The sequence below is a fragment of the Lissotriton vulgaris genome, chromosome 6 (assembly GCF_964263255.1).
Source record: "Lissotriton vulgaris chromosome 6, aLisVul1.2, whole genome shotgun sequence".
NCBI classification, from domain to species: domain Eukaryota; kingdom Metazoa; phylum Chordata; class Amphibia; order Caudata; family Salamandridae; genus Lissotriton; species Lissotriton vulgaris.
Window position 1 is genome coordinate 178,952,350 of NC_141694.1, and position 815,900 is coordinate 179,768,249.

Here is an 815,900-nt window from a genome sequence, read left to right on the forward strand (position 1 = left end):
TCTAACAACCTCTCTGCAAAAGTATTGTTTTCCTCTTTAGCCACATAGGACTTGTCAATATGCAACCGAAAGCTTCTATCCTCACATTCTATTCCTGTCTCCTTTTTTTCTCTATCAAATACAACAGCTTTCTTTGTAAGAGTCTGCATCCTCCCCTTCCGTGCATCTTTCTCCATTTTTAACCACCTTTGTTTAGCCTTTTTCTGCCAAGTCTCTTAAACAATTGTTCCTGTAAAAAAACAATCTTCTGTTCATCAAAAGAACCTGCAAAAGGCCACTGCAACTCGGCGTTGCCCCTCATATATTGGTGCCATAACTTACTAAATATAATAGGGCCAATGCATGTTTCACATGCATATCAAAATTAGGGCTACCGGGGGGGCGTGGCCAAGATGGCGGCCGAATAGGACGTGATTTTGAGTCCCTACGGCACCGGGCCTTCTATTGATGTGTTTTATTTAGGACCCCGATCAATATTGTGACCTCATGCCCCTATACGGCTATAATCAATACATATCCCAATAATGGCATAACAATCAGAGCCATATTTCAGTAACTCGTCTCTGCAGTTCATGAAAGTCCATGACACAGCAGAAGCCCCTTCCTTAGATTCCTAGATAGCACACCGAGTTCTTTCGACATACCAAACCCCCAGCAACCTGGAAAAGCCCCGCTTGCTTTGTTTTGATTAGTAATAGAACTCCTGCGAGCACTGTAAGAATGACCAGTTCTTAGTGACATCTTTATTGACGTCTTATGTCAAAAAACGTACGTCAAACTCGGCACCTTTCAGGTATAAATATACCAAGGTTGCCTTAAGCAAGCACACAGTGGTGAATATTGGAGCAGAACAGCTGTCCCCTTGCAGAGAGCCCAGCAGATGCGAGAAGCCCACGGATGCTGCCTCTCCTCATCGATGCACTGAGAAACACGCTGTCGTTTATCCTGCAGAAAAAATCCAGCTCCAGCGTTTCCAGCCTACCCTTGCGAGTGACTGGGATATTGGGTTCTGAGAGGAGATACCAGACCTCCTGCATTCTATTCCAGAGGTACGGTGCAGACTAAACCCTTAGAGAGAATTCTTGAAACAAAATCTTGGCAAAACCAACTTAACTTAAACTGCTACTTACTCCCTCCCATGTATTAAGCTTAGGTCAGGTACACCGGGGTAGGCGTAGTAAGAAGCACCCGTTGAGGTCGTTAGCCAATGTATATATGAATGTATATATTTTATTCATTTTAACCATCTTATGGCTAAGAAACCATATCAATGCTTTTACAGTATTATTCCGTAATACTCCTTTTACTGTACGCACTCTTCATAATAACAAGTCTTGCATTTGTGGCAATTCATTTCTCTTGCATGAGAAGGAAGACTAGTCAATAAATAATATCTTTTATTGAAAACGCCCATCTCTCCATTCTCTGCATTCTGGTGAAAGTAAATCTGCACAACTGACTGAGTGAAATAGCTGTCTATTGTTTCACACGACTCTAGAGATTGACTCTTATTCTGAGGAGCAAAGTTGTCATGTTTATGCGGTTGTCGGAAGCTGAATCCCTTCTTGTCTGAGCCAGGGAAGCTGATCACTTCCTATTCAGTCAAGAAAGTTTGCAGTGACCTCAGAGCTAGCTGGCGCAAACCTAAATTAAGTCTAACATAGTCAGTAGAGACCTAGAAGACCGCAGTCCTACGTCTACACTGCTGTTTATGTTATTCCAATGCGCAGGGCCTATAGGGAAAATAGGAAATACACTACATGGCGCCCAACGTTTGGTAAGGCGATAAAACTAACACAAGACGTTAGAGTAACTCTGTCTTGCTTTTTCACACAGACCCTTTCTCCCGTAAATATTCCAATAGACGTCTGGAGTGGGTGAAAGGTTAAAATCCGCCGGAACTTAGTAGGAAGAGATTCCTATGTAGAGTTCCTGGTTTAGTCAACGTTGAAGGATACAGTGTTCCAAAATATTGTGCACCTAATCTTTGTTTCCGTGGAAACCTGCTCTGCAAACCTTCATTAATACAATGGCAATAACAATGGAACCAATGAAGTCGCAGTAGACGCGAATCAACAGGGTCCCGATGATTATTATTATTATTATGTTTCTTATATAGCGCCTGAATCGACCACCGAAGGGGTATCTCAGCTCTTGCCTTGGGAACCCGTCCTGGCTTTTCCCTGTGAGATAGCCCCTACAGGGCATCCCCAAGGTGAAAGCCAGGCATCCCGCCGCGGGGGGCCGTTGTGGAGATTAAGCAAGCTTAATGCCCAGAGTTGCAGAGTGTGAACCCATGATTAGGTCAGGCACCGCTGCGAGAATTATCAAGTCCATGGACATTTGAGCTCAAGACCCTGCCGCGTCGGGAATTGAACCCTGGTCCCGGGTCTGACCTCTGCTTCAGGGTCTGCCTGCTCTAACCAGTGAGCCACACTTCCCCAGGATACAGGAATTAATGAACTGGGTGCAATTATCATCCCAGCAAACATAAGAAAATCTATAACTTCAAAACTTATAGAAAACGGACTGACATCACGAGGTGGTACAGTCATTTTTGTGATAGAGGCACACGAATTACGGCAGACAGAGGTATTCTATTCTTGGATAAACTTTCCAGCGGCAAACGCTACAACACACGAGTTCCACTATTACAAAATAGAGGAACCACCGGAAGAGTACGCTCCTTTCGAGGAGATTGAAATCCCATTAAAATACCAAGAGCACCTGCTCTGGTTTAAAGGCGCCCTAAAACATAATGATCACTTCACCAGGCTCGGTCCACTAGTAGACCAGGAGCAACGTGGCCGGTTCTAGCCAGCTACACACCACATCCTGACATTGATAAAATGTTAAGAGAAGAACTTTTAGCACAGCTAAAATTATTAATTAAAATACACAGACAGTTAGTCCAATATGTAATGCTGACTGCAACAGTCCAAACAGCTGTTAATATTCCACAGCCGACCCCTCCTCAGGGGAACACAAATAAAATTATACCACAGAACATACAATCATGTCTTGAAAAAACTCCCGCAATACGGGAACAAATTCCTTTCTGGTTAGCACAGAAAATTACTCAAATAGAGGCAGTATTCCCGAATACTACCCCTATTGAGAAACACAGAATCCTGACTATCTGCCTTCCAATGGGGGTCGCACCACATGTGGAGGACTGTGACACTTGGGGTACAGTCTTTGCTTCCATTTACACAAAAACACATGGTGTTCCGTCCATGGCGGTAATACCAGATGTGCTAAAACAAATTCAGTATGAATACGGTCCAGAACCTGCTTTAACTCTTGGTATGAAATTACTGAAAGACTTCAAGCAGGTCTCAGCTATATTACTAGCCAACATAAAAGGAGAAGCAGCATCAGTGGCGATCCGCCAGAAATTGAAAGAAACAGATATAACAGATCAACCAATTGAGCTTGCCAGAATTATAGAAAAATGCTATGAAGAATTAGGTAGAGATAGTTTGGGTTGGAAACCAGTAAAACCCCAACTACTCGAAAATCCTGAAAAATGACGTATTACAAATAATCTAAACACTCCTAAAAAGAACTGGGATGGAAATAAACAATCCACTCAAAGAAAAAGTTTAACAGTCCAGAGGAAGGTCTCCTCGGCGAAGGGAAAGAACTCCAACTCGAGAACACCAGTCTCCCTAGAGGGAGCACACTGAGAAAAGATATAATCTCAGAAATAGGGATAACTTGAAAAAGCCTGATAGATATCAAAGTATTGATACACGTCCCTCTCGATCTTTTTCGCAGAAATCGGAAAGAAGAGGACGGTCAGATCCAAGGGAAGAGCACACCAAGTCCAAAGACAAGGAACCTGTTCAAAGTAAAAAATTACAATTCCCGAGAAAGAAGGTAGCCAGTATAAGAGTAATCGAACATGCCGAGAATACTGAGGACACAGCTGAAAAATGGAGAGTGGGCACAGACAATGCTAGACAGTGCAGCAGAAATCAGCATAGCTCGCAAGATCCTGATGAGTCATCTGGAGACAGTGGACACGAATGAATACATTCAGGTAGAAACTGCAGACACCAGAGTTAGCGAACCTCATAAGATATACGAAATAACACTGCGTAAAGAGGGAGACAAGACTAGGAAAATAAGGGGTCTATTTTGGGATAACCTCTCAAAAGGCTATGACATCCTGTTAGCCGAGAAAGATTGGCCCCCAGAGTTTGTCAGGGAGTTCCCTCATGGCAAAGAAATTATTATGCCTGCCTTCTCAAATCACATTCCAATTCACACTAAATATATATATGCAAGGAAATGGGCAGTAGCCCAGGCACCAGCATTATATAAGAATCATGTAGGATGGGATGAGGACTCTCCTCCTCACAAAATCCAGTTAAAATGTCAACCAACTGCACAAAGGCAGTACCCAATTAAGCAAGAAGCGAAAAAACAAGTCAGGGAGACTCTAGATCAACTTGAATACCAAGGGGTAATTGAAACATGCACCTCTCAAATGAACAATCCTTTGTTTCCTGTATCCAAACCAGACGATTCGTATCGTCTAGTCTTGGACTACAGACACCTTAACTCATGTTGCTAAACATTTGCAGTACAAAATTCGCATAGTGCTGCACTCATGAATTAACATAGTTCGCAAAAAATACAAGACGACATTAGAAATATCTAATGGGTTTTTTTGCCAAAATATTGCACCAGAAAGCAGGTACTTGACCGCTTTCTCAATAATGGGGTCACAGAAAAATTTGTGTAGGCTCCCACAGGGATTCAAGAACAGCCCAGGACTATTTTCAGCCAGAGTAACAGAGTTACTACAAATGTATGATGATGAGGCATTATCTTATGTCGATGACATCTATCTCACAGACGACGACTTGGATACTCACTTGAAAAGAGTGAACACCATAATACTTGGGTTCGCAGCAGAGGGTTACAAATTCAACTTTAAAAAGTCAAGAATTGCCCATCTGACAGTCTTATTCTTAGGATACGAATTATCAAGTGAAGGAAAAAGTCTAGCGGACAACTTCTTAGAGCAATGCGCTGTACTCCAAGCACCGAAAACGCTGAAGAACTTACAATCAATTCTAGGCTTCCTGAATTTTGGAAGAACTTACATTTTACACTATGCAGAAAGGATTAAAACTCTCTACGAATTAATAAAACCTGATTTTAAACCAATCAACTGGACTCAAAAACACACAGAAATTTTGAGATCACTGCAAACAGACATGTTAGCTAGAACAAAATTAGAAACGCATGACAATACACACAACCTTGTAACCCGGGTCATCCCAGGAAGATGCGGATTTACGTACCTGACCTCTAATGAGGGAGAAATGATACCAATAGCTTACAAATCACATTTGTACACACAAGCAGAAAAAACATTCAGTCTCACAGAAAATACTGTAAAGGCAGTGCAAACTGCTATAGCGAAAGAACGAGCACTGGCACAAGGCAAAAGAATCACTGTTCTCACAGCATAATCAGCCTTCGAGGCACTATTCAGCCCAGTAAACCTGCCTACAGTATCACTAGATCCGAAATGGATACAGTGGGAAAATTCTCTTGCTGCAGGAAAAGTGAAACACTATTTCGGCGCGCACATGAAAAAACTGAATGATTTAACATATGAAAAAGAATATCCTCTGCCAATCGAAATTCTCCCTCTAGAACAGTACTCCTGTATAATCTATACAGACAGATTTGTACAGCATTACAATGTAGAAGATAAATCCTACGATGCAGCCTGCGCGATTGTTAAAGGTCGCTGTCTCTACGGTAAATTCAGACCGAAAATAACAAAAACTGAAGCACTGAGAAAATGTTCGGCTCAGCGAGCTGAAATCAGATCTTTAAAGATGGCACTTGAAAATGCCAAATGTGAATTCCCGACACTAATCGTGTGCGATTCGCATTTTTGCATCAATTCTTACAATAATGATTCGCAGAACTGGGTTCAAAATGATTACAAAGACGACACAGGTGCAACAATCAAGCATAAAATGCTTTGGAAACAAGTAGTTCATTTACAGAAAGAACTACAAAAGACTCACGTGATACACACTCTGAGTCATCAACGTGATGGCGTTCACGTTGCAGGGAATTCATTGGCTAATACAGCTACAGCGGAAGCAACTAAACCGGCTTCCGTAGCCATAAAAAAGCGTTCAGAAAAATACATAGACGGGGAAAACATGCTGGCGGTAAAAACTTCTTCAAAAGTCAACTGTGCAGCACTACCTGTGAACTATCCACTCAATTATACATACATAATTGATGCAAACTCCGTTCCTTTTGCTCGAATCCCTGGAGTGGGGGATAGGGTAATTCCAAACACGAATCGGAGAAAGTTATTAATAGCAGACGCACACATGGGTGAAGGTCCAAGGCACAAACAGATGCAGGAATCCCTGACTGAATTACAATCAGAATACTATTGGCCGGGGATGAGCCTGCACCATTATAAATTTGTAAAGAACTGCCCAGACTGCGACAGAGATCGCAGTAACGAGTCAAGCGGAGTAATGCCATGGCCATTTTTGAAGGTAGCATAGAGCTATCTACACATGCAATGCAGCGTCCTATTAATTGTTTAAGACTACACTCACTTTAAAAATGAGGCCCCAGCGCTCGGCTGACGCCAAAACTTTTATAAAAGATTTGTGAGTCTTTATCGGCACATACGCAATTGCCATGCTGCATTCTGATCAGGGTCCTGCTTTTAGCTCTCGAGCTTATAAGGAGGCCTAGACCAGCATGGGCATTGGATTGCGATTCTCTTGTCCCTTCCATCCTGAGGGAAACGGGGTAGTGGAAAGAAAAAACCGAGACATAAAGCAATCTATAACGGCAAAGGTATTAGGTTCGGGTGATGGGTGGGTCAAGCATTTAATAAGTGTCCAACGTAGTCTTAACAACTTGCCAAGAAATTCTCTAAAAGGTTTCAGCCCGTAAGAACTATTGTTCGGAACTAGAATGTATGTTCAGGACTTAGATAGTCTTGCTACAGTGGTAGAAGATAAGAATTAAGACTTTGACATCAAAGATCGTTTGGCTGTTTTACAGGGCTTGAATGAAACAAGAAAAGCCCTGAGCAACATAAAGTTAAAGCAACAGCCAACCACCACTGAAGACACACCACCTGTCCCAGCAAGACCTGTCTGGATTCCAAAGATTGGGGATCTGGTCAGAGAGAAAATAGCGCTGAAGAAGGAATTTGGGCCTTCTTACAGAAAAGCAGTACCTGTCTTAGCAATCAACGGAACAAGATCAGTAGTACTACCGCCCCTTGCTGGTAAAAAGGAGAACCGAGTTGTATCCATCGACCTGGTAAAACCACAATCATGTGGCCTATAGTAAATAGTAGGCCCAGTGGACTCCCAAGAAGTAACAGAATACCCAAATTTGCTAGTATCCAAGAGGTTCAAACTGAAAGACTAATCACATTTGATAAACCTGCAGTGAATAAAAAAGGACTATGCAGAAATTACATGGAACTTGTACCTCTTGAAACCCAAATTGAAACAGTTTGTCATGAAACATCAGTATACAATGATGTAGCATCAGAATGTGTTAATGAAAGGCAAATTGAGAAAACAATTCCATCAATCGACAGAACTGCATCTGGCTACTTCATCAATTTCGACAACTTTTCTGAAGATCAAAGCGAACCTGAAGTGACGCCAGAAACAAGCCGCCCGATTCATGAACCGAAATTGCGCTCGCAAGGGGCCGGATTCTGAGAATCCGGCCCTTTGCGAGAGCGATTTTTGCATTTGGGATTCAGCATCCCAAATGCAAAAATCGCTAATTGCGATGTCGCAAATGTGCGAGGAATTACATTTAAGGAATCTCTATTAGAGATTCCTTAAATGCAATTCACCATCCAATTTAAATTTGCGAAATCGCAATTTCTTGCCGCAATTTACTGCGAGGTCAGACCTCGCGGTAAATTGCGAAAACTCAGATAAATGCATTTAAATGCATTTTTCTGAGTTGCATGTTACACACACACATGTCCTTTGGACATGTGTGTGTGCAACACCTGTGTGAAATTTCATTTGAGGGGTGCTACAGGGTGTCCTGTGGACACCCAAGGCACCCTTCAAATCGCAATCTTATTTGCGATTAGCTAATTGCTAATCGCAAATAAGGAATACTCCCCATTCATTCCTATGGGCCTTTTGGCCCATAGGAATGAATGGCGAGTTATTCCTTATTTGCGATTAGCAATTTGCTAATCGCAAATAAGGAATCAGTAGGAATCGCATTTTATTATGCGATTCCTACATGATTACCGTTTTGCGAGTCCTTAATAGCGAATCGCTATGATTCGCTATTAGGGGCTCGCAAAACGGCCCGTTGATGAATCAGGCTGAAAGACTTTTAAAGAAAAAGCAACAGAACTCTTTCATCAACTCAAAGAAACCTATCTTATTTTTCCATGGTTAGAATTTCGGATTGGGCTAGGTGTATTTTTCCTCCTGCTTTGGCTCATCATGGTACTTTGTTTGGGAAAATTCTTTGAGGGAAAATACAGTTCAATGGACACAGCAAGTCAGAACATCAACTTAATTCTGAAGCCTCACAAATCATCTAACATCGAGAAAAGAGAACTATCGACAGTGAATGTCACAGCCATTCCAATACCCGGCGGGGTAGTCTGGGACAAAACAGACTATGAAATATATGGACCGGTCGAGATCTTGAAATATCCTCACCAATTTAAGGTTTCGTTAAGTGACTTTGTAAAACCAAGTACATTCTCTGATGATTGGGATTTTGAAAGTATAAATAATATGATGTCGGATTTAGTGTTGTCAGCAAAATTTACAGAACATGATTATCTACAAGGTTCATCTAATTATGAACAGATGTACTGTTTTTCACATTACGCAGACCACTATTTACATAAATCTGCTCAACCTAGAAATGTTTTTAAATATAACCAAAGGGGGCATTGTGCTACTCCACCTAAAAGCAGTTCGAAAACATTCTATGAGAAATTCCAATACTTCTCAGGGTTTAACACAAGTAATGCAGAAACATTTTATTATAAACTGTTGGATAAAACAGGGACAAAAACAATGCTGACAAATACTAAATTGATATATTCAGAAGCATTTTATGAAAAAATGATTACGTTTGGTTTTGATTTCTGAAAAAATAACCTTGAAACAAAAACCATCTGGGGTACAAAAGATTGGCAGGTACAAGGCCTTGAAGCATTATTTCGAGCCTGCATGATCCCAGAACAAATAATGTTCTTGAATGACACAATTCAACAAACAACCTGTCTTGGCCTTGCCAAGATTAAAGACCTTAACAAACCGTCTATTCCAAAGCCATTACCTGATAATGCAACCACAGATATTGAAGTAGACGTATCCCAAATTTTAAATGAAAACAGAACACATCCTGATTGGAAAAAGTGGTTAATCTGCCCTACAGACACGAATTACTGTCAAGATAGATTACTGAACAAAATACAGGGGTCATAAATGACCAGACCAGACCCTAGATACACCCAGAGACAACATCCAGGGATAGTAGCAACGTACAGTGTAGGGAAACTATGTCTTGAATGGCTACAAACATCCACACTGGCACAAATTAAGCAACACTTGTCTTTACTTAAAGATGGTGCTGACATGCGCGATTTCATTATGGGACCACGCAAACAGCGTCAAAAACGTTTCATAGCGGCCAGCATATATGCAGCATACAACGAGGCATGGAAAGAAACTCAAACGGCAGAGAAAATAAGAGAAATTGATCATACTAATTTGGAAACATCACTTTCTGTTGTAGAATATGGGTTAATGACTCTGTCTTCCAGAATATATTCACTAGACAGTATTGTATCATCTGCTATTGATATAATAGATCAGGACTTGCTAATGTTACAACATGGCCAGTTGCAATTACGTTCTATTGTACAGCTAGGCTGGACGTTGCAAAATCTTTGTTCAGGCTATGTGCCATGGCGTTTAATCAACACAACGTCATTGTTTTCCATCTTTAACCTTACTGATAAACAAATCAGTTTGGCACAGAAAGGAGCAGACTATACAATCCTGAGCATCGAAAAACTTGAGAGATTACCATTGATAATGTCAGAAAGACCTGTCATTGAATGGATAATACACGGGATTATCACAATTCCGATAACAACTTTCCAGTTTAAAAATTGCCTTGAGTATATACCGGCATGCCAGTATGAAAAGTTGGGTAATGGCTAATTAAGTCATCATGGAAATTACCTTATAAACACACATGTTATAGTGACAACAACAAAAATGTATTTCTTAGTGGCAATGAGTTTAAACATTCACTAAGCGGTATACTTTTGTGCCAAGGGATTAATTTACATGGGGCCTGTGAGGGTACTTCGAATAACCTTTCATGCCACCAGCACGGCACACCTGCAGCACAAATAGAGCCATTCTTTAGGCAACTTTCTAACAGGAGTTAGGTTCTAATAACAGATCACAGCTGTTGTGGCTTGGTGCCAGGGAAAGCATATCTCTTAAGCGTGAGTTCCATGGTCACTTGCTGTATGCAAGCATTGTATCCGAATGGCCCTGGAGACTCAGTGGCTCCGATTTGGCCCCCTTTGAATATCTCTTCTATACGAATTGATACTTTAAGCAGAATGAAGTCTGTGCTTTTGCAGACAACAGTGCCCATCTCGTCATCAAAAGAGACGTATAATCTCCAAGTTGCAAGGACGGCGGCAGAGATACATACACTTTTATCAACAAATTGCCCGGTGCATTTCACAGAAATGCTCAGCCAAATCCTAAATATGTCCAATGCCAGTGGTATCTCGAATGTATTTAAGACAATTTTTTCGGGACTGTTAACACCATTTGAAGCAGTCCTGGGTATCTTTCCAAATTTTGTCCATTCGATCTTTGGTGGCCTACCACTACTTTTGGGACTTGTAGCAGGTATTTTATTTTTGACCCTCCTGCTCCGATATGGCAAACCAAAACACAGACATGACTCCGGCAAGGATGGAAGAAACGATCCTAGCAATACGCTACCGGGACCGCATAACTAAAGTCCTTGGGATAGCCCGGCTCAGAGATCTGAATATGACCTGGTTTCTTTCATTCAGACCTGCATCTTACCTGTGCTTCGATGTATGCTATGCAGAGAGGAATGCGTGTTAGACACCTGTCTTGCACTACCATCAGCAATACCAATGGACGTCGATACTTTGCTAAGTCCAGTAACGGCTCATGCATCGTGTTGTCCCCAGCGGTTACCAATCCTGATGACGGCATTCATTGAGACTACTGTGCTACGACTAGGTGGTGGCAGTGAAGCAAGAAATGAAAGCAACATCACCCAGGTTCGACGGTCTGTGAGCATTGCTGATCCTGAGATAAATGATAGCAATCATTCTCACAACTGCCAAGTTACAGCATTATCAAACTTGGTCGAACTGTCACCGGAATATGTAGACCAATTCCTCTGAAATGATGTTCTCCCCTGAACAGAAACAATAACTTTTGGAAAACAATCCGGCGCACAGCGTTCCCATGAACTCTGATTTCGGCCTTCAGCTTTGATAAACAAAAGCTACTGAAAAACGTTTTGAACTATTTTTTCCCCGCTCACCATGAAATTATTTTTTCAAAAAGTTTCAAAATATTTACCTTTTTTCTGGCACACGTACTTTGCTTAAAGTAGAACTATTCATAAAGAACAGAGCTTCTATTTTTAATAGATCTAGAGACGTAATAATAACTCAGCCTCTAGCACATTTTACAGCAATTGCATTCATATGTAATGAAATAGTCTTGCCCTTCTTTTCTGTATTTAGAGACTTTTCATGTGTAATTCTTCGCAAAATCGTTCAACTGAATACATATGCAATATTTTTGAATGATTACTATGCTTGATAACGTACAGTACCTATTCATTTTCATGTATTTCATATACACCATTTCAAATGCAAAATGTATTTTGGGGTGGGTAGGAATGCACGTGCTTCTTATTGCTATTGCTATTATTGGGTGATGTGTTTTATCTAGGACCCCGATCAATATTGTGACCTCAAGCCCCTATACGGCTATAATCAATACATATCCCTATAATGGCATAACAATCAGAGCCATATTTCAGTAACTCTTCTCTGCAGTTCATGACAGTCCATGACACAGCAGAAGCCACTTCCTTAGATTCCTAGATAGCACACCGAGTTCTTTCGACATACCAAACCCCCAGCAACCTGGAAAAGCCCCGCTTGCTTTGTTTTGATTAGTAATAGAACTCCTACGAGCACTGTAAGAACGACCAGTTCTTAGTGACATCTTTATTGACGTCTTATGTCAAAAAACGTACGTCAAACTCGGCACCTTTCAGGTATAAATATACCAACGTTGCCTTAAGCAAGCACACGGTGGTGAATATTGGAGCAGAACAGCTGTCCCCTTGCAGAGAGCCCAGCAGATGCGAGAAGCCCACGGACGCTGCCCTTCTCCTTGACGCACTGAAAAAGACGCTGTCTATTCTCCTGCTGAGAAAATCCAGCTCCGGCGTTTCCAGCCTACCCTTGCGGTTGACTGGGATATCGGGTCCTGAGAGGAGATACCAGACCTCCTGCATTTTATTCCAGAGGTACGGTGCTGACTAAACCGTTAGAGAGAATTCTTGAAACAAACTCTTGGCAAAACCAATTTAACTTAAACTGCTACTTACTCCCTCCCATGTATTAGGCTTAGGTCAGGTACACTGGGGTATGCGTAGTTAGAAGCACCAGTTGAGGTCGTTAGCCAATGTATATATGAATGTATATATTTTATTCATTTTAACCATCTTATGGCTAAGAAACCATATCAATGCTTTTACAGTATTATTTGGTAATACTCCTTTTACTGTACGCACTCTTCATAATAACAAGTCTCGCAATTGTGGCAATTCATTTCTCTTGCATGAGAAGGAAGACTGCTCAATAAATAATATCTTTTATTGAAAACGCCCGTCTCTCCATTCTCTGCATTCTGGTGAAAGTAAATCTGCACAACTGACTGAGTGAAATAGCTGTCTATTGTTTCACACCACTCTAGAGATTGACTCTTATTCTGAGGAGCAAAGTTGTCATGTTTATGCGGTTGTCGGAAGCTGAATCCCTTCTTGTCTGAGCCAGGGAAGCTGATCACTTCCTATTCAGTCAAGAAAGTTTCCAGTGACCTCTGAGCTAACTGGCGCACACCTAAATTAAGTCTGACATAGTCAGTAGAGACCTAGAAGACCGCAGTCCTACGTCTACACTGCTGTTTATGTTATTCCAATGCGCAGGGCCTATAGGAAAAATAGGAACTACACTACACTATAGCCTTGTAAAGCACCCGGCCCGGGCTAGTTTACGGCTCTCCGGGTCCCCCTCCATCTCCTGGGGGTCGTGTCCAACTATCGCCCCCAAACTGGCTGCGGAGGCGCCCCGGAAACGGCGCCAGGCCTGGACCGAACCTGCCCCGCAGACGAGCAGTAGCGCTGAGCGACCCCTGGGGGTTACGGCCTGATAGGAGGGAGTTGTGGAACGAGGCTGCCCTGGGGGGTGTCGATCGAGGTCGCCCGGAGAAACAAGGAATCTCCGGGTCGCATCTACGGATCATGACCTAAGTGCGGCAAAGGGGCCCGAGCGGGAGGGGGGCTCCGCCTTCCGGCCTGCTGCTTATGCGACCCCGAGGCTTGTGGCCTAGACACAGCGGCGGCACGGAACGTGCCGTGGAGCGTGCGAGAGGCGATTTCAACTACCCGGAATAACGGAGGCTTGCCCGGGATTCCTCGACGGCTCCTGGCGGGAGCGAGGAGGCACGGCCCAGAGTGGTGGGGACTGCGCCACCCGGCCTTACGAACTACGTGAGTCATAGGACTGCGGCCTGGTTACCGCGCCGGAAAGGAGCGTGCGTTGCGGCTCACCCTGCTGCCTTGCACCCACGGAGAGTTTGGGTGTGGTGAATGAGCGCAGTGGTCCGCTGCGCGCAGTTCGGCGAGACGGCCCGGAGACGCGAGTGCTCACCGAAGAACCCTGGGCCACGTGGCGGACTGCTGGTGCGCTGGTCGGCCCTCTTGGAGCGAACCTCGTCCCCCCCAGCTGTGGAAGGAGAGACGGCTCGGGCACTGGGGGTACTACCGGGCTGAAGCTGGTTGCGGGAGACGACTACTCAAGCTTAGGAACTGGGGCCTACGGACCTACGGCAGTAAGGGACCGAGTTGGTGGCGCCACGAGGTGTAGAGGCCCCCTAGACATTGTGCTTTTCCCTGCACCGAAGTGCTACTGGTTCATGAGCAACTGTGAAGCTGAGGCCTTGGGATTGCGACTGTAGGCCCGGGACCGCATTTTCCAAGGTCCTGCTTGGACGGTGACCTGGACTTGGAAAGTGTGCAGTCGCCTCGACGGAGCTGCGTACTGTTGAAAGGCGATCTCCCGCCCTGAATACTCGACAGAAAAGGGGTGCCGCGATGTCTTTCACACTGCGCGAGGGGAAGCCCGGCAAGGATGGCCAACCCAAAGGATCCCAACAACCAGCATCCCCTGGTCCTAGCGCATCGCCCGGGCAGAAAGATGATGAGGCCCCTGCGACCAAGGCCTTTATGACTGAACTTTTCGCCTCTATTAAGGAGGACATCTCTGGGCTCCGCTCTCAACTAGCATTGGATCTCCGCGAGGTGCGTAGGGACGTGGATGGCATCAAAGAGCGAGTGGCTACCCTGGAGGATCACAACTTGAGCATGGCGAACGATGTCCACCAATTGCAGCAGGATGTGATTCGGCTTACGGAGCAGAACTTAGACCTCCAGGCCCACGCGGAGGATCTGGAGAACCGTTCCCGCCGGAACAACATCCGCATACGTGCGATGCCGTGGGTCGGCGAAGAAGGGGACCTACGAGGATATGTGCAAGCACTTTTCTTGCAGATACTGGGCGAGGAGGACATGCATGATATTAAGATGGACAGAGTCCACAGAGTTGGTCTACCTAAACGGGGAGGAGGGCCGCCCCCTGACATTTTAGTCTGCATGCATGACTTCCAGTTAAAGGAGCGTATCCTGCGGAAAGTGCGGGACATTCTGTCCTTGCAGTTCCGGGAGCACCGTCCTCAACTTTACCAGGACTTAGCAGCATCGACACTCCAAAAGAGACGCGAGTTCCGCCTAGTAACCGCCTTTCTGCGAGAACGTAACATTTCCTACTCGTGGGGTCACCCCTTTCGCATCATCTTTAGGTGGCGCAGATCCGTTCTCTCCAGGTGGCGAAAGATCTTCTGGGCCTTGATGACTCGACTCCCTCACCGGAGGCTGGCAGTTCACCATCGCGGAGGCGACGACGGTCCTCCTCATGGTACAGAGTGGGTCCGGAGAAGGAGGCGTAGAAGGCCTGACCGCACAACTACCTTGCAGGAGAGGGGAGAGGCAGTGGCATCTGTGGCCTCAGCGACGTTGGCGTCTTCCCAGCAGAGCTCCGGCGGCCTGACCCTTGAGCTGTTGGCCGTATGGTGCCGGAGGGGCACGTGAACTCAGGTACCGTGGGTATATTTGTACTTTTTGAGAAGACACCCCAGACCGTGGCCCTGGGGGACCCATCAGTGGTGTCCCGACCCCAGCCCAGGCAGAACTCTACGAACTACTATCCACTGGGACTGCTAAGTACTTTGTTCTTGTTTGTTTGCTTGTTGGGGGGGTGGGGAATGGAGGGCTTAGTGGGGAGTCTGGGTGGGGGGGTAGTTGGGGGTCTGGGTTGGGGTGGGCAGGGTAGTGCTGGCGACCAATGTGTGCTTGCTATAAGTCTTATCCCCTCTGGAGGTGTGTCACATAGGCCTTTGGATACCGGGTTATTAAGCGGACGCAACCACTGGGTTTGTGCTATGGCTGAAAATACTTCCTTGCTGTTGTGGGACCGGGATTTGCGAGTCCTTTGGGATTGGTGCCGGGAGTGGGGGTGTGGAGGGGAGGGGCTGGATGGGGATATGCAGGGAGGGAATGGGGAACGTGGGGACGCCTGGTTGCCTATGGCGGGGAGGGGGCAAGGGCAGGTTCACAGAACGAGTGCAAAGCGATGGGACCTAATGTTTCCTCATGCCTCTTAGTATCGGCACATGGAATGTGAAGGGTCTCAACTCCCCACAGAAACATCAAAAACTTTGGAAATACTTGTCTGACCATCACTTAGATGTAGTGGGTCTCCAGGAGACCCACCTGGCGCGAAAGGATGAGCTCCGGCTCCGACACAAACACCTCCCCCTCATTTACAGGTCTTCTGCCTCCACCAAACACAGGGGGGTGGCTCTTCTCTTTCGGGCGTCCCTTCATTTCCAGCCTATGGGGGTATCTTGTGATAAGGAAGGTCGCTGGTTGATGGTTAAGGGGTTGTTATATGGCAGATTATGCACTTTTGTGGTGGTGTAAGTTGCCAATGCTAGGCAGAATAGCTTTCTCCAGGACTTGTTAGATAAAGTGGGGAATTTTGTGGAGGGGCATCTGTTCTTAATGGGTGATTTCAACATGGTCTGGGACAAGGACCTAGATAGCTCCCGAGCCCAGAGGGCGGACACCGGTGTCTTCTCCGCCGAAACGCAACGCCTGGTGGGTGATTTGGGGTTGATTGACGGCTAGTGCTCCTTGCATTCCCAGGCCCGGGATTATACCTTCTTCTCCCACGTCCACCGCTCCTATTCTCGCCTAGACCATATCTTTTTAAGCCAGGCCCTCAGGGGAGATGTCTGCGATTCCAGCAACTTTCCGCTCTCCGTGTCAGATCATAGCCTGCTGGTCCTCGGGCTGCAATGGTCGGTGAGGGGGGACGGTTTCCAGAAATGGTACTTCCCAGCTGCGCTTGTCCGGGACGATACATCCTGTAAGGAGCTACGGAAAGCCATCAGGGAGTTCCCGGCTATTAACCCGGCATCGGACACATCAGTGTTCAACACGTGGGCCGCATGCAAAGCCTCGCTGCGGGGCACTTGCTTAGGTCTCAATGCAAACCTCAATAAATTGAGGAGGAAGGAACGGGAGGACTTAGAGTCAGAACTTGCAATCTTGGAACAGGCGCACAAATCAAACCCGTCTAGGGCGACCCTTCGGCCTCTAACGGCTGTGCGGGGAAAATTAAAGGCCCATTACAACAATCGAGCCGAATTCACCCTCCTGAGGCTTCGGCGTGTTTCAAACTCGCAGGGGAACAAGGTGGGAAGGCACTTGGCCCGTCAGCTCCGGGTCAAGAGAGAGAAGGAATACATCGGAGGGATCCAGGACCCGGCGGGGTCTCTGCAGCATCGGGATGAGGACAAGGCAGACATCTTTGGCCGCTTTTATGCTTCACTCTATGAGGGTGACTCTTTAGATCAGGAAGCTCAAGGCAGGTTCCTGGCTGACCTCCCCATACCGCAGGTCTCTAAAGAGTGGAATGAGCTTTTGGCTGCCCCCATCTCCAGAACGGAGGTGCTGGATGCTATTAAGGCCCTGAAGCTCCATAAGGCACTGGGCCCGGACGGCTACACTGCCCTTTTTTATAAATCATTTGCGACAGAACTGTGCGACTTTCTGGTCTCCCTTTTCAATGAAATGGCTGTCACTGGGAGGACCTCTGGGACTATGGACGAAGCCATGATAACCGTGGTCCCCAAGCCGGAGAAAGATCTCTCCAAATGCTTGTCGTACTGCCCGATAGCTCTTCTCAACATCGATGCTAAATTATACTCTTCCATCATCGCCCGCAGGCTCCAGGACTTGATGCCGGCCCTCATTCACCTGGACCAGTCCGGGTTCATTAAGGGACGACAAACTCATGACAACTTAAGGCGGGTAATACACCTGATAGAGAAGGCCACTAGGTTCCGCATCCCGGCGATACTGGTGGGGCTTGACGCGGAAAAAGCTTTTGACCGCGTGGATTGGGGAACTTCCCCCCAATGCTAGCAGCGGTGCGAGCGGACCTAGATCGGTGGAAACCGAAGTATATCTCATGGCTTGGCAGGATCCATGCTCTCAAGATGGTCCTCCTCCCTAAATTCCTATATCTTTTTCAGGCCCTCCCCATCCCAATAGAGGTGGATTTTTCCCGGCGCCTTAAAACCTTGATGCTGAGGTTTGTTTGGCAGGGGGGGCGAGCACGCTTCTCCTTCATGACGCTGCGACGTCCTCGGAAGGAGGGAGGAGTAGGGCTCCCTGACATGCACCTGTACTATAAGGCCGTGCAGCTACGAGTATTGGTGGAATGGTCCCAACAGCTCTCAGAGAAACATTGGCTGCATATGGATAGGAGTGTGGCTTGGAGATCGATCTGGGATCTGGCCTGGAAGCCCAAGGTGGACCGGCCCAAGAATGCCTACGTCAGCACGCCCACTAGCACTGTCTTGAAGGTGTGGGATACGGTCACCGGGGATGACCGCTGGACCACATTTCCGTCTCCCTTTACCCCCATACACTTCAACCCGGCCTTCCCGCCGGCGATGCAGGAGGGACCCTTCCGACTATGGAGAGAGGGAGGATTTAGAGCCCTCACGCATTTGTTCCACGGATCGGCACCTCTCACATTTCATAACTGTATGCGAGACTATGGGATCCCGGCCACTGACCGCTTCCGCCACATCCAGCTCCTCCACTGGGCGACCTCGGCAGGAATAGGAGATGCCGCTACAAGACCGCTTTCACCGTTTGAGGCCTTTATTCTACGCACCTCCACTATGAAGGGGACGATTTCCTTCTTGTATGGGCTGCTGCTTGCCACCGCGGTATCTCCCCGTCCCCGCTACATGGAACACTGGGAGGTCCTTCTGGGCCGAGACGTTACCGACGAAGAATGGAAAGGTCTCTTGCGAGATATTGCGGCGCACAACCATTCGGTAGATCTCAGAGAGGCTCACCTAAAAACCATGCTAGATTGGTACCTCTACCCGTCCAAGCTACATTGAATATTTCCAGCCTCCACGGACAGGTGTTGGAGGGGCTGTGGTCTGCTGGGGGACTTCCGCCACATTTGGTGGGACTGCCTGATCATCCGCACGTTCTGGGCTGAAATTCTGTCCCACATCAAGGACATCCTAGGTTATCCGATCCCGGAATCGATGGCTCATGTCCTTTTGGGGCTTTGTGACCCGTTGTTAGAACATCAAACAAAAGCGGATAAACGTATCCTGTGGCTCTGCCTTGGAGCAGCCAAACTCACGCTAACTGCAGCATGGAAGAAACCGAATGCCCCAGCTTTATCGCTATGGCACGCGAGACAGTGGAGGTTACTGAGCATGGACAGAATGGCAGACATCTTCCTGGGCAACTTTAAGAATTTCCTGTTCCGATGGGGTCCCCTAGTCCGCTTCTTATCACAAGGCCTGCCCTCTGCGGTCTGCCCATCCGCGTTTCGCGCTCTTCACCTTTTCCAGATTTGATCAGATTGTATGACTGAGGGGTTTCAACTGAATGAGTGTGTTGTCGCCACCACCGGGGGGGGGGGAGTGAGGAGTGGGGGGGGACTCAGTTGGGTATGTTAGTTTGTTACCTGTTGCGGCACCGCATAGCCTGTGGGGTTGACAGATTTTTGAGCCTTATGCAGCACCATTTCCCCATGTGGGCTTCACCACCCCTCTTTGCAAGTCTATTACCAGTCGGCTGACCGAGAAGGGGTTTAAGCTTGTTTTAATTTCTGCCCTTCGGCATGCACTGACTCTGAGAACTGAACTTTATTGACATACTGTGCTGCCTCCCTTTGCCTCCTTTATAAGCCAACTACAGCACCCCCTGTGTGGGGAATATTTCAGGACTGTCGCTTGTATATTTTCTTTGCTTTCCTCTCTTCTTTTTTCTGCAAAATACAAAAAAAAAAATTAAAAAAAAAAAAATTAGGGCTACCTTCAATAGGCACCGGCTGAGCTTCTTCCAACTGGGAATCTGCAGAACAACAATGACAACACAAACTTCAAATTTTGCGTAGACCAGGCAATACAAAAGGGAAACAATATTGGTATTTTTACCTCGCAAAGTATTTGCAAACATAATTCATCAGGACAGTCTTTAGTCCATAAGAAACTCAAACTACAATGATACCATATCCACAGAGAACCAAAACAGACTCACCTGATATCAGAAGTACAAAAAAACCCGTTCCACATTGCCGACTCTTCAGACCAAACATTCAGATTGAGGGTTTCACCATTGAAGACTCCAGTAGGGATGACCGCTGAGCGAGGCAACCCCTGGTGGGACAATGGCCGTAGCTGCAAGAATCTGAGATTTTCATGCAGGGATCCCTGTGCCGTCTGTCTGATGATGCCCTCCCCTCCATCCATGGAAACGGGATGAGTCTGCAACCCGAAGGACTCCCTGTTCGGGCGCAACTGAAGGAAGTGACCTACTTTGGGCCACTTGGTCACCTTGGACCATCTCTCAGCCTTCCATACCAAATGAAGAATCAGCGGAAGAGTGGGGAATATACCAATAATTGTTTTATTCAGATACACTCAGAGTGGAGCCCCAACTGCACAGCCTCGAACAGTGATACAGAGGGATCTAAACATCAGCATGCAAAACAATACATTATGTAAGTTTCATACCAGGGCGCAGGCACGGCCACAGTGGAATTTTCTAGGCAGATGCAGCTACCAAAAAAGGTTTCAGTTCTCGATTCTCACACAGAAAGCTATGCACGGACATGAACAGTTTACTCATTACTGAAACAGAGCCTATATAAGTCTATTCTAACATGAGGATGTTATCAAATATAAAACCAAGATTCTGAACCGTAGGGACCGGAGCAGGTATAGGTCCCAGAGCTTTTGGCCAGTCGTTAACTCCCCAGAGTTCGGGGTTGTTTCCCAGAACCAGGATCTCAGTTTTATTGCCATTCAGCTTTTGTGCATTTCTAGTCATCCAAAGGGATTCGTTTCTAAGGCCAAGCTGAAGAACGGAGGATTCTTGATGCTGAGCAGCTGATAAAGGGAAGATAATCTGGGTATCGTCAGAATAAAAAATGGTAAGTACTACATTATACTGTTAAAATGCATTCTTACATTTTGAAATGGATATATATAAATAAATGCAATTAACGCATAACTGAAACTTACCCATCTCAGAGCATTTCCCTTCTATCCCCTGTGTAATACTACTGCAGTGGAAGTCAAGGGATACACGTGCCTGTTAGTGACTACTTTATTGTTAACAGCTCTGCTACTTAAGCTGACTACACCCTGCTAAAGAGGAGGCTTTCATAATAATTTGCCAGCCAGAAATAATAAGGGTTATTGAATGTGTACATGTTGCAATTGATGCCGGGGAGTTATATTGCCAGTAATATTGGGTGTGCACCATATCGAAAAACATTAATGGATCATTGTTGTATTATTTCAACCAAACAAAATCAAATAAACATATAAATCAAATCTAAAGTGAATGAAAAAAAAACAGGAAAATAACAGAAGGGGCAATTTAGGCCCAGTGATGTCAATTAAATATGATTGGTAAGTTCAATTGCACTAGTGCATATGGAACACTATTTTATTGGCTCTCAGTACCGCTTTTGAAACGGTGTCCCATGCCATTCTGTTGCGACACCTGGAGGAGGCTGGAATTGTTGATTCGGCCTTGGAGTGGCTTACCTTGTTCCTTTTTGAGCGGTCGTTTGAGGTAACAGCTCCCCCTTTTATCTCGGGCGTGCACACCAATAAACAATGGGTGCCACAGGTCTCCTCCCTAAGTCCCCTGCTATAAAATCTTTGCATCCAACCCCTGGCAGCAGTAGCTAAGAACAGAGGACTGACCATGGTCTCCTACGCAAAGGATACACAGTTGGTGGTGGCGCTCTCTAACAACGCTGAGCGTGACGACATTAAGTTCCAGGGCGATCTGGAGGTAGTTGCCGAGTGGATGAACACCAACTTTCTCCAATTTAATGCTAGCAAGTCGGAGTATTGCTGGTAGGGAAGGGCCATGGTCAGAGGAGAAAACTCTGGTGGCCTGCGAGCCTTGGTAGTGCCCCACCTCCTAAGCAGGTAGTGAAAAATCTGGGGGTGTGGGTGGACTTGTCCTTTAGCTTCAGAGTTCAAACTAAAAAGGTGGCAGGGACCTGTTTCGGGCTACTGCGGGGGCTCAGACCTTTATTAGGTTTCTTTGATGCACCTACACCGTAGGTCATTATTGAGACATCAATAATGTCAAAATTGGACTATGTCTGCTCCTTGTATTTGGGGTCCAATAAGGTTGAAATTCTTAGGCTACAGAGTGCACAGAACGCAGCTGCAAGAACCCTTCTCGGTTTGCGCAGGGCCTGCCCGGTGTCAGACGCCATCCGTCGACTACACTGGTTGCCTGTGGCCAAGCAATTTAAATTTAAGGCTCTCTGCATAACCTTCAAGGCCCTAAAATGTGCCACTCCCGGTATCCTGGCCAACCTGCTTTTGCCATATGTTCCTCCACGACATCTCTGCTCCCTGGAGCAACACCTGGTGGTGGTTCCCCGGATATGGAGAGTTCCGGCTGGAGGCCGTTCTTTCCACAGTAGGGTGGTGCTCCTCTGGACGTCACTGCCTGCTCACATCTGCGGCCTTAACAACTACCTGGAATTCAGAAAGGCTATTAAAACTCACCTCTTTCCTGCACTGTAGACCTACTCTCTGCTCCTTCTGAACGTGTCAGTTGCTCTGCTGTCAGCGCCGCGCCTCTGCTGGGGCAGCTGTTGCGCTTTACAAGTTGCGGTAACATAACATAACATAACAAAACAACATGTTTGATAGATGAATGCCACCTCCTAAGCAGGTAGTGAAAAATCTGGGGGTGTGGGTGGACTTGTCCTTTAGCTTCAGAGTTCAAACTAAAAAGGTGGCAGGGACCTGTTTCGGGCTACTGCGGGGGCTCAGACCTTTATTAGGTTTCTTTGATGCACCTACACCGTAGGTCATTATTGAGACATCAATAATGTCAAAATTGGACTATGTCTGCTCCTTGTATTTGGGGTCCAATAAGGTTGAAATTCTTAGGCTACAGAGTGCACAGAACGCAGCTGCAAGAACCCTTCTCGGTTTGCGCAGGGCCTGCCCGGTGTCAGACGCCATCCGTCGACTACACTGGTTGCCTGTGGCCAAGCAATTTAAATTTAAGGCTCTCTGCATAACCTTCAAGGCCCTAAAATGTGCCACTCCCGGTATCCTGGCCAACCTGCTTTTGCCATATGTTCCTCCACGACATCTCTGCTCCCTGGAGCAACACCTGGTGGTGGTTCCCCGGATATGGGGAGTTCCGGCTGGAGGCCGTTCTTTCCACAGTAGGGTGGTGCTCCTCTGGACGTCACTGCCTGCTCACATCTGCGGCCTTAACAACTACCTGGAATTCAGAAAGGCTATTAAAACTCACCTCTTTCCTGCACTGTAGACCTACTCTCTGCTCCTTCTGAACGTGTCAGTTGCTCTGCTGTCAGCGCCGCGCCTCTGCTGGGGCAGCTGTTGCGCTTTACAAGTTGCGGTAACATAACATAACATAACAAAACAACATGTTTGATAGATGAATGCCACCATACATGATGGTGTGAGATACAAATGACAAGAGGAAACATGAATTAAATACATAGGGTACTTTCCATGGTAAAGTCATGTGTATTCAACAGAGTTGCAGTCCTCCATTGTATTAAGTCTGTTCATAACGCTTTCACATTTCAAAATTCAATGGCATTCTGGTTTGCTTAAATGTTTGAATTATGTGTCCCCCTCAGTTCAACCATCTGAGATAATTTTCAGAGTGGTTTTTCTCGATGAAATGTGCACCCAAGGGTGCTGTCACCATGCACTTGATCCTGCTACAGTGTTGGCTCAGTCTACATCTAATCATCTGGGTGGTTTGTGCTGTGTAGATGTAAATATAGGGGCACTACACCACATTTTGGCTGTTCACTTGATGTGCCAATAAATACGCTTTGCACAAACTAATGCGATTGATTGGAATTATTCCAAAGAAGTAACATTTAAATCTTCAAGCCCCAGCACAACTCTTCTATTCACTACACCACATTTCCCTAGGTCTAAATCCTTTAGTGTTGGTTGCCACACCGATAGTGGCCAATCATTTTCTGCTGTCCTAACAATGATGTCAAATCATTCATTTTTCTTTTCATGATTGCATGCACTAAATTGGTCACTTCGGTTTCTACCTTTTTTTAAAGAGTTCATTGGCCATTCTTATGTGAAGCCTAGTGAATAAATTAAGTTAGGGGCCAGTTTGAGTTTGAGGAATTTGTTATTTTGTACAATTAATTAAAATCATTACAATAGTCACCAAAATACATGAAGAAGATAAAACTAACATCTTGTAAGATACACGGTTATTGATTTCACATCAATCTATTGCGATCCCTTTATTACAATCATTAATTCAAGATTACTTCCTCGATAGCAGTAGCAAAATTAAAACTATCCTCAGTTGTACTAAAGTAACTAAATTATTGTCCCAAAATGCACAGTGAGCAATAAATAAAAATGTACAAAAAGGTATCTAACAGGGACTCATACATATACCAGACTGCCCTAGCTGAACGACCTGAACATAAATTAGGTTAAAAACCATATGGAAACCCATCAATTAGTTCCTTCTAGCAAAGCGTGATAATTTACGAAAATTGAATGTGTACAAAAGGGAACTATGGCAAATTATAAACCCAGTTTTGCTTTAAAAAATCATTTATTATCAGTATACTGCCAGAAATAAATGAATAGCTGGAAAACTCTTCACACTAAATGATGGTTAAACGTGTCACATGATAAGTTTCCTCAGCCATTTAAAGGTCATTCTGAGGCCACCTATACGTCTCGGAGGGATCCCTTTAGGAACATCAGGAAGCGTTCCAGCTTCCATGCTTCCATGTAATTTTTTTATCAAATCATTTACATCCATGTTTGCCGAAATAAGTTTAGCTTGTTTAGACAGCAGTCTTGCAATCTGCTTTTGTGGAGTGTGGGGGCAGAGGGGCATACGTCCTCTCCATTCAGGATTCTTAAGGCCTGATTAAAACAATGATTCCAGTTCTTCTTCAAAAGTACCTGCCACAATACACAATGCTTAAGAGAGCCCCTCATTGACTTTGAAAAGAATGACAGGAATCTAGCATGAAGTATCAATTGTTGTCTAACTAGATTGAATTCTCAGCAAATTTGTTCTGGTGCAGTCAGAAGTGTGGAAAATATGACGATAACAATTGTTCTGTGAGTTATCAAGCCAAGTGTCAAGTGTATTTGGAAAGGAGGCAATAGCAGGATAGGACAATGTGGGGATGCCAGGTTCTTGTACAACCATTGTAAGGTCCCTACAAAAGACGGGGCCAAACTTCTTAAAGTTTTCACATGAGTGGATTTTCAGCCTCTTTCATCTAACCAGACCACTAGCTGTTTATAGGATGATATCTTCCCCAATTATGTTTGACGCATGAACAGGGAGTTGTCATTAATAAGCTTCTATCCAAAGATGATCACTTTGGTCTTTGACAGGTTAATCTGAACCCAGACTAATGCGTAAAGGGTTCTCTGTAGGCTAAAAGGACTGTAATGCCCGAAAATTGTAAAATTTCGTTTTTTTGGCAAGCAAAGTTGGGTGGCATTGCTTTGCTTTATTCAGAGATGGAGTAAGGTCAGATAAATATAGGTGAAATACAGAAATTTGGGCTCAGTGCTCTACACTGCTTAAAAGATCTGATTGATTGGTCTACTCTCTTTTTAGTTTAAATAACTTAGATTCTCCAGGGCCCCATGGCTAAGTTGTTGATTCTCTATAAAGCTCAAGGTGTTACTTAAGCCTATGTTTATGTAAAGTTTTTCTACGTGCTTTTGGCCAGTCAGCTGCCGAAATGTTACTTAAGGCCAGTTGTGAATCACTAGAAAGAATTTTGTGTATTGTGCACCAAAACATTTTGGGGGTCTTGGACATTATAGCGATGTGTATGTTAATGTCAACACACTTCCCTTAATTTTCATATCTCTTCTTCTCCAATGGATCCTTCTTATATCTTAGCCTGATTGTTTTGATGGTTTCTAGATTAGCCTGGTAGTTCTTGATGTTAAGGCACAGGTTCTTAATGTGTTATTTAATTGCATTTTTAGTTGTCTTATTTCTTTTGCAAGTGCATGGATGGCCTCTAGACTTGTCTCATAGGTAATTAGTGTAGTGTCTTGAGAGTAAGCATTGATGTAACCCTTTTGGCTCCTAATGAACTCAGTATACCTTTGATGTAATAAATAGAGTGTATTTCAGTGACGGCTGCTTTGGAATGTTGAGTTTGTTGTTACGCACGGATGAGTAAAGATGTGCAATACCAAGATCTGTGTGTTGCGTAGTCATTGGTGGGTACTCTGGTTGGGCATATGCTACAAATTGCGATGAGATATGGATAAGTAACCTGAAGATTGACAGAGCTCTTTCAGAGAGTTTGCCGTTGGTCCAAGCCAACTGCTCAAGCCACTTGTGCCATCGTCAACGTACTGAATCATCGCTAAAAGCATGTGGAATCGGAGCGCAGTTCCAGTTACTGTGAACAAGAGGAAAATGATAGCATTTACAAAGTATCTACATTTTTTTGCGTTGAGATCCTGTTGGTCAGGCAATACGTAAAGGTAACCCTCTACTACACAACATAGTGCTATACACAGTACGTAATAATTATGCTGCGATTACAAGTGCTGTGAAGCAAGAAAAAAAGTGTTGTCAAAAAGTACATAGTGACAGCTGGGTGCAAGATAATGCTCTCATTAAACGTATTAGAGATCAACAAGGTGTCAAGAAAGTACAAAGTGACAGCTAGGTGTGCGAGAGCACAGACTTCAGATTGTCCAACATGGAGCAGCCAGACTGGTCCTCAGACGGCCCAGAAATTCTTCAGCCTCTGCTGCATTAGATGCCCTTCACTGGCTCCGAGTACAAAAGCGTATCCTGTTCACGGTCCTTATTATCACCTACAGAGCTTTTCATCATCAGTGCCCATTGTACCTGCGTAGGCTCTTTGCACAATACCATCCGACGCAAGAACTTAGATCTTCAACAGCGAATCTCCTCTCTGTTCCGACATTTAGGCTGTCAACCAAAGGAGGAAAATCTCTAGCAGTTATCAGCTCTAAGGCATGGAACAAATTACCCCACTGCCTTCGGGAAGCAACCTCGGAGCATAGGTTCAGGAAAATGCTGAAAACATGGATTTACACACTGTCAGACACAGGCTGTAAAGCCTTATTATGATCCCTCTTTTACAACATGGGCAGTCCAGCTGTGCTGGTATTTAGGAGTCTCAGCACCAAGATGCTCCCTGGAGTGGTAGTGCGCTATAAAAATGCCTTATCACATCACATCACATACTATCAATGTACTTACCAGAGCCTTGAAAAAGAAGGATACTACAACCTCAGCTGTGAGCAAAAGAAAAAAGAAAAGAAAAAAAAGCACTGGGGTTTTGGTCACTGAGCTGTCCAATAACTGGATGGCGGCTGAGAACAATGTCAAAGGTCTCAGAGCAGTGAAGGACTCCAATGAAGACCAAAAGAGGGGTCACCATTCCAACAACCGTCCATGAAGACCCAAAGACCAGCACATCACAGGGCTTCTGAGATGGTGCAAATGATCCAAGTTGTAGCAGATGGCAGACAATGTCAAAGAGAACTCAACCATCAGGGTCAGTCACTCCCACAAATAGCTACAATGCTGTAGTTGAAGAGACTGATAACAGAAAGATGGTCAAATATCAGAAAAATCTTGCTGGTGGTGGCTTAAAGGAAGTCATATAGAATATGGCAGGAACTGACCATGAAATCACATACCATCAGATTAAAGAAACCTTGAATCTCAAGTTCAGTCCAATGCCAAATGTTGGCTATGAAAGATATATTTTCAGTCAAGAATCACAGCATGTTGGTAAACCATCTATGAATTTGTACAGAGACTTAATACACTCATCAAACACTGTAAGTTCAGTTGATTTAATGATGAAGAGGCCATATGTCTCAGGGTCATTGATGGATCATTGTCTGACTCGTTCAGATAGTGGACGCTGAGAGAAACTTTGAGCCCAGAATGATTGTCAATGGCTGCTAGAGCTGAGGAGTGTGTTGATCTACAAGCTGATGACATGGAGGTTGGAGGTGCCCCAAATGAATCAGTCGTAAGTGTGAGAAGCAAGTCAGAGCAGAAGACTGAAAGACACAAGGTTATGACTCTATTTAAAAAGAAACTATATTTTAGATGTGGATTTTTGTTTCCACACAAAGACAAATGTTCCACCACTGGACAAATATATAAGTGCTGAGGGAAGAAGAACCGTTTGTGACAGTGTGCAAAGAAAAAGATAAAAGAAATGCGTCACAGTGCGAAGACAAAATAACCACTGGAACGTTCCAGAAGTAACGTTTGATGTGCACCCTCAAGGCCCAGCGGAGAAGTCAGGAACAGCGAATCAACTGACTGTCATCTAAATCATTGTCAAACAGTTCTTCCATATCAGTATCATGTGAAAGTGAAGAAGATGGTTGGACTGGCTGCATTTGGAGAAAAATGTCAGTCAAAGAGCTATTGACATGCTAAAGCACCAAAATCACTCAAACATTGTTAAAAAATTACACTGAAAGTAAATGGTTAATACCTTTCATCATCGACATTGGTGCATTGATTAACATCATGCCTGAAGGAAAATATAATGAATTGCATTCCTTACCACAACTTATGCCATCGAAAACTAAAGTGTATACATGGGCTGAATCAATACCATTAAAAGTCAAGGTTCATTTCTAGCAGCAATGAAACATAAGAAAAGATGCGGGACTCATCCATGTGTTTCAAGTCATAGTGTTGAGTGCCTGTCTACTCAGTTTCAGGACAGCTGCCGATATCCGACTACTTTCTGTGAACTACAACATGAATGCTCACTCTTATAGTAAGTCAGTTCCCTTCTTTGTATCATGGTTTGGGAGAACTTAAGACTGTGAAAGTATAAGTGTGTATTAATGAGGATGTCTGTCTTGTTGCCGAGAGACATAGGCAAATTGCTTTTCATTTACAAAATGCTGTTGAAAAGTAACTTGAAACGTTACTTAAGCATGATACTATTGAACATATTACTGGTCCAATGCCATTGCTTTCTATCACTGTGGTAGTGCCCAAAAAGTACACTGAAGGATCGATATGCATCTATGTTGACATGCGTCAGGCAAACAAGGCAAATGAACGAGAAAGACATCCAGGTGCACTGATTGATCACATGTTATCGCAACTGAATGGTGCAAAAACATTTTCTCGCCTTGATTTAAATAAAGGTTATCAGTTGGAATTGAAGAAGATTGCAGGTACATTTCAACCTTTTCTACACATGTTGATATGTTTCCATACAAGAGTTGGTACGCACTAAAAGATAGCCTGTGCTCACCCTCTGGTAGCTTAGAATAGAGCAGTCAAGCTAATCCAAAGAGGTAATGTGTAAATTATTTGTTCAACAGACATACAGTAACGCAAGGAATACAGCTCAAAAAGACCCAACATAGGTTTAGAAAAATAGAGACTAATTATCTGAGTATAACCGAAATGACAAAAATCCAATTAGTAGAAGTTGAGATATGAATTTTCAAATATTAAATGCAAAAACAGCACTTATTATTTATTTATTTATTTATTTAGAAGCTGATAAAGCGCACGGCTACCCCCAACAGGGGTGTCCCGGCTCTGCAGACAGCGACTATGAATAAAGATGGCAGCGGCTAGGGACTGGAAAACAGCCAGGTTTTTAGTTTATTACGAAACAGTGATTCCGATGAGGCCAGCCCAAGATCTAATGGGAGGCTGTTCCAGAGTTTGGGGCCCCTACAGTAAAGGTCCTGCCTCCCATTCTGGACCGATGAAACTGAGGGGTGGCAAGAAGACGGAGATTGTTAGATCTAAGATTTCTAATTGAATGGACAGGTTTAAGCCTATTTTGCAGATAGACTGGGCCAAGGCCATTGAGGGCCCGGAAAGCAAAGACCATTGCTTTAAATTGAATACGCCGGGTCACTGGCAACAAATGCAGCTTCCTCAAGTATGGGGAAATAGAGTGGCGGTAGGAGATGTTACCGATTAGCGGAGCAGCCGCGTTCTGCACGATCTGCAATCGATGGATCTGTTATGCTGGAGCACCAACATACAGGCTATATGAGTAGTCCAAATGAGAGGTGATCAGGGCATGGACGACTGTCCTATGGGAGTCAAGAGGGAGATATGGAGACATTTTTCTGATTATGCGGAGTTTGCCAAAACAGGCTGAAGTAACTTTATTGATGTGAGTTTTGCAAGATAGGACGTTGTCAAATTGAAAGCCCAAATTACGAGCTGTTTGAGCCAGAATAAGGTAGGGGATTAAGCTCTTCCGGCCACCAGAGCGAAGGGGAGAGAGGGGACTTCTGATTAAAAAACAAGACTTCCGTCTTATCTGTATTAAGTTTAAAATTGTTAGACGTCATCCAGGAGGAGATGTTAATGAGGCAGTGACGAAAATTGGCCATGCTGCGTCAGAGTGATCTCTAAAGGAAAACACAAGCTGAGTAACATCAGCATAAGAGATCACTCTGACCCCCCAGGATTCAGCCAACTTTGCCAGCGAGGTAAGGTAGATATTAAAGAATACAGGGCTAAGTGCAGAGCCCTGTGGAACACCGCAAAGCTGGGGCTTTACTTCCGATACAAAAGGCCGAAGGAAGACTTGTTGAGATCTACCCTCAAGGAACAATTTTACCCAGGTCAAGGGCGTACCCCCAATTCCAATGTTGCGCAGGTGATCCGGTAATATGTCATGCGACACGGTATCGAAAGCCGTAGATAGGTCGAGGAGAACCAGCATGGCCTCCTCGCCCACATCCACGCACTCTCTAATGGACTCAGCCACCTCAAGCAGCGCAGTCTCAGTGCTGAAGCCCGGTCTAAATCAAGACTGAAAATCATGCAAGAGATGATTAGATTCCAAATAGTCAGTCAATTGCTCTTGTACCACTTTCTCCAAAATTTTTGCCGGCTTGGGGAGAAGGGATATGGGCCGATAGTTGCTGAACAGTACCGGGTCGGCGTCCGCTTTCTTGATGATTGGAATCAACATAGCCTGCTTCCAAGCAGAGGGAAATTGGTCTGTAAGAAGTGAGGTATTCCAGAAAGCAAGAAGTGGGCTAATCACCAAAGGGGCCAGTTTACTTAAGATCTTTGCTGGAGCAACATTTACATCGGTTAAACAGAGTGAAGGCAGACTCCAAAGTTAGCTTCTTAAATGACACAAATGTCTCCTTCTGCATGGCTTTGGGGTTAAAAGGGAGCAGAGCCCTCTCCTGACTAAATGAAGAAGAGATGCTCTTAATCTTATCATGGAAGAAATTGGAGAGACCATCGCAGAGGGCTTGGCTGGAGGCAATCGCTGTGGCCAAGACGGGGAGTTGAGAATTCCTTGATGATATTAAATAAGGTATTCGCAGAATTTTCAGCGCTCTTAATTTTCTCTGCAAAGAAATCTCTCATAGTAGTTCTCTTTTATTTTATGGAAGTTCTTTAATGCAGTTTTATAGGTAGCTTTTGCTGAAAGATCATACGTCAATCTCCATTTACATTCTAATCTTTTACATCTACTCCTTTCCTCCCGTAATGTCGAAGAGAACCAGGGCGCAGATGGTCTAGACCTTAAGGAGGCAAAAGGTGCCAATGGAGCGACAAGGTCTATCGAGGAGGAAAGGGAAGAGTTACATTTGGCTACATCTGCATTTAGATCGTGGGAGGGCGGCCCTATCAGTTTGGGAAAGATAGGCTCTAGGGCAGCACATGTAGCCTTATACGATTTCCTCCCTTTCTCCCTACCTATTACTGGGAGAGTAGATGGACATGACACAGTCAGCTCAAGCGGAATCAGATAATGGTCCGTCCAGACAAGAGGTAGGGAGGGGTAAATAACAAGACCGGGATGATTCGAAAAGACAAGGTCAAGGGTATGACCAGCTGAATGTGTAGGGCCCTGGACGAGCTGGGTCAGATTTAAGCCAAGCATGGAGTCTTGAAAGTTATTGGCCCGAGTGCATGTGGCCTCATCTACATGGAGATGGACATCCCCCAGGACAGGATGAGGAGAGCAAAGATGGTGAAGCGCATCACTTAGAAATCTATAGCGCTAAAAGGTTAGTTTAGCTCATTCTAGACTGGGGTAAATTCAAATTCAGGCCGACCGTGATGGGGTGCGGGGCGGATACAGTTCCTATCAGGCCCTGCTGAGGTTTTTCCTTCTCAAGCTGAGCTCAGAGCCCAGTTTGCGGGGGAGATGATCACCGGGAGCAGTAGAGCATTGCTAGTGATGATCCTGCGGGCACCAAGAGTCAGACGGAGGTCAGGGCGGGTGGTCCTTGCTGTGCGATGAGACAATATTGTGGTGGCTTGTCCTGATTCTCTGAGCAAGTACCGCAGTGTCAAAGTGAATACGCCTTTTCGGAGTCACGAAGAGTCAAAAAGCTTGATTTTCTAGCCCCAAAAACTACTTCTAAGGGCCCAAGACAGCAGAGGTGCCTGTTGGGGGTCAAGAGTGAGCTGATGACAGGCCCTGGAGCAGCATGTGATGAGTTGATAGTCTTATGTAGACAACAGTAGCATCATCAGAATTGAAGGAAGTCTTTTGTATCCCTGAGACGTCAGAAAACAGGAGGCAAACTAGCAAGCCCTTGGAGATCACTTGGAGGGAAGGCATAGTACAACTCTCCTTCCAGCAGAGTCAGGAAACACTAAGCTGCAGTGCAACAAGCCGAAAAGCAGTACTTTCAGAAAAGCAGTCCAGTGGAGTCCTTTAAACAGCACATCAGTCCTCATGACCAGAAGAATCTGATTTTAGGGGATCAGAGACCCAGCAATTATACCCAAAAGTGCATTTGATGTATGGGATGACTTCAAATGAACTCTCTGATGTGTACAAGGATCCCATTCAACCCACTCCTGTCTGCCAGGCTAATCCTGTGCGGTATATCAGTGCTGTTTGTTTAGATAGGACATTAACTATTGAAGTGGCAGCCTCTCTTATCCAAACATATCAAACATGGAAAAGCTACTCCACTCTGATCAGGAATTACTGATGAAAAGTGTATTAAGGAATTCCCAATGCTGGCCTTTGAGAGTGCTATGCCTCACAGTAGTGAAAAATTAAATAGGCTGTTTGTCACTACTAGGACATACAAAACATAAAGGTACATGCCCTACGTGTTACTTAAATATCTCCCTACCCTTAGGGTTACTTAAGGGCTAACTTAGGGATGACTTTTATGTAAGAAACAGAAAGAGAGTTTAAGGTTTGGCAAGTAGTTTTAAATGCCAACTCAAACAATTACTGCAGTGGTAGGCCTGTGGACGCTTTGAAAGGCTACTTCTGTGGGTGGTACAATCAGTACTGCAGGCCCGCTAGTATCATTTAATTTACAGGCCTTGGGTACATGGTATATCACTTTACAAGTGACTTACAAGTAAATAAAATATGCTAAACAGGTGTAAACTCTCATGTTTACTGAGAGAGCATGTGCACTTTAGCACTGGTCAGCAGAGGTAAAGTGATCAGAGTCCTAAAGAAAACAAAAAGGAGGTCATAAAAAGAGGAGAAGGAAGGCAAAAAGTTTGGGGGGACCCTTTAAACAAGGTAATTTTCCAACAATGACATATTGGTTTTCAGAGCTATACAAAAAAACATGATAAAGCTCTTGCACTAGTATGTTGTTTACTTGCTGAAGCAGGTTTTACTTTGAATGCAGGGTTCTAATAGATAAAGCTAAAATTATTTGAACATATCTTCTCTGATGGGGATATGACACCGGATCGTGCTTAAGTACAGGCACTGTGAAATACAGATCCCCACAAGATTTTTCCATGGTATCTTCATTTCTTGCCATAGCCAGGTACTGTTCTTGATCTGTACAAGACTTTTCCATGGTAAGTGATCCGTTAGGAGACTTGACAAAAAGAATGTTTAATTTGAGTGGTCACAGGAATGTGAGAACAGTTTTTGGAAAATAAAACACGCCATTGAGAATGGCTATTTTTGATCCAAAACTTCATACAGACATTGTTGTTGACGCTAGCCCTGTGGGGCTAGGTGCTATTCTAGCACAGCACACCAGACACCCAAATGCTCAAAGGCATTTTGTGGTGTATGCTAGTAGGAGTTTTTCCCAACCAAAATGTGCTTACTCACAACCAGAAAAAGAAGGTTTAACCATGGTTTGCGTCTGTGAACACTTCCATGTATTCCTGCTCAGAAAACTGGTAACTGATTATCGAGCTTTACTGTCAATATTTGGCAATCCAAAGACCAAGATGCTTCCTTGCATTGAACATTGGGGACTACAGCTACAACAGTACAATTATAACATTGTACCTCAACCAGGAAAGGATCAGAACCCGGCTGACCACTTTTCTAGAGTGCCAAGTGAAAGTCAAGGCACACCATCCAAGTCTCCTGAACCTTATATCAACTTCATCATAAAATGAAACTCACCAGCTTCCATTTTGTTATCACTGCCACTAGCCACGATATTAACATTCTAAAGTTGAAAGATATACAGATAGATTCATCATTGAAAAATGGGCTCGCAAAGGGCCAGATTCTGAGAATCTGGCCCTTTGCGAGCGCAATTTTTGCATTTGGGATTCATCATCCCAAATGCAAAAATCGGTAATTCCGAATGCACTAAATTGCGAGGAATTGCATTTAAGGAATCTCTATTTGAGATTCCTTAAATGCAATTCATTAACTATTTTTAATTAGCAAAATCGCAATTTCGGGCCGCTATTTACCGCGAGGTCAAACCTCGTGGTAAATAGCAAAAACTTAGAAAAATGCTTTTAAATGCATTTTTCTAAGTTGCATGTTGCACACACATGTCCTTTGGACATGTGTGTGCGCAACATCAATGTAGATTACATTTCAGGGGTGCTACAGGGTGTCCTTTGGACACCCCTGGCACCCTTGAAATCGCATCCTTATTTTTGATTAGCAAATTGCTAATCGCAAATAAGGAATAACTCCCCATTCATTCCTATAGGCCTTAGGCCCATAGGAATGAATGGGGAGTTATTCCTTATTTGCGATTAGTAATTTGCGAATCGCAAATAAGGAATGTGTAGGAATCGCAATTTATTTAGCGATTCCTACATGAATCCCGTTTTGCAAGTCCTTAATAGCGATTCCTTAATAATCGCTATGAAGGACTCGCAAAACGGCACTATGATGAATCTAGCTGATAATTACTCATGAGTCTCAGAACCAGCACACTAGACCTCTCACCACTGTGGGTGAATATCACAAATACAAACAAGTCAAAGACGAACTCTCCATAACTCAAGAGGGAGTTACATTGTGAGGTTCAAGAATATAGATCTGGAGAGTCTACTGCAAAAAATGATTGAAGTAGCCCGTTGCATTAATATGAGTTTCCCTTAAAAAATAAAAAGACAAAAGGTATTTGGCAAAACAGTAAGAAATTGGTTTAATTAAACTCAGTGGCCAGGAGAGTCTTGACAGAATGCATCTCTCGGTGTACAAGGTTTTGGCTGTTTTTATACACATCTTGTGAAGTACCATAAAACTATTTCTGCATTCTTAAAATGCAACACAGTCTTACATTAACAAGTTTGGGCATCTGATAAGGACACATATGTCTCTCAACCTCGGAAGAGCTAATGTGGGCCAGTGTGTATAGATCATGTTGTACATTTACATTGCTTTTACTGGTACCAACATTGTTGTGTGAAGATGAATTCCGGCATACTTTGGTATTGCTACTTCTGGCATCATCACTGTTGTGCAAGCATAGACTATGATATACATTAACATTTATTTATGAGCACTGGCACTGTCATATGGGTACAGGTTATGGTATACGTAGGCATCACATTTATTGGTATTGCTGGTGTCTGACCTACACATATCATGGTACTCATTGACATCATATTTACCCAATCCAGCAGTTCCACGTTTGTTTTCCCTATCTCGGCAAGCGAGTTAAGAAGAAATTAAAGGCCTATCATCTATACAACTGCCTATCTACAAATGTTACTCTACACACCCTAAACATGTCCACCCTAAACATGTCAAAACTTCCGAAGCCTGCTGGGAGAGAATAGCCATTGACGTTTTCAGTCCACTCGACAACAGGCATCACCTGATGGTGAGTGTAGATGAATATTCATGATTTCCATTAATCAAGGATCTCTCATCCACCATTCATGAATGATTAATTGAGAAACTGGATGGTATTTTTGCGACATGTGGTGTTCCAGTCATACTAAATTCTGACAATGGCCTGCATTTTAATAATCCGGAGTTCAAAGACTTCTTAGAGCATCTGAGTATAAAGCATCAAAAGAGCACTCCTCTGTGGCACAGGCCAAAGGACAGGCGAGAAGAACAGGACTCAGAAGAGCTCTGATTTTAGAAGGTTCCTAAAAAGAAGATATTGTGAACATTTTCGAAGATGGATCGGAAGTTGATTCCAATAAAGAGGGGCTAAATAGAAGAATCAATCAATCAATCAATGCACTTGTAGAGCACGCTGCTCACCCGTGGGGGTTTCAAGATGCTGGGGGGTGTGGGGAGTGCCGCTACTGCTCGAAGAGCCAGGTCTTGAGGTGTTTCCTGAATGTGAGGTGGTCCTAGGTCAGTCGTAGGTGGGCGGGTAGGGAGTTCCACGTTTTGGCCGCCAGGTAGGAGAATGATCTTTCTCCAGCGGTGGTTCTGCAGATCCGTGGGCAAGGCTGGTGGAGCAGAATTTACGTGTTGGAGTGTAGAACGTGAGACAGTTGTTGAGGTATTCAGGGCCTATGTCGTGGAGCGCTTTGTGTGCGTGGGTGAGGAGCCTGAATGTGATCCTTTTGTTGATGGGGAGCCAGTGCAGGTCTCTCAGGTGGGATGATATGTGGCTGTGGCAGGGGATGTTGAGGATGAGTCGTGCGGATGCGTTCTGTATGCGTTGGAGTCTTTTCTGAAGTTTGACTGTGGTTCCTGCGTATAGAGCGTTCCTGTAGACTAGTCGGCTGGTGACGAAGGCCTCGGTGACCGTCTTTCTAGTTCCGGTAGGGATCCATCGGAAGATCTTCTGGAGTAAGCGCAGGGTGTTGAAGCATGAAGATGAGATGGTGTTGACTTGCTTGGTCATCGTGAGAGATGAGTCCAGGATGAATCCCAGGTTGCGTGCGTGATCAGTGTGTGTTGGTGCGGTGCCCAGTTCTGTGGACCACCAGGAGTTGTCCCAGGCGAAAGGGGATGGTCCGAGGATGAGGACCTCCGTCTTGTCTGAGTTCAGTTTCAGACGGCTGAGTTTCATCCATTCAGCAACGTTTTTCATTCCTTCCTAGAGGTTGGCGGTGGCTGGGTCTTTGGTGAGGGAGAGTATCAGCTGGGTGTCATCGGCGAATGAGATGATGTTGAGGTTGTGTTTGCGTGCGATGGTGGTGAGGGGGCTCATGTAGATATTAAAGAGGGTTGGGCTGAGCGATGAGCCTTGGGGTACGCTGCAGATGATCTCGGTGGCCGTGGAGTGGAAGGGAGGGAGGCGGACTCTCTGGGTTCTGTCGGAGAGGAACGAGGTGACCCAGTCCAGGGCTTTACCTTGGATTCCGGCATTGGGGAGGCGGGTTATTAGGGTGCGATGGCAGACTGTATCAAAGGCGGCTGAGAGGTCTAGGAGGATTAGGGCGGTGGTTTTCCCGTAGTCGAGTAGGGTCCTGATGTCGTCGGTGGCTGCGATGAGGGCGATCTTGGTGCTGTGGTTGGCTCGAAATCCAGACTGGGATGGTTTGAGAGATCCATTGGCCTCGAAGAATGCGGTCAGCTGTTTATTGACGATCTTCTCGATCACTTTCGCCAGGAAGGAAAGAAGAGAAATGGGCAGACGTTTTTGAAGTCTTTAGGGTCCCCGGTGGGTTTCTTCAGTAGGGCGTTGATCTCTGCATGCTTCCAGCTCCCTGGGAAGGTGACGGATGCAAGGGAGTTGTTTTTGATGTTCTGTAGGTGGGGAGGGATGATGGTGTCGGGTTTGATGAAGATGTGGTTAGGGCATGGGTCGGAAGGAGAGCCGGAGTGGATGGTGTTCATAGCATGGACGGTGTCTTCAGTGCTGAGGGTGGTTGTAGGTGGCATTGGTTCGGTGGCTGGGGGTGGAGTCTGGGCGTCGAAGCTGTTGTGGATATCGGCGATCTTGCTGTGAAAGAACGTGGCGAGGGGGTTGCAGAGGTCTTGTGACGGTGTGATGTTGTTGCTGTTGGCATTGGGATTGGAGAGCTCTTTTACGATGCTGAAGCGTTCCTTGCTGTTGTGTGTGTTGTTGTCCAGCCGTTCTTTAAACAATGTCTTTTTGGTGGTGCGGATCAGCTAGTGGTGTTTGCGGGTGGCGTTCTTGAGGGCTGTCATGTTTTCTGTTGTCTGTTCGCGGCGCCAGGTTTTCTGGAGGGTTCGGCAGGAGTTCTTCCATTAATTGAGGTCGTCGGTGAACCTCGTTGTTTTCCTGTTGCTGGGTTTGCCTGGAGGGTTCTTCACTGGTGCAAGGGTGTTGGCACAGTTGACGATCCACTGTGTGAGGTTGCGGGCTGCATCGTTGGTGTCAGTGGTGGTGATAGGTTGGTTCTGGCTCAGTGATGTGGTTAGCTGGTCTGCGGTGACTTTGCTCAAGCATCTACGGGGGATCTGTTGCGGGCGGTGGTGGAATGTGGTCTTCTTAAAGGTGAAGTGGATGCAGCTGTGGCCGATCCAGTGTAGTCCGGTGGGCTGAAGGCAACGTGGCTGCTGGCAGAGAAGATGGGGTCGAGCGTGTGGCCGGCATAGTGGGTGGGGGTTATCACCAGATGCTTGAGTCTGAGGTTGGCGGGGTTGTCGAGCAGGGTGGTGGTGTTGTTGTCATTGTTGTTCTCCAGGTGGAAGTTCAGGTACTCTAGGAAGATGTAGTCTGATGAGGCGAGGGCATGTGGGCTGATAAAGTTGTCGATGGCTTTACTGAATTGTGTACGTGGGACCGGCGGTCTGTAGAGGAGGTTTTTCTGAGGGTGGTCTTGGGGTCGGTGTGGATCTGGAAGTGTTGGTGTTTGGCGGTGGTGAGGGCCTCTTCAGAGTTGGTTGTGACGTCGATGGTGTTCCTGTAGATGTTGGCGATTCCTCCTCTGGTTTGGTTGACCCGGTCCTTTCGGGTGATCTTGTAGCCGTCCTGGATGGCTATGGCGATTTCGGGGGCTGAGGATGTGTTCATCCAGGTTTCTGTGAGGAAGGCAACGTCTTGTGCTGTTGTATCAAAGAGGTCTCAGAGTTCGACGGCGTGCTTGTGGATGGAGCGGGTGTTGAGCAGGATGCATTTGAGTTGGTTGTTGTTGTTGCCTGGTCTGGGAGGTGGGATGCGCGACCTCCATAAGAAGGGTTATGGGAGGGAGTAGCAGCTGGGAGGTGAGAGCGGGGCAGCGAATGGGGCACCAGGGGGGCAGGGTCGCAGGGAGGCTGCGGCGGCAATCGCGAGGGAGGGGAGCAGGTGAGGTGCAGGAGGGAGGTCACGGGCACAATGGGCGATGAAGAAACAATGAGGAGAGCAGTAAAGTGAAACCAGGAAAGGCAGTACAATGGTAAAGAAGGAAAAAAAGGAAACAAACAGTCCGAGGCAAGAAGAACTGCAACAATTATAGGTGACACAGCGGGCAGCGGGACAGCAGAGGCACAGGGGGACCCTGTGGCAGCTGAGGGGGTGACCTACCTGGTGACCTGGTGACATAGGTGGCAAAGAAAGCTTTGCCACCTATCTGGGCTATCCTCAAAAGGGGAATCACAAGCAGAGATTTTTCTCCTGATCAAAGGGATCTATTTGGCTGGTATAAAATACATTTTTAAGTTAAATAACGTAGTCCTAGTCCGTTCAAAGCTTTGTATACAATGTAACATATCTTCATTTTGACTTTCGTGCATATAGGTAACCATTGAGGTGTCACAATAGGAGGATGGAGGCTGTTCTAGTTGGCAGGTTCCTAACAAGACGGGCAGCAGTATTTTGCAACACCGGAAGTCTATTTAGTGAAAAGTCGCTAGCCACAATAAGGAGGTCATTGCAATGCATACCGTTCAAGACCTCACTCTACCACCGGTGAAAGTTCAGCAACATTGATGTTCGGGGGAGACATCCTGTAGTGTAGTTCCTATATTCCCAATAGGCTCTGCGCATTGGAATAATATATTCAGCAGTGTAGACGTAGGACTGAGGTCGACTAGGTCTCTAATGACTATATTAGACTTAAGGTTTGCCAGCTAGCTCAGAGGTCACTAGAAACTTTCTCGAATAAACGAGGAGGAGTTTAACCTCCCTGGATAGACAAGAAGGGATTAGCTTCTGTCAACCATATAACATGACAACTTTGCTCCCTCAGAATAAGAGTGTATCTCTAGAGTCGTGTGCAAACAATAGACAGCTATTTCACTCAGTCAATTGTGCGTACTTAGTTTCACCAGAGTGCAGAGACAAGAGAGGCGGGCGTTTTCAATAAAAGGTGTAATTTATTGAGCAGTCTTCTTTCTCATGCAAGAGAAATGAATTGCCATAATTGCATTACTTAATTTAAAGTAAAGTGCGTACAGTAAAAGGAGTATTATAAAATAATACTGTAAAAGCATTGATATGGTTTCTTAGCCTTATGAAACTTTAAAATGGATAAAATATATACATACATATTAAGTATGGGCGTAAAATCCGCTCCGCTCGCGGATTTTGTGGATTTTCGGGAAATTCGCAATCCGCGAGCTTCGCGGATTTTCCGCAAAATCTGCTAAATTCGCACGCAGCGGATTTTTTTTCTGGGTGATACAATTTTTGCGGCGCGCGGCGTTCACTTACCGTCATTCAGCGTTTGCCGAGTTGTTTTTCTCGATATTTTGCGAGTGCTGCGCCATTTTGGATCTTGCTGCGGGATCCCGCGAGAATTTGGCGATCGCGAATACGTAATCGCGGCTTGCCAACTCTCGCAGCAAGAGTTTGTCAACGCGAGTACGGCGTGATCACGTATCGCGGGATTTCGCAATTGCGAGCTTGGAGATGCGGCGAGCAGCAACAATCTCGCATTTGCGAAAATATAAAATTTGCAATTCTGCACAAGAAATCCACCAGCAAGCAGCATAAACCTTCTGGAAATGATGATTTTTATCTGAATAACTCCTCAGGTTGATATTTGCCTGCACTTTTTTTGCGAGGAGTCCATTTTGGGGAGGGGGGGGGGTGGGAGGAAGGAAGTGCCCCACAGTCTTCAACTTCCTGTTCCTGTCCAGCAGGCTCCTCCCAGTGCTTTGTCCATCTCCTGGTCACTTTTCATTTGGATCTGGAGCTGGAAGGATTACTTTTTGTGGATGCTGCTGGATATTTGGATTTGAGGCCTTTTTGACTTTCTTTGGATCACTTTTCGATTAGAAATATCACAAGTAAGTTTGTTTGGGGCATTACAGTTGCTGCAACTACAATTTTGGAATTTTCAATTTTTGGGCTGTTTTGGGGCCTTTTGCCCAGGGGTACTCAGTGGTGGGTGGACTGAGTCTTTCTGTGGGGTGTCTTGAATTTAAACATCATGGAGGGCATGGATGGAATGGGATTGTGCTGCTTTTTCAGTGATTTTCGTTTTTTGGGGCTGTAGTTGTGGCCTTTTCACCAGGGGTATTGAGTCTTGCATGGGCCTAGTCTTTCTGTGGGGTGTCTTGAACTTAAACATCATGGAGGGCATGGATGGAATGGGATTGTGCTGATTTTTCTGTGTTTTTCGATTTTTGGGGGTGTTCATGGGGACAGGCTATGTGGGTGGGGGCCATTTTGGTGCTGCTACAGGCCTTGGCCATGTGCTGGGAGGCAAGTGGCCATTTTGAATGCAGGCAGTGTTGTTAGGCCTGCAACCAGTTTGCCTACTTTTCAACCTTTATGCCCAGGGGTAGTGAGTCTTGCATGGGCCTAGTCTTTCTGTGGGGTGTCTTGAATTTAAACATCATGGAGGGCATGGATGGAATGGGATTTTGCTGATTTTTCAGTGATTTTCGTTTTTTAGGGCTGTACTTGTGGCCTTTTCACCAGGGGTATTGAGTCTTGCATGGGCCTAGTCTTTCTGTGGGGTGTCTTGAACTTAAACACCATGGAGGGCATGGATGGAATGGGATTGTGCTGATTTTTCTGTGTTTTTCGATTTTTGGGGGTGTTCATGGGGACAGGCCATGTGGGTGGGGGCCATTTTGAGTGCTGCTACAGGCCCTGGCCATGTGCTGGGAGGCAAGTGGCCATTTTGAATGCAAGCAGTGTTGTTAGGCCTGCAACCATTTTGCCTACTTTTCAACCTTTATGCCCAGGGGTAGTGAGTCTTGCATGGGCCTAGTCTTTCTGTGGGGTGTCTTGAATTGAAACATCATGGAGGGCATGGATGGAATGGGATTGTGCTGATTTTTCAGTGATTTTCGTTTTTTGGAGCTGTACTTGTGGCCTTGTCACCAGGGGTATTGAGTCTTGCATGGGCCTAGTCTTTCTGTGGGGTGTCTTGAACTTAAACATCATGGAGGGCATGGATGGAATGGGATTGTGCTGATTTTTCTGTGATTTTCGTTTGTTGGAGCTGTACTTGTGGCCTTTTCACCAGGGGTATTGAGTCTTGCATGGGCCTAGTCTTTCTGTGGGGTCTCTTGAACTTAAACATCATGGAGGGCATGGATGGAATGGGATTGTGCTGATTTTTCTGTGTTTTTCGATTTTTGGGGGTGTTCATGGGGACAGGCCATGTGGCTGGGGGCCATTTTGAGTGCTGCAACAGGCCCTGGCCATGTGCTGGGAGGCAAGTGGCCATTTTGAATGCAAGCAGTGTTGTTAGGCCTGCAACCATTTTGCCTACTTTTCAACCTTTATGCCCAGGGGTAGTGAGTCTTGCATGGGCCTAGTCTTTCTGTGGGGTGTCTTGAATTGAAACATCATGGAGGGCATTGATGGAATGGGATTGTGCTGATTTTTCACTGATTTTCGTTTTTTGGGGGTGTTCATGGGGACAGGCCATGTGGCTGGGGGCCATTTTGAGTGCTGCTACAGGCCCTGGCCATGTGCTGGGAGGCAAGTGGCCATTTTGAATGCAGGCAGTGTTGTTAGGCCTGCAACCATTTTGCCTACTTTTCAACCTTTATGCCCAGGGGTAGTGAGTCTTGCATGGGCCTAGTCTTTCTGTGGGGTGTCTTGAATTGAAACATCATGGAGGGCATGGATGGAATGGGATTGTGCTGATTTTTCAGTGATTTTCGTTTTTTGGAGCTGTACTTGTGGCCTTGTCACCAGGGGTATTGAGTCTTGCATGGGCCTAGTCTTTCTGTGGGGTGTCTTGAACTTAAACATCATGGAGGGCATGGATGGAATGGGATTGTGCTGATTTTTCTGTGATTTTCGTTTGTTGGAGCTGTACTTGTGGCCTTTTCACCAGGGGTATTGAGTCTTGCATGGGCCTAGTCTTTCTGTGGGGTCTCTTGAACTTAAACATCATGGAGGGCATGGATGGAATGGGATTGTGCTGATTTTTCTGTGTTTTTCGATTTTTGGGGGTGTTCATGGGGACAGGCCATGTGGCTGGGGGCCATTTTGAGTGCTGCAACAGGCCCTGGCCATGTGCTGGGAGGCAAGTGGCCATTTTGAATGCAAGCAGTGTTGTTAGGCCTGCAACCATTTTGCCTACTTTTCAACCTTTATGCCCAGGGGTAGTGAGTCTTGCATGGGCCTAGTCTTTCTGTGGGGTGTCTTGAATTGAAACATCATGGAGGGCATTGATGGAATGGGATTGTGCTGATTTTTCACTGATTTTCGTTTTTTGGGGGTGTTCATGGGGACAGGCCATGTGGCTGGGGGCCATTTTGAGTGCTGCTACAGGCCCTGGCCATGTGCTGGGAGGCAAGTGGCCATTTTGAATGCAGGCAGTGTTGTTAGGCCTGCAACCATTTTGCCTACTTTTCAACCTTTATGCCCAGGGGTAGTGAGTCTTGCATGGGCCTAGTCTTTCTGTGGGGTGTCTTGAATTTAAACATCATGGAGGGCATGGATGGAATGGGATTGTGCTGATTTTTCAGTGATTTGCGTTTTTTGGGGCTGTACTTGTGGCCTTTTCACCAGGGGTATTGAGTCTTGCATGGGCCTAGTCTTTCTGTGGGGTGTCTTGAACTTAAACATCATGGAGGGCATGGATGGAATGGGATTGTGCTGATTTTTCAGGGATTTTCGATTTTTGGGGCTGTACTTGTGGCCTTTTCACCAGGGGTATTGAGTCTTGCATGGGCCTAGTCTTTCTGTGGGGTGTCTTGAACTTAAACATCATGGAGGGCATGGATGGAATGGGATTGTGCTGATTTTTCAGTGTTTTTCGATTTTTGGGGGTGTTCATGGGGAGGGACAGGCCATGTGGCTGGGGGCCATTTTGAGTGCTGCTACAGGCCCTGGCCATGTGCTGGGAGGCAAGTGGCCATTTTGAATGCAGGCATTGTTGTTAGGCCTGCAACCATTTTGCCTACTTTTCAACCTTCATGCCAAGGGGTAGTGAGTCTTGCATGGGCCTAGTCTTTCTGTGGGGTGTCTTGAATTTAAACATCATGGAGGGCATGGATGGAATGGGATTGTGCTGATTTTTCAGTGATTTTAGTTTTTTGGGGCTGTACTTGTGGCCTTTTCACCAGGGGTATTGAGTCTTGCATGGGCCTAGTCTTTCTGTGGGGTGTCTTGAACTGAAACATAATGGAGGGCATGGATGGAATGGGATTGTGCTGATTTTTCAGTGATTTTCGTTTTTTGGGGCTGTACTTGTGGCCTTTTCACCAGTGGTATTGAGTCTTGCATGGGCCTAGTCTTTCTGTGGGGTGTCTTGAACTTAAACATCATGGAGGGCATGGATGGAATGGGAATGTGCTGATTTTTCTGTGTTTTTCGATTTTTGGGGGTGTTCATGGGGAAAGGCCATGTGGCTGGGGGCCATTTTGAGTGCTGCTACAGGCCCTGGCCATGTGCTGGGAGGCAAGTGGCCATTTTGAATGCAGGCAGTGTTGTTAGGCCTGCAACCATTTTGCCTACTTTTCAACCTTTATGCCCAGGGGTAGTGAGTCTTGCATGGGCCTAGTCTTTCTGTGGGGTGTCTTGAATTTAAACATCATGGAGGGCATGGATGGATGGGGATTGTGCTGATTTTTCAGTGATTTTCGTTTTTTGGGGCTGTACTTGTGGCCTTTTCACCAGGGGTATTGAGTCTTGCATGGGCCTAGTCTTTCTGTGGGGTGTCTTGAGCTTAAACATCATGGAGGGCATGGATGGAATGGGATTGTGCTGATTTTTCAGTGATTTTCGTTTTTTGGGGCTGTACTTGTGGCCTTTTCACCAGGGGTATTGAGTCTTGCATGGGCCTAGTCTTTCTGTGGGGTGTCTTGAACTGAAACATCATGGAGGGCATGGATGGAATGGGATTGTGCTGATTTTTCAGTGATTTTCGTTTTTTGGGGCTGTACTTGTGGCCTTTTCACCAGGGGTATTGAGTCTTGCATGGGCCTAGTCTTTCTGTGGGGTGTCTTGAATGTAAGCATCATGGAGGGCATGGGATTGTGCTGATTTTTCTGCTTTTTTTCGATGTTTTTGGGGTGTATAACTGAACTGATTTTCCTCTGTCTTCCATTGCTTTTAGGTGCACAAGACTCAAGAGAACCACCAGTGCCAGGAAGAAGTCCTGCAGCGGTGTGTGTGCAGCATAACGTCACACGACGTCACGTCTGGCCTCAGACAACTCTGCAACTCGTGCAACTGCGGCCTGCTGTTCTGTCCTGCTCTGAAGTAGATGGCCCCAAAAAAAGGTCTCCGTAGCTCCTCTAGCAAGAAAGTTGCTAGTAAGGAGCAGAAGAAGCAAGTTACCAAGGAGGCTGGTCTGCCGGCCGCCACGTTTTTTGGGAGTAAAAAAAAAAGTACGCCTGCAGCTGCAGCGGGATCTGCTGGGGACCAAGCTGGGAGCAGCACCCCCGCTCCATTGGGCTCATTGCCTCCACCACCACGCCAACTTAAGTCAAAGCCCTTGAGTGCTTCAGAGGCAGTCAGTGTACTTCTTCAATCACCATCGACCAGTGATGTTGGCTCATCGCAAGAAAGTAGCAGCAATGTCCCTGAATTAACACAGGTTGTTGTAACTCATCTGACAAGTGTTGAACAACCAAAGCCGCAACAACAACAACATGTGCAAGTACAAGCCCAAGTACATGTGGAAGGAGAGGCAGCGCAAGGAGATGCGCAAGCAGAGGTGCATGGAGGGTCACAAGTGCCCATAATAGTTGTTCCTCCCGAAGTAGGGGCACATCAGGAAATTGACAATCAGACCGAGGTATCATTTGAGGAAGCCACTCCTCCTGATGATCATTCATTGTCTTCCGCATCCCTAGAAAGGAAAAGATCAAGGGGGGTGTCTACATCTTCTTCAAGCCCACCTCCTTCTGATGATCTGGATGAAGATTGGGAACCACGGCCACCACGGCTGTCTGAGAGTGAGGCACACCATGATCTGACAAAGATACCTAAGCATAAAAGGAAGGTCGTCGAAAAACTCATTGCTATGGAGTGTGATGAGGCTCAACAAGAAGTGATGCATACTGCTGCTGATGAAGCCCTTCACGACGACGATCCAGTCATCATAATGGTCACTGCAGCCCCAGCGGGCATGCAGCAAAGAGATATTTTGACCCTATCCCAAGAAGCTGCTGAGCGTGATGATGATGTCGACGAGGAGTCAATGGAAACACAACAATCATTGGATTTGGAGTTAACTAGTACACCAACACCTACCGCTTCCATATTTCTTCCTCGCAAGAAGGGACCTCCATCCACCTCAACCTCAATTAGTGGTGGTGAAAGTGCAAAACGTACTGAAGTTCGGCAATCCACATCCTCCACTTCATCTGGCATTAGCAGCAGGACCACCACCACCAGTATCGCCGCCTCCTCCGGCCCCCAAAGACATTTCAAGTCTCCAGTTTGGGACTTCTTTAGTGTTTGCCCAAGAAAGGAAAACGTAGCCATTTGTAGCATTTGTAAGCTTCGAGTTAGTCGTGGTAAGTTTGGTACCAACTATGGTATCGGAGGCCAGAGAGGTCATCTTAGGAGAGCGCACCATGTCCAATGGTTTGCGCACCTAGAGGCGGTCAAGGAAGCCCGAATTGCACGTAATGAAAACGTTGATTTTTCATCTGATGATGACGAGGAGGAAGAAGACGATTCAAACACTTCACTTTCACCCAGTACCCCTGTCAGCAGCACACCCCATGTGAGCCACACTAAGAGTGTGGGAGAGAGTGAGACATCAATGCGGAAAAGTTCATCAGCGAGCGTAACTGGGTTGAAGATATCATCATCATCCCGTAAATCCTTGGTCCAGGGCAACATTAAAAAGATGTTGTTTACAGAAGCGCAATATGAACGCAACCACCCACTGACGCGTCTGTATAACACTAAGCTGGCTAAAATGCTAGCTCTGGACCTTCTCCCTTTCTCTTTTGTAGAAGGGGTTGGTTTTCTAGAATTAGTGGCAGCGCTCTGCCCTAAATGGAAGGTTCCTAGCCGGTTCTATTTTGCCCGAGTTGCGGTTCCAGCACTACATGAAGATGTTCTGAAGGTGATTGGGGCAGCTTTGCAGAAGAGTGCTGTTCACACTATACATCTGACAACAGACATGTGGACCAGTGGCGCAGGCGCTGATTACATGTGCATCACCGCACACTAGGTCTTTTTTTCAGGGGCTAAAGCAAAGCTAAACGCAGGTGTTGACGCGGACATTGTTTTTAAAGCTGCTCGGAAACATGCAACACTAGCCATGTTTGGTTTGGAGAAACGTCACACAGCAGAAAACATTTTGGATGTCTTTAACACAAAGGTCCTTAACTGGCTGTCCCCAAAAAAACGCCAGGTTGGTTATGTTTCCACGGACAATGGCGCCAATATAGTTAAGGCCATAAAGCTGGGTGACTATTTCAGAGTGCCGTGTTTGGCGCACTGTATAAACCTGGTTGTCCAAAAATTCTTGGGTAATAAAGCCAGTGCAGCGTACAGTGTATTGGACACCTGCCGAAAAATGTGCAACCATTTCAGCCATTCTTTTAAGGCCCGGAAGCAGCTGAGGAGCCTGCTATATCAACGTCAAATGCCAGTGAAAGCACTCATCCAGGAGGTGGTAACACGTTGGAACTCAACCTTCTACATGCTTCAGCGTCTGTATGAGCAGTATACGGTACTCGATCACTATTTCTTAGCACAGGGTACAGCTCAGAAGGAGGACCTGAGGATGGGTGCGGCGCAATGGAACATAGTTAAAAGCCTGATACGCATGCTTCGTCCTTTTGAGTTCTTCACTCGTGCAGTCAGCAGGGAGGACTGTAATTTGGGAAAAGCTATCCCATTGTTGTACATGCTGGAGCACCAACTGAAGGAGGTGTGTTCTGTGTTTGAAAAAGATGAAAAAAACCAAGACTCTTTTGTTCTGGCTGAGAAATTATTAGAGCACCTACAAGGTGATGAACGTCTTAAAATGATCCACTCAGACCAGCATTATATTTGTGCTACTTTTCTGGATCCATGCTACAAAAAGGCGCTGGCAGGCCAAGCATTCTTTCCTTTTGCTGATGAAGATGTTACAAGTCACAAACGGTGGATAGCCTCCTCAGCCAAGAGGTTTGAAAGAGAACGGCAGAAAATTGAAGGAGAAGGCAGTACATCAGCATCAGCAGGTCATCCCCAGTCACAACAATCCTCTTCTGCACCTGTGGCTGCGGCACAAGTGACCTCTCAGCCGTTAAAGAGACCGGCAACCGGATCATCTGCACCACCAGACGCAACAGTAACATTGGACGCTGAAGAGGATTGGCTAGCTCGGCTTGGGTTTGGTTCTCAAAAGGTCACAGCAACAGCTAAGCAAAGAGGAGGAACCTTGGAGGAGAACCTTGATTTGATGGTCAAGGACTATCTGAATGACTCAACAGAGGTCTATGTTAATGCTGACCCATTGGCGTATTGGCATGGGAAAAAAGAATTGTGGCCACAGCTCACCAACCTGGCTTTAAACTACTTGTCTTGCCCACTCGCAAGCGTGTCTTCTGAACATGTTTTCAGTGCTGCTGGTGGCATTGTAACTTCCAAACGGAGCCGCCTCTCGCCCAGAAATGTGGAGAGGTTAACAATGATCAAGATGAATCAGCACCTCATACCACCAGATTTCAGAGTACGAGAAAGCGCGCCGGATGAAGACGAGGTGGCCAGCAACATAGATGAGGGAATTTCTTCTCTGTCAGGTGACACTGAGCTCACCTTGCCTGAATTCGCAGAGTATGATGACGAAGCCTTATTCTCATTCCTGGACCGTGATACCGAGCCCTGAAAATGAGACAACGAATCAATAACTTTCTTTTTCGTCCTTATTCACTTTTATTCCTGTGTGTCTGTCTTTCTTTGTTGTGCACAGTTAATATAATTCAAACTGTAATCAGATAATCACAAAAACAAGCCCATCAGCCGAACTGTCTTCACTTGTTTGCTAATTGATTTGAAGGTGCCGCAGTCTGCATTCCTCAGGTTCACAAGTTCAGAAGAACATGCTCCTCTATCCTCCTCCTCCAGACTCCTATTTCCATCAAAGCAGAGGGCTGGTTTACGCCCAATGAAGAAAGACTCAGCACTTGTGGGGGTGTTGTTCTACCTCTTTGCAGGTGAGTTGACGGCTCTGGGGCCATTGCTGGAAAGCTCTAAAAGTGGTTTGGACCAAATCCGAGGCGCACATTTTTTAGTGTTTTTGCTGACTTGCTTGCCTTTGAGGTGCTCTTAGGGGGGGTTCCGTCTGTTTGTGGGTGAGTTTTGGGGTCTGGGAGCACTGCTGGGACACTCTAATCTTGATTGCATTTGCTTTTCAGGAAATCCGTGGTGGCAAACCGGACTTATGGCCTAGCTACGCAGCGCGTTTGGACCGAAGGCCGAGAAATATTGTAAGTATGAGATTTTGCTTTTGGCCTGTTTGGGGGTGTTATACTTTTTGGCGGGTGGGTTGGCGGGTCTTGGGGCATTCCTGGGAAGGTCTAATATCGGGTGGAAGTGGTTGGGACAAAATCCACGCGGAAAAGCCTTTTGGCACTTTTTGTAACTTAGGGTTTGTTAGGGTTAGCCCTAGCAGCAGGATTGCATGTGTTTCGGGGTGTTCTACATTTTTGCAACTGAGTTCTGGAACTTCTGGGGTCTTAGAGCACTCGTGAGAATGTGTAATTTTGGTTGCAAGTCATTTGAAGAAAATCCATGGTGGGAAAGGGGGGATTTGGCATAGTTAAAGAAATCCTTTGCCACTATTCTTAACTTAGGGTTCGTTAGGGTTAGCAGTATTTCTATTGCATGTGTTTGGGTGGGGGGGTTTTCGAGTCTTGGAGCGATGCTGGCTATGGATACTTTTGCTTGGTTGCTTGCAAGTGGTTTGAATGCAATCCACGGTGGGTAAGGGGGTACTTGGGCCTACTTTTACTTTCAAAGTACGTTTTGTCACCAGTTTTCTGCTAGGCCTCGTTTTTTGAGATTTGATTGGGGGTCTTCTACATTTTTGCGACTGGCTTTAGTAAGGGTCTGGGTGGGAGCACTGCTGGGAAGATCTAATTTTGTTCTAAAACACAGTTTACAGTACACCTAGCTTGAGGGGAAGATCTGCTACATTAATTTGCCCATACTTATTTATCCTTCAAAAGGTGACTCAGACAGAGTACGCACTTTCAAAAATATTGTACTGTCTACTAGGAAAATCAAAGTGTGACTTTTTGCACTCCACAGCCAACATACCTTATATTTATTTATCAGTGGTCTTGCAATATTATATCACTTCCTGTTTTTCTTTGAATAATTACAGGCCGGGTTTCAGTCTGTGCAATGGGGAAAATGGATGGAGTCAGGCTTCACATTAGCGAGCCACAATTCAGCATCCGCCAGGCAGGCAGTGGACAGGGTGTCTTCTGGTCACCAACATTGATGGACGAAGCGTCAGCTGCAATGGAGGAGTGCCGCTAATAGGAGGATTTTTTTTCTGCATGCAACTTACTTAACACTTTCAACAGGACAACTACAACAACAAACAGATACAGTATCCATTGTGTTTTTCTAAGACTGTGACTACATTTCTTGGATCTCTCTCTGCTTCTAAATTGATCCCTTAACACATCACTTAGTCCACTCCACAAGCACCACACATAGTCATTTGTAAGTGCTCCTACGTAATTTGCAAGTCGCAGCACGCCCCAGCCCGTAGAGGACTGGGATGGCCCCAATGATGAAGCCTGTCACCAAGGGGCAACCCTGGTGAGTGAGGGGACACCTAGAAAAAGAGCAATTTCTCCTTTTCTATCTACTATACCTTCCAGACCAACCCCATTGAGTGTTGTGAATGGATTTATAGTGACCAGCAAGGCTCTCAGGTATCTGGCAACAGAGACCTTATGTTGAATATAGTTATCAATAATTCCACACACGCCCTGTACTGTCGTATTCTTTCTTCCACAGTTGTCGAAAGTACTACTTACTTTTCACTGACATGCATGCAGTAGTGCATGCACTTTCAAAGATTGATGGATAGGTTTGTACCCAAAGATTTGTTTATGTTTAATTGTTTGTCCATGCTGTGCTTTTTTTACAGGGTGTCTTCTGGTGACCAACATCGATGGACGAAGCGTCAGATGGAATGGAGGAGTGCCGCTAATAAGAGGATTTTTTTTCTGCATGCAACTTACTTACCAATTTCAACAGGACAACTACAACAACATACAGATACAGTATCCATTGTGTTTTTCTAAGACTGTGACTGCATTTCTTGGATCTCTCTCTGCTTCTAAATTGATCCCTTAACACATCACTTAGTCCACTCCACAAGCACCACACATAGTCATTTGTAAGTGCTCCTACGTAATTCGCAAGTCGCAGCACGCCCCAGCCCGTAGAGGACTGGGATGGCCCCAATGATGAAGCATGTCACCAAGGGGCAACCCTGGTGAGTGAGGGGACACCTAGAAAAAGAGCAATTTCTCTTTTCTATCTACTATACCTTCCAGACCAACCCCATTGAGTGTTGTAAATGGATTTATAGTGACCAGCAAGGCTCTCAGGTATCTGGCAACAGAGACCTTATGTTGAATATAGTTATCAATATTTCCACACACGCCCTGTACTGTCGCATTCTTTCTTCCACAGTTGTCGAAAGTACTACTTACTTTTCACTGACATGCATGCAGTAGTGCATGCACTTTCAAAGATTGATGGATAGGTTTGTACCCAAAGATTTGTTTATGTTCACAATTGTTTGTCCATGCTGTGCTATTTTTTCTTGTCTCCCAAAACCTTTCCCAAAAAACCCCGTACCCATCCATTTTTCAAACCCTAACCCTCTTCCCCCGGGCTGTGTGGTTTTGATTGATGTGTGACTAAATTACAGCAATAAATCCACACACTTGCTGGGGAGGATAAGGTGATAGCAACAGGCTGGTGAAGAAATCCAAGGATATATTCTTACTCTGCTTGACAAAGACCCATGGCTAATGTCAAAGAACTTCAACCGAATTAGTTATACTTTACCATTTGTTAGGCTACAATGTGGCACTGTTCTAGTGTACTTCTGTCACCTGCTATATTCTCTATTGTACCGTTGTATTGCTCAGGAGAACAAACCAGATTTCATTTTCTTTTTTTTCATAGGCATGCAACTGCCACTGTGTCACACCACTAGTACCACCGCTATGAGGAAATTTTATCCGCCCAGGATTGCCAACCTTATTCGCTGTTTCCCGTGGAGCCAGCCCTGGGCCTAGCCCTACTTGCAAACAGAAATTACAGGTAAGATAGGCGTTTGGTTGGAGGTAGTATAATTGAGTATTAGGAGAGATGAGAGATTGACGGTAGTACTACTAAAGTCCTAGGACTATTCAGGAAAACAAACTTACTGTTAAACCCCCACCCACCAGACTTAAAAGCAGTAAAAAACAGGTATGGTCAGATAAAGTTTCAAAAAGTATATTTTTATAGCCCTAACAAAATAATCTCCCGCAAGACCCTCCCTTACCCCAACGATTGTCCTTCAAAAGTCCCCAAAAAACCCAACTCCCAATTCCCACCCCCCAAAAGTCTCTAAAAAAGGGGCAAGGGACACTATGGCAGGGTGCTGTTGGATTTAGCAGCCAGGGCATCATGCTCCTTGCGGAGGGTGGCAAGTCGGAAGCGGAGGCCCTCCACCAAGTTCTTATAGTTCAGGACCTCCTGCTCAAGGTAGAAAAGTCTGAGGGATAAGCGGCGCCGGTGTGCCATGCAAATCCTGTGAGAGGCAGCTGCTTTCTTTGCTACTCGGCGGTGGCGTTTGGCTTTGGTAGCCCGGCTCCGTACCGCTGGAGCACTGCGCTGGCTGGCAGCCCGCACGGAGGAGGATGCAGCTGTCCCAGTGGACGTTGTTGTTGTACCTGACTGCAACTCCTCCTCCAGGGCCACCAGCTGCCGATATTCAGCGACAGTGGCATCCAGCCTCCGTTTCCGGGCCATTCAAGCCAGCTCCTTCCTCCTTGATGGTATCTTGGATTTGGAAGGAGCAACTACATGAAGAAAGAAAGACATAGTCTGTAACCAATGCGCCTTAAGATTAACACAAAATGATTGAGCAGAAAGTTGTCACAGTACAAGTAGCAAATTGAAAGCACAGTACATAACTATTGAGGACAGTATCTATGTAACGTCCGACTTCTTCATCCTTGCTCTAACATTAGTGGGAGTTTAAGGAACAAATTCTACAAGCACTATGGACTTCCATTACAGTCGACTATGACAGTACACCAGTCTTATTCTTCTTCTTCTCTCTTGTTTAGGAAAATTGGTACGTTATCTTATGCAAGCCGGCATAATGCCAGCGCAGTGAACTTGCACCCGAGAAAAACAGACGCACACCATGGTGAGGGAGACAGACTTGCGTTACTGTACCGGTCCAGTACATGCAGGTGGTGAAGCTCTTACTTTTCTATTATGGGTGGCACTGAGAATACTCTGTTAAAAGGGCTACTGCTTAATTAATTTAGCTTTCACCCTACAGTGCAAATGAGTATTAGAAAAGGAAAATAAAGAAGCTAAATCTGATTATCTATCACTTCACATGGGATGTATTTGATGACATATGGGATGACTTTAGGTGCTTTGCTTATTATTGAGTGAACAGTGATACCCCCACACATGAATGACGTACTACTACTAAACTAAAGTTATTAAGAGAGGTAGGGAGTGTCCACCGTAATAACCGGATATATGCTGTGCTTGCAGTTGCAATACAAACTACTGCTACTATTCATGGTAGTATTTGGACAAAATTACAACTTCTTTTCCTTGCCTTTCCTACACTGGAACGGACGTGCGGGTGCGGTGTTACATGCTCTTCAAAGTAACACTTAGTTCATCCAGTGACCGTCTACTCTCTCTAGATACACATATGCTATCTAAGAGTCAGATAGTACCATGAATGATCCAGGCATCCATCCATTCAAAGTATATGCACACATACAGTTTCTGTTTCACCCACCCAGGCTGTTCTCCTTACACCCATCCTTGCTTCATCATTCACCCAGCCATGCACCATACCATATTCTTTCCTTCCCAGCCACCTCGGGGACCAAGCAAACACATATCATTCTTCTTTGCCAGTCATCATTACATTTCTCGTCCTTCCACACTTACTTACACCCTTCTTTCGCTTTTCGTTCATCCCTTCCATCAAGTTCACCTCAGATCTGATTGGGATTCTTCTCGCCAAAAACTTCACAGCTAAGTCGAAGTACATTTAGAGGAGGCTACTACCTGGTTTATTTATAATACACCCGTGCAGAAAGCACACTCTGCAGTCTTCAATCTCAAATGATTAAGGAATGTATAGCTTACATCTGCCCGCCACCACCGTGTCATCCCCCACAGATTTGTCCGGCACTTCCACCGCCTCCTCCCCAGAGTTGTCCTCGTCCAATGCCACCACCACCTCGACGCTGGCCCCGCCTCCAGATGTTCCACCTACAAAGTACATTTAATAATGTTAGAATACACCACTCACTACTATATAATATTTGGTCTAGGAGGAAGAAAGAAATGTGAAAAAAACAGTATACAATTCAATAATTTGTGACTGTCTACTGTAAAGTAAAAATGTCCCTTTTTACAGGGAAGGCTGTTGTCTTGCTACACTTTTTGGCACAACTGATGAATGCTTGCTTTTTATTTTTAACACGCACCCTTTTTTCTCCTAACAGACAGAAGCTTGACTTCTAAGAACACGAGCAGGATCAAGTTCAAACCAGGTGAGAGCTCGGCTCGACCACAAGAAATGTGTCCAATTAATCGTCAGCACTAAGCACTTTTCCATTTCCAGTTAAACGTTTACTTTTATGACAAACTTGATTTCAATAAATGTGTTTACTTTTAATAAAGCTTTTAAACTCAAATAGACTCTGTGGTTTTTGGTCCTCCAGACTAGAGTGGATGAGCTAAAGGTTTTGGAATTTTTGCAAGCATAAGTCCGTGCCTCTGCCATCGGTGACTTTGGGAGCTAAATGACTCTGCCACACTATCTAGCCAGTAAGGAGATTGGGGGTTCAACTACAAAGTCTGTTATCACTGAGGTATGTGGAAAGTCTAACAGCACCTATTATAATTGATAAGCTAAGCAATGCATTATTTAGTGTCCATAGTTCTGTTTGTGCAGATTTGTCCCTGCAACAGTAGTAGAATGGATTGTCCTCCTATCCAAACCAAAAGTAAAGTAGTATCTTATTCTTTCTTGGTGGTCATTCACCTTTTTATTGTTGGCAATTGTCAAAGCATAAACATTTAGAATACTTGAAAAGACATTATGGACAATCCCAGAGGACTGCACTCAGTGCATATAGCTATTGCTGACTAGAATGGGAGTCCAATGGAAATGCCAAATGTGCAATCTTAGTTAGCTACACAGACAGACTAATAAGAATAATCTAGTAATACCACACGGAGTCATAGTCGAGGCAGGATAAGAATTTAGATCCTGTCTACAAGAAGATCAAAGACGATTTAGAAAAAATCGAATGAGGAACGCTAGGAAAAAATAAGTACTCTATATTAAAATTAAAACTTACTGGGGCCAGCAAAGGAGCCCTCGCCTGCCCGGTCCTGGCCTGCATCGTCAACAGCACCCTCCTCTTCCTCCTGTGTCCTCCTCTTGCCCCTGGGGGAAGCTGATGTACAACATGAAAGAAAGAAAAACAGAAAATATGGATGATATTTGTCAACCAAATCAAACATTTCAAAAGAACTAACAAAATATTTTTGCGAAATAGCAAGCAAAAAGACAACTACTCCACGGGATATATTATTGACCAATCTCATGTGGTCGACTACGTTATTACTTTAGTATTGCTTGATTTGCGGACCGTCGAATTGGAAATTACCTTATGTAACTCACTAAACAAAGTACTAAAAAGGTTTGCCTAGGATTGGCAGGCAGAGTCCGCAGCACGCGAAGTGAGTCAGTGACAGCCAAAGTCCATCGTGATTGAAGATCAGCGACAACACTAAAGTTTCCTACTACATTAACCAGTCATTAAAATACTCAAACTATCAATCCACCACCACTATTTCTTCTTATCGCCATGTGTACAAAGGAAGGACTGGACTTGAGTCTGTAGGGGCTGATTTAGAAGCCCCTTGCGGCTCTTTTGCTCCATTGTTGCGTGACTTTTGTGACGCAGCGGCAGCACAAAAGAGGCGCAATGGTGCGGCGTATATTAACAACGTGACGCATATGGGAGATGCATCACGTTGTAAAGCCTTGCGCCAATAGGGGGCGTTCCGGCGCAAGGGAGGGCGTTCCTGCGCAGGAACGCATCCTAAAAGTGGCTGAGGGAAATCTACAAGATTTTAATCAGTCACTTTGAGGACAATGATGCGTGACTCAAACCCTGCGCCAGCTTGAAGCAGACGTATGGCTTGACGCAGCATTGGGGAGATAGGGCACCCCAGAGCATTGATGGAGCTGCACCATCGTTGCGACGCAACTCCAGCCGCCTTTACGGCACAGATGCGTAACGCTTTGGTGACGTTTTGGGCCCATGGTGCGCCGCATTGTAAATACGGCGCACCATGGGTGATGATGGCGTGACGCACAATTACTGGCGCATCCCTGCTACTTTGCAGGGATGCGCCGGTAATTAAAAATCTGAACCTTAGTGTGTAGCATTACGCAGTTCTTTAAACTACACTCATACATAATTTCACAGGCCAATGAAATGAACACTAAATCTAAAACAAATAAGCATAGTAGCAACACTACTGAGGAGAAGGAGAGCAGTGTACCTGAAATGCACAGAAGATTTTGAAATATTTACCTACAATGTAATGAGCAGCATTATTGCTCTTGGTAAAAAACAAAAATTTGCAATATAATAACACAGCAGCAGAAAACATAGTAGTAAAGAAATAGCTACTACTACTCACCAAGCCCAGGGATCTCAAGGCCAAGGAGGTCGAGCAGATCTCGCTCACGGGTCAGGACATCCGTCCAGCGGTGGGTGGCCTGGTTGTAGGTGCGCCAGACCCGAGAGTGGTGGTAAATGGCCTGGCACACCTTATCCCACCGCTTCCGGACCCCGTACCCGGCACTGATCTTGCCGCCTCCCATGATGGTCCTGGGGAGGCGGCGCTGAACATAAAAAATGAGTTGGCCCACCTCCTCCGGGGTAAAGATCTCCCTGGGTATGACATCCTCCCCCCTCAAACGCCCGCACGGGAGCCGGACACGGGGTGCGGGACCCTTCCCCTTCTCGGGATGCTTCCCGGCTCCCTTCACCATGGTCTGGGCGGAAAGGAATAAAGAAAATAGAATAGGGAAGAGAAGAAAAGAAAAGAGTTTAAAAAAGTAGTTTAAAATTATCCAAAAGTAGCAGTAAACACAAAAATATAGGGCTAGAAAAATAGAGGGATAGATAATAAGTAAAATAGATAAAAAAAACTTCAAACAAGCAAAGGATGGCAGAGATTGACAGAGGATACAAAGACCATGCCCAGAACCATAGTAATGAATGAATAACAAGATGGCCGCGCCCGTTCACGACCGCGCGGGTAAATTCGTGCGAGATTTTCCTTGCGAACACTCGCGAAACTGTACTGGCGAGCCGCACACTTTGTGAGATTACACTTCGCACCCGGAAACGGAAATACGTCAGGCAAACAAGATGGCCGCTCCCTTGAACGACCGCGAGGGTAACTTCGCGCCTTGCGCTACGAGCGGCTCGCAAAAACGCACAAAACCTTGCGAAATAACACACCGCAAAAAAAGAAATTGCATATTCGCACAAATTCACGGCTTCCGAATACGATCTCCCACGAAATTGCAGAAAAACGAGTTTTGCAAAACTGAAAGCAATCGGCAGGTGCAAGAGTTCAAACTCATCATTAGTAACAATTCACTGTAGTGCTTCCTGACTGGGGCCCCTCCAGAATTCAGTTGCTAGTTGCAACAATTGTATGACCCTGCTCTGACCCTCACAGCAGGCTCATAGAATAGCTACAAGTAGGCCACAAAGGTCCTGGAAAAAAAAATGCACTGCAACAGAAAGCAAATTACAGATAAGGAAGCAGGTGCCAGACTGGAATTTTAAAACAGTGAAACATTAATAAACTAACCCCAAATTAATTCATGTCAGTTGAAGCAGGGCTGGTGTGCTTGCTTTTCCCCCCCATAATCTACAGTGATGATGAACCAGAGGGTGGCATTGATGTAACAGAGGGTTGCAGTGGTGAAACAGAGGGTGCTGGGAACCTGTGATGATGAACCAGACGTAGAAACAACATAATCGCGACCGTTGCGAGCCGAAATGTAAGTTCGCAATTGTGAACTGGTACGAAACCCTCGCGAACTGGCAGAAATCCTTGCGAACACACAAAAAAAATCCGCAAATTCGCGAGAATTCGCGGATTTTGCGGATTGCGAGTTCGCAAATCCGCAAAATTCCCGAACGCGAGATTCGAAAAATTCGCCCATACTTAATACATATATACATTGACTAACGTACTCAACTGGTGCTTCTAAAATACCCCTACCCCGGTGTACCTGACCTAAGCCTAATACGTGGGAAGGAGTAAGTAAGTAGCAGTTTAAGTTAAGTTGGTTTTTCCAAGAATCTGACTCAAGAATTCTCTTCAAGGGTTTAGTCAGTTCAGTACCTGGGTAATAGAATGCAGGAGGTCTGGTATTTCTCTTTCAGGACTCGATATCCCAGCAGCCCGCAAAGGCGGCTGAGAGCACCAGAGCTGGATTTCTCGGCAGGAGAAAAGACAGCATCTCTCTCAGTGCATCAAAAAGGAGGGGCAGCGTCCGTGGGGTCTCGCATCAGCTGGGCTCTCGGGCAAGTAGTTAGCTGCTAGGCTCCAAAACCACCACTGTGTGTTTGCTTAAGGCAACGTTGGTATATTTATACCTGAAAGGTGCCGAGTTTGACGTAAGGTTTGGACATAAGACGTCAATAAAGATGTCACTAAGAACTGACTGTTCCTTTAGTGTTCGCAGGAGTTCAATGACAAATCAAAACAAAAGCAAATGGGGACTTCCCAGGTTGCTGGAGGTTTGGTGTGTCGAAAGAACTCGTTGTGCTCTCTAGGAATCTAAGGAAGTAGCTTTGCCGTGCTTTGGACTGCAAGGGCTATTTACTAAATATGGATCTGATTCTTATGCCATTATAGGGATATTATTGATTATAGCCGTAAAAGGGCATAAAATAGCAATATTGATTTCGGTTCCTAGATAAAAACACAATAAACCAAGATACCTCAGTGGACCAATCAGAGAGACAGAAATGAGAGTGTAACTCGAATAAGGGACTGAGTTAAGAAACAAAAGGTAAAAACATATGGGAACGGAAGACAACATTCTGAAAACATCGCCTTCCAGAAAGGTGGTAGAGTGCTCAACAGCAGATGGGAAAAACAAAATCGGATGCTCCCTTTTGATGCAACGCTTTTCCAAGTGGTGTCAACCATAGGACACATGATGACTGCCCAGACTCTTCTCACTTTTGGCATTTGATTCATAGTTCACCAAATATCCATGGTGAATAAGAGACTGACTCTGAAGATAACTTTTCACCACCCCAGCAGCTCGTGGATCAGGATGGTGACAGGTCTCAAGTTCACACAACACATTCAGGTTGTTTAATTGTAGTGCCAAAGGGAGCATTTGAAGAGATTTAAATGTATATGTCTATATCTTTTGTCAAATTGATACGTTTTCATTTAACAGAGGGGGAGAAGCAGTGTCCTTGTAAGTTAGGAGTGACTGAACACTTTTGGCTCCTAGTCAACTCTGTAGAGCTATGATATAATGAAGGCTGCTTTAGAATGTTAAGTTTACAGTTACACACAGATGAATAAAGACTTTTGATAACAAGCTCTGTGTGAGGTGCAGTCATTGGCGGGCACCCCGGCTGCCCAGACGCTACAATTCATTTTATAGTTGCCTTATCAGATTATTTTGTATTGCTGCTTTATTCGCGCATCTTTGGCGCTTTAGTATATTATCTATTGTCTGTTTAGGTGCTGTCGGAGTTCTTTATACTCTTAAGGTAGTTACCCATCTAGCTTAAAATGTCTAAACAGAAGTCCTCTTCAGCTACCAATACTATAGACAATTATTTAGTGCAGGTAGTCAGCACAATTAATAAGTCCAGAAGATTATCCCTGGGTCTAAGTTCGACACCCATGATCCCTATGATCCCTATCGAATCTTCTTTGTCAGATGCGAATCAGGTTGAAGCTCCAATCCAGGTACACCGCAGCGATTCACTTGACAATGTATTCATTCAGGATGACAACCCTGATCAAACCAGCTCCACGCTTATTAATTTGGTAAATGATTCCCAAGAATTACTTAACATGACCCAAGAAAAGTCTCCCCCTTCTTCCCCTGTGTCTGTTCCAGCGACCAGACCAGTAAGAACCTGTAGAAAGGGTGGGATTAAGCATGGTGGGTTGCGCAACAGCAGAAAAAGGACCACCCCCCTTCCTAAATTCGTATCTGAAAAAGATACTATTGGAGAAACCAGCGAGAAGGTGTGCTTGGAGGAAGAGCAAATTAAAACACTTGTAAATATGATCGATGCCAAGATCAGAAACATTGTCAAACCTCTCATAGACAAAATTGATCATCTTACCAAAGAGGTATCCAGGCTAGGGTGTATTATAAGTCAGCCAGTGGAAACGGTGGGTAACTTAATAACGCCAGCCCCTAGTGGAGTCGATCCACGGGTACATGCATTGGGTGCTGGGATAGAACGTAGGAAAAAAACGGCCCACATTCACCACCCCTGTGCATTTAATACCAACCATGGTAGTAATTTTGTAACTGAACCATCGAAGCCCACGAACACAGGTATTGAAAATGGCCCGGCCCAACATGTAGTTGAGGCTTCCCCCTTAGTCTTAGTTTTGGCTAATGTTCCCCCCTTAAAACCGGGACAAGACGAATCCACAGCCTCCTTGATAAGTAAAGCCTTCCACTGGCTCTCCAATAACAAGGTGATATCCCCATGGGGCAAACAACAACTAGTAGAGGAAATCACTATGGCTAGAAGGGTGGGTTGGATTGGGAATAGTGTCAAAAAACTCAAAGGTGACTGCGTAGTCCTACATTTTTTAAACCCGGAAGTTCTTCCCGAGGTATTAAGAAACATTCTTCCGCCACAACGGAGGAGCACAGACATCGTTCCACTAACCCTGGACTTCTTTTATCATCGCAGCAAAATAGGGAACCCGAGTATTTTGAAAACTAAGTGGAACCTAGTATCACATAAGCGGGGTAGGATCCCCCAGTCCAGCGAATGGGAAGTCGATTTAGAAAACCGATTTGGGGCACTATCCAATCTTAACGAATGTGATTGACTCATCTCTGTCGATAGAGAAGTGTGTTGTAAGCCTATTGAGCCAATCAGTAGGGATATCCCCATAGAGGGAGAGCATAGCCAGCTATTGATAGTCCCCTTGGGTAATGGGACAAGGGTAGTAGGATCACTTAACTTATGTAGTGGGAATCTGAACCGTTCCTTGAAGTTACACCTAAATCCTTTGAATGTGGAACTGATTCCCAATTCACACGCAGTTGTGCATGAACCTCCAAGTTATAGTAATTTCCATCATACTATAGAAAGGGAGTGGGGTGAAGATCTTTATGGTTCTCCCCGTCAACAGATCTCTACTGAGGTTATGACAACTGGTACAGAAGATAAAGGGTTGACCCTCCTTTCTTGGAACATTGCTGGTATAACCAATAAGTTGACATCTCCAGAATGGTGCTCATTCATCGATCAATTCGATATTCTATTGTTCCAAGAAACATGGTCAGTGTCCCCCATACTGTGCCAAGGGTATCTTAATTTTTATGTTCCAGCAATAAAAAACCCTAAGGGACGCCCATCAGGAGGACTAATAATCTGGGTCCGCCAAAACTTATGCTGCAGTATTTATCAAATGAGCTTCCCGCTAGCAGATTTACTGTCAATCCATCTTACCTGGACTGATGGCCATGGAATGGTCATATTTAATATCTATGCCAGGGGAATTGCGGGTGGTAAAGCATCGGAAGTAATAACTGCCTTGGATTGTGAGCTTGAAGCTCTTCCAACACACTTACCCTATATCATAGGTGGCGATGTTAACACCACATTTGAACCCCTTGGTCAAGAAGACCAAACTTTATCTGATGAGGAAGACAGTAAATGGGGTATTCAACAGCTAGAACTCCCTGCAGTTAACAGATGGACAGAGGCAGCTATCCAATTGAAGGCCCTTTGCTTAGCAAGAGGAATTAGAGCAGCAAATGGAAGAACTCCGTCAGACCGGCAGGGTAAGAAAACATTTAACAATGGTAGGTCCTCCAGTCGAATAGACTACATTCTAGTGGATGTTAAATTATGGAACAGTATGATTGACATGGCGGTTAAAGATCGAATAGAAAGTGACCATAATCCCCTTTGTGTGGTTTTTAAAACAGGCACAGGATTGAGGAAATTTATCCCAGGAGAAGGTAAAATTACCCTAGATGTAGTATCAACGAATAATCAGCGCCATATCAAATGGGGTAAACTCATCGAATGTTCGGAGAGGTTAGAGGACCTAAAAAAAGCTGTGCAGGAAGAAGTTGCTGAGATAAGTACACATGTTAGCAAGTTACATTTCCCCGATTTTATGCTTAATGCCCATCTGATCTTTTTTGCAAAGCTGCAGGGGTTTTTTAAGAAGGAGTGCAAAGCAGGGTATGTTCAGAACAAAAAACCAGCAGCGGGATGGTATGATAAGACCTGCAGAGAAGCTCGTGAGAATCTCACTGTGGAACTGGAGTTCTGGACTTTTTGGTTCCGTCCAGAGGTGTCAGGGATAACACCCGAAGACCCCGGAGTTCTACCTGTCTCGGTGCACAAATAAACAGAAACACGGGCTTCTCGATGGTGGCGTCAAAGACCAAAGGTTTATTACTGCAGGGACACAGAAGTCACAGAAACTACACACGGGCAGTATCCAGGAGCCTGTTCGATTTGTACAAGAAGGGTTGCTCCTTATATACGAAATATTAGCCTTCAGGCGAATTCTTCACAATGTTAGTACATTCCCAAACCTTTGTGTCCTAAACAATAAATATTTGGCGTTGCACAGGAATCGTTGATAATATCTGATGTCAAACATTACGGAGAGGGGTTCCCACTATTCCATCACAATCCCATGTCAACATTTCATTCAAGAGCCGGACCGCCTCATCGTAAATTTTGTTACCTCCCCCTAATAAAGGCCCAGAAGGAAAGGAGCAGAGCCAGGTGCAGAAGATAGAAAAGCAGGATAAGAGATGTTTGTGGGTCGTAAATGGGCAAGGCTACCAGCTTTGGCCGCCTAATCATGATCAGGCCAACGAACACGAGAACCAGTATAGCAGGACTGGCCTCAGGCAGAGGTGGCAGCCTTTGTTGAGTCATGCAGCCACGGCATGTTCTGTTCTAAGGTGCACGCGTCACTAGAGAGGTGAATCGCCGGCTAAGCCTACGTGTCCTTAATCGAAATGAAGTAATCAGAGGTCATTGCGTGTCCATTGTCTATGTGAGGGCAAGAAACACAAAATGGCTGCCATGATCTAAGATGGATGCCATGGGTAGATCGGAAATGTGTTTGTAACAGGAGTACTCTTGCTCATAGCATAGCGAAAACACCAGGATATGCTAAATGGACCATTTGCGGTTCGCTGATACCAAAATTATGTATTTACGACAATGTTGAAAACACGGGTTCAAATCGTCACGGAACCTCAGCCCCTCCTTTTGCCCTTACATAGGCAATTACTCAGTCTATGTCAGAGTCTAATTCTATGCTCATCAGGTCAGTGACATGTTGTTGTATCATCATCCTTTCTCGTGCCTTTTCTCCAAACGCAGGTGGTTTTCTGAAACAGGTTGCAGCACAGAGACTACATAGAGCTGGACCACACTGGATAATCAGGCAGCATGAGAATAGGAATACTAAGATGACACCAATGACCATCAGAACCTTCCATCCCCACGCTGATATCAGAGTCCAAAACCACTCCATAAAGGACCAGTTTCCCTTGTCTACATGTATAGAGTCGGAAATCTTGTGTAGCTTAGAGATCGCCTCATAGACTGTTGGAGCGTTATTGGGAATAAAGGCACAGCAGCTCGATTGGATCATTCTGCATACCCCACCTCGATCTGCAAGTATCACGTCTAGAACCATACGGTTCTGCAACGTCATGAGTCTATCCGCCTGAAGCTCAGCTGTTAAGTTGCTAAGGGCACCAGCAGTTTCGGTAATAGTAGATTCAACTACCCGTGTTAGTTGACGTATGTTTCTACTATTGGCCATAGGCCCCCAGAACGGAAGGAAACCTTTGAAGAAGTCTCCAGCTTCCTGACCAGCGGTATCTTCCTTGCTGAAAACACCTCTTGCTACTCTGGTCTTGTGATAATCAGAAGAAGCAGTGTACGTTGGAGGCAATAATCGAGCAATATAGCATGAACCTGAAAAGTCAGCAGGCAGCCATGTATACGCTCGGTCTTGACAAATGAAGTAGGTACCCCTAGCAGTAAGGAAGGCAGGGGAAGAGTTAGACGGAAACACGTAAGTCTCAACGCACTCACTTCTCCCTAGCTGAGCTCTCGGATTTCTCCCATTTCCTTGCAAACAGACCTGACCTCGGTGAGGCACGACCCAGATTGGAGTTGAGCTTTTACGCTTGCTTTCTCCCAAACTAAGGCGATACTCTGTAGAGTTCCAACTCAAATATACTCGTAATTCGTCTCTAGGGTAAGATGGAGTATTATTGACGTCCTTGATCATGTCAATAATTCCCTGGACTAATGCTTTGTTGGCAGAGTTATATTTAGTGGAACGTGGTGGACGCGGAGGATAGGTTTCAAGGGCACAGGCAAAAATGGTCTGAAGGGCCTGAAATGATCCATTATAGCTAAAAGGCAAAACCAGGTAGGGAATGCCTTTATCCATAGTGTGGGGTATCAAGCCACACACCCAGCAGTCTGTAGTGTTAACTACTAGTTGGTGTTGGTGCAAGAGCTGTACGAAAGTGTTGTTAATAACTTCTGAGCGTCGAGCTTGCTCATGTTCAGGAAACGAGTGAAAAGAGTGTATAGAAGAAACAGTAGAAGTAGCAGGATCAAGGGGAGGTACTGTAGTTACTGGCATAAAAATTAAATTCACACCAAAGACGATTCCACCCACCAACGTTATCAAAACAATTAAAAATGTAATAGCACATTGCATCAGAAAACATTTGCTATGAAGAATTCTATAAAGTCTGTTTCTGCGAACATAAATCACATTTTCTCGTTGCAGCGCAGGAAGCTCCATCTTCTACAATCCGCTTGCGACCACTGATGATGTGTACGTAGATGAAAATGCCTCTATCAGCCCTGGGAGTTCCCAGAACTAACAGAAAGATCGACCTTGTGTCTGACCCCCGCAGATTCAACTAGGCACACAGCCACGACCCTACGGCTACCCAGACGGCAAGGCAATTTTAAAAACAATAAAACAATAGCAAACTTCCTGGCTGGAGGCAAAGTGTCAAAATTTCAAATGTGTAAAATAGGCAGTTTCCTGCTTTATTTGTCCATATTGCGAGATCGTAAATTGTATCTCAGTTTTGCAGGAGCTGTTTGATCTGGAAACAGTGTGTTATCAGCAGAGGTTGCAATGTTCAAGTTCGCAGATGGCAAAGTTTCTTCTGATGCAGAGGGCAAGTGTTCAGGAGTCAAAGAAGTAGTTTCAGGGGGAGAGTCAGAGTCCGATGTGTCAGTTATCAGTTCGGCATCGCTGAAAGGGATAAACCTGGGGGTTCGCTCGAACTCAGAGGCACCAATTCCCTTTTTAACTCAGTTGTCATAAGGAAGTGGCAGGGGCACACGTTTGACGTGCGTCGTGTGTATCCAGTGTTTGCGGCCGGCCACACGAATAGCAGTTCTCGTTGCCAGCAGCACTTGATAGGGGCCGACAAATCTGGGTTGAAGATTCTTCGTCCTCACAAAATTGCGCACCACAACGTGGTCTCCTGGTTTTAGCTGATGACCTGGACTCTCCGGTGGCTTTGGCAATGCGTCGAAAACCTGTGGGTGAATAAGACTCAATTTAGCAGTCAAGTCGTAAAGGTAATCAATCAACATTGGATATTCCAGAGAACAGAATTCTTTCGGCCTTGGCACTCCCTAAATGTTAGCGGGACGACCAAAGACTATTTCATAAGGACTAAGCCCTACTCTAGAATGTACAGTCGCTCTCGTGGATAACAAAGCCAAGGGTAGTGCGTCTGGCCAGGACAAACCCGTGGATGCCTGTATTTTAGCAAGTTTCAGTTTGAGGGTGCCATTGTAACCCTCAACTAAACCAGCAGACTGGGGATGGTTTGCACTGTGAAATTTTTGCTTGATCCCTAAACCGGCACACACACTCTGCATAACTTTCCCTACGAACTCACTTCCGTTATCTGACCATACAATCCGTGGCATTCCAAACCTAGGGAAATATTCCTTGAGAAGAATTTTGGCAGTTGATAGGGCAGTGTTGTCCTTCAGTGGATATGCTTCGATCCATCTGGAGAAAGCACAAACTACCACCAGGACGTATTTTAGGTTGTTGCAACGATCCATGTGAATGAAGTCTAACTGAATCACTTCAAAGGGGCAAGAGGGAGGAGCGAAGTGACCAGCAGGCGTGGGGACTCCCTTGCCAGGATTATGCATCAGGCATACCATACAATTTTTCACCACTCTCTCTGCACATTTACTAATCCCATCATTCTTCCAGACTGGGGCCAACATCTTACAGATTCCTTTAGAACTAATATGCGCTACTCCATGCGCCATCGTAACCACTGCAAGCACATACGCATCAGGCAACATCCAACGCTGTTGTTCTGACAAATCAATCCAACATCCACTCGAGTCCAATTTACCCGTACTCTCTTTCCATGCACGCTTTTCCTCCTCAGTCGCCTCTTTCTGAATCTCTTTCACACTTTCCACTGTGTCCTCACACATTCCAGACTCAGAAATCCATCTCGCAGACGTAGCAACATACATTCTACTCATCATATTTCTAGCTGTCTGTTTAGCGGTCTCATCAGCAAAAGCATTCCCACGACCAACATCATCCGTGATTGCTTTATGCGCACTGCATTTCACAATCGCAACTTCAGTCGGCAAGGTTAGAGATTCCAACAAGTCGTTAACTAGCTGACCATGTTGAATCTTAGTCCCATGGGACGTAATAAAACCTCTTTCTTTCCACAAACGGCCAAAACTATGGGCCACGCCAAATGCGTACTGACTATCTGTGAACACATTCACTCTCTTTCCCTTTGCTAAAACACACGCTCTCGTTAGAGCGATTAATTCTGCAGCTTGGGCAGAATTCTGACTCACTCTTGCAGTCTCCACACTTGTACTCAAAGTCGTTACTGCATAAGCAGCAGTCACATCACCATTCTCCAATTTAAAGCATGACCCATCAACATACAACGTACCATCTGGATCTAACAATGGAGTGTCTTTTAAATCAATTCATCCTTTTGTCTCCTCCTCGGTTCTGAAACAGCAATCATGGGGTTCGGAATCACTCGACTCTTGATTAGTCGGCAACAATGTTGCTGGATTCAATACATTGCATCTTTTGATCTGTATATGACTTGCTAACAATGTCAGCTCGTAGCCAGATAATCTAGCACTGGTAAGGTGTTGCGTCTTAGTTCGGTTCATGAGTGTATCCACAGCATGAGGAACCATGACCACTAGCATGTTATTCATCACCAAACCAGCAGATTGTCGAATGGAGGCCGCAGCTGCCGCTGTAGCTCTCAAACAACTAGGCAACGCTCTAGCTACCGGATCTAATGTTGATGAAAAATACGCACAAGGGCGTTGTTTATCACCAAATCTCTGTGTCAGAACACTCAACGCGCAACCTTCTCTCTCGTGAACATAGAGTGTAAATGGTTTACTGTAATCGGGTGTACCCAACACAGGAGCTGAACATACTGCATTTCGTAACTCAGAAAAACTCTCCTGACATTCAGCAGACCATGGCACCGGACTCGGAACATTTTTCCCAGTCAAAGCTACCAATGGTTTTGCTAAAAGAGAAAAATTTGGGATCCACTGCCTACAGTACGAGGTAATACTTAAAAAGGCACGTACTTCTCTCTGTGTGCGAGGAACACTCATCTGCGTAATTGCTTTTATTCTCTCTGGGGTCAACTTCCTTCCCTCCTTTGACAAGAGATGACCTAGGTAGGTCACTTCTTGGCAGCAGTATTGCATTTTCGAAGGTGACACCTTGTGGTTCAAATTAGACAAATGATGCAATAACGAAATTGTAGCTGCTTTGCAAGTTTCCTTGTCATCGGCAGCCACCAGAAGGTCATCTACATACTGCACTAGAGCAGAACTTGGAGGAAGTACAGAAGAATCTAACTGACTTTTTAATGCCTGACTGTAAATGGGTGGACTCTCACAATAGCCTTGTGGAGCACGTTTAAACCTGAAGCTTCGACCTCCTAGAGAGAAGCCGAAAATATCTCTGCTTTCCTCGGCTATCGGAATGCTGAAAAAGGCATTCTTCAAGTCGATGACTGAAAATCATGTGGCTGTTGCAGGAATCAACGTTAACAATGCAGTAATGTCTGGAACCACAGGAAACTGTGGAACCACAATTTTATTAACCTCTCTGAGATCGATAACAAACCTATATACTGGAGGCTTTGAAGGATCAGTACGTTTCAAAATTGGTAATACAGGACTGTTACAGACATTTCCTCTAGTTTCTTCAACCACCCCTTTCTTAATCAAATCTTGCACAATCAATAAAAGTGCACGTTCACCTTCACTAGAGATTCTGTATTGAGGGATTCGTGGAAATTTGACATTTGCTTTCAAAGTGACTACATATGGTGGTATTTCCAAAAGGCCTACATCGTTAGGACCAGTTGCCCAAAGAGTATCAGGGAGAGAACGCAGCTCTGGCGGGAGTGCATCCATTGACAAGTACATTGGAGAGGTGATTCGTTTACCCAACGTAAGCTGTACTCCTTCCGGAGAACAGTACAATGCCGCATATAGGCGTTTTAACAAGTCTAAACCAAGCAGATTTTCATTACAACCTGTCGTCAAAATTAGGGGTGCTTTCAATTGACACGGTCCAACAGAAATAGACAAAGGACCTGATACAGGGTTGTAAACAGGGGAGCCTGAAAAACCTACAGAAACATTTGATAAGCCGGACAAAGGTGCGCCAGGGAGTTTCGCATGAATGATAGAACTTTTTGCGGCACCAGTATCCAACAGAAACGGTTCGACTACACCTGATGTTGCTACTGCGACATAAGGCCCACTCTGATCCACTGGAACTGATACTACTCCCTCTCTCTGTCCATGGCTGTCCTAGTACTCATTTTGCTGAAATCCCTCATCATTTTCACGATAGTCTTCAACATGATACTGTTGCGACCTATTCTGTTGAGCAGACTGTCCATTTCGCTGATCAAAGTGATTGGAAGGGCGATCGTTCGTTTGTGGAGGCATAGCACCTCGTCCTCGACCTCTAGAATTTTGCACAAAACCACCACGACCTCTCTGAGCTGCTGCAGCGTTATTCTGTGCTAAGACTGGACACTCATTCTTATAATGACCCTCTTTCTTACAATACGCACATTGATTCCACTGGTATTGCGGTCTTTGGGAACCATAATCTGTCCTTTGATATGACCCTTGCTGGGTATTGGTCTGATTCATGCGAGGCGGATATGCTTGTTGCAAAAGAACTTTAGTCTTTAAATCTTTCGTTTTCTAATCTGATTTCTCTTTCTCCTCTTTATCCCTATTTTCATAATACTGTGCAGTTGCAAGTATTTGCGCAGTTGTAGAGACAGCCCACGCACTCTCGGAATCTTTCAATTTATTGCAGAGCTCTGGTAGCAGATTGTGTACAAATTTATCGACAAACAATCTCTGTCCTACTTCTGTACTCATATCCTGACCACTGTGATCTACAAAAGTCTCTTCGAACCTCGTGAAAAAGTCGGAGACACTTTCGTCTTTCTTCTGCCTGCATGCGGACAACTTGTCCCAGTTAACGCGCAATGCTGGCATCAGAGTCTTCATTAAGTCAATTATTCTACCTGGAAGATTAGCAATTAGAGGTTCGGGTTTGGAACCACCTATTTACTGACCATCTGCTGCAATTATAGCTGCCCAATCACCACCTAGGGCAACTGGATGATTCTCTTTACGAATTTTAGCCCAAATTGGTTGCGGAACTACATTCCCAAATAACATGTCAATGTCCGCTAGATTCATTACACAAGCCTCAACTGTCTGCGCTAACTCCTTATAGTATCCGGCAGGATTCTTACGTGGATCTGGCAAGGCCTGTTTCACTGCTAGCACTTCGGCTCGCTTCCACGGAATGTGTATCCACACTCTCTGGAATTGCGCCGGAGCGGCAACAATACCGTTGACAGCATCAGCTTGTACTGCGTCGCGCCAAATTGGAGGAACCTCCCTCATTGGATATTGGCGATTCTGCTTCGTATTACTCTTTTCTAAGTCCCTTGGTGAACGGAGTGATGGATCATTCCTATAAGTTAAAATTAGTTCCATCGCTTCTTTTATATTTTGACCTACTATTGTACCTGCAGCAAACTCTTTCTGAACATTAATCAATTCTTCTAAATTCGAGTCAGAGTCATCTTCTTCTAATTCTTCACGTAAAAGAGAGCACATTTCGTCGAACACATATCGTTGTGTTGGTTCATTCCACTGCATAAATGTATCTAATACATCTCTAGTACTATATCTCCTACTCTTCGAAATCCATCTGAGAGCCGTGGAATCTAAGATTCCCCGTTCTTCAGTACTTGGGAGCTGACTACGTCTCTGTACAGAGTCAGAAGTAGGAGTCTTAATTAAAGTTTTATAGAAGGGAGACAGAATGTTAGAGACAGAATCAGTGATTCTTCGACGGACAGAAAGTGGAGTCATAATACTAGCAGATGTAGAGAACACAGTAGCAGTTGGAACAGATAGCACAGGGACAGTAGGAGTATCAGGTAAGGTAGTTTGTGAAACAGTAGGTGTAAGCGATACAGGTATAGGCAAAGAAGCCGGCAACCCAGGAAGAGGGGGTGCCGAAGGAACATTCACATTCACCACAGGAAGTACAGGAGCTTGATTCTGAGGGGCAGGAGCAGGAATACCAGGTTGTCCAGCAACCGGCAATTGAACATTCGGTACAGGCGGAGCCGTAGCACCCTGTGCATACGGTGGGGGTGACCGTAACAAGTAAGACAACAGAGGATCATTTTTGGGGTCCTCTACTATCTTAGTTGTACTTGATGGCAAGGCAGGGTAGCACTTGTCTATCGCTAAATTACGCTCTCTAGTAGCTATCTCTATTGCCTTTCAGACTCGTTGACTTGCAGCTGCTTGGCCGCCTGTTCTAAAGTCAACTCTTGCTCTTTCTGTTCTTTCTTCAACCTTTTAATTTCTCTCTGTTTAGATTCTTTTCGCCAGTAACGGAAAGAATCAAACATTGCCGGCCGGGCTTTCTTTTTAAACAATTTCACCTCTAAATTGTCAAGGACTTCAGGTTCAAAACTACCATGCAGTGGCCAACTAAGGACACCGTCCTTTTCCGTATATCGGACCCACACCTCATTATAAGATATAGGACCCACACCGTGTTTACAATAAAGATCGTATAGAGGAGTTCCAATCGGAGGAACCAGACATGAGTCCTCCAACCGGGAATCATTGTTGCAACCAAAACACGACAACATACAATTTTTCCGACTTACCATTTTGTAATCCGGAACACAGAACAAACAAAAACACGAACAGAAATGTGCACTCGAACCAAGAACTTAGGCCTACCAAAGCGAACAAATGTATCGATACCCAAACTAAACCAATAGATTATCGTAACCAGAACAACCAGTGATAATCTTACGAAACCAAACCAAACCAAGAACTAAAAAGGATTTTAACAACCCTTACGAAGTAACCAACTAGCAACCACTAAATACTTAACTGAGGCACTGAAGACGTCACCAAGGAGAAACCCGTCACGTCTCGCCGTGCTAAGGACTGCACCTCGGGTCCAAGACAGGGCGACGGTCAAGGCAACGGACCACTGCAGCTGTCCTGAACGGGAACCCTCGTGGAAGAGAACGTCGGGCCACTTTTGCGATATGCCGGGATCGATGAAGTGGGGCGCCTCCCTCAGGAATCTTCACACGAAGCTTCTCGAACTCTTCAGGCTTTTGGACCGGTACCGAATGACGTCGCCCCACGTGGGGCACCAATTGGAGTTCTGGCCTTTTTGGTTCCGTCCAGAGGTGTCAGGGATAACACCCAAAGACCCCGGAGTTCTACCTGTCTCGGTGCACAAATAAACAGAAACACGGGCTTCTCGATGGTGGCGTCAAAGACCAAAGGTTTATTACTGCAGGGACACAGAAGTCACAGAAACTACACATGGGCAGTATCCAGGAGCCTGTTCGATTTGTACAAGAAGGGTTGCTCCTTATATACGAAATATTAGCCTTCAGGCGAATTCTTCACAATGTTAGTACATTCCCAAACCTTTGTGTCCTAAACAATAAATATTTGGCGTTGCACAGGAATCGTTGATAATATCTGATGTCAAACATTACGGAGAGGGGTTCCCACTATTCCATCACAATCCCATGTCAACATTTCATTCAAGAGCCGGACCGCCTCATCGTAAATTTTGTTACCTCCCCCTAATAAAGGCCCAGAAGGAAAGGAGCAGAGCCAGGTGCAGAAGATAGAAAAGCAGGATAAGAGATGTTTGTGGGTCGTAAATGGGCAAGGCTACCAGCTTCGGCCGCCTAATCATGATCAGGCCAACGAACACGAGAACCAGTATAGCAGGACTGGCCTCAGGCAGAGGTGGCAGCCTTTGTTGAGTCATGCAGCCACGGCATGTTCTGTTCTAAGGTGCACGTGTCACTAGAGAGGTGAATCGCCGGCTAAGCCTACGTGTCCTTAATCGAAATGAAGTAATCAGAGGTCATTGCGTGTCCATTGTCTATGTGAGGGCAAGAAACACAAAATGGCTGCCATGATCTAAGATGGATGCCATGGGTAGATCGGAAATGTGTTTGTAACAGGAGTACTCTTGCTCGTAGCATAGCGAAAACACCATGATATGCTAAATGGACCATTTGCGGTTCGCTGATACCAAAATTATGTATTTACGACAATGTTGAAAACACGGGTTCAAATCGTCACGGAACCTCAGAACTCAAGAAGAAAAATATATTAGGGGTGAGAAAAGCAAGGGACACTTATAGGAAGGTGCAGAAAGAGGCTAAGAAAAAATGGGACGAGGACCATTGGCGTGAATTGAAATCAGCCTGTGGTGCAAGGAACCAGAGCCAATTTTGGGCTCTGGTTAAATGGGAGAGAGGAGGGGTGGCTGAACTCCCTCAAAATAATGTAGCCCAAAATCAATGAGTAGAATTTTTTAAACCCCAATATGCCTCTGTACAAGCTAACAAGGAACAGGTCTTAACCCCCACAATTTTCTATCAAGATCAGCTATTTTCTTTAAAAGAGGTTAGTGCAGCGTTAGATTGTGTGACCAGGGGTCGTGCCCCAGGAATGGATGCTATACCAGCGGATGTGTTTCTAAGTGATCGTCCATCCTGGTGCCAGTATTTTGCATGGCTAGCAAACTCTGTGGCTAGAGGTGCCCCCATACCTGCCTCTTGGAGGGGCGCGGAAATAATTTCAGTTTTTAAAAAGGAAGATAAATCATTACCCAGCAACTACAGACCTATTACTCTCATAGACTCAGCACAAAAAATAATAGGTCGGCTAATACAAAATAAACTTCAAACCTGGATTGATGAAAACGATATTTTATCACCATATCAAGCTGGGTTTCGCCCATGCACAAGCTCGATTGACCAGGTGTTCTTTTTCATAGCCCTGTATTGGAGGAATGTGTTGATTACCAATGGTACCCTGTATGCTGTGTTTGTAGACCTTAAATCAGCCTTTGATTTAGTACCCCGTTCCAAACTATGGGGGGTCCTTGCTGAAGCTGGCATGACACCGGAGCTATTGACGCTACTTGTCCGCTTGCATGAGAGCAACTACGCGAGAATCAGATGGGGTGCTCAGGGCGATGTGACGGACACATTCCCTGTCGAGCGAGGGGTACGAAAGGGGTGTGTGTTGGCACCAACATTGTTTTCCATCTACATTAATGGGATAGTAAAACATCTAAGCCGTTCCCCTACTGATGCACCGATATTGGCTGGGACTCGCGTGCCCGTTCTCATGTTTGCGGACGACACGCTCATAGTTTCCCGTACACCCAGTGGCCTCCAGAAGGCAGTAAATGCCTTTGGTGAATTCTGTAAAAACCACGGACTCGAGATAAATACATCTAAGACGAAGTTCATGTGCCTAAATCAGAGAAACACCTTCAGGGGGTCTATAAACGTTGATGGTATCCCTTTAGAGCAGGTTGAAGCCTTCACATACCTGGGTATAAACCTCCAAAGTGATCTGGGTTGGAAAAAACACGTTGACATGGCTGTGTTAAAACACCATCAAATGGCAGGCGTAGTCGCGCTTAAACATAAAACATCATTGACTAAGCCCATTAGCCCAGCACTAGAAATCTATAATATGAAGGCAGTTAGTGCTTCTCCATATGGGGCAGAGCTTTGGGGCTTCTCCAATCTGAGGCAACTAACATTGGCAGAAAATAGTTTTTTCCGTCGCCTGATTGGTGTCCCCCAAGTACCCCCACTGTAGCAGTGGCTTATGACTTGGGCAGGAAAAGTATTAGGGATCTAGCGCGACTCCGACCGTTGTTATACTGGAGGCGTCTAATGACTACTCCAGAACTTGTGCATTTCGCAGATGCCCTAAAGGATATTATACGGGCAGATCGTTTTCATTCGATCTCATGGTTAAAAGAGATAAGAGGTTTACTTAGCAAGCTGGAACTTGATCACTTGTGGAATTCTCCCAATATTGAAAGCTTCCCACCAAAGGCTACGTTAAAGAAAATGTATTGGGAAATGGTATGGATGTCTATTCAAAGTTCAAGTACGAATGCAAATTTAACAGCACGATATCTGAACATCAAATCGATACCGTTGTGTGAGCTATTCTGGGACCTTATCGAAAAACCATTGGATAGAAAACTATACTTCCAATTTAGGATTGGAACGCTCCCTATAAAGGCGTTTACCAGTAAATGGTCGAAAAGTGTAGACGACAAATGTCCCCATTGCAAAGATTTGATAGAGGATGTAGCTCATATACTGTTTGTTTGCCCTTTGTACGCTAATCCACGGGGTAGCTGGATAAAACCAGTGTGCCTGAGTATAGGAACACGTAGGTGCATAGAGGCACTAAGAATATTAGAGTCAGACTGTACACCTCATCTGGCAATTGCTATTGCAAAATTCCTAGGCTGGTCATGGATTATACGCACCCGCACTTTACAGCTGCTTGGCACAGTTTAATGTTTTTTTGTAGTAATGAGGATTTCTAAAGATTTGGTGTAGCTAATTTCGTAACAACAGTATCATGTTTAATCAGTTTTTTAAATAAAGTTTTTTAACCTTGTTCTAGTATTTATGATTATGTAAGTTAGGTTGTATAAATGCTTTTATGACTGTTGTCGAATAAAGCTTTGAAATTTGAATTTGATTGTTTTATGGTGGATATCAGTCATGAGCTGCAAATACTTACATACAATGTACCAGCAAAGAGGCATTGGAAATTATGTCATCCGCCTGCCACCTGATCATTTTGATAGATTCAAGCTGATCTTGTGCTCTTATAAATCTATTATTGGGCAAATATGTTGCTTGTATGTTTAAGACACACTCCAGCATGTTGACAACAGTGAATTAACAATCTGTGTTTTCTGAATTCCAGTCCGGGTCTTGCGTCCGCGTCTGGTCTGGTGGACTGAGCGCAGGAGCAGTAGCTGCGGTGAGGCGGAGAAACAGTGGGGCACGGTGCCCGAGTGGTAGCTGGAGACCGGGTGAACCTGCTGGAGAGAACCCGCTAGGGAGATCTGGCTGGAGAGGCCGTGAGCTGCTATGAGCCGCCACTGAAGGCAAGGTGAGTAGCAGGAGCGGCATAGGAGCAGAGACACCCCCTGCCTGCCTGCCTGCAGTGACGTGGTGTTGTGGGAGCCCCGGATCCTGTGAGTCCCGGGAATTGTAGCTGGACTGTGGGAGGACTGCAGGAGCAACAACAAAGCCACAATAAGGCAACAATAGGTCCATATAGAAGTGGCAGCAGCAGCGTGGGATCAGCATGGGAGCATCAGCAGGTAGCAGTCCCAGTAGTCCCAGTCCCAGCAGTCCCTGCCAGGGGAGCAGGGGGCTGCAGAGGTAGCAGAGACTGCAGAGAACACAGAGAGGAGGCTGAGGTGAGCTGCGGGTGGCAAGCGACTCGGTATGGTTGTTCTGGGGTAGTGGTGGTAGCGGTGGAGCCAGTGGACTCGTGGCAGCAGCTGCTTCAGAGTGTCGCCCATTGTAGCCACCTGTAGCCTCTCCAGTCCTGCTGCCCTCTTTTCACCACTGCATTGCTGCGTTATCCTTGTCTTCATTAAGGCACAGAGGTTCAGTGGCTAAGGAGGTCACTTGGGGTCAAAATTATCAAAATCCCCACCAATAAAACTAAATGTAAAAGTAAATGTAAAGCATAAGTAGTACAAGGAGTAAAGGGGGTGGGCAGGCGCTAGTTTTGGCTATCCCGCCCCTCATGATCTCCTTGGGCTCAGTAAACCGTGTGTTTCAGCAGCAACAATGGCAGAGAGCAAGCACCGGTAACCGAGCAACAGAGCCTGTTAGCAGCAGCCACCAAGAGATGCACAGAGGGCCAGCAGAGGACCAGAAGATTAGGATTTAGTAAGAGGCATAACCGGAACACACAGGATCACACAGGATTATACAGGAACACTGGAGCTCTCAGTACACCCAAGAGGGAAAGATACAGATCAACCCAGTCCCCCTAATAACCTAAACCAAATATCACATGAGAGATGCCCTATGTTCACCTCAGGAGACTTCAACTGTAATCTCATAACCAAAAATCGGAATGAAAGAAAAAGGCTGGAGAACTGGGAAGCATGAATAATAATGAATGAATACGAAGGCCTTGGACTGACAATTTTGAACGGTAACACAAAGGGAGACATACCAGAGTCAATAACGCACTTGAGTGGAAAAGTTTGTTCAACAATAGACTTCACTATTACCAGGAGCAAGTTAGTCCCACTTTTTGATACATTTCAAATCGACACACGTATAGCACAAGAAGCAGGAATCAGAGAGGAAATGTGGACTCAACACGTACAAAGCATGTACAGTAGCACAGTATCGGGGTCCGTAGAAGGGTCATAAAGGCTGCTCCCCGAACAGGAAAAAACACAACCTACACCCATTTAGGATATGGCCGAATGTAAAGATCCAGGGTTAGAGATATGTAGCAATGAACCAAGGGACCGAGAAGGTGGCAGGTCCAAATGGGCTTCCCAATGTGCTTTTCAAAAATAACCCAGATTTCTGGTCGGACCATCTTACGCCGCTCTTCAATCAGATTTATACGCAGACCAACGTTCCCGATTCCTGGAAACGGAATATAATGCATCCAATATTTAAACATGGAGATCACTGTAAGCATGGAAACTTCAGATTGATATCTCTAATTGATGTTGAGGCCAAGCTTTACGCTTCTTGTCTCCTAGTCCAGCTTTGTGATTGGATGGACGAAAAGAACATAATTCCCAAGTTCCAAATGGGTTTCAGGCATGGGATGGGCACAATAACAAATGTGTCCATCTTGGCCCTTTTAATGGAAAAAGCGGTAAAAAAAGAAAACATGGCTGTACGCATGCTTTGTTGTTATACAATGCGCCATCGACTGAGTGAGTAGAAAGCGTCTCTGGGAAAAACTAAGCGCATGGGGATCGCTGAGTCCATTACTGAACGCAATATTTGCCTTATATAGTGACACCTGGGCAAGACTGAAATTAGGCAACGGGTGCAGCACAACTTTGAGCATTCATATGCAGCAAGGTCTAAAACAAGGCTGCATCTTAGCGCCAAGCCTATTTAATTTGTTTCTCTCAGATAACAGCAAACACATGGAAGCAGCCGATTGTCATCCGCCGAATATGACCAACGAGCCAATTTCATTTTTACAGTATGCTGACGATATCGTAGTGTTGAGCCAAACCCCCATTGGATTACAAAGAGCAATAAATACCCTAGTAACCTATTTGGACCAGGAAAACTTTGAATTAAAGAAAGAGAAAACCAAAGTCATTTGCCTAGTGGACACTAATAAAATTAAGTTTAAGTGGTCTGTGAAAGGGGCAACGGTGAAAGAGCAAGGGTCCTTCTAATATCTTGGCATAACAATAGGACAGCGGTACAAAAGGTAACAATAGGACAGAGCATAACACACAAAGACCATAAATTGGCCGTAAAAGCCAAAACACAATCGCTAATCTTCGCATACAGATGGCTATATAAAGAATTAGATTGCCCGAACCATAACTTCCTCTTAAAAGTGATGGTGGCGCAAATTCTTCCCACTCCGTCAAATGGCCTAGTCACTTGGTGTGGCAAGGAAGCTAACTTATTAAATGAACTTCAGACAAGGGTTTATAAGGTCGTTTTCAACCTGCGAAAGTCAGCCTCCTCAGCTCAGGTCCGTCTGTAATTCGGCCTCCAGAATCAGAAATTCCGGGGCATGAGCAGCTTTGTTAAGCAATGTCATAAATTCTGCTCCTCCGATCCAGACACAATGAACAGGTTATGCTGGGAATGCCGGAAAAAATTAAGTACCAGGTGGATCAAGAAACAACGAACTCATGGGGAAGTTATTTGAGAACATCACTGGCCGACCTGGAACTACTAACTGCATGGGAAAATAGGGCAGAGAGCAAGCATCAGTAAAGCTGTCAATGGTGCAGCAAAAAAGAAATCTTTTCCGGAAGATAAAAAAGCAATTTTCAAATGTTGGCATGGCTGGACTGTCATCAACTCTTATAAACCTTTAAAGCTGCAAGCATATTTAATAATTCATTTTAGCCTGCAGTTAAAAAAGGGCTACATAGACTATCGGATGGGCTTGCACGATTCAAAAGACCTACAGCCTTCTTGGAAAAACACCCAACAAACAGCGCATTGTCGACTATGTGGCTTTTAAAAGGAATCTTTAATTAATCTATTATGTGTATGCCCAGTAGTTATGGACCTTAGGAGACAGTATTTAAAATCCATTTTTAAGGAACTTAATATTCACACTTGCAGGCAAGCTGTGATATGCTGGTTGGATGGTTCCTCTATAATCTTGGCCTGCCGGGTAGTAAAATACCTGGCAGAGGTAAGAAAACTTTTACGGCAAGCCAATCCGGAGGAAAACAAAGAAGTATAACCGACCCAGCATGGGCCCAGCTGACTCATCTGTATAATAAATGGACAGAATGTAAAACTTATTAAGAGACTATTTTGTTAGCTGGACCACAGAAGTTGGTTTTAAAATACATTTTACACTTCACTGTATAACTGCCCTTTCTTTCAGGATCCTGTTATTTGTCAGGGCTTTTTAATTAGCCAGACGGTTGTTTTTAATATTTTGACATTGGCAGTTAATTATTTACCTTTGACGTTATGTTGACTCACTGATAGCATGTCTTTATGTTACCATTCACTTGAGTGTGAGTGACTATATAACAGTAAGGTCTAAAGCACTATCATGGTTCTAGCAATGAAAACGATGTATTCAGTCAATATCTCTATAATGATCTTCATAACATTGTATGCTGATGGTCAAGCACCTGCACTTTAGCTAAACATCCAACGGGATCCCATCAATGTTGTCTGGTTTTAATTGTGAATGTAAAGATATACTTTTATTTTTTGGGAAATGTGAACATATTTTAACTAATCATAAAATAAACTATGACTTGATTTGACACACTCCAGCCTAATGTTGGAAGTCAATGTGGAGAGGCATGTATTTAGCCCAGATTTTTAATGCAGTGTCCAGAAGTCGTCCATGAGCATCCTTTGTTTAGAATTGGATCACTTTTGAAGGACTATTCAAAATAGCAGTTATCAAGATCCTGTCAGATGGTTCTGATTCCATTGTCAAAAATATTGGCAATAAATTATCCAGCATGTAACCATGCTGCAGTTTCATGTTCTTGTTTCAAATTAATGAATAATTATGAGGTAATCAATTGCCTTTTTCAATGCCTATGCTGGCAATTTTCAGGGAGAGTGTATTTTCCCAGGCTTTTTGCTTGTTAACGTGAACATCAATTTTTGATATCTACAGGTGCATGCATTATGGTATTGATGCACTGTGTAGCCACAGAAATAACTGCAAATGGTCCCACTAGCAACAAAGAGGATAACAAATGAACGTGCAATCAGATCCTCAGCCGAAGTCTCAGAAAGAGATCACTGCACATGTAATCAATAGTAGGTGGCTTATAGGCATGGATCTTTAAAAAAAATATCCAAATCCCTGTCATGGGGAGCTGAAAAAATGTTTTGACTGGCTTAAGAGTCCCTTCATGTCCTGTGGACATGAAGGAACTCTTAAGCCAGATGAAAAGCCCTTATTGGATGGAAACAAAGGTTTATGCCCAAAGCTTCATTATAACTTACACCTTAAATACACACTACAGAAGACTTATATGTTGTGGGAGGAAAATCTGAGAGCAATTGATGGGCAAATACAACAAATTTCATCTACATCTTTTCAGGGCAGATCTTCAGAATGATGGACATATTGTACACCTACAAATACAACAGACCGTAGTATTTGTATTTTATTGGGTCAACATTTAACACCCAAAAGAGCACTGGGGTTGGAGTGACTCCCCAGGATGGTGCTATATAGCTTGTTGGGCAGAAACTTCTCAGGAGACTCATTTGTTGGATGCTAGTGGATCTACATTGTGGAACCATAGTTTTGGCTCTGGTAATGAGCTATGAAGCTTGTTGGGCACATCCCAATTGTAAGAAGCTGGGCTGATGAGTATGGGATCAGAATATTTATATTTGGACATAGAAGGTTTTCCAAAGCTCTACCTTTGGAAAACCTTCTATGTACCAGAAATTAATTACTATCTACCCCTATGGAAATCTAGTATCTTCACACAGTTTAGCAATGATAGAATGGGACAGATCTGTGAACAACATGGCATCAAAAGAGTGGGTGATATCTACGAAGGGGATACCCTCATGACGTTCGATAAAATACAGCAAAAATATAATATCCAGGCTAATCAAGCGCTTAAATTCCTTCAGATTTATAAAACGTTAACATCTATAAAACTGAGAATTTCCCCAGGAAGCAGAATCAGTATGATCGATTATCTTTTAAACGGTGGCACAAAGATCAAAATGGTTTATAGATCCTTATTGGGAGGGTTCCAAGACGATCTAGAAAAATGTGAAGCTGCCTGGGTGTCGAAATTGGATAACCCGGATGTCGATTTGGATAAAGCTCTGCAGCTAGGTTGGAAATTTTTTCGCTCCACAAATCTCAGGGCGCAACACTATAAGACCCTTTTTAATTTGTATTTTACACCAGTTAAACTTCATCAATGGGGTAAAAGGGAAGACGATAAATACCCTAGATGTCAGGAAGGGCCTGCTGATATAATACATATGTTTCATAATTGTGAAAAGTTGAATCTAATCCGTATAGATATTGCAAAGTTTTGGGAGGGGTTGCCAGGTGTTAAGATCAACCTATCCCCTACCCTAATGATAATAGGCAGCGATAGCAATATGGGGCTTAGCAAAGAGGCTGAAGCCTTGGTTTATATCTCTGTCGCGGTCCTACTGATTCTTATCTCGGCAGGCTGGAAAGATACGGTAGCACCCTTCTTCCAGATGTGGTTGGCCAGATTGCTGGCAATTCACAATATTGAAGGTTCCCTATACGAGAGTAAGGGTAGGAAAAAACGTGAAATGGGATTGAATATCTTGGCCCCCTATCAGGACATAGAGGGAGTCTGTCGCCTAGAGTTTGTAATATGTGTATGTAAGAATATTTATTTATGTATATATAATATTTGTAATTTGTATATATGTATATATAAGATTTGTATATATTCTGAAATAATGCAGGGTGATCCCCGTTAATTTTATATTGATACCATGTAATCTGTACCTGCTTTAAAACTATTTATTCCGGAATATTCCAGCAATACTATAATGTTGAAAAGTATTTGTGATTTGCACTAGGTATTTGAAATAAAAAAATAAATAAAAAAAGAAGGTTTTCCAAAGCTCAAAATTCTGCAGTTGAACATACATTCCTTTGTCTTCCCTCAAACTTTGGATTTTCAGCCTAGAAAAGATATTTCACAGAGCTAGACACACCCAGAGAAGTGTTAGGCTTCCTCGTCTTCCTGTTTTGGGCATGCCTTAAATCTATCATCCTGTCACTGCCGTTATTTTGCATCACCCCTTCTTTGTATGAAAAACAAAAAAAAAAGAATAAAGCACCATTTCTTCGAATTCAAATATGATGGTGCAAACGCTTAAGAACGCATCCCTTCTGGGATTTCTAAGCCCACCTTCAGGTCTGTACACAGCACTCAAAGACAGGCCCCCTCCCACCGATTAAAGCTAAACACTGTCCTGTATTTCACCTCTCTCCATCTCCCCCTGGCGACAGGTGCCATGCAGTCTCATGGATCTTTGGGTTCATACATAACAACGGTCTTTGTGTGGCCGAGATGCAACCTTATCTTCCATCCTTTCGCGTAGGGTGGGGTTTACCTGTCTATCTCAAATTCTGTAAGTTCCCTTGTCATCCTGATAGCTTTTACTCAGCTAGGGTCATTTTGCCAGAGATCCTTTTGTGGCGATAAGAGCATTATTGGACTTTCATACCTAATCAAGTGCTCTGATAACAAAGAGACCAAATAATAGGTCACTGCATGATGCCTCCAACTGGTGGAAAATGGTTTAGTTCCAGCCAGTGGAAAGGAGGAGTTCTAATAATCAATCTCACGATTTTTTGTTACCAGAACTCGAAGTCTGTCAAAGACTTTAATTTTCACTAGTTAGTAAAACGTTGCAAGGATGACATGTTTAAAGTTCCTAACCTAATGTGCACCAATGGGCTTTTAAACACTGAAAGGGCTCTCTGTAAAGCTTCCACGAGCTTATCTAGTAATTACATGTGTGCGCATCTGGCACTACTATAAATGTAAGTTAGCAAAAATTCCATAGAGTATATCTGAACATTATGAGCTAGGCCTTGCAGACTTTAAGGCACACTTACAGCTGGCCTACAGAATGTTCGACTAAATAATGCACTAAAGCCCTTTTTAAGGAAGGCTGAAATGGAGAAAATGCACTTAATGTATGGCAAATGATGAAAGTGATATGAACACTATTCAGTGGGTAAAAGTCACAAATCCCATCACCTTGCTGCATATAACAGTTTATGTAGCATAGATATTTCGATGACGAATCTCAGGACGGTAAACAGCCGAAGTGGTCCACTATAATGATAGATATGGAAAGCAGGGAATGTGTACAGGTTGTGAAAGACAACAAAGTTTATTCATTTGGTACAAGTAAAAGCTAAAAAGAAAAAAAATCCAGAGATGGCACTTACATTAGCTATGCATGTGCACATGCTTTTAGTGTAAACTCAATGGCGTCTGTGGTTCTCTAAAAGTGACCGGCATAAATACAGCCTTTAATTGGCTTGCACTAATGTGCACAGCATGTGAACCTGGGCACATATTATACATTATGTCCCAGAGCGAAACGGGTGTGTGCACCCGCTTTGTGCCCCTATGCCCCCGAGAGTACCATGGTATTACAGAAGGGGCCGCAGATGCTTGTACATCCCTTTTTGTAATACTGATAGCACTGACGCACATTTAACGCCATCTCTGTTATGGGAGGGTGTTGCTTCATTTGCATGGGTGTTTGTCTCCATGCAAATGAGTGAATCCCTTTTCTCCTGCTGCAGCACCCTATTACAGACTTGGCAAACACGCCCTTAAGAGGTGCCCTGAAACTGTGCCACAAAAAGATAGCACACTTTCAGTCGCCTCCTAAAAACAGCCCTCTTTGGTTAATACTAAGCATGGGTGACAAGTAAGGCTGTGCGAAATTAAATGATGGGGTTGTAACGAATTGGGTTATTGGGTGAGGGGGTTGGAAGCCCCAATCAGCCAACAACCACAATCCTTGTCAAGTAATATAGTTAGAACACAACACAAGAAAATGACCGAACCAATTCAGAAAAATTGAGTAAATGGGAGCAAATAAAATACCAGAAAAAAAAATAGGTTGAATTGGAAATATTCAATTCATAAGTATTTAGTGAAAATAGCACCTAAAACCCACAGTCATCTTGAAGGACTGGGTTTTTCTAAGACCCAGCGGTGCCAGGGGACAACACCTGAAACCTTTGTGGGTAACTTGTTCCGGCGTACCAACTGACAGAGACTCGGGACACTTCCTTCGGCGTCAAAGATTCGAGGTTTATTACTGCAGGGAACACAGAAGTCACAAGAAGTACAACACGTGTAAGTTCTGGGAGACTGCTTCAAATTGCTACTGTGGGTCGCTCCTTTTATACACATTTCTCTCATAGGTTAACATGGTACACAAAGGTTTACAACTTGGTTCCCATAATAAACGCCAGAAGGGGTTGCCTTCATGTATTCAGGGTCCGGAACATAAGTACGGAAACATTTGGCGGTTCCCAACTGTAAAAACCCATCTTCCCACCATTAGTACATTCCAATCAGCAGTAAACAGATCGAAGAAGGAACAGAAACAGGTGCAGAGGAAGGCAGAAACAGTGGGGAGATCGGGAAGGGTGTAAAAGGGGTGGCATCGGGAAACACGAGTTGCAAGCATCAAAGGGACGCGCCTAATGAGATGCACGGCTAAGACAATAGACCGGCACGGCAAGATGAGCCTCGAGCGGGGCCATCTGCCTTACAGTATCATCCCCCTCATCATAAAGACACTTTCAAAGGAAACGTGTCTTCCGCAAGAGTCTTGGGAATCCCAGGGTCACGAAGCGGACAGCGTCCGTTCGCTGGCTACTTGAGGGCAAGAGACAAAATGAATGCCGTATCTAAGATGGAACCTGTGGGTACAGATATAGAAACCCACGAAACAGACGAACGGTTTAGGTTAGCACAGCAAAACTGCGTACACCAACTAAACTCGTCATTTGCGGTTCATAGATACTAGACTCGACCATATTCGTATGAGTCAAAAACACCACTTACGATCGTCACGGAACCTCAGACGCTCCTTTTGCCCTCATGTAGGCAAGCACTAGTCAGAATCATATTCGATATTCATCAGACCATCTAGATGTTGTTGCAACATAATTCTATCCATCTGAGCTCCTTTGGTAACAGGCGGCTGTCTTATACACGTCGTAGCACAGAGGCCACATAAGGCAGGACCACACTGCACACAAAGGCAACACGTGAACAGAAACGCTGCAACAACTCCAATGATCATCAGAATCTTCCAACCCCAAGTCGACATTAGGCCCCAAAACCACCCAAGTAGCGTCCAATCCCCTACGTCCACGTGTATGGACTCAGAGATCTTATGCAACTTTGAGATGGCTTGATAGACAGTCGGAGCGTTATCTGGAATGAAAATACAGCAGCTCGAATGGATCACCTTACATACTCCACCTCGATCTGCTAAAACAACATCTAAAACCATCCGGTTTTGTAACGTCATGAGCCTATCCGCCTGAAGTTCTGCGGTGATATTACCAAGGGCACTGGCAGTGATATTAGCTGTTGATTCCACCACTCGAGTCAACTGTCTCAGGTTCCTACTATTGACCATAGGCCCCCAAAACGGAAAGAAACCCTTGAAAAAGTCTCCTGCCTCTTGACCGGCAGTGTCCTCTTCGCTAATCACGCCCCTCACAACTCTAGTCTTGTGATAGTCTGCATCTACAGTGAATGTCGGAGGCAACAAATTTGCGATATAACATGAGCCCACAAAGTCAGAGGGCAACCACGTATACGCACGATCATGACAGACGAAGTATGTACCCTTGGCAGCCAGAAACACAGGGGAAGAGAGCATCGGTAGGATATAAGTCTCGGAGCAAGCGCTCTCTCCAAGACGAGCTCTCGATCTTTGGCCACGACCTAGTAGGCAGAAATTACCAAGGTGGGGTACGATCCATATCGGAGGCGAGCTTCTAAGCTGTCTTTCACCCACGAGCGCACTGTACTCAACCTCACTTAGATCCCTATAAGCTCGCACCTCTTCGTCCGGGATGAGCGACGGTTCGTAGATATCCCTATCTAAGTCCGCAATCGCTATGGCCAAAGACTTATGGTACGGACCAGGACCAAAGTGGGGAGGACGTGGCTCTCGATTGGGGTAGGAATCTAGTGCGCTTCGAAACATTGTTTGAAATGCTCGAGCTGAACCCTGGGAACTATAAGGAAGGACCAGATATGGAATTCCCTTATCCGTGGTATGTGGCATTAACCCAAACACCCAACAATTAGTAGTATTTACCACTAACTGATGCTGATGAAGGAGCTGAATAAAGGAATTATTTCTGAATTCTGCACGTCTAGCCTGCTCGTGTTGAGGTAAGATGTGAAAAGAATGAAGAGAAACAGTGGGGGTAGTTTTAGGTTCAGGAGAAGGGGTAGGTGAGGCAGAAGGCAAAAACGTCAATATCAGATAATACACCCCACCCACCAATAATGAAGAAACAGTTAAAAACAGTAGGAACACCTGAAACATAAAGCATTTGGTACGGGTAATTTGTTGCAGTCTGAATCTTTGCGCCTGAGCTTTTTCCAAGTCCACAAGCTTCGAAAATGCCATCCTCTAAAACCGTCCGCAACGTTTCTTGACGCACTTCGTTCTGTGTAGCAGTAGTCAATCCCTAGGAGTTCCCAGGAACCGATGGCCTTTGACCTAGTGTCAAGACCTACTAACCAGAAGGAAGTACACGCTCGGCCCTACGGTACACCTGGATGCAAGGTATCTTTATTCACAAATATGCACAAAAGTCTTTCAGCTGTGGAAGCAAAAACACAGATGTGGAAAAAACTCAATATTTACAAAATCATAGTTATACGAGTGTTTTAGACTGATCGTGTCAATGGGGTAACGTAAATGTTGAGGAATAAGAGCAAATTTTATTAGTCCTTGGTATTAGATCGCAAAAAGTATCGGCTCTTTCCAGGACGTGTCTGTTCGTCAAACAATGGATCCGATGAGGGAACAGAGTTCTGTTGATCAACCAACTGTTCAGATCTTGAGCTTTGCGGTGACAAATGTTCAACAATGTCGTTCTGCTGCACTGAGGATTCTCCGACAGGTTCAGCGTCGCTAAAAGGTACGAAAGTCTGCAATTTCTCCGTTTCAGATGAAGCAATGCCTTTCCTCACCCACGAGTCCGCCGGTAAAGGTATAGGTACCTTTTTGGTGTGGGTGGCATGCACCCAGTTCTTCCGGCCTTCCAAACGGACAGCAGTTCTCGTGGCAAGGAGGACCTGGAAGGGTCCAGTGAAACGAGGCTCGAGGTTTCTTTTCCTTCCAAAGTTCCTCGTCACCACCCAGTCTCCAGGCTGGAGCTGGTGGCCTGGACCCTCCGTCTGCGTCGGCAGTGCTTCAAAGACCTGTTGGTGAATTAACCTCAGTTTAGCAGTCAGATCATGAAGATAATCGATCAACATTGGATACTCAAGATCAGAAAACACACTCGGTCTAGGGACCCCCCAAACATTCGCAGGACGGCCGAACACTATTTCATAGGGACTGAGCCCTACTCGGGAGTGTACTGTCGCCCATGTTGACAACAAAGCTAGAGGCAAAGCGTCAGGCCACGAAAGACCAGTCGTAGCCTGAATCTTCGCTAGTTTAAGTTTAAGGGTGCCATTATACCCTTCAACCAAACCTGCTGACTGGGGATGATTGGCGCTATGGAATTTTTGAGTAATTCCAAGGCCCTTACACACACTCTTCATCACACTCCCTACAAACTCACTTCCGTTATCCGACCATACAATCCGTGGCATTCCATACCGAGGAAAGTATTCCTTCAGTAGGATTTTTGCAGTGGACAGAGCTGTGTTGTCTTTAAGAGGGTAGGCTTCGATCCATCGGGAGAATGCGCAAACCACAACTAAAACGTATTTCAGATTATTGCATCGCTCCAAATGGATGAAGTCTAGCTGAATCACTTCAAAGGGACATGAAGGGGGAGCAAAATGGCCAGGAGGTGTAGGTGTTCCCTTACCAGGATTGTACATCATGCATATCATGCAATTCTTCACCAATCTCTCAGCACACTTAGTGATACCGTCATTCTTCCACACAGGGGACAGCAACTTACAAATACCTTTTGCGCTAATATGTGCTAACCCGTGTGCCATCGTCACAACAGCTAGCACATACGCATCTGGCAACATCCACCTCTTATGCTCCGACAAATCAATCCAACAACCATTCGCATCCAACTTTCCCGTACTCTCTTTCCACTTCGTCTTTTCAGTCTCAGTGGCTTCATTCTGTATCGTTCTCAGACTCTCAATGGTGTCCTCGCACATACTAGTCTCTGTAGGTCACCTAACCGAACTCGTCACATACATTCGAGTGCTAAGGTTCCGGGCAGTCTCCTTAGCAGTCTCATCTGCAAACGCATTACCACGACCAACATCATCCGTCACCTTACGATGTGCACTACATTTAACAATCGCCACCTGCTTAGGTAACGTAAGTGCATCCAAAAGATCATTTACGAGCTGTCCATGCTGAATCTTAGTGCCATGGGATGTCATAAAACCTCTCTCTCTCCACAATCGTCCAAAACTATGGGCGACGCCAAAAGCGTATTGGCTGTCGGTAAACACATTCACCCGTTTCCCTTTCGACAACACACACGCTCTAGTCAAAGCGATCAGTTCTGCAGCCTGAGCAGAGTTTTGATTCAATCTCGCAGTTTTCACAACAGTATTCAAAGTTACCACAGCATACGCAGTCGTCACATCACCATTCGGTAATTTAAAACACGAACCATCCACATACAAAGTCCCATCGGGATCTTCCAAAGGAGTGTTTTTAAGGTCCACACGACCTTTTGTTTCCTCCTCAGTCCGCAAGTAGCAGTCATGAGGGGTTACTTCGTCCGACTCCATGTTAATGGGCAACAAAGTCGCCGGGTTCAGGACATTACAACGTTTTATCTGAATATGACTTGCCAAGAGCGTCAACTCGTACCCAGACAACCTTGCACTCATCAAGTGCTGAGTTTTCGTACGATTTAAGAGAGTGTCAACTGCATGCGGAACCATCACCGTAAGCATATTATCCATGACCAATCCTGCTGATTGTCGGATGGACACCGCAGCTGCCGCTGTTGCTCTCAAACAACTCGGCAATGCTCTAGCTACTGGGTCCAAGGTCGAGGAAAAATATGCACATGGACGCTGCTTACCGCCGAAAGGTTGCGTCAAAACACTCAACGCACAACCTTCTCTCTCGTGCACGTATAGAGTAAACGGCTTGCTGTAGTCAGGGGTACCTAACACAGGAGCCGAACACAACGCGTCAAGCAATTCAGAAAAACTTTTCTGACAGTCATCTGTCCATGGTAAAGGAGTTGGAACATCCTTGCACGTAAGAGCCACCAATGGTTTCGCTAGCAATGAAAAATTTGGAATCCATTGTCTGCAGTATGACGTGATACCTAAAAAGGCACGCACATCTCTCTGAGTTGTTGGCACAGTCATTCGGGCAATCGCTGCAATTCTCTCTGGGGTCAACCTTCTTCCCTCCTTTGACAATAAGTGACCTAGATAGGTTACTTCTTGACAACAATATTGAAGTTTAGAAGGAGACACCTTGTGATGTAAGTCACAGAGATGTTGCAACAACGATACCGTGGCAATTTTGCAAATGTCCTGAGTATCTGCAGCCACCAATAAGTCGTCAACGTATTGGATCAAGGCTGCACCAGCCGGCAACACAAAAGCATCCAGCTGGCCTTTCAAGGCTTGACTGTATATCGATGGACTTTCACAGTAGCCCTGAGGAGCACGTTTAAACTGGAAACTGCGACCACCAAGAGAGAAACCGAAAAGGTCTCTGCTTTCCTCAGCAATCGGGATGCTGAAGAACGCATTCTTCAGATCGATCACTGAAAACCAAGATGCCGAGGCTGGAATCAGAGTCAGTAGCGCCGTGATGTCGGGCACAACAGGGAACTGAGGAATCACAATTTTATTTACCTCCCGTAAATCGATAACAAAACGATAAACAGGTGGTTTTGAAGGATCAGTACGTTTTAGAATGGGCAACACAGGACTGTTGCACACGTTTCCCCGTGTCTCCTCGATAACGTCTTTCTCAATCAAGTCATAGATAATGGCTAACAACGCTCGTTCACCATCAAGGGAGATGCGATACTGGGGAATACGTGGCAATCGCACATTAGATTTCAAATGAACAACATAAGGGGAGATATCAAGCAGGCCCACGTCATTAGGACCTGTTGCCCACAAAGATGCAGGAAGAGAACTCAATTCCGGTGGAAGCTTATCGAGAGACAAGTACATTGGAGAGATAACTCTCTCACCCAAAGTAAGCTTCACTCCCGCAGGAGAACAATACAACGTCGCATATAAATGTTTTAGCAAATCCAGGCCCAAGAGATTTTCACCACAACCAGTGGTCAGAATCAACGGAGCTTCCAGCTCACGAGGCCCAATTGTAAGGGGTAAAGGGCGCGAAACCGGATTGCTAACAGGGGCGCCAGAGAATCCAACGGAAACATTTGTTAAGCCAGACAAAGGTGCGCCAGGGAGTTTCGAATGCTTTATGGAACTTTTCGCTGCACCAGTGTCCAACAGAAAAGGCTCAACGACGCCCGAGGTGGCAACTGCGACGTAAGGCCCTCTCTGATCAACCGGAACTGATACTACTCCCTCTCCTTGTCTATGGCTGTCCTAGTAATTACCGTCGTCAGCATCCTGATCGACGTAATAATCCTCCACATTGTACTGAGCAGATCGCTCTTGTGACGATCCACGTTGATCAAAACAATTATTGGAGTCAGAAGTGTTAGTGGAACGATCATTCTGAGCACCGCGACCTCTACCACGTGATGTCTGTTGAGAACCACCACGACCTCCTCTAGACGAATTACCACCATTACGCTCATTGAGGACTGGACAATCGAATTTCAAATGACCCTCCTGTCTACAATAGGCACACTGATTGTACCCTAACGAGGATCTCTGTGAAGAGGAATCATTTCGAGATTGCGACCTATTTGGCTGAGACTGCGATCGATTACGTTGTTGCGAATCATTCTGATTCGAACGCGGAGGATATGCCTGCTGCAACAACACTTTAGTTTTAAGCTCTTTCGTTTTCTTGTCAGCACGATCGTTCTCCTCTTTCTCCCTATTCTCATAATATTGAGCCGTAGCTAATATTTGAGCAGAAGTAGAAACAGCCCACGCGCTTTCAGAATTTCGTAATTTGTTGCTTAAGTCAGGCAGTAAGTTCGAAACAAATTTGTCCACAAACAACCTCTGACCACCTTCGGTACCCATGTCTTGACCACTGTGGTCAATGAAAGCCTCCTCAAATCTCGTAAAGAAATCAGAGACGCTCTCATCCTTCTTTTGTTTGCAAGCGGACAGTTTGTCCCAATTTACCTTCATGGCTGGCATAAGCGTTTTCATAAGAGTTATTATTCTCTGAGGCAAAGCCGTAATGAGCTGTTCAGGTTTAGCCCCACCAATTTGTCGTGTGTCTGCTGCTACAAGAGCAGCCCAATCACCACCTAATTCTGCCACGTGGTTTTCTTGACGAATCTTTGCCCATACCGGTTGCGGTACGACATTGCCAAACAGCATATCAATATCGGCAAGATTCATTATCGTAGCGTCTACGAGCTGCGATAATTCTTTATAATACCCTGCAGGACTTTTGCGAGGGTCAGGCAAAGATTGCTTCACCTGCAAAACTTCAGATCATTTCCATGGAAGATGTATCCACACTCTCTGGAAATGTGGCAAGATCGGAGGTTGAGCTGCAGCATTACCTGGCATCCACACTGGTGGAACTTCACGCATGGGATACTGACCAAGTGCTTCTAGTGGTCCCTCAATGTCTTCTACAAACAATGCTCGAGGCATTATAGAGGGACGAAAAGATAATAATTGCTCAACAGCGCGTCGAACATTGGAGTCGACTATCATTCCGCTTGAAAACTGAAGCTGTGGATTAGTTAAAGCAGTCGATACATCGTTCGATGCATCTGCCGATATTTGATCACGTAAAACTTTGCACATTTCTTCGAAAACGTATCTTTGTGTCGGTATATTGAATTGACAGAACGTATCAAGCACTGCACGTGGAGGATTTCTAAGAGGGTATTTCATCCAAGCCATCGCCATATTATACAGCGCAGCACGTTCCCTGTTACCGGGAAGCTGACTACGTCTTTGGGGACCGCCCGAACCAGCAGACTCAAGAATAGGTCCAAGAGAATTGAAAAAGTTAGCAGCAACAGAAGGGGTACGACGTCGAGTAGATGGAGAAGTATAACATAGGGGATTAACAAGAGAAGAGTTGGAAGCAGACGAAACAGCAGGAGTAAGTAGAACAGGAGCAGCAGCGGGAGCAGGAGTATGGGGAAGTACAAGCGGTGGAGCAGTAGGAACAGCAGTAGGCAAGGGAGCAGGAACAGTCGGAAGAACGGGTACAGGTTAAGGAACAGGTTGGGGAACAGGCACAGGAGCAGGTACAGGGGGAACCACAGGAGTTGCGGTACCCTGTGCGTACGGAGGTGGCGATTTCAAAAGATAGGACATTAGAGGGTCCTCAAACGATTCCTCCTTCTTATCCGACTCCATTGCCAAAGCGGGGTAGCATTTATCTATAGACATACGTTGAAGCCTATCGAAAACTTCTTTTTCCTTTTCCTCCTTATCTCGCTGAAACTGTTCTGCTTTTTTCACTATAGTAGCAACTCCATCTCTCTGGTTGCGTTTTGTCTGTCTGATTTCTTTCTGTTTGGTTTCTTTGCACCATAACCGAAAGGCATCAAACATGGCCGGCCTTGACTTTTTCTTAAACAATTTAGCCTCGAGGTTATCTAAAATCGGGGTCTCGAAACTACCATGAGGTGGCCAACTAAGGACACCATCTTTTCTAGTGTAGCGAATCCAATATTCATTAAAGGTAATCGGACCTAACTCATGCTTGCTATATAATTCGTAAGTTGGAGTTCCAACCGGAGGTATCGGACATGAGTCCTCCAGTCGGGAATCCGCACCACAACGACCAAAACAACTGAACAAAGTACTACGGCCAGGCATCTTGCACACTAGCTGAGTTTCACAAACTTTAAGGGTTACGGGATTTACCAAGTCCCAGCAAAGAGCAAAAACCCTCGGTTTTGGCGACTGCAGACGTCAAATATCACAACAAAGAACCATATACTAAGAACCACAAATGCAATGGAACCATGCAACAACTAAGCACCCACAACTAAGGACTCTGGGAGCGACCCATAAATACTTAACCCAAAGATCGATGGCGTCACCAGGAAGGCCCGTCAAACGTCTCGCTGTACCAAGGTCTACGCCAGGCGCCAAAACAGGTCTACAGTCAGGGCAGCAGTCCGTCGCAGCCGTCAGGAGGCGGGAATCTTCGCGGGAAAAGTCGTCGGGCCACTTGTTTCGACAACAGGATCGATGAAGCGGGGTGCACCTTCCCTCGGAGATTTCACACGAAGTTCCTCATGATCGTCGGGCTTGGACCGGTACCACTGATGCAGCCCAACGAGGGCGCCAACTGAAGGACTGGGTTTTTCTAAGACCCAGCAGTGCCAGGGGACAACACCTGAAACCTTCGTGGGTAACCTGTTCCGGCGTACCAACTGACAGAGACACGGGACACTTCCTTCGGCGTCAAAGATTCGAGGTTTATTACTGCAGGGAACACAGAAGTCCCAAGAAGTACAACACGTGTAAGTTCTGGGAGACTGCTTCAAATTGCTACTGTGGGTCGCTCCTTTTATACACATTTCTCTCATAGGTTAACATGGTACACAAAGGTTTACAACTTGGTTCCCATAATAAACGCCAGAAGGGGTTGCCTTCATGTATTCAGGGTCCGGAACATAAGTACGGAAACATTTGGTGGTTCCCAACGGAAAAACCCATCTTCCCACCATTAGTACATTCCAATCAGCAGTAAACAGATCGAAGAAGGAACAGAAACAGGTGCAGAGGAAGGCAGAAACAGTGGGGAGATCGGAAAGGGTGTAAAAGGGGTGGCATCGGGAAACACGAGTTGCAAGCATCAAAGGGACGCGCCTAATGAGATGCACGGCTAAGACAATAGACCGGCACGGCAAGATGAGCCTCGAGCGGGGCCATCTGCCTTACAGTATCATCCCCCTCATCATAAAGACACTTTCAAAGGAAACGTGTCTTCCGCAAGAGTCTTGGGAATCCCAGGGTCGCGAAGCGGACAGCGTCCGTTCGCTGGCTACTTGAGGGCAAGAGACAAAATGGATGCCGTATCTAAGATGGAACCTGTGGGTACAGATATAGAAACCCACGAAACAGATGAACGGTTTAGGTTAGCACAGCGAAACTGCGTACACCCACTAAACTCGTCATTTGCGGTTCATAGATACTAGACTCGACCATATTCGTACGAGTCAAAAACACCACTTACGATCGTCACGGAACCTCAATCTAATCGCACTAGACTAGGGTAAAGTTCCAAGTTCAAGCAGACTAGGATGGAGCACAGGCCAGATACATGCACTATGTTAGTCTGGTGCAAAGAGTTCCATTCGTGGTGAAGGAGGCCACGAGGAGAAGGGAGAGAGTCACAGATGGTCATCAATGTAGCGCAAAGAGTTTGTCGGGCATTACAGATAGTTGTTGCTGATGCTTTGCATTGGCAGTCGCTGTGGGCTGTTGTTGCTGTAGCATGGAGTGCAGAGCTTAAATTGTCGGATGTTACTGGCGGTCAATATAGTGTGAAGAGCAGGTATCAGTGGAGCTTCACGCAGGCAGTCATGACGGGCAACAGCGTCTTGGCGCAAACAAACCCATTAGCGGCTGCAAAGAGCCTAAACTTCAGGATTTCACCTTTTCTTCTTTGAAGAAACTCAAACTGATGCCGGTAAAGGCTCCCTAATCTGGAGCGATGGGGAAGCACCTTTTAGGGATGAGGAAGTCACTCCAGCTGAGGCCAGCAGGACTCAGGCTGCCCGGTTGCTTGTCTAGGCAAGTCCAGTGCAGCCTGTCAGCTGGGAAGTTGCAGGGAGGCCTCTGGAGCTTGTTAAGCCCCTGTAGCTCATAGAGGAGGACAACCAACTGACCCTTGGAGTCACTCTTGTTAGCCTGAGATGAAGCAAGGCAGTTCTTAGAATTAGGGTGAATATCTGGCAGCAGGGCAGTCCTTCTGTGGGCTCCTTACGTAAAAGAGTGTTCTGAAGAGTGGCTCTGAAGGTTCAAAATGTATACCTGGTACTAACCTTTGTGTGAGGTAGACTCCCTCTCCTACCCCCACATCTGGTTCTGGAAAGTTCTTCAACAGGAAAAAGAAGTGTTTGGGGGTAACAAGGCAGCCAGGCAGGCAGGCTTGGTGTTGGATTCCTTTGTGTCTGCCCGAGGCAAAGGGCTTTGAAATATAAATGGGGCTGCGTGCATTCCCTCTCAGTCATCATGCCAGGGTGGGCCATCCGGATCACACCTAGGCCCTCTTTGTGTTATTGTCCAGAATCAATACACAAATCTCAACAGTAGAACCATTCACAATCATGTGACCTAGGACTCTGGCGGAAGGCACAAAATGGTTGGGAAATGAAAATGTCAACTTACTAAATGTGCCATTATCAGTATTTCGAATGAACCACTAAAGAAGATTTTAAATTACAATTCAGTTAAGTGCAAACAGCATATCTATATCTCCTCCCAGACTTAGGTTATCATTTAGTAGCTGTAGTAATGCAACTCAGTATTAGTCAATGGAAGAGATAGGGCTTACATTAGTGAAAAACTACTTTAGAAGTTTTTCACTACTAGTACATGTAAAACCTAAGTACACATGTCCTACCTTTTAAATACAGTGCACCCGACTCTATGAGCCTTTAGGGCCTATATTATGGGGGACTTATAAGTAATAACAAGCATTTGCAATGCAATTAGTCTGGCTTTTGGGACCTTATATGTATTTAGCTATGCAGCTCATTTGCTAAATGCTGAAACATCCACTGTTCTTTAACATAGAGTGAAAGTAAGCACTAAACTGCGTGATCGGTGGTCATATCACTGAAAATACAAGATTTGAAAAAAATATGATTGTCTTCGGGTGCTTGTGGAAGACAATTTCTATGGACTGGAAACTAGAGAATGATAAAGTGATTCTGGTATTTTACTGACGGCTGCTGGTGGTTTTCTATCAAGAAAATTGAATAGAGGCAGTTGCCAGAAAAATTAAAAGAAGAAAGTCTCTCAGCAGAAAGCAATTCTGGTATTTTACTGACCTATGCTGGTCTTTTCCATCAAGACAGTTAAATAGAGGCAGTTGAACATTATAAAAAACCCTAAGCGGAAGCAGTCAAGTCCTAGGGCTGATGTTCAGAGCCCACATAGTACTAAGCATGGGCGGAAAATCCGTTCCGCTCGCGGATTTCGCAGATTTTCGGTAAATTCGCAATCCGTGAGATTCGCGAATTTCCCGCAAAATCCGCGCGCGGAACGGAGTGGGTCAAAAGTTCAAGCTGACTTTTGTAACTCCTTTAGAATGGCGCCGGCAAGCTGCCAGAGCCATTCTAAAATATTTACAAAAGTCAGCTTCAACAGGAAGTTTTAATAGATTAAGTAAAGCAGGTGCTGCTCAAATTCAGTTACACAATCATTAATCACCCCAAACTTGGGGTGATTAATGATTGTGTAACTTAATTTGACCTTCAACTGGAGCACCTGCTTTACTTTATCTATTAGTGCTTCCTGTTGAAGCTATTTCTAGCTATTTTAGAATGGCGCTGGCAGCTTGCCGGCGCCATTCTAAGTGGGGCTGAGGGCAGAAGGGCACAAAAGTGGGACAGAGGGCAGAAGGGGACAAAAAATGAGTGGAGCAGAGGGCAGAAGGGCACAGAAACGAGTGGTACAGAGGGCAGATGGGCATAAAAAACGAAAGGGTGGCAGTGATTAAGCAGGCAAAAAAAAACCCCCGCGAAATTGTAAAGCGCCTCGCGAACACCCGCGAACAAGCAAAGCGCCTCGTGAACACGCAAAAATAAAAAAATTCCCAAATTCGCACGAATTCGCGAATTTTGCGGATTGCCAATTCGCAAATCCGCAAATTCACGATTTGAGAATTCGCAAAATTCGCCCATGCTTACATAGTACATACACAGTACATACACATATAAATTTATAATAAGAATATACTAAAGTATATGCAAGAGGTCTCGAATGCTCAACCTAAAAAGGAAGGTTTCAACCTGGCAAAAGGTTTATTTTGTCAGGTTGAAATAGCTTATTATAACTGCATTACAAGCTGCACCGGAACGCCTACATGAAACCTGACGCAGGTTTCATGTGGCGCAGGGCCTTACACCGTGAAACCTTACACCGTGACGCATCTCCATAGATGCGTCACGTTGTAAATGCCTCATAGGGATGCGCCACATTTACGCCGCCTTGCGTGACGCAACAGCGGCGTAAACGTGGCGCAAGGGCCTCATAAATCTGCCCCTATATTTTTAATACAGGCAGAAAAACAAGGAAGACTTCCAGACTTCCAAGACCTGCACATCTCCCGTCTCCCCAGGAGGATCTCATAAAAAAAAATCTGGAAGTGACAGCAATAATTGGGGTTAAACCATCCTGATAGGGCCCCAAAAATATAAGATTAGGGCTTAACTTGACTTGCAGGCCGGTTACTTCAACCAGAAACCTACACAACTCAGTCCAGTAAATGGTGATCTTGGACCATGTCATGGACCTGTGTATATCATCCACCAGAGGGTGCTTACATCTTGGGCATATGTACTGGATTCCTGTGAGCCTTGACAATTTAGCTGGAGACCAATAGCCTCTATGTGTGGTAAAAAGATGATTATGGTTAAGAAAATCAGGTTTCACAACCGCTCTTAAGTTCGCAAAAGAGCAAAGCCAAACCTCTTTATTATTTTCACCTGCTGAATCTTAGACCCAAAGCTTTGAAATATCCTTGTCCAGGTCATCATCCGCCTCTACAAGGGCCTGATACCACAGAGAGACTTCCTTTCTCAGAGGTCCTATTTTTTTTTTATTGAGCAGAGCCAAAAGAAAACCTCCATTATTTACACATCATAAGAGAAACATGAAAATACTTTTTTACACTGTTAGCGTATCCCATCCTAAATAAACACATGAGATAAACAAAAAATTAACAACAATTAACAGTCGCCAAAATGATCCTAGACCCTCAAAAATGTCATTGTTGCCCCCACCCGCTTAGCATTAGCTTCTTCAAAGCTTTTTGTATGTTTCATTTTACTAATCCATTTCTCAAACGAAGGTATTGTTACTGATCTCCAATTTTGTAAGATCAATGAACGGGTAACTAACATAGTGATAGAAAGAACAAGTCCCTGAGATTCAGAAAGTATCACCTCCTTGATAGCTATATCAAACATGGGTGCTTCTGCAGCAATTTTATACGTTTTCCTAATCGTGCCACTAAAATATGAAAATATTTGTTCCCAAAAAACTTGTAACTTTGGGCAGGAGAAAAAAAGATGTTGCCACCAGCCCTGCTGCTAAAGTACCACAACAAAAGCAACTATTAAGCACCTCTGGATACATTTTATTTAGTGCTTCTGGAGTGTAGTATACCATTTAATTGGCAAAAAATCCATTCTTTTATAATTAGCAGCTCTCAAAGCCTTCCTTATTACCTAAAGATGAAGTCCTTTGCCATTACTGATAAGAAAAAGCAAATTGTGCATGACCTTCGACTTTCTCCAACATCTTTAGTGCCAAGAGAGATTCATCCTGATGGTTCAGTAAACAGTACCAATTGCCCACTCCAGTTAATCTCGCAACATATAGTGTGGAGGCAATTTTGCCAGGAGGGATGTTGAAAATAAAATTATACTTATTTAGAAAATTAATAATTTGGATGAATTAAAAAAAATAACATTTATTAGGACCCAAGCATCTAGCCTGAGCCTCCTCCCAGGTAATCACCCTGCCCTGAATACCTAATTGACACAGAACCGGAGTCATTCCATTTTTTCAGTTGAGCAGAATGAATACATAAACCTAAATCTCAACACTCGGTTCATTTTAACGAGAACAAAACTGAGAAATCCTTTTGTTTGAAAACCATAGGCAAACAATTTGAAAACTCTACTAGTGTGTAATATCGAGTTCTTTTTGGAAATTTTGAAGTCTTTAAAAAAGTAGGGAGTTGAGTTCCGGCCTCTTGGATCGTCTTGCTGTTGAAAAAATTATCAACCTGATAAGGTTTAGACAGCAAGCATGCTACATAATCAAATAGTAAAGCTTCATAATATAAACGAACATTCGGGAGTGCCAGCCCACCCAGCTGGGTATCTAATTGCAGAATTGGGAGCTTCACTCTAGCAAACTTTTTATTCCACACAACAGATCTAATCATAACATCAATTCCTTTAAAAAAAACTAATGTTGACTTTGACCGGGATATTTGTAAACAAACAAATCAAAAGAGGTAAAATAGACATCTTAAGTAATGCCACTCATCCTACCAAAGTCAAAGGAAGATTAGGCCATTTCTTCAGGAGATTTTGAAACTTAATCCTGGTGACTTCATAATTATTCTTAAACAAATCCCTATAATGAGCTGTAACGTATATCCCCAAATATCTGATAGGGTCAGTTGTCTTTGCCGGATGTTTTAATTCTTCTGGAAGACATGCCAACCCAGAATTTAACATTAAAATTTCTGTTTTAGAAGGATTTATTTTATAACCCCCTATTCGTTCAAATTTCCTGGATTCCACTAATGTTGACTGTAAATTGTAGTTTTTTTCTGGATCTAAATATAAAATAGCGTCATCCACAAAAAGTTTTAGTTTTGCCATCCCTTCAGTAGGGCCTCTAATATTCCTCTTGGTACGTATTCTGATAACAAGAGGTTCGATAAAAAAAGTAAACAAAAGTGGTGATAAGGGGCAGCCTTGCCTAGTTCCACGATTTATCTTTATTAGCCCTGCTTGATCCCCTTTATTTATAATCTGAGCCTGTGCCCCCTCCCTGATAAATATTTTTAATCATAGGTATTACAAATAGTGGAAAACTAAAACTAAAAAGTGCATAAAATAATGAATCCCAATTAACTAAATCAACGTTTTTTTCTGCATCTACAATCATCAATCAATCAATCAATCAAAGCATTTGTATAGCGCACTACTCACCCAGAGGGTCTCAAGGCGCTAGGGGAGGGGGTCCGCTACTGCTCGAACAGCCAGGTCTTGAGCTGCTTCCTGAAGGCGAGGTGGTCCTGAGTAAGGCAGAGGTGGGTCGGGAGGGAGTTCCAAGTCTTGGCGGCGAGGTAGGAGAAGGATCTTCCCCCTGTGGTGGCTCTTCGGATGCGGGGGACGGCGGCGAGGGCGTGGCCGGTCGATCGAAGCTGGCGTTTGGGAGCGTAGAAGTTGAGGCGGCTATTGAAGTATCCTGGGACTTGGTTGTGCAGGGCTTTGTGTGCGTGGGTGAGGAGACGGAAGGTGATTCTCTTGTTGACCGGGAGCCAGTGCAGGTCTCTCAGGTGTCCGGAGATGTGGTGGTGGCGGGGGATGTCCAGGATGAGTCGTGCTGAGGCGTTCTGGATCCGCTGGAGTCTCTTCTGGAGTTTGGCAGTGGTTCCGGCGTAGAGGGAGTTGCCGTAGTCCAGTCGGCTGGTGACGAGGGCCTGGGTCACCGTCTTCCTGGTCTCGGTGGGGATCCATCGGAAGATCTTGCGTAGCATGCGTAGGATGTTGAAGCACGACGAGGAGACGGCGTTGACTTGTCTGGTCATGGAGAGGGAGGAGTCCAGGATGAAGCCCAGGTTGCGTGCGTGGTCTGTTGGTTTGGGTGCGCTGCCTAGGGCAGGGGGGCCACCAGGAGTTGTCCCATGCAGGGGTGAGGATCCCAGGATGAGGACTTCAGTCTTGTCCGCGTTCAGTTTCAGGCAGCTGTCCTTCATCCATTCGGCTACCTCCTTCATCCCTTCGTGTAGGTTGGCTCTGGCGGTGGCGGGGTCGTTGGTGAGGGAGAGGATCAGCTGGGTGTCGTCGGCGTAGGAGATGATGTTGAGGTTGTGCTGGCATGCGATGGCTGCGAGGGGTCTCATGTAGACGTTGAAGAGGGTTGGGCTGAGCGAGGAGCCTTGAGGAACGCCGCAGATGACTTCGGTAGTTTCTGATCTGAACGGAGGAAGGCGGACTCTCTGTGTCCATCTGGCGAGGAAGGAGATGATCCACTCCAGTGCCTTCTCCTGGACTCCGACGTTGCTGAGGCGCTGTACTAGGGTACGGTGGCAGACAGTGTTGAAGGCCGCGGAGAGGTCTAGGAGGATCCGTTGCCGAGCAGGGCTCTGATGTCATCGGTTGCTGCGATCAGGGCGGTCTCGGTGCTGTGGTTGGCCCGGAAGCCAGACTGTGAGAGGTCGAGGGATTCGTTCGTCTCGAGGAAGGCGGCCAGCTGCTTGTTGACGGTCTTTTCGATGACTTTTGCGGGAAACAGGAGCAGTGAGATGGGTCAGTAGTTCTTGAGGTCAGTGGGGTCCGCTGTTGGTTTCTTCAGTAGAGCGCTGAGTTCGGCGTGCTTCCAGCTCTCCGGGAAGGTTGCGGTGGCGAAGGAGGTGTTGATGATGTCCCGCAGGTGGGGCACGATGACAGCGTCGGCCTTGTTGAAGACGTGGTGAGGGCAAGGGTCGGTCAGAGATCCGGAGTGGATGGAGTTCATTGTGCAGACGGTGTTTTCGGTGCTGATTGGGGTCCAGGCGCGGAGGGTGGTGGGGGGGGCGGTGGTTCGGTCGTGGCGTGCGTCGGTTGAGTGCTGAAGCTGTTGTGTATGTCCGCGATCGTGTTGTGGAAGTAGGAGGCGAGGGAGTTGCAGAGGTCTTGCGAAAGGGTGATGTTGTTGTTTCCGGCTTTGGGGTTGGAGAGCTCTTTAACGATGTTGAAGAGTTCCTTGCTGTTGTGTGCGTTGTTGTCCAGTCATTCCTTGAATGCAGTTTTCTTGGTGACGTGGATCAGTTGGTGGTGTTTTTGGGTGGCGAGCTTGAGGGCAGTCATGTTGTCCGGAGTTGGGTCTCTGCCCAGGCTTTCTCCAGGGCTCTGCAGTTCCTCTTGGAGCTCTTGAGTTCGTCGGTGAACCATGGGGCTTTCTTGCTGCCGGGTCTGGTAGGCGGGGTCCTCAGATGGGCGAGGTCGTCTGCGCAGTCGCTGATCCACTTCGTGAGGTTGGTGGCCGCTTGGCTGGGGTTCGTTGCGCTGGTAGGTGGGTTCTTGCTCAGGGAGGTCGCAAGCTGGTCGGCAGTGATCTTGTTCCAGCTTCTGCGAGCAACCTGTTGCTGTTGGTGGTGGATCGTGGTCCTTTTGAAGCTGAAGTGGATGCAGCTGTGGTCCGTCCAGTGGAGTCCGGTGGCGTGGCTGAAGGAGATGTCCTTGCTGGAGGAGAAGACAGGGTCAAGCGTGTGGCCGGCGTAGTGGGTGGGGGTGGTGACCAGTTGCTTGAGTCCGAGGTTGGTGAGGTTGTCCAGCAGGGTGGTGGTGTTGCAGTCGTTGTTGTTCTCCAGGTGGAAGTTGAGGCCCCCGAGGAGGATGTGGTCAGCGGAGGGGAGGGCGTGCGGGCTGACGAAGTTGGCGATGTCCTCGCTGAATTGTGTGCGTGGTCCCGGGGGTCTGTAGATGAGGGTGCCTCTGAGGGTGGTCTTGGGGTTGATGTGGATCTGGAAGTGCAGGTGCTCGGCGGGTGCGAGGGAGTCGTCGGTGTTGGTCGTGATGCGGATGGAGTTCCTGTGGATGATGGCGATGCCTCCTCCTGTCTGGTTGACGCGGTCCCTCCGGATGATCTTGTAGCCATCTGGGATGGCGATGGCGATGTCGGGTGCTGAGGAGGCGTTCATCCAGGTTTCCGTGAGGAAGGCGACGTCTGGGGCTGTGATGTCGAGCAGGTTCCAGAGCTCGACGGCATGTCTGTGGATGGAGCGGGTGTTGAGCAGGATGCACTTCAGGTGGCTGCTGCTGTTGCTCATCGAGGTCTTGGGCCCTGCTGGAGTGGTGTAGGTCCGGATGCAGGTGAACTTACAGGAGTTGCAGCAGAAGGGTCCGTGGGTGCGTCTTGGGGTGGCTCGGTAGCATCCCGGGATTCTGCCGGCGTTGAGTGCATTGAGGGTGGCGGCGTCGTACGTTCGGCGAGGGCCGGGGGTCCTGGCGCTGGGCGCGATCCAGACGTGGACGGGCGCAGACGGGCTTACCTTTGGCGCACCTTCGGCGCTCATTCGGTGCTCCCGCTGCGCGCGTCCGCTGCGCGGTTGCTCAGGGGGCATCATAAGAAGGGAGCCGGGAGGGAGGGTGCGCTGGGAGGCGGGAGCGTGTGAGCCAATCGGCTCGTGGGGGGGCCGCGCCGCAGGCAGGTAGCGGCGGGAAAATCTGTGCGGGCTTGGCGGGAGGCCCTGCGGCGGCTGGGGCGCCGGGATCGGCGAGCAGGCAGCAGGAGGCTCAGGCACAGGCAGCAGGAGGCTCAGAGCAGGAGAGCGAGGAGCGTGGGGGCGACCAGGACGAAGGTGCAGTGGTCACTCCCGAGGAGGAATCAAGGTCCCCTTTAAGAAGGGAGCCGGGAGGGAGGGTGCGCTGGGAGGCGGGAGCGTGTGAGCCAATCGGCTCGTGGGGGGGCGGGGCCACAGGCAGGTAGCGGCGGGAAAATCTGTGCGGGCTTGGCGGGCGGCCCTGCGGCGGCTGGGGCGCCGGGATCGGTGAGCAGGCAGCAGGAGGCTCAGGCACAGGCAGCAGGAGGCTCAGAGAAGGAGAGCGAGGAGCGTGGGTGCGACCAGGCCGAAGGCGCAATCATGACACAAGCAGGATTCTTATTCATAATAAAAAAAATTGGAATTTTATTTAAAAAGCGGGTATTAGTTGACATTGTTCGACCAGCAATAAACCCTGTTTGATCCCCATGAATCACTTCCTTAGCTGCGGGAGTCAACCCAAAGCCCACATCTTCATAAAAATGTTATAATAAGTGTTCAATAAACTGATTGGACGGTAGGAATTTAAATTAATAAAGGGTTTACCTTTTTCACAAAGCTGACTACTATCGCTTTTTTAAATTCCGAAGGTACCTCTCCACCCATTTTAATATAATCAAATAACTTTGCCAAAAAATGGGGTCAACTCTTTTACAAAGCATTTATATAGTTCACTTGGGAACCCTTCCTCACCACAAGCTTTTGCTCCCGCCAAAAATGTTATCACTGACTCCATCTGGACTGCAGTGATTTTCCTCTGCAGCTTTGTCACTAGGTTGTGCGATAATTTAGGGAGTTGAAGTGTATCAAAATACCCCTCAATCAACTCCTTATTAACCGAATAGTTAGTGGTATAGATTTGTTGAAAATGATTGAGAAAAATTCAAGAAATAACAGCTCTATCAGTAATTATTGTATTAGATTGATGATCTATTATTTCAACAATACAAGCAGATTCTTGTCGAGCCCGAGTTTAACCAAGTGAATATCTTACCAAGCTTTTGACTTTCTTCATAGACTTTCTGAGAGTAAGTCTGGAAGCTGTTTATTTCTTCTAAAATAAAAAAATCTCTTAGAGCCTTCCTAGCCTGTTCCAACATGGTCCGATGTAAAGAGTCCACCGGATTAGCGGCATTGATTAATGACTGTTGAAGTTGTGATTTCTTATCAAGACGTTCCCTTGTTTTCTTGGCAGAGGTGGCAATCATCCTCCCACGAGCTTCCGCCTTAAAACCCCCAAAACAGGAAACATATCAGCGGTCCCTTCATTGATGGAAAAATACTTTTTTATCCAATCTCTGAATTCTTCAGTCCATACTGGATCTTGCAAAAGAAGTCGAGCCATCTGCCACTTAGACCTACACTTTGTAGCAAGACCCAGTTCTATACATACTTGGACATAAGAGTGATCAGAAAAAGCATTAGCACCAATATCTGCATTTCTAAAACTCAGGGAGCGTGACAGCAGTAGAAAATCTATGTGAGATGCAGTTTGATGTTGACGTGAAAAGCAAGTATATTTGCGACCAGTTCGATTTAAAAAGCGCCGTGCATCAACTAACCGGAGATCCTCTATCAAAGCATCAAAGAGCTTCTTTGTTTTAGGTTTCAATTGTTTTTTCCCTCTATTTGAGGTATCCATCTCCAAATCCTGAATATAATTAAAATCACCCAGCAATATAATTTGGCCTGTGACCCCTATCAACAGTTTATAAAGTGAACGTAATGCTGATTCATCATCAAATATTGGTCCCTAATAATTAACAACATTTAGAATCTGTCTATTTAATGACACTTATATCCATATCCACCTCCCCTGGGGATCTCTTTGTTCCTGAAGAAACACCCAATAAAATTCACGAGAAAAATAAATCGCCACCCCCGCATTGCGACACCAGCTGAGGCATAAAAAAAAACTTTACAACATTCCTGGGATATAACAATTTGGAGAATTAGATTTCAAATGAGTTTCATGTAAAAAAAGAATTTGAGGTTTTAAAGTAACTAACCACCTAATCAATCCCCCGTATTTACGTCTGTTCAAAATACCATGTACATTAACAGAAAGAATTTGGTAATTACTAAATAAACTCATTTGCAAAATGTAAAAATATAAAAAGATCAAAAGGCATCACATACTGCAATTCTATTTTCAATAGATTCCCCCACCATTTCACGAATTCCGTATAGCACCAGCTCATTTTTCCAGATAACCCAAACCACCCTAACCCTCCCTCAAAAAAACACCCTCCACCCCTTGGGAAATGTGGATATTCCAACTGTCCACATACTCCAACCCCCCCAGCATATACAGATGCCCTGATATTGCACCTCAAAGTGATCTCCCTCCCCCTCAGCAATAGAAAACCCCAAAGAGCAAATCTTCAAGAAAGAAAGGCTCTATCAATCTTAAAGTCTTCAAATCGGCTATACAGGAAGAAAAAGGAGAGATGTTATCCTAAGGAAAAACAAAATAAAAAAAAGAATGAGTCCATTAATTTCCGGCAGAGATTGTCTTGAGCAGCTCCTGTGCTTCTTCTAAGCAGGTAAATAAATGAAACTTTCCGTAGACAAGAACTTTGAGTTTTGATTGTTTTGCAATCAAAGCTTGTGCCCCTTGAGCCTTAAACAAATATAATAACTTAACAAACTCTTTCCGTCTTTTAGCAGCATTGCTGACATATCAGAGAAAATTCTGCACCTTCCTCCATTTTCAGTTTCAAATTGCTTTGACTGAATGGCTGAAGACAGGACTTTTTCCTTCACAAGATAATCCGCAAAGTTGGCAAGAATCGTGCAGAGAAATTTATCGTTTGGAGGAAGATGAGCGGGGACCCGATGAGCTCTAGTTAGTGTTAGGTCTCCCGCAAAGTCCGGTAGCACAGCCATTTTTATGAATGTTTCCACCCACTTAAGAGTGTCACCCCCTTCTAGCTGTTATGGAACATCAACTATTCGAAGGTTAGAACAGCAAGAAAAATTCTCAAGTTCCTCGATCTTAGTCTCTATGATTAATTTTTCCCATGTCACTGAGTCTACTTGTTGGAGAACACCGCTCATTTGGTCCTCCAAGGTGGAAATCCTTGAATCAGCCTCAAGGAGGCAACCCGGAAGGCTCGCAACTGCCTCCTCTATCTTTCCCAAACGTTGCTGAATCGATTGAATCTCTAGTTGCTGTATTTTCGTCATGTCTCTGATTTCCTCCAGAATCATATTTAACGTTTTGATATCCATCTGGCATGAGATTTCCTTCCCTTCCTGGATTATAAATACCAGTTCTTTAAATTCTGTTTGATGTCCACTTTCCTCTAAGTTAGTCCCGGCGATGAATGTATTCAAACTATTTGGCAGAAGGATTTGAGAGCCTGGACCAGTTGAGACCATTAATTGTTCTGTCGGAAGCTGCTGGCCTGGCTTGTCTAGCTGATTCTGAACCCAGGCCAGGGACAGGGCCTGAATCGCAATGTTGCCATTTGATTGGATTTGAACAGCGTTTTAGCTAGTTTGACAAGAAGAGGGGGGAGACAGAGGTTGTAGTAGCCATTGCCATTGTTGCTCCATTGAGCAGGGTCGGGTCGTCCAAAACCTGGTCCTGCACTTGAATCAGTGACAAAGAAACCGATCCTTGAGGCAAAGTGATACTGATTGCGTTAACAAGGTCCCTGGTGTTACATCCCCTGTGCCCCCCACAGTCCCCAGCACAGTGTCCGGCACAAAAACATAATTTCTCAAATTGCTAGTAGGGATAGTGAGAGGTGCCGTCTTTTTTGCAAAGAGAGAGACGTTTTTGGCATTTTTCACCTCCTGATCCAACCGAGCATCAGAGATCCTTGACTGGAGATTTTGATCTCTAAGAGCGGCTTCTGTGGATACCATCATTCTTGTCATTTTTAAATCCTCAATCCCAGAGCTTTGTGAACTGAAGGAGGACTCTGCATGCTGTAATTTATTGCTCCCTTTAGGCTGATTCAGTTTGGATTTTGTAGAGCGCGTTTTATTTTTTTGCAGCAATCATGGCATCCGCTTTCGCCGCAGCGGCCAGTAACTTAAGCTGCTTCCTCATTGTACCTCTTCCTATTGCTCCTCATGTAACTTTTAGCATACTTAGGAGTTGTTTGAGAGTTGTTTTTAGCGGATAGCACCTTCGTCTCCCCCTTTTTTTTTAACCTCCAAGACTCTGCTGTGTATGCCAAAAGATTTTACCCTTTACAAGTCCTTCACCAGGAATTCCACCAATTATGAATCAAAAGGAGCAATATATCAAAAATTATATCTCTCACCCCACTCTCCTTCCTGAGTAAAATCATCACGAATTGCCGGCAGCCGCCCGTATCATACTCACAAATTGATGTCAGATTGGTGTTTCGTGTTTCTTAAAGTAATCCTTCTTTAGTGTTCCGCTAAGGAGCCCAATCCGGTCAATTGTAGACTGTAGACCCAAAACCCATAAGCCAGCAAAGCAGAGTCCACACATACCGCCTCGCCAGTTGGGTCACCGGGAGCAGCAGGAGCCAAACGAAAATGCAAGCAGAAGAGACAAACTTGCTGACACCACCGAAAACCATCGAAGCCATTGCGGAACAGTTCTGAGTTCTCTTCTTGAAATAAATTAGTTAGCCTGCTGCAGAGCAAACATGCCGTAGAACAAGAATCAGGAGCGAGAGAGGTACTGCCTGCAACGCCGTAGCTCAGCGTTTCCACACACCTGGGGTTCAGATGCCATCTGAATGAGGGGGAGGAGCATCACCGCACCTAAGAGCTAGCGGGAAAACGCCGTAGTTGCCTATTCTCATTGCCTGGCCTAGCCAGGAGTCCTCTTCCTCCTCTACCCAAACCTGCCTTGCCTTACCAGGAGGAGAGTTGGTATATTTAAATCTAGTTAGTTGAGCCCTGGGGCAATTACTCAGAACTTCCCAGCTAACCAAAGATGAAGCAGTTTTAAGATATCCCCAACAAAACAACCCTGCAGATTTTAAAGGCTGACTAAGCTGGTCTCTCAAACACTCAGGGTTTCACAGAGAATACCAGATCGGAGCCCGACAACTATAATAGGCAGTGGAGCTTGCAGGGGTGTTGGGTGATGTGGTTGTGATGGGGATGTCTATCACATCTGACCAGCTAAGCACCCTGAGGCGGAAGCCGGGGTGTCTGTGCTGCTACTAAATTAGCGTTTATTTTTAACTTTGTGAATTGCACTTTGTTCCATGTTTTTCATGTTCAATTTTTATAACAACTTAAAACGCACTGAGTCAGTTACCTTTTCTCTTTGCACTAAACAGCGCCTGAAGGGGAAGACCTCAATCCCTCCTCAGCGTCGCTGCACCACGTGACTCGGGGCCACGCCCACCCACGTAGCCACGCCCACTCCAGGAAGTTGAAAAGCGCTGTGCTCGCTCTAAGCCGGTATTGACCAGCTAAGCACCCTGAGGCGGAAGCCGGGGTGTCTGTGCTGCTACTAAATTAGCGTTTATTTTTAACTTTGTGAATTGCACTTTGTTCCATGTTTTTCATGTTCGATTTTTAAAACAACTTAAAACGCACTGAGTCAGTTACCTTTTCTCTTTGCACTAAACAGCGCCTGAAGGGGAAGACCTCAATCCCTCCTCAGCGTCGCTGCACCACGTGACTCGGGGCCACGCCCACCCACGTAGCCACGCCCACTCCTCTATCCCCTTTTTACCATGCTCACTACTCGACAGCGCAGCGGTCGAGCGCAGCGGGCACACCTTCAGCACGTCGAAGACACGCCAAAGACTAGCCCGTCTGTGCCCGTCTGTGCCCGTCTGTGCCCGTCCGTGGCAGGACGGGGCACGAGGCCGAGGCTCCCACTCACACTGCTCCTCCTAGGCTGGTAAGAACATCATCCGCTCTGAAAGCGTTGCGCCCTACCCCCAATCCGAATTGCTCTCTGTCCAACCTTCACAAAGTCGGGACTCATGTTTGCTCTGAATGTAAACTATCTACCACCGTATATCAACCCTACCCCGACCCATCTAGGAGACACAGGAAATGCAAACTATTACGTAAAAACGTGCCGCCAACATACGTATTTTACAGTACAAACTGTCGATCATTGCCTAAGCATAAGCATGATATTTTTAATCTCCTTACCGAAGAAAGTCCTAGCGCTGTCTTCTTAACCGAGACATGGCTGCATGACAGCGCCGGCCCAGATGTTGCTATTGCCCTCCCCGATAACTACGCCATTGTCAGAATAGACAGGGAAAAACAGGTAGGGGGCGGGATAGCTATCATTTTTAACAGAGAATTCAAATGTACTTTGGAATCCGTACCAATTCCAGACTGTGAAGCGGGTCTTTTCAAATTCTCTTTGAACCCCAATTTTACAATGTCAGGCCTTCTGATTTATCGACCTCCAGGTAACCCTTCTCAATGGGTATCAAACTTTGCAAATCTTATCACTCCCTACTATATGTCATCAAGCAATTTCTCCCTGTTGGGTGATCTAAATCTACACCTTGAAGATCCCACCATCCCCTCATGTTATAATCTGTTGGAAGACCTAGCTGCACTAAACTTGTCCATAATAAACTCCAGCCCTACTCACATAGCGGGCCATTTGTTGGACCCCATAATATCTAACATCAGGGAACTCACGTACATCGCCACCGTACCTTCTGGCTGGTCCGATCATCATCTTATTAATTTTAGCATTACCTTCCCACCCTCCCCCAGTGTGGAACAAAACACTGATGCCACTTATAGGAAAAATTGGAAGTCAGTCGACATCGATGCCTTAAATGCGGCATTAATACATAACCCTCCAAGCCTAAACTCAAACATGGACCGCGTAGCAATTGAAACACAAAACTGGCTAACAAATGCAGCAAATAACTGTCTGCCCTCTACTCGCACCAAAGGGAGTAGGCATCGTCCTCCGGCCCCATGGTTTAACGACAGCCTTAAAATTGAAAAATCAATATGTAAAGCACTAGAACGCAAATGGCGTAAAAAGTACGACCCCAATGCCAAAAGAAGCTATCATGAAGCTAGAAATCATTATCATGCTGCTTGTACAAAAGCGAGAGCTGCTTTTGTCTCAAAAACAATTATCGAAGCAACTAACATGCCTAAAACCCTTTTTTCCAAAGTTAAGGAATTGGCGGGCGCACATACCACAGCTGTTGCACCCCCCCTAAGCACTCAACAATGTCAGGCGTTAGCTTGTTTCTTTACTGAGAAAATCGATAAAATTATCTCAGACATCAAGACTAAAATTTCTGTTTCCAACCCACCCCCTCCTTCTGACCCAATTCTGCTTCAACCCACTGCTTTGGATGAAAATTTACTGGAATCCTGGCCGACTCTTTCATTAGAGAATTTGAAAGGAATCCTAAAAACTGTTAAATCCGGTTCCCCTAGGGACCCCATCCCTATTAAAATTATAAATAAATTGGATGACCAGTCTTTGGAAATCATTGCCAATCTCTTAAACGCGTCCCTCGATCTCGCCACTGTCCCAGCCTTATGGAAGCATGCCATTAGTGACACCCCTTTTGAAAAAGCCAACCGCAAACCCAGAAATATTGGCCAATTATAGACCTATATCTCTGCTTCCTGCTTTTTCTAAGTGTCTTGAGAGACACGTACACTCTACTTTAGCCACTTTTGCAGAAGAAAACTCCTTACTCCATCCTTCGCAATCTGGCTTTAGGACTGGTTTCTCGACTGAAACCGCCCTATTAGGTGTCACTGAACACATCAGAAAACTTCTTGACCAAGGCCAGACGGTCGCACTTGTGTTATTGGACCTAAGTGCGGCGTTCGACACCATCTCTCATGAAACGCTTATTAAAGAGCTATAAACAAATGGTGTAAGAGGAAAGGCTCTGGATTGGATCAAATCCTTCCTGGCAAACAGAACCTTTCAAATCGCATCTGCACAAGCCGTGTCAGACACCCTACCTGCATCTCATGGAGTGCCTCAGGGGTCCATCCTGAGCCCTCTGTTTTTTAATATCTACCTCAAACCTCTGGCAGAACTTGTTGAAAAGCTAGGTCTAACGCTTATGAATTATGCCGACGACACCCAAATCATTTTTTCCCTATCTGAATCTTGTCCCCACTCCCCGTCGTTACTCAAGGAAGGACTATTAAAAATACTGAACTGGATGACAACAAACCAGTTAAAACTGAACGGCGACAAGACGGAAATACTGATTTTGGGAAAGGACCAAGTTCTCTGGAACCCTGCGCATTGGCCGGACCAGATGGGTACTTTTCCTACCCCGGTGTCCCATGCTCGAAATCTGGGCTTTATATTGGACAATGCCTTATCCATGGACAAACAGGCCAGTAAAGTAACCGGCCTGTGTCTCACCATAGCTAAATGGTTGAGGAAGATCCTGTGGATGCTGCCAATGTCAACACAAAAGACCGTAGTCAATGCCCTTATCACATCAATTTACAAAAGGGGGTGGTGATGAACAGAGTGTCTGAATTGAGCAGACCACTCTTACCCAGTCCAAAGATCAGGGCTTGATCCATCACCGTTATTTATCTCACTGCCCCATCCCAGCTCAGAATCTGGCTATATGCAAATCAGTCTGTCCCTGGCCCAGTGCATCATGGGAACAGGGCAGACTAAACTACCAAGCCAATTCTTTACCAGAAAGGAGACAAGCTACCGGGGACCGGTTTCTGGCATTTCAGCCTCTTCGGCCCGGCTTGCTTGAATCCTGATGGAGCAGTGAGAAAGGGACTCATGTCTGAGTATACCCTGCCACACCTATAGTGGCCAAAATCGATTTACAAAAGGGGGTGGTGATGAACAGAGTGTCTGAATTGAGCAGACCACTCTTACCCAGTCCAAAGATCAGGGCTTGATCCATCACCGTTATTTATCTCACTGCCCCATCCCAGCTCAGAATCTGGCTATATGCAAATCAGTCTGTCCCTGGCCCAGTGCATCATGGGAACAGGGCAGACTAAACTACCAAGCCAATTCTTTACCAGAAAGGAGACAAGCTACCGGGGACCGGTTTCTGGCATTTCAGCCTCTTCGGCCCGGCTTGCTTGAATCCTGATGGAGCAGTGAGAAAGGGACTCATGTCTGAGTATACCCTGCCACACCTATAGTTTCTCAAGGAAGGACTATTAAAAATACTGAACTGGATGACAACAAACCAGTTAAAACTGAACGGCGACAAGACGGAAATACTGATTTTGGGAAAGGACCAAGTTCTCTGGAACCCTGCGCATTGGCCGGACCAGATGGGTACTTTTCCTACCCCGGTGTCCCATGCTCGAAATCTGGGCTTTATATTGGACAATGCCTTATCCATGGACAAACAGGCCAGTAAAGTAACCGGCCTGTGTCTCACCATAGCTAAATGGTTGAGGAAGATCCTGTGGATGCTGCCAATGTCAACACAAAAGACCGTAGTCAATGCCCTTATCACATCAAGGCTTGACTACGGCAACATCCTCTATCTGGGCGCAAACAAATCTGTCATCGGACGACTACAGGTAGCGCAAAACGCTGCGGTCAGACTCCTTTGTAATATTCCGAAGAACTCTGGAGTCTCGAATCATCGTCGGGATCTTCATTGGCTCAGGATAGAAAGCAGAATCCGTTTCAAGGCCCTGAACTACATGTTCAGAATAAAAACAGGAGTAGCACCTAAATACCTCCAATCCCTTGCCTGCCTCTATACGCCCAAGAGAAACCTCCGGTCTCAGACAGCAGCTTGCTTCTGTATACCAAGGTTTAAACGTGCAAGATCAGGTGGCAGATCTTTTGCCTATCTTGGACCCTCCCTGTGGAACACGCTTCCCCCCGGTATTCGGAAGGAAGAAAACTATTGTAGGTTCAGAAAGCTTGTAAAGACCTGGCTGTATGAACAATAACCACTTAACAGTCACCTCCTCTTTCTGTCCTCATTCTAGCTGTGTCTAGGCGCCGGGAAACCCTTTTTGGGTAGCTGTTGCGCCCTATAAATTGATAAAATAAATAAATAAAATGTCTAGGATCAGTCTGGCTGCGGCGTTCTAGTATGTCTAGAGCTTGCAAAGGAGTTTTTTGTTGATTCCGGCATAGAGGGTGTTGCTGTAGTCCAGTCTGCTGGTGATGAGGGTGTGCATGACCGTTTTTCTGGATTCAGAGGGGATCCATCTGAATATTTTCCGGAGCATGCGGAGGGTGTTGAAGCAGTTGTCATTGTGCAGTTAACAACAGACACAAGACGTTCCTGGACAACATCGGTCACATATCTGACTAAAATAGAGCACTTGTCTACAACATTTATGTCCTGTGCTGTATCCAGCTGTATTGAGAACATTTCGGCTTCCCTGATTTCTTCAGCAATACCCTCTTTTATTAATGAGGAAATAATATCTATGCGAGAGAGTTTACAGTTGTTTTTGAAATCAGGGTAACCAAACTGTCACGCCCTTTACCACTCTTTGCAACCTCATGATGTTTTTTTACTCTTTTTAATGACATCCTCAAGATAAATTTTCAATAATGGATCATATTTTTTAGGATACTGAAGTAGTTGCAAAAAATGTCCACGATCCAATGTTTCATCTTCTAAGGTATAGCTAGATTTTGTCGTTGCTCAATAGCTCAGGCCTCTTTTGCCAATCAATTTTATTGTTTACACTACTCTTTTTAAAATGGCACGTTTTTGCTTGACTTCCTCTTGTTTTGCAGTTGTGTGTTTTTTTAAAAAGATGGCTACATATATCTATGTTTCTTGATCGCATCATGATGGATTTCGAAGTACTGTGATGAAGGATGCTGTCGTCGTGCTCATCGATTCTTTGATACATATGCCTTTCATCAGAACAGCCATCAATTAAAGCACTGCTAAAAGCTAGACATACCACTCAGAAAAAGGTTTCGGCTTTGTGTGAATAAGTCAACCACTGACTTGGTTTCCTATTTCTTTGCTGCTATAATCTTTTAGCATTCCAACGTAGACCATCAGGTTGACAGGGATGAAACTTAAAAAAGGCATTTAAATGTTCAGATGTTGGTCTCAAAAACCATTGGTCCTCCGCTGGGTCAATGAAAGTCAAATCAGCATATGCTGATTTCTCAACTAGGGGGTCTTCTTGACACTTCTCTTTGGAATCTTCCCCACTTTCTTTTTCAGTGTCACCTTCTAAACACTTGGGAGCTGCCTCCTTTAATGTGGAATCACTACTCATTTCAGTCCTTTGGCCTTCAGCAGTCTGTTCAACAGCTTCACTTCAAGAATTCAAATCTTTTTTGGTAGTAAAATATCAGTCACTTTTTTGTAGCAGCTTGCTTCTTTCTCTTGCATTTTTCTCTTCCTTTCATGTTCTTTCTCAGCTCCTCCTTTCTTGTGTATTATCCTCTTTCCAAAAGCTGCATGAGTTAAAGTCACATCAGCACATGTTGATTTCTCAACTACAGAGTCCTCTTCACACTTCTCTTCAGAATCTATATCACTTTCTAATTCATCTTCTTTATGCTTGGAAATGGCCTGAGTTACAGTGCCTTCACTGCTTATTTCAATTTTTTGGCCTTCAGCACCTTCAGTACTGAGGCTGGTGGACGTGCTGCAGCCTTCAAAAGAAATCAAATCTTTTTGGGGAGTAAACGTATTAGTCACTTTTTTGTAGTTGCTTGCTTCTTTCTCTTGCATTTTTTCTTTTTCTCATGTTCTCAGCTCCTCCTTTCTTGTGTGATTTTCTCTTGCCAGTACCTTTCATATCCATAGTGAAAATCTTAAATGATAGACAAGTCGGTTTTCAAAACGGATGCAAACTGATAAATTTGAAGACATCCCACTCCTAATGCATAGGGCTTGGTTATATGGTATACATAAACTGTTGTGTCATGGCGTGTGCATAGAGCATGCTTTGCACAATTTAATTTCCTAAACAGGGAATCTTACAGATTCAGGCAGCTATAACGTGGTAAAGGATGGGAGTGGTGGTGTCCAAGACAGAGTAAGAGGCTTCTCTCGAGTGCAGTTTAAGTAATAGGATATTATAGTGTGGGATCATGTTTCATGAGTAGACTTCACAATGTTGAGTGATCATAGCTCTTCAAGAGAGTGTTTCCCAGGAAAACTCTATAGAAGCTAACATCACAACAGAAGGAGAAACTGCTTCATTGAACAGTGTCAGACTGAGGCATGGTGTGAAACAGAATAAGTTGACAAGCGAAAAAGTGAATCAAGAGACCACTCCCTACGACATGCTCAGAGATCGCGCAGTACAGACAGGGTGAAATCACAACCTACAGACTCCCTGGGTGGGCGTAAAAGAGAGTGAAGTTGCATACAAAGCTGCCCACGACTCTTTCACGAGTAGACTTCACAATGTTGAGTGATCATAACTCTTTAAGAGAGTGTTTCCCAGGACAGACTTAGATAAACTCTAAAGGAGCTAAAATCACAACAGACGGAGAAACTGCTTCATTGAACATTGTCAGACTGAGGCATGGTGTGAAACAGAATAAGATGATAAGCGAAATAGCGAGTCCAGAGACCACGCCCTATGACATGCTCAGAGATCGCACAGTACAGACATTGTGAAATCACAACCTACAGACTCCCTGGGTAGGTGTAAAAGAGAGTGAAGTTGCATAAAATGCTGCCCACGACTCCTCAAGGGGCCCTACAGTGATGATCACAACAGCTTTCGGGCCACTCTTGTCTTTTCAACAAAAAGTGCTAGGCGTTTTAGGCTTTTTTTTAAGACTGTTTCAACGTCATACCTTTTCAGCATAAAAACTACATTCTGATATTCTTTTTGTATTTTCAATAAATTGTCACTCACGTTGTCACACATTAAGCACTGAGATGTGATGTCACACATGAGCACCCAGGCCACCAAGGACAGAAAACTGGGGAAATGTCACTTATAAGCACCTAGGCAATGAGGGCAGAAACTGTGGAAATGTCACACATAAGCATCTGATAACTAGCACCTAGGGAACAGAGGCCATAAACTATGGAAGCTTCACACTCATGCAGTGTAACTCTTAATAATAATTAAAATTATTCCTCTAAATGTAAGCAGTTTGTGCAACATCAGTTGTCCCGGGTACACGTGTTCTGAATAGTGATGAGGCCCCCTGCCCCCTCTACCCCAACCCCCAGGCAGATCTACCAAGAGGTCTGAACACTCAGGAAAAACAAATGAAGACATCTGCATGATACATTCATTGACAAAAAATATTGTATAGAAACGCTGGGAGCAGGAACAAGCACTGACTGCGGCAATAGGTCTGGCTATGTTTTTACGTGGGGAGGAGAGGGGGGGGCAGGAAGGGAGAGCGAGAGATGGAGACAGAAGAAGAGAAAGGGAGAAGAAGAGGGAGAAAAAGAAGAAGAGAATGAGAGATAGAGGAAGGATAGGAATGAGAAAGACGGGGAGAGGGATGGAAAGAGAGAGGGAGTGATGGTGAGAAGGACAAGAGGAAGATAATGAGAGATAGAGGAATGAGAGGAATGAGAAAGACGGGAAGAGGGATGGAAAGAGAGAGAGGGAGCGATATAGAGAGGGACAAGGGAGAGAGAGAGGGGTAGGGAGATAGAAAAGGAGAGAGGGATAGTGGGAGAGAGAGAGAGGGATAAATAGAGAGCGAGTGAGGGAGCGAGTGAAAGGGATAGAGAAATAGAGAGAGAGGGATAGGGAGAGAGAGACAGAGAGAGAGGGAGAGAGAGAGAGGGGGAGAGAGCAAGAGACAAGAGAGGGAGAGAGGAGGGGCGAGAGAAAAAAGAGAGGGAGAGAGAGGGGGAGAGATTGAGAAGGAGAACAAAAGAGAGGGGGCACAAGAGAGAAAGAGAGAGAGAGAGAGTGGGAGAGTGAGAGAGGGATAGAGAAAGAGAGGGAGAGGGGGATACAGAGAGAGGGGGAGAGATGGAAGGAGAGAGAGGGAGAGAGACAGAGAAAGAGAGAGAGACAAAGGGGAGAGATGGAAGGAGAGAGGGAGAGAGAGAGACAGAGAAAGGGGGAGCAAAAAATGGAGAGAGAGCGAGAGAGAAAGAGGTAATTTTACCCTCACTACAACAAAGTACCATCGTTCTTCCGAATAATGCAATATTCTTTCACTACAGAATAAGGGAATAGTTGAACTAGATAATATAGATCTGATTGTATTATAACATAATGGGTATCAACGTACTAAATAACATGTCATTACGGTACGGCAGTATGTGCCCATTAATGTAGTACAGAATGTTCCCTTGACTGTACTTCCTGATGTTGGTGGCAGACAGAGGGGCTATGGCTAGCCTAGGAATAATTAAATGATGGCCGCCCACAAGCTCCAGTAATGTAGCCCCCAAGAGGCTGAGGCAGCAATCACAGTAGGCCGCGATTAAAGTAGGAGAATGAACAAAGCAGCCATTCAGCCTGCATTAGCTTAGTTCAGCTCTCCTACTTTAGCGCGGCCTGCCGGCCTGGTCGCCCACACCATGAGCTCCAAATCAAAAATTGTAATCATGATGATGATTGATTCATCATCATAATTACAAATTTTGATGTATTGCCTGCACCTGCGATGGTCCAGTGAGAGGCTGAGCTGAGCACGCAACTGTTACTCAGGCCAGTGAGGCCATCAGCCTGCTGCCTCTGACTCCTGCCCTGCTTACAACAAATCACTCACAACAACAATTACAACACAGCAATCAAATACAATTGAATCCACCACCAGCACTGCCTGAGGGAGGCGCCGCAACGCAATGTCCGCCCAGTACCAACAGTGCCACCACCATGAATCATTAATTGGCGCTGGAAAAACTCACCTGCTGTTGGCTGCAGACAGGGGGGCTACGGCTAGTCTAGGAATATTTAAATTATGGCCGTGTGCAAGCTCCGGTCAAGTGCGCACAGTGCCTCTGTCACTCATAATGATGAAGGGCAGGCAGTCACACAAGCTTTTATTTGCGTGAGGCCCAATGCGCATGCAGGAATGACATCAGCCACACCCTAGAGAGGTGCGCAGATGCAGCGGAGGAGGAGACTGCATCATTCTGTGCACTGCGCAAAGGCACCTCCTCCTCCTCCTGAAAAGTTGGGTTGCACGGGTCAATCAGGCTGTGCTGTTTTCCTTGCAGCTGCAGGCTGTACACTCCTGCACCGCGGAGGCTGAGCGAAGACACGTCAGCAGACACTACAGAGAGACTGGACTCAGAGTAGTAGTCTAAGGAAGTCTGACTGACTGTCTGTCTGAGTTTGACACACAGACTGTCAGTCTGTCAGACTCGGACAGACAGTCAGTCAGACTTCTCTCTGAAGTGACTCACGTCACTCATGGTTGGACTGAAAATCGGCCCACACCCACAAAACCGGCCCCCTGTCGGAAAACTGGCCCCCACCCCATTCAGCCTACTGGGGGATTGCCTGGTGCCCGAAAGTACCAGTCCGGCCCTGCCTCTGTCTCAGACAGTCATCACTCGTGATGCTGCAGGGCAGGCAGTCACAGGCACTTTTAATTGCTCGAGGCCCAATGCGCATGCAGGAATTACATCAGCCGCACTCTAGAGAGGCGTCAGATGCGGCAGATCAGGAGACAGTACTTCATTCTGATGAAAGTACCAGTCTTGCCCTGGTTTCTGACGTGTGCTGTCTGCACTTCTGTGAATTAAAAAGCCAAACTAGGCAAACATTACCTGCTCAGAACAGGTGGTAAATGTAGCAGAGTTTTCTTTTTGTTTTTGCCCCCTGGTGATGGAAGCTGTGGTTAGTTTAATAAAATAATCATTTTTTAATTTTGTTAAAAAATCCAATTGACATGTTTGCGGCTGAGCCATTAAAGCACTGAAATACAGCCTGTGGTAATACCGCACAATAATAATGCACATGAATAATTGACACAAATAAACAGGAAATTAGATTGTTATGCAAAGAAATGTCTCTTTACCTTACAACAGTGTCACCATTTCGACTTCAGGTATATCTTCAACCCTTAATAGGACAATTTTTTCTTCACATAATGTAATTGCTACTTTGAAGCTGCATTTCAAAAAACATATTTTTCTTTGAAACCCATTTTTGAAATAGAATCAATTACAACTTCACAAACTAATATCCATCCACTATTTTGTTTTTAAATTTGAACAATAGGGCTGTTGATAGTACAAGAAATAAAAAATGTGGTCAAAGTGATCTTCAGTTGCTTGCTGAGGAGGTAATAAAAGAAGAACCTAGGCTTATGCAACCTTTTTTTAAAAGAAACTGGTCCCAAGGTACCGACACTATTTTGACAAGGCATCACTCAAAAGTTAAATGCTATGTCTTTACACCTTCCGACAGTAAAGGATTGGAAGAAAAGATTTCACGATCTAAATCAACATGTGGGACAACTCCAGTGGTGGCTACTCAGCTATGGCGGAGGGGAAATATAAAATGATAATAACTTTAAGTTATTATCAGTTTATGTTTGTTTGATGCTTAGACTGCAGGCTGGTCGCTGCTCTGCTCTCAGAGCAGGGCAGGAGTGGTTTGCCCATTCCTAAGTGCGCAATGACTATTTGGTCGCACCTCTCGGGCCGCCCAAACCAGTCATGTGCACTTTCCCTATACTCCATGCAGGCTGCATTACAGGCTGCATGGTGTACATGCCCAGGCCCACATTCCCTCGTTGAGCAACGAAACAGGATGTTCAAAACCAATCACAACACTGCATTGCAGCGTTGTGATTAGTCAGGGGACGGCTATGCTTCCTGTGCTTCGAAAGTCCGACGAGGAGAGCAAAGAGTGGGACCCGATGTAGCAAGATAGGTAGGTGGTTTTTTTTTTTTAGCCTGTGCCCCGTTTTCCCTCTCGTCATCCCCACCCGCGGGCCTGCACCCACCCTGCCACTCGCGAACCATGCTGGCCACCACTAGAGAACTCATTTCCAAACATAGATGTGGTTACTGGAGAAGGAACAGTCCTAGCAGAGCTAACACTAGAGGAGGACAAGTCAGAAGCATTAACTACATCGTCAGCATTGAGGCTGGTGTGAAAGCGGGAGGTGTAGAAGAAACCAGTGATTGACTTTTATATGTAGAACTTACAAATACAAAGCATCAATATGTCATTATTCTAAACTAAAGTTCTTTTCTGCTGAATATGTGCTATTTCTTTTATTTAGCTGTTAATGCACCTATAGTAAAAGCTGTGTTCATGTTATAATGAAAATACATTAGTTGATGATAAAGTTACTACTTTCTTTAAACATTTTCTATAGTGTTTGGCTTAAAATTCTCATAAAATACTGTGATTTAGAACTAGTTAAAATTATTTTATCTGCTTTGTATGTTCATATTATTTTGTGCAGGGTTGCAAGTTAGCTGTGAAATTTATTATGCTACATATTCACCTCATAGCTTGAAAGTGACTGATTTAGCTACTGTTAATAGTTAACAATTAAGTAACTCATTAAGAGTTGACAAGACGTTGATGTGGGATACTGAGGAGCAAAGATATATATTATGGGCTGGTATTTTATTTATTTATTTATTTATTTAGGAGATTTGTAGAGCGCATGGCTGCCCGGGAGCGTCCCAGCGCTGACATAATCCACCAAGTTCTCAAAAGGATGGGCCGGGGGGTGGCATGGATCAGGGGAACAGCCATGTCTTGCCACACAAAAGTGCCAATATGAGTTTTTTAGCCAATTATTAAAACAAAAGTTCAATTTTCAGCCTTCTCTGACCAGGTGGAAAGTGTCAGCACGGGTGACTTACTTTAATGGCATTCAGAGTCCAGGCAATGCTGTCGGCCATAGTCCACTCCCTGCACCATCATGCATAGGCACATTTCAGCCGGATTTCCGGGGATATTATGTTTTCGTTTTATGAAACTTTACTTTTCCTCTTCACAGTTTGTTGGTCATCAATGCCATATGTTGAAGATTGTCCTCAGCAGGGCAGCGATCAGCAAGGCAGCACAGTAAAGCAGAAAAGCATTTCTTCCAGAGCATCAGTCAAGCAGAGTGGAAATCCTTCTAGCACAGCGGTCTGTAGTCCTGGCGGAGTTCTTCACAGGTCCAGTAGTATACCGTCTTTGTAGGGTCAAAGCCCCATTACTCACAGCCAGTTGTGCCTTTAAAGTGGGGGTGACTTGAAAGCAGGCCCTTGAAGTACATAGGTCCCCTTTTCTTCCCAGCCCTTGCTCCTGCCAATCAGTAGGGTGTAATCAGCCTGTTGTGTGGGAAATAGGACACTGCCTAATCAGGTGCCTCAGCTCCACCTCTCTATTCTTGCCCAGGAAGAGATACCAGAAAGCAGATGAATCCAGATGTGCTCTCTGTCCCACCCACCCTTCCTGGGGTGAGTGGGACAGAGAGCACATGGCAAAGTGTTCTGACCACTTCGCCCTCCCTTTTGATTTATGGTCTTTGATTTGAAAGCTCTCTTTTCTGGGTTTCAGGAACATGGAGGAAAAGAGGATTCTTAGTCTTATTAGCGAAGATTCATTTTTAAACTTCTTTTAAAATTTTGAACCCGTTAGGTCCCTTGATGTTAACCTTGTGGCAGCTGATTTCTCACAGCAATTGTTAGCGGCAATGGATTCCCTTGCTCCGCTTAGGAGTCATTACTCAGCGAGGAAAAACCCCTAGCCCCCTGGTTTACAGAAAGACTTAGAAAAATGAGACAGGACTGCTATAGGCAGGAGAGGAAATGGCATGACAATTTAGAGCCTCTGGCAGGATACTGCATAAGCAGTGCCTAAAGGATTACAAGTCAGCCATTATGGAGGAAAAAGGTTTATACTACTCCAAGATCACAGGATCGTTGAAATCTTCTAGGGAACTTTTCAAAATGATAAATTCCCTTATCGCTCCCCATGTAGTTGACCCTTCAGAATTTTCTCAAGAGTTCTGCAATAGTATTTCAGATTTCTTTCAATCAAAGATCATAAGCACGTATTGAATAGCGAAGTACGCGTGCATTTTACTACTTGTATATATCTTAACTGTGCTTTTTTAAATCGTACTTCCTTGGACTTCGGCGCGAGATCTGCGTCGCACCGAAACCGCCAACACATCTTTCCTGGCACGGCGCAGCCCATTTCAGGTGCTGACACCGTGATTGCACCCACCTCAGCCGCCATCTTGCTGGGAGGAAAGGGTCACGCTCCAGTTGTTGGACGCCTCCCACCCTCCTCCAATCCCCATCCGAGCATCTATAAAAACATCAAGCCTTCATGTCCGCGCAGCGGGCCCGCCAAAGGCAAGCCCATCTGCGCCCGTCCACACCGGAACTGGGCCTCGACCCCTGGCCAGGCCCCGACTGATCGCAATCTGATCTATTCCCGGACATCCCTGATGGAGCTTCGATCCCTGCCCACCCCCCACTGTATATTGCTTGACCCAACAATAGTACCTAATAAAGCTACTCCGATTTGCCCTCACTGCAATAGTGTGATACCCATAAATAACATCAAGATCCACTCAAAGTCACAATCCAGTTCTAAAGAAGATAATATTCTCATGGCCCTCATTAATGCGCGGTCATTATGTAAGCACAGTCAGGAAATAGCAGACCTCATTACCGATAACAATTTAGATATCCTCTTTATTACGGAAACATGGACGGATGATTCGTCGGATCCCGACCTAGTGATCGCAGTACCTCACGGATATAAAGTCTACCGACAAGATAGGGTAATAAAAAAAGGAGGCGGACTGGCTAGTCAAGTCAAGTTTAAAATTTGTATAGCGCACTACTCACCCAGAGGGTCTCAAGGCGCTTGAGGGAGGGGGGGTACTTTACTTATTGAATATCCAAGTTTTTAGTTGTTTTCTGAAGGAGAGGTGGTTCTGTGTAAGGCGTAGGTAGGTGGGGAGAGAATTCCAGGTCTTGGCCGCTAAGTAGGAGAAGGATCTTCCCCCCATGGTGGATCTTTGGATTCGTGGAATTGCGGTGAGGGCTTGATTGGACGATCGTAGTTGGCAGGTGGAGGTGTAAAAGGACAGGCGCGTGTTGAGGTATTCGGGTCCTAGGTCGTAGAGGGCTTTGTGTGCGTGGGTGAGGAGAAGGAACGTTATTCTCTTGTTGACGGGGAGCCAGTGGAGGTCTTTCAGGTGACCGGAAATGTGAGCTTGGCGGGGGATGTCTAGGATGAGTCTGGCTGAGGCGTTTTGGATGAGTTTTTTCTGTAGTTTGGCTGTGGTTCCGGCATAAAGGGTGATTCCATAGTCCAGTCGGCTTGTGACCTGTGCATGGGTGACCGTCTTTCTTGTTTCGGTGGGGATCCAATGGAAGATTTTTTTGAGCATACGTAGGATGTTGAAGTATTATGATGAGACGGCGTTGACTTGTCTGGTCATCGAGAGGGAGGAGTCCAGGATGAAGCCCAGGTTGCGTGCGAGGTCCGTTGGTATGGGTGCGTTTCCCAGGGCCGGTGGCCACCACGAGTCGTCCCAGGCAGAGGGGATTGATCCTAAGATGAGGACTTCCGTTTCGTCCGAGTTCAATTTTAAACGGCTGTTCTTCATCCACTCGGCTACTTCTTTCATCCCTTCGTGTAGGTTGGTTTGGCGGTGTTTGGGTCTTTGGTGAGGGAGAGGATCAGCTGGGTGTCGTCTGCGTAGGAGATGATGTTAAGGTTGTGTTGGCGTGCGATGGATGCGAGGGGACTCATGTATACGTTAAAGAGGGTGGGACTGAGTGAGGATCCTTGTGGTACGCCGCAGATGACTTCGGTGGCCTCTGATCTAAAAGGGGGGAGGCGGACTCTCTGGGTTCTTCTGGCGAGGAACGAGATGATCCAGTCCAATGCTTTTCCTTGTATTCCGATGTTGCTGAGGCGTTGTATAAGGGTGCTATGACAGACTGTGTGGAAGGCTGTGGAGAGGTCAAGTAGGATGAGGGCGGCTGTTTCTCTGTTGTCCAGTAGAGTTCGAATGTCGTCTGTTGCTGCAATGAGGGCGGTCTCGGTGCTGTGTTTGGTTCGGAAGCGGGACTGTGAAGGGTCGGGGGATTTGTTGGATTCGAGAGCTGACTGTTGACGGCTTTCTCAATGACTTTGGCAGGGAATGGGAGGAGCGAGATGGGGCAGTAGTTCTTAAGTTCAGTGGAGTCTGCTGTGGGTTTCTTCAGGAGGGCGCTGAGTTCGGCATGTTTCCAGCTTTCCGGGAAGGTTGCGGAGTTGAGGGAGCAGTTGATGATGTCTCGGAGATGGGCTGCGATAATGGAGTCTGCTTTGTTGAAAATGTGGTGGGGACATGGGTGGGTTGGCAATCCTGAGTGGATGGAGTTCATCAGGCGGATGGTGTCTTCAGTGGTGATTGGGTTCCAGGCGCAAAGGTTGTTGGAGGGTGGTTTAAGTTCGGAGGTGGGTGGGGTGGACTGGTCTCCAAAGCTGTTATGTATGTCAGCGATTTTGTTGTGGAAGAACGAGGCTATAGAGTCGCAGAGGTCTTGGGAGGGAGTGATGTCGTTGGTGCCGGCGGTGGGGTTGGTAAACTCTTTGACGATGTTGAATAGTTCCTTGCTGTTGTGGGCGTTGTTGTCAAGTCGATCCTTGAATGCTGATTTCTTGGTGGATCGGATCAGTTGGTGGTGTTTGTGGGTGGCGTTCTTCAAGGTGGCCAGGTTGTCAGTGGTTGGGTTTTTTTGCCAGGCTTTCTCGAGGGTGCAACAGATCTTCTTGCATTTCTTAAGGTCATCATTGAACCGGGGGGCTTTTCTGCTACCTTGCTTGATTTGATGGTGTTTCAAGGGTGCTAATTCATCAGCGCTGTGGGTGATCCATTGTGTGAGGTTGGTGGCTGCTTGGTTTAGGATCGATGATTTGGCAGGAGGGTTTTGGTGAAGCGATGTGAAGAGCTGGTCGGTGGTAATTTTATTACAGTTTCTGCGGGGGATTGGTGATGGGTCGTAGTCTTTTTGTAGTTGAAGTGAACGCAGCTGTGGTCCGTCCAATGGAGAGTTGTGGAGTGATTGAAGGAGATGTGCTTGCTGGAGGTGAAGATTGGGTCGAGCGTGTGCCCGGCATAGTGGGTGGGGGTGTCAAAAAGTTGTTTGAGTCCGAGATTGGCGAGGTTGTCCAGAAGGGTGGTGGTGTTGCTGTCGTTGTTCTTTTCCAGGTGGAAGTTGAGGTCTCCCAGTAGAATGTAGTCCTCGGAGGGGAGGGCGTGTGGGCTGATGAAGTCGGTGATGTCTTCGCTGAATCGTGCGCGGGGTCCTGGTGGCCTGTAGATGAGGGTGCCTCTGAGTGGGGTCTTGGGGTCGGTGTGGATCTGGAAGTGAAGGTGTTCGGTGGCTGCGAGGTTATCGTCAGAACTGGTCGTGATGCGGATGGTGTTCTTATGGACGATGGCGATGCCTCCTCCTGTTTGGTTGATGCGGTCCTTTCGGATGATCTTGTAGCCGTCCGGGATGGCTATGGCGATGTCGGGCTTTGAGGAGGCGTTCATCCTTGTTTCTGTAAGAAAGGCGACGTCCGGCGATGTGGTGTCGAGTAGGTTCCAAAGTTCAATAGCGTGTCTGTGGACCGAGCGGGTGTTGAGCAGGATGCACTTCAGGTGGTTAGTGTCGGAGCTCTGTTTGGAGTTTGTGGATTTGGTGTGGGTCCTGATGCAGTCGAACTTGCAGGAGTGGCAGGTGAAGGGTCCATGGGTGTGTCCTGGGGCGGCTTGGTAGCAGTTTGGAAGTCTAGCGGGGTTAAGTGCTGAGAGGGTTGTGGCGTCGTACGTTATGCAGTGGAGGGGGTTTTACGGGGGGCAGGGAATCTGGCTCTGGGCGCGGTCCAGGCGCGGACGGGCGTAGACGGGCTTACCTTTGGCGCACCTTCGGCTGCGCGTAAGTGCATCTGTCATAAATGGATCGTGGAGGGGCGGAGCGAGGGAGGAGCAGCTGGGAGGCGGGAGCGGGGTGAAGAGGCGGGCTGGGAGGCACAACAACAAACAACAAAATGACAGCAAGCCCAAAAGTGAAACAGGACGAGATTGGGGAACAACCTGAAATCGCTATTAAATGGGCAGTGGCACCGGCACAATCAGGCACAAATAATTAAAGCAGGCAAAGCAAGCAATGCACAGTTGAAAAATAAATGAAGAGCAGTCTAGCAGTATAGCGCTACGATGTTGATATAATCAGGCACAATTAATTACAGTAAACAGTGCGAGCAGTGCGCAATTCAATTCAATGGCAATGAGCGGTCTGGCAGTAAGCGCTACAATACCAATTATTTCAGCAGGGAGCAGCGTGAGGAGCGACCGCTTCTGAGCTAGTCAGGACGGTCTGAGCTAGTCAGGGAACGGTTCGCAGTCAGAACCTCACCCATTCCGGCTACCTCATGCGAAGCCTTGCAGTTCGGTATTAAGTTTACTACCCTTTTTAATTTTAAGGGAGTACTCATATACCGACCTCCAGGAACAAGGACAGGTTTTCTTGCCAATTTAAGTTCCCAACGCGACCCTTGCAGCAATCACTAGCTACCGAAGAGTCCTTCACGGTTCTGGGTGATTTGAATTTTCACCTAGAACAAATTAACCATAAGGATACTTTTACCCTTATTACAGACCTGGAGACACTGGGTCTCAGACAACTGGTCACCTCCCCCACCCACCAGGCTGGACACACCTTAGACGGTATATTCTCCAACGTCGAGGGTCTGCATATACCAAATATCCTACCCATGCCTTGGACCGACCACTATGCAATATTTAGTAAAATAACAATTAAGAAACTCGCGAGTAAGAATGTCACTACCCCAGGCCCAGGCTTATATATTAAGTATGGAAGAATTTAAATCAGGCAGAACTAAAAAAGCAGCTGGACACTACTTGTCCAATCGTGTTTACTGAACCCAATATGGCAACTCGACAATTTCAGGACTGGCTAGGCCATGCCACCAATCTCCTAGTACCTACCAAATCCCAATCTAGGAATAGAACCACACCGACCGCCCCGTGGTACACAGAGGAACTAAGAATGCAAAAACAACTCAGCAGGAATAGGGAAAGGCATTGGAGGAAAACCTATGATACAGAGAGTAAGTCCAAGTATAAAGAATCACTGGCCGTTTACAAAGCGATGATTGTAGATGCAAAAAAACTATTCTTTTCAGAGCAAATTGAAAAAGCTAAAAATTCAAGTAGGCAATTATATGATATCACCAAAACTTTGTCAGGTAACGTTCCGGATCTCACCCCACCCCAATCACGACAGAACACAGGCTGTCAACTTGGGGCCTTACCAATCTGCCAAGCTTTCGTTACCATGCGGGGTTCCTCAAGGCTCATCCCTTAATCTGACACTGTTTAATATCTATGTGTCGGACCTTGCTACTGTTATCAAAGCACATGGGATGAGTCTAACCTCCTACGCCGACGACACGCAATTGGTTCTGGCCATCAAAGGCAACGGATGCGAGGTGGCAAAACGCTTCCAAAAGGGAATGTTAGAAATGGGAGAATGGATAGCGGCTAACTGCCTTAAGCTTAACACCGAAAAGACAGAGGTGGTTATTTTTGGACCCCTCTCTCCAAGTTGGTCAGCATCCTGGTGGCCACCAGCCTTTGGAGTCCCCCCCAGCCTGGCCCCCAGGGTCAGAAACCTGGGAGTAATCTTTGATGAGGGTCATAATTTTGTGGCACATGCAAACAAAACAGCAACAATAGCCCACCATAAACTAAGAATGATCAGAAAAATTATCCCATTTTTGCCAGATGTAGCTGCCAAAACATTGGTCAGTTCTCTAGTTTTATCGTCCCTCGATTATTGCAACGGCTTATTTCTAAATGCCCAGGTCAGGGTCACTAAGAAGTTACAGACGATACAGAATGCAGCAGCACGGCTGCTTTCTAGAATACCTAAGTTCTTGGCCATATCGGCCACCATCAAGAAATATCACTGGCTGACCATCCGGTTTAAGTTTAAATCCCTTTGTATAGTGTACAAGGCACTTAATGATCAAGGACCGCATTTTCTTAAGGATCAGTTGACACCCTATAAACCAGTTAGACAGCTTTGATCCACCACTCTTAACCAACTAGTGGTCCCACGTTCCAAAACAGTTTCCTGGGGTGACCGCCGCTTTTTAGTCGCAGCACCCAAATTATGGAACACCTTGCCTCAACACATCAGGCTAAGCCCCTCACTCCTGCAATTCCGCAAGAGTCTGAAGACCTGGCTTTTTAATCAGTAATACCAAAAATAACTTTCTGGAGCCATTTACATCTAGGGAAATTATGTGAATTGTCTTGCGCCGAGACGCCTGTGGGTATTCGTTCGCGCTTTATAAATGGTAAAACTAAACTAAACTAAACTATTCTAAGTTGGAATCCTTTAATCCCAGGGCTGCTCCGTCTGCTCACATTTCCCCCAATCACAGTGATGCTGTGCATTTTGATGATCTTTCCAGGCTTCTTACATTTCCCAGGCTGCTGCCGGAGGAGATTGATAACCTTTTAGAATTAGTCAAATCAGGCTCACCACTTGATCACTGTCCCCTCAAGGTTTTAAAAATCACCCATAGAGTCATTGTTCCTCACCTTATGACTATCCTTAATGCCATTTCTGAAGGACAGTACCCCACCCTTTGGAATATGGCATTAGATATGGCATTAGTGAACCGATTTTAAAAAGAATCTTCTCTTGACCCGGGAGAACTTAAAAATTATTGTCCGATCTCCTTCTTGTCGGTCCCAGCTAAGATTCTGGAGATTCATCTTAACTCCCACCTTAGTACCTCTCTGAAGGACCATTCATTGCTTGACGTGTCCCAACATGGATTTAGAAGCCATCACAGTACGGAAACAACACTCACTACTGTTTTTATTAATATCCGTACTAAAGTGGATGACGGGCATACTACTCTGCTTGTTTTACTTGACCTCACGGCACCCTTTGAAACCCTGTCTCCCCTGGGGATGGTTGAACGACTCAGGGAGATAGGGATTGGGGGCTCAGCCCTGAGGCTGCTGTCCTCCTTTCTGAGTGAAAGGGCTCAAACGGTCAAATTTGGCCCATTTTTCTCGGCCCCCAAATCCATCTTGTGTGGTGTACCTCAGGGTTCTTCCCTGAGTCCAACGCTTTTCAATATATACTTTGCTCCACTGGCGAAGGTTGTTAGATCCTTTGGGTTGGAGGTGCTGTCCCATGCGGACAACACCCAAATAATGGTCTCCTGCCAGTCTAGGTGCATGTCCCTGTCCGATTTCACATGGAAAGAATCTAGGGGTCATCGTTGATAATTCACTGTCCCTGGATCGTCAGGTCAGCAGGACCAAATCAACCTGTTTTGGGATCATCAGGGTCCTTAGAAAAATGGTTCACCTTCTTGCCTTCGAAGCACTCGAGCAGGCTGCTGTTGCACTGGTAATGTTCAAACTGGACTATTGTAATGCCCTTTATCTGGGCATTAACAAGGGTCTAGTGTGACATCTGCAATTGGTTCAGAATGCTGCAGCAAGGCTGGTGTGGAATCTTCCGAAATTTCATTTGGTTACAGCCTCCATTAGGTCATTAAATTGGCTGCCTCTTGACCAAAGGATCCTGTTAAAGTCTCTCTGCTTGACTCAGAACGCCTATTAAGGATTAGGCCAAGAGGGAATCAGGGCCATATTTCAGCGGTATGTCCCTAGTAGACCTCTTTGCTCCTCTAACAAAAACCTGCTATGTTTGTCTAGGTTTAAAAAATCCAGGTGGTGAGGTAGAACCATCTCCTTGGCTGCAGCCTGCCAGTGAAACGCCCTCCCAGAAGCGCTTTCTGGTCGGGCTTCTAATGCTCTATTCCGCAAAACCTTGAAAACCTGGCTCTTTTCACATACTCCAGTGTGAGTATGCTGTCTAGTTCGCTCCTCGCCTGAAGTTTCTATTAGCACCTTGATGCCCTTGGTCTTAGTTCACGCTGTATAAATCAAATACTTACTTACTTACTTACAAACTGGGTCCACAGCAAGCATAAAGTCAACATGTGATAGGAGAGTCTGCTGAGTTTTTTCGAGAAAGAATGCGTTGTGACCTTGAAGAGGAGAGAGTTCAAATATTTCTTAGATTAAAGCAGTGTTGGGGTGGTCCTGATGGATATAGGGATGTTGTTCCGGATCCTTTGTGCATAGATGGAAAAGACCTGCTTCCTTGTTTTTTCTTTTTTACAGTTCTTAGTCTGCAGTCCTATGGTGTCCCGACTGTAGGTGTGCCGAAAATCACCAGAGATGATGAGCTTGTGCGCAAGATAAATACTATTGCTGGCTACAGGATGGAGTTTATTTGATCAGGCCCTGTATTAGATGTCCTGCAGTCTTTGGTGCCTATAAGGGAGGCCAGTGTGGAGTCTGGGAGGCCATAGAGGACAGCGTAACTACCAGCGTAACTACCATCCAATTGCAAGAGGATGAAGGCTTGAACAGCAGTGCAGGAGTCATGTTCTGGAAGAAACTGTTTCACTTTCTACAGAAGAGAGAACTTGTACCAGTCTGCATTTTAAAACATTTTTTCTTACCAATATGCTCGTTGAGGGCAAAGCTGAGGTCTAGGGTGAATCCAGGTGACTTAGCATTCAGTGAAATTTGGAGTTTGAAGCAGTCAAGTCATCAATGTTTATGTCGATTAGACAGGATTGTACTGTGCCTTTGTTGGTTGAGCTTTAGATTGATGTTTAATGTCCAGATCGTGCTGGAAGTCTAAGGGAGAGGAGACCTTCTAGAGTGTCATCCGCACATTGGTGAATTTTGATGCTGTTATCGGTGAGTGGGGCACTAAAAGGCTTCATTAAAAGCTATAGCCCCATGGAAGAATGAACCGAATCACAGAAATATATACATCCCGACTTGATTAAGCATCCATTTTACCCACTTAGAAAGAGTAGCTGGGAAACTGTTAAAATATCCTATGTATCTGAGATAATTAATCGAGCCGCAGACTGAGTGCTGATGTGCGATCCTCATATTCTTCTTTGTCCTGGAAATAGTGAACAGAACCCTAGAAACAAGTAGATATCTGGTCTTTAATAACTACCTCTTATATAAGACTTACCAGAAAAAACGAAGCATGTGAATAATTTGCCAAGTATGAGACATCTGATGGATCAGGATTGATAACTGATCCCAAACAGTTCTGGACAATGATGCCCAGGCTGATTTGTAAACTCTCCTGGTGTCAAGAGCCCATAAATGCTCAATGAGACTGGCAGATTCTGAGGAAAGGTTATGAAATATACTGTCTAGATTAAGAAGATGTCTAACTAGAATAGAAATATGGAATGACATTTGCAGGAAGTGCAGGAAGTCGTGGAACCAAATCTGAGATGGACAAAATAGAATTAGTCAAAACAGGATTACAACCTCTCTTATGATCTTGGAAAGACAATTTAATATCATCTGGAACAGGAGCTGTGTACGGAAAGCCTTAGTGCCATGTTAAAAAAACACATCCTTTCTCAATGCAGTTGGATCTCGCCTCCAACTACAGACTAGATTTAGTAGAGTATTCAGCCTGGATAAAAGCAGATCCTTTGAGAAAGGACAGCAGACTTTCTGCATACTTTGGAATATAGGAACATGGTGATGTCAATTGCAAACTTATCTGATGATATCTAAACATCTAAAACATTAATTAAACTTTGTGGAATATAGTCTGCAGTGCGTGCAACATAATGAAGGAGATAAAACTCCCATAACTCTTTGCCCAGTTCTGCCAATATATTGAACTGCATACTGGGATTAAGTTGCACGTTTGAATTAGAACACAACAATGTGCTCACTCTATTGAGAAAAGCTTAATTGCAAGAATATAATAATAATAATAATAAAGAAGTTATAAAGCGCAATGGTTACGCCATCTCGGCGTGTCCCCGCGCTGGTTGAGAAGCAGAAAGGCAGAAACTCCTCCTTACGCCATTACATATTGTTATATATTGTACACAAAGCAATACACCAGCCCCTTTCTAAAGCAGAATGAGAGACCGGTCTCTTATTCAGAGTTGCTGCTTTCATAGCACAGGATATAAAATACATCTGTACATCAACGTGAAGGATTGGGCAGGTAAATATTAACATGTTCAGCACCCGGAAGCATAAAAGAACTTACAACTGGAGGCTCATTCATCAGTTATTCAGATCGAACTGATCAGATTTGAGAATCAAAAATCTGTAATATAAACAAAATAACATTGGTAGAAACATTACTCTTCGGAAAACATCATCTGGACTAGGTCCTTCTTCATACATTGGTCTTCAACCAACTTCTCATGAGTGTTGTATTTCATAAGTGCTGTTACAGCAGTTAGCTTTTTTCTTTTTCTTTTTTTTGGGTGTTCAAACTGCTTTATTGCATCTTACATACAGTACACAGCTTTTTAACGCCTACAACCCTGAGGCCGGCAGCATGATTGTCTTGTCTGTTTAGAGGTAGTTAATGGTTTGACACAGCCTTTTTTACCGGCATCCCGGAGGCCCGGTGGCGTTTGATATTAACAGTTGTTACTCGTTCTGTATCTTGTGCAAAATCAATTCTGTTATATCGTTACAGTAGAAAATCTTTTAGGTTTTTTATATATTAACATCCTTAACTTTTCCATAACTTTACAAAGATCACTGCATCACAACATTCTCACTCCTGCCGTGTTCGTTGTATTCTGCTTTTGATTTCTTACATGGTATTTCCTCGCCACCACGGGCCTTACAAACAATGGAAAAACTACAGTCTACCCATCAACTGTTGTTGACCTCCCTTTTAGATATTCAATTAGGTACATCCAGTAGTCTTTGGGTCTAGCACCTGCAGGCAGTCTTCCTCATATGTATTTAACGTGTCTTTACAATATGTGAGATCTGCCAACCAGTTCTCAATTTTAGGGTGCTTTTTGCTGTTCCAAAGGAGTGAGACTCTACGCTTAGCCATTAGCAATGCTATCACACAGAACTTACGCTTTCTTGCTCGTATATTCGGAACCAGGCCCAATAGGCACACTTTTACTGAACAATCTACATGCATGTCTGGCATGACGCCTAGTGCTTCTGTCACTTCTCTCCAGTAGCCCGGGATCTTGGGGCAACTCCAAGCCAGATGTATAAAATCTGCATCTTCCATTCTACATCTCTTACATCTTGAGTCTGCACTTAAACCGTATCTATGCAGTTTATGCGGTGTATAGTACATTTGATGTAAGTATTTGTAGTGAATTATTCTTAGGTTACCATGTGGGGTAAGCATGTCAGTTAACATACATGTTGTGGACATTCCTCTGTGGATAGTGGTTCAACTATAACACTATTCCATTTAAGTCTCATTTTGTCCGTGTTGCTCGCAATGTCTTTCTGTAACCTGGTATATAACCTGGAAACTAAGTGCGCCGCTGTGGGCGTTGTCAACAAATATTGTAATGAGAGCAGTTGCTGAGGCTCTTCAGGGTATACAGTGTACAGCTCTTTTATTGCCCTCTGCAATCGATAATAAGTGAAAGTGAACAGTAACGTCGGGTTGCTAATATAATTCAATGTGTCTAGTGTTTTAAAGCGTCCTTCCTCGTAAAGATCGCCCATTTTATCACTTCCTGCACGTTGTAGCAGTTCCATGCCTACTGTTTCTTGCGTCACCGATAGCTCTGGATGATGTGCTAAAGGTAAGTCAGGTGCATACAATGGAAGCTTTTTTGCTTTTTTGGCCATCAGTTGCCATGCTGCGTTGGTGGCATCTATTGTGTTTATGTGTTTTGTATGTAGTGGTGGATGCTTGTGTGGCAGTATTGCTGATAAAGGAATAGGGTGGGCATCTCCTGTTTCAATAGCTACGTGCAACATGAAGGGTATCTCGTGGTACCAGTAAAAAGCGAATTGCGCTTGCACGCACAAATAGTAGAGATAGAGATCTGGCACCTTGAAACCGCCCTGAGCATATGGTAGCCTAGCCTGTTTTCCTGCCCAGATAAGACTTAAGACTAATCGATTTATATTTCGGAAGACTGCTGCTGGTGGTTTTATAGGAATGTTGTTAAACAAGTATAGAAATTTGGGTAGAAGCACCATTTTTACTATGGCAGTTCTGTCTGCTAACGAAAGCGGTAATTTATTCCATCTGTTTATTCTCTCCTCCATGTCTGAAATAAACCTCCCATAGTTCGTGCGAATGACCAATTCAGGGTCCCGGTGGTACCAGATGCCTAAGTATCTCGTGGGTTCTTCCTGCCATTCCAGCGGGTAATCTAATGCAAATTGAGTGGTTCTGTCAGTTAGCGCTAATATTAGGGATTTGGCCCAGTTGATCAGCAGACCAGAGTGTTGACCAAATTTAATGTATTCCCTCAACAATGGGTTGAGGTTTTGGGCAGGTTCTTTCACATACAGCACCATATCGTCGGCATATAAGGATATATGCAAGGGTCGCGTTGGGAACTGTAGTGCCGAATAGTGGTTGTGTTGCCTGATTATGCATGCTAGAGGTTCCAGCACTAGCGAGAACAGCAGGGGAGACAAGGGGCAACCCTGTCTAGTCCCCCTACCGATTGCTATTGGGTCAGAAACGTAACCATTGACCCTTATTCTAGCCGACAGATCTGTGTACAGCATTGTGATCCATTGTGCAAACATTATCGGAAAGCCCATTCGTCTCAATACTGTATGCAGGTATTCCCATTCAATTGTATCAAAAGCTTTCGCGGCTTCCAGCAGGATCGCCGCAGCATTGGTGTCAGGTGTTAAGTAATGGGAGAGGGCAAATATTGTCCTCGTGTTATGTGTCGTTGCTCTTTCAGGTATAAAACCTGACTGATCTGGTCTAATCAGCAAGGACATCAGTGGCTTAAGGCGTGCGGCTAGCAAGGAAGTTAGGATCTTGGCATCCACATTTATAAGTGATAGGGGCCTATACGAGTCACAAAGTTCTGGGTCCTTCCCGGGCTTTAGCAGGGTTATTAGCATTGCTTCTCGAAGAGACGCTGGGAGGATTTGTTTCTCGTGTGCTTCCCCATACATTTCTACTAAATGCGGGGCCAGTTGATCAAAAAACACCTTGTAGAACTCTCTGGTAAAGCAATCAAGTCCTGGCACTTTACCGTTAGGGAGAGCCTTAATAATTTCAGTTACCTATTCCACTGTGATCGGGCTGGACAGATAAGCCCTGTGACTATCTGATAGCCAGGCGATTTCAACATCCTCAATATAGTCTAAGATGGTGTCAGGTGAGATGCATAATGTCGACTCATAAAGTTGGCCATAAGTTTTACAGAATTCCTCCAATATCCCTTTCATATCATTTTTATTGTTTCCAATGGTGTCCCGTACTGTATGAATGCGCTGTGGGGCAGGGCTTGTACATATCTTCTGAGCTAATGCCCTTCCAGGCCTGCCTCCTTCCCCATATGCCCTGGCTATACCCCGCTTTGCTGTGTACTTAATTTCCGCATTTGCATATTCCTGATGTTCAGACAGGACTTTTTTGATATCTCCCAGTATGGAAATATCATGTGAGTTTTCAAATCGACGCTCCAGTGCACTCAATTTGGATTCCCTTGCCCGTATCTGTTGTCTAATATTGTTTAGTATCCCCGCTGTTGTGCTAATACATTTTCCCCTTATTGTCGCTTTGAAAGCTTCCCACAATAACCCCTTGTCTTCCGTCGTCGGAGCGTTGAGGTCAAAGTACTCTGCTATGGCTTTGTGTATGGTTTCTGTGTAGGCTGCATCAAGGAGTGCTGCTCCATTAAATCGCCAGGTGAAAGGCGGAGGTACATAATTAGGCAATTGCAATGACAATAAGACTGGGCTGTGGTCCGAGAGAGTGCGTGGTAAGTGTTTAACATCTGCTGTCCATAGAGATACATCTCTTGACCCCAACCAATAGTCAATCCTCGACCAGGTGTGATGTGCAGCCGAGACGTGTGTGGCTTCCGTGCAGCCTGGGTTTCGTGTCCTCCAAATGTCACTTAGATGTAACTCTTCTATAGCATCTTGCAACTCTGTGCGTGCTCTTTTGTGTGTTTCTGCCGTGTTAGGTGACCTGTCTAACCTGTCATGTAATGCTATATTAAAGTCTCCACCACACACCAAATGCGGTACATTTAAATCTGATATAACATGCCATATTTTCGTGAAAAATCCAGGGTCGTCCCTGTTTGGTCCATACGTGTTTACTAAAGCTACAGTGTGGTGTCTGAGCAAGCCATGGACTATGACATATCTACCTTCCAGGTCTTTTAGCACTTTTGATACTCGGAAATTAATACCTTTTCTGATTAGTATGCTTACACCTCGTGCGTACGATGAGTAGTTGGAACTATGCACAGACTCCGCCCATCTCCGACCTATGGTGTTGGTTGTATGTGCTGCAATGTGTGTTTCCTGGAGGAAAGCAATGTCTATCTTAAGTCTGGTGAGGTATGCAAATATTAGTCGTACTTTTTTGTGATGATTCATACCCCTTACATTCCAAGTGAGAAAGTTCAGGTTAGTGTCTTTTAGGACTTCAGCGTGTGACTCTGTTATCATTCATGTCTTCGACGCTATTCACTTTTTGTAAATTACTATTCGCCCCGTTTGCCGCTACAAGGAAATCTACCATCTCATACAGAAAATGTGATTCGGAGTTTGCAATGCTTCTCAGATACAGTGATTTGCAATGAATATCCCCAACTATTCCTCTTCTCCCCCCACCCACTTCAGCAACCCAATCCTGCCAAAGCCAGAACCCCAAACAGGTTAAACTATGAAACCAACATATATCGGGGAACACCCATGTAGGGGGTCCACCAGGTTCACACATCTCCAACCACATTGTGGATGTGAACGGGAAGACCATCTTATACAACTAATGCAATCATGGTGCTATAAAGCTACAGTCTTTTCTTATATTGTCGTAATTTTATGCAATGTGTCAGAGCTACAAAGCCTACAATCCAAGTCCTTGACCCCTGCTCTGCAGGAGGGTCAAACCGTTTTCATTTTAGTACTGCATCGTTGTGTTAGGAAGGTCCCTTTCTGCCACTATGCGGATCACAGACAGTGCATACCCTGCCATTCCCAATTGTCTGCTTAGTGTCCGTGGGCAATGTTGACGTAACTGGGTCACGCAGTTTACCCCGTCTTCTAGCGTGTCTGAGTAGTTCCAGTGACTGAGTAGAGAAAACAACAAACCCCCGCATACGCTCTATGCAGAAGTATCCTCCGCTCGTGTATCCTTGATCAAACATGTTACAGGCCTTAGTCTCACGTGCATCAGTACGGTCTGCGCCTTTCATCAACATGCTGATGCCATCATTATATTATAGACTGTGTTGGATCGGTATATGTATCACATGTCCCCTATGTCATTGCACAATTTAATTGCCGTGTATAAGCGATCCACAATCGGCCTTAACATGTTAAGTACGGCAAGACCAGTCTCTGGATTGGATTTCCCAGCCCACCAGTCACATAGATTTTGTCTGTTATATTGTTTATGTGGACATTGTTCAGTGTGCGAGAAGAATAATAGTAAAGCTCTCCTTCTCTCAGTGCACCTCAGCTTGGTTTCTAAGCTCTACATATCGGCAGTACTTTATATCATAAGGCAACACTGGTACAACATTACCTTGTTGGTATCTCTCAACTTTCATCGTCTTGCTGTTCTTCGCGGTCTGGTGTGCGTCTCCGTCTATCTAGTTTTTTGATAAATTCATGAGCTGCCTGCGGTGTGGTTAAAACCGTTGATCGTCCTTCGTTGTTTACCTTAAGTTTTGCAGGATAAAGCATGGAGTATTCCACCCCTAGATCTCTGAGCTTCTTTTTGGCCGAGTGATACTCCTTGCGGGCCAGCTGGACCGCCATAGTGTGATCTGGATAGAAGTCTAGTTTGTTACCTTGGTGAGTGATGTCGCCTTTTTCTTGTGCCCGTCTGAGGACCGTGTCCCTGTCCCTGTAGTTCAACAGTCGTGCTATTATGATGCGCGCTGGTGCTCCAGGTTTCGGGCGTGGTGCCAAGGAACGATGGGCCCTCTCCACCAGGAATACCGTCGAAAATTCTTCTGCTCCGAATAGGTCCTTAAGGAGGTTTTCCACATACACTTCCATCTTACCAGTGTTTGTTGACTCCGGAAGACCCGCTATGCGAATATTGTTGCGGCGGGACCTCGCTTCCAAATCCTCCGCCTTACTGCGTAGTGCTTCCATCGTCTTTTCCATGGTGGTGCAGGCTTTGGCGTTGGTATTAGAGATGTCTTCCACTGCCAATATCCTAGTTTCTGCCTCTACCAACCTTTCCCCATGCTTGTCAATTTTGGCAGCCATGTGGTCAACTCTTTGTGTGAGAGTATCCAATTTACCTTTCATTTCTTGTAGGCTGCGCTGTATAGCACGCATTACTCCTTCCATTCCGGCTCCCTCCTCTGGCTCATGGTCTCCTTCCGTCTCTGACCCACCATTTGCTCCTTTAGCTTGCTTTTTCGTCTCAAATTGCAGCTTGGTTTGCTGTTTTTCCGGCTTGCCCATCGTGCTGGGTACTTTGGGTCCTCCGCGATTTGTGTGCGGCAGATTTTGAATGGCGTGCGCCCTTCTCGTCACTGTGGTCATCCGGTTTTTGTGACACTGGTTGGCCTACAGTGGTGATGTAGGTTAGTGTCCGTGGCTCTGCAAATACCTCACCAACGGCTCATGGGAACCCACTTCCTCCGGTCACATAAGTACGTATTTCAAAGCATGTGTAGCTCGCTAGGCGCAGGCAGTTCACAATGTCGTGCAGGGCCTTCCTCTTCCCCCATACAACGTCGATAAAGTGCAGCTGTTTCTATGGAACCACCATAGCGCTCCGCTGCGCGTGTAAATTCATCACACCTTTCGCAGATCTTCGATAGTGAGACCGCTGTGTAGCACCCTGTGTTTCAATGGGCCCGACACTTCACGGCCATACGCCAGTTGCCGCCAGTTTCCCCACATTAGCTTGCAGGCTTCAACTCCACCGGCTCCATCGCTCTCCCGCCAGAAGGGCCACTCCTGGAGCCTCCAGTTCCTTGCACGTACACTCCCACAAACAGTCGCAAAAGGCCCAGCAGAGGGACAGTCGCTATTGCGGGGTATGCAGACAGGTAGACGCCGGTGCGCTTAGTGAGCGGACATATCAAGAAACATCAATGCGGCGTATGTTATTCTTTAAAGGCGCACTGTATTCCTGTGCGTTTCATTCTTGTCGCCATCTTGTGCTTCGTGGAACGCATGGCACAGTGTACTTACAGTTCGCGTCTGCTTCTACCAGGACGCGATTCTTCTCTTTCGGAGAGTTTTTTTTATCTTCACATTGTGCCAGGGAAGCACTTAGGGGCTGACTCAGTGGTACCTTCATGCTATCTTTTGCCGCCTCTTCACATCGCTGCCGCCGCCATTTTGAGAGTCCGTCCGAGGTCCTCGCTGTTTCGCCTCACAGGTCCTGATGTAGGTAGTTTTGGACCTCAGAAACCCTTGCCTGGCATTCCGCAGATGTTCCGATTGTCTGTCCAGCAACGTCCGCTCATATTCCTGTTGGCCGACCGCACTGGGAACACCTCCAACACCCACCAACCACGCACGCAACCTAGGAATCATCCTAGACTCCACTCTCTCCATGACGAAACAGGTCAAAGATGTCTCCCCCTCTTGCTTCAACACCCTCCATCTGCTTCGCATGATCTTCAAGTGGATCCCCACTGAGATGAGAAGGACGGTCATCCAGGCCCTCGTCACCAGTAGGCTGGACTACGGAAACGCCCTCTATGCAGGAGCCTCTGCCAAACTACTGAAACGGCTCCAATGCATCCAGAACGCCTCCGCATTCCTGATCCTCGACATCCCTAACCGCAGCCTTATCACACCCCACCTGAGAGACCTGCACAGGCACGCTGTCAACAAGAGTATAACCTTCAAACTCCTCACCCATGCAGACAAGGCACTGCACAACACCAGACCAGGGGACCTCAACAGCCCTCTGAGCTTCTGCACCCCCACCCGCCAGCTCCGCTCTGCAGACTGCGCCCTCACCACCATCCCCCGCTTCCGAAGAGTGACCTCCGGCTGCAGATCATTCTCCCACCTCGCCGCTAAGACATGGAACAACCTCCCCTTCCTCCTACGGCAGACAGAAGACCTTCTGACTTTCAGAATACTCCTCAAGACCTGGCTCTTCGAACAGTAGCAGCTTCCCCCCTAGCGCCTTGAGACCCTCACGGGTAGGTAGTGCACTTTACCAATCCTATCACTGATTGTTTTTTTGATCGATTTCACTCGTACAAAACCATAGAAATGCCCCTGTTATAGTTAGTTCAGCTTACTATAACTCGTGCCCCCGCAATGCACAGCTGATGACGTCAAATATTATATCAATCATGACATGGTCAGTGACATCACTGATGACATCTCAAATCAATCAATCAATCAATCATTTGTAAAGCGCACTACATACCTGTGGGGGTCTCAAGGTGCTGGGGAGGAGGGCCGCACAGTGAGAGGGTGTTTCATGTCTTGGCGGCGAGGTGGGAGAAGGATATCCCGCCAGTGGTTGTTCTTCGGATGCACGGGACGGTGGCAAGTGAGAAGTCGGCGGAGGGTAGCTGGTGGTTGGGGATGTAGAAGGAGAGCCGTCTGTTGAGGTAGGCTGGGCCGGTCTTGTGGTGTGCTTTATGTGTGTGAATGAGGAGCTTGAAGAATATCCTCTTGTTGACTGGGAGCCAGTGCAGGTTTCTCAAATGGGGGGTGATGTGGTCATGTCGTGACATCACTGATGACATCATCCAGTAACTTTCTGTTTCTGTAAAGTTTAATTGTGTTTTATATAGGGAAAGGCGTATTGAAGAATGAGTGGGTGTATAAGTGTCTGAAAGGATGATGAGATCAAAGGCAGCTCTAAGATCGATGAATTGCACATAAAGATTTTGCTGTTGTAGTAGAATATATTTCCAGTGTAATACGGATTTGTTGAGGCCCCCTGGTTTTTAGTGCAGAAATGGCATTCATAGTATCTTCTAGGCTAATAGTGACAACTGAGCCATCACGTTGTAGAATGTAATGGCAGGACGAGCCCCTAGATGATACTGAAATACTGTGTGAGCCCTGTATAATGCCTACCTTAAGCTCATTAAGATCAGAGAAATGAGACACCCACCTATCAGCTGAAATAAAATGTTGGTGTTTCTTAGTATTCTCTGCTCAGGTTTGTGACACTGGGAGCCAGAATAGATTATTATCATTTGTTTTTACCGGACCCAACATATCCTCCCAGATTTTGTCGTCCCATTGCTTTTTTGCCTTTTTTAAGGAGGTTTTGTACGTGCACCTTGCTTTGGGCTAATTGATCCCTACCACCTTCAAGGACAGCACTGTTTAGCTTGTTTACAAGGTAAATCAAACCAGGAGGTATTTTTTCCCCAAAACTGATATCTTGATGGCCATATATTTGTAAAAAACCTGTTGGAGCTCTTTAAAAAAGAGAATTATGTATTTTTAAAATTGGGATTTCTTGCTCATTCACATCTTCATAGTTATCCAGTGAGCTAACATAAGTCCATGTATCTGGGACAAAAGTGTTTGATTTGTCATAATTTTGGGTCATGAGACATAGTGCCTGTAGTTAGAGAGTACAGGATCTCATACCTCTGTGTATCATGTTTTCGAAGCTCTTGCCAATAACGCTCCACCCAAGGAAACCACCTGGGAGTCATGGGCACTGTCAGTTCAACTATCCACTTTCATATCATTCAAAAGTGGCTAGAGTCTCACATCCAAAATGACAAAATCGATAACAGTCGCATGTTTACCTCTTCTAAAAGTGGGGGCTCATTCAGGGTCAGATCTAGAGCGGCCATTACATGCCCTCAACCCTCTGCCAACAACTAGGTAACCGCGCTTAAGACCAATTTACGTGAAGTTTGTTTGTGGTTCCCCCTTTAGTGCTCTGATACCCCACTGTTCATCCTCATCTTTTGTGACTTTATTAATATAAGAGGATGGTTCAAAGGATGGACTGAAATCACCGGCCAGTATTTACTTTTGTATTCGAATAGAAAGAGTCCAACGCTTTATCAAGAATGGACAAAGGTGGTGATTCAATGCGAACCGCAGTAGATCTTACAAATATATTTGGAAAGGCCAGGACTAATCCTGATGGTAACAAGGCGGTGATCCCTATCAAGTCTAAACATGATAACTGTATCGGCATGCATGACTTTAACACGCCTCCAATTGCCCTTCCATAATTGTTGGGGGGGTTTAACTTCAACACTATAACTTGTAAACCCATCAACAACAAAACATTTCAGTTGCCCAGGTCTCCTGAAATATACAAATATCAGGTTTTCCAATATATAATAACCATTCTGGGTCGTCTAGCTTAGAAGCAATACCTGCCAAGTTCCACAATATTAGGTTTATCCGCTTCGCCATGGCGGACATTACGCTGGGGTGTGGCAGAATCCAAAGCCTGCGTAGATCGAACGGCATCTGGCCAGCCGATGCACACACCCGCTGTCCAACGCATCAAAAAGGTTATACCAGCAAGTGACTGGGTGTCCGTGAGGCAAGCTACATGTGAGGGGCCTGAGTTAACATCCAAAGGTATAATAATCATATCACCTGGCCCACACCCACCCTCCTTGTTGTCACTATCCAAGTTACCAGCTGGCCTACTCAGGCAGGTAGAAGCATCAGGTAAAATTCCCCCTCCATTTCAATTTGTAAGACTCAGCACCCCAGCATCACTCCTCCCATTTTCTGCCAAATCAATAGCCACATTTAAAGGGACAGGTGTTGTTCCTAGCATTTTTACATAAAATAAAACACAATTACTCTGCGTATGAGTTACACTCAGTCAATTGACTGCATTCAGGTTTGACCTAGAAGTTTGATGACCAGCTTGTGGGCATAAGTTATCGTACTAGTGAGCTCCTCAAGGGTCTACTAGTTAGAAGAGACAGCTCTAATCTGATTCCCATCGCATCATTTACCATGAAATGACAAGTTGGGATTTCAAAATGTATGACATTCTCGACTAACTCACTGTTACACAAAATAACCTGGATGCAATCGTAGTCTAGGGTGTCTGAAGGGCACTGTCTAGCACTCAGAATATCTGATCAAATTACAGAAAGACACTTGCGCTTAATTCTAAGCCAGAATATTACTTTGCTATCTAGCCCATCTGTATCTTCATGGGCAAAATTACCGTCTGCTGCTCCTATGGTCATACTATTGGAGGCTTTTCGGTTTTGGTATCTTATAAATCGTGCAGAAGAGTCTGCAGAAGAAATACTTGAGGATGGAGGAATTTCTGGTTGCTTAGCAGTACATAAGGTAGCAGCAAAAATTTTCTTTTACTATCCACTGGAACTTTTGAGTGTATTTGGTTCATTTGAGAATTTGAGAAAGATTGGGCTTGGTCTTTATTACAGCAGCATACAAGCCTTCTTTGCTGAAGCAAGGAGACTCGGTCCACCAGAGATGTAATCAGATTACTAAGCTGATCCAATTTTAGTTCTAAAATTGATAAAGTTGAGGATTCAACAGGTGTCACCAGCCTTGATTGACACCCATTTTCCACTGGATCAACATGACTGTTGTCAGTTTGCGACCGGGATGGAATTTCTTAGGGCTTGAAGGGTTCAGTATTGAAATATCGAGGGACAAAATATTGAATTATCAAAATTTCGACGCCAAAATATCGAGGGACAGCATATAGAATGTCTATCTACAAACAGGTAAGTACTAAAATATAGATTCCAAAATATAGAATGTTAAAATGTGATAAAAATACTAGAAATATAATTAAGTAATGAACATAATTAAATAAAACATAATGAAAATAATGTAAAAAAGCTTAAGATGTAAAAATAATAAATTAAATGTAAAAAAAACACATTAAAACATATTTACCTAATAATATAAACTAGATATTAATCTCAATTATAAAATATTTAGAACATTAATAAAATATATTGACATAAATATATAAATAAACATATTATTTCAATATAAAAATAAATAAAATATAATCATTAGAATAATTAAAATATTAATTGTTATGTTAATTAATAATGACTGCAACAGTAGTCACAGCGTTGGACAGTGTAGGGGTTAAAATTACTATTCCCATTCCAGAAAGTGAAACAGTAGAGAAAGGGTTGGATAGCATAGGGGTAAAATTTACTATTCCCACTCCAAAGAGTGCAACAGTAAAGAAAGCGTTGGATAGTGGGAGGGTAAAAATTACTATTCCCACTCCAGTATGTGCACCAGTAGGGAAAGCGTTGGATAGAGTAGGGGTAAAAAATATTATTCCCACTCCAGAGAGTGCAGCAGTAGGGAAAGCATTGGATAGCGGGGGGTATAAATTACTATTCCCACTCCAGAGAGTGCAACAGTAGGGAAAGCGCTGGATAGCAGAAGGGTAGATATTACTATTCCCACTCCAAACAGTGCAACAGTATGGAAAGAGTTGGATAGCATAGTGGTAAAAATTACTATTCCCACTCCAGAGAGTGCAACAGTAGGGAAAGCATCGGATAGTGGGAGGGTAAAAATTACTATTCCCACTCCAGTACGTGCAACAGTAGGGAAAGCGTTGGATAGCGTAGGGGTAAAAATTACTATTCCCACTCCAGAGAGTGCAACAGTAGGGAAAGCGCTGGATAGCGGGGGTATAAATTACTATTCCCACTCCAGAGAGCGCAACAGTAGGGAAAGTGCTGGATTGCAGAAGGGTAGATATTACTATTTCCACTCCAAAGAGTACAACAGTAGGGAAAGCGTTGGATAACATAGGGGTAAAAATTACTATTCCCACTCCAGAGAGTGCAACAGTAGGAAAAGCGTTGGATAGCCGGATGGTAAAAATGACTATTCCCACTCCAGAGAGTGCAACAGTAGGGAAAGCGTTGGATAGCGGATGAGGGGGTTAAAAGTACTATTCCCACTCCAGAGAGTGCAACAGTAGAAAAAACGTTGGATAGCGGGAGGGTAAAAATGACTATTCCCACTCCAAAGAGCGCAACAGTAGGGAAAGCTTTGGGTAGCGTAGGGGTAAACATTACTATTCCCACTCCAGAGAGTGCAACAGTAGGTAAAGTAATGATTTATTATTTAAATTAAATTAAATTAATTATCAATACCAATAAAAAAATTAATTACAGATAATTACCAATTAAACAAAATACCAATTACAAAATTAATTATTAATTAATAAAATGTAATTACCGATTAATAATGAATTATCAACCAATTAATTATCAATACATATAAATAAAAATAAAGATTAACTTTATTACAATTACTTCCCACCCTATTCCCAGATAAACCCACAACCCACTTCAAATGAATAATACAATTAACATAATTATCAATTAATTAATCAATAACAATTATTTACAAAATAATAAAAAGTAATTACCAATTAAAAAAATGATTTACCAATTAAATACATTAATTAACAATTAGAAAAATTAATTACCAAGAAATAATTCATTATCAATTCATCATCAATACATATAAATAAAAATTGCTATTTAATTTACTATACTTAAATTACTACCCACCCTATTCCCCTATAAACCCACTACCAGCTACGGAACTATATTATGCAAAAATGTAATTACATAACATTCATTACTTTAAAAAAATTAAACATACATAACAAAATTAATACATAATTTGAATACATATACTACCATACATACCACTAAAAAAATCGATATTATGGAAATAGATATTATGGAATTCGATATTTCATACCCCAAATTCAATATTCTGATTTACTATATTTTGGTTATTTGATATTTTGGGCAGTCTATATTTTTGATTCGATATTTTGGGCAGTCTATATTTTGGAATTGATATTTAGGGTGTTCACCGCTTGAAGGGCTGCAAATCGGTTATGACAGTGAATACTCTGGACTTTGATTTGGGTAATAAACATTGTATCGTTTTTTCTTATCTTATGTATACATTGTTGTTTGGACAACAATTATCTATATATTTACAGTTACCACACCAGCATCCTCTGTGGCTTTCCTGAAGAAGGTACTTTGTGCCAAAACGCCCATAGAAAGAAAACTGACTGTTTTTTTTATCAAATATCAAATATTCTATTATAAAACATGATCATTTCTACTTGATCATTAGTGCTTTACAATATTTGAAGCACAAAATATCAGCTTCTTTTCTTAACACTGTTGTCTATGTCCTGGTCTGTTTACCCTTTTTGTAAAGTGTGGCAGCTTTTAGTGTGAATGTAGACATGACTGGAGTGTAGATGTGAACCACATTGTCATACGCTTTTGTACTGTTTTGATTTCTTGCACGATTTGAATGCATTTTTTCATCAATTTTTCAGTCCACGGTTGTTGTCCTCATGTGCCCATGTAAGTCGTATCAAGTAACTATGAACATGCGTGAGCTGGCCTAGGTCTGTACACTTGAAATGTTTCCCTTTCTAGAGGAACTCTCACCCTCCTGTTTGGTGTCTATCGCTTTTTTTAGATAAATACACTTTACACTTGCAGTCTGATTCATCAATCATATTTGCGCTCGCAAAGGGCCAGATTCTGAGAATCTGGCCCTTTGCGAGTGCAATTTTTGCATTTGGGATTCATCATCCCAAATGCAAAAATCGCTATTTAAAAATTCGCAAATTTGCGAGGAATAGCATTTAAGGAATCTCTATTAGAGATTCCTTAAATGCTATTCTTGAAACATTTTAAAATTGCGAATTCGCAAATTTCGGCCGCTATTTACCGCGAGGTCAAACCTCGTGGTAAATAGCAAAAACTTAGTAAAATGCTTTTAAAAGCATTTTTCTAAGTTGCATATTACACACACACATGTCCTTAGGACATGTGTGTGCGCAACACCTGTTGAAATGTGCATTTAAGGGGTGCTACAGGGTGTCCTTTGGACACCCCTGGCACCCTTCAAATCGCTATCTTATTTGCGATTAGCAAATTGCTAATCGCAAATAAGGAATACTCCTCATTCATCCCTATGGGCCTTTTGGCCCATAGGAATGAATGGGGAGTTATTCCTTATTTGCGATTAGCAATTTGCTAATCGCAAATAAGGAATCTGTAGGAATCGCATTTAATTTTGTGATTCTTACATGAATCCCGTTTTGCGAGTCTGTAATAGCGATTCCTTATGAATCGCTATTTCAGACTCGCAAAACGGGTCTTTCATGAATCTGGCTGTTGTTCATTATTTTTTTGCACTGCACAAACAAAATACATTTAAGAAAAATAATATCCCTTTGCACTTGTTACTTATGTGAGCTACACTAAAGGAGACAACTACAAAAGGGCCAGACGTATCAAAGGGTTTTACCCATTCTGTGTCAATGGGAAAATGTGTTCATACATATGGCCCTTTGTTCCTCTGTTGAAAATCAAGGGAGGACATGAGACGGTTGTTTTTGGAAATCCCAGATGATAACACTGGGCACGTGAATGTGCAAATGATGGAATACCAATTATCCTAAGGTGGCTCTAGTTTGTCTTTTTCACTCATTTCTGTGATGTTGTTTGTCTTCTCTTATACTGAATTTTGATAGGGCCGAATGTGGCTTTGTTTCTCTGATTGATTCTTTTGAGAAACATTGTTCTTAAGACCAGGGATTCTTGTAATGTTAACCTTGCAAGCCACGCATTGTGCATTTTAAAGATGTCTGGCTCCGACTGTGCACCATCTTTAAATGGTCTTCTAACTTTATTTTATAAATGTTATGCTTTCTTTCACCTATTTTGCGTTGCCTTATCTTTTACTTTACCAGTATTATCCTTTCCATGGGAGCCTGGTGAGTGGATAAACAGGGTTGCTGGACCCCTCATTTGATGTTTGTTTTACCCCACCTGCTCTTCCTCCTCGTGCTGCAAAGCATGGGCATTTGGGCTATACCCGAGGGGGATAAAATGCAGCAGGAAGCGCTTCATTGTAGCTCTTAAAGAGAAATTGCCACCCCGTTTGTTTTCCTTGTAAGTGCTCATATTGTAAAGTTTAACGGAGGTGTATGGCTTTGGCAGGGCACCATCTTTAAAGGGTCTTCTACCCTTGTTTCATAAATGTTATGCTTCCTGTTATCTATTTTGTGTTGCTTTATCTTTAACGTTACCAGTATTATCTCGCCCAGGGGAGCTTGGTGAGCAGATAAAGAGGATTGTTGGACCCCGTTTGATGTTTATTTTGCCAGACCTATTCTTTTTCATCACGCTGCAAAGTGTGGCATTTGGGCAATGGCCACGGTCCCAAGGGGGATATAATGCGGCAGGCAGTGTGTCCGAGTAGTGGGCACACCCCTGGCCTACCGAAGGTGTGCCAAAGGCAAGCCCATCTACGTATTTCCGCACTGGGGCAGGGCGTAGCACCAGCCCCTATGCCCAATTCAACCTCTCCTTTCACCAAAGATAATGCTATGCTATGCTATGGTGACTTGTATAGCGCACGGCTGCCCCAGCGAAGGGGCGTCCCGGCGCTGCAGAAGGACAGATTACAGTGAGGTGGAATCAAGAGAAGAGATTCTTTCACTAAACACCCATGGATGTTAACGCCTAAACCCTCATGCTAAGACTTAAGGAAAAATCATTGTGGGTGCCGAATGTGGGGTCACTTTTACCTGGATGAACTTCAAATGAAAAGGTTATATCTTCCTTAATCCTTGTAAAACTACTGTCAACTCAACTGTTAGATGTGCGATTCTGAATGCATGATCCCTGGTAAAACATCACTTTGGGTTTGCAGATTTTATGGAATGTCATCAACTGGATATTGCTTGGGTTACTGAGACCTGGGCTGACTAAACTAGACCTAGTGGCAGCAATAACTCCCAACTTCACCACTGACAACTACATGTCGAAACAACTCCATTAGTTGCGCTCTTGGATTTTAACATATCCTGGGCCGCCACAAATAAACACATTTGGCAAGGATTCCCAGAGATATTTTTAACCTGCAATTCTCACATCACACCAACACACCACACCAGCTCCGCTGTAATCAGGTGTCGTAGCACAACCGGGCGGCATTCGGCCACCCTGTTGGGATGCCAATGATGGAGCATGACACCAACCAGGTTGGTGTGTGGGGGGTCTTTTAACAAAACCTAAAAGTGATTTTTTACAACCTTGGCATTACACATGCCCTTAATAGCTGCATACCTTACTAAACTTACCCACAGGAAAAGAACTCAGACCAACCCTTGGTACAATGAGTCCCCGGCCCTTGTGAAAAAACCTACAAGGTGTTGGAATGTGCCTGGAGATGTTCCTACAACCCAGACTTGAAAAGACAGTATTGCACGTCCGTCATAGCTTATCACATGTTAATACATAAGCCAGGGCTGATTATTTTGCATCTAAAATCAAAGATAGCAGTAACCCTATGAAGACCATCTTCTACCTTCTTAATGACCCGAAGAATCCCAACTCGGTAGCCGAATCTCCCATCATCACGAATACTCAGCATGATGAGTTGGCTATCTACTTCATTAACAAGGTAGAGAATATTTATAAAAACCTCTCAATCACGTGCAGCAGCGTGAGTTGTAATAAATTACTCTCCTTCCAGTTATTTTCTCTGGCAGAGATAGGTACCCTCTGCAATAAAATGTTATCTGGCTCCCCAACCAGCCCTATGAAACCTGACCAGTTCTGAAATTTACAAGAACACCTTTTGCTGGTATGTTGTGATCTGATTAACCTGTCTGTGGCTATGGCTACAGTACCTGTTGCATGGAAGCATGCCAAAGTTGCCCCACAGCGGAAGGAACCTTCCTTGGATGTATCAAAACCTGAAAAATGTCGCCCCATCTCTCGGCTCCAGTTCCTGGCTAAGGCCACTGAATCTTTTTAGATCGCACCATAATACGGAATACTGACAGAGCTCTCTAGATGAGGGAAACACATCAGCCCTGATCTTACTCGACCTCCGCGCCACGTTCAACACAGTGTCTCATGAGATCCTGCCGAGGCGCTTGTGGGAGATTGGTATTGGAGGCGCTGTACTCACCTGGATCACATCATTTCTGGATGTAAGATCATCTCAAGTTATGGCACACCCTTACTGCTCTCAGGAATATGCAATCTGCTATTGAGTACCGCAGGGATCGATGCTGAGTCCGGCGTTTTTTAATATCTATATTCAACCCCTTGTGGTGGTGGCAAAAAACAGAGAACTGTCATTAGTATCCTATGTTGATGACACTCAGCTGGTAATCTCCTTCTCCAACAACTCTAATTAGAACTTAATCAAATTTCATGAGGATATGCTGGCTTAGAGGACTGGATGTTGGCAAATAGCCTGCAGCTCAATGCCAGCAACTTCGAAATTATATTTGTATATTGTACATTTTCCCTATCTGCTTTTAAGCACAGTTTAATGTCATCAGCAAAATGTTTCATTTTTGACATTCTCTCTAGTGGCAGAACTATCATGTATTCTCACCGCTAATTCCTCATGAGTAAAAAGTCCTGGGGACATCAGGCATCGCTGAAGGGTACCTCTAATGATTCTCACCTCTCCTGCTTCCTTTAAATTGACAATCTCTTTAGCTAGGGCGTACTGGTACAGACTTGTTAACATTGGCAGAAAATAGTCAGGGACACCAAATTTCGTTAAAATAAAACAACACCTCCCAATTGACCAAATCAATATTTTTTTCTGTATCCATCATCAGAATAGCAGCCTTCTCTTGTTATCAGTAATTGGCTGACCTGGCAAAAAGTGACTCTGAACCTTGTGGATCCAATTTTGAGCCAATGGGATAATATGCAAATCACATATTTTAGTAAACTATTTATAATCCGAATCCAAAAACCGAATATGTCTGTATGAATTGATTTGTTGTGATTTTATCTTTTTAAAGAAAACTGACTATTATTGATTATTTAAAAGATTTAGGGATAACTGTTTTCCTTATATACTGATTAAACAAATTGCTAAAAAAAGGAGCAACGCCTTGACAAACATTTTATAAACTTTAGTGGGCATACCATCACTACCACAGGCTTTAGCATTGGGAATAATATTAGGTTAATTCACTACCTCTGCACCTGAACCTTCTTTAAAAAAGTCATGATTTTGCTCCCCCGTAACCTTCGGTAAGGTGAGGGTATTAAAACACTGGTCCTGCCGGATCTTGGAGTAGAACCCATTTTCTCATACAAGTTTTAATAGTGATGAACAGAGACTGTGGCAATCCCACCTTTTTCTTTGACATTGAGACCAGTGTTGGGATACACAATAATACTTATTTCCTGCTTAAGCTTTGTATTTTTGTGATCCATGCAAGAAATTTGCCTATACATTCGCTTTGTTCCTACATTCTTTGTTGAAAGCTGATGACTGTTCATCTATTTGATTAAGAAGTAATCTCAAAGTTCCTGCTTTGATCTTTCAAGCTGTTCTTTTTGCGCGTTCTCATTCCCCATAAACATATAGGCCTTCATGGCAGCACCAACTGCTGCCTGTAGAGCAGGAGCTCTGAATATATGCTCCCTGTTTGTATGAGCCTGATAAGCTACGTCATGTTGTTCCGCCGACTGGCCGACCGTTCTTCACGCAACAGGCAGCACCATGTCTACTCTCATGCAGGACCCTTGTCTCTGCCATCATGGTGGCCCTGGGCAGGGAGCATAGGTAGGGGGCCCCGGAAGAGGGGGTCCCGGCGGGGCGGGGCGGAGCGGGAGGCCAGTAAAGAGGGGGATCAGGGTGTTTGGAAGTGGAACAGAGCTGGAGGCCGCCAAATCCCTGCCAGTGGCCACCACGCAAATATGTATCCACCCTCAGAGGATTATTATATTAAGGATATATATTGGCATGGTGGCCCCTGGGGTTTGGTGGCCCTGTGCAGGTGCACAGCTTGTACATGCCTAAAGCCGCCCCTGCTGCCATATAATCACACCATATTGGACCCCATCCCGCTGATGCCATTACTGTTTTTACTTTGCCTTTATCTTAAATGCTTGTAGCCTAGTCCAGAGTATTGGAGAGCCCCTTTACTTGTGAGACACTCATCATACATACCCTATGAATCTCGCCGATAAATCAGCGTTATCAGCCCACGTTTTTTCACGGGATAATACCACCCTGCTGTGGTCACAAATTTTGCTGGGATCGATCTCTTTCAAGCTGGAGCCCCGCTGGCCATTAACAGGACCCCCATCATTTCTTCATCTGTTCGGAAGGTCACTTTGATATCCTTTGACCCTCCCCCCACATTTTGCAGTGCTGTTTTTATCATGCTTGTGTTGCTTCCTGATCACTACTCCTGCTGTGCCTGTTTCAATTTGACAGGCACCTCCCACCACCAATTCCTCTCTCGAGTACATGCGCCCTGAAGAAGGTGAGACCCATAGCGGGGTCTAATACCAAAACACACGTCGGCGCAACGTGGGGTGGACCTTTTGTGATTACAATTCCTCCTTCTAAGGTTTCATTTTCACGTCATGTAAATCTTTATTGATTTATCTTGTCCATCCACAATGATTTTTTGCTTTAGGTGAACAGTATCTTCTATGTAATCAACTTTTTTGGAGGACCCGTCCATGTCTATGTATTTGTTCCTTACGATTATTGTATTATGGATGTTTGAGTGTATTGGACGTCTGAGTATGAGTGGTTATGAATTTGGATATTTAACTTTGTTGAGTACATGTGGTGTGGGATTCTGTTTTTGTCTATACTATTTTGATAATGAGAGAAAAAATCATAAAATAATGCTTTAGTGAACATAATAATATATAATAAAAAATATTTTTTATAAATTCATTTGTTATGTGTGGTCTGGTCACATTATCAGGCCTGTGTTGCCAGTTTATTTAAAATAGTAACGTACAGCTTTAGACAAATTGCATAGGTAGAGAACTTGTTCTTTTGAGTGTGCATGAAAAGGAGCCTTAAAGGCCTCCCACACTGAATCATCTGCTGTATTGCAATTGACCTTGAAAAACAGTTTTATAAAGGTTCTTGTTTTATCGAGCCACCTCTGGTCTGAGAGTGGAGAGTTGTCAAAATGTCATCTAGGTCTATCTCTTTGGGGTATATCTAACTCAATTTGAAAGCATTTGCCCAGTTGTTAACTCCTCTCAACTTAATTGATCGTGTTAGAGGAAAAAAATCAAGGCAGTATTAAGTTGGCTTGAGAAGCAGGTAAGCTGTGCATACTGTGGATACTCTGCGTGCCAGGGATAGATCAATGAAAAATCATGTTTAAAAGCTGCAAGATCTTTTAATGTACAAGGTTTAAGCTGCTTTTTTGCTCTATTAGAAGTATCTAATCTTAGATCCTGATTCTAATCGCCCCAACAGATTATTGGTCCGTCTCCTGCATTTGCCAAATTATACAGTTGTGTCAATGGCTCTAAGTTATCACAATAGGACCATTGAAAATTCACCACATTTAGGGTATTACCCATGACTAATACCTTGATCCATAGCCACCTGCCTTTTCCGTCTCTAATCCTTTCCCTCACTAGCCAGTCAATAGTGCTTGTCAAAAGATCGCTACTCCCCTCACAGCAGCCCCTACTAATGCCCAAAATGCAGGCAAGGATATTCTGGGGGTAAAAGACTTAGGATTCTTAACCTTGTTTATCACTTCTGGTTTCAATGTTGATTACCAGTTAATCATGGTGTCATATTTATGCTTATTTAACATTCCATTGGCATTACATGTGACAATCTTAATATCTTGGCTCATAAGACTTACAAAACTTAGGGGCTTATTATGAGTTTGGTGGTCCATCGTTATTACAAGTGTGGCGATCGCAACACTACAGGACTGTCGCAACCGCCGGGGATCCGCATATTATGACTTTCCAAACCGCCACACTTTTGATGGCAATGAACCTGCCACGAAAAGTGTGTCGCCAGGAAAGTAAAGTGTCCCTGTGCATGCAGGGGGAAAACTGTATCCCCCTGTCTGCATGCACCACTGTTCCTGCACGGCATGGACTGCACATTACATGCCGTGCAGGAATGGGCTTTGGCGCTGCTTTGATACTGCAGTTCTAAGGCTCTTATATGAGCTTTAGAACTGCACCTCTGCTGGATCGCCAAAGCATTTCTTGCAAGACCATGAGGAAACTCGTAATCTGTCAAGCAGTGTGTGGACTGTTTTAGCAGTGTGGGAGTGGGGCGCCGGTGTGGCGGTTAGCTCCCAGACCACCAAAGTCTTAATCAGGCCGTTAAATGACAACCTCTACCTCTTTTTCTCTTTAATACTAATAGAGTTACTGCAATGTGTCTGAATAATAAAAAAAAATCTTAACCTCGTGGCTGCTCCTTTTCTCTGCTTGTGACCCTCCCAAATCCCACCCCTGCCTGCCACCCTGTGAGTGATAATTACCCTCCATATTCCCTTTCACCCCATGCCTCTTCTTCAATAAAATGTTGTTGCAACTGGTTATACTCCAGCAAGATCCCTCCTCCCCCCACATGAACAAACATACAGGGAAAGTGTCTGTGTAAAAAAGGGAAAACAAAAAAAGAAGAGAAAAATGTGCAAATAGTGCCTAAATGTGCCTACAGCAAAAAATTATACAGCAGCTAACATATCATTACAAATACACATTCATAAATGCAATTTCAGATGTCACAGCCCATCAGACATTAAAATTAGACTTGACAGGGTTCAGAAAGTGTAAGGTGCAAAATATCAGCAGCTAGTATATATTTATGAGTTCGCAAATATAATCTCAGATATTACTACCCCCCAATTCCCAATATCCTAGATTAAATGGAGAAAGTGCCTTGCGCAGGGCATATCATAGAAATCTACATACATATATACTTTAAAATTCAGAAATAATATATATAAAAACAACTCACAAGACAATTCAGCTTGGAACTTTTTGCAATAGACTCTTCTAAGGTGACACATAAATGAAATTGTCGTTTATGCAGGACTTTCAGTTACCACTTTTGAGGTATTGATGCCTGGGCCCCACCCACTTTAAATTGTCCAACCAACCCTAAAAAGTTCCTCCGCCGGTGAGCTGCTACAACTGATATATCTGAGAAAAATCGAAGCTGCACCATGTTGGGCATCATACATTTTTTTTCCCGAATAGCCTTTGTAAGAATACCATCTTCTCCACCATAGTCTGCAAAATTTTACAATGATAGTGTGAGGAAACGTTGAATTAACCGGGCGCTGCGTGGGGAACTGATGAGCCCTCATAATAGAAAGATTTGATGGGTCTTCTTCAGAGTAAATGTTTTCATCAGGGATTCCATAAACTGGAGAGTTCAATTGTTGCTCCCCATATTTTCAACTTCTTCTGGTACCCCCGTACAGCATAGATTACATTTCCTGGCTTACTTTTCCATCTGATTGATCATATTGTGACTTCAGAAGCTTCTTTTGACTATTGCTTATGTCCTTATCCCGGGTGAGGGAGCAATCCTCAAGGTCTGACACCCTTTGTTTGACCTCTTGCAGTCAAGCTGGCATTTTCAGCACAATCCTCCCTATTTTGCTTAGTCTTTGATAGAGCACTGCTACTTCTTGGTCCTGAATTGCCTTAAGATCAAGGTTCTACCAAGATAGTTTCTAAGGGAGGCTTCAGCAATATCGGTTGCTTCAAATCAATGGAATTTATAGACCCAGCAATTGTAATGATCGGTGCGTTACCCACACTTGCCGGCAACTGAGGCTGAGCCTCTATTTCGTTTGCCTGCTGTGGGGGTTTCGAGGCCATCATTCCCTGTGGACTATTTGACTGTACTGGTGACGACTGCTCTATAACAAGTCTCAGCATATTCGAGGATTCCTTCTATGTGGGCTGAGAAGGACACTGATCAAGAATAGCCCTTGATTCTTTCTTGCATACTGACACCAATCCAGGCCCCGCAAACAGACAGTTGTAGCTCAGGAGTTTCCGGAATTTCTGGGGAGTTCAGTGAAGCCTTTTTGAAACCTTACAAATAGCTGGTAGTCCTTTATCCCTTTATCAGTCCCTTGTGTATTTCTCACACTAAGACCAACCTGTAGGAGAACTGTGTGGCTTTCTCCTGGGTTTCCACTCCAACCCCATCACCTTCTTCCATAGAACTATTGCCAGTCCCTGTGCCACCAGGGCTAATAACTCACGATTGAGGCAGCACCATGCACCTCGGACAAGAATTAATGAATTAGGAGCAGTTCTCAATAATGTTTCGGCGTCTTCTCCGTGTTGGACATGAAATGCAAGGGTGTCTACCAAAGTCTCTTTACCCTTGCTTGCACCATGCGGGTTCCCTCTATGCGTTGCCCCTTTTCCTCTACAAACTGAAATAAGGTGTGGCTGTAATATGTGAATTTTTTACTTTCTGGGGGAGAGACAATGCACCCGTAGCTGTCGTTGCTGGAGTTGCCTCCCCAAAAATAGTGCTACCTCATATTAGCCTTTACGTACTATAGTCTTGCTGCAGGGTCCTTACCCGCCTGAATAGCACTAGACCCCAGTGGATGGTAATGTTTTGAATACTTCATTGAAGGGCTTGTTTCCTAATGGGGGAACACTAACTAGGAGAACCTGCCCAGGGACCATCAACCTGGCAGCGGAAGACCCCCTGCCCCGAATCCTCATGGCATAGTGCCTTGCTTACCCTGGTGAGACAGCTGGTGACTTCCCCACGTACAGAGCCCTCTACCACAAGCGCCATAGAGTGTTCAAGTCTAATATTTGTCCTTAAGAATCTCTGGATAGGACCAAAATTCCCCAGGTCATCCTAGCCTCCACACTCACTGTGTCCTTGGCTTTCTACTCCAGGAAGCGGAAACACGAGTGCCATTATAGTAGGGAAGGGGGGAGAGTGTCATTATAGTAGGGAGGCTCTAGAGTACATTAGCAGCATATCATGTGGTCTTGGCCTGCTGCGTCCCATTGGTTAGAATGTTGTTGCAACATAAGAATACCCAGACATACATAAACATAGAGGAATAGGCAAAGACTCTCTAACTAAAGAAATCGATGTATCAAAGAGAGTAAAGTTACAAAGTGGAGGACCCAGTAGCATGGAAGACAAACTAGGTGGCAATTGTACAGTTACACATATCGTTGCCAGGCACCTTGCTATCAGGCTGAATGGTTTAAATACTCACATTGCTCATAATCAATACAGAAGTCAATGCCCAATCAGACTGCGAGTGACTCCTTATTGGTTAGAGATATCAGGCCCAATAACAAACTGCATTTTGCAGTACTACAACAGTATTCCAACATTCAATTTGTAAATTAGGCCCATTGTCTTCTCCTTCCAGTCCTCTCCTGCTCCGTCTTCCACAGTCTCCAACCCCTTCCCTTGTAATAGTTGTAAATCAGCAATTGAAGTGCAGGACTGAATGGTTCTTCTATCTTGCAAGCGGTCTACCCTGCTTTCTAACAGAATGAAAAAGAATTAGATTGCTTTAAATTAAAACAAATCAGGTAAAAAGAAAGAACTCAACAAGTACAAAAGGCCGAAACTACTTTTTTTGTGCAGCGACATTGATAACGTTTAATGAAGCATATGTCCACCAATACTAAGACACAAACAACTAATGAAAAATGGATCAGAGGGCACCCATCTGAATGGGAACATCATGGGATGGTTGAGCTGGCAATGTTGTTCCTGGGGGAATTGTTCACAGTATTGAGATAAGGATGGTGATTGGACAGACATCATGTGCTATGTGTGCTGTATGTGAGGTGCTGTGTCATATGTGTAGTGTTATATGTATTGTGTTGTGTAATATGTTTTGTGTTGTATAGTGAGGTATATGTTTATTTGAATAGTGCACAACTCACTCTGAAGTGGATTCTGGTACTCAATGTAATCAACTGTTATTTATCTTAGTAAGAAGATCAGTATTTAAGGAAAGATGAACCAAGGTGATTTTAATATCTGATATAAGATCTGGGTTGGACTAGAAGTACCCCAAGCCATTTAACAAAGTTGGTTTAGGGGTTACGCCAAGTTGTAGTGAACCACCCATGTTGTTGTGGTATGACGACCCAGCCCCTATTATCTCGACCTGCTAAGCAACAATACATGATCGTCCACTTCAGTGACATACATATCCAAAATAAGGACACATACAAACTTACATAGTAATTTTACTAACCTACATCCCAGCATATACTTCTTTTCACACAGCTATACTTAAATTTGAAACTATATTCAACCACACTTATCCATCATTCCATACTACTATCTTTGTCATACATTTAAAAAACATTTCATGCTTTTTTGACAAAATATAACCAGCAGCATACATAAACTGAACTCAGCACAAGGAACAGCGGGAAAGATTTATTACCATTTGATGCAACACAGCGCAGAAATCAAAGCTACTATGCTACGTTATGTCAACGAAGGAGAGAGCGAGCAAAACATAAGCTTATTTACTGAGATATGGTGCTGCTCCTCAATCCATCTGCGCTGACACACTATAGGCACCCTTGTCCGATGCACATATTCTTGCACCACAGCTTGTTTCAGGTAATTATTGCTGTTACTACACTCTGTGCGCGACAGATAGCGCTTCAGGAAAGATACTTAGTGTGTTGTATTTCAAATTTTAAATTATCCCGCTTTTGCATTTCCGTTTTTTTATTTTTATTCCCCCTGCTTTTAGCCCTGACATCTCTGCATACTTCCACTATAATTGGATGCTCACTGCTTCTTTGGCGGGTCCCTCCCTCGTATTTCTTAACTTGTGGCCATCTTGGGGGTGAAAACGGGACGCCTGGAGGCGCCATCTCTGGTCGTGGTCTAGTGTCCAGAAGGACTCACGAGACCTCTATTTAAGATGACCCTGCAGACGCGCAGTGGGAGCGCTGGTCGCGCACCGGAATCGTGCCTGAGTCCAGCCCGTCTGCGCCCGTCCGTGCCTGGACGGGCCCAGGGGCCAGACCCTCTGCATCAAATTTGGACCTGTCACGCCTCCCTACCACCGCCTACACTTACACTGTTGAGGAACTGATATCGATGAGGCAATCTCTTTGCATTAATTGTACTCCGTGTAATTTACCCACACATAATTTTAAATGTCCGGGCTGCGCCTTTTCTATGGGGAAAATGAGCAAATGCAAGGCTATGAAACGCATTTATAAACGTGGTAGGCTAAGGGGCAGTAAAACTGCAATGACTCACCCTCCACTACAATTCTGGAATATTAATTGCAGGTCCCTTCCCAAGCACAAGCATAATATTTATGATTTTCTTGTTGATGAGAAGCCGGATGCTGTGTTTCTCACTGAGACATGGCTCCATGAGAGTTCCGGGCCAGATGTTGCAATTGCTATTCCCTATGACTATGTCATGTTGAGGAAGGACAGAAACATCGGTAAAGGGGGAGGTATTGCAATAATTTTTAAATCTATGTATACCTGCAAGCTTGAAGATCTTCCCTTACAAGGATGTGATGCTGCTCTTTTTAAGCTTGCGATTAACCCCCAATTCACTATGACAGGTCTCTTGGTTTATCGGCCCCCTGGTAATGGAAATTCCTGGATGTCTTCTCTAGCTGAAACACTAGCCCCTCTGCTCTTAAGGGCAGCTAACTTCACAATTCTTGGTGATTTAAATCTTCACCTTGAAGATTCTTCCTGCATCTCCAGTAAACATCTTATTTCTGACCTTGAGGTTTTTAATATTCTGCTGTGTAACTCAGGTCCCACTCACTCTGCTGGTCATTTGCTGGATCCAATCTTTTCTAATCTTCAATTTGACTGTGCACAGAGTGCTCGTCCATTGGAGTGATCAGATCACTATGCGGTTCACTTCACCTTACCTCGCAATAAAATCAAGGCCGGGGTCAGACTCGGAAAGGATGGGCATGTACACTTGTGGGGCAAGCTTGATGTAACAAAGTTTAACCAACACCTATCAGGGACTCTTCCTGATACTGATTTGACCGCCACTGAGTTAAATACCGTGGTACTTCAATGGCTAAATATTGCGGTGGATACTCTGCTTCCTTTGACATCCAAGCACTCCGGGTCTCATCGTCCACCCGTGCCATGGTTCTATGATGATCTGAAACTTCTGCGGGCAAAATGTAAGGCCCTTGAAAGTAAGTGGAGATGTACATATTCTGTCTCCAGAAAGTGGCCTACAGAGAGGCCTTAAAAGGATACCATAAGCAATGTAAAACTGCGAGAGCGGCTTATACTGTGAATATGGTGACGCACGCACAGTATAGTTCTCGCGTCCTCTTCTCTGTAGTCAAGAAATTGACCGGAGCAGACACTACCCCAGCTCCCCCTGCATTAAATGAGGCTCAATGTAAAGCTTTGGCTGAGTTTTTCATTGCTAAGGTTGAACGCATCTATGCCTCGCTAGGTTCTCCTTCTCTGGTGGAGGAATTCCAGACAGAATCTACATTGCCAGTGGAATGCTCCTTCTCCACAGTAAAGCTCAGGGAATGGCAACTGCTAGATGATGTCTCTTTCCTCTCCTGTTTGAACAGTGTTAGAATTCTGAAGCTACTGGATTCCAATTTCCATCAGGTACTTATGAAACTGCTAAATGCTTCTTTAATTGAATCTTATGTACCCCAGGACTGGAAACATGCGATGGTGGTGCCCCTTTTAAAGAAGGCAGGTGCGGATGCTTCCAACTTGTCTAATTTTAGACCTATCTCCTTGCTGCCCATTCTATCAAAGATTCTGGAAAGACACATTAACACTCAGTTAAATCATCTTGTGGAGAGTTCGGGATTTTTGCACCCATCCCAGTCCGGCTTTCGAGCTCATCACTCGACCGAGACTGCTCTTCTTGGAGTTACCGAAAGTCTGTGACACGGTATCGATCGTGGGGAAACATCTGCACTCATCATGTTGGATTTGAGCGCCACGTTCGATACCGTGTCCCACTCCATTCTTTTAAATTCTCTCCGGTCCCTAGGAGTGGCTGGCTTGGCACTAGCCTGGCTTGCCTCCTTTTTTAGTGGGCGTACTTTCCAGGTCTTTTCAGCAACAGCAGCATCTGCCATCTGTCCATCAGCACACAGCGTCCCCCAGGGGTCTATACTCAGCCCTCTACTGTTTAACATCTATATCAAACCCCTGGCTACTATCGCGGAGGATGCAGGGTTGACGCTATTTTCCTACGCCGATGACACCCAAATCGTCTACTCCATATCAGGCAAAGACGGGAACAACCCCTCTACTTTAAAGCTCGGTTTATCTCTTGTAGCTGAGTGGATGCAGAGGAATTGTCTTAAGCTAAACGGGGAGAAGACGGAAGTGGTGATATTGGGCAAGAATAAAGACCTCTGGGGCCCCCAGCATTGGCCTAGTGATATGGGGCCGCTCCCACAACCAGCGGCGGTAGTTCGCAATCTTGGATTCCTTGTGGATGAAAAACTATCCATGAGACAGCAGGCTACAAAGGTGGCCACCACCTGTTTTGTTACTCTAAGATGGCTACAGAAAATTTTATGGATGCTACCCATACCTTCCCAGAGAACTGTTGTCCAGGCGTTGGTCGTTTCCAGCCTGGATTACGGTAATGTTCTCTATCTAGGAGCTGACGTAGCAACAACCAAAATTCTTCAAGTGGTGCAAAATGCGTCTGCCCGTCTCCTCCGTAATATCCCAAGAAGAACTTCTGCTACTTCTGCCATTGGCTCTGAGTTCCGAGTCGCATTAAATTTAAAGCCTTGTGCTATCTGTTTAAGATCAGGCAAGGCTCGGCGCCTAAATATTTGCAGAATTTGGTGCAACCCTATAAACCTCACCGTATGCTGAGATCATCCGAGAATGGTGATTTCATCATTCCAAGGTTCAAGCTTGTAAAAATGGGTGGTCGGACTTTTTCCCACCTTGCCCCTTAGCTCTGGAATGCTTTACCGGTGACTTTATAGTTGGAGACAAACCTGCTTCATTTCTGGAAGGGACTCAAAACTTTGCTTTTTTCAGTTTTCTGTCTGATGTACCAGTTCCACCTTTATTACCTGCTTTTCTTTCTCGAGTCTGTCCCTAGCGCCGGGAAACCCACTGTGGGTAGCTGTGCGTGTTATAAGTTAAAAAAAAAAAATAGTAAAAGGGTGTGTGTGTGATGTCTAGCATAGGTTTTGAACTGGAAGGGTATCCTTCCGAACCAAAATATAAAGTATAGACATAGCATAAAGCTTGTCCATGTTTGTATGTACACTGTGCATTACATAAGTAGCAAAAGTTTGCAACTTGCCTCAAGAAGGCACAGACCTTTGCTGAAAACCCCTGCCTACCTTTTTAAGTAGAATGGGTATTACTCCAAAATCCATGGATGCTTGCATTGCAATGCCAATGCACCGTCTATGATAAGCCTCAATGAAACAACGTAACGCAAATTAACACATACTGTGACTTTGTTTTACTTTGGGGCTCCTTTCCAGCTTAAAACAAGATTTGCACTGGGAAGTAGTGGGTCTTTTTATGAAAACGTCAGGCAGCACAGCACAGCAAGCCACCTTGCTGCAGTGCACGACAGGGAAACAGCAAATATACGCCTTATTTAACATAGTATGGTGCCTTCCTTTTTTACCAGCACTGATGCACAATGTGCTGCCTAGCACCAATGTGGGCACCCTTGCACCATGGTGCAAAGGTGCCTGCATTGAAGGCGGGATTGTTTTTGTGCAGGAAGGGATACCTTCCTGCACAAAAGCAATCTCCTAAGGCTTTTTCATCTCAATATTCAGAATGTAGTACACATAGAAAGAGGAATAAAAGAGGAGAAATAGAGATACCCATGCGCCACCCATGGAATGCCTCCCTGGGGCAGAGTAATGTAACATAGTGATTTGCACTCAAGGCCATGCAAGGGGGCCTTGTGTGGCTTATTAAATCTAACTTATGAGTTGTGTTGCTCTTGAATCCCGTTATGTGGTGCAAGGGTGATGCAGGTCATTGATAAGTATGCCCCTTAATCCCTAAACAAAGTCCAACATGTTTGTTTTTCCTAAAGTAAAACAAGCATTTCTAAGTTGTTAAGTAAAAATACTGATTGCTTTGAAATTGGGAAGGGTAATATTCGATGAAATGCTTTAAAAAGACTGCAAAAACCAAAAAAGAAAAGAACCAAGCCTTTCAAAGGGACATTAACCCTTAAAATGCCTGCGCCTTTGACCTCAAGAGTGGAGGTTTTTTTATGTTTGGGGCAGTTTGTGCAAAACTTTTCTTAACCTTTTTCCACAAACAATATTTGGGTCAAATATGTGTCCTTTTTAACCACATCTGGAGAATTAAAAATTGGAGAGTGATTTTTTTTAAAGGGAGATATGAATAACAATATTGCCAGAACTAGTATCTTTTTCTCAACAAAAGGTTTGTGTGGTAAGATCTCAGTCTGCCCTGTTTTTATTAGCGTTCAAAAATAGATAGACTTGCAAAAAGTTCATATGTTTTATCACAGCTTTAGCAATTTTATAAGTAGTAGTTGATTTCTCCTTTTTTGTGGTTTGTACCTTGGTCACTCTTTGGGTCATAACAGAACTAATGTCTTCACCAGGAAATAGAGTAAATATATGTTTTAATAAAGTGCAGATTTTAAATGCCTCATTGACAATTTTCTTGGGAATGGCCACGTAATCCAGTAACAGTTCTCTCACTATCCTGCTTTGGTCAGGGTTCTCACTCCTTCCTGAAAATTCTGCTCTGCTCTTCTGGGGTCTTCCTCGTAGTTTTGCAGTTCAGTGCCCATCACGAGGTAAGGAAGATACCCCTCGGAATACAAAGTTAAGCTTATGAGTAATTTGAACACTAAATAATCAATTATACCATCACTGTGTCATCACCACACCAATTAAGCGCTCATTTAGATTGTGCCTCTGGATTTAGAAGTAATGGTGTGCCCTATTTGTTCCCTGCTCACCCCTTCCTAGTGTAGCAAAATGTAGTAATGGCATAAGCCGGAGGCCACGACCCTATGGGGTCGTTGCAAGGGGTGTCTCAGTGTCCTCTTCCTGCTGGTGAAAGCTGGACTTCAGCGCATTGCCTCTAGGTGGTTCGTCAGTAGACTCAGGCTCTCCGCCATCAGCATCTTCTGGATTTTCAGAAAAAAACTCTGTACAGCTATTCGGAGGGCATTTAACAGAATCGAAATCAGCCCCTTAGTGTTTGTAGATTACCAACACCAAGATCCATGAACTCATCTGCAACTTCGAATCATATTTCATTACATGATGACCATGCAGCACTTATTATGGTAAAATCTAATGAATGAAAAATGGGTATGAAGGAAACCCTGAATTGTTAAATGTGTCTGTTAGACCTGGCATCTTTTGCTGTGTTTCCCCAGTCTTTTTGCTGTCTGACCTCCCGGTTTGACTCTGTTTTTTGCTGGTTTGGTGTCTCTGCGCACTTTCTTACTGCGAAGCAGTGTTAAAGTGCAAGTGCTCCTATTGTACATTTTATTTTGGATTGGTGTTTCCATGATTGGTATATTTGATTTACTGGTAAGTTCCTAGTAAAATGCACTGAGAGTGCCAGGGCCTGTAAATCAAATCTGCAAGTGGGCCTTCAGGACTGATTGTCCACCCATGCAAGCAGCCATTCAAAGGGTTCTCAGACTGCCCACTGCAGTGTCTACATGCAGTTTTGACTGCCATGTGGACTTGCCATGACATGTCCTGGTGTGTGTAACAGGTCCTGATAGTGAACTACAGTGTAATTTGTTTTTCACAGTTAAAAGGCTATCTGTCTCTTAAGATATAACGAGGAATACTCTGTAACATTTTACAAGTGTATCTCCCAATTGGGACAAAATAGAGAAATGGAGTTTAGTATGCCTGAACTCACAATGTAGAAATCAATCCTTTAGTAAAGGTGATGTTTATGCACTGTGTTTGAAAATACCACTTTCAGAAAGTAGGTATTTTCTTGCTTGGCTATCCTGTGTGCCTCTGCTGGGTTGTGGATTGACTGTCTGGCTTTGCAGTGACATGGGCTGGGGATGTGCATTCTATTCAGACAGCCACTGGGGGTATTGAGGTGTGTCCTACCTTTCCAGGATGAGTCGGCGCTGGGCTGAATAGACCTGGGTTACATTTAGAGTATTGGGAGGAAATTTCCTTGGACCTGATTGGGCGTGTTTTGCCTTGGACAATGATGTCTCCACCTCCTGCCGAGAAGCTGGGCCAGGCAGGACTGAACTGGTTTGCGCCCAGACCCCAGAACTTGCTGGAATCAAGGAACCTGCCAAGAAGGAGAGCTGGAAGAACTGCTGGGAGGAGTACTGCCTCTTTGCTGTGTTGTTGCATTGTTGGGTTGGCTTGCAGTTGTTTCTTCTGCCTTGGGCAGTGAAAGGAATGGACTGAATGTTCTTAACTTGTCGCTGAGCATCTCCAAGGGCTTGAACTAAAACTTGCCTTCTGTTGATGAAGTCTCAGGGACAGCAACAAATTCACTTACCTCTGGGTACTGCCTTTGGAACTGTGGGTTTTAGTTGCCATAGAGGGGAAAAAGCAGCTGACACTATCACTGTTGCAGACTCTATTTCCTGAAGGAACTGCAGAGGGAACCACCACACTTCGCAGTGCAACAATGATCTCACCGATGACCACTGCCACCACAAGAGCTGCCTGTACCGTGACCTGTGGGCACCGCACTCCCCACCACCTTGCTTCACTGTGCCACCCTGGTCTCACCAACGACGTCACTGCTCGCTGACCGCAACACCTGTGACTGCACAGTTGTTTGGGGGCACCATTCGTAAATCACACGATACACCACCAGGTTCTACACCGTATTCTGGGCCGACCAACGCCAGCTCCCATCAACCGTCCATGTCGCTTGCACGTTGACCTGTCAGCACCGCAACGAGCACCACCTCAATCTGCACCGCAGCATGGGTCTCACTGACCCCACTGGACCACCATCACGAAGCCGCTGCCTGCAACATCACTTGAGGCTACGCTTCTGATTGCAACCGCAACAGTTGCCACCAATGGCCCGCACCAGCAAGGTCAGCTCGAACTAAAGGTACTGTTTACAAGTCTGATGACACTAATGCCAGTCTGCATCAAGGCGGTCCGCCGGAACTGTTGAATTCTGTTGCTTTCAGCACTGCAGTAGCTCCAGACGGAGTTACCAGCCTCAACAAACTGCATTTTGCAAAATGCCTACTTTTTCTTACTGTATGTTGGACTTTTATCATTATGATCTTGTTTGCACAGACAAATATTGGTTATTTTTTTCAAAAACTGGTGTGGTGTCTGTTTGTAGTGTTTTCACTGTGTTTCTGTTGGTTATGTGCAAAGGCTTTAGACACTGCCTCTGAGATAAGCCTGACTGCGCATGCTAAGCTACCAAAGGGATGCACAAGGATTATTTCAGTAGTGTATTCTCCTTATCCTGACTAGGAAGAAGGCTCCCTACTTGGGCAAAGATGCAAACCATTGCCAACTCTAGACCCCCATTTCTAACAGTGTCCAAGAAACTCAGTTCAAGAATAGTGCAGCAGCGGCTCCTGTATATGGGCACAGGGGTGGCACCCTCTTCCCCTACATAGCCTGCTTGTATAAAAGGTTAAGTAAATAAACACAATGAAAGGTTATATTACTAAGTATTTTTGCAAGGCATGCCCTTTCATGAGAATGTTATGTTATGTTAATGAGAGAGCGCAAATCAAGTAAAATGTAGAGGTGCACCATATTTACAAGCACGTTTCACCAGTCTAGTTAAAGGAACACATAAGAGTGTCGAATTTATAGAGTGCATACATATAAGATTGTTTAATTAATACAGAGTGCATATATCAGTGTGAAAAGCTAATGTAGGAGTGTTTAGAGATGTTAGAATGATATTAAATTCCATGTTATGGGGCTGTTGCAGAGGAGAATGTAATGCTGTTAAACGTAGAAATGTGTAGGCCTCATGGCAGTTCACTGAGAAAGAATACGTGCCTTTACAATTTCACATGATATGGATTACTGTTGTCATAATTCAAAGTATTATTGATCATAGAATTGAAAATATACGTTTTATAGAAGTGTTCCCTATAACCAGTTGTGTGTAATAAGTTAGAATACTGTTTAGGCTGAGAAATAAAGGTTCATAGTGTGCACAGGCCCGTTTCATGTAATTCTAGTAGGCCTGAAGAGATAAGGTCGTTTCTTTTGATCTGCATGTGCTAGTTAGAATCAGGTTGTGTTAAGCATAAATCGTGGACCATGCTCGAAGGTTTACGACTTAGGAGATAAGCTGGAGGCCGGAATTTGGGGCCCACTTCATGGGTGTCTGTTTGCAGGTGCGAGGGGGTTCTATTCAAGTGAGTGATGAATAGAGCTCTGTTCTGGGAGACAGGCACAGGCCTGGAGGAGGGTTCAGGAATTTCCTGGGGGGTACCGTCTTGCCGGAGAAGAGCCTGAGAAGCAAGGTCAATGCTAACAATGAGCCCAGAGGAGTATCAGCATGGAAAAAGCCAGAACCGACACCACGTGAGGGGTGTACGTGAGGGGCGTCTCTGAGGGGCGTTTTCTGCTGTAATTGTGATTTTGTATTAGGGACAGCACCCCTGGGTGGAGGTAGAGCAGATGGCCTGAGGAACCTAAGAGAGCGGATGGGTAGGCAGATAGCGCATAACTGCGATGCACAGATTTACAACAAAGACTAAGGGAAAGTTAGTGATCTTCTTTGGAAGTCACCACGGCTGACACCTTTTTAGGTTAAGATCTTGCTAAGTAGGGATGTCACTTAGTCTAGTGTAGGGACAGTCTAATTTGGATTTTCCTTCCCTTTTGTAAATGTCGGGTTTAGGGTAGTGTTGTGGGGTCATGCAGGTTAGTGATTGAGTGTAGGGAGTGGAGTGGGGGTCGGGGAGGATTCTGCTGACCGTAGTGTTTTAGGGTTTAGGGTAGTGTTGTTGTGTTTGTGTAGTGTAGGGTAGTGTTTTAGGGTGTAGGGTAGTGTCGGGGTCGTGCAGGGTAGTGCTTCAGTGTAGGGACGGGATTGGGGGTCAGGGCAGGGTCATGCAGGGGTAGTGTATTAGGGTTTAGGGTAGTGTTGTGGGCTTTGTCTAGTGTAGGGTAGTGTTTTAGGGTTTAGGGTAGTGTTGGGGGTCTTGCAAGGTATTGTTTCAGTGTAGGGACGGTACTGGTGGTAGGCGCAGGGTCGTGCTACGGGGTAGTGTATTAGGGTTTAGGGTAGTATTGTGGTGTTTGTGTAGTGTAGGGTAGTAGTTTTTGGATAGTGTAGTAAGAAATGTACAGTTTTAAATGAATACTCGAGAATTAGTTAGAATTACATTATTTTTAAATTACTTACCCACCCAAAAACCCTGTTTCCCTGCTATGCCGTCCCAGTGGATAAGTTTTATTTAAAAAAATTTGTTAGAGATGTACCTTTTTAAATGAATACTCAAGTATTTATTTTTAAAAAAATGATTCATTTAAATACCGTCATTTTTAAATGACTTACCCACCCAAAACCCCTGTTTCCCTGGTGTCCCATGCCAGTATGTAAGTGACTAATTGCTTAAATGCTTAAATTAGCTTAAAAATGAATTATATAAAACTACTTACCTTGTCTTCTGCGTCCCTGGGGCTGCCTCTCGTCATCGCGCCGCCGGCGCTGCAGGCGCCACCGTCTTGGATACTAATGCGCATGCGCGGCCGCCGCGCATGTGCATTTCTCGCGAGAAATGCGCATGCGCATTAGTATCTAAGATGGCTGCGCCAGCGGCACGATGACGAGAGGGAGCCCCGGGGATGCAGCGGACAAGGTAATGTAGTGTAGTTCCTAGTTTCCCACTAGGCCCTGCGCATTGGAATAACATAAACAGTAGTATCGACGTGGAACTGCGGATATTCCAGGCCTCCACTGACTATGCTAAACTTAATTGGGTTTGTTACCAACTAGCTCAGAGGTCACTGGAAACTTTCTTCTCTGCATGGGAAGTGATCAGCTTCCCTGGCACAGATAAGAAGGGATTCAGTTTTCCAACAACCGTGCAACATGACAACTTTGCTCCTCAGATCAAGAGTCAATCTCTAGGGTCGTGTGAAACAATAGACATGTATTTCACTCAGTCAGTCTAGTGCAGTTTACTTTCACGAGATGTAGAGAATAGAGAGACGGACGTTTGTCAATAAAGGGTTAACATTTATTGAACAGTCTTTCTTCTCGTACAAGAGAAATGTATTGCCACAATTGCAAGACTTGTTATTATAAAAAGTACGTACAGTAAGATAAGGTTTGCGAAATAGAACTGTAAAAGCATTGATATGGTTTCTTAGCCATACAATGGTTTAAAAGTAATAAAACATATATACAGTCATATATACATTAGGCTAACATACTCAACTGGTGCTTCTAACTAAGCCTCCCCAGTGTGCCTGACCTAAGCCTAACACGTGGAAGGGGAGTGAGTAAGTAGCTTTAAGTTAAGTTGGTTTTGCCAAGGTTTGTTTCAAGAATTCTCGTCTAAGGGTTTAGTCAACACCATACCTCTGAATAGAATGATGGAAGTCTGGTATTTCCTTCAGGGGGCACTCAATATCCCAGTCACCCGCGAGGGCAGACCGGAAACGCTAGAGCTGGATTTCTCTGCAGGAGAAAGGCAGCGGCTCTCTTCAGCGCGTCGGGAGGAGGAGGCGGGGGACAGCGTCCGCGGCAGCTGGAATCTGCTGGGCTTCTTTCGCAGAGGGACGGCTGTTCAGCTCCTAAGCGTACTGCACCATCGTTCGCACTTTAGCAGCGATAATGGTATCAGTAGCTTCACCACCAAGGGACAACAGCAGCAGCGTACTGCCTGCAGCAGCAATGGGATGCACAACAGAGTGCACGGCAGCTTACAGCAGCACGACAGCTTTCAGCTCACAGCTCACATTGCTTAAGGCAACGTTGGTAATATTTATACCTGACAGGTGCCGGGTTTGACGCAAGTTTGCTGGACATAAGACGTCAATTAAAGATGTCACTAGGAAGTGATAGCTATCAGTTGCTCATTAGAGTTCCATTACTAATCAAAACACAGCAAGCGGGGATTTCCAGGTTTGCTGAGTTTTTATCTTGTTGAAGAACTCGGAGTGTTAATCTAGGAATATCAGATAGTGACTTCTGCTCTGTCATTGCACTAATTGGTTGCAAAGGAAGTGGCAGAGAACTATGCTGGAATGTGGCTCTGTTCGTGTGAGGCCAGAGATGACTTTTCTGAAAATCGCACTTGAACGGTTATGCCAATATAGGGAATAAATGGATTTATAGCCGAATAGGGGCATAAGGTCGCAGTATCGATCAGGAACCTAGATAAACACGCAACAATAAGTGGTTTCATAATTCATTTTTAAGCTAATTTAAGCATTTAGTGAGGGCGGGAGGGAGGCGGGAGGCGGACAACTTCGCTACGCCCAAGGAGTGGGCGTAGTGTTGCCCGCTTCGCCTACTTTGCAAAGGGCGAAGTAGGCAACACTACGCCCACTTAGTGGTCGTAGCGAAGTTTCACGCTCAGGGTTAATCAAGATGGCTTCTGGTGTGCCATACCTTTGTCATAAGTAAGACTGTTAGCGCTCTAGTTGTTCTTTAGAACACTCTGGGCCATTCTGTCATTGGGCTATACTTGGGCTACATCTGGGTGATATTTGGGCTCTTTTGTCTCTGATGGCCATCTTGGGAGACTGCATGTCAGAATCTTTTAATGAAAGAGAAGAGAATTTGAGAAGTCACTCAAAATGTGCCCTAATTTTTCTTTCTGCAGCACTAATCATACTTTCTATGGCAAAATGAACCCCCTCATTTTGTTCCTTTTTAAATTAAATGTTTTCAGACTTACCACTTCATTCCACTCAAGATGGCTTCTGGTGTGCCATACTTTTGTCATAAGTAAGACTGTTAGCGCTCTAGTTGTTCTTTAGAACACTCTGGGACATTCTGTCATTGGGCTATACTTGGGCTACATCTGGGTGATATTTGGGCTACATTTGGGCTCTTTTGTCTCTGGTGGCCATGTTGGGAGACTGCATGTCAGAATTTTTTAATGAAATAGAAGAGGATTTTAGAAGTCACTCAAAATGTGCCCTAATTTTTCTTTCTGCAGCACTAATCATACTTTCTATTGCAAAATATACCCCCTCATTTTGTTCCTTTTTAAATTAAATGCTTTAAGAGTTACCACTTTATTCCAATCTAGATGGCTTCAGGTGTGCCATACCTTTGTAATAAGTAGGACTGTTAGTGCTCTAGTCGTTCTTTAGAACACTCTAGGAGGCTGCAGTAGAACACAAAGGAATCAACTGACAGTCTCTGTCCATGTTGGATGTACATGTTTTACTGAGAATGTCAGACTTCATTCCCACATGACTGAGAAAGTTAATGTGAATTTCCAGAAAATATGCTTTCAGTTTAGCTTATAGATCCCCTTCCAAACCTCTGTGCGAAAAGCATTAGATAATAGTTTTCTTTCAAACATGATTTATGATATCCCAGCAGAAGGCTTTTTCACATGGTAAAATCACCTTAGAACACACCACAATTCCTAAAATGAGTATGGTACCATCAACAAATGATTTATAATGTAACTAAAGTCTTAAAACCTTCTATTAACTGCAATGCTTTTCAATGAGGTGGCATCATGTACGCGAACCCCGCGATTTAAAAAAAAAAAGAATTGGGGGCTGGAGGTCCTTGTGGGACCCCCTGAGCAGGCCTAGGGGGTCAGGGTGCTTCTACCCTGCTCCCTTAGCATGTTTTGCACCTTTGTTTTTCTGCTTTCATGTGCCTCTGTCTACCGAGGCACAAGATGGCTGCCAACACTTTCTGGTTTGGAGTGTTGACAGACATTGGCAGCCAATCAGCATGCAGCTTGTGCTCGGAATGGTACAGAGTACAGTAAGCTTACAGTAAGCTTACAGTAAGCTGCTATAGATATATATATGTTTTCTCTTTTGATTTTCTCAGGAACTACTGGAGGGATTTACACCATTGAACCCATTCCATGCTCATGACGAGCTCAGCTCGTCATGAGGCACAGTGTAGCTGTGCTTATGACGAGCTCGTCATGAACAATGGGTATTCAAGGAGTTCAGCATCCAAGGAAAATTGCTGCAGCAGTCAAGGTGTTAAACAAAAGGCACTTCTGCGTACCAGTCCCTACAATTTTGCCAAGTTTGGTGTAATTCCGTTCAGCAGTTCGGGGTGTAGCCGTGTCTAAACGTCCTATGGAAATTAACATGGGAAAAACATTTTTTGGGACCCCCTTTTTTCTCAGCCCCCGCTTGATGAATCCCCCCAAAACTTTCAGGGAAGGAGCAGAACTGAGCTGGCCAAAATTTTGGAAAATTGCACGCAAATTCCTCAATCGACGCCAAAGTTATTCCAAATAGAATGTTGCGGATTTCCTATGGAAACTAGGTCCTAACTATATATATATATATATATTCATGAGCAAAAACCTTCAATCAAGAAGACTCCGCACACCACTTCAATGGTTATTTCGGTTTATTTGTTTCCTGTAGGTTTTCCCCAACTATGCATTTTGGACATTAACTGTCCCTGGGCACGGTTAACAAACTGGTTTGTTAACCGTGACCAGGGACATGAATAATTTGCGAGGCGGTCCCAAACCTTGCCGCCAGCACCGGCTGTTAAGCTGCTCCCCCCGCTTGGGACATTTGCTCGTGATATATATATATATATATATTACCTACTGGCGATAGCCAGTAGGTATATATAGTTAGGATTTTTTCCCTATGGGATTTCTGAAAATTCTATGTCTAATAACTTTGGCGTTTGTGGACGGAATCGGCTGAAATTTTCAGGAAAATGGCACATTTTGTTTCTGAGCAGCTCCTGGAAATTTGGGGGGGGGTTCGTCAAGGGGGGGCCGAGAAAAAAGGGGGGTCCCAAAACGCGTTTTTCCAATGTTAATTTCCATAGGGCGGTTGGACTCACTTTTAGCCCGAACGGCTGAATGGATTTCCACGAAACTTGGCAAAATTGTAGGGACTGTTAGCCCGATGTGCCTTTGCTAGGTCTCAATATATGTGCTTCAGTGGATTTTGAGAAATTAACGTTTAAATCAAGATATATATCAAATCAAATCAAATCAAATATAAACTTTATTCGGATTATTACGATCCATAAAAGCATTACAATTACAATTAAAAATCTTCAATGAGATCTGAGTTACCAATTAATTAAAAAGATAACAGCAAGAAGGGATTACAGTACCATTATAATTTAGAGGTTTTTCCGATGTCTGTATATACATTTCAGAAAATTAAGGACATGGTAACATGTGGCTTCGGTATCCATGAGCTGCAAACTCAACATCGCTGCTCTGCATTGTCTAAGACCCCAAGATTTTAGAAGGGTCAGTAGCCAGAGTTTGCGGTGTTCCTGATAAAATTTACAGAACAGAACTGTGTGAATAGTGGATTGCGCTGATGTCCCATCACATGGACATGGGGGTAAATTTAAATCCCAAACATTTGGTGTTGGGAAGACCACCAGTTTGTGAAATATGTTCAGTCTGAATCTTATCAGGAGAAATCGCTCAAAGGTACCAAGGTCAAGATTTAAATAGGGCTGCATTGAAAGGGTAGATTGGACCAGCACAGCATGCTGCACCGACTTTTTTCCAGCTTCTGCCTGAAGTCTCAAATTTGTCAAATGATCCAACGCTCGCTTTTTTAGGTTATCATTTGCGAGTTCTCCAATTTTGTCGGGATTAAGATAATATTTTTCCATTCCAAGGTCGCTAAGAAAGGTCCGAATATAGGCCAGCCATTTGATTTTTAAGACGTAGTCCAGAGACATTGCATCCGCCAATATTGTTTTTGTGAGGTCGTTTTTATCTGACGCCCAAATACGTCGCCAAAGTAGAAGTGGTTGGATTTTGGCAAGATCTTCAATATATGGTGCCCCTAATTCCAAGTGGCAGGCGTAAACGGAGGAAGTTTTGGGGGCAGATAGGATGAATCTAAAAAACTTATTTTCTGCGAATTGCAGAGAAGTAACGTCCGTGTGTCCCCATAGTCCTGCTCCATATAAGGCTGTAGATTGGCACTTGGCTTTATATATGGTTAACAGTTCCCTGGGTGGACGTTTTCCTACTTTTTGAGAAAACGACACCAATGCGGCTAGTGCTCTTTTAAAACAATGTTTTCTGGCTTCTACTGCTGGTTTCCAGGAGAGTTTATGGTCTATCATGACCCCCAAATAACAGTATTCGTTTGTTGAGTCAATTTTTTGGCTGTCGAGGTAGATGGATTTTTGGTGTTTTTTCCCGACCCCAGCATTCATTACGAAAGTCTTTTTCACATTTATATGGAGGTCAAGAGTTCTCATAAACTGGGAATATCTGTTGAGGGACCTTTGGAGTTCACGGGGAGTTTGTGCGAGGAGGACGGCGTCATCCGCATACAGCAGGGCGGGGATCGGGCGGTGTTTGGCCAATGGGAGGTCACGGGCACCCTTTAATAGCTCGACCTCCAAGTTGTTGGTATAGAGGGAGAAAAGGAAGGGTGCCAGGACACATCCCTGTCTGACCCCACGCTCTACTGTGAAGGACGCCGTCAGTTCTCCCTTTGTCCCGTAGCGAACTCTTGCGGATGGGTTGGAATAGAGTTCCCTTAGAAAGTTCAGGAGTGGTTGGTCTACCCCCATCTGTGCTAAAAGGGACCACAATTTTATGTGGGAGACGCAGTCGAAAGCCGCGGACAGATCTACGTAGGTCATATAAAGTTTTGCTTTCTTTGCGTGCACATATTTTCCGAAGATTATTGATAAGTTTAGAGCTTGTTCCACAGTACCTAATCCTTTTCTGAATCCGAATTGAAGGTCGGATAGGATGCCTCTTTCTTCCGCCCAGTCCTGAAGTCTTTCTAGTATCACTCTTCCTGCTATTTTCCCCAGTGAGTCCAGCAGGGAAATTGGGCGATAGCAGGCGGGGTCCATACGATTACCCTTTTTAAAAATCGGCACCATGATGGACCTAGTCCAAGACTCTAGAATTCCTACTTTTGCCGTAGCGCTGCAGACCCTTGTTAAAATTGGTGCCCAAAGATCTGTTTGGTGTTTAAAAAGGTCTGCCGGGACACCATCCGGCCCTGGAGCTTTCCCTTTTTTGGTAGAGTTCAATGCCGCGAGAATTTCAGGAATTTCGAAATTTATATCTATTGGGTATGGTGGGAAAAATTTTTCCTCTTCTTCCAGCTCTTGGTCATAGATTGGTTTTTGGAAGATACTAGTGAAATGTGATACCCAAGTTGCAGCATCTATGGCGGCTTCGATTTTTGGGCTAGTGTCATCCGCCAAAAAAGGAGTTCTTATAATTCTCCAGAAGGCTGTAGAGTTTTTTTCCTGGGCACTGGTGTGGAGTTCGTGCCATAGCGCTTGCTTCAGTTCCTCTTTCCTCTTTTTCCTTGTTTTTTGGTATTCACTCCTGAGAGTGGCTATTGTTCTGGAATCCCTGTCGTTTTTATTTAAGGCTAGCTTTAGTTTTGTGTGAGCCTTAGTGCACTCTTGATTGAACCAGCCAGTGGGCCGGGATGAGTCAGATTTTTGTTTTCTTGTAAGTAGCACCTTGGTTTTTTCCATAATTTGGGCGAAGCTTGTTAGAAGCTCCGTGTCATTAGTAGTTATATCCAAACAGATTTCAATTTGGGGGTAGACTGATCTTATTAGCTCTTTGGTGAGTTCCTCTGGATTTATCCTCTCCCACTTTATGGTGTACCCATTTATTTTATCCACGTTGATATTTTCCTGAGTCAATGCATTGGCTATTATTACTGGAGAACATTTTTGATAAGTTAGTAAGACTTCCAGAGTTAGTATTGCATGGTCACTTTGGGAATTTGGTAGTACTTCAAAGTTCTTTACTCTTGATTGTAAGGAGGCTGATATGATTATAAAGTCTACCGTAGTTTGGTAGCCTCTTCCTATATAGGTAGGTGCAAGTGAGTTTTCCCCATAGTCCAAGGTGTTTACTATCTGGAGATCCAGGTCGGATAGGAGATCATTCATTTGCCTTCCCATTTTGTTGTGCAAGAAATGGGTAAGTATGAGGCCATCTTCTGTCACCATGCCTGGGCATTTTCTTTTTAGTTGGGTACAGGCGTGAAGATTGAAGTCGCCTGCCCATACTATTGTTGCCGGGCCTCCTTCTCCTTGCTGCGTTCTGAAGGTAGTTAGTGTTTCATGGAGGTGGGCCAAAACTCTCTCAAAGTCTAATTCATCCAGGTTGTTATAGAAATTGATAATAATCATCGACTCTCTTTTCTGGAAATAAAGACCAAGGATCTGCAAATTTGGTGCCAGTTCGATAACCTTTGTTTTGACGTTTTGGATAGTGTTAGCTATGTAAATACACAGGCCTCCCTTTGGTCTGCCTGTGTGTCCCGACTGCGCGAGAGACGAGTACGTCTTGTACCCCTGCAGGTGATATTCTTGTAGTGACCATGTCTCCTGTATGCATAATACTTGATGGTTAAGCGAGTGGTACAGGATTGTCCCATCCTCTATTTTTGTCCTTAATCCAGCGATGTTCCACGAGATCAAACTCAGGATTGTTAGGCTGTCCCTTGAGCTTTTTGTTCTTTTTGATTTATTTAGTTTATCGGGAGCAGGTGGAATCTCTAGGACTGGAGGGACTGATGGGGATTCAGTGGGTTCCAAACGGTCTGTATGATTTTGGGAGTATTCCTGAGGTTGTGGTAGTCAATCAACGCACTCCAGGGGACTATATCTATTTGCTAATTGGAGGCCGTTCCAACTATCCCAACGTATAGGGTCGTTATGCTTTGTCCGATGATCCTGTCCACTCCATTCGTTCCTATCCCTGCCTTGATGGTTTGGGCCTAGTGGATTGAATGGGGGAAACCATCCTTGCCGCGGCTGTTGCCATTGATGGGTGTTATAGTGCGTAAATTGCTGAGGTTGCCACCATTGTTGTGTGGTATGGTGTGGATATTGAGGTGGGTTTGCGGAAGGTTGGGTAACAAGGTGTGTGGGTTGGGGGAATAAGGCAGGTGGTTGCCACTGGAAAGCTGGATGCTGTAAGTTTTGCAAGGAACTTGGCCTATCCTGGTAGCGTTGGGGATGGTATGTGTTGTATTCAGAAGGATTTATAGGGCCAGTGTTTGGTGGGTGTACATACGAGGGAAAATTTTGCCTAGAGGATGGGGGTAGGAAGTAAGACAAGGGAAGGGGATTTATTTGTGTGGCAGGTCCTCTGTTCGGCAAATTGCAAATGTGATTTGCTGCCCCTATCTCCCTGAATTTGATACTGATGACGTCCCCCGCTATTGCCTTCGTGCTTCTACCAACCCAATCTCCTCTACGTGCGGAGAAGATATCGCCCCTAATGTGGGCAGGTAGTGGTCTATGGAGTTGGAGCCACTGGGCACATTTGTTCCTCAGCTCTGCGAAGGTTTCTCTTACACCCTCCTTCAGTGGGGGAACTGCTGTTAACACCACCACGAAGGGAGAAGCTTCCGGGGGTAAGTTTATTATTTTTGGCCGAGGTTGCTTGGTCTTCAGATCTGATGGTTTTTCTTGGGAGGGGGTCTCTGCTGGAATGGTGGAGTTTCCTTTCGTTTGTCTATTATTTGTGTTTGATTGACCTTCTGGACCTGTTTGTATGGCAGAGGAAGGATCTACCGCCTCCGGGGTGTTTTGGGGGGCATCCAGATTGCTCCCTTTTTTGGGTAATGAATGTGTTACTGCCGCTTTTTTGGTTTGTGAGGTATTAGACTTGTCTATTATGCCTGTTATTTGTTTGGTGCTGGATGGTTTTTTTTGGAGTATTTCCTTTGCTCCCTGCGTTGGGGCGGGACCATTCCTGCTTGATTTACAGCTACATTTGGTGTTGATTAATGATGTGAGTCTGTCCAGCTTTGATATAAGTGGTTTGATCTGCGCTGTGATTTTGGCCTCAAGGTCGGATTTTAAATCCATAACCATGTTTTCCACCCAACAGGGGATGCCTGCCGAGGAATTTGGGGTAGGTGTGATCAAATTATGGTTCTTTATTTTTGTCTTTGGTTTTTCCTTGATGATTGGCATTGCCTTGGGGTGGGTGGAAATATTTTCCATTATTTTTGTTGTTTCTAGGGTCATTACTGGATCAGGTGGTAAAGGGTTACTGATGGCACTCTGGTCTGATTTCTCAACCGGTGATTGGCAGGCTTCTAAGTCTGGGGTTGCGTCGAGGTCGACGTATGATTGATCAGAGTCCGATTGGGTTACGGATAAATCTACGGAGTTTGGAACAGTCAACGTAGGAGCTATGGTTAGTGGCAATGGCAAGGAGCAGTTATTAGCCACCTGGTGAACGGGGGAATTTGCGGTGGCAAGTGAACCGAGCGAAGATCGTTTTGCCTGCATGAGGTCCAAAGAGACTCTTTTCTCCAGTAGGATGATGCTTTTGTCAATGGTGTCATTGACCCTGGATATGAAAAGGTCTATGGGGCCGGTCACTTGCGTCACCAGAGTCGCTTTCTTAGACGCACTTCTTGTTTTGGGACGCATCCTGAGTCCGAATAATGTGCGTTAATTTTCGTGGGGGGCTAGGGGATCGACGTGGAGTTCAGGGTGACAGGGCCGTGGCCGTCCTCTGCCGTCCTCGAACGCCCGAGCTGCGTCCCGCGCTGCGGGAGAGAGATGTTGTTAAGTAGGAGGCGTAAAGGGCGGGGGGCGGGCCAGCAGGGAGAGCGGACCGGAAGCTCTTCCTTGGTCTTGCAGGGACTTCTGGGAAATGAAGTCCCCGCACGCTCGCAGCCCCGCTGGTCCCTCGCGCCCCTTACCGCCTTGCTGTCTTGCTGCCGGTGTCCTCGCCTCAGTTCTTCAGGATGCTGCCTCTACCAACACCCACCAGCGAAGCGGCACCCGCGGAGCGGGTGCGGCGAGAGGTGGGCTGGGAGGCTGATGCGCTGTTTGGCTGGTGCGTGACCGCTAGAGTGAAGCTTTCCGCTTGAGTGCTGAGTAGGTAGGTGTCCCACAAGGTGGAAGGAGAGGGACGCTTTTAGCGGACTTGGATGGGCGGGGGGCGGGCCAGCAGGGAGAGCGGACCGGAAGCTCTTCCTTGGTCTTGCAGGGACTTCTGGGAAATGAAGTCCCCGCACGCTCGCAGCCCCGCTGGTCCCTCGCGCCCCTTACCGCCTTGCTGTCTTGCTGCCGGTGTCCTCGCCTCAGTTCTTCAGGATGCTGCCTCTACCAACACCCACCAGCGAAGCGGCACCCGCGGAGCGGGTGCGGCGAGAGGTGGGCTGGGAGGCTGATGCGCTGTTTGGCTGGTGCGTGACCGCTAGAGTGAAGCTTTCCGCTTGAGTGCTGAGTAGGTAGGTGTCCCACAAGGTGGAAGGAGAGGGACGCTTTTAGCGGACTTGGATGGGCGGGGGGCGGGCCAGCAGGGAGAGCGGACCGGAAGCTCTTCCTTGGTCTTGCAGGGACTTCTGGGAAATGAAGTCCCCGCACGCTCGCAGCCCCGCTGGTCCCTCGCGCCCCTTACCGCCTTGCTGTCTTGCTGCCGGTGTCCTCGCCTCAGTTCTTCAGGATGCTGCCTCTACCAACACCCACCAGCGAAGCGGCACCCGCGGAGCGGGTGCGGCGAGAGGTGGGCTGGGAGGCTGGGAGGCTGATGCGCTGTTTGGCTGGTGCGTGACCGCTAGAGTGAAGCTTTCCGTTTGAGTGCTGAGTAGGTAGATATATATCTGTAACAGCGCTCCGGGCAGCGATCCGGTTAGCGAACTTTTCGCGTATCGGAACTTTGCGAAGCGAAGCTGATTGGCTCTCCGGTGTCTGTCAACATTCTAAACAGTCCGGAGCGGCCGCCATCTTGTCTCTCGGTAGGATCGAGAGACAAGAGGAGGCCAAAACAAAGGGGGAAATGAAGGAAATGGGGCAAGGTAGACCCCTTCTGACCCCCTAGGATTGATGAGGGGGATATTATAGAGCCACGCGGGGCCCCAAAAAAAAAAAAAAAAATCCGATTTTTTCGCCGTAGAGACGCGTCTTGGTAAGCGAACCGGGCAGCTAACCGGGCAGCTAACCGGGAAGCTAACCGGCAGTGTAACGGGAGTCTGAGGAGTAGCTGATTGGCTGTCAACATTGTAAACAGTCCGGAGCGGCCGCCATCTTGTCTCTCGGTAGGATCGAGAGACAAGAGGTGGAAAAAAAAAAGGTGTAAATGAATGAAAGGGGTAAGGCAGACCCCTCCTGAACCCCTAGGATTGATGAGGGGGCTATTAAAGTTCCCTGCGGGGCAAAAGAAAAAAAAAATTGCGATTTTTCGCGGTAAAGGTGCTTCCTGGTACGTTAACCGGGCAGCTAACCGGCAGCGTAACGGGAGTCCGACATATTGTGTTTTTTGAACGTTTGTGATATGTGCACGTGTGGATTTTGTCTAATTAAGGTTAAAAAAATATATATATATCTTTAAGCGTGTTCTGGCGCGCTTACGTTTTGGGTTTGGTTTGCGCTGCAGAGACGATACGTCACGGTTATGCGATGCATCATGAGGCGTCTCACGGGCTACGTGATACGTCACTTAATAAAGAATATATTTTACAGCTATAGATATTAGCTTTTAAAAAACCAATGAAATTCACAGAAAAAACCATAGGTTATAGACCATATATAGTTAGGAATTTGCATTTACAAAACCTTGAAAATTCACTGAAAAAACCATAGGTTATAGACCATATATAGTTAGGGATTAGCATTTAAAAAACCTTATTTTATTTGCACAAAACCATTGAAATTCCATATATAGTTAGTTGCACTAACTATATATCGCGGACCCGGAATCCACTGCTAATGATGTCACATATTACATCATTCATGACATGGTCAGTGACATCACTGATGACATCACTGATGACATCTCAAATGACATCACTGATGACATCACTGATGACATCACTGATGACAACACCCAGTGACTGTATGTTTCTTTAAAGTTAAAATATGTCTTACATATTGAAGAATGAGTGGATGTATAAGCGTGAACTTGATCAATATGGTGTACGAAAACCATAAGTGCCCTAACCCAAACAAGCAGTAATTTTTTTTTTGCTCCTGTTGAGCCCTTTTCAATGCCTGTTTTTTTGTTGTTTCCCCTCCATAAAAAACACAAAAAAAACATAAAACTGTTCTAAAAATACAAAAAAATCAAAAAATGTTCAGAAAAAAAAAAAATAAATAAAACAACAAAAACAAAAAAAAAAAAGTTATTTTCAGAACTACCTCCCCTTTCAAATAAAATTGCTAGAATGTTTATCACTCTGGCAAGCTCTATTTCTTTTGGTTCGCTTTCCCGTTCACTGCCCGGTTCGCGAACTTGAAGCGAACCAAAGAAATATTTTTTTAAAAAAAAGAAGAGTTAGTATAAGGGAAGTAAACAGAGAGTAATGTTAAAAGAAAGACATCTATAGGGAGTAAACCAGAGATACTGTTTAATAGATCTATTTATTAATTCAGGATGACGATAAGGTGTGATCTGTCCTGAGGTTTGTTTAAGGTGAGACCTACTCAGGGTTACAGATCAAAATGGTGGACTCCCGTGACGCTTAAGGTTCGCGAACCGGGCCGCTTCCCGGAAAGCGGTCCTAAAAAAAAGGTGGGAAAGTAATTTACAGAAAAACGACTAGAGACACTCTCACCAAATATAGATTAGCTCATACTACATAACAATCCCTTTCATTTTCACAAATTTGATTGAAATTCCATTTAGCCATTAAGCCTGTAGACCTCTCTAAGTACCGTGAGGTAAATTACTTCACAAAACACATCTGAAGTGTTGGAATTGACAACCAATGAAAATGTTACTTTCATTTTCAATTTTTTTTTCCTGACATTTGATTGGTTATGTACCTGAATATATATAAAGGAAGAGAAGGAAACACAGCCATTTTGACTACTACTTCCTGAACTACATTTCAAGAGCCTTTTCACCTCCCTGTAAATTAAATTGATAATTTGTAAGTGGCACTTTAAATTAATTTGTAAAAACGTTTTTTGATAATTATTTACTGTCCCCCTGCTATAGTTATAGATACAGATAGACTCCTCTGTTATATTTATGATTGACTTACACTTCTCTGCTATAATTATGAATTTACTTACTTTAAGTTCACTGTTAAAAAAACAGAACTACCTGTCTGAACTTAAACCCAACAGTGCCCTAACTCTTCTAATTTAATTATTTTTTTTATACAATTTACAGCAAAAAAATGGAAGGGGAGCAAGAAAAAACTAATGTTTCCTTCGAGATTACATCCGAAGACATTGTAACTGAAGAAAATGTGGATGAAGATTTTATGGATCAATCTTTTGACGAACAATTTATTCAAACCTTACAAGAGACAGAAACATCCATGTTTGACGAGATACCAGATGATATAATGCTGGAAGTTTTAATGAACTATGAAAATAATAAATAATTTTTTTTTAAATCAAAATAAATAAATAAATAAAAAAACGAACAAAAACAACAAATAATTAACATACAGTATTAGAAAAGTCTATCATTCTTTTATCCTTAAAGTTCGCTGCCCAGAACGCTTTCCGGTTCGCGAACTTGGCGCTTACCACGCAAAAAAAAAATTTTTTTTTTTGGACCCTCCTAGGCCCTTTTAAAACCTCCACATAAAACCTAGGGGGTCAACGAGGATCTACTATGCCCCCTTATGGTAATTTCCCCCTTTGTTTTGGCCTCCTCTTGTCTCTCGATCCTACCGAGAGACAAGATGGCGGCCGCTCCGGACTGTTTAGAATGTTGACAGACACCGGAGGGCCAATCAGCTTCGCATCGCAAAGTTCCGATACGCGAAAGGTTCGCTAACCGGATCGCTGCCCGGAGCGCTGTTACAGATATATATCTTGATTTAAACGTTAATTTCTCAAAATCCACTGAAGCACATATATTGAGACCTAGCAAAGGCACATCGGGCTAACAGTCCCTACAATTTTGCCAAGTTTCGTGGAAATCCATTCAGCCGTTCGGGCTAAAAGTGAGTCCAACCGCCCTATGGAAATTAACATGGGAAAAACGCGTTTTGGGACCCCCCTTTTTTCTCGGCCCCCCCTTGACGAACCCCCCCCAGATTTACAGGAGCTGCTCAGAAACAAAATGTGCCATTTTCCTGAAAATTTCAGCCGATTCCGTCCACAAACGCCAAAGTTATTAGACATAGAATTTTCAGAAATCCCATAGGGAAAAAATCCTAACTATATATACCTACTGGCTATCGCCAGTAGGTAATATATATATATATATATATCACGAGCAAATGTCCCAAGCGGGGGGAGCAGCTTAATAGCCGGTGCTGGCGGCAAGGTTTGGGACAGCCTCGCAAATTATTCATGTCCCTGGTCACGGTTAACAAACCAGTTTGTTAACCGTGCCCAGGGACAGTTAATGTCCAAAATGCATAGTTGGGGAAAACCTACAGGAAACAAAAAAACCGAAATAACCATTGAAGTGGTGTGCGGAGTCTTCTTGATTGAAGGTTTATATATATATATATAATATATATATATATATATATATATATATATATATATATATATATATATATATATATATATATATATATATATATATATATATATACATACATATATATATATATAATATATATATATATATATATATATATATATATATATATATATATATATATATATATATATATATATACATATATATATATATATATATATATGTATGTATGTATATATATATATATATATATATATATATATATATATATATATATATATATATATATTACCTACTGGCGGTCGCCAGTATATAGTTAGGACCTATATATGAACAGAATACCTAAGCACACCATTATCATTATTTCCAATATTAGTAATGCAAATATTGCTTCAAACAGTCTGTAAAGTCTCAGTGCCCTACGCAGTTCAGTCCAAAAAAGGTCTCAAGAGGAAATGAGTGAGTAATCCAAACAAATCTTCATAGGTCAAAGTCTGTTTAATTTCACAAATCACAAGAAGAAGACAGCAGCCGACGCGCGTTTCGCCCGCAGGGCTTTTTCGAAGGCTTGTTGTTTTTAGTCTTCAAATACCTATGAATCCACGTAATTCCTTGGTGTTATTGCTCATGGGTGAGTGGAAGATATTCCAAATATTTATATTATGGTTTCTAGTCGATCATATGATATGAAATGCATGAGCTCTTATCTTTCACTCTAAACTGGGATGAGTGTAACTTCAATGAATGGGATACATTTGTTTCCTTTCAGATTCTAGTCCTGCAATCTAGAGTTCAATTCCATCCATAAAACCAAAATCAATGGTTCCCACGAATCATGATAAATCCAATGGTGTATTCGTTTCAAGAAGAACAACGTATCACGCCCACTCGTAAAAGATTTGCACATCGAATACGAAATGGTTGGAAGGGAAGGGGCAATCCCTAATTGTACGTAAACTCACTCTGTATTCCTTGTGTTCCAGAGGTTAAGGAACAATTCCACTCAGTACAAATGAGAACTGTGGCACAATACTACACATATCAGACATGCAATGGGGCACTGCCACACTGATGGATACCCACTCGCAGCACAGCCAATTTGCCTACAGACAGCTTGTGCCAAGATAGCGAGGTGTATGCTACCTCGTCAACATACACACCTCGACCCTGGTCATTCCTGGAGAAGCTCTATCAGAGTTGTACCAACATCCGATACAGAAAAAGACAACTCAGTGGCATCAGGCTCGAGAAATAAAACCTGCTGTATATTTTTGCTGGACCAAGGACATTCCGGAAGAATTAGGACTGTTTTCTGACACACAAGTAAAAGCTGGAGGGTCTGTGCCTTTCTTCACTGTGCCTTTGAAAGCAAGCACCCTCTGGTTGCAAATAAGCAGATGGGAAATGTGTAAGATGATGAACATTACTGATCTCTGTCTTAATGTGATCAAGGAAGAACTAAAAGCTATCCGCCTCGAGTTGATGCAATATTTATATCTGTAGGACCTGATGACCGTACAAGAGAGAATGAGCAAGATTGGTGCACTCTGTTGCACATTTATTTTTAGACAGCAACATGGATAACAGGACTTTGACTCTTGCCATGCAAGCATCGCACCGTTTATGAACAGACATGCATAAAGAGGGAGGTGACCATGAGCAGGAATGGTACGCAGATTAGTTTTCCTAGCTCCCCTGTGGTTGACTGGTCATTTTTATATTGTTTTTATGTGGTTTGCTGCAAGTGGGGGTTTCCTTCGTAAAAACTCAGTCCTCAAATTGGGTAGAATGTAAGTAACTATGTAAATAGTAATAGTTAAAACTGATGCACGACAAACTCCTAATAATGTTACTGGGCCGGATTCACAGAACTAACTTAAGACAAAATCCTAAACGTACTACTTTTGGTATTCACAGAATTCACTTACTACTTTTGGTATTCACAGAATGCGCTTACTACTTTTGGTATTTACAGAATGGATTTACGACTACTAACTTTATGTCTGCACTCGGGCCAGAAATTCCGTCACAGAGACGGAGCTTCTGTCCCAGAGGCGGAGCTTCTGACTTGGAGGCGGAGCTTGCAGCCTGTATGGCTAAAAGCCGCAAGCTCCGCCTCTAAGCTGAAAGCTCCGCCTCCTAGCCAGAATTTTCGGCCCGAATGCGGACGTAAAGTTAGTAGTCGTAAGTCTATTCTGTGAATACCAAAAGTAGTAAGTGCATTCTGTGAATACCAAAAGTAGTAAGTGCATTCTGTGAATACCAAAGGTAGTAAGTTTAGGATTTTGTCTTAAGTTAGTTCTGTGAATCGGGCCCACTGTCATGAAGTGTGGGTTAATTATGTAATTAAAAATCCAACTAGAGGAGGCAATGCTAATATTGAAAAAGTTGATGTCAATGTACGCAATGATATCCTGTTTTTATACAGACGAAAACGCATCACTATCTTCAAAATCACCCAACATGACCTCTCCATCATCCTCAAATCAGAAATACATGGTCAGGCAGGCCCTGTGACTTAGGCCTGGCAACTAATTGACAGATTACAGGCGGGGTGGCACACAGCCTGCAGAACAACCACACACACAGGAACAGCCCAGTTCCATTCCACAGATAGGCAGCAACACCACAATGGTCCCAAGAGATTGGCCCCATAAAAGCACACATGGACAGAATGGTGCGTGTGTTCCTGAAACACCATAAAATCAGATTCCACTTGAAGTTAGGAACACTCAGCCAATCAGGACGCAGCACACACTGCACATGCATTCATCACAGGCTCCCCATGCCGGACATCTGGACTTGTTACACGCTGGCCTTAATTGTTTCCAAGCAAGGTTGAGGTTGAGAACCACATGCCTTTGTTATCAAGGTGGGTGTAATTTATAACTCTATAACTAGGACAACATTCCTTTTCTTTAAAAGGATCTCTGAATTGTGTTCTAATGCTCCAAGATCTGTATATACTGGAACTTAGATTGATTGTACTTTGAAACCTTCCTCGTACCCCGACCCTGAAACTGTTCTCCTGGCTGAAGTGTTTGATTAAACCAACTGTTCCTGTTTTGCTAAACACCACATGTCCTTCGTTTTTTCAAGGTAAATTCATGTTCGAGCAACAGCGACTTCAAATAGACAGGTAATCAGATGTCCAGAAATGTTCATGAAGTGATTACAAAGTATACCTAACATCTCCCAACCATTCATCCCAAGTGCAATAGGTAGTTGAAATGTGTAATTGACAATCTCCAGGCCTAGCTAACTTAAAAACAGCCATTTCCACACCTAGAATGAATATTTGGCATTAGTCATAATGTGACCAGTAAAGAGACAGGTTTTTCAAATACCACTTATATTCAGTATAGTAATTGTCATACCTTGTAATTTGTGAATAAACATAGTTTGATTTATGAAACTCATAACATCAATTCAACTGGTTGAGAAGAAGACGACAGCATTCAGCAAAAAACACAAACTATTTTCAGAAGAGATCATTGAACAGGCATTGTTCTGGAGAACCGCATCCTTAGGGCCCGGTGGCGCAGGGTACGCCTAAATCCCCGGGATTCACCTGCCTTGTCAAAACAGAGACACAGACTCTTCGTCTGGCGCAGAAGATGGTATTTATTAGCTGCAGCTAGTACAGTGGTCTTAGAAGTCGTCAGTACAACGAGGTTCAAAAGAGACTGCAACTTAACTCCGTGACGCGCAGGTTTATATATCATACAGCACAATGCAAAAATGCAATCACACACGAGCATGAGCTATAAGCAAATGTTACAGACAATGTTAAAAAGCCAAAACAACTCAAGTTCCCGGTTTTGTTTGTCACTCGACCCTTTAAGTAAATCCCAAGTGAATCCTCACAATTCGGTTTACTAGCAGAGAAAACACAGCTGTGTGTCACAGAAGGACAGTCGAGAAACAGGAGAATGCATGAGATGTGTAGCGAAGGACAGCAGATAAGATAACTTAAGGGAAACAATGGTGTGAAATGACATGTAGTCCGGACGGGTATTAATCAGTTCAGACAGGAATTAGTGTACTCGGCCAGACCCTGACACTTGTTAACAAACATAGGCGAGGAAGCCACCTGACACGCAAAGGCAGAAACGAAAAAAAACATTGCGTTCGCCGAGCTGCCTGAGTGAGGGCAACACAAAATGGCGGCGATCTCAAAATGGAGGCTGAGCACGAACAAATTCGTAATTTACAAAACCTCAGACCCCCCTTTTGCCATTACTCAGGCAAAAACAAACCAACTCATGCTAATCTGAGTCAGAGTCAACACTGATATTCATGAGATCTTCAAGTTGTTGCTGCACCATCATTCTAATATTCTCTGTCTTCTGAGCACCAGATCGTGGGACGCACAAGGTAGTCAACAGGCCACAAATTGCAGGACCACACTGAACGCACAAACAACAAGAGAATATGAAAGCTAGAATTGCTCCAAGGAACGTTAAGATCTTCCATCCCCAAGTTGATAATATTCCCCAAAACCATCCCATAAAAGACCAATCTCCTTCATCCTGATGTATCGACTCTGAGACTGTGTGCAATTTGGAAATAGCTTGGTATACTGCTGGAGCGTCATCTGGAATATAAATGCTGCAACTAGATCCAATCAATCTACAGACACCTCCTCGATCTGCTAGAATGACGTCTAGCGCAATTTGGTTCTGAAGCATCATAAGGCGGTCCCCTTGAAGCTCTGCTGTAATGTTACCTATCGCACCTGCGGTAACATTAATAGTGGTCTCAACCACTCGAACCAATTGCCTAATGTGTCTGCTGTTAACCATTGGACCCCAAAAGGGAAGGAATCCCTTAAGGAAATCTCCTCCCTCTTGCTCTGCCGTGTCTTTGGCATCAAATATGCCTCTGCTATGTCTAACTCTGTGATGGTCTGACGAAGCCGTATATGTAGGGGGAAGGAGAAAAGCTATGTAGCAAGTTCCAGAAAAATAGGAAGGTAACCAAGTGTAGGCTCGATCGTTACAAACAAAATATGTTCCTTGAAACAGAACTAGCAGAGGGAAATCAAGAGATGAAAGAACATATGTATATGTACATTTCTAGATATCATCAATTTTCTTGCTGTTAACATGGAGACAAAGATTTCCTTTATGGGGCACAGTCCACACTGGGGAAGACTCGCCTTTTCTAGTTTTATCGCTGAGAATGGAGACATAGTGGGTAACATTCCATCCATCATAAGCTTTCTTTTCATCCAATGAAATCTTACTCTTCTCTACAATCTTGGCCATTACCACTATGCTTTTTATCAAGGAGCTATGACTAAAATCTAATCCATTCCCAGGAGTTCTCACAGGGCTTCTAAGTCTGTTGTGGTATGCGGCCGAAAACATTGTCAAATAGGCCCAAGCTGAACCTTCATATGAAAAAGGAAGAACCAAATATGGCATTCCCTTTTGTGTATTATGTGGCATAAGTCCGCACACCCAACAGTCAGTCATATTAATATCCAACTGATGTTGGTGCAACAACTGAATAAACGTATTATTCATATACTCGGCTCTCCTTATCTGTTCATGTGGGGGTAAAGTATGCATTTTGTGTGAAAAGACAGAAAGTCGAGAAGGCAAAGAAGTCGTAGTATTAGCAACATTTCTTGATTGAAAGATATGAACAATCCATCCTGTGCAAGCAAATAAAATACACAAAAACATAAGAACACACAAAGCTACGCCAAATCGACTACGTAATAATTTATAATATTTTGCTCTCATTTCTTGCTTCCTATTTTCCCCACCTACATTTATTGTACCATCCATCTTTATCTAAAAAAATGTCGCTCACGGCACTCTTCTCCGATCACTCAGCTAATCACTTCTGTATACCTGAGGCACTAGCCGCTTACTAAAGAACAAAATCAGGTTACAGTCTGAGTCTCCTACCGTGACCCTGCGATGGAGACAGATGGCACATCTAATACTAATGTTATACAAAAAGGCAAAAAGAACAAAAAGAATGTCTTTAATTAATAAAAGTGTTCAAGAGTTCAGTTTGTTGGGTATTTGTCTTAAATTGTAGCGTGTTTTGCTCTGCACGGTCTGATCTTTAAACAGGATTTCTGGGTTGGTGGTGTCTATTCGACGTTGCACAGGCACAGTAGCTTGAAGAATATCATCATCCGCTTTTTCAGACTGAGTCCCATAAATCTGAGCATCACTGAACGGGACAAAACAAGGAACAGCTGCAGTGTCCGATTCTCTTACACCACTGCGAGTCCACTAATCAAAGGGTAATGGAAGTGGCACCTTTTTTCAGTGCACTCCATGCACCCAGTTTCACTTTCCCACCACCTTGACAGCCGTGCGAGTAGCGAGCAACACCTGCGTAGGCGGGGACCACCGGGGCTCCAAATTCTTGGTCCGTTGAAAATTCTTCACACAGACCCAGTCGCCAGGCACGATGGTGTGACCTGGGTCTGTGGAGGCCTCTGGCAGAACACTCTGTACCTGTTGACGAATAACACTTAATTTAGTAGTCAAATCGTGCAGATAGTCAATTAACAGAGGATATGGTATGTCTGAGTATCTTTTGGGACGAGGGACACCCCAAACATTTGCTGGACGTCCAAATACCACCTCATATGGGCTAAGTCCCATACAAGAGTGTACAGTAGTTCTGGTTGACAAAACAGCTAGGGGCAAAGCATCAGGCCAAGCAAGACCTGTACTGGCTTGAATCTTCGCCAGCTTATGCTTGAGCGTACCATTGTAACGCTCAACCAAACCCGCTGACTGTGGATGGTTTGCTGCATGGAATTTCTGTTTGATTCCGAGACCAGAACATACTTTCTGCATTATGTGGCCTACAAATTCACTTCCATTGTCACTCCAGAAAATGCCCAGCAAACCAAATCTAGGGAAAAATTCCTTAATTAGTACTTTAGCAGTTGATAAAGCAGTATTATCTTTCAAGGGGTAGGCCTCTATCCAGCAGGAAAAGGCACATACCACCACCAGAACATACTTGAGGTTGTTACAGTGATCCATATGAATGTAATCGATCTGCAACACCTCAAAGGGATATGACGGGGGAGCAAAATGGCCTGCTGGAGTTGGGGTTCCTTTTCCTGGGTTATGCATTAAGCAAACAACGCAATGTTTAACCACATTTTCTGCACGTTTCGGAATTCCTCCATTTTGCCATACCGGAGCCAATAGCTTACATATGCCTTTTGCACTAATGTGAGCTGGGCAATGAGCCATAGTCATGACCGGCAACACATAAGCGTCCGGTAACAACCATCGCTGATGTTCCGACAACTCTGTCCAACAACCCGTTGGATCTAACATTCCTGTCCTTTCTTTCCACATACTCAATTCTTTCTCAATAGCTTCTCCCTGAATCGTTTTCACACTTTCAATCGTATCTTCACACATTCCAATTTCCCTCACCCAATTTGCAGGGCCTGCCACATACATTCGACTAGTGGTGTTTGTAGCTGTAGTTTTCGCTATCTCGTCTGCAAATACATTTCCACGACCCACATCATCTGTGATTTTTATTATGTGCGCTGCACTTTATGATCGCTATCTGTGCTGGCAAAGTAAGTGACTCAAGAAGATCAGTTACCAACTGACCATGCTGAATCTTTGTCCCATGAGAGGTAAAAAATCCTCTCTCCCTCCATAACTTTCCAAAACTATGCGCAACACAGAATGCATACTGACTATCTGTATACACATTCACTCTCTTTCCCTTCGACAGTACACATGCTCTAGTCAAAGCTATCAATTCAGCTGCTTGGGCTGAATTATGTCTAATACGTGCCATCTCAACAATAGTGCATAAGGTGGTAACAGCATAGGCAGAAGTGGTTTCTCCATTTGGAAGTTTAAAACAAGAACCGTCCGCCCATAGTATCCCGTCCGGGTCCTTAAGCGGAGTGTCCTTTAAATCAATCCTCCCCTTTGTTTCTTCTTCTGTTCGAAGAAAACAATCATGCTTTTCCTGATCATCTTTTTCATCTGGGAGTGGCAACAATGTAGCTGGATTCAGCGTGTTACATCTTTTGATATGTATATGACTCGCCAGAAGTGTCAGCTCGTAACCAGACAAACAAGCACTCTTGAGGTGCTGTGTCTTGGCTCTATTTAATAAGGTATCCACTGCATGTGGAACCATAACAATGAGTGTGTTGTCTAATACTAATCCAGCAGACTGTCTAACAGCAATTGCGGCAGCTGCTGTAGCTCTAAGACAACTGGGCAAAGCTTTAGCTACTTGGTCCAATGTAGCGGAGAAATAGGCACATGGCCTCTGCTTATCTCCGAATTGCTGTGTGAAGACTGACAACGCGCAACCTTCTCTCTCGTGAACGTATAATGTAAAAGCCTTACTATAATCCGTGGTACCCAACACTGGAGCGGAACACTCGGCAGTACGTAAATCAACAAAACTTTTCTGACATTCATCCGTCCAAGGGAGCGGATGGGGCGTATCTTTCAGCGTTAGTGCCACCAATGGTTTCGCCAAGAGAGAAAAATTGGGAATCCATTGTCGACAGTAGGAAGTGATACCCAAAAAGGCACGTACTTCTCTCTGTGTGGTGGGTACAGACATCTGTGAAATAGCATAAATAGGTTCTGGGGTCAATCGCCTTCCCTCCTTCGACAAGAGATGACCTAAATAGGTCACTTCTTGTCGGACATACTGTAACTTGGAGGGCGATACTTTATGATTCAGGACAGCCAGATGATGCAACAACGCAACAGTCACACTCCTACACACATCTTCCGTATCAGCAGCCACCAGCAAATCATTCACATACTGAACAAGCGTAGCACCTGGAGGCAAAGGAAAAGTATCAAGTTGACATTTAAGAGCTTTACTGTAAATAGAGGGACTTTCACAATAGCCTTGAGGAGCTCTCTTAAAGCAAAAACTTCGGCCACCTAAAGAGAAACCAAAAATATCCCTACTCTCCTCAGCAATGGGGATGCTAAAGAAAGCATTCTTAAGAGCGATCACTGAGAACCAAGCTGCCGAAGCAGGAATCATCGTCAATAAGGCTGTAATGTCCGGAACAACAGGAAACTGCGGTACCACTATTTTGTTGACTTCCCTTAAATCAATAACAAATCTATAGACAGGAGGCTGTGAAGGATCCGTCCTTTTTAGGATCGGAAGAACAGGGCCATTACAAACATTGCCTCTAGTCTCTTCGACCACATCTTTCTGAATGAAGTCATCAACAATGGCCAATAATGCTCTCTCTCCATCACTAGAAATACGATATTGAGGAATGCGTGGCATTCAAACTTTATCTTTAACTGTGACGACGTACGGTGGGATCGCAAGACGACCCACGTCATTCGGACCCATGGCCCCAAGACTTTCTGGGAGAGACCGTAACTCAGGTGGAAACTTGTCCCGAGATAAATACATAGGGGACATTCATCTTTTTCCCAACGTGAGATGCACACCAGAAGGGGAACAATACAATGTCGCATGCAACCTTTTTAACAAATCTAAACCCAATAGGTTCTCATTACAACCAGTTGTCAATATCAGTGGAGCTTCCAAATCATAAGGACCAATCGAAACAGGCAGGGGGCAAAAAACCGGATTACAAACTGGAGCACCAGAAAATCCCACAGAAGTATTTATTAAGCCAGACAAAGGGACCCCAGGGAGTTTAGAATGAATAATCGACCTTCTCATCGCACCAGTATCCAAAAGAAACGGTTCTGAGACACCCATTTTATTAAAAGTGACATATGGCCCATCTTGATCTACTGGAATCGACACAACTCCCTCACTTCGTCCTTGGCTGTCCTATTCGGTCTGAAAATTGTTCGCCCTTTCTTCAACGTAATAATCATCGTTGTAATACTGCGTAGACGGAACTGCTTGCTGGTCAAAGTATTTCGATGTAGATGGGACACGAGAACGCTGCTCCTGAGAGGGCGCACCTCGTCTTCTTCCCCTAGATCCCGTTTGAAAATTACCACGACCTCGAGAAGCAGACGTCCCATTATTACGCTGTAATAAGACTGGACAACTACTTTTGAAATGTCCCTCCTCCCTACAATATGCAGATTGATTAGGACCTAATAAAGGTCTCGGCGCAAAATACTCAGGTTTTTGCAACAGTCTCTGAAACTGTGGAGGCTGCTGAAACTGAGTGTTTTGCTGATGCTGATTCGAAGGAGGCCGATACGCCTGCTGTAAAAGAACTTTAGTTTTCAAATCCTTATTTTTCTTCTCTTGCTTCTCCTTCTTCTCCTTATCCCTATTCTCATAATACTGTGCAGTAGCCAATATTTTGGCAGGAGAAGAGACAGCCCATGCACTTTCAGAACTCTTCAATTTATTCGATAATTCGGAGTGCAAATCATATACAAACTTGTCCACAAACAACCGCTGGCCACCCTCTACACTCAAATTCTGACCACTATGGTCTGTAAAAGTTTCTTCGAAACGAGTGAAAAAGCCTGAGACACTTTTATCTTTCTTTTGCTTACACGCGGCCAACTTATCCCAATTTACTCGTACTGCCAGCATCATTGTCTTCATTAACTCTATTATTCTACCTGGAAGAGCCGTAATTAAATCCTCGGGTTTTGCACCACCCACCTGATTCGCATCCTCAGCTCTAATAGCAGCCCAATAACCACCTAATTCGGACAAATGATCTTCCCTACGAATCCGTGCCCATATACCTTGCGGAACAACATTCCCAAATAACGTATCAATGTCGGCCAAATTCATAATACAAGCATCAACTGTTTGGGACAATTCTTTGCAATATCCTACAGGATTTTTACGGGGGTTGGGAAGAGTTTGCTTAAGCGCCAATACTTCAGACCTCTTCCAGGGATCGTGAACCCATATACGCTGGAAATGAGCAGGGACAGCAGATGGACCAATCACCGCGTCTCTCCATACGGGAGGGACTTCACGCATCGGATAATTCTTGCTACCCTTTTTATTGACGGAATCAACCTCGGAAAAGGACAGGGATAGGAACATTGTTTCTATGCCGATGATACCCAGCTGGTCTTTTCCTTGGAGGGCGATAAGGCGGTCTCGCTGGAGACATTCCATCCCTGCATGGCAGCCACAGCGGACTGGCTACGGGCCAACTCCCTACAATTTAACAGTGCTAAGACTGAGGTTCTTTATTGTTCTACCGATCGGATCACACGGACATTACCAGAGAATTTTTGGCCAGCCTCCTTCCCCGAGCCAGTCTCGGCTGCACCATCTGCGCGCAACTTGGGGGTGATCTTCGGCCCAAATTTACAGCTTGACTTGCGCGTTAACAAAACCACGTCTACGTGCATGATGCTGTTACGCATGTTGCGTAAAGTTCTGCCCCTTCTCCCCGCCCATGCCAGGCCGGAAGTAGTTCGCAGTACTATACTAAGTCGCTTAGATTATTGTAACGCGCTACTTCTGGAGGCCCCAAAAAATCTGGTGGGGAAGCTACAACGTGTGCAGAACATGGCCGCCAAGTTGGCCCTCTCACGGCCTAGGTCTAGTTCTTCTACCCTGGCTTTGAGAGAGTTACACTGGCTCCCGGTACATCTGAGGTTGCTGTACAAAGCCACGTGTCTAGTGTTCAAAGCTGTACACCAGCAGGGCCCGATACCTTTGCAGAATATGTTCTCTTGGTATTCTGCTTTGCGACCACTCCGATCCTCTTCTGCGCAGCTGTTGGTAGTCCCGAGGTTTTAGAGAGTCAGGATGGGTGGCCGCTCATTCAGTGTGGCTGCGGCCAAGCTCTGGAACTCCCTGCCTTTCTCTCTGAGAAGCCACAGCAACTATCTTCCGTTCCGGAAAAGCCCTAAAAACGCACTTATTTCCAAAAAATGCTGTGTAAGTGAATAGTGCTGTCGTCTAAGCTCAAAGCGCCAGGATGCACTCTGGGTGATAGGTTTGTGCTCTATAAATATACTAAATAAATAAATAAATAAATAAATGCAATGAGTCTAGTTACCGCCTCCTCAACTCGGTGTCTTTCAATAAAACCTAGGTCAAAATCACCTTGTAATTTCAGGAGGTCCGAAGGGACTGTATCTAACTCCATATCTTCCCAACCTTTGATAAGAGTTTGACACATGATGTTGAAAACATATCTCTGTGTGAGCTCCCCCCATTGATGAAAACAACTCATAATATCATCGGTACCATATTCGGGTCCATGCTCAATCCATTTGCAAGCGAGAGAACCCAGAGCTGCTTTCTCGTCCGCAAAAGGAAGCTGACAACGAGATTGCCGTCTAGAAAAAGCTGGAGAAATTTTCAGGGACCTAATAAAAGGAGAGAAGAAATTTGTAACAGCATCTGCTATCCTCCTCTGTGAAACAGGAGAATCATTCGAAAGAATAGGGGGTATTACAGATATAGAAGGCAATGGAGACTGAGACTTAGCATGTTGAGGAATAGGAGCAGGAGAAGGCGGGGGCTGAAGTACAAGCTGCGAAGGCAGAGCAGAAGTAGACGAGGAAGCATTAAGGGGCTGAGCTGGTTGCTGGAAAATTGGTAATTGAGCAACCACTTGTTGAGCAACAGGAGGGGGTAACGGAGGTGCAGTCGCATTCTGAACATAGGGCGGAGGTGAATTCAATAAACAAGTCATTAGGGAATCTTCTTCTACTTCCTTACTCTTATCTGAAGAGGAAGTAGGCAACATCGGATAGCATCTATCTATCGCCATACAATGTTGTCTCTCTGATATCTCCTTCGCATCATCTACTTCGTTATCTTTAAACTGCTGGGCAGCCTGAAGGACTGACATGTCTTGTGCTTTCTTATCCTTTTTCGCTTGTTTAATTTCTTTCTGTTTGGCTTCTTTACGCCAGAGGCGAAAGGAGTCAAACATAGCCGGCCGGGCTTTTCTTCTGAACAGAATTGTTTCCAAATTATCCAATATAGCGGGATCGAAGCTACCATTCTGGGGCCAACTCAAAATTCCACTATTTTTCGTATATCAGACCCATGTCTCATTAAAGGTAATGGGACCAATACCATGTTTTGAATAGAGCTCATAAGTCGGAGTTCCAAACGGAGGAATCGGACATGACTCCTCAAACTAGGAATCCCTTGTACAACCCAAACAACAAAATCTTTTGAACTTACTCAGCCCAGGCATCGTCACTTCTCTAGACTGATCACAAACAACAAGGGGTATAGATCAGTGAAATAGTACAATCGTACTTACCCCTTGGCTTCAGCTATTGCAATAACTGAACAGAGACTAAAAAATAAAAACAAAATAAAGGTCAGTGGGAGCAACCCACCAAATACTTAACTAAAAATCGTTCTGTGCCAGCGAAGGTCCGTCTATCGTCTCGCTCTACCAAAACTTCAGAAGGGTCCAAGGCAGGGAGACAGTCAGGGCAGCAGTCGTCAGCAGCTGTCGGAGAGGAGTAGCCGCGCCGTCAAAGACCTTCGGTCCACTTCCGACATGCAGGGGTCGATTACGTGGTGGGCTTCCTCCAAAGTTTTCTTGCGGGGCTCTTCACGACCCTCGGGCTCAACCGCTACCGTTGAAGTCGCCCCACGTTGGGCGCCAGTTTTCCACCCATGAGTAGCGGGAATCACGTCCACCACATTAGGAAAGCAAAACATAGGTAATTTCCCGTACACCGCGGAGCGACCTACACTGCCATCAATGTGCGCCCACCACTGCGGCGGTGGGAGCCAATGGAGACTCTCCACCGTGCGGAATGACGTCCGCCCCACTCCACAAATTAGGATGGCCCAAACAGGCAGACGCACTGCAGCGGAGACACCGCCCAACCAGAGACGGCGGAAACTCGACAGCGGAGCGTGATAGCAGAGACCCGGTCCACACCACCCGGTCATGACCGCCATGGACCCAGCTCTACACGTGTTTCCGGTGCTGTACCTGCTAAAGTACTATTATGAAATGGGCCACCGCGGACGACGCCGCAGGTACATAACTACACAAATACAACACACAACACACAGGCTGACACAGGGTGCAATTTCACCACAGACACCCTGCTGGGGGTAACAGCACATCCACAAGGCACCCACACATGACCCACCTGCCACCAAGTCACCCTAATGCATCCTAGACACACATAAACCGCGAACAAGCAGCAAAGTCCCGGTCCCGTCACCGCAGCGGTCAACACATGCGCACAATGCAGAAGGCAGGGCCACTCCAAGGCATGGGCAGGCCACAAAGACCACAGGGACACACCACCCCCAACCACACATCAAGACACCCCATCAAGTCACAGGTCAGGTGCCCATCCAGTGCACCCCCATGCACAGCAACAAGCACAGCAACAAGCAAGCACAATCCACAAGCCGCAACACACAATAAACAACCAGGGAGATAGCCATTGCAGGAGAGGCTGACAAAGAACAGCCAACACCAGCGCCACATACACTGAAGGCTGACAATCCTTGCCAGCACATACACACACAAACAAACGCACACCCTGGGTGTAGCTACAAACATAACACACACACACAGGGAAGCCTGAACAAATGCCATCCCAAAAACAACACACAAACACCTCAGGAACACACACAGAACCCCAACAGAAACAGACATCAGACAAACTGTGGAAAGGCAATGGGAGCACAAACACAACATGACTGCATAACATCATCACTCAGGAACAAAACACACACAACAAACCACAAATCACACAAGAAGTGCACCTGCACAGTACTACACTGCCACATCAAACCAACCACAGATACACATGAAATTAAAAATCAACAAACACCACAGGACATCAGGGGATGCACATCAGGCAATGCCAAGGCCACATACACACAGCACTGTTTGCACAACAAGCAGTGTGTGCACACCAAGCACAACAGCCACACACAGACATGACTGACACAACCTCAACACAACACACCACAAATCAGCACAGCACAAATACAACAGCACACCCAGGAAGTGGAAGCAATACCACAGCCAATACACATACATCCAACACAACAACAACAGGATGCACCACTCTGGGATACAAGAGCAGAGCTATCTTCACCAGAGCACTGGGCAGCACACACAGCTAAAGTGCACTTGAGCAATCCTCGCTGATAAATAGCACAAGAACATCACACATAAACCATTGGGGCAATGTCCAGAGTGGAACATCACTCTTTGCCCAAGAACTGCACCACAAGGCAGGCACAGTGTTACAAATAAAGTGATGAGGAGGCACATACACATGTAAACCAAGGGGACATCTGACATCAAAGTCAACTGACTTGCATGTCAGTAGTAGTCATGTAAGGGATGTACCATACACAAATAGAGGGAGTGCAGACCCACAATGGCTAAGCACAAGTGGCACACATAGGGGATGGCATTACACCGCACACACAATGCCACACACACCATCCCATATAGGAGGAGAAAAGGCACCATTTGCCTGCAATCCATGAGATACACAAACACAATGCCAGTGTGGAGCAGCGGGCCACACAGTCTACACAAACACACTCAAGACACATTGATGATCACACAAACACAACACTGATGTGCAAGTCACACACTTTGCACACCCATAAGCGACCAAAACAACAAGGAGGAGTCAGAAAGAACTGCATGGACCCTCCAACACACTGCACAGTGCACAACAGACAACTCACACAAGTGCATACAATCATTTACAAAGGGCAGGACAATTCAAACAACAGGCACACAACTCCTGGCTGACACATGTGTGTCTATCACAATCCAGGGGCACGCACACATCCACACCCACTACACAGTCACACCCTTCACACTGCACATCTCTTGACCACCCAGGAGCACATATCCATGTAGGCCAGGGGACCAGGATTAAGGGCCAACACAAAATGACCATACGCAGCTAGGCACATATGAAGGAGTAACACACATACATCATGACATTGCACAACCTGCATGCAAATAGGTGCACAGCATCACACCCTGTGCTGGCAGTGTCCCCCAACAATGTAGCCAACAATAGCAAACCACTAAAAAGAGAACTGCATGACAGGTAAAAGAGCCATAACAGATAACACTAGTATCAGTGTCTGAATGGACTGGAGACACTGGCACCCCTGTCTAAAAATGTGATGCGGGCAAAGAGCCTGGCAATGTTGAAGTGACACATAGAGCATGGGGCACAGACAACCAAATACACACACCAACATAACTTTAATCAGCAAGGACACTGACAAAACACACAACAGGACTAACTGTCATTATTCACATATTGCACAGATGTGACAGTAGAACAACAACAGTAGACAAGAGCAAGGCACAAAATGCTGATCATATGCAAGATAATCTGCACAGGCAAACTTCAAACAGGAAGGCCAGTGTCCATGGCACAGAGGAGAGTACAACACAGCAGAGGAACAGGGCCAGTGTTCATGGCACAGGGGAGAGTCCAACACAGCAGAGCAACGGGGCAAGTGTCCATGGCAGGTGGCACAGCAAGAACATGAGAGGCTGCACAGGGGAGAGTACAACACAGCAGAGCAACAGGGCCAATATTCATGGCAGGTGGCACAGCAAGTACATGAGAGGCTGCACAGGGGGGACTCCAACACAGCAGAGCAACAGGGCCAGTGTCCATGGCACAGGGGAAAGCCCAACACAGCAGAGCCAAAGGGTCAGTGCCCATGGCATAGGGGAGAGTACATATATGTGCACAAATTCCTAGGCAATTGATAATGGAAACAAGTGAAGAGAGGTAAACCAACCAAAGGCAACTAATTAAAAAAGCATGATCATTTTAATAGTCATATTTAAAAACATTTTGCATTATTGGAAAAACATAATTATCAGTACATAAATCAACAAATAATAAAAAACTACAAATTCATAAAAAAAATCAAGGTAAAACAGTGGGTCTATATATTGAGTCAGAGTGTGGCAATAAAACTCGGCAGGCGTTTCGGCGTGTCCAACGCCTTCTTCAGGAGACACAAATTACTATAATATCGAAGATCCAATGCCTGGTACAATGTAGATATTTTCAACAATAAAAACAGTTGATGATCAAACCTCATATCATTTCATGTATCCCTCCAAATGTAAACGTAATGTCGATTAAAACATAGATTCAGTCGGTGTGAGTCCTCTGATGTACGAGACTGCTTTCGCCCGTCACGAGCCACAAACTAATTAGTTCACTAGCAGAATAGTTCAACCTCTAAAGCAACAAAATGATATTTCTGTCGCACAGATCAAATCTTATTGTTTACTGTCAGTGCTGTACGACCTTGTTCATGTATTTAGGCATTTAAAGATTCGTGAACGAGGATACTTTAAAACAACCCAAAATGGCAATATAACTGGGCACTTATATCAAAGATCCTGGATATATGGATCTTCGTTGTGTACTCAAACACATTTGCCAGGCGCGGGGCGAAAAATGGCCTCCAGCGTCTTACGTCACGGGGAGGAGGAAAAAGAGAGTACAACACAGCAGAGCAATGGTGTACAGTAAAAATAACATAAAAGGCTATACCTACCACATAGCCCAAATACCATTACCCAATAACCAGTCAGTTGGCAGTGAAGAAGTGTCAATCATTTATTAAGCAAAATACTCTATAGAGGAGCCTCTCTGACCCTCACCCATCAGGTGTGCAGAGAAGACTGCTGGCTTACAGTCAAAACCAAACATATATACTTTCAGTTCAACACATGAAGTCGCTGTAAATGGAAAAACACTACTCGGCCCTTGGGTTCCAAGGAAGGATCATATATGGCCTACATTATTGGTTCAAAGCATTACTATGTATTACTGGGAAGGTCAGGCGGGGTGACTCCCTTTCGTCCTGTTGCCTGGGAGTGTAGGCACGGCGCCTCCAGGAATGCGCTTATCGCACCCAAAGTGGGATGCAACCTTGAGTCCCAGGACAGAGGGACAACAGTTTACCTTCAGCTGCTCTCAGTAACTCAAATGAACTGGCACTGGATAACTGCTGGAGAATAACACGTGATCACAGCTTGTGTTCTGACACAGAGGAAAGAAGATGGCATCTGTATGGTTCTCAGCCTGCTCCAATAGTATGGAACATAACTAAAAGATAAACCTTTTCCTACCGGCTAAAGCATAGATGGGTTATTTTGCGTGCATATTAAGCAGAAAGGATATATACAGATACATCATTCTAACACAATATATATGTGTCCGATTTTCCCTGTGTATGCAAAATCTAATTTTTATCCCTCAGCAACAGGGCCAGTGTCCATGGCAGATGGCACAGCAAGTACACGAGAGGCTGCACAGGGGAGAGTACAACACAGCAGAGCAACAGGGCCAGTATCCATGGCAGGTGGCACAGCAAGTACATGAGAAGCTGTGCAGGGGAGAGTGCAACACAGCAGTTAATGACAATTTCAGTGGCCTGGGGGAAATGATGAGTCAGGACATGAGAAGCTGCACAGTGAGTGTGTTTGACTGTACCCTTCCATGACCAGCAACACACCCAGGTGGCAAACAATGGGCAGGACTAGCACACCTGTATGAGAGACCGGTGTATGAGGGGGACTGCTACTCACATTTGGCTGTCAGGCGGACTTGGAGCTGGCTGTGTGTTGGGGACAGAAGGAACACATGACTGGGGAGACAGAGGCCCAGGTGATGTAGGGCTATCAGTGGTTTGGTAAGCTGGAGTGCTGTCTCGACCATGTGGTATAGTGGCACGTGGAATTGGAGTCATGCAGACCTGTGACACAGTGTGGGTGGGAAAGGTTGGAGGGGTGCCCTTCCACTTCTTGGGAATAGGATATGGCTCCCCTGTCTTGGGGTTAATGGGAACTAGTGATGACACAACAGGCACACACACCAACTGGTGCAGACACTGGCACTCCCTCTGGTGACATGCTGGTTCCTACGGAACGCTTTGTCTGGCTTCACCTCTGGACCACCTTCCCCTGCTTGTCAGGTGTCCCACCTACAGTGCTCTCCTTTGCATCTTTGCCAGGGGTGGCCCGACAGTGCCCTCCTTTGCCTGTTTGCCAGGGCTAGCCCCTACAGTGCCCTCCTCCACCTGCTTCACTGGGCTTGGAATTGGAGTTGATGTGGTTGGGGGATGTGGCCCTGTGCCCTTCCTAGGTGTACCCTTGCCATACAACAACTCCTCAGTGGGCACAGACACTGCACGCCTAGCTCTGCATGAAGTTTTAGGGACAGTAGAGTCCTTTGCTGGTGATGCCTCTGAGGCATGTGAGCCTGATGTCAGCCTCATTGCTTTTTCGGCCTTGCTCTTCCCTGACGGGCTCTTGTCTTTAGATTCTGGACTGGCTCTGCTCTTCTTTGGGGATGGTGTCTGTGGGCGGGACCGCTTGGGTTGTGTCTGCTGTGTGCTCCTTGTGCTGTATTTTGTCTGTGACGCATGCGAAACGTGGTCACTGTCATCTGATGTGGCCACTGACTGGGGGGTGAACAAAGGCCCCTGAGCAGGAATGGGAGCATGTGCCTTTTGAAGGGCAGACGTAACTGCGAATGACAAAGCCTGGACTGTACGGTGTAGCCCACCCACGTCAGAGTGTATGCCCTCCATGTAAGCAACCACCTCGCCTAATTTCTTGTCATGGTCACTGAAGGCATTGAGCAGGGCGGTCTGGCCCACACAAAGCTGGCGCAGGAGCTCTACTGACTCAGCACTGAGGGCAGCAGGGGGGACAGGTGCAGGCTCAGTGGTGCCAGGTGTGAATGTAACTCTTCCCCTCTTACTGACACGGACACGGGCAACACTAGCTGAAGTGGATGGGAGGCTGGGCACTGGCCGCTGTGTGGTCAATGATGTTGCAGACTTTCCATTCCCTGTGCCTGCCAAAATGGATGTATCGCTGCTGGCATCAGATGGTGTAGTACTCTGTGTCTCAGCCACAGATTCCTCCTGCATACTACGTTCCCCTCAGATGTACTCGTGAGCTCTGTGTCACTGGCCTCCGGAGCAGGTGTGGTGCTACTCTCGCCACCACTGGTTTCCGGCTCCCGTTCCTCCGTGTCCACTGGTGATTCTGCATGAGAGACAGATGCAGGGTTGTGTTAGTGTCATCATCATGACAAAGCAATCCAATCAATGCAGTATAAGAGATGCCCAAATCAACATGGTGACCACCACACCCTGCAATCACCTTGCAGCAACACACTACATAGACCACAACAGTTCCCGAAACCCTGAATATCTGCCATGACTGAGCCATGTTGAGGCCACACAGCACAACACCCTGCCCGTGGATGAAGTGTACCAGACACACAACTTGCCCTGCCCACACCTAGGGACATGATGTGGGGACAGCACTCATTGCCACTGACAGACCTTCAGGGAACAGGAGGGGACAACACACACACCTATTAGGACATGACAGTCCACAATGCCAAGTAGGCCATACCAAACACCATCTGGTACTCTGGGGCACCTTGTTGTCAGATGTGTGGGCCTCACCGATCATGGTGCATGCAAAGTAGGCATACATGATGTCACACTCAGATAGTGGACCCTGCTGTTCCCCCCTAATAGATTCCCCGCACTATCCCAATGCTGAATGACCATGTAGATCCTTACACATCTGGCTATGAGGATGCACAGCAGGGAGGATCAGCTTTGTAAGGCCAGTTTGGCCCAATGCCTGACACTAGCACACATCCCAGCAGCCACTCACATGACACAGTACAGCACCACCACATGAATATCACATGGGCCAACGCTGCCGCAGGCCCTGTACACATGCATCCGCTCCCAGCCAAAGTCACCCTCCCCAAATACTCACCCCTGCTTCGCTGGCAATGCTCCGTCAGACGTGCATCCAGCTCCGGATGAGTCACTGCCAATGTGCGGCCCATCAGTGATGTTATGTTGCAGTGCGCGGTAGCAGCCCCAATGTCATCTCTGCCACGTTCTTTGCCAACCGGCTGATGTCGTCCCACCTCTTGTGGCAGTGGGTGCATCATCGGTTGGATACCCAAGGTTTGCACTTTTGCAGCAATGGCCCTCCACAGCGCCTTACGCTGGTGTACCTTGAGCTGCAGGTATGGGAGGAAAGAAGGGTAAATGACCAGTGACACAGTCTCATGTACCAACATCTATCAGTATAGTAGCAAGACACAGACTCCTGGCCTATTGTAATCTCCCTCCATCCCAAACTGGGGGACACCTCACAAGGGCACTCTGCATGGGCCAAACAGATGTGATTGCATGCATACATGAGGGGGTAGAGGGTCCCTGATTATCTCACACACATGCAGGATGACTGCACTGAACCCCCTCAGTGGTTTGCAGACATCATGAGTCCCATGCATGTCTGCCCACTACATACATCACATATCTACCTGTGTCTGTGTCTAGAAGCACTGTGTGTATGACTGGGCAGCATTCAATGAGCATGTCCTGTGAACATATGTGTTTGTATTGTGTATAAGCATGGGCGCAAAATCCGTTCTGCTCGTGGATTTTGCGGATTTTCGGCAAATTCGCAATCCGGGAATTCCCGCAAATTTGTTGAAAATCCGCAAGCGGAACGGATCCGGGGGGCAAAAGTTCAAGCTTCAAGCTTGTAACTATTTTAGAATGGCGCCGGCAAGCTGCCAGCGCCATTCTAAAATAGTTACTAAGTTAGCTTCAACAGGCAGCACTAATAGAAGCAGGTGCTCGAGTTTAATTGAATTTGAGCACCTGCTTTATTTAATCTATTAGTGCTTCCTGATGAAGCTAACTTAGTAACTATTCTAGAATGGCGCTGGCAGCTTGCCGGCGCCATTCTAAAATAAAACAGGAGAGGGGCTGAGGGCAGAAGGGCACAACAACGAGTGTGGCAGAGGGCAGAAGAGCACAACAACGAGTGGGGCAGAGGGCAGAATGGCACAACAACGAGTGGGGCAGAGGGCAGAAGGGCACAAAAACGAGTGGGGCAGAGGGCAGAATGGCACAAAAATGAGTGGGGCAGAGGGCAGAAGGGCACAACAACGAGTGGGGTAGAGGGCAGAAGGGCACAACAACAAGTGGGGCAGAGGGCAGAAGGGCACAACAACAAGTGGGGCAGAGGGGAGAAGGGCACAGCAATGAGTGGGGCAGAGGGCAGAATGGCACAACAACAAGTGGGGCAGAGGGCAGAAAGGCACAACAACGAGTGGGGCAGAGGTCAGAATGGCACAACAACGAGTGGGGCAGAGGGCAGAATGGCACAAAAACAAGTGGGGCAGAGGGCAGAAGGGCACAAAAACGAGTGGGGCAGAGGGTAGAATGGCACAAAAAAGAGTGGGGGAGAGGGCAGAAGGGCACAAAAACGAGTGGGGCAGAGGGCAGAATGGCACAAAAATGAGTGGGGCAGAGGGCAGAAGGGCACAACAACGAGTGGGGTAGAGGGCAGAAGGGCACAACAACAAGTGGGGCAGAGGGCAGAAGGGCACAACAACGAGTGGGGCAGAGGTCAGAATCGCACAACAACGAGTGGGGCAGAGGGCAGAAGGGCACAACAACGAGTGGGGCAGAGGGCAGAATGGCACAACAACGAGTGGGGCATAGGGCAGAATGGCACAAAAACGAGTGGGGCAGAGGGCAGAAGGGCACAAAAACGAGTGGGGCAGAGGGCAGAAGGGAACAAAAACGAGTGGGGCAGAGGGCAGAATGGCACAAAAACGAGTGGAGCAGAGGGCAGAAGGGCACAACAACCAGCGGTCTTGCACAAAAAAACCACTGCAAACACGCAAAGTGCCCCGCAAACACGCAAACCGCCCCGCGAACACGCAAAAAAAATCTGCAAATTCGCACAAATTCGTGAATTTTGCGGATCGCAAATTTGCAAATCCGCAAATTCGCGAATCGCGAATTCGCAAAATTCGCCCATACTTAATTGTGTATGGCCTCAGGGCACATGGACTCACCAACAAAATAGCCATCTACAGAAGTGTGTTTGTGTGCAATTATACAGGGCTGAGATGGTGCATTTCTTCTTTTCAGTGTGAATGAACAGGAGCAAGGACCATGTAAGTTCGGTGATGTGTTCTCAATTGGGTGGGCGGTCACTGGGCCTAGTTTCTGGGTTCACACTGAGTCGATCAACAGAGGCACACAGAAACAATCACCTGAGCAATTACTGTCCTGGCACCTACATGTCCAACATCCTGTGGCTCTGTATGGCTGACAATGTAACACACTCCAACCACACATACAACTGCAGGCAGGGAAAACAGTGACATTGGGACACACACACTCCCTCGCCTTGGAGACAGCTTGTTTCTCAGTGTATGACACAACCCCACACCCTCAGGCATATACTGCAGCAGTACAACTACATGTCTGACAACCCCCTGCTCTACAGCTCCCTTCATGATGACTTACCACTACATTGGAGCTACCATACAGCCTTGGGTACTGTACCAGAACCTCGTCCACTAGGACCTCCAGGTCCTTGTTTGTAAATGGACTGGCATGGATCTTTTCTGTCCTTGCCATCCCTGTGGACATGGAACACCTGTGTTTGAAGTGAGTGGTGAGGGGTCCCAGGCAGCAGGCACTTGAGGCAGGAGCAGGAGAGGGTCCAAGGCAGCAGGCACTTGAGGCAGCAGCAGGAGAGGGTCCAGGCAGCAGTCTCTGTGAGCAGTGAAAATGTGAGGCTCACTCCCACAGATTTATAGCCCCCTGGGGTCGTTTGTAAGGTGCAAAGCTGCAACAATTGGTTGTCCATGTCTGCCTCATTCAAATCATCCAATGACCGCCTCCACAGTGGCGGAGCACGCCTTCCTTGATTTTCAAAACTGCATCATGCAACGACACAATCATCGCTTCCATTGGCTGGAGGCAATGCTCCATGGTGGTGATGCACCGCAGGGGCCTGGAGTGCGCTACCGCAATGGTGGTGGCGGAGCACGCCTTCCGCAATTTTCAAACTGCATCATGCCACTGCAATTATCGCTCCCATTGGCTGTAGGCAATGCTCTATGGCGGTGATGCACCGCAGGGGCTGGGGTGCGCTACCGCGATGGTGCATCTTTCGAAGGCATCCAATGACCGCCTCCGCGGTGGCGGAGCACGCCTGCTGCGATTTTCAAAACTGCATCATGTCACTGCAATCATCGCTCCCATTGGTTGTAGGCAATGCCCCATGGCGGTGTCACACCGCTGTGACCAGGTGGTAACTACCGCCATTTGGGTGGTGGAGCATGCCGACCGCCATCTACCCATGTCTCCATGCCAATGGCTACCGCACATGTGAATGGGATGGTGCTGGTGTCACACCGCTGTTGCCAGGTGGTAGCTACTACGATTTGGGTGGCGTAGCATGCCCACTGCCATCTACCCATGTCTCCATGCCAATGGCTACCGCACTTGTGAAGGGGTGGTGCTGGTGTCACACCGACGTGGCCAGGCGGTAACTACCGCAATTTGGGTGGCAGAGCATACCCACTGCCATCTACCCATGTCTCAATGCCAATGGCTACCGCACTTGTGAAGGGGGTGGTGCTGGGGTCACACCCCCGTTGCCAGGCGGTAGCTACCGCAATTTTGGGGGCCATGCAATGGCAATGTCCATCGTGAACACTGCATCAGTACACAGCAGCAACATGGTTAAGAGTACATCATTGTGCACACAATGCCATTATTCCATATATTCCACAGGTGGACGCACGTTATGTGTGACGCACATTCGTCTGTGGTCCCTGCCCTGTCACTTATGCATTTGATGGTTGATGATGCTTGATAGTGTTAAGCTGGTGTCATTAATGTGTAACCAATCAATGTGTTGTGGGTCAGTGCTGACCTTGGTAAGGCTTGTCTCACTGTATGGTGTTATTACTTACTTGTGCTTTCATATCAGCTCATGCACACAAGTGACGGTTTTCCAGCTACTGTGATCATTGGGTTGTTGATGTGTGCCAAGTTCACATGATGCATTGAAGTGTGACAGGTACAGCAGATGGGTATGAGACAGTCATGGTCATTTTGCACACATTGGTGGATGTTACGGTACGAGGCGTGCACATGTGAAATGTGGGGTTCAGTATGTGTGCATTCCCATTGACTTTTGTGTTGTTTGTGGCTCTTGTGTATTGTAAATGGAGAGGTGTGCCCTCTTTGTGTCTCAAATGACCACCCTTGTAACCTGGTGTGCCACGCATCTCTCATGGCAGTCTTTATTTTTCCGTGACATCCTTAATGGGATATGCAGTGGCCATCTCATGATGGTTGTCATTGACATGTGTCCATTTACATCTCAACTAGGAGGAGGCCTAATCTCATACGTCACCTGACAGTGCTGGAGGACATGGAGGATATAGTAATCATTCGAAAATTCCGCCTCGACAGACCGACACTGAAGACCCTTTGTGATCTGTTGAAGCCCCATCTGCAGCCTCATCGCCACTGCCCAACAGCATTCACACCCACATACAAAGTGATGGCAGCCCTCCACTTTTTTGCAACTGGTTCCTTAAAGGAGACCGTGGCCAGCGCTGCAGGGATGTCGCAACCCATGTTCAGCCTGGTGCTGAGGGATGTTCTTGCAGCCATGATGATATATAAGGATCGATACATACATTTCCCCATAGGCGCTGAATTGGCCGGTGTAAAGGGTGACTTTTAGCCCCTTGGGCACATCCCCCATATTGTTGGTGCCATCGATTGCACCCATGTCGGTCTGGTGCCACCACAGGCGAGTGCAAAAAACACAGTTGATGGACAGAATGCAGAACAATGTCTTGCATTCACCCCAGTACAAAGATCTGGGCCTAAATCCATCGTTTTTTTGCACTCCACACCACACTAGGTCAGACAATGGCTATATGCAAATCAGCCTTGACCCTGTGCCTCATCGGAACAGTCCAGCCCGAACTACCAAGCCATGTCTTTCCTAGACCGGAATCAAGCATGATGATGTTGGAAGAGTGAGCAGCTCAGGGCGTCGAGAGGGCTCGGGGTCGATGCGATCAGCGGCGGCGTCAACACGGGGTCACTTGGAGCTGCAGCCGAACTCGCTACTCACTGGCGTCGCTACTGGCGTAGATCGGGCCCGGCGGCCGGCGTCGAGGAAGCGGGACACTGGAGCCGTTACTCACGACGTCGAGCTGGATTCGGCGGCGTCCGTTGGCGTCGAGATTGCTGGATTCTTTCAGAGGTGCTGGATTTTCAGGTTCCAACAACAAGCACTTTTAGCAAATAAATGAAGTCCTTTGGCCCTGTGACTTCAACAGGAGGCTGGCACTCTTCCAACCCTTGGAGATTTTCTTTAGCAAAGTTTGAGAGTACACACAAAGTTCCTCTTTCCTGGTTCTTTGGCAAAAATAAAGAAGCAACTGCAGGATTTCCCCCAGCAAACAGCACTCTGGCAGAAGGGGTAAGCAAGTCCTTGGATCAGCAGGCTTCTTGTCCTTGGTTCAGGGTTCCTTGTCAGAATTGATCTAAATTCTTGGTTCCGGGGTCCTTCTCTTATACCCCTTTTTGGCTTTGATCCCTTTGTCCATGCAGGGGAATTCCCCTCATCCTGGGTTTGTTGTGGGTGTAGCCAGGCAGAGGCACCTGGCCTATTCACTGTACAGGGCAGGGTCCTCAGATGCCCAGCAAGAGGTGGAGCCAGTATTGTCACTGGCAGGAGCAGCGCCATCAGTCGCCCGGCAGGAGGTGGAGCCAGCATTGTGTCAGGCAGGGCAGGCTATCAGGAGCTACTCTTCCCCTACTCTCAATGCAAATGCCCCACTTATCCCACACTGACTCATTCAGACCTCTGGAGCCATTATTAAACCCTGAGTTCAGGGATACCAAACTCGACATTGCACCATGCTCTCCGAGCCCGCTAGGATTATACCATTAATAACCCCTGCAGCCCATTCTAACTTATGGAGAGCAGGTAACCTTACAATAGTGAAAAACGAATATGGCTGTAATTCACTATTAGGACATGCCAACCTAGTCAGGCTTGTCTTACCTTATGCTTACAACGCACCCTTCCCGTGGGCCTACCATAGGGGTGACTAACATGAAGTTAAGGGAAGGTTTAGGGACTGGCAAGTAGGTGTACTTGCGCAGTCTGCGTGACAGTACCAGACAGCACGTAGGTCTAGCAATGGCAGACCTTTAGACATACTTTTACTAGGCCGCTCTTGTGGGCGGCACAACATGTGCTGCAAGCCCACGAGCAGCATTTATATTTACAAGCCCTGGCACTCCTGGTGCACTAGACTAGGGACTGACAGTAAACGAAACAAGCCAAACATGGAATTCAATCAATACAGCAATTTTACATAGGGGGCACTTGCACTGTGGCACTGATCAGCAGTGGCACAGTGCCCAAAGCAATATACCAGCAAAAACATTGTAAACAGAGGAGGCAAACAGAAAACAAATGGAGGAGAGACTCAGGCCAATGATGTCAGGTCTAACACTGGGCTATGAGGTCCACCATTTGTCCAATGCGTGTGTCGATGGACCTCATTAGCAGGATGAGCTCACGCAATAGTTCGTCCAAACTATCCTGGGAATGAACATCCGAGAGTCCATGTACCGGGGATGGAGATTGGCTCTGCTGGTCGTTGTCCTCAGCAGTGAGTTCTTCATTACCTGTGGATAAGATGGGGAATGGTAAGTGTTGGGCACTGTGCAAGTATTCTGTTAGCTGTGAGTCATCCACTGTCTGTACACTACACAATTGAGAGATCTTCACTATTATTATCAAGTGCAATACTGGGCATCACTACATGGTGCAGAGGATCATCAATTACTCGTACATGTCAGGTATCGATCCATTGCATGCAAGTGGTGCTGTGTGTAGTGATGCAGATCTCCCACCCACAAACAGCCAGTCCAGTGAAGATGACAACCTACCTGTAAGTTTGTTTGGTGAACAATGCAATGGCTGACACATGCTCCCGGCTGGTGGAGTGCTCCATGCTGCTCAGGTGTGGGACAGGGGGCATGGTGGGGATAAAGGTACAGGCCTCCCACCCCCAAGCAAGCCTCCAAAGCAAGATGGCTATCTACCTGTTAGGTGAGGGTGAACAATGGAATGGCTGACAAATGCTCCTGGGTGGGGGAGGCATCCATGCTGCTGGGGTGTGGGACAGGGGGCGTGGTGGGAGTCGTGGTACTGGCCTCCCACCCCCAAACAAGCCTCCCAAGCAAGATGGCTACCTATCTGTTAGGTGACGGTGAACAATGCAATGGCTGACACATGCTCCTGGTTGGGGGAGTGCTCCATTCTGCTCAGGTGTGGGACATGGGGCATGGTGGGAGTAGTGGTACAGGCCTCCCACCCCCAAGCAAGCCTCCCAAGCCTGATGGCTTCCTACCTGTTAGGTGAGGGTGAACAATGCAATGGCTGACACATGCTCCTGCTTGGGGGAGGCCTCCATGCTGCTCAGGTGTGGGACAGGGGTATGGTGGGAGCCATGGTACTGGCCTCCCACCCCCAAATAACCAGAACAGAGAAGATGGCTACCTACCTGCAAGATTGTTTGGTGTACTGCAATGGCTTCCAAGTGCTTCTGGGTGGCGTGGGGGGAGGGCTCCATGCTGCTCAGGTGTTGGACAGGGGGCAGGGTGGGAATAGGAGTACAGGCCTCCCTCCACGAAACACCCTCACTGTGAAGATTGGTGAACAGTGCAAAGATTGACACAATTTCCTGGGTGGGGGAGGGCTCTATCCTGCTCAGGTGTGGGACAGGGGGCATGGTGGGAATAGGAGTGCAGGCCTCCCTCCCCCAAACAACCCTCACTGTGAAGATGGCTACCTACCTGTAAGTTTGTTTGGTGAACAGTGCAATAGCTGACACATGTTCCTGGGTGGGGGAGTGTTCCATGATGCTGGGGTTTGGGACAGGGGGCATGGTGGGAGTTGTGGTAAATGAAAATGTAAATGTATAGGCATTTATATAGCGCACTACTTACCCGGAGGGTCCCAAGGCGCTTTGACTGCTGCGAAACCCTTCCTGGCTTCCCTGAGAGATGGTCCCTTAATGGGTATCTCCAGGGTGAAACCAGGCATCCCCGGCGGTCTGGTGGGGCCGTTAGTGAAGATGAGGCAAGCTAATGCTTAGAGTTTCCGAGTGTGAAGGCTGATCAGAGTGGGCACCGAGGCGAGAGAATTATCGAGTCCGCTGACCCTGGTCCAGAAACCTGCCGCGTCGGGAATCGAACCCTGGTCCCGGGCCGTCCTCTGCTCTCGGGTCTGCCGCCTCTAACCAGTGAGCCACACTACTTCACTATTGGTTAAATGGCCTTCCACCCCCAAACAAGCCTCCCAAGCAGGATGGCTAGCTACCTGTTAAGTGAGTGTGAACAATGCAATGGTGTGTGGGTTGTGCAAGGAAGTACTTATCAGTGTGTTGGTTGCCATTTGTTTGTACTTACCAGCCTCCATTCCCCCGGATACTCCTGTGAGACTCTCAGGATGTAGTATTGCAAGCACCTTCTCCTCCCATGGTGTGAATGTTTTCTGTGGGATGGGAGGGCCACTGCCAGACCAGTTAGCCAGCTCCCAGTTCTTGCTCCTCCTCTCTTTGACAACACTCTTCAGATCATGCCACCGCTTCAGGATCTCCTTCTTGGATCGCAGGGTGGTCCCTACTGCATTGACCCTTTGCACTATCCTTTCCCACATTTGAGTCCTTGTGGCTAATGGTGTCTGTTGGACCAGGCTACCAAACAGTTGTGGTTCCACACTGACTATCTCATTTACCATGAATGTCAACTCACTCTCTGTGAATTTGGGCATTTTCTGTGCTGCCATGGTGCGTGGTGTTTGAAGTGTTTGTGGGTGCAGGGGTGTGTGTGGTGGGTGTGGTGTCGATGTGTGAGGTGTGTTCTGTGCTGGGGGATTGTTGGTGCTTGTGTGATGGTGGTAGTGATGGTGGTAGGGGCAGTGGTGGTGGTGGTGGTGTGTGTGCTGTGTTCTTTTGCCTCTCCTGTCAGATCTGGTGTATGCCCTTCTCTACTGGAGTGTTGCAAAGGATTGTGGTCAGTAAAGGGGCTAGTTTTACACTCAGCTGTGTGGGTGTGTCCAAATGGGATTTTGCTGTCAGGTGTGTTGTGGGTGTTGTCCGGGGAATTGTATGGTTTTTACATTGGTATGTGTTTTGTGTATTTGGAGGCCATGGCTACTTTGATTTGAGCAAAGTTTAGTATTGTTGCGGTGTTTTAGCATCGTCTGCCATGTTTTTCATGTATCGTTCGCTGTGGTTGCTATGCTGCAGCTCTTCCGCTGTCTCTCCCCTTCACTCCTGTGTGTGACTGAGGCGGTCGGAAACAGCGGATCGTACCGCGGGACCATCGGGGATATACTAATTTCCTGTGCGGTGTCTCCGCTTTGCTTGCGACGGGTTGTAGCTTTTCTGCAGCGTGTCCAACCGCCGCAGTCGGTTTATGGACGTCACTGCATGCGTCGGGCGGTTTTGGTTTGCCCGCTACCACAGCGGTCGGTCTTTTTTGGTAGTTGTTCCTAATTTGCCCGCCGGTTTATCCGCGGGGCCCGGTGTTCGCTTGTTCCCTGCCTCCATGGCGGTCAGGCTTATTTTACACCCGCTATCCTAATGGGGCCCTTAACTAGCGAAGCTTCTGGTAGCAAATGTCATGATGCAGTGGAGTGGCAAATGATCATGGCCTGAAATTACATGTGTTTTATAGAGTGGTATGCAGGAGTTTCCACTTTGGACATTAGGTGTGTTCTACTAGCAACCATCAAAAGGCCACAGTGATGGTGCATTGTTGAGCGAGTACCCTATTTGACTCACTCCATCTGGGAATCACTGCTAGGAGACTGCCAGCAACACTGTAAAATCTAAATCAGCTTTGCAGGATCCCGCTGCTCTTACTATTATGAAATAGTATTTGCCAGAGTTGGAGTCTGTTGCTTCGGCTGCAGTGTGCAGCGACCGTGGCAGGCAGCACTATGTCAACGCAGAAGATGAGGTAGCCTGCATCCATCTAAATACGGTGCCTGAAAGACCATCTAACCAGCAGAATACTAGGCATGGCGGTAGGACCGCCAAGATCTAAATCCGTACCTTAATCTTCCCTGTACCTAAAAAAAACAATCTATGTCACCATGTGTATTGTAACTAGTGCTCATGTTACAAGTACATTTGGGTCAAGTTTGCCTTATGTAAAACAGCAACAAAATCCATCCATCTCTGGCTTCCCGTATGGTAAACACCATCTTAAATTATCTGCATATGCTGACGATATCCTTTTATTTATTTCAGATCCAGCCACCTCTATTCCCTCTTTATTAAGTGAATTTCAGAAATTCTCTTTGGTCTCAGGTTATAAAATAAATTCTGACAAAACAGAAATTCTTCCGTTAACCAAATTTTGCCTTCCCCACTTCTTTACGGCTACCGGCTTTGCTTGGAATTCTAAGAAAATTAAATATCTTGGTGTTCTTTTTTCTAACTCTATTTCCTCTTCTATTCAACTTAACATGAATGCAGTCATCTCTAGAATAGAATCACTACTCGCTTCTTGGAATCCTCTGTTTCTCTCCTGGTGGGGTCGTCTTGACTCCATTAGGATGATGATTGCCCCAATTTTGATCTATTTATTATCCATGCTTCCAATTCGTATCCCTATTTCATATTTCAGCCGCATTGATTCAGTTTTGTCCAAATTTCTCTGGAAACAGAAAAAGGCTCGTATTTCTCTCTTACGCCTCCGCAAATCTAAACTCAATGGTGGAACCAACTTTCCAGACTTTCGCCTTTATCACAAGTCTTTCTCACTTCGACAAGCTTCCCGCTGGCTTTCTCAGGAAACCTCACCCTTTTCTCCCCTTTGGCTTTCTGTCGAACAGGAGTTATTACTTCCTTACTCTTTACAAGAGGTTATCCGCTTCACTTCTAAAGCCCCATGTCTTAACCCCCTTTTATTCAAACATACCTCTTCTCTTCTACGGCCTTTAGTCTCCTCTACTCCGGTCACTCAGGAATCCTTCCTACTATTACCTATATGGTATAACTCACTCATATTAATAAATAACAGACCTATCGCATGGCCCTCATGGAGAGCGAAAGGTATCATCTGGGTACGTCATCTGTTTGATGGCTCATCCCCCTGTTCGTTTCCTCAACTCCAATCTCAATTCCGCTGCCCTTCTTCTTTTGCAAAGAAATTCCTCATCCTTATGGAAACCATTTTAGATCGTTATTATTCTCTTCCGTCTGAGAGCCTACCAGCCTCACCTCCCGCTCTACTTACCGTCCTCTCTACTGTTCCTAAAGCTTCCCTTATTTATCGCTATTTCTCAGCCCCTGACCCAGACCGTCTTAAATCGAAATTAGAATTGTCTTGGGAGGAGGATTTGGGTTCTTTATGGTCAACTTCTCTTTGGGACAAAATATGGGCCAGATCTTTGAAGATTTCCCGCACTGCCTCTCTTACTCAATCCCTATTTTTCTTCTATCACAGACTCTACCTTTCTCCTCTTTCTATATCTCGCTTTCACTCCAATTCTATTCCTACTTGCTGGACCTGTAATGCTCCCAATGCAGATCTTTTACATCTTTTCTTCCTCTGTCCATCAGTTCGCATTTTTTGGACTCAGATATTCTCTCGCCTTTCCCGTATCTTCACCATTTCTACTCATTTTTCCACTTCCATTGTGTTTCTGGGTAGCCTTTCAGATGATCTGGATCTCCCTCCACACTCTCACGGCCTTTTTGACCTTATGTTAGCCCTTGCATTACAACACATTGTCTCTAACTGGAAATCCTTGAACAATTTGTCTCTAAAGTGTTGGTGGAATCTAGTATGTCAATCACATAGACTTGATGTTGCCTTTGCTTCTTCCTGCAAACCCTCCCGAAATGTTGAACTTTACTGGTTACCTCTCACTTTATATTTAGATCAATCTGCCAAAAAGACATATTCTCCAGTTTCCTCGGATAATTTCAAACCCCCTTGAACACATGTACTCTTGCCTGTAGTTTATGATATTTCAATTTCACTGTTGTGATTTTTCTTTTTAGTTTTATACTTGTTTCCTTTTCGCTAAAGGTTCTTATTTCAAATAGTCGCTAAATATTGTGTATTTTACTGTACTCTTTTGACTGACATTTATTGAATTCTCTAGTTTTTACTCATTCCTTTCCTATTACCATGTTTTTTTTATTTACCTCCACCCCCTCCCCCCCGTAAAATACTTCAAAATGCTTGGTTTTTTCACTGTGATATTGGTTACCTATGTTTATTTTATTCCAATCTTTAACTTTTTCTTATATTTTACTGATGTCACCTTATTGTAATAATTACTCTAATAAAGCTTTCAAACTTAAAAAAAAAAAAAAACAGCAACAAAAAAAAGAAAATCTTCTCCTTTAGTTTTTCCCATTTATTACCCAGGGTCAGACAGACCTATAGGGCAATCAGGCAGTACCCGATGGGCTGGTCTCACAAATCAGTGTGTGGGCGCTTTCTTTAGCAGTATGTGGGCCTGTTTTATGATCAGGCAGGCCGGTGTTTACTGTTGATTTCCTTGTATTAAAAAAAACATTGTCTGCAGCAAACACAAATACATGCAGTCTCAGACACCTTGCAAAATAGTCATACAGCTTGTCTTTACAAGTTCAAAACTGGCCTGATTTGTAAACGTTGGCCACTATTTTACTTATCTGGTTCACCAACGAGGGCCAGATTTATTTTGGTACTGTGGTCTGATTTTTTTCCTAGAATGACCCTGCAATGACCTTTTCCAAGCAGAACTATTAAAATCATATTTGCCAACCAAACAAGAGATTAGAATGTTTTTAGCACAATAAATTGATTTACTATATATGTTTTATTTCATTTGGGAATCATTAACATAAGAAAGATGTTGGTGACTCCTCTCTCTCAAACAGTTTGTGACAGTGGACCTGCAGAATGTCCTCACATATCCATATCTTTCCATATCAATAATTTGAACATTACAAAACAGGGTTTATATATATTTTTTTGCATTATATACCTGTGCATAAAAATCTCTGTTTAATGGATAAACGCCAATAAAAAACAAAATCAAGGATGATACTAGTGAGAATAAATGAGACTTTATACATTGACGAGCTACTTAGAAACGTCTAAGAGCGTGAAAACGCACATATTTTAAAAGGTTGAGGGGGTGTAACGAGTCCAATTGCAGGAGTTAGATCAACATGGGTAACTCCAGGAGGAAGATGTAAAGTACACTTCTGCAGCAAAGTTGCAAAGAACACAAACAGCTCCATCCTGGCGAGTGTTTCACCAATGCAGACTCTTCGACCTATAACAAAAATTATAGAGCAGTTGAAATGATTAGAAATGGACTCCACCTAAACTATTTTAGTCTTATGATTTCGTTCTCACATATCTGCCTTTTGTTGGTTCTCTTTGTGAGTGATGTTTGCACATTTAATGGGGTCGCTTCACAAAAACAGATTTCACCCTCAGTAATCTTGGCCACATAGGTTTTTTTGATTTTCCAAGAGCTTTTTGAGATTCTGACTTTTAGACGATTGACAAGAAACCCCCGTTCTATTGATGAATATTTAGCTGCAGACAAGATCGCCATGACTAGCTAAATAGCCCCACACATTATGGATGTGTCCTGTTGTAAATGTTGCTGAAATGTCTACTTGTTTAACTGTTGACATTTGCTGCTTGGTGGAGAAGTTGTCACTCGTACTGCCCACTTATTTAAGTCACATATAAATGATGGCATCTACTATTCATAGGAAAACAAATACTCTCCAATTGCGATGTCCACTACCTTAGCAGCTTCAGGATACGTCGCAATCTATGCTTCCCTTTACTGATTATTCAGTTTCCTTCCACATTGAATGCATCAGTCATCAGTCATCATGCTCAATCTCAGGCTCAGCCTTTCATTGGTCAGGCCGGAATTAAGAGATAGCCTACATCTTAGACTCTCGCTCGGGTCTCTTTTCATATGACATACATTTTATTACTCCTCTTAAGACCACTTACCCCAGTCGAGATACATCCTGAGCATCTTGGTTTTCTCAGCACGTGGCTGTTCCTAAACTTGTTTACAAGCACGCCAAACATGTTTGGCATAAGTTCTACAAGCTAGCTGCCATGTGCACTTACAATCCTACAACACCATGCTAAAATAAATTACTCTAAGTCATACATTAGGAATGCCGCTAAAGCCAATGGGAATGTTTTCGAAATCTTTAAACTTGTGTGTAGTTCTGCTATTTGCAATATTACTGTTGCCACTTTCCAAGAAGTGTGCTCGAATGCGACGAAGTTCACCCAGAAAAAGCTTGATAAAATATCTCTCCTTCAGTGTGCTTTTTATGGAGAACTTCCAAAAAACTGCTTTTTCAGTTAATGACTCATTGCTCAGTTTATATATTTTGCTTAAATCTTTAAATAACTAGGGGGCATATTATCAAGGGGGTTTATCTCCGCTTTTTTGGCTTCAAAAGTGTTTCTTTCACTGATTAGGTGCTATTGTCCAGGTAAGATATAACTTTGGTCTGATACATTCATCAAGAATAATAATTGCAGAGAGGGTAAATTAAATGTACTCTACTCAGTAACTGTTTTGTATTGATTCCTATATCTCACTGGCAGAGAAACGTGCAGACCGTAGGCTGTCCATTGAGCTTCTTAAAAGCTCCATGGAAAAACGGTTGCCGCAAGCTTATCCGGCATTGGTAACCCCTCTGTCCTCTATAACTTTGCCTGGGGTGATTGAAATACAAAACACTTCTCCCTCTACTTTGGAGATTGAGGACGGCCCACTACAAAGATTGGACAATGCCACTCTGTCCACATCTTTACCTTTAGACCCTATTGTTCATTCATCTACAGTGAAAACCATAATTAAAACTAGTATGTCAGGCCCAAAACCATGTGTAAAAAGGAAAAGGATTACTGCCCCAAGGAAATCCCATCCTTCCAAACCCCCTAACAAGGTAAGAAAAGTGGTAAAAAATCCTTTATTTACACAAAAGGCACACAACGGGGTAAGTGGAAGTGGCGACTTACCAAATGAGGGGGACAATGTAGTTATAGAGAGTTCTAATCCACCATTTAGTGACCCCCAGGGGAACGGGTTGGCTGCGAACATTCCTCCAATAGACTCATTGATACCTGAGTTGGAGAAATTACTAAGGTTGCTTTTGACACCCATTGAGGCCAAAGTAAATAAGTTAATGGATCGACTAGACCACTTTGAGCAGGCTACCCTGGACAATTTTTTCCATACTAAGTCACTAATTAAATTACAGCCCAAGATAACTGAGTCTAGTAGGGCTGAGGAAATTTCAGAAAAAGCACAAAATCTGCCTGTTGTTGTAACACTCCCCCAAGCAGGCTGCACTATAAGTAAGACCCAGGCAAAGGGACCAAGTCAACCGCTTATTTCACCAGAGCAGGTCTGTCCGAGCACTAGTGCAAGGGAAAAAGCATCTAAGGTCCAACACCCTATGGTAAAGGACAAGAATAAGACGGGCCTACAAAACAGCAACACCGTTGCAAGTAACCATCGGCCAATGCCAAGTATTTCCAATCCCGACACAAATATTGGAGCAGAGGGCCTTAATGGCCCCAGGACAACTAAAGCTTTATCCACAAATCCTCAGCAAAAATCAAATATCCCTAACCCTTGTCCTAGTGCCCCGGTTAATAGACCACCACCGACTTATTTGGAGAAACAACCCCGAAAGATTCCTCCTGTGAATCTTACCCCGGATTCCCACCCTTTCGTGGCGGTTCTCACTAATGTTCCACCTCTTTTAGTCGGTCAAAGAGAAAACTTCCAGATGCTCAAAAATAAAGTAATGCACTGGTTGAAGGAAAATAGACCACTCCCGGGGGGGCTGGACGGGTTGATAATAGGGGCAAGGAGGATCGACTGGATTGGGTACACCAGTAAAAACTTGGGGGGTGACTGTATTATCATCAATTTTCAAGACCCCAGGGTGGCTGGTTGGATTACAAGGCAGGGTTGGGGTACAAGTAGTGGTGGAATTGGTATCGTGGATCTTTCTTTTTTCTACCCAAGACAAACATGCTTATTACAAGGCGGGCCCATGAATCTAAATAGTTCCACCAATCCTCCGTTGGTAATGATTGCACCCCCACCCTCTACCCTACTGCAATGGCAACCCCAAAATATTGGTTCAAATCATAACAATCTGGAAGACACTCAATGTTTGAACTGGGGATATTGACCAAAGCTTAACATAAGGGGATGCCTTTCACACCAGAAGCCAAGTTGGGTCCCCGAAACCCCGGAAATGAGTACTGATGTTGTGTTGAAGGTAACAGAAGGCGATGAAAATGTTGCATCTGTAGAGGAAAATACCGGGGATTTAATGCAAAACATGAGTGGTGAGGTGTTAATGGAACAGAATACTGTGGACAATGATCACAATTTGGGAGATGAGGATGGTGGACAATTGAGTCCCATGGGATTGCCCATTTCTGATATAATGGGTAGTGATAGCCCTGCTATGGAAAGCTTTGTATCTTGGAACATTGCAGGATTGGGGAGTAAGTTGATGTTACAATCGTGGGCCGACTTCATTAACGGGTTTGAACTGTGTTTCTTCCAGGAGACTTGGGCCTGTGATCCTATTTACCTCCAAGGCTACCTAAATTTTTCAATCCCGGCATGTCGAGGTCCTAGGGGTAGACCCAAAGGAGGCCTCACAGTCTGGATTAGACAGAGTTCCGGACTTACTGTGAAAATGTGGGACTTGGGCTGCAGAGATATTCAAATGCTACGAATTTCCTCAGTAGAGTGGGGTGTGATAGATTTATATAATGTCTATGCCAGAGGTTGCAATAATGGGAGTTCCCCCACTTTAGAGGCTCTATTTAATTTTCTGCAATCAAAGTCCCTTGGGAACAGAATAGTAATAGCTGGGGATTTAAATAGGACTTTTGAGCCTCTAGACAGTACCGAAAACCCATTAGGACAGGAAGAGGACAATCTATGGGGTGTTCCCTCCCTGAATCTTGCCCCTGTCAAACGTTGGTCAAAAGATATTCTTTCCTTAAATGCTATGTGTTTAGAATATGGGATGCGTGCCCTCAATGGTAGAACAAAGGGAGATAAGGAAGGTATGTGCACATATGATAATGGTCATAATAGAAGCAGGATAGACTACGTTATTTGTAGTCTTAATCTTTGGCAGGGGGTTTGTGACATGGAAGTCAAGGGCAGGATAGAAAGTGATCACAACCCCCTCTGTGTGACCCATACCTGGTGGAAGCACACTCAGCCTCATCTACATGCTAGTAATGGGTTGCTCCCAGACATGGCGAATAATATGCGTAGATTGAAATGGCCCTCGGTGTTGGCGAATGCAGCCTCCATGGATTTTATTGGGTCTGAAGTGGACAAAGCAATTCTTTCCATGGAATTAGCTAGTGCAACACTGCCAGGATCTAGGGCGATCACTGAAATCCATAACAATCTTTTCGCCACCCTAAAGCCATACTTTATGAGAACATGTAAGGGTAATCGCACAGCTTCCTCTAAACCAGCAGGGTGGTTTAACAAACAGTGCAGGGCAGCCAGATTAACACTGGGTAATGCTATCAGAAGCAGGAACAGTGTAGCAATCAAAACTGCCAGGAAGCAATACAACACTAGCATTTTCTTGGCCAAAAAAGACTGGGATGAGAAGCATTGGGAGGAACTGAAGGAGGCCTCTGGAGCAAAGGATTCCAGGCTTTTCTGGAAGATAGTAAAGTGGGGCAGAGGCGGTACCCCAAACAAACCGGATAATAATGTTGCTGAATCCGATTGGGTGAATTACTTTAGGCCCCAATATGCTGAAACAAAGGAGTGGGGTGGTGGGGATGTAATCTTGGCTGTATTTCCTAAGGATGATTTGTTTTCCGCCAAGGAAGTTGAATCTGTAATTAGCTCCGTTCAAGGGGGTAGGGCCCCGGGATTAGACGGGATACCCTTGGACGTTTTTAAAAATGATAAAGATAGGTGGGGCAGATATGTGCTCCTATTGGGGAACGCAATTGCAAAGGGTGCGCAAGTCCCGGAACAGTGGAGGGGAGCCATCATTATACCCGTCCACAAAAAAGGAGATCGATCCCTTCCAGCTAACTTCAGGCCCATAAGTTTGATTGCCACCGTCCAAAAAGTAATTGGGAAGATGGTGGTAAACAAACTTATGGACTGGGTGGACGAAAATGATTCTCTTTCCCCTTTTCAGGCAGGCTTTCGAAGGGCTACCAGTACCATCGACCAGGTGTTTCGCTTCACTATGTTACGGTGGGGGACGGTTCTTCTTGGTGGGGGCAGCCTGTATGTCGCTTTTGTCGACCTGCGGGCTGCCTTCGACCTAGTCCCAAGGGGTAAGCTCTGGGCAGTGTTAAGTAAGATAGGCATTCCCGCAGAATTGCTTACTTTGGTTATGAGGTTGCACGAATGCAATTTTGCCAAAGTACAGTGGGGGACAAACGGCCAATCCTCAACTGACTTCCCTGTGGAGCGTGGGGTGCGCCAAGGTTGTGCAATGGCGCCCTTGCTCTTCACATTATATATCAATGGGATAGTCAGCAGGATGCAGGACGCTAGTGTGGATGCGCCTTCGTTGGCGGGCATCAGGGTTCCGATCCTGATGTTCGCTGACGACACTTTGATAATGACGCATTTATCTGCACAGAGGCACTTTGGAGGATTTGTTGGACGCCGACCCTGTGGTATTCCTTGTACCCTTCAGGACCCAGCAGGACGACTCGCCGCACCCGCTCCGCGGGTGCCGCTTCGCTGTCTTGGACACCGGCCACCGGGTGAGTGCGGTCAGCGGGGCTGCGAGCGTGCAGGGGACTCCATTGCCCAGGAGCCCCTGCGAGACCTTTGATTGACATCCGGTCCGCTCTCCCTGCTGCCGCCCCCCGCCCCTGGCTGTTTTAAAAACCCTCTTTCTCTCTTCACCTGCGGGACGCATTTATCTGCACAGAGGCACTTTGGAGGATTTGTTGGACGCCGACCCTGTGGTATTCCTTGTACCCTTCAGGACCCAGCAGGACGACTCGCCGCACCCGCTCCGCGGGTGCCGCTTCGCTGTCTTGGACACCGGCCACCGGGTGAGTGCGGTCAGCGGGGCTGCGAGCGTGCAGGGGACTCCATTGCCCAGGAGCCCCTGCGAGACCTTTGATTGACATCCGGTCCGCTCTCCCTGCTGCCGCCCCCCGCCCCTGGCTGTTTTAAAAACCCTCTTTCTCTCTTCACCTGCGGGACGCATTTATCTGCACAGAGGCACTTTGGAGGATTTGTTGGACGCCGACCCTGTGGTATTCCTTGTACCCTTCAGGACCCAGCAGGACGACTCGCCGCACCCGCTCCGCGGGTGCCGCTTCGCTGTCTTGGACACCGGCCACCGGGTGAGTGCGGTCAGCGGGGCTGCGAGCGTGCAGGGGACTCCATTGCCCAGGAGCCCCTGCGAGACCTTTGATTGACATCCGGTCCGCTCTCCCTGCTGCCGCCCCCCGCCCCTGGCTGTTTTAAAAACCCTCTTTCTCTCTTCACCTGCGGGACGCATTTATCTGCACAGAGGCACTTTGGAGGATTTGTTGGACGCCGACCCTGTGGTATTCCTTGTACCCTTCAGGACCCAGCAGGACGACTCGCCGCACCCGCTCCGCGGGTGCCGCTTCGCTGTCTTGGACACCGGCCACCGGGTGAGTGCGGTCAGCGGGGCTGCGAGCGTGCAGGGGACTCCATTGCCCAGGAGCCCCTGCGAGACCTTTGATTGACATCCGGTCCGCTCTCCCTGCTGCCACGCCCCCTTGTCTTACCTGTCCACTTACTTATTGTCCCTTCATTCCCGCAGCGCGGGACGCAGCCCGGGGCGAAGACCGGGCAAAGAGCGGGCCGTTTGAGGCCGTTCGAGGACTGAGCGGTCTGGTCTGGGCCCCCCATCTTGCATTCTCGCCTCGCACTTTGTGTTTGCCTTTGTATTGTTTCCTGCCCGGGCTGTTAGACTTAGTTAGCCCATATTTGACAATATGTGTACCCGCGTCACACGCAATAGGGCGGCCAAGGGGGGGCCGGCACCTAACGGGCCCATGGACGATTTTATCACGCGGACAACCAAGGCTATAGACCATGAAATTGACAAATTGCAAACCAGAGTGTCCCTTGACCTGGAAGCGGCCAGGAAGTTGTCACTTGATTTTGCCTCACGTAAGAAATCCTCTCTTGGCCATATAGCTACAGCTACTTCCCCTAGTCATATTGGTAAGCGGGAGGGTGTTATAGCAGTGGTTAATGTCCATGATATGCCTGTTCTGCCCACTGCCTCCCTCCCACTCCCATCTTTAGGTCTACCTGCCTTGCCCGACGGCCCGCTCACTGTTGAGGACAGCCCTCTTGTTTCCCTTACTTGTTCCCAACAATCACTTGATATATCCCTGGCCTCTACCTCATATGGCGGTTTCGATAACATCCCGGGGAATCCCAATAAGAGAAAACGTTCCCCCAGCCCAACTTCCCCTCGGAAGAAATTGCCAACACAGGGTGCTAATCTGCCCATCAGTGGAAATACAATAGCCGCTATCAGTCCGGCTATGTCTCTCCTCTCGCCATTGGCTCCCGGGGGTGAAAACATTGTGGGGCAAGGCATGGTAGATTCTGGAGGCACCTCTCAACCTGAAAGATTAGATACGGGCTGGACAAACCAGGACGGGAGGGAGCGGGAGTTTATAGGAGTGGTGTGGGAGTCTCTAAAAAATCTCTTATCTCCCCTGGACCTAAGGCTTTCCCGTATAGAGAACAATCTCCTCGAAATGGAGAAAAGTATCATCGCCTTGGCCACTCTTGGCCTAAGAGGCCTGGAACGCCAGGGGGTGATTGATAGTGACCCACGCACAGAGGTTCCTACCCCACCCCACACAGCTACTCCTGGTTTGCCCCCTAATCCCTCTTTGCCCTGTCCTACCCACCCTATCCCCAAACCCCGCACTAGGAATCTTATTATTGCTAACCCGCCCCCTCAGGCCAGGGCTAATACCCCAAATGCTCCAGCTACACAAACTCATACTGGCTCTACATCAGCTGCACCAAGAGCCCGGAACCCAATTAGCTCTAGCACCGGCCCTGCCCAGGCACCTCGCACCAATACTTCAACAGTGACACCGAGAGCCCAAAATCCAGCCAATAATAGCTCACGTCCCGCTAAGGCCCCCCGGAATAGACCCCCACCTCATTCTGCTAGGGGCCCCAACATCAGGAGCAACTTTCGAGGAGGTTATATAGACCTTCCTCCCGAAGCAAATGATTATATGGTGGTTTTGACGGGCGTCCCGGAGCTGGAGAATGGTCAATATGAAGACCAGCACTCGCTACGTAACAAAGTTATGTACTGGCTCAACACTTATAGGCCTATTCCCAATGGAAGGAGGAGTAGAGTCTTAACGACTCGAAGAGTTCCCTGGGTGGGCACCACGAGGAAATCGACCCCTGGTGACTGTATAGTCGTAACATTTGACGACGTGTATACAGCCAGGCACATTTGGGCTCCTGGGAATCAAGACTGGGGCTCTTCTATTGCCCCGAAGCCCTTATCATTCTTTTATCCTCCCCGTGCTGTGTGTCCGCAGGGGGGCTTTTGGCCCACAGTTCCCCAACAGCCTAGTTGGGGTTTCCCTTCCACCGCGCTTAACCCAAGCAGTTGCTGGCCTGGAAGTGTAACTGCTGATGGGTTTGGTAGCCTGGAGGATGTCGATTGACTCCTAACGACCCCAACTAGAGTATTACCTACCAATCACAATGGGTCCACATTGGGGAAGGGGAGTCTATCCTTGACGGCTAGTGTGGGTACGGCAAGTTGCTTCTCCCCTTCCCAGTCCCCAACACAGGCCCCCCCTACATTGGAACTGACGCACCCTTCCTCTGTTGTATGCCCTCCTATTACACACGTAGCAGTAAACCTGATTGTCCCCGGAACCCCACCACCTGCAGCTTCTTTCCACTCTGCCAGGGTCACTGATATCCACACCATCTCCCCAGTTCCTGAGCCACAGCCTGGCAAGACCTCGATATGTGTTCCCCAGCTTAAAATATTAAGCTGGAATGTGGCAGGCCTTGCCCGAAACTTTAATAAACCCGATTGGGTCTCCTTTATGGAGCCCTTCGGGATTTGCCTTTTACAGGAAACTTGGTGCTTGGAGCCTGTGCACAGGGTCGGCTTCACCACCTACTCTGTGCCGGCTTCCAGGTCTAATGGCAGCAAAGGCCGTCCTTCTGGTGGCCTTATAATCTGGGTAAGTGTAGCACTGGGGTTAGTAGTAAAACATACAAATTCACCATCTCCAGATCTCTTGAGGCTTACCATGCAGTGCCCGGGGGGTAATACTCTTGAGCTCTTCAATATGTACCTAAGGGGGGCTAGGGCAGGGAACTTGAGCCCTCTGTCCCTAACTGGAGTCGAAGAGGAGCTAACCAGCTGCAACATTGACTCCCTTGTCATTTTGGGCGGGGATTTCAATTGTTGCTTTGAGCCTCTGGCCTGCGAGGACATCTTGGACACATGGGAGGACGATGCCAAGAGAGGCATTCCCCTGCTTGCTCTCGATCCCATCAGGAAATGGACCCAGAATGCCATTGATATCAACGCACTCTGCTTGGAACACTCACTCAGAGCCACTAATGGTCGTTGTAAGTCAGACGCTGGAGGAGTACACACTTACAACAGGATTGGACATACCTCCAGAATCGACTACGTGCTGTTAAATTTTAACCTGTGGGAATACGCCCTTGATATGGTTGTCCAAAAATCCACGGATAGTGACCACAACCCGTTGATCCTTGTGCTTGCTCTCCCGTGGGACCAAGGGGCCTCAGCAGAACCACCTCGGTCAACTTGGAAATCATCCCACGAAGTTGTTCCATCAAACTGCGGGAGGCGACTAAAGTGGGCTAAGGTCGCTTCGGATGCTACAAGAATGGCCCAAGTTCAATCCATAATGATGGAAGCCAAGTGTATAGCAAGCACGTTGGATTGTGACTCTCCCATCCTTGTGCCATTTGTGGAGACAATTGTATCACTTAGCAATCTCTTCCTGGTTCCTGAGGGGAGGGGGAGGTCCAAGTGGAGAAATGAGTCTAAGGGCAGAGACCAATGGTATTCTCACGCTTGCCGACAAGCAAAAAGTGAACTAATTATGGCGGTCAGCACTAAAGACCAGGCTTTGATTTCCCAAGCAAGGAAGAATTACAAGAAAACTCAAGTTGCAGCAAAGATCACTCATGAAACTAACTTCTGGAGTGATCTAATGGAGGCTGGATTTAGAAAAGACTCAAGGGCTTTCTGGGCTCTGATTAGAGCTAGGGATAGGCCTGCCGACTCCCTGATTACATGTAATATTCCTGGGAAGGTTTGGTGGGCCCACTTTGCTAAATTATATTCCATAATGTCCAAAACCCCAGCTGGATTGCAACGGGCCCTGAATGTTTTTGATGACTTTTGCCAGGAGCATGGCCTGGAAGTAAACATAGGCAAGACCAAGCTGATGGCTTTCTCCCAAGGACAGAAGCCTCGCCCTAGGATACACTTGAATAATATTGGGCTTGAGGTCGTAAGAGAGTTCACCTACCTAGGGGTACAAATCGCAAGTAATTATGGTTGGTCCCACCACATAGAAAAGGCGGTCCTGAAACATCAGCAAATATCGGGGGCCTTACGGGTGGAGCACAATAGATCCAAAACAAAACCCATAAAACCTGTCCTCGCTGTATACGATGCTAAGGCAATAGGATCGGCCTTATATGGGGCGGAGCTGTTTGGTTTTGACAACTTAACCTCATTACAGATAGCTGAGAACAGGTTTCTTAGGGGTATTACGGGATTGCCCCAGAGTACACCATTAATCCCTCTTAGTCTTGACCTGGGAAGAAGATCGGTAACCGACCGAGCCAGACTGCGTCCCATCTTATACTGGAGGCGACTTTGGTCCACCCCTGAAATTAGGCATTATGGGGAAGGCTTCCTGGCAATAATCAAGAGGGATACATTCCATAAAATATCATGGCTGAAAAACCTAAGGGTATTGCTAGGCGAACTAGGTCTTTCCAACCTTTGGGATAATCCGTCGGGGGAAGTGTTCCCAAGCAAAAATACACTTAAAGCACTATATTGGGAATGGATAGACGAGAGGCTTTGGAGAAGGGTTAAATCTGACTCAATGGGAGGTCGCTTTTTGGAAAGTAAAATGTGTCCTGCTCTAGAAAATTACTGGGACAGTATAACTGTTCCTATGGACAGAAAATTGTTTTTCCAATTAAGATCTGGTTCCCTCCCGTTGAGAGATCTAACAGGCAGGTGGAAGAGTTTGAACACCCAGTGCTGCCCAGCATGCGGCGCAACTAAGGAAAGTGTGGGACACTTCCTATTTGCTTGTAAGGCTTATGCCTCCCCAAGAAGGGTCTGGTTAACCCCTATCTGCAAGAACCTTGGGACATCCAGTGCGGCTGAGGCGCAGAGAATTATTTGCACTACTTCTGAGGAGCCTATTGTTATGGGAATAGCAAAGTACCTGGGGTGGGCTTGGTCCATTAGGCGGAGAGCCCTTTCTGTTTCTCCTAATGTTTCTTGATTATGTTTTATTTGTATAATGTTTTGTTTTACAATGATTAAGCTTGCGCAACTGTTTTAATGTACTGAATGAAATGCCCTGATTAAGTGTGATGTTCTTATAATATGCATGTTGTGCTTTTATGAGTCTATAACTCGAATAAAGCTTTTCTACACTCTGATTCCTTTATACAATTTGTCTTGTTTAGAATTTGGAACCTTTTTTACGGTCGCAAACGGGAGGATCTCCCATTTATGGCTGCAAAAAAGGGTTGTACGTCTGGGCCATTGTGGCTAGTGTGCCCTCAGAAGGAAAAAAAAAGCCAATAGCTATTTCACTGTGTAGGCCTAGAGTAAGCATAGATGGATTACAATCTTAACTCTATTTCTATTTACGAAAAGCGTATAAAAACACTTCAAAGTTATTGAATCCATGTTTTTTTAAATAAGTTTGATTTAAATGTTCTAAGCAGAAAAGTAAAATCTTAAAATGCACTTTAGGCTGTCTGATTTTCTTAACACCAGTTCTGCCATTAATAATACCTAATGAGCAGGCATGGAGAGTTAACAACCTTGGGAAAACCAGTCTGATTCCCTCATGTGGGAGGAGAGCTTATCTAAATTTAAGAATAACTTTGTGGCATATTTTCTGTCCAAAATGCCTACTCTTATGGAAGAATGTGAGGATGAAAAGGCGAATGAGTTTCAGGTGGCTCTACTACACAATAGTGGTAAGACTGCGGTCAAGGATAAAGAATGGCTCAAAGAATATGAAAAGGATACCGCTCTTCAGTTGGTCAGGACTTATGTGAGTGAGGGTTGGCCAAATAAAAGTGACTTATTGCAGTCTATTTGACCTTTATTGGAAGTTAGTGCCGATCTATCTACAATCAATCAATCAATCAGAGGACTACTTACCCGTGAAGGTCTCAAGGCGCTGGGGGGCGTGGGGGTGGGCACCGTTACTGCTTGAAAAACCAGGTCTTGAGGCGTTTTTTGAAGGTGAGTAGGTCTTCAGTCTGACGTAGGTGGGTAGGTAGGTAGGTGGGTAGGTAGAGTGTTCCAGGTTTTGGCAGCGAGGTGGGAGAAGGATCTGCCACCGGAGGTAGTACGCTGGATGCGGGGGACGGTGGCGAGGGCGAAGCCGGTAGAGCAGAGATGGCGGGAGGGTGTGTGGAAGCTGAGTCTGCTGTTCATGTAGGCTGGTCCGGCGTTGTGGAGTGCTTTGTGTGCATGGGTGAGGAGTTTGAAGGTGATCCTATTTTCGACGGGGAGCCAGTGGAGGTCTTGCAGGTGGGGGGTGATGTGGCAGCGGCGGGGTACGTTGATGATCAGTTGGGCGGAGACGTTTTGAATGCGCTGGAGACGACGCAGGTGTTTGGCTGGGATTCCGGCATAGAGTGTGTTGCCGTAGTCCAGCCTGCTGCTTACGGGGGCCTGTGTTACCGTTCTTCTTGTCTCTGTCAGGATCCATTTATAGATTCTGAGGAGTGTGCGGAGGGTGTTGTAGCAGGAGGAGGATACGGCATTGACCTGTTTGGACATGGAGGGGGTGGAGTCGAGGATGAATCCTAGGTTGCGTGCATGGTCGGTTGGCGTTGGTGCTGTTCCCAAGGTGGTCGGCCACCAGGAGGCATCCCAGGCTGAGGGGGTGGGTCCGAGGACGAGGACCTCCATCTTGTCCGAGTTCAGTTTCAGACGGCTGCTCCTCATCCAGTCGGCGATGGACTTCATCCTGTCGTGGATGTTGGATTTGGCGGAGTGCGGGTCTTTGGTGAGGGAGAGGATGAGCTGAGAGTCGTTGGCGTAGGAGATGAAGGTGAGGTTGTGGTGTCGGGCCACTTGAGCGAGGGGGGCCATCTATAGAGAAGGACACACCTATACGAGGACAAGGGGTAATTCCACAGGTGACTTTGTGTGAAACAGTGTCAAAGTTGCCATACAAAGGGCATTTAAGTATCAACAGAAAAAAATCAGTTGCCAAGAATGTGTTTTGCTGGCCAGGCGTGGACATTACAGTGAAAATATTTGTAAGAGAATGTCCAACAGCTGACACGTGTTTGCAAACATTAAGACTTCCGATGAGTGATTGTTTGATTGCTAAGCATCCTTGGGGGTCTATGGCCAGAGACAATGTAGGGTCTCTTGATAATTCTCAGTAATTTATTTTGGTTTTAATAGATCTGTTTTCCCAGTGGCCCACAATAAAGGTATTGGACGAGGCAGATAGAGATGCTGTCTTGGAATTTTTAGACCATGTTTTCATTTCTGGATGTATTCCAGCTAATATTCTGAGTGACAATGGGGTGCAGTTTGGTTCCCATAAGGCTAAATCATATTTTGAGTATGTTGGAGTGAAGCACAAGACCACCTCATTATGTAATCCCGATGAGAACGGAATGGTGGACAGATACAACTGCGTAATCAAGTTTGTAATACAATTGCAATGGAGAATAATGGGGATTGGTTAATTCAATTGGGCAAGATGGTTTGGGGCTACAGGGTCCCCATCAATCAAAATATTAGTGAATCACCATTGGTCATGATGAGGGGTAGGAACTCCAGAACAACATTTACTCCAGGTTACTTATTTTGCAGGCAAGTGGAACAGTGGTCAGTTGAAAAGGTGCAATAGAATGTGCCACTTACCCACGAATGGAGCAAAGAGTACTATGACACTGAAAAGGGGTCTAAGCCGGTTCACGTTAAGGGGCCGATCAGGATCGCGGACGGACTTGCGTCCGTCCGCGACCCCAGAGCAGGAGGGAACCTCCGCATGGCATGCGGAGTTCCCTCCTGTGCAATTAGGATGTGACCGCCACCCTGGCGGTCACATCCTCTATTTTTAACATTGCGGCGGGTGCAGCTTCAAGCTGCACCCGCGGCAATGTTAAAAATGCACGCATTGCTTTTGCATGCAGAAAGAGGCAGGCACCGTGCGGTGCCTGCCGCTTTCTGCATGCAAATGCAGGGGGGTACCATAGGTACCCCCCATGTGCACCCCCCACCCCCCCTTCACCTAGGGGGCCCGCAACGGGCCCCCGCAGTGAAGTTCCGTATGCTTTTCCACGGCGGGAAACGCGCCGCGGAAAAGCATAATTCACTGCCCATCCTAATATGGTGGACGGTGTCTGAGAGACACCGTCACCATATTAGAGCTTTTCCGCCGCAGTTGTAAGCCAACCGCGGCGGAAAAGCTGCGGACGGAAACCAGGACCCACCAGCCATCCTAATGTGGCGGTGGGTCCTTGGTCAGTCCGCTGCGGTTTTTCCGCATCCTCGGGGCCGGCGGTGGCTTCCGCCGGCCCCGAGGATGTGGAAAAACCGCAATCCTGATCGGCCCCTAAGTTTGGTGATTGGGTACTGATAAAAAAGGCTGATTTTGAATGAAGTCTAAGATTTATGAACCCAAAGAAGTTGTTAAAGTTTTATGTAACTCAATGAGATTAATTAATAGCAAGGTTTGTAATTTTAAGAGAGCGGATTTTGGTTTTAGTGATGTTTGGAATGCAGTCGGTAGTGAGCCACAAGTGTAGAAATCAGAAATGTGGGAGGACGACATTGGAGCAAAGGTCAATGGATGGGAAAGTGGAAGTGATTCCCATGCATGTTGTGGCAGTCAAGAGGTCATTGAAGAACCTAGATTTGAAAATGGAAGAGTAATGGAGTCTGTGGAAAACAGTGAGAGAGTGGTGAGCAGGTTGAAAGCAGCGGTAGAATGGAGTCTAGGGAATACAGTGAGGAGAGTGGTGAGTGGTTTGGAAGTGGTAATGAACAAGCAGCTAAGGGGGATTAGACAATGGTGGAAGGGTTGCAGGGAAAAGGATAAGGAAACTACCCAAATGTCTGGAAGATTATGCACATAGTTATGTTTAAATTGTTTGCCAATTGGTATAACAATGTAACAACATTTCTGTATGATGTATTGCTTTGCAATATTTTAGAATGGCATTGTTGGTTACATATTTTATTTCTTTCAAGGTATTTTATTTTTGTTCTTCTGACTTATTTTTTACCGTTTTTTTAATCTGTAATCTCTGTGGTTTTATATTGTTACAGTTTCTATGGTGAATGTATCTTTAGTTTTTTTAGAAAAAAGAAGTGAAATTTTATCAGGTTCCAGGTGTGGAACCTGAGGGCATTGGGGATTCGAGGCTCGCTTTATATTGCAACTCAAACGAGAAGGGAAAACGGTGTATAACGGAGGTGCAGTATGTTGTTAACGTCCAGGCAATAAAGGGAATTAAGTACTATTTTATTCCAAACCATATACGTTGTCCTTTGAACATATAGGGGCATATTATCAAGAAGAGGCTATACAATTATCGCCGTTTTAACGGCAGGAAACTGCCGCTAAAGCGGCGATTATGGGCTTTATAATATGCCCTTGTGAATTCCCCTAGCAGCCCAGGTTAACACCAGAACCTGGGCTGCTATAGGAATTCATAAGAGCATATTATCAAGCCCATTATCGCCACTTTAGCTGCAGTTTCCTGCCGCTAAAACGGTGATAATTTTATCACCCCTTCTTGATAATATGCCCCATAGTTACCAAACACTTTTTTCTCAACTTCCTTGACCTCATCGCCAATGCAGGCACTCTTGCGTCATGTTGTAAGAGTGCCTTTGTTGCGGGGATGATTGTTTTTATGCAGGAAGGTGTTGCTTTCTGGCAACCAATTTTATGCCAGCGCAGGGGAAAGCACACGGATGTTTCATATTATTGTTAATGCGATGTAGCCCTGTGCTTTTTTCAAATGACTCAGCTTGGTGCAGCAAAATGGCTTATGGTGCCGGGCTGCACCACTTTTTTGTAAATGTGGCCCTAACGCCATTGGAAAGCATGTATTAGAGTGGCACAGCGAGGAGAAATACTTTTATTTCTCCACAGTTTTTGTTCTTTCTATGTGTACTACATTCTGCAACACACATAGGATGAGCAAATCTCCTTTGATGATTATTTATCTGCTGGAGGGTATCCCTTCCTGCACAGAAATAATCTTCCCTGGAACGCAGGCACACATGCCCCAGAGTGTCTGGCATGATGATCTGAAGCTTTTTTAGCGCAAGGTGCTAGGTAAAACACATGGGCCCTTATTTATGAGGCCTTGCGTCAGTTTTGCGCCGCCGGTGCGTCACTTTTTGTGACGCACCAGCGGTGTACAAAATACGCCTTGTTGCGCCATATTTAAAAAGTGACGCATCTAGGTAGATGCGTCACTTTTTAAACCCCTGCGCCAAATTATACCTGCGTCAGGTATAATATATGCAAAGGGGGCGTTCCCCCGCAAAAAGCCTCGTAATAGTGACGCAGTGAAATCTATGAGATTTCACTGCGTCACTTTTAGGATGCTGTTGCGTCAAAATCTTGCGCCTGCCTCACAGCAGGTGTAAGACTGACGCAAGCCCTTTCACATGGGGCTTTCCCCATGTGAAAGGACGCATTGCTGGAGTTGCGCCACTTTTGTGACACACTCCAGCAATGCGTCACTTTTGCGCGTACAGATACGTCAGAAATACTGACGTATCTGTAAGTCCTTGCGACATGATGCGTCATACATTAAATATGACGCATCATTGGTGTCGCAAGGAGTGCGCAGTGAAAAGTGACGCATCGCTGTTTTCACGCAGCGATGCGTCACTTTTCATAAATGAGGCCCATGGGTGCACTGTACTCTTGTGAATGCGACTCATCCCTGCGTTTTTAAATGATGTAGCACAGCACTGCTACATTGCTTGTAGCGCTCTGCTGCGTCATTTCTTTGGAAATTTGCCCCCACCTGTTTAGTTATTTTCTATAACTTTGGGGAAATATTTTCCCACCTGTTTAGTCACATCCTAACTGTGGGATTTCACAATCCTTCTACCTCTGCATGAAAAAAAATCCCATTTCCCAAACAGGAAATGTGGCGCAGACTTGAGTGTTAGAAATTGATAAATGGCTTAATGACAGCGAACCCCATAGCAGTCACCATCCACGACTAAAATAGTGGTCCGGCAACAATTTTTAAGTTATTGATAAACATTATTCTGATCTAAACTCAACATGCATTCCATCCTAGTATATTTTGTGTATGGAGCATGCAGCATGTCTTCACAGGTCGTGCCTCACCCTGGATACCAGCTATAGCATTAGCACTAAGTACGAATATAAACATAATCGTCTGAGAAATATTACCTGCTCCGAAATTCATAAGAGCGTCATTCCTCACAAATCTGCCTTCAGAGTCAAGAAAATGCTGTGGGTTAAACTCTTCCGGCTTCTCAAACTGAGTCTTGTCGTACAGCACAGATTCCAACACCGGAATAATATGGGTTCCCTGGAAATATTTATAAAAACTATTTTAAAGGATAATTAGATTTCGTAATCTTCATTTAGTACACACTATACATGTCAAGCGTGGCAAATGCGTGTTTTTTCACAATGTTCTGCTACCTACAATAAATGCAAGTATTGTGACTTTATAATCCACAGTTATGACCTGTTTCGAGTCGTTTTTTTCCTAGTTTGAAAGCATATTCAGATTGGCTTCTATTTAATATACTCAATAAATAACACGAGGGAATTAGTTCTTTCTTATCAACCGATTTAGAGGCACACACTGGTTTCCCCAAAAAATTGAAACAAACAGAAGGCAAAGGAGCCAAAGACCTTCCTCTTCAACATCTTGTCACCTTTCCATTCTCAATCACACCTCCCACTTCTAATTCAATAATTCAATATCACCTATCCTTCACCGCACAGGTCTTGGGTGACTCGTTACCATCTGTGTTGCCAACCACTGTCATGTATTACCCTCCCTTTCTTGTAAACCCACAAGGGGGGGGGGGGGTGAATTCGAGGGAAGAATCAGAGGGAAAATTCCCTCGTCATCATCCCTTGAAATCCCCCCCATGGGGCCCCACGGCCCACCGCTGTTACCTGCACGGACCGCTGCTGGTTACTGACACTTTTACCTGGTGGTGCGCACCTTCAGAACTGTGCTGGAAACAATTCTGGCGACATGGTGCTTGGACAATTAGGTTTTTGGCATGTTTTGATGCAGATGTTTATTATAGGGCTCTGAGTTCCTTTCCACCACTTGTTCACCATTTGTGCATGGTCCCTCCTCCCAACCTCACTAGTCACCTAACCAGGACTCCACATACTTAACCTCTCCTTCTAGTGTGCTTAAGGGGGGAGGGTTGCATGGTCATTCTGTGGCACCTTTCAAAGGCCAGGGTTGTCAAGGGCATCATCTGTGGCATCTTCTAAGAGCAGAGAGGTTAAGGGTGCTATTGGTATTTTCTGGTCGTTCTTCAGCTTCATTTCCATCAATTCTATGGGGACCTCAATGAACTACTACTGTCGTATCTAAGGTCCCTTTTGATTAATTTTGCAGTAAACAAATTACAGCCAGGAGCAGTGCAACATTAACAGGGGAATCGTGTTCAACCACCGAAGACATAAAAAGGGACAAAAAAATAGAAATCAGGAAATGTGGCTGACAGCACCAAGGGGCATATTTCTGACTTTTGTGGGGCAGGGCAGTGCAGTAAGTCACCTAGCTGAGGTGCCCTGTGTCCCAGGGAAAGGGCAGGAGTTCATTGTATTTATCTGATATGGAGAATACCTGTCCTTTCCCCTTGCGCTGGAGCCATTATAGTAGCCTAGCGCCAGTGCAGGCACCCTGGCATGGTGCCAGGGTGCCTGTGTTGTAGGCTGGATTGGCTTTGTGCAGGAATAGGCTTCCTGCACAAAAACAATTCTGAGAGGCTTTTTCCTCCTTCTATATGTACTGAAGAATGCAGCACACATACCAAAAGCTAAAAACGTGGATAAATAAAGATATTTCTCCTTCTTATGCCTCCTAGGACAGCATACGATTTTGGCTCATTCCCAGGTTTAGAAGTCCTTGTAAATCTAGGAATGCATCAAACTCCATTAGAGTTGTGTGGGAACACCCACCGCAATGCCCATAGAATGCCTAACTAGGGGAGAATAATGCAACACAGCGATTTCTGCTGTGCTACGTTATTCCAGATTTTTTGAGCCACTCAAAGCCTTGCAAATTGCCTTTGCATGGATTCAAAAATCTAACTTAAGGTTTAGATTGCTTGTGCACCATGTTGTGTGATGCAATAGCGACGCAAACTGGGTCATAAATATAACCCTAAGTATCACAGGCATGAAAACAGGGGCAGAAGAACAACAAAAAAACAGCAACAGCCCCTACTTCCAAAGTCTGTCTTTCTTTAAAAACAAGTCCTTCACCAAATAAAAAGATCCAACGTGGAAGGGTGAAGAAGAATAACTGATGAGTCACACTAGACCTGATTAAGATTTCTGCAAATGGGTTACTCCATCGCAATGGTGATGGATATCCCATCCGCCAAAACATAAATATTGTAATATCCTATGGGATTTACATTTCGGTGGACAGGATATCTGTCACCGTTCTGATGGAGTAACTGGTCCGCCAAAATCTAAATCATGCCCTAAATCTTCTGATTAATAAATACACTTAGACTACTGAAGACTGGCAAAGGTGCCACCACCCAACGCCTCAGAGAGGTATTGCTGTTAGATGACTTGAAGACGGCTTCAGAGCCTGAAAGAGGAGGCAGTGGGTTGGGAGCAGCAGAGGAGGAAACTCCCTGTGGTCCAGTCCCACAGGATTCAGACTCAGATGCTGACCAGGAGGTTGACAATGAACTAGACCTCGACAACCCAGCTCTAACTGGAGATGAGGAAGGCCAGCAAGGCCCTCTCTTTGTACCCCTAGGAAGAGTTGGTAGTGTGCTTAGAAGACCCAGACCAACTTCAGTGAAGTCTAATCATTCTTACATATCAGCAGGGACCTCTGTCACTTCTCATAGGAGGAACACCTCCCAGGAGAAGAGAGAGCATCGAGTGAGAATGGAAGAAGCTCAGCTGAGGATAAGGAGACAGAAAGTAGCCTTAGAAAGGGAATCCCTGGCGCTAGAAAAAGCAAGAAAAAAGATGGGACTAGAGTCACATGGTGGCAACAACTTCCCTAGTATTAGGGAAAGGTCTTATGACCATAGACACTTAAACAAGATTGTCCCTTCCTATCAGAATGGGGATGACATCCCCAAATGGACAACTGCACTGGAAAGGGCCTGCAAAGTACAGAGGGTCCCCCAGGAGCAGTGGGCAGCAATCTTGCAGACAAAGGTAGAGACAAGCTCCTCACTGTCAGAGAAGAGTATGCTGATGATTGCAAAGTCCTGAAGAGAGCTCTCTTAGATGGGTTTGGCCTAACCACTGAGCAGTATAGAATACAGTTCAGAGATACCCTAAAGGGACCGACACAGGACTGGGTTGACTTTGTTCATTGTGCTACTAAGGCTCTGGAAGGCTGGATAATAGGCAGTAAAGTGTGTGATTATACAGGATTGTATAACTTGATCATGAGGGAGCAGATCCTTAACACCTTAACCACGGTACGATTTACCGCGGTGCGCTGAAGATTTTAAAAACCCACTTTGCATGACGAGCTCAGCTCGTCATCAGCGTACGAGCACTGTAGCTGATGACGAGCTGAGCTCGTCATCAGCAGCAAAGGGGTTAATAATTGTCAGAATAAGATGTTGCATCAATACCTGGTAGACCCTGATCTAACCTCTCCCCAAGAATTGGAAAAGAAAGCAGACACGTGGGTCAGAACCAGGGTGAAGCAGAAAGTAAGAACCAAGGTGGTGACCAAAAGAAGCAAGATCCTTATAAGGGTGGGGAGAAGGGTAAAGACCGGAAGTCTTCACAAGGCCCCCAAAAAGCTTCTAATGGTGGGGATTCCCAATCTTCCAAGAAAGGAAAAGGCCAAAAGAAACCATAGTGTAAAATCTGTAAACAGAATAGCCATTGGACAAGTGATTTCACCAAGAAGGATGCAACTCCAGCCACCATTGTCCCTAAGGCAACTGTTCCCCTAGGTCAGCTCCACGTGGTGGTACTCTGCAGAAGGGTGTAGTAGGGTTAACCCTGGGCACTGAGATGGGCTCTGTCCTAGTCAGAGTTCCAACTCAGGCTGTGTTAGTCTGTGATAGAGTCATGGATATGACCTCCCCTGTGAGTCACAGTAATCTGGGCAAGTACAGACAACAGCCTTTAATAAATGGAAAAGAGGCTTTAGCCTACAGGGACACGGGGCAAGTGTCACTATGGTGACAAAAGACCTGGTGGACCCTTGACAGATCATACTTGGCGAACATTACCAAGTGACCAATGCTAGCAATGTTAGGACCAACCATGCCTTGGCAATTGTTCATTTCTCCTGGGGAGGGGTAACTGGCCTTAAGAAGGTTGTGGTGAGTACAGACCTCCCTGTTGAATACTTGCTTGGCAATGATCTAGAGACTTCAGCCTGGACTGAAGTGGAGTTTAGGTCCCATGCAGAAATGTTAGGGATCTCTGTGCATGTGTTAGCTGTGACTAGGTCACAGGTCAAAAAGCCTGACACTGAACAGGCCCTGGATTCTGGAATAATGGACCAGGTGGTTTTCAAGAAATGCAGCAGTATTGTTAAGGCAGTGCCTCCCCCCTGACTCAGAAGGAAGATCAGTCTATTGAGGGAGATGATCTCAGTCCTGAAGAATGAACTGTCCCAGATGAGCTTGAGCCTGATCAGGTTGAGTTCCTAGGGACAGGGGACCCTTCCAGGGTAGATCTGAGTCAGGAGCAGCTGGGCTGCCCTTCTCTTGAACCCCTCAGACAGCAAGCTTCTGCTGAGAGTGCTGGGAATGCTAATGGCACACATAACATCTATTAGGAGTATGGACTCCTGTATTCAGAGAGTAGAGACCCAAGCCTGGTACAGCCAGGAGGTTGGTTATACCTCTGAAGTTCAGGGGCTTCCTATTGACACTAGCCCATGATATTCCTATAGCAGGACACCTGGGCCTGAACAAGACCTGGGACAGAATTGTCCCACACTTCCACTGGCCCCACATGTCTGAAGACACAAAGGAGTTTTGTCGCTCCTGTGTAACCTGTCAAGCCAGTGGTAAGCCAGGTGGCCCCACAAAGGCCCCCATGATGCCACCACCTGTGGTGGGGGTTCCCTTTGAGAGACTGGAGAGTGACATTGTTGGACCAATGGATCCCCAGACTGCATCTGGGCACTGGTTTATCGTAGTGGTGGTGGACCATACCACTAGGTACCCAGAGGCAATTCCCCTTAGGACCCCTACAGCACCTGTTGTAGCAAGAGCCCTCTTGGGAGTTTTCCCAAGAGTGGGTTTCCCTAAGGAGGTAGTATCTGACAGAGACGCAAACCTTATGTCTAGCACTTGACTGCAAAACCTTAAAAGGTAAGATCACGGGTCTCCCAGAAAAGCTCAGGCGAAGATGGGAAATCCTGCTACCCTGCCTTTTATTTGCATACAGGGAGGTTCCTCAGAAGGGGGTTGACTACAACCCTTTTGAACTTCTATTTGGGCATTCTGTAAGAGGCCCATTGTGTCTGGTGAAGGAGGGATGGGAGTTACCTCTCAAACCCCCTAAACAGGACATAGTGGACTAGGTACTTGGTCTCTTCCCACGGATGGCTGAGTATATTAAAAAGGCAACTAAAAACCTTGAGGCTAGCCAGGAATTACAGAAAGCCTGGCATGACCAAAAGGCTGTACTGACTGTTTACCAGCCAGCCAGGACCAGCCAGGACCAGTCAGGACAGAAAGTGTGGGTGTAGGAGCCAAGACAAGTGGAGTGGACCCCACACTATTGTTGAACAGAAGGGAGAAATTACCTATTTGGTGGACCTAGGAACTCCCAGGAGTCCCCATAGGGTGCTTCAAGTCAACAGACTAAAACCATATGTTGACAGGGCAGACATGGGGGTGCTCATGGCTACTGATGATGGACAGGAGGAGGAGAGTGACCTTCTCCCTAACCTGCTCTCACAGAACCCTGATGATGGGTCAGTGGATGGGGTAGCCTTGGCAGGCGGCCCCACTGCTCAGCAGCAAACTGCTACAGAGGTCTCAATGAAGTCACTAGGACTGATGCCCATCCAATTCCAAGAGCAGTTGAGCTCATAGATACTTTGGCCTCAGCCAAGTTTCTTAGCACATTTGATATTACACCTGACTGCTGGCAGTTCAGATTAGCTGATGATGCAAAGCCAAAAACAGCACTTTGAACCCCTAGTGGGTATTATCAATTTGTGGTAATGCCCTTTGGTCTGAATAAGGCACCTGCCACTTTTCAAAGGTTGGTGAATACAGTCCTATCAGGCCTGGGAGACTACTGTGCAGCCTATCTTGATGATATGGCTCTCTTTAGCTCCACCTGGGAGGATCACCTGGTCCACCTGAGAAATGTTTTGGAGGCCCTGCAAAAGGCAGGCCTAACTATCAAGGCTACTAAGTGCCATATAGGGTAGGGTCAGGTTGTGTACTTGGACCGCCTTGTAGGTGTAGGCCAGGTTCAACCATTGCAGAGCAAAATCCAGACCATCATGGACTGGGTTGCTCCCACTACCCAGACTCAGATTAGAGCTTTATTGGGCCTGACTGGGTACTCCAGAAGGTTTGTAAAGAGGTATGGATCCATCGTGACACCCCTGAATGACTTAACTTCTAAAAGGATGTCTAAGAAAGTTCAGTGGACACTAAGCTGTCAAAAGGAATTTGAAGACCTGAAGCAGGCCATGTGCACTGCACCAATTCTGCAAAGTCCTAATTAGTCCAGAGAATTAATTTCCTAAACAGATGCATCTGAGTTGGGGGTAAGGGCTGTGCTATCACAATTGAATAATGAAGGTCAGGACCAGCCAGTAGCTTTTATTAGCAGAAGGCTGACCTCTAGAGAGAAAAGTTTGTCAGCTATTGAGAGGGAGGCCTTTGCTGTTGTTTGGGCTCTGAAGAAGCTGAGGCCATACTTGTTTGGCACTCACTTCACTGTTCAGACTGACCATAAGCCCCTCTTATGGCTATAACAGAGGAAGGGTGAAAACACCAAACTTTTAAGGTGGTTCATTTCCATACAGGGGATGGACTATACAGTGGAACATAGACCTGGGAGTAACCATACCAATGCAGATGAAATCTCCAGATATTTCCACTCAGAACATGATGACTCAACTGGTTAAGATTAGTTTATTGTGCCTGCATTGTGGGTGGGGGTTGTGTATGAGAGTAGGATCTGCTTACTATAGTTACCCCCACTTTCTGCTGGTGTTTCACTGTTTCTCGACTTTAGTCTGGTTGGGTCGCCGCTAACCAGGAACCCAGCCTAGCTGCTTCCTCAGTAAATTGATTGCATGTACATTAGGTACACTCCAGATTGGTTACTGGGTTACCCTTGTGAGTCCCTAGTATATTGTACTTTAGGTACTAACAGTATAGGTATCCCAGAGGCCTAACAGGGGCTAAAGCATGTATTATGCCACCCCTGGGAAGCCTTCCAAATGGCAGCACAGGTCTGCTACTGCAGCCTGGGTAAGGTGGTGCATGCACCCCTTTACTGAGATATAGGCTACCTATATCTACCCTTAATCACTGACACATATAAACCTATAAGTCACTCCTACGGCAAGCCTTATCAATCTCGAAGGCAGAGTGCTTGGTTTTGTGTGAGAGGGTACCCATGCATGAGCAGGACCCCACTGCAGCTTTCAGAATCTATCCTCTGTAGCTGTTCTGTGATGCAGCCAGATCATATACTCTTAAGTGCATTATAACCTCGCGGTAAATGCTAACTTTGCGACGGCTGCATGGAAACATGTTGTGTTTGGTGTCAAACACTTTGGAATCCTACCCCTCGGCCAGTCCTAGCGGTGGGGCTAGAATTCCACCCTTCTAGAGGGAAAAGACATGTACACAAGTACCTGACTGGTAACAGTTTAAAATAGCCCCAGCATCACAAAATGGATGCTGCAGCCACAGGCACGAGTCTGACTTCCTGCTGCTGGATGAAACTCCGGCAGGGGAGGACTGGACAATAGATTTCCTGTCGCAGGGAGGTGTAAAGGCCTCCCCAGACAGGCTTTAGTGTATTGTGTCAGGGTGGGTGCATTCAGTGAATGCTTTTCAGACAGTGTTGGGGGCACACTTAGTGTCCCTGTGCATATCCCAGTTCAAACCGGTTGCAGGGGTGCTCAGCCCTTGCTCTGGTGTGGAACTGGACAAATGGAAAGGGGTGTAACCATCCCCTACCTGGATCCACCCACAGGTACAACCCCTAAACTTCGAATAAGTATAAGAACCCAGGGGCATATTACCAAGGGCATTATCGCCACATTAGCGGGACTTTTTCCCGCTAATGCGGCGATAATTTTTATCGCCCTATTACCAAGCTGTCGCTAACACCAGTTAGCGACAGCTTGTAGGCGATAGCGGGCATTTAGGGGCCCACTTTGCATGTCAGTGATAATTATCGCTAATGACATGCAAAGTGGGCGTGCCAAGATGTTAGCGACTGAAAACAGTCGCTAACATCTCTAACTCCTATTAACAACTTTTGGAAATATTCGCGCTAAACGCGAATATCTCCAAAAGCTAACGCCTGCTAAAAGCAGTTCTTAGCCATGTTATCCAATGGAAGGTGGATAACATGGCTAAGAGCATTGTCACGATAATGCATGAATATCGCAGATTTTTCAGCGATATTCATGCATTTTGCAGGATTTTTACCGCTTTTGAGATAAACCTTGATAATATCAAGGTATCTCAGCGGTAAAAATCCTCGGTGCTCGGCGATATTTTTTTCCCGCTAACCAAGCAAAAGCGATAATTATCTCTATTGCTTGGTAATATGCCCCCCCAGTCCTTAGGACTTTAGATTACCCTGGACGAAACTCTGCAACATATATCCTGGAACTTCGACATTCTATTTCGACCAGAAGATGGAAGAATCTCCCTTGGGGTCAAGGAGTGACTCCCCTGTTCAAACAGGCACCAAAGAAGCATCTTGCCGGTCTGCATTTCCAAGGCTCCTGCCGGATCCCGGTGGATTTGTGACACAGGACATGGACTTCCAGACATCTCTGAGTCTGACACAAGATCCTAGCAAAGCTGAGACCCACAGCTATCACGAGAGATGTGGGACCGGAACTCCTGGACACTGAGAACATTTGCAAGTGCATCAACTTACCGAGCTTTCCTGAAGTTGTGCATTGGGCTACTTGTAGTCCAAACCCCAAGCACCATTTGCAATGAAGATTGTGGGCTTACACTCCACAAGTGTTCCATGGGCCCGCTTCTAGCATTTCCACTTGAGGTTCTATCGCGATCCCTGGTCCATTGACTGGTGGGTGCCCATGAAGGTAATTCTTCTGTTCCTTGGGCTTTCCTGGTTGCTCCAAATGTGCCCCGACTACCCTCCAAAGGGTGAGTCCTTCAGACCTTGCTGGTTTACACCAAAGCCAATTTTTGCTTTCTGTGTAGGTTGCTGTTGCCAAGGCTTGTTGAATCCCATCTGGAATCCAACACTGTAGCACTTGACTTTGTGGGACAGCTTGAATCCAGCTCCTGGTTGTTGTTGACGCCTCCTGGTCCTCGCGGCTGAAGAGTCAAGCTTCACCTTCTTCACCTGTAAGCACCCGACATCGGTTGGCATCTTCACTTTGCCTTCCTGGTCACTGGCTAGTGACCCAGCTCCTGTCCCCTCTGCTTTCAGGTTCTTCTCGACTCCCATCCAGGCTTGAATCCATCTGGACACTTTCCACTTGGTCGCCTGCAGCACTTTTCAGCAGCTCGCCATAGAAAACAACGACGAAACATGACACGAAAAGACAACTATGCGCCCGGCTTCCCTGGGTGAGGTAACATGAGTACTCTGGTGCTCCCATGGGTATTGACTCTAGAACTGGTTAGTTCTAAAGGGGTTTGCTCCAAGTCCTCTTCTTAGTGTCCCTCCTTTGAAATTTTCCAACCGCGACTTTCCCCATAGAAATAAATGGTGATTCACGACTGTGTTTAGACACTGCACGCGTCCCCCATGGGTCCCCTGTGTCACTACCTTGGGTGGTTCCTGGTGGCCCCAGCTGCTCTACAGGCTCTAGACCTTGTATCTATGTCAGTCGTGGTTCTTATACCATTTTCTTAGTATATGGTTTGTGAGGCCCCTAGGGCTAAATGTATACTGTGCTAATTTACTGTGTGCTAAATAAGTTTAACCTGATGTACTTTTGCCTCTAGCCTCATAAAGAGACTAGAGGACTGTGTTTAGAATAAATACATATATTTTATATATATATATACCTGGTGTGGTTCTCCTTTCATTTGGTCATTCACGAGATTATAGACTGGTAAAACAAGCTGCTTTACACTCCTTCAAGACTTATCCTGACGGCTGCTCTCCACAGCTACCACTACGATAGCTTTGGTTAAAATGGGGCCAAAGCCAGACAGAAACCACCATTCCACGTCAGGGCAAGGAAGTCACCCGCCAAGATAACCCCTGCTCACCCCATTGGTAGCTTGGCGCAAGCAGTCAGGCTTATCCCGGAGTGAGGTGTAAAGTGTTTGCGCGTGACCCCAGCAACAACACCCAAGGCCCACCACAAAGGAAACTCCACACAAGGTTATACATAAAAATAGCCTTTGTATTATACCAAACACATTAGATAATAAACACACAATTTACACTGTGCCACTGGACCACTGTCAGGGATAGGCACTTTTAGAACTAGCACTTGGTAGAATTAGCACTTTGTAGGAATAACGCTTAGCACATAGCACATATAATAACTGTAGCATCAAATAGCAAATGTAGCACACAACCAGTAATCACTGGTAAAAGGTAAGTACCACCTACGCAATTCTAAACACCCTAGGCAAATATCACGCAGGGAACCATGAACTCACTAGCAGAACCTATATTAGGGAAAACAACCTCCTAAGCATACAAATACATTTAGAGGTATTGCAAAAAGCATCACATAATCACTTTAGGCAAGTATCACATTTGCGCAAAAATCCCATGAGACAAAAACATGCACACCACGCAAGGGCAAAACACATGAACTGAACCCCAGGCCAACTTGGCCTCTCTGGGGCTGAAATGCCCTGTGTCCAGCAAAGTCAGGGCAGGCTGCGCAGGCAGCCCCAGAGGATTGCGCAAAGCCTAAATGAAGCAGCTGCCCACTAAGTGCTTGGCAGCTGGAACTGAGCCTTCCACCAGTGTGCCTCCTGGCTCTGAATACCAATGGTGCCCAAAAACAACGCGGGAGCCTCGTAGGCTCGATAAAGGAGAAGCCCCCCTGGAGCCTCGTGGGCTTAACGAAAATGCTGCCCACTGGGGGAGAGGGCTGCTGCCAACCGGGGCCGCTCTACCCTCAGAAATGCCCCCAAATGTGGGGATTAAAGTTGGAGCCTCTCGGGCTCGAAATACAAAATGCCCCCTTCGTTGGTGTCCCGCTCTGGGGACTCGGACATTGAAGATGTGGCCCAAAACAAATATAGCACCCGCAGGAGAAGAGAGGTGGGCACCATCAATGTGCCCCAATGCCCCCCCTTTCCACAACACTGGCCCGAGGTTCTCCCACTTACCGGTGAGACTGCGGGGCTCCTCTGGTGGCCTGCAAGAGGCGGTTGGGGCTCTCTCACTCGGGAGAGCCTCACTGGGGAAGATGGACGCTTCTCTCTCTCTGGTCGGCTCCAGGTGGCTGCACGCCGGGAGCTCTGCGAGGAAACACGCACCTTCTCTGGGCACCTTGATCTCTGGGGTCCTGGGTGCAAGCGCCACCTCTTCCTGCTCGTCTTCCGCCTTCCTCTCCTGGAGCACGGGGTAGGGTCCCGTCGGCTTCCTGGTTCCAGCTAACTTCTCCTGCGGACACCGGAGCGTGGGGTGGGCTCCAGTTGACTTCCGGTTTTCCTCTCGTGCGAGGAGGCAATCACAGCGCGGCTCCCCGGATGACAACAGCGGCCCGGGCCGATGGCGTATGAACTTCTCGGGCAAAATACGGGGTAGGCTTCCAAGTTACGAACCCGGTCCCTGGCGGGGTAGGCACCCGCAAAATAACTAATAAAACGAGGTGGGCTCCCGTGAATGGAAAAATAACGAAAAATAGTGGCAATTCAGCAGGGTGGCCACCTGCTCTGAAATAAGCAGAAAGGGGGGATCCCCACGCTGGGGAATCCCTCAAGGTAGGGATCGCTGCACCACGGTGCTGCCCGCTATTTTGAGGGGGAGGCCAGCACTCCCCAGGCACTGGCAGGCGACCCAAGTCTACCTAGGTCCAGGGACAAAGTCCAAAAAGAAATGAAGGCCAGGGGGGACAAAGGCTGGGCCCAGGGGCCAGCTCACAGGGCGCTCCAGGCAGGGAGGCAGTCACCAGTGGTGGTCCTCCTGGCGCCCAGCAGCAGCAGGCCCCCCTCAAGCTAGGATCCAGGGAAAGAACATTTTTCCAGGGGTCACAGCCCCCTTTTTATACACATAAATCCTTTGTCTGTGTCTGCAGGGTGGGGGAAAACCAGATGCAGCTGGTTTTTGAGCACTCTGTTGTGCTCAGCCCCTCTCAATATTCACTGGCCAGGCTAGGTTCATCAGTCGCACTACAGGGGGCGGAGTCAGAATTGTATGGGGAAAGCCCCGCCCTATTCAGGTCCCAGGTGCACTCCTTCCACCCATCTGGCTGTCAATCTCTCTATTCACCACGGGGGAAGACACATCCTGACTCCTGGGGCCAGGCTCATCAGCCTGCTCCAGCCAATCACAAGCCATTTTACCTTTATTACACAGACATGCCAACTTCTAGTAGTGGCACTTTCACATTAGACACATTAACGCCGCATGCATCATTGTGCAGCATTTAATCACACGAGTCCGCACATACCAAACTCTCCCCTGCACTCCCCACGCATGGGGAACTACCAGGGACATACATTCCCCATGCATTCCTATGGGAGGTCAGACCAACCTTACCACGAGCACACACTTTCCCTGGGACACAGTGGTAAAGTGCGCAGAAGCCAAAAATCACTAACACCAGGTCACAATTAAAAGCAAAAAGTTCATTGGTGAACCTGCCAGAAGGGCCAAGTCCAACAGCTTTCTATAAGGTTGCCTTTAACCTACCATCAATAAGGGGTCATTTGGACTGGTTCAAGGTGCCCACTAGAATAGTGGACAGCATATGCCAGGTCAACTTCTCACACATTTCACTTAGACGCCAACACAGATGCTGTTCAATGTCAGCGGTTCTACAGCCTGGGTGGTCCAACAACACCACTGTGTGCGATTCGACAACAACGCATTGGCTGTATCTCAGTTCAAAAGACTGACACATCGTACCCTCAGTGTCAACACTTTGCTCCATCCAAGGTACTTTCTCAGCTGCCCTGCATGGGTCCTATAGTTGACCTTCCCTCCATTGTGGTTGGCCTCCACTGCGGATTTACTCCGGTGCCTCACAACCTCAAGTAACGTTTTTGTCGCTAGTGACCTCTAAGCATGGTTTTACATTTAATTTTTAAAAATTCACATCTTGACTTCTACTGATTGTATGTTTTTGATCTTCACTTACTCAGATAAATATTCTCTATGTTTCTTTACCTGTGTGGGGTCTTTTTGTGGTGTATTAATTCTATTACTGTGTGTGTGTGTTGCACAAATATTTTACACATGACCTCTTTAGATAAGCCCTGGCTATCTTTTAGTTTCTATTTAGCTTACCCTGGCTAGAGTGGTGGTTCTTGCCTGGCTTGTGTGCAAACCTCAGTCAACCAGGAATCCAACTTCTATCACCTTCTATGACACTTTGTAATTACACCTTTTTGACTGTTTCTGAATTTAAAATACCGGGAACCAGATGACAGTGTTGAAAAAATGATTCTTTAGTCAGACGATGTGTGGCTATGGATGAGCCATAACAGGTGGATCAGTTTTGGAGTGTTTCCCATTATATTCGCAAGAGCGGGCAATAGTTTTTTTCAAGTGTAAGGAAAGGGTACTTAACTTACAGAAGATTGCTATTTGAGTTTACAAAGTCTTTGTGGAGGATATTACCAGGTTCAATTGGTGGACTATTCAAGAGCGGTCCTCTGGAAGTGGATAACGTAGGAATAAAAGCAATTGAATTCTCTGAGTACTGGAAGGAGGTTCACTCTGTAATGAACACTGGGCAAAATTAGATATTAAGTTGTTTCTGGAAAGGCATTGGAGCACTAAGATATTTAGGGAGTGACATTAAATTAGAATATGTATTGCATATGTCTGAATGCCAATGGGCTGAATATTCAAAGATCTGAATATTTGAACGAATTACCTTTAATAATGCAGGATACAGGGTTTTCTTCCAAAAGTTGGCCATATTTCAAATGCATTATTACATCTTTATAAAGATATTCCTCAATGTTACGCCTCACCTAGGAAGGTGTATAATTTTGTCACCTTCCCAGGTTTTCTAGTCTAAGTAATTGAGCAATGCACCAAAAACCATGGTGGATCTGTGGGAACACCCACGCTTCACCAATGGAACGCCTTCCCAACATAGAGTAACTCAAGGCAGCGACTTGCATTGCCTAGCTTTAGTCCACATTTACGATTTAATGCAGAGCCATGCAAAGTGGCTCTGTGTGTCATAGTAAATCTGAATTAAAGGTGTGCGTTGCCTTATGTCACCTTGTGTAATGCAACGTCGCTGCAAGCCCTTGATAAATCTGGGCCAGTGTGTCTTAAGAGTGTCTACTGTACTCACGGTTGCAGCGCTTACACCTCAGCCCTGTACAAACACCTTACCTTTGACCTATTTCTCTCCAAAACCAGTGCTAAGGACTGCAAACTAGGGGTCAGGTTAACTAATCTTTTATGCAATGCAATGCAGCAAGGCAACTTGCTGTGCTGTGTTGCATGAAAGGGATGCACTTGTGCTCTCTCATTGTGCTGCGGACCACAGGCAGCATAGGGCAAATGAAGGCACCCTCGCACCATGGTACAAGGATGCCTATGCTAGGTGCAGAATTGTTTTTGGGCAGAAGGAACACCTTCCTGCACAAAAAAAATCCTTGGGAACATATTCCTCTTTTCATGTGTGCTGCACTCGATTTCCGAGCAAACCCAGGATTACTGACATAATATACCCCATTTTATCTACTTCATATATTTAGTGCACAGCAATAGAACATAGGGAAGGGTCTATAACCAGTGCTCAAAGACTACTCTCCCATGTAAAAGAAGCAATGGAGGAAGCTACAGAAGAAAAAGTTCTACCGAAATATGTTTTTTTTTCACTCTACAGTTTCATGTGACACTACAGGGAACTCAGGCATGTATTGTTGGGAACACTTATGTCATTTAGAAACCCTCATTGGAAAACAACCACAAGCTGGTATCAACAAGTGGTAGTTGTCCAACAAGAGGCTAGTTCTTTAAGACTTCTCCTGGATCCTTCATCTCTCACGGGGCGGATGCCTTATGCTTAGACTTCTCTGGTCAATGGTGGAATAGCACAATATTTCTCCTTTGACACTTATTTCTATAGTCGAATTTGAGTGGTGGCCTACACCTAACCAATGAACCACTCGAACTATGTATGTACTGAAAGCAAAGACACATGTTCACAACACTAAATTCCATCTTTTTGATGCAGTCTCACGTATATCCATCTTGGTAAGCATAAAATCATTCACAAACACAGTATAAATATTAGTCCTTTTTTAATACAAAGCAAATTATGAATGAATTGTTACCTTTGGTAAGAAATACCCCTTGAAATTGACATCCACTGTGGTTTCACGTGGCAGACTTAATGGCACAATATTGCCAAATCTCTGCACCTCATGTAGCACTGCATCTGTGTAGGGCATAAGCTTTCGATGTCCAGAGGTAGGCTGCTGTGAACCTACTACTCTTTCAATCTCTTCCTGGACATTTCCTGAGTGAAAACAGCAACATGTTGTGTTACAGATATCAGCAAAAACGTCCCATTTATCACTAATCTAATGCAGAATGTTACCTTATGTGGGTTTTGCAATTCTCACTTTATGGAACAGATATGAACATATCATTCTCTAACATTATATAGTTTCATATTACAAAGCAACAGCATATGTATCTGTATGTACATTAGGGAAATATGATAAATGAAACAGTTTCATCTATGACTGTGGGCTCAGGGACTTTCAAGAACACAATGGCTTAATTCCCACTCATATGTTGGAGCAATATTTAGACTAGCTTTGCATAGTAGGTCATACAAAGTGTATCTCTGAGGTTCAATGATAAACAGTTTTGGGTAATGCCATTGGCCATCTCAGTTGCAACAAATCTGAATGTAGTTGTCATCAATTAAAAAAAATATTATATGTATATATCAAATCATAAAGCTTAATTTCGACATTGATGTAATAAAAACACATACAACAAAACATTCATAATTTAGCAAATGGATAAAACTTACAAGACTAGCTGTATCAGTGTGTACAATTATACTTCCATCTAGAGAGACGATCTTGTAATATATATATATATATATATATATATATATATATATATATATATATATATATATACATATATATGTGTGTGTGTGTGTGTGTATATATATATATATGTGTATATATATACCCTCGAGGTGGTTCTCCCCGGTGTGACATCAGTTTGTAGAAAAAATGTCGAAAGTTGTCATATGCTATTACAGCAGCAATATTTTGCACATTTACATGATGTTTTTATATATGATGTTTTAAAATATTTATCGTATGAATTTATTTAGGGAAATACTTTTAAACTTTTTTTAAAACAGTATATTTATTGCTGCTTTTTTAAAAATAAGTATATGAACTTATGACGCTTGAATAGTATTTTGTCTATCTCGATGATGACGTGGATTACCCATTATGCACTGCCACTTTAAATTTCGTATTGTCACTCCAAAGCGCTGTCATGTGATCAAGGGTCGAGGAAGACCCGAAACGCGTCATGGCTATGGTGCGGGGGCGCTTTTTGCACTAAATAAAATTTGCACCTGAAATTTCTGGGTCCGCTGGCGTCCTTCTGCACGCTGCAAGGCTGACATCCTGAGTTATATATATAAATATATATCAACAAAACTCCTGACCGCTTTCGAAGCGGCGATACAGCAGGCGCGGACCTCTTCTCTGTCGGGTCGATTAGCTGGAAACTAAGACGCCATCCCACCATCTTTACAAAGTAGTGGAATTTTATTGAGCAAAAAGTGCAGAGCTAATGCTCTCCCTGACGTGTTTCGCTCTGTGGAAGGAGCTTGGTCACATGACACGCCCACAGCAAATGAGTCAATAAATAGAGTGAAAAGAGCTCTATCACCCATAAAAATAGGTATAAGTGCATAACAAAATCGATTGACATGACATAAATCGCATGGTTAAAATGCCACATGTATAAATAAATGTTGTGAGCCGCAAATATAAATCCCAACAAATGAAACCATAGTGCTTGAGTCATAATGTTGAAAAAATATACAATTTTTTTTGGGCCACAGATGTGCTTACCCAAAACAAAATATAAGGGTCACACAAAAAAAAGGGAGAAAATTCATGCATAGTGCATATGTATGTAGACGTATGGTTGAAATACATTATTAACCGTTGTTGTAGTACTTTATTCGATAAGAAGTTTATCATAAAAGTAAGTACAATTTCATTTATAAGATATTAAAAGCATTTATAAAATATTAGAAATACAGAGTGGATATATACAATTAAAAAGAAACCCTATGACATAAAATGCAGTGAAAGGCTTCCCTTGATCAACCAGATTAATTAGTCGTTGTTTACTAGCTCATTTTCAGCTGGATAAGTTTTGAACGAATCTGCCAGGCTCTTCCCAAGTACTTTGCTAATCCACAGATGACCATCATAGAGGTTGTGTCCGTTCTCAAAATCCGAAGGGCCATCATGCAATGTCTCACTCCTAGTTCCCTGCATACAGGTTTCAGCCATTTCTTTCTGGCTCCCCTATATGCACTGCAAGCAAACAGAAAGTGTGCTAGGGACTCAGTGGGATTGGTACATCCTGGGCAAGAAGCTTGGTGGTACACGGAAGATTTCCAGCATCTGGTGAAATCGTTCAGCGGGAGTGTCCCATACCTCAGTTTTAGGTAGAGGGTTCTATCACTAGGTGTTTTAATGAAGTCTAAAAAAGGTTCCAGCTTCTTCTCCGGTTTATGTTCTAGAAACTGGTCAGTTAGAGTGCCCCACCTAGTGTCTTTTAGATCCTTGCCTTGCACCCAACCCCAATACATTTTCTTGACTGTTTCTTTCGGTGGGGGGGACTGGGATAGCCACGCTTGGCTCAGCCCTAGATTGTTAACCACCTCCTTCAGTTTGTTCAGCCATAGAATTTCCTTTGATCCATTCAAATTGATTAGTTCATCGAGTACTGCAGCATAGCTTGCCAACTCTGGTGTCCTTCTTAGACGCACCCAGTACAACAGTGGGCGAATATAAACTATGTCTTTAATGGATCGCCGCCCCATGTCGTGTAGGAGTGGTTTTAAAGGGGTAGACAGTGGAAGGCCAACTAGATCTCTTAGAAACTTGTTCTCTGCTTTTACTAGGTCTGCAGTTTTATCAAAACCCCATAATTCAGACCCATATACTGCAGCAGCCAGAGCCTTCCCATCGTAAACAGCTAAAGCGGGAGCAATGGGTCTGCTGTAGGATGCTCGATGATCTCTTGAAATGGCCCCTGACACTCTTTTGAGGTTTAAAAGCATTTTGGCTACATGGGTGTCCCATTTCATTCTTTGATTGACCCTTACTCCTAGATAGTCAAAAGCATCCACCTCCTCAAGCAAGGTTCCGTTAAGGGTGACGTTGATCTTTCTGGTTTTTTTTGTGCGGGATAGTACCATCAGTTTGGTTTTGGTTGTGTTGATGGTTAAGCCTCGTTCTTCGCAGAACAGATGGAACCTGTCTAGGAGTTTCTGGAGGCCAGAGGGGGTTTTAGACATCAGGAGGGTGTCGTCCGCGAAAAGGAGGGTTGGTGTTTTTTCTACCGCCAGGACTGGGGCATCGGCTGGCATCTCTCTCAAATGGTCTGCCACCCCATTTATAAAGAGAGAGAAAAGAGTTGGGGCCATCGCACAGCCCTGACGGACCCCCCTGTTCACTGGTATCCTCCCGGTCAGTTCGCCCTGACCCCCCCATCTTATTCTTGCATAAGTGCCCTCATGTAGTCTTTTTATCAGCTCCAGGAGATATTGTGGGAGACCCATGGCCCGGAGCACTTCCCACAATTTGGCACGGGGCACAAGATCGAAGGCGGTTTTGAGGTCTATGAAGGCCAGATATAATGAGCCTTTCCCGATGGAAACAGTTTTCCAGTATGTTGCAGCAAATCTGAAGACCTGGTCCATTGTTCCCACCTTACGTCTGAACCCTGCTTGTAAGTGTGTTAAAATATTTCCCTCCTCTAGCCAGGACACCATTCTGGAAATGAGGACCCTGCCAACCACCTTCTGAATTACATCAATCAGACTTATAGGTCTGTAGTTGGCAGGGTCCTCTTTGGCCCCCTTTTGTATATTGTAACCACTTCTGCCCCTTTCCATGACTCGGGGACTGGGTGGCCCTGGACAAGAAGGTTCATCAAAAGTAGGATGAAATTAGCCCATAAGGTGGGTTCATGTAGGAGTAAGTCACCTGGCAGGCCGTCCGGGCCAGCAGCCTTCCCAGGCGCTATATTATTAATGGCCATTTGGACCTCTGTTAGTGTAAAAGGGTCTACTGCGTTGTGGGGTATATACTCAGATTCTAATACTGGTTCTTCATCTAGTGTCTGCTCTGTAACAGCCTCACAGCAATAGAGATGTAAAAAATGGGAATGCCATTGCTGTTCGGTTATATGATTTGGGACGGGCTCTTTTCCCCTTCTATTAAGTTTATTTATTAAGTCCCAAAATAGCGTAGAATCCTTTTCATAGGCCGCTTTTTTTAGTTCCTGCCAGTGGTCTTCCTCCCAGACACGTTTAGCTAAATCGATGGTTCTATTATAATCTTTTCTGGCCATCCTTACTGCTGTGGAATCTTTTTTCAGGAGAGCCAATGAGATAGCCTTTCGCTTTTCTCTGCAGTTGGCTGTAAACCATAAATTACCACTTTTAGCTGGTTTATTTTTGTGTCCTCTGGAAGATTTAACCTTAAAATATGAACTTATATTTAGTATTAATTCCCCATAAACTCCACTTAAATCTGTTTCAACTCCTTTATCCTGCACAGTAAGGAGCGTTGTTAGTTCCGCACTCTTTAATTTAATCAGGTTACCTATATTGGTCAGGATGTTCTCTTGGCAAGCCACCTTTTCCCATTTTAACCTACGGTTGGAGTTTGTTGGGACTACTTCTTTGGTGAGGAAGAGGTCGTTTGACTTCCTCTTATAGTCCCATTTAATTTCCAAACAGAGAGGGTTATGGTCACTGTCCGGCATCTGCTTAACCTCCATATCTACCACATTCCCCCATAATTTTATGTCCAGAAGGATGTAGTCAATGCGCGAGGGGCCATTTAGTCTGTTAAAGGTCATGGCCCCATCAGGATCCGAGGGTGTTCTACCATTTAATGCACGGAGGTTATATTCCAATGTTAGAGCATTAATTTGTAATGCCCTAGCTGACCATCTCTTAATTGGTCTTAAGGTCAATGCTGGAATAGAGTGTTTCAGATCTTGTTCGTTAGACCCTACTAGATCTTCCTCACTTAATGGTTCGTACGTGCAGTTCAAGTCACCTCCCACAATTATATTTGATCGAGGGGCTATGTTTGATAAGGCCAGTTCTAAGGATGCTATTGTGGCCGAATGTTTAGCCCCCGGGGACCCTCTTGCATATACATTGAACAGCTCTACTCTATTGCCATTCAAGGGTCCTTTGAAGGATAGATGTAAGATATCTTCAGAGTTGGTAGAATGAACAGTGATATCCCAATTCAGTGATATCTTTACCCATATATGGAGACCCCCCGAGGGGCGTCCCTTCCCTTGACTTACTGCAGGGATGAAGAAAGTAGAGTACCCCGTTTTATGCAGTCCTGTTGTGCACCATGTCTCCTGGAACATACAGACCTCATAGTTATCAATGAATTTATTCCATTCTGGAATGGCCAATTTCTTTTTGAGGCCTGCAATGTTCCAGGAGAGCAACCGGATCACCTCTGGGTCTCCTTCCCCTCTCTTGTTTAGCTCCCTGTTCTCCTGGTTCAGAAGGTCACCAGGAGACAAGCTAGGGAGATTATTGGTTGTATTATGGGTATTTTCCAGAGCATCTATATTAGGAAAAGATTCCATAGGGGTACTTTCATTTACTTTGAATAGTCAGTCTACTTTATTTAGACCCGAAAGATCATTATCCCCCGCTGTAGACCATGAGGGCAGGGGTCTAATCTGTATGTTGGATTGTTTAGGGGGACAAGTCCGAAACTCAAGGGCCACCAAGTTCTCTGCCAGTGCTTCATCACACAGTTGTATTTCTATACAATCTGTGTGCGAACTATGAAATGACAGTCTTCTGACAAAAATCAGATCCTCCCTTATAATAGATCTACATCCCCTGACATGACGGAGCCAATGGATCACTTTATTTTGGATAGATTCTCTGGATTCATACACAGAGTTCGGGTTGATTTTTGGGACCCCAGTCATGTATACTATTGCTTTGGAGTTTCTTTTAGCATTATCTAACAGGGGGGTGTTTGGGGCAACCCTAGGTACCCCATTGCCAACTGTACTAGTAACCTTGCGAGGTTGTGTACCTGGATGTGCAGATCTGTTGCCATGTGCTATGCCCCGTGTTTTTATAGTTTCAGCATATGACCTGGAGCTAAGAGTATGCTGTCCAGCTGGTGAGTCCCTAACATGAGATTTTTGGTGCAAAAGCCCTTTCTCTATGAGCCCTACATCTAGTTGTTTACCGGGAATTAAAGGGTCAGTTGGGGTACACGGTGTTGAGACCATTACAGGTGTACTGATTTGTGAGGATTTTGCCCTATCAGTGTTACCCTTCTGGGATAATTTTTCCAGCATTTTTGTTATGGAGAGCATATCTCTCTCTAATTTATCTAGTTTTTTTAAGAGAGCTCTATTAAGGATTAAACATTTCGGGCAGCCCTCACAGACATCCGCATTTGGTTCCTTTGCCTTAACACCCCTCTCAATTGTTTGAGCAATCACTTCTAGAGCATCTCCTGATTCCCCTTCTAAAACAGCAAATCTATTAACACAGTTGATAGTTATCCCCCCTATGTTCTCCTGTAATTCGTGGGCGGGGGATTCTAGAGTAGCACTAGGTAGATTGGACTCCTTAGATGGCTCTAACTGGGCCAGCTTGGTAGAACTATCTGGTGGTGGTTTGTGTACTTCACAGACTGGTGGAATATATGGGGACTTTTTGTTAAAAATAGCTGGGATCACTTTCCCTCGCTGTTGTTTTAAAACATCTGCAAGTGGGTCAGGGTCGAGATTTTGCGCCTGGTGAGTACTTGGATTTCCTGTCAGGATTTCCTCACATTCGCTGACGATTGATTCAATTCTTGTCAGGGTGCAGTTAGAACCAGGAGGCGTGACCTTTTTTGCTTTTTTCCCCTTCTTAGGGTGGGACGGCTGGGCTCCACCTTCCATAGTTTTTCTCTTACCCATTGCTTATGCAGAATGGTTGCTAAGGTCTATCCAAGTAATTACTTCTCCGACACTCAGGTTCTACAGGAAAGGGTAGCGCCAGAAAGCGTCTTTAGTATTCTTTCAGTTTAGATATTCCCCTTTTCCCCACAGTACCTTTTAATCCTTGGTGCAGAGTCCTCAGGATCCAGATGTTAGGGAGATGTCCCTGCCCTGCCTCTTCCTGTCTCGGACGGGCGCGGGACGGGCCCGCCCTTGGCCCGGGCTTCGCCCGGGCACGCCCGCGCGCGTCCCGCGCTGCGGGAGGTGCCTCGGTCTTTTTGAGCGCCTCCGGGCGCTTGGCCGAGCCGAGCGTCACACGCGCCCCACTGCCTGCCGGGAATTGAAGTCCTCCGGCGGCGGCGGCCCGAGCGCGATCTTCTTGGGGGCTTTGCCTGCCCCAGTCACCCCAGCACAGGATTATTGGCAGCTGTTGGTGGTGTCCCGCGCTGCGGGAGGTGCCTCGGTCTTTTTGAGCGCCTCCGGGCGCTTGGCCGAGCCGAGCGTCACACGCGCCCCACTGCCTGCCGGGAATTGAAGTCCTCCGGCGGCGGCGGCCCGAGCGCGATCTTCTTGGGGGCTTTGCCTGCCCCAGTCACCCCAGCACAGGATTATTGGCAGCTGTTGGTGGTGTCCCGCGCTGCGGGAGGTGCCTCGGTCTTTTTGAGCGCCTCCGGGCGCTTGGCCGAGCCGAGCGTCACACGCGCCCCACTGCCTGCCGGGAATTGAAGTCCTCCGGCGGCGGCGGCCCGAGCGCGATCTTCTTGGGGGCTTTGCCTGCCCCAGTCACCCCAGCACAGGATTATTGGCAGCTGTTGGTGGTGTCCCGTACATTATTAAGAATTGATGTATTATAATTTCCACAAAAAAGTTAATCAAATATAATCAAAATTTACGAAATGCTTGAATTCATTTAGAAATACTTTTGATACAATTTTTTTTCTGTTTTACTCAATCAATGTACTCAAAGTACTCAAATATATTTAACCGGTACCTGGTCGACCGATTATTTCGGCCATTGGTGGAATGGTGATATATATCACAGCACGTATCAACAAATCACAGTTGAAAGGATGGCATGCACGCTGGTATCCGATTTTGTGAATTTATTATTGCAAACCCCCCTCACCCCAGACAGACGCGTTTCGCTATGCAAGCTTCCTCAGTGTCAGTTTGTGTTCGTAATCAATCGCCATTTTAAACCCCACCAATCATTGGTTAGTTCATCAACATAGAAGATGGTATACATGGTGAAAGCGGTGGCCATCTCAAAATGTCTAAACCTCCATCTAATACATTGGTTTTAAATGGCGAATAATAAAGTGCTTAAGTGCTTGCTATTAAAAACATTTCATTATTCAAGTACATTCCAATGAGAAATTATTCATATGTGTTCATGAACAAAATTAACACGACATTGATTGTACATTCCTTGATTATAAGGGGTGTATCCCCCATGTACAGTCTTTTGCAATTTCTAATTCAGAATTAGGTCATTAACAAATTCATCATATGAGTTGCGTATATAGATGATATATTGCTGCTCCTTGGCCTCCTCACCATCCAACAAGGAAAAGGCACTCACGGGGCAAGTTCACAAACAAATAAATTGCCCCTGTGAGTGCCGTTTTCTTGTTGGATGGTGACAAGGCCAAGGAGCAGCCATGTTGAATATGCAGGTATTTGTGTAAGTCATAAACTTACACAAGTGATAAGTTTATCTTAGTGAATCAGGCCCTGTGTGATTATGGGAATGTTCAAGACCTTCCACTAATTGAGTGTGAATTTAATCTTATTCAAGTTCCCACAAAGATAGTGTGTGAATATAATGGTCAAATCTCCCCCACAGATAGTTTGTGGTTAGTGGTATGTTCAAGACCCCACAGAGATAGTATGTGGTTACTGGGATGTTCAAGCAGCAACAAAGATAGTGTGTGTTTATTATTATGTTCAAGTCCCCACAGAGATAGTGTGCAACTATAGTAATGTCCAAGTTCCTAGAGTGACAGTGTTTAAAGATACTCTTCATGTCCTTACACAGATAACATATGAGGGTACAATTGTTCACATTCAAACAGGTATTATAGGCATAATCAACCATGCCCATACATAGGGGCTGATTATGATGGAGGATTTTCTGCATTCTCTGGGCCGGCAGAAGCCACCGCCGGCCCGGAGGATGCGGGAAATCCTTTGCGGAACCACCAAAGACCCACCGCCACATTAGGATGGCTGGTGGGTCCTGGTTTCAGTCCGCCGTTATTCCGCCGCGGTTGACTTACAACCATGGCGGAAAAGCTGCAACATGGCTGGCGGTGTCTATCAGACACCGCCAGCCATATTAGGATGGTGTAAAAGAGATGCTTTTCCATGGCGGCTTTTTCCCGGTGGAAAAGCATGTGGAACTTCACTGCGGGGGCCCGTTGCAGGCCCCCTGGTTGAAGGGGGGGGTGGGGGGTGCACATGGGGGGAATTGTGGTACCCCCTTGCATTTGTATGCAGTAATCGGCAAGTACCACATGGTGCCTGCCGCTTTCTGCATTCAAATGCAAAGTATACATTTTTACCATTGCGGCGGGTGCAGCTTGAAACCGCACCCACAGGAATGGTAAAAATAGAGGATGTGACCGCCAGGGTGGCGGTCACATCCTAATTGGACAGGAGGGAACTCCGCAGGCCATGCGGAGGTTCCATCCTCCTCTATGGTCGCGGACGGACTCAAGTCCGTCCGCGATCATAATGAGCCCCATAGTGTGTGATTATAGGAATGTTCAAGTCTTAAAAATGTTGTGTGTGAAGTAAAAGATGTTCAGGTCCCCACAGAGATAGTGTGTGATTATTGGAATGTTTAAGATCTCACGGAGATTGTTTGTGAAGGTAATCATGTTCAAGTTACAACAACAATTGTGTGTGAAGATTATGATGTTTAAGTGCCCACACAAATAGTGTGTTATTATAGGACTGCTCAAGAAGTCAGACAGATTGTGTGTGAAATTAATATTAAACAAGTCCCCACAAAGATAGTGTGTGAATAAAATGTTCAAATATTTTCATAAATAATGTGTGATTACTAACATTTTCAAGTCCTCACAGAGATAGTGTGTAGTTATAGGGATGGTCAGCCACTCTTGAGAAGTCTTCCTTGGCTGGCTGCAAATCTACAAACTCACCTGTTGTGGATGATCACAGTTCAGTGGGCATTCGAAGACTCTTTTTACCCAAGTTACATGCTTAAAGAGTCCAGAAGGCATATCATGCTGAAGGGAGCAGTGCACCTGTTTTGAATTAAACCAGAATTTCTATGTGGGCATGCAATAACTTGATAAGTACAAGTTAGTGAATAAGCTGGAGATAGCACAGCTCAGAAATAGGAGTGTTGTGTCGCTTCAGCAGCTACAGCAGGGGCTGTAGTTCTTTGTGCTTCTATTCTGTCTGCACCTGGGCAGACAAAATGTTGCCATTAACCTTTTGCATGCTCATGACGAGCTGAGCTCGTCATGAGGCACGGTGCTCCGGTGCTCATGACGAACTCAGCTCGTCATGGGCCGTGTAACGCTAAGATGTGGGGAGATTTCCCCTGCTGTGCTGAGCGTTCCACTGGAACCAAAGCACCTGTGATGAGCTGAGCTCGTCATGAGCACAGGAGCACTGTAGCTCATGACGAGCTCAGCTCGTCATGAGCATGCGGGCGCTGTGCGCCCCCCTCCCCCGCAGCACAGCGGGGGAATTACCCCCGCAGCGAAGGGGTTAATACAATAAAGGAATACAATAGAAAAGCAAACAGGAGAAAGGAAGAACAAAAGATAGGTAAAAAGAAAATGGAAAGAAATAAGGAATATTTAAAGGAAGGAAGGGTGAAAGGAAGGAAGATAGATGTATGAGTAGGTGGGTGAATTAATGGGTGGATAGATGAGTGGGTGAAAAGATGCATGGAATGAATGGATAGGTGGATGGATAAGTGAAAGGATGGCAGACTAAATGGATGGATGGATGAAAGAGCAAATAAAAGATGGATAAACATGTGAAAGGATGGCAGAGATAAGACATGAATGGCAGAGTAAACCGATGAATGGATGTATAAATGGAAGAATAGGTGAAGGAATGGCAGAGTAAAACAACTGGATGGATGAGAGAGTGAATGAATAGGTAGATGAACATGTGAAAGCATAGCAGAGGTAAGTCATGGATGGGTGGCAGAGTAAAGCAATGGATAGATAGGTGAATGGACAGGTGAGAGGATGGCAGTGAAAAGGGATTGCTGGATGTATGAGTGAGTGAATGAATGTATAGGTGAATGGGCAGGTGAAAGGATGAAGGATTAAAGTGATCGATGGAGGGCTCGATGAGTGGATGAAATGAGTGAATGAATGGTAGTGTGGATAAATGAGTGAATGGATGACAGAGTAGATGGATGGCAGAGTGGATGGATGATGGATGACTAAATGGATTGCTGAGTGGGTAGATTTTGTTTTTTTAAAGGCTTTATATAGCGCTGGCTAGACCAAGAGGTATCAGGGCGATTTACATGAGTATCAGATCATAGTTACAGGTTACATCATTACAAAGGTTACACAGTTATTAGAGCATGGCAACATAGTTACTTGTAAGGTCGAGATAAACAATAGGAGCGTGGTAAGTAGACAGATAATGAAGGCGAGAAAGAGGAGAGGAGGGTGAGAGACACCGCATGGAAAGAGGGAAAGGGCGACGGGGACACAAACCGGTAAACGAGTCAAAGCAACATCCAAAGTCCAGTAAGCTGTGATCCCAAGGAAGTGGTAGCACTTCCCTATCTCTGTTGTGAGAGGCTCCCTTTATGCAGTGGACTCTCTTAGAGGGGTCTCTGAGACTCCAAGGCCTACATTCTGGATCCTTCCCCAAAAAGGGGATAGGGAATGCTTTGGCAAGGGGTGCCATACCATACCTCAGCTGTGAGTGGATCCCTTGGCTCTGTGGACTCTCTCAGTGGGTTCGTTGAGACTCCATAGTATAAATATTGGATCTTTTCCCAACAAGGAGAGAAGGAGTGCTTAGTCAAAGTACAAAGTACAAGTACAAAGTAGTTTATTGTGATGATTATTTAAAATCTTACAATATTACACATCTAAAAAAACGAAAACAATAAAAGCCATATAAAAACACTTAAAATGTTGTTTCATCACTTTTTTAGTCAGTTACATATTTACAATAGTTGTGCTCCTAATTTCCTTTTAACTATCCTTAGTAACTTTACAAAGGTAGCATTCAAAATGATATCATTCGAGTGCAGGCACCTAATCAGGGCCTGCCTGCATGTCCTTATGCCTCGTACCTTGAAAGGAAACTTAAGCAAGGTTCTTCTCTCCTGCAAGAGTTCAGGGCAAGTACACAAAAGATGGAGAATATCCTCCTCACCACTATTACACAGTCGGCATTTGGTTTGGGTTACCGGTCTCTACCACGGAGGAATGTGACACAGGCCTGGCATTATTCCAAATCTTGCTTTAAGGAGCACCTGTTTGTTTTTTCCCGTCCAGGGTATTTCCAGATATTGTTGAATTTCCTTCTTTTTATAACCGTTTATTATCGCCCAAGCGTGTTTTCTCTTAGTAAGGATAGCTTTGTCATTTAGAATGGATAGATGGTTTGCAGTTTTATTAATTATTTTCTTAAACGATGTCTTGGTTATAGTATTTTCCCATATAGACAAGACCGCAAAATCCCTTATTGCTTCCCTAAGATAATGCCATGCAGTAGAGTTAGTGTCGTTATTTATTTCTCGCCATAGCAGGTGCGATATCTCATTTTCATGGTCACTTTTTATTTGATTCCATACTTTTATAAAGCAGCCTTGCCTTGCATAATGTTGATTGGTCAGTCCGAACTCCAACCTTACTTGTGCAGGGGACGCGTTCCCAGGGAGACGAAATAGGGCCCGGTACGCTCTTGTTATGGCTTTGTTCAGAGTTTCAGTATCCTTACCCATTGCAGCTTCACTACCATATGTGATAGTCGGTAGGAGTCTTGCACCAATAATACACCAATAATACTCAGAAGAGGGCCATAAGTTAGGCTGGAAAGTGACGTCTGCACAATTCTGAATGCTGCAGTTAATGCATTCGCTTTTCTTTGGATATCCCTCTTTTGTAACTGGTAGTTGCCCTTCTCGTCAAATAACACACCCAGGTACTTATATACCTCCACTTGTTCTAGTTCGGTCTTGTCCATGAACCATTTACTTTTGTATCTTATCTTGTTATTTTTGTTAACTACCATTATCTTAGTTTTTGTCTCGTTTATGACCATCCCATTGTCTTTCTAGTACATGTGAGTCCGCCTAATTAGACGCTGTAGTCCCACTTTTGCGTGGCTTAATAGTATGACGTCGTCCGCATACAAGATCGTGAGACGCTTATCAGCTAATTTCGGGAGGTGCGCATTTTCATCGTCCAGTATTCCAGTTAGATCGGCAGGAAACAGATTAAAGAGGAGGGGGCAAAAACACAGCCTCGTTTCAGGCCTTCTTTTGCTGGAATCTCCTTAGATTACGTTTGGCCATCCCCCATCCTCACACTCACCCATGTCTTTGTATATAAGAGGCGAATCAGCTTAAGGAGGGGAGCTGGAATTTTAATTTTCTCAAGTTTTTTCCAAAGTAAGTTTCTATTGACACAATCAAATGCCGATTTAAAATCTATAACACATAGATACAGGGGTTGCTTCAGTCTGATTGACTTATCCATAAGTAGGGCTAGAACCAGTGTGTTTGCTGTTGTTCCTAAGCCTTGTATGAAGCCTGTTTGGTTTAAGGGCAATTTCTTGGTTTCCCTCACCCATTCGGATAGTTTAGTCAACAAAATTCTGGCAAACAACTTGGCGTCCGTATCTTGCAAAGTGATCAGCCTGTAGTTCTCTGCAAGTGCCCAGTTTCCTTTTTTGAAGATTGGGGTTATTAAGGATCCTTGCCATGACTTGGGTACAGTTCCTGTTAGAGTGGCTTCTACGTATATTTTCTCTAGGATGGTCGCCCATAGTTCTGGGTTTTCTTTATAAAGTGCAAATGGTATCCCATTTGGTCCGGGAGCACCGTTCTTCTGTTTTTTTTTAATCAATTTGATTATCTCGTATTTTTCTATGAGCATTGGCGTATCCGAATTATTATCATGAAAGGAAGGTTCCGGGTCATTGTCACTTTTACACCCATTTCGCCTTTCCGGTGAGCTTGACTGTATATTGTCCTGGTTTAGATGTTTCCTCAAGAAAATCTCCCATTCCTGCTCGGTTAGCGGTGATGAGACTACTTGCTTGTTAGGTCTAGCAAGCCCATTGATAAATTTCCAGAATTCGCTTGAATTCTTCTGCTTACTAGCGTGGAATACTTTTGTCCAAATTGCCTGTTTTGCTTGATTTTTTTCACCCCATATTAGCTTCTTCAAATTTTGATTTAGTAGCTTCAAGTTTCCCAGGTTTTCAGCTTTTACCCCCTGTTTCTTCATTAGCCTGATAATCCTATTTCGATCTTTCTTCAATTTTATTATTGTATATGGCAGGTTTAAATGATATTCCTTGTCCGTGTTTGTTTTTTTCCGCTTTTGGTTCTTATTTGTTTGTGTTTTATTTTGCGTTATGGTCAGCATCCCAGTGAGGTTTTCCCATTGCTCTATCACTGTTTCTGGTGCATTTTCTTTAAAACATGCTTCCAAGAGCCTTTCCACCCGCTCATTCATTTCTTCTTTGTTTCCAACATTCCAGAACAGTTTTTTTTAGTTAGTTGTGCCAATACGCCCTTGGACAGTCTGATAAGCTTTGTTTGTATTTGTTCCAATGTTCGTTATAATTATCTGCTGGGCGTATTTACCTTTCATTTACTTACGTTAATTGGTACGAGGTATTGTTATGAAACATAAATAATGAGGTCATGGTGTAATCAATCCTGGAGTGTGCGTTATACCCAAAGTAACTATATGCTGGAGGCACATCCGTTTTTATTCTGCTGTTAAGAATTCGAAGTCCCATCGCTTCCATGTCCATTACAAATTTTTTTCCCATTCTATTCTTATTGGAGTTATTGTCTTTCCCTAGATCCTGCTCGGGAATTAGCCATTGGTGGTTTTGCGATTGCGTTGTATCATCTCTTATGTGGGGTGACATAGGTTGACGTTAAAGTCCCCGGTAATCAGTAAATTTGCTAGTGGATCCTCCAACATTTTATTAATTAGAACGTTGTTCAAGGTTACACAAATTGTCTCCCTACTCCAATTGGTAGGCAATATGTATACAGTAATCAGATATAATGTTTTAGATTTTTGGTTGTTTATTTTATAGTTTAGGTTACCTATTTGGATGTTTGTGGTATCTACTTCCACTTGCTCATGTTGTGCCTGTAAAGTATTAGAAATAAATATTGCCTGACCCCCACTAGCTCGCCCGAACCTTTGCTCTTTCTTTGCATGTTCATAGTTACCGGCGTATCCATGTAACAGAAATGGATTGGTTTCCCATGTTATGGATCTTACCTCTCAAACCATTAATGTTCCATGAACACATTCTTATTATTTCTGTGTTGTGACTGTTACCTCCTACTTGTGAAGGACTATCATATCATTGTTTAAGGGTGCTATGTAGTGCCATGTTTATCGATTTTTCATTTATTTCTAAATTTCTGTCTGCAGTGTCTTGCGGAAGGGTGGATACACTTTTCGTGGGAGATCTACCACGTGGATTTTTTAGGACTGAAACAATCTGTGTGTCTACTTTTTCGTGTTTTAATAATGTTTTATCCCCAATAAAAGGAGTAGGGTAAACCTCTGGGATTTGTTTGGTTAATACTATGCCCCAGGTTTTGAATGTCATTTGCTCGTTCATGATCTGTTCATCTACTGATGGTGATATTAATGTTATTAGCGTCGGAGTCTGGCTGCTATGTTTCTCCTCCATAAACTCAATAGAGATAATGTCCTCACTTACAATGTTAGTCAATGCTGGTATTGATTTCAATAGTCTGAGTATGTTCCCACGGTTAAGTATGTCGTGCCTGCCTCTTGACTGAAATTCCGGGGTAAATATACGTTTTTCACTGATCTTGGGGATTTGGTAGTTTGGGACTTCATTTTTCTCATTTTGCTTGGGTTTGTAGCTAATTGTTTTTAGCCCTTCCCTGCTTTTGATCTGTAGGTGGTCCCATCTCGGGGTTTTTGTAGGCCCATTGTTGTTTCTTAGTTTTCTGTCTGTAGTCTGGTTATCAGATCAGTTAGTTGGGCAAGTTTGTTATCAATTCCCGATTCATTGTTTGCCATCATTTTTATGATGTCAATTTGAATGTCCATTTTATTTGATTGGTAATGAAGAGCTTCTTGTGTGAGGGTTGAAGTTTGGTAAAAGATATCCCAGGATATCCTTGCTTCGTGATGTTTTATTCCCAATTCTGTGTTGTGGGCCATTTCACACTTAGTGTGTTTGATACCCCGGGGGGTTTTATGCTCCACCATATTTTTGTCAATAATATTTGAAGCTAAATCGTTATTTTCCAGAGATCCTTCAACATCTTCCCCCAAAATCTTGGTTTCTTTTGTTGTTTCATTGAGCATGTCTTTGCTGTTATCACTCCCATATACAGCCCTATGTTGATTTAGGTGTATTTCGCCTTTCTCAGGGGGTACGCACAAACGTTTATTTATTTCAACATTGACTTCACTAGGGAACCTTGATGACGCTTGCTCCATCCTATCTCCATAATGTTGTTGATTAGTTTCCGGAGTTTGTGAGTGCGGATTATTTGTGAGAGAGTGATCATCATTTGCCTTTGCATTTGCCTTGTCTCAGTCTTTGTACTGTGATTTTGCAGCTCTTTTGGGGGTTCTTGCTGCATTGACCATTGCAATTGCTCTCCAATCAGTATATCTAGGTCTACAATTTGGTTTTCATCATGGTTTTGTTCCATTTGCTTGCTGTTTTGTGTCATGTGAAGGGTTTCGCTACTAGTAGGTTTCATGGGGGTCTGTAGTTTGTCCTTGTTTGATTCTGATTTCATTGACATCAGAGCTCCGGTTGGGTCCTTCATTAAATGAAATGTATCCGGTATTTTACCAGATTTCTCAAACATCCGTGCATTAGGGAAGATAAGCGACTGGGACAGCCCTGAGGCATTGGTTTTTACCTTTTTTGATACCATAGATTGCTGTGTTCTTTTTGTGCGTTTTGTTGTTGTGCCTACAGTCCTAACCTTTCCTGATCTCATAGTGTTGTCTGTTTTATAGTTTCTAGTTTCTTTGTATCTGAGTTTAGTTTAGTTTCATGAGTGACACTCAGAAGCGCACCCTGCTGCTCCCCTCTTCGCGCTACACGTACCTGGTGGCACAGATCCGCACGCCCCCCCAAGCCTGTCTGCTCCCTCTGAGCGCTGCAGTGAAACCACTTCCTACACATGCAAAACACACAGACATGTGGAGCAGCTGCCGTCAGGGAGGGCGAGGTTGCGATGATTGCGGTATTGCCCTATAAGACAGATGCAGAGGCAGTGGGATTGCTTTGTCCTACTCAGAGTTACTTTTTTGCGCAGGTTAATGCATGTTCAATGCAGCTTACTGTAAATACATGCGTGCGTGTCATGAAAGTTCAGGAGCATGCAGCTTGTGGCTTTTGGTTTAAATAGGCAACGGTTCAATTGTTGGGGCTTAAAGTTCCGATCCAAGGCCCGGTGATTATCCTCCTCGTGCCTGTCGCCCCACCACTATCCCGTCAGTTGTTTGCCAGGTATTTCCTTGTATTTAGGGAGGGTGGGGCACGCCGCGGACATGCATCACGGGATTACCGTATTGCATCATGGTAAATGTAGTTTATCAAGTTTCATGGCCAGTGTCCGTATCCCTATACACGTGTTTCGAGATTCTTTTCTCTTCAGTAGGGAAAAAAGATCATTGGTTCCTGTGCATGCTGCCGTCATCTTATCAGGAACATTACCACTCTCAGCATGCGTTGAGCGCCCCTGAGCTCGTCAGCTCGTGGCCCGTGGGAGCCATTTTAAATGTTAATGGAGGGTGGAACACGCCGCGGACATGCACCACGGGATTACCTTATGGCATCATGGTAAATGTAGTTTTCAAAGTTGCTTGCTTCAGATAAGTTTATCAAGTTTCATGGCCAGTGCCCGTATTCCTATTCACATGTTTCAAGATTCTTCTCTCTTCAGTAGGGAAAAAACGTCATAGGTTCCTGTGAATGCTGCCGTCATCTTATCAGGAATATTACCACCCTCAGCATGCATTGTGCGCCCCTTAGCTCGTCAGATCGTGGGAGCCATTTTAAACATTCAGGGAGGGTGGGGCATGCCGCGGACATGCACCACGGGATTACCTTATTGCATCATGGTAAATGTAGTTTTCAAAGTTGCTTGCTTCAGATAACTTTATCAAGTTTCATGGCCAGTGCCCGTATCCCTATGCACGTGTTTCGAAATTCTTCTCTCTTCAGTAGGGAAAAAAGTTCATAGGTTCCTGTGCATGCTGCCGTCATCTTATCAGGAATATTACCACTCTCAGCATGCGTTGCGCGCCCCTGAGCTCGTCAGCACGTGGCCCGTGGGAGCCATTTTAAAAATTCAGGGAGGGTGGGGCATGCTGCGGACATGCACCGCTGGATTACCTTATTGCATCATGGTAAATGTAGTTTTCAAAGTTGCTTGCTTCAGATACGTTTATCAAGTTTCATGGCCAGTGCCCGTATCCCTATGCACGTGTTTCGAGATTCTTCTCTCTTCAGTAGGGAAAAAAGTTCATAGGTTCCTGTGCATGCTGCCGTCATCTTATCAGGAATATTACCACTCTCAGCATGCGTTGCGCGCCCCTGAGCTCGTCAGCTCGTGCCCCGTGGGAGCCATTTTAAACATTCAGGGAGGGTGGAGCATGCCGCGGACCTGCACCACGGGATTACCTTATTGCATCATGGTAAATGTAGTTTTCAAACTTGCTTGCTTCAGATAAGTTTATCAAGTTTCATTGCCAGTGCCCGTATCCCTATACACAAGTTTCGAGATTCTTCTCTCTTCAGTAGGGAAAAAAGTTCATAGATTCCTGTGCATGCTGCCGTCATCTTATCAGGAATATTACCACTCTCAGCATGTGTTGCGTGCCCCTGAGCTCATGAGCTCATGGCCCGTGGGAGCCATTTTAAACATTCAGGGAGGGTGGGGCACGCCACGGACATGCACCACGGAATTACCTTATTGTATCATGGTAAATGTAGTTTTCAAAGTTGCTTGCTTCAGATAAGTTTACCAAGTTTCATGGCCAGTGCCCGTATCCCTATACACATGTTTCGAGATTCTTCTCTCTTCAGTAGGGAAAAAAGTTCATAGGTTTCTGTGCATGCTACCGTCATCTTATCAGGAATATTACCACTCTCAGCATGCGTTGTGCGCCCCTGAGCTCGCCAGCTCGTGGCCCGTGGGAGCCATTTTAAACATTCAGGGAGGGTGGGGCATGCCGCGGACATGCACTACGGGATTACCTTATTGCATTATGGTAAATGTAGTTTTCAAAGTTGCTTGCTTTAGATAAGTTTATCAAGTTTCATGGCCAGTGCCCGTATTCCTATACACGTGTTTCGAGATTCTTCTCTCTTCAGTAGGGAAAAAAGTTCATAGGTTCCTGTGAATGCTGCCGTCATTTTATCAGGAATATTACCACTCTCAGCATGCGTTGCGTGCCCCTTAGCTTGTCAGATCGTGGGAGCCATTTTAAACATTCAGGGAGGGTGGGGCATGCTGCGGACATGCACCACTGGATTACCTTATTGCATCATGGTAAATGTAGTTTTCAAAGTTGCTTGCTTCAGATACGTTTATCAAGTTTTATGGCCAGTGCCTGTATCCCTATGCACGTGTTTTGAGATTCTTCTCTCTTCAGTAGGGAAAAAAGTTCATAGGTTCCTGTGCATGCTGCCGTCATCTTATCAGGAATATTACCACTCTCAGCATGCGTTGCGCGCCCCTGAGCTCGTCAGCTCATGCCCCGTGGGAGCCATTTTAAACATTCAGGGAGGGTGGAGCATGCCGCGGACCTGCACCACGGGATTACCTTATTGCATCATGGTAAATGTAGTTTTCGAAGTTGCTTGCTTCAGATAAGTTTATCAAGTTTTTTGTCCAGTGCCCGTATCCCTGTACACGTGTTTCGAGATTCTTCTCTTTTCAGTAGGGAAAAAAGTTCATAGGTTCCTGTGCATGCTGCCGTCATCTTATCAGGAATATTACTACTCTCAGCATGCGTTGCGTGCCCCTGAACTCGTCAGCTCGTAGCCCGTGGGAGCCATTTTAAACATTTAGGAAGGGTGGGGCACGCCGCGGCCATGCACCACGGGATTACCTTATTGCATCATGGTAAATGTAGTTTTCAAAGTTGCTTGCCTCAGATAAGATTATCAAGTTTCATGGCCCTTGCCCGTATCCCTATACACGTGTTTCGATATTCTGCTCTATTCAGTGGGGAAAAAAGTTCATAGGTTCCTGTGCATGCTGCCGTCATCTTATCAGGAATATTACCACTCTCAGCATGCATTGTGCGCCTCTGAGCTCGCCAGCTCATGGCCCGTGGAAGCCATTTTAAACATTCAGAGAGGGTGGGGCACACCGCGGACATGCACCACGGGATTACCTTATTGCATCATGGTAAATGTAGTTTTCAAAGTTGCTTGCTTCAGATAAGATTATCAAGTTTCATGGCCAGTGCCGGAATCCCTATACACATGTTTCGAGATTCTTCTCTCTTCAGTAGGGAAAAAAGTTCATAGGCACCTGTGCATGCTGCTGTCATCTTATCAGGAATTTTACCACTCTCAGCATGCGTTGCGCGCCCCTTAGCTCGTCAGCTCGTGGCCCGTGGGAGCCATTTTAAACATTAAGGGAGGGTGGAGCACGCCGCAGACATGCACCACGGGATTACCTTATTGCATCATGGTAAATGTCGTTTTCAAAGTTGTTTGCTTCAGATAAGTTTATCAAGTTTCATGGCCAGTGCCCGTATCCCTATGCACGTGTTTTGAGATTCTTCTCTCTTCAGTAGGGAAAAAAGTTCATAGGTTCCTGTGCATGCTGCCATCATCTTATCACAAATATTACCACTCTCAGCATGCGTTGCGTGCCCCTTAGCTCGTCAGATCGTGAGAGCCATTTTAAACATTCAGGGAGGGTGGGGCATGCCGCGGACATGCACCACGGGATTACCTTATTGCATCATGGTAAATATAGTTTTCAAAGTTGCTTGCTTCTGATAAGTTTATCAAGTTTCATGGCCAGTGCCCGTATCCCTAGGCACGTGTTTCGAGATTCTTCTCTCTTCAGTAGGGAAAAAAGTTCATAAGTTCCTGTGCATGCTGCCGTCATCTTATCAGGAATATTACCACTCTCAGCATGGGTTGCGCACCCCTGAGCTCATCAGCTCATGGCCCGTGGGAGCCATTTTAAACATTCAGAGAGGGTGGAGCACGCCGCGGACATGCACCACGGGATTACCTTATTGCATCATGGTAAATGTAGTTTTCAAAGTTGCTTGCTTCAGATAAGTTTATCAAGTTTCATGGCCAGTTCCCATATCCCTATACATGTGTTTCGAGATTCTTCTCTCTTCAGTAGGGAAAAAAGTTCATAGGTTCTTGTGCACGCTGCCGTCATCTTATCAGGGATATTACCACTCTCAGCATGCGTTGCGCGCCCCTGAGCTCGTCAGCTCGTGGCCCTTGGGAGCCATTTTAAACATTCAGGGAGGGTGGGGCACGCCGCGGACAAGCACAACGGGATTACCTTATTGCATCATGGTAAATATAGTGTTCAAAGTTGCTTGCTTCAGATAAGTTTATCAAGGTTCATGGCCAGTTCCCGTATCCCTATACATGTGTTTCGAGATTCTTCTCTCTTCAGTAGGGAAAAAAGTTCATAGGTTCTTGTGCACGCTGCCGTCATCTTATCAGGGATATTACCACTCTCATCATGCGTTGCGTGCACCTGAGTTCGTCAGCTCGTGGCCCGTGGGAGACATTTTAAACATTCAGGGAGGGTGGGGCACGCCACGGACATGCACCATGGGATTACCTTATTGCATCATGGTAAATGTTGTTTTCAAAGTTGCTTGCTTCAGATAAGTTTATCATGTTTCATGGCCAGTGCCGGTATCCTTATACACGTGTTTCGAGATTCTTCTCTCTTCAGTAGGGAAAAAAGTTCATAGGTACCTGTGCATGCTGCCGTCATCTTATCAGGAATGTTACCACTCTCAGCATGCGTTGCGCCCCCCTGAGCTCGTCAGCTCGTGGCCGTGGGAGTCATTTTAAACATTAAGGGAGGGTGGGGCATGCCGTGGACATGCACCACTGGATTACCTTATTGCATCATGGTAAATGTAGTTTTCAAAGTTGCTTGCTTCAGATAAGTTTATCAAGTTTTATGGCCAGTGCCCGTATCCCTATACACGTGTTTCGAGATTCTTCTCTCTTCAGTAGGGAAAAAAGTTCATAGGATCCTGTGAATGCTTCTGTCATCTTATCAGGAATATTATCATTCTCAGCATGCGTTGCTCGCCCTTGAGCTCATTAGCTCTTGGCCCGTGGGAGCCATTTTAAACATTCAGGGAGGGTGGAGCACACCGCGGACATGCACCACGGGATTACCTTATTGCATCATGGTAAATGTAGTTTTCAAAGTTGATTGCTATAGATAAATTTATCAAGTTTTATGGCCAGTGCCCGTATCTCTATACACGTGTTTCGCGATTCTTCTCTCTTCAGTAGGGAAAAAAGTTCATAGGTTCCTGTGAATGCTGCCGTCATCTTATCAGGAATATTACCACTCTCAGCATGCGTTGCTCGCCCCTTAGCTCGTCAGATCGTGAGAGCCATTTTAAACATTCAGGGAGGGTGAGGCATGCCGCAGACATGCACCACAGGATTACCTTATTGCATTATGGTAAATGTAGTTTTCAAAGTTGCTTGCTTCAGATAAGTTTATCAAGTTTTATGGCCAGTGCCCGTATCCCTATACACGTGTTTCGAGATTCTTCTCTCTTCAGTAGGGAAAAAAGTAAATAGGTTCCTGTGCATGCTGCCATCATCTTATCAGGAATATTACCACTCTCAGCATGAGTTGCGCGCCCCTGAGCTTGTCAGCTCGTGGGAGCCATTTTAAACATTCAGGGAGGTTGAGGCATGCCTTGGACATGCACCACGGGATTACCTTATTGCATCATGGTAAACGTAGTTTTCAAAGTTGCTTGCTTCAAATGAGTTTATCAAGTTTCATGGCCAGTTCCCGTATCCCTATACACGTGTTTCGAGATTATTCTCTCTTCAGTAGGGAAAAAAGTTCATAGGTTACTGTGCATGCTGCCGTCATCTTATCAGGAATATTACCACTCTCAGCATGTGTTGCGTACCCCTGAGCTCGTCAGCTCGTGGCCCGTGGTAGCCATTTTAAACATTCAGGGAGGGTGGGGCACGCCACGGACATGCACCACGGGATTACCTTATTGCATCATGGTAAATGAAGTTTTCAAAGTTCCTTGCTTCAGATAAGTTTATCAAGTTTCATGGCCAGTGCCCGTACCCCTGTACACATGTTTCGAGATTCTTCTCTCTTCAGTAGGGAAAAAAGTTTGTAGGTTCCTGTGCATGCTACCGTCATCTTATCAGGAATATTGCCACTCTCAGCATGCATTGTGCGCCCCTGAGCTCGCCAGCTCGTGGCCCGTGGGAGCCATTTTAAACATTAAGGGTGGGTGTAGCACGCCGCGGACATGCACCACAGGATTACCTTATTGCATCATGGTAAATGTAGTTTTCAAACGTGCTTGCTTCAGATAAGTTTATCAAGTTTCTTGGCCAGTGCCCGTATTCCTATACACGTGTTTCGAGATTCTTCTCTCTTCAGTAGGGAAAAAAGTTCATAGGTTCCTGTGAATGCTGCTATCATCTTATCAGGAATATTACCACTCTCAGCATGCATTGCGCGCCCCTTAGCTCGTCAGATCGTGGGAGCCATTTTAAACATTCAGGGAGGGTGGGGCATGTCGCGGACATGCACAATGGGATTACCTTATTGCATCATGGAAAATGTAGTTCTTCTCTCTTCATTAGGGAAAAAAGTTCATAAGTTCCTGTGCATGCTGCCGTCATCTTATCAGGAATATTACCACTCTCAGCATGTGTTGCGTACCCCTGAGCTCGTCAGCTCGTGGCCCGTGGTAGCCATTTTAAACATTCAGGGAGGGTGGGGCACGCCACGGACATGCACCACGGGATTACCTTATTGCATCATGGTAAATGAAGTTTTCAAAGTTCCTTGCTTCAGATAAGTTTATCAAGTTTCATGGCCAGTGCCCGTACCCTTGTACACATGTTTCGAGATTCTTCTCTCTTCAGTAGGGAAAAAAGTTTGTAGGTTCCTGTGCATGCTACCGTCATCTTATCAGGAATATTACCACTCTCAGCATGCATTGTGCGCCCCTGAGCTCGCCAGCTCGTGGCCCGTGGGAGCCATTTTAAACAATCAGGGAGGGTGGGGCACGCCGCGGACATGCACCACGGGATTACCTTATTGCATCATGGTAAATGTAGTTTTCAAAGTTGCTTGCTTCAGATAAGTTTATCAAGTTTCATGGCCAGTGCCGGTATCCCTATACTCGTGTTTCGAGATTCTTCTCTCTTAAGTAGGGAAAAAAGTTCATAGGTACCTGTGCATGCTGCCGTCATCGTAACAGGAATATTACCACTCTCAGCATGCGTTGCGCGCCCCTGAGCTCGTCAGTTCGTGGCCCGTGGGAGCCATTTTAAACATTAAGGGTGGGTGTAGCACGACGCGGACATGCACCACAGGATTACCTGATTGCATCATGGTAAATGTAGTTTTCAAAGTTGCTTGCTTCAGATAAGTTTATCAAGTTTCATGGCCAGTGCCCGTATTCCTATACACGTGTTTCGAGATTCTTCTCTCTTCAGTAGGGAAAAAAGTTCACAGGTTCCTGTGAATGCTGCTATCATCTTATCAGGAATATTACCACTCTCAGCATGCATTGCGCGCCCCTTAGCTCGTCAGATCGTGGGAGCCATTTTAAACATTCAGGGAGGGTGGGGCATGTCGCGGACATGCACCATGGGATTACCTTATAGCATCATGGAAAATGTAGTTCTTCTCTCTTCAGTAGGGAAAAAAGTTCATAAGTTCCTGTGCATGCTGCCGTCATCTTATCAGGAATATTACCACTCTCAGCATGCGTTGCGCGACCCTGAGCTTGTCAGCTCGTGGCAGCCATTTTAAACATTCAGGGAGGGTGGGGCATGCCGCGGACATGCACAATGGGATTACCTTATTGCATCATGGTAAATGTAGTTTTCAAAGTTGCTTGCTTCAGATAAGTTTATCAAGTTTCATGGCCTGTGCCCGTATCCCTATGCACGTGTTTCGAGATTCTTCTCTCTTCAGTAGGGAAAAAAGTTCTTAGGTTCCTGTGCATGCTGCCGTCATCTTATCAGAAATATTACCACTCTCAGCATGAGTTGCGCACCCCTGAGCTCGTCAGCTTGTGGCCCGTGGGAGCCATTTTAAACATTCAGGGAGGGTGGGGCACGCCGCGGACATGCAGCACGGGATTACCTTATTGCATCATGGTAAATGTAGTTTTCAAAGTTGCTTGCTTCAGATAAGTTTATCAAGTTTCATGGCCAGTGCCCGTATCCCTAAACACGTGTTTCGAGATTCTTCTCTCTTCCGTAGGGAAAAAAGTTCATAGGTTCCTGTGAATGCTGTCGTCATCTTATCAGGAATATTACCACTCTCAGCATGCGTTGCGCTCCCCTTAACTCGTCAGATCGTGGGAGCCATTTTAAACATTCAGGGAGGGTGGGGCATGCCGCGGACATGCACCACTGGCTTACCTTATTGCATCACTTTCTCATAACCTTAATGTTAGGTTTACCTACTAAACCACCAAAAACAAAGGGCAGCTCACTTGATTTCAAAGCGCGCTTGGAGACTAATTAAGGAGGCCAGCTTTGATATGTATTTCCAAGAGGTCAACATCGAGCTCTGTGATGACTCATCGGTATGCTCAGATGTAGCATCGCTAGATTCTGAAGTACTCCAAACATTAAACAAATTAGCCCCTATGAGAAAATCCAGAACACGAGTACATATGGAAAAATGGTACACTCCCCAATTAAAAAATCTTAAAAGAGAATGCCAAAAACTCAAGCATTCATGGAGACAGTCCAAAGAATATGTAGCTATGCTTAGTTACATGCTCAAGCGGAAACTTTTTCAACCTTGCTGTAAAAAATGCAAAAAAGAACCACTTTTCACAACGCATTTATGGCAACTGTAACTCAGCAAAGGAGCTCTTTAAAATAGTGAAGGATCTCAGTAAACCCGCTAGCACCTTCCAAACACTTGTTCCCTCAGAAGAGGCATGCAAACGAATAAATACTTTCTTTACAGAAAAAATAGGGAAAATGTATTCGACCTTTACCCCCCAACGACTCCAAAGCAACACTGGCAAGCCCCCTGATACAGTGACCAAATCCAAAATTGTATTAGGTCTCCAAACTCAAAACCCACACCAACCTTAGCCAGTTTTGCATCATTTACTCCGGATGAGGTCCTAAACACTATGTACACAGGTAAATCCGGCTCTCCACTGGATCCTTGCCCCCACTTCGTGTTTTCAAAAATCGCCCCCACACTCTGTCCCTTGATCACACAACTGTTCAATAAATCTCTAAAAACTGCAACCTTCCCAGACGTTTGAAAACACGCGTCAGTGGTACCTCTCCTAAAGAAAGCCGGATTGGACATCTCAAATCCTGAAAACTATCGACCCATTTCCCAGCTCCCCTACCTCTCTAAAGTTCTAGAGAAGCTGGTCAATGGACAACTGACCAGCTACCTAGAAACAAACCTTCTCTTAGACCCTTCACAGACAGGTTTTAGGGTCAATAATAGTACAGAGGCAACGCTGCTGGCAGTGTCGGACAGTTTCAGAACCTCCACCAATCAAGGTGGGGCGGTGGCACTGATACTGCTTGACCTGTCAGCGGCGTTTGACACGGACTCCCATAATTGTCTGCTGGACATTCTTCGCAGCAAGGGAGTCACATCCTTTGCATTACACTGGCTGCATTCATTTCCGAGCAATCGTACCCAGGCAGTACACATGGGACAATTCCACTCCAAATCTAGCTCCATCAGCTGCGGAGTCCCCCAAGGGGCCTCATTAAGCCCCATTCTCTTCAATGTCTATATGTCATCTCTATCCGATATTGGAAGGAAGTGGGGCATTGGCGTCTGCTCTTACGCCGATGACGTGCAGCTGATGGTGGCCCTAGATGAAAATCCGGAGATTATTAAATCTAAATTGCATAAGTATCTCTCAGAAATGGCCCAGTGGATGCACTCGCACTGCCTAAAGTTGAATGCTGGGAAATGGTAGATCTTACTGTTTGGTGGTGCCAAATGTGTGTGGGATATCTCGTGGTGGACACCCTCATTAGGAATGGCTCCGCCCAGAAACAACACGCTAGGAACTTAGGCGCCATCATGGATGATGCCCTATCTATGAAAGATCATGTGCGAGTTCTCTGCGGGAAAGGTTTCGCAATCCTGAAACTTTTAGCCAGATTGTTTCCTTGGATCCCCATGTACTGCAGACGTGCTGTCACACAGACTCTGCTGATCAGTCGCCTGGACTATGGTAATGCGCTCTTTGTGGGGATGAATGAGCACCTGTTTACATGTCTGCAGGTACTGCAAAACTCTGCAGCTAAACTTATATACAATAAAGGGAAGTTTGACTCTGCTTCGGACTGCCTGAAAAAAATTCATTGGTTACCCATGTGCCAAAGATCGGTTTTTAAGCTGCTCTGTCATGCACACAGGACTCTCTATAAAACCGGCCCTCTTACCCTCCAGAGTGAGATTGAATTCTATGTTCCTGCTAGGAACTTACGCTCTCTTCAGTCTGCCATAGCAAGAACCAAGCACATATATAAAGCTAGGACTGGTGGACGCTCATTCTCCTACTTGGCTGCAAGGAAATGGAATGAGCTCCCCCTCGACTTAAGCCTTACCACTAACTACCTCCTGTTCCAAAAGAAATTAAAGACCCTCCTCTTCCCCAAACTCTAATGTTCATTTCAGTACAGCTCGCAGTAGTTTCAGTACTGGTATAAACGCCTTGATATCCCCTGGGATGAGTGTTGCACTCTACAAATACCATAAATAAATAAATGAATAAATGTTAAATGTAGTTTTCAAAGTTGCTTGCTTCAGATAAGTTTATCAAGTTTCATGGCCAGTGCCCGTATCCCTATGCATGTGTTTTGAGATTCTTCTCTCTTCAGTAGGGAAAAAAGTTCATAGGTTGCTGTGCATGCTGCCGTCATCTTATCAGGAATATTACCACTCTCAGCATGCGTTGCGCGTCCCTGAGCTTGTCAGCTCGTGGGAGCCATTTTAAACATTCAGGGAGGGTGGAGCACACCGCGGACATGCACCACAGGATTACCTTATTGCATCATGGTAAATGTAGTTTTCAAAGTTGCTTGCTTCAGATAAGTTTATCAAGTTTTATGGCCAGTGCCCGTATCCCTATACACGTGTTTCGAGATTCTTCTCTTTTCAGTAGGGAAAAAAGTTCAAAGGTTCCTTTGCATGCTGCCGTCATATTATCAGGAATATTACCACTCTCATCATGAGTTGCGCGCCCCTGAGCTTGTCAGCTCGTGGAAGCCATTTTAAACATTCAGGGAGGGTGGGGCATGCCGCGGACATGCACCACGGGATTACCTTATTGCATCATGGTAAATGTAGTTTTCAAAGTTGCTTGCTTCAGATAAGTTTATCAAGTTTCATGGCCAGTGCCCGTATCCCTATGCACGTGTTTGTTCTCCGGCATCCTGGCCGCGTGCCTCAGCCCGTTTATGGACGGCATCATTGAACCCGACCAGGTGGGCTTCGTCCCGACGCAACAGGGTGGCGAAAACACCAAGAGGCTCCTACATCTGATGGACTCAGTGCACTGGTCCTGCACGCAGGCCTGCTTCCTCTCCATAGACGCCGAGAAGGCATTCGACCGGGTCGACTGGTCGTACATGTTTGCGTTCCTGAAGACATTTGGGCTGGGGGACTCCTATGTCAACTGGGTTCGTTGCCTCTATGCTTCCCCCCAGGCCGCGGTGAGGGTGAATGGCTGCAGGTCTAAATATTTTCCTATCACACGCGGGATGCGGCAGGGTTGCCCCCTGTCGCCCCTGCTTTTCGCGCTCTACATGGAGCCGTTCACTCAGCGTCTTCGGGGCAACGCAGCCGTACAGGGGATCCGTTTTGGTGCAGAGGAACACAAAGTGAGCCTCTTCGCTGATGACGTGAATCTGTCCCTCACCCACCCGCGCTCTTCTTTGAGACATCTTTCCCATGAGCTGCGGGAATTTGGATCGGTGGCCGGCTTTAAGGTCAACTACTCGAAATCCCAAATTCTAAATCTTTCGGCGGAAGAGGTCTGGGATCTTCAGAAGGACTTTGAATTTCAATGGGTCCACACAGACATCCCGTACTTGGGGATCCAATTGGCAGCCACAATTCCGCAGACTGTTGCCCCCAACTACAGGCTCCTTCTGGACCACAAGGCTAAGTCTGTTTCGGACTGGTCCCGGCTGCAATTGGCCTGGTTTGGCCGCTTGGCTGCGATAAAGATGACAATCCTCCCTCGTATCCTCTATCTTTTTCAGTTGCTGCCCCTGCGCCCCCCCACCGGGAGCCCTGAGGAAGTTGCAGAGATTGCTTTCCACATTCTTGTGGAATCATATTCGGCCCCGAGTTGCGTTCGCCCAGATAACAGCGCCCAGGGATGAGGGTGGCCTGAACTTCTCTTGTGTAGAGTCATACTATCAGGCATTGTGCCTGCGCTTTTTCCTTGAATGGAATAGGCCCTTGTCCAGCAAGCACTGGCTCTTTATGGACCAGACGGTGGCGGGCCGTAACATCTGGCGCGAACTCTGGCTCCTGCATAAACATAGGGCCTGGGGCCTGTACTCGTCGCCGGTTACTTTGCCGACGATGGCTGCGTGGGACCGGCTGGCGTACAGGCGTGGCTGGACCACCTTCCCGTCACCTCTGACGCCTATAGTGGATAACCCGGAGTTTCCCCCGGGATGCGCCTCGCCAGTGTTTTTTGAGTGCTGGAGGGAGCTGGGCTGTAAGAGAGTGGGCCACCTCTTTCAACCTGAGGGGCTGATCCCGTTCTCCACCCTCCGCCGAGAAAACTTTGAGCTACGCGAGTCGGACGCCTTTCCTTACTCGCAAGTAGCGCACTGGGTAACGCTTCCTACTAACATTGCAGAAAAGTCGCGTCCCATGACAACCTTAGAGCGCTGGTTAGTCTTTAAGAAGGATGACCGCAGACTTATCTCTGAACTCTATGCTTTCATCATGAAGCATCCACACACACAGCGCACCAAGGAGCAGGTTCGGTGGGAGACGGAGCTGGGCCGCCCACTGACCCGCAAGGAATGGGACAGGGTGCATTACTGCGCACATCATACTGCAGCTAACGTTGCTGGGGCTGAGGCTGCTTTCAAAATAGTGTCCTACTGGTATCACGTGGCCAGGATCCACGGGTGGGACCATAAATGTTCGAGTCTTTGTTGGAGGGGCTGTGGTGCGACAGGTGCCTTGACTCATCTGCTTTGGCACTGTCCCAAGCTAGTGCGCTACTGGCGGGAAGTTCTGGACGACATAGACAATGCTTTTGGTATTACCTTTCCCAGAGCCCCGGAGCATGTGCTACTAGGTCTACCTCACCCTAAGGCGTTCCCCCTGTGCTCCCTGCGGGTTTGACAGATAGCCCAGGCTCTTCTGGCAGCGCGCTTAGTCATCCTTGCACAGTGGCGTTCGCCCGCAGCCTCCGACCTGAGGGACTGGATCAGGCGGCTTTGGTTGCTGTTGGGCATGGAGACAATCTCCCTATGTGTGGATGGTAAAGGGGACACGTATGCGGAGCTCTGGGCTCCATTTATACACTTGCTGTCACGGGACCTGCGGGAGGTAACATGCCCTACATTTTTACAGGTTTTACAGCTTATAGCATTGGAACCGGCAGGGGCGAGCTCTTGAGGGCCTGGGAGTTGCTCTTTGGGAGTGGCAAGGTTCCGGGGAGTGAGGGTGCAGTTGTAGGTGCGGGTAAGGCTGATGTGGAGTGGGAGGACAGGTGGGAGGGAGGGGGGTCCTGGGGAGGGGGGAGATGGTGGGGGTGGGTAGGTCTTTGTTTCTTTATTGGTGTTTATTTTTCTGTCTTTATAAAACGCAGCATTGATGTCCGAACTGGTTGCACCACTTGGCTGACAGTCCATCCTCGCCAGGTTGCCCTCCAGGTTGTAGACCCTATGGCTGTGTTTCTGCGTTGTCTTCCCACGCTCAGCCGGCCGGTGGCTGTAGGCAGTCTAGCTGTGTTTACTGATGTATGTCTGCTGAATAAAAATTTTTGATTCTAAAATGGCTCCCACGGGCCACGAGCTGACGAGCTCAGGGGTGAGCAACGCATGCTGAGAGTGGTAATATCCCTGATAAGATGACGGCAGCATGCACAGAAACCTATGAACTTTTTTCCCTACTGAAGAGAGAAGAATCTAGAAACACGTGTATAGGGATACGGGCACTGGCCATGAAACTTGATAAACTTATCTGAAGCAAGCAACTTTGATAACTACATTTACCATGATGAAATAAGGTAATCTCGTTGTGCATGTCCGCGGCGTGCCCCACCCTCCCTGAATGTTTAAAATGGCTCCCACGGGCAACAATCTGACTAGCTCAGGGGCGCGCAACGCATGCTGAGAGTGGTAATATCCCTGATAACATGACGGCAGCATGCACAGACACCTATGAACTTTTTTCCTTACTGAAGAGAGAAGAATCTCGAAACACGTGTATAGGGATACGGGCACTGGCCACAAAATTTGATAAACTTATCTGAAGCAAGCAACTTTGAAAGCTACATTTACCATGATGCAATAAGGTAATCCCGTTGTGCATGTCCGCAGCATGCCGCACCCTCCCTGAATGTTTAAAATGGCTCCCACGGGCCACGAGCTGACGAGCTCAGGGGCGGCAATGCATGCTGAGAGTGGAAATATCCCTGATAAGATGACGGCAGCATGCACAGGAACCTATGAACTTTTTCCCTACTGAAAAAAGAAGAATCTCGAAACACGTGAATAGGGATACGGGCACTGGCCATGAAACTTGATACATTTATCTGAAGCAAGCAACTTTGAAAACTACATTTACCATGATGCAATAAGGTAATCCCGTTGTGCATGTCCCCGGCGTGCCCCACCCTCCCTGAGTGTTTAAAATGGCTCCCACAGGCCACGAGCTGACGAGCTCGGGGATGCGCATTGCATGCTGAGAGTGGTAATATCCCTGATAAGATGACGGCAGCATACACAGGAACCTATGAACCTTTTTCCCTACTGAAGAGAGAAGAATCTCGAAAAACGTGTATAGGGATACGGGCACTGGCCATGAAACTTGATAAACTTATCTGAAGCAAGCAACTTTGAAAACTACATTTACCATGATGCAATAAGGTAAGCCCGTTGTGCATGTCCGCGACGTGCCCCACCCTCCCTGAATGTTTAAATGGCTCCCACGGGCCACGAGCTGACGAGCTCAGTGGCGCGCAACTCATGCTGAGAGTGGGAATATCCCTGATAAGAAGACGGCTGCATGCACAGGAACCTATGAACTTTTTTCCCTACTGAAGAGAGAAGAATCTCGAAACACGTGTATAGGGATGCGGGCACTGGCCATGAATCTTGATAAACCTATCTGAAGCAAGCAACTTTGAAAACTACATTCACCATGATGCAATAAGGTAATCCCGTTGTGCCTGTCCGCGGTGTGCCCCACCCTCCCTGAATGTTTAAAATGGCTCCCACGGGCCACGAGCTGACGAGCTCAGTGGCGCCCAACGCATGCTGAGAGTAGTAATATCCCTGATAAGATGACAGCAGCATGCACAGGAACCTTTGAACTTTTTTCCCTACTGAAGAGAGAAGAATCTCAAAACACGTGTGTAGGGATACGGGCACTGACCATGAATCTTGATAAACTTATCTGAAGCAAGCAACTTTGAAAACTACATTGACCATGATGCAATAAGGTAATCCCGTTGTGCATGTCCGCGGCGTGCCCCACTGTCCCTGAATGTTTAAAATGGCTCCCACGGGCCATGAGCTGACGAGCTCAGGGGCGCTTAACGCATGCTGAGAGTGGTAATATCCCTGATAAGATGACGGCAGCATGCACTGGAACATATGAACTTTTTTCCCTACTGAAGAGAGAAGAATCTCGAAACACGTGTCTAGGGATGTGGGCACTGGCCATGAAACTTGATAAATTTATCTGAAGCAAGCAACTTTGAAAACTACATTTATCATGATGCAATAAGGTAATCCCGTTGTGCATGTCCGCAGCGTGCTCCACCCTCCCTGAATGTTTAAAATGGCTCCCACGGGCCATGAGCTGACGAGCTCAGGGGAGAGCAACGCATGCTGAGAGTGGTAATATCCCTGATAATATGACGGCAGCATGCACAGGAACCTATGAACTTTTTTCCCTACTGAAGAGAGAACAATCTCGAAACACTTGTATAGGGATACGGGCACTGGCCATGAAACTTGATAAACTTATCTGAAGCAAGCAACTTTGAACACTATATTTACCATGATGGAATAAGGTAATCCCGTTGTGCTTGTCCGCGGCGTGCCCCACCCTCCCTCAATGTTTAAAATGGTTCCCACGGGCCACGAGCTGACGAGCTCAGGGGCGCGCAACGCATGCTGAGAGTGGTAATATCCCTGATAAGATGACGGCAGCGTGCACAAGAACCTATTAACTTTTTTCCCTACTGAAGAGAGAAGAATCTCGAAACACGTGTATAGGGATACGGGCACTGGCCATGAACCTTGATAAACTTATCTGAAGCAAGCAACTTTGAAAACTACATTTACCATGATGCAATAAGGTAATCCCGTTGTGCATGTCCGCGACGTGCCCATCCCTCCCTGAATGTTTAAAATGGCTCCCACGGGCCAAGAGCTGACGAGCTCAGTGGCGCCCAACGCATGCTGAGAGTAGTAATATCCCTGATAAGATGACGGCAGCATGCACAGGAACCTATGAACTTCTTTCCCTACTGAAGAGAGAAGAATCTTGAAACACGTGAATAGGGATATGGGCACTGGCCATGAAACTTGATAAACGTATCTGAAGCAAGTAACTTTGAAAACTACATTTACCATGATGCAATAAGGAAATCCCGTTGTGCATGTCCGCGGCGTGCCCCACAGTCCCTGAGTGTTTAAAATGGCTCCCACGGGCCAGGAGCTGACGAGCTCAAGGTGCACAACGCATGCTGAGAGTGGTAATATCCCTGATAAGATGACGGCAGCATGCACAGGATCCTAAGAACTTTTTTCCCCACTGAAGAGAGAAGAATCTCGAAAAACGTGTATAGGGATACGGGCACTGGCCATGAAACTTGATAAACTTATCTGAAGCAAGCAACTTTGAAAACCACATTTACCATGATGCAATAAGGTAATCCCGTTGAGCATGTCCGCGGCGTCCCCCACCCTCCCTGAATGTTTAAAATGGCTCCCACAGGCCACGAGCTGACGAGCTCAGGGGCGTGCAACGCATGCTAAGAGTGGTAATATCCTTGATAAGATGACGGCAGCATGCACAGGAACCTATGAACCTTTTTCCCTACTGAAGAGTGAAGAATCTCAAAACACGTGTATAGGGATACGGGCACTGGCAATGACCTTGATAAACTTATCTGAAGAAAGCAACTTTGAAAACTACATTTACCATGATGCAATAAGGTAATCCCTTTGTGCATGTCTGCAGCGTGCCCCACCCTCCCTGAATGTTTAAAATAGCTCCCATGGGCCACGAGCTGACGAGCTCCAGGGAGCGCAACGCATGCTGAGAGTGGTAATATCCCTGATAAGATGACGGCAGCATGCACAGGAACCGATTAACTTTTTTCCCTACTGAAGAGAGAAGAATCTCGAAACATGTGTATAGGGATATGATTACTGGCCATGAAACTTGATAAACTTATCTGAAGCAAGCAACTTTGAAAACGACATTTACCATGATGCAATAAGGTAATCCCGTTGTGAATGTCCGCGGCGTGCCCCACCCTCCCCGAATGTTCAAAATGGCTCCCACGGGCCACGAGCTGACGAGCTCAGGGGTGCGCAACGCATGCTGAGAGTGGTAATATCCCTGATAAGATGACAGCAGCATGCACAGGAACCTTTGAACTTTTTTCCCTACTGAAGAGAGAAGAATCTCGAAACACGTGTGTAGGGATACGGGCACTGACCATGAATCTTGATAAACTTATCTGAAGCAAGCAACTTTGAAAACTACATTGACCATGATGCAATAAGGTAATCCCGTTGTGCATGTCCGCGGCGTGCCCCACTGTCCCTGAATGTTTAAAATGGCTCCCACGGGCCATGAGCTGACGAGCTCAGGGGCGCTTAACGCATGCTGAGAGTGGTAATATCCCTGATAAGATGACGGCAGCATGCACTGGAACATATGAACTTTTTTCCCTACTGAAGAGAGAAGAATCTCGAAACACGTGTCTAGGGATGTGGGCACTGGCCATGAAACTTGATAAATTTATCTGAAGCAAGCAACTTTGAAAACTACATTTATCATGATGCAATAAGGTAATCCCGTTGTGCATGTCCGCAGCGTGCTCCACCCTCCCTGAATGTTTAAAATGGCTCCCACGGGCCATGAGCTGACGAGCTCAGGGGATAGCAACGCATGCTGAGAGTGGTAATATCCCTGATAATATGACGGCAGCATGCACAGGAACCTATGAACTTTTTTCCCTACTGAAGAGAGAACAATCTCGAAACACTTGTATAGGGATACGGGCACTGGCCATGAAACTTGATAAACTTATCTGAAGCAAGCAACTTTGAACACTATATTTACCATGATGGAATAAGGTAATCCCGTTGTGCTTGTCCGCGGCGTGCCCCACCCTCCCTCAATGTTTAAAATGGTTCCCACGGGCCACGAGCTGACGAGCTCAGGGGCGCGCAACGCATGCTGAGAGTGGTAATATCCCTGATAAGATGACGGCAGCGTGCACAAGAACCTATTAACTTTTTTCCCTACTGAAGAGAGAAGAATCTCGAAACACGTGTATAGGGATACGGGCACTGGCCATGAAACTTGATAAACTTATCTGAAGCAAGCAACTTTGAAAACGACATTTACCATGATGCAATAAGGTAATCCCGTTGTGAATGTCCGCGGCGTGCCCCACCCTCCCCGAATGTTCAAAATGGCTCCCACGGGCCACGAGCTGACGAGCTCAGGGGTGCGCAACGCATGCTGAGAGTGGTAATATCCCTGATAAGATGACGGCAGAATGCACATGAACCTATGAACTTTTTTCCCTATTGAAGAGAGAAGAATCTCGAAACACCTGTATAGGGATGCGGGCACTGGCCATGAAACTTGATAAACTCATCTGAAGCAAGCAACTTTGTAAACTACATTTACCATGATGCAATAAAGTAATCCCGTTGTGCATGTCCGCGCCGTGCCCCACCCTCCCTGAATGTTTAAAAGGGCTCCCACGAGCCACGAGCTGACGAGCTCAGGGGCGCGCAACGCATGCTGACATGGAGCCTGCTTTGGGCAGAGTGTTAAAGCCTCTCTCTCCTTTAGAAGTGCTAAAAGACCAGGGCAGGACTAACAAAGCCCGTGAGGATGGTACACCAAGAACTAGCAATAGGTTTGCCGACGCTTTAATAACTAGTGATAGCAAACATGCAAAAATGGGGACAGGCATAACACCAACTGGCTTAGGGCCCTCTACCACTCAAGTTGGCCAAGTCGATTTGATTTCACCAAAACCAAGTGGGAACCTTGAAATTAAATTGATGTCCTGGAATATCGCAGGCTTATCCAGGAACCTTCGGGACAATATCTGCTGTAATTATCTTGATGAATACGACATAATATTGTTACAGGATACTTGGTCTCTGGATATTCCACATAGGTTTGGATACAAAACCTTTTGTTGTGAAGCCATCCCTTCTGTAAGAGGAAGGGCTTCTAAGGGGCTTGGTAATTTGGATAAAAATTACTTTGGAAATCAAAGTCACTTTGCTTTCCATTCCATCCCAAGATCTGTTAGGTGTCAAAATAATGACCAGAGAGAAAGAGATAGTCTACCTAATAAACGTATACAATAGGCCTAGCCCACTAAACAAAGAATCCAGGGTGATTGACCAACTTGACTCCTTTCTTAACATACTAGGTCCTAATTTGCAAATTATTATAGGTGGGGATTTTAATTGCAAATATGAGCCATTTTTGGGCCTAGATGTTTATTTGATGAGCAAGATAAGGCCAACAATATCCCCGCCCTAGACAGCAATGGGGAGGCAAAATGCAGGGTTGAGGCAAGCCAAATTTTACAACTAACTGTAGGCCACGATTTAGGGCATGTGATGGTCGTTTTCAGTCAGATAGACCATTGGCCCCTACATTTTGTAGAGGAAATGCCAAATCTCACATAGACTATATAATGGTCGCTATGAGTTTGTGGCACTTAATCGTAAATTTTAAGGTTGTGCTTAGCACTGAGAGTGATCACTTACCGTTACAACTAATTTTGGACCCTCAGCCCCTTTTAACCGATATATCCAAAGAAGTAGTACTGCAGAGGAATGATGGCGAAACCCAGATAAGCAATAATAGGCGTGCATTAAAATGGCCGTATATCTTAGCCAAGGAAGCAACTATGACATGTATTTATAACATCCTTGCTGATATAGTTGGAACATACCAGGATCTTCCCTTAGATGATCATGGCATATTAGACATGCACCATCAGTTGGTCGACGCTCTAACACCCCTCTTGAGTAAAATCTATGAGAAGGCGGATAGATCCCATAATACCAACCTAGAACTTGGCAACCCATGGTATAACAAAGAGTCCCATGTAGCTAAGTCTCTCCTGATTCAGGCAGTATAAACAACGAATTCCAAGGGAATCAGAGATGCTAGACAAACCTACAAAAAAATCATCTCTCAGTCAAAAGAAGTTTGGGATGAGGAAATCTGGGCTGATCTACTTACGGCAGCCAAAATGAAGGATCAAGGCACCTTTTGGAATTTAATATCTAAAGGGAACAAGTCGGGTAGATCTTGCAAGGACACCTTCCTAGATGAAAAAACTTGGAGTGATCACTTTTCTAAGTTGTACTCCTTAAGTAAGGAGGGGTTCCCCATAGTAGAACAAGAGGTTGTAATGGCACCAAGGACAGCTAACCTATATTTTAGCTTAGAAGAGACTGTTAAGGCGATACAGGCCATCAAAGCAGGGAAAGCCCCAGGACCCGATAAGATTCCTTTTTTTTTTTTTTAAATATATTTATTAAATTTTTCATGAAATTTTTCCACACATTCCAGCGTATGTTTACAGCACATTCCAAATTCTCAGGTGGTTATATATACAATTCATTGCTTATACAATTTTCAAATCACAAGCAGAAGTAATAAGGTGAGAAAAAAATAAAAAAAAAACTATCCCGTAACCCAAAACAGCCCTCAGTCAAATCATAATTTCTTATACTATTCTAGGTTTATCCTACTGGTTTTCCACGTCGTGATGGGTTGCCATATTATTTTACCTAATGCCTTGGCCCTTCTGCCTTTCCTATCGTATATTGCCTTTTCTAGATTATAAATATTGAGAAGGCTAGCCATCCACTCTGAAAATAGTGGGGGAGCCTTATTCAGCCAATTCCTTGCAATGCAGATACGGAGCACTGCGATTGCAACAAAAATAAACTCAACTGGAGTAGCTGCTTCCGTACTTGCCACCCCCAAAATGATTAATTCATCTGCAAGCTTAATCTTGATATTGAGTGTTTTATCAAGAAATTCTTCTATAGCTATTTTCAAAGTAAATAATTCTGGGCACTGTGAGAACATGTGTACAATGTCTGCCCCACTTGCATTGCATCGCGGGCATGTTATTCCTGTTGTCCCTCCCCACTGGGCAATTCTATCCGGTGTGTGATAGAGTGAGAACACTGTTTTGAAGTGCTGTGATTGGAGGGTTGCCGAACATAGCACTGTTCTACCCAAATCCAATGACTCCTGAAAAGTTTCTGAGCTGACCCCAATTTTTCCATCCATTTTTGTGAAAATTTTGCCCTATCATCTGATTTGTTTTCTTTCAATTCTGTATAAAGATGTCTTATCGTACATTTGCTAGTTGTTTCTATATAATCCATAATTTTACATTGTCCCAACCCTGCCGGACCACCTTGTTTGACGTGGCAGTGGTTACACCAGACCCAGGGTCAGCTATAATAGAAATCGAACACGAGGCTGCATTGTTTGGCATATTTTCAGGTTATTCTTTAAATAAAGGAAAAACACAAATAATACAAAACAACTGGGTAAACTATCAAGATATAAGAATAGCACCTGAAGTTACATATTTAGGGGTGAAGATTACAACCAAATTAGATAAATTAGTAGAAATCAATATGAGCCCGCTGTTGGAAAAAATTAAAATAAATACAGAAAGAATGAACAACTTACATCTGACCTTAATGGGCCGAATTAATGTCATTAAAATGATAACATTTCCCAAAGTTCTGTATTTATTCACATCCATTCCCTTATTTTTTGAAAATGTTTGGTTCAGTAAGTTAGAATCGATCTTGAATAAATTCATTTGGGTTAAAGGGAAAACAAGAAGAGCCTATAGACACTTAACAATGGATAGAGAAAAAGGGGGTTGGGGTGCACCGGATTTTAGGCTCTACTATTGGGCTGCAGTACTTTTCCTTACAGTAGGGTGTTAATAGGCGGGGGAGGCTCGGAACATCTAACGGGTACTGATGTAGGATTACCTAATGTCTATGCCTTATTATTGGGGGAGGAAGTAGAGAATGGATTTATAAATACAACTGAATTCACGTATTTTAAGCACACAAGATTTAAGACTCTGAAAGCAGTATATAGGGTGTGGAAAGGAGTGGCTAAAAAATTTGGGCTAGGTAGATTTAATCATTATACAAGATTATACACAAATAGCTCACTGCCGAGGGAGATTTTTAAGGATGCCACTATGTATGATTGGTATAATAAAGGCATAGTACAGATAGGGAACTTACTGGATAGGCAGGGTAATATCGAGCAGTTTGGGGCACTCAAAGCAAAATTTGGACTAGAACAAAATAGTTTCTATAAGTATCTCCAAGTGAGGAGTTTTCTAATACAAAAAGATTCCTGGTGATTTATTCAAGCATGATACAGAAGTCTGAGGACCGTATATCAATTTTTTATGCAACTCCATAGTAGCAGATTCTCCAATCCCGGAGTCCTGGAAGGGGGCAGAAATCATAACTATTTTCAGAAAAGGGGACCATTACGACCCAGCAAATTACCACCCAATCAGTTTAATCAATCTATCCAAAAAGTGTATGCCAGACACATTTTAAATAGGCTCTTAGTGTGGATGGAAGATTCCCAGGTACTTTCCAAATATCAGGCAGGATTCAGAGTAAAAGTCAGCACAATAGACCAGGTCTTTAGATTCACATGTATTGTTTGGAAATACATTAATATAAGGAAGGGTAGTCTGTACGTCGCATTTATGGACTTGAGGGCTGCGTTCGACCTTGCCCCTCGCACACTTTTATGGGAAACATTAGCAAATATAGGGGTCCCTAGCGAACTACTTATAGAAATAATTAGACTCCACACAGGAAACTACGCCAAAGTAAGATGGGGGAAGGGAGGGGAGGTAACACAGGCCATACCGGTGAGACGGGACGTATACCAAGGCTACGTGTTGGCACCTACGCTCTTCTCACTCTATGTTAATTATATTCCCACGTATTTGGGGAACTGTGCACACTACTCCCCAAAACTTGGAGGTGAACCAATTTCAGCACTATTATTTGCTGACAACACCATCCTCATTTCACAGACCCCAAAGGGACTCCAAAATTTGGTGAATTCCTTTCATAGTTACTGTATGGATATGGGACTGGAAATTAACTCATCAAAAACGAAATACATGTCAATTAATCCTCAAAACATCAAAAAACTTTTAGGAAAAATCTGGCACTAAACAACCAAAAACTAGAACATGTGGAGAGTTTTATTTATCTGGGAATTACGCTGGATAGCAAGCTATCCTGGAAGGGGCAGTTTGGAAAGAGCAGGATAGCTTTTCGCCAAAATTCAATGCCTGTTCTAAAAGTACATGGTGGCAGTCAATCTAAGGCCATCACTCCAGCACTGGAAGTATTTAAAGCAAAGGCCCAATCAGCCGGACTCTATGGGGCTGAGATTTGGGGGCCATCCTGTAAAAAGAACTTTGAACGGGATGAAAACAATTTTATACAGGGACTGTTAAAAATTCCGTCCAGAGCCCCCCTAGTTCCTGTGTTTTTGGATGTTGCCATTAAACGTACAGACCATCAAGCTATCTTAAGGCCCCTACTGTATTGGATCAAGATATGTACCAACCCTGAATTGATCAACTATAGACGTGGCCTGACAGAAATCATGCAAATTGATGGGCACAAAAACATTGCCTGGCTTAATCAAATTTCTGTTTGGGCAAACAGACAAGGGCTATCCCATTGCTGGTATGTGCCCACGAGTCTGACACCCTCTTGTAAAAAGCTTCTAAAGTCAGCATTTTTGTCTTACGTCAACAACTCATCACTACATAGCTCATCTACTGGTTCACTAACCCAGAAATTTCTAACCTTTAAAGATACTGTCTCCTTTGAACCTGTTTTGATACGGGGTCCTACAGATAAATGCAAACACATCCAGATGGGGGGGAAACACGGGCACTGACCTATGTACTTTTTGTACGCAGAAGACGAAGGAGGACGACATCCATCTACTCTTCTTTTGCCCGTCATACAAGTTGCCCAGGGTTCGATGGATTAGACCTTTATGCAGGAATATGGGTGTTAGGTCATGTAAAGAAGCCAAACGCATACTGAGGTCAAATTCCACACAGGTGGTGGTGTTCTGTACATCTAGGTTCTTATATTATGTTTTCCTGATCAGAAAGAAGGCTGGGCTAAAATTATAGTGCAATTGTTCTGATTTTATTGACTCTTGATCTGTGTATATTAATTGCTGTGTAATATGTTTTAATAACTGGCTTTTAGATACATTTTTATTATATTTATGATAGTAGCTCGATTTTTTTAGGGCATATTTTACAAAGCTGATAAATTGTATATTGCTTCTGCCCCAAATTTTTGTAATCGGCCTATGGAGATAATAGCATGTAATGTTTTACTCTGTGCTTTTATGGCTAAAGTTAGCCGAAATAAAGTTGAACTGACTGACTGACTGACTGACTGACAGCACCTCACTTGCTTCATTCTGTGCCCCTCGTGCCTCTTTTTGCACACCTTTATCTCTTTCTGCACCTCTCTTGCATCTTTCTGCATCCTTGTTCCCTCTTTCTGCACATTTTCTGCCTTTTTTTGCATCTTTCTTGCCTCTTTCTGTACCGCTGATGCTTTCTTCTGTACTGTACTTCTCTTGCTCTTTCAGCACCCCTCTTGCTTCTTTCTGTACTGCCTTGCCTCTTTATGCACCCCTCCAACACTTTTCTGCACCTCTCTTGCCTCTTTTTGCACCTCTGTTGATTTTTTCTGCACTGCTCCTGCTTCTTTGTGTAACTTGTTGATGGCTGAAACAAATTCTGTAGCTTCCAAATCAGAGCCCTCCCACACTATAAATAAATCATCAATAAAGCAATACAGTAACTTCACATTATTCTCCAGACATTCTTTGTGGGTAATGCAGAGGACCATCTCCTCCCACCAGCCCATAAACAGGCAGGCATAACTGGGGGAGAAGCTGGCCCCCATAGCTACTCCACGTATCTGCTGTTTCATGGAACATACTCACATCATTATGCAAGCAGAAACTGATCATGTTGACTAACAATATTCTGCGTTGGGACAGGGCTGTTTGTTCCAAGATAATGTTCTAGTGCCTGTATCCTGTATTTGTGATCGATACACGTGTGTAGCTAGACTACTTCAAGGGTAATTAGTGGATAGTTCTTTTTCCACCAAAAGTCTTTCAATTTTAAAATGAAGTCACTAGTGTTTCTTATGTAAGAGTGCAACTGTTGTCCCGAATCATTTACAAAGAAGTCAATGTATTCTGACGCATTTTCCAGGAGGCTATTTTGTTCCGATATAAGCGGTCTTCCTGGCGGTTTTTCAATACTTTTATGTATCTTGGGAATAAAGTAAATGTTAGGTACCCTGGGGTTTTCTTTTCTGATGAATTTGTACTCATCCGTTGTTAAAAGTCCCCCACTTTTCCAGCAAACCAATTTGCCATGTAACTCATTGTATATTCTCCTCAATGCCAATCGGATACTGATTCGATAACATTCCCTGTCATTCAGTTGTGATAATGCTTCCTCTACATATTCTTTCTTTGCCCACAAAACAACGTTGCCCCCTTTGTCAGAACCTCTGATGACAATGTTGTCTTTTTTTTGTAATTTAGATATTAATTGACGGTATTGCAGATTTCTCTTATTAATTTTTCTCCTGATGTTTTTTGTCTTGACATTCAATCTCTTTATTTCATTTGTGACATTTTCATTAAAAAAATCAATTCCATTCCTTGATGTTATGGGTGTGAAGGTCGATTTGTTCTTGAATGGAGTCTGCTTTCTTTTCAAACTTTGCAGCACTTCATGATTCATATCTTGGTAATTTCCTTGGCTGCTTATATTGCCTGTTTACTCTTGAAAAGCTATCAAGGTTTCCAAGAGAGATTGCTCGGATGTAGTGGCTGTTTCCTGAGAGGTTACTGTTTCCACATGATTATTCATGTTCGTTTTTATTGTAATAAGGCATGATGTTTTGCAATTTCAATTTGCTTACAAATGTATATATGTCCTCCCGGGTATTGGCATACTCAAGTTTGGACTCCGGATAAGAGGAAAGTCCCAATGCTAGAATTTGCTTTTATGCTTTGTTGAGGTCTATGTTTGTTTTGTTAATTACTGTCTTTTCGATTTCCTCATCTTGAGTTACTTGCGATCTCACCAACCCCTCCCTCGTCTCTTGCTGCTGGTTGGCTTTTCCTCTTGCATTTCACCACTAGTGGTTCTGCCTCTTCCTACTGTTTTCCTTTGGGTCCTTGGGCGGAGTGTTTGACTCCGTTCATCCGATAAAAAATCCAGCTCCTCCGCTGGTGTCAACTTGGGACGAGCTCATTCTCCACTTCACTTTCTATTGCAGATCTCATGTCTGAATTAGATATATTAATTTACCCTTCTTTATTTGCCAGTACCCTGAGTGGTTGTTCGACTCATTTTTTTGTTTTTATTTGTTTTCATAGCCTCGTATTTTTTCGAGAAAGTACAAATCTGCTCCATCTCATGAAATTTGAACGCCTTACGTTCCTTGACTTTCTCCTCTTCTTTGTGCAGTTTGATAACCATTTCTTCCCGTATTTGGTTCTTTCATAATTTTTTCCCCATTTTACTGATTCCTTCATTTAGTACCTCTATATGAACCTGCGATCGCCAGTAGGAAGTTATAGTTAGGGTCATATTTATACATGAAAAGCGGTTTTTGACCTGCCTATATCTTTGGCTCCATTTAACAAATCTTCACCATATTTTCCCAAGAAAGTATCATTTTCAGTCTTGTTACGCATGAAAAGTTTTGGGGTTATCCATCATGTGAGGGGCGGAGAAAAAGGGGGTAAAAAAATGTCCTCCTATGTAATTTCCGATAGGAGCTTTCAACACGACTACAGCCCGAACTGCTAGGTGGAATTACACCATATTTGGCAGGAAGGTAGATTTTGGGGCATAGATTACACTTTGAACTTTCTGGTGTAAATCTTTTCAGACTTTTAAGGGAACGTAAATGAGGATATCTCATGGTGAGACCTGATTGGCTGCCAATACTTCAAACAGGACATGTTGGCAGCCATCTTGGGGCTCGGCTTCAGCCAATTCCACAAAAAAAAAATGTAAAAAAGAAAATGAGACAGGGAAAGAACATCCCGACCCCCTAGGTATGATAGTGGTGGGGTTCCCCTGTGACCATGTCAGGCCCAAGAATTACTTTTTTTCAAACGTTTGCCACCAAAATGCGAAAGGGCTGAGCCACCAATCTGCGCCCAAAATGTAAAAAAAACAAAACAGGAGCAGGGTCCCACACTTGTTTTGAATACAGCCCCTGGGTGGATCAGGTCCTGGGGGGCATTTTTTTTAAAAGATGGAGGGCCCAGGGGAGAATAAAGATCAGCAACAAGCAGAAAGTACCCAAGTAAAGGTGAGAAACAAGCAGAAAGAGGCACAATAATGGTGAGAAATGAGCATGAAGAGGCAGAATAAAGGACAGAAATGAGCAGGAGGCAACATAAAGATGAGAAGCAAGCAAAAAGAAGCAACATTAAGATGACAAACAAGCAGAAAGAGGCAGAATAAAGGCCAGCAACAAGCGGATAGAGGCATGAGAATGGTGAAAAACAAACAGAAAGAGTCAGAGTAGAGGGCAGACACAAGCAGAAAGAGGCTGAATAGTGGTCAGAAATTAAGAGTAAGAGGCAGAACAAATGTCAGGACAGACCCTGGGGACGTTTTTTTTTTTTTTAAAGGTGGGGGGCCCAAGGGTCTTCCCTCCTAAGGCTCTTATAGCCATTGGGACTTCCCCCTCCCTGCATAAAGGGGCAAAATAGAAATCAGAAGCAAGCAGAAAAAGGCAAAATAAAGGTCAGAAACAAGCAGAAAAAGGCAAAGTAAAAGTTAGAAATGAGCAGAAAGAGCAAAAATAAAGGTCAGGAATGAGCAGAAAGTGGCAAAATAAAGGTCAGAAGTGAACAAAAAAAAGGCATAAAACTAGGGGTGTGTAGTAAACTCTGCCGGCAGAGTTTGCCACTCCCCGCTTTGCTAGGAACTCATATTTCAGCAAACACACTGCTTACCAGTAAGCTCATCTCTAGACTTCATCCACCAACCAGTAGTGCAACAGGAGTCCCCATTGTAGAGTGGTTGAGAAAGCGGTGTGCCTCCAACAAGTTTCCAGCAATCCCCCCCGTATGGGACTTACTTGGGACAACAAGATGGGTCCTTGGACACCAACAACCCTTAATCCCCAAGGGGACTTCACCCCCAATCAGTAGTGCGCCAGGAGGCCCCTTTGCAGAGTGGTTGGGAAAAGAGGTGGGCCTCTGACAAGGTCTCAGGACTTCTGTGGTGGGGAATTCACTTGTGGCAACAATAGGGGTTCTTGGCCCTCAACGACTCTCAGCAGCCAAGAGGAATTTATCCACCCAACCTTTGCAGAGTGGTTGGGAAAGGTGCCGGGGCCGGGGCCTCTGATGAAGTCTCAGCAATCCTGCTGTGGGAAATTTACTAGTGGTGACAATAGGGGTTCTTAGTCTTCAATTACCCTGAAGAGCAAAAGGGAATTCACTTCCCAACAAGTAGAGCGCCTCAAGTGATGTTTGCAGAGAGGTTGAGAAAAGGTGCAGGTCCTTCGACAAAAGGGGTTCTTCTTGGTCCCCAACGACCCACAGCAGCCAAGGGGACTTCATCCCGAACCAATAGTTTGCCAGGATGCCCCTTCGAGAGTGGTTGAGCAAGGGGGTGGAGCCTCTGATGAGGTCTCAGCAATCCCGCTGGGGGGTAATTTTCTTGTGGTGACACTAGGGGTTCTTGGTCTCCAATTTCCCTGAAGAGCAAAGAGAAATTCGTTCCCCAACAAGTAGTGTGCTAATAGGCACATTTGCAGAGAGGTTGAGAAAGTGGACAGCCCTTGCAATGAGGTTTCAGCAATCTCTCTGTGGATGATTTACGGATGGTGGCAATATGGGTTCTTGGTCCCTAATTACCCTGAGCAGCCAAGGGGAGTTCCTCCCTCAACCAGTAGTGTGCCAAGAGGCACATCTGCCGAGTACTTCAGAAAAGAGACAGGACTCTGGCATGGTCTCAGCAATCCTGCTGTATTGGACTAACTGGTGGTAAAAATGGGGGTTCTTGGCCCTCAACCACCATCAGCAGCCAAGGGGAGTTCATCCCACAACCAGTAGTACACCAGAAGGTGAGTTTGCAGAGTTGTTTATTAAGGAGGCAGGGTATCTAATGAGGTCTCAGAAATCCCGCTGGGGGTATTGACTACTGGCAACAATAGGGGTTCTTGACCCTCAGCAGCCAAGGGGTCTTCATTAGAGGTGGCCTAGCAATAAATCCTCTGCTCATGGAACTCTGTGGAATTTGGCAGCATTTGCAGTAACTTTGTGGAATCCTGCTGAGTTAAACTCTGTGAGCTCCACCCAGGCATGCAGAAACAAGTAGAAAACTTGCAGAACCTTGCAGAACCTCCCGCCACGTGGCGATGACTTGAGTTCCACTGAGTTAGTTACCAGAGCTGAACGAGTGTGCAGCCTGCGATGATGCGTGGCCTCGATACACCATCCTGGTAATCAAGACCCAATTTAAATTGTGAGCTTGGCTGGATCAGGTGTACGCCAAAGGCAGCTGGCTGTACAGAAATGACTCCTAGGCGTGGTACAGCAGGATGCGCTGGGGGCCTGTGCCGTGGAATCCAGAAACGGCTGAAGAGGTTGCTTTGGCATGTGGTGGGCCCTCTTAGACACACGCCGGTGGCAGAAGGCGAGCTGAGAGGCTTGTTTGCGCAGCGGCGGGAAGATACCTCTGGGCGGTGGGAGTGGATGCGATGCAGCAGCCTGGCTGCGCAGGGGTGGGACAGCAATGAAGGTGTGTGCAGTTGTATGTACGCTGCCCTTACTGGTTCTATACTATGTTTCAGATGAGTGAGGTTGAGGGCTGCAGTTTGTCCCAGCAAAGTGTCGCGTTCTAATCTAGGACCCTGATCGATAATGTGACCTTATGCCCCTATACGGCTATAAATCCATATATTCCCTATATTGGCATAACCGATCAAATGCAATATTCAGAAACTCGTCTCTGGCCTCACATGAACAGAGCCACATTTCAGAATCGCTTCCTCTGCAACTTCCTTTGCAGCTCATTAGTGCAATGACATAGCAGAAGTTACTATCTAAGATTCCTAGATTAACACTCCGAGTTCTTCAACAAGATAAAAACTCAGCAACCTGGGAAAGCCCAGCTTGCTATGTTTTGATTAGTAATAGAACTCTAATGAGCACTGATAGACGATCACTTCCTAGTGACATCTTTATTGACGTCTTATGTCCAAAAACGTACGTCAAACAAGGCACCTTTCAGGTATAAATATTACCAACGTTGCCTTAAGCAAATGCTGCTGTTATGCTGAACCTATCGCTGTCAAGCTAATGCTGACACTATCGCTACTGCTATCGCTGCTAACGAGTGAACGATGGTGTGGTGAACACAGGAGCTGAACAGCCGTCCCCTGCAAGAGCCCAGCAGATGCAAGCTGCCCGCGGACGCTGCCCCTCCTCCTCCTCCTCGACGCGCTGAGAGAGACGCTGTCTTTTCTCTTGCCGAGAAAATCCAGCTCCGGCGTTTCCAGCCCACTCTTGCGAGTGACTGGGATATCGAGTCCCTGAAAGGAGATACCAGACCTCCATCATTCTATTCCAGAGGTATGGTGTCGACTAAACCCTTAGAGAGAATTCTTGAAGCAAACCTTGGCAAAACCAACTTAACTTAAAGCTACTTACTTACTCCCCTCCCAAGTATTAGGCTTAGGTCAGGTACACTGTATATATGTTTTATTCATTTTAAACCATTGTATGGCTCAGAAACCATATCAATGCTTTTACAGTATTATTTCGCAATACTCATCTTACTTACGTACCTTTTATAATAACAAGTCTTGCAATTTTGGCAATTCATTTCTCTTGTATGAGAAGAAAGACTGTTCAATAAATGTTACCTTTTATTGACAACTCCCGTCTGTCTATTCTCTACATATTGTGAAAGTAATCTGCACAACAACTGACTGAGTAAAATAACTGTCTTTTGTTTCACACGACCCTAGAGATTGACTCTTATCTGAGGAGCAAAGTTGTCATGTTGCACGGTTGTTGGAAAACTGAATCCCTTCTTGGCTGTGCCAGGGAAGCTGATCACTTCCTATTCAGTCAAGAAAGTTTCCAGTGACCTCTGAGCTTGTTGGTAACAAACCCAATTAAGTTTAGCATAGTCAGTAGAGGCCTGGAAGATCCGCACTTCTACGTCGATACTACTGTTTATGTTATTCCAATGCGCAGGGCCTATTGGGAAAATAGGAACTACACTACATGGCGCCCAAACGTTTGGTAAGGTGATAAACTAACGCAAGACGTTAGAGTAACTCAGTCGTGCATTTTTCACACAGACCCCTTTCTCCCTTAAATACTCCAATAGGCATCTGGAGTGGGTGAAAGGTTAAAAACCGCCCGACCTTAGTAGGAAGAGATTCCTATGTAAAGCTCTGGTTTATTCAGCGTTGAAAGATACAGTGTTCCGAAATATTGTGCACCTAATCTTTGTCTCCTTGGAGACCTGCTCTGCTAAACCTGCATTTATAAAATGTCAGTGTTAGAAAACGGGACCGTTGAAACCGCAGTAGATGCAACTCAGCAGGGTCCCGATGGGACTACTGAACCAGGTGCAATAATCATCCCGGCACATTTAAGAAAATCTATAACGTCAAAACTTATAGAAAATGGACTGACCACACAAGGAGGCAAAGTCGTCTTCGTGATAGAGGCACACGAATATCGGCAGACAGAGGTATTCTATTCATGGATAAAATTTCCAGCGGCAAACACATGAGTTCCACTATTATAAAATAGAGGATCCACCGGAGGAGTACGCTCCTTTCGAGGAGATTGAAATCCCATTAAAATACCAAGAACATTTACTTTGGTTTAAAGGCGCCCTAAAACTTAATGATCATATTACCAGGCTCGGTCCACTAGGTAGACCAGGAGCAACGTGGCCGGTTCTAGCCAGCTACACACCACATCCGGACATTGAGAAAATGTCAAAAGAAAAGCTGTTAGTACAGCTAAAAACATTAATTAAAATACATAGGCAATTAGTCCAATATGTAATGCGGACTGCAACAGTCCAACCAGCTGTTAATGTACCACAGCTGCCCCCTCATCAGGGGAACACTAATAAAATTACACCACAGAACATACAATCATGTCTTGGTAAAACACCCGTAAAACGGGAACACATTCCTTTCTGGTTAGCGCAGAAAATCACTCAAATAGAGGCAGTATTTCCGAATACTACCCCTATAGAGAAACACAGGATCCTGACCATCTGCCTTCCAATGGGGGTCGCACAACACATAGAGGACTGTGACACTTGGGGTACAGTCTTTGCTTCCATTTACACAAAAACACATGGTGTTCCGTCAATGGCGGTAATACCAGATGTGCTAAAACAGATTCAAAATTAATACGGTCCAGAACCTGCTTTAACTCTTGGTATGAAATTACTGAAAGACTTCAAGCAGGTATTGGCTATATTATTAGCCAACATAAAAGGAGAAGCAGCATCTGTGGCGATCCGCCAGAATTTGAGGGAAACAGATATAACAGATCAACCAATTGAGCTTGCCAGAATCATAGAAAAATGCTATGAAGAATTAGGTAGAGACAGCTTGGGTGGAAAACTAGTAAGGCCCCAACTGCTCGAAAATCCTGAAAAATTATTTATTAAAAATAATTCAAACACTCCTAAAACGAGCTGGGATGGAAATAAACAATCCACTCCCAAAGAAAAAGTTTTCCAGTCCAGAGGAAGGTCTCCTTGACAGAGGGAAAGACTCGAGAACTCCAGTCTCCCCAGAGGGAGACCTCTGAGAAAAGATATAACCTTAGAAATAGGGATAATCTGAAAAAACCTGATAGATATCAAAGTATTGATACATGTCCCTCTCGATCTTTTTCGCAGAAATCAGAAAGAAGAGGACGGTCAGACCCAGGAGAGCACACCAAGTCCAAAGACAAGGAACCTGCTCAGAGTAAAAAATCTCAATTTCCAAAAAAGAAGGTAGCCAGTATTAGAGTAATCAACCATGCCGAGAATACTGAGTACACAGTTGAAAAACGGGGAGTGGGCACAGACAATGCTAGACAGTGCAGCAGAAATCACTATAGCCCGCAAGATCCTGTTGAGTCATCTGGAGACAGTGGACACGAATGAATACATTCAGGTTGAAACTGCCGACACCAGACTTAGCGAGCCCCATAAGATATACGAAATAACATTGCGTATTGAGGGTGATAAGACTAGAAAAATAAGGGGTCTATTTTGGGATAAACTCTGTTAGCTGAAAAGGATTGGCCCCCAGAGTTTGTCAGGGAGTGCCCTCGTGGCGAAGAAATGATTATGCCTGCCTTCTCGAATCACATTCCGATTCACAAAAAATATACTTATGCAAGGAAATGGGCAGTAGCCCAGGCACTGGCATTATATCAAAATCATGTAGGATGGGATGAGGACTCTCCTCCTCACAAAATCGAGTTAAAAAGTGAACCAACAGCACAAAGGCAGTATCCCATTAAGCAAGAAGCTAAAAAACAAGTCAGGGAGACCTTAGATCAACTTGAATACCAGGGGGTGATTGAAACATGCCCTAGAGATTGACTCTTATCTGAGGAGCAAAGTTGTCATGTTGCACGGTTGTTGGAAAACTGAATCCCTTCTTGGCTGTGCCAGGGAAGCTGATCACTTCCTATTCAGTCAAGAAAGTTTCCAGTGACCTCTAGGCTAGTTGGTAACAAACCCAATTAAGTTTAGCATAGTCAGTAGAGGCCTGGAAGATCCGCACTTCTACGTCGATACTACTGTTTATGTTATTCCAATGCGCAGGGCCTATTGGGAAAATAGGAACTACACTACAAAAAGGTTGGAGACACATCAGTGGCGGAAAAGGTGAGCTGTGAGGGTTTTGTCCACAGTGTCGCACTCAAGCTCCCTCTCCATCTCTTCCTTTCTCTCTCTCACACTCTTTCTCTTCCTCTATATATCACTCTTTCTCTCTTTCTCTCTGTCTTCCTCTTCCTCTCTCTTTCACTCTTTTTTTCTTTGTCTCTCCCTCTCTCACTCCCTCTCTTTCTCTCTCTATCTTTAGATGGGCACATGATGCACAATCGTATCTTGATTGTTGACGCCACCGACACGGGCCTCCCGCCACATGGTGATGACTAAACTCCACTGAGTTAGTGCCAACAGGGATAATCAGGTGTGCAGCCTGTGATGATGCTTGGCCTTGATACACCATCCTGACAATCAAGACTCGATTTGAATTGTGAACTTAGCTGGACAGCGTTTACGCCAAAGGCAGCTGGCTGTACAGACATAACTCCTCGGTGCAGTGCAGCTGGGTGCGCTGGGGGCCTGTACCACGGAATCCAGCGACGACTGAGGTGGTTGCTTTGGCAAGTGGTGGGCCCTCTTGGACACACACCAGTGGCAGAAGGTGAGCATAGAGGCTTGTTTGTGCAGCGGTGGGCAGTCACCTCTGGGCGGTGGGAGTGGATGGGGCAGCAGCCTGGGTGCACAGGGGTGGGCAGACACCTCCTGGTGGCGGGAGTGGATGGGGTGCAGCAGTCTGAGTATGCAGGGGCGGGACAGTGATGAAGGCGTGTGCTGTTGTATGTACTCTGCCATTACTGATTCTATACTATGTTTCAGATGAGTGAGCTTGAGGGCTGCAGTATGTCCGGGCTTGTGGCTGGAGACACACCAGTGACAGAAAGGTGAGCTGTGAGGGTTTTTTCCACAGTGTCGGCACTCGCTCTTCCTCTCCATCTCTTGCTCTCTCTCTCTCATACTCTTTCTCTCTTTCTCCCTGTCTTTCCCTCTCTCTCTCATTTTTTTTCATTTCATCGTTTTTTCGGCTATTTTTAGCCATAAAAGATATATTTTAACACAACACATTATACATAATATTTGCCGAATCAATTTGAAGCAAAAACTGTACATTTCAGACAATAAAACTTGCATTATACTTAGTAATTACACAATCATTTGGAAGCAGAAACTAAACATTCCAAACAAATAAAAGTTAAAAAAACATCCCGTTAAAAAGGCATGAAAATCAAATCAAATATATTAACAGTTTCCATCTCTAACACATCTAAAAAACAACCTAGCCTGTATCAGATATGCACATGTATATTATCTATAGATCTAAGGCCATGATTGTACGTGCATACCCAACATTCAAAAGGAATCTGCTAAGACAAAACACAATAAGGCGTCTAGTGTCAGTCTTAACAATCCTATATGCTTCCTGATATGCGCGAATGCCTAAGGCTTTACACAGAGGTTTGATCCATTTTTTCCTAGCAGTACAAAAGAACAATATGTGAATATCATCTTCTTTTAAATTTAAATCACAACATGTACAATTTGTACTTTTTGATTGACCTTGAATCTTATCCCATTTAGCTAGTACTACTTTTGTTTTCAATATACCATATCTAAATTTTAGGTACAGGCTTTTTGCTAGGGCTGGTTGTATCTCATTTAAAAATTCCTCGAACAATGGAACATTCTTAAAATCAAGAAACCTACGAGTGGACCCACAAGGAAGATTATTTTGGTAATGGTGTATTATATAAAACCAGAATCGATTCTTAACCTCAGTCTTACATCTTTGCGTCAAGCTTGCTGAATCATCCCAATAATGAGCAAGGCCTATTCGATGCAACCAAAGATTAACATGATTAAGCCATGAGATTGTATTATAATCATTCAGACTCCTGACATCTATAGTTCCTTGTCTGTAATCTGTGAGTTCAGGAGTACTCCAGATTCTGACCCAAAACAACAGTGGCCTAAGTAATGCGATATGATCCGTTCTTTTCATGTTTAAATCCAAAAACAAGGGTACAAGGGGTGTACGTCTGGGCATCTTCAATAACCTTCTAAAGAAATTATTTTCGCAGTTCATAAAGATGTTACCTGCTTTTATGCCCCAGATTTCTGCTCCATACAAAGCACCAGACTGCGCCTTACATTTGTAAACTTCTAGTGCTTGTGATATGGATTTACTTAAACTGGCCCATGGCGCTTTAGAATTGGTAGAGAGCTCTGATTATACATGGTTTTGCTCTTTTCAATTTATGTACTCCATGAGGTTTTTGAATCTAGGGTAACACCCAAATACGAAAAATTTGTGACCAGATCAAGCCTTTGGTTATTTAGGAAAAATTGTCCCTTAAAAGTTTTATGTGGATTTATAGACATACATTTGTTTTTTTCGCATTTATTTCAAGACCTTTAGAATCACAATATGTTTTAAAAGTGTTCAATAGGGTTTGTAGGCCCATGGGCGTTTGCGAGATCAGGATAGTATCATCCGCAAATAGCAGGGATGGGACCCTCACACCGTTTAGTTTTGGTGAGTCATTGCCACACCTATCTAGGATTTCTGGGATGTCATTGACAAATAAGGAAAAAAGTGTAGGGGCCAACACACATCCTTGACGAACCCCGCGTCTAATAGGTATGGGTTCTGTTAATTCCCCTTTCGGGCCCCAGCGCACTCTAGCAAAATTATTATCATGTAATCTTACTAACTGCTGGAGTATACATGTGGGTAAACCCATTGCAAATAAACAATCCCATAAACGATCCCGCAAAACTAAATCAAAAGCTGCCCTAAGATCAACAAACGCTGCATAAATATGTCCTTTTAACAAAGAAACATATTTCCAACAAATGCAACAAAACCTAAAAACCTGATCTATCATACTTATCTTACGTCTAAAGCCTGCTTGAAACTTGGTAAGAATCTCGTTCTCATCAATCCATGTTTCCATTCGATTTAAAAGATGCCTAGAAATTTTTTTTTGCAAAATGTCTAAAAGACAGATGGGACGGTAATTAGAAGGATCTTGTCAATCCCCCTTTTTAAAAACTAATATAATTTCTGCTCCCCGCCAACTGTGTGGTAATTTCCCTCCGGCAACTATACCGTTAAAAAGCTTGTTTATATATGCCGCCCAAATGCTTGTCTCATGTTTATATAAATCCCCTGGTATTTTATCTAAACCGGGGGCTTTCCCGTTTTTCACAGCATTTAGTGCTAACTCAGTTTCCTCGAGACTAAACTCTACAATATTAGTTAACGTTTCCAACCATGGTCTATTTACAATCTCTGATCTATTTACAACCTCTGCACTATCAGGGGCTTTATACAAATTGGTGAAATGATCAACCCAAGTTTGCTCATTAATAAACACGTCATCAAGTGTTCTTCCTCCTATATTCTCATTAGCAACAAGTTGCCAAAAACCCACATTATCCTTGAGTTTAACAGCTAAAAGCATCTTCTCCCAACATTCCTCATCCCATGCAGTTCTTGCCATTCGCTGCACTCTCTTATACTCTTGTCTTAAGGTCCTAATAGTGTTTATTGAGTTACTCTTTATTGCCTCTAGGAGTTTACTCTTACAATTGCGACATTCTTTATTATACCATTGCTTCGTACCAAAGGAACTGGTTTTATTCAAACTTTTTTTGTGCGGCATTTTCGTCACAATTGGTACCAAGGCACCAAAAAAATCAATATGTAGGTTTATAAAAACCTCACCCTCTACTGGTTGGACTAAGTGTTTATCAAAAGTATCCGCAAAGAGTGAATAAATACTGGATAATGCCTCCTTATTGCTTAATAAATTAGCCCATTTAAGTGATCTCCTATTGTTACTTATTAAAGGGCCAGTATTAATTGAATTATCCATAGTATTTTGCGTCACAGTAAACCTAGAGCTAGGAACTAGGCTACTATGCATTGACAAACACAGTGGTCGATGGTCACTCTCATATCTATGGTCAATTTCGAAATCCAATAAAAAATTCCAGATGTCAAAAGAGACCAAAATGTAATCAATCCGACTTTGATAGTTGTTTTTTACAAAAGTTGGTGCTTTCGGAGAGTCGGGTGGAAAACGACCATTACAAGCCCTCAGGCCATGTACTGCTACCAATCTCATAATCTGAGTAGCTAATGTCGTGCAACTCACCCCCTCTATATATGATAATGGGGGAATATTATTGGCTCCATCCTCCTCTGAGAAAACATCACCAAAACCTATAATCGGTTCGAAATTACAATTAAAATCACCACATACAATTATACCAGTAGGTGCCTCTACGATTTCAGTAAGAAGTTTGTCCAATTTGTTGAAAATTTCAGATTCTTTTGCTAACCCACAGGGGCGATTATAGACATTACACAACACAATACACTTTCCGTCATTCAGCTTAACTGAAAGACCCAGTATATCAGCAGAATCTGTAGTTAGTTGTGTAATTTTTACCTCCAGGGAGACACTAATCCAGATAGTGAGCCCCTCGATGGTCTCCCCCTGACTGATGGAATTGCCGCAATATTATAGGTCCTGTAACCCATCCTATGTGGCATTTCAAGGGACCAATTCTCTTGGAGCAGGCAAAAATCACAAGAATCCATATATTTGGCTCAATCAGGATCAGAGAGGTTTTTAGCCAAACCAGCTATATTCCATGATATTAAAATTATATTTTCTAGTGTGGTTGGTCTTATCCCTCCCGATACTGGTTTTACCCCTACAGGAGATAACCCCTGATTCATGGCCACATTGTTGCAAGCCCCCAATATGGACCCTGCCACAAAAGGAAATGAGTTACCAGTTGACTGCCCTGATTTCAAAACACCTCCAGTTTCCAAAACTCCTTCCACATGGTTTGACCTAGAAGGTATCAGGTCTTGGGTCGATGACTCATCAACAGGGATGGGTGTCGATAGCAAATCGTAAACTATGTTACGTGTAACGGATACTAGAGGGTTAGAATGGATAACACCTATGCTCTCCGGCAAGGATTGTAATAATTTCTGTCCCGTTTTACACCCACCCACAGTAACCACTGTTGGAACGGTATGGCCAGCTATTTGCTGGTCATTCAGTGATCTTCGTTCGCAATCATCTAGCCCAGAGAAGATATCATATCTATTTACTGTTTCCAAAGGTGTAAAGGGTCTCAGATGTTCCATCCTCCTATTCGAGTTTCTAGTAGACCTAGATGGTACCTTATTCCACCCAAAGGGGTCTACGACTGGATGATATTGTCGAGGTTCTAATGAGAACCCAGAATTTGATGGAAAATAAGGGGGAACAATCTGGTTGGGAATCTGGGCACCAGTGTGGTTGGGGGGAAAGACCAGGGACCTAGGATAAAAATAAGTCAGGGGGCGTGGTATAATAGAATTACCACCACCACCCTGCGGCCAATTCAAAATATAGGTTACTGCTCGGGGATCTCGAAAGTTAATCACTACCAGATCACCATCCGTGTCCTTAACCCTGCTGCCCAACCAAGGGAGTCGTCTAACATGCACTATGTCACCAACGATGTCATGTGATAGTGGTCTATATTGTGATAACCAGTGCATGATCTTATTTTTTAGTTGGAAATATCCCTCCCTCTTATTGTTTGGTAAGCTAGGTACCCCCATCAAAACAACTACATACGGGGGTAATTCTACTTGGGGGATTCTACGGGGTGGTGGCCTGTAATGTCTAGTTGGATCTCCTTTTGGTTGTTGAGAAGCCCCCATTGGTGGTTTTACAGATCCTGTCTGAACAATATTTACTGGTTTAGGAACTGTACTAGTGGTCTGTTTGGGTGGTGGAACTATTTGATTCGTAGTATTAATTGAGGTTGTCGGTTGGTCAGAATTTTTTAAGACACTAGGAGTACATGTAGACACCATAACTGGTGGTTTCAAAACCCCACTCCCCACAGCCTCATTTGAACCATGATGATTATTAACTGCCGTCTCAATTACTTCGAGTTTTTTCTCCACCTTCCTCAATCTCTCAATAATAGGTAAAATAAATGATCTAATTAAATGTTCCATACTATCGAGTGAGGCTACTGGAGGATTATCCACTTGAAGAATGTTGACCATTTCAGCTATTGGAACAGCGACATTCTCCACCTGAACAACTATAGGAGAAAGAGGCATGCTAATCTGAGAGGACCTATTGGGTTGTTCAGCAAGGGGATTTTTAGCAATGTTATTAATGTCTTTGTTAGATTTTCCAAAGTCCGAATGACAAATTTTTGGCTTTTGCAGAACCACCCCCTTCCTTCTTTTTTTAGCAGGCGGTGGCCCATGGCTTTTAGCCTGCACAATGTTCCTCTGTTTACAACGACTTGCTTTGGTCTTGTCAATGGCTGCGTACACAAGTTAGCTTCAGGCAATACAGTTATAGATGGTGAAATTTGTGATGCATATTGTCCAGTTTGACCCATGGGAGTTGGGGTAGAGTCACGCAGCAATAATGGAAAGCTTTCCAAACATAAGGGATCTTGAGTGGATCGAGTCCCCTCTGAAATAATCTGCAGGTCTTTGAGTGGAGAAGTGGCAGGGGTTGTGTTCTTCAAACCTTCAATAGAGCAACAGTGCTCTGCTCTACGAACTGCCAACATTTTCTCCTTGTCTTGGTCCACAAGAGCCTTCATGAAATAGTTATCTAAAGGACCATTAATTGTAGTCCCTACCTTCTCATGCAACAATTTTCCCGGGCTTAGAGCCATCAAAAAAGAAAAAGAAAAAACAAAAATGACACAATACCAGATTAAAGAGACTGGGCCCAGCCCAGCCTCTCTCGGTCTCTGAGGGCCTCAGAGGGCCCGCCCTTTGCCCGGGCTTCGCCTGGGCGTCCCGCACGCGTCCCGCTACGTGTTGGGCGTTACTATGTAGGGAGAGTAGGAGGAGCAGGGGGCGGGAAGAGACTCCAGGTACACTGAGTTGCTATGCGCTGAACCCTGGGTCTCGCAGTCCCGGCCCCTGTGCTGTGACCAAACAAACAATCCGAGTATTTCCCCTCACGAGCTGCTGGCTCCCAAATCGGCAGAGATGCAGAGTTCCTTTCCTGTGTCGAAGAAATGAGCTGCGAGCGGCTCCCGCGAAGTGGGGGCCGCGAGCTGTTGTAGGCGCTGAAGGTGGGAGGAGCAGGGGGCGAGAAGAGACTCCAGGTGCGCTGAGTTACTGTGCGCTGAACCCTGGGTCTCGCAGTCCCGGCCCCTGTGCTGTGACCAAACAAACAATCCGAGTATTTCCCCTCACAAGCTGCTTGCTCCCAAATCGGCAGAGATGGAGAGTTCCTTTCCTGTGTCCAAGAAATGAGCTGCGAGCGGCACCTTGTTCTTTCTTTCTCTCTGTCTCTCACTCTTTCTCTCTCCTTTGGTGGGCACATGACACACAATCTTATCTTGCTTTTTGTCTTGAAGGCTGTGATTCACAGATTGTCAAGGGATTATACGCCATGGCTGTACATACTTTTATTTAAAAAAATGTTTTATATGTAAATCCATAGATGACAGTGATTTTCATTTGTCCAATCTCACATGTATCTTGATTGTTATAACTGTGCGACATCAGCTGATTTGTTATGTACCAGATTTCGGAAGGTTGCTGCTACATTTGTTTGTCGGGGGATGGCGGACAAGGGGGTGGTGGGGGGGCCCTGGTGGATATCAGAGCTGCATGATCATTGGCTCCATTGCATCTGTTGTCGTTCAAGTGTGGCTGTGGGCTGGGCTCCCTTTCATGTGGTTGTAGTACGACTTTACACCAGATCAGACCAGGTGTTACCTTCCTGGTGCTAACGCACCTATTCACCTGTTTTGTAGTCTGTTCGCCAATCTTGCTGGTGGTTGAGAAAGTTGCAAAGTGATGTGTTTGCTGCTTTTTGCACGGGAACACCTACTCTGCATCTCATTAGCGATAGTTGCTCAGGTCATCCATGACCATGTTTTTTGAGGATGCTATAGCTGGTAAACTGGTGATATGGGCTCTAGCTTGTGAATGGTGCGTTAAATTTATCACCATTTTGGCTGCAATAAAGTGCCGTTAATTTGACGAAGTGTCCTTGAGAACAATCCCTCCTGTTACATCTGCTAAATCCCACACAGTGGGATTGTTAAAAGGTGTTTTTTTGGCCGCGCTCACCTTTCTCCACCACTCTGCAAATGCAACTGCTATGTTAAAGTTAGAAATTAGCATTTAAAAAACCTTTGAAATTCACAGAAAAAAACATTGGTTTCAAGGACGTTATAGTTAGAAATTAGCATTTAAAATACCTTTGAAGTTCACTGAAAAACCCATATGTTTCAGGCAAGTTATAGTTAGTAATTAGCATTTAAAAAACCTTAGAAATTCACTGAAATAGGTTTCATGGACGTTATAGTTAGTTGGACATTTCACTCACAAAACCTGAGAAATTCTGCTGTTATAGTTAGTTCAGCTAACTATAACTCGTGTCCTCGCAATGCACTGCTGATGACGTCACATATAACATCATTTATGACATGGTCAGTGACATCATTGATGACAACACTGATGACATCTCAAATTACATTACATTACTGATGACATCACTGATGACATGACTGACATGAAAATCTGATGCATCTCCTCACACTCATACATAACCTTTGATACACCCTCTCTAAAATACAGACTACTATTTTTAAAACCATAGACACACCAATACCAGTTACTATATATGCACTCACTGATTTCTAGGTCTACACACACATCCACTCATTCACCCATACATTCAGTAATACATGCAGTCACTCATCAATACAACACTATAATATGCACTCATTCACCTATACAGACACTCACATACCGCCACTCATCCAGAGTTACTCACACATCTATTCAGTAATGCAAAGAATCAATCACACGTCTATTTACTCACCTATATAGTTATACACGCACCACCTCACTTATTCATATCAATCAATCAATAAATCAATGACACTTATAGAGCGCGCTACATACCCGTAGGGTCTCAAGGCGCTGGGGGAGGGCGGGTGCCGCTACTGCTCGAACAGCCAGGTCTTCAGCTTCTTCCTGAAGGAGAGGTGGTCTTGGGTCAGGCGCAGGTCGGTCGGGAGGGAGTTCCAGGTCTTGGCGGCCAGGTAGGCGAAGGACCTTCCTCCTGTAGTCGCTCTTCGGATGCGGGGGACGGCGGCGAGGGCATGGTTGGCTGATCGGAGGTGGAGTTTGGGAGCGTAGAAGTTGATCCGGCTGTTGAGGTAGCTCGGGCCTTGGTCGTGTAGGGCTTTGTGTGCGTGGGTGAGGAGGCGGAAGGTGATTCTTTTGTTGACAAGGAGCCAGTGAAGGTCTCTCAGATGTCCGGAGATGTGGCTGGTTCGTGGGATGTCGAGGATGAGTCTGGCTGAGGCGTTCTGGATCCGCTGGAGTCTCTTCTGGAGCTTGGCAGTGGTACCGGCGTAGAGGGCGTTGCCGTAGTCCAGTCGGCTAGTGATGAGGGCCTGGGTGACGGTCTTCCTGGTCTCGGTGGGGATCCACCAGAAGATCTTCCGTAGCATGCGTAGGATGTTGAAGCATGCCGAGGAGACGTTGTTGACTTGCCTGGTCATGGAGAGGGAGGAGTCCAGGATGAAGCCCAGGTTGCGTGCATGGTCTGTCGGTTTGGGTGCGGTGCCCAGGGCGGGATGCCACCAGGAGTCGTCCCAGGCGGAGGGTGAAGAGCCCAGGATGGGGACCTCCGTCTTGTCAGAGTTCAGTTTCAGGCGGCTGGTCGTCATCCACTCGGCTACCTCTTTCATCCCTTCGTGCAGGTTGGCTCTGGCGGTGGCGGGGTCGTTGGTCAGGGAGAGGATCAGCTGGGTGTCTTCGGCATAGGAGATTATGCTGAGGTTGTGTTGGCGTGCGATGGCCGCGAGGGGGCTCATGTAGACGTTGAAGAGGGTGGGGCTCAGAGAGGATCCTTGAGGGACGCAGCAGATGACTTCGGAGGCCTCTGACTTGTACGGTGGTAGGCGGACTCTCTGTGTTCTTCCGTCGAGGAAGGAGATGATCCATTCCAGCGCCTTGTCCTGGATTCCGACGTTGCTGAGGCGCTGTACTAGGGCAGACAGTGTCGAATGCCGCGGAGAGGTCTAGGAGGATGAGGGCCGCTGTTTCTCCGTTGTCCATCAGGGCTCGGATGTCATCGGTGGCGGCGATGAGGGCGGTCTCGGTGCTGTGATTGGCTCGGAAGCCAGACTGTGAGGGGTCGAGGGATCCATTTGTCTCGAGGAAGGCGGCCATCTGCTTGTTGGCGGTCTTCTCGATGACTTTGGCTGGAAACGGGAGGAGCGAGATGGGGCGGTAATTCTTGAGTTCGGTGGGGTCCGCTGTGGGTTTCTTGAGTAGAGCGCTGAGTTCGGCGTGCTTCCAGCTCTCAGGGAAGGTGGCGGTGTCGAAGGATGTGTTGATGATGTCTCGCAGGTGGGGTGCGATGACAGCGTCGGCCTTGTTGAAGACGTGGTGAGGGCAGGGGTCGGTCGGTGATCCGGAGTGGATGGAGTTCATCGTGCGGATGGTGTCTTCGGTGCTGATCGGGGTCCAGGCGTGGAGGGTGGTGGTGGGGGGTGGTTGTTCGGTCTTGGTGTGCGTTGGTTGGTTGTTGAAGCTGTTGTGTATGTCCGCGATCTTGTTGTGGAAGTATGAAGCGAGGGAGTTGCAGAGGTCTTGCGATGGGGTGATGTCATTGTTTCCTGCGCTGGGGTTGGATAGCTCTTTCACGATGTTGAAGAGTTCCTTGCAGTTGTGTGCGTTGTTGTCCAGCCGGTCCTTGAATGCAGTTTTCTTGGCGGCGCGGATCAGCTGGTGGTGCTTCCGGGTGGCCAGCTTGAAGGTGGTCCTGTTGTCCGGTGTAGGTTCCCTTCTCCAGACTTTCTCGAGGGCTCGGCAGTTCTTCTTGGAGCTCTTGAGTTCGTCGGTGAACCACGGGGCTTTCTTGCTGCCGGGTCTGCTGGGCGGGGTCCTCAGCGGGGCGAGCTCGTCCGCGCAGATGCTGATCCACTTTGTGAGGTTGTCGGCGGCCTGGCTGGGGTTCGCTGAGCTGGCAGGAGGGTGCTGGCTCAGGGAGGTGGCGAGCTGGACTGCTGTGATCTTGTTCCAGCTTCTGCGGGCGGCCTGTTGCTGGTGGTGGTGGGTCGTCGTTCTCTTGAAGGTGAAGTGGACTCATCTGTGGTCCGTCCATTGAAGCTCTGTGGCGTGGCTGAAGTCGATGTCTGTGCTGGAAGAGAAGACTGCGTCGAGTGTGTGTCCGGCGAGGTGGGTGGGGGTGGACACCAGCTGCTTGAGTCCAAGATTGGCGAGGTTGTCGAGCAGGGTGCTGGTGTTGCGGTCGTTGTTGTTCTCCAGATGGAAGTTGAGGTCCCCCAGGAGGATGTAGTCAGCGGAGGGGAGGGCATGCGGGCTGACGAAGTCGGCGATGTCCTCGCTGAATTGTGTGCTTGGTCCCGGGGGTCGGTAGATCAGGGTGCCTCTGAGGGTGGTGTTCGGGTCGGTGTGGATCTGGAAATGCAGGTGTTCGGCGGTGGTCAGGGTGTTGTCGGTGCTGGTCGTGAGACGGATGGTGTTCCTGTGGATGATGGCGATGCCTCCTCCCATCTGGTTGGCGTTGCGGTCCCTCCGGACGATCTTGTAGCCCTCTGGGATGGCGATGGCGATGTCGGGAGCTGAAGAGGCGTTCATCCAGGTCTCCGTGAGGAAGGCAACGTCAGGGGCGTTGGCATCTAGGAGGTTCCAGAGTTCGATGGCGTGTCTGTGGACGGAGCGGGTATTGAGCAGGATGCACTTGAGGTGGGTGCTGCTGGTGTTCGACTTGGCGGGTGCTGGTGCGAGGCAGGTCCGGATGCAGGTGAATTTGCAGGCGTGGCAGCTGAAAGGTCTGTGGGTGCGTCGTGGTGTGGCTTGGTGGCATTCTGGGAGTCGGCCGGTGTTGAGTGCGATGAGGGTGGCGGCGGAGTACGTCAGGCGGGTCGGTTGGGGTCTTCGTGGGCCAGGGGTCCTGGCGCTGGTCGGGATCCGGTCGCGGACGGGCGCAGACGGGCTTACCTTTGGCGTGCCTTCGGCGCACAATAGGCGCACCCGCTGCGCGTGACCGCTGCGCGTTCGCACGGTCTCCATATAAGGCAAAGTGCGCGGGTGGGCGGAGCAGCTGGGAGGCGGGAGCGGGAAGGGTACAGAAGAGAAAAAGGGGCGGGGTAATCGGCGGTGGCGGGAAGCGGGGAGGGAGAGCGGAGGGCGGCGAGGTAGGCGGGCAAACAGGAAGGAAAACGTTAGCACAAAATTACAAATTTACAAAGAAACAAGCACAAATGAAAAGTAAAAACAAGACCAAAAGCAGTCAAAAGCGAAGGCAGCCGGCAGGCGAGCGCGGACCACGCCGCTCGGAGGAGGGGGCGTGGTCAGCGGCAGCGAGGCAGGCAGCGAGGCAGTATAGGCAGGGCAATGGGGCACACGCAGCAGCTGGTGGCCGTGCGGCGCGGGGGTGTCCCACAGATACTAACGCATACTTACTCTCTTATGCAATCACTGATACAAGTACACACTCATCCATACAGCCACTCTCACAAGCACTGACTCACACGTATAGTCATTTATATACTCCATTTCTTGAAATATTTTTATCGATCAACAAGTTAGCATAATCAAAAAAGAACAGCAGGGAGAATTGCATATATCCCAAATAAAATAAAGATTGAACAATAATTCACATATGAGAAAAAAAACTAAAGACAATTAATTCTCAAATAACATCTATCCTAGTTCATGTGTCTATACATTAGAAAATTATTCTCTATATATATTTTAATTTAATCAAAGCTTGAATACCCCCTACATTCGCCAAAGCATATTCTATTGCGTATATTTACTTTATCAACATCCACCAATCACTTATAAGTGGAGGGCTCGGACTGATCCAAACTCGAGCAATCACCAATCTAGCTATTGCCAACAAAATCAAAAGTAACTGGTTCTGTCTATGATTAAGATTTTGAGTACCCAACATAATATCCCTAACGGTAGGGAAAATTTCTACCCCCAACCTTTGAGAACACATCTGGTCCACCTGTTGCCAAAAGTTATATACCGTTTAGGACAGGTTACAAACATATGTGTAATATTTGCTGCATAAATATCACATCTAGGGCATTTTACTTGCATACTATCAGATCCTATAGCAACCCACTTGAGTATTTTCCCAGGTGTATATTAAAGGATACAAACAGTAACGGAGCTGTTGCATTTGCAAATTAGTTGCATATACAGATTTCTTAACTACCCTTGGACTATGTTCTATTTTGTTTGCCGTGGCCTCCTCTCATATCCCATATCTCTGACTTAGTTATACTCATCAGTTTTAGATGTGTCAAAAGGTAATTCTTAATTTGCAAATATTTAAAAAGCATATGCCCTGGTAACTTAAACAAAAGTTGCAAGTTCTCAAAAGAGACAAAACCAACATAATCATACAAGTACCCAAGTGTTAAAATACCAAAAGTCACTAATCGTTTACTAGTAATATCCTGAAAAATCTCCAGGAAAAATTGGATTGCACCGCAAGGGGAGTTTATCATGAAAACATGATAGGTCACATCTAGTTGAGATAGCTTTCCAGATAAATGTAGTGTCCTGTAGGGTCTTAAATTTAACACGCTTAAAATAATTTGGATCATTAATTTAATACAAATACATCGAGCTATTTCCTGCCAGCAGTAGTTGGTGAAAAAAGGTAGTACATGAAGGAATTAATAAACTTCGAAAGTGACGCGCAAATGCAGCCCAAAAATACATCTTGAAATCTGGTAATCTATTCCACCCTGATGAAAGGGGCATTTAAGTAGATCAATTGCTCTCCGTGCCCTCTTGTAGCCCCAAATAAAGCTACTAAAGAGGCCATCTAATCTTTAAAAAAAAAGTATTAGTGACCCGCAGAGGAATGGACCTAAAGAGACACAAAAATGTTGGGAGTATTTTCATTTTAACAATATTAGCCCGGCCAATAATGCCAATAGGAAGTTTATGCCATTTTTTCAACAAAATGGCTGTATCCTTTATCAAAGACTCATAGTTTAAGGAAACTATCTGATCAATCTGTGAGGATAATCTAACCTCCAAATACGTAGCAACAGTACACACACCACGTATAGATCCCCTAGGTGTAAAATGTAAAAGTGTTTGAGCTTTATGAGTATTACGTTTATAACCAGCTATTGCACCAAACCCAACTGCTTCGTTTTCAATTTCCTCCATTGCTCTTATTGGTTCTATTGTAATACACACTATATCGTTCGCGTAAGCAATAACTTTTAGTGAACTTGCACCCTGTCATAATGGTATAATTTGAAGATTAGACTGTAACGCAAAAATAAATGGTTCGATATAAAGGGCAAATAATAGAGGAGAAAGTGGACAGCCTTGTTGCATGCCACAAAAAATTGAAAAAACATCTGATTGTATCCTTGAATATATTAATTTTGCTTGCGGTTTGTCATATAAAGCCTGAGTCCACTGTTTAAAACTGTTCTTCATCCCCATTTTTGCCAGTACAACCCATAAACACTTCCAATTTACCCTATTGAACACCTTTTCTGCATCTAAGAGCAGCATACCTAATGTGATATCGTTTTTTTCCGCAAGATCAGAGGCAGAAATAGCAGTATTTATATGAGCTGTGGGCTCCCTTTCCTGAATAAAACCATGTTGATGGACCGAGACAAGGTCTGACATAGCTGGTGCCAGCCGGGTAGCAAGAATTTTTGCAAATATTTTTGAGTCTGAATTAATAAGTGAGATAGGCCTGTACGAGCCACACTCATGAGGAGGCTTATTTTTCTTTAAAAAAACACTATTCGGGTCAGATTCCACGATTCAGGCACTATGCCATAGTTTCCAATATATGGTATTACCTGTCTAAACGGTTCAATTAGCTGCTCTCTAAATAATTTGTCGAACTCCAGAGGCAAAGAATCTTCAGCCGTCGCATTTCTCCAAGGGAGTCCAGATATTGCTAAAAGTATTTCCTCTTTACTAATATCACTTCCTATTATAATAATATCTTCTTCGTTTAGCTTTGGTAGATGTATATTTCGCAAATATTGTAGTATATCTTCTCCATGTATTGAGATATCTGAAGTATATAATTTTTGATAATAAACAGAAAATTGCTTTAAAATCTCTTTTGGTTCTGTGTACATTGTACCATTTGCCGCCTTTATTTCTTTAATATAAGTTTTAGCCCCATCGTCAGCTACCTTATGAGCAAGGACTTTTCCCTTATGTTTACCAAACTCATATTGTGAGGTACAATGCTTACAAAATCTTATAGAAATTCTTTCCCTAAATACCTTTTTGGCAGCCACCCTCAAATCAATTAAATCAAACAATAATTCATCCTGGTTAGATGAACACAGCTGGACCGAATTCATATGCTCTATTTCAGCCTGTCTGACAGCAAAGATACCTTCCTCTATTATGTCTTGCCTTTTCTTATTTTGCTGTAGTATATACTGCAAAGTCATTCCTCGAATTACTGCTTTCCAGATATACCATATTATAACAGGAGTAGCTGAACCTATATTTTCCTTAAGAATTACTTCAAGTTGCTTCCTTGTAGTTTCTATATATGTCTCATCCGTGAACAAGTATTTTGGAAAAATAAATTGTCAGTGTGACTTATCTCCTGCTATAACCTGAAATGTTACCAAAAGAGGATTGTGGTCTGAAGTGATACGTGGGCATATCGTTATGTCAGCAGTTGCAAGAATCCCATCTGAAACCCACGCCATGTCTATTCTTGAATATAAACAATGTGGAGATGAGTAATATGTGTATCCTGAAATATTAGGATGCAAGTATCTCCACAGATCTTTATCTAACTGTAAGCAACCCATTTCCACTATTGCAGCTCTCGTTTTAGACATTCTATAAGTAAACGTTTGTCTAGTTGTATCTACATTATAATTCATGATACAATTGAATTCACCCATTATCATCTTTTCTCCCTCCCAGTTTAGTAATTCCATATTTAAATCTTCAAAAATTGATGGTTCGTTTACATTAGAACTGTATATAGCAGATAAAACATATTTTTTACATTGTATTTTAACATGTGCAATTACCCATCTCCCAGCCTGATCTCTCATGGTTCTTTGTGTCACACAAGAAAAGCCCTTCTGTTTCAATATTGCCACTCCTCTAATAGAGCAAGACTGAGAAGTATAGACAATATTTTCATAACCGAGTTGTAGTAGGAGTTTACGAACTTTATAAGAAAGATTCTTTTTCCCTTCACGTAACCTGTTGCGGTTATTTACTATGTACTTAATTTCCACCATATGATATTTATTCTTTTCCATTTGCTTTCCCCCCTCTCTACTATAAACAAACGTATATTTAGTTTTGCTTTAAGCTGTCTTGTTGATTTTATTTTCCATATTTTCCCCCCTTGACGTCCCCCCAATCCATTCCCCCAACCCACCCCGTATCTTGGAAGAGGAATTACCCCCTTAAAGAAGCTGCTGCAAAGGCAGCTAAAGGAAAACAGGTCACCCAAACCACCCCCCCACAGCCAAAACCCTGCACTCAAAGCTGTAAAAATGTAACAATCTGTGCCTAATCATTCACTTAACATTTGTATCATTGCTTACCACCCGTCTCAATTTGCCATTTACTAGTAGCTTCTTTTGCCACATTATTAATTGAAAGAAATACTTTTGGCCACCTCTCAAAACCTTCAAACGTGCTGGTTCTTGTAAAAATACCTGTGCATTAAAGATTTCTTTTGTTCAGTTAGTTGTCCCATTTGCCATCTCCTATCCATTGAAGCTTTACAAAGATCTGCTCGTACAAAAAAACTAACGGAATCAATTGTTATAGGAGAGTTCAGGCAGGCTTTTAAATATACAACCTGATGCAGCAAAAGGTTACCAAAATATATTAAAAAAGGCCTTGGAAACCGGGACCCCTGTCTTTAAGGGCCCTAGAGGGAGTCTGTGTGCCCACTGAATCTGACAGTTCAAATCTCAGTCAACCAGATCTGGGAAAGCCTTCTGTAATAACAGTACTAAATAAACCCAGGGATCTGCCCCCTCTTTGCCGTCTGGTACACCAAATAGTCTCAGGTTGTGCTGGCATTGACAATTCTCTAAGTCCTTCACCTTAAGTTTTAATGCTATGATTTAAGTATCATGAGTGTGAGTTAGATCCATTGTCTGTGACATTGCCTCCTCAGTATCTGCCACCCCCTGCTGGAGGTCTACAATATCCTTTACAAGGGTATCAACCTTGAGTGTTGCTGCCTGTAGAGCCTATTGGATACCTTTATTATCTGTTCTAAGCTGCGGAAAATGCTCCTGAGCCTCTCGCCTCTGATCTTTTAAAACCTGTAAAATCGACGCAAGCAAAGGTTCTGAGTGATAGCCAAGCTGTTCCGTTGAGATTGAGTCGGGATTACAGCGCTGGTCCACCAATGAGCCAGCTTCAGTTCCAGAAACGTCTGACATATCCAATGGAGCAGATTGGATCGCAATAGTAGATATACTTTTTCCCTTGTTGCCCATTACAACATCTTTATTCTGAAGTGTTTCTTGTGGGCTGCTCCCAGATAGTCGAGAAACCAGTGACTTCACCCCACCTTTCGTTTGAACCCAGCGACGGAGGGAGGTATCATTAGGGCCCACATGCATCAAGCACTTTTGCATTCGCAAACGGTGCGATTCCTTAAAATCGGCCGTTTGCGAATGCAAAAGTGCTTTTTCAGATGCATCATCATTTCTGAATGGAATTCGCTGATTTTGCGACTTTCCAGAATGCGAATGCATTTAAGGAATCGCAAATTTGCGATTCCTTAAATGCAATGCATCATTCAGAAATGAAATTGCGAGAACAAGGTTTGGAAGTGCAAATTACCACGAGGTTGAACCTCGTGGTAAATTGCGAAAAATGTTTAAAATGTACTAATTTACATTTTAAACGATGTCATGTTACAGACACACATGTCCTTAGGACATGTGTGTGTGAAACATCCATTTCAAATTACATTTCGGGGGTGCAGGGGGGGGTCCTTTGGACCCCCCCCTGCACCCATGAAATTTTCTAAGTGCCATTCGCAATTTCCATTGATTCCTATGGGCCTTTTGGCCCATAGGAATCAATGGGAATTGCGAATTCGCAATTTTGAAGTCACAAAATATTTGCGAGTCGGTAAAAATTGCGAATTTTACCGAATCGGAAATATTTTGCACTTTCCATGATGCATCCCGTTTTGCGAATCCATATTTGCGATTCGGTAAAATTCTCAAATTTGGAAACGCAAAACGGGAGTTTGATGCATGAGCCCCTAAGTACCTCTGTATTGTGTAGCATAACTGTGCCTTTACCTTGTAGGTCAAGTTTAGTTGACATATTCTTGTTGCCCCTTAAATGTGTAGGTTTTATATTTCTTTTCTTAGCCACAGTCTTTGGTGTTTTTTTAACCATTATTCCTGCTTTTTTTCCCCTGCTTCACTTTGATGTATCTCTCCTTCCTAACATGAGCTTATATTTGATGGTGATTGTGAGTCCATTTGCACTTCAGAGCCATCGCTAGTAAATAATGGAGTCAAGCTCTCTGGGCAGTTATTGCCCCCGCTTTGTTGCTGCCCAATTATCTGTTGACTCACCATAGCAGATTGAGAACGGTCAGCCATGCTAATCACACTAGCCGTATCAATTGTGGTAGTCACGCTATCAGCCCCCACATCTGCCGTTGAACCAGAATGAAGATTAGTCCCACGCAACTCTCTAGTAGGCGACTCTGAAATTTCTTTATTTGATTTATCTGCCCCACGCTCCGGAACAGTTCCTCCTGAAGAAGTTCCTTCTTCTCGTTCCGCCCCAACAGTTTTTTCTGTACCCATTTGCTGACCGGGGATAGCCTCCACCAGAATCCCTGCAATGTCTGTCTTGGCTACTGGCAGTTTTAGTGGGTTTGTTTAGTGCAAACAATTCTGCCGCTCTCCCTGATTGAAATAATTAGAGTATTGGCTTACTGACTTTGGAGCTGTCAGCCCGGGATTTCGGTAGCCTATTTGCCGCACCAGCATTTTCAATCTACTCCACTTCTCCAGCAACATAAGGGGGTAATTACTTGCCTGCATGCGTTGCTCGAGCCGGTACCTTTGGTGGAGCCATCGTGAATCTGGCGCCCGTATCCCAAGCTAAGGATTTCCAGCTGATTGCAGAGCTCAGAAGGTGGATCAGCTGATGTCTGTGAAGCCGCCTGGAAATGCCGCCGCCACAGAGTGTAATTGCCAGCATGTGTTACAGGTATCCGAGATTTAGTTAGTTTGTAACCAACTTTTCTTCTCAGTTACTGTTACTCTATTTACACATAGGGTAGGATCTGGTATTCACGCTCCATTTTTTTTCACTGCATTCGTTCAGAGGTTCAAACAATCCATCTGGCGTGGTTTACGGGAGCTGCTCCGAGGGCCTGTGTTCCCGGCGGCATCAACCCACCATCTTGCTCCTCCTCCCCAATTCTCACATACATTGCCTTTTAGATATGTAGTTACTTGGACATGTACCACTGAGACATCCATTCACTCACCAACACACCCATACACACACTCACCCACCCATACAGCTGTTTCCACATGTACTGTTTAACCCATACACCCAGTGAATCAACCACTCACACATCTATGCACACAGTCACACACCTTCTACCCACCAACAAACACACTCAGGCACCCATACAAATACTCAGGCATCCAATCAATAACCCATATGGACACTCATGTAGCTACTCACCAACCCATGCAGCAGTTTACACATCCAAAAGACAGACTGATACAGACATTTACACAGTTTAGTCACTAACCCATGCATTCAGTAAGACACATTTAATCACTTACTTATACAGTCAGTCACGCACCTACTAAATCTTCCATCCAGACACTTACACACCCAATCATTCTGCAATACACCTTGGTGTATATATATATATATATATATATATATATATATATTCACAGAAAAAACCATAGGTTATAGTGGATATATAGTTAGGAATTTGCATTTACAAAACCTTGAAAATTCAATGAAAAAACCATAGGTTATAGGCCATATATAGTTAGGAATTAGCATTTACAAAACCTTATTTTACTCGCATAAAACCATTGAAATTCCATATATAGTTAGCTAACTATAAGCGCTAACTATATATCGCGCACCCGCAATCCACTGCTGATGATGTCACATATTACATCATTCATGACATGGTCAGTGACATCACTGATGACATCACTGATTACAACATCCAGTGACTGTATGTTTCTGTAAAGTTAAAATATGTTTCACATATTGAAGAATGAGTGGATGTATAAGTGTCTGGATGAAGAATTTAGTAGGTGCATGACTGACTGTATGAGTGAGTGATTAAATGTGTCTCACTGAGTACATGGGTTAGTGACTAAACTGTCTTAATTCGTGCATCAGTATGTTTGTTGTTGTGTAAGCTGCTGCATGTGTTGATCAGTAGCTATAAGAGTAGCCATATGGGTTATTGATTGGTTGCCCAAATATTTGAATGGGAGGCTGAGTGTGTGTGTGGGTAGCTGGGAGGTGCGTGACTCTGTGCATAGATGTGTAAGCAGTTGATTCACTAGGAGTATGAGTTCAAGAGTGCATGTGGAAACAGCTATATGAGCGGTTGACTGTGCATGGGTGTGTTGGTGAGTGAATGGATTTCTCATTGCTACATGTGCAAGTAAGTACGTATGTAAAACACAATACATGTGAGAGTTGAGATATATAAATAACTGAACATAAGAGCCAGTGAATGTGTGAGTGGCTGTATCGATCACTGTGAGCTTGTATCAGGGATTATATAAGAGAGTAAATATGTGTTATTATATGTTTGAATAAGTAAGATGTGTATAACTGTATAGTTGAGGAAATGGAGGTGTGATTGATTCTTTGCATGACTGACTAGGTGTGTGAGTAAGTCCATGGATGAGTGACAGTCTGTGAGTGTCTGTTTATACTGAGTGTATGTAAGGTTATATTAGAGTCTGAAGAGGTTCATTGTATTATCACATGAGTGATGTGATCAGTGATGACAAATGAGATGTCATCAGTGATGTCATTTGAGTTGTCATCAGTGATGTCATTTGAGATGTCATCATTGATATCATTTGAGTTGTCATCAGTGATGTCATTTGAGATGTCATCAGTGATGTCATCAGTGATGTCACTGACCATGTCATGAATGATGTAATATGTGACATCATCAGCAGTGGATTGCGGGTGCGCGATATATAGTTAGCGCTTATAGTTAGCTAACTATATATGGAATTTCAATGGTTTTATGCGAGTAAAATAAGGTTTTGTAAATGCTAATTCCTAACTATATATGGCCTATAACCTATGGTTTTTTCATTGAATTTTCAAGGTTTTGTAAATGCAAATTCCTAACTATATATCCACTATAACCTATGGTTTTTTCTGTGAATTTCATTGGTTTTTTAATAGCAAATATGAAAAGCTTTAAAATGTCAAGTACGTGATAGATAAAAACATTTTCGTATTTATGCACGCTGATGTGCTTTGAACGCTGCCCCCCCCCCCCTCCCCTCTTTTGCCTTTGTTAGTACTCTCTCTTTGCAGATACAGAAGGGTAGTTAACGCAGGCCTTTACCCCCGTTGTAATCCGTCGTACCTCCTTGTCTCTCCATTTGATTGATTGTTGTCCAAGCATTTACTGTTTTAGAATTGGTTCTCTTTGGATCATTCTCTATTTACAAACAAGCACAAAGTCGCAATACTCTGTTTAGTCTTTGCAGATAGTGAAAAATCGTGTAAAAAAATAAAAGTAATCGAGCAAAATCAGTAGGCCACTAATTGGATCTCTTTTTGACCTCGCTAAAATAGAAATATTAGGAACAACCCTTCTTGAGAAATACGAAAATAGTGAGATGAACTGAGCTCCACACCATGAGGGCTGCAAGACAGCTCGGCTCCATCACCCATCCCGCACAAAATAATGACAAACCCTATGCAAATATTAAAAATATAGACAACACACCAGCAAAGAAATAGGGTAAAACATTTTATTAAAAAACTATTTACATAACGTTGGTTTATAAGATGATGTCAGTAGTGGACCGATGTGTGAATAGATCGAAAACAGCACAAGGCTCCAAGATCCGGATAGCAAGCTCCTGGATGTTGGGTGCCATAGTTTAGAGTTCTGAATTTCAGCCTTTTTCAATGCCTGTGCTTTGTTGAATCAAAATGGCGGCTTGACACAAAGCTGACTCAAGCGTTGTTACTGATGCTATGCAGACCAAAACTGGTTTTCAGTTTGTACATTTTTCTAGATTTTTCAATCCAAGTTTGGTTGACTTTGTAGAACGATGGCTTCAGATTTTCAACATACGGTGTGGTGGCGCTGACTGGGAGGGGGCGCTTCGCTCCTGCCCCCTCCCCAAGTAAGATTTTCATACGTGAAAGTACGTTAATGGTTTTGGTCCCCGAGATGCTTCGATGTCACTACCATTCTCAAATAGCATAAGTTCTGGATGTTGGGTGCCATAGTTAAGAGTTCTGAGCAGCGCTTGTAACACTGTCTGAAGCTTATTTCCTCCTACTGCAGCTTCACTATTCTCAAAGTAAGTGAGTGTCGTTTGTGGACCTGACTGCATTAGAAAACAATATGATATGTTACCTTCCTAAACAGCTTGACGGAGGCCCCTGAGGGGCGCTGTGATGGCCATGGACTCGGAGAAGACGCTTGGCTCCGACACCCTCCCCAAGTCTTATAGCACTGGTGTAGCCTGAGATCGCCCCCGACATAGGCGGCCGGCTCCCGGGGTCCGGCGGTACTTTTTGCCTTTTGATGACTCTTCAATTCTGGACCTTGTCCCACAATCCGTTTGACCTGAAGACAAGCTGTAGTGAGGCGCCCCTTTATCGTTTTAGTTGCCATTCCGCCCGCTTTTGCTACACTGTGCCTCTTCCGCCATTCAGCTGTTTTCCGCCCGCTCTTGCGACTACAGCGTCTCGCTCACCATGTAGTTGAGATGCGCCCGCTCTAGCGGTGCAGCGATAGGCGGCTGCCACAGGACTCTCAAAATGGCGGCCGGCTCTTCGGTTTTGGGCCTGGTCCACTAAAATGGCCCTGGGACACCTTGGAACTCGGACGCTTGTCTGCTAGGGCTTGGATCCCATTCTCGAAAAGCGTCCCCTCAGCCGTGAAGATTCTACAAAAGTCTTGGGGGCCTCCGACTCCCGCAGGCTTCTGGTGGGGAGCGGCTGCCATGATTGCTCGTGGAATGGCCACGACGGAGCTACGAGATGGTAGTGCTCTCATGCTGACGCCAGCTTTAGTCTGAAACATCCAGAAACACTGTAGACTACCAATTCGATCAGTTCCGGTAGCGCCCCAACATGACCCGGAAGAGAAGAACTTGCCCTCCCCTCTTTGACTGATGGTTCTTGTTGCCTGTCCCCTCTGTTGTCATTTAACAGAACTTTTTGGACTGCTGAAAGGGGTTGTGTTCTGAACGCTGGTTGGTGGAGACATTTAGACTATATTCTTGACCTACGTTGTCGCGTAATGCGTTTTATGACACGCCGCGTTAGCGCACCCGGAAGTGATCCGAGGCGCGGCGCGCAGCGCGTAACGTAAGCATAACAGGTCATGTGACTTGTTAATAAAACTTTTCATTGGTTCATTTTACTTTTGTTAATTTAATGATGAAAAGCTTGGTCATATGACCTAAAAATTACGCTTTTTATTATTTTCGAACAATATTTTTTTTTCAAACATATGTTATAATATTCCAGGCTAATGTACTTTCCCGGAAAATTTACAACTGTCTGGCAAGTAAAATATATTCCTTTTTCGAGAAAAAGGGCGTTTCTTCCTTCCATGACGGAGCCGTTGAGTAAAAGAGATTCGGCCTGCTGTCTTAGTCGCCGATACGCCTGATTATCAGATTCTTATCGATCACTTTATGTTGCAGACATGAAAAACACAACTGCCCTTGACCATTTATCTTTACTGCGTTCCTACATATTATACCTTTTATCCGTCATGTAATTGGACTGCTTTATTTCACTTGCCTTTTACTGATTCGAAAACAGTCACTAAAAGTAAAAACTTTACAAATGAAAATACTACTACCGTGTTTTGTTTTAAAAACCTTTATTGTGAAAATGTCAGTATACAAATACGGGCCTATAACCACGTGGGCCGGCCACGGAGCAAACTCAAATCGTATATGATGAGGAGACATTTACACTGTAGAAGAACGTAACGAGCGGGCCATTAGGTGACAAGAACAAAGGTGTCTAACAGTTGCGGTATCGGTGGACGTACATTTTGTAATTAAAATACGACAGGGCCACTTACAATAACATTTTCTAGATATACATTTGCGGGCAAAGAGTTACGAGTCCCATTTATACCGGCGCCATTTTGGGCGAGGCCGGGCAGGTCCAAGATATAGTCAAAATGTCTCCACCAACCATCGGCCAGACCAGAACCCCTTTCGGCCCTTTATGTTACAAGATGATGTCTTCCATTCAGAAAATATTGGTGGCAGCATTTTGAAAGGAAACAGAAACAGCCGTTCTCCTAGTGAGTTTCACATTGTTACATTTAGGAAGAATGTTGAAGAGTAGTATGTGGAAAATCTGAAGCCATTTTTCTACAAACTCTCAATCAGACTTGGATGGAAAAAAAAACCTGAAGAATGTACAAACTGAAAACCAATTTTTGTCTGTATAGCACCAACAGTAACGCTTGAGTCAGCTTTGTGTCAAGCCGCCATTTTCATTCAATCAATAGCGTCCCCCTGCACACATTCAGGGACCTGGTCGTGTCTTCAGATGAAACGCATTGTAGGAAAAGAAGCAGAAAGGAAAAGGAAAAAAGTTCCGCCGGACCTAGTGAAGCTGCAGCAGGTGCAAATAAGCTTCAGACAGTCTTACAAGCACTGCTCAGAACTCTCAACTGAGGCACTCAACATCCAGGACTTGCCATTCGGATCTTGGCGCCTTGTATTTTTGTTTTGTTTTTGATGGAAGGGAAAGAACAAAAAACAGACATTGAAAAAGGCTCAACAGTGCAGGGCGCCTTGTGCTGGTTCCGACCTATTCACACATCGGTCCGCTACTGACATCACCTCATAAACCAACGGGGCACCCCACGCCGACTTTCGGCGCAGCATTGTAGGATGGACACACCAGTGCGGCAATTTGATGGACACCACCTCGGTGCCATCCAGATCTCGGCGCGTTCATTCATTCAATAGCGTCCCCCTGCACACATTCAGGGACCTGGTCGTGTCTTCAGAAGAAACGCATTGTAGGAAAAGAAGCAGAAAGGAAAAGGCAACAAGTTCCGCCGGACCTAGTGAAGCTGCAGCAGGTGCAAATAAGCTTCAGACAGTTCTACAAGCACTGCTCAGAAATCTCAACTGAGGCACTCAACATCCAGGACTTGCCATTCGGATCTTGGCGCCTTGTGCTGGTTCCGACCTATTCACACATCAGTCCACTACTGACATAACCTCATAAGCCAACGGGGCACCCCACGCCGACTTCCGGCGCAGCATTGTAGGATGGCCACACCAGTGCGGCAATTTGCTGGACACCACCTCGGTGCCATCCGGATCTCGGCGCGTTGTGCTGCCTTCGGCCTATTCGCACATCGGTCCGCTACTGACGCCGCCTCACGTGCCAACGGATTTTCTACGCTTTTTGTAGCCCTATGTCGCATAACAGGTCATGTGACTTGTTTATAAAACTTTTCATTGGTTCATTTTACTTTTGGTTTCCTAAAGATGGAAGGCTTGGTCATATGACCTAAAAATAACACTTTTCATTGGTTTAGAAAATTTTTTTTTCCCAAACGATGAAAGCCCCACCTTGTTTCTGGATCATTCAGACTGAAGCTGGCGTCAGCATGAGAGCACCACCATCTCGTGGCTCCGTCGTGGTCATTCCGCGAGCAATCATGGCAGCCGCTCCCCACCGAAAGCCTGCGGGAGTCGGGAGCCCCCAAGACTTTTATACAATCTTCACGGCTGAGGGGACGCTTTTCGAGAATGGAGCCCAAGCCCTAGCAGGCAAGCATCCGACTTCCAAGGTGTCCCAGGGCCATTTCAGTGGACCAGGCCCAAAACCGAAGAGCCGTCCGCCATTTTAAGAGTCATGTGGCAGCCGCCTATCGCTGCACCGCAAGAGTGGGAACAACTCAACTACATGGTGAGCGAGACGCTGTAGTCGCAAGAGCGGGCGGTAAACAGCTGAATGGCCGCCACCTGGGGAGGCCCGTTCACGCCGCCTCCCCCCCACCCCCCGGGCCGCCGCACGCCAATTTACGGAGCAGCATTGTAGGATACCAAAACCAGTGCGGCAGTTTACTGGACATCACCTGGGTGCCTGTCGTACATGTTGTGTCAGCCATGTGACACTGGACACAGACCGCTACTGACGAGGCCTCCCCCCGCACCACCCGGGACGCCCCACGCTGTTTTTCTGTGCTGCTTTGTAGGATCCCTAAACCAGTGCGGCACCCAGGCGACATCACCTGGGTGCCGTCCAGAACTCTGCACGTTGTGCTGCCTTGGGACTATTCGCACAACAGACCGCTACTGACGAGGCCTCCCCCCGCCCCACCCGGGACGCCCCACGCCAATTTTCGGAGCAGCATTGTAGGATCCCTAAACCAGTGCGGCACCCAGGCGTCATCACCTGGGTGCCGTCCAGAACTCTGCACGTTGTGCTGCCTTGGGACTATTCGCACAAAAGACAGCTTCTAACCATTGTTGCTTTTTGTGTTAATAAATGTTTAAATGTTTTTAGTTTTTGTTCTGTTCATTATCGTTAAAAGTTAATAAAGTTTTATAACCTTACTTTGTTGGAGTGTTATCTATTTTTTGAAAAACGGGTGAATGGGGCCTTGAATCGGGTTATTGTCATGTGTGGGCTTTGGAAGTGTGCTGCTGCAGGATCGGACATTTCAAACTCAAATGCACGTTCTTTTTCTTACCTTTCCGAAGCATGGAGCGCAATAGCAGGCAGAGAAAGGGTGATGCACGTGTTGAACACTACCTGACCTGGCAAGTTGCTGGCAGTGCCCCCCCGCCCGCTCCTGAAAGAGGGCACACACACACCGCCGCCCCGAGTACTTCAGAAATCTTTAAAAGACCATGCGCTTGTTCATGAGGCTTAAATGGTTTATCACCTCTTCTAGAACCCCTACATCGACCCTCTGACGTTTCATGGAAAAATTACCATGTAACACAATACCAAGCCCTATCAGCTGAAACCCCCAAGGAATCGTGGGGCATATTATCAAGGGGGTTTATCTCCGCTTTTTTGGCTTTAAAAACCATGAAAGCGGAGATAAAATTATTTCCCTATTATCAAGCTGTCGCTAACACCAGTTAGTGACACCTAAAAGGAGATAGCGACCATCTTGGGCCCAGCTTTGCATGTCAGTGATACTTATCACTAATGACATGCAAAGTGGCGTGCCAAGATGTTAGCGACTGGAAACAGTCCCTAACATCGCTACCTTCTATTACCAACTTTTGGAGATATTCGCACTAAGCGCGAATATCTCCAAAAGCTAACACCTGCCCTGAGCAGTTCTTAGCCATGTTATCCAATGGGAGGTGGATAACATGGCTAAGAGCATTAGGTCGATAATACATGAATATCGCTGACTTTTCTGCGATAATAGCAAGGTTTATCTGCGATAAAAATCGCCGATGTGCGGCGATAATTTTTGTCTCTAAACAAGTTATAGACAAAAATTATCGCTAGTTGTTAGTAATATGCCCCCGGGTTTTTGCTTGCAGAAATCGGGAGGCGGGAGACTAGCACTGAAATCAGTACTCACACGCCTGAATCAGGAGAATTGGCATGTCTGAATTCTCTACAGCTGGGGCCATAAACTACATCCGCAGGGGTAGGTGATAGCCTGGGACCAGCCTGGCATCTAAAATGGCTGCCGTGCACGACAAAATTGTGGCATTCGAAAAAAGGCAAGATGGCGCAGCCGCTGGAAGAGATATATCAACATATATCAGCCTCCTCAGCCACCCTCAGGAAACATAGGGGATTAGGATATGTCTCCCGCACCCCCTTATACCTAGTACTTTAATTAACGAAGCACAAAATGGCGAATTCCCGTTTCGCTACCAGTTTGCGGCCCAGTTCGCGGCCCGTGAAGCGCTTCTACCGTGAAAAATCATTTTTTTTTTATTTTCCCCACGGGACCCTTTAATAACCCCAACAACATTCCTAGGGGGTCAAGAGGGGGATACCTTGCCCCCTTTCATTAAATTCCCCCTTAGTTTTTCACCTTTTCTTCTCTCTCGATCCTACCGAGAGACAAGATGGCGGCCGCTCCGGACTGTCACGCAGCAAAAAAAAAAAAAAAGCTCACGCACAGCCGCTGGAAGAGATGTATCAACATATATCAGCCTCCTCACCCACCCTCAGGAAACATAGGGGATTAGGATACGTCTCCCGTACCCACTTATAACTAGTAATTTAATTTACGAAGCACAAAATGGCAAATTCCCGTTTCGCTACCAGTTCGCGGCCGCGCTTCTACCGTGAAAAATCATTTTTTTTTTATTTTCCCCACGGGACCCTTTAATAACCCCAACAACATTCCTAGGAGGTCAAGAGGGGGATACCTTGCCCCCTTTCATTAAATTCCCCCTTCGTTTTCCACCTCTTCTTCTCTCTCGATCCTACCGAGAGACAAGATGGCGTCCGCTCCGGACTGTTTAGAATGTTGACAGACACCGGAGAGCCAATCAGCTTTCTGCGCGCAAAGTTCCGATAAGCGAAAAGTAAGCGGACCGGATCGCTGCCCAGAGCGCTGTTACAGATATATATCTTGGTTTGAACGTTAATTTCTCAAAAACTACTGGAGCACATATATTGAGACCTAGCAAAGGCACATCGGGCTAACAGTCCCTACAATTTTGCCAAGTTTCGTGCAAATCCATTCAGCCGTTCGAGCTAAAAGTGAGTCCAACCGCCCTATGGAAAACTCAATGCAAAAAACGCGTTTTGGGACCCCCCTTTTTTCTCAGCCCCCCCTTGACGAAACCCCACCAAATTTTCAGGAGCTGCTCAGAAACAAAATGTGCCATTTTCCTGAAAATTTCAGCCGATTCCATCCACAAACGCCAAAGTTATTAGACATAGAATTTTCAAAAGTCCCATAGGGAAAAAATTCTAACTATATATACCTACTGGCGAACGCCAGTAGGTAATATATATATATATATATATATATATATATATAGGTAGGTAGGTAGTCATAGTTAGGATTTTTTTCAATGTTAAATCTCAAAATCCTATTTGGAATAACTTTGGCGCCGGTTGACGAATGTGCCTGAAAATTTCCTCAAAATGGCCTCGTCGAGCTCCGGTCCTTCCCTGAAAGTTTGGAGGGGATGCGTGAAGCGGGGGCTGAGATAAAAGGGGGGTCCCAAAACGCGTTTTGCCCATGTTAATTTCCATCGGGCGGTCGACCTCACTTTTAGCCCGAACGGCTGAATGGATTTCCACCAAACTTGGCAAAATTGTAGGGACTGGTAGCCCGATGTGCCTTTGCTATGTCTGAAGATATGTGTTCCAGTGGATTTTGAGTAAATTAGGTTAAAAAAAATATATATATCTATGGCAGCGCCCCGGTACGCGCTCCAGGGAGCGCTCCGGGTGCGCCACGCGACTTGCGCACAGAAAGCTGATTGGCTCTCGGGTGTCTGTAAACATTCGAAACAATGCGGAGCGGCTGCCATCTTGTGTCTCGGTAGGATAGAGACACAAGAGGTGGAAAAAAAAAGGGGGAACTGACTATAAGGGGGCATGGATAGCAACCCCGACCCCTTAGGTTTGATGTGGGGGCCATAAAAGGGCCATCAAATGTTTTTTTGATTTGCTGTGTGATAAATCTAATACGGCGCGCGAGTTATAGTTAGCTGAAGTAACTATAACGGGGAATTTCATTGGTTTTATATAAGTGAAATGTCCAGCTAAGTATAACATGTGTCAAACCTATGGTTTTTTCAGTGAATTTTATAGGTTTTTTAAATACTACTTCCTAACTATAGCGTGTGTAAAACCTATGGTTTTTTCAGTGAATTTCATAGGTTTTTCAAATGATACTTCCTAACTATAACGTGTGTAAAACCTATGGTTTTTTAAGTGAATTTCATAGGTTTTTTGAATGCTAGTTCCTAACTATAAAGGATATACCTGAAATGAATATCGACATATCAATCTTACGTGCACAACCGGGTGCGCGCACCCACCTATTTATTTTGTGAAAGCTTTGCAATTTAAACCTAATGAATTTCTTCATAGAGCAATGAAAGAACTTATAGTACGTTAAAGACACTGAACCTAGGCTTTTTTTTTGTCAAATAAACCTTTTAATTAAATGGAGCCGAATTTCTTTTTAATCGTTCGTGCGTGACTGGATGTACACACCTTAATATTTTTTTTAAAAATATAAAAGGTTTTATAATTTAACAATTGTATACTTAAATCGAGCTCTAAAAATATGTAAAATCCGTATGTGTTTGAATTCACTTCTTTTCACGTTTTCAAACTTCGCTGAAGAAGATCGCTACTTCCAAATCACGTTCGTAACTAGATAGTGTCACCGCGTACACTTCCTGAGACGCGCATGTGAAGTCATGTGACTTGAAAAGAACACTTCCAATTGGTTCTTAGTAGTTTCTATTCTGGAATTTACACGCAGCACTCCACCCACTTTCCTCACTATCTTTTCTACTCTCAAGAGACAACAACGTCGAACATCTTCCGGAAGACTTTGCTGAAATGGCTGCCGTTCCGCATTCATCTTCCGAATCTGAAGGAAATGAGCGACCACCTTTAAGAAGATAAAAGGAATCTTTCATTTGGCAATTTTTCACTTATCCTGAAGATCAAAATAAAGTGAATGCGCCAAAAGTAACCTGCACGATATGCAAATCGGAGCTCTCTAGGGGAAATCCAAATAGAAAATATTCTTTTTCCATACATACCATGCAGCGGCATGTTAAACAAAGGCACCCTGAGCATTATGCAAAAGCATCGACAAGAGCCATGGCCACGCTATTACCATCAGAGGTAGCCAGCACATCTTCTGGTGGACGACCTGTATCTCCATCGAGTGCTCAGATGGACTTGAGACCATATCTTGCGAAGGTGCATATGAAATGCAACGAGTGTGGAGAAATTCTTTTGTACAGAGAGCAGAGCCTCATTCTTATTAAACTCAAAATTGAAAGTCATAAATGCCCAAGAATAGATACACTTCTTCACTTCATTTTGATAGTATGACATACTAAAAAATGTTGTTGCAACTTTAAGAAATCAAAAGCATCATAACACTTGTTTCCAAAAAAAAAAAAAAAATAAAGTTCTTTTCAGAACTAACTCTTTGTACCAAAACGAGCTCCAAGAGCATATTATGAGATGTTTTTCGCCGCTTTCTTTTAGTGCGCGACCGGGTGCGCGCACCCATCTATCGCGTACAGGACCTGACACTCGCATGTGAAGTCATGTGACTTCAAAACAACACTTCCAATTGGTTCTTAGTAGTTTCTATTCTGGAATTTACACGCAGCACTCCACCCACTTCCGTCACTTTCTTTTCTACTCTCAAGAGAGAACAACGTCGAACATCTTCCAGAAGACTTTGCTGAAATGGCTGCCGTTCCGCATTCATCTTCCGAATCTGAAGGAAATGAGCGACCACCTTTAAGAAGAAAAAAGGAATCTTTCATTTGGCAATTTTTCACTTATCCTGAAGATCAAAAGAAAGTGAATGCGCCAAAAGTACCCTGCACGATATGCAAATCGGAGCTCTTAAGAGGAAATCCAAGGAAAAAATATTCCTTTTCCATACATACCATGAAGCGGCATGTCAAACAAAGGCACCCTATAGAGTTTGCAAAGACATCGACAACAGCTCTGGCCACGCTATTACCATCAGAGGTAGCCAGCACATCTTCTGGTGGACGACCTGTATCTCCATCGAGTGCTCAGATGGACTTGAGACCATATCTTGCGAAGGTGCATATGAAATGCAACGAGTGTGGAGAAATTCTTTTGTACAGAGAGCAGAGCCTCATTCTTATTAAACTCAAAATTGAAAGTCATAAATGCCCAAGAATAGATACACTTCTTCACTTCATTTTGATAGTATGACATACTAAAAAATGTTGTTGCAACTTTAAGAAATCAAAAGCATCATAACACTTGTTTCCAAAAAAAAAAAAAAAATAAAGTTCTTTTCAGAACTAACTCTTTGTACCAAAACGAGCTCCAAGAGCATATTATGAGATGTTTTTCGCCGCTTTCTTTTAGTGCGCGACCGGGTGCGCGCACCCATCTATCGCGTACAGGACCTGACACTCGCATGTGAAGTCATGTGACTTCAAAACAACACTTCCAATTGGTTCTTAGTAGTTTCTATTCTGGAATTTACACGCAGCACTCCACCCACTTCCGTCACTTTCTTTTCTACTCTCAAGAGAGAACAACGTCGAACATCTTCCAGAAGACTTTGCTGAAATGGCTGCCGTTCCGCATTCATCTTCCGAATCTGAAGGAAATGAGCGACCACCTTTAAGAAGAAAAAAGGAATCTTTCATTTGGCAATTTTTCACTTATCCTGAAGATCAAAAGAAAGTGAATGCGCCAAAAGTACCCTGCACGATATGCAAATCGGAGCTCTTAAGAGGAAATCCAAGGAAAAAATATTCCTTTTCCATACATACCATGAAGCGGCATGTCAAACAAAGGCACCCTATAGAGTTTGCAAAGACATCGACAACAGCTCTGGCCACGCTATTACCATCAGAGGTAGCCAGCACATCTTCTGGTGGACGACCTGTATCTCCATCGAGTGCTCAGATGGACTTGAGACCATATCTTGCGAAGGTGCACATGAAATGCAACGACTGTGGAGAACTTCTTCTATATGGAGAGCAGAGCCTTATTCTAATTAAACTCAAAATTGAGAGTCATAAATGCTCCGAGAAAAGATAAATTTCTTCACTTCATTTTGATAGTATGACATACTAAAAAATGTTGTTGCAACTTTAAGAAATCAAAAGCACCATAACACTTGTTTCCCAAAAAAAAAAAAAAAAAAAGTTCTTTTCAGAACTAACTCTTTGTACCAAAACGAGCTCCAAGAGCATATTATGAGATGTTTTTCGCCGCTTTCTTTTAGTGCGCGACCGGGTGCGCGCACCCACCTATCGCGTGCAGGACCTGAGACGCGCATGTGAAGTCATGTGACTTCAAAACAACACTTCCAATTGATTCTTAGTAGTTTCTATTCTGGAATTTACACGCAGCACTCCACCCACTTCCCACAGTTTCTTTTCTACTCTCAAGAGAGAACAACGTCGAAAATCTTCCAGAAGACTTTCCTGAAATGGCTGCCGTTCCGTATTCATCTTCCGAATCTGAAGGAAATGAGCGACCACCTTTAAGAAGAAAAAAGGAGGCCACGCTATTACCATCAGAAGTGGCCAGCACATCTTCTGCAGGACGACCTGTATCTCCATCGAGTGCTGAGATGGACTTCAGACCATATCTTGCGAAGGTGCACATGAAATGCAAGGACTGTGGAAAACTTCTTCTATACGGAGAGCAGAGCCTTATTCTAATTAAACTAAAAATTGGGAGTCATAAATGCTCCGAGAAAAGATAAATTTCTTCACTTTATTTTGATAGTATGACATACTAAAAAATGTTGTTGCAACTTTAAAAAATCAAAAGCATCATAACACTTGATTCCAAAAAAAAAAAAAAAAAAAAAAAGTTCTTTTCAGAACTAACTCTTTGTACCAAAACGAGCTCCAAGAGCATATTATGAGATGTTTTTCGCCGCTTTCTTTTAGTGCGCGACCGGGTGCGCGCACCCACCTATCGCGTGCAGGACCTGAGACGCGCATGTGAAGTCATGTGACTTCAAAACAACACTTCCAATTGATTCTTAGTAGTTTCTATTCTGGAATTTACACGCAGCACTCCACCCACTTCCCACAGTTTCTTTTCTACTCTCAAGAGAGAACAACGTCGAAAATCTTCCAGAAGACTTTCCTGAAATGGCTGCCGTTCCGTATTCATCTTCCGAATCTGAAGGAAATGAGCGACCACCTTTAAGAAGAAAAAAGGAGGCCACGCTATTACCATCAGAAGTGGCCAGCACATCTTCTGCAGGACGACCTGTATCTCCATCGAGTGCTGAGATGGACTTCAGACCATATCTTGCGAAGGTGCACATGAAATGCAAGGACTGTGGAAAACTTCTTCTATACGGAGAGCAGAGCCTTATTCTAATTAAACTAAAAATTGGGAGTCATAAATGCTCCGAGAAAAGATAAATTTCTTCACTTTATTTTGATAGTATGACATACTAAAAAATGTTGTTGCAACTTTAAAAAATCAAAAGCATCATAACACTTGATTCCAAAAAAAAAAAAAAAAAAAAAAAGTTCTTTTCAGAACTAACTCTTTGTACCAAAACGAGCTCCAAGAGCATATTATGAGATGTTTTTCGCTGTTTTCTTTTAGTGCGCGACCGTGTGCGCACACCCACCTATCGCGTACAGGACCTGAGATGCGCATGTGAAGTCATGGGACTTAAAAACAAAATTGGTTCTTAGTAGTTTCTATTCTCCAATTTACACGGAACACTCCACCCACTTCCCTAAAGTAAAAGTTTATCGAAAAACTTTTAAACGCTCCTCTTCTCAAACATTCAACATCGTTCACATAGCAGTGTAGTAAATAACACTAGATCCACTCCGTCCCTTAATTACAAGGGACATATTGCTGTGTGAAAACAACTTTTGTTTTCACGCGATAATGTGAAATACTGAGCCTGTTACAGAATTTTCTTTCACATATATGTTACTATTCTCCTTCAAGCACTAACACCGTAAAAAATACCACCGATAGCGGTGATATTTTTTACACCGAGAACGGTCGATTTTTATCGCTTAGAGCCCTTGCTATTATAAAGGTTTATTTCCTAAGTCTCTGATCTCCAACTGTGCAACGCGGCTCCCCTGTGTGTCGTAATGAGGTGCTAAGAGCACCATGCACACTCTACTGTGACTAAGCATCCATAAATTCCACGGACATCTCTACCCTGCTATCTGCAATTGTAAACATCAAAAGAAGCTACGCTGCGCCCCTTGGAGATGCCTCACTCCCACTCCTACAACGGCTTGGCAGTCGCCAAGATCCACAAGAAGAGCGTCTCGGATCCATTGAACTTCTGTGACGGTCTCAATGAAAATATGCACTGTAGAATATTCAAGTATGTACTAGTCCTCCTGCTACAGCATACAGAATGCATTCTGTTAGATATAAAGAAAGGAAACACGCACGCCACAATCTTGCAACATTATATATCTACATAGAATAACAGAATAAAAACATAACACTGCAAAGGCCGAAATCTCTACTAAATGCAGATTTGTAACATAAAGGGCACATTTATGTTAACTACTTCATACCCAGATATCCACCAGTTAATGTACACCACAGTATGCTGTTGCTCCGTAACCCATGGTGTGCCACATTTAAAATGAGGCGCACCATGGCAGAAAGACAGCATACATGTGTAATATATCTGTGCAGAAAAAACAATACATTACTAGAGTTGTATAGCAAATGTAATGCAGCTACAACAAGGCTCACCAGTGCACTTTGTGGCATATTATCAAGCAATAGCGATAATTATCTCTATTGCTTCGTTATAGACTAAAAATTTACCGCAGCGCTGCGGCGATTTTTACCACAAATAAACCTTGGTATTGACCAGGTTTAACGGAAATGCGGTAAAAATCGTTGCAAGCATGAATATCGCAGAAAAGTCAGCATTATTCATGCAATACCAACCTAATGCTATTAGCCATGTTATCCACCTCCCATTGGATAACAAGGCTAAGAACTGCTCAGGGCAGGTGTTAGCTTTTAGAGATATTCCCGCTTAGCGCAAATATCTCCAAAAGCTAGTAATAGGAGATAGCAAGGTTAGAGACTATTTTCAGTTGCTGACATCTTGGCACGCCCACTTTGCATCTCATTAGATATAAATATAACTGACATGCAAAGTGTGGCCCAAAATGGTCGCTATCTCCTACTACCTGTCGCTAACTGGTGTTAGCGGCAGCTAGGTAATAGAGAGATAATTTTATCTCTGCTTTCTTGCCTTTTAAAGCCAAAAAACACAGATAAACCCCCTTGATAATATACCCCTATATTCAAATTGCTGCGTCAAGACCTACGCCTGCTTCAATCACATGCACAGTTTTGAAACAGCATGGGCCTGAAAGTCACTGAGTAAAATCTCATAAATTACAGTCAGCCACTGTCAAGACGCATTACTTCAGAGGAACACTTCTTTATGATACAGGGCTTTAGAATGACACATATCTCCTCTTTATTGAGATCCCTCAGGTTTTTTAACAGCTGTCAAATCCTTCCATACTCATCACAAAGCCACTCCATCACGAGCATTGCCTCAGCTGTCCTCAGGACGGACAACATTTGTGATGAACTTGCCGCTGTGCTTGTGCAACACTAACATTGCGCTTCCTTGACACGTTCTATTCACTAAGCAGAACCATGACGGAACCACTCTATCATGAACACACCTCAACCATGGCTCAGAAAGGAGTAGCTCTATCATGACCATACAAGTACCACTAAGCCCCCCAGCCCCCTAACCTTGAGACAGAATTAGCACTGCAACACAGGATTTAAAGTCCTGCAAAGAACACCATGTAACATTTAATATCATATCCACCATTGTTTTCATATATCAGTATTGCTAAACTCAGTCAGTGAAATGTCGCTCATTTTATTAAATCACTTTTAAAGCATGCCTTCTAACAATGCACCCAAACCTATGTGAAAGTGTTTAATATAAAAGATGACATTGCTTTAACGAGGATAGACAAATAAATAACACAATGATGTAAAAATTTCTTTATTATATATACTTACCTAAAACGTAGCACCTGTGGGAGAAAATTTAAAATAAGATTATAAAGTATATTTATTAAAGAAACAACAATAGGAGACAATAAGAGAGATGCAGAAAAAACTCTCAGATATTATTAATTAAACTTACCTTATAAATATAATATCTGTGGAGGAGAGTAAAAAAAAATCTGTTGTAATACATATTTCTGAATGCAATGTAACAAAATAAGTGAAACAACATATTAAATGGTTTATTTTTGCTGTCCTCCGAATACATTGATTTCACTATCAAGAGTGATTTCAATATTAATCAATATTAATCATCTTATAACAGCGGGGAAAAAAGAACACAATCAAAATGATTGTGTTTAAAAAACCCATACAAAATCTGCATACATATTATAAATACCTGAAAAAAACATGTTTTAATTGTTTTCCTCAAATTAGCAATTTCTTGAGTAAGCACACTACATCTTCCACAGTTACAAACTAATTAAAGTATACCACTTATTTTTCAAGATATCTCAACAAAGCCCCGTGCAGGTATCTCCCATAAAAAATCTATTTCAAAGACACAGTTTCTTCTCTCATACCTTTCCGCGTGGCCAAATTGTATAAGCTAACTCATTATCTTTTAAATACATTTCCCAAAAACTTGCGTCCATATAAGTTTTAAAATAATTTTCAAAAGTACTCATTTTCTTCTCTCATAATTTTCCACGTGGCCAAATACTATGAGTTAAGTAGTTTTTTTCTGAAATTATTTAATCTTAGTCTTATCTATTGTTTTCTGAACCTTCACAATTAAAATTTGTAACATATTTTATACCATCAAACATTAAGTAAATTTGTACCTGATGTTATCACTATGCCAAACACAAATTTCATTTATAGATTTGTACACCCTCATTTACATGATATTTGTAAACTAGTAAGTTTCAGATCTTTACAGTATACATCTTCCTACAGCAAGTTATTCTACTGAAATTTGGGCTCCAAAAATAACAAATAAGAGTTAGTTAAGGCAAAAGGCAAACGTTTTTTAAAAGTCAATTGGCTATCATTGCAAAGCGTCCAGCCACTAGCACACTTCAAATAAGCTGTATAATGTTCTGATGATGTAGAAGGCCCTTCATGAAAAATAATGGCTACAGTTACAAATGTTCTTCTAGAAATAGAAACTTGAGAAGCCACAACATTTTTAATTAAAGTTGACAATTTACTCCCATCAGCTCTGCATCGTTGAAACATTAAAATTACATATTGTCCGTATCTATGGATAAATAAAGTTGATAACATTTCAGGCTTGCATTGAGAACAGGCCATGTTCTGATGCACATCTTTAACTAGTTTATTAAAAGGCACTTCTTTGCAGTCTGGTAATGTCAAATATAAAAATCTTTCACTGGGTATCTCAGTACTACTTAAAAATTAGCAATTATCACACTTATGTTCCCATTTATAAGAAAGGCCAAAAAGACTATCAATATCTACACTTTCATCTTCCAAAACTGTAAACATATACATGATAAATTCCTGACAATCTTGCTGAATATTCTGAGAAAATTGATTTACTCCTGCACATATGTCTAAAACATTCCATAGTTCTGAAACACTTGCTACTTCACTATCACCACTACTACACATTTCAAATATAGAATTTAAAGAATAGCAAAATGTATACTCCTGATTTTCTATAATCTGTTCCTTAACATTTCTCAGAAAAAAAACAACAGTAACTACTACATTTGCATAGCAGTTGACACCAGACCTATTTTCAAACTTAAATCCAACAATCTCTTCAATACTAACAGTTTTGCTACGGCTACCAACAACAGCTACATCTTTTTTTCGTTGTTTCTCGACTACTTCAGCACATTTGTCCTCATTTTTCCTTTTCTGACCAACTATACGCCTTTCAATTAAAGGATATTGAGGTAAACTTGGAGCATATTCTCTTCTTAACCTATTATACTCCTTCACACGATTTAAATCTGCACTAATCTTTGTCTCATCATAATCAATTAGATAAAGTCCACATAAAGTTCTATCTCGCGATAGAGCAACATACGCCATACCCTCTTTGAATACAGTGCTTCCAATATTTACCAAAGCACAATCTACACTCAAACCTTGAGATTTATGTAAAGTCACTGCATATGCCAAACAAATTGGAAATTGCTTACGACGGACATATAAGTCTTTCACAAGCAAAAAACGAGTTGAACATGGACTAATTTGTTGAACTTCCTCAATCCCATCAAATTTTATCCTCAAAAATTCAATCTCATCTCTATTTGTATAATTGACAAAACCAACAACATTACCCATTGCTCCATTTACCAATCCTCTTTCTACATGTAAATGTCTCCTTAAAATTATCCGACAATTTAAACATATATACAGATTTTTCTCTAAACCAGCAGTTTTAGATATAGTTTTTTGAAGAGAATCCAATTTTAATTTCAACTTTTCAGACAAAACAATAGTACTACCTTCATGCTCTATTCTATCTTTAGCTTCCAGTTTCTTAATTTCTTGATTTTCTAAATTCAACATTTTCTCATTAAAAACTGAACATTCTTTCAGAGTTGGCATCAAGCATATCACTGACTTATCTGCTACCTCTTTACTATATATTTTCCCAGGTACATTATCTTCATTAGGAAACAGCTTAGAAAGTAATCGTGTTCGTAGAGTGTGTTTCGCATCTTCAGTTAATTTTCCAATCCTAATATCTTGAAGAATACTTCCATATTTAGTAATCTTTGCCTGTCGCATATTTTGAATCAGTTCAGTATATTTGAAATGTGACCATATATTTACATTTCCAATACTGCCCAGGCACTTTCTGGTCTCCTCATGTGCAACAGTTTCAAATACAGGTTGTCCTTTCACAGGAGTTAGCTGCAATAGATCTCCAAAAACTATGACATGTTTACCTCCAAATAACACATCATACTCTGTCTTAAGAGTCTGTTGCATTCTTAAATGCACAAAAGCAAGCATTAAATTGGATACCATGCTTACTTCATCAATAATAAGAAGTTTCATTTTTTTAAGGACTCTAGAAACTTCAAAACAAGCTTCTCCAGATAGCTTCTGATATTGTAATTTATTTTCATGTTCAACTGGCAGCATCAGTAAACGATGTAAAGTAACACCTTTAATATTATGTGCTGCCAATCCAGTTGGAGCAGTAACAACACACGACAGTGTTGACGGAGTTGTTTGCTGTAAATATGTAGTAATTCCTTTAATTAGGAAACTTTTACCAGTCCCAGCTTCTCCACTTACATATAATCGAATAGGTTCAAATGACATACATGAGCAATCTTTTCTCTCATGACGAAAGCCATGCTCAATGTGCTCTGTCACTTCATCATATATCTGTCTTTGCTCAACATTAACCTGCTTCTTCAATTCTTCTAAGTCGATTACTTCCTCTTGACCTTGCTGCATTGCGCTTTCCACCTCATCCATGGCGGTGGCTGCTTCATTTTGGATAATTGGTTGTCCCAGTGGATCTTGACTTAATGAAGCCGAACTTTGACTACCTTGTGAACTATCTCTAGCAATCTCCGCTGCAATTGTCGCTTCTTGCTCTATTTCATCATTCAACATTTGGAGATAATTACTAAAAACAGGACATTCAATATTACTTTTAGATGCGTTGAATGAATCTTCATAACTATCAAAGTCTCCAAGTAGTTCCTCTTCTCTGCGCCATGGTTTAAAGAGTTGCAAAAGAGCAAAATAGTAAAATTCTCTTTTATCAGGTGTTTCGCAACTCAGTTTCCGATGATTTATCAAGTGTCCTTTTCTTTGTTTTACCAGACATCCTTCATGTCCAATTACAGCATGTGCACCTTTATCAATGTTCTCCGTAACATTCCTTTTAAAAGTATAATTTTGAAGTATTTCATACAGACAAATATTTTCAAGCAGAGTACTTCTACTTGGATAGTATGTATCCAACATATTTGTTTTCAAAATGTCTGTACTGTTTGGTTCTTTCTGGGCTAAACATTCAATTTCTTGCACAGGTTTCAGAACACGGTTTCGTGTTTCTGCTAGGCCCAAAGTCACCCAGAGAATAGTCCTTGATTTCGCATAAAGACTTGCAGATGATAATCTGTCACAACATTCATATGCTCCAATTTCTCGATAAGACAGCATCTTCAAACTGTACGTATACAATTTCTTGCTTAGGCTCTTTTCATGAGAAATGTCTTCCCACATCTCCTTCAGTTCCATCTTTTCAGATTTCGTGATGTAAGACGTTACATATCGAGCCACAGCAATAGAGTTGTCTGCAACATATTGTATGTCCATATTAGCATTCCACATGGACAAAATGACTGGGTTATAGTCATTAATATATTTGGATTCTTCACCTCTTCTTAAATTGTACGTATTTTTAGGTGACCTCCTTCTGATATTATGTCACAAACATGACATCAAATTGTTGACTCTTCCTTTTGAAAGTACCGGTCGTGCAAATCCAAAGCGACATTTGGTGTAGAATTTGCTCTTTGATTTGAATTTTCGCCGATAATATTTTCCACAGCGATGACTTTGAAAACGTAACACTTTTCCTCTTAAGTCCTTATCAGTTGTACTATTAGGTATGTCACAAGTGGCATACTGTTCAATAAAAGACAGTACAGTCTCATCCGAGTCTATTCCAAATTTAGGAGCATCCTTGATCCATAGCAGCATATGAATATGAGGAGCACCTCTTGCTTGATATTCTTTTCTCCAAAAGAAATCCAGTACTTCACCAAGAGGCGGATTTTTCTTGTTTGTAATGAAAGACATCATAGCTTCAAATCTATGATTAAAATATCTGCAAACATTAACTGGATCTAATAAACACAGTTCTCCAGGTGTCTTGTAGTTTATGTTTTCTATGTTTGCATTCGCCTCCCGAAGAAATTCAAGTAAATCTTCCCAAGCATACTCTGCACAGCTTAGAGTTAAAAACCATGTTGGTGCTCCTAAGTTTCTAAGCATGCACTTCAAATCTCCATGACGACGGTACCAATACTCATTAGTACCCCGCTGACAAGCCATTAAATTAATTAGATGTGAATCCAAAACACTATCTTTCTGTTGCACTTTATCCATAAATTCCTTTGCTGAAATATTTTTCAGATGTACACCACTTTTTAAGATATGATTTACACTGCATAAGACAGACCAGATAAGTCACTCTCAAACAAAAGATGAAACAAATATGGAATGCATTGGCGAAACCTTGGATCTTCTGCATATAATCTTGTTGTCCGGTACTCAGATGCAGGAATCGGCATAGGTCGATCATCATATCGTGTACCTTCACCTGTAGGAAATAACTGTGGAAAACAACGACCTTCCAAACTTTCTTCCCACACACTAATAGGATTTCCTTTCGCCTTTTTCATCTGAAATAATTCAATAGCATTCCCTATTGCTTCTTTGGAATGCAGTGGATGAACACTGTAATGTTCATAAATTTCTTCAGATCTGGATACATCAACTTTTTCAATTTGTCCACTAGACAAATCACTATCCTCTTCTTCACTTGCATCTTCTTGTTCTACGTATACATCTTTGTAATACTTATTATTTTGCACTAAATACAACGTTGCCTTTTTCACTTTCCTAACATCCACTAAATCTTGCCAGATTTTCTTACTCTTTGTAGGTACACCATTAACTAGAATAACTAGAGGTTCCTCTTCTACATTTTCAACACCAATTGTTTCCATATTTTTTTTAAATCAAGAGGCAAATACACAACTCTACCCTTTAATCCTCTTTGTAAATCTGAAGGATTTAATTTACCAGTCTTAGGCTCCATTCGAACAATAGCCTGAAAAGGATGTACACATTGAATCAGAATCGTCTCATAAGTATTTAAATCCATCAATTCAGATGGAATATTTACCAACTCTAGATTATTATGAACAGCTCTAGCAGGCATTTTATTTTCATTTAATTTATTATAACAATATTTACTAACACGTTGCTCAAAACCCAAATCAAAATAGTTTTCCACCAACAAATAAGTTGCAAAATCTTTCCATTGACCATTACTTTCATCTTCACTTTTTAAATATAAATCAACTAACCTAGTTTGACTTTTGTAATGAATGCGTCGACAACCGACACAAGGACAATTTGGTTTCTCACCTGCAATTACCTTAAACTTTATTATTTCCTGTTCAAAATTTTCAATATTAACATTTCCAACATTTTCTAACACATTTCCTTCTATAATTATATCAGTTTCTGCATTATCTTCCTCTGGACCAAAATAACTTACCTCAATTTCTGCACAAATCTTCTTAACATCTAATTCACATCCATACAAAAGAGCACTATTTAACTGTTTCAGTTTAAGTGCTGGACTTTTTGCATAGTACAACTTTCTCACTAATTTTCTCATTTTAGTATGATGCACTGCTAACATCCGGAAGTGATGAAAGACACTCTGGCATATTTTTTTAGAAAGACAAGCCAGAGAATGGCCTTCCAGACCTATTTTCTCTCGCACTCTGCATTGATCTAATTCTTGCAACATTTTAATTTTTTTTTAGACTTTCTTTAGTCTACTTACGTAAGAAATTGCGAAAGAAATCAATTGAATCCTGTCGTACACTACAAATGCTACTACAATTCCAACTGTAAACAGGAGCATTAGGACGTCCCTCTAAAGCTCCTCTACCCATAACATCTTCTGCATTTCTAACCACAATTTTCTCTTTCTCAATAACACAACCATCCTTCACCTCATACGCTCGACCACTGGTGTCAACTGCATGCAACAGATTGTTACTTTGAAAGTAACTCTCTTCATTAAAAAATGGCTCAGAAGTTGAAGTATGCATCCACTTCCCAGAAAACACTTTACAAAAATTACTCCTATTTATGTGTCTCTTCCATTTACTTTTACCTTTCAAAACTCGAATCGCCTTATTTAAAATATTTATTCTATTGAGTATTAAAATAAATAATTTTCTTTTTGTCTCAAATGCGCGCTCAACAATACACTCTATATATTGTTTCTTCTTAAAAAAAGCAGATCTTCTCTTAGAAACTTTCTCCTTTTGTAATAAATTCGAAACGACTCTGTTGTAAAACATACGCTTCCTGATTTGGCTGAATTGATTACTCCGGGTTTTACTGTACACTCTTTCATCTCTCTTAATTCCAGAAACATTTTTATCTTTGATTCCATATCTCCTTTTAGATACTGATATCGTTTTTTCCTTCTGAACTTCAATATTAACATTTTTCCTTCCCAAAATTCCTTTCAAAAACTTTTTAGTTTGCTTACCAGGAGCACTCTTCTTTGTATCCGTCCTCTCCTTCTTAGAAAATATTTCAAAACTTTTCTTCTTCAAACTGTAAGTCCGTTTGTAGAGTTTCTTTTTTTCAATTCTGGTCGGCATCTTAATTTAAAATTTTGATGAAATTGTCAATCTGTAAAACACAAAAATAACAAATATTATAGTTCACTACTAGCATATACCGTACAAATTAAAACCACACATTCATTTTCTAATGAAATACAAATAATAACAGAAAATCTCTGAACAAAGTAGTAAATCCTGTAGTGAATGTTTCTTGTAAATTTATCACACTCCATATCGGTTTTAGCTTTATAGACAATTTTTTTAAAAACAAATTTTAAAGCATACAAACAGTACACTTTTTTCAAGAACTATCGGTCATCATAGGTGTTTTAATCTTTTTTACTACGATCTCTTTTACACTTCATGAGAACATATCTTATCACTCTCATGAAGCACTTCATCGACGAATATATCAAGAAAACTGTCATCACGAATGCTTTGCTATCAATTTTTTTTTTATTTATTCATAAGTTCATAATTTAGAAGAATTTCCAACATTAGTTCATCAGGGACTTCTTCAAGTCCATTGTCCTCATCTTCTTCTATCAGCTCTGAATAAGCTGAATCTAAGGATATGTCCATAAAATCATTATTTTCATCAGTTTCCTCTTGAAAAACCGCGTCTAAAATTTCCTCCATCAGTTCATTAATGATGTCAAAATGAATTTGATTCTCTTCTGACCGATTCTCCATAATTAGTTTGTTTTTATTCTTCTGTATCCTTTTAAGAAAATATAGAGACTAAATTATATCTTTTTCCATAAGTGTATAACTGAAAAGTACCTTTACTAATTTTTAAACTACATATATTTATATAATCTCTAACTTATTAACTCTATATATTGTAAGATACCACATTCCTCTTGTTTTGTTAAAGAAATTTGCAATATAACTCTAAACATTGATACTGAGCTTTTTTTCCATTAAATAATTACTGTTGTTCAAAGACATTTCACTGTAAAATTTATTTTTAGATTTTCTAGATATCTGAAATATTTATTACCTGTACAATAATTTTTAGAGACCCATTTTTTTAGTTCATCACTACAAAGTGCAATATAAATTTATGCACTCTGAAGAAAAGGATCACTCTATACAAACCATTTAATTCACTTAACAGATTACTACTTCCCACAGAGACAGTTCAATTTATGTTACAACAGCATACTCACCATGTAAATGTCTTAGCATATGCAAAATGTCATACTAACCATGAAGAACCACCTCATATTAAAGCTCTACATTAATATGTAAAAAAGTGCCTATAGATAGTATAATCACAGATATGCAGGAAACATGAGCATTACATTTAGATCCATATCATAATACCTCTCTGTAAATAAAGGTGAAACACTGCCAAACATAATACAACAAGATTTCAAAAATAATGAGCACTTCACAAGTATTAATTAAAAGAAACCTGAAAGAATTATACTCCAATGATTTCTAAATCTCAACTCCTTCCAAAAGAACACATGCACCAAGCTCATTAAAAAATAATTTGAACTGTCAATGGAGAACATCTCAAAAAACATATCTAGTATAAGCAGATAGAACCACATGTGACAAATTTAAGATAAAATCATGTTCTAAATATTTCAAAAAATATTCTTTATTATTTTCATCACCACCCACAGAAATTGCCAAAGCAAAAAAAGTAACTCACCTGAAAAAAAGAATATATACTCTCAAATTATCAATTCAAATGGCAGGTTGTTGCTTTCAGGCACCAAACACTCTAAAAATGGAAATAATAAAATGTTATTAACTTATTACAAACTTATTTCCTACACAATATACAATCATTATAGCATTGAACAAGCATAACTAATAATTTCCCCACAATCCTCTACATTAAAACTAAATACAAAATTTCTCATTTATAAAAGCATTGTGCCACAGATATGTCACTTTTGCCCATGTTAAAATTCATGCACCTACAACAGTATGCTTTCATAACTAAAAGGCCAAGTCACAAAAAAACAAAAGCCTTATTTATGAAGACCTTAGGCCGCCGGTGCATCACTTTTAGCATGGGAAAAGTGACGCACCGGTGGCGCAAGGCCGTCATAAATAAGGCCCCATGTCCTATGGCTGAGATACCCGCCACCCCCTCTCAACACAATCCCCAAAAGGAAGGGAAACCGGAAACTGTTCTTAAAGTTTTTGGATGTGGGATGGAGTGACCATCCCGGCCGTATTTATTAAAACAAAAGATTAAAACATTAAACGTTTTCATGTTATGTACAATTTCATTATCACATTACGATGTTTGGCTAACCTTAACATAATCTCTAATACAGAGGTTCTCCTAGCCGAACTAGCATCCTACAAAACATTCTCTAAGAATACTGAAATTGTACATCCTAACGTTTAAGGGCCAACGGCAAGGTCATAACCGGTGTCAAGATCCCTAACCAGACTTACCCCTCCCACTTAGGAGGGGCGATGGCACAGGGGCTTACCACAAGTGCAACTACTAACAATTTCCCTTGACTTGACGGGGGCACTTAAGACTCGACGCCATTTAAAGGTCGTTCGAACACTTGTGTGTGGTATCTAGAAGGTATCGTTGACCTCTCCCCACCCCACACAACTTACCGCATCTGCCGTCGCAGATGACACTAGCCCCGGGAAATTCCCCAGGAGGGGGCTGTAACCCCTCCTACAAAGGAAGGGGCCTTGACCGCCTTTCCTTTACTTCCGGCGACCCGCCCTTAGACGGGACCGCCTCCCCACTGAGGGGCCAATGGCCACCTCTCCCGAGCGCTCCCATCCGTGTTGGGTGACGCCCACTCATAGGGATCTACCAATTAGTGCTCACCGATCATGACCTTACCGCCTACCAAAAAATAAATACGACAGTTCTTCAACCTATGAAAACATTGGTCGCTACGACCGAAGGAACATGCTAAAAATGCAACATCACATCAAATCACTTTAATCATAACAACCTAAACGATATTCACCATCTTTATTAACTACAAACTGCTACTGTTATAGCCTGTAAACGAAACGGAAAAACAAACTTATCAATTCACTTTATTGCACAACAACTTTGCTGTCCTCAGGGGCTGGTGGGTGGGTCAAAATTGGCTCTTCGTTCCGTCCCGAGCTCACGTGTAGCGAGGAGGTGCAGCTTCGGAGCACAAGAACAAGAGGACGTCTTCTGGTCTTGCGCCTTCTTTTATCCGTCTTCAGGGCGGGCGAAAACCCGCCCCTGCCCGCCCCGGGGGCGTGGCTGGCTGCGTCGGTGTCTAGGCCAGCCCACTCTAGGGCGGGAAAAGGCGCGCCCCGGCTACGCCGCTTCGGGCATACCAGCCGAGACGCGCCTCCCGCCCAAAAATGGCTTCCCGGGGGGATCGAGGCACTCATCCATACGTTCGGGGGGACCGAGTGGTCGCCCCTTTCCATATGGCTGAGATACCCGCCACCCCCTCTCAACACAATCCCCAAAAGGAAGGGAAACCGGAAACTGTTCTTAAAGTTTTTGGATGTGGGATGGAGTGACCATCCCGGCCGTATTTATTAAAACAAAAGATTAAAACATTAAACGTTTTCATGTTATGTACAATTTCATTATCACATTACGATGTTTGGCTAACCTTAACATAATCTCTAATACAGAGGTTCTCCTAGCCGAACTAGCATCCTACAAAACATTCTCTAAGAATACTGAAATTGTACATCCTAACGTTTAAGGGCCAACGGCAAGGTCATAACCGGTGTCAAGATCCCTAACCAGACTTACCCCTCCCACTTAGGAGGGGCGATGGCACAGGGGCTTACCACAAGTGCAACTACTAACAATTTCCCTTGACTTGACGGGGGCACTTAAGACTCGACGCCATTTAAAGGTCGTTCGAACACTTGTGTGTGGTATCTAGAAGGTATCGTTGACCTCTCCCCACCCCACACAACTTACCGCATCTGCCGTCGCAGATGACACTAGCCCCGGGAAATTCCCCAGGAGGGGGCTGTAACCCCTCCTACAAAGGAAGGGGCCTTGACCGCCTTTCCTTTACTTCCGGCGACCCGCCCTTAGACGGGACCGCCTCCCCACTGAGGGGCCAATGGCCACCTCTCCCGAGCGCTCCCATCCGTGTTGGGTGACGCCCACTCATAGGGATCTACCAATTAGTGCTCACCGATCATGACCTTACCGCCACAGGTCCGGATAGTTGACCGGCTATCCGGACCCCCCACAAAACTCCTACCTAAAGGTCATGTTCCAAAGATTTTAACCAGGCTAGGAAGTCTCCTATGAGTAACTCATTCCCCGCCCCCGACAAATGCACACCATCCCCCAGATACATACTGTCATCATTAATACAATTATGCGAGATCGAATGCAATGCCTTGGAACGGAACAACCTACTCACTTTGTTATTCAATTTTCTAACCGAATGATTCAAAGCAGGGATCGAGATAGCCCCCCGCCACACTTTTCGTGGGATCATATGAGACCATGCGATTAGGCACCCCGGAACTCTCCTCGCTAACCAACTTACCGTGGAAAGCATAGCCTCCAGGAGAAGTCGTCTACCGGTGGTGACCAAATCATTGCCCCCCAAATGCACTATGACTATGGACGGCGGTGACCTCATCCGCTCTAACAAGCCCTCAAAAAATTCCTGAAACTGGTCAATACAGAGACCGCCCCTTCCGTAGAAGGACACTCTGTACCCGTATTCCTCAGGTACGTGAACCATGTCACCTGCTTTGAATACGTCTGCAGCCCGTCTCACGTATGAGTGGCCCACGACCCAAACCTCCTTCCTCACAGCCGGTGACGTGCGACCGCTGACCTGGTGTTGGGTCGACTGCTCAGTCTGCCCTGCCGCGTAGGCTTGCGCAACTGAAAACAAACAAAAACAAGAGGCGTGAGTACATGATTACAGTTTCACAACATGTGCAATCGCACGTACCTCTTATAACAATTGGAGGACCAGCGCCCCACACGTTTCACTTGTTCTACATTAAGACCTCTGGCTGTAGCTTCAGTGGCAGCCCCTATACGAAAGGAGTGGGTCCCAAATTCGCCCGGGTCCAAGCCCGCTGCGGCAATGGCCATTGCAAGCACCCGTTGAAACTGAAACCTCGTCAGCGGGGTGGCGTCTGCATGCCTCAACAATGTCCCTCCCCATGATGCCACCCTTCGTGCTAGGTAATCTTCTAAGCACTGTACCGGACACATGGATGAGTCGGGGTTCCTGCGGATGATCGTGCAGTCCCCTCTCCCATCTTGGTCAGTCTTGGACCTGAGAAAGGAGACAATCATCGCATCACCCCTGATCTGGACATGCTCCCTGCACAAGCCCCCCGTCACGTCCCGTTTGTTCCTTGCAACCAGCTCACTAACTCTCATAGCCCCGTGAAATGCCAGCGTAAATGCAGTCCGGAACAAACAGGTCTCGAACGGGGACGAGCATGTGTTCGGGAGCGTGACCAGTAACTGGGACAACCTGTCTAGACCTATCGGTCGTCGTACATCTACTCTGCGACCCTCTAGACGTTGCCACCCACGTAGCGCTTTCTGTACCGTGAAAGACGCTGTTGGGTCCAGGATGCCATGGGCCCTGGCAACAAAGGAAATGGCGGCACGATGCCTTTGGGCCGTAGCCACCGATTTCCCAGCCCTACGTAAGGACATCAGAAAAAGTACTACCAACTCCTCCTGACCCCAAAGTCCTCCTCTCTCTGCCCCCAAAAAGGCTAAATAGGCCTGGAACGCCCCTTCATATGCCTTCCTTGTCCTGGGTGCTAGACTCTCTCCCACGAGGTGACGAAGTTCGGGGCACCGAGAGACCAGAGAGCTTCGGGGAAGGGTGCCGGCTCCGGGTCCGCTGAAGGAAGGAAACCCGAGAAAGCCTGCATGTGAAAACGAGACAGTGCATCAGCAGCCTGATTCATCACCCCTGGGACATGTTTTGCTCTGAATACTACGTTCAGTTGCATACACAGTAAGACAATTTCTTTGAGGAGCCTCAAAATCAACTTACAACGGGCTGCCTGACTATTGATGCATTCTACCACGGTCATATTGTCGGACCAGAACACAACAGAATGATCTCTGAACCCTTCTGGCCAGGTTCTCAGGGCCACCAGAATGGGAAATAGTTCGAGGAAAGCGATGTTACTTGTCAGCCCCTTCTCGTGCCACCATAGGGGCCACTTTTGAGCCGACCATTTTGTGCCGAAGATGGCGCCAAAACCTACGCTTCCTGCTGAATCTGTCCATAGCCCAAGCTCTTCAGAGGAGACGGCTGGCTTGTTCCAGACGACCCGGCCATTGAAGTCCGCCAAGAATGCTAACCAAATCCGCATGTCCTGGCGGACCTCGGCCGATAACCTTGTGCGATGATGACCCTCCTTTAAGCCAACCATCGCTTGGGCAATTGAGCGGGAAAAGGGGCGAGCCATTGGTATCACCCTCAAGGCAAAGTTCAACTTTCCCACTAACTGTTGCAACTGATGCAGTGTAACTTTGGATGCCTTTAAACATACTTGGAGGGCTGCCCTGAATTTCGACACTTTGCTAGCTGGTAAACGGAAGCACCCCTCCCTTGAGTCCAACTCGATCCCCAAAAACTCGAGGCAAGTCGTGGGACCCATAGTTTTACCTGGTGCCAATGGCACGCCAAGATGATCCATTAACACACAGAATTCAGCTAAGGCCCGGGCACATTCGGAAGTACCGGCGGGGCCAAGGAACAGAAAATCGTCAAGGTAGTGCATTACATTTCGGAAACCCGTTTTCTTAGTGAACACCCATTGCAGGAAAGTACTGAATTGCTCAAAGTAAGCACATGATATAGAGCATCCCATTGGCATACACCTATCCATGTAAAATGACCCCTGGAACCCGAATCCCAGAAGACGCTGATCGTCTGGGTGTACCGGAAGCAACCGGAACGCTGACTCGATATCAGATTTCGCCATCAACGTCCCGTGCCCCAGGCGATTCAAGATGGCTACCGCCTCATCAAAAGATGCGTATCGCACCGAACAAACTTCTGGCTCAATTGCGTCGTTCACCGAAAGACCATATGGAGAAGATAGATTATGAATCAAACGAAACTCACCCGGGTCCTTCTTGGGGACCACCCCTAACGGAGAACAAACGAAATCCGGTACCGGGGGCTCACTAAACGGGCCGGCGACCCGTCCCCGGCTAACCTCTTTCTGAATTTTTTCTTGCACTACAGATGCATGTTGTAAAACGGAAAGTTGATTTTTGCACATCCCTACACCCTGAAAGTCCCCTACCGGGATGCGGAAACCATGTGTAAAACCGTTCCGCAGCACCCCGGCAGAAGTACGATCCGGGTATTCGCTGAGCCAGGGAATCATTGCCAAGGTATCAATCGGGGTTGGTAAAGGCGCCCCTCGGCCTAGCTTAGACCTGTTTGGCGCCTCCCTTACCCCCATTCTCACTCGTTCTGGCTCTGCACGATGACTCAGGATGGGACGACCCACACGTACTACACTCATGTTTGAATTTACACGATCCCGGAGGCCTGGTACACTTCCCCTTGTTAAAATTAAAACAGAAACCCTTTCTCCCTGTATTGCCTGCGGGCCTCGACTGGTCGTCGGTGCTCGTACTTGGTCGAAAGGGCGTCCCCACATTTTGGCGGGAGTAATCAACAACAGTGCTCCCGACCAATGGCATTCGTAACATTCCCGATTCTTTCATCTTATCCCATGTTAAAGAATCGTAACAATCCCAAGTCAAACTCTTGTTATGTTCCTTTTCTTTCCTGAACAAATTGTCATAACAAAACCAATGGTTACCTTGATACGCTGTCGAGTAACCCATAATTCGTGATTGATAAACGGGAAACTCAGGAAGCAACTCGGGCCTACGTTCCCCCAAAATTGATGTGAAAATACCCCATGCATTGCCCCAGTTGCCAATGTTCTCATTTACCTTAAAGGCGGCCATCTTTGCGCGCCAAACACTCGGATGCATTAAGTCCTTCTGACTTTTTACATGCTCCACATCATAATGATCAACAAGCAGGGAAAAAATATTCACGTACTCCCCCGCCCAGATCTTTTCCTTTATAGCTAAAGGCACATGTTGTCCTAATCTCTCTCTACGAGAGGGTGCTGACTCGTCCCTTGCAATCGGCAATGGCCGCTTACCTGCACCGGACGCAGCTTCTGCCGCTTGCGGCTTGTCTATCCCCGCCAACGGCGTAGCCACTCTAGCTGCCTCTTTCTTCTCACGAAGCCCTTTTATCAGCGCCTGTGCTTCGGCAGCCGTGGCGCCATCACTACTATCCCCCAACCATGCTGCTAGCTGTGCTGCCAGCTCGGGGGGCATGTCTTCCTTGGATGTCGGGGTGACGACAACGGGGATTGGATTCCCCTCCATCGGTACTGGGGTCGGCGCCTCGAGCGGGGCAGAGGGAACCGGGACGGCCCCACCGGCTGGAACCTTTCTCGGCCTCTTAGGTCTCCCTCCAGCCGGCGGGGTGCCCGAACCCTCCTCCCCATCTCGCTCCGCCAACCGTTTCTTTATGTCGGACACTTCTTTGCAAAGGGCCCGCACCATCTGTTCGGTCGTCATTCTTTTTGCGCCTTTCTTGGGCATCTCTCCGAGGAAGTATCTAGAAGACAAAGAAAAAGATCAAAACGCTCAAAATTGGCTCTTCGTTCCGTCCCGAGCTCACGTGTAGCGAGGAGGTGCAGCTTCGGAGCACAAGAACAAGAGGACGTCTTCTGGTCTTGCGCCTTCTTTTATCCGTCTTCAGGGCGGGCGAAAACCCGCCCCTGCCCGCCCCGGGGGCGTGGCTGGCTGCGTCGGTGTCTAGGCCAGCCCACTCTAGGGCGGGAAAAGGCGCGCCCCGGCTACGCCGCTTCGGGCATACCAGCCGAGACGCGCCTCCCGCCCAAAAATGGCTTCCCGGGGGGATCGAGGCACTCATCCATACGTTCGGGGGGACCGAGTGGTCGCCCCTTTCCAATAGACCAAAACTACAGGACCAGCATTAGACACATGCAAGCAGTACACTTGCACAGAACCACAAAACCCCAAGGGCCACCATGTTAATATATATCCTTAGTATAATAAACCTCTGAGAATGGATACATATTTGCGTGGCAGCCCATACCAGAAATTTGGCATCCTCCGACTCTGATCCACTAGCAAACACCCTGACCCCCCCCTACATAAAGACACATATTTTTTACATTATCCCATTGAAAAACATGTAGTATTTTTTTTAAATCTATCATGCAACTGGCCCTCTTGAACCGCTTTCAAAACGCCTACTTTAAACCTTTACATTTCATTTTTAAACCATACACTTTCAATTACATTATTTATTTTTTTACAATTCCTGTAATGTTACACACCTTTTCTAAAATACACCAGCCCCTGTTATTTATAAGGATTTATTTTCATTCTTCATCAGTGATACTTTCTTAACATATAATGAAAATCACTGTAACGTTTCAAGCGACAAAGCTAACGCGATAAAAATAACTCTCCATTTGCTTCCCTTTAAGAATGTAGATTATCTACCCCACGCATGCGATTCATTATACTTGCATTTGGCAGAGAATACCGAACTTGAATCGGAAGACATGAACAAGAGCTCCATTGTCACATTTAAAACTTAACGTAGCATCTGCTCACACACATATCTTTCACTTAGCTAATATTCACAGAGAACAGCATTCGTGTAAAAAAAAATTGACCTTCCCTTACAATTTGCTCAAATGACTCCCTTATTTTTTAACGCATCCTCCACTTCAAGACAGGCTATTTTTTTGATAACTACTAAGCAATGTTTAAGTGACTAGACTGCTAGAAAATTTATCAAGTCATTCTGCTCCTCTTCACTGCATAGCCGGCGACCTATTTCTGTGGAGTTGCTATAGAACCGGCAGTCCTGCGCCGTTTTCTTTACCATCTTGGTAAATTCAAAATGGATGTCCCTCCTGTCTTCGCAAACGAGCCGGACCACTTAGAACTATTTTGACAGAGAATGCTTCTCTACTACGGCACCGTAGCACTCTCAACTTTGAATACTTCATATCGATTATCATTTCAATATTTGTATTTCACCTGTGTGCAACCTGTATTTCATTGCCTGAGCTGTGATTTCACGTGGGCCCTGGACTTATGTCTCTGCAATTTGGTACCTCCTGAAGCGAATTACAATCACCTCATGAATCCGTTAATTGATCATGAACAGCTTTGTTACAACGGAGGGTTTATGGCCTTTGCAGCGATACAAGGAGTTCTGGGTCATTGGAATATATTCGCAGCGGCGCAAGATTTCCTAACAGTGAGCTACATCGAAAACCCACTGAGCTGTCCTATGATGGTAAAAGAGGCCCCGATAATGACAGAGCATGAATGCTGCTTTCCTCTTCTCAATTGTATGGCTGACATGTTTTCAGATGATAACAGTGATTTCCTGTTAGAAGCAGTTGCTACCTATTCTGCCTACACAATGGACGGATAACTCTTTCCTAACAGAGAGCTACATCGAAAACCCACCGAGCTGTCCTCTGATGGTAAAAGAGGCTTCGATAATGACAGATCATGAATCCTGCTTTCCTCTTCTCAATTGGATGGCTGACATGTTTTCAGATGATAACAGTGATTTCCTGTTAGAAGCAGAAGCTACCTACTTTGCCTACACAATGCTTCGATAACTCTTATGCAAGCCATTGACGTTCTCATTTCCTTTTGCCTCCCTATATTCTTCATGTTCTTTTGGATATTTTCTTATGAAGAACAGACCTATTGGCTTTACTAACAGTGGACATTATGATTTCGTGCTGGTTAAATTTTGGTCTTTTATGTGGACTAAATTTTTTTCTTCAGCTACTCGATTTTCAACTTTATTTTTTTAAACTCTAATCTCAACAATTCTATTGCATATCTTATCTTATGGTTTTTCAAACGTACTCGATGCAAAACTGGCTAATATATGCTACATGTGCCCTGATTAATGTGTAAATGTAAAACGAGTTTTTTATAACTGTAAACGCCATTTCGCCTCTCAACTGCTTATTTCCACCTCACACGCCTCTGCTCCTTTAATTTTCCATAAAAATATTTTTTTTAAAATACATAACAGAAAAATATGTTCTTTCAATATTATTCCCATTGTTTCTTGTACTGTATTTCAAATGCAATACTGCAACCTTCAAAAGATATCTCAATACAGTAGTTCTCCTCAATAGTGATTTGCGCACCATTCAACAGATTACATACATGCACCTCTCACCATTTTGTCGCTTTTGGAGCCTTTTTTTCCCCTCACACAGTAATATAACAAAAACTTGATAGTGCTTCGCATGTAGACAGCTGATTGATAAACTGATGATGTATAACCACTAGCATTTTCATATATGGTTCCTAAACTGAAAGGCCAGAGACCTTCTTCCATTTATTAAAATATAATATACTTCCTTATAAGAGTGTACAATTAATTTTGCAAACTATATTCATTTTTTTTCAACTATAGCGTTTGTATTCCATGTACTACTGACAATACCAATTACTATGTTTTTTGCAATTTCTGTACTCATATTACATAATGATTTGCCTTCAAAACAGTGCATTTCTGAATAAACATTTCAAATATTCACGTTCTCTCTTTTAATCCATAATCTCAACTGAAATGATTATATATTAAAAAACTATTCATGTGTTCTACGTAACCTCAGCTGTACTAACTGAGGACCTTATTTATAAAGACCTTGCGCCGCAGGTGCGTCATTTTTTAAAATGGGAAAAAGTGACGCACCGGTGGCGCAAGGCCTTCATAAATAAAGCCCTGAATGTTTTCTTTTCTCGACCTCACTTACTGATACTAGAACCTGCAAGCCTATAACGGCCTGTGAACTCTTTCTTAGTAGGTCGCGCACCGTACAGACAGTTGTACCTCTGTAATATTACTATTACCAAGCACCGCCACAGTTCCGCTTCACTCAGAGTTAATCACTGCTCCCACGCTTCTACAGGCCAGACGCTATGTCGTATTTCACTCCTTATCACCCTTTCATCTCCACAATAACAAACAGTTCACCGCCAGCCACCAGAGAACAGAGTCAGATGCAGAGGCACCAACAAGTGAAATACGACATACCCTCTGCTCTGAGAAAGCAACCAAGCGGTAATTGTGAAAGAAAACATTCAGTAGCGCTTTAAAAATAGCAATGCAATTAGATAATTATTTTTTTGAAAACGTTCCAATTACTTTTGATAGGACTATCTGTGTGTGCCTCCACAGCAAACTTCCTCAGCCCGGACTGAAGGCAGACACTGACAGACACACACAATAACATAACACAGGGCAACGGAGATGGAAAACAGAAGGGAGATGAAGATGCAGTCAAACAGCAGGAGTGAGAGAGATACTTTTATACTCTGTTTGCTACCTCAATGTACGAACACATTTGCTGCACAAATCTGTGTACAACCTCATGGTCAAAACTTTTCATTTTATTTCACTCGACCACCTCCCTTTCTCACCCCACCAGTGCAAACCGCGACCACAAACCGCACTATAATTTTGTCATCTTACAAAAACTTTGTGAATACCTTAATCATTACGACTTTAGCCCCCTTCCCCCTCCCTCTCGCCCCACCCCCACCAGTGCAGGCCACGGCCACCAACCAGCCTGAAATTTTGTCGACTGACAAAAACTTTACGTATTTATTAACTATTAGCATTTTTTGACGACGGTATCACTAGTAATTTACCATCTCTCTCTCTTTCTGCATTATCTGTCTCTCCGCTAATATCATTTCTTCACTTCCTGAACAACTTCTCTCATTATATATAAACGCTTCAAAATTACAAAAATAATTACTCTCTATATTAAAAATATTTTTTACTGCGTATTCAACATTTAAATAAATAAATTAGTTTTAGAAATACAACACATTATGACAGCCAAAAAATAGTTTTTACGAGGAAAATCAATCATTGTTTGTGACTAAACTGTATTTTACGGTACATGACAAAACAAACTGTTACAAACTTACCTTTACCAATGCTTTGTACGATGTACAACAGTGACAGACACAAAACAGATATTCGTTTGACGGAACTGTCTATTAAGCTTCTATCACTGCAACCAAAATTCAATGGCCCAGATATCCAGTCAATACACACTCATATAACTCTCTTCAGCCAATCACATTTCGTCACGCAAAATTATAAAATCAAATTTACATTTCAATTGGTTGTCCTTCACAATATTTTCAATCTCACGTGAAAGTCACCCATCACCAACTGCCATCTCCGGCTGTTTCCATGGTAACACCTCATTCTGCACCTGGCTGAATGCACAGGTCAAAAGTTCATGTCTCAACGTTCTACAGCAAACTAAGAAGACTGTTTTCCCTCCAGAAACACCTGCCAATCCACAGCTCTGTTACATGTCATTTTTTTCACACCCAATAGTACTTTTCGTGTAACATAAACATTAACATGCAACGTTCTCTTCAATCTCCAGTTATTACAATCAGCCAATCATTTTTATTTTTTTAACCACACCCAGCCTCATCCTTTTTTTTATCCTGACTTTCAGCTTCCAACTACCATTCCACTTCCAGAACCGATCAGAGGACGACTACATATCCCTTGAAAATGAAGGTCTGGCTAATAGGACACAGTTATAATCACTGGAGTGAAAAATATGCAGCAAGCAGACGAATTTGCAACCTTGGTTTAACAAATGTACACATAACGTGGATAGGCCAAAGAGGATTGAAATGTCACCAATTGATTCCATTGGGGAAAACTTTTATGCATCTCCCAGAACCAGACCTTATAATTGTGCACTGTGGTGGGAACGATCTAGGCACAATCACTGGGGTAGGTCTGGAAATGCTTCTAAAAGACACCTTTCGACAATTGATGACACTTTTTCCTCGAACTGCCTTGGTATATTCCAATATATGCCAAAGACAGAAATGGAATTGGTCCAATCAACATTGTGCACAAATTGAGAAAGCAAGGAGACATGTAAATAAATCTGTTTCTGCTTTCCTCAGAGATTATAGCATGGGTTCTATTTACCACAACAACTTGCGTTACCACATGCAAGACGTCTATAGGAGAGACGGTGTTCATTTCACGAATGAGGGAAACAGAATCTTCCTCTGCAACATCAGGCTCTGCATCGGTACTTACTTATAAATGCAGAAAACCCTCAATTAACACAAAGGCTCTTTCAGAGCCACCTTATATCTAAGCACTCAAACTTCTGATTTATCTCCATTTTTACACTCTTGTAAATAGGTGTGCGCGACCGGGTGCGCGCACCCCGCAACTTTTTAAAAAAAAAATATATATCTTTTCGCGTTTAAGAGCCTTACTGCACACCCCGAGAAAACCTACGCAGCAAGACTATCTCTACCTTCTCCCCTTTCCATGTTTCAACGCTTTGAAATGAACAATATATTTACTCGCAGTGACAAAATGGCGGTCAACACTTCCTGATTTCCTTCGAATCGAACGTTAACAGACGTCACGCAGCAGAAAAAAATTCTGCTCACGCGCAGCCGCTTGGGTGCGCGCACCCGTGCGCGCGTATAGATATATAATTGACTTTAACTTTAATTTTCTCAGCAACTACTGAACAGATTTACACCATTCCAAAAAAACGTAATCTGCGAACCGGACTCTACAGTTTTGCCAAATTTCTTATAAATCCATTCAGCCGTTTGACCTGTAGCCGAGTCTAAAGGTCCTATGGAAAATAACATGGAGAAAACACGTTTTGGGACCCCCCTTTTATCTCAGCCCCCACTTGACCAATCCGCCCCAAACTTTCAGGGAAGGAGCACAGCGGACCGAGCCATCTTCTTTGAGAAATTCGCTAATATTCTTCAACCAGGGCCAAATTTATTCCAAATAGAATGTTGAGGATTTCCTATGGAAACTAGGTCCTAACTATAACTACCTACTGACAACCGCCAGTAGGTAATATATATATATATATTTTACCTACTGGCGGTCACCAGTAGGTAGTTATAGTTAGGATTTTTTTCAATGTTAAATCTCAAAATTCTATTTGGAATAACTTTGGCACCGGTTGACGAATCTGCCTGAAAATTTCCTCAAAATGGCCTTGTCAAGCTCCGGTCCTTCCCTAAAAGTTTGGGGGGGATGCGTCAAGCGGGGGCCGAGATAAAAGGGGGGGTCCCAAAACGCGTTTTCCCCATGTTAATTTCCATAGGGCGGTCGATCTCACTTTTAGCCCGAACGGCTGAATGGATTTCCACCAAACTTGGCAAAATTGTAGGAACTGGTAGCCTGATGTGCCTTTGCTATGTCTCAAGATATGTGTTCCAGTGGATTTTGAGTAATTTAGGTTCCAAAAAATATATATATCTATGGCAGCGCCCCGGTACGCGCTCCGGGGAGCGCTCCGGGCACCACGCGACTTGCGCACAGAAAGCTGATTGGCTCTCGGGTGTCTGTAAACATTCAAAACAGTTCGGAGCGGCCGCCATCTTGTGTCTCGGTAGGATAGAGACACAAGAGGTGGAAAAAAAGGTGGAAATGACCATAAGTAGGCAGGGATAGCCCACCCTGACCCCTTAAGTTTGATATGGGGGCCATAAAAGGGCCCAGGAGGGCCCCAAACATTTTTTTGATTTGCACGGGGGGAGCGCCCGGTACGCGCACCGGGAAGCGGACTGGGGAGTGTACCATGTGGAAAAATGAATAATAGAGTTTTTAAAAAACTTTAGCCTTTTTTTGAAATTGGAGGTAGTTCTAAAAAGAACTATTTTTTTCTTCTTTTTGTTGTTTTTTGAACCATTTTGTACTTTTTTTGGGTTTTCAGAACACTTTTATATTGTTTTTGTATTTTTTGAGGGGAGAAACGAAAAAACAGGGAATTGAAAATGCCTCAACTGGAGCGAAAAAAAAAGAAAATAAATAATTAGGGTTGATTGGGGCATTTGTGGTTGTCCCCAGCAAGGACAATGAGCTTTATGCTCTGTTCTCCGTAGGAGATGGTCTTCCCACAATATTTACATGTGATTCTGAAATCTGCAAATCGGGGCTGAATGCACGGCATCGTCTCACTTTCCTCTGGTGCAGACGCAGTGGGTTGCTTCCTTTTTGAGCTGGTTCTTGTTGATTGGGGAGGGTTACTGGCCAGTTCCCTCATCTCTGCAGCAGAATAGTTTATAGGATGCTTGCGCTGCATGTGGTGGATCATCGTGTGATTTCCAAAGGAATATTTTTTATTAGGGTTCCCCCTAGAAAGTTCCATGTCACAGATCAGGCAAGTCTCCTTGGCTGCATTTACCCTTTTCTTCCCCTGTGGAACCGAAAAAAAACTCCCAAATAATGTGTGGTCTGGGCTGGTATGGGGTATTTTGTTCTTGGAAAAATGTTCTCCTCCGTTCTTCCTCCTCCTCCTCCTCTTCCTCCTCTTGTTGACCACCAATGAAATCTTGTGGTGGTCCTCTTGGTTGTTGTGGTGGTGGTGGTGGTGCAGATGCACCAGCTGCTGCTGCTACTGAAGCCATTATAAAGATCAAAATGGTACAGAGAGGTACAAGCAGGTCTTCCTCAGTCAAAGGACAAAGTCAGAAGAAGGAAAAAAGGTGGGGTCTTCCATCAGAAGGAAAAAAAAATGTTTGGAACCAATGAAAAGTGTTATTTTCAGGTCACATGACCAGTGGCTTCATTATTATGAAACCAAAACTGTTATGAACCAATGAAAAGTGTTATTTTCAGGTCACATGACCAGTGGCTTCATTATTATGAAACCAAAACTGTTATGAACCAATGAAAAGTGTTATTTTCAGGTCACATGACCCGACGCGCTTACGCTACGCGCCCCGGGCGCGTCGCGTAGCGTAAGCACGTCGGAAGTTTACGATGCGCGATCGTATTCGCACGAGTGCTTCCGGGTGCGTTTACGCCGTGCGTTTCACGCAGACGCGGCTACGCGATACGTCAAGATCATGTTTTCGTTCGCGATAATGGCGCTTACGGGACGCTTCCCGGTGCGCGCCCGGGGCGCTTCATATAATTACGCTTTCCGGTGCGCTCCCCGGGGCGCGCACCGTGAGCGCACCAAGGCAAAAAAATAAAAAAAATAAAAATAAAAATAAAAAATTTGGAAAAAATTGTAGGGACTGGTAGCCCGATGTGCCTTTGCTATGTCTCACGATATATGCTCAAGTGGTTCTAACGAAAGTTAACTTTGAAAAAATATACATTGCGCTACATTGGGCTTTATATATGTTAGAGCCCAATGTAGCCCAATGTAGCCAAATGTAGCCCAAAGATGGCCACCAGAGACAAAAAAAACAAATGTAGCCAAAATATCAGCCAGATGTAGCCCAAATATAGCCCAATGACAATGTCCCAGAGTGTTCTAAAGAACAACTAGTGCACTAAAAGTCTTACTTATAAACTGAGATTTATAGTTAGGAATTAGCATTAAAAAAACCTTTGAAATTCACTGAAAAAAACATAGGTTTCACACCAGTTATAGTTAGGAATTTGCATTTAAAAAACATAATAAATTCACTGAAAAACCATAGGTTTCACACCAGTTATAGTTAGCTAGAAATTTTACTGACATAAAACTAATGAAATTCCCACGTTATAGTTAGTTGAACTCACTATAACTTGCGCGTGCAATGCACTGCTGATGATGTCACATATTACATCACTCATGACATGGTCAGTGACATCACTCATGACATCACTGATGACACCATCCTTGTGACATGGTGACAGACCTCCTTTCACTGTAATGTAACACTTGAAACACATATTCAAAAATAGAAACTAGATTTTTATAAAAAATTGAGATACCCATATCAGTTACAACAACCAATTCAGTAATTCAACTATCTATATACACATCCACTCATTCACCAACAGTTCTATATAGTCACTCATACATATACTCACTCATCATATGAAGTGATACACCTATACATCCTGTTACACACCGACAGTCATCCAAAAGTTACTTACACACATACTCACAGATGCAAATAAACTATTGAACATCCATTTATTTGCATATAGAGCAATACACACACTACCATCTTACTTCTATTGAAAATTACACATATTTATTCTCTTTATTTATTATTTATTTATTAGCAGCATTTATAGAGCGCAAACGAAGGCCCTAGGGCATCTCGGCGCTGAGATATCTGGAGTATTTAACCAGAGAGAGGGAAACTGAGTTTACTGATTAAAGAGTCAAGTCTTAAGTTGTTTACGAAAAGACCAGAGTGAAGGGCTTGTTTTAATCGAGTGCGGCAGGGTGTTCCATAGTTTGAGTGCTGACACAAGAAATCTTCTGTCTCCCCACGAAACAGATTTGGTACGAGGTACCACAAGATCATGTAGACTAGAAGAGCGTAATGATCTGGGGGGACAGTAAGGGGTGAGGTTTTGGGTGAGAAAGGCTGGTCCCAGGTTGAGCAAGGCCTTATAAACTATACAGAGAGTCTTGAATTTTATTCTGTTTCTAATGAGAAGCCAGTGTAAGTCTCTGATGGTTTCCGACGCAGATTGGTGTTTGGGGATTCTTCCCAGAAGCCTAGCGGCTGCATTTTGGATAATTTGCATTTTGTTCAGCACTCTTTCTTGTGCGTTTAGAAACAGTGCGTTGCAATAATCCAGGGTAGACAATACCAGGGAGGTGACCAAGGTTTTGCCAGCTGTATCAGGAAGGAAGGGAAGAATTTTTTTGATAAGTCTTAATTTGTGAAAGGCGGAAGAGGTAATCTGATTGGCATGAGGGAGGAAAGTAAGGCGGTCGTTGAACATAACTCCCAAATTCCTCACCTTACTGACAGGTTCTGGGGGAGGACCCAGTGCCAGCGGCCACCAAAGGGAGGACCATTCCGAGATCAGATGCCCGAATATGACTACTTCCGACTTGTCGGAATTTAATTTCAGACAATTGGAAGCCATCCAGTTCCCTATGGCCAGCATGCCCAGATTGAAGTCATTTGCTATTTTGTGGCCATTATTCCTGTTGGTGAGAACCAACTGAGTGTCGTCTGCATAGGAGGTAAGGCTCATACCATGAGCTCGGATGACATTGGCAAGGTCCGACACATAAATGTTAAATAGTGTCGGACTGAGGGATGAGCCTTGAGGAACTCCACATGGCAGCGACAAGGTGGATGAGTGAAAAGATCCCATAGTAACCACCTAGGTCCTATCCGCCAGAAAGGAGGCCAGGAGTTTCTTGGCATTTTGTTGGACACCCATGTTTTCGACACGGTCGATCAAGATGGTGTGATCGAGCGTGTCGAAAGCCGCCGATAAGTCAAGCAATATTAAGACTGCTGTTCCTCCAGCGTCACGGATGGATCTAATATCATCTGCGACTTTAATCAAGGCCGTCTCCGTCCCATGATATTGGCGAAAGCCAAACTGGGATTCATCAAGTAGGTGATGTTCCTCTATAAAGGTTGAGAGTTGAAGGTTCAGTGCTTTTTCAACAATTTTTGCCAAAGCCGGGAGGCTAGCAATAGGACGGTAACTCTTCAGTTCTTCCATGTCGAGATTTGATTTCTTAAGCAATGGTTTAATGAGAGTCTTTTTTAGGGCGTCTGGGTAAATGCCTTAAACAATCACTTTTTGAAACACATACTTATTTAAACAGGAACTCTTACAATCTCTTCTTACTCTCAAATATACTCACTTATATGCATCAATATTCACATATTCTAGATTAAAACATATTTAGTTACTGTTTAAAACACAAGTGAGACAGTCATTTACTCACTAACATACACATATACACACTATTCAACCATTCAGTCCTGCACATATTTAGTCTTCAAAATACATACAAAAAAAGAGTCAGTCACTCATGCATCAATGTTATAAGTAATTCCCACACTAAACAATAGAAACACTCATACTGATACTAATAAAACATCTAATAACCCATGTACATACACATGTACCTACTCACCAACCCATGCAGCTACTTATACACAAAGTGAAACACTAATACATATATTGAAAAATTTAAACATTACTAGCTAATATTTATTTTTCAGAAAGACACACATTCACTGGATGGTGTCATCAGTGATGTCATGAGTGATGTCACTGACCATGTCATGAGTGATGTAATATGTGACGTCATCAGCAGTGCATTGCATGCGCAAGTTATAGTGAGTCCAACTAACTATAACATGGGAATTTCATTGGTTTTATGTCAGTAAAATTTCTAGCTAACTATAACTGGTGTGAAACCTATGGTTTTTTCAGTGAATATATATATATATATATATACATATATATATATATATATATTCACTGAAAAAAAATATATATATTATATATATATATATATATATATATATATATATATATATATATATATATATATATATATATATATATATATATATATATATATATATATATAAAACATATTTAAACGTTATAGAAACACACAGTGTTGGGAAGGTGTGCTTTTTGTGATTTGGTGTTAATCCATTCAGTCGTTTTTGAGGAATTAAGGTTTAAAATGTATGCATATATCTCTTCGCAGAGGAGCTAAGGAACAAGCAGATCTCTAGTTAAGATCCTATTGGCTGCAACCACATCAAGAAAGGTTTGGTGGAAGCAATTGTACGTCTTGAGGACTCTATCCCCTGTCCAATAACAAAGTAAAAAATTACATATAGGAGATCAGCATAAAGATGCCATACCAAAATAAGCCTGATGAGGCAGCCATAGAGGGACCCACGGTAGGAGCAAAAATAGCAAAAACTATTGATCTGCACCTCAGATAGAGCAGCATATTATTATATTTTTGGCAGATGGCATGGAGTTCCCCAGAGTTTTTGTGAGGCTCTGGGGAACCATTACCAGGGGCATTATTCACTCTCATCGTGCAGGCCATGGAGACCCCAACCCCATCCCCAGGGGATATTTGCTTGGACCTTCTCCCAACGCATTGAACAGGCCCCATGGACAACCACTAGAGCTGGAAATTACAATAAGGGGAGTGAGACATATGCTCTCCCTCCCAGAGTTGTTGATCCAGATTCCCATTGAATACCCATGTGTTTTGATACTGCCCCAGATTTACAAATGCATGTAAACCTGGGGTAGTGCCAAAAACGTACACCTTCCCACAGCTGACATAAAGAGAACTGTTTTCATTTCTCCTCATTTTTTTCTTCTTTCCAAGTGTTTCAGCACACATAGAACCAAGAAAACATCTATTGTGATTGTTTTTGTGCAGGATGGTGACCCTTTGTGCACCGATATTGGCTGAAAGAACAGGAATGCACTATATCTTGTATCTTTTAATAAGGTGCATTCCTGCCCTTTCAAATTGTCAAAGGGCAGCACAGCAAAATAACTTGTGGCATTGCCTTACGCCAATTCTTCATAAATTAGGCCCTCAATTTTGGTCCGCATGTTAGTCGTCATTCCAGGGACAAATAGTCATATTAGCTGGATTCCAAGGCAGAGATTCGAACCGGAGAAGTTATTCCCATTCGCACACTATGCCACACATATATTCAGCTACCATGTAATCTGGGGGCATATTATCAAGGGGGGGCAATAGGAAATTATCGCTGCTAAGCGGCGATAATTCTATCGCCCTATTAGCAAGCTGTTGCTAAAAGCAGTTAGCAACAGCTTGTAGCCGATAGCGAACGGTTTGGGGTACACTTTGCATGTCAGCGATATTTATCACTAATGACATGCAAAGTGGGCGTACCCAACCTGTTAGCAACTGAAAGCAGATGCTAACATCACTATCGCCTATTACCAACACAGGCGTAGCGATGGAAATATTCGCGCTAAGCGCGAATATCTCCAAAAACTAACGACTGCTCAGACCAGTTCTTACACAAGAACAACACAATTGCCAATACTGGACTTCACTTTCTACTATTTATACTAACCTTTATGAATGAAACATACCGGTCCAGTTTTTTGAATTTCCGTCACTTTAGTTTAATAATTCATTTTCTTAACAGTGTAACCATGATATCACTCGTTTGTTTGTGCATGTACAAACAAATATGAAAAAATACATTTCACTACACCATAATTTAAATGAAAAATGAATTTACAAATTGTCAACACATCCACCAAACACTCTACCATCCATTCAAAACTCACTCATACCTACAAATAAACAACATAAAACATCATCTTGAGCCTAATGTCGAGGAATGGATTAAACGTCCATGTCGATGGTAATATATTTTGTTATTTTATCAAAAGCAGTCTTATTTAGGAACAATCCATTGGAAACACAGCCTTATTATCTAAACCATCTGCCTTATTATCCACCAATCTGATTGACACTAGGCGTCAAAAACAGGTCGACGCGTTTCGAACCCCCAATTGCGGGGTTCTCCTCAGGACCAACAATCTTATTGTGATAGGACACAATCCCTTATTAAAGATGACACTGGTCACAATAGACACTCTATTTAGGTGTGTGGATGGAATTTCAAGTTGGAGCACATCACGGGTTAATCGCTCGTTGTCAGTTTAAAGCACCACGAATTCCGATCAGGTCAAGGGGTGTCACAAATTAGTCCCCAGGGTTTGTTATTTGCAGCGCGGCAGCAATGATCTCAATCTTGTCACGTCGCACGTCTAACGTTTGCTCCAGGAGCAAACATTTACCATCGAATTGAAATCAATTGTAATAGTGTTTCCCACTGCAAATTTTGCATTTTGGAAAGGCTTCTTACATGTGCATTACAGAATCACAAATTGCTATTCTTTATTTGCATTTGCAATTTAAGTAATCGCTAAAAATTGTGATTACCTAAATTGCTAATCCTAATGCATTTCATACATTCTGAAAGGCCATTTTGTATTTGCAAACAAGCAAATTAGCGATTCAATCTGCTTGTGAATGTAAAATACTTTGATACAAGTGGGCCTTATAATTTATGCAGATTTTATGAGCCATCCACAATAGTTCAGTTTCAGAGAACAAAACAAACTTAGCTGTTTTTGTAATTGTGTAGTTTTATCTATCAGATATAATTATTTTGTAATTAATGGTTAATACCAATTTACATAAGATTCTGTCTTAAGCAAATAAGCTCCGCCTCCAACATAACAGTGTGCCATAGGGCTGTGTATTACAATGAGTCCAAAGGGAAAGTGCCCGATGTAAAATAGGAATTCTTTCAACTGAAGCACCTCCCATTGGGTCGCTGATTTATTGCACATGCTTATTTATTGTATGTCTACTGGTTACTACCAATAAGGAGCCATAATTTTTTCTTAAAGAAATACCTCTTATAATTATATACAAAGATAATAATTTAAAAGCAAGGCCTGATCATTGCTCACTCTGAATCTCTGGGTATTTCACCATCAGCAAGCAGCTCCATTGTAGAGTGGCAGATGTTGTGTCTGTTCCTGCTGTGAACAAGGTAGTTACAACACTTATCAAGTTTACTTCGTGGAAATGTGAGTTTCGATTTGTTTTCTCCTGTGAAAGAAAGATCATGCTAAATTAGGTTAATGCAGTACAAAAAAACTTTTTTGAGAATGAGACAAAATTCAAATTCTTAAAATATAATGAAAGAAAAAAATATTTTATATACATACACACAGATATATATATATTTCTCACTGGCGGTCGCCAATAGGTAGTTATAGTTAGGACCATGGTCCATAGGAAATCCACAACATTCTATTTGGAATAACTTTGGTGCCGGTAGACGAATCTCCGTGAATTTCTCCAAGAAAATGGCCTGCTTGGTTCCACTCCTTCCCTGAAATTTTGGGGGTGATTTGTTAAGCGGGGGCCGAGAAAAAAGGGGGGTCCCAAAACGTGTTTTCCCCATGCAATTTTCCATAGGGACCTTTAGCCAGGGCTACAGCCCGAACGGCTGAACAGAATTACACGAAATTTGGCAGAGAGGTGTATCCGTTCAGTCATTTGAGATGTCATCAGTGATGTCATGAGTGTTGAAACTGACCATGTCATGAGTGATGTAATATGTGACGTCATCAGCAGTACATTGCGGGCGCGCAAGTTATAGCTAGCTGAGCTAACCATAACGGAAGAATTTCAAAGGTTTTGTATGAGAGAAATGTTCAGCTAACTATAACATGTGAAACATATGGTTTTTTTCAATGAATTTGCAAGGTTTTTTAAATACTAATTCCTAACTATAACATGTGTGAAACCTATGGTTTTTCCAGTGAATATTTATATATATATATATATATATATATATATATATATATATATATATATATATATATATATATATATATATATATATATATATATATATATATATATATATATATATATATTCACTGAAAAAACCATAGGTTTCAGGCCTTATATAGTTAGGAATTAGCATTTAAACAACCATTAAAATTGCTCCTATATAGTTAGTTGTACTAACTATATTTCGCGCACCTGCAATCCACTGCTGATGATGTCACATATTACATCATTCATGACATGGTCAGTGACATCACTGATGACATCACTGATGACATCTCAAATGACATCACTGATGAAATCAAGTATCAGGAAATACTGCCTCTAACTGAGTGATTTTTTGAGCTAACCAGAATGGAATTTGTTCCCGTTTTGCGGGTGTTTTACCAACACACAATTGTATATTCTGTGGTGTAATCTTGTTTGTGTTCCCCTGTTGAGGGGTATTTTGTGGAATTTTATTTGCAGGTTGGACTGTTGAAGTCTGCATGACATATTGGACCAATTGTCTATGAAATTTAATTAGTTGTTTTAGCTGAACTAAAAGTTCTCCCTCTGACATTGCTTCAATGTCCAGATGAGGTGTGTAGCTGACTAGAACCGGCCATGAGGCTCCTGGTCTACCTAGGGGACCGAGCCTGGTAATGTGATTTTGATGTTTTAGGGCGCCATTAAACAAGAGCAGGTGCTCTTGGTATGTTAGTGGGTTTTCAACTTCCTCGAAAGGAGAGTATTCCACTGGCGATTTCGCTATTTTGTAGTAGTGGAACTCATGTGTTACAGCGTGTGCTGCTGGAAAATTTAGCCAGGAATAGAATACCTCTGTCTGCCGATATTCATGTGCCTCTACCACAAATATGACCGTACCACCTCTTGATGTTACTCCATTTTCTATAAGTTTTATAGTTATGGTTTTTCTTATATTGCCAGGGATGATTATTGCATCATGGTCAATATCTCAGACAAATTTGTCGTCCGCTACGAGTTGAGCTGCCAAAGCAGCTCTCTCCCTTTCATTGTCACTCTCTGTCATTTTACTGACTGAAAGTTTGTAGATCAAGTTTCAAGGAAACAAAGATTAGGTGCACAATATTTTGGAACACTGTATCCTTCAACGTTGACTAAACCAAAAACTAATACATAGGATTCTCATCCTACTAAGTTCCGGCGGATATTAACCTTTCACCCACTCCAGACGTCTATTGGTGTTTTTACGGGAAAAAGGGGTCTGTGTGAAAAAGCACGACTGAATTACTCTAGTATCTTGCGTTAGATTATTGCCTTGTAGTGTAGCTCCTATTTTCCCAATAGGCTCTGCGCATTGGAATAACATAAACGATAGTTTAGACGTAGGACTGAGGTCGACTAGGTCTCTATTGAATATGCTAAACTTAATTAGGTTTGCCAGCTAGCTCAGAGGTCACTTGAAACTTTCTCGAATGAACAGGGAGGAGTGAACTTCCCTGATTAGACAAGAAGGGATTTAGCTTCTGACAACCACATAAACATGACAACTTTGCTCCCCCAGAATAAGGAGTATATCTCCAGAGTCGTGTGAAAACAATAGATAACTATATCACTCAGTCAATTGTGAACACTTAGTTTCACCAGAGTGCAGAGAAATAGAGAGACAGGCATTTTCAATAAAAGGTGTTATTTATTGAGCAGTCTTCTTTCTCACGCAAGAGAAATTAATTGCACCAATTGCAATACTTGTTATAAAGTAAAGTGCGTACTGTAAAAGTAGTATTATGAAATAATACGGTAAAAGCTTTGATATGGTTTCTGAGCCATACGATACTTAAAATGTATAAAATATATACAGTTACACACAATGATAAAGGTTTGACTAAACGTACTCAACTGATGCTTCTAAATACGCCTACCCCAGTGTCCCTAACCTAAGCCTAGTATGTGGGAAGGAGTAAAGTAGTTTTTAAGTTAAGTTAGTTTTGCCAAGAATCTGACTCAAGAATTCTCTAAGGATCTAATCAGCTCGTACCTTGGTTTTAGAATGAAGGAGGTCTTGTATCTCGCTCTCAGGACTCGATCTCCCAGTAACCCGCAAGGGTGACTGGAAACACTGGAGCTGGATTTTCTCGGCAGGAGAAAAAAACAGCGTCTTTCTCAGTGCGTCAAATGGGAGAGACGGCTTCCTTCGGCACTCGCATCAGCTGGGCTTCGGATAAGTAGATAGCCGCTGTGCTCCAAACCACTGTGTGTTGCTTAAGGCAAACCTTGGTATATTTATACCTGGAAGGTGCAGAGTTTGACATAAGGTTGGACATAAGACGTCAATAAAAGATGTCACTAAGAACTGGCCGTTCTTTCGGACTCGCAGGAGTTCTAGAACAAATCAAAACAAAAGCATGGGGAATTCCCAGGTTGCTGGAGGTTTGGTTTGTTGAAAGAACTCGTTGTACTTTCTAGGAGTCTAAGGAAGTAGCCTTGCCGTATTTGGATTGCATTGGCTATTACTAAATATGGATATGATTCTTATGCCTTTATAAGGGTATGATTTGTTATAACCACATAAGGGCATAGATCGGGAATACCTAATTAGGGTCCTAGATACGATCACAACAACTTCACGTAGTCTTGTAAATCTGGGCAAGCCCATTATTCTATCGGTGTGTCAAAAATGTGACACACTGGTGGCGCAATGGGGACGTTTTGGAGGGATATCTTATCAACACCTTTTAAATAAGAAATACAGTTCAAACAGGATTTGAAAGAGGTGGCGCCTGTTTTCATCCAATTGTTAAGGATGGACTTGCAGGCTGCAGATAATAAAATGTCTAGTAGTAAGCTATCATTATGTGACTTGAGACATGAATCAAAGAAACTGTGAATGAGTGAAAGAAAATCCTATTTGAGTCAGAACTCAAACAGAGCATGCAGAAAGTTGATTATGTTTTCCCAAAAGTAAGAGTCAGAGCTACAGAAAAAGTGTAGGTGTTGGAGGCTAAGGGGTGTCCAGAATAATCTGTGTAGGAGTCAGTGTTTAGTTTGGGATAGGGTGGGGGTTATTTTGTGGATGACTACAGAATTCCAAATTCGGTTCCAGTCTTCTGAGGAGATAGTCTCAAGTGGATCCCATTTCCTCAATAGTTTTGAGGTTAAGCAGGTGTTTTTTGTTCTTAAGAGGTGGTAAAACTTGGAGGACTGGTGTCTGGATTTTGTAAAGGAATAGATAATCCTGAGGCGAGAAGGTTCCTCATGGGCTTTTCGCTTTAGAGGGGCCGGCCCTGAGTTTAAGGAAGTCATAAAAGTCTATATCTAAGAGATTATATGGCTTTGTAATTCTCTGAAAGGAAGGGGGGACTTTTGGGTACCTACCTAGCTGTTTCAAAAATGAATGCCCTGCGATGCTGAAGGTTGCTAGTATTTCCTGATACTACCCCTCACGAAAAACACAGAATTCTAACTATCTGTCTCCCAATGGGGATCGCACCACATGTGGAGGACTGTGATACTTGGGGCACAGTCTTTGCTTCTATCTACACAAAAACACATGGTGTTCCGTCTCTGGCGGTTATACCAGATGTACTAAGACAGATTCAAAATGAATACGGTCCAGAACCTGCTTTAACTCTGGGTATGAAATTACCGAAAGTCTTTAAGCAGGTCTCGGCTATATTATTAGCCAACATAAAAGGAGAAGCAGCATGTACTGCAATCTGCCAAAAATTGAAGGAGACAGATATAACAGACCAACCTTTTGAGCTTGCTAAAATAATTGAAAAATCCTATGAAGAATTAGGCAGAGATAGTTTGGGTGGTAAACCTGTAAAATCCAAACTAATTGAAAATCCTGAAAAAACTTTTATTAAAAATCATCTCAATTCTCAAAAGAAGAAGTGGGAGGGTGATAAACAAACCACTCCCAGAGAAAAACAATTTCAGTCCTGAGGAAGGTCTCCCCAACGAAGAAATAGGTCTCCAGAAGGGGGGGTAAGTCTCCCTAAAGGGAGCCCTCTGAAAAAAGATACAACCTTAGAAATAGGGACAATTTGAGAAAACCTAACAGATAAAAAAGATATTGATACACGTCCCTCTAGATCTTTTCAGACTTCATCAAAGAAATCGGAAAGAAGAGGACGGTCAGAACATAAAGAAGAGCACGTCAAGTCCAAACACAAGGAACCTGCTCATCAAAGTAAAAAATTACAATTTCCCAGAAAGAAGGTAGCCAGTATTAAAATAAAACATGCCGAGAATCCTGAGGACACAACTGAAAAATGGAGAGTGGGCCCAGACACTGAAGACAGTGGATACGAATGAATACCTTCAAGTGGAAACTGCAGACACCTGAGTGAGCGTGCCCCATAAACTATATGAAATAACATTACGTATAGAGGGAGTTTAAACCAAGAAAATAAAAGGTCTCTTTTGGGAGAATCTATCTAAAGGCTATGATATCCTTCTAGCAGAGAAAGACTGGCCACCAGAGTTTATCAGGGAGTGCCCACATTGCAAAGAAATGATTATGTCTGCCTTCTCAAATCACATTCCAATTCATAAGAAATACACACTTGCTAGAAAACGGTCAGTGGCCCAAGCCCCTGTATTATATAAAAATCATGTAGGATGGGATGAGGATTCTCCTCACCATAAAATCCAGTTAAAAAATCAACCTACTGCGCAGAGGCAGTATCCTGTTAAGGAAGAAGCTAAAAAACAAGTAAAAGGAATTTTAGATCAACTTGAATATCAGGGGGTGATTGAAACATGCACCTCACAAATGAACAATCCTTTGTTTCCTGTCTCCAAGCCAGACGATTCATATCGTCTAGTTTTGGATTACAGACATCTAAACTCCTACTGTAAAACTTTTGCAGTACAAAACTCACACAGTGCACTACTAATGAATAATATTGTTCGCAAAAAATATAAAACGACATTAGATATTTCAAACGGTTTCTTCTGTCAAAACATAGCACCTGAAAGCAGATATTTAACCGCTTTCTCCAGCCTGGGGACTCAAAAATAATTTTGTCGTCTCCCACAGGGATTCAACAACAGCCGAGGATTATTTTCAGCCAGGGTAACAGAGTTACTACAAATGTATGATGATGAGGCATTATCCTATGTCTATGACATCTATCTTACAGACGATGACCTGGAGACTCACTTGAAAAGAGTGAACACCATAATACTTTGGTTCGCATCTGAAGGGTACAAATTTAACTTTAAAAAATCACGAATTGCCCATCTAACTGCCCTATTTTTAGGATATGAATTATCAAGTGAAGGCTAAAGCCTAGCAGACAACTTTTTAGAGAAGTGTGCAGTACTCCAAGCTCCAAAAACGCTGAATAACTTACAATCAATACTAGATTTCTTGAATTTCAGAAGAACATACATTCTAAATTATGCAGAGAGGGTTAAATCTCTCTACGAACTAATAAAACCTGATTTTAAACCAATTAATTGTACTAAAAGACGCACAGAAATTTTAAGATCATTACAGACAGACATGTTAACTAAAACAAAACTGCAAACACGCGCAAACGAACGCAACCTTGTAATCCGAATCATCCCAGGAAGATGCAGATTCACATACCTGACCTCTAATGATGGAGAAACGGTACCAATAGCTTACAAATCACATTTGTACACACAAGCTGAAATGAAATAGAGTTCAACTGAAAAAATTCTAACTGCGGTTCAAACTGCTGTAGCAAAAGAAAGAGCCCTAGCCCAAGGAAAAAGGATATTTGTTTTAACAGCAGTATCAGCCCTTGAGGCGGTAATCCTAATGCTAAAGCTCTAGATCCAAAATGGATACAATGGGACAATTCTCTTGCTACAGAAGATGTGACACATGCATTTGATCCGAAAATGAAAAAACTAGAATATCTGGAATACAAAAATGAATGTCCTCTGCTGACCGAAATTCTGCCTCCCGAACAGTACACCTGTGTGATCTACACGGACAGATTTGCACAACACTACGTTGTAGAAAAACAGATTTAAAATGCTGCGTGCGCGATTGTTAAAGGTCGCTGGCGCTTAGGTAAATTCAGACCGATGGTCACTAAAACTGAATCTCTCAGAAACTGTACAGCTCAGCGAGCTGAAATAAGATCTCTAAAGATGGCGCTTGAAAATGCTGATCGTGAATTCCCGACACTAATAGTGTGCGATTCGCATTACTGCGTACGATCTTACAATAATTACATGCAGACCTGGATAAAAAACGGTTACAAAGATGAGACAGGTGCCACAATAAAGCATAAAAACCTATTGGAACAAGTAGGTCTTTTTACAGAAGGAACTACAAAAGACTCACGTAATACATACGCAGAGTCTTCAAGGTGATGGCGTTCACGTTGCAGGGAATTCATTGGCTTCCGTAGCTACAAAAAAGCGTACTAAAAAAACAAATAGATGGCGAAACGCTGCTTGCAGTAAGAGCATCAAGAGAAGGCAATTATGCGGCGTTACCTCTAAGCTATCCACTCTGCAATAGATACATAATTGATGCGAACTATGTTCCGTTTGCTCAAATCCCTGGAGTGGGGGATAGAGTAATTCCAAACACGAACCGGAGAGTCTTCTTGATACAAGAAGCACACATGGGATTGGGTCTGAGGCACCAAGAGGTCCTGAAATCTCTAATAGAATTACAATCACAATACTGGTGGCCGGGGATGATTATAATTTTGCAATCAATTGTCAGGACTGCAACAGAGATCGCAGTTGTGAACTGGACCAGACACCAGCCCAGACACCACTATTAGACAGCATCAGGCTATCTATGCGCAGACGTCCGACCGGACAAATGCGGTCCCATAAAAATTAGGACGAGATTGATTTAGATGAGACCCCCGGCGCTCGGCTGACGCCAGAACGGTTATAAAAGATTTGCGAGTCTTTATCAGCACATAAGCAATTGGCATGCTACATTCTGACTGCATTTAGCTCTCGGGCTTACAAGGAGGCCATGGCCAGCATGGGCATTGCATTGCGGTATTCTAGTCCATTCCATCCCGAGGGAAATGCGGTAATGGAGGGAAAAAACGGAACATAAAGCAATCTATAACAGCGAGGATATTAGGTTCGGGTGACGGGTGGGTCAAACATCTATTAAGTGTCCAACGAAAATAATATGCCAAGAAATTCTCTAGGAGGTATCAGTCTGTACGAACTTTTATTTGGTACTAGAATGATCATTCAGGACTTGGATTGTCAGACTTCAGTGGTGCAACAAAAAGCCTTTGATATCAAAGATCGTTTGGCTGTTTTTCATGACTTAAATGAAACAAGAAAAAGTCTGAGTAACGTAAAATTAAAGCCAACTACCACTGAAGAAAAACCACCTGTCCCAGCAAGACCTGTCTGGATTCCAAAGATTGGGGATCTGGTCAGAGAAAAGATCGCGGTGAAGAAGGAATTTGGGCCTTATCACAGAAAAGCAGTACCTGTCTTAGCTGTCAGCGGAACAAGATCAGTTGATGTACCGCCTCTTGCTGGAAAAAAGGAGAACCGAGTTGTATCAATTGACCTGGTGAAACCACAACCATGTGGCCAATAAGTAGTAGGCCCAGTGGACTCCCAAGAAATAGCAGAAGACTAAATCTTGCTACAATCCAAGAGGTTCAAACTGAGAGACTAATCACATTTGACAAACCTGCAGTGATTAAAAAAGGACTATGCAACAAAGCCTTGGAACTTGTGCCTCTTGAAACCCAAATTTCAGCAGTTCATCAAAAAACACCAGTCTACAATGATGTAGCCTCGGAATATACAAATGTAGCAAAAGAAAATGCAAAGATCAATGGAAATCCGGAAGCAATCCCACCAATTGACAGAACCGTATCTGGCTACTTTATCAACTTTTATGGCTTTTCCGAAGATCCAAGTGAACATGGAGACAAGCCAGCAACAAAAACATTTAAAGAAAAAATCGCAGAACTCTTTCATCAACTCAGAGAAACATATCTAACTTCACAATGGATTCAATTATGGATTTTGTTAGGCGTACTTTTCCTCCTTTTTATGGCTCATCTTGGTTTTAAGTTTGGGTAGATTTATTGATGGAAAATATAGTACAATAGACACAGCAAGTCAGAACATCAACTTGGTCCTGAAACCACACAGATCATCACACATCGAAAAAAGAGAACTATCATGAGTGAACATCACAGCAAAGCCTATACCTGGTGATGTAGCATGGGACAAAACTGATTATGAAATCTATGGCCTGGTTGAGCTCTTGAAATATCCACACCAATTTAAGATTTCTTTACGTGACTTTGTATCACCTAGTAATTTCTCTGATGATTGGGACTTTGAAAATATTAATAATATGATGTCAGATTTACAAATGTCAGCAAAATTTACAGAACATGATTATTTACAGGGTTTGTCGAATTATGAGGAAATGTATTGTTTCAACCACTTTGGGCATCATTATCTGCATAAATCTGCAAATCCTAGAAATATTTTCAGTTATAAGCAATGGGAACATTGTCCAACCCCGCCAAAAGGCAGTTCAAAAACATTTCATGCGAAATCCCAATACTTCTCGGGGTTTAATGTCACTGATCCTGAAACATTCTATTTCAAAATGTTAAATAAGACAGGAGTGAAAAACATGTTAACAAATACTAAATTGATTTATTCTGAAAAATTTTATGAAAAAATGTCTACATTTGGTTTTGAATTTTGGAAAAACAACATTGAGACAAAAACCATCTGGGGTAAAAAAGAATGGCAGGTACAAGGTTTAGAATCATTGTTCAGAGCCTGCATGATCCCAGAACAAATAATGTTCCTGAATGACACAATTCGGCAAACAACCTGTCTTGGTTTAGCCAAGATAAAAGATTTAAACAACCCGTCTATACAAAAGCCTATGCCTGATAGAAACACCACTACAGATGAGGGGTTAGGCGTGTCCTATGTTTTAAAACATAACAGAACACTTCCTGATTGGAACAAATGGTTGATCTGGCCCACAGACACTAATAACTGTCATGATAGATTCCTAAACAAAATACAGGGGTGCAAACAGAACGCCAGACCCGAGATATTCCCAGAGACAACATCCAGGGATAGTTACAACATACAGTGTAGGAAAACTATGCCTCGACTGGCTACAGAGATCCACACTTCACGAAATTAAGCAACACTTAACTTTACTTAAAGACTGTGCTGACTCATGAGATTTCATACTGGGACCTCGCAAACAGCGTAAAAAATGTTTTATATACGCAGTTATATACGCAGCTTACAAAGAAGCTTGGAAATTAAATCAAAATGAAACTGCAGAAAAAATACGAGAAATTTATTGTATTAATTTGGAAAAATCACTTTCTGTAGTGGACAATGGGTTAATGACTCTGTCCTCCAGAGTTTATTCACTGGTCAGCATTGTATCATCTGCTATTGATATAATAGAACAGGATATGATAATGTTACAACATGGTCAGTCCCAATTGCGTTCTATTGTACAGCTAGGCTGGACGTTACAAAACCTCCATTCAGGTCACGTGCCATAGCGTCTAATCAACATAACGTCATTATTTTCTATCTTTAACCTTACTGATAGACAACTTTCATTGGCACAAAAAGGAGCCAACTATACGGTGCTGAGCATTGAAAAACTTGGGAGATTACCATTGACAATGTCAGAAAGACCTGTCATTGAATGGATAATACATGGCACCATTACAATCCCGATAACAACTTTTCAGTTTCAATACTGCCAAAAGTATATACCAGCAGGCCTGTATGAAAGGTTGGGTAAAGGATACATCAAATCAACCTGGAATTTACCGTATACACATAGATGTTGGAGTGGGGGTATTTCTTAGTGGTAACAATTGCAAAACATCACTGAGCGGTACACTCCAATGTCAATGTATAAACTTGCATGGATCTTGCAAAGGTTCATCAAACAACCTATCATGTCATCTGCATGGCACCCCAGCTACACAGATAGAGCCCTTTTTCAGACAACTTTTCAACGGTAGCTATGTTATATTGAGTTACCACAGCTGTTGTGGCATGATGCCAGGAAAAGCCTATCTCGTGAGCGTTACTTCCAGGGTCATTTGTTGTATGCAAGTATTGTATCCAAACAGCAATCCAGACATGGAGGCGGCATTATGGCCTTCTGTAAATATCTCTTCTATTCGAATTGATACTTTAAGCAGAATTAAGTCTATTTTTTTACAGACAACTGTGCCTTTAACATCGTCCAAAGAGACGTAAGACCTGCAAGCTGCAAGGTGTCCTGCCTCTTATTTTGGGACTCGTAGCAGGAATTTAATTTTTGTTCCTTCTGCTCCGATATGGCAAGCAAAGTCATAGACAAAACTCAGGCTACAATGGAAGAAACAATCCTAGCAATACGATACCAAGACCGTATCACTAAGGTCCTCGGATTGGCCCGGCTAAGAGATATGAATACTACCTGGTTTCTTTCATTCAGACCGAACTGGCAAAATTGCATCTTACATGTGCTTCGATGTCCGCTATGTGGAGAAGAATGGACGTCTGTCTTACACTACCATCAGCAGTACCAATGGATATTGACGCTTTGCTTTGTCCAGTAATGACTCATGCAACGTGTTGTCCCCAGCGGCTACTGATTCTGATGACGGCATTCGTTGGGACTTCACCATTACGATTAGGTGGCGGTGAAGTACGAGATGAAAGCGGCAGCACACAGGTACAACCTTCTGTGAACATTGCTGATCTATACACCAATGATGGCAATGCATCACATATATGCACTAGTTCAACTTTTTCGGAGTGGGCCCAACTTTCACCTACTGTGGCAGACGCGCGTTTTGCTGGCCTATCTGAGGTAATATTCTCTCCTAACAACGAGAATAACAATTGAAATAGCGAGCACACAGCGTTCCCTGAACTCTGAATTTGGCCTTCAGTTTTTATAAAGAACACTGCTGAAAACACTTGGAACTATTTTTTCCCTTGAAAGCAAAATTATTTTCCCAACTTTCATAATATTTACTTTTTTGGGGCACACGGTACTCTGCTTAGAGTAGAACTATTCTTAGAGAACAAAGCTTCTATTCCTAGAGACTCTAGAGGCAATATTTTGTATCAGCCTCTAGCACATGTAAAATCTTGTATAAATATGTGATGAAATAATCTCGACCTTCTCTTCTGTATTAAGAGCCATTTCATAAATGTCATTTTCGCAATTCATTCAGCTGATATTTATATTTTCTTTATCTGAATGATACCACTTCTTGAAAGCGTACAGTATAATACTCATTTTCATGTATCTATACCATTTCAAATGCATTCAATGTATTTTGGGGTGGGCTTGAAAACACATGCATACTTATATGTTTATATATTACTTAGTATTTAGTAATGATGGACATTATACGTGGAGTGGGTGTTGTGATCGTATCTAGGACCCTAATTAAATATTCCCGATTTATGACCTTATGTGGTTATAACAAATCATACCCTTATAAAGGCATAAGAATCATATCCATATTTAGTAATAGCCAATGCAATCCAAATACGGCAAGGCTACTTCCTTAGACTCCTAGAAAGTACAACGAGTTCTTTCAACAAACCAAACCTCCAGAAAACTGGGAATTCCCCATGCTTTTGTTTTGATTTGTCCTAGAACTCCTGCAAGTCTGAAAGAACAGCCAGTTCTTAGTGACATCTTTTATTGACGTCTTATGTCCAGCCTTACGTCAAACTCGGCACCTTCCAGGTATAAATATACCAATGTTTGCCTTAAGCAACACACGGTGGTTTGGAGCAGAGCGGCCATCTACTTATCCCAAGCCCAGCTGATGCGAGTGCCGAAGGAAGCCGTCCCTCCCATTTGACGCACTGAGAAAATCCAGCTCCAGTGTTTCCAGTCACCCTTGCGGTTTACTGGGAGATCAAGTCCTGAGAGCGAGATACAAGACCTCCTTCATTCTAAAACCAAGGTACGGAGCTGATTAGATCCTTAGAGAATTCTTGAGTCAGATTCTTGGCAAAACTAACTTAACTTAAAAACTCCTTTACTCCTTCCCACGTACTAGGCTTAGGTTAGGTACACTGGGGTAGGCGTATTTAGAAGCATCAGTTGAGTACGTTTAGTCAAACTTTTGTTATTGTATGTATCTGTATATATTTTATACCTTTTAAGTATCATATGGCTCAGAAACCATATCAATGCTTTTACAGTATTATATCATAATACTCCTTTTACTGTACGCACATTACTTTAAAACAAGTATTGCAATTGTGGCAATTCATTTCTCTTGCATGAGAAAGAAGACTGCTCATTAAATAACACCTTTTATTGAAAACGCCCGTCTCTCTATTTCTCTGCACTCTGGTGAAACTAAGTATGCACAATTGACTGAGTGAAATAGTTATCTATTGTTTTCACACGACTCTGGAGATATACTTCTTATTCTGGGGGAGCAAAGATGTCATGTTTATGCAGTTGTCAGAAGCTAAAATCAGGGAAGTTCACTCCTCCCTGTTCATTCGAGAAGGTTTCTAGTGGCCTCTGAGCTAGCTGGCAAACCTAATTAAGTCTAACACATTCAATAGAGACCCAGTCGACCTCAGTCCTACGTCAAAACTATTGCTTATGTTATTCCGATGCGCAGAGCCTATTGGGAAAATAGGTACTACACTACAAAGTCACCCTGTGTGACTTGTCATGGCCTTGCAAATATCATGCATTAATCTGCGTGAAAGGGGCATTCCGTGGGTGTTAGCTGTGATGCATTCCCAGATTTACAACATTTTGTAAAACAGGTAGTGCGTCTGAATCCCATGCCTCCTGCGAATGGTGCAATGAAGAGAAATACATCTATCTCTCCTACTTTTTTCCTCTTTGCATGTGTGTTGTATTATGCAGCATGCATAGAGAGAGGAAAATGCCATTAATGATTGTTTTTGTGTAGGAAGGTTTCCCTTCCTGCACAAAAACAGTCATACCCCCAGACAGTGCAGGCACCCTTGCAAAATGAAACAAGCGTGGCAGCCAATTGTGCACCAGCTCATGGGAAAGTACAGGAATGCATTGTATTATTGTTAATACAATGTATCCCTGAGCTCTGAAAATGATGTAGCACAACTCAGCTAAGTGGCTTGTAGCGCTGCGCTGCATCCTTTTCTTGTAGCTGAGGCCCTAGATATTTACTTTACACCAACCAAACCACCATGAGGCCTTCAATCTTCAGTCAAATTTCCTAACTTTTTCCCTTGTCTGTAGTCAAGTATCCACCCTCCAGTATCAAAACGTGTTTCTACTCTTACATACTGGACTGCCACATCCGCCACTGTACTTGCCTGATTGAATTCTTACTTATATATTTTCTCCCTATTGCTCATACAAGATTTGGTTGACTTTATGCTATGCTTCTCCTTAGTTTCCTTTGCTGAACCTAAAAATGCATTTTTGTAATAGAAATAGGACTCTTTACCTGTATTTTCCAATATGTGTTTAACATTGTTGTATCATTGCATCCTTTTCTTTCTGTGTTTTGTTAATTTTTTCAAAACTCAATAAAATACTTTAAAATAAAATAAAACAGCATGTAAAGTTATACTGTCTAAAAAGAACATAAGTGGCTAAGAGAAAGGACCTCTTAACTTCCATTTCCATGCGTAATGCACAATTAAATACGACATACTAGTGCAGTGCTTAATAAAAACATTACAAAACTAAATAACCTGATGCTATGGTTTCCATAATCCAGTACAACTTGGAAACAGGCCTTAAGTGGTGTCTCATAACAAGACGGAAAGGTGACATTAAGCACAACATACCATAATGACCATTAAATGGTGGTGAAATTCAATGAATGCATTGCGTGGTAAAATACCAAATTTGCATCTTGATTGCAAAGCTGTCACTAATCACCAACAGTAAATGAGCATCTGCAGTAAAGAACCCCCTTCCATCACCCCTCTCGGACACGGGGTAGCAGCTGATTGAGTTTAAAGCAACAGACCATTGCTAGTGATTGATGAAGAAGCCTGTGGCTGGATAAGGATACTAAGGAGAGACAGACATATTATGGTTAGGTCAGTACAGTGGGTAAGAGGGAACTGTGCTCATAGTTTGTGTGCACAAACTAGCTGGATTTGCACCCCCAACATGATATGGGCAATGTTAGAGCCTAAGGTTAGCAGCTATTGAGGGCAGAAAAGACTGTGACCAACATACCAGTGATCTCATTTGGGGAGTCTCCTAACTGCATTTGGCAGGGGTACACGGCTCAATCACATAATAACCACACTTGGCAGAATGTGGGTGTCTATGTTGGAGCTTGTTACAAAATTGAGTTACAGTTAATTCCCTGATCCAAATGGTGAGATCCTAGGTCCTCTTTAGATGATGGTGAGGTGGACCAGGATTCAGTGGCGAATCCGGGCCTCCATGGGTGACACTGGCAACCAGCAAGCAAGGAGATGTAATCCCTCCCCAGGTCAGGAAGCAAGGTGTCCTCTAAAAGCTTGCCCCCAGAAAACCTGTAGGACAGGATCGAGGAGAAGAAATTCAAGTTACAACTTTCCATATAAAGCTTGGGGCAGAGCAAAAGAAACAGGCCTTAGAGGAGAAAGGACTAGCCATGGAGATGGAGGAAAGACAAAAGAGATTGGCTATAGAGGAGAAAAATTGATGTTGGCTCAGGAACTGAGCTTGAGAGATCTGAATATCAGGGGTAAGCAGGTGGAGTCTAGCAGTGATGGTGGCAGCAATTCTTCTGTGCCCTCTGGCAGGAGTGTCCACAAAACTAAAAGTCTGCTGTCTGATTTTGGGGTGGGAGACGACATAGACAGATGGTTTGTGGCCTATGAATATGCACTCCAAATACACAAAGTCCCTGAGGCATATTGGGGGCTAGTCTTTGCAGATATATTCCCATTGAGGGAAGGGGTAGTCTACTGGTCCTAGAAGGGGTGACAAGATGATGTATACCTTCATGAAGGAGGCTGTAATCAGGAAGTTTGGCTTGGCCCCAGAAAAATATAGATAGAAATTCAGGGATAGTCAGAAGTTCTTCAACGAGACCTAGGTAGATTGTGCAAGTTCCTTTTACAAGGCACTTGATGGTTGAGTGAAGGGCAGTGAGGTAAAAGATTACCAGGGGCTGTACAATGTGTTTTCAACAGAGCACATTTCGAGTCTTTGCTTTCCAGATCTGCGCCAACACCTTGTTGATAGTAAATTCATTGACCCCCAGAGAGCTTACTAAGGAGGCGTGCCGCTGGGTCAGATCAGGGATCCCGAGGAAGGTACCTGGAAGTGACCCCAAGAAGGTTCAGCCTCCCCATGCAGATTGAGGGAGAGGTCAAGGGAGATACAGATAGATCCCAGGGTAAGGGGGCAGAAATGGGTTTTCATGCTGCTTCTGAGGCACAGGGAGGAGGTTCTGGTGGGCAGTGGCATGGGGCAACCCATTTCCAGCCCTGCTGTTTTGAGTGTTCCCAGCTGGAACACAAGCAGGGAAACCACGCACTAGTGGTACCTCTGCAAGGGTGGCTAATGTGGTCTTAGGGTTAGGTAGTCCCAGGGGTTGGTCATAGACCATGTTGTGATCTCTCCTATTTGGGAGGTGGACTCAAAGGATGAATTGGTGATCCCTGAGAGTCAGATTCGTCACTTCTACTAGGTGACACTGAATAGGGACCCACTCACTGCGAGACTCGACTTCAACGCATCAACCCAACTGCAAAACTCTGAACCGATGCAGTGAGTCTTCGACGCCGGTGCATGCTCCATCCAAGGAACTTTTTTAGTGGGTCCTGTAGCCGGCCTTTCCACCATTGTTGTCTGCCTAAACTTTGGATTTACCCCAGTCAAGTGCGACCTCAAGTAACCTTTTAGCGCTATTGCCTTCAAAGCACTGTTTTTGGTTTTAATCTTCAAAAATTCAGATCTAGACTTCTATTTATTGTATTTTTATAGGTTTGGTCTTGTTTTACTCAGATAAATATTCACTATTTTTCTAAACGTGTGTGGAGTCTTTTTGTGGTGTTTTCACTGTATTACTGTATTGTAAGTGTTGCACAAATACTTTACACATTACCTTTTGATTGAAGACCTGCCAAGCTAACATAGTGTGAGCACATGTTACTTTGGGCTGTGTATCTGACTTACCCTGATTAGGATTATTGACCCTAGTTAGACAGGGTGCATTCCTTTGCCAACTAGAGACCACATTTCTAACAGTAACTCTTTATGTAACATGAATGCAACCCCCACTTGGCTGCATGCATTGAACAGCCAATGCTCTAGTCCCATTGCAACTTTACCACAACATTGCTGTACGACTTGGCCCTTTCTTCAGAGTCATCCCCAGTTTTTTGCCTTCTGTAATTGACCATGTATTTGTTGACATTAGGGCTCTCTGTTCTTATTCCTTGGTAACCAGTCGTAAACTTCTTGTGCTCTCCCCCTAAAACTTTGTACAATTGGCAAATGCCTGATTGGTACATTTAATTTACATGTAAGCTGTTATTCAATGGTACGACCTGTACCCAAGGCCTGTACAATAAATGCTACTAGTGGGTCTGTGGCACTCATTGTGCCACCCAATAAAGTAGCAATGTGGAACATGTCTCAGGCTACCCAATGAAACCTGTGTGTGTAGTTTTAAAAACTGACATTTTGACTTGGCAAAATAAACCTTTTACCAGGCCTAAACATTCCTTTTTAATACGTATAAGTTACCCCTATGTTAGGCATTAATGGATCCTAGGGGAGAGTGCACTGGATCTAAAAGGTAGGACATGTCAAAATTCAAATTCAAAAACTTTATTCGATCATTAGTTGATAATAATCATAAAAGTACATACATACAGCATAAAATACACAAAAATACAGCTTATTTAGAACATATTCATGGGTCAAAGGACATATTATTTCTCAGGTGTACCGATTTTAAAATATATACAGCAGTAAAAAAGCACATATCATGCGAATCAAGACCAAATAAAAGCCTCATGGCAGATTCAATAGTGGATACATTATATTTTTTAAAAAGTGGTTTCAAATAGGTTTTACGCAGATGAAGATAAAAGGGGCATAACAATAAAAAGTGCTCCAAGCTTTGCTTTGTGATCCCATCACATGGACAGGGGGCAGTAGTGTGAATCTTAATATATGGATACGCAACAAGCAAATGAACGGTCCCCATCCGCAATCTTGTCAATACATATTGATGAGAACGAATGGTAACCAATTTAAGGTATCCTGCGAATCCCGGACCTACCATATTATATCTATCATAAAAAACATGTGTAGAGTACTGGAAAGTAGCAGCCTTACGCTTCACAGCACTGGCCCTTAAAAATACATATTTAAGCTCTTTCTTGGGGATGTCTATAACACAGGATGGGTTTTCACGCACACTTAAGTTAAAAACATCTTTAAATGCATGAATGATATAATTGAGCCAGGGGATACGGGAACATTTGTCCAAGTGGAGACAGTCTAAAATGATCTTTTTTGTGAACCCCGTCTGCTCCTTGATCCAGATAGATCTCCACACTAGAAGAGGTCTTAGACTGATTAGGTCGGAAAGATGATCCAGACCAACCTCCCGATGGATCAGATTTGTTGATGCAGAGGATGGTAGACACAAAAGCTTTTTAAGAAATTTATTTTCCTCCACCTGGAGCACATTATGATTACAATGGCCCCAAACACCTGAACCGTAAAGGGCCAGGGCAACACATTTATGGCGATATAGGTACAACATATCGGGTATCCGCCTGGAGCCTAACTTTGATGCGAACTTGAATATACCAAAAGAACACTTGCCCATTTTAGCTCTGACATTGATCATTTCAGAGGCCCACATCCCTCCGCTATTAAAAGTGATACCTAAGTAGCAAAATTTTTCAACCACTTGTATTGTATGATCCATAACTGTAAAAGGTCTTAGATTTTTAACTTTCTTGCCGCAGGCCAAAATAAAAGTTTTTGAATTATTAATTTTTCATTTCCTCCCTTTGATAAAATCCACAAATTTGTCCATGAGTTTCTGCAGCCCAAGGGGGGTTCTCGAAAGTAGGACCGCGTCATCCGCGTAAAGCAGTATTGGAATGGGCATACCATCTGCGGTTGATGCGTCGGCATTGACTGCACGTAATTCAGACTCAATGGCGTTAATAAAAAGGGAGAAAAGGAGGGGGGCAAGGACACATCCCTGCCTAATACCGCAGCCTACCGGGATATTCGGGGAACACTCACCTAATTGCCCATAGCGTATCTTTGCCGATAGGTTCCTATACAATTCGGCCAGGAAGTAAATGATTTCCCGTGGGGCTCCCATATCCAGTAAAGTTGACCACAACAGACCATGGTTTACCAGGTCAAAGGCACTGGAAAGGTCGGCAAAGCAAAGAAACAGTGAGCCTTGCTTGGCACGAGTATATTTGCCTATAATAAGGTCCAAATTTATACACTGTTCTATCGTGCCTAACCCCTTACGGAATCCGAACTGGGAGTCCGCAAGGACACCTTTTTCTTCGGCCCAGTCCTCCAGGCGACTCAATAGAACCCTGCTCATAATTTTTAGGGAGGCGGTAAGTAGTGAGATCGGGCGATAGTTTTTAGCCTCTTCTCTCGCACCTTTTTTATAAATAGGGATAATAATAGACTCCCCCCAGACCTGTGGAGCTGTAGTCATTGCTGCTGCATTAAAAACCTTGGTTAACAGTGGGCTCCAAAGGGCTACCTCTGCTTTATAGAGATCGACGGGTACCCCATCGGGACCAGGTGCCTTCCCCCCCTTGCTACACTGGATAGCAGTATCCACCTCGGTCACTGTAATGTTAAGGGGTAGGGGGATGTCCACAGACTCCTTATCAGCCCCCGCCTCTAAACCATCAGGGTTAAAAATGCTAGAGAAATGGGCAACCCACTGTTCTTCGCTCACCTGAGCGGACAATACCGGAGCTTCATCCTTTTGTAGGAAAGGGCTATTGACCGTTGACCAAAATAACTTAGTATCCTTAAGGTCAACGGCCAAAGTCAGATTGTTCCATGCTTCTTCCCTCAATTCCTGTTTTCTCGCCTTCAGATGTGTTGTATATTCCCTCCTCAGGGCCCTTACGGCTTCCCTATCCCTCGGTTTGTGGTTAAGAGCTGCTTTCAATTTACGAAGGGATTTGGTGCATTCCTTATTGAACCATCCACTGGTGGTCCTAGTGCCTCTAGGTTTTGTACCGGTTAGAATTTTAGCAATGTTTTTATTGATGGTGTCAAAACTGGCTAATATATCGGCACTTCCTTGATCGGGTTCAAGACAACATTCTACCTCAGCTAAACAGGCAGACACTATGGTGTTTAATAAGCGTTCCTCATTATGCCTGCCCCATTTAATTCTCGGGCCATTTGGTCTGTGTGGGACTACGTCTGTCACTATACAATGTGACACCTTAGGCTTAACCCCCCACAAAGAGAGATACATGGTTAGGCAATTATGATCACTGAGGGATAAGTCTACAATTACAGGGGTGGTACACAAAGCCAAAATACTGGAGGAGACAATGAGGTAATCAATAACTGTCGCGTGGTTCCTACCTATAAAGGTAGGTATCGGGTTACCCTCACTGTCTACACCAGTTGACATAATACGTAAATCCAATTTAAGCATGAGTGTGTTTAAGGAATCTCCATAGGCCGAGTGTGAGAAGTGGTCCTGATCTTCACCATCTTCCCCTCCATACCCGCACACCCGGACATGTCTATTTACATTCTACATTTCCTGACCGGGGTAAGGCCTATCTCTCCTATTGACAAACACTGAGGTTACCCTTTACATTTAATAAGTGTGAACTTTAGATTGGGAGCTCCTAGAGATATGCTGTTTATACTCAAATGAATTGTAATTTAAAACTCCCTTAAATGGTGAAGTCAAATTTTAAGTTACAATTCTGATAATGTCACTTTCAGAAAATTTCGATTTTCTTGTCCCAACCAACTGTGACTTCTGCCAGTGCCCTGGAACACAAATGACTGTGAATGAACCAGATTTTAGGGTTTGTGTATTGCTTCCAGACAGTGAGATGAAATAGGTTTGAGTGTGGAAAGGATGGGCAGTCCTGACGGGATGACTGGGGAGGAGCTTACCTATCCCCACTTAAAATTCAAAGGGCTTGGCTTCCTGCACACACACAATGACAAAGTAACCTGAAACCAGACCCCCCATACTTTTGGCTCCCCCAGTTTGTAGCCTTGGAACATTCCAGAACAAGATGTGGGGCAGGATGTGGTGCCCCCCACACAAAGGCTGCCATGAAGCTATAAATATTTTATCTCCAAATCAACTCATCAGACCACTCTCGGCCCTGTGTAAGTTACAGAAGAAAGACTGCCCAGCTGCCGGAGGACTGTGCTGCTGCTTGAAAAGCTGTCTTGCAGTCTGAGAATTGAATATTTGACCTGCTTGCCTTCATTCCAGGCTACCCAGAGTGACTCCAAGGGTCAGTTGGCTCACCTCCTATGTGAGTGCCTGTATGGGAATACTCAGAGTCCTCCCTGCAAATGCCCAGCTGACCTGATGTAACTGCTCATGCCTGGACATGTAACTGGACCTGCCTGAGCCATGCTGTTTGCCTTTGTTGGAGTGAGTCCTGATGCCCAGGAGGTACACCCTAGGTGATAGACCCTTGGCTGGCATCAGTGAGACCTCCTTGAAAGAAGAAAAAGTGAAACTCAGCTGCCTGAGGTAACCACCAAAGCGAAGCTTCCGTGAAGCTATCTCTTTGCACCATCAACAACTGTCCACAGAGACCAGCAATGTGAGACCTGTACTTCGCACTACTGCAATGGGATACTGCGGCAATCGCCAATGGGAAATTACTGCAATTTCAGTCCACAATACTTGACTGGCTCCAATTGCTACATCAACAACATCCTATGAAGCCTGACCTGCACTTTGCACTGCTCTACAGCGAGAGACGTCCACATTGCTCAGCCTCCTCCCTGCGCCATCTACAATGCAAACAGAAATCTTCACAATGGACTCAGAAGGAAACTTTTCATTGGGACAAACATGTTCACTTTATCTGACCCATGCAGCATCGGAGTCAGCCTGAACGTTTGACTTTCTCCCGGTCTTGCTTTACCGGTTACCCACAAGTGGAGCTTTGTGATTTTAGGCACTATTTCTAAATCTTTGAAATTGCATATCTCTGGTACAACTGATTGGATTTTTGGCATTCTGCTATCATTGCAATTCATTAAAGTTTACTCTATTTTTCTACGTTAGTTTAAAATTTTAATTTCTTTTGTTTTTACTATGTTACTGTTTGTGTGCTGCATACATGCTTTACACATAGCATCTAAGTCTGACTGCTAGGCATTGCAATTAAAATATCTTCACAATTGCACAATATTTAAAAACTGAGCCACAGATATTATTAACAATTTACAGAAAACATAATTATATCATAAAACCAATCAAGTTCAGCAAACATCATAAAAACAGAAAAAAGAAATTATAAAATCTATCGGACATGGGCTAGATTATTGCATGTAAAACTGCCAAGGTGCAATAAATAGTAATTCCATTGGGGAAACTGGTCATAAAGTACATCGGTAATTACTATAACAGGATAGCTTCAATTATTACAGCTCTAATTATTACACTTGCAGCATGAATACTTAGGGGCTCATTAGGATGGCGGGCGGAGGCCCCACCGCAGTGCTGGTGGTGGGGGAAAATGCCTTTTTCCACACGCTAGCAGCGGTCCTCACGCCCACTGTTAGCCCTGTCTGGCTTTTTGCATAGTCCCTCCAATTTATTATTTATTTTGTCCCCTTTTTGCCCCTCATACCCTTAATAATTTTTGTCCACTGACTTTTTCTAGGTGTTGGCCAAGGGGATAGGTGTTCTTTTTCCCCTCATAGTTTTTCACCTCAGGCCCAGAGGCCTGTTCTGACAGGAAAAGTTGGAACCACAAAATGGTGGCTACCAACTGCCCTAACTGTCAAACCTAGAACTTGCCCATAGGCTAGCATAGGGCGTTCCAGAACCTTCTGGTCCATTCTGGACCACTGAGGGTCAGCCTATATAAGGCGGAATGCGAGGCAGCCATTTTGTCTACCTGAGAGAGTCAGCTGGAGGACAGGCTGTAGCTAAGGGTGGGAAGAGGCTAGACATAGGGTTGACCTCCTGGACTGGGAAGCTGCCTTACTGATTTACCACACTGGCCCCTTTGGGTTACTTGTCCTGTCCCCGCTGTTGAGGGTTACTGGAGACCCTGGGCGCCTAGCTTGCCCCTTGTCTAAATTATACAGGGGACGTCTACAGGAGAAGGAGACTGCAGCGCTGCGGGGTGCAGTCCTCTGCCCAGTAAACAGACTTCTGCTTTTATTCCTTCAAGCGGTGGAGGGCTAATCCTGGTGCCCCCCCCCCTTGCCCAGTTCGTTAATGGGGTGTTGACTGCCTGCTGGGAACTCCCCCCATTGCGCTACATCCCCACCGTGGCCCTCTTCCTACCTGTTGCAGTGGAGGTGGTGGGACGAGGAGCCGCTCTGCTCTGGAGCCGGCGTGTGAGTGCTGAGGAAGCGGAGGCGGCGAGTTGACAGGCCGTTCTGCCCCATTACCGGCGCAAGGTGAGCGGTGCCGTGGCGGAGCAGAGGCTGAGGATCCTGAGGTGAGGAGCGGATCTGTGGAGACCCCGGTCTGTTTCCGGGTGGGCGGAGATGAGGAGAGGTGTCCCCTAAGCAGCGCGGTCTCCGGCGGGGAGACACTCGCTCTCCGCGCATGCCTAGTGGAGCTGCCGGGCTTTGTGAGGCGGAGCCGGCGGAGGAGGCGTGAGCGGAACCAGCGCTTGCCTGTGCAGCTCAGCCTCGGTTGAATTAACCACGAGGGTGTGTACGGGGGCTAGGCGTCAGCAGCGGAGACGTCCTTAGACCGGGGGAAATTGGTAATTAACGTTTTCCCCACGCCAGCGCCGAGTAAGCAGCTTGCTGGGCGTGGAGTTGTGAACTTGGCAATTTTGAGCTATTGAGGACCCCCAGAGCAGCAGTGACGCGTGGAGACTGGGAAGGCATCGTCTCCACGCTACAGTAAGGAGAACGTGGGGGTAGCTTTAACTCTGATCGTTGCCCTCAGCTGTGTAGAAGAGGTGGGGCCTGCTGAGTAGAAAAAGGATAACAGTTCCTCTTAGAGACTGCTAATGCCCATGTGAAATTCTTGTGGATTTGAACCCTCACAGTGACTGCTTAGTTGTTAGGAGGGTGAGAGGAACTGTGGGAGGAAGATTAAGGGCACCTTATGGAAGCTAAAGTTAATTAATGCTGGAGTCCAATTACACATTCCAGGAGTATTCACAGATTGAATGTAGAATATTAATGTTGGTGTCTGATTCAATGTTTTATTGATAATAATTAATGAAACAGGTTAACATCTCTGGAAGTGGAACTACTGATTTGAAGATATCTAAATGTAATGTACTGAAGAAGCTAATTGATAATTTGCTTAGCAGTTTAAAAGGTATAATTGCTATTTCTAAGTTAAACTGAAATGTCCTAAGCTGTATATTTTGAAACCGAAGAGCAGAGTATATTATTTTTATAAATCAGTACTTATTTTCATATCAAATTGGTGTAGTGTTCTTTTTAAGTGTTATTGCGTGGATTTACTGCTGGGTGGTCTGCAACCTTCACACTTGTGCCTCTAGAATTGTATGTCTTGCCCTAGGCCAGGCTACCCTAGGTGACCTGACATCCCAGGTTCTAACAGATTGGTGCCTAGCAGTGGGATTCTGACTTGGTTGCAGCTACTCAGTAGTAATTAAACGTAATACACGCGGCCTACACCAGGAGTTTTCTCCTTGCGGCCCTCCTAATTTGTCTTTTTTATTTTTCCAAATTTGTTCCTGTTGGTGGGTGGAGGTAGCTTTAGGTTGCCCTTGCAACTCTAAAATTTCTGGTGTGTGTAATCTAGGTTTGCCTATCTCAAAATGGAGTTTGCCTTGGAAAACCTAGAGGTCTATTCTGTGGCTCAGCTGAAAGTGTTCTGCCAGCAAATGGGGGTATTTTTCAAGCATGGTGCCAGGAAGGGGGAGCTCCAGACCAGTCTTAGGGCTTGGGTGGAGGCACACCAAGAAAGGAAGGAGGAGGATGAAGGGGTAGACCAGGACACGGTGGGGGAGATAGATGGGTTATTCCACTCTGAGGGGGAAAACTTACTCCCAGGACCAGTGTCCTACTCCAGAAGGGGCAGTAGCGCCTCTGGGGGAAGCTTAACTGAAGCCGAGCTCACTGATAGGAGGGAGAAAAGACAGTTGAGATGGGAGTTGGCTAAGTTGGAGCAGGAGAAGGAGGAGAGGAGGATGGCCCATGAGTTCAGGCTGAAGGAATTAGAACTCAGAAGCCTGCAACGGGGTTCCTCTCCTGAAATGAATGGTGGCAGCGAGACAAAAGAGACAGCCAGGGAGACCAGACCCTATTTGCCGAAAGACCTTACAGCTAGCTTCAGTCAGGGGGGTGACATAGCTAAGTGGCTGGCTGCTTATGAGGTCTCCCTAAGAGCCCATGAGGTGCAGGAAAAGCACTGGGGGGGTGGTTTGTATAAATACATGCCTCCTGCTGGTCGGGACACCTTGCTGGCCCTGGAAGCAGAGGAACAAACCAACTACCCCACCATGAAGCTGGCGTTGTTAAGGAAGTTTGGGCTTACCCCAGAAAGGTACCGTCAGAAGTTCAGGGGGAGCCACAAATTAAGCACCCAGAACTGGGTGGACTTCCTTGACTACGCCAGAAAGGCCTTAGAGGGTTGGGTCAAGGGCAGTGAGGTGAAAGATTATGAGGGGCTGTACAATCTATTTTTGAAAGAACACCTCCTCGAGAAATGTTTTCCCGAGCTGCGCCAACACCTGGTGGACAGCAAGCTGACCAATCCCCGGAATCTTGCAGAGGAGGCGGACATCTGGGCAAGTACCCGGGTGTCCTCAAAGGGGACTGGAGGGGATTCTCAAAAAGCCGGACAGGGCGCCCCCCAGAAGAAGGAGGGGGGGAGAAAAAGAAGGAGTTCTCTAAAGGTCCCCAAAATAATTTCCAAGGGAAGGGAGCAGGTTTCACCCCTAGGGCAAACCCGCCCAGAAACCCTAATCCTGGCCAAAGCCAGCAGCCAAGGGTTCACTGTTTTGAATGTGGTGGTGTTGGACATTATAAGGGAGATGTCAGATGCCCAAAGAGACCACCCCCTCCCACCGGAGGAAAGTCACCGGGAGTAGCTCGTGTAGCGCTCGGGGAGGAGTTGCCCTTAGATAAGGGGGGTGAGTGGGTGGGTGTTACCTTAGTGTCCCTGGGAGAGCGGGAGATGGTTCCAAAGATCCAGGTGCCCCCAAATACTACAAAGTATGGGCAATGGGTCAACATCAATGGCCAGAGAGGGGAGGCTCTGAGAGATACAGGAGCCAGTATGACTATGGTGAGAAGTCAACTGGTGTCTCCAGAGCAGGTGGTTCCTAATGTACTCCACCCCGCCGCGATGGCTGACGGCAGAATGGGCCACTATCCAGTGGCTGAGGTTCCCTTTGAGTGGGAGGGGGTTGCAGGTTCACTTCGAGTTGCCGTAAGCCCTGCCGTGCCAGGCGATTGTCTGTTGGGGAATGACATGGAACACAACACTTGGAGAGAGGTGGAATACCGGACGCATTCTGCGATGCTGGGTACACCTGACTGGTTCCTGTGCAAGCACACGGTCTGCGACTGCCCGGAGAGGGAGTTCGCCTGGGTTGGAGCCTGGAACAATGGCCCAACCCGCTGCTAAAAAGGGACAGACCCGGAGACAGGGAGAGCCTGCTCCGGCTTCCACACCCCATGTGACAGATCGGCCACCTGCGGTGGTGGACCAGGAGTCCGTGGAGGGGGAAGTAGACTCTCTGGAGGATTTACCCATCCCTGCTGAGTGGCATGTGGAGGGAGGTCCTACCAGAGAGGAATTCTGTAAGGGGCTGAGGGAGTGTCCCACCCTTGAGGGACTGAGGCGACAGGCTGAAGCCCAAGCAGCAGGTGATGTTACGGGACACTACCATATTTACTGGGAGGATGGACTCCTCTACAGTGAACCCAAGGTACCCTCGCCTGGTTCATCAAGGGCCTTGGTAGTCCCGCAACAATACCGAGCCTTTCTTTTGGAATTGGCTCATGCCATACCCCTGGCAGGACACTTAGGCCAGGACAAGACCTTTGCACGGCTTGTCCTCCACTTTTACTGGCCTCAATGCCAGAAACCGGTCCCCGGAAGCTTGTTTCCTTCCCAGTATAAGAATTGGCTTGGTAGTTTGGTCTGCACTGTTCCCATGATGCACTGGGCCAGGGACAGACTAATTTGCATATAGCCAGGTTCTGAGCTGGGATGGTGCAGTGAGCTAAAAAACGGTGATGGATCAAGCCCTGATCTGTTGACTGGGTATGAGTGTTCTGTTTAATTCAGATACTCTGTCCATCACCACCCCCTTTTCTGAATCGTTTTGTCCACCATAAGCGTGGAAGGGTATACTCAGATGTGAGTCCCTTGCTCATTGCACCATCAGGATTCAAGCAAGCCGGGCCGAAGACGGCTGTAATGCCAGAAACCGGTCCCCGGAAGCTTGTTTCCTTCCCAGTATAAGAATTGGCTTGGTAGTTTGGTCTGCCCTGTTCCCATGATGCACTGGGCCAGGGACAGACTAATTTGCATATAGCCAGGTTCTGAGCTGGGATGGTGCAGTGAGCTAAAAAACGGTGATGGATCAAGCCCTGATCTGTTGACTGGGTATGAGTGTTCTGTTTAATTCAGATACTCTGTCCATCACCACCCCCTTTTCTGAATCGTTTTGTCCACCATAAGCGTGGAAGGGTATACTCAGATGTGAGTCCCTTGCTCATTGCACCATCAGGATTCAAGCAAGCCGGGCCGAAGACGGCTGTAATGCCAGAAACCGGTCCCCGGAAGCTTGTTTCCTTCCCAGTATAAGAATTGGCTTGGTAGTTTGGTCTGCCCTGTTCCCATGATGCACTGGGCCAGGGACAGACTAATTTGCATATAGCCAGGTTCTGAGCTGGGATGGTGCAGTGAGCTAAAAAACGGTGATGTATCAAGCCCTGATCTGTTGACTGGGTATGAGTGTTCTGTTTAATTCAGATACTCTGTCCATCACCACCCCCTTTTCTGAATCATCTCAGATGAAAGTGGCGGCCAACACTTACTGTCGGACATGTGTAACCTACCAGGCCAGTGGGAAAACAGGGGTGAAGCTAAAGGCTCCCCTGGAACCACTTTCAGTCGTTAGCACACCCTTTGAGAGGGTGGGCATCGACATTGTAGGGCCTTTAGATCCACCAACAACAGCTGGTCACAGGTTTATCCTGGTTCTGGTGAATCATGCCACACGGTACCCAGAGGCAATTCCTCTGAGGACAGTCACTGCACCTGTAGTGGCGAGAGCCCTAATGGGGATCTTTACCCGAGTGGGATTTCCCAAGGAAGTTGTGTCCGACAGGGGGACCAACTTCATGTCAGCTTACATGCGGGCAATGTGGAAGGAGTGTGGAGTGACCTACCGGTTCACCACTCCTTATCACCCCCAGTCGAATGGACTGGTTGAGAGGTTTAATAAGACCTTGAAGGGCATGATCAGAAGTCTGCCCGAAAGCCTGTGGATGAAAATGGGACGTCCTCCTACCCTGTTTGCTCTTTTCCTACAGGGAAGTGCCACAGAAGAGAGTGGGCTTCAGCCCCTTTGAACTTCTGTATGGGCACCCTGTACGCGGTCCTCTCAGCCTGGTGAAGGATGGTTGGGAGAAGTCTCCCAGGAAACCCCCCCAGGATGTGGTGAGCTATATGCTGGCCTTCAGGAGCCAAATGGCGAAGTTGTGGAAGCAAGCTTCTGACAACTTGGAGGCCAGCCAGGCAGTCATGAAGGAGTTGTATGACCACAATGCTCACCAGGTGGAATTGGAGCCTGGCCAGAAAGTGTGGGTGATGGAGCCTGGAGAGCTTAGTGCCCTCCAGGATCGCTGGACAGGCTCCTTGAAGTGTTGGAGAAGAAGGATAAGGCCACATACCTGGTGGACCTTAAGACCCCTCGACAGCCCCTATGGGTGCTGCATGCCAACCGTCTCAAGCCCCACCATGAGAGGCCCGAAGTCATGTTGATGATGGTGACTGACGGGGAAGAGGAAGCGGAAAGCGAACCTCTCCCAGATCTATTCTCGTCTCAAGAGAAGGATGGGTCAGTGGAGGGAGTGATTCTCTCTCCCACTCTAACTCCTGAGCAACGGGAGGACTGCCACCAGATCCTGGAGCAGTTCTCTACGTTGTTCTCCCTTGTCCCGGGAAGGACTCACCTGTGTACCCATGATGTGGACACAGGGGACAGTCCACCAGTGAAGTCGAAGACCTACCGGCTGTCTGACAAGGTGAAGGCTAGCATCCATGGAGAGGTTGCCAAGATGCTAGAGTTGGGAGTTATTGAACCTTCTAACAGCCCTTGGTCCAGTCCGGTGGTGCTCGTGCCAAAAGCCGTGCCACCAGGCACCACACCTGAACTGAGGTTCTGTGTGGATTACCGAGGAATGAACTCAGTGACAAAGACTGATGCTCATCCGATCCCTAGGGCGGATGAATTAATTGACCGGCTAGGAGCTGCCCAATATCTGAGTACCTTTGACCTCACTTCGGGGTACTGGCAGATCTCCTTGACAGATGGAGCAAGGGAAAGGTCAGCCTTCTCCACGCCAGAGGGACACTTCCAATTCTGTGTGATGCCCTTTGGGCTCAAGAATGCCCCTGCCACATTTCAGCGGCTGGTGAACCAGGTCCTCTCTGGAATGGAGAGTTTCTCTGCTGCTTACCTGGATGACATTTCTGTCTTCAGTAGCAGTTGGGAGGACCATTTGCAGCATTTGCAAGCAGTTCTCCAGGCCCTGAAACAGGCTGGATTGACAATCAAGGCCAGCAAATGCCAGATTGGGCAGGGGTCGGTTGTGTACCTTGGACACTTGGTGGATAGGGGTACTGTGCAGCCCCTGCAGGCGAAGATTGAGGCAATCATGGCCTGGGAACCCCCCAAGACATAGACTGAGGTCCGAGCTTTCCTGGGCCTCACAGGCTACTACCGTCGCTTTGTGAAGGGGTATGGCACTATTGTAGCGCCCCTCACAGAGCTCACCTCAAAGAAACAACCTCGACGGGTAGTTTGGACGGGAGCTTGTCAGCAAGCTTTTGAGAAACTGAAGCAGGCAATCTGTGCGGCACCGGTCCTGAAGGCCCCAGACTTCTCCAAGGAGTTCATTGTCCAAACAAATGCATCAGAACATGGCATTGGGGCAGTGTTATCGCAACTAAATGAAGAGGGCCTGGATCAGCCTGTAGTCTTCTTATCCAGGAGACTGCTTCCCCGGGAACAGAAGTGGAGTGCAATTGAGAGGGAAGCTTTTGCGGTGGTGTGGGCTCTGAAGAAGCTGCGGCCATATCTCTTTGGCTCGCACTTCCTGGTTCAGACTGACCACCGACCCCTTCGTTGGATGATGCAAATGAAGGGGGAAAATCCCAAGCTGTTGAGGTGGTCTATCTCCCTACAGGGAATGGACTTCCAGGTGGAACATCGGCCTGGAGTGGACCACGCCAATGCAGACGGTCTCTCCAGGTATTTCCGCCTTAGTGATGAGGACTCCCAAGGGGTTGGGTAGTTCTCCCCACTTTCAGCTGGGGGAGACGCGTGTTAGACCTGTCTGGCTTTTTGCGTAGTCCCTCCAATTTATTATTTATTTTGTCCACTTTTTGCCTCTCATACCCTTAATAATTTTTGTCCACTGACTTTTTCTAGGTGTTGGCCAAGGGGATAGGTGTTCTTTTTCCCCTCATAGTTTTTCACCTCAGGCCCAGAGGCCTGTTCTGACAGGAAAAGTTGGAACCACAAAATGGTGGCTACCAACTGCCCTAACTGTCAAACCTAGAACTTGCCCATAGGCTAGCATAGGGCGTTCCAGAACCTTCTGGTCCATTCTGGACCACTGAGGGTCAGCCTATATAAGGCGGAATGCGAGGCAGCCATTTTGTCTACCTGAGAGAGTCAGCTGGAGGACAGGCTGTAGCTAAGGGTGGGAAGAGGCTAGACATAGGGTTGACCTCCTGGACTGGGAAGCTGCCTTACTGATTTACCACACTGGCCCCTTTGGGTTACTTGTCCTGTCCCCGCTGTTGAGGGTTACTGGAGACCCTGGGCGCCTAGCTTGCCCCTTGTCTAAATTATACAGGGGAAGTCTACAGGAGAAGGAGACTGCAGCGCTGCGGGGTGCAGTCCTCTGCCCAGTAAACAGACTTCTGCTTTTATTCCTTCAAGCGGTGGAGGGCTAATCCTGGTGCCCCCCCCCCTTGCCCAGTTCGTTAATGGGGTGTTGACTGCCTGCTGGGAACTCCCCCCCTTGCGCTACATCCCCACTGTGCCCCTCTTCCTACCTGTTGCAGTGGAGGTGGTGGGACAAGGAGCCGCTCTGCTCTGGAGCCGGCGTGTGCGTGCTGAGGGAGCGGAGGCGGCGAGTTGACAGGCCGTTCTGCCCCATTACCGGCGCGAGGTGAGCGGCGCCGTGGCGGAGCAGAGGCTGAGGATCCTGAGGTGAGGAGCGGATCTGTTGAGACCCCGGTCTGTTTCTGGGTGGGCGGAGACGAGGAGAGGTGTCCCCTAAGCAGCGCGGTCTCCGGCGGGGAGACACTCGCTCTCCGCGCATGCCTAGTGGAGCCGCCGGGCTTTGTGAGGCGGAGCCGGCGGAGGAGGCGTGAGCGGAACCAGCGCTTGCCTGCGCAGCTCAGCCTCAGTTGAATTAACCACGAGGGTGTGTACGGGGGCTAGGCGCCAGCAGCGGAGACATCCTTAGACCGGGGAAAATTGGTAATTAACGTTTTCCCCACGCCCGCGCCGAGTAAGCAGCTTGCTGGGCGTGGAGTTGTGAACTTGGCAATTTTGAGCTATTGAGGACCCCCAGAGCAGCAGCGACGCATGGAGACTGGGAAGGCATCGTCTCCACGCTACAGTAAGGAGAACCTGGGGGTAGCTTTAACTCTGATCATTGCCCTCAGCTGTGTAGAAGAGGTGGGGCCTGCTGAGTAGAAAAAGGATAACAGTTCCTCTTAGAGACTGCTAATGCCCATGTGAAATTCTTGTGGATTTGAACCCTCACAGTGACTGCTTAGTTGTTAGGGGGTTGAGAGGAACTGTGGGAGGAAGATTAAGGGCACCTTATGGAAGCTAAAGTTAATTAATGCTGGAGTCCAATTACACATTCCTGGAGTATTCACAGATTGAATGTAGAATATTAATGTTGGTGTCTGATTCAATGTTTTATTGATAATAATTAATGAAACAGGTTAACATCTCTGGAAGTGGAACTACTGATTTGAAGATATCTAAATGTAATGTACTGAAGAAGCTAATTGATAATTTGCTTAGCAGTTTAAAAGGTATAATTGCTATTTCTAAGTTAAGCTGAAATATCCTAAGCTGTATATTTTGAAACCGAAGAGCAGAGTATATTATTTTTATAAATCAGTACTTATTTTCATAACAAATTGGTGTAGTGTTCTTTTTAAGTGTTATTGCGTGGATTTACTGCTGGGTGGTCTGCAACCTTCACACTTGTGCCTCTAGAATTGTATGTCTTGCCCTAGGCCAGGCTACCCTAGGTGACCTGACATCCCAGGTTCTAACACCCACCATATTAGTATTGTCAAACATAGCCCATTTCCCGTCTGCCACGGTGCGACATGAACCGCCGTAAAAAAGCGCCTTCCACCTCGGCGGTGGGAGCCAATAGAGCCCCACCACCATGCGGATTGACGTCCCGACCACTGTACAAATCAGGAAGGCTCAAACAGCTAGTCGCTCCGCAGCGGAGAAACCGCCCAACCAGAGACGGCGGAAGCTCAAAAGCGGAGCGCGAAACCAGAGTCCCGGTCCTCACTGCCAGGTCTTGGCCACAATGGATCCTGCTCTAGACGTCTTCCCGATGGTGCTATACCTGATACACTAGCAGCAACTCATGCACCGTCACGGACGACGCCACTGGTACGCAATAACACCACTCTTCACACAACAACACATTACCCATGTGCAGATATCCACACCAGACACCCTGGTCGGGACAGGAACACATCCACAAGTATACCCACACTTGTCCTACCTGTCACCAAGTTCCCCCTCCACATCCATGTCACCCATTTTCCACAATCTTGAAGTAATGGTCCAGTCACTGCAGCAGTAAAAACATGCACACAATGTAGTAAGCAGTGCCAGCACCCTGTATGGGCTGTGCACAAAGTTCACAGGGCCACACCTCCACACTCCACACACCAGGTCACCCGAATATGAAGGGCCATGCCATGTGCTCCTCCTGTGCTCCCCCATGCACAACAACCAGCCAGCTGAACCCACACCCTGCACCACACACCAAACAACTAAGGAGACAGCCTCAGCAGGTGTGGCTGCACAGGAACACACAGCACAGAAGCACAGGGCCAGGGCACAACACCACCTGCCAAGTCACACAGACATACCCCAAACTGACACACAGCCACATGCACAGACCACATGCCAGCAGAATGGAGGACAACAAATAGGAGACCTTAAGTGAGGTGCACACAAATGGAAGGCCAAGGAGCCAACCACCAAGCATGTGTACATCACATATATGAACCTTCACACATACCCTCCCATTTAACCTGCAGCACACAACACCAGTGTCAAACACATAGAAGGGTACCATTAATGTCCAGTCAATACACTGACAAACAATCACACTCCCGGGGGGTATCCACAAACATTACACATACAGGGATGCCTGAAACAATGTTTGCATAAAAACACCAGCCAAACACATAACTCAATAAAAACACACACAGAACTACAACAAGACCAGACATGATCTGTGCATCAAACCTGTGGAAAGGTAATGTGAGCACAGACACAACATGAGCATACAACCTCAGCAGTCAGGAACAATGCCCAGACAACATACCACAACACAGACAATAAGTGCATCATCACAGAACAATCATGGATGCAAACTGGGAGAAATGGGCCAACAATAACACACAGACAGACATACCACACCACCCATCAAGTCAACATGGTGTCATAGTGTACAACATGCCTGCACATGCACAAGAATGACAAGAGACAGCTCAAATATGAGAGGAGAAAACACCATGGACGCACCTAAAACAAGCACAGGAACTAGAACAGACCTAAGTTGATGTGACAGCCACACAAGTAAGGCACACCACAATACAAACACACATCTGAATGAAACACATCAACAAAACATACACACTGACATGCAAATAGAACACCACAAACAGAGCATTTGCCAACTGCAAGAGACAACACAGCTCAAACACTGCACACTGTCACATCAGACGCACAACAGATGCACATGGCAAGATATTACATTGCAAACACAGCAGTACATCCGGGGATGCACACCAGGCAAAGGCAAGGCAAAATACACTCACACCATTGCATGCACACCAAGCAGTGTGCACACTACAAACATACCAGCTCCACACAGATATGAGTGACACACCATGAACACCCACAACAAGAATCAAAACAGCACACAGACAACACCACAACTATGAAGATAAGCAGTCCTTCGGCAAATACACATACAGCTAACCCAGCACCCACAGATGCACTAAGCTAGGGCCCCAAAGTGGAAACAACATGATCAGAGGAAACAAGCCATTGGCAATGTTGAAGTGGCATATAGAGCATGTGCACAATAAATCATACCCACAAAGAAAACACTTTATTTAGCAAAGACACTGACAAGGCAGACAACAGGAGTAACTGGGCCCGATTCACAGAACTAACTTATGACAAATCCTAAACTTACTACTTTTGGTATTCACAGAAGGCATTTAGTAGTCTTAAGTTAGGATTTTGTCTTAAGTTAGGATTTTGTTCTAAGTAAGGATTTTGTCCTAAGTAAGGATTTTGCCTTAAATTAGGATTTTGTCTCAAGTTAGGATTTTGTCCTAAATGAGGATATTGTCCTAAGTTAAAATACATTTAATTTAAGTTTGTTTTAAGATTAATTTAGGACAAAATCCTAACTTAAAACAAATCCTAATTTAAGCTGTCGGAGACAGCGGAAGGTACTGCGTTCACATCGGGGATATCCTAATTTCCTGCGCGGTCTCTCCGCTGTCCTGACTGCAGTTTGGTGACCGCCGCAGAAGGAATTTGGCCTTCTCAGCCTGCTACAGCGTTTTTTCGTTGCCTCGTTCCGCCAAGGTTGGATTTTTTGGGCGGTTGATCCAAATTGTACCGCGGTTTTTTCTGCAGTACTGGCGGGTGGTTGATTTCCACTACCATGGCGGTCAGGGTGGTTTTCCGATCACCATCCTTAAAGACTCCTAATTTCTTCGGAATACCAGACAGTGCAAATGGGCATGACAAATACTTCCAGAAGTTCACTTGATGCCAAGGGATATAAATATAATACATCTTGGTCAATATCAAACATTTTTGGGCTGCATCTAAACATTTTATCAAGTGGCATGCCACAAAATGATATGCACTCACTTTCAATGGGGTTCCTCCCCCAAAAGCATTGCCTTCTGCTGCCATCAGAAAAGAGGAAAACACCTCTTGTAGCAGGTTTGGATGCCAGGTTTGGATGCCTTGTGTTGAAGCAAATACTCCTAAAGCCTTCAGTATAGGATCAACTGTGTCAATGTCTACCATTCTTCCTGGAAAGGTTTTATCAACTGATCTACATTTGGGCAGCCTACTCAGATTCTTTATACCTTTAAACAAGAAACTGTGTTAGATGCTAGGTTTCACGACTTGCACATGGCGAAGGTCGAAGTCAGAATTGCAATCTAAATGCACTCTAGCTAGTTCTATGAGCAAGCCAAACATAATTGGCATTTGGCTGTATACCTCATGCACCACTGTCATGTTGTCAGTACAAAAAACAAAGGGGCATATTACCAAGCAATAGCGATAATTATCGCTATTGCTTGGTTAGAGACAAAAATTTACCGCAGCGCTGTGGCGATTTTTACCGCAAATAAACCTTGGTATTACCAAGGTTTAACGCAAATGCGGTAAAAATCGCCGCAAAGCATGAATATCGCTGAAAAGTCAGCGATATTCATGCATTAGCGAGCTAATGCTCTTAGCCATGTTATCCACCTCCCATTGGATAACATGGCTACGAACTGCTCAGGGCAGGTGTTAGCTTTTGGAGATTTTCCCGCTTAGCGCGAATATCTCCAAAAGTTGGTAATAGGAGATAGCGATGTTAGCGACTGTTTTCAGTCTCTAAAATCTTGGCACGCCCACTTTGCATCTCATTAGTGATAAATATCACTGACATGCAAAGTGGGGCCCAAGATGGTCGCTATCTCCTACTAGCTGTCGCTAACTGGTGTTAGCGGCAGCTAGGTAATAGGGAGATAATTTTATCTCCGCTTTCTTGGCTTTTAAAGCCAAAAAAGCGGAGATAAACCCCCTTGATAATATGCCCCAAAGTTTGCATCTCAGTTTCCCTATCCTTATCATGAGTAACAACAGTATGGCGTATAGCTCCAGCAGATCTATGTTAGCTGGTATGCCCCATTTGCAGCAGGCACTAGTCCCTCCAGTTGCACACCAGTGTGTTTCTAATATGGGACCACATATTCTGTACCTGTTCTACTTTTGAACCTAGAACTGTGTTGAATGTCTCTAAGAATGAGATGCCTCATTTCAGCCAAATCAAGTGGTGATTTTTGCTAAACGTGTTATGTTATGCTTATTTCACTGTTACCAGGTGGGTATCCTGGTCCTGAAACTATCCTTGTCTAGGGAGACAGAGGAACTAATTGAAAAGCCATGTCTTCAGTTTTTTTTGCAATTCACGAATTGAAGAGTAGGCTCTGATGTGTACTGGCAGATCATTCCAGGCATGAGGGGCAATGTAGGAGAATGCCTGACCACCTGATCTGGGCCTGTGCATGAATGGAATGAGTGAAATGCATGGTTTACCTGAGGTGTTGTGTCTAGCTGTCTTGTGGAAAGAGGCCAGGCCAGTGTTGTATAATGCTCTGAAAGTTTGTCTGAGGAGCTTGAATTGTATTTGTTTATGTTTTGGGAGCCAGTGGAGGTTCTTGAGGTTGAGTATGATTCTTGCAGCTGCGTTCTGAATAGGGTGCATTCATGTGGAGAAGTGTGGCTCAGGGGTTAGAGGCAGCAGACCCGGAATCTGAGATCGGCCCTGGACCAGGGTTCAATTCCCTGCCTCAGCGGGTCTTGGGCTCAAAAATTCCACGGACTCGATAATTCTCGCTCCGTTGCCTTCTCGACTCACGGGTGCACACTCTGCGACTCTGGGCAATAGCTTGCTTAATCTCCACAACAGCCCCTTGCGGCGGGATGCCTGGCTTTCACCTTGTGGATACCCTGCCGGGGTTATCTCACAGGGGAATACCAGGACGGGTTCCCTAAGCAAGCGCCGGGAAACCCACTGCGGGTAGCTGTGCGCTATATAAGCTCAAATACATTTACATTTACACATTTACATCTGGTGAGTTGTTTACTTGTGAGTTGTTTACTTATCTTGGCATAGGGTATTATAGTAGTCCAGTTTTGCTAGTGGCGAGGGCATGAATGATGTTTTTGCAATTGGTGGTCAGGAGGTACTTGAAGATTTACCTTAGCATCTCCAGGGTGTAGAACAGATGTCTTCAAACTTTTGTAGGTTGAACCCCCCCAGCTGCATGTTTTTAGATGTTGGACCCCCCCACCACCTGAAATAAATTTCTGGACTCCAACGCCATGCGCACATTCCAGGCATATTCAGAGAATAACATTCAATACAATAAGAGTGTTTAGTAAACTGCAGGTTTGTGAGTGGGTGTGGTGAAATGACAGAGGCTTATTACACAGCTCAAAACGCCACTTTCCAAGATAAAATGTGTGCAAATTGTTTTAACTAGGATGCTTTGTTTTACACATGACATGAACACCACCAACATAAATGTGACAGGTGTGCCTGTTTTTCGGAGACGGTCAACCTGTGGATGGATTTTTGCTACTGCCATCCTCAGGTTGTGCTCCACGTCCAGTATTGAACGGTACTTATGAGCAGATTTACAATAACTGGCACATCCCTGCATATCAGCAGGGATGCGCCAATTATTGTGCGCTGCAGCTCCACACCATGGATGCGCAGCATTTATATTGCGGCGCACCATGGGGCAAAAACGGCACAGATGAGTCACGCTTCTGTGCCGTAAAAGTGGCGCATTTCTGGAGTTGCGTCGTAAGCGCGACGCAGCTCCAGCAATGTTCTGGGGGCACTATCTCCACAATGCTGCGTCAATCCCTATGCCTGCTTCAAGCAGGCGCAGGGTTTGATGCAGCATGGGCCCAAAAGTGACTGAGTGAAATCTTGCAGATTTCACTCAGCCACTTTTGGGAGGCGTTCCTGCACCGGAACACCCCCCTCCCCCCCCTGCGATGGAACGCCTCCCTCTGGCGCAGGGCTTTACAATGTGACGCATCTGGGAGATGCGTCATGTTGTAAATATCCCGCACCATGGTGCATCTTTTGCGCCGTCGCTGCATCACAAAAGTGACGCAATGGCGTAAAGAGGCGCAAGGGGCTTGTAAATCTGCCACACTGTCTTTAATACCGCAAGTGCTGAGAACCCAATCTCACATAAATAGGACAAGCTGAAAGGCAAGAGAGTTTTGATAGCAGTTTCTCCCAAAGCTGAATATTCTGCAGACATTTTCAGCCAAGACAGGGACTGTAAGGGAGACAGTGTTGTCAGATGTTTCGAGCACTTTCTAGCTCAGAGCTAGTATACGAGAAACAAATCTTCTCTAGAAATCATTAACAAACATTTTAGGCAGCATTATAATGGGATAATTGCCCACCAACCAGTTATGGATCAGAAGATAGTTGAAAATCCACAGAGAAGGTGCTGAACAAATACCTCATTGAGAATTCCTTAGTGGTATAAGTTGCTTGCCTGAAGTAGTGGGGGTTGGGGACATGTCAGGCTTATGTTTACAAAAAATAGAACTAATAATAAATTGATGATATTGACTAGTTTACTTCAGAGTAATGTTGTCTGATAGACTTTGTGATGGCAGGGACATGTTAAGGATTTTGGGTGCCCTGTGCCAAAACTATTCTGGGGGCCCCTGTTCAGTACAGGTTTGAATTTAAATGATTTATTTTAAGCTCTGCCATACCCTATTTAGCCAGGACACTAAAGGTGCCCAGGCACTGTAGTCAAAATTCTAAAAGCGTTTACAGCTAATATCCAGAGATAGTGTTTCTATTTTCACTGTAGTAATAAAGCAGCCACCCTCTAATTTTAAAGTGAATAATATCTGTTATATCCTCCAATTTCTCATATGTGAGGACCCGCTTGGATCTAACTTTTTTATGGTTAACTTTTTATGGCTGTTGCATGAAACAAACACATTTCTCTGCAAATAGTAATAGACTCCCTCACATCAATGACATTAAAAAGAATTAAACAAAATGGTATTTGCAAGAATCTGTTTAGGAATTATTCCAGTCCATCAGGGCAAGAACAGAACTGTCTCTATCAAGGGGCCCTGGACGGCTGGATTGTAGTGCATTTAAATGTCTTCTTTTTTAATTTAGGATGAAAACCTCAATGGGGCCCATACTTGTGTACAGGGGTGAGTGAGGCGACCATATGAATTTGGGTGCGCATGTTAGTGCAGAGTGGGACGAATTAACGTATGGTTAGTGGTGGTCTTATTGGAGTGAGATTGCAGATTGAACAGTGAGGGGGACAGGTGAGTGAAGTGTCACATTTGCAGTTTGAATACTGTGCTCGTGTGACTGCAGGGTGAGCTACAGGGTGAACAGCGCAAGTGTATTGTGAGTGCAGAGTGATCACTGTGAGTGGAGGGTAAGTGCGTGAATGGTGTGAGAACACAGTGATCAGTGTCAGTGCAGGGTGAGCGGGAGAATGGTGTGAGTGCATGGTGATTAGTGTGAGAACATTGTGATCGCTGTGAGTACAGAGTGATCACTGTGAGTGGAGGGTAAGTGGGTGAATGGTGTGAGTGCATCGGGATCAGTGTGAGTGCTGGGTGAGAGTGAAATTGAAGGGCGAGAATGAGAAGTGAGTGGTCTGAATGCAAGGTGCATTCCCAGACACTTGAAGTAACTCAGCATGTTATTGACGACAGCGTAGTGTTTCATATGTGTTAAACTATTGCTATTATGGCAGTAACCAGGGCTCAGGGTGGAGGAAATAAATAACGTGCTGATCCCTCAACAAACTTCCAATCTTATGATTAGGGTTGCCAGCTCATTATTTTGATGTCACAGATGGTATAAAAATTAGCAGTCGCCTAAAGCTGTATTTTCAGCACTTGTCAGTGCATACTTTGAACAGCAAATATAAATAGAAAGAACTTAATTTTTTTCTAGAGCTGCATGAATGATCCATGACTGATAATAAAAGGGAACAAAGATAGAAAAGTCACATTACAAATGGATCAACAAAAAGAAGGGGGGACCGGGAGCTCGTTAACATTACAAATGAACACATACTTCTTATTTATAACCATATTTAGCAATTTGCAAGCTGTTTATTTGCAGTCAAAAGGTTATTGGTATTATAAAAGTATGTGCACTCCTGCCATTAACAAACGTATTACTTTGGTTTCTATCCCTATCTTTTCTGCTACGGTTCAAACATTTGAGAAACTGTCTTTCAAAAAAATGCTCTCTCTTAAATGTTCACATTTAATTGATGAAGGCCTTCAGAGACAATATTAAGAGTAGTTTCAGCATTTTGTTTATAATCCATGTAACAAATACATTGTTCAAATTCCAGCCCTGACGAAAAGTCCGGACAAACTTCGCCCAAAACAAAAAATGCTAACTAAGTGAAAAAAACAGCTTTTGATACATTAAAAACAAGTAATGACAGAAACCTGCTGCCAATAAATATTCAATCTTACCACTGTCTGTTGAGTCTCATTCTAGCCAGCCAATCATGCAAACCAATGTTGTCACCAGCAAAAGCATTTCCTTTCATTGTGACAGCCAGAAGCAGGGGAATAATATGGAAGTGATCTCGAGTTATGACACCGAAAAGGACTAAGGAGCAATTTAATAATCAACTCCCCGTGCCACTTCGCTCCCCAGATAATGAAAGGGCCTACTCCTCACCCCCTGCAATGGTGGCAGTACCAAGGGGGTTGGAAGAGGGGGGCACAACACCAAAAGGCCCAACAGAGCGGCGGCCAGCTGCAACTTGAATCAATGTTTCCTTAATTAAACAGTGAAGAGGACTGCGATACACAAGCAGGGTTATTTCAATCCAAAGAAGGCATTTTTTAGCTTCTTAAGTCCATCTCCTCCAACACATAAGAAAACTTGCTGAAGAACACCAAAAAACTAGAGTTAGACCCAGTGGCAGCTTTGTGAATCCTGCCCTAAGTGTCTGAATATATTGTGCAGGCACGAGTGTTCACATAAGTTAACACATGATACACAGCAATTTAATTTACCTCAAGATGCATACTCAGCCAACTACTGGGGCCCTGGCCAGAGCCCACTTTGTCCATGCCTTAAACTGCCTTCTCTGGAGACTTTGTCTCCTCTCTGGGAAGAGCTAACTCTCCCAGGAGGGGGTTAATTCACAGAGCTGACAGCTTCAGCTGCAGTGGGAGACAAGGAGTCTCGTCTTCTAAATCCGAAAGCAAACCAACGGACACGCTTTCATTTTTAGAAGACAAGACTCCTGGGAGATTTAGCAAGAAAAAAGAATGGGCATGTCGTGTCCCATCGATCTCTCCTCCCTCCCCCTTCCACATACCGGAGTCCTCTAAGAAGACTTACACGGACTCAGGGAACAAAGCTCAGATTGGAGTGGGTGCGCGCCCCCCCCTGGGATGGTGTCGCACCCCCCAGGGAGGCGCGCCCCACAGATTGAAGAACACTGGTGTAGAAGCACAAGGCTGTCACAGCTTGGGCATTCATGTTGAGATTGATCTCAATGATGATCCTGAGGTTATTAGGGCCTAGCTTTGCTGTCCACTAGGTGGAGTTCCATAGCAATTTGTTCTTCCTGAAGATGACAACTTCTGTCTTGTTGGTGTTGAGTTTGAGGCATTTGCCATCATCCATTCAGTGAGATTCAGTCATACAAACAGCAAACGTTTGCCTGGTTTTGGGGGGCATGATCAAAAGGGAATGAGTATGAGCTTCTTGTCATCGCATAGGAGAGGACGTTGATGTCATGAGCACAGATGAGGCTGGCAAGAGGGGTAATGTATGTGTTAAAGAGGGAGGATCCTTGCAGTACTTCAGAGATGAGGATGAGCAACTGATGCGTAGGGGGCCAGGCAAAAGTACTGGTTCTGTCTAGTAAGGAAGGAGCAGATCCAATGGAGGGTGAGTACTTGGATGCCAATCTCATGTAGGTGTTGGATGAGGGTGGAGTTGAATATCATGTTGTACACCACAAAGAGGTTTCACAGGATGAAGGGGTCATGTCTCCTCTGCCCATGTTTATCCATATGTCATTTGTGGCAGCAATGAGGGCTCTGTCTGTGCTATGATTGGGTCTAAAATAGGACTGTGTGCTGTCAAGGAGATGGTTTTGGATCAGGTGGTTAGTAAGGCATGCATAGATGAGTTTATTTAGGACTTTTACTGGGTAAGATAGCATGGAGATGGGTCATTTTCGTTGCATGCGTAACAATCTTTCTGCTTCAACGGTTTAAAAAGGAATCAGAAGTACTGTATCAAAAAATGTACCACTCATTTGCGCCCCGGATTCTAAATGAGAACCCGACTGGTTTCATGGAAAGTAAACCAGAAATAATATGAGTATTGTAGAAGTACAATGAGGCAGTCTGTAAAGATGGGCGCAGTGGGAGAAAAACAGAAACGAGAAACGGATAACTCCTCGGACGAAGGTGATCTCCAAAGTGTGTGTGTGCCTGGATACCTTCCCCATAGGCCACTCCTTTCCTGGTGCACAGAGCAGAGTCTGGGGGTGAGAACAAAGACTCTTGTTACGGGGAAGTGGCAATAGGGGGAAGACCAGGGTTTCTGCCAATGGGGGTGGATGGGGAAAGAACAGGCACAGAAGAGCCTGCCTGTGTGAGCCACCATACTGTGGCTGCCATGTAGTAGGTCCTGTTAAGGGGGAGGAGAGCAAGGGGCAGTGGGTGAGACTCAGAGGCTGCATGTGATGGAGGAGAGCACAGCAGGCATAACAAAGGTAAGGAGTGCATGGAGGTAGAGGGAGAAAAGAGTAGGAGATGACCCAAAGAAATAGGGGAGCACTAAGAGGGTGTAAGACAAGAATCAAAAGTGGCAGAGATAGCAGAAAAAGAAACAGTGGCACAGAGAGCAAACAAAAAAAGTAGAATTGGTTTAAAAACAAGAAAGTGGCAGAGTAAATACTCTACTTTCCTCAGCTGTTGAGAAACACTAGGGGGCAGATTTATGAAGTAGTGTGGCTCACTGGTTAGAGGCGGCAGACCCGAGAGCAGAGGACGGCCCGGGACCAGGGTTCGATTCCCGGCGCGGCAGGTTTCTGGACCAGGGTCAGCGGACTCGATAATTCTCTCGCCTCGGTGCCCACTCTGATCAGTGATCACACTCGGCAACTCTGGGCATTAGCTTGCCTCATCTTCACTAACGGCCCCACCAGACCGCCGGGGATGCCTGATCTCACCCTGGAGATACCCATTAAGGGACCATCTCTCAGGGAAGCCAGGAAGGGTTTCGCAGCGGTCGAAGCGCCTTGGGACCCTACGGGTAAGTAGTGCACTATATAAATGCCTATACACATTTACATGAAGGGGTTGCATTGCTTTTGCCCATGCGCTGTGGTGCAAAAGCGAAGCAACTGCTAAGATGCGATTTATCAAGCCACCAAGGCTATGTTGGTGGCTCCTGAGTGGCTTGATAAATCAGGAGTAATGCAATGCAACGCAAATCGCAGCGCTGCATTACTCTACCCTGGGAAGGCATTCAATGAGCGTTGCATGGGTGTTCGCACACAACACCTATAGATTTTGATGCATTTCCAAATTTACCATTACTGGTATACTTGGGAATGCACCAAAATGCTATGCCTTTCCAGGTGAGGCGTAAAAATGGGAAATATCTTTATTTCTCCTTGTCACTTTCTTTTTCTATGTGTGCTGCCTTCTGCAATACAAGTAGAAACATGAATATGCTTCAGGGGATTGTTTTTTCTGCTGGAAGGTGTCTCTTTTTGCACAAAACAATCTGACTTGAAATGCAGGCCCCTTTGCAAGGGTGCCCAAATTGGTGCTAAGCAGCATATTGTGAGCTAGCACTGGGATGAATTAGGAATGCACGCATTGCAATAAAAACTGTGCATTCCTGCCATTTCCCTGTAATGCAGTGCATCGCAGAAAGTTGACATTCTGCGCTGCACTGCGCTTCTTGTTCACAAATATGGCCCTGAGGGACTGTCCCCATTATTGTCACTATGGTAATCCACAAACATACAGGTCCGCTAAGGTCTGTAGGAGGACAAATGAGGGTAAAGGTAAACCCAGGCAGAAACACAACTCACACTGATGTAAGAAGCTTGCCCACAGCTACAAAAGCACCAAGCAGAGTAGTAACAGTGAAAACAGTGCACGCCTTTCCCAAAGATGGCTGCATGTTAGTCCTGAAGGAGTACATTTCCGCTTCTCTTGTACTCCAGGAGCAGCCGTGCCCTCATGATCACATGATCACTAGAGCCTGGCAAATACCTAAGGGGCAGATTTATGTTGGACTTGCGCCACGTTTGCGTCACGCAATAGCGGCGGAAACGTGGCGCATCCCTGCGACCCATTTACAACGTGATGCATCTAGGCAGATGTGTCACGTTGTAAAGGCCTGCAACGTTGTGGGCGCTCCGGTGCAGGGTGGGCATTCCGGGGCAGGTGCGCCTCACAAAAGTGGCTGAGTGAAATCTACAAGATTTCACTCAGTCACTTTTAGGCTAATCTTGCGTCAAAACCCTGCGCCTGCTTGAAGCAGGCGTAAGGCTTGACGCAGTGTTGGACAGATAGGGCACCCCCGAGCCTTGCTTGAGCTGCGGAGCACTTGCGACACAACTCCAGCAATGCCCCACCTTTACGGCACAAATGCGTCACGCATCTGTGCCGTTTTTGCCCCATGGTGCGCCGCATTGTAAATGCGGCACACCATGGGTGGCGGAGCTGCGGCGCACAATAACTGGCGCATCCCTGGGGATGCGCCAGTTATTGTAAATCTGCCCCTTAAGCTGTAAGACCCATAAAAAAAAGAGCACATAAGGTCCAGGTTATGTACCTAATATATAAAAAATATGACATGCACCCAGGAAAGACATCAACACTCAAATGGAATTTGATTCATGAGGTTGGCTTCCTTGTAGCAGAATCTCTGTTTTGTTCTTAAAATAATTAATGAGTACAATTTAACTATTACAAAAAACAGAAAGTGATTGAAATATAATATTGATATACGGGAGGAGATCAATGAAAGCCTGAGTATTCTAAAACCAATTTAAATTGCGAATTTAGATATAAGGAAGAAATTCAACTTGTCAAAAGCCATCCATATATACCCAAGGCCTGTTCACTGAGTTTTGCTGATTTTTCTGCACTCTGCGGTCCGTGGAACTTGTGGAATGCAGAAAACTCTGCTCCTTGTATTGCAGCAGAGTTTTTTCCGTGCCCACCACTTGTGGAATTTCACAGAGTTTTTTTGTTAATTCGCAGAATTCTGCGGAGCGAAACTCCTCGAACTACGCCCGGACCTGATATACACACCATGTAAGGCACCAAATCGAGATATAACATAAGACACCAAATCAAGATACAATAGACTTACAGAGAAATACATCTTACACTTTATTAATATTACCTCCTCCTCCTTCACTAGAAATGCATCAATGAAGCTTCGCTGATCATCGCTGTTCAGGTCTTTGCGACTCTTCAAAAATGTTTTACGGAGGAAAGAATGTATGTCTTTTATGTTCTGAAGGATGGTCTTGTGGCTTCCCGGTAAGAATTTCACAAAGGGGTATAAATTGTACAGCTGAAGAGCAGACAAGATCAAAAGAACATCATATAGCATTAGATTGTTGCATATGGCCAACCATCGCCATCATCATTCTGACTGTTTCATCCTAACAAATGTAAGCCATACAATATAAAACACGAAATCTTAAAATTCAAAACTCAAATATAACAAAAACACATACAAAAAGTACAAACCATCAGAAACCATTAAAAATATATTACAGATTGGAAGTTCATTATTGCTTTTAAAATGTTTTTCTCCCTAGTATTAGGAGTCAATTAGCAACCTTCTTTGTAGACATCCCATTCTCTAAGATGTAGTATAATCAAATAAATGGCAAGTTTTAATGGGCTGCCATTCTCCTTAAATAACTCTGCAAGATAAAATGAAAAAAAAAATATTGTAGTGGTTGTTATCACCACCATCGCCCGTGCAAACAATTAAAATGAAGAAATACATATTTCAGCATGGTTCGTCAATGAAAATCAAGAATGGAAAGGGGCGACCATTCGGTCCCCCCGAACGTATGGCGGAGTACCACGACCCCCCCGGGAAGCCATCTTGGGCGGGAGGCGAGTCTCGGCTGGTATGCCCGAAGCGGCGTAGCCGGGGCGCGCTTTTTCCCGCCCTGGAGTGGGCTGGCCTAGACACTGACGCGGCCGGCCACGCCCTTTGGGGCAGGCAGGGGCGGGTTTACGCCCGCCCTGAAGACGGATAAAAGGAGCAACAAGCCAAGAAAGCATCCTCTTGTTCCTGTGCTCTGAAGAGGACCTCCTCGCTGCACGTGAGCTCGAGACGGAACGAAGAGCCAATTTTGACCCACCCACCAGCCCCTGAGGACAGCAAGTGGTTTTTGAATAAAGTTTGATGTGTTAACACTAATTTTTGCAGGTTGTGATAACTATCGTGATAACTTTGAATATGCAATAAAGAATGGTCAAATTGTAATATGTTTTGCAAATAAAGTAATTATGCACTAGTGTTGATCAGTAATCATGCCTTTTAATAAATGGTAATTGTTACTGTCTCTTAGTAATTTAGTCATTTAGTAATTTAGTTAGAATTGTCGTATTTATTTTGGTCGGGCGGTAAGGTCATGATCGGTGAGCAGTAATTGGAAGATCCCTAGGGGTGGGCGTCACCCATTACGGATGGGAGCGCTCGAGGGAGGTGGCCATTGGCCCCTCAACGGGGAGGCGGTCCCTTCTAAGGATGGGCCGCCGAAAGGAAAGGAAAGGCGGTCAAGGCCCCTTCCTGGGTAGGAGGGGCTACAGCCCCCTCCTGGGGAATTTCCCGGGGCCGGGACATCTGCGACGGCAGATGTGGTAAGTTGTGTGGGGTTTGGGAGGGGGTCTACGCTACCTTCTAGATACCTCACACGAGTCCTCGGACGACCTTTAAATGGCGTCGAGTTTATTGGGGCCCCCGTCAAGTCAAGGGAAATTGGTAAATGCACTTGAGGACACCTCTGTGCGGTCGCCCCTCACAAGTGAGGGTGATATGTCTGGTTTAGGGATCTTGACACCGGTTACGACCTTGCCGTTGGCCCTTAAACGTTAGGATGTACAATTTCAAGTTAAACGTTTTGTAGGATGTTAGTTCGGCTAGGAGAACCTTTGTATTAGAGAATATGTTAAGGTTAGCCAAACATCGCAATGTGGAAATGAAATTGTACATTAATATGAAACTGTTATTTTAATGTTTTAATTTTGTTTCATATTTTAATAAATACGGCCGGGAGGGTCACTCCCTCCCGTCTTCCAAAAGTTCAGAACCGTTTCCGGTTTCCCATTCTTGGGGAGTGTGTTGAGAGGGGGTGGCGGGTATCTCAGCCATATTGTGATTCGGTTAGAGAAATTTCTCCTAAAAAATTGATAAAACCGAATGTAATTTATAACCTTATTGCAAAAATAGACAATGAAATTAAATATCATACCCTGGAGGTAACTCTGCAGGGAGGTCTAAGAGAGAGTGAAGTGCAGATGGTTCTCACTGCCCTCAACTGTGCAAATAAGCTATTAAGGCATTTTATACTAATTGTGTAAATAAGCCAATGCAAGCAAGCACTCCTGGCATTGGAAACATAATATACATTATGTGTGATTATCTGTGAGGACTGATACATTTCAGGATTCAATAAGAGGCCATTCACTTTATTCGAACTACACAAAAGTAGAAATACATTGCACACTGTTTGCGTTACCACCCTCAACCATACACATGAGCTAATTAGATGTAGTACTATAAATATATCCACAAAATTAATTTTAATACCAAGACTGAAGTATATGTAGTAAGTAAAATGAGACATGGAATTCAACCTGATTGCAGCAGTAGTCAATGATGTGACATATCATCCTGCTTGTAACTAAAGTAGGAAATATAAAATAATGGTATGGTGCAAGTGGTTCTCGCTGCCATATACCTGTTGTTACATTAGTAACTAAGATTTGGAAGAGCAGGTCCCATTACCTTACAGTCATTAGAAGAAAGAGGGGTTCGCGATCAGTGCAAAGGCATAAAGGTATTGCATCCTTACAATGTCTAATGTTATGTTTGTTAAAGAGGGGTGGTAAATAGTGCCTTCTGACCTGCAATGAAGAGTATGAAGTAGCATAAAACGTACGGTAGTTTTTTTTCCTCCTTGCTTTCCTTCCTCATTGTGGAGAAGTGTGGCTCACTGGTTAGAGCAGCAGACCCTGAAGCAGAGATCGGGCCCAGGACCAGTGTTCAAGTCCTGATGCGGCAGGGTCTTGGGCTCAATGTCTGCAGACTCGATAATTCTCGCCTCGGTGCCTACTCTGATCATGGTTCCCATGCGGCAACTCTGGGCAATAGCTTGCTTAATCTCTACAACGGTCCCTACATCACTGGGATGCCTGGCTTCACCTTGGGGAGCCAGGAAGGGTTCCACAGCACTGGGAAGCCCCGTTGGGGCAGCTGTGCGCTTTACAAAATACACTACATTTACATTTGCTAACAGTTACAAGCGTTTAAGCCTCTGGTTTTGCTTGACTCATTATTAGTATAGGAAATTACAGGGAGAGTGGCTGGTCTGAATCTTACTTAAAATGATCTTCTTAATTCTGGGAATAGGTGGTCTAGATATCATTCAGAGGATTTACATTTCTGAAATAGTAACATTAGTTTACCTCTGTGCTGTATCGTTTTATAGGACCAGCATTACTCTTTAATTAGGTGCACACTCAACGGAGACATAGACTCCGGATTTATCCAAAACTCTAGATAGCCTATATCTTTTAGAGTGCTTGTGATATGTCTCTGCTAAGGTAATTTGCATGACTTTTCAATGACATGGTTCACACGTGCTTTTCAGATTGCTCGCTTCGGCCATGTATGAATCCTATACAAAATTGGTTTAAATGCTATACTACAGTGGCCATATCCAGGTCCATCCTCTGGCGCATTAATTGTCTGACCTGATCTTGTCATGGGAAACTGGGAACGGTCACATTCAATGTCCAGGATCGGTGTTAAGGGTGTAGAGGCACAAGCCGTCCCTGATGTTTCAGAACCAGTCTCTCTTTCAACATGTAGATCTGATCTGTTCCAAGAGTTAGCAGGGCTAGGTGGGGTGGCAAGAGTTTCATTGCTATAACAACTAAACTGTAGAACTCTTTGCCAACCTTGCTTAAAAAAGAGATTAGCCTGCTAAAATGTAAAAAGGGCTTAAAAACATTTTTTAAGGCATCATGTTCATGCTCAGTCTGGTCTGATCTGTATGTGTTAAGGGCAACGCCTAGACACTCCAGGGTATTTGTTCCGCTTTATGAATTCATTATCATCATCATCATCTTTATGAACGAGAAGTTAAATACGGAAATTTGAACAGACTCTGGGAATAGATTTCCCCGGGCCCTGGGTAGTCACCACGTGTCACTTGAAAAGCTTCTGCATCAAATCGAACATCAAACTTTGTTTTCCGCATATGGCAGGCGAGCGCTTGATCTCCTTCCTTAAAAGAGCAAATTTCTTTACATGTCATCTATTTTTTTATGAACCATGTCCTTCTCACTAGTTGCATTCTCATCTTTCTCTCTCTGATTGGTCCATTTAGGCAACTTAGTTGTCATTGCTCTCCTGAACATCAATGTCGTAAGACTTTCCCCTGTGGTCCAGTGAGGTGTTGAACAATTTGTTTTTATTTATTTATTGAATTTGTAAGGCATGGCAGATATCCAAGAAGGGTTTCCTGGCACCAGGGCAGACTGGGTGAAATGTACAGCAGCTTACAGAGGTTACTGGTTAAACAACCAAGTCTTCAAGGACCTGCGAAAATGGGTGTAAACCGTTTCTTTCCGGATAGGTGAGGGGAGTGAGTTCCAAAGTAAGGGGCCAAGGTAGGCAAATGATCTGCCTCCCATCCTGGATTGTTTAAATTTGTGTACAGTAAAGTTCTCATGGGTTGATGAGCGGAGGTAGCAGGTAGGCACATAAGGGCTAACCAGAGATTGCAGATACTGTGGTGCTGCACCTATATTGATTTTAAACATGTAGCTCATGGCTTTGAACTTGATTCGGTTCTCCACCCTGAGCCAATGTAAGTCCCTTAGGTGGCTAGAGATGGAGGTAGCTCTGGGATCCCTGCAAAGTATTCTTGCCGCAAAGTTTTGTACCATATGCAACCTGCGAGTCACAACTTTGTTGGATCCAAAATATAAAACATTTCCGTAGTACAGCCTTGAGGCAATGAGAGCCTGGACTACTGTTCTCTGGGTAGACTCCGGCAACATCCAGACAATCTTTGTGAGCCACTTCAAGATGGTGAAACATGTGGCAGTAACCTTTACTACCTGGTGGTGCATAGTGAGCAAGTTGTCAATGGTTACGCCTAAATTGCATACATGGCTGGAAGGCTGAGGAAGTGCTCCCATCTCACTGGACCAGTTTCATGGGCCCCTTAGATCTTTGTTTTTACCCTGGTTCAGGACCTCGGTTTTTTCATCGTTGAGTTTTAGATGGTTTGTGTGCATCCATGAAGCGATTCTCCCTAATCCTAGTTGAAGGGGGGATGATAAGCCAGTACTTGCTTCAGAGAGAGAAGATAATCTGGGAATTGTCTGCATAAGAACATAGAGTCAGCCCAGCATCTACCGCAGTTTCAGCTAAGGGTCTGACATATAAGTTAAAAAGCAAGGGGCTAAGGATGGAGCCCTGGGGAACCCATAGGGTGAGAGATGAATGTCAGAGCTAGCAGCTGTGGAGAAGATTTGGAAGCTACAATTATCCAGGAAAGAAATTAGCCATTTTACGGCCACAGATGCCAAGTGCTTTCAGCGTTTTTACTAGTATTGAATGAGATAGTGTGTTGAACGCTGCACTTAGGTTCAACACTATGAGAGCGACAGTATCTCCAGCATCCAGATGAAGACCCAACCTTTCCGTAACCCCCAGTAATGTAGTTTCTGTGGAAAAACCTGCTCTGAAACCAGATTGAGATGGGTGGAGGATTTTATTGGCTTTCACAAATTTAGAGAGCTGGGAATGGATGTGTATCTCCAAGACTTTCGAAAAGCCGGTAGTAAAGAGATAGGCCAATAGTTGGAAGGTGTGTTGGGGTCAGCATTGGGCTTTTTTAGGAGAGGGGTCACCATAGCGTGCTTCCAGTCTGATGGGACTGTGGATTCAAGTAGGGAAGCATTTAAAAGGTTCATAATCACACGAAGAGGAAGTGGCTAAAGGTGCTTGGACACCGAAATTGGTATAGTGTCTTTGGGTGAACTGTATTTCAGACTAGCTAAGAGAATTTTGAGAGAGTCTTCGTTGAGAAGGGGCCAGGAGTCCAGGTTTATTTTGTAGAAATATCAAGCATTCTGTCCTGGTCATGGGGGTAATCATCTGCGATGTGAGGAGAAAGCATTAGCTGACGGGGGGTTTTGAGCTGTGACAGAGGAGGACTGCCGCAATGAGTGTTCACTATGTCTGAATACATTTTCTTGACATTCTGAACAAAAAAGAGAGCGAGGTCCTCAGACTGACTTTTGTTAAGAGGGGGGGAGGGGGTCTTGCTAGGGTCTATGAGCTGGCAAGCTGCTTAACTATGCCAAAAAGTGTTCGAGCAGTGCAAAGCATCAGAGATGGTTATAGGGACAAACTTAGCACTGGCTGAATTACAAAAATTATGATACTGTTTTTTGGCCTTTTTGTAGACATTTTTAGATACAGGAGCATAGTCTCTTCTCCATTTCCATTCTAGCACTTCACACTTGGCTTTCTCTTTTTTTAGGGTGTTGGTGTACCATGGCGCAGGTGGACGGTGATTGTTGATCCTTTTATTAGAAAGGGAAAGACAGGTGTCTATAGCATTAAAAAGCCATCATTTATGTACGGTGTCAGAGAGCGCATTCACCCTTAGTTCGGAGGTGGGTATATTGGAGAATAAGAAGTTGTTTAAGGCTATTAAGTCAAGATTTTTCCAGTCCCTTTGAGTACCTTTAGAGAGGGGTAGAAGGTCACAAAGTTGTCACAGGGTTTTAAACTTAACTTAGTTAAAAAGTGGTCAGACCAACATAATGGTAGTGCAGAGGAGAAGTAGATGCAGGATAAACTGGAAAGAATGGGATCCAGTAAGTGACCTGCCTTGTGTGTGGGGCCAGAGTTAAGAAGGTTAATGTTCCTGGCAGCTATATTAGAAACAAAGTTAATGCAGGTTGTGTTAGCGAGGTCATCCAGGTGTATGTTTAAATCACCCAGAATTGAGCAGAGGGGTTATGAGACTAGCAAAGGGTGCAGCCGAGGGCAGCAAACCAATGAACTCAGAGAGTAAAGTTTGGGGTTAAGGTTAGTTTGAATAGGGCTGCTTCGCAATTCGTGAGAGCTAGGGATTCGAATTTGCACTGAAAGTCTTTTTTTAAAATGATGGCTATACCCCTGCCAATTTTGGGACCTCTGTCCTTTCTGACTATGGCATGGTTAGGTGGAAGAGCAGCGGCAACATCAGGGCCCGCAGTCTCATGCAGCCAAGTCAGAAACACTGCGTCAGGTTGCTCATTGATCAAGAGGTCGAAAATTTCAGCTTTGTGCTTCGGAAGTGAGCGACACTTTGTGCTACGAAAGGAAAATTCTTTGGTAGATGGGGCCACAGGACAAGTATTATTTATTTTGCTCATAGGAGTAGTTAAAAGTCTCTGGGTAGTGTCAGGAGAAAAACCACAACAAAGACTTTTCCCCACCCTATCATTTACTTGAAGTAAAGTCCAGTCTTGGCGAACTGGAGGGCGGGGAGCCAGTAGTTGGCAAGATGTAAACACAAGTCTGTCTGTTTGGTTTGGGCCAGGGGTCGTGGCTCCTGGTCCCGGTCTGGCGCAGATGGGGTTGCCTTAGGCACGCCGGCTGCGCGCGTCCGCTGCGCGAGAAGGCAGGCATCGGCGGACTCTGGGTCATGTGACTGTCCAGGCTCCGCCCCACAAGATCCACCAGCTAGAGAGACAAGAGATCAAGCACGCCCACACCCTCCACAACAATAGGGGAAACCCCACAGTGGACCGAGGTGTGGGCGTGACTCACAGAGGAAAATGCAAAGTGCAAAATAGCAGCAAGACATGTAAAAACAGTTCCAATCTTAAAAAAAAGTCGTAATTTCTAGATTAAAATTATCACTTGGCTGAGCAATGCAGGCCTAGACTTACATAATTGTCGCCAGATTTACTCAAGGCTGCACGTGTCCGCTGCGCGAGAAGCCAGGCATCGACTTTAAGTAAAGAACGGACTCTGAGTCACGTGAGCATCCGAGCTCCGCCCCCACAAGCCCCAAAGTTAGAGAGACAAGAGATCAAGCACATCCACACCCTCCACAACAATGGGGAAAACCCGCGGTGGAACGAGGTGTGGACGTGACTCACAGAGGAAAGTGCAAAGTGCAAAATAGCTCTTAGATTAGAGTTTAACATGCTGCAATGCTTTTTCTATTGTTCCCATAAAGCACTCAACAAGTCAGTTGGCCTGAGGCCACAGAGGTGTTCTCTTCTGATGCTTTATATTCACGTTCTCTAAGAAGTCTCTGAACTTCCAACAGTTGAAAGGCAGTCCATTATCAGATTTCACTATGGCTGGAACACCCCATATTGCAAAGAAGCCATCTAGTTTCTCAGTGACTCGATCTTGAGTGGTAGATGAGAGATCTTCAATTAAGGGAAACTGTGAGCATTCATCCATAATCACCACCAGGTGATACCTATTGTCAAGTGGACCGAAAAAGCAATGGCTACTCTCTCTCATTCATGCTTTGGGAGTTCTGACATATTTAAGTTGTACTGAGTAAATTTTGTAGAAAGGTAGATGCATAGATGACAGATCTTTAATTCCTTTTCAATCTTCTCATCAATATATGGAAACCAGACTCGGTCACGGACAGCTCGTTCTGTGGCAACTATTCCACAATGTTCTTTGTGGGCCACTTCAATTATTTTCTGTTGCAGACTCTAGGGAATCAGGATTCTCTACCCTCGCAATACTCCTCCCTTAGTTATGGACAGTTCATTTTTTTACTTTTTTTATTTTTGAGATTCACCATCACTGGTGAGAGGTTGAGTGTGTTGGCTTCATGACTGATGTGTGAAGATATATTTCAACTTCAGCATGTATCTATCATAGCCCGTGGGAGTAATAGTCTAGGTGAATGAAATGGCAGCGGGTGTGTTTATTTTTACAATGAAATTGATGTAGGCTTCAGCCATCTTGAATGGGTTACTGTGACTGTGGATATGTACTCTGGAAAAGTAATCAGCTTGGGTTCTGTCCACTTGCATATGCCACAATATGCCTTTCATCATCTGAGTGTCTGCTGTGCAAGGATAGCACCTAACTCGAATGGGCTTGCATCAACAACCTTTCTACATCAAGCTTCACATCAAAGTAGGCCATTTCAGTAGCATTGTCAATGGCTTACTTGATTTTCTTAAAAAGGTTTTTGCATTCATGTGACCAATTAAATGAAACATTATTTTTGTCAAGTCTCTCAATGGAGCACTTATAATGGCAAAGTCTCTTAAATATCTGGAACAGTAACTGGTCATGCCAAGAGGTTTTTGGCTGTTCGGGTGTTTTTTTCTCTTGGAATACAAGGAGCAGTTCCGCTGTTCTTCAGGAGGCTTTACTCTTTATCAAAGGCACACAGTCCTCCCAGGTTTTTGGAGTCAAAATCTGAAGGATGAGTGAACTTTGCTGCAATTTTCAAAGAAGGGTGCAGGCAGGCGGCTGGGTTGGAACCAGGTCAACTGCTTCTTCTCTCCTCTTCTGCTTTTGTTACTCTTTGGTGTCCTCCCTTTTCCTATGTTGGCAGGATCTCTTTTTCTGGTGCCCGGGGCTCCCCTAAATACTGAATTTAGGGGTGTTAGGGGAATGTAGGGTAGTAGCTCATGAGCTGCTGACCCTTGTGGTCATTACAACCCCTTTATGACCACCTTCGTTTGGAAGTGGGCATAACACCGTCCCAGAATTCCAAAATATGACTATTTCAGAAAAATGTTGTCCACTTCACAGTAGCCCATCTTAGGGGGTGGTACTAGAATGGAGGTGGCATGCCTACCTGATTAGTTATTTTTCCCACCTGTCCAGGTGCAAAGGGGGTCCTGGACAAAGTGACCATTCACATGTCAAAGGTGGCAACCTTTGAAGCTTGCTGCACAAGGAAGAATAATCACAAGTCATCTTGTGAGAGGGGGTGTTACCCTGTCTTCCCAGACAGACCTTTGTTCTGGGTATCCTGAGATCAAAATGCATCAAACCTAGTAGGTCAGAACAGTGTCTCGGGTGGCAGGCTAGCAGAAAACAGTCAAAAAGAACTACAAGTGGTACTGCCGGGGAACACAAACAAATTCCTTTGATGCATGTAAGGCAATGGGCAACAAGATAGAAGTCTAGTAAATGCTTTTAAGACTTAAAAGCATTTACTAGACTTCTATCTTGCTGCTGAGTGCCTTACATGAATCAACGGAATTTGTTTGTGATCTCTGACAGAAGCCCTTGTAGTTCTTTTCGATAATTCCCAGGTTCTGAGGGTGACTAATAAGACAGAATACAGTCAGCAAGGCCATCAGAGGCTGGTAAGTCTTTAGGGGGCACCAATAAGGGGCCCTTTGGGTGCATGTATTGGTAAATTCAACACTGGCATTAGTGTGGGTTTATCAATATGAGATGTTTGATACCAAACATCCCTATTTTCAGTGAAGCCATCACGTAGCTGGGGAACTCGTTTTCACCAATGACCAGTACGTGATTTAAAATGTCTTCCCTGGTAACTTGCACTGGCAATAATGGAACTGACTAGCACAGGGGCATATCTGCTCATGCAGGTATGCCCTCACATGTAGTTCTAAGCACCCTGCCTGGGGCTGTCAGGCCTGCTGTAGGGGCGCTTACAAGTATCACATAGAGTGGTAGGAGACATGGCACACAGGGATATGCGTCATGTTGTGTTTTCACTTTTGTCTGGACCATGAAATTCAGCCTGCTATGGCAGCCTTGCAAGTGATTGTTGAGGGTCCCCTTAGGGTGGTACAATTCGTGCTGCTTCCCCTAGGGGCCCACTTTAGTAACTCAGTCTCTTGGTACCTGTGGGTACCATTTACTAGGGGCTTACAGAGGGTGCTAAATATTTTTCAATTTAGGTAAATATTCAAACATGTTTAGGGAAAGAACACTGGTACTGGGGACCTGGTTAGCAGGAACCCAGTATACTTTAGTCAAAGGTGCATCAAGTATCAGGCAAAACGTGTGGGGTTCTGCAACAAGTACCCAAATTTTAATATTGCTGATTATTTAGATAGGTGTATCATTAAAACATTTTCTGGGTCTAAGATACAGGGTGGTTTACTGAACCTCAGGCTGAATGAGCTACTTGAAACGCACTGTTGTAAAGACCACATAGGCGACAATTATGTTTGGAATGTTCTTCAATCTTGACTTGGTTTGTGCATGCCTAGCTTAGTATGGAGGTTTGATGCCCTTTAGAGCCAATTCCACACTTCCAAAGTTCTAAATTAAAAACTTATAAATTGTGAAAACTGATGTCTGTGAAGGATTTTCACAACTTCAATATCATGCATTTATAATGAAAGTAAAAGGTGTACTCACAGTTACCATACGGGTTCCAACCAATCTTAAGTTTTCAGTTACCAGTTTTGTGAGCTTCAGTAATGCAGGATTGTTGTAATCAAAGCGATGACCAAGCACTATTGATGTAATGATATTGGCAACAGCGGCATTCGTTATTACAGCAACATCAATAGGCTTCCCTAGGATATATTGGAAAGAGTATAAATCTCCTTGTTCCATGACATGGCAATATGCTAGGCATATATTTATAATACTTACATATATTCTCTGGCAATAATTTAAAATATTGTTTGCCATATTATATAGAAATAATTCTGCCATGCATTTTCTGACCATACATCCTTTATTAATTCATCTGCACGATTAAATGTATCCTCAAATAACCATCATGTTGTTTCATATTTCCACCCTACTTCCTCCCCATTTTTCTGAGTGCTTTCTCCTGTTTTTGCCTTTTCTTTTTACTTCTTTCTGCTTCCTGTAACCCTCACTTTCCTGGGGGCTTTTTGCTGCTTTTGCCTCATATTTTACTGCTTTCTTCGTTCTTCCCCGTATTTCTGAGTGCTTTTCCTGCATTTGCCTCATTTTTTATTACTTTCTCATTTTTGTCCCCATTTTTCTGAGTGGCTTTCCTGCTTTTGCCTTGTTTTTTTACTGCTTTCTACTTGCATGCCCCTGTTTTTTCAAGTGTTTTCTCTTACTTCTGCCTATTCTATTGCTTCTTTCATCTCCTCTCCCCTTTCTTTTAAGTGCTTTCTCCTGCTTTTGCCTAATTTTTCTCTTTTTTTCTCCGCAAAGCAGCTAGCAATTCCAGTGCCTTCAGACCCCACAGGCGATTTATCACACTTTATAAATCTGGATTGATTGATTGAAGGATATATGTGGGATAGATAACCTATCCCTACAACATGTTGTATGAGTATTGTTAAGTCACTGAGGAATATTGTGACTGTACAGGTCACCCAATTTCGACATGACTTGCACCACCCTTTTTACATATGGAGACTGTTGTTATTTATTACACATTGTCAGACACCAGCACTATACTGGGCTGGGAACTTGGTGGTGTTTTAGGTCGGTTGAGGAGGATTGGTCACAAAATGCAGTTTCTGCGGAGTGAAGGAAAGAGTTCTTCTTTGATCATGGCAGGGGTGGCATTCCTTATGTTTCGGGATCAATGTCTTGAACTAGAGACAGACACGATGGACTGAGTGGTAGCCTGACATGCAATGTTTCCAGTACCAACTGCAACTCTTGATTATCCAATCGGTAAAGTCCTAAGCTTTGAGAGTGTACCACAATATTTTGCTGCTCTCACTAAGTTCCTGTACAAGATGAAGATATGTTTTCTAAGACACATGAGTCTCAGATGTAGGAATTCCGAATAGAAGTTGGTAGGGAGACTTAATTGCGGCACTGTTCTAAGAAGACTCTTTAAAAACTGTTAAAACAAGTATAAATGATGCTACTTAACACCAAGGTGTAAGATTTCTGCGTCAAGTTCCCATTATTTTACTTAACAACCCTATTAGTTTGAAAACAGAATGTGTGAGTGAACTGTACACACTCCCTTTCTGCTGGGGCCTAAATCAGAAATGTCTACCACTGTCAGCATACAATATGTGAATTGCACCCATTCCTACTCAGGCCCCAGAAATCCTATGTGTCAGACCTTGGCATTGGCTTAGCACTGTGCTCAAACCAACAACAATCTAGTAGGTTAGTTGACAGCCACCATAAAATATTAACATTCTTGTTAGTACCTGTCTCTATTGTATTAGTTTCAGTTTCAAGTTTATTGTATGATTAATTAAAATCGTTACAAATATCTAAAACAGTTGAATATCATTACGTCCACAGTTAAAACCATGCTACATTAATGCTATGTCCTATCAATTACAATGAGAGGATTCTACCAATACATTAAAATAAAAAATAAAATAAAAAAAATAAACTAAAAGGTTTAATAGATGAAATTTAGTCCAGCATTTCTGAATAGGTCCAATTTACAGTTAAAATTTAGTCCTAAGGAGGTCTAATTTTTAGTCCTTTTGTTGCGCAACTTATTCCAAATAAGACAATGTCCAGTTGCTCAGACCTCTCTGACCCCCTCCTGATCTGCTTTGAGTAATAGTTTTATAATTTCTGCCAGGTATTTCACTCCTCGGCAGGCCAGGATAATGGAAGAGCCGTCCATCCAGCGTATAACGGCTTGCCTGCAAGTGCGAATTTGAAGTTCATTAAAGATAGGTCTTAGGTAATATCTCCTCCAAGCCGTAACTGCTGGACAAACGCAAAAAAGGTGAGTTAGGGATTCATTTTGGTAGCCGCACAGGCGACACTGAGGTATTTGTTTGGGTTGTTTCCAAGACGGCCGTAGATCTTTCGAAACGTGCAGACCCATCCTGTAGTTTATGTAAGACTTCTTTAGGTGCCAGCTAAAGTGAGATGTTAGGTAAGCTTGAGGTTTCAATACTTTGTAAGAAGAAATAATTGTCCACCCGTGCCTACGTTTAGATGTTATAATTTTATCCTCCAGAAAGGATTTCTTTTTTGCTGCGTCGTTTATCATCTTACTAAAAGTTGTTTTTTCTTGGCTTTTTTCCCAGTCTGCTTGTATTTCAAGGACTGCCAGGCAGGTTCTCAGGTAACTTCCCCATAGGTTTGATGGTTCTTGACCCGTCTGGGGCTTAATTTCCTCCCAACATAGTCTGTCCATTGAATCTGGTTCTGCTGATCGGAATTTGTGGCAGAGCTTTAGGAACCCGCTCATGCTCCGAAATTTTTGATTTAGAAGGCCGAATTCTAGCCGGATTTGAGATGGAGAGGCTGACTTTGGCAAATTAAAAACGGCTTTATAGATCCTTGTCTGGAGGTCATTGAGAAGCTCCACCTCTTTACCACACCAAGTGACTAAGCCATATGACAGGGTAGGCATACTTTGTGCTGACATTACTTTTAGAAGGTGATTATTATTTGGGCAGTCCAATTTAGTTTTTAGTTGCTGGTAAGCAAAAATTAGTGAGTGTGCTTTTGCTTTAGTAACAAGTTTATGCTCCTTATAGGTTGTACCCTGCCCTATTGTGATACCAAGGTATTTATATGAACCTTGCTCTTCGACCTTCGTCCCTTTTACTGTCCATTTGAACTTAATTTTATGTGAATCCACCAAACGGACAACCTTTGTTTTTTCTTTGTTAAGTTCCAGATTTTCTTGGTCCAGGTAGGATACTAAGTTGTTAATAGCTCTTTGAAGGCCAATGAGAGTTTTACTTAATAAAACAATATCGTCCGCATACTGTAATACGGAAATCTGCTTATTGGCCATTATCGGTGGGTGGCAGTCAGCTACTTCCATGTTTTTACCAAGGTCTGAGAGGAACAAGTTAAATAGGATTGGGGCTAACACGCAGCCTTGTTTTAATCCTTGCTGCGTGTCAATGCTCGCTGTCGTACTGTGTCCTTCGCCCAATTTTACTCTCGCCCAGGTGTCGGTGTGTAGGGCAGTAATCGCATTTAGTAACTGATTCGGTAGACCCCATGTCTTTAGCTTTTTCCAGAGTCTCCCTCTGTTTACTCTATCGAAGGCAGATTTTATGTCGATAAAACATGCGTACAATCGCATTCTCCTTTTTTGTGCCTTTTCAGTTAGAATTGCAAGGATTGCCAGGTTTGTTATAGTGCCCATCCCTTGTCTAAAACCTGTTTGAAAGTGTGGAATTATATTGTTGTCGACCGTCCACTCCTGCAGCTGGGCGAGGAGGCAGGAGGCATAGAGCTTGGCCTCAACATCGATTAGGGATATGAGCCTGTAATTACCTGGATTTCGACGGTCACCTTGTTTAAATATGGGACGTATTATGGTCCCTTTCCATGAGTCGGGGACTTCGCTGTGTATAAAGATGTGGTTGAAGAGTGGAGTTAGGTTCGTCGACCAATAATCTGGGTCGTCCTTAAAGAATGCATTGGGGAGACCATTTGGACCTGCCGCTCCTTCGGTTTTGAGCCTTAGTATAATATTGCGTAATTGTTTTATGGTCGTCAGGGTGTTTTGATCACTGCCATCTCCTGCCTGTAATGGATTTTGCAGAACCTGGTTTTCCCGCTTAGATTTTGCATTCCTTTCTTCCATTACCAATGTTGATCCTTGCGACCCTTCAATGGGCCCTATTGCCTTACTGGTATACATAACCCCCACATGCTCAATCCACGCTTCGGCTCCAATTCCGGGTTCTTGTCGGAGTCTTGCTCCCTTATTCAGGTTATTTATGATACCCCAAAAGTCCCTGCTATTTGGCAGTTTACTTGCATACAGTAGGTTTGTCCAAATCGATTCCTTATAAGCCATTTTAGCGTGCCTCAATGTTTTCTTATAATGACTTCTTAGTTCTTTCAATTTACTTTTAATTGGTTTGTTGCCTAGTCTTGTCACTTGGGTTTGAATCCGTACCTCTCTTGAGATCCTACTCTTTTGATCTCTCAGGTCGTTACTGAACCAGGGATCCCTCCTGGAATTAGATCTTCCTTGACTGCCAGATGGTGCTGGAAATTTTCTGGTGATTGCGTGGACCAAGTGTTCCCAGTTTTTTACACGTTCTTCGTCTAATTGTGACCCCAGTTTGCTCACAAGCTCCCTTACCGTCTCTTGTATAATTTTCAAGTTTCCCCCTCGCCATTTCAATTTCCGCAAGTTAAACCTTTCGGAGGGTTGGATAAGGGAGTTAATTTTTTTGGCCCATGTGATGGAATTAGACATTATTGTTATTTGAGGAAAATGATCACTTTCTGTGCGCTGGGTGATGCAAAAGGAGTCAATGCAAGTGAGTAACTCGTTACTGACGATGGTAAAGTCTATTTTTGATCGAACGTTGCCACTCAAATACGTTATTGCCGCTGGTGTATCCCCAGTTGCTTTTCCATTCAGGATGGACAGACCCAGATCTTTTATCTTTTTCCTTAATGTTCGGCCTCCCTGGTTCCCTAACCTCTTTCCTTTTATTTGGTCTTTACTTGTGAGATTGTTGTTAAAGTCTCCAGAGATGAACATAGGGCAGTGTGCATGAGATCTTTGCAAAGTTTTGATCAGGGCCATTAAAATGGAGTATCTTTCTTGCTGGGTCTTTCTCTCAGGGTGTACGTAAACGTTCATTAGTAGGAGTTCCCACTTTGGGTTATTTGAAGTAGATATTCCAGAGATTTGTATCACCTGTACCCAGTTGGCCCCCACGTCCAGTTCTTTGGTTAACCAATTATACTTTTGTGAGGTGTATAGTGTCTCTATTGTATGCTTTGCACAACCTTTACATTACTCCTCAGTATATAAAAAGTGATTTCCAGGTTAAAGTTGACTATAGTTAGTGTAGTTCTCAGTTTAAATGAATCATGCTAAAATCAAATGCTCTTTTGGCTACTTTGCACATTTTCCCAGATTAGGACCCAAGCTTTAACAGTATGTGCTAATTGGACTTGTATTGTTGTTTTAGTTTCTATGAATGTTTATCTGTATGTGTTCCATGAAAAGCTGAATGATGAATCGCTGCACCTGCGCTGAGAACATGCTAACAGTGATGTATTGTCTGACTAGGAGATATTTCTTGAAGGTCCTGCCGCAGAAACTTCCATTGTGCGATGGTTGGAAGAAGGTCAACATCAAGTTATCATGAAAAGCTTGATCCTAATTGGTTCTCATCAGGCTAACTGAAGAAAGTCTACACTGTGAAGATGTGTATGTTTTAAGAGTTCCTTGCTGAGCTAGGTAAATTCAGATGGCCTTTACACTCTCTTCGAAAGAAACATCTTCTCTGTTCCTGCTCAAAGTCTTAGGGGCCATTAGTATGTCGGGCGGATCACCACCACCGGTTTTCCGCCCGGTCGATGAGTCGACCGGGCGGAAAAGCTGGTAATATGGTGGCGGTGTCTAGTAGACACTTCCATCTATATTAAGATACATGTGGGGTTTTGCCTTTCTGTGGCCCCCAGGGATTCTAGGGGTGAGGGGTGCACATGGGGGATACATGGGGTACACCCCTGCATTTCAATGTACAACGTGGAAGGCACTGTGCTGTGCCTATCACGATGTGCATTGAAATGCACAACTTGCATTTTTTGGCATTGCGGTGGGCGGTGCTTTCAGCACCAACTGCCACAATGTTAAAAATGCGGGATGAGCCCACCAGTGAGGCGGGTGCATTCTAATTGTATGTGCAGGACCGCCACAGGCATTGCGGGTGGTCCCATTTCCCGGGGCTATGGCGGGCAGACTCATACTAAGGAGTCCCTTAGACTCCTAAGCAAACCTATTCTTTCTTACTATTGTGTAGTTCCTATAACTCTATATAGGATCTGCATGTTTAGACAACATGAACTGTGGAATTGGTGTCCAGACTGATTCCAGACACTCCCACAGAATATGTTTGCCTGTAGACCAGCTAGCTCACAGTGCCACTCAATATGTGCCCCTCTTACCACGGAGTGAAAACTTTTTGGCAATTATCGATCATGACAACCCTGACCCCTCAGGGATCATGGAGACAGTACAGTACTTTTTGCTCAGTCATTCATGCTCACTTTGTCTCAGAGAGATGCACAGTATAAGCGATGGGGACATTTCCGATAAGCATCGATTGAACCAGCAGCATTCTAGTGTAAAATACCTGTGCTGCAACAACCATAAGACAGAAATAGATATATACAGTTATAAGCACCAACAGAGTAAATAGATGGTAGAACTCTACCATAGTGCTAAAACAATGGGTCTATGCAGGTACATAGATACATGACAGTAATAATGCGTAATCCTACAATGCTAACCCTAACTAGATGTACCTAAGTGTACCTAGCATGTATGTAGGTGTAGCGCCAAGAGTCCCCCTAGAACAGAGCCAACCCCAATACCTGAAGTGAGAGAATGAAGGGGCAAGTCTTGGTCCCAAGTTAGAAACCCCACGAATGATGTCAGTCCACGGTGGGCAGGAGTATCTGTGTGCAGGGACCTCAGCGTCTTGTGTCAGAGTGTCAGCATGGAAGTCTTTCTCCCCTGCCTGGCCCAGTGAAGATGTGGTGCTCATATACCCAAAAGGTACCCTCAGGGGATCTACCTTGCTGTGTCATTTTGGCTGAGAATAACAATAGTGATGACCCTTATCTAGAGTTATTATGCAGAAGATGCAAACCTTCAGTGATTCTGAGAATCCTCGTGCATAATAAATTAGGCTAGTTTTCGAAGAAAAACACACAACATGTATGCAGCATGTAAATTGGCAAAAGGTCAGCATCAAAACCGTTATGTAGTACAATGGTAGGGTAAAAGTAGGTGAAAGGTTAGGTGACTACCCAGGCCTATATTGGGGTATATTGGGAATCATAACATTACCTGACTACAGCTTCATTTGGCTCTGCCTTTTGAGACTTTATGTGCTGACAGCTCCTCTCTGACTTTCTGACAAATTCCTTAATTTTATTCTAACTTAGCATATTAGAGACGTCATGGGACATTTTGCCCTTTCAATTTGCTTCATGACAACATTAAGAATGTTATCTTTGTATTTGCTGTCTTGAATGGATTTTAACTATACTAATTGATATTCATTACTACTAATTGTTGACCATATTAAATGATTTGAGTTTGTAACTTTGCTAATCTATTATTAAATCTTCATGGTTTGCAAATCTACTACTCTCTGTCATTATTTTCTGAACTGTTGTTGCTGCTTTGTTGACTTTTTGATGTCACCCTCAGTCAGGGACTAAAGGTTAATCTGCTCGAGTGCAGCTTGTACTTGAATTTGCAACAACGATTTGCACAGTGCAAATCCCAGACGGCTTCATCAACTCATTCACAAGAGATAGTGACTAATGCAATCCAGACACCACACCTCAAAGGGCAAAAGGGTGTGAAACTTTAGTAAGAGCAGTTGGAGCTGGTTTACTGATGGTAAGAAAATGGAATTGCTGGCATACCATGCACTGTAATAAATACTTTTGACATCTTTGCCATCTGGGGCCGCCCTCCGCATTATTACTGCACAATTTTTAGACTGTCATTGCTCCAATGTGAAAAAAGTTGAAGTCCGCTGCACTCCTTGGTAATTGAAGGCTTTTAATCAATGAATGAGGGTGATTCAATCTTTTAGGGTGCTCAGGGTGAACCCCTTTCTGTCCGGGAGGGGCAGAATGTCAATGTGAAAAGGAATACCTTACAGGCGTAAGGTGAGGAACCTGAGCACTCCTATGTGCTAATGAAAGCAATTGACAAGATGAAGTTCAAAAAGAGTTCAAAGTTTTATTCACTTTGGGCCTTATTTATGAGGCCTTGCGTCAGTTTTGCGCCACCGTTGCGTCACTTTTTGTGACGCACCAGCGGTGTAAAAAATGCGCCTCGTTGCGCCATATTTAAAAAGTGTTGCATCTAGGTAGATGCGTCACTTTTTAAACCCCTGCGCCACATTATACCTGCGTCAGGTATAATGTATGCAGAGGGGGCGTTCCCCCGCAAAAAGCCTCGTAATAGTGACGCAGTGAAATCTATGAGATTTCACTGCATCACTTTTAGGATGCTGTTGCGTCAATATCTTGTGCATGCCTCACAGCAGGCGTAAGACTGACGCAAGCCCTTTCACATGGGGCTTTCCCCATGTGAAAGGACGCATTTCTGGAGTTGCGTCACTTTTGTGACACACTTCAGCAATGCGTCACTTTTGCGCTTACAGATACGTCAGAAATACTGACGTATCTGTAACTCCTTGCGACATGATGCGTCATACATTAAATATGATGCATCAGGAATGTCGTAAGGAGTGCGCAGTGAAAAGTAACGCATCGCTGTTTTAACGCAGCGATGCGTCACTTTTCATAAATGAGGCTCCATGTTCTTTCGCAAAAGCAATTCATCCTTCTGAATTAGAACATATTCATTCAAGTAAACGTACTCCAATGTGAGCAGAAGTCATCTTTTTTAGACGGGCAGTCTATTTAAACTATCATTACCGATGAGTTTTCATGTCAATATAACTTTAGCAAAGATACCCAAAAGGATTCCCTGAAAGGCCTCTCTATCAACACCTGGAATTGGAAGCAGACTCCTTCCTCATTAGAACATGTTCAACTCCTAACTGTGTGTCAATGTTGAAAACAAAGGAAATGGAAAAAATACCAAATGTGGCACTGTTGTTGCCAATGCAAATAAATAATTATAATTCAGTGGAATCTTTGGCATTACTCTAGGCCTCATTGGAGATTCCTTTCTAAGGCTTAGCGAACATGTGTGCTTAGAGAAAGCACTTTGACAGACAGACTTTTAATATTTGTTAAGGCCTGTGACATAATGAAATATTCCCATATATATTTAGGTCCGTGTTGGCACATACCGAGATGATATTGCACTATGCTTTTTTTTTTTTATGGATTCTGTAACAGGCTTTGGCCAGGAATCTCACACCACCATCTACTCTCGCCAAACAAACTCTTCTTCAACGATTGTATGTAAATGTCACCGACATATGAGACAAATTCTGTTTCTGATTTATTACTATTACTTTTGACCTGATCACTGTAGGGACTATTTGTTTACCAGAGGGCTTTTCAGTTTTTACTACATATTATTGTCACCCTGAAATGAAGGCTGACAAGACCCAGGTTCTGACCAATAAAAATACCCATTAGCAACGCTCTCTATCGTTGTATAGTTTTCCTATAGGTTAATCATTAGTCCTGTGCTTTGAGGGTTTTACACAGCGCTTGGAGGTGCTCTGTCCTTGCGTGGGCTAGAGCTGAAAGCATAGCGATTCGTCAAGAGGAAACCATAGGCCTCAGGAAAATACCTATCTCCCAAGCTGGGAAGCAATCCTGGCAGCGCTAAGGCTAAGCGAGGACCAATCAGGCCTGTTCCCGCAGCCACCTGATCAGATGAGGCAGACTCGCGCATGCGTCCATTACCTTTAGACCATTCATAGGCACTAGACCGGTCATCCAGAGACATGCCTCTTCAGGGAGGGCGTTTTCACGGAGGGAGTTGGCGGACTCTGGCAGTTTGTGGTAATGCTCTTGTAGTGCATGACGCCGTCGGCAGTCATCAGTCTCCTTTGTTTGTGGCGCGTCGCGCCGTTCGTCGAGTTATGTTGGCGATGGTACGGTGAGTTCAGGTTCATTTGGGAGCTCCCAGTGTCCTATAGTGGCTCACGAGCTGATGTTAGTGCACCGCGAGGTGAAGGATTCCAGCCATGGTACTTGCCCGCGCTGGACACACTACGTGTCCTGGGTCGGGCGGCAGTTTCCTGATGAGTTCCGGGGCACACCTGTGGGGGCTTAATATTCTGTTTTAGAAAGGCCTGCCCCGAGCATAGAGCTGCGCGGCCTCCTCCTTGCCCGGCAGAAGTTGTACGCTATGATAAGGAGCTGTTTTGGATTTGCGGAACTCCCCCATCGCTTACGACACAGTGGGTAATTTGGTCTACTGGAAAAGGCGCCCGTCCCCTGACTAGTAGGTTGAATGTGTGAGTCCTTATGTGGTAGGGGTTCAGAAGCGGCAGGTATGGCAATTTTCAGGAAATTTTGCACTATCCTTGGTATGGTATTTTCTCGATCACGGGTGGTGATTTAATTGGCAAAGCGGCTTTTGGTTAAGGGGCGCATTGCCCGCTTGAGCCGTCCGCTGGAGCTCCAGGCAGTGCTCAGTGCACACTTCAAGAGCGTGACGGAGCTCCAGCGGAGGTCCGCGTGGACCGTTTGTATATTGCCCATAGGGCATAGGCTGTCCCGGGGGTGCTCGGCTTGGGGGTAGGGCTGCTCTCACACGGGAAGCGGGGGACTACGAGATCTCCATGTTGATTTTGTGTTCTTACTGCGTAAAGTACCCCCCTTTTGAGATACGCTTAATTATTTCTGCGTCAAGCATGTTATAGTAAAGAGGGATTTCTGCTGCCTCCTCTTCCCTCTTCATATCGTATCTTTAGATTCTTCTAAACACTGTGCTGTCGCCCGGCAGACCTCTTCTCCGGCAGCAATTTCGGTGGCAGGGGGCACGTTGTTCCCTGGTCTAGGCCCCGGGAGAAAGTGCGGACAGCAGGGCTCTGCTCTGACCTTTCTGGGACGGGAAGCAGAGGAACAAGGGTTCGAAGCTGCAGTGGGACCGCGTCCAAAGTAATCTGTATGTGAATACCCCCCCACAGAATTAATTCTTTCATTCTCGTTATTGTCCGGCGTCTCCTGACCTCGGGGCAGCCCAGGGCTGATCCTTTCATTCTGCTGCCACATGGGTTGCTAAGAGCAAGTCAGAATGCAAACTACTTTCACACCCAGTCCGAGAGGCTTTAGGTGGGTCAGGTTTCAGGGTAAACTGAAGCTAGTGAATTTACGCCATGAGAGGAGATGGCCTAACGGCAAGCGCGTCTGCCCTCCAATCTTGGGAACCGGGTTCGAGTCTCGAAAACGACGCCAAAATCCCCATGCCTTAAAAAAACGAATGTGTCTCCATATAACGCGGCTAATGATAATTTTTCTTCATTCGTTTGGTAGATATGTTAGTCCCAGGAAGGAAAAGAGATCTCAGATGTCACCCTCACAATTTTCCTTCAGCTTCCCCCCTTTGTGTTACAGAATAAGAATGGGCGATTATACGGGATGTCCCTTTAGCTTTTCAGGTACAAATTATGCTGTGGACCATTATCCTGGACAGTATTTGGGGGCCCGTCAGTGTAGTCAGTTAGACCGCGGAGTACGTTCCATCGTTTTTCACCTCATGCAGTGTAGCAGTCTCTTCCAGTGTGTGCGGCCTTCTATGCTGAATCACAGTGACAAGCAGTTGGTGCATAGCGAAGATATTTCAGGGAGACTTTGGTAATAGGTTCCAGTGCTGTAATAGTAATATTTCTGACCCAATTTATCAATAAGCAAGGTGTTTGGTTTGCAGATGGTTATTATGGTGCACAGACAAAATATCTACTCAAAAATATCGAATGGACAAAATATCGAGTTAAAAATATCGATAATAATAAATATCGATAACAAAAATATTGTTGGTCAAATTATCGATTAAAATAATGTTAAAAAAATATTGAGTACAAAAATATCGACAAAATATATATAAATAGTCAAAGTAAAAAATTTCAATAATATGTAGAAAAAAGGTTAAAAAAATATATATTTTTTATTAATAGTAATCTAAATTGTAGTTAATGTTTAGGAGCGGGATGTTGGGTTATTAGGGGATAAGGGTGGGGAGTAATTTAATAATAATGAATTAATTAATATATGTTTGTAAATATTTTTAATTATTAATTAATTGGTAGTTAATTAATATTATTTAGTTAATTAATTAATATAATTTTGTACATATTTTTTAATTAGTAATTAATTGGTAATTAAATAATATTAATTAGTTAATTACATTAATTAGAGTAATTTATTTATATATATAATTTTTAGTTATTGTTAATTAATTAATTGGTAAAAAATAATATTAATTATTAAATTAAATCAATTACAGCTAATGTGCTAATATATTTACTTTATTGTTATTGTTAATTAATACTTAATTGGTAATTAAATAATATTAATTAATTTTGGGTAAAGGAGTATTTTTAGGGTTCAGAGTCAGTTTTCAGTTTTTGGGTAAAGGGGTATTTTCAGGGTTCAGGGTCAGTTTTCACTTTTTGGGTAAAGGGGTATTTTTAGGGTTCAGGGTCAGTTTTCAGTTTTTGGATAAAGGGGTATTTTTAGGGTTCAGGGTCAGTTTTCAGTTTTTGGGTAAAGGGGTATTTTTAGGGTTCAGGGTCAGTTTTCAGTTTTTGGGTAAAGGGGTATTTTTGGGGTTCAGGGTCAGTTTTCAGTTTTTGGGTAAAGGGGTATTTTTAGGGTTCAGGGGCAGTTTTCAGTTTTTGGGTAAAGGGGTATTTTTAGGGTTTAGGGTCAGTTTTGGGTTTTTGGGAAAAGGGATATTTTTAGGGTTCAGGGTCAGTTTTCCCTACTGTTGCACCCACTGGAGTGAGAATAGTAATTTTAACCCCTACGCTATCCAACGCTTGCGCTCTTTGGAGTGGGGATAGTATTTTTTAAACTTCTGGTATCGTACGGTAATATAATAGTATATTATTTAATTATAGTATGTTACTATATATATATGTTTTAACAAATAAGATTGTACATTTTTTTATTATTTTCATTTATTATTTAATTATTATAAGTTAATGTAAGTATTTTTAAGTATATTTTAATATTAAATTTTAATATTAATTTAATTTAACACTGTTTTTAATAAAGTCGATATTTTTTACATCTATATTATTGTAAACGATATTTTGTACTCGATATTTTTGTACTTACCTGTTTGTAGATACAAACTCGATATTTTGACTGTCGATATTTTGTCCACGATATTTTTGCAAGTCGATATTTTGTCCCTCGATATTATTTCAGTGATCCGGTTATTATGCATGTGACACAAATCCGGCGCACGTGGGTTATGGCGCCCGTTTGTGGCCATTTTGTTGGCGAGATGTCCTGCGCACGTGGGATATGGCGCCCGTTTGCAGCCAATTTGTTGGTGAGATATCCAGTGCACGTGGGTTATGGCGCCCGTTTGTGGCCATTTTGTTGGCGGGATGTCCAGCGCATGAGGCCGGCGCGGCCATTCTGCTTCGTTTCCATCTATCGTGGGGGACATGTAGGTTGCATTGACATGAATAGTTTGTATGCACTCGTTCAGGCTGCTGTCTCGCGGAGTCGCCTGTTGCCCCTGCTGTCAGTCTGGGGTAGGCGTGGTTCCATATGTGTGGCCGCCCTCTGAGTCACTGTCACGGATCCAGGGTGCTCGGACCTGCTTTGGGCCACGCAAATCGGACTTCACCGGTAGCGGAGAGGATCTGCTCTCGAGATTCTTTGCCTGCCTTGTGCCGCTTTCTGCGGCTCCGTCCTCAGGCATTTTAGGGCATAAGTTGTCCAACAATGTCTAGCGAATAGTTCGCTCGTGTGCTTCTCGGGCTATGAGGTGTTTTGGCATCGGGTGGCACTGTCCTTCGGTTTCACAGAGTCTCCGTGCACGTCGGGGGTTTTTGTATAATAGCTAAACCGCTTAATTATCGAGATCGTGATGTGGCCCTGAGACTGGGCAGGGACAAGCAGCCACTGCATTACGAGGGCTTGGTGCTATCATTGTACCCGGATTTTACTGCTAGGGTGCTGGAGGCCAGAAAACAGTTTGCACCGATGAAGCGCCAGCTACAAGAGTTGTGAGCCGACTATGCTATGATCTATCCAGCAAAGTTTAGGATCAACAGGCAGGAGAAGTCTCTGATCTTCACAGATCCCAAGGCGCTACAGAAAGCCCTCAGAGACTGCCAGAGGGAGAGTCGACCGTCTAGGAATGGGGAGGCAGGAGCTGCGGATAGCTCCCTGGAGGAACAGGACTGAATGGACTCTGTGGAGATAAGCTACACGACACATGATATATTTAAACCAGATGTGGGGAGGGGTGGGGGCGGGAATGCTGCATTATGAGTCTGAGTTTTGAGGGGATTTCAGTTTTTGGTTAGCAGACATTACCCACAGCGGTGATGGTCATTCTATGTATAGTACGGCGGCTGCGTATGTCTGGACGCTGAACATGTCACTGTGTGATCCAATTTCCCGTCCTTCTGCCTACTGGACGATGGAAGAGGTATGGACCTTTGCTGTGGGGTTTGTGCTTCTCTGCTCAGCTGGGGGATCAACAGCATACTATTTCTGCTATGTGGGGTAATTGGATATGATGGGAAAAGTGTTTTCAGCTCTTAATCTAATCTTTTTTTGAGATGGGGCGGCGGGGGGGCAATGCTACTTACCGACACCGAGGGCTTCCCCCCACCCCTCTGTAGCCTCTCTCCTTCCCCGGGCAGGCGGAGTCCCAAGGGGAGCTAGGAGGAGCTGAGTGGGCACGTCCGGTGCGGCAGGCAGAACGAGGGGTACTTAAGCCCCCCTCGCCATCTTCTCTGCCTCTTTGCCGCACCGGCCGCGTCGGAGTGTCCTCGCGGGGTGACACACATTTTCCCTCCCAACCTCTCACCCTGTGTGTCAGATTGTGGAGGACAGTTTGAACGTTTTAATGTTTTAATTTTCTTGCAGGCGGAGTTACAGGGCAATCCAGAAGCAGAGAGGTTCAGCACTGGACCTCAGCGGGCACATAGGGGTGCCAGAGCCTAAGACCTGGGGCCTCATGGGAGGTTCGGGGAACACGTGTCGGCGCCCCATTTGTCCTTCGGGCGGTTGTGGGCCTGTGCAACATGGGGGTTTGCCTAGTACGCCCCGCAAGGGGCATGAGTATTATGTTTACCATAAGGGGCAGCACATGGTGGTTCGACGCGGTGCTGCCTGGCTCATCAGGCGGGCAGGTGGCGAGAATGCGGCCTGCCTTTGGATTGCCCGTAAGATAACCCACTATGATTACATAACGTTGTATGTAATAAAAGAAACCTGCAACAGTTTCATCCCAATGTAACACTGGTGTCTAGAGTGTTATTTGCGGGATGCATGCTAAGTGTGTGGTGGGGGGGTCCTGTTGCCCTGAAGTGCCTATAGTGCTAACACCCACCAACGGGGCGGGGGCACACCAGGCGACATGCACAGAAGCAAGCACCTGTAGATACAAGAAGTCACTCCAACACATCTCCAAGTTCCACATCCCACCCCCCAGTTACGGTTGAATGAATGGCACAGCATGCTCGCCTAAGCGCAATTGGCTTTAACATGCTATTTTTAGATGTTAATCACTGCATGACTTACATGCTGGGAAACTAGTTTGACTGGACATGTGCTTAATGGCCAAGCAAACGCAAGGGATGAACTCTGCTAAGTCACGCCTATTGAACTATTGCACGTGGAGTAAAATCCACTGTTAATACAAGAAGTGTAGATGATGGTGTCGCTGCATGTTGCAGCAGAATATTCTGATCGCGGGTAATAAAAATGTAAAATCAATAAAATAATAAAAAACATAAATATAAAAAAATGTGTGTTTTTAAACAGACTGTATTTGAGCGTGATTTAAATTGTGATAGTACCGTACCGACGTATGTGTTCCATCAGTTGTGGCAACTGAGAGTAAAGAACATTCATGCTGGACAGTCTGGGGTTACTAACGCCTTGGTGTAGGAGTTACAGTACTGTACCCTCTTAAAACAGCATGTAAATACAGCTTAGTGTATGGGTTAATGAGATACTGCTTTTCTGCCTGTGGTTTATCTAACAATGGGACTTGTTGAGGAGGGGCCTCTTTATCCCACCACATTTGATTTTTATTAAGTTGAAGAGACTTGTTTTATTGTCTTTTGTCAGGAGTAAAGCCATTATTGATGACTCATTTACTATATCTTCGTTTTAGGAGCTCCTTTGACATAGACTGGTTGCCAGTCATCCTTTGTCAGCATTATATCATATGCCCTAGAAAGATGAGGCTAAAAGGTGTTTTTTATAGTTTCTCATTGCCTTGCATTTAGTTGTATTTAGACCTGTATCATGTAAGCATAATCAGAGTTATATGTATGGATGTCAGGATCCCATGACATATTCAGGTATCTAAATCCACTCCAGACGTGGTTCTGTATCTGTTGTAGCTCTAGTAATCTCTGGATTACTGTCCAGGAGCAATATAGTCTGTATCTCGTCTGTCTTTTTTGTGTGTATTGTCCTTCAAAGGTGAGATGTCTACTGTCTCCTATTGTTTTCCTATAATTAATTGGGTTAGTAGTTTGTCAGGATGCACAAGTATTTGGTCCACAATTTCCCCTTTACATTGAACGAAACACTCCATCGTACCATTTGACTCTCTCAGGGTAGGGAAGCAAAGCAGTCCACGGTCTATTCAGGGGGGGGGTGTAGGCTAGTAATCATCATTCACTAGAATGCAATAGTAACACTCAATAAATGAGTGCCCAAGCAGTAGTTTTTATTTAGCAAATGAAAAGTGAATTTAGCATACACACACTAATAAATACTGCAAAATAATTTCAAATATACCCATGAGCTTATTAAAAATACCTTGGGGACAGTCTAAAGTCCATTAGGACATTTGATGTGGTTGTATGACTAAACAACTACTTGCTTAACCACGACTTCCTAAACAACGAAAGTTTAACAACGACCTATTCTTAACCACTGCTAATTTTATAACGACTTCCTGAACAACGAAAATCCTTTTACTTGCCAATTACTAATTTCTGAGACCGTTTTCTATTAAATCATCAAGTTAATTCTGTGTCTTTCTTCGAGCTCAATACGAACATGAAAAAATGAAAGGCTGTGATTTTCTTTTTAGTCTCATAAGTAACCAACACAAAGACATTAATCTGAGCACCTCTGCACAAGCGCAAACAATTAAAGTAGACTTGTTATTCTTAAATAAATTAAACATGCTTTTTTGAAAAATTAATTAATAGGTGAACATTGCTTAAATCATTTTAAGTTAGATTTATTTTTTTTTAAATTAAAAACGAACTTCATAAACCATTATCCATAAAATATGTACATCGTGTTGCAAGAAGTAAAAGTGTTTAAACATCAAATTAAATACACATGTATAAACACTCCTTTTTAAAAACAAAATGACCAACCTTAGAATGTCAGATTATTCCAGAAACGCTTTTCCAAAGTCGTTCATCCGAGCAGATGAAAACCAGACTACATCCCAATACTGTTTTTTTTAAAACGTCAGCCAGGGTGCAGACAAAACGTTAAGGCTGACATTAGCACGTTAAGGCTGACATTTGCATTACAAGATGCCAATGTCAACATTCTTTTCCTAAACTACCGCGGGTAACAAAGGCGGATTTTTGATTGGGGGGAGTTAAGTGACGAATCACTCGAATGAAGCCCAATCGCAGTGAGCATGTGGGGGAGTAAACAAGTTTTCTGCTGGCTCTGGCTGCGGGTCAACGTAAGAGTTAGAGTTAGCTCGTTGCCGCAGTCCTACAGTGAGGAGAGCGAGGGGCGAATTGTTGGCAGCCCAGCACGGAGGGCAAAGCAGCATGCTGTGTAAGTGGCCAATTTCAGCACTGGAACCCCGGACCAGAATGGAACCTCAGATGTAGATTGAGCGGAGCTGACGTACCTCGCCTGCGGTATTCTAAAAGTCGTGGTTCCGTCCTTCATTGTTCAGCCCTTCGTGGTAAGTGAATCTTCGTTGTTAACTCTTCGTTGTTCATTTAAGTCGTTGTAAATACATCGTGGTTAAGGATGTTTCCCATTTGATGTGTGTCCGTCCAGGTGCTCATTGCTGCTGCTACAATCCAGTTCCAGCATCAAAATAAAATAACATCAACCCTTGTGCAAGAGTTTTTAAATGACAGTGTAAATTTCTAGAAGGAACCCCTGGCCATTCCTAGTGCATCACATTACTCCTCCACTCTGTCCTGGCCCTCATGCATTGCATGCTGGGACAATTCAAGAAGTAACTTTTCACATCTCCTCTGGGAGTTTCAACACCGCCCCAGCTAATATCACTGCCAGAGTCTTTCCCACCAAAATGTCAAAGGGGAGACCATTCCTTTGTTCCTTCGGCTTCCTTTATTCAGTGGGCCTGGGCTGTCCCAACCCTGGTACAGTGCTTATTAATATATGCAGATTTCTTTCCACACCACTTTCTCCTCAGGAGCTCAGTGCAGAACTGTTAATTACTTCTTTTATTTGGGAAGGCCTTTGGGGCATATTTCCAACAATTAGCAATATTTATCCTAACTAGCCTTAGCAACAAATTTTTTAACGCTAAGCATCGCCTGAAATTATCGCTGAGATAACTTGCCATTAGCAAAGGCTTATCTCAAAAGCGATAAAAATCAGGCGAAATGTGTGAATATCGCTGAGAATACAGCGATATTCACGCATTAGCGACGAAATGCTCTTAGCCATGTTATCCACCTTCCATTGGATAACATGGCTAAGAACTGGTCTGAGCAGGCGTTAGTATTTGGCGATAGCGGGAATATTTCCATTGCTACTCCCGCCTTGCTAATAGGCGATAGCGACGTTATCGACTGCTTTCAGTCGCTAACAGGTTGGGTATGCCCACTTTGCATGTCATTATCGATAAATAACGCTGACATGCAAAGAGGGCGCCAAACCGCTCCCTATCGCTTAAAGCTGCCGCTAACTGCTGTTAGCAACAGCTTGCTAATAGAGCGATAGAATTATCGCCGCCTAGCGGCCGAAAACTGGAATGCCAGAAACCGGTCCTCGGAAGCTTGTTTCCGGTCCAGGGAAGACATGACTTGGCAGTTCGGGCTGGACTGTTCCCATGAGGCACAGGGTCAGACTGATTTGCATATAGCCATTTCTGAACTGGTGTGGCAGAGTGGGCTAAAGAACGGTGATGGATTAAACCCAGATCTTTTGACAGGGTGTGAGTGTTTGATTGATTCAGATGCTCCTCCATCACCACCCCCTTTTGTACTGCTTTTGGCTGCCATAAGTGTGGCATGGTATGCTCAGACGTGAGTCCCTTGCTCACTTTGCCACTGAATTCAAGCAAGCCGGGCTGAAGACGGCTGGAATGCCAAAAACCGGTCCTCGGAAGCTTGTTTCCGGTCCAGGGAAGACATGGCTTGGCAGTTCGGGCTGGACTGTTCCCCTGAGGCACAGAGTCAGACTGATTTGCATATAGCCATGTCTGAACTGGGGTGGCAGAGTGGGCTAAAGAACGGTGATGGATTAAACCCAGATCTTTTGACTGAGTGTGAGTGTTTGATTGATTCAGATGCTCCGTTCATCACCACCCCCTTTTGTACCGCTTTTGGCTGCCATAAGTGTGGCAGGGTATGCTCAGACGTGAGTCCCTTGCTCACTTTGCCACTGAATTCAAGCAAGCTGGGCTGATGACGGCTGGAATGCCAGAAACCGGTCCTCGGAAGCTTGTTTCCAGTCCAGGGTAGACATGGCTTGGCAGTTTGGGCTGGACTGTTCCCATGAGGCACAGAGTCAGACTGATTTGCATATGGCCATGTCTGAACTGGGGTGGCTGAGTGGGCTAAAGAACGGTGATGGATTAAACCCAGATCTTTTGACAGGGTGTGAGTGTTTGATTGATTCAGATGCTCCGTCCATCACCACCCCCTTTTGTACCGCTTTTGGCTGCCATAAGTGTGGCAGGGTATGCTCAGACGTGAGTCCTTTGCTCACTTTGCCACTGGATTCAAGCAAACCGGGCTGAAGACGGCTGGAATGCCAGAAACCGGTCCTCGGAAGCTTGTTTCCGGTCCAGGGAAGACATGGCTTGTCAGTTCGGGCGGACTGTTCCCATGAGGCACAGGGTCAGACTGATTTGCATATAGCCATGTCTGAACTGGGGTGGCAGAGTGGGCTAAAGAACGGTGATGGATTAAACCCAGATCTTTTGACTGGGTGTGAGTGTTTGATTGATTCAGATGCTCCGTCCGTCACCACCCCCTTTTGTACCGCTTGTGGCCAGATCCATAGACATCAAAAGCAGGAATCTACTGCAAACAAGTAAGCCCCATCTGACGTTAAGGAGCCGCAGTGGTCCAGGTAAACACAAGAAAGAAGCTTGTTTGATATTAATAGCGGTGGCTGTGGCAGATGTTGCATTTAAAGACGGAGGGGCATATTATCAAGACAGGCGTTTAAATTATCGCAGTTTTAGCGGCAGAAAACTGCTGCTAAAATGGCGATAATGGGCTTGATAATATGCTCTTTCGGATTCCAATTGAAGCCCATGTTAGATGTGAAGGACATCTTACATGGGCTTCAATTGGAATTCCATAGAGCATATTATCAAGCCCATTATTGCCGTTTTAGCGGCAGTTTTCTGCCGCTAAAACGGCGATCATTTTATCACTGTCTTGGGGGGCGGAGCTAGCCTGCAACGGAAATGGCCGCCTGATTCCGAGCCCCTCCATCTCTAACACCTATCCTACAGCGATCCTGAAGAGTTGAGCCCTGCTTAAGCGCAACGGCGGAACATCGAGGTGTGGAGCGGCTGTGGGCGCAAAATCCTGCCAATTGCCCTGATTGTCTGCCTGACGGGCATAGTGAAGTTTGGTGCGGCCTGTGCCATGCTGAGGCCTAGCGGAGCAGCGGCCTGAATTGAATCGAGTCCCGGAGCGGGAGACGCAACTTCTCCCCCTGCGTCACCGGGAGGTGCCCCTGGAGCTGGAGTGACCCTGGCAGAGCTGCCCAAAACTGGTGGTGAGTGGCGGTGATAGCTTGGTGGGGGTGCAGGATTGTGACGGAGGGGGCCTGCATTCTTGAGTCTTCCCCCTCCTACCCCCCGCGGAGAGTCTTACGCTCCTCAGCGCTGCGCTGTAGAGACACGCGGGGAGCGGCGCGGGGAGCCTGCTGCAGCCCCTGGCAGAGGTGGCTGGTGCTATTTACGAACCTGTGTGCCCTCTTCCCTGGTCTGCCCCGGGAGCTTTGCGTGTGGGGCCGACCATCTGACCCTTCTGCCTGGCTCGTGGTGCCACCCTGGGGGGAAATGGAGTGCTGCTCCTCTAGATAGACAGCAGGAGGGGGCGAGAATGTTATGCTTGCTGCTACGGCCTCCCTGCATGTCTGAAACACCGGTTCGGTGTCGCTGGAGGCCTTGAGGTGCTCAGGCCACCATTTTGCGCCCTTCTCACCCCGGCCCGTGCGGGACAGCCTTTGGAGTGACTAGATAATCTGTCCAGCGAAGAGGCCTGACCAGTGGGCCCTCTACGAGACGCGGCTCTGCGAGGGTCACTGCACGCTTCCCTGCACTTCCATAGTGTAGCTGCCCTTCAGCTGGTCTGGTGGTCATTCGATTTTGTTGCAGTGGGTGCTAGGCCTAGTGATTTGCACAGGGGACTCTGACGCATGCTGGCAGACGCTACCTACCGGCTTGCTTTTATATTTTGGCCCTTGGACTGGGGAGCACCAACGCCCTTGTGCTGACTGTGGGTGTGGCTCTGCAGAGGGTGTGCTGGTGGCACTGGGAGCGGATGACCATGACCTACCTTGACCCATATTCTATGACCCCTGGAGGGGGACCTGCTCAGAGTGACCCATAAGGCGGACTGCGGAATCTTGGAGGTGCAGTGCCTGTACCCCATTCATCGGACTACATCTGCACTTGTGCCTTCGCTGTGGGCACACCGGCATGGTGGGCGGCTCTGCAGTGATCTGAGACCCCTGGTTTACCCACTGTCTTAGGAGTGCGCCTTTATTGCATACATGGGTCGCTCGGACAGAACCCAACTTAAGTTCTCTTTCGGCCCCAGGGGATCCAAGCCGCTGGATGACGCAGGGGACAGCGGTAACGCGGAACGCGACATGCTGGTGAAGACTCAGCCACAGGACATACGCGGTTTGCTTATTGCCATGGAGAAGAACCTACAGGGGGGAATGACCACCCTGGGAACCAAACTTGACGCACTCACGTACCGCATGGATTCCATGGCAGAATGGCTGAATAAGCATGCGGAGCGGATTGATATGTCGGCGAGCCGTCTCACTGAGGTGGAAGAGGCGAAGACCTTTCTGGACACTGAAAATAAACAGATTAGCAGAGCTATGTAGACCTTAATTGATAAAACTAAGGATTTAGAGGCGCGCTCTCGGCCCTGCAATCTCCGCATCACGGGCCTTCCAGAAACCTACCAGACCGGGAATATGAAGCTTTTTGTCGAAGACCTCCTAAAGAAACTCCTTGGGGACCCAGCTTTTTCTGCCATATTTGTGGTTGAAAGGGACCAAAGTTCCCTGGGTCCACGACCGAAACCGGATGCCCCCGACTCCCATAATAGCTAAACCGCTTAATTATCGAGATCGTGATGTGGCCCTGAGACTGGGCAGGGACAAGCAGCCACTGCATTACGAGGGCTTGGTGCTATCATTGTACCCGGATTTTACTGCTAGGGTGCTGGAGGCCAGAAAACAGTTTGCACCGATGAAGCGCCAGCTACAAGAGTTGTGAGCCGACTATGCTATGATCTATCCAGCAAAGTTTAGGATCAACAGGCAGGAGAAGTCTCTGATCTTCACAGATCCCAAGGCGCTACAGAAAGCCCTCAGAGACTGCCAGAGGGAGAGTCGACCGTCTAGGAATGGGGAGGCAGGAGCTGCGGATAGCTCCCTGGAGGAACAGGACTGAATGGACTCTGTGGAGATAAGCTACACGACACATGATATATTTAAACCAGATGTGGGGAGGGGTGGGGGCGGGAATGCTGCATTATGAGTCTGAGTTTTGAGGGGATTTCAGTTTTTGGTTAGCAGACATTACCCACAGCGGTGATGGTCATTCTATGTATAGTACGGCGGATGCGTATGTCTGGACGCTGAACATGTCACTGTGTGATCCAATTTCCCGTCCTTCTGCCTACTGGACGATGGAAGAGGTATGGACCTTTGCTGTGGGGTTTGTGCTTCTCTGCTCAGCTGGGGGATCAACAGCATACTATTTCTGCTATGTGGGGTAATTGGATATGATGGGAAAAGTGTTTTCAGCTCTTAATCTAATCTTTTTTTGAGATGGGGCGGCGGGGGGGCAATGCTACTTACTCCTTCTTGTTGACTATAGATTGTATTTGCCGGCTACTTCTGCCCTTGTGTGATAATCACTGACTTCTTATGTGTTTGAGGTGTAGGGAGGGTCGGGATGGTTGACTTGGCTGTTCTTGTTTTGAATTTGTTTGTGCTGGGGCGGGATGGAGGGTTGGGGTGGGGCTAGGGGGGTGGAAGGGGGTGCGTGGCCTAGTTGGGGTAGGGCAGGCGTCGGAGGGTTTCTTGGGGTGATGTTTAGAGGGAATGGCATCTTTCAGCATTGGAGAAATGTGTTGTGTTCTTTGGATACAGCTTATAGGCTTATATGCACGATCAAGGCAGATTATATTTGTATGAGTGGACTCAGCATGCTTTTGGTAGGTGACACGTACACACTTTGGATAACATGATGGCGGTAGAGGACAAATCTCCTAATACTTTAAGGTGTATGACCTGGAGCGTCCGGGGCCTAAATGGCCATCGCAAGGTGCGCAACATTTTACAATACCTTGCTAGACACAAGGTTGACATTGCGCTATTGCAGGAAACTCACCTTCCAGTGGACAGTCCAATTCTTCGCTATGGGGGACATGGGAGTAATGTTCTCACGGCAGGGTTCTCTACACATGCTAGGGGTGTACTCAAGTGGTTCAATCCAAAGTCCTCACTGCAGTGGTCTCCCTTAGTGACGGATAACGATGAGAGGTATACGATCACTTGCTGCTATGGCAAGGGCATGGACATGTGCGTAGTGAACACATACAGTCCCAACTTCGACCACCCGGACTTTTACACTGCATTAACTGCAAAAATCATACCACATACTGAAAAACTGACTTGTTGGGGAGGGGACTTTAACTTGACACGGCACCTGGGACTGGACAGGTCGGACCGCCCGGCCCGATCACCATCGGCCTTTGCTCGGGTGCTGACTGCGCAACTTGCTAATCTGTACATGACTGACGTATGCCCCCCTACACTGGGTGGGTTCACGCACTATTCGGCCCACATAATATTCACATGAGAATTGACTACTGGTTTGTTGCATCCCATTTCCTTTCTAACATACAGTCCTTCACTGTCTTGCCATGCACATATTCGAACCACTCTCCTGTATTGATGGCTTTTCCCATGCCCACACAGAGAATTCTGCTCTTTGCTTGGTGCTCCCCCCCTGTTTTCCTTGTTAGATGCCCTCTTCAAGGAGGAACTACTGACGGCTATAGTTGCCTTTTTTGAGGCCAACCTGGGCTCTGTCGACTCTTTTCAATCTGTCTGGGAGGCGTTTAAGCTTTTCGTCAGGGGAATGAATCCTAGCTCAGGGACCTGGGGCTCCAGCGGCTACAGTCGCGTGACGACACACTGACCAAGACAATAGCTGGGGTCCTACAGGAATATAATGAGGAAGCGGATGCCGAGGTCAAGCATCTGGGCAAATATGCTACTGCTAGGACATATTGTGAGGGAGAGCGTCTGGGATCGGTTCTTGCACTCCTCGCCAAATGTAGCAGGGACAGGACAGGTATCCCTGTGTTGAGATCTGAGACGACGGGCGACCCACTCAGGAACACCCAAGTGGCGGAGCATTTTCGAGTATATTATTCACAGCCATATGCTTCTCGTGGCCCTGCTCCGGAAGAAAGCATTACCGATTATCGTTCCCATTTCTAGTTGCCGTGGCTCTCTAATTTGCACCGCAAATTTCTGGCTCGGCCATTCGACCAGGAGGAAGTTGTCCTTGCGCTATCTGCATTGAAGGGGGGGACCGCGCCTAGCAGTGATCGCCTCACGGTGGCCTTTTATAAGGCATTTTCGGACATCTTGATTCCTCATCTACTCACCCTGTTTGATGATATGGCTAACTCTGGAACAATGCCGCCCTCAATGAGAGAAGCGATTATTGTTGCGATTCTTAAACCTGGCAAGGACCAGGGGGAGTGTTCATAGTATCGTCCCTTGTCTCTTATGAACGTAGCCAAACTCCGCTCCAACTGCTCCAACCATTGGTCACCACGCTGGTGGCACCGGAACACGCTGGTTTTGTTCCCACTCATAATGTCACCTACAATCTTAGAACTTTTTTGCGGCTTTTCAATGTACACGCCCGGAGATATCGGCAGTGGCCATTTTCTTGGACATGGAAAAGACCTTCGACTCCGTTGAGTGGCATTTCCTTCGCCAGGTCCTGGGTAGGATGGGTGTGGGGCAGTTGTTTATGCAGCTTTTAGCAGTGCTACATACATCCCCTAGGCCTGAATACGTATTGGTTCCCTTATCACTGACCCTATTGAAATCGGTTGAGGGACGAGGCAAGGCTGTCCCCTTTCCTCAATCCTCTATGCGCTAGCAGCCGAGCCCCTTGCCTGTGCCTTATGAGAATACCACAGCTATAGAGGCATCCGTTTCCCTACATATAATTTGATTGTCTCTACTTATGCGGATGACACGCTATTGTACGTCCGGGGCCCAGAGATGCATCTATCTCCAGTCCTCCACGAGGTGGTCGTGTTCGGTCCCCTCTCGGGCATATCTGTTAATTGGGATAAATCTATTATGTTTCCCCTGACACCTGCTACGGAGAGATTGGATCCAGAGTACTCACTGCAGTGGACTGCGGACGCTGTGCGATATCTTGGGATCCGTCTCCACACAGACTCAGAGATTGTCCTCAGGAAAAATTATGGTAGAGCTATGTCTAAATTGGAGGACGATGTAGAGAAATGGATTGCTCTTCCGTTGTCGCTCCTGGGACGCATTTCACTCATGAAAATGATGGTCCTACCGCATTTCTTATTCTTGTATTGTGTATATCCTGATGGTTTTATCGTCTCACTTCCTCCGCTGATGGTCCACCTTGCTGTTGGTTTCCACCGGCCCAGACACTGCAGGAACGACGTATGCCCAACCCACTACCCCGACTCTAATGCGACTCATGTACTATAATAGCATAAGAAGACACTCGAGTCTAGGATAGGGGGCCGGAAAGGAATTCAAAGGGAAGGGACGTCAAAAAGGCTTCACCCCCAAGCTGGAATGGACTACGATATCCAACCTCCGTATCACGCCTCTGTATCTAGAAATACAAGATACACAGAATCAGTATTTCTCCTATTACTCTCTGTACCCTCCCTTTCCACCCTGTCTCATAACCACACTCCACCATACACAACCCACAATCTCCTTACTTGTGAATGATACAGGAACTGCTTTCGGAGGTTTCTGCAGCAAGGAGAGGGGAACTCCAAAGTGGATGGGAGGTTCCAATTCCAGAAGGGGTTTATGACAGGGGATCTGCTCTCGGGAATCAAGGACGCTAATCAGGGATTCTAGGGGGAAAAAGCCAAGTTCATAGGCATAAAAAACCCCCAAACTACTGTCCATAAGCGTCTTTCCGTACACCAATAGGTAAAAGTCTCCAACAACAACGTTTCACTCTTCCGGGATCGGCAGCGTCTGCAGCTCTGTCCAGCGCGGCAGAAAACGCCCAAGCGGCACACAAAGAGGCGGATTGCCTACACAAAATGCGGAAACAGAGGATGCTGCTTCCGTGTAGATACCGAAGGCACCGGTAAGAGTTTCATCTAGCGCGAACACACGCCACTGCTTCAGCTTGTTTGCCGAGTGAACCGGAGCCCCGGTTTACCTCGGCTTGACAGACAAAAGCCAGAAATCCACGAGCTCAATGGAGCCAGGAAACAAACAAGAAAAAATGAAATTAAGGCTAAATAACGGAAAACGGGGAGGGAGGGGGGGAGGACTAGAAAATGAAGCTTTTCAAAAAACGGGATACAATCAACCAGGGAACACGAGCCCGTGAACCCCAGACAAAGCTAAGCTCCGGAACAACAACCCAGCACCTGGAACCCAAAAGTAAAGATACCAAGCACTGACTCAAAGGAGGGCGGGGCTTATATTCCCCCAGTGCTGATCATGTGATGGTGGAGCATGGCCATGGAGGACAGACTGGCCCTGGTTCCTAACAGTATCCCCCCCCAAAGGCCCTCCCAACCGGACGGGGTTTAGAGGGATGCTGTCTATGGAACGCTCGAACCAGCCGAGGAGCGTGTACGCTACCAGCTGGTTCCCAGGTCCGATCCTCAGGTGCATAACCCTTCCAATCCACCAGGTAGAAGAGTCGCCCCCTCCTACGCCGGGAATCCAAAATAGTCTGAACCTCGAACTCCTCTTCCCCATCGACCAACAAAGGAGGGGGAGGTGGCAAAACCTGTGTTGATGGAACATAGGGCTTTAGCAGTGATGTATGAAACACAGGATGGACCTTGTATTCATTGGGCAAAACTAGCTTCATGGCCACAGGATTAATCACTTGCTGTATGGCGAATGGTCCCACAAACCGAGGCTGCAGTTTACGAGAGCCCTGCAACCTAAGATTGCGCGAAGCTAGCCACACCTGATCCCCTACCTTATATAAAGGAGCGGGAACTCTGTGTTTGTCTGCCTGAACCTTCATAGACTCTTTGGAGGCCTGTAACTGTTCTCGTGCTCTGTCCCATATCCCACCCAGGGACCTACATACATCGTCTATGGCTGGCACACGCCCCGTAGGCTGGATGGCTAACGCCCTGGGGTGATAACCCAATGAACAGAAAAAAGGAGTCATACCCAAAGCGGAATGCAAGCTGTTATTATACGCAAATTCCGCAATGGGAAGAGCCACCCTCCAATCACAGGACAAGGACGTAACCAGACACCTCAAGTATTGCTCCATGGTCTGGTTCGTCCGTTCAGTCTGACCATCTGATTGCGGATGATAGGCTGATGACAACCTTATCTCTATCTTCAACACCGAACACAATTCCGTCCAGAAATGAGACACAAACTGTGCTCCCCTGTCCGACACAATCGCAGATGGTAACCCATGTAGTCTAACTATTGATGACATGAAGACTAATGCCATCTCCCTCGCAGTAGGCACCTTGGGTAAGGGAATAAAATGTGCCATCTTTGTGAACAGATCAACCACCACCATTATAGCGGTATGTCCTGAAACCAAAGGTAAATCCGTCACAAAATCCATACTAAGAGTATGCCAAGGAGCAGGAGGGACCTCTAAGGGCTGCAAGAGACCAGATGGCTTGGTGTGGGAAGGTTTATTAATGGCACACACCGGACACGCTGCCACATAACCCTGGATATCCCTGATCAGTGAATCCCACCAAAACCAACGCAGACACATCTCCCTCGTCTTTTGTATCCCTGGATGTGCTACCAATGAAGAGGAATGACACCACTCCAATACCTTCTGTCGGAGGGAGGGGGGCACAAACAGACGGTCCCCATGGTATAATAGCCCATCCTGCATCGATACCTGTGGCACCGCCATCCAAGGGGCCAAATCCAGTTGTTGGAGGTGCCGTTTGAGTAGAGTGGGAAAATCCTCAACTTGCGTCACCCCTACAATCTTTTCAGCACTGATCATGGGTCTATCCTCCTTCACTCTACTCTCCCCCCTCCCCTCCACATGGATCCTGGAAAGGGCATCTGATTTTATCTGCTGTGCGGCGGGTCGATAAGTAATGACAAAGTCATACTCATTAAAAAACAAGACCCACCGCATCTGCCGAGGTGTTAACGCACGAGCAGAGCGAAAGAATTCTAAGTTCTTGTGATCCGTATAGATAGTGATCGTATGTCTAGCGCCCCAAAGATAATGGCGCCACTCCTCGAACGACAATTTTACCGCCAGCAGCTCCCTCTCTGCCACAGTATAATTGCGCTCCGCAGGCAGCAAGGTTTTAGAGAAGAAGGCGATAGGATGCATCAGACCTGATTCAGCATCCCTCTGGGACAACACCCCTCCTACCGCACACAAGGAAGCGTCCGTTTCCACAAAAAACGGTAAAGCAGTATCGGGATGTACCAATACAGGGGCTGACGTAAAGGACCTCAACAATGAACGGAAAGCATTCTGAACTTCAGAGGACCAGTCAAAGGAAACCCCCTTCCTCAATAATCGGGTCATAGGAGAGACGATGTCAGAAAAATTGGGGATAAAGCGCCGATAAAAGTTGGCGAACCCCAAAAGGGCCTGAATCTGTTTGACCGTGGTTGGGATAGGCCAGGTGATAATAGCCTCTATTTTCCTGGGATCCATTCGGATACCCTCTGCTGTGATGATAAACCCCAGGAATTCCACTTTTTGTGTACCAAACTGGCACTTCTCCAGTTTGGCATACAAATGGTTGTCCTGCAACTTCTGCAATACTTCCGCTACGTGGTCGTGGTGTTCCGCCCTTGTCTCCGAGAAAATCAAGATGTCATCCAAATAGACTATGACACTTCGGTCCAGTTGTTCCCGGAGAACCTCGTTGATAAAGTATTGGAATGCCGCCGGTGCATTACATAAACCGAACGGCATTACACAATACTCGAATAGGCCAAATTTGGTCTTAAACGCCGTCTTCCACTCATCCCCGGGCCGCACTCGGATGAGATGATAAGCACCCCGCAAGTCCAGTTTCGTAAATATGGTTGCTTTGCGTAGTTGGTCTAATAGCACAGGAATGAGTGGAAGAGGGTACCTATTCTTTACAGTAGCCTTATTCAAGGCCCTGTAGTCTACACATGCCCTCAAGGTCCCTTCCTTCTTCGGGATGAAGAAGATCGCCGAGGACACAGGCGAGCAAGAGGGACGAATAAAACCCATCCTCAACATCTCGTCCAGATACTCTTTAAGATGCACTTCTTCAGGTTCCGAGAGGGCATAAATGCGACAAGATGGTAAAGGAATACCTGGTATTAAATCAATTTTACAGTCGAACGACCTGTGCGGAGGGAGTCCCTGCGCCTGGGTCTCATCAAAGACCTCCTGAAAGGCAGAATACTGTACAGGGATAGTCATCCCTTCTACTCCAGCACAAGACAAAGGAGAGATCTGTTCACTAGCTTCCTTATAGCAATGTGTAAGACAATATTTGGAATCTAGGGTAACCAAACGTTGCACCCAATCTATCCTCGGGTTGTGTTTCTGAAGCCATGGGACTCCCAACACCACACCAAAGGAAGGGGCATCTATAAGGTCAAAGACCACTAACTCCGAGTGTCCGTTTTCGCACAACAATGTAATGGGTTCAGTTTGACGTGTGATAGAGCCTGAGGTCAATTCGGTCCCATCAATAGCCCTTACCGGCTCTGGCTGTTGTTTGTACTGACATGGAATCCCCAATGTATCCGCTAATGATATGTCGATAAAATTTCCAGTGGCTCCGGAATCCAACAGTACTGACACGGAGACACGGCTCCTTCCAGCCCACAATAAATGTGCAGGGATCATAAAATGCCGAGGAATCTGGTCTATTGCTCCCAGTACATCGTAGGTCCCCACTGCTCCTCTCCTAACTTCTGAACCCCGATTCCCATGTACACAGGCTATCTTTTTACTGAAGGCCAGACCTGATGGTTTAACTGGACACTCACGGGCAAAGTGGCCGCCTTGTCCACAGTACAGACATAAATTCAACTCTCTCCTTCGCCTCTTCTCTTCCATGGTTAACGGACCTCTCACTCCGCCTATCTCCATGGGTTCAGGGGCAGTTTTTTGTTCACCAGATGGCCTTGTTTCTGGTTTTGGATAATACCACCTAGACAACTGACCTCGACTACGGTCGCCCCGCCTCTCAGCCAACCTGTGATTTAACTTTACCACCAGATCTATAAAGGCGGCACAGTCGTCTGGGGGATCTACCACCTGCGACACCACGTCCTTTAATTCATCACACAACCCCTGATAGAACAAGGATGTCCGTTTGTCTGTTGGCCAGTGTGTCTCCGACACCAATCTATTAAATGTCGAGATATATGTTAGCAAATCCTGTCTGCCCTGTCGCAACTTTAGGAGCTCTGCATCACTTGCCTGCATAAACGCATGTTTAGCAAAGAGGCCTCTCATTAGTTCTTTAAATGTCCGATAGTCATGTATAACCGGATCATCGTTATCCACAAGAGGGGTAGCCCACTGCGCGGCTGTGCCAGCCAAATACGAGATGGTAAACGCCACTTTTGCCGTGTCATCCGGAAAAGCAGTCGGCCTGCACAAAAAATGCAGTTGACATTGCGTCATAAAGGTCCCAAACTTATTACTATCTCCCATGAATCTCTCAGGGGGGGCCAAAGGTACAGGGACAGGAGTTGTGACAGTTACCGCTACGGGAGCACCCCCCTCCGCTCTCTGACCTGTCCCACCTCCGTATTGAAAAGTGGCTGGTTGTATGACAGGACCATGTCCCCTTTCTCTCAGCTGTTCTCTAGCTCTCACTGCTCCCAGCTCCTGTTTTAGTCCTGCATTCTCCTGCTGTAGATCTTGCACCTGAGTCTGCAATGCAGCAACAGCCCCTATTATATCCTGAAAAGTAGGAACCCGTTCGGCTCCCTCCGTAGGACCACCCAAATCCTCATCCATACCTCGTCCAGGCAGTGTATTAATTTCGTGGGCTTGGTATTCTGTTGGTTTCCACCGGCCCAGACACTGCAGGAACGACGTATGCCCAACCCACTACCCCGACTCTAATGCGACTCATGTACTATAATAGCATAAGAAGACACTCGAGTCTAGGATAGGGGGCCGGAAAGGAATTCAAAGGGAAGGGACGTCAAAAAGGCTTCACCCCCAAGCTGGAATGGACTACGATATCCAACCTCCGTATCACGCCTCTGTATCTAGAAATACAAGATACACAGAATCAGTATTTCTCCTATTACTCTCTGTACCCTCCCTTTCCACCCTGTCTCATAACCACACTCCACCATACACAACCCACAATCTCCTTACTTGTGAATGATACAGGAACTGCTTTCGGAGGTTTCTGCAGCAAGGAGAGGGGAACTCCAAAGTGGATGGGAGGTTCCAATTCCAGAAGGGGTTTATGACAGGGGATCTGCTCTCGGGAATCAAGGACGCTAATCAGGGATTCTAGGGGGAAAAAGCCAAGTTCATAGGCATAAAAAACCCCCAAACTACTGTCCATAAGCGTCTTTCCGTACACCAATAGGTAAAAGTCTCCAACAACAACGTTTCACTCTTCCGGGATCGGCAGCGTCTGCAGCTCTGTCCAGCGCGGCAGAAAACGCCCAAGCGGCACACAAAGAGGCGGATTGCCTACACAAAATGCGGAAACAGAGGATGCTGCTTCCGTGTAGATACCGAAGGCACCGGTAAGAGTTTCATCTAGCGCGAACACACGCCACTGCTTCAGCTTGTTTGCCGAGTGAACCGGAGCCCCGGTTTACCTCGGCTTGACAGACAAAAGCCAGAAATCCACGAGCTCAATGGAGCCAGGAAACAAACAAGAAAAAATGAAATTAAGGCTAAATAACGGAAAACGGGGAGGGAGGGGGGGAGGACTAGAAAATGAAGCTTTTCAAAAAACGGGATACAATCAACCAGGGAACACGAGCCCGTGAACCCCAGACAAAGCTAAGCTCCGGAACAACAACCCAGCACCTGGAACCCAAAAGTAAAGATACCAAGCACTGACTCAAAGGAGGGCGGGGCTTATATTCCCCCAGTGCTGATCATGTGATGGTGGAGCATGGCCATGGAGGACAGACTGGCCCTGGTTCCTAACACTTGCATGGGCAGGTAAGCAACCTAGAGTCGAGTGGAGCATTTTAATCCATCCGTATGTGGCAGGGGGCCTCAACGCCCCGGATATGGAACTCTACTACCATGCTGCGCAGAGCGCCCATGCCTACCACTGGATACATAGACCACTGAATGTCCCACACGTGCGCATTGAGACGATCGTCGCTGACCCGACCCCGCTGCCTGCTCTATTGGCGAGACCTCGGGATCGCCGTACGGGTTTTCTAGACTCCTTGACTTCTGTTACGCACGCTTGGCATTACATGATGGACGCCCAGGCGTGTTCTCTGTTATATGCTCCGAAGGTGGCAGTAGAGTGGTGTTCCTGGCTTGGCCGTGTAGGGAAAAGGAGTGTTATCGGCGATGCATCTGTTGAACATTCAAAGCATGGGAGATCTGTTTGTGGGGGGTACGGCGCGTACATAGGAGAAGATTGTGCCTGGCGACACACCGTTTCCGATGTTGGCACGCTTTCAGTTCCATTGGGTGAGACATGCACTAAGGGACCTACTGGGGGATGATATGGAGGAGCCCCCGACGGTCACGGCATATGACTATGTGGTCAACGCTAAGTCCCCCATTAAAATAATAACTAACTTATACCGCATCACCATCTCTGAGAGAACAACGAAATATGCAAAGCCGAGACTGGCGTGGCAATTTGATTTGCAAATTGAGCTTGGGAGGGGATGTGGCAGTATTGCTGCACCAGCACCAGAAAAATATCCCTGAATGGGCGACACAGGCTCCTACACTTTAAGTTCTTGAACAGAACCTATTATACCCCAGAGAGACTATTCCGATATAAGATCAGAGACTCCCCAAATTGCGAGAGGTGCAATGAGCAGGTCGCTGATTTTTTACATGTTGCCTGGTCCTGTCCTACAGTCCTGTCCTTCTGGCACGCGGTATACGGGGAGATCAACAGAGTCGTGCAGTTGGCATTGGTTCCGGATCCACTATTAGCCATACTGGGCTATTCGAAGCCCCTGCGTCCCGCGCATAGGCACCTAATTGACATGTCTTTCCTTATAGCTAAATGGTGCATTGCGCTCGCTTGGATGAGAGGCCCCCCCACTCTCAGGTCCTGGACGAGGGAACTGACATACTGCTGCACACAATCTGAGCTTTACACTGACTTGATGCCTCCGCGCAACAGACCCAAGAATTTCTGGTCCTTGATGTTAGATGACGCGCTGACACGTGACGAGACGACTAGGGGTGATAAGGCTGCAGAGACTGACATGGATGGTAGTGTGGAGTTGCCGATCGAATTACAGGGCACTACGACTGAGCAGCACTCTAAGTGAGGTGCCTGGGTTGTGTGGTGATACTGATATTGTGTTTCGGGTGAGACGGTGCTCTTCCGTTTTCAGGATGGCCCACCTCTTATTACAATTGCCGGGGTGTTGGAAATTGGATGTTTCTGGGTGCTATGCCAGGTTTTTGTCCCTCTATGTCACCCTGATTTATGTTTGATGTGCACCTAGTAATGTCGCTGTGTTTTCCTTGTCTATTAATTGCAGTCAGAGAATATTGCCAATGCTTATGATGCCTTTTCTTTGGTTTGTTTTTGTCTTTCTTTTGAAATGCCAATAAAATCAATATTAATAAAAAAAATATGTTATCGCCTATCTTGATAATATGCCCCAAAGTCCCTAGTCTGTTTATATAGTCCTGGTCACCAATAGAGTTGCGGCAATAGTCAAATTGTACCTGCTTCCCCTGCTTGTGCAGATGCTAGACTCTCATGTGCTGCCAGGATTAAACCAATCCTGCAGTTTGAGTTTAGCATTACTCAATCCCCACTTCAGGAATACGAGTAAACGGTATGTAATGCACATTTAAAAGTTAGGAGCACTTTGCTAGAAAGCCTTTCGGCAGGTGGGTGTCATTATGTACAGCATTGTCAGACACCATGATGTCTCTATCCACCCTCGTACTTGAACAAGTAATCGCATCAACAGCAGAAGTTTACACTGTTGCTTTAGCGGCTTCATAAGCCATGGAATTCCCTGCAATTTATGCATCTCAGCATTGGTGCATAAATGTGATTTATATACAATTGGTACAGTGTCACATTCATTGAATGTAACATAGGTGTACTCTGATGACCCTGCGTTTCGTCTGATCACCAGTTTGTGGTGTTTACATTTGTGTGTAGGTGGTTTGAAGCTAACATGTCAGCTTGAACTGAACATACATTTGTGTGTGATTTGTGTGTGTTCAGTTATTTGAAAAATCGAGATGTATCAAGTTGTAGAATGGTTCAACCTGTTCTGTGCTTTCTAGAATACCAGCATTTAGGAATACCAATATTGATGGAAGTTTTTTCAATGAGTTTGGTGGTTGTAGGAGTGGACATTTCTCTAAGAAATGTGTCTCAAGGATTTTGCCTTCACTTGTATTAAATGTGTAGCCCATGCAAGAAAATCCCTGAACTATGCAATCTACCATTGTTAAATGTGTAGAAAGGTCATCATCTTTCAAATATATGTTGTTGACATAGTACAATGGCCGGTCGTTAAATGCCTTCAGACGTTCTGTGACCCAAGATGAAAACAACCCTGGACTGTTCTTATACCCCTGGGGCAACTGACAGAACTGCTTACGAGAACCCAGCATTGTAAATGTGTTCAAATGCTAGCTTTCAGGTGCTAAGTTTTGGCAGAAAAATCCATTAGAGATATATATGTTGTTTTGTATTTTCTCTGCACTCTATTGATCATTAGTGTCATGCTATATGCGTTCTGTACAGCAAATGTGCATGCAGCTGGGTTCAGGTGTTGGTAATCTAATAGTAGTCTATAAGAATGGTCTGATTTCATTACACAAAGAATATTTCATAGGAGAGGTGCAACTTTCTATTACACCTTGGTATTCAAGTTGTTTGTGAAACTCTCTAACTTGTTTCTTAGCCTCATTTTAATAAGGTAATGTCTTTGAGGTTGAGGTCGACCTCATTCGTTTTACATGATAAGGCAAACCATCATCCCACCCCACATCGCTGTGGTAAAGTGCTGGAGCTAACGCTCACTCCTTGGCATATGAATGTGTAACTGATTCCAGAACAAGGTCACAAAAAGCAGGTATAATTCACAATTCTCCTCTTGGCAGAGCATCACAAATTCAGGAGGCCAATCCTTTTCAGCTAAGAGAATATCGTAGCCGAATGATAAATGCTCCAGAAAGAGATCATCAATGTATCTTGATACATACCCTCCAATTGTAGTTGTATCTTGTATAAACGATGCTTGACGCTCACCCTTGCATCTGGTGTTTCCACATGGATTTAGTCACTCAACCATACTGTCATCAGACAATCCATTAGGTTCCAGCAAACTTTCTTGACTTCTGCCGCACTGTCCAGCTTGGTCAGAGCCCATTCCATGCTCAGAAGCAGTGTCCTCATTATCTGCTGAGTTATTGACTTTAAATCCAGCTACCTTCTACTATTTGGAGTGAGGTTTTGACTGTTTAGCTTTTTCTTTCTTTTTTATTATGTAGTCAGATGGGTGTTGTGAGTCCTTCTTTGGTTGCATGTACTCCTCTCATCTGTGCTCTAACCATCCAGCTCTTTCTGATAATTTTTCAGATGACTCCTGAAAGGAACAATATGAACGTGGACAAGTATCCTTATACCTGTCAGGCATACTGATATTATCATCGTTACCCAAATTATAGCACTTTTTAGTGGCCTCATGTTGGGGAGATCCTCCCTGCGACTTAGTTTTTTCTTTTTTTTCTTATTAATTCACTTCTTAGTTGAAGATTCGGGAACTTGCTCCGAGTTATAACAATAGTTAATCCGGTTATCAATGATTTCATCAATTCCTCCCTTCTTACTGCGGAAGTTCCCACTGATTGGAAAATTGTTGCTGTAAAACCCCTTCAAAAAAGCAATTGACAGACCCCACCACTCTCTCCAACCTTCGGCCCATTTCTTCGTTTCACCAGCCAATTGACCACCTTCCTAGAAGAGGTCAAAATTCTGCATCCACGTCAGTCGAGATTTCAACCTTATCATTCCACAGAATCCTCACTGCTAGAAATTACAGAGACCTTCAAATTTGCTTTGGACACTGGGAAAAATGCTGTACTGATTTTATTAGATCTATCAGCTGCATTGATACCATCTCCCATGACATTTTAGTGCATCGTCCGAAGACTTGCAGCATTTCCCACCTAGCCTTGGCCTGGCTAAAGTCTTTCATTACCAATCATAGTCAAATGGTTACTCTTCATCTCTATCAGTCAACTGAAAAACCACTGAAATCTGCCATCCCGCAGGGATCCACCCTCAGCCCAGTTGTGTTCAATATATATATGGTCCTCTTTAGAGAACTGATATCTTCCTTCAAATTTGAAACCACCTCATATGCTGATGATACTCAGTTGATCCTAGTGATTGACAAGAATTCCACCATTGCAGAAGAGCAGTTTCAATTATGTCTTACAGAAGTCTTTCGCTGGATGCAATTTGATCATCCTAAATCTAACACTGAAAAAACTGAGATCATGCTACTAGGAAAGGCCGATCCTTTTACCCCTAATTGTTGGGGATTTATGGTGGCATAAAGATATCCCACTGGACACAGTGGAGTGGTAAAGATTCTAAGAGCAAAATTTGATACATCATTTTCCTTTCACCCACAAGCTCTAGCGGTGACTGGGAAGAGTTTCCAGTTGATTAAAACCTTTAAAAAGTTATTTACCTTGATACTGTACACAGCAAGAAAAACAGTGACCATAGCTCTCATCACCTCGAGACTGGACTACTGCAATAGCCTTTAGGCAGGGACCAATAAGACAATTCGAATAAACTGCAGACAGTACAACATGCTGGTGTTAAAGCTATCTCACCGATCTTCTGCTTCAGCAGCCCTCAAGACACTACATTAGCTGCAAACTCATTGAAGGGGTATTAATTAAGATCTTGCTTATCACTTTCAGAGCGACCATAGCATCAGGTCCCAAATACTTCGCAGCCAGGTTCACTCCTACATCACTTCCCACCTGCTTAGATAAGATCTTCATCAGCAAACCTTATAAAACCTCTTCCTTTTAGTTGGAAAACAAAAGGTGGAAACTTTAGCTGTCCTCAGGGCAAAAGCCTGGAACCTGCTTCCTGGCCATCTCAGTCTCTCACACTCAGAATCTGCCTTTAGGAAATTGCTGTAAACTGGGATCTTTGTAGCCTGAAGTAACTCCTAGTGCCTCTCGCTTATATGATGCCCGCTTTGGTCCACATCAGCCTTTGAGTATTTTCTTCCCTTCCATCTAGCCTGAAGATGCTCCTTTGGAGCTATTGTTGTGCTTCATAAATATAAACATTTATACTCAGCTGAAAGACGTCTCCTTTTAATAGGGGAGTCGGGGTCTTTGGGTACACAAAAGAAAACTACTCAGGCTATCCATTAAATAAGAACCTACGCTAAAACATTGGTGGGGCCATCTCACACGGCTTGTACCTTTCCGTGCACACCATCAGGTTATGTTGACCTGTAGTCCCACAGTGCACCATCCCCACCGTTAACCCTACAGGGTGGCAAGCATGTGTGCAACCTCAGAACATGACAACCCTGATCCCTAAGGAAATCATGCATACCCAAATAAATACACAAGAAATACTCAGCAAGGTGTTTCAATATTTATTGAAGCATGGTGATTCTTGTATAAAATATGTGTGCTGCCAGAATTGGTAGAATGAAACACATTAGTGTAATTTGCATTATGTAAACAATAAAAAGGATGGACAACTCCATCATTGTGCTAAGACAGTGAATATATGCAGGAACAATCACAGCTTAGATTGATCATGTTACTAAACTGAACACTACAGTTACTTTGTGCCGGTTACGTACCATGGCGAAACCTTAATGTCACTAGCTTGTTTTTACCATACAATCTCACAAAACAGTAAACCATCATGGCAAGAAAATATGTGACATACTCTATGTAACAAATTGAGAAGTTGAAGAAAATATAATTTACTGTTGCAGAAATACCTTCTGCTGATTGGATAATCCACAGATTTATCTCTCTCCCAATTTCGACATCTCACTCCCACCACTGTTTGGAACACCATCAAGTACGCAGAATGAAGCTCTAGGAGAAGGTTGTGTGCATGGTCCATGGATTTTACCTTTTAGATATCAATTATAGGGCATTCCTTGGTGTATTAGGAAGTTTTTCACTTCATAGTGCATGTAATGTGTTCATGGCAAATTTGTTGTGCTATCTGAAGGCATCTCTAGCTGCAGTAGGCATGGGTGGAGCTGGTGGAGTTTTGCTCTATGGAATTCCATGGAGTTGCTGAAAATCTCAGCCAAATTCCGTGAGCTGGTGCAGTATAGTAATCAGCCACCCCTAGGCTGATAAAGGGTATCTTTTTGCATGATTCAATTGTACAATGTAGGTACACATTTTAAACAGAAGGCTGTGCCCTTGCATCCTCCAATTTTACCTTTGCTTCCCTCATCTCACCTGTTCCCTCTCTGGGCCTTCACATCGTCTCTGTCTCCAGTCTCCACATCGGTCGGTCCAGTTCAGCTCGCTGCAGCCACGGAGACAGCTTGTTTACTGACATCACTTCTGAAGGCACAGAAACTGACTGGTGCCTACATGAAAATTGAAAGAGAGAAAGGACTTGCCATTCCTACTCCTACTCATGCCTGTATTCACCCCTGCCCCACCTTAGTAAGCAGCATTTCAGGAAATATATTCAAGGTGCTTTGAAAGCTTCACCTGTCCGTTCTCTATTTCCATGATACTGACTCCACTATGATGGCAATCTCCTGAGTCTGCTTTCCATGTCCATGCCCATGGTTCTTGGAGCTGAAGGGAGATTTAGAGAAGCAGGAAATGATTCTGAGCTCAAGATCAGCATGAGCATTGGGAAGGGTGACAGGTACTCTGCCCCCTAAAGTTAGATAGGATTGGTAGTGGTACTAATGCATGGTTCCCTCTAGCTTGGGACTAAATTGCTACCCTTCTTAACTCAACAATATCCTCTCCAACTTGCAGCGGGGTGAGCCACTTATCTCTTCTGAATCTGCATGGAGAGGGTCTATTTAGGTGGCGGGTGGGAGTTGGAGCTGGTTCTCAAGTGACAGAGGTAAGTAGCAGCCTCTGAGCACCAAATTAGGGGTGAGTGAGACTGAACGCGCCAGCACACTCCAGTCCACCAACAATTGAGGGATTTTTGCTGACCGTTGCACTCTAAAGTGGAGCGCATTATTAGCAAAACTCTGCAAAATCCAACAGTGGAAAAGAGTTTTCCTCCCATCCCTAAGTTTGAGTGATCTATTGGGCTTTCAGTTTACTCTCGAAGTGAATTATTTGATGTTAAACGATCAGAGCTACTGCCGCATGAAACTGGGCATCGCCTATCTGATGAGGGTTTCTGCAGTTGTGACCTGTTTCCACCTGTCCACTCAGTTAGGGAGGTTTCACTTTGGCCTTCAATAAAAGTTTTGAATGTGTACTTTTGTGTTCTGAGCAGACTGAAAGCCTCATTGTTCCAGAAGGATGTTACCATAACATCTACAAAGGAGACATTTGATCTTCAAGTTGCAGGGTCTTCTGCGATACAGTTGCTACTTTGCACTAATTTCCTGTAACATTTTAAGGAACTTGTGCGCAGCATTTTTTACTTACCAAGTCCTGCAGGAGTAGCACAAGTTTTTAAGAATATTGGTTCTGGCTTGGTTAGTGCCTTCCAGACATTATTTGAAGTTATTCGATCATTCATACTCTCTGTCCTAGGAAACATTTTTGGAGGGTTACTCAGGACTTTGCTTTTAGTGTTTCTGCTCTGCACTTGATGTCCCACCAAGAGGACAAATGAAACTGGCACTTCAACATGTTCTCTAGTGTTGGAAAGTAAACACGATACAATGTTTTGGCGCACCCTTGCTTCAGTCACTGAATGAACATTGGTTCTTGTCCTTTTTGGCCTGTGTTGCTATACTATGTGCAGCCCATATTGTGCTGTCTTCGGTGCACTTTTGAGTGCGCCCTGGACATATGCCTAGGAACGAAATTGGATTGGTCTCTGGACATTGACCTACTGATGAGCACACTTGCACTAATGGCTAACTTGTATTGTTGTCCCTTGCGATTGACAATGCTTCTGACCAGATTTTACGTGCCCTCCTGGGATGCTTCTGCTTCTAGTAATCCGGATCTTGGCTCGGCTTCTGCGGACCGTGCATGGCTGCACCTCCTCCAGCATCTGCTGAGGGGATAGATGGGAAGATGTTTGTTCCATGGTTCTCATTTGCTGAGTGCCTGTGGGAACATCATCTGTGGTTGCTGTTTTGTCTGCCTCTCGGAACACACAAACAATCTGGCAGTATTTAGTCAGGGGACTGTTCTAAATGTGGCTTTTATTTTATACTAAATTACTTTTCATATTTTAATCCAAATGTAAGCTTTTTTATGGATTATTAACTATTACTATGCTTTTATTAAAAGAGTGTGATGCTTTTTGTTAGATTTTTGTGTTTTTTTAATCCTTATTGACCCTTAAATTTTAGCATTTGTCTAGCGATAACTTTTTGTAGTCTCACGTCCAAGGAATGAATTTCACATGGTAAGGAACCCCACAGTTTACAAGCTGAAATTTTCTAGATTGCTTTCTCTTTCTACACAATGACTTTATTAGGTTGCTTTCTCTTTCTACAAAGTTACTTTTGACTTATATTTATGTGTGTGGCAATGCAGAATAACGTTCTCAAAATCATCAATGCTTTCATTTCTACTTCGTAGGCACACTATAATGACACCTTGAACATTCAGTACAAGAGATAAAGTTAAAAAAAAACTTTATTTAGTTATTTCCATATAGAAACAATGTACACATGAGTGAAACTGTCACAGGTCATACACAGATTGGCACGTAATCAAGGACGTATAAGTAAGTTATGCATATAGATACCAAAAGTCCTAGTAGATTGCGAGGTTTGTAAAAGATAGCCTGGGCGGTAAATTCCGTTCCGCTCGTGGAATTTGCGGAATTTGGGTAATTTCGCGTTCCGGGGAGAATACAAAATTGCTTAAAATTCTGCGTTCCGCGACTTGGCGACATTTTTTGCTTGTTCGCGATCTCAAAATGCGTGTTTACAAGATATTTCCCCCCAGGCCGCAAACAGCAATTGCGAACAGGAAAAAAGCATTGCGAACAAGCAATTCCGCTTGTTCACGGAATTTCTGCGTGTTCGCGGGGATTTTTTACCCGTTTTGCAGAGATTTGCGAAACGCGATTACACAAATTCCGCCCACCCCTAGTAAAAGAACTGAGAAATAAAGCCCCATAAACACGGCCAGTCCATCATGCCGAGGAGTACTTGGTCCGACCCATTTGTTGGTCATGACTCCTGGTAAATCATGGACCTAAATGCATTACCCTTGCAAAGAAAACCTCATGACCAAGACATGTGCTATATCTCAAATGAATGATCGAAACCTCTGCCTGGCTGGTCATCCCACCGCGGACGGGACGATACCCTGTTGAAGTTGCATGGGAGAGGGTTGTCGGTGTGACTCAATGTATGTCCTGAATGGACCCCAGATATCCTTGGGGCAAGAGGAGGATAGAGTGGTAGCGTATATTTCGCTATCTATGTTGCATGATGCTAAACTATCCATCCAACTCTGTGGCGTGGGGACTGACCTACAACCCCAATTAATTGCGATCTCTCTTTTGGCAAGCAGTAGACTGAGGCCTGCGTATTTCCTGACTTTTTTGGGAAAGTTAACCATATATCCAATAATGCAACCTCTGGTATGGGAACCAGGGGCAGATTAATCATTTCACCCAGTGTCTTATGGACTGCAACTGAATACGGCTGTAGGAGTAGACAGGTCCAGGAAAGGTTAGCCAAATCTGTGTGAGGTGGAATATATTTGCAGCAGTTGTTGGGTCTGGAGGGATCAAATCTGCGGGATTTGGCCTGGTAATATACATTCCGCGCAGGAATTTGAAGTGTAGAAATTTATGTCTACTATTGAGGGAAACATCGTTTGTGACCTCACAACATTTAGCGCATTGATCATCTGTGATTGAATGACCGAGGTCAGTTTCCCAGGCTCTACAAAGTACGTCGTCATTCACCGGGATAAGCTCTGAGCAAGCTTTATATAATTTAGAGAAGAGATGAACTCCTTGTTCACTGTCTATGATCAGGGACAGCGGAACAAATGATGTGGGTTCGAGTGGAAAACCAGGGATCGCAGGTGCAAGGCTTAGAGTATCTGAGTCAGTGTGAAGTGATCCATGAATGTAGCGTCAGGAAAGCGGTCATTATCTTGTATCAAAAAGGCCTGACTGTCAGGGTACAGATCACCTAATTTGGTAATATCAAATTTAGATAGTGTTCGGTGTACAACCTTTTCCCCAGATTGAACTGTGAATGGTGTTGTTCGAAGTCAGGTAATATAGCTGGTGCATCACAGTTTTTCTACACTTAGACTTTAATTAGTGCTAATTAAGTTTTAAACATTGTTAAATTATAACTTATATCAGACTACTGTTACAGTTAGTTATTCACTACAAAATGTATGCACATCTTTTTAAAAAATACTTTAAACAATGTAGGTTTCAGGGACATTGTAGTTAGAAATTAGTGTTAAAAACACCTTAGAAATTCACTGAAAAAACCATAGGTTTCAGGGGTGGTATAGTTAGCTGGACATTTCACATTTACAAAACCATAGAAATTCCACCAGTATAGTTAGTTCAGCTAACTATAACGCGTGCCCCCGCAATGCAATGCTCATGACATCACATATTACATCATTCATGGCATGGTCAGGGACATCACCGATGACATCACTGATGACATCTCAAATGACATCGCTGATGACATCAATGATGACATCATCCATGTGAAAAAATGTGGCACAAATCAGTCTTCTCCCCCTTAACTTCCAGCACCACACCTTGTGAGTATGAATTCCCTCTATAATGGTGTACAGACACAGTTAAATACTTGGACATCCACATCCATTTGGACACAGACTCGATTATACGCCTCAACTGTGTATGAGCTTTCAACTCCCTTGAAGAACAAATAGAGCGATGGCCTAGACTACCATTGTCCATCGCGGGTAGAGTGGTGATTCTTAAGATGGCGGTCCTTCCTAAGTTTTTATATCTTTTCAATAACATCCCAATACCCCTTCCTAATAATTTTTTCCTGATATTAAGGTCCCTCCTTATTAATATATTCTGGGTGGGCAAACAACCTTGGGCCTCATTTATGACTTTTTGCCGTAGGGAAGCGCAGCAGGCCTTCCTGCTGCGCTTCCCTACGGCAAAAGAAAAGGGCAGAAATGCACAGTATCTATAAGATACGGCGCATTCCTGTCCTTTTCCCCTGCGCCGGCGCACAATGGGCTGCCTGCGCCAGCGCAGGCACCCTTGCACAATGGTGCAAGGGTGCCTGCGTTGCGGGGAAGATTATTTTTGTACAGGAAGGGAAAGCTTTCTGTACAAAAATAATCACAAGAGGCTTTTCCTCTTTTTATGTGTGCTGTAGAATGCAGCACACATAGAAAAAGGAAATACGAGGAAAAATAAAGACATTTCTCCCTGTTGCGCCTCCCTTACGCCTCCCCTGGGGAGGCGTAAGCTTTTGGCACTGCTTCAGAGTTACGATTTCTCGTAAATCTGGGGCAGTGTCAAAAGGCCATGGTTGTGATGGGAACGCCCCCAGCAACACCCATTGCACGCCCCTTTAACACAGTACACTGCGTTAAAGGGACTGATATTTATCAGGCAGCAGTACGCCACAAAAACTGGCGTACTGCTGCCTGATAAATACCACGCAGGCTTCTGCGCCACGGAACTTCATGAAAAGTGAAGTTCCGATGGCGCAAGGGGCCTCATAAATGAGGCCCCTTGTGTTTAATGACAGATACTTACACTTCCTTACTAGACAGGAGGATACAGAGTTCCAGATCTCCATCTATACTACCTTGTAGGCCAATGCAGTTATGCTCATGCTTGGTACCTTCCTGATGACTGAATCCCATTTCTTCGCCCAGAATCTGACTTAGTCCTGCCTGTGAAACTAAACACGGTGTTGCCATGGTATATTCCACTTACATTCCACTCCCCAATCCCCGGTGGTTACCAATTACTGGGGAAAAAAACTCTCTAAATTTGATATTACCAAATTAGGTGACCTATACCCTGGAAAACCAGGGATTGCAGCGTCCAAGGCTAACCGTATCTGAGTGAGTGTGAAGTAATCCATGAATGTAGCGTCAGGAAAGCGGTCATCATCTTGTATCAAAAAGGCGTGAGCACTCCGGCGGCACGTTAGCTCATTTATGTCAATAAAACATAAATGGGCCAATTTTGTTTAATGTTCCCAACACCCCGAGCACCAGGAAACCTCTCTGGCGGTAGCTGTATGTCTTACAAATCCTGGCATTTTTTTAATTTAAAACCATAATGACGACAAATATTAGCATGTATTTTATTTTTCTTCTATTCTGAATGAATTTTTAAAAATGTTTTCCATTTAGAATTATGGTAATTAATGCATGTCTTTACACACGATAAAACAAAATGACACGGTTTGCCGGGTAACAGTTTTTAAGCTCTCCAACGTTATAGATAAACGTGTGAAGATCGAAATCAAACCTTTACGGCTTCACATTTTCTAACTTTTCCCAACACGTCCACAAGTTACAGAGTGAAAACGTGAGCATGTCTCCACTGTAAAATGTGACATCTAAATGGGCGGAGCCCGATGTTCCAAAAAGTATATAAACGACACACGTTGATTGATTAGCTTTGTTTGTGCTAGTTATTTATGCGTGTCTCTTCTGTGATGCAGGTTCTGTTTTCTAGCGTTGGATTCTTCTTTTGCGACAACAAAAGATATTATGGAGTTGTAAGTTGTTTGATTTTGGAATAGTAGATCTTTATAACCAGTGGTGGCTAGATACATTTGAAAGTGGTGGGGCGTAAACTTTCTGTCGAATTGCACCGTGACAAGCAAGCGCAGTGAGTGAGCCCAAACATCTTAAGGGGGGAACTTGTGAAAAAAGATTAGGTAAATGGGGCATTTTCAAACATATTTGAGAAGCAAGAAGGTTAACAAAGCAATTGTGAAAGTGCAGTTATTACATTATTCAAGGGATGTCATATAACAACAACATGTAGATATAAATGTTTTTGAAGCTAGGCCCTGCCAGTGCCATGCACCTCTGAGCAATATACACTAATGGCAGGTGTGCTTGTGAAGTTCACTCACTAAGCCCTCACATGCACTCTGTGACCCATACACTGTCAGCCAGGGGACACACCACAAAGACATGGTGTGAGCTTCCACAGTGAGCTCACGACACGGCATACTAACCTGCACGAATGGAATCTTGTCCTTGAAGATCATATGGCATCTTTGTTGATGAACGTTTTCAGGTCACATATCCCCAGAAAGGCAAGCCTCCCCCCCTACTCTGAGAAAAAAATGTGGCCTTGAATGTCAAAACACCTACCAAACTCACCTATCACACCTACAGCGTGGACAAGATGACAGTCCAGCAAAACCATTTAATGCACCTCTACACACTGACAAATGCGCTTTTCCATGTGTTTTTGCTAGGTCACTGATAGACAGGGTACATATACAGTAAATGTCTTTTGATAGAAAATATAACGTTTCGCTAGAAAGTGCAGATATTAAAACAAAAAGAGCCATCACTGCTAACTTCTATAGAGGGAGCAGTGCAGCGTGCCAGCTTCTTGGGTACCACTGGGAGGAGATCAGTAGGAGATCTTTTCAATGTCAACAACAGCTCAAGACACCCTTTCATTCCCCGAGGGTAACACCACCATTTGAGGTGGCAAGTAGGTCCTGCTTAAAATATACAAACACTGCCAATATTTGACCCATTTTATATTATATGCTCTGAGATTGAATGTTTTCATTTGATCCCAAATCACCAAAATGATAGCTGATTAACGTTTTAGTACAGCGCTAACGATCACAGCACAATGGAAGCAGACATTCATAAAAATACAAGATGCATACTGGCGATTGCAGTTGAATTCTACTTGAGCCTTCAACTGAAGCACACATCAAGTTTAAAAATCCAAGTTAATAAAAATGTGTTTTACCTTGTTCTTGTAAAATCCCATTTGACATTTTTTGTCACCAGAAGTAACAACAGCCTTCCGTTGTTTTCGGAACATAAACGAAAGCCAGGAACGCGACACACTGAGCTCTCACTTGTACCCCAGGGAAGAGCCATTTACGGTCTCTCCCACTCCATGGGACAGGCTCTCAGTCCGATGCTGCAGAGTACTGAGAGAGCGCAATTTGAACGAAAAGTATACAGTAGCCATATTTAGACGTATATGTTATAAACGTGGGAATGAAACGCATATCGTAATGTAAAGTTGGCGATTATAGTATAAAGGCCAATGAAAGTGATAACATGGTAAAGGAAATGTAAATGTATTCACACGTTAAAATACATTAGACTTAGAAGACCCGTATACCTGAAGGGTAAATGTATAGAAATGTGTAGAAATATGTATGAAATATAGAACATGCACAGTAGAGTTCGTGTACGTGTATAACTTTAATTGTGTAACTTTGCATTGGAGAAGCGGCAAGAGAAATGTAACATGGAAAGGTGTAAACGTGGAGAAACGTGAATAAATGTATAAGAGAACTTATGTAAAGATGTAACCAAGGAAAATGCATAAGTTATATTCTATGTAGTCGTACTCTATGTACTTCATGTATTAGATGTAGAATGTTTAAGTATAACTAAGGCTTTTGCTGAAATACGAATATATAAATGTATGCCAAAGGTTATACTGTGTAGAAGGTTCTGTAGGAATGCTAGAAGAGTTTAGGTCATTTGTGTATGCAACCTAACTGGTCAAGAGTTCGAAGGAGCATAGTCACATGAATGTAATTTAGAGTGTTTGTAAAGGTCGTAAATAGCTTGATGTGGACGTGAGAGCCGAGAAGTCTAGCACTTGTTAGATTTAAGGTGACAATGCCGGACGGAGCTTATTGCTCGAACGTGAGGAGAGACACTTTTAGGTGGACTATGTTTTGACAAGACCATTCACAGGACCTAGCAGGGTCAAGTTAAGAGACTTAAAGTTAAGGCCTTGTCTAAGTTTCTATGTTACATGATCTGAAAGAATCGATAAATGTCGACGATGAAATGATGAAGATGACATCCAAAGGAGAAGGGTCAACTTAACGGACGACGCGAAGAGTGGACCAATGGAAGAAGCAGGAAGTTGACATCATCGGGGAAAGTCCGTGGTGGGCGTCAAGGGGCGTTCCACCCACACGGTGATTGTGTATTTTAGGGACAGCACCCCGGGGAGGAGAGAGCAATCAGGGAAGAGCAATGTGAGGAGGTAGCAATTGGGAGATTAGGAACAGCGAGACGAATTGCTCAGAGCAAGGGCGAAAGGTAGATGCCTTGAGCAGATGCGCTGAGACATCAGAAGCGCAAGAGAGCAGTAGGCCGAGGACCCTTAGAGAGCGGATGGGTAGGCAGATAGGGTACTGCTTCTGAAACTTAAGATTTCCTTTAGAGGCTAAGAGAGTTTGAACTCCTTTGAGAGTCAAACTGCTGACACCTTTTTAGGGAAGAAAACTTGCGAAGTAGGTTTGTCACATAGCATAGAGTAGGGACAGTTTTAACTCGATTATTGTTTTATCTTACTGCAGATGACGCAGAAGGAACCACTTCACACCGAAGCTTAAGCGGCTGATATTGAAATTGATTTTGTATTTTGTATTCGTTTGAGATTTTATCCTGATTGGATTGTATCGTATTCAAATTAATCTTTATATAAACTCTTGAAACTTCATCAGTTGTAAGTGGTTCTTCAGAGTGGCGTCAGTTAATGGGGTTTGTCTAACCAATGCGGGGGTGGTCCTTTCCTCAATGACAGATATAAGCGGTCCAAACAGATGAATGAGATTCTTTATTAAATTTATCATAATCATAAATTGATATCAAAATCTCGTTCCTCGCAGTTGGTAGCAGAGGATGGTTATCTTCTTGAGGAAGACGACCTAGGCCAGGTTAGTTTACCCCAAGGTCCCTAGTCATCGTCGACCAGAAGAAGAATTCCAGCCGAAGACGGTGCTGACGGTGCGTCGAGAGAAAAGCAGCAGAGTCGGTCGAGAGTGAGTATAAGGGTCATGCGTTGTAAGATTGCGGTGTTTTATGTTGTTCCTGTGTTGTAATGTCAAGCGGAGTTGAATGCCTGTAGTGTGATTGAGGGAAAGTTGTGAGCGCGCGCAACTGGATGAAATCTTAGGTCCAGAGGACTTAAGTGGTTCGGGTGTATCGAACACTCAGAGTAATTTGTCTACCATTGAAAGGGGGTCATGAGGTACCATTGATTTCCCCGACAGACCGATGATAGGGGGAGCGTATGTGTGAGTGAATGAGTAGCGGACGCTGGTCGTACGTTTACTGCGTGTAAGTAACCTATCAGTTGAGGCAAGTGTCCGACCGTAAGAGGAAAAACGCTGTGCCAGTTGAGGTGACAATTACAGTAGACTGTGGCCGTACAGTCAGAGAAAAGTGATCGCTTGGACGGAAGTAATCATTTTTCAATGTATGAATGAAAACGCATATGAGATCGTGAGACGAGTCGAGAAGCGAGGGAAGCTGCTGAAGAAGAGACAAGTGACGTCAGTGTAGAACCGTGCTGGGATAGGCTGATTAGCGAGAGTCGCACAGGGATTGGTGGTTGTTATTAAGACGCAATTAGGTAAGACATATCATACGTTAACAAAATGAAGTGTTTTAAGGGTTTAGGGAAAATCTTTAAAAAGAAAAGGAGGAATTTATATGCCGGAGAAGAAGCTCCACCAGAAGGCACACCAGCATATCACATGGCAGTAAATGTAGGCTTACATTCCATACTGTGGATTTCCGAGTGGCATAGGTTAACTGAAGGGCAAAAAGAACTAGCGTTTCCAAGATTTGGAACGTTTAAATTAGAAGTGTTGAACCAACTGAAGGCGACAATGCTTTCAGTGAGACCTCTACCGAGGCCAACACAATTTGAAGCTCTTGGTGTGTGGTTTAGAACAGCACACGAAAGAGGCGTAAAGAGGCGACAAGATAGAGTGAGAAGATCGGTAAAAGCAGTGCAGGATGCTAAATGGGACGAAGAAGCTAAGAAATGGAGGGTGCAGAAGGTAGAAGCGGACAAACTGTTCACCATGATAGAGGCTACGGGAGAAAGGAAACCTCTAGAACAGGAAGATGAGGAAAGTGAGTCGGAGGAGGATCTAATAGACAGGTTGTTAACAGACAGACCACCTCCATATAGCGGTGAACTTGCAAGTCCCATATTACCGCAAGTGGACGGAACTAGGTGGGGAGAGTATAAGTCGATCCCGGTATCAGAGTGGGACGCTACTAAGACCGTAGAAATACCCCAAGTTAGTCCCGAACAGAGAGTAGTGGGAAGATTTGTGGTCCAGAACGTGCCAGAGACGCAATGCGCTAGGTCGTATCAATTGCCGGACGCCTTGCAGGTTCCGGTTACCATAGGCCCTATTGTGTCAATTTACAACCCGGAAGGGGTCCAGCAGGAGGAACAGGCACGATGGGATAATGAAAGAGCAGAAGAGGAGAATAGGAATGCTACAATGAATTCCCACAGGCAGATACGAGCACCAATAAGTCGGAGTACCCCATTAGATTCTGCAACAGGTCCCAGAGTAGAACAGGGAGATCGAAGAGGGCCAATGGATTTGAGGGGTCCTAAACCAAAAACTCATAAGGAATTAAGAGAATACTTGAGAGAATGGGACGCTGCCGAAGAAGCTCGGAATAAAGGTTTAGAAACGGGATCCGAGTGGAGAGAGCAGGATAACAGGATTCTCTCTCATTGTGGAGCTGGCGAAAGCAGCCCCGAGTGGGAGGGAGGAAGCCAAGAGAGCAGAAGAGATACTTGTCCTACCAATAACAGCAATAGGCTGATGTGTGAAGACAGAAGTGCAGGGTGTGGCGGAGTGCCTCGTGTCACCTTTAGTGAAGGGGAACATAGGACACAGGAGTACCGGAATACCTTCAGGTGCACACACCATGCCCAAGGTGAGCATGCGAGACATTGGAGTCACGGAAATATGGGGAGCCGCGAAGGGTCTCGACATACATCCGGGGATAGTGGTCGGAGTAACGAAAACATAGGGAGTCGCGAAACGTCTCGCCATTCTTCCGGTGATCGCGAAAGAGATCACGGAAACATGGAGGCTCGTGACGGACCCTATCGTTTATTAAGCGACACCAGACAGCAGGCAAGTTATAATGGGTTAGAACAGAACAGTGGATCCTATCTCACATCTGGAGAAACCGAGTCGAAAAATCGGAACGTAGGGTTGGGGGAAGGAGCCTTATTTCACCACACCCCACGGGACGATGGAAAGGCTTGGGATCTGGAAGGGTGGGAACAAAGAGATGGAAGGAAGACTCCTCACAACTCACCTGTGTTCAGGCGTAGGGCGCATAGTGGAGGTGAGAGAGAGATGAGGGAGGAACCTAGAACTGAAATGTTGAAAGCTGAGATAAAAGCGAAACGGCTTGATGTGATGAGTTTGAAGGCAGATCTGGATGAATTGATTGATGGCACTGTGCAACTAGAGAGATTAAACTCATATACACCAGATGAGATATTGTTTCTATCCAAAGATATCACTCGAAGAGCGAGGTCAGTTCATGAGAACTTATCTAATTTAGCAAACAGGTACATGGTAGACCTGTCACGAACTAAGGCTTTACAGAGTAACCACAGGCTGACTTGCACAGATCAGGATTTGGATGATCGCAGAACGATCGCGCTGAAAGTACACATAAGGGAATTGATAGTAAGCATCAGAATATGGAGAGATCTAGATAGATGGGAGGAAAGATGGTCCAGAAAGGGCTCTGTTAGACGGAGTATACTTGAGGGCTCCCAGGACACAGACTTGATGCGAATGGAAGCCTTCCCTTTGCGAGAGGTCGCGAATGGAAGCTACGTCCATGTGCCCTGGACTAGGGGGGATTTGGCGGCATTCACCAATTCCTTCCCAAAGCTTAGAGATAATCCTGTCGAATGGTATAAGCAGGTAGAAAGATTTGTGAAGATCTCAAAGGTACTGTGGGTCGATTTGAATACACTATTCGACATCGTAGTACCCGGAGATTTGTGGACAGCGTGCAAGCTCAGTGTTGACTGGCCCACTTGTGAGCCAACGAGAGAGGCCAGGACGAATGGTCCATCTCATAGAGTCATGGAAAAGTACGAGAGGGTAATAGCGTGGTTAAAAGAGAAAGTGCCGGTTCAAGACATAGACTGGGTAAAGATAGATCGAACTACTCAGGAGCCGAAGGAGACAGTGCATGAGTTTTACGAGCGATTGCTGAAAGCATTCAAGCAGTACAGCGGGTTAGATGTGATGGATCCCAAAGACATAGGACAATTTGTTTCAAAGTTTGTTTTAGGATTAAGACCAGAAATATGCCTAATGATCCAACAGCATCTGATCTGTTGGCAGAACAAACCTTTAGACGAGATTTTGAGGTATGCAAGGTACTGTAGTGACGAGATAGACTCGAAGGCGAAGAAGCTTAAAGAGAAGTTAATGCTAGTGCAAATGCAAGCTGCTGGAAAGGATAAACCGCGGCAGCAGGGAACAGGAACGCAGGCAAAGAAGCAGAATAATCAGAGCAGAGACGAGGAAGAAAGACCGAGACCGAGAATGGATATCGCGACACTGAAAAAGACGACGAGATGCCATCAGTGTAATGAGGTGGGACACTGGCGACGCGAGTGTCCTTACAATGTTGAGTCAGGGGAATTAGAGCAGGAGGAGGAAGAGGTACAGAACAACGTGGTTAAGGGAGCCACAGTCCCGAAGGGCAAGTTTGTCAAGGGGGGGACTCAGACTCCTCGAGCCCCGTTTCCTCAACCACCTCGCATCACGAACGGAGGAAAAACCTACAGACAGATGCCATTGTTTGTAGGAGGAGAGGAATGTTACTACGTTGATCCTCTTACAGGGCAGCGGGCGAGTAGAGAGGAAGACTGTACTCTAGGAGCCGCCTTGGAAGTAGATCAGAGAGGACCATACGTAGAAGCGGAGATAGCGGGATGTCCTACAACCTTTTTGGTGGATACAGGGGCCACTCGATCCACGTTGAGATCTGCAGTAGTCCCGGGTCTACCAATATCAGGAGAAATGGTTCAGGTGGTAGGAGTTGCAAACAAAAGAATGACAAATCCCTTGACCGAACCAGTGTCAGTGAGAATAGGGAATTACAGTGACGAACACCAGTTCGTGATCTGCGATTCTAGTCCTGTGTGCTTATTAGGGAGAGATTTGCTGTGCAAACTGAATTGCACGATACATTGCACACCTGAGGGAGTAGAAGTGCAGACCAATGATGAGGACGCTGATTTTAAAGTTGTAAACTCAAGGGAATGTGTGGAACTTTATCCTACCTTAACAGTGGAGGAGCTTCCACAAGACTTGAGAGAGAAAGTCTCAGCTGAGGTATGGGATTTTACTGGGGAAGAAATAGGATTGATTAAGGGAGTGGAACCGGTAAAAATCTTGGTTAGACCCCATGCTGAGTATCCAAGAACACCACAGTATAAGCTAACGCCAGAGACGATTGCAGGGATTAAGCCTGTGATCGAATCCATGATTAAGCAGGGAATACTGAAGGAGATCGTGGGCAGTCCGTGTAACTCCCCGATCATGGGTTTGCAGAAACCTAGTGGAAAATACAGAATAGTGCAGGATCTTCGGAAGATTAATAACATTGTTGTTTCATGTTGTCCAGTGGTACCGAATCCATCAGTGATATTGTTTCAGATACCGTTCCAAGCTGAATGGTTCACAGTGATAGATTTGTGCCAGGCTTTCTTTTCGATACCGTTAGATGAGGAGAGCCAATATCTTTTCGCTTTCAAACTGGAAGATCGCGTCCTAACATGGTGTCGTATCCCTCAGGGGTATACAGAGAGTCCATCGATCTTTAACCAGTTATTGAAACGAAATCTCGAGAGTCTAGTACTGCCCAAGAATTCAGTTCTAGTTCAGTACATAGACGACCTCCTTGTTGCGTCAGAAACTGAGGAAGCTTGCAAGGAAGACACCATCACCTTGTTAAATCACTTGGCTGAAAACGGACACAAGGTGTCTCCAAGTAAATTGCAATATTGTAAGACTGAGGTGCAGTACTTGGGCCATAGGATCGAAAAAGGAAAGCGGAAGGTGTCTCCAGATAGAATAGAGGCGATTATGAAAATGAACGCGCCTACGACACAAAGAGAAGTCAGGATGTTCCTAGGCATGGTCGGTTATTGTCGACAGTGGATAGCAAACTTTTCGCTGAAGGCAAAACCGTTATTACAGCTGACGCACAAAGGAGTAAGTGATCCGGTACCATGGGACAAAGATTGTTTGTTGGCGTTTTTGCAGCTGAGGGAGGACTTATGTCGTGCCCCGGCTTTAGGGATGCCAGATTATAAGAAGCCTTTTTTGCTTTACTGCTGCGAGAGAGAGGGATGCGCTTTAGCGGTATTAGCACAGGTCCATGGAGATGCGCGCAGGCCAGTGGCGTACTTTTCGGCTACATTAGATCCAGTAGCCGCAGCGTTGCCCGGATGTCTCAAATCCGTAGCTGCAACGGGTGTCAGCATTGAAAGGTCTGAAAGTGTAGTTATGGGTCATCCGTTAGAGGTGTATGTACCACATTCTGTAGAACTGTTAATGACAAGGACTAAGACTCAGCATCTGACGAATAGTAGGCTCACACGCTACGAGCAGGTCATACTGGCTGCCGAGAATGTGACCCTAAAGAGATGCTCTGTCTTGAATCCTGCAACCTTGATGCCACTTCCGAATGAAGTGGAAGATGAAAACTGTACAGAACATGACTGCCTCGATGTGACTGAACTATGTACCAAACCGAGACCTGATATCGTAGATGAGCCATTGACAGACCCAGACGAAATTTTCTTCGTTGATGGTTCATGCGTAAGAAACGATGTCGGTCAGCTGAGAGCAGCTTATGCAGTATGCACGATTACCAGAGCTATAGAAGCCGCTTGCCTGGAAGGAGTACACTCCGCACAGGTAGCTGAAATTGTGGCTTTGACTCGGGCTTGCTTAGCAGGCGAAAGACTTCGAGTCACCATATACACCGATAGTCAGTATGGATTTGGCGTAGTTCACGATTACGGGCAGTTGTGGTCTCAAAGAGGTTACATGACCTCCTCGGGTTCTCCTATTAGGAATGGAGAATTCGTGAAACTACTGTTAGAGGCTTTGCAAAAACCTTTGGCCATAGCTGTGGTCAAATGTGCAGCTCATACAAAGAATACGGATTTTGTATCACTAGGAAATAAATATGCTGATGAGGTAGCGCGTTACTGCGCAGAGCAGGGATATTCTCACACTGATGCAAAAGTGGGGGGAATCCAGGAAATGACTGAATTGACCATGTTGTTAGACACTGTGGATACGTGGGATGAACTGAGAGCAGTACAGGAAAATGCACCAGATGATGAGAAAAAGAGCTGGGAAACAGCTGGGTGCGAAAGGAGTGAAATGAATTTCTGGGTGTCCGCCGATGGAAGGGCAGTTTTACCAAATGAACTAATTAGTCCAATGGCAAGGAAATTGCATGGATCAGCACACATAGGAAGAGATGCTATGGTGAGAGTATTCAGACAAACGTGGTTTAACCCTAAATTTAGAGTAGCGGCAGAAGCAGTGTGTCAGCGATGTACAATCTGTCAGCAACTAAATGTGGGTAAAAGAACACCAGTTACCTTGAGTCACATAGGAAGGTCTGGGGGGCCTTTCAATAGGATGCAGATTGACTTCATAGAAATGCCTCCATGCAACAGACTCAGATACGTGCTAGTGATTGTTTGTATATTTTCTAGATGGGTTGAGGCTTACCCTACACGTAGGTGCGATACACTTACAGTAGCAAAATTGTTACTTAGAGAGTTGATACCGAGGTTTGGGGTGCCATCCTCTTTGGAATCGGACAGAGGAACTCATTTCAATAGCGAAGTGGTGAAGATGCTATGTTCAGCTTTAAATATCGATCAGAAGTTACACTGCAGCTATCGACCAGAAGCTTCAGGGATCGTAGAGCAAATTAACAGTACTATCAAGTCCAGACTGGCTAAAGTTTGTTCGTCGACATCCCTGAGTTGGCCAGACGCACTTCCAGTAGTTCTTATGAGTATACGTAGCACACCTGATAGAAGAACAGGCCTCTCTCCACATGAAGTACTAATGGGGAGAGCTATGAGATTGCCATCGGTTCCGACTGCAGCGCTAGTGAACATCACAGACGATTTGATCTTGGACTACTGCAAGGGACTATCTGATGCCGTAAATTCTGTGTCCCTCCAGGTCCAGGCTGCAGAGGTTCCATCGATACGAGATTTGTGCCATGACCTGAGTCCAGGAGACTGGGTCCTGGTGAAGAAACATGTCAGGAAGAACTGCCTAGACGTGCGTTGGAGAGGACCGTTTCAAGTCATACTTGTAACGAATACCGCAGTGAAGTGTGGAGGGCTGCCAAGCTGGATACATGCCTCACACACCCGAAGAGTGCCAACACCTCCAGAAGACACAGCTCCTCTCTCGGATGAGAATCCGGCAGGAAGCGGAGAAGCCATAGAGGGGGAAAGCCAAGCTGTGGAGGTGATCGAAGAAGCTGAAACTGTGTTGGAACAGGGCGACGAAGGTCAGGACACGAGTGGGACCGAAGTTGCCTCAGGAGAAGAAAGTAATTGGGAATCCGACACAGATATCGAACAAGTTGAGAGTGAACAAGAGACAGTTCCTGGAACAAGGAGCGGAAAGACAAAGAGTGAAGAAGCCAGTTGGCCGGAGAGAAGGAAAAGGCCAAGTTCGGAAAGGAAAAAGGAAAGAACTCTTGCCCCGATCGCTGAAGAATCGGATCAGGAGGACGAGACGACAGATTCAGGAACTGAGAGTCCACGAAGATCGAGAAGGGTACGTGTGCCCTGCAGGAGGTACGCCACCCCAGAGTGGACTTATCTAGCAGATGTATTGGGGACAGAAATCTGGGAGAGTGAAGAGTGTGAAAGTAACCACTCTCGATCCAGTCGTGACAGTGGAGATATGGATGTTGGCGCCTGGGCTTGAGACTGAGGGGTTACTGACTTTCACATTTCCCCGACCCCCACGTTTGAGTAAAATTCAAGATTTAGTGTTAAAAAGACTACAATTTCCAACAGTTGGTCAGCAAATGACCGAAGAAGAAGAAAAAGTTATTCGTTTTGAACTGTTAATTATTGTTGTGAAAGCTGCAGGTCCGACAATAATTGTTGATGCATAAAAGACTTTTTGTACTTATGTTATAAAGAAGAAGATAACCTAGCGCCGAGTGGAAAGAAGAATAAAATTAGGGATTACATTTAGAGGACGGAGAAGGGCTAGGGTTGTCTGCTGCTAAGAAGAGAAAAAGACATTGTTGTAAAAGATACCTGTTGATAAAAAGCACTTTAAAAGACTGTGAAAGTAAACAAGCAACCAAAGACTGGAAAGAGAACTTTGCTAGAGAACGAGGTACGCTGTTTTGATAACATGGAGAACGGCAACCCAAACAGAAAAGCTAGATGTATAGTAGGTACACTTATAGCAATAGTGATATTTCTCATAATCATAGTAGTAACGATATCTTACATGACAGGACATGAAAACGATAAAAGAATAGCAAATGTAAAAATAGTAACGACTTTGAAACCTGCTCTTGTGGGAAAGAAGGAGGAGAGCACTGTTATACGGGAAAAGGTGTTACTTGCAGATGAAGCTCGTAGATTACACATAGACGAGTCACAGGGAAACTTTAGGTCAAATGCATATGCCAAATTATTGTACGAATATATCGATGCCATGGAGGCCAAAGATTGCTACGTTTGTATGCAATTGCCGGCTTCTGTAGATGAAGGCATTAGGTATCACCATCTCCCATTGACTTATGGGATAACATGTAGTTTACTGCTTAGTATATTTTATGGTAGAGAAGGGTTTGAGTACTACTTTTCAAATTATGATTCGGTACTGCCTGAAGTTCCGAATTATAAGCAAATGAATAAGTGGGACTACTACAAAAAGGAAGATAGACTGGCTAAATTCTTTCTTCCTTGGGACACATTAGATACATCATATGCACGTAGAAATAATCTGACTTGCAAAATATCAGAGGTAGAGAAGAGGTTTATAGCACAAGTAGATGATCGATGCAGACGGCAGAAAATTCTAAAAATGTCAGGACAGTGGAAAACAGACTGGACAGAAGAAGAGAAAGCACACAAAAAGAAAGGTAGTAATGGTCCAATAGCATTGGATAAAACGCAGAAAGGAAAGTTATGTTTAACTCGAAGCAAAACGTATTATGAGAGTGAATTTGTAGGTGAAGTTAGTTGTGAGCACTCTTTTAGACTGGAGTACTACACAAAGGATTTTATGAAAGGGATGCAAGCTATTCCGAATGTGTATTTTGTATGTGGGAGAAATGCCTATGTAAAACTTCCAGATAATTGGTATGGTTCGTGTTACTTGGCAATTGTCTTCCCCAAAATATATCATGCAAAGGATTTGGCGATAATAGAAGGAAAGGCTTCGAGGAGAACGAAAAGGGAAGTAGGAGATGCAGAAGTAGTAGGAGATGTATTTGGAGCAATGTTTCCATTGTTAGGTTTGATTCTTAACGATGTTAAGATTAGAAGGTTAGCGACAGTCGTGGATAGATTGTCTGCCAGCACTGCAAGATCACTAATGTTAGTAGAAGGTGAAATGCAGTCGATTAGAGCAATGGTTTTACAGAACAGACTTGCTTTAGATGTAATATTAGCAAAAGAAGGCGGAGTTTGTAAGGCTTTGAAAGTTCAGGAATGTTGTACTTATATTCCTGATAATTCAAAACCACTTGAGAAAATCATACAGAACATTACACAGATTCATCAGGAAATCGAAGATTTATCAAAAGTAAATGTGTGGGAAAAAGTAGGAAATGGAGTGGGAAAGGTTGGAAGTTGGTTTGCTAATATAGGCAAAGGTATAGTTTGGTACATTTTAAAGCCTGTATTAATAGTAGTGATTTGTATAATTACATTATTAGGATTAGTAAAACTGTATAAATGGTATAGGTCGAACCAGTTACAAAGATCGATGAGAGACCAAGAAAGGAGACTAGCTGTTCTACAAGATCAACAGTATAAAAGTTTGAGAACACTTGAATCGATAAAAAGAGGAACTGATGTAACTAGTTCTATATAATGGACGTGTTCAAATTGCTTTAGTGATGACTCCTAAAAGTCATCAAAGGGGGGAACTGAGAGAGCGCAATTTGAACGAAAAGTATACAGTAGCCATATTTAGACGTATATGTTATAAACGTGGGAATGAAACGCATATCGTAATGTAAAGTTGGCGATTATAGTATAAAGGCCAATGAAAGTGATAACATGGTAAAGGAAATGTAAATGTATTCACACGTTAAAATACATTAGACTTAGAAGACCCGTATACCTGAAGGGTAAATGTATAGAAATGTGTAGAAATATGTATGAAATATAGAACATGCACAGTAGAGTTCGTGTACGTGTATAACTTTAATTGTGTAACTTTGCATTGGAGAAGCGGCAAGAGAAATGTAACATGGAAAGGTGTAAACGTGGAGAAACGTGAATAAATGTATAAGAGAACTTATGTAAAGATGTAACCAAGGAAAATGCATAAGTTATATTCTATGTAGTCGTACTCTATGTACTTCATGTATTAGATGTAGAATGTTTAAGTATAACTAAGGCTTTTGCTGAAATACGAATATATAAATGTATGCCAAAGGTTATACTGTGTAGAAGGTTCTGTAGGAATGCTAGAAGAGTTTAGGTCATTTGTGTATGCAACCTAACTGGTCAAGAGTTCGAAGGAGCATAGTCACATGAATGTAATTTAGAGTGTTTGTAAAGGTCGTAAATAGCTTGATGTGGACGTGAGAGCCGAGAAGTCTAGCACTTGTTAGATTTAAGGTGACAATGCCGGACGGAGCTTATTGCTCGAACGTGAGGAGAGACACTTTTAGGTGGACTATGTTTTGACAAGACCATTCACAGGACCTAGCAGGGTCAAGTTAAGAGACTTAAAGTTAAGGCCTTGTCTAAGTTTCTATGTTACATGATCTGAAAGAATCGATAAATGTCGACGATGAAATGATGAAGATGACATCCAAAGGAGAAGGGTCAACTTAACGGACGACGCGAAGAGTGGACCAATGGAAGAAGCAGGAAGTTGACATCATCGGGGAAAGTCCGTGGTGGGCGTCAAGGGGCGTTCCACCCACACGGTGATTGTGTATTTTAGGGACAGCACCCCGGGGAGGAGAGAGCAATCAGGGAAGAGCAATGTGAGGAGGTAGCAATTGGGAGATTAGGAACAGCGAGACGAATTGCTCAGAGCAAGGGCGAAAGGTAGATGCCTTGAGCAGATGCGCTGAGACATCAGAAGCGCAAGAGAGCAGTAGGCCGAGGACCCTTAGAGAGCGGATGGGTAGGCAGATAGGGTACTGCTTCTGAAACTTAAGATTTCCTTTAGAGGCTAAGAGAGTTTGAACTCCTTTGAGAGTCAAACTGCTGACACCTTTTTAGGGAAGAAAACTTGCGAAGTAGGTTTGTCACATAGCATAGAGTAGGGACAGTTTTAACTCGATTATTGTTTTATCTTACTGCAGATGACGCAGAAGGAACCACTTCACACCGAAGCTTAAGCGGCTGATATTGAAATTGATTTTGTATTTTGTATTCGTTTGAGATTTTATCCTGATTGGATTGTATCGTATTCAAATTAATCTTTATATAAACTCTTGAAACTTCATCAGTTGTAAGTGGTTCTTCAGAGTGGCGTCAGTTAATGGGGTTTGTCTAACCAATGCGGGGGTGGTCCTTTCCTCAATGACAGATATAAGCGGTCCAAACAGATGAATGAGATTCTTTATTAAATTTATCATAATCATAAATTGATATCAAAATCTCGTTCCTCGCAGTACCTTGCACTCTCACTCGCTCCCACGGAGCAGCCTTTCCCTGCATCTCTATGGGACAGTCTTTCACACTCTTCTCCATCCCGCAGATGAGCCTTTCACCCTCCCCCGACTTCATGGGACAGCATTTCACTCTAACTCGGTTCTACTGAGCTGCTATGTTCTCTCCCTCGCATCTCATGGAACAGCCTTTCTTTCTCCCACTCAATGAGGAGGCCTTTTGCACTCTCGCCGATGCGAAATGTTCACCCTTTTTCACTCTTACTCCAACGCGTTCTTTTCAAACTAATACATTTCTCTATTCATTTTTACATATAAAAAGATAACTCGTTCATGTATTACTATGGTACACTTCAGCAATGCATTCGACACTCTCTCCAGTTACAAAACACAATTTAACTCTCACTTCCATACCTTTGACTCTCACCTCGAAACTGGGGTACAGCTATTCACTCTCATTTCTCCATCAACGCGACACCTTTAACTTTTGCTTTCACACTATGGAACCGTACTCCTCTCTATAACGACATGTAATTGTTTTTTAGGTTTATTTCCATTATATGGTACATCAAGTTCACTCTCACTCCAAAAGTATGCCTAAGCCTTTCATCCTCACTAAGAAGCCATGGCGGTGCAAACAATTTGTAGTAAGAGTGCTTCAAATTCAAACTTCTCATATCATTCTGTAATTCCTCCTTGTAAATCTCTTAAACGATTGCATGCTTGATGTCCACAGTATATAAAGTATACATTGTACCCTTGTTCTGTCTAAGCAGTTCAATCACACTTGCTAGTAGTCCCGGCTCGTGCTGTAATACTCACGGGGCGAGTTGGCGGTGGCGCGGGGGAGATTAAAATAAAGCATTAACCACCTTACCGGGTCCGCGCCATCTCTGTTCCTCCTGGGCCGGTCCAACTCCCATGTTGGCGCCTTGGCAAGTACCGGCTGCACCTCAGCCAACCCAGACACTGCTCCAGCAGCTGCGCCAGGATTGGCTTGAGCAGTAGTGCGCATGTTCTGTTTGGGGCTTCACATTTTTTGCAACCAGCCTGCACATGCACACTGGGCTGCTTATTAGAAGAGCAGCATGGAACAACCCTTACTCTTCTAATGAGCAGCGCCTAGTGTGCATGTTCAGGCTGGTCGCAAAACATTTTAAGCCCTAAACAGAACATGCAGACTCTTGGTGTGCGCTCTGCCGACCACCGACCAGAGACTGATACATGTTATTGCATCAGACACTAGCAGCTGAACTCCTGTAGTGCTGCCTTGCCCCTTCTGAGCCGGCTGCCTCCGGCGTCCTGGGATAGATGATTGCATTGCAAATGTGAGCGAGTCAAAGAGACACTGTTCCTTTTCTGCCTCCTTTGAGATCATGTACTGTAACTATGTACATTTGTAATAAAATTAGGGGTGGGCGTAGTTCGCGAAGTAGCGCTACGCAAAGCTATGCGAAGTGCACTTCGCGAACTTCACGTAGCACTACGCGAGCTGCGTAGTAGCCTGTTCACACTCTGCAAGGTGCGTTTTCAATGATTGCACAGTGCGGACAAGCATCTGGCACTGTGCAATCTTTGAAGACGGCATCTTGCACAGTGCGAGCTGTAGTTTTCTGCTGCTCGAGTAGATTATTACTCGAGCGGCAGCTTTCTCAACGCGAACTGGTAGTTTCTCATTGAGAGCGGTCGCGAGCATGCGCAACCACTCACAATGAGAAACCTGACTTTCCCGCATTGAGAATGTCGCCGGGATGTCATTTTGCTTGCTCGCGGTCGCGAACATGAAGTTAAGGACCGCGAACAAGCAAAAAATGACCGCTGCACTACGCTACGCTGCACTACGCGTGTTCGCACTGTGCTACGTGCAGCTCGCGTAGTGCGAAGTTGCGCAAACTTCGCAAACTCCGCGAGCGTAGCGTAGTGCTTCGCCCAGGGTTAGTAATAATCAAAGTATAGCAGATCTCAGAGGTGATGGTGACCCCAGGGCGTGAAGACTAAAAATGTATATATAACCCCAGCAGCTTCTGGTTCTTACTCTGTTTCCCCCCTGGGATCATATAGTGAGAGTATGTATAATTTAATAATCGCATTCATAATGAACTCACAGGAGTTTATGACCCGTCGGCGCAATGACGAACATTTTCAAAGTCCCGGAGAAAATAAGCTTTCAACATATTCACTGCTTAAAAATATTCTCCTACTCCTTATTTAATATAAGGGTATATTAGTGTATATTATAGTATTATCCTATATATTCTTAAAGGAGTACCTGATCTATCAGCGAAGCAGTAAGCATCATCTAAGCACTACTACAGACTAGAAATGTAAAAAAAAAATTGTTTTTGGTAGTCACCGTTATTCTTCTTCTCCTGTGGAATACTATAAACTCACCCTGTATATTCTAATACTGCAAGTTTATAGTACTTCAAAGGGGTTGGACATCTATCTGTGCGACAAATATACAATACACAATACAGTTATTTCCTTAGATAACTTAGAATCTCACAGTTTGTAACATGGTGACTGTTTCTTAAAATAGTAGTTGCTAAAAAAATTGTATACATACTGGCAGATGCATCAACGAAAATACCTCCTGGTAAAACAGCGAATCGGTAAAACAGGCCGATACCGAACGCAAATCCAGAAAATGCTATGCATCAAACAATTAATCGGAAAAAAATAAAAAATCGCTAATAACCCCCCGCGGTAAAATACCGAATCGCTAAACAGACAATCGGAATTACCGACCCCCAAAGCGGCCATCGGAAATACCGAATCGGTAATAACGAATCGCAATGGTATGCATGAAAACTCGCTAATACCGAAAAACCCCAAAATCGCTATTTAGCCTGAGCAAAATAAGGGGAATCACAACCAGGAGGTAAATTAAACGGAAGGACAGAAAAAAATTTCCAACCCCCTACTGCAGGTGCACACAATCAGCAACCCCTCAAAAAGGCCTGGGAAACCCCACATGTCTTCCAAAATGGCTGCCCTGTACGTGCTTGCTAGGAGGAGGAGGATCAACGCCCAGGGCCAGCGCAGGAGGATGATCCAGGACAGGATCTTCAGGGTGCGCATCACCTTGCTGGGGCAGACCGAGGAACAGGTCTACGACAAGTATAGACTGAACCGTGCCATGATAATGCGCCTAATAGCAGACCTGGTCCCATTACTGCAGCACGAGACCCGTAGGACCCACGCCATACCAGCCCATGTGCAGGTCCTATGCTGCCTGCACCTGCTTGCGTCTGGAAGCTTCCAGGGGGTAATAGCTGAGACTGGAGGCGTGTCGCAAAGCGCTTTATCACGCTTCTTCCACCGGTTCCTAGAGGCCATGCTGACATTAATTAATCGCCACATCACCTTCCCCACAACCCCCCAGCAGCTGACCCGCACCAAACGGGAATTCTACCAGGTGGCACAATTCCCCCATGTCATAGGGTGTGTTGACTGCACTCATGTCCCCATCTGTCCTCCATCAACCACCGAATACATTTACCGCAACCGGAAGTCCTATCACTCTCTAAATGTGCAGGTGGTGTGCAATGCCAAGTACATAATTACGGACCTTGTTGCCCAATTCCCCGGGAGCACACACGACGCCTATATATTCCGTCACTGTGGCCTCCACAGGCGCCTGATCAACGGTGAATTTGGAGAGGGACACCTACTAGGTACATATTGATGCATCTTCGTACTCTCCACCCCCTCCATCCCCACATGTATATGTACAATCATGCTGCTGTCCATTCTCTCCCCATCCTGCAGGTGACAGCGCATACGCATTGCGTGAATATCTACTCACTCCCTACCTGAACCCAGCAACACCACAAGAGCAGCGCTACAACAGAGCACACATCAGCACAAGGAATGTGGTTGAGCGTACATTCGGCATCCTCAAGAGCCGCTTCCGTATACTGCACAAGACTGGAGGTGCCTTGCAGTACGACCCAGTGACCTGCTGCCAGATCATTGCTGTCTGTGCCATCCTGCACAACATCGCCACACGCAGGGGGATACCCATAGAGGTGGACTGAGAGGATGAACTGCGTGCACAGCAACCACCCCCCCAACACCGACAGGCGCATGTGCCCAACACAGCTGAAGGGCAACGGAGGCAGACATACATCACACGGAATCATTTCTGAGACAGGTAACAGAGAGACTTGACAACAGGGCTCCATTTGCAAGGGTTTAATGGGCATGGACACCTGAGTGGTGCAGACAAACAAAACTAAAACATGCTGCTGCTGCAGTAAAAGTCAAAATCAAATAGCACGTCCTCAGTACGGGTGATGCGTGCAGCACTTTGGTCTGGCCATGGTTACGTCACCAAGGACAGTGTAACTCAGTCACATGTTCACTTGCGTTTGCCGCGTACCCCCAGTCTCTTGTCCTGTGACTCCTCGACTTCTACTCGATGGGAGTCTGTGGCAGTTGCATTGCGGCCACTGCGCCTCCTCCCGCTGGTGTCTGATAGGGAGACGCTGCTGACACTGGAGGCTGCCTCACTCCCCTCTTCCGCCCCCAGCATGCTGACACTGGCTGACCCAGGCTGCATTTGCTCCACTGCGGTGGTCACCCTCTCAAGGGCCTTTGCCACATCCCCACAGTAATGACCTAGGTCCACTTGCAGGGACACGGACCTGCGGGACAGCACAGCCGTGGTGTTGCAGAGCTTTTCGATGGCCTTGTTGGTTGTAGTCACTGCAAGCATGATCTGCCTGTGGCGACGCCGCTCACTCTGTTGGCCTGCCACCACGGCACGTGTGAGTTCTTGCAGGCACAGCTTTATGTCATTGTTGCCGGCAGCTACGGCAGTGGTGTGCTCACGCATAGCGTCTGTCATCTTGCTAAGTTTGTTGCATAGCTTGGTCATGGAGAGTTTCATGGCACCCATGTGTCTCCCCTGCAGGCGCTGGACACGCAGCATCCGTGCCTCCACAACTCCGTACCCTCCGGACAGATCGACTGGTCTTGCAGCACCACGAGCCGGGTTCACAGCCCTCTGCCTGATGCGCTGTCGTGATGATGTTTGGCTGGTTGGAGTCACGACAGCCTGGCGTGGAACATTTGGGGGTGCTGAACTGTGATCAGATTCCATCAGGGGCAGGGAGGGAACTACAGCTCTGCGGCTCTGCGGAGTGGCCCGCACTGGTGGTGGTTGTGTTGGTGGTGGTGTTGTCTTGGCCTGCGAGGTTGGTGGTGGTGGTGTCTTGGACGGCATGGTTGTGGCTGGTGGTGGTGGTGGTGCCTTGGACTGCAGGGATGGTGGAGGTGTCGACCGCCGTGGTGGTGAAGGGGAGGACATGTCTTCAGCTCTATGTGAGCACTCGGCTTCAGACAACACTGGCGTCTCTGAGATGACGAGGCGGGCACTGTCGTCTGAATCGTAGGGGGATGCATCTGTGTGTGAAACAGTGCATAGTTATTATCATGGTCTATTGTGTTGACATAGCAGTGGCATCTCACAATAAATTACATTTTATGTCTGACAATTGGCCTTTAGCTGCAGTATTAATCTCCGTGCTCTGGCATGCACCCATTCATGTATGTACTACAACTCCCATGGTGCAACAGTTTGGTGAGGGTATGTGTTTAGGGCAACACTACATGGGCACTGGGTCTGGCATGGGGGTTTGGGCAGGGACTTACTACACGCTGCATTGTAACGCTGCCATGCTTCTTACCTTGTTCTCCTTCCGCAGCACCAGAGGTGTCCAGACGTGTGACCCCCACAACAGCTACCCGTTCTATGGTGGACTCCACTAGATCCTCCAGGACAGTGTTTGGCGGCACGTTGGATGTGCCCCCTCCTGTGCCATCAGCATCCATGACCCTCTGCGCAATCTTCTCCTTGGCCCTCTTCCTTAGGTCATACCACCGTTTTTTTAGGTCGTCGATGCTGCGGTGGGTGACTCCGCAGGCATTTACCTTGTCCTTGATGCGCACCCACATCTTGCGCTTTTCAGCCTCTGGCACCTTCAGGGACAATTTGCCAAACAGCCTTTCATTGTTGCTGGTGACACACTCGATGAGGATTTCCAGCTCCTTATCAGAGAACTTCCTCTTGCGCTTTCGGTGTGTGTCCTTTCCCTGCTGGGGGGCCTCCTTCTCCATCTTCTCCACACTGCCTTTTCCTGCTCGCTACAGGTTCACTCTTGGTCCTCAGCTCCTGTGCTCTGCCTCCTCCTCCGTGCAACTCCGAACGCAGAATGCAGCGTGGCTGTCCTACTTCCTGGTTGTGATGTCATCGTGCCGCATCCGGAGCGTCGCGTACATTGCCCGTTTTCGCTATTACCGAATTCGCTAATACCGGATTCACTAATACCGATTCGGTATTAGCTAACTCGGTATTTGCTACTCATGCGGGTGTACTTTCGCTATTTATTAGCGATTTTTACCGAATCGGTAAATTTTGCAGATTTGTTTGATGCATCGCGGTTTGCATGTCCTTAATAGCGATTCGTTATTTTTCGCTATTACCGACGTGTATTACCGAATGTTGATGCATATGCCTGATAGTGCTTAATGTAATATTTAGATAAAGCATACAGTTTTTTACTGGTGATTGTTGTTGAGACCTGAGATGATGAGGTGCGGGAGTGCTTCTTGTAGCACTTCTTCTCTACTCTATCTAAAAGTAATAAAAACAGTTTCAAACGTAGACAGAAATGTTTGCAGCGCAACCACACCTCCCCGTCAGAAAAGTAAAGTACACTATAAGTAAATAGTGCTTCTGGGAAGTATCCCACCTGCAGACTTTATTAAAAAGAAGTCCACAACACACTCTGTTATTTTTCCACCTTGCTTTGTAAGACCCACGCAAAATATATAAATGGCCCTCACAATATACAAAAATCAATTATTACCTTCACAGTCCCTATCCACCACCTTGTGAGCACTGTACAGAGTTAAAAGTGTTTCTACCCTCCCCTACTTTTTTTCCTGTACTCCTTTGAACTGCGTCATGAAATGGCTGACAACAGTGAACAGTTCCCAACCAATATGGAGCAATCTTGTATTCAGAACACTCTAGCCAATAAAATGGCAATGGTGTTCCGCAGATGGTGAGGGAATAGCTCCCAACACTTTTAATGCTTCACAGGCAATGAACATTAAACTTAGGAAGCTACTACTTGGAACACGTTACCCTATGAGATGTCCCTGATACTCAGCAGAACGGGAGGGAATGGCTGGCAACACTTATACTTTCGATGATTTACAGCCACTGAACATTAAACTTGCAGAGGTCCTACTTCGAACACATCACCTAAGCACATGTCCCTGGTACTCCGCGGACGGGGAGGAAATGCCTGGCAACACTTCTACTTTCAGTGGTTTATAACCAATAAACATTAAGCTTGGGAAGGTCCTGCTTGGAACACGTTACCCAATCAGATGTCCCTGATGATTAACGTAAGGGGAATGAATGGCTGTCAACACTACTACTTTCAATGATTTACAGCCACTGAACATTAAGCTTGCACAGGTCCTACTTCGAACACATCACCTAATCACATGTCCGTGGTACTCCACGGACGGGGAGGAAATACCTGGCAACACTTCTTCTTTCAATGGTTTGCAGCCACTGAACATTAAGCTCTAGAAGGTCCTGCTTGCAACATGTGAGCCAATCAGATGTCCTTGCTACTCCGCAGAGGGGAAGGGAATTGCTGTCAACACTTCTACTTTCAATGCATCGCAGCCAATGAACATTGAGCTCATTGTTCAAAAACCTCAGCCATTTAAAAGTTAATTTTCTTCCGCACACAGGGACAGAACATGCCCTCCAACATAATATTGAATTTTGTCTAAGAAAGTGACATTGTCCGTGATAAAAGTGAACACTGCATTATAGGTAAACATTACTGCACGTTATATTAAAGGAAAGCTGCAATACAAGGCATTGTTATTTCCCCAATATGATTTACACAGCCTACTGAACATTGCCGCAATACCGCAGATTCACACTACCTGTGAACCAAACGGAGCGAAAGGACTCTCTTGGATACTGGGACCAGCCCTGCTCTGTCCTGTGACGGGCCTTGCCGCCGCTGCTCGCCGCACCCGCTTCGCGGGTGCCGCCTCGCAGGTGCCGCATCGCGGCATTTACCTCTGGGAGCCGCCTACGAAGAAGCCTGTGATCCGGGTGGGGAAGCCCAGCTGCTACAGGGGTGTTGCGCAGCAGGGACTCGCTCTACCAGGAGTCCCTGCGTGACGCGCATTACCTGGTCGGCGCCCCCTGTTAGCCCCGCCCCCAGCCGGCAAGCATTTCAAGAGTGCCGTTTCCAGGCGGCCTGTTGGGACTGCTGAACCAAACGGAGCGAAAGGACGCTCTTGGATACTGGGACAAGCCCTGCTCTGACCTGTGACGAGCCTTGCCGCCGGTCCTCCCCGCACCCGCTTCGTGGGTGCCGCATCGCGGCATTTACCTCTGGAAGCCGCCTACGAAGAAGCCTGTGATCCCGGTGGGGAAGCCCAGCTGCTACAGGGATGTTGCGCAGCAGGGACTCGCTCTACCCGGAGTCCCTGCGTGACCCGCATCACCTGGTCGGCGCCCCCTGTTAGCCCCGCCCCCAGGCCGCCATATATCGTATATATCTGGTTCACTCTCCCGCAGCGCGGTTGTGCGCGGTCGTGCTCCGGGAGAAGCCCGGGATGTCATGATTCTCATGTTTTGATTCGCAGCGGCCGTTATCTGAGTAACCCGGCCCGCCACAAACTCTTCTTTCCGCAGTACTTGAGTCGGCGGGAGACCGGAACTACAACTCCCGGCAGGCTTGCATGGGAGAGACGGAGAGCCAGGCGTCACGTACGTCGTGACGCATACCAGGAAGTAAAGCGAGCCGGTTCAACCAGAATCGCTGCCGATAATTCGTTTTGTTCTGGTGGCTTGTCCAGAAGTCCGGTAAGGCCGTTCCGATATAATCCAGCTTTTGAGTTAATCCTTGCGGTGGTTCAGAATCTACGGAATCGTAGAGTCATTTATTCTTTTGACTTAGTTATTATCTTTCCTGCCTGAGGTATCTTTGACTCGTTCTGTGTATCACTGAATGCACAGGTTGTTTTGTGGAACTCCACAACTAATTGAACTTCTTGAGAGACTGTGGGCTCTGAGGCTAAGAGTTGCGAGGTCTGCTAACCTTTGTTCATATACATCTCATCAACTAAAAAAGGTTCCCTTGCTAGGGCTCTGACGTAAGAGCTTGGTGGTTTATTTCTCCAGTACTTCACTTGTTGGATTAGTGAAGTGGTACCCAGTGCAGTGAGTACAGACAGTGAACTTATTGTTGTGGTATTCTGTGTTGGGTTTGGTGCAAGGACATCCTTATGCGGCACCATGTGTCTTTGTTACGACGGTAGCAAAAATCTCAAATCATCACCAGCTGTGTTCAAAGTTAAGACGTATTAACAATCGAAGCTGCCATTTATTTCTATCTGTGTTCCTGTTTATTCGTTATAGGAGAGAAAAACCGGGAGGAACTGTCAGTGGGTTTGGTTAAGCACTAGAGCTATGTTTTCAGGTGTGTTCCCAAGTTGATACATATATACATTGCATAGTCCCGCATGTCAGACCTATGTTGAAATTCTTGTTTTCTCATTTCCAGTTATCCAAAGTCCAGGTTCCATCCCTTGAACTCTCCTAGATATAATCCCTCGTATTTTTCTTTACAGGTAGGCAGGGGGTAGAATCTAGTCATAACATAGGGGAAATGAAGTGGGGTTTTGTTATATGTATTCAAGAATAAGCATTGTATTTGAACATCTGTTACTTGTCGTTCCAGATCTCCCTCCCCGCTGTTCCCTTCCTTTCCTTCCTGGCTTTCTATCTCTCTGTCTTCTTATTATTCCCTCATGTGACTATCCTGGTAGTCTGTGTATATCACTTCAGACTCCGGGGACGTCATGAGATGGAACCCATAACATCATCGGTGTAATCCTGAAGAGTCCGGGACCTGAAGCCTGACAGAATTATCGGCCCACGGTTATTACTCTTCCTGATTTAATCAACACTATGGCCACCATGGATGATGTTATGGCAGCCTTGGCAGTTGTACAGGCAGAATTAGTGACGTCCAGACAGGAAGCTTTCGCTGCTCGTGCCGTTACGGCACAGTTACAGGCACGTGTAGATACATTGCAATCATCTGATTCTGGGGGTGCTCCTGGTCCATCAACGTCTGTAGTGGTAGAAATGCCTTCTCAAATACCTTTGGCTCCTCCTGAGAGGTTTATGGGAGACAACAAGAAAGTACAAGTATTCATGTCCCAAATCCTTTTGCACTTTATGTGTAAACCAAAAATGTTTGCTACCAACCAGGCCAGAGTGGCTTTTTTGATATCGTATTTGGGAGGTGAAGCTGCACAATGGGCAGTGCCAGTGGTTCGAAGAGACGACCCCTTATTATATGATTGGGCAGAATTCCGGTGTGAATTTGAAAAGACTTTTGATCGAAGAGCTGAGACCTTTTCTGCTGATTAGGATTTGCTCGAACTTAAACAAGGGAACTCCGATCTGGTAACCTATCTGAATATTTTCAGAAGACTTGTGGCGGAAACTGATTGGCCAGAAGCAAAGATGTCAGCCGTCTTTTATCATGGCCTTTCGGATGATCTCAAAGACGCTTTAGCTACCATAGATCCCCAACCCAAAACCAGCGCCGCTCTCGAACTCACACTTAGGTTGGGTCACAGAATGAAGGATAGAAAAGGGGATCTAAAGAAAAAAGAACGACCTCTAACTATGTATGAGCGCACAGGGGACAAAACGTCTACACCAGTAGAAGCTATGGAGGTGGGTGCAGTCCGGGCCTCTCTAACCCTCAGCGAAAAAGATCATCGTAGAAAACAAGGATTATGTCTCTACTGCGGAAAAAAGGGACACTATTTACGCGATTGCCCTGTGAGATTTAAATCTGGGAGGTATCGTACCAATCAAGCAGCGGCAGGGGTATCTGAAAACAAGCCGGAAAACTCCAAAGCTTGAAGGTGGAAGAAGGGAGACCCTCAAGCGCCATGATCATCCCTTCAACTCACCCCTGTCGTCAAGAAAAAAGCCATTTGTTTTTGGATATGAAAATAGTGATACAAGATGAAGAGAAGATCATTCGTGTAATGATTGATTCAGGAGGCACTGGGTGTTTTATGGATCACAAAGAGGCAGAAAGATTAGGAGTACATCTTATTGCCAAAATCCACCCCGAAACCGTGTATGCTGTGGATGGTAGGGAGTTATCAACAGGTCCTATCCAACACCAAACTTCGGAGTATGATCTTATATATGAGAATAAACATCAGGAACGTCTTTCTTTTGGTCTCATTGATGCTCCTCATTTCGGAACCATTTTGGGTCTTCCTTGGTTGAAGAAACATGACCCATGGATTCACTGGTCATCGGACACGGTGGTGTTTGATTCCATATATTGTCAGGAACATTGTGTACCGGAGAGCACAGGACCTGCACAAGCTTTGTCATTGAGACACCATGTGGCAACAGCTGCAGAAAAAGAGGTAGACCTACCCACAGAATATAAAGACTATGAGGAGGTTGTAGTGTAGTTCCTATTTTCCCAATAGGCCCTGCGCATTGGAATAACATAAACAGTAGTATCGACGTAGAAGTGCGGATCTTCCAGGCCTCCACTGACTATGCTAAACTTAATTGGGTTTGTTACCAACTAGCTCAGAGGTCACTGGAAACTTTCTTGACTGAATAGGAAGTGATCAGCTTCCCTGGCTCAGACAAGAAGGGATTCAGTTTCCCAACAACCGTGCAACATGACAACTTTGCTCCTCAGATCAAGAGTCAATCCCTAGGGTTGTGTGAAACAATAGACAGTTATTTTACTCAGTCAGGTTGGTGCAGATTACTTTCACAATATGTAGAGAATAGAGAGACGGGCGTTTGTCAATAAAAGGTTAACATTTATTGAACAGTCTTTCTTCTCATACAAGAGAAATGAATTGCCACAATTGCAAGACTTGTTATTATAAAAAGTACATACAGTAAGATAAGTATTGCGAAATAATACTGTAAAAGCATTGATATGGTTTCTTAGCCATACAATGGTTTAAAAGGAATAAAACATATATACATTCATATATGCATGAGGCTAAAATACTCAACTGGTGCTTCTAACTACGCCTACCCCAGTGTACCTGGCCTAAGCCTAATACTTGGGAGGGGAGTAAGTAAGTAGCTTTAAGTTAAGTTGGTTTTGCCAAGGTTTGCTTCAAGAATTCTCTCTCAAGGGTTTAGTCAACACCAAACCTCTGGAATAGAATGATGGAGGTCTGGTATCTCCCTCAGGGCTCGATATCCCAGTCACCCGCAAGGGTAGACCAGAAACGCCGGAGCTGGATTTCTCTGCAGGAGAAAGGCAGTGTCTCTTCTTCAGCGCGTCGAGGAGGAGGAGGGGCAGCGTCCGCGGGCAGCTTGCATCTGCTGGGCTCTTGCAGAGGGACGGCTGTTCAGCTCCTAAGTTCACCACACCATCGTTTGCTAGTTAGCAGCGATAGCAGTAGCGATAGCAGCTATGGTATCATCAGCATGACAGCTTCTTCAGCAGCAGCGAGATTGCAGCGATGGCATTGAGGCAGCTAGCTTCACCAACAGCAACGAGACAGCGTTTGCTTAAGGCAACGTTGGTAATATTTATACCTGAAAGGTGCCTTGTTTGACGTAAGTTTGCTGGACATAAGACGTCAATAAAGATGTCACTAGGAAGTGATCGTCTATCAGTGCTCATTAGAGTTCTATTACTAATCAAAAGACAGCAAGCGGGGATTTCCAGGTTTGCTGAGTTTTTATCTTGTTGAAGAACTCGGAGTGTTAATCTAGGAATCTCAGATAGTAACTTCTGCTCTGTCATTGCACTAATTGGTTGCAAAGGAAGTGGCAGAGAAAGCTATTCTGGAATGTGGCTCTGTTCGTGTGAGGCCAGAGATGAGTTTCTGAATATTGCACTTGAACGGTTATGCCAATATAGGGAATAAATGGATTTATAGCCGAATAGGGGCATAAGGTCACAGTATCGATCAGGATCCTAGATTAGAACGCCACACCCACTCCACGAATTCATGTCCATCAAATTACTAAAACTAGAGCAATAAGATGCATGTGTAACATTGCCCACCCCAAAATACATAAATGCATTCGAAATAGGCGTATTTGTAATACGTGAAAATTTAGGTACTGTACGTTTTTGAAGCATAGAAATCATTCAAAAATTATAGCATATGAAATCAATGAACGTATTGCAAAAAGAATTACACATGAAATATCTCTGAAACAGAAGAAGGGCGAGATAATTTCATCACATATAAATGCATTGCAATAAAATGTGCTAGAGGCTGGTGTAAAGTTATTATGTCTCTAGATGTATTTAGAAATAGAAGTTGAAGCTTCTGTTCTCTATGAATAGTTTTTACTTTAAGCAAAGAATTTTTCGTGCCAGAAAAAGGGTGAATATTAAAAAGTGTTCAATTCAAAAGAATTATTGCTTGAACGGGGAAAATAGAGTTCCAACGCTTTTAGCAGTTTTTGTTGTTCAAAACTGAAGGCCAAATTCAGAGTTCATGGGAACGCTGTGTGTCGGAATGCTTCTCTAAAGTTATTGTTTCTGTTCAGGTGAGAACATCATATCAGACAGGCTCTCAAAGAATTGGTCTACAAAATCAGGTGACCGTTCGACCAAATTCGATAGTGCTGTAACTTGGCAGGTGTGAGAATGATTGCTGTCATCATAGTCGGGATCAGCAATGCTCACAGATGGTCGTACCTGGGTGATGCTGCTTTTGTCACTCGCTCCACTGTTACCACCTAGTCGTAGCACAGGAGTCTCAACGAATGCGGTCATCAGGATTGGTAGCCGCTGGGGACAACGCAATGCGTGAGCCATTATCGGACTTAGCAAAGTATCGATATCCATTGGTACTGCTGATGGAAGATGTCCAACACACACTCATCTCCGCATAGCATACATCGAAGTACCGGTAAGATACAGTTCTGCCATATAGGTCTGAATGAAAGGAACCAGGTCATATTTAGATCTCTCAGCCTGGCCAATCCAAGTACTCTAGTTATTCTGTCCCGGTAGCGAATTGCTAGGATTATCTCTTCCATTCCCATAGGAGTCATGTCTGAGCTTTGGCTTGCCATAACGAAGCAGGAGGCTCAAAAATAAAATCCCTGCTACAAGTCCCAAAAATAGGGGTATGCCGCCAAAAACAGAGTGGACAAAATTTGGAACGATTCCCAGAATTGCTTGAAATGGTGTTAGCAGTCCCGTAAAAATCGTCTTAAATATGCCTGGGATGCCTGTGGCACTAGACATGTTAAGGAGTTGGCTCAACATTTCTACGAAATGCACGGGGCAATTTGTTGATAAAAGGTCATGAACCTCCGTAGCTGTCCTTGCAACTAGAAGATCATACGTCTCTTTTGATGACGGTATGGGCACTGTTGTCTGTAAAAGCACAGATTTCATTTTGCTTAAAGTATCAATTCGTATAGAAGAGAAATGCAGACGAGGCCAGATGGGAGTCTCTGTGTCTACAGGCCCGCTCGGGAACAATGCTTGCATACAGCATTTGACCGTGGATGTTACGCTTACGAGATAACTTTTCCCTGGAACAAGGCCACAACATCTGTGATCCGTTCTTAGAATGTAACTCCCATTCGCGAGTTGCATAAAGAAAGGCTCTATCTGCGTTGCAGGTGTGACAAGCTGGTGGCATGAAAGGTTGTTAGAATTACCTTCACAGGCTCCGTGTAAATTAATACCCTGGCACAAAAGTATACCGCTTAGTGAATGTTTACAGTTTTCACCACTAAGAAATACATTTTTGTCGCTGTCACTGTAGCATGAATGTGTGTATGGTAATTTCCATTCTGATTTTACATATCCTTTACCCAATCGTTCATTCTGGCCAGTAGCTATGTATTCAAGGCACTTTTTAAATCGGAAAGTTGTTATCGGAATAGTGATAATTCCGTGTATTATCCATTCAATGACAGGACTCTCTGACATTGTCAATGGTAATCTCTCAAGTTTTTCGATGCTCAGGATTGTATAGTCTGCTCCTTTCTGTGCCAAAACTGATTTGTTTATCAGTAAGGTTAAAAATGGAAAATAATGACGTTGTGTTGATTAAACGCCAAGGCACATAGCCTGAACGAAGATTTTGCAGCGTCCAGCCTAATTGTACAATAGAACGTAATTGAGATTGGCCATGCTGTAACATTAGCAAGTCTCTGTCTATTATGTCAAAGGCAGACGATACAATATTGTCCAACGAATATATTCTGGAGGACAGAGTCATTAACCCATTGTCCACTACAGAAAGTGATTTCTCCAAATTAATACGATCAATTTCTTGTATTTTTTCTGCTGTTTCAATTTGTGTGACTTTCCAAGCCTCGTTGTACGCAGCATAGATGCTGGCTGCTATGAAACGCTTTTGACGCTGTTTGCGTGGACCAAGAATGAAATCGCGCAAATCAGCACCATCTTTTAGTAAAGACAAGTGTTGCTTAATTTCAGCCAGTGTGGATGATCCTAGCCATTCGAGGCAGAGTTTCGCTACACTGTATGTTGTTACTATCCCTGGATGTTGTCTCTGGGAGTATCTAGGGTCTTGTCTGGTCATTTTTAACCCCTGTGTTTTATTCAGGAATCTATCTTGACAGTTGTTTGTGTCAGTAGGCCAGATTAACCACTTTTTCCAATCAGGATGTGTTCTGTTAAAATGTAACATTCTAGTTACGTCTATCTCAATATCTGTTGTTGCATTCTCAGGTATTGGCTTCGGAATAGACGGTTTGTTAAGGTCTTTGATCTTAGCTAGGCCAAGACAGGATGTTTGGTGAATTGTGTCATTTAAAAACATCATTTGTTCTGGTATCATGCAGGTTCTGAATAGTGCTTCAAGGCCTTGTACCTGCCAATCTTTTGTACCCCAAATGGTTTTTTGTTTCAATGTTATTTTTCCAATCAATCAACGGTGTATCCAGATATAATTCTTTGATTTGTTGAAGGAGTCCTGTTGTATTTTCTTTAGAATACTTTTTTGTTTTCTGGCATCACTTCGGGGTTACTTTGATCCTCGGAAAAGTTGTCGAAGTCGATGAAATAACCAGAGGCAGTTCTGTCAATTGTTGGTATTGTTCTTTCAATCTGTCTCTCGGTAGCACTTTCTGATGCCACATTATTGTAGACTGGTGTTTCTTGACGAACTGTTTCAATCTGTGTCTCAAGAGGCACGAGTTCCATGGCATTATTGCATAGTCCTTCTCTGTGCACTGCAGGCTGATCGAATGTGATTAGTCTTTCAGTTTGAACCTCTTGGATTGTTGCAAGTTTGGGTATTCTGTTGTTTCTTGGGAGTCCACTGGGCCTACTGTTGATTATAGGCCACATGGTTGTGGTTTTACCAGGTCGATAGACACGACTCTGTTCTCCTTTTTACCAGCAAGGGGCGGTAGTACTACTGATCTTGTTCCGGTGACTGCCAAGACAGGTACTGCTTTTCTGTAAGAAGGCCCAAATTCCTTCTTCACCACGATTTTTTCTCTGACTGGATCCCCAATCTTTGGAATCCAAACAGGCCTTGCTGGGGCTGTTGCTTGTGGTGCCTCGTCAGTGGTATCTGGCTGTTGTTTTAACTTTATGTTGCTTAAGGATTTTCTTGTTTCATTCAGTTCCTGTAAAACAGCCAAACGATCTTTGATGTCAAAGTCTGTTTTCTTATCTTGTACCACTGATACCTGACTATCTAAGTCCTGAATTCTCATTCTAATTCCGAACAATAGTTTGTATGGGCTGAAACCTTTTAGAGATTCTCTTGGCAAATTGTTAAGACTGGTCTGGACACTTATTAAATGTTTGATCCACCCAGCGCCTGAACCTAATACCTTCGCTGTTATAGATCGCTTTATGTCTCGGTTTTTTCTTTCTACCACACTATTCCCTTCGGGGTGCGACGGACAAGAATATCGCAACCCAATTCCCATGCTGGCCATGGCCTCCTTATAAGCTCGAGAGCTAAAAGCAGAACCCTGGTCAGAATGGAACGTGGTAATTGCGTATGTGCCGATAAAGACTCGCAGATCTTTTATAACCGTTCTAGCGTCAGCCAAGCGCTGGAGGCCACATTTTTTAAGTGTGTTTAGCCTTAACGATTAATAGGACGCAGGATGGGGTGTAGACAGCGTTACGCTGTTTCTGATCGGTAGCCGGTAGCATGGTTCACCACTGCGATCCCTGTTGCAGTTTTCACAGTTGTTTGCATATATTTGGTGTTGTACACTCATTCCCGGCCACCAGTATACTGATTGTAATTTAGTCAGGGATTCCTTGATCTTTCTGTGCCTAGGACCCAAACCCATGTGTGCGTCTGCTATTAAAAATATTCTCCTGTTCGTGTTTGGAATTACCCTATCCCCCACTCCAGGGATTCGAGCAAAAGGAACGGAGTTTGCATCGATTACGTATGCATAATTGAGTGGATAGTTCACGAGTAGTGCTGCACAGTCGCCTTTTACGGTCGTTTTTACTGCCAGCATTGTTTCCCCGTCTATGTGTTTTTCTGTACGCTTTTTTGTGGCTACGGAAGCCGGTTTAGTTGCTTCCGCTATGGCTGTATTAGCCAATGAATTCCCTGCAACGTGAACGCCATCACGTTGAAGACTCTGTGCGTGTATCACGTGAGTCTTTTGTAGTTCTTTCTGTAAAGGAGCTACCTGTTTCCAGAGCAATTTATGCTTTATTGTGGCACCTGTGTCATCTTTGTAATCGTTTTCAATCCAACTCTGTAGTTTAATATTGTAAGAGTTGACGCATAAATGAGAATCGCACACGATAAGTGTGGGGAATTCACGTTCTGCATTTTCGAGCGCCATCTTTAAAGATCTGATTTCAGCTCTCTTAGCCGAACAGTTTCTTACTGATTCAGTTTTTGTTACTTTCGGTCTGAATTTACTGCACAGCCAATGACCTTTAACAATCGCACAGGCTGCATCGTAGGATTTGCTTTCTACGTTGTAATGCTGTATAAATCTATCTGTATAGATTATACAGGCGTATTGTGGGAGAGGCAGAATTTCAATTGGCAGAGGATATTCTTCTTCATATTCTAAATCATTCAGTTCTTCGAATTGCGGGGCGAAATAGTATTTCACATCTTCCGCTCCTAGAGAATCTACACACTGTATCCATTTCGGATCCAGTGACACTGTAGGCAGGTTTACTGGGCAGAATAGCGCCTCGAAGGTGGATTCCGCTGTGAGGATATTAATCCTTTTGCCGTGTGCTAGTTCTCGTTCATTTGCTAATGCAATTTGCACTGCTTTCACAGTTGTTTCTGTGTGACTGAATGTTTTTTCTACTTGTGTTTACAAGTGAGATTTAATTGAAATTGGTACCTTTTCTCCCTCATTAGAGGTTAGGTACGTGAATCCGCATCCTCCTGGGATGACTCGGATTACAAGATCGCGTGTGTTGTCACGTGTATCTAATTTTGTTTTAACTAACATGTCTGTTTGCAGTGATCTCAAAATTTCTGTGTGTTTTTGAGTCCAATTGATTTGTTTAAAATCAGGTTTTATTAGTTCGTAGAGAGGTTTAACCCTCTCTGCATAATTTAGAATGTAAGTTCTTCCGAAATTCAGAAAACCTAGTATGGATTGTAAATTCTTCAGCGTTTTTGAAGCTTGGAGTACAGCGCACTTCTCTAAGAAGTTGTCCGCTAGGCTTTTTCCTTCACTTGATAATTCGTACCCTAAGAATAGTACTGTCAGATGGGCAATTCGAGACTTTTTAAAGTTGAATTTGTAACCCTCTGCTGCGAACCCAAGTATAATGGTGTTCTCTCTTTTCAAGTGAGTATCCAAGTCGTCGTCTGTGAGATAAATATCATCTACGTAAGATAGTGCCTCATCATCATATATTTGTAGTAACTCTGTTACCCTAGCTGAGAATAGTCCTGGGCTGTTCTTGAACCCCTGTGGGAGTCGACAGAATTTTTCTGTGACCCAAAGGCTGAGAAAGCGGTTAAATATCTGCTTTCTGGTGCAATGTTTTGACAAAAGAAACCATTAGATATGTCTAATGTCGTTTTATATTTTTTCCTAACTATGTTATTCATTAGAGCTGCACTATGCAAGTTTTGTACTGCAAATGTTTTGCAACATGCATTAAGGTGTCTGTAGTCCAAAACTAGACGATATGAATTGTCTGGCTTGGAGACAGGAAACAAAGGATTGTTCATTTGAGAGGTGCATGTTTCAATCACCCCCTGGTACTCAAGTTGATCTAAGATTTCCCTGACTTGTTTTTTAGCTTCTTGCTTAATGGGATACTGCCGTTGGGCAGTTGGTTCACTTTTTAACTGGATTTTCTGAGGAGGTGAGTCCTCATCCCATCCTACATGATTTTTATATAATGCCGGTGCCTGGGCTACTGCCCATTTCCTTGCATAAGTATATTTTTTGTGAATCGGAATGTGATTCGAGAAGGCAGGCATAATCACTTCTTCGCCACGAGGGCACTCCCTGACAAACTCTGGGGGCCAATCTTTTTCAGCTAACAGAATATCATAGCCTTTTGAGAGTTTATCCCAAAAAAGACCCCTCATTTTCCTAGTCTTATCACCCTCTATAGGCAATGTTATTTCGTATATTTTATGGGGCTCGCTAAGTCTGGTGTCGGCAGTTTCAACCTGAATGAATTCATTCGTGTCCACTGTCTCCAGATGATTCATCAAGATCTTGCGGGCTATACTGATTTCTGCTGCACTGTCTAACATTGTCTGTGCCCACTCCCCGTTTTTCAACTGTGTCCTCAGTATTCTCGGCATAGTTGATTACTCTAATACTGGCTACCTTCTTTTTTGGAAATTGAGATTTTTTTACTCTGAGCAGGTTCCTTGTCTTTGGACTTGGTGTGCTCTCCTGGGTCTGACCGTCCTCTTCTTTCCGATTTCTGCGAAAAAGATCGAGAGGGACGTGTATCAATACTTTGATATCTATCAGGTTTTTTCAAATTATCCCTATTTCTAAGGTTGTATTTTTTCTCAGAGGGCTCCCTCTGGGGAGACTGGTGTTCTCGAGTCGGAGTTCTGTCCCTCCATCGAGGAGACCTTCCTCTGGACTGGAAAACTTTTTCCTTGGGAGTGGATTGTTTATTTCCATCCCAGCTCTTTTTAGGAGTGTTTAAATTATTTTTAATAAATAATTTTTCAGGATTTTCGAGCAGTTGGGGCTTTACTGGTTTCCCACCCAAGCTGTCTCTACCTAATTCTTCATAGCATTTTTCTATGATTCTGGCAAGCTCAACTGGCTGATCTGTTATATCTGTTTCCTTCAACTTCTGGCGGATCGCCACAGATGCTGCTTCTCCCTTTATGTTGGCTAATAATATAGCCGAGACCTGCTTGAAGACTTTCAGTAATTTCATACCAAGAGTTAAAGCGGGCTCTGGACCGTATTCAATTTGAATCTGTTTTAGCACTTCTGGTATTACCGCCATAGACGGAACACCATTTGTGTAATGGAAGCAAAGACTGTACCCCAAGTGTCGCAGTCCTCCACGTGTGGTGCGATTCCCATAGGAAGGCAGATGGTCAAGATTCTGTGTTTCTCGATAGGGGTAGTATCCGGAAATACTGCCTCTATTTGAGTGATTTTCTGTGCTAACCAGAATGGAATTTGTTTCCGTTTTACGGGTGTTTTACCAAAACATGACTGTATGTTCTGTGGTGTAATTTTATTAGTGTTCCCCTGATGAGGGGTAAGCTGTGGTACATTAACAGCTGGTTGGACTGTTGCAGTCCGCATTACATATTGCACTAATTGCCTATGTATTTTTATAAGTGTTTTTAGCTGTACTAACAGCTCTTCCTTAGACATTTTTGCAATGTCCGGGTGTGGTGTGTAGCTGGCTAAAACCGGCCACGTTGCTCCTGGTCTACCTAGTGGACCGAGCCTGGTAATATGATCATTATGTTTTAGGGCGCCATTAAACCAGAGCAGGTGCTCTTGGAATTTTAGTGGGATTTCAGTCTCCTCGAAAGGAGCGTACTCTTCCGGTGGTTTCTCTATTTTGTAATAGTGAAACTCTTTTGTTCTAGCGTTTGCTGCTGGAAAGTTTATCCATGAATAGAATACCTCTGTCTGCCGATATTCGTGTGCCTCTATCACAAAAATTACTGTACCACCTTGTGGTGTCAGTCCGTTTTCTATAAGTTTTAAAGTTATAGACTTTCTTAAATGTACCGGGATGATGATTGCATCCGGGTCAGTCTGTAGGAGACTCGTGTCTTCCTCTATTAGTAGGGTTGCCAGCCTAGCTGCTTCCCTTTCTTCTTCACTGTCTGACATTTTATAAATGCAGGCTTTGCAGAGTAGGTCTCCAAGGAGACAAAGATTAGGTGCACAATATTTTGGAACACTGTATCCTTCAACGTTGAATAAACCAGAGCTTTACATAGGAATCTCTTCCTACTGAGTTCGGGCGGATTTTAACCTTTCACCCACTCCAGACGTCTATTGGAGTATTTACGGGAGAAAGGGGTCTGTGTGAAAAATGCACGACTGAGTTACTCTAACGTCTTGCGTTAGTTTATCACCTTACCAAACGTTTGGGTGCCATGTAGTGTAGTTCCTATTTTCCCAATAGGCCCTGCGCATTGGAATAACATAAACAGTAGTATCGACGTAGAAGTGCGGATCTTCCAGGCCTCCACTGACTATGCTAAACTTAATTGGGTTTGTTACCAACTAGCTCAGAGGTCACTGGAAACTTTCTTGACTGAATAGGAAGTGATCAGCTTCCCTGGCACAGACAAGAAGGGATTCAGTTTTCCAACAACCGTGCAACATGACAACTTTGCTCCTCAGATCAAGAGTCAATCTCTAGGGTCGTGTGAAACAATAGACAGTTATTTTACTCAGTCAGGTTGGTGCAGATTACTTTCACAATATGTAGAGAATAGAGAGACGGGCGTTTGTCAATAAAAGGTTAACATTTATTGAACAGTCTTTCTTCTCATACAAGAGAAATGAATTGCCACAATTGCAAGACTTGTTATTATAAAAAGTACGTACAGTAAGATAAGTATTGTGAAATAATACTGTAAAAGCATTGATATGGTTTCTTAGCCATACAATGGTTTAAAAGGAATAAAACATATATACATTCATATATACATTAGGCTAAAATACTCAACTGGTGCTTCTAACTATGCCTACCCCAGTGTACCTGACCTAAGCCTAATACTTGGGAGGGGAGTAAGTAAGTAGCTTTACGTTAAGTTGGTTTTGCCAAGGTTTGCTTCAAGAATTCTCTCTCAAGGGTTTAGTCAACACCATACCTCTGGAATAGAATGATGGAGGTCTGGTATCTCCCTCAGGGCTCGATATCCCAGTCACCCGCAAGGGTAGACCAGAAACGCCGGAGCTGGATTTCTCTGCAGGAGAAAGGCAGCGTCTCTTCTTCAGCGCGTCGAGGAGGAGGAGGGGCAGCGTCCGCGGGCAGCTTGCATCTGCTGGGCTCTTGCAGAGGGACAGCTGTTCAGCTCCTAAGTTCACCACACCATCGTTCGCTAGTTAGCAGCGATAGCAGTAGCGATAGCAGCTATGGTATCATCAGCATGACAGCTTCTTCAGCAGCAGCGAGATTGCAGCGATGGCATTGAGGCAGCTTGCTTCACCAACAGCAACGAGACAGCGTTTGCTTAAGGCAACGTTGGTAATATTTATACCTGAAAGGTGCCTTGTTTGACGTAAGTTTGCTGGACATAAGACGTCAATAAAGATGTCACTAGGAAGTGATCGTCTATCAGTGCTCATTAGAGTTCTATTACTAATCAAAACACAGCAAGCAGGGATTTCCAGGTTTGCTGAGTTTTTATCTTGTTGAAGAACTCGGAGTGTTAATCTAGGAATCTCAGATAGTAACTTCTGCTCTGTCATTGCACTAATTGTTTGCAAAGGAAGTGGCAGAGAAAGCTATTCTGGAATGTGGCTCTGTTCGTGTGAGGCCAGAGATGAGTTTCTGAATATTGCACTTGAACGGTTATGCCAATATAGGGAATAAATGGATTTATAGCCGAATAGGGGCATAAGGTCACAGTATCGATCAGGAACCTAGATTAGAACGCCACAAGGTGTTCAGGGATACTAAGGCAGAGATACTCCCACCACATTGTGACTTTGACTGTCGGATTGATTTGGTCCCTGGAGCTAATATTCCGAAGGGAAGGGTTTACGCTTTAACCCTGCCAGAGAATGAAGTCCTTTGAGAATACCTGGATAAGTACCTTGCCTTAGTGTTTATCCGGCCCTCACGTTCACCGGCTGCCTCCCCTTTGTTTTCATCCCCAAGGCAAATGGGGAGAAACGATGTTGTATTGACTATACAGCATTAAATACCATCACCATCAAAAACCAATATCCTTTACCCTTGATTCCGGTGCTGTTGGAACAAGTAAGGGCCGCACAAACCTACACAAAGTTGGATCTCAGGGATGCTTATCACCTGGTACAGATCAAGAAAGGAGACGAGTGGAAGACAGCCTTTAAGACGAGGTACGGGCTTTATGAATATCTTGTGATGCCGTTTGGGCTCTGCAATGCCCCGGCAGCTTTTCAGTTTTTTTTTAATGAAGTCCTCCGAGAACACCTGGATCGTTATGTTGTGGTCTATATAGACGATATTTTGATTTATTCCAACACCACAGAAGATCATGTGATACATGTGAAGAGAATCCTGCAAGCATTACGTGAACACCACCTGTATTGTAAAATCACAAAATGTGAATTCCACGTTACCACAGTGGAGTTTTTGGGCGTCATGCTCACTCCAAATGGTCATGAGATGGCTGAGAGGAAAGTTAAGGCTATCAAAGAGTGGCCCCAACCCCATACCATCAAAGACATTCAATGTCTGTTGGGTTTTGCCAACTTCTATCGAAGATTTATCAATAACTTTTCCAATCTGGTTACGCCTTTAACCAAACTCACAAGAAAAAACACACCCTTTATATGGGACAACAAGGCACAAAGATCTTTTGAGGGATTGAAGTCTGCCTTCTCCACCGCCCCAGTGTTGGTACATGCCAATCCCGAGGACCCCTTTATAGTGGAAGCTGACGCATCGGAAGTGGTGATTGGAGCAGTCATTTCACAAAAGAACAGACAGACAGGGTGTTTACACCCCATCGCCTTCATGTCTCAGAAATTGAGTTCCGCCGAGGTAAATTATACCATAGCGGAGAAGGAGCTGCTTGCCATCCGGGATGCCTTTTGGGAATGGAGACATTGGCTGCTGGGGGCCAAACACAAGGTGGTCGTCTATTCGGATCACCGAAACCTTCAATTTATGCAGGATGCTAGACATCTTACCCCTAGGCAATTGCGATGGATATTGTTCTTTGAGGAATACCAATTCGTAGTAACCTATCGCCCCGGATCCCAGAATAAGAAAGCCGGCGCCCTCACCAGACAGGAACATCCTGTGTTGCACAATGTTACCCCGCTTCGAGCCATTATAGAACCTTCCCGAGTGGTAGGAGCAACCCAAACAGATGACTTTGTGATGGGAGTCAGAACAGGGGTTAAAACATGTGTTTGGAGAACCTGGTTACGCCATCATAAAGAGTGGAAATTAGTCCAAGGAATACCCATGAAATTAACTCCGGTATTGGTGCCCACGCTGCTTCTCAGAAAAATTGTGTTCCAGTGGTGTCATGAGGCACCCAGTGCAGGACATATGGGATATGCTAAAACCGTGGAAAAGACCTTGAGACAATTCTGTTGGCCTTCGGTCAGACCCGATCTGAAACAATGGGTAAAAGAATGTTCAGTGTGTGCTCAAATGAAATCCGACAGACAGAGACCCCAAGGGTTGTTGCAACCACTCCCAACACCAGAAAATCCCTGGGATAGCTTCTCAGTTGGTTTCATTGTGGGCCTTCCTAAAGACCAGGGGAAGACTACTATCATTGTCGTAGTGGATTACCTTACTAAAATGGGACATTTTATAGCATGTACTCAGGTTCCCACGGCAGGTCAATTAGCCCATTTACTGATGATCCATATCGTACGTCTGCACGGTCTCCCCAAGGTCATTGTGTCAGACAGGGGGGCCCAGTTCACTGCTAATTTTTGGAAGGCTTGGTGTTCAGATCTAAAGATGAATTCATCTCTGTCCACCAGCTTTCACCCACAAACAGATGGATAGACCGAGAGGGTGAATCAAACACTTAAACAATATCTCAGGTGTTATGTCCAAAGCAACAAGGGATCGTGGGTGGATTGGTTGTGGGTGGCGGAGATAGCCTACAACAGCACGCAGCATTCTTCCACCAAACATACTCCTTTCTATGGTTCTTACGGACATCACCCTAGGTTCACTCCGTTATTGCTCCCTGGTACTGTCACCAAGTCACCCTTAGCACAGGAAAGATTGTCGGGTGTCCGCCGAATTCTTCGTGCCACACGGAACAATCTAGTCACTGCCAAGGCTAAATACAAGGTACAGGCTGATAAACATCGCAGGGTTGGCCCAGTGTACAAACCCCGGGAACGGGTTTGGGTTTCCACTAGGAACATCCGGTTTAAGAAACATAGTGTCTTTTACCCCAAGTTCATAGGGCCATATGAAGTGATCAAACACATTAACCCTGTTGCAGTGAAAGTACGATTGCCTGCTCATATTAAGATCCACCCTGTATTTCATGTGTCCCTCCTTAAACCCTTGTATTGTCAGGTGAAAAAAACACTGCACCCTGTATGGGTGCAACAAGATCAAGAGTATGAAGTGCAAAAGGTACTGGACTCTAGAGTGGTGCGGGGAAAGCTACAGTATTTGTTGGCATGGAAGGGATTTGGTCCTGAAGAGAATTCTTGGGAAGCAGCTAATGATGTGCATGCTCCCCGTTTGGTGAAAGACTTCCATAGATTGCATCCAACTCGGCCGGGGGTCGGTCGGAACCCCTTGTAAAGGGGGATGTACTGTCATGATTCTCATGTTTTGATTCGCGGCGGCCGTTATCTGAGTAACCCGGCCCGCCACGAACTCTTCTTTCCGCAGTACTTGAGTCGGCGGGAGACCGTAACTACAACTCCCGGCAGGCCTGCATGGGAGAGACGGAGAGCCAGGCGTCACGTACGTCGTGACGCATACCAGGAAGTAAAGCGAGCCGGTTCAACCAGAATTGCTGCCGATAATTCGTTTTGTTCTTGTGGCTTGTCCAGAAGTCCGGTAAGGCCGTTCCGATATAATCCAGCTTTTGAGTTAATCCTTGCGGTGGTTCAGAATCTACGGAATCGTAGAGTCACTTATTCTTTTAACTTGGGTATTATCTTTCCTGCCTGAGGTATATTTGACTCGTTCTGTGTATCACTGAATGCACAGGTTGTTTTGTGGAACTCTACAACTAATTGAACTTCTTGAGAGACTGTGGGCTCTGAGGCTAAGAGTCGCGTGGTCTGCTAACCTTTGTTCATTTACATCTCATCAACTAAAAAAGGTTCCCTTGCTAGGGCTCTGACCTAAGAGCTTGGTGGTTTATTTCTCCAGTAGTTCACTTGTTGGATTAGTGAAGTGGTACCCAGTGCATTGAGTACAGACAGTGAACTTATTGTTGTGGTATTCTGTGTTGGGTTTGGTGCAAGGACATCCTTATGCGGCACCTTGTGTCTTTGTTACGACGGTAGCAAAAATCTCAAATCATCACCAGCTGTGTTCAAAGTTAAGACGTATTAATAATCGAAGCTGCCATTTATTTCTATCTGTGTTCCTGTTTATTCGTTATAGGAGAGAAAAACCGGGAGGAACTCTCAGTGGGTTTGGTTAAGCACTAGAACTATGTTTTCAGATGTGTTCCCAAGTTGATACATATATACATTGCATAGTCCCGCATGTCAGACCTATGTTGAAAGTCTTGTTTTCTCATTTCCAGATATCCAAAGTCCAGGTTCCATCCCTTGAACTCTCCTAGATATAATCCCTCGTATTTTTCTTTACAGGTAGGCAGGGGGTAGAATCTAGTCATAACATAGGCGAAATGAAGTGGTATTCAAGAATAAGCATTGTATTTGAACATCTGTTACTTGTCGTTCCAGATCTCCCTCCCCGCTGTTCCCTTCCTTTCCTTCCTGGCTTTCTATCTCTCTGTCTTCTTATTATTCCCTCATGTGACTATCCTGGTAGTCTGTGTATATCACTTCAGACTCCGGGGACGTCATGAGATGGAACCCATAACATCATCGGTGTAATCCTGAAGAGTCCTGGACCCGAAGCCTGACACAGGACAAGGGCGGGACCATCTGTGGCCATCAGGGGCCAGAAGAGGCCGGGCCGGGCCACCCCTTTTGGCTATAGGACAAAAGGTTCAAGATGGCAACAGGTACGCGGTCTAACAAATCCCGCAAAGGTGGGGGGGCCAAATGACTGGCACCATGGACCAATTCATCACTCGGGCTTTCTCCATCGTGGAAAAGGAGATCGCCTTGACTGAGCGCAGACTTTCGAGGGAATTATCCTGCCTTACAGATAAGCGCTCATCCATGGGAAGCTTGGCCCTGGCTCCTTCCCCAGCGCATGCCCCAATTCTTCCACTGATTGAGGCTCCATCTCCTGATATAGATGAATGTGTAACCAGGATCAGGGCGAGTCTTGATAGGCTGTCCACGATCTCACACTGTAGGGCCACATCTCCCACTCCTGACCCTCTGCCATCCAGTGTTGTAATGCATATTGTCCCTTCCCCCATTGTTTCTGTAGATGTCCCTCCCATGCCAGAGGAAACCGCGCTGGATGGCACTAGGCCAGTTCCTTCGGCCACAGGTGAGGCTCATACTGGGAACTCGCCACTTGCCATCCCGCGCAAAAGGAAGCGGCCAATTAGCCCGCGCAAGGGAACGATATCAAAACCATGCAATAAGATTAGAAGAAAAAATGCACCTAAGGGGGGCCTTATTAAGAATGGTATTTGCCAGGGGAAAGATCAGCTAAAGAGTATTGCAAACAAGGGGCAGATTAGTACCCAACAGCCCTCTGTGTTTGGAATTATCCATAAGCCAGCCCAGGTAGCTGCTCCGGGTGATTCCTCCTTACTTATTAATATTGAGTGCTTATTGAAGTCAATGGTTTTGCCAATAACCGACAAACTTGAGGGACTATCAAAACGGGTTGATTCGCTAGAACAAACCATGTTGGATAATTTCTTCTCTGTCAAATCACTGATAAAACTGCACTCAAAACTCTGAGATGAGGATAGGTCTGGGAAAGAATCTAGTGCTCCTCCCCAGGGGTCCATCCCTTCTACTTTATCCTCAGTTACTAACTCGGGACATCAAGGGCAACTCCCCGGGCCTCCTTCTGCTATCTCGGCAGGTGTGCGGGACTGTGTTGTTACAGCTGCAACAATTCATTCACAGCCTAGTGCCAAGAGTTTCCTTACAAGATCCTCTCAGCAGGCCCCAAAAATTAAAAATCCCCCTAAACCCAGCACTTCAGGAACCCCCAGTAGTAATCCCACTGATAATAGTGCACTTGTAGCCATTCCTAGAGTAATTAGTATATCATCTTCCACTAGGCAGGCATCTGCTCCTCCACCTTTAGCACAGGCACGAGCAAGAAAAGATACGCAGGCCCCCCATGCCAGCCTCCAACCTGGGTGCCAGCCATTTGTAGTGATCCTAATCGGGGTTCCTGTCCTTAAGCCAGGGACACATGAGTCTTTCTCTGACCTTAAAAAAAAAACATCTTCTGGCTCAGGGAAAACAAGCCTCTACCAGGCTACATAGATGGGAGGATTATCCATGTCAGACGAGTGGGGTGGGTCGGCAACAGACAAAAAAATCTTAAAGGAGATTGTGTGTTGGTTAACTTTAATGACCCAAGAGCAGCAGGCATTATTTATAGCCAAGCTCCAAATAGCGACCCGCATGGCATTCAAACTAGAGACTTGGGATACTTCTATCGTCCTTTGTCATCTCCCTGGTCAAACCAGTCGTTCCTTGGTGAGGGCAGAGGTGCTTGGTACCCTCGCCATGAAACACTTGATGCAAGTGCCACGGTTCGGAACTTTTCCCAAGTGCAAGGCTCCTATGGTTGGGGTTGTTGACTTGGTGGACAGGGTTCACTGATAGTAACCCCCCTATCCAGCAGTAGGCCCACATTGGATGGGTGCTCTGGGGAACAGTGTGACTTTCCCCCTCCTAGCCTTCCAACTCTGTTCACCCCTAACACTATTCCCTTGCTAAATTGTTCCAATTCAGATGGGCTGAGTTGCGTGCAGACCCCCGAGAGAGACTTGGGGCCATCCAACGACATTCCGGGTCTTGTACCCGGTGTCCGTTGTCCTGGATTGCCTGCATCAAACATCTCGGTTGTTCAGGATACTCTCGATTCTACTCTGAAAGTAGTCAGTTGAAATGTTGCGGGGCTTAGTCGTAACCTAGACTTGCCTGACTGGAATTCTTTCATTGAGCCATATGGAATTTGTGCCTTCCAGGAAACTTGGTGCCTGGAACCACGACACAGAGTAGGCTTTACCTCTTTTTTTGTCCCCGCTTGCCCTCCTGTAGCAGGAAAAGGCCGGCCCTCGGGTGGGCTGCTTGTGTGGGTTGATGTCTCCCTTGGTCTTTGTGTGAAGCTGCATGTCCTCAAAACCCCGGACTTGCAGAGGCTTTCCCTGAGGAGCCTCGAGAGAGGCTCCTCACTGGAAATTTTTAACATCTACACCAGAGGGGCCACTGGGAGCTCAACCTCTCCGACCTTGTCGGTATTAGAGGCAGAATTGAGAGAGTGTCCAGCTAACTCACTCATCCTTTTGATGGGTGATTTCAACTGTACCTTTGAGCCACTAGCGGCCGATGACATTCTGGACCTAAACGAAGAGGACTCAAGGAGAGGTATACCCTCTCTCAACTGGCCACCGGTGAAAAGATGGTCGCAGAGGGTTGTGCAATTGAACGCACTAATGCTGGAATTTGGGCTATGGGCGACGAACGGAAGAACCACATCAGATATAAACGGGGCCCACACTTACAACAGGGCGGGACATACTTCTAGAATTGACTACATATTTCTTAGTTTCAGCCTCTGGGCCCACCTAGTTGATATGATGGTTGTTGCATCTACCGACAGCGACCACAACCCCCTCTCCCTATCCCTGACCCCCTTGTGGTGGTCTAATGGACTGCCTACAGCTGCACCTACTACACTCACCCTAAGGGAAACTGGGGAAGTGGTACCAGCAAATTGCCTTAGACGTTTAAAATGGGATAAGGTGATTATCAACCCCGTAAATGTTAGCAGCATTGGGGGGTTTTGGCCAATGCTATGTTGAAGCTAGAGCATGGGAACCTGTGTCCAGGGGATATTTCATCCTTATTTTGTGAGACCTCAAGGTCCATAGGGGACATGTTCGCTGTTACGAGCAACCAGAGAAGGGCGCATGGGCATGCTTGTGCAAAAAAGAAATTGGGCTGGTATTCTCCTGCATGTCGGACAGCCAAGAGAGCAGTCATTATGGCAGTCAAACGCGGGGACGGGGCCGAGGTCTCATCCAAGCGCAAACTCTATAAGGCTGCCCTAATTTCTGCAAGAAAGGATTGGGAGGACACTTTTTGGCATGAGCTAAAAGTAGCCAGTGGGGATAGGAATTCCAGAGGTTTCTGGAATCTCATTAGGGAGAAACACAGACCCATTGACACTCTCTTCACCTGTAATATTCCTGAGGCAGCCTGGCACAATCACTTTTCCAACCTGTATAATGTAGCAGTAGAGGAGGAGGGGGTTCTCCCCCTCTCGCCAATCCCCCTTGGTCCTTCGCCTGGTGTGGGCACTATCTTCACCCCAAAAGAAGTTGAGAATGCAGTGAATAGCCTTGTCCCACGAAAATCTGCTGGACCTGACGGCTTGCCGGGGGACCTGCTCCGCATGAATCCTATGGAGTGGGGAACTCTGATTGCCTCCCTGCTCAACGCATCCGCTGAGGGCGCTGCCCTACCGGATTCCTGGTTGGGCGCCGAGGTTGTTCCGATCTATAAAAAAGGTAGCCGGTATGACCCAGCCAACTACCAGCCTATTAGCCTAATCGACTCTTCTCAAAAAGTGGCTGGCAAAGTTGTACTGGGTCGGGTTTTAGACTGGGTTAAAGATAACAATATCTTATCTGACTTCCAAGCCGGGTTCAGGGCGGGAACCGGAACAATCGAGCAGTCATTGCGACTACTCATGATATATTGGAAAGTTGTACTGTTGGGGAAAGGCAGTTTGTACCTAGCATTCATTGATCTTCGAACTGCTTTTGATCTTGTGCCCCGGAACCAACTGTGGAGGGTTCTGTTAGAATTGGGAATGCCTGAATATCTGTTGTCCCTGATTATGAGGCTCCACGAGTCCAACTATGGCAGGTGCGCTGGGGGACCCAGGGGCAGAAGACAGGTCGCATTGAGGTTAACAGAGGAGTCTGCCAAGGGTGCTTACTCGCCCCCACCCTTTTTTCACTCTATGTAAACCGGGTAGTTGATCACCTCTTGTCATCTCCAGCTGATGCTCCCCGTTTGGCAGGGCGGCTAGTACCTACACTCTTATTTGCGGACGACACCCTGTTACTTTCAAAATCCCCTGTTGGTCTCCAGCGCTTGTTAACTAGCTTTGACCAATTCTGTGTATCTAGGGGTCTCAAGATCAACACAGATAAAACTAAATACCTCATCTTGAACCCCCCAAAAAAACTTGGTCCACCTCCCTCGCTGGGCACTGTCCACTTAGAGAGAACGAGGGAGTTTGACTACTTGGGTATTCGTCTTGTGGACACAATGAGGTGGGACAGTCATCTGAATAAAATGCTCCTGAGCCACAAAAGGGTAACGGGCTTTGTTGAAGGAGCAGAGAGCCTCATCAATGAAGCCTATAGCGACGGTGCTTGAGATTTACAATGCCAGAGGCGTCAGCGCAGCGCTTTATGGAGCGGAGCTCTGGGGTGCTTCGATCATGAGCCAGTTGACCATTTCTGAAAACACTTTTCTCAGAAACCTCGTGTGTCTTCAAGCTTCCATTCCTATTATCCCCCTCCAACTGGATATGGGTTGTCGCTCCATAGAAGATCAAGCGAGGCTCCGCCCCCTCCTTCTATGGGTTCGCATTTGGAGGGTGAAGGTACTTAGCAGCTATGCGGAGGGCTTGCGAGAAATCCTGGATTCCCCCAGTTGGGCGAAAGTGAAGTGGCTCAGAGACATTAAAGCTCTCCTGTTGAACTTAGGGTTGGGAGAGGCTTGGCACCAGCGGACTGCCCCTCAAAAAATAGCACTTAAAAAATTATACTGGTCCTGGATCTTGGCCAAAAGGAATAACAACACCAACTTGTGCAGATCATCCAGGACTTTTCTGATGACCAAAGATGTCCCATTGCGCGAGATCTACCTGGACATTATTACAATCCCTTGGGATAGAGCCCTCTTTTTTTAAATTTAGAACTGGGATGCTTCCGGTAAGGGAGTTCACTTCCCGGTAGAAACCACCACACCAAACTGTTTCCTTCTGTCCCTTTTGTCCTACCAGGCCTGAATCCATTCCTCACCTGCTCTTCGAATGTCCCGCTTACAAGACACCTCGTGGACACTGGATTAAACCTGTGTGCTTGGTCTTGGGCACTAGGCAGTGTTGTGTTGCCTTAAGAATTCTACAGACGGACACTCGCCAGATATATGTTTGTGCCATAGCCAAGTTTTTAGGTTGGGCTTGGCGCATAAGGTCAAAGTGGCTTTGCCAAATTGTTTAATCAAGGACTGTATATACAGACCGTCTTAGCTAATTTATTACCCCACTGACCCGTAGTTAGGATTGCGTTATCTATGTATACTGCGGGTTTCTTAAACTTTTTATACCTGCGGGATGTTTTTAAATAATGTTTTTATGCTGTACGTTTTTTAAGATATTTGTATATCGAAATAAAGCCTCTTTGACTTGACTTGACTACCTGTGTGTGCACCGTTACACAGCCTACTGAACATTGTCGCAATACTGTACATTCACAGTCGCTTTGTGATCCAAGCACTACCTTTCTGCCAAATTAGGGATAGTTCCGTTCAGTAGTTTTGGCTATGCCTTGCAAAAAGTTTCCTATGGGAAAATTATTTGAATTTCTCAAAAACTACTGAACGGATTTACATCATTTAAAAAATAGTCACTTTCTGGACCACGCCCGACCATTTTGCCAAATTTGGGGTAATTACGTTCAGCAAGGGCTGTAGCTTGTCGCAAAACTTGCTACGGAAATTAAAATGGAGAAAACGCGTTTTGGGACTCCTCTTTTTTCTCAGCCCCCGGTTGACGAATCACCCCCAAACAAAGCCAAAGTTATTAGCAAATCAAAAAAAGGCTTTTCCTATGGAAACTAGGTTGTAGCTATACATATATTCACTGAAAAAAACATAGGTTTCACACATGTTATAGTTAGCTGGACATTTCACTCATACAAAACCATTGAAATTCTCCCGTTATAGTTAGTTCAGATAACTATACCTTGTGCGCCCGCAATGCACTGCTGATGACGTCACATATTACATCACTCATGACATGGTCGCTGACATCACTCATGACATCACTGATGACATCTCAAATTACATCACTGATGACATCATCCTTGTGAAAAAGTGGCAGACCTCCTCTCACCGTAATATAACCTTTGATACACACATTCAAAAATAGAAATTAACATTTTCAAAAAAATGGAAATACCAATACCAGTTACAACAACCTATTCAGTAATTCCACGTTTTAAATTGGGGAATTAATTCCTCTTCATTCCTGAAGACCAACTAGCCCACCAGGAACCTCCAGTATGCACCAGGTAGCCTTTTTGCAGAGAGGTGTTTAGAGGCCATGCCCCTTTTTACAACACTCTGCAGCGCAGCTCCGTGGCTCTTAGTGGACATACCTGGTGGGCTAGTTGGCCCCTAGGGGACCTCTGGATTGAAGAGGAATTAATTCCCCAAGTTCAAAATGTGGTGACCCGGGGAGGTGGCGGTCCCCAGGGCATTTGGGGGGGCTTCAGCCCACCCACACAGGCTTTTACATTTTGTTTTTTAAAGAATCCCCGGGGGTGGTGGTCCCTGGGGCTCTGGGTGCCTATAATCCCCATAATTCCAGATTTAAGCCCCGGGGCAGTGTGGGGGGGGATTAGGCCCCCCCCCACACTTAAGTTTATAAAGCCCCAGAGACTTGGCCCCCCGGGGGCTAATTTACATTACAGTTCGGGAGCCGCGCTTCGGGTTTTTTTATCAGCAGGGTAAGCGTGCCCTGCACGTATCCCGTGATTTAAAAAAAAATAAAAGTTGGGGGGGCATTGGGTGTTTTTGTGGAACCCCCTTAAGCAGGCCTAGGGAGTCAGGGTGTTTCTACCCTGCCCCCTTTGCGTGTTTTTCATATTTTTTTTCTCTGCTTTCTTCTGCCTCGGTTCTACCGAGGCACAGGATGGCTGCCAACACTTCCTGGTTTGGAGTGTTGACAGCCAATTAGCATAAAGCTTGTGCTCGGTAGGGTATGCTTACAATACTTTGGCTATAAATATATCTATGATTTTACTTTAGATTTTTTCAGGAACTACTGAACGGATTTACACAATTTAACAACAAGCGTAATCTGCAAACCAAACTCTACCTTTTTGCCAAATTTGGTGTGATTCCATTCAGAAGTTCGGGTTGTAGCCATGTCTGAAGGTCTCTATGGAAAATTGCATGGGGAAAACACGTTTTGGGACCCCCTTTTTTCTTGGCCCCTACTTGACGAATCACCCCAAAACTTTCAGGATCGGAGCAGAGCGCCCCATCTTCTTGAAGGATTTCGCCACGATTCATCACCGGCTGCAAAGTTATTCCAAATAGAATATTGCGGATTTCCTATGGAAACTAGGTCCCAACGATAACTACCTACTGGCGACTTCCAGTAGTACATGTATATATTTACTGAAAAAAACAAAGGTTTCAGGCACGTTATAGTTAGAAATTAGCAGTAAAAAAAACCTTAGAAATTCACTGAAAAAAAACATAGGTTTCAGGGGTCTTATAGTTAGTTGGACATTTGACTCTTACAAAACCATAGAAATTCCACTGTTATAGTTAGTTCAACTAACTATAACTCGAGCGCCCACAATGCACTCCTGATGACTTCTCATATTACATCACTCATGACATGGTCAGTGACATCACTCATGACATCACTGATTTCATGAGTGATGTCATTTGAGATGTCATCAGTGATGTCATGAGTGTTGTCACTGACCATGTCATGAGTGATGTAATGTGTGATCTCATCAGCAGTGCATTGCGGGCGCACAAGTTATAGTTAGCTGAACTAACTATAACGGGGGGACAGGGGGGGACAGGCGCGGTGCCTGTCATGTTGTGCTATGAAACGCAAAACATGCATTTTTAGCAATGTTAAAAATGTGAGAAGCACCCGCCACTGTGGCGGGTGCATCCTAATTCGCTGCACGGGACCTCCGCCATTATGGCAGACGGTCCCTTGTCACAACTGGATGGTGGACGGACAATGTCTGTCCGCCATCCTATTCGGCCTCCTAGTTTGCTATGACAGGGCGGGAGCATCACGTCTCCCACCCTGCCATAGCAAACAACAGTGTCCTGGGGGTGGCCACCCCAGGACATTGCAGGAACCGGCCCTGGGGAGTGGCGGTCTCCAGGGCCATCACTGGCTCCAGGAGGGGGGCCGCGTGGCCCCCTCCCAAAATCCACACAGCCACTGGAGTGGTGTTCCCGGGGCTCGGGGATCCATTACAGACCCCTACATTTGAATAATTAGTGCCCTGGGGAGGTGGCGGTGCCCGGGACATGTGGGTAGGCTCAGGCCCCCCCACACAGGTTGTTTTTAAAAAAAAAATAGAAGCCCCTGGGGTGGCAGTCCTCGGGACTGCGGGGGCCATTTGCCCCTGCATATATTTAAAAAAAGCCTTGGGGTGGTGGTCCCCGATGTTTGGGGGGCCTTGGAGGCCCCCCATAGATTAAAAATTAAGCACCGGGGGTTGACGTTCCCCGGGGCTGTGGGGGGCTGCGTGCCCCCCGCAACTCAATTAACTTGCCACAGGGAGGTGGAGGTCCACGGGGTAGTGTGGGGGGATTGGGACCGGCCACACTTTTTTTTTCACTGCCCCCGAGACCTGGCTCACCCGGGGGTAAATAATAATGAAGCATGGGAGCCAGCGCTTTGTTTTCTTTATTTTCTTGTCCGGATCCGCAGATTTTGCTGATTTTTTTTAAATGCTATTTTTGGCCCTGGGTGTCCTTGTGAGACCCCCTGACCAGGCCTAGGGGGTCAGAGTGTTTCTACCCTGCCTCCTTTTCTTGTTTTATGCCTTTGTTTTTCTGTTTTCTTGTGCCTCGGTTACTGAGGCACAAGATGGCTGCCAACACTTCCTGGTTTGGAGTGTTGACAGCCAATTAGAATGCAGCTAGTGATCGGCAGGGTGCGCGGATCCACTGTGACTCTATATATCAAAACTTTAATTTTTTGGATTGTCTAAGCAACTACTGAACAGATTTACACCATTTTAGAAAAAGAGTTCTTTCTGGGGCCAAGGGCTACCTTTATGCCAAATTTGGTGTAATCCCTTTCAGCAGTTCGAGCTGTAGCCATGTCTAAAGATTTCTATGGGAAATGCATTTTTTTACCTCTTTATTTTAAATTTCTCAAGAACTGCTGAACGATTTACACCACTTAACAAAAAGAGTTCTTTCTGAACCCAGGGCTAACTTTTTGTCAAATTTTTGTAATTCCATTCAGCAATTCGGGCTTTAGCTGTGTCTAAATTTACCTATGGGATTAACATGGAGAACACATGTTTTGGGACACCCCTTTTTTCTCAATCCCCACTTGCTGAATCACCCAGAAACTTTCAGGATAATAACGAACCGGAGCGCCCCACTAGTTTTGAAAATTTCCAGATTTGTCAACCGGCACCAAAGTTATTGGGAAAAGAAAAACGCTTTTTGAATAGAATCAAGGTCCTAACTATAACTACCTACTGGCGACCGCTAGTAGGTAATATATATATATATATATATATATATATATGCAGAAAAAAGAAGCAGAAAACCCTGGGTAGTTCTCAAGTTTAGGTGGAAAGCAACTCCTGTATAGATCACTCTCAACACCAGCGACTCTCTAGATCTGCTCACCTATATATACATTTATACCATCACCACAGTCGCAGGTTCTGTATGAAAATGAAGTTACTGCAGACTGGCAAATTAAGGGATTGCATCTTGCTCAGTTGGTAAAAGGAGTACCATGCAGCTGGGTGGTGCCCGTTCTTAACCTGCCACTGTAGTTGGTGTGCATGGTGTGAGTGATTGATACAGGTGCATTGTGATTATCAGGTGGTCACTGATTAGTGTGCTATCCCCTAGATGCACAGTGTTTTTAATCAACTAATGAGCAAAATGCGCACAATGTCCCATGACTTATACTGTATACATTAAGGACTGTTGTGCTTTTTCATTGTTTTTTTGTATTACAGGTGGTTTCTGTTCCCTAGGAGGCTATTCCTTAGGTGAATACCAGTGGCAGGTAGCAATGCACCTTTTCCACACTTTTTCGTAGATAGTTTGTTTTATAATTTTGTTTGATTCACGGTCCTGAAGAATCGCCACTGATCATTTATTGACAGTTCTAGGGCGAGAAACATGTCGACCATCTGGGAGTAGAGTAGGCATTTTGTCACATAGATAACAAAACACTTTGGCCCACATGCATCATTGTGACATTTTGCACTTCCTAATTTGCGAAAAATAAGGAATCGCAAATTAAGAAATGCAAAATGCTATGCATCATTATTTTCGGTATTCATTTGTGATTCGGTACAAATCGCAATTTTTACCAAATCCCAAATGAATACCGAATTCTTAAGTGCATTTTCGCAATTCCTATTGATTCCCATGGGCCAAAAGGCCCATAGGAGTCAATGGGAAGGCATCAGCAAATTGCGAGTGGCACTTTGAAAATTTCATGGGTGCAGGGGGGGGGTCCAAAGGACCCCCCCATGCACCCCTGAAATGTATTTTTCGCATCATGTTTCACACACACATGTCCTAAGGACGTGTGTGTGAAACATGAATGTAGAAAAAAAAACATTTGCAGCATTTTAAACACTTTTTCCAAATTTACCGAGTGGTTCCACCACTCGGTAAATTTGGCACCCTAATTGCGACTTTGCACTTGTGAAAGTAATGATGCATTGCTTTTAAGAAATCGCACATCTGCGACTCCTTAAAAGCACCCGCAATTTTAGAACTCGCAACAATGTTACGAATTCTAAAATTGCTTCATGCATCCCAAAAAGCACTTTTGCATTCGCAAACGGCCGATTTTAAGTAATCGCACCGTTTGCGACTACAAAAATGCTTGATGCATGTGGGCCATTACTCCTCCCTTATCATTTTATTTAGGTAGGGTACCCAACAGAATAAAGTCTTCTAGAGGAATTCCTGACCTATTTTAAAACCACACCACACGCATCTACACCAGAATATGCCCCTCACACCCACTGCACCCTTACAGCAAAGAACAAAACATCTCCGATAAATAGCCCCTTTAAGAGTGCCCTATGGGCATTGCAGCGCCGGCTCAACGAGGAACAGGCTCATATGTTGAAGCATGACACCTAGCTTGCTAGGTGTGTGAGAGCCTTAGTTCCTAGAAGAGGAATTCACCTCTCCTTGACTGTCCCCTTTTAATACTTTGCCAGACATTTCCAGCCTTGGCATCCCATTAGTGATTATTATTTCACCTAGGAACTGCATACTTTTCTTTGTTTAAATGATACAGGTGCATCACTCAAGGAGTAGAGTACGTCGAGCCATCGTGCTCCTTGATGCATTCAAAGGTTGGCATCAGACCAAGGGAGTGGCTGTGAAAGAAGCATTTGGAAACCCAAATGATATACAGCAGCTTTATCATTTCTGAGCAAACAGCACTCACACAGTGGGGAGGAACAGGCCTAGGCTGTTTCCTCAGAGGCGGCGACGACCGCGTCCATTGATATTATCATAAATATGTCCCCCTGCACTTAAAAGACAACGCTTACCTGTTTTATACATGCTACTCGAACCCAGAGGCAATCAAATATTCCAATAACATACACCACTTTTACCAGAGTGGCGCAGGCACAAAACACAAATCTAAAGGAGAAATCCTGCTACTGGATGAGAGGGATGCGCAATTTGCACGTACTAGCATTCTTAGGACTTTTGACCAGTGCTTACAGTTGTTATCGGCATTTGTGTAATGCTCATCAGACCATAATTATCCATATAAAAAATCCACATGCCAGCACAAAATAAGCTGCTGAAAATTGTGAGGATGGGCCTGAGCTGCTATGAGCGATGCTCCATAAAGTCCTGCAACTTCATCGCTAACCACTCAGACACTTCCCTCCATCTCCACTGCCCCAATGAGGTCTGCCATTTCCGCTGTCTTTTTTCTTAATTGGCAATTTCTCCTCTAAGTTTACAAGGCCTCGAGTTTCACCATTTAGCACATGCATCAGTGTTCCCCATATGGTACTCCTGTGGCCTGGGTACAGTGCTGTTTTATGATAATGAAGTGTGGTTTCAGGTCCACGGCTCTAGATTTTGTTCTGCTCAGTTGGTATTTGTTAGGATGTTGTCAAGGTGCAAGAATAAGAGAACATTTTGAGACTGTAAACTCTGGATTGGATTAGAACTGCAAGATGCCATTATGTGACTTATCTTTCCGCAGAACTGCAAGCAAGAGCACCCCTCAGTCATCCATGGGTGCATCACATATACACACACTAGAATGTACTCTGGAACATGATGCTGAAATATTTCTATTGGGAAAGGGGTGATCCATCGACCATGTAACTGAGCAACCTGGGCTCTAGTCCGAGATCTTCTGCTTGATAAGGGTGCATGATCCTGTGCAAATACCCTATCTGTTTATGCCTAAAGTCTCTTCTCTATCGAAGTCTAGTTTAATAATACTACATTGAAAGGTACTTACTTCTGAAGTGCAAGATGGCATTAAACAGTCTATGTCAGGGGTCTCCAAACCAGTCCTGGAGGGCCGGATCCATTCCAGATTTTTTGGATATCCCCATTGAGATACATGTAGTAATTTTAAAAATCTGGCATGGATCCGGCCCCCCAGGACCGGTTTGGAGACCCCTGGTCTATGTCCTGTGAAACGAGTGGGGAAAATAAAAGAGAGCACTTTACGTGCAAAAGCAAGCTGGTGTATGCATACTTTATGGACGTTTTGCACAGGAGAGACCACAGGTGGCAGCTGAACAGTTCCACAGACAGCCTCCGAGATTGGAACGTCTTGGTATTCAGAACAGTAGTGGGTGCAGTGTAAGGGGTGTAGTTCTCTCTTCAGTGCAAGGCCAACATCATGCTATAAACTCCTCATAAACATATTACCCCAGTTACAGATGTGTGTTAGGAAGCCTATCTTCGTTCAGTATCTGTGCTAGTGCTGGGGGTAAGCTGAAGTCCAAGAGCTGTGATTCCATGCAGACAGAAGTTAAGAGGTGCAGGATAATGGTATGATTTGTCCAGGATCAGTCAATCTAGTGCAGGGTTGGAGATAGAGTTATGTTATGTTATTAGCATTTGTAATGAGGACGGCTACTCAAGATCGTCCCTGTGCGGGAGCCACATGATAACATAGGAGCAAGGGAAGGAAACTGCAGCTTAAGTAAACAACATAGTTTTAAATAGCTTCCAAAACAGTCTCGGATCTTGGGTACTGCGTAGTGCATATGGCTGAGAGTTCCACGCCTCTGCACCCCATAAAGGAGAGGGAGCTACCCCCCATCCTTGCCAGCTGGAAGCGAGGGATCGGAGCCCAACACCGTGAGGCTGAGCGCAGTTGTCTCCGTGGCTCATAAAAGCTAAAACGCTTCCTAAGGTAAAGCAGGCCAAATCCGTGAAGGGCTGCATGGGCGAGGGTCGGAGCCGTAAATTGAACGCTTTGGACCACTGGGAGCAAGTGCAAGTCATGCAAATGTTGTTTTATGCTTGCCCTTCCCGCTATATTAAGCAAGACTCTGTCCGCCGCATTTTGTATTGTTTGCAGCTTCTTCAATAGGTAGCCTGACAAACCAATATACAGTGCATTGGTGTGGTCAATGCATTTGAGGATCAGGGTGCGCGTAACCATTTCCTTCGCTGCTCTTGGTAACAATGGTAAGAACTTCCTCAGTGATTTCAATGTTCCAAAGCACTGAACTGCTAATTCCTTTATGCGTGTGGTGAAATTAAGATCTTCACTAAACCAGACTCCCAGATTTTTGACTGGTGAACCCACTGATTTAGGTAAAGGGTAGCCTGCCAACCACAGTGCTTCCCTAAACTGAGAATCTCCAACTTATCCTCATTGCACTTAAGCCGGGCAGCTGCGAGTCATTTGAAGACGGCTCTGAGACATTTTTGGGCCTGCGCAGGGTCAGCATCTTTATCGCTCCAAGTGAAGAGGAGCTTGCTATTGTCCGCATTTGCAATGATCTTAGCTCCAAGCTCCTAAGCAAGATAGACCAAGGGGCTGACATATATATTGAAATACAGCAGGCTCTGGGTAGAGCCCTGCTGCACCTTACTCGTGACCTTTTTAGATGCTGATGAGGCCGGAGGGAACCACACTTGCTGCAATCTATCTTCTAGGAAAGATTTAAACCATTTCCACACCAGACCAGAGACACCAATGTTTGAAAGACGGGCACCATGTCAAAGAGGTCCAATAAAATCAGTGCTGCTCTGCGACCTGCATCCAAACAGTCTCTAATACCCTCTGTCATTTCAACAAAGGCCGTCTCTGTACTGTATGTGGCTCTGAATCCTGATTGGGCTGGATGGAGCATGCCAGAAGTTTCAACACAATTGGTGAGCTGTTTGTAAACCGCTTTCTCACATACCTTAGCCACCACCTGAAGAAGGGAGATAGGGCAGTGGCTAGCAGGAATGGAAGGGTCCAAAGATGGCTGTTTCAATAAGGGTAACAGTTTGGCCTGCTTCCAGTCCAGTGGCACAGTAGCGGTCTGTAGGAACATATTAATAAGGATGTTTGCTTCTGGGTCAACAACCTGGACTGCTGCAGCTAGCAAGATCGCTAGACAGGGGTCAGCCGGAGAGCTGGATTTTAGTGATTTGAAGATTGTCTATGCATCTTGTAGAGCAATTTCTGAAGCCCATGTGGAGAATCAGCATTGCAGGGGTCGGACGCTGGTTACTGGCGTCTTGTCTATCACTGTGGAGCTCTGGGCGTAGACCGACCCGTTACTGGCTGAGGCAGCTCCTATTGGTCGCGACGATACTGGCTGGCAGTAGAGATATGGCACCGCCGAAGAATGCACCGAGAGACACTCGTGCTGGATGCGCTCTCACAAATGCTAGAGTGGACGATACAGCCAGCACGGGAGACGGCAGCAATGAGGACAGGTCTAGTACGTCAATAGCGGGTAAGCTGATTCGGCGACTGTTTCAAACGGGGAAAGCAGAGCAGCTTCTCGCTATCGGGACTGCTAATCCAGCAATGACTGGCAGCAAGTTGACAGAAACGTTAATGGAGGCCGCCCGATCTGCTACAATGCTGCTAAAGAGTCCTCTCAGTCCTTGATATTAAATGGCAATGTGAGCGGCGCCAGTGTTCAGCAAACTGATCAGATGGAAACAGAGACTGGGACAGCTTTGCTTGTGAACTGCAGACAAGAGCCTTCTACACCAGTGGCCCCAATGGGGCTGGCCAAATCATTTAGCCAGGCTATGACAGAGCCTAGAGGTATACTACCTGAAGGCAGGACCCCAGGGCTCACAGATGACATAGAGAAAATGGAGGAGGTATGTCTGTTTGTAGTGATGGTGATGAAATTGCTTTAGAAAATGCCTTAGAGGAGTGGGAAGAGCTGGCATCCCCCGCTGACGAAGGTGAGGCAGTAGTAGAGACCAGTGCGAAACTCTCTAAGACACCCCCCCGGGAAGAAAACTAAAGCCAAAACTAAAACCAAAGGACCAGAGAATGGAAGCTCAAGGCCATTATATACAGGTCAGATCAGATAATAATAAGATGCAACAGACACTGCAAGAGATGACAGTAAAGATTGGGGGCCTTACTAGAGATATGTCTGAGCTGCAGCAGAGAGTTGTAGATACTGGGCAAATGGCAAATCTTACGGACACCTTGGTTCAAAAACAAGTTACTCAGATTTCAACCATGCAGCTAAAGTTAGAAGATTTGAAAAATCGCCAAGGCCAACACAACCTTCGGCTATTTGGTATCCCAGAAGGAGTTGAAGGTGCAGATCCTAGGACTTACCTTGTGCAGCCACTACAGAAGGCATTCCGGATTAATCTGACTAGGACTGGGAACCTCAGTTACAAAGAGTTCATAGACTTCCAAAGGTCAAACATAACCAGGAAGGGCGATATACCCGTGCATTTTTTATTTTTGTTGGGACATTTTTTGCTTAGGCAGGTGGTTGCCTTGAAAGCTCGTCCTAACACACCTGTTACAGTGGAATCAGTCTGAGGGTGGAAAGCGGAGTGCCGAGTGCAGAGTGCTGAGCAGAGTGCAAAACGGACTGGGAGGTAGGATGGAGGAGAGCCAGAGGAAAGCCGCCACAGCAAGCCACTGCTGTGTGAGCCGGCACTGGCAAGTTGCTTTTCTTTGCAGCTGAGTGCAAAAACGAACATCGGCACAGGATCGGAGCTGAGGCAGAGGTACTGGAGTTGTGTGTGCCACTGTACTGAGACTGTGCTGCCTGTACTGAGTCTGTTCCTCATCGCGGCTCCACGGCACCGGCACCGTAGCATCACAGCAGGTGAGCCGATGTTTTTCCCTCGGGTGCGGCGGTCCAGTGCGGTGAGTAGAGGGAGGCCCCCTAGTGCAGAGGAAGCTTTCTTTGCAGGAGCGGCCTAGTGCTCTCCCCTGCGAGCAGTGGGTCTCCGCAGGAGCCATCACTCTAGCCACTGCATAGTTCCCTTCTTTGTGGCATGAGCCGTGGGGGGTGGGGGGGCTTGTCTAACCTCGAGGGGTTATCCGGTACAGGGTAGGGCAGCAGGAGACACGAGCCACAAGTGCCCACCCTGCCCCCCCTGCCTCTCTGTCCTGTGCGGCTGGAACTGCGAGTTGGAACCTGCAAACTGCACCTCAGCACTGAGGAAGCTATTGTGGGGGGGTTGTAAGGGTCTCCAAACGCGGCAGGGGCTGAAATGCACTGAGCACAGCTGAAAAACAGCAGAAAACAGTGAGTGGTCGCAAGGAGGCAGCCACTATTAACCTGCTGGCATTAACAGAGGAGTTATAACTGCAGTAACAGCAGTAGCAACAGCAGGCTAGTAGCAGAGAAAGGACGCAGTGAGAATGTCTCTTTAGGATTGTGGACATACAAATTTCATACAATTCTGTGGTGGTCCCAAACAATAGATCAGAATATCGACCACAAGGCAAACTAAAGACGCTCTCCACAACTACCATGAGATCAGGAAGAGAGCGAGCGACACTCCCACTAACATAGGGGAAAAAGAAAACTCAAGGATCAATGGTAAAGAATAACAACAAAACCAAATCAGAAGGTGGGGTGCAACCTCTAGATGCACCGGTGTACAGAATGTTTGCCAAATCAGCCAGTATACCAAACAAATTCAACTTCCTAAAAGATCCAGCAGACGTAATGTTATCCGCCTTCATGCAATTGAAAGAGGGGGAGCAGCACTTACCAGACCCGATTTTACCTACTTTGCATGTAGGGGTCCTCAACTTGAAGAAATACCAAACCAAACTAGAGCTCATAACAATAGCCGGACCCCTGTGGGTTCATGACCAAATGGAACAAATTGATCAATCTTGGGGATCCATTAAGGATCTGAACCTAGTATTACATGAAGATCCATTGTCTCAATGGGACCCGCCTGAAAATCCCGCCGCAGACACGTTACAAAATCAGCAAGGTCACTTTTACACCAGTACGGCCCAACAACCAATTGAGGTAGAGGTAAAAATCATCAAGCCCGCCTCAAACGTCATAAAACACGAGAATCAAAACAAGGCCCCAAGTGCAGTAGCAACTAACACACAAAAAACAACTGACATAGCATCGCCTCAGAGCACACAAAATATTGTAATAAATGAGATACCAAATTATGATGGAGATGGGGCTGAAGCCAACAACAGGCAGACTCAGATGCCAGAATCCACAGTCCCAAACAGCAGCAGACAGCTGAAAGTGCAATCCTTTGCAATAATTCCCCGGCTAAGGTTATCCACGGCCATAATACTGAGAGCACACACCCCGAAGCAAGTACAGATGCAGGATCAATATGGGACATATTCTTTAAAACATCTCAACTCACACTCAAAGCATTAAATTATCAATCAAATAAGATGGACCTCCAAATGGACCTGCTAAACATTATGGCAACCACAATATCGGGGATCGATCTAAAATGAGCTAATTTGAACAAGCTGATAACATGAGCCCAAGCATATGCCTTAAATACAGACTGCGCTTGTGGGCCCACAATTGATAAACTAGTATCCATCCCAGTAATGCTCACCACCTAATTGAAGACTTAAAAATTCAAACGGCCGAAACACTATGCAATAGAACAATGGGGGCCAATAAACAACACCTCCAAGAAAACACCACAAAAACAGCCAGCGCAAACTTAATTTCAAATATAAACATGGACCAAACAGTTATTAACCAAATAATTAAAATACCTGGAACCCCTGACAAGGAAAAGAACCACAAGAACACAACAAAAAGTGTCTACTAATTTAAATTCAGACCCAACAAACACAAATCTAATACTTAAAACAACTGGACGCCCTGAGGAGGAAAGGACACAGGAGATTTCAACTAGTAACATTGGGATAAAACTCTCACGACGTACGAAGAAAAAACAGAATAAACAACTAAAGCGCCAAAAGTCCATTCAAAGCACAAGGACCATGGGGCAGTTCACGCATGTCCCTACAAAGATCGCAAACAATTCACCCCAAATACAGGAAAGGCCAACATCAAGTAAACTTTATCCGATATTCACTAAAACCCAAAATACAAAATAGTTCCTTGTTGTACGTCTTATCAAGCACAGGAAGTGGTAGTATAACAAAGGAAATCGACCAAACAATAAATGAACGGGTCAAAGACAAATCTGACCATGGGTCAGCCAAGAAAACTACAGATTGGGAATCAAAAACCAAAGAATCGGGCAAACTACTTCGGACTATGCAATAGAGGTGACACAGTACAAAGATACAATACGCACCGAACCTTCATCTAGAATAACAGCAATCCCCCTAGATGTTAGAAACAGTTTTAAAACAATCCTACAACTGCTGTACAAATCAAAGGGGAGACACAACATTTTAAACAGGGGGATTTTTTTATGGCTCCTTCAACACATACCCGCACTGTCGCACATAAAAAGTGAAGACATAGTCTGTATCCAATTTGATTCAAAGAAAGAGGACACCAACAAAGAAGATACTATAGTTACCTGGTTAAATCAATTCACGGCGGAAGCGGTGCTCAGAGAAAAATATATTTTCAAAAACTGGGGAATCGGGGTGAGTCAACCAGAACAAGAAAAGTACCCATCAATTCTTCAGGAGCCAGTAAACATAATATCAATAACAGGAAAGAGTGCTCCGAAGGGATACTTCGAGGCACATCAAAAATAAAGGTAGACAAAAACTACAACATACTGACCATATCAGTCAGGAGACAGGAGGATATGACAATAAGTAGGAGTGCAAAAGATGATGGTTCACCCAGAATGCAAACAAATGACCAATTAAATAGAGCAAGCCAAGAGCCACAAAGAACTACTCAATATTCCTGATGCCCAAGGGGGTACACCAGAATCCAAAGGGTGTTGACAAGGGTCTCCAATTGTTAAACCCGTAACATCTGAATCGTTAAGTATATGCCACATTAATCACAAATTGCTTGCCAATCTCAAAATCATCTCGTGGAATGTGGCAGGATTACATAAAGCACTGAAACAGGAAACTGTCACACAAATTTTTCAGGAAAGAGACATTGTATATCTACAAGAAACTTGAGCCATAGACTATGTACACCTCGAAGGCTACGCTGGTTTCCACAAACTAGCAACCAAAATCAATCAATTTGGTAGACCATCTGGGGGCATTTCGATCTGTGTAAAACATCAAAAACAGATGACAGTAAAGATGGTAAAAATAGATTCTGACGCATTACAGGCACTAATAATAGAGGGTGACAGGGTCAAAAAAGATAGCGTTCCTATTCTAGTTATAAACCTATATCGACAGGGAAAGAATAAACTGGACGCCACCAAACATATCATAACACAATTAAAGAAAATCTTATACTCCAATACACTTTTCGCCAAAGTGATTGTAGGAGATTTTAACCTGCATCACCTGGGAAGAAATCAGAGGGACAGGTTTGGTCTAACCAGCTCTGAAAGGGTTTTTAATTCCTTCTTAATAAACTACTACCTAAAATCCGCGAAGGACATAGGGAAAACTCCAGATTCCAAACACTTGAGTATGGCCATATTTAGGAATTGTTCCACAATAGACTACATATTTTTATGCAAACTGCTAGCCCTGAAATTTGTCAACTTTGAATTAAAAGCACACAAAACTAGTGACCACAAATTATTGCGGATGGAACTAAACTTCTGTGTATTACAGAGGGAGCAAGCAGTGGCAGTATCGCAGTCAATAGGGACTGAAGAACACTCTCTAGTTAAAAGAATAAAATGGAACAGGAAGCAAGCAAAGTGGTTCAATGTTTGGAAAAAAACCAAGAGAAGGATTCAGGGAATCTACCCAATTTGGAAAACTAGACAAAGTGGATTGGAAACTCAACAGCCAAATTAGTTAACAACCTTAATGTCAGTGCACCGCGCAACAACCCGCATACCTCACGGTTTAGATACAACAACATAAAACTAACAACAATGGCACCTAAATTAAAAAGGGCAAAAATATTACACAAAATCAGAGGAATACAGGAATTAAGTTAGAGATGTAAAAACCTATCTTAGAAGAAGAGACATTTATTATGGTCGCTGAAACAGGAAAAACTAGAGAAAGACTGAGTAACAATATATGAGCTCTCAAAACCACATAAATAACAACAACTTTGGCAATACATTGCAAACTTGGAGCAAGGCAAAGTGGACAGGGGCAATTCAGTACATGCAGACGCTTGGATGAGGCACGTCGCTTCAATTTATACTGAGAAAGCAGCTACTACAGACTATGAAAACTATGAGGACCAACGTGCATTTAGTGAAGATACAGACACTGAGGCTTCCGTGGGATCACTTGGTAAGGATCAAGACGGTACCACAGTTAAACAAGTGATAAAATGGATAAGAAGAGACGGGGCTCCTGGGTCTGATGGCCTCCCAGGGGGCAAATTTAGAGAAGACCCAGTCTACTGGGGTAGAATTCTCTCCAAACTGTTCACTGAATGTAGACTAAAAGCAAAAGTACCAGACTCATGGCGAGGGTCTTTCTTGCATCCAATCTTTAAGAAAGGAGATAACACAGACCCAAAAAATGATAGACTTATTGCTCTTCTGGACATTGAAGGGAAAGCCTATGCCAGTACACTACTGAAGGAACTAAATTAATGGATTAAAGAAAATGAAATCCTCCCTTACTATCAGACAAGTTTCCGTAAGGGCTGTCCCACCATTGACAACATCGTGGCTATGTCATATCTGAGCCAGCAAGCTAACTGCAAAAACAACAAACCAGTTTTTACATGCTTTGTCGACTATTCAGCGGCCTTTGATGGGGTACCCCGATATAAGCTCTCGGAATAACTGAGCAGTTGGCACATCCCAGCAGGTCTCCTTAACGCCATTATTTCACTATACATTAATACCTGGATCCAAGTAAAGCTCGTGGACAACACTATAACAAAGAAGTGCCTGACAAAATCGTGGACTAAAACAGGGATGTGTGCTTGCCCCCACGCTATTTAATCTATACACCGCAGACCTGGCGAAGAAACTTCTGAATGCCAGCCTAGTAACCCCGAAAATCGGGAGAAATAAACTGCAAATTTTACAATACGAAGATGACTTAGTGGTAATGGACCACACAAAAACTGGGCTGCAAAGAGGTCTGGACTCCCTAAATAAGTACAATGAAATCAACGAGCTCACAATCAACGACCAAAAAACTAAAGTAGTCATTTTTGTTCACTTCCCCAAAAAAGACTAAAATAGATCGTGGGGAAGGAAATTATCAATACCACGCATTCGTACAATTATCACAGGTGCTGTCTAAGTTAAACTGGCAAAGCAACATCACACATGCACAAAATGAAGGCCAGAGCACAGGCAACAATCTTTTCGATATGCAAACTAAATGAGCTCATGCAGAGTCCAAAGTCAGCACCTATTAGAAAAGTATTACAAGCAAAAATCAGGGTTATGCACAACAGGCATTCCCAGGCAAAATGGAGGCAATGTTGGATAAAGTGCAATGCCTGGCCTACAAACGCATTTTTAAACTTCCCAAATACACTCGTAACAGTCTAATTCGTTTGGAGTTTGGCCTAAAGCAACAAAGTAAGGAATGCTTGGTAACACATGCAAAATACTTCTATCAAGTCTTAACAGACCCAGCCGGAAGTTTGAAAAGTATGCTTAAGCCAATCTATGGAGAGACCACCAGCCCGTGGCAAGTTTACAAGGAAATAGAGGTGGAAACCTTGGAGTTGGCTATCAAAAATTGGGAGGATGGATCAATAAACTATTTGGTGATTAAAAATGCAATAAACAGCAATGTTTTTGCATGTCAAAAACAAATGACCTAGCAGAATACGCAACAGGAAGAGGGCCACCCGGGTTGGCAACATCATACACTGGGCATAAAACCCAGCCCTATCCTAGTCAAGCACTGGGAAGGAAGCACTTAAAAGCATTATATGGGCGAGACTAGTGCCCCTTCAAATTAAAGAATTAAATCCGGGGTGGAAGTCCCTTGAACATAAAACAAGATGCAGACTCTGCAACTATAAACACGAATCTCTGCTACACATGATTTGTTGCTGCCTGGGATGCTTTTTCCCCGTCAGACCTTTTTAAAACAAATTTGGCTACGACATGGGGTTCGAACAGTAAAAAAAGCCGTTTTTGTACTCTTCTCCTGTACTCTTCCATCGGACCTGGCCAGGTTTGGGAAATACATGGCCGAGCTTCGGAATAGGCTTATGGAAGATGAGGGGTCGGGCAAGATGAAAGCTAATTCGATTCAATAAGTAAACGTGCCCCCACTAACCAGATGGAGAAGACATTCTTTTTTTTTTTAAACCACGCAAGAAATTTAGTAAAAAGGATGCATGGGCAGATTCTTGCTGTTTTCACCAATGTATAGATATATATATTCATATATTTATTATCTTTTAATAGATCGCTTTGAGAGTGGTACATACAAATATCTTCATTTATAACTTCTGTTTTTAACTTTCTTTTAACTGGCATGTAAGATGTATTGCAAATGGTTTTAAGTAACTGTGCAATATAAATAAACAATCCAATTCAATTATTCATTCAACTATTCATTCAGTGGAATCAGTTACTTTTCTGTCAGATCAGACCTCTGCAAAACAACCATGGACAGGCGTTGGCCACTTTGTCAATTAATTGATCCATTAAAGATTCTAGGGGCGCAAGTCTATCTCCAAGAACCAGCACGCCTAAAGGTTTTTTAAGATGGGCTGACTTATTTTTATATTGATGATCAAGAAGCTAAACTAACAATTGCTAAATGGCAAACCGAATTAGCCCAAAAGTCTTAGTATAATAAAATGCATATGTTTCAAGAATTTAATGATAAGATAAAATATAGTACAAGGGTTTGACATTGGACACTGGATATTTGTTTGGTCAATAGCTGCTGAAGCAGAGTTCATGATAAATATGCTAGGATAGCTTTATTCAGCTTATAACATTTTCTTTGTAAAAGAGTGAGTATAGCTTATGGCTCAGGTGTAGCTAGGCCTCTTTTCCCTTGTTTCTTTTCCCTACCTTCTTTGTGTATTTTTACTCGGGGCGGGTGCGGGGTTGTGGCTGGCCACAGTAATGTGGGTGGCTTTGATGGGCTGCCTAACCAGCGGCAGCAGGATAAGGGGAGGGACACGGAGGGGGGTGGAGTTCTAGGGGTCCTTCGGGACAGAGGAAAGTCTGAGTGGGGTGCTATGGGGCAAAACAAAAAAAGTGAAATCATTGGGGTCCATCAGGGTTATACTAAGGGAGCAGTTAATAGTCTGCCCGGTTTAGAATATGCTTTTAGAATTCAGATGTTAACCTTTATTTTAAGTGTGAGGGATCTGCCGAAAGGGAAGGCAGTCCACTATAGCTAGATTTAAATGTATGGTATGGAAGGTGGCTGGCCTTAATAGTGCTAATAAGCGCAATTAGTGCGGGGAGGAGCTGAATCTGTACCAACTACATATAGTCTTTATTTTGGAAACTCATTTTGCCTATAAGGACTGGCATTTGCTAAAACATCTGGGGTATGAAACAATCATCTGTGCTATGCAAACAATTTCTATGAAAGGAACTGCGATAATAAAAGATAAAAGATTCTTAATTTAGAACTGCTAAATTGGGATGGGGAGCGTTTGTTAATGGAGGATCTCAACTGTATTATGGATTACGCTATGATTCCATAAGAAAGAGGGGTATTAGTAGAATGCGATGGGTACGGGCGGCAATACTTAAAATGGCGAGATTACAATTCTTACAAGATGCTTGGAGGCAAATACATCCATCCACTCCAGGGTATACATATTATTCAGCTTCCCACAAATCATATTCCAGAATTGACATGGCCTGGGTCTCTGATACTTTAATTTTAGGTTTATATATAGCAATATGCCCTCGGGTGACATCTGATCACAATCCCATACTACTATCCTTCATGGCTACAGCTAAGTGTAAAAATATCAGACCATTTTCTTTCCCCAGGTACTTGCTCACTGATAGTGAATAAGTATCTAATATTCTACAGCAATTAGAGGTATTTTTTAGGGAAAATACTGGCACAGCATCCCCATTCATTGTCTGGATAGATGAAAGCTTTCATCAGAGGCATTACCCAGTGATATATCTGGTGGCAAAACAATGTAAGAAAACGCAAAAATGGAGTCATTAATTACTGTTCAACGTGTTTCTTTCCTGGCTGGACGCAAGAATGGCATTAAAAAGGTCTTTTGGGGAAAAAATAGAGGCTAGGTATAGCAAGCACCGCATGGAGCAATATGAATATGGAGAGCACCTGGGCAAGATCTTATCTTATCAGGCAGCAGAGGCAAAATCTCAAACTAAGATCAAAGCCTTAAAGGGGGCAAATGGTATCTTACATACTCATACTTCTCTATTCTGAAACAATTCTGAGCGTTCTATCAGAAACTCTACTCATCTACATTTACACCCGACTAAGAGGATATGGCACAATATCTACTAGATTGCAATCTCCCAGTCTTGAATGAGGCTGATGCAACTTTATTAGATAGTACAGTGTCATTGGAGGAGATTGGAATGACATTATCGGCAATACCTTCAGGGAAAGCCGCAGGGGTAGATTCAATAACCTTAGAATTCTATAAAGTTTTTAAAAGCGCACTGCTCATTCCATTTAGTATGGTCATTCAATATGTGGGTACTAGTGGGAAGACGCCTGAATCATGGAATATGACCCAGATTGTATTCTTTCTTAAAAAAGGAAAGGCACCCACAGACTGTGGATCATACCAACCCATCTCTCTCATAAATACGGATGCTAAGATCTTTTTGAAAGTTTTGGCAAATTGTCTTGCCCCATTGATGCCAGGATTAGTGACTGAAAACTAACATGGATTTATACCTGGCAGAGACACTACAGTTTATGTAAACATGGCCATTGAGGCTTTCGATTATGCTGAGAAGGAGAGGGTGGGTCTTGGTATGTTTCTTTTGGATGCCAAAAATGCTTTTGACAAGGTGGGGTGGGAATTCTTGTAGGCCACATTAGGTGCACTCGGACTTGGTGGGCAGTTCAGACAATGGGTGCAAGTCTTATATTATAAACCCCAAGCTAAACTGTCATACTCCGGGTCATATTCAATTCCATTTGATATCCTTTGTGGTACAAGCCAGGACTGCCCGCTCTCCCCATTACTATTTGCTCTTTATATAGAGCCATTTATTTGTACTCTGCAAGCTTGTACACATATTAAACTGTTAACTGCTGCGTCCAGTAGGCTTAAGATTACGGCTTATGCAGATGATCTTGCGATCTTCTCTACTAACCCAGCTGAAGCAATCCCAGCTGTAGAGAGAGCCGCAACTGACTTTGGCCAAAATGTTGGCTATAAATTAATTATTAATAAAACACAGGAGCTCATTAATTTTAAACCCGAATTTCCAATCTCTGGGGTATGTACCACAGCTACGTACTGGGGACAGGATTTCAACCAAAGTGGCTCAAATTATAACACTTAATTATATTTCACTATTGGATGAAACTATTACAATATTAAAGAACTGGCACAACTTCCAATAGGACTTTTAGGAAGATGTAATTAAATAAAAATGAAAATATTACCTAAGTTTCTATATCTATTTCGATTGACCCCTTTGTGTGTGTCTAATACATTTTTTTTTAAAACTGGACAGGGCATTTAGCAGCTTTATATGGGGCTTTAAGAAGTCTATACGCACAATTTATTTGCTTAAATCCCCTTATAATCAAGGTGGTTAGGCCTATCAGACTTTAAAACTTATTTCTGGGCAGCATTCGCCAGGCGCTTTTGCAGTTTTCTGGGGATCAACCAGAGAGATTCTTTATACCGGCTGATTTTAGGAGATGACAGTCAATTATTTTTGTTTCGCATTAATGACCCACATTACTTGAAGCATGTTAGATCTAAGACAGTTAGGGGCAGTATTTTCATATGGCAGGTGATGGCTGTAAAAAGCAAACTATTGTTAATGTATAATAAGCTCCCATTATGGGGAAACCCAATGTTTCCTGATGTGTTTCATGATCATTCGGCTAAATCTTGGTCCAAGTATGGGATTACTTGTTTGGGGGACCTGTACGATGGGAGGGGATTCAAGTAATTTGAAGTTTTACGACTTTATAACAAACTACCTGCTCATTTTCTGTTTAAATACTTGCCGATTACGGACTATTTGTGGAAAAATGTGGGGTCGAATGTGATATCTCAGTCTTTGATTTGGGACTGCTTATATGGGGAATAAATAAAGTCTCTAATTGGCGACATATATAAGCATCTGTCCAACTCTTAGTTGGATGGCTAAAATTAGCAACATAGTATAGATGCAACTCCTGGCACGATTAAACAGGCCCTGGCTAACATAAGTGATTCAGTCAATTCTGTGAGCTTACAATTACAGCAATTCCGCACAGTATGTATGCTTTATTATACACCTGAAAGGATAGCTAAATGGGCTGAAGGGGACAATTTTGGGGAAAAAACGAAATGCTCCAAATGCGGGATGCATGCGGCTAACCTTATCCATATGTTCATAGAATGTCCGGTATTCCGGATTTACTGGCAGAAGATAGGCCAGGTGTTTCATTCTAAACTAGGATTGGGTCCCTTATTTACTATGGCAGAAATTATGTTGGGCTATACGGCAGATAACCCAGCTCTGGCTCGACTTTTCTCTATTATGATGGCGGCCGCAAGATTAGCTATTGCTCAGGCTTGGGTTTTCCCCATCGCCGCCATCTATTGGGGAATGTTGGTCCATCATTAGGGAAACATTCTGCCTGGGAACTGCCCTGGCCAAATTAAGGGGTGTCCGCTCTATGGTAAAAATCAAAGCAATCTGGGGTCCCATGGATATGGCAACATTAGACCAGTTAGATAAAGAGGGTCTAGGCCTCTGTGGTACAAATCTTTATGCTATGCTATACATCTTAATGCTACGATATAGTTTTGTTAGATCTGGGTCAAAGGTGAATGTTTATTTTAGTTTTTTTTGCTCTTGATTAATTTAGTTGTCCAGATGATAATTATTATTTACACTGTTCTCCTGTATGTATTTATGTATTTACTGACCTATTTGATGGCAATAAAAAAAATATTTAAAAAAAAACATTTCTGGAGGAAAGGAAGACGCAGCAGATGTTTGTAAAACTATAATACTTGCAAATAAAGGTGAACTTGAGTCCCAAGGGACCCCGTCCACTTTGTAAATGGTGGAGAAAACATTTTTTAAGAGCTCGCAGTGGCCATGGACCACTGCCTGCTCTTAAAAAAATGAAAATAAAACTTACTTTTTTTCTTTAAAACACAACTCGTCTTTGTTTAAGGAAAAAGGGCTGCATTAAAAAAAAATATTACTTTGATAAAAGGAAACCCTAAATGTGGTGGTCTGCTGACCCAAGCAGATCACCATCCCAGTGATTTTAGCGATTCCTAATGGGTCGCAAATTTAGTTCAATTTTCAGAACCTCTAAAAATCACCAAAGGAAACACATGGAGTTTCACACATTGGGAACAGCGATAACATCATTGCAATTCATAGACAATCGCAATTAGGTAATCACTATTGCTAATATTGATACATGTGGGCTCACAAAACCCAAAGAGCCTACTTGAGACACCCCAACAATGTCTTTTTTGGAAAGCACACAGTCAAAAGAGTCAAAAGGTCACAGCTACCCATAGGCCCACTGACTGACTCACATAGGCAATCATAGACCCACTGACAGATCCACATAGGCACTCACACACCCACACAGTCACACACAGACCCACTCACACACCAACTCACTGAAGTATACACTTACTAACACACCCACTATCAAAAGTTACAGGTTAGAGTTAGGAAATAATTTGAAAAAAACCTTTGAAGTGCGCTAAAAAAACAAAGGTTACAGGGATGTTATAGTCAGGAAATAGAAATAAAACAAATGTAGATTGTACCTAAAAAAACAAAGGTTTTAAGGACGTCATAGTTAAGACATAGAATAAAACAAACCTTAGAAATTCACTGAAAAAACACAAAGCTTACAGGGACATTATAGTTAGGCTAGGATTTCACTCATACAAAACCAGTGAAATGTAGAAGTTATAGTTAGCTGACTTATAACTTATGCCCCCACAATGCACTGCTTATGACCTCATATATTACATCACTCATGACATGGTCAGTGACAACACTAATAACATCTCTGATGACATCTCAAATTACATCAGTGATGAGGTCTCAAATTATATCACTGATGACATCATCCATTGAATCACTCACATACCCACTCATACCCACAAACAACCTCATATACACCCACACACATATCTATGCAAAAAGTCACATACCCATTCACATACCCATTGTACTACTCACACACCCATTCACTCATCCATACAGCTACTCAGTCAACCAAATAGTCACTTACACATCCTCTCACTCACCCATAAATCCTCTTACACAGCCACTCACTCATTCATACAGCTGCTAACAGAGATACTCACTTCCCCATGCAGCGATTCACACACCCATTCACTCAGCCACACAACTATTTACACACCCATTCACACATCCATATATCCCCTCATACACCTACTCACCCATGTAATCACTCAGAAAGACACTTAACAAAACACCCACTCAAACAGTCACTCATTCACTGATACAGTGGCCTACATACCCAGTCACTTACATACCCAGTCACACACCCAGACAGCCACTCAATCACTCATACAGCCACTCACACACCCACCCATATAGACACTCACACATCCATTCACTCATCCATACAGGTAATCACACATGCAGTCGCCCATACAGCCTCTCACACAACCACTCACCCATGCAGTCACTCACACAACTACTCATTCACCCAGAGAGCCACTCACACACATCCACTCACTCCTCCATGCAACTACTTACAAAGCCACACACCTACCCACAAAACCACTTACATACACATTCATACATCCATGCAAGCACTCACACACCTACTCACTCACCTATCCAACCACTCAAACAGACACTGATTGGGCAATACAGCTACTCACACAACCACTCACTTACCCATACATCCACTCAAAGAGCTACTCATTTATAACCCCAAGTACACTCCCAGTCACTCACCCATAGAGTCATTCACACAGGTACTTACTCACCCATACAGCCACTCACACACACTCACTCACCCATACAGTCACTCACATACCCACTCACCCACCCTTACCACTAATCACACAGCCACTTAGTACCACACACAGTCACTCACTCACCCATACAGATACTCACACACCCACTTACCTGTGTCATATTCTTACATTGCAAAAATCTAAATGGTATTTTAAGAAGTATATTGAAGGCTAATTTCCTGTAATGTCCCCAGTGATGTCACTGACCATGTGATGAGTGATGTAGTATGTGCGGTCATAAGAAGTGCTTTGTGGGGGTGTAAGTTATAGTTATGTCAGGTAACTGAAACGGCTGAAAATCTATCCTTGTGTATGTGTTAAATCTGAGCCTAACTATAACGTCCCTGTAACCTTAGTTTTTTTCTGTGAATTTCTAAGTTGTGTTAATCCTATTTCCTAACTATAATGTCCTTGTAACCTTAGTTTTTTTTAGTGAATGTCTACATTTTTTAATCTTATTTCCTAACTATAACATCCCTGTAAACTTTCTTTTTGTAGAGCATTTCAAAGGTTTTTTTTCAATTTAATAATAATGAATATAAAGACATTTATAAAGCGTGCAGCTACCCCAAATCGAGTGTCCTGGCGCTTACACAGACAGCAACAAAGGCAGAGGTGTGCACATATCTACTCATTACGACTAAAGAGACAGATATTCAAAGCCTTTCTGAATCCCTGTTTGGAATGCATCATGCGTAATTGGGCAGGTAGGGTATTCCAACACTAGGTGGTACCAACCTCAAATGCCCTACCCCTCATTCCTTTGCAAAACGGGGGTGGTGAGGTATCGTTTGTGGTTGGACCTTAGGGATCTGTCCTCCTGGAATGGACGAAGTCTCTTCCTCAGGTAGTTGGGCCCTCTCCTTTGATATGCTTGGAATGCAAATGTAAGGGCTTTGAATTCGATTTGTTTAGCTTTGAGAGCCAATGGAGTTGTCTGAGATGAGGAGAGATGTGTTGGCGGAGCAGGACCTTGCAGACCAGTCTAGCTTCTGCGTATTGAATTGTTCGGAGTCTACGGATCAAGCCGATCGGCAGACCTATGTAAAGACAATTAGCGTAATTGAGGTGGGTGGTGGCTAATGCATGGACCACAGTTTTGCGAGCTGACTCTGGCAAGAAGACAATTTCTTTTCTGATGGATTTCATTTCACCAAAGCAGGCTGCAGATACCAGTTGAACTTTGGTAGCGAGGGACAGGCCATTGTCCCACCTGACTCCTAAGGGCTTGATTGAGTCCTTAGGTGTGGGGGCGGATCCCAGTTCAGCTGGCCACCATGAGTTCCTCCGGGGGGTACAGCTTGGTTAAAAAACAAGTCCTCTGGCTCATCCAGGCAGAGATGATTTTAAGGCACTCTTTTAGTTGGTCAAAGGTGGATGCTGACACCCCACTGAAGGCGAACAGTAGTTGAGTATCATCCGCATAGGATGTCACCTTGATCCTCATTTTGGCAATGAGCTCCGCCAGTGGTGTCAGGTAAACATTAAAAAGTAGCAGGCTCGGGCTGATCCCTGCAGCACCCCCCATTTTAGTGGTTTAGTGGAGGAGGTGAAATGTTGCATCAAGACTTGTTGTTCTCGGTTTTGCAGGTAAGATATGATCCAATTCAGCGCTGTCCCCTGGATGCCAATACTTTTAGGGTAATCTAGTAAGATGGAATAGGATATCATGTCAAATGCGGCTGACAGGTCTAGAACCACCAGCATTCCCTGGAGCCTGCATCTACCGACCAGCATATGGAGTCAGCCATCTCAATCAGTGCGGTTTCTGTACTTGAATCCAGGGAGGAAGCTGGACCGGGACTCATGCAGTAGACCATTGGACTAAATGAAAGCTGCCATGTGCTGGTGGGCTAATTTCTCTAAAACTTTTGTGGGGCAGGGAGCAGAGAAAGAGGCCTGTAATTACTTGTGACTTCAGGGTTAGCATTAACTTTTTCAGTATAGGGATAATTTCCAGGCTGATGGAAAGATCCCCTGTCTGAGTGAGGAATTCCAGATTATCCACTTATATAGCGCATAACTACCCGGAGGCTGCGAGGCCTCTGGGTAGTTATGCGCTATATAAGTGGAATTTTTCATTTCATTTCATTTCATTTCAGATGGCTTTAAAAGGGTGGTTAAGGCACTCACCCAGAGCACTGTATTGTTTAGCTGGCCAGGGATCACCATGTGACCCGGATTTACATTTCTGAAGCTCTGCCAGGGATGCCTTCATTTGGATTGTAGCAAATTCTGAGAATACTGGTTTGGAGGCATAGGGGTTGTTAGCTGTGGCCGCCCATAGGAGGCAGGGTGCTGCTGGGAAGAAAGCATAATTCAGGGCTATTTTCTTCTAAAAAAAATGTGAGATTCTGTTGCATATCTCCTGCGATGGGGAAATCAAGTGTGTGAGCGCTAATGGATTCGTAAAGGACTTCACAATCTTAAAAACGTCTCTAGACAGGTTCTTGGCGCTATGATGTGCTAAGCTAGAAAATCTCTTGTTTTATCAATGAGAAGTTTATGGTACTCTTTTAGTGCTGCTCGATAACCAATTTTGTTCTCCGGGGAGTAGGATGATCTCCATTTGCGCTCCAGTCTTTTGCACTCACATTTTTGGTCTCTGATCTCTCCTGAGAACCAGGGGGTGGATAGGGAAGTTATTGCAGAGTTAACAGGCCTCTGGGGCACAATTGAATTGAGTACATAACTGACCCACGTATTAAGGTTTGTGATGCTAACATCAAGGATATTTGAGATGAAGGGCTTGGAGTCCTTCAGATGCAGGGTGAGGGACTCAAGGGAAACCCTACTCCAATGAATCTAAAATCCTTCGGTAGGGAAGTAGCCCTCAGCCCACCCTTCAGATGTAGCTGGAAAGGGATCAGGAAGTGATCTGACCAGATCACTGGATCAGGGGTATGAAATGTAATGTCCGGTAGGTTAGAGCATATAAGGTCTAGTTTGTGACCTGCATTACGTATCAGAGAAGAGACTTGTTGGATCAATTTGCAGCAAGCAAGCGCTGATATGAAATTTGTGCTATGTGCACAGGAGGAATTGTCTACATGGAGATTAAGATCACTCAAATTTGTGAAATTAGAGTAGAGGGTGCTGGCCTGGCGATATAGTCAGCCAGGGTAAAGGAGGAGCAATGGCAATTGTCTGGGGGTCTATAAAGAAGGACCCCCGAGCAGGAAGTCCCAGTTATGGTCCACTAGGGATTGATGTATGTCAAGGGCATGTTTTATCAGTGACCTGCAGGTAATGAGACAAGCTGTTAGCTCAATGGGCCTGGGGGCTTTGGAAGGGTTATGCGCGGATCCTTGATCCGCCCAAAATCGTATCTGGTGTAGTGGAAGAGCTCACAGCAGGGGCAAGAGTGAATCTCAACTGAATCCCCAAGTGAAGTGAGGGTCTGGTTCTGGCAGGTGGGTTCCTCTTGACTCCAACTGCACAAGCAATCGCTAGAGTTTTGAGCAGCATAACCGGCCCTGTTCGATGACTGGACGTGGCATCTGGTGTAGTGTAGTTCCTATATTCCTAATAGGCTCTGTGCATTGGAGTAACATAAACGGCAGTTTAGACGTAGGACTGAAGTCGACTAGCTCTCTACTGAATATGTTAGACTTAATTAGGTATGCCAGCTAGCTCAGATGTCACTACAAACAGGAAGGAGTTAACTTTCCTGATTAGACAAGAAGGGATTATTTTCTGACAACCGCATAAACATGACGACTTTGCTCCCTCCAGAATAAGGAGTATATCTCCAGAGTCGGTTTAAAACAATAGATAGCTATTTCACTCAGTCAATCGTGCATGCTTAGTTTCACCAGAGTGCAGAGAAATAGAGAGACGGGCGTTTTCAATAAAAGTTGTTATTTATTGAGCAGTTTTCTTTCCCATGCAAGAGAAATGAATTGCCACAATTGTAATACTTATCATAAAGTAAAGTGCTTACAGTAAAAGGAGTATTATGAAATAATACCGTAAAAGCATTTATATGGTTTCTGAGCAATATGATACTTAAAACTTATAAAATATATACATTTACATACAATGATAAAAGTTGACTAAACGTACTCAACTGGTGCTTCTAAAATACGCCTACCCCGGTGTACCTAACCTAAGTGTAGTACGTGGGAAGGAGTAAGTGAGCTGCAGTTTAAGTTAAGTTAGTTTTGCCAAGAATCTGAATCAAGAATTCTCTAAGGGTCTAATCAGCTCCGGACCTTGGTTTTAGAATGAAGGAGGTCTTGTATCTCTTTCTCAGGACTCGATCTCCAAGCAACCCCCAAGGGTGACTGGAAGCACTGGAGCTGGATTTTTCGGCAGGAGAAAAGACAGCGTCTTTCTCAGTGCGTCAAATGGGAGGGTCGGCTTCCTTTGGCACTCGCATCAGCTGGGCTTTGGGTAAGTAGATAGCCGTTCTGCTCCAAACCACTGTGTGTTTGCTGGTATATTTATACCTGGAAGGTGCCGTGTTTTTACGTAAGGTTGTACATAAGACGTCACTAAGAACTGGCAGTTCTTTCAGGACTCTCAGGAGTTCTAGGACAAATCAAAACAAAAGCAGGGGGAATTCCCGGGCTGGTGGAGGTTTGGTTTGTTTAAAGAATGCGTTGTACTTCCTAGGAGTCTAGGGAAGTAGCCTTGCCGTATTTGGACTGTATTGGCTATGACTAAATATGGATATGATTCTTATGCCTTTATAAGGATATGATTTGTTATAACCACATTAGGGCATAAATCGGGAATATTTAATTAGGGTCCTAGATACGTTCACCAGAGGCGGGAAACTAGAATTTAATTCAACTATAACATCCCTGTTACCTTTCATATTTTCAGTGAAAAAAAACTATATATATATATATATATATATATTTCGAGTCGAGGGATTGACAAATCCGGAGTTCACCGCAATGCTATGAAGGGACCCAGGAGGTCCGAGGTAATCACCTCGGGAGGCCAGCGTGCACTGCACAAGTGGCCCCTGTTTGGCATTTCTTCGATGGCAAGTGGTCGCGGTAGCCCGAGGGGACCCAAGAGGAGGCTTCATGACTTGTGACACGGTATGGGCCAGCCCACATTGAACATTTAGCTCCATCAATTGACAATTTTCTGTTTCCCTTCGTGTCACCAACCCGAGTGTGGATTACAGAGCACCCTGGGAGCTGTAGGCAGTATTTGACTCCGGCAAGGCAGCAGGTGAAAACCATTTGGCGAGGGAGGAGCGATGTAACCCTTTTTAATGTGTGAAGCGAAGCGGGACTTCAATTCAAACTCTTTGTAGTGAAGGGCGCTGACAAGGGCACATACACTCCCCCGAAATGCCTACACCGCCACTACTCTGCTGTGCCTTAAGAATAAAGCTTACCTGTTGGAATCCCCTCTGGACCCCTGCCTGATTTCTTCTGAAGGAAGGTGTTATTTGGTATTTCTGCGCTGACCGGAGGCGCATCATGGGAGTCCCTGCCGCACAAGAGACCCGGACGACACTGGCACTGCTCTGCAGCAGTTTTCGAGACGAGGGATCGACAAATCCGAAGTTCACCACAACGCTATGAAGGGACCCACGAGGTCCGAGGTAATCACCTCGGGAGGCCAGCGTGTACTGCACAAGTGGCCCCTGTTTGGCATTTCTTCGATGGCAAATGGTTGCGGTAGCCCGAGGGGACACAAGAGGAGGCTTCATGACTTGTGACATGGTATGATGCCAGCCCACATTGAACATTTAGCTCCATCAATTGACAATTTTTGTTAACCCTCTGTGTCACCGGATCACTGACATAATATAGAATGACAAAATATAGACTTACCAAAATATAGTCACCAAAATATAGAATGCCAAAATATCGAATTCCTATCTACAAACAGGTAAGTACAAAGATATCGAATCCAAAATATAGTCTGTAAAAAATATAGTCAGTCAAAATATCGAATTTTTTTAAATGTCTTAAAAGTAATTTAAAATTAATGAAATAATACATATATTTAACTAAAACATACTTAAAAATACTCAAATAACCTTAAAATTGAGATATAATTAATTTAAGTTATTAATAAAAAATGTACAATATTTTACCGTAGGATAGCAGGAGGGTAACATTTAATATTACCACTCCAGTGAGTGCAACAGTAGGGAAAGCGTTGGATAGCGTAGGGGTAAAAAATACTATTCCCACTCCAGTGAGTGCAACAGTAGGGAAAGCGTTGGATAGCGTAGGGGTAAAAAATACTATTCTCACTCCAGTGAGTGCAACAGTAGGGACAGCGTTGGATAGCGTAAGGGTAAGAATTACTATTCCCACTCCAGAGAGTGCAACAGTAGGGAAAGCGTTGGATAGCGGGAGGGTAAAAAATACTATTCCCACTCCAGTGAGTGCAACAGTAGGGAAAGCGTTGGATAGCGTAGAGGTAAAAAATACTATTCCCACTCCAGAAAGTGCAACAGTAGGGAATGTGTTGGATAGCGTGGGGGTAAAAAGTAATGTTCCCACTCCAGAGAGTGCAACAGTAGGGAAAGCGTTGGATAGCGTACGGGTAAAAAATACTATTCCCCCTCCAGTGAGTGCAACAGTAGGGAACGCGTTGGATAGCATAAGGGTAAAAATTACTGTTCCCACTCCAGAGAGTGCAACAGTAGGGAAAGCGTTGGATAGCAGGAGGGTAAAAATTACTATTCCAACTCCAGAGCGTGCAACAGTAGGGAAAGCGTTGGATAGCGTAGGGGTAAAAATTACTATTCCCACTCCAGAGAGTACAACAGTAGGGAAAGCGTTGGATATTCGAAGGGTAAAAATTACTATTTCCACTCCAGAGAGTACAACAGTAGGGAAAGCATTGGATAGCGTAGGGGTAAAAATTACTATTCCCACTCCAGAGAGTGCAACAGTAGGGAAAGCGTTGGATAGCGTAGGGGTAAAAAATACTATTCCCACTCCAGAGAGTGCAGCAGTAGGGAAAGCAATGGATAGCGGGAGTGTGAAAATTACTATTCCCACTCCAGATAGTGCAACAGTAGGGAAAGCTTTGGATAGCGTAGGGGTAAAAATTACTATTCCCACTCCAGAGAGTGCAACAGTAGGGAAAGCGTTGGATAGCGTAGGGGTAAAAAATACTATTCCCACTCCAGAGAGTGCAACAGTAGGGAATGCGTTGGATAGCGGGAGGGTGAAAATTACTATTCCCACTCCAGTGAGTTTAACAATAGGGAAAGTAATGATTTAATATATTATTAAAAATAAATTAAATATCAACCCCAATAAAACATTAATTGAAATTAATAACCAATTTAATATTATGTAATAATTAATTAGACATACAACTAAATATTAGTTATTAAAAATTAGTAACCTATTCATAATTATTTAACAACTAATTAATTTTCAATAACAAAAACTAATTAATAATACAAATTAATACCAATTAAAAATTAACAGTAAATTAATTATCAATACACAAAAAGTATTTTTAACATGTAATTAATTACAATTACATTACTTCCCACCCTATTCCCCTATAAACCCACATGCCACTACAGAAAATACATTAATACAATTATCATAATTATCAAATATTTAGTTAATACAAAATAATTACCAATTAATAAAAATGAATTGCCAATTAATGGAAATTACCAATTAAAAATTAATTAACAATACATTTAAAATCAATACCAATGAATGAAAAAAATTATTTACTTAATTACAATTAAATTACTTCCCACCCTATTTCCCTATAAACCCACAACCCGCTACAGAAAATAAATTTAGAAAATTAACATAATTAACAATTAATCAATTATTACAAATTAATTGGCAATTAATAAAAATTAATTACCAATTAAAAAATAACAATAAATTCAAAATGAATACCAATAAATAAATAAAAATATTTAATTAACTACAATTAAATTACTTCCCACCCTATTCCCCTATAAACCCACAACCCGCTACAGAACTAAAAAGCAAAATTTAATTAATAATTAATAATAATTGCTAAAAATTAATATTTAATTTAATATAATTAAATTACTTCCCACCCTATTCCCCTATAAACCCACAACCCGCTAAAGAATTAAACTACGCAAAAATAAATACAAAAATTAATGTACACTTTTCACACATATACTAACATACAAAACACTTTAATATTATTAAAAAAATCGATATATTTAATGCCTATATTGTATACTTCGATATTTTGACTTCTATATTTTGAAAATCGATATTACTTACCTTAAATTCGATATTTTTAACCACTATATTCTGTCCATTCGATATTTTGTCCATTCTATATTTTGGAATCGATATTATGACTGTTTAGCGAAAACCATTTGGCGAGGGAGGAGCGATTTAACCCTTTTTAATGTGTGATGGGAAGCGGGACTGCAATTCAAACTCTTTGTAGTGAAGGGCGCTGGCGAGGGCACATATACTCACCCGAAATGCATTCGCCGCCACTACTCTGCTGTGCCTTAAGAATAAAGCTTACCTGTTGGAATCCCCTCTAGACCCCTGCCTGATTTTTTCTGAAGGATGGTGTTATTTGGTATTTCTGCGCTGACCAGAGGCGCATCATGGGAGTCCCTGCCGCACAAGAGACCCGGACGACACTGGCGCTGCTCTGCAGCAGTTTTTGAGTCGAGGGATCGACAAATCCGGAGTTCAACACAACGCTATGAAGGGACCCAGGAGGTCCGAGGTAATCACCTCGGGAGGCCAGCGTGTACTGCACAAGTGGCCCCTGTTTGGCATTTCTTCGATGGCAAGTGGTCGTGGTAGCCCGAGGGGACCCAAGAGGAGGCTTCATGACTTGTGACACGGTATCAGCCAGCCCACATTAAACATTTAGCTCCATCAATTGACAATTTTTGTTTCCCTCCGTGTCACCAACCCGATGGTAGATTACAGAGCACCCTGGGAGCTGTAGGCAGTATTTGACTCCAGCAAGGCAGCAGGTGAAAACCATTTGGCGAGGGAGGAGCGATTTAACCCTTTTTGATGTGTGAAGGGAAGTGGGACTGCAATTCAAACTCTTTGTAGTGAAGGGCGCTGACGAGGGCACATACACTCGCCTGAAATGCATACGCCGCCGCTACTCTGCTGTGCCTTAAGAATAAAGCTTACCTGTTGGAATCCCCTCTGGACCCCTGCCTGATTTCTTCTGAAGGATGGTGTTATTTGGTATTACTGCGCTGACCAGAGGCGCATTATGGGAGTCCCTGCCGCACAAGAGACCCGGACGACACTGGCACTGCTCTGCAGCAGTTTTCGAGTCGAGGGATCGACAAATCCGGAGTTCACCACAATGCTAAGAAGGGACCCAGGAGGTCCGAGGTAATCACCTCGGGAGGCCAGCGTGTACTGCGCAAGTGGCCCCTATTTGGCATTTCTTCGATGGCAAGTGGTCGCGGTAGCCCGAGGGGACCCAAGAGGAGGCTTCATGACTTGTGACACGGTATGAGCCAGCCCACATTGAACATTTAGCTCTAGCAATTTACAATTTCTGTTTCCCTCGGTGTCACCAACCCGAGTGTGGATTACAGAGCAACCTGGGAGCTGTAGGCAGTATTTGACTCCAGCAAGGCAGCAGGTGAAAACCATTTGGCGTACATTTTACTGCAGTGAGCTGCTTACACGTTGCAACAATAAAAAGTTATAAAACACCCCGGTGGGCTGTGTAAATGTCACGTTAACACTGGGCTACACCGTAGGACTCTCCCGGGGCTTTCTGTTCCAAACTGCTGACTGTCAAGTAGTGGCCAGGCTAGCCGTAAAAAATCCAACAAGAGTTTGCCCACACTCGAAGTGAGCAAGACCCGTGGGGGTTGTAACGCGTTGGTGGTGGTTGGGTGATGATAATTGCACTGTTGGAATAAATACAATTATCGCTGAACCTTGGTGTGCGGTTTTCTTAGTTGATGAAGAAGAAATTGGTGGAATATTTATATATTTATATAAATCGAGTCCAACACTCCCAGTTGCTTGCGGCAAGAAAGAGAAACAGACGCTTAATCTTCTTCTTGAAATGGCAGATATTTTTATTGCTCAAGATTCTTTTCAAGTGAACTGCATAGTGCAAACAATCCAGACGCGTTGTGGCGAGCGCAGTCGCCTTGCTCACTGGAATAGAGTGACATGTGACCCAACAAAATTTAAAACACCACCAACCAAACCAGTGAATGGAAGTCACATGACTAGAAGACAAAACTAGTAGAAAAACACTATATACCACGCTTTATCTAACAAGGACAGTGGTTAAACCGATTGTGAAATATAAAAAGAACACTCTATCCAGAATATTAAATCTGAGTAACAGAGGTTACAATATTATATTAATTTAGCAGACAATGACTGTGTAAATACATTGAGACTATTTGCTTCATAAACAAACAAATTAGCATCATATTAACAGATGTTTCCAAAAACACACTTTGATATACTATCCAAGAAACAAACTAATAATATATAACCAATACATATATATATATATATATTTATGTTAACATTAAATCCCAAATTCTTAAGGTCTCCTCTTCGTGGTTGTCGCACACAGTGAACGCCCGTCTCGGTGATGCATGTGTGTGCACCATGGGGGGGCTGCGACCCAACAAATATCCTTAATATATGACTGACTTTAGCTGCTACTTAAAGGAAATGAAATTGAAAAACTTATTTTTTATTCACTATCTGAGCACTGTTATGAATTATTGTTTGGTTGTGGTCTTCACTATCCATTAGAATACAAAGCATGAACTAGGAAGGAATTATTTGGATTAAATGTAAACAGTGAAATTTGTGGTATATACACATGATTGGAATTTTATCCATGGTTACTGTTTGTTAATCGTTATTGTATTGACATGCAACATAATCTGATATTACCAGGTACATCATTTCATATGGCATGTACTGATTATCGGAAGAAAATGTTTTGCCATAAAAGGAGGATTTGAACATAAGAGGGGAAACAATAGCGTATTTTGCACATATTGAGTGTTTACAGTATACTTGAATTGCTATATTTTGCACATTTTGCGATATTTGCACATGACTTAAGTACTGTTAGCATCATTTGCACATATCTTGAATCAACAACCTGCACTTGCACTTTACTATTGACTCTTTGCCCCTTAATCTGAACAAATCCAGGCGTCACATTTATTTGAGTAAATACTTTTAACATGCTGTATTCAATTACCGGAAATGTTGCACAACAGTCTAAAATGGGTATTTTACCGTGATTGTTTTTTCTAACAAGCTTTGTATATATTTATACTTATATTTTTTTCACTAATGGTATTTTACTGTTATCCAATATTAGTAACTAACGTCATGGTAGTTCAAACTTACTATTGAGTGATTATAGTATGTTTTCTATGTTCATGCTAATGAAAGCACAGGTGATGATTATTATTTTTTGACACTAGCACTTTAAAAGGGCTGTCCTTTTGACAAAATGTTGTCATGTGAACAAGGCTCCGTTGAGCCGAAACGTCTTTGACAGACTCTCTGCAATAAAGAAAATTCAGAGTCTAACTGGTCCGTGTCCGTATTTTCTTGCCGGCTGGCGAGACTCTGGTGCAGTGCATTTGAAAGCGGATTACCTGATATATAGCCTGGTAGATTCCGAACCGGCTTACACGGGACCCTTCTCACACAAGGTCGGTGCTCCAATCGGAAGGTTTTCTCTGATTCATTCGGGAAAGTTTTGTGACTCCGGAAGGAGTATAGCATCTGACCCCCGCTCACCGGAAGAAAGGAAGTGGAAGACAGAGCAAACTGGTCAAAGAGGAGGCTGCTCAGCGAGAGCGAGAGCGACCAACCGGGTGATCAAAGATCCGGAGAAAACCACGCGACCAAGTAAGCGTCTTAAATTCACTGAGCGGGTGAGGAGTACGGCAATAAGGTTGTTTGCTATTGTCGAACATTGCACACGACGATTGACAAACGCCTAACTATAAACTGATCAAGAGCAGAGAGATGTCAAGTGACAAGGTTCAGGACCGGGAAACTCTGGCAGCCTCATTGTTTTCCGATAGCGCCCCCCTCCCGCCAGACATTCGCGGGAGGCAAAATAATGACTCTAGTGGTAGCAGCACTTCGGCCATTAGGGAACTGTTTAAGACATTGGAGAAAAAATCTCGCCAGGAGCAAGCTAAATGGTGGGAATCCAAATCGTTGCAAAGATATATTGAGGTTAATCGCATACCCCGGGGGCTTAGAATCCTCACTGCACCTACTTACAAGGGTCCCAACCCTGAGCTCATGAAGGAGTGGGCAGAAAGCAATCTCGAGGTGTCACGCCGACAAGTACAGATATTGATCAAATATGCTGACATTGACAGGGCAAAATTACTGACAGAAATCGCAACTATTAATGAAGAAATTGAGGCTCTTGGGGAGGAAGAGGAAAGAACCAAACTAGCTAAATTGATGAATGATCGCCTCAAGAAAGAAGAGAGCAAAATCGTTGACAGAAAGGCCTACAAATTCCAAAGGGACCGCAACGATTATGAACTGGGACAGATATTCACCTTTTCACGTAAATATGATGCTCTCCGCAAAGACTTATCAAAGCCCCAACCTAAAGCCAAAAGTGCACGTCAGCAACAAGGGAAAGATCCAACATTACTCTGAGTTCCGACCAAGAATCAGGGTCGGATTCTGAACGCCGCAAACAGGTGGAAGGCGCCCCAAAACCATCCCCTGGCCAGGAAATCATTTTTTCATGCCAGGAAAGACTCAAAACACTGAGGTCTCACACACGGAAAGAACAAAGAAACGACGAGCCAACTACCGGAGACGCCAGAGATGGGGGGCGACGAAGAGGAGGATTTCAAAAGAGATAAAGAGGTGGAAGGGGACGGGGATCTGTCACCCAACAGGAATAACAAACGCCACAAGTAGAACAATTGTCAATTTAACATCACTGATATTGACAGCAAAAGAAGAGGAAATCCTAAAGTTAGGACTCACCTATGCAACACCCTGCAATTTTGACTATCCGAAAACAAGATGTGATGTCTACAAGGCAGTGAGAAAGCTAAAACTCCGGAAATTCTATACCCTTAAGGAGAGTTCTGGAGACACCCAAGTGAGTGAACCAATCAACAGCAGTAGTATTACCAATGCATCACAAGGTACACGAACGATAACAGAATTATGGGAAACTGATGGACAAGGATATGGCAATACAGGAGACGGAAGTACAAATGTAAATGAAATAGATCAATGGGGGAAAAAGAACCTCGTTCAATACTCATTTCAAGCCACCATCCACCTTTTATCCCATTCTTCCGCGCGATAACCTTGATATCTTTCATGAGAATGTAGTCGCAGATTTGAAAGAACTTCAAAAGTGCATGGGTATAACTAAAAAACAATTTGACAGCCAATCCCAACAATATACAGCACTCACCAGTAGATTAAGAAAAGAGAAAGATCTAGTGGTGAGGAACAGTGACAAGGGCGGAAACGGGGTCCTGATGACCAAAATAGACTACGATAAGGAAGCCTACATCCAGTTGAACGACCAAACTTGTTATGAGCGCATCCACGCTCGTGTGTTAACAACCATCAAAGAGGAATACCACCGCAAACTATCAAAATGGAGAGCCTCTAAATTAATCTCTGAAGCCGAATTCAAGTACCTCAAAAACGACAACCCTATTACACCAATCTTGTACTTTATACCCAAAGTGCACAAGGATCCCCTGCACCCACCGGGTAGACCCATCATTTCTGCCAGAGGCAGTCTCCTGGAACATACATCTGTATATATAGACTATTTCCTACAGGGGTATGTACAACAACTTGGGTCATATGTGCAGGACACGGGAGACTTTTTAATGAAAATTAAGGATGTTGAATTGGTTACTGGTGATTGGCTAATAGCTTTAGATGTTATGTCACTTTACACGAGTATAACACACAAGGATGGTTTGAATGCGGTTCAACATTATTTGTCAAGAAGGGGTCCTGAATTTGATGAACATAGTGCCATGCTCATTGAAATGTTAGAATTTTGTTTGGTTAATAATATTTTTCTTTTTAACCAACAATTATACCGCCAATTACAGGGAGTAGCTATGGGGGCCAGCTTCTCCCCAAGCTTTGCATGTCTTCACATGGGGTATTGGGAGGAGCTGGTCCTTGGCCTTGAATATCAACACATTATACGCAACAATTTGGTGGCATTGTTTAGTTTCATCGACGACCTGCTGGTCGTCTGGAGAGGAAGCCATGAAGTTGCACTCAGGTTCATCCATGAGATAAATGATAATGAGCTTAATCTGAAATTTACAGCGACCCTTAGTCAGGAAAAAGTAACATTTCTTGACACAGAACTGTATATAAGTGATGGGCACTTGGAATCCAGAATTTTTCGTAAGGCTACTGCTGGAAACAGCATTTTACATGCTGCCAGTTCACACCCGGCACATTTGGTTTCCAGCATCCCATATGGGGAAATGTTACGATTGAGACGTGTTTGTAGCAATCCTCGAGAGCTAGAACAGGCCCAGAGAGAAAGCGAATCACGCTTTCTTGAGCGTGGATTATCAAGCCAACTAATAAAAAGTGCCAAACAAAAATCTATGGCATTTACAAGGGATGAACTTTTGGTGAAAAAATCTGAACGACAGTTAATGTCCACTGGCGACACACTAAGTGGGAGGGAACAAGGAGTAGGTTGTTTCCGAATAATAACAGGATACAACAAACAACACAAACAAATATGCAGAATTATTGACAAACATTGGCCTATTGTTACCAAGGACAACATCATAGGCAAAGATCTCCCAAAGAGAGTATCCCTCACATTCAGTAAAGCCCCATCCTTGCGAGATCACATAATGGTAACTAACTCAGAACCATATGTCAAATCCTTGCGGTGGCAGGAAAATAAAGGTTTTTATAAATGTAAAACTTGTAAAGCCTGCCAACACGGAATCAATACCAGAACTTATAAGGATGGATTTACAGACACACAACACCAAATCAGCCAAGTCCTAACCTGCAAAACGGAATTTGCAGTATACATTTTACAATGTCCCTGCCATCTGAGATATGTGGGCAGCACTAAACATGCTGTCCACAAGCGAATCCTCCAACATCTACGCGCAATCACAAACGGTGACAATACTTACCCGGTGGCGTGCCATTTTAGGAAATGTCACCAGAGTAACAATACCAGCCTACGATATTGGGTGATTGACGCGGTTACAAGTAGTAGAAGAGGAGGGGACAGGGACGCAAAACTTAGAAGGCTTGAAACCAAATATATCCTCTTACTTAATACTAAGACCCCCATAGGCCTTAACATCACAGAGGATCTCTATACATGCTTGCCCTGAAATTATGTTAACATTAAATCCCAAATACTTAAGGTCTCCTCTTCGTGGTTGTCGCACACAGTGAACGCCCGGCTGGGTGATGCATCTGTGTGCACCATGGGGGGGCTGCGACCCAACAGATATCCTTAATATATGACTGACTTTAGCTGCTACTTAAAGGAAATGAAATTGAAAAACTTATTTTTTATTCACTATCTGAGCACTGTTATGAATTATTGTTTGGTTGTGGTCTTCACTATCCATTAGAATACAAAGCAAGAACTAGGAAGGAATTATTTAGATTAAATGTAAACAGTGAAATTTGTGGTATATACACATGATTGGATTTTTATCCATGGTTACTGTTTGTTAATCGTTATTGTATTGACATGCAACATAATCTGATATTACCAGGTACATCATTTCATATGGCATGTACTGATTATCGGAAGAAAATGTTTTGCCATAAAAGGAGGATTTGAACATAAGAGGGGAAACAATAGCGTATTTTGCTCATATTGAGTGTTTACAGTATACTTGAATTGCTATATTTTGAACATTTTGTGATATTTGCACATGACTTAAGTATTGTTAGCATCATTTGCACATATCTTGAATCAACAACCTGCACTTGCACTTTACTATTGACTCTTTGCCCCTTAATCTGAACAAATCCAGGCGTCACATTTATTTGAGTAAATACTTTTAACATGCTGTATTCAATTACCGGAAATGTTGCACAACAGTCTAAAATGGGTATTTTACCATGATTGTTTTTTCTAACAAGCTTTGTATATATTTATACTTATATTTTTTTCACTAATGGTATTTTACTGTTATCCAATATTAGTAACTAACGTCATGGTAGTTCAAACTTACTATTGAGTGATTATAGTATGTTTTCTATGTTCATGCTAATGAAAGCAAAGGTGATGATTATTATTTTTTGACACTAGCACTTTAAAAGGGCTGTCCTTTTGACAAAACGTTGTCGTGTGAACAAGGCTCCGTTGAGCCGAAACGTCTTTGACAGACTCTCTGCAATAAAGAAAATTCAGAGCCTAACTGGTCCGTGTCCGTATTTTCTTGCCGGCTGGCGAGACTCTGGTTCAGTGCATTTGAAAGCGGATTACCTGATATATATATATATATATATATATATATATATATATATATATATATATATATATATATATATATATATATATATATATATATATATATATATATATGCACATCCACGTACTTCAAAAGTACCCCGCACTCCACACAGATAGTAAAGATCAATACTCCGTCTGTCTCGTCATGATGGATTTTATTCACAGACTTTAAGCCATGAATAAAATCCATCATGACGAGACAGACAGAGTATTGATCTTTACTATCTGTGTGGAGTACGGGGTACTTTTGAAGTACGTGGATGTGCAGAGATATCGGGAACCTCCAGCCCGACCCGCACCGCCGGCGAAGTGTCCCTGTCTCTGTGGAGGAAAGGGGAACTGGTATATATATATATATATATATATATATATATATATATATATATATATATATATATATATATATATATATATATATATATATATATATATATATTACCTACTGGCGGTCGCCAGTAGGTAGTTATAGTTAGGATAATTTTCAATGTTAAATCTCAACATTCTATTTTGAATAACTTTGGCGCCGGTTGACGAATCTGCCTGAAATTTTCAGGAAAATGGTCTCATGGCGGTCCGGTCCTTCCCTGAAAGTTTGGGGGGGATTCGTCAAGCGGGGGCCGAGATAAAAGGGGGGTCCCAAAACGCGTTTTCCCCATGTTAATTTCCATAGGGCGGTCGATTTCACTTTTAGCCCGAACGGCTGAATGGATTTCCACCAAACTTGGCAAAATTGTAGGGACTGGTAGCCCGATGTGCCTTTGCTATGTCTCAAGATATGTGCTCCAGTGGATTTTGAGTAATTTAGGTTCAAAAAAATATATATATCTATAGGCGCTCTCCCGTGCGCGCACCCGAGTGCGCTCCAGGCGCGACACGCGACTTGCGCGCAGGAAGCTGATTGGATCTCAGTTGTCTGTAAACATTCTAAACAGTGCGGAGCGGCCGCCATCTTGTGTCTCGGTAAAATCGAGACACAAGGGGTTTGAAAAAAAAAGGGGCAAATGACCATAAGGGGGAAGAGTAGACCCCCTCTGACCCCTTAGGTTTGATGTAGGGACTAAAATAGGGTCCTGCAGGGCATTAAAAAAATTTTTTCGTTTTGCGCGGGGGAAGCGCATGGTACGCGCACCGGCGAAGCACGGGGAAAATCCAGGACCATATTTATGAAGGCCTTGCGCTGTTAGTTTTGCGCTTCCTGTGCGTCAATTTTTGTGACGCACCAGCGGTGTAAAAAAATGCGCATTGTTATGCAATATTTAAAAAGTGACGCATCTATCTAGATGCGTCACTTTTTAAATATAGTGCAACGAGGTACATTTTATTACACTGCTGGTGTTATGCGTCACTTTTCTGTGCGCACTCCTTATGACATTCCAGATGTGTCATATTTAATGTATGACGAATCATGTTGCAGATACAATATGGCGCAGAGTTTTAAAAAGTGACCCATGTACCTAGATGCGTCACTTTTTAAAAATAGCGTCAGGTATAATGCATGCAGAGGGGGTGTTCTCCCGCAAAAAGCTTTGTAATAGCGACGCAGTGAAATCTTTGAGATTTCACTGCGTCAGTTTTAGGATGCTGTTGCGTCAAAATCTTGTGCCTGCTTTACAGCAGGTGTTAGACTGAGGCAAGACCTTTCATATGCTGCTTTCCCCATTTGAAAGGACACATTACTGGAGTTGCGTCACTTTTGTGACGCACTCCAGCAATGCGTTACTTGGAATGTCATAAGGAGTGCGCACAGAAAAGTGACGCATTGCACCAGTAGTGTAAAAAAATGTGCCGCGTTGCGTTATATTTAAAAAGTGAGGTATCTAGGTAGATGGGTCACTTTTTAAAATCAAGCGCCACATTATATCTGCGTGAGGTATAATGCATGCAGAGGGGGTGTTCTCCCACTAAAAGCTTTGTAATAGCGACGCAGTGAAATGTTTGAGATTTCACTGCGTCACTTTTAGGATGCTGTTGCATCCTTTAAATATAGTGCAACGAGGCACATTTTATTACACTGCTGGTGTGATGCGTCACTTTTCTGTCCACAGTCCTTATGACATTCCAGATGTGTCATATTTAATGTATGACGAATCATGTTGCAAGGAGTTACAGATACGTCAGTATTTCTGACATATGTGTAAACATAAAAGTGATGCGAGGCCGGCGCAAAATTTTGACGCAATAGCATCCTAAAAGTGACGCAGGGAAATCTCATAGATTTCAGTACGTTGTTATTACCAAGCTTTTTGCGCGGGATTGCCCCCTCTGCATACATTATACCTGATGCAGATACAATATGGCGCAGAGTTTTAAAAAGTGACCCATGTACCTAGATGCGTCACTTTTTAAAAAATAGTGTCAGGTATAATGCATGCAGAGGGGGTGTTCCTTGCAAAAAGCTTGGTAATAATGACGCAGTGCGTCACTTTTAGGATGCAGTTGCGCCAAAATCTTGCGCCTGCTTCACAGCAAACCTTTCACATGGTGCTTTTTCCATGTGAAAGGACACATTACTGGAGTTGCGTCACTTTTGTGACGCACTCCTGCAATGCGTTACTTTTGTGTTTACAGATATGTCAGAAATACTCCAGTTTATTCACTGTGTCATAACTTTCTTTTCTAACACTCACCTTCTTTCATTCCTCCTACTTCACTTCCTTTCACCTCTCATACCTTTCTGTTCTTTCTTACTCATTCTCCTTTCAATTATCAATGCACTATATTTCACTTACTCTTCATTTTTTAAGATTATAGCTTTTTGATGAGAATTGGAGGTAGTTCTGAAAAGAACTTTTGGTTTTCTTCTTTTAACTGAAGAGGAACAAAAACAGGGAATAGAAACTGCTCAACAGGAGCAAAAAGAAAAGAAAAAAATTAGGGGTGGGAAGGGCAGTGATGGTTCTCCAATGCCCGAACCATGAGCAGGACACTTTGCTCCCCATAGGTGAGGAGTTGATTGCAGTATCTGCATCTGACGACCCCATGGTTGAATGCAGGTTGAATGTTTGCTACCTGCCCCTGAGATTGTTCTCTTCCAGAAGAAGTTGCTCCTCCTGTTGATGTAGAGGCCCCATCTCTGGGAACCTCCTGTGCCAGAGCCCTGACACTTTCCCGGGCAAAATTCTGGGGGTGCCTCCTCTCCACATGGCGAATCATGGTGAAGTTGCCAAAAGAGTATTTTTTTTGGGGGTTACCCCGTGACAGGACCTGTTTGCAGATCCTGCACTCTACTTTTGGTGCATTCACCTTCTTCTGGCCTTCTGGAAACTTAAAAAATTTCCAGATGAAATGTTCCTTCACCTTTGGGGTAGGAGGCTCTTCATCAATGAAGTCATCTTCACTGCTGGATGGTCTGGCAGCCATGATGAATCCAGGAATATGGAGCAGCAAAAAAGGCAGGTCTTTCAGTCACAAAAGTGAAAGAAGAAGTGAAGGAAATGGGTGGGGATTTCATTCATTGTAAAAAAAAACTGTTAGCAACCAATGAAAAGTGTTATTTTAGGGTCACATGACCCGACGCGTTTACGCTGCGCGCTCCGGAGCACTTCCGGGTGCGTTTACGCAGCGCGATCGTAGGCGCTTCCGGGGCGCAAACGTGGCGCGATCGTAGGCGCTTTTCCGTGCGTTTATGCGCCGCGCACGTATGCGCTTCCGAGGGCACTTACGTTGCGCGCCGAAGTGACGTCATCAATCTTTTATAGAAATGCATAATCATTTTCCATATTAAAAAAAACAAATTTTATTTGTATGGTACGAAATGTTTTGCATTATTATTAACTTTTCATTCATATTTTTTTTTCACGAACGACAGTTGCGCTCTGGGTGCGCTTTCAGATGAGCTCTCGGAGAAGCTTACAGGAGAGCTTAGCTGAAAGCTTCCCGGAGCGCGCACCCAGAGCGCAAAAGAAAAAAATTATAAGAAAAAATGAATACTTAAAAAAAAACAGCAAATTGTAAAAAAAAAAAAGGTTAGAAACTCGATATACAAAGGAATTAGCATTTAAAAAACCTATGAAATTCACTGAAAAAACCATAGGTTTCACACCAGTTATAGTTAGGAATTAGCATTTAAAAAACCTATGAAATTCACTGAAAAAACCATAGGTTTCACACCAGTTATAGTTAGGAATTAGCATTTAAAAAACCTATTAAATTCACTGAAAAAACCATAGGTTTCACACCAGTTATAGTTAGCTGGAAATTTTACTGATATAAAACCATTGAAATTCCCACGTTATAGTTAGATGGACTCACTATAACTTGCGCATGCAATGCACTGCTGATGATGTCTTATTAAGCCAGTTAACCAATCAATTTTTAAAAACCATCCATTTAGACACTTATTTAAACATTTATTCTTCCATCAACTTTTACATATACATATATAAAATATATTTATTTTTCAGAAAGACACACATTCACTGGATGGTGTCATCAGTGATGTCATGAGTGATGTCACTGACCATGTCATGAGTGATGTAATATGTGATGTCATCAGCAGTGCATTGCACGCGCAAGTTATAGTGAGTCCATCTAACTATAACGTGGGAATTTCAATGGTTTTATATCAGTAAAATTTCCAGGTAACTATAACTGGTGTGAAACCTATGGTTTTTTCAGTGAATTTAATAGGTTTTTTAAATGCTAATTCCTAACTATAACTGGTGTGAAACCTATGGTTTTTTCAGTGAATATATATATATATATATATATATATATATATATATATATATATATATATATATATATATATATATATATATATATATATATATATATACTAGTAGCCCATCCCGACGTTGTCCGGGTATGAATTGCTGCCGGCCAGTAGTATATTGTTTTGTAGGATTTCGTTTTGATAGCATTTCTTATCTGTGACAGGCCTGTGAAACACTCTGATTCACAGTGCATTGCTGATGCACTTAAGAGTGCGCGTTCAGTAGTGTGTGAACTCGAGTTTCCCTACTTTATTTTTCCTTGCAATATTATATAGCACAAACTCAACAACATGGCATAAGCGCAATTTACATTACAGAAGAACACATTCATTTGTGGTAGGCACGGGGAGACAAAGCGATTTGCCTGGAATCACAGGATGTTGAGCTGATGCCGAGATTCGAACGTAGCTCCCCAGCTCTAAAATTCACAATTCTAGAACTTGTGGCGGGAGGTGTGTCTAAAAGTGTATGCCGGTGCTGGCCATCAATGAGAGAGACCTGTGCATTTTTCAAATGGGTGGTGAAAAAATATGAGTATGTTGCTGGAGATGTGGGCCGCCGTGCCAACAATGTACTTACCGGGGGAGGGTAAACACCCATTATTCTGCAACATTCTTTCCGCATACCATCACTCCGCATACTTTCACTACGAAAGTACCATGACTCTGCATTGCCATTATTACGCAAGGCATTACATTTTATATGCTTTTACCACATATACATTTACAACGAAATTCGTTGTAAATGCATGAATGGGAAAAGCATGTTTTTTTTAATGATTGGACAAGGTAAGTATGGGTATAGGGGGATATGTTTTGGGGTACTGAGGTATATGTTTTGGGGTGTTTGGGTATTTTAAGAGTTCAGATATAGTTTTGGGTTATGGGGTACAGGGGTGCTTTTAGGGTTTAGGGATAGGTATGGGTTTTGGGGTACAGGGGTATTGTTAGGGTTCATGGCTAGGTTTGGGTTTTGGGGTACAGGGGTATTTTAAGGGTTCCGGGCTAGGTTTGGGTTTTGGGGTATAGGGGTATTTTTAGGGTTCAGGGGTAGGTTTGGGTTTGAGGTACAGAGGTATTTATAGGGTTCAGGGCTAGGTTTGGGTTTTGGGGTGCAGGGGTATTTTTAGGGTTTAGGGATAGGTTTGGGTTTTGGGGTACAGGGTATATTTATAGGGTTAAGATGGGTTAGTGTTTAAGGTTGTTGGGGTATTTTAAGGAGTAAGGGTGGGTTATGATCATGGGGTTAAGGAGTTTTGAAAGGGAGCAGGGTGGGATTAGTTTTTAGGGTGTAAAGGGTAATAATATAAAATAAATACAAAGAATATAAATAATGCAATTTAAAAGAATAAATGTTTTAATTAAATTAAACAAAATTGTATATATATATATATATATATATATATATATATATATATATATATATATATATATATATATATATATATATATATATAGGGAGAGAGGCATTGCTTAGGAGACTAGAAACTAAATGTATTCTTAACTTCGACAGCAAATGCCCAAATGGACTGAATAACACCGAAGATATGTATACGTGTCTGTAATTTGAGTATTCTGCCAGTCCTTTATAGCTAAGTTGGGTATATCATATACCTCAGAATCTATTGCTGGTCTTGATGCAGATACCCTACTTTCAGTATGTTTTTATTGTTAATTTGGGGTGTAGATAAGAAAATTCGGTAGCTTCTGACATATGCTTTATGACGGCTGTCAATTTCTTATCTCACGAATTCACACTATGGCCGAGACATTAGATTAGAGGTTGGGCATCATTGATATGAGAAAAGTGGTCACCTTGAACATGGTCCAAGGATATAAGAACTGACTCTAAAAAACGTGATGTCATTACTCAACATATCTTTTTGTTGTGTCTTGGCCTTGGTTTGGTTACAATATGCATCTTTATCTTGTAATCATTTTATTTTTGCATGAAACAACACATTTCTTGCACATGGTAGACTTGAAGGGGAAAAATAATAAGTATTGCTGCTATGCTCTGTATTCTTGTTGCACATTCTTTTTAATCAGAGTCACGGATTAGTTAGTAATTATATGCATTTATGCAGTCAATTATGTTATTGCACTCAATAATGTGTATATGGATTTATCCAGTAATTTAAAATTGCCAAACTGACTTTTTTTTGGAATTAGACTGTGGTTTCAAATATTTTCTTGACGATACTTTACAAAAAATTAAGTTTCCGTTTCAATTAATTTTATGAACGGAACCGATATCGTTGTAAGGATAATACTTCTAATGGCATAATGAATGTCAAACATTAGTAATATCACACCGATTGTAGTAAAATCATGCAGTCTGTTTGCTATGTCTATCACTAACTTGCCGAACATGTGACCTGAGTGGGAAGGGCACATCATTTAAATGGCTTCAAACAGTTACAGCCTGTATGTGATCAAGGGCGCCTGAGCCCGAAACGCGTCATCTGTTGACTGCTGCTGAAGGTTGAAATAAAATACCATCTTGCCTGACAAAGAAGTGGTTCGCTTCTCCTTCTTCGCCGCCGAGGCTTTGGTGGAAGTGGTTGGAGTATATAATGCTCAAGGTTCCCCTCCAAAGGCAAAGGATTGACGGCACTCCACAACTCCAAAGCTCAGTTATTTAAAGTTCAAAGTTTAATTCGACAATTCAACAGTTCAACAGAACGCGTTTCAGCATTGCGCCTTCGTCTGCTGTCACTCGCAACAATTTCATATGCATTTAAATAAGAATAGAAATTGACGTCAATCTGATGTTAAGTGAACACAAAAGAGAGACCAATGTAAAAAATAAACGCGGCGGCCATCTTATAGTGGTTGCCATAATGCATCAGTTATATAGCATTTTAGTTGCAAACTTAAGTTATTAAGCCCTGGATGGGCTATCCAAATTATAGGATTAATCAATAAATTCATCATTCATATACTTCGATAAACAGTTCATCCACAGACACAGAAAAAGCAAGGCAAAATAAGCAAAATGGACAGTATGACATTTCAGATTTTTTCTTGCACCTGAAAACAGTAAAATATGTTAAGAGTTACATGTGGCTTAGCCTAGATGACTGGCTAACTCTTCCCCTGTATTTAATCCTAACGGGGATTTTGTTCAAAGGTCTATGATAAATCTCGAATTTAGTTTTCTCATTTGTAGCTCTCTGTTCCCTCCCCGATCTTTCGGAGGTATTTGGTCTAGACAATGGAATTTGAGGAGATTACGGTCACTGTTGTGTTTCTCGCGACAGGGTAGTTTTGGTCATTATGCTCAATTGCTCTGGAATGTTCCAAGATGTGCTTTTTTACAGGATGAATTGAGCTCCCGACATAATAGAGTTTGCAGGGACGGTATATACAAAATGGACTCGTACACGTGAGAAATTTGTTGATTTTTCTCACTTTACCAGTGCCTGGAATTTCATAATTGGTAACTTTGTGACTTGAATGGCATGCCTTGCAATTTTGACAAGAGAAAAACCCAGTAAGGTTTCCAAGTCGGGGGGATCTTGGAATGGCATCAAAGTGACTGTGTATCAGGGTATCTTTTAGGGATCTGTTCCTTCTGTAGGAGATTTTTGGGTGGGGTGGAAGTTGCTTCCCAATAACCCCGTCTGTTTTGAGAATTTTCCAATGTCGACTCATGATATTCTGGATCAATGAAGAGTCATTGGAGAAAGTCGTGATGAAGCTTGGAATTTTATTTTCACTTACTACTTTCTCGCTTGGATGCTTAAACAGACTTGCTCTGGGGATTAAGCACACTTTGTCATAAGCTTTTTTAAGTGTGGTATCCGGGTAGCCTCTCAATTTGAACCATGCCATAGAATCTTGTGCAGCTTGCTCAAAATCCTCTGTAAGAGTACAGTTTCTTTTGATGCGTAATAGTTCACCAAAAGGTATGCTGTTTTTTAAGGGTTTGGGATGGCAGCTGCTGGCTTCAAGGGTGGAGTTTCCGGCTTTGGCCTTCCGAAAAATGAGAAGTGCAGATTTTTCCATCCCTGATGAAGACTTTCAGATAGAGAAGGTTAAGATGGGTTAGTGTTTAAGGGTGCTGGGGTATCTTAAGGAGTAAGGGTGGGTTATGATTATGGGGTGCAGGAGTTTTAAAAGGTAGCAGGGTGGGATTAGTTTTTAGGGTGTAAAGGGTAATAAAATAAAATAAATACAAAGAATATAAATAATGCAATTTAAAAGAATAAATGTTTTGATTAAATTAAAAAAAATTGTGTATATATATATATATATATATATATATATATATATATATATATATATATATATATATATATATATATATATATATATATATATATATATATATAAATACACATATATACAAACATATATTTGGTGTTTTAATAATGTACTTTTACAATGTATGTGACTTTACCACACATGCATTTGCGTTACAGTGGCAAGCGTGATAAAGTAATATGCGGTGTAAAAGTTTTAGAAATAATGTCTTTGCGGAGTAATAGCCCTGCGTTATAAAAATTGCGGAGTGATGGTATGCAGGATGTTGGTTTTCGGAATATCATCACATATTCCTGGGGAGGGATAGTCCCTTTCTTGCTATTTCTGTGGAGGCGGGCCTTGTGTCTGGATGTGCGTGGCGCGAGGCCTGTGAGCAACAGAAGTGGAAAATCTCCAGTGTGTGCTTCAGGCGTCACCAGAAGTTAAGGCGAGATTACATTTCCTGCACAATGGCCCCTGTTTGCGCTCCTTCCGGCCCTTGGGAATAGCGCCATGCCTGACCTCCATACAGTAAAGCAGGTGCACGTCACTGGGAGCGCGGGGCAAGCACACCCGGAGCTGGAATGTACAGAACCTGGGAAGAAAAAACAATGAAATATTGGGCACAAGGCATGCTTTTTTTTCCATAATCCCGCGTCCCGCACACGCCTACGCCCCCAGCACAGGCCCACAGCACACAATATGAGACATGGCATGAAGGGCGGAACGTACCACACACCCCCAGCGTTTGTCACGCCCCCAGCACACACCCACAGCACAACGCAGACACGCCCACAAGGGACTACTTTGCTGGCACGGTTCTTTTACCTTTTAAATGTATATGGTGGGCGTCTGCGTAGCCTATGTTCTTTTGCTGCAACTGCCCTTTCCAACGTTGTATTGGGTATTGTGATTGGTGCTGTGGTTCCTGAGATTACCCGCCTCAAAGGTTTGGGCTCTCTCTTTAATATATTAATATATATATATATATATTTTCTCCAATCCTGTCCTTTTACATCAGAAAACAGGCGCTGACTCCGTGGGGTCTTGTTCAGAAACAAGTTTATTTTCTTAGGTGCTCAGATTGACGCGTTTCAACGGATACAACCGTCTTGCTCACAACAAAGAATATCATTACGTGAGTGCTTTTAAACATGTCAAGTGCTCATTGGTTCATGTGGTGGCTTGCTTGTAGTCATGGCAACCAGTTTTCCGTAATCACTGGGAAGTTGCAACCTTTTATATTTACAAACCAAGCTGTCTATTACTTTGCTTATATGCTTATTAATTCACAAGCACATTTGCCATAAGCTACGTTTAAAAGACAATTAAATAACATTGTCACCCAGCGCGCAATTTATAACATCATTGCTAAAAAAAAATTGCCCAATATTTACACAGTTATACTTGTGTCTAGTTCTTGTACATGTGTAATTCTTAAAACATTTGGTTTACACAATTATTACTGCATTACATTCAGTGTTTTGTTTTTAGATTGGATATTGGCTTAAGGGTCTAGTGCCCGTTTAACCTTCTTAATATTATTTAAAAGTCCTCCTTATCATGAGGTTATCTTCAATAAAGCCCATGTGGGCAAATATTTATCCAAGTGCAGTGTTAGACCCAACTGAGTAAGTTTGTCCAATGTACATTGCTCTACTAGATATCCCTGCATTATCGCAATGATTAGTCGACTTAAACTTTATGAAACCACCAATAAAACATTGTGAACGTGTTTTAGATTTCTATGTGTTACATGACATGTATCAATTAAGTGATACTGATTTTACTATTCTCTTGCAGAAGAAGGGTTGGGATTGCTCAGAAGTCTCTTTGAAATTATTTAACCTTTTCTTTTTACAAGTGTACACTTAGTGCTTCGTCGGCATTCAAACCTTGTGGGGCCTTAGTGTCTAGGAGAATGATATATCGTGACTGAAGTCTCCGGAGGGCTAATTGTCTATTTCCCCCTCTAATGTTCTTCTTCACATGATCAATGACGAAGTACTTGATGTTCTCCACTTTTTCCTCATGTTTGGAATTTATGTGCCTCGCCACTGGATATGACGGGTCATTGTTCTTTATAGCCCTAAGATGCTGTAGCACCCTTACGTGGGCGGGGTGTATTGTGCTGCCCACGTATCTTTTCTTACAGCTACATTGCAAAACGTAGACTGCGAAGTCTGTCTTGCATGTGTAGTTTGCACGTATTTCCAGTGGTTTTTTCCTATATGGAACGTCAACTGTGGTGACATTTGTTCCATACTGGCATGCCTTGCATTTTGTGCACTTGTAAAAGCCATTCTTAGTTTTCAGCCAAGGTGAATCTTTTTTCTTTAACACTGGGGCATTCTCTACTAATTCTTCCTTCATACTTTTAGATTTCCTAAAAGTCAGTTGCGGGATTTTATTGCAACTTGTCCCTATCACTGGGTCATTTCGGACTATGGGCCAATGCCTATAGATGATGTTTCTTAGTTGTTTGTGATAGGCATTGTACCCTGTGATTAGGCGTGGGGTTCCTGTATTTTGTTTAGACTTTGGAATTTCAATTTTAGGGGAGAGTAGTAAATCCTTCCTATCCCTAAGATCACATTTTTGTTCCGCTGTTTTTAATGTATGTTCGGGATAGCCTCTAAGTCGCAGTCTGCTAAACAGATTTGTCTTAGAATTCCTGTAGCTTGTGTTTGTGCTGCAGTTCCTTCTCATTCTCAGGCATTCTGCATAGGGGATGCTTTCAATTAGGTTTGGGGGATGGAAACTGGAGACATGTAGGATAGTATTTGCGGTGGGTTTGCGATAGGTGTTAGTCTGAATTCTGCCTTCTACCACTGATAATTCTAGATCTAAGAAATGTATCTTGCTTTTACTGGTTTCACAGGTAAATTTAAGATTTAGGCTATTCTGGTTAAGTTGTTCTGCAAACTCCCTTGCACTTTCCTCACTTCCCTTCCAAATTGTGAAAATGTCATCAATGTAACGACTATAGTGTGCCACATTGTGTGTCATTTCCGCAGTGTTTTTCTCCATGAGTACTTGCTCCTCCCACCAGCCCATATGCAAATTAGCATAGCTGGGGGCAAAGCAAGTACCCATGGCGGTCCCCTGTGTTTGTCTATATAGCAGTTTGTTGCAGGTAAAGGTGTTATTCTCCAAACACCACTCGGTCATTTGGAGCAGCATCTGCGTGTGTTGGTACAGGTCAATGCTTCTACCTCCTAAGTAATGCTTGATAGCATTCAAACCGTCTCTGTGTCTTATACTTGTGTAGAGGCTTTGTACATCCAAAGTCATAAAAACAAAGTCTGATTCCCATTTTATATCAAAGATTTTTCTCAGAAAAACCCCACTGTCTCTTGTATAGGATGGTAGAGTTTTTACATAGGGTTGTAGAAAAGAGTCCATAAATCGACTTGTATTCTCAAATAATCCACCTATGGCAGACATTATGGGTCTTCCTGGAGGGCAGGTTGGATTTTTATGCACCTTGGGAATGAGGTACAGGTTCGGAGTAACTGGATAGTTATTTTTAAAAAAATCAAATTCATTCTTTGAAATTGTTCCAGCACTTTTCCAATCATATAAACTCCTATGAGACCTCTCTTGTATGATAAAGATGTTTGTCTCACTGATCCTCTGATAACATTCTCTGTCGGATAGCTGTAGTAGAGCTTCTGAGTTATACATATCGAGAGGCCAAAGGACCACATTCCCTCCTTTGTCGGACCAACGTACAACCACATCGCTTCTTTCCTTGATTTTAGCCATAATCTTTTCATATGCTGATCTTTCATTTGCATGTGTTTTGAAAAAGTCGTTACTACTTGACCATGACAAGGATTTTAAATCACGTATGACTTTGTCCGAAAAGATATCGATGCAGTCTTTGGGCATGACAGGGCAGAATGTGGATCTCGGTTTGAATTGCGTTCTGGATGTACCTGCAATATAAACTCCAGCATATTCTGCCGCTTCTTGAGTGTTCATTATGCCACTATTTTCATCAGTGTCCAGATCCACCATTTCTCTGATAAATGTCATTTCATCAGTTTGCCAATTTGTGTCTTCCATTTGTTCATTTTCACTGTCATTATCTCTTTGTAATTGAAGAAATGTTTTTTCAATTTCAGTTTTCGTATGAACTGGTGTAATTAAAATTGGTACGTTTACAAAAGGATAATCCTAATGATAAAGTCTCTTCTTCTATGCTTGTTAAGGCCATATTGGTTAGATTTATGACTGTGTTTTTATCTTTTTCCTCTGTTTGTGTGGCGGTTAACGTTTGTAATTCCTTCTGTAATTTTGTTTCTTTGTATTTTCTTTTTGCTGTCTTGCATTTTCCCCATCTCCTGTTTTTTTGTTTCCTGCTTTTTGTGATGTTGTTTTGTTTTTGCTGGAGTTTTGTTGAGCTCGCCGTGGTCTTAGGGTTCTCAGTCTCTCCTCTCGTAAAAAAACAAATTCATCTGCGGGGGTTGGTACTGTTTCATCTTGGGCCGTCGCTGTCGATGTGCCGGGATCTGATTCTGCTCCCGAACTTACTTCGGACTCTTCAGGTGTTATGTTGTCTTGTACATTTGAGGTCGGTAATTTTCTTTGTCTAATTCCATCATATTTCCTCGCAAATGTATATATGCGTCCTTTCATGTAATCTGGGTATTGTGATTGGTGCTGTGGTTCCTGAGACTGAGATTACCCGCCTCGAAGGTTTGGGCTCTCTCTTTATTATATTAGTATATATATATATATATATATATATATATATATATATATATATATATATATATATATATATATATATATATATATATATATATTACCTACTGGCGGTCGCCAGTAGGTATATATAGTTAGGATTTTTTCCCTATGGGATTTCTGAAAATTCTATGTCTAATAACTTTGGCGTTTGTGGACGGAATCGGCTGAAATTTTCAGGAAAATGGCACATTTTGTTTCTGAGCAGCTCCTGGAAATTTGGGGGGGTTTCGTCAAGGGGGGGCTGAGAAAAAAGGGGGGTCCCAAAACGCGTTTTTAACATTGAGTTTTCCATAGGGCGGTTGGACTCACTTTTAGCTCGAACGGCTGAATGGATTTGCACGAAACTTGGCAAAAGTGTAGGGACTGTTAGCCCGATGTGCCTTTGCTAGGTCTCAATATATGTGCTTCAGTGGATTTTGAGAAATTAACGTTTAAATCAAGATATATATCTGTAACAGCGCTCCGGGCAGCGATCCGGTTCGCGTACTTTTCGCTTATCGGAACTTTGCGAAGTGAAGCTGATTGGCTCTCCGGTGTCTGTCAACATTCTAAACAGTCCGGTGCGGCCGCCATCTTGTCTCTCGGTAGGATCGAGAGACAAGAGGAGGCCAAAACAAAGGAGGAAATGAAGGAAAGGGGGCAAGGTAGACCCCTTCTGACCCCCTAGGATTGATGAGGGGATATTATAGAGCCACGCTGGGCCCAAAAAAAAAAAAAAAAGAAAAATCCGTTTTTTTCGCCGTAGAGACGCGTCTTGGTACGCGAACCGGGCAGCTAACCGGGAAGCTAACCGGCAGTGTAACGGGAGTCTGACGAGTAGCTGATTGGCTGTCAACATTGTAAACAGTTCGGAGCGGCCGCCATCTTGTCTCTTGGTAGGATCGAGAGACAAGAGGAGGCCAAAACAAAGGGGGAAATGAAGGAAAGGGGCAAGGTAGACCCCTTCTGACCCCCTAGGATTGATGAGGGGATATTATAGAGCCACGCTGGGCCCAAAAAAAAAAAATCCGATTTTTTCGCCGTAGAGACGCATCTTGGTACGCGAACCGGGCAGCTAACCGGCAGTGTAACGGGAGTCTGAGGAGAAGCTGATTGGCTGTTATCATTGTAAACAGTCTGGAGCGGCCGCCATCTTGTCTCTCTGTGGGATCGAGAGACAAGAGGTGGAAAAAAGGTGTAAATGAATGAAAGGGGTAAGGCAGACCCCTCCTGAACCCCTAGGATTGATGAGGGGGCTATTAAAGTTCCCTGGGGGGTGAAAAAAAAAATGTGATTTTTCGCGGTAAAGGTGCTTCCTGGTACGTTAACCGGGCAGCTAACCGGCAGCGTAACGGGAGTCCGACATATTGTGTTTTTTGAACGTTTGTGATATGTGCACGTGTGGATTTTGTCTAATTAAGGTTAAAAAAATATATATATAACTTTAAGAGTGTTTTGGCGCGCTTACGTTTTGGGTTTGGTTTGCGCTGCAGAGACGATACGCCACGGTTATGCGATGCATCATGAGGCGTCTCACGGGCTACGTGATACGTCACTTAATAAAGAATATATTTTACAGCTATAGATATTAGCTTTTAAAAAACCAATGAAATTCACAGAAAAAACCATAGGTTATAGACCATATATAGTTAGGAATTTGCATTTACAAAACCTTGAAAATTCACTGAAAAAACCATAGGTTATAGACCATATATAGTTAGGGATTAGCATTTAAAAAACCTTATTTTATTTGCACAAAACCATTGAAATTCCATATATAGTTAGTTGCACTAACTATATATCGCGGACCCGCAATCCACTGCTAATGATGTCACATATTACATCATTCATGACATGGTCAGTGACATCACTGATGACATCACTGATGACATCTCAAATGACATCACTGATGACATCTCAAATGACATCACTGATGACATCACTGACATCTCATTTGACATTACTGATTACATCACTGATGATATCATTTATGTGATAATACATCTTCAGACTCTAATATAACCTTAGATACACTCAGTGTAAACAGGCACTCACAGACTGTCACACATCCATGGAGTTACTCACACACCTAGTCAGTCATGCAAAGAATCAATCACACCTCCATTTCCTCAACTATACAGTTATACACACCTTACTTATTCAAACATATACTAACACATATTTACTCTCTTATACAATCCTTGATACAAGTTCACAATGATTCATACAGCCACTCTCACATTCACTGGGTCTTATGTTCAGTTATTTATATATGTCAACTCTCACATGGAGTGTGTTTTACATATGTACTTACTTTGACATGTAGAACTGAGATATCCATTCACTAACCAATATACTCATGCACACAGTCAACTGTCCATACAGCTGTTTCTACATGCACTTTTGAAGCCATACACCTAGGGAATCAACTGCTCACACATCTATGCACAGAGTTATACACCTCCCAGCCACCCACACACATACTCAGTCTCCCATACAAATACTTGGGCAACCATTCAATAACCCATATAGTTACTGATATAGCTACTGATTTAAACATGCAGCAGTTTACAGAAGAACATAAATAATGATTGCCAAATTAAGACACTTTAATCACTAACCCATGCACTCAGTGAGACACATTTAATCATTCTCTCATACAGTCAGTCATGCACCTACTAAATCCTTCATCCAGACACTTATACATCCACTCATTCTTCAATATGTAAGACATATTTTAACTTTACAGAAACATACAGTCACTGGGTGTTGTCATCAGTGATGTCATCAGTGATGTCATTTGAGATGTCATCAGTGATGTCATCAGTGATGTCACTGACCATGTCATGAATGATGTAATATGTGACATCATTAGCAGTGGATTGCGGGTCCGCGATATATAGTTAGTGCAACTAACTATATATGGAATTTCAATGGTTTTGTGCAAATAAAATAAGGTTTTTTAAATGCTAATCCCTAACTATATATGGTCTATAACCTATGGTTTTTTCAGTGAATATATATATATATATATATATCCAACGAATATATATATGTATATTCACTGAAAAAACCATAGGTTATAGACCATATATAGTTAGGAATTAGCATTTACAAAACCTTATTTTACTCACACAAAACCATTGAAATTCGCATTGAAACGCGTCAGGCAGATACCACGGTATAGGCTGCATTTGAGAGCTGTCTGCTAGCAATGAAATGGATGCAAATATCAGTGCTGAGTGACTTCATGAGGCTTCGCTTCTTTTGAGGGCCAACCTGCTTTCGTTGGATATATATATATATATATATATATATATATATATATATATATATATATATATATATATATATATTACCTACTGGCGATAGCCAGTAGGTATATATAGTTAGGATTTTTTCTCTATGGGACTTTTGAAAATTCTATGCCTAATAACTTTGGCGTTTGTGGACGGAATCGGCTGAAATTTTCAGGAAAATGGCACATTTTGTTTCTGAGCAGCTCCTGGAAATTTGGGGGGGGTTCGTCAAGGGGGGGCTGAGAAAAAAGGGGGGTCCCAAAACGCGATTTTCCCATGTTAATTTCCATAGGGCGGTTGGACTCACTTTTAGCCCGAACGGCTGAATGGATTTACACGAAACTTGGCAAAATTGTAGGGACTGTTAGCCCGATGTGCCTTTGCTAGGTCTCAATATATGTGCTTCAGTGGATTTTGAGAAATTAACGTTTAAATCAAGATATATATCTGTAACAGCGCTCCGGGCAGCGATCCGGTTCGCGAACTTTTCGCGTATCGGAACTTTGCGATGCGAAGCTGATTGGCTCTCCGGTGTCTGTCAACATTCTAAACAGTCCGTAGCGGCCGCCATCTTGTCTCTCGGTAGGATCGAGAGACAAGAGGAGGCCAAAACAAAGGGGGAAATGTAGGAAAGGGGGCAATGTAGACCCCTTCTGACCCCCTAGGATTGATGAGGGGGATATTATAGAGCCACGCGGGGCAAAAAAAAAAAATCCGATTTTTTCGCCGTAAAGACGCGTCTTGGTTCGCGAACCGGGCAGCTAACCGGGCAGCTAACCGGGCAGCTAACCGGCAGCGTAACGTGAGTCGGAGGAGTAGCTGATTGGCTGTCAACATTGTAAACAGTCCGGAGCGGCTGCCATCTTGTCTCTCGAGAGACAAGATGTGGTGAAAAACGAAGGGGGAAATGAAGGAAAGGGGGCAAGGTAGACCCCTCCTGACCCCCTAGGATTGATGAGGGGGATATTATAGAGCCACGCGGGGCAAAAAAAAAAAATCCGATTTTTTCGCCGTAAAGACGCGTCTTGGTTCGCGAACCGGGCAGCTAACCGGGCAGCTAACCGGGCAGCTAACCGGCAGCGTAACGTGAGTCGGAGGAGTAGCTGATTGGCTGTCAACATTGTAAACAGTCCGGAGCGGCTGCCATCTTGTCTCTCGAGAGACAAGATGTGGTGAAAAACGAAGGGGGAAATGAAGGAAAGGGGGCAAGGTAGACCCCTCCTGACCCCCTAGGATTGATGAGGGGGATATTATAGAGCCACGCGGGGCAAAAAAAAAAAAATCGATTTTTTTTCGCCGTAGAGACGCGTCTTGGTACGCGAACCGGGCAGCTAACCGGGCAGCTAACCAGGCAGCTAACCGGCAGCTAACCGGGCAGCTATATCTGTAACAGCGCTCCGGGTAGCGCTCCGGTTCGCGAACTTTTCGCGTATCGGAACTTTGCGAAGCGGAGCTGATTGGCTCTCCGGTGTCTGTCAACATTCTAAACAGTCCAGAGCGGTAGGGATTGTTTGTTTGATGTGCCTTTGCAAGGCCTCAAGATATGTGCATGTGTGGATTTTGTCTAATTAAGGTTAAAAAAATATATATATCTGTAAGCGTGCTCCGGCGCGCTTACGTTACGGGTTTGGTTTGCGCTGCAGAGGCGACGCGTCATGAGGCGTCTCACGTGGCTACGTGATACGTCACGTAATAAAGAGTATATTTTACAGCTACAGATATTAGCTTTTAAAAAACCAATGAAATTCAATGAAAAAACCACAGGTTATAGACTATATATAGTTAGGAATTAGCATTTACAAAACCTTGAAAATTCACTGAAAAAACCATAGGTTATAGACCATATATAGTTAGGAATTAGCATTTACAAAACCTTATTTTACTCGCACAAAACCATTGAAATTCCATATATAGTTAGTTGCACTAACTATATATCGCGCACCCGCAATCCACTGCTGATGATGTCACATATTACATCATTCATGACATGGTCAGTGACATCACTGATGACATCACTGATGACATCTCAAATGACATCACTGATGACATCACTGATGACAACATCCAGTGACTGTATGTTTCTGTAAAGTTAAAATATGTCTTATATTTTGAAGAATGAGTGGATGTATAAGTGTCTGGATGAAGGATTTAGTAGGTGCATGACTGACTGATTGAGTGAGTGATTAAATGTGTCTCACTGAGTGCATGGGTTAGTGACTAAACTGTTTTAATTTGTGCATCATTATATCTGTTGTTCTACAAACTGCTGCATATGTTGATCAGTAGCTATATGAGTAACTGTATGGGTTGATTGGTTGTCCAAGTATTTGTATGGGAAACTGAGTGTGTGTGTATGGGTGGCTGGAAGGTGTGTGACTCTGTACATAGATGTGTGAGTAGTTGATTCACTATATGTATAGATTCAAAAGTGCATGTGCAAACAGCTGTATGGGCGGTTGACTGTGCATGAGTGTATTAGTGAGTGAATGGATATCTCAGTGCTACATGTCAAAATAAGTACATATGTAAAACACAGTACATGTGAGAGTTGACATCTATAAATAACTGTGCATAAGAGCCAGTGAATGTGTGAGTGGCTGTATGGATCATTGTGAACATGTATCAGAGATTGTATAAGAGAGTAAAGTAAATATGTGTTAGTATATGTTTGAATAAGTAAGGTGTGTATAACTGTATAGTTGAGAAAATGGAGGTGTGATTGATTTTTGGCATAACTGACTAGGTGTGTGAGTAACTCCATGGATGAGTGACAGTCTGTGACTGTCTGTTTACACTGATTGTATCTAAGGTTATATTAGAGTCTGAAGAGGTTCATGGTATTATCACATGAATGATATCATCAGTGATGTTATCAGTCATGTCAAATGAGATGTTTTCAGTGATGTCATCAGTGATGTCATTTGAGATGTCATCAGTGATGTCATCAGTGATGTCACTGACCATGTCATGAATGATGTAATATGTGACATCATCAGCAGTGGATTGCGGGTGCGCGATATATAGTTAGTGCAACTAACTATATATGGAATTTCAATGGTTTTGTGCGAGTAAAATAAGGTTTTGTAAATGCTAATTCCTAACTATATATGGTCTATAACCTATGGTTTTTTCAGTGAATATATATATATATATATATATATATATATATATATGTATATATTTATATATGTATATATATATATATATATATATATATATATGTATATATATATATATATATATATATATATATATATATATATATATATATATGAAAACACAAGCTCCTCCTCGAATTTCACAGTGTTTCAGGCAGCAGTGCATGCCGGCAAACGAGGGAGATGGACCACAGGAATCAGCAAATATGGTTTATTGTTGCAAACAAACAGAGAACAGCTACGCGTTTCAGGCTAACTCGCCCTTGTTCACACTGAAAAATTACAACAGACTAAATGTTTTTTGATATTTGCTAGAATGCATGTACACCCACCTTTAGTGACATCACCTATCACATGACTTAAAAATTGAAGAAATTCTACCACTTGTAGTTTTGCAACATAAATATGCACACTTAGCTTATATATACTTTATATATATATATATATATATTCACTGAAAAAACCATAGGTTTCAAGCCCATTGTAGTTAGGAATTAGCATTTAAAAAACCTTAGAAATTCACTGAAAAGAACCATTGGTTTCAGGGACGTTATAGTTATTTGGACATTTCACTCCTGCAAAACCGTAGAAATGTTGCGTTATAGGTAGTTCACCTAACTATGACTTGCACCCCTGCAATGCACTGCTGTGAATGTCACATGTTACATCATTGATGACATGATCAGTGACATCACTGATTATTTAGTAGGGGCCTCACTGACTGTTTAAGGGAGTTACTAAATATGTCTTATTGAAGAAATGGGTTAGTGACTAAAATGTGTGAATGTCTGTATCAATCTGTCTGCTGTTGTATAAGCTGGTCCATGGGTTGATTAGTAGCTACATGAGTGTCTACATGGGTTATTGATTGGTTGTCAGAATATTTGTATGGGTGCCTGAGTGTGTGTGTGTGCATGGGAGGTGTGTGACTCTGTGCGTACATGTTTGAGTAATTGATTCACTGGCTATGATGTATGGGTGGGTCAGTGTGTTACTGAGTGAATGGATTTCTCAGTGGTACATGTCCAAGTAACTGCATATGTAAAAGGCAGGGTACGTGAGAGTTGGACTTTATAAATGACTATATGTGAGTGTCAGTGATTGTGAGAGTGGCTGTATAGATGAGTGTGTACTTGTATCAGTGATTGTATAAGAAAGTAATTATGCATTTGTTTCTGTTTGAATATGTGATCTGTTGTGTGTATAGCTCTATAGGTCATTAAAAGGAAGTGTGATTGATTCTTTGCATGACTGACAAGATGTGTGAGTAGTCATGTCAAGTCAAGTCAAGAATAGCTTTATTCCACTGTTAAAAAGCAATCATAAAAGCATACATATTAAAAAAATAATCATACATCAATTGATTTTACAAAGTCACTAAGTTAAAAAGTGGGAAAAATGGAATATAAAAACGTATACAACAATTCAGAAATAGAGAAGCTCCAACAAGGGGGCTGAACTATACATAAAGTGCTCTACATAATCATAGACTTTCTGTGATATACCACTTTTTTTAAAAAAAAACTGTAGTTATAAAAACCCCTTGTTCATTATCCAGGAATTGTATGCTTAGGAAGGCTGGGAGACATTGGCCCAATCCCATCTGTCTCAAAAAGGGCAGTAAGATCCCATGCCTGATGAATGCATAAAATTTACAAAATAAGAAAGCATGCCCGGTGCTTTGGGGGGAAACATCATCACAAGGACAGTGCTACAAGTCTCGTGACCAATCATTTACAGTTGGGAAGATAACTAATCTATGAAAGATTCCCAACCTGAAGCGAGATAATAAGAATCTATCATAATTAGAAGGAACACAAACCAAATAGGGTTGAATATTAAAAACAGTTAATATCAATTGGTGTTGCAGGACAGTTGGTTTTAGGATCTCCGTAGTTATTCTTGCAGTGTCTAACAGAGTGAAGCCCTCTTTCCTCAAATCCTTTCTAGAAATGGCTGAGATGGTAAGAGGATTAAAGAAGTATTCAGGTTTGCCAAGATCCTTGAAGAACCTGAACATGTAGCTCAGCCATAGAATCCTCATAGCCCCCTCAAGTTTCAAAATATCTGTCATGATATCCCTATTGAGCTTTGCTTCTTCTTTAGTCCACAGCCTGTGCCATAAAAGCACAGGCTCAAGCTTAATCAAATCGGATATAAAGGGAAGGCCTAGTTCTTCATGGCAGATATAACTCGAGGTACCACTAGGAACAGCAAGTATGTATTTAAGGAAAGAGTTTTCAACTACCTGGCTAGGAGTCAGGTCTTTAAAACCCCACACCCCACTCCCATAAATTGCAGCAGATACACATTTGGCTTTGAAGATCTTAATTAACTCAAAGGGTGGTCTTTTACCCAACTTTTTGGCAAAAGATTTAAGGGCCACAGTAGAACTTACCATCCCCAATTTCTTCGCTGCTACTGCTTGCACCCATGTTTCATTCTGGGCAAATAAAATACCTAAATATGAGAAATATTAGCTACCTCGAGCTTCTGTCCTGCAATAAAAATGGCCCTTTTAATCTTAATGTTCTTACCACAGCGCATAATGAATGTTTTAGAAGAGTTTACCCTTAACCCCAGATCTTTCATGAAAAGCGTGAAAATATCCACTGTGCGCTGAAGACCCACTTGGGTACGAGACATCAGCACAGCATACAAAAGGGTCGGGATTGGACGGCCGCCTACATATGGGAAATCTAAACTATCTCTGCACAAAGCTTCCTCCAAACCATTTATGTACAAATTAAAAAGGAATGGAGCCAGTACACAACCCTGCCTGACTCGACTCCTGATTGGGATTTTTGCAGTGCATTTCCCCGTCAGGCCATAACGAACACGAGCTGATGCATCATTATAAAAACGCTTAAGAAAATAAATAATATTTTCATCAACACCCATTTGTCCCAGTAAGGACCACAACTTAGAATGAATCACACAATCAAATGCGGCAGAGAGGTCCACAAAGGCCAGAAATAAATTCCCTTTCTTGGCTCTTGTGTACTTCCCCACCAGCATCAGAAGGTTTAGGCCCTGTTCTATTGTTCCCAGACCAGACCAGAAACCATATTGCAAATCTGATAGAATAGAATTATCAGCAGCCCAGTCCAGGTGTGTGAGTAACTTTGGATGAGTGCTGGTGTGTGAGTGTCTGTGTAGGTATATGAGTGTACATGATAGTGTTTTATTGATGAGTGACTGCATATATGAGTGATTGTATAGGTGAATGAGTAGATGTGTGTGTAGTCCTAAGAACCAGTGAGTAGGTATGTAGTAAGTGGTATTGGTGATTCTATGGTTTCGAAAATGGTATTCTGTATTTTGGAGTAGGTGTATCAAAGGTTATATTAGAGTGTGAGGAGGTGCATCAGATTATCACATGGATGATGTAATCAGTGATGTCATCAGTAATGTCACTGACCATGTCATGAATGATGTAATATGTGACATCATCAGCAGTGCATTGCGGAGGTACGAGTTATAGGGGCCCATTAGGATGGCGGGCAGACTTTGTCCGCCCACCATCCTGATGTTAAACTGGACTGCCCCCATAAGGGCAGCGGTCCCGTCGGGGCCATTAGGATGTGCCCGCCAAACTGGCGGGCGCATCCCACATTTTTAACATTGCGGTGGACGGTGTTCAAAGCACCGCCCGTTGCAATGCTAAAAATGCACATTGTGCACTTCAATGCACTAAGTGACAGGCACCGTGCGGTGCCTGTCATGTTGTACAGTGAAATGCAGGGGGGCACCATAGGTACCCACATGTGCACATCCTTCCACACGCAACGGACCCCCACAAAACATTCCCACATGCTTTTTCATGGCAGCTGCCACCACAGAAAAGCATGTCAGCGCCTTCACCCTAATATGAATGGCGGTGTCTAACAGACACAGCTACCATATGAAACCCTTTTCCGTCCGGTCAACTCCTTGACCTAGCGGAAAAGCGGCGGATGGTCTTTTCGTCTGCCGCAGTCCCCTGCCATAATAATATGGCTGGGGAAATGGGTGGTGGGCGGGGAAGGATGTCGGACGGATCACCAACGCCCGCATGGTGGGGGTGATCCGCCCAACATCCTACTGGGGTCCATAATGAGGTGAATTAACTATAACAGCAACATTTCTATGGTTTTGCAAGAGTGAAATGTCTAACTTACTATAACGTCCCTGAAACCCATGTTTTTTTCAATGAATTTACAAGGTTTTTTAGATGCTTATTCTTAACTTTAACGGGCATGAAACTCATGGTTTTTACAGTGAATTTCTAAGATTTTTTAAATGCTTATTTCTAACTATAGCGTCCCTGAAACCTATGTTTTTTCAGTGAACTTTTAAAGTTTTTTTTAAATGCTAATTCCTAACTATAACGGGTCTGAAACATTCAGAAACCTATGGATTTTTCAGTGAATTTCTAAGGTATTTTAAATGCTAATTTCTAACTATAACATCCCTGAAACCCACGGATTTCTCAGTGAATTTCAAAGGTTTTATAAATGCAAATTTCTAATTATAACGGGACTGACACCTTTGGTTTTTTCAGTGAATTTCAAACATTTTTTAAATGCTGATTTTTAAATGTTATATTTATACAACCATTTATGTTGAAAAGTTTCGAAAAAAAAGATAGTTTGTAACTGTATTTTTCTATAATTATTTTCTTTTCTTATTTTATTTAAATTTAATTATGTAATGTCCCATGTCTTTTAAAAGATATCTATATTTTTTTTCAAAAAATATTGGTGTCGCATACCCATCGTGCACCTATCACGATGGGTGCGCAAATTCAAGACACTATATTGAAAAAAACAAGAAGGAGCCGCGTTTCGTTTGCCACTAATGCGGTGCCCCGCCTAACGTCATAGACGTTTGGGATCCCGTCATTTGCGCAATTGGTATGCGACGGGTGCGCGGTGCATGGCCCCGCGTAACGTCATATACATATGGGTTCATGTCATGTCTGCGTCTCGTATGCAACATGTGCGCGGTACCAGTACCCACGTGATGTCATATGGGAAACAACCTTTACAATGCAACTTTTACAATGCACTACCATTACAACGAAACTTTTACAACACAACATCCATTAAAACGCATGCATTTACAACGCAACCATTACAACGCAACCATTACAATGCATGACAATACAACACAGTCATTACAATGCATACCATTACACCGCATACCATTACAACACATAGTACCCTTACACTATCCAACACTTACCCTACTGTTGCACCCCCTGGAGTTAGAATAGTAATTTTAACCCCTACACTATCCAACACTTACCCTACTGTTGCACCCCCTGGAGTTAGAATAGTAATGTTTACCCCTACATTATCTAATACTTACCTTACATGCAATGTAATGTTATGCGTTGTAATGGTATGCATTGTAAATGTAGTATGCATTGTAATGGACTGCGTTGTAAAGGTAGTTTCAAAGTATTCGTTGTAATGGTATGCGTTGTAATGGTATGCGTTGTAATGGATGTTGCTGTGTAAAAAATGCGTTGTAAAGGTAGGCGTTGTAAAAGTATGCGTTGTAACGTCATACATCCCGTCATATATGTGCTGGGTTTAATGTACATATCAGAAAAAGAGATCATCTAAAGTATTAATAGAAATATTATATTTGTACTTTTAATAAACTTATATTATTGTTAAATATATTTTTCCGACGTTGCGCTGAGTGCGCGTTGGTTGCGCGCTGGGTGCCCAACTCCCATGTGACTTTGAAAGAAATTATTACATTGGTTTACAAGGTTTTCCATTCTAGAACTTGGAGGACCCCACCCTCTCATTCTCCCAGCTGTATCAGAGGAGAGACACCGGTTGTGTGTTTGGAAGCAAAATTGCGATTATTTTGGTGTTTGCTGGGAAACTTCTCTTATGCCTTTGATGCTGGGGGGAGCAATCAGTTGACGCTGGATGTTCAGCAAGCAGAAATCATAGCTGCACATTTGTTTCTAGTTGGAATGATATTTTAATTCCAAAAGTTGGAAGTTTTGTATGTTAGTCTTTTTTGTTTTTGAAAAAAACACCGAAAAAATCTCAATTGTTAAAAAAACACAAAAAAAGCAAAAAAGAAGAAAAAAACTGTTCTCTTCAGAATTACCTTATTTGGTTAAGAAATAGAACTAACTGCTTGCTAATATCTGGATGATTGTTAGAGTACATGTTTAGTGCATGCTTGATTCTAAGAGTGCGTGAGTAGTGAAAGGGAATTGGCTGGACTGCATGAGTAATGTACAGGTAATTATAGGTCTACATGTAAGTGCCTGTGTTATTATAGGAGTTCATGGGTACTGACTGGATGAATACTATGCCGCGGCAGTAAATTTCGTTCCACTCACGGAATTAGCGGAATTTGGGTAATTTTGCGTTCCGCGGAGAACGCGAAATTGACCAAAATTCTGCGTTCCGCAACTTTGCAAAATATTTGCCTGTTCGCGTTCTCAAAATACGTGTTCCCGAGATATTTCCCCCCGAGCACGCAAACAGTAAAAATGCATTGCGAACAAGCAATTCTGCGTCTTTACGGAATTTCTGCGTGTTCGCAGAGATTTTTCAACGTTTCGCAGAGATTTGCGTAACGTGATTACTAGGGGTGGTTGGAATTTGCATAATCGCGTTACGCAAATCTCCACGAAACCGTAGAAAATCTCTGCGAACACACGGAATTGCTTCTTCACTATGCTTTTTTACCGTTCGCAATCGCTGTTTGTGTGCTCGCAGGGAAATATCTTATGAACACGCATTTGAGAACGCGAACAAGCAAAAACATTTTGCGAAGTAGCGGAACGCACAATTTTGGGCAATTTTGCTTCCTCCACGGTACGCGAAATTGCGCAAATTCCGCAAGCGGAACGGAATTTACCACCCAGGCCTAGTGATTACGCAAATGGTGATTTTATAAGTGCTTGGGTTTTGGCAGAGTGATTGGATAAAGACATGGGATTGGCTGAGTAACTGCAGGAGTGCATTAGTAGTAACAGAGAGATTAATAGGTAGCAGTCAAAGGAATGTAGAAGTCCATGAATAAGTGCCTGTGTAATTTCATGAGTACATGGCTACTGACTGGATGATTAGAGTTAGTGCAATGTGATGGCATGTTGAATTTATAAGTGCTTGGGTTTTGGCAGAGTGATTGCATAAGGACATGCCACTGTGTGGGTAATTTAAGGAGTGCATATGTAGGAACAGGGAGATTAGTAAACGTTATAGGTAGAAGTCAAAGGGATGTAGAAATGCATAAATAGGTGCTGGGATAATTGCATGAGTACATGTGTAGTGACTGGATAATTAGAGTACTGCAATGTGAGTGCATGGTGAATTTATAAGTGTTAGGGTATTGGTGCATTGATGAGATAAGGACATGTTACTTGTTCAATAATTGGAGGAGTGCACAGGGTGTGACAGTGTGATTGCTGGACTGCATGGGTACTACCTGGGTAATCGGAGGAGTGAATCAGTACTGTAGAGGTGGTTTGAGAACTTTATGAATAGTGCACATCTGATTGTAGCACTACATGCGATAGTGGCAGGGTCATTGCATTAGTATGTACATATTGACTGGATACTTAGAGTGTTGCAAAGAGAGTGCATGGTGAATTGGATAAGGATATGAGACTAGCAGGGTGATTGGAATAGTGCATAAGTAGTAAAAGGGAGATTATTAAACAGTATGGATAGCACTCAAAGAACTACAGCAGCGCATGCGTTTGTGACTGGGTCATTCCTTGACTACATGGGTAGTGAATGGATGATTACAGTATTGCAAGGAGAGCGCATGAGTGAATTTATAAGTGCTTGGGTATTGGTAAAGGGGTTGGATTAGTACATAGTACTGGCTGGGTGATGGGAGGAGTGCACAGAGATTGACAGAGTGATTGCAGGACTGCATGGATAGTTTATGGGGAATTTAAGACGTAAACGAGCAGTGTCTTGGTGGTTACAGGACTGTATGGATAGTGCAAGCTGAATGTAGAAATCCATGGATAGTTTTTGGTTTATTTAATCTTACCTTTACAATACTAGATATCAAAGTATTTGAAAGAATATGTAATCAACTCACACTAAAATGAAGGTACAAATGAAAAAATATAAAACACATTTAAAACACTGAAACACTACCTTAAATATCATTGTTATTATAATGCAAACATGCAAAAATGAGAAAAAATAAAAACCCAATAAAAAATTCATATTTTAAAATAAAACCCAATATACCATAACATTTGTGAAAATATTGATTACATATAAAAAAAAAAATACTACAATCTATATCATTTTTTTTTGTACTGTAACATCATTTAAATATTCAGAATTATTTTATGTGAACACATTCAAATTGTATATTTTACCTATTAACTTTATAAACAACCCATGAAAATTACTTTATTTTCAATTAAAAATGTACATTTTAAGAATGTTCAAGAAAAAATAAATCTTTTTATATAAACATAACATTAAAAAACAATATTAACACCTATATAATATATAATATAGAGAGATTCTTAAAGTATAACCTTAAATCACATTAACTATAAAACTAATTTCACCACTGTTTCCCCCATGAACCGTCCAAAAAAATATTATAACACCTTTAGAAAGGTATTTATTCAAAAAATGCTTAAAATAAATATAAAAATATAAAAAAGTTACATATTAAACAATATGTTAAAAAACTAATGTACATAAAACAATAAAAACAATAACACACATTTTAATGAATAACTAATTTTACTAACAACCGTAAATTTTACAAAATTTTTAACAAAGATAGTAAAAACATACCTAATAAACGATATTATTTCCTGCCATATTCATGGCAAAGATATTTACTGCATCATGATATTCGTTTGACGCCATTCTGATATGACAATATTAAAAACTCCATATTTTATCCAAACACTAGTACATCAGACCACTGCTATATCCTTTACTGAGCCCAATATGGTACAGGCTGAGAAAAATAAGGAGACTGAATACTGCTCTCCAAAGACAGTCAAGTGGGTGACTGGCAGGAAAGGAAAACAAGTCAGGCATCAGGCTGAGATATTCTCCAGGATTACTAGACTGTACAGGATTACTGTACAGTTCTATGAAAGGACAGATAATTAAGTAAATCTTGGGTATTGTATCTGATCTTTTCCAAATCTAATTAATAAGGACTTCGTTTGCAGAAATGTTTTACCAATGGAGGTATATTTTTGTTTTAAAAGCTTTCTATTTCAAGAATTAGAATATTTTAATCTAACCAATTTTTTTTTATTAATTTATTTATCAAACAATAGCACATTACATTGCGTACAGGGCCTTTCACCTACATCCCTTCTCGGGCCGGCGGTAGGCCAGGTCTTCTTACCAATGAGGCAGTAGTGTTTACAACAAGGGTACCAAGAAGAAGCTCCCAGCTCGGAATTGTCCAGTGTACAGGCCGGTCGGTGAAGGTCCCAGGATGGTATGCCAGTGGCATTGCATCGTGCGCTGTGCATAGTAGACATATCTGTAAAATTTTATATTTTCTCCCAACTAACAACCCAACCCCCAAACCCGCCCTCTTGTAACCGGTCTCTAGTCTGCATGTTCCCTGTGGTGTAAGGTGCAATCTGTTGGAGAGGTGTGTGGAGTGGTGGTGTGCATCTCCCGCTGAGTGCCCAGGTGTATGTATGATCCCGTAAGACTGTAAATGGCTGAACTTCCACCTAACTTAGTAGCGCTGTCTAGCAAGCGGTACTGCCGCTGGAATCAGGGGGGATCTATGTTCGCTGCGCCCTCCTGACCCTCATCCCCTCCCGAGGCCAAGTCGTCGTCGTCCGTCCTGGAGCAGAGATAGGTGCGATAGAGCTCCCAGAAGTTTTTGGGGCGGCTACGGGGAGGGAGCAATTCGCTATATGTCTCCGCCTGCGTGTTACAGTATAGCATGTCGCTAGCCCACCGCTTGAGAGTCGGGAGCGGACCCTTCATCCAACAGGAGGCCACGACCCGTTTGGCAAGTAGTATGCCCATGCTGACCAGTTTGCGCACCGGCGCCGGCACATTCCTCGTATAGCCCAGCAGAGCGAGTGCCGGGTCAGCGTCCAGTTCCTGTCCCGTTATTTTGCTTAATTCCGTGAAAATAGTCGTCCAGTACTTACTGATTCCCGGACATAGCCAGGCCACGTGCATGAAGTCCGCTACTGGGGCGCGGCATCTCTCGCAACGGGGAGAGTCGCGAAGCCCATAGCGATGCAACCTTTCAGGTGTATAATATACTCGCTGCAGGAATTTAAAGTGAAGAAGGCGGTGTCTCCCATTCAGCGAGATCCGTCTGGTGGCCGCGCAGCAGTACGTCCACATTCCATCGTCAATGTGTATGTCTAAATCGGTCTGCCAGGCCAATCGCGCCCTAGTGTACTGCAGCGCCGTGTGGGCGTGTCCCATATTGTAAAGCTTAGAAGTAAGCTTCTTCTGTGACTCTGTGTGAATGACATACTCTAGCTCTGGTATCACAGGGGGTTCCTCCATATCGGGGCCTAGAAAGTCCAGCAGGGCGCTACGCACCCTGTGATACTGGAAGCGATGGAGCAGGGAGGGGCGGTCCAGCCCCCGCACCAGCTGATCCCACGTCTTAACTTTGCCATGTTGGAAAAGGTCCCCCAGCGTGTGTGCCCCTAGACCAGCTAGGGCTTTGTGCACGCCAGGTTCCGCCAAAGTAGGAAGCCAAAGGGCCCAATGTATCGGCATATTAGGAGCATACAGTAGTATCTTATCTTGCCTCTGTATTATGGATTTCCAAGCGTGGTTAGTGGAACGGATGGAATCCAGTGTGCCCACCCTGCGGTCGCCAGGGCTACAGATAGTCGCCGGGAGTGGAGTAGGGGCCGCGAAAAGGGGCTCCAGAATCACATGCGGGATATCCGGGTCGCCGTGTATCCAGGTATGGAGGTGAGAGGCCTGCGCTATCCTATAGTAACGTTCCAGATCTGGGGCGGCCAGCCCCCCTTGCTCGTATGGGAGCTGAAGCACCTTCCATTGGATTCTAGGTTGTTTCCCGGCCCAGGCGAGCCTGATAAGGAGTTTGTTTAAGGTCGTGAAGAAAGCCCTGGAGAGGACAATCGGGAGGTTATGAAAGAGGAACAAAAATCTCGGGAGGACCACCATCTTCATCAAGGCAATGCGGCCCATTAAAGATAGCGGTAGCTTAATCCAGAGCTCTACATCGTCAACTAGTTTGCTATAGGCAACACCGTAGTTTTCGCGTAACACTATGTCTGGGTCCGTGTGTATCTTTATACCCAGGTATCTGACCGGGTCCGTGGACCATTGTAGCCGGTAGTCCATCTCGAAGGGTTCGGTAACAGGGGTCAGAGGGAAAGCCACTGACTTTGGCCAGTTCACCTTCAGTCCCGAAAGGGCCCCAAACCTCACCACCTCCCGCAGGACCGATGAGAGGTTGTTCACCGGGTCCCTGACGTACAACAACGTGTCGTCCGCATATGTGGAGATACCGATCTTGTAGGTAGGGTAGCTGATGGCTTCGTAGGAGTGGTATTCCCGCATCGCGCAAGCCAGCGGTTCGGCGACCAGCGCGTACAGTAGCGGCGAGAGGGGGCAGCCCTGTCTCGTGCCTCGGCTCACAGCGAACGCCTCCGAAACGGCGTCACCCAGCCGAACTCTCGCAGTAGGTTGGTGATAAAGTGCGCCGAGGAGTTGGAGGAAAAGGTCCCCCAGTCCCAGTTTCCTGAGGACTTTGCGCATGAACGTCCACTCAACGGAGTCGAACGCCTTCTCCATATCTAAGAAGACAGCGATTGCCTTGGTGTCGTGTTTGGTGTGTTGGATGGCTCCCATAACCGTTCTGATGTTATACGTGAGGTTTCTGGCCGGGATGAAACCCGCCTGTTCTGGGGCAACTAATTCTGGGGCGACGAGCGCTAGTCTATTTGCCAGTACCTTAGCGTACAGCTTCGCATCGACGTTGATAAGGGACAAGGGGCGGTAGGACCCCGGGAGGTCAGGCGGCTTGCCAGGTTTCAAAATCGTCACTATGAGTGCTTCTCTCATAGAAGGGGGCATCGCACCATACTCGCAGATCTCATCAAAGAGGGTGGAGAGATAGGGGAGCAGCTTGTCCTTGTACGCCTTATAAAAGGCGACGGTCAATCCATCGATTCCGGGCGCACTGCCTGACCTCATGCTGTCTAGGGCGTCCGCAATCTCCTCTCGGAGTATAGGGGACATCACGAATTCCCTCTGCCAGTTCTCTAAGAACGGCATTTTGATGTAGTCTAAGTAATTGTCTATGTGGCTCTCCACACCCGAGATCTTGCTGGTGTACAGGTCTTGGTAGAATCCTTTAAATTCCGCCAGAATATCTCCCTGCGATGTCAGTGTCTCCCCGTCCGCGGAGCGCAATTCAGTGACACCCTGGCGTCGCCTGGCGCCCTTCATAATCCTGGCCAGCAGAGAACCCGGCCGGTCGCCCTCACCGTATACGCGGGCCGTTGCGTATTTCCCTAGGTGCCTGACCTCTCTGTCCGCCTCCTCGTGGAACTCTGTCAGGAGCCCCCGCAACGTCTCATCCCCCGCCGGGGACGGGTCCGTCAGTCGTTGGCGTTCACAATCCGCAATTCGCCCCTCGAGCAGTGACAGTCTACTCCTGATAGCCCTGAGGACACTGGAATGCTTGGCCATGACGACACCCCTAACATAGACTTTAAAGGTTTCCCAAACCGTCCCGAAGCTATCCACCGTGCCTACGTTACTGGAAAAGAACGTGTCTATGTCCTCCCCAAGTTCTGCCCTGAATGCCTCATCTAACAGAGAGTACGGTGGGAAGCGCCACGTGAACGGGGGGATTCTAGGTTGTGGTGTGTTCAGAACCAGTAGAATAGGGGAGTGGTCAGACAGCATCCGCGGGAGAACTCTGCAGTCCCTCACCATCGTCAGTAGAGTAATAGGGGAGAGCCAGTAGTCAATCCTAGTGTGGAGGTTGTGGTACGCTGAGTAATGTGTGTAACCCCCCCTCGCGCTATCCCGCTCCCTCCAGACATCCGCCAGCCCCAGTCTCACCATTTCGGCTTGCATTTGTTGCGCAGCTGCTGCTGGGCGCCTGGGGGGCCCCCCCGATCTATCAAGTTCAGGGCTAAAGGTGAAATTAAAGTCCCCCCCCCAAAGCAGTTTATCAGTGGGCCATTCAGCACAGTGCCCCGCCAGCGCCGCATAAAATTCTGGGGAGTCATAATTCGGGCCATACACATTCACGATCAGGAGATTATGTCCCTTACCCGTGCATTTGCTTAACACAAATCGGCCCTCCGGGTCCGCTCTGAGTAGCGTGAGTGAAAGTTTAGATTTAGGATTTACCCACGTGAGAACTCCCCTAGCGTGTGAGGTGAAGCCCGCATAAGTGGAGTTGCCCTGAAGACCTCTATGTGTGAGCATTCTACTGGTGTTGGGTAGGTGCGTCTCCTGTAACAGAGCCAGGTCCACATGGTGTCTTTGGAGGTAGTGCAGCACCTTACGGAGTTTCCGGTAGTCGTTCAAACCCCTTACATTCCATGTCAACGCAGTTAGGGTTTCAGTGTTAAGCAGTGGGTCCCCTAGTATCGATTCAGCCATTAGAAAAGTGGCAACATATAATGAGCACCAGCGGTAAACAACCCCCCCTCCCACGTGCGCCCCCACCTTCAGTCCCCTCCAGGGCATTAAACATTGCAGAACACAGTTGAGACCCCCCCTCGAACATTCCGAATTCCAGAACAAGAACCCCCACCCACCTCCCACAGTCAACCGACCCCAACCTGGTGTGACCGAATCCCCTGTGTCCCCCCACCCCCACCCTCTAGCAATCCCATTCAACAACACCACAAACTGGCTCAACCTGAGCCGTCACTGCTGGCAGCGCTGGGGCAGAGGTAGCCTGCTCGTTCAGTCCGTCGTCCAGTGTCCCACCTGGATCTCCGTGCAGTGTACATACATAGCCCTCACGCCAGCGCCTTAGAGGCTTAGCTCAGCAAGCAAGGAGTGCATAACAAGGTTCGGCTCTCTGTCCGAGCCCCCCCCCCTCCCGTCCCTCCAGCCGCCTCTGACCTGTATCGTGTCCGGTTCCAGGGCAGCTGAGCCCATCCAGGATTGCTGTGTGCCGCAAGTGCGAGGGTCCAGGGGCACCCAGTCGAATCACTCTCGTCTCCCCCGCTCTAGGGCGCTCAGGGAGTCCAGAAATTCCACAGTCCAGACTGAGCGGGGGGAGCGTATCGTGTCAAAGTGGAGCGGCGCCATGTGTGCCCCTGAAGCTGCGGCCTGCCGATGTGTCCGTAAGAGCGCTATCGCCCTTCAGTCCTGTTCCTCCAGGTCCTCCGCTCCTGATTGTTCCGCCGCACGCGTGTCTGAGCTCCCTCTGTCCTCCCTCATCCACACCTTCAAGGATTTTTGCAGTTCTTTGGGATCCGTGAAGAAGTGAGAATGCCCCTGACGGTTAATGCGCAGCCGCGCCGGGTATAACATGGCGTAGTCCAGGCCAAGGTCCCTCAATTGTTGCTTGTATGGGACAAATCGTCGTCGTTCTTCCTGCACTTTGGTGGTGAAATCAGGGTATAAAGATATGTTCATCCCCTCGTGTTGCAGTGACCCCTTCTCGCGGGCCGCACGGAGCGCCGTGTCCCTGTCTCTGTAGTTCAATAATTTCGCAATTATCGGCCTGGGGTTTGCGCCCGGGGGTGGCCTAGGTCCAAGGGTGCGATGGGCGCGCTCTACAATGAACATTGGGGAAAAGATGTCGTCTCCCAAGAGTGTCTTAAGTAGTTTTTCGACAAAAAGTTCCATCTTACCCGTTTGGGTCGTCTCGGCCACACCCGTTATTCGTATGTTGGATCATCTTGAGCGCGCCTCCAAGTCCTCCGACTTTTCCTGTATCACCTGAAGCAGGCGGCCAAACTGCTTTCGATCGGCGTCCCACTCCGTTTGCGCCTCTTCAGCCTCAGTCAGTCTGCGTTCGGCCATGTCGAGTCGTTCCGCATGTTTATCCACCCTCTCCGTCATGCGGTCCATGCGATACGCCAGGGCGTCGATCTTGTTACCAATGGCCGACATACCTTCCTGCAGGCCCTTCTCCATGGTCGCGAGCATGCCTTTTATTTCCGCGCAGAGCGAGGAGCCCGGGTCGTTGGTCGCTCCTGGCGACTGGGAGGCCGGAGGGCCTGGTTCCTTCTGGCGGCGCTGGTCGAACGACAGCTTCGACTGGGTCCTGTCCCCCTTCACCATTGTCGCGTGTCTCAGACAGTCTATAGCCCGCACCACGTTGGGGGGTGCAGCGGGTGAGCAGCACGTAGCCCTCGTTGAGTGCGTGGGTATGCCGCTAGGTCGGGAAAGCGTGGCGGGCACCGCCCGGGGTGCCGGCTGAGTTGGTACCTAGCCGTCCTCCAGTCCAGGGCTTGTGGGGTTCGTTTGTCGACTGGGCCTGGGTAATGGCGCCTCGTCAGGGCCCGACCTGCGCCACGCGGCTCGCCGCCTCCTCCGCAGTTAGCCCAGGGGTTTTTTCGGGGTCTCACGGCTCCGGGAACCCCCGCCAGCTGGTGACTCTGTGTGTCGATGAGGTGGCGTGGAGTCTGGGGGTCCGCCGTCGCCGGGACCCGGAGGAGTCTAGGTCTGCTTGTCCGCGCAGCCGCACGTCGGGTCACGTAACTCGGTCTCGGCTCTCAAGCGAGGTCGGGGATCGCGGCCTGGTCTCTCGCCACCTCGCAGCCGCTGAAAAATGGTGCGTCCGAGCGCGGATCGGCCCCAAACTTCGGGTGGAGTTGCGGAAGGAGTAGGGTCGACAATTCCTGCCGTTTTCGCTGGGATTTCTTTGCTGAGCAAGGATCCTTGTTGGATAATAGTTGGCGCCGACGCGGAGCTCTGCTCTTACGCGTCCGCCATAGACGCTGGCTAGCTCCGCCCCCCCTTTTAATCTAACCAATTATCTAGACATTATCCAGACAGACAATATAAGGCAAAACTAATCTCCCCTAATGATATGAGTTCTGCACATGCGCCTTCAAATAGTATTCAGATTTTAATTCCTAAATATTATAGCCATTACTAATAAGATAAATCACTTTTTAGTGAACATTACATCACCTAAAAGTTCAGTTGATCAATGAGTGAAGCTGAAAAGCCATATGCATTTGTAACACTTTACCACCAATTACATTAATAGCCAGGTGATTGTGCCTGGTAGCCTGAATATTAGCTTTTAAGCAGGTCACTGAAACATTAACCCTTTAAGCCATGGACATTTGTCAACAGGTCAAAATAAAGGACTAATACCAAAGCCGAGGTCTTCAAACTTTTTGATGCTGATGCCCGCTGTCAAAATTATCTCAGCATAATGAGACCCTCCAGACAAACATTGCTAGATCCTGGCACTCATCATCGACATCCATAAGCACCCCCAATTCACATGTCAAATCATTTTATGGTGCAGACATATTATGAAATAGATGTTAGTGAAAAAATAGTTTGTGAGTGACTGTGGTTTGCTTTCAGAGGCTTACCTCACAGTTCACACAAAAATTTCTCCAAAAAGAATTGCCCAAAAATGCACAATGGTTCTTTAGTTTTCACAACCAAAATTTAAGTTGACAGAAAGTATTTGGATGATAACACCTTTCTGAATTAATTTGATGGGTGTGCCTATTTTTCTTCAGAGAAACAGTCAATCTCTGAATGCACTACTGCCATCCTCAGGTTGTGCTCCACTTGAAGTCTTGAAGTCTTGAAAGGTACTTCATCTTTAATACTGCGAGTCCTGAAAACCCAAATCACATAAATATGAGGAGCTAAAAGGCAGACGAGGCTTGAATTTGTGTGCTACAGCTGACTTTTTTTAAACTATTGGCAGTTCTCAAAATGTCTTAAAAATGTCTTCTTTTCTGGAGTGCATAAAACAAGAATAACACATTAGGTCCCTTTCACATGCTTAAAACAGAAATTGCAGCCGGTCCTGGCTTCCTTACATGAGCAGGCCATTAGAGCCATTACCAAGATTCCCCTTTTCTTGACCCTGTACACATTGATAGCAATAGGTAACATGGTGGAGGACATGATGAGAATCCACCTCCTACCTGCTAATGAGATCAAAAATCATTGCATGGCCAACGTACTGTTTCATTTTTCTTAGGTTAAGTAAATTGAATTCTATGGAATGGAATAATAGTAACCTTGGTGACTTGGAACACATGATGGATTATGTGGCAAAATTTACAAGTCTACAATTATTATTGGAAAATTTCGGCATCTGCACAATCACATAATGCCAGTGGCCCTGGGTATAATGGCTGTAATGCATAGGCTGCAACTTTAGTTCCCAGTATCCAAGGAGAACCATTCTATATTTCATGGGATGCTAACAGCTTGCCATTTACTAATGCTTGGAGCTGAAGGTTGCTAAACATCATTCACCATAGTTAAGCCATATAATCGTTATTGATGAACTGTAAGATCCAAGTAGGATGTTTTCTTTAATTTCAGGGGAAAAAGTGGTCCCTTAATCTTCTTTCACACTGTTTTCCTTAAAAGGTTTTTATTTTTAACAATATCAAAACAGACACTTCCATTTTAGCAAACAAAAACTCTAGTTTTCTGCTGTTGTTGAATTCAGTTATGTTAGGGGAGTTTGGAGTGCCTTGAGAGTCTGAGCAGGGAGAGGCATGTAATAGCACTCCCCGAACCAGTGGTAAAACATCCTGCGATGTACCCCCTGTACCATAGGGTGTACTGCATATGTGCACCTGAGACACACATACACTGCTTTCTTTTTCTGATGCTTCCTGAGGGTGAGAGCTGGCCTCGGTGCAGGGAGCCATATGCTGAGTCAGGCACTGTCTGGGAGTAAGCTACTACAGGGTTGTAGGACAGTGTATGTCTGTCAGTGTTTTAGGTCTTTCTGTGCCTGGTAGTTACATATAAAATAATAGGCAGCTCAAATGAAAAATACTTTAAAAAAGTTATTATTCGTGTGGAAATTAAAGACAGTGCATTATAAAACCCTTATTACTTAATGCACTGCAGAGGTGGCGGTCTTCCCGCCATCTGAACAAACTTTACTGCCCACCGCAGTAGGATGGCAGCTGTGTGGCGGTCGGAAAGACCAACCGCGATGGAACCGACAGGCTCAAGGAGACTACAGTGGTGGCGGTGCCTCCCGGGCACCATTGTAGGCATTACGATGTTCCTTGCCTCCGGCCCTTTCATGGCATTGAACCCACCCTGAAAAGTCTTGCAAAAGGGGACATTGGAGGTTCCTAGTGGGCCCCACTGGACCTCTGGCCCAGAGACACAGGACCTAGGGTGCACCTACGGTGCCCCCAACATATCCCTATGCCATGTGGCAGGCACCGCATGGTGCCTGCCATGTAGTACAGAGATATGTGTGGGGTGTTTGTTTTGTACTGCAGCAGGTGCTGCAGAGCCCAGCACCCGCTGCAATACAAAACGTGAGCAATGTGACCACTGTGGTGGCAGTCCAATCTTAATTTGCCATGTGGGACCGTTGCCTGGTAGGCGAGCTGTCCCAAATACAAAATGATAGAGGACGGACTCGTAATTGGCCCCTCTATCTTGGTTGGTGCAGTGGAGAATACTGACTTGTATATTTTTAGTGCTATGCAGTGCCAAATTTGTGCAGGAGCTTTCAGGTGCTAAGCACCGGCACTTTTTTAACAGGGCCAGGGCTATTGGATTTTTTTCCCAGTGAGATGAGCCCAATATTTATTAAAATGAAATGTACCTACCTGTCCTGTGTCTTGTGTTATCCTCCTTCCTGCAGGATGGCCCACCAAGGTCCAGTCATGATGACTGCATCGCTTTAGTGATGTCAGTAGTGCACGAAAGCGTTTTAAGGAACATTTTATTTCGCATTGGTTAATTATTACAGTTGAGGGCGGGCTGATGGGTGAGCTGCGGGCAAGGCAGACTGGGTCATTGAAAGTTCCGGTCTCGGCAATAACCTTAATACAACATCGTTGAAGTAATAAAAAAGTGTGCAGCTGCTTTCTGTTAACAACTCGCATGTATCTGAAATAAAAACCCAGCAGTAGCAGGCCATGAATTATTCCTTTTGATTTTTCATTTGCATTGCATGCTGATGCTCTTGGCCTGGGCTGGGGGCCCACTAAAATGCATTATTTGCCAGCGATCTAATGGAGCCAGTGCCAAGGAGATTGCAGGTCACAGGTTAGAGAGTAGTAGATAGTACTACAACAAGTCACTATTAATTAATCTTGAACAGATTTGCTATTGTGTGTCCTCTTCACCAATTTCTTTGCAGCAAATAAATGTATAAGTTCAGCACCTCCTGAATCAAAGGCCCCTTTCCTCTGCCACACCTGACCTTCCAATTTATGGGTAACCAAAGTAAATTGCCAGTGCCACTGCTTTTCCGCATAAATAAACTGGCATGTTTTTCTTTTTTGCAGAATCTGCAAATGTAAAAGGGCAGGTTACAGCTCTTGTCTGCAGCTGCAGTACAAGTTGTAGGCAGAACCCAGTGACACACGTATGGACATAAGTTTCTGCAGGTTATCTATGTTTGTGTTTCTAGTGCAAATTGGTCCACTGTAGGACCAATGGGATGGCTCTAGCATCTCCATTCTTGAAGTAACCTTAGATGTAAATCACGCAGTTGAATGATTATCAGACAGGCTTTATTTTAAATTAGCGCATTCATCTCAAAGGCCCAGATGTTTCATGTGGCAGTTTCCATCTGCACTCCTTCCCCGCCAACATAAGGCAACATCAAATGAATACTACACTCTTCAGGCAAGCTGCATGGAGAAACTCCAGGCTCCATGGCTCATGGCGACTGATGGCGTTAAAATGAGATTGACTTTTTCTAAAAACAAGGGGTAGTTTCACATTGAAAAATTGTTCTTTTGAGCTTGAAACTAATCAAAGCAGCAGAATGTAAACAATGCACATTATATTATTTGTGTTTTGACCCAATAAAAAAAATACCACTATCACTCTTGCAGACACTGTGTAGCCCTTTCACGTAATTTACACTAGCGCACCCACAATTATCTTCTGGATACCTGGCCACTTCATCATTCGACAGAGGATGACTTAGCACTGTTTCGGTTTGAAGTAATTTGTAGCTGCTTAGCTTAGGAATTTCTCAGGAGGCTGGAAAGGAGAGAGTTGGTTTGCAGTTGCCTTGAAAATTCATCACCACTTTTTCTCACAGTTTACCCGATTTGAAGCTTGGAATGGTTAGACGAGACTAGAATGTTTTGTTTATCTCCATGTGGAGTAGTGCTAAATAAAACCGGACATTGTGTGGCGATAATCAACTTAAAGGACCTTATTAAGTAGGAAATTAAATATGAACAGCAATTGCAAAAAGAGCTCAACTGCAACTTTTGTCTATGTAGTATTGGTGTGGCTCACCTAAAAATCATAGATTGTATAAATATTATATATAATATCACAATGAATCACGTCTTGTTCTCTGTGGTAGGGCCAAGGCTGCTGCTGTATTTAGGATGCAGCGGTTGCAAGACATTGCGTTATGATCGGATATTACAACTGCGAGCCTGCGTTCCTGCATTCCTACAAGTGCATTGCATTGATTGATGCTTCTGTTTTGGAGGATCAAGTCAGGTTACAGCTAGGGAGAAGGGGTGGGGTAGTCAGGTGTAAATATGTGACATTCCAGAATAAGCATCATCAGAAAGAAACAGCCCGGCTTTAATTTCAAAGTTCATCCGGGTCCGCTCGCTGTAGCACTGGACTCCAAACAGGAGCTCTGTCCTTCGCATGGCTCTCTACCCACTGCTGAGCACCTGCAGGGGTTCTGCAAGTCAGATCCTGTCAGCTGTGTATACAGGAGCTAATGGGTCCTTGATGGGCTTCCGTGGGCTAGCAATGTGGAGGTGAGATGTCATGGGTGTGTGGAGCTCAGTCTTCTACCTCTCTGGGTGGATGTGTGGTGTTTTCAGACTTACACCCCTGTGGGTGACAGGCACCTCCTCAGGATCTTGATGTGCCACAGCTTGACCCATCTGCACTTCAATGACATGTGGCTAGTGACTGACGCTCAGCCACAGGTGCACAGAACAGGGTATAGACTGTCCTGTAGTGCATCCTTATGGCGATGCACATGGCTCATTTCCTGACCTTTCAACCTGTAGATTTTGGCTTTACCTTTGTTATGGCACAATCAGCAAAACTAGTTCTGGGTGTGGGTGGATGGAGCGAATAGAGGAAGTAGGTGGAGTCAGTGGAGTGAGTGGGTGGAGTCAGGGAGTGTGGGTGTGGCCTCCTTAAAAAATGTGAGCACCTGCACTTAATATTTAAGAAATAACAGCCTTTGACAGAAAGCAATGTGAATATTTAAGTGATTAGTTTATACCTGCATTACACACAGTATAATAAAGACTGCCACAAAATGCACAAATGTTTTATGATAAAATGGTGCTTCCAAAATATAGAATTTAGAATTTAGTAATACACAGAATGTATGTAATGACATTTTTTACGTAACTGAAAGCGCTATGTAAATACAATTGCAATTAAAAACATGCAATTCACAGCTCATTTGTTAATTCTTTGCACTACCACTCAAAAAGAATAAATCTTTGTCATCACACAGCTTCGAGAGAATCGATCAATTAAAGCCAGTACCGATGCCTAACCCGCGTTTATATTTGCAGAATATCCTTTACATTTGCATTTCTTTCATGCAAGCAGGTACCTTGTCTGCGTGGCTTCAGTTTCAAAGGACACTCCCTGAATGACAGTCCAGCTGAAGCATTTTATCTATTGAATGGATGACTTTTTCCAAAAAGTTGGTGAATGGTTTTTCAGAAATCCCGGGAATGCTGACAGGAAGGCTGGGAAATGCGCCCCCCTCCTTCCCATGACTCCTCGGCCCCTCTGGGTTCACGCCCCACAATGTCATAAAGTGATAGGAGCAAGCTAATACACATATATTTTCCAAGAGGGAGAAAGACTGGCAAGAATTTGCTTTTGGAATAGGAGAAGTTATTTCCAGATGTTTACAAAAAGAATTTGAGAGAAACCAAATGTTTAAATTGGAAGTCTAGGGTTGGGATAAGTGATGAGGGGAGTTAGGTTTAAGGATAGTGTTCAGGAGAATGTTACATGTTGGTTTTGATTAGGGTAAGGAATGAGGATTGCATTGTGGTTTAGCTTCACAGTAAATTTAAAAGTTAGCCTGATTAAGAGAATTAGGTTTGTGTAAGAGTGAGAGTTAGGACGTGTGCGAGAGATGAGATTAGGATTGGTCTTAAAGAGTTAGGGTTAGGAGTAGATTAACAGTTGCTAATATGGTTTTGGTTGAGGAAGAGGGACATTAGGGCTAAAATATTCAAACTAAATTCAAATTCAAGCCAAATATTCCCACCCCTTCTCCATTTCAATTAAAAATTGTCTGTTTCTAACTATTTGCAAAAGAAACATTTGATTCCAGCTTAGTCGTTTTTCTGACAAATTCATTCAAACATTTCACATACAATAAACAGGTTTTTATCACAGCCTGTAATGTTTATGAGCTTACAAATGATGTAGGTCCATTATTATTAGCACAAACATGATTTTCCCCTTGCACAGATTGCAACGGAAGGAAAAAACATATGGTAGTATTTAATGCTTCTATTTTTGTCTAAGGATAGTAAAGGTATATGTTTCTGATTCCGATGTTTTAAGTGTTGTGTGACTTTCCTCTGTTCTCTAATTAGTACATATGTTGGGTCATGACTGTCCTTTGCATGATGCACAGGTGTGTCACCTGCCTTGCATGCACTGCCAGAATCTGTTATCCTGGTGTTAGTTGTATGCACAGAGTTCTAGGCTTACCCTTGACTGACAAGGGGCTCTCTACTTGTCCTGGACCTGGAGTTGTGCACCCAGCATACCCCTAGTGATAGCAGCAGGATTACTGTCCTTCTTGGGGTTCTCACGTTTAGCAGGTGTTACTGTGGGTTTTGTAGTGAATACTTTTTACCTGTATGGTGTGACCTGGAGACTATTGGCCCACTCACCCAGTGTTCCGCTGCTCACTGTCAGCCCAAATCGTAGCTCCAAAATCCCATGCGCTTTAGCATGTGCATGTATTCTAGCGGATTGGTGAGCAGTACATTCGTGTATTAGTGAACCAGAGTGACAAAGGCCACTGGGTTCCATTATGGACACTCTTGGTCTTGCTTGCCCATTCAGTATTTTTCTGTAACCTGAGGGGCGGAACTCATATATTGAAATGAGGAAAAAGAAGATAGACTTTCCCATAGGAATTCCAGAGCAGTCTTTCTGATATAGAAGACTGCTGATCAGTCATCCTGGAACTGCTATTTGGTGAATGGCAGTGGAATAGGACAGTACTGCAGTATCTGTTGTCAGGGTGTGAAGGGTCCTTAGAAGGGGAGCAGCACTTTGTCTCTATTCCTGAATACTGTCAGATATGGCTTTTGACAGTAAAGGTGCAATATGCTCACACCTCTGTTGTGGTTATCAAGCCTGGAGACAACCCTGATTTGAGGAGCATCACTCAAGACAAAGGCTGACTCTAGAGGATAGTCTCTGAAGTATGCTTTGAAAAGGCAGACTGGGAATCCACATACCTGTTCTTCTAACTGTATGAAAGTGGGAACAGCCAACCCACTTTTGTTTCCAGTTCCAGGCTCTCTTCAAACGAGGTGGGAGTACCCTGCAGAATACTCAGAGGAGTACTGCACAATGAAGGGCTGATATCTGCCTGTCAGCCAGCTTCCCTGAGATGAGGGACCATTAACTGAGGCCTGATCTGTAGAAAGAATCCCTGAGACCCAAGGAGCCCTCTGTGAGAGAGAGGGAAGGAAAGCACCAACCTTACAGGATAAGCAGGCTGTTGAAAAGAGCTGTTGCAAATGACCCTGGTGCAGGAGTCCAACAAACAGACATTCTGGACTCACCAGAGTTATGGGACCAGACCTACTAAATACTCAAGGTCCAACCATGCTGAACAGTCACTGGAGCTCAGAATAAGGACTACATCAGAAACTTCTACAGCAGTCTTTTCAAATGGAGGCAGCTGCTTGCCTATAACGGGGCTCTTGAGACTGTGTGCTGAAAGAAGTGGGGGGAAGGGCTGGACCCATGCTAGAGACTACATCACAATTAAGCTGAGAATACGCAGACTAAGACAAAAGGAGGAAGGAGTGGTTTCAGTGCCGTCAGAGGGGAATACCACTTTGAAGCATAGGAGACTGCTACCCAACAGTTGAGCATTCCAACAGACTGGAGTGTGCAGTGTTTTGCATTCTGTGCATTAAAGTACTTGTTATTTATGAAGAGAATCACTGGGTTGGACAATTATCTTATTGTGCTGCTGGGGTTGTTACTTAGTGCTGAGTTTGAGTAACCCCACATAAATATCCCTGAAAACCTGTGACTGCTTAGCAAGTAGGGATAGTGGCTGGTTAATGATATGGCTTCTGTGCAAGAGTGGGTTCTGAGCTGTATTTTTTATATTTTGGACTTTGTTTAGATATCTGCTTTGAGTGAGCATCCCTAGTGAGTCTCATGCACAGTAATTTTCTGTTAAATTGTTCTGTACTTTAACAACCAGTGCCTTTTAAAATAAGATCTGCTAGTGAGTTTCTGGGGTTTAGGGGTCTGCTCGGTACATGTTAACAAGTATGTAGGCTGAGCGAGAAAGTCAGATGTCTGTCTGAGCCTAATATCTGTACACAGATATTTCTACCACAGAGGAAACCCAGAGCAAGCATTGGAAATTTAACCGGTCTCGCATTTGTTTGAGTTAGAGCTCTTAGCATTGTAAATGGTAATGTTATTTACCTCTGTGTTATGGAATGTGTGTATGTGGTCTGTAGTGGAATTATGTGGGTTGTATTGGATTAGTTAGTTGTTTAATGGTGTGGTGTGGAATTGTGTGTGTGGAGTGCAATTATATGGAATGTTATTTTGTGTTGTGTGGTATGTAGTGGTGTTTAATTATGTGGTATGATTTTGAATTTTGTGGAACGATGTTGAATTGTGTGGTGTGGAAATTATGTATTTGGTGTGTAATTTTGGTGGTGAGTTGTATATTTTGGTTTGGTGGAGTTGAATTATGTGGTGTGGATGTGTGCAGATAGCTTTGTGTTTTTGGTGATGAAAAAGACAAATAGGTAGGAGCTAAGCAGATACAGATCGGATGTTAAAAAGAGGAGAGTTGGAGCTATTGGCATTGTAAATGTGAATGTGTCTTACTTATCTGTTATTGATTGGATTGGAACCTGTTGGCTCATGGCTAGGGAAGAAATACTTATTGCCAGTGCATGTTCATAGAAGACCATGCACATTGGATTTGTGTAGTGCCTAAGAATTATCTGATTATTTCAATCTGCTTTCTGGGTATGCGCCTTCTACTATCATGTTTTTGTGACTAGTTTCAGATTTATGCTAATTTACTCTTCATATGAGTTGGCAACTTATCCAACAATAAAATGCCTGGTGACAGGTGTAGAAGTAATACATGCTCTGAAGGACACAAGCAGCTCCTGACCATATTTCAATAAAAAAACAACTGCTGTGCTAGATAATAGCAAAAAAGGACTGCGTTGATAGAGTTGTGAATATGTGATGCACGAGTGCACTTCTAAGATGTACAATAAAGTCCTTTCAGCATTTCAAAGCAGGCTCTCCCTGGGAGGGGGATTGAGACACCAAAACAGCCAATACCATGAGCTGAGAAGTGGCATAAAAAAATCTGACAGAGAGATAAAGTTGTCTTTAGGCAAACCTAAAAAGAAACCCCTTTCCTAGCTACACTAAGAGTGAAAATGTATTGGATGGCGCTGAATGCATGAAGCCTTGCATTGTCATGCACCCACTTACCAAACCAAAGTGTTTTTAGGGTGTGCACCTGTTACAACGCATTTTTTACAACGCACTACTGTTACAACGCATCCATTACAACGCGGATACTGTTACAACTCATGTTTTTACAACGCATTTTTTTACAACGCAGGTACCTTTACAACGCATACCATTACAACGTAAGTATTGGTAAGTATATAGTTATTTTTTAAATGTTATATGTTTGGGGTAAAGGGGTATTTTTAGGGGTTAGGGTCAGTTTAGGGTTTTTGGGTAAAGGGGTATTTTTAGGGTTCAGGGTCAGTTTTCAGTTTTTGGGTAAAGGGGTATTTTTAGGGTTCAGGGTCAGTTTTCAGTTTTTGGGTAAAGGGGTATTTTTAGGGTTCAGGGTCAGTTTTCAGTTTTTGGGTAAAGGGGTATTTTTAGGGTTCAGGGTCAGTTTTCAGTTTTTGGGTAAAGGGGTATTTTTAGGGTTCAGGGTCAGTTTTCAGTTTTTGGGTAAAGGGGTATTTTTAGGGTTCAGGGTCAGTTTTCAGTTTTTGGGTAAAGGGGTATTTTTAGGGTTCAGGGTCAGTTTTTAGTTTTTGGGTAAAGGGGTATTTTTAGGGTTCAGGGTCAGTTTTTAGTTTTTGGGTAAAGGGGTATTTTTAGGGTTCAGGGTCAGTTTTCAGTTTTTGGGTAAAGGGGTATTTTTAGGGTTCAGGGTCAGTTTTCAGTTTTTGGGTAAAGGGGTATTTTTAGGGTTCAGGGTCAGTTTTCAGTTTTTGGGTAAAGGGGTATTTTTAGGGTTCAGGATCAGTTTTCAGTTTTTGGGGTACAGGGTAAAAATAAATTAAATTTAATTTTAAATTAAATTATTTAATACTAAATTAATTAAATTAAAATACATTGCATTCTTTTTGGGGTTGAGGGTCAGTTTTGAGTTTTTGGGGTACAGGGGTACAGGGTAAAAATAATGTTATATTTTTTTAAATTTTCAATAATTAATTTAAATTATATTTCATAAAATTACTTTAATTTATTTTTGGGGTTTAGGGTCAGTTTTCAGTTTCTGGGGTACAGGGGTACATGGTAAAAATAAAGTAATATTAATTTAAATTTAAAATAATAAACGGAAATTAAATTATTTAAAATTACATTAAATTATATTTTTAAAATTAAGTTACTATTATATTATTAATATTAACATATATATTTTTAAAATTAAGTTACTATTATATTATTAATATTAACATATACTTACCTATACTTACGTTGTAATGGAATGCGTTGTAAAGGTACCTGCGTTGTAAAAAAATGCGTTGTAAATACATGCGTTGTTACAGTATCCGCGTTGTAAAAACCGCGTTGTAACGGTATGCAGAGTAAAAGTCCGCGTTGTAACATCATATATCCTGTTTTTAGTCAGCCTGCAGAACAGACGCCTAAAACCTGTCTCCCATGGCATGCTAATTTACTAAATGTTAGAATACTCAGTCGTAATGCAGTAAATGTATTACTAGAGCTTCTCACACCCCTGCGGGGCTTAAGCACTCACTGTGACAGCCCCACCTTCTCGGCTGCCCTTCCACCCTTCATGACACGTTGTGCTTTTTACCCTATGAATTACAAATGGGAAGGCTGCTTATGTAGCATTGAAGTTCAGGAGACTGCCCCCTTCAATAATCAAGGACAACAATCCAAGCACAATTTAAAACAATGGCATAGTTAGAAATGTCTGTTCTGTACACCCTAAAGTGCTCCACCCAGACAAAAAACGTAATGGTGTATTTCTGCACAAGTGTACAAAAACTCACCTCAGACTGAGCCTGTTTTGCCATTCCACAGATGGAAATCAAAGGGAGAGTGCAGTGCAGAATGAGACAGGAGGAAACTGGATGCCTTGACAAGGGGACTCGAGGTGGGTGAACCAGTAGTGCTAACTGCTAACTGGAGGATAACTGAAGACCTGGCAGACCTGGCAGCCTTACCACACCTTCTTCAGAGGAAGCCCATATGTCTGTATAAACATCAACTGTGTAAAACCTTACACAGTATAACCAGTCCACCGGCACTTGGCGCCCACAAATGAGGCGTCAGGCTGCTAAAAACGTCAGAAGCACTGCCCAATGAAAAGACAAGGCGCACGGCTGAACAGAAGACATCTTCCTGAATCAATCTTTTCCAGTATAGGGTTATTAGGGAAACTTTCCTCGAACACAAGAACAGTCCCTTCCCAGTCTTTATTGTGTTTCTGTTTTTCTGCTCATTAGTGTGTCAGTGATGTCTTTGGGACACAGAAGGCATCAGGAGTACCTGGTATGCTTATCCATTCTGCAGAGCCAGCATCTGGGATATTTTTAAGCAGCAAGATAGCTCTGTAGTCTGTATATGTTGCAGAAAAAGAAAGATGGGGGAGGGAGGAAGGAGAGGGAGGGGAGGGAGGGGGGGAGGAAAGGGAACATGTGCCCTCCCTTGCAATTACATAACTCAAGTTAGAGCAATGGTTCGAGCCTCAGCGAAAGCTCTATAAAAGTAGGCTGGTATTATTAAACACTTGTAACAAGTATTTGTATTAATTGTTTATTTAAGTGATTGTTTACAGGATCAGTTGCCGGAGGAAAACAAGGGGGAGGAGGCTGTGAACAGAACAGGTGCCCTAAGACGGCTCTGATGAGCAGAAAACAAAGATGGGGGAGTGCATTGAATATGCGTCCTCCCAACAAGAAGGACAAAAGTTATGGCTGTAGCTCAATAAACAGACAGAACTGCCCACTTTGGTCCTGGGGACCCAGGTTCGAGCCTTGGTGTAAGATTTATAAAAAAAAAAATAGAAAGTTACAGGGAGTTTTGCCGGTTCATCAAAAGAAAACAAGCCAAGGGAACAGCAATGGGAGGAGGAAGTGCCTGGGCAGGAAAGGAATGCTGTGTGTGTTAGCTGTGAAGGGAAAACCCTACCTTCAACTGCTGATAGGAGAAAGTCAAGTAAGAAGACATTGCTCACAGAAAGTAAATAAAACACATCTAGTAACAATACAGTAAAAGGTCCAGTCCTCACGCAAGGTTACAATTGAAGACAAGGCGGTACTAAGGAGGGGCTACTCAGCCGATTCACGTATCAAAATCAACCATTTTGAAAGGACAGAAACAGGAGAAAATTGAAAAGATGGGCGGGGATTAGGTGTAGCTTCTATTCAATACCTCAATACAGCATGTCTCCAAGAGACAGCGCAAGTGCTGACTAGGTGAGACCTAAACAATTAATGATGCCTTAGTAGGCCTCAAAATGTAAATGGGCATCCAAAATACATGAAATTTCCTCTTTGTTTGTAACTGATGTGGTCATCTGTTGTGCTATACAACATTTTTAATTTTGCAATATTTCCTTGAAGAGAATCAGGCTTGAAGGCATACTGTAGTACTCTGTTGGCCTACTAGCAGTTCAAAGCTTTTCCCTTGAAGAATTAGCTGTCTGCTGAGAAGATGAAACTGGTAGCAGAGGAATCTAATTAATTAGTGTAGTAGCCACTTTTTGACAAGTGTGGGTATGCTACCCTCGCAGAAAAAGAAGGTAGAACTCTGGCAACAGCCCCACTAATGGTTCCCTTTGAAGTCCTACAAGGAAGAAACCAGTTTTGGGTGTGGATAAAGTGAAACATCAAGGAGAGGTCTCTAGACCCTTGTTGATCTGCGATTTTGAAGACCCCAGAATACTGTGCAGGGGGGAATGGGATTGCCTGATTGCTACTGCCAGGAAATGTCAGTAAGGCGTGTATGGTAATGTGATATACCCATATTATGTGTGCACGTTCTAAAGCTCTCCAACTCTACTTTTAAACACCTGCCCATCTGAAGAAACACTGAGAAGAGGTTAACCACAAGAAGGACGGACCAGCTTGCTGATTAACTTCTGTCTGGGGTGTAAGTACTATGAACTTACACCAGAACCAGTGGCACTGGCTTCCCAACTCTATTGGGTGACAGCAGATGGTGGACACACAAGTACCCTGAAAGTTTCACAAAGCCGTGGGTGTTTGGGGTGTGCAAGCAGGTAAAGTTGCTGTTTTGATGGGCTACTGCTGGAAGACCTCTAGTCAGGAGACTACTCCCTCACAAGGCTGGAGTGAAGGCATTTTCAAAGTATGTTAGCCCCTGCTACTATTTGAAGGAAGTATCAGTGCCCAGGGGCTGATGCAAACCTTTCTAAAATGAGTAGGGCTCGCCAAACCCATGTGAGTGGCTCACAAATTCTCCCTTTCGCCCCTGTGCTGGGAATGTGGGAGAGGATAAAAAGGCATTAGTAGGCAGTGTGCTTATGCAGCAAGGAGCCTGTGTGATTGTGTGGGTGGTGGGGTATCCAAATATCTATTTTGCTATTCACACGGGTGCCAAAGTAGGTAGAGGCACCCATGCTGGACTTATTCTACACTAGTGGGTGCTTTACATAGGAAGGAGCTAAGAGAAAAGAAAGGGAAAGTCATTGCACTATAGCCATTCCAAAGAAGCAGTCTTTGGGCATAGTCTTGCCCATTGTGCCTTGCCTCGCTAATTTTCACATGTACTGTGGTGCCCACAGAAGTAGCAGGCACCACACAGTGTTATGTCCAGTTTCGGGGCCCACATGAAGAACAGTGCAGCATCAGAAGAGCCCCTTCTTTTTCTTAATGTTGCCAGCCTAAGTTTTCCAGTGTAATACATGCATGACACCCAGTGATGGTTTCTGCATTTTAAATCACTCTCAAAGCTGTGGCTTTAGGGCTGGAGGCTTTCCAGTGTGTGGACTTCTGTGTATATGTTTTAGTGGTTTTATGTAATATGACTAAGTTAAAAATACGCTGTCAATAAAATGTTCATTGTGTTAAATTTGTTGTTGTTCCTGGAATGTCATGTCAAAAGAGAAAGTTAAAACAACTACATTATTCTGATTTCCGAAATATTTACTATATTTAAGGGTTTGTGTTCCGCTATTAATGGTGTAGTGCCATCTAAGAGAAAGCAAGTAAGTATTAATTTATATTAATGAGCATCACATGCTAGCTTAGGCATATGTGGGGTTATTATGTTCTAGTGGTTAGTGGCTGTTAAAATACAAACTAGGAAAATAAGCCCCCGGCATGGGGGGTCTACTCTGCATTTAGGGGTCAATAGGTAACTGTGTCCTTTTCTGGTTGTGCACCCCCTGTAGCCGAAGAGACCATCTACAGAGTGTGCTGTCAAATAAACTTATTTGTAATTGTATGTATAATATTTTGTTTTATAGATAATTCAATAACATATTTTTTTAAATAAACATATTGTGAATTAATTAATTAAATGTTATCTGTTATTTTGTTGACTTAGGGGCCCATTATGATGGCGGGCGGATTGCCCCCGCCATCAACTCTCGTTTTTCCCCCGCCATATTAGAATGGCGGGTGGGACCTCGGTGGACAGAAAGACAGTCCGCCGCTTTTCCGCCCCGCTGCCTTGCGGCCGGGGCGGAAAAGGAATAATATGGTGGCGGTGTCTATCGGACATGGCCAGCCATATTATGATGGGCATTTGGCAATGCCTGCCACCACGGAAAGGCAGGTGGACTTCACTCTGGGAGCCCCCTGCGGGCCCCCAGAGTGAAGGAGAGTAGGGGAGTGAACACGGGGGGGCACGCGGTGCCTGCCGCTTTGTAAATGCAAATGCAGAAATGCATTTTTAGCATTGTGGCGGGCGGTGCAAAGAGCACTGCCTGCCACAGTGCTAAAAATACAGGATGTGCCCACCACTGCGGCGGGCACATCATAATACCCCCCACGGTACCCCCACCCTAATGGCGGGCGGTCCCTATTACCACGAGGATTCTAATGACCCCCTGAGTCTCTAGCCCACAGCTCCTTCCTAGGGAAATCTTGGACTGCTCTGCCTTGCTGCCCTAAGTGTAGACTGCTAACAGAGGTGCTTGCACTGGAACTATCCTGTTTATATTTTTCACACCATCCATCATTCCAAAACTAAGCTATTAACAATAAATGACCTGCCTGTATTTGTGTGCAGTTAGTTATGGCAAGCATTTGATATGATGAAATTGGCATTTTGCAAAAGCATATTAATTTGTTACTTACAGAAAAAGCAAAGGTTTATATAAAAATATCAACTTACACTTGCAATTCTTAGATTATATGTCATTTGGGACACAACCATCAACAAAATGTTGGTGGAACTGATATTCCTATATCTTATTTAATCTAAAACGCAGTTGGGGTGTTCAAAGTGTCCTTAAAGAATCCGAGTCTCAAAGATCAGCTTCAGAAACACCATCAGCCCTCATGTCACAGTCTAAATGTATGTGCCCTTTAAAATCAATCAAATACACAGGTTGGTCTGAGGGTCGTGTATTAACAAAAGATTGAAATCTTTAAAATAGCAGCGACTGGGCCTTAACTGTGATGGCATTTTAATAGGGTATAAAAGAGCTATGTTCGCACAAGAGTGCAGTTAGTTTGGCAAAGATATTTTCAGCAGGCTTCAACTAACAATTTACAAATGGCCAATATGAGGGTTAATTCAATAGGACCAAAAATGGGGGGAGATAATTTAAGAAGGAGCAGGGTGTTGGTACAATCGGTAATCCTAGATTGACCACCAGTCTGATGGATATGTCTTGGACTAGTGCTGCTTGCCATCAAATATCAAGATTAGTGTACATGAATCAAAAACTTAGTGAAATTAAGTCTTACATACTGAGATTATCGGATCACAAAATCTATTATACCAGAGCAGTTGAAATGCTCTGATAAGATTCTAGACACATGTGATAGTTAGTCACTCATTACGAGTTGCACAGTACTGGCTGTGTGCAAACTCTGCACACAAAATAAATATTACTGTGCATGAACATGGAACCAGTACTCTGCCATGATGTGTAAATCCCCCAAGAACCATTTTTATCAGACGGGATTAACACTTGTAGGGTCAAATGTATGACCTTTTTTGCTGATTACCTGTTTGTGACCATAAAATAGGAGAGGCCAATTAACAAACCCTATTTTGCAGTCAGTAACTAATTACAGACTCGCAAAATAGGGTTTGCAACTTGCTATTAGGAAGGGGCGTGCCAAGGGCGTCCCTTCCTAATAGCGAGTCCCAATGGTATGTACCATTGTTTTGCATCCGCAATTGTGGTTGCATGACACTTGCAATTTACCACCTACTACAAGTAAGCCACTCACAAACAGTAAGTGGTCTTTATGTGATCCCTCCCCCTTTGTGACTGGCATTCAAAATATTTTTAAAGAGCAGACAGTGGTCCCAAGGACCACTGTCCACTACTAAAAAGATGAAACAGTAATGTTTCATTTTTCTTTTTTTAACTGCATCCTGATTTCCTTCAAGGAAAACTGACTGCATTAAAAAGAAAAACGGCTTTATTTAAAAAGCAGTCACAGACATGGTGGTCTGCAGACCCCAGCAGACCACCATCTCTGAGAGTGCAAGCCACTCCTAATGGGGTCGCGAATTGCACCTGCCTCATAAATATTAATGAGGCAGGCAATTTGCGACCCCATTAGGAATTGCAAACAGTATCTGAGACACTGTTGTACATTTCTATTTGCGAGTCGCAAAACAACGCAATTTGCCACTCACAAATTGGTAGGGTCATACATCTGGCCCATATTCTCCACCTAGTTTAAATTTGTGAGCTGGAGCGCAAATGCTGAGTGGGGTGGCTGGGGGAAAGAAAGCTCATTACATACCTCGCCATTGATTAAAAAATACGCAGGCAGGAAATGGGACAAGGTATGGCTGCTATGGCAGTCAAAGCCTCATGAGAGTTTATTGGCAGAAGTAACCAGCACGTGCTTTAGTTGTAAAGAGAACACTAAACCTGAACTTTTAGATAATAGGGCCATAAAAGGCAATATCATGTTTACAGGCATCCAAGAAGTCAAGATAGAAGCCCAGAAAACGAAATAGTTCATCAAAGTTTCAATAAAGGCACTATCACGATAGAGGTTAAGGACAGTGATTACCAATTTACGGATATCTGTTTAAAGAAGAGATTTTCTAAATAGCAAGGGAAATAAAATAAAAGTAAAATTTGTTATTTTTGTAGTTTGCTCTGATATATACCAAGCCAGTAAGATTTGTCAATGGTGTTTGAGTCCCCTTGCAAAAAGAGATTAAGTAGAATGCAGTGCAATTTGGTACAATATTGAAAGTGATCGCTAACAACATAGTAAATACCCTTTCGAAATTAGAGCCAGAAAATTGCAAAATAAATACTTGCTAGTAATTAATCTATATGTATGCATGTCTATACGCATTGATGAATGAAAGACAAAGGTAAAAAGCCATGTGCCTAATTTGACTATGCCGCATGGTACAAAAGCCTAAAATGAATCCTAAAGGGATTGAAAAATAGTGGTTTAAGATGTCTATACAGACAAACAGCAACAGCTTCTTATTGTCTTTCTTTTGTTTTACTAAGTTTTGCTTTGAGAAATGGTGAAATTTGCAGCTCTGTAGAGCTAATTCATAAGTGAAAACAAAGAGAGGGGGCGTGGCCAGGCAGGTGGGCCAAGTACATGTGCTGCCCAGCGCTCCAGCTGACTCAGACAATATCCTACAGATATCCTGCTACATCCTGTTGTAATTTTCTTCTGGATAACCCCTTGCAACGTCGAACTTACTGTTCGGCGTACCAAGAGACTTTGGCCCACATGCATCATTGTAGGAATTTGCGATTCCTAAATTGGGAAAATTAAGGAATCGCAATTTAGGAATCGCAAATTCCTATGAATTAAAAATTCACAAAAGTTTTTGCGATTTCTTAATTTTCCTTATTTGCGATTCCTTAATTGAGAATCGAAAATAAGGAATCGCTTATCATTGATTCATATGGGCCAAGAGGCCCATAGGAATCAATGTGAAGTCATTTTCACTTTGCGAATTCGCAATTAAGGAATCGCAAAATGAGAATGCAATTTCAAGGGTGAAGGGGGGGTCCAAAGGACCCCCCCCTGCACCCCTGGAATGTCACATAAGTACATTTTACTCACACACATGTCCCAAGGGCATGTGTGTGTGTGTAACATGTAAGTTTCAAAAATGCATTTTTTTGCATTTTTGAAACTTTTCGCAAATTACCATGAAGGTTTACTTCATGGTAATTTTCCCCTTCCCAATTGCGAATTTGCAAATTGAATAAAATCATGCATAGCATTTAAAAAAATCGCAAAATTTGAGATTTCTTAAATGGTATCGCAATTTGAGAAATTGCAAAAAATTGTGATTTCTTAAATTGCGATAAATGAAAAAAAATGATGCATCCCAAAAAAGGTTTTTGCATTCGCAAACGGCCGATTTTTGTGATTCGCGCCGTTTGCGAATGCAAAAACGCTTGATGCATGTGGGCCTTTGTCCTGCCACCTCCAGCAGTTCAGCCATCCTGATGTGGACACGGCCCTGGCAAGACTGGCCATCACCATGCATTTCCCTGCATGGATCAGATATATCCGGGGGCCTCCTGGGAGCAGTGGAATCAGCACCAACGTTCTCCAGAGGAATGACTGGAGGTCTGGAGCAGGCTGTGTCCCCTGGGGGAAATCCTACGAGAGGCACCTCCCTGAGATCCGTAGCAGGTCAGCAGCAGAAGGGACTACCGGGAAGCACTTACGCTGCTGCCGACACGCGCCCGCCCATCTGCGCATCTGGGAGAGTGTGGGCGTTGGACCTCTGGGTGTGGTGGTGGCGGCCCCCTGGCCTGAGGGTTTCTATTGGTGTAGAGCAGAGAGACCACGTCGACGCTGCCCTGAAAGATGTGGTGAGGGCCAGAGTTCACCCTGGGAGGAGGAGCCCTTTGCCTGCTGGGCAAACATAAGGAGTTGTTGGATCACGAGGCCTGTGCTACGCAAGCCCCTTCTGAGGTGAAGATATTTTCGTGATGAAGAGAAACAAATACTCTGCAAAGAAAATGTGGACTCTGGTAGTGTGCCCCCTCAAAGAGACAAGGACAGTGGCTACTGAGGCTACACAGCGAATGGTACAGTGGGCCTCATGAGCAAGAAAACCTCCAGATTTTGCCCTCTGGGAATGCACCCACAATAGCAATGCAAACTCGGAGAGACTGCCCCACTGGGGGGGTTGAGCTCCTTGCGAGTGAGTGGACCTCTTTTTCCGGGAGAAAATAACCACCTCGAAAGACGCTGGATGCTACCCCTCCTGTGTTGCCTGATTGGTGATTCCTGTGGACCCGTTAAGCTACACCCTTGGTCTGGCACTCAGCAGAATTATTGCTCCTAGACCCGGAGGGAGTGTATAGAGTGCAGGATCGCGAGGAGACCACTGATTGGACCCCATGCTTATATAAGGAGTGTTGGTGCCAGAAAAACAGCATTAGTTGGTGGAGAGCCTAACAAAGATCCTTGCAGCATCCCTGACCAGCTCACCCTTGGTGCCTGGGGGTTGTCAGACTGCTGAGCTCAATGATGGTGAAAGAGTATGCAAGCCGCTCGGCCCAGGCCAACAACTATGTGCAACGTTTCTTCCGGGACCTGGGGACCAGGAGGTAACTCCAGATGGAAATGGAGAAGCAGTTCTGCAGGGAGCATAGATGGCTCCCTCCCTTGCGGATTTGCTTGTGGTGATTCAAAACTCAAGAGATGAGCTGGTCCATAAGATTGACTCTGTTGCCACTGATGTTAATTTGTTACCGGCTGATTTACGCAAGGGATCAGAATGTGAGATCACTCCAGAATAAAATGTGAGTGCCTTGCAAGATGCGGTCCATACACTCTGTGACACAGTCTTATAAAACTCCAAAAAGAAAAGGTGCACCTGGACGGTTGTAAAGAGTACTCAGAGTGGATGGCTTGCAGAAACAATCTATGCTTTGTGGGGTTCCTAGAGCGGGCGGGAGGGTAATCTGCCAAAATCTTCTTGGAAACTGGATCACTAGTACTCTGGATACACACAAGGAACACATATTTGGGTGGCTTCAGGGGTTCCATTTAAGCATTTGAATCACGTTGTGGACTCAGAAGGGTGAAATGTTGTTGTGCAAGGGATGCTTGAGGGTCAGGGAATTGTTTTATTAATGTCTATGCCCCTAATGCGGAGTGTTCAGATTTCTTTCCTACAGTGATGGAGGTGGTGGCGCACTATCTGGGTGCGGTGGTAGTCTTAGCAGGGGATTTTAACTGCATTATTAATTGGACGTTAGATCAGTAGCCTCCCCAAACCCATACTAACCCTGACTCATTGGAACACTTTGGGACATGCTAGATGGTCTGCATCTGTACAATGTCTGCCATAAACGTCACTCAGGAAGACACCTGTTTACTTGCCAAGCCCCCTCAACAGGTACATTCAACGGCATACATTTCTGTTTTATTTCTGCCGATCTAGTGCCCATGGTTGTAGGTCTCACCTATTTGACCTGATATCTTGACTGGCCGGTGATACCCCTGTAGTGCCTCCTTTTGTGGTGGTGGTCACATTTGTGCTGGTGCATTATTTTGAGGAGAATTGGGGGTCTGCCTCATGTCGCGTGCTTGATTGGGAACCCAGGAAGGTCGTCCCCTGGGGAACATGTACTAAATCATCTTATGGGGTTCAGCGTCAGTTAGAACAACAGATCAGGGATGAGGAAAACAAACTGGGCAGGGTAGCGTAGGTGGTGCCTGCGTGCCCCCTTAGACTATCGGAATGGTGTGACACACAAGAGGCTTAGTTAGAGGACTTGTGTAGGTTAGAGAAACATTCTCATACAGGTTATCAGCATCGATTGCATATGGAAGGGGACAGGAGCGTTGCTGACCCGATTGATTAGATGCAATGCTCCTGAGGCCCCTGTCCTATAGTTGCACATAGAACCTGGGAAACTAGTATATACACGGGGAGCAATAAATGAATAAATTAGTAAGGTATATATAGAGCCAGTACTCCCTTCGCAGGAGGCTCTGCAGGGTTTCCCTTGTGACTGAAGATTGATTTAGACATTACAAAGGCTCTGGATGGCTGGATTAATAAAGAAGAGATCAGTTTGACAATCAGGCATCTCAAGCCTGTAAAGATCCCTTGAAGTGATGGACTGCCAGATGCACTTTGACATATGTTTGCTGCATTAATGGCAGACCGACACCTGGAGGTATATAACAAGGCCCTATATACAAATTCTCTCCATGCTCAAGGCCCTGGTGGTCATGATATTGAAGCCTAGCAGGGACCTTCATTTGCCACATCATACATGCCGATGTTGCTCCTGAATTTTGATGTAAAAATCCTGAGTGGAGTACTGACAGCACATCTCCTTTCTCACATGCCCCTCCTTATACACCATATATCAATTGGAATTCATTCTAAGACAGAGTACCATTCATAATTTGTGCCAACTGGAGCATGTGTGGAACACCCGTGCCTCTTCAATGATGACTTTGCTCTGGTACTCGTATAGAGCAAGCATTTGATTCCGTAAACTGGTCGTATATATGACAGGTGCCCCAACATATTGCATTGGGTTCTGGATTCATCTGATCGGTTTGCTTGTTCTTTTCTGCTCCAAATGCTACGGTAAGATCTGGGGGGTAGGTATCTTATCCATTAAGATTGTACAGAGATACCCACCAGGAGTTCCCTTTGTCTCCGCTTATGTTTATGTTTGCCATGGAGCCATTAGGGGAGACCCTGCATTGCATGATGCAACTACGGAGTATATCGCTTGAGAAGACTGATCAGATGGTCACCCTTTATGCCAATGACACTTTAGTGTACATTCGTCAGCTGGCTTATTCATCACCCATCCTGCTTGAGGTTATGTTGGTATTTGGAGACATCTCAGGCCTCCGCCAAATCAACCCAGATAAATCTAAGTTGCTCCTCTTGGGAAGACTAGCAGGAGTGTGAGAGGGTGAGTTGCCTGTGGTGGGGTTTCTTTGGGTGACCTTGAATGCTCGTTATCTGGGGGATCATATGGCCCACATGTCTCTGACATACTTAGAACTTAAGATTGGAAGAGGGGTGGAGGTAATACGGGGCTCAATCAGGTTTTGGAAGGAACTGCCTCTGTCCCTTATGGGCAGGATTGCAATAGTCTTAATGACAATTTTACTGTGCTGTCTCTATGCCCTACAGCACACCTTTTATATGGTCTCCAGGCACTATTTTAGTACACCTGAAGTTTTACTACATGGCAGCTCAGCTGCAACATATGTTTCATTGGATGGATGACAATGACAACTGCGAGAAACAGCTTTTATCGGGCACACACAGTAGACTACCTTTTCTGACCCTTTGATGCTTGGCTCCGAAGACCCATTACTGCTCCCTTTTATTATACAAAAACAACAGGTGATGGGCCGAATGAGGATCAATGTCACACATTCAACCCAGTCAAAAGATCTGGGTCCTAATCCATCGTTTTTTTGCACTCCACACCACCCTGGGTTAGACAATGGCGATATGCAAATCAGCTCTGACCCTGTGCCCCATGGGAACAGTCCAGTCCGAACTACAAAAGCCATGTCCTTCCCAGAACGGAATCAAGCATCCGAGGACCGGACCGGTTTCGAGGTAACACCTCTCATCAGCCCGGCTAGCTTGACTCCAGTGGTGTGGAGTGCCTGGGACCCACGTCTGGGCATCCCCAGTACACTTAAAAACGATTGATTTGGGCCCAGATCTTTTGACTGGGGGAGTGTGTGACATTGATCCACATTCAGTCCATCACTTGTTGTTTTTGCAATTACCGCCCTAAGTGCGCTGGGGATGCCCAGACGTGGGTCCCAGGCACTCCACACCACTTGGAGTCAAGCTAGCCGGGCTGATGAGAGGTGTTACCTCGAAACCGGTCCGGTCCTCGGATGCTTGATTCCGTTCTGGGAAGGACATGGCTTTTGTAGTTCGGACTGGACTGTTCCCATGGGGCAACAGGGTCAGAGCTGATTTGCATATCGCCATTGTCTAACCCAGGGTGGTGTGGAGTGCAAAAAAACGATGGATTTGGGCCCAGATCTTTTGACTGGGGGAGTGTGTGACATTGATCCACATTCAGTCCATCACTTGTTGTTTTTGCAATTACCGCCCTAAGTGCGCTGGGGATGCCCAGACGTGGGTCCCAGGCACTCCACACCACTTGGAGTCAAGCTAGCCGGGCTGATGAGAGGTGTTACCTCGAAACCGGTCCGGTCCTCGGATGCTTGATTCCGTTCTGGGAAGGACATGGCTTTTGTAGTTCGGACTGGACTGTTCCCATGGGGCAACAGGGTCAGAGCTGATTTGCATATCGCCATTGTCTAACCCAGGGTGGTGTGGAGTGCAAAAAAAACGATGGATTTGGGCCCAGATCTTTTGACTGGGGGAGTGTGTGACATTGATCCACATTCAGTCCATCACTTGTTGTTTTTGCCCTTTTATTATACAGCATTTGGCGACCATATGGGAGGGTGTTGTCAGGCGGGTTGTCCAACAGGCTCGTTCTGCACCAGAAATGCCAATCTGGGCAGTACGGCCATTCTCTTGTATTGTTAAGTCAATGGTGGGACAGCGCTGGAAGGAGGGCGGTTGCAAATTAATGGGAGACCTGTATGGTGATAGGCATTTTATTACGCAAGAGGAGGTGATGGCATCCTTTGATTTGGGTGCAGGGCAATTTCTCCAATACAGGAAAAATTTGAGCGGTGTATCGGATGAAATTGTTATATATCGGCATGGAGTTCAGTGGATCATGTAAAATATTTTTCTCTCCTGTATGACTAGACCTAAGTTGACATTGGGGACAAGCTCTTCTGCCGATGGATACATACCTCTGATCTTATATGTGAAAGAATTGCATGGGTTTCACCCTTTCTTTCTCTTCTCCCTGGATACTTCTGAGATTGCTAAGTAAGTATTATGAGTAGATCATTTATATATACATGGACAGCGGGGGGGGTGGAAACCTACAAATGGACTCTTTATGGTATGCATTGTCAATGCGATAGCTCTATATGCCAATAAAATTACTTTAAAAAAAGAAAAAGTGGAAGCAAAGAGAGGAACTAAGAAGATATTCTTCCATAAAGAGAAGAAATTGATATTTTCTTGATGCACTCTTTGTTTGTAGTCCTAGGTATTCAAGTCATTAAGAAGAAATTCTACAGTATTGGGTGGGGAGTCTCCGGGAGCAGATCAATAACTTTGATTAAAATTACACATTTCAGAATCTCAGTGAAACTGCTTTAAAATGTTGCACTTATAAAAAGGCTGGAAACAAGCAGGGTGGCCCATGTGTATAAATTGTTAGTATTTGAGCATGGGTACCATTTTCACAGGGAGCTTGAAGAATGGCACAGCCATTTCACACATAGATTTCAATAATGAATTCAGACAACTTTGCATCTGGGTCAGTGTGTGCACAAACTTAAATCATCCCCAAAACAGGTTCAAAAGGTGAAAATACCTGAAGCAAACAGGGTGGAGGACTGTATTACAATGGTGGCTGGCTACATAACCAGTTTTACAATCTGTGGTCGAAAATGGCCTTTTCTATAACCTGTCGTGGACTGTATAAACTTCAATGATAGTGGAAAAGTGATATTCAAGCTATAATGGTCAAAGTGACACTTTTCTCATCATCCAACACCGGATAATTGCTTAATATATGTTTAAAAGGTCTTTGTCAATAACTTTATTTTTAGAATTTGGCTTGCAGACTGTTCTACTAATTCCGTTTTTCTTTATTGCAATACTCGTTTAAATTCACGTTACTGTTTAAAGACAAAATCAGTTACTGTTTGACAGAAATAATTGATATGTTTCTCTTCAGTTGAAGCCAATATACCTGAACAGTTAAGATGTGCTAAACAGAAAATATGTTTTCAGTCACTTACCTTCATGGGACTGCAAATGCTTTATCAAATATTCATTTTCTTCAATAATTTTGTCTTCGATAGTCCTCTTTCCCATGCCAAAATCCCTTAGTGTTGAGAGGGTGAATCTTCTCATTACCTTCCAATTTTCCCCATGCGAAAATGGAAGACCTATAATAGAAAATAATGTAAACTGCCAAGAAAGCGGTATTCACTTTGGAAAAAATTTAAATGACCACTCTCACTGATTACTTATATTGTTATGTCATACTTAATGGATTGTTCTTTGCATTGGCTGGCGTGTGGTAGGATGGCATCTTAACCTGAACCCCTATTTAGCATTGCGTTTGGATTCATGAGACTGTTGTTATGATCTGGGGTGTGGGGTGAGTCTTTCTCATTTGGAGCAATTTCTAGAAGTACCTGAAGTACCTCAGGTTATTTTAATAGGCCTGGGTGGAGTTCACACAGTTATGCCCGACATCTTAATAGACCCCATAGTCTGTCAGGGCAGCGGAGTAAAGTGCTCAGTCATCCTGATGGAGTACCTGCTTTTTTAAATTTTTTATTTGGCGAGCAAGTCAAGGAGATTAACATTTTCCAAGTACAGAATCAACAAAAAAAGTAAATCAAATTCAATGTAGTGCAAGTTCATATTAAGAAAGACACAAACAGAAGTAAGAGAAGTAGTTCCTCGTCAGTACAAATCATTAATAATTAATAACATTGTAAACAAATAAAGCATTCATGATCCATATCATTACGAACATTGCAAAAAATTACCCAGTATCTTAACAAACTTTGCTTTTGCTCTAATTCCTCTATTCCTGGCAATAGCATCTTCCATAGTATAAATTTCATGAACCAATTTTATCTCTAAAAATATCTGGAAGCCCTGGATTGTCCCATATTGGCAGCTCATTATGGAAAAAGGAAGTTTTGCACTTAGTCAACATCAGATTCTCCTGATGGAGTACCTGACTGCCAAATTTCTAGATGTCTACCAGCTCAGCAGACATGCTTTCCACCTGGCAGAAACTAACATCAAGGTGATTACTGTCAATGCATTTAAAGTTTGACCGACAACTATGTCAACATGACAGAACCGTACAGCAAACTTTCAGAGTTATATTATTTTCAAAAAGAAAATCCGAAAGCAAGATTTTCTTTTTGAAAATTAAAAACAATGACCACCTTGCCATGGGAACAAGTTGTCCCCAGAATGGAAAGGGGCGACCACTCGGTCCCCCTGAACGTATGGTTGGGTGCCCCGATCCTCGCGGGAAACCATTTTGGGCGGGGGGCGTGTCTCGGCTGGTATGCCCGAAGCGGCGTAGCCGGGGCGCACCTTTTCCCGCCCAAGAGAGGTTGTCCTAGACACCTACACCGATGGCTACACCCAGTAGGCGTACTGGCGGAGGGTACACGCCCTCGTGAAGAAGAATAAAGAGAGCGGGAATCCGAAGAAGCGTCCTCTTGTTCCTGTGCTTGGAAGCTGCACCCACTCGTTGCACGTGAGCCCTCGACGGAACAAGGAGCAATTTTGAGAACTTGTAATTCTTGTGTTTCTCTTTCAGTGACTTCACAGAGAAGAGTCCCGGACCCTCTTGATCGACCCAGAGTAGATAATCGAACCATGTCTGGCAAGAAGGCAGGAAAGGGTTCCGAGACAGACCAGGTGCTTCGCATGTTGGTGAACAGGATGACGAGAATAGAACGAAGCATCGGTCAAGTTCCAGCGCTTGGTCGTGACATGGCGGGCATTAAGAAGCAACTGGCCGCAATGAACAAGCCTGGTAACCCGAAGAAGGTAATAGGCCCTGCATTGCCGGGAGTCGTCCCCGAGGGTAGAGGGAAACGGGTCAAGAGGAGGGCGGCGGCAGGGGAGGTTCCGGTCCCTGAGGTGCCCCCGGTCAGCCCTGCCATGCCAGCTGATGCCCCAGTACCAACCCCAGACGCGGGTCAACCGATTCCGGTTGTGATTACGCCCGCCAACGACGAGGATATGCCTCCCGAATTGGACGCCCAGTTGCCCGCATGGCTCAACAAAAAGGCGGGGGCGCTACGGCACCCGGAGACACGGCCGAAGAGGCCAAGTTATTAATCCAGCAGTTGCGGCAGTCACAAGATGCCGCGAAGGTGAATCTCCCTCTTGTCTCCCCACAGGTGACCCCGGAAGGACCGGCAAGTGGCATCGAGAAAACGGCGGGAACAACGACCGAACCGGGTAAGCTTGCTTTGCCAGTGGCGGGGGAGGGCTCATTGCCCTCAAGACGGGAGAGAGTGGTTCAACATATCCCGTTGGCCACGAAAGAATTGATATGGGCAGACAAATATGTTAATATGTTTTCGTTGTTGACTGACCATCGCGAGATGGAGTATGCTAAGACACAGAAAGATTTGTGGCACCCGAGTGCCTGGCGAGCCAAAATGGCGGGATTCAGGGTGGATGAGACGATAACAAATTGGGCCAAGGCCTTTGCAATGTTTACTGCGATTATTGGCGAGTGTAAGCCCGAGGTATTGCCCGAATTGTCTTGTTATCAGGCACATATAATGGATTTTTATGAAACATATGAGGGGAATGAATGGATGGGTTACGACATGAAATTCCGTAAAGCAAAAGAGTATGATTCATCTCTGACATGGGATTGCCTCGACTCGATTTCTTGGAAAAAGCAGCTCCTGCCTGGCACGGCAAGGACGTCCTCGCCAGGTGGGAATGGGTCGTGGTTGTCCCGCCAGCAGCCTGCGGTGCCCTTTCGAGCAAGCGCCGGTGGCGATCAACAGCCGAGAACCGGCGGGAATGGTGGAAAGCGGGGTGTCTGTTGGGGCTTCAATAGAGGCAACTGCACCAGACCGCAAGGGGCATGTAAGTTCAAACATGCATGTGCGGGTTGTGGGAATTCCTCGCACCCGGAGAGTTCGTGCAGGTCAAAAAATGGTGGGTCGGGAGGTAGAGGAGGGTCCAAACAAGACTGAGGGGGGTCGTTGTGTACAATTGCCCTCTCCCGTTGATCTCATGGCTATGACTCCGTGGTTAAACAAATACCCTGATTATGTCTCTGCTGGGGTGTTGAGGAAGGGATTCTTATATGGCTTCCACATCCCGGCGGGGGATTTTCGTGGGGAACCTTTTTGTAAAAACCAGCTTTCGGCACAACATAATCCAGGTGTGGTGGAGAGGAAAATTGCTAAAGAGGTGACCCTAGGCCGAATCGCTGGCCCATTTCAGCACCCGCCAGTAGTAAATTTCATCTGTTCCCCATTAGGGGTGGTCCCCAAAAAAGACCCGGGGGAATTTAGGATGATCCATAATCTGTCTGCTCCAAGGGGTTTCTCAGTAAACGATGCTATTGACCCGGAAGTCTGTTCGGTGCGGTACGCATCTTTCGATGATGCCGTCTCCATGTTAAATCGCCTGGGCCCCGGGGCGCTGATGGCGAAATCTGATATCGAATCAGCGTTCCGGTTGCTCCCGGTACACCCACAGGATCAGCGTTTGCTAGGTTTTGTGTTCCAAGGACGTTATTACATGGATGAATGCATGCCGATGGGTTGCTCCATTTCTTGTGCCTATTTTGAAACATTCAGCTGTTTTTTGGAGTGGGCATTCACCGAGGCCACAGGGCATAGGCATGTTATGCATTACCTAGATGACTTTCTGTTCTTGGGAGCAGCCGGCGACACGGAATGTGCGCAGGCGCTACAGGACTTTTGCACCCTCATGGGGTAGTTTGGAGTGCCACTGGCGCCAGGTAAGACGGTCGGACCATCTACTTCACTTGAGTTTCTGGGAATTAAGCTCGATTCTGTGGAGGGATGTTTCCGTTTGCCAGTGGGAAAGGTAGCTAAATTTAGGGCTTCCCTGGAACTATGCCTTAGTAGAGAGAAGGTGACCCTGCATCAACTACATTAAGCAGTGGGTCAGCTTAACTTTGCCTTTAGAGTGATACCAATGGCCCCCCTTTTTCACGCTCTATTGCACAAGCTATGGTTGGTCTCAAGGAGGGACACCACCGCACGAGACTGTCTGCAGAGGTTCGCCAGGATATGTGCATCTGGTTGGCATTTCTGGCGGACTTCAACGGTCGAGTAGTATGGAACAAGCAGCCAGCGTCTTCGGACAAGCTGGGTTTGTGGACCGACTCGGCGGGGAGCGTGGGATTCGGCGCCATCTTTGGTAATCGATGGTCGGTGAAAACATGGCCGACATGGTGACACACCAGTGGTCTCACAGGTAACATAGGGTTCCTCGAGCTATTCCCTATTTGTGTTGCTCTGATGACATGGCCGGACGAGTTCAGAGACCGCTCTGTGGTATTTTGGTCTGACAATATGACTGTTGTCATTGCATTAACAATCAGGCAGCACGCTGCAAATGGATCTTGAGATTGTTGAAGGAAGTTGTGCTACTTTGCATGAGACTGAATGTACAGTTCAGGGCGAAACATGTGCCGGGTGTACTGAATCATGCGGCTGATGCACTCTCTCGTTCACATATGCAGGCGTTCAGGGGTTATCTACCCACAGCGGACCTAGCGGCGGCACCATTCCCCGAAGCACTCTGGCTAGTCGGTGCCCCGGATTACAAGACCTCGTGGCAGCAAGCTTAGCCCCCAGGACGAGGAAAGCATACGAAGGAGCGTTTCGTTCCTATTGTGCATTTTTGGGTCCGACAGGGTATCAGAACTGGGGTCAGGAGGATTCCTTTCTAGGGTTCCTGGTAGCGCTGCACAGGGAAGGCCGATCAGCGGCGACGGCCAATAGGCATAGGGCGGCCATTTCATTCATGGCGCAGGTGCATGGCATAAAAGACCCAACGGGTTCCTTTTTTGTGAAGAAAGCCCTCCGTGGCTGGCAGCGCCTCGAGGGTCGTAAGCAAGACGAGAGGCGCCCAATTGGCTTAGAAAGGTTGTCCCTACTCATGGCGAAACTAGTCACCACATGCTCCTCCCAATTCGAAGCAGTTCTGTTCCGGGCAGCTTTCGCATTAGCGTTCCATGGGGCTATGCGGGTGAGCGAACTGGTCGCAAGGAATAAGAAAGATGTGGAGGGAGGCTTGTGCAGGGATCACATCCTAATTAGGGTTGATTCGATGGTACTCACGATAGCTAGGTCCAAAACTGACCAGGGAGCTATCGGAAACAGTGTTGTTGTCCAGCGCATGCGAGGGTCCCCCACGTGCCTGATCAGGTGCATTGAGGAATACTTGGCACTGAGGGCGGATACATGGGGGGGGAGTTTGCTGAGGCACATCGATGCTACCCCACTGACGAGGTTTCAGTTCCAGAGGGTGCTAGCACTGACAATCGCGGCGGCAGGCATGGACCCGAGCGATTTCGGGACCCACTCCTTTAGGATAAGGGCTGCTACTGAGGCTACAGCCAGGGGTCAGAGTGCGGAAGAGGTGAAACAGTTAGGACGATGGTCCTCGAATTGTTTTAAAAGGTATGTGCGATTGCACATGTTGTGAAGTCAAGTTACATGCACTCACGCTTCTTGTGTTCTGTTTGATTTACAGTTTCGCGAGCATATCATGCGGGCGGAATTTGCAGTCAGCCCAGCACCAGGGGACCAGCGGTCACGGATCGCCTGCTGAGAAGAGAGTGGTGTGGGTCGTGGGCCACTCATACGTGAGGCGGGCCGGGGACGTATTCAAAGCAGGTGACGTGACTCACGCAGCTGGCGAATACGGGTACAGAGTGGCCTTCCACGGAAGGGGCGGGCTCTGTATTGACCAGTTTTAATCTTTTGTTGAGGGTCTCTTAGGGCGGCAGAGGTCACCGCCATCTGTAATCATAGTACACCTGGGGGGCAATGACTTGGTGACACTTGGTAGGCGAGTATTCCCAGAGCGAATTTTGTCTGCCGTTAGCTGGTTGGCAAAAAGAATCCCGGGGTGCACGATTGCCTGGTCCCACATGATTCCCAGACGGGTTTGGCGGGGGGGCCTTTCAGTGTCAGCTCTGAACCATTCGGTGAAGAAGGTTAACAACAAAATTGGTAGATTGTTTCGCTCTGCGCGGTTGCATAGCATTCCGCATGGGTGTATTCGGGGTGATCACATGTATCTCAATGATGGGGTTCACCTGTCCCGGGAGGGGAATGTCTTACTCATAGGAGACTTCATAGCATGGCTAAGGGGTTTGAGGAAGCATGACCTTTAGGAGGAGTTTGTGGGGGGGCCGGTTAGCCGGTCAACTATCCGGCCTGTGGCGGTAAGGTCATGATCGGTGAGCAGTAATTTCAAAGTCCCTAGAGGGGGGCGCCACCCACTATGGATGGGAGCGCCCGGGGGAGGCGGCCATTGGCCCCTCCCACTGGGAGGCGGCACCCACTAAGGATGGGTCGCCTAAGGGGAGACGGCCATAGGCCCCTTCCAGGGGAGGAGGCGGCTATATGCCCCTCCTACGAATTTCCCGGGGCCCGGATATCCGCGACGGCGGATGTGAGAGAGAGTGTGGGGTGGGGGGGGAGTCCACGCTGTCCTTCCTACAGATACCTCACACGGGTGCTCGGACGACCTTTAAGATGGCGTTGAGCTGAAATAGGGGCCCCCAACAAGACAAGGGAAATTGGAGTTGGCACGGAGGGTACAGTCCTCTGCGCGGCCGCCACTCACACCGTGAGGGCGAGAGTTTTGGTAGTAGGGATCTGACACCGGTTGTGACCTTGCCGTTGGCCCTTAATGCTAGGTTGTACAATTTTAATTTAGAATGTATGCATTTGCAGGATGTTAGACTCAGCTAGGAAACCTTTGTATTAGAGATTTGTTAAGGTTAGCCAATGAACATGTCTTCATCGAAATGTAATAAATGAAAATTGTACATGATATGAAACTTGTATTTAATGTTTTAATTTTGTTTCATATTTTAATAAATACGGCCGGGAGGGTGACTCCCTCCCACCTTCCAAAAGTTCAGAACTGCGTCCGTCTTCCCATCCTTAGGGATTGTGTTGGGAGGGGGTGACAGGCATCCCGGCCATATGGAAAGGGGAGACCACTCGGTCCCCCTGAACGTATGGTTGGGTGCCCCGATCCTCCCGGGAAACCATTTTGGGCGGGGGGCGTGTCTCGGCTGGTATGCCCGAAGCGGCGTAGCCGGGGCGCGCCTTTTCCCGCCCAAGAGGGGTTGTCCTAGACACCTACACCGATGGCCACGCCCAGTAGGCGTACCGGCGGAGGGTACACGCCCTCCCGAAGAAGAATAAAGAGAGCGGGAATCCGAAGAAGCGTCCTCTTGTTCCTGTGCTTGGAAGCTGCACCCACTCGTTGCACACAAAACAGGTGATGGACCGAATGTGGATCAATGTCACACATTCATCCCAGTCCAAAGATCTAGGCCCAAATCCATCGTTTTTTTGCACTCCACACCACCCTGGGTTAGACAATGGCGATATGCAAATCAGCTCTGACCCTGTGCCCCATGGGAACAGTCCAGTCCGAACTACAAAAGCCATGTCCTTCCCAGAACGGAATCAAGCATCCGAGGACCGGACCGGTTTCGAGGTAACACCTCTCATCAGCCCGGCTAGCTTGACTCCAGTGGTGTGGAGTGCCTGGGACCCACATCTGGGCATCCCCAGCGCACTTATGGTGGCAATTGCAAACAAAACAGGTGATGGACCGAATGTGGATCAATGTCACACATTCATCCCAGTCCAAAGATCTGGGCCCAAATCCATCGTTTTTTTGCACTCCACACCACCCTGGGTTAGACAATGGCGATATGCAAATCACCTCTGACCCTGTGCCCCATGGGAACAGTCCAGTCCGAACTACAAAAGCCATGTCCTTCCCAGAACGGAATCAAGCATCCGAGGACCGGACCGGTTTCGAGGTAACACCTCTCATCAGCCCGGCTAGCTTGACTCCAGTGGTGTGGAGTGCCTGGGACCCACGTCTGGGCATCCCCAGCGCACTTATGGCGGCAATTGCAAACAAAACAAGTGATGGACCGAATGTGGATCAATGTCACACATTCATCCCAGTCCAAAGATCTGGGCACAAATCCATCGTTTTTTTGCACTCCACTCAAGCTAGCCGGGCTGATGAGAGGTCTTACCTCGAAACCGGTCCGGTCCTCGGATGCTTGATTCCGTTCTGGGAAGGACATGGCTTTTGTAGTTCGGACTGGACTGTTCCCATGGGGCAACAGGGTCAGAGCTGATTTGCATATCGCCATTGTCTAACCCAGGGTGGTGTGGAGTGCAAAAAAACAATGGATTTGGGCCCAGATCTTTTGACTGGGGGAATGTGTGACATTGATCCACATTCAGTCCATCACTTGTTGTTTTTGCAATTGCCGCCCTAAGTGCGCTGGGGATGCCCAGACGTGGGTCCCAGGCACTCCACACCACTTGGAGTCAAGCTAGCCGGGCTGATGAGAGGTGTTACCTCGAAACCGGTCCGGTCCTCGGATGCTTGATTCCGTTCTGGGAAGGACATGGCTTTTGTAGTTCGGACTGGACTGTTCCCATGGGGCAACAGGGTCAGAGCTGATTTGCATATCGCCATTGTCTAACCCAGGGTGGTGTGGAGTGCAAAAAAACGATGGATTTGTGCCCAGATCTTTTGACTGGGGGAATGTGTGACATTGATCCACATTCGGTCCATCACTTGTTGTTTTCCCACTCGTTGCACGTGAGCCCTCGACGGAACAAGGAGCAATTTTGACCCACCCACCAGCCCCTTATGGCAATGTTAGTTTTGTAATAAAGTTTTGGCTCTGATAACATCTTCTTTCCCTCCGTATAAAAGAAAAGGAATGTCTAGTTAAGGATGTAATTTCTGTTTGTAGGTACTGTTCTCCTGAGGTGTAAACAATTGATACAAGTAGTCAGGATGATATTTTTCTCCCTTAGTAGGTAAACAAATGTCGTATTTATTTTTTGGTCGGGCGGTAAGGTCATGATCGGTAAGCAGTAATTTCAAGGTCCCTAGAGGGGGGCGCCAGCCACTATGGATGGGAGCGCCCGGGGGGAGGCGGCCATTGGCCCCTCCCACTGGGAGGCGGCACCCACTAAGGATGGTTCGCCTAAGGGGAGACGGCCATAGGCCCCTTCCAGGGGAGGAGGCGGCTATATGCTGGGTAGTTTCATTGCATTCTAGAAGACCTGAGGCTCGCTGGACAGTGAAATCAGTTCACAGCAATAAGCAGGAAGCACGGATTTTTGTCCCCATGGAATATTCAAGATGACAGTTTAAAAGAAGCATTGAAACGCAGTTTTCGCTACAGGAGAATGAAGTTTGAGAACATACTGAGTCTAGTATGTACTAAGGTCCCCATTTTTAAATATACTGGCACAAGGCAGCACCACAAGGCTTCTTACTGTGCTGCCATGTATCAAAAGAAAAGGGCAGGAATGCACAGTATCTATGAAATACGACAGATTCACTCTGCTGATGCACAAATAGCTGCCTTGCACCAATGCAAGCACCCTTGCAGCATGGTGCAAATGGTGTCTGTGTTGTAGCAATGATTGTTTTTTGTACAGGAAGGGACACCTTACTGCACAAAAAGGATGTATTGGATTAATGTCTAACGAAGAAGAGATATATTTTATAGTAGTGCATACTGTATTAATGCATCGTGTATTCATAGGAAAATAACATGGATCAAAAAAAGTTCTGTAATTGTTATCCTATTAGCTATGTTAATTGTGTAGATCACAATAAATAATGTTCTTTTCCATTGGAATCATTCGTTGATGTCATCAGGGATCTTATCAGTGATGTCACCAATAATGTCATTTGGGATGTCATCAGTGATGCTGTCAATGATGTCACTTAATATGTCATGAGTCATGTAACATGTGAAGTCCTAAGTATTGCATAGAGGCAGGGTTTGGCTGCAGAGAATGAACTATGGCAATACCATGTATCGTAACTGTACTGTGAAATTTCTAGCCGATTTAGTTCTCAAACTGGCCAAACAGCCAAACTCTACTACACCTAGCCTTCTGTCATGCAAGGCATTGGTGGGTCAGAGGGCTTGGCCTTTTTTCAGGACCTCCGCTCCACCCATCAATATAAAGCATAGTGCTTGTCAACGTTCTTGCTATTGATATCAGAAAGCATATAATGGTAAATGGTTTTCACCTTTCAATGTTTTAATTTACTTTGCACTTATTTGGTGGCAAAAAGGTTCTTGAATTTTTAAGAGAAAATCAGACGACCCAAAGAAGTGGCATAAACAAATGTACATTTATCAAGTGTGAGTAACTATGCCATTGCTATTCAGAAGCAATAATCCAGGCTATTCCAACATAACAGAAACTCTGCCGTAAGACTGGAGGATACATACCAAACCCTTTATTTATATCTTCAAATATTGGAATTAATGGTCTTTCTCCAAACTCGTTAGCATGATTCACAAGAGCATCTTTTACAGTCTCATATCCAGTGAGTACTACCATTTTCTTCATTCCCATATGTATACTGAAAATTGAGCCATATTTCTTGGATAGCTAAAAGAGAAATCATAACAGGTTTAAGTAAAGAAACATATTAGCCTTGAGGCAATGAAGAGTCAATCCAGCGTTCGAATTAGAAATTGGTAATCATGTACTAGTAACATAAAACCTGTGCAAAGTATGTTGATACGCTATGGTTAGGTTTGCATTGCAAAAATGTTTTCAATAAATAAAAATGTGAGTTTGGAGTAAAGGATGAAGAAAAAAGAGGGATTTCTTTAATTTTGTTTGTCCCATCAGAATGTCATAGTTTAACAGATTGTAAGATTCTCATAATTTATAATTTCATATTTTTGTCCCTGGCTCTCTCTGCAGTGTCACCCCTAAATGTTTTGCCTTTTTCCCTCCACTTATTTGTTGAATTAGTTTTTGTTGGCCTTAGGACTCTATGCAATTTACCACTGCTCTCCAGTTCGAAAGTGCTTGTGCTCAATCCCCTAAAGATGGTTTGAGTGTCATAGGCCTAGTTGGCATATTTAATTTAATTTCCTGGAGAGTGGTATACTATATACCGAGGGCATGTTGATTAAAATCTACCAGTAGGCCTGTAGCTCTTATTGTGCAACCCACCTAGGTAGCACTGTAAAACTGGTTCCTGGCCTGAAATTGCAGCCTGAATGCTGTGTTACACTGCCATGTTGCCCTGGCATTTAAGTCCCCTTGCCAGGCCCTAAACTCCCCTTTTAATACATATAAGCTGCCCCTAAGGTAGGCCCAATGTAGCACTTAGGGCAGAGTTTTAGGTAATAAAAACGTTGGGTAGGTACTTTTACATTTTACATGTCCTGCTAGTGAAAAACAACAAAAAAAACGTTGTTGTTCACTACTGTGAGGCCTACCCGTCCCATAGGATAACATTGGGGATTCCTTATTACCTTTAATACATTATAAATCCTAAATGAGAGGAGGTAAAAATATCATGTTTGTGCCTATAAAATTGTAATGATAAATTCTCTTTAGTGATTTGGTTTTATTTTTTATTACAATTTTGAAAATGCCACTATTAGAAACTTGGCCTTTTCCTGCTTTTTGTGTCCGCAGCATGTCTTGGGTCACATGAATGGGTGTAACTGATAGTTAGACTTTGTGAATTCTTCCCAGACAGTCACACAATGGAGAGATTAGGTGTGCTTATGCAATGAGCAATCATTGACAGGATGGAGGAGGACCTGAGCACAGCTTCACTTACACCTCAAAAGGTTCTGTCCTATCTCCACACACCATGCTTAACGACCATGAAGGCTATGAGGGTATGAAAATAGGACCTTCAGACTTCCTCCTCCGTTCACTACTAGACCTATGGAAGGATTCTCAGAGGACTACCTGCTGCTGTAACGTGCTATGCACTCTGCCAAATTGCTGCTGTACCTAGAAGGACTGCTTTGCTGCTTGGAGCCTGCCTTGAACCCTCAGATGCCAACCCTGATGTTGAGCCCTACATCTACACCTGCAACCAAGATTGCTAGAAGTGACTTCAAGGGCTAGATTGCTACCCTCCTGTTCAGAGCCACAGGCGCATTACAGGCTCCAACCATCTTTAAACCACACTAAGACCCAGCCTGAGTGAGTCTTGAACCATAAAGACGTTTCCCACCAGTTCTGTACCCTTGTCTATGGTGTTAAAGGTGCCCAGATGGCCAGCTTTGAAAACTAAGGACTAGACAAATTTTGAACAATAAGTGCTCTGAGAACCAGGACAAGAGTGGGACTAAACGGCTTGCCTATCCACCCAAGGTGCAACGCTAGTCGTATTGACTTTGCAACTTCTCATGTTACGTTCATCTCCGCAGCGGAAAATCCTTTTCAGCAGTCCTTCACCAAAGGGATATCCAACCTCGAGACATTGTCTTCAGATACAGCCATTTTCCTCATCTAGCTGGAGATTTTCAACTTCCATTTTGGTGGCTAAGTGAGGCAAAAATGTCTACCGGGGCTTCGACCCAAGGCCACTTGATGACAAAGCTTTCCTCCTCGGACACTCCTGCAATCTTGCTCTGTTGAATTTAGTAAGAGTTGACCAGGCGCAATCCACTTTTTGTGTATGAACTGCACTCAATTTCGGCCTGCATTAACTTTTGAATTTGATCTGGTCTTGCATGGCTAGATAGCCGTGGTTGGCCCTTTGATCTTTTAGGCACTAGATTTCACCCAAAACTTTAAAAATTAATAACTCTGGCTCTACTCATTCGATTTTTGTTGTTTTGGTGTCAAATAATTTATTAAAGTTTACTTATATTTCTATATTGGTTTGAGATTTTATCTTGTTTTGTATTTTCAATTTCTTACTGTTGTGTGCTTCATAAATACTGTACACATTGCCTGCAAGAAAAGCCTGACTGCTTTTTGTGCCAAGCTATCAAAGGTGAAGCACAGGTTAATTTAGGGATTTTTGTGGTTCGCCCTGCAAGGGATTATGGCATTGCTTGACCAGGGCTCACACCGCAGTCAACCAATAACCTAATTTCTCACACATATTTTATATACTTTAAATAGTAAGAAATCTAATCTTTAAAACATTTTATCACCTGAGGGGTGTGTCCTTAAGAAAATCAAGGATTCCAGTTCCTATGCAGACTGCTTTATGTTTGCATTTTACTCCAAATGACTATCATTAACTTTGTGGGTAATGTTAACGAGCCGATTCCGATCTCGCTCGGAATGGCTCTGAATGCGATACAGTAGGGAAAAGTACAAACCAGACGCGTGTTTTCTAACCGACTTGTACTACTGTACAAGCAAGCAAGTACGATGCGGATAAGGTGAAATCACCGACCAAGACGTTTCTGGGTCCGAATCACTCTGTACATGTTGGGCGTAAGCGAACGGTGCCATGCAATAGAGGCAATTTACGACCAAGCCAGTATGATGCACGATTCGGACAGACGGATCGAGACGGAGTTTATGATGACTCATAAAAGCTCAAGGAAGCAGACTTCGGGGGTCCGCGCCGGACCCCCCTTCACCCATAGACTTATGAGTCGGTCACAGGGGGGGACTCAAGGGTCCCCCAACAAGTGCATGTACAGTACAGGTGGCACAGATGCGTCCCCACTACAGGGGGCACCATTTTGCGCAACGTACCGTCAATGGGAGCCTGGGTACGCGTCGTACAACAGGCTCCCATTGACTGCAATGGGGCTTTGAGGTTGGAAGAGATTGACTTTGGGGGCCCATTGTGAGCCCCCCTTGTGCAAGGGCAATGCAATTGTGGACCATTTGTGCCCCCCTACAGTTCCCTGTACCAGGCGGCAGGCACAGAGAGGTGCCTGCCACGTAGTACAATGAAATGCACAACATACATTTTTGCCATTGCGGCGGGTGCTGCAGCTAGCACGGTCCTGCACTGCCACATGGTGTGGGGATTTTTAGGAGGCACCATAGGTGTCCCCAAGCCCTAAAGCAGAGGGGTAAGGAGCCCTGCTAGAGGCCCCCAAAGTCACATTCTGCTTGATATTTCAAGAAAGACAGACCGCCATGAAGGGGCAGGTGGAAAGCGACATCCATCATTATGGGATTATCATTCCTCCTGCCACCCCAACTATAACATGGCGGTCAGACGGAAACTATTGATATCAGACGGAAAGCCTCCGACTAGCTGTTATATGATTTTCCACCAGACATTGTAATCAGTCCCTAAGAGGCTGTGAAGAGAGCAAAATCAAATAAATATTAAGGTGCTCAGGCAGACTCTCACCGCACCCTAGCGAGGTAGATTCAGTAGGGTAAAATGAAATGTTGTATATAATGTTTTTGTCAACTTTGGATAACGTGGATCACACAACAAGTCTAGAGAGATGGGTGGATGCCTCATTGTCCCTATAGCATTACATCTCCCATTTATGAAGGTGTGCCAAAATCAGGCAATCTAAAGGTGACAAGGTTATCACGTATTTGTGCTGATGCAGGCAAAAAGTATGATGGACCCACCACCTTAACTAGGCTAAACTATCCAGTGTCGTTTACATGTAAAGGCCTATCAATTTACTTTGCAAATGGGTACTAGCAATGCATCCTTGCTTTGTGATACATTGCCAGTATCACATGTGGTTGTGGAAATGCTTTGCGAGTCCAAAGAAGAGATCCAAGTCACTTTTCACAACTCTTTATGACCTGATAATAATTTCTGACCCTCAATGTTTCATGTCACTACTTTTCCCACTTTGATATGTGTTCTGAAATAGCCCAGTGGCACTAAACAGCCTGTAGCAGTGTTTCCTCAATACAGGGAAAGTGTGACACTTAAGCACAACCACAATCTGTGGAATGTATTTGCTTCCCAAACACCACAACCAGGGTCTTCACATATTTAAGAATGAGCCTCATAATGGTAATTTAAAGCTGATAGAGAAATAAAATTCCCAATGAAGCATGGGCTGTGATACAGTTGCCTGCATAATATCCTTTGATGTCTTTGTTGAATTCCCAAGGAAACAAAGGCTGTGCACAAAGTTTGCTCTTGTGGGTGGGTCACCAGAGCACAAAAGGACGTCAGGGAGCTAGCCTTTACCACTTATCTCGATTCAGTATTTAGTCCCCCTCTAAGGAAACTCCTGGGCAAACATAGTTTTAGCAAGCAAGGAGGGTAGAAACCATAAATCCTAGAAAAAAGAAAGGTAGGATTACCTTTTAATTGGCTCCACCTTCTAAAAAAAGGATGGACACATGGCTTGACCAGTAGCATAATTTGCCATTATGTAGACAATTCTACCATCCTTGTTGCTCAAGTCAGGAAATAGAAAAGGGCCTAGGGAAGGCGACAGAATGTGTTTGTTTAACGGTGAGGATTTTGCCTGCTGCCTTCTTCTTTCCCAAAGCAAGTGGGAAATGGGAAGAGGATTTTCAGAAAGGATAGAAAATGGAAAAAGGATTTTAACAGAGAATCATTTGAAGGATCCAGACCGCTGCCTTCTTATTTCTCCAGGTTAAACAGGATTCAGAGGGCCTCATTGATGATGTCTCTTGTGCCATCGGAACGTCACTTTTTGTGACGTTCTGTGGAGCAGAAGCCTGCATGATATTTATCAGGCAGCACTAAGCCACTTTCTTTGGCTTAATGCTGCCTGATAAATATCAGTCCCTGTAACGCAGTGTTCTGTGATAAAGGGACATGTAATGAGTGTTCCTGGGGGTGTTCCCAGCATCATCCATGGCCTTTTGACACTGCCCCAGATTTACTAGAAATCGTAAATCCGAGGCAGTGCCAAAAGCTTGCACCTCCCCAGGGGAGGGGTAAGGGAGGCACAACGGGGAGAAATCTCTTTATTTCTCCTCGTTTTAATTTTTTTTCTATATGTGCTGCAATCTGCATTACCTTTTTTTATCATACTGGATTGACTTCAACTTACGTGTTTCTGAATACCAATCTTTTAAGTCCTTGAATAATGTTTACTCCTTTCCTAGCAATAGTTATAGCTAAATTAAATATTGTAATGTTAGCTTTTGGAGCTCAGTATCTACTATTGGGTTAAATGAAATGGCAGTTTTTTCAACACCAGGGCATATAAGACATCTTTTATAAGGTCCTGCTTAAAAGGTACATGGTTCCCCACCCCTGGGACACCTGAAGAGACCTGTGGGGGTGCCTAATTAGTAAATATAAGGTAGGTTATCACCTTTAAAGTGCCCATATCACCAAATTGATGTTTGCACATAATTTAATTTTAAAGACAGTCTGCAAAGCCAGGCTGCCTATAGAATGACAGCAGGCACTCAGCTGAGGCACTCAGCTGAGCACAACTCTGCCAAGCCATAGTAAATGCTCTACTTTCACACAGCATGTCTGTTTCCCTGCCCGCTGTCAAGAGAGCAGGCAAAAGACATTGCTTTAGGATCGAGGGAGCTGCATGTTAGCAGCTCCCTGGGTCTCGAAGCAATGCAGGCTCCTGCAGGAGATGAGGATCTGACAGGGACCATGGGGGCCTTGAGTCTCCTCCCGTGGTCCGCAATGAAGTGGCCAGGCCCCAGGGGTCAGAGAAGTTGGCCACTCGGCCCCCTCCCTACCTATTTTTTTTTTTAAAGGCCTGGCCCCGTCATAAGGGTTTCCCGGGGACAAATCGACCTGGGAAGATAGGCAGCGTCAACCCCTCCTATGTACAAGGAAATAGAGGGGTCCCGTGCCCAAAACAGCCCAGGGAAGTGGAGCCATGAGTTGACTTCTTCTCCAACCAGCAGTGCGCCAGGAGGTGTGTTTACAGAGTGGTAGAGAGAAGGGGCTTGGCCTCTGATCACCTGTCAGCATTGCAGTTGTGTGGGTCTTACTGGAGGCAAGAGGTGGTCTAGTTGGTCCCCCAAGGACTCTAAAGTGCCATGGGGACTTCATCCCCCGACTAGTAGTGCACCAAGAGGTGCGTTTGCAGAGTGGTAGAGAAAGGGGCATGGCCACTGAAAAACTCTTTGCAAACCCACTGTTTGGGACTTGCTTGAGGGATCAGGAGGGGGAGGTGGCCCCAAGGACCCCCAAAAGCTAAGGGGACTTCATCCCCCTACTAATAGTGTACCAGGAGGCACGTTTGCAGAGTGGTAGGGAAAGGGAGCATGGTATGCTATTAGGTCTTATCAATCCTGCTGTGTCGGACTACCTAGATGTAATAGGATGGGATGTTTACCCCAAAATATATCCTTGGGGGCCAACTAACCCTCCTGTTATCTCTAATCCCTCCCACACAGCGGGATACCTAAGAGGTCTTTAGAGGCCACGCCCCCTTGCTCCACCCCTCTGCAAACATGCCTCATGGTGCACTGCTCGTTGGGAGATGAAGTCCACTTTACTTCTGAGGGACAATGGAGGCCAAGAAACCCTCCTGGTCCCTCCTAGCATCCAAGCTCTGGAAAGAGCTACCACTCACCATTAGACTTCAATCCTCTAGCTCCCAGTTTAGAAGCCTGGTTAAAACTTGGCTCTTCCCAGTGCTGACTAGGTTCCACCTGCCTTCCCTGAGCTCTCTTGTTTTCTCTAGCACCAAGACGCCTCAGAATTTGTGCGCTTTATAAGCCCTTTACTTACTTACTTACTTACTCTCATAAGTACTAAACAGCAGGAATCGTGTGAGCTGGTCCGAGGCCCAGCCCTCTTTCTCCACCACTCTGCAAATGTGACTTCTAATTAAAAAAACATAGAAATTCACTGAAAAAAACAAAGGTTACATGGACGTTATAATTAGCAAATAGAATTGCAAAAGCCTTGGAAACTCATTGAAAAAAACAAAGGCTACAGTGACGTTCTAGCTACGGTCAGAATTCAGTCGTACAAAACCACTGAAATTCAGCAGTTATAGTTACCTAAGCTAACTATAACTTAATGCCCTGCAATTCACTGCTTATGACCTCACAGTGTACATCCCTCATGACATACTCAGTGATGTAACTGATGATATAACTGATGACTTCTCAAATGACGTCACAGAGGACATTATCTACAGAACAACTCACCCCTATTCACACAGCCATACAACCTCTTGTGTGCCCACTCACACATCCGTATAACTACTGACATACCCATTCACAGACCTATACCAGTACCTACATACCCACTCTCTCCTCTATTGAGCCACTCACTCACACACCCACTCACCTGTACAGCCACTCACACAACCATTCACTCACCCAAACAGCCACACATATAAACAGTTACTCACCTACAAAGTAAGCCACATAACCAATCACTTACCCATACGGCTATTCACACACCTACTTATTTATCTACAAAGTCACACACCCATTCATACACACATACAGACCCTCGCATATTCCTGTACTTACCCTTACAGCCATTCAAATAAACACTCACTGTCCAATACAATCCCTCACACATGAAGTCACTTAACAAAACACCTTCTGAAACAGCTGATCACTCACCCATACACCCACCTACACAACCAGTGACTTACTCATACAGCAATTTATACACCAACTCACTCACTCATTCAGTCACTCTTCACCCACTTTCTCACTGATAGAGCCACTTACACCTTCACTCACCCACCCATACAGCAACTGACACACTCACTCACACACCTCACTCACCATACAGCTACTCACACAAACACGTATATACCCAAACAGCCAATCACATACCCATATGCACAAGGATACATACAGTCACACTGCCACTCGCATGTTATATATTAAAGTAGTATCAGTCATTAGTAGTACACCTAATATACTACTTTAAGTTTTGTAGTACCTTAGTATATATGTTTAACAATCATAAACGCTTTCAAAATACTTACACTCACTGGATGGTTTCATCAGTAATGTCATCTGAGTTGTTATCGGTGATGTCATGAAGGATGTCACTGACCATGGCATGAGTGATATAATATGTTAGGTCAAAAGCAGTTGATTGCGGAGCCTAAGTTATAGTTAGCTCAAGTAACTATAACTGCAGAATTTCCCTGGTTTTGTATAAATGAAATCTGACCCTAACTAAGATGCTAAGGTTATTACATTCTATTTGGTAACTATAACGTCCCTGTAACCTATGGCTTTTTCAGTGTATATATATATATACAGACTGGTTACTGGCCCACTTGGGCAATACTGTATCATTTCCGTTAGGTTCATTTTGAAATAATTTTTTCCTGGACAATGTATTATTAGAACAGCTACAATAATAGCCCAAGAGAAATGCTGCGGGATAATGTTGCGCTGTGAACAGAAGCCCACTCGGGCGGAACAATGAGAAAGACAGCGCATGCAGTGAACGGGCGCTGAAGAATGTGTCGAACATAGACGCATTTAAGTTCGGAAATGTTTAATGTAAATATTGGTTTAAGCCCACTGGGGCGGAATGTAAATAATGGTCGTAAATCAATGTGGTGACTAAAGATTGAAAATAATCCTCGAGGTAACGAGCTTGAGGGATTATGGAACTTGTAGTTCCTGAATACAGGGATCACCATAACAGTTTAGACTAAAAAACAAGTTTAAACTTGCTTAAACTGTAAATAATGTTCTTGTGTGAATTAACACAATTTATGACGAAAAGTGATGTAATATCAATTATAACCGATGGGGAGAGAGTATGTTTTCACTACTGATCAAAGAGTCACATGATGAAGGTTTTCACTTGTATATAACTTTATTGTTCAAAACTTGAACTCACTCGTGATCAAGCGGCTGCGGCTGCGGCTGCGGCTGCGAAACGCGTTGGGTGTGAAACGTCAATAAAGATTCACTGTGAAATGCATATGGGCCTCAACTTGTTGTCTTTTTAAGCAAAGATTGACAACGCTGTCGGTGGATCTATATATATATATATATATATATATAAATATATATATATAAATATATATATATATATATATATATATATATATATATATATATATATATATATATATATATATATATATATATATATATATATATATATATATATATATATATATATCTCATTTTAGGGGATTCTTGTATAGCGCACTGATACCGAGAGGTTTCCTGGCGCTGGCTGAGTGCCAATGAGGTGGAGAGACGGGGGTCTAGCCAGTCTGTGTGAAGAGGTGAGTTTTCAGGAGTTTTCTGAAAGCCAGAAGGGAATTGGGAGATTTAAGAGGAAGAGGTAACTGGTTCCAGTAGGCGGGGGCAAGGTAGGCAAATCTACGACCGCCGTTTTATTTTAGTTTGGTGGCGGGAACAGCTAGCAAAAGGCGATGGGAGGAACGAAGATTACGTACCGGACTGTAAGGAATGACCAGAGATTTGAGAAAGGCAGGGTAGGTCCCGAACACAGCTTTGAAGGTCAAACAGCCGATCTTAAATGCAGACCTCTGCTCCACCGGCAACCAGTGGAGTCTGTGAAGTAGTGGTCTTGCGAATTGCCACTTCGGGGTTTTATAGGCCAGCCTTGCCGCTTGGTTCAGTACAATCTGGAGCCTATTAAGGAGGGATTTAGGTAGGCCGTAGTACAGGGAGTTTGAAAAATCCAGGCGGGAGAGCACCAGGGCGATCAGGACTTGTGTCAGGGCTTCTGGTGTCAGGAGAAGGGAAACTTTCCTGATTTTTCTGAGCTGGAACATACATGAGGACACAGCCGCACCAACCTGAGGCTTAAGAGAGAGCTCTGAGTCAATTATGACCCCGAGGCTCTTTGCTGACTTAGCCGGGACGGGCGGGGAACCAAGCTCAGTTGGCCAGAACTGTGGGCCCCAGTGAGTGAGACTGTTTCCTGGAAGGATTAACTCGGTCTTCCCCGGGTTCAATTTAAGCTGTTGGGAGTTCATCCAATGTTGGATGTGTAGCATCACTGCTTGACAATCGAGGGCTGCATTGGGGGTGTTAAGTGGAAAAATGATTTGCAGATAGTCTTCAAGGAGAAAATGAGCGGCTGAAGATAAAGGTTAATAAGCAGAGGGGACAGGGACGATCCCTGAGGCACTCTGCAGATGGATGGGACCTGTGCGGCTGTGAAGGGACCAAGCCGGACCGCCTGCATTCTGCCCCACAAGAAAGATTTGAGCCAGGCAGAAGCCAGGCTTCGGATGCCGGCTTGCTCGGCACGGTGGATAAGGATGTTGTGGTCCACCGTGTCGAATGCAGCCGGCAGATCCAATAAGACAAGCGCCTGTGATGTCCCTTTATCGGCATAAGCCCTGAGCGTATCCATGACTGCCAGGATCACAGCCTCGTTGGAATGGGCTGGTCTGAACCCATCAGACGTAAGCTCCCTCATGATTGAAAAGATCTCCTGAGATTTGTTATGAGCAGTGAGAATCCTTTCTGAGATGTGAAGAGCTTTTGCTGCAATAATAGCATCTTTATATTTTTTTCTCGCAGTGATATATAGCTCTCTGTCGATGGGCAGATAATTGCGTCTCCACCTACGCTCCGTTTGGCGCAGTTTGAGTTGCTGAGCTTTCAGGGTGGAGTTGAACCACTTGTGGGACTTACTGTGCCGGGAACGGGGGAAGCTGGAGGGAGGGGCAAAGCGATCACTGGATTTGATGATCCAGCCAGTAAGATCTTCCTCCAGAGTGTGGACAGTCGCAGTTTTAGATAACGAGGGACGAGTCTCAGCCGAGAATGAGAGGAATGCCTGGGAGTCAAGGGTGCTCCATTTACGGGCAGTCCCACCGGCCATGGGAGGGACCTTGATGCAACCTCTGACTGTGATCACTGTATCGATCAAGTAATGGTCGGACCAGATGCAAGGGGTGATCACAGGATAGGAGAGAGTGAGATTATAAGTCCAAATGTGATCTAAAATATGACCCCCAATATGAGTGGGGGAAGTAACGTGTTGGTTCATGTTGAAGCTGGCGAGGACTTCAATTAGCTCAGCCGCATGAGGGCCAGCTTCCTTGTCTTTATACCAATAGTTGAAGTCGCCAAAAATGGTGACTCGAGCAGATGAAATAAGTATATTGGCTAGCTGTTCACTGAGGGCAGCAGGGAACGAAGGCATAGTGTAGGGAGGACGATAAAGGATGATAATGGTAAGAGCACCCTCTCCGGTCTCTAGCTTAATGATGAGATTGCCCACGTCAGTGAGAGTGAAAGAGGACGTGGAGGTAAATTTAAGCTCCTTACGGATGACAGCTGCCACCCCTCCACCGGCACGGCCAGAAGGTCGGTTCGTATTGAGCGGGTAGTAATCGGGGGGCAGAGCAGCTAAGATGTCAGGGAGAGAATCATCATTCAGCCAGGTCTCGGTAAGTAAGAGAATATCAGGACTTTCATTGGTGAGGAGGAAGAGATCAATCTGATGCATGACCAGTGAGCGTGTATTTAAGTATAGGGCCCGCATACGTGTTTCAGTCAGACTGGGATCGGATAGCTGTTTTGTGCAAGGGGAGGGAGGAGGTATGTACCGTGCAATACCAAGGGCCGAGATGGTATCTACTGTCCGCTGGGGTGGTGCGACAGATACACAATCCAGATCCCTAAGTACATGAGAGGAATAAACAAAAGGGGAAGTGTCCTCCAGCGCCTCCTTAGCTCGGACGGGCGCAGACGGGCAGGAATCTGGCACGAATGCGGCGCAGGTCCGGCGCGTCCGCTGCGCGGATGCATGACTATCCCCTTTTATGCGCCACTAGAGCGCGGGGGATTGTACACACACCCAATATGGCCGCCGTGTGGAAATTAGAAAAATTAATGTACATAAGCGGCGTTCATTTGCCTTTTTCCATTCCCCTCCCTGTAGGCACCATGAATACCGTGAAACATTGACCGCATCATTCCGCCAGTAAAAGCCCGTGCCCATATGTACATGACAGCCATTTTAGGCACCATGGCCTTTTGCCCGCTCGTTGGAATCCCCGGCTTCCCTCCTGCGCGACCCTGCTCTGAAAAGTAACCCTCCTGCTTGACCCATGCACCCCCCCCCATTTTCCTCTCGAAGAAGCATCCTTCGCCTCAGCTGACATAACCCTCCAGCTGTATCTGACTGCCCCCGTTCTCTCATGTACGGGTCATAAGACCTCTCTCTCTGTGCGACTCTGTCCCTGTGCGCACCCTGGCTCCCCCCTCCTCCCTCACATGGGCAAGTCATAAACCTTCCTCTTCTGCAAGACTCTGTCCTTGGGAGTCACGCTCGCGCCTGACCAAACACCTCCTTTCCTTTTATGAATACCCCTCTGTTGGTAAACTCTCCCTCTGTGCCTGATTGCCCACGCGGCATGAATACCTCTCCTTTGATGACCCCTTCCACCGAGTCCGATTGTCCACACAGGTCCGAGGCCATCGCCTAAGCCGGGAGATACAGTTTACTGCCCCCTATTGTGTGGAGTCGCTCCTCTTCAAAGGGCCCACTATTGATCCTGGGCGCTAACCCCCTCCTGATGACAGCAGGGTGAGGGCCTCTATTGTGGATGCATGTGGGGGTGGGATTGACACGAGGATTACGGGAATGTCTTTCTCCTTGCTTCACAATGTCATTATTGTAATAAGATGTATAGATAGAGAGGAACCCCTTGAAACAAGCAAGGGAATTGGGGTGTTAGACCTAAGTAAGAAACAGATTGATTCCCTTGGGTAATGTGCACGAAAAGCTAAAACATTAGCTATAACAAAGTGAAATTTTGCTCCTCAAATTAAGAATATAAACAACATTCAAAGTACATAACAATTTATTGAGATATTAAAAAAGCTTACAATACATTTGTAAAATAGTATAAACACACAATTAAAAACAGATATATCTTTTTGTGACCTGCACAAAAATATAGGACAGACAAAACTAAAATGTAAATCATAAAATTTGAAAGTTTTACAAGGCATACATTCACAGAAAAAGTTTCAAACTGCCCTGGTGTTATAACCTCACAATCTTATATGCATCAGGGAGGAACAACATGAATTGTACTTAAGCTTGCGTCGACGCGTTTCGGTGGATTTGCGTTTGATTCGGTGCCACCTTTATCAAGACTGTAATTTTCGTTGTCTGTCATACAGTTGGATCCTCATAGGTCTCCTAAGATGGATATACATGAAATTAGATATCTAATTTTCAAAAACAGATTAACTCCATCTACTACAGCGATTCTAATCTGGCTGTCATCTAAACAGTGCTTTACGGAGAATAAGTTGGAACATCACTTATTTCTTCTTGGAGCTTAGAGGTTATCTACACCTTAAGGTTATAGACCCTACTGCGACCAATTGTTGGGGCTTGATTTTAAATTAAGGTCCCATGTTATGGGATATTAGTTTAGTGGATGAACTAGGGAAGTGGTTAGTACTCTATTGTGGGGAAGGCTAATGAAAAAGCTTCCTTTCCATAGATCCTTATCTCTAAACCTCTCAGTATATGCATACCTGTATGTTTCTTTAACGTATTGTTTCTTATAAGTTGTAGTGGCTGTGATTCTCAGGTAATCAAAAGATGTTTTTACCATCTACAAAGGGAAGAACATGTACCCACTTGATTAATTCTATAATGAATTGTATTTAGAACCTATTGTATTCTAGGTCTATATTGAAAGGAACATACCTGCGGACTATTATAGTCATTCCTATCCAATAACGATTGTGGAATTTAGTTCAGGTCCGTCGATCTGTGGACGTTTTTGTATAATTAGCCGACCGTTATATCTGGCAAACGTCAGGGAGTGCTGCTGGGCCAATTCTGGGGATGGGCTAAGTGAACCATTCTACAGTGGAAATAGAAATTGGGAAAAGAAACCTATTTAAGGATGTACCTCTATGTTGGTAACTAGAGTGCTACACTAAGAACACATGGGCATAAGTAAAGACTCTATCGAATTCTTACCAATATATGTGGACCACTTGTTGTCAAAAAAACGTTTAAGAAGGCGCGGTGTGCTGCCTTGTTCTAGTTGAAAACGGGGTATTTTGGATAGTCGTATCCCCTAGGGAGGTAAGAATAAAACTCTAATTAAAAACGAGTTTGCAAAGATTTTAACGACTAGCCTCTAAAACGGAGCCCTGTTGGGGAGATTCTTACCTGTTTTTGCTGTAGCCTTGCTTCACTACGGGTGTCTGTTCTTCAAATGAGAGATTGCGAGTGAACCCACGCCTCTTCTCAAATACTTCCTGCTTGATGGTGATTGGCTATAGAGTGGCTGTCATTTAGGCCAATGGGAGCACGCTACTGCCAAGTAGCTCTATTTGCATATAAGCTGTCCTATCGTAACGTGGTGTGAGAGAACACGTTTCTGGTGGGCGTATCCTAGCTAGGTTAAATACAGTTCCCTATTAGGTCCTCACCCGGATATGGGTTTCTCTCAGACGTTTTAATGTGCGCTCCAGGGAAATGATTGATTGTCACAAATGCTATCTGGCTAATCCCGTAAACAAATGGCTTGAAAATTGAACTAACTGGGGCAGTGTGTGCTATCTATAGAGTATTAGTTATGTTGTTGTAAATTTGGCCAGTTGTGCTCTAATTGATAGGGAAAGTCTCAATTTAACTCATGTCACCAATGGGAGCGAGCTACTATCTAATACCTATAAATGCATTGTAGGTTATCCTATGGTTACATTGTATTAGGGGACACGTCCCTGGTGGGCGTGTCCTCGCGGGGTTAAGTGCAATTTCCTTATGAATCCTCGCCTGAAAACGGATTTCTCGCAAGCGTCTCAATGGGCGCTGCGGGGGGATGAGCAGTTATAGGAAATACACACTGTAAAATCCGGTACTGGTGGTTGAGTTATCCTACTAACTGGGGCAGTGTCTATTACTGTTGGTATCTTAAGATATTATGACTCAACTGGTTTTGCCCAAAATTTTTAAGGAGACGCCACAAATTTACAGATAAGGATCCGGTACTGGTGGTTGAGTTATCCTACTGACTGGGGCAGTGTCTATTACTGTTGTAATCTCAAGATACCAACAGTAATAGACACTGCCCCAGTCAGTAGGATAACTCAACCACCAGTACCGGATCCTTATCTGTAAATTTGTGGCGTCTCCTTAAAAATTTTGGGCAAAACCAGTTGAGTCATAATATCTTAAGATACCAACAGTAATAGACACTGCCCCAGTTAGTAGGATAACTCAACCACCAGTACCGGATTTTACAGTGTGTATTTCCTATAACTGCTCATCCCCCCGCAGCGCCCATTGAGACGCTTGCGAGAAATCCGTTTTCAGGCGAGGATTCATAAGGAAATTGCACTTAACCCCGCGAGGACACGCCCACCAGGGACGTGTCCCCTAATACAATGTAACCATAGGATAACCTACAATGCATTTATAGGTATTAGATAGTAGCTCGCTCCCATTGGTGACATGAGTTAAATTGAGACTTTCCCTATCAATTAGAGCACAACCGGCCAAATTTACAACAACATAACTAATACTCTATAGATAGCACACACTGCCCCAGTTAGTTCAATTTTCAAGCCATTTGTTTACGGGATTAGCCAGATAGCATTTGTGACAATCAATCATTTCCCTGGAGCGCACATTAAAACGTCTGAGAGAAACCCATATCCGGGTGAGGACCTAATAGGGAACTGTATTTAACCTAGCTAGGATACGCCCACCAGAAACGTGTTCTCTCACACCACGTTACGATAGGACAGCTTATATGCAAATAGAGCTACTTGGCAGTAGCGTGCTCCCATTGGCCTAAATGACAGCCACTCTATAGCCAATCACCATCAAGCAGGAAGTATTTGAGAAGAGGCGTGGGTTCACTCGCAATCTCTCATTTGAAGAACAGACACCCGTAGTGAAGCAAGGCTACAGCAAAAACAGGTAAGAATCTCCCCAACAGGGCTCCGTTTTAGAGGCTAGTCGTTAAAATCTTTGCAAACTCGTTTTTAATTAGAGTTTTATTCTTACCTCCCTAGGGGATACGACTATCCAAAATACCCCGTTTTCAACTAGAACAAGGCAGCACACCGCGCCTTCTTAAACGTTTTTTTGACAACAAGTGGTCCACATATATTGGTAAGAATTCGATAGAGTCTTTACTTATGCCCATGTGTTCTTAGTGTAGCACTCTAGTTACCAACATAGAGGTACATCCTTAAATAGGTTTCTTTTCCCAATTTCTATTTCCACTGTAGAATGGTTCACTTAGCCCATCCCCAGAATTGGCCCAGCAGCACTCCCTGACGTTTGCCAGATATAACGGTCGGCTAATTATACAAAAACGTCCACAGATCGACGGACCTGAACTAAATTCCACAATCGTTATTGGATAGGAATGACTATAATAGTCCGCAGGTATGTTCCTTTCAATATAGACCTAGAATACAATAGGTTCTAAATACAATTCATTATAGAATTAATCAAGTGGGTACATGTTCTTCCCTTTGTAGATGGTAAAAACATCTTTTGATTACCTGAGAATCACAGCCACTACAACTTATAAGAAACAATACGTTAAAGAAACATACAGGTATGCATATACTGAGAGGTTTAGAGATAAGGATCTATGGAAAGGAAGCTTTTTCATTAGCCTTCCCCACAATAGAGTACTAACCACTTCCCTAGTTCATCCACTAAACTAATATCCCATAACATGGGACCTTAATTTAAAATCAAGCCCCAACAATTGGTCGCAGTAGGGTCTATAACCTTAAGGTGTAGATAACCTCTAAGCTCCAAGAAGAAATAAGTGATGTTCCAACTTATTCTCCGTAAAGCACTGTTTAGATGACAGCCAGATTAGAATCGCTGTAGTAGATGGAGTTAATCTGTTTTTGAAAATTAGATATCTAATTTCATGTATATCCATCTTAGGAGACCTATGAGGATCCAACTGTATGACAGACAACGAAAATTACAGTCTTGATAAAGGTGGCACCGAATCAAACGCAAATCCACCGAAACGCGTCGACGCAAGCTTAAGTACAATTCATGTTGTTCCTCCCTGATGCATATAAGATTGTGAGGTTATAACACCAGGGCAGTTTGAAACTTTTTCTGTGAATGTATGCCTTGTAAAACTTTCAAATTTTATGATTTACATTTTAGTTTTGTCTGTCCTATATTTTTGTGCAGGTCACAAAAAGATATATCTGTTTTTAATTGTGTGTTTATACTATTTTACAAATGTATTGTAAGCTTTTTTAATATCTCAATAAATTGTTATGTACTTTGAATGTTGTTTATATTCTTAATTTGAGGAGCAAAATTTCACTTTGTTATAGCTAATGTTTTAGCTTTTCGTGCACATTACCCAAGGGAATCAATCTGTTTCTTAATTATTGTAATAAGGAATGTTGGTAATGTATAAAAGGCGATGTCTCAGAGAACTTGTTAGAGCACCTCCCGAAAGACACTGTGTTTCGTGTCCGAAATGACAGGCTCTCCTCATGAGTAATAAATCCTGTTCTTGTGATTCCTGCTTCCAGCGCCCGTCTCTTTATTTGGTAACTATTCAGAATGGGAACTAAGAGGCGTCTTGCGCTAGCAGCCTGGGCATCGGTTGTAAATTGGGTTGACTTTTCCACAATTGGCGTCCCAACGCGGGGTCCATCAGCGACATCGGGTCCGGTAAGAGAGGTCCAGACGATGGGGTGAACATCTAAACGATCGGAGTATACCTGCCTTGAGAGGACCCTCGTCCGGCTGCTGATTGAATGAACTTCACCGATTCCGAACGGACCTCTCTCGAGTGACCCACTGTCCTGACTGGGACCCCACAGGACTGCTGCGGTAAAATCACGGAGTAAGAGAACGATCGGGCGCTGGAAGAAGGAAGGCGAAGAACTGCCCACACGGTCCGGTCCGGGTAAGGTCGCGTAAATGCGACAAATTGTGAAATGATTGTTTGATTTAGATAATACTAGTATTACTCTTTTGTTGGTTCCTCTGGAGATTCACCGTCTGCAAACGGAGAAACAACAGGCTCTCCCTTTGCAAGCAGTGAAGGATAGGTAACGCAGACTTTTGTCCCCGTTGTAATCTGTCGTGCCTATCTTCCTCCCCCACTGTTTCCCGAACTGTTGTTCGTGGATTATTGTCTGGAGATTCTCTGTCTGCAAACAGGGAAGAACAAGGTCTCTCTTTGCAGGTAGCGAAAAGGTAGGTAACGCAAACCTTTAACACGTCGTACCTACTTATTCTCCCCACTGATTGTTTGATTGACCGAACATTGATTGTTCGAGATTGGTTCTTTTGAGGTATTCACCGCCTGCAAACAACGAAGAATAGAAATATTCTGTCTAGTCTTTGCCCGCCGTGATAAGATAGGTAGTGCAGACTTTTGTCCCCGTTGTAATACGTCATGCCTATCTTCTCCCCACTGATTGGTAGCCTGTTTAGCCCGGACCGCTTATTAGAGATGAACCATCCAGCTCCACTGGAGGGCACACCTAATAAGGACATGTTCATTAAGTGTGGACTAATAGCTATAGCTTATAATAGGTTATGGCATAAAAATATAAGAAAAAGAGTCGAGCGAAATCAGTAGGCCACTGATGAATTATCAACTTCGCTAAAAATAAAATAAGAAACGTTAGAAATAGTTCGTAATAAGAAATATAAAATGGCGAAAGCTTGACGGAAAGACAGCCACGAGGTAGCTAGGCTCCACTACCTATTCCTGCTCCAAACATGTCTGCCTCATTGCCCACCACGCCCAAATGACGGTAACATGAAATAGATACAAATCAATAAACACCTACCCCCATTCCGGAAGCTCCCGAAGTGCAACAGGTCCGCGGTTACGCCCATCCGGAAGGCGAGGCCTCAGCGCGTGCAGAGCAGGGCCTGGCTGACCGCCATCGGAAGGGGAGGCTGTAGGGCGGACGGCCCGAAAAATCGTAATGGTCTCTCCTTTTCCCCTCTTCTGCTGCCCTGCAGGCCACGGGGGGGATGTCTTGCCTCTGCCTCCGACCAGCCCCCCCCTCTCTTGCCTGATCCGGCCATCATCGAAGACCGAAGCCAAGGCGAGGTCGGCAGCGCTTCTTTCCACTATAATGGCTGCGACAACACTTCTTTCTTTTCAATTATGTCTTGGACAACCCTTGAGAGTTGCAGGTAGTCCCGCCACAGCGGCAACCCTTGAGAGTTGCAGGTAGTCCCGCCACATGAAAGGGGGAGATGTCTTGCTGCCTCCGACCCCCCCCCCATCTTCATTGCCTGGCACGGCCAATACCGAAGCGTTGGAGCCGAAGAACGGCGCGGGTCGCTGGGAGGGGGAGGCGGCGCTAACGAGCCTCCCCCACCTCCCTCCAGGTGGAGGCTTCCAGCGACACCCCAACGCTCCTGCTTGAAGAGGGTCCATATAAAAAAAAAGCGGGTTTTTGCCCGGGACGGGCACACGCCCTGTGCTCCTCAACCTTGAAGATTATAAAAGAGCCGGGGGGGCCGACCTCTCCACGAGGCGCCCCCCGCCCCTGTCCTCCGATGGAGCCACGAGATGTCGGCGCACTCCTGCCGGCGCCAGCCTCAGTTTGGAAATGACTAAAAATCCTGCAAAGATACAGATTTGTTCAGTTCCGGTGGAACACCAGAATGACCCGGTAGGAAAGATTGTTGCCTCCCTCCCCACTTTTGACTGATGGTTCATATCGCTAGTCTGTTACCCCATTGCGAAAAACTTTTTGAACTGCCAAAAGAAGGTTCTGGTCCAACCACGAGTCAGTAGAGACAATCTGACTGTACTGGGACTTGCCTGACCTCGCCCAAAAATGGCGCCGATACAAAATGAAACTTTCAAACTCCTTGTTGCACCCTGATTGCTCAGCCTTGATGCTCCAAGATATGTATGCGGTTTTTGGACAATGAAAGTAGATAAGATGGATATTGATTATGTGCTTGGAAAAGAAAGCGATATAAGATGGATATTGATTATGTGTTGGGACAGTGAACTAATTTAGGGTGGGTACTAATTATGTGTTGGAAGCAATGAATTGGTATGAAATAGACACTGATTGAGCATTTGGACAATGAATTGATATACGTTAGGTCTTGAGTAAATAGTTGGATAATGAGATGATATTGTTGAAAGCTTGAGTTCTTGACACGCATTATACTCGCCCCTTAAGAAAGTTCGATACGATTTTATTGCACTGCTGCACTTTATGAAATGAATGACCACCGACTTCGTTCCTCTTATGCACCGTTCCAGTCTGCTCCGTAGCCAGCCCACTGGGTTGTAGGCCCGTATTTGTGCGCCAAAATTTTTTTTAATTAAAGGTTTTTTGAACACGCAAATATAATCGTAGCTTTTGGATTGATGAGTTTCGAAATGTATGGCTACTGTCACCGATATAAGTAAAATACATGCAGTATGATTAAGGTTGAAGGTTAAAACAGCCCAATACTTAAGCAGTTACATTATATGCCACAGATAGCAGGAAAAAGTTTTTAGATGCCCTTAAGCAATACCGAGGAAATGCCACCTGGCCATCACCCTTGCACATGACCTAAAAGGCCACGATCAAGTGATTCATGTAGATACGCAGACCATCGACGATTATCTATCTAACATTACTGGTCCCTCTGGGCTTAAACGCCGAGATGGTAGAGAATGCACCCCGTGGAGATAGGTCGAGTATGTGGTAGGTAAAAACATTTTCGGACTATTGCGCGCTGATGTGTTTTGAATGCTGCCCCCACCCCCTTCTTTCTCCTCCCTTCTGCAGGTCACGTCGGAACATCTGTTGAAGTATGGAAGAGCGATGGTCGAACGACCGACAGAAGGAGAAAAAGGGGATCTGAGCATAGTACTTATGCTAACGAAGCCTTGAAAGGCGTAGACTTAGATATGACTGTGCCTCCTTAGAAAGTAGCAACTGGGAGGATGGACTGACATAGAAACTTGCCGGGTTAGTACTGTATGACAGAATTTGACTCGAACCAGCACGCCAGATAGTGCAACTATGACGTTTTACTAGATAGGGAAAGGACAAGGAAAAGTTCCGGGGTAAGGTTTACCTAGGCACCACCCGTCTGGAAAAGTAGGAATGATGTTGATGTTCAAAAATGTACCACCTCCTTCTCGCACTTTTATAGATATAGCTAAGCTGTCCGACTGTTCTCCCGATTAATGCCCTCCGTTGCCTCAGCCTGGAGAACCTTTCCGCCAAAGGGAGAAAAGGAAAAATGACTCAAAGATCCCACCGTGAGTAGTAGCCCAACCAGGTTAATTCCTGACCAACTGACCGAGGTGTAAGTATTAGCAACCGAGAACATTCGCAAAGATAGCAAACGAGAGGAAAAGGAGGAAAGGTAAAAAGAGCTCAGCACGTAGATAAATAGGATACTAAAGATGCGCAGCATGCAGAAAGATCTTTTTGGCCAATAACTGATTTATGTTTTGTCATGAACCTTTTTGAATGAAATACATGTACTGTCTTTCTTTGAATGAGTTTGTGTGTATGTAATGTATGGGTTTATATCTCCCCTCTGTTCGCGTCTCTGTGTTACCTGACCCCTGCTGTCCTGTGTTGTGAGCGCACTAAATGACCCATTACTGTACACGTCTCTCTCTCTCTCTCTCTCTCTCTCCCTCTCTATCTCCCTATCTCTCTCTCTCTCTCTCTCTCTCTCTCTCTCTCTACATGTCATACGTGTACCGAATGGCTCGTTTAGGTTGCGGACGACTCTCACTCTCTATGAGAGTCTCCCTATTCCCTCTTCCTTTTCGTGGTAAAATTGTGCCCCGTCGGCACCAGCCTAATTGGGTTCCTTTTTTGAATGCAAAGGTGTTCAGCAAAATTGACAGAAACTAAAATGATTGTGACTTGCCATATTACTACCTCTCCTTTCTGCAAAATAAATGAACTTGAATTGGCTAAGAAAGAAAGGGCAGGTAAGACGACTGATATCCCCCAATCTGGCCTTTTATAGGGGGGACTACATGTCAATGGCTTCCTATTCTTCAGTTCGTTAGAAATACGATCCCCAATGCCCAGATTGATCCCCAATGTCCAGGTTGCCCCACCCTTATGTACTCAAGCGAGAATGTTCAAAACGTCCCCGCTTCTCCCATTGACCCCTGCTCCATATCAGCTACGCCCGAGGTATAACTGATGGCCTTGATTAACTGTCGCTCCTCGATGAAAGTCTGTTTACCCCCCCTCTTCCGATGATAGCACCCCCGCCCTGTTTGAAAGGTTTAGCCAGCTCTGAAGGGAAATGTTAGACTGTTAAGGCTCGGGTTAGAAAGACAAATCCCGCTGGAGGTTCCGAAATGTTGAATTTGATGAAATGCGCAGTTGATAGGAGTCTGATTTCTCTCCATTTGTGCCATGAATAGACGATGAATAAACTTGGCATGAACTCAGTAGGAATGCCGACATATACACTGCATGGTAATAAACTTCTGACTGTGACCGATGAACGTATCTCCCAAGTGCGTAGGATTGAAGGAGGAATTCACATGCATAAAAGTCTTCTCCTGCCAGTTCTCTAAAGCTTGTTTTGTACCTATTCAAAGATATACGATCATCGGAGGAGAAGGGTCGGACGTGACGCACAGCCTGGCTGCAGATCTTGAGACACATGTGACCTCGACCAAAGATGGAGCTGCAGAGCAACAAGATACGGGACGAGACAGCAATTTCAGGCGTGGAAAATAAAAGGATGACGGGCTGTCCTGAAGCCCTCTGTTTTGCTAACCCACGTGTGCCTGAAGTCTTCGTCCCCCTTTTGGGGCCCGATTGATGGGCCTGCTTGCTCGTTTTCCTTCGCTCCCTTGGTCCCTTGATGTGTGCAGGAAAAGATTTGACCCCACTCCGCCCTCTCCTCCCTCGAATATTCAACAACACTCCCTTCTCTCCGCATGGCTTTTTGGTCACCACGAAAGGAAAAGGAAAATGCAGGTGCCGAGCATAAGGCACCCCTAACAAGGACTAACTAGTAAAACAGGACTGTGGTCTAACAGCAGAGGACTGACCGCACCCTGCAACGCGTAAGGATAGATCCGAGCTGGACCTATAGCTCCACCGCCGGTGCTCAACAGCGCCAACGAAAGGATACGGACTAGAGCCTACCAGTGATGGCTCACTGCTAAAAAGACACTGTGACGAAGATATCATGTATTGGACCGAATTCCTCCCTCAACCACTTGGTATTGTTTTCAAAATGTTTGTCGGTCACCTTTAGAGCTGTACATTGATGAGAAAGTCAGAACCATTTATACTGTGTAGTACGCTGCACCCTAGGCTCATAGTAACCCAACAAATGTAAATTTCTATATATTGCATTCTGCCAATCACATCGACTGCTCATGGTAATATGCAATCTGCTAGTATTGATAAGTTTTCATCAACCACATGTTTATATGTACACCCATCGATTAGGAAATGAACTTTCTTATGTAAAAAGCGGCGACTGTGGAAATTAGAAAAATTAATGTACATAAGCGGCGTTCATTTGCCTTTTTCCATTCCCCTCCCTGTAGGCACCATGAATACCGTGAAACATTGACCGCATCATTCCGCCAGTAAAAGCCCGTGCCCATATGTACATGACAGCCATTTTAGGCACCATGGCCTTTTGCCCGCTAGTTGGAATCCCCGGCTTCCCTCCTGCGCGACCCTGCTCTGAAAAGTAACCCTCCTGCTTGACCCATGCACCCCCCCCCCCATTTTCCTCTCGAAGAAGCATCCTTCGCCTCAGCTGACATAACCCCCCAGCTGTATCTGACTGCCCCCGTTCTCTCATGTACGGGTCATAAGACCTCTCTCTCTGTGCGACTCTGTCCCTGTGCGCACCCTGGCTCCCCCCTCCTCCCTCACATGGGCAAGTCATAAACCTTCCTCTTCTGCAAGACTCTGTCCTTGGGAGTCACGCTCGCGCCTGACCAAACACCTCCTTTCCTTTTATGAATACCCCTCTGTTGGTAAACTCTCCCTCTGTGCCTGATTGCCCACACGGCATGAATACCTCTCCTTTGATGACCCCTTCCACCGAGTCCGATTGTCCACACAGGTCCGAGGCCATCGCCTAAGCCGGGAGATACAGTTTACTGCCCCCTATTGTGTGGAGTCGCTCCTCTTCAAAGGGCCCACTATTGATCCTGGCCTCCCCACCCCCTGGGATACGATCAGGCGCGCACATCCTAAGAATCGGCAGAACACTCAGCTGCGCGATAACCCCCCTCCTGATGACAGCAGGGTGAGGGCCTCTATTGTGGATGCATGTGGGGGTGGGATTGACACGAGGATTACGGGGATGTCTTTCTCCTTGCTTCACAATGTCATTATTGTAATAAGGAATGTTGGTAATGTATAAAAGGCGATGTCTCAGAGAACTTGTTAGAGCACCTCCCGAAAGACACTGTGTTTCGTGTCCGAAATGACAGGCTCTCCTCATGAGTAATAAATCCTGTTCTTGTGATTCCTGCTTCCAGCGCCCGTCTCTTTATTTGGTAACTATTCAGAATGGGAACTAAGAGGCGTCTTGCGCTAGCAGCCTGGGCATCGGTTGTAAATTGGGCTGACTTTTCCACAGCCGCTTTTCTGAACCTGGGAACAACTCCACAGCGTTGATACTCGGCAGTGGGGTGGCCCAGGGCAATAAGGAAGAGGGGGAAGGAGATGTGCTGGAGGTGATAGGGGCAGCTTTGCAGAAGAGTGCTGTTCACAGTATACCTCTGACAACAGACATGTGGACCAGTGGCGCAGGCACTGATTACATGTGCATCACTGCACACTGGGTCTCTTTTTCAGGAGTTACAGCAAAGCTAAGGGCAGGTGTTGACCCTGACAACATGTTTAAAGCTGCTCGGAAACATGCAACACTAGCCATGTTTGGCATGGAGACAAGTCATACCGGAGAAAACATTTTGCAGGAGTTTAACACAAAGGTCTTTCAATGGCTGTCACCAAAAAAACGCAAGATTGGTTATGTTTCCACGGATAATGGCGCCAATGTAGTTAAGGCCATGGATATGAATGAATGAAGTGGGATTTATACATGCGCGACTTAGCCCAGTGGGCGTCAAGGCGCCTAACACAATATAAAGCTGTTCACACCAGAAGACAGAAACTTACTGATAGGCCTTAATGAAGCACCAGGTTTTGAGCGCTTTCCTAAAGAGATCAAATGAGGGCTGTAATTTGATCTCCAAGGAAAGTGTGTTCCATAATTGGGGTGCCAGAATGGAGAAGGCCTTATTCCCCCATCTAACCTTCCTAGAGCGTGGAACTACCAGTTGGTTCAGCTCTAGAGAGCGTAAACATCTGCTCGGAACATACCGAGTAAGTAGGGATCCGAGAGCATCGGAAGGGCCAGCCATAAGGGCTCTATAAGTGAGGCAGAGAAGTTTAAAGGACACTCTGGAGATGATAGGGAGCCAATGGAGACTCTTCCTTGCCATAGTAGCGGAGGACAGCCATGGCAGAGCCAACACAAATCGCGCGGCCGCATTCTGCACGACCTGTAGACGCTGCAGAAGCCCCTTGTTGGCCCCGGCGTAGAGTGAGTTGCAATAATCAAGCCTAGAGCCAACAAGAGCAATCACAATCTGCTTGCGTGCCTGTGGGGAAAGATAGTGAAGGATTCTTTTAAGGGTCTTGATGACGCCCCAACAGGTGGCCACAGTCCTGTTAACCTGAGACTCCATAGAGAGCAAGTTGTCTAAAATGACACTAAGATTCCTAGCAGATTGTGTAGGAGTGGGGCAGATGCCTAAGGGTGAAGGCCACCACTCGCCTGACCACATGTCCTGGTCTTTGCCAAAGACCAGGACCTCTGTTTTGTCACTGTTCAACTTTAGTGAGTTGAGAATCCTCCACTCTGCAACAAGTTGCATGCAGGACATAAAGTTGAGAGCGGTGGTACTCAAAGAGTGGGTCAGGCACACCATAATCTGCGTGTCGTCGGCGTACAACACCACCTCCATCCCCTGAGATCTTACTAGTCTCGCATGGGGGGCCACGTAGATATTGAACAGGGTCGGACTCAAAGCCGACCCCTGTGGCACCCCACATTGCAGGGACTTGGAAGGGGAGAGGAAATCTCCAAGCATCACACGCTGCTCTCTCTGCTGTAAAAAAGAGTTCAGGAGACTGAGGGCTGGCCCTGTTACCCCTGCCTCCCTTAACCTAGATGCTAAGGTAGAGGGAGACAGGGTGTCGAATGCCGCAGTGAGGTCCAACAGTACTAGCACAGTGGTTTGGCCCAGATCTACTTTCCGGCGAATGTTATCTGCAACCATAGTCAAAGCAGACTCGGTGCTGTGAAGCTTTCTAAAACCGTGTTGGGACCCGTCCAAGAACCCCGAAGAGTCCAGGAAGCTGGTTGGGTATCAGTTCAAATGAGCCTCCAACATCTTAGCAGGTGCCGGCAGAAGAGAAATTGGTCTGAAGTTCTTCAGGAGACCTGGATCCAAGGTGGGCTTTTTAAGAAGAGGTTTTACTATGGCCTTCTTCCATGCCATAGGAAAGGTACCATGTTCCATGGCTCCATTCCTTATTTCCAGCATAGGAGGAAGAATGCTGTCCCTACAGTCCTTTAGTACTTTCAAAGGAACAGGGTCCAGAGGAGAGGCTGATTTCGTTCTATCTAGCAGAAGATTAAGACCGTTTATGGAAAGTGCAGAAAAATGAGTAAGGATTTGAGGGGAATCATCAATCCAAGATTCACAATGCTTCACTCGGGAGGAATCCTCGTCACTCAGGGAATTCCTCTGAGATTGTAGGGCCAGATAGATATTGTCTATTTTTTTATAGAAGAAATCCGAGATGTTATTACATAGTTCCTGCATGGCTATCACGGGGTCAGGTGCCTGAAGAGAGCAGAGGGAGTCCACGATCTTAAAGAGCTCTTTAGATGAGGTAATAGAACTGGTCAGGTTGGTGAAATAATCCTGTTTCTCCTTGATAACTCTGCTTTTATACTCTCGCAACAGGCACCTGTAAGCCTCCCGATCGATCGGATCCCAGGATTTGCGCCAGCCTCTTTCCTTCCTTCTACATTTTTGTCTGAGGAGCCTCAATGTTTCTGTGAACCAAGGGGCTGTCGGTTTTTGTCGCGCCACATATCTGAGTGAGGTAGGGGCTAACACATCCATTGCTCTAGTAATAGAATCAGAGAGTTCCTGTTCCGCCTCATCCACCGACCACTGAGATGAGGTGCAAATGTTTTGAATAAAAGGGGCCAGAGCCTCATTGGTGATATTTCTAAAACTTATTTTGAGACATTTATTAGTGGTAACCGAGTTACCCTCAGTACGGGGAGTGTTTAGATACAGCGGTACCGCTAAATGATCAGACCATACTAGCGGCAAGGGCGTGCCGACTGTTAGTCTAGGGTCATTGGAGAATACCCCATCAAGGGTGTGGCCAGCCCTGTGGGTCGGGCAAAGTACCCTTTGGAGAAAGTCACATATGGGTAACTATTTCAGAGTGCCGTGTTTGTTAAAAAAGTGAAGAAAGTCCAGTGTGCGAGTTACTGACCACCTGTCGAAAAATGTGCACACATTTTAGCCATTCTTTTAAGGCCCGGAAGCATCTGAGGGGCCTGCTACATGAACGTCGACTGCCAGTGAAAGCACTCATCCAGGAGGTGGCAACACGTTGGAACTCAACCTTCTACATGCTTGAGCCTCTGTATGAGGAGTGTACGGTAGTGGATCAGTATTTCTTTACACAGGGTATAGCTATGAAGGACCTGAGGATACATGCAGAGCAATGGAAGCTAGTTAAAAGCCTGATAGACATGCTTCGTCCTTTTGAGGTCTTCACGCGTGCAGTCAGAAGGGAGGACTGTAATTTGGGAAACGCTATCCCATTGTTGCGCATGCTAGAGCACCAACTGAAGGTGTGTCTTCTACGTTTCATAAAGATGAAGAAAAGCAAGAAGCTTTTGATTTGGCGGAGAAATTATTACAGCGCCTACTTTGCGATGAACGTCTTCAAAAGATCCACACAGAACAGCATTACATTTGTGCTACTATTCTAGATCCACGCTACAAAAAGGCACTGGCAGGCAGAGCATTCTTTCCTTTTGGTGACGCAGAAGTTTTAAAGTACAAACGTTGGCTAGCTCTGTCAGCCATGAGGTTTGAAAGAGAACGGCAGGAAATTGAAGGAAAAGGCAGTACATCAGCATCAGCAGGCCATCCGGAGTCAAAAGAATCCACTTCTGCACCTGTGGCTGTGGCAGAAGTGAGTGATTTTCCCTCTCAGCCATTAAAGACACCAGCAACCGGATCATTTGCACCAGACACGACAGTATAATTGTGTAAAGAAGAGGATTGGCTAACTCAGCTTGGGTTTGCTTCTCAAAAGGTCCGAGCAAAAAGTAAGCAAAGTGGAGGAACCGTGGAGAACCTTGAGTCGATGGTGCAGGACTATCTGAATGACTCAACAGAGGTCTATGTTCATGATGACCCATTGGCGTATTGGCATGGGAAAAAAGAATTGTGGCCAGAGATCTCCAACCTGGCTATAAACTACTTGTCTTGCCCACTCGCAAGTGTGTCTTCTGAACATGTTTTCAGTGCTGCTGGTGGCATTGTAACTTGCAAAAGGACCCGCCTCTCGCCCAAAAATGTGGAGAGGTTAACAATGATCAAGATGAATCAGCACCTCATACCACCAGATTACAAAGTACGAGAATACACGCCGGAAGAAGACGAGGAGGAAACCAACTTAGATGAGGGAATTTCTTCTCTGTTAGGTGACCTACTCCCGCCTGAATTTGCAGAGTATGAGGACAAACTCTTCTTCCCTGACACGAGCCCTGAATTGAGCAAATGAATCAATAACTTTCTTTTTCGTCCTTATTCACTTTTATTCCTGTGTGTATGTCTTTCTTTGTTTTGCAAAGTCAATATAAATAAAAACTTTAATAACCAAACCACAAAAACAAGCCCATCAGCAGAACTGTCTTCACTTATTTGCTTATTGATTTGAAGGTGCCTCAGTCTGCATTCCTCAGGTTCACAAGAACATGCTCCTCTATCCTCCTCCTCCAGACTCCTATTTCCCTCAAAGCAGATGGCTGGATTACACCCAATGAAGAAAGACTCTGCACTTGTGGGGTTGTTCTACTTCTTTGCGGGTGAGTTGACGGCTCTGGGGCCATTGCTGGGAAGGTCTAATACCGGATAAAAGTGGTTTGGAGAAAATCAGAGTTGAAAAAGTTTTTGCCTTTTTGCTCACTATCATGTTTTCGGGGGCCTTTTGGGGTGGGTTCCTGGTGTTTGGGGTGGGTTTTGGGGTCTGGGAGCACTGCTGGCACAGTCTAATGTTGATTGCATTTGTTTTCTAGGACATCCATGGTGGAAAAGTGAAGTTATGACCTAGCTGCACAGCGCGTTTGGACAGAAGGCAGAACAATATTGTAAGTATGAGATTTTCCATTTTTGCTTTTCTCCTGTTTGGGGCGTTTTGCTTTTTTTCGGTTGGGTTGGCGGGTCTTGGGCATTGCTGGGAAGGTCTAATACCGGATAAAAGTGGTTTGGCGAAAATCAGACTTTAAAAAAGTGTTTGCCTTTTTGCTAACTATCATGTTTTCGGGGGCCTGTTTGGGGGGCTTCCTGGTGTTTGTGGGTCGGTTTCGGGGTCTGAGAGCACTGCTGGGTATGGATACTTTTGATTGCAAGTGGTTTGAAGAAAATCAATGGTGGCAAAGGGGAGTTAGGGCCTAGCTGCAGAGCACGCGCGGAGTGATTTTGGAAATTGGCCGGAAAATTACTAAGTCTCCATTTTTGTACTTTTGCTTTTTGGCTGTTTGGGGGTCTTCTACTAGTTTCCGCCTTGGTTGACGGCTCTGGGGCCATTGCTGGGAAGATCTAATGCCAGATAAAAGTGGTGTGGGGAAAATCAGACTTGAAAAAGCTTTTGCCTTTTTGATCACTATCATGTTTTTGGGGACCTATTTGGGGGGCTTTCTGGTGTTTGTGGGTGGGTTTCGGGGCCTGGGAGCACTGCTGGCACAGTCTAATGTTAATTGCATTTGTTTTCTAGGACATCCATGGTGGAAAAGTGGAGTTATGACCTAGCTGCACAGCGCGTTTGGACAGAAGGCCGAAAAATATTGTAAGTATGAGATTTTCAATTTTTGCTTTTTGCCTGTTTGGAGGTGCTGTGCTGTTTTGCGGGTAGGTTGGCGGGTCTTGGGGCATTGCTGGGAAGGTCTAATACCGGATAAACGTGGTTTGGCGAAAATCAGACTTGAAAAGGCTTTTGCCTTTTTGCTCACTATCATGTTTTCAGGGACCTGTTTGGGGAGCTTCCTGGTGTTTGTGGGGAGGTTTCGGGGTCTGGGGACACTGCTGGGTATGGATACTTTTGATTGCAAGTGGTTTAAAGAAAATCCATTGTGGCAAAGGGGAGTTAGGGCCTAGCTGCAGAGCGCGCGGAGTGATTTTGGAAATTGGCCTGAAAATTACTAAGTCCCCATTTTTGTACTTTTGCTTTTTGGCTGTTTGGGGGTCTTCTACTAGTTTCCGCCTGGGTTGACGGCTCTGGGGCCATTGCTGGGAAGGTCTAATACCGGTTAAAAGTGGTTTGGACAAAATCCATGAGGAAAAAGTTTTTAAATTTTCTGACATTTCGCTCAATCTAGCGTTTTCGGGGGCCTGTTTGGGGGGCTTCCTGGTGTTTGTGGGTGGGCTTCGGGGTCTGGGAGCACTGCTGGGTATGGATACTTTTGATTGCAAGAGGTTTGAAGCAAAGCCATGGTGGCAAAGGGGAGTTAGGGCCTAGCTGCAGAGCGCGCGCGAGTGATTCTGGAAATTTGCCTGATTTTTGAAGTTTTGCTTTCTGGCTGTTTGGGGGTCTTCTACTAGTTTCCGCCTGGGTTGACGGCTCTGGGGCCATTGCTGGGAAGGTCTAATACCGGATAAAAGTGGTTTGGCAAAAATCAGACAGAAGGCCGAAAAATATTGTAAGTATGAGATTTTCAATTTTTGCTTTTTGCCTGTTTGGAGGTGCTGTGCTGTTTTGCGGGTAGGTTGGCGGGTCTTGGGGCATTGCTGGGAAGGTCTAATACCGGATAAACGTGGTTTGGCGAAAATCAGACTTGAAAAAGTTTTTGCCTTTTTGCTCACTAGCCTGTTTGGGGGCTTCCTGGTGTTTGTGGGAGGGTTTTGGGGTCTGGGAGCACTGCTGGGTATGGATAATTTTGATTGCAAGTGGTTTGAAGAAGATCCATGGTGGAAAAGGGGAGTTATGGCCTAGCTGCAGAGTGCGCGCGAGTGATTCTGGAAATTTGCCTGAAAATTTCTAAGTGCCCATTTTTGAAGTTTTGCTTTTTGGCTGTTTGGGGGTTTTCTACTAGTTTCCGCCTGGGTTGACATTGCTGGGAAGGTCTAATACCGGATAAAAGTGGTTTGGCGAAAATCAGACTTGAAAAAGTTTTTGCCTTTTTGCTCACTATCATGTTTTCGGGGACCTGTTTTGGGGGCTTCCTGGTGTTTGTGGGTGGGTTTCGGGGTCTGGGAGCACTGCTGGCACATTCTAATGTTGATTGCATTTGTTTTCTAGGACATCCATGGTGGAAAAGTGGAGTTATGACCTAGCTGCACAGCGCGTTTGGACAGAAGCCCGAAAAATATTGTAAGTATGAGATTTTCCATTTTTGCTTTTTGCCTGTTTGGGGGTGTTGTGCTTTTTTGCGGGTGGGTTGGTGGGTCTTGGGGCATTGCTTGGAATGTCTAATACCGGATAAAAGTGGTTTGGAGAAAATCCATGCTGAAAAACCTTTTGGCACTTTTTGTAACTCAGGGTTTGTTAGGGTTAGCACTAGCAGCAGTATTCCATGTGTTTGGGGGTGTTCTAGATTTTTGCAACTGGGTTCTGGGGTCTTAGAGCACTCGTGGGAATGTTTAATTTTGGTTGCAAGTGATTTGAAGAAAATCCATGGTGGGAAAGGGGGGATTTGGCCTAGTTAAAGAAAGCGTTTGCCACTATTCTTAACTTAGGTCTCGTTAGGGTTAGCAGTATTTTATTGCATGTGTTTGGGCGGCGGGCTGTTTGTGGGGGGGTTTGCGAGTCTTGGAGCGGTGCTGGGTATGGATACTTTTGCTTGCTTGCAAGTGGTTTAAATACAATCCACGGTGTTTAAGGGGGGATTTGGGCCTACTTTACTCTCAAAGTACGTTTTGTCACCATTTTTCTACTAGGCCTCGTTTTTTTAGATCTGATTGGGGGTCTTCTACATTTTTGCGACTGGGTTTATTAAGGGTCTGGGAGCACTGCTGGGAAGGTCTCATTTTTTTTCTAAAACACAGTTTTCAGTACACCTAGCTTGAGGGGAAAGATCCGCTAAATTAATTCGCCCATACTTATTTATCCTTCAAAAGGAGACTCAGACAGAGTACGCACTTTCAAAAATATTGTACTGCTATTAGGAAACTCAAAGTGTGACTTTTTGCACTACACAGCGTACATACTTTATATTTATTTGTCAGTGGTGTTCTAATATCACTTCCTGTTTTTCCATCAATAATTACAGGCCTCCTGTTGTTGTGTTGTGCTTCTGAAAACTTCCTACAGCGCCATGAAGCCTACGGGCGTACGTGCGCTTTATAAGCTAAATTTAACATAACATTAACGAGCCGCAATTCAGCATCCACCAGGCAGGCAGTGGACAGGGTGTCTTCTGGTCACCAACATTGATGGACGGAGCGTCAGCTGGAATGGAGGAGTCCCGCTAATAAGAGGAATGGTTTGATGCATGCAACTTACCAAATTTAACAGGACAACTACAACAACATACAGATACAGTATCCGTTCTTTTCTAATTATCTTTTAAGTAATGTTATTGCTGTGAACTTCTATGAGTGTGACTCTGCATTTCTTTGATCTCTGCTTCTAAATTCATCCCTACAGCCATTCTATAGGTTTTACTTGTGCTATATTTTAAACATAATTTAATGTAAGAAGTGTTTCTCTGAGTGCAGAGATAGGCAAGTGAAAATGCATAATTAGTATTGCAGCCCTGAACTGTCTCATTCTTTCATTCACAGTTGTCGAAAGTACTTTTCAGTAACCATGCATGCAGTAGTGTATGCACTTCCTTTATGTCACTTAAAAGATTTATGGTTAGCTTTGTACCCAAATATTTCTTTATCTTCAATTATTGTTTGTCCATGCTGTGCTTTTTTTTTCTTCTCTCAACAAAACTTTCCCAAAATCCCCCATTCCCATCCATTTTCCAAACCCTAAGCCTCTCCCCCCGGGCTGTGTGGTTTTGATTGATGTGTGTCTAAATGACAGCAATAATTCCACACACTTGCTGGGAAGGATAAGGTCATAGCAACAGGTTGGTAAAGGAATCCGAGGATATATTCTATTCTTACTCAGCTTTACAATCAGTCACTATTGGCAAATGAAAGCAGATTTTTATGTGCGCCATCAACTTGATTGGTCATCAAAAACATCCTCCTCCTAGACGTGGCAAATTGTTACGCTGCTGTGTCCTTCACCTTCGGTACTATTTCTTGTAGTAGTAGCCAATGTCAAAGAAATTCAACGCAAGTACTAGTTATACTTTCAATACTTTACCATTTGTTAGGCTACATTGTGGCACTGTTCTAGTGTACTGTCACCTGCTATATTCTCTATTGTACCGTTCTAATGCTACGGTAAGGACAAACAAGGTTTCATTTTCTTTTTTTTCAGATGCTGCAACTGCAACTGTGTAACACCACTAGTACCACCGCAATGATGACATTTCATCCGCCCAGGATTGCCAACCTTAATCACCATTTGCCATGCAGCCAGCCCTGTGCCTAGCCCTATTTCCAAACACAACTTACAGGTAAGATAAGCGTTTGGGGGGAGGAAGTATAATGGAGTATTAGGAGAGACGAGAGACTGACGCTAGTACTAGTAATGTCCTATGACTATTGATTGAATTCACTTACTCTGTGAGAGGCACTTAGTTTTGAAAACATTTGGGCAATTAATTACACAACTTGAATCAAGATGCCACTTAAGTTTCAGGAAAACAAACTTACTGTTAAACACTCACCCACCAGCCTCAAAAGCAGTAAAAAAAACACGTATGCTAAGATAAAGTTTAAAGTATATTTATATCCATAACAAAAATATTCTCCCGCAAGACCCAACCCACCCCACTTCATAACCCCAACGAATGTCTGTGAAAAGTCCAAAAAAAACAACTCCCAATGCCCACCCCCCAGAAGTCTTTAAAAAAGGGGCAAGGGACAGTCTCCTCCTACTGCTGGCTGCTGCTGTTGACTTTACAGGCCAGGTCGGCATGCTCCTTGTGGAGGGTCTCGAGCAGGGTTTTGGTGTTGAGGAGCTCCTGCTCGAGGTAGGAGACCCTCAGGGAAAGCCGGTGCATCCTTTTTTTGTAACTGCTGTGGGGGGCAGCTGATTTCTTTGCTGCTCGGCTGTGGCAGGTGGCTGCGGTACCCCAGCTCCGTACCGCTGGAGACCTGCTGCGCTGACTGGCTGACCCAGGGAATGTGGAGGAGGATGCAGGAGTTGCCGTAGATGTTGTAGATGTACTCTACGTGTCCTCCTCCTCCTGGGCCACCAGCTGCCAATATTCGGCGACAGTGGCCTCCAGCCTCCATTGCCGGGCTTGTCTAGCTAGCTCCTTCCGTGTTGGTTTGGAAAGAGCATCTATATGAAGAAAGAAAAAGACATAGTCTGTAACCAATGCTCTTTAAGATTAACACAAAATGATTCAGCAGAAAGTTGTGTCACAGTAGAACTAGCATCTTGCAAGCGCACTACATAACTATGTGGCCAGTATCTATCTAACCTCCCACTTCTTCATCCTTGCTCTAACATTAGTGGGAGTTTAAGGAATCAATTCTACGAGCACTATGGACTCACTCCATTAGAGTCGACTATGACAGTACACCAGTCTTATTCTTCTTCTTCTCTCTTGTTTAGCAAAATTGGTACGTTAACTTCTGCAAGCCGGCATAATGCCAGCGCAGTCAACTTGCACCCGATAAAAACAGATGCCCGCTATGATGAGTGAGACAGACTTGCCTAACTGTACCAGTCCAGTACATGTAGGTGGTGATGCTCTTACTTTTCTATTATGGGTGGCACTGAGAATACTCTGTTACAAGGGCTACTGCTTAATTAATTTAACTTTCACCCTACAGTGCCAATGAATACTAGAAAAGGAAAATGAAGAAGATAAATAATCTGATTATCTATCACTGCACATGGTATGTATTTGCTTACATATGGGATGATGACTTTAGGTGCTTTGCTTTTTATTGAGTGAACAGTGATACATCCACACATGAATGACCAAGTTCTACTAAACTTATAAACAGAGGTAGTGAGTGGCCATCGTAATAGCCAAATATATGCTGTGCTTGCAATACAAACTACTGCTACTATTCATGGTAGTATTCGGACAAAATTACAACTTCTTTTCCTTGCCTTTCCTACACTGGGACGGACATGCGGGTGTGGTGTTACATGCTCTTCAAAGTAACACTTAGTTCATCCAGTGACCATCTACTCTCTCTAGATACACATATGCTATCTAAGAGTCAGAGAATTCCATGATCCAGGCATCCATCCATTCAATCTATATGTCAATCCTTCTTCTTCATGTCTCTCATCTGGACAAACCTTACATTTTCTCATGGGGAGCACACTATGCAGTCTGCAAGCTCAATAAGTAAGGAATATAAAAGCTTACCACTGCCCGCCACTACCGTGGCAACCCGCACAGCAGTTTGGTCCGGCACTTGCACCGCCTCCTCCCCAGAGATTTCCTCCTCCACCTCCGCGCTGGTCCCAGTACCAGATGTTCCACCTACAAAGTACATTTAAGAATGTTAGATGTCATAGACATACACCACTCACTAGTATGTTGCCTAGAATGAAGAAATGTAAATACAGAAACCAATCTAATAATTTGTGACTGTCTACTCTAAAGTAAAAATGTCCCTTTTTCCATGGAAGGGTGTTGTCTTGATGCAATTTTTGGCACAACTGATGAATGCTTGCTTTTTAACACGCACCATTTGTCTCATAACAGACAGAAGCTTCACTTCTAAGAACAAATCGTCATAACTAGGACGAAGGGACCAATGATTCAGCACCAAAAAGAAAAATGAAAGTTCAAACCAGGTGAGGGCTCGGCTCGCCCACAATAAATGTGTGAAATAAATCACTACAAGAGCTTTTCCATTTTAATCAACCGTTTACGTTTTATGACAAGCTTGATTTTAATAAATATTTTTACTTTTAATAAAGCTTTAAAACTTAAATAGACTCTGTGGTTTTTGGTCATGAGTGAATGAGCAAAAGGTTTTGCAATTTGCAAGCATGAGTCCGTGCCTCTGACACTTCTGGACTCTGACTCCGTACTCTTGTCCTGCGTTGGATGATCCTCATTGGGGATCAATCATCTATGAATTCGGGAGCTAAATGACTCTGCCACACTATCTAGTTAGTAAGGAGATTGGGGGTTCAACTACAAAGTCTGTTATCACTGAGGTATGTGGAAAGTCTAACAGCACCATTTATAATTGATAAGCTAAGCAATGCATTATTTAGTGTCCATAGTTCTGTTTGTGCAGATTTGTCCCTGCAACAGTAGTAGAATGGATTATCCTACTATCCAAACCAAAAGTAAAGTAGTATCTTATTCTTTCTTGGTGGTCATTCACCTTTTTATTGTTGGCAATTGTCAAAGCATAGACATTTAGGAGACTTGAAAAGACATTATGGACAATCCCAGAGGACTGCACTCAGTGCTTAGAGCTATTGCTGACTAGAATGGGAGTCCAATGGAATTGCCAAATGTGCAATCTTAGTTAGCTACACAGACAGACTAATAAGAATAATCTAGTAATACCACAGGGAGTCATAGTCGAGGCAGGATAAGAATTTAGATACAGTCTACAAGAAGATCATAGACGATTTAGAAAAAATCGAATGAGAAACGCTAGGAAAAAATAGGTACTCTATATTAAAATTAAAACTTACCGGGGCCAGCAAAGGAGCCCTCGCCTGACCGATCCTGGCCTTGTTCAGCAGCAGCAGCAGCCTCTTCCAACGCCCTCTTGCCCCTGGGGGGAGCTGATGTACAACATGAAAGAAAGAAAGACCAGAAAACATGGATGATATTTGTCAACCAAATCAAACATTTCAAAAGAACAATAACAAAATATTTTGGCGAAATAGCAAATAGACAACTATTCCACGGGATATATTGACCTATCTCATGTGGTTTACTACGATATTAGTATTGCTTGATTTGCGGTCCGTCAACTTGGAAAGTTATGTAACTCACTAAACAAACTTCTAAAAAGGTTCGCCTAGGACTGGCAGGCAGCAGTCCACAGCACGCGAAGTGACAGACAATGTCCATCGTGATTGCAGATCAGCGACAACACTAAAAAGTTTACTGCTACATTAACCAATCATTAAAATACTCAAACTATCAATCCACCACAACTATTTCTTCTTATTGCCAGGTGTTCAAAGGAAGGACTGGACTTGAGTCTGTAGGGGCAGATTTAGAAGCCCCTTGCGGCTCTTTTGCTCCATTGTTGCGTAACTTTTGTGACGCAGCGGCAGAACAAAAGAGGCGCCATGGTGCGGCGTATATTAACAATGTGATGCATATGGAAGATGCACCACGTTGTAAAGCCCTGCGCCATAATGGGGGCATTCCGGTGCAAGGGAGGGCGTTCCTGCGCAGGAACGCATCCTAAAAGTGGCTGAGGGAAATCTACAAGATTGCAATCAGTCACTTTTAGGACAATGATGTGTGACTCAAACCCTGCGCCTGCTTGAAGCAGACGTACGGCTTGACGCAGCATTGGGGAGATAGGGCACCCCAGAGCATTGCTGGAGCTGCACCATCGTTGCGACGCACCTCCAGCAATGCGCCACCTTTACGGCACAGATGCATAACGCTTCGGTGACGTTTTGGGCCCATGGTGCGCCGCATTAAAATTGCATGGGTGGTGGTGGTGGTGGCGTGGCGCACAATTACTGGCGCATCCCTGCTACTTTGCAGGGATGCGCCTGTAATTAAAAATCTGACCCTTAGTGTCTAGCATTACGCAGTTCTTTAAAGTACACTCATACATAATTTCTCAGGCCAATGAAATGAACACAAAATCGAAAACAAATAAGCATAGTAGCAACGCTACTGAGAAGGAGAGCAATGCACCTGAAATGCACAGAAGATTTTGAAATATAATTTACCTACAGTGTAATCAGCAGCATTATTGCTCTTGGTAAAAAACAAAAATTTGCAATATAATAACACACATAGCAGGAGAAAACAGAGTAGTGAAGAAATAGCTACTAATACTCACCAAGCCCGGGGATCTCAAGGCCAAGCAGGTCGATCAAGTCGCGTTGCCGGTCCAGAAGATCTGTCCAACGGTGGGTGGCCTGGTTGTAGGTGCGCCGGACCCGAGAGTGTTGGTACATGGCCCGGCCCACCTTCTCCCACCGCTTCCAGCGCTCCCGGATCCCGTACCGGCTAGCGATCTTGCCGCCTGCCATGATGGTCCTGGGGAGGTGGCGCTGAACATAAAAAACTAGTGCGGCCACCTCATCGGCGCTGACGATCTTCCGGGCTGTGACCTGCTCCCCCCTCAAGCGCCCGCACGGGAGCCGAGCACGGGGTGCGGGACCCTTCTCCTTCTCAGGATGCTTCCCGGCTCCCTTTACCAGGTCTGGGCAGAAAGGAAGGTAAATAATAAAGAAGAAATAGAATAGGGAAGAAGAAAAGAAAAGAGTTTAAGAAAGTAGTTTAAAACTAACCAAAAGTAGCAGACAACACAAAAATATAGAGCTAGAAAAATAGAGGGATAGATAATAAGTAAAATAGATAAAAAAACTTCAAACAAGCAAAGGATGGCAGAGATTCAGAGAGGATACAGAAAGCATGCCCAGAACCATAGCAATGAATGAGAAACAAGATGGCCGCTCCCATTCACGACCGAGTGGGTAAGTTCGCGCGAGATTTCCCTCGTGATCACACGCAAACTTGTACTAGCGAGCCGCACACTTTCCGAGATTACACATCGCGCCCGGAAAGGGAAATTTGACATGCAAACAAGATGGCCGCGCCCGTGAACGACCGTGAGGGTAACTTTGCGCCGTTGCACTACAAGCGGCTCGCTAAATTGCACAAAACCTTGTGAACTAACACGCCGCAAAAAACAAATCGCATATTCGCACGAATTCGCGACTTCCGAATTCGATCTCGCGCAAATTCGCGCCCGTGAATCCCGCGAAATTGCAGAAAACCGAGTTTTGCAAAACTGAAAGCACTCAGCAGGTGCAAAAGTTCAAACTCATCTTTAGTAACCATTCCCTGTAGTGCTTTCTGAGGGGCCCCTCCAGAGTTCAGTTGCCTACTTGCAACTATTCAATGACCCTGCTCTGACCCTCACAGCAGGCTCATAGAATAGCTACAAGTGGGCCACAAAGGTCCTGTGAAAAAAAATTGCACTGCAACAGAAAGCAAATTACAGATAAGTAAGCAGGTGCCAGACTGGAAGTTTAAATTCAGTGACACATTAATCAACCCCAAATTAATTCATGTTAGTTGAAGCAGGGCAGGTGTGCTTGCTCTTCCCCCCCATAATCTACAGTGATGAACCAGAGGGTGGCAGTGATGTACCAAAGGGTGGCATGGGTGAATCAGAGGGTGGCAGTGGTGAAACCGAGGGTGCTGTGAACCTGTGATGATGAACCAGACGTAGAAACAACATAGTCGCGACCGTTGCGAGACGACAAGTAAGTTCGCAATTGCGAACTGGTACAAAACCCTTGCGAACTGGCAGAAACCCTTGCGAATACAAAAAAAAAAAATCAGCAAATTCGTGAGAGTTCGCAGATTTTGCGGATTGCGAATTCGTGAATTCGCAAATTCGCAAACCGCAAATTCACAAAATTGACCCATGCTTAAAAAATACGATATAAATACTATTATCTAATAACATTCCGTTAGTAGGGTTTTAGTACTTTGCAAAGTTATATCGAAATAATTACTTATAAGGATATCCTGTTCTTAGCTTTTCTTAAATTTTGAAACAAGTCACTCCTTATGACTCAGGCTGTTATGGTAAAGTACACGACTAAAAAATGTAGAATATGCCTATTCACCTTACCCATTCCAAAATACTAAATATGTTTTACTAAAATCCAAATGATACTATTCATTGTCCAGAATAACACTGTGTATCTGTGTATATTTAAACATCATTATCACACTACATTGTGAATACTTCCTGTGTTTACTCTATCTCTATTCCTCATCTATAACTTAGTCTAACCCTACTAATTACCTACCCCTTCGACTTTCGAACTAGCCTCCCCTCTAGTATTTATCTGCAACCTTGTAGCTTGCTGTTCTTTCTTATTCTCACTGCTTATAACCTATAATTACCTAACATTCATTAAGCTAGCCCTCTCAGTTTATTGTTTAATTTTTATACTATTAATTTCCTTGTGTTCTTCTACTAACCTTTCTTTATGCAGTTGCTAGTTATCTATTCTATCAATCCTTAAATATCGCGTGTTTTTCACTAATGTTCCTTCTTAATTCAAAAGTCTGTCTAGTATTCCTTACACAATGTGTTCTTTTCCCTTAACACCTTGCTTAACACAAATGTTATAATTTCTTGTTTTAAGTTATAGAAATACATTGACTGAATACATTCAATATTGTCTATAATGTCAGGTAAGTTTACTTACTCACTTACTTGTCATACAACTTTCTTTAACTCTCTCAGAAATATTTGCACTTTCTTTGCAGGAATGTCTAAGGAGCAATTGAAAACGAATCTGAACTCCAAAACGTCTTCGGTGAAGTGCGCACTCCTTAGTGAGCGTGAGCCTCACCAAGGATTCCGCACAAGTCTGTGGTAAATGACTAGATCGCTACTGCGTCTTTCAGCCGCGGCCCATAAAGGAGTTGCGGTGGGGCAGGCAGGCGGGGGAGGGGCAGGGTGGGGGGTGATAAACAACGGAATCTGGATAATTGCAGGTAAGTAAACAATTAAATTAATAAAACAAATTTCGTTCCGTGCCCTGCATCAAAGGCTCAACAAAGGCCATCAAAGATTTTGGCCTTGGGGATCATTGTAAATCCCCCTAAGCAGTCCTACGGGATCAGGAAGATCTATAGCAAATAGAAAACTTTTCCGATCAATCTACACACTCAATCTACACACACATACAAATAAATAAAAATCACATTTATTCCCACATTAAATTAAAAAGGAAACACACTTTTATATTGCTTGAACTTTTGCACCCTTTCCAACTGACAAAACTTTCAACCCTTCCCCCATTCCACAATCTGCCAGTTACCATAGAAACACTTCAGGGAACACCTAACTCAGCACACAGGTGAAACGTTCATCATACATTGTTGCAAATTAAAACAGCAAGTATGCTTGACTTGAGAATATACCAGCTTATCTTATGTAACGTTCTGTTCTATCAGTTTTTCTTAACCAATTAAAATAAGGCTTTTCAAAAACAGAAACATGCACCCTAGTTTTCTGTAAAATGTTGTCAAACAACCAATCATTTCTTTTCTTTTTTCAAAACTGCATGTTGTCCACCATTTTAAAAAAATGTTACTTTTCAAACTGCCATTTCACTTTACAGAGACCATCAGAGTGCATCCAGACCTCTCTTCAAAATGCTTACAGGGTGGATTGTGGGACACAGCTATATTTTCTGGAGTCAAAGGTACACACAACAGAAAAGAATTCACAAAGACCTACATTTACCAAATGTAGACATTAAATGGATTGGACAGAGAGGATTAAAGTGGCATCAGTCAGTCAAACAAGCTTTATTCGACATAGTCATAAAAGCATTACATATGTGAATTTGTTATATAAAAATAGAATTAAAATGTATACAAAGTTTAAAACAAGAAATTCATTATAGTAGTAAAAATAATCAGGTTAGGATACATCAAGTATTCATGTATAAAGTGCATTTTCAAAGACCTACCCCTTTACATTTTTTGTTTCTAATAATCCAGGCCCATCCTAAATATTTCGCCACAGCTATATATATTACAGGGCTTGGGTTTGTACAGATAATTCTAGTAGCCACGATTCCACTCTGAGTGCCTAATAATTTAGCCATGGGTCGCAGCCAAACTCTGCGCGGGGCGGAGAAGGCCGGGCACACAAAGAGTTAGTGGCTAACTGATTCTTTAAGATCTAGGCAAAATGGACAAGAGCAACTTCCACCATTAGTCCATCTGGATGTGAAAGATCTGATTGGTATACTACCAATTCTCAATTGAAAGTAAAGTTTTCTGTCCAGTGGCTTCGTTATGTCGTCCCAGAATGTCTCGAAACGAGTTTCATCCTTGAACTCCATAAACACCCCTGTTAGTGAAAGTGGGGGAATGGTCCTAAAAAGTTTTGAAGATATCATCTCCCAATACAATCTCTTGATGACCTTTTTTGATGGAAACACAGCATTGGTTGGGTCTTCCCATGTCTCCGCCAGACCCAGCTCTCTGAGAACCGTTCTAATTCCGGAGAGTCATTTTATCCGGTGAGAGACATCACTTTTAATAATGTCCAGGAGTCCCATAGCGAATATTTCCAACTCTGGCGTTACCCATATTCGTCTCCAGTACAATACAGGATGGAGATTTGCAATGATCTCAATTGGTTTTATGCCTAAGTCCTGTAAAACCGGCCCCATGGGGGTGCTGTGTGGGAGCATAACAAGGTTTCGTAGGAACCTATTTTCAGAGGCCGTTAGCTTACTTAGGTTCCCATGTCCCCACATCAATTGATGCCATTGGTGAAATCCTTTTTACATCTCCAACATCCTGGCCTCATAATTGTGCACTGTGGTGGCAATGACCTAGGCACTTTGACTTAGGCAGGTCTGGAAATGCTTATGAAGGACACCTTTAGAGAATTGATGGCACTTTCCCCCCAAACTGCCTTTGTCTATTCTAATATATGCCAAAGGAAGAAATGGAACTGTTCCAACCACTATTGTCCACAGATTGAAAAAGCTAGGAAACATATGAATAAATCTGTTTCTGCCTTTCTCCGAGACTATTGAATGGGGTCCATCTACCGCAACAATTTGCGTTTCAATATGCATGACATCTATAGGAGAGATGGTGTACATTTTACAAATGAGGGGAACAGAGTCTTCCTCATAAACTTAAGACTCGGTACTTACTTGAGGTACTAAATTCTCCCAATAATCACAAGGGCTCTTTTTGAGCCACCCAACATTTAAAACATAAACTTGATAAATAACAAAAATTATTTTTATTTTTCTTGTTTACGTACGCTTACTGGACAACTTCCAATATTCCAGTTGCACGTCATCCATACGCGATTGGTACGCGTATGATAAATCTACCATATAAAAAATAGCCGTTATCACTAATTTTCTATAATTCCTGAGGACCCCATCTCCTGGGCTCAAATCTAACGTTGCGTACCGTGGAAACAGCCCCAAGGCCTCCACGATCCCAGCCGGCTCCCCACTTCCTGCTGGAGCCAGCATTGCTATTCCTCACAGAGAGCTGCTTACATGCTTACATTCTAATTTCAAACATGATTTCAACAGTTACTTATTTATAAAATATGATAGTACTGCACGCTAAAGCAGAAAAGTCAGCAATATTATGATAGAATACAAAATAGAAAAAAATATATATACTTCTACACTCAACAAACTCGTAAGCATAGTACACAGTTTAATTTAAATTCACCCTAGCACAACTAGTTTTTGAAACGCATTGTACAATAAAATGCGTCACAAAATAGGCTACATACATGCTGACTCTATAACGTCACATAGAAAAAAGAAGGCCACTCTTACGGTACTAGGAAAACACAACAAAAGCACAAGTCCCAAACTTCCATTGTAGTGATTCCTTAGTTGCAGGTTTAGTTGTCAGATCGACACACACACTCCCTCGTGGCTGGTATACACCGGCACCACACCCATCCAGAGCATTCGTTACTACACATGTGACCCTTTATATAAAAAAGATGGAGCGCATATGTTGTACGCCATTTTAGAGTTGTTCCCAAAGCACCGAACAAAGGGGCCCATTACTACATGCGTGGCCTCTTTGGTCACAGAGTTAGTAGTGCCAGAAGCACTGAGTGGGTCAAAAACATGCGATGATGATGATGATGGGAGCACGAGTATGTCGTTAGCCATAGAGATATCAAGACTCCGCACCATATATGAGACGTCTTTGTTGGAGATCGTGACTACATCATGAATAAACTGTCGTTTCCCCAAAAGGTGAGCAGTGACAACTGAGTACGCATCAGAAGGAGTCAAAGGGTTGTAGCTGACTACATACAAAAATGTGACTAAATATTTTAGACAAACGCACTCCTTTATAATGTATTAATTAACATGTATAATTTTTTTTCGCACTAGCACTAACGTTTTCAGATTAGCTGAAATGTCCTGAATATATTCACAATACAAACAGGGACATATTATCAAGAACATGTTTTAAATTTATTGCCGTTTTATCGGCAGGAAACTGCTGATAAAACAGCGATAATCGGCTTGATAATTTGCCCTTGTTGACTCCCGTAGAAGCCCATGTTAACACCAGAACATGGGCTTCTATGGGAATTAACAAGGACAAATTATCAAGCCCATTATCGCAGTTTTATTGGTAGTTTCCTGCCGATAAAATGGCGATAATTTTATCACCGGTTCTTTATAATTTGCCCCCTGGTACGTACAAATATGACAATGAACGTCTATAAAACGGCGATATTATCTAACTCCAAATTAATATAGCAACAATTATCAATCATAACATCTTTCTTTTAATTCCTTTTAGATGTACAACTTCAAGATGGATCATGTAACAATGACGGCGGCAATAGTACAAGGTGAGCAAAGGAGCTTGTTTCTGAAACAACAACTTATCTGTAAAAGGAGACAATCTATAGTATGCAGTAGGCGCACAAAACACAAATTGGGCTAACAAGGCTTCAGCTAGGATGACATACCTTCCTGCGCCCACACACAGTCGCACCCGAGTACGTCACAGGTCTTTTAAATCCATTTTGCTTGTTAATGAGGCTTTGACGATCCCCCCTCTTACAGCCCCTGCAGCTCCACTCTTCTTTTTGTTTGAACTTAAGCCCCCCCCTGAAAATTTTGACTGTGGTTGCACCTCTGGCTTCATGTACACCCCCCCTGTTGTGTGTGTGTTTCTCCAACGTTTTAAAGTCCTTTTTTCTCTTTCTCTTTCTTACTCTCTCACATTGTTATTCTTCCTTTTTTAAAGTTTTTGACGATACAGTCTCCACTCTGCTGTATACAACCTTATCTGAATTCAAGTAGTTAACTATCTTGATTACAGTGAATACTTCTTCAACACGTACAGCACCATCTTTCAATCACCCCGATGGCACTAGGTAACAAAGAATTGAGGGCCATATTATCAAGAAATGGCGATACATTATCGCCGCATTTATCTCCAGGAAACTGCCGATAAAGCGGCGATAATGGGCTTGATATTATGCCCTTGTGAATTCCCATAGCAGCCCAGGTTCTTGTGTTAACCTGGGCTGCTGTGGGAATTCACAAGGGGAAATCACCAAGCCCAATATCGCCGCTTTATCAACAGTTATCTCCTGATAAAAGAGGCGATAATGTATCGCCCCTGCTTGGTAATATAGCCCTTTCTTTCCGAAACCACAACAAATTATTCGTGAAAGGAAAGACTCAGGGGAATATTATCAAGCCTGTGCGCTAAAATTATCGCCGCTTTATCGGCCGAAAACGGCCGATAAAGCGGCGATAATGGGCTTGATAATATGCTCTGTGGAATTCCAATCGAAGCCCATGTTAGATGTCTTCACATCTAACATGTGCTTCGATTGGAATTCGATAGAGCATATTATCAAGCCCATTATCGCCGCTTTATCGACCGTTTTCGGCCGATAAAGCGGCGATAATTTTAGCGCACAGGCTTGATAATATGCCCCAAAGTAGTCTGCATCAGCTTCATAGTGTAGAAGTGTATAATTACCTCCGACAAGTGACAACAGATAGGTTTCAACAGTTTCACAAGTAGATCTACAAGCTTATTACGCCACTTTTCTGTCACTTTTAACATAGGGAAAGTGATGCAAGGAGCTTGTAAATCTGTGTCTGACTTTTCAAGAAAAACTCTCAACTCCAAACTCTGCGACTCAATGGGCTGCAACAGTCTAAGAACGGAATATTAAGAGCCCATACTAAAATTCACTCTTGACAGTAGTTTCGCAACTCAGTTTAGGATGATTAATCAAAATATCCTTTTGTTTCCCTCACCAAACATCCTTCAGAAGCAATCACGGCCTATCGAGCAGCAGCATTGGATTTCTCTGCAACGTATTGAATATAAGTTGTGAAGTCCGATGGACGCACTGTTTATACAAGGTAAGCACAGCAGCCTACATACACAATGCCTACATAGCAATGCATTAGAAATAAGTCGCAATATTTACAATCCCGTTTTGCCACTTTTGCGTCAGTAATGCAGTAGGCACTTTCATATAGACACCATTTGAACGTGGCGCTATAACAACTGAAATGTACCAGGCACACTGCACTCGTAAAACCGTAGTGTTACCTTTATTTGTGAAAGGTGAGAATGCGTAGTGTGCAGCAGCTTCTCTCTGTAATACCTATAATTACCTCCAAGCAGTGACAACAGATAGGTTACAACAGTCTGACAAATAGATCTACAAGCTTATTACGTTACTTTCGAGTCACTTTTAACATGGGTAAAGTGACGCAAGGAGCTTGTAAATGTACCTCTCACTTTTCAAGAAAAATTGTCAACTCCAGACTCTGCGAGACAGTTTTAATGTTGTTTTCTCTCTTTCTCTCTCTCACTCTCTGTGACATAATTTCTCTTTCTCTCTTAAACTTATCGACACTGCTGTCTGCTTGGACGTGTAGAAGAATTGTTCAAAAAAAGTTGTGAATTCAACTGGCCAAAGTGTTTGGCCGCAGTGTTTATACAACGGTAAGCACAGAGGCCTAGCTCTACAAAGCCTTCATTGCAATGCATTAGAAATAAGTCAGCATCTTTACAATCCCCTTGTGCCACTTTTCTGTCAGTAACACAGTAGGCACTTCCATATAGACACCACTTAAAGGCGGCATTATAACAGAAGTGAATTGTACCAGGCACACTGCACATGTAAAACCGTAGAGTTACCTTGACTTGTAATGCTTCAGCTCATTTACTCACATGTACATAATTCTAAACTTTAATTTTCTTTTTTGCTTTGCAGATTACCAATCGGACATCTTTTGAAGTCCATTTCACAATTTGTTTATAATATATTTTTTAAAGTTATTTCTCTAGTTGCTTCTAAAAGTTATATTTAAGTTTTGTTTACAGTTATTGTTTTAATAAAAGTTAATTAAAAAAACTAGATACTTCATTTATTTTGAGAGGGGGGTATGACGATCCACAATAAAAAGAATGTTGAAATACTATAGTAAGATGTTCAAGACTAGGATTGAAAACTACTGAGTTATTTTTCCTCTGGATAGACTACAACTTACAAAAGAAATCAAAATAATACGAAACAATGTGTACCACATTTGCAAACCTCATGCCACATTTTACCGTGCAAAACATAACCCACTACAAAATTAAATGTGTGTACCTCAATCCCGCCCCTCAAACCACGAAAACAATCACCCCAAAAACATTTCTATATTGTATGAGGAACTGCTTGGCTGTCCGCCTACTGCCCTGGAGTCCACGACGCCCAGACCCAGTTGCTGCAGTGTCCTGGGGGAAACAGCCATTACAATGCTGTCATAAGAACGCGTGATTGTCACCACGAAGCCATTAGCACGCATATAGCTTTAGCACGCATGCCTTTACCACGCATGCTTTTAAAACTACTATGCATTTACCATGCAAGATAAACGCATAGGGCCTTATGTAGGTAAATGGCATTTACCAAATCTTGAATACCAAATTTTACAGCTTTGGTATTTACAAATCCGTAAATGCCATGTAGGTAATTATTCTGTAACAATTATCGGTAAGATTCGGTAATTACCGAATCGGTATTTACCGATTCGATAATTTCCATTGATTCCTATTGGCCTTGAGGCCCATAGGAATCAATGTCAATTACCGAATCGGTAAATACTGAATCAGTAAAATTGCCGATTTGTCAAGGGGGACAGGGTGTCACTTTGACACCCTGTTGCACCCCTGATTATGGCTTGTGTGCCATGTGACACACATACATGCCCTTAGGGCATGTATGTGGCACAGGGCATGTATGTGTGTCACATGGCACAGGTGTACATGCACAGATGTGCATGTACACAGGAATTCGTTATTTACCATGCAATTGTATTTCATGGTAAATAACGAATTTCTAAGGGCCTGTGGCACTGTTTTCAGTGCCACCTACATCCCATATTATCGATTCTGTACATTTACCGATTCGGTCATTTACAGAATCGGTAAATTTACCAAAACTGTAAATTTACAGAATCTGTAATGTTTTGGCCACCTACATCATAAACTCAAAATACCGGTCGGTAACGGCCGAAATCGACCGTTACCGACCGATATTTGGCCACCTACATATGGCCCTTAATCTTAAAAATGTCTTTGTGTTGACGGACATGGGTTGTAATGGCTGTGGCTTACGTCCTTCAGACTAGTTTTTACGTATACGTGTGACCAAGTCTGATAACATCAGAAGCCAAGGACAAACACCGTGGTGTCTGTGGCAGGAAATCTCATCGATCACAGAGAAAATAGGAAGACGGTAAAATGAAAGTAACAGATATAATAAAAAGAACGGAGGAAAACGACTAAAATGGCGGTGGACGGAGTATAACATCAGAGGCCAAGGACAAACACCGTGGTGTCTGTGGCAGGTAATCTCATCGATCACAGAGAAAATAGGAGGACTGTAAAACGAAAGTAATGGTGAAAAACAACTAAAATGGCAGTGGACGGAGTACGTAATAAACGTTTGGCGCATCGGCACTATGTTTTGAATAAATATAGATAAAGTATGATTATTAATATATTACAAAAGTACAGCAGCGGATGACACACACGACCCGGGAAAAGAAGGCGGCAAATTTAATACCTGAAATAAAGAAAGGTTTGCTTGTTGAACTTGAAGAAAAAGAAAAAACATGAGCTTCGAAACGAGGCTGCGCATGCGTAGAGAGTACAACTGCTGCACAAAAAAACAAATGGAAAGTTTTACATACTATCACGGAAATATACCTCTTTTTTTGACCAGTAAACTTAGGTGCATATTATCAAGGACCGGTGTTAAAATTATCGCTGTTTTATCGGCCGGAAAATGCTGATAAAACGGCGATAATTATCTTGATAATACAGCCTTGTTATTTCCCATAGAAGCCCATGTTAACACCAGAACACAAGCTTCTATGGGAATTAATGCAGGGGGTAGCATAGGAAAGGCATGTTTCCACCCCCATACTAATATGGATGAATGTGTCTAGCAGACACCGCCACCTTATTAAACCCTTCTCGTCCGCCGCAGTGTCCCCTGCCATACTAATATGAGGGGGGTAATTGGGTGGTTGGTGGGGAAGGATGTAGGGTGGATCACCACCACCATGCGGGCAGTGGCGATCTGCCCGACATCTTAATGACCCCCTAAATATAATATATTATTTACAATTTAAAACATTTTCTAATAATTCTAACAAAGTTTATTTTAATTATATGTGTTATTTAATTTATTTTAACAACGATATTTTATTATCGATATTTTTGCACTTACCATTATGTAGATAGGACTTCGATATTCTGGACATCGATACTTTGTGTGCAATATTTTTGTCTTCGATATTCTGGTTGTCGATATTCTGTCAGAGGTTAATAAGAGAAACCAGGACCTATTTGCAGTGTCCACCCATTTTTTTCCCTGTTATGACATCTGGATGCTGGTTTTCTGACTCTGATTGTGCCCTGGGCTTTGCTAACCAGAACCAGGGCATGTGCTTTGTGCAAAAAGTGCATGGTAATTTTGTACAATTGCGATTGAAAGTGATAAACATCTGTAAGCTCCTTGTATATAATAAGGCAAGTGGGAGTTAAGCTGCCTATAATTACCTAGTGTATATTAGGGAAGGAATGTTTAGACATCCACCACCGCCTAAATTTCCACCAACCCTTCAAACTCCTGTGCTCCTCCTCCCTTGCCCTGTCACACACTCCTACATCTGCCGAAGCTACAGTGGAGGGAAATCCTTCTTCTACCTTGCCGCCAAGTCATGAAACAACCTTCCCCTTCATCTTTCAACATCATCCTTTCTCAGAAAGGGACTCAAGGCCTGGATTTTCAACTAAACCCTGCAAGAAGCCAGATGCTGGATACCCTCATGGGTGATTAAGGACATCCTACAGTTGATTGATCGATATACCTAAAGGGTTTGAAACATCAAAAACAATTTGGCTAATTAATACAGACTTGAATTAATTGTTAACTGAAGAATGCCCGCCACCCAAATGGGGCCGTATGTATTAAAAGTAGTGACATCTAATGACACCCAATTGGATAACTCAGATCAATTTATGCATTGTTTTAATAAAAGCAAAACACTTTCAGTCAACTGGTGTATCAAAAAAGGTTAGTTAGTTCATAATTTAAAAAAATTGAAAGGGGGTACAGAAATAACATCAGTCAAATCAAAAGAAATACATTGACAACCCGAGAAAATAAATATTGGACATACAAAAATATGCAAGTTATAAGTGTAAAAAAACCATCTTCATTAAATCAAGACAGTGTGTTTGTCCTATGTATAGGATTTGAAACTCATATCAAATCAATTGACAGTAACCACAAAAAGAAGAATGGAATAGGTGTCGACGTTTCTGTCTCCAGTGTATCCAATCTGTGACACCATCTTCAGAATAAGGGAGAGATGTGTGCAATTCATTGACCCCATAGTTGGTTAAATTAGAAGAAGAGGCTTCTTCTGAGAATTTGAATTTTCTCCTAACTCAACGCATTGTGGGCACACAAGTTAGAGTCTGCTTAGCTAACTATAAAAGCTGAATTTCTCTCATGCAACCAAACCACAAATCTATTGAGACATTGATGCACACAGTCATTGAAGCACTGAGACAGTCAAGCCGATTGTTACAGAACCATTGATTGACTGATGCACCATCTCACAGATCCACTGAATTTCTTAAACAGTGAATGAGAGACTTACTGATACAGTGATGCATGTAGTCACAAATTCCACTGAAAGAAGTATGCACTGTGTTATAGAGAAATTAAAGGGGTTATACATGCGATTATGGAATCTTTTAGATAGTAATGGGTTTAGTGTGTGTGTTATAATCTATTTAGCAGGTATATGTTATAGAAAAATAATACAAGAATGTTATAGTTATGAAATAAAATAAACAAACATTGAAAATCCCTTGAAAAACCAAAGGTTACAGTGACAATATATTTAGGAAATAGATTTAGGAAACCAAATCAATGGTACATGTGCGAGTAACTACTAAAGTAAAAGGCTGTATATGTGAGTGATGGTGTATACAAATAACTATATATGAGACAGACTGATTGTGAGTGTTGCTGTATGGATGAGTGTGTACTTGTATCAGTGATTGTATCAGAGAGTGAGTATGAGTTAGTATCTGTATGAATAAGTGAGGTGGTATGTGTATAACTGTATAGGTGAGTAAATGGAAGTGTGATTGATTCTTTGCATGACTGACTAGGTGTGTGAGTAACTCTGGATGAGTGGTGGTGTGTGAGTGTCTGTAAAGGTGTATGAGTGCATATGATAGTGTTGTATTGATAAGTGACTGTATGTATGAGTGACTGTATGGGTGAATGATTAAATATGTGTGTAGACCCAGGAATCAGTGAGTGTGTATGTAGTAACTGTTATTGGTGTATCTATGGTTTCAAAAAGGGCAGTCTGTATTTTGGAGTGGGTGTATCAAAGGTTATATTTGGGTGTGAGGAGGTACATCAGATGTCATCAGTGATGTCATCAGTGATGTTATTTAAGATGTCTTCAGTGCTGTCATAAGTGATGTTACTGCCCATGTCATGAATGATGTAATATGTGACGTCATCAGCAGTGCATTGCGGGGTAAGAGTTATAGTTAGCTGAACTAACTAAAACAGCGGAATTTCTCTGGTTTTGTGTGAGTGAAATGTCCAACTAACTATAGCGTCCCTTAAATCTATGGTTTTTTAGTGAATTTCAAAGGTTTTTTTAAATGCTAATTTCTAACTATAAAGTCCCTGAAACCTATTGTTTTTTCAGTGAATTTCAATGTTTTTTTAAATGCTAATTTCTAACTATAACATACTTTTTGCGTTTCCAGAGTGGCGGAGAAAGGTGAGCGTGGCCTCCGAAACACATCTTAGTAATCCCACTCTATGGGATTTATTGGGGGTAACAAGAGGAGTTGTTAGCCCCCAACGTCAACCTTGGGGGTCAACCACCCCTTTTATTACCACCAGTAAATCCCACACAGCAGGACTGCTAACTTGTTATATCAGGGCCACCCCTTCCCTGCACCAGTGTTCAAACGTGCCCCCTAGCACATTGTAAGTTGGGGATTAAATCCCCTTGAATCCTTGGGGTCCCTGGGGTCCAACTTGACCACCAGGTACCTCCAATAAGCTCCCGAGAGCTGCTTTGCAGAGAGGTTGTCTGAGGCCATGCCCCTTTTTACAACTCTCTGCAACACAGCTCTGTGGCGCTTACTGGAGGTACCTGGTGGGCTAGTTGGACACCAGAGACTCTCAGGATTCAAGGGGAATTAATCCCCCAACTTACAATGTCTGGGGCCTGGACTGTCAGTTGGGGACTTTGGGGGGAGCCACAATGCCCCCACGGTCCGGCCGGCTTCCTGTCTTCTACGAGAGCAGGCATTGCTTATGGGGAAGGGGAGCTCCCCTTCCCCAAAAGCAATCCTGCTTCCCTTCAGTGAAGCAAAGCAGGGTAGCTATGGCGGGGCAGGAGCCTTGCTCCGGCCCTACCATAGCAAATGGCAATGTCATGTGAGGGCACCCTGGGACATTGCAGGAGTTGGCCTTCGGGGTGGCAGTCCCCAGGGCCATAAAGGGCCACAGGAGGGGGGGCTGCGTGGCCCACCTCACTTCCAGTGCAAAGCCCCGGGGAGGTGGTGGTACCAGGGCTCAGGGGTCCATAACAGACACCCACATTTGCATACATAGTGCCCAGGGAGGTAGTTGTTCCCGGGGCATGTGGAGGGCTTATGCCCACCATACAGGTTCTTTTAAAAAACAATTGAGAGACCCGGGGAGGTGGCGGTCCCCGGGACTGCAGGGGGCTTTGGGAGGACTGCGTGCTTCTGCGATTTTATTGGCAAAGCCCCAGGGAGGTGGTGGTCCCTGGGGCATGTGGCGGGCTGGAGCACCCCACACATACGTTTTTTTCAAAAAACAACAGGAGTACCCCAGGGAGGTCATAGTCCCTGGGGCTTCAGGGGCCCCTGCTTGCCCCCATTACATATTTTGTCATTGCCTCATCCAGATTCTCGCACCCAGGGCGAATTCGGCAGATTTAAAAAAAACGTATTTGGCTCAGCAGACCTACGGGGTCAGGGTGTCTGTACCTTTCCCCCTTTTCTTGTTTCTCATCCTTATTTCTCTGTTTTTCTGTGACTTGGTTACCGTGTCACAAGATGGCTGCCAACACTTCCTGGTTTGTAGTTTTGGCAGCCAATCACAGTGAAGCTCGTGCTTGGGAGGGTTTCCGAACCCACCTCTGCCTCAGATATCAAAACCTTTTCTTTTTCCAATTTGTCAGAAACTACTGAACGGATTTACACCATTTTAAAAAAAAGGTTGATTTCTGAGCCAAGACCTACCATTTTGCAAAATGTTGTGTAATTCCATTCAGTGGTTTGGGCTGTAGCTGTGTCTAAACGCATTTTGGGACCTCACTTTTTTTTCAAGCCCCCCTTGATGAATCGCCCCAAAACTTTCAAGACAGGATCTGACCTAAGAGGGTCACTAGTTTTAAAAATTTCTCGAAGATTTGTCCACTGGCCCAAAATTTCTTGGGAAAAGAAAAAAATTATTTTATACTCACTCATAACATGTACTCATTCACCTATACATCCTATTACACACCGCCACTCATCTATAGAGTTACTCACACACATAGTCACACATGCAAACAAAGTATCAAAAATCCAATTACTTGCATATAAAGTTATACATACACTATCACACTTACTTCTTCAGAAACGTACACATGCTTTCTCTCTTAAACAATCACTTATAGAAAAACCTACTTATTTGTACAGGAACTCTTCCAATCTCTCACTCTCAAATATACTCACTTATATACACCAATTCTCACATTTACTAGTTTAAAACATATGTAGTTGTTCATAAAGACACTATTGAGACAGTCATTCACTCACGAACACACACTCATCCATCTATACAGTCCTGCACACATGCTACATTCAACACATACAAACAGTGAGTCACTCATTCATGCATCTATGCACTAAGTATAACCCCCACCGAACCATATAGACACTCAGACACTCATACTGATACTCAAAAAAAACTACTAATAACTCATATAGACACTCATGTAGCTACTCACCAACCCATGCAGCCACTTATACACAAAGTGAGAGACTGATACAGATATTTACATATTTAAACATTACTTACTAACCCATGTATTTACTAAGATACACTTAATAAGTCAGTTACTCAATCAATTTTACGAACAAAATGATCCATTTAGACACCTATATACCCATATATTCTTCCATCGACCTTGAGATATATATTTCAGAAAAACACACATTTGCTTTGCTGGATGATGCATCAGTGATGTCATTTAAGATGTCATCAGTGATGTCATCAGTGATGTCACTGACTATGTCATGAGTGAGAAAATATGTGACGTCATCAGCAGTGCATTGTGGGTGCGTGAGTAAGGGGGAATTTCTATGGTTTTGTACAAGTGAAATGTCCAACTAACTATGACCCCCTGAAACCTATGGTTTTTTTCAGTGAATTTCTAAGGTTTTTTAAATGCTAATTTCTAACTATAACGTGCCTGAAACCTATGATTTTTTCAGTGAATTTCTAAGGTTTTTTGAATGATAATTTCTAACTACAACGTTCCTGAAACCTATGGTTTTTTCAGTGAATATATATATATTTATTATACTATGTATACATGTGAAAATGTCTCGGTCCGCCTGTTTGCCTCGGTGGCACGGAAAAAAATAGGTGGAACGGACTTCAGCACATCGACGAGGTCTTCTTATGGCTCTGATGACGTCATATGGTGTCGCGAGAGGGACCGTGCTATTATGAAGTCCTCATCGATGTGGGAGAGCTAGGAAAGAATTTCAGTGGAATGCTGCTGCAGGGGATATTCACATGTGTTCAGGCTAGTCATTTGGGAGCAACTGTTTATGTTGCCACTCCCGAAACCAATATCAGTGATCCGAGGGCAGAGGCCCTGCAGATGGCACATGAGGTGGGGTGCCCAGTTGTGTCAACCGGCGGGGCAGCGAAGTGACAAGCACCACAGCCCAACAAAAAAGGTAATGAGGGCAATGAATAACACAGGATTTTCTCTTTGTATCTGGCGGGAACAACAAAGTTAAAATGCCCTAGTACCAAAATGTAGAATTAGTGCTACAACGGTCTTCAAGAGGACCTGCAATGCTGCTTCTGCTTCTAGTACCCTGGAGGCGGCACATAGGTCATGCGGTACAGACGGATCACTGACATAATATCGAGGGACATAATATCGACTATCAAAAATATTGTTGAGAAAATATTGACAGACAGAATATTGAGTTTGTATCTACAAACAGGTAAGTACAATAATATAGAGTAAAAAATATTGTTTATAAAAATACAGTTTATAAATATATCGACTTTATTAAAAACAATGTTAAATTAAATTAATATTAAAAATTAATTACTTAAAAATACTTAAATTAACTTATAATAATTAAATAATTAATGAAAGTTATAAAAAAATGTTTTAAATTATATTTGTTAAAACATATATATATATAGTAACATAATATATTTAAATAATATCCAATATTATTACCGTACAATAGTGGAAGTGTAAAAATTACTATTCCCAGTCCAGAGAGTGCAACAGTAGGTAAGGCGTTGGATAGCGTAGGGATAAAAATTACTATTCCCACTCCAGTGAGTACAACAGTAGGGAAAGCGTTGGATAGCGTAGGGGTAAAAATTACTATTCCCACTCAAGTGGGTGCAACAGTAGGGAAAGCGTTGGATAGCGTAGGGGTAACAATTACTATTCCCACTCTAAAGAGTGCAACAGTAGGGAAAGCATTGGATAGCGTAGGGGTTAAAATTACTATTCCCACTCCAGTGGGTGCAACAGCAGGGAAAGCGTTGGATAGCGTAGGGGTAAAAATTACCATTCCCACTCCAGTGGGTGCAACAGTAGGGAAAGCGTTGGATAGCGTAGGGGTAAAAATTACTATTCCAACTCCAAAGAGTGCAACAGTAGGGAAAGAGTTGGATCGCGTAGGGGTAATAATTACTATTCCCACTCCAAATAGTGCAACAGTAGGGAAAGCGTTGGATAGCGTAGGGGTTAAAATTACTATTCCCACTCCAAAGAGTGCAACAGTAGGGAAAGCGTTGGATAGCGTAGGGATAACAATTACTATTCCCACTCCAAAGAGTGCAACAGTAGGGAAAGCATTGGATAGCGTAGGGGTTAAAATTACTATTCCCACTCCAGTGGGTGCAACAGTAGGGAAAGCGTTGGATAGCGTAGGGGTAAAAATTACCATTCCCACTCCAGTGGGTGCAACAGTAGGGAAAGCGTTGGATAGCGTAGGGGTAAAAATTACTATTCCAACTCCAAAGAGTACAACAGTAGGGAAAGAGTTGGATCGCATAGGGGTAATAATTACTATTCCCACTCCAAATAGTGCAACAGTAGGGAAAGCGTTGGATAGCGTAGGGGTTAAAATTACTATTCCCACTCCAAAGAGTGCAACAGTAGGGAAAGCGTTGGATAGCGTAGGGATAAAAATTACTATTCCCACTCCAGTGTGTGCAATAGTAGTGAAAGCGTTGGATAGCGTAGGGGTAAAAATTACTGTTCCAACTCCAGTGAGTGCAACAGTAGGGAAAGCGTTGGATAGCGTAGAGGTAAAAATTACTATTCCCACTCCAGTGGGTGCAACAGTAGAGAAAGTAAATACTTCATATATTATTTAAAAAAATATAAATTAATATCTATAAAACATTATTTAAAAGTAATTACCAATTTAATATAATATAATAATTAATCTATTAAAATTACTAATTAAAATTAATTCTTACAATTAGTTACCTATTAATACAAATTAATTACAAATTAACAATTAATTATTTAACAATTAAAAATTAATTAACAATTAATTCAAATTAAATACAATTAAATTAATTGAATTATTTAATTAATTATAATTAAATTACTTCCCACCCTATTCCCCGATAAACCCACAACCGGCTACAGAAAATAAATTAGTAAAATTAACATAATTAGCAATTAAACAATTAAATTAAATTAATTGGCAATTAAAATTTAATTAAGTGCCCATAAAAACTTAATTACCAATTAATTCTAAATTAATACCAATAAATACATTTACATATTTAATTAATTATCATTAAATTAGTTCCCACCCTATCCCCCTATAAACCCACAACCCAATACAGAATTAAATTACTCAAAAATTAAAAAAACAAAATTCATTAATTAAAATTAATTGTAACATAAATACACACTTTTCACACATATAATAACATTAAAAACACTATAATAAAATCGATATTATTAAAAAATTGATAATTTTAATAACCTATATTATACACTTGGATATTTTAACTTTCTATATTTTTAACATTCGATATTACATTACTTACCTTAAAAACTATATTTTTGATGTCTATATTCTGTCCATTCGATATTTTGTCCATTCTATATTTTAAACTCGATATTATGTCCATTCGATATTTTGTACTCGACATTTTGACTGTTTACCGGTACGGACATACTGCAGTGGGACGCACACTCTTTGACCTCACATGGCACTGCTTCACACTTCAGGGAGGACGCTTTCCATCAGCTATGTTTTCTGATGACGTTTCGTACCGGCCGCGTCCAACAGCAGAACTACTTTAGATCCAAACAGACTCCTTCACTCTCTCACTGGAAGTGAAACCAGGCCACACGGACATTTTCACAATACAACATTCGGGAATGCACTTTTCGGTATTAAAAAAATACATTCCTTCCTCCTAATTAATCAAATAAAGGTCTCACTGAAGAATAAGGGCCAGCTTCGATCGGTAACCAGCCATTACAAGGACTTTTTTACTTTACAATCCGATTACAACCCATGGTCATTTACCACGAAAGCCTTTACAACTAATTTTGTTGTAAAGGTATGTATGATAAATGACCATGCGTTCTAAAAAACATGTAGACGATCGACATCATTGTAAGGAAACAGAGGCTGTTCCATTTCCTTTCCTCACGACGACGTGCACTGCCCCTCAGAAACGCTGTGAAGCAGGAACAATGAGGAGAGATGAACCACGAGGAGTGAGAGGTAGGGGGGAATGGGCATGGGGTGAGGGTTTCTTTTTTAGGGTTTAGGATAGTGCAGTGCAGTTTGGGTAGTGTAGGGGTCATGCTGGGGTAGTGTTTTAGGGTTTAGGGTAGTGCAGTGGTGTTTGGGTAATGTGGGGGTCGTGCTGGGGGTAGTGCTTTACAGTTTAGGGTAGTGCAGTAGTGTAGGGGGTCGTCCTGGGGTAGTGTTTTCGGGTTTAGGGTGGTGCAGTGGTGTTTGAGTAGTGTAAGGGGTCATGCTGGGGTAGTGTTTTAGGGTTTATTATAGTGAAGTGGTGGTTGTGTAGTGTAGGGTGTCATGCTTGGGGTAGTGTGTTATGGTATAGGGTAGTGCAGTGGTGTTTAGGTAGTGTAGGGGGTGATGCTGGTGGTAGATTTAGGGTTTAGAGTAGTGCAGTGGTGTCTGGGTAGTGTAGGGAGTCATGCTGAGGGATCATATTTTAGGGTAGTGCAGTGGTGTTTGGGTAGTGTAGGGGTAGTGTTTTATGGTTTAGGGTAGTGTAGGGGGTCATGTTTTAAGGTTTAGGGCTGTGCAGTGGTGTTTGGGTAGTGTAGGGTGTCATGCCGGGGATAGTGTTTTGGGGTTTAGGTAGTGCAGTTGCATTTGGGTAGTGAAGGGGTCGTGCTGGGGTAGCGTTTTAGGGTTTAGGGTAGTGCAGTTGCGTTTAGGTAGTGAAGGGGGTCATGCTGGGGGTAGTGCAGTGGTGTTTGTGTATGTGGGGTTGTACTGGGGGTAGAAATAGGGTTTAGGGCAGTGCAGTGGTGTTTGAGTAGTGTAGGGTGTCATGCTGGGAGTAGGGTTTTAGGGTTTAGGGTAGTGCAGTGGTGTTTGGGTAGTGGAGGGGTTAGTGTTTTAGGGTTTAGGGTAGTGCGCCCAACCAGCCACAATATCCGTAGACAAAGAGGATCCTGACTCTTTTGAACGTCCCGAGCTCTTACACTCATCGGAGGAGAAATCGTCCTCCAATACACCCTTTCTCTCTAAGGGAAACCCGCCGTCGGGTATACAATTGTGGTGACAGCGTGGCAATTTTCTCCGGGCTTCTCCTCCTCCCAGCAGGGTGCATGTTTTAGCATTCCGTGCACTCTTGATGAAGGTCTCAGTAGGTTTATCAAATCCTTCCAATTGTCCCCCATTATGCTTAACAGCCCTTTTATTCCCCATCTGGGAGCTACTGTGATCTGCCACCACCAGATCTGGGTCACCCCAGGGATGCTTTTTGCCAGTTTATCTACCTGATCCCCAACAGGAGCCAGTGCCCTAAAAATAGCCAAAGAGAGGCTTTGTTCCACTGCCGAAGGGAGAATTTAGGGGGCCATACATTCTCCACTTCCTGGTAGGAGGATTAAAAAGGGTCTTCTAGAGAAGACATGACAGCAGAGGGTGTGAGCACAGAACAAATACTCTTAAAAACCTTAAGCAGCCCCCTTGCCAGTGCTCCAACAGCTGGGCTTTCCTCGAAGATGTTATAAGAACAGACTGAGGCGTAATACTTATTACCACCACTAACGTGGCCATGTGGGGAAATCACCGCATAGCAGTGTCAAAACTAGGCGAGGGTTGGTCGGGAATCAAGCGGACACTAAAGAATTGACCGGATTCCCAAACCAGCGTAAAGACCATCGCGAGTGCTCGATGGAGCTGCCTCGCTCGTACCAGACGGATCTTACAGGATCTCACCGCGTGCAGAGCACACAGTGGTAGAAACTGCGAGGGGAGAACGCGCTTGGGCATATATATATGGAACTTCTTGACCCCAATAGAAACATGGCGACTGACACATTACCAGACCCAGTAGTGGAACCTATAAGACTCATCACAGGTTAAAGTCCTCAGGCAAAGCAAATTGCCAAAATAGTGAAACAGGAATGGCCCATAATTCTAACGGACCAAATACTTAAGGAAATCATGCCCACGACCCCCCTAATCTGATAGTACTAAACTTGTGATTACTGCGTCAGGACTACTCTGAGAGCACGAGTGGAACTTCGTTTTGCATGGATTTTGACTACCGGTTTCTCCACCGGTCTTGCACCACCCAGAGGATTGGGAGCATGTATTGGAGCTTCTTGGTTGGATATATATATATATTTTCACAATACAACATTCGGGAATGCACTTTTCGGTATTAAAAAAAATACATTCCTTCCTCCTAATTAATCAAATAAAGGTCTCACTGAAGAATAAGGGCCAGCTTCGATCGGTAACCAGCCATTACAAGGACTTTTTTACTTTACAATCCGATTACAACCCATGGATTACCACGCATGCGTTGTACATCGCAAAGTAATTACTATGCATTTTTTTAGAATGCATGGTCATTTACCACGAAAGCCTTTACAACTAATTTTGTTGTAAAGGTATGTATGATAAATGACCATGCGTTCTAAAAAACATGTAGACGATCGACATCATTGTAAGGAAACAGAGGCTGTTCCATTTCCTTTCCTCACAACGATGTGCACTGCCCCTCAGAAACGCTGTGAAGCAGGAACAACGAGGAGAGATGAACCACGAGGAGTGAGAGGTAGGGGGGAATGGGCATGGGGTGAGGGTTTCTTTTTTAGGGTTTAGGATAGTGCAGTGCTGTTTGGGTAGTGTAGGGGTCTTGCTGGGGTAGTGTTTTAGGGTTTAGGGTAGTGCAGTGGTGTTTGGGTAATGTAGGGGGTCGTGCTGGGGGTAGTGCTTTACAGTTTAGGGTAGTGCAGTAGTGTAGGGGGTCGTCCTGGGGTAGTGTTTTCGGGTTTAGGGTGGTGCAGTGGTGTTTGAGTAGTGTAAGGGGTCATGCTGGGGTAGTGTTTTAGGGTTTATTATAGTGAAGTGGTGGTTGTGTAGTGTAGGGTGTCATGCTTGGGGTAGTGTGTTATGGTATAGGGTAGTGCAGTGGTGTTTAGGTAGTGTAGGGGGTGATGCTGGTGGTAGATTTAGGGTTTAGAGTAGTGCAGTGGTGTCTGGGTAGTGTAGGGAGTCATGCTGAGGGATCATATTTTAGGGCAGTGCAGTGGTGTTTGGGTAGTGTAGGGGTAGTGTTTTATGGTTTAGGGTAGTGTAGGGGGTCATGTTTTAAGGTTTAGGGCTGTGCAGTGGTGTTTGGGTAGTGTAGGGTGTCCTGCCGGGGATATATATATATATATATAATATATATATATAGATATTACCTACTGGCGGTCGCCAGTAGGTATATATAGTTAGGATTTTTTTAATAGGGATTTCTGAAAATTCTATGTTGAATAACTTTGGCGTTGATGAACGGAATGGGCTGAAATTTTCAGGAAAATGGCACATTTTGTTTCTGAACGTCCCCTGAAAGTTTGGGGGGGGGGGTTTCGTCAAGCGGGGCCGAGAAAAAAGGGGGGTCCCAAAACGTGTCCCAAAACGTGTTTTTAACATTGAGTTTTCCATAGGGCGGTTGGACTCACTTTTAGCTCGAACGGCTGAATGGATTTTTATTAAGCTTGGCAAAATTGTAGAAACTGTTTGCCCGATGTGCCTTTGCTAGGTCTCAAGATATGTGCTCTAGTGGATTTTGAGAAATTAACGTTAAAAAAATATACATATCTGTGACAGCGTCCCGGTTAGCGCCCCGGTTCGCGTACCAGACGCGTAACGGAACTGCGTGAGGAGAAGCGGATTGGCTCTCCGGTGACTGTCAACATTCTAAACAGTCCGGAGCAGCCGCCATCTTGTCTCTCGGTAGGATCGAGAGACAAGAGGTGGAAATAAACGAAGGGGGAAATGAATGAAAGGGGGCAAGGTAGACCCCTCCTGAGCCCCTAGGATTGATGTGGGGGCTATTAAAGGGCCCCACGGGGCAAAAAAAATAACAAAAAACATTTTTTCGATTTTTCGCGGTGGAAGCGCTACCAGGTACGCGAACCGGGTAGCTCACCGGTAGCGTAACGGGAGTCCGCCATCTTGTGTTTCGGACGAATTTTGTCACAAGACGGAGGATAAACAATGTTGGGAATGGGTATAAGGGGGCACGGGAGACATATCCTTACCCCCTAGGTTTTCTGAGGGTGGCTGACGAGGCCCATATTTGTAAAAAAAAACAGCCTTTTTTGTCAAATTTTTGCACGGTTAGCGCCCGGTCCGCGCACCGGGTAGCATTCCGGAAAGCGTAACAAGGGGAAAACCAAGGGAAACAGTAAAATATTATTGGTGGGTTATCCTGGAGGTGACGCCCTCAGCAACGCTATAATTGATTGGATGCCACCTCTGCATGTGGCGGTGCATAGTATAGTTAGTATAGTTTCCAAAACTATACTTTTTGTCTGTGCCTCGGGACAGAACTGCATCGCAATGAGGCAATGAGGCATGTCACCAGCCGGGCATTGACCTTTTTTGCCCTCGAGGGTAAGAAAAAAATTGCCATATAAAATGGTCTAAGCGGTGGGATTGCCAGGGCTCTTCACGCAAGAACTGCCTCGGCTTACCTCCTCTTCCTCTTCTTCTTCCTCTTCCTCTGGGTTTTGAAGGAACTTTGCAGGTGGTCCTTCCTTCCTAGGTGGTTGTGGTGGTGGTGGGGAGAAAATAGACCTAATGATTATGCACACACGTGATCCATAAGCGGAGAACCAAGATATACCGCTTCAGATACCACCATACCCATCACGTGCATGAGGGTCTTTTTTCATTGGGACATCCTCATTCCTGCATACCTAATGGTTGAGCAGGACAAGTGATCCATTCCCCTTTGATGATTAAATGCTATTTTGGAAAGTGAATGGATCCACAATCCATCTCCCTCACCCTTGATTAGAAGAAGGTGGTGGGGGTCCACCAGCTGCAGCTACTACAGATGCCATGACTGAACAAGCAGAAACAGGTCTTCCTTCCCTGGGAAAAAAAAATGTTGTAAACCAATGAAAAGTGTTATTTTCAGGTCACATGACCTGTTACGCTTACGTTATGCGTCCCACTCCGCGCCCGGAGCGCTTCCGGGGCGCTGCGCTTCGCGCCTTTGGTCGCGCTCCGGAGCACTTCCGAGTGCGCTAACGCGGCGCGTCATAAGATGCATTACGCGGCAACGCAATATGTCGCGCTTACGTGGCGCGTCACGAAGTTGTTTTCGAATGCGGCAGTTGCGCTAACGGAACGTTTCCCGGTGTGCGGATCAGGTCGAGGCACCAAATTGAGCTAACGGGAAGCTACCCGGTGCGCGGACCGGTAGCGAAAAAAAAACCATTTAGATACATAAAAAAATTATATTAAATACATAAAAAATATATTTTTCCTTAAAAAGAAGAATACATTTTACAGCTTTTGATATTTGCAATTAAAAAACCAGTGAAATTCACTGAAAAAACCATAGGTTATAGACCATATATAGTTAGGAATTAGCATTTACAAAACTTTGAAAATTAACTGATAAAAACATAGGTTATAGACCATATATAGTTAGGAATTAGCATTTACAAAACCTTATTTTACTCACACAAAACCACTGAAATTCGCATATATAGTTAGTTGCACTAACTATATAACTTTACAGAAACATACAGTCACTGGATGTTGTCATCAGTGATGTCATCAGTGATGTCATTTGAGATGTCATCAGTGATGTCATCAGTGATGTCACTGACCATGTCATGAATGATGTAATATGTGACATCATCAGCAGTGGATTGCGGGTGCGCGATATATAGTTAGTGCAACTAACTATATATGCGAATTTCAATGGTTTTGTGTGAGTAAAATAATGTTTTGTAAATGCTAATTCCTAACTATATATGGTCTATAACCTATGATTTTTTCAGTTAATTTTCAAGGTTTTGTAAATACTAATTCCTAACTGTATATGGTCTATAACCTATGTTTTTTTCAGTGAATATATATATAGATATATATCACCAAACTCAAGACACTGTGTCTCCGCTTGCTTGCAGAATGACGCGAGCAAACCTTCTTGGTGCAAAAATAATTTATTTCACCAGTGTACCTTCTTGACGCGTTTCGGCCATCCAAGCGGCCTTGATCACATGACAGCGCTTAGTTTCTTCCCCAGTGCAATCCCAATTTAAAAGACATAGAAAAAATACTCTTGTGATCCAAGGGTCCCTTGTACATAGTGTAAATATAAAACACATGAATGATTACATATCAGCTTAAATGCTATAAAATATGTAATGTACATTTCACAATATTAATATACGCTTTATAAAAATTATTTTTGTACATAGTCATCAAAATTCTTTGCATAAGTGCGTTGTTTGGACCCAATTTTCAATGACTCTCGATTGGTGCAATAAAGAAAATTAAGTGATGAAAAAGTTGTTTTAAAATACAAAAGCTCCCTAATGGAGGAAATGAACTCATATCCCACTGTGTATTCCCAATTAATTAAGCATCCCCAATAGATAACCCTAATCTGAAAAAAGGCACACAAAAAAAACCTAATATATGTAAATATCGGTTTTGATGATCACATTCCCGAGGTCATATATCTAAAATTCAATCGATAATTTTGTAATATGACTCTTACAGCCGCCACTATTCTTCAGGTTCATTCTATCAAAGTACAAACTGTGGTTCTGTAGCTAATACTACAAATGTTCAATGAGTAGCTTAAATACTAACTACTGACATAGATCCCTGTCTAAATAAATAGATAAAGTGACGTTGTGCTTCTGTATCTGGGAATAAAAGGTAAAGTGACTTTGTGCTACAGTACATAGGGATAAAGTGCCAAAAAGTGCTTGAAAGTGCAAATTGCATGTTGATTCAAGTATAAACTGGTATGCAAACGTATTCCAATATCCAATGGTTTTTCATCTAGTTTCATGTGCGACCACTTGAGAGGGAAAGGCTGGTGACTAAAAACATACATGCACATACATATTAAATATCCATTTTAATACATAAGAGTGCCCCATTCTAATATGACCAATAAAAAGACAAAAAGATAAAACTACCCTTCCGTCTAAAAACCAATCACTAAAATTTGGGGAAACCGATCATCAAAACTATGTATTCATATGCTGGTCTTCTATTCCTTAAATGTTACCTAGTGGTGATTAAGGGCTCTATCGTCCCTACCAACTTATGAAGGTGCATTTATCAATTGCATCTTAGTTTTCTCAATGCTCTCTAACTCACCACTGGTTTCGTTAAGTCTAATGCTATGCTGTGGGTGAGGGTATAGTATATTGTCATAGAAAGGTATGAAGATCTTCTGTGGCGTTTAATCCACCCGGAGACTTAGAGTCGAACTCTAAAATATAACTTGTCCCCAGGCGCCGCAATTTAGCCTCTCTGTCCCCCCCCTCTTCTCATCACAAGAACAGCTTCAATAGCATAGTAACGTAGGTGCTGTGGATTGCTACCATGTACTGCCTGAAAGTGCCTTCCAATTGGGTAGGTCTTATCACTGTTAGGTATTGCCCTTAAGTGTTGCAAAACACATTTATTTACTGCCAGCTTTGTGCTGCCTATATATTTTACTTGACAATCACATTCCAAGACATAAACACAATATTCAGTTTTACATGTTAAATGTTATTTGATTTCTCTAGTGTTCTTGGAAAAGGCAGTAGTGTATGTTTTAGTATTGCTTCCAAACTGGCAGGCCTTACATGTTAGACACTTGTAAAATCCCTTCCTGGTGGTCAACCACGGGCCCTACAATAGCTCTCCTGACTATTCTTGGCCAGCATATTCCCCATACTCACAGATGTTCTAAAGGAGATTGAAGGATTAACGGGCATCAGGTCACCTATCACTGGATCTTCCTGGATAAAGTGCCAATTACGTCTTATGATGCTCCTAACTTCTTTCTCCTGCAATGAGTATGTTACAATGAGCTAGGGTGTGAGTGGACGCACTGCGTGTGATAGAAGAGGTTTCAATGTTGTAAGGTGCTCCGGAGTAACACCCTCCGACAAGGGGTGTAAGTAAATACTTGAGGTAGCACTGCCCAAAATTGAGATGTGACCCCCGGGCTCCTTGTGAGTCCTGATAAATAGGTTTCACTATTAATCATTCATGTTGTAAACGTTGGTTTTTTATTGTATTTGACAAAACTCTTGTTGTGTTCACAAGAATGTAGTTCATTCACTATATGAATTCATTTCACAAAGCAACATTTCAATAAATCCCAATGCATTTCGGCAATGATATTGCCTTCTTCCAGGGGATAATTGTCTACAATGAGGAAAAGAAAAACGAGTCAGGATTGCAAAACGGGTGAAATATAACTATTTAAATTAATGAGGTGCCTATTAACTTTCCGCTGGACGGGTGAAGGAAAATAGAAATAGAAGTCCGTGCACGTTAATATCAGTTGAAAGAGTGAGCGGTCCAAGCTAATTCAAAGGACGGCGTGGAGATCGTGCATTCCGGAAAAGACGTCTGTGAGCATGCAACTTGCTCGTGCAGAAAACGAGATGTCTACGTTAACCTATTTATCAGGACTCGCAAGGAGCCCGGGGGTCACATCTCAATTTTGGGCAGTGCTACCTCAAGTATGTTACAATGAGCCTCATGGGTTGTTGCTTTGTTTGTACAGCTGGCTGTGGGGTCTTGGTCCTGGTCCTCACCTGTGATTTCTTTATAGCAGCCACCACTGTTTCCTTGCTGTAGCCCTAGCTAGAAATCTAACACCACTCTCCATTTGTTTAATCCTTGCATCCTCTGGGTCACTGCAGATGTGTCAGATACGAAGCATCTCCCCGTAGGGGATGCTTTTAATTAAGTAAGGAGGGTGGCCACTCGACGTGTGTAAAAGTGTATTCCCCGCAGTCAGTTTTCTAAAAAGGGTAGTGGTTAAAACATTATTCTCAACCAAGATCTCAACATCTTAAAAGGTCACTGTAAGTTTGCTGATGTTAAAAGTAAATTTTAAATTAAAATCATTTTCATTGATTTCATTTATAAATTCTAACGCACTTTCCTCACTTCCTCTCCATACAATAAAAAGATCATCTATGAACTGCATCCATGAGACTATTTTCGTGGTGTATACTTCTTCGTATTTGCCCATGAGGACCAGCTCCTCCCACCACCCCATAAACAAACAGGCATGGGGGAGAAGCTGGCCCCCATTGCAACACCTTGAACTTGCTGGTAAAACTGTCCGTTAAATATGAACATATTATTGTCAAGGTAGAAACGTAACATGTCTAACAACATTCGTGTGTGCTGTGCATACATCATCAATCTCTTATTTAACCGCATGCATGCTAGCGGGTTTTCCCGCTGTGCGCTGAAATTTCAAAAAAGAGCCTTACGTGACAAAGCCAGCTCGTCATGCGCGCAGCGCAGGTAACGCCCATGACGAGCTGACTTTGTCACCAGCATCGAAGGGGTTAAAAAAATATATATATATTCATACATATATAAATATATGAAGGAGTGATGTATGGATGAACGAATTGATGTGTGTGTTGACCTAGGAATTAGTCAGTGGATATGTAATAACTGGTATTGGTGTGTTTTCATGGTTTCGAAAATTATAGTCTGTATTTTAGAGTGGGTGTATCAAGTGTTATATTAGGGTCTGATGAGGTGCATCATGTGGATGATGTCATCAGTGATATCATCAGTGATATCATCAGTGATGTCACTGACCATGTCATGAATGATGTAATATGTGACGTCATCAGCAGTGCATTGCGGGGGCGCAAGTTATAGCTAGCTCAACTAACTATAAAAGGGGAATTTTTATGGTTTTCTATGAGTGAAATGTCCAACTCAGTCAGTCAGTCAAATTAACTTTATTCGATTTGATAAAATCATACATAGTACATTAAAACATTATTATTTACAGTTAAAAAAAGAATTAAACAATTTCATTTATCAGCAAGTTAATTTGAATAAATAAATGCATTTAAAATATTTAAAAGACCCGTTATATACATCAGTTTTCCAAATTCATGCTCCTTCTGGCTCTGGTTGCTGCCACCAGGAAATTGGCCATGGCAAAAGTAATGCAGATGTTGCCCAATGATTGTAAATATAGCATTGCTGGTCTCACCTGGGAGAAGCCAGCTTCTCTTAGAACTGGTAGCAGGTATTTTTTTCTTTGGGCGGAGAAGAAATCACAAAACATAACAAAATGTAAACTGTCTTGAACAGAAAAATTGTCACAGGTGCAAGGTGGTGCTAGCTCCGGATTCATCCATTTGTTAAAATTACCCAAATAAAAGTGAATGATGTTGAATCTGAATCTTGTTAACAAGAATCTGTGAAAAGGGTTTGTGACGAAACATAAATAAGGCTCGATTGCAAGTGACTGGAGAGTTAAGTAGTGCGTTCGGACAGAGGGTTTAAATAATTCAACTTCTTCTCGCAACATGTATGCCCTAGACATAAACTGTTTTTTTATGAAACTCACATCCTGCTTTGTGATACACGAGGGAGAGGTGAATAAATCTGGGCGACCTAGTTCATTAAAACATTTGTGCAAATACCCCAGCCATGGTATCGTGTGGCTGTGTTCCAAACTCATCACATCCCTCATGATCATGTGGTTTAACGATAATTCAGGGTTTAACCAGGTCTTAAGCCAGTATGTTAGTGGAGCCAGTCTCAGTTTGTCCTGGATATAATCCATACCAAGTTCTGAATGAATGGAAAAAACCGGGGAGGATTGGGGGAGGGACAGGACTGAGCGTAAAAAACTATTCTCAGCTACCTGAATTTTATCTAAGCGTACATAGCCCCATAAGGAGGCACCATACAAGGCCACGGGAAGGGATTTGCTGTTATAAACCTGGATAATGGCCTTCATAGGTTTATGGCCCAGCCTTTTAGCGAAGCTTAAGATGGCCATGGATGTTCTAGTGACCGCTAGGCTTTTTGCGCGTATCTGTGGGCCCCAGGTACCCCTGCTGTCAAAAAGGACTCCCAGATATGGAAACACGGGGACTCCCGATACTATCTCCCCTTTACAGAAAAAGGTTTTTATTCCTCTCTTGGCCCTTTTCCCTTGTCTACCTACGACCATAGTGTGCGATTTGGAGGCATTAACCCTCAGGTCCAACCGGTCCATAAAGGTCCCAAATGCATCTAGCAGTTTTTGAAGGCATACCCCTGTGCGTGCTATTAGTACAGCGTCGTCCGCGTATAGGAGAGCAGGGATCTTAACTTCTCCTACACGCGGAACGTCACTAGCTGCCCCAATTAAGTGTTTGCCTAAGTCATTAATATAGATGGTAAACAACAGGGGGGCCAGTATGCATCCTTGCCTAACGCCACGAAGGGATCTAAAGCGTGACGTGCATCTTCTGTAGCGATTGTGGTGCCCGGGGGTCGAGGGAAGGTTGTACTATCCAAATCCCGAAGATGGTATGCGTGTGGAGATGTGTGTAGGAGGGTGAACTACATTGACCAGCATTCCCAGGGGCAAGCAGGAAGAGTCATGAGACCCAAAGGCATATTAGCACCTCCCATCCTCACGGACGGTGCTTGTCAATTTCGATCCTAGAGAGAGAAGTCGGAGTGGCGGATGTGTTCCCCGCCGGATTCCAGCGAGAAGCAAGAAGATTTCCTGAGTTTGAGAAGCCGTGATGTGAACCAGCGTTGGATCTTTCAGCGCTCTCCGGATAAGTACTTGAGAGACGAAAGCGGGCTCGCTTTCGTTTATTGTTTGGCTGCACTTGATCATCCCTAGATAGTTAGTTTAGGGCGCTCTTGAGACGTAGCGCGTGTACATTACCTCGTATTGTGAAGTATTCCTCCTGAAGACACGCTGCGCTATTTTTTCCTTGTACGTTCCCTACAGAGAGGGTTTCTGGGAGACGTAGTCCCGGAACTGTTTTGCTTTAAATTTGATGCAACGGACAATCGCTACCACAAGAGACAGAGACGTTGTTTCCTTTGATGTCCCGAGTTTGGTTCACTGTATTTAACTTGAGGCTGAACACTAAGAGCGGTTTGTGACATTTAACAACCGTTACCTTATCTATCCTTTGTTGAATCCTGTATACCACAGTCCTGAACTCTGAACGGAAAACGTCATAGACTTTGCAGGCTTGCTGTGGTGCCTTTTCTTTACGGCCTGGGTTGTGTGTGATTCTGGTGAGTGAAGCGCCTACCTGGTGATTCTGATACTGTTCGGGGCACATGAAGAGTAGAGTTGATTGTGTTTCTTACTCTTCCCTAATTAGGTGGGTCCTCTCCTGCTGTCCTACGCATCTTGGTTACCAGACTCCTGGGGGATCCCAAGGAATCATAGCTACCCATTTATTATTTTATCCACTTCCCCTTTCCCGGCTAGGTACGTGGGCGCACAGTGTGTTTCGCTTCCACTGTGGGTTCCGTGGCTGGCGGGGGGAGGAGAGCTTAGCATCAGAAGTCGTTTCTGCCGGACACCTTGAGCAAAGGTTAGTGGCGTGTGTGAGCCTGCGCTGCTGCCAATCCCTGACAGATTGACAAGCCCAAGTTGACACACCGGCCCGAACGATGAATGTTGAGGCAGTCTTGAACTCTCTGGTGGAAGGCATGGCCGCCTTGCAACAGGAAGTAGCCACTTCCAGAGCTGAAAATCAAACCCTGTATAAAGAAGTGGGTACCTTAAGAAGGGAAGTCGCAGGACTAGTACAGAAAGGAACAGGAGGGAGTCCTTATATCAAACCCGCTACATTACCTCCCCCTGGTGCAAAAAAACCTATGGATGTGGAAGGGGGTGGGTTTTCTGTTCCCCCCCAATTAGCTACCTCTAGTGCTTCCTCGGCTGAGGCAGCACATACCGTTCATGTGGTGCAGACTGTAGGTGTTCCTTTAGCGACTCCCTGAACGCTTTTATGGAGACCCCCGTAAGTTCGAAACATTCCTGAACCAATGTAGGTTACATTTTTTATGTAAGCCAGGGGTATTTCAAGATGATTCGGCAAAGACAGCTTTTATGATGTCTTACATGGGGGGTAATGCTGCTAGTTGGAACATCCCCTTGCTGGAGAAGAACGACCCAGTGCTGCACGATTTTTCTGCTTTTTGTGTTGAGTTGCGCAAACTTTTTGACCGTAAATCCCATATGTTGACCCTGGATAGGGAACTACTTACCATACGTCAAGGTTCTCAGGACTTGTTGACTTATATCACCTCATTCAACAGGTTGGTGGTGGAGACCGATTGGCCCCCTGCAAAACGCATCTCATTATTTTATCAGGGCCTTCGTGGTGAATTAAAGGACGTCCTTGCACAAGTGGTGCAGTTACCCGATACATGTGAAGAATTCATTGATTTGACTGTCCAACTGGATCACAGGCTCCTAGAGAGAAGAGGGGACAGATCACGAGGAGACAATCGCCCTTTCTACCCTCGCTTTAGGGGTCCGATAGAAGAACGTTCCAAACCTTCCGAAGGTCCTGAACCCATGCAAATCGGTGGTATCCGTGGACCGCTGACACAGGAAGAAAAAGAAAAAAGACGTCGCCTGAAGCAATGTCTCTATTGCGGAAAAGGGGGTCACTTCATTAAGGACTGTAGAGCCAGGAATACCGTTCCATCCCGAAACCCTGTCCCAAGGATACAAGCTTTAGTACAGTCCGATCAACCGACGGAAAACTGAAGAACCCAAACCAGGAAGAGGTCTCTGTCTTGGGTTGTTTGCCGCAAATGATCTCCCCATGTCTTGCAAACACATTGCATCCTGCAGTGGCGCATATGAACCTTCAAATCATCCTCTGGGTCACCCCACAGAAATCATTGCATTTGGATGACTTAGTAGATTCAGGAGCCACCGGAAACTATATTGACCAGGAATTCGCTATGAAGAATGGAATCACCTGTGAGAAAAAAGAGAAACCAGAGTTGGTGAAAGCCGTGGACGGAACTGTTTTATCGTCGGGTCCAGTGGCCTACCACACCTGTCCCATGCTGATGCAAGTAGGAGACAATCATCAGGAATATATCCAGTTTGATCTCATTGATGCCCCCCAGTTTCGGCTCATCTTGGGAATGCCCTGGTTAACGCTACATGATCCAAAGGTCTGTTGGGCAGCACGCACTATCACCTTGTCATCCGACTACTGTCAGGAACATTGCACTCAGGTCTCTTCGGTTCCCTGTACTACTGAGCTCTCGTCTTCTCTTTGTTTGGCGGCTGCCTGTCCTCTTGAGCAATACTGTTGTGCCACCATACTTCCCTTGGAGTATCGGTCGTTCTCCCCTGTGTTTGACAAACAACAGGCTACCCATTTACCGCCACACAGGGTATACGACTGCAGAATCGACCTCATACCAGGAGCAGATATTCCATGTAGTAGGGTCTATGCCATGACTGAAAAGGAGACAGAATATTTGAAGACATACATTGAAGAAAATTTAGCATCGGGATTCATCAGGCATTCGTCATCTCCTGCCTCATCGCCTATGTTTTTTATTCCTAAGAAGGATTGCGCCGAATTGAGGCCCTGTATAGACTACCGAGCCATTAACCGTGTGACCATCAAAAACCGGTACCCTCTCCCCTTGATACCAGTGCTCATGGACCAACTCAAAGGAGCCAGATACTTTACCAAACTCGATCTGCGTGGAGCCTATCATCTGGTGCGTGTCAAAAAAGGGGATGAGTCGAAGACAGCGTTTCGAACGAAGCTGGGCCTGTTTGAATACAGGGTAATGCCCTTCGGGCTGTGCAATGCCCCCGCCGCATTTCAGTTTATCATGGACGAGGTTCTGCGGGGTTGTCTAGAAACCTATTGCATAGTCTACATCGACGACATCCTGGTGTATTCCTCCACTCTTTCAGAACATGTGACACATGTGAAGTCTGTACTAGACCGATTACAACGTAACTCTCTCTATGCCAAGTTGGAGAAATGTTTGTTCCACGTCCAGGAAGTGTCCTTCCTTGGGTACATCATCAACGAGAAGGGCTTTCAAATGGGCTCGAGGAAAGTAGAGGCGATCATCAATTGGACTACACCCAAAACCGTGAAAGCTGTACAAAGCTTTCTCGGTTTCGCCAACTACTATCGTAGATTTATCAAGGACTTCTCCAAGATCATACATCCGATTTCCTGTTTGTTACGTAAGAATACACCTTTTGTGTGGAGTAAAGATGCGGATGCGTCTTTTCAATACCTGAAGAAGCAGTTTACTCAGGCGCCTATTCTTCGTCATCCAGACTCGCAACTACCATTTATACTGGAAACCGACGCATCTCAAAATGCTGTGGGGGGAGTGCTTTCCCAAAGACACCCTAGTACGGGCCAGGTACACCCCGTTGCCTTCTTCTCGAAAAAGCTCACGCCCTGTGAGGTAAACTATGCCATAACAGACAAAGAACTTTTAGCTATAAAAAGGGCATGTGAGGAATGGCGGCATTATCTACAAGGCGCAGTACATACAGTTGAGATCTATACTGATCACCGGAATTTGTTATTTTTGAAAACAGCTAAGGCCCTCACTCCCCGACAGTTACGGTGGTCTCTGTTTTTCTCTGACTACAACTTTGTGATCAAATACAAACCCGGACCCCAAAATGGGAAGGCGGATGCTCTGTCACGTTTGGAGGATGGCGAACAGAGGAAGACCGAAGACGTCGAATCACCTTTGATCCTTCAGGAATCAACTGCCAGCGTGGGTTCTGTAGCTCTCTTGTCGTCAAACAACTTTCTTGAAGACGTGAAAATAGCCCTTGCAGATATGAACGTGCTTGACTGGATACAAGAAGATCCGGAGCATCGCACGGAAAAGGATGATCTCGCCTACCAGGATACTGCACTGTTTATCCCCACCGATGCCCTAAGACAACGGGTACTGGCCTGGTCTCATGATTCGGTTCTGGGGGGACACATGGGGATGTACAAAACTATTGCTATTGTGGAGCGTTCCTTCTGGTGGCCCCAGCTACGAGAGGAAGTCCGGTCTTATGTGAGGAATTGTGCCATCTGTACGCAAGGAAAGGCTGTGCATGCTCGACCGGTGGGACTACTGAGACCCTTGCCCATACCTCCCCAACCTTGGCACACTCTCTCTATGGATTTTATCGTTGAGATGCCTCCTTGTGATGGAATGACTGTGATATTAGTAGTCGTCGATCACTTGACGAAGATGGGCCATTTCATACCTCTGGAGGAGGTCCCCACGTCTACGGAATTGGCAAAAGTGTTTCTTCAACATATAGTCAGGGCCCACGGTCTTCCTTGTGTATTGATCACCGACCGGGGTTCTCAGTTCACTTCTCGATTCTGGAAGGCGTTGTGTACCACCTTGAACATTGATGCCCGTCTATCCTCCAGCTACCACCCTCAGACGGATGGAAAGACGGAGCGCCTGAACCAGACCCTGGAGCAATATCTTCGTTGTTTCTCTCTGCGGAATGATATGGACTGGACGGTGCTACTTTGGATGGCTGAATTCGCATACAACAATGCCGTGCACTCAACACTGGGTTGTTCGCCTTTTTTTTGTCTCCATGGGTACCATCCTAACATCCTTCCCTTTGAGTGGCCTGTCCGTTCCCCTGTTCCTAGCATCCACGAACACCACCCCACCTAAGAGCGGTGTTGTTGGATGCACGAAACAACCTGGCCGATGCCCAGTCCGCGCAGAAACGCTTCGCTGACAGGAAGAGGAGGGTCGAGCCGACATATGGGGTAGGGGACAGGGTGTGGCTCTCCACCAAGAATCTCCACATTAAAGGGAATAATAAACTGACACCCAAATACGTGGGGCCCTACAGTATAGTTGAAGTGATCAACCCTGTTGCTGTGAAACTCCAGCTCCCGGTGGGTTGGAAGATTCATCCGGTGTTCCATGTCTCCCTTCTGGTTCCTTGCCCTCCCAGTATGAGAGTTCCGGTAGCTCCACTTCCGATTGATGTGGATGGTCAGGAGGAATTTGAGGTGCAGTCCATTCTAGATTCCCGTATGGTGAGGGGCAGAATCCAGTATTTGGTGGAGTGGAAAGGTTACGGCCCTGAGGACCGATCCTGGGAACCTCTGGGGAATCTGCACTGTCCAGAGCTTGTTGACCGTTTCCATGCCCTGCATCCGGGTAAGCCTGGTCGACCGCCGAGTCGGCAGTCCTCGAGAGGGGGTTCTGTAGCGATTGTGGTGCCCGGGGGTCGAGGGAAGGTTGTACTATCCAAATCCCGAAGATGGTATGCGTGTGGAGATGTGTGTAGGAGGGTGAACTACATTGACCAGCATTCCCAGGGGCAAGCAGGAAGAGTCATGAGACCCAAAGGCATATTAGCACCTCCCATCCTCACGGACGGTGCTTGTCAATTTCGATCCTAGAGAGAGAAGTCGGAGTGGCGGATGTGTTCCCTGCCGGATTCCAGCGAGAAGCAAGAAGATTTCCTGAGTTTGAGAAGCCGTGATGTGAACCAGCGTTGGATCTTTCAGCGCTCTCCGGATAAGTACTTGAGAGACGAAAGCGGGCTCGCTTTCGTTTATTGTTTGGCTGCACTTGATCATCCCTAGATAGTTAGTTTAGGGCGCTCTTGAGACGTAGCGCGTGTACATTACCTCGTATTGTGAAGTATTCCTCCTGAAGACACGCTGCGCTATTTTTTCCTTGTACGTTCCCTACAGAGAGGGTTTCTGGGAGACGTAGTCCCGGAACTGTTTTGCTTTAATTTTGATGCAACGGACAATCGCTACCACAAGAGACAGAGACGTTGTTTCCTTTGATGTCCCGAGTTTGGTTCACTGTATTTAACTTGAGGCTGAACACTAAGAGCGGTTTGTGACATTTAACAACCGTTACCTTATCTATCCTTTGTTGAATCCTGTATACCACAGTCCTGAACTCTGAACGGAAAACGTCATAGACTTTGCAGGCTTGCTGTGGTGCCTTTTCTTTACGGCCTGGGTTGTGTGTGATTCTGGTGAGTGAAGCGCCTACCTGGTGATTCTGATACTGTTCGGGGCACATGAAGAGTAGAGTTGATTGTGTTTCTTACTCTTCCCTAATTAGGTGGGTCCTCTCCTGCTGTCCTACGCATCTTGGTTACCAGACTCCTGGGGGATCCCAAGGAATCATCGCTACCCATTTATTATTTTATCCACTTCCCCTTTCCCGGCTAGGTACGTGGGCGCACAGTGTGTTTCGCTTCCACTGTGGGTTCCGTGGCTGGCGGGGGGAGGAGAGCTTAGCATCAGAAGTCGTTTCTGCCGGACACCTTGAGCAAAGGTTAGTGGCGTGTGTGAGCCTGCGCTGCTGCCAATCCCTGACATCTTCCCTCTTTGGTTACTCTTACAGCAGCAAATAGGTCCTGATGCATAGATGCTATAAACGCCACCAGGTCTACATCAATTCCCATGTTAATTAGAATCTCCCATAGCTTAGACCTGTTGACCAAGTCGAAGGCCGAGGAGAGGTCCATAAATGTCCAACTAACTATAACGTTCCTGAAACCTATGTTTTTTCAGTAAATTTCCAAGGTTTTTTAAATGCTAATTCCTAACTATAACGTCTGTAAAACCTATGTTTTTTTAGTGAATTTGAAAGGTTTTTTAAATGTTAACTTCATATTTTAATATTTATAAAACCTATATTTTTTCAATTTTTTTTAATAATATTTAGGAGCTCTATAATCCTTTTTTTAACTTTAAAAATTATGTAATGTTATATATCTTCCCAAAAAAATATGTATGTAATTATTTTTGGGGGGGGAGAAAACTAGAGTCCTGTACCAGTAGTGTACCAAGCACCATCAACATGCGAATCCTATCCGCCATAATGCTAAACTCATAAATGGTGTGCATTTCGTATCCGACGGGTTTGTGGTACCGCGTCCCGCATAACTACATATACGTATGAGGTCGCGCCAGCTGCTACTTTGGTATGGGAAGGGTATGCAGTGCCAAGCCACGCGTTACGTCATGTACGTATGGGGATGTGCCCGCTGCGCGTTGCATATGCGACCAATGCACGCTTCCAGGCCCTGTGTTACATCATAGACGCATGGTGTCGTGCCAGATATGCCATTCCCTCATTTTTTTATGTCTCAAAAGTATATCTAAATAATTTTAAAGTGTATATGAGAGCAACCGATAATCTAAAATAGTTTAAACATATATATATATGTCTAACTGCAATAAACTTATATTATAGTAAATATATTTTCTTAAAATCGCATTGGGTGCAGTCTCCTTGTGTGCTGGCTGCGCGATTGCCATGTGACCTTAAAAAAAGCATTTGATTAGTTCATAACATTTCCCATTGCAGCAGTAAACGCCACCCATTTTAGTCATTCTCTCTACAGCATTTGATGAGACACACCTCTTGTGCTTAGAGAGCTATTTTGAAAACGTTATGCTATGTACACATATCTTACACTACGCACAACATACAACCATCATATTCATCAATCTTCATGGTCTGTAAAGTAGCCTTCCACCTGTGATAGCCATGCACCTAAAAGTTACGTAACCAAAGTTTTCCCCACTGCCTGAGGTAAAATGGTTGCATACGCTGCCCACAGCACAATGTATTTTGGTACGGCCCAGAGGCAGTATCCTGCATAGATAATGGAACACATGGACACAGATAGATAGTGGAAGTGGGTACGGGCACTTGCGCTTTACACCTTTTTATTACCAGGGTCACATATCCAGTGACGTCTGTGCTGAATGGGTGTAGGAGGAATTGTTGCTGCTTGCTTCAACTACAACATTAATCTTTGGATCACACACAGAGATTCAACATTAAAAGAGTCAATAGTTTTTGCTGCAGAAAGGTAGGGACAGTAGATTTGAAATAATACAGAAAAAGTTTTTTTGTAAAAGAACCACAACTTGCGGTTTACTGAGACACAAGCAACATATCTGAAATAATACACAAAAATATTGTATCATAAAGGGTCCATCTGTTCTAGTGCACTCAGATAGCCACATCAAAAGCATTCTGTATCAAGAAACAACAGTTCTTGTGGCAATGATACTGAAGTATAATTATAATAAAAATGCGCAATGGCAAAGAGTGTTGGGTCATATGGATGTCAGACAAAGAGGAGGCTGAAGACAGTGTGATGGAATACTTACACTTTTTATAAATTATTTCTAGAGGTGGGCGTCAAATTCTGTGCCCGCTCATGGAAATTGCAATAATTTGACATTTTTACGTTCCGTGGAGAGCGTGAAAATGTCAAAATTTCCACAATCCGCGTTGTCCCGGAATATTTTTTTCTTGCTTGTGCTGTAAAACATACATTCTTGTGCGTGCTTTCGCCTCACCTGCATCCCCGCATTCGCCAACAAGTTTTCCTGATCCGGTTGCGTTCTCCACAGGATGTTGGATTGTTGGTAGCCATTTTGCGCTATCTCGCACAAGTTAGCGCCCAGGATCACTTTATTCATCATGCGATCACGTCATTCGTCACATGATCACGTCATTCGTCTCGCGATCATGTACCGCGAGTGTATGAGATCTCGAACACGTCATTCTCCACCGCAAGCGAGAGTGTGAGGACGCGGACACGTCATATTGAATGCGGCAAGGAGCGAGAGAACCCAAACACCTCATATCCAACGCGACAGGGAGCAAGGGAACGTGATCACGTCAATTTGGACGCGCTGGCGGAAGTAATGTGAAGCTCGAGAACTCGAACATGTAAAAGTTTCAATGTGGAGAAGAATATCAGCTCTAGCAGCATGAAACCTTCTGCAAATGATGATTTGGATAAAAAAAACTCCTCAGAATGACCTTTGGCTGTCCTTTTTGGTGCAAGGAGTCCATTTTTAATAAGGTGGGGAGAGGGATGAAGTGCCACAGAATCTCCAACTTCCTGTTCCTGTCCAGCAGGCTCCTTCAGTGCTTTGTCCATCTCCTGCTTCTTCTGCCTTTGAATTTTGTGCTGGAAAGATCACTCTTTTTGTCTGCTGCATCATTGCCATTGGATTTGAGGATTTTTTAATTGGATATTTTACAAGTAAGTTGTTGTTTTGTCTGTTTGATTGCGAGCATTGCAGTTGTTGCAACTACAATTTATTTTTGGTAACTATCATTCTTTTTTTTTAATGTTGTGGGTAGTAGTAGTCAGTTGGCCCAGAGCTAACCATGGCCTCATGGGTTTGTGCATGATGAAGCAACTGTTCCTTTGGTGTTTTTTTAATGTATTTCATTTTCAAGCATCATTTAGGGCCTGGATGGCTTTGGATTGAATTGGGGAAAGTGTTTTTTTGGGGTGGGCATTCTGTTGTTTTGCCTGGCTTTTTGGCTGGTGGCCATTTTGAAGCCTAGGCCTGCAAGCCTGTCTGGCCTTGTCTGCTAACAGGCCGGCTTTTATCCAGTAGGCTCAGAGCAGGTAGCCACAGCTTCATTAATCAAGTGTTTCTGCGTGGTCTGTTAAATTTTTAGACATCATAGAGGGCATGGATGGCATTGGATTGAGTTGGGGAGTGTGTTTTCTTGGGGTGGGCTTTCTGATATTGGCCCTGGCCATGTGGCTGGGGGCCATTTTTAAGCCTAGGCCTGCAAGCTTGTCTGGCCTTGTCTGCCAACAGGCCTGCATTATTCCAGTAGGCTTAGAGCAGGTAGCCACAGCTTTATTAATCAAGTGTTTCTATGTGGCCTGTTGAGTGTAGACATCATTTAGGGCATGGTTGGCATTGGATTGAGCTGGGAAGTTTTTTTGGGGGGGTGGGCTATGTGATGTTGGGCGTTTTAAAGACATGCTTTTGTTGTGTGTGTGTATGGTGTGTGTTGGTGTGCAATGCATGCACCCTGCAGACCTTTTTGGGGCCTGTGCAGTTTTTTATTTGATTTTGTTGCTTTAAAAAGGTAAAGTAGTGTGCTTTAGCGTGCATTCTTTGTCTGGCTTTTAAAGGCCTTTTGTCGGCTCCTGGTGTTTCCCAGGCCCCCTGCTTGTTATTTGTGATTTGTTAGTGTCCATGTGCTTGGTGGCCTTCTTTTGTGTTGGGAGTTATTAGTGTCCTGCTTTTGCCATATAAGCACGCATGGTTTTCATATTGGATTACTGCTTCCATCCATCCACCCCCTTTGCCAGCAGCAGCTCCATGAATGATGTGATGCTCAAATTATTTAATGGCAAATAAGGTCCACCCCACTTCCATTACATTTTTATTTTGGTGGTTCTTATTCTATTTCCTATCCTTCCTGAGAGTGCAGTGTGTGTGTACACAGTTGTATAACATAGCCCTTGTTCACAAAGTCTAAAAAATGGCTAGACTATATATTTGGTTTGCACTAGAACAGTAGTAAGTAACTGAACCACAACAACAAATGCAACATTTCACTGATGTTCTCCTCCTGGCTCATTTGCTTTTAGGTGCACAAAAACCCAGAGGATGAGGTGTCATCATCATCATCTCATCACCCGTTGAACTGCCAGCCAGACAGAAGTCCTGCTGAGCATCACATCCACATGTGACCACAACTTGTTGTGCATCTGCGTCCTGCCTGACATCTGAAGAAGATGGCCCCAAAGAAAGGAACCAGGTCCAGTACCAAGAAAGTTGCTGGTGAGAAGAAGGAACAGAAAAAGGAAGTGCCATTAACCACGACTGGTGTGCCAGCCATTGTTTGTTTTGGGACCAAAAAAATTATGCCTGCAGCAGCATTGTCCGGAAATCAAGCTGGGAGCAGCACCTCCGCACCAGAGGTCCAACCCCACCAACCTTGGCCCAAGCCCTTGAGTGTCGCAGAGGTAGCGAGTCTACTAATGAGCAGCAATGTTGAAATGTCATTATCACAAAGTAGTACACAATCAACGCAGGTGGAAAATCAGTAGATAAGTGTGCACCCGCAACAAGAACAGCAGCAGCAGCCGCAAAAAGAACAGCAGAAGCAGCCGCAATGAGAACAGCAGCCGCAACGAGAACAGCAGCCGCAACAAGAACAGCAGCAGCAGACGCAACAAGAACAGCAGCTGCAACAAGAAAAGCAAAACCAACAGTTGATTGACAGAATGAAGAACAATGTCATACATTCACCCCAGTACAGAGATCTGAGCATAAATCCATCGGTTTTTTTTGCACTCCACACCACCCCAGTTCAAACATGGCCATATGCAAATCAGCCTTGACCCTTTGTCTCATGGGAACAGTCCAGCCCGAACTGCCAAGCCATGTCTTTCCTGGGCCAGAATCAAGTATCATAGGACCGGTTTCTGGCTATCAGTCATCTTCACACAAATGGGGCGTGTCACGTCCCAAGCAAATGCACAGCACTTTGTGCCATGTTGGCATACATGTATCACTATGAAACATATAGTCATTTTTTCTCCATGTTTATCATTGTAATCCAAGTTTCATTTCCCCTTTGTAAAAACTCCAAATCGAGTCCACAGGTTGAATTTTCATGCTTATTTTCAACTTTCTATTGCTCTCACTGTTTCTTTCCAAACCTTCGGTAAGAACATGACTGAAGCACGGATTTATATCAGGCAGCGTTTATTCAAAAAAAGTGACCCAATGCATTTCGGGCTCAACGCCCATCTTCGGGGGTCACTGTAACTAATCATAAAGAACACAATTCCCAACTTAAATTACACAAACCATGACATTAATCATTTGCCTACTATGGATACTCAGCTCTATATTCTGATAAACAAATATGGGCATATCTACAAATGTCAGCTTGTACTGAATCACGTGAAAGTACTACTTACAGCAAACCATTCCTTTCCACCCTTCCATTTATCTCTCTTTTCCTACATATCGTTTCCCCTTATAATTTATATGTATCAACCTAAAACGAGCTCGAAACTGAAAGTTTAGTGATGAAATGATTTTAATCCTCCAAGTCGCCCTAACAATATGCAAGCGCTGTTCTGCCTTTGGCTCCAATTCTACCTCCCCCTTCTTCATTCTCCTTTCTCTGCCCACCTGGTTGAAAGACATAGATGTCACCAACGCGTTTCAGTCTTGGACCTTCCTCAGGGTGAACCTACCAGTGGCATACTAACAAATCTGTATATGGTGCAATATGATACAAAAAATCTTTTGGACACTATTTATGATATCCGCTTTCTCCATTTTTGCTCTCGATACAGGGTATGATACCTTCAAGATTGCTTTATCTGGTACTCTGAATTGTTGAGCAGCAATATTGCCTCAAGTAAAAATGCATTCAAGCAAGAAGAATAAAAAACCTTTTAATTATATCTGCAAGTTCACCTATTGATGACCGGTGAATTCTATTAATTTAAAGCCTCAGTATAGGTGAAGTTTAAATTGCAGCCAAAGTTCAACTGGGAAACAGGATAATGTCAATTCTATGAGAACGGAGCACGCTGTCCACGCGGCCCGGAAGATTGATGTTCCATCACTGGTCGTCAATAGGAAAGGCCCAAGACTGAAATGCGTTGGTGACATCTATGTCTTTCAACCAGTGTTTCCAACTCGATTATGGATATTAACATCGAATTCCTATCTTATATCCCGGGATCTACTGATACATTATTGTCCATGTTAACAAATAGTCTTTTTTTTTTCTCATCCTTTTATTGTTGTTCTTTTGTTTCTGTGTGTGGTCATACCTCATTATAATGGCTGATATATTAAATGATGAAATAACCTTTTATCTTTTATCAACTTTATTGTCGCTTGATTGTATGTCATATTTAATATTTTTTGATAATAATCACAAATCAAAGATACAAAAAGATAAAAAGAGGAAAACCCAAAAAAATTCATATGAATAAACAGAATACATTTTTGTATATCATGTTGGTTTAGAGTAAATATTTATTTGTTTGTATATCGATGATATAATTGTTAGCACAGATGGATTACCAGCACTTTTACCCAGTGCCAATTTTTTCCAATTTGTTGTTTCCTTGTTAGGGTATTATCCTTATTTACAGGGGCCTGTTGCTTTTTTTCCAGATATCCTATCTGGACAACCCAATAGAGGTGTACATTGATCAAAACCCATTGCAGTATTGGTATAGGAAAAGGGCTGAATGGACACTGCTCGGCAGGCTGGCGATAAGCTATCTGGCTTGCCCTGTCACAAGTGTCTCTTCCGAACATGTTTTCAGTGCTGCTGGATCCATTGTAACAGTAAGAAGGACAAGTCTCTCGCCCAAGAAACGTGGAGAGTTTAACACTGATTAAAATGAATCAGCACTTCATACCACCGAATTGCACAATACATGAATCAAGGGAGGAAGATGAGGACAGCGGATCAGGTGACAGAAGTAGTGTGTCACATGATTACCTACTACTGGCTGAAACCCCAGAATTTGAGGACAAGCTATACTTCCCTGACAATTAGGCTTGCACTTACTGTCTTCCTCCCTTATTTTCCTTTATTTGTGTGTCTGTCGTTCCGGTTACAAACTTTGAATCACAACAAATCCATTACCACGGTGTTCTACTCTTCCTATTTCAATATACACTTTTCAGGTGCCTGCATTTATCTGTACAATCTTCCGAATCCAGCTCCTCCGCTCCATCATACTGAATCTCCCTTTCATAAGAAATGTGTACTTCTACTGCAGCTTGAAACATTGATTTTGATTGAATACAGGAAGGGGACTCAATCTGCACACTGAGTATGACAACAGCACCGTCCGCGATGATGATGGCAAAAAAGACGCCCATTAACTTAAGATGAGAAGGAACAGGTAATGATTGATGCCATGCATTGGACACAGAGTCACAGACTGAGTGATTTTGTTGTTGTTTGTTGTGCATGAAGTTATGTCATTGTGCACTAATCATCTTTCTACAGTACACACTAAACGTAACTCAAGGCAATTTTCCCCTTCTTGCAAATATTTTTAATATTTTTACTTCTACTGCAGCCTGATACATTGCTTTTGATTGAATACAGGAAGGGGACTCATCTGCACACTGAGTATGATAACAGCACCATCCGCGATGATGATGGCAAAAAAGACGGCCCGTTAACTTAAGATGAAAAGGAACAGGTAATGATTGAGGCCATGCATTGGACACAGAATCGCAGACTGGGTTATTTTGTTGTTGTTTGTTGTGCATGAAGTTATGTCATTGTGCACTAATTATCTTTCTACAGTACACACTAAACGTAACTCAAGACAATTTTCCCCTTCTTGCAAATATTTTTAATATTTGTACTTCTACTGCAGCCTGATACATTGCTTTTGATTGAATACAGGAAGGGGACTCATCAGCACACTGAGTATGACAACAGCACCGTCCATGATGATGATGCCGAAAAAGACTGGCCGTTAACTAAGATGAGAAGAAACAGGTAATGAAAATGAATAGCATGCATTGGACACCTGGCTCTGAGCGTTTGGTGTTTGTGTTTTTGTTGTTTGTTTGTTGTACATGAAGTGAAGTCAAAGTGTACTAGTAGTCTTACTGTACACACTAAATAGTGACTCAAGTCAATAATATTTCTACTCTTGTAATGTAATAACAAAATTTGACTTCTACTGCATGCCGATCTTCAGGCCGATCTTCACAGTCAGTACAAGTATTGAACAACAACAACCACAGCAGACCCAAATATCTGAGTATAAGGGGAGTCGAGTGTAACGGTGGGATGAATGCGATGCATTGCTTTATTAACGTAAATTGTAAAATGCTATGTTTGGATATGTGCGTTGTTCAACTCTTTAAAAAAAGTACTCTAAACGGAGGATGTGCTAAGCGATGTGCCATCGCTGTGGGCCTGCTCTGTCCTGTTGTTGTGGAAGGTCACTAGAGTAGAGATGATGCATACATGCTGTCTCGGAAAGTGTTCTTGTTGCACTACACCATAACTTGTGCCTTTCTTTCAACTTTGTTTCTCAATATCCCTTTTGTTTTCCATCTACAATTACAGGCTGGGCCTTGCCCTATACTTGGGAAAACATTACAATGCACACTTACCTTACCAATACATCTACATTTTCCAGGTGGGCAGTGGCGACTGGCGACACCCAAGATTGTTGGACAAGAAGAACAAGAGGAATGCCGAGATGCAAATCCAGTCCACATTTTTGACCAGGATAACACAGTAACAGTATCAACTTTCATCTTCTTTTAAATAATTTGATTCATTTTTTTGTCTACAATCTTTACAACAGTGTGTTCTTGTTGTTATTATCAATAGGTTTGGTCTCTGCTTATAATTCATCCCTACCAATATTTAAAAATTCTATTTGCTATCTGTAAAAGTATTAGGCCCAGAATAACAGAAAAGAAGTGAATGTAATCCGGGTCTCCTTATCAATGATCATCATGCATGCATTTCCTTTTTCTCCCTTAACATATTGGATATGGTAGTCTTCAAAGATTGTCGTTTGTTTGTCCATGTGTACTGTTTTTCACTGTCAAACCTTTACCCAAACCCCCTTCCCATCCATTCAACAAACCCTAACCCTCTTCCCCTGGGCTGTGTGACTTATTGAGGTGTGACTAAATTAAATGAACACCAATAATTGATCACACGCTTGCTGGGGCGGATGTGGCGAAAACCACAGTACTTCAATTTCAAGGCAGAGAGATGCTCTTCTTCTGCTTGCCCATGATGAGCAGTATATTTTAGTGGTGATTTTTATTTAACAAAGGAACATATACCGCAGCATTGATTGGATTTGTTGTCATTCCTCATACACAGCACTAACTGTTACGCTGTAGGCCTAGTGATTCGACACAACTATAGTTTGTAACTCTGTCTAGTAGGCTATCCCCACCACCATTTTGTTTTGTTGTAAAATATTTTTGCATATTATTGCAGCTCTGTAAGTTCTGTACTGTACTTAATTCTACTACTCCTCGAACAGTCTCTCAGAGGTGACTGACTTTCTCATTTTCTTTTTTGCAAATGCTGCTGCCCTACCAGTGTCTACTACTACTACTATACTACCAGTCTACCACCACCACCCCAATCATGGCATATAGAAAAAAGGAAACCATCTTCACCATGCAGTCATCGCTGTGCCTAAGTTAAACATCAAGCAAAGGTAAGAGAAGTTTGGGGGAGGCATAATTAATAATAGGCATGTTTTCAATGAATTCACACACCCCTTTGAGTCCAGATAAAGAATGCATAGACTAGAAGAGAGAGACTAAAAGTACTAGTAGGACAACTAAATCAGTGAGCGGTGTCGCATCTAGTTGACCTGCACCAGCAAGGAAACAGCAATGTCCATTGCAAACAGTGATTTGTGACATATTGATACAGTCAAAAATGGTTGTTTTTTATTCAATGGAAACCAATTTATAAATGTCACAAATGTCACTAGCCTGTTTTTCCTTTGGTTCCAAAATCCACTGGGGACAGTGAGCACCTATTGTTGTATATACTTGTAATTTTTGTTGAAATAATTTATAAAAAGTGTAAGTATTCAATCACACTGTATTCGGCCTCCTCTTTGTCTGACATCCATATGACCCAACACTCATTGCCATTGCACATTTTTATTATCATTATACTCCAGTATCTTTGCCACAAGAACCATTGTTTCTTGATACACAGTATTTACCCTGGTTTTCTTGTGTTTTTCGTAACAACAAAAGCATTCAGCATCTGCACAGCCAGTGATGATGCATGCTGCAGGCGGGCCATACTAGGAGCAATTTCTGTTACAATCAACTCTGGATCATCTGCAATAGTGACTCGATCTGAATTGTGAACCCTGCTGTCTGCAGTGTAGGCCAGAGAGAGCGGTCAGCAATGGCCCACAGCCACGTAACATGGACTGAGCTGTCCAATTTGTCAAACAAGAAGCAACACAAAGATTGTGTGGAGCCTGCAATGATGCGTATGCATGGTGCGGACAGAGCGCACTGGAGCAATGTCTTTTCCTACAGGACTGCGCCATCTACAATAACACCTCGATCAGAATTGTGAACACTGCTGTCTGCAGTGTAAATTGAAGTCAGTAGTCACACAGACATCCATGAATACTTTTTCTCACTACCTCTTCACAAAATACAACAACATAAATTACAGAAAACTCTGCAATAAATACACCAAAACAATTTGAATTGCGATCTCTGCTGTCCACAGGGTAGATTGTTATTCAGTGTTCTTTTCCACTACCAAGAAGAATTTGGTCATGGTACTAAACCTATAACTCATCTAAAAAAAATTCTTAAAGCAAGTATACTCAAAGTATAACTTTTATATTTCAATAGAAATTGTAGTTACTTGACTACTGGATTCTGTAATTAAACAATCACCACTCGATCTGAATTGTGAGCCCTGCTGACAGTGTAAGCAAGAGCCAGTGGTCATTAATGCCTCACAGCCATGTGCCGTTGGATTCGAAAGCACAGAGTTGGTTGCACCTGATCGGAGGGGGTACACAGAAATAATCACAGACTTTAACTTCTGACACCCTCAATCATAGCATCAAGACCCCGTTTCACTATTCGGACCCGCTGTACCGCTGTGTACTCCACTGACTGGTGTCAGCCAAGCATAATAATAATGTATAGCAGTTAGCTACAGAAGCACAGAGTCTGATGCACCTCAACAAAGGGAGTTGTATGAAAACCAAGCAGTAGGTAAAATCGGACATCGTCCATTGTAGGATCAAGACACTGTCCAACTGTTGGGACCTAGAGTAGGTTGCACCTGGTCGAAGTGAGTACCTTCATCTCCAATCTTTGATGCAGTTCTAACATCGTCCAATTTGGGATCAAGACACGTTCCAATGTTGATACCTGTTCGTCTACTGTGCTAGTAGTTTACAGAGCATTCCACAGTGCTGGGCCTCAGGTTGGGCGCAGTGTGCTGGGCCGGACTGGTAAGTCTGGGCACCGGGCAATCCCCTGGTAGGCTGGAAGGGGTGGGGACCGGTTTTGTGACAGGGGGCGGTTCTGTTGTTGGGGCCAATTTGGCCGTGTGGAACCAACCCCTGCGCGAGTCAGAGACAGTCATTACATGAAAAGCAGCCAGGCTTTACCTTCTCTTTCCTCCTTTCATTTATTTACTCCCCTTTGAAATGGATACAAAAAAGAAAACCATGTTTGCTGGAAATGTCTCTTTTTCTAATATTTTTCAATTCCTAAGTGTGCAGCCTCGGGGTGGAGAGAAATAACTAACTAACTAACATAACTAAAGCAAGACAGGGTGGTTACAAGGTGGCCAGATTGAACCCATTAGCGTAACTTTACAGTGTATGCCAGTGAAACGCTACTTTTGTTTTCTCATCTCTCAACATTGCTTACCCTGGGTGGGAGAGTGCACTATTTCTGAAGGTACTGAAATACCTGCTTGATGGGTGAATTGGACAACAAAATATGTACAGCGGCTTTGTGTTCACAAACATGGTCTTTTTAAACCATACAGCTTATGTTTTGTAAGGATATAAGTAATGGGCATTGAAACGGGTCCCTTCTATGCCCTTTAGTGATGGCCTTATCTTTTCAGGCAAAACCACTAAATAATTTCTGAAAATTGAGTGTAAAAAGAAAAAGGTATCCATTTTGTTGCCTGCTTACATTTCACATGCTATTTTAGGCAGCATATTGCTCTTGTCTAGTGTGTGATTTGAATTGAGTCACATCCAGGTGTTTATAGCAGGTCAGTGCAGTGCAAGTTTCTCTCAGTGGGGCAGTATGGTGTTCATTGGGGAAGAGGAGGGGGCACTATGGTCAGAACTGCTGAATTTGGAACTGGAGAACCAGGTTGAACCTTCATGACCAGTCCACCAGACCACTCTCATGAGGGAGCACATTCCCATGCTAGACTTTGGCAGACCCCACAAGACTACACTTCAATTGAACTACTTTCATATAATAACTTTTTAAGAATGCTCAGGCATTGTATCTCTGTTTTCATTATTGCCCCTTACGTCTCCAGTCTAACCAGGGATGGGTGGTGTATGGTCTATGCAAATAGGCCATTTACTTGCTAAATTAGCATAAACCCGACATCCATTTTAAAACCATGTCTATTCTTTGTGCACACGTCTCTCTGCCTGCCTATTATCCACAAATCCCTTTCACACAATTTTACTCATCCTCAGCTTCTGCTCACACGCTGGTGATCAACTACGGTGGGCATAGGGGGCACGGCCTTGGCATGGATGGAAAATCTCCTTGCAGACAGGAAACAGACTACTGTCCTTGGACAGTATTTATCAGCAAAAAAATCTAATCCAACAGGTGTACCCCAGGGATCAAGGCTAAGCCCGGTGCTGTTTAATCTATATATGACACCTCTAGTTGAGCTAATAACATCATTTAACATCAATACAGTATCATACGCAGATGATACTCAGCTCATCTTAGTCTTAGACAGCAAATCTACAAGAGCGGAGGAGAATCTTGGAAAGTGCCTCACCGCTACCTTTAACTGGATGAAGACTAACCATCTGAAATGCAACACGGGCAAGACTGAAATTCTCCCTGTGGGTCCCCAAAATCTGTTCTCCCCCCAGCTATGGTGGCCCCCAAATGAGGAAATCCCGCCAAAAACAGTACTATCCGCACGTAACCTGGGAGTCAGATTTGATGAAAAACTTTGTTTTAAACAACAAGTGAATGCAGTGGCAGGATCGTGTTTCAACATCATACGTGGTCTTCGAAAGTTTTTCAACTTCATCCCTTTGGAAGCAAAGAAGACAGTTGCAGTGGCACTAATTTCATCACGTTTAGACTACTGCAACAGCATATATGCAGGAGTGAATAGATCTACCCTGCACAGGTTGCAGGTTGTCCAAAATGCTGCTGCACGCCTGGTGCTTAATCTTCCAAGGAGATCTTCTGCTTCTGCTGCCTTAAAGCAGTTACACTGGCTCCCCATACACAAGCGAGTGCTCTTTAAGATACTGGTAATTACTTTTAGAGCATACCACAAAAAAGGGCCTAAATATCTGCTCCCACGGTTCAAGCCGTACATACCAAGTCGGAACTTGAGGTCATCAGACATGTGTCTCCTAACAGTCCCCAGATTTAGACTAGCCACCAAAGGAGGAAGATCTCTTGCTGTCCTTGGTACTAAAGCCTGGAATAAACTCCCACAAAGCCTACGGCAAATCCCCACTGAAATCGAATTCAGGAAAGCCCTGAAAACCTGGATTTTTAATCTACCAGACACGGCTAGTAAACAGTTAGTCTAGGCTCAAATAAACCTTCAGGTACTTTGAAAGTGATGTGAGTAGTATTTCCGGCCCACCATTCTAGACTACGGTTTTTACAGCGCCAAGATGCTCCATGGAGCGATAGCATGCGCTCTATAAAAACTATTTTACAATTACAATTACAATTACAATTACAATCAAGATAAAAAAACACGACACCTGGCCTTCAGGAAGCAGCTCAAGACCTGGCTGTTCGAGCAGTAGCAGACTCCCCTCCCCCAGCGCCTTGAGACCCTGCGGGTGAGTAGTGCGCTATATAAATGCTTTGATTGATTGATTGATTGATTGATTGATTGATTGATTGATTGATTGATTGATTGATTGATTTAGTAACTGGTTGGCACAGTGTGATAATCGTATCCTACCTTTATTTTCATTATAGAAGTCAGTCATTCATGTCTAATAGCTATTGTTTATGTCACATGGAACTGTAACATGTAATGTGGAATTCATTGATGCAGGAGCTTTGGTTTGAATTCAGCAGAAGCGGTTAGAGTTTGCCCCAGCTCAATGCCTTAGCTTTTTGCACAAAAATGTTTTTTTGAAACAGCTGAAGACAATAATGTATGGTTTGACCAGAAGGGTTTCGAATGTGCTTCTCAGAAGCGCAATGTTTGTGTTCCTCCTCAAAGTTCCGATTTGGGTAGAACTATTCATTCATTCATTCAAAAAACTTTATTTTGGTTTGTTTATGAACCATAAAAGTACAGAACACATTTTAGACATTGAATAAATACACATATTACATCCCAGTTGATATACATAGACTACAAATTTCCATTTGGTGGTGGAGTCCCATTAAAATTCCTAAGACAATAAGTTATATATTAACAAATTTAAAAAGTTAAAATACAGTAGAAGCCCAAAGTCTTCCTGGATGTGTTATCCAACAACAGCCCAGGAGCTTTGTTACTTCCGAAGCATTCTCCATCTTTTTAGCCACATAGAGAACAGAAACTTGGCAACGGCTGTAACTATTAGTGCATTAGTATCGGATTTTAAAATTCTAAAAAACTCTAGATAATTCCTAACTCCCAGGTTCAGACATAGCTGTATACTCCATTTCTTTCTGCTGTTGCTATAGGCAGGACAGAACAAGATTACATGCATTAGGGTCTCATTAGAGTTTTCACATCCTGGGCAGGGGCGAGCTGGGCCCTCTTTCCATTTGTCTGTATATGAATGCAGGGGCAGTGTGCCATATCTAAACTGTAGATACAACTTCTTTGCTAGAACCGGTTCAATCATATCTAGTTCCTTCTCAAAGCTATAAACATTCTTGTGATCTAAAAAGCTATCGGTGAGACTGGAGGGCCTGGCTGATTGAAGAGCTTCCTGTAGATTATGATGTTTTATGGTCTCAGCCAGGGTTTGTCTCGAGATAACTTGGCATGCAGCCTCAGGATTGGACCACAGGTTCTCCAGTCCAATCTTGGTCACTAACCCCCTTATAAATGATAGCCACTGTATCCTACCTGCACCCTGACAGGCCATCACGGTCTTCAATTCTTCTCTACAGCTCTCAAGCTCCGGGACACTCCACAATCTTCGCCAGTAAAGGAGCGGGCGAGAGGAAATTACTTCTGCAATTGGCCTCAGATTTAAATCCAGCCTTAATGGTATTAGCGGTGTGCTTTTTGGTAGAGTGAGCAGCTGCCTAATAAAGTTATTCTCGGTAACACCGATCTCATTTACTGGTCGGTGCCCCCAAAGTTCCGCCCCGTAGAGGGTGGAAGATCTTGCTTGAACTTTGTATATTTCTAGCGGAGCACTCACTAGTTTATGCACACAAGTTTTCTGCACTTTTAAGATTTCCCCCGCGGCCTGTGACAGCCCTAGATTAGCCTTAGACATTTGAGTGTCCCACCCCATTTTGTCGTTCAGTGTCAAACCTAGGTAGACAAAGTTATTTACCCTTTCCAGGGGTCGTCCATCCATTTTCGGGTGGGGGCAATTAATTGTGCTGGCGTTAAACACCATGTACTTTGTTTTATCTATGTTGATCACCAGGTTCCTTTTCTTACAGAATTCGGTAAATTTGGTCTAACACCCGCTGCATCCCCATTGGTGTTTTTGAAAGCAGCAGGGTGTCGTCCGCAAACATTTGTGCAGGGAATTTAGCGCCAGCTAAATTAGGGGCATCAATATATTTTGCGCTGGTCAGATCTTCTATAAGGCCATTTAGAAAGAGGGAAAATAGTGTGGGGGCAAGTACACTCCCCTGCCTAACCCCTTTCTCGATTGGAAATGCCCTAGACAGCTGGCCAGATTTACCAAAGCGTACCTTCGCGAAGGTTCCTTCATGGAGTCTTTTAAGTTGATGGCACAGGTAAAGAGGGATCCCATGTTGATTAGTATGCTCCACAATTGGTTCCTATCCACCATATCAAAGGCGGATTTGAGGTCCACAAATGTTAGATACAGGCTACCCCCATCCAAGACCACATGCTTCCAATAAAGTACCTGGAGCCGTAGTAATTGGTCGATGGCCGATGTTTTGGCTCTGAACCCTGCTTGCAGGTGGGAGAGAATATTATTCTCTGTAATCCAATCCTGCAGGCGTTGTAAAAGGAGTCTGGCATAATTTTTTTGTGTGACATCAATAAGGCTAATTGGCCTGTAGTTTGATGGTACCAGCGGGGAGCCCTTTTTATAAACCGGGATGATTTCGGCCCCCAGCCAGGTGCTAGGGAGTTCTTGTCCGTCCAAAATGGCATTAAATAGGACAGTCAAGTAGGGACCCATATCTTCAACTCATCTCTATAAAGATCACCAGGAATCCTGTCCAGCCCCGGGGCCTTATTAGTTTTCAGTGCTAATACCGCTAGTGTCACTTCCGACAAAGTAAATAAAGGAGGGCACCAGCTAGGATCCAACCACAGAGGAGAACTTGGTAGCTCAAGAGTTAGGGAAGCAGGACTAGAGTAAAGATCTTTGAAGTAAGCACACCAAACTTCCTCAGCGATGTTAGGGTCGATCTTAGACTTGCCCTCTGCCTTCCCGGTGTGAACCAGATTCCAGAATGATCGTGCATCTTTCACAATCAGTGCCTGTTTGATTGCCTGCCATCTCTCAGTTTCCCATTCAGATTTTGCATGGAACAGGAGATCCTTATAAGCCTTCCTTGCAATCATAATGGAAGTCTTACTGCCTGTTTTAAGAGCAGATACTAAAATAGTTTTTGCCCTCCTACATGACTGGTTATACCAGGGATTAGAGTCCCGTGGCTGCCGTTGGCTCTGGTTGGAGGATTTGTAAAAACTGCCTGCCAGGGTCTTCATTAATTCTTTATGGATTTCTACAGCCTTTGCGCCTGCCGCAAAATTTGAGGCACTCTCATTCAATGCTAGCACCCGCTCTAGCTGGGGAATTACACTATTGTACAGTAAAGCCAGATTTTCTGGTGAGGACTTAATAGTGGCCCAACGGATTCTTTTCCCACCCTGTATAATTCTAATATTACTTGATACAGCGTCAGCCTCTTGTGGCACCGCCTCAGGCTGTGGCAGATCCAACTCTACTACCAAAGGGTTGTGATCACTTTCCGAGCGATCGTGTACCTGGAAGTTACAAATCATTGGCCATAAAGACAAGCTAGCCATAAAATAGTCAAATATTGACGAATGGCCCATTCCATTATAAGTACACTTTCCTGGGCTATCCCCTGGAAAGTGACCGTTACATGCTCTAAGTGAATGTGTATACGTTAAGGATGTGAGCTGCATGACCATAGGTGACCAGGATTTAGTTTGGTAGACATTAGGGAATGGAATCTGGCAGACGTCATCCTCGTCTGATGATATCTGAATGGCCCCCCCAAGTGGTTCATAGTGGCAGTTAAAGTCTCCCCCTATTAACACCTTAGTCTCGCTAGGGAGACTATTCAATAAATTAGGTAAGGCCTCTAGAGTCTGTGAGGTTCCTCCCACACGAACAGGACGTGAGTAAATGTTAATAATTGCCAATTTAGGTGTTTTTGGGCGAGCTAAGAGAATGCATAATAAGTCACAGCTATTAGTGCTAATCCTTTTAACAGAAAACCCAAGATGGACACCCACCCATATAGTCAGGCCACCAGATGGCCTGCCTCTAGCACCCTTTATGGCGAGTTCAGTGTAGGTAACATACCCCATTCTATGGAGGGCGGTCGTAGCCCATGTTTCCTGAAATATACAGATTCCATGAGTATCCACAAAATCACACCAATCAGTGCTGTCTAATTTTGTAGCCAAACCCGTCACATTCCATGATAGGGCCGCTAAATGTCTGCTTTGTCGGCTAGGTGGCTCAATTGACTGGTTGGAAGATGTAGCAGTTCCTAAGATTGGGTCGCATCAACCTAGTCCAAATCTTTGCGTCCACCCAAGCTAGCTCCCCTTTACCCACCTTTGAACTAGTTAAGGGAGGGGTGGTGGAAACGGGAAGTCAATCACAGCCATCGAAACAGGAAAGAACACCATAGCTGTTAGAAATTTCCAGCGGGGTAAAAGGGATCAAGTGCTCCATACTCCTGTTCCCATACAAATGGTCCGACCCCCCTGGAAGCATGCTGTGGCCACCAACAGGGACTGTATTCCAACCCGATGTGTTCCCAGTAGGCAAGGGCCTAGACGGATGACCCGTGTATCTGTTATAGGGTGGCATGTACGCATTCTTATTGCGGTGAGGATCAGCAAGCCCTACGGGGAAAAAAGGGGGAGTCACAAGCGATCTTGGATAAAAATATGTTAGATCGTGTGGGACTATGGCAGTGTTCAAGTTCCCCTAGGACCCTGTTAGTATACATCTGACTGCCTCTGGGTCCCTAAAGTTTATTACTACAATATCTCCCTTGAGGTTTTTTTCCCTGCTGCCCAACCAAGGGAGGTGCCTGACGTGGACTATCTCTCCGTTAATGTAGTATGGGAGTGGTCTATTTTGTCCTAACCAGTGGAGAATTTTGTTTTTTAGCTGGGGATGCCCCTCCCTTTTACCTGCCTCTAAAGTAGGGACTCCTGTGAGTACGACTACGAAAGGCACAGCCTCGGGGGGTAATTCAACATTATGGCCCTGTAGTTTATCATTAGTGGGCAAGCTCAACCTTCCCCTTCCCAATTGCTGGTTCGTGACGCTGGGGTTATCCCCTCCCTTCTGTGGTTCTCTAGCAGCCTGGGCTATAGATTTTGCCCCTGTTGCCACAGGCACCTGGGCATGCTGGGATGCCGAAGTTTTCCGTTGGATATTACTGGGGGGATTGTTAGCTGTATTATTATCCTTACTGGAGCTCTTGAGAACAACTGCTGCTCTCGGTTTGTTATTGCCAGAAGGTTTGTTGGCTCCAATATTGCCATTGTTAGGACCCTTAGAGGCAACCAGAGTAGGGGCAAGGGCAGTTGGAGTCTGAGGTGGAATCATCGGTGAAGTGGTGGGCCTTAGGATGTTCGTAGAAGGCCCTACCCCAACGTTATCAACATACAATGCCTCTAAATTATCAAGTCGTTGTTCCACCCTCTTTAGAATATCCAATATAGGAAGCATAAAGGACCTAAATAGCTGATCTATGGAATCCCACGGGGTACCAGAGAGTGGTAAAGCTTCTTGACAAAGGGGGGAAACTACCCCAGATTCACTTAATAGGTTGGTATCAGGCAATATAACATTTGTGTCTAGAGGTGCTATTGCCGCTGGCACTATGTCAGATGGTGCTGGGGCCTTAGTCATAGTTACAACAGTGGTCTTACTTTTCAGGGATTTACCGAACTCGGAATGGCTAAGCTTACCCCTCTGAGGTGCACCCCCCCCTTCTCCTTTTAGATGGTGGTGGGCCAGGGGCTTTGGTCATGTGTAGCGTCTTGCCCTTCCTTTTAGGCAACTCCCTAGCTGGAGCACAATGCACATTTTCAACGTCTGGTCCTGTGCAAGGAGCGCATGAAGACAACACATTAAGTGAAGGACCGATGGTTGCTGTACCAGGGAGCGGTGGAGTGTCTCTGAGGAGTTGGGGAAAATTGTCCAAGGGCAGTGGATCTTCACTGTAGGTATCGGTGTCAGTATCCGGCAGGACAGATATAGGCGCCAAATCAGTAAATGATCTATTTTTCAGGAGCTCGATAAAGCGGCGACGTTCAATCCTACGCTCAGTCAACAGGTTATCCTTATCCAAATCCACAGAGGCCCTGGTGAAGTAGTTCTCCAATGTACCTTTGCTGCCCCCCGCGGTTATCGGTTTGTCACAATTTGTAGACATAATGATGTAATCCTACCTTCCCCTTGAGAATGAAGGCGTAAGAGGGGTGGCCCGTCCCGTCCTTGGTCGTCCCCGGACGGCCACAGACGGCCCGCCCTTTGCCCGGGCTTCTCCCGGCGCGTCCCGCAAAGCGTGGAGAATGACTGACAGAAATAGAGGAAATGGCGGTCCGGGGGCGGGGCTCACAGGTGCGCAGGCCAGGTGGTCAAGGCCGAGCAGGGACTCCTGGGAGAGTGAGTCCCTGCAGCGCTACAATGCCCATCCTGTGAGCAGCCCACACGCCCCGTGGCAGAACGCCACAGAGATCAGCGCTGCCTCCAGGCAGCGCGAGGAGTGGGGGCTACAACAATGCCCAGGCGAAGAACAGGAGCTGAAGCCGATCCCAACAGGTACGGGCGGCAAGCACACACACGAACAGGAAAGCGTCCCAAAGATGCTGGAGCAGGCGGGACCTTTACAGCCTGCTGCCGGTCCGGGGGCGGGGCTCACAGGTGCGCAGGCCAGGTGGTCAAGGCCGAACAGGGACTCCTGGGAGAGTGAGTCCCTGCAGCGCTACAATGCCTGTCCTGTGAGCAGCCCACACGCCCCGTGACAGAACGCCACAGAGATCAGCGCTGCCTCCAGGCAGCGCGAGGAGTGGGGGCTACAACAATGCCCAGGCGAAGAACAGGAGCTGAAGCCGATCCCAACAGGTACGGGAGGCAAGCACACACACGAACAGGAAAGGTAGAACTATTACCAATTCTGGCATGCACCAGATTGAATCTACTGTACAAGAGATTGCTGACTGTTCTACTGTTGATAATTTTTTGTTACAAAAAAGGGGTGCCAGGGTACCTAAGAAGTTTGATGATTACATTTTGCAAATTTTTTGTTTTCTTAAAGGATACATGTGGTAATTGTATCCTTCCTTTATTTTCATTATAGAATTTAGAGTCATTCAAGTCTAATAGGTATTGTTTATGTCACATGGAACTGTGACATGTAATGTGGGATTTACTGATGCAGGAGCTTACGTTTGAATACAGCAGAAGCGGTTGGAGTTTTCCTCAGCTGGATGCCTTAGCTCTTGCACCAGTGGGTTCATTTATGGCACTTAAATAAACACAATTTTTATATCTTTCAAACTCAGAGCGATTAAGGCTCTGACGCGGTCTGAGACAGGGCCGGCAGACATTTTGGGGGGGAAACGAGGTGAGCGCACTAGTTGTTGGGCTACCTCCTGCCCTCAGTATTTAAAGCGTGCTGTGATGCGCCGACACAGATTAGTATGTCGTCTTTATCTCCCCTGAGGCGGAAGCCGGGGGCTAGGCTGCCTGTAAACTTTTAAAACATTTTTGTAAATTCTGTTGCGCCTCATTACTAATATTTTGTTTCATTAAACTTTTAATAAGGAACCTATCTGCCCCTTGTAGGACTTGAACCCTGCTCCCCGCCCAGAGCGATTAAGGCTCTGACGCGGTCTGAGACAGGGCCGGCAGACATTTTGAGGGGGAAACGAGGTGAGCGCACTAGTTGTTGGACTACCTCCTACCCTCAGTATTTAAAGCGCTCTGTGACGTGCCGACACAGATTAGTGTATTGTGTTTATCTCCCCTGAGGCGGAAGCCGGGGGTTAGGCTGCCTGTAAACTTTTAAAACATTGTTGTAAATTCTGTTGCGCCTCATTACTACTATTTTGTTTCGTTAAACTTTTACTAAGGAACCTATCTGCCCCTTGTAGGACTTGAACCCTGCTCCCCGCGCAGAGCGACTAAGGCTCTGACGCGGTCTGAGACAGGGCCGGCAGACATTTGGGGGGGAAACGAGGTGAGCGCACTAGTTGTTGGGCTACCTCGTGTTCCCCTCCACCCCATGGATGCAGGTCTCCGTCCGCACAGCGGGCGGGCGCAGCGGGCGTGCCGGCGGCGCGCCGAAGGGGCTCTTGGTCTATAGGCCTCCGGGGGCACTTGGGCAATTTTGTGAAGAGCTCTTGAGCTGTGCTATTAATCTCTCCTGCAATGCCTCCAACTTTACTATGCTGGGAGACTTCAATATACATTTAGAAGAAGCTGACACCCCTGCATGTCAGAGTTTGACGACAGCGCTAGAGGTGGTCCAATTTAAACAAATTATTAAAGGTCCCACACATAAAGCGGGACACACACTTGATCGCTGCTATACCAACCTAAGTACGTTGAAGTTTGAAAACTCGACGATGGTTCCTTGGTCTGACCATGCTCTCTTTTCCCTTACCTACCAAGAACAGCCAGACCAGGCTCACCTTTCTAAAAAAAATAAGTCGAGTTTGGTCTAAACTGCCAATGGACAAATGGATTGTTAACCTTAGAAAAACCATGCCCGAAGCTAGCAATGATCCCCTAGAAGCAAATGCTCGCTTTAATCAGTGGTTGGAGGTATCACTAGACCTGGACCTCCCTAAAGCTGAATTCTCTCATCGTAGGGGGCGAATAAAAAAGCTTGGTATACCCCAGAACTTAGAATCCTTAAACAGCTATGTAAGCACAAGGAGAGGAGGTGGAGGAAAGACTACTGTGAAGATATTAAATAACATCTATAGTTTAGCTTTACGCAACTATAAACGGGCTATTAAAGTCACCCTGTCCAATTACTATCAAGAGAAAATTACTTCCGCCGCTAGTTCCTCTAGGGAAATTTTTTTAATTTTGTAAGTCCCTAGTCACTCCCCCTACTCCCACTAACGACCCGCTTCTGGCTTACCCTCGCTGCAGAGAGTTAGCAAACTTTTTTGCTTCAAAGGTAGTAAACATTTACTCGTCATTTCAGGTGACCCCCGTAGGTCCACTCATTCCCCCTGCCCAAGACCAGATCCTGCTCAAGGAATTCTTTCCCCTTGACTGTGCGAAGGTTCAATTGCTCTTGGGGAATCTGAAAACAGGCTCACCAATCGATGTAGCTCCACCACCATTTCTTAATTTGGTCTCAGACACGGTGGCCCCGGTGATTCAGGATGTGATTAATACCTCCTTGGCAGCTGGGTTAGTTCCACCAGCGTGGTGGAAACAGGAAAGAGTAAGGGCGTTATTAAGCAATCCCAATCTTAACCCTGATGATTGGGCTAACTACCGCCCTATCTCTTTGTTGCCTACTACTAGTAAGATTGCCGAAAAATATGTTAACTCCCTGTTATCCACCTCCATCGAAAGTAACAATCTACTACATCCCACCCAGACTGGGTTTAGGTGCAAACAGAGCACGGAAACTGCCCTTATTGCAGTAGTGGAGGAAACAAGGAAGATAGTAGATGGAGGGAACTGTGTTGCCATACTTTTATTAGATCTCAGTGCGGCCTTTGATACCATTAACCATACTATTCTGACTCAAAGATTGAGTAAATTAGGAATCACTGGGACCGCACTGAGGTGGCTTCAGTCCTTCCTCTCCAATCGGACCTTTTCAGTGTTCGAGGATGATGCTGTATCTTCCCCAATGCATCTACAATGCGGTGTTTGCCAGGGTTCATCCCTCAGCCCGACCTTTTTAACATCTATATGAGACCACTGGCTGAGGTGGTGTTACCCTGGGGGGTGCAACTGGTGACTTATGCTGATGATCTCAGCTCATCATCACTCTGTCCGGGCAGGAGTTGACTTACAACAACCTGTCCTCCTGTCTCAGCAGAGTTTATGAGTGGATGAATGAGTCCTTCTTGAAATTAAATGGAGCTAAAACCGAGGTCCTGATGCTGGGACAAAAAGCACCCACCTCTGTAGACGGATGGTGGCCAGATATTCTGGGCCTGCCCCCGCTCCCAAAATAACAAATTAAGAGTCTGAGAGTTTGGCTGGACCCAGCTCTCAATTTTCTAGTACAGGCTCGAAGTTAGCAGGGACCTGCTATGCCCTGATCAGATCAATTAAGATAATCATAGGGCTACTTCTGTTTGAGGCTAGGCGGATACTAGTACAGGCGTTAATTTTATCATGCCTGGACTATTCCAACGCAGTCTACCTAGTGGCCCCAAAGGGGACACTTAAGATCTTACAGACCGTCCAGAATTGTGCAGCCCGGATGTTATTGGGCATCCCACGAAGAGCCTCAGCCAAACCAGCGCTTCAGCAACTCCACTGGCTGCCTGTACAACAAAGGATTGAATTCAAGGCCATGACTATTGTTCATAAAGCCCTGACTAATTCAGGACCAGACCTCCTCTTACCTCTGTTCCGCCCCTATCAATCATGCAGGACCCTAAGATCCAGTAATAAGAATCTACTGGTAATCCCTAGGATTAGGAGAATCAGTATGGGCGGTAGGCGCTTTGCGTTACAGGCTGCAAAACTCTGGAACAACCTCCCTGATGTTATTCGTCTGGAGGAGAATCACCTCAGGTTTAGGAAAATGTTGAAAACATTTCTGTTCCTCTAATACAGCAGAGATGAATGCACCACTTAAGTGCTGGGATGCCTCCGGGTAACCATGCGCTATACAAATGTGTAGTCATTCATTCATTCATCGCTTTATTTATCACAGCCACTCTCTTAGACACACCTGATTTCACCATTTGTCTTCTGTGGCATTGGAACATTCTGCATTATATTTTTCACGATTATTTCTTTATTCCTGCTGGCTAAAACACTGCATTTGAGTCTTCAGACCGGTAGGGGTGAGTAGTTCGCTTTCCACTCCCTGTATAGTATAAACGAATACTAACACACTATTCACACAGGTATGCTACAGCGGCCAGTATCCTACAGTGCCCACAGCACATCAATTTACAGCAATCAGCTCACGGCTGAGGCTCACAGTTTCATCCTCGAGTCTTCAGACCGGTACCAGTGAGTAGATTGCTTCCTATTCCCGCTATACTCTAAACACATAATAACACCACCTGCACAGCTATGCTACAGTGGCCAGTATGCTACAGCGCCCAGAGCACATCAGTTTACAGCACTCGGGTCACGGTTTACGCACACGCATTTATCCCCAAGAGTACCAGCACCTCATCTCAGCACCATCTCACTCTGGGCAAAACAGCACTTTCCCACTGGTAGGGGTAAATACTTTGCTTCACACTCCCTGTATAGCACGCCCTAACCACCCTGGTGGGGGTAAATACTTTGCTTCAGCCAGTATGCTACAGCGCCCAGAGCACATCACTTTACAGCACGCAGCTCACGGTTAAGGCGCACACTTTCATCCCCGAGTGTAATGGCACCTTACCTCAGCACCATCTCACTCTGGGCAAAACAGCACTTTCCCACCGGTAGGGGTAAATACTTTGCTTCACACTCCCTGTATAGCACGCCCTAACCACCCCACAGAGCTCACAGCACTCCTATCCTCCCCTTTCCTACATTTTTGCCCTTTTTTCCCCTTACTCGCTTCAACGGAATCACAAAATTGCTGCCAACACATCCTAGTTGCAACCGTTCGCAGCCAATAAGCAGCAAGCTTGTGCTTGTAATGCCTCAGCCAATCAGATGGCAGAATTCCCAAATATCGATACCTGTGAATTTTGATATTTCTCCAAAACTACTGAACGGATTTACACCAAATAAACGAAAGCACGCTTTCTAGACTAAGACCCTTCTCCCTGCCAAATTTGGGGTAATTCGGTTCACCCGTTTAACCTGTAGCCTTGTCTAAAGTTCCCTATGGAAATTGCATTGAGGAAACACGTTATGGGACCCCCCTTTTTTCTCACCCCCAACAAATCACCCCCAAACTTTCAACATAGGAGCAGATAGAAACATAGAATTAATTTGAAAAATGTCATGAAGATTTATCAAATGACCCTAACCTTATAAGCAAACCAAAAAATGCTCTTCCTATGGAAACTTGGTCCTAACTATAACTACCTACTGGTGACCGCCAGTAGGTAATATATACATATAGAGACACACACACACATTTGTATAAATGCTTAATACTTACATTAAAAAAATATGCCTTTATTATTCATGCCTTTACAACAAAATTTGTTGTAAAGGGGTGCGTGGAAAAGGCACAAGCTTTGTAAAATCCTTCGCGGCAATGTTTATGCTTGGTAATGGTACCTGAGTTTAAACAGCTGTGTTGTAATGGTTATGCATGGTAATGGCTGCATTGTAATGACTGTTTCCCCAAAGGGGGATTATGTGTTGGCTGGATGGGGCACTTGCTAGGGTGGTTATGCAAAGCTGTTCCCTGCCTTACTTACATTTTAAAGGACTGCCTCTAACACACAAAAGAACTTTGACACCAGCCTTCTGTCAGTAGAGCCTGCCTAGATCCCTGAGAGGGGAAGAGAGGAACTTTCCAGAGCCAGCAGGTTAATTTCCCATGTAAAAATGCCTGAAAGTATACTATGAACTTAGCTCCTAATGGTAGCAAGAGCTACAATGACAGCAAAGGCTAATTTAATTTTATTATAGATAAAGACATACATAACACGTTCATTGTGTTACTGCTATTTTGCTAATTTTAAAACACTGGCATTCTTATTTTCTAGCATGAATACCTTTTGATTAAATCATTATTTTCTTTGTTTTAGTTATTATACAAATGCATATACGTTATTTGTGAATTTTTTTGCTTACTGTACCATTTGAGACAGACAGTAGTTTAGTCTGAAGTGTTGAGATATCTGTAAGTATAATCCTTGTACACTGTTTAACATTCTCTAATGAGTAATCATCCTGTCCTGTATCTGAAAATTAGTTCAGTTGTTGCAGACAAAAATTCAAGTTTAGAATGGCTAAAACATGTACAGCACAACAATTTTCGTTTTTTTATATATTAAAGGCCAGATGTACTAAGGTTTTTTGCGGGCGCAGATGGGTTTTATAACTATTTGGAACCCGAAAAAACTGTGTGGCCCACGTACTAATCTTATTTTGCGAGTCGTGAATCAATTTGCGTCTCAAAAAATAGGATTAGCGACTCGCTAATTGGAAGGGGAGTTCCAAGGGCATCCCTTCCTAAATGCGACTACGTAAGATAAGTATGACTGTATTGAAACTGCAATTGCGGGTTCAAAACAGTCACAGTTTACCACCCATCCCCTTTGTGAGTAATTCTCAAACTATTTTGTAATGGCAGGACCACTACCTGCGCTTAAAAAATTAAAACTGAAATGTTTCATTTTTATTTTTTAAATGCATTCCGTTTTCCTATAAGTAAAACAGGCTGCATTTAAAAAAAATCTGCTTTTTTTAAAAGAAGTCCCAGACATGGTGGTCTGCTGACCCCTGCGGTCTACCAGCCCTAAGAGTGAAAGCCATTCCAATGGGGTGGCAAATTGTGCTTGCCTCATTAATATGCATGAGGCATGCAATGTGCGACCCCATTTGGAATCACACACAGTGTCTGAGACACTTGTGCATCCCAATTTGCGAGTCGCAAATGTGATGCAATTTGCGACTTGAAAATTGGCGGGTCGTACATCTGGCCGGATGTATGACGTTACAACGCATACTTTTACCACGCATACCATTACAACGCGGTATTTACAACGCAAACCGTTACAACGCATAGCGCTTAGAGTTGCTGGATAGTGGTAAGTATAATTTTATATTCCAACTCCAGTCCCCGTGGACACTAGGGAAGGTGTTGGATATAAAATTATACTTATTCCCTATCCTAGAGCGCCCCCCAGCGCAATGGGTTGTAATGGTATGCGTGGTAATGCCTGCGTTGTAATGGTAGTGCGTGGTAAAAACTTCGTTGTAACAGTTGTATACCCATCTGGCCCCAAGTATTTTTTCCACAGTAGATATTTATTACCCATGTTTTGTATTCTAGAAATCTTTTAGTGCCTTACAAACACAATAAGTATTCATATCTGCTAGAACTGGTTAAAGTTTATCCAGTGGCATTAAAAGAATGACAGCAGTATAGTAGTTTATTTGTATTTTTAGTCACATGGAATGTAGCACGATCAAGGCTAAACCAGACGCCAAGCGCAATAACGAGAAATGTGATGACATGCTACAAGGAAACAACCAGTGCCGGGTACGTCCATTGAGGGCGTTGGGGCATTGCGCTACTAATGCCACATGCTATACATGCCACAGCTTCTTCCTGCATCACACACACTTCACCAGTCCACTTGAAATCGGACCGGCCGGACGCCCGAGCCAGATTCGCTGAAGGGGGTGGGGCAGCACAGCAGGGTAACTGTGACTGACAGTACAATGGTAGTGCTACTAGCACAGCAGGCCCGGCCCAGCAGCATGCTCGAGTCTGGGCAGATAATTTTTCCGATCTGCCCGAACATGCGCAATAGTAGCCTGCCTATGACTGAGGGCAGAGAGCCCTGTGCACATGAGAGATGGAAGAGGGGTACTGAGGGCAGATGATCAGAGTGGTGTTCTTATCCTTACATCAGTCGCTGCGCTTCTGCGGGATCTCTCTCACTTAATTTATTTATGTATTTATTTGATTTGTTGTGTGCTGACTTTTGGCACGTGGCCACTTTGTAATGCTGTTTTGGATATTGAGTCTAGGTGTATTTCATGTGTAACCAAAACCCCTACATACCTACAGGATACAGGATGAGCAAAATCAGGTCACTTGTTCTTTACTCAGTTCACAGGGCTCCTCTGCGGCACTTTAACATTTTTCAGGGACTTTTTCTTTGCACGGGATGGGAGGCATTCTGTGAGTTTTGTAGAAAAGCCTCATAAAGAGGCAGGTTTTAATTGTTTCCTTTGCCACTGCCCGGTGGGAAGGATCCTGAGTTGTGGGCAGAAAGCATTCCAGTGCTGTTCTTCGCAGCTTTAGGTTTGCTTGAAAATGCACCATTTGCCCACTCTTTTTTCAAAACTTTCTCAGGGGGGATACCCCCCAACCTCCCTTAGGTGGTTCACGCTTGCTCACTTGCCGCAGTGATGCACGACAATTCTTTTACGCCACACCACTTTCAAATGTCACCAGCCGCCACTGGCAACAACGATGATATTCAAAGGAGAAACAGGAGAATAAATTACAATAGAAACAACATAAAATAAAGGGTAGTGTGCTTAATCTATATAGTAATGTATGCATGAGAACACAGCTGACATACAAAAAAGTCACACAGTGCAGGAGTACCACATACATTGCATGAAATATAAGTTGGTAGAATCAAATATAAGGAAGGACATCGAGATGATTAACATGTCAGCAAATCATTTTCTTGAAATGCTGAAATAAATTTGAACAGTAGAGGGTGTGAGCAAATAGTCACTTCGAACACAATTTAGAGAAAAATAGATATGATTAAAGCGACAGAATAATTATTCCTGAAATGGAGAAATACAACGAATGAGTAAGCAGTATTGGGCAAATCAAACAATATTCCTGTGTAACTGAATATCTCTTTCAAGCCGAAAATAATCTTTTGAACTACCTGGTGCCTTTTTAAAGGAACCGATTTTTTCTAAACATCTGCTTAATCTTTCGGTACATGGAATGTACTCAACTCATATGCTGCACTACATTTTCAAGCTGAGAGTGAAAAAATAAATCGTGTTACCTCTAGGAAGGTTTTATGTGGTCTCTTCAGGTTTAGAAGATGCAGGTTTCCAATCAGCGGAAGGGGTCTCGGTCCAGGTGGAAATTTCTCGGAGATGTTCCTCGTCCAGGCATCGCTTGTTGTTTTTATATTAACAAGAATCAAAATAAAAACCAAAAGAATGATTATCAATACTGCTAAATACATGTCAAGTTCTCGGTGGTTATAATAAAAACAGAAGCAGATTGTTCCCTTCAGTTTCTAAAACATTTTAACTGAGGAAGTTTTGTCGGTGAACTGATCTATAAGCTTTGGGTTGTAAATGATTAATTTATTTCACCAAGGGAGCCTCCCAACACCGGACTCGTTTAATTTTCCTTCTGATTTACACAAATCCCTGTCATACTGTGTATTGTTACACCAATATCAGGAGAATTGGGTTATAAAAGGATGGATACACTTCATTTCATATTTTATGTATAGGTTCCATAGGAAATATTTAGGGGCATATTACCAAGCAATAGCGATAATTATCGCTATTGCTTGGTTAGAGACAAAAATTTACCGCTGAGCTGCGGCGATTTTTATCGCAGATAAACCTTGGTATTACCAAGGTTTATCGCAAATGCGATAAAAATCGGCCACAATGCATGAATATCGCTGAAAAGTCAGCGATATTCATGCATTACCGAGCTAATGCTCTTAGCCATGTTATCCACCTCCCATTGGATAACATGGCTAAGAACTGCTCAGGGCAGGTGTTAGCTTTTGAAGATATTCGCGCTTAGCGCGAATATCTCCAAAAGTTGGTAATAGGAGATAGCGATGTTAGCGACTGTTTCCAGTCGCTAACATCGTGGCACGCCCACTTTGCATGTCATTAGTGATAAATATCATTGACATGCAAAGTGGGGCCCAAGATGGTCGCTATCTCCTACTAGCTGTCGCTAACTGGTGTTAGCGACAGCTAGGTAATAGGGAGATAATGTTATCTCCGCTTTCTTGGCTTTTAAAGCCAAAAAAGCGGAGATAAACCCCCTTGATAATATGCCCCTTAGTGTTTGCAGCCGGATTGTTAATCTGGTAATTCACTGCTATGATGTAGCTTTAGTTGATAACAAAACAAAGCTTGAAAGCAGGGAGTGCAGTATCTGAAGCAGCAGGAAGGGAATGCTCAGAGGGGCACATTAGCAAGAACCTCGTTAAAAATATCGCTGTTTTAGCGGCAGGAAACTGCTGCTAAAACGGCGATAATGGGCTTGCTAACATGCGTTATTGAATTGCAATTGAAGCCCAAGTTAGATATCCTGCACATCTAACCTGGGCTCCAATTGGAATTCTGTCACGCATATTAGCAAGCCCATTATCGCCGTTTTAGTGGCAGTTTCCTGCCGCTAAAACGGCGATGATTTTAATGAGGTTCTTGATAATATGCCCCTGAGGGTGTTAGGGGTGGGTGTTAGGAGGTCATGTACGTTGTTTTTAAATTTGGGTCAGGAAGAAGAGTTCATCTTAGGTATGGCTCCCCAAATACTCTTTGAAAGAAGGGGCAGATGATTGTGGGGACTATGCATAAAATAAAATGATAGATGGGTAAAATTGAATTATCTTGATGTTTTTCACCTCGGGATTCTGAATGACATCATAGACAACTCTGTGTTAGGATGCAAATGTCCTCTACATAGTGATGGATGTGCACTACTGCTTTGAGTGCCCTAGCTGCATTGATATCTATTTTTTTTATAACCACATGTTATAAATTTTATACCATGAAAGATGGTAAGATATAACAAAATGACACACTGGTATTGTATTACAGAGAGTGACATAGAATTTGGTTAAAGCAACCACATTAATCATGCAGTACATTTATAAGAAGCAACACCCACGTCACAATAGTAGTTTTAGTCCTAAACAAATTTGCCTAGCCATTTCTCCCAAACCTGTCTATGCTTATTGGGTCAACCACTCGCCTCATAGCCTGGTTGTTTTTGTTGTGCACACCAGTTAACACCTCTGCATCATAACGAAGGGTGGGAGGACTAGAAGACCTCCAGCAAGCAGCAATCTCTCATTTGGCGACCAGAAGGATTGTACCTAGAAATGAACGCTCAGCTTTTGTGCCTTTGGAGCACCTTGAAGACACCAAGTAATATCAGCAATGTGCCAGAGTTGGAGATATTTAGAGAATTGGATATGGACAAGGGCCTAAAGGTGTGGAGGTCCTGGAAAGAACATATGTGCATCCCTGACCAGATGCCGCCTAGGTGTGTGATGCCAATAAGGTTCTAGCTGTTAAAACCTTGCAGCGCCACCACCACCATCCTCAGCCAAGTGCCATGCCAGAGACTTGTTTTCTGTGTAAGCTTAGCTTCCAATTATCCATGTCAAAAAGGAGCTCTCCAGGCCAGGAGAACCGTCCGGGTCACTTGGGACTGAGAGTTAGAAATTGGAGAGCTTTAGAGTATGGCCTTCAGGTGAGGGAAGCCCAAAAAACATAGCTCAAGTTAATAAGCAGGATCCCACCACCCCCATTAACCATATCATGAATGACTAGGAAATGAGAAGCTAAATATTAAAGATAAAGCTTGGTCATTCCAAAGCCACCATCTTAAGAACCTTGCTGACAGTGAGTGCATGCCAGACGGGGTTGAGACCCATGCCACAGGAAGGATGCCGGCATTCTTTCCAAAGCCTGAAGCCATGTTTAAGGCACATGAAGCAGTACATTTTAAAAAAAGAAACTGCATAAAAACCGTAATTTTATATTAAGCTATACAGCCCATTACGTTTAGGGGACGGGATTGCCATTTAGTAAGGCCTGGCATAGCCTTCCGTACCAGGAGTTTTCCCAGTTGCAACCCAGACACCTTAATATTTGAAGCTAAGCCAATGGAGAGGAATATTTGTTTGCAAATCAAATTAGTCTATAGATAGAGCCAGAGGGACCAATATTGACTTGGAGGGATTCATTTTAAGACCGTAGGCATCCTCAAAGCCTTGCAAACGTTGGCGACATCGGGGACCACTCCTGGCAGGGTCCGTAAGATAAAGAAGGATGGCATCTGCATATAAAGCTACATGGTCATCTTGACTATTAGCCCACATCCAACCTCCTACCTGGCAATCTGTACAAACAAGTTGGACTAGTGGCTCAATTACAAGTGAAAAAAGGAGTAGAGAGAGGGGGTAGCCCTCTCTGGTCCCTTTGTTCAATGGGAAAGGCTACCAAAACAGCACCAGTAATCGGGAGCTATGCAGTAGGGTTGGAGTAGAGGGCTCAAATCATTCCACAAAATTGAGGTCCGATTCCATCACAGGTCATCACTAGGTGAAGGTAACTCCAGTCCACCATATCAAAGACCTTTTCAAAGTCAATGAAAAGTAAAGAAAAAATCATGTGGCAATTGATAACAGTGAGCCAGGACCACATGAAGGTGCTAGAGATAGTGCCTCATGCTGCGAGTCGGCATGAAGCCACATTGATCAGGTTGAATCACCTTAGACATGGTTAGCTTGAGGCGATCGGCCAGCATGGTGGCAAAGATTTTGACCTCTCCATTAATGAGGGATATTGGACCATAGTAAGTCTTCGGCAGAATCTAACTCTGGAGGAAAAGCCCCATTGTGGCACACCTTTGTAAAGTGACAGAAGGTGAGGGGCTAGTAACTCACGGAATTTGGAGTAATATTTGATAGGAAAGCCATTGGTCCGGGAGTTTTTCCCGGAGTCATAACCCTCAACATGTATCCAACTTTCTCAGCGGTGATGGGCTCGTTGAGCTTGCAGGTTTCAGCCAGGAATAGGCGTGGAAGGGGAATAGCATCAAGGAATTGGGCAGGGAACTTTATATCTCTCCCCGAGGAGGCTGTGTGTAAACCTTGATAGTAGATGGGCAAATGCTTGAGAAATCTCAGGAAGGGTGTGACATAGATGACCATATCATTAGTAAGTTCAGGTATTATCCTGTCCACCTGCTGACAGGAGGCCAGCCAGTACAGCAAGTTCCCTTTTTGTCTCCCCATCCAGAGATCCTAGCTGTTGTAGCCTGCCAAAGGTGCTTGGCAGCTTCGAGGAACCGGAGATGTATCTCTTACTGAAGAAAATGCAGCTGGCAGGAAATGTCACCCCGGGGTCAGACACTAGGCAACGTTTTATGTGGAGCGTGCATGCTTCCACTTGGGGGATGTGACATGAGTGAGCACACTAAGGTGCCCTGATGCAACCCTTGGTAAATCCCTGCAGATTTGCCTTGCTGGTAGCTGAAAGGGTACTAACCTTTGCGATGAGCACTTGTTGCTGTGAAAATAGGCCTGGAGTCCAGCACAGGGTGTCAGATGTACAACCCGCCAATTAGTATGTCACAAATTGCGTCGCATTTGCGACTCGCTAATTGGGATGCACAGCAGTGTTTCAGACACTGTTTGTGATTCCCAATGGGGTCGCAAATTGCATGCCTCATGCATAATAATGAGGCTGTCCCAGTTTGTGACCCCATTGGGAATGGCTGGCACTCCCAGGGATGGTGGCTTGCTGGGGTCAGCAGACCTCCATGTCTGGGACTGCTTTTAAATAAAGCATTTTTGTTTTTAAATGCAGCCAATTTTCCTTAAAGGAAACTGGGATGCATTTAAATAATACAAATCAAACTTTTCAGTTACATTTTTTAAGGGCAGGCAGTGGCAAAGGGGAAGGGATGTAACCACCCCCTCCCCAGGTCCTCCCATAGGTGGGACCCTAGAGTTAGTCCAACCCCTAAACTTAGTATAAGTATAGGAACCCAGTCACTAGGACTTTAGGTTACCCTGGACGAAACTCTAAAGAAGAAATCTTGGGCCTTCGACATTCCATATCAGCTGGAAGATGGAAGACATCTCCCTTGGGGTCAAGGAATGACCTCCCTGTTCAAACTGGCACCAAAGAAGCATCTTGCCAGTCTGCATTTTCGAGGCTCCCGCTGGATCCTAAAGAATCTGCGATACAGGACATAGACTTTCAGACATAGTCGAGGCTGACACGAGTCCCCCATGAAGCTGAGACCTGTAGCTATCACGAGAGACGTGGAACCAGAACTACTGGACATCCTGCAAGTTTGCAAGTGTACCTACTTCCCGAAGTTTCCCGAAATTGTGCATTGGACTATTTGTTGCCCTTGCCCCTAGGACCTTTTGCACTGAAGCTGAGAGGCCTACACTCAACGAGTGTTCTGTGGGCCCACTTTCTTCACTGCAGCTTGAGGCTCCTTTGCGATCACTAGTCCATTGGCTACTGGGTCCCCACGAAAGACAATCCTTTGTTTCTTGGGCTTTCTTGGTTGCTCCAGATGTGCCCTGGCTCCGCTCCAAAGGGTAAGTCCCTCAGACCTTGCTGGTCTGCACCAAAGCCAATCTTGTTATCTTGCGAGGGTTGCTGTTGCAAAGGCTTGTTGGGTCCAATCCGGATACGGTTACTGCAGCACTCAACATCAAACAAGGAACAGCTCAAATCCAGCTCCTGGTTGTTGTTGACGCCTCTTGGACCTCGTGGTTGAAGAGTCAAGCTTCACCTACTTCACCTTAGGGCTCCCAATATCGGCTGGCATCTTCTTGTTGCCATCCTGGTCACAGGCTAGTGACCCAGACTCTGTCCTCTCTGCTTTCACGTTCTTCAGATCTCCGATCCACCCTTGGATACATCTGGACACTTTTCCTCGGGTCGCCTGCAGCACTTCTTCGCAGCTCTCCATTGGAATCAATGACGAAACCCCTACACAAAAAGACACAATGCACCCGGCTTACCTGTGTGAGGTAACATGAGTACTTCGTCTGATCAAGGTGGTGGCAGCACCTTGCGATTTCGTTTGGGAAAGGCGAGCAGACTGCGAGAGATTCTCTTCTGCTCACTCGCTCTGCGCTGCACTATTTCATTAGCTCTTTTTAAAAAACACCATTTTACATCCAATTGATTTGATAATTGCGATGTATGTTTTTTATTAAATTGTACCGTTTTTAAAATTCTGTGTGCTGCTTCCCGGTCTCCCTGTGCCCCGTTCCACTGCGGCTTGCTAGTGCCGATTGCTGTGGAGGGCCAGGTCGGGCTCCATCTTTGGTAGTCCCGGACCCCTGCTGGACTCGAGTTAGCGGTCCAGCTCGGGGAGGGGCTTGGGCCTTAAATAGAACTGGAATCTGCGGGCTTGCGTGTCTGATCAGGGTGGTGGCAGCACCTTGCGATTTTGTTTGGGAAAGGCGAGCAGACTGCAAGCGATTTTCTTCTTCTCACTCGCTCTGCACTGCACTATTTCATTAGCTCTTTTAAAAAAACACCATTTTACACCCAATTGATTTGATAATTGCGATGTATGTTTTTTATTAAATTGTACCGTTTTTAAAATTCTGTGTGCTGCTTCCCGATCTCCCCGTGCCCCGTTCCACCGCGGCATACTAGTGCCGATTGCTGTGGAGGACCAGGTCGGGCACCATCTTTGGTAGTCCCGGACCACTGCTGGACTCGAGTTAGCGGTCCAGCTTGGGTAGGGGCTTGGGCCTTAAATAGAATTGGAATCTGCGGGCCTGGGCGTCTGATCAGGGTGGTGGCAGCACCTTGCGATTTCGTTTGGGAAAGGCGAGCAGACTGCGAGAGATTCTCTTCTGCTCACTCGCGATGAGCTTTTGAAGCTTAATCTGCCTGCCCGAGGGGGTATGTGCCTGCGGGCGGGGCGGGACTGCGCTACTGTGAAGTGCTTGAGCTGTGGTTTTCTCCCCAAGCCCTGCTTACCCCCACGATCAGCTGGTGGTACAGGTCGCACAACAATTAGGGCTGGGTTGAACAATCCCAGATCCGTGGTGAAACATGCAGCTGACATTTTTGACACACTGGTTTATGGTCAGCTTGAGCTCCTTTTCATCACGGAGACGTGGCTGACCAACTCATGTGCCCCGATTGTTGAATTTGCTGTCCCTAGAGGATTTAATATTGCCAGAGTTGATAGGCCCTTAGGCAGAGGGGGCGGACTAGCTGTAATTTTTAAGGAGGGGTGGTACTTCGCCTCTGAGCAGCCCGCTGCCGGGGTTGACGGTGAAGTTCTCCACTTCTCCCTTATTATCAATCCTCACTTCACCTTGGGAGGTTCACTGATCTATAGGCCTCCGGGCCCTGCCAGCCACTTCATTGACACTTTGGAGGAGTGCATAGTGCCACGAGCCTTGAGCTTTCCAAAATTTCTTCTGGTCGGCGACTTTAACATCCGTGTAGATCTCTCTGACTCTACTGAAGCGCGCCGGCTGGGGGAAGTCTTTGATCTGGCATAGCTCAAACAATGGGTGGACTCTCCGACTCACGCTGGAGGTCACCTCTTAGACTTAGTCTGCTCCAATTTTCCCATCAAGGCTTTAAGCCTAGAAAAAGTAACGTGGTCGGATCATGACCTGGTTAGGTTCTCATGGGAGGCAGAGGGTGTAGGTCGATCAGCCCCCGCACCGCCGACGAGCCATCCCCAGAAGGTCAACCTGGTTGCGTTCGGCCACGCTCTATCTAGAGCTCGCCCGAAGCTTATTCCTGTGATAGGCGAGGCGGTTAGCGGCTTTGATGGGTGGGTGCTGCAGGCGGCGAATGTGTCGACGAAACATACTGCACTGTCCAGGCTCCGGCGTCCCCCCTCTCAACCATGGTTCTCTCCTGAGCTGAGGGAGCTGAAATTGGGATGTAAAAAGCTGGAGCGTGTTTGGAGACTCGGGTATAGTTCGGAGACAAAGTCCGCCTTACGCGCAGCCCAGAAAGACTACTATGCCGCTATAAAAACAGCCAAACGGAACTACTAAGCAGGGAGAATCGCTAAAGCGGAAAATAACAGTAGAGAGATTTTCTCTATTGTTAAAAGTTTTGTATCCCCTGCTGCTGATACTACCATACTCCCTTCCTCCGTGCAATGGTGCGAGGACCTGCGAGGGCTTACTTTCTGCGCTACCAGCAGATAGCTCAGCGGCTGACCCTTCCTTTATGCCCTGCCACTGCGGTATCCAACAGTTCACGGACTTCTCGCTGGCCGCGGAAAGTGATGTACTGCCTCTTCTTCAGTCCCTTAAATCGGGCTCTCCCTCTGACCCCTGCCCTGCCCGGGTACTTTTGGAAGTGGCTTGTATTGTTTGTAGTGAGGTCACCCAGATAGTGAATCTCTCTCTATCCTCAGCAGAGGTTCCTCTAAGTTGGAAGCAGGCAAAGCTTCTGCCGCTTCTGAAAAAACCAGGCTGGATGCTACTGTTCTTGGGAACTATCGTTCAATATCCCTTTTGCCAGCGCTGGCCAAAATATGTGAGAAAGTGGTATTTCGTCAACTGGAGAGCTTCGTTGAGACCTCCAATGCTCTACATCCAGCTCAATCAGGCTTTAGGGCGGCCTATAGCACGGAAACAGCACTGGCTGAGATGGCGGAGTCAATCCGGGAGTGCTTGGATGGAGCCGGCAGAGCGGTCCTGATCTTGTTGGACCTCTCTGCCGCGTTCGATACCGTTCCTTACGAGCTCCTCCTTGCCAGACTGTCTGCTATTGGCATTGGTGGAAGTGTCCTGGCCTGGCTGTCCTCATTTCTATCAGATAGAACAAAACAGGTCTGGATGCTGCCTCATGCCTCAGAGCCCAAACCACTCCTCACTGGGGTCCCACAGGGATCCACGCTTAGTCCCCTACTGTTCAATGTTTACATCACCCCCCTGGTGTACCTAGCGGAACAGTACGGGGCTAAGATTATAGGGTATGCGGATGATACACAGCTGTTGTTTACCTGGCCCGATGATCATCTGGACACTTCTATAGTCCAGTTATGTTTGTCCTCAGTCTTTCGCTGGCTAACTTTGGCTCAGCTGAAATGTAATGAGGACAAATCCGAGGTCCTCTTCTATGGCTCTTTCCCTCCCAATTTTAAAAAAACTTGCTGTGGCCCACGAATATCCCCAGCCCTAAGGTGATGGGTGGCCCCGCAAAAAATCTTGGCATATGGTTCGGTGAGGACCTTAGATTTGAGGACCACATAAAGAAACTATCTGGGACATGCTTTGCTACTCTGAGAATGTTACGAAGAATTTGTCCACTGCTTCCTAGAAAAGCAAAAGAGACAGTCGCTCGCGCTCTCATTCTAGCAAGGCTGGATTACGCGAACGCTCTGTTCAGCGGCATCCCCGCTTATCTGGTTAAACGCTTGCAGGTTATCCAGAACGCCGCTGTCCATCTCTTATTTAATGTTCCAAGATGGCAGAGCGTTCGCGCCCAGCTGTGTAGCCTTCATTGGCTGCCAGTGTCTCAACGCATCTTATTCAAATCCTTAGTGCTCTCGTTTAGAGCAACCCATGATCAAGGACCTGCCTACCTGAAGAAAAGATTCACCTTCTATGGTCCCACACGAGCCCTTAGATCATCCTCTCTGTTCAAGATGACTCTCCCTCGCTTTAAGCGAACTAGACTAGGGGGCCAGTCCATAGCTGTAGTGGCTTCCCGAGCTTGGAATGCTCTTCCCCTCCACTTGCGCTCCACTCAAAGTGTAGCCCAGTTTAAGAAAAATTTGAAAACCCATTTATTCAGGAGTGTGACATAAGTTGATCTCCGTCTGTTTTTCCTCTGCTTTTTCCCATCGCGCCAGGATACTCACAAGTAATAGAGCGCGCTATAAAATGGTTTATACATACATACATACATACTTCGGTGCTCCTGTGGGTCTTGACTCTCGAAGTGTCTAGTTCAAAAGGGGTTTCACTGCAGTCCACTCCTTACTTAAACTTTCTCCATAGAAGTCAATGGTGATTCGCAGCTGGGTTTAGACACTGCACGCGTCCCCCATGGGTCTCCTGGGTCCCTACCTTGGGTGGTTCCTGGTCACCCCAATGGTTCTACAGGCCCTAGGCCTCACTTCTATCCCTCACGTGGTTCTTATACCACTATTTTAGTATATGCTTTGTGAGGCCCTTCGGGCAAAACGTATACTGGGCTAGTTTACTGCGTGCTATTTAAGTTCTTGTATTGTAATTTCGCCTCTAGCCTCATAAAGAGACTAGAGGGGTGTGTATACCTTGTGTGGTCTACTTTCATTTGATCATTCAAGAGATTATAGACTGGTAAAACAAGCTGCTTTACATTCCTTCAAGACTTAGCCTGAAGGCTGCTCTTCACAGCTACCACTAGGATAGCTTTCTATAAGGTTGTCTTTAACCTACCATCAATAAGAGTTGTTTAGACTGGTGCAGGTGTCCTACTAGAATAGTGGACATCATATGCCAGGCCAACTTCTCACAATGTGGTCTTGTTAGACTGAGGGGGCACACAAAGTGCTACCTTCAAATTAATTGAGAGCTACTGCCCTTACCAGGAACGCAGTCGTTTTTGTTTAATACTCATCAGTATTGTGAATAAGCCTTTTTACCTGTGTCACTGGAGTGGTGCCTATGATCCCATGCATGTAAAGCTTCAATGCATCCTCTGTGCATATCAAAGGTCTCTTTGATTCCAGGAAGAGTTACTGGTCAATTTGGCCTGTGTTCGTTGTCCTGATGGGTCTAATAACATGGCACTGTAAGACCAGAGAATCATAAAAGAGGAGAAGGCTTAGGCATTGACCCATTATGAGGCATTTTTCAGTGGAAGCTGTAGCCAGGTTTGATGGCCAGTTATTCCCTTGGCCTGTTTAATTGAAACCAGCAACAGAGGTGGGTCAGTAATAATAGGAAGGATAAGTTGCAGGCCTCACTAATGCTAAAATAGATTCCTGTTCTAAAATGGGGTTTCCGTGGTGACAATGGCACATTCAGTTATGGTAAGGGACAATGCAACGTTCGAGGAGTTGCTTGTTAGGTAATAATGAAGTGGAAACAAATTTTGATATAAGAATTATTAACATTCTGTTTTTCATTCAGATCGAGACCCCCACAGCTGAGAAAGCGCTTGGGAGTAGTGGAAAAGGGGATTTATAAGGGCTTCACAGAAAGCAATATCACTCTGCAGTAATAGCATGCAGTTTATACTGTGTGGGAGGTTTGAAATGAGTATTTCACTAAAGGAAATAGAAGGATGATTTTAGGAGTATTAGGTTTACTGAAAGGATTTTTTGTTTTGTTAAATATTTTCTGATGCAGAAGGTGGTGGTTTCTATTTGACCACCTTCTGGTGAGAAAAGGATCAACTAAATATAATACTTTGGTTTATCAATAGTGGCTTTGAACATAAATGCACCACTTGAGGAGTTAATATTTGAGGTGAGCATGAAGAAATATGCAACAGTGGATCTTTTTGAATGTGAGAATATGAACCTGTTTCATAATGATTTATATGTGAGCGTTGAGTTACTATTCCATTCTCACATTGGAGGATTGACATGCTTGCTGAAACATGAAGACAGGGGATATAAATTTGAAATCAAATGAGAATATAGAATGATATGCAATGTGTGCCAAGCAATACAGGTTATGTTTGGCCCCAAGCTCTCTTTCAGATGAAAGAAGGGGTGATAAAGTTGAGAGTGTGAGTATACAATTATATTTGATCTATAACTGAAACAAAAGAAACTTTCTGGAGCAAAAACCTTTTAATTATGAGTAGAGGGTGTGTTTTTTTAGGTATGTTAGATGGATGGGATAAGTGTAATAATGCAATTCAAGGCATATTTTATAAAACCATGACTACAAAGAAATATTGTACACAACAGAAGGGGGTAAATATTGAGGTTTCAGCAATTTTTATATTTCTGTGCTTTATTTACTTTTTTGAAAGAGAGGACTGTTTTGCAATGTGTAATTGAATATTGTGTCTGATGGTAATGCTTTTTATGTTTTGTAGATTCTGCATTTAATGTACAAACACAGGTTCAAACTTTTGAGTTAGGAAGAATAATAATACAGTAAGTTTTGAGAAAGGTGGTTGTACATTTATATCCCACCGAAACGTGTCAACTAAGGTATATAACACAAACCTCTACCACTGAGAAAATGATCAATTCATATTTTCAAGGTGACGTGTAATAATGGATAGTTACATTTTATGACTTGATTTTTATAGTTCTATCTCCTATTGTAGGTGTTAGAAATGGGGTCCCTTCTTGGCAGAATTTTGCACACTTTCCAAGTAGGGACCACCACCTTAGTCAGAGTAAGTCAGATACACACCCTAAATTAACCTGTGCTCAACCACTTGTAGCTTGGCACAGAGCAGTCAGACTTAACTTAAGAGGCACTTAAACTACACTAGCACAATCAAAACACCAAAAAGAAGACTCCACACAAGTTTATAAAAATAGCAAATATTTGTCCGAGTAAAACAAGAACAAAACAATAAAATTCCATTGAGTAGAAGGTGATAGAAACATTTAAAAATGAAACCCAAACATTGATCTGAAATCAACTTTCAGCCAGACCTCAACAACGGCATGCCGGCTACAGGACCTAGACACATTCGACTGAAGAAATACCTTGGATGGAGCTTTGTCAACATCGAGAGTTTACTGTGTCGTCACCGTGCCGAGAGTCGTCTTTGAGCTGCGCAGGCTGTGAAATCTTCGTTGTCATGCAGCCTAGGTGATGGTGTTGAAGGGCAATGAGGTATGTGAATGGGGCACAAACTATTCAAATGTAAGTGTGCGCTACCTCTCCTCCTCCCTTTACAAGATGGTTACCAAAATACAGATGAGTGCTCTATCACACGCAGCACTTCCTGTGTTTGTCACTGTCTAGCAGGAATGCAGAAAGTATAGCAGTCATCCAGCCCAGACATGTATTGGAGATAACCATTAATTATAATGGGGTGACCCAGTGACCCTCAGAACCTGGGTAATAAGTTTCAAGCAAACAATGGTTCTGTCGGATTTCAAAACAATTTCTTAGTTCAGTAAAAGTATACTTAATGCTCTTTGAATATTTCACATTATTAATCATGGAAATACTTCATATGAAGAACACACACCACACTATGCAGTTTTTTCAAGGTTATTATTATTTTATCACCTTGCATGAATTAATTCAAATATAAAAACTCAGCTGTCCACAAACAACTGAGATTACAATTAGGGTGAAGTGCTGAGGTGAGTGAAAAGTGATCAGTGATTAGGTTACTGTTCAGTGACACAATGACATGTAACGGTAAATACATAAGAAAACCTCAGTCCAAAGTATTACATTAGTAATCTACAACAGCATGATTACACATTTTTTCTGTTGAGACATGGTATGGACCAATTGGTAACGTCGACATCCGGGTGGACGGCATCCCTCCACTTACTATACAGGGGGGATGCCGTCCCCCTGCCAAACAGCTGGACTTCACTCTTTGGCCTCTCTGGGACGAGGAGCTCATGCTCACAGCTCAGAGCTCACGTGCTGACTTCTTAGATGCAATCGCATCTAAGGGGTGAGTGAGGGGAGGCAATGAGCCCGATGGTGCAAGCCATCTTTCGTGACGTCACTTCCTGTCGTGACGTCACTTCCGGTGACAATGTCCCCCCACTTCTGTTTTTAGGACTTGTGCCCTGCATCAGGGTTTCAATTAAGAAAGCATGGAGAAACACATGAGGCAATATAATGTCTAATACGTGGGGCTTTTCCTCTATATGCAGACAAAAATGAATTCGTAGTCATAAGCCAACACGTTTCAAGTCTCAGATTTTCAATATGGGGACTCTCATCAGGGCTCTTAAGTTTGGCAGCCCTGTTGGTTTTCTAAAAAATGGACGTGTAAAAGAAAAAGGATTTTTAATAATTTTAGCTCCCTTCTTATGTATTATCTTTCTTCTTATTTCAAAGAAATGTAAGTTGTACCTTGACAGCATTCGCTCAGAACCTACACGATTTTATCCGCCAATTAGACAGCCACAGTAGAAGCATTTCTACTATTAAATACCTTTGCCCTAGGTGATCTGTACTCTGAAGCAGGTATCTAAACTGGGCGATCATTATAATGGCCTCCTTCTCTAGTTCTAAAGAGTTGTGGAAAGCAGCAAGCTTCTAAGCTCTTTTACCACACACTAGGAAGTTCACTTTTTGCTTGTTTCATTTGATTTAGTTCACCTATCACCTATTACATCTCTAGAATGACAAGGAGTGCTAACACATCTCTTCAGCTTCTGCAAAACCTACTTTTTCAAATTGCCCACTTTCAGGGAACTTTGAAGTTAGTGTACCCAGTAAAGTCTCATGTTGATCTACATTTACATCTTTATAGAATATGCTTTCTCTTTTGAGAAATTGTATGGCTTTTATTAATTTCTCTATACTATCCAATTTCTGACAGATCTTTTTCATTCTTTGTTGGGACACCATTTAATAATACTGTTAATAGTATCTCAACTTCTCAATTTATCTCAAGAGTGTCAATGTTTTCTTTCATGTCATTTCATTTCCTTTAAGACCTTTCACTAATTGGTTTTGAGATAATTTTGCGTGTTTTGTCTGCATTCTGAGTATGGCCTTAAAAGAGTGAACACATGGTGGAACTAAACTATACTCGTTCACATTTAGCTCTATCAGTTCTGTGGGAACTGAAAACATTCTAAGTGTTTGTGGATACCCCTAGCAGGCATTTCATTATCATCACATTTAAGGATGCAGTATTTACACACTACTTGATTAACACATACATCAAAACATTCTTCTACAAGTGCAAGTTTAAACCACTGAATAAGGTCATCCTCTTCAGTTTTTGCACAGATATCTATTTTTCTTTTTTGTGCTTTGTAGTGTGTATGTCGGCAACATACAAATATCTTGTTTGAAATCTCAGCAGATGTAGCTTCAATTTGGCTTATTTCCTTCCTGAAGTTCTCCAATATAATACCAATACCCTCACTCTCTAAGGTCGGATCTACTAGTACTTCATGTACTTCTGTCTGACTCTAAGGTGCACGGTAAAATATTAGGTTATCATCAGATATACTACTAATTTCAGACACAATACTATGTAAAATACCTTTAGTCTAACCTTCTAATTGACGAGCTAGATGTTTACAAAATATAACCTTCTAATTAGATTGCACATTTTTGGGTGAGGGACAGACAGCATCTGATAAAGATGGAAAGAACTATCACATAAGTCTTTAGATAGGCAAGCCAATGAATGGCCTTGTAGTTTAGAAAGTTTACTTACCCTCATGGATCCAGACTTTGCAAAATCCTGATTTTCTGTTTTAAACTTTCTCTATGAAACTTTGCTAGAAAAACTGTAAGCATGTCAATTGATTCTTGCGTTATATTTGTGCCTTATCTCTCCCCTCTCTTAGCAGTGCAGCACCGAGATACTCCTCCAGGAGTGATTAGTGTGCTATATTAAATGTCTTTATCAAACCATATCATATTATTACAGAAACTGCTGCACTGCCACTCACACATTAGAGCTGGTGGACATTGTTATAACATTTCATCCCTGATTATTTCATCAGTATTTCTGGGTATAAATGTTTCCTTTGGTATGACTGTACCTTGCTATACCTTTTAAGACCAACCATCTATATCAACACCAAACAAAAAGCTGTTGTTTTGAAAATAGCTTTCTTCATTCACGACTTGAGGTATGTTTCCACACCCCATCATAGATGCTGCAAAAGCTGCTCTTGGTGATCTCTACCTTTTGTCTGCACTTCTTTTAGACAGGAGACTAATCTATGCAAAGTTCTCATTTGAATTAGGATCATAATAAATAACTTCCTTTTCCCTGTAAAAGCCTTCTCTCCAATGCTCTTTGGCTAATTCTACTCTCTCTTCTCTTCTTTGGCTTTTTCAATTTAAAAATATTATTTATGACTCTATTGCAGAAAGACCTTTTTATAACGTCCTTGAATTTCCTCTTATGTGAATTAGAGTTGTCACATTTATTGAGTACAATACTGTCCTGTTTGCTTACATTTTATTTCACACCTACTTTTTTGTAGCACACCCTTCTTTCTTCCTTAAATCTGCATTTGAAAGTCTGTTTTTATTAATGATGTTTCTAAGAAATGTTTGAGTTCCCTTGGCAATATTATTTTTTATGTTGCCTTCCTCCTACACTGTTTTCAGTTGTAAAGTCCCTTCCTTTCCTGTAGTAGCCATGTTTTGTCTTCTTCTTCTGCTTCTAATTATAAATTGTGAAAGATATAAAATAACTACAAAACAAGGATGGCACAATAGAGAAATATGGAAAAAAATATTTTTCCAAAATAAGGTATTAATTATAAATATGTCATTTTATTCATAAAATCTATCTTTATTCCATGTTTATTCTGAACTTTGCTTAACTGACTATGTGTAGTATTAGGTGATGTGTTTACTGGGGGACTCAAACTCTTAACACATAGTTTTATTTACAGAAACACAAGTACATAGAAAGTGGCTTCGCTTACCAGTATATGAGTTGTCCTTAAAAGGAGATCTCTATGCAGAGGTAGGTGTTTCATGCATTAGGTAATGTGTGCACTGCAGGATTGGGGTTTTGATGCAGAGCTTTCTTTATGGAGATAACTGTTTGTACAATTAACTTCACATACCTGTACCTCAAATGCATGGTCTGGGAATGGGCTATTTATAACCAGGTCTGATAAGGGAGAAACATATTTTAGAGACCATGTTTCTAGTAACGAAGAAATTTGTATGCAGAAGTGGCTGCGCCTAAATATGTAGTGATGATTTCACTGTCATTTTGGCTTTTTGATACAGGCCTTTGTTTAGGGAGGCAACTGTATGTACAAGTTACTTCACCTACCAGTACGTGCTATGTGTAGGAGGTGACTGGAGTCTTCATACACATTTATAGTCTGAGAGTAATGTCTACGTTAAAGAGGTCCAGCCCTTTAATCACCAAATATGTCTAGTAGAGGAGCAGTTACTGATTAGTTACCTTTTGGTTAGAAGCAGAGTTATATGCAGATGTTGTTGGGCCTGTTACTAGGAGAAGTGTGCACCTGGGGGCTGCAAATTGATTCAGAGCTTTGTTTAAAGTGAGAACTCAGTGTAGAAGTGCTTTCACCTACCAGTACATGGTATGTGTGGTACAAGACTGGCGTGTTCATGATCATTTATGCTGTGAAAGTAATGTGAATGCAAAAGAGGCTTAACACTTAGTGAGTCTAGTAGGCGACTAGTCACTTAATTTGAGCTTTGTTTAGAGGGACAGATCTGTATGGAAGTGGGTGTGCCTGCTATTAGTGATATGTGCTCTTGGAGACTGGCCTTTTCATGACAAGCGTTGTTTAAAGAGAGAGCTGTGTATGCAAGTGGTTACATCTATCACTACATGGTAGTCAGGGGCTGGGACTGGAGTGTTTATACTCAGCTCTCTTCAGGAATAAACTGCTATATTAAATAGGGTCAGAACTGGTAACACCAAATGAGTTTAGTAGAGGAGTAGTCACAAAGCACAAAAATTTCCTTAGGGAGAGACCTATATGTAGAAGTGGCTGGGTCTAGCATTCGGTGATGTGTGTAGTCAAGAACTGGCCTTTTGTAGCAGAAGTTTCTTTAGGGAAACAGCTGAGTGTGTAAGTTGCTTACCTACCAGTACATGGTATGTATGGCCATGGACTGGACTTTTTATACTCAGCTCTGTTCAGGCAGAAACTGTTATATGTAAGAGGATCGGTCCGGTCAACATCTAATGATTCTAACAGGGGACTAGACACTTTATTTCTAAGCTTTCCTTAGGAGGACAGTTGTATGCAGAATGACTGGTCTTGGAATTAAGTGGTGAGCTTACTGGGACACTGTTGTTTAACCCCTTCGAGGCTAATGACGAGCTGGGCTCGTCATGGCGCTTACCTGCCGTGCGCGGATGACAAGGCCAGCTCGTCATAAAATAATGTAAAACAATAAAACCCAGCGCAGGACGGGAAAACGCCTAGCAGCCATGGGGTTAAGGAGGCTACTGCACATACAGGTAACTTTACCTACCAGTACATGGTATATGTGGTAGGGGATTGGAGTGGCCATGCTCAGTTCTGCTATGAGAGAAACATGAATTTAAAAGAGGCACAGGCATGTTTTACACCTAACATGTCTACTAGAGAACTAGACAGTTGTGAGCTTTGTTTAGGGGAAGAGATGCCTGCAGAAATAGGTGTGCCAAGGACTAGCAGATATGTGCTCTTCTCTTGGGTGGTGTTGGATCTAGCCCTGATCTCTTGACTGGGTGAGAGCTTTCTGCTTAATTCAGAGACTCTGTCCCTCACCACCCCTTGTTGTAAATATTTTTGTCCACCCTAAGCGTGGAAGGGTATTCTCAGATGTGAGACCCTTGCTCATTGCACTATCAGGATTCAAGCAAACCGGGCCGAAGACGGCTGTAATGCCAGAAACCGGTCCCCTGGAGCTTGTTTCCTTCCCAGTGTAAGAATTGGCTTTTGTAGTTTGGTTTGCCCTGTTCCCATCATGCACTGGGACAGGAACAGACTAATTTGCATACAGCCAGGTTCTGAAACTGGGATGGTGCAGTGAGCTAAAAAACGGTGTTGGATCTAGCCCTGATCTCTTGACTGGGTGAGAGCTTTCTGCTTAATTCAGAGACTCTGTCCCTCACCACCCCTTGTTGTAAATATTCTCTTGGGCACTGGCATTTCAATTAAGAGCTTTATTGAAAGTTAGAGATGTGTGTGCAAGTTGTTTCACCTACCAGTACAAGGTATGTATGACCTGATACTGGTGAGCACACATTCAGCCCTGTTCGAGGAGAAACTTGTATAGTAAAGAGGCTTGAACCATAGGAGAAGTGTGCACTTAATGACTGGCCTTTTGATGCAGAGCTTTGTTTAAAGTGAGAGCTGTGTGTAAAAGTGGCTTCACATACCAGTACATGGTATGTATGAACTCATACTGAAATATATATAGTAAGATCTGTTCAGAGAAGGCAGAGATTTCTTTAGGGAATGGTCACTATATCCAATGAGAGACTAGCCTCTTCAAATTAGCGTTTAGTAAAAGGGGGTACTGTATACAAAAAGGCTCAACGTAATAAACTTTAGTGTATGTTACACTGTCCACAAATATGTCATTATTACACTACAGAACAACCTTTAGTAGTACATAAGAATATTCTTTATAAACCTCTCCCTCTGAATTACCACCTTCACAAACACACCAGTACCCTAGAACAAGTACAAACTACATCTTATCCAAGCCAAATCAATTAATACCTTAATACATGAACAAACCTGCTTACTGGGACACCATTTCACCATAATATACATAAACTACTATTTTACAAATATAGTTTAACAATCAACGTGCACCCTCTACACACATTATCATAAGAACCCGAGTCCCCACAGGACACTCCACCAAGCCTCTTCCACGTACACATGTCAACTTAAATATAGGTCATTATGCAGGAATGTATACAACATATATATAGAACACAATGTCCCAATAGGTACCAGTAAATAAGGCAATTTAAAGTATGCATGCACCAAGCATTACAGACGAAGGACAACAATGAGTCTCTATTCATTAGTGTAAGGCTTGTTATTCACCGTTTTTTCTTATGGGAATACAGTTGTAAAGCAGCACTGTACATGAAAGCATTCATGTGACAACCCAAATGGCACTTGGTGACAAGGTGATAATTAAGTGAAAGTGACGACGCAAGTGAACAGGGTGAGCAGACTCCCGCCTCCCCACCAGGCTCTTGAAGCACGACACTTAGACTTCAAAGGGACGCTTAGACTTTAAAGGAATGCTCTCCCGCGCCCCCCCTCTGCGCAATGCCAGTTTTGTGTTTCTTGTTTTAAAAGGGCTTTCTGTCCGTTTCACGGCGCATACATTCCCTAGACTCGTCTTATTCCTTTGAGAGATGTCAGAGCATGATAAGGTCATACTGTCACAACCTTTCCGTGGCCCAGCATCTGGCACCGTTCTACACAGCCCGAAATGTACAAACAAACACCCACGCGCACGGTTCGCCCCTGCACTGCCCTTTACCGCTACTGTCCGGAAACTGCAGGGCCTGGCATCTCAAAAACACATGAAGCGCGCCAAGAAAAAAACTGGAGCTTCTTTGTTTCTTCATATTGTTTCCTCGATGAAGTGACGCGTTGAGCCACTGTCTGCTCCAGTTTAAAAGCACAGGAAGCAACGCCATGTACCTAATTTTTTTTTATCGGGCGCAGCCGCCAGATAAATACCATTTACTTAATGAGCCGAAGGTATTAATTGCCTCTCACTAATATCTTAGAGACATTTAGGATGCGTGTCAAATTTCACCAGGAAAACAGTACGCCTGTTTGTTTAGCACTAAATCTAGCATCTTAAAATTGTCTGCCCTATGCAATGCGTGCACTAGCGCAGCAAAGAGGCCATGGGTAGGGTTGCCACCTAGTTGGTTTTCTAACGGCATCACCGTATTTTAATATCCTGGCCCTACAAAAATAAGCAAAATTACCTAGCATGGGTATTTTTAGACACATATCTGAACAGCAGCTGTAAAAAGAAAGCACTTTTAAATGTGTTCAAGCGATGCACAATAGACCCTCATTTTATAAAGCAAACAAAGTTATGTTACAAATTAATATACATGATTTTGTTCTAAGTCCTCACACACTCACTCTCTCACACACACTCAGTCTCTCACACACACTCACTCTCTCTCACACACACACTCCCTCTCACACACACACACTCTCTCCCTCACACACTCGCTCTGTCATTATGCAGGAATGTATACAACAGCATAGAATTTTAAGGTCTCGGCTATTCTATCCCGCAAGGATAAATAGACGAGAGTAATGTAGTTGAAACAAACTCTCTGACCAAGAGGATTCCAAGCAGATTCTTCCCAATGCATGTTGTCTACTGAAGGCGTGTGCTTGGCCTCACTCACACCCCATCCCCATGTGCTATTTCCCCCCCACCCACTCGCTCCCCCGCCTCCGCACCAGGCTCTTGAAGCGCGACACTTAGACTTCAAAGGGGAAGCATAGACTTTAAAGGAATGCTCTCCCCCGCCCCCTCTGCCCAATGCCAGTTTCATGTTTCTTATTTTAAAACGGCTTTCCGTCAGTTTCACGGCGCATACATTCCCAAGACTCGTCTTATTCCTTTGTGAGATGTCAGAGCATGTTAAGGTCGCACTGTCACAACCTTTCCGTGGCTGCAGCATCTGGCACCGTTCTACACAGCCCGAAATGTTTGCACTTATAAGAACATTAACACAAGGAGCAGACTCATCTTATTGCTTTGTGAGATAAGTCAGAGCATGTTAAGGTTGCACTGTCACAACCTTTTCATGGCCGCAGCATCTGGCACCTCCCTACACAGCCCAAAATGTTTGCACTTATAAGAGCGTTAATAAAAAAAACAGCCATGGGGAGCCGACTCATCTTATTTCTTTTTGAGATAAGTCAGAGCATGTTAAGGTCGCACTGTTACTGATATAATATTTCTATATTTGGCTCTTTGCAGAGGGGGGATTCTTTGCTCTGAAGCAGGAGGCATTGCATTGGCATTGGCACAGAGCCGAGCGCCGCATTTCCTCCATTTACTGCTGACAAACAAACACCCACGCGCGTGGATCGCCCCTGCACTGCCCTTTACCGCTTTTGTCCGTAAACTGCAGGGTCTGGCATCTCAAAAACACTTGAAGTGCAGCCAAGAAAAAACCCAGAGCTGCTTTGTTTCTTCATATTGATTCCTCAATGAAGTGACGCGTTGAGCCACTGGCTGCTGTGGTTTTAAAAGCACAGGAAGCAACGCCATGTACCTAATTTTTTTTTATCAGGCGCGGCCACCAGATTAATACCATTTACTTAATGAGCCAAAGGTATTACTTGCCTCTCACTAATATCCTAGAGACATTTAGGATGCGTGTCAAATTTCACCAGGAAAACAGTACGCGTGTTTGTTTAGCACTAAATCTAGCATCTTAAAATTGTCTGCCCTATGCAATGCGTGCACTAGCACAGCAAAGAGGCCATGGGTAGGGTTGCCACCCAGTTGGTTTTCTAACGGCATCACCGTATTTTGATGTCCTGGCCCTACAAAAATAAGCAAAATTACCTAGCATGGGTATTTTTAGATGCATATCAGAATATACGTCAAACAGCAGCTGTAAATAGAAAGCACTTTTAAATATGTTCAAGCGATGCACAAAAGACCCCTATCTAATAAAGCAAACAAAGTTATGCTACAAATTAATATACATGATTTTGTTCCAAGTCCTCACACACTCACTCTCTCACACACACTCACTCTCTCACACACACTCACTGTCTCTCACACACACACTCTCTCTCACACACACTCCCTCTCTCTCTCACACACACACTCCCTCTCACACACAAACACTCTCTCGCTCAAACACTCGCTCTCTGTTACACACACACACTCTCTCTCTCTCACACACACACATACTCTCTCTCACACACACTCTCTCTCTATCTCTCACATACACAATCTCTCTCACCATCACTCCCTCTCTCTCTCACACACACACTTCCTCTCACACACACACTCTCGCTCTCACACACACTCTCTCACACATACACTCTCTCTTTCACACACACACTCTCTCTCTCTCACACGCACACTCTCTCTCTCACACACTCCCCCTCTCTCTCACACACACACTCCCTCTCACACTCACACACACTCTTGCTCTCATACACACACTCTCTCTCTCACACACACACTCTCTCTCTCACACACATTCACACTCTCTATCTCTCACACACACACTCTCTTTCTCACACACACACTATCTCTCTCACACACACACACTCTCTCTCTCATACACACACTCTCTCTCTCTCATACACACACACACTCTCTCTCTCTCTCTCTCTCTCTCTCACACACACACTCCCTCTCACACACACTTACACACTCTCTCTCACACATACACACTACAACTCTAGCCTCCAAATCCAGCCTCCAAATTAAATCCACTCTCCAAATCCACCTGCAAACTACAACTACAGACTCCAAGTACACCCTACAACTCCACCCTCCAACTACACCCTCCAACTACACGATCAAACCACACCATCTAAATCAAAATTCTACATCCAAATCAAAATCCACCCTCCAAATCCACCCTCCACCGTCCAATTAACCCTCCAACTCACACTCCACCCTCCAAATCCACCCTCCAACTCCACCCACCAGCTCCACCCTCCAGCTCCAAACCATTGTTGTTTGTAGTATCAAAACATAAAAACAACCCATGTTACATTACAAATTCTATAGGTGTCACATTTGCAAAAGTTATAAATATTAGCGTTGTAAATGACAAAGCAATTAATTTCACTATTTTTCACGACAAAACATTAAAATAAAATTGTTCATTAACAATAGCAATAGTTTAAACTTTCCGAATTAGAAACATAGTGCATTGCATTTTAACTCCCTGTTAACTTCTGCTGATCTGATGCTCACTTTCACCACACCTACTTCTCTAACTCCCTATTCTATTCTCTTCTCCTGTGCTGATCTGCTGCTCTAATCCACCCCACATCCTTCTTTAACTCCCTGTTCTCTTCTGCTGTGTTGATCTGTTCCTCTCTTCCAACAAACTCCTTCAATAACTCCTTGTTGTCTTCTCCTGTGCTGATCTGCTGATCTCTTCAACACGCATCCTTCTTTAACTCCCTGTTCTCTTATAATATGCTGATCGTCTGCTCTCCTCCACATACATCCTTCTGTAACCGCACACATTCATACATTTACCCATGCACACACACACATACAACAACACACATACAACCACACACACACACACAACCACACACATCTGTCGCCCTCACACTATCACCCTCACTCTATCTATCTATCGCCCTCACTCTATCTATCTATCTATCTGTCTATCTATCTATCTATCTATCTATCTATCTATCTATCTATCTATCTATCTATCTATCTATCTATCTATCTATCTATCTATCTATCTATCTATCTATCTATCTCTATCTATCTATCTATCTATCTATCTATCTATCTATCTATCTATCTATCCATCTATCGCCCTCACTATATCTATCACCCTAACTCTATCCCCCTCACTCTATCGTCCTCACTCTATCTATCTTTCCCCGTCCCTCTAGCTATCTATCGCCCTCCCTCTAGCTATCCATCGCCCTCACTCTATCTATTGCACAACAACAGCATCACTCAGGGGCACCACAGCATCACTCAGGGGCACCACAACATCACTATGCGCTACCACAGCATCACTGAATGCTACAGCATCACTTGTCGCCACCACAAAATCACTCAGCAACACCACAGCATCAATCTGTGCAACCATTCAACAACTGGTTCAAATATGTTCTCTCAATGTTTCAAGCTTTATTACAAATGTCACAAAAAGATGTTAATATTTCCCTTCTGTTCTTACACTGAACACAATCTTCATACAAGTTATTTACAAAAGTTTAAGCTATTGCCATTATAAATTACAATAACTTTTATTTAAGTGTTAATTATTAAAACAAATTAAAAGCCATTGTTATTTGTAATATCAATATATCTAATTTACGTAAATACAGCACATTGCATTACAAATGCTACAGGTGTCACATTTGCGAAAGTTAAAACTATTGGCATTGTAAATGACAAAGCAATTAACTTGGCTATTTTCAAAACCAACACATAAATACAAAATGTGTCATTTTACAATACCAATAGCTCAAACTTTCCAAATGCGAGAAGTATTGAATTGCAAATTCTTGTTTTTCAAATTTCTAATACATACTTTTTTCAGCCTGAAGTCCTACTCCAAATGAATTATGTATTAATTGACTAATACACTTCTGTATGTGGTGACTGTCATTTCTTTACTGAGAGTAAAACATATTATCATTCCATACAAGAAATTTATAATTGTGATCTCTCCTTCTTCAATTCTTTTACATACTTTTCATACAAATAATAACTTTCCACTCTTCTTATTAATTTTTCCACTACATTTACCTTTAACTAACATTATAGGTAAGTAGATAGTAAGTCTTTGAACACGAAATCTTGTACTTTACATACATACCAACCTAGGCCTTAATTTGGATGCCGGTCAGACGAGGGTTCGACCCGCATTGTGTCAGAATGGAAACCGACCGCCTAGTATATTTTGAGAGGGGTCCACGTGGTCTGCATTCTGGAGCAGTCAAAAGCCTTGTGGAACGACACCCCCAGAAGCGGCTCCTGCTGTGTCTCGGGGTTCCTACCCCCGGGACACTGCTGTTTGCTATGGCAGGGCGGGTGTCGAGGTTCCCACTGTGTCATTGTAAACTTGAGGGCATATTAAGAAGTGCCATTTCATTGCAATTTAAAAAAAAGCCAAAAAAGCGGTAGTAATTATATCGCCCTATTTACTAAGCTACGCTAAGATGCATTAATGCATATTAGCAGCCGGTTTGCTAAGGTTTCGCTTTGTATCTCCAGTGAGTTGCAATATAGGAGTTCTCAGTGGCAAAGTGGGGGTTTCTATGAGAATATAAAAAGGAAGAGGGAGGTATGACAATAGCCTTGTGTTTAAAAGGCGTCCCTGGTTTTGAGGAACGATAGGAAAACTCTCTCTAATTGCGGTTTATGTCGGATCCTAACATCTTTTCCGAAGTCGACTTGAGCATATTTTATGTGCGATGTGGCAGTTTTACAAGTTCCTTGCGTCACTATGCATCACTTTTAGCATGGAAAAAGTGATGCGAATGTGGTGCAAGGGGCTTGTAAATATGCTACACAGTATTCTGTCTTAGTTTGCTTTCTGTCATGTAGAGGATCCTGGGTAAATATAACAGTTTCTGTACAGCCAGTACCTTTCAACCCTACCCCCAAACTGCTTACTGCCTGTTACCATACTAAAGTTCACCACACAATGTTGCTAATCGAAACAGTTATTGTGCTGGAGCTTTAAATGTTTTCCATAGGAACCGTAAGTAATAGCTATAAACTCTGGTAAAGAGTTAGCCTCAGTATTATACTTCTAGTTATAAATATCATTTCTATTTTTAAATGTTTTATAACTATATGATTATCACACTAAATAATAGTAAATGTTGTCAGAAAAAGAAGACGTATATACTTTTTTGAATGAACTTTTATTAAAACAACAATAAATACCTAGAAACGTAACTTTAAATAACAATATAATAAATAACTAGACACATAACTTTAACATAACAATATAATAAACAAAATGTGGTATGGACTCCAATGGAAGAAGGGTAGGTAATCTGCAAAACAAAAATGAAAATAAGTGTTCAATATTAGATTGTTGTGACTAAATGAGGTCAAACATTACAAGTTAAGGTAATACTTGGCGATATTTTTTTAATCTGCACATCTGCAGTGTGCCTGATACATTCCACCTCTTATAGGCTTGCATTCAAGAGATGTCTGTACGGAAGTGCCTACTGCGTCAGATTTAAAGTATGGATCAACAGGTCTTTAATTCATCATTCAGAGATGATACAGAATTAGGTGACAGATCAAGTCATTATAAAGGACAATATTCTTTGGGGCTTATTTACAAGTCCCTTGCACCACTTTTGTGTTACTTTTCCCATGTTAAAAGTGACGCAAGGGGCTTGTAAATAAGCCCTTTTATTTCGAACTTATTTAATCGGAGGCATAGTATATTTAGGCTGCTCTGCTTACCTTGTGTAAACGCTGTGACCAACAGAGTTCACAACTTGAACTCAGCTTTGGTTGTAAACATCAGAGTGGACAGCAGTGTCCATAACTTTAAAAAAGAAAGAGAAATGATGTGAAAGAGAGTGAGAGAGAGAAAGAGAGAAAAAACGACATTAAGACGTGAGAGAGAGAAAGTTGTAGATGGAGTAGTTAATACTGGAGAAAATCTTCGTAGCTCACCTTTTGCTTTCCTTGTGTGTCCAAGCACATGCTGGTTCATAGTGCACCTTACAGTTTAGTGATATGAAAGATAGTATATAGAGTTAGTAATAGCATAGTACATAAAACTGCACACGTATATTTTTGGTTTATTTATTTGTACACGCAGGATAATGTAATTCATCAACTTCCACTGTAAATAGGTGTCTGTGCACTGATTTTTCTTCCAAAGGACTATATCCCATGCACTCCTACTGCATAACGGTGAGTTCTCAATATTGCGTACCTAGATTGTTCCACCCCATTGACTCGCAGAATCCGGAGGTGAGTGCTTTCTCTTGCAAACTCAGAGGCAGATTTACAAGCTCCTTGTGCCACTGTTCACATGATAATAGTGAAACAAAAGTGGCACAAGCGGGTTGTATATCTGCCAGTCAGACTGTTGTAACCTATGCTGTGAAGCTGCTGCACACTACCCACTCTCCCCGCCCACAGATGACTTGTTGTTGTTTCAGAAACAAGCTTCATTGCTCACCTTGTGCCATTGGTGTGATTCAAAGAGGGTGCACCATGTGTCGAAGCAGACTTCTCAGACGTTGTTACGATGGCCACGCATTATCGCAGAATGCACAAACGTAAAGCTTTGGAGGTGTTTGGGGGGAGAACGCCAATTTGTGAAACACAACCTGTAAGTTAAAAAGGAAGTTAACATCGTGTGCCATTTCTTTATCGAAGAAGAGAGGACGTGAGAGAGTGACTGCAAAGAATATTCACAGCTCACCTTTCTGTCACCGGTGTGTTTTTCACCACATAGTGCTCCCTGAAGCCCTACATCTAAAAGAGAGTAAAAGAAAGATTTTATGATTGGTATTTGTTATTATCTTAATGTGGAGAAGAATCCCATCACCCTTTCACACACCTTCCCTCTTGCATTCAAAAACAACAATTTGTACAGTTTATATACCGGCAATTTAACTGATTATAAAAATATTCCTGCTATTGGAAAAATGAATTGAAATTCAATAAGATACGGTATATAGGACTGCTACGCCTAAATTGCTGCATCACTTTTTTGTATCCAGTTTGCAGAGCTCCAACAACTCCCTCTGATGCGCACCCAGGCCTCACTGCTCACTTTTTTGTGGACAGGACACATTCTACAATCAGGCAGTCCCGGTCTGTTACCAAGAAATCTGACATATGGTGCTGAGTCTTGATATCGGTATGGCTAAAGACATACTCATGCTCCCATCATCATCGCAGGTTCCTCACCCACTCAGTCCTTGCAGTACCACTAACTCAGTGACCAAAGAGGCCAGGCATGTCGTGGTGGGCCCTTGTACTTGGTGGTTCGGACCTACATGAGGCGTCTGAACCAGCAGGACAGATAATCACAGCGCTTGGGATGGGAGCAACTCTAAAATGGCGTAGAGCACCTGCGCTCCATCTGTTTTTTGGTAGGGTCACGTGTGTAGTGACGCAATTGCTAGATGGGTGTGGTGTGGGTGCATACCATCATACTGATCAGAAATGACGAGTTCTCTGTGTGTGTTGCTGTACTAGTAACTAAGAAAACAACAGGACTCATGCAAAAAGTGAATGAGTTACAACTGGCTGAGATATTCCCATCAGCCCACCATTCTGGCGGAATCTCATCATGTGGGATTTGTAAATCCATCTGAATAGCCGCCCAAACCATCAGATGACGGTACGAATATGGATGTGAAACAGACACTCTCACCAGAATGTTACTCAAAGGGTAATGCTAAAGGTGTGTGGTGCAGTGCTCAAGTGAAGTGAAAATTAAAATTAACGACTTAGACAAAAAATATGTTTAATGAGGATTGTCTAAGGGTTAATGTTAAAACCACGCCAGGTAGTCTACATGTATAACTACACTATGGCGCTGTGCAGGACTGTCAACATGTTTCAGGCAAATGGAAAAAACTATCTGGCGTTCGTCAGGACCTTGATAATAATACGCTACTGCAACATATGAAGAAAGGGAACAGTGCAAAATTATATAACCAAAATCGTGTTGTACTATATATGAAATACTTATATCTACCAGGAACTTGGAGCCCCAATGCGCACTGGAAGAAGTAAATTTGTCTTTATCCTGTTGGAGAAAGCGTACAAAAACAGACACATATTTACATGTATATCCACATATTCACAAAGAAACTGTACAGACAACACACTAGCATAAGTATATTATATTCAGCTTGTTCTTGAGTCTATTAACTCTATCACAGAAAGAAAAACCTCTCTGTAATACTCACCCCGCACTGCATGGGAGACGTTTCTTTGGGGGCCCGTTGCGGGCCCCCAGGGGTGAAGGGGGGTGGGGGGTGCACATGGGGGGTACCTATGGTACCTCCCCTGCCTTCGCGTGCACGAAGCGGCAGGCACCACGCGGTGCCTGCCACTTCGTTCATGCAAAGGAAATCATGCACTTTTAACCTTGCGACGGGTGCTGCTTAAAGCAGCATCCGCCGCAATGTTAAAAATACAGGATGTGACCGCCAGGGTGGCGGTCACATCCTAATTAGCACGGAGGGACCGCCACTGCCCCTGCGGACGGTCCCTCCTCCTCTGGGGTGGCGGATGCACGCAGGTCCGTCCATCATCCTAATAGGTCCCTTAGTGCTGGAAATCAGTGTTCGAGGCTTGGAATTGCTTCCACATCCTGTAATAACATTATTTACGAGTGCCTGAAAATGTACTGTAAATACAGTGCTCGTGTAAATTGCTGATATAGTTTTGGGTTGATTTTGCGCTATATAAATACGCTAAAAAAAAAGAAAAAGGAGGAATAGTCCACAGTTACTGTCAGAGGTAAGATGGATGCATACGCTATTTATAGCACAATATAATGTGATAAGGCGCAGGAGCAGCATTGTAGAAACATAATAAATACACAGACACAGATAGATAGTTGAAGTGGGTAGGGGCACATGCGCTCAACTCCATTTTATTAGGTTGCTGTTGGTAACAAGTAGAATAGTAGTCATGATATCTTACACAGCTATTCAATCGTAAAGGGTTTATGACTTCTGCTGTACTGAGGTAGGAGCACTATATGTGAAATATTAGACAGAAGATTCTATCGTAAAGTGTTCATGAGTTGTGGTACACTGAGGTAGGGGCAGTTTATGTAGAGCCTGCGATGATGCATGGTTCAAGCAGAACGAACTGGTAAGAATGTCTTTTGGCAACTGAATTTTGCCTTAATAAGGCCACGTGGTGAATATTTATGGTGTACTAAGTTAGTGGTACTTGTGGTGCTCAGCGTGTGCTCACCCTGCAATGATGCATGGTTCGATCGGTCTTTACTCAAAATATTGAGTGTTACATACTGGTCTGCATGAATTTTGAGATAAAAAAATTATCATCAATGGTTATCAATTGCTCTGCAAACTATGTCTACAGATTGCTCTCCATAAGAAATTAATGGTTGCATTGTTAAAGGTGATATCCCAGAGGTTCTTGGTATTACCGGTGGTGGAGGTACATTTTGGCGCTGTGTTGTACTTTCTTTGTAAACATAGTTCACAGGATATAGGGATTAAAGGTGCTTGTGCATATTAGCAGTGCCACAGGAGTATTTCTTGTGTGTGCCCTAAATAAATCAAGGCTAAATTCTCTACTGTCTGTAGTGTAGATTCAAAGCTGAATTGAAGTTGTAAACCCTGTTGTCCTCAGTGTAGATCTTAGGGTGGACTGCATCATCTGCAATCATGATTAAAGTTGAAGATAGAACATATATGCAGAGGAAATTTTATGATTCAACTATATCTATAGGTGATATAACATAATTTTTTGAAGGAAGCATAATAAAGAGATATTGTTTAGGGTTTGATAGGTGTTATACTTAGTGTGGTTTGGACCAAGTTAGTGGTATCTGAAACAACAAGGTTCTGTGGAGCCTGCAATGATGTGCGGTCCGGGCAGGCCAAACTGATAGTAATGTTTTTTGTCTTGTGAATTCTGTCTTGGTAAGGCCATGTGATAATGATTTTTTGGTGCAATGAGTTAGTATTACCTTTGGTGCATTGTCGGAGGGGCTACAGTAATTGGACTTATGTGTTTTGTCTTTTGAATTTTGCATGAATTCAATTTAAAAGGGACATTATGTCTTACTGTGACATAAATCTGTTTAGTCTTCTTTGTGATGATTTATGGTGCACTGAGTACACTAATTGATGAATTTCTTTTTGGCATCCTCTAACAAAATTGTCTCTGTCTTACATAAATCAAACATAACTTGAATGCTGTCCGTAGTGTAGATGGAAAGCTGAATTTAAGTTGTGAACCCTGCTGTACACAGTGTAGATCGACGTCAGATATACGCTAACAAAATGTGAGCATACAGTACAATTATGTCTGCTTTAAATAAATCTAGAATGAATTCAATGTTGTCTGTACTGCTTAAGTACTTCTGGTATCAAGTGGTGAACTCTGTTGATCGCAGTGCACATTTGAAGGCAGTAGTAAGTACAGACATTGAGGAATGTTTTTTGTCGCATCATTTAAGAAAATTGTCTCTGCCTTACATAAATCAAGGCTATCTTGAATGCTGTCAGTAATGTAGATGGAAAGCTGAATGCAAGTTGTGAACCCTGCTGTACACATTGTAGATCGAAGGCGGTAGTGACTCAAACATCGAGGGAAGCTTTTTTGTCACATACGTTAACAAAATGTGAGGATACAATACAATTGTCTCTGCCTTAAATAAATCTAGAATTAATTTAATGTTGTCTGTACTGCTTAAGCACTTCTGGTATCAAGTGGCGATCGCAGTGTACATTTGAAGTCAGTACTCAGTACAGACATTGGGGAATGGTTTTTTTTGCATCATCAGTGATGTTATTTGAGATGTCATCGGTGATATCATCAGTGATATCACTGACCATGTCATGAGTGATGTAATATGTGACGTCATCAGCTGTGCATTGTGGGCACACAAGTTATTGTTAGCTGAACTAACTAAAACGCAGGAATTTCAGTGGTTTTGTGTGAGGGAAATGTCCAGCTTACTATAATGCCCCTGAAACCTATGCTTTTTCAGTGAATTTCTAAGGTTTTTTAAATGCTAATTCCTAACTATAATGTGCCTGAAACCTATTTTTTTTCAGTGAATATATATATATATATATATATATATATATATATATATATATATATTACCTACTGGCGGTCGCCAGTAGGTAGTTATAGTTAGGATTTTTTTCAATGTTAAATCTCAAAATTCTATTTGGAATAACTTTGGCACCGGTTGACGAATCTGCCTGAAAATTTCCTGAAAATGGCCTCGTCGAGCTCCGGTCCTTCCTTGAAAGTTTGGGGGGGATACGTCAAGCGGGGGCCGAGATAAAAGGGGAGTCCCAAAACGCGTTTTCCCCATGTTAATTTCCATAGGGCGGTCGATTTCACTTTTAACCCGAACGGCTGAATGGATTTCCACCAAATTTGGCAAAATTGTAGGGATTGGTAGCCTGATGTGCCTTTGCTATGTCTCAAGATATGTGCTGCAGTGGATTTTGAGTAATTTAGGTTACAAAAAATATATATATCTATAGCAGCGCACCGGTGCGCGCACCAGGGAGCGCTCCGGGCGCGTGACGCGAGGTGCGCATGGAAAGCTGATTGGCTCTCGGGTGTCTGTAAACATTCGAAACAGTCCAGAGCGGCCGCCATCTTGTGTCTCGGTAAAATCGAGACATAAGAGGTGGCTAAAACAAAGGGGGAACTGACCATAAGGCGTCAGGGATAGACCCCTTTGACCCCCTAGGTTTGATGTGGGGGCTATAAAAGGGCCCCGCGGGGCATTTAATTATTTTTTTTTTTTTCCGTTTTGCGCGGGGGAAGCGCCCGGTACGCGCACCAGGTAGCGCACCGGGGAGCGTAAAATGAGGGAAAAAGATGACAGAGTTTTTAAAAAATGAAGTTTTGATTTAGAAATTGGAGGTAGTTCTAAAAAGAACTTTTTTTTTCTTCTTTTTGTTGTTTTATATTTTTTTTGTGTTTTTTGAACTTTTTGAACTTTTTTTGGCTTTTCAAAACAGTTTTATATTTTTTTTGTATTTTTTTAGGGGGAGAAACAAAAAAAGGGAATTGAAACTGGCTCAACTGGAGCAAAAAAACAAAAAAACAAAAAAATTACTTCTTTTTGGGGCACTTGTGATTATCACCTGCAAGGACGATGAGCTTAACGCTTTTTTCGCCATAGGCGATAAGCTTGCCACATGCAGAACAAGTGATTTTAAAATCAGCAAATCTCGGCTGAATGCAAGGCATCACCTCGGATGTTTCTGGTTCTGATGAGGTGGGTTGGTTTCTTTGGGAGGGGGTCCTTGATGACTGGGGGAGGTTACTGGCCAGTTCCCTGAACTCTGCACGAGAGTAGTTGTTTGGGTGCTTTCTGGTCATGTGCCGAATCATGGTATAGTTACCAAAAGAATATTTTTTGTTTGGGTTGCCCCGTGAAAGTTCATCATTGCAGATGAGGCAAGTCACCTTGGGCGCATTCACCTTTTTTTTCCCCTCTGGGATTGAAAAAAACTGCCATACAATGTGTGGTTTGGGTTTGTAAGGTGTATTTTCTTCTGGCAGCCATCTTCTTCTCCCCTCCTCCTCTTCCTCTTCCTCCTCCTCCTGTTCTTGACCACCAATATAATTTGGAGCTGGTCCTCTTGGTGGTTGTGGTGGTGGTGGTGGGGCAGATGCACCAGCTGATGCTACTACTGAAGCCATTATTTGGAGCAAAAAAGTAGAGAGAGCAACAAACAGGTCTTCCTCAGTCAAAGGACAAAGTCAGAATAAGGAAAAAAGGTGGGGTCTTTCATCATTTAGAAAAAAAAGACTGCCCTGAACCAATGAGAAGTGTTATTTTCAGGTCACAAGACCAGGGGCTTCATCATCATGAAACTAAAACTGTTATGAACCAATGAAAAGTGTTATTTTCTGCTCACATGACCCGACGCGCTTACGCTACGCGCCCGGGGCGCGCCCGGGGGCGCGCAGCGTAAGCGCGTCGGAAGTTTACGTTGTGCGATCATATTCGCTCGAGTACTTCCGGGTGCGCTTACGCCGTGCATATCACGCGGTCGCGGCTACGCGATACGTCACGATCATGTTTTCGTTTGCGATATTGGCGCTCACGGGATGCTCCCCGGAGCGTGCAAGGGGGCGCTTTTCAGAAATACGCTTTTCGGGGCGCACTCCGGGGCGCGCTCCGGGAGCGCTCCCCCCAAAAATTAAAAAAAAAAAAATGGGATAATTGTAGGGACAGGTAGCCCTATTCTGAAGTGGTTTGTAAAAAAAATAACTTTATAAAAATATGTATTGTGCTACATTGGGCTTAATATATGTTAGAGCCAAAATGTAGCCCAAATGTAGCCCAAAGTAGCCCAATGTAGCCCAAAGATGGCCACCAGAGACCAAAAATTGTAAATGTAGCCCAAATTTCAACTAGATGTAGCCTAACTGTAGCCCATGACAGAATGTACCAGAGTGTTAAAAAGAACAACTAGAGTGCTAACAGTCTTATTTATAAAGTGAAACTTATAGTTAGGAATTAGCATTAACAAAACCTATGAAATTCACTGAAAAAACCATAGGTTTCACACCAGTTATAGTTAGGAATTAGCATTTAAAAAACCTATGAAATTCACTGAAAAAACCATAGGTTTCACACCGGTTATAGTTAGGAATTAGCATTTAAAAAACCTATTAAATTCACTGAAAAAACCATAGGTTTCACACCAGTTATAGTTAGCTGGAAATTTTACTGATATAAAACCATTGAAATTCCCACGTTATAGTTAGTCGGACTCACTATAACTTGCGCGTGCAATGCACTGCTGATGACATCACATATTACATCACTCATGACATGGTGAGTGACATCACTCATGACATCACTGATGACACCATCCTTGTGACACAGTGACATACCTCCTCTCAGTGTAAAGTAACCCTTGAGACACATATTCAAAAATAGAAACTGAAATTTTTAAAAAATGGACATACCTATATCAGTTACAACAAGCAATTCTGTACTTCCACTATCTATATACACATCCACTCATTCACCAACAGTTCTATATAGTCACTCATACATATACTCACTCATCATATGAAGAGATACACCTATACATCCTGTTACACACCGACATTCATCCAAAAGTTACTCACACACATATTCACACGTGCAAATAAACTATTGAACAACCATTTATTTGAATATAGAGTTATACACACACTTCCACCTTACTTCTATTGAAAATTACACATATTTATTCTCTTAAACAATCACTTATAGAAACACATACTTATTTAAACAGGAACTCTTACAATCTCTTACTCTCACATATACTCACTTATATACATCAATATTCATATATACTAGATTAAAACATATGTAGTTACTGATAAAGACACTAGTGAGACAGTCATTCACTCACTAACAAACACATATAGACACTCATCCACCCATACAGTCCTGTACATATGCTGTCTTCAAAACACATACAAACAAAGAGTCAGTCACTCATGCATCTATGTGCTAAGTAATACCCCCACCAAACCATATAGACACTCAAACTGATACTAATAAAAATATCAAATAACCCATATACATACGCATGTAGCTACTTATCAACACATGTAGCCACTTATACACAAAGTGAAACACTAATATATGTATTTAAATATTTAAACATAACTCACTAATATTTATTTTTCAGAAAGACACATATTCACTGGATGGTGTCATCAGTGATGTCATGAGTGATGTCACTCACCATGTCATGAGTGATGTAATATGTGATGTCATCAGCAGTGCATTGCACGCGCAAGTTATAGTGAGTCCGACTAACTATAACGTGGGAATTTCAATGGTTTTATATCAGTAAAATTTCCAGCTAACTATAACTGGTGTGAAACCTATGGTTTTTTCAGTGAATTTAATAGGTTTTTTAAATGCTAATTCCTAACTATAACCGGTGTGAAACCTATGGTTTTTTCAGTGAATTTCATAGGTTTTTTAAATGCTAATTCCTAACTATAACTGGTGTGGGGCTACCTGTCCCTACAATTATCCCATTTTTTTTTTTTTTTTTTTGGGGGGAGCGCTCCCGGAGCGCGCCCCGGAGTGCGCCCCGAAAAGCGTATTTCTGAAAAGCGCCCCCTTGCACGCTCCGGGGAGCGTCCCGTGAGCGCCAATATCGCAAACGAAAACATGATCATGACGTATCGCGTAGCCGCGACCGCGTGATACGCACGGCGTAAGCGCACCCGGAAGTACTCGAGCGAATACGATCGCACAACGTAAACTTCCGACGCGCTTACGCTGCGCGCCCCCGGGCGCGCCCCGGGCGCGTAGCGTAAGCGCGTCGGGTCATGTGAGCAGAAAATAACACTTTTCATTGGTTCATAACAGTTTTAGTTTCATAATGATGAAGCCCCTGGTCTTGTGACCTGAAAATAACACTTCTCATTGGTTCAGGACAGTCTTTTTTTTCTAAATGATGAAAGACCCCACCTTTTTTCCTTATTCTGACTTTGTCCTTTGACTGAGGAAGACCTGTTTGTTGCTCTCTCTACTTTTTTGCTCCAAATAATGGCTTCAGTAGTAGCATCAGCTGGTGCATCTGCCCCACCACCACCACCACAACCACCAAGAGGACCAGCTCCAAATTATATTGGTGGTCAAGAACAGGAGGAGGAGGAAGAGGAAGAGGAGGAGGGGAGAAGAAGATGGCTGCCAGAAGAAAATACACCTTACAAACCCAAACCACACATTGTATGGCAGTTTTTTTCAATCCCAGAGGGGAAAAAAAAGGTGAATGCGCCCAAGGTGACTTGCCTCATCTGCAATGATGAACTTTCACGGGGCAACCCAAACAAAAAATATTCTTTTGGTAACTATACCATGATTCGGCACATGACCAGAAAGCACCCAAACAACTACTCTCGTGCAGAGTTCAGGGAACTGGCCAGTAACCTCCCCCAGTCATCAAGGACCCCCTCCCAAAGAAACCAACTCACCTCATCAGAACCAGAAACATCCGAGGTGATGCCTTGCATTCAGCCGAGATTTGCTGATTTTAAAATCACTTGTTCTGCATGTGGCAAGCTTATCGCCTATGGCGAAAAAAGCGTTAAGCTCATCGTCCTTGCAGGTGATAATCACAAGTGCCCCAAAAAGAAGTAATTTTTTGGGTTTTTTGTTTTTTATAACTGGTGTGAAACCTATGGTTTTTTCAGTGAATATATATATATATATATATATATATATATATATATATATATATATATATATATATATATATATATATATATATATATATATATATATATATATATATATATATATATGTATATATATATGTGTATATATATATATATATATATATATATATATATATATATATATATATATATATATATATATATATATATATATATATATATATATATATATATATATATATATATATATATATATATATATAGTTAGAATTTTTTTTAATAGGGATTTCTGAAAATTCTTTGTTGAATAACTTTGGCGTTGATGGACGGAATTAGCTGAAATTTTCAGGAAAATGGCACATTTTGTTTCTGAGCGTCCCCTAAAAGTTTGGGGGGCTTTCGTCAAGCGGGGGCCGAGAAAAAAGGGGGGTCCCAAAACGTGTTTTTAACATTGAGTTTTCCATAGGGCGGTTGGACTCACTTTTAGCTCGAACGGCTGAATGGATTTTCACAAAACTTGGCAAAATTGTAGGGACTGGTAGCCCGATGGGCCTTGGCTATGTCTCAAGATATATGCTTCAGTGGTTTTTACGAAAATTAACTTTGAAAAATATATATTGGGCTACATTGGGCTATATATATGTTAGAGCCCAAATGTAGCCCAATGTAGCTCAATGTAGCCCAAAGATGGCCACCAGAGACAAAAAAAACAAATGTAGCCCAAATATCAGCCAGATGTAGCCCAACTATAGCCCAGTGACAGAATGTCCCAGAGTGTTCTAAAGAACAACGAGAGCGCTAACAGTCTTACTTATGACAAAAGTATGGCACACCTGAAGTCATCTTGATTGGAATAAAGTGTTAACACTTAAAACATTTAATTTGCAAAGGAACAAAATGAGGGGGTTCATTTTGCCATAGAAATTTTGATTAGTGCTGAAGAAAGAAAAATGGGGGCACATTTTGAATGACTTCTCAAATCCTCTTATATTTCATTAAAAAAATTCTGACATGCAGTCTCCCAAGATGGCCACCAGAGACAAAAGAGCCCGAATGTAGCCCAAATATCAGCCAGATGTAGCCCAACTATAGCCCAATGACAGAATGTCCCAGAGTGTTCTAAAGAAGAACTAGAACGCTAACGGTCTTACTTACGACAAAAGTATGGCACACCTGAAGTCATCTTGATTGGAATAAAGTGGTAACACTTAATACATTTAATTTGAAAAGGAACAAAATGAGGGGTTTCATTTTGATATAGAAATGTTATATATATTACTTCCTGGTGGTCGCCAGTAGGTATATATAGTTAGGATTTTTATGAATAGGGATTTCTGAAAATTCTATGTTGAATACCTTTGGCGTTGATGGACGGAATTGGCTGAAATTTTCAGGAAAATGGCACATTTTGTTTCTGAGCGTCCCCTTAAAGTTTGGGGGGGTTTCGTCAGGCGGGGGCCGAGAAAAAAGGGGGTCCCAAAACGTGTTTTTAACATTGAATTTTCCATAGGGCGGTTGGACTCACTTTTAGCTCGAACGGCTGAATGGATTTCTATGAAACTTGGCAAAATTGTAGAGACTGTTTGCCCGATGTGCCTTTGCTAGGTCTCAAGATATGTGCTCCAGTGGATTTTGAGAAATTAACGTTCAAAAAAATATATATATCTGTGACAGCGTCCCGGTTAGCGCCCCGGTTCGCGTACCAGACGCGTAACGGAACTTCGCGAGGAGAAGCGGATTGGCTCTCCGGTGACTCTCAACATTCTAAACAGTCCGGAGCGGCCGCCATCTTGTCTCTCCGTAGGATCGAGAGACAAGAGGTGGAAATAAACGAAGGGGGAAATGAATGAAAGGGGGCAAGGTAGACCTCTCCTGACCCCCTAGGATTGATGTGGGGGCTATTAAAGGGCCCCGCGGGGCAAAAAACAAACAAACTATTTTTCGCGGTGGAAGCGCTACCCGGTACGCAAACCCGATAGCTCACCGGTAGCGTAACGGGAGTCCGCCATCTTGTGTTTCGGACGAATTTAGTCACAAGATGGAGGATAAACAATGTTGGGAATGGGTATAAGGGGGCACAGGAGACATATCCTGACCCCCTAGGTTTTCTGAGGGTGGCTGAGGAGGCCCATATATGTAAAAAAAAAAAAACCTTTTTTTTCAAATGTTCGCACGGTTAGCGCCCGGTCCGTGCACCAGGTAGTGTTCCGGAAAGCATAACAAGGGGAAATCGAAGGGAAATAGTAAAATAGTATTTTAGAGTGCTTTGAGGTAAGGTAGCTCTGAATAGAGCTGTTGTGTTGTGTGGGTGATGTAAGTACCAACATGTAGGTACCAATGAAGAGTCTAAAATTTAATGTACACGGTCTCCTCTGTAGATATTTTGTATGTTCTAATATATTAGTGCAACTAACTATATATGCGAATTCCAATGGTTTTGTGTGAGTAAAATAAGGTTTTGTAAATGCTAATTCCTAACTATATATGGTCTATAACCTATGGTTTTTTCAGTGAATTTTCAAGGTTTTGTAAATTCTAATTCCTAACTATATATGGTCTATAACCTATGGTCTTTTCAGTATATATATATATGTGTGGATTTGCTGACTGAGAGCACCGTTACTTTGGAACTTTTTGAAAATTGAACTACCGGCGTGCTCGGCCGGCATTGGTGCCACTTCCCGAGGGGACACTGTCAGCGTTTTACGAGCGGACGTTGAAACTTTTGAATATATATATATATATATATATATATATATATATATATATATATATATATATATATATATATATATATATATATATATATATATATATATATATATATATATATATATATATATATATATATATATGTATATATATATATATATATATATATATATATATATATAAAGCCACAACAAGTAGAAAGACCACACGCTGACGAGACCGTGTACCAGACAAATTAAAGTTTTATTTGTCAAAACCCTGGACGCGTTTCGCCTGACCAGCAGGCTTGATCACCTAAGGTACAATGTAAACCATCGCCATTTAAAGTGCAAAACAGGTTGTAAGGTCACATGCACAGAAACGGGAGTTTAGGGAAAGAAAATGGAAAAAAGGCTCATAGTTCATTCCATCACGTAAATAGATAGTTAAAAATCATAGCGAAGCACAAATTAATGAGTAAATTCATCGGCAGCAATGACATATGCACAAACAGAATAATACACAGTCAAAATTAAATGCAGTAAGACGGACTTAACCACAATATTATAAATAGTTCGAAAAATTACGCCCTAGTGGGCTTATGTCATTGACAATTTTAGGCCGTTTTTATGTAACATAGTGCTAAGCAATCCGCAAGGAATACCGCCCAAGTGGGCAAATAAGCCAAACCATTTTCACACGTGAACTCAACTAAAATGTGTGACACCCTTGAAAAATGTGCAAAATAAGATAAAAACCTCTTTCACTGTGGGAGCGGGGATCTTGGGCCATCCACCAACTCCTGTTGGACAAATACATTAGTACAGCAGCCTATAAGCAAAATTACAAGTCCAGACTAGAGCACTTTGTCTAGACATCCTTATCTAAAGGTGTGTTTTTAAATCTTCTTCTAGGTTGAGACCCCCAGGGGCCTTGGCATTGAGTTCCAGTATGTACCTGGACTCAAGCCGTCTCAACTTCTGCAAGCGGTCCCCGCCCCTACTGCTGATGGGGACAGAGTCAACAACAAAGTAACAGAGCCCTGTTACATCCTGATTGTGAAATGTCTCAAAATGCCGGGCTACCGGGTAGGTTGGATCGGCATGATTGATGGCTCTCATATGTTGCAGGATACAAACATGGACTGGATGAATTGTGCTGCCCACGTACCTCAGGCCACATGGGCACTGGAGCACGTAGACAGCATAATCTGTCTTACAGCTAAAAAAACCCCTGATGGTTTTAAGTCTTTGATTCCAGTCTGATATGTGCGGGTATTAACTCCTATATGTATATATATATATATATATATATATATATATATATATATATATATATATATATATATATATATATATATATACATTTTTTTACAGAAAAATTGCTGCGTACGGAAATCCGTACAATTACAAGCACAAGCTGCATGCTGATTGGTTGTCAACTGTCTGTCAGCACTCCAAACCAGGAAGTGTTGGCAGCCATTGTTTATTTTATAGTATGCAGGGGGCTCACGGGTCTCCTACATTCTTCGGGGACCGCCACCTTCCTGGGGCAGTAATATTTAAAATAGGAGGGTCTGTGATGGCATGTATTTCCCAGCTCCGGGGACTTCCACTTCTCGGGACTTTTTATTGTTGGGAGGGGGTGGCGCGGCCTCCTTACTGGAACCCTTGATGGACCTGGGTACCATCATTTCCCAGGGCCTGCTCTTGCAGTGTCTCGGGGTGCCTATCCCAGGGACACTGCTGTTTGCTATGGTAGGGCGGGAGCGCTGCGGCTCCCACTTTAGCACAGCAAACTGGTTTACTATTTGAAAGAGAGAGAAAGTTAATCTGCTGTCTCTTTCAAGTAGGAAAGCAGATTGCTTTTTGTTAGAGAGAGCAGCATGTAAGCTGTTCTATCTGAGAAAGCAATGCCGGCTCTAGAAGGATGCAGGGACTGTGGGGGAATTGGCGTTCTCTCCACGGCCCCCAATGTTATTTTTTGAGTCCCGGGGGATAGGGTCCCTTTGCAGCTCCTTAAACATTTGTTCATATAACTTTTGCTAAATCTTTTTTGTGTTGGGGAACAGAGTATTACTCCAGTGACTTTGTCATCCATGTATCTTTTTTACTTTTTCTTTATTTGAATTCCGCTTTATTCACGGTATCTTTCTACCTTTCTTCACAATGAGTTCCACAGCATAGCATCCGTTGCAGTGTTCTTAGACTTTTTGTTCTTTTGGTGGCTTACCAGTTTGTGTTCAAGATTCGGTGACCTATTTGTGTTGCTTTCCTTCGTGTATCTTTTATGCAGCCTTTTTTCTGTATGTTCTTTTGTATCTAACTTTAATTATTTAGTGTTTCATCCAGTGTTCTAAATATAGGAGTGCATCTGTATACATGTAGTTTACTCCTTTCCTTTGCCTCTCTCAACGCTAATTGAGAACGTAATGGGGTGAGTCAAACTAAGGCAGTGCTTTCGTCATTGTTTTAAGTTTACAAAACAGTAGACAGTATAAATAAATAAATAAAGCACTTGACACAATGCAGAGTGACACTGTATTTATTGTATGTAATTTTAGAATATTTTGAAAATAATATACACTCATGTACAAAATAGTGTTGGTTTAATTGTAAGAAATTTCATATGAATCACTACATATGCTGATATTACAGTGAAGATAAAATTAAGTATTTATATTTTTGTACACGGACCTACAACATAAGACATTCAGTATGGAAAATCAACAAAATTTGAAAGATGGTTTCGACATTAGTAACAATGTCATAGAAGAGCTAAACATAATTTTTATAAGTAGGGAGAATGACGAGGAAGATATAAATGCTGTAGATATCAGCTGTGATTTTCTAAATTAACCTTTAGATGCTGATTTCGTGGAAGCATTAGATGACATCAAGTATGATCATATGAATTTATGTAATCAAGAAATTGAAGTAAATCATCCCAAGCATAGCCAGCAGAGCTTAGCGTAAGGAACTATGTAGGAGTTTCTAGGTTCCTCAGCATACATTTTAGTTCTCCATGACGACGGTACCAGTACTCATTACTACAACGCTGACATGCCATGAGATTAAAGAGGTGAGATTCCAAAATATTATTTTTCTGCTGTACTTTATGCATACATTTGTTTGCTGAAACATTTTGCAGATGTACACCTGTTTTCAATATATGGTTTTCTGCATAAGAAGTCCAGACAAATCAATCTCAAACAAAAGATGGAACAAATATGGAATACATTGTTGAAATCTTGGATTTTCTGCAAATAATATTGATGTCTGGTATTCAGATGCAGGAATCTTCACAGGTCGGTCATCATATCATCCTCTTTTTCGTGTGGGAAGGAACTGAGGGAAAGCACGATCTTCAAAGCTTTTTTCGCATACAGTAATGAGACTTCCCTTTGCTCCTTTTATTTGGAATTCCCCATCACTTCTTTAGAGTGAAGTGGATGAATACTGTAATGTTCGTAGATTTCTTCAGTTATGGAAACATCCAGTTTTTCAATTTGTCCAGATGGGAAGTCAGTATCTTCTACAGTTATTTATTCTTTTCCCACATACATATTTTTGTAATATTAATTTTGTTATAGCAAATAGAACAGAACGTTGCATTTTTCACTTTCCTAATATCCACTAATTCTTGCAATGGGGGCGTGGCTAAGCCGCCTAGGATGGCGGATCGGTCTTCCTGAGGCTCCGGCTGCCGGCCCGCTTCAACTGCCACAAATGTGACCATCTGCCAAGCGGCACAAGTCCAAAGGTCGGATACCGCCGGCAGAACCTCCGGAGAGGGCCTGGTGATGCTTGCGGCCCTCCATGGGGGGCCCCAGAGTGAGTTAATGGCACCCCACAGCTGCTCCCCGTGTACGTCCTGGTAAAATGGCGGCCGCTAGGTAGAGTGGCGGCGATCGGGGAACACGCGGACGGAGCGGCAGGGACCCCAGACGAGGCACTCATGGACTGCCAGGAAATGGAGGTGAGGCGACGGGGGCGCCGAGACAGGCACTGCAGCCAGATGATTCCCACGCCGGAGGGGCGGCTTGCGACACCCTCAGCGGCCTGTGATACCGGGGTGGCCCATTCCCATGAGGGACGAGCCCTAAGATCCTGAGACCTGGCGGTGATCGGGGGACCCACGGACAGAGCAGCTGGGACCGAAGACGAGGCACTCGCTGACTGCCGGGTGGCGTGGGGGTGAGGCACCGGGGGCACCGGGATAGACACTACAGCAGGTAATTCCCATGCAGGAGGGGGCGGCCTGTGATACCGAGGGTGACCCATCCCCTGCGGGGTGTGCCCAGGGATCCTGCAACCCTGCATTGCTCCAGACCCACAAGACGGGCTACGTGCCCCACCAGTGCCCCAAGTGACCCCCGAATAAGTGGCAGAGGGGACGGGGACAACAAAGTTCAGCCGAGCCTCGCGCGGCAGCCCGAAAAAAACACTACACTGACCTGAGGCGCTCAGCGGCGGCTCCCCAAGCATGGCCAAGCAAGGTGGCGGCTACCGGGTAGAGCTGCTGCCGCACTCGAGCGCCGCACATCCCCGTATGTATGTATGTATTTTAATGCTTATTAAGCGCAGCTGTCACCCAGCGGGTATCCTGGCGCTGAGATCAGTTCCACCATCAGTTCTATAATTTATTCTGCTCTAGGGAAGAGAAAGGTTTTAAGGTCCTTTTTAAATAAAATCAAATTTTGACTGCTCCTCAGTGTTAGAGGTAGAGTGTTCCACATTGTGGCGGCCGTGAAACTGAAGGCGCGGCCGCCCATTCTCACTCTGTTTATTCTTGGGACTTTCACTAGGAACGCTGAGGCGGATCTCAGAGGTCTGGCAGCCTGATACCACGAAAAAAGATTTTGCAATGGTATTGGTCCTTGAACATGCAGTGCTCCAAAAACCAGGCACAAAGCCTTATAGGAGATCCTCTGCTGGACCGGCAACCAATGTAAGATTGCCAGGGCTCCGGCAGAAGAAGCCGAGCGAGGTAGGGATAGGGCTAGTTTAGCCGCCATGTTTTGAACCCTCTGTAATTTATGGATCAAAACCTTTGGGGCTCCTAGAAGTAGTGCGTTACAGTAGTCTAACCTACTGAGGATGGTACTACGCACTACTTCTACTCAGGCATCCCGCGGGAGAAGCGGCAGTATCTTCCGTAGAGCACGGAGCAGGCCCATACATGTCCCAACAGTCCTGTTCACCGAGACGTCCAATTGTAGGTTCGACTCGAACATGACTCCCAGATTGCGGGCCGAGTCTGCTACCTCCACCAAGCCTGGAATGGAGCTAGGCCAAAAATCTTCCGGCAATGGGCGAGGGAGTCGGTCAAAAGAGCAGTGCAATATCTCTGTCTTTGTGCCATTGAATTGGAGTGAATTGGCTTGCAACCACTTTGCTGTGGCCGACATACACTGATGGAAGGTGTCCCTCGACACTGCCTCTGAACCCTCAAAAGAAAAAATCAATTGGGTATCATCGGCGTAGTTGATGACTTGAATACCGAAAGATCTTATAAGTTGTATCAGGGGGCGGAGGTACAGATTAAAAAGAATCGGACTTATCGCCGAACCCTGGGGGACACCCTGGTTCACCTGGCGTATGGCAGAGCGGAACGGTGGTAATGTTACTGCCTGTTGTCTGTTATCCAGATATGATGATAACCAGGCTAGTGCTGAGCCCGTTATTTCCGCATTACCGAGACGGCCCAGAAGGACCTCATGGTTCACCGTGTCGAACGCGGCCGACATGTCAAGCAGTACTAAAAATGCTGACTTGTCCCTGTCGACACGCGTTCGCAGATCATTCAACACGGTAACCAGAGCAGTCTCAGTACCGTGGCCCGGTCTGAAGCCAAACTGAGCTACATCCAGACTGGAGTTGGATTCCAGGAAGTTGGCCAAGGCTCTCGTAATCCCCGTGAAGAACCGGCTTTGGGATCTCGGAGTAGTGCCTGCTGTCACACACCAGGTGAGGAGGCAGAGCGGCTGGGGCGATTAGCACATTCCATCGGAGTGGTCTGCAGAGCCTGACTCAGTCGCGTGACTGGGAGTAACCCATCCCCCACGGAGCGGTCCCATCGCCGCCTTGTGGCACCAGTTACCATGGACACTATCGGAGCGGGCCTCATGTCACGCCAGAGATACCGGTTACCCAGGTTGCTGCCCTGTGGTGACAGCAGCCACGACCCTCTCCCCACAAGACCCCAGCACCGCCCCCGTCAAGGACTTTACCCCCGACAAAATGCCAGCTGACGCACCGGACCATCATTGAGGAGAGCCAGACAAGAGGCTCCTCAATTCAGGGTGGTTAGAGGGCTGAAGAGCACAGCCCACCCCGACGGTGAGTCGGAAGCAGGCCCTACCCGCTGGACACGGAGATCCTTTGACTCCGGGGGGCGCCCCCCAACCAGACCCTTGCAGCATCACAATCAGTGGCAAACATGAGAGAGGAGGCGAACCTCTGCAGCGCCAAGTGGGACCCCAGCATCCGGCAGTTCGAGACCGCCACCCCTGCAACATCCAACGGCAAACTCATTGCCACCCACGATGGGTCGCTGAACGGCAGGAACTGCATCGGGCACAGACCCACAGAAACTGCAAAGCCAAGTTCTGCTTCAGTCCACGCAAAGGGACGAGCAGGACAAATTGGACACCATGTCCAGAAAATTAGACCAAGTGCTCGCAGCAATAGAACACTCCAGAGTGGCGATGGAACACAAATCGACTCCTTAGTTACGGACCTCAATCTTCTCCGTGACGACCACAGGAAATTGTCGGATAAAGTCACCCAAGGAGCACAAGAGCTCCAAACAACACCATCGCGACATCACTGACCTCCAATCCAGACTCAAAGCCTTGTAATACAAAATCGACGATTTAGAAGGGCGCTCCCGTCCGAGTAATATTCGCGTCATGAATCTACCGGAGGGAGTGGAAGGGGCTGACCCCATCCAATACATCATGGACTGGATTAAAACCTTCATGCCAGACGCGGACCTGACCCCCTACTTCTCAGTGGAAAGAAGGCATTGAGTCCCTGCGCGCAAGCCCAAGCAAGGCCTACCCCCACGACCGTTCTTACTGAAACTCCTCTACTTTAGAGACAGGGACGCAATTCTCCGGGCAGCCAGAACACACGGGCAGATTCAAGTGGAAGACAAACAAGTCATTCTCTTCCCCGACTACTCCTGGGCTGTACAACAACAGAGATCTACCTTCTAAAACCATAAAGTGGACACTCCGGTAAAAAAATATCCACTATGCCCTCTTGTTCCCGGCCAAGCTCAAGATCATCCATGAACGATTCAGAAAAGGGGGTGGTGATGAACAGAGTGTCTGAATTAAGCAGTCCACTCTTACCCAGTCCAAAGATCAGGGCTTGATCCATCACCATTATTTATCTCACTGCACCATCCCAGCTCAGAACCTGGCTATATGCAAATCAGTCTGTCCCTGGCCCAGTGCATCATGGGAACAGGGCAGACTAAACTACCAAGCCAATTCTTCACCAGAAAGGAGACAAGCTACCGGGGACCGGTTTCTGGCATTTCAGCCGTCTTCGGCCCGGCTTGCTTGAATCCTGATGGTGCAGTGAGAAAGGGACTCATGTCTGAGTATACCCTGCCACACCTATAGTGGCCAAAAATGATTCAGAAAAGGGGGTGGTGATGAACAGAGTGTCTGAATTAAGCAGACCACTCTTACCCAGTCCAAAGATCAGGGCTTGATCCATCACCGTTATTTATCTCACTGCACCATCCCAGCTCAGAACCTGGCTATATGCAAATCAGTCTGTCCCTGGCCCAGTGCATCATGGGAACAGGGCAGACTAAACTACCAAGCCAATTCTTCACCAGAAAGGAGACAAGCTACCGGGGACTGGTTTCTGGCATTTCAGCCGTCTTTGGCCCGGCTTGCTTGAATCCTGATGGTCCGGTGAGAAAGGGACTCATGTCTGAGTATACCCTGCCACACCTATAGTGACCAAAAACAATTCAGAAAAGGGGGTGGTGATGAACAGGGTGTCTGAATTAAGCAGGCCACTCTTACCCAGTCCAAAGATCAGGGCTTGATCCATCACCGTTATTTATCTCACTGCACCATCCCAGCTCAGAACCTGGCTATATGCAAATCAGTCTGTCCCTGGCCCAGTGCATCATGGGAACAGGGCAGACTAAACTACCAAGCCAATTCTTCACCAGAAAGGAGACAAGCTACCGGGGACCAGTTTCCGGCATTTCAGCCATCTTCGGCCCGGCTTGCTTGAATCCTGATGGTGCAGTGAGAAAGGGACTCATGTCTGAGTATACCCTGCCACACCTATAGTGGCCAAAAACGATTCAGAAAAGGGGGTGGTGATGAACAGAGTGTCTGAATTAAGCAGACCACTCTTACCCAGTCCAAAGATCAGGGCTTGATCCATCACCGTTATTTATCTCACTGCACCATCCCAGCTCAGAACCTGGCTATATGCAAATCAGTCTGTCCCTGGCCCAGTGCATCATGGGAACAGGGCAGACTAAACTACCAAGCCAATTCTTCACCAGAAAGGAGACAAGCTACCGGGGACCGGTTTCTGGCATTTCAGCCGTCTTCGGCCCGGCTTGCTTGAATTCTGATGGTGCAGTGAGAAAGGGACTCATGTCTGAGTATACCCTGCCACACCTATAGTGGCCAAATACGATTCAGAAAAGGGGGTGGTGATGAACAGAGTGTCTGAATTAAGCAGACCACTCTTACCCAGTCCAAAGATCAGGGCTTGATCCATCACCGTTATTTATCTCACTGCACCATCCCAGCTCAGAACCTGGCTATATGCAATTCAGTCTGTCCCTGGCCCAGTGCATCATGGGAACAGGGCAGACTAAACTACCAAGCCAATTCTTCACCAGAAAGGAGACAAGCTACCGGGGACCGGTTTCTGGCATTTCAGCCGTCTTCGGCCCGGCTTGCTTGAATCCTGATGGTGCAGTGAGAAAGGGACTCATGTCTGAGTATACCCTGCCACACCTATAGTGGCCAAAAACGATTCAGAAAAGGGGGTGGTGATGAACAGAGTGTCTGAATTAAGCAGACCACTCTTACCCAGTCCAAAGATCAGGGCTTGATCCATCACCGTTATTTATCTCACTGCACCATCCCAGCTCAGAACCTGGCTATATGCAAATCAGTCTGTCCCTGGCCCAGTGCATCATGGGAACAGGGCAGACTAAACTACCAAGCCAATTCTTCACCAGAAAGGAGACAAGCTACCGTGGACCGGTTTCTGGCATTTCAGCCGTCTTCGGCCCGGCTTGCTTGAATTCTGATGGTGCAGTGAGAAAGGGACTCATGTCTGAGTATACCCTGCCACACCTATAGTGGCCAAATACGATTCAGAAAAGGGGGTGGTGATGAACAGAGTGTCTGAATTAAGCAGACCACTCTTACCCAGTCCAAAGATCAGGGCTTGATCCATCACCGTTATTTATCTCACTGCACCATCCCAGCTCAGAACCTGGCTATATGCAATTCAGTCTGTCCCTGGCCCAGTGCATCATGGGAACAGGGCAGACTAAACTACCAAGCCAATTCTTCACCAGAAAGGAGACAAGCTACCGGGGACCGGTTTCTGGCATTTCAGCCGTCTTCGGCCCGGCTTGCTTGAATCCTGATGGTGCAGTGAGAAAGGGACTCATGTCTGAGTATACCCTGCCACACCTATAGTGGCCAAAAACGATTCAGAAAAGGGGGTGGTGATGAACAGAGTGTCTGAATTAAGCAGACCACTCTTACCCAGTCCAAAGATCAGGGCTTGATCCATCACCGTTATTTATCTCACTGCACCATCCCAGCTCAGAACCTGGCTATATGCAAATCAGTCTGTCCCTGGCCCAGTGCATCATGGGAACAGGGCAGACTAAACTACCAAGCCAATTCTTCACCAGAAAGGAGACAAGCTACCGGGGACCGGTTTCTGGCATTTCAGCCGTCTTCGGCCCGGCTTGCTTGAATTCTGATGGTGCAGTGAGAAAGGGACTCATGTCTGAGTATACCCTGCCACACCTATAGTGGCCAAATACGATTCAGAAAAGGGGGTGGTGATGAACAGAGTGTCTGAATTAAGCAGACCACTCTTACCCAGTCCAAAGATCAGGGCTTGATCCATCACCGTTATTTATCTCACTGCACCATCCCAGCTCAGAACCTGGCTATATGCAAATCAGTCTGTCCCTGGCCCAGTGCATCATGGGAACAGGGCAGACTAAACTACCAAGCCAATTCTTCACCAGAAAAAAGACAAGCTACCAGGGACCGGTTTCTGGCATTTCAGCCGTCTTCGGCCCGGCTTGCTTGAATCCTGATGGTGCAGTGAGAAAGGGACTCATGTCTGAGTATACCCTGCCACACCTATAGTGAATCACAATTGCCTGGTCTCGGGTTCAATGCTGTTTATTATTTATCAGCAGGTATGAGCTCTTTATTGAGTTTGGAGACTCATTATTACCTAACTCATTTCAAATGTTTGTCTTACTTATACATTTCAGTAAGAGGTTGTAACACGTCCTAAATCAATTTATACACATAAGTCATAATTCATAAATCAGTTGCACATGAAGAAATCATAACATGAGTAATTGCATGAACATTACACACATAGCATGAATCAACTTTGTAAAAAGGTACACTAGAATTTTTGAAGTTCAGTCCCTTCTCTTAATTCCTTTTTTAGGTTTTTAGGACTGACACACTATAGGCATATTGTTTATAAAAAGTTCAAAAAGTCCTGCATTGCGGGACATCTTTTCTATTTATTGCCTTGTAGTGGGTTCTAGGAATGGATCACGTGTGGAAATGCCGACGCATTTCCAAACCCGGTGTGATTACTCAGGTGTTTCCTCAGGGCAAACCTGGGTACCTGTTTGTTTCAAGTACGCGATGCCGTCTATGTGGTTGAGTTTCCTGACCTTGACTTTAATGTTCAGGTGTGTGAACTCAGCATTCATTCTGCCGCATTGCTCTGCCGGCCAGAATCCAACAAGCCAAAAGAAACCCAAATGAAGACGCAACCTCAGCAAGGGAAACGCGCCTAACGCGGAAAGAAAATTCATTCCGGCCAACGCCCGCAGTAAGAAGACAGCGCGATTGATTTCAGAATAACGTTCACACACCTTAACATTAAAGTCAAGGTCAGGAAACTCAACCACATAGACGACATCGCGTACTTGAAACAAACAGGTACCCAGGTTTGCCCTGAGGAAAAACCCGAGTAATCACACCGGGTTTGGAAACGTGTCGGCATTTCCACACGTGATCCATTCCTAGAACCCACTACAAGGCAATAAATAGAAAAGATGTCCCGCAATGCAGGACTTTTTGAAATTTTTATAAACAATATTCCTATAGTGTGTCAGTCCTAAAAACCTAAAAAAGGAATTAAGAGAAGGGACTGAACTTCAAAAATTCTGGTGTACCTTTTTACAAAGTTGATTCATGCTATGTGTGTAATGTTCATGCAATTACTCATGTTATGATTTCTTCATGTGCAACTGATTTATGAATTATGATTTATGTGTATAAATTGATTTAGGACGTGTTACAACCTCTTACTGAAATGTATAAGTAAGACAAACATTTGAAATGAGTTTAGTAATAATGAGTCTCCAAACTCAATAAAGAGCTCATACCTGCTGATAAATAATAAACAGCATTGAACCCGAGACCAGGCAATTGTGATTTACTATTATGAATTTGTCCTGCCTGGTCCTGTAGGACAAAACCCCTTTAGCGAATACACCTATAGTAAAGGCACCACGCACTTCTTTACCGATCCGAAAGACGCGGACACCTGGGTGGAGTGATACAGCCTGCGGAGCGAAGGCCGCGGCGACAGCACAGTAAGATGACCCTGGCACAACTCAGCTCCCAATCCACACTGACGGGGAGCGGCTCCCCAATTCTCACTCAAATTATCACGGAACGCAGACGAGCGCTGACGGCAGTGATGTCGCTCGGCCCCACAGAGGTAAGATCGAACATGGACAAAGGTCCGCATCTGTTTAGCTCGGAGGAAGAAACCAGTGATGCCCGGGCCTCCCGAGAAGGGTCCCAGTCACCCCCAACGGTCAAACTCCAAACCTCAGTCTTGCTGATGTGAAACGGATAGACACACGGAGGTCACCCCGCAGTTACTCAACCTACATTATGAGGCCCCATCGGCACCGGACGGCTCAGACCGCTGTCAGAAGGGTCGGATCAATCACCGGAATTCCGGATGCAGCTGGGGAGTTGTCATGTCACCCTACACATAACAGGCAGTGCTAGACAGGCTGGCAGAACCACTTCCACAATCAATCTCCCTTGATAGCGGAGCCGGTGGCGCCTGGGAGAAGGCCCGCCCACTACCCAACAGGAACGAACTAACAAACTCTCATGTTCTATTGTTTGGACGTGTTGCCCAGTGCGATATGTCCCCCTAGTTGGGAATGTTTCCCGGAGTTCAGTTTGTTACCCCTGGTACAATATAATTTTCCTGGACAATGTGAAAATGGGTGGGCATGGAGGGGAGGGGCTGGGGTGTGGGTCGCTAGGAGTGTGGGGGGGCGGGGGCCGGGGTGGGCTGGGGGCAGGGGCAGGGACGGGTGGCTTACGGGACCCTCACTCAACACATCTGACTCATGGGATCCACTACGCCACACTCGGATCTTAAAATTATGACATTAAATGTCAGAGGGATGCACACAGCCACAAAACGTTACTCAGTCTATGCCTACATTAAACGACAACAGGCGTATGTGGCCCTCCTCCAGGAGACCCACTTAACAGATCAAGAGGTAGGCCGACTTCACCGGAAATGGCGGGGGACTATATGTGCCACAAAATACTCTACCTTCGCGCGGGGCACCCTCATATGGATACAACCAGGTGTGCCCTTTAGAGAACAAAGCAGACTGGTGGACAGTAGTGGGAGGTATGCCTTTATCAGCGGTCTCATAGAGGGCCAGCCAATACTATTCGGTAGTATCTATGCACCAAACGCAGAGGGGTCCTGGCCCGCTTCACTGCGATTCCATGGCTTTTGGGAGGCGACTACAACTGCACTTGACCCTCTCCTAGACAGATCCCATCCCCCCAGCTGCGCTCCCCGGCGCACAAACAAACAGAATGTTTTCGCAATTGGGCGGAATGCTGGGCACCGACAGATGTCTGGAGAGCGCGGAACCCCACGGTAAGACTATACTCCTTCCATTCCATCCCACAAGACCTAAGGGTGCACCTGGATAGATTCTTATGCTCCACAACACTTCTGCAGAAAATACAACACACTGATTATCTTGCCCGTATAGTATCACATGTAGTGACCCTGCACTGGCGACCACCCCACCCTCCGGTCCCCACATGGAGGCTCCCCCAAGAGTGCCTCACCGTTCAGGCCTTTTGCCACTCACATAGAGATTTCATCAGTGCACACTTTCAGCGCAACGCAGGCTCTGCCTCCTCTAGAGGCTTAGAATGAGACGCATACAAGGTCACTGCGCGCGGACATTGTATCCAACAGGCGGTGGGGGTACAGAGGACTCTGGAGTGGGCATTGGGTGAGGCAGACTGGACGTTGGCGAAACTATCCCGTGATTCGGACCAGGGAGGGGCCAACCCGGTGTAAATTGAGGAGGCTAAACTGACCCATGCGGAGACGCTCCAGGACCTACGGAAATGTAATTTCCGACTGTACGCAACCCGAGTACACAGGGAAGGTAATCGGGTGGGTGCCCTCCTAACATGGATGGCCAAGCAGGCCACGACCGCACAACCGATCACGGAGTTGCTCGACGAAACAGGCATGCTTCGCTACTCGCAAATCGACATCCTCAACATATTCTGCGTCTACCAAACTAATATATACCGGAACCCAGAACCTACGCCACACGCCACGCTCCAACTATTCTTGGGCGTACACCGACTCCCCACCATATCCCCAGAGAATAAACAAGATTTAGATTGCAAAATCACAGCTTCAGAGATTAAACACGCCATTGGGTCCCTAGCCTGCAAGAAATCACCAGGGATGGATGTGTTCCCACTGAAAAACTATAGCATATTCAAGGCCCAGATAGTACCCCATCTCAGGCTCATATACGAGGAGGCCCTGTCCACAGGGATTCTACCCGCATCTTTTCCAGAATCTGTCATGGTGAATTTTCTAAAACCCCACAGGGACCCAGTGCACTCCTTGTCGTACAGACCCATTACGCTCCTAAATGCGGATTGCAAAATCCTGAGGAAAATACTGGCCGATCGATATAGCCAACTCATACCCACTCTAATCCACCCCGATCAGTGTGGCTTCATGCCTGGGCGCAACACCTCCCACAATCTGAGGCGGCTATTTCATATCCAGGACAGGGTGCAAGGCAGGTTCTCCCGAACAGCATGCCTGATATTCGACCTAGAAAAGGCGTTTGACACACTGCTGTGGTCGAACCTGTTTGCGGTCATCCAGGCACTGAATTATGGCCGGGTCCTGATGGCATATACGCGACTCCTCTATAAGGGGCTCACCTCCAGAGTCAGACTCGGCAAGCTCATATCGGATCCCTTCCCAATTGAGAGAGGCACCAGGCAGGGGTGTCGTCTCTCCCTCCCTCCTGTTCGCGATAGTGGTTAAACCTTTGGCTGTATGTCTACGGCAGGAGGGTGATGCCTGGGGGATTCCGATAGTAGGGATGATGCACTGCGTTTCCTTATACACTGATGACCTACTGATCTACGTCCGAGGCGTGACAGGAGATCTGACTCCAATTCGGGATACTTTGCAAGCCATCAGCGCTCTTTCTGGGCTCAAGATAAATTGGGAGAAGTCCATTGTATACCCACTCGGTCCCCATCTGGCGCCACACACAGTGACACTAGGCACCCAGTTGCTACATTGGAGCGAAGAGGCCCCCCGATACCTGGGGCTGCGCCTGTACCAATCTCCAGCTGATTTGTACGAAGGTAATCATCACAAGGCCTTAGCTAGTCTACGGTCGACAGTGGCCTTCTGGAAAACTCAGCCCACCCAGGTGCTTTTTCCGGGAACAAGATACATTGCTCACCACTCTTACATGGGGAAACGGTCGGCACAGAGTAGCGCTTAGTAAATTACAGTTACCCACTACGGAGAGAGGCCTCGGAACTCCGTCATTTGAGGCATACTTCCTGGCAGCAAAACTCCAGTGGGTGTCCCTTTGGACAGCGGAGCACCATATAGTGGAAACTACAACAGAAATGGGTAGGACACCTCTCCCGGTCATCAGACGTATGTTCCTCCCGGGCACCAAGCCGTCCCGATCCTACCCACTCCAGGTCTCCAAAGCACGCAAGTGTATGATGAGAATTAACCGACTGTCCAGGGGCAAGCCACTCTACTCCCCGCTGTTGCCGTTAGTGGGTCTCACATGGGGAGATCGCCTCTACACAACCAGGAGATTACAAATCTGGACCAATCACGATGTGACAGAGGTGGAGGCGTTGTTCCAGGATGGACAACTGCGCACCTACGAGCAGTTGGTCAAGTGGTATGACCTCCCACACGGCCAATTCCTTACGCACAGACAGCGACCTCAGAGAAGAGGAACCGCCCACACACCCGGTGCTCCACACAATACTTCACATCGGAGCCGGTAGACACCTAATAACGTGGCACTACAAGGTCATCAGGGAACTGACTAACATCTCCTTGGACACCCTACGTCACTCTTGGGAGGACGATATAGGCAGAGTGTTCCACAACGCAGAATGGAAACGCGCCCTGGAATACACCAAAAAAGTGTCCAGGAACCCGCGATTTAAGAACATACAATTTAATATTCTCCACCGGGCCTACCTTACGCCAGACAAACTCCAACGTTATTATCCGGACATGCACTTTCGCTGCGGGCGTTGCAGCCTACCGGCTGCGACCTTCAAGCATTTGTTCTGAGACTGCCCGTCCCTACGCCAATACAGGGCCACAAACCACCGAAGCTTCCTAGAGTTGGTTAACCTGCCGTTGACAGACTCCTGGGAAGCTTGCGCGCTGGGGACACACAATAGAAGGAAATCGGAGAAACTACAATGGAAGTTCGCTTCCTTCGCCCTACTGTTGGCGAAAAGAGCCATCGCCATGCATTGGAGGGCCCCCACGGGTCCCCCGGAGGCGGCCTGGACGGGAGTGGTAAACAAATGGGGAGCAGCAGAGGAGGAACATTTACGGGACAAGGAAGGGAAGGGAATGCGTAGGAACCCCATACCTTAGAATGGGTGCTGTTACTCATACGCTTTAAGCAAGAAACAACCCTGGCAGACACTCCGGACCCGTCTCCCCGAGCCCCGGGCCTCTCCGCGCCGTCCCACCAGGCCACCTGATACACAGGCCACCCGCGTGCAGAGTGAACCAGATTGATGGGTGGCTTCTCTGGGGCTCGGCGCCCACTGCCCTTGACGGGTCGCCCCCGCCTCCACCCGGGCCCCCATGGCGGGCCCCCTCCCCCCTCTTTATCTTTTTTCTTTTTTTGCTCTGATCTTTAGCCCACTGGTCACGAAGCCCTCCACAAATAAAGCGCTGTGATCCTGTCCAACCCATTACACACACTTTGAACCACTCGCCACACAAGGAAAAATTTCCCTTACGGTTCAAGTTTTTAGTTATTAGCCGGAAGTTCCGAACCGGCACACATTCCCTTGTTGGTAGCTATCAACGAGGTTACAAGTATACACTAACTCACACGGGGACGACATTTACAGACACCTCCACCAGCACACAATCCCATGACCTTGGTACCGAGAACTCTGCAATCGTGCATCCCCACCTGGTTTCCACGTCAGCGGGCCATTGGATACCACGCAGCTGATTGAGGTCCAGACTGAATGATACGGAGGAAAACTGTTGGTACTTTCTTTGATTGCTATGTAATCCTAGACTGTGAGGAAAATTGGTATTCATGTATTGTATCACCCCCTCTTGGGGTTTATTTTGCAAAACCTCAATAAAAAAATATAATTAAAAAAATACACTAATTCTTGCCATATTTTCTTACTCTTAGTAGGAACGTAATTGACAAGAATAACTAAATGTTCATCCTGTATATTTTCTACACAAATTGTCAGTGTTTTAAGTAAGATTGTATTGAATGTTTTATGTAGTGCTAGTGCTCTTGGTATCTAGTTGTGAACTGTACTGAGCGGAGAATTGATTCAAGGCACTTCTAAGCAAACATAGTGAAGAGAAATTTACATTGAAAGCTGAAATAAAGTGGTGAACCCCGCTCTCTGTAATGTAGATAGAAGGTACTAATTGATACAAATATTGATGAATGCTATTTTGTACAGTTAACAGAATCTGAGGACAGAGTACAATTGTCTCTACGTTAAGGAAAGCAAGGGTAGATCCAATTGTTTCCTTAATGTAGAAGGAAAGCTGAATTGAAGTTGTGAATCAGGGTGTCGGCAGTGTACATTTAATGGTGGACTGTATCATCTGTAATCACAATTGAAATGAAAGATAGAACATGTATGGAATGCATTGTCAAAATATGTATGTTTCAGGGACATAATAGTTCAAATTGTGACCTGTGTTGTCTGTAGTTTAGACTGTCATTCAGTGTTCTTTTGGACTTGCAAAATGAATTTTGTTATTGTACTAAACCTATAACTGATATAAAAGAAGTTCATGAAATTCAAGAATAATTGATAACCCTAGCCAAGTAAGGTAGGAAGTGTGCAAATTTTTAACTGCGTTTGGGTGGGGTAGTAGCTACATCAAAAAGGCTTGATAAAGGGCCTTGAGTGTGCGGAGAATTGATTGAAAGCACTTCTCAGGACACAAAGTGAAGAGAAATGTATTTTGAAAGCTGATTTGAAGTTGTGAACCCCACTGTCTGTAATGTAGATCAAAGGTACTAATTGATACAAATATTGATGAAGGCTATTTTGTACTGTTAACAGAATCTGAGAACAGAGAATAATTGTGAAATGAATCCTTGCTGTCCGCAGTATACATTTAATGGTGGAGTGTATCATCTGTAATCGCGATAGAAATGAAAGCTAGAACATGTATGGAATGCATTGTCAAAATATGTATGTTTCAGGGACATAATAGTTCAAATTGTGACCTGTGTTGTCTGTAGTGTAGACTGGCATTCAGTGTTCTTTTGGACTTGTAAGACAAATTTTGTTATTGTACAAAACCTGTAACTGATATAAAACAAGTTCATGAAATTCAAGAATATTTGATAAGCCTAGCCAAGTGAGGTAGCAAGTGTGCAAACTTTGAACTGCGTTTGGGCGGGGTAGTAGCTACATCAAAAAGGCTTGATAAAGGGCCTCGAGTTTGAATCAGAATATGAAATTGAGGATTAGTTGATAACCACAGTGAAGAAAGGCAGCAAGTAGGTTTGTGTATGTGTGGATGATATGTTGATTGAGTGGAAGATGAATAAGGTGAAAAATAGGAAATGCTGAAGTTTGTAAGTAAGGGAAGTGGGTGTTTGGTTTTCTAGTCCATTACACAGACAAGGTGTCGGATTCTGCAGTGGGAGCCTGAGAAATGGGTACCACATATAAGGAGGCAAGCTAGTGCAGAAAGTACACACACTGTGCGGTAGAAAGGATGCAAGTGTGCAAATTACCCACTGCTATTCATGTGTAGTAGTTAACAAGAAGGGTCAATGAAGGGTCTGTAGTTTGAAATTCAATTTCAAGAAGAATAATTGATTACCCTAGCGAAGAAAGGATGCAAATGTGGAAACGTCTACAACAAAAAGGCTTAATAAAGGCCCTTGACTTTGAATCAGAATATGACATTGAACAATAATTGATAATCCTAGTCAAGAAAGGCAGTAAGTGTCCACTTTTAGTACAATAAATACATTAGTAGATAGTGCTCAAAGCTTTATTATTTTTCAACAATACATTTATTCTATTAACATCTCAAATTTAACAGACATTACAATGCAACTTCATCAGATATGTCATTCAGATCAATTTCCTCGTCAGCAGTTTCTGATTTAATTTGTACTAAAATTTCAACATAATTTAAAACTGTGCAGTATCTATATGAAAAAGGCTTCGGACAACGTAGTAGCTACAACAAAAAGGCTCGATAAAGGGCCTGTACTTTGAAAACGAATATGAAATAGAAGAATAGTTGTTAACCATAGCCAAGAAAGGCAGCAAGTAGGTGTGTGTACGTGTAGATGATGATGCAGTGTTGATTGAGTGGTAGATGAATAATGTAAAAAATATGAAAGTGTCCATATTACCTGCTGCCATTTCGGGGTAGTAGTTAACAAGAAGGCTCAATATAGGGCCTGTACATTGAATTACAATAACAAACAGAAGATTTGGTAACCATGGGCAAGCATTAAGTTTGATACCATGCTTATGTCATCAATAATGAGAAGTTTCATTTTCTTCAAGAGTCTTCACAACAAGCTTCTCCAGATATTTTTTGTTTTTGTTTTGTTTAAGCTTATAAAGAGCCTGGTTACACAGTACTAGTGTGTCCCCGCGCCAGTACAGTGTGAGTATATCTTGTGGTATTGTAATTTGTTGTTATGCTCCATAGGTAGTATAAGTAAATGATGTAATGTAGCATTGGTAATGTTAACATTTGGTTATATTTTCTATATAAGGAAGTTATTCCAAATATGCAATAAGGAAATTATGCTGAATATGGAACTATTCTACAAGAAATAAGAATTGGAGAAATGACTGAACATGTCAAAGAAGTTTTACAGAGACGATTAGTTTGAAATTTGTTTCCAAATGAAAATATTGTTGCTAAGCTTGTAGGTACTTTTAAAATATTTGACAACCTCAGTGAAGAAAAGCAGCTAGTGTGAAAATATCCTACTTTGTTCTCCCGGGGTATTAGGTACAATAAAAAGGTTTGATAAAGGTCTTTGACTTTGAATCAGATAATGAAATTGAACAATAGTTGATAACCCCTAGCCACCAAAGGTAGTTAGTGTGCAAATTGTCACTGCCTTCGGCCAGAGTCGTAGGTACAACAAAAAGCCTTAATAAAGGGCCACGAGTTTGTATCAGAATATGAAATTTACGAACAATTGATAACCCCTAGCCAAAGAAGGCAGTTAGTGTGTAAATATTCACTGCCTTCGGCCGGAGTTGTAGGTACAACAAAAAGCCTCAATAAAGGGCCATGAGTTTGTATCAGAAAATGAAATTCACGAACAATTGATAACCCCAGCCAAGAAAGGCAGCAAGTGTGCAATTTTTTACTGCCTTTGGCTGGGGTACTTGTTACAACAAAAAGGTTCGATAAAGGGCCTGTAGTTTGTATACGAATATGAAATAGAATAGTTGATAAACATAGGCAAGAAAGGCAGCAAGTAGGTGTGTGTACGTGTAGATAATGTGTTGATGTGTTGATTGAGTGGGACATGAATAATGTAAAAACTAAGAAAGGCTGTAAGTGTGCAAATTAGCCACTGCTATTCAGGGGTAGTAGTTTGCAAGAAGGCTCAGTAAAGGGCTTGCACTTTGAACTAGAATAACAAAGAGAAGATTTGATAACCATAGACTATACTGGTTCTTTTTTAATATTGGCAGACTTTTGTTAAGCTTTTTTTCATACATGAACAGCAGGAAGTGCGCAAATTACCCACTGCCATTCACGAGTAATAGTTACCAAGAAGGCTCAATAAAGGGCCTGCACTTTGAAATTGTGTTACAAGAAGGATAATTGATAACCCCAGCCAAGAAAGGCAGCAAGAGTTCAAATTTCCCACTGCCTTCGGCCGGGGTAGTTGATAGAATAAAAAGGGCTTGATAAAGGGACTGCAGTTTAAATATGAATATGAAATTGAACAATAGTTCATAACCCCTGCGAAGAAATGCAGCAAGTGTACAAATTTCCCACTGCCTTCTGCCAGTGCAGTATCTATGAGAAAAAGGCCTGATAAAGGACCTTGACTTTGAATCAGAATATGAAATTGAGCAATAATTGATAATCCCAGTCAAAAAAGGCAGTAAGTGCCACTGCCTTCAACTGGGGTAGTAGCTACAACAAAAAGGCTGAATAAAGGCCCACGAGTTGGAATAAGAATATGAAATTGAAAACAAATTGATAACTGTAGCCAAAAAAGGTAGCAAGTTGGTGTGTGTTATGTAGATGAAGTATTGATTGAGTGGAAGATAAAAAGGTGAAAAATTAGAAAGGCTGCAGACGCGCAAACTAGGAGGTATGTGTGTTTTAGGTAGTGGATGCAGAATAAGGTGAACAGGACGAAAGGCAGCAGATGTGGAAACAATCCACTGCCTTGTAAAGGAAATGGGTGTTTGGTTTTCCAGTCCATTACAGACTGTGAGTCGAATTCCGCAGTGGGAGCCTGAGAAACGGGTATCTCATCTAAGGAGTTAAGCAAGTGCAGTGCACAAAGTACACACACTGTGCGGTAGAAAGGATGCAAGAAAGAACGAAAGTGTGCAAATTACCCACTGCCATTCTCGAGTAAAAGTTACCAAGAAGGCTGAATAAAGGGCCTGCACTATGAATTTGTATTAGCAAAAGAATAATTGATAACCGCAACCAAAAAAGGCAGCAAGCAGGTGTGTGTACATGTAGATGATGTGTTGATTGAGTGTTAGATGAACAATGTGAAAAATAAGAAAGGCTGCAAGTGTGCAAATTACCTAGTGAAATTCACAGGTAGTAGTTACCAAGAAGGCTCAATAAAGGAGCTGTACTTTGAATTACAATAACAAACAGAAGATTTGATATCCAACGACTATACTGGTTCTGTTTTTAATAGTGGTAGACTTTTGTTAAGCTTTTTTTAGGCAGGAAGTACGCAAATTACCAACTGCCATTCACGAGTAATAGTTACCAAGAAGGCTCTATAAAGGGCATGCACTTTGAATTTGTATTAGAAGAAGGATAATTGATAACCCCTGCCAAGGAAGGTAGCAAGTGTTCAAATTTCCCACTGCCTTCGGCTGTGGTAGTTGATTGAAGAAAAAGGGCTCGATAAGGGGCCTACACTTTGAATAGGAATATGAAATTGAACGATAGTTCATAACCCCTGTGAAGAAATGCAGTAAGTGCGCAAATTTTCCACTTCCATCTGGCAGTGCAGTATCTACATGAAAAAGGCTAGATAAAGGGCCCGCACTTTGAATACAGATATGAAGTAGAAGAATAGTTGATAACCATAGCCAAGAAAGGCAGCAAGTAGGTGTGTGTACGTGTAGATGATGTGTTGATTGAGTGGTAGATGAATAATATAAAAAATATGAAAGGCTGAAAGTGTCCAAATTACCCCCTGCCACTAACGGGTAGTAGTTAGCAATAATGCTCCATAAAGGGCCTGTACTTTGAATTACAATAACAAACAGAAGATTTGATAACCATAGACTATACTGGCTCTTTTTTAATATTTTTAGACTTTTAAGCTTTTGTTTATACATGAAAGGCAGGAAGTTCGCAAATTACCCACTGCCATTCACGGGTAGTAGTTACCAAGAAGGCTCAATAAAGGGCCTGTACTCAGCCAAGGAAGGCAGCAAGTGTGGAAATTTCCCACTGCTTTCGGCCGGGGGTAGTAGGTACAACAAAAAGGCTCGATAAAGGGTCACAATAAGTTTCAATCAGAATATCAAATTCAAGAATAATTGATAACCCCAGCCAAGAAAGGCAGTAAGTGTCAAAATTTACCACTGCCTTTGGCCGGAGTAGTAGGTAAGGGTGGGCGTAGTTCGCAAAGTAGCGCTACGCGAAGCTACGCGAAGAGCACTTCACATGTTCGCACTGTGCTACGTGCAGCTTGCGTAACTCGCAAAACTCTGCGAGCGTAGTGTAGTGCTTCGCCCAGGGTTAGTAGTAGGTACAACAAAAAGGCTCAATAAAGGGCCACGAGTTTGAATCAGAATATGAAATTCAAGAGTAATTGACAAACCCAGCCAAGAAAGGCAGCAAGTGTGCACATTTTCAACTGCCTTCGGACGGGGTAAATGCATAGAAATTTATGTTTACGAAACTCAAGATCAATATGCAAGTATAGACTGTTTGCTAAAGATGGTGTTGCAGCTGTTGATGTGCTTGGTGAGGCAGCAAATGGTTCTCCTGCAATCTCTGTGTTGCAGCTCAAGCAAAGTTGTTGGGGTGCAAGTAGTTTATGTGTTTTGTATTTTTGATGTGCCAAAGGAGTAGTTTTTGGATTGATCACACCTTGAAAAAGTTGTTTGGCAAATTTTACAGGTGAATCTTTAAGGGACGCATTAGGGATTCCATAATACAGAAATACTTTGCGCTTAGTGACATCCAATTCTATTTTATGAAGAATTGTTGATTTCTACATTCAACTCTCAGATTAGTGTGAGGGTAGTATTTCAAAGTGTTTGACAGGTTACACTCCATGTTTCTATGTAGCTAAAGAAAAGTTAGCTTGGTTATGTTTGGGCATCCTCTCACACAAAACTCAGCTCTCAGCAGTCAGGATTGTAAAGGCTTACCATAGGAATGACTGATGAGTTTACATATGTCAGTTTACAAAAGAGAAAACAAGTACGATTGTTTTACATTAGAGATATACAGACCTGAAAGACTATGCATGTAAATTCATGAAATATTTTTTGAAGGTTTGGAAGAAAGCAGTAAATGGGTGTTTAGAAGCAATACTGTCTAGCATAAAAAGTGCATAAGTATGTTTTTAAGTAACATATGATCACATGCAAGATATCTAATTAGATATTAGGACACTCCTGCAGTCTAGTCTTGTGTTCAAATTATCTTAAAAAGTAATGTGAAACACACTTTTTTTCACCTGTTATGGTTTGCACAATGCTTTTAGAGTTGGAGCAGACTTCGTCTAACATTCCTACTTAATTTTCTTTGTGAAATTGAGTAATTATTTTGTTTATCTGTTGAAATCTTTGAAGGTGAAGAAGCAACACCGCTCCTGTACACATTATTGTAGAATAGTTGTCTAAAAAGTAGTGGTAATTCCACTATCACCAAGGTAGATATCTGACAATAGAATGAATTATATTTTTATACCACTATTTCATAGTCCTAATCCAAAAGGTATGTTTAGACTCAACAAAATTAATACATTTTATACATATACAGGCAGTAAAAGGAAAGTATGATTTACAATTGGTTTTGTGAATTGAAGGTTCAGTCATCTGCTGCATTCAAAACATTGGGCCTGTTGAGAAGAAAAGAAAAGTATGTTGTAATTAATATTGCATTGTTTAAAAATGAATAGCTTTTTGAAATAAAAACTTTATATATATTTACATAGTAAACATAGTTCCAGGGTCAGAACGGCCTTTTGAGTCTGTGCAAACCCACTAACTTCCATGTTTTATGCGTTTTTAACAACTCTTCTCTAATCTTTTGTCATAGTGAAGAATGTTGGAAATTTCTTCCCGACAATGGCAGACATCAACCTTCTTCCTGAGTTGGGAAAAAAAGGTGTTGGTGGAAAAGTGAATTTGTAAACATTTAGATTTTCACATGAGCAAATCTACACATGCAAATTTGCTCATGTTAAAATGTAGTTCACAAATATTTTCTAGGAGTATTATTTCTTGTCCTACTTGTGTACATTTTTGGGAATTCACAAAAGCTGTATAGCTGCACCTAATGCTAGGACATATTCCATGGGTGCCCTTTTGAGACTTTCTAGAATAATTGGGCCCCTAATTTGGTCTGGCATTAACCGTGACCTTTTGCGTTTCTTACATATCTCTCTCTCTCTCTCTCTCTCTCTCTCTCTCTGTTCCCTCCAATCGCATCCACTCTGCTCTCTCTCCTGTCTCTCTCTCTCTCTCTCTCTGTCTTTGTATCGGATGGCTTCAGTGTGAGTCATAGCATTATGGTGTTTCACAAGGAGCATATCGGCACACAAAGTTGTTTTGTTCAGTGCCAGTAACTACTGAGGAAGTTTGTGCTTTTTAAAACCAAAAATATTTTTTGCTTTTGCCAAACTTTGTTATAATAGTTAGGGCGCAGCAGCTTACATGCCAATAACGTTTTACAAACACGATGCCAAAACGAGTCACACAATGACAAAAGTAAAAAGGTGACCATCAGTTTCAGACCTGCTGTGTTTGCCAATGCTTGTTGAATTTTGTTTCCCATAATCCTATTGAAAGTAGTTACAGAGATTTTCCATAATGAATATTTTTGGGAAATACTAGCATGGATTAACACATTATTAAATGATGCTGCAAAAAAATGTTAACAGAAATTTTATAGTAGTTTAGCAAAATGTTTTTTTTCCTGCTTTCTCTTTTTTATGAACATTTTATTTTGAAAGCAAAGTATTATCAACCTTGCTTTTAAGCTTCTGCAATTATTTGCATCAAATTGCAGAGCATTCTGGGAGCAGTATACATAGCCTCATAGTGCTAAACGTTGGAAGTGTGTTTACACTTTCTTTACTACAGAAACTGCCAGTAGTGCAGTCTGAGTTTACAACATTTATTTGGAAGAGTCACTCTAACTAATAATAATGACTGCATCAATGTTGCACAAGTTTGAAGGTCTTTAACATATGGAAACAAATATTAACTCAGCAGCAGACATTTCTGTTAATCATACGTGGGTCAGGCGTGTTTCAGAGCTGCACGCTTTTGTATACTGGAGCCACTGACAGTTGTGCACTCAGAGGTTACAACATTTACTTAGAGTGCGTGCCTGAGTAATAAATGCATTCAATTAATGAACCATAAATACAGGTTTGACAGAATTAACATATGGGCAAACATATTACGTTAACTACAGACAGTGCCCTTCTCTGACCCATTATGTGGTACTGCTAACTGTCAGCCATAGGGTTTGTGCTGGTGGGAGTTGGGCCTACTTGTGCCAAGGACACAATACACATGAAAACGTGTTGCCCTTGACCTCAAACAATATGTGCTGTGCGTCGGGCTATAGGAATTACACATCCTTGACAGGGCATAGTCAGCTTTCAAATATAGTGCACGCAATCAGAAAAGATTGCCGAAGCTTTTTGGTTGCTGACACCACAATACTTTTCAATAGACTATAAATGTAAAAAAGATGTATATTCGGTAATCATAATATCAATGCTAACGTGTTTTAAAATTAAAGTAATGGGGCTGTCACAACTATTCAAAAGAATACTAATTGTTCTTATTAGGATTGGGGTAGAAAACAATCATAGGTTTCAGAGCAACCGTGTTAGAACCATAGTAGTGGTGAGACAAAATGATATGCAAATAGCAATATTGTTCCGACGGGCACTATAGATTCGTTTGGTAGATATTCATGAATGTTATCCTTGAAAACCCTCTTTGGTATTTACGAGCATTTCAAAGAAGTTGCATCAAGCGAAAAAACGGTCGCAATTGGGCAGATTCTCAGAATCTTTCTATTTGTGACCGGTATTTTTGCATTTGGGATGCATCATCCCAAATGCAAAAATTGCAATTAAGGAATCTCTAAATTGAGATTCCTTAAATTGCGATTGCATTTAAGCAGCCGCAGCTCATGCAGGGCGTTACACCGGGCGGTGACGTCAGGCAGAGGAGAGGCAGGGTGGGGGGTTGAAAATGCGGGATATGAACGATGTTAGGTAAGTACCGAAAAAAAAAATCGTTACACGCGCTGCATCGCCAAATGTGATGCAGCACAGGCAACGTAATTCATTTTTTTCTTTTTTCGGTACTTACCTGACATTGTCCATATCCCGCATTTAACAACCCCCTACCCACCCTGCCCCTCCTCTGCCTGACATCACCGCCCAGCATAACGCCCTGCACGAGCCATGGCTGCTGACGTCACCGCCCCAGCGTAACGTCCTGCACGAACTGTAGCTGCCAATTACATTCATTTAGACATAAAAGTATTCGAAAACGAATACAGGCTTGGGAGTGTCACATGACGCAGTAATAAATATTAAAACTAATGGGAGAATTAGGAGGGAGCAAATACCATGAACCAGAAAGCATATATTCCAGAAAAATAAAGCAAAACAGAGCTGGGAGGGCCACATGATGGATTAAATAAAATAATAATATTATGAAAACACAATGTATAAGAATAAGGGCTAAAGCACGTGACAGTTAAAAAATATGAAACCGAAATGTATGTATGCAGAATTTATAAAAATACAGGTCTAGAGGACTTTGTGACACAGAAAGAAACATTTATATACAAAATCATTGTGGGGTAGGAGGGGCACGTGATGCAGAGAAGAATACCATCATGAACATACAATAAAAAGAACACATTGTAAAGCATGTGACACACTTCAAAAATAGGATACGGAAATTCATGGAAGCTCAATTTATAAAAAACGGCGTGGGAGTGCTCCGTAAGACAGAAGGAAATATTAGGATCAACAAAGGTAGATCAATAAAAATGGAGGCCTGGGACCAGGGCCGGACTGGGAACCAAAACCGGCCCTAGCAAAGTGCACGGCCACCCCGCCCACCCCCTCCCCCGGGAAGGTGGGAGTTGGTGGTGCAACCGAGCTCTTTGCAAAAACATCCCTGTAACAAAATCGGCCCCCAGGGGCCCAAAACCGGCCCCCACTCTTGCGGCACACCAGGGGATTGCCTGTGCCAGCAACGGCCAGTCCGGGCCTGCCTGGGACGGCCTCGTGACGCTGAAAAAAACCCATCATCATGGATGCACAATTAATAATGAAAGAGGCCTAAGCACGTGGCGTAGTACAGAAATACGACAGAAATTTATGGACGCATAATTTATAAATTTAGAGGTGTATAGGACCTCGTGATGCAGATAGAAACTTTTATACTATGTGCATACAATTTAAAACCATTAAGGGGTAGGAGAGCCATATGATGGAGAAAAAAATAGCATCATGCATATACAATTTACAGCGGAGTCTGATGTTGTCTTTTGTCGTGTCTTCAAAGGCTGCGGTTCCGCTGGGTCTGGGGTGTTTTGGGTGCGGGCGCCACTGCCTCAGGGCCTATGGTATTGTGGCGGGGCGGCAGCAGTAGTGAAACCACTTCGAGTGTCAGGAGTCCCCCTCCACTCGAGCTGTGAGTTTGTAGTAAAATCGAGGACGACACTCTGTCTGTCACCGCAGCACAAGCAGGCAAAATAGAGTGTGCTACGTCAGTGTTCGGATTATATGGGAACCGCGGGGCTGAGAAAACCAAGCCTAGGAGCATCATTGGTAGCGTTTTCACGGTCTATAAGAATGATGGCCTTGGGGGAACATCAAATTGGCCAATGAATTGGTTTCCAGGCTTAGTGATAGCAAGCATGCTAGGTGGAGGCATGTGGGGAGTGTGGGCGGGCATGCACCACGCGTGTGCAAGTGTGAGCGTGTGCACCAACAATTAACGACAGAGAGAGATGGGGGCGGTGTTATCAGTTGCACAGAGGCAGGCCCAGAATCAGATCCCCAATGAGTGACCACTTCTAATCATTCTCCTTAGCCCGCCCTGAGCTCTGATTTGTCAGTGAGACGGTGATTGCAATATACTTTGTACTGTAAATCATACTCAGCGTGTACCCGCGCATACAGTACAAATATGGTTTAACGTTACGCGTCGCATCAAAGCTTACGTGTGATGTCATGAACGGCGCCCCGTATGTGAAAGGCGCTAATGTTTCTACATGGTTAAAAACATATATTTTTGTATTTAATGTACATACTAAGGAAAGATATTATTTGGGATAACTATGAATTTTTTTTATTTACAGTTTTAACAATCATTTTTTTTGTTTTTGTTTTTTTAAATATATTTTTATTGCAGATAGATTATAACGCAGTCATGTCGGTTAACAACAACACAAGCATCGGTGGTTACCGATGCCACCATAAAATAAGCAATACACAGCCATTTAGCCCACAACCCGGGGGTCGGCCGGCGTTAATCGTAGACGCAACATGCATACTTGCGACAGTAAATCAGAGACATGTCCGGTTAACAAAGGAGTCCTGCACCTGCTTTTCTTTTCCTCCCCTAATCCCAACCTGTAAACTTTAACTACCCTCGTGAGCTATTCCTGAATTACCCTCCCTGCTATTCACCAATTCCCCTGTTCCCGTGCCCCTAATCCCATCCCTCATTTCCACAGAAACGTATCTCAGTAAGCGCAGCCATCTGCTGATCCAGAAATATACTTGCCAACATAGATAGGCCCGAAAGCAGGGACTCCTTCCATTCTGTAAAATAGCTCCCCTCCCATGTAACCCCTCCCCCCTAATAGAACCAGTGGTGTGAGCGCTGTCAGAATCCCTAACTGTATCTCCAATGGTGGTACCAATGAGTCAGCAAAACTACGTGTGATATGTAGTAATCACCTGGATGTGAAACTCACTCCTCCTCTTCTAGCACTTGTTGGTCCCTCAAAGCTTGTACCTGGGCTTCCCATGATCTAGCCACCTCCAGCGCTTTCTCATTACGTGATCGGGTGGCCTGCCGGAGCCGCACTCCACTTTCACAGCTTGCCCACTTACAGAATTCCCTCCTCCACCACCCATACGATGCTCCTTCAATCGCTTTCCAATGCCACGTAATTTCACGTTTAGCCAGCAACAGCCCCAGATCAATAAACTTGCTTGTGACCTTGGTCTTGGCTGAATGCGGAAACCAGTGTAGCAAGCACATGGTCATGTCATAATCCAATTGCCTGTCTGTGACCTTGTTCAAAAGTGCCCCTACTTCCTCCCAATAACTGAATACTGCAATGGATCGCACTCCGCTAGCCCCTCCTCCAGATCGCCCCTAAGCACTCTGGTATTTGAAGTGCGTGTAGTTCGAAGAATGGAAATCAAGTTCATGAGTGGTTCACCAAAGTTGGTGCGAGTAGGTACTCATTGTTCCCAAAATCTCTAGACCCGAGACATGGCTCGGGTTTCAGGATAGTTTCCCTTATCAGTAGATAACAAGTTTGGGGTGGATGAGAAGGCCGCTAAGTTTCCGTCACAGGACTCGATGCCTCACCGGCTCGCAGGGCGTCTCCAGAAGCTCGTCAGCTTGGTGCTCATGGGAGCGTTAAGTAGAGTACTGCAATGGATCGCACTCCGCTAGCCCCTCCTCCGGATCGCCCCTAAGCACTCTGGTATTTGAAGTGCGTGTAGTTCAAAGAATAGAAATCAAGTTCATGAGTGGTTCACCATAGTTGGTGCGAGTAGGTACTCGTTGTTCACAAAATCTCTAGACCCGAGACATGGCTCCGGGATCCGCTGTGTCCGCGATCCACCGATCCCCAGAGCACCCCTCCTGGGCCACTGCTCCCACCTTCCTGCTTCGGTTCGTCAGGGGTCTCCGAGCCAGGGACTGACCCGATGTCCAGCCCGTGCTCCTCCCCTCACTCAAACCCGCGAGCGGGTACAGGTTCTGCTCACCAAACACCACTCCTCCAAAATCAGTCAACGATCGCCACATCTCCCAATCGGCTGCGAGTCCCTAGGCCATCGGGTCACTGCTCTACTACTTTATTTATTTTATTTATTTATGGAATTTTTAATGCGCAACTAATACCCAAGGGTGTCTAGGCGCAGTAAGATCCTCTGGGATACAGTAATCAGTACACAAACTTATTGGTTGAAGAGCCAAGTCTTCAAGACCCTACGGAAGCAGATGAGAGTAGGGGCGGTTTTGATATGTGAAGGGAGAGAATTCCACAATCTGGGAGTTGCTACCAGGAATCGTCTGTCACCCCAGGAGGCAGTTCTTGTTCGGGAAACAGATAGTAGACAACTGGCTGCTGATCTTAGGTTCCTTTTAGGGGTGTATATCTGAAATGCCTTTCTTAGAAACTTCGGGCCAGTATGATACATGGCCTTATAGGCAATGCATAAGGCTTTAAATTTTATCCTGCTCTCCACTCTTAGCCAATGAAGATGGCGTGTAGCTGCCGAGGTGGACTGGCGCCTAGGAATATTGAGGAGGATTCTGGCTGCTATATTTTGAACAGCTTGGAGCTTGTTCAGAATATATTTATGAGTGTTGAAAAAGAGGGCATTTCCGTAATCCAGTTTGGAAAACACCAAGGTGGTGATTAGGGTTTTTCCAGCAGATGCTGGTAAGTACGGTAGCAGTTTTTTTATCTTTTTCAACGTAAAGAAGGCAGCTGAAACAACCTTATTTACATGATGTTTGAAAGATAGCTGTTTATTGAAGATCACTCCAAGATTCCTGACCTCTGCGACTGGGACCGGAGGAGGACCCATCAGAGTAGGCCACCAAGACTGGGACCATTCTGGAGAGATGTTACCAAAGGTCATAACCTCCGTCTTCTCCGCGTTCAATTTTAGGCAATTACTATGCATCCATGCTTGTACCTCCAGTATCCCCTCCTGAAACTTAGCTGCCACCATTGGGCCGTTCTTATGCACTGCCAGCACAAGTTGGGTGTCATTGGCGTAGGAAGTTAAACGCATCCCATGAGATTTTATGACCCTTGCCAAGTCATAAATGTTAAAGAGCGCAGGACTTAACGAGGATCCTTGGGGGACTCGGCATGGCAGTTCAGAGGTCGGTGAATAATGATTGCCTAATTTAATTGCCTGTTTGCGGTTAGCTAAAAAAGAAGCTATGAGATCTTTGGCCAGATGGTTAATCCCCAGGGCAGCGACACGGTCGACCAAGATGGCATGGTCGACCGTGTCGAAGGCCGCTGAGAGATCCAGCAGAATAAGCACTGCTGCTCCTCCCGAATCCAAGATGTCTCTAATTTCATCGGAGGCCTTTATCAGTGCTGTCTCCGTTCCGTGTCCCCTCCAGAAGCCGAACTGCGTATCATCCAAGATCAACTCGGCTTCCGATCACCGGCCGCCGCTACAGGGCATCACATCAGGGCAGGATCGGCCTCTGCTGCCTCGCCGCACTCGGTCTCCGGCCCCAGCTGCCAAATCTCCAAGCGCCGAGCCCACGCAGCGTCCTCCGGTCCGCAGCCCCGCTTCTCAGGCTATTCAAAGCGGACCCTACAGGGCATCTTCACTCCGGGAGTTTGATCGCCGCCGCCATCTTGCAGGCGGGTCTCCGCTCCTCCGGCTCTCTGATCGGCTCTGTTTTACCAGCGAGGACCTCTTGTGTCCAGTTTTCGGTCTCTGGACGGTCCCCCGGCCCTCCGGTACAGTCACCGTCACTGCGGGTTGCAATTAGGAGTGGTATACAGGATAATAGTGGGGTCCAGGCGCGGAGCTCCTTGCTCACACCACCATCCCCGTCGGCGCCCTAGCCACGCCCCCCTACAGTTTTAACAATCATATATTACTTTTAAAACAATTACACAAATTGCAGTAGAAAATCATGCGTACTGGTATCGAAACAGCTGCGTAAGTGCATCATAAGTGTACGTGACTTTAAAAGGAGAGATTTGATTGGTTCATAACTTTTCCTATTGCAACTGTTGAAAGTTCCGTTCCTGTATAATTATTCGACTTTGACTTTCTAAGAAGAAGCATTTCTTCTGAGAATTTTTTCAAATAGAAGGAAGATCATTATAAGAGCAATGAACTCATCTTCCAGCAGTTCTTCAGAGGGAGGTTTCATTCCTGAAGAACCTCCAAAGAAGAGGAAAGAAGCTCTAATTTGGCGATTTTTTACTTTTCCAGAAGGGCAAAAAAAGGTTAATGCTAAAAAAAAAAAATCTGTAAAATTTGCGAAAAACACCTCTTTTAAGGAGTGATCCATCTAAAAAATACTCCTTTGGCACAGCAAATATTGTGCGACATGTGAAGAACTTGCACCCCAATAACTTTGCTCGAGCTGCAAGACGGAGGTTGCAGGAGAACCCACGTGCTTCTGCACCAAGCACATCAACTACTACAGCAGAATTTTCAGCAAGCAGTCCACATCCACAAATTGATCCTAATTTTGCTGACGTTAAAATTGAATGCATTCATTGCGATAGACTTTTGTGTTATAGGGAACAGTCTATTGTATGTAATGTAATGTAATGTAATGTAATGTATGTATGTGGTCTTGTAAAGCGCACTGCTGCCCTGAGGCGTCGTGGCGCTGTAGACCGCTGGGGAACCCGTCCTGGCTATCCCTGTGAGATGGGCCCCACTGGGTATCTCCAATGTGAAACCAGGCATCCCCGGCGAATGTGGTGGGCCGGTGTGGAGATGAAGCAAGCTAATGCCCAGAGTTGCAGAGTGTGATACCTGGTTAGAGTAGGCACCGAGGTGAGAATTATCGAGTCCGCTGACCCTGGTCCACGACCCTGCCACGTCGGGAATTGAACCCTGGTCCCGGGCCGTTCTCTGCTTCCGGGTCTGCCGCCTATAACCAGTGAGCCACACCACTCCACCTATTGTCTATTGATCAGATGAAACGCAGGATGCAGGAGCATCACTGTCCGCGACATTAGTTTTTTTTTTTCTTCATTCTTTTGTTCCTGTTTTATACTTTTTGGGTTCCAGTTCAATTTTTTTGGTTTAAAAAAAAAACTTGTTGACAAAACACAAAAAATTGAAAAGTAAAAACAGAAAAAAACCCAGTTCTTTTTAGAACTACCTTCACTGGTCAAAGAAAGAACTAGTGTATGGCGAATGTGAAAGTGCAGAACTATAAGGAAGTGCTACAGCATAAATCTATAAGCTGTTTACCTATAGTATACTGTAGTATGTCCGAAGCACTTGAATGTAACATATGTACATAAATTTGTTACACGTCTGTGATTCAATTTGCGCTGCTGGTGAAACCGTCTGGGTGAATTTGTATGTGTGAGGGGCGGATTTACAATCCCCTTCTGCCTCTTTTACACTGCTGTTGTATCACTTTTGTGACATAGCGGTAGTGTAAAAGAAGTGCTATGGTGTGTTATATTAAGATTGTGATGCATCTGGAGGGTGCATTATATTGTAAACTCCTGTGCCAGAAGGAGGCTTTCCTGTGCAGGAGGGGGTGCAGCAACTCCTCCTAAAAGTGACTGAGTGAAATGTATAACATT

At 44.3% G+C, this 815,900-nt stretch overlaps 1 protein-coding gene across 1 annotated transcript; it reads right to left on the minus strand.

The window, feature by feature from the left end:
- Positions 1-218,412: 218,412 nt before the first annotated feature.
- LOC147706982 (cytochrome P450 2K1-like) lies at positions 218,413-742,607 on the minus strand. Its single transcript, XM_086926210.1, has 9 exons — positions 742,345-742,607; positions 635,582-635,744; positions 625,293-625,442; positions 428,582-428,742; positions 417,329-417,502; positions 371,529-371,670; positions 251,836-252,020; positions 236,378-236,519; positions 218,413-218,903 (listed from the first exon to the last, which is right to left on the minus strand). The coding sequence occupies exons 1-9, from the start codon at positions 742,528-742,530 to the stop codon at positions 218,722-218,724; spliced, it is 1,485 nt and encodes a 494-aa protein (XP_086782336.1). The 5' UTR covers positions 742,531-742,607; the 3' UTR covers positions 218,413-218,721.
- Between the last annotated feature and the right edge of the window lie 73,293 nt (positions 742,608-815,900).

What these genes read in the sequence shown, in the direction of transcription:
- LOC147706982 (XM_086926210.1), bottom strand. Translation starts at nt 742,530, where the DNA reads ATGTATTTAGCAGTATTGATAATCATTCTTTTGGTTTTTATTTTGATT. An exon ending in GCATTTGCAGTCCCATGAAG is followed by an intron (nt 428,743 to 625,292) that starts GTAAGTGACTGA and finishes AATATATCCTAG; the next exon opens with GGAAGCCTATTGATGTTGCT. An exon ending in TTCTAGTGAAGGAGGAGGAG is followed by an intron (nt 371,671 to 417,328) that starts GTAATATTAATA and finishes TTTCTTTCACAG; the next exon opens with GAGAAAACAAATCGAAACTC.